The 944,341-nt window shown below is 37.3% G+C and overlaps 3 protein-coding genes and 1 long non-coding RNA gene across 20 annotated transcripts; 3 read left to right on the top strand and 1 right to left on the bottom strand.

Annotated features, from left to right (window-relative positions):
• The first annotated feature begins 4,801 nt into the window (after positions 1–4,801).
• Positions 4,802–616,556, top strand: ADAMTS3 (ADAM metallopeptidase with thrombospondin type 1 motif 3). 17 transcript variants are annotated; one of them, XM_079921114.1, is made up of 25 exons: positions 4,802–5,002; positions 81,165–81,224; positions 215,353–215,449; positions 231,643–231,697; positions 328,422–328,449; positions 347,929–348,335; positions 468,098–468,254; positions 547,834–548,033; positions 577,214–577,297; positions 579,213–579,369; positions 580,117–580,222; positions 580,633–580,776; positions 581,386–581,518; positions 582,982–583,095; positions 585,106–585,251; positions 586,221–586,396; positions 588,242–588,375; positions 589,923–590,046; positions 593,420–593,500; positions 595,320–595,483; positions 600,883–601,048; positions 603,631–603,763; positions 607,570–607,777; positions 609,497–609,614; positions 613,693–616,556. In XM_079921114.1, exons 5-25 carry the CDS (start codon positions 328,437–328,439, stop codon positions 614,250–614,252), a joined length of 3,525 nt encoding a protein of 1,174 aa, XP_079777240.1. In that variant the 5' UTR covers positions 4,802–5,002; positions 81,165–81,224; positions 215,353–215,449; positions 231,643–231,697; positions 328,422–328,436; the 3' UTR covers positions 614,253–616,556. The 17 variants fall into 17 exon arrangements, with proteins under 17 accessions (XP_079777240.1, XP_079777238.1, XP_079777227.1 ...); XM_079921112.1 differs by lacking the exon at positions 215,353–215,449 and having other exon boundaries at positions 347,899–348,335; XM_079921101.1 differs by lacking the exon at positions 328,422–328,449.
• A 7,525-nt stretch (positions 616,557–624,081) lies between these two features.
• LOC307185717 lies at positions 624,082–790,778 on the top strand. Its single transcript, XR_013828156.1, has 3 exons — positions 624,082–624,178; positions 675,936–676,062; positions 790,497–790,778. It is a non-coding gene; the product is annotated as an uncharacterized lncRNA (long non-coding RNA).
• Positions 676,470–682,107, bottom strand: NPFFR2 (neuropeptide FF receptor 2; the record flags this gene model as incomplete). Its single annotated transcript, XM_079920725.1, is given in 5 exon segments — positions 676,470–676,767; positions 676,769–677,215; positions 678,808–678,907; positions 681,594–681,894; positions 681,897–682,107. Coding segments are annotated over 5 exon segments (1,203 nt in total). The 5' UTR covers positions 681,954–682,107.
• A 122,059-nt stretch (positions 790,779–912,837) lies between the features above and the next one.
• GC (GC vitamin D binding protein) lies at positions 912,838–942,344 on the top strand (the record flags this gene model as incomplete). Its single annotated transcript, XM_079919826.1, has 11 exons — positions 912,838–913,006; positions 929,522–929,591; positions 930,171–930,303; positions 932,394–932,605; positions 933,746–933,878; positions 934,188–934,282; positions 937,663–937,792; positions 938,810–939,012; positions 939,964–940,093; positions 940,520–940,617; positions 942,125–942,344. Exons 1-11 carry the CDS (start codon positions 912,949–912,951, stop codon positions 942,342–942,344), a joined length of 1,482 nt encoding a protein of 493 aa, XP_079775952.1. The 5' UTR covers positions 912,838–912,948.
• Positions 942,345–944,341: the final 1,997 nt, after the last annotated feature.

The raw sequence follows: 944,341 nt of genomic DNA, 5'->3' as shown, positions 1-944,341 counted from the left end.
ATTGACACACAACTGTGTAAGTTTAAGGTGAAAAATGTATTGATTTGATAACATATATATTGCATCTTTCATGTTTTCATCACAATACAGATCATAAGAGATTTGATGCAAATGGGAAAGGATGGGATTTATGGGGGAACTGGAAAGAATGTCCATTCATTTTAATTACAAACATGTTATTTAATACAGGCATACCTTGGAGATATGGCAGGTTTGGTTCCAGACCACCGCAATAAAGTGAATACAGCAGTAAAGCAAGTCACACGAATTTTTTGTATTCCCAGTACATATATAAAAGTTATGTTACATTGTACTGTAGTGTATTAAGTGTGCAACAGCATTATGTCTAAAAAAATAATATACAGACCTTAATTAGAAAATACCTTATTGCTAAAAATGCCAACCATATTCTGAGCCCTCAGTGAGTCCTAATCTTTTTGCTGGTGGAGGCTCTTGCCTCGATGCTGACGGCTGCTCACTGATGAGGGTGGTGGCTGCTGAAGCTTGGGGTGGCCGTGACAGCTTCATAAAATAAGACACCAGTGAAGTTTGCTGCACTGATTGACACTTCCTTCCACAGACAATTTCTCTGCAGCATGTAATGCTGTTTGACAGCATTTTACCCACAGTAGAACTTCTTTAAAAATTAGAGTCAATCCTTTCAAACCCTGCTGCTGCTTTATCAACTAAGTTTATGTAATACTGTAAATCCTTTGTTGGCATGTCAATAATTTTCACAGCATCTTCACCAGGAGTAGATTTTAGCTCAAGAAACTACTTTCTTTGCTCATCCTCATTCATTAAAATTTTATCGTGAGATTGCAGCAATTCAGCCACATCTTCAGGCTCCACTTCTAATTCTAGTTCTCTTGCTATTTCTGCCACGTCTGCAGTTACTTCCTCCACTGAAGTCTTGAACCCCTTAAAGTCATCAATGAGGGTTGGAATCAACTTCTAAACTCTTGTTAATGTTGGTATATTGACCTCTTCGCAGGAATCACAAATGTTGTTAATGGCATCCAGAATGATGAATCCCTATCAGAAGGTTTTCAGTTGACTTTGTCCAGATCCATCAGAGGAATCACTATGGCAGCTATAGCCTTATGAAATTTACTACTTAAATAATAAGACTTGAAGTTGAAATTACTTGTTGATCCATGGGATGCAGAGTGGATTTTTATTTGTTAATAGACATGGAAACAGCATTAATCTGTTGTAACACCTCCATCAGAGCTGTTGGGTGATCAGGTGCATTGTCATTGAGCAGTAGTATTTTGAAAGGAATTTTTTCTGAGCAGTAGATCTCAACAGTGGGCTTAAAATATTCAGTAAATCATGTTGTCAACAGATGTGCTGTCATCCAGGCTTTGTTATTCCATTTATAGAGTACAGGCAGAGTAGATTTAGCATAAATCTTTTTTTTTCTTTAGCATAATTCTTAAGGGCAGTAAAGTTTTCAGAATGGTAAATGAACATGGGCTTCTACTTAAAGACACCAGCTGCATTAGCCCCTAATAAGAGAGTCAGCCTGTCCTTTGAAGCCAGGCATTGACTTCTCCTCTTTAGCTATGAAAGTCCTAGATGGCATCTTATTCCGATAGAATGTTTTATCTACATCGAAAATCTGTTGTTTAGTGTAGCCACCCTCATTTATGATCTTAGCTAGGTCTCCTTGATAACTTGCTGCAGCTTCTACATCAGCACCTGCTGTTTCACTTCGCACTTCTATCTTACGGAGACAGCTTCTTCCCTTAAACCTCATGAACCAACCTCTGCTAGCTTCAAACCTTTCCTCTGCAGCTTCCTCACCTCTCTCAGCCTTCACAGAATTGAAGAGAGTTAGGGCTTTGCTCTGGATCAGGCTTTGGCTTAAAGAAATGTTCATGGCACCCCAAAACAATTACAGTAGTAACATCAAAGTCACTGATCACAGATCATCATAACAAATATAATAATAATGAAAAAGTTTGAAATATTTAGAGAATTACCAAAATGTGATACAGAGACACAAAGTGAGCAAATGCTGTTTAAAAAAAATGGCACTGATAGACTTGCTTGATGCATAGTTGCCACAAACATTCAATTTGTTAAAACACGGCATCTGTGAAACAATAAAGCAAAGGGCAATAAAATGAGGCATACCTTTACTAGGTGCCGGACACTGGGCTAAACACTGGTGGCATAAGACATGGGTCCTGCCCTGGAGAGACTCACATTCTATTAGGAAACACAGACATAGCAATCCTTCATTAAAATCCAAGGTGACCCATGACTTATTTAAGCAAACTGAGTGCAAAGTGCTTATGGGAGTACAGATGGGAAAGAAGCCCAGAAGGCTGGTGGAGGTATACTTCAAATTCTGTGATATTTCTACTAAAGGATGAGTAGGACTTTGGTAGAATAAGGTTGAGAAGAGCCTTCTAAGCAGGAAAAACATCTTGCATAGAGCTTGAAGATGCGTGAAGTGTTTGGCTGGACAGTTGGAGAAAAGTTTATTGTGGGGTAGAAAAGTGGCAGGAGATAAGGCTGAGAGAGTGGAAGAGCCTGAACATGTAAGTTGTAGAACAGATGATAGCATGGGGAAGGACTTGATGCATCAGAAAAAGCAAGTGCCATCATGCCTTGTTCCAACACTGCCTTTTCTGTATGTCTCCAGGGCAAGGAGAAAAGGGAGAGAAGAAGAAAATTCACAAGAGAGGCTGTGTATTTTCAGCTACCATTCATGAATGATGATCATTTGCGAGGCCCTTCCCAAACCTTATCCCATTTTATCCTCTTGAGAAGCCTTTGAGATAAGACTATTACGACCTTTCACTGGTGAGGACATTGAGGATCAGAAGAGGTCTAGAGAATTTTAAAGTTCAGAGTTCATGATTGCCTGATTCCAAAGCCATTAACCACTGCATTATACTACTTCTCTTTTCGAAGAAGCAAATGTGGGGTGGACAGAAGTTGCTGTGATTGTTATTGTCTGGATTGGTGCAACAGCTAGTTGGAGGCCACTGAAAGGAGAGCCCCAGTTGCTGACTTCTGCTTATCTGGGGCAACAAGGAAACCAGAAGGAGTAGCCATCATTGTTGAAAGTCATTTGTTTTTATTATTTACTTTGGTGAAGTCTCCAAGAAGTATTTTGGATTTGGAGTATTTGTTTGTTCAATAAATTCATTCTTAGCAATTGCTAAAATCATCCAACGGAGGAAGAAAGAATAAAAAATTAACTTAAGTCACAACAATGGCAATGCCAGTGCTATAGAGCAAGTGAGTTTTGGCCTGTGGTTAATCATTTCCTCTAAGAGCCCTCATACAGTACCACCCTTAATTCTACAGCACTTCAAAGTTTATCTTTTCTTTTGTAAAAACCTTAAATAAACAAAATCATAGCTTTTCTGCTATGTTCCCAGCACTTTTGAACTATTTGATTTCTTTTGAAGTTTAATGGTTGTCTTCAGAATCTAGTTACTTGAATGAAAATGTTTGCCATTAAATTGTCAGTTAACAACAGCTCAGGAGAAAGTTGACCTAATTGGCATGACTTTTAAGTTTTTTTCTATTAGCACCATTCTTAAATCGAGATAGACAAAAAGATAAAATAGACCATATCTTTTCATAAATAATGAAAAAACAGACATTTAAATGCTTTTGAAAATGCTAAGCACCATGCATTCTCATGCTACACTATAGTAGAACAGGGAAGGAGTACAGAGACAATCTAGGAAATGGGATGCTCCCTTTTAAGCATGTGATCAAAGCATTAATGAAAAAGCTCTGCAAATTCCACAATAATTGATTCTCAATCTTCTTCTAGACTAGTAAATAGTCTTATAACAACAATCTACTATAGTCAGTGCAACTTAAAAAAGTTTTTTTTAACATTAAAAAAATTTTTTTAAACATTCCATTTCTATAATGTATTTTAAAATACCCACATCATCAGGGGCCCTAAAATCTACACTCCAGAGTTATAAGAACATCATGGAATGTGGGGGCTGGACGTTTTGAGCAGTAATTGTTTCAGGTAGCAATCTTATAGTCAGCTTTAAGTCATTTTCCCATCAGCCACTTGAAACCCTTTAGAACTAGGACAGTGTTCACTCTATATCACAGACTCCCAGTGGTCTTTGAGAAACAACCTGGAAGTTAACTTGCTGCTTGTGATGATGGGTGATTCCTCTTTAGGCTGAAGAGGAAAAAATCTGATGCATTCATCTAAAAACTTTATTTGCTATGGGAATTGCTTTGGCTAATGCAACTTTTAAGATCTGTTGGTTCACTCAAAGGTCAGGGAACATTTATATAAGGAATCTTCAATAGCATTCTTTCAGCTTGGCAAGCCGTTAATGCCCTGATGCCAGTTTTTCCCTCTTTTGAGTATTAAATTTGCGTACGCCTTCATTTGAATTCCCACCAAATAGTGAAATTGTTTTCAAAATATGCAGATAACTTCGTGTAAAGCTAGAGCCTTTTCTTCTACTTTTATGTCCTTATGTCCTGACCCTCCTGAATAAGTCCGCAATAAGGGTCCCTCTGCCCAGTGTCGTTATAGGCAATAGAATGAGACTGAGTTTGGTCAGAAGCAAAGGAAAGCTTTATTCTTTGGTAAGAGACTGGAGAGGTGTGAGCTTGCGCTGCACATTGCCCTCCCGCTGCTCTAGCCTACAAGCCATGGGCAGGGCTGCTTTATGTGGATCTCATCAGCGGGGAGGGGCGAGAGTGGAGTTCTCGCGCGAGCGAGGAGTTCTCGCGCGAGCGAGGCAGGCACAGCTGTGCTGCTCAGGTTCCATATTGCAGTGCCGGGTGCAGCGTCTGTGCGCACGGCCCGCCGCAGCCATCTTGGATTGTGGTGTGACGCAGCACTTTTGCGTATGGCCCGCTGAGCTGCAGTGTCGGGCACAATGGTTTTGCGCTAGGAACTCTGGTTTGAGGGGTCGGGGCAAGGCCTCTGCCCACGGCCCACTACGAGCAAGTGAAACTGGACGAAATACAAAAGAAAAGGAAAAAAAAGGTAAGATTTTATTACTCAGATTCTGTTGTTATTTCCCGGGAATTGTTAATGGGCTTTGCCGGTGACAAATCCCCCCTCTTTTGTCCTGCTCCTCATTCTTGAGTGGTGCAGGTCCGTAAGTATTTCCTGCAGGTTTGGGACATCGTCATAACCGCGGGGAGAGGAACAGAGCTTCTCCCCAGCCGCCTTTAGACGTTTGTCCCCAGGCCTCAGCCCAGACTGCCTGCATCCCTGAGCGACCACCATTTGTTTAACCTTTTGGAGACAGAGAACACCGGACTATTTAAAATTCATGGCCCAGGTCTTCCCTGGTGGCGCAGTGGTTAAGAATCCTGCCAATGCAGGAGAAACGGGTTCTGTAAGGTCGGATCTTGATAAACGGCACCGCGAAACAGAGGAAAGCTTCAAGTGAGTGAGCTTTATTAGGGAGCGCTCCCGAGCGAGGTTCACTGGTCCGAGAGAAAGGGGCCAGAGAAGTCGCACCCGGGCGAGGGTTGGGCAAGATTTTATAGGGGAAGAAGGGAAAGGGGTGTGGTGAATCTGGGAGGGTGCAAGGTATTCCTTATTTGGCGGTCTCTTCGGGTATCGTGGCAATATCTGGTGCCGGTTGCATCAGTCTTGGGACCGTTAGTCCCGCCCCTCGAAAGGCGGGAAGGCTGGGCCGTATGGAAAGTCCCCACGTCAGTTCCTGGAACTGGGTGGTCCGGCGAGTTTCGGTCTGATGCAACCTGTGAATCTGATTGCGTTCCCCTGCCTCGGGGCCTTACAGGTTCAAGCCCTGGTCCGGGAAGATCTCACATGCCGCGGAGCAACTAAGCCCCTGAGCCATAACTACTGAGCCTGTGCTCTAGAGCCCGCGTGCCACAACTACTGAAACCCACACACCTATAGTCTGTGCTCTGCAGCAAGAGATGCCGCTGCAGTGAGAAATCCCGTGCACTGCCACAAATAGTAGCCCCATGCTCACCACAACTAGAGAAAGCCTGTGTGCAGCAACAAAGACCCAACGCAGCCAAAAATAAATAAAATTAAATTAAAAAATACATGGCCCAAATATTAGCAAGCCAATAATGGTCAAGTGACAAATTATTCTAAAAATAAAGGTATCTAGGTCTTTTGCCTGCAGGCACAAGACCTGTGTGGCCTGATGTGAAGGCTCACTGTCATGGCCTGAATATCCCTAGTCACACTTTTGTTGTTTTTCGGAAGCAGAGAAAGGTTCATAGGGAGTAGTCCGGGGGGGGGGGGGGTCTGTTGCTGGGTTTTTTTTTTTTTTTTTTTTTGCAGTACATGGGTCTCGTACTGCTGTGGCCTCTCCCATTGCGGAGCACTGGCTCCGGACGCGCAGACTCAGCGGCCATGGCTCATGGGCCTAGCCGCTCCGCGGCATGTGGGATCCTCCCAGACCGGGGCACGAACCCGCATCCCCTGCATCGGCAGGCGGACTCTCAACCACTGCGCCACTAGGGAAGCCCTCTGTTGCTGTTTTTTAACCTCTTCTGAAAGTTTGGTGGTCCGAATGGTCAGGTCCACACTACATCAATGTATATTAAAGATACTACATTGATCTAAGAAGGAACTAGCTTTGTGGAGTTATAGACGCTTGTAATTATACACACAAAAACATACTTGGGGGACATCTTGGGGCATGGTTTCAGTAATTTTTCCCCTTGTGTAAGTAAGTTACTCTGGTTTGCAGTACAACATTCTATAGAATGTTAAGTGGAAGTAGATGCTCCCTACTTTTCATGTGGAAGTGGACCAATGTCCATAAAGAGTGGCAAATAAAATGAATAATGATTCCACACACACACAAAAAAGGAGTAGTCCAGGGGGTCTTTTGCCCCAGGTTGTCTCTCTGCTGGTTGGGACTTAGGGTCTCTCTTTACTGGAGTGTGATGTACCCACAAAGTGATCTCCTGCAGCTTCAGGGCAGAATGGGTGGTTGGGATCACCAAGTGGGGTCAGTTCCCCTTAGGAGTGAGCTGATCTTGCAGGCTGCCGGTTTTCCAGGTTTTTAGGTTCACCCAGTCTCCTGACCAGAAAGAGTGGAAAGCCAGGTCAGTGGGTGTGGGCAGCACGTGGTTACCATATTCCATGAGGGCTTTCATGGTTTCTCCTACCTGGAGGGCACACTTGAGTTGTTCCATTTTGAGGGGGTTAAGGTGTCCCTTCTCTTGGGCTTGGGGAATGGGTCTGCCATACCTGAATTCAAACACACTTTAATTTTTCCCTTAGGGCAATCAAAAGCAACTTAATCCAATTTTCTTGAGTCTCCTGATACAGTTTGTCTAAGGCCAGTTTCAAGGTCTGATTGAATCTCCCTACTTTCCCCGATGATTGGGGTCACCAGGATGAGTGCAAGGTTCATTTTATGCCTAGGGCACTTGTTATCCCCTTAATCACTTGAGACACAAATGCTGGACCATTATCGCTTTGTAGGGATCCTGAGAGCCCAGACCTGGGGATTATTTCTTTTAGCAACTTCAGCTGCCATTTCAGTTCTAGCAGGGAATGCTTCTGTCCACCCAGAAAATGTGTCTACTAGCACCAGGAGATATCTGAAATTGCCTGATACTCTCAGTATCACAGTGAAATCAGTCTGCAAACCTTCCCCAGGATATGTCCCCCTGGTCTGAATGGACCTTATCTGGGGGCTTCTAGGGGGTTTGGTGTTGGAGTGGTTTATTTTGCATATGGGGACTGTCTCAACTATGTGACCAATTATACTTTTCATGCCAGGAGTTACCATGACCACAACTAACCACTCTCTCACTTCATCCTAGCTTACCCTTCCCCCTGTTGGTGTCCTCAAGTCCATTCTCTATGTCTGTGTCTTTTCCTGTCCTGCCCGTAGGTTCATCAGAACCATTTTTTTTTTTTTTTAGATTTTGAGATTGTTCTAGAAAAAACATTCACTTACTGACAGAGGCTAAAAGAGAAAGGGCAGATTTTAAAAACTTGAATATATAGTGTTCTATAGTTGAGTTAGTATTTGTCTCTCCACAGGAACATTTTCTTCACCCCTGCTTCCCCAGATTTATTAAGACAAGGACTGTGTTTTATTTATTGTTGTATATCTGGAACCTCACATCTGTCTTGTAATAAGATTGGATGCTAACGAAATATTTGTTAAATTGAGCAAACTAAACTGATTTCTTACTTTTTATATGCTATTTATTCTAGATTTGCTTATTCAACTGTATTGAGGGATCATAGAGTTACTATGATTGTTATTCTTTTAAGACTTAGAAGCAACTAAGCAGCAGTGGCATAAATAGTAACATCATCTGTTTTTATGAATCAACATGCAGAAGAAGACTTAGAGGCAAATTTCAGGCTTAAATATAGAATGTCCATTTCTATATTAAGTCTACAGAAAACTTGTCATTTTTCCAGTGTCTACCCAAAGAAGATAAAATGTTAATTTCCAGTGAGTTCAGTCCAATTATTCTTCAGAATTTCTTTCCTAAACTTTCTCTTAAAGCCAAACAATGAATAGCTATGACCCTCTGTACCTACTCATACATTAGTGTCTTCCTTTATCACCTGCATTTGGTTGTTTCTAACACTGGCCTTGTTAGGGGTTAGAACTAGAATCAGAAGTTGCAAACCGATGGTCTGCACCCAAATATGGCTCACATAGTTGGTTTTGTTTGGTATTTTTAAAATTAGTATTTGTATTTGTGGGTCCCTAAAGCCACCCTCAGGTTCAATGTGTGATTTACTAGAAGGACTTATAGAACAAAGAAAAACTGTTTTACTCATGGTTACAGTTTATTACATCAAAAGGATAAAGACTAAAATCAGCAATGAAAAAAGGTGCATAGGGCAAAGTTCAGGAGACATCAGGCAGAAGCTTCCAGTTGTCCTATCCCAGTAGTCCTGGGGACAGTGCTCATTCTTCCAGCAACAATGTATGACAGCCTGCTTGGAATATTGCCAACCAGCAAAATTATTTGAACCTTGGTGTCTAGTGTTTTTCTTGGTTGGTCACATAGGTGTGACTGACTGCCTATGTGGCTGGCCTTATTCTCCATTCTCTCCAGAGGTCAAGCTGATATCACATGACACTAGGTCCATATCATAAATCACGTTGTTAGCATAGACTATCTGATGTGGTCCAAGGCCCTTAGGTAAACAAAGCAGTCTTATCAGGCGGGATATTCCAAGGGCTTAGAGGTTGCCTTCTTGGAACCAAGCAAAGGCCAATCTTTCTTAGGAATGTAAAGAGCCAATCTAGACCTGTTGAGTGAATACTCTACTGCACAGTATTAATTGTAAAACCTATGAGGTTTAAGAGATTTCACATTAAATATGGATTTTTTGGATTCTCTTGAAAATCTGTCCTACATGTTACCCTGGCTGCCACTGATGGGAGCTGAGCAACTTCTTTACTTTGAATAAGGCATGTGCTTTCTAGCTCCCCAAAGTCCTTCAATATTACACCTAGTTTGTTTCACACAATTACATGACTTACTTGATTCTTATAAGTGTTAGATTATAGATGGTTTGGAAACTAAGAGATATGTTGAAGATTGAGAATAAAATAAAAAAAATCAGCCTTTTACCTACTGGATTTGTCATGTGACTCCTCACGTTGTTTTTCTATGTTACTCTGTTCACCATTTCTTTGCTTAACTCATGGGATAAATTGTTATTCTGAGAATATCATAATTATCCAAATAAAAGAATCAGAAGTTTACTCTAGAGTAATAGTTTAAATTTTTTAAAAATCTGGGGTCTAAAAAGAATTTTTTTGCAGTAAAGTAACTATATATTGTCTACTTTTTCTAAACTCATTCATCCCTTTTTCTTCCTAAACTACTTTCACCAGAAATAAAGGAATCAATATTGTTCCTTATTTTAGTCAGTATCACATAGAAGGTTTAGTTTGGGAACCAGGACATAAACGTTTTGATCGCATATGACCACTTGCACTTTTTACTGGGACCTGTTCTAAGTTACTCCCCTACAACCTGGCTACTAGGTTATAATGAAAGCAATTTGCAGAAAAAAAAATTGCCACACATTCAAGTATTTGTTAAATAGACATTCTTTAGAAAATAGGCACAAAACAATTGATAATCTTTGTTTGGTAAGCTTGTCTTCTCAGATGCTTTGGCTGCCTTATCGCAAGAATGTTTTGCTCAAAGCACACATCCATTAGTACAGAGACAGGAATAAGGCAAATGAATTCCTTCTGATCCAAGGGATCAAAGCATGTCCTTTAGGAACCAAGCCTGAGTATTACCCATAAAGGCACAGGCCAGAAGCTTCCAAGATTCTCAGTCTCTGTTCAAGTATGTTTGAAGGGTCATGAAAATATTTTAGCTAATCCACATCTTGAATACCTTGAACGTATTTCTAACATTTGTATCACTAATTAACAAACCAGTAATTTCTCCAATAAAACCCATTTCTGATGCTTACTTCACTAGTTAACGAAGTCTCAGCTGTTGACTGAGATGTGGCTAACCAAATTGCCTGCAGTGGCCACCTTGGAGTGTGGCCTTTCTGAAATAATACCAGCTAACTCTCTTGTAGTCTGAATTTTATAGAGTGATTGCTTACCTTAGAGTTGAAGCTTAAACTAGCTGGCACATTCATAATACCAAATTGTCTCTGCTGAATTATTTAAAAATAAATTACAAATATCTTAACACCTTTCCAGATTTCTAGTGGTAATGATTTCCACGTTACTCCTTGAGAGAGTAGATATCATATGATCTGTTCCCTACTCCAAAGCAGGAGATGCACTTAAAAATATCCACATATATAGATATCTGTCACATTCTTAAATTCTGTGGTCATTGTGAGAAAGGAGAGACTTTGTTTGTGAGTTGATGGTTTTTATACTTTAACTCTTTTGCTGATACTTATTTTGAGAAAAAATGCCAGTTTTTTTAAACTTGAAAGGTAATGATGAATAAAGGAATAAGATTTATATAGAGCATAAGTTTATAAAGCAATAAATCATAATAAAAACTAGCACCCAGAATGTATGGGTAAAAAAACCTCTTGGTGTGCAGCAGCTTATCTGACTGGCTTTGAGATTTGTTCTTTATAACAGTGGGCAATCAATTATAAAAGTCTAAGAAATATTGTTTTCATCTTAGTACAATAATGTTAAAGCAAGTTGGTAATTACCAAGAATCGCAAGTTCCATTTGTAGCTATGTCCTTAGAGCCATTAAAAAGTCAGCTTTATTACTGAAAGTCCTGCAGGAAAGCTAAATTTGTTATTAAGGCTCTGGAATTTTCTAGCTCCCAATCTCTTTTTCCCTCCACTAAAACAGTTGTTTTCACAGCATGGATTTGGATAACTAAAGTTTCTTAGGAACATAAGGATCATATTATAGCAGAATAGATGGTATTTAATACAACACTAATAGTATGTATGGGACTAGAAAGAGACAGGTAAGAGGATTTGTGAATATTTGAGTCATTTCCTTTAAACCTTGTGATTTTGTCTTACAAGCAGACTTTTAGCTTATTAATGGTTCATTCTTTTGATGTTTAAGAGCAGAATAATGATTTTTCTTTCTTTAAAATTTATGTCAAACAATGGATACCTGAGCTTACTCTTTGCTATCAACACAAAATTAAATATTACATTTTGTATATTTGTATACTCAATTGTGTATAATATACATATAGTTATACCCTTGCATATACCAGTTATGAATCTAATTTTCTTCTCCAAAGAGTTTTTCCTTCACATGTTCAAACTATACCCATCTTAGAGTTTCTTCTCTTTGCCTGCTCACTCAGCAGCACTCACACTGAAAGACAAAAGTGATTGGGAACATGTATAAAATACAGTTGGTAAAGGAGCAGGGAGAAAAAGATGGAAAGAAATTCTGTGTTAGGAAAAGGGATGTTTTATGTGCAGGAACTATAGAAGGCAATAAGATGTTGGGTAGTATTTCTCCAACATTTGAAGGAATATCGTAAAATGTGTTAATCATTAAGGGAACCAAACCTTTTCAGATACCTCATTCATGTGTTATCTTGAAGTAAATCTGAAGCTGGTGCTTGTTCTGCTAGTGATTTCCTGTCCACAATGGGGGAAAGAGTTACTATTATTAATTATAGTGAAACCCTTGTTGGTTGGGCACATTACCTTCTTTTGAGAACCACTTTACTGTTTTTATTTCAGGGATGTTAATAGCATATTTTGTCAGTTTTGAAAGGTTTCTAGTTAAATGTTTAATAAGCATGAGGAGTGTGAGCTGAGGGGTGAAAGGGACAAAATAGAATAGGTCCCAAAATTCTCTTTCTAGCGCGAGCTAGAAAGTTCTTTGAGTTCTCCCTTTAGACACAAAAATCAGAGGAACTGTGATATGTATTTTTAAAAAATATTCGTTAGCTGAATAGGAAAAAAAAATCACAGAATGCCAGTTTTTTTTTTTAATGTAAAGCAGCAAAGTCCCAGCATTTAAATTTTTTTTTATTTTTTTATTTTTTTACTTTTGACTGCACTGGATCTTCTTTGCGGTGTGCAGGCTTCTCATTGTGATGGCTTATCTTGTTGCAGAGCACGGGCTGTAGGCATGCAGGCTTCAGTAGTTGTGGCTCGCGGACTCCAGAGCACAGGCTCGGTAGTTGTGGTGCGCGGGCCTAGGTGCTCCGCAGTATGTGGGATCTTCCCGGGCCAAGAATCTAACCCGTGTCCCCTACATTGGAAGGCGGATTCTTAACCACTGCGCCACCAGGGAAGCCCAGTCCCAGCATTTAGAAAAAGACTCTTAAGTTCATATTTAGATTAAGCCCAATCAGTGTGTATCCACTGTTTTGTTTTGTCTTTTTCCCCCCCCCCGGTACGCGGGCCACTCACTACCGCAGCCTCTCCCGCTGTGGAGCACATGCTCCAGGCGTGCAGGCTCAGCTGCCATGGCCCAAGGGCCCAGCCGCTCCGCGGCATGTGGGATCCTCCCGGACCGGGGCACGAACCTGCGTCCCCTGCATCGGCAGGCGGACTCTCAACCACTGTGCCACCAGGGAAGCCCCACTGTTTTTATATTAAACTTTATTACTCTCTCAAGTATGTTCCTTTATGTAACTAAATACATTTCCTGAAAACTTCTGGCACATACATATAACTGGCAGTCATTTGTAGGATGATGATGATTATTATCTGAAATTTATTTTTATAGGTGATCCACTATAGAGTCTGGTGGTTATTAAGCTACCTATCAGTATCATAGAGGTTGTGGAGAAGAGAGCAATGCTGTGAGCTCAGAGATCTGCATCTTCATCTCTGTATGATGAAGGTACCCTGGTATGGTGCCTGGGATTTATATAATAGGAATTCAATAAATGTTTTACCTTGAGTAACTGGAAAAGAGGAGTGCATAAACTGTGATTGACACAGTGCATTTTCTCCATTAATTCGCAAACCCCTCAAGTATAATAGATACCATTTTTTATCTGTTTTATTAATGAGGAAATGTTGACTGGTGAGTTTTTGTATCTTGCCCAGGGTCATATAACATAATAAATGGTGGATCTGAAATTTGAAGGCAAGTTCTTTAACCGCCCGTTACACTAACTTGCTTTTGCCACAGCGTTCTGAATATTTAAACTTTTTTAGAAGGAAAGGAGAAGTTCAAAGTTTTCAGTGAGAGTGCTTTTGAGACCTAGTGGTTTTGCACAGTGACTGGTGCATAAAGATTTTATTTTATTTTATTATTTTTTTTTTGCGTTACGCGGGCCTCTCACTCTTGTGGCCTCTCCCGTTGCGGAGCACAGGCTCCGGACGCGCAGGCTCAGTGGCCATGGCTCATGGGCCCAGCCGCTCCGCGGCATGTGGGATCTTCCCGAACTGGGGCACGAACCTGTGTCCCCTGCATCGGCAGGCGGACTCTCAACCACTGTGCCACCAGGGAAGCCCGGTGCATAAAGATTTTAAATGGATGTTATGAGTGCTCTGAGTTTCTGCTTTGGGCAGGAGATTTTTTTTTTTTTTTTAATGCAAACATTTCCAAATGGGAAAGGCAGAAAAAAAAGTCTTAGAAATCTTTATTCTTTCACATACATGGGGAAAAAATCCCAGCAATATGAGGTGGTGGCTTGTATGCAGATGCCAGTGACTGTTGCTAGATCCAGTTGAAGCATTTATTCTGATAAGGACATAAACTTACTGTCTTTTAATTTTCTACTCAATTTTCAGGCTCAGTTTAGATTTTTGTAATATTAAACTGTTTCTAAAGCAGCTTTTAAGGAAACCTCCCATGTGAGGCACTTTAGTTAATTATTTACCTAATTTTTTAGTTAATAATTAGAAAGTCATGATGTATAAATTAAGTGAAACAGGCTGTGTGCCTAGAGGAACAGGTGGGAAGGGGCAGTTTCAGAGATATCAGCTAGAATGGCCCCCATGTTTTATTCCTTTTCCAACAGCACCCCACCCCTGCACCCCGGGAAACAAGTTTTCCAAGGTCCCCATGGATGTTTATTGTCAAAACTTAAGAACAATTTTTCAGTTATCAAAATTTGAGTACCATGTCTGACTCCCAGTGATCTTGGAGGCTCGCACCATTCCTGATCCCTCTCTCTTTCTGCACCCTACTGTACAAGTGTGATTTCACCAGTGAGAGTGGGGAAGCAGTGAGAGTGTCCATGCTTGAATATTCTCCAAGTACTCCAGCTCTCCAGGATTATTTTACCTGTTAGATTTCACTGAAATTGACACAACCCCCTTCCTCTAACCTCACATTATATTTGATGAGAACGCAAAACAATTTCTAATATTTTGGGCAAAGAAATTTTTTTTGGTGCTGGGCAGGGTGGTAGAGATTATGATTTCCCTGAACGTCTCTGGCTCTGAATTCCTGCCTCTGCCTCTCTGAACTCTCTCTCTCTGCTCTGCATTTTACTTCTCTCCTTTCTATTCTTTGCTGACTCTCCCCAGGTCAAAAAATTCATCCTATTGTGTCATTCACAGCAATTCAGTTTTCTGCAGCCATGACTGCAAACTTATCTGCAGATCTACTTTTACATATTCAAAACAAATCAACAAAAAGCTTGCTAAACATGGGCTTCCCTGGTGGCACAGTGGTTAAGAGTACGCCTGCCGATGCAGGGGACACGGGTTCGTGCCCCGGTCTCGGAAGATCCTACATGCCGTGGAGCGGCTGGGTCCGTGAGCCATGGCCGCTGAGCCTGCGCGTCCAGAGCCTGTGCTCCGCAACGGGAGAGGCCACAACAGTGAGAGGCCCCTGTACCCCTAAAAAAAAAAAAAAAAGCTTGCTAAACATAACTTCTGTACTGTTAGCAGCATGAAGCACCATCAGAAGCTTTGAAATGACAGTTTTTCTTTTATCTTGGGCCAGCTCAATTTCTTGGGTAGGACTTTCTCCTCCTTACTAAAGCAAAAGGCTACAGTCAGTATTGTTTGTTTTGTTAATAGAGAATACTTATTTCCCAGGTTTCTTGTTTCCAGGAAGAGAAACATTCATTACTGCAGGGGAGGAATATCTTTTCCTCTACCCTTCTTTGCCTGATCTAATAATCATATTATCATAGGACAAAAACAAAGTTACTTACATACGTACAGGGGCCTCATAAGAATATGAGACCCACAGGCAGTCAGACAGCTGAGGCTTATATGCCATCCTGAGCTAAGGAGAAGCGGGTAGGGGTGTGGGACTTCAAAGGGGAAGAAGACAGTTCACAGGAAGATGGGAAGAGCAAATGTTTGGTAAACAAATATTGGCCATGCCATGCAGAGACAGTGGAACACAGGAATTTGGTTTCCAGACCCAGCCGAGCTCCCCTCCAGCTAACCACACCTGGCCTGTATTCTTTGTAGTTATTTCTGGTGATAGTGCTTTTCCTGGACCAGGCCTTCTATCTAAATTCTTCTTGGCAGTTAAGGGAGAGATTAAAGTTCTTCTTGAATCTGCTGGGTCTTGATTGCCTTCAGCTCAAAATAGTCTACATGCTAAAGTGGCACATTTTGGGGAGACTTGTTCTGATCCCCTTCATTGCGGTAACACATGTGACCTCTCCTTGTCCCTTTGTTCTGTTCTTTGGTGAATTTGGGACAAGAGACTGGGCATGTATGGTTCACATCTTCCCTCCGCCTGAGTCTTGGTGTCTGCCTGCCTAGAAGGAGTGTACAGTCTGCATTGCTATTCTGTGATGTCAGTCTTAAGGGGCAGGTCCTTCTCTCCAGGCTGCCTGTGACTGGATGGGTAGACCTAATTCTGAGATTCTAGGTATTATGAAGCTTTTTTTTTCCATTCTACTGATCTAAGGCATATTCTTTCATAGCTCCCAAAGTAATAAAGCAAACATTTTGATCTCCATTTATTTGACTTTTACGTGTCAATTTCTCAGTTATTTTCAAACTTATATGTAGATAGGAGGGGCTCTTTGCTGGTTTCCTCAAACCCCAACTACTTTATTTTTATTTTATTTTATTTTGTGGTGAAGGAGAGTACATCTTTATTGTAAAGGCACTAATACAAGGAGTACAGGTGGCTCATGCTCTAAATCCCCGAGCTCCAAACCCCATCTGATTTAAGTAGCACACCCCCCCACACCACCGATGTCATGTTCCATTATTACCAGTATCCTAAATCCCTAATGCCTGCTCCTCTCACCCTTCAGTCTCAGAAGACAATCTAATCTTCTATTTCAAAGGGAAAATCAAGCCAGCTGTCTCTTCCTTTGCCTTAAATCATGAAGATCCTTCCCCTCTTTCCTCTAGCCTTCAAAAAAAGGAGGTGTTCCACTCTTGGGGTAACCACTTTACATTGCTTTTAATCTCATGCCGTCAAGCCACATATAGGACATTACTCCATCTGTTAGCACCTTCTCTGTTGAACCTCTAGTTTCTCTCCTGCTGTCTCCTTTTTCTGCCTGTAAATATACTTAGGTGTCCTTCATCTTAGAATTCCTTCCCATTACCCTGTCTCCTCATGACGTTATCCCACTTTCTTCCCTTCACAAACAAGATAAAGAGTAGTCTATCCTCACTGATTTCTTCATTATGTCCATTTTTTTTCTTAACTCATTAAAGTCAGGCTTCAACACCACCAGTCTAATGAATTTATTCTGATAAAGGTCTCCACTGAATTCTTTTTTTTTTTTTAATTTAGTATTTATTTTGTGGCTGTGTTGGGTCATTGTTGCTGCACACCCGCTTTCTCTAGTTGTGGCGAGTGGGGGCTATTCTTTCTCTAGTTGTGGTGTGTGGACTTTTCATTGCAGTGGCTTCTCTTGTTGCAGAGCACGGGCTTTAGGCATGCGGACTTCAGTAGTTGTGGCACGTGGGCTCAGTAGTTGTGGTGCGCAGGCTTAAGTAGTTGTGGCATGTGGGCTCAGTAGTTGTGGCTCGCAGGCTCTAGAGTGCGTGCTCAGTAGTTGTGGCGCACGGGCTTAGTTGGTCCACGGCATGTGGGATCTTCCCGGACCAGGGCTCGAACCCATGTCCCCTGCATTGGCATGTGGGTTCTTAACCACTGTGCCACCAGGGAAGTCCTCTATTGAATTCTTAATTACTAAGTCCAGTGACTCTTTTTCATTTATCATTCAACTTTCCTTGCTGCATCACTTAACTCATTTACCGACTCTTTCTTGAAATCCCTTCTTGGGTTTCATGGCATTACTCCATCGTGCAGTCTCTGGAATCTACTAGACTGGGGTTTGCATTCTACTTCTACCACTTACTGTGAGGCTTAACCTTTCAAAACCTCAGTTTTGCCATTTGTGAAATAGTGGTAATAATAGTATCCTCCTAATAGGGTAGATGTGAGAATAAAATAGAAAACAGTACCTGCTAAGCTCTCACTCTAGTCCATGGCATTAAAAATCTTCAGTCCTACTGCCCCACTGAAGTGGCTCTCCTAGTACGATGTGAAGCTCTGTGTCATTAAATCCCACACATTTTTCATTCTCATCTTTTTGAACTCACAGCATTCAATACTCTTGGCTATCTTTAAAACATTCTCTTCTCTTCGTTTCCTGGATACCATACCCTCTTGGTTTTTCTCCTATCTCTCTGCCGCCCCCCCTTTCAATCACCTTTTCTGACTCATCCTTATTTATTAAATATTGAAGGGGTTAGAGTGTCTTGAAACCATCTTGTCTTCTCATCCTCTATTCTTTACCATAGTCATGAATTTAGTCCTCATCTATCTACTGATGATTTTAAAATTTATTTTTGTAGCTGGAACTGTCCTCTGGGCTGCACAGTTATATATCCATCCATCTACTCCTGTATATCACAGGGAATCCACAGACTCTCTGTGCCTTAAAAACTGAAGTTGTTCTCTTCCTTCACCAAACCCTGATTTATCCAGAGTTTTCTAATATCACTTCTTTCCAGAAATGTTTCCCATACTTATTAGATTAGGTCAAGCTCCCTATTTCAGTGTTCATATCATCCTCTATTTCTCTATCATAATGTTATCACAGTTATAATTGTATAAATAGTTACTTGATACCTTCTTTCCCAGATAGTACAAGCTCCACGACAGCTAATGTGTCTGCTTGTTAACTAAGTAAACAGCATGTAGCACTTTACCTTACATAAGTAAACATTTAATAAAGAGATAAAGTAATACGTGAAAAGAAATTTATTGTTTCCTGGCATATAGCTATTACTCAAAAATGTTAGCTATTACAGTTTTGGCCCCCAGTCTTTAACTTCTGTTTTCCTCTCTACCCCTTTAAATATTGGTGTTTTCCAAGGTTTTTCTCTCTCTTATGTCATACTTTACATATCCTTTCTAAGCAATATAATCTACTCTGTGGTTTTATCTGTCCCCACTGTGCTGACATTACGGCGAGGCGCTCAATTTATATTGAAAGACCAGAGAAAAGATCTCTGAGGAGTTACATTAAGTGCTGAGACCTACAGGATGAGTATGGGCCTGACCTCTATAGGCCAGAGGGCTGTACAACCACTATAGGGAATGAGTAGCCCTGGAAAAGGGCCTGAAGGTATCTGAAGCAGGGCATTCCAGATAAATCCCCCACTTACTGCTGCTGTTTCTTCTTGCATTAAATTCTCATCCTCTCCGCTTTGCTGAAGCAATGTCGCTGGGCTTGACTCTGGCTACATCTTCTATTGCCATTCATGCAGGTCATTCACTAAATTGCAGTAATTCTTCAAGATGTTGAGAGGAAAATTGCATCTCACCCATGCTTAGTGCTATAAACTGTTATGGTGGGACACATCCATATGGTTCTGGGCTTCCACTCTTAAATCTCTTTAATTGACAGTCATTCACACAACCACTTTTTTTTTTTTTTGCGGTACGCGGGCCTCTCACTCTTGTGGCCTCTCCCGTTGCAGAGCACAGGCTCCGGACGTGTAGGCTCAGCGGCCATGGCTCACGTGCCCAACCGCTCCGCAGCATGTGGGATCTTCCCGGACCGGGGCACAAACCCGTGTCCCCTGCATCGGCAGGCGGACTCTCAACCACTGCACCACCAGGGAAGCCCCACACAACCACTTTTAACAAAGCAAAAATTGTTAATACTATTCCCTTTCACTCTAAAAATGTCTAGATTTGAATGATAAATTATATGACCACCCTCCTTAAAGTCCACCCAACCTAGAGTGGTTGGGTGATTGGAGAGAGAGAAGGGTTTCTAATTTCAGCCACTTAATATGCCCAAATCTAGCCTCTCTCATGACAACTGAGGTCCCATCATTGAGCCAAGTTCATCAATCTTTGACTGTCTCTTTTGTCAACTTGAATGACTTCTTCAGAACCCTTAGTTTACATTACAGATAGATGGCCTCAGCTGGGACCTTAACGGTGCTGCTGAGATACTCTATTTGCACTGAATCCTAAAAGATGGGGAATAAATTTCAATCTCTTTCATATATGGAAGCTCTCAATCTCCTAATGTGAATTCAAGCACCTTTTCTCTGATATCCTTGAATTTTGCATACCTGGAGTATTATTTAGTCAAGCCTAGAAACTCTAGTTTTACCTTCTACTTATAAAACATGATTAAAGCAATTTACTCCAATAAAGATGTTAAAAAAATGATTAAAATAGTCCACTGATAAGATTCAGCTAAGAATGAAGATCTGTCTAAAGTTATAGATCATCATCACTGAGAGACTTAGAAGCAGCTCACAACTTTTAAATGGCAGCTTCTTGAGCTTTTATTTATGCATATATATGCACATATCATATGTGCACACATTCATGTATATAAACATAGAAAGAAGTCTAAAGGTTATTCATGAACTGATAAACTGTAAAAGCTGTTTTCAGATCAAACTAAAGAGTATAGGAACACATAGAAATCAACCTGGTTACATTTTCATCAGCAAACATTTTTTGAACACCAGCTATATGCTAGGCATTGTGTAAAGAGCTGTATTTTTAAATAGCATAAGCAATAAAATGATGTGATTTGGGGAAAAGTTGATCTTTTTTGTAGTTTGTAGTTCTCTGACCAAATTAATTACACATTTATCCTTCTCCCATAGAACATCATACTCATGTCCTGTATAGCATACATCACACTATATTACAGCTATTTGCTTCCATTTTTATTGCCTTGTATTGTCTATGATCTCCTTGATCAGAAACTCTCTCTCTTCATCTTTATAATGCCAACTACTGGCCCAGTTCCTGGACTATAATAGGTGCTATTTTTTTCTCTTGATGCTAGATTCGAGAAAAAAGACAGTTACAGAAATAATTTACTAAGTTAACTGAATTGAAAATAAACTTCCAGACCTTGATGTAAAATTAGTTTAGAGGACAGTGTGTAAGTTTCAGAATGATGATAGGTTCCAGCAAATTTAGTAGAGTTGGCATATGATGAACTTTATTTTGAGTAAGAACCATGTTTTATCATATCTGTCTAATCCACCTAGATAATACCTTAAGGCCGGTGCTAAAAAAATGCTCATGAAATAAATGAGTCTACATTTGTCATAGATTTGTATTACATGTTCTAGTAGAAGTAGCATTTGTTTTAATGTTTAATACTTATCTAATAATAAGGAAAGCTAATGCTGATTATAAATGAAGCATATGCTTAGGAGTTAATATTTCCTTATGAGCAGAGCAGTTATTAAGTACTAAACAAATATTTGGCAAAATAACAAAATCAAGTGGCCACACTGCTCTTCTCTGTGACTGGTCTAGCAAAATTGGGCATTTTCCCTACTGTCATTCCTTAGTCTGTATCTGTTGTAGTTCTTATTTTTATGGCTGATATTGCTTATACAGTAGTCCCCCCCCCCTTATCCATGGGAGATATATTCCAAGACCTCCGCTGGATGCCTGAAACCTTGGGTAATACCAAACCCTATATATATACTTATGTTTTTTCCTATACATCCATACTTAAAGTTTAATTTATAAATTAGGCACAGTAACAGATTAACAGCTAATAATAAAATAGAAATTAGAACAATATACTATAATAAACGTTTTGTGAATGTGGTCTTCCTCAAAATATTATACTGTACTCACCCTTCTCCTTGTGATGATGAGGTGATAAAATACCTATGTGCTAAGATGAAGTGAGGTGAATGGTATAGGCATGGTGACTAGTGTTAGGCTACTACTGACCTTCTGAAAATGTGTCAGAAAGAGGATCATCTGCTTTGAGTAATCCTGGATCATTGAACCATGACAGTGTAGTTGGCTGGATGTCAGGAGCAGACAATGTTGATGGTGGGGGACCCTGGGAAGAAAAAGTGGGAGAGCAAGAGACTTCATCACTTGCACTTTGCTGGTGGTGCAGTGGTTAAGAATCCACCTGCCAATGCAGGGGACATGGGTTTGAGCTCTGGTCGGGGAAGATCCCACATGCTTCAGAACAGCTAAGCCCTTGAGCCACAACTACTGAGCCTGCACTCTAGAGCCTGCGAGCCACAACTACTGAGCCCACGTGCCACAACTACTAAAGCCCGTGTGCCTAGAGCCCGTGCTCCAAAGCAAAGAGAAACCACCGCAATGAGAAGCCCGCGAACCACAACAAACAGTAGCCCCTGCTAGCTGCAACTAGAGAAAGCCCGCATGCAGCAACAAAGACCCTCCACAGCCAAAAATAAATAAATACATTTATTAAAAAAAAGAGAGAGACTTAATCACTCTACTCAGAATGGCATGCAGTTTAAAGTTTATAAATTGATTATTTCTGGAATTTTCCATTTAATATTTTTGGACTGCAGTAGTTGACTACAAGTAACTGAAACCTCGGAAAGTGAAACCAGTGGATAAGGGGGGACTGCTATAGTTATTTATTTACCTGTTGATTTCACTCACTGTGGACCCTTCAAGGGGCCAGTGTGTGGCAGCCTGAGATTGTGGCACAGCTACATCCTGGCTCTGTGTCCTTTGATTCATTACTCAGCCTCTGAGAATGTCAGTTTCCTTGTCTATAAAGTAGAGAAAATAATACTTTGCCTCATAGGACGATTGTGAAGATTTAATGAGATTGTGCGAATAAGCTACTTTATGTCACCTAGTATTCCAGATATGTGAAGTCATGCCTTCTATCAAAAAAAAGTCCTTAGACTCCTGTCAGATAAAGTAGGAAACCCAATGCCTTCCTAACATTTTTGTGGATTCTCAAGGAAGGTTTGGGGGGCGCTTCCATTCTCCTCCTGACACTTGAACTCTCTGCTCCAAGCTTTTTCTCCATCTTAACTTCAGTTAATGTTCCCTGTCTATCCTTTTTCTCAATGTTGCTGCCCTCTCTCCACCCATGTGAACATCTCCCTTTTTCTCCAAAGCACCATTCATATGTCAGTATTGTGAATAACAGATTTTCAGTGGTTTTGTTGGTGATTCTGGGGTAAGGCGGCTGGGGTGTTAATTTCCATGAAGAAAAGGAAACAGCAAATTCAATATCAGTCCTCACTTCCTAGACTTTCGTCACTTTAGTCCACCCTAGGGAATATCTAATAGACTCTTCATGCCTCTCCTTAGGCCCCGATCTTTCACCAAGTTGCAGAATCCACAGTTAGGTTGTGTGTGTGTCTGTGTATGTGTGTGTTGGTGTTGTGGGGTGAAGGAAGGAAAGGATGACTTGTAATCTTTTAATGACCTCAGACTTGGAATTTACCTCTGCCTTTGCATGACCTTTCAAATGCAAATTATTGTTCTTCAATGTGTAGTCTCACATACTGTTTATTCAGTCTTCCTAGGTATTCTGTGAGCTCCAGATGTCTGTTTACAAAAATACTTTATTGAGGTGTAATTTACATTCAGTACAATTTACACGTCTTAAGCTCATAGTTGATGAGTTTTGATGGCTATGTACCTGTGTGTAATCACCATCACAATTAAGCTATAGAATAGTTCTGCACTCCTAAAGATTCCCTTGTGCCCCTTTGCAGACAGCCCTCCTCCACCAGCCCCCAACTCCAGACAACCACTAATCTGCTTTCTGTCATTATAGATTAGATTTCCCTTTGCTAGACATTTATGTGAATGGATTTTTCTGGCTTCTTTCTCTCATCATATTATTTTTGAAATTAATCCACAGTGTTGTATGTATCAGGAGAGCATTCCTTTTTATTACTGCATGGCGCATTACACCATATGGATTTACTAAATTTGATCTATTCAGTCACTCGCTGATGGACATTTGAGTTGCCAGTTTTGGACTATTATGAACAAAGCTGCTATGAACATAAACAAGTACAAGTCTTTACATAGTGGTATGTTTTTATTTCTCTTTGTTAAATATCTAGGAGTAGAATGACCGAGCTATATGGTAAGTCTATGAGAAACTGGCAGACTGTTTTCCACAATGGTGATACCATTTTAAATCCTCACTAGCAGTTTATGAGAGTACTGGTTGCTCTACCTCTACCACCGATCGTTGATATTGTTAGGTTTTAAAATTTTAAATATTCCAGTGGGTGTGTAGTGGTATCTCATTTAGTGGTTTTAATTTGCATTATCCTGACAACCAAAGATGCGGAGCATTTTTTTATATAGTTATTGGTGATTCATGCATATTCTGTTGTGAAGTGGCTACAGAATCTCTGTAAATACCAATTGGGTCCTTTTTATATCTTCTGTTTCTCTCCTCCTAATGTTTATGTTTTTCCTCTATATTCCTGAGCATATGGAACAAATTTAAAATAACTGTTATGTAACTGTTATAATGTATCTGTCTGCTAATTCCATTAACTCTCTTATTTTTGGATTTGTTTCTACTGATTTGTATTTTTCCTGCTTATGGGCTGTATTTTTCTGCTTCTTTTCATGCCTGGTAATTTTTGTTCTAATGTCAGACATTGTGCATTTTTTGTTGTTGGCTGCTGGATTTTGTTGTATTCTTTTAAATATTTTGGGGCTTTGTTCTGGAAGGCAGGTAAGTACTTGGAATCCGTTTGACCCAGTTAAGTCTTGCTTTTAAGCTTTGTTTGGACATGTCTAAGAGTAATCTTTGAACAAATAGAGTAGTCTATAGACTAAAGCTATAAAGATATACTTCTGAGGACTCTACCAATGGCCCCCATTATTATGAAATCTTTCCAGTTTGTCTTGTGAGCCAAAAATCATTCCTAGTGCCGGGTGAGATCTGGGAATTGTTTGATTGTTTGGCGCACTGCTTTTTGGTGGTTCTTCTCTTTTTTTTAAAATCTTTTTTAAAAATTAATTAATTAATTTTTGGCTGCGTTGGGTCTTCATTGCTGTGCATGGGCTTCTCTAGTTGTGGCGAGCAGGGTCTACTCTTTGCGGTGTGCGAGCTTCTCATTGTGGTGGCTTCTCTTGTTGCAGAGCACAGGCTCTAGGCATGTGGGCTTCAGTAGTTGTGGCATGGGGGCTCAGTAGTTGTGGCTTGCAGGCTCTAGAGTGCAGGCTCAGTAGTTGTGGTGCATGGCCTTAGTTGCTCCGCGGCATGTGGGATCCTTCCAGATCAGGGCTCGAACACGTGTCCTTTGCACTGGCAGGCAGACTCAACCACTGCACCACCAGAGAAGTCCCCTTTTCGGTGGTCCTTTACCCCACATTGTGGAGTGTGACTCCTTGTGGGCACAGACCTATACTCAACAAAAGATTCAAAAGGAACTCCCTCCTCTTATGTGCTGTGCCCCACACATTCTAAATACTTTTACCTGCTCATATTCTGATCTCTATTTCCTCAACTTAGTGAGATGGTGGGACTCTGTTTGTGCTTTCCTCTCCCTATGCTGAGGCAGGAAACTAGGACTTATTTAATTCATTTCTATTCTATCAGAGGCCACAGTCCTGCACTGTCTGTTGTCCAGTGTCTGAAGGCATTTGTTGATATATTTTGTCTAGTTTTCTAGTTGTTTAATGTGGGAGGGTAAATTCAGTCACTGCTATTTCTTCAGCTAGAAGCAGAGGTTCATGTATGAATATCATTTATAAAATTGAGGACTGTAATAGGATTAAGAACTTTTAATTTTCTAATTAAGAAAACAAAAGGAAAATTTATACTTACTATAGCCATCATTTCATAAAAGAAGTTTCATGGTAAAAAATTAAGAAATATATATTATCACTATGTAGGATAATCCTTTCTATTAAATAAGTTTTGTTCATGAAAAATTACATTATTAATTTTCCCCTCATTTTGTCACATGAGTAGAGTTTACTTATCAGGCACTTGTAATCTGTTGATTAGTGTTCAGAAAAGACTGATCCAGGCCATGTCATCCCTTTCTTACGCCCATACTATAGAAAAAAGTACTGAGATTCAGGTAAATTAATGCTAAAGTGATAAATGTTTAGCAATATAACCAAGTCTAAGACTCAGATTTCCTGACTCCTAGTTTCCTTCTTTTCCTCCATCACAATGAAGTTTTCTGTGTGTGTGAAGATAGTAAAATTGAGCTACTGAACACTTTAGACATTATCTTCCCACTGAGGTATAACATTTCATAAAGTTATCTTGGCCCTTTTTTACTATTCTTTATTCTGAGTTAAGTACAATTATTATTATTATAAAAATGCTATTTACTATTTGTGTAGCACTTTATACTGTTTATACTGAGAGCATGTTAGTTTTTAGCTTCTAGAAAGTAGAAAGTATGCTCAATGAAGCAATTAAAATAAGAGCCCCGGGGCTTCCCTGGTGGCGCAGTGGTCGAGAGTCCGCCTGCCGATGCTGGGGACACGGGTTCGTGCCCCGGTCCGGGAAGATCCCACATGCTGTGGAGCGGCTGGGCCCGTGAGCCATGGCCGCTGAGCCTGCGCGTCCAGAGCGTGTGCTCCACAACGGGAGAGGCCACAACAGTGAGAGGCCTGCGTACAGCAAAAAAAAAAAAAAAAAAAAAAAGAGTCCCAAGATTTCATACAATACTTAAACATATTCAGATAATATTTATTGAATTGATTGCATTTGAAAAATACCAAATTCAAGACCATTAATCTTAAAGAAAATAATTTACTAAACATATATTCTATTTAATAAATTAATGAGAAGTTACCTAAAGAGATGACTTTATCTTATAAAGAACTTGACACTTTTACTTGGATGTCTCCAGGCAATTAAGATTTACATTTTCTGAAACTAATTCATTTTACCCCTCAAAAATCTCTTTTCTAACACTTATCTTATTCAGTTGCTCATTTCAGGAACTTACAAGTTATACTTGGTTCTTCCCTGTCCCTCAACTTCTACAATCAAGTCTCCAAGTTTTATCAACTTTACATCCAAAATGTATATCAAATCTTTGTATTTTTCTTCACCTTCATTACAAACTACTATCATTTCTCACTCTTTTTGGACCTCAACGATTGTCTGGTTTCCTCACATCTATGTTGGTTCCTAGTCTTTACTCAGCAGACAAGGGATCTTTAAAAAATTCAAATCTGTTCATGTGACTTGTGGGAGAGACAGGGATGCTCACCAAACCCTCCATCTTTTCCCTAACATTTATCAGCCTCCTGGAGTTAGGAAGGCTATGGGACTAGTTCTGGCCAATTGACTGTGGGCAGAAGTGACATGTCGGTTTTAGGCAAAAGAAGAGAGAAACTAGAGTCTAACTCACCAAATGCCTTTACTCTGCTGTGAGGTCGGTGCTGTGAGCACATTCCCCATGGTGAAGTTACAAGTCAGTCAAGTTTCCTTCAGCCTGGATTTTTGAGTGGCTTTGGGGAGAAGGGTCCCTGTCAACCCGCAATAGACATATAGCATGAATGAAAAATAAAGTTTTTTTCCTTAAGCCACTGGGATTTGGGGGTTACTACAGTATAATTCAGCCTATACTGCATTCTCATTGGTTGTAGGATACAGTCCTGAATTACTAATGAAGCTTTGAATGATTCTTAACACACCTGCCACTCTCCATCTTCATCACAGTTTGGTCATATTGGTTTTTCTCTTTTTGTTAAATGTTCTTTCCTCCTTAAACCACTGCGTATCCTGGCAACTTTGAGGGTAACTGAGTGTCATCTTTTGTGTACTGCCAGTCACTGATCGTGCTAATGGATTGGGTTAATTATAGCATGTCAGCACGTATTGGGTGGAATTTCTACTAAAGTGCATTTTTTGTAGCTGATACAGAAGTGGCCTTGTTAGGCCATGAATTGACATAAATAGTCTTTAGGGGTAAATTGGAAACACAGTATTACATTCATTTTTAATGAAAAAAGAAACTAATTTGAGGTAATTTAAAAAGTCAACAACATCAAGAAAAAGTATTTGTTGGAAAGATATTTAGGTATCTCATGGAACCCCAAAATATCTGAATTTATAGCCTGCTGGGATAGGAATTAAAAAATAAATCTCTGTCCCAGGCAACAGTTTTTTCTCTTCAGTCTCTAGTCTCTGATTTGCTCACCATACTGCTTTATTCTTTTCTATCAACTGGAATTATCTGCTTCTTTGTGTGCATGGGGGTAGATGGCTACCCCCAGTTCTCAAGCTGGAATTATCTTGGTTCTGGTCATATGGTAGAAGCTAATTAGCTGTCTCTGAACCTTTATTCCAAATTGCTAAGAAAAATATATTTAGCCTAGTCAAGGTCACTTGTGTGTGCATGGGAGGGGTGGGGTGTGTGTATGGTGAGCAGTTCTTAAAGAAATGGGATCATTGTGAAGTGAGCAGAGACCCTGAAGTTATTTCCATTTATTTGAAATCTGGGAAGCAGTGTCAAGAGCAAATCAAGGAGTTGGTAGGTGAAATTCACCAAGTTTTATCTCAAAAAAATTTTTAAAATCTTAAAACCAGGAAGTTTAAGAATCAAGAGAATTATTGATTAAAGATACGAACAGAGGATGAGAAAAATGACAGATTTTGCTTAATTTATAAAGGCTTGTTTTGATTGGCCAAATGCCTATGAAATTAATGAGTTATAATACACAAAATGGACAGCATTCAGGAAGCATTGGTTAGTTCCACCTCCCCTCTCACACTTCTCCAAGTTGGGTTTTTTTAAAGGAAATGCATAAATGCTGGAAGGGTTTTGGTTATATGAATAGTAAAAATCAAGGAGAGAATTAAAAAACTAAAATGTTTCAGAGTTTCCAAAACAGGAATTCAAGGAATTTCACAGGTGGCAAGAGTGTTGTGGAGATGAAGATGGGCCAGATATCTTAGCCAGAGGACTCCAGAAGGGGTGCATGCTCCCAAGGATAAAATGATGGAGTACAGAAAGAAAATATTTAATTTCTGCTTATACTTATTCTTTATCTAAAAATTAAGAAGGAAATGAAACTTTGCTGATATTTCATATACAGATCAAAGCTGGTAGCCTAACTTGGATTATATGTTAGACTAGAGCTACCATGTGTGGTACATGATAGAAAGGGAATATGCAGTATGGCTAATATCATATACTTTGCAACCATACTCCCTGGGTTGAGTCTCATCTCTTATACAAACTATCTGTGTGACTTACATGAATTACTTAACCTCTCTGTGCCGCTTTTGCCTCACATGTGAAATAGGAATGAAAATAATTTATCTCATAGAATTGTTCTGAAGATAAATGAGCTGATAGATGTAAAGTGTTTGGAAGAGTTGTTGATATACAGAAGCATGATGTGAGTGTTAGGAACAACTATGAATCTGAGAGAAGAATGGGGTTCTAAACCATGGAGGAGCTGACAGTGGTGCCTTCCCTCTTTTGTTCAATTTCAGCCTTATGTAATGTATTACCATTCAGATGAATTTTATCCAATGGAATCATACAGATTGCATCATTTACATTTAGTGAGAGCAGAAAGGCTTCTTGGTATCATTAATATATAGAAATAAGCAACAAACTTTTTTTTTCATGTAAATGTAGAATAAGAACTCTTGATTTTGGTTCTTGGTGACTCTAAGTTCTTTTCTTTCTCAAAATGATAATTTCTAGGCTATTGTTTGTTATTCATATCCTATTTATTTGAGACATTTAAAGGCATTTCACTTAATGCAAGAAAATTGATCAGAAAAGCACTATTAGATTAATTGTATTAGGCATCAGCACTATGGTGGAATCTTTAATTTGGGGGCAAATTAAAGAATAGATATATCTTTGACTATAAAAATAAAAACAGACCCCAAAGGTAGAATGTGTGCACATAATCGTTATAATTATTAGGAGGCCCTGAATGGATTGGATTGTTCAGATTGTTCTGCTTGGTTGGGAACAAGAGGAGATAATTGAGAGAGTCTTCATAGAGGCTGGTAAGATGAGCTCAAGGAACCAATCGTGTAATGAAACTTATGCAGGTCAAACCCTCTGGGTGCCTATGCCATTGGTGGTGTAAGTGGGTAGGTGAGGAAGCATTTTATGTTCTGTAGAAAAGGCAAAAACTCAGCAGAAATGATATTGAGAATGTTTAAAAATGGTGGAAACTGTTTTCACATGGTTTCCTAAGATTAAGGACCAGGAAGACCATCCTGAGTTGTGGTTCCTGTGTGGCCCCCTTCCATTTTCCTTCCCTATGCCCGGAGAGTCAGAATTTGGAGAAGAAAAATAGCCAAACTAAAGGATATGCTCAAATTATGTTATGGTTAATTTTGTGTGTCAACTTGACTGGGCCACAAGGGTACCCAGATATTTGGTCAAACATATTCTGTTTGTATCTGTGAGGGTGTTTTTTTTGATGAGATTAACAATTGAAGTCAGTAGACTGAATAAAGCATGTTGCCCTCCCTAATGTGGGTGGCCCTCATTCAGTCTAAAGGCCTGAATAGAATAAAAAGACTGACCTTCCCAAGAATAACAGGGAACTTTTCCTGCCTGAGTGCTGAGCTGGGACATTGGTCTTTTTTCCTTTCTTAGTCTTTGTACTTGAATTGAAAGATCGGCTCCTCTTGGTCTCAAGTCTACCAGATTTCAGACTGGAACTAACACCATCAGCTCTTTTGAGTTTCCGGCTGACTGCAGATCTTGGGACTTCTTAACCTTTGTAATCATGTGAATCAATTCCTTATAATAAATCTCTTTATGCAATAAAAAGCAAATATAAATTTAAAAAATGTCTCCTGTTGGTTTTGTTTCTCTGGAAAACATTGACTAGTACAAGTTTCAATAGTATTAGGAATGATTTTTCTCATTCTAATACATTCTAATAGTATTAGAATGAAGAAAAATGACCCACATGGTGGCTCAGGCAGTACAGCCTTAAGAAATTGAATTCAATGTGGAGATCTGAAAAAAAAAAAACTAAACAAAAATAGTTCTGAATTAAAGCACTCAAAAATACTACATTTTTGCTAATAGTACATCTTCTTTGGGATTAAAAGCAGTATATGGCTGCTTAAATCATTATGTAGTACAGTATATTGACAAGTAAAGGAAAGAAATGTAAGTCAGGCTTAAAAAGAATTCACATGTTTATAAAAACTGAACAACTGAATCTTAATTAAGACAGTCTACTCTTCAGAATCATCCCCTATATTTCTGATGTATTTTATGGAGTTGAACATTAACAATAATATTATTGAGGATTTTTAGTTTGTCTTTTAACCATTAATTAATATGGATTTCACCATTCACTTAACAATATGACATTGTGATTCGTCAGTGCAGGAAATAAACATTTGTAGCATGGCTTTTTTTTATTCCCTAGGCAGCCATGAAACCAAATAAAGAAGAGACCCAGTGTTTTGAATTACACTTCTTTTTCTGTGTGCAAAATGGTCCGAGTTTAGTGAGAAAATGTTCCCCTAAAACCTTAGAACATGTTTACTTGGATTGAACTTTAAGAAAAATTAGAGTTGGAAAGAGGAGAAAGGTGCATTTTAATAATCTGAGTGAAAAAATGTATATGTATGATAAGTTCTCTAATGCATGTTTTTGATGAATTCTGTTATCTTGGCCTTTGAAATAAAATGGGTAGGTGCCTTGATAAACAGGAAGACAATGGTATTAGTGAAATTGATCAAGTGACACTAAACCTAACTCTGGCTTTACCAGTCTGTACTTGCCTAGGCTTTTCCACCCATTTCAGGTATGCTTATAATAGTTGGAGATTCTGGGATTGATTTCCCTAGGCTTCAATTAGCCAAAAATCAAATACTATTCATATTTCATTCCCAGTTTCACCACAAGTCCAAGCTTTTGCCAAATATCCCAGTACCTGAATCCAGAATATATTCCTTACAGACTTTATTTCTCATAAGGTGTTATTTATGTGACTGTCTTGGGATTGGATAACATGATTTTTGATTTAACCAAAAGGCAAAAGCAATGCACTAGGTGCTACTTGCGAGACAGTGTCTGTATGAGAACAGTAGTCTTTTGAGGTAGAATTAGACCTGCAAGTGTGGGATAGCCTGCCAATTTCTAACAATAAAATCAGACGTCTTGGCAAATGAGTTCTGGGTAGTATGTAGCTTTTACTTACAGATTGGAGGGGTCCAGCTCTTGAATACTAAGGAAAATAAATCCAGGAAGGTGGAGTACGGGGGAGATGTTGCTGTTTCCCCAGATAAGCAATTTTCGGTGCTAATGGGAACGCACAGGTCTGAGAACTGCTTTGGTTTCTTGGTGGTGGCTAAGAGAAGAAGGTTAGATAATATATTGTATGTCAAAGACGGAAGTTTAACAGAGAGTGAACCTTACGGGGAAGGGCTTTCAATTTCATATGTTACAGAATTTCAGCCCTGTCTTGAGACACATAATAATTATATGAAACCAGAAACAATAAAGTCATGGGTAAAATAATTTTCCTAAGCTTGTTTCTCTTTTGCCAAGCTCTTCTCTCCTTTCCTGTTACCCAGAGTCTTTATTATCGTTCATCATCATAACTCCTCCTGTGTCATTTCACCTGAGGCTCTTTCAGACTCTGATGATAAAACTAAAAATTCTATTTTAGCAATAATTTCAGTGGCCAATTTTTGTTCAATGTGTTATCCCTTTTAGGTAATATTTGTAATTTAAATCATAGTTTTCTGCACCTCTAATCCAAAGGAGCAACCCATGATAAGGCAGTTTAGGCTCCTTCTTGCTGTTATTCTAAATATCACCCTTTGACCCCAAAAGGCATATAGATTAAAATATTATTCTATGTCTTAAAACTAATTCAACACATATTTAATAAAACCTACTATTTGTCAGGGGCTGTTCTGGACATATGGAAACAAAGATCATAAAATACAAACTGTATTCTCAGTGAGCCACTGAAGATGTTAGTGAAAGGAGAATGTTAGAGGGGGAGGAGGTCATTCACTGTGAGTGTGAAGCACCTAAGTTAGAGGGAAGAGTTGTGAGATTCCAAGTTATATGCTAATCACTCCTCTGTTTCCCGTTGTACCCCCCATGTCTTGTCTTCCCCATTCTACTGTGAGGTCCTCGCTCAGGAAACAAGTCTATCGGTACTTGCAGTCAGGGAGCCATTCTGACAGTTCAGATTTTGGCTCTACAACCTACCAACTGTGACCTCGAGCACATTTATTTACCCCCTCGAGCCCCAATTTCCTCATTTGTGAAAATGAGGGAAGAATAATCCCTAAATTGCTTATTTGGGGGAGGATTTCTTTTCTTAAGATTTAATTTTATTTATTTTTGGCTGCGTTGGGTCTTTGTTGCTGCGCGCGGGCTTTTCTCTAGTTGTGGCAAGTGGCGGCTACTCTTCGTTGAGGTGCGCGGGCTTCTCCTTGCGGTGGCTTCTCTCGTTGCGGAGCACAGGCTCTAGGCACACGGGCTTCAGTAATTGTGGCACGTGAGCTCAGTAGTTGTGGCTCGTGGGCTGTAGAGTGCAGGCTCAGTAGTTGTGGTGCACAGGCTTAGTTGCTCCACGGCATGTGGGATCTTCCCAGACCAGGGCTCAAACCCATGTCCCCTGCATTGGCAGGCGGATTCTTAACCACTGCGCCACCAGGGAAGTCCCTTGGTGGGGAGGATTTAATTGGATAATTCATGCAAAGCACATAGTACAGTTCCCAGCACATAGTAAGCCTTCAAAAAATGTTGGCAAATATAAATAAAAATGGATGTACCATGTGGCCCAATCTTTATATGGAATTAAAGGGAACAGAAATCCAATTCCAGAAGCCTTGATGAATAATGTAGAGCTTTGGTGTCATTTTCTTAAAGAAGATGGCCCAGAGATTTTATAGAGTCTAACACATAAGAAGCTTCCGAGAAACACTCTAGAGTAATTTCTAGTTATTTGTTCCACTGTCTCCACAAATTCCATGGCATTCATGACACCTGCTAAAACCTCAGTTACTTTCTTGGGTAAATTTGTCTTCCCATTAATTCCCCCCTCCCCTCTTCCCTGAATAGCCAACTCCCTGTTGAAGTTCATGCTCACACTTCCCATGTACTTCCCCACCCCTGAAGTATGACTGGCCCCACTCTGTGCAGCCCCTGAGAAGCCTAGGTTTTCTCTCATTTGGATTTATTTTCTCATAAGCATTAGTTATCCTGAAATTGTGATGAATCAAAAGCTATATCTTGTTGCATAGTACTAATAACATTATCAGTAAATGAATAACCAACTCATGACTGCTGTTGTAGCATGAAAAGAGCCACAGACAATATGGAAATGGATGGGATGTGGCTGTGTACCAAGTAGAAAACAACACTTTTTTTAAAAACAAAACCAGGTGGATTATAATTTGCTGATACCAGATGTAGAGGTTTGTCAACCATTGTAAGGACTTTGGCTTTTACTCTGAGGACAAATGATGCTGTTAGAGGGTTCAGGGCAGAAGGTTGGCATAGTCTTACCTTTGAAAAGGATCACTCTGGATCGTTCTAGTATAGATTTTTTTATAAAAAAGCAAATGCCATGCATTTAATTTGTATATTTACTTACGTTATTTACAGGGATGACGAATTGGGTTACAACTAAGTTTAATAAAGTATGACCTTTACTTTTTTCCCATAGTGAGTATATTTATAAGTCCCACTAATGTATATAATTCTGTCAGCTTTATCCAAGGCTGCCTTACATTATGAAAATTGAATGTTCCTTCAACTTTATCCTCATACCCTTTGATTTGTGATCACCAGTGAGGATTTTCATTTTCTAGAACTCCTCGTCAGCACAATGTTTCTTCAAACTGCGGTTCGGTGTGACTTCTATATTTTCTTCCTTCTTGAGTTTTCTTCCTTGCTTCGATGTGTTGTCAGCGCTCTGGATGAACACTGCCTGGTAGTGTATTCTGCCAGCTCAGGGTTTGGAGGCTTAAGTGGGGGAGGAGCATATAGGGAGGAAGTTGGTGTAATAACTGTAAATGGAAAGTAACCTTTAAAAACTGTATAAGAATTTAAAATTAAAAGATATCCTTCTAATGTTAAAAACAAGAAAAGGATCACCCTGGTCTGTGTTGAGAATTAACTACAGGGAAACAAATATAGAAGGAGGAGAAAAGGTAGAGGGATTATTGCAACAGAGAATGATGGCATGAAAATGAGAAGTTATGGCATTCTGGAGATATTTTGAAGATAAATATTACAGGGTTTGCTGATGGATTGCATGTGGGTTAGGAGTAGTAAAAGTTAGTGGGATGGCTGGTTAGAAAGCAGTTCAGTAGTCCAGACAAGGGGTGATGCTGGTGGGAACTAAGGCAGTGGCTTATTGATTTTATGTAAAAAGCTGGCTTTGTGTAGTAGTGAAGGGGTGTGGCTGGGGCAGGGAGTTATTCCCTAATACTCTTTTCATGTGGGAAAACTATTGCTCTGCCTCATTTCATGTCAGTGTGTTTCTTCTGGGCTGCAACTTAAGAGAAAATGTGAGGGGTTGCTGATAACATCTCTCCCAGCTCTGTGCCTGAGTGGCGAGAATCCTCTTAGCCTCTAGGGGGAGATGCTTGCATGCCTAATGCAATGGCAGTAGGCTAATGTTGACTTGGCTTCTTGTCTTTATTTCACAATTTAGTATGTGAGAATCTGAACCTTAGTTATAGTCGTAAGAAGTTATATTATCAAGTTTATAATCATCTGATTATATAATGTACCTTCATTTTTATGTTTATTATTTTATATAACACCTTTATTTTTATAGTTTTATTTTGTCATACACTGTAATAGAAAAAAAAATCACTGCCAATTGAAACACCATGCTTCTTCTCACCTCAGTTGTGAGACACATCCTGAGTTTAGAGCTGTCAGCATGTTAAAAATATGTGTCTTAAAAATCAGTGAAATACAGCAAAATAGCAATGTAAGCTGAAAACCAAATGAGTTATTCTTTTGCACTTTTGAGCTTTTTTCCTGGGTGCCCGTAGTGCATCAGAATGCTCTTTGGAAACTCCAGTATTACCATACCTGAATTTTAAAAATAACTAGTGTAACTTATAAAGCCTATTTAAATTATATTTTAGTGAATATCTTTAAAAAATATTACGCATTTTAGCTAACTTAACTGCCATATCTTAAAAAGAACATATGAATAATATTCTACCTTTTATAAATGATGTGAAGTCATGATTATAAATGCCATTTGTGTCCAAGATACCACTCTCTTTGTTTTACTCCTACTCCAGTGGCTCCTCTTGTCTCCTTTGTTGGTTCCCTCTTGTTTTCCCTAATCCCTAACTTTTCAGGTGCCCTGGGCTCAATCCTTGCATATCCAGTCTTCTCTTTCCATACGTGGTCCTCAGGTGAGCTCCCTAACTTCCTGGTTTTAAATACTTTAATTATCACCATCATAACCTCCCTCTGGACTTCTTGCTTATATCCAATTATACACTTGTCTCTTTCACTTGGATGCCTATAGAGCATCTCAAACCTGACATCTCCAAATGAACCCCTCATTTTCCTTCTAAAAGTTCTTCCTCCTGCAGTCATTTTATTTCAGCAAGTGACATTTCCATTTTTCCATTTGCTTAGGCCAAAAAATTTGGTGTCATCTTTTACTTCTCTCTTTCTCTCATCCCACATATCCAAGCCCTCAGTAAGCTCTTTTCACTCTACCTTCAGAATATATTCAGAAACCCACCATGTCTCTCCACCTCTACCGTGACTACCATTGCCTCTCACTCCAAGTTCAACAGCCTCTCCCTGCTTCTACCCTTGCCTACCTAGCACCCATTCTCTACCTAGTGGTTATTGGTGATTGAGCCTTTAAAAATGTGATCAGACTATGTCACTTCTCTGGTCAAAACCCTCCAATGGCTTTGCAACTCCTTCAGAGTAAGATCCAAAGCCCTTACCTTGATCTATAAGGTCCCCCACGGCCTTGGCCTCTACCTCCTCTCTGACTTCATCTTCTCTTTCTCTTCTACTGACTCACTGTTTTATCACTGGTTTCCTCTGTGTGCTCCTAATACAGAGTTTCTCAGTCTCGAGGCTACTGGCGTATGTTTTGTTATGGGGGGGTTGTCCTGTACATTGTAAGATGTTTGGTAGCATCCCTGGCCTCTACTCAGTAGATGACAGTATCTTTCCTGCCTTGTGACAATAAAGAATATCCCCAGACCTTGCCAAATGTCCTCTGGGCATGGGGGAGCAAAACAGACCCTGGTCAAAAACCACTGCTGTAATGTATCAAGCATGCTTCTTCCTCAGGAACTTTTCTTCTTTTGTTCTCTCTGCCTTTTCCCAGATACCACATAGCTTGCTCCCTCACTTGGTCAGGTCTGTTTCAAATACCATCTTAAGATAAACTAGCTGTCCCAGTCTTATACCCTCTCAACCTTACACGGTTTTATTTTTCTCTGTTCCATTTACTGTTGGCTGGTTTTAGTCACTTACTATATCCAGGTGTTTCCTTCAATGTGGAGGGAGCACAGTTAGGGTAAAACTCTTGGTCTCTTTTTTCACTCCACCCCCGGAAAGTGGATTGACTTATCTGATTGGCATATTTGGTAAGAAAAAAACTGGGTGTTTTTGGCTCAGTCAGTGCTCATTGTATTTTTTTTTTTTTTTTTCCTCCTGGAGGTATGTTTCCCTCCAAGGGCAAGTGAGGGGATCTGTTCCATTTCATGCTATCTGTGACTGCATGGGTAAGTTTTCCTCAATCTGAGGTACAATGACGTTTTGGCCTTTTTAGCCAGACTCTCCTATTTAGTCTTTATCAGTAACAAAGGTGCTATTTTGTGCTCTTTATGTTATGTCATCTTATATCTCAGTTTGTTCAGAACTTAGGGAAAAGGAGTGATATTTACCAGACACCTTGAGACCCTAATGACTGATGCACTGAGAAATGAAGAAAGGACTGGATGTTGGGGAAGTATAATAATTTGTGAACAATTGAGGATTCTGGTATGGTGAAAGCATGCAGCTTTTTGGTTTGGGATTTTATTGTGAGGGTAGGGGGTACTGACTTTAGCTATTTGTAGAGGGTTATACTTGGGCAGTTTTTAATTACTGTGGCCTGGACAAGAGGCTTTAGGCCTTAGGCCATGCAGTAGTTTACCCTTGGTGATGACTACATTGTGGACAGATGTCTCCATAGTCCACTTTATTTCTACAGGGTCAAGACTGTGGATTCTGGGCCTCAGAGAACCAGGGCTACTTGGGCCTTAGCAAGGGCACGGGAGTCTCTTGGGCCTTGGCAAATGCTGACTTGTGTGGGCAGCCCTCACAAAAGCAGGAACACACAGGTGCAGGGTGAGCAGGCCTTGGCAAGTGTAAGGACCTTCAGATTGGTGGATGCAGCTTTGCCTGGGATATTGCTGAGGCAAAGATTTGACAGTAGGCTGAAGGGACTTTCCATATACAGCCCTTTGACACTAGGGGAAGGCAAGATATTCATTACCATTCAACATCAAGGCAACTAAGTCTTATGTATACTACAGAGCATTACTGGGATCTTGTTTTAATTGTTAGTGCCAGGCCTGGTAGGCAGAAGCAAATTCATGGCCCCATACTCCATTCAGAATTCCTGAGGAAGGGACTGTGGAGAGTTCAATTTGGATTTATGTGCTCTTTCCGTAGGCTCAAGAGTTCCTTCTCACCACATGGTCTCAAGTTGGTTCTTGACCTGGTTAGTTTTGTAAGAGGGAGAAATTGACAGGAGGCAGGGTTTTTAGGTCTAAAACCTAAAAACAGGGCGAGAGAGAGGCATGGACATATATACACTACCAAACGTAAGGTAGATAGCTAGTGGGAAGCAGCTGCATAGCACAGGGAGATCAGCTCAGTGCTTTGTGACCGCCTGGAGGGGTGGGATAAGGGAGGGTGTGAGGGAGGGAGACGCAAGAGGGAAGAGATATGGGAACATATGTATATGTATTACTGATTCACTTTGTTATAAAGCAGAAACTAACACACCATTGTAAAGCAATTATACCCCAATAAAGATGTTAAAAAAAATAAAATATATATCAATCATAAAAAAAAAAGGAAACAGAAATCGGATGAGCACACTGGAAATGTAAGGATCCTTGACAAAGAACTGGTGATTGGTGCTCTCACCAGTGTAAAATTTCAGTTTTGTGAGAAGACAGCAACTTAACAATGCAACATACTGAAAAGAGAGACAGAATACAGGAGGGAAGTGGATTGATTCTTCCCTCCTCCGCATGTTAAATGTTTAATGCCAAAATTAACTTCTTACTGGAGTAATTCTCTCAATCTAAGGTAAGTCCCCAGGTCTTGGGCTTCAGGCATCAGGTTAAGCTGACTGACATTCTGGCAAAACTATCTATCCTCATTTTTTAAAAAAGACAACATTGAGTCTCTGCAACACTTAAATATTTGGTTTAAGAAACATAGTTTTTCCTGAGGTAATAGTATTGGAGGGATATGTTTATTTTCTAACTTAGTGGGTACTGGCTGGTGCTGTGACATACTTATGTGTCCAATTAACTTTTTGGACTCTATAATAAGGGAAGTGCATCAAAGTCTTGGCATTGCACTTATGTAGCCCCTAGGCAACCACTCCCTTCTTGTAAGAGACAGTGCACACTGCCGCTGATTAAAAGACCCCCAACTTCACCCTGGCAACATGAACCCTTTTGGAGCAGAGTAAGAGACTTTGGTGGAAAAATTTTGGATCTGAATTTTATTGAACTTTTAACATACGTAGGCAAGCGTATTTGGTTCCATTGAATTTTAATCCTTTTGGACATAAAATTGCAGAGATTTAATCTTTGAACTTCTAATTTTTCTCTGAAATTACCAAATAGAAGAGAGTTTATATCTAATTGTGGATCATCTTTTTTTTTTTAATGTCTTTATTGGAGTATAATTGCTTTACAGTGTTGTGTTAATTTCTGCTGTATAACAAAGTGAATCAGCTATATGTATACATATATCCCCATTTCCCCTCCCTCTTGAGCCTCCCTCCCACCCTCCCTATCCCACCTCTTTAAGTGGTCACAAAGCACTGAGCTGATTAATTGTGGATCATCTTTATGTAGGCCTGTTATTATAGAGTGTCTTAAATTGTTTACTTTTTTTTTTTTTTTTTGGCCTCGCCGAGTGGCATGTGGGATGTGGGATCTTACTTCCTTGACTAGGGATTGAACCCACGCCCCTTGCAGTAGAAGTGCAGAGTCTTAACCACTGGATGGCCAGGGAAGTCCTTTAAATTATTTACTTTTACTGAAGAGTCTCTGATGTGCTCTTTTGGACAACGTGGCTTATCACAATTGGGCAGGAGAAATAGGTTGCCAACCTTGGCACAGTGACCTTGGAGTTGCTTTAAATATTTTAGGGTTTTCTGGCAGCAAAGTCTAAACCTCCCAAGAATATACTCCCCAAAGAAGTGACTGGTATTGGAGGAGTTGCCTCAAGAAGACAACAGCAGGATTATTCTAATCAATTGCTTTCTTCTACTCTGTGAGGGATAGCAAAACCCATAGTTAATCATAGACTTAATGGTTAAGCCCAGTGGATTAAAAGATCAAAAAGCTGGTAAATGTTTGAAGAAGCGGGTAGAAGTGCTTCTTAAATGCTGATGTCTCCTTCCAGGTCGAAGGAGTTAAGTAAGTGTAATACTAATGGTATCTCTTCAATCCTTTGCTCAGAGCACATCTAAGGAGGAGAAACTAACTTATTTAAACATTTGGGAAGAATAAATTGTGCACACTTGGTGTTCAGCTCCTTCATTTCTCTCCTGAGCAGTCAGTGACATCCTGGTTCTACATGCCATAAGTCTTAGCCCAGGCTGTTCCCATAAGAGAATGTCCTATCTTTTCTAGGCTTGCCTATGACTGGGTGGGAAAACTTGTCCAATTTGGGGGTTCAGAATTACTGGCTAACTTACTTGTTAGGCACATCCCCCAACTTAGCCTTTGTCAGTAGTAAAGTTGATATTTGATCTATTGTCAGTCTTTCACTTTTGTCTTATTTTTCAGTTTGCTTGGAACCAGAGCAGAGAGATGTTATTGTTGAACTCCCTTGTAAATACCTACTTACCACTCTCTGATATATTCTTTCTTTCTTTCTTTAATGTCCCTCTACCCTGGAATACAAGTTCCAGGGTAGGAACGTGTTTAAGTATCTGCCATATCCACAGTGCCCAGGGTTAACACGAGGTACGTGCTCAATAAATATTTATTGATGAGGACATTGATTATTATGCCATAATGAACTAGGGTGATGACCTCAGGGATGATCGAGGTTTTTCTGAATTAAATTTCTCCATGTATTTTGTGGATTATTGATTTCCTGTCTCTGCTCTTTCTTAGGAGTGCTATAAAGATACATTCTTTTGCTTGCTCTCTACCATCTTCTTACTTTCTAAACTTCTATGTAGTTAGGGCAAATAATTTTAAAATAATAGCCTAAGAGTCTTTCTTTAGTAAAGTACATGGACCTTGTATATGAATTGAGGCTGTTCTGTAGTATTTCTCTTTCTGGTGTTTAGCTGTTTCAATAACTTCAATTTGCTGGATACATGATATCTGGATAAGTGAGTAGTTACATTTTATTATTATGAAATTGAGAATAGTGCATATACGTTTTGAAGCTGACAAGAAGGAGATTCTGTTTTGCTTCCATCAAGGCCAACAAGCAGTCATATTATCACATTTACATATTTGGCTTCAGTTCGTGTTGAGTTTTGTCTTTCAAATGTCCTCTTAAAACCCTCTTTATTCATAGGACTCATTTCTTCCTTTGTTTTCTGGATTTAGGCATGTATAAATTTGGGCACTCTCATGTTTATTCTCAGGCACTTTCATCTCTTTAGTTTCCTTTATTCCTATGTGGCCAGCCCTTAGTAATGTTAGGGTTTTGAATTAGGAATGATTATGAGGCAAACCACAGGCTTAAACTTAATTTTGTGTATGTGTGTGTATGGGTTTCAGTTCAAGTTCGGTTAAGTAAAAAGGTTTGCATTGCCTTTTTATTGTTGTTATTGTCCCTCATGTATTAAAATTCCATTTGGAACCTCAGGAAAGGGGTGGCTTTATTAGAATTCCGGTACTCCTGCATTTCAATGGTCATAATACCAACTTAATATCATTAAAACTTCACAGCAAACTCAATTAGAACTGTTTCTGTTAAAAGCAACAGAAACCAATTTGAGGTAGGCAGCCATTGAGATAGATGGTCCCGCTGACCCCCATCTCCTGGCACTTACACCCTTCTCTGGTCTCTTCCTCTTAAGAGCAGGCTAGACCGAGTGACTTGCTCGTAATGAGTAGAATGACAAAAGTAATGGGAATCACTTCTGAGATTAGGTTATAAAAGACTGTGACTTCCATCTGACACTTTCCTACTCTCGCCTGCTCACTCTGATGAAGCCAGTTGCCATGCTAAGAGCTGTTCTGTGGAGAGGCTCACATAACAAGGAACTGAAGCAGCCTCTGGCTGACAGCCAATGAGGAACAGAGGCCTTCAGTCCAAGAGCCTGCAAGAAACTAAATCTTGCCAATAACCACTAATTGCGCATGGAAGTGGATTCTACCCCAGTTGAATTTTGAAATGACATTAGCACTGCTGATACCTTCATTGCAGCTTCTTGACATACCCCTACCTGGAGGACCTAAATAAGCCATTCTTGGACTCCTGAACCATAGAAACTATGAGCTAAGAAATGTGTGCTGTCTTAAGCTACTAAGTTTTGAGGAAATCTATCACTCAGCAATAGATAACATACACATTCTAAATCTATCATGAAAGATTATATTTAATAATTTAGTAACTTACATCTTCAATTGTAGTTAAAAGCAAAGAAAAGGAAATCATCTGACTTGTAAAAGCATTTGTTACTCAATCATTAGAATAACTTACTTTCTCAGTTTCTGGGAATCATATCCAAAATGGCTTTACCAAGACTTAACAGATAATTACAGGTAATATGTGCTTCTTTTAAACTTAGATGCTCCTTGTTTAATTCAGTATACTAAAAAAGTGGGAAATTTGGAATGGTGATTTTTTAATCTTTGCCAACCTAACATTTTTGATATATTTTAATCTTTTAATATTGCCTTAAATATATTTTTCTCAAAAATTTTGAAGTTGCAAATTTAGCTCATTCAACTTATAGAACATATTGGCCAAAAACCTAATTTCCAAAGTTATCTTTGTGTTCAAATTAATTAAGCAAATAGGATTTACGTTCTGTTGGAAAAAGCCTGACTTTATTTTAAAATTTTAAACATGATAACACACATTTTAAGAATATTATATAAACCACTGAGAAATAAATTGTGGTACACATCTTGTAATATTCAATTGAAGAACCAACTAGAGAGTGTTGGGTTTATTTTTGCCTTCAACAGCAGACAGCCTCTGATGGAAGAAGGAGAAGAAAGTGTGTGTTTGCCAGGTGTTTACCTGGGAAAATGAGTCTTGGGAAGAATTTCTCAGTCGGGTAATAGAGAATATTAAGCTTCCTTCCTTATCACCAGTGTCACAATATATGACTTTCATAGTGAAGCTCAAGTCTCATTTCTGTCTTTGGGGAAAATAAAGTTGTTGTGTGAAAAATAATGTTACTAATCTTATTAATAAAATAATTTATTAGCGCTATTCTATGGAGAAAAATATCCTCCATAGAATAGAAAGACGTTCTCCAAAGAACACATATAATAACATTTTTTTCACCTTAGGTTGGGATTAGGTGGGATGCTCAAGGTGAAGATGCGTCATGTAAGTCTTAACACTTTGTAGGTACCAGTTTTGTTTTGTTTTTAATGTGTTGATTTAAAGGCCATTAGTCTGTGTTCTGCAGGTGAAGGTGATGACAGCAAGTGGTTAGGATATCTAGAGATCAAGGGTTTTGAGCACAGCTTTGAAGTTGCTGAGGATATTTCAACTTTCATTATATATATGTTTATGTTTATGTTTATATATAAACATAAAAATATATGTATAAATATATATAAACATTCTCTATCTATCTATCCATCTATCTATCTATCGGTCTATATGATGTCAGGAGCCTAGAATTTCCTTTTCTAGAAAGAACAAAATATCAGCCCTTAAGGCAACGTGGGGGACTTCCCTGGTGGTCCAGTGGTGAAGAATCTGCCTCATAATGCAGGGGACGCAGGTTCCATCTCTGGTCAGTGAACTAAGATCCCACGTGGCATGAGGCAAATAAGCCTGCGTGCCACAACTACTGAGCTTGTGCACCTCAACTAGAGAGCTTGCGTGCTAAAACTACAAAGCCCGTGTGCCCTGGAGCCTGCGTGCCACAACAAGAGAGAGAAAACCCACATGCCACAACTAGAGAGAAGCCTGCGCGCTGCAACAAAAAGATCCTGCATGCTTCAACGAAGATCCTGCGTGCCGCAACTAAGACCCGATGCAGCCAAAAATAAGTAAAATAAATAAATAAAAATAAATAAATCTTAAAAAAAAAGACAACATGGAAGGGAAAGCTGGCTGACTGCTATAAGGGACTGCTTAACTTTGGAATGGGCTACTAAGCGAGACTGTGAAATCCCATCCTCTGGCTGCCTACAGAAGTAGTGTTTTCTCATCTGTCTGGTGTGTTAAGACAAAGATGGGATATGGTTGCAGGAGAATGGAGATGACCTCTCAAGGTCCATCCAGTCCTAAAAGTGACTAATTTTTGCAAAGGAATGCATAGTGTCGGGTAATAGGGAAATAAAACCGTCTATCTAGAAGGCATGTTACGAATTAGAATTTGTAATTCTTGGGAATTTTCTCAAGAACTGATCAGTAACATATTTTTTTGTAATCTTAATTTTAAAATGATGGTGCCTAATGAGAACCTACTGTATAACAGGGAACTCTACTCAATGCTCTGTGGTGACCTAAATTAGAAGGAAATCCAAAAAAAGAGGGGATATATGTATATGCATAGATGATTCACTTTGCTGTACAGTATAAACTAACACAATATTGTAAAGCAACTATACTCCAATAAAAATAAAATAAAATGATGGTGCCTACTTTTACACGTTGCACATTCTGTATTTGTATATGATTTGTGTAATGCATGCTTTTGTAAGTAGTATATACACAGATCCCTTTTCTCTACTAGCTTGTGTGCTCTTCTAGGCAGGTACCACCATATCTTCTTGATCTTCATATGCCTAGAACCTGGCACAGTGCTGAAACTTAGCAGGGGCTAAATGAACTTTTGATGGACCAAACTACCCTGATTCTGCCCCTGTAACACACTGTACCTTTCCTTGTAGCATTTATTTCACTCATGTTGGGGCATTGTCATTTCTATTTACTTTACCTTCAACATTAAGTTTTGCTCTTTTGCTTTTCTTTGTTTTAGAGAAACAGTGTATTTTAGTGGCAAAGTCGCATACTCTGCCAGACTAAAAATCTGTTCAGGTAACCTGCTGTGTAACCATATGCAAATGCCTTAATCTCCCTATGCCTCAGTGTCTTCGTCTGTAAAACGAGTGTATTGACAATATCCATTTCATAGGGTTTCTTTTTCTTCTTCCAGTTTTATTGTGATATAATTTACATAGAGCACTGTATAAGATTATGGTGTACATTATAATAATTTGACTTACATATGTCATGAAATGATTCCTACAATAAGTTCAGTAAGCATCAATCATATCATATAGATATAACACTAAAGAAATCGAAAAAATTTGTTTTCCTAGTAATGAGAACTCTTAGGATTTACTCTCTTAACAATTTTTGTATATAACATAGAGCAGTGTTAATTATAGTTATCATGTTGTACATTACATCCATAGTACTTACTTACCTTGTAACTGGAAGTTTGTATCTTTTGACTGCCTTCATCCAGTGCCCCCTCCCCTTAATCCTCACCTCTGGTAACCACCAACCTGATCTCTTTTTTCTGTGAGTTTTTGCTTGCTTGTTTGTTTTTGTAGTATAACTGACCTATAACACTGTTAGTTCCTGGTATACAATGTAGTGATTCAATATTTCTATACGTTTCAAAATGATCCTCATGATAAGTCTAGTTGTCATCTGTCACACTACAAGGATATTACATTATTATTGACTATATTCCCACATGGTACACTTCACACCTGTGACTCATTTATTCTGTAACTGAATCATAGGATTTTGTGGAGGACTAAATGCGATGCAGTATGTAATGTGTTTAGCACAATACCTGCAGATGGTATCAACAAATGATACCTAATTTTACCTTACTGTGTAGACTCATAAGCATCTAATTCTCTGTGGGTGAGAGACATGCAATCCAGGTTGAGTTGAAGTAAGTCAGGATTTGGGGGAGAAATGGTCAAAGGCTGTAGTGGGTGGAGATTGTAAGAGATGATTAGTAAGTTAACGTTTGACTTAGTCAATATATTTTAATTAAATATATTTTAATTATTATCATCATAGTTATTATTTTTTTAAAAGATGCTCTTACCTAAATCCTCATCAATCCTCTCTACATTCTACAAGTTATGTGCAACCTTACTTTAATGCCATGTGTTTCCATGTGAGTTTTATGAAGTTAGTACCATATGCTTTCATAGGGAACCCATTCTCAAAGGCTGTCATGGGATGCAAGGATTTCATTTCAGAGAAGCATAATTGCTGTAACATGTGGGATACATTTATGATGCTATATAAATAAAAAGTGCTAGTGTATATGTTCTCATGGCTGCACTCTGGGAACAGCTTTAAAACAGTTTTTGTTTCTAAGTTAGAAATAGTTCACGTAGAAGAACTGCTACTATTCATTCATTAATCTTCAAAAGTTAAACAGTGACAGCTCTATATGTCTCATTGCATTTTATTGTCCCAATAAGCATTAAAAACAAAAACTAGGATGGTAGGTGAGATGATTTATACCATGGGAATGTTATCAATAATGAGCTACTCAGAGTGGCCTATTTGCTCTCAGATCTGTTTCCTAACTCCCCTCCACCCACTCTGTTTTTTTAAAAAATAAATTTATTTATTTTTGGTGGTGTTGGGTCTTTGTTGCTGTGTGCAGGCTTCTCACTGCAGTGGCTTCTCTTGTTGTGGAGCACATGCTCTAGGCGTGCAGGCTTCAGTAGTTGTGGCACACTGGCTCAGTAGTTGTGGCTCACGGGCTGTAGAGCACAGGCTCAGTAGTTGTGGCACACGGGCTTAGTTGCTCCGTGGCATGTGGGATCCTTCCAGACCAGTGATCGAACCCATGTCCCCTGCATTGGCAGGTGGATTCTCAACCACTGTGCCACCAGGGAAGCCCTTTTGTATCCTCTTAAAAATGCTTTCTGGCTAGGTTTGGCTAATGAAAGATCTTGGTGGGAGATCAGGGGACAAGACGCCCTTCATTTGCTTGGGTTGGGAAGAGTCCTCTTTGGCACTGGCTGTGTGTCTCATCAGGGTTATAGCTTTTGCGGGACTGGCCCTCTATCATTGTTCCTACTAACCCTGATAGTCCAGCTCTTGCTGCACAGCTTGGTTTTTGGGATTGGCCCCCTCGTCTCCTCCTCTTGTTCTGAATCTTTTTTTTCTTTTTTTTCTGCGGTGCGCGGGCCTCTCACCGTTGTGGCCTCTTCCGTTGCAGAGCACAGGCTCCGGACGCGCAGGCTCAGCGGCCATGGCTCATGGGCCCAGCCGCTCCGCGGCATGTGGGATCTTCCCGGACCGGGGCACGAACCCGTGTCCCCTGCATCGGCAGGCGGATTCTCAACCACTGGGCCACCAGGAAAGCCCTCCTCCTCATTTAGTCAGTTCAGACCTAAATGTGGTTAAAGATTTTGTTACTAATTTCTGGGTTGCCTCAAGGACCCACCTTCAGTTTCTCAGCTCTTCCAGACACCTTTCAAGTCTTTCTGTTGCATTATCTGACATGGACCTTGGTGCTTACAGTAGGCTATTTAGGGATTTTAGCAATTTGGATAGATAAACAGAGACCTTTGAGTTTTTATCTATATGTAGCAGATCTATTAACATACATAGTAGATGTCATAGTCCATTTGAGCTACTCTAACAAAATACCACAGCTTGGGTGTTTTATAAACAGCAGAAATTTATTTCTCACAGTTTTGGAATCTGGAAAGTCTGAGATCAGGATGCCTGCATAGTCATGTTCTGGTCAGGGCATTTTTCTTGTTTCTAGGTAACAGCTTCTCACTGTGTCCTCATGTGGTGGAAGGGGCTAGGGAGCTCTGTGGCGTCTCTTTTATATGAATACTAATCCCATTCATGAGGGTTCCACCTTCATGACCCCAGCACTTCCCAAAGGTCCCACATCCTAATACCATTGGGCATTAGGATTTCAACATATGAATTTTGGGGGTACACAAACATTTATACCATAGCGGTAGGCAATGCAGAGGTTTCTGGAATCTTGTTCGTTTGATTGCAGGGAGTAAAACTTTGTTTCTTAATCCCTTCTAAGGACTTGAATGCTTTAGACAAAGATTTATTAGTCTGTAGCTCTTCTCTTATCAAAATTCCTGTATTATTTCTCTGTAGCTGAAATTTGCATGACCATTTTTTTTTTTAGTTGATAAGCAGAAAGACAGAGGAAGGAGAACGTGGAGGCTCTGTACATCCCTCTTGCCAGCTCAGAAAGTTTACCTCAACCTCAGGTGCTTCTGTGTTGATATTTAACTTTCATGGAACAAAGAGTAGCTCTTTTCATAAAAGGATAGGAAGTGTTGATGGATTGGTTGGTGCTGGTGGGTATAATACATTCTAGAGAGGAGGCTCATCATAGGTATGAAAGACCTTTCTCCTCCTGCTCTGATCTTCTCTTTCAGGGCGGAATATTAAAAGTGTTGATTTATACCAGGGGAATGTTATCAGTAATGAACTGCTCATAGTATTCTGGATATATGTACTAGTCTTAAGCAAAGAAAGTGCCAGAAGCAGTGTTCAAGAATGCTAGGTTATTACTTGGTCAAATAATTCCCTTATTTACTATTACTTGGTTAATGTAATACCAGGGATTGAATTGAGAGCATTTGCTGCTTTCAGGCTCGCAAGAGGGAGGAGATATGGGGATATATGCATATGTATAGATGATTCACTTTGTTATAAAGCAGAAACTAACACACCATTGTAAAGCAATTATACTCCAATAAAGATGTTAAAAAAATTAAAAAAAAAGTTTTTTATTAAAAATTTTTTGTTGTTGAAATTTATTTTTTTCCTTCCAGTTTTATTGAGATATAATTGATCTTCAGCACTGTTTAAGGTGTACAGAATAATAATTTGACTTACATACATCATGAAATGATTACCGCAATAAGTTTAGTGAACATCCATTATCTCATATAAATACAAAATAAAAGAAAAAGAAAAAATATTTTTTCCTTGTGATGAGAACTCAGGATTACTCTCTTAATAACTTTCATATGTCACATACAGCAGTGTTAATTATGTTAATCATCTTGTGCCTTACATCCGTAGTACTTATTTGTCTTATAACTGGGAGTTTGTACCTTTTGACCACCTTCATACAATCCACTCCCTGCCTGCCCTCCCTGCCCTGCACCCACCTCTGGTAATCACAAATCTATGTCTTTTTCTAGGAGTTTGTTTGTTTCTTTTTGAAGTATAAGACTATGTTAGTTCCTGGTGCACAATGTAGTGATTCGATATTTCTGTGCATTTCAAAATGATCACCATAAGTCTAGTTACCATCTGTCCCCATATAAAGATAGTACATTCTTACTGACTATGTTCCCCATGCTGTACATTTCATCTCTGTGACTCGTTTGTTTTGTAACTGGAAGTTTGTACCTCTTAATCTCCCTCACCTATTTCACTTATCCCCCACCCCCTTTGGCAACTACCTGTTGTTCTCTGTGTCTATGGCTGTTTCTGTTTTGTTATGTTGGTTCATTCCAGGCTCTACTTTTGATTGCTTCTAATTCCTTTAGGCTCCTTTGGAAAAACACAATGTCAGATAACTAGGCAATGGTGATTTCAACCAGAAGAGAATTAATTTCTTTCATTTAATAGTATCATTCTTGTTAGAATAGGATGCTATTTGGAGGTAAATGGCGAGAGACACAGCATTTCTTAATTCCCTAGATGCCTAAGATTCATAGCTCAGCACATAATTTCTTGTGGTAAAGAGAAACTCACAACAACTACTACAACAACCAAATTCTATGTTTCAATGAGAGACTATTCCTGCCAACAACTTCATGACCCTCACATAACTTAAATTTATGGTTAGAGACAATTTTTTTAAAGGAAAAAATAAATTGGCACTAAATTCTGTCATTGGTCCCATGTTTTTTGGACATATTCTGTAAACATTCTTATAAAGATTATTTGGAAAAGGTCATCACAACTTGATATATGTATATATTTTTTACTAGTTTCATTGCCAAAATAAATTAGTTCAGGGTCAATAATTATCTTTCAAATCTCTTTTTTTTTTTTAAAAAACATTTGAGAATCTTATCTGAGGAAGTCATCCAGAAGACTAGTGATGTTTGTACTAAATTAAAGGCTTAGAAGCTAAAGTTCAGCTCAATAAACATTTGCTTATTATCTACTTTGTGCTATGAGTAAGGATATGAATAAGGCAAGTCCTTAGGACAGTAGGTTCTCAAATTTTATCGGAATCATCTGAAGAGCTTGCTTAACCTCCCCCACCCGCAAATTTTCTGATTCAGCAGCTCTGAGGTGGGAACCCAAAATTTAAACAGTTCTCAAGTGATGCTGATATGTTGGTCTATGGATCACAAAAAGAACATAAAAATGTATGATTAAAGTGTGATTTATGTGCTAAAGAATTCGGAAGGATACACAAAGTGGGATTAATTAGAGAATAATTAAACCCATTGTAGGATGGAGGTAGTGATCAGGAAAAGCTTCAGCAAAGGATGACACTTGAGCAGGATTTGGTAACATGAATGAGAATTCAAAGAGAAACAATAGGCACTAGAGTGAGAATTTCTGTTAAGTACCAACATAATAGAAATGTACAGAGGTAGGTCAGAACATAAGTTATTCATTCATTTAACACATTCTAGTAATATCCATTACATCCTGAGAATAAAACGGTAAAAAATAGTGTGCTTACAGAAACACTCATTGGTATATCATTTGGCTAGAGCATGAGTACCAGAGTGCCATGACAGGAAATGGGCCTGGAAAAATAGTTGAAGACCATTAGGGATTCATGGATAACATGTGCCATGCTAAGGAGTTTGGATTTCACCCTCTCGGTAGTAGGGAGTATTAGGGGGAAGATCACTCTGGCAACAGTGTAGGGAATGGATTGGAGGGAGACAGAACAAGATTGGAGTAAAAGAGACCAGTAAGAAGGCTATTGGGATAATCTGGTTAAGAGATGATGAAAAATCCAGCAAAGTTTTATTTCAGTTATGAATCATGTGACATTTAAACATAAATTTGTGCATTTTCCCCTCCATAAGCCCACCACCAGTCACCCTCTCCCATTAGCGTGTTAATTGTTTAGAGCCTACGTGATTAGTTTTTTATCAAATGTGGTATACACATGGGCTCAGTCAAGTATGCATGAAAGTATATTCTTGTGTAACCACCTCAGCAAGTAACAGGGAGTAATTTAGACAATTGGGAAAATGAAATTGGGTATTTTTTGAATATCTGAAAAACCATCTTTAAATTGTTATTTCTTGTTACGTTCTTGGCTCTAAGTTTAGCCAGTGGCTCTATTGCTGTTCCAAATTTAAACTGTCTTCAGATATTATGGACTAGCTTAGAGCATTGGTAAAATTCTATGTAGAGTACAGAACACAGAGCTTGTTTTTCCGTCTGCTAACTTCAAGGAATATCCAATGAAGGTGATGAGAATCACACAGGAGAACTTCCTCATACCCACATTCTTTTAGGCCAGTTCATGTCTTTCATTATATATTTAATTCTTGCCATGCCAAAATGACCCATTTGTTGAAAATGTAACTTCAATATTTGTGGTAAGCAGAATTTCTAATATGGCCTTCCAAAGATGTCCTGCGCTAATCCCTGGAACCTGTGAGTTTGAGTTGTCTCTGCCACAATTATATTATTCGGCACAGTTGACCTTAAAATAGGGAGGTTTTCTTTCTGGACCTAATCTAATCACATGAGCCCTTAAAAGCAGAGAGTTTTCTCCAGCTGATAGCAGAAGGGAACGTCAGGGAGATTTGAGGTATAAATATTCAAGGACCGGAGGCTGGTTTGAGGACTAAGGGAATCGGGTGAAAAGGAACATGGGTGGCCTCGAGAGCCATGAGTTGTCCCCTGTTGACAGCCATTTAAGAAAAGGGGGCCTCAGACCTACAACTGCAAAGAACTGAATTCTATCAGCAACCTGATTTAGCTTTGTTATAGACTAAATAGTGTGCCATAAAATTATATGCTGAAGCCCTAACAGCCAGTACCTCAGAATGTGACTGTATTTAGAGATAGGGTGATTAAAGAAGTAATTTAATTAGAATGAGAGGTCATTAGGGTGGGCCCTAATCTGATACAGTAAGAAAAGGAAATTAGGACACAAACATGCACAGAAGGAAGACAAATTGAAGACAAAGATGGCTATCTGCAAGCCAAAGAGAGAAGCCTCAGAAGAAATCACGGCTCCTGGCAGCAAATCTTGACTTCTGGCTTCCAGAACTGTGAGAAAATAAATTTCCATTGTTTAAAGACACTTAGTCTTTATTATTGCAGCCCTAATAAACTTGGAAATGGATTTTTTTCCCTAGCCAGGCTGACACCATGATTTTGGTTTTGGGATACTATAAGCAGAGATCCTAGGGGAGCCCATCTGAACTTCTGACTTATGGAACTGTGAGATAATACATGGATATTTTAAACCACTGAATTTGTGGTAAACTGTTACACAGCAATAGAAAACTAATGTAATATCCTAAATTATTCATGAATACGTCATTTAAATATTTTTATTTTTTTAAGTCTTGAAAATGTCAATAAAAGTATTTACTTCAAGTGGAAACTTAGCTGGTTTTAGATTAATGGACTTTATCAAATTCAAAATTATGTTGACATTTTTCTCTTTGGTGAGAACAAAGGGGATATATCATGCAACCTTTGTTGCTATAAACCAAGCTTGTTCAGGCTTCTTATGGAAGGTGGTGATGAACCTGAATCCAGGTTGAATTGAAATAAGTCAGGATTTGAGGGAGAAAGAGTCAATGGCTATGGTTGGTAGAGAGTTGTACTACATGATTGCTAAACTAATATTTAACACTCCATAATTCAACATATTTTAATTACTCTTATCATCTAATTATTACTTTTTAAAAATGGAACTTAGAAAATCACAAACTGCTGGATAAATTTAAAACATGTAATTGATACCCTGGAGTGAACATCTTTCCCAGGGCCCATGAACCCTAGGAATAGTTCAGTAAAGTCATACAATGAAATGTATCACCAGTGACCTATAGCTTTCTGAGAATTTCCTTCCGTAATGTATCACAGCCATGAGGGCTAAATTGGTCCCTCCTAAGTGATTGACCGACCACACCAAGTTAAAGATAAATTTGTAGTTTTAGAAATGAAAATCAACAATCAAGGCATACTTTTATTTCCAGCATAAATCACCACTGCAGAGAAGATAAATGAGGTCAAGTACAGAGTTTGTAGGACTGTGGGGAATATTTGAGTGTTTGTCACATACTGCAATTTCCTCTGAATAATTTTGGAGTCTGAGTAAGCAAGTCATAGACATAAATTAAAATAGCATGTCTGCCTCATTTTTTTCCTAGAAAATGACTTACTTTTTGACTTATATTTGGGAGTAACTAATTTTTTCACCTCCTGACCATGGTTCGCTTACTCATTAGGTTGATAAATTTCATGTAACTATTCCCATATGTTTATCCGCTTTGTAGATTATTATGTATAATTGCTCATTTCTCATTCTCTGCCTTTTGAGTACTTTCCTGATCATTAAATTTTCTCACCAGATTTTAGGCAAGAAAAAAAGTAAGAGTGAAAAATACAACTGGCTATTGTGATGATTAATGACAACCCTAGAGGAGGTTTGAGGTGATAGCAGAACAGTATCACTGACTTATCTTTGGTCACTGATGTGTTATTGTCACTTAAAATAGCACACAGAAGGCACATAGTATTTGTTGCACAAATGAATGGGAATTCTGGGTTACTTGTGGGTTTTTATCATTATTGAGTGAGCTTGAATAGTTTCTCCTATGTATATTGGCTCATATTTTTTCTTTTGTTAGTTTTCTATTCATATCCTTTGTCATTTTACTGATTGATGTTTATATTCTTAACTTGTAAAACATTATATATATATATTATATGATAGTACAACTGTACCATAAAGGTTGCATATGTTTCTTTTAGCTTATTTATATAATTATTCTTTAAATTATAAAACTCTTTTATTCATGCAAAATTTTTTTACTTGAAATGCCACAAAGAACTTTCCCATTCAGATATATTCACCTACATTTTCTTCATTTTAGATATATTGTTTTTTAAACAGTTAATCCGTTCATTCATTTGGCATTTATTTTGGTGTATACTTTGACATTAGGATCTAAATTGATTCTCTTTTGGTAAATCAGCTAATGTTTTTAGTTAGCAAGAAATTCACTGTGGCTGTATGAGCAGAAAAGACACTTATTAAATGGGTATTGTGTAAGTCACAGAATCACCAAGAGGTTTAGGGAAACAGTGTGGAGGCTATGCAGACAGCATAATCTAATATCATGCTTCATATTTGCTCTTGAGGACCCACTGCTACTCTGACTGAGCACTGAAGCCTGCAGTTTACACATTTGAAACCAATGGCTTTGGACATTGGACAAGGCACATGCAGCCCAGGACACTCAACCTTGCTGCAAAAACCACTGCCACCAGGGAGAATTGTTCACGTTCCTTGCTTCTTTGGTCTACTGGTCCTCAATTCCATATCTGGGGCAAATGTGTTATATGCTAGAGTGTAGGGCATAGCTCAAGCCCTAGCTCAAGGGAAATTGAGGAAGTAAACACTTGCATTTTTAATCACGATAGTGGAAAGCAGTTTTTTTCTCCCTCCAAAACTCATAAAGTAGAGAGATTCAGATGCTGAGATTGTATACTTTTCTTTCTTGAAACTATAGAGGAGTATATCATTATGTATTTACATTAACGATGCTTGCAATAAACTTTGTGGTTTTGTGGGAAATACTGGGTTGTGGGGAATGGGGTCATGGATATGAGTACAGACTGCCCCTGGTGTAGAATTAAAAATATGATCTTTGTGGTGTAAGTGCTGGGTTTGAATTCCGTATTCTAGCTCTGTGATCTTAATCAAAATAATTAACATCTTTCTTAGCCTTAGTTGATCTTTAAACTGAAGATATCAATATTCACTATGTTGTGATGATCATAATTGAAATGAGGTAAAGTACATAGCACAGTGCCCAGCACAGAATATGCACTTAATAAATGTTATCATTATTGGTAACAGTCATTATGGGTTCAATTTATTTCTGCTGTAGCTGGGCTGTTGTCTCTGGTCATTTACTTTGGCCCCTTAAATTTCAGTGAAAAATGCAATTCTTATTGTTGGCTGGTGCCAACTCCAATAAATATCAGATTAAAAAATCATCCCTCTCATAATGTTTTAGGGTCTGGTTAGCCTCTGTATACCACTAAGGGGCAATATTTTGGGGGTTTAAGATATATAAGAATGTAACATCCTAATTCTGTTAAATGGTTATTTTCAATTATAAAGGTTTTAAATATACACAAAATTAGGAAAAATAGATCATTGACTCCCTCTGTACTTTACACCCAGATTCAGTAATTATCATGATTTTGCTACATTTGCTTCATCCAAGTTAAGTTAACGTATTACATTTGATTGGAAGTTAGCTCTGGGAGTTTTAATAGATGACTGTTTAACTTTATTGGTAAAAGTATTTCAAAGGTAGAATTGGATGCTTCATATTATATCACAGCAGGAAGCATACGACATCTGGTTGTCCCACTTTTATGATGCTAGGATTGATCATTGAGTTCCGGTGGCGACAAGCTGATGCCTCCATTATAAAATTCCTCATAAACCCTTTCATCTAATGCTTTCATCCACTAATGATCTTTTCCTGGCCCAAATATTACATTAGGAGTTACAAAATGATGATTTTTCTAATGCTATGATTTCTTGCACTTTTTTTTTTTTTTTTTCCGGTACACGGGCCTGTCACTGTTGTGGCCTCTCCCGTTGTGGAGCACAGGCTCCGGACGCGCAGGCTCAGCGGCCATGGCTCACGGGCCTAGCTGCTCCGCGGCATGTGGGATCTTCCCAGACCGGGGCATGAACCCATGTCCCCTGCATCGGCAGGTGGACTCTCAGCCACTGCGCCACCAGGGAAGCCCTTCTTGCACATTTAATAGTCAGAATTTTCTTATCTTTTACGGCTATTTGTCTGCTCTGATGTAAAGGAAAGCCAGGAATAAGGCAAAATAAATGCTCAATATTTTATTTTAATAGCTAATGTTCAGAATAAGGAGTTGGGTTGGCATCCTTGTTACTTTTTTTTCTTTGAGCTGGGATCTTTATTATTTATTTATCTTTGACTGTGTTGGGTCTTCATTGTGGTGCGCGGGCTTCTCATTGCAGTGGCTTCTTTTGTGGCGGAGCACCGGCTCTAGTTGTGCAGGCTTCAGTAGTTGCAGCACGCTGGCTCAGTAGTTGTGGCTTGCGGACTCTAGAGGGCAGGCTCAGCAGTTGTGGCACATGGGCTTAGTTGCTCCGTGGCATGTGGGATCTTCCTGGATCAGGGCTTGAACCCGTGTCCCCTGTACTGGCAGGTGGATTCTTAACTGCTGCGCCACCAGGGAAGTCCCCTGATTACTTTCAGTGGTGTCTGGTATGTTTTTTTTTTTTTTAATTTTAGTAGAATACAAAAAGGAATCTATTTGCAAACCAAATAAAAACACTGATACACTACGAAATGTAATGTGGATGGCTAGTGGCAAGCTGCTGCATAGCACAGGGAGATCAGCTCAATGCTTTGTGACCACCTAGAGGGGTGGGATAGGGAAGGTAGGAGGGAGGCCCAAGAGGGAGGGGATATGGGGATATATGTATACGTATAGCTGATTCACTTTGCTGTACAACAGAAACTAACACAACATTGTAAAGCAATTATACTCCAATAAATATATAAAAAATAATAAAAACACTGAACAAATTATTTTATTTTTCCTTTTCCTGGTTTTTGTGTTACTTCCAATCTTATGTTTATTCATATACTTATATACATACATATTCATATACATACTATAAATCTTTTTTATTGAGACACAATTAACATATTAGTTTCAGGTGTACAACTTAATGATTCAATATATGTGTATATTGTGAAATGATCACCATAGTAAATCTAGTTAACATCCATCATCACACGTATTTGCAAATTCTTTTCCCTTGTGATAAGAACTTTAAAAAATCTACTCTTTTAGCAACTTTCAAACATAAGATACAGTATCATTAACTATAGTTACCATGGTGTACATTACATCCTCAGGACTTATTTTATAAATCGAAGTTCGTACATTTTGACTACCTTCACCCATTTTGCCAACCCTCCACACACGCACTTCCACCCCACTCCCACCCCCAGCAACCACCAGTCTGTTCTCTGTATCTGTGAGTTTGGTTGTTGTTTTTTTTTAATTCCACATATAAGTGAGATCGTATGGTATTTGTCTTTGTCTGACTTATTTCACTAAGCATAATATCCTCAAGGTCCTTCCATGTTGTTGAAACTGGCAGGATTTTCTTCTTTTTATGGCTGAATAATATTCCATTGTATGTATGTGTATATATATATATATATATATATATACACATATATATACATATATATATGTGTATATATATATATATACACACACACCACATTTTCTCTATCCATTCATCCATCTGTAGTCACTTAGGTTGTTTCCATGTCTTGGCTGTTGTACATAATGCCACAATGAACAAGGGGGAGCAGATATTTTTTCAAATTAGTGTTTTGATTTCCTTTGGATAAATAACCAGAAGTAAAATTGTTGGATCATATGGTAGTTCTATTTTCAATTTTTTGAGGCGTCTTCATACTGTTTTCCATAGTGGCTACATCAATTTACATTTCCACCAACAGTGCACGAGGGTTCCTTTATTTCCACATCCTTGCCAACACTTGTTATTTGTGTTCTTTTTGGTAATAGCCATTCTAACAGTAATTTGCATTTCCTTGATGATTAGTGATGTTGAGCACCTTTTTATGTACCTGTTGGCCATCTGTATGTCCTCTTTGAAAAAATGACTGTTCAGATCCTCTGCACATTTTAAAATCAGATTGTGTTTTTTTTTCCTGTTGAGTTATATGAGTTCTTTATATATTTTGGATAATAACCCTTTATCAGATATATGATTTGCAAATATTTTCTCCCATTCTATAGGTTGCCTTTTTATTTGGTTGATGGTTTCCTTTGCTATGCAGAAGCTTTTTAGTTTGATATAGTCCCACTTGTTTATTTTTGCTTTTATTGCCTTTGCTTTTGTTGTCAAATCCAAAAAATCATCATCAAGACCAATATCAAGGAGCTTACCTCATATATTTTCTTCTAGGTAGTAGTTTTATGGTTTCAGCTCTTCTTATGTTCAAGTCTTTAATCCATTTTGAGTTGATTTTTATGTATGGTCTAAGATAGTGGTCCAGTTTCATTCTTTTGCATCTGGCTGTCCACTTTTCCCAGCACCATTTATTGAAGAGATTGTCCTTTCTCCATTGTATATTTTTGGCTCTTTCATTGTAAATTAATTGACCATATATGTTTAGACCATGTATGTGTGGGCTTATTTCTGAGCTCTCTATTCTGTTCCATTCATCTATGTGTCTGTTTTTAATGCCAATGTCCTACTGTTCTGATTACTATAGCTTTGTAATATAGTTTGAACTTAGGAAGTGTGGTGCCTCCAGCTGTGTCCTTTTCCTCAAGAACTGCTTTGGCTAATTGGGGTCTTTTGTGGTTCCATACAAATCTGGGGACTGTTCTGTTTTTTGAGGGGAGAAGGAGAGAGGGAGTAGCTTTCTCTCCTTTACATGAGTTTTATATAGTTGATATGTTTAGTCATTAGCATTCAAAAATTTTTTTGTGCTCAGATTGTTTCATCTTTAGTTGATGGGAGCCTCTTCATACTGGCTCTGTGTTCTTTTGATGTTCTTTTGGTCATAAGCCACATTGTGCAGTATACCAGAACTCAGTAGGAAGTTGTAAATTCTGAGTATACAGTAATTTTCAATAAATTATACAAAAGTATAAAATCATATAGCTGAAAAGAAATATATTCATAGTGACACATAACAGCCAATAAAATATAATAAATTTACTGGTAAATTGAATTCCATACCACATATAGAACACATACTAGCACTGTATCTCAACGAATATTGGGGACTAAAAAGCAATCCACAGGATAAAATAAATGTGGAAAAATTTACACAGAACATGCAGGGGAGAAAATATCTCAGTAAACATTGGTAGAAATTAAAATAGTAAAGTAAAATTAATTTACATGAATTCCTACACAGGTAACAAAACTATGTGAAAATAAATCATTTGATGAAATAACTGGTACAAAATATAAAGCAAAAACTAATATTGAAGGAATTACAATGCCATTCTTATGCATACACTAAAGACAGATTTTCCAAGATATATCAGAATATTTCATTGAGTATTAGTATGCAGCCAAAAGAGAAAAAACATAAGAATTCTAATGGAAATTTATGTTCAATGAAGACCATACTGTGTAACAAACACAAACAATAAAGATTTTAATTATCTTCAAAACCTAGAACACAATAATCTTCAAAACTGTATATAATATCAATCATAAAGCTTGATAATCCATCATCTTTATAGAAATTCAGCATTTATTTTATTAGACACTAAGTCATTACTATCTTCAAACTACTGTTTTGTAAGTACTCTTACTGTGTTCATTTGAAAACTCTATTACCAATAAACTTGAACCTAATTTTATACTAATATCTCATTGCTTTTGAGAGATGGATTATAGGGTTAATAAATAATAACCGTAAATACAGGGGAATAAACCAAAATCTAATTTTGGTGAGTTGTTTGGTTTGTGGCATGCCACTTTTGATGAAAACAGTAATACAAACCTCTGTTAAAGAGTGTGAATTTCTTTCTTTGCTGTGATGTTTTCCATTGCTCTGCTCCACTTCTAGTGGTAACATTATTACTACTGTTATTTTGGAATTAGTGGATTAATAGTCTTAAATAACCATCCTAGACCTGTCAGCAATGTATGGCCATCCGACCATAATATAGAATTTTCATATGCAGGTAAATTTGCAATTTTTGTTGTTGAAAAAGCTGTGTATGTAAGCTGGAAGATAGAATTTTCTTCATAGTATCCAGATATACATTATGTCAGGTGTAGTCATATATACCCTAGGAGCATACAGATTAGCTCCGTATGCTGCAGTGAGTTCAAAAGTCAATGTGCCCCCAGAAGAGTTTTTAAAACACCTTTTTTTTTTTGGCGTACGCGGGCCTCTTACTGTTGTGGCCTCTCCCGTTGCGGAGCACAGGCTCTGGACGCGCAGGCTCAGTGGCCATGGCTCATGGGCCTAGCCGCTCCACGGCATGTGGGATCCTCCCGGACTGGGGCACGAACCCGTGTCCACTGCATTGGCAGGCGGACTCTCAACCACTGCTCCACCAGGGAAGCCCTAAAACACCTTCTTTAAACTTATGAAGAAGGTTTAAAAAATATTATTACACAATCAGGGCACTGATGAGACTCAGCTTTAAACCATTTTTGATACTTCAGTGAATGCCTATTCACTTTGGTTTAGGATAGTTAATGTATTAGTAAGGATTCTCCAGAGAAATAGACCAATGGGGTACATTTATTAAAAGATTTATTATGGGGAATTGGCTCACAGGATTATGGAGGCTAAGAAGTTCCATGCTCTGCCATCAGCAAGCTAGAAACCCAGAAAAGTCAGTAGTGTAGTTCCAGACCAAGTCTGAAGGCTTGAGAACCAGGAGGTGCTGATGATGTAAGTTCCAGTTCAAGGTCAGGCGACTTACCCATCGTAAGTCCCAGCTTATGCAGTGAGGCTCAGAGTGAATTCTTTCTTCCTCTGCTTTTTTGTTTTATTCAGGCCCTCAATGGATTGGATGATGCCTACCCACATTGGGGATAGCAATCTGCTTTACTTAGTCTACCATTTCAAATGCTGATCTTATTTAGAAATACCTTCAAACCCAAAATATTGTTTAACCAAATATTTGAGTACTCTGTGACCCAGTCAGGTTGACACATAAAATTAATCATCAGAATTAGGTTTGTTAAGTTAAAGATAGTAATATGTATGTGTTCTTCACATGATACTTTCCATGTCCAGGCTATCCTGAGGATTTTTAAGCTCTGGGATATTTGCTAATAGATTCTGAAACTGCAACATGTCCTAACATTCAGGACTTCTTTGTTCTCTGTGTATCTTTGAAAACATGGTATTCTAGGGAAATATGGTGATTCATCAACTTTGATGCAAGTTGACTGTTCTCAAATTACCAGTCTATATAGTGGTAATTTTTATATATGTATCAGAAATAGTGGATTAAGGCATTTCATCAATTTAATCTTCATGAAGCTTACATCACTTTGATTCTCTATTTTATTTTGCATTCCAGACACACAGAATCTAAAAAGATATAACTTTTTTCCTAGAGATTATTTTCGTATATGTATAAAGTCAAGTTACAAAGCAATTCAATAGCTTTGTGGGAGTATATGTTCATATGCATTCTTCTGGGGATGGGGGGACATCATGTAAAAATTGACGACTTCTGAGGGGAAAAAATGGAAAGAAGTTCAAATTTTGCAAATAAAACCAAAATAAATTTTCATTCTTAGTAGTACATTTCCAAAATTAGGCTGATGCTGTTTTGGTTTAGTGGAATGGACTTTGACATACAACATATAAGTCATCTTTGGCCTTGAATTGATTATGAATATTTGTGTTAAAGCCAACATTACTGAAAATCCTGACTCACAGATACATATAAAAGCAAAATGAATCAAAGCTCCTCAGAATTGATTTGCTTGATTAGAGTGAGCTAGCGTTGGAGTATGCAAACTGAATAAGGTACTTCACGTTGAATTTGGGTCACTTCATTTCCTTAGTTCTCAAGGCAATGGGATCATCTTTGATAAAATTTTCACTACCAATGCCCCCTGTCAGCAAGGAATGGATTTCAAATGCCTATTTTATTATTAAGGTCCAAGAAGCTGAGGAAGCCCTCAGAAAATGTCTGTAGGATTTCCAACTCTGCCAGCTGAGAAATCGACAGTGATTTGTCAGTCTCAACCTTATCCTGTGAAGCACTTCCTTTGGCATCTTGGTAAGAAATTGCTTATGGTTTTTTAGCAGCAGGGCCTTGGATCAGAAGATTTACCTTTTGCACATGGCCAAAAATACTTGCCAAGTAAGCCAAGCAGTGAATGAATATCTTCCTTTCAAATTGTTCTGAGTGGGTTTTCTTTTTCTCTTTTTCTCTGAAGTTTAATCATGTGCATTGACTTGTCCCCTGGAATGCCAGTGAGTGTCCATACAGTAGAAAAAAGATTATAATCTTATTCCACTTTTTGACCAAATTTCTTAAAGTGGTGACTCAAGGATCTGGCTCTGACAACTTTCACAGCAGCAGAAAAGACTTCTTTCATTGTTATTGGCCGAGTCTTTGATAACAACACACACCAGTCTGTACAGCAATGCATTCCAATGTCATGGGTTGCTTCTCTCTTCACCAGAGCAACAAAACTAGATATATTTCCAAGCATCAAAGGTGCTCTATTTTGCACAAAATACCAGAATTTTCTTTCAGTTGAAGTGTTTCTTGGCAAAGAAATGATGTTCACAGCCCCTAAGAGTTTCTAAAAGGGGCTCACAAAATAGGAATTCTTATAAGAGCTCATTTGCCCTTACATTTGTGAGTAGTTTTATCCAGTTGAGTGCTGAAGGAAAGTGATTTTTTTCCACCATGACTGGATTCAAAACATGAGAAGAAATGTCAGTGATTTTGTACTAGATAATAAAGTTTTATAGCAACACACTTTTTTTTTTTTTTTTTTTTTTTTTTGCGGTACGCGGGCCTCTCACTGTTGTGGCCTCTCCTGTTGCAGAGCACAGGCTCCGGACGCGCAGGCTCAGTGGCCATGGCTCACGGGCCTAGCCCCTCCGCGGCATGTGGGATCTTCCCGGACTGGGGCACGAACCCGTGTCCCCTGCATCGGCAGGCGGACTCTCAACCACTGTGCCACCAGGGAAGCCCGCAACACACTTCTGATTTTAATTCTTTTGTCCACAGATAGGCTCAACAATTTGTGTGGCATATGTGTCAACACAGTCTCTCGAATCATATCGTGTTGCTCTTACCTGTCGGCATGATCAGTGACCTTTAGATTTCTTCAAGGCAAGCTTTAGGTAGTATAATTTACTTTAGAAGATTTTTTCTAACAAAACAAATTTTAAAGTAACAGGTGGGGAAAAATATTTTTCCTTTTTTGTGGAGATCTCTATAGATGGCAGATTAAAAATTTAATGCCATAGAATTTTTCTTTTGGAATAGTCTTTCTTGTTAATTAGCTGATGCAGAGGTACTGGAGCCATGCACTGTTTTGAGATATAGCTGTGATCGTCCAAAAATCATAATTACCAACACATTCCCACTGCTTGCAATACATGTTTTGTAATATTGCTTTTCTGACATTCTGTGATTCTCTTTCAAATGTTTTCATTTATTTAGAAAAAGGCAGTCCTAGAATTCCTAGGGAGAACCCAGACATGTCTCCATCCTAGAGTGAGATAGTGTTTGAGCCTATTTGATAAGCATGAATGCATACAGCTGTCTCTTTCTCTATCTGTCTAATAAGAAATGCCAATGTACCTTCACAGCCTTGTTGTATTTTTGTCATAGTTCCCACAGTTGATTTGACTCAATCTGGAATAGAACCCTATAAATAAGTAATGTTCCATGGAAATGTTTTTGTTTTATTGTAACGATGATGACATGCATTCATCCTAGGGTTATTTTAATAAATTAAATAAATCTTCATAAATAAATTACTTCTACATTGAGAGAGGCCTCAATATCTCCTGCTTCTTCTAAATTTCTTAAATTAGGCAATACCAAGGTTGATAATGATCCTTCATGAGTTTCATTCAGCTTGGTATAACTCTATTTTTTTAAACAATATTTTGTCATTTTCTCTATAGGGGTTCCTTCATTTAGCGACTACATTTTCAGTGTTTGGCCATTAAACAAGAAGAAATAAAGTGTCCATGTTGATTTTGCCACATGCTTGCTCCTCCTGTGGTCTTGCCCATCTTAGCTGATGGCAGTTGGGTCTTCTCTCACAACCTACATCTAGCTCGTTAGCAAATCCTGCTGCCTCCATGTTTCAAGCTGTATCCAGAATTTGACCATTTCTGACTGTCTTTCCCACTACCACCTTGAACTATGTCACCAGCATATCTTGCTTGATTTAAATTATTAAACTCTTAAAATGGTGTTCCTTCTTCTATCTTTACACCTTAGTCCCTTCACCCAGCAGTAGAATTATACTGTTATAGCATAAACCATATCATGTCATTCCTTTGCTCAAAACCCTCCAATGGCTTCAGACGCATTTTAGGATAAAGTCCAACATTCTTGGCAAGGAGTCATATATGGTCTTGCCCCTGGTTACTTGTTTTAGTCAAGTTTCCACTTCGGTGTTACTGCATAACAAACGACAAAATCTCTGTAGCCCAACGATGTGTATTAGTTTTTCTCCTTCACAGGGCTGCAGGTCTGCTGAGGCAGTTCTGTTGCAGGCTATGGGGTGAATTCGGCTCTGACCTGTATCCTTCATTTGGAGACTAGTGGCTCCCCAGGCCCTGAACTTTTCATGATAGATGTAAAGTAAAGAGCACTAGAGGCCAAAGCCAACCTTGAAAGCCTCTCAAAGCCTCTGCTTCAGGCTTTCTGGCTAATGCTCTATGACTTCACCTCTAAAACTTTTCTCTCCTTTTAATTGTCTCAACTAATTGTTTTAATTAATGTAGCTATATAGTAAGTCTTAAAATCAAATAGTGTGATCCCTCCCACTTTATTCATTTTCAGAATGTTTGGGCTATTCTAGTTCCTTTGGCTTTTCATATAAACATTAAGATAAACTTTTGGTAGGGATTGCATTGAACCCATAGATCAGTTAGGGGAGAAGTGACATCTTTATTTTGTATTAATGTGTTATGTACTAAGATATCCAATCCATGATAAAGGTCACTGATATCTTTCTTCAGAATTTTGTAATTTCCAGCATTTTGTGATTTCCAGCATTCATACTCTGCTTTTGTTTGGTTACATATATGTCTAAGTATTTTGTTTTCTTTGGAGCGATTGTAAATGGTATTGTTTGTAGTTTTATTTCAGTTGTTTAGGAGCTTGTTTCTTAAAATTTTGCTATACACTCAGGGTTTAAAAAATACATGTGTTTATATATAGTGATATATAAATATCACTACATATACATAGTGGTCATACCAAGAAGGCCATAGCTTTTTTTTACTCTTTTGAATTTAGTCAGATAACTTTTCTGGTCAAGTACCTACAGCTATGTATATTCTCTGGAGGTTTGCAAAGAAGGTATAATTCTGTTTATAGTATATAAGATTGAACCTGATCATTTTTATTTATTTATTTTTTCTGCGGTACGCGGGCCTCTCACTGCTGTGGCCTCTCCCGCTGCGGAGCACAGGCTCCGGACGTGCAGGCTCAGCGGCCGTGGCTCACGGGCCCAGCCGCTCCGCGGCATGTGGGATCTTCCCGGACCTGGGCACGAACCCGTGTCCCCTGCATCGGCAGGCGAACTCTCAACCACTGCACCACCAGGGAAGCCCGAACCTGATCATTTTTTAATCTGACATTATCACTTATATTATTACAATCCTTTGTGGTCTTATTTTTTTCTATGCAACCTATAAAACAGTAAGAGTGATAGGTTCAAATACCTAATTAAAATTAGTTTTGTTTTATCAATTTATTTTGTACATCATTCTTTTGCTTTCTACCTGACTTCTTTTTCACATGGTAATGATACCTATATTTCAGCCAGTGAGTATCATTTAGTTTGTGCATGTTTCTTTTAAACACATATATTTGAATTTTGTTCCTTCTTTTCTCTCGAGTCTATGTCATTTACCTAGGAGTTTAAGTTCTTTATGTTAATAGATTTATATTTATTATCAACATTTACACTTAAAATTTTTTTTCTTTGTATTTAATGCTTTTTCTCTTCTGTATTACCTTTCTGATTGCCAAGTTTCCTGGCTTTTTATGTAGGAACAATAGTTTGCTTCTTTATTTTTGAGTGATTTGAAAGATGTCTACTTGTAATTCTCTCTATGGTCACCACTAAGTTTTGTAAAAATATAATTAAATTTACATTTTTCTAAATCTACAAGTGAAGACATCCCTATAAGACAAGGTATTTATTCACTCCATCTACCTCTCTTCCTACTTTCTTTTTCCCTCTGTTTCCTGGTCATTGTTAAGATAATCTGTAAAAATAAATCTAGATTATTATTAATAAACTAATATTTTATTTTATGCATATTATCTTTAAAAATATATTATTTTACATTTTCATTTATTGTATAACCATTTTAACTGTAGTAACCCAACTATTTCAAACTAACTTCATGGCTAAGACATTATTGTTCAGCACCAGCCCTTTGTAACATGAATTACTCATTTTCAAATCCTTCATTTTAATTCATCCTTTGATTGGCTAGAAGTACATCTTTGAGTAATTTATTTAAAAAGTATACATATCTGGTCTGTTTATAAAGGTAAAAGGAATTTTTTTCTATTCACTCCACACAATTGATATCTCACTGAATAGATCTTTTTTACAGCTCTGTAGATAACAGCTTTATTATCTTCTGAAGTTATTAAAGGAGACAGTGTTACAAAGTCTAGGGTGAAATTAATTTTGTTGCCTTTTCTGTCTGGCTGTCGTGTGTGTGTGTGTGTGTGTGTGTGTGTGTGTGTGTGTGTGTGTGTAAAGAGAGAGGGGGAGACTTTATTTTATTTTTGTAAACTTTTATAAAAATTATTTTGCTAAAATTTGTCTAGTAATAGGTCACTTTCCGTCACCAGTTTTTGCTGGTAAGTGGATAAAATTCTAATCTGGCCTCTCTTTTTCTTCTAAGGAGTTTTATTGTTGTTGTTTACCTATAATAACTTTAATCATTCTATTTCATTAATTTCTGGGGTCTTCTTTAAGATTCAGTAATACCTCACAGGTTGGTACTTTGGTACCTTTTTTCATCTTCTCTCTCAAGTAATTTTCTCCCTTCACTCTTGTCTTCTCTGTCCTCGTATAAGCTTTATATCCACATTGTATTTGACTTTTAACATATATAGTTTGTAGTCTTTGGTCCCTCTCATGAAGATTTTAATTATTGAGTGTACTTTTTTTCCTTGTGGAAATTCTTTATGTCATCTATCTTCTTTTTCATCTCTATTTCCATTTTTGTATCTGAGCCAGTGATCTCATCTTCATTTTTCTGTGTAAACACTTCCTATTGTTTTAGAAGGTATGCTTTTCTTTTCCTTAATTAGATATGAAGCAGTTTCTAAAAACTATTTTTTCTGGGTTTTATAACAAATTTTTAAAAGTAATTTTTTTGGTCTGAACCCTTACTTTATTTTCAATCCACGCTAGATTGTTTTCTGTACACTCATTCTTCTTTTTAAATAGATGCTCTGCAATTTAAAGTTATTATAAAACAATGGCTATATTTCCCTGTGCTGTACAATATATTCTTTTTTTTTTTTTTTTTTTTTTTTTTGCGGTACACGGGCCTCTCACTGTTGTGACCTCTCCCCTTGCAGAGCACAGGCTCCGGACGCGCAGGCTCAGCAGCCATGGCTCACGGGCCTAGCCGCTCTGCAGCATGTGGGATCTTCCCAGACCAGGGCACGAACCCGTGTCCCCTGCATTGGCAGGTCGACTCTTAACCACTGCGCCACCAGGGAAGCCCTACAATATATTCTTGTTGCTTATCTTTTTTATATATAGTAATTTGTACCTCTTAATCCCATAGTCATATCTTGCCACTCCCTGCTTCCTTCTTTCCACTGGTAACCACTAGTTTGTTCTCTATATCTGTAAGTCTGTTTCTGTTTCGTTACATACATTCATTTGTTTTATTTCTTTAGATTCCACATATAAGTGATCACATGCAGTATTTGTTTTTCTCTGTGTACACTTCTTAATTTTCTATGAATGAGGAAAGATTTACACAGACTCAGTGTTTGTCAAAACACAGGGTTTGTAGCTATTTTTTTTAATATATATTATTTGTGTGCTTTTATAAGGATTTATTTATTTTGCCCGTGCCATGCGGCATGCGGGATCTTAGTTCCCTGACCATGGATCGAACCTGTGCCCCCAGCAGAGGAAGCGTGGAGTCCTAACCACTGGACCGCCAGGGAATTCTTATAGCTATTTCAAGATGGCCTGCTGCCTAGGTTAATGTGCATAACTTCTAGGCCAATTTCTTTTGCCCATCAAATTTTCAACCTTTGCAGATCTGCAGGACTGAGATAGGTAACCTCTCTAATTCCCACTGTATAATTCTCTTAATCTGTGAGAAGATGAAGTATGTTAAACACCTTAGCCTGCAGCATGCATTGCTCTAAATACTCTCCCAGTCTATTCCCCAGGCTACTGTGCTTTCCATGTGGGGATTACAAGTTGCAGATTGGCACCACCCATCATTTTCCTTCACCTTTGGCCAATAATGCCAGGAATGCAATCTCTGAATGTGTGTAAAAGAGATGCTGAAGGAACATGGAAAGGAAGAGGAATATGGCATGGAATGTCCCACTAGTATAATTTTGATACAGTAAAGTAATGGCTTTTCATTTTCCTGTTTGGAACAGACCCAGCAGCTGAGTTGTGATTAGGTGGTAGTGGGAGGGTGATGATGGGGTTTGGGTAGAGGATGTGAACTGGTTATAGCTTCCTTCAGCCTTACTCTAGGAGAGCCAGGCTCCACTTTTTGACCTTGTAAAGCATGCATAGGCCGTTTATTGTGTTTCTCAACCTTGATACACCAGCCTTCTAGTTAGAAATTTTTCCCAACTTCTGGATTAGTGTCTTCTTTCCTTACATTTCATTGATGTAGTAAGTATTCTTCCCTGTATTTTCTTAAGTATTTTATTGGAAATTTGGAATAGGGGCAGTTAATGAAATGCAATTTTTGTTGAGATGTCTTCAGTAGTTTAAAACATTTTCTCTACTTCTGAACTGAGACTTCTTTCTAAGAGCTTCTAGGTTCATTTCATCTTCATGACAAAGATTTATATCATTTTCTCTTAAAAAATTTCATCCTTGGATTACAGTGTAATTGAATTTAAATCTATTAGTTCTGGGCTTACACAAAGCCTGCATATCCATCTGACACTTCTTTTTTTTAATTAAAAAATTTTTTAATTTAATTTTATTTTTTTATACAGCAGTTTCTTATTAGTTACCTATTTTATACATATTAATGTATATGTGTCAATCCCAATCTCCCAATTCACTGGCACTTAACTTCTGCCCTTACTCAAGGGCCATGGGGCTGACTCCACAGTGACTTTGCCAGACTTGACCTTAGAGTTGGCTCCCATTGGAAGCTTGGCAGTAGCTAATTCAACCATGCCTTAGGTCCCTGCTTCCCTTGCTCATTGCCCAAAATGTAATCTCATCTGTTATCTCTTTACTCCTATTGGCTTCTCTTCATATTACCTGATGCTCTGATGCTTTTTCTTTCCATGGGGCTATTCCCCTAATTCCTATACAACTTTATTTCTGAAAGCATTGTTTCTTAGTAGGAAATTCGTCTGTGTGCAACCACTTCCCTGAATGGTAGAAAGAGGATAGTTTTTTATTTTCTTGCTTTAGTTCTTTAGTAGTGAACAAGGCTATTAAATTAAATTTTTAAATTTAATTTTATCTATTTTTCCATGTGGGAATTACAAGTTGCAGATTGGCACCACCCATCATTTTCCTCCACCTTTGACCAATAATGCCAGGAATGCAGTCTCTGAATGTGTGTAAAAGAGATGCTGAAGGAATATGGAAAGGAAGAGGAATACGGCATGGAATATCCCACTAGTATAATTTTGATACAGTCAACACATATCCTACACACACACACACACACACACACACACACACACACACACACACACACACACACGTTCTTCATGTTAGCCATTTATGGAGTTATGGGATGGTCCATTCACCCTAGCAATTTCCATAATGAGGAATGAGCTTTTATAATCAGAGAAATGGGCCTGTTTCTCAGCATAAAGAGATGTTAAAGAGATACACAGCAAAAGTTAAACAGGCCATATGATTCATTCATACTCTTCTGTTTCGAATGTTCTGTTCTTATCTACTTTAGTCCCGTCTTGGTACACTAGTCAGTGTGCAGTGTGGCACTGGCAACAGCAGAGAAAGTTAAGCCCAAGTCCTCCATTATTTATGTGTTACTTAGCAATTACAAGAACAGTTAATTGGACTGACTAAGTGAAAAGTGGCCAGGGACCAGACTGACACCCCTCACCCCCAACTATGATTATAATTGGGACCTATTTTTTCTTTTTTTTTAAAATTGAAGTATAGTTGATTTACAGTATTATATTAGTTTCAGGTGTATGACTAGTGATTCAATATTTTTGTAGATTATATTCCATTTAAGTTTGTTACAAAACAATGGCTGTATTTCTCTACACTGTACAATATGTCCTTGTTGCTTATTTACTTCAAACGGTGTAGTTTGTATTAATCTCATACCCCTGTCTTGCCGCTCCCCACTTCCCTCTCCCCACTGGTAACCACTAGTTTGTTCTCTATACCTGTGAGTCTGTTTCTGTTTTGTTATATAAGTTTATTTGCTTTTAATCCTTATACCATCTTACTTTAGAGCATCTGCATGATACTGTGATTTATAAGAAATTTATATTAGGGTTTTCGTCATTTCTGGCATTGGAAATGACGAAAACCCTTGGAATTTTTTAAATGAAGAGAGCAATGTATGTATCTTTTGTTAGGTTAATGAGGTGACTTTGGGGGAAAACACCTAAGGATGGAAGCTGGTTGATAGTGGAGCCAACCAGATGATTAGAGGGTTGGAACTTTCAGTCCCACCCCACAACCTCTGAGAAGGAGGGGAGAGGGGCTGGAGGTTGAATCAATCACCAATGGACGGTTATTTAATCAAACCGTATCTATGTATTGAAGCCTCCATGAAAACCAAAAAGGACGAGTTCAGTGAACTTCCCAGTTGATAAACACAAGGAGTTATGGGCAGAGTAGTGCACTTGGAGGGGGTGTGGAAGCTCAGTGCCTCTTCTTTGTATGTTGCCCTATGCATCTCTTCAACCTGACTATTCCTGAGTTATATCCTTTTGTAATAAACTGGTGATCTAGTAAGTAAAATGTTTCTCTGAGTTCTGTGAGCCATTCTAGCAAACTAATTGAATCCAAGGAGGGGACCATAGGAACATTTGATTTATAGCCAGTTTGTCAGAGGTACAGGTGACAACCTGGATGTGTGCCTGTTGTGTGAAATTCAAGGAAGAGGGTCACTGGAATCTACAATCTATAGCTTGTCAGTCAGATGCAGTGATAACCTGGGCTTTCGATTGGTGTCTGAAGAGGGGAGGGACTAAACCCTTAACCTGTGAGGTCTGATGCTATCTCTAGGCAGATAGCATCAAAATTGAATTAAACTGTAGGACACCCAGCTGGTGTCAGCATTGCTTGCTTGCTGGTCTGGTGGGAAAACCCCCACCTCCACACACTTGAATTGGTGACCAGAACCTTTTTAACCTGCCTTTGCATTCTCTTTCTTCGCTGGAATCTGGTGGCTGAATGCTGATTAGCTGGCAATTTTAGTAAGGATGAAGTCTGATCGGACTCCCTACACCTCACTTGGACATCCTCATCCTGGCTGAAATGGAAGTCTCTGTTAACTTGATGGTTAACCACCCCCTCCTTCTTGAAACTCGACTCTTCTGGTTTCCACGACACTGCATTCTCATGGTATACCACTCACCAGTAAGACTGTTTTTTCCATGTCTCCTTCCTTAAACATTGGTGGTTATTGGGGCTTGGGGAGTGATCATCATGTCTCTTTCCAATGTGGCTTCTGAACCAAAGGAGAAGTAGACACAGGATGCAGATGGAGATCAACATACCAGTTTTATTACAGTAACGCTGAATTGAAGAATGCAGCCTGAGACCACAATTGGATGACTCAGTCTTTTGAGAGAAATGGATGGACTTTTTTACCCAGTTGCAGACAGTGAAGCAGGAAACCCTTAGGCCTCCCTGCTCAGGGCAAAGCCTGTCTCTGTAGCTTCCTGTAGTAGAAGTAAAGATATGTATCCATGCAGTAGGCCAACTAGTCTGAAGGTGAACGAAGATTGGACCCTGGATCACACTTGTGCAGACACATTTTTTTTGTTGTTTTACCAATCTAATAAATCGCTCTTCTTTCCTTAGAGACCTCTCTGAGTGTTTGAGAAATACATTTTTTTACTTTGTAGGCTGTCCAGCCTGATATGCAGATATCCTCCCAATATCTGATTAATTCCCCTCCTTGTTCCACAAAGAATGTCATCAGTTCCTCATATGCTATTAAAGATGGTGACTGCCCCCACCCTAACTCCTCATGTTTACACCTAAGCCTTCATGACTATTTACATTGTTTTTTTAAAATAGATCTTTATTGGAGTATAATTGCTTCACAATACTGTGTTAGTTTCTGTTGCACAACAAAGTGAATCAGCCATATGCATACACATGTCCCCATATCCCCTCCCTCTTGAGCCTCCCTCCCATCCTCTCTATCCCACCCCTCTAGGTCATTGCAAAGCACCGAGCTGATCTCCCTGTGCTATGCTGCCGCTTCCCAAAAGCCAACTATTTCACATTCAGTAGTGTATATACGTCAATGCTACTCTCACTTCGCCCCAGCTTCACCCTCCCACCCCATGTAATCAAGTCCATTTTCTATGTCTACCTCTTTATTCCTGCCCTGCAACTACGTTCATCAGTACCTTTTTTTTAAGATTCCATATTATATATGCGTTAGCATATGGTATTTCTTTTTCTCTTTCTGACTGACTCTGTATGACAGACTCTAGGTCCATCCACCTCACTACAAATAACTAATTTTGTTTCTTTTTATGGCTGAGTAATATTCCCTTGTATATATGTGCCACATCTTCTTTATCCATTCATCTGTCGATGGACATTTAGGTTGCTTCCATGTCCTGGCTATTGTAAATGGTGCTGCACTGAACATTGTGGTACATGTCTCTTTTTGAATTACGGTTTTCTCAGGATATATGCCCAGTAGTGGGATTGCTGGGTCATACAGTAGTTCTATTTTTTGTTTTTTTGGAGCCTCCGTACTGTTTTCCATAGTGGTTGTATCATTTACATTCCCACCAACAGTGTAGGAGGGTTCCCTTTTCACCACCCACTTTCCAGCATTTATTGTTTCTAGATTTTTTGTATAATGGCCATTCTGAATGGGGTGAGGTGATACCTCATTGTAGTTTTGATTTGCATTTTTCTAATAATTAGTGATTTTGAGCATCTTTTCATGTGCCTCTTGGCCATCAGTATGTCTTCCTTGGTGAAATGTCTATTTAGGTCTTCCGCCCATTTTTTAACTGGATTGTTTGTTTTGAGCTCCATAAGCTGTTAGTATATTTTGGAGATTAATCCCTTGTCTGTTGTTTCACTGGCAAATATTTTCTCCCATTCTGAGGGTTGTCTTTTTGTCTTGTTTATGGTTGTCTTTGCTGTGGAAAAGCTTTTAAGCTTAATTAAGTCCAATTTGTTTATTTTTGTTTCCATTACTCTAGGAGGTGGATCAAAAAAGATCTTGCTGTGGTTTATGTCAAAGAGTGTTTTTCCTGTGTTTTCCTGTAGGAGTTTTATAGTGTCTGGTCTTACATTTAAGTCTTTATTTAATCTATTTGGAGTTTATTTTTGTGTATGGAATTAGGTAGTGTTCTAATTTCATTCTTTTACATGTAGCTGTCCAGTTTTCACAGCACCACTTATTGAAGAGGCTGTCTTTTCTCCATTGTATATTCTTGCCTCCTTTGTCATAAATTAGGTGCCCATATGTGCGTGGGTTTGTCTCTGGGCATTCTATACTGTACCATTGATCTATATTTCCGTTTTTGTGCCAGTACCATACTGTCTTGATTACTGTAGCTTTGTGATATAGTTTGACATCAGGGAGCCTGATTCCTCCAGCTCTGTTTTTCTTTTTCAAGATTGCTTTGGCTATTCAGGATCTTTTGTGTTTCCATACAAATTGTGAAATTTTTTGTTCTAGTTCTGTGAAAAATGCCATTGGTAGTTTGATAGAGATTGCACTGAATCTGTAGATTGCTTTAGGTAGTATTGTCATTTTCACAATGTTGATTCTTCCAATCCAAGAACATGGTATATCCCTCCATCTGTTTGTATTGTCTTTAATTTCTTTCATCAGTTTCTTATAGTGTTCTGCAAACAGGTCTTTTGTCTCCTTAGGAAGGTTTATTCCTAGCTATCTTATTCTTTTTGTTGCAGTGGTGAATAGGTGTGGTTCCTTAATTTCTCTTTCTGATTTTTTGTTGTTGGTGTATAGGAATGCAAGAGATTTCTGTGCATTAATTTTGTATCTTGCAACCTTACCAAATTCATTGATTAGTTCTACTAGTTTTCTGGTGGAATCTTCAAGATTTTCTATGTATAGTATCATGTCACTGGCGAACAGTGAGTTTCACTTCTTCTTTTCCAATTTGTATTCCTTTTTCTTCCCTGATTGCTGTGGCTAGGACTGCCAGAACTATGTTTAATAAGAGTGGTGAGAGTGGGCATCCTTGTCTTATTCCGGCTCTTAGTGGAAATGCTTTCAGTTTTTCACCTTTGAGTATGATGCTTGCTGTGAGTTTGTCATATATGGCCTTTGTTATGTTGAGGTAGTTTCCCTCTATGCCCATTATCTACAGAGTTTTTATCATAAGTGGGTGCTGAATTTTGTCAAAAGCTTTTTCTGCATTTTTGAGAAGATCATATGGTTTTTATCCTTAGTTTGTTAATATGGTGTATCACATTGATTGATTTGCATATATTGAAGAATCCTTGCATCCCTGGGATAAATCCCACTTGATTAGGTGCATGATCCTTTTAATGTGCCATTGGATTCTGTTTGCTTGTATTTTGTTGAGGATTTTTGCATCTATGTTCATCAGTGATATTGGCCTGTAATTTTCTTTTTTTGTGATATCGTTTCTGGTTTTGGTATCACGGTGATGGTGGCTTCGTAGAATGAATTTGGGAGTGTTTCTCCCTCTGCAGTATTTTGGAAGAGTTTGAGAAGGATGGGTGTCAGCTCTTCTATAAATGTTTGATAGAATTCACCTGTGAAGCCATCTGGTCCCGGACTTTTGTTTGTTGGAAGATTTTTCATTAGAGTTTCAATTTCATTACTTGTGGTAGGTCTGTTTATATTTTCTAATTATTCCTGGTTCAGTCTTGGAAAATTGTACCTTTCCAAGAATTTGTCCATTTTTTCGTGGTTGTCCATTTTATTGACATATAGTTGTTTGTAGTAGTCTCTTATAATCCTTTGTATTTCTACAGTGTCAGTTGTGATTTCTCCTTTTTCATTTCTAATTTTATTGATTTGCGTCCTCTCCCTTTTTTTCTTGATGAGTCTGGCTAAGGGTTATCAGTTTTGTTTATCTTCTCAAAGAACCAGCTTTTAGTTTTATTGATTTTTGCTATTGTTTTCTTCGTTTCTATTTCATTTATTTCTGCTCTGTTCCTTATGATTTCTTTCCTTCTACCGACTTTGGGTTTTCTTTGTTCTTTTTTCTCTAGTTGTTTCAAGTGTAGTGTTATATTGTTTATTTCAGGTTTTTCTTGTTTCTTGAGGTGAGGTTGTATTGCTATAAATTTCCCTCTTAGAACTGCTTTTGCTGCATCCCATAAGTATTGGGTCATCGTGTTTTCATTGTCATTTGTTTCTGTGTATTTTTTTATTTCCTCTTTGGTTTCTTCAGTGATCTCTTGGTTATTTATTTGTGCACTGTTTAGCCTCCATGTATTTTTTTTTTTACAGTTTTTTTCCTGTAATTGATTTCCAATCTCATAGCGTTGTGGTCAAGAAAAGATGCTTGATGCAATTTCAATTTTCTTAAATTTTCCGAGGCTTGATTTGTGACCCAAGATGTGATCTCTCCTGTAGAATGTTCCATGTGCACTTGAGAAGAAAGTGTATTCTGCCACTTTTGGGTGGAATGTTCTATAAATATCAATTACATCTATCTGGTCTATTTGTCATTTAAAGCTTTTGTTCCCTTATTTATTTTCTGCTTGGATGATCTGTCCATTGGTTTAAGTGGGGTGTTAAAATTCCCTACTATTGTGTTACTGTCAATTTCTCCTTTCATGGTTAATAGCATTTGCCTTATGAATTGAGATGCTCCTATATTGGGTGCATAAGCATTTATAATTGTTATATTTTCTTCTTGGATTGATCCTTTGATCATTATGTAGTGTCCCTCCTTATCTCTTGTAACAGAGTTTATTTTAAGGTCTATTTTATCTGATACAAGTATTGCTACTCCAGCTTTCTTTTGATTTCCCTTTGCATGGAATATCTTTTTCCATCCCTTCAGTTGCAGTCTGTATATGTCCCTAGATCTGAAGTGGGTCTCTTGTAGACAGCATATATATGGGTCTCGTGTTTGTATCCATTCAGCCAGTCTGTGTCTTCTGGTTGGAGCATTCAAGGTTATTATCTATATGTATGTTCTTATTACCATTTTCTTAATTGTTTTGCGTTTGTTTTTGTAGGTCTTTTCCTTCTCTTGTGTTTCCTGCCTAGAGAAGTTCCTTTAGCATTTATTGTATATCTGGTTTTGTGGTACTGAATTCTCTTACCTTTGTTTGTCTGAAAAGCTTTTGACTTCTCCATGAAATCTGAATGAGATCCTTGCTGGGTAGAGTAATCTTGGTTGTACGTTCTTCTGTTTCATCACTTTAAGTATATCCTGCCACTCCCTCCTAGCCTGCAGAGTGTCCGCTGAAAAATCAGCTGATAACCTTATGGGGATTCCTTTGTATGTTATTTTTTGTTTTTACCTTGCTGCTTTTAATATCTTTTCTTTTAATTTAATTTTTGTTAGTTTGATTAATATGTGTCTTGGTGTGTTTTTCCTAGGGATTATCTTGTATGGGACTCTCTGTGCTTCCTGGACTTGGGTGACTATTTCCTTTCTCATGTTAGGCTAGTTTTCAACTATAATCTCTTTAAATATTTTCTCAGACCCTTTCTTTTTCTCTTCTTCTTCTGGGACCTCTGTTATTCAAATGTTGATGTGTTTAGTGTTGTCCCAGAGGTCTCTGAGATTGTCTTCAGTTCTTTTCATTCTTTTTTCTTTGTTCTGCTCCTTGGCAGTTATTTCCACCATTTTGTCTTCCAGGTCACTTATTCGTTCTTTTGCCTCAGTTATTCTGTTATTGATTCTTCCTAGTGTATTTTTCATTTCAGTGATTGTGTTGTTTATCTCTGTTTGTTTGTTCTTTAGTTCTTCTAGGTCTTTTTTAAACATTTCTTATATTTTCTCAATCTGTGCCTCCAATCTATTTCTGAGATTCTAGATCATCTTTACTAACATTATTCTGAATTCTTTTTCAGGTAGACTGCTTATTTCCTCTTCATTTATTTGGTCTTGTAGCTTTTTACCTTGCTCCTTCATCTGTGACATATTATTTTGCCATCTCTTTTTTTTTTTTTTTAAATGAGTGGGATTGTGTTCCTGTCTTATTGGTTATTTGGCCTGAGGCTTCGAACACTGGAGTTTGTAGGCTATTGTGTAGAGCTGGGTCTTGGTGCTGAGATGAGGAACTCTGTGAGACCTCACTCTGATGAATATTCCCTGGGGTTCTCTGTTAGTACAGTTGTTTGGACTCAGAGCTCCCACCACAGGAGCTTCCACCCAACCCCGGGCTCATGAACCAAGATCCCACAAGCTGCCGGTTCACTTGTTGGTCCCTCCCATCTCCTTGGGCATCAGAGTCCCCCACCAGCAGCTGACAGGTCCCCTAGTTGTGGGCTCTTTAGTTCTTTCATGCTTATGTAGTTCCCATTCCAGACTTTAGAAAAAATAATTACAAATACTCATTCTATAGGAATTTTTAGGCTTAGAAAATTTTCTAGGCTTAGAAAACAGATACCTTGTGAAAATATTTCTTAAACTTAGGAAGCATGCATTCTTTAAAGTTGCACATATACTTAGAGGTGTCATCATGATAATGTTTTCTTGTAAAATACTGCCATATTTTCCTAGTGACCCTTGTTCTAGTATTTCTAATGGAAATAGAATCTCATCAGGCCTCAGAATATTGGCATTGATGGGGCCTTGTATTTTACATGAGTCTGAAGCTTGGTTTGGGAAAAATATTCTGAAATCTGGAAAGAGTTGTGACTCTGAGGAAGAGAGTGATAAAATATCTAAGATATTTTTTAGTACACTATTCCCAAATGAGTGTCAGCTGAGTTGGGGAAGGAATTCCAAATGGCCCGTTTCTCCAAGACTGAGAAACTGCATTAAATTTTAACCTGTTTGACTATAAGACATTTTGTTTGTTTGTTTGTTTGTTTTTTTAACCTCCAAACCTGATCTCATCCATGTGTGTATTGGACTTGAGCTTTTTCCTCCATGTTGGAAATGCCCTTCCCAGTGTGAGATGCTTCTCTTGACATGCATGAAGGTAAAGACGTGCTTTGACTTGGGCAAAAAGCAAGGGACAATGAACACTTTACAGGCAGTTCAGGCCTGGAAGGCAGGAAATTACTTAGTGCATGAATCAATATTTAAGTAGCTCCTTCTGTGTTCGGAGAATGATTCAAGCTCTAAGGAGAATAAAGAACGTTCTATTAGTTCACGTTATCTTCTTGTTGTATGCCTATTTTCTGATTGAAAGCTTAACATATAAAAAGAAAGTCCTGTGGGTCACTCTATTAGTCTGTTTGATAATGTTCTCAGATTTGGGTTAATATTTCTAACTCCCAGAACATATAAGTCATCTACCCAATCTACAACACCACTCAACTGGTAGTACTCAGGATTTCCCCTTCTAGATTTATGGATGCTTTCTAGATGAGCCATAAGAACAGATAACCCATATGAGTGTCTCTTTTTCAGGCAGAAAAATATCTACAATCATTAGGACTGGGTTTGACTTTCCAGTGCCTGCCTAAATCCAAAGTGTGCATTTCACTCAGTTGCTAGATACTATACTGGTTGTACAACTCCTCTTTCGGTTACAGAATGCAAGGTCTTGTGCCCAATGCACAGTGAGGCCAAATAAACTGAAACATCAGTGTTTGGTGCAGAGAAAGGTTTACTGCTGGGCCAAGAAAGAAGAACAGGTGGCTCATGCTCAAAAACTCAAACTCGCTGATGGTTTTTGGGGAGAAATTTTTATATGCAAAATTTGGGGTGAACGCTGCAGGGTGTTTGACTTTCTTCTGATTGTTTGATGATGAGGTAACAGGGCAGTGTTCCAGGAATCTTGTGCTCAGCCTACTGTTACCATTCTCCTCCTGGGTGGGGGCCTTAGTTACTGTAGAAGAACTCAAAGATATTGTTATGTGTATTCCTTCCAGAGGAACCAGTACCTTGCTCCTTCCCTGCTCTATTAATTCACTGCTCCCCCTTTGTTTCTGTATTCCTTCACTTCACTGTTTAAACAAGCAGTCGTTTGAATCTGCCCTTTGGAAATCAGGGAAGGTCTAGGAGGCTGGATGAAGACTTTCCTACAGACAAGAAACCAGAAACAGGGGAGATGGAAAGAATTTGTATGGAGGTGGGTAGGAGGGGGTCCCCACAAAGTCCTGCTTGGTTTCATTTCCCATTCTTTTCCCAAGAAATCCATTAGAATATTGACATACATGCCAAACCATTTACTGATTTCTTCATTCATTTATTCAACAGTACTTATTGAGTACCTTTTGTGTCTGAGCACCAGGGTTACAAAGATGAGTCATATAGGTTTCCTGACTTTGAGACACCAAATATCTAGTGAGGAAAACAGACATAGAAACCAGCATGATAGGACTATATGAAGTGTGAGTTAACAGTGTTACCGAGCTCAGTTTTGGCTGCTCACTGCTTAAAGCCAATAATTGAGAGGCAAATGTCAGTAGGAAGGAAGGATGCTTTAATCAGAAAAGTCAGCAATCTGGGGAGAAGGTGGACTTTTGTCCCGAGACCAGCTCCAAAGATTCTGCTCAGCCATGATAGTTTTTAAAGGGAAAAAGGGAGAAATAATCTCAGTGAATCATTGAGGCAGGAGGTTGTATTCTGCATCACTTTCCATTGCCAGCAGACTGGCTGATATTATCTTGCACGAGTGATCTGCCTGCAGGATTGCTAAGGGGGGGTGTTGAGGGTAGAGAGCTAGTCATTCTTTAACTACTTAATTCTTTATTCTTCTTTTATCTAGGAAAAGAGTCAACAGGTTAGGCAAGGCATGACGTGTGTTCAGGAGAGCATAAGTCAGGAGTTAGTTTAAATTGCCTAGTGATCTCATTTTTTTTTTTGCGGTACGCGGGCCTCTCACTGTTGTGGCCTCTTCCATTGCGGAGCACAGGCTCCGGATGCACAGGCTCAGCAGCCATGGCTCACGGGCCCAACCGCTCCGCGGAATGTGGGATCTTCCCAGACCGGGGCACGAAACCGTGTCCCCTGCATCAGCAGGCGGACTCTCAACCACTGTGCCACCAGGGAAGCCCTGATCTCATTCTTATAATTAGGTTTTTTCAAGTTAGAGGGGGACAGAAGTGTGCAAACAGGAAAGGGGCAAAAGAGCTGCTTTCAACAGAAATATGTACAAAGCTGGAGGAGTCAGTTGCCTTGGGATGAGAAGGGGAAAGTGGAACGTTTTGGCTTCGTCTTCGATCACCCATGGGGAGTTTCCCAGGTAGAAGGGAAACCTAGAGAGAAAAATATGTGCTCAGAAATTGTAATTATTTAGCCTGTAAGAGCACTGTTTCTTTGGGGATAGATAAACAACGAAGTTTAATGTAGAAACTGGTAAACATTGAATGGCTGGTTTTCTTCCCAGTGGAGTGAGATTCCTGGAGCAAAAGAGAGGAGGATGGTTCTTATCCAGAGAAACATTGCAAAATCAAGTGGGCTAAAGACAGTTTGATATTTATACATTTGGATACTTGCTTTTTGCATTAAGTTTGTTTATCAAGCTCTAATTTAAAATTACTTCAAACCCAAATATTCCTTTGGTTGTACATACATTATTGAACTGAGACAGCATGACTAGAATAATCTTGGTTTGACCAAGATTATATATTATAAATATCTTTATTTGATTTTTCTCCTTTTCTTCCAGGATTATACACTGATTGTGAGCAGCCAGACGAAAACCTCTGTGGCCAAGAACAAGGACTGGGTGAGCCAAGGGTGAAGGGGCAAAGGATGTTAGATGACTCCATGGTCAAGCAAACAGCATGTTTGGCCTCATTGCCATGAATAATTGCTGAATTCTTTAGAATAGGGGAACTCAGGTAAATGAGTGCTCTTGTCCTCAACTGACCACATTGGAGGTCTGTGTGGCCACTAGCCCCCGCCCTATTTTGGATAGGCTGTGCAACCCAGGGAATAGAGGAAGCTAGAACTAAGTCTTGTTTTGGCTTTCTTTAGATTGAATTTGTTATTGTTGTTTAAATTTGTGTTTAATTTTTTTTTTCATTCCTGAGATTTCCCTTCATTTTCCTATTCAAAAGGAAATCCTCCACATAAGTGTGTAGGTCTTTGGATGCCACTGAGGGGAAAAGAATGGAGAGCTTACTTTTTAATGCTTGTTGTCATAAAATATATTATAGTTAATATTTTGGGTGGTGAATGAAGTAGATCGACTAACCATGTGTGAACATCTTCTTTGCTCTTAATGTGTTAGTTGAGATAGGAACATAGTATGTCAGAGTATTTATGAGTTGCTTTTACCCTGGAAAATGTGCTGGTGCACTGCATTGGTAATATCAAAAACAAACATTTCTGTATAAGGTGTTTTCTAGTCCTTCCATCCTCTGTATCTCTAAACACACTTTTGTTTACCCTGCATGATTGTAGTGGTACTCCATAATCCCCCTTTGTTTCCATAAGCCATAGGTAAAAATTGCTCTCAATAATCCATGGTAGCTTTCATTTAATAAATCATATCTTCTAGACATTTTTTTCTCTTCTCTTTATTAGGGCAGCCATCATTTCTACCTCCCTAAGAAAAACTGACATAGAGAATGAGAAATAGGAATCAAGGCACTAAAGTACTTTGAAAGACCTACAGTGTGAATATGTACTTCTTAGGAAGCAGGATCAGATGATACTGTTAGAAGAACTCTACATTTATTAATTCAATACCCATAACAACCCTAATCCCCAATTTATAACTCCCAGTTTTCAGTTTCAGCCTAGAGGTTATAAATAACTTGCCCCAAGGCACGGTTGAGTTGCTGGAGCCTGAATTCAGGTACTGTGGGCTCTCAAACATTATGCTACAAATAACTTGTGATTTTTTTTTAATTTAACTTTTTTTTTTACATCTTTATTGGAGTATAATTGCTTTACAATGGTGTGTTAGTTTCTGCTTTATAACAAAGTGAATCAGTTATACATATAAATGTGTTCCCATATCTCTTCCCTCTTGCATCTCCCTCCCACCCTCCCTATCCCCCCCTTCTAGGTGGTCTTTAGTGCAAAAGAAAATCAGTTTTCTTGATTGAGTTTAATTGGTAAAGTTGACTGAGTTTAATTACCTTATAAAATCTATTTTAATTTTTCTGATTTTATGAAGAGGACTGATTTAAGTATACTTACAGCTACTGTACTTAGTTTCAAAGATATGAAATCAGGTGGCTGTACTCTGGCACACTAAGCAGCTGTATTGAGACTCACATGACTAACACTTGGCTGGACCCAACATCTGGTACTGGGCCACAGTAAGCACGCCCCGCTGGCTGAACTCAGAGATTCAAAACATTCAGTCTTTGCACATTAGCAGGCTTCTGCTTCGTTCATACAAGTGTGGATTTTGCATAAAGTACAAGGCAAATATGCATGAAACTTTTCAGAGGAAGATGGTATTTGGAGAGGTATTTCATCTTCAAATTATTTAAATTGGACATTGTTAAGTAGTTAGAACAAACGAAAACTTTCATATGTTATATAAATTAGAAATCACGCAAAACAATATGATAAGAGTGGCTATTGCAACTCCCATAAAAAGAGAATAATGAACAGTACATAATAAAAGATGCTATGATTGGATGCTTAGGTTCAAAGATCATCTGACATTTACTAGCTATGTGATAATTAAAGTCATTTAACCTCTCTGTGACTTAGTTTCCTCATGTGTAAAATGAGGATAATAATGGCACCAATATCATATAGTTATTTTGAGTATTAAATCAGACAATATATAAAAAGCATGTACAGAGTGCCTGGTACAGAGTAAGCCCTCAATATTAGGAATTACTTCATTCTTGAGAATGTGTATTATGGATTGCTGTTTGTCTTAATTGGACCTCAACCAATGAGCGACTTCAACCAATAAGAACTTACTAATAAGCCATTTGTTTATACCAGCTATCAATACCCAAACTATTAAACTGAGGTGATAGTTGATGTTGTATAGGTTTGTTTACAGAGTGACTTACCATGGTGGGTGGCTTATGATACAATTAAAAGAATATAAACTTCTATGAATGGGTGAGTCTGTGACAAGGCCAGAAAAAAATTGAGAATCAATATATGCATAATGGCAAAGTAAAATGACTTTGGGAAAATACAGTTTGTCTCATGTCAAACTCTAGCCCAGGGCCAGGCTAGTTCTAGAGTCACCTCCAGCTTTGATGATTTTAGTTTATGTTCTACTGCATAGGCAGGCATTTTGAACTCAAAGATATTTTGGTTTAGATGATGATAATTATAGGACTTAAATCGTCTCTAAACTGTCACCCTAAAATATACTTCCAGTAGTTCTGATGCTGGTAATATATCAGCAGTCTATGAGAAATATAATGGTTTATTTGTCAGTTAAATCCCTTAATTAAAAGTGGATTAGAGAGGAGATTGGTTCAGGATGGCAGAGCAGAAGGACGTGCTCTCATTCCCTCTTGCACGAGCACCAGAATCACAACTAACTGCTGAACAGTCATCGACAGGAAGACACTGGAACTCCCCAAAAAAGATACCCCACATCTAAAGACAAAGGAGAAGCCAAAATGAGATGGTAGGAGGGGGGCAATTACAATAAAATCAAAGCCCATAACCACTGGGTGGGTGACTCACAAACTGGAGAACAGTTATACCACAGAAGTCCACCAACTGGAGTGACAGTTCTGAGCCCGACATCAGGCTTCCCAACCTAGGGGTCCACCAATGGGAAGAGGAATTCCCAGAGATTCAGACTTTGAAGGCTAGCAGGATTTGATTGCAGGATTTCAAAAGGACTGGGGGAAACAGAGACTCCACTCTTAGAGGGGACACACAAAGTAGTGTGAGCATCAGGACCCAGGCGAAGGAGCAGTGACCCCATAGGAGACTGAACTAGACCTACCTGCTAGTGTTGGAGGGTCTCCTGCAGAGGCGGGGGGTGGTGGTGGCTGTGTCTCACCGTGAGGACAAGGAGACTGGCAGCAGAAGCTCTGGGAAGTACTCCTTGGCGTGAGCCCTCCTGAAGTCTGTCATTAGCCCCACCGAAGAGCCTGTAGGTGCTAGTGCTGGGTCGCCTCAGGTGAAAAAACCAACAGGGAGGGAACTCATCTGTTGGATACAACTCATCTGTTGGATGCCCCACCCATCAGCAGACAAGCAGATTAAAATTTTACTGAGCTCTGCCCAGCAGAGCAGCAACCAGCTCTACCCATCAGTAGTCCCTCCCATCAGGAAACTTGCACAAGCCTCTTAGATAGCGTAATCCACAAGAGGGAAGACAGCAGAAACAAGAAGAACTACAATCCTACAGCCTGTGGAACTAAAACCACATTTACAGATAGACAAGATGAAAAGGGCCATGTACCAAATTAAGGAACAAGACAAAACCCTAGAAAAACAACTAAATGAAGTGGAGATAGGCAACCTTCCAGAAAAAGAATTCAGAATAATGATAGTGAAGGTGATCCAGGACCTCGGAAAAAGAATGGAGGCAAAGATCGAGAAGGTGCAAGAAATGATTACTGAAGACCTAGAAGAATGACAGAACAAACAAACAGAGATGGACAATACAATAACTGAAGTGAAAAATACACTAGAAGGAATCAATAGCAGAATAAGTGAGGCAGAAGAACGGATAAATGATCTGGAAGACAGAATGGTGTAATTCACTGCTGTGGAACAGAATGAAGAAAAAAGCATGAAAAGAAATGAAGACAGCCTAAGAGACCTCTGGGACAACATTAAATGCAACAGCATTCACATTATAGGGGTCCCAGAAGGAGAAGAGAGAGAGAGAGGACCCGAGAAAATATTTGAAGAGATTATAGTCAAAAATTTCCCTAACATGGGAAAGGAAATAGCCCCCAAGGCCAGGAAGTACAGAGCGTCCCGTACAGGATAAACCCAAGGAGAAACACGCCAAGACACATAGAAATCAAACTGGCAAAAATTAAAGACAAAAATTATTGAAAGCAGCAAGGGAAAAATGACAAATTACATACAAGAGAACTCCCATAAAGTTAACAGCTGATATCTCAACAGAAACTCTACAAGCCAGAAGGGAGTGGTATGACATATTTAACGTGTTGAAAGGGAAGAACCTACAACCAAGTTTACTCTACCCAGCAAGGATCATATTCAGATTTGATGGAGAAATCAAAAGATTTACAGACAAGCAAAAGCTGAGAGAATTCAGCACCACCAAACCAGCTCTACAACAAATGCTAAAGGAACTTCTCTAAGTGGGAAACACAAGAGAAGAAAAGGGCCTACAAAAACAAACCCAAAACAATGAAGAAAAAGATATAGCATGCAAATGGAAATCAGAAGAAGGCTGGGGTAGCAAAACTCACATCAGATAAAATAGACTTTAAAGAATGTTACAAGAGACAAGGAAGGACACTACATAATGATCAAGGGATCAATCCAAGAAGAAGATATAACAATTATAAATATATATGCACCCAACATAGGAGCACCTCAACACATAAGGCAACTGCTAACAGCTCTAAAAGAGGAAATCAACAGTGACACAATAATAGTAGGGGACTTCAACACCTCACTTACACCAATGGACAGATAATCTAAACAGAATATTAATAAGGAAACACAAGCTTTAAATGACACAATAGACCAGATAGATTTAATTGATATTTATAGGACATTCCATCAAAAAACAGCATATTACACTTTTTTCTCAAGTGCACGCAGAACATTTTCCAGGATAGATCACATCTTGGGTCACAAATCAAGCCTCAGTAAATTTAAGAAAATTGAAATTGTATCAAGCATCTTTTCTGACCACAACGCCTTGAAATTAGAAATGAATTACAGCGAAAAAAAAATAAAAAACACAAACACATGGAGGCTAAACTATGTTACTAAATACCAAGAGATCACTGAGGAAATCAAAAAATACCAAGAGACAAATGACAACAAAAACATAATGATCCAAAACCTATAGGATGCAGAAAAAGCAGTTCTAACAGGGAAGTTTATAGCAATACAATCCTACCTCAAGAAACAACAAACATCTCAAATAAACAAGCTAACTTTACACCTAAAGGAACTAGAGGAAGAAGAACAAGCAAAACCCGAAGTTAGTAGAAGGAAAAAAATCATAAAGATCATAGCAGAAATAAATGAAATAGAAACAAAACAATAGCAAAGATCAATAACACTGAAAGCTGGTTCTTTGAGAACATAAACAAAACTGATAAACCATTAGCCAGCCTCATCAAGAAAAGAGGGAGAGGACTCAAATCAATAAAATTAGGAATGAAAAAGAGGTTACAACAGACACCACAGAAATACAAAGCATCCTAAGAGTACTACAAGCAACTCTATGCCAGTAAAATGGACAACCTGGAAGAAATGGACAAATTCTTAGAAAGGTATAACCTTCCAAGACTGAACCTGGAAGAAAAAGAAAATATGAACAGACCAATCACAAGTAATGAAATTGAAACTCTAATGAAAAATCTTCCAACAAACAAAAGTCCAGGACCAGATGGCTTCACAGGTGAATTCTATCAAACATTTAGAGAAGAGGTAACACCCATCCTTCTCAAACTCTTCCAAAAAATTGCAGAGGAAGGAACACCTCCACATTCATTCTATGAGGCCACCGTCGCCCTGATACTAAAACCAGACAAAGATACTACAAAAAAAGAAAATTACAGACCAGTATCACTGATGAATATAGATGCAGAAGTCCTCAACAAAATACTAGCACACAGAATCCAACAACACATTAAAAGGATCATACACCATGATCAAGTGGGATTTATCCCAGGGATGCAGATTCTTCAACATACGTAAATCAATCAATGTGATACACCATATTAACAAATTGAAGAATAAAATCCGTATCTCAGTATATGCAGAAAAGCTTTTGACAAAATTCAACACTCATTTATGATAAAAGCTCTCCAGAAAGTGGGCATAGAGGGAACCTACCTCAACATAATAAATAGCTACTGCAAACATCATTCTCAATGGTGAAAAACTGAAAGCATTTCCTCTAAGATCAGGAAAAAGACAAGGATGTCCACTCTCACCACTCTTATTCAACATAGTTTTGGAAGTCCTAGCCATGGCAATCAGAGAAGAAAAAGAAATAAAAGGAATACAAATTGGAAAAGAAGAAGTAAAACTATCAGTGTTTGCAGATGACATGATACTATACATAGGGAATCCTAAAGATGCCACCAGAAAACTACTAGAGCTAATCAATGAATTTGGTAAAGTTGCAGAATACAAAATTAATGCACAGAAATCTCTTGCACTCCTATGCACTAATGATGAAAAATCTGAATGAGAAATTAAGGAAACATTCCCAATTACCATTGCAACAAAAAGAATAAAATACCTACAAATAAACCTACCAAGGGAGACAAAAGACCTGTTTGTAGAAAACTATAAGACACTGATGAAGGAAATTAAAGATGATACAAACAGATGGAAAGATATACCATGTTCTTGGATTGGAAGAATCAACATTGTGAAAATGACTCTACTACCCAAAGCAATCTACAGATTCAATGCAATCCCTATCAAATTACCAATGGCATTTTTTACAGAACTAGAACAAAAAAATCTTAAAATTTGTATGGAGACACAAAAGACCCCGAATAGCCAAAGCAGTCCTGAGGGAAAAATGTGGAGCTGCAGGAATCAGACTCCCTGACCTCAGACTATACTACAAAGCTACAGTAATCAAGACAGTATGGTACTGGCACAAAAACAGAAATATAGATCAATGGAACAGGATAGAAACCCCAGAGATAAACCTACGCATCTATGGTCAACTAATCTATGACAAAGGAGGCAAGGATACACAGTGGAAAAAAGACAGTGGTGTCAGGAAAACTGGACAGCTACGTGTAAAAGAATGAAATTAGAACACTCCCTAACACCATACACAAAAATAAACTCAAAATGGATTCGAGACCTAAATGTAAGACTGGACACTTTAAAACTCTTTAGAGGAAAACATAGGCAGAACACTCTTTGACATAAATCACACCAAGATCTTTTTTGATCCAACTCCTTGAATAATGGAAATAATAACAAAAATAAACAAATGGGACTTAATGAAACTTCAGAGCTTTTGCACAGTAAAGGAAACTACAAACAAGACCAAAAGACAGCCCTCAGAATGGGAGTAAATATTTGCAAATGAATCAACGGACAAAGGATTAATCTCCAAAATATATAAACAGCTCATGCACCTCAGTATTAAAAAAAGAAACAACCCAATCCAAAAATGGGCAGAAGACCTAAGAAGACGTTTCTCCAAAGAAGACATACAGATGGCCAAGAAGCACATGAAAAGCTGCTCAACTTCACTAATTATTAGAGAAAGGCAAATCAAAACTACAATGAGGTATCACCTCGCACCAGTTAGAATGGGCATCATCAGAAAATCTACAAACAACAAATGCTGGAGAGGGTGTGGAGAAAAGGGAACCCTCTTGCACTGTTGGTGGGAATGTAAATTGATACAGCCACTATGGAGAACAGTATGGAGGTTCCTTAAAAAACTAAAAATAGAATTACCATATGACCCAGCAATCCCACTACTGGGCATATACCCAGAGAAAACCATAATTCAAAAAGACACATGCACCCCAATGTTCATTGCAGCACTGTTTACAATTGCCAGGTCATGGAAGCAACCTAAATGCCCATTAACAAACGAATGGATAAAGAAGACGTGGTGCATATATACAATGGAATATTACTCACGCATAAAAAGAACGAAATTGAGTCATTTGTAGAGAAGTGGATGGATCTAGAGACTGTCATACAGAGTGAAGTAAAGTCAGAAGGAGAAAAACAATTATTGTATATTAATGCATATATGTGGAAACTAGAAAAATAGTATAGATGTACTGGTTTGCACTGCAGAAATAGAGACACAGATGTAGAGAACAAATGTGTACAACAAGGGGGGAAAGCGGCTGGGGTGGTGTGGTGGTGTGATGAGTTGGGAGATTGGGATTGACATAGATACCCTAATACGTACAAAATGGTTAACTAATGAGAACCTGCTGTATAAAAAAATAAATAAAATGAAATTCAAAAAAAAAATTCAAAGGTACACCCCCCAAAGCTTTTCAGAAAATGTTATTTTTGTTTCAGTGGGAAGTCAGAGGTATGCAGTTGGAATTAGCAAATTATATCTCATTACAGCTTATCCACTGCTTGATACCCAGATCCAGTGCCATTTTTCCATTGTGTGTCTACTTTGCAGACAAAGTTTACCAGTCTTTACTTTCATCAATAAAAATCTGCTAGAAACTGGCACTTCTGATATTCAGTACAGATCTTTAATCTTATTCTGTTGAACAATGCTTAAGTTTAATCAGTGTTAAAATAACCTACAAAATAATTTCTTGAAGTGGTGTCATGTGTACTCTGGAATTTAGAGAGTATATTCTCTAAAATTTCACATATTATCATGTTTTGATAATTTTGAAATTTTGATAATTTACTTTTAGGATTTACTCTCTAAATCTGGAAAACTTTTTTTTCCTCTTTTTTTTTGGTAACAAACTGCGAATGGTTTATTTCTAAAACTAACCAGATAAGGAAGTCTTAAGAGTCCATGCTTTTATGTTATGAATTTTTTATTTTTAGTCTTAGGAAATGAGCATTGGAATATGAATTGACTTTTGTCCATGCAGTCTTCCAGCTATAGCTTTCCTTGCCCTTTCCTTCAAGTCCCTGTTTATATACCCCATCATTCTTAGAAAGGATTCTTATCTTTAAAAATTTGGGTTTTGCCATTAAAATTTATGTAATCTTACTCAAAAAAAAAAAAAAAGTGGGTTAGAGGTGAGTGTACTAAAAAAGACTACAATGTTCCATATTTTGTGAATTGGTAATCAGCCTGCTTTAAAACATTAGACTTTTTATTGAATTTTATTTTATTTTATACAGCAGATTCTTATTAGTTACATATTTTATACAAATTATTGTATATATGTCAATCCCAATCTCCCAGTTCATTCCACCACCACCACCCCCCGCCCCGCTTTCCCCCCTTGGTGTCCATACTAAAACGTTAGACTCATTTTTAAATGCTGCCTATATTATCTGCTATTCATTCCCATTTACAAATGGTTACTAAATAAATTTTTAAATGCATGAAAAGAACAAAAAAAGACTTCATATGCCACAAGTGTATTCTGAAAAAGCTGGCCAATTTTCCCAAAAACTCAGACTACTAATAGAAAGTATTAAAAATAATAAATTTTATAGAATTCTTGCTTTATTATACTTCTATGAGTTTTTACTGGAATGCTTGCCACACCTAACTTACTAGCATCTTTGGTTTTAGTCAGTATCCTGATTTTTCTCTGTATTAGTAATCTACCCCAACACCCAGGTTGGTGCAACTTCTGTTTACTTGAATGCCCCAGAATTAATTTTATATAAGCTGTGAATTTATAGCTCCTGGCCAGATAGTAGGAAAACATCTGGAATGAAAAAGTAAAGTGATTTCTGTGGTAAAATTGAACCATCTATTAGGAGTGCGAGTGGGCTGGTCCTTTGTAGCACTGCCCAGAGTTGGCATGTGTACCATATGCCCTTCCAGGGTGGGCTTAAACACATCTTTCCAGGTCTCAATATTGTTGTGTCTGTTCACGTTTTAACTGTTGTCATCTTATGGGTGGGTTGGGAATATGCTAATCTGGAGATGAGAGAAACTAAGAAACCATTCACACCATCTAAGCTAATGCTCCATAAGCATTATTCTTGAAAGGAGAGACGAGGGCTAAGTTGTACCAGATGAAATTTGTAATGGAGAAAGCACCCTGGGATCCAATTGTTTGTGTGTTCCTTAGTAGACAGCACAGAAAAACGAAGACTTTTTCTTCAGTGCCAAACTATTTAATTGCATACATAAAACTGCTGTGAAACATTGACAGCATTAGTTCGAATAGACTCATCTACAAAAGGGATGGAAGCCTAGAGTATGTGATTGAATGAATGGAGAAACTCGTTAAGACTGTTGCTCACTCCCAGGAAGCTAGCAGTATTATCCAGGTTTTTTGGTAAATCTGTATGCCCTTGGTTCTTTTCAAAGAACCAAGTTTTGGTTTTGTTGATTTTCTCTACTGTTTTCTTCTGTATTTTATCAATTTCTTATTTCTGTTTGCTTTAGGTTCAGTTTGCCCTTTTTTCCAGTGTCTTTAAAAGGAAGTTTAGACTGTTGATTTGAGATCTTTCTTGTTTTTTTCTTTTTTCTTTTTCTTTTTGCGGTACGTGGGCCTCTCACTGTTGTGGCCTCGCCTGTTGTGGAGCACAGGCTCCGGATGCGCAGGCTCAGTGGCCATGGCTCATGGGCCCAGCTGCTCCGAGGCACGTGGGATCTTCCCAGACTGGGGTACGAACCCGTGTCCCCTGCGTCAGCAGGCAGACTCTCAACCACTGCGCCACCAGGGAAGCCCGCTTTTTTGTTTTTGACAATGCCCTAGGCATAAATTTTAACATCCTCTGATTCAATTAAGTATGAGAGGGAAGTTTTTGAGGTCGGTCTTTAAGGTTTGTTTTGATGCTAGGAAGGCTCTTCCTAGCTGTATATTTCCCTGGTTCTTTCTGATAAACTTCTGGCTGATCTATGGTTTAGTTGTTGCTCTATGAAGCTACCGGCTACTCATAATCACTTACCATCAGAACCCCCACTGTGTTTTGAGAGTATCTTTAGGCCTGAACTTCCCATTGTGTATTCCTAGTGAAGTTACTTCCTTTAGGAAGCACTTTTGAACCCTTTGTTCTTATATCCCACCTCTCTCCTTGGCAAAGCCTGTGCACCACTGCCCCAGATCTTGGGAGGAGGAGTTAGTGGCCTGCTCCTCTAGAAGTGACACCCCTGATTTATGAACAGCATGCTGGGCATGGACTGTGCCTCTGAGTCTTCTCAGACTGCCACACCTGGCATGAAACCTTGTGCTGTGAGTAAGCTGGAAAAATATTATTGGTCTACTGCACCTGGGGAAGAATTTCTGCCCTATGAATGAGTGTCAGGTGGAGAAAGAGAGCCTCTACCCCTCAGCTGTTCTTGTCTGGAAAAAGGGGCTTCTGCAACATGGAGTTGAGGGTGTGGGAATGAGAAGTGTCAGAGACCTGCCTCTTCTGAGAGATACTGTAGCGCTTGGCTGGGAGCTTGACTGGGAAGAGAGCCCTGGGTTCCCACCCAAAGTGGATTTTCCATCACAACGAGCTTAGAGGTAGGAATGGAGCACATTGTGTGTTCAGATGTGATAGACTCTCATGGTGTTACTGAGATTTAGTAGATTTGCTTCAATAAATGTTTCTTCATTTGCTGTATGCACTTAAGACAATTTCTAGAGTTTAAATGGTATTAATTTTTTTTTCCTTTTTTTTTTTTTTGCCACTTACCGTTGTTTTGCTGTTTGGTTGATTATTCTGTGCAAGTCCTCATCCTACCCTTCTAGATATTCTCCACCTCTAGTCCTTCTTGATTTTTACATTTTGGCAGTCCCATTTTCATTGATTGATCAGTCCTTTTAGGTGCGTTCCCATTATAAGTCCATTGTAAAGTATGTTCACTTGGCTTCTCCCAAGGTAGTCCATCCACCTATAAATTGATATGTAGAAGATTTTGGAAAGATTGAGAATGTAGCTTCATGAAATAAGAATTTATAAGCATATAATAATTAAAATACCTTGCATTATGTCGTCATTTCCTTTTGAGTAATCTGATGTTATTGAGATTTAATTAAATTAATTAATTTGACTAAAGATAGAGCTGAGTAAGTAGAAATCAGATTATTCTGTGTTATGTGATTTTCAAAGACTTCTTTAGAGAGTAGAAAAAATTTTAAAACCTAAAATGAAACTGAAACTCCTACTCTAACGAAATACTGTTTACATTGTTAATATATTCCTGTGGCTCATGAGCCTGCAAAATGATCAGGAGGAACATTCAAAGAGAAAGAAGAAACGACTGAAAAAAGTTTTGGAGGAAATATCAGGTGTTGCTGAGTAACAAGCTATGCCAAAACCCAGTGGCTTAAAACAATAATTATTTATTATTTTTCATGACACTGTAAGTCAACTTACCTAGGCTAAGCTCAGGTGGACAGTTTTGCCTGAGTTCACTTTCGTGTCTGCAGTTGGCTGTAAGTGGCTCTGCTCAATGTATCTCTTGTTGTCCTCTTCCTATGACCAGCAGATAGCCAGCCCCAAGATGTTCTTATGATGGTGGAAGAGATTCAGGATAGTAATTCGTAGCATGCAAGGCCTCTTGAGGCCTAGGTTTGGAACTGGGCACCATAACTTGTCCTTCATTCTTCTGGCCAAAGCAAGTCACGTTGGGTGTTAGAAATACACTTTATTTTAATGGGAGGAACTCCAAACTCACATAATATAGTAAAGAATTAGGGTCAATAGTGCAGTCAATCTACCACAAGGAATTAGGGAGGAAGTAAAGAGAGTTTTCCCAGTTTAGTTATTCCTGTCAAATGTAAGTTGAATTCCATTTTTGTTACACTTAGAGAAGAAAAGAACAACCTTTTGTAAAATACACTAGTCTGTCTTGTTGAGGGGGAGTGTATGGTATAAAAAACTAGAAAAACCTAGGATGGAGCTCACCAGCTGTTGTATAAGTAAGCAGACTGGCCCTTACAATACCTGCCCTTTCATGATAACGGTGCTTATTTTGTGCTTTCTTATGTGGCTGTCTTTTGTATGGGCATACAGCAAATTATTCTGGAAAACAGATAACTAAGCATTTCTAATTCTTGGGAGGTTTAATCTTTACTTTTCTCAGGAATGTGCAGCATCAGCAGGTTTTGTTTGTCTTTAAAATGAGGAGGATTCTAGTGAAGCTGACTTGTTACTCCACAAATATCTTAAAACTGTGGAACTTTCCCTCTGGAATTATTATATGTGAATGGATTCCTACATTTTACAATGGAAAAGCATGAAATCATAGCCGGCTTGGCTACTGCTATTATTCATTTAGCAGGTTTTATTCTTTTAACAGTTAAACTTCCATTATGTTTTACTATTTGTTACATACCATTTTTATGTGTTTCACAGTTTTATGCATTTTGCAGTTAACTATTTGAAAGAACGTTCAGTCCTTGAAAATAAGAGTGATTTACCATTCTTGTGCTTTTGTCTTTACTAATGCTGTGTGTATTTTTTAAAGATAATAAGTTCTCCTATGAAAAAAGTCTAATAACACACTTTATTTTTCTTGCTACCTACAGCAAGTCCTAATGTTTCAAATGTGAGGGTGTATGCTTGGGGATGTATCGATGTACAACATGCATACCTACAAATGTTACATTCTGTATCAAACACACAGACAAGCACAGCAGAAAAAGGAATAGAAAGCTCTAGTAATAATTACACAGAGTTTTGGAAAACACATACATATACACACAAACAAAAGGCTAAGTTGAAAACAGTATTCTATAATGCTAAGTGTTGAAGAAAATATATGTAATTTTGAAGGAATTCTTACCTATTTATCAGGAGTTTTATTCATATTCATAGTTTATGACAGTTTTAAAACCAGATTAATTCTGGTATTAGAAAGAACTTGTTTACTTGGAGAATATATGTTTCTATGCATTTGTAACAATAATTTGCAAAATTATAAGAAAGTGAAATGCTGTTTTCTTCCATTAGATTTATTTCTATATGTTAATATATATAAAGTATGACTCTAAGGTAATGAGAATATTGTACATTAACAAAAAAAACCAAACAGCTTAAAATGTATGGAATGTATTCTTCAAAATATGTGTTGTCCATCAGGTCATCAAAGGAAGAAGTGAAATCTGTTCTGAAAAAATAATTTTTTAATTGTTCCATGAAGAATTAGTCTGAGTTTCATAAGAAAAATCACTCTCATTTCCTTATTTTCAGTCTCATCCACAAATACTATTCAGCTTGTTTTTTTACTTTATTCTTCAGACTTCACCTGACTTGTAAAAAAATCTTTTTTGTTAATAGTAAATATATTCACATGATTCTCTGACTCAGAAGCTACGAAAGTTTCCCTTTTGTGGGTATCTTTTCAGACATATTTTAAGAAAATACGGGCTTCCCTGGTGGCGCAGTGGTTGAGAGTCCGCCTGCTGATGCAGGGGACACGGGTTTGTGCCCCGGTCTGGGAAGATCCCACATGCCGCAGAGCGGCTGGGCCCATGAGCCGTGGCCGCTGAGCCTGCACGTCCGGAGCCTGTGCTCTGCAACGGGAGAGGCCACAACAGTGAGAGGCCCACATACCACAAAAAAACAAACAAACAAAAAAAAACAACAAAAAGAAAATACAATTGCATAAGTGTGTTTATTTCTCTCATATTTTTCAACATAGTAATATGCTCACAAACAACCTGTCAACTTTATTTTATTAAGGAAAGTCTTGGAGATCATCTCATATCCATACATAGTTTCCACATTTATTTTTTTCACAGCTGTAGAGTACTTCAGTGTATAAACCTATCCCCAGTTAATAAACAGGTAGCAGTGAATAACTTTGTATTCAAATGACTTATGACTCTTTTAAAACCAAACTCACCTTCAAAGGATAAGAATTCTTAGCACTGTGGATATTAACAAGAATGTATCACAGACTCTGAAATAAGTGAGCCAAACTATTAAGGAAAATGGTAATATTACAAAGGTACTTTGAAGACTGTAACATTAATTAGGATGTATACATCCGACATGTGTTTGAAAAAGAAGTGTCATTATTTTTCAGTATATCTCTTATTTTGGTGACAACACAATGACTTGTTTTCCATGTGTCCTATCCCCAAATAATATTGGAGAAAAACTTAACTTTTGTTTTATTTCTTTTTGCTTTTTCTTGGGAAATGCGAATAGTTCCTACCTTATTACAATAGTTTCTTTGCAGTTTATAAAGTGCCAGTGAAACCCTGTGAAGTGGGTTTAGTTATGTTATCTCTTTTCCATTTTGTTGAAGAGCAAACTGAGATTTAGAGAGATCTAAAAACTTGTTTGTGTCATGGAGCTAGAAATTGACAGAGCCAGGGTTTGAATTCTATCATAAACTAAAATAAATTAGTACTATAGTTTCTTTAAGAAGAATGGCTAGAGAATGTGCCTAATGGAATAATGATAATATCTAGATGAACGTAGAATCTAGTGAGATATCATCAGAATTTCACAAAGCATGACAAGAATCCAGAATCCAATTAGGGAGCAATGAGATCTGTTGAATCCAATCAATTGGATTTCAGCTACAGGTGAAAAGGAAGGCATAAAAGTTGCAATCATTTAATCTAGTGAGGAAAAGGCCAAGAAGGGATAAAACAACAGTCTTTATACAAGTGAAACAATTATGTTTTAGGAATGAAAAGTAATATTCCCCCTCCCCCCGCCTTACATTGTGGATTGGATAAGAGGGAAATTCCTAGCCTTTAATCTTCAAATTTTGTCTTGAAATAAGGGATGCGTAGTCCTCTCAGGGCAAGAAGTGTTTAGTGAGTTATTGACTGAGTAGGGATGGATGGAGACATATGGAGCCATCAGTTACAAAGGACACTGCGCAGGAAGTTGGGAGGCTCAGACCAAATTCCTTGTCTGGCATAAACTAATTGCATGATCTTTAAGGTGAACCACTTGATCTCCCAATGTCTAAGACTTTTCCTCTGCAAAGCAAGAAAACAGTCCTGTACCCCAATTTGTACAGCATCATTATGGCAGAAAAAAGAGATGACCACAAGGGAATCCCACTTCTGCCACTTACTAGAAATATAGAAATCCTTCCCTTCCTTGGGACAGACTTTGGATAGGTATCCCAACTCAGAGACTTTTCCAAACTAGGAAGAATGGCAGGGTAGTTAAGTGTATAGGCTCTGAGAGCATACTGCTATAGGCTTACCCAACTTAGCTTCTTATCGGATGAGTATCTTCAGACAAGTTATTTTAGTCTTCCAGAACTTATTTTCCCATCTTTAAAATGAGATCTTTAAAATCATCATCATAATAATGGAGACATGGTAGAATTAAATGAACTAAAAAAAATAATGTACTTAAAACAGGAGCTAGAACATACTAAGTGCTAATAAGCATTATTATTACATTCTGACCTGTGGGACTTCTGCATCTGAACATCCAGAAACCTCTATTGGAATACTTATATTTGTATCAAAGTGGTATTTTGATTCATATTAGAGCTATTTGTTTCCTTGCTTTTTTTTCCACTAGATTTTTTTTTATTGGAGTATAATTGCTTTACAGTGTTGTGTTAGTTTCTGCTGTACAGTGAAGTGAATCAGCTGTATGTATACATATATCCCCTCCCTCTTAAACCTCTCTCCCTGCCCCCCCCCCCATCTAGGTCATCACAGAGCACTGAGCTGAGCTCCCTGTGCTATACAGCAGGTTTCCCATTAGCTATCTATTTTACACATGGTAGTGTATTTATGTCAAACATACTCTACCAATTCATCCCACCCTCCCCTTCCCCCACCATGTCCACATGTCCCTTCTCTACCTCTCCATCTCTATTCCTGCCCTGGAACTAGGTTTATCTGTACCATTTTTCTAGATTCCTCATACATGCGTTAATATACCCCTTTGGCAGCAGCAGGCTCTACTTCCAAGGGGTTCTGTCTAAAATGGTCTAAATGACAGTCTTTCCTTTGAAGGAGGGATTGAAGATGGCTGGTATTCCTTTCCCGGACCAGGGGCCTAAGAAAACAGAAGAGATGTGTGAAGCAGGTGTGGGTTGATTGCATTGATGGCAATCTTCTATAGTTGTGCTCCTTATCTGAGGGACAGCCTCCTGATTTGCAAGCAGATGGAGTAGACAGATAACAGCAGCAGAGGTGGGAGTCCTGAATTCCCAATGCTAACAGGGCTAAAAGGGAGACCCAGAACTCCAGGAGTTGAGGTTGTAGAGTGGCTGTAGGTCTAGTTATTCCAAACCACTTCACTTGCAGTTCTGTGAGCAGATTGTGTAATTTCAAACCTCCATACTGTGTACATGGTTCTCCCACTGCCTAAAACTCATTCCCTTCCTTGACCCCCTGGTCAATATCTCCATCATTTTTCAAGGTTCAGTTGATAGGGCACATTCTGTACTGTACCTCAGTAGAATGGGCTAATCTTACATTTGGGTTCCCTTTAAAATAAGTACATGTTTTTATTGTAATACCTATAGTACTTACATGCATTTTCTTTAAAAGTTTGTTTACTTTTATTAAATTGTAAATTCCTCAAGGGTAAAGCAGGGTATTATCTTTTTATCCCTAGTGCTTAGTGCTGGGTCTAGCACATAGTATGTATTCAATAAAAATTCGTTAACTGACTGTATGATTGATCCAGAAGTTGACAATTCACACCCATAGGTGCCTACAGTGATTTCCTCTATAAACCAGACAGTAACTTAGCCTTGATGACTCACTTTTCTTATTCTAAAAGTTGAGGCGATGTGCTTTTCTTTTCCTCAAAAGTATTTTAAAAACCTGTGAAAGTGCTGCTGAAAGGGATTTTAGTTGCTGGATGAAAGCATCCCCTAAATGCTGAGTATGACCATCATAAGATGGTCATGGATATGTGTCACATGCCAGTTTTACCATATATTTTAGTATTTGCTGTTTATGTAAGAGCTATTTTATGATGAGAACAAAAAGGTTAGCAGGAAAAAGAAAACATGTTTCAGTGGTGAGCTTATTCATATATTAGGAATTTGAGATGAACCAGTGTAAATAATTGTGGACCTTAAAAAATTAAAAAAAATTTTTTTGAGTTTTTGGTTCCTTAAGTTACTTTCTTTCTCTGTTGTTTTAAATTGTATAATTTGTGGAACCACCATTTGCCTTAATTTAGGATATTTTTTTAAAAACTTCCAAAATATATGAGTTAAACTTTGGTATTTATGAAGAAAGTAATTAATTCAATAAATACTTCATATATACTTATTTTGTAAAAATTGACATTCTGGTTGTGAAAGGAATGCAACGTCCTCATTAAACTCCAACAGGAAGGATAAGACACATTCATAAATTAATGTAATTTAAGGCAGAATACCAGAAGCAACGTAAGCCATGTGCAGGAAGACTGTGTGGGGATCCAGAAAAGGCAGAGCTCACAAGTTACGAATTTACATTTGAGAGGAAGACACTAAGTTGTATCAGGTTTGGGACCAGCAAGTCAAAATTAATGCAAATCAGAATTAGGGGAATTAGGCCATCTCTTTAATTGTATGTACTTTTTGGCTCTTGAGACATAAGGTTAAATTTGTCCTCTGACTTGAAAGTGGAGCACGAAATAAGAGGTGTGGAGTCATAATTTTTCCCTCTCTAGCTATTCCTAGGGCAGCTGGTTCATTGATCTCATGGAAACCACACAGCAAGAAGTCGTGAGACATCAGCTCACCTTCAGAAATAGCATGTCTAAAAAAATATAGGAAAAATGTTGGCAGTTGTGGAAGCCAAGTGATGGTTCATGAGGGTTCTCTATACTATCCTTCTCTACTTTTGGATATGTTTGAAATTTTCCATTAAAATAAAGGGCAGCCACAGGGAGCCCTGGGTGTTTGTTGTGAGGGAACTCATTTTCTTCTGCTAACTACTATACCAGGCTTGAAGATGCTGTGCCCCTGACAGGGAGAGAACAGCATTTGCTTCTTTTCTCCACACAAGGTACCAGAAGATGGAAGAGCGGTCCTTTGAGAGCTAACTGCAGCCCTGTCTTGCCGTGAAATTAGGAGACTGGCTTGTTGATGCTTCATTATCAGAGTTTATGTTTTATCTGTAGGGTCAGTGTGGTACAGCATATAAAATGTTAGATTGGGAACTGGAAGATTTGACTTTCAGGCACAATTCTGCCACTTGCCAGCAAATTTTGGAGGGCAAGAAACACTTTATTGAATCCTCCCTCTGTGCTCTAGAAAATGGTCATATATTACCTCATATGTAATATCTGTAGAGTAGAAATCACCTCTACCTACATCAGTGGGTTGTTTTGTGGCACAAGCAAGATAATACATGTAAATAATTTGAAAATTTATAAATCTCATAGCTTATAAATATGAGACATTGTAAAGATTAACATTAGCATATATTACTTATTAAAAAATGAATATTAATGAATAGCTTATTAATAGAAATTTGTCAATAAATAGTTCTTCAAAATAACTGATATCACATACCTAAGTTTCCATGTGGGCTATTGAAAGGACTTTCAAGTCGTGAGCCAGTGAGTATGAATAATAACTGATTAAACCATTATACATTCTAATAAAAGTATCATTACATATATGGTTAGTAAAAAGGCTTAACTAAGAGTTTTCTAAAAATTAATTTCGAAAAATTGTAGCGCATTCTTGATTTGCATGTAATACTTAATTCTCATCCCAGAGACCTTGGCAGAAGCTTTATCCCATTGGTATTACTCAGTGATTTTTTTTTTAGTTGAAGGGAAGAGGAGGAAGCCAGCTGCAGCTCTGACACTTATAATTGCACCCCATGCAATAGCAATAGTTATGTATGGGCTGTTTAAGTTGAAAGTAACATCAGCCATGCAAATTTCACATCAATTAAAAATGAAGGGAGAAAATTGTCATATGGAAAAGGACTAAATTACTAGGATTAAGTGAAGGAAATTATTTCTAATATTCTGTGAAAGTATAGCTAGCAAGTAATGCAAAAAAAATTAAAAAGTGTAACAGTAAAATGATACTTAAGTACGAAATTGGGCTCATTTTCATTTAGCAATTCAGAAAAAATCTGGTAACACTCTGGGTGGTGTGTGCAGAAACTCTCAGTGAAAATTTTAATCCCTGTTTGGAAAAATACCAGTTGTAATGATATGTCTCCTCAACTAAATTGTCTGTGGACCATAAGTTTCTGAAGTTGGCTCAGCCTACACTGATGTGGAAGTGATTATTTGGGGACATTCCACTGTGCTCTGGGGGTTGGAGAGTGGTGGGAGCATGAATCTGTGAATCAAGTTTATATGTCCTGGTATGCAATATTTTGTTTCCTTGCTTAGAAAGATAACTGTGTTCTTCCGATCTTATAAGTGCATCTAGTTGGGCTAAAATTATTATACGTGTCTGTAATATCAAAGGAATATTCTTAATCTTAAAAGAAATCAGATAATAATAATAAAAATCTGAGACCTAAGTTCAGAGAAACCAAACCTAGTGCGGGTTCATGGCTCACTCAAGGCCACCCAGCTCTTTAGCACCAAAGCTGGGTCTTAAAATGAGAGGATTGGATTGCAGCCTCCCCAGGGATTTTCTTCTTTGTTACATGAATACTGAAGTCCTTTCTAGCTTTCAAGTACCACAGCTCCCACTCTAAAGGTCTCTTTCTTCTTATTTCTTCAAAATTTTATTTTGAAGGGAAACTTTTGAAAGAAATTTTACTTAGACTGTATTTACTACAAAATAATACTTTATTTTTTATAACTTAGGAAATAGATGGAAAGGCTGGTTATTAATTTTGGAGGACGGAAATTGCAACAAACCAGTGTCTTCTGTATTTAGAATATCATAGCTAATCAGATAATTCAGCATAAACAAGGACATTACTTTACTCGTGCTACCCAATATCTAGGTGATGCTAAACTAAAGAAAACTCTAAATAATTTAGCTTAGAAACACAATGGCTAGAAATATGCATTCTGGTTCTGCAAACAAAGACTTTGTTTCTTTTGAAAATCATTTAAACTCTTAGGAACTCAGTTTCTTCATTTGTAAAATGAGAATCTCAAATTACTTGGCTTTAACGTTCCTTCCAGATCTGTGATTTTGGACTTTTGGGATTTGTATCAAATTAGAACACTATAATCTAATGATAATTATTAATGATATTTTCTTTCTGCATTATTCTAGGACAACAGATTTTTTATTTTAAAATTTATTTTAGAACTTAATTATTGACACCGTTATATTTAAAGATGACAACAGAATATTTTTAAAAAGTGACTCTAGGATACATCTGAATGTACTCGTTTCACATGTGTTGTCAAAAGCTTCCACTCTTCTGTTTCCATATGAATCTGTGGGGCAGAGAAGTTCCTCCTGAGCTGTAAGGGATTCCCTTTTTAAATTGGGAACAATGCTAACTCTTCAGCACAAGCTTCCATGTTATATAAGATTTAAAAATAAAGTGAAACAGTGATTTGCATATATTATTTTGGGCAGAAAGAAGCTAATCAAATTTCATAAACTAAGAATTTGAGTTCAGGCAGAAGTCTTTACTTACATCTAGTGGTTTAGAAATAGGAGGCTAATAGAAACAAATGATGAAATAACTCTAGATGACTACAAGAACAGGAGAGGACGACTCAGAAAGATCCAAGGACACAAGTGCATGCATATACATACACACACAGCTTAAAAAATAACAAAAAGGGGAAAACTTACTCTAGCATTTGCCCAAGGCATACATATAAATGTAAGTTTCTGAAGAGAGGGAAATCCATGCAACATATGACCTCTCAGAAGGAAAGAGACAAGGCTGATATCAGTGAGTAAGCACCAGCCAGTATGCCGTAACTGGCTCCTGGCTGGCATCTGCTGTGAGTGTTAGTGCCCATGCTTCACTGGTCTTTATTTTTCATATCACCAAATGATCTATGGAAAGGATTCCCTAGGCTCAAATGGCAAACTATATTCATTCCATAAAATTGTCTTTATTGTTCCTCTCCTACAATCACCAGGGACAGGCTAGAATAAACAGGACTCTTGTCCAGATGAGTAAGATTCTCAAATATAGTGAAGAGCAACAATTGAGAATTGCCATGTATTTAATGAAAACTAGAACAAGAAGAGCTGCCAAAATCAACAAATGGAAAAACAAACACTGAGGAAATGGAGATAAAAGAAGAATAAAGAAAGCTTTATAATAGAACCAATTAATATTCTCAGATTTGAATAGATTTTGCATCAATAAAAGACAAATTTTCCCCCTAAAGGGGAAAAAATCCAGTTAAGCGTTCTTGCAAGTAAAAACAGTCATAACCAATAGAAAACATTTCAGTTGAGAGGCTAAATAGCTGAAAGGACAGAGCTGAAAACCAACTCAGTACACTGTAAGATGAAGCCAATAGTTCACAGAGAAAGCAATGCAAAATAACAAAGGGTTAATAAGGAAGTGTATTAGTTTCCTATTGCTGCTGTAACAAATGACCACAAATATAGTGGCTTAAAACAACCCAAATTTATTATCTTATAGTTCTGGATGTCAGAGCCCTAAAATCAAGGTGTCGACAGTCTGTGTTTCTTCTGGGAGCTCTAGAAGAGAATCTTTTCTAGCTTCTAGAGGACATCTGCATTCCTTTGCTTGTGGTCCCTTCCTCTGTCTTGAAAGCCAACAACATATCATCTTCAAATCTTTCTCTCCCTTCATGTCTTACTGCTTCTGTTGTCACATATTCTCGGACTCTGATACTCCTGCCTGCCTCTTTTAAGAACTCTTGTGATTACATTAGGTTCACCCAAATAATCCAGGATAATCTTCCCATTTAAAGATCCTTAATTTAATCACACTGCAAAGTCTCTTTTTTCATGTAAAGAAGGGGTCATGTATTTATAGATTCTGTATGGTAATATGTGGACCTGTTTGGTGAGGCTATGGGGGTGGGACCTTATTATGTCTGCTACAGAGAAAATATGAGAAAAACATTAAAAGGAATAGAATATAGACCTTCAATACCCATATCCATGCAAAAACAATGCCCCAAGAAGGTAAGGAGAGGACAGATGGAGCAAATGATCAGTTAAGGGGAGAAAATTCTCCACACTGAAGAAAGCAGTAAGTCTTTATGTTGAAAGGACCATGCAATACTAAGCGCTTGCATAAAAAGAGACCTACAACTAGACACTAGTGAAGTGTCAGATCTCCAAGGATAAAGAAAAATGCCTAAAAGCTTTCACAGATAGCAGCTTAAACACAAATGAGTGATATCAGATTGTCATCAGGCTTTTATTAAACAATACTGAGACAAAATTATTTTAAACTTAGAATTCTATTCCCAAAATACCATTCGTGAGAATTACTGAAGGCCTTATTCTAGTGAAAACAAAGGGAAGTAAAAGAAGGAGGAAGGCAAGGGATGCAGGTAACACTGGAGAACAAAGGTACCAGTAAAACTAATAAAGTCTGAAAAATTGGTGCATATGTTAAAAAATAATCACAATCTGAACTATAAACCCCAGATGATTCTAATGTGAATGCTGGCAGAGCTGGTATGGGTAAGGTAGGAGAGAAGTGAAGTGAAGCCAACACTTTATTTGTCTTGATGGCGGTGAAAAATATCTTAATGTAGCTTATTTTTGCGTTTTTTGATTAAAATTTAAAAATTAAATTAAAAATAATTGGATTGACAATATTCTATGTTACTATGTTTTGAAAGAGATGTTCTCATATGCTGTTGGAAGGTATGTATTTTGTTAGTTTTTTTTCAGAGGACAATTTTGTAGTTTCTTTGATATTTTAAAATGAATATATACTTCACCCCAGCAATTTCATCTCTAATAATTGACCCTATAGAAGTATTTTTATATCTACAAGAAGGTTTTCAAGAAAGTATATATGGCATTATTCTTAATTGTAAAAAATGGAAAATAAGCTAAACCCATATGGACTAATTTGATTAATTATGGACAAGTATGTCCTTGTTAAAAAAGATCAAGTTTATGAATGTTTACAGACTGAGAAATATCTTCAAGTCATATTTTTGTGAAAAGAGTAATAGAATTACAGTTATAATTATATTTATTTTAAATGATCCTGAAAAAAAAATATATTTTCACATATGTATGCAATTATAGAGTTGTCTGGAAGAATACAAGCCAAAATGTTAACAATTATTATCTTTAGGGAGGAGAGTTGATTTGGGAGAGGATTTGCTTTCAATTTCAACTTCTGTTATTTTATAGTAAGAATATTTATGTATTATGCATATTACTCATGTGACATTTTAAAATTTCAAAAAGAAAATAGCAAAAATCCTTGAAATGCCACACCAAAGGACAATTACTGTGCATGCATCCAGACCACTTATTATAATATGAATATGCAAATATATTTAATTTTCCATAAATGAAAGCATACATACATAATGCATTTAACTCAGTTTTTAATTAAACTTTTTTATTTTGACATAACTGTAGATTCACTTGCAGTTGTGAGAAATACTACAGAGAGATTTAATGTACACTAAGTTGATTATCCTAATAGTAACATATTGTAAATCTGTACAATATCACAACCATGATACTGACATTGAAGTCAAGATAGAGAACATTTACATCTGCACAAGGATACTTCATACTGTCCTTTCATAATCACACTCACTTACCTTCTACCTTCCACTTCCTACTTAACCTTTAGCAACCCGTAGGTTGGGTTTTTCACTCAGAATAATTCTCTAGAGATTTATTCAGATTTTTGCATGTATCGATAGTTCATTCCTTTTTATTGCTAAGTAGTATTCCACAATATGGATGTAACAAATTGCTTCATCAATCACTTTTTGAAGGATGCTAATATTGTACATTATGTTGACTGATTTTCAACTATTGAACCAGTCTTGCATGACTGAAATAAACTCTGTTTGAACTTGGTATATAATCCTTTAACATACTGCTTAATTCTTTTCACTAATATTTTCTTAGTGATCATCTACATTGATGAGAGATATTGGTCTATAGTTTTTTTTTTTTTTTTTACTATCTTTATCTAGTTTTCGTTTTAGGGCAATACTAGCTTCATGAAATGAATTAGGGAGTATTTCCTCCTATTCTGGAAGAGTTTTTGTTTTTGTTTTCAGTTGGAGTTATTTCTTTAAATGACTGGTAGAATTTTATAGTGAAAACATATGAGCCTGGAGGTGGCTTTTTGGGGGAAGTTTTTAAATTATGAATTCACTTTTTAACAGTGTGTATATTCAAAGTATCTTATTTCATATTGGGTAAGGTGTGGTAGTCTGTGTTTTTTAGGAAGTGGTCCATTTTGTTTAAGTCCAGCTTTATTTCCTTGATTATTTTCTTTTTTTTCCTATTCATTCTGCTCTTATTTTTATTATTATTTTCTTCCATTTGCTTACTTTGTGTTCATTTTGCTCTTTTTCTACTTTCTTGTGATGGGAGCATAGATTATTGATTTTTGAGACATTTCTTTTCTAATCTATGAATTTAGTGCTATAAATTTACTTCTCAGTACTGCTTTAGCTATGTCTCACATATTTTGACATACTATATTTTCATTTTCATTCAGTTTTATGTCTGTTTTCAATTTACCTTGAGACTTCCTCTTAATTATGGTTTATTTAGAGATATGTTGTTTAGTTTTCAAGTGTTTGGTGATTCTCCTCTTACCTTTTTGTTATTAGTTTCTAGTTTGATTCCATTGTGATCAGAGAATACACCATGCATGATTTCAATTTTTCTGAATTTGTTTGGGTTTGTTTTATCACCCAGGATATAAATTTGTCTGGATATATGGACCATGGACTCTTGAAAAGAATATATATTTTGTGGTTGTTTATTTATAAGTGCTAATTGTATCCTTTTGCTTGATGGTGGAATTGAGTTCTTCTCTATCCTTGCTGATTTTCAGTTTAACTGTTCTATCAATTGTAGAGAGGGGGGATGTTGAGGTTTCCAACTATAATTGTGGATTTTTCTATTCTTCCTTTCATTTCTGCCAGCTGTTAACTTCATAAATTTTGCAACTTTGTATCTGGTGCATTCACATTTAGGAGTGCTGAGTCTTCTTGGTGGACAGACCCTTTTATCATTATATAATGTCCCTTTCTGGCTCTGGTAATTTGTTTTTCTAAAGTCTACTTTATCTAATATTAATATAGGCATTCCTGATTTCCCTTGGTTGATGTTTGCATAATACATCTTTTTCCATCTTTTTCCTTTAAACTTGTCTATATCATTATATTTGAAGTGAGTTTCTTGTAGATAGCATTTCATACACTTTTCCAATCTCTGTCATTGGTAACTGTAGACCATTTACATTTAATGAAATTATTGACCTGTTAGTGCTTAGGTCTGCCATTTTTTTTCTGTTTGTTCTGTTTTTCATTTTTTGTTTTTTTGTTAACTGCTTACATTAATTACAACATTTTCGATTCTGTTTTGATTCACCTATAATTTTTTTAACATCTTTATTGGAGTATAATTGCTTTACAATGTTGTGTTAGTTTCTGCTGTATAACAAAGTGAATCAGTTATATGTATACATGTATCCCCATATCCCCTCCCTCTTGCGCCTCCCTCCCAACCTCCCTACCCCACCCCTCTAGGTGGTCACAAAGCACTGAGCTGATCTTCCTGTGCTATTCACCTGCTTCCCACTAGCTATCTGTTTTAAATTTGGTAGTGTATATATGTCCATGCTACTCTTTCACTTTGTCCCAGCTTACCCTTCCCCCTCCTTGTGTCCTCAGGTCCATTCTCTACTTCTGCATCTTTATTCCTGTCCTGCCCCTGGGTTCATCAGAACCATTTTTCTTTTGTTTTTAGATTCCATATATATGTGTTAGCATACGGTATTTGCTTTTCTCTTTCTGACTTACTTTACTTTGTATGACAGACTCTAAGTCCATCCACCTCACTACAAATAAATCAATTTCATTTCTTTTTATGGCCGAGTAATATTCCATTGTATATATGTGCCACATCTTCTTTATCCACTCATCTGTCGATAGACACTTGGGTTGCTTCCATGTCCTGGCTATTGTAAATAGTGCTGCAATGAACATTGTGGTACATGACTCTTTTTGAATTATGGTTTTTTCAGGGTATATGCCCAGTAGTGGGATTGCTGGGTCTTATGGTAGTTCTATTTGTAGTTTTTTAAGGAACCTCCATACTGTTCTCCATAGGGGCTGTACCAATTCACATTCCCACCAGTAGTGCAAGAGTGTTCCCTTTTCTCCACACCCTCTCCAGCATTTACTGTTTCTAGATTTTTTGATGATGGCCATTCTGACCATTGTGAGTTGATAACCTCATTGTAGTTTTGATTTGCATTTCTCTAATAATTAGTGATGTTGAGCATCCTTTCATGTGTTTGTTGGCAATCTGTATATCTTCTTTGGAGAAATGTCTGTTTAGGTCTTCTGCCCATTTTTGGATTGGGTTGTTTGTTTTTTGATATTGAGCTGCATGAGCTGCTTGTAAATTTAGGAGATTAATCCTTCGTCAGTTGCTTCATTAGCAAATACTTTCTCCCGTTATGAGGGTTGTCTTTTGGTCTTGCTTGTGTTCTCCTTTGATGTGCAAAAGCTTTGACGTTTCATTAGGTCCCATTTGTTTATTTTTGTTTTTATTTCCATTTCTCTAGGAGGTGGGTCAGAAAGGATCTTGCTGTGATTTATGTCATAGAGTGTTCTGCCTAAGTCTTCCTCTAAGAATTTTATAGTGTCTGACCTTACATTTAGGTCTTTAATCCATTTTGAGTTTATTTTTGTGTATGGAGTTAGACAGTGTTCTAATTTCATTCTTCTACATGTAGCTGTCCAGTTTTCCCAGCACCACTTATTGAAGAGACTGTCTTTTCTCCATTGTATATTCTTGCCTCCTTTGTTAAAGATAAGGTGACGATATGTGTGTGGGTTTATCTCTGGGCTTTCTATCCTGTTCCACTGATCTATATTTCTGTTTTTGTGCCAGTACCATATTGTTTTGATTACTATAGCTTTGTAGTATAGTCTGAAGCCAGGGAGCCTCATTCCTTCAGCTCCATTTTTCTTTCTCAAGATTGCTTTGGCTATTCAGAGTCTTTTGTGTTTCCATACAAATTGTGAAATTTTTTTGTTCAAGCTCTGTGGAAAATGCCATTGGTAGTTAGGGATGGCATTGAATCTGTAGATTGTTTTGGGTAGTATAGTCATTTTCACAATATTGATTCTTTCAATCCAAGAACATGGTATACCTCTCCAACTTTTTGTATTGTCTTTAATTTCTTTCATCAGTGTCATATACTGTTCTGCAAACAGGTCTTTTGTCTCCTTAGGAAGATTTATATCCAGGTATTTTATTCTTTTTGTTGCAATGGTGAATGGGATTGTTTCCTTAATTTCTCTTCCTGATCTTTTGTTGTTTTTGTATAGGAATGCCAGAGATTTCTGTGCATTAATTTTGTATCCTGCAACTCTACCAAATTCATTAATTAGCTCTAGTAGTTTTCTGGTGGCATCTTTAGGATTCTCTATGTAAAGCATCATGTCATCTGCAAACAGTGACAGCTTTAGTTTTCTTTTCCAACTTGTATTCCTTTTATTTCTTTTTCTTCTCTGATTGCCATGGCTAGGACTTCCAAAACTATGTTGAATTACAGTGGCAAGAGTGGACATCCTTGTCTTGTTCCTGATCTTAGAGGAAATGCTTTCAGTTTTTCACCATTGAGAATGATGTCTGCTGTAGGTTTGTCATATATGGCCTCTATTATGTTGTGCTAGGTTCCCTCTGTGCCCATGTTCTAGAGAGTTTTTATCATAAATGGGTGTAGAATATTGTCAAAAGCTTTTTCTGCATTTTTGCCATAATCATATTGTTTTTATCCTTCAGTTTGTTAATATGGTGACATTGATTTATTTGCGTATATTGAAGAATCCTTGCATTCCTGGGATAAACTCCACTTGATCATGGTGTGTGGTCCTTTTAATGTGCTGTTGGATTCTGTTTGCTAGTGTTTTGTTGAGGAGTTTTACATCTATGTTCATCAGTGATATTGGCCTATAGTTTTCTTTTTTTGTGACATCTTTGTCTGATTTTGTTATCAGGGTGATGGTAGCCTCGTAGAATGAGTTTGGGAGTGTTCCTCCCTCTACTATATTTTGGAAGAGTTTGAGAAGGATAGGTGTTAGCTCTTCTATAAATGTTTGTTAGAATTTACCTATGAAGCCATCTGGTCCTGGGCTTTTGTTTGTTGGAAGATTTTTAATCACAGTTTCAATTTCAGTGCTTGTGATTGGTCTGTTCATATTTTCTATTTCTTCCTGGTTCAGTCTCGGAAGATTGTTCTTTTCTAAGAATTTGTCCATTTCTTCCAGGTTGTCCATTTTATTGGCATAGAGTTGCTTGTAGTAATCTCTCATGATCCTTTGTATTTTGCAGTGTCAGTTGTTACTTCTCCTTTTTCATTTCTAATTCTGTTGATTTGCGTCTTCTCACTTTTTTTCTTGATGAGTCTGGCTAATGGTTTATCAATTTTGTTTATCTTCTCAAAGAACCAGCTTTTAGTTTTATTGATCTTTGTTACTGTTTCCTTCTTTTTTTTTCATTTATATCTGATCTGATCTTTTTGATTTCTTTTTTTCTGCTAACTTTGGGGTTTTTTTGTTCTTCTTTCTCTAACTGCTTTAGGTGTAAGGTTAGGTTGTTTATTTGAGATGTTTCTTATTTTATGAGGCAGGATTGTATTGCTGTAAACTTGCCTCTTAGAACTGCCTTCGCTGCGTCATATAGGTCATAGTGTTTTCATTGTCATTTGTTTCTACGTATTCTATAATGTGTTTGTATGATTTTGAATGTGTTTTTTTAGTGATTGCTCTAAGTATTACACCGTATATATATATTTACCCCACAGACTACTGGTATTGTTGTTTTACCAGTTTGAATGAAGTGTAGCATAGCCTTACCTCCATTTAAGTCCCCTTACTCTCCCCATTTATAACATAATTGTCTTAAATATTGCCTCTGCAGTATTAGAAATACTTCAGACAGTGTTATAATTTTTGTTTCTGCCATCGAATTTAAAAAATTCAAGAGGAGAAGAGTTTATTATATTTATCCACATTTTTTGCTTACTGTATTCTTCCTTCTTCTCAGTTTCTTTTTTTAAAAAAATAATTTCTTTTCTTTTTAGAGAACTTCCTTCAAGCCATTCTTTTAGGGTAGGTCTGATGGTAACAAATTCTCTTTTCCTTCATCTGGAAAATGTGCTGATTTCTCCTTCATTTCTGAAAGATGTTTTCACTGGGTATGAGATTCTGGGTTGCCAGTTATTTTATACAAGTAAAAAATATTACATCATTTCCTTCTGGTCTTCATGGTTTCTGTTGAGAAATCTGATGTCATTTTAAATGTTTTTCTCCCTATAGGTAAGGGATCATTTTTCTTTCATTGTTTTCAAGGTTTTTTTTTTGTATTTAGTTTTCAGATGTTTCATTATGATATGTCTTGGTGCGGATTTTCTTTGGTTTTTAATGTTTGGGATTCAATCAGCTTCTTAAATCTATAGGTTTATGTTTTTGGCTCAGTTTGGGAAATTTCAGTTATTATTTCTTCAGGTACTTTTCAGCCTTACTTTCTTTCCCCTCTTCTTCTAGAACTTTGTCATATAATTATAACATCTTTGTCATCTCAGGGTTGTCATCTATTGATTTTCTTTTTTATTCAGTTTAAGAAATTTTTGGTTCTTCGTATGATGAGTAATTTTTAGTTGAAACCTGGTCCTTTTCATGTTATGTTGTGTTATATACAGTATGCTGTATCTTACTTAAACCTGTTTTAAATGACCTTTTTTGTTATTGCTCTAGCGTGGAAGGGTGGTTCCACATCATTACAGGCTAGGTGGATATAGAAGCTCAAGTTCCCCACTTGGCCTCTGTTGATAACCAACATTGGTGGTGCTCTTTCTTACTGCCAGGCAGGGGTGGGAGTTATGGTTCCCTGTGGTCTCCACTGACTCCTAGGTGGGGGTGGCCTTGTTAGTGCTGAATGAGTGACAAAGTTCTGAGTCTCTACTAGGCCTCCTCTGACACCCAGGGAGAGGGTGAGGGATGCCTCATTACTTCTGGATGGAGATGGAGGTAGGTTCACCACATGGTACCCACTGTCGTCACATTGGGTGGACCCATTATCAGCTAGCAAGGATGAAAGGCCCAGTTCCTTACTTGGCCTTTTCTGATTCTTGGTCAGGTGTCAGAGTGCTTCATTATAGCCTCATTAGGCTAGAAGTCTAGACTTCCCATTCAACCTTTGCTGACATGAGTAGGGGTGGAACCATAGGTTTTCTTTGGTGTTTGGCTAGAAGAGAACAGTATTGTCTAAAAGCTTTGCTTTGGATTTGCTGCTCCTTTCCTGGTTCTTTGACTAGAGAAAATAGGTGTTTGTTGGAGCTATTTTTGTCTTTAGCCATTGACATTGTTGGATTGCTGCCTTCTTCTGCTCCAAATCTGAGATGAGGCAAAAAGAAAATTTCAGGAGCTCACTAATGTGCCATTTCTTGGGTCTTGATGTCCCAGGTTGTCTGACTTCTTCTTTCCATCTCTCAGAATCTTCTTAGATTTGTTTTATTTATAATGCGTAGGGGTTTTAGTTGTACTTAGGAGATGGAATAGGGAAGGTATGTCTACTCCATCATCCCAGAAACAAAAATCCTAATGATAAATCCTGATAAAGCAACATCCATTTTGCAACCTACTTGATTTACTCAGTAATGTTTCATGAAGACCTTTCTATTCTGATGAATACTGATTGATATTATCCTTTCAGTAGACAGATATTATTCCATTGTCTGATTATTACCATAGTTTCCTTTTAACTAATCAATTACTAGTATACATTTAGTGACATAATAAATGATGTTGTGGTAGACATAATATAGAGACCACATTCTTTTATCTATACTTCTGAAATCCGAAAAACTATAAAAACAATATATTTTATAATGTTTGGTGTTAATTCACTTTGTGGCAAAAATTTGACTGGAATTCACATGAGGCTGTTTATAGTCTTAATTTATCCAATGTGGTTCAACACTTCATGCTTTCTATAGAAGTATTAAGATGTTAGATTATGGTTTGCTGCCCAGACTTTGCTGGGGTTGTTATGAAACATGTGGTCTATGTAAATATCTTATTACTTTCTAAGATCCAAATGTTCTAAATGCTAACAAACCTTTAAAAATATTCTTAGGAGATTTGAAACATCCCAGGAAAGTTATTGCCAACTTTTGGGTCATACCATCAAATTGCACTCCTAAAATATTACATTGTAATGTTCTTCTACAAGCTCTTGACAACACTGGATATTTTCATAAAATAGTTTAAATTTACATTTATTCTTTGTGGGATTATAAATAGAATCTATAAATGTACATTTCAGAAAAACCTAGAAAATACAGAGAAACACTAAAGAAAACTAAAAATATTTACAATGTCTCTTTTCAGAGGTAATGACTTTTAATTTTTTTCAGCTATTTTCATCATATCTACTTTGAAATACAAAATTGGAATCATACCATATGCAATTTTTTTTTTTTTTTTCCGTATGCGGGCCTCTTACTGTTGGGGCCTCTCCTGTTGCGGAGCACAGGCCCCGGACGTGCAGGCCCAGCGGCCATGGCTCACGGGCCCAGCTGCTCTGCGGCACGTGGGATCCTCCCGGACCGGGGCATGAACCTGTGTCCCCTGCATCGGCAGGCGGATTCTCAACCACTGCGCCACCAGGGAAGCCCGCAGTGTATTTTTATTTCATTTTTTCATTAGTGTTGAACTGTAAACAATTGCCTCTTTCTCTAAATATACTTATATAGTATAATTTAAGTGATTGTATAGATTTTATTGAATAGATATACCATAATTGATATAACTAATTTCTTTCTTTTGGGCAAGTGGATTTTTCCCATTGTAATTACACTGTAATAAATATGGTTATACACATTCCAAAATGTAAGAGTTAAAAAGAAGGAGGCTTGGCCAAAGCCTGATTTATATCTCTTAAAACTGAAATTCCATATTTTCCAAAGGTGTTCCAGTTAACTCTGATTATGGTACTTTTATTTTCATAAGAATGTGACTCTGAATACAAATTGAGAGAAATTAGTTTTAGCTCTGTTCTCCCTCATTTCTTTCTTTCTTTCCCCTATATCTTTGTCCTTCCTTCTGGAAATGTTTAAATACAAATAATTAATTTCTGTCAAACAAAGAAAAGAAGAAGAGATAGACTTTTGATTGTCATGATAACTCATCTTGAAACCCGGAAAAGGCACGTGAATTTCTTGTCTTCACTTTCTTCAGCTATAAAGTGAGAAAGTTGAGTTAGTAGTTATCTAAGGTTATTCCCAGCTGCTAAATTCTTATGTTTTCCTTTCTTCAGGCCATCATAATGTTATTGAAGTGATGTATTCATCATTTTTCCAGTTTTTTCTGTTCTTTTGCATGATTTTTTTGGGCAACCATTGTTTATCTTTGTTTTTTTTTTTATTTTCAAATTTTCTGGTAGGATTGTTTTGTGTGTGAAGAATATGGGGGTGCATTTTTCAGTCACCATATGAAGATTTTTCTATATTTTACCTTATCTCTGCTGGGTGGGTGGGAGAGTCAATCACCACCCTGAATGTCTCAATACACTGTGTATAGACTACTTTTCAGGATACAGAATATGTACCAGATATCTGGGTCTTAGTTTCCTTATCTGTAAAACAGAAAATTATCTACCTCACAGCTTTCCCTTGAGAAGTAAGTGAGGTAATAAATGGGAATGTCCTCTGTGAAATGAACAGAAATCAGCCCTGGAGCACCATCTAAGAGACTAGAAGGATCTCTCACCACTAGATGGCAGAGTGGAGCATCACGTTTGTCCATGCTAAATTGAAGCCAGTTGACTTTAGTTATTCTAACCTCTTAGGCCAAACATCTATTTTTTCCGCATTTTCATTAATCTACCCTTCTTATTCTACCTGCTTAGCTCCCAAGACCTTCAAACTGATATTTTGAAGTTCTTCTCCTTTCAAGCTGTCAAGAGAAGTATTTTTTGCCTCACGTTTGCAGTTGTCTATCCCCACTCCCTAGCTACTTGTTGGCTCACTAGCCTTGATTACTCAGAAGACAAGCCAAACATCTTGAGCCGGAGAGTGCAGTTATTATCCTGTCAAGTTAAGAGCCAATAACATAAAACTTTCTTACATATGTCCATATGGCTCTTGTCATTTTTTGGAGGTCTGACATCAAGGACACCCCTGAGGGATTGAGTGTCAAGGTAAAGAACACTGTACCTGGCACCTGGGAAGTCAGTTCACATTCAACTTGATCTCACTGGCGTGTGGGTGATTTAGTACGTTATAATGGGAAACAAAACCCTCTGTAGTTCATGTCTGATTAGGACAGTTACAGACACAGTTTTTCACTGTTTGCTTTTTAGATAAATTTAACATTGGAAATCAACACATAAATAAAGAAATACAGTTGTTTTCTTATTTGCTATGGTTAGAAGATATGCAGTGGTAACTCCAAGTCTTGGAACGGGGCTGAACATTGACAAGAGTACTCCAAATCAAGGGTTTTCCTTCCAAATAGGCAGAGTAGATGGTACTTCAAAGATATTATCTATAAAACAAGTGTTAATAATTTCCTTTCTAAAAATATCTTCCTCATAGTCCATCTGGGATGCTCAAATTTTCCCTGTTTGGGTTTAAGGCATTGTTACTCTTGTGTGCCCCATAAAAGTGCATGTTCCATTGGATTATAATTTCATATGAATTTATTTTTAGATTTACTATGTTAGCATGAGGAGCTGGATCCCATGGATCCAGAAAGCTAAATAAACTAAGCTAAGTAATATCTAAGGTCAAGTTAAGGTTCCTTAAACAGAGTTAAAGACTGTGTTTTGATGGAGTCAGAGTACAGGATATCTTAGAGGAAGAATAGAGATCAGAGCAGCAGGTGGTATCCAAAAGTATTGAATGTCTGCATGGAGGAAGAGTAGTGTAGGCTTAAGGGTTATCAGTAGGTTAAATGAATAATGTATGTGAATTCTTTAGCCCAGAGCTTGACACAAGGTAATCCTCAACAGTAAATAAAAGAGGTACTCTTATTTTTTGTAAAGAACAATAAAATCAAGAGAAACTGAAAAAAAAAGTTACTATTACTACAATGTGTCTTGCAGATTGATGCTAGGGTGACAACAGAGAACAATACAGGCTTGGTTCTTGCGCTCAGGGAGCTACAGTTGGGTAGATGGGCAACTAACTAAAAATTGTAACTGAGGGTAAGGTAAATACTATGCTGGAGGAAAATCAGAGCAGGGTGTTTGAGGAGCATTCAGGGTTTTCTAGAGAAGGTGATTTTCTACTCTGTGACCTGAATGAGGAATGGGTGGTGTGGGGAAGCGAGAAGAGAGGAGGTTCAAACACAGGAAACACATACATGAAAACCCAGAACTGAGAATGGGCAAGACATGTGTTAAGCGCTGAAAGGAATTTAGTTATTGGAGGGTAGAGTACCAGTGGGTCACTGTTTTGAAATAAGGCTGAAGAGGTTGGCAGCAGAAGGGAGAGTGGAAAGTGGTGGGCATAAAAGACATAGCTATAGTTGTTTGAAGCTGGAACTAGCTCCTCCAAAGTGAGAAAAACCGTAGTCACCAGCGCAAATTGGCTAATTCCTTTTGGAACATCAATGCTGCAACCAACTTTTGTTGAATTTAGGAGAAAACTGAACATTCTTATGACCACTCTCATGCTCTGAATCAAATGCTGCAATTGGAATATTGTTACTTCTCTCCTTACACTCTTCCTATTCTCTTTCCCTCAGAAGCGTCAGAGTGGTGCAAAGGTCACTTCCCTTGCATTTCTCAATGTCTACCGCTGTGTGGCACTATAGAGAACAAGCAAAGGTCACAGGGGGTAGAAGAGGACACAGCTGAATAAACAGGGAGTTCAGAATTGTTACAAATTAAAAAAATAAGTATACAGGACAAGTAAATAATACAATTCATGTCACGTCCACTCCTACCCTCTGCTGAGATAACCAGTGTTAACAGATTGGTGTGTATCCTTTCCTACCTTTTGCCAAGACCAAATACAAGTAAAGCTATACATACATATAGATAGGAGGTGGGTCAAAAAAGATCTTGCTGTGATTTATGTATGAGTGTTCTGCCGATGTTTTCCTCTAAGAGTTTTATAGTGTCTGGTCTTCCATTTAGGTCTTTAATCCATTTTGAGTTTATTTTTGTGTATGGTGTTAGGGAGTGTTCTAATTTCATTCTTTTACATGCAGCTGGCCAGTTTTCCCAGCACCACTTATTGAAGAGACTGTCTTTTCTCCATTGTATATCCTTGCCTCCTTTGTCATAGATTAGTTGACCATGAGTGTGTGGGTTTACCTCTGGGCTTTCTATCCTGTGCCACTGATCTATATTTCTGTTTTTGTGCCAGTACTATATTGTCTTGATTACTGTAGCTTTGTAATATAGTCTGAAGTCAGGGAGTCTGATTCCTCCAGCTCTGTTTTTTTCTGTCAGGATTGCTTTGGCTATTTGGGGTCTTTTGTGTCTCCACAGAAAGTTTAAAATTTTTTGTTCTAGTTCTCTAAAAAATGCCCTTGGTAATTTGATAGGGATTGCATTGAATCTGTAGATTGCTTTGGGTAGTATAGTCATTTTTACAGTATTGATTCTTCCAATCCAAGAACATAGCATTTCTCTCCATCAGTTGGTATCATCTTTAATTTCCTTCATCAGTGTCTTACAGTTTTCTGCAAATAGGTCTTTTGTCTCCGTAGGTAGGTTTATTCCTAGGTATTTTATTCTTTTTGTTGCAATAGTGAATGGGATTGTTCCCTTAATTTCTCTTTCTGATTTCTTGTTGTTAGTATATAGGAGTGCCAGAGATTTCTGTGCATTAATGTTGTATCCTGCACTTTACCAAACTCATTGATGAACTCTAGTAGTTTTCTGGCAGCATCTTTAGTATTCTCTATATATAGTATCATGTCATCTGCAAACAGTGACAGTTTTACTTCTTCTTTTCCAAATTGTCTTCTTTTATTTGTTTTTCTACTCTGATTGCTGTGGCTAGGACTCCCAAAACTATGTTGAATTACAGTGGTGAGAGTGGACACCCTTTTCTTGTTCCTGATCTTAGAGGAAATGCTTTCAGTTTTTCACCATTGAGAATGATGTTTGCTGTGAGTTTGTCATATATGGCCTTTATTAGGTTGAGGTAGGTTGCCTCTGTGCCCATTTTCTGGAGAGATTTTATCATAAATGGGTGTAGAATTTTGTCAAAAGCTTTTTCTGCATTTTTGAGATGATCATATTGTTTTTATTTTTCAGTTTGTTATTATGGTGTATCACATTGATGGATTTGTGTATATTGAAGAATCCTTGCATTCCTGGGATAAACCCCACTTGATCATGGTGTATGATCCTTTTAATGTGCTGTTGCATTTTGTATGATAGTATTTTGTGGAGGAGTTTTGCATCTATTTTCATTAGTGATCTTGGCCTGTAGTTTTCTTTCTTTCTGACATCTTGGTCTGGTTTTGGTATCAGAGTGATGGTGGACTCACAGAATGAGTTTGGAAGTGTTCCTCCCTCTACTATATTTTGGAAGAGTTTGAGAAGGATAGGTGTTAGCTCTCCTGTAAATGTTTGATAGAATTCACTTATGAAGCCATCTGTTCCTGGGCTTTTGTTTGTTGGAAGATTTTTTATCACAATTGCAATTTCAGTGCTTGTGATTGGTCTGTATATATTTTCTGTTTCTTTCTGGTTCAGTCTCGGAAGATTGTCCTTTTCTAAGAATTTGTCCATTTCTTCCAGGTTGTCCATTTTATTGGCATAGGGTTGCTTGTAGTAATCTCTCATGATCCTTTGTATTTCTGCAGTGTCAGTTGTTACTTCGTTTTCATTTCTAATTCTGTTGATTTGAGTCCTCTCCCTATTTTTCTTGATGAGTCTGGCTAATGGTTTATCAATTTTGTTTATCTTCTCAAAGAACCAGCTTTTAGTTTTATTGATCTTTGCTATTGTCTCCTTCATTTCTTTTTCATTTATTTCTGATCTGATCTTTATGATTTCTTTCCTTCTGCTGACTTTGGGATTTTTTTGTTCTCCTTTCTCTAATTGCTTTAGGTGTAAGGTTAGGTTGTTTATTTGATATGTTTCTTGTGTCTTGATGTAAGAATGTATTGCTATAAACTTCTCTCAGAACTGCTTTTGCTGCATCCCATAGGCTTTGAGTTGTCGTGTTTTCATTGTCATTTGTTTCTAGGTATTTTTTGATTTCCTCTTTGATTTCTTCAGTGATCTCTTGGTTATTTAGTAGTGTATTGTTCAGCCTTCATGTGTTTGTATTTTTTACAGTTTTTTTCCTGTAATTGATATCTAGTCTCATAGTGTTGTGGTCAGAAAAGATACTTGATATGATTTCAGTTTTGTAAAATTTAACACGGCTTGATTTGTGACTCAAGATATGATCTATTCTAGAAATGTTCCCAGAGCACTTGAGAAGAAAGTGTATTTATTGTTTTTGGATGGAATGTCCTATAAGTATCAATTAAGTACGTCTAGTTTATTGTATCATTTAAAACTTGTGTTTCCTTATGTATTTTCATTTTGGATGATCTATTGGTGAAAGTTGGGTGTTAAAGTCCCCTACTATTATTGTGTTACTGTGGATTTCCCCTTCTATGGCTGTTAGTATTTGCCTTATGTATTGAAGTGCTCCTATTTTGGGTGCATAAATATTTACAATTGTTATATCTTCTTCTTGGATTGATTCCTTGATCATTATGTAGTGTCCCTCTTTGTCTCTTGTGTTAGTCTTTATTTTAATGTCTGATATGAGAATTGCTAGTCCAGCTTTCTTTAGATTTCCATTTGCATGGAAAATCTTTTTCCATCCCCTCACTTTCAGTCTGTATGTGTCCTTAGGTCTGAACTGGGTCTCTTGTACACAGCATGTATATGGATCTTGTTTTTGTATCCACTCAGCCAGTCTGTGTCTTTTGGTTGGAGCATTTAATCCATTTACATTTAAGGTAGTTATGAATATGTATGTTCCTATTACCAGTTCTTAATTGTTTTGGGTTTGTTTTTGTAAGTGTTTCCTTCTCTTTTGTTTCCTGCCTAGAGAAGTTCCTTTAGCATTTGTTGTAAAGCTGGTTTTGGGGTGCTGAATTATCTTAACTTTTGCTTGTCTGTAAAGGCTTTAATTTCTCCATTGAATCTGAATGAGATCCTTTCTGCATAGAGTAATCTTGGTTGTAGGTTTTTCCTTTCATCACTTTAAATATGTCCTGACACTCCCTTCTGGCTTGCAGCGTTTCTGCTTTAAGATCAGCTGTTAACCTTTTGGGGATTCCCTTGTATGTTATTTGTTGCTTTTCCCTTGCTGCTTTTAATATTTTTTCTTTGTGTTTAATTTTTGATAGTTTGATTAATGTGTCTTGCCGTGTTTCTGCTTGGATTTATGGGACTCTGTGCTTCCTGGACTTGTGTATTTCCTTTCCCATGTTAGGGACGTTTTCAACTATAATCTCTTGAAATATTCTTTCAGTCCCTTTCTTTTTCTCTTCTTCTTCTGGGACCCCTATAATGCAAATGTTGCTGTGTTTAATGTTGTCCCAGAGCTCTCTGATACTGTCCTCAGTTCTTTTCATTCTTTTTTCTTTTCTGCTCTGCAGTAGTTATTTCCACTATTTTATCTTCCGAGTTGCTTATCCATTCTTCTGCCTTAGTAATTCTGCTATTGATTCCTTCTAGAGAATTTTTAATTTCATTTATTGTGTTGCTCATCATTGTTTGTTTGCTCTTCAGTTCTTCTAGGTCCTTTTTAAACTCTTCTTGGATTTTCTCCATTGTATTTCTGAGATTTTGGATCATCTTTACTATTATTACTCTGAATTCTCTTTCAGGTAGACTGCCTATTTCCTCTTCATTTGTTAGCTCTGGTGGGTTTTTACCTTGCTCCTTCATCTGCTGCATATTTCTCTGTCTTCTCATTTTGTTTAATTTACTGTGTTTGGGGTCTCCTTTTTGCAACCTGCATGTTTGTAGTTCCTGTTGTTTTGGGCGTCTGCCCTCAGTGGGTGGTGTTGGTTCACTGGCTTGTGTAGGCTTCCTGGTGGAGGGGATTGGTGCCTGTGTTTTGGTGGGTGGGGCTGTATCTTGTCTTTCTGGTAGGCAAGGCCACCTCTGGTGGTGTGTTTTGGGGTGTCTGTGAACTTACTATGATTTTAGGCAGCCTCTCTTCTATTAGGTGGGGTTGTGTTCCTGTCTTACTAGTGGTTTAGCATGGGGCATCCAGCACTGAAGCTTGCTGGCCGTTGGGTGGAGTTGGGTCTTAGTGTTGAGACGGAGACCTCTGGGAGAGCTTTTGCCAACTGATATTATGTGGGCCGGGAGGTCTCTGGTTGTCCAGTGTCCTGAACTCGGCTCTCCCACCTCAGAGGCTCAGGCCTGACACCAGGCCAGAGCACCAAGACCCTGTCTTCCCCACAGCTCTTTCCTTATACTTCTAACAGGCTCATGAGTAAAAGAGCGTCACCGCACCTAAAATGCCATATTGAAATTCCCAGTGATGCTTTATTCTCCTCTCTCAGACTATACACCTCCTTGGTCTGTAGTCCTGCTGCCCTCTGGAAGGACAAGCTCAGCATGGTCACCTTCTTGCCCTCCTCCTCTGTGCTGCCAGGAGTGGCCCCCGCAGCATGGCCCGCCCTGGGATCCCCATACCACCCACAGTAGCTACATGCTCTCCCAGCACCTCATCCTGCTGCTCTTACATTATGATTTATTTCCTTCTACTAACTTTGTGTTTTGTTTGTTCTTCTTTTTCTAGTTCCTTTAGGTGTAAGTCTAGATTGTATATTCGAGATTTTTCTTGTTTCTTGAGGTAGGATTGTATTGATACAAACTTCCCTCTCAGAACTGCTTTTGCTGCATCCCATAGGTTTTGGATTGTTGTGTTTTTGTTGTCATTTGTTTCTAGGTATTTTTAAATTTCCTCTTTGATTTCCTCAGTGATCTCTTGGTTATTTAGTATCGTATTGTTTAGCCTCCATGTGTTTGTGTTTTTTACGTTCTTTTTCCCTGTAATTTATTTCTAATCTCATAGTGTTGTGGTCAGAAAAGACGCTTGATATGATTTCAATTTTCTTAAATTTACTGAGGTTTGACTTGTGACCCAATATTTGATCTATCCTGGAGAATGTTCCATGCACACTTGAGAAGAAAGTGTAATCTGCTGTTTTTGGATGGAATGTGCTATAAATATGAACTAAGTCTATCTGGTTTATTGTGTCATTTAAAGCTTTTGTTTCCTTATTCATTTTCTGTTTGGATGAGCTGTCCATTGGTGTAAGTGAGGTGTTAAAGTCCTCCACTATTATTGTGTTACTGTGAATTTCCTCTTTTATAGCTATTAGCATTTGCCTTATATATTGAGGTGCTCCTATGTTGGGTGCATATATATTTATAATTGTTATATCTTTTTCTTGGAGTGATCCCTTGATCATTATGTAGTGTCCTTCCTTGTCTCTTGTAACATTCTTTATTTTAAGGTGTATTTTATCTGAGTATTGCTACTCCAGCTTTCTTTTGATTTCCATTTGCATGGAATATCTTTTTCCATCCCCTCACTTTCAGTCTGTATGTGTCCCTAGGTCTGAAGTGGGTCTCTTGTAGACAGGATATAGTTGGGTCTTGTTTTTGTATCCATTTAGCAAACCTGTATCCTTTGGTTGGATTATTTAATCCATTCACATTTAAAGTAATTATCGATATATATATGTTCCTTTACCATTTTCTTAATTGTTTTGGGTTTGTTTTTGTAGGTCCTTTTCTCCTCTTGTGTTTCCCACTTAGAGAAGTTCCTTTAGCCTTTGTTGTAGAGCTGGTTTGGTGGTGCTGAATTCTCTTAGCTTTTGCTTGTCTGTAAAGGTTTTAATTTCTCTGTCAAATCTGAATGAGATCCTTGCCAGGTAGAGTAATCTTGGTTGTAGGTTCTTCCCTTTTGTCACTTTAAATATATCCTGCCACTCCCTTTTGGCTTGCAGAGTTTCTGCTGAGAAATCAGCTGTTGACCTTATGGGAGTTCCCTTGTATGTTATTTGTTGTTTTTCCCTTGTTGTTTTTAATAATTTTACTTTGTCTTTAATTTTCATCAATTTGATTACTATGTGTCTTGACGTGTTTCTCCTTGTGTTTATCCTGCCTGGGACTCTCCGCGCTTCCTGGACTTGGGTAGCTATTTCCTTTCTCATGTTAGGGAAATTTTTGACTATAATCTCTTCAAATATTTTCTTGAGTCCTTTCTCTCTCTCTTCTCCTTCTGGGACCCTTATAATGTGAATGTTGATGCGTTTAATGTTGTCCTAGAGGTCTCTTAAGCTGTCTTCATTTCTTTTCATTCTTTTTTCTTTATTCTCTTCCTTGGCCATGAAATCCACCATTCTGTCTTCCAGGTCACTTATATGTTCTTCTGCCTGTGTTATTCTGGTATTGATTCCTTCTAGTGTATTTTTTCATTTCAGTTATTGTATTGTTCACCTCTGTTTGTTTGTTCCTTAATCCTTGGTGTTTTTCTTTAATTCTTCTAGGTCTTTGTTAAACCTTTCTTGCATCTTCTCGATCTTTGTCTCCATTCTTTTTCTGAGGTCCTGGATCATCTTCATTCATTATTCTGAATTCTTTTTCTGGAAGGTTGCCTATCTCCACTTCATTTAATTGTTTTTCTGGGGTTTTATCCTGTTCCTTCATCTGGTACGTAGTCCTCTGCCTTTTCATTTTGTCTTTCTGTGAATGTGGTTTTCATTCCACAGTCTGCAGGATTGTAGTTCTTTTTGCTTCTTCTGTCTGCCCTCTGGTTGATGAGGCTATCTAAGAGGCTTGTGCAATTTTCCTGATGAGAGGGACTGGTGGTGAGTATAGCTGTGTGTTGCTTTGCTGGGCAGAACTCAGTAAAAGTTTAATCCTCTTGTCTGCTGATGGGTGGGGCTGAGTTCCCTGTATTTTTCACCTGAGGCGACCCAGCACTAGTCCCTACAGGCTCTTTGCTGGGGCTAATGGCAGACTCCAGGAGGGCTTATGCCAAGGAGTGCTTCCCAGAACCTCTGCTGCCAGTGTCCCTGTCCCTGCGGTAAGCCACAGCTGCCCCCCGCCTCTGCAGGAGACCCTCCAACACTAGCAGGTACGTCTGGCTCAGTCTCCTATGGGTTACTTCTTCTCCCACCGGGTCCTGATGCATACACTACTTTGTGTGTCCCCTCCAAGAGTGGAGTCTCTGTTTCCCCTAGTCCTGTTGAAATCCTGCAATCAAATCCCGCTAGCCTTCAAAGTCTGATTCTCTGGGAATTCCTTCTCCCATTGGTGGACCCCCAGGTTGGGAAGTCTGACGTGGGGCTCCGAACCTTCACTCCAGTGGGTGGACTTCTGTGGTATAATTGTTCTCCAGTTTGTGAGTCACCCACCCAGCAGTTATGGGATTTGATTTGATTGTGATTGTGCCCCTCCAACTGTCTCACCGTGGCTTCTCCTTTGTCTTTGGATGTGGGGTATCTTTTTTGGTGAGTTCCAGTGTCTTTCTTTCGATGATTGTTCAGCAGATAGTTTTGATTCTGGTGCTCTCGCAAGAGGGAGTGAGTGCATGTCTTTCTACTCCGCCATCTTGAACCAATCTCAAAGCTCTTGGTTTTCTCTGTCCAAAGTGAACAGCTGGACCCATTGTCAATGTCACCATGTCTCTGTTTCCCTGTTTTTAAAAGGGGCTACACTTTACACATTACTTTGAAACTTGCATTCTCATTTAATAATATATCATAGACAACTTTCCAGTTTTAGAAACATAAATAATTAATACAGTCTTTTTAATGTTGCATACTATTCTGTAATATAATGCACTATAATTTGACCAACCACTCTACTCTTGAGGGACCTTCAGATTGTTCTCAGGTCACACTCTAAACATGCTATAATAAATGTGCATATTTATAAATTCTTACAGCGGTGTTCTATGGGTTGTCATAGTGGGTGCCAAGAAGGTGGCTTAAATGAGTCAACACATTTATATAGGAACTCTGCATTTTTTTCTTTTGAAGATGCCAAGTGCTTTCCATTTTTCTGAATGCTTGAAAGCAACCAATTCTCAAGTTTTGGGTGAAGGGAGTGGTGATTCTTAGCTTTAATCCTCTTCAGTCTTATCAAGGGAACATATAAACCATCAGCACCCAAACTTGTTGGTCTCAGGAAACTTACACTATCAAAAATGATTGATAACCCCAGAGAGCTTTTTTGTAATGGAAATAATATCTATCAATATTAACTGTACAAGAAATGAAAACTGAGAACTTTTTTAAAAATTATGATTTCCTTTAAGGATAACAATAATAAGTGCCTTACCTATTAACATAAATAATATATTTTATGAAAAGTATTTATTATTTCCAAAACAAAAAAATTACTGGAAAGAATGGTATTGGCTTTTTTTTTTTCCCATTTCTTTAATATCCAGATTTATAGAAGATAGCTGGATTCTGGTATCTGCTTCTGCATTCTGGTAAGTTGTTTTGGTTGAACAATATAAAGAAAATTTGGCCTCACACAAATACATTTGCAAAAGAGGAGTATTTTAATAGAATTTTCAGACAATTGTGGATATTCTTTGATACTATATCAAAACTTGACAAGAGGTAGTTTCGTAACTACGTAACATTTTATGTGCAGTTTGGAATCTAAAACCATATCAATAAATGTGTATTCTTGTTACATTGAAGTTCATTGTTCTATCTTGCTTCTTGAATGGATCTTTTACTCATATATTGATCATTTAAAAATATGGGTTCTGTGAGTTATGTAGGGCTTCCTTTTTTTTTTTTTTGCGGTACGTGGGCCTTTCACTGTTGTGGTTTCTCCCGTTGCGGAGCACAGGCTCCGGACGGGCAGGCTCAGCGGCCATGGCTCATGGGCCTAGCCACTCTGCAGCATGTGGGATCTTCCCGGACCGGGGCACGAACCCGTGTCCCCTGCATCAGCAGGCGGACTCTCAACTACTGTGCCACCAGGGAAGCCCTATGTAGGGCTTTCAAATGCTGGTGGTATTAATTTCACCAGCAATCTAATCAGAAAAGTCTTTTAGTAGTAGGAAAATGTGAGGATCTTAGTGGTAAATTCTAGTTTTCTAAAATCCTAATTTCCACTTTAAACATCAAAGGTTATCATTGGAAACATATACTGTTAATTATTTTCCTTGAAGTGACAGACTTCATTCATTTTGAATAAAGTATTTGCCAAATACCCAATTATGAATAAGCATAGTTTATCTATCATTGGTTCCTTCAAGTAAATGGTGCCTCATGTAAAAGAGGCTAGTTTAAAAAAATAAAAAGAAAGGGCGCTGGTTAACTTATAACTCAGTCTCACAGGTGGTTTTCTTGAGTCAATCTTTACACTTCCTTTTTCAGCAGCAATTCTTTACACATACTTCTTGTTTATTTCTTTCCAAAGTATATTAAAAAGTGTATTTAATGGTCAGGAATTAAGAAAATTAGTATGTATTCCTGCATAATCAAAAACATTCTTAAGTGTAACTGGACTTTTCTTTTTCTTACAAGTGTGTGACAGTGAAGAAATTAACAATTACTTTTGCAGTTTGGTTCCAGTGCCTTGATTCATACTAAGGCCCCTAAAGTTTTATCCTCCATTGCTTTGGAACCATCAGTGAACATGCCAATATAGTAAAAACGATAAAAGATTTTGGTCTTATTTTGAAAATATTTTGACCTTATTAGCCCCCCAAAAGGTTTCAGGTAACTTTAAGGGTACAGCCAATGTTGAGGACTACTCTTTTGGATCAGTACTTCTTAAATATTAATGCACATGTAAATTACCTGGGGATCTTATTGAGGTACAGAGTCAAATTCAGTAGTCTTGAGGTGGGACCTGAAAAATTGCATTTGTAAAAAGTTCCCAGGTAAAGATGATGCTTCCTGGAGTTGGCTACACGTTGAGTAACAAGTCTCTAGACCTGCATCATCCAATACAGTAGCCATTAGTTCCATGTGACTACTTTAATTTAAATTTAAAGTAATTAAAATGAAATAAAATTAAATGTTCAGTTAATCAGTAATGTTAGCCACATTTTGATCTCTCAAAGCCACCTGAGGCTAGTGTCTATCATACTAGACAGAGCAAATATAAAGCATTTCCATAATCACAGAAAGCCATTGAACAATGATGTTCTAGATTGTTTGCATGGAGTTAATAATGACAGGCTCATGTAACTAAGTTTATTTAAACATTAATCAGAAACTACCCTTCAAAACATGTGGGAATAACTTATTATGAATAACTTCACCATTTTTCTGATAAATGCAAAAAAGGCAAATAATTTAGGATTTAAAATAATGTTTTAAACTCAATAGCTTCAAGTTGCCTGACCAATTTCTTATAAACTCCTTACTGCCATGTCTTTATGAGTTATGTAAACTGATACTGCCAAGGCTGGAGTATGATATTCTATTTTTTGTGGAAGAAAGGTTTCTGTTTAAAAGTTTAAAAGATTAAGAGTGACTGATATGGAGATAGAAAAATTTGTACTCACTGTAAATGATTTTCATAATCAAAACATAGTCTTCCATACAACTCACGAGGAACAATTTCGGTAAAATAACTCCACTGGGGAGAATAAAAGGTTATGCCTCAAAGGTTAGCAGGAGGGATAGTTGTTTTTCCTGGGCACACGCCAGTGCAGACAGCGTGCTGAGAGGCATTCCTTGGAGTTCTTAGGCAGTTCTTACTCCGATGAGAGCTGGCCAAACTCTGCATACCCCACCTGACTCAAGGAAACGTTCCAAGGTAGGCTTTCCAACAGCATTCCTAGTCTGCAAAGTTCGCAAGCTGAGACGAGCCTATTTGGAGTGAAGAGCAAGTAAAAGCTAACAAAAATAAGAGGAAAGTGGGGAGGCTGTTCTAGATTGTACTGTGGGCTCTTCTTTAGGTTGTTTTCAGTCACCTCTCTATCCATAAGCACAGTTTACTATATACTTGTAAAGAATAGGTTGTAAATGTAGCACACCTGAAACAAGGCTTGTTCTTTGGGGCTACAAGAATATCTCAATAGCCATGCACAAAACCTTTTGTCAAGCATTCCAGCTTTAAAAGTGGATGTAGTGCTGGATCTTTTGGGAGAAGTGAAAATTTCCTACCCTGATAATGGTCTCTGTTTATGTACCTAACGTGCTTCCATAAAATTCTTCAGTCAGAAGACAGAGAGAGTGTTCCATCAGTCTTGGCCACTGGTTTGCCACTGCCCAGAAGCACAAGATTAGCAGCTTTTATAATTTCATCCTCCAGGGTAGGTGGAGATGCTGTTCTTGTCAGTTGAATTCTCATTTGAGTCGATGTATCTTGGCTTTGAAACTTTCCAGATATTAGTAAAATACCCCCACGAGGAGCAGACTGATGAACTCCATTGGAATCTCCACCTAAGAAACGTGTTTTCCTGTTGCCAGTTAGCTGTCTATCTGTGGTTGTGTAACTGGACCACCATTGTGTCAGTCTCCCAGCTCCCATGTTCATGTTAGAGCCACATCTTAACTCTGCTCTGTCTCGGACCCTGGAGTTAGGTCCCTGTGGTCACCATTATGGTGAGAGGTCAGGCAAGGGGCGTTGTTTTTATTATTTGGTTGAAACAAAAATAGGGACATTTTAGGTAAAAAGTAGGATTTCCTTTTGCTCTTAGATATGGAGGTGGAGCATGAGGGGAGGCAGATTGTTGAATCTAGGGATGCAGAACTGTGGATGTGGAACTGAGGATAGTGTGTGAGGGCCAACTGTAAGTTACAAGCAGGTTTTGGACTGCTGGGAGGGTTGATACCTCCAATCCCCTGCCTTGTTCCAGGGTCAACTGTATGAGGAACCTCAAAAAATAGAAGTGCCCTGAACCCCTCTAGGTCTCTGAGAATGCCTGCTTGCAATCTAAATCACATGGAGTTATTTTTAATTGACAAGTTAGAATATTAGTTTATGTGGTACAATTAGATAATTCAGCCACAGTTAATTACAGTATAATTCTTGCCAGAATTTCTTTTAGAGGCAGCCTAATTAATTAACACATTAACTTTGTTCTCTAGCTTTGGCCCTATTTACCTGAGCAGCTGTGCTAGTTTGCTAGGTTGTTAGCCAGGTTGTTATTCAGGCTCCTGCTGTTACTGTGTTAAAATTTCCTCTTGTCTCTCAGCTTTTGTAGAAGGCTAGAGACTCACACATTCACTTCAGATATCATTTATTCAAGTTCCTTCATTTTAAAAACAAAGAAATTGAGGCCCAGATAAGTTAAAACACTTGTTCAAAAAACACAGAGTCGTGGAACTTCCCTGGTTGTCCAGTGGTTAAGACTTCGCCTTCCAATTTAGGGGGTGTGGGCCTGATCCCTGGTCGGGGAGCTAGGATCCCACATGCCTCACGGCCAGAAAACCAAAACATAAAACAGAAGCAATATTGTGAAAAATTCAATAAAGACTTTAAAAAAGGTTCACATCAAAAAAATCTTTAAAAAAAAACAACCAAAAAACACAAAGGTAGTAAGTAGCAGAATCAGTACTAGAAAACCATCTCTCTTTTCCTTTATGTGGCAGTCCATTGGAAATGGCAGTTTCTCTGGCTCTCCTCCAATGTGTGTCCTTTCTCCTACAGGCACTTTATCTTTAGCTTCTGGTTTTGACCACCTTGGGTGAGCAGTGATGAGTAGAAAACATTCATTCTGCTGAATATTTAGGAAATTTTTCGAGATGATCCACACATCCATGTTTGTTCATTGCCAACAGTAGTACTTGCAAAAAGAATCCACGTTTTGTACATTGAGACTTTGGACTGCAGAGTCCTTCTTGGCCAGTTACTATGCAATATGTTTCTTTGTATAGATTCTGAAATTAGTTAAAATTAAACAGAGCATCAAATTTAATATCTCCATTGCTTGTATAATGAAATCATTCTAATATAAGCACTAGGACCAGATTATGTGACTTCAGATACATTCTACCATATCAGTTTTGGGACCTTGAATAAGTAACTTTACCTCTCTGTGTCTCAGTTTCCTCATTCATAAAATGGGGCTAATAATAGTTTTTATCTTACAGAGTTGCTGTAAAGGATAAATGAAATATTACATGCATAGCTTTTGGAATAGTGCCTAAAACTTAGCCATTATTGGTATTTTTATAGTTTAATCCAAGTTTTCTTACTAAAAGGCATACATGATGGGAATTTTTGAGTATGCATCTCAAAGATACATATTTCTTTATATTATATTTGTATCACTGTCCTATTACATATATATAAACTACAAGAATAGAAATTAAAATTGATGAGATAAAGCATTAAAACTTTTTGGTTGCCAAGAGACTGTTGCATATATATCCCCACTGGAAACTCTGGACACTACTGGTCTACTCTCATGCCCTGTATTTTGTGCTATTGCTGCCTTCATTTTTATTTCACAGTCTACCATCAACCACAAAATGAGCAAAGGACAAGCTTCTTTCCTCTCCTAAAGCAATTATTCCTGTGATAACACTGCTAACTTTAATCAAATTTAGTGGTTTAAAGTGCTGGTAAACTTAACAACATATATCTTCAGTAATTAAGGACTTTTCCCCCTGGCACCAGTGGAATTATTCTGTGGTCATTAGTCATAGGCTGTAACAAATTACACTGTATGCTCAGTAGTTAGAATTTTTTTATTGCTTAAATCTGAAGGCTATCATAGCTTTTCAGTGTCTTTGTTTTTTAAAATATGTTTTGTTCATAGATGGAAGTGCATAAAAATGTTCTCTTTCTTTTCATATTTTTTAGTTTGTCAGTGGAGGATTTTGCATATGGTCCTAGTTACAATAGGGAACCAGAGACATTCCACAGAGGTCTTGGATGTTCCGTATGTCAGAGTCCCATATGGGCTGCAGATGATGTTTAAAATGAAGGTTGTCTTTGGATAGCTTTACACTAAGACATATCAAACACAATTTGTAAGATGATTAATGCTACAGGAATTATTTTTCTCAATTTTTATGTGGTTACAGAAGTTGTTGAGGCATCTCCAAGATGATAAGTAATTATGAAAATTCAAATCAATTTTTTATTTAAGGATTTAAGTTGGTTACTCATTTTCATTTTAGAGGAGGTAGAAGTGCTCATTCAGTTAATAATGACACAATAACCATGAGTATACCACTGGAATTGTTAGCAAGTTCATTTTATAACTTCTCTCAGATATAATTTTAAGAAGCAATTATTTTGGAGACTAACCTCTTGTCAATTGTTTTGTCTATGGTTTCTCTTGCTGTGCAAAGCTTTTGAGTTTAATTAGTTCCCATTTGTTTATTTTTGTTTTTATTTCCATTACTCTAGGAGATGGCTTGAAAAATATACTGCTGCGGTTTATGTCAAAGAGTGCTCTGCCTATGTTTTCCTCTAAGAATTTTATAGTATCTGGTCTTACAATTAGGTCTTTAATCCATTTTGAGTTTATTTTTGTGTATGGTGTTAGAGAGTGTTCTAATTTCATTCTTTACATGTAGCTGTCCAGTTTTCCCAGCACCATTTATTGAAGAGACTGTCTTTCCTCCATCGTATAGTCTTGGCTCCTTTGTCATAGAAGCACTTTGCTGTACACCTGAAACTAATACAACATTGTTAATCAACTATCGTCCAATATAAAATAAAAATTTAAAAAAGCAGTTATTACATATTATTACATACTGCACTAGAATTAACCTAGAGTTTACCTATATTATTTAATAAATAGTATTCTGTCACATGTTACTTTAAAGAAAATTTTATCTTTAGTTAACAAAGATTCATTCTATTTTTGTAATTTTAAATATTTTGGGGTAATGCTGTGGGAATTCATAAAAAGTGTAGAAAACATAGTACACAACTTCATATAAGTAAAAATTATACAGAGAGAAAGTTATTAGAAATACAACTGAACAATCTCAAGACATAAAACTAATTACACATAATAATAATAAAGTGCAAAGATCGGAAAGGTGCTTGGTTCAAAGAGAATGAGTTGAGTCTAGTCACTTAAGTATCTGAATTCAGCTGTGGTAAAACTAGAATGACATTATGATTGAGGAGGATTTTTAGTAAGTATTTTTAAGGTTTAAAGGAAAGGAGGGTACAAATTTCCCCACCCTTTAGAGAGTTAACATAACTTAAAAGGGACAGAAATTAGGGTGTGTCAAAAGGCTTCTTGGTCCAGATCTTAAATTTGAGGAGGCCTCATGTGTTGGCTATTATTGGGTGCCAACTTGTACAAGAAAGCAGAAGTAAATTACATCACAAACGTTGATATTAGTCTGGGATATTCTCCATTTAGTCGTCTAGGCACCATATTGCAAACAATTATGGGGGTTTGCTAAGCATTCATAATTAACCATAAATGGTGAGCCAATTTTGTTGGAGAAGATCAATGTAAGCCTAGGTCCCACTTCAAGAATAGTTTGTGTGGCGATTAGTTTTATGTGTTAACTTGGTTCTCAGTTTTTTGGTCTAACACCAGTCTAGATGTTGCTGTGAAGATATTTTTTAGATGTGATTAATATTCAAATCAGTAGACTTTGAATAAAGCAGATTATTCTCCATGATGTGGATGGGTCTTACCAATAAGTTGAAGACTTTATGAGGAAACACTGAGGTCTCACGAGGAGGAAGAAATTCTGCTTCCATACTTGCCTTTGGACTCAAGACTGCAATGTCAACACTTGCCTGGCTCTCCAGCCTGCCAACCAGCCTGCCAAACTAAATCAACCTCTCCCCTCCTCCCCCTCCCCCATCTCCTCCTCCTCCTCCTTCTTCTCCTCCTCCTCCTCCTTCTTCTCCTCCTCCTCCTCCTTCTTCTCCTCCTCCTCCTCCTTCTCCTCTGACTTCTCCTCCTTCTTCTTCTTCTCCTCCTCATCCTCTTCCTTCTTCTCCTCCTCCCCCCTCCCCCTCCCCCTCCTCCTCCTCCTCCTCCTCTCTCTGTTAATGCATCATAATCTGTTCTGAATCTCTGAAGGACTTTGACTAACACAGGGTATGAACATTTGCTGTTACTCATAGTGATTGATATTTCCTCAAAGGCACAGTAGGATTTTATCTTTCAGTAACCATACATGTTACCTCTATTTATTCAAGAAACTGTGTCAAAAATGCAATCACATAGTCACCTTTAAAATATATACATATATTTTAATCATATTTTTATATTTATTTGTAGCATAGTCCATAAAAATTCCTGGGAATTTAAAAAATATTTTATATTGTCTGTTTATGTTTTTGATACTTTTAAACTTGTGTCACATAGAGTAGAAGCACATTGTACTCATTTTATTTAACTGTACATAAAACTACATTTTTTTCCTCCTCCCTCCCTCCCTTCCTTGTTTCTTTTCACCAGCTTTGTAATAATATTTCAAGGTCAATTCATAATTTTTCAATATAAGAACAATTTCTCTTGCCATTAATAGAAAACGACATATTTTAATCACACAATGAATTCCCTGATTTTAGGTCATATTTAAGAAATAGTTTAGTAGAAAAGTGTGGCAATACAGATGATGAAGCTGCAAAAGTTTTATTCTACTAATAATATGCAGGTCTCTGATTTGTTGCTTTATATCCTTTAACTTCAAATTTATTATGTTGAACCATATAAAATTGCTGATATTCAACCATTTATGACCTACAAAATCTTTTTTTTTTTTTTTTGCGGTACGCAGGCCTCTCACTGTTGTGTCCTCTCCCGTTGCGGAGCACAGGCTCTGGACGCGCAGGCTCAGTGGCCATGGCTCACGGGCCCAGCCGCTTCGCGGCATGTGGGATCTTCCCGGACCGGGGCACGAACCCGTGTCCCCTGCATCGGCAGGCGGACTCTCAACCACTGCGCCACCAGGGAAGCCGCAAACTCTTTTTTGTTCTTATTACAGAAAACCACTTAATGATCCACAAACATGGCAGTTTTATCATAGAGCCCATCCAAACGTAAGGAAACTTCACTGACACCTAGGATTACCTACACCAGAGCATGGGAAGAGTTAACAGCAAGTGGCCTCAAAATCTAAATGCTGCCCAGGTCTCACTGAACCAATTAGGGAAATCTCCTGCCCTTGGTGGCTCAAATACAAGAGAGGTCAATCCTGTGAGGTGATCAGGAGGATGCTTTGAGCATACTATAAAAAAGATAGCTCAGTAAAACGGGAGATTTATTGATGAATGTTAATGTTATAATGATGGGTTCTATTTCTTAAGGACAATCTTTTGAGTGATAAGGTTAACAAAAATATCAAAACTCCACTGCTAGGAAAAATGATTTCTATATGGAAAGTTAGGAAGACAAAACGATGAAATAAAGGAGGAGAGGCTCTTTTGTAAAATAAATAGAAGTCCAAGACTGGGTCATGGCTCTGAGATGGATGGGAAAAATTATAATCAGGGTCATGAACAAAAACAGCAGTCTATATGATAAAAGTAGGAATAGTGACAAATCAGTGTAATATAATCACAAAGTAATTTGGTACCATTAATGTATTATAAAAATTTTAAGAAAAGATAAAAATAATGCTTTCGAAAAGTTATAAATATATGGTTTATTTTGAAAAGCATTTTCAGAATTTTTATAATTCCAAACATTCTGCTCTTGGTTAGTTATCTTCTACTAATTATTATCTTCCTCAACTTAAACCAACATTATTAGTTTACACACAAAAAGAATGGTCTAAAAAACAGAAATGGGTTAGAACTGAAATAAGAAGAAGATGAGTGAAGTATAATGTTTTATTACTTACAATGTAGTATAGTGTAAGTTTTTTGGGGGGGGTTCAGATAGGGCTGCTTCTCTGAGTATATGTGGGTAAGCTACAATATTTGTGTTAAAAAAGCACTCTGAATTTTGCTGCACTAGAACTTGTCATATAACATGTGGTTCACTGAAGGTCATTCCCTCAAGTACATGATGTGCCGTGTGAAGTTTGAAACTAGTAATCTTGACGGTACGTGAAATGGTAGGATTGAAATGTGGTCTGCACAAGATGCCACAAGACAAAATACCAGAAGAAAAACATTACCACAGTGCTGTTTGCCTTGTAATCACTCCTATATTTATTTACTTTAGTTTTTTTTGTTTGTTTGTTTGTTTTCAACTCAACTCTAACCCAGATATTTGAGTTAACTCAGTGGACTCTTAAGGTCATCTGCTTACTTGATTTTTGCAACATAAATAATTATAGCATAATTTTAAAATGTTTTAATTAACCAAACAGATACCGATTAAGAAAAGAATATTAGAGGAAGTTTCCTAAATATCTTTAAATTCAAGACCCTCTTGTAGAAGATAGAGAAGGCATCTTCTGTGATGATTTAGACTAGAAATTTATCAACCAACAGTCTTCAAGTGTAGCCATATAGGATTTTTTAAACAGAAACATTTCACATAAAAATCTGTTTTTCAAGCTTCTCTTGAAAACTGAGAACACTTTGGCAACATCAGGCCTGCTTCCTCCATGGCGCCAATCAGCTGTGGAATAGCAGCGACTGCTTTTGGACTAGGCAAGTGCTCTTTCACTTGCTACAGCCCCACCCCCCGCCCCCGTCCTGGCCAACCTCATGTAACTCTTAGCTACCTGATTTCTGTAGGCATCTGCGTCTGTGACTTAGTAAAGAGACACATTTCAGTTCTGCATGACAATTTTTTTTTTTTGAGGTAGAATTGACAAATAAAACACTAGTTTCAGGGTTATGGCATAATGATTCAATATTTGCAAATATTGCAAAGTGTTCACCACAGTAAGTCTAGTTAGCATCTGTCACCACACATAGCTATAGTTTTCTTCCTTGTGATGAGAACTTTTCAGATCTACTCTCTTAGCAACTTTCCAATATGCAGTACAGCATTATAGTCCCCACAGCATGACAACTTTAGCCTTCTAACAGTGAGACAGGCTGCCTCATGGGGTAGTGGGTGGCCCTGCTCTGAAGTGTTAAAGACGGTCTAAGTGTAGAGAGAATCAAGAAAAATAGGTGTGAGACTTGGCTAGATGGCCTCTCAAAATTGTTTTCACCTCTAAACTCCTTTGATTTGCTTCATTAATGTAGCGTCATTTTCTGAGAAATGTTAGTCTTTACAAATTTCACTTTTTTTAAATCTTTTTTTACAAGAAAGGTAATAAGAAATCAAGACATGCAACTGGCATGTATTAGGAAATGAATGGAAGGTGTCTATCCCTGAACCCAGGGCCTTTCTGTCCAACATATCTGTTTGTTCATTTGGCATTTATTTATTCAGCTCCTTCTTTGTGTTCAGGATCCTGGGAATGTAGGGCTACAGTGAATAGACAAAGTATATGCTTTTATGGGAGTTTGTATCTGGACTTTGGAAATAGAAAATAAATAAGTATATAATTTTAAAGAGTAACAAGTACTATTAAGAAAATGAGGCAGAGTGAGCCAATCTGTGTGCATTCTTTTAGAAAAGGTAGTTGAAAAATACTCCCAAGAAAGTAATATTTAAGCAGCGAATGAATGAGTAGAAAGGGTTAGCTATGCAAGGATATAGGGTTAAGGGCGAGGAGTGAATTTGACTTCTTCAAGGCACAACAAGAAAGCTACTGTAGATGTTGCATAGTGAACGAGAGAGAGAGGGCAAGAAATGAAGCCAGATCGTAGGGAATGTTCGGAGAACAGTGGGAAGACATGAGACGATTTTAATCTGGGGAATGATGTGATCTGATTTAGGGTTTGAAGGGTTGGTTTGGCAGATCTGTAAAAGACGAACTGCAGGGGGCAGAAGAGGATGCAGGGAGAACAACTGGGAAGCTGCTCCTGTAATCCGGGGTAGGTAGTAAAGGTGAAGTGGTGGGAAGTGATGATATAAGATTTATAGTGAAAAGAGAACTGACAGGATTTGATGCTGGGCTGAATCAAGAAGAGGGAGAGAGAGAGGAATGAGGAATGACTCCTCCGTTTTTGGATTGAGCAATTGGATGAATGATTGCTGGTAACGGAAATAGTGAAGACTGGGAGAAGCAAGTTCTCCCAGCAAAACCCAAGTAGCACATTAAATCTTTCCTGGAAAAGGTAGGACATAAATACACAAGAGAAATATATTGAGTACGAAGCATGAATATACTTATATTCACATGAAATAAATATGACACTCTCCCTCGTCCTGGAGGACTCATAGTCTAGTAGGGGAAACACATGTCAAAAACATCATAAAAGTTTATATCCAATGTGATAGAGATGTGAACAAAGTGGAAGAGGAGGGCCTTTCCTTATGATCATTTCCTTATGATCAAGAGGTAAATAGACAGTTTTAACAACGGGCTCACTAGTATGTCTCAGGAATGGCTAGCAGCATGACTTGTGAACCTAAAAAAAAAAAAAAAATTTTTTTAAATCACTATTCTCCTATTCTTTTATGGGGAAAGGATTGGATTTTATTTAACCTTTTCTCAGAGGTCTTATTTTCTCACATTTCAATCATCCCCACAGTTCTCTGGTAAATTATCCCTTTACATCACATGATGGAGAGAACATGAAACATGAAAGAAATTTCAGTCTGTGCTGCTTTTTTCTACAAATTCTAATCTTGTTTTCACTCCCTTATCTCTTTTCTGTCTCAACAGCAACCAAAGCCTACCAAGTGTTTCTTAAGAGTCTATTATGAGCCAAGTACTTGTTTCTTTCCACATTCTCTTTACTTTCTGGCACTTGAAACTTTGAGTATGTTAAAATTTCCAGCTGTTATTTTAAAAGCATTCTTAGACTTCCTCTCTTCCTGACTCAAAGTTTTATTTTCTTCAGCACCTCCTATCTGTCTCTTTCACCTTGTTCTCCATTTCCCCCTTTTTGCTTAAGTAACCAATAACCTGACAGTCTGCCATGTTTTTGCTTCCTATAATTTAGCTCACTCCCCCCTTCCCCCACCCACGGTTCTTTCCCATTTCTTATTCTTTAATTGGAGCTTCCATATTCTCCTTGATTACCATTTCTCTTTATTTTTCTGAGTTGTTCCCTGTCCATATCACTTAATTCTGTTCTCTCTAACATGGTCTACTGCCTACCATTTCTTTAGTAAATCCATATTAAAACAAATTTAATATATGAACTTTTCTAGGCAGCTTAAAATAGTTTGATAATGTTGATTAGATTAAAGATGTTTCAAACATCATTATGAATGGTTACTCCTGCCAAACAGCAATGCATGTATTTTTTCCTTTCTTGCTGACTGGGGTTTCCATTGATAACGTTTTCTTAAAAGAAAAAAAAATTTACGAACAACTGATCTATTTGTCTACTTGCCTGGTTTTAATTGGGCAGGGACCGAGTAAAGACTGTAATTAAGTATAATCCAATCGTACCAAATAAAAATCCAAATAAAAGGTTAACCAAGTTAGATTTAGAGAAGATAATAAGACATAAATGAAGACACACATGAAGAGAAAAGCAAGGAGTGAAACACATTTCCAAGGTCCGTCCTTGTCAATAGATATTTAAGAGCCCTTTATTGGAAATTTCTGTCATTACAGATTCAGGAGGAATTATACTTCTTCTTTGAAACTGAACAAGATTCCTTTTTTCCTATGCACTGCTAGAAAGACTGAAGGCAAATTCATGGCCTAAAGCAACTTCTCTTTCTTCCTTCTTTGACCCTCTATCAAGAAAGACGTTTTCAGCCCCAAAGCATTTTGTTCCTTATCGACTGTCTATTTTTAATTTGTTATCTGTGGCATAATATTTATGTAAGCCACCCCAATTGTTCTGATGAGAGATGGCATATAAACACTCTTCCTTAATAAACACCCTTTCTAACCATTTGGTGTCACTGTTCACCCTGTTTCAACCCCAGTCTTAACTGACTAGAATATGAGCCATTTGGTTAGAAAAACTGTCACATTTGGAAAGGAGCAGCCAGTCAGAGAGAAATTAAATTGTTTTTCTTTGTCTGCCTACTGTTCCAAGTTTTTGCTGGCGTTGCCAGTCATTTGGAGAGAGAAGTGTGGGGCTCGTTCAGCTGTCAGTGAGTGTGAAGGAGGTTGGGTGGATGCATGCCAGCCTCTGCTTTTTGCTGTGGAGTCAATAACTGGAGGCTGGGTAGGCACTGGGGGAGGCTCCACCAAGTCACTTTCAGAGGAAACAGCCGAGGCTTCTGAGGAAAGAAAGCTTTGTCACTGTTGTGAAACTGATGGCATTGGTCTGCGAGGCAAAGCTCATATTTCCCACTTTGATAATCTCTGGCATTAAGAGTCTTTGTGGGCAAAACAACTTTATACTATTCACCAAAAGCTGAATTTGTCTTAAGGTTAGTCCAGTCATTCAACAGGGGTGAGATGCTGAAATAGTAAGGATCTCTCTGTGTGAATCAGTCTCTTGAGATGGCTCTGGAGTGTTGGGTCAGATCCCATTGTATTTGTCTGAAGAGAGTGATTGGGGAGATATTTAGAGGTGTAGCTCTCAAGTGTGATGAGAATGAGAAAAACATAGATGGAGTGAATCGATGTTTGATTGAGAAAAGTTATCAAGGAAAAAACTAATCCTAAGGAGAATGGTGGAAGATATATAAACCATGGAGCTCACTATAAAATACAGTAAGCTAATATGGCATGTTTAAATTCAGAGGCCAGTTTGTCAGACATTCAGTGTTAATAAGTATATATTGGGTTGGACAAAAAGGTCATTCAGGTTTCTCCATAACATCCTTATGGAAAAATGAGGATGAACTTTTTGGCCAATCCAATATTTCCAGAACTATAACAGAAATTAGTGACTCAACTGATGATAAATTAGTCTAGTGACTTTAGGATGGTGATCCGTCCTATAGGAAAAGCATGTGTTAGAAACAATGACAGGAAGAAATTTCCCTTTCCCCAGGTTTTGATGTTTACTTAGTGATTGTGTTACTATGCTAAGGGCTACTTTTTTTAAACATCTTTACTGGAGTATAATTACTTTACAATGGTGTGTTAGTTTCTGCTTTATATCAAAGTGAATCAGCTATACAGATACATATATCTCCATATCTCTTCCCTCTTGTGTCTCCCTTCCATCCTCCCTATCCCACCCCTCTAGATGGTCACAAAGCACTGAGCTGATCTCCCTGTGCTATACGGCTGCTTCCCACTAGCTATCTATTTTACATTTGGTAGTGTATATATGTCCATACCACTCTCTCACTTTGTCCCAGCTTACCCTTCCCGCTCCCCATGTCAAGTACATTCTCTACGTCTGCATCTTTATTCCTGTCCTGCCCCTAAGTTCTTCAGAACCAATTTTTTGTTTTGTTTTAGATTCCATATATATGTGTTAGTATATGGTATTCGTTTTTCTCTTTCTGACTTACTTCACTCTGTATGACAGACTCTAGGTCCATCCACCTCACTACAAATAACAAATAACTCAATTTTGTTTCTTTTTTTTTTTTGCGGTACGCGGGCCTCTCACTGTTGTGGCCTCTCCCGTTGTTGAGCACAGGCTCCAGACGCACAGGATCAGTGGCCATGGCTTACGGGCCCAGCTGCTCCGCGGTATGTGGGATCTTCCCGGGCCGGGGCACAAACCCGTGTCCCCTGCAACGGTAGGCGGACTCTCAACCACTGTACCACCAGGGAAGCGTTTCGTTTCTTTTTATGGCTGAGTAATATTCCATTGTATATATGTGCCAGATCTTCTTTTTTTTTTTTACATCTTTATTGGAGTACAATTGCCCCACAATGGTGTGTTAGCTTCTGCTCCATAACAAAGTGAATCAGTCATACACACACACACACACACACACACGTTCCCACATCTCCTCCCTCTTGCGTCTCCCTCCCTCCCACCCTCCCCATCCCACCCCTCCAGGCTGTCACAAAGCACCCAGCTGATCTCTCTGTGGTGCCAGATCTTCTTTATCCATTCATCTGTTGATGGACATTTAGGTTGCTTCCATGTCCTGGCTATTGTAAATAGAGCTGCAATGAACATTTTGGCTTGACTCTTTTTGAATTATGGTTTTCTCAGGATATATGTATGCCCAGTAGTGGGATTGCTGGGTCATATGGTAGTTCTATTTTTAGTTTTTTAAGGAACCTCCATACTGTTCTCCATAATGGCTATATCAATTTACATTCCCACCAACAGTACAAGAGGGTTCCCTTTTTTCTCCACACCCTCTCCAGCATTTATTGTTTGTAGATTTGATGATGGCCATTCTCACTGGTGTGAAGTGATACCACATTGTAGTTTTGATTTGCATTTCTCTAATGATTAGTGACGTTGAGCATCCTTTCATGTGTTTGATGGCAATCTGTGTATCTTCTTTGGAGAAATGTCTATTTAGGTCTTCTGCCCATTTTTGGATTGGGTTGTTTGTGTTTTTGGTGCTGAGCTGCTTGTACATTTTGGAGATTAATCCTTTGTCAGTTGCTTCATTTGCAAATATTATCTCCCATTATAAGGGTTGTCTTTTCGTCTTGTTTATGGTTTCCTTTGCTGTGCAAAAGCTTTTAAGTTTCATTAGGTCCCATTTGGGATTTTTGTTTTTGTGATACATTTTTTAAAAATTTTTGAATTTAATTTATTTTTTTATACAGCAGGTTTTTATTAGTCATCTATTTTATACACATCAGTGTATACATGTCAATCCCAATTGCCCAGTGCTTCACACCACCACCCCCACTCCCCCGCAGCTTTCCACCCTTGGAATTTTTGTTTTTATTTCCATTTCTCTAGGAGGTGGATCAAAAAGGATCTTGCTGTGATTTATATCATAAAGTGTTCTGCCTGTGCTTTCCTCTAAGAGTTTTATAGTCTCTGGCCTTACATTTCATTCTTTAATGCATTTTGAGTTTAGTTTTGTGTATGGGGTTAGGGAGTGATCTAATCTCATTCTTTTACATGTAGCTGTCCAGTTTTCCCAGCACCACTTATTGAAGAGGCTGTCTTTTCTTCATTGTATATTCTTGCCTCCTTTATCAGAAATCAGGTGACCATATGTGTGTGGGTTTATCTCTGGGCTCTCTATCCTGTTGCATTTGTCTATATTTCTGTTTCTGTGCCAGTACCATGCTGTCTTGATTACTGTAGCTCTGTAGTATAGTTGAAGTCCGGGAGCCGGATTTCTCCAGCTCCGTTTTTCTTTCTCACGATTGCTTTGGCTATTCGTGGTCTTTTGAGTTTCCCTACAAATTGTGAAATTTTTTGTTCTAGTTCTGAGAAAAATGCCATTGGTAGTTTGTTAGGGATTGCATTGAATCTGTAGATTGCTTTGGGGAGTAGAGTCATTTTCACAATATTGTTTCTTCCAATCCAAGAACATGGTATATCTCTCCATCTATTTGTATCATCTTTAATTTCTTACATCAGTTTCTTACAGTTTTCTGCATACAGGTCTTTTGTCTCCTTAGATAGATTTATTCCTAGGTACTTTATTCTTTTTGTTACAGTGGTAAATGGGAGTGTTTCCTTAATTTCTCGTTCAGATTTTTCATCATTAGTGTATAGGAATGCAAGGGATTTCTGTGCATTAATTTTGTATCCTGCTACTTTATCACATTCATTGATTAGCTCTACTAGTTTTCTGGTAGAGTCTTTACAATTCTCTATGTATTGTATCATGTCATGTGCAAACAGTGACAGCTTTACTTCTTCTTTTCTGATTTGGATTACTTTTATTTCTTTTTCTCCTCTGATTGCTGTGGCTAAAACTTCCAAAACTATGTTCAATAATAGTGGTGAGAGTGGACAACCTTGTCTTTTTCCTGGTCTTAGTGGAAACAGTTTCATTGTTTCACCATTGAGAACAATGTTGGCTGTGTGTTTGTCATATATGGCCTTTATTATGTTGAGGTAAGTTCCCTCTATGCCTGCCTTCTGGAGGGTTTTTATCATAAATGGGTGTTGAAATTTGTCAAAAGCTTTTTCTGCCTCTAGTGAGATTATCATATGGTTTTTATCCTTGAATTTTCTAATTTGGTATATCACATGAATTGCTTTGCGTATATTGAAGAATCCTTGCATTCCTGGGATAAACCCCACTTGATCACTGTGTATGATCATTTTAATGTGCTGTTGTATTCCATTTGCTAGTATTTTGTTGAGGATTTTTGCATCTATGTTCATCAGTGATATTGACCTATAGCTTTCTTTCTTTGTGTCATCTTTGTCTGCTTTTGGTATCAGTGTGATTGTGGCTTCGCAGAATGAGTTTGAGAGTGGTCCTCCCTCTGCTATATTTTGGAAGAGTTTGAGAAGGATACGTGTTAGCTCTTCTCTAAATGTTTGATAGAATTCGCCTGTGAAGCCATCTGGTCCTGGACTTTTGTTTGTTGGAAGATTTCTAATCACAGTCTCAATTTCAGTGCTTGTGATTGGTCTGTTTATATTTTCTGTTTCCTACTGGTTTAGTCTCGGAAGGCTGTGCTTTTCTAAGAATTTGTCCATTTCTTCCAGGTTGTCCATTTATTGGCATAGAGTTGCTTGTAGTAATCTCTCATGATCCTTTGTATTGCTGCAGTGTCAGTTGTTACTTCTCCTTTTTCATTTCTATTGAGTCTTCTTCCTTTTTTTCTTGATGAGTCTGGATAATGGTTTTTCAGTTTTATTTATGTTCTCAGAGAACAAGCTTTTAGGTGTATTGATCTTTGCTATTCTTTCCTTCATTTCTTCTTCATTTATTTCTGATCTGATCTTTATGATTTCTTTCCTGCTGCTAACGTTGGGGTTTTTTTTGTTCTTCTTTAATTGCTTTAGGTGTAAGGTTAGGTTGTTTATTTGAGATGTTTCTTCTTTCTTGAAGTAGGATTGTATTGCTATAAACTTCCCTCTTAGAAATGCTTTTGCTGCATCTCATTAGTTTTGGGTCATTGTGTTTTCATTGTCATTTGTTTCTAGGTATTTTTTGATTTCCTCTTTGATTTCTTCAGTGACTTTTTGCTTATTTAGTAGTGTATTGTTTAGCCTCCATGTGTTTGTAGTTTTTACAGATTTTTTTCTGGAATTGATATCTAGTCTCGTATCGTTGTGGTCGGAAAAGATACTTGATACGATTTCAATTTTCTTAACTTAACCAAGGCTCCATTTGTGACCCAAGATAGGATCTATCCTGGAGAATGTTCCATGAGCACTTGAGAAGAAAGTGTATTTTACTGTTTTTGGATAGAATGTCCTATAAATATCAATTAAGTCCATCTTGTTTAATGTATCATTTTAAACTTGTGTTTCTGGGCTTCCCTGGTGGCACAGTGGTTGAGAGTCTGCCTGCCAATGCAGGGGACACAGGTTCGTGCCCCGGTCCGGGAAGATCCCACATGCCGCGGAGCGGTTGGGCCCATGAGCCATGGCCACTGACCCTGCACGTCCAGAGCCTGCGCTCCGCAGTGGGAGTGGCCAGAACAGTGAGAGGCCCGCGTACTGCAAAAATAAATAAATAAATAGATATAAAATTTGTGTTTACTTATATATTTTCATTTTGGATGATCTATCCATATGTGAAAGTGGGGTGTTAAAGTCCCCTATTATTAGTGGTTACTGTCCTTTTCCCCTTTTATGTCTATAAGCATTTGCCTTATGAATTGAGGTGCTCCTTTGTTAGGTGCATAAATATTTACAATTGTTACATCTTCTTGGATTGATCCCTCGATCACTATGTAGTGTCCTTCTTTGTCTCTTGTAATAGTCTTTATTTTAAAGTCTATTCTGTCTGTTATGAGAATTTCTATGCCAGCTTTCTTTTGATTTCCATTTGCATGGAATATCTTTTTTTTTTTTTTTTTTTTTTTTGCGGTACGCGGGCCTCTCACTGCTGTGGCCTCTCGCATTGCGGAGCACAGGCTCCAGACACGCAGGCTCAGCAGCCATGGCTCACGGGCCTAGCCGCTCTGCGGCATGTGGGATCCTCCTGGACCAGGGCACGAACCCGCGTCCCCTGCATCGGCTGACGGACTCTCAACCACTGCGCCACCAGGGAAGCCCCTGGAATATCTTTTTCCGTCCCCTCACGTTCAGTGTGTATGTGTCCCTAGGTCTGAAGTGGATCTCTTGTAGACAGCATATATATGGGTCTTGGTTTTGTATCCATTCAGCCAGTCTTTGTCTTTTGTTTGGAGCATTTAATCCACTTACATTTAAGGTAGTTATTGATATGTATGTTCCTATTACCATTTTCTTAATTGTTTTGGATTTGTTATTGTAGGTCTTTTCCTTCTCTTGTGTTTCCTGCCTAGAGAAATTCCTTTAGGATTTGTTGTAAAGCTGGTTTGGTGGTCCTGAATTCTCTTCGCTTTTGCTTGTCTGTAAAGGTTTTAATTTCTCTCTCAAATCTGAATGAGATCCTTGTTGGGTAATTTTGGTTGTAGGTTTTTCCCTTTCATTACTTTAAATATGTCCTGTCATTCCCTTCTGGCTTGCAGAGTTTCTGCTGAAGGATCAGCTGTTAACCTTATAGGGATTCCCTTGTATGTTATTTGCTGTTTTTCTCTTGCTGCTTTTAATGTTTTTTCTTTGTATTTAATTTTTGATAGTTTGATTAATATATGTCTTGGCATGTTTCTCCTTGTGTTTATCCTGTATGGGACTCTCTGCGCTTCCTGGACGTGACTATTTACTTTCCCATATTAGGGAAGTTTTCAACTATAATCTCTCAGATATTTTCTCAGTCCCTTTCTTTTTCTTTTCTTTTTCTGGGACCCCTATACTTCAAATTTTGGTTTGTTTATTGTTGTCCAAGAGGTCTCTGAGACTGTCCTCAATTCTTTTCATTCTTTTTTCTTTATTCTGTTCTGCGGTAGTTATTTCCACTATTTTGTCTTCCAGGTCACTTATCCATTCTTCTGCCTCAGTTATTCTGTTATTGATTCCTTCTAGAGAATTTTTAATTACATTTATTGTGTTGTTCATCATTGTTTGTTTGCTATTAATTCTTCTAGGTTGTTGTTAAACGTTTCTTGTATTTTCTCCATTCTATGTCCAAGATTTTGGATCATGTTTACTATCATTTCTCTGAATTCTTTTTCAGGTAGACTGACTGTTTTCTCTTCATTTGTTTGGTCTGGTGGGTTTTTACCTTGCTCCTTCATGTGCAGTGTGTTTCTCTGTCTTCTCATTTTGCTTAACTTACTGTGTTTGGAGTCTCCTTTTTGCGGGCTGCAGGTTCGTAGTTCCCTTTGTTTTTGGTGTCCACCACCAGTGGCTAAGGTTGATTCAGTGAGTTGTGTAGGCTTCCTGGTGGAAGAGACTGGTGCCTGTGTTCTGGTGGATGAGGCTGGTTCTTGTTTTTCTCGTGGGCAGGACTGCATCTGATGGTGTGTTTTGGGGTGTTTGTGACCTTATTATGATTTTAGGCAGCCTCTGTGCTAATCGGTGGGGTTGTGTTCCTGTCTTGCTAGTTGTTTGGTATTGAGTGTCCAGCACTGGAGCTTGCTGGTCATTGAGTGGAGCTGGGTCTTAGCGTTGAGATGGAGATCTCTGGGAGAGCTTTTGCAATTTGATATTATGTGGAGCCGGGAGGTCTCTGGTTGTCCAGTTGTTGTGAACTTGGCTCTCCCACAGACCTGTGGGAGGCACAGAGGCACAGACCTGACACCCAGCTGGAGCACCAAGACCCTGTCAGCCACATGACTCAGAAGAAAAGGGAGAAAAGAAAAAGAAGAAAGAAAAAATAATAAAATAAAATAATGTTATTAAAATAAAAAATTATTAAAAATAAAAATATTAAACAGTCATAAGAAAAGAAAGCAAGCAAGAAGAGAGCAACCAAACCAATAAATCCATCAGTGGTAACAAGCACTAAAAACTATACTAAAAAGCCCCCCCAAAACAGAAAACCAAAAAACAGACAGAACCCTAGGGCAAATGGTAAAAGCAAAGCTATACAGACAGAATCACAGAAAGAAGCATACACATACACACTCACAAAAAGAGAAAAAGGAAAAAAATATATATCTATATATTTAAAAAAAAGGAAGAGAGCAACCACATCAATAAGGAATCTACTAATGGTAATAAACTCTAAATACTAAACTAAGATAAACATAAAACCAGAAACAAATTAAATGCAGAAAGCAAACCCCAAGTCTGCATTTGCTCCCGAAGTCCACTACCTCAGTTTTGGGATGATTCGTTGTCTATTTAGGTATTCCAGAGATGCAGGGGGGTACATCCAGTTGATTGTGGAGATTTAATCCGCTGCTCCTGAGGCTGCTGGGAGAAACTTCGCTTTCTCTTCTTTGTTCGCTCAGCTCCTGGCATTCAGCTTTGGATTTGGTCCTGCCTCTTCGTGTAGGTTGCCTGAGGTCATCTGTTCTTTGTTCAGACAGGTCGAGGGTTAAACTAGCAGGTGATTAGGGGACTCTCGCTCACTCATGCTGGGGGGAAGGAGGGGTATGGAATGTGGGGTGAGCCTGCAGTGGCAGAGGCCAATGTGATGTTGCAACAGCCTGAGGCACGCCATGTGTTCTCCCAGGGAGGTTTTCCCTGGATCACCGGACCCTGGCAGTGGCGGGCTGCACAGGCTCCCTGGAGGGGAGGTGTGGAGAGTGACCTGTGCTTGCACACAGGTTTCTTGGTGGCTGCAGCAGCAGCCTTAGCATTTCATGCCTGTCTCTGGTGTCTGTGCTGATAGCCGTGGCTCATGCCCGTCTCTGGAGCTCGTTTAGGCAGTGCTCTGAATGCCCTTTCCTCACACACCCCGAAACAATTGCCTCTTGCCTCTTAGGCAGTTCCAGGCTTTTTCCTGGACTTCCTCCCCACTAGCTGTGGTGCACTAGCCCCCTTCAGGCTGATTTCACACAGACAACCCCAGTCCTTTCTCTGGGGTCTGACCTCTGATGCCCGAACCTCAGCTCCCAGCCCCCACCCGCCCTGGCGGGTGAGCAGACAAGCCTCTCGGGCTGGTGAGTGCAGGTCGGCACCAACCCTCTGTGCGGGAATCTCTCCGCTTTGCCCTCTGCACCCCTGTTGCTGCGCTCTTCTCCGTGGCTCCAAAGCTTCCCCCCTGCCACCCGCAGTCTCCACTAGTGAAGGGGCTTCTAGTGTGTGGAAACGTCTCCTCCATCACAGCTCCCTCCCCGAGGTGCAGGTCCTGTCCCTATTCTTTTGTCTATGTTTTTCTTTTTTCTTTTGCCCTACCCATGTACTTGGGGGCTTTCTTGCCTTTTGGGAAGTCTGAGGTCTTCTGCCAGTGTTCAGTAGATGTTCTGTAGGAGTTGTTCCACATGTAGATGTATTTCTGATGTATTTGTGGGGAGGAAGGTGATCTTCATGTCTTACTCCTCCACCATCTTGAAGGTCTCTCTATGCTAAGGGCTTTGAATGCAGTGTATTATTTACTACTTACAACAAGTTTATGAAGGTGGCCCTGTTATCACCTTTGTTTTCTGAATGATTTCTTAATTGAGGCTGAGAAAGTTACTACAGCAACTTGCCCCAGGTTACAAAGCTGGAAAATGGCACAGCCAAATTCAAACCTAGACACTGCTCAAATTATTTACTGTTATGCTCTATATATTTCATTCAGGACATAGGTGCAAAAAAAAAGTGGAAATTTATCTTAACCCTTAAATCTGTTAGTCATATACAGACTAATATTTGAAGGAATTGTTGAGCCATTGATACATTTCTAAGGAACAGATAAGACACAGAAATAAATGCCTCCAGCACAGAACTTTGCAAGAGAAGGTTAAACAAGACTGCAATATAAAAACAGTTTTCATGCAGGTATTGGAGCTTAGCAAGGTACAGTAAGACACTTACTGAGACCCACTCATGTAGTGGGCTCATCTTCACCATGTCTCATTGTTCTAAAAATAAATTTTATTACTTATTAATTTACTTCGTCTCTCTGGATTTTGTTTTTCTCTTTTTAAAAATAAGAACAATAACTGTACGTACCTTGTAAGTTGTTGTGATGATTGAATGATTCATATACTAAAAGATGGTCCGGTACTTAGTGAGTTCTCAAATGTTAGCTACCACCATTGTTAGCATCATCATCATCTCACTTAATTCCTTTTATTTCTCACACCAGTACTTACTGTATGACCGGCAGTGTTCTAAGTACTTTATATTTATGAACTCAGTTCATGCTTATAACATATGTGGTGGGCGTTGTTATCATGCCCATTTTAGAGTGATGACTCTGAGGCAGTGCTACTCAGGATTCTGGGCTCTGAAAATGGCCTTCTTCATCATCACCCTAAGGCTTACACATACTATAAGAAGTTGATCCAACCTCAGAGAGCTACCACGGGCCAGAACTGGAATTTGGACTAGTACTTTCCAACTGTAAGTCTAGACTCTGCATTTTTTCGGGGTGTAACTTGGAGACTGGAGCAGAAGAATTAAAGCAAGATTCTCCTTAACAATCAGAGATGTATTGACATTGCATTTCAACACATGAATACACTTTAACTTGCCAAAATCAGATGTTCTGGAAAAGAGGAATTAAATATGTGGAAAAAAGATTAGTAGATAATATGCTCAAAATGAGCAGGAAGAGAAATTATATTAATGAAACAACATAAAATAACAAAATGGATCAAAAGAACCTAAACAGACACAAACCCCAAATCTAAAACCCTGAAAGCTCATATTAACATGGTAAAACAAACCAGGAATAAAATAATTGAATTATGTTTGTTTGCTATTATGTTTTGTTTTTCCAGTGATATTGAATAAGAAAACTTACTAAATTGTAACAGTTTTCCAGAGACATTGTAATGCTAATTACAAAATTATTTAGCATTTTTAATTCTTTGACTTTTGTACCAGACCAGTTTTTGTATCAGTTCAAATTTATTGAAAACACCTTCCATACACCTTTGTGATGATTCAAATTGGAAATGTTTTAATATTCTCCGCAGCTCAATTATCATTTATTGAGTTTTCAAAAGACTCAAAATTTCATACCTCAAATAAAGTACCTATTAAAACCAATAATATATGAATAAGATGAAATGATCTTTTTACTCCAGATTTCTGCCTCTCTTTCTTTTTGCGTCCCACTCTGCAAAACCAGGAAAGACTTGATTAGGCCTTTTCCTTTGCATTGTTGTAGATGCTGGGGATCCAGTGATAAAAAGATAAAGACAAACCAAGTACCTGTTCTCCTAAAATGAAGGAGAAAAATAAAGCAATGACAAAATGCCTAAATGCAAGACAACAACAACAAAAATGGTTGTAGTCTTCTTTTAATGCTGCAGCTACTACTGAAAATAAGAATAATAGTAATAATAACGAAAATAATAATAACATGATAGGTAATAGTTATTGAGAGCTTATTCCTGCAAAGTACTGTTAAGCATTTTGTACACATTATATCTTTGAATACTCACAATTCATTCATTCTGCAAGATTTTATTAGGAGCCTACTCTGTGCCAGGCACTCTGCTAGAGCTGCACATTGATCAGTGAACAAAATAAAGTCTGTGCTCCACTGACGTTTATATTCTGGAACCAATAAGTAGTGAAAATGTTAAAAAATGAACTTATGATAAGTGTTCTTGTCACAAAGATAATAAAGAGGGGGAGGACTCTTTGGGAAGTAATGGATATATCTATGACCTTGATGATCCTGATGGTTTCACAGGTATATACTTATTCCCAAATTCATCAAGTGGTATATTTTAAATATATGTAGCTTTTTACATGTCAATCATACCACATAAAGTGGTTAAAAACATACCAAGTGTTGTGATTTGGCAAGCTGAATTAATGGTGAAATCAAGGATAGATGTGGAGTGGTGGGGAAGGAGAGTTCATCTGAAGAAAAGAAGAGAATGTCAGTTTCTAATAGGTTGAATGTTGAATTTGAGGTTATAGCAGGTCATACAAATGGAAATGCCCATGGCCATCTATAAATAGAGAAGGGGCTGTTGGGAAATAAGAACTGGAGATGGAGATTTGGGGATTACCATCTCAGGAGATAGTTGAAGCAATGGCATTTATAAACTCACTGACTGAAAGAGTAAAAGAGAAAAGTATGATGGGCAAAGGACCCTTGAGACACAAGAAGGGGCAGGAATGATGAGTAAGAGTTATCTAAGAAGAGAGAAACAGAGTAGTCAGAGAAAGAGAAGAGACCAGGAGAGTTCTAAATGCAGCAAGGAGCTCAAGGTAAAGACAGGAGACTGTTATATTTTGGTGAGAAAATGGCTGCTGATAATATCAAAAGAGTGCTTTACATAGAGTGGAAGCAAAGGGAGTGCAGAAACCAAATGCACAGGATGGAATAGGGTGGGCAGGCAGGAAATTGACGCAGTCAGTCAAGGAAACAGAGATAGGATAATAGCTAGAATGGATAGTAGGGCCATTCCAAGAACAAAGTGGCATCACTCAGCTCACATCTAGTCTCTGGGTTCAAAAGACTATTGAGGAAGAAATTACTATCAGCTCGATGAAAAATTCCTTATGAAATATTGAAGAATAATCCATTTTTCCACAAAGTAGTTGACCTGTAGCATACAACCTAACATACAGAAGAGACCTTGGTATAAGTTCTTGAATATGAAGTGGAAAATCTGTGCCCTCCCATGTCAATGTTTTATTTTCCCATCTTCCTTCACATAGAGATTTATTTTTGCTGTCAGTCAGGAGGGAACATTGTCTGGTGGTAGGTAGTAGGGTTTGAAGCAAGGGAGAAGATGAGACATACTCTGTCACAAGGTTGCATTTGTATTAGGAAAATATCATTTTGGCAGGAGAGACACTGTAATTTGTCAAGCAGATTAATCTTTGGAATGGAAAGTCCTAATCAAGTGGAGAAGATTTTAATATATCTCTTGGATAGATAGGTTGGCTGCAGCCCTGTAACTGCTATGGGCGTGAAAAGAGACTCAGAGGATCTGCAAGAATCTATCGCATGGAAATCATGATAAATTTGGAGAATCTGTATAATTAGATTTGCTCAGTGTTGGCATGTTCCCACTTTTAGCAATGCAGCAGAACAAGTAGAAAATGCTCATTTAGAGCATAGTAGCCTATGTGTAATACATTAAGGTTCCTTTAATCTATCTATAGGTTGTGAATGGCTAAAAAAGTAGAGAAATAATCAGAGTAATTTTTCCTTCCTCTTTCACTCTAATTATATTTATTATATTTTCAAAATAAGCAAAAAGGAATTGACAGGCAGAAAATTCAAAACAACACCCAAGAGCTAGACTGTTTCTTCAAACTTTTAAATGCCATTCCAGTTGAAACTATATTTAATGGCAAACTCATTCCAATTATACTCTGAAATTCTTGTCCCATTAGGGGGTCCTTCAGGAAACATTTGTTTACTGATAGATGCACAAAGACTATGCTTTACATGCTGATACTTCTTCACATATTTCATTACAGGAATGATGGTAGAAGTTAGTGGTTCTGGAACACAGATATTTGGCTTTGGTACAGCTTCATTTCTTCAAAGTTAGTGCCAACTTCTGTGTATCCTCATGGTAGTTAGCAGAGTGCTCTAAGGGTAGTCAATAGTCATAAAACATAGTTCAGCATATGAACACAAAGAATACTGTTGTATTTTCAACTGTAGTAAAAGCAGTTAAAAAATTCCATAAAGAGGCCAAATGGACAGAGTTTAAGTTCTCAATACATACTGCTAATTACAAAATAATCATTATCCAATTTCTAGTTGTTGATGATTTGGGTATCTTAAATTACAATTTGTAATGAAGAAGATTATATCCAGTGTTTCCAGCTCAGTACAGTCAGAAAGATAACCCTATTTGAGAGAGTAATGGAGCTTCTCTTGGGTAGGGGGCATCCTACAGAAATACAATACATATAGCTGGGTGCTGCCTAAAATGTACATAAGCTGCCACTATTTTATCAAATTGTAAATCTCTCCTTTAAAAATCTTGGACAGCTTGTGCACACCATCTGCTCTTTGTCTGTATTCCTTCCGTGCATTTCTTAATCTAGAAGAATGGTTCTTGAAATTCGTACAGGACTCTTTAAAACGTTTGCCACATATTTTGAGAAGCATCTGGTTGGAAGAAGTCCCATTTTCTGTATTTGTTCCCAGCTGTCTAGTGTGTGCCATGTTTCTTGTGAATCTAGTTTTGTTAACTTTTGGGGTAAATGCTTTTGCATTTGCTTCAGTACATATTTATAGTGAGACTAATAGCCCAAAGCAAGTTGCTAAGGATTGTATAAATGAAAGTGTCAGGAAAACTTGATTAATTTACCTGACATCTAATTTGCACAAGGTTACCTGAAAATTGGTGTTTGTTTCTTTTGCTTGATGATTTCAAGATGGACCTTGTCCCTTTAAGGAATCCTGGATACCTCAAATACTTTCTCAAACATCTGCTCCAGTTTCATCAGGGAGATTTTGGGATAGCTATAATTCACATAGCTTTCCTTCAGCAAAAAAGGCACCTACCTGTCAGTAAGACAAATTTTCCAAGGAGCTCAAAAATGGAGAGTGTTATAATGGAGCTCTGAATCTAAATAGGGACAGAACTTTCAGGTAAGCAAGCTGTGGAAAGTTGTCTGTTGCTGGCTACCTTTTATTATTTTAATAGTTTTTGGTATTAAATTAACACACTCAATTAAAAATTTGGAAATTTAAAAGCATATAAAGAAGAAAATTAAAATCATACATAATGCTTAGAAATAATCTCAATAGCAAACACTTTCATGGTGTCACTAGGTAATAAGTACTGTTCTAAGTGCTTTACTTATGTTAATTCTTTTAACTCTCATGATGATTTTTGGTTTTTGTTTTTTGTTTGTTTTTTTGGGGGGTACGCGGTCCTCTCACTGTTGTGGCCTCTCGCGTTGCGGAGCACAGGCTCTGGACGCGCAGGCTCAGCGGCCATGGCTTACCGGCCCAGCTGCTCCGCGGCATGTGGGATCCTCGCAGACCAGGGCACGAACCCATCTCCCCTGCATCGGCAGGCGGACTCTCAACCACTGTGCCACCAGGGAAGCCCTCTCATGATGATTTTAATGATAGATATAATACTATCATAGTCCTCATTATAGAGATGAGGAAACTGAGGCATAGATTAATTTACTTGCCTAAGGTCACTTGGCTGATAGGTGGCACAGCGAAGATTCAAATACAGGCGGTCTAATTCCAGGGTCTAACTCTTAATTGCTATGCTGTGCCATCAACTCTTATTTATTCCTATTCACACATATATGAAAATCCTTCTGGATCACTTTCATCACGTTTTTAAAACAAAGTTGAGATAAGACCATATTTAATTATTTTCTTTCATTTTATTTACTTAATCTTGTAACAGGTTTTCTCCTGTACTATCTACAGATGTAAGTATCTTTGTACTGAAGATATTTTAATTCAGTAAAGTTGCTGAGACCCCTTATTTCATGTATCCCTTATTTCATGTATCACCTGCTATCAAAAATTTGCTTTGCCTACGGAGCCATAACATAGTACAGAAGACAAAGTGCTGGGTGCCAAACTGGTACAGGGTAGGTCTGAGTGAATGACTTTGGTCAGTCCCTTAGCCTCTTTAAGTCTCAGTTTCCTCATCTATAAAATGGGGGTAAGTATATTGATGACCAGGCTGTAGGGTTGCCATGATGACTAAACGATATGCCTGTGAAGTGTGCTTACTAAAGTGTACAGCCATTTATAAATGTCACAGTTGTTGCTTTTAACAGTAACAATAATAATGAGCATGTTTAGCCACGACTGTCAATACTTAGAGGAAATTCTTTCTTAGGCAAAGGAGGAGGTAAGAGAGGTTTATCAAAGAAATGAACATAAAACTCTGTCACTGCCAGGAACTAATGAAGAATCCTTCAATAATGGTGATGGAAGCACTCAAAAATAATCCCCAGCATAAATAAGATTTCCATGTTATTTCCTTGTAGACTTTTTCTATCAAGTTTTCTTTCTTTTTCTTTTTTTAATCTTGTCATTTGACTCCTTTCTAGTCTAAGATCAATGAATTGCTAAATCAACTGCTTTCATTTTCCTCCCGTTTTAATTTGCGATTTGCCCTTTCATTTCTCCCTCTTCTACTTTGTTACTTGATGTCCCCCTTTTCTCTTCTCTTCCCTTCCCAATGTCATTGATGTATGAAGTGCTTCTGTTTGTAGACAAATCAGGTCTTGGGTGAGGGGCTGGAGTCTTGCCATGGACCTTTGAGAGGTGCCTGTCCATCCTGTTTTCTGCCTTTGAACAGAATCACTCACATCCACGTGGTTTCAGGCACAGAAGCCTGGACACTTGTAATCGAGGCCTGCAGGGAAGGAGATTCTGAATCTCCGTTTCCACAATACTGCAGCAACCTGCAACCTAAAACCTCAGGAATCAACCTGATAAATGAACTGCTTTGTAACTGACATGGCTTAACCACTTAAGAAGGAGATAATATTCAAAATGCTAATAAAATGATGAGGGTGGATCGTTTTTAAACTCTCAGTTCCTTCTAAAATTGGTTGAATATATCTACAAAAATTGCACTGATGACATTTTATATGAAATACCCTAATTCTCCAGCTTTTGCCATCTTTGGAAATTGTGGGTAGTAGCTCAGCACATACTGACATGTTTTTGTATTTTCTTTTAATTTGGGGCTTGGCACTTACATTAGAAATCCAAGCAAGTCTGAACAGCAGATCCAACTGAGGTGGAATACCTGCCTTATAAACTTGTTATGGAGATATTCTTGAGAATATGTGAAGAGACAGCCTACATTCTGAGAAGATATCATCAGCCCCTGTCCACTGCCTTAGATTCATGTTGCCCTGTCCAGAGAAGGTGCCACAGAAAATTCTGCTGTGGATAAGTCTAGACAGAATATTTTTGGATGCTTTGAGCGTATCCCTCCAGATTAAACACTGTTGCCAAGGGGTTAATTGGACTCAAAAATCCCTCCCCATGAGGTTTGAGAGTCAGATATAAATTCCATCTGTTTCTTGAAGCAGTTTATGGGCTTGGCAATATGATGTGTTGGCCTGACAATTGTTTAAAAAATCCCTTTTAGCCTGATACAGGTATAATTTTTTTATAGTATCCAGATTTATTTTCTTCAACATCTAATTTTAAGTTAGAAACCACTCCAGTTCTGTGTCTGGGATACCAAATTTGTTCTGAATGTGAATGCTACATAGCCGTCTCTTGACTAAAGAGGTGTAACTTTCATACTGTAGTGGGAATAGAACATTCTTCCCCCAATTTTAATGCTGTGAGAATTGGAATTTTATAAATAGTGAAAGTCAGCCCTGAAATATTTCTTGACTATACTTTTTTTGCTTCAAGGGATTGTCTACAAACTGTCTTCAGTTTGTAGGATCTGAGATGATCTCTAGGCTTATGTAGACTCTGTGTTCAGTTTCCAGAAATAACTTTCATATAGGTAATACCAGGTTTGAAAAAGTTAAGAAGTAAATAATACCTTAAAGTATTAAAATTGGGAAAAGTCAGCTTTTCACCTCAAGAGGTGAAAGTTGTCTTAGTCATGGATAGGAAGGATCTGATTCTGGCCTGTTCATCACCCACGGCCCTGGTTTTGAATTTTATATAAAGGGCTACCTTAGCTATAATCATTCGTGGGTAGGGAATGCCTTCGGGTCTGTCTGCTTCAACCCCCTCATATCTATGAAATATCTGACTTTTTATCATGCTTCCTCTCTTCTTCTATAGACCTGTTTGTCCACATGATCAGATTATAAACCTGTTTTCTGACCTGGCTTCCCCTTAAATTATGCTTCTAATCTAATAATTCTCCCTGGCTCCATACTCCACCACTGCTGGCAAGGGGCTCTGTTCCTGCAATCTGCACCAACCGCTCACAGAACTTTATGTGTGGATATTAATGCTTCAGCTTCACTTTTATGAAGAAAGAGATTGGACAACATTCACTACTTGTTTTTCAGCTCTCAGAAAAGACAGAGTTCTTAGTCTGTGAGGACACTGCACCTTCCGTACTTTCCCAGTCTACCAACAGGAGGTATGAAGCCTTAGGCCATGCTCTGCACCAAAGGAGATATCATTTCCCTTTATTTAGAGCTAAGAGTAGCAGGCTTCTGTCACCAGAACGAGAGGATGATGACCTCAGCAGCCTCAGCTAGTTTTGTGGACCAAGTAAATAAACCCAAAATGTCAATTTCTGGGAAAAAGATTTGACCCTAACCCTTAGAGATACATGGGGAAACCCTATTAAGGACTGGTACCCACGGCACTCTTGTCCCCTTCTGGTCTTTTTGACTGACCTGTTCTTCTTTAGATCATAATTTGACACTAGAAATATTTCCTCACCATCTGTTCCAGGATTCCAGATTAATAGGTTTGGACTCTTCAGAAATAAGAAACCAGAGTGTCCTTAACTCTATGAAGACTATGAGTTAGTATCTGGAACTGCTCTCTGCTTTTGTGGATGCCTGATCTCTTGAGCTAATGTTTATTCCACCAGCTGCCCTTTTTAACATGCCCGGCCTCCCAAGAGCCAGATGAAAAGCTCTATGTGCACCTGCTTTTCCACTCAGAACTGTCTCCTGGCTCCATTCCTCATCATCTCCTCCAAACTGCTTTCTTATTAGCTATCAGTCTACATGTTCTTTAAATGTCACTAGGCTCCCATCATTACTAGTTCCCCTTTGAAATGGCATTTTGATTTCATGCTGGATATCATTAAATATGCCTTTGAGGTAATGTTTTGGTAAATGCCTCCATCAAAAGGCTTCAGATCCATGAAATTATAACTATGTCTTTGGCTTCCCTGTGACTTTAGACACTGACTGAATACTGTGTTCTTTACTGGTTAATAAGAAATCTAGTGTTGAAAGTCATATGGCAGTTCCTGTCTCTAGATATAAGTGACTGTCTAATCCAGAGCACTGATTCTGTGTGATGAGCTGCATCAAGTGTGAGCAGACATTAAGCTTCTGTGAGGCAGGAACTTTCTTCCTCCCTCCCTCCCTCCCTTCTTTCCTTCCTTTCTTCCTTCCTTCCTTCCTTCCATACAAAATTACAAAATCATCATAAGTCTAGTTACCATCTGTCCCCATACAAAATTGTTACAATATTATTTGACTATATTCCTTATGCTATATATTACACCCCCTGGCTTTCTACAAACTAGTAATTTGTACCTCTTAATCCCTTTCACCTATTTTGCTCAACTTCCACCCTCCTCCACTCTGGCAGTCACCCATTTGTTCTCTGTATCTATGCGTCTGGTTTTGTTTGTTCTGTTTTTAAGATTATACATCTAAGTGGATTATATGGTATGTGTTTTTTCTGTCTGATTTATTTCATTTAGCATAATGCTGTCTAGAGCCATCCATGTTGTTGCAAATGGCAATATTTCATGTTTTTATGGCTGTTTTTATATATACTATATATTATTATATTATATATTTTTATAATTTGTTATAATTACATATAATACCATATATATATATATATATATATATATACACACACACACACACATACATACACACACACACAGCACATCTTCTTTATCCATTCATCTAACAATGAGCATTTAGGTTGCTTCCATATCTTGACTATTGTAAATTATACTGCAGTGAACATTGGGGTGCATATATCTTTTCAAATTAGTGTTTTTGTTTTCTTCAGGTAAATAACCAGAAGTGAAATTGGTGAATCATATGGTAGTCCTATTTTTAATCTTCTGTGGAAGCTCCATACTGTTTTGCACAGTGTCTGCACCAATTTCCTGTCCCACCAATAGTGCATGAGGGTCACTTTACTTCACATTCTCACCAGTGCTTGTTATTTGTTGTCTTTTTGATGTCTTTTCCATTCTAACATGTGTAAGGTGGTATCTTATTGGGTGTTGATTTGCATTTCTCAGATGATTAGTGATGTTGAGCATCTTTTCATGTATCTGTTGGCCATCTGTATGTCTTCTTTAAAAAATTTATCTATTCAGGTCCTGTGCTCATTTTTTCAACCTGGTTATTTGGGGGTTTTGATATTGAGTTATATGGGTTCTTTGGATATTAACCCTTTATCAGATATATTTTTTGCAAATATCTTCTTTCATTCAGTAGGCTGTCTTTTAATTTTGTTGATGGTTTTCTTCACTGTGCAAAGTTTTTTAGTTTGATGTGGTCCCATTTGGCTTTTTTTGCTTTTCCCTTGCTTGAGGAGACATATCCAAAAAATATTGCTAAGACCAATGTCAAGTAGCATACTGCCAATATTTTCCTCTATAAGTTTCATGGTTTCAGGTTTTACATTTATGTCTTTAATCCCTGTTGAGTTTATTTTTGCATGTGTTGTGAGAAAGTACTCCAGTTTGATTCCTTTGCATGCAGCTTTCCAGTTTGAAATGGTGTCCCAACACCACTTATTGAAGAGGGTCTCTTTTCCCCTTCCCCTATTGCCTCCTTTGTCATAGGTTAATTGACCACATAACTGTGGGCTTATTTCTGGGCTCTCTATTTTGTTCCATTGATCTATGAGTCTTTTTTTCTTCTTCTTTTTTTTGGTGCCAGTACTATACTGTTTTGATTACAGTAGCTTTGTAATATAGTTTGAAATAAGGGAGTGTGATACCTCCAGCTTTGTTCTTTTTTCTCAGAATTGATTTGGCTATTTTGGGTCTTTTATGGTTCTATATAAATTTTATAATTATTTGTTCTAGTTCTGTGAAAAATGTCATTGGTATTTTGATAGGGATTTCATATGAATTGGAGTATTGTCTTGGGTAGTATGGTCATTTTGACAATATTAATTCTTCCAATCCATGAGTATGCTATATCTTTCTATTTGTTTGTGTTGTCTTCAGTTTCTTTCATCAGTGTCTTATAGTTTTCAGAGTACAAGTCTTTTGTCTCCTTTGTTAGACTTATTTGTATTTAGTTCTTTTTGATGCAATTGTAAATGAGATCGTTTTCTTAATTACTGTTTCTGATATGTCATTATTAACATATAGAAGTGCAACAGATTTCTGTTTATTAATTTTGTATCCTGCACCATTACTGAGTTCATTTACTAGTCCTGTTAGATTTTTAGTGGTGTCTTTAGGATTTTCTATATGTATTATCATGTCCTCTGCAAACAGTGACAGTTTTACTTCTGCATTTCCAATTTGGCTTCCTATTTCTTATCTGACTGCTTTGGCTAGGACTTACAATACTATATTGAATAAAAGTGGCAAGAGTGGGCATCCTTGTCTTCTACCTGATCTTAGAGGAAATGGTTTCAGCTTTACACCATTGAATATGATGTTGGCTATGGGTTTGTCATATTATGGCCTCTATACCCACTTTGTTGAGAGTTTTTATCATAAATAGATGTTAAATTTTGTCAAATTCTTTTTCTGCATCTATTGATATAATCTTACGGTTTTTATTTTTTAATTTGTTAATGTGGTATATCACAGTTATTGATTTGCAGATATTGAGACATTCTTGCATTCCTGGGACAAATCCTACCTGATCATGGTATATAATCCTTTTATTGTATTGTAGAATTCCATTTGCTAACATTTTATTAAGAATTTTTACATTGATGTTTATCATATTGGCTGTATCTCTGTGTGTGTGTGTGTGTGTCTGTGTGTGTGGTGTCTTTGTCTGGCTTTGTTATTAGAGTGATGCTGGCCTCATAGAATGAGTTTGGAAGAGTTCCGTCCTCTTCAGTTTTTTGGAATAGTTTGAGAAAGATTGGTTTTAACTCTTCTTTAAATACTTGTAGCATTCACCTGTGAATCCATCTGGCCCTGAACTTTTGTTTGTTGGGAGTTTTTAAAATTACTGATTCCGTTTTATTGCTCATAGTCAGTATGTTTATATTTTTTATTTCTTCCTTATTCAATCTTGGAAGATTGGATGTTTCTAGGAATTTGTTCATTTCTTCTAGGTTTTTCCAGTTTATTGGTGCATGATTGTTCACAGTCATCTCTTAGGATCCTTTGTATTTCTGTGTGTTGGTTGTAACTTCTCTTTCATTTCTGAATTTATTTTTTGGACTCTCTTTTTTTCTTAATGAGTCTGGCTAAAGGTTTATCAACTTGGTTTATTCTTTCAAAGAACCAGCTCTTTGTTTCATTGATGTTTTTCTATTGATTTTTTAGTTTCTATTTTATTTATTTCTGCTCTGAGATTTTTGATGTCCTTCCTTCTACTAACTTTGGGTTTTCTTTTTTCTTTTCATAGTTCCTTTAGGTGTAAGGTTAGATTGTTTATTTGAGATTTTTCTTATTTCCTGAGGTAGGCTTGTATTGCTATAAACTTCCCACTTATAACTGCTTTTGTTGCATCCCATAGATTTTGGATCATTGTGTTTCCATTTTGATTTATCTCCAGGTATTTATTTATTTCTTCTTTGATTTCTTTAGTGAGCCACTAGTTGTTTAGCAGCATATTGTTTACCCTCCACATGTTTGTGATTTTTGCAGTTTTTTTCTTGTAGTTAAATTTTAGTCTCATGCCATTGTGGTCAGAAAAATGCTTGATATAATTTCAGTGCTCTTAAACTTACTGATATTTGTTTTGTGGCCTAGCATGTGGTCTATCCTAGAGAATATTTCACATGCACTTGAAAAGATAGTGTATTATGCTACTTCTGGATGGAATGTTATATATATATATATATATATATATACACACACACACACACACACAACACACACACACACACACACACACACACACACACACACACACACACACACACACTAAGTCCATACTGTCTAATGTGTCATTTAAGGTTAATGTTTCCTTATTGATTTTCTGTCTGGATAATCTGTCCATTGATGTAAGTGAGGTATTAAAAGTCCCCATTATTATTCTGTCACTTTCTCTGTTTATGTCTGTTAATATTTGATTTAGGTGCTCCTATGTTGGGTGCATATATATTTATAGTTGTTATACTTTCTTTTTGAATTGATCCTTTGATCATTATGTGAAGTTCCTTTTTTATTATTACCGTCTTTGTTTTAAAGTTATTTGTCTGATATTAGCATTGCTGTCACAGCTTTCTTTTCATTTCTGTTTGCATGGAATATCTTTTTCCATCCTGTAACTTTTCAGTCTGTGTGTGTTTTTAGATCTGAGGTGGTCTCTTACAGGCAGCACACATATGGGTCTTACTTGTTTATTGATTCAGCCACTCTATGTTTTTTGATGGTAGCATTTAGTCCATTTACATTCAAAGTAATTATTGATAGGTATGTACTTGTTACCATTTTGTTAATTGTTTGGGGGTTTTGTAGTTCTTTTAGTTCCTTCTTACTTTGCTCTCTTCCCTTGTAAATTGATGACTATCTTTAGTATTGTGCTTAGATTCCTTTATTTTTGCATCCTTGTATCTATTATAGGCTTTGGTTGTGGTTACCATCAGGTTCATAAATAACAAGAACATGATTATTTTGAGTCTATGATCTCTAAGTTTGAACTCATTCTAACAAGCCTGTATTTTTACATCGCCCCATGTTTTATGGTTTTTTAGCATCTTTATTTGATTATAATTGCTTTGCAATGTTGTGTTAGTTTCTGCTGTATAACTCACTCATTTGTACGTATACATATATCCCCATATCCCCTCCCTCTTGCACCTCCCTCACACATTCCTTATTCCACCCGGCTAGGTGGTCACAAAGCACCGAGCTGATCTCCCTGTGCTATGCAGCTGCTTCCCACTAGCAATCTGTTTTACATTTGATAGTGTATATATGTCCATGCCACTCTCTCACTTCATCCCAGCTTACACTTCCCCCTCCCTGTGCCCTCAAGTCCATTCTCTACGTCTGTGTCTTTATTCCTGTCCTGCCCCTAGGCTCAGCAGGACAATTTTTTTTTTTTAAGATTCCATATATATATGTTAGCATACGGTATTTGTTTTTCTCCTTCTGACTTACTTCACTCTGTATGACAGACTCTAGGTCCATCATCCTCACTACAAATAGTTCAATTTTGTTTCTTTTTATGGCTTAGTAATATTCCATTGCATATATGTGCCACATCTTCTTTATCCATTCATCTGTCAGTGGAAACTTAGGTTTCTCCCACGTCCTGGCTATTGTAAATAGTGCTGCAATGAACATTGTGGTACATAAGTTATTTTGAATTATGGTTTTCTCAGGGTATATGCCCAGTAGTGGGATTGCTGCATCATATGGTAGTTCTATTTTTAGTTTTTTAAGGAACCTCCATACTGTTCTCCATAGTATCTGTATCAATTTACATTCCCACCAACAGTGCAAGAGGGTTCTCTTTTTCTCCACACGCTCTCCATCTTTTATTTTTTGTAGATATTTTGATGATGGCTCTTCTGACCATTGTGAGGTAATACCTCATTGTAGTTTTGATTTGCATTTCTCTAATGGTTAGTGATGTTGAGCATCCTTTCATGTATTTGTTGGCAATATCTTCTTTGGAGAAATGTCTATTTAGATCTTCTGCCCATTTCTGGATTGAGTTGTTTGCTTTTTTGATATTGAGCTAAATAAGCTGCTTGTATATTTTGGAGATTAATCCTTTGTAAGTTGCTTCATTTGCAAATATTTTCTCCCTAGCTGAGAGTTGTCTTTTTGTCTTGTATATGGTTTCCTTTGCTGTGCCAAATCTTTTAAGTTTCATTAGGTTCCATTTGTTTATTTTTGTTTTTATTTCGATTACTTTAGGAGGTGGGTCAAAAAGGATCTTGCTCTAATTTATGTCATAGAGTGTTCTGCCTATGTTTTCCTCTAAGAGTTTTATAGTGTCTGGCCTTACATTTAGGTCTTTAATCCATTTTGAGTTTATTTTTGTGTATGGTGTTAGGGAGTGTTCTAATTTCATTCTTTTACATGTAGCTGTCTGGTTTTCCCAGCACAAATTATTGAAGATGCTGTCTTTTCTTCATTGTATATTCTTGCCTCCTTTATCAAAGATCAGGTGACCATATGTGTGTGGGTTTATATCTGGACTTTCTATCCTGTTCCATTGATCTATATTTCTGTTTTCTGCCAGTACCATACTGCCTTGATTACTTTAGCTTTGTAGTATTGTCTGAAGTCTGGGAGCTTGGTTCCTCGAGCTCTGTTTTTCTTTCTCAAGATTGCTTTGGCCACTCGAGGCCTTTTGGGTTTCCATACAAGTTGTGAAATTTTTTGTTCTAGTTCTGTGAAAAATGCCATTGGTAGTTTGTTAGGGATTGCATTGAATCTGTAGATTGCTTTGGGTAGTATTGTCATTTTCACAATGTTGATTCTTCCAATCCAAGAACGTGGTATGTCTCTCCATCTATTTGTATCATCTTTAATTTCTTACATCAGTATCTTACAGTGTTCTGCATACAGGTCTTTTGTCTCCTTAAGTAGGGTTATTCCTAGGTATTTTATTCTTTTTATTGCAATAGTAAATGGGAGTGTTTCCTTAATTTCTCTTTCAGATTTTTCATCATTAGTGTGTAAGAATGCAAGATATTTCTGTGCATTAATTTTCTATCCTGCTACTTTACCAGATTCATTGATTAGCTCTGGTAGGTTTCTGGTAGCATCTTTAGGATTCTCTCTATGTAATATTATGTCATATGCAAACAGTGACAGATTTACTTTTTCTTTTCCAGTTTGGATTCCTTTTATTGATTTTTCTTCTCTGATTGCTGTGGCTAAAACTTCTAAGACTAGGTTCAATAATAGCGGTGAGAGTGGACAACCTTGTCTTTTTCCTGGTCTTAGTGGAAACGGTTTTATTGTTTCACCATTGAGAACAGTGTTGGCTGTGGGTTTGTCATATATGGTGTTTATTATGTTGAGGTAAGTTCCCTCTATGCCTACTTTCTGGAGGGTTTTTATCATAAATGGGTGTTGAAATTTGTTGAAAGCTTTTTCTGCCACTAGTGAGATTATCATATCGTTTTTATCCTTAGTTTTCTAATTTGGTGTATCACATTGATTGCTTTGTGTATATTGAAGAATCCTTGCATTCCTGGGATAAACCCCACTTGATCATGGTGTATGATCCTTTTAATGTGCTGTTGGATTCCCTTTGCTAGTATTTTGTTGAGGATTTTTGCATCTATGTTCATCAGTGATACTGGCCTGTAGTTTTTTTCTTTCTGACATCTTTGTCTTGTTTTGGTATAAGGGTGATGGTGGTCTTGTAGAATGAGTTTGGGAGTGTTCCTCCCTCTGCTGTATTTTGGAAGAGTTTGAGAAGGATAGGTGTTAGCTCTCCCATAAATGTTTGTTAGAATTTGCCTGTGAAGCCATCTGATCCTGGGCTTTTGTTTGTTGGAAGATTTGAAATCACAGTTTCAAATTCAGTGCTTGTGATTGGTCTGTTTATGTTTTGTGTTTCTTCTTGTTCAGTCTCGGAAGATTGTTCTTTTCTAAGAATTTGTCCATTTCTTCCAGGTTGTCCATTTTATTGGCATAGAATTGCTTGTAGTAATCTCTCATGATCCTTTGTATTTCTGCAGTGTCAGTGGTTACTTCTCCTTTTTCATTTCTAATTCTGTTGATTTGAGTCTTTTCCTTTTTTTTGTTGATGAGTCTGGCTAATGGTTTATTAATTTTGTTTATCTTCTCAAAGAACCAGCTTTTAGTTTTACTGATCTTTTCTACTGTTTCCATCATTTCTTTTTCTTTTATTTTTGATCTGATCTTTGTGATATCTTTCCTTTTGCTAACTTTGGGGTTTTTTGGTTCTTCTTTCTCTAATTGCTTTAGGTTTAAATTTAGGTTGTTTATTTGAGATTTTTCTTGTTTCTTGAGGTAGGATTGTATTGTTATAAGCTTCCCTCTTAGAAGTGCTTTTGCTGCATCCCATAGGATTTGGGTCGTCGTGTTTTCATTGTCATTTGTTTCTAGGTAGTGTTTGAATTCCTCTTTGATTAGTTCAGTGATCTCTTGTTTATTTAGTTGTGTACTGTTTAGCCTCCATATGTTTGTATTTTTCACGGGTTTTTTTCTTGTAATTGATACCTGGTCTCATAACATTGAGGTCAGAAAAGATACTTGATACGATTTCAGTTTTCTTAAATTTAACAAGGCTTGATTTGTGACCCAAGATATAATCTATCCTGGAGAATGTTCCATGAGCACTTGGGAAGAAAGCGTATTCTGCTGTTTTTGGATGGAATGTCCTATAAATATCAATTGAGTACATCTTGTTTAATGTGTCATTTAAAGCTTGTGTTTCCTTGTATGTTTTCATTTTGGATGACCTGCCCATTGGTGAAAGTGGGGTGTTAAAGTCCCCTACTATTATTGTGTTACTGTTAATTTCCCCTTTTATGGCTGTTAGCATTTTCCTTATATACTGAGGTGCTTTCTATGTTGGGTGCGTAAATATTTACAACTGTTATATCTTCTACTTGGATTGATCCCTTGATCATTATGTAGTGTCCTTCTTTGTCTCTTGTAATAGTCTTTATTTTAAAGTCTATTTTTTCTCATATGAGAATTGCTACTCCAGCTCTCTTTTGATTTCCATTTCCATGGAATATCCTTTTCCATCCCCTCACTTTCAGTCTGTATGTGTTCCTAGGTCTGAAGGTGGTCTGTCATAGACAGCATATATACAGGTCTTGTTTTTGTATCTATTCAACCTGTCTTCTCTTTTAGGTGGAGCCTTTAATCCATTTACATTTAAGGTAATTATCAATATGTATGTTCCTATTACCATTTTCTTTATTGTTCTGGGTTTGCTTTTGTAGGTCTTTTTCTTCTCTTGTAGTTCCTGCCTAGAGAAGTTCCTTTAGCTTTTGTTGTAAAGGTCGTTTGGTGTCACTGAATTCTCTTAGCTTTTGCTTGTCTGTAAAGATTTTAATTTCTCTGTCGAATCTGAATGAGATCCTTGCTGAGTAGAGTAATCTTGGTTGTAGGTTTTTTCCTTTCATCACTTTAAATATGTCCTGCTACTCCGTTCTGGCTTGCAGAGTTTCTGCTGAAAGATCAACTGTTAACCTTATGGGGATTCCCTTGTAATTTATTTGTTGCTTTCCCTTGCTGCTTTTAATATTTTTTCTTTGTATTTAATTTCATAGTTTGATTAATGTATGTCTTGACATGTTTCTCCTTGTGTTTATCCTGTATGGGACTCTCTGTGCTTCCTGGACTTGATTGACTATTTCCTTTTCCATATTAGGGAAGTTTTCAAGTTTAATCTCTTCAAATACTTTCTCAGTCCCGTTCTTTTTCTCTTCTTCTGGGACCCGTATAAGTCGAATGTTGGTCCTTTTAATGTTGTCCAACAGGTCTCTGCGAGTGTCCTCAATTCTTTTTATTCTTGTTTCTTTATTCTACTCTGCGGTAGTTATTTCTACTATTTTGTCTTCCAGGTCACTTATCCGTTCTTCTACCTCAGTTATTCTGCTATTGATTCCTTCTAGAGAGTTTTTAATTTCATTTATTGTGTTGTTCATCATTGTTTGTTTGCTCTTTAGTTCTTCTAGATCCTTGTTAAACCTTTCTTGTATTTTCTCCATTCTATTTCCAAGATTTTGGATCATCTTTACTATCATTATTCTGAATTCTTTTTCAAGTAGACTGCCTATTTCCGCTTCATTTGTTTGGTCTGGTGGGTTTTTACTTTGCTCCTTCATCTGCTGCGTATTTCTCTCCCTTCTCATTTTTATTAACTTACTGTATTTGCGGTCTCCTTTTCACAGGCAGCAGCTTCGTAGTTCCTGTTGTTTTCGGTGTCTGCCCGCAGTGGCTAAGGTTGGTTCGGTGGGTTGTGTAGGCTTCCTGGTGGAGGGGAGTGTTGCCTGTATTCTGATGGATGAAGCTGGATCTTGTCTTTCTGTTGGGCAGGACCACATCCAGTGGTGTGTTTTAGGGTGTCTGTGAATTTAGTTTGATTTTAGGCAGCCTCTGCTAATGGGTCGAGTTGTGTTCCTGTCTTGCTAGTTGTTTGGTATAGGGTGTCTGGCACTGGAGCTTGCTGGTCGTTGAGTGGAGTTGGGTCTTAGCGTTGAGACGGAGGTCTGTTGGAGAGCCCTCACTGACTGATATTATGAGAGGCTGGGTGGTCTCTGGTGGTCCAGTGTCCTGAACTTGGCTCTCCCATCTCAGCCGGCTGGAGCACCAAGACCCTGTCAGCCATACGGCTGCTAGTTTTGGATGGTCTACTGCAGTGACGGGAGATGGTTGTGGCTCACCATGGGGACAAGGACACTGGCAACAGAAGTTCTCCTTTGCGTGAGCCCACCCAGAGTCCGCCATTAGCCCCACCAATGAGCCGGGTCTGATTTAGTGTCTTTCCTGTATGTTTGCCTTTACCAGTGAGACTTTTTTCTTTCATAAATCTCTCATTTCTAGTTGAGACCTTTTTTTTTTTTTGCTTAGGGAAGTCCTTTTAACCTTTCTTTTTTCTTTTCCTTTTGGCCACGCCATGTGGCTTGCGGGATCTTAGTTCCTTGACCAGGCATGTAACCTAGGCCCCTGGCAGTGAAAGTGCTGAGTACTAACCAATGGACTCTCAGGGAATTCCCTAACATTTCTTATAAGGCTGTTTTAGTGGTGCTAAACTCTTTTAGCTTTTGCTTTTCTGTAAAACTCTTTATCTCTCCTTCAAATCTGAATGATAGCTTTGCTGGGTAAAGTATTATTGGTTGTAGTTTTTTCTTTTATCACTTTGAATATATTTTGCCACTCCCTCTTGGTCTGCACAGTTTCCACTCATAAGTCAGCTGCTAGTCTTATGGGAATTTCCTTGTATATAACTTGTTTCTTTTCTCTTGCTCTCTTTATCTTTAATTTTTTGCCATTTTGATTATAATATGTCTTTGTGTGGACCTCTTTGGGTTTGTCTTTTTTGGGACTCTCTGTGCTTCCTGGATTTGGATGTTTGTTTCCTTCCTCAGGTTAGGAAATTTTTCAGCTATAATTTCTTCACATAAATTCTCTGCCACTTTGTCTCCCTATTCTCCTTCTGGACCCTGATAATGTGAATGTTAATACCCTTGTTTTAACTCAGAGGTTTCTTAAACTATCCTCATTTTTTAGAATTCTTTTTTCTTCTTTCTGTTCAGCTTGGGTGATTTTCAGTACTCTGTTTTCCAGATCTCTGATTTGTTCCTCTGTATCATCTAATCTACTGTTGATTTCTTCTAGTGTTTTTTTATTTTGCAGTACGCGGGCCTCCCACTGCCGTGGCCTCTCCCGCCGCAGAGCACAGGCTCCGGGCATGCAGGCTCAGCGGCCACGGCTCATGGCCCCATCTGCTCCGCGGCATGCAGAATCTTCCCGGACCGGGGCATGAACCCGCATCCCCTGCATTGCCAGGTGGACTCCCAGCCACTGTGCCACCAGGGAAGCCCTCTAGTGTATATTTTATTTCAGTTATTGTAGTCTTTAGCTCTGTTTGTTTCCTTTTGTATTTTCTATCTCTGTTGAAATTCTCACTGTGTTTGTCCATAATTCTCCAGAGTTCATTGAGTATCTTTATGATCATTATCTTGAACTCTTTATCAGGTACATTGCTAATCTCTGCTTTGTTTAGTTCTTTTTCTGAGGCTTTGTCTTGTTCCTTTGTTTGGATCATATTTCTCTGTCTTCTCGTTTGCATAATACTATATATAATCAGAAACTAGGTAGGTTGGTTATGTCTTCCAATCTTTGAGAAGTGACCTTATGTAGGAGATGTCATGGGGGCCCATCATCACACTCCCCTTGATCATCAGAGCTATATGCTCTAGAAGTAGTTCCTATGTGGGCTTCATGTGTCCCCTGTTGTCATGGGGCCAACTAGTGTGGACACACTGTTGGGTGCTGCCTTGTGTGGTGGCTTCAGGCCCTCTGGAGGGTGGGGTAGGCTTCCCGCATGGTTGGCCATGTGGCCTGATGGTGCATGGCTGAACTTGCTGGTCAGTGGGGTTCTTCATAAGATTGGCTGTGCAGCTAACAGGGCTGTGTGGCTACTGCAGGCCCACTTGTGGGCAGGGCAAGTTTCTGGCAATTATAGAAAGAAGGAAGATTTAAAAAGTTGTCAGCTCTGATGTCATTGTTGTAGAACAAAACGGCACTTGTCAGCTCTTGTGTCATTGTCATAGAATGAGTTCCCAAAAATGGCCTCTGCCAGCATCCCCATTCCTAGGGAGAGCCAGTTGCCTCCTGCCTCTCTAGGAGGCTCTCCAACATCAGTGAGTGGGTCTGACCTAGGCTCCTTTCAAACCACTGTCTGCGTGCTGGGGCTTGAAACGTGAAGTTTTGTGTGTGTCTTTTAGGAATGGAGTCTTTGTTTCCTACAGTCCTCTAGCTCACCTGAAATAAGCCCTGTGGTTTTCAAAGCCAGACATTCTGGGGGCTCATCTTTCTAGTGCAGGACCCTGAAGCTGGGGGGCCCAGTGTAGAACTTAGACCCCTCGCTCCTTGGGGAGAACCTCTCTGGCTATGATATTCCTCTTGCTTGTGGCTTGCTGACCCAGGTGTGTGGGTCCTGGATATACCATATCTCTGCCCTTCCTACCTATCTTCTTTATGTCTTTGGAAAATCTTTTCTTCCAGTCTTCAGGTTGTTCTCATGGATAGTTGTTCTGTAAGTAGTTATAATTTTGGTGTGCCCATGGGAAGAGCTGAATTCAGGGTCTTCCCACTCTACCATCTTGGAGAAGCCTCCTCACAGGGATTTTCATATTCTTATCACTTGGTGTACTGTTAGACATAGTATCAACTCAGCAGCTTTCCAATGAACAAACACACTCCAGGGAGTTTGAGGGCATATGTGGAATTTTAGACAGCTCTGCATTCTCAAAAACTTAATTATGAATTTATAAAAAGGTGAAAATATACATCAGACATCAAAGTGACTATGAAACATCTCCATATGCAGCATTACAATTTTATTAAAATTATACTTGGGATTTAAGTTATAGAGGTATAACTGAGGAATGACAAAGAATGGCTAATTCCATTGAAAGAAAATGTATTTCTTACATTTCCCCAGAGAAGGCAGAACATACCATACTAGGCCACAGGAGAACCATTAGATTTTGGCCAGGAAGCAGAAGCAGGAGCAAGGAGAAAGTCTAGGCCGGAACCTTTATTGAGGTTTCTGCAGGAAAGTCAAAATGGGACAGGGTAATCAGCTCAGAATGTCAGTGGGCTCTGAGCTATATTGTAGTCTCTAGTTGTCTGATATCTGACCCTGGGTTATTTAGGACACAGGAAATGTTGGCTTGATGTGTGAGAGTTTGATAAGGCCCTGAATTGGTTAGTTTTCATAAAAAAGATGTTCTTTCAAGTAAGTTGTTTATCATCTTTAGGAATTTGTTAGCCCTGAAAGGGGCAGTTTCTCCCCATGTTTATAAGGCCCCCTAAGAAGTCAAAACATCATACCATAAAGAAAATTTTAAAAAGCTTGATTAATACAACAAAGGAAATTGTTGCTCACCAGTTCAATGACCCTTGGACCCCTCAGCCAAATCAGAGATCTGAAAAGAGGTCAGAAAATGACTTTTGAAGATGTTTGCTTGGAGGAGAAACTGTTTCTATATGATAGCTCCCTTACCCCAATACACAAACACACATAAGAGGTGAAAGGATTAAGGTGCTCTGCTTTATTCCCCTCAGGCATGGTAAGGGGAGCTGCTACAAGCCCTTCCTGGGGACTGGTGATGGGTATTCACAGTTTGGTGCCTGACCCAAGTCTGAGAAAATTAAAGTATCCTATGGCCAGTTGTTTAGTTCAAAGAAACATGTAGTCCCTGGTATAGAGCAGATATGGGCCAGGCAGGAGACAGAGCCAGTGGTAGTAATGATCTTAGGTCTTGTCCAGTGGGGCTACCTGGAGGAGAGAAGGAGTCCAGCAGAGAGAAGTTCCAGGTGAGCCCTGAATTCCTAAGGGCTGCAGAATGAGTTGCAAGTGACCACCCAAAATAGAGACACATCTGACCAGGTCACGAGAGCTACAGGAGAGGGTCCCTAAGTGATAGAAATTGCCAAAGGCCCCTCAGACACACTCACCCAAAACAGAGCTTCAAGTATATGCTGGTCCCAGGGAGCCTGAGGGCAGCTTATGAGAATGTCTGTTCAAATAAGACTTTTATCCCTAAACACTTCATTCTTTCCATATTTTACCCCAAAGTGTCCAAAAATGGTTAGTAAGCCAGGCAGGGTAGAGATTGGTACAGAGAAGTAGAGAGGAAGCCATCCATTTCACTCCATTTCTACTGCAAGTTTCCAGCCTGAAGCATACTAGAAACCCAGTTCTGGTTGACTTCCTGGCAGGACACCTCTAATTTCTGAATTGAGACTATGTTTTTTATTTAAAGTGAGGGTAGCACGGTCCATTACCAAAAAGCAAGCAGAAAAGTCATGGGACCTATGAAAAATTTCATCAAGGGACAGAAAGAAAGCAACAGAGGACACAAGCAGGTATTCTGCCATATAAAAGAGAGCTACAATGTCTGAACAAAGCTGAGAAAAAGCACACTTTTGGTAAATATCTAGCACAGGAAATAGAGAAGCCTGTAGAAGTTTCTGCATTATACCTCCAGCGCAATAACAAGAAGACATCATCTCTTTGAAAGCAAAAGATTAATTGAAAAAAACAATAAGTTGGGACGCAGATCTAGGGAGGTAAGAAACGAGTGAAGGAATCAACTGAAGAGTCATAGAATTAAAATAGTAAACAGCATATACAGAACCAAATTCACATTCAGAAAACAGAATCAGTGATGCAGAGGACTAACAAGAAGCACTCATATTTTTTCTTCTTAAAATTTATTTTATTGAAGTATAGTTGATTTACAAAGTAGTGTTAATTTCGGCTGTATAACCCACATGTATATGTATGTGTGTGTATATATATATGTATATGTGTGTGTGTGTATATATATATATATATACACACACACATTCTTTTTCATATTCTTTTTCATTATGGTTTATCACAGGATATTGCATATAGTTCCTTGTGCTATATAGTAGGACCTTGTTGTTTATCCATGCTTTATATAATAGTTTGCATCTGCTAATCCCAAACTCCCAACCCATCCTTCCCTCCCCTCCTCCTTGGCAACCACAATTCTGTTCTGTATGTCTGTGAGTCTGTTTCGTAGATAAGTTCATTTGTGTCATATTTTAGATTCCGCATATAAAGTGATATAAAGTATTTGTCTTTCACTTTCTGACTTACTTCACTTAGTGTGATAATCTCTGGGCCCATCCATGTTGCTGTAAATGGCATATTTCATTCCTTTTATGGCTAAGTAATAGTCCTATGTATAAATATACCACATCTTCTTTATCCATTCATCTGTCAATGGAAATTTAGGTTGCTTCCATGTCTTGGCTATTGTAAACAGTGCTGCAGTGAGCATAGGGGTGCATGTATATTTTTGAATTAATAGTTTGTCCAGGTATATTCCCAGGAGTGGGATTGCTAGATCATATGGCAACTTTATTTTTAGTTTTTTGAGGAACCTCCATACTGATTTCCAAAGTGTCTGCAACAATTTACATTCCCACCAACAGTGTAAGAGGGTTCCCTTTTCTCCATAACCTCTTCAGCATTTGTTATTTGTAGATTTTTAAAAAATGATGGCCATTCTGACTGGTGTGAGGTGGTACCTCACTGTAGTTTTGATTTGCATTTCTCTAATAATTATCAATGTTGAGCATCTTTTCATGTGCCTGTTGGCCATCTGTATGTCTTCTTTGGTGAAATGTCTATTTAGTTAAGAAGCAATCTTAAAGAATCCTGAGAAAAGAGAGCAAAGATGGCTCTTGTCCTTGAGTACATACTGGACACCAAACACATGTTACGGAGGAAGAAACTGAGACCTGTCAAGGTCACCTAATATGCTCAGGGAAACAGCCAGGAAATGACAAAGCAGAACTGAAACTCAAATCTGTCAGACTCCAACACATGTTTGTTAACAATGACACTGTGCTAAACACGAGGGTGAGACATTTAGATCCGAGGGAGAATGAAGAAAGAGCTAACTTATAGGTCGTAGGTATTTATTTAAAGAGAAAGAAGCAGAACAAATTGAGTATATACAAAAATAAAAAAAAGAATAAAACTTTCTTGAACTGAAAAAAATTAATTATACAAATGAAAGATCTTATCTAGTTAGAAAATTGGACAATTGATCTAAAAAAATAAGAACTGATTCCTTATGTAGAAGTGAGGGTGGGGGGTATGGAAATAAAATAGTTAAACCATGAGCAAAACAGATGCATTTGCTGCTGTTAAGAATGTGGAGACAGGTATTCATATTTATGGAAATATCAAGTATTATATAAAAATATTAATCATAAGAAAATAATCTGAAATGCAGAAAAGTAATTATCTAAAGGAGGCAGACATTAATTTTATAATCAGAAAAAATTAAATAGTTTAAAAGTTTTAAAAATGAAATAGAACTAAAATAATATTTTAATGTTTAATATGATTATTAAAATATATTTTAAAACTTGCTTCTTATTAACAGAGCTTAATATCTGAGGTTTTTATTGGTGGAAAAAATTGTGCTGTTCCCACAAAAATTCTAAGAGGAAACTATGGACACATGACATAATAAACTAACAGTGTAGAACTGTGTTGAGTTTGGCAATAATCTTTGAATTCCTTGATGTAACCCTAGAGAAAGCAGGATAGGTCAGCAGATGGTGGCTGGTCTCTAAGACAGAAGATGTGAGTTCTATTCTAGTCTGCCATTTATGATATTACCTTGTGCAAATCAGTTTCTCACTCTAAACTCTAATATCCAGCCTAGAATATCCTCATTTAATATTTCTTGCCCAAGTTACTTGTCCAAGGCCACACAGGTAACAAATGTTGAAACACATGAGGTTTGGTAAATCTAGGCTGGCTGGAATATAATCAGATTTAGAAAGGGGGGAAATTCCAGTTAGAACAGTGTGAAGAAAAGTCTGGTGTTCAGACCACATGAGAAGCTGGCTTTTCCCAGCCAGTACAGACAGATATAATAATATTTCAGCATATTAATAATATTTCATAATGTTATATTTATTACTATATATATCTCAGCTTTCTATTATTATTATAGTTTTTTTTGGTTTGTTTTTTTTTTTTTTTTTTGCGGTATGTGGGCCTCTCACTGTTGTGGCCTCTCCCGTTGTGGAGCACAGGCTCCGGACACACAGGCCCAGCGGCCATGGCTCATGGGCCCAGCCGCTCCACGGCATGTGGGATCTTCCCGGACTGGGGCACGAACCCATGTCCCCTGCATCGGCAGACGGACTCTCAACCACTGCGCCACCAGGGAAGCCCTATTATTATAGTTTTATAATCTAATTACTTACACATTTTCTTATTATGTCCTCAGGAAGATCTTTGGAGTTTGGAAGAACTGCTTTTATCATCCTCCAACCCACGCTTGACTTACAATAAAAAAATTTAAGATACCCTGTCCTAAGTAAGTAGTAGGTCAGGCAATTCAGGTAGGCAAATCATAGTAATCTGATGGAAGATATTGAAACCAATGGAAACCAACTTAAAACTCGGCATTCGACGGTAATGGAAACTCAGTGGCATGTCCCAGAGATGTGATTGACAGATGAGGAAACAATCATTGCAGGTTTATGGGTTTTTTGTTTATTTTTGGTTGTTTTTCTTTGTTTTTTCGGTTGTGCTGTGGGGCCCACAGGATCTTAGTTCCCCAATTCCCCAACCAGGGATTGAACCCTCGTCCCACCACAGTGAAAGCAGCAAGACCTAACCAGTGGACTGCTAGGGAATTTCCTCAGTGCAGGTTTATATAAAAGGTATTTGTATACAGGGGGCTTAAGGTTAGAATCTAGGACTATGGATAGTAGTAAAGGAAAAAGACAATCTCCAAATAGAATCTAGAAACTGGGTGGTAAATTTATCTCCCACAGTTCAGAAAGTACCCACAAAACAAGCAGAGTCATTCAAAGAGGAGATTGACTTGGCAATGTTCTAAACCTCAAAACTTGATGATTTTTCAAGATTTCCTTTCTACCTTAAGGCAAGACCATACCTCAACCATCTCTTACAGATAAAAATCTTCCCTTAAAAGACATCAAGAGGGGCTTCCCTGGTGGTGCAGTGGTTGAGAGTCCGCCTGCCGATGCAGGGGACACGGGTTCGTGCCCCAGTCCAGGAAGATCCCATATGCCGCGGAGCGGCTAGGCCCGTGAGCCATGGCCGCTGGGCCTGCGTGTCCGGAGCCTGTGCTCCGCAACAGGAGAGGCCACAGCAGTGAGAGGCCCATGTACCGCAAAAAAAAATAAATAAAAAAAAAATAAAGACATCAAGAGGAGTTTTCTCAACCACATACACTTCAAACAAGTCTTTGTTGGGCCAAGATGGGTCAGAATGGTCTGAGGTCTGTCTGCCCATTGTGCCTGTTCAGCCAAGTAGGATCTTGAAAACTGGCTCATGCATGGTTGATGCTGGACACCAGAGCCTTGTCAAACCAAGAGAGCTCTGATGGGAGCTCCAGGCTAGAGCAGGGTGGGCCTCATCTCTGGTTCCTGGAGGCACAGCTGACTCTTCTGTATATTTGTAAAGGCAGTCTCAAGTATCTGAGATCCTCCAACTCCCCAGTCTAAGGCTTATCCACCCCCTTGGAAGGTACTTTAGATACCTGAAGCAAAAGTACATACACTTAACTCCACAACTGGCCAGAGCATGCCAGCTAGTATAAACATATTTTGAAAATATGTATTTTGCTTATTTAAACACACATGTATTTTCACAGGTTGAAAAGAAGTCAATAGAGAAGTAATAAGTTTTTAAAGTGAGTTTTAATAGTTTATGCCTACTTATATATACAATGTGCACACACACAGAGATTTATTGAAAGAGGGCCCACTTGTGTGCTAATTGGTCATGTTCAGTGATCTATGAAGTCATCTCCCTTTTTTGCATTAACTTGGGGGCCAGAGAGGGTGAGATTCACTGGGGTTATGCCACCCATGACATCCTTGCCTAATGGTATGGGAATTTCTCCAGTCTCTTTTCCTAACTAGTAGAAACTCACGAAGCAGGTGATATGACAATCAAATTTCTCTTTTCCCTTTGGATCACTCATGTCCTTCACTCAGCAATTGCTGGAAACATTCCTACTCACTTGAAACAACACTCTTCATTTGTTGGCTGCTGGGTGAAGAAATGCTTTTCTTAGAGCAGAAGCAGATTAATCATGTTTTTGTTCAATGCCAGAGCAAAAGTTATAATCTTGCTTGACGTTTAGAATTAAATAGCCAAGCAATAGTTCTTCCTTACTGATGATCTAATGGATTCTTTTGAGGTTTCTCAAGTAATTACATGTTGCTTCATATTTCCTCAAAAACACCATATATCCCACTCTTGATCATAGGCCAAAAATGGAGAATTCCTTGGAAATTCTTTAACTACATATAAGTTTTAATATTAATTCCTCATGATGATATATCAGTGCTCCAAAAAGTTTTCAGGTGAAGGTTCTGTTATTTCTGATGATTAAACATTTTACCATGCAAGAGACAACAAACAGATGAAAGTAAATGTAGGTGTTTTTGTTAGCTTATTTCTGGATAATTTTACTACAGCTCGAAGCAACAGAGTACATACAAACTTACAATTCTTTAAATGTTTGCACAGAGTTTTTATAGTTTCTGTGAGTTTTCCCAAACTCTATTTTCCCCAAACACAAATAGGGACCGAATTACTAACCAGTTAGGCCTCTTCTGTATGAAAAGAGTAAGCTGTTGATCTTTTCCATCATGTAAGAGGCCCTTTCATTCTCCATTTAGATCTTTCCAAAGGACTTATAAATATCTGTGCTGTGGCTAGCTACCATTATAATTCTCTGAGTGGCAGCATAAGTAGCGAGGTGGAGAGAGAAGATAGATACAAGTTGCTCTGATGTGGTAAGAATGGCTGAGGCAGCAGCAGTAAGTGAAGTTCCCGTTCATCAGGTGATGAAATAGAATTGGCCCTTTCACTTTCTCATAAATAGGTTAGTTATGGGTCAGTTCAGGTCAAAGTCTTATTGGACCTAACCTGACTCCCTTCTTAACTAAGGTCATCCATTGTGGTGGCTCTATAAAAGTCCTTAAATATTAACTTACTTAGTGGAAGTTGGTGCCTAATTTCTGAGAATATGGTTTTCTTTTTGCAATGATGACTGCTCAGAGTTGTTTGGCCATTATTTTTATTTTGGCCATTTTTCTCCTTTTCCCTTTTGCTTTTTGAGGTCCTGTGGTGACTTTGTCTTTGATTTTTTGGCAGTAACATAGCATAGTAAAGAGAACATTGGATCAGAAACTAGGAAACTTGAGTTTGGCTTCACGTTTTGCCATAACCAACTAGGTGAACTTCAGGGGAATCACCTAATTCTCCTGTGTTCTTTCATCTGTAAAATGAGGATGTTGAACTAGATGGCTTTCCCAGAAATCAAATTCTATGAGTGAGCACCATCTCACACCCACGTTTTGTGCTCTGGCAAATTTTCTATTAATATTTTTAAAAATGAGATGATGGAGTTGAGGAAGATGGCGGAAGAGTAACACATGGAGATCACCTTCCTCCCCACAGATACATCAGAAATACATCTACATGTGAAACTGCTCCTATAGAACACCCACTGAACGCTGGCAGAAGACCTCAGACTTCCCAAAAGGCAAGAAACTCCCCACCTACCTGGGTAGGGCAAAAGAAAAAAGACAAAACAGAGACAAAAGAATAGGGACGGGACCTGCACCAGTGGGAGGGAGCTATGAAGGAGGAAAGGTTTCCACACACTAGAAGCCCCTTCGCTTCGTGGGTGGCAGAGGGGGGGAGCTTCGGAGCCACTGAAGAGAGTGCAGCAACAGGGGTGTGGAGGGCAAAGCAGAGAGATTCCTGCACAGAGGATTGGTGCAGACCGGGACTTACCAGCCCGAGAGCCTTGTCTGCTCACCCGCCAGGGCGGGCAGGGTCTGGGAGCTGAGGCTCGGGCTTCGGAGGTCAGATCCCAGGGAGAGGACTGGGATTGGCTGCGTGAACACAGCCTGAAGGGGGCTAGTGCGCCACAGCTAGCCGGGAGGGAGTCCGGGAAAAGTCGGGAGCTGCCGAAGGGACAAGACTTTTTCTTGCCTCTTTGCTTTCTGGTGCGTGAGGAGAGGGGATTAAGAGTGCCGCTTAAAGGAGCTCCAGAGATGGGCGCGAGCCGCAGCTATCAGTGAGGACCCCAGAGACGGGCACAAGACGCTAAGGCTGCTGTTGCCGCCACCAAGAAGCCTGTGTGCAAGCACAGGTCACTATCCACACCTGCCCTCCCGGGAGCCTGTGCAGCCCACCACTGCCAGGGTCCCGTGACCCAGGGACAACTTCCCCGGGAGAATACATGGAACGCCTCAGGCTGGTACAACGTCACACTGGCCTCTGCTGCCGCAGGCAAGCCCCGTACTCCATACCCCTCCTTACCCCCGGCCTGAGTGAGCCAGAGCCCCCGAATCAGCTGCTCCATTAACCCGGCCCTGTCTGAGCGAAGAACAGACGCCCTCAGGCGACCTACATGCAGAGTCGGGGCCAAATCCAAAGCTGAACCCCGGGAGCTATGCGAACAAAGAAGAGAAAGGGAAGTTTCTCCCAGCAGCCTCAAGAGCAGCGGATTAAAGCTCCACAATCAACTTGAGGTACCCTGCATCTGTGGAATACCTGAATAGACAACAAATCATCCCAAATTGAGGAGGTGGACTTTGAGAGCAAGATATATTATTTTTTCCCCTTTTCCTCTTTTTGTGACTGTGTATGTGTATGCTTCTGTGTGTGATTTTGTCTGTATAGCTTTGCTTTCACCATTTGTCCTAGGGTTCTGTCCGTCTGTTTTTCTTTTTAATTTTTTTGTTAATTATTTTTTATTTTAATTATTTTATTTTATCTTACTTTATTTTATCTTCTTTCTTTCTTTCATCCTACTTTTTCTCCCTTTTCTTCTGAGCTGTGTGGATGAAAGGCTCTTGGTGCTCCAGCCAGGAGTCAGTGCTGTGCCTCTGAGGTGGGAGAACCAACTTCAGGACACTGGTCTACAAGAGACGTCCCAGCTCCATGTAATATCAAATGGCGAAAATCTCCCAGAGATCTCCATCTCAACAAGAAGACCCAGCTCCACTCAATGACCAACAAACTACAGTGCTGAGCACCCTATGACAAACAACTAGCAAGACAGGAAGACAACCCCACCCATTATAAGAGAGGCTGCCTAAAATCATAATAAGGCCACAGACACCCCAAAACAAACCAGCAGGCGCGGACCTGCCCACCAGAAAGACAAGATCCAGCCTCATCCACCAGAACACAGGCACTAGTCCCCTCCACCAGGAAGCCTACAAAACCCACTGAACCAACTTTAACCACTGGGACAGACACCAAAAGCAACGGGAACTACGAACCTGCAGCCTGCAAAAAGGAGACCCCAAACACAGTAAGATAAGCAAAATGAGAAGACAGAAAAACGCCCAGCAGATGAAGGAGCAAGGTAAAAACCGACCAGGCCTAACAAATGAAGAGGAAATAGGCAGTCTACCTGAAAAAGAATCCAGAATAACGGTAGTAAAGATGATCCAAAATCTTGGAAATACAATAGAGAAAATGCAAGAAACATTTAACAAGGAACTAGAAGAACTAAATAGGAAACGAGCAATGATCAACAACACAATAAATGAAATTACAAATATTCTAGAAGGGATCAATAGCAGAATAACTGGAGCGGAAGAATGGATAAGTGACCTGGAAGATAAAATAGTGGAAATAACTACTGCAGAGGAGAATAAAGAGAAAAGAATGAAAAGAACTGAGGACAGTCTCAGAGACCTCTGGGACAACCTTAAACACACCAACATTCGAATTATATTGGTCCCAGAAGAAGAAGAGGAAAATAAAGGAACTGAGAAAAATTTGAAGAGATTATACTTGAAAACATCCATAATATGGGAAAGGAAATAGTTAATCAAGTCCAGGAAGCACAGAGAGTCCCATACAGGATAAATCCAAGGAGAAACAGGCCAAGACACATATTAATCAAACTATCAAAAATTAAATACAAAGAAAACATATTAAAAGCAGCAAGAGAAAAACAACAAATAACACACAAGGGAATCCCCATAAGGTTAACAGCTGATCTTTCAGCAGAAACTCTGCAAGCCAGAAGGGAGTGTTAGGACATATTTAAAGTGATGAAGGAGAAAAACCTACAGCCAAGATTACTCGACCCAGCAAGCATCTCATTCAGATTTGATGGTGAAATCAAAACCTTTACAGACAAGAAAAAGCTGAGAGTTCAGCACCACCAAACCAGCTTTACAACAAATGCTAAAGGAACTTTTCTAGGCAAGAAACATAAGAGAAGGAAAAGACCTACAATAACGAACCCAAAACAGTTAAGAAAAGGAACATACATATCGATAATTACCTTCAGTGTAAATGGATTAAATGCTCCCACCAAAAGACACAGATTGACTGAATGGATACAAAAACAAGACCCATCTATATCCTGTCTACAAGAGATCCACTTCAGACCTAGGGACACATACAGACTGAATGTGAGGGCACGGAAAAAGATATTCCATGCAAATGGAAATCAGAAGAAAGCTGGAGTAGCAATTCTCATATCAGACAAAACAGACTTTAAAATAAAGACTATTAAAAGAGACAAAGAAGGACACTACATAATGATCAAGGGATCGATGCATGAAGAAGATATAACAATTGTAAATATTTATGCACCCAACATAGGAGTACCTCAATACATAAGGCAAATACTAACAGCCGTAAAAGGGGAAATCGACAGTAGCACAATCATAGTAGGGGGCTTTAACAGTCCACTTTCACCAATGGACAGATCATCCAAAATGAAAATAAGGACACACAAGCTTTAAATGATACATTAAACAAGAAGGACTTAATCGATATTTATAGGAAATTCCATCCAAAAACAACAGAATACACATTTTTCTCAATTGCTCATGGAACATTCTACAGGATAGATCATATCTTGGGTCACAAATCAAGCCTTGGTAAATTTAAGAAAATTGAAATCGTATCAAGTATCTTTTCCGACCACAACGATACGAGACTAGATATAAATTACAAGAAAACATCTGTAAAAAACACAAACACATGGAAGCTAAACAATACACTACTTAATAACGAAGTGATCACTGAAGAAATCAAAGAGGAAGTCAAAAAATACCTAAAAACAAATGACAATGGAGATACGAGGACCGAAAACCTATGGGATGCTGCAAAAGCAGTTCTAAGGGGGAAGTTTATAGCAATACAGTCCTACCTTAAGGAATAGGAAATATCTCAAATAAACAACTTAACCTTGCACCTAAAGCAATTAGAGAAAGGAGAACAAAAAACCCCCAAAGTTAGCAGAAGGAAAGAAATCATAAAGATCAGATCAGAAATAAATGAAAAAGAAATTAAGGAAACGATAGCAAAGATCAGTAAAACTAAAAGCTAGTTCTTTGAGAAGATAAACTAAATTGATAAACCATTAGCCAGACTCATCAAGAAAAAAGGGAGAATACTCAAATCAATAGAATTAGAAATGAAAAAGGAGAAGTAACAACTGACACTGCAGAAATACAAAGGATCATGAGAGATTACTACAAGCAACTCTGTGCCAATAAAATGGACAACCGGGAAGAAGTTGACAAATTCTTACAAATGCACAACCTGTCAAGACTGAATCAGGAAGAAATAGAAGATATGAACAGACCAATCACAAGCACTGAAATTGAAACTGTGATTAAAAATCTCCAACAAACAAAAGCCCAGGACCAGACGACTCCACAGGCGAATTCTAACAAACATTTAGAGAAGAGCTAACACCTATCATTCTCAAACTCATCCAAAATATAGCAGAGGGAGGAACACTCCCAAACTCATTCTACGAAGCCACCATCACCGTAATACCAAAACCAGACAAAGATGTCAGAAAGAAAGAAAACAAGAAGCCAATATCACTGATGAACGTAGATTCAAAAATCCTCAACAAAATACTAGCAAACAGAATCTATCAGCACATTAAAATGATCACACACCATGATCAAGTGGGGTTTATTCCAGGAATGCAAGGATTCTTCAATATACGCAAATCAATCAACGTGATACACCATATTAACAAATTGAAGGAGAAAAATCATATGATCATCTCAATAGATGCAGAGAGAGCTTTCAACTAAATTCAACATCCAGTTATGATAAAAACCCTGCAGAAAGTAGGCATAGAGGGAACTTTCCTCAACATAATAAAGGCCGTATATGACAAACCCACAGCGAACATTGTCCTCAATGGTGAAAAACTGAAAGCATTTCCACTAAGATCAGGAACAAGACAAGGTTGCCCACTGTCACCACTCTTATTCAACATAGCTTTGGAAGTCTTAGCCACAGCAATCAGAGAAGAAAAAGAAATAAATGGAAACCAAATCAGAAAAGAAGTAAAGCTGTCATTGTTTGCAGATGACATGATACTATACATAGGGAATCCTAAAGATGCTACCAGAAAACTACTAGAGCTAATCAATGAATTTGGTAAAGTAGCAGGATACAAAATTAATGCACAGAAATCTCTAGCATTCCTATACACTAATGATGAAAAAGCTGAAAGTGAAATTAAGAAAACACCCCCATTTACCACTGCAACAAAAAGAATAAAATATCCAGGAATAAACCTACCTAAGGAGACAAAAGACCTGTATGCAGAAAATTATAAGACACTGATGAAAGAAATTAAAGATGATAGAAATAGATGTAGAGATATACCATGTTCTTGGATTGGAAGAATCAATATTGTGTAAATGACTATACTACCCAAAGTAATCTACAGATTCAATGCAATCCCTATCAAACTACCACGGGCATTTTTCACAGAACTAGAACAAAAAATTTCACAATTTGTATGGAAACACAAAAGACCCCGAATATCCAAAGCAATCTTGAGAATGAAAAACGAAGCTGGAGGAATCAGGCTTCCTGACTTCAGACTATACTGCAAAGCTACAGTAATCAAGACAGTATGGTACTGGCAGAAAAACAGAAATATAGATCAATGGAACAGGATAGAAAGCCCAGAGATAAACCCACACACATATGGTCACCTTATGTTTGATAAAGGAGGTAAGAATATACAGTGGAGAAATGACAGCCTCTTCAATAAGTGGTGATGGAAAAACTGGACAGGTAAATGTAAAAGTATGAAATTACAACACTCCGTAACACCATACACAAAAATAAACTCAAAATGGGTTAAAGACCTAAATGTAAGGCCAGACACTATCAAAGTCTTAGAGGAAAACATAGACAGAACGCTCTATGACATAAATCACAGCAAGATCTTTTTGACCCACCTCCTAGAGATATGGAAATAAAATCAAAAATAAACAAATGGGACCTAATGAAACTTCAAAGCTTTTGCACAGCAAAGGAAACCATAAACAAGACAAAAAGACAGCCCTCAGAATGGGAGAAAATATTTGCAAATGAAGCATCTGATAAAGGATTAATCTCCAAAACATACAAACAACTTATGCAACTCAATATCAAAAAAACAAACAACCCAATCCAAAAATTGGCAGAAGACCTAAATAGACATTTCTGCAAAGATGATGTCCAGATTGCCAATGCACATATGAAAGAATGCTCAACATCATTAATCATTAGAGAAATGCAAATCAAAACTACAGTGAGGTATCATCTCACCCCGGTCAGAATGGCCATCATCAAAAAATCTAGAAACAATAAATGCTGGAGATGGTATGGAGAAAAGGGAACACTCTTGTACATCTGTTGGGAATGTAAATTCATACAGCCACTATGGAGAACAGTATGGAGGTTCCTTAGAAAACTACAAATAGAACTACCGTACGACCCAGCAATCCCACTACTGAGCATATACCCTGAGAGAGCCATAATTCGAAAATAGTCATGTACCAAAATGTTCATTGCAGCTCTATTTACAATAGTCAGGACGTGGAAGCAACCTAAGTGCCCATGAACAGATGGATAGATAAAGAAGATGTGGCACGTATATAGAATGGAATATTACTCAGCCATAAAAAGAAACGAAATTGAGTTATGTGTAGTGAGGTGGACAGACTGTAGTGTGTCATACAGAGTGAAATAAGTCAGAAAGAGAAAAACAAATACCGTATGCTAACACATGTATATGGAATCCAAGAAAAAAAAAAAAGGTCATGAAGTACCTAGGGATAAGATGGGAATAAAGACACAGACCTACTAGAGCATGGACTTGAGGATATGGGGAGGGGTAAGGGTAAGTTGTGACAAAGTGAGAGAGTGGCATGGACATATATACACTACCAAATGTAAAATAGATAGCTGGTGGGAAGCAGCCGCATAGCACAAGGAGATCGGTAGGTGGTTTGTGACCACCTAGAGGGGTGGGATAGGGAGGGTGGGAGGGAGGGAGATGCAAGAGGGAAGAGATACGGGAACATACGTGTATGTATAACTGATTCACTTTGTTATAAAGCAGAAACTAACACACTATTGTAAAGCAATTATACTCCAATAAAGATGTTTAAAAAAATGAGATGATAAAAGTAGTGCATACATTTTGTGGAAATTTTGGAGAAGTACAGAAAAATAAAAAAAGGTAATTTAAATACCGAAATCATTCCTACCCCAACCAAGGATAACTACTGCTAATAATTTTTGTATTTGGTGCCAGTGTTTTTCCTTTGTGTATGTGTGTATTTGATTTCCATTTTCTAAAAATATAGCATATATAATTATAAATATATGTTGTGTAAATAAAAATCTGTTTATAAAATATGTAATCATACTATATATATAATTTCATATGCTGTTTATTTCATTTAGCATTATATTATGACTGTGCTGTTTAATATTCTTCAAAAATATTATTTTTAATATTTGCAGAGTATATCCTCCTAGTACAGTCTCTGAACAGAAAAAAAAATCTAGTAAATTTTATCTTTAATTATGATACTGCTATATAATAATTCGTTAAAAATCCTTTCTATTTAGACACAGTTTATTCCAATTTTTGCTATTATAAATAACAGGGTATTGAGCATACTTGCACATGAACGTTAGATAACCTTTCTGATTATTACTTTAGGAGAGTTGTATTAGTTATCTTTTGCTGCATAATAAATTATCCCAATATTTAGTGTATTAAAAGAGTTGAAAATATTTACTATCTCATAGTTTTTGTGGTTAGGAACTTGGGAGCAGCTTAGCTGGGTGGTTTTGGCTGACTCACTCTCATCACTGGCAAGTTGATCTTGACTGTTGACAGAAGGCCTTAGTTCTTCATTTAGTGGGACTTTCCATGGGCTGTTTGAGTGTCCTCAAGCCAGTGTGGAAGTTGCCTTGGTCAGGACAGGTGATCTAAGAGACAGTAAGGCAGGTTTTATGATGTAACCTCAGAAGTCATGCTCCATAATTTTTTCAATATCTCATTCATTACGCAAGTCACCCAATTTAATGTGGGAAGACATGAACATCAGAAGATGAGAATCACTGGAGGCCATCTTGGAGGCAGGTTACCACAGAAAGATTCCTTGAAGTACAATTATGGGATCGTATTTTAGTAGAAAAATATTGCTTTATATTGATCATGTTATTTAATGTCTGTTTTTGCCGATGTAACAAAAGTATGTGCAGTCTTACATTCCCAAATTTTCTAAACTTTTTGGGTCACGTTGCCCTTTAATAAAAAGAATCGTTGAATCTCCTGTCCTCATGAGGATGTTGTGAGAAACCCAGAATTCTTCCCTTCCCACCAAACCAAGGATTTTGAAAGTTTCATATTATACAGTCACCTTTTTCTGTAATTTTACAAATCCACTGAATTCTCAGTCTCTTCTCTGTATTTCTCTTCCTGATATTGCTGTCTTCTCAGACTGCTTTATCCCATATATATGACCCTCATTCCTATTTCAATCAAAGTGCTTCAAATGAAAGACTGTATAGATAGCAGATTTTTATTAAATATTTGGGGTTAGTGAGGAGAATCAGTTCAGCATGGTATAAAAATAACTTAAAGTTTAGTATTAGGCATTGCTATCCAATAATTTCATCAACTATTTCCCTCTCAAGACATTTCTTGCTGGCTATTTCCTTAGGTCCCAATTAAAACTTCTTGTTTTTCCTTCCCTATTGCTAACTTACGTTTCTTCTCTTCTCTATTCTTGAGCCCCATCCCCAGTTTGTCTGAAGTAACCAAGATTTCCTTTTTCTTCATTATGCAGAATAATTCAGCTGTCTCTCTGTTATACCATTTTCTTAAAATTCTCCCATGAGAAGCTATACATTTGGCACCCAGGAGGTCTCTAGATAATTTTCCTAAGCAAAGAACTTACTTTCTTGATGGGAATTATACCATTCCTGTAGTGTATAAAGTGGTTTCAGTAATTTTCCTTTCTTCTACCAATAGAAATGTTACAATATTTATTTTTCTCCCTGTTTTCTTCTTTTAACTTTTTTATTTTGGTATAATTTCAGACCTACAGAAAAGCTGCAAGAATAGTAGAGTCCCTATATATACTTCACCAAGTTTCCCCACATATTAACATTTACATTTGCTTTATACTTTTTCTGTGTGTGTGTGTGTGTGTGTGTGTGTGTGTGTGTGTGTGTGTGTGTGTGTGTGTAAATTTTCTACTAAACCATTTGAGAGTAAGACAGAGACATGATGCCCCCTTATCCGTAAATAGTTCAGGGTGTATATTCTAAAAACATTTGCTTACATAACCCAAGTGCCATTATCAAAATTAGACAAATAACAATGATATACCATAATCATCTAATATACAGCCTTTATTCAGATTTTGCCAATTGGCCCAAGAATATCCTTTTTAGCGAAACAAAATCCAAGATCAGGTGTTTCATTTGGGTGTCATGTCCCTTTAGAATCTTTTCATCTGGAATAGTTGCTCAGTCTTTGACACTTGTGAAGTGTGCAGGTCAGTTATGTTGAAGAGTATCTTTCAGTTTGGGTTTGTCATTATTTCCCCATGATTAGATTCAGGTCGTGTACTTCTGTCAGAAGTGCAGAGATAATGTTGTTCTTCAAGGACTATATCAGGAGTGCATGGTATTGATTTGTCCCATTGCTGGTGATGGGAGATTCCTTTTTAGTTTTCTTTCTTGATACTCATAGCATGGTTCTAAATGTTTATAAGGTAATGGCATGAAGTTTTTGGAATTTCTTTACAAAGTCACTTTATTGTAGTCCTGTTCTTTAAAAAACAAAAAATTAAGCCTCTTCCCTGGAGCATTCTTTCTTTTTTCCAACCTATTGAAGCCGTTCTAGGTATAACTCAAACTCCCCTTCCTCCATGAGGTCTTCTCTGTTAGCCCATTCCAAATTAATTTTTCCTGAACTTAAATCTTATAATTATTAAACGTAATGAACTTAGTACGAAGTCTGACATTTTGTAACCATTCATTAAACATTGGTTCCCTTTTGCTTTTCTACTTTTTATCCGATATCTCTCATTTATTATATTGTAAATATTTTATTTGCATAATGCAGTTTTAGATATGAAAGCAAAATCAATCATAAGCTAATATCATTTCAGTTTACGTATGAAGGAAGGTTATATTACTCCAGAACCAGTATCTGGAGTTCCTAGAATCTTATAATTTTAAAACTCACAAAGATTTTTGTTTCCTGGAGATGCAATAGGGACAAAGTGGAAGGTTTAGCAGTTGTAGATCTAGGCTTCTTTCAGCCAGTTCAACAAAGCTTCTCTGATTTTGTCTACTTTATATGTTGCATTTCTAGGTAAGAATCCTTACAACAAAAAGATTCAGCTACTAAAAAGAAAACAAAACATAAAAATATGAAAACAATTGCTCTATCCCATGTCAACCCAATGCACAACCCCTGCCAGGGGTCATATAAGATATCCTTTGGATCCTGGAGACAAGGAACTTACTGACTCATTCACTGAGCATTTTCCACATACCAGACATTTTGTAGGCGTTGATCATACAAAGAGGAACAAGACATAGATACTACTCTCATGTAGCTGATAGATTTAAAACTTAGAAAGCACTTTTTTTATATCAAGTTGAAGTCTACTTGTATTTTCTCTCCTCGGGGTTCACACACACAAAAAAAGCCAACTGCTTAATCTACATAAAACTCTTAAATTTACAAAGACAGGTTAATATTATTTTTTCTTCTCCAGGGCAAAACTTCCAAAGCCCTTTGTGTGTGTCTAATTTCTTTTTTTTTTTAGGACTTCATTTTTCAGAGTAGTTTTAGGTTTACAATAAAGGAGGGTACAAAGTTTTCCCATGTAGCCCCTGCCCCTACACATACATCCTCCCCCATGATCAACATCACTCACCATATGGTACTTTTTTTTTCTTAAAACAGGGATGAACGTATATTGACATATTACAATCACCCAAAATCCATAGTTTACATAAGGACTCACTCTTGGTGTTGTACATTCACTGGGTTTGGAAAAATTATACTGACATATATTCATCATTATAATATGTAAAGTATTTTTACTGCCCTAAGTATCCCCTGTGCTTTGCTTATTCATCTCTCCTTCCAACTGTCTTCTCCCCACCCCTGCAAACCACTGATCTTTTTATTGTCCATAGTTTTGCTTTTTCCAGAATGTCGTGTAATTGGAATCCTACAGTATGTAACCTACTTACATTGGCTTTTTTCACTTAGTAATATGCATTTATGGTTTCTCCATGTGTTTTCATGGCTTGATAGCTCAGTTATTTTTAGCACTGGATAATATTCCATTGTCTGGATGAGCCAAAGTTTATTCATCCATTCATCTAATGAGGGATATCTTGGTTGTTTCAAGTTTTGGTAATTATGGATAAAACTACTATTAACATCCATGTGCAGGTTTTTGTGTAGGCGTAAGTTCTCAGCTCCTTTCAGTTCATACCAAAGAGTGCAATTCCTGGATCATATGATAGGAGTATGTTTAGCTTTGGTAAGAAACCACCAAACTTGTCTTCCAAAATTGTTGTATCACTTTGCATTTGCACCAGCAATGTGTGAGAGTTTCTGTTGCTCTACATCTCTGACAAAATATTGTCTTCTTATCTATAAACATGGAATACATATCCATTTATTTAGTTTTTTGATTTCATTCAGAGTTTTGGAGTTTTCTTCATATAGAGCTTGTATGTATCTTGTTAGATTTATCTGAGTATTTTGGGGAGCTAATGTATATAATATTGTGTTTTAAATATCAAATCCCACTTTTCATTGTTGGTATACAGGAAAGCAATCGATTTTTGTATCCTGCATCTTTGCTATAATTGCTTATTAGTTACGTTTTTGTTTTGTTGATTATTTGTGACTTCTACATAAACAGTCATTTCATATATGGAAAAAGACAGTTTTACTTTCACCCTTCCCAATCTGTGTACTTTTGTTTTCCACAGTAAATTTATTTATAAATTTTATTTTATTGTTTTTTATACAGCAGGTTCTTATTCGTTATCCATTTTATGCATATTAGTGTATACATGTCAATCCCAATCTCCCAATTCGTCACACCAGCACCACCACCCGCTGCCGCTTTCCCCCCTTGGTGTCCATATGTTTGTTCTCTACATCTGTGTCTCAATTTCTGCCCTGCAAACCGGTTCATCTGTACCATTTTTCTAGGTTCCACATATATGTGTTAATATAGGATATTTGTTTTTCTTTTTCTGACTTAACATCACTCTGTATGACAGTCTCTACATTCATCCACGTCTCTACCAGTGACCCGATTTTGTTCCTTTTTATGGCTGAGTAATATTTCATTGTATATATGTACCATATCTTCTTTATCCATTTTTCTGTTGATGGGCATTTAGGTTGCTTCCATGAGCTGGCTATTGTAAATAGTGCTGCAGTGAACATTGGGGTGCATGTGTCTTTTTGAACTATGGTCTTCTCTAGATATATGCCCAGTAGTGGGATTGCTGGGTCATACAGTAATTCTATTTTTAGTTTTTTAAGGAACCTCCATACTGTTCTCCACAGTGGCTGTATCAATTTACATTCCCACCAACAGTGCAAGAGGGTTCCCTCTTCTCCACACCCTCTCCAGCATTTGTTGTTTGTAGATTTTCTTATGATGCCCATTCTAACTGATGTGAGGTGATACATCATTGTAGTTTTGATTTGCATTTCTCTAATAATTAGTGAAGTTGAGCAGGTTTTCATGTGCTTCTGCTTGTGTGTCTTCTTTGGAGAAATGTCTGTTTAGGTCTTCAGCCCATTTTTTGATTGGGTTATTTCCTTTTTTATTATTGAGCTGCATGAGCTGTTTATATATTTAGGAGATTAATCCTTTGTTGATTCGTTTGCAAATATTTTCACCCATTCTGAGGGTTGTCTTTTCGTCTGGTTTGTAGTTTCGTTTGCTTTGCAAAAGCTTTTAAGTTTCATTAGGTCCCATTGGTTTATTTTTGTTTTTATTTCCTTTACTCTAGGAGGTGGATCAAAAACGATCTTGCTGTGATTTATGTCAAAGAATGTTCTGCTTATGTTTTCCTCTAAGAGTTTTATAGTGTTCAGTTTTACGTTTAGGTCTCTAATCCATTTGGAGTTTATTTTTGTGTAGGGTGTTAGGGAGTGTTCTAATTTCATTCTTTTATATGTAGCTGTCCAGTTTTCCCAGCACCACTTATTGAAGAGACGGTTTTTCTCCATTGTATATCTTTGCCTCCTTTGTTATAGATTAATTGACCAGAGGTGTGTGGGTTTATCTCTGGACTTTCTATCCTGTTCCATTGATCTGTATTTCTGTTTTTGTGCTAGTACCATACTGTCGTGATTACTGTAACTTTGTAGTATAGAAGTCAGAGAGTCTGATTCCTCCAGCTCCGTTTTTTCCCCTCAAGAGTGCTTTGGCTATTTGGGGTCTTTTGTGTCTCCATACAGATTTTAAGATTTTTTTGTTCTAGTTCTGTAAAAAATGCCATTGGTAATTTGATAGAGATTGCATTGAACCTGTAGATTGCTCTGGGTAGTATAGTCATTTTCACAATATTGATTCTTCCAATCCAAGAACATGGTATATATCTCTATCTGTATCAACTTTAATTTCTTTCATCAGTGTCTTATAGTTTTCTGAGTACAGGTCTTTTAGCTCTTTAGGTAGATTTATTCCTAGGTATTTTATTCTTCTTGTTGCAATGGTGAATGGGAGTGTTTCCTTAATTTCTCTTTCAAATTTTTCATCATTAGTGTATAGGAATGCAAGAGATTTCTGTGCATTAATTTTGTATCATGCTGCTTTACCAAATTCATTGATTAGCTCTAGTAGTTTTCTGGTGGCATCTATAGGATTCTCTATATATAGCATCATTTCATGTGCAAACAGTGACAGTTTTACTTCTTCTTTTCCAATTTGTATTCCTTTTATTTCTTTTCCTTTTCTGATTGCTGTGACTAGGACTTACAAAAGTATGTTGAATAATAGTGGTGCATGGACATCCCTGTCTTGTTCCTGATCTTAGAGTAAATGTTTCAGTTTTTCACCATTGAGAATGATGTTTGCTGTGGGTTTGTCGTATATGGCCTTTATTATGTTGAGGTAGGTTCCATCTATGCCCACTTTCTGGAGAGTTTTTACCATAAATGGGTGTTGAATTTTATTGAAAGCTTTTTCTGCATCTATTGAGATGATCATATGGTTCTTATTCTTCTATTTGTTAATATGGTGGATCACATTGATTGATTTACATATATTGAAGAATCCTTGCCTCCCTGGTATAAATCCCACTTGATCATGGTGTACGATCTTTTTAATGTGTTGTTGGATTCTGTTTGCTAGTATTTTGTTGAGGATTTTTGCATCTATATTCATCAGTGATATTGGTCTGTAATTTTCTTTTTTGGAGTATCTTTGTCTGGTTTTGGTATCAGGGTGACGGTGGCCTCATAGAATGAGTTTGGGAGTGTTCCTTCCTCTGTAATTTTTTGGAAGAGTTTGAGAAGGATGAGTGTTAGCTCTTCTCGAAATGTTTGATAGAATTCACCTGTGAAGCCATATGGTCCTGGACTTTTTTTTGTTAAAAGATTTTTTATCACAGTTTCAATTTCAGTGCTTGTGATTGGTCTGTTCATATTTTCTATTTCTTCCTGGTTCAGTCTTGGAAGGTTATACCTTTCTAAGAATTTGTCCATTTCTTCCAGGTTGTCCATTTTATTGGCATAGAGTTGCTTGTAGTAGTCTTTTAGGATGCTTTGTATTTCTGCGGTGTCTGTTGTAACTTCTCCTTTTTTATTTGTAATTTTATTGAGTCCTCTCTGTCTTTTTCTTGATGAGTCTGGCTAATGGTTTATCAATTTTGTTTATCTTCTCAAAGAACCAGCTTTTAGTTTTATTGATCTTTGCTATTGTTTTCTTTGTTTCTATTTCATTTATTTCTGCTCGGATCTTTATTATTTCTTTCCTTTTGCTACCTTTGGGTTTTGTTTGCTCTTCTTTCTCTAGTTCCTTTAGCTGTAAGGTTAGATTGTTTATTTGAGATGTTTGTTGTTTCTTGAGATAGGCTTGTATTGCTATTAACTTCCCTCTTAGAACTACCTTTCCTGCATCCCATAGGTTTTGGATCATCGCGTTTTCATTGTCATCTGTCTCAAGGTGTTTTTTAATTTCCTCTGATTTCTTCAGTGATCTGTTGGTTATTTAGTAACGTATTCTTTAACCTCCATGTGTTTGTGTTGTTTTTTTTTTACCATTTTTGCCCTGTAATTGATTTCTAATCTCATAGCATTGTGGTCAGAAAAGATGCTTGATATGATTTCAATTTTCTTAAATTTACTGAGGCTTGATTTGTGACCCAAGGTATGATCTATCCTGGAGAATGTTCTGTGCGTACTTGAGAAGAAAGTGTAATCTGCTGTTTTTGGATGGAATGTCCTGTAAATATCAATTAAATCTATCTGGTCTATTGTGACATTTAAAGCTTGTGTTTCCTTATTAATTTTTTGTTTGGATGATCTGTCCATTGGTGTAAGTGAGGTGTTAAATTCCTCCAGTATTATTGTGTTACTGTCGATTTTCTGTTTTATTGCTGTTAGCAGTTGCCTTATGTATTGAGGTGCTCCTATGTTGGATACATATATATTTATAATTGTTATATCTTCTTCTTGGATTGATCCCTTGATCATTATCTAGTGTCTTTTCTTGTCTCTTGTAACATTGTTTATTTTAAAGTATTTTATCTGATATGAGTATTGCTACTCCAGCTTTCTTTTGATTTCCATTTGCATGGAATATTTTCTCCATCCCCTCCCTGTTTGTGTCCCTAGGTCTGAAGTGGGTCTCTTGTAGACAGCATATATATAGGTCTTTTTTTAATATCCATTCAGCAAGCCTGTGTCTTTTGGTCGGAGCATTTAATCCATTCACATTTAAGGTAATTATTGATATGTATGTTCCTATGACCATTTACTTAATTGTTTTGGGTTTGTTTTTGTAGGTCCTTTTCTTCTCTTGTGTTTCCCACTTAGAGAAGTTCCTTTAGCATTTGTTGTAGAGCTGGTTTGGTGGTGCTGAATTCTCTTAGCTTTTGCTTGTCTGTAAAGCTTTTGATTTCTGCATCGAATCTGAATGAGATCCTTGCTGGGTAGAGTTATCTTGGTTGTAGGTTCTTCCCTTTCATCACTTTAAATATGTCATGCCACTTCCTTCTGGCCTTTAGAGCTTCTGCTGAGAAATCAGCTGTTAACCTTATGGGAGTTCCCTTGTATGTTATTTGTCATTTTTCCCTTGCTGCTTTCAATAATTTTGCTTTGTCTTTTAATTTTTACCAATTTGATTAATATGTGTCTCAGCATGTTTCTCCTTGGGTTTATCCTGTATGAGACTCTCTGCGCTTCCTGGACTTAGGTGGCTATTTCCTTTCCCATGTTAAGGAAGTTTTTGACTATGATCTCTTCAAATATTTTCTCCGGTCCTTTCTCTCTCTCTTCTCCTTCTGGGGCCCCTATAATGCGAATGTTGTTGCGTTTAATGTTGTCTCAGAGGTCTCTTAGGCTGTCTTCATTTCTTTTCATTATTTTTTCTTTTCAGTTCTGCAGCAGTTAATTCCAGCATTCTCTCTTTCAGGTCACCTATCCATTCTTTTGCTTCAGTTATTCTGCTATTGATTCCTTCTATTGTATTTTTCATTTCAGTTATTGTATTTTCATCTCTGTTTGTTTGTTCTGTCATTCTTCTAGGTCTTCTTGCATCTTCTTGATCTTTGCCTCCATTCTTTTTCCGAGGTCCTGGATCATCCTCACTATCATTATTCTCAATTCTTTTTCTGGAAGGTTGTCTATCTCTAAGTCTTTCAGTTGTTTTTCTGGGGTTTTATCTTGTTTCTTCATCTGGTACATAGCCCTCTGCCTTTTCATCTTGTGTATCTTTCTGTGAATGTGGTTTTTGTTCCACAGGCTGCAGGACTGTAGTTCTCCTTGTTTCTGCTGTCTTCCCTCTGGTGGATGAGGCTGTCTAAGAGGCTTGTGCAAGTTTCCTGGTGGGAGGGACTCGTGTTGGGTAGAGCTGGGTGTTGCTCTGGTGGGCAGAGCTCAGTAAAACTTTATTCTGCTTGTCTGCTGATGGGTGGGGCTGGGTTCCCTCCCTGTTGTTTGGTCTTAGGCAACGCAACACTGGAGCCTATGCAGGCTCTTTGGTGGGGCTAATGGCAGACCCTGGGAGGGCTCACGCCAATGAGTACTTCCCAGAACTTCTGCTGCCAGTGTCCTTGTCCTCACAGTGAGACACAGCTACCCACCACCTCTGCAGGAGACCCTCCAACACTAGCAGGTAGGTCTGGTTCAGTCTCCTTTGGGGTCACTGCTCCTTCCCCTGGGTCCTGATGCTCACACTACTTCGTGTGTGCCCTCCAAGAGTGGAGTCTCTGTTTCCCCCAATCCTGTCAAAGTCCTGCAATGAAATCCTGCTAGCCTTCAAAGTCTGAGTCTCTAGGAATTCCTCCTCCCATTGCCAGATTCCCAGGTTGGGAAGCCTGACGTTGTGCTCAGAACCTTTACTCCAGCTGGTGGACTTCTGTGGTATAATTGGTCTCCAGTTTGTTAGTCACCCACCCAGCAGTTATGGGATTTGATTTTATTGTGATTGCACCCCTCCTACCATCTCAATGTGGCTTCTCCTTTGTCTCTGGATGTGGGGTATCATTTTTGGTGAGTTCCAGTGTCTTCCTGTCGATGATTGTTCAGCAGTGGTTCCAGTGCTCTCGCAAGAGGGAGTGAGAGCACATCCTTCCACTCCGCCATCTTGAACCCATCTCCCCTCTGTATACTTTTAATTTCCTTTTCCTGCCTTATTGCATCAGCAAGGACTTCCAGTAGGATGTTGAAAAGGAGTGGTGAGAGAGAACATCCTTGCATTCTACCTGATATGTGTGGAAATCCTTCAAATTTCTCACAATTAAGTATGATGTTCCCTGTATGGTTTTTTGTAGCCTTTATCAAGTTGAGCAAGTTCCCCTTGTTCCTAGTTTCCTGGGAGCTTTTGTCATGAATGGGTGTTGGATTTTGTCAAATGCTTTTTCTGCATCTATTGATATAATAATGTAATGTGTCTTTTTTAGCCTGTTGTTGTGATGAATTGTATTGATTTTCAGATGTTGAACTAGCCTTACATACCTGGGATAAATCCCATTTGGAGTCATGGTGTATAATCCTTTTTTATACTTTTTTGAATTTTATTTGCTAATATTTTGGTGAGGATTTTCATATCTGTTGATCAGAGATATTGGTCTATAGTTTTCTTATAAAGTCTTTGGTTTGTTATTATGGTAATTCTGGCCTCATGGAATGATTTAGAAAGTATTCCCTCTCTTCTATTTTCTGAAACAGATTAGAGAGGCTTGGTATCATTTCTTCCTTAAATACTGGGTAGAATTCACCAGTGAACACCTCTGGGCCTGTTCCATTGTGTTTTGGAGGATTATGAATTATTGATTCAACTTCTTTAATAGATTTAGTCCTATTCATATCATTTATTTCTTCTCGGGTGAATTTTGGCAGATTGTGTCTTTCAAATAAGTTGGTCCATTTTATCTAGGTTTTCAAGTTTGTGGGCATAGACCTGTTCATGATATTCCTATATTATCCTTTTAATTTCTGTGTGAAATGGAAGTGATGTTTCTCTCTCATTTTTGATGTTAGTAATTTGTGTTCTCTCTCTTTTTTCCTTCATTAGCCTGGCTAAGGATTTATGGATTTTATTGATTCCTTCAAAAATTAGATTTGGGTTTCATTGATTTTCTCTATTTATTTCCTGTTTTCAATTTCATTGATTTTTGCTCAAATTATTATTATTTTGTTTCTTCTGATAACCTGCATTTTATTTGCTTTCTTTAATAGTTTCCTAAAATGGAAACTTGGATGATTGATTTTAGATATTTCTTCTTTTCTAATGTATGCGTTTAATTCTATAATTGCCCTCGTAGCACTAGTTTCACTGCATCCCATGAATTTTGTTGTGTTCTCATTTTCATTTAGCTCAAAATATTTAAAAATTTCTCTTGAGATTTCTTCTTTAGCCCCTGTTTTGTTTAGAAGCACATTGTTTAATTTCCATGTATTTTGGTATTTTCTAGTTATCTTTCTGTTATTTATTTCTAATTTAATTCCATTGTGGTTTGAGAGCAGAAATGATATATTTTTTATTCTTTTAAACTAATTAAGGTGTGTTTTATGGCCCATAATATGGGTTATCTTGATGAAATTTCCATGTGAGCTTGAGAAAACTGTGTATTCTACTGTTGTTGGATGAAGTAGTCTATTGATGTTGATTATATACAGTTGATTGATGGTGTTATTGAGTTCAAATATATTTGTGCTAATTTTATGCTTGCTGGATCTGTCCATTTCTGAGGAAGGGGTATTGAAGTTTCAACTCTGAGAGTGAAGTCATCTATTTCTCCTTGCAGCTCTATCAGTCTTTGCCTCATCTAGTTTGATGCTCTGTTATTAGGTACATACATGTTAATAATTGTTACATCTTCTTGGAGAAGTGACCCATTTATCATTATGTAATGCCTTTCTTTATCCCTGATAACTTTCCTTGCTTTGAAGTCTGCTCTGTCTGAAATAAACACAGCTACTCCTGCTTTCTTTTGGTTAATGTTTGTGTTGGTATATATTTCTCCATCCATGTAATTTTATTGTGTTTTTTGACTTTTTGTAAGCCTTGTTATTTTTTCTTGATAGCTATTTATGATGTACCAAATAAAAGGAACTGCTCTAAATAGGATTTTAGTAATGTGGTGGTAAGGTGTGTGGGGAGGGGAAGTGTTCTATCATATGATGATTAGGTCTCAGTCTTTTAGTGAGCCTATGCCTCTAGACTATAAACTTTACATGTGTTTCTAAGCTTTTCTCCCCTCTAAGCTTTTTTGTCCCCCTCCTTAGGTGGGGCAGGATGACTAGAGTAGGCTGGAGTTAAGTATGTTCTTTCTCTGTTATAGAATGATAGATCAGACTAGAGTTGGGCATTTCTCTTTCCCAGGTCAGTTAGGCTCTGATGACACCCCAACACGTCAGGCTCTGGTTAACTAGTTTCCACTGAAGTCAGGCCTTATGAAGAAGAACAGAGTGCTCTGATGCATTTCACAGTAGTTCCTTCCCCTGGCTCTCCATCCCCTCCATCCCCCACACTTGCTGGAAGCCAGAGGGGATTTTTCTCCGATATTTACTTTGGGAACCTGGGCAAAATCCTGAAGGTAAATCTCACAATATGACTGGGTCTCTCTGGAGTTGTTAACTCTTAGAGTTGTCTGCTCCATTAAGCCATGACTCCTTGTATTTTCCTGCTTGTCTCTTCAATCTTGAGGGCAGTGGTTTGCCCTGGGCCCTCCCCTCAATTACAGATCTAAGAAAAGTTGTTGATTTTTCAGTCTGTTTAGCTTTTTATTTGTTGTTTAGATGGAGTGACAGCTCTCAAGCTCCTTACATGCAGGATCAGAAACTGGAAGTTTATTCAACTATTTTTATGACATGATGTCAAATACACACACCACTAGATACACACATCTCTCTATATTTTCCAGTTGCCAGCATATCTCTGAAGTATGGTAGCTTGAACTTCACCTAATACTCCAGATGTGGCTCAATCAGAACAAAGCTAAATGCCAGTGTTACTTAATTTTGCATACCCTTATTTTATTGATACAGTCTAAGATGGTATTCATTTATTTACTCATCCAATAACAGCAACAGACTTGTACATGGCTTTTACAATTTACAAGGAATTGTATATACTTTGTTGTAAAATAGCTTATTTAGCTATAAATCTTTAAGATTTTTTTGGCTGTAGTTATCTTCTATCTGGGACTTGTAAAATTGATTTCTTGAACCAAAATACAGGCTTTACCATTTACTTGTATTAAATTATATTTGATTTTTATTTGTCCCATTATTTTAGCTTGACATATATTCCTTAGTTTTTATTCTACTGTCCAGTTATTAACTATCTTTCTAAACTATTTGCTATCTTCAAGTTTGAGTTACATGTTATCTATAACACCACAGAAGCATTGATAAAGAAAAACTAACAAGAACAAGGTTTAGAAAAGAATCACATGGATTATCATCAAAGACTCCCTCCTTTTCACATCATAGCTGATTTCATTCTGATTAAGCAGCCATCTCTCTACTTACACAGTTGTTTAGCCAGTTCAACCAAATATACTATTATCCAATCCATATTTTCCCATTTTTTTCTATATTAGGACATTTGTCCAAAATTCTTCTTAAATAGAGATGTATTATATTTTTGAGTTCCCTGATGTACAAATATATTGACTAATAAAAAAAGTAAAGGTATTTTAGTATTGCTTGTTTGAGCTGAGCCTGTGTTTGTTCCTGGTGATCAATGCTTCCTTTATAAAAATGAATTTAATAAATCCTGAAAAAATTTAGAACACATTATAATTCAACAAATAATTGTTATGATGTGGCTACTGAGTGTAGCTTTCAGCGGCAGAGATATCTAATGAGAGGGACTCCACTGTGTAGACATTTTACTTAAAGACCCTGAAGGCTAGGGAAAGGCAGCTTTAGTTAAAACACTGTCTACTGCCCAGTCACATGAACCTCAGATCATTTTAGTTTTTCTCTTGTTCTTTCTTGATCCTTCAACAAGAATGCCAATTCCTGTACTATATTAATTTACTAAATAAACTACTGAGGCTGGATATCCTACCAAACATTCAAGAAGTAAGCATTTTATTCACTTGGTGAAAGGAAAACTTTGTACTCTCTTTAATTACATGGAGTCTTACACATAGTTAAGTACTCAAACATAATTTAACAATAAATATTTAAAAGAATATACATTGATATTCAGTCATAAGGTGTGGAATTTTGGTTGTTTCAGCTGGAATTATTGTAGAGGCATTTGTTAGTTGAGGAAATGCTATATGGAGATCAGGACATTTCCTTATTTGTCTCAACAGTTACATCATAAATATAAGTTATATATATGAAAGTCAAGGTGGTGAAGGAGGTTAAAGGAGAAAAATGTGTGGTTTAACAGTTATTAGAATGTTTAATTTACCCCTTATATAAGTGAATTATTTTTGCTAAATGTTTCTTTGAATAATTGTAACACTGTTTTTTCCCCACTCTTATTGGAATGAACAAATGTACTTTTCTACCTGGGTTTGACAGAAGAGCATTTTACCATCTTTCTCAGAAATGGTTCTTTATATGCCTCATAAATCACCATACAAAGTGGAAATGGCTATTTTTTTCAGGCTGAAATAAAGCTTTTTGTACATGAAGTGGAAATAAAGAGATGAGATATCTGCTTTGTTTTAGAATGCTTATAGGATTCAGTAAAGGGAAAATAAACTTTACTTAATGTTTCTAAAACGATTTGATTCTTGTGGATAATGTTAAAAAATGAACAAAAATTTTTTGAATAAATGCTAAAGGAAAAAATGATGACAGGAGCCTTCTCTTTGTCATTCTGCTTATTAAAGAAAAAGCAATTATAAATGATATTAATAACAAAATTATTTAACTCCATTTTCACTGACTTAAATTTCACTCACTCCTTCATACAATTACCTCACCTTCTTCCCACAGAAACATATGTTCTTTTTTTCAGTTCAAGTTTCCTCATTTAAAAATATTAAGTTACTACTTTATGCTTTGATTAGGATATAAGGCAATGGAAGCTAAAGAAGGGAATATATACTGAAATAAGGCTGTGTCCCCACAAAAAATGGTATGTTGGAATCCTAACCCCCAGTGTCTCAGAATGTGAACTTATTTGGAGATAAAGTCTTTACAGAGGTGATCAAGTTAAAATGAGGTCTTTAGGGTGGCCCTAATCTGATATGATTGGTGTTCTTACAAGAGGGGGGGAATATGGAGACAGTGATAGAAGCACATAGAGGGAAGATCACATGAAGAGACAAAGGGAGAAGACAGGTATCTACAAACCATGGAGAGAGACTTGGAGAAGATCTGTCCCTCTAAACTGTCAGATGGAGCCAACACTGCTGACACCTTTGACTTCAGGCTCTTAGCCTCCAAAACTGTGAGACAATAAACTTGTGTTATTTAATTCATCCAGTTTGTGGTACTTTGTTACAGCAGGCCTAGCAAAACTCACAGATTATATGAAACTGTTCACAAGTATAATGTTTATTAGAAAGTCAGATAGAGAAAGGCAAATACCATATAACACTTGTATGCAGAATCTAAAAAAATATAACAAACTAGTGAATATAACAAAAGAGAAACAGACTCAGAGATGTAGAAAACAAATTAATGCTTAGCAATGGGGAGAGGGAAGGGGGAGGGGCAATATAGGAGTAGGGCATTAAGGGGTACAAACTATTATGTATAAAATAAGCTGCAAGAATATATTGTACAGCACAGGGAATATAGCCAATATTTTATAATAACCATAAATGGGGTATAGCCTTTAAAAATTGTAAATCACTGTGTTGTACACCTAAAACTTATATAATATTGTAAATCAGCTCTACCTCAATTAAAAATGAAATGCTTATTTAAATAAGATTTACTTAATCATTTCTATGTGCCAGGTTATTAGAAAGATTTAAGCCATCTAAATATATTTACTCATTTAATCTTTATAACAATCTCTGTGAAGTAGGTACTCTTTTCTTAATTTTAATTAAAAATTTTTTTTATTGAAGTATGGTTGATTTACAATTTGTGTTTCAGTTGTACAGCAAAGTGATTCAGTTACACATACAAATATATCTATTTTTTTCAGATTGTTTTCCCTTGTAGGTTATTACAAAATATTGACTGTAGTTCCTTGTGCTTTACAGCAGGTCTTTTTTGGTTCTCTATTTTTATATATATTATTATGTATATGTTAATCCCAGACTCCTAATTTATCCCTCCCTCCCTTTCCTCTTTGGTAACCATAAGTTTGTTTTCTGTGTCTGTGGGTCTACCTCTGTTTTGTAAATAAGTTCATTTGTGTATATTTTTTTGATTCCACATATAAGCGATACCATATTGATATTTGTCTTTGTCTGGCTTACTGAAGTTAGTATGATAATCTCTCAGTCCATCCATGTTGCTGCAAATGGCATTATTTCATTCTTTTTTATGGCCGAGTAATATTCCACTGTATTAATATACCACATCTTCTTTATTCATTTGTCAGTAGACATTTAGTTTGCTTTGATGTCTTGGCTATTGTAAATAGGGCTGCTGTGAACATTGGGGTGCATGTATCTTTTCGGATTATGGTTTTCTCCAGATATATGCCCAAGAGTGGAATTGCAGGATCATATGGTAGCTCTATTTTTAGTTTTTTAAGGGACTTCCATACAGTTCTCCATAATGGCTGCGCCAATTTACATTCCCAGCAACAGTGTAGGAGGGTTTCTTTTTCTCTGCACCCGCTCCAGCATTTATTATTTGTAGAACTTTTTGATGATGGCCATTCTGACTGGTGTGAAGTGATACCCATTGTAGTTTTGATTTGCATTTCTCCAATAATTAATAATGTTGAGCATCTTTTCATGTGCCTTTTGGCCATCTGTATGTCTTCTTTGGATAAATGTCTTTTTAGATCTTCTGCCCATTTTTTGATTTTTTTTTTTTGATATTAAGCTGTATGTGAACTGTTTGTTTATTTTGGAGATTAATCCCTTGTCAGTCACATCATTTGAAAATATTTTCTTCCATTCTATAGGTTTTCTTTTTGTTTTGTTTATGGTTTCCTTTGCTATGCAGAAGCTTATTTTTGTTTTTATTTCAGACGGATTCAAAAAATATTGCTGTGATTTATGTCAAAGAGTGTTCTGCCTTTGTTTTCCTCTAGGAGTTTTGTAATATTCAGCTTTACATTTAGGTCTTTAATCCATTTTGAATTTATTTTTATGTGTGGTGTTAAGAATGTTCTAATTTCATTCTTTTACATTGGTATCCAGTTTTCCCAGCACCATTATTGAAGAGACTGTCTTTTCTCCATTGTATACTGTTGCCTCCTTTGTCATAGATTAATTGACCATAGGTATTTCTGGGCTTTCTATCCTGGTCCATTGACCTATATTTCTGTTTTTGTGCCAATACCATACTGTTTTGATTACTGTAGCTTTGTAGTATAGTCTTAAGTCAGGGAGACTGATTCTTCCAAGTCCATTTTTCTTTCTCAAGATTGCTTTGGCTATTTGGGGTCTTACGTGATTCCATATAAATTAAAAAAAAATTTTTTTTTTGTTCTAGTTCTGTGAAAAATACCATTGGTAATTTGATGGGGATTGCATTGAATCTGTAGATTGTCTTGTGTAGCATAGTCATTTTGACAATAGTGATTATTCCAATACAAGAATATGGTATATATTTCCATCTATTTGTGTTCTCTCTCTTATTACCTGCTTTTTGTAGATGAGGAAACCCAAGACTCAGAAAGGTTAATAAAGTTGTCCTAAATCACCCAGTGAAGTTGGAACTTGAATTTAGGTAGTTGGACGGCAGAGTCTATGGAGTTGTTCCTCAGTATCTGCAGGGGATTGGTTCTAGGACCCCCTGTAGATACCAAAATGCACAGATCCTCAAGTCTCCTTTATAAAATGGCAAAGTATTTGCATGTAACCTATGCATATACTCTTGTATACTTTAAATCATGTCTAGATTACTTATAATACCTAATACAATGTAAATGATATATAAGTAGTTATAAATATAATGTAACTGGCATGTAAATAGTTGCCAGCATGCCGCAAATTCAAGTTTTGCTTTTAGGTACTTTTTGGATTTTTTTTTTTTTTTAATCAGCAATTGGTTGAATTCATAGATGCAGAACCCAAAGATAAAGAGGGTTAATTTTACTCTTAACACTACATTGGGTACTACACATTGCCTAGAGAGAATTTGCCATACACAATACTTAGAATTTGACAAATTACAAAATAATTTATTTATTTTTCCAGAATTTAGGAAGATTCCATCTTAATTTGTGAGATTTTTCAGTTTTAGTGCTTGTATTAGTTTTCTGTGTTGGCCATAACAAGTGACCACAAACTGGGTCACTTAAAACAACAGAAGTTTATTCTCTCATGGTTTTGGAGGCCAGAAGTCTGAACTCAAGGGCCACAGTCCCTCCAGGGACCCCAGTGGCAATTCCATTCTTTGCTATTTTCAGCTTCTGGTAGCTGTTGTTATTCCTTGGTGTTTCTTGGTTGCATTACTCCAATCTCTGTCTCCATGGTCACATTGCCTGCTGCCTGTCTGGCTGTGTGTATCTCCTCTGTGTGTCTATTATAACGACATTTCTCATTGGATTTAGGGCCCAGATAATCCAGGATGATCTCCTCATCTCAAAATCCATAATTACATCTGTAAATAACTCTTTTTGCAAATGAGGTCACACTTACAAGTTCCAAAGATTAGATTTAAAATGGACACATCTTAGGGCTTACTTGGTGGTCCAGGGGTTAAGACTCAGCACTCCCAATGCAGGGGGCACAGGTTCTATCCCTGGTCGGGGAACTAAGATCCCACATGCCACATGGCACAGCTGAAAAAAAAAAAAAGGACACATCTTTTGGGGGGCCACCATTCAATGCACTACAATGCTGTCTTGTGTTTTAAATTCAATGTGCTTTTCTTGTGGTTATAGTGAACTAAAATCATTTAGGTAAACTAATGAAGAAATACAATGACAAAAAGGAGAGAAGGATGAGAGGAGAGAAAAAAGTTACTTCTAGGGAGAATGACCATTACAAACCATTATATGTTTCATATAATGCTACCAAAGTTTAGTCCTTGTTATTTGAGAGTAGTTTAAAACAAGTGAAAAAATTAGGGATTTCTTTGAGGAAAATGTGGTTAAGTGCTTGAATAAAAATATGGGGAAAATGAATTTTCAAGGCAGCTGAGATGATCTATTTTAAATTTTAAGCCATTCAAAAGAGCTTTGTCATAAACAGAAATTTAAGTCATAATCTTGATAATCAAAATCTTCAATAGATCTGTCTCCCTGCCTCTGTTTCTATGGCAAACAAATGAGAACATTTCAGCATAGTTTTTTACTATTACTACAAGACTAAGAAACAATTCGTCATTGGCAAGTCTTGTGAATGCAAGACGTTAGTGAGTCTTCTGCATATGAATGTTCATAAAACTTGCCAAAACCTAGATTAAAATCCAGAATTGTAAGAAACTGAAATGTTATTCATAATGAGAAAGTTGGAATTTTTTAAAAAGCTTTTCACAGCTTAATAATAACATAAAAATGAGCATGAACAGTCAATTCACAAAAGAAACCCTATAAACACTAAAAATAAAGTTCAAACTCAATAATAATCAAAGAAATACAAGTTACATATTTTTACCCAACAGAGCCACAGTGATTAAAAAGAATAACGATATCCAGTATTGTAAACTATGTGAATGAAAGGGCATTTTTGTAATTCCTTGTGGGATGTAAGCTAAGACCAATTTTCTCAAGGGCAAGTCTTCAAAATGTGCAGATAATTTGACCCAACATTTCAGTTCTAGGCAACGTACCCTAAAGAAATAAAAATACACATACTCAAAGATGTATGCACAAGGTGGCTTATTCTAATATGTTTTCATTAGTTATAAATTAGAGACAGCATATGTTTCTAACATTAAGATATTGGCTGAATAATAATGTATATCCATATAATAGAATCTACCCACCTACTGGGAATGATGATGAAGATCTATGTATTGGCATGAAAATGAATTATGTTAGTGATAGCTTTGCACATGAAAAAGGTTACAAAAGAAGATAACACCATTTTTGTGAAAAGCACATTTTTAATGTATTCTATTCAGATATACATATTTCAAGTATTTAATACACAGAAAGAAATATCTGGCTGCAAAATAGTTAAGAATATTATCTATTTGATAATAAGATTATGTGAAACTTCAAAAATATCTATCATTGTTATATAAATTTTTAATAGTGAATTTAAACCACATGTAAAGTAAACAAGAAAGTGTTTTAGAGGTATTTAAATACACCCTTTAATGGGTTCTTCATCAGAAAAGGAATCAATATGTTAGGCAATATTTCACAAACACATTTTGGAGATTTACCTCATTAAAGTTTGCATTGTGGACATACATAGTTAATAAAAAACACAGTTTTTTTTTTAGGATAAAAATTTTGAATTTGTTGCCAGAGAGAAAAATAAATCTATGAAGCTGAAAACAAAATCTAATAGTATGTTTCTGCTTCCTTCAAAAGGACAGGCATTCAAAATTTACAATAGATATTTAATTGGCAAGTTAAGAACGCTTAGGGCTCAAAGAAATAACATTACATTGAGGGGAAACTGACAGGTATTAAAATAAGGCAGAGATTTTCTGCTATTATTGCTACTGCTTGCTTTATATTCTAGAATAAAATATTGCAAAGATATTTCTTCACATTTAACTCAATTCAGTAAATATTTATTGAGCTCATAGAACTCACCATGTTCAAGAATGAAGAGATTAAGAAGCCACAGTCACTATACTTTAGGAGATCAAGTCTGGACCCTCTCATATTCAAATAATTTCCTGATTCACACAAAAGAGAAACTTCACTAGTAGCACTCAGAAGCACTGCCTAGGCAATGTGACTCTATGAAATTCTAATTTTTTAGTTATTAGCTTTCTTTCATCCATGCTGTACTGAATGCCATTATAGGCAGAAGATTGAGGTTAAAAATGATTACTTCCTCAAAGTGAACATTATAAACTCTCTGTACTTTTTCTTTCTTCTATAGCAATTTGCTAATACTCCGTCTTAGTCCGTTTGGGTTGCTATAACAAAATAACACAGACTGGGTAGCTTATCAAAACATATTTATTTCTCACAGTTCTGGAGGATGAGAAGTCCAAGATCAGGGTGCAAGATCATGGTCACGTTCTGGTGAGGGCCCTCTTCCTGGTTCATAGCTGGTGTGTTTTCACTATGTTTTCACATGGTGGAAGGGAATAGGGAGCTCTCTGGAGCCTCTTTTATAAGGAATTAATCCCATTATCATAACATAACTCTTATGACATAAGCATTCCCCAATAGCTCCATGTCCTCTTACCATTTTATCTTTGGTGATTAAGATTTCTTTTTTTTTTTTTTTTTTTTTAGGATTTCAACATAGGAACTTTGGGGGGACACAACCATTCAGACCACAGCATGTTCCAATAAAAGCTATAAATATGACAGGTTTATTTAAATATATTTTAAATATTTACTCAAGATACACCTATTGACAAGTAAAGTAGAACCCAAAAAGACTTAAAATGATAGGGAAACACTGTTCGATTTTTTACTCTTTCCCACCCCTAGTCCAATTTCTGTAGAGACAACTATTTTAAACTATTTTCTTGCAATTCCCTCCATATTGCTAAATAATATATCTATACATATTGTATTCTCTGCTTCCTGTTAGGATATTGAGGATTTACTCTCCTACACCACCTTCCAGCTTTACACTCATCCTTGAAAAATAATCATAAATCTTAATTTTAGGTAAATCAACTAACAATACTTGCATTAATAAGAAATAAATGATTTTTGCAGTGTCAAGTATTGACCTTGGATTGCATTTTATTTCTGGTAAAATTTTGTTCGCTAAAGTTGCTAATCGTTTTACATCTTACTAGAGAACTTTCTTATAAAAATGTTTATTTTTCTCAACAGTGTTTCATCAGAGCTATTTTGCTATATAGAAAAAAAATGGAGTCCAATATTCTGTGTTGCACTCTAGGCCAGTGGCGGTAGGCCGTGACCACAGTCCTAGGAGTTCCTTTGTGTATGATCCTGAATAGGATCCACTGTGTCCTAGGTCATAAGACTTTTCCTTCTTAGTGTAGTCCTTGGTATAAGAATTACCATAACCTTAAATGCTTTCTAGAAAGAGTGCACAGAAGATAAATATATGCATCCTTGCATGTCTGAAAATGTCTTTAACCTACATTATGATTGATGATCTTTTAGGATGTAGAAACAAGCAAAGGGCTCTAAAATATAAGAAAAAAGTAAGAGACAAACTGAGGTATCTAATATTTGACTAATAGGTGTTCCAGGAAAGAGACGAAGAAAACTTGGAGCAGGATGTTGTTAAAAAAAATAGTAAAGACTTTGTGACCACCTAGAGGGGTGGGGTAGGGAGGGTGGGAGGGAGAGAAATGCAAGAGAGAAGAGATATGGGAACATATGTATATTATAACTGATTCAGTTTGTTATAAAGCAGAAACTCACACACCATTGTAAAGCAATTATACTCTAATAAAGATGTTAAAAAAAAAAAAGTAAAGAACGATAAAGCTCCAGACTGAAAGAGCGAGCTACAATTTTTCCTTAGAGGCTGAAGGAATTGTCTGTTGCCATCTTGCATCCAGTGTTGTAGATGAGAATTCTGAAGTTATTCAGGTTTTCATTTTTTGTAGTTCCTGCTACTCTGTGGAAGTTTTTAGGATCTTCTTTTTACTTCCAGAATTCTAAAATTTCATAATGATGTTCTTTTCTGTCAGTATCTTTAAAAATCATTTCTCTGGGTATTCAGTTTGTCCTTTCAGTGTGGGGCTTTATAGTTCTTTAGCTCCAGCAAGTTTTTATTTTGTTTTCATTTGATTTGTTTTTTTCCTTTTTCTTTTCTGAAACTCTTGTCAGTCAAATATTAGATCTCTTAGATTTGTCTTTTCTGTCTCTTGCATTTAAAAATTTTTTTCAGCTCTTTGCTGTTTTCTTCTGTTTTTCTGAGAAATGTTCTTTACTTTCTAAACTTTCTGCTGATTTTAAATTTAAGTGTTCAAGTATTTAATTTCCAAGAGCTCTTTGTTTCCTTTAATTGCTTATTTTTGTAATGGCATCATTAATGAAAATTAATCTGTTTGGTTTACAAATTAGAGGATATTATTGTTACTGTTATTCTCCTATCTCCTCAGTTCTCTCTTTTTCTTCCAGGATAGTTTTTCCTCATTTATCTTATTTGTCTTTCACATTGTGGTTTTATATTTTTAAAAAATGATGATTTTCAGTTGCCCATTACAAAGTTGACTTCAACCTCTGTGTCTGATTTCATTTTCAATTGGCAGCCTTGTTTGCTAGTGATCAGACAGAAAGCCAGGGACTCACAAAACGTCAAAACATCAGACATCTGTTCTCTGAGTTTCTTCATTTTCTCCAGAGAAAAAGCCTTCATTCTTCTATCTAAGAGTAAGATTTCTGACTACTACCTTTCTGTCTATTCCATCTGAAGTGGGGTATGGTAGTGTGGACATAGATTTGGGATGACCATATGTAGACTTTTGACTAATCCTAAGGTGTCAGCCCATCATTTCATTACCACTCCCAACATTAGCTTTATGTCTGAGGTTCTGCAGGATATGTTGCTTCCTTTATTCCGTGCTCTCTACAAGCACTCTAAGCTAAGGTTTTCTCTGAGATGCTACATCAGTTGCCGTTCTTCCACCTGCTTCCCACTTTCTAAAGTTGTGTGAAATCTATCATCCTTTGGTAGCTCCTTTCCTATCTTTTGGTCATTCTTGGTTTAACTGCATGTCTCTTAATTTGTCAAGTACCTGCTTTGTGCTTGTGTGCTGTGAGACATACAAGACAACTATAAGAGGCCTCTGGCCTGAACTATAAAGACTCTGGCCTGAAATTTCTTCAGGAGAAGAAATTAAATGTACAATGTAATTGGTAGATAAAAGACTGATACAAATGACAGTAAGCAATGAGTAGGGTTATACACCACTGAATTACATGCCCCAGTCTTACAGTGATGTGAGAGTTTGGTGCACTTGGAGCGAGCTCTGAGTGACAGAAATATTTTGAACTTGTGGAAGAACAAAAATTTGCTGCAGGTATGTATCATTGATCTTTTTGGGTGTTTACTCAGGAATGTGGCAATTCTGTAGACTATTAAGGAGGCTCACTGGCTAGTACAAAGGTTGAGTGTTGAAAATTAGCAGGAACAGCTAATCAGGACCTTAAAGTTTAAACTTCATGTGATAGTAATGGTGATAATAAAAAAAATAAGAATGTATGCATTGCATGGCAATTGATCTCTTCTAATTCTATTGTATGGATTCAAAACAAAACAAAACAAAAGGCCCTGACAATTTAATTTGGCTTTAAGTAACAAAGAAAGGGATCCAGGAATCCAGTGCAAGAATATAGAACCCAGGCTTTCTAACCTATAGTCTGAGGCTTTTTCTTTTTTTTGTCACTCCTCATGGAACGTGGGATCTTAGTTGCATGTGGGATCTTAGTACCTCAACCTGTGCCCCCTGCAGTGGAAGCCCCCAGAATCTTAACCCCTGGACCACCAGGGAAGTCCTAGCCTGAGGCCTTTTTTACTGCACGTGGTCTAAACCTAATTTCTGATAATAACTTATGAGTTTTGTTTCTTTTATGTAAGAAAATCCTGCACATACCCCGAGATGTTACCCGCTGAACATATAATGTATAATTATGAAGCAGAATACATGCTTTATACAAAAGTATTTTGAATAATGTCTCTTGCAGTCTTCATTCACTGATTCATTCATTTGTTCATTAATTCATTCAATATTCTATTCATTCTTTCCATGAAGGTGCTGAATGCTGGGAATTCAAGTATGAGTGAGCCACTTCTTTCAAATAGCTCATTTTGTGGACGTAAAGGGACAAATTTATATTGCTTTGTTTTTCAGACAACTAATTTAACTCCTTGGATTATTAGGATTATTTTTTGCCCATACTAGTGTTAGTGTTTTGTTCTTTCATTGCAAGCCACCCACAATCTGAAAAACAGAGTTCACTTTTTCCTCTTCCTGCTAACCCTCAGAAATAAGAACACTATGGCCAGGTATTGGATTTAGCAAACACATCCGCAAAGTATTTTTTTCCAAAATACTTAAAAAATATTTTGGAGCTTGTAGAACCCCAAACACAACATATTCAGAACATTACCCTCTTGATTTCTAAATTCTGACTCATTTACATATAACTCAGCACAACATTATTTTGTGAGAGTGGTTCAAAGACCAAGAATTTTCCTGAGATTCTGGTATTTATTCTTTTTTGTCCTAACCCCCAAATTAGCCCCACGCCCAAACAAAGAAGTCCTACTATACGTACACAGCCCTAAATATTCAAGTTCTGCTTAAAACCAAAAATTCAGAAAGTCTTCAAAGGTATACATATTCATGGCCCTATGGCATACCTGTCCCTCCCATTGGGTGAAATATGTTTCAGAACAACCAGAGGTAGGGAAGGAAGGAAAGGGCAATTTCTTTCCACCAGTGCTTTGGCATGTTCGTGTTCTGCTGGGTCTTACCCACATGCAAGTGTGGTCATGAAGACAGGGCAGGACATTCTTTGTGCTTGAAGAATACACTGGCATGAGTATTTTTTTGGAACTTGGGCTTTTGTAAAAACTGTGCTGAACCAGAAGAAGAAAGAAGTGATGAAAAGTTTCAGCATCATTCTGCCTTCCCCGCCTTTCCATCCCCGAGGGAAAAAAAATCCCCCAGAGAATATGCAGTACATTCCAAGAGAGTTGATCATTATTTTGTTTTAGCAGCCTTTAAACTTTGTAAATTAATATGCAAATGCACCTGGTGGAGCCTGTAGTTTCATATCTTTTTGCCTTGCAATTGCTCCTACTATTACTATGGTCATTACCATTATTATTAAAGCAGGCATCTCACTATGTTTTCAAACAAAAGCGTGGCTACCCTTTCTGAAAATTTCATAAAACTAAGCTCCCTGTAAAATTTTAAGGCAACATTTTAAAGCTAAAACTGCACAGGTTCATCTGAACTTCATTAATTTCCTCCTTGAAGCCAAACACAGTCTTGCAAGGCCTATTAGTGTGAACTGGAGACATTGAAGGCCCACATAGTTTCTTAGAGTCCAAAAATGCCTCACTCGAGCTGGCATCATTCCCTGAACTATGTTGTTTGAGACATTTGCTGGGTCCAGGTAAAATTCACATCTTGTTTCTTTCTCTTGATTCTGTCAGCTAAAAAGAAATATAAGATAGTGCTAGCCTGCCTGGAGAATTAGCAGTCAGGTGAAGGGCCATCTTTCTTGGCAGGGCTGAGAGAGTTTTTCTGCTTGCTGCATCCATTTAGCAGAATATCCTGATGTTGCTCTGTGGCATACGCATTTACGGGTCCTTAATTAAAAATGCACGTTCTCTCATTCTGTGGCCAAATATATAACAAGGGATCCATGGGAAATAGAATCCTTCTTGGGTCTGGAATATATCTGCACCTCTCTGGAAAAAAAAAAATCTGTGAAGGAACTTCTGATCCCTAGTCTTGAGGATCAGATCCAGTGATGAATAGGCTTACTTTTGAACGGCCCTCTTCCAGCTCTCCTAGGAATGGTTTTCATATGCCCATGCAACTAATACTTGTAGACAGTTTTTTATGTACCAGACACAATCCTAGATGCTGGAAAAGTAATGGTGAACAAGATAGGCAAAAGAGATCCCTCAAGGAACTTGCAGTAGAATGATGGAGATGCATAAATACACACAACTTTTTATAATGCTTAGGATAACTCCTCTAAAGAAAATTAAAGCAAGATAACAGAATAGAAAATAATGGGGGTATGTATATGTGTGGTAGGCATGGTTGGTAGCTATTTGAGATATGGCAATCAGGGAAGGACTTCCAAAGGAATTGGCATTTAAGAGGTATCTATGAACCCAATGAACCCATTCTCTCATGGAATGTCTGGGAGAAACCTATGCCAGGGAGAGAGAACAGTAAGGGCTGGTGCCCTGAGTTTGGAATGAACCTATACACTTGAAGAGCATCAAAAAATCCCAGTCTGGAAAGAAGGAGTTGAAACAGGATAAAGTATTAGAAGATGAAGTTAAGTATGTGGTGTATCAAATGATTGGCCCCAATTCTTTACCTTTTATTGTCTCATCAAGGTTAAAATGTATCTCTTGCTCTTTGACCTTGGGATCATCCTACATTATGTTCTTTGGCTAATGGCAAGTGAGCAGAGATGACAGGATGCCAGTTCTGACCAGAGGATTTAAGAGGCCTGGCATATGTCTGTTTCTGCCACAGCTCATTCACTGGTCCTAGGAGAAGGATGAGAGAGGCATGTGGAACCTTCTAAACTATTGCAGCCTGAAGCAGTTCTGCCCAGGAATGGCTGTGAGGTCAACTCAGCCAGCTAACAGATCTATGAGAATAAATGATTGAAATCCTTGAGTTTCATGGTTGTTTTTAAAGCATTATTGTAGCAACAGCTAATCAATGCAAGGACCTGATCATTTAGGATCTCAAGGGCTTCATTAAAAAGTTGGGCACTCCTCTAAAGGTAACGGAAAACCACTGGTTGTTTTTAAGTTAAGAAATGACACAAAATGAATTAAGTTTTAAAGGATCTTCACTCTCTGAAAAATGGACTGTAGAAGAAAAGTGATATAAAGCAGTTCAGGAGTAGTGATTCGAGAGAAAGATGTTGGTGGCTGAGATACTCCCTTGTTTATTAAAAAAAACAGTAAATATAGTAAATTCTGATCTCTTATAAACTTGATTATTTTATATTTAGTGAAATCAAAGGCATTCATTTTTTCTGTGTTAATTAAAGTCCTGTGATTTAGTGTAGCTACGATGAGTCTTGCTATAACATACTCAGCCAGATCTAGTAGAACTGTCATCTTTTTTTCCACGTTGGAGGCAGGGAACACAGAGCTCGAAATTAGGAAGAATCTCTTCTGATGACAGTTTTTAAGGATAAAAGGGAGAAGCCAGAGAATGGAGAGAAGAAACCAAATGTCTTTTTGGTCCTACGTTTAAAGGTCTCAAGAACTATTCAGATATAATGTGGTAAGAAGCAGAGAGAGAGATTCAAAATGAGAGGAAAAGTGAGGGAGAGAGCAAGAGTGAGTGAGAGAGAGAGAGAGAGCACTTGGATAGTAAGTCAGGATAGCTCATGTCTTGCTGTTGTCTGTAAATAATCTTGAACAAGTAGACGTCTTAGATCTTCCCCAGGTTTCCATTTACCCACAGAAAAAAATGGGATAATAACCACCTAACCTACTTATAAGTTTATCGTGAGGATACTGTATATGCTAAAGCACTTTGAAAAAAAGGATAAAATGCTATTCCTATGGAAAGTACAATTACACAACTTGAAAACTAGTCACGATCTTTGCCAGTGCAAGATAATTTGTACTGTACATACAAACATTCCTCCTAATTTGCTTCCAATATTGTAATTCCTAATATATCTAGGGAATTTTCTTTTTTACTGAATATAGGTTAGAGTAAATCTGAGCAAATGTGACCCACTATGTCTGCTCTTACATTTAAATATTGAACTAATATGGCTTGACACTGTAGTAAAAAAATACACCAGACTTAAATGTGCTTTACTATTGCAGAGGTATTAGGGAAGGATGTAAATATTTCTGGATTTTTTTTCTGAATTAAAAGAAGAATTCAATCAGAAAGTAATTTTAAATGTTTTTTTCTCTCTCAGGAAAAAACAAAACAAAACAACTACCAAAATTACTGATACTTCCCCAAGTCTAGGAGTCATTTCACCCACAGCACACGAGTAGTCTATTCTAATGTTTGTCCTGAGAAAGAAGACAAGAAATAATGAGCACTTCCGTGCATGCTTTTTCAATCTCTCCTGCCCACTTCTCCATAATCCCTGTCATTTGAGGGAAAATTCTCCTCCGCTCAAAAAGACAACTGTAAAATCTTCATGTGACATGAACTGACATTTTTAAACCAAACTGCCCACTTACATTTTATCATTTGGTCAAAAATATTCTTGATCTTATGTTCCAGATTAAACCAAAATGAGGCCACAAGTGGAAAAGTTGGACGAGGCGGTGAGGGCACGGTCCAGAGGAGTGTGACCTGCCCAACTGGCTTTCCTTCTCAGGTAATGGGGACTTTTGGTCTTGCCAGCACAGGTGACCTAAAGGCAGAAGATTTTCTTCCTTTCCTTCACCCTTTCATGACCTACAAGGCAGAAGGGAGTTCTGCACAGAACTCACACTCCATTTTGGGATTCAGCCCACTCCTTTGGCACTGTATGTATGACTGTTATTGGGGCCCCTCACCAGGGACCCAGTTGCTGTGTGCAAGCTGACAGTAGATCCTATGTTGGTTCTAATCATGAAACAGCAACAAGTCCTTCCTCTCAGCACTCTGTCCTTCATATCATCAGATGTAGAAAATTATGCATAAATAAATCAAACCATTTTTCTAATAGCTGAGAGACACAAATGCAAGTGTTGCTGTGACTACCATTCCTCACCAGCAGCTGGGAGGGAAACTAAGGTACCACTCGATGGCTTTTTCTTTATGATATTAATAGTTTAACTCCTGTTTCATTTAAGTTGTTTCTTTGTTGGTTTCATGGGTTTTTAAAGAATTTTTTGCACTAATATTGCTTGTAGCACTTCATGAGCTACGCTCTTCAAACTTTAAGGAGAGTGTATGCACATTTTTGCGTGTAAATGCATATGTGTATTATGGTGGATTAAGTGTCAGAAGCTTTCATGATATTTTCAAAGAGGTCTGTGATGCAAAAAATGGGTTAAGTACTATTAACCTTGCTAATAAAGGTGTCACTCATAGTTCACTCAAGGATGTTAGCCTTAAGCCATTAGGACACCATCTGATCCATATAGCCATAGTTTAATGGAATATGATAAAAGCTGGGATAGCTACCCAGTTTGCTCAGGGAGTTGCTCCAGATTCTATCACCCAATTACTTTATTTCCTCCTTTTTTTCATAGCCTAGAATCCTTTGGTTTAGAACCTGGATACTTTTAAAAAGCATATTACCATATTATTGTTAGGTTGTTTGAACAATCTGTCATTTTGACTTGTACCATACTTATACCAAAATCAAAACAGGAAACAGGAATTTAGAAGTGATAGTAGGGGGTTGAGGGGAAGAATGAGAAATTGGAAACCTTTCCTTTGTTCTCAGGCTTCCTTGATGTGACTTCTAGGTTCTGAATCCAGAACCACAGATTTTAGGGTTCCAGGTCCTCTTACTGCCTAGGAAAGAAATTTTGACATGTAATACAAATTTTGGTGGTTCTAAGAATAAAACGGCTTTCCAGGTCTGTCTTCCTTCATCTAATTCAAGGATTCCATTCTAACCACTCATGCCCTGTGGAATATGTTTCTTTCAATGTCTAACACGTAAAAGGGTTACCTCCTTCTCTTTACTTGGATTAACTGGATTGGCTCCAGAAGTCATCTGCACCTGGTTTGGACCTTCCTGTTGTCTGGTTTCCTGAAGATGAACCTTCCTTTCCAGGGCTACTTGGACTATAGGAAGGTTGTATCTTGGCTCCTCCTAACCTTAGTTCTGTCCTCCTCTTAAGGTGCTACATCAGACAGGATCTGACAATAGCTCTCTTTCTGACCTCCTGAAATATGTCTATTTAGCCGGTAATAACTTTTCTTGATCTTCTATTTGAAAGTAATCCAATGGATGAAGGAACCTCGACATGTTTAGGTATTTCTTGCCTTTAGACATTCTAGAAGTAAGCTGCTGGTCATTAATTTAGGGATTCTCAATCTTGTTCAAAAAATTGCAAACACCAAAATACACAAAGTTGGAATAATAATAAATAAAGATTGTTGTGAAGCTAGGAGGAAAATGAAAGTAACTTTTTCAAGTATCACTAGAAAATCTAGGGCAAAATTTGGCTGTATAACTTATTCCGCAAAGGAAAACAGGTCCTATATCTCATGTAATGAGTACCTGATATCTGAAGGCCAAGTTAAAAGTAACCTCTATTCAGATTCTAGTCCTTACTCTGTCATGTTGACTTTGTGGTCACTTTGGGCCTTAGTTTTTTTTTTTTTTTTTTTTTTTTTTTGCGGTATGCAGGCCTCTCACTGTTGTGGCTTCTCCCGCTGTGGAGCATAGGCTCCGGACGCGCAGGCTCAGCGGCCATGGCTCACAGGCCCAGCCGCTCCGCGGCATGTGGGATCCTCCCGGACCAGGGCACGAACCTATGTCCCCTGCATCGGCAGGCGGACTCCCAACCACCGCGCCACCAGGGAAGCCCTGGGCCTTAGTTTTTAATGATTTTTTGGGATCTCATGATTCCTTAGCTGGAACACTATAGCTACTATAACTTTTGCACCTTTTAAATGTTCCTTGGTACAGAAACACACTCTTAAACACAGAGACAACTTCATGCAGCCACTAAAAATCATACAGAAAGCACATTGTACCATCTTCTGTGGATCCAAGCTACTTTATAGGAGTGAGTAGTTTTTTGAAGTTACATTAACGTTTCCAAGTTCCTAGGTTGCCATTAGGACATTGAACCAAGAGTAACAATTTGGTATTTATAAGAAGCCAAAACACCTGGAGAGAGAAGGACATAGAATAGTGTGTCAGTAGTAAACCCGAATTATCCTGATGACACGTTTTAACAAAATGTTTACTTCAGAGCACTCTGTTCAGCTGAATTGAGTTGAAGGTTGCCAACCAAAATGGTTAAATAGTGTCTAATCAGGACAGTTAAAATGAGTAGTTGGTTCCCATCATTGAGCATGTATCATGTCTAAAGAGTGTTTTGAATGAGCTTGGCTCGCCTGACAGATGTCAACTGTGAGTTGGCCACTTGTAAGGCTGCATTAAGTAAAGGGACAGCAGACTGCCTAGAACCTCAGACTGAACTCATCAACTGAAACAGATGCTTCCAGAACTCAGATCCGCTCCTTTTCATGCAGACCTTATATTCTGGAACTGAGAGATTCCACTTACAAAATCTGAGCTTACTTTAGGGTTTTGGAATACTCAGCAATTCTTGAAAATCTTTTAAGGTAGTCTGTTCTTACAACAGAATTTTCTTTTCTTTTCTCTTTCCTCTTTTCCTCCCTCCCCCCCCCTTTGTTTCCTTCCTTCTTTCTTTATTTCTTTCTTTGTTTCTTTCTTTCTGACACCTGTTCTTAACATTTTTATTTTCTATAGCTAGTCTTACTTTTATTATGTTCACGATAAGGCATAAGAACCTGTTTTAGAGGTACTATATCATATTTGTTCCAATAGGAAGGTCTCCAAGATACAGTAGACTGAGAAGGCAAGGAGGAAGGTTTTAGTGTATTTTCATGCTTCTAATAAATAAAATCTTTTTACTCCCCAAATTTATTTTTCCTTTAATAATCAAAAACAGTATTCCTCAAACTCCAATATCTGTTGGGGTTCTGTGTTTAATTAATTAGCTGTTTTTTGCAGTGGCTATGAAGCTTTGCCTTTGTGTGTTTCCTATTCCTCTTCTCAAATATCCTTGCTGGTCTATTATACTTTTCTTTAGACCACTTTCCTTCCTAATACCTCAAAATTGGAAATTTATTTCACATTTTCAGTAACCTGTATTAACTTTAAAATATTTTTTCTCTAACTTATTTTACTTGAAATCTACTTGATCCACAGATTCTTCACTAGCCCAGCCCCACCTCACTACACTTGTCATGGTCCTTCATATCTTTTTCGTCTTTTTGGCTCATGTTATTTCTTTTACTTTATGTTCTCCAACTAGGTGTAACCAACCTTACTCCACAGAGTTTCCTGCAGCTTGTTTTCTCCAGGGGATTCCCATAACACTCTTTACATGTCAGGACTGTAACAATTTTCATTATGTGGCACAGTTTCTTGCATAAGTATCTGTGACTCACATGATACAGTGACTTTATTTACAGCAAACAATAGAGCTGACTCTCCTCTATAATTCCAATGTTTGTAATGGGACAGATTTCCAAAATATATACTGATTGAATACATTAACATAAATTTTTTTTGTTTCTTCAAGTATTTCTTTATGTGATAAACACAGTGGTATACTGCAGCTGGCTCATACTGGATCATGAGAGCTGGGGATTAAATTTTTAAGAATTTTGCAAACTTGTTGATATTAAAAATTAAATCATATAAATGTGTCATTAAATAAATCAAAGTAAAAGTAATAAATTCTTAAAACTTATCATTACCTAATTATTTCATTACCTTTTACTATTATCTGTACTCGAGGTTATTTACATCTGTTGTATCTGTATGGTAGAAATACTATATACAGGCAGCCTTTTATCTGTGGGTTCCATATCCACTGGTTCCACATATGTGGATTCAACCAAATGTGGATCAGGGATATTCCAAAAAATTCCAGAAAGTTCCATAAAAGCAAACCTTGAATTCGCCAAATTCCAGCAACTATTTACATAGCATTTACATTGTATTAAGGTATTATAAATTATTTAGACATAATCTAAAGTATATGGGAGGAGAGGACCTTCAAGATGGCAGAGGAGTAAGACGTGGAGATCACATTTCTCCCCACAAATACATCAGAAATACATCTACATGTGGAACAACTCCTGTGGAACACCTACTGAACACTGGCAGAAGACCTCAGACTTCCCAAAAGGCAAGAAACTCCCCACGTACCTGGGCAGGGTAAAAGAAAAAACAGAGACAAAAGCATAGGGATGGGACCTACACCTCGGGGAGAGAGCTGTGAAGGAGGAAAACTTTCCAAACACTATGAAGCCCCTTCACTGGTGGAGACGGGGGTAAGGTGGGGGTGGGGGGAAAGCATGGGAGCCAGAGAAGAAAGCGCAGCAACAGGGGTGCAGAGGCAAAAGCTGAGAGATTCCCACAGAGAGGATTGGTGCGGACCAGCACTCACCAGCCTGCGAGGCTTGTCTGCCCACCCACCGGGGCGGGTGGGGGCTGAGAGCTGAGGCTCGGGCTTCGGAGGTCAGATCCCAGGGAGAGGACTGGGGTTGGCAGTGTGAACACAGCCTGAAGGGGGCTAGTGTCCCAGAGCTAGCCAGGAGGGAGTTCGGGAAGAGTCTGGACCTGCCAAAGAGGCAAGGGACCATTGTTTCAGGGTGCATAAGGAGAGGAGATTCAGAGCACTGCTTAAATGAGCTTCAGGGACAGGCAAGAGCCATGGCTATCATCACAGACACTAGAGACAGGCATGAAATGCTAAGGCTGCTGCTGCAGCCACCAAGAATCCTGTGTGCAAGCACAGGTCACTGTCCACACCTCCCCTCCCAGGAGCCTGTGCTGCCTTTCACTGCCAGGATCATGTGATCCAGGGACAACTTCCCCAGGAGAACACACGGCATGCCTCAGGCTGTTGCAACGTCACACTGGCCTCTGCCTCCGCACACTAACTGTGCATTCCATACCCCTCCCTCTGCCCAGCCTGAGTGAGCCAGAGCCCCGTAATCAGCCGCTCCTTTAACCCCCTCCTGGCTGGGCAAGGAACAGACGTCAGAGGATGACCTACAAGCAGAGGCAAGTCCAGTCCAAAGCTGAACACCAGGAGCTGTGCTAACAAAGAAGAGAAAGGGAAACTTCTCCATGCAGCCTCAGGAGCAGTGGATTAAATCTCCACAGTCCACTTGATATACCCTGCGTCTGTGGAATACCTGAATAGACAATGAGTCATCCCAAAATTCAGGCAGTGGACGTTAGGAGCAACTGTAGACTTGGGGTTTGCTGTATGCGACTGACCAGTTTCTGATTTTTATGTTTATATTAGTTTAGATTTTAGCGCTTGTTAACATTGGTGGATTTGTTTATTGGTTTGGTTGCTCTCTTCTTTTTTTTTAATTACTTTAAAATTTTTTTAATATTAATAATATTTAAAAAAAATTTATTTCAATAACTTTATATCTTTTCTGTTCTTTTTTCTTTTCTTTTCATTTCTTTTCTTTTTTTCCTTTTCTTTCTTTCTTTCTTTTTCTCCCATTTCTTCTGAGCCATGTGGCTGAGAAGGTCTTGGTTCTCTGGACTGGTGTCAGACCTGAGCCTCTGAGGCAGGAGAGCCAAGTTCAGGACGTTGGACCACCAGAGACCTCCTGGCCCCATGTAATATCAATCAGCGAGACCTCTCCCAGAGATCTCTGTCTCAATGCTAAGACCCAGCTCCACCCAATGGCCAGCAAGTTCTAGTGTGGGATACCCCATGGCAAACAACTAGCAAGACAGGAACACAACCCCACCCATTAGCAGAGAGGCTGCCTAAAATCATAGTAACTTCACAGGCACCCCAAAACACACCACCAGACATGATCCTGCCCACCAGAAAGACAAGATTCAGCCTCATGCACCAGAACACAGGCACAATTCCCCTCCAACAGGAAGCCTACACAACCCACTGAACCAACCTTACCCACTGGAGGCAGACACCAAAAACAATGGGTGCAGCCTGTGAAAAGGAGACCCCAAAATACAGTAAGTTAAGCAAAATGAGAAGACAGAGAAATACACAACAGTTGAAGGATCAAGGTAAAAACTCACCAGACTAAACAAATGAAGAGGAAATAGGCAGTCTATCTGAAAAAGAATTCAGAATAATGACAGTAAAGTTGATCCAATATCTTGGAAATAGAATGGAGAAAATACAAGAAACATTTAACAAGGACCTAGAAGAACTAAAGAGCAAACGAACAATGATGAACAACACAATAAATGAAATTTAAAATATCTCTAGAAGGAATCAATAGCAGAAAAACTGGAGCAGAAGAACGGATAAGTGACCTTGAAGGTAAAATAGTGGAAATAACTACTACAGAGCAGAATAAAGAAAAAAGAATGAAAAGAATTGAGGACAGTCTCAGAGACCTCTGGGACAACATTAAATGCACCAACATTCGAATTATAGGGGTCCCAGAAGAAGAAGAGAAAAAGAAAGAGTATGAGAAAATATTTCAAGAGATTATAGTAAGAAAACTTCCCTAATATGGGGAACGAAATAGTCAATCAAGTCCAGGAATCACAGAGGGTCCCATACAGGGTAAATTCAAGGAGAAATGCACCAAGACACATTAATCAAACTATCAAAAATTAAATACAGAGAAAAAATATTGAAGGCAGCAAGGGAAAAGCAACAAATAACATACAAGGGAACTCCCATAAGGTTAACAGCTGATCTTTCAGAAGAAACTCTGCAAGCCAGAAGGGAGTGGCAGGACATATTTAAAGTGATGAAAGGGAAAAACCTACAACTGAAATTACTTTACCCAGCAAGGATCTCATTCAGATTCGACAGAGAAAATGAAACCTTCACAGACAAGCAAAAGCTAAGAGAATTCAGCACCACCAAACCAGCTTTACAACAAATGCTAAAGGAACTTCTCTAGGCAGGAAACACAAGAGAAGGAAAAGACCTACAAAACAAACACAAAACAATTAAGAAAATGGTAATAGGAACAAACATATCGATAACTACGTTAAATGTAAATGGATTAAATGCTCCAACCAAAAGACATAGACATGCTGAATGGATACAAAAACAAGACCCATATATATGCTGTCTACAAGAGACCCACTAGGGACACATACAGACTGAAAGTGAGGGGATGGAAAAAGATATTCCATGCAAATGGAAATCAAAAGAAAGCTGGAGTAGCAATTCTCATATCAGACAAAACAGACTTTAAAATAAAGACTATTACAAGAGACAAAGAAGGACACTACGTAATGATCAAGGGATCATTACAAGAATAAGATAAAACAATTGTAAATATTTATTCACCCAGCATAGGAGCACATCAATACATAAGGGAAATGCTAACAGCCATAAAAGGGGAAATCGACAGTAACACAATAATAGTAGGGGACATTAACACCCTACTTTCACCAATGAACGGATCATCAAAAATGAAAATATAATAAGGAAACACAAGCTTTAAATGATACATTAAAAGGGAAGGACTTAGTTGATATTTATAGGACATTCCACCCAAAAACAACATAATACACTTTATTCTGAAGTGTTCATGGAACATTCTTCAGGATAGATCATATCTTGGGTCACAAATCAAGCCTTGATAAATTTAAGAACATTGCAATCGTATCAAGTATCTATTCTGACCACAACGCTATGGAGACTGAACAATACACTACTAATCAACCAAGAGATCACTGAAGAAATCAAAGAGGAATTCAAAAACTACCTAGAAACACATGACAATGAAAACACAGCTACCCAAAACCTATGGGATGCAGCAAAAGCAGTTCTAAGAGGGAAGTTTATAACAACACAATCCTACCTCAAGAAATAGAAACATCTCAAATAAACAACCTAACCTTACACCTAAAGCAATTAGAGAAAGAAGAACAAAAAAACCCCAAAGTTAGCAGAAGAAAACAAATCATAAAGATCAGATCAGAAATAAATGAAAAAGAAATGAAGGAAACAAGAGCAAAGATCAATAAAACTAAAAGCTGGTTCTTTGAGAAGATAAATAAAATTTATAAAACGTTAGCCACACTCATCAAGAAACAAGGGAGAATACTCAAATCAACAGATTTAGAAATGAAAAAGGAGAAGTAAAAACTGACACTGCAGAAATACAAGGGATCGTGAGAGATTACTATAAGCAACTACATGTCAATAAAATGGACAGCCTGGAAGAAATGTACAAATTCTTAGAAAAGCACAACCTTCCGAGACTGAACCAGGAAGAAATAAAAATATGAGCAGACCAATCACAAGCACTGAAATTGAAACTGGGATCGAAAATCTTCCAACAAACAAAAGCCCAGGACCAGATGGCTTCACAGGCGAATTCTAACAAACATTTACAGGAGAGCTAACACTATACCTCTCAAACTCTTAGAAAATAAAGCAGAGGGAGGAACACTCTCAAACTCATTCTATGAGGCCACCATCACCCTGATACCAAAACCAGACAAAGATGTCAGAAGAAAAGAAAACTACAGGCGAATATCACTGTTGAACATAGATGCAAAAATCCTCAACAAAATACTAGCAAACAGAATCCAACAGCACATTAAAAGGATCATACACCAGGATCAAGTAGGATTTATACCAGGGAGGCAAGGATTCTTCAATATACCCAAATCAATCAATGTGATAAACCATATTAATAAATTGAAGGAGAAAAATAATATGATCATCTCAATAGATGCAGAGAAAGCTTTCGACAAATTCAGCACCCATTTATGATAAAACCTCTCCAGAAAGTAAGCATAGAGGGAACTTACCGCAACAAAATAAAGGCCATATATGACAAACCCACAGCCCACATCGTTCTTAATGGTGAAAAACTGAAAACATTTCCAGTAAGACCAGGAAATAGGCAAGGTTGCCCTCTCTCACCACTATTATTCAACATAATTTTGGAAGTTTTAGCCTCAGCAATCAAAGAGGAAAAAGAAAAGGAATCCAAATTGAAAAGAAGAAGTAAAGCTGTCATTGTTTGCAGATGACATGATACTATACATAGAGAATCCGAAAAATGCTACCAGAAAACTACTAGAGCTAATCAATGAATTTGGTAAAGTAGCAGGATACAAAATTAATGCACAGAAATCTCTTGCATTCCTATACACTTATGATGAAAAATCTAAAAGAGAAATTAAAGAAACACTCCCGTATACCACTGCAATGAAAAGAATAAAATACCTAGGAATAAACCTACCCAAGGAGACAAAAGACCTGTATGAAGAAAACTGTAAGACACTGATGAAAGAAATCAAAGATGTTACAAACAGATGAAGAGATATATCATGTTCTTTGATTTGAATAATCATCATTGTGAAAATGACTATACTACCCAAAACAATCTACAGATTCAATGCCATCCCTATCAAATTGCCAATGGCATTTTTCACAGAACTAGAACAAAAAATTTCACAGTTTGTATGGAAATACAAAAGACTCCAAATAGCCAAAGCAATCTTGAGAAAGAAAAATGGAGCTGGAGGAATCAGGCTCCCTGACATCAGAGCATACCACAGAGCTACAGTAATCAAGACAGTCTGGTACTGGCACAAAAACAGAAATATAGATCAATGGAACAGGATAGAAAACCCAGAGATAAACCCACGCACATATGGTCACCTTATCTTTGACAAAGGAGGCAAGAATATACAATGGAGAAAAGACAGCCTCTTCAGTAAGTGGTGCTGGGAAAACTGGACAGATAAATGTAAAAGAATGAAATTAGAACACTCCCTAACACCGTACACAAAAATAAACTCAAAATGGATTAAAGACTTAAACGCAAGGCCAGGCACTATAAAACTCTTACAGGAAAACATAGGCAGAGCACTCTATGACATAAATCACAAGATCCTTTTTGACGCATCTCCTAGAAAAATGGAAATAAAGCCAAAAATAAACAAATTGGACCTAATGAAACTTAAAAGCTTTTCCACAGCAAAGGAAACCATAAACAAGACTAAAAGATGACCCTCATAACGGGAGAAAATATTTGCAAATGAAGCAACTGACAAAGGATTAATCTCCAAAATATATAAGCAACTTATGCAGCTCAGTATCAAGGAAACAAACAACCCACTCCAAAAGTGGCAGAAGACCTAAATAGACATTTCTTCAAAGAAGATATACAGATTGCCAACAAACACATGAAAGGATGCTCAACATCACTAAAGAGAAATGCAAATCAGAACTACAATGAGGTATCACATCACCCTGGTCAGAATGGCCATCATCAAAAAATCTACAAACAAAAAATTCTGGAGAGGGTGTGGAGAAAAGGGAACCCTCCTACACTGTTGTTGGGAATGTAAATTGATACAGCCACTATGGAGAACAGTATGGAGGTTCCTTAAAAAACTAAAAATAGAACTACCATATGACCCAGCAATTCCACTACTGGGCATATACCCTGGGAAAACCATAACTCAAAAAGAGTCATGTATCGCAATGTTCATTGCAGCTCTATTTATAATAGGACATGGAAGCAACCTAAGTGTCCATGGACAGATGAATGGATAAAGAAGATGTGGCACATATATACAATGGAATATTACTCAGCCATAAAAAGAAATGAAATTGAGTTATTTGTAGTGTGGTGGATGGACCTAGAGTCTGTGATATAGAGTGAAGTAAGTCAGAAAGAGAAAAACAAATACCATATGCTAACACATATATATGGAATCTAAAAATAAAAATGGTTCTGAAGAACCTAGGGGCAGGACAGGAATAAAGACGTAGATGTTTACAACAAATTACACACTTTACAAAGTTGACACATAGTACAAACATTGTAACATCTAGAAAATAGCATGATAATTCATTCTACCTTTTCATATGAAGACAATTTTGTAAAAACATCTTCTATACAAAAGATAGGAAAATAAATTTTTCTTCCAGAATTTTTTTTCTTTTTTTAAAATCATTTTATTGAAATATAGTTGATTTATGAATGTTGTGTTAGTTTCAGGTGTAAAGCAAAGTGATGCAGTTATGTATATATATAGATAGATATATAGATATATAGATAATAGATATAGATTTTTTTACATTCTGCTCCATTATAGGTTATTACGAGATATTGGGTGTATTACCTTGTACTATATAGTAGACGCTTGTCAGTTATCTATTTTATATATAGTATTATGTATATTTTAATCCTAAACTCCTAATTTATCCTCCTCCTGCTTTCCACTTTGGTAAACATAAGTTTGGTGGGTCTGCCTCTGTTTTGTAAATAAGTTTATTTTTATCATTTTTTTAGATTTTACATATAAGCGATACCATGTGATATATAAGTGATATCGTATGATATTTGTCTTTCTCTTTCTGACTTCATTTAGTATGATAATCTCTAGGTCCACCCATGTTGCTGCAAACAGCATTATTTCATTCTTTTTCATGGCTGAGTATCATTCCATTGTATATATGTACCACATCTTCTTTATTCATCTGACGATGAGCACTTAGGTTGCTTCCATGTCTTAGCTATTGTAAATAGTGCTTCTGTGAACACTGGGGTGCATGTATCTTTTCAAATTATGGTTTTCTCCAGATATAGGCCCAGGAGTGGGATTGCAAGATCATACAGTAGCTCTGTTTTTAGTTTTTTAAGGAACCTTCTTACTGTTCTCCATATTGGCTGTACCAATTTACATTCCCACCAACAGTATAGGAGGGTTCCTTTTTTTCCACACCCCCTGCAGCATTTATTATTTGTAGACTTTGATGATGCCCATTCTGACTGGTGTGAGGTGATACCTCTTTGTAGTTTTGATTCTCCTAGAATGATTGATTAAAATTCGTTTTTAATTACTAACAAAGTTTCTTTCAGCTTCAAAACTTATTAGAAATGTCATTTAATTTTGTAAGATTGTTATCAAATTTGGGCAAATCTCTTTCATATTTCTTTTATATATGAACTATAAGATTTTAAGGGTTTTTTGTGTATAATGATTAATTATAATTACACTTTGAATTGATACTCATTAACTAATGGGTCATTGATGGCCTCATTGTAGTAACATGCAACTTTTGTATTATCTTTGTCATTGTCAGTGTTTTATATCAAATCAACAAGAATCAGTAAAATATAATAATTAGCTAAGGGAAGAGACTGAGCAACCTTCTATTCCAGCAAGTGTAAGCAGTCCAGTTTGGATAAAGTATGTAAAGTATGTTGTATTGGTAAGACACGAGGCAGCAAAAAGTTAAAAAAAAAAAAAAATTCTCGGAGCCAGAAAGGAGTAGGGACATACTATCACTTCCTGACAGGAGCTTGAAGATAGACAGTCATAAGAAGGTCTGCTGATGGATCACTAAGCACATGAAGGGCAGTCTAATGGAAGTGTTAAGTGCATTATATGGTCAGACTAAGACAGGTCTAAGTCTTAGCTCTGCCATTTACTAGCATGTGATACCTTGCTACGAATAACTTAACTATCCACGGAAATGACTGTACATCATATAACTATATCCCACTAAACCAAAGTAACGCTGTCCTCAAATCTCCCTAAGCTAGATCCCTGAAAGGCTTGTGGCTCTTGCAACACCACCCAAAACAAGGGAAAGTATGACAGAGGAGAAGTTGGAGTGGAAAGAATCAGTGGTCTTAGCCAATTGCAGTAAAAATATCCTATATTTTGCAATTTTTAAAAAACCACAATTCTAGGGTCCCTCATGGGGACTTAGAATGGCCTATGCAAGTGAGAGCCCAGAAGGTTATCTATCAGTTTCATAGTAAACGAGCCTCTACTGGAGATGTCATGGTGGGAATGACATTTTGAATGTTTCCTACACAACCATGATAACCACAAATCAAGGGGAAATTGAAGCTGATTTGAAGTGGCTGCCACCCTTGCCTTGTTCTTCTTATGCATTTACAATAAGATCACCTTTATCTGTCTGGTAGTGGTCTGTCTATTGACTGCTGCAGAAAATGAGAAGTGCTTGTTAATGGACAACTGGGAAGAGCTTCCAGAAATCATTGTATTCATTTGCTGCTTCAGCAAATTTCAACTTCTTTGAAGAAGGAAGGAACAGTGAAAGACAAAAGACTACACTAACATATTGTCTGTAATACATGGTTCCCCTTAAAAATTCAACATATCTTAGGCCTGAGATAGAGATTTTTTTAAAAAACAAAATTTATTATTTTCCAAAAATTAAGCAAAGAAGAACCATGTTTTTATAAATGAGAAACATTGTGTTTGCAGTTCATTGTTTTGTGTTATGGTATGAAATGAAATTCACAAATGCTTGTAATAAAAGGCTTTTATTTTATATTACTGCTTCTCTATAGTTTTACCTCTGAATGTGTCTCCTTTCCTCTACCAGCTCAGTGGTTATTAATCTTGGCTGTAAAACAGAATCACTGGAGTACTTTAAAAAATATATCCATTTCCTAGGCGCATCCCTAAGTACCTGCAACTTTAAAAAACAACATAAATGATTTTGACGCACAATGAAGGCTGAGAACCAATGTACCAAACAAATATCAGGGCAAGAAAACTCTAGTCTAAGCTTCAACAGTTCCAGTTACTGTGCGAGGATTTAGAAAGAGGAAACAGGATGGTTTGTGCAGTCTAAAAGCATTATAGCGCCACCTACTGGGAGACTGGGCCTTTAAAAATGAGTACAGTTGACCCTTGAACAAGGTGGGTTTGAACTGCGCAGGTCTTCTTATACCTGGAATTTTTTCAGTAGTAAATACTACAGTACTATATGATACTTAGTTGGCTGAATCCATGGATAAGGAGGATCCTGGTATATGGAGGGTGGCTGTAAGGTACAGATTTTCGACTGCATAGGGGGTTGGCACCCCTAACCCCCAAGTTGTTTGAGAGTCAACTGTACTCTAGCCCCTACAAATACGGTTAATTTCATTTTGGTCATTGGCAAAATAAATTTAATCTTGATTAACAACAACAAAAATTCGTTTCCAAATACCGTATTTTAGAAATCAAATAGACTTCCTAGTTTCTTGGTCATGGTGTCAGGTAAGGCAGATGTGGATAAACATGTCAGCATATTACTTCAAATGTTGAGGATTATTTGAAAGAAGGCACTGCGAAAGAAGGCACTGCATTCTATCTTTATATCTCAACTTGATGTTTATTCTGAAGAATTCCAACCAGTACTTACTGATGCCTGGAACAACTATCACACCCTCTCCTGCATTGAGTGTTTGGGCACCATGCAACTTGAACTATTCATTGCTGCCTATTTTTTTCTTTTTTTCCACTTCTTCTTTCATGTTCCTTGAAACTGAAGTTGTGGATGGGTAGGGAGGAGTTTGCACATTCCTTCATTCATCAGATAGATACTAAATGCCTTCCATGTGCCAGACACTGTGCAGGCGTGGTAGGTTTGTTGGGAGCAGAGATGTAGGAGGTTGAGTTCCCTTCTCTCTTCACAGTTTAAGCCCAGAGAGATGATGACTAAAAACTTTAACTGGGATATTGGAAACAACTCAGACCAATCCATTTTCTATGATGATCTGATCATGTGGTGAGAGAATGAAGACGAAAGAATAGTATTAATGTAATGTCTACAGTAACAGCATATTAAAGCTCTCCTAAGGCAATATAAAGGGTGGGGGGTCCCATCCCACCTTGAGCCCAAGTGGCATCTATCACTGAGACTCATGGAAACACAGAAAATTTAATGAGCTAATGTAGTGGGTGGTCTGAATTTATCTGTTTGCATGAGTTGATTAGTATGGGAGAGACTGACTGCCAAAAAAGAGGAAAGTGGGATAAAATGGGAGACACAGAAGGCAGCAAGGTATCTGATGTAATATTAGTCTCCCAACACAGTGTCATGGACTTATTTCTAAGACTTAACGGAAAGGGAAACTTCAAGCAAAATCCTGACCTTGAGACAAGGAGCCTTTGTTGGCAGCACACAGGCATTTGGATATGAAACAGTAGTAGGAAGAAGAATATTCCACTGCTCACCCCCACTCAAATATAGCACTCTGAGGTTGATAATATCAAGAGAGTCAGGAGGTAATAGTCTTGGCACAATCATTAGAATTCTTTCTGGGCTTCCCACTGTACTGCCTCGAATAACTTCACAGGCAGCGGACATCAGTGAGTGCGGAGGAGCCGGAAGAATGGGTCAGATTCCAGGTAGTTAGCGCAGCTGACAGAATGGTTGTGATGCATGTGACATACTCTCTGAGCATTAGTAAACATAAACATGTGAATCTTCATAGTGGGATGGAGTCTTTAAAATATGAGTTATTGGTGTTAACATGATTACACATACCTGAAAAGAGTACTTGTACAGAAGGATAGAATTTGGTTATCCTTTTTGTTTTTCTTACTCTTTATGGTGCATTCAAAAGATCTGAGCATTCAAAGAGCCTCAGTTTTCTCCCCAGTTCTGTTATTCCCATCCGAACACCAAAGTGCTATCTTCACTTCTGAGAGCATTTGAAAATTAAGCCTCTCTCTTTGCCTTCAAGGAAAGGCAAACCAGTTTTTTTGGTAATCATTTGTGTCTGGTTATGATGTACAATCAATATCTATTAAGAGAGCAAAAAGGAGAATTAATTGACTAGGAGATAGGGATAGAAGGATTAGGAAGTAGTGACAAAACAAAAACAAAAACTAGACAGAGAACTGTGGGTAGGAAAAATAAGTGAAGAAGACATCAGCCCAGAAGTTTAGAAAACTATCTTGGAACATTTGTCCAGGAAACAGGAGTGGCGGTTGGGAGAGAGAGACCACTGCCCAGCACCTGCCATGTTGGTGAACCTAAGAAGACCACTTTGAGGGGTATGTTAGTTAGAAATGATAAACAACAATAACCATTTATTTTTTTTCACTAGGTTATATGTCAGCAGGTGGGCTCTGAAGATCTCGGCTGGGCTTGACTGATGCCAGGTAGGCTTGCTCATAGTCTGAAATAGCTATTAGGTTGGCTGGACCTGATTGATCTGAGAGAGCCTTGGCTGGGCTGACTCCTCATGTGTCTCTCACATCCCTCCACTAGGATAGCCCCGGCATGTTGTCATGGCAGAGACAGTGTTCCAAGAAAGGAAAAGGAAATGTGCAAATACTTTTTTCAAGTATTTGTTTGAGTCAAGCCTGTACTTCCCATTGGCCAAAGTATGTCACATTGTCAAGCCCAGCATCACTGTGGGAGGGCACTGTCAAAGGCATGGGTGTAGGAAGGTGGCATTATTCAAACTCCCAGGTGCCATTTGGGAAGTTGACCACTTACTGTTTACATAACAGAGATCCTCTCACCACCTGCACCAGGTGTTCTTACCAACCTAGAATAGACACAGCAAGAAGCTTAGCTTTTTTGGCACCTATATCTCACTTTTGCCCTCAGTTCATGATGTTAAAAAGTTTTGGTTACAGTGTTTTAATCAAAATATTTTAACAGAAAGCTAAACTATACTGGTAATGATATAATCCTTGAGATACATTTAAAAAACCTTAATCTCATATTTTTGAATAGTTGTAAAAACTTAGTCTCATTAATTTCTAATTTTGGAGCAAAACTGCTCACTCAAAGATTCTTGCTCTTTATATTCCGAGTGAAAGTATAATATTAACTCTCATCTTGGGCTGGCTTCATTTGGGGTTTTTTGGGTTTTTTTAAATTAATTTTTATTGGAGTATAGTTCTTTACAATGTTGTGTTAGTTTCTGCTGTACAGCAAAGTGAGTCAACTATACGTATACATATATCCCCTCTTTTTTAGATTTCCTTCCCATTTAGGTCACCACAGAGCACTGAGTAGAGTTCCCTGTGCTATACAGCAGGTTCTCATTAGTTACCTATTTTATACATAGTAGTGTATATATGTCAATCCCAATTTCCCAATTTATCCCACCCTTCTTCCCCCCGGTATCCATAGGTTTGTTCTCTACGTCTGTGTCTCTATTTCTGCTTTGCAAATAAGATCATCTATACAATTTTTCTAGATTCCACATATATGAGTTAGTATATGATATTTAGTTTTCTCTTTCTGACTGACTTCACTCTGACAGTCTCTAGGTCCATCCACATCTCTGCAAGTGACACAGTTTCATTCCTTTTTATGGCTGAATAATATTCCATTGTATATATGTACCACATCTTCTTTATCCATTCCTCTGTTGATGGACATTTAGGTTGCTTCCATGTCCTGGCTACTATAAATAGTGCTGCAATGAACATTGGGGTGCATGTATCTTTTTGAATTATGGTTTTCTCTGGGTATTTTCCCAGTAGTGGGATTGCTGAGTCATATATAGTTCTATTTTTAGTTTTTTAAGGAACCTCCATACTATTCTCCATAGTGGCTGTATCAATTTACATTCCCACCAACAGTGTAAGAGGGTTCCCTGGGCTGGCTTCATTTGAATTTAATATTAACATTGTCAATGCTATACGAATGTGTGAAACTGATATATGCGATCCATTTTTTTTATCTAGAAAACTGTCTATAGGAAGATAAAAAAAAGTAAGAAAAGAGTTTAAAATAGTTATAAAGTGCTGAAGTGAAAAGTTACATCTGTAACCAATAATATGGGTGGATGTTTGTATAATATAAAATATATTTAGTAAAAAAGAAAGTTCCAGAACATTATATACAATGTAATAACACTTTTTTAAAATTAAAAAGCAATAAAATGAGTAGTACATATATATTTAGGAATATTTATAAAATGTAACTATTTTTAAAAAGGCAAGGGAATGATATGCAAGGGATTCAAGATAATAGTTACTTTGAGTGAAAGTTGAAGAGGGACAGGATGAAGGAGAATCACAGGGTGATATAACTTTTTGTTAGAATTCTAGTTCTCATGATGGGTGTAGGGATACACAGACCTATCCTTATTAAAAATGCACTCATACATATGTACTGGGGAGTGCATACATAGACCAATGGTGAGAGCGTGTCATGAACCAAAGATTATGATTAATTCAACTCTGTACATCTGAGTTAATTTTTTTAAAAAAAGCAGCATTACTTAAAATAAGGTTTAAATAGTCAAGACAAAGGACTTAATTTTGAAGATACATCTCAATAGTATGCCATATATTATCTATTGTATATATATGGCATACTATCATATGCCTCTTTTTAAAATGTTTTCTCTTTTTTTCCTTAATGGATTTCAAGAAATGGGTTTGGTATACATAAAATATTCTATATGAAGTAACTTTAAAATTCATTGGTCTCTAACTACAACAAATACCTAAACTATCAATACCGGTGATTATAAGTCTTACCCCCTTTTAATTTGGTTTGGCAAACTACCAGTAGAACGTGAATTTTATAACCCTGGTTTATTTCCACATTAGCCATTCTATAACAATAGTACACACAAAGTTTTCAACATCCTATCATTTGGCTGCCACGGTTAATGAAGTTACACAGATGTAGCAAGTTTATTTTCCTTCGATTTTAGAACAACAGTGGGACAGACTATAACTTGGTTACTATTAACTTGAAATTTCTATTTAAAATAATGAAGAAAAACAACATAAGCAAAATGATTACAACCAATACCAGCAAGCAAATAGAAATCTAGGAAGTGAATCAACACTGACGGTTCATTGATTAAATAATGTGAGTTTTACCCCAGGCAGAGGAAAAGGTATCAGGAAATATCTTACCACCACAATCCCAAATAAATAAGAGGGAAATGAGTGCTGTGAGAGAACAGAGAAACAAAACCAAGCACTCACCCTGAAGGCAATGGCAGATGTTTCCCTCCAAAGTTGACTGCAGCTGGGAAGCAATTAGCAACAGTAAGGTTCTACAGAGAATTCCCTCATTGAAGAAGATGCTTTAAAAGAACTTATTTACAGAGGCGCAACTGTCTCTGTGTGATACTAAAATTAAGCTGAATTTATTCCTCAAGGAAGTGACCATAAGGAAGACTCGTGTGTAAAGGCAGCCTGGGAACTCGAACATTATGAATTAGACAACAGAGGAAGTCTTTTTAGAAGACAGTTACCCAGTGATTCATAAAGTTCACTAGAGATAGGGCAGTTACGGGAGCAGTGGGATGAGACGTCTAAGCGCTCTGCTTGTGAAGGTTGCTTTCATTTCTGAGACATTCACTCTTTGTTAGGAAAGAATACAAGTGTATTATATTCTGCTCTGCTCCAAAGGGTCTGTCTTCTGGAATTCCATGCTGCCCTTTTTGCCACCATTTTCCCCTGCTCTCAAATATGTTCATAAATGCTAATATTCATATAGGAAGTTAGTCTACTCTCAAAAAGACGATGATGACTTGGAGTTTAATGCCTCTCTAGATTAAAAAAATTATATATATATATATCGCTTCCCTTCCTGAATCTGTGCAACCTTTCTAAGTGAAGGTGAAATTAAATGTGAGATTTTGGGGGCTTGTCTCATCACTGACTTCAAACAAGGTAAAAATTAGGGCACTTAGCATATGCACAAAATACCTGTATTCTTCTGTGTATGTGTGTGTGTGTGTATATTTGTCAAGGAGTTGGTGACCCCGGAGAGCAGAGCAATAGGCATGGTTGATAAGACACCAGGGTATGGTCTTTCCAAAGCAGTGACAGATAGACCCATCAGTGGATGGCGGTGATTTTGAAATCAGCTCTTTCTTGGCTATGGTAGCAATTGCCGATGCCCAAAGGGTTCCTGTCAGAGTCAGTGTGGAACAGTCCACATTGACAAAGTACATATATACCCTGGAACTGATGACTGTCATGGACACTAAATCAGAATAAGCTAGGACTGAGAATTTCCAAAGAAATCAGGCTTCAATAGGAGTATGGAGGAAAATTAAACATGGAACATTCTTGGATCCTATGAGAGACCCAAAATAAATGCCTCATCAGTCATGAGAATGTGTAGAACAGAACTCCCTTAGGTAACAACCTTAGGAGGTGAGACTTGATGAAAAAGAATTTTCTGGGTGTAGACCCCTAGAAGAGCAGCTTTGACAGGAACCAGGTTGGTTCAAGGCAATGTCTACCACGTGGGCTTGCTTGTGGATCCAGCAGACCCATTATGAACTGAACCTGGGCCACTCCATTATTTAGCGCACAGGTAATGATGGGGGTATAGTAGCACTTTGGATATCTGGATGTCAATATCAATTGAGACCACATATCTAATAATCCTTGAAGCAACTGGGTATTATTCTTTCCCTAAGTCGTAGTTACCCAAGTAAATGTCATAGGCCCTGGTCTCTCAGGATCTGTCCTCATAGGGATCTGGCTTCTCCTTGACACAGTGGGTTCTGAATCTGGAAACTAACTCAAACCTGGGTAATGAGCCACAGATTGTGACTTTTTTATTGAGTAGCTTCCTTCAATTTCCTAACCATTCTTCCTCAATTTCTTGTCATTATATAAATTAAGCAATGTGTGTGTTGGCTGCCTATCCATCATGCCTCTAGGAAGACCATATATTTTCAACTATCTCCAAAGTTCTCCATAATTTGGGTCACTCCTGACTACTAGTTTGACCTTGCTTCTCATTGCAATTATTGCACCCACTTTGCTTCTCATGGCCTCTATTATTATGGGAGCTTACTTCTATAGTATCATCTCCTACACTTGGTCCTGTCCTACAGAGGATACCACCACTGAACTTCTCAACAATGCTGGTGCCCCTCTCACCACTGCTTTCCCTACCCCTTTGGTAAATGAAATTTTCTCTGCTCCTGCTACAGAACATATTTGGCCAGTGGGTTTTCTAGCCCTTTGGTTGTGTATCTACTCTATCATGTCTACTTTTCTGAGCATTTTTATCCATTTCTTTACCATATAGCACAATAGTTCTGCCATTTATAGTTCACTGATAGTGAGCCATTGCTTTTTTCAAGTTTCCAAGAGCCATGCTAGTGAAGTAATAACTCTAACTCCCAGAGTCTTTGCCTATGTATTAATTTTTTTTTTTTTTTTTTGGCGGTACGCGGGCCTCTCACTGTTGTGGCCTCTCCCGTTGCGGAGCACAGGCTCCGGACGCGTAGGCTCAGTGGCCATGGCTCACAGGCCCAGCCGCCCCACGGCATGTGGGATCTTCCCAGACCGGGGCCCAAACCCGTGTCCCCTGCAGGTGGACTTTCAACCACTGCGCCACCAGGGAAGCCCTAAATTTTATATTATGATAATATCCCATTTCAACTGACTCTCTTATCCAACTTAATGTTTCACTCCCTTGATCTAGAACCTTCAAGAGACAGTTCATTGCGTAATTCCCCAAGCTTCTTACAAGATGTGTTAGCCAGATACTCTCTTATCTCAAATTGGGCTAGACTGGTATTTTATCCTTGTAATTGGCTTGGTTTCCAGGAGAGGATATGAGGGTAGATTTTGAGGGGATAAGCATTATCTAGGAGGCTCCTGCCTTATTTGAGTCCTGTGCACAATCTTAAGCAATGGGCCTTAAAGCAATATCTTTGTATAAGATGGAGTTGACTGTTGATGCAGGTCCAGCATGTTCATGGGTATTTGGGAGGTTAAGGTTTTCAATCTACCCAGATATCTCCATCCCAAGTCTCTATGTCCTATTCCTACCTGATTTGGACACTGACCTTGACATGGGAGGCCTGTTAGTGTTGAGAATTCAGCCTTCCATGAAGCTCTGCTACTCTTACAATTGTCCTCAGCCTGTTCCTAATTCTGTCCCTCATCTGCGAGAGATTATGGGTTTTATTACATACCACCAGGGCACCCACTGGCTTTTGCATCTTATCTTGAATTTTGATTTATCACTCTGCATCTCTCATTATCTCTCTTCAGTGACTCAGTGGTGCTCAGTAACTCCACAGTTTAATCTTTCCCTCATACCTCAAGCATCAGAGTGTGAGACCTTGCAACCTAGGTTGGCCATGTAGTCCAGTCATGGCTAGGTATGAATTGGGGGGCAGGGGAGAATATGTTTGGTGCTAAATTAATCCACTGAGGTATCTCTTGGTGCTCCCATGCCCAGTTTTAACAGTGAACAGTCAAGAACAGTAGCCATGGCCTACAAATGGGCATGGTAACCTGGAGTTCAGACACCTCAGGGATGAGGTTGTGGGTTGCCCCACCAGCAAAAGTGCTAGCTGGAGGTGAAGGAATCTAGACTGAGTGGTGAAGAGGAGAATGATAAGCATTGGTTACTGGTTGGAGATCATGTACGGTCTTGAAATGTAGTTCTTACCCTTGATAACTCTCTTTTTATGTTTCTCCTGGAAATGAAAGCAACCAGCATCTTGTCCCCAGATGGGCATACTTGCTATAACAGCAAGTGGATCTGAGCAGGAAAGGATGCTCTTGCAGTGTATACTGTGGCATTCAGCCCAGAGCCCCTCTTCAGTGTGACATACGTATCATCATCTGCTGAAAAGTACAGCTACTGACTACTCACTGGGAATACCTCTTAACTGGAAGGAATTGATGTGTCTAAGATTATGTTACTTCAAAGGGTGTGGCCTGCTGTCAATGACTATCTGATGTGGAGACACAAAAGCCCAAGCTCTTTGCCTCAATTTGGGACAACTTTGAAAGATCATCTTAGCTCCAGAACTTGCTGTGGGACTGGCTGAGGCCTCAGTTGTATGAATATTATAGATGTGCTTCTTCTCTGCCCAGTCCTGCCTCCCTCACTTTCTTATAGCTATATGTTCTGCGAGTACTTCCCAATTTATCTTTCAGATGCAATTCTCCATCTCTGAATATATTTCTAGGGAACCCAACTCAAGTTCCTATTTCATTAAACCAGTATAGTCAGGTTTCTGTTGATGCAGCCAAATGCTATCCCCAACGCAGATACAGTTTAAGATTCCTGAGAAATGAAGTCCTTATTGGTACATTACAAATCAAAGGTACCTATGTCATGCTTATTTCAACAGGTTGCATTTAGTTAAAAGAACCAAATCTCTTATTTAAGTGGCAGGTAATTGGTAAACTGAAATATCACCCAAGTGAGGAAATAGGTAAAATATCAGGACAGAGACATACTCTCCTACACCTGGCATCAAACAGGAGAAAGAACACATGACTTTGAGCAGATTTCTTATAGACTCTGAACAGATACACCTTGAAATAACTATGACTTAATTTGATTGGGTTTTTTCTTTTCAATTAACTTTAACTTCTACTTTTATACTAATGAATTACTTCTTCCTGATTTCCGAAAAAAGTTTTTTGTATTTTTCTAGCTTTCAAGTTGAATGGGTAAAGCATTTATTTTCATTTATATGTTGGGAAAAATCAGAAACATAATTTTTTTTGGAAATCAATTACATTTTATCTTAGAGAACACTAAACTGACTCTTTCAAATGTAACTGATACAGGTTATATTGGTGGAAACTAGGGAAAAAAGTTCTAAGCGCTTAGCTTTTTTTTTCGTTTTTAAATGTTTTCCACAACGTGACCACATCAACATCTCAGAAAGATATTCTATTTCGTTTACATATTTGCTATTTTGCCCTATTTTCATTCCCACTGCAATTTAAGCAGTACAGTCCCTTGAAAAAGTTTCTCCATTATAAATGAAATTAATTTTCCAAGTATTTGAAACTTAAATATAGTGTGTAATAAATCCAACATTTCTAGAGCTTTTAAAGTTTCGATCCTAGTACAATAAATCATAGCAAGAAGGCCACCTAAGGACAGTATCTCTAATAAGTTTGTAATGTGAAAATAATATTGATTTCTACTAGGGTTATTTTAGTGCATTTACCTAATCATTTTTCAATCTTAAAAGAAATTGTAAAGACAAAAATATTGAATATAAAATACATTTAAGGAAACCTACTGTAAAAATCTGAAGATACTATCTTTCATATTTGTTAGATAACTTTCTACAGAGCAGTGATTGAATCTAAGATGCTTCTTTTGACAGCAATAAAGTCTATGAATCCATGTGTTTATATTCTCTGCATCTTCCTTTCTTGTTTGCTGTTCAATTCCTGTTCTCTTCTTTTCATTGTCTTTTCCACTACAAATTATACTAATTATACTCTTTGAGTTCTAGGTTTGCAATTCTATGTACTGGTAGCCAAAGTGGAGGGGAAAAATAAAAAGAAAGCAAATAGGGCTTCCCTGGTGGTGCAGTGGTTGAGAGTCCCCCTGCCGATGCAGGGGACACGGGTTCGTGCCCCAGTCTGGGAAGATCCCACATGCCGCGGAGCGGCTGGTCCCGTGAGCCATGGCCGCTGAGCCTGTGCGTCCGGAGCCCGTGCTCCTCAACGGGAGAGACCACAACAGTGAGAGGCCCGCGTACCGCAAAAAAAAAGCAAACGGGAATGGCGAAAGTAAGAAAAGAGACAAAGGTCCCTCCTCATATATTTTTATCTATAAATGTACTATTTTCATTAACCTCAATATTGCTTTTTCTATTGTGAGATCCTTCATTTCCTGGGTTCAAGAACCCCAAAATTTGTCAAAATATGTAATTTGATGTTGGATACACATAGAATTAAATGCAAATGTTAAAACTTACTAGTGATACAACATTGGGCAAGTTTTATTAACCTCCCTGAAGCTCAGTTTCCTCCTTCATAAATGGAGAGAATGCCTACCTTGCATAGTTTTTGTAACAATTAGACATACACACATAACATGCCTAGGACAGAGCTTGGCATTCATTCACTTGTTCATTCTCACATTTGACAAATATATAATAAGCATCTTCTACATTATATTAGGTTCTAGAGTATACTTAAGTTTTTGAGAGATGAAAAATGGTACATCTCAGGCATAAAATGAATAATAGCTATTACAAGACTCAACAGTGTACTCCAGAAAGAAGCTTAATGACTCCAGGAGCAAGTAATGGCATGTGAGACTCGATAGTGAGCAAAGAAATTATACAAACTTATTATTCATTCTCCTCAAGTGTTGACTGTGAAAAAAATGAAGAACAAATAAGGAAAGTAAAAGCTTTCTCAAGTTACTGACATGTTCTGAGGGAGGTCATAGACATCAGTACACTCTAAATATTAGAAAATATTAAAACTGACTATGAATTTTAATTCTGTTTACTTTAACTGTAAATGCTAGGAGAATAAAAATAGAATTTTGAATATTTTCCATCTAGTAAACAATAGAGTAGAGAAGATAATCTTTTGACAAAAGGAAGAGGGGAGTAAAATACTAGTGGAGATCAGCTCGGTGCTTTGTGACCACCTGGAGGGGTGGGATAGGGAGGATGCGAGGGAGACGCAGGAGGGAGGAGATGTGGGGCTGTATGTATATGTATGGCTGATTTACTCCGTTATAGAGCAGAAACTAACACACCATTGTAAAGCAATTACACTCCAATAAAGATGTTAAAAAAAAAAAACTAGTGGAAATAGAAAACAGATTAAAATGTCAGAAATAAAAGGGCATAACATGAATCTGGCAATAAATGAAAAATTTTAAACTCAAATACCTGGTGCTGCAACAGTGTTTGATAACCATGAGGGGAGGCTAAGAGAATCTTAGCACTGTTGGTCCAGGGCCTTCATGTTATAGATTTGCTGAATTGAAACAATAAATATCTTTCTGGGTTTGCCTCTGTTAGTTGAAATATTTTTTTTAACTCATGGACAAATTTATTCTCTGAACTATCTATATTATATAATAAGAAGTAACTGAAATGTTTATAAATTTCCATAAAATGTATTGCCATATATTAGTACATTCTCATAACATATTGTCACCCTCAACTGTTTCAGCTACTAAAACTTAGGTTTCACTTAACTTACTTTCATATAATACATTTTACAGAATAACAAACGTTCTTCATTTCCTATGAAAGGTAAAAGTCTGAATCCTGTAGCCTCCTGAGTGCTTATGGCCTATAATCTACTCTTTTATGTTTTTATAAATGTACTGTAGCTCCCACTTGTTAAAGGATAGTTTAGTTTATTCCCAAACATTTTATGCCAGTTGTATTTATTATTTATTTTAACGACAGAATTTAGTTAAATATTTATGTAAATCAATAAAATATGAATGGGAAATAGAAGAGAAATATTTGTATGAAAATTACATGCTTTGGAATGTCCCAATAAAGAGAAACAGCTGATAATTATGTAACATTAGGTGTCAGCAATATACTTAGAAAAGCTTATAAAACCATGGAAATCTAAAAGGATTTAACATGCTGTTTGCTTCACTAAAGAAGTTAGATTCCTGTACCTTTTAAAAAACTAAAACTGGAAATCTTAGTCAATGTTATGGGTGTGGTTTATGCAAGAAGGGCCAGATGAAATTCCCATTAGTGGATATATTCTCAAGAGAATGGCTTTCTCCTCACATCAAAAGATTGGAACTTGAGTATGTATTTAAGTTAACATAAAATATTTATAATACCTATAATTTTTTGTTGTTTAACTACTTTTCCAATTAATCAGTTAACTACCAGACTCAACTGCATTGACTAAAAGTATTGTACTTCATACATTTATTTTATTTATAGTATACAAAGTTAATTAATTTTAGTAGGTGAATAAGTCACTTGCTTTTGCTTCCGACTGTTAACTGGATTTCAGGCTTCTGGGTGAACTTAAGACGATTTATCTGAAAATGGGATAGAACTCTGACTTTATCATGAATGGTCTAAAGCCATACTTGGAGGTTTAGTGTATAAAGATGTAGTATGGGGCTTCCCTGGTGGTGCAGTGGTTGGGAGTCCGCCTGCCGATGCAGGGGACACGGGTTCGTGCCCCGGTCCGGGAAGATCCCACATGCCGCAGAGTGGGTGGGCCCGTGAGCCATAGCTGCTGAGCCTGCGCATCTGGAGCCTGTGCTCCGCAATGGGAGAGGCCACAACAGTGAGAGGCCTGCGTACCGGAAAAAAAAAAAAAAGATTTAGTATGGCCAAGTGAATTTTCTGTGTTGGCAATTTATACAATGTAACCCTTTCCATATGATTATATGTGTTAGTTATTTCTACAATTAGTCGTGAATTCTAAAGTTTTCTGTCCAACATGTAACTAAGTTACCCTTATTTTACCAGCAGCAGTTAACTTGCAATAAGCTAGTTGTAAGAACAATTGCAGCAGGCCTCAGTTTTGCTTCGGGACACAATAGTTAGCTTTGCCTGTGTAAGAAAAAGGAATTCTACTAGAGGACACCTTCCTGGTTTACCGCTGAATTTCAAAATGTTTGTCTGCATAATTTAGGGTGTATATATGGGTGCTCTCTTTCTGACACAATTCTGTCTTGTCATTTCATTACAGAGTAGATAGCATCTCAAACATGGAGGCAGTAATTTGAACACCCAGGTTTATGACAGCCTAGTGTGTCATTCACAATTCAGAATGTTAATAGCAAGCATGTGAGTGCCATTTGTTCTGAAAATCAAGGGGCTCATTTGCTAAATACACCATAATACATACTTAACCAATTATGGTATTACAAGAAAACCTGACTTCGGAAGGAGGCTTCACAGATTTTATAGCCAAAGCTAAGTATGTGGTGCGAGGATTACCAAACGGTGGAGTGCCAGCTCTACAGTTTAACTCCTAAATCACCAGGCTGAGAATAGCTTTATCAAGTTTCTCTCTCCATTTCCACGTTGATTTAGCAGTAGAAATTATTCTCAGATGGACCAAATCCAGTCACTGCAGAGAGCTGGAGAGCTACAAAAACTGGCATTTATAACTATTTCACATTACATTTTTTTCTCAAAAATTAGCAGAATTTTGGCTTAATTTTTGGGACAAAATTATACCTTCTCCTTTTGTATGTGTACCAAAGGGCAACCTATCCTAAGTACCTTCTATAAAAGATCCTCTGGCATCTTGCAGATACTTATAATGGTTATTATAAAATTTGCCCTTCTGAAAATTTTAAAAATTTGTAAAAAGCATCTGGCAGATGCCATGGAGCTGATTTCACACTCTGTCAGTGTTAGGAGAAGCTGCTGTGGTAGAGTGAACAATGGATGGAGGTGAGGAAGTTAGGAGTTATAATAATTATCAAAGACTTAAGGGTATAGGGATAAATAACTTTGCCTAGTGGCAACGTAACTCCAAATATTTGGGATCACCTACATATAAAGGGATATTATGTGATATGTGTGCAAGAGCACAGTTGTCATTAAATACTGAGATAAAAAGTAGTTTTTAGGGCTTTCCTGGTGGTGCAGTGGTTGAGAGTCCGCCTGCCGATGCAGGGGACACGGGTTCGTGCCCCGGTCCGGGAAGATCCCACATGCCACGTAGCGGCTGGGCCCGTGAGCCATGGCTGCTGAGCCTGCGCGTCCGGAGCCTGTGCTCCGCAACGGGAGAGGCCACAACAGTGAGAGGCCCGCGTACTGCAAAAAAAAAGAAAAGAAAAGTAGTTTTTAACCCAGAGGAGGCATGCAGGCACTTCGTGTGGGACAGGTTTCGTAGTGCTACTCCAGGATGTTCTCTAGACAGTGAATAAAAAGGGTTGGTTTCTGAAGTAGCACTCATGAAGTATATTCTAGCTTTTTGATTTAATAGCACCCTGCACACATTTGTATCTGTAATATCCTTTACCACATTACGTTAAAATGGCCTGCAGGTCCACCTAAAGTTTAAGAATGTGTGCTGCTTGAGATGGTTTTCTAGCTCCGGCACCATTTTTCTGGGCCTCATTTTTCTTAACTGTAAAATGGGGAGTAATCCTGTAGCTACCTTGTAGGTTGAGGTGAGCTACATGTATGTATGTGAAGCATATTAGACATAGACAACTACTCAGTGCCCCTGACCTATTGTCTTCACATGCCTGTTTCTTCTCCTGGGACTAGGCAATGAGGGCCTCTTGGAAAGTTGCCCTGCAAATACTTTTCTTTGTGTTCTCAATGAATTGTAAGGGCATTAAAGAGTTTTGGTTTTAGTTGGAGACACCATCTTGTATTGTGGGTTTTCTTTCCCTGTCTGGCATTTGGTAGATAAGCGGTGGTTGTGGTAGGGTTAGTGGGGGAGGAGTGGATCAGAGTGATACGGCAGAAACAGGCTGACAGCTTGATGCTCACATTGAAAAGTTTTCTGTTTCCTGTCTTCCTCCTCTGCATGCCTGCTGTGCAGCTCAGAAAGAATAAAAGGAGAAGGACAGTGGCTTCTGGTTTGGGACTGAATGCATGGGAACGTGGGAGGTAATGTGAGAAAGAGAATGGAGAGATTTGGCTGTTAAAAATATATAAAATGAAATTTTAGAAGCATTATAGCTATTGATTTCTCATCTAGCCCTAGAGACCAATTAATCTTAATGAGATTTCCCAGTCAGTTTGGGGTTAATGGATCCTCACAGAAATCAGACAAATGGAATCAGAAAGTTACAATTAAATACCAGGCCTCCAGAGCATCTGTTGTACAGTCCTGTATGTGTCAATAGTGTTTTCTTTATCAATCTGTTATGTCATTGATTATTTTGTATTTATTATAATGTGTCACAGCAGATATTATGGGGTCATGACTTATTCATCTTTTTAGTCCCAGCATCCAGCATGATATCTTACAAATAATAGGTACACAACATATTAGAAGAGAGAAAAATAAGAGGAAAGATAGGAAAAGGAAAAGAAAGGAAAGAAATGAAGGCAGGAAGACAGGAAGTTAAAAAGGAAGGTATGGAGGGAGAGAAGGAGGGATAAACGGAAATTTAGGCTAGTGTTTATTTTTAGCTGTTGTAAATGACTGCAGACAAATTCTCTTCTTAAATAGCTCTAGGAAAGAGTATCATATAATCTTTCCCAATAATATATTCCAGAGAGTAGCAACTATTTGAGCAGAGATGTTATGAAGACCACAGATCTTTATATAATCTAATCTTTACTCTGCAAGAGCAAGTTTTAGGGATATTATAAATGTATTAAAGAGAAGCTAATCTGATTAAATTTGGACAGTACATATATCCAAAAAGTCATGTGCAATAGTTAGGGGGAAAAAAGGTGATGTGATCCAACAAACATTTTACATAATGCAATTGAAATGCTATTGTATTATTCATCAAAAATCCTTCCGAAGCACAAATCTGAACTTTTCACTTATTATTAGTTCCTTGGTACATTATATAAACTAAACCATTTTATTTTTGTTAAACCAGAACTCCTTTCAAAATTTTCTTAGCCTCTTGAGGTTGATGAATTATTTATTGTTAAGCAGTTTGGTTGCCAAAAGGAGACAGTCTAATGAGATTTTGGAAGCTAAATATGAATAGTCTCATGATTTTGAAAGAAAATAGTGCACTTGTTGAGAAGTGGATTACTCAAATTCAACGACTAGCTCAGCAGTATGCCATTTTTCACATATATTGCTAACTATCCTAATAACTTCAACACTTACAAGGGAAAGGCAGCACTTTCCACTGTTATTTCTATTAGCAGTCATGGAAAAAATATCTTTAAAAAAAGTTTGGTATTGTAAATATCTGCCAGAGGTAAACTGGTGTTGAGAGAGAAAACACAATTCCTTCATAAATATGTTAATTCAAAATAAGATGCCAAGGGGGGAGTGGCCAAGATAGTAGAATAAGACCCTGAGCTCACCTCCTCCCATGGGCACACCAAAATTACAACTATTTACAGAGCAACTATCAGTGGAAAAATCAGAAGCCTAGCAGAAAAGATGTTCTATAACTAAAGATATAAAGAAGAAACCACAACAAGACCGGTAGGAGGGCAGAGAGTTGGTATAGTCAAGATCCAGGGCGGGAAGCCCACAAACAGGAGGATAATTATAATTACAGAGGATCTCCTCAAGGAGCAAGTGATCTAAGTCCCACATCAGGCTCCCCAGCCTGGGGCTTCTGCCCCCAGAAGACAAGCTCCCAGAATGTCTGGCTTTGAAGGCCAGTGAGGCTTCCTTTTGGAAGAGCCAGAGGGCTGTGGGAAATAGGGATTCCACTCTTAAAGACACACACAAAAATCTCATGTGCTTCAGGACCCAGGGCAGAAGCAGTCATTTGAAAGAAGCCTGGATCAGAACTACCTGCTGATCGTGGAAGGCCTGCCAGAGAGGGGCAACTGGAACTCACGCTGGAGACCTAGACCCTGGCGGCAGCCATCTTTGGGAGCTTGTTCTCTCACATGGACACTGGCGCTGCTGAACGCTGTTTTGGCCGCCTCCCTCGAGCTCATTAGTGCCGGGACCTAGCCCCACCCACCAGCTTTTCTGCACCAGTACTGGGACACCTCAGGCCAGGTAACCAACTGGGCAGGGAGACATCCCCACCAACCAGAAGGCCTGCAGCCCAAAGCTGCCCCAGGACCTGACCCTGTGTGCTGGCACTTAGTCTGGAACCCCCAGGGCCCTGCAGCCAGAGGCCCTGCAACCTGGCCCCACCCATCAGTGGGTTGACATCAGGACCCTGGGACCAGCCTCACCCACCAGCCCCAGGACCCCTGGCACCCTGTTTTGCCCACCCAGGCCCCCCAGTTTGAAACACCAATTCTGGGACCCCAGGGCCCTGCATCCAGAGACCCCAGGTCCTGGTTCCACACACCACTGGGCCACATTAGCCCCAGGACCTGGCCTCATCCACTAGTGGGTGGACACCAGCCCCAGGACCACCACAGCCCTGCAGCATCTCATACAAGGACCCAGCCCACCCACCAGCAGGTCAGCTGCTAATCCAATACGACTTGGACCCCCCAGTCAGCTGCCCCAGGATCCAGCCCCACTCACCAGTGGGCCAACACCAGCTTTGGTACACCCCAGACGCCTCAGCCAGGCATGTCAGAAACTGGCCCCGGGCTTCCCTGGTGGCGCAGTGGTTGCGGGTCCGCCTGCCAGTGCAGGGGACATGGGTTCGTGCCCCGGTCCGGGGGCATCCCACATGCCGTGGAGCGGCTGGGCCCATGAGCCATGGCCGCTGGGCCTGCGTGTCCGGAGCCTGTGCTCCACGGTGGGAGAGGCCACAGCAGTGGGCAAAAAAAAAAAAAAAAAAAAAAACTGGCCCCAACCACCATCAGGCTGACACTAGATCCGGGACCTCCAGCCTCACAACCACCCACTCCGGAGCCTGGGTCCACCCACTAGTGGGTCAGCACTACTCCCAGGACCCCCTGGGGCCACATAGCCAACAGCCTCTTGACCTGGCCCTGCCAACCAGTAGCTAGCAGCCTCTACACAGGGCAGGACCTGACAAACAGCCAGACCAGGGGCCAGCCACACCTACAAGACAGCTCACAGTAGTCAGCCTACCACAACAGAAGGACTCATGCAGTCCAAGTAGAGGACACCCCCTAGAGCAGATAGCTCCTGGTGATCAGAGGGGAATGAACTTTTGGGGCACATAGGACGTCTTCTACAAAAGGCCACTTCTCCAAGGTCAGAAAACATAACCAATCTACCAGATACATAAAGTAAAATAAAAGCAAATAAATTGAGAAATAAAAGCAGCAAATTAGGCAAAATGAGGTAACAAAGGAATATTTTCCAACTGAAGAAATAGGATAAAACCTAAGTGAAGTGGAAATAGGCAATCTACCCTATAGAGAGTTTAAGGTAATGATCATAAAGGTGTTCAAAGAACTTGGGAGAAGAATGGATGCATAAAGTAAGAAGTTAGAAGTTTTTAACAATGAGTTAGGAAATATAAAGAAGAACCAGAGATGAAAAATACAATAACTGAAATAAAAAATACACTAGAAGAAATCAACAGTAGATTAAATGATACAGAGGAATGGATCAGTGAGCTGGAAGACAGAGTAGTGGAAATCACTGAAGCTGACCAGAAGAAAGAAAAAAGAATGAAAAGAAATAAGGACAGTTTAAGAGACGTCTGTGATGACAAGTGTACTAACGTTTGCATTATAGGGGTCCTGGAAGGAGAAGAGAGAAAGAAAGGGGTAGAGAACATATTTGAAGACATAATAGCTGAAAACTTCCCTAATCCAGGAAAGAAAACAGACATCCAGGTCCAGGAAGCACAGAGAGTCTTAAACAAAATCAACCCAAAGAGGACCACACGAAGATACATTGTAATTAAAACGGCAAAAATTAAAGATAAGGAGAGAATATTAAAAGCATCAAAGGAACTCCCATAAGGCTATTAGCTGACTTTTCAGCAGAAACTCTGCAGGCCAGAAGGGAGTGGCACAATATATTTAAAGAGATGAAAGTGAAAAACCTACAACTGAGAATACTCTACCCAGCAAGGCTTTCATTCAGATTTGATGGAGAGATCAAAAGCTGAAAGAGTTCAGCATCACCAAACCAGCTTTACAAGAAATGTTAAAGTGACGTCTCTAAGTGAAAAAGAAAAGGCCAAAACTAGAAATATGAAAATTATGAAAGGAAAAATCTCATTGGTAAAGGCAAATATCCAGTAAAGGTAATAAATCAACCATGTACCAACCTAGTAGGAAGGTTAAAAGATAAAAGTAATAAAATCATTTATATTTGCAATAAGTAGTTAAGGGATACAGAAAAGAAAATGATGTAGAATATGATGTTAAAACAGTAAACATGGGGAGTAAAAATACAGAGTTGTTAAAATGAGTTTGAACTTAAGAGATCAGCCACTTAAAATAATCGTGAATGTAGATTGCTATCTACAGTGTGTGGAATATAGTAAATAACTGTGTAACATCTTTGGATGGTGACATATCATAACTAGATTTGTTGTGATCATTTTGAAATGTATAGAAATACCAAATCACAGTGTTGTGTAACAGGAACTAACAGTGTTATAGGTCAGTTATAGTACAAAAACAAACAAAAACTCAAAGAAAAAGAGATCATGTTTGCGGTTACCAGAGACAGGGGGTGAAGGGAGGGGGAATTGGATGAAGGCTGTCAAAAGGTACAAACTTCCAGTTATAAGATAAATAAGTACCAGGGATGTAATGTACAGCCTGATAAATATAATTAACACTGCTGTATGCTATATATGAAACTTGTTGAGAGTAAATAAATCCTAAGAGTTCTCACAAGAAAAAAATTTTTTCTATTTCTTTAATTTGTATCTATATGAGAGGTTGGGTGTTCACTAAACTTATTGTGGTAATCATTTCATGATGCCCGTAAGTCAAATCATTATGCTGTACACCTTAAACTTACACAGTACTATATGTCAATTACATCTCAATAAAACTGGAAGAAAAAAATAAGATGTCAAGATTTTCCTTTTAAAGGAAAATGTGCCACTCGATTCAAGTTCCCTTGGATACCAGGACAGAAGTACTGTAATATGTTCTAGGTTTTTATAGTGTTTACTTCTAGACTGAGCAAAGGTGAATGAACTGGAAAACATTTTAACAAACTCTTAAGTATAATGTTTATATCTTTAGAGGTTGTGAATAGAAATGCCCCCAACTCCTTTACCTTCCCTATTTTAAAGGAGAAACTTGAGGCTTTTCTATGACATGTATCTCCTGGGCACACATTATTGCGTGTGGCTCCTATCCATATATATATTCTACATATGGATGTGTCAAGCACCTGAGCAGTGATAGGCACACAGGCAGCATTCAATAATTGTTGAGTTGAAATTAGTAGTTAGCACTTGGGAAGTATTATTTAAATGAATGAGTGGATGCTGATCCATGAGTAATGCCCCTAAGCAGAGAATCTTGGACATGACTTCTTACATTCATTGAAACAAAATGGTAATTTTTCATTTTATAATGGTATAATAGGGAAGTCTATTTCATTTTCTTGGAACTTAAAATTTTTTCAATTGATTTTCCTCACATTTTTCAATAAAAAATGGGCAGGGATTAAACATGGAATGCCTCAGTTTAATGTAATTTTTTTTCAGGAGAAACAGCCAACTATGCATAAACTGTGAGAATGGAAATCATATCCTCACTGCACGAGTGTTTTTGTATGAGGCTATCTTTAAATCCTTTCCTGGGGAGGCTTCATATAGGAAGAAACATATCTGCTTTGAGATACTTGGTTTAGTAATTGCCTTAGATGGGTTTCAAATTAAGCTTAACTTATTGAATTCCATTGTGTAGAGAAGGGTGTTGTATCTGTTGTTCAGATTATTAGTAGCAATATTTGTGATTCCTCAGCAGATCCCACAGAATCCTAAGCAGGCTAAGATAGGTTACTTGAACCAAATTGACCAAAAAATGCTTTTAGAAAATGGGTTTAGTTTATACTTTGGGAAGTATGTGTAGAAATATTCTCACCTCTACTGTTCAGTAAATTTTTAAAGAAAATGACAAAAGAGAGTTTTAAAGAAAGAAAATTTAGCAAAGGGGATGGTGAGTATGTTTCTCCATGCAGAAGAAAAAGAGCAAAATAAAAGGAGAAATATTAGAGCTGGAAAGGGCAATGGAGATAATTTATACGTAGTTCACCTCCTCCATTTTATAACTTACCAAAATGAGTTCTAGGAGGAAAAAGGACTTGCCAAACTCAGTCTGTGTTGAACAGAGCTGGGACTTCAATTGTGAACTTCATGTTACTTGTCTATCATAGGATACCTTAAATTAACATAACCCTAGGCATCTGGAATTTTGAAAGAATTATGTAAAACTGAGTATGAGCTATTTAGTCCTGTGGAGAAAATGGAGCCACTCTTCAATATTCTAATACTAGCAGGGGAATGCCTCCACTGAAACTTGTCTTCATGCAAATGGCATTTGGAGACTAGTAGAGGAGAAATGAGAGCATCTACATTTTTTTCGTTAACATCAAAGTAGAGTAGACATGTTGAAAGTATGACATTCAGTGAAGAAAAGGTTAGACATAAAATAGCACTACATAAAATAGTTGTTTAATGCCCATATAGTAACAAATAAAAAATTGCACAGAAATAATAGACACTCAATTCAGGATATTGGTTAATTTAAGGGTGAGAGAGGGTGATCAATCCGAGAGGGGTAAATGGACAATTTTATTATAATGATATTTCTTTTGTAAGCTGGGTATGTTATTCTTGAAACCTGTGTGTATCTTAAATATTGCACAATAACTTTTTATAAGATTGTGAGAACAGTCTTTATTTTAGGATGTGGTTATAAACTTTATGCATACCTATGCTTATATACTTTTCTTTTCCCATCCCCCCTCCCAAATACCAAATTTAAGGTACAAAGATATGATATTCATATTGTTTAAGTTGTCAAAATTTAACATTTCACATCATGAGCCTAATTTTCAGACTGTCGATTAAGTGGCCTCTCTTCTCTCTCCCGTTCCCATTCTCACTACTTATTTCCACCTGATGTGTTTCCACCTGCTTCTGCCTGGGCCCTGGTACTCTTAGGCCCACTCACTCACCAGCTTATATAAACTCAGATCAGCACACTGTCATGCGTGCTTGTCTGCCTGTCTCCCTTTCTCATTGGTGGGGAGAATCCATTTCACTAAGTTCAATGTTCTGGAAGTGTCGACTGTGTACTAGGAACATCACTAAGCCCTTTCTCTTAATGTTTTCATACCAAGAATAGAGGGTACCCCCTGTTCTCATCACTTGGCTCCTGTTATATTTGAATCTGAGTGAAAAAAAAAAAAAGGAAATTCTACTTTGGTGCAGCCAAATGTCCATCCAGGTTTGAAGATGTTACAGTGCAGCTTCCTGCCTCAAAAATCTCATGGGAGTGATCATAAAGTGTGAAACTATGTGAAAACCTATGCACTGCACTGCACTCCAGATACAGCTCATGGTGGTCTAACTTCTCAGGAAATATCATGGGTGCCTAGGCAGGAATGTAAGTGAAGGCAAAGTTTGTACCACAAAAACTTTGTACCAAGTTTTTTCTTTACAAAGAAAAAACCTAGGTGCCAGCATAGAGACATCACAAAAGAGACGCCAAACCTGAACTCTTATTTCCTTTCTCTCTTCTGTCAACTCTATCACTGTAGCACGTGTCATGAGGCAAGCAAATACCATTTGAAGAGAGAACTAGTTTGCAATTTTAACTATGGCAGCACAAAGTGTGTCTAGTGTCAGGGTCAGACATTATAAACTCTGGAGATTCCCAGGAGTGCATGTTCTGATTTGAGATTTTTCACTTAAAAAGGACTTAAAAGGTTTCAGCTTTCCTGGTTGGCCTCCACTACTAACCTTGATGTTAACAAAAAGAAAGTAGATGCTCTCCTTTCCCCTCTGCTAGTCTCCAGTGCAATCTGTATGGAGACAATTTTTGGTAAAGGAATTCCTCTTTTACGACCCCGTATTATTTTGACTCAGCAGCCTGTGGCATCAGAAAAGTCATTACTTAAAACAATTGGTAGCTAAACCACAGAGGCATAGGATTTTCCACCTTGCCAATTGGAAGGGGCAGTCGAGAATTTGGCCTAACCTGGACTTCTGATGGGATTACGCTGGACAGACTATAGAGTATCTCAGCTACACACCCCTTTACCCCACAGCAGATTTTTTGCTTGAAAATTTGGAGAATCATTCAGGGGATCTGAGATCTGAGAATGAATCGAGTAGCACCCTCTGGTTTCTTTGATGTCACCTCAGGCTAGTTTTTAGCCTGGGAAAACTATTAATAAGGGAAAGAGGTGGGTGACAACCAAGGCAAGATCCTTAAGAAGCTTCTCAAGCTGTAGGTTGGTTTTCAAATTGTACATGTATGGACTATGACAGAGTTTCATGATGATGTTAGCAGGGGTGGTTGAGACCATGGGAGATGTAATTTTTGTTTTTTAAAACTGACCTTTTAAAAAATTACCTCCTGTGAGTTACTTACTTCTTCCCTTCAAGTTTCTGTTTCCTATTGATTTGAAGAGTTCTGGCATATCTACATAAGTGTGTTTACTACTCTGCCATTGTTGATGCAACACAAAAAGAGACAGACTAATTTAGTTCTCACAAAATCTCATGAAGATGCTGGCATTATCACCACTACTTTATAAACGAAATTGACTCAGGGAAGTTAAACAAATTATTCAAAAACACATAGCGATTATGCCAAGTACTGTATTGTAACTAAAGGGACTTAATCCTTGTTTGGTTGAAATTTGTAACCTTTAAAAGAACTAGATATTTGGGTTCAAGCAAATATCTCTGTATAGGTTTAGGGCTTTTTTTCTTTTTCTCCCTGTAAAGGAAATAGAATTAAGTAGTGAGTAAAATGTCTAAAGAACGGATAATTTGAGAGCACTATTTCTTTTCCAGTTTCTGTCTGCGCATGTACAATTTTGTATCTAAATTCCTTTTCAATTAGCATTATAATGTAAGCATTTTCCATATTGTCATAGAATCTTTGTAAGTGTTGTTTGCATCTTATTCCATCAAATAGCTGTAATACCAGTTACCTAAGCATTCTTCTATTCTGTAAATGTAAATAGTTTTGGATTTCTCTCTAGCACAAATAATGATGCAATAAATATTTTAATGGCTAATGTTTCTTGTGTATTTATAATTACTTCCTTAGAACAGATCCACAGGAATGAATGGGTCAAGGAGTACGAGTATTTTTAAAACTATTGCTGCACATGCTAAACAATTTTCTTATGTGCTATAAAAATAATATGTGACACAGGGAACTCTGCTTCACTTCGCTGTACAGTAGAAACTAACACAACACTGTTAAACAAATATACCTCAATAAAAAAAATATGTGGGTGTGAGCTATGTTATCTGTACAATTATATATATATATGTGTGTGTGTGTATATGTATCAGTGTATATATGAGCAATATATATGTGTGTATACATACAATATATATGTATCTGTGTTATATTACCTGTACAATTCCAAATCGATACAAAATTAGAAATAATGTTGTCAATATATTCCAGTTTAACTAACAAAGTCAAATGTTGGCTCACTTAAGAAACCCATAAAATATTTTCTAATATTTCAGTGAGTACCTTCAGAAAGGCACTCACAGCATGGATGAAGGATCTATTTTTATCTAATTAAATGTCCATACTGTATTGGTAAATAAATGTTTTAATCTGCAACAGAAAATTATATAAGATTTTAGAAATATTGAAATGCATACCACAAAATGTTGGGCCACAAAAGAGATAATAATTTGAGATGAAGCAAGAATTTTTAAAATATGACCTAAATTGAACCACGGTGGGAGTCATTCCCTAGTGTTTTGTGGTTACCCTGATTCATCATCTTCTAAACATGCTCAAAACAGAGGAATTCCCAGGTATGTTACCCTGAAACTATCTGAGCAAACCCAACCACTGTAAATGATCTTTAAACTACTAAATTAATTCCAAGAACAAGAAGAAGAACTGTCTTCAAAGATGACATGTGTCACAGATCGAAATAAATTAAGTAACTAAGAGGATGTCTCAATAAAATGCCAAATAAGTGAGAAGAATATGTAAATAAGATGGATAGTTTAGTTTTTTGTGTGTTACCTCAACTTACATGAACCTCGATAAAATTAAAGCAAAATCCTGATTTCCAGGATTTTCTTTTTTCATTTACAACTTGGAGATTTTTCTCAAATTCAGATCATGAAGATACTACATAAAATCAAGTCTGGAAATTATGCTTAGCTTATACAACTTAAGAGTGATTATAATAATATTCCGTGGTTGTCATTCACTGTCAATAAAAAAGAGTTTATAAAGAAGCTCTCCTCTTCTCTAGGGAATAGTGACATTTTGAATGTTTTCTTGGTCCTTGCTGAGCCCCCAGAGACTAAACATACCCTGTCAGCCTCCCTGCTATACCACTCTACCATGTTTATCCCAGAAAGGGACGGCAGAGTTTGCTTCAGGCTTTATCACCAAACTTTTATGTGTTCAGTCATCTTCCCACAACACACACACACACACACACACACACACACACACACACACACACACACACACACACACACACACACACACACACACACACACACACACACACACACACACACACACATTCTGCCCCAGCGTGGCAGAATGGATTCCTCTCTTTCCAACACTAACCAACATCTAACTCTCCTACTCTGTTTCAGCTTTCCCTTTCACCCTTGGCCAATGGACTCTAAGAAATTTCTCTCTCCATTTCAATACTTTCCAGCCTTGGCCTTTTGTTAGGGATAATGAGAGACAAACTTAGTATAATTCTTGAGTTTCAAGCAAACCTTTCTCTAGGGAATTTCAAGATTCAGCACGGAGTGTGGGGAACCAGTGTAAATCACATCCTCACCATCCACATTTTTCACTATGGATTCAACTTAAGTGCACTTTAAAGGCACATTGAAGTGGGGAATACATTTTGCTTGATGACGAATGGATATAGTAAACCGTAGAATTAGTTTCATCAGGTAAGTTCTTTCTTGACCACTCTCTACTTCTACCTCACTCTAAAACCTAACATACCATGCTGTACTGCAATGAAATTGTATGTGAGCTCAAATTTCTCCTCTACTAGTTTATAAACATCTCAAGAGGAAGAAGGAATTTTTTCTTACACACCTCTCTAACTCTAGAACCCAGAAGAGTGCCTGGCCCTTAAGTACACTCAATAAATATTTGTGGAGTGAATGAATAAATAGTGGTCTTTTTGGTTTCAGTGACTGACTACCTCAGTTTCACCTTACTGGCAGCTCTCGTGAATGACTGTAACATAGCCTGGCTATAGTATAAAAATGCCAGGATGCTAGACCAATGATTAGGAGACAGGGGAGGAAGGCTCAGCAATTTTAGTGACAGGATCATATTTTAATTTGTCCTCTTCCTATGAGCAGGTCCAATTTGGGAGTGTCCCAATTGTGAAAAGAATTGGTCAGGTATATGAGGTTATACAGAAGAAGAAATAATCTTTCCAGCAATGTCAAGAAATATATTTATTTTTTCACCATAAATTTTCTCATACACGATATATTAATTTGATATCATAAAATATATTCAATTATCCTAACTTTTATGGTTTAATTAATGGCTTTCATGCCATTATCACATCTAATCCCTCTAAAAAATATATTGAAATTTAGGAACTGATAGAGAAGTTAAGGGTCTTGACCATGGTGACACAGCAGAAAGAGGCAGACTTGAATCTAAATCTTCTCACTCCAGGTATTCTTTCCATTATGTCATAGATGCAAGACCTTATGGTGGGGAACTCAAAGATGAATCAGTCATGAACTGTCCAAGAAGTATACAGTCCACATAATAATTGACCATTATTCAAGGTAGAAATTGGAAGTACCATCAGAGAAATATGAGTAACTTGCAATGGGAGGATAAAGGAGTGAAAGCTGATTTCTCCCTGGGGGAGGGGAAAAGTCTTTACTGATTGGTGAATGAATGGGACTTTTAGGATACTGAGAATTTAGACTGTAGGGGAAGATAATTTTAAGTTGAAGAAAGTGCATAAGCAAGAATCGAGCTTGGGTTGAGGATCAGGGAACAGAGAGTAGCTTAGTCTGGCAGGATCTTGAATGGGTGTAGTGCATAATATGGCTGGAAAGGTCAGCTGGGGCCAGATTGTGAAGGACCTTGAATTCCAAACTAAGGCATTCAAATTATTATGGAGACAGTGATACTGAGGAGGGAAGTTTTCTGAGTGGACCATTGAAATTGTTAACAGGAGGAATGATATGCTTGGACTCTGGCCACTGTACTCGTATCCCCCATTTTTTATCAAATCAAATATACATGCACCTGTTTCTTTGGCTGATGTCAAGAAATCCTTTGATATTTCCCCAGAGTAATATTTTCCTTGTACACCTCAAAAAGGGAAAATGAAGATCCTAAGAGCATTTCCAAGAAATGGGCTGTCCCAGGGCAGTGAGCCCTGACTTCTGCCCGACAAAACAGGTCTGCTTTGAGCAGGGTGTGCACTGCACACATTCAGTTGATAGCAATGGGAAAAGCAGATATTCCATCTGCCAACAATCAAACACATAAAATCACCCAGGAATGTACAGTATGCTGGTTTGAACTACATAGGCATTTGCCTCAACCGGAGAGAAAAGACCTGCCTATTTATGTCCCCTGGTAAGGACATTAGTGAAGAAAAGCTTTGATGTTTAAGCAATCATATAATTGACTCTACTGTTGGATCCAGAAGTCCAGGGTTTGTTTCAGGAATGAACGCTGAACATTTTTAACGGCACTGTGAATAAATAGAGGCGTGTGGTGAAAAATGCTAAGTAGATAGACTGTTATTTGTAAAATATTCTGAGTATACAGATTTTAAACTTTGCTTTTCAAAATTTATATTGCCAGTGTTGTTGAATATAGGTTTTAGGTACTATATCCCTGGGATTCTCAAACATGGTCGTGTAAGTTTTGTGAGGACAACGTAGGTGGAAAGGATTTAGATGACTGCAGGAGGGCACATCTGTCCTTGGATTTTTATGATTAGAATTCGAGCCAGTTTCTCATCCTTTTACTTCACCCCATACGTCCAATGAATTTGCCCAGTCCTATCAATTCATCTTTGACAAAATTATACCGTCTGCCCCTTTCTGTCACCAACTTACTCCAGGACTTCATCGCCTTCTTCTTGGATGAGTGTAATAGTTTCCTAACTGATTTTCCTTCCTCCAGTCTCCTCTTTCTCCTATCCAATCTGCAAACTACCTCCTTTTTTCCTCTACCCAACCTGCAGCCTTTCCAAACTAGCATTCTTAAAGTACTACTCTTGCCCTCTTACTCATCTGTTCATACCATTTCATGGTTCCTCATTGCCTACTATACAGCTGGGCATTCAAGGTACTCCTCCATTCCAGTATCCATCGACACACACCCTGAACTATGCCACACTATTCACATTTTTCTGGCTATTTCATGTTTTCTGAGATTTTTTTTTTTTTACCAGATCTCATCTTTTGATTAATATGCTCTTTCCTCCAACCTTCCTCTTTATCAGCCTAAATCTCAACTTTTCCATGGTTACTCCAGTTCTCATTGGTTTCTAAGTTTTATTTTATTTATTTATTTATTTATTTTTGGCTGTGTTGGGTCTTCGTTGCTGCGTGCAGGCTTTCTCTAGTTGTGGCAAGTGGGAGCTACTCTTTGTTGCAGTGTGCAGGCTTCTCACTGTGGTGGCTTCTCTTGTTGCAGAGCAGGGGCTCTAGGCACGTGGGCTTTAGTAGCTGTGGCACGTGGGCTCAGTAGTTGTGGCTCACAAGCCCTAGAGCACAGGATCAGTAGTTGTGGCACACAGGCCTAGGTGCTCCACGACGTGTGGGATCTTCCCGGACCAGGGCTCGAACCCATGTCCCCTGCATTGGTAGGTGGACTCCCAACCACTGTGCCACCAGGGAAGCCCTCTAAGTTTTTAGAATGCCTTTCCAAATTTATGTCTGAACTCCTAACTGTAGCACTAAATTACGGACTGCCTTACCTGGTTATTTAACCACTTTACATGTGAGTGTTGTCCCCCAAATTAATTTTATGTGCAACGAAGGCAAGGATCATTTTTGGTTCCACTTTTGTAACCTCCAGTGTTCAGCAGCTTTATATATAGAGTGACTTCAAAATAACTGCTTTAAAAATGAATTGGATAGAATAGAACTGAATTATTTTTCTCACAGACAAGATAAATTACTGGTAAAAAAGTTTAGCTAACTTATTTTATCCCAAAATCAGAGAAATGATTTAAAAAATAAGATAAATAGTAAGGGCTAACAATTAAGTTACTGTTTATTTTATTCCAGGCATGCTTTTATAAACATTTGATACATGATTTTATTTAATTTCTTCAGCAACCTTGAGAGGTAGATACTAACATTATTCTCATTGTATAGAGAAGGAAACTGAGATTTACTGGGATTAAGAAACTTGTCCGAAGTCACACAGCTGGTAAATGGTGTTTAAGGATATGCTGTTAAACTTCAGAAACCATTTTCTTAATTACTCCTTGCTATGGGCTGAATGTTGAAATCTTAACCCCCAAAGTGGTGGTAGTAAGAGGTGGAACCTTTGGGAAGTAGTAAGGCCCAGAACTGTGGGAAATAAAGTTCTGCTCTTTATAAGCCACCAGTCTGCGGGATTTTGTTATAGCAGCCCAAACAGACTAAGACGCTCCTGTAGCATAGATTTCTTAGAGGGGCATCAGCTCACCATCTGTTGTTTATTAATACAATTACATATTTTATGGTAAAATATGATTAATATTTTACCCATCTAACATGTGAGACTATTGGTACCAGAATAAGAGACAGCCCTACTCATATAAAGAAAAATTGGAAATGACTTTATGGAAAACAAATGTATTCCGTAATTGAGATGGAAAAAAGTCATAGTATAATGGCAAGAAACATTAATACAAGCATGTCATTTAGGCATTATGATTTATATTTTCTAGTCTGAACACATATTGCATTTTTATAACCAATAACCATTATTTTCAATACGAATTGATTATTATTCCCCTGACTGTAGCCATAATTTGGCTTTCATTGGATTTTTTTGTTTAGTTTTGAGTCTGATAGCTGAAATATGTTGTAAAGATAATAAAGTTTAGGGAAGAAACTTCTAAATTTAGAATTATTTCTCTAAAAACATACTGTAGACTTTTATAGGAAACAAGGCCGTCTAGCTGGTATCAATTTTCAATGAAAATAAATAAGAGGAAAATAGATATTCTTCCAGCAGAAGTAAATATTGTGAGTTTGTGGACAAACAGCCTTCTGACTGAGAATTATGGTTGCATAATATCAATGTTCAATAGATAATGTTTTACATGAATGTTATTAAAGAAACAGTGGGAACTCCACCCTTCCCTTGGGAATATCTACACGATCCTTCAACAACAGAGACATTCAGAAAGTGGTTAGGGTTGGTGACCAAAAGCTTCTCGGGACATCAGTCATCTCCATGGATGGGCTTTGGGCTGAAGAATGTCAGACAGGAAGCAAGGCACTAGTGGGTGTCCAAAATGGGGTCATGAGCTTGGAAGAAGGAAAGATTGTTCTTCTACTCTGGCTAAACGACTTTACACAACTCTGAATAGTTTCAGATGAAGATGATCTCTACCAGCAAGGCCACATGAATAACCTAGTTTAAAACAACAGCTTAGAAGTCAAACACTCTGGAACCGATAGTGACAAAAACTAATGAATAATCCATTTGAATAATTCACTCAAAAAATAGCTTTTATCCAACACCTGTATACAACAAGCACTCTGCTAGGCACAGAGGTTATTTGCCCTCAAGGAGGTCAGCATGGTTTTGAACCAATAATTTGTAAAAGAGAAGTGAGTTATGTCTGACTCTTAAGGCCTTATAGGTACCATGGTGGGGTGGACAGAAATAGGTGCTGCAAGTTTTCTTGACAAAATTTTCCTTCATCTCCCCAAATTCACTCTAGGTATTTCAAGGGGAAAGAAAAGGTGCTCATTCACTTAGTTCCATATAGACAGGAGTCATTTAGTCCTAATGGCCAGGGGAACTTTGGCCTGATCCAAGCTCAGCTCTAGATCCGAGGCTCATCAGAGACCTTGCAGTCAGCAGTGAGTTCTAATCCTGGAAAAACAGAACTGCGGCAGAGCATAAAATCTACAGTATACCTCACCTGGACCATCACCTCACAAAGGATAAGATATCTTATTAAATACTTCAGGGAAACTACCTTCCTTAAGAAAAATTAATAAGATATAGAAGAAGGAAAGTCAGGGCCATTTTTAAATTATAAGGATTCATTTATTATCTGTTCTGCTCTCTCATTAAATTACATCATCATGATTCCAGCTCTCTGATAAATTTCATAAAACTGAACCATGAAAAACAATAACTTCTTCATTGATCCCACCAAAATGGGATAGAGGAGAATGGCCAGATTCCTGATCAAAACAGGTATTCTAGGTAACTTCTCTGGGAAGGGAATTATTGTAGTATCTTTAGGGAACGGATGATTGGGACAATTATAATCATGAAGGAGCCACCATTTGTCATTGCTTGCTATGTGCGAGGCACAGCACTAGGTATATTTCATATTTGTCTCAAAATATGTTTTGAGGGCATAGATCTTAGATTCTAGTTACAGATTATCCAGCCTCTCTGCTTTGGCTTATGCCATTTCCTCTGTTTAGAACCCCTTTTACTCTCAAAGCCATCTGTGAAAATACCATTCAATGTTCCACAACTCACAATTTGTTATATACTTGAAAATTTTTCTAACTTTCCCTATTTTTATAGAATTCGTCTTTGTTCTCTTAAACTCTGTAGTAAGTATTTTATATTTTTCATATAGAACCTACTTTTTGCCTTATCTTGCAGAGTATAAGCTCACAAGCCATGTGTCTGGGGTCCTTACTGTAAGGTAAACTCCTTCAGAGTAGAAACCAAGCTTTCTTAAAGCTTTTTCTTCTCCAAGCAGAGTGGTTTTCAAGGTTTTCTCCATACCTCTCTTGCATCAGAATCATTAGGGGAGTCCATTAAAAGTCTTGATTACTGGTACCCAACTCAGCATTGTTGAATACAATCTTTGGAAGATAGGGCCTTACTTTTAAATCGGCATCTTAAGTGAGTCTTGTGTTCACTAAAGTTTGAGAATCTCTGTCTTAGCATAGAGCAGTGGTTCTTAACTGGAAGTGATTTTACCCCCAAGGGGACATTTGGCAACATCTGGAAACATTTTTGCTCACCACAGGTGGGACAGAGTGGGTCAGTGTTACTGGGGTCTAGAGGGTAGAAGCCAGGAAAACTCCTCAACATCCTGCAATGCACAGGACAATCCCCAGCACAAAAAATTATCCAGCCCAGAATGTCAGTGGTGCTGAAACCCTGGAATAGAACAAACAGCATCAGGCCCATGTAGGAGATTGATAAATGTTTCTTGAATAAAAAATTTTGTGGTGAAGTGAGTAGAGAAAAGTAAAGCTGAGTACCCTTTGTGAGGGTGCAGCTGCATTCCTTCTGGGATGTGCCTGGTGGGGCTGCTTCACAGCTGTGTAACCTGCCTAGTTGTGTGGGGTTACAGACGCCCAGGACCTCCTAAAGCCCATCCACTCCAGTGACTATACATCACACTTAGCAATCTATAAGAGAGACAATCTTTTTTGTTTGTTTTCAATGTTCTCATCAAAGTAATTTTCTCCTTTTAATTTAGTTCTATATATGGCTTCTTAAATTTTAAAACCACCTAATATGTATGCCCTTGGGCAATCCCAGAGTTCTTGGGACAGGAGGGAGCCTGATTCTCTGTATTACAGGCAAAAGCCAATTCAAAGTAATTCTGTGATTCGTTGGCAGTCACGCAGTGAACCAGTGCCCTCCTTGGGATTAGAACCTACTGTTTTCCACACACAAACCGTAAAGCCACATTGCCTCCCAAATACCTATTTCGACATCTTTGGTCCTTCATTTGAAAGTGGAGTCTTCTGAAATCTAATAGTACATGCTTGAAATGTCTCTTTGTTTATCTTTTTGATTGCTTGATCCTAAATGAATCATCACCCACTATAACAATGTGGCATTTCCTCTCTCTGGAGAGAGAATGTGATTAGATTGTCTCTGTAAAAGAAGTCAAGGATCAGCTCATTTTGACAGTGGTCAGTTTGTAACCGTATAGCCAATGATCTTTATGTGGGAGTTATTTTTAAATGTAGGTCATATAGAACTTTTGGCTATGTTGTATTAAGATGATAAGGAAAGTATGTTTCATAAGAGTAAACTTAGAGATTACTTATGTGTGTATATACACATATAATTCTATAATACTGCAACAAAAGATCTAAAAATTAAATATAATATTTGGATAAAGTCATTTCTGACTCTTTATTCCAGCACAATTTCCCTTTTTTGATTTTTGGGTTAAAAAGTCCCTAGCTAGGGTTGCTCTGTGTTGAGGTTCTCTGGCATTTGGATAACACTTTGACTATATAGCATCACGAAAGAAAAAAATGAGGATTCAATTACAGTTTTCCATCTTAAAATAAACTCTTATTTTTTAAAAGGTATTTATTTATGTAGGAACTTTTTGGATATAACTAAAATGTTATAACACATTATAGATTCTTCCACAAGTTCTGTGAAGAATTTGGACACAGACTATGTTATTTTCCTCTTTTTTTTTTTAATATTTTAGAAATTCAGTTCTAGTCTGTTCAGGTCAGAAGTAAAAATGAGTTTAAAAGACTGGAAAGTATTTAATAGCATATGAAAACATTTTTCTTGGGTGGTCTCCCTGTAACTCATCTTTTTTATTTTTCTTCTTCTTATCACCTATATTTTCAAATATGTTTCAGTATCAGACAAGCGAATTAAGGGGAAATAACTCCTTTAAAAATCTATTCAAAGAGAGGAGAAAAGCAAAGGCTAATTAATAAGGGTGTTTTACATTTTCTCTTCAGCATTTAGTACGAGGTTAACACTCACTGCTGTCTAATAAAATGAACCAAGAGTGAAAAGTTCAAATATTAGGCTTTCCTGTGGAGCTGGATCCATGAGGTCCTGAGAGCCAACATCAGCGGAACGACAGAAGGGCGTTCATGTTTCTGTCTCGTCTGTGGTGGACTGCTGAGATGGCTACTTGAGGCAAATAATACTCTCCAAACCAAAATGTAACCTGCACCTCAGAAGTTCAGTGACCTAAGGTGAAAGAACTTTGCTTCAAGTCTCCACTAACTTCCTCTGCCTTTCACCAACTCCTCTCCCCAGATTGCTTCCTTAAAGCTAAACAAACAAAAACGCAAAACTCCAGACTTCTTAACAAAAGGCATTTTGTGTTCTACCCAACTGTTGTGTACAATATACGAAAATCGCAGTCATGGCAGAAGGAAACGTACATTAAATTAACATTCCCCAAAACAACTTAAAATCAATGGATGTGTTTTCCTCCAGAGAAATCCATAATTACCTTGGCTTCTGAACAGCAGGAAATAACAGAGTATCATAGACAGTTTTTTGAGTTGACTATAGTTCAGATCAAGGTCCACATATGCTGTAAATCTCTGTAGTGGCAAATAACTATCAGGGACCTACTAAGCCATTTAGCAATTTAAGTGGTCCACAGCAGAACTTCCAAATAGATTGGAACAAGTGTTCATTTCTCATGAAGTACCCTGAAATAACCGGTAGACAAGTTAAGGTAACAGCTTAGAGATTTAAGCCTGTGTCTGTAGAATAAGGGTGCAAGATAAAATACAAGGCACCCAGTTACATTTGAGTGTCAGAGAAGCAATGAACTTCTTTTAGTATAAATATTTCCCAGATATTGTATAGGACATCTTTATACTAAAAAAGCATTTGTTATTTATTTGAAATTCAAATTTAACTAGGTGTTCTCTATTTTTATTTGTTAAGTCTGGCAAGCCTACCTAAGAAGATATTTCGAGGGACTTCCCTGGCAGTCTGGTGGTTAAGACTTTGTCTTCCAATGCAGGGGGTGCAGGTTCGATCCCTGGTTGGGGAGCTAAGATCCCACATGCCTTGTGGCCAGAAAACCAAAAAACATAAAACAGAAGCAATATTGTAACAAATTCAATAAAAACTTTCGAAAATGGTCCACATCAAAATAAAATCTTAAAAAAAGAAGATATTTCAAACTTTAATTTTAGAAATCCTGTTATTAAACTCTAAATAGTTGGATATATATGTATATATATTTTTTAATTTTAAAAGCTATGCAAGGTATATGAAATGTAAGAAATTGGATGCCAGTGCTAGGAGGCACAGTCTGTGCAAAAATAATTATTAAAAAAGTTGCGGGGTTTTTGTAAGCCTGAGAGATACTTAACACATCTCACACACAGGTTGGCCCTCTCTCTGGGTGCATAATTGTGATGTTTTGGGTGATGGGCAGCCACCAGTTTACATTTGATGCCATCAATCTAGTTGATCTAAATTTAACCAAAGCAGAGTCATTCTCTGTCTGCAACTAAACAATTGTTCTCAGAAGATGTGTAGGTCCCAGAGTAACATTTACCTTCTATGGATTCTCAATAAACATAGTTTTGTGGTTAATAGAGGATTTTGATTCAAATACTAGTTCTACTACATGTTTGTTTTCAGGAATTGGGTAGGTTATTTAAACTCTCTAAGCCTCAGTTTCTTCATTTATAGAATGAAAGTAAAACCCTAACTCCCAATAAGCTGTTGAGATAATAAACTATTCAAGGAGACCATGTAATTAAAACAGTTACTGACATATTAATGGTTAAGCTACCGATTTCCTGGTTGCCAGGACCTATTCTGTCCTGTTCACGCTACAGCATCAGCACCAAGCACAGTGCTTGAGACATAATGGGGGCTCACATATTTTATAAAATAGTACTTCTATAAATAACTCTAGTAGAAGTAGTCCTGGTAATTCACTAGAGTACCTGATAAAGTCAGAACTTAAATATTTGAAAAGAAATAATTGCTCTTTGTGAGCTTCCGGAGGTTTGGGGTTTTAGGCAGTGTAGAAGCAAATTTTTAAAACAGATATACCTTTTATTTTAAGAATATCACCAGTAAGACTCTTGAGTTACCCCACTAAGTACCAACACAGTGGGTGGTAGTGCGAGGTCATCTTAAACTTGAATGTAGATGCTGCAAATTAAGGTGTTTTGTGTTTGTTCACTAGCAAAAGCTGTATTTTTTTCTGCATTATACCTTTGAAAAATCAGAGTAATCATTACATAAAACATAGATTTTGATTGAACTATAGACATGCCTCATATGGTGCTGCTTAAGATTGAATAATGTAACGTTCAGGAAATACTCTATTAACTACTATTATTGTCCTATCTAGGCTCTAGGTCACACTCCATGAGTTGAGAAGGGTTGTGACTTTTTGAGGAAAAGGATATTCCAACCTACGATTTTCCCTGGGTGTGGGATGAGAAAGTTTTAAGGTGAGCAGGAGAGGACCTTCCATTCTGTAAGATTAAGAGTTGCAAGATCAGACTTGGAGACATGGAAATGTCCAAAAAACAAGCACCATGGAGGCTAAATCTGGTGGAGGTTAATCTGGTAACTGCCATTTAAAAGCAGCTTGGGATCTTAAGTGTGTTTAATTCCTATAAAAGTCAGAAATTAGCCATGTCAGACACTGAAACTTGTGCTTCTATTGTCCCTTTAACATTCAATGAAATTTTACAGAACGCTGCAGTAAGGATCTAGACACTTTTGGAAAATTAACCAAGGGGTCTGTGTCCCTTGCTTGGATAAAATTGGTCTGGGGAGTGAGAACACAGAATCAAGTTATGAGACAATGTGATGTGATCTGCAAGAGCTCTGGAATAGAGGTTGGATGACCAGGATGGATGTGTAGAACATATGAGAATTCCTCAGCGATTCCCAATTCCCAGAAATCACTTGGGAAGAGGAACACAGTACACAAGTGGACTTCCTGACGTCGATTTGGATATGAAAAGAAATGTAACTTTATTTTGCACTACAAGCTGGTGAAGTGGGGGGACACATTGATTGCATTATGTTCATCTTGACAGCCAGAAAGCTTAGAGCGGAAAGTATTGCCTAATTATAATAATAATCTCACCTGGAACTCCTAAAATCATTAGAAGTTACCAGGAAGGGAAATCCAACTACAGCACCTTCTCTCCTCTTAAATGGTTTGTGACTTTTCTTTTAATCTTTGTTATTATAACAACGTTTTCTGTGTATACTAAGGCGATCTGATTTGAGCATAGGCTGGGATTTAGATACACCTAGGCATGTGCAATGAACCAGAGGGCAGCCTGCCAAGGGTTTGCTCAGATGAGTGACTAGGAAGACTCCTGAGGAAGACAGAGTCACTCACAAGCTTGGCCCCAAAAGAAAACCACAGAGTTGGAGGGGAGGAGTGACTCTGGGTATAATCATTTTGTCACTTGTGTTAGTCATTGGTTCTGTCTCCGTGGATGTATGTCTAGGTCATCTGGGAAGAAGTGGAAGTAAAACCAGAAAAAAAAAAACAGCGTTATTTTATTGAAACTTGTGTGTAGGGAGAAGCAACATTGCTTTAGTTCTCTCCTAAGAAACGTTAGATCCCCCTACCTTGGCCCTTCAAGGATTTCAGAACATTCACCATAGGGTCCGCTGGGAGATTGTGGTGCTTTGTGGAAGACGGCATTGGAGTCTGGTGACAGAAACTGATGGGTGAAGGAGGAATAGCTGTGGAAAGCAGCAGCAGGAGTGCCTGGCAGACACAGACACAGAGGAAACAACAGGTCAGTGGAGCAATTCTCAGTGTGAGAAGAGGCAGGAATCTCCTTGATTAAGCTTTAGTCAGCCTCCTCTGAGCCCTCCAGGCCTGAACTTTGGCATCTTTCCTTGTAGGGCTTGCAACATCCAATTGTAGCAAGAATCTTGTTAAGTCAGTTTTGCAAGAATCTCCACCCTCAATATCTGATCGCCCTATAGATGTCTGATCAAATCTTCATCTCCCTTCCTTAGCATCTGATCACACTGGCCTGCCTTCAGTAATAATCTTGTCAAGTTGGTTTAGCCAGAGAATCCCTCCTTACTTACCCCTGATGTTTCCTCTTAGTAATTTTTCATCCACTGACCCCATGTTGTACTCGAAATTCAGCCCAGTTCTATACTGAAGTCTCCTTTTCCTCATTGCAATAGTTCCAGAGAAAGAGCTGCTTCCGTTACTTTGACTTCTGTCTGGCTCTGGTTTTCTTTCTGAGAAGTGATACTTGATAGATCTAGTATTGAGTAGATCTTGGCAGTACCCAGCATAAGGGGTGATGGTACCCAAAAGTGTTGATGTTACCAGCAGTACCAGCAGAGGCAGAAGTGTGTTCTGAATGTGTGATGACATGGGTGACTGCATAGTTGGTGAGCACATTTGAGACTTCCCTTGATGAGTCTCAGAATATAGGGAAGGAACCTTTCCAAGGAAAGAGCCAAAGAAATAGAGGTTATGTTTAATTCTCATAATATCAACCATATTCATTATAAATAAAATATTGTGTAGTTTTAAATATTCTTATCCTTATAGTTAATAAAAACCGAAACTTAGAAAAGCTACTTCACCTAGTGAAAGGCAGATTTGGGGCATAAATCCAAGTGTTCTGATACATTTTCAATGCTTATTCTACCACAATAAAGCTGTCCCTCATTTAAGATATTTCCTATACAGATTTTGATGCCCATGTCCTTTAAAAAAAATTAGACGATGTACAATATGAATTAATAAATTTCTCATTTTTGGTATGTCAGGTGGAATATATTTCATACCTTCCTGCAATTCACTTACTAAAATTTAAAATTGAATTTATTCATTAAAATGCATTGAATTTCATTCATTAAAAAGATGCTTCCCCATCTTTATTTGAAGAGAAATTTATTAAATTTAAAATTAGGATATATACATTCCAAGATATGGCCAGGAATAAGAAGACACAATGCTTAAAAAAGAAAAAAGTGACTGGAGACTCTGAAGAAGCACTGACGAGTTCTATCACTGTTTTTAAAAGCTACTCTTGAAAAGGACATTCAAACAAGATGGCGACATGGGGCTACACAGGGTCAAAATTACAGGACTTGCCAGGTTAGTCCAGGAAAACTAGAGCAGGCATCAGATTTAATCCGTAAGCAAAGAGGCAGCCAAAGCCAAGAACTGGAACCTTGCCAAGAGCTGAGCTGGGTGGATGCCAGAGGAGTAGTGAAGAGAACAAGCCAAGGATTAGTAAGAGAAAGCAGCAGAGGTAAGGGGAGACAGGAATACAAGAAGCTATTCTTAGGGTTATCTCCATTGCTTCTGGAAAGTGTCCCTTTAGCATGATAATGCCTCATTTAATGCTCCAAGCATGAGCTCACTGCGTAGTGTCTTCAAGGTAATTTTCTACACCTGATACCACACAACCCCAATCTAATCTTCTACGCCTTATAATACAGGATTTTTGCGTGGAAACTGAGGAACATGGCGTCTGAGTTATCCGGGTTGTCATAATGGTACGCAGCAGTCTTTCTGGTCCATTTCTTAGACTGGTGCTCATCCATGTCCCCCAGCCACCACCTGGGCACTGAAGAGTGCCTGACAGAGCCTGGAAAATATATTCATGTTTCTAGTCTATTGTTTTGGAAGCAAGAGGAGTGAGATTTCAGATGGAGTGTGGAAACAAGGAGCCTGAGGGACAGTGTGTTTGCCTCAAACCTGGAGAAAGTCATAGAAAGAAGCCCTTAGTATTAAAATCTCAGAACTCAGGGAGGATCATGGAGATTAATGTGGGTTTTAAATGGCCAGGTAAAGGGATATGTCAGCAGGATTACTAAATATGGTTCACTACTCTGAGGGGTCCTGTGGTGTTTTAATATCTGTGATTATCATCCTTGCAGTGGGAGGTGTATGGTCTTGAACTTGTGGTTTGAGAATGTGTGAGAAGTGCCTTCTCCTTTTTCTTTGACTCGGAGCTTTTTTATTTTACCCTAAAACGGATGATGCTCAGGACAATAATTCTCACAATCAATATATATATTTTTAGGGCTTCCCTGGTGGCTCAGTGGTTGAGAGTCCGCCTGCCGATGCAGGGGACACGGGTTCGTGCCCCGGTCTGGGAAGATCCCACATGCCGCGGAGCGGCTGGGCCCGTGAGCCATGGCCGCTGAGCCAGCGCGTCCGGAGCCTGTGCTCCGCGACGGGAGAGGCCACAACAGTGAGAGGCCCGCGTATGGCAAAAAAAAATAATATATATATATATATTTTAATTTATTTATTTAATTAATTTATTTATGGCTGTGTTGGGTCTTCATTGCTGCGCACGCACTTTCTCTAGTTGCGGCGAGCGGGGCCTACTCTTTGTTGCAGTGCGCGGACTTCTCATTGCGGTGGCTTCTCTTGTTGCGGAGCACAGGCTCTAGGTGTGCGGGCTAGTAGTTGTGGCTTGCGGGCTTAGTTGCTCCGCAGCATGTGGGATCTTCCCGGACCAGGGCTTGAACCCGTGTCCCCTGTATTGGCAGGTGAATTCTTAACCACTGTGCCACCAGGGAAGTCCCTCACGATCAATATTTTAAACAGCTAAACTTTTAGTCTTTTATTTACTCTTGCCAAAAAATCCAGACTCTTCAAAGCTAAGAAAGGGAGTAGAAGGCAAAGCAATGTAAATGGCAGAAGTGGGTGTCCTACTACTCTAAAAATGTGGGGGGCACCTCTCAACCACTTGTCTTCTTCAGACCAGTTAGTGGGCATAGTGGTTGTGGAGGAAACTGCAGAAAATGAAAAGACATACCTCTCAAGGAGAAGCATGCATTCGTCAGCCTTTTGCTGACCTCTTTGCTGTATTGTATTTCCCAAATTGCTGTGAAGGTATGCTATTGTTTTGAATTTGCTTTTTTTTTAATCTTTTATATCACTAGCCAAATAAGCAATGGGGTCTTAAATCATACTCCCTATAGTTTTCGCCCCTAAAACTTTCTTAAAGTGAAGAATGCATGCCCAAAAGAAACTTAAAAATACTTGCATAAAAAAAGAAGAGAATTTAATACAAAAAAAAGAAGCAAAATAAAACAAAATAGAGGAAAGGATCAGTTCAATCATTCATGCAGAAAGAATGTTTTAATTTAATTTTTATATAATATGAACATGTTGGAAGGAAAGAGTGAAATGTATTGCTTGTGTTCGGGCAAGAAAATATTTCACTTTAGCAGCTGGTCTGCTCAGAGTTCTGCTTCTCTGTTATCTATGACATTTGCTGAGCCAACAAATCTGGGCAATATGGTCCAAAACGGAAATGCCCAGTGGCCGTAGCTTAGGTGTTCTCGGTGAAGGTACAGTTTTCAATACTATGCTATAACTCCACAGGGAGGAAGAAGGATGGCAGGGATAACATTGATACGTGTGGCCCCATAGGTGTTGATCCAGCATATACATTTTCTATTTGTCCTCTTCTTTGGACTATGGATAATAGCAGAAGACAAATGCATCTTCATTTGAGGATATTGTGGCAGATACAGCCTAGGGTGACCCCCACTGAGTCACACCCTTGTGTAATGCCATCTCCTTGAGTGGGTGGAGTTTGTGGTCTCCTTCTAACCCACAGAATATGGCAGAGATGAAGGGGTTTTTTTGGATATAATTTAGATCCTTAGTCAGTTGATAGTAAGTTAATCAAAAGAGTGAGTGACCTATGTTGGCCTGAACTAATCAGGTGAGCCTTTAAAAATCAGGGCCTAATGAATAGTGACGTTGGAAAAAAACAAAACAAAACAAAAAACCAGGGCCTAGGCCTTCCCTGAAGGCAGAAACTCCAAGTAGCAGAGATTCTTTTTCTCCCCGTTTCAGGTTTTCAGGAAGCACACTGCAATGCACTCTGCAGCCTCAAGGAGATAAATCCTGTCAACAACCTGACGGAGCTTGGATGCTGCTCCATTCTTGGTAGAGCCTGCAGATGAGAATGCAGTCTGTCTGGCACCTTGATTTCAGCCCTGTGAAGCCCTAAGCAGAGGACCAGACTCTTGACCTACAGAAGCAGAGAGCTCATAATTGAATATTGACTTCAGTTTCTAAGTTTGTGGAAATTTGTTATGCAACAAGGGAAAACTAACACCTTCACTGAGCCTTCTCAAAGGGAAAAATGAGCAGAGGCCCACAGTTTAGGATTACCTGACCTTGGATTGGGGAACTCCAGATATTTTTTTCTTAAAAGGGTAGCCATATTGAACATGGTGAAGGGCAGGGGGATGATTTCATGCAGAGAAAAGATTGTTCCTTTTGGTGTGTATGAGCACATCTACAATGAAGAGGATGGTGCCATGGCCCTAGTTCATAGTAAAGCCCATCAAAGCAATTCCCTAGAGTCTGTTTTTGTTTAGTTATATTTGTTTATTTACTTTGTTTTTTAAATTCCACCTATAAGTGAACACATACAGTATTTGTCTTTCTCTGTCTGAATTACTTCACTTAGCATAATAAAGAGAACAAACTATTAGTTACCAGAGGGAATAGGGTGGGGGAAGGGGTGAAATAGGTGAAAGGGATTAAAATGTACAAACTACCAGTTATAGAATAAATAAGTTACAGGGATTATAATGGATAGCACAGGGAATATACTCAATATTTTATAATAACTTTGAATTGTGTATAATCTATAAAAATATTGAATCACTATGTTGTATGCCTGAAACCAATATAATATTGTAAGTCAACTATACTTGAATAAATAGAAAAATAGTTCTCTAGACAGATATAAATTTGCAACATGAGCAGAATCCTCCTTATTCTACCTTTGAAATCTTAGGGAGAGGTAAATACTGAGCCACCAGCAGTTCTGCTGTATTGAATGGACAATTTCATGCAACCAAGCCCATTCTCATGAGGATTGGCGTAAGGGTGCAATTGAATGCATGAATACGTGTGCCCTGGTAGTGGAAACAAATGTATACCAGGCTTCACTAATGGAGGCCTCCTCCAGGTGTAAGTCTAGGATGGCAGATGTTTATGACATGGCATGGGCAAATGGACCAGCTGCTAATAAAATGAGATTCAAACAGGCAGAGGGCTGAGGAGAACTGCTCAAGGTTTTTAAACCAGGTGAGTTTTCCTGTGGGGGATAAAAGTGAACTAGATTTGAATCAAGCAAAGAGCACAACCTATGTCAATGTCTGAGTTTTTCTGTTTTACTAGGTTCTGGACCTCTGCCTTATAATGGAACAAACATGGCCTTTCAGTAAAAGATTTGCTTTTCCCACAAATGCTCTCTGCTGAGATTGTCCAGCTCTATGTCTTCTCTAAGAGATAGTGATAAATAAGGATTGTGACCTGGACAGCATATGTAGCTCTGACACCTTTCATGCAAGTGCTCAGCTGAATTACTGATCTTGTTATTAATCCTTGAAACACACAGAATTTTCATGGGTGCAAAAACAGGAAGACACCCACAATAACTGTGAAGGCATTATTTATGCCTGTAGGGCACGGTTCCCCTTCTAGAGGTGAGATTTTTCCATTTACAGGATAGACAAGGGATAAACAGCTGCTTTATTACCAGAGCTCTGGTTTGGGGAAATAAGCCCTATCAGATGTGGTGAAGAGCCTTGCACAGCCTCAGGGGTGGATGCCATTCATACTGCAGTCCAAGGAATAGCTCCCTGGACCTACCTAGTGCACAGCCTGCATGAGTATATATGGGAACCCAGGTGGTGTTAAAGCCTGTGGCCAACTTGGTCAGTTGTTCAGAAGTAAAGGTGAATATATGATTCATTCTGTGATCTGAGCAATGCATCATGTTCTGTCTGTCAAGGTTGAGGCCCTGGGATTCACGGAGATATTGTTAGAGAATGGGACCCATCAGAGCTTTGCTTGAGCTAGACCACGAAGACTCATTGAGGGACAGCAGCCAAAGTCACAAAAGATAGGGATATAGAAATCATTTGCTAAGGCAATCTGACTAATTATCAGGTGTTGTCTGATCAGTATGACTGTGACAGAGCAGATACACCCCAATATCTGGCAGATTCCACATCATTCAATGAATTGATCATACTATAATTAAATCTAAATAATACAAATATTTGAATCTGTCTGCATTTGTTTGTCATCAGTCACATATAAAACATGGACCATTGACATTTTTATTACTGAGAAACAATGAAGCATTGGAAAAGTGGTGGATTTTTGCTTTCCAATCACAGAATTCTAGAATGTGCTGTTTCTGTAGTAGCAAAGAAAGAGTTATTATCTTACTTCAGTCATTTCCCAGGGAACAACCAAATTTCCCTATCCCAAAATAAACATTTTAGGTGTTCCCAAATTCTTTCTTATATTTACTGAGGTTAAATTCACAACAACCCTAAAGAAACTGTTTTATTCTAGATTGCAGCAGGAAGGTAATGATACCTTGGTTATAACATCATGACCCAAACAACCTACAGAAATGTTTAGCTGTCTGAAAAGAATGCCAGAATGGTTTTCCTCTTCACAGTGCTTCTATGAAAAATAAAATGTGGGTGCCATTGTTCGTACAATATCAATAATTATATTTACTTGTTAAGATGACACAAGTAGAATAAAATTAAATAAATAAATGAAATATTAATTCTTATTAATTAATATTAAATTAATTTTAAATCCATTAAACCTACTATTTAATTCATTTAACTGATAACTAAATATCAATTAAATATTATTATTAAATAAAATTAAAAGAAATATTAGCTGTGGAGGATAATTTATATCTATGCCTTTTCCCTCTGTTCTTAAAATATGAAAATACTTACACATACCACCCACCACCAATAATAATAAAGCAAACTCCCAAGAGTCCACCGTGCAGTTTAAGAAATAGAACTTGTAGGAGTGGAGTCAAAAGAAGTGAAGGGGGTCAAAAGGTACAAAATTCCAGTTATAAGATAAATAAGCCTGGGGATGCAATGACCATAACAGCATGTTGACTATAGTTAATAATTATGTATTGTAAAGACAACCCAAAGCAATTAAGATTCAACGCAATCCTTAACAAAATTCCAGTGGCCTTTTTGGCAGAAATGGAAAAGCCAGTCCTCAAATTCATATGGAACTGCAAATGCCGCCGCTTCCCCAAGATAGTCAAACATTCTTGGTCATCTGAATTTCCACAAAGCCTGGTCTACACGTTCTTATCTGTTATTGAGAGTTGCATAGAAAACCCCCCACAATGATTGTAGATTTGTCTATTTCTCCTTTTGGCTTTTATCATATTTGCTTTAAACCTTTTTTAAGACTATGTTATTGGGTTGTACAAATTTAGAATTATTATATCTTTGTAGTAAATTTTAACACTTTTTCTTTTTTTACTGAAGTATGATTGACTTACAATTTTTTTTAATATCTGTTCTCATGTAATTTTTTGCCTTGACATTTCTCCCTTGTTAATATAGCTAAATAATCATTTTTAATGTTTATATGAAACATAAATGTTTCCATTCTTTATTTTCATTCTGTTTATAGTCTAATATTTAATTTTAATAACTTATAATCATCATAAACTTATTTCAATTAAAAAAAATTATGTATTGTACGTTTGAAATTTGCTAGGAAATCTTAAAAGTTCTCATCACAAGGAAAAAAATATATTTAACTACGTTTGGTGATGGATGTTAAGTAAACTTATTGTGGTGAACATTTTGCTATAGGTAGGTATATCAAATCGTGTTGTATAGCTAAAATTAATACAATGTTATATTTCAATTATATCTCAGTTAAAACAAAGGAATTGAACCCTACTGACCCCTTTGAGATGTCCTTACCCTTGACCCATACCCCGTAGAAGAATGACCACTATGCTGCGCTGTGTGTATCATTTCCTTGCTTTTTTATACTTATACGAATATACATACACACTATGTGTATTTGCATGTATAAATGTATGTATCCCTGTACAGTGATTATTAAATATTATACGTTTGTGCACTTAAAATATGGGATTATACAGTACATATTCTGCTGCAACTTTCTTTTTTCACTCAACATTCCTTTTTGAGATTCATCCATGTCACAGCTCTTCAGTGCTATATTGCATTAATATATCACAATACATTAATCCAGTTGACTTTCAATGGACATTTCACAAGAGGACATTTACTTGTTTTCAGTTTTTTTGCTAACATTTATGATCTTATGAACATTCTTGTACATGCCTCCTAGAGCACAAATACAAGAATTTTTCTAAAGCTGTGCTTCCCAATCTTTTTGACAGGACATCACACGTTAAGAATTAACATTCAAACTGTGATTCACTGGAACAAGTCAATTGGGCTGCTCTGGTCAAAGGCAATTGCCTTGACCCTCTCAGACATTCCAAGAGCTAAGGGGAATAACATTTGACATACCTGGCTCCTACTATATAGGAAGCTCTGCTTCAGTGATTTGCTTTCTCCAGGTGAATTACATTGGCTCAAATTTTCAATATAATGTGAAATAATAAGAAAGATAATGGACATCCTTATATCGTTCCTCACCTTAGTAGGAATTCATCTAGTGTTTCTCCATTAAGTAAGATGTTGGCTTTTGCATCGATGAATATATATATAATCTATCACACTAAGAAATGACTCATTGATTTCTATTTTATCAATTTTTTAAAAAGAAATTGAGGTTGACCTATGTGAAATGCCTCTCTGGCATATATGGACATGATCATATAATTTTTTTTTACATCTATAGTAGGATGAATTTTATTAATGGATTTCCTAATATTGAAATACCCACTTGAACTTGAAGTGCTATTGGATTCTGTTTACTAGTATTTCATGTAAGATTTCACATTTATATTTAGAAATATAGTGTGTGTAGTTGTGTGTGTGTGTGTGTGTGTGTGTGTGTGTAGTTTTTGAATCAATGTTAAACTCACATAATGAAAATAACTGAGGAGCTATACTTCTTTATCAATGCCCTGGCATAGTTTAAATCATTAAGATCATTTGGTCTTTATGGTTTTGTAGATTTCCCCTTTCATACCATTTGTTCTGATGACTTTTGTGGGATGGGGAGGCTCTTTGACAACTTCTTTTATTTCATCTCTGAAAATTGGACTGTTTAAAACTTCTACATCTATTGAAGCTTATTGTATAAATTATATCTTCCTAACAGGCTATATATTTCAACTAGTTTTAAAAAATTAATGTGTATATAGTTATACAATAGAATCTCAAAGAAGTTTTTTAATATTTGGCTATTGCCCCTTTTTCATTTCTTATTTTGCATATTTGTCATTCTCTGAGATATCTCCCTTTCTCAGCTAATAATTTGTCTATCTTGTATTTTTCAAGAATCAACTTTTTGTTGTTTTCTAACTCAATGTTTACCTTTAGGAATTTCTTCTGTTTATTTTGCTTTACCCTGTTGGTCTTTTTCTATTCTTTTTGAATTGAATGTTTTACTGATTTGTTTTAATTTTATTGCTATGTGTGCTAAATGCTAGGAATTTCTCTGGAGGACTGCTTTAGCTATGTCCCACAGACTCTGAACCTATGTCTGTATGGTTTTGAACTCTATTCCTGGTACCCAAATATGTATTAGATTTCTACTACTACCTAACAAGTTAGCACCAACTAGCGGCTTAAAACAACATTACATTTGTTATCTCACAGTTTCTGCGGGTCAGAAGTTCAGGCATGGCTGAGCTGGGTTGTCTGTTTAGGGCCTCTTAAGCCTGTTATCAAGGTGTCCACTGGGCTGCATTCCTTTCTGGAGACAGAATCTTATGTAATGAAACCTAATCAAGAGAATAACTATCCCATCACCTTTGTCATATTTTATTGGCTATGAACAATAGAACACAAGGGGAGGAAATTATACTTCTACAAATGTGTAACACATCAGGGGTCACGTTTTAGGATGTGTCAGCTATATCTTTGTAAGTATTTTGACTTTTCTCTCTAGCTGGTCTCAAGAACCTTTCTTTGTCTCTGGTGTTCTGCAGTTTCACTATGATGGTTTAGGTATGGATCTGGTTTAATTTTTTATGTGCAGCTTATCCTTATGTTTCTTATAAATGGATTTATATTTTTCAGTAATTCTGGAAATTCCCAGGCATTTTCTTTTCAAACATTACCAGGGGGTTTCTTTCAATCTGAGACCAGATAAATTTAATTACTCAGTTTGGATTTTCCATGAACACATGGAGTAATGTAAATTTGAACCCTAGATTTGTATATGAGAGAGAAGTTTTGTACTTTTTAATTCTCAGAGTATATTATTACTGTTATTTTTTGCACCAGAGTTCCAGAGACAAATAAATTTCCTCTTAGTTACCTGACCTGTTATGCCAATTCTTCTCAGTCAACATTTTCACAGAGAATGAATAGCCTGTTTGGTTGTGCTGGCTTTCTTCAGGGGTTTCAGTTCAGTTACCCTATTTGGGGTAGACCCTAGGTTCTGTTTACTGTTCCTCCATGTGCAGCCATTGGGTCCCAATGATATATGTCGCTGGTGTTGTCTTTTATCCCAGGCTAGCCTTGTTTTCCATTTTTGCTTGCTATCCTGGTTTCAGCTTATGATTCATTCGTTTGCTTGGTTGTTTGCTCAGTTCGGTTTTGTTTGATGTTTGGTGATTTTGTTTTTATTTTACTTTCTGGTGATTCAGAATTATTTAATGGTATTTTTGTCACTATTTACCTAGTATCTTCATGTTTTATGTAGTGGGATATTTTAGGGCATAGCCATATTTTTGATGTGGCAGTAAACAGTTTTAAACTGTCTTTAGTCATCACTCTTAATCTAGCCTTGGCTTTCCCCTGAAAATTAAGTAGAACACTTCTTTCTATCCACCATGAATAGTCATCTTGGATTTCTAAGCTTTTCCCTCAGCTGGTCTATGTCTTTCATGTTCCAGTAAGTTTATCACATGACAAAGACTTTTCATTTGTTCATTTCTTCAAATAAGGTGAACATCTTTTAGCAATATTTTTCATGATTAATCCTTTAGTATGGAGGCAGGAATAGATGGAAAATTGGTTTGCTACCATCAGTAGTTAAAATGTTTTATTAGAAACAACCTAAAATGTTTTCTTACAAATTTTAATAAAGATATAAATTTATTCTGTCACTTTTCTTCCTGTGCTTATAACATCCAATCTCTACCTTATAAATATGAAAATTAGAATAACTATTTTTACCAACTGCCAGGAAAACTTTGTTATATCTTGAATTATGATGGGAATTGGTCTGTAAAGAACTTTTTATCTTTGATCTTTTTCTATCTTCTACACTGCAGAGCTGCTTCTACCTTCACAATTAAATAAAGTCCTAGAAGATATCCAAACTTTAGTGTACATAGTATTTTGGTGTGCTTGGTAAGATTGTTTACTCTCTACCTACATATTTATTCTGCTTCTATAAGGTGGATAAGACTGTATTTTTTGCATTTTTAATAAGCACCCTAGGTGAATATAATACACAAGGACTGAAGATCATAATCTAAGCAACATTGTAGTACATTGATTCAACAAATCATTCTAAAATCTTTTCCTTCTCTTTTCCATTTTAGAAATCATTCTAAAATGATTTTAGAATCATTCTAAAATCTCTCTAAAATCTGTCACAGTACTTTCAACTTTAGGAGGTATCAGCAGACCGGCAACGTATTGAACTGAATTGAATTGGATTGGATTTAAAATTATAATTTACCTACATACTGATTAGTTCCAGACATAGATGAATTTGTTTCATGTTCTGGGTCCCTTCTGACTTGAACATTTTCATTTATTATGTTCTTAATATTGAAGTTATAAATTATAATTTTGACATTTGATAACCCTTAGAGATATTTAAATAACTTCTTTGGCTGTGCAACCCTACATTTTATTTTTTCAATTCACTATCAGTACTTCTTTTCCTTTTCTCTTTTTGCATCATACCATTGAGACTACAGGCATCAGCATTTCCCATTGAGTTTCCTTCTAGTCATGCTACTTAGATCTGTTTTATTGTGATTTTCTTTAATTATCCAATGATTTCTTTTATTCCAATAATATCTCACTTATAATAACATTATGTTTAAGTGTCCAAATTTTACATAAAATGCAATTAATGAGTGTAATTCATAAGATTTAGCTACATATTTGCTCTTTGTAATCAGGTTTATTTACCTTTTGTTCAATACAACTTTATCACTTTAATAGCATACTCTTGTGTTTTCTTGAATTCGTATCCATAGTTTATCGAGTGTTAAACTAAAAGGATCATAATTTGATTTTCAGAAAAAGTTTGACCTCGTTCTATAAAGTGAGTAATTTACTGTAAGAGTGGTATAGAAGATACATTGAATAAGTGTCTCAAAGTAAGTTATATTTGGCCACTGTCAGGACAATAGTAAAATATCTTACATATTTATGAAGGAGTTTGTTCTCTAAAAGGGAATAGATTAACAGCACATGGAGTCATTCATATCTCAGGCCTTTATTGTTCAAGATCAAGCCTAGGGTGATGATTTGATAGAAAAGCTCAGCAGACACTGAGAAAATCAGAGTGGCCTGAGATATTAAATCTAGTGGCTTAAGGTGTCATCCTACTGTAGAAGAGATGAGACCCCCATAAAAAACTAAACATGAACAAGATGAACCAAGGACTGTTTTCTTTATTATAGATTTCTGGCAAATTTACTGCAGAGTGAAAAGGAAAAATACAACTACCCCAGGGCTTTCCTGAGCCTGTCTTCTGCTCTCCGGTGGCCACAAGCACGTATCTTGGAGATTTCGCTGCAGTGCTTAGGCATTTGGGGCCAGAGCTCACCCTCTGAAGAACGTGGCAATATGTGCTGGGAACCATGAGAGATTAGAGGACAATAGCCCCAGAGAGCCTTGACACAGCTGCAGCCCCGCAGCTTAATTGGGAAGAGGAAAAAAGATGATCCAGTGGACTTTAAGCCTTGATTTTTCTGTTTACTCAAAATTTAATTTCATTATATTTAATAAATCTACAGTTCAATAGGCTTTTGTACCAGAATTGATCATTCTCATAGCTTGTGTGGGTTTTTTCTAAAATCATAAAACAAATATTTAGTTATTCACTTGGATCTAGGAAGTTAAGTGTAGAGTATCAGCTATAGGAATTAGTTAAAAACATACATACAGGAGTTCCCTGGCGGTCCGGTGGTTAGGACTCTGCGCTTTCACTGCCACATGCCACACGGCGCAGCCAAAAAATAAAACATAAAAATAAATTTAAAAATAATTAAATACATACATACATAAATACATACAGTGACACAGGAATGACAAATTCCAAACCACTAATAAATGTTTTTTTCTGATCACCCTAAAATGTTTAGTATTAGAAAAGTTACTGGACAGTTAGATCTCTCCAATCTTAAGCTGTCATGTATTTGCTGCACTGCTCTCTACCAGGGATCATGAAAGTTATGATTCATTATAACAGTAGCAAATGTATTACAGAAGCCTTTTGTGGAGGAGATGCTCTTAACATCTTGTCTTCAGGATTTCTCTACAATTCTATTTTGGATTTGTTCAATGAAACTCATTGGTCCTGTTTCCTGGATCTCTCACTGAAGACCTTTTGCCAGACTATCTCTGTGGATATGTCAAAACCAGTTTATTGAAACTGAAAACTGTATCTTTGAAAGAGAAAAGTTCTTTAGGCATGTTATTATGAATGAGAGGCATAGGTACTTTAGGCATATTACTATGAATGAGAGCTCAAATGTGAATATTAAATCTTTGTTTGAGTTGAACAGTTTGTTCATATTTTATACTTTTTATGTGGTAAGGTATAGTACTTGCTTATTTATCCCTCAAGTCCTATGCTGAAATTGAGAAAGTATTTTAACGATATGCTCTTTTTCACACTATATATTTCCTTAGAAAAAATGACACCATAGAAAGCAAGCGCCTGTGTCATTAGCAGCAGCAGCAGAGAAAGAAGAATAAAAATTGAGATTTGTTTCCAAAAATGTAACGTTTTTAAGTGGAATAAAATACTAGAAAGGAGATTGGTGGAACCTTGGTTCTGCTCCATGTTCTGCCCCGTCAGCTCTGCTTAATGTTTTCAGTGTCTGAAGTGGTCTCTGCTTGTCTTCCTTAGAGCTTTCCCAAGCAGAGCAGCAGTGAGGAAAATGGGTCATAATTTGGAGTTTGCCTTCCAAGTATTGTACTTTTTCCCCTCATATATTACATTAAGCTATATGTCGTCAAATTCATCAGAAAAATCAGCCAACCTACAAAAAAGAAATGTTTCTAATATCTGACTGGTGTATGTGTCGAGAATCAATACAGCTGATTGTTGAATAAAGTATCAGTTTTGTTGGTAATGGATTGACAGTGGTAATAACAATATAATAATAGTAAGAACAGCTGATATTTGTTTAGTGCTTCCTATGATATGGCATGCATTTTACATATATTAGCCTATTCATTCCCACAAAAACCCAATAAGTTAGATGTTATAATTATCCATATTTAAGGAAGGTTTAACCAAAATTTCTCTCTTTTACTATAAAACTTATTTATTAACAGCTAATAATTTTAATGGTGATCCAGTGTTTGAGTAGTTATTCCAAGTATAAAAGCATAAGCAGAATAGATAACATTTAGGGTGCTGCTAAAAATTAGGACTCTGATGTCTTTTTAAAAAATATTCCTCATTCTCAGACAAAGTTTGTGAAAACAATAGGTTTAAGTCACAATAGACTTAAAAAAATAGATAAATTCATATTTGTCATAGATTTCAAAAAAGCCAGACAGGTATCAGTTCAAATTCTTTCTGCCTCTTGCTCTGTCTCTCTGTTTTCTTTGTCTCTCTCTGTGTTTCATTTTGTCTCTCTGTCTCTCTCTGTATTGTTCATTATCAGTCTTTCCCCCTCTCTCTCTTTCTCTATCTCTCAACAACTCACTGATACATATATCCCTGAACAAGTTACTTAATGTGTCTAAGTCTCAAATTTCACATCCATAAAAGCAAGTATGATAATATACTTCATAGTGTATTTTAAGAATTGAATTTGAAACTACAAGTAAAGTATTACTCAGAGTGCCTCTTATATAATACATTATTTTCCATTTCCTTCACTCAATCTCCTGATGATAAAGTATTTAGAAATCCCATGCACTATGGATGTTAATTTCCAAAAAAGTCAAGTGGGCCTCAAATGGCAATTTTTGTATAATATACTCATTACCAGGAAACGAAAGCAATTTCTTAATAGATACTGCAGGCTATAAAAGAACTACAAGATGTTGAATAATATTTCAATACATTAAAATAAGTGATACATATATAAACAACTTTGCAGTGAGATGACATTATATAAAATTATATTGACGTGGTGAGGTGTTGAGTTATATGTGGCCAGTAAGAGAGCAAGATGGTATACAAGGTGCTAATTTTTCTGCAGGCATTAAAAAGAAATTTAAGGAAATAAAGACCACTGAGGCCTGGGTTTTGTTTTGTTTTGTTTTTAATTGGAATATAATTGCTTTACAATGTTGTGTTAGTTTCTGCCGTAGAACAAACTGAATCAGCTATATGTGTGTATATATATCCCCCCACTCTTGAGCCTCCCTCCCTAGGTCATCACAGAGCACAGAGCTGAGCTCCCTGTGCTATACAGCAGCTTCCCGCTAGCTATCTATTTTTCACATGGTAGTGTATATATGTCTATGCTACTCTCTCAATTTGTCCCACCCTCCTCTTTCCACCCGTGTCCACAAGTCTGTCCTCTAAGTCTGCGTCTCTTTTCCTGCCCCGCAAATAGGTTCATCAGTACCATTTTTCTAGATTCCATATATATGCGTTAATATATGATATTTGTTTTTCTCTTTCTGACTTACTTCACTGTGTTTGACAGACTCTAGGTTCATTCACATCACTACAAATGTCCCAATTTCATTCCTTTTTATGACTTAGTAATATTCCATTGTATATATGTACCACATCTTTATCCATTCATCTGTCGATGGACATTTAGGTTGCTTCCATGTCCCGGCTATTGTAAATAGTGCTGCAGTGAACATTGTGGTCTCTTTTTGAATTACGGTTTTCTCAGGGTATATGCCCAGTAGTGGGATTGCTGGGTCATATGATAGTTCTATTTTTAGTTTTTTAAGGAACCTACATACTGTTCTCCAAAGTGGCTGTATCAGTTTACATTCCCACCAGCAGTGCAAGAGGGTTCTTTTTTCTCCACACCCTCTCCAGCATTTATTGTTTGAAGATTTTTCGATGATGGCCATTCTGACCATTGTGAGGTGATACCTCCTTGTGGTTTTGATTTGCATTTCTCTAATAATTAGTGATGTTGAGCAGCTTCTCATGTGTTTGTTGGCAATCTGTATGTCTTCTTTGGAGAAAAGTCTATCTTGGTGTTTGGCCCATTTTTTGACTGGGATGTTTGTTTTTTTGATACTGAGCTGCATGAGCTGCTTGTATATTTTGGAGATTAATCCTTTGTCAGTTGCTTCATTTGCAAATATTTTCTACCATTCTGAGGGTTGTCTTTTGGTCTTGTTTATGGTTTCCTTTGCTGTGCAAAAGCTTTTAAGTTTCATTAGGCCCCATTTATTTATTTTTGTTTTTATTTCCATTACTCTAGGAGTTGGCTCAAAAAGGATCTTGCTGCAATTTATGTCAAAGAGAAGTCTGCCTGCTTTCTTCTAAGAGTTTTATAGTGTCTGGTGTTACATGTATGTCTTTAATCTATTTTGAATTTATTTTTGTGTATGGTGTTAGGAAGTGTTCTAATTTCATTCTTTTACATGTAGCTGTCCAGTTTTCCCAGCACCACTTATTGAAGAGGCTGTCTTTTCTCCATTGTATATTCTTTCCTCCTTTGTCAAAGATAAGGTGACCATATGTGCATGGGTTTATCTCTGGGCTTTCTATCCTGTTCCATTGATCTATATTTCTGTTTTTGTGCCAGTACCATACTGTCTTGATTACTGTAGCTTTGTAGTATAGTCTGAAGTCAGGGAGCATGATTCTTCCAGCTCCATTTTTATTTCTCAAGATTGCTTCGGCTATTCGGGGTCTTTTGTGTTTCCATACAAATTGTGAAATTTTTTATTCTAGCTCTGTGAAAAATGCCATTGGTAGTTTGATAGGGATTGCATTGAATCTGTAGATTGCTTTGGGTAGTATAGTCATTTTCACAATGTTGATTCTTCAGTCCAAGAACATGGTATATCTCTCCATCTGTTTGTGTCATCTTTGATTTCTTTCATCAGTGTCTTATAATTTTCTGCATACAGTTCTTTTGCTTCCTTAGGTATGTTTATTCCTGGACATTTTATTCTTTTTGTTGCAATGGTAAATGGGATTGTTTCCTTAATTTCTCTTTCTGATTTTTCTTTGTTAGTATATAGGAATGCAGGAGATTTCTGTTTATTAATTTTGTATTTTGTGACTTTACTAAATTCACTCCCTGATACCAAAACTAAAGATATCACAGGAAAAGAAAATTACAGGCCAATATCACTGATGAACATAGATGCAAAAATCCTCAACAAAATACTAGCAAACAGAATCCAGCAACACATTAAAAGGATCATACACCATGATCAAGTGGGATTTATTCCAGGGATGCAAGGAATCTTCAGTAAACCCAAATCAGTCAATGTGATACACCATATTAACAAATTGAAGGATAAAAACCATATGATCGTCTCAATAGACACAGAAAAGGCTCGCGACAAAATTCAATACACATGATAAAAACTCTCCAGAAAGTGGGCGTAGAGGGAACCTACCTCAACATAACGAAGGCCATATATGACAAACCCACAAAAAACATTATTCTCAATGGTGAAAAATTGAAAGCATTTCCTCTAAGATCAGTAACAAGACAAGGGTGCCCACTCTCGCCACTATTATTCAACATAGTATTGGAAGTCGTAGCCACAGCAATCAGAGAAGAAAAAGAAATAAAAGGAATCCAAATGGGGAAAAAAAGAAGTAAAGCTGTCACTGTTTGCAGATGACATGATACTATACATAGAAAATCCTAAAGAAGCCATCAGAAAACTACTAGAGCTCATCAAGGCCTGGGGCTTTTAAAGAAAGCCTTGAGCAGGCCCTGGAAGGATAGGTGCTCTATGAATATATGGGCTAGAGAAGGAGGGAATTCTAGACAAGGAAGCACTTGAATTAAGGTACCGAAACAGCAATAGCTGTGTGTGTGTGTGTGTGTGTGTGTGTGTGTGTGTGAGATGTGCATGTGTGGAGGCTGGGGCTGTCACCCTGTCTTGATCACAAAGTTCTTATTTGTCAGCAATAAGAAATGAGGTTGGATGGGTTTGCTGAGGCAGGATTATGCATTCTTGAACTCCAGGCCCAAGAGCAGTGCTTTATCATTGGCTTGGCGTGAAGGTTCTTAACAATTTCACTTAATAATGTTGATTGGCCATACGTCCCCAATTTGTGAGTGTGAATAATGGGCTGTTTTTTCCCACTTATTTGTGTATTTTCCCAAATTTTCAAAGTATTTGATTAGCATTGATTGTTTTTTCTTTTCTCTAGTAAGGGTATAGTATATTTATGAATTCTACCTAATCAAGCACCAAGCTGGAGATAATAGGAAGAAATTGAATTAAGTTTTAAATATTTATTGAGTGCCTATTATGTATCACACTCTGAGCTAAGTACTGAGGAGATAGCAGTGAATGAGAAATACAATCTGTGTCCACACAGAATTTACAGTCTAAAAGAAAACAAAAGCATTAATGAAAAAAAAAAAAAGTACAAGCAGTTTTGAGAGACCAGATATCTAGAGTGCTACAACCTAACCTAGAGAATAAGAGAAAATTCACAGAGAAAAGACCTACACTCAGAGGGATAGTGGGTCTTTATTCATAAAAAAAGTTTTACTTACTACCTGCTAAGTGCTTTTGAGAAGAGGCAAACTTAGCAAGAAAACCAAACAGCTCTTAAAAGATTGTTGGGAAATAAGGTAAACACATTTAAGAAAGTCATTAATGATGAGCTGGAATTCCCTTTTATTTCAGGTCCAGAAACCATCTAAACGGGGCTCAGCCATCATTTGAGGTGATGGTTGTTTCTAGATGCACCACAGCTCATCTGTGTTATTAGGTTAAACTCCTAGAGGATAGCCATGTGGACTTTGATGGTTAAGGCAGCTCAGTGGCTGTGGCCGCTGACCCACATGTTAATAGTTAAGGTTCTGGAGCATCCGTGGTCCACAGCATGCTGGCTAGTGCAGAGACTCTGTGTGACAGGAGCATTCAGTAGGGTTGACTTTTGGCGGATGTTGCTGTCAGTTTCTTCTTCAGAGGTTGAAGCAGGGACCACATTTAAGCTTTCAGACAGAATTCAGACACACAGAATTTGCAAAATGTTCTCATGCAAAATACCACTCTCTGAGACCTCTTAATAGGTGTTTATTGGAAAAAAAGGGTCAGAGGAGGGGAGGTTTTTCCTTGGTTTTGTCAAGTAGAGAAACTCAGGATAAAGACAATCAGGATTTTTACACTCTGTAGTATGTTTATGTGAGTTGAGACTCTTGGAGTGTGTTATGGCATGCGACATTTCCCCAGAGTAGTTCATTATGGGCCCTAGTAACAACTTGATACACCACTGTTCATGCCTGGTTTAGGAAAGTCTACAGTAAACCATAGCGGCCTGATCTTGATTATGGTGACATTTTTATTCCTTGACATCTCTGAGATTCAAATCAGTCTTTCTTCATTTTACACCCCTGACACAGCGCCTTTGGCCTACAGCTGAAACCAGTCCTGGCTTGTCAAAGGAACTGACTGAAGCCAGATTGAGTGTTTTTTTTTTATCAGAGAATGCCACACACAAGCTTTTAGAAACTTAACTCACAGGAAGTTCTTAAATACTACATCCAAAACAAATTAAATGCCTCATGCTCTAACTTCAGTCATGTATTTCTTGTTCTGACCTCGGTGGAAATTCAAAGCAGCTGATAACTATTATATAATCATTCTCACATATTTGTTTACTGTTAGCAAATCATTCCTTAGTTGTTTCTTTTTAAATGATGAATTATCCTAGTTCCTTTTAAATCTGTCACATTGAAGCAAACATTGGTTTCACTTCTGGCAAATAATCCTACCCGTGTCTGCCTGGTGATAAAACCCTGTTAGGAATGTAATTGTGTCAGAAACTTTCTATAAACCTTTTTGGAAGAAATTTACATATTCCTGAAACACTTCCTTAGCTGCATTTAAACTTCAGTCCATTTGTGAAATGGCCACTGATTTTTGTGACTAACAGTGTTTTTACTCCTGAATTAGGGTTGCCAGAGAAAATAAAAGATTCCCAGTTAAATCTGAATTTCAGATAAATAATGAATACTTTTTTAAATACAAGTATGTCTCATATACAAAAAATTATTTATCGTTTATCCACAATTCAGATATGACTGGCAATCCTGTATTTTTGTTTGCTCTATCTGGCAACCCTAATGAGATACTTTGAAGAGCACTCACGTATAGTAGCAGCCATTCTTGTGTTTTCAGTTTAAAATGAGTCACACACCTCTTTTCTGCCAATATCAGAAGCAAAAAATATTCCAGAATACTTGAATAATACCTCTTGTTGGCTCTAATGTTGATAATTGACTACCAATGTCAAGGTTTGAAAGAGTTTTTACCTATTACAGTGGAAAGCTTAGGAATCATAAAGGCCACTGTGACAGTGTAATCTTGGACAAGTTCCTTAATTTCTCTGAAGGTCAGATTCCTCAACTGTTAATAGGGATAATAATAACTACCTTATAGGCCTGTGGCAAAGATGAGAATAATGTAATTTTTGTAATGGGCCTGAAACAATACGTGGGGCTTCCTTCTGCAACATCCTACAAATATTGGTGCAGTGACAAAATGTGGTGGGTGTAGTCCTAGGTACCAGGGAGATGACAGTGAACTAGACAAGGTCCTTGTAGGTAATAAAAAGTCAAGACACAATGAAGCAAGGGGAGTTTAAATAATGGTGATAGCTAGGCAAGAAACTGACTGGGTGAACATGAAGGGCCATTAGATGGGAGCATGCTGTTTAGAGTAGAGGATGAAAGAGTGTCACCAGGGTCGCCCTGGGGTGGTAACAATGAGGCTCAGTGAAAGAAGGAGCTGGCCACACGGAGACCTGTGGGCGGGGCATTCAAGACAGGAGGAGTGCTAAGTGTAAAGGCTGAGAGAGCTTGGCTTGCTGGAAAAGTTGGGAGAGCAGAGGGGTGGGAGTAGGACACCAACAGCAGGGCTGGAGCATGGAGTTTTTTAAATTTGCGATACTTTTATTTGCGATAAAATACAATATAAATTACCATAAAAATGAAATGAAGAAAGGCACATACAAAATACAAGTCCATAGTTCTTAATTAGCTTCAGCAGCATAAAAGCATATTTCATTAAGTGATATCAGAACGAGCATAACAGAAAAAAGAATTACGAAAATGGTTACACATTCACTGAAAGTGTGCATACAGGCAATTAATACACCCTGTTCAGTTAGCTTTGCCCACCAATCATACCTGTGAATGTGGAATGTCAAATGCTATACAAGTTTCTTTGCAGGTGGGTGTTGGTACAGGCACCACACTCTGTGTAAGTGGAGAACTGTTCTAGTCAGAGAAAGGTAGAGGTCAAAATGGCCATGATAAGAAGTCAAGATTTAAGTGCTAGCCAGATAGTAAATTAATAATATGAAGAATGCTAATAATGAAGATTTGGTTTTCCAGTGAGCTGTGAAGAAAATGGGATTCTCTTTATCCTAAACTTCCCAGAAACTTAGGTCTGAGCACGATGAGTTCACTATAAAAAATGTCCACAATGGCAAAATGTCCACCTTCTTCCAAGGTTCCCACCATTTCCATAGCACCTGGTGGTTCTTCTTTTCAGTGGCATGCCGAAAAAAATGGGGAGACCAATTAAGTCAATTTTAGTCTGACTAGTAGCAAGGCTTGGGCAAGTTTCTTAACATTTCCAGGTCCTAGTTTTCTCACTTGTAAAAACAGGATGAAAGACTAGCTAATATCTCAGGTACTTCTGAATTCTAAAATTTTATAAATCTCTGTTTCCAGTTGTGTCTTTTTTCAACAGTAGAATAAACTTTTCAGAAAGAAAAGGGCTTGCTAAATTAAAAAATCAAATAAATAAAAATAATATTGATTACTTTAAAATAAAACAGTATAAACCACTTTGTTGATTGATTAAATCAAATTAATCAAAATAAAATTAAAATCAAAATAATAATTTGATTTTAGTGGAATGAAACTGCTAGAAGATATTTGAATAGCAAAAATTTCTAATATTTACCATATCTTGCCTTTGCACTGGATTTGTTATCTTACTAGGAAAGGGTTTCCAGCATACTGTGGTCAGGCTGTCTATAGATTCGGAAAAATTAGTATCCGTTCACTTTCTCTTTTATTCTTATTCCAGTACTCTTCACCATGATTCAAACTTTAGGCTTATTGATTTCTATATAGATGCTCTATGGTAATGTAGGGAGGTGCCAAAAAAATAATAAGAGTTTACTCTTAGAATCTTTTAAATGTACATTTTGAAGTGATGAAAATAAAATGTTCTGGAAGTTATCCCTTCATCAATTAAATATTTACTGAACACTTTGTTAAATATTAGAATAATATAAAAAAAATGGTACCCAACCGTGCCCATGAGAAGATTATGATTCATTTGGGGAGAAACACTCAACTTAATGGGTACAGTTCTTTAATTGAGAAAAGTACAAAGTGCTCTGAAAACCCAAGGGCTGGAATGGCTAACTTCCTGGGAGAGGTAAAACAGGAGGGTTTGGGGATACTAGAATGGGATCTTGAAGAATCGCTGGAAAGGATATTTCCATCCAGAGGACAAGCTTGTGCCCTGGTGCAGCAGGGAGAAACGTGAATGGAGAAGACAGGTAGTTCTATGAGGCATTTGGAGGCAACAGGCATGTGCAGCTAGTTATATTTGAAGGTTCCCTATCATGTTATCAAGTTATTTTGTAATACATGAGAATACATTCTAGGGGATTTAAGCCGAGAATACATTCTAGAGGATTTAAGCTGAGAAATAAGGAGTAGAGTCATTGAGAGCCAATAGTGTCAGGCATTTTACCAATATTACTTCACTTAATCGTGATCTTTCCTACCTCACAAAATGAAGGAACCTGAGACTCAGAGAGATTAGCTGACTTCCCCAAAGCAACAGAGCTAGTCAGTGGCAGAGCTGGCATTTGAATCTAACTGTTTGACTTTCTAATTGTTTTCCAAGTTCCAAAAGCCAGGCATTTTACTCTCAGCACCAGAAGAAGCGGATATGTCCCTGGTGGGAAAAGTTCTCATCTGTGTTTGCTCTCAGGCCACCCAACTTCCAATGCTCCCTTCAAAAGGTTCTCCCCCAGGGCATTTTCTGTGCAAGGGGTTGGGAATTTACCTAAGTGCGGAATGCGATGCCCCTCCTTATCAACAATGGCCTCACGGGGTCTGCCTTCAGGCTTTTCATCCCAATCCGGCAGGTCTGGCAGACCAGTTCACAGGCTACGCGGACAAACTTAATTAAATTCAAGTGAGTGTTGTTACCAAGACCTGACAGGCGCAGTTGTGTGTAGCTGAATAATTGAGTTGTGCGGAGGTTTTTTTTTTTCTTTGCCTTCTTGGTGGTAGGCTTTTTTTGGGGGGGTTTTGTTTTGTTTTCTTTGGGTTTCTAAAGATGACCCTGACACTTTTCATAAAGCTGTTTTCTAGTAGGAACGCCCTCCATCAAAGAGACGCAGTTTGGTTGCCAGGCTACCGTGAGAAAAGAGAACTCTGAAGTGACAATGCCGACCTTTTCTTGGAGTATCCAGGGTCTATACTTCTCAGTACAAAAGTACTTCCCATAGACCTCACAGCTAGAACTCCACAGTGTTACTACCTGAGTCCTAGACTGTTAGGCAGGCACAGCCTCGCCTGGACTAAGCTCACAGCTAGGATTAAAAAACTATATCAAATCAGCAGTGAGGAAAAGAAAACATCATTTAGAGATTCGTTTTAAAAATCACTCATAATAAGCACAGATGAAACCAATTAAGGAGTATTTTCTTCAAGCAGCCCTCTGGCACAGGGAAAGAATGATGCCTGGTTGAGAGAGGCAACAAAGGGTTTGCAGCTCACGTGTTTGTGGGTAGATTGCTTGCAGTCTGTGCCTGGATTGTAGGAGCCTTCCCTACCTCAGATTTTGGCTTCAGGGTTTTTTTAGATAGTCTTTTTTTTTTTTTTTTTTTTTTTTTCTGCTGGCTGTTTAAATATCACAGAGCTTACAACTCAGGGTTTCCTCAGTTCCTGCTTCCCATTGATGGTCAGTAACCATCCAGTCTTTTTTTTTTTTTTTTTTTTTTTTCGCGGTACGCGGGCCTCTCACTGTTGTGGCCTCTCCTGTTGCGGAGCACAGACTCCGGACGCTCAGGCTCAGCGGCCATGGCTCACGGGCCCAGCCGCTCCGCGGCATGTGGGATCCTCCCGGACCAGGGCACGAACCTGTGTCCCCTGCATCGGCAGGCGGACTCTCAACCACTGTGCCACCAGGGAAGCCCACCATCCAGTCTTTGTATTAATTTCTAGTATGAAGTACAAAACAGATATAAATGAAAATGAGTATTTTTAAAATTTCTATTCTTTACATGTAAATCACTATTTGAAAGAATATGGACTGGTAGAAATTTTCAGTTTTTAATCAGTATATCGGTTTTTAGATAGGGCTTTTGGCTTAAATACTTGAATATATTTCACTACAGTAGGCCATGCTGTCGTCCAAAGTCATTTGAGTGTTTATAAATTAGATGTGCACAATATATTGAGTTTTCTTCTTTTTATAATATTTTGATCTCATAGCTTCTTCCACCTTGATAATGGTACAGAACCTGGCAGTTCATAAAATGCTATCTTTTACACAATTATTTCTAGATGATTTTATCTTCTCCAGTTCCTGTGATATAGGTTAGGGTAGATATTGTTATCCACATATTACACATGATAAAGTGGAGCTTAAGGCACTGTCCAAAGCCACATACTATCTTTGCCAAAACTACATTGTTTCTCAAAAAAGTCTCCCGATTCTTGTGCTAGAGTGGGTAGGGGGGAAATTCTGACTCTCAGTGACTCCATTCCATCTTTTGCTTTTTTATTTTTTGGTAGTGGTTTTAGAAAGTTTCCTTCTCTCCTTTGCTGGACCTCTGAAGATCTTTGGTTTTCAGGACAACTCTAAAGTAATACAAGCTCTGATCATTGCTGGCCAAAGATGAATTCTTCCATAGGTCTCTATGGTTTTCCCTCTTCAATCAGAGAATATTCTATAGTTTTAACTATTAATTTTAAAAGTATCAAAAAGTGGTCACTTGATTCATTTGCAATTCAGTCAAAAGTACTGTGGTGGAAATCCTCTGAAATTTATAGATGAAATAACTAAAGCACCTACGAGGTGCTTAATTTTAAAAAACTATTTATTGAACACCTAATATATGCCAGATATCGTTCTAAAAGATGGAACTCTAGCAGTAAACAAAGAAATTGCCTGCCCTTATAGGTTGGTGGAAGTCGATTTCGAACAAACATGTGAGGTCAGGGCTCCAAGAGTGGCATAGTAATAGTCCTTGGCTGGTGTTTTCACACTTTTTAAAATGTCTGTAGGTGATTCTAATGTGCTACCATTTGTATTTGGAATGTAGCACAATGCTTTCCCCTCATACTGGGGGACTTTATTTTGTTTAAAATGGTCTGTAGAGTTTTGGGATCTAAATATCAACATTTCCTTTATAAATATCAATCAAAAAAACATTTTATTGAGAAATACATATAATCTATGAAGTTTGGATGTGAAGACCTGTAGGCATTCTTCTGGGACAGTTTTAACTGAGAAGATGTTCTGTGGAAAATGTCTATATTTGAAACAGGGCATTTAATCCATGGAATTGGTTAAACAGATTAGGGAGGGGCCAAGAAGCCGAACAAGTCACTGAGTCAGAGATTAACAACAACAAGGTGTGGAAGCCCTGGCTGGAGGGGAAAAGGAGAAGGTCCAGGGGCACCAGGGCCACATAGCAGAAGCTGGAACCATGCCAGCTCAGCCCAGTGAGCGCTGGAGACCAGACTGAAGAGGCTGCTCTCAGCAAGGGGAGGGAGTAAATCTCCTGCTTTCTTCCTTCCTCCCATCCGCTAGTATCCCACTAGTGTCTTTCACTAGCCAAACCCAAGCAAATGAGTTGACAAGGGAGTTTGAGAAACACAGGCGGCAGGACTCAGACCCCCTTAGGATGTAGAGGAGAGCAGACAAAGAGAAGAAATGAATCTTATGGACATGGACCCAAGACTAGTACATGTAATGACTTTTCTTTGTTCAGAGAAGACTGTGGAACCAAACTGCTTGGACTCAGATCCTGGCTTTGCCACTAATTCTGTGTGTAATCTTGGGTAAATTACTTAATGTCTCAAAGTCTCATCTTCCTCATCCGTTAAATGAGGGCCAAATAGGAATGACATTATGTAACTTGTAAGACTGTGGTGAAGATTAAATGAAATAATGTATTTAGTGTGTTATTATTATCATTATTATTGTGTGTAAGGCATTGTACTGGGTAACCTGAGAAATGTAATAAAGCTATCACTGCCCCGAAGGTCATGTGTAATTTATGTGGGGAAGAAAACACACTGATAAATAATATAAGGGACTATACCATACAGAGGGAGGAGTGAATGGTGCATACAGGCATACCTTGTTTTATTGTGCTTCACAAATATTGCGGTTTTTGCAAATTGAAGGATTGTGGCAACCCTGCGTTGTCAGATGATGGTTAGCATTTTTAGCAGTAAAGTATTTTTTAATTAAGGTATGTACATTTTTTTAGACATAATGCTATTGCACACTTACTAGACTACACTATAGTGTAAACATAACTTTCATATGCACTGGGAAACCAAAAAATTCATGTGACCCACTTTATTGCAATGTTTGTTTTTTGTTGCTGTCATCTGGAACGGAACTCACAATATCTCCGAGGTATGCCTGTGTTAACCAAGTATGGAACCACTATACTCAGCTTCCAAGTTGCAAACTGAAAGGGATGGTACTTTGTGAAATTACTTTTTTTTTTTGCGACACGCGGGCCTCTCACTGTTGTGGCCTCTCCCGTTGCGGAGCACAGGCTCCGGACGCGCAGGCTCAGCGGCCATGGCTCACGGGCCCAGTCGCTCCGCGGCATGTGGGATCTTCCCGGACTGGGGCACGAACCTGTGTCCCTTGCATAGGCAAGCGGACTCTCAACCACTGTGTCACCAGGGAAGCCCCGAAATTACTTTTAAGACCTAGTAGTATGATTAATGTTTAAATGTCCTATCTAGATTTGTGGTCAAGAGAGCATTTTGTTTTTTATTTATTTATTTTTGGATTAAAAAAGTAATAATATTCATTGTAGAGAATTGCAATGATACAGAATGATACAAAGAAGAAAACAACAATTATTGGTAATTTTAACATTCAGAGATGGGTACATATATCTGATATATTTTCTACCAGTCCTTTTTAATAAATGTATTTAATGTATATATACATTATTTCACTTACAAAACTTAAAACATAATTATATATAACTATAAATCCTGATACTTTTTTCATTACTACATTGGAAAGATTTCCAGGTATTATTAAATATAATTTACAAAAGTAATATTTGTCTATATAATATTGTATATTATGTCTGAACATTAATTTATCTATTATATTTGGACCTTTGATGAATTTTCAGTTTTTTCACAATTAGCAGTAGTGGTGGAATGCTGTCACTCTAAACAAAGGAAGTCAAGCTCAAACACCTGCTGGGTCAAATCGAGTCCCTACAAAGGTGTTAAGCGTGGGATAATATGGAGTGGTGAGGTCTGTGGTAGACACTGGAGAATGCATGCCCTGTGGAAGGGCATTCAAACCACAACCACCAAAACAAAAACAAGGGCTTCCCTGGTGGCGCAGTAGTTGAGAGTCCGCCTGGCGATGCAGGGGACGTGGGTTCGTGCCCCGGTCCGGGAAGATCCCACATGCCGCGGAGCGGCTGGGCCCGTGAGCCATGGCCGCTGAGCCTGAGCGTCCGGAGCCTGTGCTCCGCAACGGGAGAGGCCACAACAGTGAGAGGCCCGCGTACCGCAAAAAAAAACCAACAATGGACAGGGACAGGCTTGCACATTTGGGTTGCCAGTTTGAGACTTCTGGACATTTATTAACATTTTCCAGAAAAGTATCTGTAGGAGATCGAATGCTTGGCCCAATTCTTCCTCCTCCACTGAATCCATAACCCTATGGTGGTTTTATTTGGATGGAGCATATGTCCCTGCTCTTTGACTCACAGTTGGGTCTCAGGATGCCCTTTGGCTTATGGTCTGTGTTGAGTCTGAGCCTGAGTCCTAAGGAGTCTAGCACATTTCCACTTGCTCTCCTGTACCTCTGCCTTTACCATGAGAAAAACTTGCTCTGGCCAGCCCACTGGTTTCAGGAGAAGAATGAGGTACATTTTAGACGTGACCACACCAGCCAGAATTTCAGTATGGAGCAGAGCCATCCCTGCTGCCCCAGAAACCTGTAAGTGGGAAATAAATGCTTATTTTTGAAAGCCACTGAAATCTTAAAGGTATTTGCTATGCAGCAATAGCTAAACAATACAATATCAAATTGTTTTCCAGAAAAATATAAATTCACATTCCCATAGCATTATATGAGGTAAAAGTAGCTCATGGCTTGATTTTGCATTTTGTTTGCTTTTTCTTTTTTTGATTTTGCATTTTGAATTCATTTAAAATTTCACATGCTTTTTAATCATTTATATTTCTCCTTTTGATCCTGTCATTTGACAAGTTTTCTACTATAGCTTTACTTATTTGTAGGAGCTCCTTATGTTATATATTAGAAATCCAAGGCTTTATTCATTCATTTAACAAATCTACTATGTGAGGCACTGTTCTTAATCTGTAATCCTTGTTAACAATTTTTCCCCAAATTGCTGTTTGCCTTTTAATTTTAGTCTAAGATTATTTTTACCACATATGATCAAATTTTTCTTCCCTGTTTTTCTTTTCCTTTGTCTTTAATGCATAGGAGTTAGAAAACGGATTTCTGATCTTAGTTTCTCACTCAGCTGCTTTTTGCAGGTCTCCTCTCTGTGACACTCAGCCTTTCCTCCTCCTGCTCTGCCTGATTTTCCCTACTTTTTGCCTGTTTTCTTACCCTTTCTGATTTTCTCTTTTCTAACACTTTTTTTCTCCTGTAACTCTAAATATAGTCATATATAAAAGTCAAGGTTATTTTAAAATATTTTAATCTATTATTACAAATTTGAATTTTCTGCACATACTGTATGAATATAGAAATTAAGTATAACTTTTCTTCTCTCATGAAAACCTTAACTATATTAAGTTACTTTTAATTACTGATGGCTCTAAATTAATTTTTTGTGTTATAAACCTCCCACCTGGAAAATATTCAGGGCTAAACAACAACTCAATTCAATAAATATGTGATTTCTATTATGCATTCAATGGACTGTGAGGGCCTCATTAGAATACTGTAATAAAATGAGAGTTGGAGGAAAGGGATCTAACATGATCACAGAAATAAATATAGTACAATATAGAATATGGCAGTTGCCACAGGAGAGGAGCAAAAAATATGGATTGCGGATTTAGGGAAGAGAGAAGTCACAGCCAATTTGGGAGGTGAAACAGTCCCATGGTGGGAATCTATTTGAGATAAACTTTGAAAAAGATGTCAATTACATCTGTTAGTTTCATCTGCTCAGAAAGCATTTCCTTGTCTTCTGGTATCTTTACCTTGATTTTCATCCAGGGATAACCTATCTTCCATCTTTTCAGGCTGTGTGGTTGGGTGAGGCTGACCCCATCCTTCATGACTTGCATGTGGCCTAAACCTGACTATTACCTTGAAGATATATGACCCAATACAGTGGAAAGGCAGTTTTTAATTTTAAGGCTGCTGAACTTGGAGCTACAAAGTTTACTACATGGAGAGAGCTTGAAAGTAAATTGAAACCAACACAAAGGAAAGAAGAGGTGAGAGATGAAAAGAGAAAGAAATGAAGGGGGGCAGAGAGAGAGCAAAAAAGAAAAAGAGAGGATAAGAATGAACCTCACATCTTGATAACATTATCCAAGCCTCCATGTCCAACTGTTTCTCATATTAATAGCTAGACTTTTCAGCTACACAGCCAGTAAAATGTCTTTTTGCTTATACTTTCTTGAATTAAGTTTTAGGTATTCAATAATAAAAAGAGTCCTCATGGGCAGAAATGGGGGACAGGGAGCTATATTAGGAGCAAACAGAATGAGCAGAGACATGAAGGTGGTAAAGAGTGGGGACATGGTTAGGGAATAGCAGTCCTCTAAACCGTCAGGAAATTCTGGTGGATTTTGCACGAGAATCTGAGCAGTGTATGCTTAGTTGTCTGGGCCATCACTGTCTAATAAAAATATATTGTGAACCACATATGCAATTTGAAATTTCTATTACTCAGTTAATAAAGGTGAAATTAATTTTAATACTGTGCTCAACACAACACATCCAAATATTACCATTTCAGCATGTAATATGTATAAATATTATGAAGATATTTTACATTTTGGGGTACTATCCTTAAAACCCAACATGTATTTTATACTTCCAGCTCATCTCACTTTTTTTTTTTTTTTTTTTTTTGCGGTACACGGGCCTCTCACTGTTGTGGCCTCTCCCATTGCAGAGCACAGGCTCCAGACGTGCAGGCTCAGCAGCCATGGCTCACGGGCCCAGCCACTCCGCGGCATGTGGAATCTTCCCAGACCGGGGCATGAACCTGTGTCCCCTGCATCGGCAGGCAGACTCTCAACCACTGCACCACCAGGGAAGCCCCTCACTTTTTTTAAATTGAATTTTAGTTGATTTACAATGTTGTGTTAATTACTGCTGTACAGCAAAGTGACTCAGTTATGCATATGCATACATTCTCATTTTCTTTTCCATTATCGTTTATCACAGGATATTGAATATAGTTCCCTGTGCTATACAGTAGGACCTTGTTGTTTATCCATTCTATATGTAATAGTTTGCATCTGCTAATCCCAAACTCCCAGTCCATCCCTCTCCCACCTCCCCCCCTGCCACCTGCCTTGGCAAACACCAGTCTGTTCTCTATGTCCGTGATTCTGTTTCTGTTTCATAGATAAGTTCATTTGTGTCATATTTTAGATTCCACTTATAAATGATACCATATGGTACTTGTCTTTCACTTTCTGACTTACTTCACTTAGTATGATAATCTCTAGTTGCATCATCTCACTTTTTAATAACCACACTTCAGGCTCAATAGCCACAGGTGGTTAGTGGCTACTTTATTGAACTGCACTGGTCTTGGTAATGGGGAGCCACTGATAGTTTTTGAGCAGCCTATATTATGTGGGCTGTGTTTCAACAAATTTAATGTGTCATGATTTTCAAGATTATTTATGGAAGGAAAGACTGAAGTAGAAGGCTGTTCATTGAATTATATGTAAATGTTCCAGGCAATAATTAAAAAAAGCTTAAACTAGAGTAATAGAAATTACAGAGAAATAGAGATATATTAAAGATTTCAGAGGTAAAAGTATATAGAACTTGACACATATTTGATATGAGAGTGATAGAGATTAAAAAGAAGATAAAAATAAATAACTTAAGTTTTCTATGAAGAAAAATTCAGATGCTCAAAGGAATACTTTAGTAGTAAAAATGATGACTTCCCCTTCGTAGATGTTGTTCAAAGTAGTTGTAGGACATCTAAGTAAGAATTTTCATTAGGCAATTAAAGCTGTGAGTCTGTGGCTCAGGATATGGGGTAGGTAAAAGATATAGATCTGAGAGAAATATATGACTGCTGAGGTCATGGGAGATAAAACAATTAATGGAAAGAGATGAAGCATAGTTAAGGGCATCAGCTTGCTGAATGTTTATATATAGGAGTTAGAGAAGAAAAGAAACTAGTTAAGAATGTGGAAAAGGAGAGGTTGGATACATAGTAGAAAACATAGTAGAAAACAGATGTCACAAAAATCAAAATGGGAAGTTTTAAGGAGTGTTTAGTAACTTCATATGAAGCAGAGACCCATAGGGATGAGGACATGAAGGGCTTTTATAGAAAAAACTAGTTATGTGTCCTTGGCAAATCATGAAGCATTTCTTGCTTCAACTTTCTCATCTGTGCAAAGAGGTGGTGGACGTATATGTCCCTCAAGCTCCTGCTAATGCTATCACCCTGATTAGGTCAGTAGGAGTTCACAGACAGAAATGGAATCAATCCTGAAGGATAAGGAAGGGGAAATAAATATGAATATGGTGTTAAAATATAATAAGTTGAAAGAGAAAACCAATCAAGGGAAAATTCTTACTTCCTTTGGAAAAGATCTAAGTACATTTGTAGCAGAAGGTAAGAACTTGTAGAAGGAAGAACTAAAGGTAAGTACGAGAAGAAGAATTAGAGAAAGCTTGCTGTGGAGGCAGGAGGTGATTCAGATAGAGATTCCCCCAGCATTTACTGAATGCCTCCTCTACACTAAGTACCATGTGACATGTTCTTATAGATGACATCACATTTAATTCTCATTATAGCTCTGTAAGGGCAGAATTATTCTTTATATCTTTTACAGAGGCAGTTGTGGTATTGTTGTTAAGACCATGAGTTTTGACGTTAGACTTTCTAGGCTGTAACCTCAGCATACCTATTTGTCTAGGAACACTTGGGAAAATTTCTTACTTTTTCTTTTACCCTTTCTTCATCTGTAAAATAATTTCAATCTCATGGGATTTTTTGTAAGCATTAAAGAAATAATGTATTTGGAAGCAGTTGAATATTCTGCTGCAATAGTTTTCAGCTGGGGCAATTTTGTCCCCTAGGGGATATTTAGCAATGTATGGAGTCATTTTTACTGGTGCATGCTACTGGCATCTAGTGGGTAGAGGCCAGAGATGCTGCTAAATCCTCTACAATGCACAGAACAGCATCTCACAACAAAGAATTATCTGGCACGTATGTCAGTAGTTCCAAGGTTGAGAAATCCTGTTTTACAGACATTAGCTATTATTAATACTACACACATAGGAGGAGATGAAGGGTCATAGAGGTTAATAACATTACTTCTTAACACTAATAACATTACTTCAAAATTACACAGTTAGAAAATCATAGAACCAAGATTTGAATCTGTTTTTTCCTCATTCCAAGTTTGAATCCAATTCAAGTGTACTTCCCACACTATATCACAATTGGCACTTAAAAGTAAATTTGCACCTATCACCCAGGTCTTGGTTTCTTTCTCTTTTTTGGAGGCAAGGATAGATCGTGTACTTTTTTTCCAGTTTTACTGAGAAATAATTGATGTACATCACTGTGTACGTTAAAGGTGTACATCATGATGGTTTGATTTTGATTTGTATAGTGAAATTATATGTAAATCAGGTCTTGTTTTCTAATACCATTCTCTAGTAAAAGGAACCAAGGCTTTTTGGAGAAATAGCTGATTCCATGCCTGGGGTAGGAGATATACAAGATGATCCTGGAACATCTTATAGTGCCAGAAAGTATGGAAGTGCTGAAAAAACAAACCAAACAAACAAAGACACAGACACCAATGATGGAAGTATGTCAAAGGGACACCGAATTCAACTGAAGAGTTTCAAATGGCCGAAATTGGAACAGTTTGAACAATGACATAATGTAGTATTTGGATATAATCCAAAGTATAAAATAAATACCTGTGAGTCCATAATGATATAAGCAAATTATTGAATATATATATTTTATATATATATATAATATATATATATAAAATTTGGGAAGAATAGATAAATCTCCCAAGCAGAAGAATTCCAAATATTTTATGTAGCTACTACTGTCCCCCCAAGAAGGAGGAGACTAACTCACTACTTCTTAAGTGTGGGATATGTCTAACAACTTCTGTCCAAAGAGAACAACATAGAAAAAAGATAACTTTACAGGAGAGAAACCTGAAGACACTACCTCAGTCAGGGATCAAGGCTAACATCAACAATAAAATCATGGTGACAGCATGTAACCTTGATATGATGTGATGAAAAACAATTTACCCCTGTGGTATTCCTCCCCAAAACTTATAACCTTTGTGTGCTCATTAGAAAAACATCAGACAAATCCCATTTTAGGGATATTTTACAAAATTACAAGAGGAATCTAAGCAGACATGACAACTAATTGTAATGTAGAATCCTGATTGAGATTCTAGAATAGAAAAAGGACATTAGGTAAAAACAAATGTATGAATAAAGTATGGACTTTAGTTAATAAAGTATCAGGAATTCCCTGGCATACCAGTGGTTAGAACTCAGCGCTTTCACTGCTTGGGCCCAGGTTCGATCCCTGGTCGGGAAACTAAGATTCTGCAAACCGCGTGGTGTGGACAAAAAAAAAAAAAAGAAATAAGTTAATAAAGTATCAGTATTGGCTCATTAATTGTGACAAATGTATTATACTAATGTAAGATGTTAATAATAGGAGAAACTGTATGGGGTTTATGGGAATTCTCTGTACTGTCTTTGCAAATTTTCTGTAAATCATAAACTATTCTAAAATAAAATGTTCATTTTTAAAAAAAAACAGTAATTTGAATAATTACTCTTAAAATAGAGATCTGATCTTTTTTTTCCCTTCTCGTAGACAAAAGGCTAGGGGAAGTAGGGCTTTGGAGGTGGAGAGATGAACTTACAGGAGAAGGGATGGCTTCAATATTCTCAATAAAGTAGATATCAAGTGGGATATTCTGAAATATGAAAGATTTGGAAGAAATTCCGTTCTTGAAAATGATATAAAATATTTGAAGTAGTAAACTCAGTAGAGATTTTAGGGTTAATATCAGTACACTGTATACATTTTTTTAAATAGTTCATGTGAAAAAGAATGTATTTAATGTATTTAAATGTTCATAAAACAAAATTTACTTTGTGATTATTTAAAATAAGCATAACAGTCATGTTCAGATATTTAGAGAGCCAATACATGCAACTCATGTAACCAGCAGGAATTAGCTGTTGCAGAACCGAGTCTCTAACAATATACTATTTATATCAAAGAAGATGCTTCTGTCAGGGAAGGCCGTTTAGCAGATAATGTTCTTTGTCTATTCAATGTCTATTTTTTATTTCTGTTATTGAAAGTTCCTCGGTTTTGTTAAGGGCGGCAATGGACCCACCTAAAATAAGTCAATATCCCAGACATCCTTGAAACTAGAGGTGGCCATGGGACACAGTTGTGGCCAATTAGGATTACACAGAATGTGCAGAATGTTATCTTCACTGTTTGTTTTTCCTTTCCCTGTAACGTCAATTCTATACCTAGAGTGCAGCAATAATTCTGTGACTATGAGGCTGTAATCATGAAGATGGGGCCCACACAGTAAAGAGAGCAGGATGAACAGCCATGTGCTTAATAATATTTTTGAGTAGCTATGCTAGCCTGGACAGATTACTCCCAGACTTCTAGTTATATGAGGAAAATAGCATCACTCTTAGTAGGATTTCTAGTCTATGAAGTGAAAAGTATTCCTTACTGATACAGTTCCCTAAACTGACCCTGCCACTTTAGGGAAAACTTCCCATCAAGAGTGAAGGAGGAAAAAAAAAAAAAAGAATGAAGGAAGGGGGCTTCCCTGGTGGCGCAGTGGTTGAGAGTCCACCTGCCGATGCAGGGAACACGGGTTCATGACCCAGTCCAGGAAGATCCCACATGCCGCGGAGCGGCTGGGCCTGTGAGCCATGGCCGCTGAGCCTGTGTGTCCGGAGCCTGTGCTCCACAACGGGAGAGGCCACAGCGGTGAGAGACCCGTGTACCGCAAAAAAAAAAAAAAAAAAGAGTGAAGGAGGAAGGGAGTATTGATTTAGCGAATCAGATCAGCTTATAATCAGGCAGTCAAATGGGATGGCTAATAGAGAAATATCCTCTCAATATTCTGGTAATCTAGCTTTTATACACCCAAATTTCCTTCTTGATTTAGGAGAAGCTGATCTGCAAAGGGACAGTAGACTGTGCCATCTCTGCCTGTGTTTCCTTGTTATCACTAGGTCTGTCCTCCAGTACCCAGTGAGCCTTGAAAAGGATTCATGGCAAATGCATTTTCTTAGAACATTATGGGCTGTTAAATATTGATTTAAGATAATGCATATGAAATGTAGAAATGAGGGAAATTCGCCATACCCGATGACTTCTGTTCTCTGGCTAAAGAGTTAATGTAATGTAAAACGAGCAAACGATAACAAAACAAAACAAAATCAGGCTACAAGAGCACAAAGATGAAGATTCTTTTCTGGAAATGTTATAGCAGAACGTAGTGAGTCGATTTATAAAATTTTTTTGAGTGAATCACTGTTCCACGCATGATCTGTACTTCAGAATTAAATGCGAAAGTGAGTAGTGTTTGTGGTATTGGTTATACTCATAGGAGGGCCAACTTTTTTTTTTTTTCTGAGTGCCTCCTTTTTTTAACTGCATAGCCGTCTTCGGGTACAATTTGGTGGTACTTAAGGTATTTGTAAGGGATCGGATGCGACAAGTTTAATTCAAAAGACATTTGCTTTGGAAGGAAATAGATTATATAAAAAGATGTATTTCTAATGATTTATCTTAAAAGGAGTTTTATCTTATGTTTTCCTTGAATTTTCTTTATATTTTATCTGAAAATATTCAACTTATTTCTTCATATTTTTAATTGCTTTTACAGTCAAGAAAGTATATATTTCTTATGGTAATATTATTTAATGGTATTAATCTACAATTGAAATTGTTCCCTTTGTTATCCTTTGTTATAAGGATTGAATCTCCTTTATTATGTTGAGCTTGTTTCCTCTATACCCACTTTGTTGAGAGTTTTTATCATAAATGGATGTTGAATCTTGTCAAAAGCTTTTTCTGCAGATATTGAGATAATCATAGGATTTTTATTCTTAAATTTGTTAAGATGATATATCACATTGATTGATTCGCAGATATTGAACTACCCTTGCATCCCTGGGATAAATTCCACTTTATCATAATGTATGATCCTTTTAATGTATTGTTGAATTTGTTTTGCTAATATTTTGTTGAAGAGTTTTGTGTCTATGTTCATCAGTGATATTAGCCTACAGTTTTCTTTTTTTTATGATATCTTTGTTTGGATTTAATATCAGGGTGATGTTGGCCTCATAGAATGAGTTCAGAAGTTTTCCTTCTTCTTCAATTTTTTGGAATAGTTTGAGAAAGATAAGTGTTAACTCTTCTCTAAATGTTTGGTAGAATTTACCTGTGAAGTCATCTGGTCCTGGACTTTTGTTTGTTGGGAGTTTCCTTATTAATTATTCAAATTTTATTATTGGTAATTGATCTGTTCATGTTTTCTATCTCTTCCTGGTTCAGTCTTGGGAGATTGTACATTTCTTGCAATTTGTCCATTTCTTCTAGGTTGTCAATTTTATGGGTGTTTAACTGTTCACAGTAATCTCTTATGATTGTTTATATTTCTGTGGTGTCAGTTGTAACTTCTTTTTCATTTCTGATTTTATTGATTTGAGCCCTCTCTTTTTTTCTTGATGAGTTTGGCTAAAGATTTATCAATTTTGTTTATCTTTTCAAAGAGCCAGCTTTTAGTTTAATTGATCTTTTCTACTGTTTTCTTAAGTCTCTGTTTCATTTATTTCTGCTCTAATCTTTATAATTTCTTTCCTTCTACTAACTTTGGTTTGTTTGCTTTTTCTCGTTCCTTTAGGAGTACGGTTGGGTTGTTTGAGATATTTCTTGTTTCCTGAGGTAGGCTTGTATCACTATAAGCATCCGTCTTAGAACTGCTTTTGTTGCATCTTATAGATATTGAATTTTTGTTTCATTTGTGTCAAGATATTTTTTGATTTCTTCTTTCATTTCTTCAGTGACCCATTGGTTGTCTAGTAACATATTGTTTAGCCTCCATGTAAAGACCATAAATGACAAGCCCACAGCTAATATACTCATTAGTCAAAAGCTAAAAGCATTTTCTCTAAGATCAGGAACAAGACAAAGGATGCTCTCTCTCACCACTTTTATTTAACATAGTATTAGAAGTCTTAGCCACAGGAATCAGTTGACAAAAAGAAATAAAAGGAAATCACATTGGAAAAGAAGGAGTAAAACTGTCACTATTTACAGATGATATGATACTATACATAGAAAGTCCTAAAGACATCACCAAAAAACTACTAGGGCTCATCAATGAATCTGGTAAAGTTACAGGATACAAAATTAAAATATATAAATTTGTTGCATTTGTATACACTAACAACAAACTATCAAAAGGAGAAATTAATAAAACAATACCATTCACAGTTGCATCAAAAAGAATAAAATACTTGGGAATAAATCTAACTAAGGAGGTAAAAGAACTGTACTTGGGAAACTAGGAGACACTGATGAAATACATTGAAGATGACACAAACAGATGGAAAGATACATCACCCTCATAGGTTGGAAGAATTAATATTTTTAAAATGACTATTATACCTAAGGCAATCTACAGATTCAGTACCATCCCTATCAAAATAGCAATGGCTTTTTTCACAGAACTGGAAATAATAATTCTAAAATTTGTATGGAAACACAAAAGACACTGTATAGCCAAGACAATCTTAAGAAAGAAAAAGAAATGGGAAATATCATGCTCCCTGATTTCAAACTGTACTACAAAGCTACAGTAATCAAAACAGTGCGGTACTGGCACAAAAACAGACACATAGATGAATGGAACCAAAGAGCCCAGAAATAAACCCATATTTATAAGGGGAATTAGTCTACAACAAAGTAGGCAGCAGTAGGGAAAAGATAACCTCTTCAGTAAATGGTGCTGGGAAAACTGGACAGGTACATGCAAAAGATCAAACTGGACTACTTTTTCACACCATAAAAAAAAAATAAACTCAAAATAGATTAAAGACTTAAATGTAAGACCTGAAACCATGAAACTTCTGGAAGGAAACAGAGGCAGTACACTCTTTGACATGAATCTTACCAATATTTTTTTGGATATGTCTCCTTAGGCAAGGGAAAGGAAAGCAAATATAAATAAATACATCAAACTAAAAAGCTTTTGCACAGCAAAGAAAACTATCAACAAAACAAAAATGCTGCCTACTGACTGGGAGAAAATATTTGCAAATGGTATAGCTAACAAGGGATTAATATCCAGAATATACAAAGAACTCATACAACTCAAAGTCAAAAAACAAACAACCTGATTAAAAAATGGGCAGAGTACCTGAATAAACACTTTTCCAAAGAAGACATACAGATGGCCAACAGACAAATGAAAAGGTGCTCAACATCATTAGTCATCAGGGAAATGCAAACCAAAACCACAATGAGATAACACTTCACACCTGTCAGAATTGCTATTATCAAAAAGACAACAAATAACAAGCATTGACAAGATGTGGAGAAAAGGGAACCCTCATGCACTGTTGGTGAGAATGTAAATTGCTGTAGCCACTGTGGAAAACAGTATGGAGATTCCTAAAAAAATTAAAAATAGAACTACCATATGATCCAGCAATTCCACTTCTGGGTAGTATTTATCTGTAGAAAAGGTAAACTCTAATAAGAAAAGATTTACGCATGCCTATGTTTATTGCAGCATTATTTACAATAGCCAAGATATGGAAGCAACTCAAGTGACCATTGGTAAATGAATGGATAAAGAAGATGTGAGGCGCGCGCACACACACACACACACACACACACACACACACAGTGGAATATTACTCAGCCATAAAACAAAGAATGAAATCTTGCCACTTGGGACAACATGGATGGACCTAGAGGGTACTATGCTAAGTAAAATAAGTTAGAGAAAGACAAATACTGTATGATTTCACTTATATCTGGAATCTAAAAGACAAAAGAAATTAACGAAAATAACCAAACAGAAACAGAATCATAGATACAGAGAAGAAACAGGTGGTTGTCAGAGGGGAGGTGGGTAGGAGAGGAGTAAAGTGAGGGTGATTAAGAGGTACAGACTTTCAGTTAGGAAATAAATGAGTCAAAGGTATGAAATGTACAGTGTGGGGAATATAGTCAAAAATTATGTAATATCTTTGTATGGTGGCAGATGACAACTAGAATTATCATGGTGATCATTTTGAAATGTATAGAAATATCAAATCACTATTGTGTGCACCAGGAAATAACATAGTTTTACAGGTCAATTATACTTCACTAACAAATGAACAAAAAACTCATAGGAAAAGAGATCATATTTGTGGTTACCAGAGGTGAGGCGACAGGGAGGGTGAGTTAGATGAAGGTAGTCAAAATGTACAAACTTCCAGTTATAAGATAAATAAGTATTAAGGATATAATATCCAACATGATAAGATAATTAACACTGCTTTACCTTAAATATGAAAGTTCTTAAGAGAGTAAATCCTACAAGTTCCCATCACAAGGAAAAACATTTTTTTCTATTTCTTTAATATTGTATCTATATGAAATGATGGATGTTCACTAAACCTACTGTGGTAATCATTTCATGATGTATGTAAGTCTAATCATTATGTTGTATATAAAACTTATACAGTGCTGTACTTCAATTATATCTCAATAAAACTGGGAAAAAAGAGTGAACCTTCAATGTAGTCTACTCTTTAGATTTAAAATGAAAACTTTTTTTCTGTACAATATAATGGAACAGATTATAGTTGATCCATGGAGAGAAATATATTCTCTCCAAAAAAAGGCTAAAGGGATCTCTGAAGTACTGGATCAAAACTCTCTTTGCAGCTGTTTTAGAAGATGCTGGAAGCTGGGAAAATGTTAAGAGAGCAGCATAGACTTTTCTTCAATTCATGGACCAAAGTTAAGTCTAGCATTTTCCCAGATGTCAAAGGACGAACTGACCCAGTTGTTAAGCACTGCTTTCAGAGACTTCATAACCAGAGGAAGAGAGAAAACAGAAAGCATAAAACTATATCCTGGAATGTCAACAGAAGGCATTTTAATGTCAAAAAAAAAAAACCCTACATTAACAAAGATTATTAATTAAGCACATAAGACTAATGATCATGTGACTTGAAATGACCAATGGAATATAAAAGTAAGGAAAACTTTATTAATTCTGATAACCCAGGAAGCAGTGATTTTTCTCTTAGAGAAACTTTGAGGAATTTTGGGTTGCTTAAATAAACAGGATTGAAATAAAGAAATGGTTGATTGGACACACGATCCCCTATAGGTGAGGTACTGAAAGCAAAATCCATGCGAGCCACCAGCCCTTTCCCTTTTCCCCCATCCAAAGTCAGTGGAATAATATGGATCCTATTACTGCTTCTGAGAAACACAATTGGTTCCAGGAGGTCATGGCAAGCAGAGGTGCCCAAAATGCATTTACTCCCTGCCTATTTGGCCCACTAGGTAAGGAGTGGGGCTCTTCTTTGGCTGGCTTCTAACAAATGCAACTGTGCCAGGCAAAGAATTGTGGTCCTCTGCCAGCTAATTCCTGGCCACTGTTTGCTGTCTTTGGCTTCAGATACTTCCTATTTCTCCTCAGGCCACTGTACCTCTAAACTAGCAAAGTATGATTACAGTAAATCTCAACTTTTCATATTTATATGTTTTTATGCTAGAACGGTTTGAACAGAGAAACCCACACAGTCTTTGATAGTTCCCTATCAGCTTCTAATTGCGGATAACAAGTGAATTTTCTTTGCCTCAGGTGTGTCTGTGGAGTCAGAAACATCATCAGACACATCAGTTATTTTTAGTACAAAGGAAGGAGACTGCTCTGAAGCATTAGAACTTACTATAAGAAACAGAAGTAAATTTTGAAACTTTGTTTACTCAGTAAAGTTCTAAAAAACACTACATTTATGTAACCAATATGGTCAGTGATGAAAGAGACCCAGTTAAGGGCAACTTAACTATAATTTAAAGGAGATTAAAAAAAAAAAAGATGGTTGCCAAATTAAAAGCAATGAAAGAGGCAGTGAAGAAAGGTTTGCATATTTTAGCAAAGTAAATTTTGAAAATATTCAATAAATTGTCCAAGAGTCCAAATAAAGAGAAACAGATTAAAATGACGAAAGAAAAGATGAGGTATAGACAGGTGAAAGAAGTGGAACCAGAGACCACGAAATGGAGAATCTCATGCATGCACCCTCAGAAGAATGGAACTAAGAATTGAGAGAATGATTGCCCATAAACGCCTAATTTACTGAAGACTGAGAATTATCTCTTGAGTAATGAACATCTGCTAAAAATCCCTCCCCATTCTCAAGCCAATGAACTTACTGCTTGGTCTCTGGTTGGACTTCCTGCTCTTTGCACTCCTTGCCTGTAACAAAAACCCACCCCAAACCCCCAGCTGACTTGTCTGTAGCTTGTCACAGCATGTGTTTCCCAAATTGCTATTCCCAAATAAACTCAATGTCTGGTAATTTGAGCTTGCCTCAGTTTATCTCTTTATCTGGGTTGACAGAAGGAAGAAATTCAAAATATATATATTTCTCAAAAAGAGAAAGAAAGCCAAAGAGAAGAAGTACTAATGAAAATATAAGGGAAATTTTAATCAGCTGAAGAAAGTCTGAGTCTGTAACTAAAATGGGTTCCCTGAACACAAGGCAAAATAAATGAAAAAAGAGATTAATAGAATAAGTTTAAAGAAAATAAATTCAGTTATTTCTAAGCAACTCATGAACAAAAGAGAAAATTTCCAGATAGTCAAGATAGTTTAGAAAATTCACAGAAAATAAGAACAATGAAAATTCAATGTATCAAAACTTACAGTAAAGGACCAAAGCCATTCTAGAAAATAATAACCAACCCGTGTTTCTATTATTAAATACAAATGAATGAAAAGAAATTATTTAAAAACCTCACAACATTTGAAAATGAGCAGTCAAATTTAAGGAAAGCAGGAGAAAGAAACTAACACAAAAGGTAAAATAAGTAATTACAAATTAAAAATCTACAGACAATCATAAAAGCTAGGGACTGGACCTTTTAAAAACCTTAAATATATATATATATATATATATATATATATATATATATATAAAACATGCTGGAAATCTAAACAAAGAAAATAATTAGTATGTTAAAATTATATATCTTTAAAATCTTTTTAAATTGGCTATTATATAACTATATTAACAATGCTAAAAATCTTAATGATATATATTTTATAGAAAATATAAATTAATAGAATAGATTCTAAAATAATTAGAAAACCTCAAAAGACCTATAAGCAGAGAAGTAATTAAAAATTGTGGGGTTTTTTTAAGGCTCCTGTCCTGATAGTTTTACAGCTGAATTCTTCTAAACTTTCCAAAAATAATAAATATGATGAGCCTAGGAAAAGAAGGAAAATTTTCTAATTCAGCTAATATAAACCTACTAGCAAAATCTTACAAAGTGTAAAAAGCTGCAGTTGTTTCTCAGTTATCACAAACAATGTAAACATTCTAAAGATATAGCAGATTTAATACAACATCATTTTAATATAATAACATAACATGATTGAGTAGGAACTTTACCAGAGAGTAAGAATGGTTTAGGATCAGGAAATTAATAAAGCAGTGCATAGCAACCATCGACCAAGGAAGAAAGCCTACATAAATATTTGCTGGTCTTTGATGTGGGGCAAGGACAATAAACGACTTTATTATCTTACTTGCTACTCCTCCTAGAATAGTGAACCAACTGAGATGTAGACAAAGGACTCAAGCAAATGAAGATTAAAATATAGTCATCACTCTGTATCCACCAAGGATAGGTTCCAGGACCACCCCCTCTTTGGATACCAAAATCTGCTGATGCTCAAGTCCCTTGTATAAACGTGTAGTATTTGCGTATAACCTACACACATTCTCCCCTACACTTTAAATCATCTCTAAATTACTTATAGTACCTAATACACGGTAAATGTTATGTAAATAGTTGTAAATACAATGTAAATACTATGTAAATAGTTGCTGGTGTGAAGCAAATTAAAGTTTTGCTTTTAGGAACTTTCTGGAATTTTTTTTCTTGAATATTTTTGATCTGCAGTTGGTTGAATCTGCAAATGCAGAACTTGAGGGAGGGCCAACTGTATCAGCTTTACAACTGTGTAAGCTGTAACCACTTGAAAATACAATGAAAATAAAAGATCTCATGCACAATGGCAACAAAATTATAAATTAGCTATGGATAAATGTAAGAAGTAATGATCAGTAGTGATAAGAAAATTTATGAAAATTCACTGAAGGCCCTAGAAAAGACCTAAATGCAAAGGCATATCATATGTAGGGAAGAGAAGATTTAATTTTATAAGGATACAATTCTCCACAAAGTAAGTTACAACTTCAATTCCAGTGTAATTTTTCTCCTTTCCCTTTTGTTCTCCTTTTCGTACCTCTTCTTCCTTTCTCCTTTGCTCTTTTTTGTTTGTTTGATTGTTTCCTTCTCTGAAGTGTGAATAGCTAAGTTTTAGGCAAAAAACAAAAGCAAAAACCTCTGAAAATTATTTTAAGATACTATAATGCTACAATAATTAAAATAAAATTGCTAGACTTTATGTATGTATATGTACATGAATATAAAATGTTATTTGTTATATATATATATGATATTACATTGTCATTATGTTAATATGATATATAAGTATTCTTTTGGTTTCCTGGACCCAGTTCCAATATGTGTGTGTGTGGAGTCTTCCCCACATCAACAAGCAATTCTCGGATGAGAATTCAACTCAATTCTACCCAGGGATAGCATCAGATTCTACAGGTAAAGGGCTCAGTCCCACAAGACTGCCTCTACTTCAGACATCAATTGCAAGCCTGGGTTATTAACTGCTACTGACCCACCAGCTTCAGATTGGAGGTTCTAACAACTGCCTTCAACTCAGGATGCCAATCACAAGTCCAGGTTGTTACCTATATTTCTGACCAACTGGTTATAAATCAGAGGTTCCCATGACCCATTTCTTGGGTCTGAACAATTTGCTAGAATGGTTCACACTCACTATCTTACCAATTATCACTATCCAGCAGTGGTTACTCACTATCTTACCAATTTATTACAAAGGATGTTAAAGGATACACAGATGAACAGCCAGATGAAGGGATACATAGGGCGAGGTCCCAAACAAAAGAGCTTCCCTCCTCATGGACCTTGGGGCCCAGCACTGTAGCACATGGAAGTGTTCTGGTTCCCCAGTGTGGAAGCTCTCTGAACCCCCTCCTTTGGGCTTTTTTTGTAGGCCTCACTACTTAGGCATGATTGATTAAATCATCAGCCAATGATGATTGACTGGCCAATCAATCTAGCCCCTCTCTCCTCCCTGGAAATCAGGGAGTGGAACCAAAAGTTCCAACCCTCTGTTCTTGATTGATTCTTTGGCTACCAGCCCCCATCCTTAGGTGATTTCCAAAAGTCAACTTCATTAACAGAAACCCAGTTGTGATGGAAAGGGTCTTATCATGAATGACATGACACCCATTTCACCTTTGTGGCTCTGAAGAACTTTCAGGAACTGAGGACAAGAGACCAAATACAATAACAAAAGATGCTCCCATTGCTCAGGAACTTCCACAGGATTTGGGAGCTGTGAGCCAGGAACTGTGGATGAAGACCAAATATATATGAGAAATTATTTTGATCATCTGAATGACCAAATATGTATATTTCTTATAAGTCACAATATTGCAAGTATAAATAATCTGGATATTTAATTTTAATTATGGTGGCATTATAATATCTTAGGATATATACATATGATGTTAATATGATACTATATGTGTGTGCATATATATACACGTATATACACACACACTGTTACATATATAAATATATAAAAGTAAGAGTATAACACAAATATCACACAGTAAAATGGATAAATGAATTGAAAGTCCATTTCATTTCAAGGTTCTACCTCACCTGAAGGTGGGAGTTAGAATGGAAACAGTTCCATGACTGACAGGGTAGTGGAATTACCATCCAGTCCTAAAAGAACTGGGAGAAAGTGAGTCTGACTCAGATAAAATCTTAGCAGTTTTCACAGCTTTTCTGAGAGCTTTGATTACTAAAATAAATGGATGCTGCGTACCCAGATACTTTTGTCATTTACCAAGTTAAGCAGCCTCTAGTTGCATAGTTATAAGAATTTTGTTTTATTTTGTTTTGTTTTCCCCGAGCTGACTGAGCATAAAGGAGTTGATAGTCTAACAAATGCTCTCAGAGCATTTGTTAGACTATCAATGTAGAATGTTTTACTCATATTAATGCAATAGCTTTTCAGAAAACTTCCTAAGATGGCTTATTAGTCATGCATGGTTTTTTTGTAATAGTGTGTTTTCTCTGGTTAAAATAAGATTTCACTTTTGAAGTCACTGACACTTACGGGAAAATAATTGGCAATAGATGCATATGTGATATAATAACTTAAATATATAGTGTTTTTAAAGAACAAACTATGATACTTGAAGAAGAGTTTAGAATATGTTATTGAATTGGGTATAGATGGGGTATTCTATGAAAAGCATTTTTATGAAGTGATAAGTGGATTTTTCATGGTTAAATGTTAATTATCTGCCAGTGATATTTTTGGCCTATTTTTGCTTATAGGAAATGGAGTTTTGTTTACATATTTGCTTAGCTTCATGCACACATTACAATACAGACTTTAAAGAAAAACACAACAGTGGGAAAGTGAGGAGTACCTTGGTAGTCCATGTGATAATAGCTTGAAATGAAAATCATTACATGTGAACAGCCCCTGTTATGGAGGTTCTGTTCTTCCTGAAAAAGAATTATTTTGTACCTGGGATTCCGATCTGGAACTGATTCTTTCCACCAACTGGAATTTAAAGTGTCCCTTCCTCAGCCACAACAGGATGAAGAGGCCCCAGGCTAGAATGCACCAGGGCTGAGTAACTAGACCTCTTTCCCAGAATAAAAACAGTAGACTGCTGGCATTTTTAAAGTCGATGAGAAGGAGAAAACCACTGGAACTCTAGAGAAATTAGTTAGTAATGATCTTAAAGGTAGCTGTGAACATTTACAGTTGCAAAGCATAGCATCTTCCAGCAAAGAGGCTCTTGATAGAGGAAAACACTGGTCACTTTGAACAAGGAACAAAATCAGCTTGATTCACACAAATAATCAGCCAAGATTGAAAAATGCAAGGAAGTAAATCCAGACCCAAATAAATGTTAAGGCAACAATCGCTCAGCCACTCCACAGATTCTCACCAATTCCTTAGTGCAAAGTAAGTGCAGTTGATATTAGAGTTCTACTATATACTCTGTAGTTGTTTGTACTTACATAACCATAAGGTAAAGTACATCTGAACTTTCCCTTTCTGCCCATGGTAGGGGTATGATTTTCTCAACAATTTTTTTTTCTAAAGTTTGTAAAGTCCCAACTTAGAGAACTTCCCTAACTATTGTTATCAATATGAGTGGACACCACTTCCTTATTATAATGGACAAATTTAAGTTCAGCAGGTATGATTTTGCAACAATTGGGGTATTCAAGCAATGTTACTTTTATTTTATTTAAATTTAGTTAAAACATATTTTAATCCCCAGATAACTGGGCTGGCAAGAAATTCAATCTCCGTTACTTGGTCCCTCACTTCCTGGAATTTCACTCTCACCAAAATACAGAGTGACCTCTCTAGGTTTGGGCAGCACAGGTTACCTTTGAGATGCCCTGTGTCCCAGACTTTGTGGCTTGGCGAGCTGCACAAGTGCTCGGGTTTTAGCTTCCTGAGGCCCAGTGACAGCCTTGCTGACTCTGTGGGCCCTGACTTCCCAGGTCTTATGAGAACTAGATATCTCAACATCCCTGATCCTGTCTCTTACACCAATCAAGAGAAATCACCCACCTCTCTCCCTTTAAGCTTTGGGGAAACAAAAGCACAAAAGAAAAGCTGTATGTGGGACATTTCTTTCTCTTTTTAGCCTTTCCTTGAAGCAAAGGAACGCAGAACTTGGTGTGTATGCAGGGTCGGGGGTGGAGAGGATATAGTAAAAAAGAATAGTGACAGAACAAAATAAAGCAATATGTGCTGCTTTGTAGGTAGTTAACATCTGTTACAGAATGCACTGTGCATGCATTCTGTATCTCTGTTACAGATAAGCACTTATTAAAAGGCTTATCTCTGCCTGCATGTTAATAATGAGAACACTTCATCTATTCTCACAGAAGATGAAAAAACAGCATTTTCTAGAGTGATCAAAGGGATTAATGAGACATTTATATACCCACAAACAGATTTAATGAGGCCCTGTTCTATGGATATGAGATAAACAGGCATTATGAATCTAAGAAACATTCTACGTGGCTTGAAATATATGCTAGAATATTAGAATTACTTAAGACTTAACTCTTACTCTTACTCTTAAGTAATCTAAGAGTAAGAGTAATCGAAGTCCCTCAACTACAGTACCTCAAGAGTGCCTTGCAGTTAGTCTGTCAATACGAGCATCAACTAAGCCCTTCATCTTCATTTTCCTAAAGATGAATGATCTCAGACAGTTCCTCAAATTCTAATACTCATTTGGGGTAAAGTGCTAATGGAGAGTGCATTGTGGACACAGCTTCATCCTTCGTGCGTGGGCAGTTCAGATGTGTATCACCGCAAAAGGAAATGTCGATCCCGAGTACCTGTGGGCCCCAAACATTCCTGAGCAGGATTGTAGACTGTGGACTGTGATTTATTTTTTAAAAATTAATAATTAACCCTCCTTAAACTGGTTTTATTTAACGTGGTCACTGTGTAAGAAAGTACACGACCTTTTAGTAAAAGGACATTTAATTCCCTAATCAATGCCACAGAGACGCTTTCTTGGGTTTATTTCTACCCAGTTCTGAATTATATGTTGATTGTGTATACTGGATGTTTAGTAAGGACTAGGGGACAAAATTAGATGGTATTCTAAATAGCTCATGCCTGGTTTTAATGTCAAGTGGCTTCTATTTTCTGTAATTATCTATGAATTGTGAGTCCTAGGGTATGGCAACTTAGTGTTTTCTGATGATCAGCCATGTCACCATCACTGGGGAGCTTATTAGAACTGCCCCAGCCCAAACTTTTTGAATCAGAATTTGTATTTATTAGGTACATAAAAGTTTAAGCAGCATGTTTTAGACACAGTTTAGACTGAATTATTTGTGAAACTTTGGAAAAACATGGATGCCAAATTTCCATAGTAGATCTACTGAATCAGAACAGCTGGAGTTGCATGCAACGTGCATTTTTTAAAAAACCTCACAGGTCAACTTCGTATGTGTATCTAACATTTCTTCTAAAAGTGAGAAGAAAACTACATAGTAAATGGAAATGCTTTCAGCATGAATTGTCATAAACAGGTATTTAGTTCAAATGGTGGAACTTTTGTTTTTAACTAAGGCAACAAATTTGAGGATTAACTGGAGTTTATAGGTTTGTGTTATTTTTTATAAATTAATAATTAATTTGCATCATTGATAAAAATAAATCAGGGAATAAATATTTTCGATAACTTTTTCCTAATGTGTACAAAGCATTAAAATATCATTAGAATATTTGATTCTGTGTTGTTACATTGGTGGCAAAAGTTCTTTCTGGGATGGCATAAGACTACTACTAAAATTATTCTATAATTTCACGTTTGAACTGTCTCTAGTAAGCATTTATCATTGGAATTTGCCAGAATAGTGGTAGCTTCTGGGTTCTTGCTTTGTTTAGTGTGACAATAACAGAACAAGAACACTAGACATAAATCTTAGTGGGGGTTTTTCATTAAAAAAAAGTGAACTTTTGTAATAATAGCAACCAAATGAGAGCAGTAACAATTTCTCACTTGATTACATCTGGTTTTTCACCTGGCTAAGAATCTATTCTGATAAAAACCCAAAACTTCCAGATCAAAGTTCAGTTTTTGTTTTGTTTTGTCTTTGTTTTTTCTTCCTAAAAAGCTATAATCTAACATTGTGAGTTGTGTGGTTTTTTTTTAAGGAAAGATAGCCTAGGACTGGTTGTTGATTTCATAACCAATTTTCCATTTGCTTTGCTGGATTGTTGTCTTCTGCCCATTTTCTCTATGTAAATTATTTCTAATTCTAGTCTGAAACATTAATTGCTACTTTAATTAATGCATAGTTTACCCTGAGAACGAAATAATTGATCTTATTGAAAAGTTTTTATGAGGTAAAATTGGGGATAACTTTTGGCAACTCAGTGGAATGCAAAATTTGTTTGTTTGTTCCCTTAAAAAAAAAAAAAAGACAAAACCCTTATAAACACTTTGTGAAGACTCCCAGTCAATGGACAAATAATATGAGGGTTCAGAAAATTGGTAATAAAATGTAAACTCTTTCTGTTAGAAGACTTTGTGAAGCCTGCCAGCCAATGGATAAATAATATGAGGGTTCAGAAAATTGATAATGAAATGTAAACTCTCTCTGTTAGTTTCAACTGCAGTGATGTGCAAAATATATTGTGCCTCACCATATAGCAGAACCGTAGTTTTCTGTGTAGTCATTGGATTGAATACCCAGAAGACATCTGACTTTCTTTCTCTGCTTTCAGACAGCATGGAAAAAGTGGAGTATCCTAATCTCAAAAATCTACAGTAAATTTTATTATGGAAATTGCTTTGTTAACTAACGGTAACAATTCTTGCTTAAGTGGAGGGATTCTCTCAAATGTAATTTTAATATAGTTTTTTTCCCCCATAGAAACTTTTCCATCTTGTTTTGACTCTAGTGTAAATTCAGAACACTTAACTAAATTTCTGACTTGAAGGTAATCTACACTCTCCTCCTATAAGAGAATCCAATTTATGAACAGTAACTGCTAATTTGCTGGATCTCTCCCTCAAAAAATCCTATTGAGTTCCATTGAAAATGGTGAATCCTATTCTTTTTTAAAAAAAATTAGTTTATCTTTTTAAATTAATTAATTATATTTATTTTTTGGCTGCATTGGGTCTTCGTTGCTGCTCACGGGCTTTCTCTAGTGGTGAGCAGGGGCTACTCTTTGTTGTGGTGCGTGGGCTTCTCATTGCAGTGGCTTCCCTTGTTGCAGAGCACAGGCTCTAGGTATGCGGGCTTCAGTAGTTGTGGTGCACAGGCTTAGTTGCTCCGTGGCACGTGGGATCTTCCAGACCAGGGCTCAAACCCGTGTCCCCTGCATTGGCAGGCAGATTCTTAACTACTGTGCCAGTAGACTCCTAGAATAGGAGTCCTGGGAATCCTATTCTAATATTTTTTAAATGGTAATTCACAGTACAAAAGGTACCATGAGGTACCTCCCAAATGTTTTGTAGCATTAAATCGACAGTTATAAAAAACAATGCATAGTTCTGAAGTTAACAGTTTGATGGCACTTCAAAATACAAGCATTGGTATAATTAGTAGGAGTCAGTTAACTATTTTATTAAATTTATCATATATTTATTGAATGGTCTGCTATGTGAAAAACACTGTGTCACATGTATGATTTTGAACCCCTGCCTCTCCATGAGAATACATCGACTATATTCAATAATCTTAAATTCTCATCTATTTTATCTGGAGTTCCACTATGTTAGGGTTCCTAACATAGGAACATAGGAAAATCATGGCATCAATGCAAAGTAATCTGATGATAACTCTAAAGGCTTCTCTAATAAAGTAGCTATAACGATTAGGTTATGTCATTGCCATTTGGTAATTTATAGAGAGAATATATATTTGGTCTTCATCCATAGTTCCTGGCTCACAGTTCCCAAAAACCTTGGAATTTCCTGAGCACAAGGAGCAATGGGATAAAATTTGGTCTCTTATCCTTAGTTCCTCAGAATACTTTGGGGAAGGTGACTTTTGGATCCCACCCAAAGGTGGGGGCTGGTTGCCAGGAGAACCAACCATGTGATTAGAGAGGAACTTTCAGTTCACCCCACTCCACCTGGGGATGGGGGAGAAGGCCTGGAGGTTGAATCAATCTCCAACTGCCAATGATTTAATCAACCACGGCTATGTAATGAAGTTTCCATAAAACCCCCGAAGTACAGGGTTTGGAGAGTGGGTCTGAGGAGGGCTTGGAGGCTCCGTGCCCTTTTCCTATGCCTTGTGCTAGGTATCTCTTCATCCAACTGTTGATTCATATATTTTAATGTACTTTTTTATAATAAAATGGTAATCTAGTGAGTAAACAGGTTTTCCTGAGTTCTGTGAGCCATTCTAGCAAATTATTGGAACCTGAGAAGTTGGTGGGAACCTCTGATTTATGGTAAGTAGGTCAGAAGTGCAGGTAATAACCTGTACTTGGGATTGGCATCCTGAGTTGGAGGGGGTCATAGGAACCTCCAGTTTATAGCCCTTCAGTTAGAAGCACAGGTAACATCCTGGGCTTGAGATTGGCATCTGAAGCGGAGGACAGTATTGAGGACTGAGCCCTATACGTGTGGAATCTGGTGCTGTCTCTGGGGAGACAGTGTCAGAACTGAGTTGAATTCTTGGACACCCTGCTGGTGCCCTGGAATTGCTTGTTGGTGTGGGGAAGGCTCCACACACATGCAAGTTGGAATTGGGTCCAGGAACCCTTCTGGAATCATATCAAGGAACATTTGGAAGAATTTTAAATTTTAATTGCTCCCTTACTTCTGTTTAAACCCCAGGAAGACTCTGATTTTCTATTATCATTCAAAGTTTCCAAGCACAAATATTCCAAAAACTTGTGGAAAAAGAGAAAAATTATAAAAACAATGGAAGGTAGATAATATTATCTGTTTATGTTAGTTGGGTATAAACAGTTAAATATATTAATTGTTAAGCCAATTGTTAAGCTATTTAGAGTGTTAGTCAAAGATAAGGGTGAAATGAACAATCTTAAATCAAGAAAAAAAAGGAAACTCAAGGAAAATGAGAAATAATTTTTCTTCAAGTCTTGTCCCATAGTGGAATTATTCTTCTAAAAGCAAAGGATTGAATAAAAAATCCTAAAGTTCAAATTTACCCTCGTAAGATATTGGTTTTCCTCTGAAGGAAAAGGCTGTGGGAACAACACTGCCTCAACCACTAGCCAAAGCATGAACTAGATGACCTAGTAAGGCTTTTCCATTTCTAATTTCTTGATCCTTGTATTCATAAATTTTCCTGTTTAATATTTTTTTCTTTCAATGGGACGTCCAAAAACTCTTGTGAAAAAGGTCCAAGATGGAAATTGCTTATTCATTGATAGTAGGGGGAAAAGAAAACATACTCATTTCACTCTGTTAAGTAGAGACAGTAAATATTCATTCCCTCTTTCATTCAACAAATATTCTTTGAGTGCTTGCTATGTGCCAGGCTCTATCCTATGAGTATGAAATGTTAGCATCCTAATTCCTAATCAACCTAATGCCTTGGTTAAAGAAATAATAATATTAAAAATAATGTATACACAGCATACTTGATTCTCTGATCCACAAATGAAAAATCAGTGTTAATTACATAAAACAGGGGAGGGTTGCATGTGAGAGGAAAATTCTTGTCCTCAATGAGCAACAAATTAATTCTATGTGTGCTGTTATCAGCCCCATTTCCTCATTTTGCAAGTCTTGTAGCTGTGTTCTTTGAGGCTATAGGGGGTGGAGAGTTGGAGAAGACGGTCGATAGGTCTAGCTTTCATGGTCCTATCATGGTCAGTCCCATGTACCTACTCTAATGTTTCCCTGTGTTAGTTCTAGATGTTGAGATCCTTAGGACCTGGAACAAAGCTCAACACCAGGTTGGGAAAAAAGAACATAATTTTCCCTGGATGTGCTCAGGGTGTAGTATTTAAAGTACTCTGCAACTTCTATGGGATGGAAATTGTGCTAGAAACTTGTAATTGAAAGTGAGTAAAGCAGAGGTCAATGCCCTCAAGGAAGCTGCAGTTTAGAGAGGGAGGTGGATATAAATCTAGGCAATTATGATGCAATAAAGTTCTGTACTTACACTTGGAACAAAGGTGAGAATTTTTCAGATCTATTTGGCCATGGGGAAAAAATTAAAAATTACAATCTATTTAATCAATATTGTCCAAAGGTCATTAGATATATTAAAAGTGTGGGAAAGTACTTCATTAAAATTAGAAACTTCTGCTCCCTGAAAGTCAAGGTCAAAAGAATGACAAGCCACAGACTGGGAGGAAATATTTGAAAAATATTTTTTGCAAAAAATAAAGGACTGCTATCTAAAATATACAAAGAACTCTTAAAATGCAATAAGAAAACAAAAAGCCCAATTAAAAAATGGGCCAAAAGCTTTTAACAGACACCTGACCAAAGAAGACATACAGATGGCAAATAAGCATATGAAAAGATATTCTCCCTCATATGTCATCAGCGAAATGCAAATTAAAACAACAGTGAGATACCACTGCACACCTATTATAATGGCCAAAATCTGGAACACAGATGCACAAATGCTGGCTAAGTTGCAGAACAAGAACTTTCATTCATTGCTGGTGAGAATGCAAAATGGTACAGCCACTTTGTAAGATAGTTTGGCATTTTCTTATAAAACTAAAAGTACTCTTACCATATGATCCAGCAATCACGCTCCTTGGTATTCACCCAAAGGAGTTGCAAATTTATGTCCACACGAAAACCTGTACAAGGATGTTTCTAGCAGTTTTATTAATAATTGACAAAACTTGGAAGCAGCCAAGATGTCCTTCAGTAGTTGAATACACTATGGTAGTACATTCAGACAATGGAATATTATTCAGTGCTAAAAAGAAATGAGCTATCAAGCCATGAAAAGACATGGAGGAAAATTAATATTGCTGAGTGAAAGAAGCCAATCTGAAAAAGCTACACACTACATGATCTCACCTATATGACATTCTGGAAAGGACAAACCTAAGGAGACTATAAAAAAGATCAGTGGCTGCCAGGGGTAGGGGAGGATGAGTAGGTGGAGCATAGAGGATTTTTAGGGCAGTGAGAATGCTCTGTATGACACTATAATGATAGATACATGTCATTATACATTTGTCCAAACCCACACAATGTACAAAAATAAGAGTGAACCGTAATGTAAACTGTGGACTTTGGGTGATTATGATGTGTTAACGTAGGTTCATCAGTTCTAACAAATGTACCACTCTTCTGTTACATTTCGGGGGATGTTGACATTAGGGCAGGCTATGGCATGTTTGGGGACAGGGAGGATCTGGGAAATCTCTGTATTTTCCCCCCTCAATTCTGCTGCGAACCTCAATTCTGCTCTTAAAAAAAAGTCTCAGTAAAAATAAAAAGTGTGGGAAAGGTAAACAGCAAAAACAGCAACAAACCTATAAATGAATTATTTGCTGTAAGAAATGACAAGTTTTTTAAATTTTTATGTTTAGTATACAATAAACATTAGGTGTCAAAATGTCAAGTTATGACAAGATAGACAACATTGACTTGACAGCATCAAACAGAAAATACACACACACAAACCTCTCCGCTTAGTTAATTGCTGCCAACACAAGGATGCACAGGTTAAAATATCCATATATCAATCGACTTCATGAAACTTAAGTCTTAAAGGGGATGATTTCACAATTAGGGAGACTACATACATATGATTACTTTTGAGATTATTTCTCTACTTAAAACATACTTTGGAAGAAAACATACTCAAAGTATTGCTTTAGTATTTTGTGGAGCACCAATTAGCATCTCCTGGAATTTGCCTTTCTTTGACTTGGGGACAGGAAGAGGAAGGGTCTTATGACTGGGAAGCCAATATGAGCAAGTGTGTGGATGGGGGTTGTGGGAACAAACCACTGCTGCTGAAGGCAAAGAAGCCTGCAGGGAAGGGCGGGGATTTGATGCTCCGCAGGCAGGCAGGGGTCAGCTTGTGGAAGGAACTCAGTGACTTCTTTGCCTTTTATTCCTACTGTTATCTCTGGTGAAATGAAAAGTTCATAATATTTTAGTTGTTTATATTTTCCTACTTTTCTTAGAACTTGCCATATTTCATTATCAGTGGGTTATCTATACATACGCCATACAGATTCATCTAAGAAAATCTTCATTTAAGCCCTTACTATGTTCTAGACAATGTGCTCAACAGTTTACATGCAAGATTATGTTAATCTTCATGAACATTTTGCAGAAGCATCGTTAGTAAACCGACTTTAGAGTTGAGAAAACTGAGGTGGAATCTGTATGTGAATCCTACCTATCTCAAAGTTCATTTTACTTTAGTAATTGGTCTTCATAATGGCATTTCCCCAAGTGTGTTCCTCAGAGGATAAAGCATGAGAAAAAAGCATTCTGTGGTCACATCAGTAGGAGGATCGAGTGCACTACATCTCTCTCTTGAACACTCACAATGCACTTAGGATATTAAAGTCCTTGGGAAGTTCTGAAATAAAGTAACCCATTTCATTGTGTTCATATGAGCATTTCACAAACTGTCAGAGAATTCTTTTTTGTTTTTTTGGTGAAACTTTTAATTTTCGGGACATACTTTGGGAAACTTTGTATATTGGGAGAGTCTTATTAATAAGAACTCAACTTATGTAGAATCCAAGAAACATAAACCTTATTATATACTCTCAAATTAATGTTTGTCAGAATGAGGGTCATGGACTCATTGGGTTGTGAAATCAATGAAGCGGATCCTGAGTAGTATTTGGGAAACAAAACAAAACAAAGCAAAACAAATAAGATAGAAAATATCAGGGTTATTGCATGTAATAAATACTGAATCATGAAAATTTTTACTGGGTCACAGTATAAAATACATTTCTTTCCATGGTCATGGCCAAAAACATCTAAAGAGACTGCTTTTATGAAAGTCACACGAATTGCTTGTTACGCAGGAGTTATGATGATAGCAAATGTCTGAATTTTATGAAATTAACACAAAAAGGACTACAGTAATCACATGGCTAAATACAGTACTTGTTATTGCTTAAAATCAGATAATTTTGGAGCTGAAATATCTCATAGAGGCAAAACCAAAATAGAGTTTTAGTGACTTGTCAAGGTCAGACAGCTGTTAGCTGGGCCTAGAATGCAGGGTTTCTGATTTGTACTCTATAATTCTTTTACTTGTCAGCATAAATTGACATAATTTTTATTTATAGAACACGAGGATTATTTCTTTTTAACAAATAAGAAAACCAGGCACAAAATTCAGCAAATCACCCCCAGATAGTAAGTCAGTGGTAGGTTACAAAAATGCTGAAGGCTTTAATTGAAGGGAGAAAGTAATATAGAGATACTTCAGTGCTGAGGTCTAATTATTATTCCAGCTAATGACTAATTAACGTAATACCCCATGTTACTAGGTGGGGTCATTCAGTTGTTTGGTTTCTCACTTGAACATGTAAGTGTCCTGTATATATGATTTTGAGAAGACTTAGCGGATAACACATCAGTGAACACAAACCCTGCCATGTGTAAGCTAAAGATGCAGACTTTAAATAATGAACCAAAGTATTCCCTCCAAACGCACACCATTTTTAAAAAAGAAAAGGAGCTATGACATATGGAAGCATCCATGAAGCTACAGACAGAAGCTTCTACACATTTTATTTTAGGAAGGCCTCTGAAAGGCTCCTTCCAGTCGAAGCCTTGAAAATTATACCTAAATTTGTGCCTATTCACTCTTCTCTCATGGTCTGTTCTGGGGAGGGAGTGTCAGAAACTGGTCAGTGGAGGTTGGAAATATTTCCTTTTCCACCCCCTCTGCTCCCTGGAAAGCGCCCACAAGCGTCTACTCCAGGGAAGCGGGCCTGCGCTTGGCTTCCAGCAAACCCTTCTCAAGTCTCTGGAGCCCAGGTTGGTGCTATCTCCTCCCAGAAAGCACTGGGCCACAAAGGGCAGAAATCATTTGATAACTTAATCTTGGGGAGAGGAAGAGACGCTGAGGCCTGTGTACTCTAGTGATAAACGGAAGCATCCGGGTGACTCAAGGAAGAGACACGGCATCGTTTAAAACTAACACAAACTAATAAAGCATAAACAAGAACTGAAAGGGGGTAGGAACCAACCCTACAAAACGTGGTAGGCGGCTGGTGCCCGGAAGGAGGATGACCGCGTCGTTACGACCTGGAGGTTCCAGGGGTTCCCTCCGGGGAGACCCGGCCGGGAGAGCAGGGAAGGTAGAGCAGGAGGTGAATTTCCTAAAGCCCAGGACCGACCCTTAGACCCTCCCCCTTCCTATAATTAACTCAAAGCCGGTCCCGCCTGTCTGGGCCGGTGGCTCCCCTGGCCCGCCACCTCCCTTCGCCCATGTCGCGGGGAAGGAGAAGATCCCGGGATGGGGGTGTCGAGCCCGGGCCACTCGAGACCCCTCGCGCGGCTTCAAAGCCTGACCCTGCCTGGGGCCGGCCACGGTCGCCGTCCTCCCCACTCCTCCCCGCTCCTCCCGCGACGGCAGCGCCCGCCCCGGCCGTCCGGGCCGGCGCGGGGGGCGCGGGACCGGGCCCCGAGTGACGTGGGCGCCGCGGCGGGAGGGGCCGCCCGGGGGGCTCCGGCGGCCTTATTAGCGCCCCGCGGGTCGCCGGCAGCGAGCATACGGCCGCTTCGCGAGCAACAGGAGCCGGCGAGCGGCCCACTCCTCCCACCTCCTCCGCCTGCCTCCTCCTCCTCCCCTCGGGCTCCTCCCGCCCCCACCTCTGTGCGAGCGGCGGAATCGCCCTCTCCCTGCTTCTTTCTCCCGCTCCCGCTCGCTCGTCTCTCTCGCTAATACTTCCCCCTGCTGTGCTCCAGGGGACCCAAGCATTCTCAGCGCTAACCTTAGGGACCCATGGTGCTCGAAAAGCCTAGAAAAAGCCGCTTCGGGCAGAGATAGTTGGAAGCCCCTCGTCCCTTCCCCCTCTCCCGGCGCAGCCCATGCCCGGCTCGCAGCACCTTCTCGCTCCTGCACGCTCTGTTTGGGAGGACGGGGTGAGAAGGTGAAGTGGAAAGAACTGCAGAGCAGAGGGGGCCAGTCTCAGAGCTCAGATTTCATTTTCATTGAAGCAAAGCACGGAAGATCAGTTTTCTTCTGTTTGTTTGTTTTTGTTTTAATTCTGCATTTTTTGGTTCTTTTTTTCTTTTTCTTTTTTTCAAGAAACTTATTTTGAGGGGGGGTGGGTTTGCTCTGGGCATTTGCTTTGCCCAGTAGTTGAAAAGTGAACTCGACTCGTGATGGTTCTCCTGTCACTTTGGTTGATAGCAGCCGCTCTGGTAGAGGTTAGGACTTCAGCTGATGGACAAGTAAGTGGAAAATAATAACAATAAAAAACTCAAACCCAACCTTTTCCCGAAAAAGTTCCTCCCCTCTTTCCCCTCCTCTCTCTCCTCCTCACCCCTCCCACCCTTCCCTGTTATCTGGTGCATTCACGGACGGTGTTTCGAGGGCTGGGCGCAGCGTGCGGGGCTTTCTGGGGTGGGGGGTTGAATGGCACGGGAGGTTTGGACTCCCACTTCGGGAGCCCAGGCTTGTCACACCTAGGACTTCACTTTGCGGCATTCGGAACAATTCCTGGTGACAAAGTGCAGCCAATTTGCATCCTCGCCGGGCCATCTGGGTTTCCTCTTTCCGGAGGGCGGTCTGGGCGCCTGAATGAACTTCTGGACGCTGGGTCCGGGATCCCAGTGCTCTGGTTGCAGCAGCCGGAGTCGGGTTCGCGGGACTTTCTCTCCTCCTCACTGACTCACAGCTTTTTCGGGCAGCCGGAGGCGGGGGTTTCAGGAAGTCCTTGGGCCGGACAGGGAGCGATCCAGTAGACACGTGTCCTGGGAGGACTGCGGCAGGGCCGGGGTTTGACAGTTGGGGAGGGGGGCCCGGGGACGTTTCCTGCCCTGCGTTTTCCTGGGCAGAGGCTGGAGGCGCCGGCCGCTTTTCTCCCCTCCCCCTCTGCACAACTCCTCCTCTTTTTAAAGCGAAGTTGAGTGCAGCTCTGTTTCTTTTCGACCCAGCCCCCGCCCTTTGGAGACTCAAGGTGAAGCCCGATGCTCTCGGAAGAGCCCTTGAGAAGGCTCAGCGGGATGAGCCGAGCCGTTTGTAGTAAATCACATCAGCACAGGGCCGGTGGGACTTTGGGTACAGAATTTCTCTGTGAGTTTTTGTAGCGTCTCGGGTCTGCCTGGTCTGACCATAGGGTGAAAAGTACAGAATTGTCTGGTGGATTCCTGACCTCAAATCTGATGCATCAGGATTTAGACTTCTTTTTGCACGTGTAAATTCAGAGACTTTCTTTTCTACTCCTGACCCAGTACCCGGAGTTTTCAGAAGAGAATATCGAGTGTCAGTATTTATTTTTTGCTGGCTTCATAAATGTTAAATTAAAACTGAAACGAGCAAACGACACCCTGTCCCAAATTATTATTGAATTGGCTCATGCTCCTGTCACAGAACCTCCTACAAACTGAGGTGCAGCCTTTAGGCACCAATCCCGGTCTCCAGCATCTCCTGATTAGCCAGCTCCTGAAAAGCATTAATGGTAGAAATAAAACGCATGAGGTGATAAGATGAAACCCAGTAACTGTTTCTTTTTCTTACTTTTCCCCCTCCTTTCCAGGCTGGTAATGAAGAAATGGTGCAAATAGGTAAGCCTTGTTCTCAGATGTCACTCTTATCTTAGTAGAAAGTAGGGAATGAAGTAAGCGAAGCAAAATATTGTTCCTGAAATTTCTCCCATTGATGGTTAAAGAAACAATTGGTAGTCCAGTAACATTTCTATTCTTCTCTTCCTCTTTCCGGAGGAGGGTGTCACTTTCCTCGGGCTGAATTGTAGTGATGTAAAAATTCTCCTGCAGTCGGACTTTTCAGGCGTCGATTTATTAACTGTCTTTGGACAAGCCACTGGTAGGTACTGGGAGGGTGATGGAGGGACTGGAAGAAGATATGGAGATAAATTAAATCAACGTTTGTAGCATTAAGAGGAGCAAATCTGATTAGAAGAGAAAGTGTAAGAATGCTACAAAGAAGAGAAAAATGAAGCACAGATGATGGAAAAGTTTTCTCTTAAAATTTTTCCAGCTTTGAATAATCCCTCTGATGGCTTTTCTTATGCCATCTGCTTTGAAATAGTTATCTACTAATGTGTAAGATATTGTTAGGCCTTTTGCAGATAACATCTAAAACCTCGGTATTGCCTGACGATATGGGAATTATTCCCATTTTATGGGTGAGGACACTGAGGCTCAGAGAGTGTGACTTGTAACATGTCCTCCAAAGTCCATGGTCTTTTTTGAAGCTGTTTATAATAATGTATTTGTTCTGAATGCAGAAACTGAAAGTCATCTGTCAAGAAGCTAGGCTCCATTCAGTCTTTTCATACACATTTAACTTGGGTTACTTTAAAAGATGATTTTCCTTTTGGCAGAGTGTCAGTCTCTGTAAATCGTGTATTTGTCAGGTGATATGGTAAAGTCATCTTTTACATGAAAAGATTTTGTTACTGCAGAAGTAGTTACAAATCTTTGCCCATGTGCTGTGTGCCGGGCACAGTGCTAATTGCTTTATGTGCCTAATGTCATCTGTTTCTCACAGCTGCACTAGGGGGTAGGGACACATTGTGCCTATTTTAGATTTGAAGGAAATGAAGCTTGAGAGGTTACACAGTAACCTGCTGTAGTGCATAGTGGAGAGCTCAGGGAATTCCATACTTGTAAACTAATGGAGGGACCCCAAGATCCAGGCCCAGAATATCTGTTTGTAGCCATATGACATCGTGTGTCAGAATGCTCCCTTCTTACTCAGTGCTTAGCATTGTTGGAACTCCTCCACAAGCTTAGACCTCCACAGGAAGTGCAGGACAGACAGGAGGAAAGTGACTGAGAACTGCATTGAAAATACAATGTCTATGAAGAGACATTTGTCATTTGTAGTTGATAGCATTCAGCCAGCAACATGTATCTTTTTATTTTTTTAAATTAATTTATTTATTTACTTTTGGCTGTGTTGGGTCTTTGTTTCTGTGCGAGGGCTTTCTCCAGTTGCGGCGAACGGGGGCCGCTCTTCATTGCGGTGCGCGGGCCTCTCACTGTCGCGGCCTCTCGTTGCGGGGCGCAGGCTCCAGACGCGCAGGCTCAGTAGTTGTGGCTCACAGGCTCCATACGCGCAGGCTCAGTAGTTGTGGTTCACAGGCTCCATACGCGCAGGCTCAGTAGTCGTGGCTCACAGGCGTAGTTGCTCCGCGGCATGTGGGATCTTCCCAGACCAGGGCTTGAACCCGTGTCCTCTGCATTGGCAGGCAGATTCTCCACCACGGCGCCTCCAGGTAAGCCCCAACATTTTTTTTTTTTTTTTGCAGTACGCGGGCCTCTCAGTGTTGTGGCCTCTCCCGTTGCGGAGCACAGGCTCCTGACGCGGAGGCTCAGCGGCCATGGCTCACGGGCCCAGCCGCTCCGCGGCATGTGGGATCCTCCCGGACCGGGGCACGAACCCGTGTCCCCCGTATCGGCAGGCGGACTCTCAACCACTGTGCCACCACGGAAGCCCCCAACATGTATCTTTTTGTTGTTGTTGTTTTTGCGGTACGCGGCCCTCTCACTGTTGTGGCCTCTCCCGTTGCGGAGCACAGGCTCCTGACGCGCAGGCTCAGCGGCCATGTCTCACGGGCCCAGCCGCTCCGCGGCACGTGGGATCTTCCCGGACCGGGGCAGGAACCCGTGTCCCCCGCATCGGCACGCGGACTCTCAACCACTGCGCCACCAGGGAAGCCCCCAACATGTATCTTTTTGTTGTTGTTTTTGCGGTACGCGGGCCTCACACTGTTGTGGCCTCTCCCGTTGCGGAGCACAGGCTCCTGACGCGCAGGCTCAGCGGCCTTGGCTCACGGGCCCAGCCGCTCCGCGGCACGTGGGAACTTCCCGGACTGGGGCAGGAACCCGTGTGCCCCGCATTGGCAGGCGGACTCTCAACCACTAAGCCACCAGGGAAGCCCCCAACATGTATCTTTTTTTTTTTTTTGCGGTAGGCGGGCCTCTCAGTGTTTTGGCCCTTCCCGTTGCGGAGCACAGGCTCCTGACGCGCAGGGTCAGAGGCCATGGCTCACGGCCCCAGCCGCTCCGCGGCATGTGGGATCCTCCCGGATCGGACCGGGGCACGAACCCGTGTCCCCCGTATCGGCAGGCGGACTCTCAACCACCGTGCCACCAGGGACGTCCCCAACATGTATCTTTTTTTTTTTTTTTTTTTTTTGCGGTACGCGGGCCTCTCACTGTTGTGGCCTCTCCCGTTGCGGAGCAACAGGCTCTGGACGCGCAGGCTCAGCGGCCATGTCTCACGGGCCCAGCCGAACCGCGGCATGTGGGATCCTCCTGGACCGGGGCACGAACCCGTGTCCCCTGCAGCGGCAGGCGGACTCTCAACCACTACGCCACCAGGGAAGCCCCAGATTTTTCTTTTAACCAGTCTTCAAACAAGTAGGGAAAGAGAGCTGTGTTACTTTTTATTTCTTAAACATTTGATTACTTAAACATACCAACATTTCGATATGTAAATTAAAAAACTATTTTAAGATTACTCATTCTACAAGGAATAAAATATATTGCTTTGATTAAATTTTCAGATAGACCCAGCATGCTCATATGTAAGAGGCCCTGGGTTAGACTTTGGGTCCAGTCCTTTTGCTAATATAAACTACTTTGGTAGTTCTTGTCCTCAGGGAAGAAAGTAGTACAGGTCTGGTTTAATTTGGTAAGAGGGAGATGAGTAACAGCACTTAAGAGAAGAGGGCAGGGCACTCTTAGGTTGTGTTGCTGAAGATTTATCTGCTCCCAAGTTCCTCTGCTTTATGAGATTTCTTTCTTTTATTATTGTCATTTTTATTTACCATTTCCGAATTGAGTTAAGGGAAGAAATAAAGATAAAAATAGATTTGACTCATGAGTCTTGTGATAGCAGAAGTGTACCATTTGGCTTTGGGTTATAATCATTTATGTTGTTCTTAAGAGGGATTTAAAAATATATTTAAAAAATTTGATGTGCAATAATGAGATTCCTTTCCCCTGTCCCCATGCATCAAGGGATTGCTAACCTGGAGTTTTGGTAAATGTACTTTTCTACATATAGTTAAGTAATTTTTTTCCAATAATTGATTGAAAAGTAGTTTTATATAACTGCCTGGAGGTGCTATTTGATCAATGACACAATTAGGAAAAAGTAATAAGGTTTGTAGAATTAATGAATTTATATTTATTGATCTACAAATTGGCTAGAGAAGATTCCATGTTTCTGAATAATTTGTGAATAATTTAATGTCTCAAGAAGAGGTAAGTATAATTTAGTAACACACCACAAATTGTTAGGAAGCTAAATTTAAAAACTCCTTTCTATTGAGATATAATATACATGCAGTGTGGTGCGTATAAGTGTACACCTTGCTGATTCTTCACGAAGGGAACACTTCTGGGTATCCAGCACCCGGATTGATAAGAACATTACTAGTACTTGTGCCACTTTCCTAGCAGGATTCCCACACAAAAGGTGACTTGTAACAGGATAAATTAATTTTGCCAGTTTTAAATTCTTTTTATAAATAGAAAAACAATACATACTTTTTTAGTATTTGGCTTAGGAGACCAGTAAAAAATATATATCTGATATGCTCCAACCCCCTAGAGTAGAGGGCAGTCTGTGATGGGGGCAGGTTAGAATATATATATATATATATATATATATATATATATATATATATATATATATATCACCTATGAAGTCTGTAGTACCGGATGTGACTTCTCCACCCAGTGGAAAAATGTCCTCTTGGTGTGTGACTCTTGGGAAAACGGGCAAATAGGTTTTGAACTATCACCGAATTCTCTGCTCCCTTGTCAATCAGAGAGGAGCTATCTACCTACCTATCTACACCCATGTATACATACACACACCCATGCATACATGTATACACAGTATATACATACACCCATACATACATATACCCACACATATGCACATGTATACATGCATGCATACATACATATAGGTGCATATGCGAATGTGTATGTAATGTGTATATATGTGTAAATGTGTTTCATGAGATTGGTAGACTACTTCTGTGACATATCAGGGAGCTCTTTCATTTCTGACTCAGAATATGGCCTTGGTAGGGTGCCTAGGGTAATTGTGGGTAGCTGGCTGGCTGGCCTGATTGGGTAAGGAGGTTTACTCTGTGACACATGTGGCTTAGGAAATAATCATAGTTCTGTAGAAATTGGAGAATCCAAAAAAGAATTCTCTGAGTCCTTTTGTTTCATAAGCCACGCCTTTGAGATTACTTGAGTGTTATCAGAGGAAAAATCATTGTTAAGGCTTTGGTGTTCAGCTGTCTTCCCTCTCCCACCCCCGCTCTTAGAATTGGGGCATATCCATCTTTCTCTGCCCTATTTCTGTTGCCCAGTTTCAAATTTCATTGCATTTTATTCTTAACCAAATAAAGTTGCTAATTTGTCCTCTCAAATACCTGGTTTCCTGAGAAATAATTTTTCATCATTTTCAGGTACTTGTTTGGTTTTCAAGGTGTAGTGTGTCACTGTACCTTCTCCTTGGTATAGAATAAGTGTTTCCACTAGCGTAGCCCTTGAGAGAGCAAAGACTTTGTCTTGATGACTGCTGTATCCCCTGTACATAAAACAGAGCTTGGTACCTTGTGGGCTCTCAAATATTTGTTATTCAGTGCATAGATCTAGTAAGCAGGTTATTATCTTACTGGGATTTGGCTGTGTTCTGATATTCCTAAAATGCTCTTGTTCTGTGCTCCTGTCCAGGTTTAATTGGTCCCCAGGAAAATGAGGATGGTGACAATGGCTATACAGTTAATTATTCAATGTTATCAAGACTCCTTGTGACTTCCTGTTTCACCCCACAAAGCCAGGGACTTAGGCTTATCAGTTTTTTATGCTTTTGTGTTTGTGCTCAATAAGTATTTGTCAAATTGAATAGAATTATGTGCAGGTTTGGAATGTTCACTAATTTTGCTCTAAAGTCTGTTTGGGATAAGTTGCCATGTTGCTGGCATCAGTGGAAATAAGAAGCTAAGATTGAAATCTGTCAATCCGGTTCGCCAACAGCAATACTAAAAGATGTGGTCTAAAGCAAGTTTAAAGGGATCCCTTGTAAAATTTAGAATTTCAGCCACCTAAGCCATTGTTCTTCCCTGGCACTAAAGATCATACACTTGACTTTACTGATTTAGCTCCCACCTCTCCATAGAGCATCATAATGATTAAAGTTAAATGCTTTAAGCTTCTTAGATGAAGATGTTATTAAATGCAGCATGTTACCTATCACCAGCAACTTACTGCTGGTTAGCTGAACTATTCCTTCCCCATACTTTCACTGTTTTCTTTTTTCATGGTACCAAATAATCATAATATTGCTCAGAAATGTTAAGAAATCTTTAAGGTCATCTCTGTTTCCAGGACGATTATCTTTAAGCATTCTTTGCTTATGGGTAGCCAACCAAGATTACCTTGGAAATCCATTAGGGACAATTCCAGATTGCCTGCTAAAATCATGAGTAGTTTCAATATAAAGAGTTTGGTTATACTGCTTGGACTGGATCTATTGACAGTGAAGACTTAAATGGAACCCTACTGCTTCCTCAAAGAGGATTGTTATTACCAGAATTTTGAGAACGCTTTCCTCAGAGTTCCTCTAATAGAAATCAGCTTTTACTTCTAAGCTGTGCTACTTCTATTATAAATTGTTGAGTTAGTCTTTTTAATTAATCAGTTTTTGTTCTGATTATAGATGCTTTACATGTGCCTTTTATAGTTATCTTCTATTTCTGTATCCCCCAGATTTTTGACAATCATCCCAAATATCAAACTTTTGTTATAATTTAGCATATTCTTATTCAGTCTTCTTTTAATACACAGATTATGGGGTTTTTATTGGATACCTGATTTTGTTTGGTTTAATGTTTTAATGTAATTTTCCATATCATTACAAACTCCTCATAAACATCATTTTCATCCCATCATATACTAATAATCCTTATTTTATGTAATAATTTCCCTAATGGTATCCATTTTCTCATGATAGTGAACATTGCCACACAGTGTTGTATATAGGTTATTGCCCATTTTTCCAATGATTCCTTTAGGAGAGCGCCCTAGAAGTTGATTACTGAGTAAAACCAAATTAACGTGATACATTTTGACAAATGCATGACTTGTGAAGATGTTTGTAGGACGTAATTCCTAGTAGCAATATATAGGAAAGTGTTGATTTAAAATATTTTAATTTTAAATTAGGTTTGGTTCTGCTCTTCTTGACATTTGAACATAATTTTTAAATATTTGGTTATGCAATCTCTGAAAGATGCAATGAATTAATCATTTTCTAGTTAGCACGTACCTCAAAGTATGAACCATTGTATTATAAAAATATTTTGTAATTTTATCAGTACCCTAAGAAGATTTGTCCACCTCATAGAACAGAATTTGAGAGTTGTGTATTCTTTAGAATGGATAGTAAAGCGTGGGAAAAGTTTCCTAGCTTAGGAATCTCTGTTCCCACATGTAATTCATCCATCCTAATTTTCCGAATGCATTTACGTGACTTTGCTGACTAACTATAAATCCCTAGAAGAGATTTTGTGGTAAAATGTCAGTCTCTTGTTTATAAAATGAGTGCCACAAATTCAGCATGATGAATCTTTATGGAATTTAGAACAAATTGTGAGCAGCATGAAACAGCCTGTCTTGTTCTTGAAGTGACTGATAAAACAAAAATAGTATTTAGGAAACTTGTAGAAAGTAAAGTAGGATTAAACATATGAATCTTCAAATATTTAGATAATCACATTTCCTACAATTTTTCTTCATATTTAGTACATATATTTTTATATGTACTAATGCACACAAATAAAAAGAATGATTGAAATAATTATTCATATGAATTTGTGTTCTCTTTCTTTTATATGTAAAGACCTCTCTTTTTTACATGTAGAGTCCATTCCTTAATCTAAAAGCTAACCAGTGTATGCATTAGAGGAACTATTAATATTCATTGCCTCTCCTCCATCAAATGGTCAGGGGCACAGACTCTGTTTACCGTGTGGTTTAAAATCCTGACTGCAACACTTTCTAGTTGATGACCTTAACCTCTCAAAGCTTCATTGTCTTGTATGTGACATAGACATACTACTCTTACTTACTTCACAGAGTTTTAAAGGATTCATAAAATGCTGGCACATGGTAAGCAAGCTAGAATAATAGGTATTATTATTAGTGTGTCTTAGTCTTGTGCTTTTAAAATTTATTTATTATTTTATTTAATTTATTTATTGTTTCTGGCTGCATTGGGTCTTCATTGCTGCGCACAGGCTTTTCCCTGTTTGCGGCTAGTGGAGGCTACTCTTCATTGCGGTGCATGGGGTTCTCATTGCGGTGGCTTCTCTTGTTGTGGACTACAGGCTCTAGGCGCGTGGGCTTCAGTAGTTGTGGCTTGCGGGGTCTAGAGCGCAGGCTCAGTAGTTGTGGCGCACGGGCTTAGTTGCTCCGTGGCATGTGGGATCTTCCCGGACCAGGGCTTGAACCCGTGTCCCCTGCATTGGCGGGCAGATTCTGAACCACTGTGCCACCAGGGAAGCCCAGTTTTGTGCTTTTAAAAAACACTTTTACTCAAGGAGAGCTGCCTCATTCTAGTCCATACATTTCTGATAGGTCTGCCTGCCACTGTGGCTTTTCAGTCACCTTAATTTAGTGTGTCATGGACTTGTACACTATCCAGCCACTCAGCTCACCATGTGACAGCTCTTTAAAGAGTTCTATTTTCATGTATTATCTTCATGTTGGTATCTCAATGTAGTGTTGCTTAATTCATTGGAATATAGCAGTAGAGGGAGGAGTTGAGTAAGGAATAGTGCAAAAAGTTATTCCACACCAACTATATTTTGTGTATACTGGACATAATTCTTTCTTTTCTTTTCATCTTATTTATTGAAATTCCTTCTTTCCATTTCATTGAGAGAATGTTCCTGTATTAATCGTGACTCCTTTGGATGCAAATAACAGGAACCCAGTTGACAGTGGTTAAGGAAGACAAAATTGATCAGGTAATCAAAGTCAGGTATAGCTGGATCTAGGGCTCAAATAATGTCAGGAATCAATCTCTCTCTCCCCTCTTCCTCCTTCCCCTCTCTGTCCCTCCCTCCTCTTTTCCCTCCCACCTTTCTTTCCTCCTTCTCTCCCTTTCTTCCCTCTTTGTTTCTCTCTTACTATTCCTCTGGGTTGGCTTTATTTCTCTAGTAACATAAGATCGTGACTATCCAAGTTGTGGCAAAGACTGTCACCAGCAACTCTAGGCTATCATTACCCCACTAGACAGAACACTTCTGTTCTGGCTGCTCCAGTTAATAGCTCCCGGTAGGGCATTTATTGGCTACCTGGCTTGAGTCATAAGCTTATTCTCAAACCATGAACTGTGCTCAGTGATGCAGTGCTCTGATTAGCCTGGATTGAGGTGTTTCACTCTTGACTGACAGGGACTGAGAGTGGAGTGTGAGATGGTTAACCTGAGGGAAAACTGGGGTTCAGTTAAAGGACAAGGAGGGACGGATGCTGGGTGGCACACGTGTGTAGTAACGTCACAGCTGTGAGGACTTCCGCCACATTGATGGGAGCTGTTGGCTGTGGCAGGCAGAGGAGTGGACCCCCAAGATGTCTGTGTTTGAATCCCTGGAACTTGTAAATACATGACATGGCAAAGAGGAATTAAGTCTTCAGGTGGAATTAAGGTTGCTAATCAGTTGACCTTAAAATAGGGAGATTATCCTGGATTACCTGTTGGAAAGTCCTTATAGATGGAAGGGGGAGGTGAAAAAGACTTGGTTTGATGTTGCTGGCTTTGAAGATGGAAGGAGGGAACCTTGAGCCAGCGAACGCAGGTAGCCTCTGGACGTTGAAAAAGGCAAGGAAGCAGATCGTTCCTAGTGCTTCCAAAAGAAATGCAGCCTGCTGACACCTTGCTTTCAGCCCTGTGCAACCTATTTCAGACTTTTGACCTCCAGAACTGTAGGATAACGTATTCATGTTGTTTCAGGTCGCCAGGTTTGTGGCAGTTTGTTACAGCAGCAATAGGAAACTAAAGCAGCAGCCTAGTGGACTGTCCTGGTTTCTCATACTTTTTGTCAAACCATAAGCCAGACTATTTTAGATTTGGAAAATATAATTACCACAAGTAAAGTTTCAGGGAAAACCTTTAAAGCTACTATCCGCATTTCTTATCTGTCATATTTTCCCCAGCCTTTGGCCCTAGGGACAAATGCTAATTTTCCTGGCTTTAAATTCTAGACTCAATATTAGTCTTCAAAAGTATTATCCATCAAAAAATTGTAAGACATATGAGAAATATTAATTTTTAGAATGTCTAATATTGCTCTTGAGTCTGTAAAATGTCCAATGATGATAAATATAACCAGTGGAAGTGCTTCTTTAAAAACTAAGATTGGAATGTTAAGTGTTTGGCATTTGGGCCTCACTTAAAAAAAATAAATCTCTAGTTATCCTGTTATTGATTATTTGATCATTTTAAGATGCAAACAAAGAAAATACTTGGATATTTTTCTTTAAAACAGTTTTCTTAAAAGATCTCCTCTTACCTGATTTCATGTCCTGGAATGCTGAAGAATGTGCTGTTCTTTCCTAAATGACTCTCTTGAACATAAACATTGTGCAATTGCAACAAATATTTATGAAAAAGCCAGATTAAAAAAATGAGAAGAATTTTAGAGTTCACAACTATTTGTTCTTTCTTAATAATGAGTAAAAGCAAAGCACCTCCCCCCTCCACCCCCCAAATGGCTATGAAAATAGGTTTGCAACTAAAATAAAAGACATCAAAGTGTTTCTCTGCCTTGTGGTGATAAGAGCCTAGAGGAGATGAAGTGAGGAAAAAGGAATTTGGCTGCATTCAGAATTTCAGCATGTGTCAAAAGTAATTTTTAATTGCCTTTGAGAGAAGATGTGTCCCCTTCTCCGTCAGCGTATACAGCTTTGGTGAGCCCTTTGGCATGTGATGTCCTTTTTAACGTCCACTCTTCACCCCACTCACATCTTTCCTGGAGCAGCTGGCTCCTGTCATTTCTGATGAAAGTCATTCTCTTACCCTTGGCTCAGGATTTGGAAATGTTGTTGTTGGAGCTGCTTCTTTAGCAGATCTTGAAAATGCTTATTTGATTTCATTCTTGTGGCCGGATTGTTGCATACTGAGAATTTATACCTGATAAAGGAAATTGCCTGTGTGACTGCCTCTAGTGTAGAGCAATCAGCCAATTCTCGGGAGAGATTCCCAGTCTCTGGGTTGGGTAATGGAGCGCATGGGTTGTTACAGCCAGTCTAGACTTCAGGCCATTTGTTGACATGGAGCTTAAGATCCCTTCTAACCACTAGAAACACTATATTTGTGTGAGACTGAAATGGGGAGAGGCTTGAGGGGTGCTGGGACACGGAAGGAATCTGATATTGACTTCCTTCGTGTACAGCTCTAGCTAGATGATGATGGTGATGGTGATAAGAACACCAGCTAATTTTTCATTTATTGAAATGTTATTAGATGGACTAAGCCCTTTATGTGCCTTATCTCTTCTTCCTATTTTACAGGTAACCTGTCTGAGCCTTAATTTTCATAATTTTAAGCTCATGTGCCAAAGAGCACATGAGATTGAAACCAGCCTTCAAATGCAGTGCTTTTTGACTCCAGACCTTTAGTATTCAACCATCATACCCCACCCCCTTCTTTGCTTGGAAATTAGAGCCACATTGCATCAATCACAAGTATTCCAATATTCTGTGTGCCTGGGGTAGATTTGGTCTTAATTAGATCAGCTAAAAATTGCTGTGATATATGAGACTTTGTACTGCAGCCATTTTAGGTCCTAGCAATGTTGATTGTACTACTGAAGACTTCTCTTCTCTTGCTGTTCTAGAGTGTGGTCTTTGTAAAGTGCTGGGGACATCTAGTCTCTTCTAGGAAACATTTGTGTAGTGTTCTACAACATACTTAGAAGGATACCAACCTGCCTGTCCTCCGTTGTGAGCATATGTGGCTGAATGCGTGAAGGAGTATAGATGATCCCAAAGCCTGGGCTACAGGGTGATGCTGTGACAGCACTCCTTCCCAAGAATCCCCACTTCCAAAAATAGCCATTAATTTCTCTTTTCCCCAAAGACTGATGTACACTGGGGACATTTAAACACATTTAAGAACACACCTCTGCCCCAAAGAGCTTAAAATCTCTGAAAGGACAAGACATAAACATATAATTTTTCACCCATAGGGATTTTTATAACTGTTATGCAGGCAGTGCACGACAGTCAGAGCTAGGAAGTTTAGACCCTGAGGTCTGCACTTTAGGCAGTTTAACAGGGCAGGTTTCATGGAGAAGATGGGGCTGGGGAAAGGCCGTGAGGGCCGGGTTAGATTTGCATACATGGAGAGAAAGCAACAGACCTCTTCCCCGGTTGATGCAATAGAGTAGGGCTCTAAAGGCAGGAGTGATTAAGCTAGTGAGCACATTAGAATGTTTCTTTAGGTTATATGGGAGATGATGTTGAAAAGAAATTAGGGACAGAATGCAGAGGGCCTTAAATGATAAAGTTAAGTTTTGATTTGGGTTAAATTACCTAACTTTGAGTTCAGTTTCTTATGTGTGAAGTGAGGGGAATTGATTAGTGGATGGTCTTTCAAGCAATTTTCAGGTCTGACATGGAAATACAAATATCAATTTTCTGAATTTATTTTATCCTAAAGTAATGATGAGCCAGTTGAAACTCTTCATAAAGAATAACAGGGTAATATTAATACCTAACATTTATTGAGCACTTACTATGTGCTGGATACTGTGTTAAGCACTTTGGATTAGGCCGTTTAATTTTTACAAGTCTATGAACTAAATGCTGTTGCCCTAATTTTTTCAGGTGGGTACTGACATAAAAAGTCTTAAGTGACCAGAATCACAAAGGTAGTGAGTGGTAGAACCTAGGCATATTAGACATAAGACTTCAAAACAATTTTTCTGGCAGTAATTTAGAAAATATTCTGATACAATGTATATGGCATTTGGTAGTGAGAAATTATATGTGGGGCATTTGGACTTGGTACTTGCAGCTTTTCAGTGTGAGGTGATGAGAACTTGAAGGTGATTGGAAGAAAGGGGATTAATTTGAGAGAGATTTTAAGGTGAGATCAGTAGGACTTGAATGATATAAAGTGGGGAAAAAGTTGAAATGAAGTCAGTTTTTTTTAGCGTGGTAGTTTGGGAGAATCAGCGCATCATGAACAGAAATAGTGAAGTCAGGAAGACAAGATGAATACTCAGGTGAAAATGAGAAGTTTGGTGTAGATATTTTAAGGGTGAAGAGAGGGTATGACACCTTCTTCTCAGCACAGTGAAACTGACCCATTCAGCTTTCAGTTTGAGGCAACTTTTCTTTTCCTTTAACCTGTATTTACTGAGGGTCTGTTATGTGTAAGTATCATGCTAAAACACAGACATGTGTAAATGGTCCAAAGCCTCAGAAATGAGTAAAATTTGGAAACTATTAGAAAAGTCTAACATGGCTGACATTAAAACAGAAAGTCTGACTAGCTCAAAGGTCTTTAAGTATATGGAAGCACAGAACATTGGGTCCTTAAATCCTTTGATGTAAGTTGTGTGCACTATTTGTGTGTTTGTGTGTGAAAAGAAGTACATACATATCACACATACACACATGCACAGATACACAAGAAGGTGGTTTTTTTCATGCAGTGCAAGAAGGGAGAAGTCATTATGTTAAACTCTAGAATGAGGAATTTAGATATGAAAGAATTCCCTGACCAGGAGAATTGTTAATGTTATCGTTAGACTGACAGCGAAGATGTGACAGTACTTTTTCTTATAGGTAGTTCAAGCTTTTGAGGAGGTCCTCAATTAAACATACCCCGCTGACCTGCCTGGGTTCTGAACACGTTGAGAAATAGAAAATCTAAAGACATAGTGAAAATATCTCTTACAAAAGAGGCTGGGGAGAAGCACAAGGCTCTCACCTGGGCAGGCAGTGGGCTGGCGGACCAGGCACCCCACCCAGTGTGTGTCAGGTCCACTGGGCTGAGACAGAGCCTGCTGCTGGGGAGGTAGAAGAGAACGGCGTCCTTATCAGGATCGTTCCCAGGCCAGGAATGATGATGAGGGAGTGCTGAGCTTTGCAAACCGCTTATTTTTCCCAGACTTGCTAATCACATCCGTCATGCTTCTTCACTGGGGAAGGGTGAGTTAAGGGGGACGGAGAGGCCTAAATACTCAGAGAAAAATCTCTCCTCCCAGAAGGCGGGAGTAGGTGAAAGGTACTGCACCTCTAACTTAAGAAAACATGACTTCTTCTACTTGAGATGTCTTAATTGTAAGAAAGAGGCAAGGAAGAGATGATCTTTCAAGGTCTTGTTCATCTTTGACCTGTAGAGTTATAATTCTGTGACTATCTAGAGGGATGCAGAGTGGGGCCTAATCTCCTGCCTCTGGTTCCTAAGCACAGGGGCTCTGTGTCTGCATTCCAGGAGGTCTGTTTCAGTGGTTAGATCCATGTTTGTCATTGTCCTTAGTAGCTTAAAATGTAAGTTTGGGATACTATGAAATGTTTGATTTAAAGGCCAGCAGGAATGGTGAGAAATACACCCAACGTTTGCAAGCAAATTCGGGCAATAGAGGTGTATGACAACTTGTGTGGTTTGCTGTCAGCAATCGCTTGATGGTAAATTACTATTTGGGGAAAAGAAGATGCATTCTAATTTTAGATACTCCCTCAGGCTAAACTGCTCTCATTCATTAATTCACATATATTTACTGAGTGGCTTCAGAGTCAGTTTCTGGCACTGGAGAACTATAGTGAAGAGAAAAGATAAAAATCCCTGCCCTGGTGAAGGGATATGCTAGTAGGTATAAAGAAACAATGAACAAATAAACATATAAATAAGATTTAGAGTATGTGAGATGGTGACAAGTTTTGTGGAAGTAAAATGCAGAAGGGAGATAGTAATGAGACAGTTACTGGGGGCAGGAAAGACCTTAATGCAAGGGTCAAGTTTAAGCAAACACCTGAAGGAATGGAGGGGTGAGCCAGGCAGCTGTCAGGGGGAAGGCACTTTGGCAGAGGAAATGGTGAGCACAATGACCTTGAAATGTGAGAATTCCCAGTGCTGGCCCTTGTGAGCCATTTTTCTCTGAGTGGGATGGGTTTTGAGGAGAAGACATGGTCTGTCATTGGCTCTGTTTTAAGGATAACCTGTGAAGGGGAAGATGGTGGTTTGGACTAGGGTAGAAGCAGGGGAGGTGGTGAGCAGTGGTCAGAGTCTGGAGATATTTTGAAGATAGGGTCAGTAGAATTCGTTAAAAGATTTGATGTGTGGTGTGAGAAGAATTAAGGATGGTTTAGTCAAGTTTTTGGTCTGAGTAACTGGGAGGATAGCATTGCCATTTACTGACAGGGGCAAGGAGGTGCAGGTTTGGAAGCAGGAAGGTAGGAAGTTTACTTTTGGAAGTGCTGAGGTACCTAGTGAATATCCACAGGGAGAGGATCCAGTGGCAATTGACTAGACGAGGGAAGATCTTATGGAGGAAGCCTGGGCTGGAGATGTATGATGGTGAAGGTATTCAAAGTCAGGAGACAAGATGAGTTCACCTCATCCTGGGAGGGTAGATGCAGAAGAGGAGAGTCTGGGACCACGTCATGCAACACTGCAGTGTGTTCAGGTCATGAGAATAAAGGAACGTGAGGAGGGAGAATGGGAAGGGGAGACCACTGAGGAGAAGAGGAGAACCAGAAGAGAATGGTGTCTAGAAGCTAAAGAAAGGAAGTATTTTAAGAAGGAAAGAGAAATAGAGTCAGATGCTGCTAATAGGGCAAGTAAGAAGATGGAGTCTCGACCATTGGTGTCAGCAACATGGGGTTACTAGTGACCTTGACAAGAGCGTGATTGGAGTGGGTTCAAGAAAGAACAAGCGTGGGAAGAGAGGAATTGGAGATATCTAATATACTCAATTTTTAAAAAGTGTTTTGCTATAAAGGGCAGTGAAATAATGGGAACTTAGCTAGAGGCAGATGTGGCATCAAGAAAGTTTTTTGTCAAAGATGGAAAATATGGCAGCTTATTAATTTACTGGTGGGAATGATCTAGTGATGGGAAAATTGATGAGGAAAGAAACTGAGGGCAATTGCTGAAGCCGTCTTGCAAAGGCAAGAGGGGCTAGGATGTGTACATGAACGGAGGCTTTGCTCTTAGGTAAGACAGAACCGCAGACAGTTCATCCATACTACCGGGGTCGGTGGGGGGAGGTGGGAATGGACCAGACAGGCACAGGTGCCAGTGGGTTGTGCAAAATTCACTGCTTCTGAGTTATGCTTGGGTAATTAGTGACCACAGTGTGGCTTTACAGTGGCCCCAGCTTTCTGTGCTTGTGGAACTTACGGCTCACACAAACCTTTACATGCCTATTGCTGTGGCCCTTCAGCCACCCCAGCTGACAATTGTATAGTTTCATATTTTAAAATTGCGCCTGGGCACTATTTTAGTAAGTGACTAATTTACATTTAAGTTAAAGTAGTTAAAATTTACTGAATCCTCTGGATAATCTCATTTAAACCTCTCATCAAACTTATGAAGTTGGAACTATTACTAACCTCTAGTTAACAACTGAGGATACTAAGCCTAAAGAAAAAATAAAGAACTTGCTCAAGTTCAGGTGTTGACTTTTCTGCTTTCTGGCACTGTAGTCTCTTCCTTGACCATAGGCTGTATTGCTTTGTGGAAGTATTTGGGCCTGTGAAATGTGTCATTTCTGAAAGCAGTAAATTAATGTTGGTTTGCATATGTGATTGTAACCTGAGATTAAATACTTTTGATAGCTTTGAGCTTTATCCACCACCTCTTTATTTTTCTCCCCAAGACCAAGAATTTAAGAGCCTTTTAAAATAATTTTTTTTTTTTTTTTTTGTGGTACGGGGGCCTCTCACCGTTGTGGCCTCACCTGTTGCGGAGCACAGGCTCCGGACACTCAGGCTCAGCGGCCATGGCTCACGGGCCCAGCCACTCCACGGCATGTGGGATCTTCCCGGACCGGGACACGAACCCGCGTCCCCTGCATCGACAGGCGGACTCTCAACCACTGCACCACCAGGGAAGCCCTACAATAATTTTTGAAGGTACAATACAGGAAAAATAGGTTGGCTGGCTGCAGGTAGGCAGGATGTCATCATTCTTGTGGTAGTTTTCCTTAAAATCAGATCTTAACTTAGAAATTGACAGCAAGATGTTCCATCAGTGAGTGAGAGCGTGATCTTCAGCATCGAGATGATCAGAATTGAAAATTTCCTTTGGCTCCTTGTTTGCTATGTGTCAGGCCTTCTAGGTCTGCTTTCTCATTTATAAACGAAGGGTAGTAATACCTACCAACTGTGATTGTTGTAAGAATTAGAGAAGGTATATTCTCAAGCACAAAGCAGAGTGCCTGATATTTATTCTGCAATAAATGGCAGGTGACTGGGTAGCTCCTTTGTCCATTCCATTAACTACCATCCAGTGGGGCTAAATGTATCTTTTCCATTAATTCCCAACTGGAAAATGACTCATTCAGAGTTTAATTTCAAAAATGTTTCTTATGTGTACGTTTTAGGAATGGCTTATTATTTAACATTGGATAAGACAAAGCTCTATAGAAATGCACCATCTTTATTTTGAATAACAGTTCAGAACACATTGTCTGACAGTGGAAAAATGGACTCATCCCAGAGAATCTAGGGTGTATGGGTTTACTGTAAGCATGAAACTCCTATTGGGTGTGGAGGAGACTCCCTTCATTCTTCCTAAATTTTCTAGTTCTCCAGTCACTTATCCAGGCATCAGTATATTGTTTATAGACTTCAGTTGTGTGAATTCCCTTCGGTGGAGATGAGAAATCCATACATTAAATGAAGCATCGCTTTTCCTTCCCTTGACACAGTAAACCGATGGTTAAAGAAAGAGTTACAGCTGGAATTATTGGTGCAGCCAGATGCTCATGGGCCTTGGGTAGTAAGTCAGCACATGGAGCATCATAGATAAAGCAAATGTTCCTCAGTTACCTGCATTACTAACTTAAACATGTAAACAAATCCTACTGATAAGAGACCCTGGCAGGTACAAAATCTTACATTAGATGATACTGGAAATACTGAGTTGAATGGGGAGTTCCTTATCCTTAAGGAATTAATTTGGGGTTGGCTTTGTCCGTCCACCTCCAAGAGCCCAATTCATCTATCCCCGTGGAAACTTTCCCCTCTATCAGTCTGCTTTTGTGACTCTTGAGTTCATTCCCTAAAATTTCAAGTTCTTTCTCTAAACCAGAATTTACAAAAGTATTTGCCAAGGATTTGGTTGTAAGGGAGACCGAATCTGTGTGCCTGTGCTCACCCCAATGCCTGGTGTAAGCCTTTGACTGTGATATAGAGAGCCTGTGAAGCAGGAATTGTGTTGCTGCTGTTCCCAGTGTGGAAGCCAGGCTTCACTCTACTCTGTGATATGACCACCCTCACTCCTCTGCTTAGTAAATATGTACAACCATTTTACTTACTCTGTGCATTTAATAAAGGGGGATATTTTGTTTAAATAACATCGGTCATTATAAGGGGCATAATGGTAACAAACTTGGCACTCAAGGAATTTCCAAGTTGCAAAATACCTTCACTTGTCTTCTGGTACTTTACACTTTTTTTTTTGAGTTATTTAAAAAGCAGGAAAGTAACGAAAACATAGTGATTCTATAAGGATACTTCAAGACCATAGGTTGTAGGTTCATTTATGGGCCTCATATGCTAATGTGTTAGATAACACGCATGCAGTTTCCATAGGTGAGCAGTATTTGTGAATCATATCATTTTTTCAGGGTACTTTATTATACTCCAGGACTAGTCTTAGGCTAGAATCATGAAGGTGGGGAAGTTTTAACTTGATGTTCTCAGATTTTCCTTTCCATGCATCCTTTCTTCATCCTTGTTGCCCTCCTCATTTCCTTCTGTCTTCAAAATCATTTCTATTAAGGGAGAAATGGTTGATTTAATGTGTTATCTTTCCCCAGGATGTTTGCATTTCAGCAGACACAGTACTCTCATTTGGCTAAACTTGGGGAATTAAGTTCTAATTGTGAAATTCAGTTTAACATGTAAGTGGCCACGCGTGTTGTAAAGTGAACCCCAAATATTGAATTCATATTCAAATGAGTGTCTTTCCCATGTAAGGAATATGGTGCAAAACGACAATGCCATTTACTCTTGACTAACCAGTACTAGTGTATTCAGTTTATAGATGGTTATTTCTTCTTTTTTACTCCATTCTCCTCATTTGCTGAAAATGTTCTGTGATTTATGGGATACAACATGATGTAGCAGAGTGAGTGTGTGGGCTTTGGAGTATGACTTGGAGACATATCTGAGCTTCACAGTTATTTGACCTTGGACACACACCTCCTGAATCTCAGTTTCCTCACCTGTGAAGTATGATTGTTAGGGTTGGTATGATGGAAAAGATATGTATAAATTACCACACCATAAACTACAGTGTATAAATTACAGGCCAGTGGTAGATGTAATACAAAGTAGCTATGATGATTAGTATAAATTCTAGGATTCTTACAAGGAAAAAATTAAAACAATCAGAAAAAGGTTTTTCTATGTAATAGCAACTTTGTTAAAAGTTTGTAGCAGTTATCAATTATGCCAATGATAAATTAACTGGGAGTATGTGTTGACTATAAGCACACCAGATACAGTTTATGGAAAGTTATTCTGTTCATATTCTCAAACATATAAATGAGATGAATATTCACATTGCAGTAAACTTTTTTTTTTAAATTAAGAAAATGATTCATTGAACACAGAGTTACCTAAATGCGTTTGAGAAATGATTTGAATTCTCAGAATTTACTACTTATGAGATGGTTCAAGAATATATTTATTATGCAAGTCGAGGTACGGTCTTGTGAGGTGGGCACTTGATGCCTATGTTATGTCCTCCTGTGTTCTCTTGTTTTACAGGGTTCTACAATTCTATTTCTCACCCCACAGATTTACCAATAAAGAGACAGAGAGAGTATGAGCTGGTGACTCCAGTCAGCACAAATTTTGAAGGACACTATCTCTCCCATATTCTTTCTGCAAATCACAAAAAGAGGTCAGCGAGGGACGTGTCTTCCAACTCTGAGCAATTGTTCTTCAACATCACAGCATTTGGAAGAGATTTTCATCTGCGACTAAAGCCCAACACTCAGCTAGTAGCTCCTGGCGCTGTTGTGGAATGGCATGAGGCATCTCTGGTGCCTGGGAATATAACCGACCGCATTAATGATCATCAACCAGGAAGTGCTTCAGAAAGAATCTGGAAAACAGAGCCTTTGCAGACTAACTGTGCTTATGTTGGTGACATCATGGACATTCCGGGAACCTCTGTTGCCATTAGCAACTGTGATGGTCTGGTAAGACTCATTGCCTTTTGTGTCTGTGTGTTTGCAGGTGTTTGGGAGTGCAGCATGGCTTCAGCATGGTTTGGAAAGTAGAGGTGGAAAGAAAACCTCACTACTATATTTTAGGTTCAGGGAGAAGCATTAGAAAGCATTTCACTGACAAAGATGTGTGCTTTGGCTTAATTTGACATGAAGACAACATTAGTCTAAGAAACCAAACACAACTATTTTAGCATTCTTGGCTTATATGTTCACTTGTATAACACTGGGGATTTTATTTCCTTATTTATTTAAAATCATTCTGACAACTTTCTAAAGAAGTGTAGATTCCTTCAAAATGATAGTATTTCCCTTCTTATGTGGAAATGTTGGATATCCTCTTAAAGAAAGTATTTGAAAGCATTCTTTCGCTTCCCAAAGAATGCTAAAATGGGAAATGAGAAGCTCCTCTGTCAGAATTTGTTCAAATAGCATTACTGTATGGACATGAGATGTAGTTCTCTCTGTATTGTGGCTTTGATTCATTTTTTTCTTTATTTTTGAATAGAATACCCATATATGGCTCTTTAGTTTTGTGGATGAGGCCAGTTGTAACTGATCCTTCTTCACATGCTGTGAAGTATTTTTATTTGTTTTGTATCTCCAGATGTTATTTGAAAAGTGTGTCAATGTTTATGTCTCTTCCATTCACAGTTGACTCCAAGTCTTTGTTCAGAAAGAGCAACCATTTTTCTTTCTATGGTTGCCAGGCTGCTGTTTCTTGGGAGTTCAGAGCTATTGTCTTTGTTTTGTCTCTCTTCTGGGAGTTCTCAAAATATTCCTTGCATTCCTTCTACCTTGGCTAGTCCCCCAACAATACCTTGAATCTTCTGCCACTGTCCTCTCTATGCATAAGCAGAACCCAAAGGAGTTATGATACCATATGTTTTTATCCAAGGCTGGTGGATTAATGGTTGTAAGCTTTATTTTGGGATCTTGTACTGCCTCTTGATGTTCTGTGGGGTTTTAGAAGTCAGGATGGAAAACTGAATAGAGCATGTGTGGCAGGTCCAGATCTCCAAGTTGGACTCTGTCAGTTTAGGACCACACTGTCACATTTAGTGCTGGACCATGCCCTTGGGTTTGAAGACACAAGGAATCTCTCAAATTCCTCTCATTCCACACAAACGTTGAACAGGTCTGAATTAACTAAGTCATTGAATAAAACAATAGATAGTGCTTTCTAAAAAGACTAAGTTTAAAGTATTCACTAAGAGAGGTTGATTCAACACTACCAGGATATAAAAAGAAATAAATTATTAAAAAAAGGTACTGTTTTATAGTACTTCTAAGTAAAATATACTGAGTATTTAATTTAGTGTTATTTTTAAGTTTTACAGCATAAAAAGATTATGTATTTTTTATCTCCTTGGTTAAGATTGAAGCTTGAGCTAGAAGATTTGAAGGTTGAAAATCAGTTTAAGGAAGACAAAAGGCAAGGAAATTATTTTAATGGGTTATCATAGTGATTTTTAAACCCGACTTAGCAATCAGTAATTTTCTTACTGTACATGTCAAATTATCTAGTTATAGATACAGAAATCTGGGACAATAGCAAGTTGCTGTAAGGAAGAGGAAAATAGATATGGAGTTTGAATGAACATTAATTATTAGGATTAATTTCTCATTTTTAAGATATGGTGTTAACTGTTGGCATCATGTGTATGTTGATATAGCGTGTGTGTGTGCGCGTGCACATCTCTACCAGTGTAAACCGCAAGTATTCATTTGTTCCATTCTTTGATCCATTGATTAATTAATTAATTAAAAGATATTTCTGGGAAGCCAGTTACAGGTCAAGCACTATTCCAAGCATTGTGAAATGGTGACAGGAATGATCCCAATTACCATCCTCATGGAGCTCAAAGATGTTAAATTTGCCACAGATGTTAAGTGCCAAAATATCTGGTATACATGTATGTGTGTGTTTATATTAGACATACATATTAGAATCATGTTTAACTTAAAAAACTGTGGTATAAGGAAGTATCTTCTGGAGAGATTTTATGAATGGGGACAGAATTTCAAACCAGACATAAGTGGCCCAGGCCTTGCACTTGATGCAGGAAGAGGGTGGTGTCTAGCCTACAGCAGGCAGTGCTGCCTATGTGGGTGTACAGAAACAGAAGCCTCTTCTAGAGTTTCCAGCTCATAGCAGCTATGGAGGAAGAGTAAAGATGACGGCAGGAAGAGAAGCACGGTTATAGAGAGCAGATCAATACATTAGAGTGATAACACCAGTGGCTACTTCATTAAGCTGGGGACAAGTTCTTAAAATTGCAGAATTGCATTGGACAGGATAAGCTCCTTAGCAGACATGAAGTAGGAAGTAAAATTGATGGGAATATAAATAAATTTGGCTGATTAGCTGATTCCTAAACCTTTTTTGTTCCTTTAGCTTGCTGTGTAGGGATTTGGGTTTGACCTTCTTGAACTTAGGAAGGGAAGCAGGGATACTGAGATAACATAGATGCCTGAGGATTAACCTGATGGGCTATAAAGCCATTGCCCTGGGAAGCTCCGGGATTATAATCAAATCCAAGTTGTCCCAGTAGAAAGCACAGCCACTCCTGCCTTAAAAATACCAATGGGAACATCTCTGTCCAGAAACCATTAGGTTAAGTCCCCTGCTATGGAAAAGAATGCCAGTGAAGCCCTATCTGGATGGGTGCATTTTAGACTGGTGTAGATGGGGGTCCAGTGATCTGGTTTTCTACATGCGTCCTTTGATCTCTTGCTCATAGGGAGCAGCTACAGGTATTTATTTTTCACTGAGGTTGGAAAGTTCTTAGCGTGGCCTTCTCCCTGAGTGAAACTCCTTACCTCTTTTTCGCTAATACTGCCTTGTGGCATACTGTGTATGTTTGAAATGGGCAGTGCTCTGAGACAGAATTAATTTGTATTAAACAGAATGCTTTAGTTTAAGTTAAAAAAGCAGTACTATGCAAAATGTGTCCATAGACTCAGGTTTGTGACAAGATAAATACGGAAGGTGAGACTATATAAAGAAACGTTTTTGACAGTTTGACAGAGTTATATTTGCGTTGGGCCTATTAATAATAATAAGAAAAGTTGGGGCTGGTGTTTTGTGCCTTGTTTTTTCATTTTATTTTTCTACTAATTAGTTTTCCTTGTATTTTACAAAATTATCAGTCCAAGACCAACTGGGGAGAAAGGAAACTGTTTATTCACCCCAGATAGTTTGAAAAGCAAGCAGTAATGCTTAGCTGTTTTTATCTCTCTAGACATTAGAAACTTGACTGAAAGAGTCAGTAGAGTCTGCTTATTCCAGGTAACTCTATGAAATGATCACAGGAAAGGTCCTTTAACATGGGCATTATTGAGGAGGACAGAAAAATGCCTTGAGTGATATATCCAGATCCGAGGTCTAGAATGTGATCTAGACATAGATATGCGTAATAACTAAAATATTATTCTGTGGGTTTCTGAAATCAACATCAAAGTGTTCTGCATGAATGAACTGACAATGATTTTCACCCAGTGTGGCAAAGAACAATATCTCTTCCCGTCTAGCATGACCTTTTCTGACTCTTTGCCAAGATTACGTTTTTTTTTTTTTAACATCTTTATTGGAGTATAATTGCTTTACAATGGTGTGTTAGTTTCTGCTTTATAACAAAGTGAATCACAAGATTACGTTTTACGAGTGACAGCTAATTCTTCACCAGTTGCAGCGTTACGCCTGCTCTAGTCTACCCACTTATAGGTGAGAATTGTTACAATATTCAAACATGGAGTTGTTCTTGTTTTCTGACAGCATCCAATTTTTAAAAAGCCTGCTTCTCTAGACCCTCCTCCAAATTACCCAACCAAAGCCTATTCGTGTTAATAGGTTCTTTCTAAGGCTCTCTCACTGACATGCTCACAGGTCCCTTTGGTGTGTGTTCTGGCTCTGTGCAACATGTAATAAACCCAGCTTGTCAACTGCAGATGTGCTCCCAGTGGTCTGTGGCTGGAGGCTGTTGACATGCTTTGCCTCTCTGCTTCTGTGTCTCTGAGGTGAGAGTCCAGTGGTCAGGAGTCATGGTGATGGCAGGCGTTTCACACACTTCTGAGTGGGAAGACACTTCTGGCTGAGAATCCCAGCTGAAAATAGATTTTTTTATTCCATAGAGCCCTGGCATTTGCCCTGTAACACGATTAAATCTCCCCTGTGTGTAGTGGCGGCTCACAGTCATACTTTGTGGTCTTCAGATTTGCCAAAATAAAGGGTTATTTGGTTAGTAGGCTTTATGTCATGTATTCATAACATAATGAAACTGGATTTTTCTAGACTTGCTAGAACAATATTGCTTTGTTAATTCCCCTGGATTGCATCAGAGGAAACTGGTTGGGAGTGGAAGAACTGAGTGATGATGGCTCTTTTGGGTTATCCAGCTCAGTGATTTCCTTGTGAGCTGACTTTATGATCAAGGGAGTTTATCTAGGACAGAAGTTTTCAATATTTTTTTAACATTTGGAATTCTTCCTCCAAATGAAATCACTAGGTGTTATCTAATAAAATAATATGTAAAATGGATAAACTTAGGAAAGGCCTGGTAAAAACACAGGTGGGAGATGCTCTTCCTCCTAGTTTCTCTTCCTCCTGCCTTGTTCTCACGCAAGAGCACTCTTAGGCCTCCTGAGGCATCTAATGGGAAATCTTCACTGTTAGGGCAGGGGGTCTTGGAAGCTTGAAGTTAACAACTTGGGAACCATAAGCAGAACCTTTTTCTAAAATATGTGATAGTCACATCTGGTTAGTATTGGAGGTAACTTACCCTTTTTAGATTTGGAGCGTGCATGGCCAAACGAAGTCTTTGTGGACAACTGCAAACTTATAAAGAAAACAGCCTTAAGACTTCCCTGCCTTGGGCTTCCCTGGTGGCACAGTGGTTGAGAGTCTGCCTGCCAATGCAGGGGACACAGGTTCATGTCCCGGTCTGGGAAGATCCCACATGCCGCGGGGCGGCTGGGCCCGTGAGCCATGGCCGCTGGGCCTGCGCGTCCGGAGCCTGTGCTCCGCAACGGGAGAGGCCACAACAGTGAGAGGCCCGCGTACCGCCAAAAAAAAAAAAAAAAGACTTCCCTGCCTCAAGACTTTTACTTTAGGATTTGGTCCCTTCAGAAATATGTCCTCGCTATGCCTATTTCAGTAAGTCCAGCTGCAGAAGCACTTTGTAAAAAGACTATTTTAAAAAGTATTATGAGCCAGTGTGCTTGGGATTGAGAACATTTGCCTAGTAATTATGAAAAATAGTGATACTAAAAATAGATACAAATCTGTAGCTATTTATAGTGGACTTAGGGTTTTCAAGGACTGATCTTTAGATGTTGACATTTGAACATCTGCTTTTATGAGGAGAACCTGATCTCTAAAGGCCAGGTGCCTCCCACCTTTTTCTCCCATGAAATGTGTCTATGGAAGGTGTCATGTGTTTATTGATGGGACAGAGGGAGATTTGCGTCTTCACTGTTTACATGCTGATTTAAGAGATCTTAGTAGGTCTGGGGAAAAAAGGACTGGAAACTTGTTTTACTTCTAGGCACCTACACCAGGCTGTTCTAGCAGTGCAGGATTAGAAGATTCTCAAAGCTCCTATATCCTTTAATTTCCATTAGTAGAAGGGAAAAAGTGGGTACCAGTCCACTAGCTTAACTACTTTGGGAGAAACAGTACCATAACAAGCCTCATTGCTTCTCCTGAGATTTGGTCAAGCCATGGCCCATGGGAGCTGACAGTATTAATCCTAGTTGTGAGTGGTACCTGCCTGTGCTGAATCTTGCTGGATCTGGGCTATTGGTTACATTTCCCACCGTGCCTCCTTTCTCAAATAGATAGGCAGCCAGTTTGTGCTTATCTGGGGTGAAGAAGGAAGGTTTGGCAAAGTCTTTGATCATTTTCACATTTTGCATCTAATTTGCATAACCCCCAAATCATACATATGTCAAGCCTTTTCCAAAGTTTTTGGCTATATTTCTCTTGTGTGATTTTGAAAATATTTCTTTTTAATACTTATTTTGTAATTAATTTAAACTATTCATGTTTGTTTATGAGTACCACTTGTTCAGCGTATGATTTGATTTACATCAATTTGATTATGATTTATTTCCCATTGTCTTCTCTATCTTTGGTATAGTAAATTTTTAAATTAAGTTTAAAGATGAACTAAAAATTGGGAAAAAGGTGAATGTGATATTACACATCTTTCTTTGTGTAGGAATGGAAAAACAGAAAATAAAAGGGGAGGGGAAGTTGGCCTGGGAAGTAATGCTTCCATTCTTCTCCATGCAGTGGCAACTAGGACTTCATTATAACTCAAATACAGATTTTTAAAGATACTCAAAAAAGGCTTTAAGAACTGTGAAAATAGTGCTGACCACATCTTTAATATCTTCTTCTCGGTAAATTATCATTAAAACAAGAACAAAAGCACAGCAAGATGTTGATATGATGCCTTTGTGCATAATCAGGCTTTGAGGTCATAGAGTTCTTGCAAAGTAAACCCAGCCTCAAGGTCCTCAACTGCAAAAACTGTTACTCCTGTGACAATCTTTGCTTCTAGGAATACTGATCAAGTTAATAAAGCTTTCTGAAGTGCTAGGATATGCAAAGTGCTAGACTGATTGCTGTGGGGAATACTGAGGTAAGCCAGGCATTATCCTTGTCTTCCAAGAGTACTGGAAATAAGGTATGCAAATGTAGAACCAAAGTACAAGGCCGAATGTTTTAAATGCTCTAAGACTAGGATAGATGACATGTGAGAGTCTGAATGGTGGAAAGAATATTTATGCTTGGAAAGATAGTAGAAGGCTTCCTGGAGAAAGCAATATTTGTGATACCAGACAATTGAAAAGATAACCATATATGTTAAAGTGATCACCAATGATGGTAGAGGTTGGGGTGGGTAGGAAGAGGAGCCTCTGAGGGAGGTAGGAGATATTTGTGATGGCCATAAAAATGAAGAGAGGGTGCGGTAGGTTGATTTCATGAACTTTATAATATATGTAATGAATATATGGGAGAGCCAAGGTAGTCTTGGTCAGTATTTAGCAGAATATAGGAGCAAGTATAATACAAAAGGGAGAGAGAGAAAAGAAAAAGGATAAAACCTAGTGATGTTTATTAAGACCAAATTCAGTGACCATGTAGTTGATATTGACAGGCTCGCATGCGCATTCAGGATGAGAGAAGGGCAAGGATTTGTATTCCTTGATTATGTTGCTTTTCTTCACGGAAGGGTTTTGCTGAAGTCATGGGCTTTTTCTCTGGAGTTTAGGGAGGTATTTTTCTCAGTAACTTTTTTCTAGAATTTGTTCCCAATATTTTATCTGAGAGGGTTTGGAAGTTGATTTTGAAAAATCTGACTTCTTCTCCTATCATCTGGGTCCTTCAATCTTTCAAGTTTGGTGAATTTCGTGCCTTATTTAGTAAACCTCCTTCTATAGCTGTAATTCTTCCATCTGAAATGTTCTCCTTTCTTACTGTGTTTACTGTATGGTTCTATCCCCTACTTCTTCCTATTCTCTAAGGAGTATTTCTAATGTTTTAGTGATTTTTGCTTACAGCATAAAGTGTAATTTGATCAAGTTTACTTAACTCTCATGAAACAAGACACACAAAATACGCTGTTAGTGAATGAGTCGATTTCGATATTAAATCCCATTTTATTTTATGTCATTTAACATATCTACTATATGTACGTGTGTGTATGGAAATACATATATGCATATATATGTTTATATACACACATAAGCATACACATATGCACACATATATATGAAAAACCATAGAAGAGGTAGAGAAAAATCAATGTTTCGTTAAATATTTTGATTCAAAGACTGTTGACAATATTTGTTGTTAGGTCTTTAGAGTTGATGGCAGAGCTGGAATGGCACTCAGGTCGACTGACAGCAAAGCACCTAGCAGTTCTGTTACCCCAGGTTACCTAAATATGCTCCTTACCAAGTGGATGGTTGACAAGGAGGCATGACATGAATTAACTTGTATGTTTTTAATACTGTTAGGAATGTAGAGAGATTAATTAGAAATACAATTGAAAAGGGAGATTTTATCTTACGATTGTCAGCCTATCACAGTGAAATTGAAAAAATATTTAGAATAAAAAACTCAATTGTACTTTTTATTAAGGTTGGCAGACTTTGAATTCTCTATCTCTAAAATAAGAAATTTTAAACACTTGGTATTTTTTTCAAACATTTATTTTCAAAGGAGTTGATTAATTTTTGATCAGTATTAGACTACATTAAACATATCAAGAGATCATTGCTCTTATTGTAGTTGAATTGTCAGTTCTTTGATAAACAGGTTCAAATACTCCATAATTATAACAAATTTCTAAAAATTCTATTTTATTGATTGAAGAAATAAGGATATATGATTGCACTTAATGTCTAACTCCAGAGTCAGTAATATTTAAAAAAAAGAAGGGATATTATATAGCCTGAAGGGTTTTGAAAAGCATTGTCTAGATTGTTATAGCTTACTTTTATAAAATGTTTAGAAGATACCCAGTTTAGAGTTTTGTAGCGAGAATAATCAGTAAACACCAATGAAGAGAAATAGTGGCCAAGCTATTTAGAGTTATGATACTTTGGAAGAGTTCAGTTTGGTAAAATGCCATTGATGACAGAAGTCAAACGTTTGTAAAGTGGTTTAGGGAGATGGTTCATGTTGGGAACGGGCATGGTATTGGTTTAGAATCAGACAAACCTGAACTCCACTTCTGGTTCTACTACCTACCAGCTTGTGACTTTAAACAAGTTGTTTAACCTTGTGGAAGTCTCTTTCCGTCAGTAAAGAGGAGAAAGTAATGCTTGTTATGTTGAGGGCTTACAGAATATTAATGCATCTTTCACACAGCCTGGCTCTGAGAAGTCGATGATTGTTACTACAATCCCTTTCTTTCTTTTTCCATTTATTATAATTATTTGTCCTTAATATTTTGTGATTAATAATAATGATGTTGATTTAGTTTGCAAAGTAAAAAAATGTGCTGCAGTTACCCAACTCAGCCTGTGACCTAACTTGTGGAAAATACAATCTTCTATGAAGTGAATACTTTGGTGAAAATCCTGTAATTTTCAGATGACCTTCTCCACTTGATGCAGGACTCGTTTAGCATCATCTTCTCTGAGGGATACTCTAATCTGTGTTCTCCTGAAGACCTCTAAGGATGGGAAACTCACTAATTTTCATCTTATTTATATATAGCTCTGCCATATAGAAAGTTCTTTCTTAGGTTCTACTTAGAAATATAAAGTGAAAGTATCTTGTTCCATGTATTAGATTCTTCAGAGCTGACAAAGATATAGTGACTGTGATTGACCTCTTATTGTTGTTATTATTATAATACTTCAGTTTTATGCAATTGACCACTAATCATTCAGTGCATTACACAGCACACAACTTCTGCTTTAGGAAACATTTCCCTTTAGTGGTGTGATATAGCCCATACCCTGGCTGGAATGGCATTAATGAGGCATTAGTCATAATTTTAACATACTTCTTAGGCTTTTCATTTTGGTCAGATATTTTAAATTATGAACCTCAGAGTGAGACATTTTGGGGATAGTGATAAAGAGTTCTATGGCATTAGGTGGTATATACTGTTGTTCAGAGTCTTGTTTTCATATTTCTTTTATTTGGTGATAGTAGTTAATATGCTATCTTATATCTGTTTTTGTTTCCAGTCTAGAGTCTTCCATGAAAAAAAAAAGGCTATAAGTCTATGGAGGCAATTGGGGGGGATGGAGATAAAGGTGGCATGGTGGGTCCCTAGCTCCAACTACCAGAAAATGCATTTTTGAACTTAAATGGCGTTATCAAAGTAGATTTTTGAGGTCTTTGTGAGTATTTTGATTAGCTGATAGGACTTTCCAACCCCAATTTAAAACATAGGAGATTTCTGGAAGGCCTTCTTCTGCCTGGTGATGTCCCTAAAAGTAGAAGATCTTCAGAGTGAGAGGACTGTGCTATTAGATACTTGGGTGTCGTATGAACATAGAGGGACCCAGTCTGAGCATGTAAGCCCAAGAGAAAAGGAAGAACAGCACTTAGTGAGAGATTCTGCAAACATTAGCAACCCAAACACAGTGGGAAACGTTTTATTTAGCATTATCTGTGAAACATGATGCTTTTAACATAGTGATGGGAATCTTGCGGTAATACTTCTTTTGGGCTTACAGGATATTTGATCTTGCTTATAGGGTGCCAATATTTCATGCTTTCCTGCCTGGCTTCATATAGTCCTTTATTTTGCATACCTGGCTCTGAGGATGGTATTAACTGGCTGCCAGGACAAGAAGGCAGACCAAGCATAGTGATGTGGGTCCAGGTAAAATTAAGTCACTGTAAGATCTCTGTTTCTGTTTGGTCAGCTGCACGTCATTTTCACCTTTGGCTTCAACTGTGGTACCACACCAAGACTTAGCATAATGATGAGGGAAGTCTCTGAGCCTATTTATTGGCCCTAGCCATTAACCTAAAATTTTCAGGGAGAGGCCTTTTTTTAATATGCTGTTCTTGGAAAAATTTTAGAAACTTGTTAACCTATGAGGATGTTATAAAATTTGAACTGTACCCATGAAACTACCTGGGTACTCTTCCCCATACTTAAAAATTAAGGGTTTGAATTAGATCAGTGATTCTTTTTGTTCTGCCTGTTGGATGTTATGTTTTGAAATACTTTGTAAACTGGTTAAAATATTTATTAAGTAATTAACAATTTTACCTATCTGTTAATGATCAAAAATATACAAAATCGCTGGTCAAAATTCCCAGTGAGTACAAATTATTCTCTCTCCGTACTGGTTGATGATCTTTTCACATGAAAAGCTTAAATTACTCGTAGACCTGTACCATTCTGTTCAGCCTTATGACACAGTGACAGTCATTCCCAGATCTTTGTTATTGCCTCCACTGGTTCCTAAGAGCCCAGAGATCTAAAATTAGGAAACTGTTGACTATAAGCTTCCTGCGATTCCTTCTAGAACTGATGTTCTGTGACTCTGTGACTAAGTTTGTATTCTATTTATCCTTAGGGACTATGCATTCCTGGCCAAGGAAGAAATCAAAACGTCACACTGACCATTATTTATTGATCATGGTCTGGAGTGGAAATTGCATGTATGAGTGTTATTTTTGAGATATGGTTACTTTATAATAATGCTTTTTCTGTTTTTTAAAATTTATTTTTAATCCACTAACTATGAAAAAATCCTGTGTTCTAGAAAGCTCCAAAGAACCTAACTGCTATTACAGTTTTGGGCGATGTTATAGCTTGACTCCTAATGAAATGTGGAAATTATCAGAGTAGAGAGAAATCTGTCTACCTACCTACCTACCTACTTACCTATCTCTCTATCTACACACATATGTGTATATGTGTGTATATATGTATATATATACAGAGAGAAATATATTTATATTTTTATAAAATATTAAGAGCTTGGCTGTGTGACTTGGCTATGCTGTAGGGAGAGTACCGAGTTACCTCAACATAGGAATGTGTGCCAGCTCTATTGATGGAGCCATTTTCCTGGGAGAGTTCCTCATAGGTTGCATTTGAGGAATAGGCGGCTTTTAGGAAGCTGTGAATCATTGTTCTCCACAAGGGGCCTCTAACCTTAGTGCACATCAGAATCTCCTGAGGGCTTGTTAAAACATAGCTTGCTCATAGCCACCTCAGAGTTTCTGATTTAGTTGGTCTGCGTAGGGACCTGAAAATTTATACTTCTAACCCATTCTCGGTTAGTGCCAGACACCGTAACTCAACTGTCTGTTTCTTGTTTATGTGCAATGACACTGGATACTGGCTTTCCCCAGCTGACCTGCTTTCTCGGGTAAGGAATTTGAACTTTTTTCTTTGGTTTGTAATACCGTCTTGGCTCTTGCCCCCCTGCCCAGTCATCATCGCAGCCAGTCTGACTCAGCACCCATCAGTCCCAGATTGGATTAACTGTGTTCAACCACAACTTCCTCTCTTGGTCCCCTTGCCTGGAGGCTACATGTACATTGGAAGCACTGGTGAGCACCATCTCCCCAGGCCAAGTTCTGGCAGAATGCAGAAACTGTGAACTTGGACAAACTACTTACTGTGTCTGATCCTTAGATTCCTCTTTTGATTCATGTAAAGATTTCCCAGTGGTAGGTAGAGCTTTGAAGTGTATCCTCATTTTAATTTATTCAGTAGCCAATAGTCACTAGGAAGTGCTTGCAAGTTTCTAAAGTCACTTTGCTTTCAAGACTGGTGGTGGGGCTTCCCTGGTGGCGCAGTGGTTAAGAATCCGCCTGCCAATGCAGGGGACACGGGTTCAAGCCCTGGTCCGGGAAGATCCCACATGCCACGGAGCAACTAAGCCCATGCGCCACAACTACTGAGCCTGTGCTTTAGAGCCCGTGTGCCGCAACTACTGAAGCCCGTGAGCCACAACTACTGAGCCCATGAGCCACAACTACTGAAGCCTGTGTGCCTAGAGCCCGTGCTCCGCAACAAGAGAAGCCATCGCACTGAGAAGCCCGCGCACTGCAACAAAGAGTAGCCCCCTCTCGCCGCAACTAGAGAAAGCCTGTGTGTAGCAATGAAGACCTAACGCACCCAAAAATAAATAAATAAATAAATAAATTTATAAAAAAATATATATTTAAAACAAAAAAAGAACTGGTGGTAGAACTGTGCCATGGGGCAACACGGAGACCTTGAGATCTTCAGTTGTCCTGTGTTTTAACAATCTGGGGCCATCACACTTTGTGGGCTCTCATGAGTCAACCTTGTATTCTGTCCATACACCAGCTCAGTGCTACACTGAGCTATAGTTACATTCTCGACCTAGATGATCTCATGTGATTTTATGGCTTCAAATACCATCAAGCAGTAATGACTCTATGTGTCTGGCCCTGACCTCTCCTCTGAGCTCTAGATTTGTGTGTGTGTTCTGCTGCCCATTCAACTTCTCCACTTGGATGTCAGATAGCCATCTCAAATTTAACAGGGCTGAAGGTCATCCCTTGACAGCTACCCCTGCGTGACTTCCTCCACAGAGAAAAGTTTGGGCCCTAATTCTCAGGCCAAAAACCTAGACTTATGCTAGACTCCTCTTTTTCCTCATTTCTTTCATAAAATCCATCCATAAATCTTGAGGTTGTTTTATAAAATATGTTCTGAATCTACTTATGTAATCTCCAATGCTACAACTTTGATCTAAACCACTATCATCTCTTCCTTGGACACTACAGTGACCTCCTTTTTTTTTTTTTTTTTCATTTTTGACCCTCTTCATCCTTCACGTAGAAGTTGAAGTGACGTTTCTAAATTCGACGAACTTTTCTCTGCTTAAAAGCCTTCAGTTGCTTCCCATTAAAATTCAAACATCTTACCATGACTTTTAAGACCCTTATGTCAGTAGTTCCAATAATCATTGTCTCATAATCACCTAAAGAGCTTTTAAAGAAAATATAGATGCCTAAACCCAACCCCAGAGGTACAGATTCATTTGGTCTGGGGTAAGGCTCAGCATAAGTAGACTAAATGCTGCTCTAGATGATTCTAATATGCAGCTAGAGTTGAGAATCATTGTTCTTTCCAAGAGGCCTCTAACCTTAGTGGGCATGAGAATCCCATGGAGGGCTTGTTAACATAGATTTCTAGGTGCCACTTTGGGGTTTCTGATTCAGTGGGTCTGTAGAGGAGCCTGAAGATTTGCATTCCTAACAGGTTCCCAGGTGACACTACATTTGGAAACCACTGTTTTACAAGATCTGGTCTTAGCATGTTCTCTGATGTCATTCCCTTGTTTACTACATTCAACCCCCTCTGGTCTTCCTTTTGTCTTTCAAATCCAAATTTTTTCTGTCTCTGGCCTTTTGGAAATGTTGTTTCTTCAGCCATAACATTCCTTTCTAGATCTTTACCGGGTTTTTTGTTGTTGTTTTTTTGCGGTACGCGGGCCTCTCACTGTTGTGGCCTCTCCCGTTGCGGAGCACAGGCTCCAGACGCGCAGGCTCAGCGGCCATGGCTCACGGGCCCAGCCGCTCCGCGGCATGTGGGATCTTCCTGGAACGGGGCACGAACCCGTGTCCCCTGCATCGGCAGGCAGACTCTCAACCACTGTGCCACCAGGGAAGCCCTCTAGATCTTTAAACAGAGATTCGTACTCATCATTTGGGTGTTAACTTAAATTCCGTTTCCTCAAAAAAGAATTTTTGGCCATTCTAGCTAAAACAGAAACTTTAGTCGCTCTACACTATATTAGTGATTTTAATCTTATCTGTAGGCATTATTTGCATCTCAAACTTATCTTGAATTTATCTTTTACATTTATTTTTGGGGGACTCTCTCTACTGAGGATAAGGACTCTTTCCCGTGGGTCTTTAACAGTGTTTGGCACACAGTGTGTGCTCAGCAAATCAATGCTGACAGACTGAATGGTGTGAATATTAGAATAGGGAATTGATTACCACTTTTTCAAGGTGAATTATAGACCTTTCTTGGATGTGTTCAGATTTCCCAGTGCGTAACTTTTGCAATTGAAGGGGGTGCTATGAACTTGAAAGTTTAAGGTTCCTAAGATTTCATATAAATCAGTTCTATCCTTCTGAATAGCGTTTTAATGCTGTGGTTTTCATAACTAAGTTTTTTTTTTTCTTTTAGTTTTCTGTCTCCTCTTCTTTTGCATATGAACTATAGTGAAGGGGCAACATCATCTTGATCCAAGCCCACACTTGAGTTCAACACCATAGTAGAGGTATAGTGTGTCTCTTAAATTAATTTACTCCTGTTAAGCAAAGGAAGCAGATACAAGTCAGCATGGCAACGTGTTGCAAAAAAAAAAAAAAAATGGAATTAAAAAAAAGACATTATAAAAATGTTATACTTTGGACTAATTCCTTGGAAGAAAATAAACATATTGACTTTCTTGTCAAGGTTTTTACTACAGCAACCTATGGTTCTTTCTGATCACTGATCACACATAAATTGTTTAATGCTTTTCCCCCTTGCTAAACTGTAAACTCCATGAGAGTTGGAGTTGTATCTGTAATGCTTACTCTTACATCGTCAAAACCAGGTACCATGCCTGATAATAGTAGGTGCACAGTAAACATGTGATGAGTTACTGAATAAATGAAGACACAGGACGTAAGTTCCATGTCAGTATACTATAATCTGCTCACTATCACCTTACAGGTTTTATGAACTTTTAATTGAAATGCTTCTGTGCAGAATTCCCCTCCATCCTTTCCCTTTGGTACCCAGAACCCTGCCTTGTAACCTTTCATTTCTTTCCGTGGTTTCTCCTTGATGGAAGGTAAAAATTATTCTCAAGCCAAGTACAGAAAGCCACACTTCTTCAGTTTCTTGCATTGTTTGTCTTCTATTAGACAATAAGTGGTTTTTCCAACTTTTGTGTCTCTTGGTAACCCCTAGGAGGAGTCTTTTTATATTCCTGTGAGTGAATTTTCTCTTTCTGCTTCTTAGGAGGAGATAAATAGATTGATTAATATCTGAAGAGAACTTGGCTGAGTCATTTATTGCTTCATTCATTCAATGGCTACTATATACTTTCAGTGCTGGGAATGTAACAATGAACAAAAACAGGCATCATATTTGCCCCCATGGAGTTTAGATAAAGTGGGAAATACAGACTTTACTTTCTGTAAAGTCACCTGAGTAAAGATAAACTTGGCATAAATGCTATCAAGGAAAAGGGACATTGTTTTATGAAATAAATAACAAAGTCATCTGACCTAGGCTAGGGATAGGGGAAAGTTTCCCTGAGGAAATGGTATTTGAGCTGAGTTTTTAAGGATAAATAAGAGTTCCCTAGATAAGGTGCTTGTTGAGCACATTTTAGGAAGTAAGGGGGCAAAGAGACCACAAGGTCAGATTATCTGGGTTGGCTGAGATAAAATTTGACTTTCAGAAGAAAACTAATCTGTCACCATGGTTCTCCTGAGCTACCATAGGTGTTTTATCTTTTTTTTTTTTTAATTTGTGAATTTATTATTATTATTGCTGGTTAACATTTTTTAGCAATAAAGTATTTTTACTTAGGTATGTACATTGCTTTTTATTTTTTAATGTTTTAAATTAATTTTTTATTGTAGTACAGTTGCTTTACAACGTTGTGTTAGTTTATACAGTACAGCAAAGTGAATCAGCTATACGTTTACATATATCCCCTCTTTTTTAGATTTCCTTCCCATTTAGGTCAACACAGAGCACTGAGTAGAGTTCCCTGTGCTGTACAGTAGGTTCTCATTAGTTATCTATTTTATACATAGTAGTGTATAAATCCCAATCTCCCAATTCATCCCACCCCCGCTTCCCCTCTTGGTATCCGTAAGTTTGTTCTCTACATCTGTGTCTCTATTTCTGCTTTGCGAATAAGTTCATCTCTACCATTTTTCTAGATTCTACATATAAGCGATATTATACGATATTTATTTTTCTCTTTCTGACTTACTTCACTCTATATGACAGTCTCTAGGTCCATCCACGTCTCTGCAAATGGCACTATTTTGTTCATAGGTATTTTATCCTGTTTCTCATACTAGTTAAAAATTTATGGGCATCGATAATTGTGTGCCAGACACAGATCTGTCCTTTACAGGAATTATCTTAATCCTGACAACAGTTCCCACTTATGGATTAAGAGCCCAGGGAAATGAGTATCTTGTGCTGTGTCTCACGGAAGACCCGGATACCTGCATTCAGAACCTGTACTTTTGACTTATATTATCCTAGTTCTCAGAGGGTATTCCTAATACTTCAGAAAGCTTGGGCAGCTTGAATTCCAGCATAGACACATATCTGGATCTCTCGTTACATATGTACTTCCTATCCATATACCTATTGTATACAACAGCGTATGTGTGTATGTTTTTGTAAAATATAAACTTGTGGGTTTCTGGGGGATGTATATATAGCAAAGATGTATATATATTTCATCAGTATATTTTGAGGCTGAAAATTGAATCTGAGAATTTGAAATCAAGCAGTTTAACCTTGAAAAAAATTGCTGGTTGGGATAGATAGATGAGTACTAGTAATTAATAAATGGAACTGAGCTGTTTTCTATCAAATTTGGGTGCCTACCCCCAGGAGGTGTGTGAATTTCATTACGGCAAGTGAAAATCTTCTGCGTCTGGCCTTATCCTCTGCCGCTAAAGCGGCTCATCTCCATCCACAGTAGCTGCTTATAGCTTTAAATAGCACAGTCTGGACTCTCTCTGCCAACTCTTCTCAAGCCAGCCAGGGTTATGGCGGGGCCAGGGTTGCACGGATGATGCTGTCTGTGCGAGGCCAGGGAAAGGGTTAGCGAATTGGCCCGCTGCCTGGGCACCGGTGCAGGGAAGCCGTGGGGCAGTGCAGCAATTTCCTGCTTGGGGAGAAGCCCTAGAAGGCTGGTGCTGGCAAATCCCTGACTCTTCAATTCTTTTGTGATACCTCACTGCACCCCTTACACACCCCTGTGTTTCTCTGGGGGGAATTTGATTTGTGCTATTCACAGGTACCCAGGGGATGATTTAAGGGGATCCTACCCCCCACCCCACCCCCACTCATAGTCATTTTGCCTGGAATTTTCACGATTAGAAAATGCAAATGTCATATTCTCTAGTTAGGAGTTTCTAACTTAGCTTAAATCGCATTATCAATTGAGCCAACTTGCTCCTGCAGGGCACTGAAGGGTTAGGAGAAAGGGCAGGTGAGGGAGACTGAACATGAAGCATAGGTGAGGGAAGGTGGGAAGAACTGGGCAATGCCTGGGAAAATAGACCATCAGGGAGAGATGAACAAAAGAAAAGGACCACACATTTTCCGTTCTTCACTGTTTTACTTAAGTCTGATCCTGACTGCCCATTTCTCTTTCTTTGGCGCTTATAGCCAAAAGAAAATCAGCAGATTTATTCCTATAAGTTCTTTTAAGTGTCACTTCTATCAAGGTGATGAACTATTCCACACTAAATGTGGCTGATAACTGGCTTGTTTTCTGAGTTATCCTAATTGCCTTAGTGATTGTTTTGTTTTATTTTTTTGTTTTTATTTTATATTTTAATTTCAGATGCTCCTCTAATAATTGATGAGGTTTCAGGGAGAAATTTGAGTTTGTTTGTTTGGTTTTTTTCCCCTAAGTTATGTCTGGGTGGTAGAGCACTTAGTGGAAGGGACATTTGGTCACAGCTTGCTTCTGGGTTCTTTATCTGATCCATGTGCTAATCCAGGGCTTGTCTAGCTTGGAGTATTCTTCCTCAATGAAGTGGCATCTCTCAAAGGAGAAGCATTTACTCTGACTAAACAGGAGTGGGGTCCTAAGACTCTGTTTGACTCTCAGTGATGTGGAGCAGATGCTTTTCCCAGCGTGGACCACTCTGGAGCTGTGAGCACACTTAACGGGAATATAGTAAAGGCCTGCATGTCCTCCCAGGATTTCGTCGGAGAGCTGCAGTTATAGAGCCATTCCCATTGTTTTAGAGATGAGGAAACTGAAGCCCAGGGAAGTGGAGTGGTGAGGTCAGCATCACACATTTTTAATAAGCAGCAGGGAAAGAACTGGAACCCAGGTCTCACCATTCCTGTCTCCACCGTCTTCCCTGTCTAGCACTTGGTTAGGAATCCAGAGTACTTCTGAGAGGTCTTAGGGCAGCTTCCTATTCTGTCCAGTTCTAATTTTTCCTTCTCTTCAGCTTACATGAATACTTGGTTTGACCATATAAAATTATTATCCATTCCAGTATGTATTTGAGCTGGCTGCCCTATGCCTACTTCTCATGAAGCATCATGCCAGTTCTGTACTTCAGAAACTATATACCAGATGAACAACAGGCATTTTACTTAATAACAATGAAGAGAGCATACTGGCTAAGGGCACAGACTCTGGAGTTAGCAGTGTGAGTCCTGGCTTCAGCACATACTAGGCATAAAACCATTCTAAATCTCATTTTCTCATTAGCAAATTGGTGATAATAATAATTTAATAATAATAATAAAACCTGTTTCATGGGTTATTGTGAGCAATAAATAACCCATGTAAGCACTTAGTACCGTGCCTGGGACATAATAAATAGTAAATCAAGTTAACTATTCTTCTTTTAAATGTGCTCAGTTTTTATTGTTTATTACTAATACAGATCATCATTGCTCAGCTTTAAAAATCATAGAACATTGTCAACATGTACTTATTTAGAAAGAGTCTAGTGTTGTTTTCTCAAACAGAGCAGCAGATCTGCGGCAATTCTGAGGATCAGATGTGTATAGGTTTGAGTGTAGGTGCCCGCGTACCTTCCTGTCTTCCTCCTGTCTGTTCTTCTCCCTCCCCATCCCTCTTCCCTTTCTACTTTTGTTGAAGTCTCTACTTTTACTTACTTTGAGAGGACTCAAGGATATTACATGTTAGGACAGTGCCAGCTAAGCATTTAAGGAAAGATCAAAACAAACAAAGACCATGTGAAGGACGCTAAAAGGAATATTTTCAAGTACATGAACTGAACAAGGTTAAACACTTGGGAGATAAAGGTTGCTCTAAAGTTTTTGGCAGTTAACGCTTAAAAGGAAATACGTTAGGTCACACAGTTCTCGTTTCTTGACAATAGAAAACAAGATACATTAAACCTTCAGAGACAAATAATTTTTTTTTCCCCAATAGGGCTAAACTTAAGTTATAACATGTGTAGACAGTTATACAATTGTATAACAATTGTAATCAGGTTATATGTTAAAGATATTGTTCAGATTAAGCATGGAAGTAATTCAATGTCAAATGAGTCACTTTTGAGTGGGCTGCATTTTGATATTTTCTAAATTTTTTAAATTAGCAAAGGCAATAGGGATGAGTCATGCAATTATTTTAAAAACTGTTTAAAAGTTTTCAATACAGATTCTTCATATTTTATCTTAAAATTTAGTGCTCAGTGTAGAATTGCTTCACATATTACCTTACACAATGTAGGCAATACGTTTTCTTGTATATTACATTTTAATTTGAGAGCGACACTTGCATAAAATTTTAGTTTGGTTTAATTTGTTTTCACAATATTGAAAAACAAAATGCTTATAAAATATATGGGAAAACATTGTCCTCAGGTTTGTTTTTTTTTAATGTTAATTGTGTAAACAGGTAAGAACTCTAGAAACTGTGCTTTTTAGGAAAAACAGAACTTATTACCTTGGGCCTGTGTTATCTTTATGAAATTGTAAAGAAATTGCCTCAAAATTCATTGGAAATAGAAAGTTTTTTTCCTTTTAATGCACGTGTCAAATGTAGATTGAATAAATACTCTGCATATATTTTTTTCCTCTCGTATTCAACTTTTAGAATAGTCAAGCCTTTACTCTTTGCTATATAAGAAATTATTGAAAATGCCCCAAACTCCTAGAAAAGTAAAGATTAGGATATTAAATTCAGACATCATTATCCTCTCCCATTAATTTTGTTAGAAGATCCCCTGTCTGAAAATAGAGTAAGTAAATATTATTTTCTATCTGGTGCAGTTACAGTTGGGATTTTATATTTTTAAGACTTAAAAGAATTTTGTTAAACAGTTGCTAGTGTTAGGAAATTAGCTCACTTTGATACTCGCTTAGCCTTAGATATGTCTTTCTTCCTTTTATTAACTTTTGTCTGACATTAACTTTTTAACTTTTATAATGGTTTTAACCTTTATAAAATGTCTTAACATTTTAACATTGTTAGAAATGAAGACTGGTTTTTTTTTTTTTGATTATGATTCATTTCTATACCAGTTTCCAAAAAAGCTGTTACATAAGGTGTAGTGATTGAATAGAATAGAACCTGTGTGGGAGGAGACTTAAAGGTTCAATTTATTCTAAAGTTAGTAATGGGAACAGTCTGATTGCAGAGGATCACTGTTTTCTCATTGCAGTACCTGATATGAATCACCAACTTTGTAGGTCACTTCATTCCCCTTTCTGTTTCTGGCCTCTGATTCTCAAGTAACCTTAAGTGTTCTGTGAAGTGCCCTCAACATGAAGGGTGCTGTCATCTCAAGAGGGTTATAACCAGGACAACGTAGGAGGTGCTGCTTCATCTGTTCTGAGAGAGAGGAAATTTCATGGAGGTGAAATGTAAGTTGAATGGAGAGAAACTAACTGGATTAAATTGCATTCAGTGACCATGCAGACTGGACCAGATGTTAAACAGATCAGAATCTGTGGTGAATGTTGAGGATGAAGTTTGGCCCACCACACCTACTCAGAAGGTCAATGGTGGGAGGAAAGGTTTCCAGTCTTCTTTTCCAGTCACGGATTTGTGTGTAGAAGAAAGGGTGTTCCATTTCCTATTTGATTGTGAAATGTCCCTGTATTGGTTCCAGCAATTTAACCTGCCATCTCACATAGCTTCATTTCTGTAGAAGTCTCCCATGTTTTCATGTTTTTACTTGAAATTCTTGAGTTCTCCTTCCTTGTTTGGTTAAAGGGACATTTAAAGCTCTGTTTTTAGTGGGAAGTTTTGGGGCCATCTCAAAAACCTAGATATTTTGAGATTATTTCAGAGATCTAGGTAGACCAGTGGTATAGTTAAATAGCCTGGGAACCTGTTGAAATAATTTTGTTTGCTCACTGAAGCACTCATTTGTATGCAGTTACTATGGCTTGATTTTTCTGGAAACTGCTCTTTATTATAGTAATGGAAGTAGATAATTAAAAGCTATAAATAACCTCAATTTTAATAGAGGAGATTATTGACAAAGTTAGACTTTAATATAAGCTGTAGGCAATGTACAGTATTTGGCAATGTACAGTATACTTTTATGTGTAATTTAACAAATAGTTAATTTTGAGGGTGTTTGTTTTGAATTTTATTTTATTTTTTATATAGCAGGTTCTTATTGGTCATCCCTTTTATACATATTAATATATACATGTCAATCCCAATCTCCCAATTCATCACACACCCCCTGCCGCTGCTTTCCCCCCTTGGTGTCCGTGCATTTGTTCTCTACATCTGTGTCTCTATTTCTGCCCTGCAAACCAGTTCATCTGTACCATTTTTCTAGGTTCCACATATATGCGTTAATATACGATACTTGTTTTTCTCTTTCTGACTTACTTCACTTTGTATGACAGTCTCTAGATCCATCCACGTCTCTACAAATGACCCAATTTCATTCCTTTTTATGGCTGAGTAATATTCCATTGTATATATGTACCACATCTTCTTTATCCCTTCATCTGTCAATGGACACTTAGGTTGCTTCCATGAACTGGCTATTGTAAATAGGGCTGCAGTGAACATTGGGGTGCATGTGTCTTTTTGAATTATGGTTTTCTCAGGGTATATGCCCAGTAGTGGGATTGCTGGATCATATGGTAATTCTATTTTTAGTTTTTTAAGAAACCTCCGTACTGTTCTCCATAGTGGCTGTATCAATTTACATTCCCACCAACAATGCAAGAGGGTTCCCTTTTCTCCACACTCTCTCCAGCATTTGTTGTTTGTAGATTTTCTGATGATGCCCATTCTAACTGGTGTGAGATGATACCTCATTGTAGTTTTGATTTGCATTTCTCTAATAATTAGTGATGTTGAGCAGCTTTTCATGTGCTTCATGGCCATCTGTATGTCTTCTTTGGAGAAATGTCTATTTAGATCTTTTTGGATTGGGTTGTTTGTTTTTTAATATTGAGCTGCATGAGCTGTTTATATATTTTGGAGATTAATCCTTTGTCCGTTGATTCGTTTGCAAATATTTTCTCCCATTCTGAGGGTTGTCTTTTCATCCTGTTTGTAGTTTTCTTTGCTTTGCAAAAGTTTTAAGTATCATTGAGTCCCATCTGTTTATTTTTGTTTTTATTTCCATTACTCTAGGAGGTGGATCAAAAAAGATCTTGCTGTGATTTATGTCAAAGAGTTTTCTTCCTGCTTTCCTCTAAGAGTTTTATAGTGTCCGGTCTTACATTTAGGTCTCTAATCCATTTTGAGTTTATTTTTGTGTTTGGTGTTAGGGAGTGTTCTAATTTCATTCTTTTACATACAGATGTCCAGTTTTACTAGCACCACTTACTGAAGAGGCTGTCTTTTCTCCATTGTAATCCTTGCCTCCTTTGTCATAGATTACTTGACCATATGTGCGTGGGTTTATCTCTGGGCTTTCTGTCTTGTTCCGTTGATCTATATTTCTGTTTTTGTGCTAGTACCATATTGTCTTGATTACTGTAGCTTTGTAGTATAGTCTAAAGTCAGGGAGCCTGATTCCTCCAGCTCCATTTTTTTCCCTCAAGACTGCTTTGGCTATATGGGGTCTTTTGTGTCTCCATACAAACTTTAAGAATTTTTGTTCTAGTTCTGTAAAAAATGCCATTGGTAATTTGATAGGGATTGCATTGAATCTGTAGATTACTTTGGGTAGTATAGTCCTTTTCACAATATTGATTCTTCCAATCCAAGAACATGGTGTATCTCTCCATCTGTTTGTATCATCTTTAATTTCTTTCATCAGTGTCTTATAGTTTTCTGAGTACAGGTCTTTTACCTCTTTAGGTAGGTTTATTCCTAGGTATTTTATTCTTTTTGTTGCAGTGGTAAATGGGAGTGTTTCCTTAATTCCTATTTCACATTTTTCATCATTAGTGTATAGGAATGCAAGAGATTTCTGTGCATTAATTTTGTATCCTGCTACATTACCAAATTTATTGATTAGCTCTAGTAGTTTTCTGGTGGCATCTTTAGGATTCTCTATGTATAGTATCATGTCATCTGCAAACAGTGATAATTTTACTTCTTTTCCAATTTGTATTCCTTTTATTTCTTTTTCTTCTCTGATTGCCGTGGCTAGGACTTCCACAGCTATGTTGAATAATAGTGGTGAGAGTGGACATCCTTGTCTTGTTCCTGATCTTAGAGGTAATGCTTTCAGTTTTTCACCATTGAGAATGATGTTTGCTCTGGGTTTGTCATATATGGCCTTTATTATGTTGAGGTAGGTTCCCTCTATGCCCACTTTCTGGAGAGCTTTTATCATAAATAGGTGTTGGATTTTGTCAAAAGCTTTTTCTTCATCTATTGAGATATGGTTTTTATTCTTCAGTTTGTTAATATGGTGTATCACATTGATTGATTTACGTATATTGAACAATCTTTGCATCCCTGGGATAAATCCCACTGGATCATGGTATATGATCCTTTTAATGTGTTGTTGGATTCTGTTTGCTAGTATTTTGTTGAGGATTTTTGCATCTATATTCATCAGTGATATTGGTCTGTAATTTTCTTTTTTTGTAGTATCTTTGTCTGGTTTTGGTATCAGGGTGATGGTGGCCTCATAGAATGAATTTGGGAGTGTTCCTTCCTGTGCAGTTTTTTGGAAGAGTTTGAGAAGGGTGAGTGTTAGCTCTTCTCTAAATGTTTGATAGAATTCACCTGTGAAGCCATCTGGTCCTGGGCTTTTGTTTGTTTGAAGATTTTTAATCACAGTTTCATTACTTGTGATTGGTCTGTTCATATTTTCTGTTTCTTCCTGGCTCAGTCTTGGAACTTTATACCTTTCTAAGAATTTGTCCATTTCTTCCAGGTTGTCCATTTTATTGGCATAGAGCTGCTTGTAGTAGTCTCTTAGGATGCTTTGTATTTTTGCGGTGTCTGTTGTAACTTCTCCTTTTTCATTTCTAATGTTACTGAGTTGAGTCCTCTCCCTCCTTTTCTTAATGAGCCTGGCTAATGGTTTATCAGTTTTATCTTCTCAAAGAACCAGTTTCTAGTTTTATTGACCTTTGCTGTTGTTTTCTATGTTTCTATTTCGTTTATTTCTGCTCTGATCTTTATGATTTCTTTCCTTCTACTAACTTGCGGTTTTGTTTGTCCTTCTTTCTCTAGTTCCTTTAGGTGTAAGGTTAGATTGTTTATTTGAGATTTTTTCTTGTTTCTTGAGGTAGGCTTGTATTGCTATAAACTTCCCCTTAGAACTGCTTTTGCTGCATCCCATAGGTTTTGGATCATTGTGTTTTCATTGTCATTTGTCTCTAGGTATTTTTTGATTTCCTCTTTGATTTCCTCAGTGATCTCTTGGTTATTTAGTAACGTATTTTTTAACCTCCATGTGTTTGTGTTTTGTACGTTTTTTTCCGTGGAATTGATTTCTAATCTCATAGCATTGTGATCAGAAAAGATGCTTGATATGATTTCAATTTTCTTAAATTTACTGACGCTTGGCTTGTGACCCAATATGTAATCTATCCTAGAGAATGGTCCATGCACACTTGAGAAGAAAGTGTAATCTGCTGTTTTTGGATGGAATGTCCTATAAATATCAATTAAATCTATCTGGTCTGTTGTGTCATTTAAAGCTTGTGTTTCCTTATTAATTTTCTGTTTGGATGATCTGTCCATTGGTGTAAGTGAGGTGTTAAAGTCCCCCACTATTATTGTGTTACTGTTGATTTCCTCTTTTATAGCTGTTTGCAGTCGCCTTATGTATTGAGGTGCTCCTATGTTGGGTGCATATATATTTATAATTGTTATATCTTCTTCTTGGATTGTTCCCTTGATCATTACGTAGTGTCCTTCCTTGTCTGTTGTAACATTCTTTATTTTAAAGTCTATTTTATCTGATATGAGTGTGGCTACTCCAGCTTTCTTTTGATTTCCATTTGCATGGAATATCTTTTTCCATCCCCTCACTTTCAGTCTGTATGTGTCCCTAGGTCTGAAGTGGGTCTCTTGTAGACAGCATATATATGGGTCTTGTTTTTGTATCCATTCAGCAAGCCTGTGTCTTTTGTTTGGAGCATTTAATCCTTTCACGTTTAAGGTAATTAATGATATGTATGTTCCTATTACCATTTTCTCTATTGTTTTGGATTTGTTTTTGTAGGTTCTTTTCTTCTCCTGTGTTTACCACTTAGAGAAGTTCATTTAGCAGTAGAGCAGGTTTGGTGGTGCTGAATTCTCTTAGCTTTTGCTTGTCTATAAAGCTTTTGATTTCTCCATCGAATCTGAATGAGGGTGTTTGTAGAATTTGGTTTTGAACAATTATAAGCAAATCTAGCTTTTACAATGAGAATAATATAAACAAACTTTTTTTTGAGTGCTGATTACATGCCAGACACTCTGCTAAGTACTTTATATGTATTATGTTTAATAACAATCCTATAGACTATGTACCAGGTTCTCATTCTCACCCTTTTGAAGATGATTTCAAAAGACGTTTGTTATTCTAAGGGAGTGTAAGCATTGGAGAAATAGGTAAGGAAGGTTGACCACTGACTGTGTAGAATTAGGGTTAAATACTTAGGGTTTGGGTTATCTGACATAAAGGTTATAAATATTTGGATTGATTTTTAAATATTGCTAAATTATCATTAATTTTGAGTTTTTGTTTATTTTATTTTAATTTATTTTGCAATTAAGAGCTGATTGTGTATATGAAACTATGTGAAATGTTTTGGTGAGGATGGATATAGATTATTTAAACATGGTCTTTGAGAGTTTACAGTACCATGAGGAATGGGGACTACAGTTTGTGTCTGGGCAGAAATATAGACAGGTGTGGAGCACAGCTGGTAGACTGGTTAGGTAAGCCTAGGAGAAACCTACTGCGTGAAAATCTTATGAGCCTCTTGAGAGAGAGCTTACCTCAGGGAAGAAGAATCCAACTATTCTGAGCTTGATTTGGTCTTGGGCATTGAGGGATGTAACAATTCTGAGCGTAGAATAATGATTGTTCTTCATGTTTTTACTGCTGTACCTCTTGATAGATTTATGTCTGAGTTCCATGGAAATATAAAAGGATATTTAAATAAAAACTTCAGTGAGGGAATTGTTCACAAGTATATGGGAAACATCTCTTGGAGTCTTCCAGAAATACTTGTGACTTGTATGGGCCTAGAAATCCCATATTAGTGGGTACAAGAGTTGGTGACATTTAAGTTATTACTATTAAGACTCATCTGACTGTGCCCATAGATGGGCAAGGCCTGATAACATACGGGTTATAGAAATAACTGTCATACCAATGAAAATGAAATGGATATCTATCTATCTATCTATCCATCTATCTATTTATCTATCTAGGTGTGGAGAGATGGGCAAATGGGCATTCAGAGGACAGAATGACAAGAATATTTACTCCCATCTCCCATTCTATCAGTCAAGGAAGACTTCAGGGAGGTGAGTCTTAAAGAATATTTAATTTTGAAGCATAGAGAAATATGAAAGAGAGGGAATGCCAGTTCATAGGGAGGAAAATATAGAAATAAAGACTTGGACAGGACAAGTATGGGGAAGGAAGGAGGATAATGAAGACTTTAGTTGGCTTCATCATGGAACATTGTAAAGAGGTATGGAGTGGCTATAAACAAGAGTGTCCTGATCAGAATTGTATTCAGGAAGATTAATTACATAGGTTACATGGTGTGGAGTGAAATAGAAGTAGAAGGGAAATGGTAGAGAGCAGTTCAAAGGCTAGTGCAGTAGCTACAGTACAATAACACAATACAGTACAGTAATAGGTAGTATGATTAGTAACTAGAGAAGTACCCACAGACAGAGTGAAAAGGGAAGGGTTGAATAACATTACTGAGTGGAATTTCTACAATTTGGCAACTAATGTGGATTGAGAGGAAGAGGAGAGTGTGTGTAGGGGGATCAAAGACGAGCTGAAAGTTTTGAATTGGCATGATTAGGAAATCTGGAAAATAGAAGAACAGGAGAAGAAACACATTTGATAAATTCTCCCTAAGACACACTGACTGTGAACTGCCAACAGGATGTGCAGATGTGATGCTTAGTAGACATTTGGAAGTTGGCGGAACTCTGGAGAGAGTACCATGGCCAGGGAGGAATTTGGAAGACAAGGGCATAAAGGAGGTAACTGAAGCTGGGACAGTGGATAGAGTTGAGGATGTCCAGATAGGAGAGCTGAAGTATAGAGCTTTGGAGAATACCGATTTTTTTAAATAGACTTTTTCAAAAAGCAATTTTAGGTTTACAGCAAAATTGAGCAGAAGGTACAGAGATTCCCCAAGTACCCTCTGACTCCACATATACAGAGAATACCTATGTTTCTGGAGCAAGAAGAGTAGGGGCCAGAGGAAGAGACAGAAATGGCTGAGCAAAGGAAACAAACTCCAAGAACAGAATGTTTATAGAAACCAAATGATATTATTTAGGGACAAGTTTAACTTGGTAAAAAATAAATTGCTCTTGTTAACTCAAATAATGCCAAAATAGCATTCCTGAGAAGAAAGTCTTATAGAATCTATTAGTAAATAGCTACAAGTGATTGTGACTTAACTATTGATATAATGAAATATATTCATGGTTGAATCAGCTAGATATTTCAAAGTTTCTATCTTAAAAACATAAAATATTTTCCCCAACTCTTATTTTTCTCAGGTATCAGAAAATCATTTAAATCCTTTTTGACTGATTTCCCCTTGTTAAATAGGACCATACTCATTGTTTTCTACAGTTGCCTTGAAAAATATCTTAGAAAAGTAAAATAAAAATAACTGTTTTTCAGTCCAAGAGTTATTGGTGGGAAATTTTAACAATTTAAAAATTTTAATCTATTTTGACTCTCACATTCAGTCTGCCTCTAGACTTCTTCAGAACCATTACTATGGATGAGCCATTGTTGAGGTACAGAATGGAAGCTAACACCCCAATTCTTAGCAGTAGTAGCAGAGAGGAAATCTGGAGGGTGAGTGAAGTGTGTCTACATAGGGGGACTTTCATACTGTACTTTAAAGACTTATGTGTATTTTATAATGTGCATGTGTTTGTTTATTGCAGTTAGTTGATGTACTTTTTGAATTGGGCATATAACTATGCATATTATTCTGCATAGTGAATGGTAGTGTGCATTTCCAAGTTATTGTGTTATTTGTGTATACTCTTAGCTAAAAATTACATGCTTGATGTGAATAGGGGCATAAATGACTTAAAAGATAAGCATAAATACATGGGCATTTATTTATATTACCCATGTGGATGGGCAATAAAGTATTTAACATGCAAGTCAAAAAAGATAAGGGCATTTAACTCTGTATTGGACATTAAAAACAAGGGACTTCAAGTCCTTGGATAGAAGGTAAACAAAGTGCCTATAGAGAGTTTCATGTTGGGCTAGTAGGATAAATGCAAGAGTGGCTTCTGATTTTTCATCATTCTGAAAGGATTTCATGGAGAAAGTGTTGGGATTTTGTAGTGGTTTAAATGCTCATTGAGAATCAGTGCCCTACAAATAGTGGACCAAAACAAGGTGTGTTCTCAATATATTCCATCCTTATCAGTTGGCTTTTTGTTGTTGTTGCAAGAGAAATAGTATTGATTAACAAGGAATAATAGAAAATACTGGAAGTATATTAGGTAACTTACAGAACTTGAAGGAAAAGCCAAAGAGCCAGGTTCCAGGAGGGCAGGACCCAGGACAGCTCAAGACCTCTGTCAAAATCTATTTTTGGGGAGATTGGAATGGTTGGGTTTCCGCCATTATCATCGTGTATGGCTTTTCTCTAGATTCAAATTCCCAGGAGTGAGATTCCAATTAGGTCATCTTGGATTGGGTCACCCTTTGAAATATGGCATGATAATTGATGGTCTACTGGAGCCAAATGGACCACAGAGCCGTTGCTCTCCCAAAGAGGCATGAGGTGTGGTTACCATGAGATGTACTTCCCCCACAAGGGAAAAGAGGTGCTGGACAGGCAAACACAAGAAGCCTGCCATAGACAGTGATGGCGCTTTGCAGTTCTTTAAAAAAAGTGAAAAAATGGACTTAAGAGGTCTCTGAAACTAAATCAAGATTTATACACACTCACATATGCAGATATACATACCCACACATGCGTACTTTACATACTGCTTTTGGATGATCTCTGCCACTTTTTTTCCTTCATTCACTACTCTTGTGGTTGACATACTGAGTAACATACTACAGTATGTTACTACTGCTTTTCTTCCCTCAAAGAGAAAATTTGAAGAAATACAAGAGGCCCCCAAAGATACATTTTTATAGAGTGTAACAAATAACAGGTGCTGAGGTCAGCTTAATATGGAAAGTCATTTTTTGGTTGTTAATGAAGGCAGTTTATTTTCTTAGGCTAAGAAGTATGTTCTCACATCATTTGGTTTGAGTACAATTTATATTGACTTTTATGAATATTCTTATATATCAGTAGGCGTAGATCCTCCTGTTGAAATAAGCTTTTCCTTCTGGTGTGCCGTTTGGCTTCTGATCCAGAACCTGATTTACTATAGTTAAAAACAAGTACCGTGCTGTCAGCAAAAATCGAAAGCTTGCTACTTACATTATGAATTGATCATTTTAGATAGATTCTCATTATACTATAATAATGGGGAGAAATTTCTCATTGTAGTTCACACACTGTAGACAAAAGAATAAAAAATGTCTTCTGAAGTCATGTTCAGACCTTTCAGATTCTAGATCAGTGGTTCTCCAACGTCATTTGGCATGAGTCTCAGCCGGGGTGATTGCTAAAGATACAGCTGTCTGGGTTGCCTTCCAGAGCTTTGGGTTTGGTGGGTCTGGTGGGGTCTTAAGATTCCAGATGATTGTGATGTCTGTGGACCACACTCTGGAACACCCTGCTTTAAAGGAATTTGTATTAGCTTGTGAATAGTGTCAAAAAAGTAAGAACTACGTGTAATTAGTTCAGAGGTTTGGAGTTGAATTATTGTAACACTGATCATTCAGATCATTTACTTTTGAACCACCTTTCTACTTAAGTGGGCAAGAATTCTGTTCTTACTGAAAGTATTAGGTGTCTTTATATGGAAGTTAATGAGAGAGGAAAGTCTGTGAGTGAATTCTACGTTCTTAAGTAACATTTTAGTTCTAGATGCATCTCATTTATTAATAACACATTTTTTATTGTATATGAGAGTATTCCAGGGTGAGTTAGAACATTCTTTTCTCCTTGTCTATGACAAGTCAGTATTCTCTGATAAATATAGTATAGTAGGTGCACCAAGACGGTAGTTTCATCCTACATTCCTTTGAAAGTTGTATTCTCATGAATATTCTTTTTCTTCTGAAAACAAAGTGGTTTTTCCCCCAGGCTTTTCTAGTAAAAAACCTTTTTATCACATCTATTTCTCGCAACATAAGATGGTTTGAGTTGTGATGTCATTTTTTTTTAAATTAACCGTGAGTGGAGCTGACACTGTCAGTGATCCAATGGCAAGGATGCCAGGAAGTCAGATTTCAATTGCCAAAGGCACTGTGGATCATATAAAAAGTTATAGGGAGCAGTTAGACCAGGATGGAGCACAGCAATCAGAAACAGAGTGTTTGCTTGTGAGCAAAATTGTAAATATTGCCAGCTTCAGCATATATGGTTAGCTCCAGAAGGCAAAAGACATATTTTACTACATGTAATATGGAAAAAAAAAAGGGCTACGTATTAGTCCTTTTAGTTATGTCTGAACATACACAGTTGTAATCGTCTGCGGAAGCATCCCTGTGTATAAATACAGAGGCCAGACAGCTAAAGGTGGCACAGCTGATACCTAAATTTTTAAATTACCAGAGTTTTTGAAAGTCTCAAGTAGGAAAAGCAAATTTCGTAGGTTTTTTTATCTTTTAACTGAGCTGAAAGATCCTCAAAGCACAAATGAAGGCTTATCTTTAGTAGTGTGAATTCAACAATGTATTTAAATTTGTTGTTGTTGTTGTTCAACTTATTTAGACAAACTTTTGGATAATGTTGAGATTAGCTGGTCAATTTTAATGCAAACAGACATTATTTTTCTAACAATGATTGTTAACCTACAACAAGAAAAGTTGAGATTCTGTTGGAGGAGACTCATATTTCAATACTTGTGCTCTAGTTGCAGAACCCTTGAATGTTTGTAATCCTATGATATCATATTTAAGAGTGTGAAAATATACTTTCCTTAAATAAAACTCAGCTGGTATTTTATGATATTCTGGGTTAATTTTTGAGCTATCTTCTGATAAAATATTTTAATGTTTAATATAATATTAAATGATGTATAGTAAAAGATTCTCATTGATGTGTCTTCAGTCATGTCATTTCCATAATGTAAGAGAACGATAAGAAAGTGTTTTGCAAGTTCCCCAAAAGAGTGTGTTTAAAGGTACATTCTATAGAACAGAAGGAATAACTTATCAAAATAGAAAAAAAAAGGTGCTAATTCTGCTACATGCCAAGGCCTTACTATTCCTACTTTTTTCATCATGGTACACAACATGGTCTGGATTTTGTGGTAGTATCTGTATACCTATTTCCAGAGTAGAAGTTTCTGTAGCTTTAAGTGATAGGATAAAATACATTTACATTTGTCTTTAGGATAAAACATTTCTGAAAGCTTTGCTTCCCTTCCATTTTAAACTTGTGGATAACATAGGGAAGAGACCTTCAGTTATTTGGTTCATGCATTTAATATCTAATAACTTCCCTTTGGACAAGCAAAGTGTCAAGGCTCTGACAGCCACCCAAGGTGGGAACTGGAATGACGCCAGGAAGAAATACTGGATATTAGAAAGTGTTACTGTGCAAAGTGAGGGGTGAGGATGGGAGGAGACAAGTCCCTTTAGGTTTTGAGCTTTCAAAATATGGCATCAAAATGGAGGGGTTTTACTGATGTGTGGCTGAGTGTTTATTGTTATAATAAATGTGTTATTTCCTAGGTGTATTTGAGTTGAAGTATATAGAATCGTAATTATCATCTTCAGAAAATAAATGGGAGAAGAGTGTGCAAAAGGACAGAAGGGCCCCCTCTCCCATATCTCAGCTTTAAAGAACCCTCCTCACTCTTTAATATCTGTTCTCTTAGGAATTTCAATGGATTTAAAAATGAATAGGGCTGGTGTACTACTCACAGGAAAATCAACTACCTCTGATACTAAGCAATGCTGGTCTTGGTGGTCTGGAACAGCTAAGCTCAATCGTGGTGGTAGCAGTGGTGACACTGGGAGTGGCAGGCACTTTTACACACCTTAATGGTACTGGAGAGGTGCTTGTGAGGATTAATATCCAATAGGAAACAAGCATTCTGCAGATTGTGAAGGTTGTATGGTAGCAAGCTGATGATAGTCCTGTCACTACAAACTTGAAGAAAGGTGAGATCTGAATGCCATGGTTGTGACAATCCACAAGATGGAGTTATTTTACTCTGGTAAAACGTTTCCGAAATGAACACTTGCATGAACAATGCTGCTTTCAGCAAGATAAAGCACAAAATAGGAACACTTGGTTTATTACATTCAAAGATGTGGCTAGAAAGCCACATTAAAAACTACTGCTTTGATGATCCCGTAATCATTCCGGATTTTATCAACTCATTTTGCCAAGCCTGTAGGTTGAAAATTTCCTCTGTAGGATTACATATGCTCCTTTCTTATGTTATGTTTATAGGAAATAGAACTGGATCTTGGGAAGAGTCTAATGAATTTCTTTCTACAAGCTTATAACTCATGTCAAAAGCTTAAATGGAAGAAATGAGGAAAAAGCTTTCCCATCATAGTCATCTTCTATCCCTAGCACTTAGCATAATGACAGGCACATAGTGGGCACATGGTATGTGTGTGGTGGACAAGATTGCTTATATGGGAAGAAGTAGAACAGACACAGTGCTGAATTGAACTAGGAAATAAGGTGTTAATTTGTCTCCATGCAAAATTCTTGCTGCTTAGTAGGTCTGGTTTATGCATTTTCCTTTCTACTATGCTGACATATATATTCCAAGAAAGTCTTTTCCCTAAATTGTTTGTAAAGTTCTCAGGATCTGGGTTGACAGCACACCTAGTGGATGTGGGTTACTGTGGGAAAGTTGGGGGTGGGGTTTGCTGCAGGTAATTAAGAAATAATTGAACTGAAATGAGTAGATGTGACTAGATTATTTTCTAGCTATTTATTTTGGAATTGTTATTACATGCATTGTAGCCTTAACAAAGTTTTGAAGTGGTATGACAGAATTTCCCTTCTCATATTTTCCCGTTTTGTACAAAAAGGTAGTGAATGTCACCTGCATTCTTTCTAAACACAAAGGTAATAGTATAGAAAGTGTAAGTTTCTTAACAGTGTAAACATAGCCTTTTCAATTTGAGTAATAAGAAACTGAATTGTGTAACTTTTCTGGCTCTAGTAACATGTATAGAAATCTGGGGACTCAAACACAAAGTGCATAAGATTTGGACAGTTCTTTATATTTTTTTCTCTACTTCAAATGTGGCCAAGAAGATAGATAAGGAAAGGGTCAAAGTTTTTACAAATCAAGCTTTATGAACGCATCAGAGTTCTTATTGATGGTAGTGCTTATTTAGATTATTAAACTCTTTTTAGCAGAATAGGGCTCTTTACTAATTAATATATACCAGGTTTGTTTGGTTCTGTGCTAGTCAGCATATAAAACCTGACTTTACAGTGATATGCTTTGGTTTATATGTAAAGGGAGAAAATAAAACACTGAATATGGAGGGGAAGGTATTGTTAATGAGTCACTGCCCCATGGACTGTGCACTCCTCCGAAATCTGGAAACAAAGGTGATAGTTACAAAATGATGTAACTGATTATCTATGTATGTTGCCTGGGGCTTCTATCTCTCTTAATATTTGCTATTAAAATTTTGCTTTGCTGGTTGGCCCTGTGACTCTCCCCTTCACTCTCATCTAGTGGGTTGTTTTTGGCTTCAGGCCACCTCTTAAGAAGGTCATTGATTCTTGCAATGGAGTGAAATTACTTCCTGCAAAATTTTAAGGACCTATTTTAACCACAGGCATCCTTTTTTCCTTCTCTAGAGAGAAGAAAATCTGTTAGCTTTTTCTTCCTTTATTGTCTTCTGTTTATTTTTCTGAACATTTAGTCAATATAACCTGCTAATGTACATATTTCTAATGAGTCATGTTTCCTGAGAAAAAGTTGATGATCTAAGAGTCACCATACCTTTTATAAAGAATTTAAAACCTCTAGACCAACATCTGACATAGAGTAGGCATGCTGCTTCTCCTCGTGACTTTGTGAAAAATTCAACCTCTCAGTATCTTTTTTTTTTTAAATTCTCATCCATAAAATGAAAGTGGTGAATGAGCACAGTTTTCATTAAATCCAGTCAACAATGATAGTTTATTGAACATTTATTATTTGCAAGACTGTATTTTGCCCTACCACGTTTTTAAACTAACGACATGAGAGGAGGAATTAGGAAGTGATAGAGCAGATGAGAAGTGAAAAGCATCAGAGAGTAGGGGTAAAATATCCCATTCAAGCTGTCATACCAGCTGTTCTAATGAGTGCATTGACTGTCGAAAGCCTAGATTCTTCCCTCAAATTATGAACTTGACACTCTTTTTCTTAAACTCTTTCTTCCATCTGGTAATTCAGCTGTTTTGGAGAAGATACATTTTTTCTCCTATTTTTGATTCAACTTTTTGATATCAGAAATCTGCCTATCTGAAAGTTTGATTTTACTAGCTTTTGATCCTCTTGATGCACTCTAAAAAATACATATCCAAAGCCCTGAATTTATTAACATTGGAGGGCTCTTGCTTCAGAGATGCAATACAGAGCTAGATTGTCAGTTGCCTTTGTGAAACAGACATAGAACCTCCAGTTCAAAAACTTGTATTTGCAAATGGGAGTCAGGCCTCTCTGTACTGGACTGATAAGCAGGGATATAGGTAAAGTGTATGAATATCAAAATATGTTAGTTTAACTAGGTTGGTCTATACTGACCATGATGACGAAGTTAAGTACTGGGTTTTGAAGTAAATTAGAACTAGATAAAGCCTGGCTCTGCCATCTAGAAACTTTGTTACATTGGACAAGATTAATTGATTTCTGTAGGTCATAGTTTCCTTATTTATAAAGCAGGAATAGTATTTATTATAGAGGTTTTTTGGTCTGACTTAAACTAAGATAACATGTAAATCTGCACACAGTGCTTTCTTGAAGTTAGATACATGGTTGTTATTTCTGTTAGAAATTTAGAAGATATTAAAAATGTAAACATGGTTAGGATCAGGAAGTACATCTCAGGAGAGAAAAGAAAAGAAATCAGGGGTTGGAAATTAACGAAACTCAAAAAATGGAAAGTTGGGAAGTAAGAGAACTGGTAGAAAGATGCTCTTTGAATGACTTTATTGTGAACATATTTTCTCATTGATCTTTAAAAAAGTCGATAACCCGTTAAACCATAATGCAGATGATTAAGGCTTGAAGACGACGCAGGCAAACTTACTAACCTTTTGTATTGGAATACACATAAGTTTGATTTATTGTGTATTTTTCATGATCTGCTCAAATTTTTAAAATTTATACCAGATCTGAAATCACTGCTTGATAACTGAATTTTAGCCTAAACTATAAAGATTTTTAGCTTAAGCCTTTTGTGAATGAATGGCTGTGATTAGCACAGGAAAGGGAATAACAGAGTTGGAAGATATGCAAGAGCGGTATATTGGACTATGTGGAGAAATTTTGGAGGATTGCATTCTTTAAACTGCAGATCTTATTCTCCTGTTTTAGTGTTTGTTATCATGAAAATAATCACAAACCCACATGCCCAAGGCTTAATGAAAACCTGGTTGGCTGCAGAAATAATCAGAAGTTTAACAGGCTGCATTTCTCTCTTTAATCCATTTCATCTAACTTAACATTTCACACAGTTATTTTCAAGAGTCTTGAGCATACCAATCCCATGCAGATGCTTGGTTTTTAAAAAATTTTGTAATGTGGGAAATAGATAAAAGGAGAAATAATCCAGCATTTTTCAAACTGAAGAGAATTGTTCGGGCTTACGCTTTTAGAAATCTATTCCCAAGAATGGTCTATAGCTACCGTTTGACGGCTTTGTTACTTTGAGTATCTTTCAGGTGTCCACCTTAAATCTAGGATATAATCATAACAACAGTAATAACCCTTATCATCACTCTTCGCACACTTCCTGCCATGATGCCTATCTTCACCAACTGGGGAAATTCCTGGTTTTTCCTATATGAAACTTGTGGGCACAGCAAATTTGCTGTGAGTAGCTTGGGAGGTGCACCCCATTTCTGCTAAGGTGAGTATAGAAGTTCGAGGGAGTTGAATTTTCCTGACCTCATCTCTAGTCTGGTATAGGAATGTAGAGCAGATGCAGTGACTCAAATGTAACTCCATCTGTGCCTTAATGACATTCAGACACACTCATCTGTCTCTTGGTCTTTTGTTCTTCTGCTTTAAGCCTGCTCTACTCAGGAATATCCTGGTAAAATGTAGAGGGTCAGCCTTCTGAAATTTGAAAAGGTAAAGGTATATGTTTGTTTAATGAGTGATATTGAAAAAATTAAATATTTAAAAGAAACAAGGAGGCCAGTAGTTCTCAGGACATCACTTGAAGAATTTCACATATGAGAGAAACTAGGATAGTACCTTTATATATGCAACATGTTCTATAATTTATTGTTAGGTTTTTAAGGATTTATTATTCTTTTGCTTTCCTTTTTTACACATTACAGTAATTCTGATGTGTTTAAGAGAGAATGGAATTGGGGTAGATTGTATGGGGAAGGGATTAGGAGCAAAGGATATTAGAATAGGAATGTGGCAAATAAATGCTATCTTAATGAGATTTGGGCACTCCTTGTCCCACCTGCACTTTTTTCCAAATCAGTATATTCTTTTGCAGTGAGGATGCACAGTAGGGGCAGTGTAGACCTCTCTGAGAACCACTGTTAGCAACAGATTTGTTTTCCACTTGACACCAGGGTAGACGAAGTGTGTTTATATGTCTAACTTGGAGATAAATGAAGAGTGTGTTTCTTGGAATTAATTGTTGAGGGATTGTTATTCTTCTGGGAAGAAGAAAAATAAAAGAGGGAAGGGCTTGCCAGAAATAGAAATAAAACTAAAACATTTATTAAAAGATTAATCACTCATCTTGCCTAACCAAGACTAGAAGATTTAGTTTAGCTATAGAATTTAAAAACTAAGATTTGTTGAGGTATAACTCAGATACAGTGATATTCACCAATTTTAGGCAAAATTTGTTTGATAAATTTTAACTATTGTATACAGTCATGGAGCCATCACCACATCATGATTTTTAAAAAGTTCCCTCGTGAGCCTTTGCAGTCAGTTCCCTTCCTGCACTTCCAGAAACCACTGATCTGCTTTCTTTCACTATAATTTTGCCTCTTCTAGAATTTTATACAAATGAAATCATGTAGTAGGTATTTTGTGTGCGTGTGTGTGTGTGTGTGTATGTTGCTTTCCAATTATCATAATGGTTTTGAGATTCAGCCATGTTCTTGCTGAATCCATAATTTGTGTATTTTTACTGCAGAATACTTACTATTCCACTGTATGGATGCATCAAAATTTGTTTATTCATCAAAAAAGACCTTTAGATTCATCTAGTTTTTTTGGTTATTACAAATAAAGCTGCCATGAGCATTAGAGTAGAAGTCTTTGTGTGGACAGGTCTTCACTTTGTTTAAATAAATATTTAGGAGTAGAATTGCTGGATCATATAATAAGTATATGTTTAACTTTATAACAAACTGCCAAACTATTTTATGAACTGGCCTTACCACTTTTCATTGCTCACAGCAAAGTAAGAGAGTTCCAGTTCCTCTGTATCCTTGCCAGCATTAGGTAATGTCAGTCTTTTTAATTTTAGTTGTTCTTATGTGTGTGTAAGGATATCTCATAAAAGTTTTGATTATTTCCATTGCTGCAATGATTGGTGATGTTGAGTATTTTTTCTGTGTGTGTATTTGTCCTCCACATATCTTCCTTTGGAGATGTGCAAATCTTTTGCTGATTTTAAAAAACGGATTGTCTTCTTGAAGTTAAGAATTCTTTTTCTATTTTGGATAATAATATTGTATTTTATTCTGTCTGCAACTATGCTCTTTTTTAGAGCACAATTAAAAAAATTTTTTTAAGTCTAACTTTTTGATGTTTTCTTTTATTTTATGATCTTTGTGTCCCATTTAAGAAATCCTTGACAAACTCAAAATGCTTTGTTTCCTAGAAATTCTGTAGTTTTAGTCTGTATATTTAGTCTAATCTATTTAGACAGATTACTTCCACTTTATTCTTTTTAAAAATTGCTTTAGCAATCCTAGTTCCTTTGCCTTTCTGTATAAATTTCAGAGTAATATTGTTTATATCTATGAAAAATCTTGCTTGGATTTTGAGAGGAATTGTATTACACTTGTATAAAAATTTGTGGAGAATTGACATCTTTGCTATGTTCAACCTTCAATCCATGATCACAGTATATCTCTTCATTTATTTAGATCTTCTTTGATTTCTTTCATCAGCGTTGTGTAGTCTTCAGCATATATATCCTGTACATCTTTTCTTAGATTTATACCTACTACTTCATCTTTTTTTCCCTGAATGGTTGTAAATGGTGTTGCTTTTAAATTTTAGTGCCCACGTGTTCATTGCTTATATAAAAATATACCTGATTTTTGCATGTGTACCTTCATAGACAACCATATCATCTGGAATTAAGGACAGTTTTATTTCTTCCTTTTTAATCTGAATGTTTTTATGTCCTCTTCTTGCACTGTCTTAAATAAGAGTGCTGAGAACAGACTTTTTTTTTTAACATCTTTATTGGAGTATAAGTGCTGTACAATGGTGTGTTAGTTTCTGCTTTATAAAAACGTGAACCAGCTATACCTATGCATATATCCCCATATCTACTCCCTCTTGAGTCTGCCTCCCATCCTCCCTATCTGACCCCTCTAGGTGGTCACAAAGCACTGAGCTGATCTCCCTGTGCTATGCAGCTGCTTCCCACTAGCTATCTATTTTATATTTGTTAGTGTATATATGTCCATGTTACTCTCTCACTTCATCCCAGCTGACCCTTCCCCCTCCCCGTGTCCTCAAGTCCATCCTCTACTTCTGTGTCTTTGTTCCTGTTCTGCCGCTAAGTTTTTCAGAACCTTTTTTTCTTTTTTAGATTCCATATATATGTGTTAGCATATGGTATTTTTTTTCTCTTTCTGACTTACTTCACTCTATATGACAGACTCTAGGTCCATCCACCTCACTACAAATAACTCAATTTCGTTTCTTTTCATGGCTGAGTAATATTCTATTGTATATATGTGCCACATTTTCTTTATCCGTTCATCTGTCAATGGACATTAGCTTGCTTCCATGTCCTGGCTATTGTAAATAGAGCTGTAATGAATATTGTGGTACATGACAGTTTTTGAATTATGGTTTTCTCAGGGCATATGCCCAGTAGTGGGATTTCTGGGTCATATGGTAGTTTTATTTTTAGTTTTTTTAAGGAACCTCCATACTGTTCTCCATAGTGGCTATATCAATTTACATTCCCAGCAAGAGTGCGAGAGGGTTCCCTCCCTTTTCTCCACCCCATCTCCAGCATTTATTGTTTGTAGATTTTTTGATGATGGCCATTCTGACTGGTGTGAGGTGATTCGTCATCGTAGTTTTGATTTGCATTTCTCTAATGATTAGTGATGTTGAGCATCCTTTCATGTGTTTGTTGGCAATCTGTATATTTCTTTGGAGAAATGTCTATTTAGGTCTTCTACCCATTTTTGGATTGGGTTGTTTTTTTGATATTGAGCTGCATGAGCTGCTTGTAATTTTTGGAGATTAATCCTTTGTCAGTTGCTTCATTTGCAAATATTTTTTCCCATTCTGAGCATTGTCTTTTTGTCTTGTTTATGGTTTCCTTTGCTGTGCAAAAGCTTTTAAGCTTCATTAGGTTCCATTTGTTTATTTTTGTTTTTATTTCCATTTCTCTAGGAGATGGGTCAAAAAGGGTCTTGCTGTGATTTATGTCATAGAGTGTTCTGCCTATGTTTTCCTCTAAGAGTTTGATAGTGTCTGGCTTTACATTTAGGTCTTTAATCCATTTGGAGTTTATTTTTGTGTATGGTGTTAGGGCGTGTTCTAATTTCAGTCTTTAGGTGTCTATTTTTCCCAGCACCACTTATTGAAGAGGATGTCTATTCTCCATTGTATATTCTTGCCTCCTTTATAAAAATAAGATGACCACATGTGCATAGGTTGATTTCTGGGCTTTCTACCCTGTTCCATTGAGCTATACTTCTGTTTTTGTGCCAGTACCATACTGTCTTGATTACTGTAGCTTTGTAGTATAGTCTGAAGTCTGGGAGCCTCATTTCTCCAGCTCCGGTTTTCTTTCTCAAGATTGCTTTTGCTATTCGGGGTCTTCTGTGTTTCCATACAAATTGTGAAATTTTTTTGTTTTAGTTCTGTGAAAAATGCCATTGGTAGTTTGATAGGGATTGCACAGAATCTGTACATTACATTGGGTAGTATAGTGATTTTCACAATGTTGATTCTTCCAATCCAAGAACATGGTATATCTCTCCATATGTTTGTATCATCTTTAATTTCATCAGTGTCTTTTGTCTCCTTAGGTAGGTTTATTCCTAGATATTTTATTCTTTTTGTTGCAGTGGTAAATGGGAGTGTTTCCTTAATTTCTCTATCAGAGTTTTCATCATTAGCGTATAGGAATGCAAGGGGTTTCTGTGCATTAATTTTGTATCCTGCTACTTTACCAAATTCATTGATTAGCTCTAGTAGTTATCTAGTAGCACCTGTAGGATTCTCTATGTATGGTATCATGTCGTCTGCAAACAGTGACAGCTTTACTTCTTCCCTTCTGATTTGGATTCCTTTTATTTCTTTTTCTTCTCTGATTGCTGTAGCTAAAACTTCCAAAGCTATGTTTAATAAGAGTGGTGAGAGTGGACATCCTTGTCTTGTTCCTGATCTTAGTGGAAATGGTTTCAGTTTTTCAGCATTGAGGATGATATTGGCTGTGGGTTTGTCATATATGGCCTTTATTATGTTGAGGTAAGTTCCCTCTATGCTTACTTTCTGGACTGTTTTTATCATAAATTGGTGTTGAATTTTGTTGAAAGCTTTTTCTGCATCTATGGAGATGATCATATGGTTTTTCTCCTTCAGTTTGTTAATGTGGTTTATCACATTGATTGATTTATGTATATTGCAGAATCCTTGCATTCCTGGGATAAACCCCACTTGATCATGGTGTATGATCCTTTTAATGTGCTGTTGGCTTCTGTTTGCTAGTATTTTGTTGAGGATTTTTGAATCTGTGTTCATCAGTGATATTGGCCTGTAATTTTCTTTCTCTGTGACATCTTTGTCTGGTTTTGGTATCAGGGTGACGGTGGCCTCGTAGAATGAGTTTGGAGTCTTCCTCCCTGTGCTGTATTTTGGAAGAGTTTGAGAAGGACAGGTGTTAGCTCTTCTCTAAATGTTGATAGAATTCACCTGTGAAGCCATCTGCTTCTGGGCTTTTGTTTGTTGGAAGATTTTTAATCAGTCTCAATTTCAGTGCTTGTGATTGGTCTGTTTATATTTTCTATTTCTTCCTGGTTCAGTCTCGGAAGGCTGTGCTTTTCTAAGAATTTGTCCATTTCTTCCAGGTTGTCCATTTTATTGGCATAGAGCTGCTTGTAGTAATCTCTCATGATCCTTTGTACTTCTGCAGTGTCAGTTGATACTTCTCCTTTTTCATTTCGAATTCTATTGATTTGAGTCTTCTCCCTTTTTTTCTTGATGAGTCTGGCTAATGTTTTATCAATTTTGTCTTTGTTTTCAAAGACCCAGCTGTTAGTTTTATTGATCTTTGTTATTGTTTCCTTCATTTCTTTTTCATTTATTTCTGATCTGATCTTTATGATTTCTTTTCTTCTGCTGACTTTGGGGTTTTTTTTGGTCCTTCTTTCTCTAATTGCTTTAGGTGTAAGGTTAAGTTGGTTATTTGAGATATTTCTTGTTTCTTGAGGTAGGATTATATTTCTATAAACTTCCCCTTAGAACTGCTTTTGCTGCATCCCATAGGTTTTGGGTTGTCATGTTTTCATTGTCATTTGTTTCTAGGTATTTTTGGATTTCCTCTTTGATTTCTTCAATTATCTCTTGATTATTTAGTAGTGTATTGTTTCGCCTTCACATGTTTATATTTTTTACAGGTTTTTTCCTGTAATTGATATCTAGTCTCATAGTGTTGTGGTCAGAAAAGATACTTGATATGATTTCAGTTTTCTTAAATTTACCAAGGCTTGATTTGTGACCCAAGATATGGTCTTTCTGGAGAATATTCCATGAGCACTTGAGAAGAAAGTGTATTCTGTTGTATTTGGATGGAATGTCCTATAAATATCAATTAAGTCCATCCTGTTTAATGTGTCATTTAAAGTTTGTGTTTCCTTATGTATTATCATTTTTGTTGCTCTGTTCATTGGTGAAACTGGGGTGCTGAAGTCCCCTACTATGATTGTGTTACTGTCGATTTCTCCTTTTATGGCTCTTAGCATTTGCCTTGTGTTTTGAGGTGCTCCTATGTTGGGTGCATAAATATTTACAATTGTTATATCTTCTTCCTGGATTGATCCCTTGATCATTATGTAGTGCCCTTCTTTGACTCTTGTAATAGTCTTTATTTTAAAGTCTATTTTGTCTGATATGAGAATTGCTACTCCAGCTTTCTTTTGATTTCCATTTGCATGGAATATCTTTTTCCATCCCCTCACTTTCAGTCTGTATGTGTGCTCAGTCTGAAGTAGGTCTCTTATAGGCAGCATATATATGGTCTTATTTTTGTATCCATTCAGCCAGTCTATGTCTTTTGGTGGGAGCATTTAATCCATTTACATTTATGGTAGTTATTAATATGTGTGTTCTGATTACCATTTTCTCAATTGTTTTGGGTTTGTTATTGTTGTTCTTTTCCTTCTCTTGTGTTTCCTGCCTAGAGAAGTTCCTTTAGCATTTGTTGTAAAGCTGGTTTTGTGGTGCTGAATTCTCTTAGCTTTGACTTGTCTGTAAAGGTTTAATTTCTCCGTCGAATCTGAATGAGATCCTTGCTGGGTAGAGTAATCTTGGTTGTAGGTTTTTCCCTTTCATCACTTTAAATATGTCCTTCCACTCCCTTTTGGCTTACAGAGTTTCTTCTGAAAGATCAGCTCTTAACCTTTTGGGGATTCTCTTGTATGTTATTTGTTGGTTTTCCCTTGCTGCTTTTAATATTTTTTCTTTGTATTTAGTTTTTGATAGTTTGATTAATATGTGTCTTGGTGTGTGTCTCCTTGGATTTATCCTTTATGGGACTCTGTGCTTCCTGGACTTGATTGACTCTTTGATTTCCCATTTTAGGGAAGTTTTCAACTATAATCTCTTCAAATATTTTCTTAGTCCCTTTCTTTTTCTCTTCTTATTCTGGAACCTCTTATAATTTGAATGTTCGTGTGTTTAATGTTGTCCCAGAAGTGTCTGAGACTGTCCTCAATTCTTTTCATTCTTTTTTCTTTATTCTGCTCTGCAGTAGTTATTTCCACTATTTTATCTTCCAGGTCCCTTATCTGTTCTTCTACCTCAGTTATTCTGCTATTGATTCCTTCTAGAGAATTTCTTTTTCTTGCGGTACGCGGGCCTCTCACTGTTGTGGCCTTTCCCATTGCGGAGCACAGGCTCTGGATGTGCAGGCTCATCGGCCATGGCTCATGGGCCCAGCTGCTTCACAGCATGTGGGATCTTCCCGGACCGGGGCACGAACCTGTGTTCCCTGCATCGGCAGGCAGACTCTCAACCACTGTGCCACCAGGGAAGCCCTAGAAAATTTTTAATTTCATTTATTGTGTTGTTCATCATTCTTTGTTTCCTCTTTAGTTCTTGTAGGTCCTTGTGAAATGCTTTTTGTATTTTCTCCATTTTATTTCCAAGATTTTGGATCATCTTTACTATCATTACTCTGAATTCTTTTTCAGGTAGACTGCCTATTTCCTCTTCATTTGTTTGGTCTGGTGGGCTTTTACCTTGCTCTGTAATCTGCTGTGTGTTTCTCTGTCTTCTCATTTTTCTTAACTTGCTGTGTTTGGGGTCTCCTTTTTGCAGGCTGCAGGTTCATAGTTCCCGTTGTTTTTGGTGTCTGCCCCCAGTGGCTAAGGTTGTTTTGGTGGGTTGTGTAGGCTTCCTGCTGGAGGGGACTAGTGCCTGTGTTCTGGTGGATGAGGCTGGATCTTGTCTTTCTGGTGGGCAGGACCGCATCCAGTAGTGTGTTTTGGAGTGTCTGTGACCTTATTATGATTTTAGGCAGCCTTGATGCTAATGGGAGGTGTTGTGTTCCTGTTTTGCTAGTTGTTTTGCATAGGGTGTCCAGCACTGTAGCTTGCTGGTCGTTGAGTGGAGCTGTGTCTTCACGTTGAGATGGAGGTCTCTGGGAGAGCTTTCACCATTTGATATTATGTTGAGCTGGGAGGTCTCTGGTGGACCAATGTCCTGAACTCGGCTCTCCCACCTCAGAGGCACAGGCCTGACACCCAGCCGGAGCACCAAGACCCTATCAGCCACATGGCTTTTGGGAAGTCTGAGGTCTTCTGCCAGCATTCAGTAGGTGTTCTGTAGGAGCTGTTCCACATGTAGACGTATTTCTGATGTGTTTGTGGTGAGGAAGATGATCTGCACGTCTTACTCCTCTGCCATCTTGAAGGTCTCCCACTCCTTTATTTTTTATACTGTGTATGTATTTTTTTAAAGAGCATCACACTATATGCAATTCTTTTGTGAAATGTTCTTTTCACTTTATATTGTATTTCCAAGATTCATCCATATCATTGCATGTTAATTGATTTCATTAATTGTTACTGTGTCTTAAGTTTGCTTAGATCCTCATCGTTTTCAAAGAGTTTTCAGATGCACCACTAATTTGACACCCACAGAATTGATTTCATCCTTTGGCCTAGGAGTTTATATGCATTCTTTGAAGTTGTGGAGGCTCAAGTTGGCTCCAGGTGCTTCAGGTTTGCTTAGAAACTCCAGTTCCTCTTGTTAGTGCTCCTCCACCCCAGACTTAATTGGCTCTGTAGTCCGTGCATGGGAGTAGACACTTTTGCCTCGTTCCCAATCTTAAAAGGAAACTCTTGAATCTTACATTAAGTATAATATTATCTATAGGGTTTTTGAAAATGCTTTTGATCAAGTTGAGGAAGTTCCCTTCTATTCCTATTTTTCTTAGCATTTTTATCATAAATGGGTGTTGAATTTTGTTAAATGGTTTTTATGCATCAATTAATATGATCATATGATTTTTCTTTCTTTTTTTATCCTGTTAGTGTGGTGGATTGCATTGATTGATTGATTTTGAAATGTTGAACCAGTCTTGCATCCCTGGAATAAACCTCATTAGGTCATTTTGTATAATTCTTTATACTGTTGAATCCTGCTTGTTCATATTTTATTAAGGATTTTTGCATCAATATTTATAAAGGATATTTATGTGGAGTTTGATTTTTCTTTTTATTGTCTTTGTTTGGTTTTGGTATCAGGGTAATATTATCTTCATAAAATGAATTGGTAAGAGTTCCTTCATCTTCTACTTGCTGGAAGAGATTGTATGGAATTTGTATTAATTCTTCTTTAACCATTTGGTGGAATTCTCCAGTGAAGCAATTTGGGCCTTTAGATTCCTTTTTTGGGGGCAGAGAGATTTTCAAAGTTATGAATTCGTTTGCCTTAATAGCTATTGGACAATTCAAAGTATCTATTTGATATTGGATTAGTTGTTGTAGTTTATGTTTTTTAAAAATGTAGTTTATTTTGTCTAAGTTGTCAAATTTATTTTTATGGAGTTCGTTGTATTCCCTTATTCTGCTTTTGATGTCTGTAGGGTCTTGAATGAATCTCCTGTTTCACTCCTGATATTAGTAAGTTGTGTCTTCTCTTTTATTTGTTTTCAGTCTTTCTACAGACTTATCAATTTTATTAAAGTTTTCAAATGACCAGTTCTTCATTTCATTGATTTTCTCTATTATTTTTCTCTCTTTGATTCATTGATTTCTACTCTTTATTTTTCCTTCTTTCTACTTGCCTTGAGTTTATTTTACTCTTTTTTCCCACCCTAGGTTCTTCAAGTGGAAACTTAAATTATTGATTTGAGACTTTTCCTCTTTTCTAATGTATTCATTTCATGCAATAAATTTCCCACTCTTTAGCTGAGTCCCACAAATTTTGATGTGTTGTGTATTCATTAAATTTTTTTGTAATTTCCCTAGAAAATTCCTCTTTGATTCAGGGGTTATTTAAAGTAGTTGTATAATTTCTAAGTGTTTGTGGGTTATTCCTATTATATTTAGTTTGATTCCATTGTAGTCAGAGAATACACTCAGTCTGATTGCAATTATATTAAATTTGGGGGGATTTTTTAATGGACCATGATATAGTCTGTTTTTTGTGGGCTCTTGAAAGTATGTGTATTTTGCTGTTCTTGGGTGGAATGTTGTATAAATATTGATTAGATCTTGTTGGTTGATGGTGTTGTTCAGTTCTTCCATATCTTTGCTGTTTTCTGTCTAGTGGTTCTATCAGTTTTTGCAAGAGGCATGTTGAAGACACCAGATATAATTGTGGGTTTGTGTATTTCTCCTTTCAGTTCTGTCAGTTTTTTGTGTAACATATTTTGCAGCTCTGTTATTTGCTCCATACACATAAGATTGCTATGTCTTCTTGGTGGATTGATGATTTTTATCAGTGCATAGTAGTATCTCTTTCTGTGTCTGGTAATTTTCTTTTTTCTGAAGTCTGTATTATCTGATATTAATGTAGCCATTTGATTTCCTTTGATAGACGTTGACATGACATATCTCTTTTTGTTCTTTTACTTTCATCTTGCTTATACTGTTATATTTGAAGTGAGTTTGTTGATTGCTTATGGTCAGCATATAGTTTGATCATGGGGTGAAGGAAGTATGCTTCATTACTTCTGGGTAGGAATGGGAGTTTTGGCTTCCCATGTGATCTCCACTGATAACACAAAGGACTGGGGAAGGGTTAGTTACTGACTTGTGGGGGTGAAAGTTCCAGCTTCCCACTTGGCTTTCCCTCACACGTCAGGTGGAGTGTTGGGGTGACTCATAACAGCATTGACAGAGTGAAAGCCTAGGCTCTTCACTTGGCTGGTGCTGGTGTGGGTGTGGATGGGGCCGTAGATTTTTCTATGGTGTTTGGCTGGAGTAGAGCTGTTATTGTCTAAAATTTTCTATCTTCTGGGGCTGGCCCTTTCCTGGTTCTTTGGCTAAAGAGAGCAGTCTTTTGTTGGAGCTTTTGTTTTTTGTCTGTGCCTGTTGTTATTTCTGACTTGCCAGCTTTTTCCTCTCCAAGTCTGGAGTACGTGAGGCAAAAAGGAAAGCCAGCATCTCACCACAGATCTCTAACCATTCTCTCTTCTCTCCATGTTTAGAGTCATATATTTGTTGTATATATAATGTCCAGGGTATTCAGCTATACTTAGTAGAAAGAATCCCTAGGTGGAATAGAAGTAGGTCTACCCTATTTTCCTAGATATGGAAGTCCATAACCTGCGTTTTAAACAGGATCTCTGGGATCTGTAGCTTTGGGTACACATGTTGAATAGCAAGGCTCTACATACATTAATTATCATTGTTTTTGTTAATACTGACATTCATTTTTGGAGTTTGGAAATGGAGTACCAAGTTACCCTTGTTGCAAATTTTCGATTTTGTTTTGTTGTACTTTATGCTAATTTTGAAATGAATTTCTCCCTCACTCATATGCATGATCATAAAATATTACAATCAAGTTTGAGACAACTCAGATTGACCAACGTCTTAACATGAAACAAATTATTAGCCAAAGTTTCCTGAGTCACTTAAGTCATTCTACAGCTGTCAACATGAGCTATTTATGAATAAAGAAATACTTTTGCCCTTCATCTTGACTGTCTTTTGTGTGGCATATATGGTAATTATCACCATGAGAGCACTCACTAGCATATCTCCGATTTTTCTGTTATAGAGATTGGGGATTCACTAGAACTGCAAAATGAAAGAAGCAATACTTCCCTTGAATGGAATTCCATTTTTATACCTTCTTTTCTAATAAATATTGGGGAATGGACAAGATGACATTGTTAGATTCTTAACTTCAAAGAAATTTATTACCTGATCTAGTAGGTTAATTAGCTTATTTTGGTGAAAACAGTAAGAAAACCGTCTGCTTTTCATGGAAGCAAAAACTTATGAGCAACTTTTTTGTTCAAAAGCACTGTTTATGTGTCCTTAATATACTGTATAAACCTACAATGAATTGCTTTGCATGCTGTTAAAAGATATTTTACCAGGATCTTTCTGTATTTGGCATGTATTCTGCAGTAACAGAGGATAACAGTTTATTTTCAGAAGAAAAATGATCAGTATGTAGTTTGTTTTTTATAGGCTTCTTTTCTCCTATGGGGCATGAAATTTTGGCTTTGGCAAAAACAAAAGATGCAGTGGAATTGAGAATGTATGAATATCAGAATATTTATGAAAACATTATTACTTTTTCTATTTGTCATTTATACTGTCAAGTCCCATCTCGTTTTTTCCTGGACCAGGATTTCCAGATGTGAAGTAATATCACTTTCAGAAACTCAATTCTCATTTCTAGGTCTTCTTTGTATTTATCTTAGGAATTTAAAGTATCTGCCTTATTTTGCATAATTTTTGACATTCCAGCTTCAAACTGAGGGAGAAGTGATCTCTATTGACAGCCTTCTTCATTGGGGGATGTTGGTTTCTCTAAGGCGGCGGTTCTCAAACTTTTTGACCTTGGAACTCTTATACTCCGAAAAACGATTGAAAACCTCAAAGAGATTTTGTTTATACAGGTTATGTCTGTCTACATTACCCTATCAGAAATTAAAGCTGAGGAAATGTTAAAATGTTGATTTATTAGTTTATTTAAATTAACAATAAGAAACCCAATATATTGTTAACATAAACTTTTTATGAAAAATAACCATATTTTCAAAAAGATATTAGACAGAAGGTTGGCATTGGTTTTCATTTTTTTGCAAACCTCTTTAATATCTGGCTTAATGGAAGACTGCTAGGTTTCCATATCTGCTTTTGTATTTTAATGTGTTGGTTTGGGTTGAAGTATATGAAGAAAACTTGGTTTTATGAACATATGCAGTTGGAAAATAAAGTATTTTAATAGCCTTTTCAAATAATTGAGAATATTCTTTTATTCTGTCCTAAAACTCAACAAATAGTAACATTTTAAAGGTTAGTTGCAATGTGGAATCCGAAACCATATCAAGTATTTTTGTACTCTGTTACACCAAAATCCATGTTGTACTTTCAGTGGATCATTTAGCTATGTACGATCTTATAATTTCATGCATTGGTCATTTGGAAAATATTGGGTCCCTGAGCTATGAGATATTACAATATCAACATTTGTTAACATATTCACAGGTAGAATCAGAAAAAGTCTTTTAGTGTTGGGAGGCTGTCAGGCTTACAGTGGAAGGTACAAGTACTCCAAAATTCTGATTTTCACTAGAAAGTTTGAATTTTATCATTGGCTACAAATCCTGTCAGTTGTTTTCCTTGAAGAGGCAGGCTCACTTTATTCATTTTCAAGATGTTTGCCAAATAGCCAAGTTTGAATAACCATAATTTATGTTCATTGTTATTTCAAGTGAAAATGATGTTCTGTGAAAAAAAGTGGTTAGTTCAAGTCACATCTTAAACAATTGCATAAGTGATCTTCCTTGCAATCTCCCTTATATTTTGGTATGTGATAGAAGTGTGATTATGGTTGTATACTTCCCATTATGTTACAGAATATTTAAAATTTCGTTGTTAAGGCTAAAGATTTAATAAAATTGTTACTGCTTTATCAGGACACTGTTAAGTTCAACTGGCTTTTTAAAAATTATTATTATTACTGTAAGTGTACAGAGATAAAGAATATCATGACTACTAGGACAGTTCGGTCCCAATGCCTAGAGTCATGCTAAGGTGCCAGAAGTTTCACTCACGGTAGCTTCTGCACCATCAGTGCAAATATCAACACAGTAAAAAGGCAAAAGCATCTGCATATTAAGATGAGAATAGTTTTGACCTTGAACACTCCTTTAAAAGAATGGGTCTCAGGACCCCCAGGGATACACAGAACGAACTTCGAGAACCACTGCTCTAAGTCATGGATGTATAGGATAATGCATATACTTTTTAAAAATGCTTACTGTTATATAATATTTTTCTTTTTTTGCTTTGAAATTTAAAGGAATTTCCAAAAAATAGTCTTGGTAATCCTCACTGTACCCCTGAGAAATACAGTAGGAGGCAGATAGAGTATCTGTCTGAGAGGTGGCGAAATCCAGTCAGTGTAGCTAAGCCATTGTGCCTGTGGCCAGGCACGAAGTCAGAGGGTATGCTGAAAGAGCTGGAATCCTGATTCAGAATGAAACCACCAGGAGAGCCAGTATCTGCCTGGACTAAAGTGATACTGAACGTGAGTGGAAACCAACTTGCTCCTCTTGTACACAAATTTTAAGTCTTCCCTAAGAAAAATTATGTCAAAAAATATGGCACACTGGGAATATTTGGAAAGTGTGGGCCTGAGAAATTTGTGTATGCCAACCATTGAGATGTGAAGGGTGACAGCAGGAAGGAGGAAGGGAAGCTGATTTTATTAGTGTTCTAATGTGTGCCACGTACTGTGCAAGGCACTTTATGTTACCTCACAACAAACCTGTGAAGTCACTATTGTCAGACTCATTTTAGAGATGATGACGTGGAGCCTCAGATGTTAACCAGCTAACCTGAGATGACATTGCTCCTATGGGTTGGAGTTAGAATTCAAACCATCTCGTTTCACTATAATATGGAATCTTTCACGTCAGTCTCCATGAGGCTCTTGGACTACACTGTTAACTGGTTAATAGTTACTATATCTGTCTTCTAAGCATATTTCTGAATATACAGTCAGCCCTCTATATCCACAAGCTCTGCATCTGCAGATCCAACCAACTGTGGGTAGAAAATATTCTAAAAAATTCTGGAAGCTTCCAAAAAGCAAAATTTGAATTTGCCATGTGCTGACAATTATTGACATAGCATTTACATTGAATTTACAACTATTTACATAGCATTTACAGTGTAGTAGGTATTATAAGTAGTTTAGAGATAATTATCCATCCCTGTATGGGAGGATATGTATAGGTTATATGCAGACTACATTTTATATAAGGGACTTGAGCATCCCCAGATTTTGGTATCCACACGGGGGTCCTGGAATCAGTCCTCCTCAGATACCAAGGGATGACTGTACATGCATACATTTCAGACATAATTTTTACCTTTCTGGAAAAAAACAATTTTGTATTTATTCATCCACTAGGGGGGGCAAGAGTGCTAACTTGTTATGTACGTAATGATTGAAGAGTGGGGTTTAAATTATGTGATTGTAGAATGATTTATAATTATGTATGTACTGTAGATTTGCATATGGAAGATTCTGAACAGTTATCTGATGGTTGTTCCTGGTAAGAAAGATGCTGTGCTATCTTTTTATTGAAACCCAGGAGACTGCTTCCCCTGCTCTCCACCCCTCCAAGTATGAAAATAGATGACGTATACTTGAACGTAAAAGTGTGACTGGGAGTTCATGGGAAGGATCAGGTGATGTGGAATGGCAAAATTAGCAGTCATCCAAGTCAGGAAGATTCAAATTCTAGTCTCAAGTTCGTTTGTTTGTTTGTTTGAATACATGCAAATTTTAACATTATTAGTTTAACTTTCTTATGTTCTGTTTAATCAGTGGTGTCGATACAACTTTCCTAAGTCATCATTTAAGCCTTAAAGGAAAGTATTACATGCCTTTTTGTACTTGGACAATGCTTTTATTAATCATTATTTCTTACTCCAGATCTGTCATTTAAGTATGGCTAGATATGGAGATTTCCTTAACATACGTGATATATCTAGCTCCTCACTTAATAATTGTGAGGAAGTACTTTTTAAAAAAAAAGAAAACTGAAATAATTATATATTTGCTATTAAAGTATTCATGTTTGGAAATAAATTTTGGCTATTGTCCTGATTTATTGTTCCTTAAGACGCCTATAAACTTGGGATGATGATTACTGTGAAAAAAATTAGAAATTTTGTGAGCATCATAACCATGTGAATTGTGAAGCTTTGCCAACCAGATTCTTATCTGTATACTATGTATATTTTTTCATTGAGTTAGAGTTTGTAAATGAGACGGTCTAAAATTGTTTATCATTTGACTATTTTTAGATACAATGAAGACTTTTCTTGAGCTCTACATAAGGGGCTTTTTTTCCAAGCTCTGAAAATCTCTGAAGGATTAATGAAATAATATATCTTTACATGATTCTGATTTTGAGAAGGTATGGCTGTTGGAGCAAAATGGTCCAGGGATCATAATCTTCTTTGTTCTGATAATATAGGCCATGTGATGTTGGGATAGAGTTACATCTCCTGGAACATTCGGATGTAATTGGACTGCAGGGTTGCTGTGGGGTGGTAGCTGCTGAGGATGCAAAGATGAGTCACTAGTTGTTTCTTCAAGGATGATAGCCCAGTGGGGAGCACTGTACAAGTAAGCAAGCAATTATAATGAGATGTGGTGAGGGCAGGAATGAAGTGATGCAAACTTGCTACTATGGCATCAGCTAAAGGGATCCCATCTTCGTCTGGGACACATGCCGTGAAGATGCTTCAGAGGAGGTAAGGCTTGACCTTAAAGGACAAGTAGATATAGAATTTAGAGAGCCGGAAGGAAGGGAAAATGTTAAGCAGAGGAAATAGCATGGAGCAAGTCATGGTGGAAGAAGATAGTGTGACTCTTTTCAGTTGTAAGAGTATGGAGTTAAGATAGGATAACTCAGGAGAGTAAGCTGAAGATCTACAATTGGCCCGACACCAGTGTATCCTTGAGTATGTATGAATAAGTTTGGAACTTAATAATAGGAAGCCATTCATTGCTTTTGTGTAAGGAGTGATATGATATTGTGTTTTGGGAGAATCACTGGCACAGCATTTGGGAGAAGTTAGAAAGAGATTCAGTGCGAAGTAATGTGGTCTGAGATAAGGTTGTGGTAGTAACACGTGAGATGGTGGTCAGCAGAATCCAGGGGTAACTAGGTATAGGATTAACAGGAAGGAGTGAAATCCAGAGGTTTGTAGGAGTTTGAATCTGCTGACCGGGCAATTGGAAATTGGACCTGAAGAGGCTGAAGGAGCGTGACTGTATGGAAAAGAGAGGAGAGGAACAAGCTTTTTTGAGGGACTTTGAGCTGGGGATAAAGATGAAAACAAAATAAAACACAACTTTGAAACGATGTTTGAGTACTTTTAATGTACCAGGGATACAGTAATATTTTTAATGTATTTAATTCTCTCAGTATCCCCTGGAGGTATTACCATCTGTAATTGACAAATGGTGAAGCAGGATCAGAGAGGTCACATAGCCAACCTCAGATCACAAAGCTGGAAGTGCTGGAATTTGGAATTGAGTCTAGATCTATCTGATCGTAAAATATTAACCTTTTCCCATTCGGTTACTTTGGGAATCATCACAGACAGCTATAATTGAAGCGATGGGTATACACGGAAATGTTCTGGAGGAGTATGTAGACAGAGAAGAGACGATGGCCAAGGATAGAACTTGGGCAAGTAAATTAGACTGAATGGAACCCACCAGGGATATATAAAAGATGCAGCCAGAGAGGTGGGAGGGTAACTAGAAAAAGCATTGCATTCAAGATAAAGTCATTAGAATCATCATTCAAGGCTTTCATTCTCTCTCACCCCTTATCCCGTCCACCAGCAAATTCTGTTGGCTCTGCCTTCAGACTATATCCAGAATCTGACCATGTCCTCCTGTCTAAGGCGCTCAAATTTCCTATGTTCTAACAGGATTTCCTGCATCTGTCCCTGTTCCCTTACCATCTCTTCTCTACCCAGCAGTCAGACCATTCCTTTTAAAATGTAGATCAGGTTGTCACTCCTCTGCTCAGAACCATCCTGTGGTCTTCCTTGTCAATCAGAATATAATCCAAACTACCGCTGTTCACAAGGTAGCCAAGACTCTGCCACATGCTGCCTCTCTAATTCCTTCTCCTACAACCTCCCCCAGGCCACATTCCAGCCACAAGCCAAGTATGCTCTCTTTCTGGACCCTTCCATTGATTGCCTGCCTGAAACACTTCCCTGGCAGATCTCTGTCCCTCTATGCGAGAGAATTTCCCCAACCAACCTGTCTGAAATAGCACCTTCCATTATCATATTCCACTTCTTCGTTGCCTTTTTGTTTTTTTGTTGTTGTTGTTTTCTTTTTTTGCGGTACGTGGGCCTCTCAGTGTTGTGGCCTCTCCTGTTGCGGAGCACAGGCTCCGGACGTGCAGGCTCAGCAGCCATGGCTCACGGGCCCAGCCACTCCACGGCATGTGGGATCTTCCCGGACCGGGGCACGAACCCGTGTGCCCTGCATCAGCAGGCGGACTCTCAACCACTGTGCCACCAGGAGAGCCCCGTTGCCTTTTTCTTCATAAGAGTTTTCATCACTGGATGTATTAAACTTATTTATTTGCTTTGTGTTAATTGCCCCTAGAATCTCCACTCACGCCCAAACTTCATGAAGGTAGAGATTTTGCCTTTTTTAGTTCACTCTTATATCCCCAAGATCTAGAATATAATAAATACTCAGCAAATACTTGGATGAATGAATGCAGTGAGACTGGCTGTAACAAGTAAATCAAATAAATCAGATCATCCTCCCTCCATATCCCCCATTTAACCCTCCCACCCCAGTAGTCTCCCATTACTGTCAGAATAAAATCCAAACTTCTTTCCGTGGTCTCCAGGCTTTCCCTGGTCTGGACTTTGGCGGAGACTGACCCCTAGTCTTGCCACTTCTCCCTGGTTGACTACATTCCGTCCACATTGGCCTTCTTGTTCTTCCTGGAACTTGATAATAAGCTCATTTCTTCCTCTTGCTGCTCCCTCTGCTGGCTCTTCCTTCTGCATGGTTGGCTCCTTTTGATCTTTCAGATCTTTGCTCAAGTATTGCTTCTGCAAAATAGCCTCTCTAGACTACCTTAAAGCAGTCCTCCCAATGCTTGTGCCTGCACCCCAGCTCTTCCCAAGACTGGCTGATTTTGATCACTGTCATTGTCACTGACTCAGCAATATTGCTCATTTATCTGCTGATTAATATTCTCTCTCTCAAGCCGGATTGTAACCTTAATGAGGATGGGGGCTTTTTCTGTCTTACTTGCCATCATATTCCCAGCACCTAGAAGGGAGTGCTTGGATTCTCTTAGAAGCCCAATACTTAGAGGATAAATGAATGAAATACTTCTGCCACTCCTGTGAAGGTGGCTTACTGTTGCTGTGAGTACTTGAATCCTCTTTTGGGGACACACAGTTTAAATAAATACCTAAAACTTCTAGGATGAAGTTTATGCAGTTTGAACATTCAGTAATGAGACTACCTTTCAAACTGGCTCATGGAATTCCGGTACATGACTTTATAGAGATTCTTTTTTTGCAAATTCTTGGGAACCCAAATCTCTCAAACTGTCAGAATGTTGTAATTTTATTTTTAGTTGTTGCCAGAAGTATTTTACTGAATTAGATTGCTAGTTCTTCAAGGAGACTGAGTACCATATTCTCTTTTGTATCTCTAGCATCTTACCCAGAGTTCAGCACAGAGCAGATGTAGATGTTCAATAAATGTTTATCAATGGTAATTTTTAAGATTTACATTTAAAAATTTAGAATTTCCTGTAAAATATTTCCAGTGTTTTTTAGGTTTCAGAACTGAGCCTTCCCCCACCACCTCTAAGAAGCTTAAACTTTAAGAAGTGTTTGGTTACTGACAAACTGTAGAAGAGGAATGAAGGAGTGCTATCCCATACTAAATTTAAATTCTGTCCACCATACTAGAGAAACAGAGGGGACCTACAATCATATATTCACTGACTGTAAACTCCCTATTTGGATGAGGTCGGGGTGGAGGCAGGGAAAGGCTCTGTGGCCCAGCATCCTCTTTACTCTTATTTTCTTGCTGATAAAACAGCCAGTGTTCAGTGTGGCTCCAAAAGTTTTGGTTTGGGGATTAAAAAAGCGAGCAGCAGGTAGCTGTGACGCAGGTTTTGCACAGTCACTGAGCTGCACACACCTTAAGCCAACATAACCAGTGAAAGGTGGCAGTGTTTGAACTGAATCTGTGCTTTTTCGATGGAGCAGCACCTTTTCAATAAAAGCACATTTATACTGACTCCTTAAGAAGTTTAGACTGGAGGGTTGTCTCCAGAAACTTGCCCCCCTTCTGCCAAGCCCCATTTGTTTGTCTTGGCAGCCTGGCTGTGTCTGCTTGGCTGGTGCTAATGCTGGGATGTTAAATTGATGAAACACAGAGCGCTTGATCCTTTTCAGGGAGGCTTCTATGTGGTTAATGGAAGGGTAGAGCTCTTTGCTGCTAGCCACCTGTAACTGGCCAAGTTAAAAAAAAAAAAAATAGATGCGGAGATGTGGAAGAGGAAATTTTTCTTTTAAAAAAGTCTCATCAAATACTTCATTTTTGTTTGTTTGTTTGTCTGTTTTAATATCCAAACTAGATTTAAAAACACTTAAAAAGAAAGAAAAAAAATCACCTAAATCCCACCACTATTTTTAGACAGAGGCTATGGAGAATGGATACTCTTGTAGTTAGAGATTTGGGAACCTGTGGGAAGATACTTCATTAGAATAATTATCCGTGCTCTTCAGGATGGCTTTTGTCTCACTTCTTCTTTGATCTAGTTAGGATGTTTTTCTTTAATTGATTGCAATGTATGATGCTACTTGGTATAAATATTCAAGCATAGATAACCTGACAAAAATATGAAGGGGGCTTGGCTTTTTGAGAGTTTAGGCATTTCAGAGCTACGGACCAACTACCTGTGTAAAATGCAGTCGTGTTCGTTTGGTGTGCTTGGGATTAGGCTGCCCTTAGTCTTCATGACTATTCATTGTTCCAGAAGCCCTGGGCCATGACTAGACTTTTTAGAACCAACAGCACAGAAAGGAAACAAGTATAAATCATCTCTCTGGCTTACATTTCTCAAGAGAGATTAGTAATATTGCTTAAGTTGTTACAGGCGTTGATAGACCCCTGGGGTTGGTGACTTTATCAACCCCTCACTCTATTCAGGCTTTTGCTTAAACCTCCTACCTCTCAGAAGAGTCAAAACGGCAGACCCCTCACCCCAGCCACTCTTTAACCATTTCCTTGCTTTACTTTTTCATAGCAGTGATCTGAAATTATATTTGTTTTTTTTAATTTATATCTCCTCAACTGCAACGCGAGTTCTGTGAGGACAGGGATTATTTTCTTATTCGCTGCTTAACCTTCAGTGCTCAGAAGAGAATACAAGATATAGTAAGTGCATGATAAATGTGTGCTGAATGACTGAATAAATAAGAAAGGGAAAGGAACAATAAAGGATGAACTAGAGAAATGAAATAAGGACTGTTTCCCCGATAATATCATTCAGCATGCCACTACTTGAACCAGGACAGGCCAGTCTATCAATCTTGCACATGTGAAATGTTTATTAGTACTTTTAATAAAACTTTGAGTGAAAACTGGATTGCATGCAGCAAACATATCACTTAGCCCAAGTAAATGAAGTTATTAAAATCAGCCAAAGATCAGGGAATATGAAAACATTTCATTGCATGGTTGAACTGAAGGATTGAGCAGAGAAATTAGATTTGTTTGAATAAAGGTGTTAGAAGAGTATACGTTTGGGGACTTCCCTGGTGGCACAGTGGTTAAGAATCCGCCTGCTAATGCAGGGGATACAGGTTCGAGCCCTGGTCCGGGAAGATTCTACATTCCGCAGAGCAACTAAGCCTGTGCGCCACAACTGAGCCTGTGAGCCACAACTACTGAGCCCACATGCCACAACTACTGAAGCCTGCACACCTGGAGCCCGTGCTCTGCAACAAGAGAAGCCACCACACTGCAATGAAGAGCAGCCCCTGCTCGCTGCAACTAGAGAAAGCCTGTGTGCAGCAACAAAGACCCAACGCAGCCAGAAAAAAAAAACAAAAATGTGTATGAGTTTGGAACTTTTGCCATTGGTCATAAGAGTACATTTAAAATTCACTTGCCTACAAGACCCTCTCTTTTAAAGGGGGTAGGTTTGTCAATTTCAGAATCTCTATGAGTTGCTTATACTCATTCTCTGAGTATAGTAGCATTTATGTGCTGCTATAGCACATGTTGCCACAAACAGATGGAATTGACAGAAGAAAATCTCTCCTGTCCACTAAAGAAAAGTATTTAAAGGGGATGTTTGATGAATAACAGATGGCATGAGAAGTAGCTTGTCAAATTAAGATTGGTGATAATGAATTAGCACCCTCTAATTAACTTCCACTCTAGGTCCACTTTTTATATGATTTAGATCACTGTATTTCATATTTTCTATTTCATATTTTTATATATTAACTTTTTACCATGAAGGCTTATCTGTTTTGTTTTACTGTCTTCCTAATGGTTGTATTGTATTTCATCAAATTGATATGTTAGAGTGAGACTGTATTGAGAGCAAGGCTCTCTGTGTTAGTTAACGATGCGCCTGGCATGTAGAACATGTTCAAGTTGTGACTGTTGATGTTAATTGAATATTCCAAATTTATTTAGCCTTTGCTTTATGACAGGACATCTAGCTTCTTTCTGGTTATTGATTTCATATGTAATGATGCAGTGACTATATGAGTGCCTATGGCTTAATGCTTCTTTTGACTCATGGTCTTACAATAAATTCCACAGGGAGATTTCTCAAAGTTTGTGAACATTTTTATATCTCTTGATTGTGAATGGGTGACATCATTTTGTAATGGTGCTTTCCAGGTTTGAATATTCATTTGATCTTATAAAATAAACAAGGGTTTTTTTACCTTATCTAGCATGAGTAGTGGCAATTTCTTCTTTCTGACACAGTACAGCTAAAAGTATTCTCCAAATTTAGGTATAGGTAACAACTTATTTTAACCTTCCTTTTAATTCTAAGTCTGTTTTTTGTATGGCTTTTATTAATATATGATTTTGTTATGAATTATGTGTCTCAGTTTTTCAAGGAAATGATAGATCTTTGAGCTTGGACACTCATTAATTAATTATTGTTGCTAACTTAATTTTTAAAAATCTTTCTTCATGTGAGGTCTCTAAAACTTTGGCATTCCTAAAGCTCTTTTTCTCCTGTCCCTCAGCTTTTTGAAATTCTGGTGGCTTTTGAAGTTGTTTCAAATTGTTAACACACACACATATTCATACGATATATGGTACATGATTATCATTCCTTACACAGCTCAGTTACTCTATAGAGGAGCAAGATAAAGTAGAAAATCCATCCTGAGCAGCTCCAATAAACAAGAAAAAATATCTGTTACTATTTAAGATGACCATATCTGTTTACAAATTAGCTAATGACCAGTAAATAAATAAATAAATAAGGAGATACTCTTGATACTAAACTTTTTGTTTTTTTGGCTCTGTTTAAAAATTTGGAATACTAAAATCTTCCCCTGATAATATAACTTTATGATAATAGTGTTACTATTGACATTAGGATGATAGCTGTTAGTAATAAGTATAATTTGAGATTTTTTTATGTGCAAGGCACTGGATTTCTTTTGCATTTTCTCATTTAATCCTATTATTATCTTCTTCTCACAGGTGATGAAAGTGAAGCTTTGAGAAACTAACTGAAACTTTTTCTAGAGGTGGATGCAGTGTCCACCTATCAGACTTGGGTCTGTCCAGCTTTAAAACTCCATTTTCTTAATCTTGATGCTCTGCTATATACATTGGTTTTGATCATTTGCATTTATCCCTAAGTATTCTTTTCAAAAATATTTCTGATTGTGTGGATTTGTATGACCATCTCAGAGTTGAAATATTAAGTAAATAGATTTAAAATTTTTTATCCAAAATGTTCTTGATGACCAGGTATTGATATACACTGGGAAAGCCATCTTCCAATATCTGCACAGTTACTAGTTCTTTCTAAGCTTTACCCCCCTGGTTTCAATCTGTTCTCTAATCCTAGGCTTATTCCTTAAACAGAGTCCTCATCCTTCATCAAACTCCAAACTTAATCAAATTAAAGTGGATTCTGGTCCTGAGCATTTGTAATACATTCATTATCTAATAGTAGTTTTGATGTTTAATGGTTTACAGTGTATAAAACACCTCTGAAAAGTTAAAAGGACTTTTTGTATACAAAGCTGTGTTTCACTAGCATTTTTCTTTAATATTTCCTATGTTTTGCCAGTTTTTAGCAATTGATGCCCTATGGGCAGTAAACAAACTGAGCTTGATAACATTGCATCATTTGTGGTCACCAGTTTCCAATAGAATATTTAAGTATTCTTTCAAGGTCCTTGTTACATTTAGCCCTACTCTTAATGAAAATGGTATGGCACAAATAAGCAGAAACCCTTTCTGGTATCTGGAGTTAGTCACTAAAGCACCTATTTGTAATCACTATCATTATTTACTTTAGAAGTTATTAACCTGGGGACCATGGAGAGGGCTTCAGGGTATCTTAGAAAAGCCTGGAGTGTGAAAAAAAAGTGTCATAGGATGATTTTAAAAAGAGTTCATAGTTTTCATCATTCATTCAGTTATTCATTGAATCATCATCCACTCAAATTCCACAAAAGAAAACTAGATCGAAAGAAAGTTATAAAACATTCATATTCTCAAAACCCCATCTGCATTTATTTAACCACTTACACCTTAGTATCAGACCTTTTAGATACCTATTTTGACCATTTTTCTGTTCCTATTCTTTTGTCAATTTCTTATGCTTAACTTTAAGCATTCTTTTGATTGCTGCTGTTTTTGTTTTTAAGGCAAGGAGGGCATGGACATTTGGTCTATGTTTGTTTTTAATTAACATCATGATCAGTTTGTCTCTAGTTGCATAAGTGGCCGTATTTCAGAGAGAGGGAGAGAGGAAGAGAGACAGAGAGAAAAAGAGAGAGGGAGAGAGAGGCGTAGGATGGTAGTGGCGAGAAAGAGAGACTGACTGACTATAATTTGGAGAATGGAGGCCTCTGGGACGGTTGGCTGATGTGAACTTGGATATTTGAAACCTGTTATTTCAGTGATGTACATTCTAATAATCTTAAATACAGCCCTAGGATTCCCTCTTCCCTCCTGACAGTAAGAAAATGAATGTATCCATTTATTTTCTCATCACCATGAAGGCCACTATCTCCACCTCCAAATATTACCAGCCTTGGACTCACTCATTAAAGCTCTGCTCTCTTGTCAATCTAGGATAGACTTTAGTCACTGACACAGTCAGTCAGTGACAGGGACTCCCTGTCATTTGTGGTTCTTGCTCTTCACTTTGTATCCTCTCTCCCAAAGATGAATCACTGTCTTTCTGTAATGGTCTGTTGAGATAATGAGTATTTCATGAACAAAAAAGCAGAGAGAGTATGAAAGAAGGACATGAAGTGTGCTGTATGTTTTAAGGATAAATGTTGGTTTTGAATCAGTCTTTCATGATTCTGAGAGAAGGCAGTACTATATAGTAATGAACAGCCAGGCTGTAGGATCTGTTGATCTTAGACCTGCCACTGCTTAGCTGTTGTCATCTTTACAACTCAGGGTAAAATGTAATAGTAGTGTGTCTCCAGGCTGGGGATAGAGCAGGCAACATAGTTAGCGTGTAGTAAGTCCTCAATAAATATTTGTTTTTTGGTGATATGGAGGCATCTTTTGATGTCTCATGGCTTTAGTGACTTACTGCTTTCCATTTAAAGCAAAACAACCACTTCTATTTAAAGTAAAACATCCAACAATCTATATTAACTAATTCCAGAAGCATGTAATATCTAATTTGGAGTAGCTCTCATTACTCTCTGCCTGCCTAGATCCCAGATCACTGAGCATTCCAAACCTGTTAAAAATAAAATTGGTTTTGTTCCCTCATATTGCAAGTGAATTAGAGTGTTATTACTGTTGTGTATGTGTTTAATGATTTTCAGCCTGTGAAATTAAATGATTTGTCTCGAATCTTTGCTATGTTCTGCCAGTTTCTTGTAAGTAATGCCTATCAACAATGAGCAAGCAGAGCCTGATAAAATTCATTCACTAATGTAGGACATTTCGGGTTACTAGAAAAAGCATTCTTCATTTATTAATTTTTGTTGTTCGGTATAAATGTAGCACATCTTGATTTCATTTTGCATTTAGAAGTGCTAAAAAAACTTTAAACATATTGTAGAAGGAGAAAAAATGCACACACCCCTACAACTCAAAGATCTCTACTGTTTACATTTTGGGTAATTTCCTGCCATGGTTATTTCTACCTTTTAAGACGGTTATCTTACATTACATGGCATTTTGAATACGTTCACCTGAGTGAGTGGCTCAAGGACTTTCTTCTGTCTTGATCCTTTGAACTTCCTCCTTGTGTTGGCTTAGAGCACTACACAGGCGTGCCCTGTTTAAAAGCAGAACAAGTGAAGAAGCAAATAAAGTATAAATAATGAACCAAGCATACAAGAGGAGCCTACCATTCTAAGCACCATGTATGCAGAAAATGCACATTTTCTCCACAGTTTCTCTCCAAGGGGTGGTGTAGCAGGGAAGGTAGGGATAATGAGGACATGAATGCTGGTAGGGATAAGTGAGTGCCTTTGTAAGTGAATTATCAGCATTTTCAGCAGATCTAGCTACTTCTAAAAATCATTTAGAAATGATTTAAAAGGTTTTTCTCTTTAGCTGTAGGATATAGCGGATCTTTAAGCAACGCACTATGGACATTGCTTTGTAGAGGATATATTAAAGTCAGGGGTGGATTCAGGTTTTGTGGGGTCTGAAGCTTGTATAAAATTAGGTACAATACTGATTATTTGGCACGAGAAAAAGAATCATAAAAATGACAAACTTGATAAAGCTGACAAATATTACTAACATTTGAAAATGCAGAAGCAGCACAATGTTCTTATTGTGACTGTTTGACATATTTCTGGTTTTTTCTCCACTTTTTAGCTCCCAAACTTTAATTGCCTCTTTATTTATCAATGATTCTGTAATATCACTTTTGTAGAGAATATGGAAAGTTGTCAGATTTTCTTTTAGCATGGTTGATCAGAACTAGTATTTTATTAATGATAACTGAGAAGCGTACAACATGTGCATACAGTCATCTTTATTGTTTGTAGTACTGCCATTGGGTTGTGCCTTACAAAGGAATTCAATCTCATACATTTCTCATCATAAAAGAAAAAATCAGTACATAGTGTTCATAATTACATATGTTGAATTATGTAGTATATTTCTGATGGGTGAATTTCCATATTGAGCAAGCACTGATGAAAATCCATTCCTTCAGTTAAAATTTTACACATCTGAGGGTTGGGAGAATTTTCTGCAGTCCAGATTCTGTCTTCATTCATTTCAAACCCTGTTTCTCCTCCACTATTCCTATGTAGCCGGGCCAAGCACTGTTTACTGTTTCTATCTTTGTTTCATCCTCCTAGTGCTATTAACATCCCTCTTCTGGTCTTCCTCAATCTATATTTTATTAACCTAATTTTTAAACTAAAGTGATATTATCTAGGACAAAGCCTACTGACTAATAAGAACAACAGTAATAGCAGCTAAGAAGTGTGAAGTGCTCCGTGTCAAGCTTGTGCTGAGGCGCTGAGCCAGCACTTCCTGAAGCAACTCTCTAGGCTGATTGCTGTACTGATCCTAATTTTACAGACAAGAACACTGAACCTGCTGGAATTTCTACTCAGGTCTGTCAGACTCCAAAGCTTGTGTTCCAAACCATTACAAACCTTTTCAGCAATTTACACTTGTGGTGGGGTGGTTTGAATCCAAAACATGACCTTACATTTCCATTAGTATGAGTATATTAATAAAATATTAATAATATAATTACACTAATTCATATTATATATTTTCTAATCACAATTCCCCATACCCTTGGCTTTTCTTAATTTAGTCGTTCTAGCCCTTTCGACAACAAATCATTTTATAACAAATTATCTGTAAAACCAAAAATGTTCAGGTCAAAGCAAATTATTAGGATAAAATTTAATATTTCAGAATTCTGTGCAATAAGGTATTACTTTGTAATAAAAGATCCAACACTTAATTCAAAAAATTAGTACCACAAAATAAAATGGCCAGTCCTTATGAGTTGAAATATAGAATTTACTTATTTCATCAATATTTTAATTCAAAATGCTTTTAGTCATTGTGAATGAGCATAAAATATTAATTTTCCTCGTCTTTGTTGTAAAAGTTCAGAAGTGTGTGTGTCTACGCGTATTCCCACCTTTACCAAGCAAATTGGCAAAGTTAATACAACCTTAAAGTAAAAAATCTATCCAGTTCTTCCTTTTCTCACTGTTGAATGAGAAGTTTGCTGTTTTTGGAGGAAGGGAGTCTCTCTTTTAACTCCTGAAGCTCAGTTGGTACTTTACTTAAACTTAACTATCATGACAACCATTCCTAATGAGTTTGCTCTCTGGTCCTTGTTTTAAAACACTTTTTTCACAAGCAAAGTGGAAGAAAATCAACAAGTACCAGTCTTAAAGACTATATACTGGGACCATACCACTTTGTGTTTATATTACTTGGCTGTTCTCCAAAGGGTAATTATGGTCTTATCTCATTTTAAATGTTTATTTAAGATTTATCTCATTTTAAATGTTTATTAAAGATATTAATATACAGATTTATCTCATTTTAAATGTTTATTAAAGATATTAATATGCAGGGATTCTGGAGCCAGATGCTTGGATTTGAATCCAACTTCCACCACACACTAACTGTGTTTACCTTTAAGTGATTTAACATTTTTGTGCCTCAGTTTCCTCATCTGTCTGACATGGATAACAAATAGTGCTTATCTATTGGATTGTTAGGCGACTTGCATTTGTAAATATATGTAAATACTTGGAACCCTGAACATTACACACTAAACTCTCAATAAATCTTATATGCTATTTTTTTTTTTTTTTTTTATTTTGCGATACGCGGGCCTCTCACTGTTGTGGCCTCTCCCGTTGCAGAGCACAGGCTCCGGACACACAGGCTCAGCGGCCATGGCTCACGGGCCCAGCCGCTCCATAGCATGTGGGATCTTCCCAGACTGGGGCACGAACCCGTGTGCCCTGCATCGGCAGGCGGACTCTCGACCACTGCGCCACCAGGGAAGCCCCTTAGCTGCTATTTTTAACAGCAGGCAGACTCTGTAGCTACTGGGTGGAATAATTCAAGATGTGTTAGGAATGGTTCTCTGACTACAACTATTTCTACTACCAACAGCCATGGGATCTGCAATGATATTATTAAAGATTCTTCAGGAACTTCCTAATAAATGCAGATTCTCCTCAGAGGGATGATGTCATTATTTCTGCATTTTTGGACGTATAATTAACATATTATATTAATTTCAGGTGTACAAGTTTCCATATTTGTGTATCTTGCAAAACGGTCTGTTACTATACATAGTTACAATTTTCTTTTCTTGTGATGAGAACTTCTAAGATCTACTCTCTTAGCAGCTTTCAAATATGCAATACAGTATTATTATCTATAGCCACCATGCTGTACATCACATCCCCATGACTTATTTACTGTGTAACTGGAAGTTTGTATCTTTTGACCCCCTTCACCCATTCGTTCACCTCCCACCCCCCTGCCTCTGGCAGCCACCAGTCTGTTCTCTATGAGCTATTTTTCTTTTTTTTTTAAGATTTCATATATAAGTGAGATCATACCGTGGTATCTGACGTTCTCTACCTGTTTTCTTTAGAATGTTAATAGGTAGTAAGAAAAATGAAATGAGGAAATGTAATAAAACAGAGCAAAGGTTTGTAGTCAAGTATGTTTAGGGAGCATTTGGTTAAGCACCCAGGTTTCTTTTACAGTAGGACTCTTCGGATCTTTTGATATACAAATGTAATAGCAAATTTCTAAGTAGAGTCAAAGTACACAGCAGTAGATTCAGGGGCATTTCTCACTCCCCTGGCCCCTCTCTGACCTTCTTTCAAGACCGTTCTTCATGTTTAGTGTTCTTTGAGATAAAATCTGTTATATTCCTTAGGAGATCATCAGCTTGAAACCTGGTAGAACAGTATTTGGCAATTTGACATGGACAAGTAGTTGCAACCAAAATAGTGGTTTCAGGTTGTGGGAGAGGCTCTGAAGAAGGTGGTGGTGCGAAGCAAGGGAACCTGTCTTATTTGGTAGAAGTGTGTGGCTAAAGACCGCTAAGACCGACTATGCTACAAAGACCCCATCGGCTCTGATGCATAAAATTGGCTCAAGCCTACATATGTATTTTGAGAACTGTAGGCCCCTGGACCAGTACTGAATTTGACTTATTAAGAAATTTAGTTGAAAGACTGAAGCTGTTTGCTGAGGCAGTTTGAACAGGAGGGCCTGGTGGACTCCTGTGCTAACATGCTGTCTGGCCAGGTATGGCAGCTTAAGCAAACAGTTTCATTTGGAAGCAATTTGAAATGCAAAATACCTGAGTTCTAGCTTGTACTTCCTCAAGGTAATTGGGACAATTTTGTTTATGAGAAGGATAAAGATCAGTTTTATGGAAATAATAATATCCCAAATATGTTCATTGACTGGTATACATGCTATGACTATATTTACTTAATTATGTTATGTTGTATTACATTATATTCTATTAATTATATTAATACAGAAAATATATTATAAATGAATATATTATAACATGACTCTATTGTTATAGATGATACTTTGCAGATGATAAAGTTTATTGCTGGCCAATACTTTTTAAGATTTCAAAGCACATGCTTTTATTTTTGTAGTCAGTTTCTGTTTTTATAAATATGATTCCCTAAATAAAAGGAAACAACCCTTAAACTTTAAAAGTATTGTTTCTCGGGCTTCCCTGGTGGCGCAGTGGTTGAGAGTCCGCCTGCCGATGCAGGGGACGCGGGTTCATGCCCCGGTCCGCGAAGATCCCACATGCCGCGGAGCGGCTGGGCCCGTGAGCCATAGCCACTGAGCCTGCGCGTCCGGAGCCTGTGCTCCGCAACGGGAGAGGCCACAGCAGTGAGAGGCCCGCGTACCGCAAAAAAAAAAAAAACAAAAAACTATTGTTTCTCTTTAAAACTTCCAATAATGCCCCATTTACATATGAACATAATGGTGGCATATATTGCCTTCAACATGCATAATTTATTTATGAAAAATATTTTTAGAAATATATTGGGTTTGGGTTTGGGTTTCATTACTTTGAAATTTTGGAAAATATTTGGAACCAGTTAGTGTACCAAACTTTCTTCCCCCCAGTATCATTCTATTTTTGTATCTGTAGCTACAAATTTCTGGGTCTGAAAAATGTTCAATTTATGTCATAAAATAGTGCTGGCCTTATTTCTAAATATACTGGCATTAGGATAGGACTAGCTTTTCCACTAGTGTGTCCACACCTATCTTTTAAATGTTTGGTTTCATATAGTTTCTTTTGATTGCCAATCTACTCTACTTATGATTTGCTACCATTTTGGAATCTGTCAGTAAAAATGACCTCAGATATTATTGAGGAATCTGTGCCATTCTTTTCCCATTATCAACTGTTCTGTTTTTTGTTTTGCTTTTTTTTTTTTTCCCCCTGACATCTGTTCTGAGTAGCTCAAATTCACTTTAGACAGGCAGTCACTTTGTGCTAAATGCTACTTGACCTTCAAGAATTCGTAGATCCAGCCAGGATTGGGTCAGACTTGATCCTCTCCAGTTTTAGATATCTGGCCAACTTCTCTGGCCAGAATTAGGCTCTGACACTCTTAAAGGTCTGTAGATGATTTTATAAAAAGTTATGCTGTCCTTTCACTTGTCTGCAGTCTGTCTCTTCAGTGGAAATAATGGAAATTGTGTGTTAGTGCTATTTACTTTTGGAACATCTTATCTGATGGCAGTTTCTTTCTTTTTGCTTGTCTTCCTCCTTCCCTCCCTCCCCTCACCCCTCCTCCCTCCCTCCCTCCCCCCACCCCTCCTCCCTCCCTCCCTCCCCCCACCCCTCCTCCCTCCCTCCCTCCCCCTCCCCCTCCTCCCTCCCTCCCTCCCCCCACCCCTCCTCCCTCCCTCCCTCCCTGTCTCCCTTTCTCCCTTTCTCCCTCCCCATCTCCTCCTTAATTTTTTTGTTTTAAAGATTTAATCTCATTTATTTTTGGCTGCGTTGGGTCTTCGTTGCTGCACACAGGCTTTCTCTAGCTGTGGTGAGCGGGGCTACTCTTTGTTGCAGTGCGCAGCCTTCTCATTGCAGTGGCTTCCCTTGTTGCAGAGCACGGGCTCTAGGTGCACGGGCTTCAGTAGTTGTGGCTTGCGAACTCAGTAGTTGTGGTGCACGGGCTTAGTTGCTCCGTGGCATGTGGGATCTTCCTGGACCAGGGATCGAACTTGTGTCCCCTGCATTGGCAGGTGGATTTTTATCCACCGCACCACTGGGGAAGTCCCCCTTCCTTCCTTCCTTCCTCTTTCTCTCTGTTCACTTCCTCTCTCCCTTCCCTTTTCCTTTCTTCCTCTTTTTATTTCTCTCTCTCCCCATCCCTGCAACACTCCTTCTCTTATTCCTCTTGTTTCTTCTTTTTCTGAGGGTCGTGATGGATGGAAACATTCATACTGTTTTGTGTATCTGGTCCCTCTTGCTGGCACCCTTATGAAAGTATCTCTAGCAAGGCAGGTGAGAGAGATGGTGGTGATGGTACCAGCCACCAGATGCATTGGACCGATAATGCTGATTGACAAAAGCTTCATGGAGTCTACACTTTTGCAGTAGTAGAATATATTCCACAGATTATAGTTCATCATAGACATTCTTAAATGGCATAATCATGCCAGGACTTATGTGTATTCGTGACGTTGGCACTACTGAAAGCCTAGGAATAAATTCTCTAAGACAAACTAGTTGCTACCTCTACACAAGCATGGTAGAACACCATGTTGTAAAAGACTTCTGCTAAGAACAGCAATTTGGGAATAATCTTATAAGGGGTTAAATGTAGGTTTTTATAGTTTTGATGCCTCTTTCACAGACACAATAAGCAAGTCTCACCTGAAAAACTAAATGGGATGTCTTTTTCTAGTGCAAGAGTGCCTTACCTGCTTTTCCGTAGTACCAAAGCCTGGTCATGTGGCTCCTGGAGCATATTTATGACCACAAAACTGATTATATTGTTCAGTGCCTCTTTGAAGTGAAAAAATATATTGAATAGTTCCAAGCTGTGGTCATGTGAAGAAAGATGTGGTAACAGCTTTGTCTACCCCTTTTTCAAACCAAACAATATAATATAATCTTTGAGATAGGCTTGGAGTCATCAACACCAAGATTATCATGTCATTTTTCAGAACAATGTATTAAGGGTTCAATTTTCAGAACAATTGTAAGAAGGTATGTGAAGCACTGTTCTAGCTGGTGGGGATACCATGATGAAAATAACAGACAAGGTTTCTAGGGAGAGATAGGTAGTAAACCAATAAACATATAAGAAAACTCTCAGATTATCAAAGGTCTAAGTGTGACACAGAGAAATGAAATAGAGTGATGTGACAAGTGACTGATGCATTTGAGGTGCTCAGGAAGAGATGATATTTAGGTTGACAGCTGAAAAAAAAAGTGTGAGATTTGAGGAAAATCACGAGGATCAGGGGGCAAAACATATCAGACAGAGAGGAACTGCTAAGAAGGTGAGCTTTGGGTGAGAAGACAAAGTAAATGAGATGGAAAAAAGCCAGATCTTGTTTGGCTTTGTAAGCCAGAGTAAAATGTTTAATTTTAGGTGCCATGGAGGCTTTTAAGCAGAAGGATGATGTACAATTTACTTTTTTAAAAAAGATCACCTTGCTATGTAGAGAATGTAATGGGGGAGGGGCAAGAGTCTAAGGCAGAAACTTGTTTTTGAGGTAAGGCATGATGGTGGCTTGGACTATATAATAGCAGCAGGAAGGGAGATGGAAAGGAGTAATGGATATGGGATATGTTTTGAGGGTAGCTTGACAAGACTTGCTGATAAATGTGATGTGTGGAGTGAAAGAAAGAGAGGAAACAGTGGTAACTCTCAGACTTTAGATGTGAGGAAAAGTACTGATGGGCCATTTCCTAAAATGGGGACCACTAGGGGAACAGTGGGTTTAGACAGCAAACTCAAGAGTCCTCTTTTGGCTGTGGAGTTTGAGATGTTCCTTTGGAAATGTCGAGTAGGCAGTTGTGTAACCAAGACTGGTGCCTCACAGAGAAGTTAGGTGACATGCACAGTTGGAGGATGCTCTTTAGAGCCCTGAGATTGGAAGGGATCACCTAAGGGAAGTAAATTGTCACAAAAGAGTAGGAGGTCCAGAGCAGAGTCTTCATGGCTCCCTCCATGAAGTATGTTTTTTTAATGGGTTAGAGAAGGGTCTAGGAAATGGAAATGAGACAGAGAAGGAGTAGTCAGTACAGGGGAGGAAAATGAGAAGAGTATGATTTCTCCTAGGCCAAGGAAAGATAGCGTTTTCAACCATGAGTCAAATGTAGCTTTAGGGTTTATAGGATCTGAAACTTAATCAATGTGGGGGTCCCTTTAAAGGTGAATAATGCAGAATCATTAATACAAATTAGGTAGTAATGTGATTACTTAGAATGAGAAAGAAACCATGAAAAATTACAAAGTAAAGAGCTTAAAAAATGCCACAAATATCACAAAATTCAGTGAAAACATAATTTTCTTAATTGAAACAGCTGTTGCACTTATACAACATTTTTTCTTCTACTCTTTTGGGAGGTGCGCTTACTCCGATATTGCTTCTTCATATTACAACAATTTTGTAATATTTTCTACAGAGATAGAAAAATAATTAACTCAGTATTTATCATGGATGTTTAAAAGTATATTTTTATTGAAAAATTTAGAGAAGTTCTTGTAAGTATCACAGCCTATTACTGATAATGTCATGTAAATTTTTAGGATTATTGCCAAAATGTGGGACGCATCTATCAAATTTCTTTCATATATGAGCTTTAAGATTTCATGGCATTTCAAGATTGCACACACAGTGACTAATCATAAATAATCTTTGAATTGACAACACTCATAAACTAGTTTGTTACTCATGTTTTTGTAACCCAGAAAGGCATTTCTACCCTGGGGACAACTAGCAATAAGTGAACTGTGCAAGAAAGTTACTGTGAACCACAGAAATATATCCCACTGAACCCAAACTGAATATACTCCCAACTCAATTTCTATCTATACAGATCCCCCAAATGCTCACCAATGCCTCCCAACATAAGGGCAAGGGTGATAGAGGGGAAGTCAAAGTGAAAAAGACAGTGGTCTAAACAGTTGAGGTTAAAATGTCTTATTTTTGAAGTGCATCATGGAAATGCCTGGGCAAATAAGGGGTCTGAACCTTAAACTTCTGTAGTTTCCTCTGAGAGGAGAGGGTAATAAGGTGAAGTGCATACATGGCAGGCAAAAGATCAGGTGAGATAAAAACAGAGAGTTTCCCCCATTGGATTTATACTCAAAAATTAAGTGTTTAGGATTAAAAAAATAGGTCTAGGTTTTGGTGAAAAGTTCTGTGTAAGTAGCAATATGATGTGCCTGGCAAATAATACACTGGTGAAATCTGCGGGCCAGCAGAGATAAGTGGTTACATTTTTAGATATGAGCTGAATGGGGATGGCTTCCTATTTTCCTCTCCAAAACAAAGGAAAAGACAAACACTGGCTGACACTTGCTGCATTAGGGTCAGGAGTTTTGCCTTTTAGAGTCACTTGTGCTCTTTATGTTTAATATCTGCTACCAAATGTATAAATAAAAATGTAAATGATTGAGGTGAAGGGGAGTGTGGAGCAATCAAAGACCTTTCTCATTTAAATTTAGGTCCTTTTCACCTCACATCTCAAAATCTGAGTTGATTTTGAACACAAGAAAAACCTAAGTAGATTTCACATCTACATTTTGTTAAATTTATTTTCAAATGTGGTGTCAGGGAGAATGTCCTGACTCAAATTTTGCAGTAATTGAATATAAACTTAATAATTTTGCTTGCATTTTTTTTTTTTTTTTGCAGTACTCAGGCCTCTCACTGTTGTGGCCTCTCCCGTTGCGGAGCACAGGCTCCGGACGCGCAGGCTCAGCGGCCATGGCTCATGGGCCCAGCCGCTCCATGGCATGTGGGATCTTCCCGGACCGGGGCATGAGCCCGTGTCCCCTGCATCGGCAGGCGAACTCTCAACCACTGCGCCACCGGGGAAGCCCTGATGTTCTGTTCTTAATGTCAAATAAGTTTGGGTTGAGATCATATTATTTGTCTAAATAACCATCAATATTAACTGCATGAAAATAGGTCAGAATGGAAATTGGAAAGTAGGACTTGGTAGAGAAGAGGGGCATGATTGGAAGTAACGGGCTCCCCCCATGGTCTCAATGGCAGATTCTTTCATTGCTCCTTTGCTTGTTCATGTTGGCGGTTAGAATAACAACAAAGAAAGGCATAAGGAATTCTCAGATATTGGTATTTATTTAGTAACTTCTGGCTCAAGCCAGAGCCCTTGTGTGATCAGCAATCTGTTCTTCTACTTAGACCAACCGTAAGAACAGTTGCCTGTGATAAGAATGGAGCTGTGATTGAAGAAAATGAGAGAAATGACAAATGGTACTGATGTTTAGAATTGCTTTAGACCCCTTTGAATTTTCTTTATTGTCTGATACAAGAAAAGGCTGTTCGACCTATGAAAAATCATTTTGTTGTTTCTTTTCTTGCCACTTAAGAATATCAGTTTTAGGTTTTTAATTTGAATTGGCAGATTTGTTAAGAGGTTGAGGGAGGAAGTTGTGGGCAAATTTCCTACATGCTTGATTCAGGCAAACTAGAGAAGGGGGTGCAAGAAATCTTAGATTAGCCAGTTCAACGTTTTATTCAAAGACTATATATTCTCAGTTGATGGTTAGTCAGCCTTTACATGAATGGTCTAATTACTGCCTCTCAGGAGTCTGCCCTGCGTGTATTGGTGGAGAGCTATAGTTTGTAAGGCCTGAAATTAAATTAATAAGGGATCTTCTGTCTCTCGTGGTCCTTTATGAATTTGAAGACTTCATCTTAGCTTTCCCCTCTGTAGGACACAGCCTGTTTATTTGTTCTGTGTGTGAAATGGTGTTTGGATCACGTATCATTTTGATCACCTTTGTTTTGTAGTTGTTGCTCACCTTTCTTCCTGGAAGAGCTCTGCCTTTGTTCATTGTTCTTCCCTCCCAGTGGATTTTAGGTGATGACTGCACTCTCCAGCTCTAGAGGCAAATCATGATTAGAATAAGCCAGTCACTGTGGTCTCATTCCCTTTGCCAGAGGTTGGTTTAAGCATGGTCCTGTGACCTGATTCTGGCTCTGGGACCTGAGAGGGAGTCAACCAGGGGACCTCTGAAAAGACCCTTTCCCAAATAAGGGATACATCAAGTAAACGTCTTCCCTTCCTTCCTTCCTCCCTCCCTCCCTTCCTTCCTCCCTTTGGATGTGGAATTGTCAGTAGCAGACACCTAGAACTGCTTCAATTAGCTTGGAAACATTAGGAGAGATGTCACTGGAGAATAGGGATACAAGGTAGAAGGATTAAAAGTTCTGGGATCCTTGAGGTCAGCTGAGCAGCTAAGCACTCCTTTCATACAACTTCATGTATATGAGATGATTAATCCTTTCCTGTTTCCATTTCATATAGTTTTCTCTCTGTTACTTGCTTCTCTAAGCATCCTAACTGATAGATACTCAATCCCTTGTATTAATTTAATTTACCTGAAGCTTCTGCCCATCAGTGATACGCTTAGCATTGTTTGTCATATCTTACCCATGGAATTCTTGTATTTAACCGAAACCTTTCTTTAAAGATTCATAAATATAGGCAAAGGCACATGACATGGTCGATGTGCAAATCAAATTGTCTTCTAAAGTTTTATCCCGTAGTTAAAGCGGCAGCACTTAGCTGTGTTTTTCTGCAGTGGGTTAAACACTGGTTGACACTGGTTAAACAATGGTTTAACACTTTAGGGAAGATCCTCCACCCTATGTATATTACCTTGGCTTAGCTAGTCTGTTTTTTATAACTAGGTCTTCCTGATAAAAGTAACATTTTGATATTTTGTTGTCAGCTCTGTTTTCCTGTTCAACCTTTCAAAATAAATGCATTAAAAAATCTTTCTCTTTTACTATTATAGAATTGTTTTCCCCCTAGTATTCAAATTATTGAGGACTATGTATGTAACAGGCTTTGAAGCACATTGAGAAATGTTGTCACAGATTATTAGAACATTTGCTAGCTGCGCTAATTGGATGAGATACAATATTTTCAGTTTGTGGCATTAGAAGAGGTCTTTCTCCTAGTTTTGCCTCCCTCTCTATCCTCCCAGATTTATGCTTAGTAATATGGATACGTATTTATTTCGTTCTCTTTTTCTACACAAAGTAGTTACCTATGTCATTTACTGCTACAAAGTGTTCTCTATTTTTCAGCTGGCTTTATTGGGATATAATTCACATATTATACAATTCACCAATTTAAAATTTAGTGGTTTCTACTATATTCACAGAATTGTGTAACCATCACGACAATTAATTTTAGAACATTTTTATTACCCCAAGAGGAAACCCTGTACCTGTTAGCAGTTACTCTGTTTCTTCCCATTCCTTTCCCTACTCTCCCAGTTCTAGGCAACCACTAATCTGTTTCCTATCTCTGTAGATTTGACTAGTCTAGGCATTGTGCACAAATTGAATCATACAGTATGGGTTCCTTGTGATTGGCTTCTTTAACTTAGCATGTTTTAAAGGTTCATCCGTGTTATGCACATCAGTTCATTAGTTTTTTTTTTTAACATCTTTATTGGAGTATAATTGCTTTACAATGGTGTGTTAGTTTCTGCTTTATAACAAAGTGAATCAGCTTTACATATACACATATCCCCATATCTCCTCCCTCTTGCGTCTCCCTCCCACCCTCCCTATCCCACCCCCCTAGGTGGTCACAAAGCACCGAGCTGATCTCCCTGTGCTATGCAGCTGCTTCCCACTAGCTATCTATTTTATATTTGGTAGTATGTATAAGTCCATGCCACTCTCTCACTTCATCCTGGCTTACCCTTGCCCCTCCCCGTGTCCTCAAGTCCATTCTCTTCATCTGCGTTTTTATTCCTGTCCTGCCCTATTTTCTTCAGAACCATTTTTTTTTAGATGCCATATATATGTGTTAGCATATGGTATTTATTTTTCTCTTTCTGACTTACTTAACTCTGTATGACAGTCTCTAGGTCCATCCACCTCACTACAAATAACTCAATTTCGTTTCTTTTTATGGCTGAGTAATATTCCATTGTATATATGTGCCACATCTTCTTTATCCATTCATCTGTCAGTGGACACTTAGGTTGCTTCCATGTCCTGGCTATTGTAAATGGAGCTGCAATGAACATTGCGGTACATGACTCTATTTGAATTATGGTTTTCTCAGGGTATATGCCCAGTAGTGGGATTGCTGGGTTGTATGGTAGTTCTATTTTTAGTGTTTTAATGAACCTCCATACTGTTCTCCACAGTGGCTATATCAATTTACATCCCACCAAGAGTGCAGGCGGGTTCCCTTTTCTCCACACCCTCTCCAGCATTTATTGTTTGTAGATTTTTTGATGATGGCCATTCTGAGTGGTATGAGGTGATACCTCATTGTAGTTTTGATTTGTATTTCTCTAATGGTTAGTGATATTGAGCATCCTTTCATGTGTTTGTTGACAATCTGTATATCTTCTTCGGAGAAGTGTCTATTTAGGTCTTCTGCCCATTTTTGAACTGTGTTCTTTGTTTTTTTTGATATTGAGCTACATGAGCTGCATGTAGATTTTGGAGATTAATCCTTTGTCTGTTGCTTCATTTGCAAATATTTTCTCCCATTCTGAGGGTTGTCTTTTGGTCTTTTTTATGGTTTCCTTTGTTGCGCAAAAGCTTTTAAGTTTCATTAGGTCCCATTTGTTTATTTTTGTTCTTATTTCCATTTCTCTAGGATGTGGGTCAAAAAGGATCTTGCTGTGATTTATGTCATAGAGTGTTCTGCCTATGTTTTCCTCTAAGAGTTTGATAGTGTCCGGTCTTATATTTCGGTCTTTAATCCATTTTGAGTTTATTTTTGTGTATGGTGTTAGGGAGTGTTCTAATTTCATTCTTTTACATGTAGCTGTCCAGTTTTCCCAGCAGCACTTATTGAAGAGACTGTATTTTCTCCATTGTATATTCTTGCCTCCTTTATCAAAGATAAGGTGACCATATGTGCGTGGGTTTATCTCTGGTCTTTCAATCCTGTTCCATTGATCTATAGTTCTGTTTTTGTGTCAGTACCATGCTATCTTGGTGAATGTAGCTTTGTAGTATAGTCTGAAGTCCAGGAGCCTGATTCCTCCAGCTCCGTATTTGTTTCTCAAGATTGCTATGGATATTCGGGGTCTTTTGTGTTTCCATACAAATTGTGAAATTTTTTGTTTCAGTTCTATGAAAAATGCCATTGGTAGTTTGATAGGGATTGCATTGAATCTGTAGATTCTTTGGGTAGTATAGTCATTTTCACAATGTTGATTCTTCGAATTGAAGAACATGGTATGTCTCTCCATCTGTTTGTATCATCTTTAATTTCTTTCATCAGTGCCTTATAGGTTTCTGAGTACAGGTCTTTTGTCTCCTTAGGTAAGTTTATTCCTAGGTATTTTATTCTTTTTGTTGCAATGGTAAATGGGAGTGTTTCCTTAATTTCTCTTTCAGATTTTTCAGCATTGGTGTATAGGAATGCCAGAGATTTCTGTGTATTAATTTTGTATCCTGCTACTTTACCAGATACATTGATTAGCTGTAGTAGTTTTCTGGTAGCATCATTAGGATTCTCTATGTATAGTAGCATGTCATGTGCAAACAGTGACAGCTTTACTTCTTCTTTTCTGATTTGCATTCCTTTTATTTCTTTTTTTGCTCTGATTGCTGTGGCTAAAACTTCCAAACTATGTTGAATAATAGTGGTGGGAGTGGACAACCTTGTCTGGTTCCTGATCTTAGAGGAAAGGGTTGCAGTTTTTCCACCATTGAGAACGTTGTTGGCTGTGGATTTGTCATATATGGCCTTTATTATGTTGAGGTAAGTTCCCTCTATGCCTACTTTCTGGAAGGTTTTTATCATAAATGGGTGTTGAATTTTGTTGAAAGCTTTTTCTACACCTGTTGAGATCATCATATGGTTTTTCTCCTTCAATTTGTTAATATGGTTTATCACATTGATGGATTTGCCTATATTGAAGATTCTTTGCGTTCCTGGGATAAACCCCACTTGATCATGGTGTATGAACCTTTTAATGTGCTGTTGGATTCTGTTTGCTAGTATTTTGTTGAGGATTTTTGCATCTATGTTCATCAGTGATATTGGCCTGTAATTTTCTTTCTTTGTGACTTCTTTGTCTGGTTTTGGTATCAGGGTGATGGTGGCCTCATAGAATGAGTTGGGGAGTGTTCTTCCCTCTGCTATATTTTGGAGGAGTTTGTAAAGGATAGGTGTTAGCTCTTCTCTAAATGTTTGATAGAATTTGCCTGTGAAGCCATCTGGTCCTGGGCTTTTGTTTTTTGGAAGATTTTTAATCACAGTCTCAATTTCAGTGCTTGTGATTGGTCTGTTTATATTTTCTATTTCTTCCTGGTTCAGGCTCGGAAGGTTGTGCTTTTCTAAGAAGGTGTCCAGTTCTTCCAGGTTGTCCATTTTATTGGCATAGAGTTGCTTGTAGTAATCTCTCATGATCCTTTGTATTTCTGCAGTGTCAGTTGTTACTTCTCCTTTTTATTTCTAATTCTGTTGATTTGAGTCTTCTCCCTTTTTTTCTTGATGAGTGTGGCTAATGGTTTATCAATTTTGTTTATCTTCTCAAAGACCCAGCTGTTAGTTTTATTGATTTTTGCTATTGTTTCCTTCATTTCTTTTTCATTTATTTCTGATCTGATCTTTATGATTCCTTTCCTTCTGATAACTTTGGGGTTTTTTGGTTCTTCTTTCTCTAATTGCTCTAGGTGTAAGGTTAAGTTGTTTATTTGATATGTTTCTTGTTTCTTGAGGTAGGATTGTATTGGTTAAACTTTCCCTCTTTGCTGCATCCCAGAGGTTTTGTGTTGTCGTGTTTTCGTTGTCATTTTTTTCTAGGTATTTTTTGATCTCCTCTTTGATTTCTTCAGTGATCTCTGGTTATTTAGTAGTGCATAGTTTAGCCTCCATATGTTTGTATTTTTTATAGATTTTTTCCTGTAATTGATATCTAGTCTCATAACATTGTTGTCGGAAAAGATACTTGATACTTTTTCAATTTTGTTAAATTTATGAAGGCTTGATTTGTGACCCAAGATATGGTCTTTCTGGAGAATATTCCATGAGCACTTGAGAAGAAAGTGTATTCTGTTGCTTTTGGATGGAATGTCCTATAAATACCAATTAAGTCCTTCTTGTTTAATGTTCATTTAAAACTTGTGTTTCCTTATTTATTTTCATTTTGGTTGACCTGTCTGTTGGTGAAAGTGGGGTGTTAAAGTCCCCTACTATGATTGTGTTACTGTCGATTTCTCCTTTTATGGCTCTTAGCATTTGCCTTATGTATTGAGGTGCTCCTATGTTGGGTGCATAAATATTTACAGTTGTTATATCTTCTTCCTGGATGGATCCCTCGATCATTATGTAGTGTCCTTCTTTGACTCCTGTAATAGTCTTTATTTTAAAGTCTATTTTGTCTGATATGAGAATTGCTACTCCAGCTTTCTTTTGATTTCCATTTGCATGGAATATCTTTTTCCATCTCCTGACTTTCAGTCTGTATGTGTCCCTAGGTCTGAAGTGGGTCTCTTGTAGACAGCATATCTACGGGTCTTGTTTTAGTATCCATTCAGCCAGTCTGTGTCTTTTGATGGCAGCATTTAATCCATTTACATATAAGGTAATTATTGATATGTATGTTCCTATTACCATTTTCTTAATTGTTTTGGGTTTGTTATTGTAGGTCTTTTCCTTCTCTTGTGTTTCTTGCCTAGAGAAGTTCCTTTAGCAGTTGTTGTAAAGCTGGTTTGTTGGTGCTGAATTCTCTTAGCTTTTGCTTGTCTGTAAAGGTTTTAATTTCTTCCTCGAATCTGAATGAGATCCTTTTTGGATAGGGTAATCTTGGTTGTAGGTTTTTCCCTTTCATTAAATATGTCCTGCCACTCCCTTCTGGCTTGCAGAGTTTCTGCTGAAAGATCAGCTGTTAACCTTATGGGGATTGCGTTGTGTGTTATTTGTTGTTTTTCCCTTGCTGCTTTTAATATTCTTTTTTTTGTGTTTAATTTTTTAGAGCTTGATTAATATGGATGTTGGCGTGTTTCTCCTTGGTTTTATCCTGTATGGGACTCTCTGCACTTCCTGGACTTGATTGACTATTTCCTTTCCCATATTAGGGAAGTTTTCAACTATAATCTCTTCAAATATTTTCTCAGTCCCTTTCTTTTTCTATTCTTCTCCTGGGGCCCCTATAATTAGAATGTTGGTGTGTTTAATGTTGTCCCAGAGGTCTCTAAGACTGTCCTCAATTCTTTTCATTCTTTTTTCTTTATTCTGCTCTGCAGTAGTTATTTCCACTATTTTATCTTCCAGGTTACTTGTCCGTTCTTCTGCCTCAGTTATTCTGCTATTGATTCCTTCTAGAGAATTTTAAATTTCATTCATTGTGTTGTTCATCATTGTTTGTTTGCTCTTTAGTTCTTCTAGATCCTTGTTAAACATTTCTTGTATTTTCTGCATTCCATTTCTAAGATTTTGAAACATCTTTACCATCATTACTCTGAATTCTTTTTCAGATAGACTGCCTATTTCCTCATCATTTGTTTGGTCTGGTGGGTTTTTACCTTGCTCCTTCATCTGCTGTGTGTTTCTCTGGCTTCTCATTTTTCTTAACTTACTGTGTTTGGGGTCTGCTTTTCACAGGTTGCTGGTTCGTAGTTCCCGTTGTTTTTGGTGTCTGCCTGCAGTGGCTAAGGTTGTTCTGGTGGGTTGTGTAGGCTTTCTGGTGGAAGGGACTAGTGCCTGTGTTCTGGTGGATGAGGCTGGATCTTGTCTTTCTGGTGGGCAGGACTGCATACAGTGGTGTGTTTTGTGGTGTCTGTGACCTTATTATGATATTAGGCAGCCTCTCTGCTAATGGGTGGGGTTGTGTTCCTGTCTTGCTAGTTGTTTGGCAAAGTGTACCCAGCACTGCTGGTTTTGAGTGGAACTAGGTCTTAGCATTGAGATGGAGATCTGTGAGAGAGCTTTTGCTGTTTGATATTACGTGGAGTTGGGAGGTCTCTTGTGGAGCAATGTCCTGCACTCGGCTCTTCCACTTCAGAGGCCTAGGCCTGACACCCGGCTGGAGCACCAAGACCCTGTCAGCCACACGACTCAGAAAAAAAGGGAGAAAAAAAGAAAGAAATAAAATAAAAAGAAATAAAGTTATTAAGTTTAAAAAATATTTAAAAGTTAATAAAAAATTAAAAAATAAAAGAAAGAAGGGGAGAGCAACCAAACCAAGAAACAAATCCACCAATGATAACAAGCACTAAAAACTATATTTAAAAAACAAACAAACAAAAATGGGCAGACAGAACCCTAGGACAAATGGTAAAAGAAAAGCTATACAGACAAAATCACACAGAGAAGCATACGCATACACACTCACAAAAATAGCAAAAGGAAAAAGAAAATATATCTATATGTTTAAAAAAAAAGGAAGAGAGCAACCAAATCAATAAAGAAATCTACCAATGATAATAAACTCTAAATACTAAACTAAAATAAACATAAAACCAGAAACCAGTCAGTCACATACAGTAAACCCCAAGTCTACATTTGCCCCCAAAGTCCACCACCTCAATTTGGGGATGATTTGTTGTCTATTCAGGTATTCCATAGATGCAGGGTACATCAAGTTGATTGTGGAGGTTTAATTAACTGCTCCTGCAGCTGCTGGGAGAACTTTCCCTTTCTCTTCTTTGTTCACACAGCTCCCAGGGTTCAGCTTTGCATTAGGGCCCGCCTCTGCATGTAGGTCGCCTGAGGGCGTCTGTTCTTCGCTCAGACAGGACGGGGTTAAAGGAGCAGCTGCTTCGGGGGCTCTGGCTCACTCAGGCCGGGGGGAGGCAGGGGTACGGATGCGGGGCGAGCCTGCGGCGGCAGAGGCCGACATGATGTTGCACCAGCCTGAGGCCCACCGTGCGTTCTCCCGGGTAAGTTGTCCCTGGATCACGCGACCCTGGCAGTGGCGGGCTGCACAGGCTCCCGGGAGGGGAGGTGTGGATAGTGACCTGTGCTTGCACACAGGCTTCTTGGTGGCTGTAGCAGCAGCCTTAGCATTTCATGCCTGTCACTTGGTGTCTCGGCTGATAGCCGTAGCTCGCGCCCGTCTCTGGAGCTCGTTTAGGCAGTGCTCTGAATCCCCTCTCCTCGTGCACCCTGAAACAGTGGTCTCTTGCCTCTTAGGCAGCTCCAGACTTTTCCCGGACTCCCACCCGGCTAGCCGTGGCGCACTAGCCGCTTCAGGCTGTGTTCACGCAGCCAACCCCAGTCCTCTCCCTGGTATCCGACCTTCGAAGCCCGAGCCTCAGCTCCCAGCCCCCACCCGCCCCGGCGGGTGAGCAGACAAGCTTCTCGGGCTGGTGAGTGCTGGTCGGCACCGATCCTCTGTGCGGGAATCTCTCCACTTTGCCCTTCGCACCCCTGTTGCTGCGCTCTTCTACGTGGCTCCGAAGCTACCCCCCACCCCGCCACCCCTCATCTCCACTAGTGAAGGGGCTTCCTAGTGTGTGGAAACTTTTCCTCCTTCACAGCTCCCTTCCACTGGTGCAGGTCCCGTCCCTATCCTTTTGTCTCTGTTTTTTCTTTTTTATTTTGCCCTGCCCAGGTACGTGGGGAGTTTCTTGCCTTTTGGGAGGTCTGAGGTCTTCTGCCAGCATTCAGTAGGTGTTCTGTAGGAGTTGTTCCACATGTAGATGTATTTCTGATATATTTGTGAGGAGGAAGGTGATCTCCATGTCTTACTCCTCCACCATCTTGAAGGTCTCCCCTCTTCATTATTTTTTATTGCAGAATAGTTTTCTATTGTATGGCTCTACCACACTTTATCCATTCTTCAGCTGAGGGACATTTGTCTCATTTCCACTTATTGGCTATTATGAATTATCTAGTATTATGATCCGAATTTATTGTTTATTTCCTCCAGTTTGCATACCAACTTGAATAGTGAAACATAAAAAAATTAAAAAGTCAGTTATCCTATTTTCCTCTGTTATATCCAGCCTTTAAATGCCATTTCCGCATGTGAGACGAACTGACCACTTAATATCTTAAAACATGTTTATAGCTTCACACAAAACAAGAAGAATAAAGAAAGAAAACTCAACACACATCCACATGCAAATGCTCATACACTTAAATTCCTGGATTTGAAAAGTTAGAGAAATTCACATTTGAACACATTACTTTTAACACAGATGGTAATTGTAAACCTGGGTTTAGATTTAAATTGGAAAAAAATACCCCAAGGTGTTTAATGTTTATCTTTAAATGTCCAGGATAAGACCATGATGACAGCTACCAACATATTTTTTACGATCTTGGAAAGACACAAGAGGAATAAATTTTTATCATGCGTCATACACTGAGATTTGCGTACATCTTTTACCTCCCAATTTAGACTTTGCTGAGAGTAGCAGGGAATTCTTTCCTTATTTGCTTTTCTAGCAACAAGAGAAGGAACTGTCTGTGCATTTTTTTTAAAAACATCTTTATTGGACTATAATTGCTTTACAATGGTGTGTTAATTTCTGCTTTATAACAAAGTGAATCAGCTGTATATATACATATATCCCCATATCTCCTCCCTCTTGCATCTCCCTCCCTCCCACCCTCTGTATCCCACCCCTCTAGGTGGTCACAAAGCACCGAGCTGATCTCCCTGTGCTATCCAGCTGCTTCCCACTAGCTATCTATTTTACATTTGGTAGTGTATATATATATATATATATATATCCATGCTGCTCTTTCACTTCGTCTCAGCTTACCCTTCCCTCTCCCTGAGTCCTCAAGTCCGTTCTTTTTAACTGCATCTTTATTCCTGTCCTGGCCCTAGGTTCTTCAGAACCATTTTTTAAATCTTATTTAGATTCCATATATATGTGTTAGCATATTGTATTTATTTTTCTCTATCTGACTGACTTCACTCTGTATGACAGTCTCTAGGTCCATCCACCTCACTACAAATAACTCAATTTCGTTTCTTTTTATGCCTGAGTAATATTCCATTGTATATATGTGCCACATCTTCTTTATCCATTCATCTGTCAGTGGACACTTAGGTTGCTTTCATGTCCTGGCTATTGTAAATAGAGCTGCAGTGAACATTGTGGTACATGACTCTTTTTGAATTATGGTTTTCTCAGGGTATATGCCCAGTAGTGGGATTGCTGGGTCATATGGTAGTTCTATTTTTAGTTTTTTAAGGAACCCCCATCCTGTTCTCCATAGTGGCTGTATCAATTTACATTCCCATCAACAGTGCAGGATGGTTCTCTTTTCTCCACACCATCTCCAGCATTTATTGTTTGAAGATTTTTTGATGATGGCCATTCTGACTGGTGTGAGGTGATACCTCATTTTAGTTTTGATTTGTATTTCTCTAATGATTAGTGATGTTGAGCATCCTTTCATGTGTTTGTTGGAAATCTGTATATCTTCTTTGGAGAGATGTCTATTTAGGTCTTCTGCCCATTTTTGGATTGGGTTGTTTGTTTTTTTGATATTGAGCTACATGAGCTGCTTGTAAATTTTGGTGATTAATCCTTTGTCAGTTGCTTCATTTGCAAATATTTTCTCCCATTCTGAGGGCTGTCTTTTGGTCTTGTTTATGGTTTCCTTTGCTGTGCAAAAGCTTTTAAGTTTCATTAGGTCCCATTTGTTTATTTTTGTTTTTATTTCCATTTCCCTAGGAGGTGGGTTAAAAAATATCCTGCTGTGATTTATGTCATAGAGTGTTCTGCCTATGTTTTCCTCTAAGAGTTTGATAGTGTCTGGCCTTACATGTAGCTCTTTAATCCATTTTGAGTTTATTTTTGTGTATGGTGTTAGGGAGTGTTCTAATTTCATTCTTTTACATGTAGCTGTCCAGTTTTCCCAGCACCACTTATTGAAGAGACTGTATTTTCTCCATTGTATACTCTTGCCTCCTTTATCAAACATAAGGTGACTGTATGTGCATGGGTTTATCTCTGGTCTTTCTATCCTATTCCATTGATCTATTGTTCTGTTTTTATGCCAGTACCATGCTGTATTGATTACTGTAGCTTTGTAGTATAGTCTGAAGTCAGGGAGCCTGATTCCTCCAGCTCCATTTTTCTTTCTCAAGATTGCTTTTGCTACTCGGGGTCTTTTGTGTTTCCATACAAATTGTGAAATTTTTTCTAGTTCTGTGAAAAATGACGTTGGTAGTTTGATAGGGATTACATTGAATCTGTAGATTGCTTTGGGTAGTATAGTCATTTACACAATGTTCATTCTTCCAATCCAAGGACATGGTATATCTCTCCATCTGTTTGTGCCATCTTTAATTTCTTTCCTCTGTATCTTATTCTTTTCTGCATACAGGTCTTTTGTCTCCTTAGGTAGGTTTATTCCTAGGTATTTTACTCTTTTGTTGCAATGGTAAATGGGAGTGTTTCCTTAATTTCTCTTTCAGCTTTTTCATCATTAGTGTATAGGAGTGCAAGAGATTTCTGCGCATTAATTTTGTATCCTGCTACTTTACCAAATTTGTGTGTGCATTTATGTGTTTGTAGTTTTTCTTCAGAAGGGAAGTCAGCATCAGACCCACTTACACTCAGACATGCACAGCAGTAGCTATGCAGTGTATGTCCTCTTGCCTGCTGCCATTGTAGCCAATAAAGGAGTTGCTTTTTAAGTTTCCTGCAGGATGTGGTGATACATGCAAGGAGTACTCATTAGGGTGACTACTTACCTATGTATTTCAATTCCATGAATATGTGACTGTGTGTCCCTTGGATAACTGTTCTGCAGCCTATTAGGCTTGTGTTGGTTGGAACTGGTGACCTATAGATCACAGTTGATTGACCACAGAGGTTCACCAAATTGTCAGAATTTTGAGGAATAGTTGACCTAATAATAGTATAAATGTGGAACAAGATTTTTGAACTGGGAATATGAATGAGGTTTCCTGGATCTATTTTTAAATTAATTAATTAATCTTTTTATTGTATTATCTCTGGGATCACAGATTCCTCTAAATGGAAACATTGCCTGTTAAAATTGTATTAATTTATTTTAATATGGATTGTGCTGGATTGCCTAACAATGAACTAGCTGTGAAGAAGTCTTAAGCTACTCTATCTTTTGCAGAAAATTAATTCAACAAACATTTGTGAGACTCTATCAGTGGCCAGGGAGTGTGTTGAATAAGATATAGTGGCAATCCTTACCCGGATCATTCTCTAGGTGCAGATAAAGACATTTTAACACTAGAGGGTAAGCTTTGTGATGATAGGAACTCAAACTGTTTTTACTAAACAATGCACATCAATTCCCAAACATAGTCCTTGACATGTGGTAGACACTCAAGAAATATCAATATTTGTTGAATGAATGAATGCATAATTATAACATTGGGTTAAAGCACTGTAATAGAAGTGTGAGGAACGTGGAAGGATCTGACTTTGCCCCTGTGAGAGCGGGAGTTTTAGGTATACATGTCGTCTAACTGGGTTGTGGTGACTGAACAGGATTTCTCCCGGCAGATAAGAGCAGGGAATTAATTATGAAAATTACTTCTTATGTTGCAGATATCATGATGGGTAAGTTACTTAACACTCATATTAATTGATCAAGATAGTATTATTATTGCAGTAACATGTTAATATATACTATAATAATCCTCTTATTATTATAGTATTAATATTATACAAAGGGGAAAACGAAAGTTTGGAGATATTAGGTGACTACTCCAAAGTCAAAGAACTTCCAGTGATTGGTCTAGTTTTTGAACTCAAGGATATGTTACCCTTTTCTACATGAGTGGCAAGTATCTTCCTAAGTAGCAACCAAAGAGCTATTTCAAGGTAAAACACACACACACACACACACACACACACACACACACACACACAGAGAGAGAGAGAGAGAGAAAAAACTGCCTCTTTCTTGATACTAGTTAAAATGCACCAGTAAGTTTTTTTCATGTAATGCTGCCTTTCCTGCCACTCTGAGCAGTCCCTCTCAAATACTTCCCATCTAGGTGATTCCTCTTATATGCCCACCTCTGGTATCTCTCTCAGAACCCAGACTTTGAGATATGGCAGTCAGGGTGCCAGATGTATAAATGAAGATTCTTTAGTTCTTCAGATGATTCTAGACTTCAGGCATTTGAGTCCCTTCCAGTCTTTTAAATCTTCTGATCCAGTCCACAGACATTGTGAAGCAAACACCAGCCATCCTTATTGTGCCCTGTTTGAAATCTTGACTCACAGAACCCAAAGAAAACATGATGGCTGGAGCTGCAGCAGTCATCTGGTGACCATGTGGAAAAAGACATGAGAATTGCTCAGATGTCGGCCTCAACATTATTAAGTTGCAGAATCAACAAATGTAGTCACTCACTGAGGACTTATTGTTAAGGCTTCCATTTCATTATAATGTGTTTTGGGGAACACCAGAAAATGGTTCTGTGTAGAAAAAGACTAGGGATATTTACATTGGTAGCTACAGTATTGAATTGACTGATAAACCACGACCAGCTCTGTGTTTAGCTTTTTTCTCATGAGAAAGATGCAAACTCTGTTGAGAGAACCATTATAATAGGAAAAGGATGCTCTGAATCTAGAGAGGATTGTTGGCACATCGAATAATGGACTATTGTGAATAATGGCACCGCAATTTTTGATAACAAAGACTCCAGAGAATACTTAAAGTCATTTATGTAACCTGTGGGCATACAGAAGAGTTGGAAACCGTGCAATTTCTAAATCAACTCCTTTAGAATGCATAGAGACCAAGGTGTTATCCATTCCTCTGCCTTAGCCCCAGGGTCCAAACCTGGTGGAGGTGGCCACTCATCCTCTTTCCAAAGAGGAGAAATGGAGTGCTTTTTGCCCCACTTTGCATCCACAGAGGGCTGAATGCTGTCTCTCCCAAACACTGAGACAGTTCAAATAACCATTCATGAGTCCTCAACCTCTATCTTACTCCATGTACAAAATTAATTTGTGATGTATCATAGACCTATATGTATATCTAGAACCCAAAAGCGTCTAATAGAAAGTTTTGGGGTAGACAATGATTTCTTGAACAGGACGCAAAAATCAACCATAAAAACTATTGATAAGTTAGAATTCATCAAAATTAAAAATTCTGCACATTATAAGACTCCATTAAAATAATGGGCAAACCACAGATTGGGAAAAAATATTCACAAGATATATATCTGAAAAACGATATGTGAATACACTGAATATTTAAAGAAATCCTAAAGTCGGTAATGAAAAGAACAATCTAATTTTTAAAAAATGGACAAAAGAGTTGAATAGACATCTCATAAAAGAAGATAACAAAGCATCAATAAATACATGGATAATATAGCATATGTTCACATAGAAAGAATACTACTCAGCAATAATAATAAGAAACTACTGATCCATGCAACAGCATGGGTGAATCTCAAAAATATTATACTGAGTGAAAGAAGCCAGATTCAAAAATCTACATACACTATGTTTCTATTTATATGAAGTCTGAGAATAGATTTTTTTAAATCTATGATGATAAAATCAGAAAGTGGTTGCCTGGGGATGGGAGTGAAAAATTGTCTGGAAAGGGGCATGAGAGAGCCTTTTTATTCTGACAACTATGTCCTATATTTTGTTTTTAGTGTTGGTTGCATTTGCAGTCGTGAAGACTCATTATACTGAACACTTAAGATATATATTTTTATTGTATGTCAGTTTTACTTCAATAAAAAAATGACACACACAAAAGTGGTAATTTTTTTCTCATCAGAATTCTAGTAAAAGAGTAGAAATCCTAATGGAATAGATATATTTTCCCTCTATGGGACTTAATGAACTTATTTTAATTTATTTATGGGTGGGCAAAATTGACAAAGTGAACACTCTTAATTTTCCTGAATTGTTCCTCTTGTGTAAAATTCTCACCTGCACTGTGCTATAATCTTAACAGGAAGAAGGAGGAGTGTGTCTAAGGGCACATGGGCATAAGCTTGTAAGGAGGTTGCTGTGACTGATGCAGAAGGTGTGACTGATGCAGAAGGTGTGACTGATGCAGAAGGTGTGACTGAGCATCACTGTGAGCCAGGCGCTGAAAAGCACTTAAGGTCTACTTGCTGGAGGAAATAACTGGCAAACAGTGTTTGGGGTCCTGAATGAGCATCTTATACTATGCTAAGAAAAGAAGTTCAGACTTCTCTAGGAAACTGATATTCATGGAAGTTTTTAATCAGGGAAGTGATTCCCCTCACCTCTCTCAAAAAGTTGACTGGCCTTGTGGAGAGTAAGCTAAAATTTAGAGAAACTGATGGCAGGGATCTTAGTGTGTGAGTGTGATGTTTCTGCTAGAGAGCAGTTGATGTTCAATAAAAATACCTTCTAAATTCTAATATTTTAACAGATTTAGATGAATAATTATAAAAAGGACACCAGACCTTTGTCTCTTTTGAAATATGTTTGAAAAATACTGTGAAGCTCCTCTTTCCCTTGCCTATTTGATGTTTTTTTACATTATTAGTATATAATTATTATTCTTTTAGGCAATTAAATTACAAGTGACCTTTTTGTGAAATTCGAAATATTAGTGGTATTTTGTTGTAAAATATTTTGCTTTTTTTCTATTTGAAGTAGAAAAGCTGTTAACTAATGTCCTTTATATCTTCTGAAATTTTGCATTGACATTATGACATATAATTTTTTCTTAAAAAATCATAAATATCCTTCTTAGTGAACTTGTAGACAATTTAAGAGTAAAAAAAACTCAAAAAAATAAAGTTGGAGAAGGAAGTCACATTTTTTTCTTTTAGGGGATTATTGCTGTTGGAAATATATTTTAAAGTTTCAGCAAACACCTTTTTAGAAAATGATTTATTTAAACAAAATTGCTATGCCAAGGTAAGGCTTATACCAGTAACATAGCAACTGTCGGTACACATTTAATTTTGTGAAAAAAATGGCAAGAAAAATGTCTTGAGCTTGAAATGAATGTCTATTGCCAATTCAGTAATGTAAAATATCTCATTTGAAGGAAAACCTGGTTATGATGGTGATTTCTTATAACATTTTAATCTAAATAATATGATTTTGTCGTCATGTTTTATAAAAAAGAAACTTAGGAATCGTTAAAAGATTATACTGGTCACTGTTAGTTGTTATATACATAACATTTTAGAAATACTTCATCTAAAAAAAAGAAAAATGATGGAAAAAGATGACTGCATTATTTGACTAAAGACTTACCCATACACAGTTTCATTTAAAAGGAACTAAAGGTGATGGAGGGAAAACGTGTGGTTTGGCACTTGAACGTCATAAAGCAAATTTAATATACTTTATTCAGTAAAGCTTTCTGAAAAATGAAATAATTCTCACAAATACTTTTGTGGTTGCTCAAGGTAATTAGTTACTGTAAATAGTAAGAATTCTCATTGCATTTTTTTGAATAAATATCTAGTGGAATGGCATGTAGTACTTTTCTTTCAAAAAATAATATATTTTAAGGGACATTTATTAAGTTACATTTGTTCAATCCCAAGGTCCCAACGACAAAAAATTAAATAGACCTTAATTTTGATTTTCCTAATATAACATATCAAACCTTTACTTTGCATATGCTTAAGAGTATGCTACTTGGCAGATTCTGACGATTTCAAATTAGTATGTTATTATTAAAACTGTATAAAACTCACAATAACTATGTGTAGCCAGGAATTAGGTAGACTTGTGATTTTGAAGGTATAGCAGTAGTTAGCGGATGTTGTGATCTTAAGCAAGTCCATCTTTTTTATTTTGTTTTTAGCACTGCTATTCTTAGAGTGTAGTACAGAGAGGCAAACATCAGCCTTGTTTGCCCAGACTAAGGAGTTTCCCCAGGACATGGGACTTTTGGTGCTAAACCTGGGATAGTCCCACGCAAACCAGAAAGGTTGGTCTCTCTATATCTTTAAGATATTTTTAGGGGGGTTGTGTGTTCAAAATTATTTTTATAATAATACTAAGACATTATTCACTTCTTTCACTCTCATTCTTACTCAAGTGTACAGTGGAGTTTTCCGGAGGCTACAAAATGTATGTTACAACAGACTGAATTCGGAAGCAGGGAGAGGGTGTGGAGAAAAGGGAACCCTCTTACACTGTTGGTGGGAATGTAAATTGATACAGTCACTATGGAGAACAGTATGGAGTTTCTTAAAAAACTAACAATAGAATTACCATATGATCCAGCAATCCCACTACTGGGCATATACCCAGACAAAACCATAAATCAAAAAGAGACATTCACCGCAATGTTCATTGCATCACTATTTACAATGGCCAGGTAATGGAAGCAACCTAAATGCCCACAGACAGACGAATGCATAAAGATTTGGTACATATATACAATGGAATATTACTAAGCCACGAAAAGGAATGAAATTGGGTCATTTGTAGAGACGTTGATGGATCTAGAGACTGTCATGCAGAGTGAAGTAAGTCAGAAAGAGAAAAACAAATATCGTATATTAATGCATATATGTGGAACCTAGAAAAATGGTACAGATGAACCGGTTTGCAGGGCAGAAATAGAGACACAGATGTAGAGAACAAACATGGGCACCAAGTGGGGAAAGCAGCGGGGGGTGGGGGTGGGGGTGGGATGAATTGGGAGATTGGGATTGACATGTATACACTGATGTGTATAAAATGGATGACTAAAAAGAACCTGTTGTATAAAAAAATAAATAAAATTAAATTTAAAAAATAGATTCTTTTTCAAAAAAAAAAAAGCAGGTAGGAGAATCCAACTGTCTTTAAGTCAGACCTAAATAGATTTACAAAAATGTAAAATTCTTCTCACTAAATTTTCTTTGTTTTGAACATCATAGTTATTTTTCATAAAATGTATTATTTATATTACCATGTAATGGATTATTTTACTTTTAAATGAATTAATAAATATTTGATAAATTTTTGCTTTAATTTCTAATATAAATATGAAGAAACATAAATTACATAAATGAAGGCTCTTTGGGAATCCTCAATAATTTTAGAGTATAAAAGGGTCCTGGTACCAAAAAGTTTGAGAAATACTGATTTAGAATTTTTCTACGTTAAAGAAGGAACTTTTATTTCTGAACAGTGTCATACATTGAGCTTTTCAGCAGGTTTGTTTATGGGACCACGAATTCTTGTCTTATTCCTCTTACTTCTCCATGTAGTCATGCTTCTTCCCTGTGCCCTTTTACATGTAAAGGAAGGTGCTGTCAGTTTACTCGGGCTTAATCTCACTGTAAATCACAATAGCTAAAACTCAACAGGAAGGAGAAAAAGCAACAACAACAGTTGTGGGAACTCAAAACTATGAAACAGTTCCATCAGACTAAACACCCATTCTATTTAATGGAAAGAATCTTATAAATCATAAGGGTACTTTTGTTTCTCCAAAACTTCCTGTGTCTTGCCATTACTGCTATTAGTGTATGACCTATTATTGATATTTATGAATATAGATATACCACATGACTCCAACTAGAAGTTGTAAGACCAGAAAGGATTATTAGTTTCAGGCATACAGCAAAGTGATTCATATATATATATATATATATATATATATATATATATATATATACACACACACATATATATATATATTTTAGGTTCTTTCCCCATATAAGTTATTACAGAATATTGAATATAGTTCCCTGTGCTATACAGTACGTCCTTATATGTTATCTATTTTATATGTAGTATGTGTATACGTTAATCCCAAACTCCTAGTTTATCCCCCTGCCCTTCCCCTTTTGGTAACCATAAGTTTGTTTTTTATGCAGAAAGGATTCTTGTTTCGTTCACTTTATGGGTCTGAATTATTAGTACTGAAATAATGGAAGTCATGTGACTCTAGGAGAGCTCATCCTAGTATTGCTTCTGTCGTTATGACCCCCTGGAGGACTGGTTCCTAGTGGACCAATGTGGAGACATGGCTGTGGGCGTTGGAACTGGTGAATGTTACTGATCACATAACCCCAGCAGAGTATATTCTGTGTCAGCCTAAACACTTTTCAACCTAAACACTTATTTGAGAGTGCTACATTGTGATAGAAATTGGATTATGAGCGTCACCATAAAATATCAGCTAAGGGGATACAGATCCATGGGTAAAAAATTACTGATCTCGTAATCTTTGTGTTACAATGACTTTGTACAGAGCTTCCTTTTATAGACATTTCGTTACTTTGAGAATATTTTAGGAAGTTGGTTGACAAATCCTTGATGTCAGATGGTTCTAGTGGTGTGGACTATCCATGGCATTTTGCTGTTTGCTAACTATTAGAGCTCAGCATTTGTCCATGGTAGTAAAAATGCATCAAGAACCTAATTTTAATGTGGCTGTGCCATCATTGATTTACTTAATTCCTATTTATTTTTTCCACTTGGCATGTGTAAATTTAAATTCCTAGAAGTGGAAATGCTGAGTCAACGGATATATGCCTTTTTGAGAATTTTGATTTACAATGTTAATTTATCCCCAGAAAGGCTGTAATAATTCATAATTCCGTAGTAATATTTACGAATGTTTGTTTCTCCGTAACTTTGAAGACCTGGGGATTATCTTTCTTTCAGATCTTTGACAGTCATAAGGACATTAATGGTGGCCACCTTACAATTCTGCCTACCGTAGGACCCAACCTCAGAGTATTTGATTTAGTCAATCTACAGTGGAACCCCGGGATTTTCATTTCTTATAGGTCCGAGATCAGTGGAAAGAACATCAGGTTAGGAGTTGAAAGATATGGGTTGAAGTCCTAGTTTTGCCACTCACTATATGACATTGGACATGTCATTTTCACTTCCCTGAGTCCTGGTTTTTAAATAGCACAAGGTGGCTTTAAAGGCTGAATGAGCAAAAAAAAAAAAAAAAAAGCTGAATGAGCAGATAAATGTGGAATGGGCTAGATAAGTGTAAATTGACATTGTTATCTGTTATAATATCATGTAATTAGGATTAGGCCTCAAAAATTTAGGTGCATAACTACCTTCTCCTGGGAGACAGAGGCTACATTTTGTTTGCAGGATGTGAATCTCAGGAAGCAGACAAACATCAGTCTCTTTACTCTGTCTCAAGGGCCACTTGAAGATCAGGATATGTGTAGGTTTGAAGCTGGAGGCTTGCCATTTGTATTTGATAGTGTATATGGCCAAATGTCAGCTGGCTACTCTTTTACTGGGATTTTACCTACCTCAGTTGTCCAGTTGGTTGATGTGCTGGATAGTAATAGGAAGCAAGGGAGGCCAACCATTCTAAATAAATTATGGCTTTGTTGTTGAAAGAAATCCTAATCCCAACTCACATCCCTTTGATATACACATACAGTTTAAAAAGGAAAAAAGCATTAATCAGTGATTTTATATATATGTGTACTATTTAACCAAGGTCACAACAATGAGATATATTTTAGCAACAGCATATAACTAGTAAATTTTGTTACGGGACGAGACCATGTTCGTGTGACACTGTATTTCATAGACCAAAGGTGCAGGAGGAAAGATTCATGAGGATTTAATAAAATGTGTGAAACACTAGACTGTGCAGATACATATTAGATCAACAAGTGTAGCTATTTAAAATAACAAATGCTTTAGCCTCATATTTGATATGACTGAGGTCAAGGCTAGGTTTGTAACAAGGTATAGCTTTTTTGACAGATATGCTTGCTTTTCTTGGAATAGTGCACATTGGCTAATGTTGCACCTCAGAACAAGAACATTAGAAGAAACCCAAGATTATGAGATGAGCGCTGCAGAGCAAGGGTAAATTTAGGGGGAAATAGAGGGAACTAGAAAATGTCATTATCCACAGAGCTTGATAATGGACATTTGCTGCTACTGAACTTCTAGCTAGAGAGATGGTTTAGCATTTTAATGTGACTTGCAGGCAGGGTGTGGCTTTATTAATGATCAGGGTCAGCTGTGGTTAAAGCTTGTTTTTTTTCATCATAAGAAGATCATCAGGGAAAAAAGTCAGTATCTTTCAATACTGTAAATTGTTTTGGGCTGTTTCAGCCATTTGGCAGCTCTATAAACAGAGTAGGGTTTCATTGAAAAAATGAGAACTGAGAAATATATGTTTTTTGCTTTCCAGCTGAGGTGGATGCTGTTCCAATGTAGAACTAGTTTCTGGGCATTAATTTTGAGAATTGCTTCTTGTTACTTTTCCCCTGAAAATATTGTAAATATTATAAATAAATATTCTGAAATACATAAAAAGTTTGGCATGTACTTTCTTTTGGTGTGAGCTAAATATAATGATTATGTAGAAAATGTAAAAGGAAAATGCAACATTGGTGATTGGTACCGTCAATGCAAAATAAGGTGAATGGACTCAAGGTGATTTCCAAGATCACTCTCAGTTCTAAAGTGCTATCATTTTTACTAGTTCTTTTAAAGACCTAAGTATTATGATCTTTATTCAAATTTTTAATGACGTAAAGTAGTATATCTGTCAGGGTCCTGGTAGGGAGAGGTGACATTCTTTAAAAAGATTTAACTAGAAGAATTTCATAAAGGGACTATTTAATGGGATGTGGACAAGGGTAAGGGAACTAACATGGGATGGTGAGGCACTCAGAGCCCATCAAGCATTGAATGTTGTTTTATCCCAGGATCGCAAAGGGCAAGGCAGGGAAATGGTATTAAAGCTGGGGCCATGAAAGGGGGTATTTAAAGGGACTAGACACCACCACTCTCAGATATACGGTGTGGTACGGAGGGGAAATAGAGACAAACACCTAACCTTTCTCTTCTCTCATCTACTGACATGGAGGATTTTATGGACCAGTCTAAGAAGTGGCATAGATCGCTTCCACCCACATTCCATTGGCTACTACTTTCTGACCAGAACAACTGGCAGATTATGGTTAAGAAGCTATCTTGGGCTTTCTTCTCATTTGTTGATAATTTATCCATAATTACTCCTTCCTTTTTCTCTCATTACGACTTGGTCTTCATAGACGCTTTCTTGGTTAATATTCAGTATATACAGATCTTACAGATCTCTCCCATTTCTCCTTCCCCAAATATCTCTGTCCTTTTAGCCTGCTTTATTTTCTTTCTAATGCTTACCACTGTATGAAAGTACATCATTTACTTACTTGTTTATTGTCTTCACTAGTATTTTAAGCTTTATTGGGTAGGACTTTGTCATATTCCTCCCTATGTCCCAGTTCCTGGAACTGTGAATTAGCCATTTTAGCCATTGTGCCATAGTCCTTTCTTCGCATTCTTATTTATGCCCACTGGGTGTTCTTTTGCCTTGCTTTCATTTCTCTCCTTACAACTTTTCCTTTGTTCTCTCTGGTTTGATATATGTTTTGCTTTATGGGTATTCTAGTTAGTCTAGTGAAAGAGGCTTCATTGATGGAACCAGAAACCATCCTACAGTCTTAACAGTTCACGTTCCATTTTTGAATTCCTCTATATGTTCTCAGGTTTCCATCTAATTTGTCGATGATGCCTCCCAAGTTCCTTTGCTATTGTCCCCATTCAATTTCTATTATAATCTCTTGCCTCATCTCAGGACTCACCTTCTGTTCCAGCCAGACTTTCTCTTGCATTCTTTTAACAGTTTTGGCTCTGTCACCAGACCTTCCCTCTCTTAGCTATATGACTTAGTCTAAACAATTAAAAATAATATGTAAGGATCAAATATTTGCTTTCATTCACTACATGCTTCTTCTATCTTAACTCTAATTCTGTTCTTTGTTTTCCATTGTTATGTAACAAACCACCCAAACTTGGGTGCAAAACAACAGCTGTTTTATTATGTTCTTGGATTCTTGTGTAGCAGGAATTCAGAGAGGGCAAGTATGGATGATCTGCCTTTGCTGCAGAATGTCTGGATCCTCATCTGGGAATGCTGAAAAGAATGGCAGTGATTTGAATGGCTGAGTGTTGGGACTATACTGAGATTTCTTCATTCACATGTCTGGTGACTAGGTTGAGTGATTCAACAGCTTGGACTGTTACTAGGGTGCTTACGCATGGCCTCTTCACGTGGCTTGGGTCACTCACAGTGTGGCAGCTGGATCCTAGAGGAAGCATCTAGAGAGAGAGTGCTCCATGAGACTGAGGCAGAAGTTTCAAGATTTCTTCCAAACTAGGCTCAGAAATCATGCAATGACACCTCCACCACATTTTTTTTCATTACAAGTGAACCACAAAAGCTGGCCTGGGTTCAAGGTGGTGGTGGGACAATTTAAACTCTTCCTCTTGATGGGAGAGTGGCAAAGTCATACTGAGGAGAGCAATGTGGAATGAGAGGCTGTGTTATAGGCTATCTTTAGGAAATAAAATCTACCACAATTAACCTGTATCTAATTCATGGGATTTCCTCTGTTTAACTCAATGTGGTTGAAATGCCCAGAGGCCTTGTTACTCAAAGTGTCGTCCAAGGGCCAGAAGCATCCACATCACCTGGGAGATTTTTTGAAATATAGAATCTCGGACCACTGAGTCAGAACCTGTATTGACAAGATCTCCAGGTGATTCATTTTGAGAAACACTGGCCTTTGAGACATTGAACATGACGCCGACTTGCCAGTATCTACCTGATGGCAGAAAAATAGCAAGTGCTGAAAGAATAGTTGAATTGATCTAGATTGAATTCCTATTTGGAAGCAGAATTTCTGTACTTTAAATTGTACCTGTCATTACTAATTTTAATTCTATTAATGTTAACTGTGATCTGGCTTATCTTTTTAGAAACAGTAAATATATCTTCCTTAAAATGTATGTATCCTTAAAATGTAGTATAATGTACACTCCTAGCTATAATAATTATTAACCATTAATCTCCTTGACTCAAGAGGTTTTGGAATGTATTTTGGTATGTATTATAATGTTATAATGCTATTTTGAATAATTTCTAAGATCAAAACGTTAGGTTCTTTTGGATTTTACATTCCCCTTAAACTATTTTTTAATTGTTGGAATTTATAAAGCTTTTCCTTTCCTGTGAAAGCTGACTATTAGTAGATATCTATTTTCTACTAAATGAAAGAATATGATTTTTATTTTTCTTATAACTGTTAAGACAGCCTGACTCATTCTGCAGACTCTTAAAAAGCCTGAGAAATGTATACATATTTTATTATATCTTTAGTAGATGACTATTATTTAGAGTTCGACTCATAGATTCCATTTACTCATGTTTTATTTAAATAGTCATCTTCTGAAAATTTGTTTTAGCATAAGGGAGTAAATATACCCAAATTCATTTTGATTGGCACTTTATTTTCTAAGCAGTTTTTCTCAAACTGTAATTTCCACACTACCACCATTTGCAGCATTTAAAAAGAAGTGCTTGTTAAAATTGCAGATTTCTGATCTCCATCCCAGTCCTTTTGAATCAGACTCTCTGGAATTGAAACATGGGAAAATCTCTGAGGTTGGGACCTAATTTCTTTGTCACACTAAAGTTTGAGACCTACTTTATATTAATCTTAAAATCATATTTCAAGTTATTTATCATGGGACTAAGCAGGTCTTGGGATATTGGCAGGGAATAGCTTTTCAAATACATCTTTCATGGGAGCTCTACTATTGGACGATAATTTAATTGGAAGTCATTTTAGTGATTAATCTAGTAAAACTCTTGTAATTTTTCAGATTATGAAACTGAGCGCCAAAGAACTTAAATGACTTTTCAAAAGTCATAGTAGTTAGTAGCAAAGCTCCGATCAGAACCCACACCTTGTGTGAATCAAGCAAGATTCCTCCTTTGTGCTCTGTAAGCTAGGGTCACCTTATCTTTAAGCCTGGCAGTTAGGTATGTTAATGACAAGATCATAAAGGAAGTCCCGTACATTTAATCAGAAAGGATCTACTGGTTTTCTGAACTGATCGTGTAAATAAAATGAAGGTTCACAGTCTTTGATCCTATTAGTCATCTAATTTAAGTTTTTTCTTAGTGATTTTTTTTGTGTGTCCCTATAAACCTCATCCTGACTTGGGGAAATTACTAGATAAAATGGCTTTACATGAAAAGCTCAATATGAAAAACCAAATCAGATACATTAGGGATGAATTATTCTCTTTATGAAAAAGAACAAAAGTTTTCTTTAAATGAATAAAGTATTTATATGCCATAAATTCCACAAATGTCCAATGCTTATGAAAATCATTTTACTAGAGATTTTTAAGACTTTCTGGAAATTAGGGTAGGGGAAGCCTCTCCCCCCCATCCATCTTCAGATTCAGTCCCCTTCACACCCTCTTCCTCTTCTTCACTTTTATATCCCATCCTTTCCCTCTGTGATTGTGTTGATACAAGCACAGTAGCTATGGGTGAGCCACAGTACACATGATTTCTTTTTGGGTTGTTCAATCATTAAACTGACTTTTAAATTGCAAAAAGTCCTTAAGAGTGTTGCATAATTTCAGTTTTTCAATTTTCTGCTTCCCTCTGCAAAAGAAAATATCAACTGTATTTTCTGTACCTTAACATTTTGGGACATTTTACCTTTATAAATGTTTAGCAACAAATTTATCATGACTGTTGATGCACATTTGTACGAGGCACATATTATACTGGAGGTGGAGAAGGGCCTGGAGTGGATTTTTACTGTATAGTGAAAGGCAGAAGGACTCCTCAGAAGTTCGTGTTCTGTCTCTCTGACTCTCACGTACATTCTCTCATTTTGCTGAATTTGGATCCTAAAGCTTGGTTGGACTAACTTCTCTTCTTCTTTCATTTTTTTTCATTAAAAAAATTTTTTTTGCTGTTCTGTTCTTCTCTTATTGGCTGCTTTGATTCAGTTTTGTTGCTCTTTGTTGATATTGTTGTTTATTTGGTTTGCTTTATGTTTTACAAAGCAACGAGAGGAAATAAATAACAGAAGACATGCTGTTTTGGTTCACATAAGTCCTGTGCCAAGATTACTGAGGTTATATCTTGGGTGTGAGTATTTATTAATATAGATGGAATCACTAGCTACATAAAATCAACACCCAAATTAGAAATAAATACATTTAATATTTATATTTTATATTGTACACATAAATCATTAATAAATTAGAGTTATGAACTGCAACATTTAGAGTTATGAACTGTTACACTTTGCTAAAAATGATAAAAATAATTCACCCTCAACTTCTTTAGGACAACTCAGATATTTGTGAAATATTGAATAGTGCTAAGTAAACACTGTTAATACATTTAATCCTATAATTTACACATTTTCAGAAAAATATACTTTCTTGTTTCAAATTAAACCATAATGTCTTAGTTTTAGCTTGCAGTATATAGTCTTGTACTTCAACTCAACAAGTACCTACCTCCTTAAATGTGGTAAAGATATGGGCCAGTTTATATGCATTCACACAGTAAAATATTGAAAACAGAAGGGAAAACAAGAGCAGGAAAAGTAATGTCCAATAAAAGTTCAGTATCCACGGTTTCATGACACAAGGTTCTCTTAAAGGTAGAATACAAATTTGACTTTGAGTTTTCTCACAGATATCGGTTAATTACATAATATGAAGTGCTTATAAAATAAAATTGAACCAGTTTTTCAGAAGAAGAAGAAAAACTGTTCCTATTATTAAAATCTGACAGATTTTTTTCCCCTGGATTCTCACATAGCAAACAGAGTATTATATTGAGAGAGGTCTTCAACAACAAACATACTGTTATAAAGATAATGAGCTTCCTAGGACTCTTTTGTGTAATCTCCTTCATCATAGGGTGATGTTTTAGTGCTTTACATAGTTGAATGAAAACAGTCTTACTAGGGACCCAAATAACAGCAGCCTGGCTGGATGGAGGCAGGGCTGGTAATGGAGAGGAGAAAAAATAAAGCAATGAGACTGGATATATAGAAAATTCTTTCGCCTTCAGGAAACCTTCCTAGAATTTTATTTCTTGCAACCTAGATTTTCATAAGAGTCAGACAGCTGAGGGTTGGAGTTTATGCTGTATAACTAAGGAACTGAAATGGTGATGTCTAGTGTTCACTGGTTAAGATTAGACCCATTTGCTCTAGCGATTAATTGAATCAAGATTAATGGAGTCAAGATTAGTTGAGTCAAATGGCATATCTTTTTTTTTCTAAATTTAGGACTCCAACTAAAACACCTGCCTTGTGGAGGGCCTTTCACTCCTTTCAAGGAAAAGATTCTGCAAATATATATGTAGTGTCATCAGTTCCTCAGCAGAGGATTATGTTGAATGCTGCTGAGATTCAGAAGTCATCCAGAGGGATCATTGTTGAATGAAATGCCAGTCAAACCCAAAGATAAATATTGAATTTGATTACGTTTATAGTTTAGTTCAGCTGACATCTTACCAACATCTCTTACTTTCCAGACACTAGCACAGTTGACGTAAATAATTATAATATTGACACTGATAAGTACCATAGAAATATAGATAAAATGCTGGAAGTCCAAAAAAGGCTAAAAATTACTTTTGGCTTTGGAATAAGGGAAGGCTTTGTGGAAACTGGTAACATGGCTTGGGGGATACTTTAGCTATTTCTTAATCTTCATAAACTTTATCCAAGTGCATCCCAAACAATAAGCTTCTTTATGTAAATAAATAGTCCTTTGGTTAACAAATATGGCTGTGTCACTTCTCCTTATTCTATTTTTCCATCCTTTCTCAACTATGTTGCCTTCTCTAATGCCTTCTCTGTAGAAATTTGGGGGATGTCATTGAAATACTCCCTGAAATTCAGGAAAGATATGGAAATCATATTCATATTCAATATAATAACATCTGTCCATTCTAATGATAAACTGGAACTAGGCAATGTGCTTTACTGACACAGTGATAGAATAAACGTTGGAAGAAGTAACACAGTGAAATGGTGATTCTCAAAATGTGTTTCTTTGTTTTTTTTTTTAGCATCTCTATTGGAGTATAATTGCTTTACAGTGGTGTGTTAGTTTCTGCTTTATAACAAAGTGAATCAGTTATACATATACATATGTTCCCATATCTCTTCCCTCTTGCGCCTCCCTCCCTCTCACCCTCCTATCCCACCCCTCCAGGCGGTCACAAAGCACTGAGCTGATCTCCCTGTGCTATGCGGCTGCTTCCCACTAGCTATCTACCTTACGTTTGGTAGTGTATATATGTCCATGCCTCTCGCTCGCTTTGTCACAGCTTACCCTTCCCCCTCCCCATATCCTCAAGTCCATTCTCTAGTAGGTCTGTGTCTTTATTCCTGTCTTATCCCTAGGTTCTTCATGACATTTTTTTTCCTTAAATTCCATATATATGTGTTAGCATACGGTATTTGTCTTTCTCTTTCTGATTTACTTCACTCTGTATGACAGACTCTAGGTCTATCCACCTCATTACAAATAGCTCAATTTCGTTTCGTTTTATGGCTGAGTAATATTCCATTGTATATATGTGCCACATCTTCTTTATCCATTCATCCGATGATGGACACTTAGGTTGTTTCCATCTCCGGGCTATTTTAAATAGAGCTGCAGTGAACATTTTGGTACATGACTCTTTTTTAATTATGGTTTTCTCAGGGTATATGCCCAGTAGTGGGATTGCTGGGTCATATGGTAGTTCTATTTGTAGTTTTTTAAGGAACCTCCATAATGTTCTCCACAGTGGCTGTATCAATTTACATTCCCACCAACAGTGCAAGAGGGTTCCCTTTTCTCCACACCCTCTCCAGCATTTACTGTTTCTAGATTTTTTTGATGATGGCCACTCTGACTGGTGTGAGATGATATCTCATTGTAGTTTTGATTTGCATTTCTCTAATGATTAATGATGTTGAGCATTCCTTCATGTGTTTGTTGGCAGTCTGTATATCTTCTTTGGAGAAATGTCTAGTTAGGTCTTCTGCCCATTTTTGGATTGGGTTGTTTGTTTTTTTGTTATTGAGCTGCATGAGCTGCTTATAAATTTTGGAGATTAATCCTTTGTCAGTTGCTTCATTTGCAAATATTTTCTCCCATTCTGAGGGCTGTCTTTTGGTCTTGTTTATGGTTTCCTTTGCTGTGCAAAAGCTTTTAAGTTTCATTAGGTCCCATTTGTTTATTTTTGTTTTTATTTCCATTTCCCTAGGAGGTGGGTTAAAAAATATCTTGCTGTGATTTATGTCATAGAGTGCTCTGCCTATGTTTTCCTCTAAGAGTTTGATAGTTTCTAGCCTTACATTTAGGTCTTTAATCTATTTTGAGCTTATTTTTGTGTATGGTGTTAGGGAGTGATCTAATCTCATACTTTTACATGTACCTGTCCATTTTTCCCAGCACCACTTATTGAAGAGGCTGTCCTTTCTCCACTGTACATTCCTGCCTCCTTTATCAAAGATAAGGTGACCATATGTGTGTGGGTTTATCTCTGGGCTTTCTATCCTGTTCCATTGATCTATCTTTCTGTTTTTGTGCCAGTACCATACTGTCTTGATTACTATAGCTTTCTAGTATAGTCTGAAGTCAGGGAGCCTGATTCCTCCAGTTCCTTCTTTCGTTCTCAAGATTGCTTTGGCTATTTGGGGTCTTCTGTGTTTCCATATAAATTGTGAAATTTTTTGTTCTAGTTCTGTAAAAAATGCCAGTGGTAGTTTGATAGGGATTGCATTGCATCTGTAGATTGCTTTGGGTAGTAGAGTCATTTTCACAATGTTGATTCTTCCAATCCAAGAACATGGTATATCTCTACATCTATTTGTATCATCTTTAATTTCTTTCATCAGTGTCTTATAATTTTCTGCATACAGGTCTTTTTTTTTTAACATCTTTATTGGGGTATAATTGCTTTACAATGGTGTGTTAGTTTCTGCTTTATAACAAAGTGAATCAGTCATACATAAACATATGTTCCCATATGTCTTCCCTCTTGCGTCTCCCTCCCTCCTGCCCTCCCTATCCCACCCCTCCAGGCTGTCACAAAGCACCGAGCCAATATCCCTGTGCCATGCGGCTGCTTCCCACTAGCTATCTACCTTACTACGTTTGTTACTGTGTATATGCCCATGACTCTCTCTCGCCCTGTCACAGCTCACCCTTCCCCCTCCCCATAACGTCAAGTCCGTTCTCTAGGAGGTCTGCGTCTTTATTCCTGCTTTACCCCTAAGTTCTTCATGACATTTTTTTTCTTAAATTCCATATATATGTGTTAGCATACGGTATTTGTCTTTTCCTTTCTGACTTACTTCACTCTGTATGACAGACTCTAGGTCTATCCACCTCATTACAAATAGCTCAATTTCGTTTCTTTTTATGGCTGAGTAATATTCCATTGTATATATGTGCCACATCTTCTTTATCCATTCATCCGATGATGGGCACTTAAGTTGTTTCCATCTCCGGGCTATTGTAAATAGAGCTGCAGTGAACATTTTGGTACATGACTCTTTTTGAATTTTGGTTTTCTCAGGGTATATGCCCAGTAGTGGGATTGCTGGGTCATATGGTAGTTCTATTTGTAGTTTTTTAAGGAACCTCCATACTGTTCTCCATAGTGGCTGAACCAATTCACATTCCAACCAGCAGTGCAAGAGTGTTCCCTTTTCTCCATACCCTCTCCAGCATTTATTGTTTCTAGATTTTTTGATGATGGCCATTCTGACTGGTGTGAGATGATATCTCATTGTAGTTTTGATTTGCATTTCTCTAATGATTAATGATGTTGAGCATTCTTTCATGTGTTTGTTGGCAGTCTGTATATCTTCTTTGGAGAAATGTCGATTTAGGTCTTCTGCCCATTTTTGGATTGGGTTGTTTGTTTTCTTGTTATTGAGCTGCATGAGCTGCTTGTAAATTTTGGAGATTAATCCTTTGTCGGTTGCTTCATTTGCAAATGTTTTCTCCCATTCTGAGGGTTGTCTTTTGGTCTTGTTTATGGTTTCCTTTGCTGTGCAAAAGCTTTGAAGTTTCATTAGGTCCCATTTGTTTATTTTTGTTTTTATTTCCATTACTCTAGGAGGTGGGTCAGAAAGGATCTTGCTGTGATTTATGTCATAGAGTGTTCTGCCTATGTTTTCCTCTAAGAGTTTGATAGTTTCTGGCCTTACATTTAGGTCTTTAATCCATTTTGAGCTTATTTTTGTGTATGGTGTTAGGGAGTGATCTAATCTCATACTTTTACATGTACCCGTCCAGTTTTCCCAGCACCACTTATTGAAGAGGCTGTCCTTTCTCCACTGTACATTCCTGCCTCCTTTATCAAAGATAAGGTGTCCATATGTGCATGGGTTTATCTCTGGGCTTTCTATCCTGTTCTATTGATCTATGTTTCTGTTTTTGTGCCAGTACCATACCATCTTGATAACTGTAGCTTTGTAGTATAGTCTGAAGTCAGGGAGCCTGATTCCTCCAGTTCCTTCTTTCGTTCTCAAGATTGCTTTGGCTATCCGGGGTCTTTTGTGTTTCCATACAAATTGCAAAATTTTTTGTTCTAGTTCTGTGAAAAATGCCAGTGGTAGTTTGATAGGGATTGCATTGAATCTATAGATTGCTTTGGGTAGTAGAGTCATTTTCACAATGTTGATTCTTCCAATCCAAGAACATGGTATATCTCTCCATCTATTTGTATCATCTTTAATTTCTTTCATCAGTGTCTTATAATTTTCTGCATACAGGTCTTTTCTCTCCGTAGGTAGGTTTATTCCTAGATATTTTATTCTTTTTGTTGCAGTGGTAAATGGGAGTGTTTTCTTGATTTAACTTTCAGATTTTTCATCATTAGTGTATAGGAATGCCAGAGATTTCTGTATATTAATTTTGTATCCTGCTACTTTATCAAATTCATTGATTAGCTCTAGTAGTTATCTAGTAGCACCTTTAGGATTCTCTATGTATAGTATCATGTCGTCTGCAAACAGTGATAGCTTTACTTCTTCTTTTCCGATTTGGATTCCTTTTATTTCCTTTTCTTCTCTGATTGCTGTGGCTAAAACTTCCAAAACTATGTTGAATAAGAGTTGTGAGAGTGGGCAACCTTGTCTTGTTCCTGATCTTAGTGGAAAAGGTTTCAGTTTTTCACCATTGAGGACGATGTTGGCTGTGGGTTTGTCATATATGGCCTTTATTATGTTGAGGAAAGTTCCACCATGCCTACTTTCTGCAAGGTTTTTATCATAAATGGGTATTGAATTTTGTCAGAAGCTTTCTCTGCATCTGTTGAGATGATCATATGGTTTTTTCTCCTTCAATTTGTTGATATGGTGTATCACATTGATTGATTTGCATATATTGAAGAATCCTTGCATTCCTGGAATAAACCCCACTTGATCATGATGTATGATCCGTTTAATGTACTGTTGGATTCTGTTTCCTAGTATTTTGTTGAGGATTTTTGCATCTATGTTCATCAATGATATTGGCCTATAGTTTTCTTTCTCTGTGACATCCTTGTCTGGTTTTGGTATTAGGGTGATGGTGGCCTCGTAGAATGAGTTTGGGAGTGTTCCTCCCTCTGCTATATTTTGGAAGAGTTTGAGAAGGATAGGTGTTAGCTCTTCTCTAAATGTTTGATAGAGTTCGCCTGTGAAGCCATCTAGTTCTGGGCTTTTGTTTGTTGGAAGATTTTTAATCACAGTTTCAATTTCAGTGCTTTTGACTGGTCTATTCATATTTTCTATTTCTTCCTGATTCAGTCTTGGCAGGTTGTGCATTTCTAAGAATTTGTCCATTTCTTCCAGGTTGTCCATTTTATTGGCACAGACTTGCTTGTAGTAATCGCTCATGATCTTTTGTATTTCTGCAGTCTCAGTTGTTACTTCTCCTTTTTCATTTCTAACTCTATTTATTTGAGTCTTCTCCCTTTTTTTCTTGATGAGTCTGGATAATGGTTTATCAATTTTGTTTATCTTCTCAAAGAACCAGCTTTTAGTTTTATTGATCTTTGCTATTGTTTCCTTCATTTCTTTTTCATTTATTTCTGATCTGAATTTTATGATTTCTTTCCTTCTGCTAACTTTGGGATTTTTTTGTTCTTCTTTCTCTAATTGCTTTAGGTGCAAGGTTAGGTTGCTTATTCAAGATGTTTCCTGTTTCTTAAGGTAGGATTGTATTGCTATAAACTTCCCTTAGACTGCTTTTGCTGCATCCCATAGATTTTGGGTCGTCGTGTCTCCATTGTCATTTGTTTCTAGGTATTTTTTGATTTCTTCAGTGATCACTTCGTTATTAAGTAGTGTATTGTTTAGCCTCCATGTGTTTGTATTTTTTACAGATCTTTTCCTGTAATTGATATCTAGTCTCACAGTGTTGTGGTCGGAAAAGATACTTGATACAATTTCAGTTTTCTTAAACTTACCAAGGCTTCATTTGTGACCCAAGATATGATCTATCCTGGAGAATGTTCCATGAGCACTTGAGAAAAATGTGTATTCTGTTGTTTTTGGATGGAATGTCCTATAAATATCAATTAAGTCCATCTTGTTTAATGTATCATTTAAAGCTTGTGTTTCCTTACTTATTTTCATTCTGGATGATCTGTCCGTTGGTGAAAGTGGGGTGTTAAAGTCCCCTACTATGAATGTGTTACTGTCGATTTCCCCTTTATGGCTGTTAGTATGTGCCTTATGTATTGAGGTGCTTCTATGTTGGGTGCATAAATATTTACAATTGTTATATCTTCTTCTTCGATTGATCCCTTGATCATTATGTAGTGTCCTTCTTTGTCTCTTGTAATACTCTTTATTTTAAAGTCTATTTTGTCTGATATGAGAATTGCTACTCCAGGTTTCTTTTGGTTTCCATTTGCATGAAATATCTTTTTCCATCCCCTGACTTTCAGTCTATATGTGTCTCTAGGTCTGAAATGGGTCTCTTGTAGACAGCAAATATATGGGTCTTGTTTTTGTATCCATTCAGCCAATCTGTGTCTTTTGGTGGGAGCATTTAGTCCATTTACATTTAAGGTAATTAGCGAAATGTATTTTCCTATTCCCATTTTCTAAATTGTTTTGGGTTCGTTATTATAGGTCTTTTCCTTCTCTTGTTCCTTTAGCAGTTGTTGTAAAGCTGGTTTGGTGGTGCTGAACTCTTTCAGCTTTTGCTTGTCTGTAAAGGTTTTAATTTCTCCATCAAATCTGAATGAGATCCTTGCTGGGTAGAGTAGTCTTGGTTGCAGGTTTTTCTCCTTCATCACTTTAAATATGTCCTGCCACTCCCTTCTGGCTTGCAGGGTTTCTGCTGAAAGATCAGCTGTTAACCTTATGGGGATTGCCTTGTGTGTTATTTGTTGTTTTTCCCTTGCTGCTTTTAATATGCTTTCTTTGTATTTAATTTTTGACAGTTTGATTAATATGTGTCTTGGAGTGTTTCTCCTTGGATTTATCCTGTATGGGACTCTCTGTGCTTCCTGGACTTGATTAACTATTTCCTTTCCCATATTAGGGAAGTTTTCAACTATAATCTCTTCAAATATTTTCTCAGTCCCTTTCTTTTTCTCTTCTTCTTCTGGAAGCCCTATAATTTGAATGTTGGTGCATTTAGTGTTGTCCCAGAGGTCTCTGAGACTGTCCTCAGCTCTTTTCATTCTTTTTTCTTTATTCTGCTCTGCAGTAGTTATTTCCACTATTTTATCTTCCAGGTCACTTATCCGTTTTTCTGCCTCAGTTATTCTGCTATTGTTCCCATCTAGAGTATTTTTAGTTTCATTTATTGTGTTGTTCATCGTTGTTTGTTTCATCTTTAGTTCTTCTAGGTCCTTGTTAAATGTTTCTTGTATTTTCTGTATTCTATTTCCAAGATTTTAGATCATCTTTACTATCATTACTCTGAATTCTTTTTCACGTACACTGCCTATTTCCTCTTCATTTGTTAGGTGTGGTGGGTTTTTATCTTGCTCCTTCATCTGCTGGGCGTTTTTCTGTCTTCTCATTTTGCTTATCTTACTGTGTTTGGGGTCTCCTTTTCACAGGCTGCAGGTTCATAGTTCCCGTTGTTTTTGGTGTCTGTCCCCAGTGGCTAAGGTTGGTTCAGTGGGTTGTGTAGGCTTCCTGGTGGAGGGGACTAGTGCTTGTGGTGGATGAGGCTGGATCTTGTCTTTCTGGTGGGCAGGTCCACCTCTGGTGGTATGTTTTGGGGTGTCTGTGGGCTTATTATGATTTTAGGCAGCCTCTCTGCTAATGGGTGGGGTTGTGTTCCTGTCTTGCTAGTTGTTTGGCATAGGGTGTCCAGCACTGTAGCTTGCTGGTTGTTGAGTGAAGCTGGGTGCTGGTGTTGAGATGGAGATCTCTGGGAGATTTTCGCCATTTGATATTACGTGGAGCTGGGAGGTCTCTTGTGGACCAGTGTCCTGAATTTGGCTCTCCCACCTCAGAGGCACAGCACTGACTCCTGGCTGCAGCACCAAGAGCCTCCCATCCATACGGCTCAGAAGAAAGGGGAGAAAAAGTAAAAAGAAAGAATTAGTAGAAGAAGGAAGGAAGAAAAGAAAGAAAGGAAGAAGGGAGGGAGGGAGGGAGGAAGGAAGAAGGGAAGGAAGAAGAAAAGATAAAGTAAAATAAAATAAAGATAAAATATAATAAAGTTATTAAAATAAAAAAATAAGTATTAAAAAAAAACAGACGGATAGAACCCTAGGACAAATGGTGGAAGCAAAGCTATACAGACAAAATCTCAGACAGAAGCATACACATACTCACAAAAAGAGGAAAAGGGGAAAAAATCATAAATATTGCTCTGGTAGTCCACCTCCTCAATTTGGGATGATTCGTTGTCTTTTCATGTATCCACAGCTGCAGGGCACATCAAGTTGATTGTGGAGCTTTATTCCGCTGCTTCTGAGGATGCTGGGAGAGATGTCCCTTTCTCTTCTTTGTTTTCACAGCTCCCAGGGGCTCAGCTTTGGATTTGGCCCCGCCTCTGCGTGTAGGTCGCCTGAGAGTATCGGTTCTTCGCTCAGACAGGACAGGGTCAAAGGAGCCGCTGATTCAGGGGCTCTGGCTCACTCAGGCCGGGTGTGGGAGGGGCACGGAGTGCAGGCCTGCGGCGGCAGAGGCCGGCGTGATGTTGCATCAGCCTGAGGCGGGCCGTGCGTTCTTCGGGGGAGTTGTCCCTGGATCCCGGGACCCTGGCAGTGGCGGGCTGCACAGTCTCCCCAGAATAGGGGTGTGGAGCGTGACCTGTGCTCGCACACAGGCTTCTTGGTGGCGGCGGCAGCAGCCTTAGCGTCTCATGCCCGTCTCTGGGGTCCGTGCTTTTAGCCGCAGCTCGCGCCCGTCTCTGGAGCTCCTTTCAGCAGCGTTCTTAATCCCCTCTCCTCGCGAACCAGGAAACAAAGAGGGAAGAAAAAGTCTCTTGCCTCTTCGTCAGGTCCAGACTTTTCCCCGGACTCCCTTCCGGCTAGCTGTGGCGCACGAACCCCCTGGAGGCTGTGTTCACGCCGCCAACGCCAGTCCTCTCCCGGGGCTTCGGTCCGGAGCCGGAGCCTCAACTCCCAGCCCCGCCCACCCCGGCGGGTGAGCAGACAAGCCTCTCGGCCTGGTGAGTGCTGGTCGGCACCGATCCTCTGTGCGGGAATCTCTCCGCTTTGCCCCCCCGCACCGCTGTTTCTGTGGTCTCCTCCGCGGCTCCGAAGCTTCCCCCCTCCACCACCCGCAGTCTCCGCCCGCGGAGGGGCTTCCTAGTGTGCGGAAACCTTTCCTCCTTCACAGCTCCCTCCCACTGGTGCAGGTCCTGTCCCTATCCTTTTGTCTCTGTTTATTCTTTTTTCTTTTGCCCTACCCAGGTACGTTGGGGGTTTCTTGCCTTTTGGGAGGTCTGAGGTCTTCTGCCAGCATTCAGTAGGTGTTCTGTAGGAGTTGTTCCACGTGTAGATGTATTTCTGGTGTATCTGTGGGGAGGAAGGTGATCTCCGCGTCTTACTCTTCCGCCGTCTTCCCGGAAGCCTCAAAATGTGTTTTTATGAACCTTAGTGAGCTAAGATGGAGTTGTTGTACCACTACAGTATATGATAGTCTTTCTTGAATATTACATTTACATTTATCCTTTCTCACATACATACACAAAGTAATATAAAATTTTCTCAGTGTTCCTCTAGACATTCAAAACTAAACTAAGTTTAATTAAATTAGTTTAATGAAAACTTAAACTAGACATTTAAAACTTATTACTACTTTTCTATGTTATGACTTAGTATAAGATTGTAACCAATTTAATACAAAATAATGGATATTCAGTTAGCTTCAGCTTCAATTATGTATCACATTATTTGATACATATTTCCTGGCATTCTAAAAAAAAGCTCCCTTGCTCTCCTTTCCTTCCTTAATAGATTTGAAAATCATTGCAGTAAAACAACATTTAGGTGTCACAACTAAAAATAGAATGTTTCCATAGCATAAGGTTTTTAGAATATCTGGCACAGAATTTTCAAAAAACCTTAGTAAATCTTTTGAAACTTTTTTAAATGTCTTTTATATTGATTTTCATTTTAAACCAAATTGAACACAATTTAGTCTTTTCTTAGTGACTGCTGTTTATTATTGTCAACATATAAAGACTAGAGTTTCACATTTGTGGTAGGGCTTTATGGTTTACAAAGGGTGTTCATAGACATTATCTCATCTGAAACTCCTTGGACCCCACACCCATTCTCTTGTTTCCCATTTGCATTCTGATGAGGATTAGGAAACCATCTAACCTGGTTTAGTAGAACTGGATGTCAAATATGGCTGAAAGGACCTCTCCTAGTGAGTAAGGAGGGTGGCCTTTTTTGATAGCTGTTTCCATGCTCAGAAGCTATTTGGCTTAATTCTGGGTTCTTGGCAGTGTTTGAGCTGAATGATGTAGCTGGAAGAGTTGACCAGATGGGAGGGAAATTATGCAGCTGGCTTTTTAGCACAGATCACAGTTTTATAAATATCCCCTATAAATTGATGTCAAAGAGATTGTGTGAAAATTTAAATATAATAAAATATGTTTAATATAATGTGTTTAATGCTGTACTAAACAGAGTAAATATTTTAAAAAGTAATCTTTAAATTTTGGAAAATAGTTTGAGAAATACCATAAATATTTCCTATATTGTTACATGATATCACAGAATGGTAAATGTGGAGGACTTTGTGTCATAAAGGGAAATTTATGAAATATTGTCTTGGTACCATACATCAATTAAATACCATTAGAGATAGATAAGAAATGACTGCATCTGTTTAAACAAAATCCATTATGACCATATATAATCTCGTGTGTGATATTTCTAAATATTTCTGTTATAATTCAAAAGTTGTAAATATCTGGCAGCATTGTAAATAATACCAATGCTTAGAATGTCATAGTCTGAGATATTTTTATTTTACACATATTGGGTTTTCTTCTTTTAAGTCAGTACATTTTATCTTGTGAAATAAAATTGTGAGGACCTGAGAGCAGGAGTGTGAGTTATTTAATATTAGGGTATGACAATGCATGGTCTTTGAGCTTCCAGAAATGTTTGTTGAATGTGTGACTACCTAAATGAATATCTTAGTGGATAAAAGAGCCTTTACTACTTAACTATTAGTACTGATGATTTTTTGCATGGGTCCGTCTTGTCTGAAAGCATAAGTACCTTTTTTTTCCCTTTAATTGAAGTATCGCTGATTTACAATATTGTGTTAGTTTCAGGTGTACAGCAAAGTGATTCAGTTATATATTTATTTTTAAATTATATTTCATAATAGGTTATTACAAGGTATTGAATATAATTCCCTATGCTATACAGTAAATCCTTGTTGCTTATCTATTTTCATATAGTAGTTTGTTTCTGTTTGTATCCATACTTTTAATTTGCCCCTCATTTCCTCCTTCTCCCCTTTGGTAACCATAAGTCTATTTTCTATGTCTATAAGTCAGTTTCTGTTTTGTATATAGATTCATTTGTCTTATTTATTTATTTGGCAGTACGCGGGCCTCTCACTGTTGTGGCCTCTCCCGTTGCGGAGCACAGACTCCGGATGCGCAGGCTCAGCGGCCATGGCTCATGGGCCCAGCCGTTCCGCAGCACGTGGGATCCTCCCAGACCGGGGCACGAACCCGTGTCCCCTGCATCGGCAGGCGGACTCTCAACCACTGCGCCACCAGGGAAGCCCAAACAGCCCATCCTTTTAAGCCAGTTATCTTTTGATGGCCATTTAGATTGTAAAATAAACAGGAGAGTACTTTTTAAATAGTCTCTCCATTTTGGGTAGCTACAGAAGGAGAAAAATCAATATGGTGGGGTGGGAAGAGCAGTGGAAGAATCTACCTGTAATGTCTCTGAATAGTCTAGGATCTGAAATATATTGATGTGTGGCTTTATCACCTGCTCTTTCCATAATTCACTGTAATATCTCTTCAACCCCCACTGTACTCTAATTAGACACTTTTGTTTGTCTAGTTTTCTTCTCACAGTCTTCATTCTTTGTGTCATCTTCACTGCAGTTACTTTTACTTTGATGAAACTCTCTCCTATTTCGATGCCTATAACACTCTACTCTGTTTCCCTCTCATATGTCTTGCCATTATTTTTCAGTTTCCTTCTAAGATGTTTTATTTCAATTTGGCCATTTCTTACATTAATTTCTTCTCCCACCCTCCCTCAAATATTAGGCACCTGCTTTGAGCCAGGCACTGTTCTGGGCCCTGGGATACAGTAGTGAATTTGACAAAGTCTATGCTTGGTAAAGTTTACGTTCCAAAAGGGTAACAGACAATCCTGTAGGTAATGCCTTGAAAAGAAAAAGTCTAGGATAGAGAGGGGAGGGGAAGCTAATTTATGTAGGTGGGGATAGTGCCAGTGAGGCTGGGGACCATGTGGCTAGAGCAGAAACAGCAAGGTGTAAAGCATTAGGAGAAGCCAGAAAAATAGGCAATGTCAGGCCATGTAGGGCCTGGTAGGCCATGGTGCCGAGTTCAGATCTTAGGAATTTCCTATACAGTAATATTCTAAGGTTCTGTGATCATTTCCCAAGATTTGCTATTGGCCCTCCCTCAAATCTCTTTATGAACTTTTCTTATTCGTTCTTTTCCCCAGTTTCAGCTATTGCTTCTGAGAATATGCATCCCATTTCCAATATACTTATGGCTATGACAGTTTTTCTGAATAACAATTCTGCGTCTCTCCACTGCATGCTGGGCATTTTCACCCCTACCCCAAGTGAACATGCTTAATAGGCTAATCTTCTTCCTGCCTTTCCAGTTAGCTTTCCCTTGTAGCTTTCTGTTTCTGTGAACAAAAGCATTAATTTCCTAGTCACTCAACTTCAAAATTTAGGAGTCATCTTGGATTGCATCTTCTTCTCTTCCTTTTCTTCTCATTTTGTCATTCCACAAATATTTATTGAGCATCTAGTTTGTGCCAGGCACTGTTGTAGGCACTTGGGACACAGAGTGAACAGAACAGACTGAAAATAATTCCTGACCAGCAGGGTAGTGTTGGGAGATTGAGAATGAGCAAGGAACATGATAAATGATTAGGTTATTTAGTACGTTAGAAGCAGTGAGTGTAATGGAAAAGATGAGCAGGGTAAGAGGGCTTGGGGTGCTGAGTGGGGGAAGCAGGTGGGTGATCAGGGTGTGCTTCACTTAGTCAAGGACTAAAGGAGGTGAAAGAGTTAGGCATGTGGAATTTTGGGGGAGGAAGATTCCAAGAAAGGAAAGTGCAAGTGGAAAGTGCCTTTCCAGTGCAAAGGTCTTAACGAGGGCACGTGCCTGGGGTGTCAGGGATCAGCAAGGAGCCCACTGTGGCTAAAGTGGAACCAACAAGGGCAAGAGTAAAGAAATGAGGCCCAGGAGGTGGTGGTGTTGAGAGTGGCCATCCTAAGGACTTTGATTACTGATCTGCGTGGAAGGGGAGCCCTTGGAAGGTTTTGAGCAGAGGAGCTTACATTTTAACAGGCGACCAAGTATTTATTTTTTACTATTCTCTCTCTTTTTTTTTTTTTTTTTGCCGTACGCAGGCCTCTCACTGCTGTGGCCTCTCTCGTTGCGGAGCACAGACTCCGGACGCGCAGGCTCAGCGGCCATGGCTCACGGGCCCAGCCGTTCCACGGCACGTGGGATCCTCCCAGACCGGGGCACGAACCCGCGTCCCCTGCATCGGCAGGCGGACTCTCAACCACTGCGCCACCAGGGAAGCCCATCACTCTTGAATTCATTCCTTTTTCCTTTCTCTTTCCTCTTTTCTGTTCACATTGCCACTTTTGCCACCTGAACTTTGATTTTAGCCCCGTGCTTGCTTTTTTCCTAGTTCTTTCTTCCTTCTGGAACTTAATCATCAGATAAATCTTTAAACACCACTTTGTTTTGGTCCATCTGATCAACCTTAGTTGTTGTTCTCCATTCTACAAATTAAAATTCAGACACGAGATGACACAAGGCCTCCGTAACCTTGTTTCCCAGAACTGCCCTGCACAGACTCTGCTCTGAATGAACGGGTTACCCACTGTCCTCAAGCACGTCTTGGGCTTTCGCACTTCACAACCTTTGCTCAAGCTTGAGCTGTCTCACGTCTAATGCCTCCTCTCACATCGCCAGTACGGCAATCCTTCCACCTTTTGAAGACCACCATAAGTCTCTAAAAATTCTTCATCCCCTCCCTTTTACCATTCATTTATGTCACTTTTCATCAGAAAATGTATTGAAGACGTATTTTGTGCAGCCATTGTGCTGGTGCTGAAGGAGACAAAGGTGAATTAAGAGGTACAGGTCTGCCCCAGGAGCTGACACTGCCACAGGGGAGACAGAGAATCATAAAGTTAACATTTAGGTAAAACAACCTGGCATTTGTGTTAAGGGCCGTGAGTCAGAATGAACGGCTAAGATGGATCCTCATTTAGATAGGGGTACTTAATCTACATGGGGGTGAGGAAGTCCGAAAATCATTTCTAAGGAAGCAACATTTAAGCTGAGGCCTGGTGAATAAAAATTAGCCAGCTAAGGGAAGTGTGGAATGGTAGGAGAGGAGCCTTCTAAGTAGAACCAACAGCATTTCAAAAGCCTGAGGCTATAAAGAGCTTGGGAATATCAAAAGAAAAACAACACTGAACAAAGGCCCCAAAGGCTGGGGCACAGTCAGTATGGGAGAGTGGTAGTGCTTGGGGTTCATAGGCAGGGCTGGATGATGCAGGCCTTGAAAGCCATGGTGAGGAGTGTGGTTTTAGGTGCAGTGAGAAGCAGCTGAAGTGTTTCCAGCAAAGGAGTGACATGATCTTATTTGAGGTTGAGACTGCCATCTGCTCATCAAAAAACGTTTGTCTTTTCTCCCTGGGCACACAGCCAGATTCCATTTCCTGACATTCTTTGCAGTTGGCTGTGAGCCAGCCATGTGACTGTATACTACCTGTGGAAGTAAGTGGTAGTGGTGAGTACCAGGGCCAGCTCATAAAAATCTCCCATGGGTGCTTCCTCCTGCTGTTTCCCTTTCTGACTGGGCAGCTTGTATTGAAATGGCTGAGCCACCATCAGCCTCGAGCCCTGCATGGCTGTGTGGAGCAAAGCCCCCTCCCAGCTGACCTAGAACTGTTCTGAGCTTTTATGTGAGCAAGAAGGGAGCACCTGATGTTTTGAGCCATTACATATTCAGTCTATTTGTCACCACATTCTAGTTTGCCTAAAATAATACGATAATTTGAAAAAGCAATTTTGGCTGCTATGCTATGTGAAAATGTGAGACAGTGTGAACAACAGCAGTGGCCAAAGTGAAATTCCCATGGGCCCTAGGGAGATTTCAGTTGAAATAGATTTTAGATAATTTCAGATGGAGAATCAACAGCTCCTATTGACAGTTTGCTTGTGCAGCAGGCCTGTGGGAAAACAATCTCACTTGATTTGACTTTCAACTGCCATCTCACTTACTTTCTAGACTTTTCATAACATACCTCATTGAATACCTTTAGGCATATATTTTATTTATTTGACTAGATTGCCCTCAACTGGAGGGTAAATGAACCATGTCTTTGAGAATTTTTAATTTTACTATGGTATCTAGTACAATGCTTTAGATAAGGTTTTTTTTTTTCATTAAACTTTGCTTAAATTGATGAATAAAAGGGTAGGCTCTCAGAGTTCCTGTCCATAGAATTATTGGTGGTCATATGACCCAGCTTTTGCCTTTCCATTGATATTGCCCCAACCTGGTTTAGATGTTCAATTGCCTTCTAACGGGGAGGGTTAGCTGTGTTAAATTTTACCTGTGATCTAGTGGAGAAGTAACATCATGGGGCCTGAGATTTGAGTGTTTGCAATGGAAGGTATGTAGAAATGATTTTTAATGGCATGTGGGTTAATCCTTACTGCTTTTCCCCATGACTTTCAAGTGTCCCCAGTAACCATTGCCCATTGTTCAGAGGTTGCTGGCTGCTTCAGTGACCCTGTTTCCACCCAGGGTTAGGCACTCATCTGGGAGAATCATTATGATCTATGGAAAGTCTCACAATAGGAGGCAATTTCTGTAATCCAAATAAGCAATGGTGAGGTCTGTAACTAAGGATGTGGCAGTGGAAATAGAAAGATGGGAAAAGAATGTAAGAGACTTTAGAGAACACTGTGACTGAATGGGTCTGGGGCAAAGAAAAGACTGCAATGAAGATGAATACTGATAAACTTCAATCTGTAAACTTAGGTATGCATCAGCAGACCTGCGTTTCCATGACAAAGCCAGTTAACGCTGCCTCCCACCAACAGATGGTGCTAGTAATGAGGCTGGACATTTCAGCCTTAGGCGTGGTACAGTTAACTTGTTATATGTTTACTGTGTTTGTGCCTAGTTTGAATCTGTTTTATGAACATCATTAACCCATCCATGCCTGAGCAAGGCAAAAAAGTGATGTTGAAATTACTGGTAAAATGAGATTTAAGAATATGACACTAATGCTAAAGAGATTTAAATGACAATTAAAAAGCATGAGAAAGATGTTGGAAGTTGTATTGTAGAGGAGATGAATCCATTGACAGGAGAAACAACTCTGAAGGGTAAAGATCTAATCAGGCCACTTGTGAAAACACTACTTTTCCCCTACAAGAGTAGGGGAAAAGTAATTGATCAGATGAGAAAATAACTCCAAATATTGGAGTTGTGTCTGGAAGATCAGCATTACTACTGAATGCCCACTAGCTCAATGTTCTTTGTAATGAAGTTTAGAAGTTTGTTCAAGAGGGTAAAAGCTAAACACTGTGAAAGAGCTGTAGTGCTCTTTCCTTGTAAGACAAGGTGTAAATTCAAAGGCTGTTTGTATGAGCACATCTAGGTGGATGTAGAAATGGCATTTGGAGACACCATAACTTCTAAGAATTCTCTATGAGGCTTACACAGGCAAATGAGGGGATAGAGCGTATCTAGTGGGAGAAAACAGAATTGGAAGGGGGTGACAGACTTGACTACAACAGAAAAGCCATAGTCATAGGCATATTTGCTGAAAACGAATGCTATTCGGCAAGGTTTACCTACCTTTCATGTCTGTGCTGCTTGACATGGAGGGGTGGAGCCATTAGACCAACGGGTAGAAGGGGTGGGAACCATTCCCCCCAGCCTTGCCTATGGTCCATATGAGCCAGTGACCTCATATTTGAAAACATAGAATAAGGGCCTCAGAAGAAAAATATGACTTAGATCTGATAAATATTTTCAAAATAATTACAATGCTACACTACCACATTATTTCTTCAACTTTGTTTTCAAATAAATGTACTGCTGTTCAAATTAATACTACATATTAGTGTATGACCTTTACAGTAGGAATATGAACTATAACTATTTGAGTGTAATGTGGACTCGATACTTAAGGAAGAATAAATTTCAGACAAAACCATCATTTCTCTTCAGCTATAGTATTGAATAGTATAGTCCTGATGTTTTGTAAATAAACCAAAGATGAAACCGTGTCAGAAAGAAACACTAGAGAGGTGGAAGGAAGTAACTGAATGTAAGATAACCTTTTCATGCAAAAGGATGAAACTTGAGAAGGAAAAATTATGTAAAATCATGAAATTAGATTAATATGGGACAAATGAGCTAGTTCTTCAAATTAATAAATATTAGAAATGCGGGGTTTCCAATGAAACTTAGGCTAACTAAGGACCGAAATAACTTGATGTAGTGAGTGCCCCGTGGAACTCATTCCTCTTATACCATAGTGATATGGCAGGAAGATGTAAATGAGTTACAGAAGATGTAAATACTTGACATGCATGGACAGAAGCTCCACAATGGGTTATTATGGGAAATCAGAGATGCTTCTTGAATTTATGTGCCCATAAGATTGTTTTAGAGATAAGATACTGAGTAGAATATATAAATGTACTTCTTTTAGTCTGATAAAATGTATAGATTGTATGATTTCCTTATTCTTATCCTATATAAAGCTCTTATTCTACCTTGTATGAATTTTTTATTCCTACCATAGATGAATTTCTGTCTTATATGAATAACTGATATTAATCATAGCTTAACCATTTTACATTTATAACCAAAAGTGGAAAGAAAACCCGTTAGTTTTCAAAAATTATATTCTTGCCATTTAAAAACCTACTTGTGAGCTAAAGACGATAGATATTTCCTTTAACGTTAATACATTTTATGTTTTCTCTAGGCTGGAATGATAAAAGGTGATAATGATGAGTATTTCATTGAACCCTTGGAAAGAGGTAAGCAGATGGAGGAAGAAAAGGGAAGGATTCATGTTGTCTACAAGAGATCAGCAGTAGAACGGGCTCCCATAGATATGTCCCAAGACTTCCACTACAGAGGTAGGCATCTTTGATAATAATTAACTGTGATTCTAACATATATTGAAAACAACTCTCCCATCAATTAAGAGAATGTGACTGTCATGTGCTCTTATATAAAATGTGAAGGTAGCGAAATAAGTTTATGTTTATAAATCATGAAATATGGCTTGCCTGTTTTTAAATGTGTAAGAGGAATATATGTTACAGGTATTATTTTATTTCAGGGCATTATTGTATCCCCCAATTTGTTATTTATGACTTCTTTTAAATTTTCACATTAAAATGATCTTTTCTCTAGCTTGTGTTAAAATTTGAAAATATTTGTGTCTTCCAGAAGTATCTAAATTATGCATTATTAATATTACTTTAAAACTTTTGAAATGAGATATATTGACATGGCAAAGAATTATATTTTGTTTTAAGTCCAGCTGATAGATACATTTGAAAATAAGAATGCTATCTGACTTTGTCTATTTGGCAAAACTTTTTACAATATGGAAGAGACAATGAGTTGAATGATTCTGTCGAATTTTATTTTAAGGTAGGCTGAACCACCAAAGTCAAGTGAATTATGGCACATGAAGGTTTTCTATTTTGGTTTTAATGAGATCTGAAAGTAACTTTGTATTAAAGAGATGTTTTTATAAGTTGGGTATAGAAGTTTTCTTTATGGAGAAGAAAGGAACTATGGGAATCCATGTTTTTTTTAACCAGATCTCAAAAAGTCTGTACAGTTGACCCTTGACCAACTTTGGAGTTGGAGTGTCAGTCCTCCTTGCGCTGGAAAGTCCGTGTATTATTTATGGTCTGCCCGCCGTATATGCGGGTCCTCAGCATCAGAGTTTCCACCTCTACAGAGTCAACCAATGCTGGCTTCAACTAACCGAGAATCAGCGGATCATGTAGTACTGTAGTATTTACTTTAGGAAAAAAACACGTATAAGTGGACCAAGGCAGTTCAAACCCCTGTTGTTCAAGGGTCAACTGTATTTTCTTTTGCCAGGCCAACTTTCTGAATGGAAGACAATGGAAATTTCCCCTAGGGAAATGTCAGGGATACAGATAATCTTCTTAATTTAGCAGTTATCTGTCTTCTAGATTAATGATGTCTTTTGAGAGTTGTTACCTGGTTATTAGTCTGATTTAAGGGAAGCCACCAGCTTCCCTTAATATGTTGTATTAATTGGAATGGTACAATTTAAAGTACATTTAAAATTACCATGGTCTGACAGTGTTTTGAGAAATTTCTGGTTTGAAACAACAGGTGTGTATTAATAGATGCAGTACTGTGAAATGTGTGCCTATCCCAGAGGATCACTGTGGTGTAATAGAAAGAGGATACACTTTGCAGTTAGATAGACATGTGTGAGCAATAGCTCTACAATATCAACTTATTAGATTAGTAGTTAACGTTTTTAAGCCTCCGTTTATCTGTGAATAGAAAACAAAAATATAGCGTGCAAAAAATAAATAAATAAAAATATATTGGGCAATTGTAATAAGTATTAGAACTAATATATGCAGATTGCTGAATGTAGCCCTCAGCAATAATAGTTGCCTAATCAATGTTACCTGTTGTTATTAATTATTGATATTAATTATCTTCTGCAAAAGATTTACATGTTGAGTTTTGTTAAAGTTGAATAGTTAGACATTGCTTGTCCTCGTGTTGTGAATACATTACCTTTAATTCTCATTTATAAGTATTTTCATATTTTAAAAATGTTATTCTAAATCAGAAGACTGGGTATGTCAAAAGATAGTAGGATACAGTACTTTTTCTGTAGTCTTGGTTGTTATATATTAACAATATCTAATATCTCTTGAGGCAACGGTCAAACATATTTTAGAAAACCATAGACCACATGTATGGAATGGTCTTAGAGGACTGGAAACCAGATTAGTGTCTATGACTCTCATCCTGTTTGCTCCGTCTGTCACACTACAGTTTCACCAAACTGTACCCTATTGCTCCATTTCAGTCCCTGAAGATAACTGTATCTATAAATATCAGCCCTTGGTACTTTCTAATAGTCTGATATTTATAGAGGAGGAGAGATTAATTTTTTTCTTGAAATCAGAAAATTGCAAGAAATATTATGTTTAAGACCTATTGCATTTTTAGATGCTAGATTAGGAGAAATAAGTTAGGAGTCAAGGTATGTATGTTTAAAAGAATTGGATGTAATTAAGATATTTTGGGACATTATTTTAGGAAATTATTAAAAATATAAATTCCAGTAGATCAGTATCAATATACTCCGATTATATGAGGAAATTTTAAGAATGCAGACTCTGAAGACTGAGTTTTTCAGTTGCAAATAGAAGATTACCTTATGGTGGAGGTAGGTCACAACCTAGAGTAGTATATATTGGAAAGGTTTTCAACAGTCACGGGTCAAAGCAAAAGGGGTTCCTTTGTTAACTCTCAGTTATCTTAAAAGTGGAACCAAAATAAAATCATTCAGTTCTCTTAGAATATTCTGTGATAAACCTTAGTATGAGCTTAACAATTTTTATTTTCTTATTTATACAGTTCTGATTGAACTGAGTTGCTGGTGATATCAATTTACCTCCTTTTGAGAGTCTTAAAATGTAACTATATATTTTAAAAGTGTAAATATCCTCCTACATTAAATAGAGATTCAAATTTAGAACTTGAAGTACCATACTATAAAGTTTAAATTCTTTTTTTAACTTCTTGGTTATAGAACTGAGAGCCAAGCTTTTTCATGGCCTAAATACTTTCCAAGTGAAAATTAAGGATATATTTTTATAATGTTTTCCATCATTCTAAAATGTAAAATTAAACAGATTCCAGGATTAGAAAGGTATATTGATTTATAAATGACAACTATAGTACCATATAAAATAGTGCTTTTCTGGATCAGTATAGGATGTTATTTTAGGAGACATGAGGTCTCTCTTCAATGAGTTAGAAGAAGAGGAATAAAATACGTAAGACTTTGTTAGAAAGAGATGTATTTGAGGGCCATGGGCTTCATAAATTTCTCTAACAGAAAGTCAGGAGGAGTTTTAATCATAAGCAAGGCACTTCTATCAGTAGGGTCCCTGTAAGTAAATACTCTGCTGTTGTAATATCTTATGGAAAAACCCAAATGAACTTTTTGGCCAACCCAATGTTTTGCTAGTTGTCACACTGATTGCCTGGCCACATTTCTTGCTTTGTCATTTTATCAACTCAGAACTGCCATGCATTTGAGGTCTGTAATTTGTTGCAAGTGTTCTAAATTAAAACAAATTATTACCTGAACTAGGTGAGTAGTAGTGAGAAGGAGAGAAGGAGCCAAACTGGGTTGAGATTGAAGTAAAACTGATTGGGTTATTTGATAGAGTAGATGGGGGAAGAGAGAGAGAGAGAGATCAAGGATGACTCAGAATCCTAATCTGGAAGACTAGAGAATTCTCTTTCCAGAATTCAGGTGTTTCAAATGAGAAGTAGAAATAGACTTGATGAAGGATGACAAGTGGCTATACTTTTGGATATATTACGTTCAAGGATCCATTGGGATAGTAAGTGAACTAAAAAAACTCATAGTGTATTTTCATAACCATGTCCCAGAGTCATTGCATGAGTGTCTTTATATACCTGTTGTAGTAGGAATGGGTAGAGGTTATCTTGGGAGTCAGGTGGCAGATATTGGCTCATGGATGCTTAGAATGTCTCTGCTTGCCTTCAACTCTCATTCCAAAATCTGTATCAGTGAGAATCAGAAAATGAACACTGCACAGGTTTGGGAGCCCATGAAAGATGTTTGCTACCTATCACTATAGGAGAGAAGACATTATGTCCTTAAAAAAACAACAAAATAAAAATAAGGCAAAAATTATGCTTCTACCATACTCAAGAGCCCTAAGTTATTCCACTTGACTAAATGCAAACCTGTATTTTGATTCCTTATCTTTAAGAATATTTATCTAATTTTCCAATAAAATTCAAAGCTTTGAATCTGTTGAGACAATATATTATATGGTACAATTCAACAACAACAAAAACAAAATCTCTCAACCAATCCCAAATATGGCACAGATTTTCTTTCCTTGACCCATAAGGAATTTATATTGTTTTTCAAATGAGGAAAAATATGAATAGTGTTTTAAAATATATTGAACTTGTAAAATCATAAATAGGGCACTCTGCTGTAGAATTACTCTTTTAAGAATAACACCTAAAGCAATTTTACATTTGGCAATATAAATAATCTCTTCCAGTGCAGAACTGGCAGGTATTCACAACACATAGCGCAGCCAGGTTCTGGCAAAGAATACCATCCTTTTCATTTACAACAAATATAAACTTGGCATGCTTATGATAAAGAAATTTGTCTACTTCATCTTAGGGGAGAGTTGAATTTACTTCTTTTTCTGATTTCTGCTTTGGGAGTATGGAGATCACATTCATTCTTGGCATCTTTAGTTTGTACCAAATTATTTTATATTTTACTGATTTGAAATTTTATTTGGTAACGACATGGCTAATAAACTATCAAAGGGTCATAAAGTTCACCTCCACTGTTTAAATCAGTCATCGGTCTAAACTCAGATAAAAAACAAATGTACTTCTGATCATCTCTTAAGAATGTCTCCATTGTCATCAATAAGAAGTTTGCTTTAGGCAGTCTATTTTCTGGGGGTGGGAGGGGGACTGTACTTGTATGACATCATTCAGCTTTTCATATTTTTTTCTTAATCCCTGGGCCCTTAGGCTTCTCCCCTCAAATTACAAACTATTCATTCACCAGAAGCTTTGTGTTAAAGTAATTTTTGTAATTACTTCCTACCAGTGGGAAACAAGGAATAGTAAGCCTTTATCTCCTGGCTTCCTTTCAGGATTTTCATTTTCCTGCATGAACCCAAGTGCTTGTGTTGCTGGTGTGGTTGTCATGGCGCTGTGAAGGAGTGTCTTTGTCCCAGGTGGGAAACATACACAAGTCAGAAATGATTTGGGAGTTGCTCCTGGTTGCCAGGGAATGAAACTATGAAACAAGAACTAGAATAATGGGAAGACTATTCCTTATTTTAGTGACGCTAGGAACTTCCTAGGCACAGAGCCCTTCCTTGATCTGTAGGCACATGAGTAGGTGCTATAGTCCTTTGTATTTGGAAGTTCTCATGACTTATACCCTAATCAAAGAGAAACATTAGTGGACATTGTAACCCACCAAAAGAAGAAAAAAAATCAAACGTGAAAAATTAATTTTAGCAGATGTTTTCTTATTAAATGAAGCAAGACACATAATACTACTAAATCATTAAGGTCTGTCAATAGCAAACATTCTTTTAGGTAGATGTTAAATGATAAATTTTTCACAGAAGCACAGATTAGTTTATACTATAATCTAAATTTCAGCTATTTGTCAAGGCTACTCCCATTGGATTCATGCGGAAATACTAATCGTATTTATGGAATTCCTTTTCAGGTTGGTTTTGTATGTTTTATCATCTAGGTATTTATAATAATTATTGACAAAAGAAGGCAGTTGAATTATTATATAAAGTAATCAGGAAGCAGAGTGAAGATTAAAGGAGCTTTCAGATGTGAAACATGAAAGATAATATTCCCCTTACTAACATGTCTTCCTGGGCCTATTCTATTTCTTCATGAATAGGTACAATGAAAGGAGCATTTATACAGACCAGGATTAAAGTGTTACAAAATGTAACTCCGTATTTTTTCTAATAAGGTATTGAATATGGAAATACACAAATGGTATTGAGAATTCAGAGTTGCTGGATTACTATTTAGTTATTGATGTGGCATTAATGGAGAAAGAGAATTGTAAGGTTTCAGATATAGTGTCTGTGTGATTGGAGTGAAATTGAAAGCAGTTAATTTATCTTAGGGTATGAAGCTAATTCAGGTAACTTAGACCAAATGTTGATTTTTTAATTAAATGATTGCCTCTCAGAAGTAACTATATCAATTATTGAGTTATGAAAGAGCAGTTCATACCAAGAAAAACCTTTGTTAGTATTTAAAATGCATTTGCTCTTTCTGAATATAAAATATATCCTATTATCAAAATATGCTTTTTTTGTTGTTGGCTGTGTTGGATTGTTGCACGCGGGCTTTCTCTAGTTGTGGCGAGCAGGGGCTACTCTTCCTTGTGGTACACGGGTTTCTCATTGCAGTGGCTTCTCTTGTTGTGGAGCACGGGCTCTAGGCGCGTGGGCTTCAGTAGTTGTAGCACGTGGGCTCAGTAGTTGTGGCTCACGGGCTCCAGAGAGCAGGCTTGGTAGTTTTGGTGCACGGGCTTAGTTGCTCCGCGGCTTGTGGGACCTTCCCAGACCAGGGCTTGAACCCGCGTTCCCTGAACTGGCAGGCGGATTCTTAACCACTGAGCCACCAGGGAAGCCCTCAAAATATACTTTTAATGTTTGGTTTCATTCATTTCAACTGCATTTGCTTATGAGGGATAGACCCTATTTTTAGTAAAATATTAAGTATGTTTTGACTCTGCACATGCCAAGTATTCCTGTTTAAACCCATTTTAAAGCCTGTGCTTATTTTCTTTACATGTACAATTTATAAACTTTCACGTTAGTAAATGGGTAGGAAGCATTTGTGTAAGGATTATTTGTGTAAGAATATTTCTGGAGGTTAAGTAATCTTTTGCTTCATCATTGTCATTGTTTTCTTTTTCCTGCTAAATCATGAGTCATTAACTTCAAATATAAAATTTATTTATATAGATCAATGCTATTTGCTTCCGATCATCTTCATTTGGTATTCTGCAAACAATTTTTGTTTATGTGTGCAGGGGCCCTTGCATCTCTGCAGAGTATTCAGGTGTGTTATTCTCAATCCTCTCTTTCTTTATAGGATCTTTTTATCCCTGTCTCGATGTGGGGAATCTTTCAGGTAGATGACGTAGAGAAATGGGACAATGGGAAAAAATAAGTGTAGCACAGAAATAATATTTTTATTTGAAAATTGTTTGAGATTAGATTATGGGGACTATGAATTAAAATGTGAGGGCTACACTCAGACCAAAATAAATGCTCCTTTAATGCATGGTTCTGCAAGGGGAGCTGAATACTTGGTTTTGTTCTTTCTAGACACCAGAAATTTTATTCCAGTTTTCAGCTGTGATTCATCTGGTCTGAATATGTAAATTTAAAAATCCTTAATGGAAGTTCTTGAACTTGGGACTTTGTATATGATGGAAAGATTTATTTTAGGAATGATTGGAGCCATTTCCCTAAGTTTAATATATTATATATATATATACTATAAGGTTTACTGCAGATATGTAGTTATATACAGCATATTCTTAGATCAATTTACAGTACCTTACTAAATATCTGGAAAAAAATCTTGGACAAGAGGCATTGATTCAAATTGTTTTTCCATTTTTTTGTTTTCTGCTCATCATTCACAACTATTTTAACCACTTATATGCTGTTCCACATTAACTTGTTCTTTGATTCTGTGCTGAGATCTTTGTTCATTATTTCAGAGCTCTGATTAGTAATACCAAGCATCCTAAGATTTTGTGTATATTCTTGTCCAAAGGACAGTTTTTTTAGGCAATACCTGAGTATAAGCCAAAGCTCAAGGCTTATTTCTCTTGAGTGTGCTTTATAGATTTCTGTATGCTCTTTAAATGTTAAGAATAAAGTCTGTGTGATACTAAAACGTTTTGCGTTCTAAATTCAGTCCTCTGTTTCAGCACATTGGCAGGTTTTGTTTTCACATTTTCCATTTTATCAGGACTTACCCCACGTACTAAGGGGATAAGAGCAATGTCTAAGCCCCTTTTGGTGAGACAAATGAGTGAAAAAGCAGGTTCTTTTTATGTCCTGTGCTCCGTACGAATAAAATGTCACTGAACAGCCTTTTAGTAACAAGAAATTAAAATATTACAACAGCTTTTAAGTTTCTACATTCCCAGTTTTGGATGACATTTGTAGATAAAGTCAGTATAGCAATTTGATGCAAATAAACGTTGTCCTTCCTCATTCTCTAATGCTTGGGTTTGGCTTTCAAGTCTAGTGGGAAGTCCTAAGGAAATCACTGCTAGGTGTGGTAGATGCACCTCCCTATTTATGTTTAAAAGAGATACAATTAATTTAATCAGGTTAGATATGTTGTTTTTGTCTTTTCAACATCCTTCTCTCATCTGTGATGAGCCAACATTTGAAAAGTCAGCAGAAGCATATGTAGTTGTTATAGGGTTGCTATCATCTGAGTTCCACTGGGCATTTTAAAGACACTACCGCTCACTAGTTCTCTTCCTCTTAAATTTATGGAAGACATATTCTAACATCTTGTTATCTCAGACTTCTACAAATTATTAATGAACATTTATGGTATACATTAAGATTATTTTTATAGAGTTGAGATCTATAAGCTTTGATGTTGGACAAAATCACTATTACATTAACCACCCAGATTTTTATCCTTAAGTAAAATCCCAACCTTTTTGGACTTTTCATCTTTCCTAGTTATATGGCCCCAGTTATAATGAGACTCAGACTTCAACTCACAGTATCCACAAGCATGTCACTCGTCTCTGTTTCTTCCTTTTGTGACCTTATGACAACTTTGATAAAGCAACTCAAATAATCTGAATTATTCAAGTTTTGTATCCTGAATACAAATTAAGGAAATGGGAAGCCAAGAATTTACTTTCAGTAGTAGGAATTATGAAACTGGACCTTCCTTTTATTAATAGAAATGGTGACTTTGTAGCACATATTAATTCTTTACAAATATTCACAGAGGGGAACAAATACAAAAACAGAAGAAAAAAAAGCCCAGATATCCTAAATGTGAAACGCATCACATTTTGATTTAGTACAGAAGTTTTATATGTTAGCCAGTTTGCGGGCTTCTTTGGCTGGCTGAGTGGGCCTCACTGGGGTGATAGTCCTTGTCGTCCTGGCTGCTGCTAGCTCCACTGGCGTTCACTGCTGGCCCTTCTCAGCTTGACTCCAGTCTGCTCTCATGGGTGCAGCAGACCACCCTGAGTTCTGGCTAGGGCTCCTATTTCCCCAGCCCACGTGATCTGCCTGCAGCTTCTGTTGTGGGACCTCACTGATGCTGGTTCAGCAACCCTCTTAGACAGTCTCCCCAGGAAGGTCAGATACTGCTGTTCTTACGGCACCTGAACCAAGGGGACTCATGGCTTCCTTGGCTGCAACTGGATCGATGTGCTAGCAAATGCAGTGTTCTCCTTCCAGAGTCCCCAGAATAGAGCAGGAAGACAGGCTTTGGCCCTTGGAGGTCCTCAGAGATCTGTATGTTTTAGCACCGTGTCCCTTCTCTTGAGACTTTGCCTCGAAGGAGAACTGGGAAGAAATCCGGATATCTGTCTCCTCATCCCAAAAGCAGTCCAAGATCAAAAGGGCCAAGGCTGCCTTTTTCTTCCTCTAATTAAACGCTTTTTCCTCACTACTCCAGCCTCATGATTAAGACTGACAATGGTCAGGACTTTTTCTCATAGGAGGAAAACACAAATAAAGAACAAACAAATAAAAAACCTCTGTATTCTGGCCTCCAGGCCTCGCATTGATATGTTACATGACAACTATGAGGATCTAGAAAATCCTTTCCCTTTTAGCCTACAGATCTCTGTTATTTTGAAAAATCTTATTTGAACTCCAGAAGTTGAATATTGAGTCTCTTTATATTCTTGATGCAACAATCCTAGTGTCCAACAGCCTCTTTCCTTTCCCTTCCCAACCTCCCACCTAGAGTTTGGGGATAATTAGCAAGTCATTTATGCACAAAGGCTGAGAAGATAATTATATTTTCCAAATATCATCCCCATTTCACAAATCAACCTATTTCTGGGATTCACATTGTTGTAGTTCCATATTGTTGTAGTTGCAGAAACCATATATATCAAGGGGTTGTTGAAAGGGCTCTTGTTAGAATCGTATCCCCTCTTATTGTATACATGTAATTTGGGGTGAAGAATGATAAGATGTCAAGTGCAAAATAGCAAAAAAACAGGGTTAAAATGGAATTAATGTCAGAAAAAATAAATTTTATCTTTATAACTTAAGTATACCTTACCTCATGATTTGTAATCTAAAACAAATCAACAGATACGGTTTTGACATCCCGAGTCACTAGAAGAACCTGAGAATTTTCAGTTTTCCAATGTCTATATATCTAAATTTGGAGTTTTAATCCTACTTGACTGTTATTTTCTTTTTCCAGTTAATATCTGCAAATATGGAATTTTATCCCAGATTTTACAGGACTTTACTTGTGATTAAAAGAAGAAATCAAATTTCTTCTCTTTGTGAATATAGAATCCTGATATTTTATTTATGATATGATTAAAACAAGAAGTGATTTTTATGCAAATCAGAGAATAGTAGTATTAATACAGGCCTCAGGAGCCCATTTACTTACTTTTGCAGATTTTTCTAACTTTTTGTCCAGAGATAGAGTAATGGTATTGAAAGTGATAGAGGTACCATGTCCAATCCTCCTTCAGTACAAATAGGGAGGTCATCTGTTTTAGTCTTCTTCAATTCTTGGCAATAACAAAGGAAAAATTAATAAGAACAGTTATGAAGGCAGTCCCTTACCTTAGGTCCCCAGCTCCAGTAACTAAAGCTTAAAAAGAACAACTTAAATGCGCTAGACATTAGAAAAACTAATGGGAATGGGAAACTAGGTGCTCAGCGTTTAATCTATTGAGAATACCCCTTATATTTCTAGGTATGGAGACAAAATATAAGTGATTATTTCAGAAAACATATTTTGATTGATATAAGGACATATTGCATTAGGATAGGATCACACACATTCTCTGTTCCACCCCCTTTGCATACATACTCTAACCCCACCTTAATGGCCATTCCTGTGAAAGGTATTTCAAAGCCAAAGGAATACAGTCCAACTGTGTTAAATTTCTTAGAGTAAAGTTAGCCAAGGATATCCTGTAAAAACAGACTCAAGCATTTGAATATGATCTCTTGAGCCAGTTTTAAAATTAGATCTTCAAACTGGGTCTTTAGAACACTAAAGAAATCCAAAAATCTAAGCAGTGACTTTTTTTGTTGTTGTTACAAGACTATCTAACATGTATCTTTTAAACAATCTTTACTATTTCCTATCTCACAGAGAAGGAAAAAAAGCTCACATTTTTCAGCTAGTTCATAAGAAAACTAAAATATTTATCAGAGATGGAATGTGTCTACAGCTTATGCCTTCACAAAGTATGAAGACATAATGTGTAATTATCAATGATGAGTTTTAGGCAAACATCTAGTGTATTATTGATATAAATATATTATTTTTATTTGTTTATTGGGTACTTAACATATGCTCTCCCATAGAGTATAGTGTACTTCCATAAAGATTGATAAAGAAACATAACAACTAAATTAAACCATTACACAATTAGCCTTATAATGACTGATCTAGAAAGCATATTATGAGACTTTAGAAATATCATTGAAGGCTGGAGTGTTTGAGGGACTTCAGGTAGATAGTGAAGGATGCCTGGATGCAACGACTGGGAAGAAAGGAAGACATTCCTAAGGAAGCAAGACAAAAATTCAGGTAGAGACATAGTGGTGATACTATGATGATGATATTATTATTAATAACTATTAATAACTAAAAGTAGAAAAGGCACAAATATAAACCATGTTACCTCAAGGGATTTTTGTTTGTTTTTTACATAATGACTAATTTAAGCTGATTGAGTCAATGTCTTAGCTGCTATTGATGTGGTAAAATTTTTTTTTCTTTTTGAATTTTATTTATTTATTTTATACAGTAGGTTCTTATTAGTTATCTATTTTATACATATTAGTGTATACATGTCAGTGCCAATCTCCCAGTTCATCCCACCCGCCCTCCACCACCCCGCTTTCCCCCCTTGGTAGATTTCTTTCTTTTCTTTAGTATAGTTTTAGCCCAGAGGCTTACCATTGAGTACCTTTGTGACCTATATCAAGTTACTTAACCTATCAGAGACTCTGTTTCCTCATCCGTCAACAAAGCAGAGAAAATAATAGTACTTCCTTCAAAGGGTTGTCTTTGGATTTATCTGTAAAGCACTTGATTTTAGTTCCTGGCATGTACTAAACACTCAGTGAAAGTTACCTCTTACTACTCTTTTATCATAACTACACTTTCCCTTTGTGGTACTTCTATAATCTTATAAGAACCACCAGCTATCTTTCTTTGAACGTGTGGTTTGTTATATGCTTTCATCACAGCATCACTTTTGTTTTTCTCCGTTTGGTGTCATGCAGATTCTCACTCTTGTGTTTTACTTTCAGCTTCTAGGAAATTGCTCTCCTATAGAGTTTTCTGGATTATGGAAATGTTCTACCGCAGTGCTATCCAATATCCAGTAACCACTAGGCATATGTAGCAATTGAGATGTGACTAGTGCAACTAAATTTTTTGTTTTACTTAATTTTAAATTAATTTAAATGTAAAGAGCCAAGCCAAGGATTTGCACCATGGTATATATCTTCTTGATGGTTTTCAAAATTCTTTCATGTGCCTTATTTCATTTGATTCTCCCAAGAATTATGTGACATAGAATAGGTGGGATTACCCCAAATTTTCTTGTTTGCTCAACATTGCTTATTCAAGGTCTAGCACAAGGACCAGCACAGAGCAGATCTTCAATAAATATTGATTGAATGAATAAGTGATTGATTCTGATACTCAGAAATGTTAAGTACCTTGCCCAAGGAAAATTATTAAAAATGTTTTTCCACACTCTTAATTTGATGAAAAAGTGCAGGTTTTCCAGGTACTTTTTAAACTGAACAAAACGAGCTTTCAACTGACATTTGTCAGGAAGGTCAAAAATGAAATTCTCTATAAGACTCACAGTGTCAAAATTTCTCTGGAATTCACAGGAGAAAATTCCAAGGAAGATAATCCAGAAAGAGCACTTATCACCTCAGATGTCTGTTTATCAGACCCAGACTATGTGATGCAGTCCCCTGTTGATGGTCTGAGGGGACTTCCTTACCTAGTCTGAGTGTCTGAGGGTGGCTGTTGAATGGGAATCAGGAAGGAGGCGCACAGCACAGAAGAGATTGTGGGGTGCTCCAGATTTATGATGTAGAGCTTGTTTACTAAGTCACCATGGCAGCTGCCACACATTTCATTTCTCATTCTAAAGGCATTTTTCATCTTTATGAATTTCCATAAAGATGCTTATGGGTTTTAAGTGGGAGATGCAAAGAGTGTACAGTTGGACAGTATAGGTCTCCTCTGTCTTCATAAACACTTGGCTGGAATTTGGGCCCTTTTGCCCCTTCGTAGATACTTTTTTCCATCACCATCATTGCCAAATTTCTGTGAAGAATGTATCTTCTTTAACTCCCTTCTTATCACTTAGTCTCTTATCCAGCTCCACCTCAGCTTGGCTCTCAACCTCAGCATTTTACATAAATAGTTTTCCCCAGATACTGAAAGACACTTAAACATTTCAACAGATTTTTTTTTCTTAGAGCTCATTCTCTTGGGCCTCTCATGACGTTTGGTAGCATATTGTTTCTTTAGGTTTTCTGTTCTCTTGGCTTCTGTCACACTCACTGTAGCCTTCCTGTCTCTGATCAGTTATTTGGGTATCTTTCCTTTTCTGATTATTTAGTAGTGCATTTCCCCTCTATTCAGTTTTATCCTACATGGTTTCAAAAGAGATACTCTTTTTTATGGTGTCCAGTATCATCTTTACCAAATATCCATAAATCTTTCTGGTATGGCTTTTGGAGCCTGACAAACCTGGGTTCAGACAGTAGCTCTGCTGCCGATGAGCACTTTGACCTTAGGTACTTTGGACAACTTCTCCAGATACCATTACTTCATCATGAAAATTTCGACCACCTTAAGATGCTGTTGGTGACGTACTGCCCTATATGATGGGCAGTCGGCTCATAATCTCTCTCACATCTTTCGCTGTCCTTTCTTACCACTGCCAAAACAATAGTTTGTATCCTTTTCTCATATTTCTTTCAGGAAAGGTCAGTTAATGCCAGATTACAGAGACCTTATTTTACAAATTACAACAACAACAACAACAACCCCCCAGTGTACTCACAGAAGCAATATAGTTTTGTGATATGTATTTTAGAAGATGTGTCTTCCATCCACATGGAGTATAGAATAGAGGAGTGACAGGACGGAGGCAGCTTGGCAGTTACTGGAGTAATCCAGGTGATGAAAGCATCCAGTGTGTCTACTCCAACATGAAAAGGGAAGAGTGGATGGAGTTGAATGCATTTTAAGAAGCAGAGCAAAACATTTTCATAGGGCCACTTTCATGTGAGGCTATTTGTGATCATTATAGTCATTACGTTTTTTAACTTAAAAAATTTTTAAGTAACATGCAGAACAGAATGCCTTATGCCATCCCTGACCCCCACTCAATCTCTGAGCAGAGTATTCAGGGATGGGGCAGAGATCAGGGTTCTCTGTTATATGTATTACTTAGTTTTTAATTAATATACAAAAAAAAATCTTAAAATTTTAACCATGAAATAATTATAAATATTCCCACACAGTGTGCTTCAAAAGTAATGTCACGTGTTCATTTTTGTAAGAAGCAAAAAAAGAGATTTTTGTGCCTGGTTAGATATAGATTGGGGAGAGACATCTAATGTAGTTAGATAGACTACCTTATTGCATCCCTTGTTTGTTATTATTTCTGTCAACTTGTACTCTTTTCTGTTTTTGAGTATCTTCTTGTCACCTCTATTTAGTGTTCATTATCCAGCTCAAGGGTCATTTTTCAATGAAAGTGATTTTTTCTTTCTTCCCTGAAATTCCATAGTCCTTAAAAGTTCATTTTTACACTTTGCCATATACCATCTTATGATATGTATTATTTCCTTAATTTATTAGAATCTGGTTTTCAGCCCCTGCTATTTCATTTATTTTCTGAATAAATAACAAAACTCTTTAATGATAAACTATGCTGCTACATTTTGCTTTTTACTCACCTTACCTCTCTGTGACATTAGACTCACCCTTTGGCTTTCATGACTGGAGTCTTGGATTTACTTCTTAGCCTCCTTCCTTGATAATTTTTCTTCTTTCCATCCTTTTCATGCAAGTCTTCCTTAAGATTTTTGTCCTCTTCTTCTCTCGCGTTTTTGTACCATTGGTGATCTGTGGGAGAATTACATGGTGGTGTATATCGTCCACATTCCGCTTGAACTCCAAGACTATATATTCAACCACTTTTTAGCCACCTGCACTTGGATATCCCACAAAGACCTCTACTCACCATGGCCAACACTGAACTTGTCTCTAACCATCAACCAATTCCTAAACTGCTCCTTGATTCTCCTATTAGATTTTAGTCTTAGTGAATGGTTCTAGCATCCACCCGGTTAACCCTCTGATTTTCGTATCCTTTATCTAGTTGGCAAGAAAGACCCACAAATTATACACCCAGAAAGCTCTCAAGATAGCCCCTTCAGTCTCCTTTGTTTCTACTTTTGTTCAGAACCTAATGTTTTGTTTTGAATACTGCAGCTGTCCCCTAACTATTCTCCTATTTCTAAACTCCCTCTAGTCCATTTAGAGATACAATGTTACCAAACTTTGTGGATTATGTGCCCACACCACTATGTGTGTGTGTGTGTGTGTGTGTGTGTACATACACACAAATGTATTACTATAGTTTATACATTATAGAACATATGTATCATATTATAAGACATTCACAGAGATAGAAATTATAAAAAATATAACAAAGATAACTTTGGTAGAAGTTCTATTTTTTTCTCCATATTCCAATAACTATTTTTACATATCTCTGTAATGTAAGTGTCCTGATATCTTGCTTTGGAGATTGCTGCTTTTGATTGAAAATTTGGTGACCTTTGTGAACTGAAATACTTAAAAATCATTATGTAGTCTAAAACTTGTAAGTCATTCCCCGTTCCTTACTAGATAAAATATAAATATTTTAGCGTTGTCCTCGGACACCTGGAACCTATTTATCTATTTTCTCTCTCTTGCTGCTCATCAGTGACTCCCACTCCCCACTAACACTCTTTACTTTGAACGTTACCGAACTCTAAATTCCATAAATACACATTTTCTCCCACTTTGCCCTCTTGTTTGTCCTTATATATGGGAGACTGCATATCTCTTTCTTTTAGAATTATGGAATGTGTCTTTATATTAAGCTTTACCTGGTAAACCTAGACCATCTTTTTGAGAAGAGAGTAAATGTCTGCCTTGATTTCGTAAGATCTGAAAGGTGGATAATAATATTTGCCTCATATCTGAGGACTAAAGGAGATAATTAACTTCATCCTGTAGCACACAACATGGTTGGGCTATTTTAATTCATATCCATCTCTTATTTTCATCTAACCTCATCCAACAATCTCTTTTGAGACTAAAGACTACAATTTTATCTTCCTTCAAGTTTCTTATTTATAATAATTTAAGGGAGATCTACTTTTTTCATAACTTAGCATTGTATATGGTTGAAGAAGAGCCTACCATTAAGACAGAGATCAGAGGAGGGAAGTAGAAAATGCTTTGAGAAGATGCTCAGTCTCTTAAGAAAGTCATTGTTCTACAGAAATACTTCCAAAAAGAGCTGGACAAAATTTTTTTTCTACATAATTGTACTCTGTAAAGCAGAGTTTCTTAGTCTGCAAGGGCATCAAGAGGTCTAAAAACTCCTTGAATTTAATTTTATATTTATGTGCATATTTGTGTGGTCCCTTCTCTCCCAGAGAGGTTTCATATCTTGTAAAGGATTTTCAAAGGGGTCCATTATTTTAAAATTTGGGGAGAAACAACTGTCTTCAAAGTGTTTTTATATTCTTTGGGTAATTCGATTTGCTTTTCCAAGCCATTTGTATACATATATTGAGAACTAAAAGGGTGAGAAATGGATCTTACTTATATAATGATTAAATTGCCTAACAACCATTGGACTTTTAATATCAGAATATTAATTGAATCATATACCTATCCCTCAGTGAAAAGCATAATCTTTTTTCTCTTTTAAATGTATGAGTAAACTACTCTAGTCCAATAGTATCTACTAGCTAAACATAAAAAGATATGTTTTGGTGAGAGGGAAACTTGTCTCAGTATGCTTTCTTTTCAAAAGTGCAGAAGGTAAAGAAAAATATGACACCCCTCCCAACATGTAGGATACTTTTGTATTTGAAAGTTTAGGAAATGTGTGCCACAGAAATGATAATGCTTTGGGTGAAGAGATCTTCATTATCTCAGCCAACAGTGTTCTTCAGAAGCAATGACATCATTGTTGCTTCACTGACTTCAGAATTCAGGCAAGATCCCAATGCCTAAGAACTTAGGCAGCTTCTTTGTCAGCCATAGTGCAGAAAAGAAGACACAAAGAGCCTCCCTTTGAGTCATGGCAGGCTTTGCGACTCCTTTCTTGGCCCTTTGTGAAAGCACATGACTGGACTTGTAGAAGATTAACCCCCTTAACATTTCTGTAAAAATTAAACAGATGCAAAGCAGCTCCATCACCTTTTTTCCTCTCTGTTGTGAATTCAGTATTATGGTGGGCAGTGAATTATTTTGAATTGCCTCAGAGAGGCCAGGGCAGTCAATGGGGACGGGTGAATGAAGGCCCTCTGAAGGGCTCAGTTGTGGGTTTTCTTGGGCATTCACTGTTCTTTATAGCATTATTCCTCTGAAAGAGTTCCCTTGAAGAGTGGGGTCAGTCTAGAGACCTTTATAGTGCTTGAAGTAATCCACCCTTTAATCTGTTCCTTCCTGTGGGAAAATCAGTATGGAAAAAAAAGAGTAAGCTAGTATTTACATCCAGATATAGACTGTTTAGACTGTTTACTTTTAATTTAGTACTATTCTTTGCATGAATATAGCTTGTTTTCAACTTTAGTTCTTTAATAAAGAAAAAAAAGTTCCAAAAATTAATTCATGGATTATGCTGTTCATGATAATTTTAACTAGTCATATATGAAAACTGATGAGTTGATGTTACTGATTCTTAACTCTGTTTCTTACCCTGGATTATCATTTCATTAATCCAGCTGTTATTACATATTTCTTAACTTAAGTATATACTATTTTATTGTTTTGAGATAAATGATCTTTACATCTTTTTTATTTCCTTGGTTCTGAGTTTACTTAGGTATTATGTATATGGAAAGGATTGATTGTGTATTTTGTCATTATATGTCAAAATATTATACATGAGGGTAACAAGATTTATCTCTTGACTTTTCATGACAAAACTGGTGACAGTGCTAACACAAATAACAATACTTCCTTTAGGAATAGGATAGTAATTGGAAGATGGGATGGTGAGAGAAGACTTCTGCATATTTTTAACTGCTCAATTTCTAAATGCAATCATGCATTCATGTGTAAATTACATATTTGAAAAAAATTAAAACAACAAAGAAGAAAATTTATTAACCTGAGGGAAGTAGTGACCATTTTAGTTCAGGTTCTCCTGCTTATTCCGGTTCCTAGTTTATAAAGATTGTATCTTATAGCAGACTCCAATTCCAATCTAAAATCTCTAGGTCATTAGGAAGAAGAAATAGGAAAGAATAGAATAAGGAATAGAATAGGAAAGAATAAGAAGGAAATAAGGAATCTGAGGGTTAGAAGTAGAATGTTTTTTAGGCACAATTTTTTGAAGACAGTGCATCAAAATTTCCTTTCTAGTTTCTAACCGTTAGAAATAAAATAAAGTTAACTGCCTCCAGTTATCTTTGAAAAAATATAGATTAAAAAAAAAAGTGGAAGAAGAAATACATTGGGTTTAGGCAAAGAAGTCAAAGAAAGAATTTGGATTCCTTTACCCCCCACCTTGACCTCTCTTTCTCACTTTTCCTCCTCTAGAACTGTTCTTGGGAAAAATTGGTGACTGCCTTAAACTTAGCTATCACCTTACCCCAGTGTTTAATTTTGGGGCATGCAGAGACAAAATTATAAGGGTAATTTGGATATTCAGATAAAGTGAATTTTCAATTACAATGTTATGGTATAATCATATGATTTTCCCACTACTTTGGATTAAGGAGGTGGAATTTTTCAATATGTAGGAAGGCAAGAAAAAATTGGTGGGGTAGGGCAGTGATAGATCAGGCAATATTGGGGAAAACAGATTTATAAACATAAAAGCCCTGCGCTCATGGAGCACAGAGGCCACCACAGTAAGGAGGGCTATCGAGGGAACAGTGCTGGAGTTAGAACTGCTTGCCAATAACTCCTATCCAACCTGTGCTGCTCCTCTGGTTCCTAGATGACACGGTGAGGCTAAGAGACCTAGCTATAGCTGCCTATCTCAGGTGAAGCTTAGGAATCCTGAGCAGCATAGTAGAGTGCAAAGGACCTCTGTCTCTAGGAGTCAGGAAAAAAATATGAGCTTTGGTCCTCGTTTGCCACTAGCAGTGAGATCTAAGGAGCTTGCTTCTCTGTTATGCTTGTAGCCACCCTCCAGATGGACATACTAAGTTTTAAGCTCCTTGAAGCATCCTTATACTCGTGGTGCTCAGACCGGCACCCAGAATATACTCAAAATAAATTTTTTGAGTGGAAGAGTGAAAATACATCACTTTTCTGATTGTAAAAATAGGGTGGGGTTGGGTGGTTAGAGTTGGTTGTCATGTTTCCTAAGGTTCCTTCAAGCTCTTGAATCCAGATTTTAGGTCATCTAGTTAATTATTTTTCCTGCAAAAGCATCCCATCCATAATAGCCTTGACATGTTATCATCCAGCTTCTCAGCTTCAGTAACCATAGCCTCACTATCACTGTGTGGTGTTTCCTCATCTTTTTACCCACACTATTTAACAGTTTCCTGGTCTCTAGTTACCCTTCCTTTTAGGAAGGTTTTAATGAGATTGAACCATAGGGAATTGCCATCTGTTTGGGTCCAAAACAGTTCAATATTGACAGTTTTGACAATTTCAATTGATAGGACTAAAGTTCCTTATCCAAACTGTAGTCACAGACACTTGGTCCCTTCTTTAAACATTTCAATGGCTTCTCATTACTCCCCCACCTCTCCACCCACCCCCATCGTTCCCCCCTCAGCCCCTTCTTGTCCTGACTCACAAGGGCTTTGATGATCTGACCTTCTCTTTCCTGGCTGGCCTATTCTGTTACCAATCCCTTTCACTGTCTACACTCCAGCTTCATAGAAATTTCAGTTCCTGGACTGCTAAGCTTTCTCTTCAGTGTAGGCCTTTGGGAATGTCATGTCTTATGCCAGAAATACTCTCCTTTTCCTTCCCTTCTCCTCCACCACTCAAACCTGTAGCCTAGCTTGACCAGCACCCATTTTAGCAATGGAGAAAGACAGTATACATATAATAAAGAAACATGAACTATTTCGTATTTTAGAAGTGAAAAGTGCTATTGAGAGGATTTTCTTCCCCGTAACTACCCCTGACTCTACATTTCTAATGTCACATTTAAATGGTGGTACCCAAACTGAACACAGTACCACAAATGTGGTCTGATGAGCAGAGGCTGCAGTGGGACAAAGATGAGCACTCTTGTTTGGGGCCCTATAATTCTATCAGTATGATTTTCTAAGGCAGTCAGTCATCCCTGTGAGCTCATAGCGATTTTGCACTGCCCCGGACATAAAAGGAGCTTAAAAAAAATGTTTGACTGGGGCTTCCCTGGTGGCGCAGAGGTTAAGAATCCACCTGCCAATGCAGGGGACACGGGTTTGAGCCCTGGTACGGGAAGATCCCACGTGCTGTGGAGCAACTAAGCCCATGCACCACAACTACTGAGCCTGCGCTCTAGAGCCCGCGGGTCACAACTACTGAGCCCATGTGCCTAGAGCCCGTGCTCCACAACAAGACAAGCCACCACAATGACAAGCCCGTGCACTGCAACAAAGTGTAGCCCCTGCTCGCTGCAGCTAGAGAAAGCCCGTGCACAGCAGCAAAGACCCAACGCAGCCAAAAATAAAATAAATTAATTAATTAATTAAATCATTTAAAAAAATGTTTGGCCAGAATTTCTTTTTTCTAGAAGCCCAGGAAAAAGAGGTCATCATTGGGAAGTTAGGAAGTCATGACAATTTTCAGGAACAGTTTATTTTATTTATTTATTTTTAACATAGCTTTCAGGTATTCATAAAACAGCTTAGGAAATGAAGTGCTTTCCTAGACAGGTGTTTTTGCTATGCTTTGGATGTTGGTCAGGGAGAAATGCTACTGAAGCTTTCTTTTAATTCACAGGAGAAACATACCCTTTTGCTCCTTCCTGTATAATAACATTAGCTTTGCCAAAATTATGAGTAATCAGTATAGGAAGTGTAGCTATTTTTGGTTAAATATTACATTTTCATAAAGAATGAGATAATAGGAAATGAAGTGGGCAAAATAAGTTAAAAATACAGGCTTTGGATCTAGGCTGCCTGGGTGAATCTGGGCTCCACTTTTGACAGTTTACTTAGTTCTATTCCTCAGTTTCGGCACATGAAATGGGGAAAACAGTATCTTCCTCATTGGGTTCTTTCGAGAATTAAATGAGATAAAGTGCTTAGAACAGCGGCTGGCGCATCATCAATATCATCATAAAATAAATGTACTTGTTATTATTTTAAATATAAGTGGTCATGCAGAATCCCAGGGGCTTTAAAAGAGTTGGTTAGTATTTCATGATGTAATTCTTATGTAGAACTTCTCAAACAAATACTGCAGGGCTGTGATCACTCTATAAAATCTTCCAGTGCTTCCTGCTTATATAAATATGTTTTTTTTCTTTCATATGCTTTCTCACTTAACTTTCTTTCTTTCTTTTGTTTTTTTATAGAAGCGTAGTTGATTTATAATATTGTGTTAGTTTCAGGCGTACAGCAAAGTGATCAGTTATATATATATATATTTTTTTTCAGATTATTTTTCATCATAGGTTGTTACAAGATAGCGAATATAGTTCCCTGTGCTATATAGTAAATCCTGTTACTTATCTATTTTATGTACAGTAGTTTGTATTTGTTAATCCTTTACTCCTAATTTATCCCTCCCCAATCCCTTTCCTCTTTGGTAACCATAAGATTCATTTGTATTATTTTTTAGATTCCCCATGTAAGTAATATCAAGTAATATTTGTCTTTTCTTTTTATGATTTACTTCACTAAGTATAATATTCTCTAGGTCCATCAATGTTATTGCAAATGGCAATATTTCATTCTTTTTTGTGGCAGAGTAATATTCCATTGTATATATAAATTAAATATATATATATATATCACATTTTCTTAAGCCAGTCATCTGTTGATGGGCACTTGAGTTGTTTCCATATCTTTACTAATTTAAATAAATGCACAGCCAACATAATACTCAACAGTGTAAAGCTGAAAGCCTTCCTGCTAAATTCAGGATCAAGATAAGGATGCCCACTCTCACCATTTCTATTCAACATGGTACTGGAAATCCTAGCCACGGCAATCAGACAAGAAAAAGAAATAAAAGATATCTAAATTGGAAGGGAAGATGTAAAACTGTCACTATTTGCAGATGACATGATACTCTATGTAGAGAACCCTAATGTTTCCACACCCATCTATTAGAACTAATAGGTGAATTCAGCAAGGTAGCAAGATGCAAGATTAAGATACAGAGATCTGTTGCATTTCTTTACACTAACAATGAAATATCAGAAAGAGTAAGTAAAAAAGAATCCTGTTTAAAATCGTGTCCAAAAAAAACCCTAGGAATAACTTAACCAAGAAGATGAAAGAAGTGTATGCTGAAAACTATAAAACAGTGATAAAGGAAATTGATGATGATTCAAAGATATGGAAAGATATCCCATGCTCTTGGATTGGAAGGATAAATATTGTTAAAATGGCCATACTACCCAAAGCAATCTACAGATTTAATGTAATACCTTCCAAAATACCCATGACATTTTTCACAGAACTAGAACAAATAATCCTAAAATTTATATGTAACCACAAAAGATCCAGAATTGCCAAAGTGATCCTGCGGAAAAAGAAGAAAACTGGAAGCATAACCCTTCCAGACTTCAGACAACGCTACAAAGCTAAAATAATCAAAACAGTGTGGTATTGGCACAAAAACAGACATCTGGATCAATGGAATAGGATGGAAAGCTCAGAAATAAACCCACAAACTTATGGCCAATTAATCTATGACAAAAGAGGCATGAATATATATAATGGAGAAAAAGACAGTCTCTTCAACCAGTGGTGTTGGGAAAGCTGGACAGCTACATGTAAATCAATGAAATTAAATATGATTTTAATTGTTATTTTACATTCTTTATATAAGCTGAACTTTGTCAGACATCTTGAAAAAGTATTATTTGAAAACATAGGACATTTGCACCTCTAGTACATTTTAAATTTGGAAGTATCTGGATTAGTGGTAGAGGCCAGACATATATTTTCTCTCATTTGTATTCTTTCTTTTTCTCCTCAGTTCTTCTTCCTCTCTCCCCTTCCCACCTGTCTTTCCCTTTCTTTCTCTCTGTCATTCTTGCAGGCATACACATACATACATGTGTGCAGGCATCTAGTCGTTCTCTTCCTTTCTCTCACCTTCATTAGGAAAATATTGGGTTGGCCAAAAAGTTCATTCAGTTTCCCCGTAAGATGGCTCTAGTAGTGCTTAGTTGTCTTTAACTTCATTCAAAACAATTTTGTTAGATTGTATTGTGACAGCTGTCGTACCAGCATGCATTTAAAAAAAAGCTATCAATGGTGAATTTTTGTGTAGCCATGTTAACATTGAAGATGGAAGGAAAAACCAACATTTTCGGCATGTTATGCTTTATTATTTCAAGAAAGGTAAAAGCACAACTGAAACACACACAGAAAAGATTTGTGCAGTGTATGGAGAAGGTGCTGTTACTGATTGAACGTGTCAAAAGTGGTTTGCGAAGTTTTGTGCCGGAGATTTCTCACAGAGTGACGCTCCACAGTCAGACCAGTTGAAGTTGATAGCGATCAAATTGAGACATTAATTGAGAACAATCAATGTTATACCATGCAGGAGATAGCCAATGTACTCAAAATATCCAAATCCAGTGTTGAAAATCATTTGCACTAGCTTGGTTATGTTAATCGCTTTGGTGTTTGGGTTCCACATAAGTTAAGCAAAAAACACCTTCCTGACCATGTTTCTGCATGCGATTCTCTACTAAAACGTAATGAAAACGTTCCATTTTTAAAACGGATTAAGACGGGTGATAAAAAGTGGAAAATGTGGAATGGAAGAGATTGTGGGGCAAGCAAAATGAACCTCCACCAACCACACCAAAGGCTGGTCTTCATCCAAAGACAGTGATGTTGTGTATATGGTAGGATTGGAAGGGAGTCCTCTATTAATTATGAGCTCCTTCTGGAAAACCAAACAATTAATTCCAACAAGTATTGCTCCCAATTAGACCAACTGAAACAAAGCAGCACTCGACGAAAATCGTCCAGAATTAGTCAACAGAAAACACATAATCTTCCATCAGGATACCGCAAGACTGCGTACTTCTTTGATGTCCAGGCAAAAACTGTTACAGCTTGGCTGGGAATTTCTGATTCATCCACTGTATTCACCAGACATTGCATCTTCAGATTTCCATTTATTTCAGTCTTTACAGAATTCTCTTAATGGAAAAAGTTTCAGTTCCCTGGAAGACTTTAAAAGACCTGGAACAGTTCTTTGCTCAAAAAGATAAAAAATTTTGGGAAGACGGAATTATGAAGTTGCCTGAAAAATGGCAGAAAGTAGTGGAACAAAAGGGTAAATATGTTGTTCAATAAAGGTCTTGATGAAAATGAAAAATGTGTCTTTTATTTTTACTCAAAACACAAAGGAACTTTTTGGCCAATGCAGTATAAGTAAATAGTGAGCTAAATAACTATTGTACATCAGAGTTCTAGAGAATTTCACCCCTTGTTAATGTGTAGTTAATATTTCTAGAATATGCAAAGAACTTTAGTGGCTTAGGATACATAGAATGGTATGTGTGGGGCATTGATTGACTGATGGACGATAGTTTAAATATTGATCTAAACTCACACTCTCTTTTGGGTACCCATTATCTTTATCATTCCAAAATATTTTTCAGAATATTTTAAATATTACTTCATTTGTGACATACTCTTATGGACCTTACAACTTTTTTTCTTAACCTTGGGACATTTGGGTTGATTCAAAGCTGTTTCTCCACTGCATAGTCCTTCCTAGATGCTATTAATGATATACTCTGATAAGAAATAGTTTCCTTTTTGTATGATTTAAATTTTTTGCCATTTTTCACTTTCATCTTTTAATTTAAATGAAACATTTTAAAGTTACAAAAATGAACACAAATAAAATTACTTATCTATGTATCATAAACAGCTATCAATATTTTTCCCATATTTGCTTTGGATATTTCTATTTTTTTCAAGCCCTACTATTCATCCCTTTGGACTCCTTCCTACCTGAGGGGTATTCATTAACAAATTTGATATGAATTATTCTTGTGAATGTCTTATATTTTTACTAGATCTGTATGCAATATTAGAGCATACGTACAGAAAAGAGTTAACATAGCAATCCTGAGACTGATATCCTTAGAAAGGCCTGTCTGCAAGTTTGGCCCTTGGCTGGCAACTGAGAACTTGGATTTCAGGAAGTTCCTACCATTCCCTGTACTGGGTTCACTGTGCCTAAACTGTACAAACAGTGTGGTTGTGCTGAACACCTGCTTTCTTTCTGGGAATCTGGAATTTGGTATGAGCCAGGCAGATGTTTTCTATATGACTAGTCCCCAGTAAAAATCTTGGATGCTGAGTCTCTAAGGAGTTTCTCTGGTAGACAGAATTTCACATGTGTTGTTACGAGTCATTGATGGAGGAATCAAGGACACCCTGTGTGGCTTCACTTGGAGAGGACTCTGGAAGCTTGTGCCTGGTTTCCTTTGGACTTCACCGCTGTGCTTTTTCCCTTTGCTGATTTTTCTTTGTATGCTTTCATTGTAATAAACTTTAGCCACGAGCATGTTGATATGCTGAGTCCCGTGAGTCCTCCTAAGGAATCACAAACCTGTGGGTTGTCTTGCAGACCCCAGACAGAACATAGCCTTTGTATTGGTTGACATGTAGGCTAAGCTCCTGCAGCAAGAGACCTTAGAATGCACTGACTTGAACAAGAAAGAAATTCAAATATTTTTTTCTAGTGTAACAGTTTAGAAGTTGAAATACCACAAGGCTGACAAGGGTCAATGGCCAATCACACATATAGGTTACTAGAGCAGTGCACATTGGGGAAATTTTATGGGGAAAGCAGTACTGGGGGCAGGGACACAGAGCCTCTGTTGCCCATCACATTCGAGGGCAGCACACATAACTCTAACAGGTCTTGATGACAGACTTCAGGAGAGGGATCTCAGTATTTGGACTTTGGTGCTTTCAAGCTATGTGATTGGGGAAGTGCCAGTTCCTCTTCTAGCGTGATCCTCGGTCAAGTACAATAACAGTGTGACCCGGCAGAACTTTGGCTCCAGGCTTGTATTACCGGATGAGGGTTGGAGGTTGGGGGAGCGCCAGCCTTTCCTGGCATGATCAGTGGGCTGGGGTCTAAGCCTCCCCGTTGCAGTTACAGCTGTGACATGGGAAGCTGACAACAGAATTGTCACAACAGCATTCATTGTAGAGAAGAGTCTCTATTTCTCCCTATGCTAATGGAAAAACTTTTAATATTGTCCCGTTTACAAATTGATCAGTCTTTCAACGATCTGACTGTTCAAGAGCCTCTGTGCTCTAGTCCTTTTCTCCCGTCCTTTGTGGGTATTAAAATCTATGCTCCTATTTAACTGAGGTGGTCGCTATCTCCTGCTCCCCGCAAGGCCTCTCACCTTGCCCTAACATGCTTCCTCACCTGACTACTTAATGAGGCTTACACTTCAGAGGTTTTCAGTTCCTTCTTTTTTTCTGGTCGTGGCGATATCTTTTTTATTGTAAGGCCAGGTTTTCATTTAAAAGGATGTTGGTTATATTTCATGTAGCATCTCTAGGTATTATTTCATGATTTTTTTTAAGTTCATAATATTCCTTTATTGTTTGCTTATAACTAGTGCTTTTGGGGTAAAGATTCATACTGAAATGACATTCAGGACTTTGTTGTTTTAAAAAGCAAGACTGGCCAATTACAAATAGATAGTTAGTGGGAAGCAGCCGCATAGCACAGGGAGATCAGCTCGGTGCTTTGTGACCACCTAGAGGGGTGGGATAGGGAGGGTGGGAGGGAGATGCAAGAGGGAAGAGATATGGGGATATATGTATACATATAGCTGATTCACTTTGTTATAAAGCAGAAACTAACACACCATTGTAAAGCAATTATACTCCAATGAAGATGTTTTAAAAAAAAAAGATTGGCCAATTACATAATTGAATACTCTGTCCATTGACTAATTTATAGGAAAAAATTGACTAATTGATCAGCTCATGAGTGGGCTGACTCTGTCCACTATGTATTTTCTTGGTAAGGTTCTTTGTTTGCCTTCCTTTTTTCCTTCCCTCCTTCCTTCCTTCCCTCTTTTTCTACTCTTCCCTGTCTTCCAACTTCTTTCTTATGGTGATGCCTATTGACCAGCCCTAGAATTCTGTTTTTTGGCTTTGTTGTCTAAGGAGTTGAAAATGAGTTGGTCATTGATGGACCATAAATAAGTTTAGGAGAAAATGTTTCTACAATTTATCCAGATATAAACACTGCAAGTCTTTCTTTTTGATATACTACTCCCTTCCAGAAACAGTTATAAATTCACATGGAGGAAGGCCACTAAGGAAAATGTTGTTATTCTCCAGTAGAGAAGATGCTTTTAGTATTGTATCTGTCTTATATGGTATAAATTTATGACTAAACAAAATATCCTAGTTGCTTTTATTTAAGAGTAACGTGTCTCCCTTCCTTTCCTCTCTCCCTCAATCCCTCAGCCCCTCAGTCCCTCTGTCCCTTCCTCCTCTCCTTTACTCCTTCCATTTAAAACAATATTTGGAGTTGCTTAATGCCAGCTGCAAATAAGACCATCTGCCCTGTTATTATTTTCATTTGCCCCAGAGAAATAGGAAGAGGGCAATAGGGTTTGGACAGAGTAGAACTATAATTTCTGCTGCAAAATGAAAGGTACATCTCAAAATGGGTACATATCTATTCAGAGGTGGACATTAATATTTTCTTTATATATGATGAATAGTTTTTTCTTCAGTAATGAATAATATGTTTTCAGTTATTTTCTATCTCACTAACAAATGAGACAGAGATTGGCTGCTAGCGATTATTTGGTAATTACCTGGATTTATGCTTTTATACTTTGAGGTTAGAAAATTACTTCATTAGTATCTGATGTTGCTAAATAACATTCTTTAGGAACTTGCAAAAAAGCCGCTTTTTTCCTCTTTTGTTAGTTATGTACTGTAGGACAGCAATAAATAGCATTATTGAGGCTGAACTTTTTAATCAGTTAGAAAGAGACTGACCCCTTTCTGTTTTGACCGGTACCACTGAAGTTGCCCTAGGCACCAAATTCAAGTTAATTTCAATGGGAAATTTTGATAGCACCGTAGTAACCATAACAAGTTCACCCCCAAACTGTAAGTGCCTCTTCTTGCTAATTACCCTTATGCACTACAGCTAGAGTGAGATAAGACTCACCCATGACAACCCTAGCATACACCTCCAAGCCTGACTCCCTTCCTCCAAGTGTCAATCTGCAGGTGACTTGACACCCTAGTTTTACTTAGGTGATTCAAACAAAAGTTGACAGTGAAATAGTGCCTGGTTTGTGATGCCATTATTTATGGAAGGTAGTTTCTATTTTTGTAATTATTTATGGTAAATAAAAGAGGTAGCAAGTATAGCTGACTGAGTATGGGGTTCAGATCACAAGCTTAAGAACAGTGCTAATTGTTACAGTTATCAGTCATATAACTTGGGAGCATGGCTAACATTCTGTGGACCTCTGTTTCATGGTCTGTAAAATAGGTCTAATAACACAGGATGCCTGCCTCGCATACTTGTTATGAGGATGATATAAAAATGTTCATATGAAAAGCATCTTTTAACCTGTAAATATCTTGTGAATTTTAGTTTTCTGATACTTTATATCAGCTATTAGATTTAGTCCTCTACAGGGAATGTACTCAGAATTTTAAAAGAAATTCTAATTGGTAATTTATGACTTGATAATATCTATTAAACATTGAAAAATTAGATAGCTTTCTTACTCTAAACCTCCTTTAATAGCCAGACATGAAGAAGAGGTTTTTGAGATTCTGCACAGTATTAGCTATTAATAAGAGTTTTTATTTCTCTAAATGAACTCTGATGTGTCAACTACATATTGTATTTCTATCATTCACCTTATTTTTAAAATAGGTATGCCCGTGGATAAGATTTTCTAGAAGACAGGCTAGTTCACTTTGCTGAAGATCTGCTTCATTATGAACCCTTAAAAACCTCACAGTGTTTTTATACCCTGGTTATTTTTCACGAAGTGGAACAGTGGGCTTAAAAGGGCGGCTCTCCAGTCAGACTGCCTGCATTTGAATCCTAGGTTCACACTTAATAGATGTTGGAAAAGTTAGTTATTATTTGATTTGTGAAATGTTGTAATGCTGCCCTGGGTATATATCTGGTTGCCTCTCTCTCTCTTTTTTCTTCTCTCCTCTCCTCTCCTTACTTTAACATTTGAAAACAGATTTGAAAAATAAGTCATATTATCCCCTCTGTTATTGCACTAATCATACAGTTAAGTTTTTTTTAATTAGAGAACTAAAGGAGCACAAGATTCTTGCTTTCTGTTGCTTAATTTGTCTTTGCAAAATGTTCTTTGTCAATATTTTTGAGTAAGAATTTTAATTTCAGTATGGCTAGAGGGACACATATGGATGAAATGTGCATTTAAAAATAAGAATGTATGTATATGTGTAAACATATGCCCATGTATATACATCCATATACACAAACACAATTTTGATGGAAAGAGAGATGTGAAAGAAAAAAGAAGCTCTATTTTGGTTACTGATTATAGGAAGTAGTTTGGTTGGCAAATGATGTATTTTAGGGAGATTACCAAGAGTGGCATCTCTTGAGTGAGTATAGAGGCTTTTTGAAGAAATACCAATATAGAAAATAATTGGCTTTTTGATAAAACCTTATAGCAAGTATGTACCCATATAGATAATGGCTGAAAATTAGAAATGGTAATATAAAACATGATCACTGTGAAAGTAGACAACTAATGCAGGGACATTTTCTCTACTGTTACAAAATACTTAACAAACATGAAAAAAATACATGGAGATTACTTAACTAAATGAGGTTTGAGTATAATTAAAAGCAATTGATTTTTATATCTTTCTGATAAATTGAGGAAATCCAACTTTTATTTATTTATTTTAATTTTTATTGGAGTATAGTTGCTTTACAATGTTGTGTTAGTTTCTGCTGTACAGCAAAGTGAATCAGCTAAACATACACATATATCCCCTCTTTTTTTGATTTCCTTCCCATTTAGGTCACCACAGAGTATTCAGTAGAGTTCCTTGTGCTATACAGTAGGTTCTCATTAGTTATCTATTTTATACATAGTAGTGTATATGTCAGTCCCATTCTCCCAATTCATCCCACCCCACCTTGGTATCCATATGTCCGTTCTCTACATTTGTGTGGGGAAGTCCAACTTTTAAAAAAACTTTATAATTAAATTTTTTATAATTATGAAATTTCACTGTTTTTCTTGAAATCTACTTTATCTGATATTAATATTGCACTCAGCTATCTTATGCTCACTTTATATATGCTGTCTCCTTTTTGATATTTTTACTTTCAACTGTCTTAGCATATAGGTCGGTTTAGCTTCTTCTTATTATTCTTTATCCATTTTTATAATCTCTACCTTTTGTTTGGAACATTTCATTTAATTATTTAATTTAATTATTGATATGGTTGGAGGTAGGTCTTATTAAGTTTTACTGTTTGTTTCTGTTTATCTGTTTTTCTACCTGTTCTTTGTCTCTGTGTACCTCCTTTCTTGCCTTCTCTTGGGTTAATTGAATATTTTATGTAATTTAATTTTTATTTGTTATCTTTTTAGCTATAGCATTTTATTTTCAATGTTTACATATATATGCATATATATACACATATACCTAAATCAGGTAACTTCTACTTTTCTTAATGTTTACAGTTAATTATAAGAGAGTTAGTTGAATAGGTTCGACTCAGCCATACCAGCAGTGAACTGTTGTCATTTATTTAGAAGCACTTATATGGAAGTTGCACCAAACATAAATTAGAAATAGTGGGGAAAACATTTCTTCTTGAAATGGAAGAACCTTTCTATTCACTGGATATACTATAGGCAATAAACTTTGCTTCAGGGAAAGAACTATTTGTCCAGCAGGAGATAATTTTTTTTTTTTTTTTTTTTTTTCAGCAGGAGATAATTTAAATAAAAGTTAAACCATACTAAATTCTACTGCAAACCCTAGGTGTATTTTAAAATAACTGCCTACAAAGAAGTATGTTACTTGATAACAGATCTTCTTTGGACATTTCTTTATATTCAAACTTATAAATTACACAGCACTTTTTGGCATTTGCCAAACTAGGTGTTATAATTTTTTTAATCCTTACCTATTTGGAATTGGGGTTAATGAAGGTAGGAGGGAAGAGTAGGAATATGCAAAAGTGGATACCAATTATGAAAATGAAAAGTCTTAAAGTCATGTTTGGGTGATGTCTGAAAGAAGCTTAAAAAGGACAAATCAGGAAAAGGTAAAAGACAGAATTGTAGAGAGGAATAAACTATTACGTATGAAGGGGAAAGGAGTAGAGGCTGAGGCAGAGAGTAAAATCTCTTATATGAGCTACAGTGCTACAGTTATATGTATATATAACTATACATATAACATAGTGATGTAAAGTTCTTGCAAGATGGGCTCATTAATGGGATTTCTCTACATGGTTGAGAAGTGTATCGTGTGTGTATGTGTGTGCTCGAGCATGGGCACTCGCACAGGTGGTAACAGGAGAGAGAGCAAGAGGTAGTGAGAACAAGAGAGCAAGAAAGCAAGATAGTGTGTGCACACGTGCATAAAAGATGTAGTACACAAATAAAATTAATGAAAATGGAATCATGTAAAGTGCTGATGAGTTTGACATTAGTTTATATTTTACATTACTTTCGCTTACTTTAATCTACAAGATCATTTTAGTTGTATTCAGAGTAATCGTTTTACCCTTATTTTTGCTTTTGCCAGGTCTTTATAAAATTATTTGGCACGAACGACGATTCTGTGGAAGTAATCTTCTAAAGAAGAACATCATGCTTTAGTATTTTTTTAGCAACTAAAATTAGATTTTAAGAAGCAGTTATTGTTTAATAATGTCTCTCCTGGAATTTAAAAGTTTAAAAGTTACAACTTAAAATTGGTTGAAGATACAAAAACATATTTGAATATGATATTGAATATATTTTGATATGTCAGCCAAATTGTCCAATGGCTTCCAAATTTCAGTCTGCAAGTCTAATCAAGCAGCTTTCGATCCCTAACGTGCAGCATACTAGTCCACAGCATTTGTCCAAAATACAAATTCCTGGGTTCCATCCCCAGATATTGTAATTTAATAAGTTTAGGATGTTGCCTAAGCATATGTGTTGTTAAAACATTGTACGGGTAATGCTTGCTCCACGGCTAGGTTCAAGAATGACTGGTATATCATTTAATCCCAACTCAGATTTAGGGCTCCCCAGGATAACTGTGAATGAGAATTTAAGGAGGAGGGGAACTTCTGAGTGGTTTTATAAGTTGGTCTGTGACTTCCCAGGCATGTAATCTTAGGGTTATTTGCCTGCAAACAACAGAATATGGCTGTAATAACTTAAACAAAGAAAACAAGGAATTAATTGAAAAGATCCTGTGTAGTTCAGAGAATGAAAGAGCTGAGCAAATAAGTAAGTGCTAGACTTATAAGAATGAGGCAACTTTGAGCTTTTCACTTGCAGAGTCATGGAGGTGCTCTCTGAGTGCTGTTGTTGGATCACTCAGTTCCATCAGCCTTCAATTCCTTTAGGTATCTTCTAAAGATTAACTTGTAAAAATGGAATCTGATGGGTTTAGCAAAGGTCTTATGGTTGGCAGTTTGTCAGAGCTGCCTTCAGAGATACTAAGCAGAAGAAAATAAAGAGATCAGCAATAAGTTCTGCCTTTTGACTCTCAAGGACCCTCTTTCCACCATATATACAATTCTGACAATTTCCCTACCTAATATAAATGTGGAATTCCCTGACTATAGATAGATCCAGGTGTCCTTATACCCCAATGGAAGATATCCTAAAATCGTACTTGTCAAAAAGTCACTGTTTTTTAGGTCTAGATGATAGCTATTTTTCCTCATTTTGTTCTATTATCATGTAAATATTCTGTAACATGTAGACCAAATGGTAAGTATAGACACCCCCTTACTCACCATATATATCATAATAGGGGAAGTAAAGAAGTGAGAAAAAAATGACAGAAGTATATATGTGTATTATTGTAAAATTTCTTCTTCAAGTGGCTTCTGGGTCATAACTTATATTTATAGCTTCTTTTATTCATTCTATATTTTCCTTGCTTTCACCAAGCATCTTAGCCAATGAGGAGACTAAAACAACTTGGACATTCAATTTCAGCTTCCCATACAATGAAACTATTGTTGTGTTCCCTGCCAAAATATTCTTCCCTTTGTTACTAAACTATCGAAATCAGTAGTACTCAGAATCACAGAGTTAGGGGGAAAATTGATATTAGTCATTGGGTTAATTTTTAAAGATTCAGCTCCTTGGTTCATGACCCTTCTACTTTGGCATTTGTTGAAACAGCACCATATGTCAGTCACTGGTTCATAGCATAAAATATACAAGAGTGTAACTCAATCTCACAAATTTTCATTTCCCAAATTGTGCTTTCAAAAAGGCATTCTTTTGGGTGCATAAAAAGGGGTATGAACCTTAAATGTTAACCTATAGCCTTATTCTTTTGCTTGAAATGAACTCATGCATTGGAGACATCATTATGTGAGACACATAATGGTGGTGTAAGGAATTCAGATGGTAATGTTGGGACACTCATGTTAAGCAATAAAAGTTAATCTAGATCCCAAACAAGTTTCTGTTTCAGTGAGAACAATTGCTAAATCTTCCACAGTGAAATTAGACAGAGTAGTCATTCTGTCTGGTCCTCTTAATATGATGTTTTCCAGTTGATTTGCCATAGTACTTTCATGTACCAAAATTGGGTTATTGGTGTGTTATAATGACCCCCTTACCTTTGGCACTAAGTATTCTTGTCTGTTTGTTCTAGTGTGCTGAACAGATTTTATCATTAACTATGTGTGCCATGATGTGAAATAGGTTATGTAGGTATCTTTCTCCACGGTATGGCATCATAGTGCAGGTGGATCCTGTACTTGGCAACTTGGATTATCAGCAGTGGAGAGATCCAGACTAGACCTGAAGAGGTTAAGTTCATGTTGTCGATCCCATGCACAGCCTTATTCACTGCTAAGCTGGTTGAGCAAGGAGACTAACTGACATGTACAGAAGGAGTTATCCTGTCCATCTGATTAAGAAGCTGTTCTGGAGGAAACTTCTGGTGATGATTCATATGGGATACAGGTATCTTCAGATTATGATTACATTCCAAAAATTCTGTCCCAACTTTTCCTTTGAACTTCTTGGTCACCAAAATTCCAATTTCATTTTTTTCCATGACTCTGATTATTTGACCAGACAACCTAGGAATCGACGTGTAGGTTCTAACCTTGGGCAGTTTCTCCTCCCATACCAAGTAGCAGATGATGCATAGTGCTTAAATTCAGCAAACTGTGAACTATCACTTTTCATTGTTTTTTTTAGCTCCACCTTTAAATGGACCTGTAACATTTTCACAGTCCACTTCAGCATAGTCTCTGTATATCTTGTGGAAGTATCAATAAGACAGACTAGAGGTTTTTCATCTCTAGTTAATTAGTAAAGAGGAACTCCCAGGAGCATATAGGTGTGAATCGGGGGAGAAGCAGAAAAGTATTAGGAGCAAGGCACACACACCTGGGTCATGTGAGCAAAATGCCTTCAGGACCTGATCCCGTATAATGATCGGTTTTATCTCATGATGGAGATGGACTGCTGTTGGATATTCCTGTCATAATAGCAAAATTAATTAGCTAACACCCAATTCAGGATGATCACATTGCTTGGGTATCTGGCATCTCATGACTGGGCATTCAGTGTCCCCAGAGATGAGCAGGAACTGAGCTATTTTCTTAAAAAAGAGTTTTTTGCATACACGTACTTGGCCTCATGACTATACCATAAGCATACACAAAGGCTGTGCTGTGATTCTCTTATTAAAACTTATCACAGTATTTATATAGCACCCCAATCTATGCAGATTCTTCACATTCCATTGAGCTGTCTGACCATAATGAATAAAAATAGAGCAACTTGCACTGTATCTTGGGCAAGCAGGAGAAACCCCTTTTTTGGCCTGGGGCCCCTCAAAACTGGCAGCTTTTAAAAATAATATGGTGAATGGGTCAGTGATAAAGCTCACTTCCAAAAGTCAGAATGGCTAACTGGATGTTCTCACTCCTCAGTGGTTGAATATACAAGATGTAGCAACTTGTCCTTCGTTATGAAAGAAGTAAGCTGGCATGCTCTAAACCAATGGATCCTTAAAAACTCCTGAGGTAGCAAAATCATGTATTTGATGAGATTTTTTTTCTCAGTTTCTGCCACACATTTGTTTCGTAGAGTCATCCGGGGTAACGGCTGCTTCTTACTCTCTAGAACCTGTCAGTGATATGAATGCAGTATTGTAGACTAGAATGGTGTGCTGTGGGATTGTGTGAGAGGGATTTATCGTATGTGGTAGGCTGCTGGCCCTGCCAGGTAAACACAGTTTACTAGTAGTGTTCTTGTCTTAACAGAATGGGGGGGGGGGGGGGGAAAGAGTATCACTTATCAAATGAAAGCTGCATTAGGTGAAGCAGGCTTTGTTAATTTCATCAGGTCAGCAAACAATCTCTGAAACAGCAGCTTTAATTATCATCACAACTTGATTAATTTTATAAAAACCCACTATCATTATTTAAACCCCTCTACCTTCTGCACTTACCCAAAGTGGAGAGTTAAATGGAGAAGTGGCAGGAATCACCATTCCTGAATCCTTTAGGTCTTTGAGTTTAGTAATTTTCTCTGAATGGCTCAACAGGAATACAGTAATTAAAAAAACATTGCTATTGTTTTTAAGGAGGCACTGCATCAGTGGCTTCCACTGGTCTTTTCTATCATAATAGCTCTTGTACCACAGTCAGGGAATTCATTTGGGAGTCTGAATATTCTGACAGCTTCTTTCAATATATCCTTAAGAAGATGGTAAATATCTATAGAAAATGCTTGAGCATCCACTGGCCCTACGGTAAAACATGTTCATGAGTATATAGAATTACATACTCTTTGGTAGACACAGAAGCATTCTGTGTTCTCCTCAATTATTGCTGTTCTATAGCAACATGCTCTGTTGTTGTTTCCATCCCCACTGATACAAAATATATATGATGAGTGAGAAGGGACAAAGAGGAAAAAGAGTTGGGCAGATTGAAAACAATAGTTTATGCAAACCTGGAAAAAACAAAACAAAACAGTAAAACAGTTGAGTCCCGTTCAAACTCTGACCTACAAGACCAGTTCTGCCCTGCCTAGACTCTGCCAAACCTGGTTGGGGATTGGTGCTAATGATAATGCCAATAATATAAATAATAATTATACGTGTATACCACTTTTTACTATATTTATAATATGCATTCTCCTTTGATCTTTGCAATAATCTTATGAAGATTTTCCTTATTATCACAATGATTATCACCATTTTTATTATAAAACTGAAGTGAATAACGATACTATAAATTCTCAGAATTTCAGAATGAATAATTGGTATATGCAGAACTTGAATCCCATATTTTTGATTAAAAATTAAATGCTCTTTTCACTCTATCATAAATTCTAGACTATAGGTTCTATGATTGATTTGAACTTGTTTCCTATAAAATCATGGAATGTGAGTAAGGGAAGAGGTTTTAAAGTCTGGGTGATCTCTCTAAGTGATTTATCTGGTCCAGAGGTTTATAGGCCTTTTAATTTACCTAGATAACTACTTGTTAAAAGAGAAATTACCTGCCAGAAAGTCCAGTATGTGAAGTAGATGGAAGTGAGCTGTGTCATTTGAAAGTCTCAGCCACTTGCTTGCCTTGCCCCTGTGGCCTCCGGGGAAGAGGTTCATTCAGGATCACTGGTTGGATAGTTAGTGTGATAAGAAGGATACTAAGATCGCCCCAGGATTTCCACCCCTTGGGGTACATTCCTTGTATAATCCCCTCCCCCTGAGTGTGGGCAGAACCTATGCGTATGAGAAAATACCGAAAGGGAGATTATTCTGGGTGAGTGTGACCTCATTAGAGGGCCTGATGAAAAGAAAATGAAGTATTAGAGAGATGTGCTCTTGCTGGCCTTGGAGAAAATAAGAAGCCATGTTGTGAACTGCCTGTGGGGCTTTGTGACAAAAAACTAAGGGAATCCTGTAGGAGCTAAAGCCTTGCCTTACAGTTGGCAGAAAAACTTGGACCTCAGTCACAGAGCTACAAGGAATTGAAGTATGCCAACAACCCAGACTTTGGAAGAGGACCCCAAAGTTTAGATGAGAATCTCAGCATGGCTGACATCTTGATTTCAGTTTTGTGCAAACCAAAACAAAAAAACAAAAAAACAGTTGAGTCCTGTTCAAACTGTGACCTACAAGACCACTTCTGCCCTGCCCAGACTCTGACCTGTAAGACTGTGAATTAACAAATGAGTGTTGATTTGAGCTTCTAAGTTTGCGGCAATTTGTTATGCAGCAAATAGAAAGATAAGACAGTTGTATAGCCATTATAAGTTATGTGACTGCAGATAAAAATTCTAGTCATATTGATGGTGGTTTGGAGACATCATATAGAGTTATATGAAAGGAAGCACTTATATTTCATCAGTGTATAATGAAAGCTACCTCTTGCATAGCATCTCTCGCTTACTATTAATGGCCCATCTAAGATAGTTTCATGTGGTTCTATTCAGAAATACAAATGAGAGATTATGATAACAACAACAACAATATAGTTATGAAAGTAATAGGTATTATAAATAGGCAGAGAAAGTGTTATTCTTTTATTATATTTATTATATATCAATAATTTGAGAATTCTCCTTAAAAAGGAACCAGCCTATGTTAGCAAAAAAATAAAAATAAAAAGTCTGTTTGGCACATGAAAGGATGCTCAACATCACTGATCATTAGAGAAATGCAAATCAAAACTACAATGAGGTATCACCTCACACAGGTCAGAATGGTCATCATCAAAAAATCCACAAACAATAAATGCTGACGGTGTGGAGAAAAGGGAACCCTCTTGCACTGTTGGTGGGAATGTAAATTGATACAGCCACTATGGAGAACAGTACGGAGGTCCCTTAGAAAACTAAAAATAGAACTACCATACGGCCCAGCAATCCCACTACTGGGCATATACCCTGAGAAAGCCATAATTCAAAAAGAGTCATATACCACAATGTTCATTGCAGCTCTATTTACAATAGCCAGGACATGGAAGCAACCTAAGTGTCCATTGACAGATGAATGGATAAAGAAGATGTGGCACATATATACAATGGAATATTACTCAGCCATAAAAAGAAATGAAATTGAGTTATTTGTAGTGGGGTGGATGGACCTAGAGTGAAGTAAGTCAGAAAGATAAAAACAAATACCAGGGACTTCCCTGGTGGCACAGTGGTTGGGAGTCCGCCTGCCAATGCAGGGGACACGGGTTCGATCCCTGGTCTGGGAGGATCTCACATGCCGCGGAGCAACTAAGTCTGTGTGCCACAACTACCGAGCCCGTGCTCTAGAGCCCGTGAGCCACAACTACTGAGCCCATGTGCCGCAACTACTGAAGCCCGCGTACCTACAGCCCGTGCTCCACAACAAGAGAAGCCATTACAATAAGTCCACGCACGACAATGAAGAGTAGCCCCCACTCGCCACAAGTAGACACAGCCTGTGTGCAGCAATGAAGACCCAATGCAGCCAAAAATAAATAAATAAATAAATTTATTAAAAAACACAAATACCGTATGCTAACACATATATATAGAATCTGAAAATAAAAATGTTCTGAAGAACCTAGGGGCAGGACAGGAATAAAGACACAGACGTAGAGAACGGACTTGAGGACACAGGGAAGGGGAAGCTGGGACGAAGTGAGAGAGTGGCATGGACATATATACACTACCAAACGTAAAATAGATAGCTAGTGGGAAGCAGCTGCATAACATAGGGAGATCACCTTGGTGCTTTGTGACCACCTAGAAGGGTGAGACAGGGAGGGTGGGAGGGAGATGCAAGAGGAAGGGGATATGGAGATATATGTATACGTATAGCTGATTCACTTTGCTATACAGCAGAAACTAACACAACATTGTAAAGCAATTATACTCCAATAAAGATGTTAAAAAAAAAAGAAATATTTTGTAGCAAAAAAAAAAAAGAAAAGTCTGTTTGGGTCAGAAAATGTGATCATAATGGACTTGAGTGGGAGCAGAACTTTCCTATTTGAGAAAAGAGGATGGATTTGCTTGGGGTACCAGAAAAGGAAGAGAGGGAGGAACGATAAGGGGGTTGGGTACCCTGAAATGGTAGGAGATAGTGGGTTAGGTCACCCTTCCCTGAAGAACGTCAAGGAAGTAAACTCATCAAATATTTGTTGAAAGAGGATCTTTCTTTGGAGTCAGAGAAAGAAAAGGACTTGGTGTTATAGTTAGCATTAGATGTAAAGGAGGCATTCTATAAAGACACGGAATGAGGGGAGCCATAAAGTAGTCAGCTTTTGGGAATTTGCTGAAATCATGGAGAGGGCTTTGGACTCCCACAAGCCTCTTAGATATGGGGAAGCAGAACTCAGCTGACATCTAGAAACTCATTTTAAGTTTACCATGTGCAGGGCACTAGGATAAACACTTTACCTATATTTATTTTATACAGGTAAAGTGCTTTATTTTTTTCTCCTGAGGGTAAGTCCCATTTTTGTCTTATTCTCTGTAAATTCCAAGCATTCAGCATAGTGCCTGACATGTATGGTGCTTTATAAGTATTTTCTTAAATTTATTTTTCAAAAAAATTATTATATAATAGAGTGTCTGTTATATACTAAGAACTAAGTTTAGAATGATGAACCAGTCTTGATTTTTGCCCTCATAAATCTTACAGTCCAGTGAATTAATAGATAAATGAAGGAATAATATGTATGAAATAGATATTATTATACTCACTTTACTGAGCTATCTCAAGTTCAGTGAGATTAAATAAATTACTGACTCAGCTAGGAAGTGGGAGAGCCAGCAATAATAACCCTTTTGTCCAGTTCCTGATATATTACATTTGTTCTGTATTACACACAGCCTCCCACTTAAGTGAGATTATTTTGGATGCCATATTTCAGCTCAAGAGCTTTTAATAAGAAATTCTGGTCATAAAAATCTATAACTGCAAGTATACACCTTCCAAAAAAACTGACATACTTCATTGTAATCAATCAGCTTAAAAATACTTGGAGCTTTATTTATAAAAGAGAAATATTTGTGATACCAGTAAATACAGCTGGTTCTAGGCTCAATTCCATTAAGTGTATGTGTTTTCTGGAAATCTAAAACTTCTTTCCAGATAAAAAGTAAAAGAACAGCCATATATTCACCCCTATGCCTCCACCCTTCCTCTCCTTATCCACCCACTTTGCTGAATTGCCTCTTTTTTTAAAAAAGGGCTTCCTTTGTTTGAGTAGGTTGAAAAGCTTGTTAAGTCATACTGAGAGCCTTCTTTGTTCCCAAAACATTAGTGTCTGCTCTTTCTCCCTCACTCTTCTCTGAAGATCCTAAAAACAGTCATTTTAACAGCAAAAGATGTTCAACAAACACGGATGAAAAGTATACTTATGCAGATTTTCGATATGTGTGCCTTATTTGCTGTTGCCCCACTTTTGCTCTCTTGTTCCCTCTTCCTCTGTCTCTCGCACACTAGATATGCCGTATTTCTGGCATGCTATATTCAGCATCTTATTATTTTACTGTACCATTTATGCATGATTACTGTCTTTGCAATGCAGGTTTTTGTTTTCCATTGCCACTGAAATCTTCTGAAGGTTTCAAAAAGTTAAAATAAGATTATGTCAATAAAATGATAGTGCGGATTTCAAGCAGTGCCCCCAAGAGAACAGCTAAATAGTGACCGACACTTTTACCCAGTTTAGACTGGGAAAGTGTTTCTTTACTCCATAACTTTCACTATATACAGCCTGTTACTGTGCTTTCTGGCTTTCCTCAAATATTTTTTAAAGTATATTATTTTTTCAGTTTCTATATGTATTTAAGAGCATTTCTTCATAATGTAACACTCACCTGTGCCTTTTGCTCTGAACTAATTCATCAACCTTTAGAAGTAACTGTACTACCTCAAACACAGAGAATCCAGAAGTGCTCCTGCCACATTCTCTAATGATTACAGAGGTAAATAGCCATTTTAATTCTTAATACTGAATTGAAAATATCCTATTTAAAGTGCATTATGATTTACTAAATGTTTCCTTTATTGTGCCCAGTGTTTTGTACCTGCTGTTAAAGGTAGATGCAATGAATGCCACCATTTTATATGGAAACCAATGAAGGAACTTTAGTAAGAAACACCAGTCTTTTAATATGGGTGAGATTTTTATAAACTGAGATCAGATCATTCATACATTTTCAATTCCACCTATGGAAGAGAATTTTTCCAGAAAACATTTCCTGGAAGGGTGTTTTCTTATTACTCTAAGCGTGATCACTTGATCATTACTCAGAATATGCAGAAAGAGTCAGTTCAGGTTGAAATACAGTTGACCCTTGAACAACGCAGGGGTTAAACAAATAACCCCCCAGCAGTCAAAAATTCATGTGTAACTTATAGTCAGCCTTCCCTTTACGTGGTTCCGTTGTATCTGCAATTCTGCATCCGGGAACCAACCAACCTTGCATCCTGTAGCACTGCAGTATCTACTATTGAAAAAAATCCACATGTAAGTGGGCTTGTGCAGTTCAAACCCATGTTGTTCAAAGGTCAAGTGTAGTTTATTCAGGGATAAATACTTGAAGAAATTCAAAGTGCTCATTCACTGTTATTTCCAGATTTTCCTAGGTTTTCCATTGTTGGTTTGTTAATCCCAGTATCTGAGCTAAGAAATGGCAGCTGAAATAATGGAGAAAATGCCCTTTCTTTGAGCATAAGTAGAGAGAAGACTGACCTCTAAGTAGGAATTCTTTATTTCTTTCCAATATTTGGCAAAGTAAATGGCCACTCAGGATATAGAGGCTGTAGACCTAAGTGGCTCAAAGTGGCAGAGCTGCTGGCAGTGGAACTATGTCACATCAGATGGCAACATGGAATACTTCTCGCGTATGTGGAAGGAAAGTTTACATACCTTTGGAAAATCCTGGAACAGAGAGGCAGAGGTAGACCAGTCATACTTGGTGACTGCTGTGTCCTTTCTCTTTAGCAATCTAGGTAGGCCTTTCTAAATTGACATTTCTGAGCAGGTTTTAACAATACTCAAGGGGAATTGTTCTGCAATGATATGTAATCCTAAATCCTTTTCCCCTTTTGATATTTTCTTTTCTCTATTCTCCTGGAACTTCTTATATGAATTCACATGGAACAAAGTTACAGGGAAAGAACCAACTATGGTTGTAAATACAGGATTTGCACTGATGATTTGAAAAGATGTCTGCAAAGAGATAGTAATCATACCATCCTCTCTCCTTTCTAAGGGTGATATTTAAAGCATTTAACTACTAATGTGGCATGGGCACACACCAGTCAGAACAGACACTGGCGTAGGTGCTGAGGCAAGGTGGTGACAGTCCCTTGCTGGGCCAGGCGTTTCCCTTTTAGTTGCCTTTGTGGGTCTGCAGTGCTCAGGAAGTGTTTCCTAATGGTCCTCTTTCAATGTTCATCTTAAATTTGCCTCTCCTGTATTCATATGGCTGCCATATCTCTGGTGCATGGCATTTTGCCCCTTTTCTTCTTCACCATGTAAATTGATATCTAGCTTTGCAACTTTCCCCTTTGTCACCTGTATTTTCTCTTATAGAATTTTATGCCATTTAATGTCCTTATCATATCTCTGAGGGGGTCCTTTTTCAAATTATGTTTTTGGAGGCACAGAGAGACTTTTGGCAAAATTCATGACGAATGATTACTTTTTTTCTTTGGAGTGAAACCATCCTTGCACTGGAATATATTTTTAATTTAGTTCCCCCTGTCAAGTTTTCAAAGTTTTTCCCCATCCCCTGTCTTTGGTTAATTTTTTAAATAATTTTCCAGTAGAAAGTAAGTCCCTTTTCATGGACACAAATCTTTATCCTGCCATGCAAGTTCCTGCCTGCTGTGACTCACTGCCTAATTATCATTCTTTAGATCTTGGCTGAATGTTACTTTTAAGCCTTTCCTGACCCTGAAGATTGGGTCAGCTCAACCATCATATGTCCCCAGAGTACCAAGTACTTTCTCTTCCCAGTAATCATTACAGTCATATATCTATGTACTTACTTGTTTAAGCCCTGTCTTGTCCATCAAAACTTTTGAAGGGCCAGGAATCTCTATTTTACTTATTTTCTTTTTAGCACCTGGCAGAGTGCTGGGCACATAATAGATACCCAGGAAATATTTGTGGTATTGAATAGACTGAACTCCCAGAAATACATTGGCTGTTAGGGAGCAATTCCTTGTGCTAAAGTCAAGGACCTTGTGCTGGACCAATTTGCTAACACAGAGGGATGAAATAGAATATTTACTCAGGGTCTCCAGAGACCAGTGAGTCACAGTTGTGGGACAGAGAGACAGCGCCTAGCACAAAGTCTGAAGGGTGAGATAATGCTAGAAATAGAAGAAATGGAAGCATTGGTGATAAAATAGATAGCCAGGAAGGTCTAGATCAATGAGAAAAATAGTGGGAGGAAACATTTCAGGGCTAGCAGCTGAGAACCATGTCTACAAAAACAATCTTCTTTCAATCAGTAACCTGTGGGATCTGGGAAGCATTTCTTAAGACAATAGTGAAGAATCAGAACAATAAATCTTAAGTAGTGGCTTTTGGGATTTCTTAGAAATACCTCCTTTCATTTAGAGGTAGTAATTGCTTATATCAAGGGCAAGAGGTTTAAAAGATTATAATCATTAGAATTAAGGGTGCTGTTGAGAGTATTACTTTGCGAGCCTTTTCTGTTGTCATTTTTTTGATGTCATAGTAACAGCTTCCAAATTTAAAAATAAATTCCTTTCACAGAATTTTAAACCAAGCAACTATGCAAGAATATAATCAGTCACCTCATTCTCTTGAAATATATAACTGAAAGAGCAATAAATAATCCACCAATGTGGACAGGATGGAAGAAACAGAAGTGGAAGAAAATTTAGTGTAAGGAAAAAATATAAAAATCTATTTATAGAAATGTTTATTTCATATTGCCTAGTTAATAATTAGTGACATATTTTACTTTCTATTTATAACTTTCTTCTTCCTACTGCCACATAAAATTATCCAATTTAAATAATTCATATGTATAATAATGCCAGTACAGTCCTGAAGGATATAATCCCTTGTGACTGGTTTTCTTTCCTTCTGGGTTAGCTGCTTAATGCTAAAAACACCTCTTAGCTTGGATGATTCAAAGCATAGAAAGAAAATAATAATAAAAATTCTACACTAGAAAAAAGAGAACTGTTCCCAAACATGCAGTAGAATAGGCCGCACCCAGATTTTTAATTAAGTAAATAAATCTTTTAAATTTTGTCACAATAAAAAAAAAATAGAATGACAATTACAAAGTGTACACTTTTTCTTCATATTGCTAACGTAGTCATAAGCTTTGAAACCATTTGTTTTTTTGGATTCATTGTACCACGTTCTGTATTGGGAAGTGAAGAAATAGGCAATATGCTTATTCTAGCATATTCTTCATTAAGCTGTGGAGAGAATCATTAGTCTTTGCATGAATGTCCCACAGCACTGTATATTTTTCAAAAATGCCCCCGTCTAGATGAAGACCTAGAACATTGTCAGCATTCAGACACTTCCCTTCACTATTTTAACTTCAAGTACTATAAGTTAGTTTTGCCTGATTTTGAACTTGAAATGAACAAAATCATGCAACAGGTACTTTTTGTGTCTAGTTTCTTTCACTTAAATTTATTTTTGTAAGGTTCATCCTTTTCTGTGTAGCTATGTTTCATTCATCCCTATTGCTGTATAGTTTTCCATTCTATGGCTGCACCACAGTTTCCTTATTTTTTTTTAAGATTTTTATTGGCATATAATTGCTTTACAATAGTATGTTAGTTTCTGCTTTACAACAGAGTGAATCAGCTATACATATATCCCCATATCTCCTCCCTCTTGCGTCTCTCTCCCATCCTCCCTTTCCCACCCCTCTAGGTGGTCACAAAGCACCGAGCTGATCTCCCTGTGATGTGTGGCTGCTTCCCACTAGCTATCTATTTTACATTTGGTGGTATATATAAGTCCATGCCACTCTCTAACTTTGTCCCAGCTTACCCTTCCCCCTCCCCATGTCCTCAAGTCCATTCTCTATGTCTGCATCCTTATTCCCGTCCTTCCCCTAGATTCTTCAAAACCATTTTTTTTTTTTAGATTCCATATATGTGTGTTAGCATATGGTATTTGTTTTTCTCTTTCTGACTTACTTGACTCTGTATGACAGACTCTAGGTCTATCCACCTTACTACAAAAAACTCAATTTCGTTTCTTTTTATGGCTGAGTAATATTCCATTGTATATATGTGCCACATCTTCTTTATCCATTCATCTGTTGAAGGACACTTAGGTTGCTTCCATGTCCTGGCCATTGTAAACAGAGCTGCAATGAACATTGTGTTACATGACTCTTTTTGAATTATGGTTTTCTCAGGGTATGTGCCCAGTAGTGGGATTACTGGGTCTTATGGTACTTCTATTTTTAGTTTTTTAAGGAACCTCCATAATGTTCTCCATAGTGGCTGTATCAATTTACATTCCCACCAACAGTGCAAGAGGGTTCCCTTTTCTCCACACCATCAGCATTTATTGTTTGTAGATTGTTTGATGATGGCCATTCTGACTGGTGTGAGGTGATAGCTCATTGAAGTTTTGATTTGCATTTCTCTAATGATTACTGATGTTGAGCATCCTTTTATGTGTTTGATGGCAATCTGTATATCTTCTTTGGAGAAATGTCTGTTTAGGTCTTCTGCCCATTTTTGGATTGTGTTGTTTGTTTTTTTGATATTGAGCTGCATGAGCTGCTTGTAAATTTTGGAGATTAATCCTTTGTCAGTTGCTTCATTTGCAAATATTTTCTCCCTTTGTGAGGATTGGCTTTTCGTCTTGTTTATGGTTTCCTTTGCTGTGCAAAAGCTTTTAAGTTTCATTAGGTCCCATTTGTTTATTTTTGTTTTTATTTCCATTTCTCTAGGATGTGGGTCAAAAGGATCTTGCTGTGATTTATGTCATAGAGTGTTCTGCCTATGTTTTCCTCTAAGAGTTTGATAGTGTCTGGCCTTACATTTAGGTCTTTAATCCATTTTGAGTTATTTTTGTGTACGGTTCTAATTTCATTCCTTTACATGTAGCTGTCCAGTTTTCCAGCACCACTTATTGAAGAGGCTGTCTTTTCCCCATTGTATATTCTTGCCTCCTTTATCAAAAATAATGACCATATGTGCATCGGTTTATATCTGGGCTTTCTATACTCTTACACTGATCTATATTTCTGTTTTTATGCCAGTACCATACTATCTTGATTACAGTAGCTTTGTAGCATAGTCTGAAGTCTGGGAACCTGATTCCTCCAGCTCCATTTCTCTTTCTCAGTATTGCTTTGGCTATTTGGGGTCTTTTGCATTTCCATACAAACTGTGAAATTTTTTTTCTAGTTCTGTGAAAAAAGCCGTTGGTAGTTTGATAAGGATTGCATTGAACCTGTAGATTGCTTTGGGTAGTAGAGTCATTTTCACATTATTGATTCTTCCAATCCAGGAACATGGTATATCTCTCCATCTGTTTATATCATCTTTAATTTCTTTCATCAGTGTCTTATAGTTTTCTGCATACAGGTCTTTTGTCTCCTTAGGTAGGTTTATTCCTTGATATTTTATTCTTTTGTTGCAGTGGTAAATGGGAGTGTTTCCTTAATTCCTATTTCACATTTTTCATCATTAGTGTATAGGAATGCAAGAGATTTCTGTGCATTAATTTTGTATCCTGCTACATTACCAAATTAATTCATTAGCTCTAGTAGTTTTCTGGTAGCATAATCTTTAGGATTCTCTATGTATAGTATCATGTCATGTGCAAACAGTGACAGCTTTACTTCTTCTTTTCCAATTTGGATTCCTTTTATTTCTTCGTATTCTCTGATTGCTGTGGCTAAAACTTCCAAAACTGTGTTGAATAACTGTGGTGAGAGTGGACCACCTTGTCTTGTTCCTGGTCTTAGAGGAAATGGTTTCAGTTTTTCACCATTGAGAATGATGTTGGCTGTGGGATTGTCATATATGGCCTTTATTATGTTGAGGTAAGTTCCCTCTATGCCTACTTTCTGAAGGGTTTTTATCATAAATGGGTGTTGAATTTTCTTGAAAGCTTTTTCTGCATCTATTGAAATGGTCATATGATTTTTCTCCTTCAATTTGTTTTTAAGGTTTATCACATTGATTGATTTGCATATATTGAAGAATCCTTTCGTTCCTGGGATAAAACCCACTTCCTCATGGTGTGTGATCCTTTTAAAGTGCTGTTGGATTCTGTTTGCTAGTATCTTGTTGAGGATTTTTACATCTATGTTCACCAGTGATATTGGCCTGTAGTTTTCTTTGTTTATGACATCTTTGTCTGGTTTTGGTAACAGGGTGATGGTGGCCTCGTAGAACAAGTTGAAGAGTGTTCTTCCCTCTGCTATATTTTGGAGGAGTTTGAAAAGCATAGGTATTAACTCTTCTCTAAATGTTTGATAGAATTCACCTGTGAAGCCATCTGGTCCTGGGCTTTTGTTTTTTGGAAGATTTTTAATCACAGTCTCAATTTCAGTGCTTGTGATTGGTCTGCTTATAGATTCTATTTCTTCCTGGTTCAGTCTCAGAAGGTTGTGCTCTTCTAAGAATGTGTCCATTTCTTCCAGCTTGTCCATTTTTTTGGCATATAGTTTCTTTTAGTAATCTCTCATGATCCTTTGTATTTCTGCAGTGTCAGTGGTTACTTCTCCTTTTTCATTTCTAATTCTGTTGATATGAGTCTTCTCCCTCTTTTTCTTGATGAGTCTGGCTAATGGTTTATCAATTTCGTTTATCTTCTCAAAGAACCAGCTTTTAGTTTTATTGATCTTTGCTCTTGTTTCCTTCATTTCTTTTTCATTTATTTCTGATCTGATCTTTATGATTCCTTTCCTTCTGCTAACTTTGGGGTGTTTTTGTTCTTCTTTCTCTAATTGCTTTAAGTGTAAGGTTAGGTTATTTAAGATGTTTCTTATTTCTTGAGGTAGGATTATATTGCTATAAACTTCCCTCTTAGAACTGCTCTTCCTGCATCCCATAGTTTTTCGGTCGTCGTGTTTTCACTGTCATTTGTTTCTAGGTATTTTTTGATTTCTTCTTTATTTCTTCAGTGATCTTTTGTTTATTTAGTAGTGTATTGTTTAATCTCCATGTTTTTGTATTTTTTACAGATTTTTTCCTGTATTTGATACCTAGTCTCATGGCATTGTGGTCGGAAAAGATACTTGATATGATTTCAATTTTTTTAATTTTACCAAGGCTTGATTTGTGACCCAAGATATGATCTATCCTGGAGAATGTTCCATGAGCACTTGAGAAGAAAGTGTATTCTGTTGTTTTTAGATGGAATATCCTATAAATATCAATTAAGTCCATCTTGTTTAATGTGTAATTTAAAGCTTGTGTTTCCTTATTTATTTTCATTTTGGATGATCTGTCCATTGTTGAAAGTAGGATGTTAAAGTCCCCTACTCTGAATGTGTTACTGTCGATTTCCCCTTTTATGGCTGTTATCATTTACCTTATGTATTGAGATGTTCCAATTTGGATGCATAAATATTTACAATTGTTATATCTTCTTCCTGGATTGATCCCTTGATCATTGTGTAGTATCCTTCTTTGTCTCCTATAGTAATCTTTATTTTTAAGTCTATTATGTCTGATATGAGAATTGCTACTCCAGCTTTCTTTTGATTTCCATTTGCATGGAATATCTTTTTCCATCCCCTCACTTTCTGTCTGTATGTGTCCCTAGGTCTGAAGTGGGTCTCTTGTAGACAGCACATACATATGGGTCTTGTTTTTTTGTCCATTCAGCCAGGCTGTGTCTTTTGGTTGGAGCATTTAATCCATTTACATTTAAGGTAATTATCAATATGTATGTTCCTATGACCATTCTTAATTGTTTTGGGTTTGTTATTGTAGGTCTTTTCCTTCTCTTGTGTTTCCTAGAGAAGTTCCTAGGGAAGTTTCCTAGAGAAGTTCCTTTAGCATTTGTTGTAAAGCTGGTTTGGTGGTGCTGAATTCTCTTAGCTTTGGCTTGTCTCTAAACGTTTTAATTACTCCATCGAATCTGAATTAGATCCTTGCTGGGTAGAGTAATCTTGGCTGTAGGTTTTTCCCTTTCATCACTTTAAATATGTCTTGCCACTCCCTTCTGGCTTGCAGAGTTTCTGCTGAAAGATCAGCTGTTAACCTTATGCAGATTCCCTTGTATGTTATTTGTTGTTTTTCCCTTGCTGCTTTTAATGTTTTTTCTTTGTATTTAATTTTTGATAGTTTGATTAATATGTGTCTTGGTGTGTGTCTCATTGGATTTATCCTTTATGGAACTCTCTGCACTTCCTGGACTTGATTGACTATTTCCTTTCCCATATTAGGGAAGTTTTCAACTCTAATCTCTTCAAATATTTTCTCAGTCCCTTTCTTTTTCTATTCTTCTTCTGGGACCTCTATAATTCAAATGTTGGTGCGTTTAATGTTGTCCCAGAGGTCTCTAAGACTGTCCTCAATTCTTTTCATTCTTTTTTCTTTATTCTGCTCTGCAGTAGTTATTTCCACTATTTTATTTTCCAGATCATTTATCTGTTCTTCTGGCTCAGTTTTTCTGCTATTGATCCCTTCTAGAGAATTTTTAATTTCTTTTATTGTGTTGTTCATCATTGTTTGTTAGCTCTTTAGTTCTTCTAGGTCCTTGTTAAACGCTTCTTGTATTTTCTCCATTCTATTTCGAAGACTTTGGATCATCTTTACTATCATTACTCTGAATTCTTTTTCAGGTACACTGCCTATTTGCTCTTCATTTGTTTGTGCTGTTGGATTTTTACCTTGCTCCTTCATCTGCTGTGTGGTTCTCTGTCTTCTCATTTTGCTTACCTTACTGTGTTTGCGGTCTCCTTTTCGCAGGCTGCAGGTTTGTAGTTCCTGTTGTTTTGGTGTCTGCCCCCAGTGGCTAAGGTTGGTTCAGTTGGTTGTGTAGGCTTCTTGGTGGAGGGGACTTATGCCTTTGTTCTGGTGGATGAGGCTGGATCTTGTCTTTCTCTTGTGCAGGTCCACGTCTGGTGGTGTGTTTTGGGGTGTCTGTGGCCTTACTATGATTTTAGGCAGCCTCTCTGCTAATGGTTGGGGTTGTGTTCCTGTCTTGCTAGTTGTTTGGCAAAGTGTGTCCAGCACTGTAGCTTGCTGGTCGTTGAGTGGAGCTGTGTCTTCACGTTGAGATGGAGGTCTCTGCGAGAGCTTTCGCTGTTTGATATTACATGGAGCTGGGAGGTCTCTGGTGGACCAGTGTCCTGAACTCGGTTCTCCCACCTCAGAGGCACAGGCCTGACACCCTGCCGGAGCACCAAGACCCTGTCAGCCACACAGCTCGGAAGAAAAGGGAGGAAAAAAGAAAGAAAGAAAAAAATAAAATAAAGTGATTAAAAAAAATGAAAAAGTAATAAAAAGAAAGAAGAGAGCACCAAACCGAGATACAGATCCACCAGTGATAACAAGTGCTAAAAACTATACTAAAAAAAATAAACAGAAAAAATGAATAAAATGACAGACAAAATCCTAAGACAAATGGTAAAAGCAAAGCTATACAGACAAAATCACACAAAGAATCATGCACGTACACACTCAGAAAAAGAGAAAAAGGAAAAAATATATATATATATAAAGGAAGAGAGCAACCAAATCAATAAACGAATCTAGCAATGATAATAAACTCTAAATAGTAAGGTACGCTTAAAACCAAAAAAAAATTAGATGCAGAATTCAAACCCCAAGTCAACAGTTGCTCCTAAAGTCCACCTACTCAACTTTGGGATGATTCGTTGTCTATTCAGGTACTCCACAGATGCAGGGTACCTCAAGTTGATTGTGGAGCTTTAATCCACTGCTCCTGAGGCTGCCGGAAGAGATTTCCCTTTCTCTTCTTTGTTCGCACAGCTCCCGGGGTTCAGCTTTGGATTTGGCCTCGCCCCTGCGTGTAGGTCGCCTGAGGGCGTCTGTTCTTCGCTCAGACAGGACGGGGTTAAAGGAGCTGCTGATTAGGGGGATCTGGCTCACTCAGGCCAGTGGGAGGGAGGGGTACGGAATGCGGGACAAGCCTGCAGCCCCAGAGGCCAGCATGATGTTGCAACAGCCTGAGGCGCACTGTATGTTCTGCCAGGGAAGTTGTCCCTGGATCACAGCACCCTGGCAGTGGCGGGCTGCACAGGCTCCCTGGAGGGGAGGTGGGGAGAGTGACCCGTGCTTGCACACAGGCTTCTTGGTGGCTGCAGCAACAGCCTTAGCGTTTCATGCCAGTCTCTGGTGTCCGTGCTGATAGCTGTGGCTCCTGCTCGTCTCTGGAGCTCGTTTAGGTGGTGCTCTGAATCCCCTCTCCTCGTGTACCCCGTAACGATGGTCTATTGCCGCTTAGGGAGCACCAGACTTTTTCCCGGACTCCCTCCCGGCTAGCCGTGGCGCACTAGCCCCCTTCAGGCTGTGTTCTCGCAGCCAACCCCAGTCCTCTCCCTGGGATCCGACCTCCGAAGCCCGAGCCTCAGCTCCCAACCCCGCCCGCCCTGGCGGGTAAGCAGACAAGCCTCTCGGGCTGGTGAGTGCTGGTCGGCACGGATCCTCTGTGCGGGAATCTCTCTGCTTTGCCCTCTGCACCCCTGTTGCTGCGCTCTCCTCCGCGGCTCCGAAGCTTCCCCGCTCCGCCACCCCCAGTCTCCGCCCGTGAAGGGGCTTCTAGTGTGTGGAAACCTTTCCTCCTTCACAGCTCCCACCCCCTGGTGCAGATCCCGTCCCTATTCTTTTCTCTCTGCTTTTTCTTTTTTCTTTTGCCCTACCCAGGTACATGGGGAGTTTCTTACCTTTTGGGTGGTCTGAGGTCTTCTGCCAGCATTCAGTAGGTGTTCTGTAGGAGTTGTTCCTCATGTAGATGTATTTCTGATGTATTTGTGCGGAGGAAGGTGTTCTCCATGTCTTACTCCTCCGCCATCTTGAAGGTCTCCCTCTGCACCACAGTTTCTTTATCCGTTTTATTGGACACCATTTTTGGGTGTTATAATCAGGGCTGCTATGAACATTCTTGTACATATTATTTGTTGCACGTACATATACATTTCTGGTAGGTTTACACCTAGAAGTGAAATTTCTGTGTCATATATTCAGCTTTAGTAGATATTTCCAGTTTTCAGAGTAGCTTTATCAATATATGCTGTTAACAGAAAGTGTCTGAAAAGTCTGGTTGTTCCGCATCCTTATCAACACTTTGTCTTATTGTTGTTGTTGTTATTATTTTAGCCAGTCTTGAGATGTGTAGTGATATCTCATTCTGGTTTTTATTAGGATTTTCTTGATAACTAGTAGGATTGAGCGTCTTATCATGTTTATTGACCTTTTGGTTATCCGCTTTATGTAATTGCCTGTTTCAGTCTCATCCCTTTTTCTGCTTTTGTTATTGATTTGTAGAAGAGGAATTCTTCATGCACGTTTGAGTACTTTTTAATATGTATAATTGTGTGTGTGTGTGTGTGTGTGTGTATATATGTACCTTTTCTCACTCTGTGGCTTACTTTTCACTTTCTTGGGATATTTTGGTGAAAAGATGTTAAGACTGAATTTAGCAAAATTTTCCTATAGTTAACACTTTTCATGGTCTCTTAATCTTTGCCTGTTCCAAAGTCATGAAGATAGTCTATGTTTTCATTTAAGTGCTCTTTTGGTTTTTCTTTCATATTTAGGTCTACAAACCATCTACTTTCAATTTTTGTGTTTGATGTGAGGTATGGCTCAAGGTTTATTTTTTCCCCCATGTGAATATCCAGTTGACCTAGCACCATTAATGTGAAGGCCATTCTTTCCCATGTCATGGTAGTGTTGCCTTGTATTTTAGGTAATCATATGTGTATAGAGCTGTTCTAGACTCTGTTCTCTTCCATTGGCCTCTTTGTAAGTCTTTGCATCAGCATTGCACTTTTTTTTAACCCGTTCAGCTTTCTAATAGATTCTGATATATGAGGGTGTAAGTTGTTCAAATCTGTGCTACTTTTAACGATCACCATGGCTGCCTTTGGCCCTTTGAATTTCCATGTAATTTTAAAAAAAATTTCCCTTCTAGCATCCACAAAAAAAAAAAAACTTACTGAGGTTTCAGTTTGGATTGTGCTAAATCTATAAATCAATTTGGGGGACAATTGATATCTTTATGATAATGAGTATTCCAAACTATGAATGGTTTATCCTTTTACTTAATTAGGTTTTTCTTATTTTCTCTCAGTAACATTTTATTCTTTTCATTGTGTAAGTATTGCATATCTTCTATTAGATATTGTCCTAGTTATTTGATGTTTTTTGATGCTGTTATAAATTCTATCTTTAAATAAAATTTTGTGTGTTTCTGGAATATAGAAACATAATTTTTATAATGACTTTATATCCATCTTCCTTGCTAAATTCAGTTATTAATTCTCATAGTTTGTCCATGGAGTCCTTTGAGTTTCTGGATGGTTTTTAATTACAAATTTAATTTTCTTAATAAGTGTAGTACAATTTGTATTTTCACCTTCTTCTTGCATCATTTTTAGTAAGCTGTGTTTTTCAAGGAACTTGTTTATTTCTTATAAATTTTAAAATTTATTGGCATAAAGTTGTATAAAGTTTTTAAAGGATCTGTAATGATATTCCCTTTTTCATTTCTTATATGTGTAATTTGTACTTGTCTCTCTCTGATCCTTGTAGAAGTCTTCCAATATTACATCATCTTTCCACAGATTTAATTTTTAGCTGTGTTGATTTTTTAAATTTATATTTGTTTCTATTTTATTTCCACTTTTCTCTTTATTATTTCATCTAGTTTAATGACTTCTATTTTTTTCCTTTTCTAACTTTTTGAGATGAATATTAGGAAGCTGATATTCACCCTTTCTTCTTTTCCTAATTTAGGCATGCAAGGCTATAAATTTTCCCTCTTAGCACAGCCTTATGTCCATCACAGAAGTTCTAATGTGCTATTATTCAGTTAAAATATTTTCTGATTTCCACTGTGATGTCTTCTTTAACACATGGTTTATGAGTGTATTCCTTTATTTACATGTTTGAAGATTTTCTAATTGTTTTTGCTTTTGCTTTCTTGCTCAATTCCATTAGAGTGGAAAAGCACTGAATTCAATTTTCTTAAATTTGTTTAGACTTGTTTTATGGCCCAGCATAAAATGTTATGGTCCAACAATAGACAAATGTTCCATGATCACTTGGAAAAGAATGTGAATTCTGTCGTTGTTGGATACAGAGCTGTTTGTTACCAGTCATGTTTGTTGACTGTCTTGTTCGTATCATCTAAAAATGTACTGTTTTTCTAAATCTGTTTGTTCTTTAGTTAGTGTTGGTTGTTTAAAACTACCCACCATGATTAAAGGTATTTTTTCTCATTTTAGTTCAGTCAATTTTTGCTTTATATATTGTAAAGCTATACAATTAGTTGCATGTGAATTTAAAATTGCTATATCTACTTAGTGGATTGAGTTTTAAAATTCTTATAAATGTTTTCTTTATTTTAATAATGTTCCTTGCTTTAAAGTCTAGCCTATCTGATATTAGTATAGCTACATCTGCTTTATTTTCTTTAGTGTTTGCTTAGTGCACCGTTTTCCAAACTTTCATTTTTAATCTTTCCACATCTTGGTATTTAAGATCTGTCTCATAAGCAGTATATTACTTTTTTTTTATTTTGGTACATGACGATCTTTATTTTTTAATTCAAATATATATTTAATTTTCACTTAATGTAATTAGTTTCCTAGAGCTGCCATAACATAGTATCACCATCTGGGGATCTACAAACAGAAGTTTATTCTTCCTCAATCTGTAGACTGATGTCTGAAATCCAGGTGTCAGTAGGATTGGTTCCTTCTGGAGGTTCTGAGGGAAAATCTGTTTTATTCCTCTCTTCCAGCTTCTGATGTTTCAGGCAATTCCTAGCATTCTTTTGCATGTAGACACATCATTCCAATCTCTGCTTCTGTCTTTACATGATGTTCTCCCTGTCTGTCTGTGTCCATATTTCCCTCTTCTTATAAGGGCACCAGTCAATGAATTAGGGTGCACCCTAATTCAGTATGACCTCATCTTAACTTGATTACATTTGCAGTGATGTTACAGACGGTCCCCAACTTAACCATGGTTTGACTTAAGATTTTTGATTTTACAATGGTGTGAAAGTGATATGCATTCAGTAGAAACTGTATTTTGAATTTTGAATTTTGCTCTTTTTGCAGCCTAGTGATATGCATACATTACTCTCTTGTGAAGCTGGGCAACTCCCAGTCAGCCACACCATCACAATGAGTAAACAACGGATGACATCTACAACCATCCTGTAACCATACAACCATCGTGTTTTTCACTTTCAGCACAGTATTCAATAAATTACATAAGATATTTAACACTTTATTATAAAATAGGCTCTGTGTTAGATGATTTTGCCCAACTGTAGGCTAATGTACAGTAGGCTAGGCTAAGCTATAATGTTCAGTAGGTTAGGTGTTATTAAATGCATTTTTTTTAATTGAAGCATAGTTGGCTTACAATATTGTGTTGGTTTCCTTTTTGACTTAATGATATTTTCAACTTAGGATGGGTTTATCAGGACATAACCTCATTGTAAGTAGCGGAAGATCTATACTTCCAAGTAAGGCTATGCTCATAGGTACCAAGGCTTAGGACTTAAATACATCTTTTGGGGGGACACAATTCAGCCACAGCAGTAGTAATGATATATCTGGGATTATATCTACCATCTTACTCTTTTCCTATTTGTCTTGTCCCAATTTGTCTTCCTCTTTCTCCATTTTCTTGCTTTCTTTTGAATGGCTCAAGTATTTATTATTCCATTTCCACCTTTGATTAGCTGTTTACGTAAATATTCTTTTATATTTTTAGTGTTTACCCCAAAATTATACAAATTATTCATACCTTGCTTATTATAGTTTAATATACTTTTTGACACTTCCTAGGGAAATACTAGAATATTAGACCAATTAATCCCATTTACCGTTCCCTACCAACATTTGAATTGTTACTGTGATGTGTTTTAATCTTATAAATATTTTTCAATTCCCCCAAATGGTAAAGATTCATTTTCATTTTTCTATTTTTCCTGCTGCTCTTCATTCCTTTCTATGCAAGTTTTCATGAGATAACACTTTTGTTTTGAAGAACTACCTTTAGTATAACTTTTCCTGTGGGTCCTCTAACAAAGGTTTTGATTATTGGTCTATTTTCATTCTGCTTATATGAAAATATGTTTATTTTGCCTTATTTTTTTTGTTTGTTTTTTTGCTGTACGCGGGCCTCTCACTGCTGTGGCCTCTCCCGGCGCGGAGCAGCAGGCTCCGGACACGCAGGCCCAGCGGCCATGGCCCACGGGCACAGCTGCTCCACGGCATGTGGGATCCTCCCGGACCAGGGCACGAACCCGCGTCCCCTGCATCGGCAGGCGGACTTCCAACCACTGCGCCACCAGGGAAGCCCCTTGCCTTATTTTTGAAGGTTATTTTAGTGGACTATTTTCTTTGAGCACTTTAAAAATATGATTCCACTGCCTTATGCTTTTCATCATTTCTATTGAGAAGTCAAATTGCCAGTCATATTGTTGTTTCCTTGAAAATAACGTTTTTTTTCCTCTGTGATTGATTCTACAGTTTTCCCATTGTCTTTGGATTAATTAAATTAAGATATTAAAGCGCTTATAATGGTGCCTAGGATATAGTAAGTATTACTTTTGTTGTTAATGAGATATGTTAAATAAGAAAAAATAAAAGAGAATCTTAAAGAAAAATCTTTTATTGCAGTAAATATAGTATATGCTGTTTCATACCAAAGAGGCAAAATAGAGATATTTATTAGTATTTGTATTTAAAGTATATTTAAAAGAATAGTTCAATTGGCAAAATTTTATTATACAGTCTTAAATATTAAAAATGACAGAAGAAAATATCTTAAAATATTTTGTAGTGTCTTTTAATCTGTTTTGTGTGTATGTGTGTGTGTGTGTGTGTGTGTGAATTTCCATCATACAGAAAAACACTGGCATTCATTCTTCTCTTTGGTAATGTATGTTCATTTGTATAAAACTGTAAATTTCAACAAATAATATTTGTTGCTCAGTCTCTCACAGAAGATCTTTTTCCTTACATGTAGAAATGTAAGCAAGTAAGTGTATTTGTCAAGCTGTTTTGCTATGTCACACAGTCAAAAATTTGGAAAACAGAATTCTCTAAAAAAGAAATTTCTATTTGACAACTGTTAGCTCCTATGGAGTCTTATGAGAACATGATCTTTCAAGTCAAGGGTCTATATTCCTTTCAGCTTACTGCAACATTGCTTGATTTAAACTTCATCATGATTGCAATATTGGTCACTGCCAGAAAGTAGGAAATTCAAGGGAAAAAATAATCTATTTATTGTGTAAAAGGCGTTGACCTAAGATTGTAACACAAACATGAACTATACAGGGATAAGTAAAAGCAAATGCCACCTGGGCAGTCAGAGTGATTCCACAACTGTGTGGCCTTACCCCAATTAAAAAAGGATTGGAAAAATTAGAACTGTCCCATCCAAAGTCAGTAACCTTGTGAGATCAGCAAGCCACAATTGCCTTTTCCACATTGGAAATTGGAATAATGATTTGCTCAGTCTTTCTGTCCTCCTCCCTTAGAATAATTCTTCCTACAGTTCTGTAATAAAAAGTGTTCGTTAATTATATACAAAATAATCCTAATGATGTAATACTTAATCATTCCATGTAGTTTACTAATTTTGCCAGCTTCTTAAAGATAAGACTATTTAATTTTACCCTTGATGATAATTCATTGATAATGGTTTTGTCATATTAAAGTAGTAATGTGCATTCAGATTGATATAATTACTAACAGAGTTTAGTCATTCAGTTAGCATTTTAAGTGCTTGGTAGGTAGATCTCATCAGAATTGCTGGTATATCCTCAGTAATGTTATTATTAAACCAAACAAGTCTTAGTATTTCTAACACCTTCAAATTCAAATGGTGCCCAATATCTGGAAGGAGGAGGGGAAATAACTGTGTTCTTTCAGTGAAAGATTTAGCAATTACATATATTTTTTCAACATGGCCTTTTCTCTGTAATATATTTCCACTATGGCATTTGCTTAATTTTTCATGCTCATGATAATAAATGTTAGTAAAATGTTAACTCATATAATTTAATTAATTAGTACAAATCAAAAGCATAATAGTCTGGATAGCTGTATACTATATTTTGAGAAACTCAAAACAATTCACTAATCTTAATTCATTATTTGCATGGTAATACCTCGAGATCTAGGTTAAGTCTCATGGGTAGCATCTCCATTTTATATTGTTACAGAAGCAAAAAAATCAAGGGCACTTCCCAAGGCTGATAATATAAGCAACTATATTAACCTTTTTCACTGTTTTGGTTTTTTGCTTTGTTTTGTTTTGTTGCTTATTTAAGAAATTATTTTTCCAGTAGTAAAAATTAATTTTGTTGAATGTTATATTTTCTACTTCCTAGTCCTCTGCATGGGTTTTTAGGAAGTCTTGCTCTTTCAGTTACAACAACCTGAATGTTCTGATTTTCATCTAGTCAGTAGCCAGTTTTAAAATGCAGGTTATTTATTCCTCTCTGGTCTCTTCAGTCTTTCTTAGATTTTTTTCCCTATTTTCTTTTCTCTCTTTTTTTTGTTTGTTTCTTTTGGAAGACCTCGCACCTCTCTGCCTTTCATTCAGCCTAGGTAAATTCACTTTATAATCTCTCCCCTGTATTTTAATAATACACATTGGCTTTTAAAATTGTTAAACTCAATTAATCCTGAGTGTATACGTTAGCAGGCTTAGGTGGCTCCAGTCCAAGTCTGAGGTACCTCTCTTATTAATAAAAAGAATTAATACTTTACATGGCGAGAAACACTTTATGCATATAATAATTCTTAACTAACATGGAAAGGCTTTAGTTACTTTCCTTCTTGGACTATTTCATAGGTTAATATTGTTACACTGATAGGACTGAGAAAAATGAAATCTAAATAGCAGATAAAACATTTATAAGTTTTTGAAATAGAAGAACATATGTAGTTTATTGTTTATTGTATTAGGTTCTATCATCCAAGCTAATTATGATCACGTAGAGAAAAGACATTACATTTTTAATACAAGCAGATCAACAGAAAATGAGTATTTCGTACTGTAGTATATAGAGCAGTGTACCATAAATGTGCACCCAAACCACCTGATTCAGGATCTGCCGGAGTACTTCTTGAAATGTAGATTCTAGGGCCCACTGTAGACTTAGTGCAGTAAAATGTCTGGGTAGAGACCCTAAGAATTAGGTGATTCTTACGTACACAAGCATGCTATAGAACAGTCGTGTTTCTTTTGTTTTCTTAAGGTTAACTAGAATGACAGATGGTTTTATTTAAAGACCTATAAACTATACTAAAGGAGTATCCAGCTTACATAAATATCAAAGTAGTTTATATCATGTCAGGAGTATGAAGGCGAGGCCTTTTGAAGAATGATCTCATAGGCCTTCTTTGGCAAAAATCTGGCAAATGTCCTCTATACTCTAGCTGGGCTTACATTAACCTGACATTCTACCCCCTAGGAAGTAAATTTTGTGGCTTGATTTAAAGTATTTTTGTTATCAAGTCACTTTTTTGGGGAGGAGAGAAGTCAGTCTTTGTGGGGGGCCTTTTACCACTCTTACATAAATTATTTTTCATCAATTTAGATTTCTGTATTACATCCTTCATGATGTTTTCCAAAGTTTCATATTGCCATACTCATGTGTCAAACAGGTATTGGTATATGAGAGACTCAATTTATATTTAAATCTTTTTGGTCTTTTTTTGTAATTTTTTCTCAGTCTGTAGTATATATGCAGTGAAGTTCACAAGTCTTAAGTTTTCAGCTCAGTGAATTTTTACAAACGTAATCATCATGCATATCAAGTTATAGAATAATTCCAGCATCCCCAAAGCTTACCTTGTACCATCTCCTAGTCAGTAAGCCACCAAAGGTAATCACCATTCTGAATTCCATCAACATAGTATAGTTTTGGCCTTTCATGAAATTAATATATATAATATAAATTGAATCCTACAGCATTTGTTCTTTCTTATCTCGTTTCTTTAACTTAACATTATATCTGTGAGGTTAGTCCATGTTGCTGTGTGCAGTAGCAGTTTGTTCTTTTTTTTCCATTTATAAAGCAGTTTTATTCAGATATAATTGATAAGTTGCTGAACACATTTTACATTTAAAGTGTTCAATTTTATAAATTTAGACGTATGAATACACTCATGAAACCACCACTACAATCAAGATAGTGAACATACCCATCACCTGCAAAAGTTCCTTCTTACCCCTTTGTTTGTTCATTTGTTTGTTTGTTTTGAAATCTAGTTGATTTACAATGTTGTGTTAGTTTCAGAATAATAAAGCAACAATAGTTTTACAATGTTGTGTTAGTTATACAGCAAAGTGATTCCATTTTTTATATATAAGTAAATGTTCTCTCTCTCGCGCGCGCTCCCTCCCTCTCTCTCTCTCTCTCTCTCTCTCTCTATATATATATATATATATATATATATATTCTTTTCCATTATTGTTTATTACAAGATATTGAATTTAGTTCCCTGTGCTATACAGGAGGACCTTGCTGTTTATCTGTTTCATATATATCGTAGTTTGTAACTATCTGTTAATCCCAAACTCCTAATTTATCCTTCCCCACCTTTCCCCTTTGGTAAGCATAAATTTGTTTCCTATGTCTGTGAGTCTGTTTCTGTTTTGTAAATAAGTTCATTTGTATCATATTTTAGATTCTACATATAAATGATATCATATGATATTTGCCTTTCTCTGACTTATTGCACTTAGTATGATAATCTCTAGGTCCATCTGTGTTGCTACAAATGGCATTATTTCATTCTTTTTTATGGCTGAGTAATATTCCATTGTATATATGTACCATGTCTTCTTTATTCATCTGTCAGTGGGTGTTTAGGTTGCTTCCATGTCATGGCTACTGTAAATAGTGCTGCTATGAACATTGGCGTGCATGTATCTTTTTGAATTATAGTTTTCTCCAGATATGTGCCCAGAAGTCAGATTGCTAGATCATATGGCAACTCTATTTTCAGTTTTTTAAGGAACCTTCATTCTGTTTTCCATAGTGGTTGTACCAATTTACATTCCCCCAACAGTGTAGGAGGGTTCCCTTTTCAGTTCATTCTTTTTAATTGCTTTATACTATTCCCTTGTACAATTTAGCATGATTTATTCATCCTATCTATTTTTTCAGTTTTAGCTATTATAAATAACTATGAATAATCTTGTTTGTGTATTGTGGTGGGTGTACATATGTGCTCATTTCTGCTTAGTGTTTGCATAGTAGAATTGCTGTCATAGGATATGCATATATTCAACTCTTAGATAATGCTAAGTGGTTTACAAGGTAGTATACCAACATATATTCCCAGTTCCAGTTGATCCATATCTTACCCAATGCTTGATATTGTCAAGTTTTATTTTCCAGTTGTAGTGACTGTAGTAGGTATGTTTTACCTGACTTTAATTTGTTTTTCCTGATGTCTAACAATGTTGAGAACATTTGTATGTATCTGTAGGCTATTAGATTGTTATACTTGTGAAGTGTACATTTAAGGACACATTTTAAAATTGGATGCTGTCTTGTTCTTATAGTTTTGTAGGTGTACTTTTATATTCCGGATATGAATACTTTGTTAGATATGTTTTGCAAATATTTTCTCCAACTCTGTGGCTCAATGTCTTTAAGTATTAATGTTTATAGTTTCAGTGTAGAGGTCTACCACATCTTTGTTAGATTTTTTTCCTAAGAATTTGAGTTTTTATACTCTTTTAAATGGGATTTTTTTCCTAACTGCTGATAAATTTCATTTGTTTTTGTTTGCTGTTAATATATAAAATTCAAGTAATATTTTTCTATTTCGGCTTTGTATTCAGTGACTTGCTTAATTCATTTATAAATTCTGTAGATTCTTTTGGATTTCTATAAAAACAATCATGTCATATAGAAATAATGACATGTTTATTTCCCCCTTATAATTCTTTTTTATTTTATTTTCTTGCTTTATTGAATTTTTTTGCCACTCTGTGCATGTCTGCAGATGACTGAGAAAGCACTGTGAGTATTGACTTGGGGGTTACAAATAAATTTTAGTGAGTAAGCAAATTCACAAATACAAAATCAACAAATATTGGGGATTGACTGTATTTTATATGTATATATATGTAAATAAATGTATACATATACATGAACTATAATATTCCATACAGTGTTATAGTGTGTGCCTTTGTATGTATTTATGATGAGATACAATTTATTTAATTATACACCTACTCTCAGATGTATGACTTGTCTCCAGTTTTTCTTTGATATTATCACTTCTAGTACCACTAGCAACTTCAGCAACAATTAGTTGTTAATGCTTTGCTTTTCCATTCTTCCACTTTTTGTGCATTGATACATTATGATCCATTTAAATCCTCATTTTCTCTAAACTCAAACCACTTACCTGCTTATTTGTTGACTCATTTATTTGTTTAATGAACATTTATTGATCTCTTAATGTGTTTCAGGCTTATTGGACTACTTTTTAGCACATTTCCCCATTTAAAAAAAATGGATGCAATCGTTATTAGATTTTTTTTTTACTCACAAAAATATTCTGCATTCAAGAACATTTATTTATGTCCCTCTGTCTACTTTATGATGGAATCAATATAATGAAGCATTCCAAAGCAAATTGGATAAAGGTGCACTAACTCATATATCATATGCTTCTTATATGAGTACAACAGTTATTATTAACAAACACTATGTAGTATATACCTAGCTTTCAGCCTTGTTGTTATATAAAGTTATGTGCTATGGTGAGTTTTATTACCTGTGACCAGTCTTTGCTTTACCAAGAACTTATTCTGACTTTAATCAAACAAGAGGAAAAATATAGCACATGAATTTACCCTTGAAAAATTTTTTTTCTTTTTTGAATTTTTGGCTTGACAAATGTTAGTGGAAAGTTATCTGGGACTGCTAAATATATTGATTAGAGTCAGAGGGGATGATCCTCCAACAGGGAAGGCTTTGATCGATTCCTTTAAGGATTTTTTTAGATATTCTTTTATTCAGGTAGACAACATTCTAGGCTGATGAAATAAGAAAAATGGCAACAATGAGTAGACTGTGTAATGACCAATAATTAGGTTAACTCTTCTGGAGAAAAAAAACTAGGATACAAAAAGAGATGTGTACTTTAGGTAGTGAAATGTCTGGCCAATTATAAAAGGTTTAGATTTAATGAGGAAAGGAAATTTGTACTACCAAATGCTCTTGGAGTAACATTTAAAGTAGATAATTTAAGTGACTGAACATAGGATGGGTGTGGACAGAAAACAGCAAAAGAGAAGACACAGTCCAATATATAGAACATGGAATATGACATTGGATGCAAGAGTGCAGATAGAAATGGCAAATCTAAGAATATTGTGTAGCAAGTATTATCAGAATTTGGCGATGACTTGATGGGGCAGGCAAAGTAAAAATTGACTTCAGGGTTTTGATTGCCTGGAAAGGAAGTACAAGAAGATTGTTGAAGGATGTACTATGTTGAGATAAGTTAATGTTTTGAGAATAATAATAATGAGAAGCCATTGGACCAGCAATGTAGAAATGTCATATAACTCAAGATATGTAGCTCAAGGGTTTAAAATGTATTAAAATTCTATGACTGAATGATTTATCCAAGGGAACATGTATAAAAAGAAAAGAGCCTTGCTTGGGTGATTCTCAGCCAATTGGAGACAAGGACAGGATCCAGCAAAGGACCACCTAAAGAGACATATGGAAAACTAAGAGTAGAGAGGAATGAAATGTCGAGTTGGAAGACTGCATCAGTGAAGAGAATGTGGGACGATTCACTCAACTGGAGAAAGCAAAATGGGCTAGAACTGGAGACAGTGGTTACAGACAAAGGAAAAGAAATCCTGATTTGACTCAGGTCAGCTTCTATAAAGAAGCAGCTGTAGTGACTGTAACCTGGAGTGGAAAGGGGTAAGGAGGGCTCTCTACAGGTTAGGGAGTGAACTTTATTATTACATTGCAAACCACACAAAGAGAAAATGTACTTCCAGGAATGTTTTGTGTAAACAAATGCCTGGACTAGGTCAAGGCGTTTATAAAATATTACTTAAGAACACCTGTCACATAATAGGTACTCACTAGATGTTTGTTAAATGAATGAGTCCTCTCTCATCCCTGTCTTGAACACGTCCTCTGGCTTTTGGTGCATTTTCTGAATACTAAAAATGTAATAATAGTGATACTAGTGAAACAGTTATAGTAAGTCCCCTACATACAAACGAGTTCCATTCCAAGAGTGTGTTCATAAGTCCAATTTGTTCATAAGTCCAACAGAGTTAGCCTAGGTACCCAACTAACACAATCAGCTATGTAGTACTGTACCTAATAGGTTTATAATACTTTTCACACAAACAATACATTAAAAAAAACACAAAAAATAAAACATTTTTAATCTTACAATACAGTACCTTGAAAAGTACAGTAGTACAGTACAACAGCTGGCATACAGGGGCACATTCACATCTTTGAAAGTTCACAACTTGAAGGTTCGTATGTAGGGAACTTACTGTATATGGAAATGTAAGCTAGAGGCCATATTGGAAGCAGTTTCTGAGGGATACGGGAGAGAAAAATAGAGGTATTCGTCAGACTCCACAAAAGTACAGAATCACAGAAGCAAAATTCTAGAGGTAGGAGGGATCTTGCAGGTCACTGAATAGCTCAACCCTCTTATTACATGGCTGTGGATTTGAGGCCCAGTTTTGCTAAATAACTTACTATATATGTGTCAGGGTTCAGTTCCAGGAAATTGAAACCACACCAGCTATTTTAAACATGAAAGGATTTAGTATAAAGAATTAATTGCACATTTAAATTGCTGGAACGATTGGAGTGGCCCTTAGGCTTGGGCTCCAGTACTAGTTCCCAGAACGATGCAGCTGATTGACCCACCCGGGCAGCTGCTATTGCTGTGACGGGGAAGAGGGGCAAGCTGCCGCTGCTGGACCTGTTGACTCCAAGAACTTGCCACCGAAGATGCTCTCTGAGGATAACAAGCTGGCACTACTGCTACCGCACTTTCCTCTCAGCATCAACGCAGCTGGCAACCAGACCTAGGATGTTAATATAAAAAACCTTGGTCCCCACAGTGCATCTCCAACCACATTTGCCACTTCTGAGTTCAAATCTCACCTGAGTGCTTCTAATTGGCTTAACCCCATGCCCACCTGGGAGCCTAGCTGCAAGCACATTGGGGCTCACAGTTTCAGCTTCTGCAGCATTACAGGACACAAGGAAGTTGGAATGGATGTCGACTGACAAATCACCGGATTCACACACCTGCATCCACAACTAGGAAAGCACATCACTGCAACGAGAACATGAGAGGCCTGTTCTTGCAGTCTCACTGTTATCATTGGACCTAAGTGCACACATAACAAGAGAATTACGTAGATTCAGCTCTCCTTCTAGAAATCACACTCTATACTGAGAGACCTCTAAGTAGGGCAACCACTTAATTTGTTCAAACTGGACCACATTTGAAAGTGGAGAGAAAACATTACTAGTATTTATGCCAGGATAACAGGCATGATACAGAGATCATACAGGCCCCCAGAAAACTGGCTCCAAGCCTGTCTGTAAAACATGTAAGATTCTTCATGATCTTGCTTCAGTCTCCCTTAGTGACCACATCTGTCAGCACAAATCTTCACTTTTTGCTCCATCCTCTTTAAAGTCAGTTCTCCCAGGATATCAGTACTGTTCAGGTCTTCTGCACACACTACGTCCTTGTCTAGAATGGCCCTCTCTATTTCTCCACGTGTCTAACTTCTGAGTGTCTTTCAAAATCCAGTGCAGCTGTCACCTCCTCTGTTGAAATGCTCCCAGACTCTTCCAGGTAGGAAGCTGGTTCTTCTTCAGTTACATACTTACCTTGTTTGAAAATATCTGTTTATATTTCTTTCCTATTAAGCTGTAACCACCTCAGTGATAGGAACTGTGCTTTATTCCTAGAAACCAGATCGAATTCTATGCTGAAAAAGTGCTCAAGAAATGTTTGGAAATAGATGGATGGAAGGAATTAAGGAAGAGATGGAAGGAAAGAAAGCAACAAGGGAATGAAGGGAGCAAGGAACTGAAAGAAAGAGCGGGGGAAGGAAGAGAAGGGGAAGCATGAGGAAAGGAGGTCATGATCCTTTTCTAGTAACTCTAACATTTTCATTTGTGAGAATTCTCCTTATATTACCAATCTATTAGATCTTTAAAAGTACTGAATAAGTCGAGATGAAATCCATACACACTCACTTAGAAATAGAATTGCTACCTGTAGTCTGGATTTCCCATCTGATGTTTGAAGAAATTCAGCATTTATTGACCTTGATGACACTTCAGTGGTTAATGGTTTCACTCCATCTATGTTAATCTATCAAATATGTCATTCCTCACTTTGAGTTGAACATATAAATGTTTAGATTTCTTGCACTCAAATTGCAAAAAGATCTTTAAAATCTAGAAAGATTAATTTAGATACGATCAGACCTAGCACACCAATGAATCGTCCTTGTTTCCCTTTTTTTTCACTTATCACAAGATGATTCCTTTTTTGAGTAAGTGGTTTCATCCTGCTTGTTGTGGCCCTTGTTGTTGATTGTAAGGGATGGCCCACAGTGAACCTGATTTACAGAATTTATTTCTTGCCTTCACTTCCGTAACATGACTTCTTAAAGTTCACCCCCAATTTTCTATCATCTCAATGTGTTTTTTTTTAAACCTAGTTTGTAAATCTCTGAAAAACTCAGTGCAAAGCATTTTCTTTTTCATTCTTTTTTTTTAATATAAATTTATTTATTTATTACTTATTTCTTGGCTGCATTGGCTCTTTGTTGCTGCGTGTGGCTTTCTCTAGTTGTGGATCTTCATTGCGGTGTGCGGGCTTCTCATTGCAGTGGCTTCTCTTGTTGCAGAGCACAGGCTCTAGGCAGTAGTTGTGGCTTATGGGCTCTAGAGTGCAGGCTCAGTAGTAGTGGCGCACGGGCTTAGTTGCTCCATGGCATGTGGGATCTTCCTGGACCAGGGCTCAAACCCGGGCCCCCTGCACTGACAGGCGGATTCTTAACCACTGTGCCACCAGGGAAGCCTGCAAAACATTTTCAATGACTATGTCAAACATCATGTTCTTTGGACTGTAAGGCGATACCTGTGTTTGCTAAGGTTTTAATTTTTTGAACTTGCTCCATGTTTGTGTTAAGTAATAAGCAGATTTGCGGGGGGGGTGCTACCCTTGGAAGACAGTTTCTTTCTGTAAACTTAGTTACAGTGAATGCCTCTTGGCTCAGCCAGCTGGTAATGAACAAAGAAACTCATATCGTTTTATGTGAAAGGTGAATAGAATTTTTTTTGAGATTTACTGAATACTGCTCAGCTTTCTCTCCCTTCATCTGATACTGTGTGCTGCAAGGACATATTCCAGGAGATTTAATATCTCATAAAAGTGATTTTTGTATTAAAAGAGTGTTATCAGGGTGTTTACACTGAACATTTCACTACTACCCAACTTCCGTAAGTCCAATTAAATGTGTATAGAAAGTCAACTAAGGAAAGCTTAATGGCTATAGAAAATTCTAAGTCATTTTACAGAGTAACACGCCTATAAATCCAAGTTTCTAAACCCCACCATATGTTCTTAGCAAAGCCAAATTAAGTGAACTACTCTTGGCCAAGGTGGAATAACAGAGACTGGATTTACCCTCCTGCTTTAAACATCCAGAAACGAACAAAATATATGAAACAATAGTTTGCAAGACACTGGCTATCTGGCAGTGAAGGACAGTGATCCCCAAGAGATGAGAAACAAATGCAGTGAGACTCAACATTACCCCAGTTTACTGCCTGGAGGATTTCTAGTCTGAATCTCAGGGAAGGAGAACCCCGGTTGAGCCGGACAGAGTTGAGAAGCCAGAGCTGAGAGTCTGGGGAGTTGAAGGTGGACAGAGTTCACAGACTGAGTCTGGAGGAAGAGAGAGCTACACAGAGGTAAAACTCTGAAGATCTGAAGAGGTTCCCCTCTAGTGTTTAGTCGAGTCGTGATCAGCACATACAGGTGAAGAAACTGCAAAGCTTGGGAAAAAACCACGCAAGAGGATTAGGGGAACAGTGCCCACACTTCCGTAGGGCTGGGCTTAGTGCTTGTTCCCATGAGGCAGACTGGAGTATCTCATGGTTCACCCAGCACTGGATGGAGCATATGCAGAGGGGTCTTGCCTCAGTAGTGGTGAGTAGCTCTAGATGGGCACTGCTCTGATCCTGCTTAATACATCTTAAAAACAAGACCTGAAAGGACCAAACTGTTTTTAAGTAATTTAGCCACATCCAAGAACAAAGCTCATGAAATTTATAGGAATACAAAGATATTCAGCAGCCAAGAAGGTAAAATTCACTATGTCAGACATCTGATCAAAATTACCAAGTATGCAAAGATACAGGAAATCGCAGCCCAGAAGGGTGAGAAAAATCAGTCAGTCAAGACTGACAGAAATGTTAGAATTCAAAGCATTAAATAGCTATTAAAACTATATTCCATAAGTTAAAAAAATAGAAGATAGAAGAATACCCCCAATTTTTTTCTTCCACATGATCAATACTAGCTGGAAGGATGTATTATGGGCATATATTTTTAAAAATGTAAATATAACAGAGTTTCTTTTCTCTAGCAAATTTTATTCCTTACACTAAGAATAGTTTTATTTTTAGCAAATAAGTGACTTTAGTGGAAATGCACTCTAGGAATGGCTCAACAATCTTATTCGAATGCCAAAAATGGTATGTTATTAAATTTAACTTGGATAATGTCTTTTGTGGGTTAGGAATTGTACTATTCCATTCATTGTATTTGGTAACAAATATGGTTCTATTGTAAATTTGTCTTAAATGTGCAGTAATTATTATGGCTCAAATATACTGCCTACATAAGATATAATTATGAAAAGTGACCTTCCATCTAAACATAGGCCAAAACTATTTGATCAGTATTATTCAAATGAACATAGCACTTTAGATAAAAACATGTTGAAAGACTATTTCTTCAATATTTAATGTTCTGATAATACACATTTTTAACTTTATATCCTTATAACTAAATTTTAAAAGAAAATTTATTGGAGGTAGCCTAGTAAAATTTTGCTGCATTACAACAAAAAGGCATAAAGTGTATTTTTAGTCACTTAGTATAAAATTCTGGTCTGTCTTATGGATGTGTAAATAGCTAAATAATCTAAATGTCACCTTTACTCAACCTTTTATAGGTTGTCTATAAAATCTGGAAACATAGATAATATTTTATCTTTCAGAGCAGAGACTGAAGATGTCCTTGACAATGTTCTGTATATTTGTTTGTACCTCCAGACTTTATGGACACTCGGTTCCTCTTTAAAGGTGAATGAGAAGATTTTTTTCTTATTGTGATAAATTACTAGACTTCTACATTGTCATGAAATATTTTATATCATAATGTAGGATCTCTTATAGCGTAGTACCTTTTTCCATGTACAAATATATTTAAATTGTGAATTGTACCCTTGATCAAGGATTTAGCAGCAGATTAATTATACATATGATCCATCATGTATGATCAAAACAACCATAACAACAATAAGCAACTTTAATAATCTAAAATAGTGAAATGATGGCCCAATTATTAATTATGGAAATTTAGCCAGGAAGAAGATCCTCTAGGACTGCCTATTTATTTTATAGATAAGGAAACTGATGTGCAGATAAGTTTGACATCTCTCTCAAAATCATACAGATGGATCATAGCAAAGCTGGGCCTAGATCTCTATTTTCTTTGTATTGTTTCGTTGCCTTATAACAAACACCAAGAACTTAGTGGCTTAAAATAGCCCTCATTTATTAGCTCGAAGTTCTTATAGATCAGAAACTAAGGTCACTGGACTGGGTTTAAAGCTTAGGGTATCACAAGGCCAAAATCAAGGTTCTAGACAGTTTGAACTCTGCTCTGGAGGCTCTGGGAAAGAAGGAATCCACTTCCAGGCTCATTCAGGTTGTTGGCAGAGTTTAGGTCCTTGTTGTTGTGGGACTGTTGTTGTGGGACCATCTCCCCGCTGACTAGGGTTCAATGTCAGCAACTGAAGACCTCTCTCTGGTCCTTGCACAGGCTGCGTCTGTCTTCAAAACCAGCAACGGCAAGTCATGTCATTCTCATGGTTCACACTCTAGAACTTCTCTCCTCCCGCTTTCTCTCAGCAAAAGCTCTCTGCTTTTAATGGCTCAGGAGGTCAGATCAGGGCCAACTGAATAACACCTTTGTCTCACAGTCAGCTGTGCATATAATGTGATCATATCTCATCAAATTCACAAGTTCTGGGGATCTTTGTGGGGCCATTTTAGAAAGTCTGCCTACCACACTCTGAATCTATTCTGACTTTCTTTGTGTTATACTCTACAACCTCATTCTGAAAGATCTACAATATACATATAAATTAAAGATTTACATATATGTATAAAAGTTTGCATGTATCTCACACAAATATAACTCTGATATTCATGTGGCCCCTTCCATTACTTTACAATATCTCTGTCCATTTTCTGCCTTCTTTTGAACATCTTCACTAAAAATTGTGCACACTTCACCTTGTCACTCTTATTCCCCTCATCCTGTTTTATTCTTCTTACACTGCTTCATCATTCTTATCACTGGAACATAAGTTCTGTATGGGCAAGCTCCACATTTGATTTGTCCACTGCTGTACTCCCACGTGCTTAGAACAGTGCCAGGTCAAGCAGCCCTGTTCTTTAATTATTTATCAGAAATAATAAATACTTAATGTTAATATTCATAGTTTGGCTCTAAGGACTTGTTTAAAGTTTTATTAAATCATTCCATATACCCTTGGAGAAAAATTTAGTATGCTGAAGTAGAGTTTCTGGGGAAATTTGGGTAAAGAAATCCCTTTACCCTTAATAAAGTAGCATATAGGAGGCAACTGATAGAAGTAACTTGAGCTTTGAAACTGGCAGCTATGAAATGGAATTGTATGTGTACTTTATGCAGTTGATTTTACTTAGAAAACTTTAACTTCTAGCAGTGTCAGATTAGTAGAATGTAATCTAGTAAATTGGGTGTAGGGACCGCTTCCTCTACTCTGATTTAGTAGAGCTGAACTACAAAAGCCATAAATAAGAAAGAATATAATTTACTCAAGAGGAGGAGAAAAGTTCATTAGAATGCTATTAAATGTAGAGAGAAGTAAAATTTGAAAATTAGGGGCTTCCCTGGTGGCGCAGTGGCTGAGAGTCCACCTGCCGATGCAGGGGACACGGGTTCGTGCCCCGGTCCGGGAAGATCCCACATGCTGAGGAGTGGCTGGGCCCGTGAGCCATGGCCGCTGAGCCTGCGTGTCCGGAGCCTGTGCTCCGCAACGGGAGAGGCCACGACAGTGAGAGGCCCGCGTACCAAAAAAAAAAAAAAAATTTGAAAATTAAAAACTACACTATCTTCCATAATTAAACTATGATTTTACCTGAATAAGAGCAATGGAAGAAACAAACTAGAAAGTAGATCACTAGTAGAAAAGCCCTTAAATTTAAAATGATATAAAGAGAATAAAATAATTAATTTGGGAGATTTTTAATATAAACAGAATATATCATCATTTTCAAGGGACTGTACATCCCAAGAATAGTTTATTAAAGAGTGGGAAGGAAAATGAGGAAAATCAGTGACTGTAGCAGGAAGGACATAGATGGGTTTATTCATCAAGGTTCTTTTATTTTCAGTTGTTATGAACTAACATCAAACTGTTTTCGGCAAGAATTTTTTTCGAAAGCAGTAAGAGAAGAAAATCAGGTGGTAATATTGTTTATTGACTCACAAAACCGAAAAAATCAAAAGAATGGTTGAATTCAGAGGCTTAGAGTCATCACTGGAACAGAACTATTCTTTCCATTAATAATCTTCACTTTCCTCTTCTTGCATTAACCTTAGACCAACAACTGTCCTGAGCTTTCCCCAAGCACCTTCACTGTTATATTCTGCTAGTTTCAAGCTCAGTAGAGAGAACTTCTCTTCCCTAGTAGTTCCAAATAAAATGGTCCTAGGTCATAGTTTCATTGTCATGAGTTAGGCCATCTGCCCATCCAATTACTAGAGTCAAAGAAATGGAATACAGTACTTGGCCCTGCCTGGGTCAATGCCCACTGCTAGAGCTGAGTGTCCAGGGGTGGAGTGGGGAAGTGAAGGCAGGAGGGTGTAGGTCGTTGTACCTACATGAACTGCCTGGAGAAAGACAGAAGCCCCACACCTAGATTTGCCAGATTTAGCAACTAAAAATGCAGGATTCTCATTTAAATTTGAAGTTCGGGTAAACATGGAAGAAGTTTTTAGTATTAGGTAGGTCCCATGATAATATTTGGGACATACTTATACTAAAAAAAATTGTTGTTTATCTGACATTTGAATTGAATAGAAAATACTGTACTTTGTCTGACAACCCTGCCCACACCCAGACATTTCAGTGATTTATTCAAGAAATGGTTGGAATGGGGCTGAGCAAGCAGCAGTGATAAGTCCACTACTATAGGAACGAAGGACTGAATGTCAACAGCCATTTCCGGGCCAAAAGAATGCAGAAGTGATCTGTAGGCAGGCAGATTACAATAAGAGAAATGAAACATAAAATGCATGAGTGCAAACTAAGATAGAGTAAAAGAGACCAATGGAAGACTGTTACTAGGGAATGTGGAAGAGGAGGACTTATAAAGGAGGATTCAGGGGCTTCCCTGGTGGCGCAGTGGTTGAGAGTCCGCCTGCTGATGCAGGGGACACGGGTTCGTTGCCCCGGTCCGGGAAGATCCCACATGCCGCAGAGCGGCTGGGCCCGTGAGCCATGGCCGCTGAGCCTGCGCGTCCGGAGCCTGTGCTCCGCAACGGGAAAGGCCACAGCAATGAGGGGCCCGCGTACCCCCCCCCCCAAAAAAAGGAGGATTCAGCAATGTGAATTGCCTGTGCAATTTCCATTTCCCCCTCCTCTTTTATTTGAAGGCCTTCCCCCTTCATCTTTTTAAATAGGATCTCCGTACTATTCATGAACCCACACTTTTCCTAAACACGTACTTCAGAGGAGGCTGGCTTCAGTTACAGAAGTTGATTTCTGATTGGAATAAGGCATGTGTGAGTTCAGTTATCTTTGAATGATTTTTACATGGCCTTGTGATTCAGTTCAGGCCACTGAAACACGTAGTTAAATGTACCAGAGGGCTTCTAGGAAAGATTTTTGCCTACTTTTAAGAAAGACATGCAAAAGAGATATAATTTGTGGTACCTGGCTCTGATGCTGGAATTGGTGCAGCCATTCTGAAATAATCAAAGAAGTGAATTGGAAGACAAAGCAGGATGTGAAAAGATGGAAAGAAGTGTGTACCTGATCTATTGATGAACTGATTAGCCCAGGAATCACCCTACCTCTGGACCTCTTGTAGTGCAAATTAATATATTTCCTGATTGTTTAAGACACTTTAAATAAAGTTTTCTTTATTTGAAGCTAAAAACGTTCTAACTGACATATAGGAGATTGTTATAACAGTCAGGATTTTCTGTATATTGGACAATGAAGTGACCTTTCTATTTTGTTCATTCGCTAATGATCACAAACTCAAAGCATGAAAACATTGGGTTTTTTTACTTAGAAAGTAAGAAGTTTTCCGTTTAAAAATGCCATCTGCTACCCCTTAAAGTAGTCAGTGAAAACAAAAGCAAACATGTACTTTAGAATTAGAACTATTGGGGAAAAGAAATCACGGAAACTAATATTCATTCAACGGTAATGTCTTTTTTTAAGAAGAGCAACAGTTACTTAATGAAACTTCAAAATTGGCATCATAAATTGGCCTGAATATAGTTCTTTGAACTATCACTATGGAATTTCCCAGTTCTTGAAGGATTCAGCTGCTTTTCAAAAAAACATTTTATTAATCTTGGTATAATGGTACCCCCATATGTGTGGAGATGCTGTTACTGTATCTTTTTGGAATCACAACAATATAAATTTATTTAAATTATATCAATGGAAAAATCACTGTCCAATGATACAAACAGGTCAAAACAATTACTTAAGTTAACTCCTCTCTGTTTCTGACCTTAACAGATGACATGTGTTGGATTTTATGCCTATTTTTAGCTCTGATCTTAGGATCTCCACCTACCATTGGAAAATCCAGCTGGCATTCCAGTCACTTCATTTTCACGGCAGGAGTCTGTTCATGAAGAATGCCAAATTTCTACATATAGATTCATTCTGTGTTTATTGTTACTGCAAAACATTTTTTCCCTCATTTTCTGAAGTAGATGCACTACAGAGAAAGCTGCTGTGGGACATTTTGGTAAAGTGAATCTTACTTTATCATTCTCTTATTAACATGAAATTAACTTGCATTCCCAAAGGGAGTAGGAGAGCAGAGGGAATCTACACAATAAAATTAAATTAAAATTATCAGCAATTCAGATTTTCCTTTATTAATTCCAGATTTTTTCTCACCTCTGTTTTAAAAGAACTATAACCATTTGATATGTGACATATAAAATAAAATGTAGGAAGCTTTAAAAGGTATAGAAAACCTATCATAATGGGAAATCAGCAGCATCATGATAATCATCATCATAGTAGTAGTAATAGCAGTAAGTACAATTTGTTGAGCACTTATATCTAAGCACTGTATACAGTGTTTTTACTAATATTAATTATATAATCACAACAACTCTGCAAAAGAGGTATTATTATCCCATTCTACAGATGAGAAAACTGAGGCTCAGAGAGGTTAGGCATTTTAAGTAAAATCACACTTCTAGGGTGCGACACTGCCAGGATTTGAAGCCAGGTATATCTGATTACAAAGCTTGTGAACATTATATCGTAAAGTATGTATACTGCGAAAAATTCATTATGAATGAAGATGTTTCACAGCCTCAGACCTATTTGTTAATTAATAGGGATGTATATAAATAAAACATACCAGAAGTTATTCCACCACTGTCTTTTTTTCAAATGTTTGACATTGCCCACTTTAGGAATCACAGAAAAGAACACTATATGGCACAGGAGGAAATAGGGACACAAGTATTCTTTTTTTTTTTTTTAACATCTTTATTGGAGTATAATTGCTTTACAATGGTGTGTTAGTTTCTGCTTTATAACAAAGTGAATCAGCTGTACATATACATATATCCCCATATCTCCTCCCTCTTGCGTCTCCCTCCCACCCTTCTTATCCCACCCCTCTAGTTGGTCACAAAGCACCGAGCTGATCTCCCTGTGTTATGCGGCTGCTTCCTGCTAGCTAGCTATTTTGCAGTGTATATATGTCAATGCCACTCTCTGCCTTCGTCCCAGCTTACCCTTCCGACTCTCCGTGTCCTCAAATCCATTCTCTACGTCTGCGTCTTTATTCCTGTCCTGCCCCTACGTTCTTCAGAAACATTTTTTTAAAATATTCCATATATATGTGTTAGCACACGGTATTTATTTTTCTTTTTTTGACTTACTTCACTCTGTATGACAGACTCTAGGTCCATCCACCTCACAGCAACTAACTCAATTTCATTTCTTTTTATGGCTGAGTAATATTCCATTGTATATATGTGCCACATCTTCTTTATCCATTTATCTGTCAATGGATGCTTAGGTTGCTTCCATGTCCTGGCTATTGTAAATAGAGCTGCAATGAGCATTGTGGTACATGACTCTTTTTGAATTATGGTTTTCTCAGGGTATATGCCCAGTAGTGGGATTGCTGGGTCATATGGTAGTTCTATTTGTAGTTTTTTAAGGAACCTCCGTACTGTTCTCCATAGTGGCTGTATCAATTTACATTCCCACCAACAGTGCAAGAGGGTTCCCTTTTCTCCACACCCTCTCCAGCATTCATTGTTTGTAGATTTTTTGATGATGGCCATTCTGACTGGTGTGAGGTCATAATTCATTGTAGTTTTGATTTGCATTTCTCTAATGATTAGTGATGTTGAGCATCCTTTCATGTGTTTGTTGGCAATCTGTATATCTTCCTTGGAGAGAGATACTATGTTCTTGGATTGGAAGAATCAACATTGTGAAAATGATTATACTACCCAAAGCAATCTACAGTTTCAGTGTAATCGCTATCAAACTACCAATGGCATTTTTTACAGAACTAGAACAAATATATTTCACAATTTGTATGGAAACACAAAAGACCTTGAACAGCCAAAGCAATCTTGAGAAAGAAAAACGGAGCTGGAGGAATCATACTCCCTGACTTCAGACTATACTACAAAGCTACAGTAATCAAGACAGTATGACACTGGCACAAAAACAGAACAATAGATCAATGGAACAGGATAGAAAGCCCAGAGATAAACCCACACACATATGGTTACCTTATTTTTGATAAAGGAGGCAAGAATATACAGTGGAGAAAAGACAGCCTCTTCAGTAAGTGGTGCTGGGAAAACTGGACAGCTACATGTAAAAGAATGAAATTAGAACACTCCCTAACACCATACACAAAAATAAACTCAAAATGGATTAAAGACCTAAATGTAAGAAGTATTCTTGATTGAATGAAAGCAATGGTTGAAAGAAAAAGACGTCCTTCTTCCTTCTCAGGTTCCTCATGCAATGAAAAAATAGATTCACTTACCAAAAAACCACCTATTTTAGGAGGGATGCAAAGGCCAAACCAAAGGTATCTTAGAGCAAGATGAACTGTCCTTCTGAAATAAGTATTCAGCCTTCTTCATTGATGCATCAGACTTAATGACATGATGACATTGCTAGTATATTTCCATTGGATACTGCCACTGACAGTTCTGCCAAAAAGAGCCATTTTTAGAACTGGGAGCTCATGTATGAATTTCCTATTTGTACGCTAGCTATCACAACCTTTCACATTCTCAAGTGTGTGAAGAGACTGAGGTTGAATAGTAAAGCTGTTTGCAGGTGTAGTGTCTTGCCCTCAGTGTGGGTTTACAGCTCTTAAAAACAGCTTTTAAGGAAAGATTTCTATTTGATGTGGATGGTGGTGAGAGTTATTTACTTATTGTAGAGCCAGTGTGATTCCCTGATGAGCAGAAAAATCCCAGTTAATGATCTAGCATTTGGGCTTGGGTCAAAGTAAATTACAGTATAGCTTTCAAACCTGAGTAGTCATATTCAGAGGCTGTGCCCATACTTGTAGGGGAGGGTGCTGGTGTTCCTCTATATTTTTTAAAAGTGGAAAGGGTATGAGTGAGATCTTTATTTCTACTACTTCTAGTCCCATGTGGCTAGGGCTTGGTTATCAATCTTCTTGACCAAGAGACACTGCTTTTTCCCCCTCAACTTTACTAACACCACAAAGATGGAGAGGGAAATGCTATTCATTAATGTCAGACATTGCTTCAAATGGCTTACAGGCCTCAGTACAACACTAAGTAAGCCTCCATATAAAGCATGAGTCAGAATTGGTTCTGTCAGACTTCTTTTTAGATATGTGATTGTTTTAGTCATCAAGGCAGTATGTAAAATAAAATCCTTTCCAGGTTTTATATATTTGAAATGGGAATGAGTATTCTTTCAGTTCTGTACCTGCAGTTTTGATTAATAACTTTTATTTTAGTATTCAAATAACATATTTTATTTTTTAATTCACCAAAGCATTTTCTTCACCAAAACTATGGTAATCTGAATCTAGGTAATTAGATAATCTAGATAACTAGAACCTGAAAATGCCTCTCACTCTCTTTCTCTTCAGGTAGATAGATAGATAGATAGGTAGATAGATAGATAGATAGATAGATAGATAGATAGATAGATAGATAGATAGCAGGTAGATAGATAGATAGATAGCAAGCAGGTACATAGATAGATACATAGATGATCTAGAGATATATATGTACATGTATATCTGTATATCTCTCTCTGTGTATTATGTATATGTATATCTGCTTGGAAAGTAAAAGTAATTAAGTTCCCTCCACAGCATAAAATAGTTTATACTTTTATATTCTTCTGTTATAGGTAATTTTCTGACTGAATTTTTACTTTGGTATCTCACGGATTCAGATATACAGCTATCGAAATGGCCTGCTATCCAGATGATGGCCAGTACAAATGTGGAAGACCTATATTGTCTGCCTAGCAGCATTCACTAGAAAACCACACTCATAAGAAATAAAGTAATATATGGTCACTGATAATCATACCACTAAATGCTGTTTGTTGTGTTGCCATTGCTATAATTTGATTTTTAAGTTAAGGCTACTTGAAAAAGAAGCAGTTTAGATTTATGTGATACAAATTCCACACTCCATAATTAAAGTAACTTAACCACTGTAAACTTATCAAGCTGTGAACTTTAAGTTTATAGTCTCCGTTTATTTAATAGCTACTTAGCCCATGTATGTTCTGCACCCTTTGGCTCTGCTCTGAGGATACAGCTGGAGGAAGACTAAATACTCTGTTCCTCCTGGAATAGTCGGTCTGGCTGGTGGCACTGCTTTCTATGCAGTAATATTATTTTGCCCTCAGTGTTGCTGTTCTGTGTTGAATTTATAGGAGGTCTATCTGAACACATGCACTTGCACATTATTTAAGGAATAAACTGAAAAGCTACATCTTGGTGACTATGGATGATAATTATAGTTCCCCAAGAAGATCTTTTTTTGTAAGAAGTTACTAGAAGGCCCATTGGGGAAACTGAAATGCCTGGGTTCCTTTTGTTTCTTAATAGAATCGGATCTGGAAGGCCTTGATGATCTAGGTACTGTTTACAGCAACATTGACCAGCAGTTGAATGAAGCCATGAGGCGACGCAGACACGCGGGAGAAAACGATTACAACATCGAGGTGCTGCTGGGAGTGGATGACTCTGTGGTCCGTTTCCATGGCAAGGAGCACGTCCAAAACTACCTCCTCACCCTGATGAACATTGTGAGTATTGACTCCTTTTTGAGGTTTTTTTGATCTTTTAATTCACTTCCCTTGTTTTGCTAGAGCCTTTTGGAAACCTCTGTGACATCTCCCATGACTGCGCCCCACATCCAAAATGTGTCCATAACTGCATTCAATTCAAATATTGACCTACATATTTAACATACAAGATAGTTCTTTCTAGCATCATTTTGCATCCCAGGATGAGGAGGAATTATTTAGGCCTGCTAACTCTGTGTGGATGCTTATTGTTAGAGCTTTTGAATAGAGCAATGTTTTTCAGCATTACAATTGAAGGTAATATATGTACAAAGCACAGTCAGTTCTTGGCACAAGTGCTGCCCTGGAAGTTATAAAGGACTCTTTTTAAATTTGTTCTTTATGTCTTCTTTATTAGCCTTACTCTTCCCAGAAGAAATTTAGTCAGTATTCTCAAACTGGTGTTCTTTTTTCCTTGTGAACTGGCAGAGAGCAGTTGAGGAGAAATAATATATAAATCATCTACTTCTAAAAGATAATTGAGACTGTAGTATACTTTATTTTATATGTTTTATTTTCTAGAATTGTAAAATACATATTGTATTGACCTGGCAAATTTAGTACCCAAGCCTATTCTCTCTTTCAGCTTTTTGACTTTTAATGTAATTCTTTGGGTATTTTACCTTCTTTTTTTCCATGCTTAAAATTAGATTTCCAACAATTATACTGGAGAAGAAAAATTATTAGTTTTACTTATCATGAGTTTATTCATCCTAATACTGATGCCAATATATTAAAAATATATTTTGTTCATTGAGATGCCAATGTATAAAATTCTACACGTACCATGTCTCTGTGAAATGGAAAATGAATATAGAAACTCAGACACATTTTTATTTGTTCATTGGCACTAATTCCCATTATGAAGACTGATTATCACGCAGAAAACAAATTCCTGTGGAGATGCTGTTTTTACTTGCATTATGCATTGTGCCCCTGGGCTGCTTTCTCCTACCACTAGCGAGGCAGTCAATCAGGATAGACCTAGACCCTAAGGGGTGCTCAGACCTACAGGAGGCTCTTGGAGTAATGCAGCAGAAACTCAATACAGTCCTTGGCCTCACAGTACTTATAATTCAGTCAAGGATAAAAAAAGATGCAAAAAAATGCAAAGATTGAGCGATAAAAGGCATGCTATTGTTAAGATATATCGGGAGGCACTGCATTATAAATTCTTCAAGACTTTAGAGGGAGCGACAGTCATCAAGTTGTGAAGTGTTGAGAGTATTAAACTGGGACTTAGAGGAGGCAGAGGCGTTACCTCTAGCTCTGTACCTGGTTGGCTTCGTGAGCTTAGATAGTTATGTCCCTTCCTGGGGTTTAGTTTCTGTATTCATAAAATTGAAAGACTGTACAAGATGCTCACTATTTCTCTAATTCATCAGGAAGCTGGAGGTTAAATTGGGTCTTTAGGCCTTTGTTTTCGGGGTTTTTTTCATTTGTTTTCTTCAGTTTTTTAAAGGGCACATGGAATTGTAAAGGTTTTCTAGGTAGACTCCATTGACAAGAAAGTAGAAATGAATATAGTATATTCACCAGACAGTAAGCTTAGGTGTCAAGGAATAAAGTGATGCAGTTTTGGTTTTATAACCATCAAAAAAGGACTTTTGTTTTTAATACCATTAAATAGATTAAGTAATAGGCTGAGTCTCTGGCTCAAATACTAGAAATTATTCTAAAGCTAATTGAGCATCAGAGAATGGAACTGGAAAAGAGAAAATAATTTTTCAAACTTAATAAGTTCATTGCATCTGAAGTAATTAATGTAGGTAGAGGTCTTGAGGAGATAATAATAACAGTCCCCCCTTCCCTTCCCAAGTTTAGAGCCAACTGAAAGATATGGTGAACAGACAGATGGAGAATAAATAGTTTTATTATTTATAAGAGCTGAATTGCACGTGACTTAAATTTATAGCCACAAAGATTTTTCTTATTCTAAATCAGTGATTCTCAGTGGAGAGCACTTTGTCCCAGCCCCTTCCATCAGGGATATTTGGCAATGTTTGGAGACATTTTTGGTTGTCATAACTGGGAAGGGATGCTACTGCCACTAGTAGGAGATAAACCACCTACAACACAAGGGCAGCCCTACACAATAAAGGAATATGAACTATCCAGTCTAAAACGTCAACAGTGCTAAGGTTTAGAAACCTTGTTCTAAATTAGACAATCTTACTCACAACCCCCCATCTCTATCTGACTGGATAATTTCAGGTCTCCTTTATAGGACAGGTAGAGAGCTTTAAGCATGACAGATAGAAGACTGAATATCTTTCTTCCCCCCCCCCATTGCCCTATTGTAGACTGTTAGATCTACAGCACTGAGATGAGCATGCCTTATCTCAAATTTATCAATTAAATCAGAGTTGGAGGCATGAAGAAAACCAATAATGATATTCTAATGAAACTACCTCATGGAAATTTGAAGCCAAGAAAATTGGGTTTTTTCCCTAACGATGTTAGAATAATTATTAACTCCTATGCTAGCCATTTTATGACTTCCTGTGGTTATCTAAAATCATGGCTCACTAAACTCAAGCCCTACACAAACACGGAGGCTTTCTTTACATGCCACATAGGTTCAGACAGAAACTGTAGAAGAAATTGACAGCAAAAAGTGTATTTCCTTGCACCGATATGGGGAGAAACGTGTCCCTATGGTAGAGGAAAAGCACAGTTTCCGTTAGTCTCCTTTGGTATCTCTACCTTAGTTAACTAGTCAGCAAATACACTCTTCTTTTAGTTTACCTGGTAGTCAAATATAGTCTCCATATCAAACCCAGGTGATATTTACCACATAGTTCCTGAACCAAGGGAGTACTTTGAGGTCCCAGTGATTTGCTTCATGGTTGTCTCTTTAATTTAAACTGAACTTCATACTTTCTTATCTTGAAAAGGGTTCTTAAATTATTAAATGTTAAACATATGTTTAGTGAAAGAATGGATAAATGAACAAAAGAGTGTAAAGAACATAGAGGTAGATTATGAACAATCTTGAGAGCAGAAACTTTGGACTTGAAATAAGAGGGTATAAATGACAAATGAAGGCTTTAATGAGCTTAACAATATTATGAAAGCAGTGTTTAGGAAGTAAATTAGCATTTATTGGGTGTCTATATTTTTTTTAAGTATATTGCAAGATGGGAATTATTATTACCTTTTTTTTCTAGAGGAAACAGAGGCTTTAAAATGTCAATAAAATTGAGGTAAATTTTTTAAATTATTTGAAGGTTGTAAAAGAGTCTCAGATAATGATAATGTGGTGATGGTAACCATCAAAAGAAGACAGGGTGGAGCTTCTGTGTTGGTGAACACATCACAGTGCTGGGAGGGTGAAAGCCTGGAAAGAGCATGGAAGCTCTGTACCCCTCCCCCAAGACCTTGCCTTATGCATCTCTTCCATTTGGCTGTTCCTGAGCTGCATCCTTTATTTTAAACACCTGTAAATGTGTAGAAGGCGGCAGACTATAGAGGAAAGGCAAGACAGTCTTGGGTCTAAGCCTGCCCAAGGTGAGAGGCCTTGTAGGTACAAGTAGCAACTTCCCAATACCTCGGTTTCCTCACCAGTGCGATGGGGATAGCAGTCCTATGCTCACAGGAGAGTTCTAAAGAAGAAAGGAGAGTGTGAACATAGCATGTCTAGAACTGAGAAGGTGCTTGACAGATGGCCAGTTGATATTTGCTCAACTGTCGTGGGAGATCTAAATAAGGAGCACAGCCTCTCACCCGCATTTGATGCCCCTGATTTTCCCAGACTCTCAGGGCAGAAAACACCAAGGGATTTTCTCAGGGTGATGTATGGAGCCTGGGATGGAGCCCCATCTCAGCCCCCATTCTCATGAACCCTGTTCCCTTTTGCCACTGATGATCCTGGATCAGCATCTGGAGAGAAAGGGATGCAGACCTCACTGAGCTGGTTTCATTGTCAAGAATAACCTGGAGAGGGGGGCAGGCACAAAGCCTTGCTCCCTTCCTGGGACCATTTTCTCCAAAAAGTAAGAGTCTTACACTACTGGAGGAGGTGCAGCAAAGCCTGTTGTGTCCAGGGAATAGACAAAGACTCGTTGCGTCTAGGGGATGGGTAGAAGAAAAAACTCTACCCCAGTGTTTAGGGCAGAAACAGGTCTTGGGGGAAGCAGCTGCCATGCTGTGAGAACACTCAAGCATCTCTGTGGAGAGACTCATGTGAAGAATAACTGATACCTCTGGCCAACAGCCAGCATCACTTTGCCATCTGTACAGGTAAGCCACCTTAAAGGTGAAATCCAAGATATGAAAACAACCTAATTGTCAAGCCATGGATGAATGAATAAAGAAAATGAGGTTTATACACAAAATGGAATATTATTCCGCCTTAAAGAGAAGAAAATCCTGCTACTGGCAACAACATGATGGAATTGGAGGCCATTATGCTAAATGAAATAAGCCAGACACAAAAAGACAAATACTGCATAATCTCACTTATATGTGGAATCTAAAATATTCAAACTTACAGAAGCAGAGACTAGAATGATAATTGCCAGGGAGCAGAGGGAGTAGGAAAATGAGGAGGAGATGGTCACAGAGTACAAAGTTTCAATTACACAAAACAAGTTCTGGAGATCTACTATGTAGCATATTGCCTATAGCTTACAATACTATATTGTATACTTATAATTTTCTAGGTGTTCTTACCACAAAAAAAGTAATTAATAATAAAGGAGCAGGAGGAAACTTTGGGAGGTGATGGATGTGTCTATAGTCTTGATGGTGATGTTAGTTTCGTGGGTGTGTATTTATTCCCAAACTCATTGAGTTATATACATTAAATATGTACAGATTTTTACATGTCAATCATACTTCAATAAAGTGGCTTTAAAAAATAATAAAATGAAAAACAAAAGTGGAATCCTTATATCTTTTGACCCCAGTCAAGCCTTCAGTTGAACAGCCCCAGCTGACATCTGACTTAGACTTCATGAGAAAAACCAAGCTAGAATCACCCAGCCAAGTTTTGCTTCCACATTCCTGACCCATGGAAAGTGTGAGAGAATAAATTATTGCCTCTGCTTTAACAAGGTAGAAGGAGGAGGAGGTAGGGTTATTGGGAGGTGAAACTTGTTTAGAAAATTTGTTATATTTAATTTTAACTCAGATTAATCATAGTTTAAGTGTAACCAAGGAGAACACTTAAAACACAATATATTATATGTCACGAGTAATGTTAAAGAGCTTTGGTTTATCTGCTGTTTTAGATTAACCATACTAGTTGCCACCTCTTTGGCACAAATATGTTTTGTTTTAGGGCCATATTGCCTAATGATAGTGGTGACTGTGCCTATGAATGTGGTTAAGTTCCATAGGTGATTTGTTGTGCAAATCTGGGGATTTGAACACTGGAAAGACAGCTCACTAAGTTAGCACTTTTCTCTGGGGGCTCAAGGGTCAAGTGAACAGGTCTGAACAGGCCCCAGATGATTTTGATATGACTCCTTAAGAGGGGACAGATGCTCTCCACCCATCCCACAGCTCCTTTGCGAAAGAATCAGTGAAGGCGAGAATTGTCCATTGCCTTCCATCTCCTTTTATTTTTAACTCTTCCCTTTTGTAGATCTCGAAATTTCTCCCAGACTCATCTATAAAGAAAAAATGAACAGATATGAATATATTTTAAAAGAGCATGACTAACGCCCATTCTTAGATTATTCAGAAGATTTTTATATTTCAAATAAAAGATGTGATATATAGTTAAGTCTTTTTTAGGATCTCGTGTCATATCTTGTTATACTGAGAGATTTTCATTTTACTATTTTGTAACATTGCTGACTTGCTGGGAAAGTGGTTCTCAGCTGTGGAACATATCTCCTTCTACAAATGTTGATCCATTGCCTACTATGGGCAAGGCTTACCTTAGACGTAGGGTATAAATATCCCAATGAACACAATAGAAATTCTCTGCCCTCTTGGTGCTTGGACTAGGAGAAAAGTAATAGTCAAAAGAAGAAATAAATGTGTAATATTTGGTAGTAATAACTGCCAAGAGGAAGTATAGATAAGAGTAGAGGGATATTGTTGAGGAGAGAGAAGGAGGGACTACTTTGAATAGGAAGTTAGGGAAAGCATCTCTGACATATCATGTAGGCAGAGATACAGGCATTCTGTGAGGAAGAGAAACAGGCAAAAAACTGAAGAAAGAGTGGTCTGGTCTGATGAATCATGAACTGTAAGAAAAAAGCTGCAGAATCAAGAAAAAGCTACCAAGTCAGGAGTGTTTGGGATACAGACTTAAGAGTTATTGTTTTTCAAGCGTAATGGGTAATTTTGATGAACACCCCTAGTTAAAAATCACAGTAGGACAATAAAGGACAAGAACTGAGAGGAGAGAATGGGGGGGAAATCTTTGACAATAAAGAAATAGAAAGGAAATTCCTTAGAATGAAAAATGTAAGTAATTAAACTATCCTGGAAATTTCCCCAAAATTTTGTTTTTCTTTGTATCTTGATAGCCAAACACTGTTGGCAGAAATTTGTTATCTGAGCTACCGTGAAGCTCAGCTTACTGAACTCTGAGTCTTCTAGGCTGGTAAGAACTTTTTCTTGAGCTGAATATAGTTTTCTTTTTAAAGTCTTTTGACTTGTTAATTACTAACTCAAGAGCTTTACGCCCTTATACTATTTCTTTTTTATGAGATATGTCTTAACTGCTGCAGGGGAAAACATAAACCTTGCTGAGAGGAAAACCAGTGAAATGAAAGGAATAGGTACCAGGTCTTCTTTCTTAATATATGATGGAAAAGAATGGTTCCTGGCAATATTCTGAAGGTAAAAGGAGGAAATGCCCTAAAAATATTTTAAATGGTCTTGACTTACAATCATAAAAGGCGAGGTGGAAGGCTATTTAATGATCAAGAACAAAAGAAAGTAGAATTTCAAAGACTAATTCTATCATATAAATTTTTCATCGCTGAAGTCTAATGTCCTATAACTCAAGCAAGGTTCATGAAGCTCCTTCTACGAAATCAGTTTAGTGTGATTTACTATAATAGAAGTCTCTTTTCTAATGTGTTTGTCTTTTCAGCCATTTGTTCTCTCTGCCGGAGGTCCTTAGGTAAAAGTTACCATTGATATGTCCTAGCATAGAATCACACTTTAGAACACAGGAGGAAACAATAGAGGTGATCCTCTCTAACATTTCCTTTTTGAAGATTATGGAGATTGAGGATAATTGGTAGGTTACTTACCTAGTGTCAAGTACCTAGTTGCAGGGCCAGGCTGGTTTTGTCTCTGGCTCCCATTTTAATTCCACGTCACTTCAACATTTATGTTAATAGTCATTAGTACACAGTTTTCAAAAATATATTTGAAGGACACTTTGTGATGAGAATTGAAGAACATATGTACTCATTAATGCTTCGGATGGGCCACTCAAAAAAGTAGGCTATAATGTTAACTGCTGTGTAACATCATAGTGACTTGCAGGAGTGAAGAAAATCCTGCTGACTTTTACTCTTTTCTTAATTTTCTGGCCTGGTCCATAATCATCACCTCAAACCTCAAAACTCCAACTAATCAAAATAATACAGCAGTCATAATGTATGTATTAGTAGATAAGAACAATGGTTTTGACTTTTTTTAGAGTCTTGGATTTATTTATGAATTTGAGGCAAACCATGAAAATTGTACTTAAGGGGAAAATAACACTTACCGTTTAAGAAAAACAAAGCCCACTTGAAACTCATCTAGGTTAAGAACCCTGTTGTAGACCCAAATTAAAGTAGCTCCCAATTGCCAAATCTGAGATAATATGAGCAAAAAAAAAAAAAATGATAATAATGAATTATAATACATACAACAAAAGAAAGTCTCTATATTTTAAACTTTTATTGGAGTATAGTTACTTTAAAGGTTGCGTTAGTTTCTATTGTACAGCAAAGTGAATCAGCTATATGTATACATATATCCCCTCTTTTTTGGATTTCTTTCCCATTTAGGTCACCACAGAGCATTGAGTAGAATTCCCTGTGCTGTACAGTAGGTTCTCATTATCTATTTTATACATGGTATCAATAGTGTATATATGTCAATCCCAATCTCCCAATTCATCCCACCACCACCCCTTTACCCCTTGGTAGCCATACGTTTGTTCTCTATGTCCATGTCTCTATTTCTGCTTTGTAAATAAGATGGTCTATACCAGTTTTTTCAGATTCCACATATATGCGTTAATATACAATATTTCTTTTTCTCTTTCTGACTTACTTCACTCTGTGTGACAGACTCTAGGTCCATCCACGTCTCTACAAATGACCCAATTTCGTTACTTTTTATGGCTGAGTAATATTCCATTGTATGTACGTACCACATCTTCTTTTATCTGTTCCTCTGTTGATGGACATTTAGGTTGTTTCCATGTCCTGGCTATTGTAAACAGTGCTAAAATGAACATTGAGGTGCATGTGTCTTTTTGAATTATGGTTTTCTCTAAATGTAAGGCCAGACACTATAAAATTCTTAGAGGAAAACATAGGCAGAACACTCTTTGACATAAATCACAGCAAGATCTTTTTTTTTTTTTTTTTTTTTTGCGGTACGAGGTCCTCTCCCGTTGTGGAGCACAGGCTCCAGACGCTCAGGCTCAGTGGCCATGGCTCACAGGCCCAGCCGCTCCGCGGCATGTGGGATCCTCCCGGACCGGGGCACGAACCCGTGTCCCCTGCATCGGCAGGCAGACTCTCAACCACTGCGCCACCAAGGAAGCCCAGCAAGATCTTTTTTGACACACCTCCTAGAGTAATGAGAATAAAAACAAAAATAAAAAAATGGGACCTAATGAAACTTAATTAAAAGCTTTTGCACAGCAAAGGAAACCATAAACAAGACGAAAAGACAGCCCTCATAATGGGAGAAAATATTTGCAAATGAAGCAATGGACAAAGGATTTATCTCCAAAATATACAAACAGCTCATGTAGCTCAATATCAAAAAAAACAAACAACCCAATCCAAAAATGGGCAGAAGCCCTAAATAGACATTTCTCCAAAGAAGACATACAGATGGCCAACAGACACAAGAAAAAATGCTCAACATCACTCATTATTAGAGAAATGAAAATCAAAACTACAATGAGGTATCATCTTAACACCAGTCAGAATGGCCATCATCACAAAATCTGCAAACAGTAAATGCTGGAGAGGGTGTGGAGAAAAGGGAACCCTCTTGCACTGTTGGTGGGAATGTAAATTGGTACAGCCACTATGGAGAACAGTACGGAGGTTCCTTAAAAAACTAAAAATAGACCTACCATACGACCCACCAATCCCACTGCTGGGCATATACACACAAGAAATTGTTGTGAGTTAATACTGATGCAAATAAATGACTATGTAAATTATTGCCTAATATAATATAATAATTGACTAAGTAAATGGGGGACATTTCTTCCCTGTAGTAGAACTCCATCTAATAAATGTAGCAGAAATGATAGAAATTTTAAAAATTGCTAATTGCCAAAGACGACAGTAATAATTTTTGCAGAGAAGTACCATCAACGAATGACAGTGGACGAAAATATAATGAGAAATCGGGTATATACATAGTCTCAAAGTATCTCCTCACAAAGGACTTATTAATCACAAAGGGAAAATGAGTAACTTTACATTTGTGAAACCTGGCAGACAGCATCTTAACCACGGGGTCAAAGTTAATCTTACCCCTAATGAGTCACATTAACATCCTGTGCTCTAGAGGGCACAATATCACTTCTGTGCTATTATAGCTCATAACAGAATTTAATCATGAGGAGCCATCAGAATAACTCAGATTGAGGGGCATTCTACAAACTAACTGACCAGTAATCTTCAAAGCTCTCCGGGTCAGGAAAGAAAAACTGAGGAACTGTCCCAGATTCAGGAAGACTAAGAAGATACGGCAACCGAATGGCATAGATTGGATCATGGACCAAATAAAGGATATTAGTGGGACAGTTGACAAAATGTTAAGTGGGTCTTTAGATTAGTTAATTGTATCACATTAATATTAATTTTCTAGATTTGTACTGTATACTGTGATTTTGGTAAATGTTAGCATTTGAAGAACCTGGGTGAAGGGTTTGTGGAAATTCTTTGTTCTATATTTTCACCCTTTTTTGTAAGTCTGAAATTATTTCAGAATGAAATTAAAGATAAAATTAAATGCATTAAAAGAAGCCCTTATTTGATTTTTCCCTTGTTTAATTTACTGTGCTTTTAACTCTTAAAGGTTATAATATAAAATGATATTTTGGGGAGACTTCAATTATGGGTAGAGATAGGTTGTCAGAGAGAGTGATTTGTGTATTTTTGCTAACCACAACATGAGAAGATATGCAATGAATATGTGATATAATAGTAAATAAAATCAATATTGAAATATTGAAAACCATTACTCTTAAACATCAACTTTCATTAAAGCATAAGTGACATACAATATGTATTTTAAGTGTACCAGTTTGATGAAGTTTTATTAAAAATTATATTTTTTTTGTTTCAGCCTAGTTTTCTTCCAGATACCTTCAGAGTTGAGAGCAAACAAATTAAGTCTTGACTGTCTGTCCTTCCTTTTCTCAGTAAACGACTCTCTTAGGCACTCAGTTATTCAAACCAGAGACCTAATATGATAGAGATGCTTTTCCCCCTTGGGGATGTACTTTACTAGGGGAAATTAGGTTTGTAAATTAGTATGTATAAAGCAATCTAGAAAGTGCTAATTGATTGAAAGAAACTATAGATTCTGTGCTATGGAGGAAGAATATTAGAGATGTCTTTGAAGTAGAGGAATGAGGAAGGATATGAGGAACAAGTGTGCTTGAACTAGGCCTTGAATGTTAGTTAGAAATTAGGTCTTTGAAGATGAATGACAGGGAATTCCAGACAGAGAAGATAGTTGAATATTCAAAGCTCCAAAAAGATGCATAGTATATACTTGAATTTGGCTACATATAGGTTGCATGAAGGAAATTAATGCAAAATAAGAAAATGAAGATAGATAGCAATTACAGAACTTCGCAGAGAGGTTTCTCTTCTTCGTTTAGTTCTGTTTAAAAACTAGTTATTGAGCCAATAGTAGGTGGATATTTACTGTGTTTAAGACATTGGGAGAATATAAAGAAATTCTTGGCAGGTTAAGACCATGAAGCACAGAGTTCGGTAAAGGTGATGAAATGAAGACTGCTCTTCTAAATGTTAGTTTGATTTGAAGGAAATACAAGCTGGTGCTAGAGGATCATGCCATTTTGCTGTTGTTGCTGGAACTGGTTAGTGTTTTACCAAATTATTGAGTGAAAGACAATTAAAAGGACATAAAAGACATATGTTCCATCTACTCTAATCCTTTTGGAAGCTAGAATTTCCCTCAGTCACTACAACACCTAACTAGCATTTACCATGATTTGTCTTGGCTCTGGGAATCATTGGCACTTTTCTTTCTTCACATATTCACTTTTACACATTTTGGTGATGAAGGTTGAAGGCATCACTATCTTATTGTTATCCTTTCTTTGTCTCTTGCAATGCTTTCCTTTTTAATATATCCATTTATGATAGGATAAAGGAAAGGTTAGAGAAGTATTAAGATTCCAAGATTGACTAAAATTTAACCCACCTAACTTGCTTCCAAAAGCAATCCAAAAAGTAGATCCTGTGTTGGTTTTCACAGTTGTTAATAAATTGGCATCAGAATTTGAAATCCACATATATTGGGACTACTGGGCAAAATATCACATGAATATAATTTGTGTAAAAGTGAACCTATTCATTAAACATTTATTGAACCATCAGTACAATGATCCCTGCCGTCAAGAAGCTTATAATATAAAAGAAAAACCAAGAGTCATGAGATTTCCCATTTGGAAGAACCATAAAAAGCATATTATTATGATCCCGTCACTTTATAGATGACGAAATAACAGCATAAGTATTCTATACTGTTTCGGTTACAGTGGTTATTGTTCGTCAGAAGAAATAAGTTATGTTGGCTTCAGAAAACCTCATCTTTTCACAATTTCTTTTGTGTTCAGAACCAAGGCAATGGGTAATAGGTATCCTGGCAATTAAAATCCACCTTCATGCCTTTGTTCTTTGGTCTCTCCAAAATAACTTCTTCCCATTGTTCTTTCCTCCCCCTGCATCCCCATTTTTCTTTTCTGGTAACGTTTCATTTATCAAGATCAGGATCAAATATCAACTCCCGTGAACCTTAAACAAATCATCCCCTCCTTATTATAAAATGTGTGAATTCCCTGGCAGCAGCTCTCTGATAGGTTGTTTGCTCCTTGGGTGCAGTTACTACACATTATTAAGCTTCATATTTACAATGTCTAAAACACTGTCTGCCACATTGCCACATCCAATAAAATTTTAACTGGCTTAGTATTTTAACAAATATTTTAATGCTATATACCAAGCATTTAGTTGGGAACACAAAAGACAGAAATTCAGATTACAAATTGGTGGGGAAATCAAATAAACACATCAAAGATTGTGATAAGAGCTATGCAGGGAACGAACAGTTTGCTTGGAAAGGGAATAACAGGACTAATGGGTGATAGGGATTATACATAGACAAGATGATCAAGAAACTCTTCTCCCAAGAAATGATGGTTAAATTGAGATTTAAAATGAAAGAAAGAGCCAGTCATTTAACAAGGACAAGTGTTTTAGTTACAAAAAGAAAGCCAGTGTGGCTTGAGTCCAGTGTACAAGGAGTCAGGTGCAGCTTGAAGAACAGGGCAAGCACCTTTCAGGTCAGGTCATGGGAGGAGATTGAATTCAATTTTAAGCAAATTCATGGAAAGCCATTGAAAGTGTCTTTCTGTGTTGTAAAGAATAGATGGCAGCGATCTAGGGACAATGAAGCCAGATCAATTAGAAATCAACTGTAGATGTCTAGGCAAGAGAAGATGGTTTACTGGACAGTGGTGATTGCAATAATAAGGGGGTATTGATAGTAGAATCAATAGAATTTGTCAGTGGATCAAATAGGGGGCTGAAGGAAAGGGAGGAATCCGCCATGATTTACACTGTTCTGGTTTGAATACTGCTGGATGATGGTGCCATTCATGTAGATGGGGTAGTCTATGAAAAAAAAAATAGATTGTGTGGAATCAAAGTTAATGATGAAATCTTTGAAGATGTTTGCAATTATCTAGTTTCAGGTCTAGATTCAAAAGAATGATTTAATGTTGTTAAGGATGGAGGCTTATACGACTACCAACTAAATTTTAGCCTTTGCTCTGTGCCTGGTGCTGTGCTAAATACTCCACAAGAATTATAGAAAATTCTTCAACTATGAAATATGTTCATTTTCAGTCCTAGTTCGTAAATTAAGAGATTGAGATTTAGAGAGTTTAGGTGACCTTTCCAGAGTCAGACAGCTAATAGGTGGCACAACCAAGACTTGAGCCAGTACAGATCTTTCTGCCTTCAGAGTCCAGTACTCTTCCTCCTTAAGATTCACTACCTCTTGTTGCAAAATCGAGGCACTTTGTATATCCATTGCCAAATAAAACTCTGATGTCTTTCCTTTACTCATTCCTGTGTCTTGTTAGAATACCATTCAAGTCATTGAAGTTGAGAATTCAGTTACTTGTCTGGTTGAATTGAATCAGCTAGCAATCTAGTTTAAGATTCTCCCTAACAGGGTGATAAAGCAGATTCTGCACTTAAGGGTGTGGGTTGTTTTCTTTCAATGTGCCAGGTATTCCCTGTCACCAACACTTCGCTGTGGCAGGTATCCTTGTCATTTGCTAAGATCTGTGAAGTGATCTGGGTCTGTTGTGCCCTGCAGAGAATTGAGTCAATGCCTTAATCTCAGGATTAACCAAAAGAAAACAATTCATTTAAAAGGATGGCTCCCAGTATGAAAAAAAATCTTGTAATTACAAGTACCCACTGATAATTAAAAGAGAATTCAATTTTTTCGTATACTGAAATTGGCCATCTGTGATGGACAATGAACTAGTAATTCACAGATGTGTTTTCTGGACATGGCAAGCTTCCCTACTTAATACTCTTACAAGAAAATTTATACTCCGTGAAAGTACTCTAGTCCTAACAGAGCATTAATGGACTTATTCAACGGTTAGCAAATAAATGTGGTTATTCGTTACTTAGTGATGATTCAGTCTCTACACTGCTTTTAATTTCTTAACTAGTGTTTCTGAAAATGCTGAATGTGAGTGCAAGGCAGATTTATCTGGGAAGTATACATGTTCAGGCAACTTGAGCAAATCATGCAGCAGTTTTCTGTTTTGGGTTATTATCTTTAATCCATTTTTTACAATTGAATTCACATCAGTCCTGTAGACATTTATTCACCTAGCATACATACCCTCCCATAGGCCAAATCCTGTTAGCTTCTAGGGAGGCAAAAATTAATAAAATTTAGCTCCTTTTCACAAGAAGCTAATTCTAGCAGTGAAATAAATCAAGAAATAATAATTAAAAGTGATAGTTTCTTCAGAAGATTCAGCCACGGGCTTCCCTGGTGGCGCAGTGGTTGAGAGTCTGCCTGCCAATGCAGGGGACACGGGTTCGTGCCCCCGTCCGGGAAGATCCCACATGCCGCAGAGCGGCTGGGCCCGTGAGCCATGGCCGCTGAGTCTGCGCGTCCGGAGCCTGTGCTCTGCAACGGGAGAGGCCACAACAGTGACAGGCCCGCGTACCAGAAAAAAAAAAAAAAAAAAAAAGATTCAGCCACGAAGTACTGTGTAAACATTAATTGAAAAGAAGGAGATGTGGTTTGGCAAATAATGCCATTGGCAAATGAAATCTTCATAGAGGATGTGCCACCTGAGTTGGACTTTAAAGACTGAATTGGCATTTCCCAGCTAGAAAAAGAGAAGATGGGTTTTGGAAGATGGGGAACAGATTTTAAAAGGATTCTAAAAGTGGTAGCTCATAATGCCTTTGGAGCCACTGGAGGTGTGTCTTTAGGTGAAATTGAAGAGTATTTAGGGGAGATGGCAGATGAGGCTGAGTAGAGCATCTGCGGCTACCTTTAGAAAAATGTAGGTGCCATCCCAAGGAGTTTGAATTTCACCTTGCTAATGACGAGAGTTTATGAAAAGGGTTTTAAAGAAGATTAGTCTGTGTTTGAAAAAGAGAATTCTGGATGAATTTGAATGATTTGGAGGAAGAGACTCTGTTAGACACTGTGCTATAAATATAGACACATAGTATCTAAGTGCCAGAATTAGGGGACAAACCATAGTTCATCTGGCTGCAAACTGCATATGGTTTATACCACCCCTCCCTGCCTCAACAAATTGCCTTAATGTCTCCAATGTGGACTGAACACACCAGGTCACAGAGACACTTTGGAGTAATCACACATCAGTTCAGCTGCCCCTTAGATAAACATGTACGCCTTCCCTGGAATATGCTGGACCTGTCATTCTGGAACACAGTCCCTTCAACACAGGTTAAATTAATATGATATCCACACAGTGTTGCTGCTTCAGAGGGCCCTTTGATTTTTTTTCTTTTAGATTTATTTATTTTATCCAAAAAATCTTTTACCATCTTTATTGGAGTATAATTGCTTTACAATGGTGTGTTACTTTCTGCTTTATAACAAAGTGAATCAGTTATACATATACATATGTCCCCATATCTCTTCCCGCTTGCGTCTCCCTCCCTCCCACCCTCCCTATCCCACCCCTCTAGGTGGTCACAAACCACCTAGCTGATCTCCCTGTGCTATGCGGCTGCTTCCCACTAGCTATCTATTTTACGTTTGGTAGTGTATATATGTCCATGCCTCTCTCTCGCTTTGTCACAGCTTACCCTTCCCCCTCCGCATATCCTCAAGTCCATTCTCTAGTAAGTCTGCATCTTTATTCCCATCTTGCCCCTAGGTTCTTCAGAAGCATTTTTTTTTAGATTCCATATATACGTGTTAGCATATGATATTTGTTTTTCTCTTTCTGACTTACTTCACTCTGTATGACAGTCTCTAGGTCCATCCACCTCATTACAAATAAGTCAGTTTCATTCGTTTTTATGGCTGAGTAATATTCCATTGTATATATATGCCACATCTTCTTTATCCATTCATCTGTTGATGGACACTTAGGTTGCTTCCATGTCCTGGATATTGTAAGTAGAGCTGCAATGAACATTTTGGTACATGACTCTTTTTGAATTATGGTTTTCTCAGGGTATATGCCCAGTAGTGGGATTGCTGGGTCGTATGGTAGTTCTATTTTTAGTTTTTTAAGGAACCTCCATACTGTTCTCCATAGTGGCTGTATCAATTTACATTCCCACCAACAGTGCAAGAGGGTTCCCTTTTCTCCACACCCTCTCCAGCATTTATTGCTTGAAGATTTTTTGATGATGGCCATTCTGACCAGTGTGAGATGATATCTCATATTGTAGTTTTGATTTGCATTTCTCTAATGATTAATGATTTTGAGCATTCTTTCATGTGTCTGTTGGCAATCTATATATCTCTTTGGAGAAATGTCTATTTAGGTCTTCTGCTCACTTTTGGATTGGGTTGTTTGTTTTTTTAATGTTGAGCTGCATGTACTGCTTGTAAATTTTGGAGATTAATCCTTTGTCAGTTGCTTCATTTGCAAATATTTTCTCCCATTCTGAGGGTTGTCTTTTTGTCTTGTTTATGGTTTCCTTTGCTGTGCAAAAGTTTTTAAGTTTCATTAGGTCCCATGTTTTTTTTTTTTTCCATTTCTCTAGGAGGTGGGTCAAAAAGGATCTTGCTGTGATTTATGTCATAGAGTGTTCTGCCTAAGTTTTCCTCTAAGAGTTTTATAGTGTCTGGCCTTACATTTAGGACTTTAATCCATTTTGAGTTTATTTTTGTGTATGGTGTTAGGGAGTGTCCTAATTTCATTCTTTTACATGTAGCTGTCCAGTTTTCCCAGCACCACTTATTAAAGAGGCTGTCTTTTCTCCACTGTATATTCTTGCCTCCTTTATCAAAAATAAGGTGACCATATGTGTGTGGGTTTATCTCTGGGCTTCCTGTTCTGTTCCATTGATCTATATTTCTGTTTCTGTGCCGGTGTCATACTGTTTTGATTACTGTAGCTTTCTAGTATAGTGTGAAGTCAGGGAGCGTGATTCCTCCAGCTCCGTTTTTCTTTCTCAAGATTGCTTTGGTTATTCGGGGTCTTTTGTGTTTCCATACAAATTGTGAAATTTTTTGTTCTAGCTCTGTGAAAAATGCCAGTGGTAGTTTGATAGAGATTGCATTGAATCTGTAAATTGCTTTGGGTAGTAGAGTCATTTTCACAATGTTGATTCTTCCAATCCAAGAACATGGTATATCTCTCCATCTATTTGTATCATCTTTAATTTCTTTCACCAGTGTCTTATAATTTTCTGCATACAGGTCTTTTGTCTCCTTAGGTAGGTGTATTCCTAGATATTTTATTCTTTTTGTTGCAATGGTAAATGGGAGTGTTTTCTTAATTTCACATTCATATTTTTCATCATTAGTGTATAGGAATGCTAGAGATTTCTGTGCATTAATTTTGTATCCTGCTACTTTACCAAATTCACTGATTAGCTCTAGTAGGTTTCTGGTAGCATCTTTAGGATTCTCTATGTATAGTATCATGTCATCTGCAAACAGTGATAGGTTCACTTCTTCTTTTCCAATTTGGATTGCTTTTATTTCTTTTTTTTTCTCTGATTGCTGTGGCTAACAATTCCAAAACTATGTTGAATAAGAGTGGTGAGAGTGGGCAAACTTGTCTTGTTCCTGATCTTAGTGGAAATGGTTTCAGTTTTTCAGCATTGAGGATTATATTGGCTGTGGGTTTGTCATATGTGGCCTTTATTATTACTGTGTTACTGTCAATTTCCCCTTTTATGCCTGTTAGTATTTGCCTTATGTATTGAGGTGCTCCTATGTTGGGTGCATAAATATTTACAGTTGTTATATCTTCTTCTGGATCGATCCCTTGATCATTATGTAGTATCCTTCTTTGTCTCTTGTAATACTCTCTGTTTTAAAGTCTATGTTGTCTGATATGAGAATTGCTACTGCAGCTTTCTTTTGATTTCCATTTGCATCGAATATCTTTCTCCATCCCCTCACTTTCAGTCTGTATGTGTCCCTAGGTCTGAAGTGGGTCTCTTGTAGACAGCATATATACGGATGTTGTTTTTGTATCCATTCAGCCAACCTATGTCTTTGTTCGGAGCATTTAATCCATTTACATTTAAGGTAATTATCAATATGTATGTTCCTATTACCATTTTCTTAATTGTTTTGGGTTTATTATTGTAGGTCTTTTTTTTTTTTTTTGAGGTATGTGGGCCTCTCACTGCTGTGGCCTCTCCTGCCTCAGAGCACAGGCTCCGGACGCGCAGGCTCAGCGGCCATGGCTCATGGGCCCAGCCGCTCTGCGGCATGTGGGATATTCCCGGACCGGGGCACAAACCCATGTCCCCTGCATTGGCAGGCGGACTCTCAACCACTGCGCCACCAGGGAAGCCCTATTGTAGGTCTTTTCCTTCTCTTGTGTTTCCTGCCTAGAGAAGTTCCTTTAGCATTTTTTGTAAAGCTGGTTTGGTGGTGCTGAATTCTCGTAGCTTTTGCTATTTGTAAAGCTTTTAATTTCTCCGTCAAATCTGAATGAGATCCTTGCTGGGTAGGGTAATCTTGGTTGCACGTTTTTCCCTTTCATCACTTTAAATATGTCCTGCCACTCCCTTCTGGCTTGCAGAGTTTCTGCTAAAAGATCAGCTGTTAACCTTATGGGGATTCCCTTATGTGTTACTTGTTGTTTTTCCCTTGCTGCTTTTAATATTTGTTCTTTGTATATAATTTTTGATAGTTTGATTAATGTGTCTTGGCGTGTTTCTCCTTGGATTTATCCTGTATGGGAGACTCTGTGCTTCCTGGACTTGATTAACTATTTCTTTTCCCATATTTGGGAAATTTTCAACTATAATCTCTTCAAATATTTTCTCAGTCCCTTTCTTTTCCTCTTTTTCTTCTGGGACCCCTATAATTCGAATGTTGGTGTGTTTAATGTTGTCCCAGAGGTCTCTAAGACTGTCGTCAATTCTTTTCATCCTTTTTTCTTTATTTTGCTCTGCAGTAGTTATTTCCACTATTTTATCTTCCAGATCATTTATCTGTTATTCTGCCTCAGTTATTCTGCTATTGATCCCTTCTAGAGAATTTTTAACTTCATTTATTATGTTGTTCATCACTGTTTGTTTACTCTTTATTTCTTCTAGGTCCTTGTTAAACGTTTCTTGTATTTTTTCCATTCTATTTCCAAGACTTTGGATTATCTTTACTATCATTATTCTGAATTCTTTTTCAGGTAGACTGCCTATTTCCTCTTCATTTGTTACATCTGGTGGGTTTTTACCTTGCTCCTTCATCTGCTGTGTGTTTCTCTATCTTCTCATTTTGCTTAACTTCTGTGTTTGGGGTCTCCTTTTTGCAGGCTGCAGGTTCGTAGTTCCTCTTGTTTTTGGTGTCTGGCCCCAGTGGCTATTGGTTCAGTAGGTTGTGTAGGCTTCTTGGTGGAGGGGACTAGTACCTGTGTTCTGGTGGATGAGGCTGGATCTTGTCTTTCTGGTGGGCAGGTCCATGTCTGGTGGTGTGTTTTGGGGTGTCTGTGGCCTTATTATGATTTTAGGCAACCTCTGGTAATGGGTGGTGTTGTGTTCCTGTCTTGCTAGTTGTTTGGCATAGGATGTCCAGCACTGTAGCTTGCTGGTCCTTGAATGGAGCCGGGTCTTGGCGTTGAGATGGAGATCTCTGGGAGATTTTCGCTGTTTGATATTATGTGGAGCTGGGTGGTCTCTTGTGGACCAGTGTCCTGAACTTGGCTCTCCCACCTCAGTGGTACAGCCCTGATGCCTCGCTGTAGCAGCAAGAACCTATCCTCCACATGGCTCAGAACAAAAGGGAGGAAAGAAAGAAAGGAAGAAAGGAAGGAAGGAAGAAGGAAGGAAGAAGGAAGGAAGGAAGGAAGGAAGTTATTAAAATATAAAATAATTACTAAGAAAAAAATTTTTTTAGTAAAAAAAAAATGGACAGACAGAACCCTAGGACAAATGGTAAAAGGTAAGCTATACAGGCAAAATCACACACAGAATCATACACATACACACTCACAAAAAGAGAACGAGGAAAAAAAAAAAAATATATATATATATATATATATATATATATCATTGCTCCCAAAGTCCACCTCCTCTATTTGGGATGATTCGTTGTCTATTCAGGTATTCCACAGATGCAGGGTACATCATGTTGATTGTGGAGATTTAATCCGCTGCTCCTGAGGCTGTTGGGAGAGATTTCCCTTTCTCTTCTTTGTTCGCACAGCTCCTGGGGTTCAGTTTTGGATTTGGACCCGCCTCTGCGTGTAGGTCGCCTGAGGGTGTCTGTACTTCGCTCAGACAGGATGGGGTTAAAGGAGCCGTTGATTCGGGGGCTCTGGCTCACTCAGGCCGGGGGGGAGGGAGGGGTTCGGATGCGGGGCGAGCCTGCGGAGGCAGAGGCCGGCGTGACATTGTACCAGCCTGAGGCGCGCCGTGCGTTCTCCCGGTGAAGTTGTCCCTGGATCACGGGACCCTGGCAGTGGCGGGCTGCACAGGCTCCCGGGAGAGAAGGTATGGATAGTGACCTGTGCTCGCACACAGGCTTCCTGGTGGCGGCAGCAGCAGCCTTAGCGTCCCATGCCCGTCTGTGGGGTCCAAGCTGATAGCTGCGGCTCGCGCCCTTCTCTGGAGCTCCTTTAAGTGGCGCTCTTAATCCCCTCTCCTCGCACACCGGGATACAATGACGCAAGAAAAAGTCTGTTGCCTCTTCAGCAGCTCCAGACTTTTCCCGGACTCCCTCCCGGCTAGCCGTGGCGCACTAACCCCCTGCAGGCTGTTGTCCACGCTGCCAACCCCACTCCTCTCCCAGTGCTCCGACCGAAGCTCGAGCCTCAGCTCCCAGCCCCGCCCACCCCGGCAGGTGAGCTGATAAGCCTCTCGGGCTGGTGAGTGACAGTTGGCACGGATCCTCTGTGTGGGAATCTCTCTGCTTTGCCCTCTGCACCCCTCTTGCTGCGCTCTCTTTCGCAGCTCTGAAGCTTCCCCCCTCCGCCACCTGCAGTCTCCGCCCGCGAAGGGGCTTCCTAGTGTGTGGAAACCTTTCCTCTTTCACAGCTCCCTCCCGCTGGTGCAGGTCCTGTCCCTGTCCTTTTGTCTCTGCTTTGTTTTTTTCTTTTGCCCTACCCAGGTACGTGGGGAGTTTCTTGCCTTTTGGGAGGTCTGTCTTCTGCCAGTGTTCAGTAGGTGTTCTGTAGGAGTTGTTCCACATGTAGATGTATTTCTTATGTATTTGCGGGGACGAAGGTGATCTCTTCACCTTACTCTTCCGCCATCTTGAGGCTCTCCAGTCCCTTTGATTTTAACTGAAAAATCAATAAAAACTTTTTTCCCCTGGTTTATTCCAACCTTTATTTTTCCGAGGGTCCTAAAACACAGAAAAACTTTTTAGCTTACTAAGAGAATCGTCTTTCTCATTCTTGAAGAAAGAAGTCAGTTCTACCTGAGCTTTTGGTATGTTTCCACTGTTCCAAAGGCTGGAAGAGTTTGTAAGATCTTATAGCTGAATTGCCTCTTGCTCCTCCCAAAGCTCCTTTGATGTTTAAGGGAAGTAAAAGCAAAATTAACATAAAAGGAGAGACTCACGCTTCGGGAAAACAACCATCTGACCCTGATAATCTGGAGAACTACCTAAATGGGCCCAAATTACCCAAATGAAAACATTTGCAAAAGTTTTAAGAGGTTGTCGTAGCAGTCCAACTGAGTAGGGCACATACTGAGCTGCCGGATGTGGAGGTGGAAGGAAGAGACAAGCGTGAGGGATGCCCACAGGACTTGGTGACAGATTGACTACTTGAAGAAGAAGAAGGAATCAAGATGGTTTCATCTTTAAGTGTGATAGAATATTGAGAGAAGAACAGGTTTTCTGGAGAGAGTGAGTATACTTTGTGATATATAGGTATACTTCCAAATAGATAGATCTGTTACTAGAGTTGAACAGATGGCTGTGAAGCATGAGGGAGGTGAATCAGTATGAGATATGTGGAATTCATCAGGCTATAGATACTGGTTGAAGAAACAGCAGTGGATGAAATAGTGCTGTGAAAGTATGCGAGAAGAGGATTGAAAACAAAACATTGAGACGGTGACGTGTGTGGGGTAGGCAGCAAAAAAGGAGCTAATATTGCTAAAGAAATTGAATAGTATCGTTGATGAACATAGTTGTAAACAGTACTAAATGCTACAAAATATTGTAGGTGACTTATTTTTTCATGATGAAGGAAAATTGAGAATGTTAGTAAAAGAGGAAAAGGAACCCCAAGAAGGGGAGCGATTGAATATGGGAAATGGAGTCGATTTTTTGGAGCATATGTCTTTAAGGAAGTGAGAAAGAGCCTAAAAAAAAAGAGAGTTAGCACATCCTCTCTGACAGAACGAAAAAGACAGGCAAGGTGGTTGTGAACAGGAATAGGCACTGGCATCACACAGACTTATTGGAATTTTGGCTGTGCTAATCATTTGGGGGAAAAACTGTATAACTTCTCTGGGTCTCAGTCTCTTTTTAAAATGATGAAGATGTCTCCTTTGTAGGGTCTGAGCTTTCATGATAATAGAGGTTGAGCTTTTGTACCAGCTCTTCCCTTTGCCTGGATCGCTTGTTCCCCAGAGACACACATGCCCATTTCCTTCTTGTCCACATGTGTCTCCTGGCTGTGACCCACCCCCAACCCCCAGTCTCAGGTAGCTTCTTCCTCTCCCTCTCATCCTCTATCTCATCACTCAAACTTATTTTTTTCATAGCACCCATTCCCATCAGAAATGACCTTATCTGCATGTCTTTGTGTGTTTATTTATTTTTTCCGTGCTTAGAGTTTATTTTACCTATTAGAATATATTCATGATAAGAACAGAGATTCAGACTCATTTACTATTCAGTTCCCCACCTCTAGGAGCATTAGGCACAATTCAGTTCAGTAAATATTAGATAAGGCTATTCATAAAGAGTAGTTATTAGGGGAAGGATAAATTAGGAGTTTGAAATTAACACACTATTATATATAAAATAGATAACCAACAAGGAGCTACTATATAGCACAGAGAACTATATTCAATATCGTGTAATAACCCATAAGGGAAAAGAATCTGAAGAAAGAGTATAACTGAGTCACTTTGCTGTACACCTGAAACTAACAAAACATTGTAAATCAAGTATATTTCAATTTTTTAAAAGTTTTTATTATTAGTCTGAAATTGGAGGTGAGGGAAGAGGAGTTGACAGGTTAGGAGACAACTATCTCCTCTGAGTAAAAAGAACGTAGAGGATAGGACTGCAGATCCAAGCAGGTATGTGTTTGGAAATTTTAGTTCTACAAGGGATGGTTGTGGATAGAGTTATATAGTTTCCAAGTCCATTACAGGATTCTTTTATGTCCAGCCAAAATCACCCAGGCTATCTTGTCATTACTTCTTTGCCTTTAGTTAACCAAAATCTCTTTAAAAAAATTATACATGCATACCATTTATTTGCTTCTGTGTGAATAATATTACTAATGATGGCTAACAATTTTCATTTTTATATTTGAAAGGCCCAGGCACCATTAACCACTGTACATATATGAGCTCATTTATTCCTCTCAGCAATCCTATAAGGACAGTAGTATAATTATCCCATTTTGCAGATGAGAAAACTGAGGCACAGAGACAAATAATATGCCCAAGGTCACATAGCTAAGAGCAGACCCAAGCAGTTTGGCTGTGAAGCCCATGCCCTTAACCACTGATCTATACTGCCTCTCAAGACCTCACCCACCCATCTGAAAGAAAAATTAATGTTGCTTTGCTGAAGCCAGACAAAGCTGTTTATCAACTAGTCAGACAAAGCAGGTCAGATTGTCCTGCCAGGGAAATGTCCTAGGAAAAATTGTCCTGTCAGGCAACAAACCTGGAAGGAATTTTCCTTTCAAGGAAAGGAATACTTGATCAATCAAATCAAGTATTCCTAAAATCATTACCTTTTCTCCCCCCCTCACTTTGGCAACCCCTTGCAATTTAAGGTCATCTGAAAATTAAATTAATGTTCTGTTTACTCCTTTTTTCAGGTAATTTAATAAATACTCTGGGCTCAACCCTGAACACCTCATAGAAAATTTACCCATGCTCCACAGATTGGCCGACATGGTGAAAGGATATTCAGTTTTGCATAGATAAACTTTGATTTGCATTATATAGTGTCTAATATATGAATTCTTAGAATGTTTATGATTAACGCTTTGCTTACAACCCAAAACACTGGTTATAAATTTCAGCCCTATCTTTTCTTATTCGGTTTTTCCAGTGATCTGCTCTAGCTCCTCTTTATTTTTTCCCAGTGTGTTTTTAGATTATTATTGACCATCAAGAAATCCTTATTTGGAGTAAGTAGAGTCTAATTCCTCATTTTCTTAAAATTTACACGAAGGAAAATTATGAAAAGGAAGTGAGGTTTTTAAGTTATCTTTATCAGTATGCTTCCACATCAGTTTCTTAAACTCAGGGGTAATGAATCACTCTTGATTATTCTAAAATTAGATCTGTTTTGCATAGTGACAGTGCTGTGGTCTGCAGGTGTGTGGAAGTGTAGCAAGTTGGTAAAAACTACTGACTGTGGAGCCAGACTGCCTAGGTGTTAATCCTTTGCTCTGTGTGCTACCTGTGTGACCTTGGGCAAGGTACTTAACTTCTCTGAGCCCCAATTTCATTAGATGTAAAATGGAGATAATAATATCTTTAATGTTGTCGCAAGGATTACTTGAATTAATATAGGTAAAGTATTTAGAACAGTGTCTGGAACCTGGAAAGATCTATGTAATGCTGTTTTCTTTGTTCTTGATTCTGCTGTAACTTAGGAAAAAGTTGCTTTCCTTGTTACTAAGTGTTGTAAAAATGCTTTCTTAACAAATATTATTTTCATTCATCTTGACAGATTCAAAAGATTAATTCAGTATGATATGCTTTTAGTTCTTTCTGTATATCATTTATTGATTGTTAAAATTCATGATTAATTTAGAGCCAGATCATAAGCTGCTTTATGCCTCTTATGTAATGCCTTGATCAGATGACACTGAAAAACAATCTAAATAAAGATGTCTTCAATATTTTTCTTTGCTTTTAAGAGTCCAGTGACTCAGTGTTTCCCTTGGGTAGAATATTTTTAAATTCCTATTTAATTTTAAAGAAGTTATTTTATTTATGTGTAAATATCCAAAAAGGCAGACATACCAACTGGTAGGTAAGTACATTCAGGTGTGTAAAGCAGCTGCTCCTTCACCCTTCTCTAAAATGTGCATACTGCCATCTGCTGGAAAGAACTTTTGTACGGCATTTGGAGAGTATTTTTGAAAAAAATTGTTGAACAATTTTTCCCATAAATTTTTTTGATAATTTAAACTATATCTTTAATTCTATTGAGAGTAAGTAAATTTACAGTATAAGAGTTTTTGAATCCTTTTCAATGAAAACCAAGATTGGGGCAGTTGTGTTTTTTTGTTTGCCTAATTTTTTGTTTGTTTTTTCAGATAGATTGGAAAATACATTGACAAACCTTTAAAACTTTTTATATAGATAGGTAGAAGTGTTCTAATGTGTTTTGTATTTTTCTGAGGACAGTTGTGTGGCATTTTGTTTGATTTGAATAGCAGCAGTGTGAAGCAGGCAGAGCAAGTACGATTATAATTTGCCGGTGAGAAAACAGAGGCTCAGAGAGGTTAAGTGACCAACCCAAGGTCACTCAGTTTATCGGTGGAATAGTTGGGACCAGAATCCAGGTCTTTGAATATATTTAATCCTGAGGTGCTGATTATTTCTCCAACTCTCATCATATCCTGCGTGTCTCAGAGCATAAAAACATTGCATCCTGTTATCAATAAGGTCCAGCAAGATGACAAGCAGCCAATTTTATTATGTACATTTTAAAAGTGAATAATGTACAGGAAGCAACTTTTTTAAACCTTGAAAAGCAAAATAATAAATGATATCCCGTGCCTTGCACAATACAGACACCTATTTGTTGATTTACCACAGCAGACGAATATTTTCTCCTACATATAAATATTATTGCCTTCTGGTTGATTATTTCCACCCCCAGTAATTTAGTTGTACTCTGAGACAGTTTCGCAAATAGGTGCCAGCTCAGAACATTCCATAACTGATTTTGGTTTCTCCTGGAGTGCTCTGTTATCTAAGTAGCCTGGCGTAGTAGGGATTTTTGTTAAACAATACTTTTCTTTTGGTGAATGGTAAATTTGACTTTTTAAAAAGTGTCTTTTTATTTCATCATTTTCTAACGTAATATTGCCATTGAGAGCATGAATTTTGTGCATGATACTTTCTTGGCACTGTACTGATTTTAAAATTTACCAAATAAAAATGAATGTACCAATTTGGGGTGATTATATGTACATTATACTAGCTCAGATATCACAAGCTACTTATTATGATTGCCAGCTCTCATTTTATGATTCTAATAGTTGTCTCCCACAACATTTAAAAGTGTTGCTGTCACTGTAAGGGCCTTCCTTCCCTCCGTCACCTCTCCTCAAGAAATTAATTCACTTCTTTTTATCTATTTTTCTTTAGTTTAAAATTTTATTGTTCCCCTATTTTCTGCCCTTACTAACATTGATTTGAACTTTTTTTAATATTAAATGCACTTACGTTTCAGTTACATTACGTGCATGTTAAAAATTTGTGTGTGAAGCCATGTTGCTAATTCAGAACAGCTGCCTTATGAGAAGTCTCTTGGAATGTCCATGAGTCTCTCTGGATGATTGTATTAGTGACAGACCCAGCTTTGGACTTTTACTTGTATTGGGACTATGATGCTAGAAATTTCTTATCAGATAATTAATCCAAAAGAAGAGGGGGATTAAATCTTCAATTAGGCAGTATGAGGCATGGAGTAAGATAAGAGAATCTGTCCGTGGCCAAAAGGATCATAAGAAATCATAGCTTTTTGGCCAGCATTCAATTTTCCTTATAATGACCTGAAATCTTCCCCTGTAATAGTGTGAACCTATGGTTTTTAGTTTTATTTGCTGTAGATATGCAGAATAAATTGAACCCCTTTTCCACATGGTGGCTATTAAGTTTTATTTTCTACTTCCCACACTCTAATGTGCTCTAACGTCCTTCTGTCCTTCTCATAAAATTTTTGAGCCATTGTGTGCATGAATTAAATCTTTTAATTCTTACCCCAACTCCATGAGGTAGTATTCTTATTATGTGCATTTGATTGAGGTTCAGAAAGGTGAAGACCACACAGGCAGTGAAGGTCTTGAACCAAGACATCAGCTGAGACTACTAGTGGCTTGTGTCAGGCTTTAGCCACTGTATCCTCCCACCATTTTTTATGTGACACATTTTCTAGGCTCCTTGCTCTTTGCTTAGAGAGGAGTCTGGATACATTCCTGTTTGTATACATCTCGTTTGTAAGACAGAACAGGCAAAATGAACTCAATACTTCAGGTGTACAGTGGCCTATAGCGGGACAGCTTGGGCATGAGCTACCAGCCTGCACACCTGTGCAATGCAAGAGAGAATTGCAGATTTTTTTTCACCCCTTAGCTTATCTTGAATAGGTATTAAATTGGGTCTCACCATTATATGGGTGTGTGTGAGTTTGTAAATGTATAAATGTATAAATAAATGTATTTTTCCACTTTAAAAGGAGCCTAAGTCTTTTCTTGTTAAACTACACTTTGTCATCTTTAGTACATACTAGCTTCCCTAGATCTTTTACCTCCATCTTAGCTGTGCTTCCCTTTTTAGTTCCATCTAAAAATTCAGTACGTATATGTTTAATCTACATTTAAGACCTTGATATTTTAAGGTGTTCTGTGTAGTCCCATTAGATTCCTGAAACATTTCATTTGAGATTTCTTGGCCTGTTTCTTGGTCAGTGTGGCAAGAAATTCATGAATTTCTTTTCTTAGAGCATTCTGTTGTCCTTGAGTTGTATTTCTTTTTAAGGTCTGTCTTTCCTCTGTAGGCTTTAAATTTGCTGTGCCTTCTGTCCAAACCTCCTGGATCTTAAGTTGACCAACTCTCTTTTAGTTATTGTCACAAATGTCCCTGTTCCTGAAAACAGCTAAGAACTTTGAAATGTAGCCAGCTAGCTCCACCTTTCCCATTTCTGCTAGCATTTGCCAACTTACTAAGCAGTCTTTATTCACACCAATTTTGCACTAGTATAACCAGAAGATATGTCTACTTTAGACTGCCAATAATTTACTGAGTGTTTTTGCATGTTAGCTAATCTCTACGGTCTTCATCTTCCTCATCTATGTAAATCTGTGTTGGACTATGGCCTCTGAGGTTGCTTAAGTTCTAATATCTGTGATTTTAAAGTATACCAAATTACCTGTAGAAATTTTAATTCAACATTTAAAATTAAATAAAAAGCAGTGACTCAACTTTGCCTTTCTGAGCTATACCCAGGACTGGTATTATATGTACTTGTACAGTCATCTTAGTAATGCAGATATGGAAGGATTTCTTTACTGTAGGACTTCTAAATAATCGTTGCCTCAGCTGCCCCACTCCTGGGGTGGAGGCATTGGGAGGGCCACCCAGTTACTGGCCCACAGATGGACCACCACAGCTCCTGCACACGGGCTTCCCCAACCAGATGTAGCACCCCTGATGGCAACAGGGGCACCTGGAGGACATGCTTGCTCTTTTCCTCCACATGGTTGCAGCCACTCACAGCTGGCAGATGCTTCACCAGAGTCACCGTCTTGTGATGAATGTTATGTGTGGATCATAGCACACATGGACTTTTAACACTACAGTAGTTTAATGAAGCCCTTTTAAAGCATATTCTCTATGTTCATGGTACTGTGGGGTTTACAAAATAAATAATTCACATAGCCAAGAATTATTCCACAGTTAAAAGTAAATGATTTCATTTCAGACATCAGTTTAAACTAAACTAAAAAAAAAAAAGGGACTTGACTTCTATATTTGGGATTACACAACCATTACATACCCTAAATGTGCATCTCATGAAATCCTTTGTGTTGCCTTTCTTCAGGTAATTATCTACTTTGCTTCTAGGTGAATGAAATTTACCACGATGAGTCCCTGGGAGTGCATATAAATGTGGTTCTGGTGCGCATGATAATGCTGGGCTATGCAAAGGTAAAATGTCTTACTATATGTCAACTGTGAACAGCAAGGACTGGATTAGCAAACAGATTAGATTGCTGAAGCCATAACTAACGTTCAACGTAGACATGTCTCACGTAGACCCTCTGAACTGAGAGGAGAAAACTGCCCCAATGAATGGAGATCTCTAAATTTGAGTAGATAATGAATGATTTTTGTGCTGGTACTATTTGCTGTGTTTACCTCTATTTTATGGAGTTGGAGATAATTATCCTGATTTTGGCATAACTGTATGAATGAAAATGAATGGATACCATTATAAAAAAAAAGAATTTCCTTAATCTATCATCGTCATCAAAGTTATGGTTCATTTATTATTCCAAAACATCTATACTGAGTGCCTACTATGTGTCAGATGCTTTCTAGGTGCTTCAAATATATCTGTGAAGCAAAATAACAAAGATCCTTACCCTCTCATGATTTCTTGAAAACAATATGTGAAATATGAGTCTTTTCGATTAAGAAAAGTAAAGCACACGGTGAATATTTTTTTTATTTAAAAGGACATTAATCTTTTTGAAAGCAAAATGTTGGGTCAAAATACATACAATAGGCGTTTTTATGTAATGTAACTTTAGCTGGCTTTAAAATGACACTAGATGTGTCCCTGTCCTTGGAAATAATGGAATGGAGGAAGTGGTCTCTCCCTTCGAGGAGAAAACATAGGGGAAGTGACTAACTTGGCAGCTTTCTTGATGTTTAAAATTACATGTCCCCCTTCCCATAATTAATCCTCCTGATTATGGAATACTAATGAAATTATGCATTTAGCAAACAGGAAAAAAAATCCATGTGTTTGCATTTTATTATGTATGAAAACTTATCATTTCTGGTGAGAGGGTGTCATTGATCTTTAGTTTATCCCACAAACCTGACCTACTTTGTGTCTCCAACACAATGCAAGTCAGATCCAGATGGAGATGTTAACAGCCTTCAGTTGGTTATTAAATCATTTGTTAGGAGAAGTATGTGTTCAACTATAATAAACCAAACATTTTTCTTAAGAATGTAAACACTGATAAAAACATTTGCTGAAATGTAACAAAGCTCTCAGCCGGTCGGCCAAGTAGGGACTAATTTTGGGTTCCAAGTTCAATTTCTCATTCCATCAGAACTTCTCGGGGAAGTATGATTCCTGGGTTCTTGAAGGATGGGGCCTTTACCTCTGAACTTTTAACTCCTGACAATAATATGATAGCAGAAGCATTCCAAGGAACGTCAATCCATCTCTTGGAATTGCAGGATATGAGTACACCCCTCTTCATTGCTGCAAGGTTAAAAAAAAGGGTAGGGTTTTTTTTCAGTGTGAGGTTTATATAATTTGACTGTTCCTCAAATCGAAGATTCCACCAGCTTTGCCAGCTCATCGAAGAACTTATATTCTACCCATATGTTGATTAATTTTGGACCCCCCCCCCAAAAAAAAAATTGAAACTGAAGATCTTTCACTTTAACATCTCTGGGAAAAAAAGTTTCACGCCCAAATCTTTCCATGTATCCTCTATTTTTGTTCTTAATATTTATGAAACTAAAAATCTAAGCTAAATCAGGAATTCTTACTAGAATTTTTACCCAGTTGATTAATATTGAGTTGCTTCACAAAAGCAAAACGATCTCAGCGTCACGTATTTCCATTAATGGTGTCAGCCACCTTTCACACAGGTAGTATCGATCATAAAGGTATCCCTCATGGGCATGTAGAATTTCCAAATGAGAGTATTTGGAAATATTTATTTCCAAATAAGTATTTATTTCCAAGTAAGCCCCCGATAATATTATTGTACATTATTTAATTACTGTAATCTCAAATGTTAATTTCAGAGAAAGTTATTAAAGGAAGCCTTTGGGAAAATGCTGTGTATGTCTTTAACATATTGTTTCCTCCTAGTCCATCAGCCTCATAGAAAGGGGAAACCCATCCAGGAGCTTGGAGAACGTGTGTCGCTGGGCTTGCCAACAACAAAAATCTGATCCCAATCATTCTGAACACCATGATCATGCAATTTTCTTAACCAGGCAAGACTTTGGACCTGCTGGAATGCAAGGTATTTCCATTAATATGTAGAAGAAAGACTTAAGGGCATGACTTTTCAAAAGTAATCCTAAATCAGGGAGTCTGTTCAAATGTTCAGATCTCCACCATCACTTTCCTCCATGCATCAGCCAAGCATACACTCTCTTTCTGTTGCTTCCAGTGACTTCTGTGGAATTTGCAATGCTAAATGCCACCTAAATACTATGATAAATTACACTCTCCTTTACAATAATGAGTGTGCATCTGGGGTACAGAGGGGATGCTGTAAAATGTGGTGTGATTTCCACTAACTAATTGGAATGGGAAGGGAGATGCCATGGGAAATGTCTGCTGCCAGAGAGCTTTCTTCCAAAGTCAGCTTACATTTATCTAATACATTCTGATGTAGACTTCGGAAAAAATTAGACTGACCGTTTTCTTTTCAACGTTGGTGGAATTTCTGGCTCCCTTCATCAGTACCGTGATATGAAGGACCATTCACTACAGCAGAAAGACAGAGCTTGGTTGGTGGGCAGAACAGAATGGTAACCCCAGGCAGTTCCTTCCCTTAAGAGAGGAGAAAATGCAGACCCAGTGAATCTTTTTAGAGCCCATTACCTGTGGCTTTCCCAAGAGAATGTGGTGCAATGCTAGCAGAGAAATAATACTGCCTCTGTTTCCTGAAAAGCTTTTTTTTCCCCCTAGGCAAAGGTCCAGTAGTAATTCTTAATGGGTTTTCTCATAAAATGAAAATGAAAGTAATTGTTATTCTCTACAGGATATGCTCCAGTCACAGGCATGTGTCATCCAGTGAGAAGTTGTACCCTGAATCATGAGGATGGTTTTTCATCTGCTTTTGTAGTAGCCCATGAAACTGGCCATGTGTAAGTCACTGCTGACAGCTATAAAGCAAAAAAAAAAAAAAAAAGAAAAAAACAAGGTCTTTTCTGTCTGCTTCTCTCAGTATTGTTCATACTTTGGGTAGAGTGCATGCCAGCATGCAACTCTCATCCCTTGCCAAGTTTGAGGGGCTGAAAACAGTGAAGAGGTCATGCACTGAAACTAAATGAGTGACTCTGGCTTGCAGAGACACTCCTGGGCTTTTCCTAGCTATAGACTAAAAAAGGCATTTGTGTCAGATTGCTCTCAGTTTCACAGTGTCTGACTTCTCCACAAAAGCCACATTAACTTAAAAAACACCTATTTTCCTGTACTTATTTTCAAAACAGAAATTATGCCAAAGCCATGGCCCCTATGATGATTCTTACCAGTAAGGTCTCGCTTTGTGTTCTAGGCTGGGAATGGAGCATGATGGACAAGGCAACAGGTGCGGTGATGAGACTGCCATGGGAAGTGTCATGGCTCCTTTGGTGCAAGCAGCGTTTCATCGTTACCACTGGTCCCGCTGCAGCGGCCAAGAACTGAAAAGATACATTCAGTATGTCTCCTTCTGCGTGTCATGAGAATGTTATAGTAGAAATACAGACGTGAAACTGACTCTTAGGACCTTGATCAGAACCAAACTCCCAGGGAACGAAAACTTTTGTTCATGACAAACATTTTCTTCTGACTCAGCTTTTGGCACAGTTCCACAATGTAATTGCAGTATTTTAAGCCATGAGCCTAGAATTTAAGTGAATTTTTTTACTGTGGTTTCCTTTTAGTAAATTCTTTATGGAATCTTTGACTAATGGTCAAAGTTGATTTGAGGAGGGGATGGTCATGCGAGTACCACCTATACTCTGTAACATAGGGGTCGTCAGGATCTGCCCTGCCACACCATGGGCGGGTTCAGCTAGGGACACGAACAAGGTTGTCATGGTTCTACTGTGTTTCTAAGTATGGTTGGCTTATTTTCCTGGGATGAATAAAGATGAATGGTCTTTTTCTAAATGGGGCTGAAACTAAAAACCTTAAAAGGTATGCTTTTGTAACCTTGCTTTATGATCTGATGAAATTCCCGAGTATGTAACCTAAGAATACTTTTTCATTGGAACGTGATAAAAAAATGAACATTTAACTACATGCAGTATTTTCCTTCCTACAGTTCCTATGACTGTCTCCTTGATGACCCTTTTGAACATGACTGGCCCAAACTCCCAGAACTTCCTGGAATCAATTATTCTATGGATGAGCAATGTCGTTTTGACTTTGGTGTTGGTTATAAAATGTGCACTGCGGTATGTTACAGTCAATTTAGATTTGGCATATTGAAACCTACTTGCTTAGCTCCTGTTTGGTGACATTTACAGACTCACTGGTGCAAGAATATGAACCAACAATTTTGTGTTTGCTATGTCAGTACATGGTAAAGCTAAGTGCTTTAAATATGCTATCTTATTTAATCCTTGTGACAGGCTAGAAGGGAGTTGGTATACTTTTATTTTACAGATGAACAAGCCAAGACTTACAGAGATTAAGCAACTTGCTTAAGTCACACGTCTGGTAAATAGGGCTTTTTATATGTTGGAGAAAGCTTTATTTGTTAAAGCAAGAAAAAAAAGTATTTCATCAAAAGAAGTTGATCTGCTGTTTGAATTCCTCCATATGCAGATATATACAGATATTTGGTTTGTTTGTAAGGTATACACGGTCAGCTCCTAATGACCTGCGATAATGTTCTGACCTGAGAATTCTAAAGCTTTGGCTCACTAGTGTAGAAAATTACAGTTTCTGCATTAGGTAGTAGGAATTAGAACAAAAAACCCAGATCCAAAATGAGTACTAATTAAAAAAAAAAAAGCTATGACCATGAGTCTGTATCTGGATAATTAGTGGTGTAGGCAATGAAGATGTGGGTAAACTGCTGTTTGATATATGTACATATATATTTTTAAATTTATCTAAAGAATGATAAGATATTTACTGTTAGAGAGCGGATGAGGAAACAGTAACACAAATATGTGTGCTTAACATTTGGATATTATAATGTAGTGTTTTAGGAAAATGAAAGACATCCTTAAGAGTGAGAAGACTAAGATTCTGGTCTATCTCTGTTACTGTCTTATTGTATCCATAACTATAGTCTTACCTTATAACCCGTATTTCTCAGCCACAGATTGTTATGAAGATCAAATATATGGAAAGTACTTTATAAACTATATGAATGTATTGTATATTTTGTTATACCTGGAATACATTATCCTACACAGAAAGTTTGACAAATATTTTCTGCTTTTAGTTGGCTGATTATGATGGGCATTTTTATTATTTATTTCTGACTGGTTCATCCATTCAGGGTTAAAAAGAAGCCATTCTGATGGCTTGAGAGCTGCAAAACCACTATAATGTTTTCATATTTAAAATGTTCATAATAATTACTCATTCTTTTAAAAATCCCAATATTGTCTATTTGAAAACCATAAGACAGAACTGGCATAAAGAATAGAAAAGTCAACAGAAGAATCCCAGGCAAATCATTGTTTATCAGTGTTATTTTAGAAAAGTGGAATGAAAGTATTCTTTACTTGGAATTCTTAGACAGTGTTTGTTTGTTTGTTTTCTTAACATGCCACAAGTTTGACTATTAACTTGAAATTAAAATATGCAAAAAACATGACATGAAGAAACTGTGTAGAAGGTGTTATTGGTACAAGTCATTCCATCTCTATGTCGCTGACAGTTTGGTTTTTTTCTCTTCTAGTTCCGAACCTTTGACCCATGTAAACAGCTTTGGTGTAGCCATCCTGATAATCCCTACTTTTGTAAGACTAAAAAAGGACCCCCACTTGATGGGACCGAATGTGCTGCTGGAAAAGTGAGTATGATCTATTTATACAATAAAGATTTAAGATACGTTGCATAATAATCATCTTTAAATAACATGTATCATCATTTTTAAGAAAACCATAGTACATAAAGTTTCATTGTGGGAATGCATGAACACTGTGTACAAGTTTCCTATAGCTGCTATGACAAATTACCCCAGACTTAGTGGCTTAAATTAACAGAAAACTACTCTCTCAGTTCTGGAGGCTGGAAGAACAAAATCAGTTTTCACTGAGGTGAAATCAATGTGTGGGCCAATGATACTCTCTCCAGAGGCGCTAGTGGAGAATCTGTCCTTAGCTCTTCCAGCTTCTGGCGATTGACTGAATTCCTTGACTTGTGGCTGCACCACTCCAGTCTCTGCTTTTGTGGCCACATTGCCCCCTTCTCTTCTGTGTATAAATTTCCCTCTGCCCCTCTCTTATAAGGATACATGTGATGGCATTTAGGGTCCACCTGGATAATCCAGGATAATCTCCCCATCTAAAAATTCTTACTTAATTACATCTGCAAAAACTCTTTGCCAAATAAGGTAACATTTACAGCTTTTAAGGATTAGGACCTGACATCTTCGAGGCCACTATACAGCGCCCTGCTGATAGAATAGGAAGCGGCAGCTCAGCCGAGTATCTGGGCCCTAATGGGATTTGATTTACTTGCTGGCATCCCATTCCTTGTGAAAGTTGTCCAGAAATAAAGTCATGTGAACTTGTACAGAAGATTTGGCCTTGCTCTTTGGGGAAAGATGCCCAGAAGTTTCAATCTCAAGTTACGTAGTGAGGATCAAATGCTCAGAAACTGGCCCCGTGCCAAGCTACGCTACTCAGGAGGGGAAAGATCACGAAACCCAAAACAAAGGGATGTTAAGAGCTCAAGTTGAAGAGCTTTGACTAGTTTGGAAATAAGATATTGTAGATAGGACCAAAACCTGGCAAAGAAGATTTATATAGCTTTTAGATCTTCTGAAGCCCTTTAAAGCTCTATTTCGAATGTGTATAAACTGTACTTGCTATGAGAATTACAAACATGATAATAATAATAAAATCTCCCATTATTCACGTTTAAACTCTTAGGCACTATGCTAAACTTGTACAGTGTGTTGCTTTGGGAAAATTCGGTATTACAGACTTCTGACTGAAAAAACAAAAGCAACAATGAGTTGATTCATTTTTGCTTTATGAAAAAGGTATTCTGTAAACCAACTCTGAACATCCAACTTCCCTAAATATATTTGTGTTATGTTTCAATTTCCCAGAATTGAGTTTTAAGAAACACTTTCATTGTATGTACGATAAAAAAGTGAGTCAAAATGTTGGAAGGGAAAAGAACTAACACCTTTTGAGCATCTGCTGTGTGCTGGGTACTGTAAGCTCTAGGCCTCTACAGTATCCATGTTTTAGTACTCCCCACTTAGTTTTTCCGGTCAGAGAGTCTTACACTACTCATGGTCCTTTCCGGGTCCCAGTTTTCCTCATCAGAAAGGTAAAGATCATATATCTCTCAGAATCATTGTGAAGGAAAATTTTAACAATTATGTACAAGTGTTTTGAAAGTTATATATGTTTTAGATATGTTATGTTAATTATTTTCTAAATTAAGACATATGGTTTCCTGTCATTATTTTAAAGGGGAGCAGATTGCCCTTAAAAAACTCCAGTAATATAGATAATGAGGGATGAAGGGTAGAATAGCACCTACTGGGCAAGTTGGGTGCTCAGATCATCCTTATTGATTATGACGTTTGATACTCACTGGTAAATGTGTCATTTAAAACCTTGTCTGAGTGAATGTTATTTTTTTAATTTTAATTTTATACTTAAAAATGCAAGTGTAAATTACCCAGTGTACAGGGCACTGCTTTGAGATAATTTTAAGTGTATTTTTGCCTGAAAAAGAAAATAAAAAAGAAATGAAGTTCTTCGCTTGGTGATTCTTGTATAACAACTTCAGCTTTAGCATACGCACGATTTTCATGATTGCTTTGTGTCGTTTCCCTAAGTGGTGCTATAAGGGTCATTGCATGTGGAAGAATGCTAATCAGCAAAAACAAGATGGCAACTGGGGATCATGGACCAAATTTGGCTCCTGTTCCCGGACCTGTGGAACTGGTGTTCGCTTTAGAACACGCCAGTGCAATAATCCAATGTGAGTATAACTCCTGTCATTCTGGTTATTGGGATAGACCAGAAAATGCTTCAATATCATGTCGCTAATGCTCTGTTTCTTGAAGTACATGTAAAACACAGAACGTGAAAACTAACGGTTTAAGTTTCTATTTTGGGTAAATCCCCATTTATCAATCTTGTGAAGAGTAGTCCATGGTTAAGATTAGAGATTGTTAAAGAAATTGCTGTTTGGGAGGATAAGGAGCTGAGCGGGGAAAGCAGATGGCTGTGCTCTTAGGACCTGGGCACCAAGGCTGTGAGACCCACTGGAGGAAGGTCAGGCCTGCCGGCAGGAGCAACACCAACCAGAGGCTCCCTCACTTCCGAGTTAGGAGAAGAATGCTTCAGAGCTGGTGACGGGAAGATGGTGAAAGAAGGCCAACGAACTGTTGGGGGAAAAGTTATCCTTACAGTAGTTAGAACAGCGAGGGTTCACCATGAGCCACACTCTGTTCTAAGTGTTTTCAACATGCTAACTCATTTAATCCTCACAGTGTTTCTCTAAGGAAGATTGGATTATTATTTTCATTTTACATATTAGGAAACAGAGGCATAGAGCTGTGATCAGTGTTTCTTTGGGTTGCTTCTACATGTTTTATACATGATATAAAATATAATTTTCCTGAGACCATATACCTGTTTTTTGTTTCTTTATATACTTTTGCTGTGCATTTAAAATACACTGCTTTAATATTTTAAAGCAGTGTATTGAAAAATACACTGCTTTAAAATATACTGATGTAAGTTGAGTTTGGGAATTCCCGCCACCAAACCTCAGCAGGGAGAGGATAGTGCTTTTGGAAAGGGATTGAAAGTAGGAAGTATGAGTTCATTCACTTTGTGCTGGCAGCTCAGAAGCCTTGGCTTTCTGTCCTCCAGCACTGTGTCTGCAAGTTTCAACTGCTGGACCAGAGCCAAAAGGCCTTTTTAAATGTTGTCTTTTCTTTAGGCCCATCAATGGTGGTCAGGATTGTCCTGGTGTTAATTTTGAGTACCAGCTTTGTAATACAGAAGAATGCCAAAAACACTTTGAGGACTTCAGAGCCCAGCAGTGCCAGCAGCGTAACTCCCACTTTGAATACCAGAATACCAAACACCACTGGTTGCCATATGAACACCCCGACTGTGAGTAAGATGCCCTCGCTTTTCCTGCTGTGTCGACGGTTACTTAGAGCTTAAGCTTTGTCAACACGCAATCCCTTGGACTCTTGATCTCTACTTGGTGACTTAGAAAACTTGGTGCTTATAGGGGTAGGTCCTCCCGGGTTTCCAAGAATAAGGCTAACACACGCCTTTCTCTAGAGAGGTGAGAATTATGGCATAGCTCCTGGGAAGCAGCATTGCCACCATCACTACTGGAAAGACAAGTAGAAAGCAACGCCTGGGAGAGATGTTGAGTCTCCTCATGCAACTGAAATCCCTCTACTAGGAAATGCTTCTGGAATATTGTGATCCTTCCTTTCTGAATAACTAGAGAAAAATATAGTTATTTTACAACCAAGTCAGGAATAAGACAAAGACCATTATTTAATAACAAAAGGCACTTCATAACCTTTTACTTTTGTACTGTACACTGGTTATCAAGAAATACACTTGGAAATTCCCTTGTCATGTTTCACTTCTTACCCCTGAATTTTCGGTTAAATCTGTTCAAATGGGAACTTCTTGACAAATTTCTTAGTTGAGTGAATAAAAAGTAGTTACGGAATTATTGTGTGATATAATACACTGCTGAGTTCAGTTTAAAAGCTGTTTTAAAGGAAAGATGCATATGTGTAGGAATTCAAAATTGCAATGCATTATTTTGATTTATTTTGGGAAAGTGAGTCACATAACTTAGATTTAATTAATGAGATCCTGCAAGAAGCAAAAACTATACTAGGCCTTTGAGTCAAACAAAAGAGAAACCCTAAGACGGAGAAGACATGAGAAGTGAGTAGACATGAGACTATTATAGGGCTGAGGAGAAAAGTGGCAGAATCTAATTCCAATGGGATGAGTGGGAATACAGAAATGAGGATGGGCAGAGGATGCACATCTTGGTATTTGGTATATAACGCAGGGTTTTTTTCACCAAGTTGTCATTCTGTGTTTGGAAAACAAAATTGGGGGGAAAATGAAATCAAAGAGTAAGTCAGTGCTTGGCATATAATAGGAATGTAATAAATTTTGGAAAGACTCACACTACCATGGTGAAACTTTTAGTATTAAACATATATATAGTATTAAACATATATTCATTTGCAGAACAGACAGTAGTTGGACTTTTATATTACTAATGCTTACAATACTTCAACTTCTGGTCATCTTATACAAGTTCATTAGACCACTGATCGTTGTTGCAATAGAGTTCTGAAAGTTTAATTTTGAGATGTGAATGAGAAATGGGGTCATGGCATAGATGAAGACAGGCAATGAAACTATAAAATTGGTAAGCTTGGTCTATGAGAACCTATATGAGCAAAGAATCTGAAAAAGAATAGATATATGTATATGTATAACTGAATCACTTTGCTGTACACCTAAAACTAACACACTGTAAAACAACTATACTCCAATAAAATTAATTAAAAAAAAAAAAGAGAAACCCTTTCAGTGCTCTAAGTGTCACTAAAACTAAATTGATGCTGAATGAAATTTATTGAACATCTGTGGTTAAATCTAGGGTAGCCAGCCATACGACCTGCGTTGCCTGGGACAGTCCCAGTTTATACCTATTGTCCCTGTGTATATTATTAATAGAGCCCCTTTTCACTGTCAAAATTATCCCAGTTTAGATGTCAAAGCGTAGGGTCACCCTGGTTTAAACAAATATGCCAAGTATGCATACTTTTCCCCTACTCTTTATTTATTTATACAATTTGTTTTCAGGAAACCACATTGAAACTGTATATTTTACAAACAAAATAAACTATACTGTTCAAATACCATTTTACATAAATAGTCGACTTAATCCTCCATCTTATGCAGCCAAGAAAAGATGCCACCTCTACTGTCAATCCAAAGAGACTGGAGATGTTGCTTATATGAAACAGCTGGTGCATGACGGAACGCGCTGCTCTTACAAAGACCCATACAGCATATGTGTGCGCGGAGAGTGTGTGGTGAGTTCAGATTGCTTCCCCCAAAGCTTCGTACAGTAGTGTGCAATTCTACTTTTCCTTTCATTCATCTGCATATTTTTAAAAATATTTTAACTCTTATCTGAGATCACATTACAATGAAGATCTATGAATAGTTCAGTAGCTAAGCTAAATTGGGAAGAAATTGCAATTAATCAAATCAAACTTTGGTCACTGGCAAAATCAAGATTTAATTAGTTTTCCTAATTTCCAGCCAAATGCATTTTTGGCGGCTTCCTCTGATACCTCAAGGCTGGGAATACAACTTGGGAACCATGCCTTGGCTTTGAGTATATTATAGTAGCCATCCACTAATACAATACCAAGTCTTTTTAAAAAATTCAATGCTAAATGTGTTTTATCGTTTGTTTAAAAGATGATGACTTCTCTTTCTCCCTGTCTCACCTTCCAATTAATTCTAAGTTTAAACACTGAGTTCCACATCAGAACAAAAGTACTAGTGAAGATGCAAAAACTGTCTTTTGCCCATTTAATCTTTTCTTTAATGCAGTTTACTTTCTGTTCATGTTCACAGGTTAAAGCGATAAGAAATTATCCTTATTAACCGAACACATTGCTCCTGTTTGATTCGTTTTCACTTCAGCATAACTAAAGTGTTATATAAAAGAATCTCAAATTCGCAGATGCCTCATAGCTGAACAAAAATTTCCTTAAAGTAGAATCTGTGTTTTGTCCATCTTTCACCTCCCACAGTATCTGGTGCATTAAATGTATATGTTGTCGGTATTTTCTCTGCTCACTCTCATCCCAAACTTACGAGTGCAGTATCATTATCATTATCCAACACTGATTTATATTAAGGACCTACCCCAGTTCAGAAAACTTTTCAGTATTTCCCTGTTAAATTAATGTGAAAATATAAACTCTTCCTGATATTCAACGCCTTCCACAGCCTGTGATTTGCAGATCTTTCACTATTCTTCACCACCATACAACGCTAACTTTCCATTAGTTTAGGTATGGTTCACATATTATTATCTGAACCCACTTTTGATGACTTCTGTGGCTCTGTTTTAATCCCTTTTTATTCTTGAATTGCCTTTCCACACCGTCTGTTCCTTCAGGGCACTATGAAAATCTCCACTACATCTGTGATGTTTTGTCTCACATCCCTTACCAACTTGTAAAGTCTGTACTAATAGACAACTCACTATTTTAGTATTCATCTTTATAAATATGAAGGCAACAAGGGAGAAACGCCTCTTAATTCTGTCTCCTCAGCATCAGCTACAACTTCTGCGTTCCACAAATGTTTGATGATTGCCTATGTATGACGGGGGAAACACTTCATTAGACCGAGGGAAATTTATACTTTACTGCCCAGAGTACAAGTCATTTTATTTCATAGTAGTTCTTTAAAAGACTGAGGGATTAAAAATCAGAGCTAGAGAGGAATGTTGGTTCCTGTCTCTGGGCCGATGATGAAGCAAATGGTGTATCATTCTACAGGATGCTGACCTTTACTTGGCACGTTAAACTTAGCTACATTTAATATCTTCTCTCCCCAGAAAGTGGGCTGTGATAAAGAAATCGGTTCTAACAAGGTTGAGGATAAGTGTGGGGTCTGTGGAGGAGATAATTCCCATTGTCGAACCGTAAAGGGGACGTTTACCAGAACACCCAGGAAGCTTGGTAAGATGAGGTCTCTCGTGAATTCAGTATCCTTCTCCATGATTTGCATTTGTCTGAGACTTCTTTTAGGAATGCCACACTTTCTCTATAAACATAAAAAAATTAGCTGCTGATTTATTTTTATTCAGATTACCTTTTAAGGAATTATTTTAACAACTTTGACAAATCATACTTCATAGTGTCCATGATAAAAAATAAATCTACTAAATGTAGATAAGGAACAAATAAAACCAATATCAATTATAGTAGTTAGTTAAAATCTGTTTTGTTTAATTCTGTGTCCTTAATAAAATGCATTAAACATAATTATTAGAATTAATGCTTATTTTGAATTTTCTGTTGCACATAAATTGTTGATCAGAAGTTAAAAATATTATAAAACTTTAAATACAACTTTAAAAATATTACATTCATTTTGCTCCTTTTATAAGTGAACAAGTTTATCCTATTTATAAATCTATAAATCTAGGGTCTATATTTCACATAATATTTACAAGTTTATATCAAGCAAGTTTGAGGTACATACAACCAAAAAATAACCTGAGGTATAATTGCTTATGTGTTTGAATTTCTCTGCTTGTTACACAGTCAATGGCCTGGACTCAGGCGTGTGGTGAAGGTTCGTCAGATGGAACCAAAAGCAAATAATATGCAAAATTATTAGTATTTTCATAATAATTCATTGGAATTTTCATAAGACTTAGATATAAACATTGATTACTGAATAATTTCTTTAAATTTGTAACAAATATTGTTCAGTTATTACACAAATTTATTGGACAAATGTCTCTGAGAATTCAGCATTTAAAGATAAATTTAATGTGAGGCTTCCGTTGAAAAGCTTCTCTTACATCCAAGATATAGTCTCTTACAGAATAACAGAAAACAAGATAAAACAAAACAAAAACAAAGATTTGGTTTACTTTGAGCACATTGTCATAGCACTAATTTTTCCTTTTAGAAAAATAAGAAGTATAAAAAACTGTTCTTTATCCAAATAGAGTAATTCTCTTAGTTCTTTTTGCTCCCATTATACCCCAGGTATGCAGCTCAAGCCATTTCCACACATATCAGCTTTGCTCTTTGATATATTTAGAGCTAGACAGAGATAGTTGATTATATTCTAATGTGATTTTCTTAAGCATTCCCTACTCTAGTTACTGAAAGCTTTGCTATTCCTGTGTGATAATTTACTATGCTTTGTACTTTGAAAATTGTTAAAAATCAAATATTGCCATTTCTGGCTGATTGTATTATTTTAATAAAGCAAACGGAATTAGAATTATATACATATACAAAGGTTTTGGTGGAGTAACGTGATTTTTCTCCATCTTAATGTGAAATAATTCACCGTGCTTTCTTTATTGCAGTTACGTATTGTTCGTTTAGGTGTAAAATAATTAATTTTTTATTCCCAGAGTGAATGAATGTAAAGAAAATGGTTTTTACCATTATTATCCATTCTATATTATGTGTAATAAAAGGCAGTGATACTTTTTTTCAGATACCTCAAAAATTATGCTAAACCTGTGAATCAAGTTCTGAAGAAGAGAAGAAAGCTTTAATCAGTCATACAGATTCAAACTGTTTGAAGATAATCTAACATCCATTTCTTTGAACTAATGTTATCATCGTAGTTATTCAATAGACTAATTAACCTTTTCCAACAGGGAAAAATTTAAGCAAGAGGTGCCGTAAAGAATTCAAGTTGCTGGAAAATGAAATCTGCAAGTATTCAACTTCAAATCACCTATATCATTTCTCATTCACGCTTAGTCTTACTTTCATTGACTATTAACAGTTTACTGGCATTAGCTAACTGTTATAAATGCATTTTGACTTCAACATATAAAATTATGGAACATATTTTATATATTACCTAATAAAATATATATAGCTTATAGTATAGTCAATGAAACAGCAAGACTTTGATAAACATGAACCCTCCACTAATTAAAGACATTCTGTTTAAGGGAAGATGAGAGGCGCCTTCACTTTACCCAAAGGAGCTCGTAATATTTCTCTTGCTGAAACAAGGGAAGCTAAAAATGTACTGGGTAAGTTGTAGCAAACTGCAGAAAGATGGGCATCCATAAATGGCATCAAGCTGTTTTGCTACACTTGGCATCTTAAGCATGTTACTTCCAGCTCTTGCACTCAGGCAGACATGGTACATCTCAGGTACTGAGTATCACCCAGGCTCAGGTGCTGAAAACCCTGACCCCAAAGTGACCACTCCATTTAGTTAAGACACTCATAAATATTGTAAAAGAGTTAGGTAAATCTACACAAAGGTAATAATTGTCAATATAGGAAATGACAGAAAAACAGATTTCTTTCTGATTCCATAAGCAATTTTGTATTTATAACTGAATTTCTGTCAATACTTGTAATATATGAATTATAGGTTTCATGATGTAATGAAGGTGTATAAGTTGCATAATCTTCCTATATTCATATTTTCCTTACAAGCGAGGTAAAACATCTTGGTTTCTCTATTTGCCCTGATTATTGTTGATTTGTGGTTAGGATCTTAATTCTAAACGACCTTAAGATAATTTTTAGGACACGTGATAATACTAAGAAAGTTTGTTATATAAGACAATGACTGCAATACGATTGATATGTGATTTTAAAACCCAAGACAAGCTATTCAGCATATTGGTTTTGTGATTTCTCAGTTTGAAGATTGAACTTAGGGTACGTGTAGAGAGGCAATGCACAACATAACCTGCAGACATATTCCAACCAAATCTACAGCACATGTTTTAAAACATTCCCCTTTAAAACTTGTTTAAAGCTTTCAAATTAATTGCTGATCACAATATAAATGAAAGCTACTCATGGATTTTTCTTTTGTAATTTCTTTAGAATAAAGCAGGTGTTTAAATCTGAAGATATTTCATGAGTTAGAAGTTCAGCTGTTTATACTTGCCACTTAGGCTTTTAAAATAGTATATAGACAGATAAAATATATCAAGAAGTTCACCAACTAATTGCGCTAAAAATGGACCCCTATTCAAAAGGATGGTTTAGAAAACTAAAATCACATCGGAGGGGCACAGGGGAGTATAGTATTTGCCTGAATTATTGTTGATACAATTTGTAGGTCAGCACAAAATAAGTGACTAATGGGTTAGAAACTAGATTAATTTTTTTCCCTCAACTTAATTAAAAAAAAGATTCCTCTGATCTTATGCCAGATGTCACAAAAGCTACCAATGCTTTGAAATTAATTTCTGAAACTGCTTCTTTCGGTTTATGGATGCCCTCTTCTGCACACAGGAGCAGTTAGAATGTAATGCCTGACTAACCATGGTTGTTGCTTTTGTTTTCTTCTTTGCTCCCTCCAATATTTACTACACATGCAAAGGGTACCTTAAGATGTTTGATATACCCCCTGGTGCTAGACATGTGTTAATCCAAGAAGACGAGGCTTCTCCTCATATTCTTGGTAAGTGTTTCTGTCTGCTGGCTCTGCTTTAACATGCACTGAAAACATAGAAATGTCAAAGAAATAATATATAGAGATACATATGTATGTATCTCTATATATACACATAAAATTCAAAATTATATGTAAATGCATTATTATGTGATTTTTGTTGGTCATTTCTCCCAACTATTCTTTCTCTAAAATAAGAAATATTCAAAACTAGAGTTTTAACTTTTGGTGAAACCTGGGTTGGTTCATCATGACATGAGGGAAAAAAATAATTTCACAGGTCTGAATTTGTTATGCATTTTTGCTCTGTATTAGGAGATGAGAAAAATAAATGTTAATAAAATGCACTAAATTAAGAATAATATCAGAAAAATTTGCCATATTTATGTTGACAAATTAGTTCTGATATTTTGGTTGGTGCCATACTGCATGCCTCTTCTTTTAGCGCATTTTAAGTTCTTTGACTGAAAAGCAACCACATCTGGATTTTACTAGTCCAATAAAAATTTTCCTGATATCTGTTATGTGTCCAGTTTCTGACTGGCACATGCAGATTCATTTTCTGCATGTTTTCTGTTTATTATCTGCAAATTATCCTGTTTATAATTTCTAAAAGAAGATTCTTTTCCTCCTTTATGAGAGGATCACGTAGAAATGTCACTCTAAATGGGTTTGTATTCAAAGTGAACATACAAATGTAAACATAGCTTTCACATATTCCTTGAGCTATAAAAGCACTAAGAAGATTTCTGAAACTGACACATCTGTCAAACCTATGAAAATTTATAGTAAATTACTTTTCTAAACTTATGTAACTTAAAAAATGGATTGTTTTTTGGTGTTTCGTAGAATTTTTTTCTTTTTGGTATTTAAAGTATATTCACTACTAGATTCCAAAATAGTCTCTGCTGTCTAGCTGTATTTCTTTCTCCAGTAACTGAAATTCCCTACTTTTGATTCTAGAATTCAGATTATTCTCCTTGGAAAAATTAGACTAGTTTAAAAATTTCAAGGGGAATAAATGCATTTAACTAAAATTACTCATGTTTCTGCACATTTTCGGTAATGGTAGCAACTTCTGAAATTTTATTTCCTAACATCATTAAATGCCGATGTACCTCCAGACTTTAAAATCCCATTTGTTATTTTTTATCCATTAGAGAAAGGATTTTATTTTATAAGGTATAGTAAATCTATAGTATATTACAAATTCTATCACCAGTAAAGAGCTTTTCCTGGTCATATAAGTTGGTAATGTGACCTTAGTAAAGAGCTTTTCCTGGTCATATAAGTTGGTAATGTGACCTTAGAATTTTATAGTCATAAGGACTAATTGTTTGTTGGCCTAAAAATTAGTTCAACTATTTTGAGTACCTATAATATTTTGCCTTAACTTGAAAGAGATACACAGTAAAAAAAAAAGATATTGTGTTATATTCTGTCCTAGCATAAATCATTTGTATTAATTGTTGTGGAAATAGCCATTATTTAAAAAATATTTCCACCTTCCTGAGGAAATGTATATGATGAATGGGTTAGAAACTGTTGACCTCTTCAGCAGTGTTTTCAAATGGGAATATTTGTTAATTTTTATTTCTTATTTAACCATCTTGCCACTGTTTTTAACTGGTTAGGAATGCTTCTTGAGAATTTTGAATGCCTAATGAATGAAGTAGGAGTCCTATCAGAAGTAACACTCATTTTGATTGCTTTGATGCTCATAAACACAGTCTTACATTTATAGAAGGGGATAGACTTAATATGGATCTTCAAAGCTGTAATATGATAAAATAAAATGTATGCTGGTTACTCATTTTTCATCCTTCAGCAATTAAGAATCAGGCTACAGGCCACTACATTTTAAATGGCAAAGGGGAGGAAGCCAAGTCGAAGACCTTCATAGATCTTGGCGTGGAATGGGATTATAACATTGAAGATGACATTGAAACTCTCCACACCGATGGACCTTTACATGATCCTGTTATTGTCTTGGTATGTGGCATTACAGGCTCACTATGTAGTTGGTTTAGTTTACATTTTTATAATTAATTTATCTCACAACATGTTTACCTTGCTTCTTTTTTATAATTCCATGTATCCTCCCCTCTTTATTCTTTGGGCAGTTTTGTCATATATTTTATTATATATATGTTATAAACCAAATAATACAGTATTATGATTTTTGATTTTAGTAATCAGTTATGTTTTAAAGACAAGAAGAGAAAAAGTAGATTTTTATATTTAGCCACATATTTACCATCTCTGATGCTCTTCGTTTTTCTCTGTAAATCTGATTTTCCATCTAGTATCTTTTACCTTCAATATAAAGAACTTCCCTTAGCATTTCTCGTGGTGCGGGTATGCATGCTAGCAAATTATTCTCTTAGCTTTCAATTCTCTGAAAACATCTTTATTTCACCCTCATTCTTAAAGGATATCTTCACTAGATATAAAATTGGGAGTGGCTAGTTTTTGTTTTGTTTTTTTCCTCTGTCAGCACTTTAAAGATGTTTTTCTGTTGTTGTAGGGAGTTCCAGGAATTTGGGGGCTGATCTAGGAAATAGATATGACCATGAGGTGGCAGTAGCACCCACACATATTGTTTGGGTGGTACCTTAGCAGGTTTGCTTATGGGGCCACCATCAGGAGGGAGACAAGGGCAAGGTAACTCGTGAGGGAAGGGGAACTCGAGAAGGGGTTTATGTGTCTAGGTGATGTCACTCAGCAGCACAGCGGGGAGACTCTGGGTCTGAGAATTCCAAAAGGTAGCAGCAGCAGCTTGGGCCACAAAGTCTTGATGGCCACAAAGTCTTATTTATAATTAGTGGATTTGGGGTACAAAGCAAGCAGGCTCCAGATGGCTAGAAATCTACTTTTTTGGGCTACATTTAAAACAACTGGATATATGAAAATCTGAGTTTGGTGCCAGCTGGCTTTAGAGCTAATGGGTGGGTCTCAACTTGCTGTGAATAAATAAGCAACCTAGGGCCCAATATACAGGAGCTGTCTTTGACTCATTTATGTAGCATTTGTCTTCTTGAAGCTGTTATTTATGATGAGAAGTCAACCTCATTTAGGTTGCTGCTGTGCATTTAATGTGTCAGTTTTCTCTGGCTGCATTTTACAATTTTCTCCTTTTTGTTTTGGTTTGGTTTGTTTCATAGTTTGTCTGCGGCATGCTTAGTTTGTGATGTTCTTTGTATGTATCTGGCTTGGGGTTCACCAAGCATCTTGGCTCTGTAGGTTGATGTTTTTCACCAGATTGAGGTAAATTTTCCATTATGTCTTCAAGTTTATGTTTTTTTCCCCATCTCTTTCTTTTCTATTCCTGGGACTCATTTACATGTATGTTAAACCAGTTGAAATTGTTCCACAAGTGTCTTAGACTTTGTTCCATCCTTTTGTAGTCTTTGTCTTTTCTCTGTTCTTCAAATTGGATAATTTCTGTTGAACTGTGTTCAAGTTCACTGACTATCTTATGTGGTCTCCAATCTGTCATTGAGCCCATCCAGTAAAGTTTACATGTCAGATGGTGTACTTTTGTTTTCTAGAATTTCCATTCGGTTCTTTTTTCTTTTTTTATAATTTTCATTTCTCTGCTGAGATGTCCATGTATTTTCACTCATTATGTCCAACTTTTCCTCTAAGTCCTGAGATTTCATACTGTCTGCTTCTATGGGCTGCTTTTTTTTTTTCTTGATTATGGTTCACATTTTCATACTTCTTACACATTTTTATTGTACACTGAGCAGTATAGATGATAAATTGTAGGGCATTTGGTTTATGTTGCCTTCCTTAAAAGCACTAGGTTTTATTCTGTCTGGTAGTTAATTTATTGTCCATTCCCACTAATCCTTTGAGGCTTGGTTTATCCTTTCTTAGGGCTGGTGTATTTCAATTTTGTTCTTATTTTTATGGCATGGCTTTCTGGTGCCTTAACTGAATACCTGAAGTGTTAAGGAGGCCGTAAGAACACCTAGGGCCCTCAGCCCTGCCTGTCCTCAGGTATCTCTGTCCTGCTCTCAGCCCTGCAGCAGCCATTCATTCACAGACGTCATGGTGTCTTGGCCTGGGCATGCACGGACCAGCCCTCAGACTCAGACCCATGCAGCTTTCTGGACCACCCTCCATAAAGCCCCCTTTTCTTTAGTGCCCTGCCCTGAAAGTTCCAGAACTCCACCCTCCTCAGTTCAGTGAGACTGCTGTCTTGGCTTGGGCTCCAGCTTCCAGTACCAGGGTCCAGACCTGGCCCTGTCAGGAAGCCAGGGCCCTCCTGGCATGTTACTCTTCTCACAGGGATCATTGTCCTTTGCCATGTTATTTATTGCAGAAAAAATTCCCTCAAATATTCTATCCAGTTTTATTGTTTTCAATATCAGGAAGGCAACCTATTACTTCCTCATGGAGGAAAGCAGAAGCCATCAACTTAATTTGAATATTGTTAGATTCTGTATACCAGTATTTATTGGATTCCCTGTAAAAATATTATACTAATCTAAAATCAAATCTTCTCACTCAGTTCTCAGTCTTCTTTTAAATTTGAAAATTATTTCTCATTGATAAAGTGTCTGTTCAAATCTTTTGCCCATTGTTAAAGTAGGTTGCTTTTTTCTTTTTAAGTTTTCAGAGTTCTTTATATACACTCAGTATATAAGTCCTCTGTGAAATGTGGCTTTCAAATATTTTCTTCTACTCTGTAGTTTCTTTTCCTTCTCTTAGTAGTGTCTTTCACAAAGAAAATATTTTAACTTTATTGAAGTCCAATTTATCAATTTTTCCTTTTATGCATCAAGACTTTCTTACTATATAAGATTTTTTTTTTTTTGCCGAATCCAAGGTCAAAATATTTTCCTTTTTTGGTAAGTTTTACATTTTAATCATTTAAATTTATGAACCATTTAAGCTAATTTTTATATACATTTTGTCTAGGTTAGGTTCTTAGTTTTGCATATGGGTGTCCATATTATCTATTGTTGCATAACAGATTACCCCAAACTTGGTGGCTGAACACAAGCAACATTATTATCTCATAGTTTCTCTGGGTCAGGTATCTGGTAGTAGCCTATTACCTGGCTAGTTCTGGCTCAGGGAATCTCACGAGGATGCTCTCAGCTCTGGCGGCAGTCACCTCAAGGCTCCAGTGCAGAGAATCTTTTCAGTTCCCAGCTCAATCACATGGTTGTTGAAAGGCCTTGGAAGATTGCTCCCAAGCTTCTCCACATGGTGGTTGGCAGGCTTCTGTTCCTAACTACATGAGCCCACTGGCTGCTTAAGTGTCCTGTCCACATGACAGCTGGCTTCCAACAGTGAGTGATTCAAGTGACTGAGAAAGTGAGAGAGTGCAACCAAGACAAAAGTCAGTCTTAACCTAATCTTAGAAGTGACATCCTTTCATGTCTGCTGCTATTTACTACAAGTAAGTCACTGAGTCCAGCCCCCCACTGAAGGGGAGAAGAATTAAGCTCCATTTATTGAGAGGGAAAGTGTCAAAAGACTTGTGGACACATTTTTTAAGCCACCACAGTGTCCAGCACCATTTGTTGAAAAAACTGTCCTTTCTCCATTAAATTGCCTTTTCATCTATATCAAAAATTAATTGTCCAAATTTAAGTGGGCTTATTTCTAGACTCTCATTCTCTTCCTTAGGTTAGATAACTTTATAGGAAAATATACATTAATCAAACTTTTATTTAGATTATTTTAAGTTTGAATGATTGGAGATCAGAAGCTCTGTTTTACTCGTATGTAATGACAGAGCGTTCTTTTCCAGGAGCACAGGTGTCTGGCCTCAGAGCCCTGCCTTAAGTCTTTGCCAGTGATATTAGTGTGACCCCAGGGAGCCATGTGGGCTGGCGATATAAGAAGGAAATGTGTAGCTAGGACAGGGGTTATGGACAAGCTGTGCTCTGTCATCATGGCCTTTCTTTTCCTCTCTGAAAGACTGGAACCCCAGATTCGGAGCCCCAGAGCATGGCAGCTAGGCCATCTGGGGTTGAAAGCTTAGACATCTGGCCACATATAAGGGCCAATATAGGGATTGATGCTCAATTTTCAATACTGTTTTAAAAACAAAGACTAAGGGGGAAAAAAGAGAACCCAGATAACCAAATCCTTCATCCTAGTGGGTTTAGTATCAAACAAAAGCTGTTTCTAAAAGTTTAGTTTAAAACACTAATGAACTGCACATGTTTCTCCTTTTGTGTAATTGATATAATCCTATAAAAGCTACATGAAAGTCATTAAAAACTATTTTTTAAAAAGAGTGCTTTGCTAATGAACTAAAAATCAAATAAAAAACAGAATATGTTTGCAAAGTTTCTTATAAAAAGGATTAATACTCCTATTGCATAGATTATTTAGGAAAAAAAGGTATGTATAGCAATAAAAAAAAGAGGACCTAACATGAGCATGCAACACATAGTGGGCAAAATACAAGTGACCATTAAACTTTACTATTTATCAAATAAATAACAATTAAGACAACAATCTTTTGCCCATTCGGTTAACAAAGAGGAAAGTAATATGCAGTGCTGAATGGGGGCATTGTCATATACTTTCATCATGAAAGTAATAATTGTTCTAACTATTCTGAAGGGCCATTCACTAGTCTATTATGAGAGCTATAAAAAAGTGTTTGTACCCTTTAGCATACTAAAGAGAATCAGAAATCATCACAAAACTGGGGATAAAATATAAATATTCATTTATATGATTAAATAACGCACACTAGGATTAAACACTATGCTGACATTTAAAAGTATGTCTTCAAAGAATATTTACTGTCTTGGGAAATGTGTGTGACACATTAAGTGAAATAAGACCAGAAAAGTATGTATGTGTGTACACACACACACACACACACACACACACACACACACACAGATAATATGCAGATATCTTGAGGCTATATTCCAAAATAATAAAAGTGACTTTAGTTTTCTCTGGTTTACTGGAATTATGGATGATTTTTATTTTCTTCATATTTTTCCATGATGTCTATATTTTCTGGATGGAACATTATTATCTTTATTATCATAACAAAACAGTCTTTCAAACAATAATTTTTAAGTACACTCAGGAGATATATAACTTGAGGAAATTTGCGGTGAATTTTATTGTAAGGTTATTATTTTTATAATACAAACTTTTTTCTTACTCCTCGGTGGATTTTTTTTTTACTTTTTAATGCCAAGATATTTTATATATTTGCTTTTTTTTTTCTTAAACAGGGCATACCTGTACTTTAGTGACAGAAAAACATTCTATTTTTAGAAGCTACTTGAAAGTCTTCCAACTTTAATAAGATACACATTCTGAAATATTTGTAATTTTTTCATTCAAATTTAATACTCTCTCAGGTGATTTACATATCTATTTCATGTGTATGTTAGATTATACCTCAAGAGAATGATACGCGCTCTAGCCTGACATATAAGTACATCATCCATGAGGACTCTGCACCTACAATCAACAACAACAATGTCATCCAGGAAGAATTAGATACTTTTGAGTGGGCATTGAAGAGCTGGTCTCAGTGTTCCAAACCCTGTGGTGGAGGTAACAATTGAACACATTTATTATATTAAAATGTAATTCATATAAAAGCCAATCTTCTTCCTTCTGCCTTAAGGATTATCTCTAATTGAGGCCACAATCTGAGAAACACCAACTATAACCAAAACTGAATAATACAAAGCATTTTGACTGAAATCTCAGGATCTACAAAGGATAGGAATCCATTCATAACAGTGGTAGGCCTTCTTAAAATCCCCTTGCCTTTCCTCCTTGTCTCATATCCATGTAGTGTTACCCTTAGTCACTTTACTCTTTCCAGACTCTCCCAAATTCAGTGTCCTCTGGTTCTTGCCTTTTTTCTTTTCCACTTTTACTTTCCATACCTATGCATTTCTTTTCAGCGTTAATAATGAAAGAGCTCTTAGTTGCACTATGTACCAGATGCCATTTTACATATTAATGATGAATGCTCACAATGGCTCTATGAGGTCAGTACTATTATTACCTCTGTCGTACTGATAGGGAAACTGAAGCACAGGGAAGATCAGTCATTTGCCTGGGGCCATGAGATACAAACCCAGGGAGGTAGTCTGGCTTCTTCATACGTGTTTCGCATTCTGCCGCCTCTCTGCTCTCTCTAGAGGAGATCCATTAAGCTGTTCTCAGAGTTTCTCAATCTCTGCCATCATCCATTCCTCTAGCTCAGAACAACAAATGCTCCAGAATGGAACTGGCCTAGACAGAATTCTCTCACAATGATACTGAATAATTGAGAACAAGAAATTATTTTGTTGTTTGTATAGGGAATGCCTGGGTAAATATTTCATAATTTTAAATTCAAGGATGTATTTTTAAAGTTTTTTTTTTTTCCTCCAGAGGGGGCATAAAATGTTTTTAGATAATTATTTTAAATGACAATTTATTCATCACAAGATGCTTATATAATTTGGATCCTCCCTTCTGTTGTATTATCAACATCTACTTGGTCACAAGACTTATCAGATACACTTTTTTGTTATCTACCAGATCTATTCCTCCCTCACCGGGTTTCCTTCACAACTTTGGAAGGGAAGATTATTGCAAAGGTCTCTTAACTAGCCAACTAAATTTGATTTTCTTCTCTTCGTTTATTTCCAGGGTAATCTTTCTTGAATGGAAGAATGAATGAATGAATGAATGAATTTGAGTAGAATTATACTATTTCCCTGATTCAGATCCTTCAGTCTCCTAATGTGTTACCCTAAAGACACAATGTAATTCTTTTTTTTACAGGGGTATAGTTGTTTTACAATGTTGTGTTAGTTTCTGCTGTACAGCGAAGTGAAGTAGAGTTCCCTGTGCTATACAGCAGGTTCTCATTAGTTATCTGTTTTATACATGTTAGTGTATATATGTCAATCCCAATCTCCCAGTTCACCCACCCCTTTCCCCCCTTGGTGTCCGTATGTTTGTTCTCTGCGTCTGTGTCTCTCTTTCTGCCTTGCAAACCGGTTCATCTGTACCATTTTCTAGATTCCACATATATGCATTAATATATGATATTTGACACAACATAATTTATGTAATATTCTTGCCCAAAGTGAAAACCTGAATGAATCTAATCATTAGTTGACAAAGAAACCCAAATTGTGGGACATTTTATAAAACAGCTGGCTTATACATTTCAAAAATATTAAAAGACAAAAAGAGGCTCAGAAACTATTCCTAACTAATTCTGTGAAAACTAAATGCAGTGCATGATCATTGATTGGAAAAGCATTTCTATAAAGAACATTCTAGGGACAATTGATAAATTTTGAATATCATCTTTATACTAGATACTAGTATTATATTTGTGTTAAATATTCTGATTTTAAGATTATATTGTGGTTATGTAAGAGAATGTGCTTGTTATGAGCTGAGGTATTTGGAAGTGAAGAATCAGGATGTCAGCAACTTACTCTCAAGTGGTTCAGCAACATTTTATATATAAATGTATATATAGTATGTGTATTATATATTATAATTAATTTATATATATAAATATATATCAAATATGGTGACATGGTAACACAAAGTTAATCTAGATGCAAGGCACATAACATGTTCATTGTGCTTTCCTTACACGTTTTTTGTAGATTTGAAATTTTTCAAAATTAAAAAATATATACACATATATTTTTTTAAATGTCTAAGTCAGTGCTTGTGGAGACCTTCAGTAACTCCCTGGATAAAGTCCAAACATTTGTCTGACATTCAAGGCTTTTAAGAACAGATCCTTTCCCATCTGTTGGGAAAAGCCATTCAAAGAGACCTACAATTTTCTATATGTCTTTTCTGTAGAAGCCTATGTCACTGGGTATTGTTGCCATAGTTTTCATATCTGACTCTCACAGGAGACTATTTATCAGGGTCTAGTTTATTAACAAGCATGCAGTTGCTATTTAATACTTTGTAATATTTATTAAAGATAAAGGATTTTTATTTATTTAATTTTTATTTAACTAATATGCTTCTGAAACTTCAACACCTAGAACAGTGCCTGGCTCAATAAATATTTGATAAATGAATGAATGAGTGAATGATCAAATGTATGATGGAATGAATAAGTGATTAAATCCAAAGAAATATATTTCTCTTACCAGGTTTCCAGTACACTAAATATGGATGCCGTAGGAAAAGTGATAATAAAATGGTTCATCGTAGCTTCTGTGAGGCCAACAAAAAGCCAAAACCTATTAGAAGAATGTGCAATATTCAAGAGTGTACACATCCACTGTAAGTGTTTATTTTAACTATCATATACTGAGGACAAAATAAAAAGGATTTAAATGTCTTCAGCTCTTTTTAGTTTTAACTTAATTTTTAGTCAAAGCTAATACATATACCTGGTTACAATGATCAGATCATTTCACAGGAATTATATAAAGCTGTAGTCCTGTGGGTTTTTTTCCCATATCTCTGCTTCTCAAAAATAACTGCTTTTATTTATTCTTCTCTTTTTTTATTGAAATATAGTTGACTTACAATATTGTGTTAGTTTCAGGTGTACAGCAAAGTGATTCAGTTATGGTTTTTTTTTAGATTATCTTACATTATAGGTTATTACAAGATATTGAATGTATCAGTAGTTCCCTGTGCTATACAGTACATCTTTGTTGCTTTTCTATTTTATGTATAGTAATTTGTATCTGTTAATCCCATACTCTTAATTTATCCCTCCTTCCCTCTCTTTCCCCTTTGGTAACCATAAGTTTGAGTTTGTTTTCTATGTCTGTGAGTCTCTTTCTGTTTTATATATAAATTCATTTGTGTGTGTGTGTGTGTGTGTATCAATACTGATACTGATATTCAGAGTTCATATTATTCTAACAACATGTGTCTCTCTTGAGAGTTGAGTCACTTAGCATGCTCTGCTTATGTTTCTTTTCTTACTAAACTTTGTTTCTCCTAGAGTTAGTGAATGTCTTGATTTTTATGTATCATTTTCTACTACTTTTCACTAATTCATCCCCAAACTCTTCTCCTCTAAATGCTACGCACTCAAGTATCCTGTCCTTGTGTCTTCTTAGAGACATGTCCCAGAGAGTTCTCTGTGTTCTAGCTCCTGCCTGAGCTTCTACACAGCTGCCTTCCTGGGGCTTCTTTTTACCATCCTCCAAGGGATTCCTACTGCATGTCTCTTGTATTGGACCTCCTGTTTTCTGCATTCTTTTTCTTATCTTTTAGAGTATTCATTCATTCTGGTAGGGCATATCTTTCAGTAGTTTCATGAAAAAACTATATACAAAGGAAAAATTTTATATAAGAATTAAGCTTCTATACACCTAAGAAAAGTATATAATAGGTTAAAGTATAAGGGTATGTAAGAAGTCTTTCTTCTACTCTTACTCTTGATCATTTTGACACACATGTATGTATACCATTCCAACCTATATTTTTCTCAGAATTTATAAACTTGCTCCATTATTTTCTAGACTCCAGTTATGCTCTTGAAAAGTCATTTGCTATTCTAATTCTCAATTATTTCTATGTGACCTCTTTTTTTTTCTGTCTTTCAAAGTTTATAGGATCATTTTGTTCCTAGTGTCTTGAAATTTCATAGTGATAAACTGCCTTTGTGCTCATTTTTTCGCATCTCTTGTGCTGTATATTTGTAGACATTTTAAAACACAAAACTAATATCTTTTACCTCTGGGAAATTTTCTTGTATTTTTTCTTTGAAAAGTTTCCCCTATGATTTTCAGTATTCTTTCTGGGAAATTTGTAGTTAGGGTTTCTAGACAGATCTAATTCTTTTCTTTTCTTTTCTCTCCTGGTATTTACTGTTCTTCCTGCTGAATTTTTCCATTTTTGCTATTATGTCATTAACATCCAAGAGAGTTTTAACATCCAAGTGCTGTTTTGTTTATCAGATGTTCTGTTTTCCAGACATTTGATTCTTATTTCAAAGATGTAATATATTCGTTTATCTTTCTTAGGCTCTTAAAGATTATTTGCTTTTTTGTGCATTACTTCTTCTATTTCTTTTTTCCCTTCGTTCAGCATTTGCGTTAGAGACTTTCTATGTCTGGTGAACATTGGCTGTTCACATGTGTATAGAATGCAGCATTAAACTTCTGTATGATACATAGGAATGTTATGGAGACAGTAGATCCTGAGAGTTCTCACCACAAGGAGAATTGTTTTTTCTTTTCTTTCTTTGCATCTATATGAGATGATGGATGTAACTAAACCTGTTGTGGTAGTCATCTCACAATATATGTAACTCAAACCATCATGCTGAACACTTTACGAGTGTATGCCATTTTATGTATTTTTTTATTGTCATTCTGGGAATTTCAGGAGGGAATAAGGTAACAGAAAGTATCTATGACTATGAAGTATATACTTCTCATGTTAACACCTATCTTTAAGTGAGAGTCACAGTGGAAGCCTTCAAAATTGAGTAAAATTTCTTAGTTGCCACAATTCATTCTACTGCCAGTTGAAAACCTATGTCAGTCTTAAACTCTGAATAGCAAAGACTGCCAAGGTTTTAACCTGTTTATATTTTGGTGCTCCATACAGACAAAAAGAAAAAAAAATTGCACAGGGAAAGTAACTTTGGAAAGGATAAATAGAATGCCTCCATTACATACTAACAGATTGATTACCTAGTTGGAATCAATGGTGACAACCCTTTGGGACATATGCAATGATGAACTGTCTGTCATATTGTATCCATAGCTAATTTGGAGAGGGCTGGGGCACTGACATCGAATTTGGACATAGAATTTGGGAATGTCCCATAGGATATCTTTTTGAAAATAAATTCCTTGGAAATATTTCTATCAGGTATATTCGTGGAAGCAGTTTCTGCTCAGGCCCAGATGCATACAACCTTTACCTTTTCATCAGGTCCAATAAGGGCCTATATGAAGAACTGAATTTTCCAAACGTGATGGATATGTCAGGTAGCCTTCACAGCAACAAGCATAGAGATGGAACTGTAATCTCATTTAGAGTATTCAAACATGAGTAAACTCATGAGGTAATGAAAAAGCAGCAGCAGCCAAACCACCTTGTCATAGCCGGCATCAGATGGAGCCTTTTTTAATTTCCTTTCAGATATTTAACACCATGAGGCAATATGGCTGAGAATTAATTGGTTTTATTTATTTTAATGAGTTGGTTTTTATAATTTTATAATTATTTATTATAATGAGTTGGTTTCTATTTTATTTTATTTTTATTGAAGTATAGTTGATTTACAATGTTGTGTTAGTTTCAGGTAGACAGCAAAGTGATTCAGTTATATATATATATATATATATATTATATATATATATATATATGTATATATGTTCTTTTTCAGATTCTTTTCCTTTATAGGTTATTACAAAATATTGAGCAGAGTTCCCTGTGCTATATAGTGGGGTTCTTGTTGATTATCTCTTTTATATATAGCAGCTTGTATCTGCTGATCCCAAACTCTTAATTTATCACTCCTCCACCCCCTTTCCCCTTTGGTAACCATAAGTTTGTTTTCTATGTGTGTGAATCTATTTCTGTTTTGTAAATAAGTTCATTTTTAGCATATTTTTAGATTCCACATATAAGTGATATCATGATACTTGTCTTTGTCTGACTTCCTTCACTTAGTATGATAATCTCTAGGTCCATTCGTGCTGCTGTAAATGGCATTATTTCATTTTTTATGGCTGAGTAATATTCCATTGGATATATGTGCCACATCTTCTTTATGAGTTGGTGCTATTTTGGGAAACTACCATCATGCCTGAACCTAAGGGGACAACTTTAAGATGAGTTTCAGAAACCCTCTGAGGATGATCCTTTTGGAAAAGAGAAGGTTGTTTCAGAGTCACTGGGAGACAGAATACTAGGGCATAACAAATAGATGTGCCCCGCCTATGACTGTTAGAAAGTTTTCAGACTTTTTGTTTGATGTGCCCGTCTTTCTGAACCTGCCCCGTGGGGCGGGGGCACATCATTCAGAGGGCAGAAAGAGCTAGGCTTGCGGTGCAGGGAGGGGCACACCACGCAACCCGGTTGCCAAGTTCAGTCTTAACCCCCATCCTCAGCTGGGCGGCAGAAGAATGGGAGCACTGCACCAAAACCTGCGGCAGTTCCGGCTATCAGCTCCGCGCCGTGCGCTGCCTCCAGCCGTCCCACGATGGCACCAACCGCTCGGTGCACAGCAAGTACTGCGTGGGGGGCCGTCCAGAGAGCCGCCGGCCTTGTAACAGAGTGCCCTGCCCGGCCCAGTGGAAAACGGGGCCCTGGAACGAGGTGGGTGTGCGAATTCTGTGTGCGTTGGCGGGGGGCGGTGGGGGGGGGGGAGGGGTAAGGACGTGAAGTATATTTTAATTTGGCTTCTGTATCAGGTAGGCTTTGTGTGAATTGCAAAACTGTCACATATTTTGGAAGCATTACGCATCTGTAGGTATTAGGAAAAACTCACAGTTTAAAACAGTGTTTGCATGAAAGATTAGTTGATGCGGGCAAACCACGTTTGGATGTCTTGTGACACAGAGGCCTCTGAAAAGTGACTGATCTTCTGTCCGGTATTTTTTCTGAACTGCACCTTTCCTCCTGGATACATTCCAAACCCCTGACCTTGAATGCAGGGCCCTGCCCCATTTGACACCACACGAACGCTTCTTTTTTTTCTTTTTGTTGAACTGTAGTTGATGTAACCTTAGAGTACCTTAGAGTCAGGTGTACAACTTAATGATTGGATATTTGTATACATTGCAAAATGACAACCACAATAAATCCCATGATAACTCTTCTTTGTTCATCTTCCTTTATTCTAACTGTTTGTCCCAGTCTGAGTAAACTGTTTACTGTTTCAAAGACCATGCTGGTCTGAGCCTCCTCCCTTTTGGCTGGCTTGCCCCTCCCCCTGCTCCTATGTGACCATATGCCCCTCATCCATCAAGGCTCAGCTCCATGGTCCAAAATACCACCTTCCAGGGCTGCCCTTCCCGGCAGTCCTTCCTCCACATTCCAAAGGCAAAGAGGCCTTCCAGTGGCTTGCTGATCACAGCAGTGTACTGTAACTCCTGTCTTTGAGCCTGTGCTTGCCACTAGTCCATGCATTTCTCAAGAAACCAGGTGCTTTGCTTCCCCAGCGCCCAGTCGGTGCCTGTCCAAATGACGTCTCCTTGGTGACTGGCTGAGTCAGTGTCTCATTGCCCGTATTAACCACAGTTCTTTGATATATCTAAAAACTCCAAATGAAGAATCAGGGGGCGATAGTAGAGTGGCTCGGAGGAAAGGGCAGCAAAAAGTAGACAGAGGACAAAGGAGGGAGTGGAGAGCAGGCCCAGGAGGGAAGGAACAGGCAAATGAAAGTGACCTGCATAGGACCTTAAGGATAACTCATGTCTTGTTCCCCTCAGAGTCCTGGAACAAGCATCCCTCCTCTACAGCTCCTACCTAGATCAATAGCACGGCTGCTTCTGGGCTTAGTTTTAGAGGAGTTAGCCCATTCCTTAAAGAAATGAATTTGTGGGAAAAGAGTAATAGTAGCTCCAAAGAGGTTTAATTAACCAACATAGCATGTCAGTCAATTCACCATTTGTAAGGAAATTAAAAAATAAGAGAGAATGGGAAGCTCAATCTGTGACAGGCTCTCTGAAAACGGGCTCCACTACTGCTTTTAGGAACTACGGAAGGAGTTACATTATAACAATGACTTGTTTGGCATCAAATGCTTACTATATGCCAGGCATAACTGTTTTATATACATTGTCTCCTTTGCCTTCATTTAGTCCTACAGCAATTCTATGAAGCTTTCAGAGAAAGAACAATGCTCCCAGGGTAAAGCTAGGATTCTCTGTCTCCCAAGTCACTGTAACACTGGGCCGTAGAGAAAGAACTCCAGAGCTGTGTATGCGTATGTGCTCGTGTGTGCATGTGTGTGTCTGAGTGTGCACATGGGGAAAGGAAGAAAGACAGTCCTGGTGGAATAAACGTCTATAATCACAGCCTTTGTTTCTGTAGTGTTCGGTAACCTGCGGCGAAGGGACAGAGGTGAGGCAGGTCCTCTGCAGGGCGGGTGACCACTGCGATGGTGAAAAGCCTGAGTCTGTCCGAGCCTGTCAGCTGCCTCCCTGTAATGGTAGGTGTGACACTGATGGATTTCACTGTTCTGATCATGGTTTTTGAGCCTCAAAAAGCAGAACTTCCTTTCTGGGCAAGCTCTGGCATTTCCATTTGCTTACTGAAAAATGACTAAAGGAAAACACCCTTGAGATATTAGCTTAATAGAGTTCTTTAAGATGGGTGTCTGCGGCAACGTCCCCTCCATTTAGTTATCATAACCGCTGCGGCCTCTGTGGTTCCCAGTAGGCAGTAATGCTGGGGTGAGGGCCGTGTCATGTGTATGTAGCTTCTGTCAATTTGTGTTTCTAGAAGCTACGTGTTTTCTCTCTTTGATTTTCTTTATGACTTCACATCATTGTCAAAGGCATAATAATGCAGAAGGTTTGGCAATACTTTACTAAAATCATTCAGTTTAGGCATGTGGATGATAAATGTCGTTCACAAAGCCACTTCCAGTACCTGCTCATCCATTTTCATAGACTTGAACAGCGTGCTTTCAAAATAGATACCTTGTGCCTATGCTAAAATTTGCCTTACTCTTGCCGTATTGCAAAAGCGGAGTCTCGTCTCTTTAAAGTACAGATCTTCCTCAATTTACAATGGAGTTACATCCTGATAAACTCATCCTATGTTGAAAATACTGTCAGTCGAAAATGCATTTAAAACACCTAACCTACTGAACACCATAGCCTAGCGTGCTCCAAACACTTACGTTTGCCTATAGTTGGGCAAAATCATCTAACACAAGGCCTATTTGATAATAAAGTGTTGAATACCTCATATAATTTATTGAATTCTATACTGAAGGTAAAAAACATAATGGTTGTCTGGGTACAGAATGGTTATAAGTGTGTCAGTCATTTGCCCTCGTGGTCGCCTGGCTGACTGGGAGCTGCAGCTGCTGCGCTGCCCAGCATCACAAAAGAGTATCATTCCATGTATCCCTAGCTCAGAAAAGATCCAAATTCAAAGTACTACTGAATGCATATGGCTTTCACACCATCATAAAGTCCAAAAATCGTAAGTAGAACCATCATAAGTCAGAGGACATCTGTATAATTTCATTTGCTATTGTAAAACAAATAGTATATATTGGATGGTTTCAGTTTCTATCACTGTCTCCTTCTTCCTCCTTTTCTGCCTCTCTCTGCATCTGTCTGTGTCCTTTGTGTCTCATTTTGTTTGTTTGTTTGTTTGTTTTGCGGTATGCGGGCCTCTCACTGTTGTGGCCATTCCCGTTGCGCAGCACAGGCTCCGGACGCGCAGGCTCAGCGGCCATGGCTCATGGGCCCAGCCGCTCCGCGGTATGTGGGATCTTCCCGGACGGGGGCATGAACCCCTGTCCCCTGCATCAGCAGGCGGACTTTCAACCACTGCGCCACCAGGGAAGCCCTGTGTCTCATTTTCTATCTCCACTTTTCTCTCCTCTCCTTTCCTCTGTGGGTTTCGCTCTCTGTCTCTGACTTGCTGTCACTTGCTGTCTGTGTGTTGCTCACTGTCTGTGTATATCACTCGTGCTTTTCCACCTCACTCTTTCTTCTCATTCTCTCTTTCTCTCCCCCCCCCAGTCTCCCTACCTCTACCTCTTTTTTCTCTTTCTCCTGCTCTCTCCCTTTCCTCTTCTCTCTCTCCTCATCTCTTCGTGACTCTCTCCTTCTTCTCTATTTCCCTCTTTTTCTCTCTGACACTCCTCCTTCCCCCTTTTCTGGCACATGTGTCTGTCAGTGTCTCTCTTTCTCCTCCACTTTTCTCTGTCCTTCCTCACCCTCCCTGCCCACCTCCCTGTCTCTGCCACTCTGCATCTGTCTCTGCCACTCTGCATCTGTCTCTCCATCTCCCTGTGTCTCTTGCCTTCCCTGCCTTCTCTCTGTCCCAGTCCCCGTGTCCCTACCCCTCTGATTCTCTGTGCCTGTCTCTCTCTCCCTCTCTCTCTTCGTATCCTCCCACTGCCTGTCTACTCTTCCAAAGAAACCTTATAAAATATTTCTTTGTACATTTTCCTTTGAAATGTGGGGTGGCATGAACAAGTACGACCATGAGGGGGAGACAAAGGACTTACATATTTAATCATTTTTCTCTGGAAAGTATATTTGAAACTTCAAATCACAAGTAAAAGCCAAAAGAACAAATTTACCTAGTTAGAAGCTATAACATTTCCTGTCACCGTAGTATTTTACTCTTACATAGGCATTACTGTCAGGAGGTTAAACACTTTTCGAGTAAGCTTTATTGATCTTAATAACTGGTAGAGGTATATATTTCTGCAGATATGCCCAACTGTCAGCAAGAATTTGCTTGATACTTTTCCTTAAGCCAAAAGAAAATGTTATAGGCATAGAAAGCTATATCCATAGAAAAAATAATTCAGATAGGAAAAGGGATTGATACTTGAGGTGAAACCCATTAATGTGATTCTCAGGCATTTACAACCTAATTAGATTATTATCTTAGCTAATATGAATTATTCAAACACATCATACTGTATCATAGATGTGTAAATGTGAGGGAAATACAAGTCATTCCACAACTTGGGAAGTGGGCATGGCATTATAATGCTAACAAAGGTGGTAAGTTTAGCCTGTTTTGGCCCTGACAACTGACCCTCTTTTTTTCCCCTCGAACTTTAGAAAAGGGATTTAATTTCTTTGGCAAGTTATATAGCAGGTTCCTTACCTAGCAATGTAGAATCACCTAATATTACATTGTAATTTTAAGTGATTATATCATATAAATGCCACAATTTACAATTCTTTGCATTTATTAATTGGATATGGGATCAGTATTCTGTGTTGGACTGTGTGCATGGGCTCTCTGCATAGGATATGCTCTGGAATGGCTGAAAAGAAATACAAACTAACATTTTTATGAGCTCAATGTTTGGATTTTTTGAAATCTAATTCTTATAACCTATGATCAATAAAATTAAAAAATAATAGAAATAGTCTGTACACACACACCTACCAAATGTTTTGTGAGTGTTACTTTAGTACTCTTTAAAGTACTATCAATTCAATGAAATTAAAGAACCATGAATTGTTCATAAGAAAGTTGGCACCCTTTACCCAGATTTGTGCTTTCAAATAACAAATAACCTGAGAACGTTCAATGGTAAACATGAAACTGTTGCCTTCACTCTGGAGAATGTTCTCCAAATCAAAATAGTATCTTGATTTTTCTTTTGGTAATATAGTTTTAAGATTTAATATGTTCCAACAGGTCTTTAGTATTTATTTTGATTTTAAATTTAAATTTAATATAGAGGCTACTCTATTATAAAGAAAGAACTATCATAAAATTTAAAAAACCAGTGCCCTCTATATCTTAAAAATATGGTAAAACTAATTCTATTTTCTCATTCTAAAATCAGATATGTATTTCTACTAGGAAGAAAAAATTACCCTTGATCTGAAGACTCTTGATGGAGATGTGAAAGTGCTGGTCAATTCAAGTGCTTTGCACATAGAGAATACTTATTTTAGTAAATTCATCCTAATATTCATATTTTTAACGTGAAGTCTAATGTGGCAACTCCCATAAATGTTAGCTTTTACTTAAAATTTTTTATATTCATATACGATTTAAGTTTCTTCCCTCCTTTTATTCATTTTTAGTTATATTTATATTTAAAATGGAATATAGTTGAAATACAGTACTATGTTAATTTCAGATGTACTACCTGGTGATTTTGCATACACTATGCATAATGTATTTGCATACATTATGAAATGATCACCACAATGAGTCTGTCCCCATAGAAAGTTATTAACATGCGACTGGCGATATTCCTTACGCTGTATGTCACATCCCTATGGCCTATTTATTTTATAACTGGAGGTTTATACCTCTTAATCCCCTTCACCTGTTTTGCCCCTCCCTCAGCAATTGCCCATTTGTTCTCTGTATCTATGATTCTGTTTTTTGTTTTGTTTGTTTTGTTTTGTTTTTTAGATTCCACATATAAGTGAAATCATACAATATTTATCTTTCTCTGTCTGACTTATTTCACTCAGCTTAATGCCCTCTAGCTCCATCCGTGTTGTCCTCCTTTTATGTTTGGATGTATGTCTCATTTTGTTGTCTTTTAATCTTTGCAGATGAGCCATGTTTGGGAGATAAATCCATATTCTGTCAAATGGAGGTGCTGGCGCGATACTGCTCCATACCAGGTTATAACAAGTTATGTTGTGAGTCATGTAGCAAGCGCAGCAGCACCCTGCCACCACCATACCTTCCAGAAGCTGCTGAAACTCATGATGATGCTATCTTTAACTCCAGTGACCTCCCCGAATCTCTAATGATGCCTACATCTTTGGTTCCTTACTATTTAGAGACTCCTGCTGAGAAGAAGAAATCTTTGAGCAGGATCTCTTCTGTAGGAGGTCCAAATGCACATGCTGCTTTCAGGCCAAACAGTAAATCCAGTGGTGCTAACCTACCCCAGAGGAGAGCTCAGCCAGCAGAAAACAAGACTCTGAGACTGGCCTCCCCACCCACCAAGAGTGGCCACCTCAGTTCATCTCCACAAATGGCTGCTGCCCCCTTCCTTGCAGCCAGTGATTCCATAGGTGCTTCTTCTCAGGCAAGAACCTCAAAGAAAGATGAAAAGATTATTGACAAGAGACGTCCGCTAAGATCATCCACATTGGAAAGATGAGAAAGTGAAGCCAAAAGGCTAGACATCAGTGGAAAATCTGGACAAGCTCGCTCTCCCTGTGGTGCATACAGCTTGTTTAAAGTGGAAATCTCCATAAATCATCAACTCATTTTATCTGTACATGGAAGAACAAAAAGTGCTGGTTCACTTTCTAGTTGCTTTCATCCTCCTTTTGTTCTGCATTGACTCATTTACCAGAATTCATTGGAAGAAAGCACCAAAGATTATTAACCGAAGGAAAGTAAGTTGCTAAGCGTGTTGGTCATTTTCTAAAGCAGAAAAGGGACTGGAATCAATTGTGCATATCAGCTGATTTTTTTGTTGTTGTTTTTAAAAAGTTACAGTAAAAATAAAAAAGAGGTGCCAATGGTTTACATTTTAACAAAAGGTTTTGAAAATGGAGCAAAGAATTCTTAGACTTGTATTCCTATTTATCTATATTAGAAATATTGTATGAGCAAATTTGCAGCTGTTGTGTAAATACTGTATATTGCAGAAATCAGTATTATTTTAAGAGATGTGTTCTCAAATGATTGTTTACTATATTACATTTCTGGATATTCTAGGTGCCTGTCATTGAGTATTGCCTTATTTGACGTTCTATGAGTTGATTTTCAAAGCAGAATATTACAAAGAAGTTAGAAACACCGCTACTGACAATACAAAGGGTTTTGTTGTGTGGTTTTGTTTGATCAGCAATGTGACACCTAAATTACAGAACAAGAAAAAAAAACAGATAAGCTGCAGATATAGAGATTTCAACTTACCTACTACCTTCCATACTTTAAATAAAAAAGAATAAGTTTGGTGTCTTAGTATACTTGCAGTCACAGGGAACAGAGACCAGTAAATGAACCTGTGCAGGACAAAATGGAAACCCTTTTACCAGGGCCTCAAAAGACACCATTGAATTGTCCTGCTTTCCTGTGTTGTTTTTAATTGTCCCATTGTTGACATATACAAACAGGTATACTCAATGTACTGTAATTATTAACAAAGGAAAAATGTACTGAGATCATTTGTTTGTATGTCAGTAGCTGAGAAAAGCAGCGTTGAACTAGAAATAACAATCAAGTATAGCAGGGCTTTAAAAGGGCTCTGGAAGCAGCTTCAAGAAAGCATTTGTCGACGGTTGCAATATTTATTTTCCTCATGGTTCATATCTACATGTTCACAACCACCATGCATCTGACTGCAATAATGTGCTAGTAATTTATGTCAGTGATCACCTGACTCACAGTGAAGCCAGAAATGCTCTCTCCAGGGAGTAGATGTAAAGTACTTGTATATAGAATTCAGAACTGAAGATATTTATTAAAAGTTGATTTTTTTTCTTGATAGTATTTTTATGTACTAAATATTTACGCTAATATCAATGACATATTTTGGTAAACTAGAGAGACATAATTAGAGATGCATGCTTTGTTCTGTACATAGAGGAGAAATTTAAGCAAACTACAGCAGCCAAATCAAAGAGCTAAAATTGAACAAAATTGATGTTATGCAAATTTTGCATTTTTAGAGTAGTTGATGCAAAGTTGGTAACTTTTTCCCCTTTGACGAAACATAAAATAGTATGGGCTCAGATAGCTAGCTGTTTAATGAAATAGGGAATTAAAAACACCAAAAAAGAAGTATGTGAAGGAGATAAATACTTCATGAATTACACTTAAAAGAAAAAAGAAAGATAAGTGTTGACAGCACAATGATTTGGAGGTCAGTTCCTGAACTGTCTAAAAATACATTATGCAAACTAAAATATAGATATGTTAATTTCTCAAAGCACAGAATGTGCAAGAACGTTTGCCTTTTAACCATGGTAAAAATAACAGCTTCACCTATTGACTCTATACCTCTAAAGAATCGCTGCTACTTGGTGCAAGACTTTTGAAAGTCAAATGAATTAGGTGAATTCCAGATTGTAAAACAATCCCTGAACCTCAAATAGAAGTCATTTTTTTCCCCTAAAAATTTCCCGAGCATGAAATTCTCCTCTAGTTTGCTTGCGTGTGCATGCATCTGGTCCACAGGGGAACACAGAGAAACCTGGTCACACACATACACCTCCCATAAAGATGTATATATTCATTACATTTCTGATCTTTGAGCTTCCTTTTCTACTAAGCTAAAAATTCCTTTTTATCAAAGTGTACACTACTGATGCTGTTTGTTGTATTGGGAGCACGTAGCAATAAAAATGTTAACAAAATATAGAGCTGGCTCAATCGAGATTTTATCATTAGATTCATCACTGAGTAGTGGAAACATGTTATTTCCTCCTACAAAGTGAAATAGTATCAAGTTCATTTGCTACTTGGACTTTCTCTAAAGAGACTCAAACAAAGTGACCGTGTCTCCTCTTCTCACATCAGGTTGTATCATAATATTTTTTAAATAACATTTTAAAAAAAAGAAAATAAGAGGTTACGGGAGTGGCTTTTTGCCTAAGTCCATCCCACAGAACTTGAAGAGACAGAAAGTGGCAATAATGCTAGGGGTATGAGAAGGAAAAGGGGCACTTCTGTTTTTAAAATGTGTCATCCCAGGGTAGTTTTTAGAAAAGCAACCCTCAGCTTTGAACCCTGAGGATTGGTGGGAGCACATCACCCCAGGACTCAGGAGTGTGGGAAGGACAGGACATCCCAGAAGAGGGCATTTCTTTCTGTAAGAGGGAGACACTGTCTTGCCACAGTTCCCAGTCTAAACTGCAAAGGCAGACAGATTCAGGTTTGAACTCCACCGACCACTTCATACCTGAATGATCTTGGGTTGTCTCACTAGATTTCAGTTTCCTCATCTGTAAGATAGGAGGCAGAACTATCAAGCATCATTGTGTGACTGCTGTGAGAAATGAGATAAGTAAAGCTGTTAGGGCAGGGCTTCACACTTAGTTATTCACTAAAATATTAAGTATCATCTTTGTCCTTGTAACTTCCCAAGCCTCCTCCCCATCATCTTCATTATGTAACAAAACCACAGCTTTCTTTTAGGGTCTACAGGTAGTTTGACTCATGATCACTATACCTCATTAATGGTGGTAAAGAACATAGTTTCAGGATCTAAAGACAAACAATTTAGCTTTAAAAATTAATAGGAAGGATAAACTCACTACAAATGATCTCCAGTCATTGATTTTGAAGAATTTTAGCAGAATATACCCACTCTACCTTTGCAAACAATAAATAAATAGACTAAAGAATAAGTATGTATTTCTGCAAAGATAGTCAGTGGTGCAGTAATGCCCCCAAATTATTAGCAAATAAAACGTTTCTCATGTATTTACGTTAATACACTTTGCAGAAATATCAAGTCATTCCTCTGTACCTACCATGAACCCACTTAAATATAAGATGTAAGAGAAAAAATCAAATAAAAATGATGAAAACATAGATAAGCCAGAAAGGACATTACTTGTTTTTAAAAATAATAAATAAAGAAAATTAAAAAGTAAAAGGCTAGGGGAGGGATAAATCAGAAGATGGGGATTGACATATACACACTACTATATATAAAATAGATAACTAATAAGGACCTACTGTATAGCACAGGGAACTCTACTCAATACTCTGTAATGACCTATCTAGGAAAAGAATCTAAAAAAGAGTGGATATACGTATATGTATAACTGATTCACTTTGCTGTACACCTGAAACTAGCACAACATTTTAAATCAACTATACTCCAATAAAAAATTTTTTGAAAAGTAAAAGGCTAAAGTAAAACTGCATAAAATGCAGTAAAATATAAAAACCATCCTAGGGTACACAGGCATTATCAACACATCGATTAATATTAGAAAACATTTTGGACCCAGACACTTTTGAATAATTCACTTAGGGCTAGTGATAAAAATATTAAATTAAAATACTGCCTACCAAGCAAAGCATAATCTACTGAAATGAATTTGTCATCAAAAGCACAATTCTAAAACAAGGTGCTATAAATTTCTGCAAACTGACTGTAGAGTTTACCAAAGAATCAGAACTTCCCCTAAATTTCTCCCAACCTGACATAAGGCAGGTGTGTAAAAAGTTGCTCATCTACTTCGTGGTGAACCCTAGAGTTGCTGCCTTAACACTGTTGATTGGAAAGGCTGCTCTTTTCCAGTCAACTCATAGTTTCAAATAAATTGTTGATTTGACCAATTAGCTTTCAACTGTTTGATTGTTAACAGTGCACCTGGGGCTGAGTAGTGTTGTGTGTCATGTTTTAAACTGCCAAAACCCCCAAAATATCCTGAGGTCAGGGAACAAAATAATTATTCACAGCCAAGTGTTATTCACACTCAGATCACAAGTGTTAATATCCTGCCCTATAGGATCACTCCAGAAGCTTAAACCAAAATAACAAAGCTCTTCTACAATCCACTACTGAAGAAACAAGCGGTGCTATCTATCTGTAGATAGATAGATAGATAGATAGATAGATAGATAGATAGATAGATAGATAGATAGATTCTTTGTGTGAATATGCTAAATATATCCACACAAAGAATAATTCTTTTCAAAAATTAGCTGTTTGGAGACTTACAGGGAGAGACTTTCACTAGTAGTTCAAGGCTGAAACCAAACTTCTCCATTGTGGAAGATAAAGGGACAGTAGATCTGCTTTCTATTCCTATGACAAAGCAATCAGAGTGCTAAACTTCCCAAGAAGTTATGGTGCCCTGGCTGAGAGTGGGGGCAGTAAAGTCAGACTGCTGGTCTAAATGCTAGTTATACAGCCAACAAATTGTGACCTGAGTGAATGACTCGATGTGCCTAAGCCTCAGTCTGTTCATCTGTAAAACGAGGATGATGATGATTCATGGAGCTGTTTGAGCATAAAATTAGATAATCCAGAAAAAGCCCAGAACACAGGGCCTGACAGGCACTAAGTGTTCAATAAAAGTTTGCAAGTATTATTTCTTCCAGATAATCTTTTAAAAAAGGTATATATCTTTATATGAATGACCAACAGACCTCAAAAGATTCAATTTGATTTTTTTCAAATCAAGATCACAATTTTCACAAAGTCTCATCTGCCATTGGGACTTTGATAGGGATTGCACTGAATCTGTGGATTGCTTTCGGTATTATAGTCATTTTCACAATTTTGATTCTTCCAATCCAAGAACATGGTATATCTCTCCAGCTGTTTACATCACCTTTAATTTCTTTCATCAGTGTCTTATAGTTTTCTGCATACAGGTCTTTTGTCTCCTTAGGTAGTTTATTCCTAGGTATTTTTGTTGCAATGGTAAATGGGAGTGTTTCCTTAATTTTTCTTTCAGATTTTTCGTCATTAGTGTATAGGAATGCAAGAGATTTCTGTGCATTAATTTTGTATTCTGTTACTTTATCAAATTCATTGATTAGTAGTTTTCTGGTGGCATCTTTAGGATTCTCTATGAGTAGTATCATGTCACCTGCAAACAGTGACAGTTTCACTTCTTCTTTTCTGATTTGATTCCTTTTGTTTTTTTTTCTTCCCTGATTGCTGTGGCTAAAACTTCCAAAATTATGTTGAGTAATAGCAGTGAGAGTGAGCAACCTTGTCTTGTTCCTGATCTTAGAGGAAATGGTTTCAGTTTTTCAATATTGAGAACGATGTTGGCTGTTGGTTTGTCATATATGGCCCTTATTATGTTGAGGTAGGTTCCCTTTATAACCACTTTGGAGAGTTTTTATCATAACTGGGTGTTGAATTTTGTCAAAAGCTTTTCCTGCATCTATTGAGATTATCATATGGTTTTTATCATCCAGTTTGTTAATATGGTGTATCACATTGATTGATTTGTGTATACTGAAGAATCCTTGCATTCCTGGGATAAACCCCACTTGATCATGGTGTATGATCCTTTTAATGTGCTGTTGGATTCTGTTTGCTAGTATATTGTTAGGATTTTTGCATCTGTGTTCTTCAGTGATATTGGCCTGTAGTTTTCTTTCTTTGTGACATCCTTGTCTGGTTTTGGTATCAGGGTGATGGTGGCCTCATAGAATCAGTTTGGCAGTGTTCCTCACTCTGCTATATTTTGGAAGATTTTGAGAAGGATAGGTGTTTGCTCTCTCTAAATGTTTGATAGCATTCGCCTGTGAAGCCAACTGGTCCTGGGCTTTTGTTTGTTGGAAGATTTTTTTTTTTTTTTTTTTTTTTTGTTGGAAGATTTTTAATCACAGTTTCAATTTCAATGCTTGTGATTGGTCTGTTCATATTTTCTATTTCTTCCTGGCTCAGTCTGGGAAGATTGTGCTTTTCCAAGAATTTGTCCATTTCTTCCAGGTTGTCCATTTTATTGGCATATCTTTGCTTGTAGTAATCTCTTATGATTCTTTGTATTTCTGCAGTGTCAGATTTCACGTCTCCTTTTTCATTTCTAATTCTGTTGATTTGAGTCTTCTGCCTGTGTTTCTTGATGAGTCTGGCTAATGGTTTATCAGTTTTGTTTATCTTCTCAAAGAAACAGCTTTTAGTTTTATTGATCTTTGCTATTGTTTCCTTCATTTCTTCTTCATTTATTTCTTATCTGATCTTTATGATTTCTTTCCTTCTGCTAAGTTTAGGGTTTTTTGGTTCTTCTTTCTCTAATTGCTTTAGGTGTAAAGTTAGGTTGTTTATTTGAGATTTTTCTTCTTTCCTGAGGTAGGATTGTAATGCTATAAACTTCCCTGTTAGTACTGCTTTTCCTGATCCCATAGGTTTTGGGTCGTTGTGTCTTCATTCTGATTTGTTTCTAGGTATTTTTTGATTTCCTGTTTGATTTCTTCAGTGATCTCTTGGTTATTTAGTAGTGTACTGTTTACCCTCCATGTGTTTGTATTTATTACAGTCTTTTCCTGTAATATCTGTTGTGGTTGGAAAAGATACTTGATGTGATTTCAATTATCTTAAATTTACCAAGGCTTGATTTGTAACCCAAGATACGATGTATCCTGGACAGTGTTCCATGAGCACTTGAGAATAAAGTGTATTCTCTTGTTTTTGGATGGAATGTCCTATAAATATCAATTAAGTGCAACTTGTCTAATGTGTCATTTAAAGCTTATGTTTCCTTATTTATTTTCATTTTGGATGATCTGTCCATTGGTGAAAGTGGGGTGCTAAAGTCCCTTACTATTATTGTGTTACTCTCGATTTCCCTTTTTATGGCTGTTAGCGTTTGCCTTATGTATTGAGATGCTCTTATGTTGGCTGCATAAATATTTACAATTGTTATATCTTCTTCTTGGATTTATCCCTTGATCATTATGTAGTGTCTTTCTTTGTCTCTTGTAGTGGTCTTCATTTTAAAGTCTATTTTGTCTGATGCAAGAATTGCTACACCAGCTTTCTTTTGATTTCCATTTGCGTGGAATGTCTTTTTCCAACCCCTCACTTTCAGTCTGTATGTGTCCCTAGGTCTGAAGTGGGTCTCTTGTAGACAGCATATATACAGGTCTTGCTTTTGTATCCATTCAGCCAGTCTATGTCTTTGGGTTGGAGCATTTAAGCCATTTACATTTAAGGTAATTATTGATATGTATGTTCCTATTACCATTTTCTTAATTGTTTTAGGTTTGTTATTGTAGGTCTTTTCCTTCTCTTGTGTTTCCTGCCTAGAGAATTTCCTTTAGCATTTGTTGTAAAGCTGGTTTGGTGGTGCTCAGTTTTCTTAGCTTTTGCTTTTCTGTAAAGGTTTTAATTTCTCCATTGAATCTGAATGAGATCCTTGCTGGGTAGAGTAATCTTGGTTGTAGGTTTTGCCCTTTCATCACTTTAAACATGTCCTTCCACTCCCTTCTGGCTTTTAGAGTTTCTGCTGAAAGATCAGCTCTTAACTTTATTGGGATTCCCTTGTATATTATTTGTGGCTTTTCCATGGTGCTTTTAATATTTTTTCTTTGTATTTAATCTTTGAAAGTTTGATTAATATGTGTCTTGGCGTGTTTCTCCTTGGCTTTATCCTGTAAGAGATTCTCTGCGCTTCCTGGACCTATTTCCTTTCCCATGTTAGGGAAGTTTTCAACTATAATCTCTTCAAATATTTTCTCAGTCCTTTTCTTTTACTCTTCTTCTTCTAGGATCCCTATAATTCGAATGTTGGTGCATTTAATATTGTCCCAGAGGTCTCTGGGACTGTCCTAAATTCTTGTAATTCTTTCTTCTTTATTCTGCTCTACAGTAGATATTTACACCATTTTATCTTCCACGTCATGTACCCATTCTTCTGCCTCAGTTATTCTGCTATTGATTCCTTCTAGAGAATTTTTAATTTCATTTATTGTGTTGTTCATGACTGTTTGCTCTTTAGTTCTTGTAGGTCCTTGTTAAACGTTTCTTCTATTTTCTCCATTCTATTTCCAAAATTTTGGATCATCTTTACTGTCATTATTCTGAATTCTCTTTCAGGTAGACTGCCTATTTCCTCTTCATTTGTTAGGTCTGGTGGGTTTTTACTTTGTTCCTTCATCTGCTTTGTTTCTTTGTCTTCTCATTTTTCTTAACCTACTGTGTTTGGGGTCTCCTTTCGCAGGCTGCAGGTTCGTATTTCCCGTTGTTTTTGGTGTCTGCCCTCAGTGGCTAAGGTTGGTTCAGTGGGTTCTGTAGGCTTGCTAGTGGAGGGGACTAGTGCCTGTGTTCTGGTGGATGAGGCTGGATCTTTTCTTTCTGGTGGGCAGGTCCACGTCTTGTGTGTTTTGGGGTGTCTTTGACCTTTTTATGACTTTAGGCAGCCTCTCTGCTAATGGGTGGGGTTGTGTTCCTGTCTTGCAAGTTGTTTGGCATAGGGTGTCCAGCACTGTAGCTTGCTGGTCATTGAGTGGAGCTGGGTCTTGGCGTTGAGATGGAGATCTCTGAGAGACTTTTGTCATTTGATATTCAGTGGAGCTGGGAGGTCTCTGGTGAAGCAATGTCCTGAACTTGGCTCTCCCACCTCAGAGGCACAGCCCTGAGGCCTGGCTGGAGCACCAAGAGCCTGTCATCCACATGGCTCAGAATAAAAGGGAGAAAGAAAGAGAGAAAGAGAGAGAGAGAGAGAGAGAGAGAGAGGGAGAGGGAGAGAGAGGGAGGGAGGGAGGGAGGGAGGAAGGAAGGAAGGAAAAGAGAGAGAGAGAGAGAGAGGGAGGGAGGGAGGGAGGGAGGGAGGAAGGAGAAAGAAAAAGGAAAATAATTATTAAAAAATTGTTTTAAGTAATTAAAAAAAAATAATGACAGAAGAGAACAACCAAACCAAAAAACAAATCCACCAATGATAACAAGTGCTGAAAACTATACTAAAAAAAACCAAAAGGGGACAGACAGAACCCTGGTGAAATGGTGAAAAATGGTGAAAGCAAAGTATACAGAAAAAATCACACACAGAAGCATACGAATACATACAAAAAGAGAAAAAGGGAAATATATATGTATATATATAATATATATAATATAATTATATTATATATATTATATACTATATAATTATATATTAATATATTAATCATATATTCTATATATTATTATATATTGATATATTATATATTAATTATTAATTATATATATTAATTATATAATTATAGTATATATTATATATATAATATATATATATCATTGCTCCCAAAGGACACCTCCTCAATTTGGGATGATTCATTGTCTATTCAGGTATTTCACAGATGCAGGGTACATCAAGTTGATTTTGGAGATTTAATCTGCTGCTCCTGAGGCTGCTGGGAGAGATTTCCCTTTCTCTTTGTTCGCACAGCTCCTGGGATTCAGCTTTGGATTTGGCCCCGCCCCTGCGTGTAGGTCGTCTGAGGGCGTCCGTTCCTCACGCAGACACGACGGGGTTAAAGGAGCCGCTGATTGGGGGCTTTGGCTCACTCAGGCCAGGGGAGGGAGGGGTACGTATACGTATGCCGGGCGAGCCTGCGGCGGCAGAGGCTGATATGATGTTGCAACAGCCTGAGGCCCTCCGTGTGTTCTCTCTGGTAAGTTGTCCTTGTATCACGGGACCCTGGCGGTGGCGGGCTGCACAGGCTCCCTGGAGGGGAGGTGTGGAGAGTGAGCTGTGCTCGCACACAGGCTTCTTGCTGGTGGCAGCAGCGGCCTTAGCGTCTCATGTCCGTCTTTGGGTAAAGCGCTGATAGCCGCGGCTCACGCCCGTCTCTGAAGCTCCTTTAAGCGGCGCTGTTAATCTCCTCTCCTCGCGCACCAGGAAACAAAGAGGCAAGAAAAAGTCTCTTGCCTCTTCGGCAGCTGTAGACCTTTTCCCGGACTCCCTCCCGGCTAGCCGTGGCGCACTAGCCCCTTTCAGGCTGTGTTCACGCCGCCAACCCCAGCCCTCTCCCTGGGCTCCGACCTCCGAAGCTCGAGCCTCAGCTCCCAGCCCCCACCTGCGCCGGCGGGTGAGCAGACAAGCCTCTCGGGCTGGTTAGTGCCGGTCGGCACCGACCCTCTGTGCGGGAATCTCTCCGCTTTCCCCCCCCACCCCCGCACCCCTGTTGCTGTGCTCTCCTCCGAGGCGCCAAAGTTTCCCCCCTCCGCCACCCGCAGTCCCCGCCCGTGAAGGGGCTTCCTAGTGTATGGAGACCTTTCCTCCTTCACAGCTCCCTCCCAGTGGTGCAGGTCCCGTCCCTATTCTTTTGTCTCTGTTTATTCTGTTTTTTCTTTTGCCCTACCCAGGTACGTGGGGAGAGTCTTGCCTTTGGGGAGGTCTGAGGTCTTCTGACAGCGTTCAGTAGGTGTTCTGTAGCAGTTGTTCCACATGTAGATGTATTTCTGATGTATCTGTGGGGAGGAAGGTGATTTCCGCGTCTCACTCTTCTGCCATCTTGAAGGTCCTCCTGATCAGTATTTTTGATATTTATTGAATCACTAAGAGTTAGCATTCTTGTTTAAGAATAAAATTGAGAAGGGTAATGCATTTGAAAAACGAGCATGGATCTCCATGACTAATCAAATTAAGACATTCTTAAAGAAGGGAAAATGTCTATAATTGTTGAAATGAGAAAAGCAGGTTATGGCATGGTGGTTAAGGGCATGCTGTTTGCAGTCAGTCTGCCTAATTCTATCTCAATCACAAGCTTTATGACCTGTAAGTTACTTTATTCTTTTATGCGTTAGTTCATTTGTAAAATGGGGATGATGATAGTGAAAATATCCATGTCTCAGGTTTGGTCTGAGGATTTGTTGAGGCAGTCTATGAGAAACATTAGTCCTGTACCTGATACATAGTGAGCACTTAGTAATTTGTGGCTAATATCATGAATTTACTAGTGATAATTCATCCATGTGATAAATATTAAGCGCTTACTCTGCCTCAGCTACTAATAGACAGGCACTTTTACTACATAAAAAAATAAAGCAACAGATTCTGGAATATAGGTAGAATGTAGATTAAAACAGAAGACCCAGAGACCTTTATATAGGTCTAGTCTTCTTCCAAATAGAATAGGATGGTGGGCGAGTTTATAAGCCTCGTGTAAGAGAACACTGGAGGCAGAAGATCTGCCTGAGAATCATCAGAAGGAAAAAGACTTTCTTCCACAAAAATATGAGTGCACATAAAAGGGGCATGGTATAGCAACTGAACAGAAAAGCCATAAACTACATTGTTTTCACTATTGTATTCTTTGGTGTTGATTGATAATTCTAGTGGACTAGAGGAAAGGGCATTTCTCCTCACCCCAAAGTGAATTCTCTCTTCTTTTTATTTGCAGCCTGGGAGTAAGTACCTTAACTAAAATTTTGCATGTAGTTTTTCGTACATTGAAGATAGAGATTTAAAATGTTAATTCTTTATCATAGAATTAATTTATATACTGCATGTTAGCATGTGGTGTAATCTGTGAAGCGCCACACAAAGGTTAATTATTTTTATACCTTGTATAAAATCTATTTATAAAGATATCCCTCCTCCAAAACAATAAGCCGTCTTGAAAATATGGATTATGTCTCATTCACTTTTATGTTCTTAACACTCTCACAAGGCTAGATGAATATTTGGTAAGTGAATAAGCATGCTTCAAGAAGGACTGTGTGAAATCTCATAGGCAGCCCCACTTCTTTACTCCGTGACCTGTGTCTCACAAAGATAAAATCCGGTTAAATGGAATGTGACTGATTGCTTTGAATATGAAAAGAAAGAAAGAATTGGCAAGATAAGTACATGGGTGTTGATAGGAAAAATCAGTTCTAATTTTGCCAAGGTAATGGGGAACAGTGAGAAATGAGGGTTTCCAAGATACTTTCACATTAACTGCATATACTCTCTGCTGCCTTCCTGGGTCTCAGCTAACCGATTTGAATACTCAGTGGGAAATCGGAGGTTCTACGGAGGAGGACGTGCCTATGTCAGTTAATCTCCTCTCCTCGCGCACCAGGAAACAGAGGCAAGAAAAAGTCTCTTGCCTCTTCGGCAGCTGTAGACCTTTCCCCGGACTCCCTCCTGGCTAGCTGTGGCGCACTAGTCCCCTTCAGGCTGTGTTCACGCCTGTGTCACTTTCCGAATACTCATTACATTTGTCTATATAGAAAATAATTTCCACCACACTTTTTGAAATATGAAATTGAATAAAGTAAATAATTCCTTTACTTAATGGTGGATTTGAAAAGATGAAAGCTATTCAATTTGTGTGTTTATTTGATTTGTGAACACTTTTCACATATTAATTCACTCTAATTTTTTTTTCTAAAGCCTAAAATGCTTTTTGCTAATACATCCATAATTGAAGACATTCCCCAGGGCAAATGATGTCATGAAAATAATTCTGGAATTACCCAAATTAACAGTGAAAGTTTTTTGACTTAAAAAAGTGTTCTATTCTTTGAGTAAGAAAAAAAAATTTTTTTGACTCCAAACCTATAGAGATTTCCAGACCAATATGATAACCTGCTTGCAAAGACTCATACGTTCTCTTCAAAACTCCAATTAGAAGTTCTAAAATGATAAAGAAGTACAAAACAATTTAAAACCAAAGATAATTCTCCATTAAAAAAATGGGGACAGGAGAAGTTACAGTTGCAGGCTGCTAATTTTGGATTGACTGAGAAACCTAAACACTAAAAATACCATCCAGGGAAATAGTTACAGGCTTTGGAGGTTTCCCCATCTAGCTGTTAAGGACTAGTTTGTTGCTGACCAAAGCTCCCAAGAGTAACTGAAGAGCTGAAGGAAAAAAGTAGCAAAACAAACATCCCATCTGTTGGAAAGCTTTGGACTGCAGTTAAGGCAGTCAAGAGTTAAGGAGCCAAGATTCCAGAGAAAAAATGAAACTCACTGTGATGAGTTTAGCATTCTTTAGATATGCTTAGAAGTCAAGCAGAAAATGGTTGTTAAGAGGTGAGGAAACTGAATAGAGCTTTAAACAATCTTGTGAGCCATTGAACAAAAATAAGTTGAAACTGGACAAGGCAATGACAACAAAAAAATGAAGTGTAAATACCCAAGAAAGAAAGGCAGAAAAGTGAGCCCAATTGCCTGAGCTGCTTTTCTCCTTACAGTGTTTGTTGATTGATTTCTAACTGGTTGGAGCCAGAGGGCAGAAATACTGAGCAGGAAGTGGCTGCTTAGAGGTTGAGAATGTCCCTCGTGGTGGGAAAGCCATAGTGTTCTTCAGTGATCTCTTGGTTATTTAGTAACATATTGTTTAGCCTCCACGTGTTTGTGATTTTTACGTTTTTTTCCCTGTAATTGATTTCTAATCTCATAACATTGTGGTCGGAAAAGATGCTTGATACGATTTCAGTTTTCTTAAATTTACTGAGGCTTGATTTGTGACCCAAGATGTGATCTATCCTGGAGAATGTTCCATGCGCACTTGAGCTGATAATATGGTAAAACAATATTTTTAGTAGATACTGTAAGGGTAAATCCAGAAGAAACTGTGTACAGTTGGTAAACATTTTTTCTCACAGGGGTGTGGGCTCGCACTTTTGAAACTACTTTCCGTGTGTAGTATTGTAGAACAATAATTATGTAGTCTATACTATATATTGTAGTAAGGAGAGCCAGGTTTCCTACTGTCAGAGAAAGAAGTTAGAAATGAGTGAAGAAGGAATGCTAGAACGCTGGAATGAACACTATGGTTTTGGATTGGAATGAATATGAATAGATATAGATATATAGATATTGTTAAAAGATAAATTGAGGCTCATTAAGTTTTCAAGACTATTTGAGCAAACATCAATTTGAATTGAGCAGTGCCAAGGTGAACATGGTTAGGAGCATTTTATCAACAGTAGCAGGAGACAGGTTTTTATAGAGCAGACATGGAAGAAAAGCAAGGAAATTATTTGACTGGCAAGAGCTTAAGTGGTGTCTTATTTGGGAAAGCCTAGCTGGCTGTTTTTTATTCTTTTTTTAACTGAAGTATAGTTGATTTACAATGTTGTGTTGGTTTCAGTTGTACAGAAAAGAGATTTGAAGATATATATATATATATATATATATATATATATATATATATATATTCTTTTACAGATGCTATTTGGCTGTTTATGATTGGTTGTTCTTGAGCTTCATTTTCTCAGATTTGAGTGCATTGATTCCGGCTTAAGTTTTGGTTTACTTACGTAATGCCCTCCTTGCTTAGCTATTTTAACATTATGTGTGTGTGTATATACATATATACATATATATATATATATATATATATATATATATGGCTTAAAACAACCCAAATAGGTTATCTTATTGTTCTGTAGATTTGAAGACCAATACTGGTACCACTAGACTGAAATCAAGGTGTCAGCAGGCATTTCTTTCTAGAGGCTCAAGGAGAAAAACCATTTTCTTGCTTTTTCCAGCTTCTCGACTACTCTCTCTGGGTCTTGCACATAGTCCCCTACATTTTTTTTTTGAATTTTATTTTATTTATTTTTTTATACAGCAGGTTCTTATTAGTCATCAATTTTATACACATCAGTGTATACATGTCAATCCCAATCTCCCAATTCATCACACCACCACCACAACCCCCTGCCGCTTTCCCCCCTTGGTGTCCATACATTTGTTCTCCACATCTGTGTCTCAATTTCTGCCCTGCAAACTGGTTCATCTGTACCATTTTTCTAGCTTCCACATATATGCGTTAATATACGATATTTGTTTTCTCTTTCTGACTTATTTCACTCTGTGACAGTCTCTAGATCCATCCACGTCTCAACAAATGGCCCAATTTTGTTCCTTTTTATCGCTGAGTAATATTCCATTGTATACATGTCCCACATCTTCTTCATCCATCTGTTGATGGGCATTTAGGTTGCGTCCATGACCAGGCTACTGTAAATATTGCTGCAGTGAATATTGGGGTGCATGTGTCTTTTTGAATCATGGTTTTCTCTGGGTATATGACCAGTAGTGGGATTTCTGGGTCATATGGTATTCTATTTTTAGTTTTTTAAGGAACCTCCATACTGTTCTCCATAGTGGCTGTGTCAATTTACATTCCCACCAACAGTGCAAGAGGGTTCCCTTTTCCCCACACCCTCTCCAGCATTTGTTGTTTGTAGATTTTCTGATGATGTCCATTCTAACTGGTATGAGGTGATGCCTCATTGTACGTTTGATTTGCATTTCTCTAATAATTAGTGATGTTGAGCAGCTTTTCATGTGCTTCTTGGCCATCTGTATGTCTTCTTTGGAGAAATGTCTGTTTAGGTCTTCTGCCCATTTTTCGATTGGGTTGTTTTTTTTTAATATTGAGCTGCATGAGCTGTTTATATATTTTGGAGATTAATCCTGCGTTGATTCATTTGCAAATATTTTCTCCCATTCTGAGGGTTGTCTTTTGTTTGTGGTTACCTTTGCTGTGCAAAAGCTTTGGAGTTTCATTAGGTCCCATTTGTTTATTTTTGATTTTATTTCCATTACTCTAGGAGGTGGATCAAAAAAGATCTTGCTGTGATTTATGTCAAAGAGAGTTCTTCCTATGTCTTCCTCTAAGAGTTTTATAGTGTCTGGTTTTACATTTAGGTCTCTAATCCATTTTGAGTTTATTTTTGATGTTAGGGAGTGTTCTAATTTCATTCTTTTACATGTAGCTGTCCAGTTTTCCTAGCACCACTTACTGAAGAGACTGCCTTTTCTCCATTGTATATCCTTGGCTCCTTTGTCATAGATTAGTTGACCATAGGTGCGTGGGTTTATCTCTGGGCTTTCTATCTTGTTCCATTGATCTGTGTTTCTGTTTTTGTGCCAGTACCATATTGTCTTGATTACTGTAGCTTTGTAATATAGTCTGAAGTCAAGGCGTCTGATTCCTCCAACTCCACTTTTTTCCCTCAAGTCTGCTTTGGCTATTCGGGGTCTTTTGTGTCTCCATACAAATTTTAGAGATTTTTTTGTTCTAGTTCTGTAAAAAATGCCATTGGTAATTTGATAGGGATTGCATTGAATCTGTAGATTGCTTTGGATAGTATAGTCATTTTCACAATGTTGATTCTTCCAATCCAAGAACATGGTATATCTCTCCATCTGTTGGTATCATCTTCAATTTCTTTCATCAGTGTCTTATAGTTTTCCACATATAGGTCTTTTGTCTCCCTAGGTAGGTTTATTCCTAGTTATTTTATTCTTTTTGTTGCAATGGTAAATGGGAGTGTTTCCTTAACTTCTCTTTCAGATTTTTCCTCATTAGTATATAGGAATGCAAGGGATTTCTGTGCATTACTTTTGTATCCTGCAACATTACCTAATTCATTGATTAGCTCTAGTAGTTTTCTGGTGGCATCTTTAGGATTCTCTGTGTATAGTATCATGTCATCTGCAAACAGTAACAGTTTTACTTCTCTTTTCCAAGTTGTATTCCGTTTATTTCTTTTTCTTTTCTGATTGCTGGGGCTAGGACTTCCAAAACTATATTGAATAATAGTGGTGAGAGTGGACATCCTTGTCTTGTTTCTGATCTTAGAGGAAATGCTTTCAGTTTTTCACCATTGAGAATGATGTTGCTGTGGGTTTGTTGTACATGGCCTTTATTATGTTGAGGTAGGTTCCCTCTATGCCCACTTTCTGGAGAGCTTTTATCATAAATGGGTGTTGAATTTTGTCAAAAGCTTTTTCTGCATCTATTGAGATGATTATATGGTTTTTATTCTTCAATTTGTTAATATGGTGGATCAAATTGATTGATTTGCATATATTGAAGAATCCTTGCATCCCTAGGATAAATCCTACTTGATCATGGTGTATGATCCTTTTAATGTGTTGTTGGATTCTGTTTGCTAGTATTTTGTTGAGGATTTTTGCATCTATATTCATCAGTGATATTGATCTGTAATTTTCTTTTTTTGTAGTATCTTTGTCTGGTTTTGGTATCTGGGTGATGGTGGCCTCATAGAATGAGTTTGGGAGTGTTCCTTCCTCTGCAATTTTTCGTAAGAGTTTGAGAAGGATGGGTGTTAGCTCTTCTCTAAATGTTTGATAGAATTCACCTGTGAAGCTAACTGGTCCTGGACTGTTGTTTGTTGGAAGATTTTTAATCATGGTTTCAATTTATTACTTGTGATTGGTCTGTTCATATTTTCAATTTCTTCCTGGTTCAGTCATAGAAGGTTATACCTTTCTACGAATTTGTCGATTTCTTCTAGTTTGTCCATTTTATTGGCATAGAGTTTCTTGTAGTAGTCTCTTAGGATGCTTTGTATTTCTGCAGTGTCTGTTGTAACTTCTCCTTTTTCATTTCTAATTTTATTGATTTGAGTCCTCTCCCTCTTTTTCTTGATGAGTCTGGCTAATGGCTTATCAATTTTGTTTATCTTCTCAAAGAACCAGCTTTTAGTTTTATTGATCTTTGCTATTGTTTTCCTTGTTTCTATTTCATTTATTTCTACTCTGATCTTTATGATTTCTTTCCTTCTGCTAACGTTGGGTTTTGTTTGTTCTCTTTTCTCTAGTTCCTTTAGGTGTGAGGTTAGATTATTGTTTTTTTTTTTTGCAGTATGCGGGCCTCTCACTGTTGTGGCCTCTCCCATTGTGGAGCACAGGCTCCAGACACGCAGGCTCAGCGGCCATGGCTCACGGGCCATGCTCCGCAGCATGTGGGATCTTCCCGGACCAGGACATGAACCCGTGTCCCCTGCAGCGGCAGGCAGACTCTCAACCACTGCGCCACCAGGGAAGCCCGAGGTTAGATTTCTTATTTGAAATTTTTCTTGTTTCTTGAGGTAGGCTTGGATAGCTACAAACTTACCTCTTAAAACTGCTTTTGCTGCATCTCATAGGTTTTGGATCATCATGTTGTTTTCATTGTCATTTGTCTCTAGGTATTTTTTGATTTCTTCTTTGATTTCTTCAGTGATCTCTTGGTTATTTAGTAACGTATTGTTTAGCCTCCACATGTTTGTGTTTTTTACAGTATTTTCCCTGTAATTGATTTCTAATCTCGTAACATTGTGGTCGGAAAAGATGCTTGATATGATTTCAATTTTTTAAAATTTACTGAAGCTTGATTTGTGACCCAAGATGTGATCTATCCTGGAGAATGGTCCATGCACACTTGAGAAGAAAGTGTAATCTGCTGTTTTTGGATGGAATGTCCTATAAATATCAATTAAATCTCTCTGGTCTATTGTGTCATTTAAAGCTTCTGTTTCCTTATTTATTTTCATTTTGGATGATCTGTCCGTTGGTGTAAGTGAGGTGTTAAAGTCCCCCACTATTATTGTGTTACTGTCGATTTCCTCTTTTAGAGCTGTTAGCGGTTGCCTTATGTATTGAGGTGCTCCTGTGTTGGGTGCATATATATTTATAATTGTTATATCTTCTTCTTGGATTGATCCGTTGATCATTATGTAGTGTCTTTCCTTGCCTCTTATAACATTCTTTATTTTAAAGTCTATTTTATCTGATATGAGTATTGGTACTCCAGCTTTCTTTTGATTTCCGTTTGCATGGAATATCTTTTTCCATCCTCTCACTTTCACTGTGTATGTGTCCCTAGGTCTGAAATGGGTCTCTTGTAGACAGCATATATATGGGTCTTGTGTTTGTATCCATTGAGCAAGCCTGTGTCTTTTGGTTGGAGCATCTAATCCATTCACATTTAAGGTAATTATCAGTATGTATGTTCCTATTACCATTATCTTAATTGTTTTGGGTTTGTTTTTGTAGGTCCTTTTCTTCTCTTGTTTCCCACTTAGAGAAGTTCCTTTAGCATTTGTTGTAGATCTGGTTTGGTGGTGCTGAATTCCCTTAGCTTTTGCTTGTCTGTAAAGCTTTTAATTTCTCCATGGAATCTGAATGAGATCCTTTCCAGGTAGAGTAATCTTGGTTTTAGTTTCTTCCCTTTCATCACTTTAAGTATATCATGCCACTCCCTTCTGGCTTGTAGAGTTTCTGCTGAGAAATCAGCTGTTAACCTTATGGGAGTTTCCTTGTATGTTATTTGTTGTTTTTCCTTTGCTGTTTTCAGTAATTTTTCTTTGTTTTTAATTTTTGCCAGTTTGATTACTATGTGTCTCAGCGTGTTTCTCTTTGGGTTTATCCTGTATGGGACTTTCTGCGCTTCCTGGACTTGGCTGGCTATTTCCTTTCCCATGTTAGGAAAGTTTTCAACTATAATCTCTTCAGATATTTTCTCTGGTCCTTTCTCTCTCTCCTCTCCTCCTGGGACCCCTATAATGTGCATGTTGTTGTGTTTAATGTTGTCCCAGAGGTCTCTTAGGCTGTCTTCATTTCTTTTCATTCTTTTTTCTTTATTCTGGTCCCCAGGAGTGAATTCACCATTCTGTCTTCCAGGTCACTTATCTGTTCTTCTGCCTCAGTTATTCTGCTATTGATTCCTTCTTGTGTCATTTTCATTTCAGTTATTGTATTGTTCATCTCTGTTTGTTTGTTCTTTAATTCTTCTAGGTCTTTGTTAAACATTTCTTGCATCTTCTCGATCTTTGCCTCAATTCTTTTTCCAAGGTCCTGGATCATCTTCACTATCATTATTCTGAATTCCTTTTCTGGAAGGTTGCCTATCTCCACTTCATTTAGTTGTTTTTCTGGGGTTTTATCTTGTTCCTTCATCTGGTACGTATCCCTCTGCCTTTTCATCTTGTCTATCTTTCTGTCTCCCCTACATTTTATAACCAGCAATGGGGCAGTATCAAATCTTTCTCATGCTACCAGCTTTCTTTGACAACAGCAGGAAAACATCCTCTGCTTTTAAGGACTCATGTGATTATATTGGGCCCACCTGTATTAATCCAGATGGTCTCCTCATTTCACAGTCCATAAGATAATCACACATGCAGCGGCCCTTTAGACATATAAGGTAACGTATTCACCAGTTCTGAGGATTGTAGTATAGAGATCTGCATATGTCAGTATATGCTTTATATATTTGGGGGCTATCTTGTTATCTGCTTATACTTACATGTAAGATCAGAATTTTTTTTACTTGTCTTATGAAATACAACTTTTCTCATTATGTAATTACTGATTTTATTGTTAGAAATGCTATTTATGTCTCAACACTTAATTTGTCTCATGTTAAAATAGCTGTAGCAGCAAACTGTCAATGGTTAACTGCAAAGAGGAGGAAAATTACAGGAGTGATGGAAAAAATACATGACATAAAATGTGGATCAAATCTTAGAAAGCAGGTACTCCCAAGAAGATTTAAGGAAAAAAATGAAGCAAAAGTAGTAACAAGATCTATGACATAGGAAATTTTTTCCGATTAAAAAATAAACATGTAAACACAACCTTGAGCCTGAACAGTGCAAGAATTCTGTATATTCTCATTAAAAATAATGAAAACATCATCCTTGAAATTTAAAAACAAACAAAAACTCTCACCTGGGACTCAGTTTAAAAATATAAACCATAATAAACCAAAATCCAAGTAAGCAACCCTGTGGCAGAAGTCAGTGTGATTAAATTTTCCCGTTCGGTGCTAACTATCGGAAATACCGTGCTGAGGGGAAATTTACGAGGTCATAATTTCATACCCAGTCAAGCTTTCACTCGTGTGTGAAGAGAAGAAGTCTGAGATATGCAAAGTACAGCTGTTTTAGAAATCTTGACTTAATCCAGAGTAACTCCTTTTATTCCCCACCTTCTCCTTAATTATTTGATTCTTTATAAAGTGGTGAGGAATGCAATTCAGAATATCAAAAAAGAGATTTTACCAAAGAAGAAAGACTTCCACTCAAGATGATATAAACAATACTGGGTGACTACCAGGTCTTGTGAAGGCTGGTTGCCCAGGCCCATTCCTGCTTTAGATTAAATGCTCATGGAGTCAGCTCCCTCCTTAGGGACAGAAAGCCACTGTTGTTCACAGTTGACAGTGCCTGTCAAATGCTTCCAGTGGAGAAGTTGTCCTAACCACCCATTTGTAATCCACATGACTGACAGTGATTATTTCTGAGCATATATATATATATATTTTTTCCAGTAGGGCATTAAAAGCCAGGCCCTCTCTGCTACCTGGTAGACATGTCACAAAATAGCAAGAGGCATCATTTTTTTTGGACCTAGAAGAAAAATTTGAATTTTGGAAATGATTACCCTTGGATTCTTCCATCTGTCTTTCAAAAGCTGTCTTGCAAGATCTATAAATTTGCTCTTGGGTGGGATTCCTCAGGGCCTTGTATTGTCCTTGCTGTAGAGTCATGTGGTGTCAAGAGCAAGAGCTTATCAATTCCATCTCTTCTCAGACAAGGAAGAATAGCATCATGGTAAAAGCCCAGAGGCTCTATCAGCTTGCAAAGAGAATTTTTCAAGGCTTCCTGAAATTACCACTTACGTAAACTTCTTTTAAAAGAATACAAGATATCATTCAGCTAAGAGTTGAGTAAAGTAATATTAAAAAAGAATGGAAAATTATTTATAAGAAATTAGTGAATAAATGAAACCAGGAAATTAATAAATCATATTCTTAATATATGAAAAATTTTCTTATGAATTGATTTAGTAAAGTAGTAATATCTAAAAAGACGTGTCTAAAACATAAATTATGGGCTAATAAACATAGTAAGTATTGTCTCACTAATAATAAAAAATACAATTTAAAATGGTTGTTGTATCATTTTTTTGTCTGGTAAAATAGAAAATACTCAAAAAATAAGAATACTTGCTGGCATGACGGGAATGTGTTAAAGATACAGTGCAGATGGGCATAGCAGCCAGTAACCCAACCAGTTCACAAAAGTTTACTTGCGGGTGAATAAGGGGCCTTTTGGGAGATAGCTCAAGCTTGTTTGCTCTGTCTGACACTTGGACCAGATAGGCCAAGGAGGAATCGATGTGCAGGGTATTCAGGACACTTCTGTGAGTGAGAAAACTCAGTGAGCTGACCCAGAACTTGTGATTAGCATGGCTGCTAACACTACAGATCCACGTCAGCACACGAGGCTGGAGGAGACACTGATAGATGGAAAACTTTGCGAACCACTGAGGACCAAGCAGATCTCTCAGGGGTCTCCTCATTTACCCATTCATTCAGCCAAGGAAGTGTCCCCTACTTTCATGAGCTTATTTACTGTGCACCTTTGACAATTTGAGGGATCTAAAATACCAGTGGTGACACATGGTAGGGTGGCAGTGGTGGTCACTGGAGACCACAGTGACCAGTGGAAAGAAGTGACATCCAAATTATATGGGGTTTTTTGAGTAGCATTCTATATGTTTTTATTTGTCCTTGTTTTACTCCCAGTTCAAAAAAGACAGTGATTTATGATAGCAATAGCATTAAACTTTATTATAGAGAACCTGATTTCTAGACCTGACTTGATTACATAATATCTGTGTGATTTTGAGAAAGTCTTTAGCTGTGAAATGAAGGCTAATTTTGATCATTATTTCTATAAAAATTTAGCCATATTGTTTTAAAGGGTTGTTAGTAATTATCAATATACGACTGGGCCCTAACACTGTTTCTAGCTACATAGTTCTGAGCATGGCATCACTTTGCAGAGTCTTAGTTTATGTCTTGACAAAATGGACAACTATGAATCACTGAACGCATCATCACTAAGTCTTCTATATTGTAGCAGTGCTACAAGCAGCAGTAATCGGGCAACACAAAATGAATCATGATTGAAAATAATTCCACAGTGCTCTTTCTGGGACTCAGAATCACTTATGGAACGATGCCATGTTCTGCTGCTTGTAGCACTGCTCTGTGATGGAAGGCATAGGTCACAAAGGTTTGGTTTAAGGATTAAATGGAGACACACATGTAGAATCATTTGGCACAATGCCTGGTATGTAGTAGGTGCTCAGTAGTTGTTAGTTTTGCTCCCTCTGCGGCCTCCTTTCTCTACTACGATTATTTGGCATATTACTACTCCAGTAATTTAAAAAGTTATCTTTAAAAATAGCAGCTGTCCCCAGATCATTGGAAAGAGCATAGGTTTTAAATCCAAAGACAAGGGTTCAACTCCCAACTTGACTAATAAAGTTCTAATAGGGTTAATTTGGTTAAAACACAAAAATCCTGGAGCCTTATTCTGCTCATATTTAATAATAATGAGTCTTCATAAGGGAATAACATGTAAAAATGCATTGAAATTATAAGTCCTATGCAATAATACATTTAAACCCAATTATATGAATATTATTTTCTCTCAAGTTATAGTAGCACACATGATATTTACATGTTTTACATGATTATAGTATATAGTGCATATATGATAAAGCTTTATATGTTTTCACATACAGTATCTAAATTGAAACCCATTATTAATAGTCCTGTGAGACTGGAAAGAGACAGAAAAGAATACACACACACACACACACACACACAAGCAGTATTGCATACAGGGCTACACATTTCCATTATTATTAGGAATTCTCAATTTCTGGGTGCTGATTGATCATATATTGTATAACTACCACTGGTACAAGATGTTTCAAGGGAAAAAAATTTGCAACAGAAGTGGAAACAAAGTACAAAATGAATTTTCAGTGGTAACACTCATAGGTTGATATAGGACTATTTTGCTGAGTGACAAGCTAAAGAAATTTAGTTTTATTCCAATAACATACTAAAATCATGCTAAATTTACAATCATTTACTAAAATTACAGTATACCACCATACATTTTTTCAACCTTATTCATTCAATCAGGAAACATTTAGCAAACACCTATTATGTGCCATGTATTCTAACTTGGAGATCAGAACATGGTCTGTCCTGAAGGAACTCTCAATTGAAAAGGGCAATGATAATAGCCCCTACTTATGTAGGGTTTAGTATATGGCTGGGCCGACTCTAAGTCCTTCACATATATTCACATATTTAATTCTCTGTAGAATGGGAATAATACCCATGTTACTGTTTTGATTGGGAATTAAATGTATATAAAGCTCTACCACATACCTAGGGATATATAAATAAGTGTTGTTTTAGAATTTTTTGAATACTAGTAATAGGAAATGATTTGAACTAGGTTAAGCAAGAAAGGATGATTTTTGAAAGGATACTGTGGGTTCTCTTGGAAACCTCAGAGCAGGAATGCAGAGGGACCTCAGGAAGAGTCTGCAGAAGATAAACCAGAGCTAGAATCTCCTTCTGTTCCCTCTTTTTGCTGCCCACTGGGCATCTGGCACATCCATCTTCCTTTGCAGACCAGCTTTCTCATTTTTTCCTTTTATTTTCTCTGCTCCACTGTGCCCAAGATGAGTAGGTGGTGGCCACCTCACATTTTCTTTCATCCTTATCTTCTCCCCTTATTAATCCACGTTGAGTCAAGGTGTACAACCCTGACCCACCCAATTATTTCCAGAAATGCAGGATCCTATGGTATAAATAGGGATGCTGGGGGCTACACCTGTGCTAAGAGTTTTTAAAAATATGGGTGTGAATTGGATAGACTCTTCAAAAGATGCCCTAAAATTTCCATGAGATACCACAGTATCCTTATTTAAAAGGCCTTAAAAATTACCATTCACAGAATAGAATCAGAAGAAAAATTGAAGTAGATTCATAAACGTGGGTAAGGCCTGTACAACATTATGAAGCTCAAATAGGATTTACACACTCTAGTGACCGCTACAAACAATTTACTAAATTGCTTATGCTTAATCACGACATACCACCTGAAGCAAGTGAATGGTTGTGTACTATCTGTATATGGTTTTTGTGCCTAAATCAGTAAGTTGAGATTTTAGGAGTACCTAGTTCTGTAATTGTCGGCTTGTGAAAGAGACTCGACATGCTTAATGATGAACACACAGAGGAAGTAACTTTAAAATCCTGTATTTACAATTAACTGTTCTCAGATGTAGTTAAAATAGTTAGTGCACTTCTCTCCGAGGTAGTACTGAAAGAGTGCAGAAATAAAGGAATAGTCGCTAATTTGCATGTTAAGAATGGCAGAAAATAATTGTTTATCACAGTCAGAGTAGTAAAATTTACCATGGTGAGTTAGGATATTTCTTTATACACATCATACTGTCAAAAAATTAAATTGGGGGCTTCCCTGGTGGCGCAGTGGTTGAGAGTCCGCCTGCCAATGCAGGGGACACAGATTCCTGCCCCGGTCCGGGAAGATCCCACATGCTGCGGAGCGGCTACGCCCGTGATCCATGGCCGCTGAGCCTGCGCGTCTGGAGCCTGTGCTCCTCAACGGGAGAGGCCACAACAGTGAGAGGCCCGCGTACTGAAAAAAAAAATTAAATTGGTAGTTTGTCCACAAAATTATTTAGAATTCCCTGGAGTTATTTATCTTTCACAGATGCCATATTTTTATATTAATAATGACCTTCAGAGGGAGAAAGACATCTGTACTGAATAGTTAATCATAAATTATAGAAAGACATAAAATCTTTTCTGACAATTAACATTTCTTCTTTTCTGTTAAATGTTATCCCTATTGTGTTCTGATCTTCAGAGGTATTAATAACTATACTTACATCTACATTTCCTCTAAAGTTATGTAAAGTTTCAAATAGATGTTTTAACTAAACAAAATAGGTTTCCTAGCCTGTGGAGATTGACTATTATTTTGCTTACATAACTTTTTCTGTATTAGAATGAGATATAGACTATCAGAAAAAGGGCTCTAGCATTCCATCATTTCCAACTTCCCTCACAAGTCAGAAAGTTATTTCTATTTTTGTCTGAAGAGCTCTAATTACTTGAAAAGTTTTTCCTTGTTTCTGAGGTGAAATCTTCTTCTGTTAACTTCCATGCCTAATTCTTGCTTTTGTCCTTTGAGAGAAACAAACATAAGGAAGAGTTTTATAACCCACTTTGGTCTTGTATTTCCCAGATTAACTAATCTCAGAGTCCCCAAATGTGCTTCATATAATGTGGTCTCACTGTTCTCCTTGCTTTCTTTTGGATGTTCTAAAATGTGTCCATGGGACTCTTACAGTCACTGTGCGAAGTATAAGTGAATCTGTTACTTTCCTTGATTGGACACTATACAGCCTCAAGTTAGTACATATTTCTTTATGGTTGAAGAAAACCTGGTCTCAACTATCCTATAGTCATGTAATTTATGTTTTCAACATAAACCCCTCTTCCCATTCTGTCAAGTTTTTCGGTTACTCTTCAGTCATTTGAATAACAAAGCACACGAATTCTTTATTCCATGAATTTTACATTCCAGCTTTTTGACTTTCTCATGCATGTATTTGGTGAACATGTTTTCTATATTGAATCCTGGAAATGTTTTTTAAACTTGACTGATCATCTGACTTTTATATTTCCTGGGTTTATAACTGGAGATTACAATTTAATGGATCTGAGGTGGTGTGGGACACAGGGATTTTAACAAAAACTTTCCTAGATAAATATGATAATCAGTTATATTTGTCATCACAGCTACATATCAATAATGAAAGTACTGAAGACTTGTATAAAAACAATCTAGTGATCATTAATTCATTCCTTTTATGTATAAAGGAGAAAACTGCAGTAAAGAGAAACATTGTAACTTGTCCTAGAACTGATATGAGAGGAGTGAAACTAGAGCTCAAGATCCCTCCCTTGGTCCATGGCCCTCATCACCACATCACCTGGACTCTCATATTAGCCACTGCCTTCATATATGGTTTGTTTAACTAGATATCCATCTACAGTATCAAAAAGGATAATCTTGTTCACAATGATATTATGATACATCTACATATTTTTGGCTCACAAATAAAATTTCCCTATCTCCAAGCATTATTGGATGACTTCAACTAACGGATTTAGAATGACATACAGGTTTATGCTAATGCACACTTTCAGAATCATAGACTTAGATTAGAGGGATAAGAAGGAAATGGGTAAGCAACAAATTTGCAATCCATTTTCTCCCTTACCTAGAGAAACACTCAAGGAAAGAAACAAGGTAGCCTGATCAAATTTTCCTGTAAACGTGCTAATGTCAGATATGCAGGTAAACAGTCTAAAGTCATTGCCAACAGGAGAATCTTTCTGTGGAATCCTTCTAGCAATATGACCATGGCTGTTTGGGATCGCTTACTCTAAAGAAAGCTAGGGATTGCAGATTTATAAGGCATCATTCCCTGGAAAATGTCACCTAGGCTACGTACATGTCTGAGTATACATGGAGACATTGTATGACCTAAACGGCTCCTCTGTGTAAGTGCTATGACTACAAACATTGCTTAGAGAGCTGTATTCTAACCTTTAGCTGGAGCAGCAAGAAAGGACCCAGGGAGCTGCAATAGAGACCCTGGATTTCTCCCTGCTCCACCTGTGCTTCTTAATTATTATGCCCTTGAAATAATTAGTAGTTCTTGATTCTCATCATGGTTTCTGATTAGTGGGTATCTGATTGAACTGTTCAATCCTTTCAGTTAAATCAGATTGTCACTGTGGCACTATTGTCTTTTGGACAATCATAAATCATAATGATTTATAAATCAACCATAAATCATAATGGCTAACACACTTGGTAAGAAAAAAAAACGATGAGATGTGTTATGGACTCAATGTTTGTGCCTCCCTCACCAAAAAAAAATCATATATTGAAGCCTTAACCCTCAATGTGATAGTACTAGGGTGCAGGGCACCTGGAAGAAAATAAGGTTTAGATGAGGTTGTGAGGGTGGAGCCCCCATGGTGGGATTAGTGACCTTATAAGAAGAGGAAGAGACTAGAGCTCTCTCCATCATGTGAGGACACAGTGAGAAAGTCTGCAAGCCAGGAAGAGGACCTTCACCAAGAACCAAATCTTCCAGCACCTTGATCTTGGATTTCCCAGCCTCCAGCTCTGTGAGAAATAAATGTCTGTTGTTTAAGCCTCCCAGGCTAGGTAATTTGTTATATAGCCCAAGCTGACTAAGACAGGATGTAAAAACATGATGATAACTAGCTATCAGGATGGCTGCCTACCCATCCCTGGACGGAAGTAGGAAAAGCCTTGGGGAGAAAAATCTTACTCGTGGAAGTTAAAGGAAATAGACTTAGATCTGGGTGAAATACCTAAGGAGAGAAAGAGAGTGGCAGGCAGAAAAAAAAAAAAAATCAATGAAAATTTTAATAGCCCTTTTTAAAGCAAGTCCACTAAAAGATGCAGCAGTTGGAGGAAAAAAATCAGTAATATCATTTTTTCCCTGTTACTGGGAAGCCTTCTAATGCTTTTCTGGCAACCTGGGAAGATGTTATATTTACTTACCAAGTAATTCAAGTGATTGATCAAACTCTAAACAGGTAGGTGGAGGCCAAGACTAGATGACTACAGAATCCAAGCGTGTTCTGTTAAGATGAGGTCACTTTCCAGAGATTACCAGCAGAAGGCTGGCAAATCATTCCTGGCCCGTTGTAATGATGGATACTGAAGAAGAGAAGAAATTGTGTTTGATGACTGATCTCCAAATGGCTAAGAACTTTTATGAGGAGACATATCCAGATGGTATGACGCCTGACCGCCTACGTTTCATGAAGATGGGAGATTGGCCAAATTACTCTGAAAAAGGTATCTGACACATCTCCATCTCAACCCACAAATTAAATACTCTTCATGAAGCGGTAGGCATTGTCTGTGTGTATGGGAAAATATAATTAAAAATAAAATCTCCTGCTAAGCCAGAAAATCTCTCAAAAAAGGTAGAAGAGAAAGAAAACAGTTTTATTACTGAATAAGCATTAAATCAGAATGTGATATGTGTTACAGGTAATTCGCTCCAGAGATTGCAAAGACAGAAAGAAATCTCACCCTCTTATATAGCCAAGCAGATAGAACTTGTTTCAGACATACCCTCAAGAGGAACGATACCTAGTTCTCAAGTAAGAGGATTCGACAGCACTATTTGTCATAGATAGTTCATCTTAAATACACTTGTTAATTGGGGTGACCATCTGGGTTTGGGTTAGCTAACTGACTTTATCCAAAAAATAAACAAACTTCTTACATTTTTATGACAAACTTTTGGATTTGGACTCTTAGGAAGCAAAGGATTGTATTAGAGCCAAAATATCCATTTTGCATTGCTCTCTAGGTTCTGCCGCACTGGCAAATCATTTGCGTTTTTAATACTTTTACATCTTTTGGGTGAGACCAATTTCTCTACTTTTTTTTTAATAACGAGAAAAAATACTAGAAGAGTCGTGAAACCCTTGAGGAATCCTTTGACCTAAATATTGGACACCATAAGGAAAAGGAAACAAAAATTTAAACTCATCTGCTAGAGGAAGAGAAGGAAAAAAAGAGAGAGAGAGAGAAAGAAAATGCAGAACATAGGTCAGTTACAGAGAAACAACTTTGCAGATAAGTGTACTGAAGTTAGAACAGTTGCATGGTTAGGAACTACAGGGATTAATGGCTAAAATCTTGTACAAATCTATAAAATGATTGCCCATGTTTATCAAGTTTACCTCTTTCATTACTGGCACTGTGGGAGTGTTAAGGGGGATTTTTCCCTTGCCATAAACCGAATGTGTCCCCCCAGATTCATATGTTGAAATCTAGCCCTCATATGATGATATTTGGAGGTGGGACATTTGGGAGGTGCTTAGGTCATGAGAGTGGAGTCCTCGTGAGTGAGATTAGTGCTCTTGTAAAAGAGATGCTAAGAGAGCCCTTACCCCTCCCACCTTGTAAAGTCGCAGCAAAAAGACCACTGTCTGACCCAGGAAGTGGATTCTTACCAGACACCTCATCTGCTGGAGACTTGATCTTGGGCTTCCCAACCTCCAGAACTGTGAGAAACAAGTTTCTATATTTATAAGCTACCTGGTCTATGATATTCTGTTATAGCAGTTTAAATGGACCAAAACACCCTTTTAACAATTATTTATTTTTCTAATTCTTTTATAACTGGTTTTATTCCTTTTAATTAGCGCTTGACAAAGGATACTGTTTTACACAAGGGCATGGATTATCTCTCTGGTAAACAATTATTATTGGTTCTATTACCTTGAATTAAACCAGCATCATTATTCCCTAGGGCTCTAAGTGATGCATCAGTTTGTTTCAGCTCAGGGTGCCTGTCTAGCACAGTGTAAGACTGCCACTCTTTCCTGTACTCCTTTTTCCCAGAAAGCACAGAGTAACCAACTCAGGGGGTCTTTTCCAAGGAGCTCCACAGACACTCCATCCAGAATAGACTATGGTAGATTTTAAATTGTACAGCATGTCTCTCCCCAACAGGAGAATCAGGAGAAAATGAGAACACATGTTCCTAGTAAGAGGCTCTGCCTGAATGATGGAGGGAAAGGAACAAGTAGAGAGCTGACCTAAGATACCAACAACCTGTATTGATCTATCATCAAATAGAAAATGAGAAGTTCCCAAGGAAACTACAGAATAAGTAGCAAAAGTATCTATCAGAAAAGGCAAGATTGATTACCCTGAGGAAAAGGTATTGACACATATGGTTCACTGATTTCCACTTCTAAGATTTCCCCAGTTGAGCTATTTTGCCGAGTATTTTCTCAGAGTTTGTCCTCCAAGACTCTCCTGATTCTCCTGTCCCTGCAATTCCTGCATCCTGCGGGTGAATCTTCTCACAGAGGCTCTCTGCCATCCCGGCTTCTCGCAATAAGGACATCATCTCCCTTCTTCCTTTCTTCATTTTATGGGCTGTCCAGAATAGGGGTTATTCCCTTTCAATAAACAGTTCTAACTGAGCTGCTAACACAGCAGTTTTTAATGTATTCTTTTCTTCTTTATCTTTCTCTAGATTGTCCCCAAAACTAAGTAGCTGCTGTTAAGATTTGAGTAATAGTCTGTTCTTGCGATCTGTGACCTTTTCCCTAATTTGAGTTTGAATAGTCAGCCAGAGAGCTGAGACAAAAGTGTTTAGGGCCACAGAAAATTTTGATCTGCTCTTGGATCCATGCCAATACATTTCAAGAAAGCCTAAGCAAAACACTGGTGGAAATCAATGGGACATTCACCTGTCTTCTGGGCACAATGCTGCACCTTCTCCCAGCTCACCTTTAGCAGAAAGGATTCAAGGATGGACATCAGCAGCCCTCTTCTGGGTCTCTAACGCCCTTAGGTCTTTCGTAGTTGTGGGAGGGGAGTGAATAGTCAGCGTCACTTGGCTACCATATCCCTTGAGGCGTGATCCTCCTTCTGACCCCTGACAAGCTTGCTCCATGAAAGAAGCAGAGTCTGCTGGTCGTGTAATTCTGTGCAGCTGCTGATTGCCTAATTCCACACAGTAGACAGTGCACAACTCTACGTGTGCAGCTGTAAACTGAAAACTTGCTGCAGAGTGCTTCTGAAAACTTCTGGGGCACAGGGGAAAAGAAGTCTTTAAATGAATAATACCTGTTAGCAAGAAAGGCCTGTGAATACCTGGGAGCTGTGGGTAACTTCTCAGTGGCATCAATTTTGCTGGTGATACAAAAAGGAAGGAAGGGCTGGTTTTTCTCCCTTTGGGACCAAAAAAAAAAAAAAATCTCTAGCTCTATCTCTGTCTCTATATCTATATATAACTTTGGTTTCTCTTCCATGTTGACATCCATCAGCTTAATGTTTGTTTGCCTTTTCCCAAATAACTAGTGCAGCTACTCCTTATCCTGTCGCCTTCATCTGGGGGCACAGTGTTTTATCAAAGTTCTCAATTATTTCCAGATCAAGTCACTTTTTCATGTCTGCTTTTCTAGCTACAGGGTGTGTGACTGTGTGATGAGAAGAGATTCCTGGAGGTGGAATGTGGGCTGAGACAGGAAGGGGACTTAGGGGTGAGTCATGAGGTACACAATCCCTTGTCCTCCAACAGAGCAGCGAATTTGTTAACTGATTAAAGAGGTTGTACCCTCCTCCCTCTTTGCTAGGAAATCCACTAATCAAGGGAACGACTAGTCTAAAAGATCATCACCTCTCCCTTTCCAGGAGTCAGTGTGAGGCAGAAAAGAATAATGAAACGCAGGGAGAAGCAGAGGAAGCAGGGACAGTAAAGAAAGGAGTTTCTGTGAAAGGGACGATGCCTTTAATTCTTCCATTTTTCTTCATTTTTTTTCTGGCTACCCAAATGGATTCATTTATTTTTTTCCTTAGACTAATATTTATCTCATAAATTCCAGACATTTATTTGCTTGCGATGAGGTCTGTCTAATACCCCAGCAAATTCATAATTTAGCCACATCAAAAGAAGTATCCTCAGGTAACAGCAAGACTGGATTCTTATATACCCCCATTCCAAATATGACAAAGATTTTAGCTTTATAAGAGAGAGACCTGCAGGCAACGTTCCTAGCTTCCCATATTTTCCAACCATATAGTGATCCTGAATGGGATTCTATCAATGCTTATTCAATTAAAAAAACCCTTAAGTTTGGAGAGGGTGTTTTTTGCTTGTTTGTTTTGTTTTGTTTTTGAGTATTATTTTAAAAGAGCAAACAACTAGAAGGGAAACTTTATTATTCAGGGTCTCAGATCCGATTGTTGTGTGGCCATAAGACTGTTCTGGTGGCCCATTCAATTCAAGAACTTCGGGACTCATTCTCCTTACCAGAATTGTCGAGGAAATGTAATCAAAACTAAAATCTCCTGCCAAACCAGAAAACCTCTCCAAAATGGTAGAAGGGAAAGAAAACAGTTTTGTTATTGAATAAGTATTAAACCAGAATGTTATTTGGTCACAAGTAATTCACTAAAGACACTGCAAAAACAGGAAGAAATTTCAGCCTTTCATGTAGCCAAGCACATATAGTCCATGACATACGTGTTCTCACAATAAACATTATCTAGTCCTCAATTAGGAGGACTTAACAACACGTTTTGTCACACAGTTCATCCTAAATTCTCTTGGTAATTGGGGTGCCCAACTGGGTTAGCTAATTAGCTTTATCCAGTGGAAGAAGCAGCTTCTCATACCTTCATGATAGGAGGGAGTATTGAGTGAGGCGCCTGCATAAGTTCAGCCCCTGCCCTACCACAGAAACTGGGAGATAGGGGCCCTTGCTTCCTTGATGGTTACATTTCAAAGAGATGACTCCCAGGTCCTTGAAAAAGACATTCCTTAGTTATAAAGCAGACAAGAAGTTAATTAACTTTTAAAGTGATTTGGGTACATTTCAAAGAGACAGAGAAAGAATTTTCATCGTAAAGTTTTCTAAAGGAAATGCTCTGAGAAAAGAAAGTGGGGAGAAGTCTCTTATCTTCTACAAGGAGAATTAAGCCTCTTATTTTAAATTTGTATTTGCTCTTCTATTTGCAAGAAGCCCTAGAGGAGATAAGCTTTATAACGTCAGGGGGATACAATTTAATCTTGGGTGCTTTGTGTAATCATGTTCTAGGGAAGCTAAAATAATGTTTAGGAGGCAATGACTGACCTGCTGGCTCATGTGGACAAAAAAAAAATGTTGTCTGCCATTCTGGTAAACGACAAATGTTGCCTGCCATCAAGCCATCAACCACTGTAGCTGCCCCTACTGGTGCACCCCGGGGGAATCCAGGATGGAGAAAAATAGAATACTGGCCCTAGATAGTTAAGATGCTAAAGGATCTTAACTATCTTAAGATGCTAAAAGATAGTAAAGGAATAATTTCAGTAGGCCCAGACTCTTGCATCTTCCCATACATAGAAAAGTACTAAAATCATTAATTTGAGGTGTCTGTTTTTTTGTGATTAGCAATTATATTTTGATGTTCAACCACATGGTTTTTAAAAATTTTTTGTTTGGTTTTTCAGCAAAAACTCCTATATCCTGCCTACTCCCTTACCTCTTTGGAACATTTATAGTTCTGAGAACATGCACAGTTTTAATCAGCCCTGCTAAATCTTGGAATTCTCTGAGTCTTCTTTGTAGTAAACATTAAGAATCCCAAAAGAGCAAGTTATATAGAGATTTAGGGAAATAATTAAAAGGATCAAGTAAATGCTGCTTAGAGGGAGATTGGAGTGATGAGTCAGATGCTTTGGTCAGACCCCTAAATCACTGCTCTGATTAAGGAAATGAGTGAGGCTAGAGTTTGATTCCCACTAATTCCCTTTTTAATAGCCTGTCTGGTCATACCTCAGGTAACTCTCAGTATCTCCTGGAGATTAACAATGGAACATACCGGGTGATTCGTCCTATTGCTCCAGCAATATCTGATATGGTAAAGACTGTAGAAGTACAGCATGTTATGGGTCGGGGGGAGGGGGTGGAGGGAGAAGTATGGCCCTATAGACTCTAGGGCCTTCTTTGTGACCCCAGTATTGGAGTGCAGCCAAATATTATTTGCAACCAGCAGATACAGGTAGAAAGCAAATGACTACACATGGAGACCACTGGGTTCACACTCAGAGGCTGCCTGAGATCTCTGCTCCTTATAGCCCATTGGAAAGACAATTTCTAGCTTGATTCCTGGATATTTGTGGAAACCCTCCGCACTACGGAAGACTATCAGAGAATCTGAGGCCAGAAAAACTGATCATATCTTGGGTGATATCAGAAGGACATTTGAATATTGATAGAGCAGCATAGCAAAGTTTACTCAGTAGAAGCAAAATAATCAGCAGCACAGTGGGGAAAGGGTAATTGGGAGGAAGGGGTCTACCACAAACAGGAATGTAACCGAGCAGGACCCTTGGGGTCTTCCTGGGACAGAACCCTCTTCCGTATCCTCTGCTGTAGCTCCTCTCTGAAGTACCCAGATCCCAGATAATGGTATCTCATGCCTATTTCCTGAGTTTTTCAGATGCTAAAACCCACCATCAAATGGAAGCATTTAACTACTTGATGATCAAGAACATGTAGCTCCCAGACCTTGTGGTGCCTAAGGATTGTTAATGTTAACTGCCCTGTTACCTCACCATGAACCAGTCAGAGAACTGTGCATGAGCTGATCATATACCCTGGAACACCCTGCCCCCTCTGCCCTCCCCCCGCCCCCCCCCCACCCCGGCCTTCAAAAATGCTTTGCTGAAACCCTTCAGGGAGTTCAGAGCTTTTGAGCACGAGCCACCAGGATCTCCTTGCATGGCCCTGCAATAAAACTTTCTCTGCTCCAAACTCTGACGTTTTGGTTGGTTTGACCTCGCTGTGTGTCGGGCACACAAACTTGTGTTTGGTAACAGGAACAGTTTGCTTCACTGCCTGAAGAGCTGAAACTAGACCCCTCTGTTTTCATATCAGTCTCATTGTTCTGTGGGCTGTACCTTATGATCCCTCACAGCTGAGGCAAAGCTGGCTCCTGGTTCACAGATGGGAGTTCTCAGATTGGGGGTTATATTGCTGTTTGGAAATCAACAGCATACATCCCACAAATGGGAAAACCTGAACGGGAGAAGGCAAGGCCGCGTCTACACAATGCTGAGAACTGCTTGCGGAAGGTACTTCTGGCTCCAACTCTCAGAAGAGTAATTACATATTCATGGTATCTTGGGCTGTAGCCAATGGCCTTGCTTTAAGGTCAAGTAAATGGGCCCTAGATGACTTAATAAGCCATTAAAGAACACCTCCAGATGAGCATTCAGCTATGGAAATTGCTGTGAAGATTTAGGGAAGGAATTAAAGTGGGTCCAGGAGATACTGGCTCAGAAAAAGGTGGGAACAATAAGCAAATGCTTTGGGCAGAACCCTAGAGCTCACTGCCTGGATTCACAAAATAAGCAGAGAATATGTGTTCTCAGGCCATGAGCTAATGGGCAGAGAGGGAACATGTTCCCTTTGCACCTGACAGAGGGACTAATGTGATAAGAAAGTGGACACAGTATGGGTAGAAAAAAAAATTGCTTGAAAACGGATATGGGAAAAGTTCTTCAAGGACAAGTGCCAGTGTTTAAGTGGATTAAACTAAACCTTTACCACAGCCCCAGGGGTCTGCAGTGCTCTTCTCTTCTACTTGAAGCTTTCTTTACCTGCAATAGAAGTAACTTCAGATTATAACCTAAATTTTGGAAGAGTGGATTTCCTTTTAATTTACCCACCTTCAAATGTCTTCTATAAAGTATGCATTTCTGAACAAAGTTCAAAATACAGAGTACAGAGATAGGTGAAGAAACCAAATAATATATGAGCATACCGTATTCTTTACCATCTTCAAGGCAGTGGTCTCACTGAAAATTGGAATGCATAATTAAAACACTCAAAAAAAGTGACATAGAAGTTTTTAAGGTTGGCTGAGCTATTTAAATGATCATGTCAGATTAACAATGAGAGTACATAAGGTAGGAGCCCAACTGGAAAGGTTTCAGGGATCAACAGTAGGAATTGGGAGATCAACAGTAGGAACTGGGGGATAGGTTAGAGGATGAGAAAGGATTTATCTTTCCTACACAACAAAGCTTTCGTTTTGCCTCATCCTGTTGTCCTAGGCCAGGGTTTAAATTTACATAGCCCCCAAAAGATTATATAAATACCAAAGATCCAATATCCATATCACTAACTTTGATGGTATATATTCCTCAAGATACCCCAATTATAGAACTGATCATAAATTCACCCCATGTTCCCAAATTATGGCTAAACTGAATATGGCCCCATTACTAAGTGGTAGAAGTTCTGTGTTTCTCTGCCTGTTTAACCTACAACTGCTGTAAGTAGGGCCAAGGAAAAGCATTAGTAAGAATGATACTATAGCTGGTTCTATGGCTAAACAGTACCATGGAGGAAAAGATATTTCAGGACGTGTTATAACTGGAAACTAAAGATTATAGCCAATGGAAGGGTGCTCATAAGTAGATCAGTGGATCATGCCAGATGGTGGGGCGAAATAAAGTCAGGAAATTCCAAGAAAGCAACTCAGAACAAGAGATCATACTAGTATCTTTATTTAATGATTGATAGGTAATTTACTTATTTATTGGTATAATTAAATAATAATATATATTTAGTTAACATTGCTGTATATTAATAAATGTAGTTTGCATAAGATTGTTGTATTTATTTGTAACAAATCTGAATGGTGACCAATGGCTAGTGTGGAGGAAATCTCTGAAACTGTTTTCTCCAGCAAAAAATTTTAAAGCTCTATCTATAGTTTCCATCTCAATTATCTGGATAAATGTAGTGACATGAGGCTGCCTCATGGCTCATCATTTTGATAGTCGACCCTGTGAATAAATGGACCAAGTGCTGGGAGAGGGCTTGTACCCTCACAGACGATAGGCTATTCTGAACACTATGGAATCTGATGTCTTTAAAATTTAATGGCTAGGAGTCTAGAAGGCCAGGCTACTAGGTATATATATAGGAACCCTACAGTAAGCCTAAATTATGACAGGATATCACTGAACAGTGAGGCCTCTAGGATTTTTAACTAGTAGCGTAAGTAATACAAAGTTGCTACCTTTGTGGTTAACAGACAAATGAAGGGCTGACAATGATGCTTCTATGATATGTATAGGTATGTCTACAAAAAGCATATGAGTATAGAAATTACTGAACAATGGCTTCAGGTTGCTACTCTAGTCACTGCGGATATGTGATACATGGAACTTGTTTATTTTGGGAAGGAATGGGTACTTTTAATTGATGTATGGTACCTAAAGTATTATTTTAATGTCTCTGCTACAGCTCTATAGTAAAACAAAAGCTTGATAAGCTCACAGGTAAATAAAGAAAGAGACAACTCCCAAGAAAAGACAGAATTTAGGGAAGTTGATTTGAAGTTTCAATGCATGTAATACCCATAGAAACTAGTCAGAAACAGAAGTGAATTTCGTATTGAAAAAGTTACACAGATGATAAGCCATCTCCAATACACATGTAAAAAGTTTTCAATTACTGTGGATGATGAAGGAAAAAGAATTATTGAGCTAAGAGAATATCAAAAGATTTGTGAAGAGATATGGCCATGGTTATGCTTTGTAGAGGGAATCTAATTATAATAAAATATTGTAGAAGATGTTGTAAGAGAAATAACAAAAATATACCTGAGAAATGTGTAGCAAAGAGATATTTACACAGGTCAGAGTATGAACTGGGAATTAGATGGTTAAGAGGCGAGTCTGAATTCCATTTTCTCCCATTATTAAGTGTACTGGATGGAATAGCGTCAACCCAAAATTCATGTTTAATTGGAACCTGTGAATATGCCCAGATTTGGAAATAGGGTCTTTGCAGATGTATTTAAGATGTAAGTTAAGATGAGGTCATACGGAATTTGGGTAAGCCTCAAAACCAGTCGTTGGTGTTTTTATAATGAGAGACACAGAGACACACAGAGAGGAGAATGCCACATGAAGATGGAGGCAGATATTGGAATTATATTGTCACAGCCAAGGAATGCCAAGGAGTGCCAACAAACACCAGAAGCTAGAAGTGAGGCATGGAACAGATTCTGCTTAGAGCATCCAGAAAAAGCCAACCTCACCAACACCTTGATTTCAGACTTCTAGTCTCCAGAACTGTGAGGCAATAAATTTCTGTTGTTTTAAGCCACTCAGGTTGTGGTAATGTGTTGTGGCACCCTAATACACCATGAGACACATCAAGGGAAAATGAAGATAAACTGGTTAAGTCTCCTTGTACATATAGTAATGACAGATGTCCTCTTGAATGAATGCTAGCTAATGAGAGAGTTCTTCACTATAGAATGTTTTAGCAGGATGTGCCTGATTGTCTAGGATTGCTTATGGTTAACAAACCTGAAATCTATGGATTTATGGGGCATGGAAAATGTTATATAAGACATGCAAGTCTCTGATTATAAAATGGAGATGTTTCATGACTTAAATAGCTCCCTCTGTGTAAGTGATATGATTGCCCACATCATTTAGTGGTCTTATGTGTTTATCTGGGGCCATGGCATACCCAGATATTGCATTGGAGGTTCCAGACCTTTCTTGCTTCACCTGGGTCTCATAATTACTTTCATTTTTGAAACTCTTTGTAAAGCCTGATACTGGAGATCTCTGATTCATAGGTAGCTGATTTGACAGTCTAGCCCTTTGTTATCTGATATGTCTCAGAAATTACTAACTCATTTATTTTGTTACAGATGAAGAAATAGAGCAATAAGTTTTTTTTGTTTTATTAGCAATTTTACTTTCTTAACCATTACTTATTGTTGCATATGAATAATTTTATTCATTTATTATGAACAACCTACTTTTGATCATATTGCCATTTTAATACCAGTATTATCATCTCAGTGATGCCAATGACCTATTTGTCACCAGGAGTAACATTTCAAGTTCAGGTTTGTTTATCACCCACATTCTATAAACTGGCATATAGACCTTTAGATTCTAAATTGTTGCTCATGATACTTGGCTCCTTTGATGCGCACTGAGAATTACTTGGAATCTTTTTTCCCCTATGCTGTGCTTGTTCTCTATATTCGTCAAAGTTCTGCAGAGAAATAAAACCAACAGGGTGCATGTGTGTTTGTGTGTGTGTGTGTGTGTGTGTGTGTCTGTTTGTGTGTGTTTGTTTTAAGGAATTGGCTCACGTGATTATGGAGGCTAGGAAGTCCAAAATCTTTTGGATGGGCTGGCAGGCTGAAGACCCAGGGAAGAGCTGATATTACAGTTTAAGCCGGAAAGCCATCTGCTGGCAAGAATTTGTGATTGCTCAGGGGAGGTCAGTCTTTTGTTCTATTCAGGCCTTCAACTAACTGGGTAAGGCCCACCCACTTGGTGGGCAACTGCTTTACTCAAAATCCACAAATTTGAATGATAATCTCATCCAAAAATACCCTCACAGAAATATACACAATAATGTTTGACCACATATCTGGGCACTGTGGCTCTGCCTAGTTAACCCCTAAATTAGCTATCATGTTCCCCAAAGTGCCCATCTTACAGTTTTGCTTGGATATTTTCATCTCTTTTTTAAAGATTTCATTTTGTACCTTTATTGATCATTTTGATAATTCTCCAAACAAATGTATTTGTTAAGCAAACACTGGAGATCACACACATCCAGTCCTATGGAATATACTTTTGTGAGGAAATGTGCAGAGAGTAGCAATATCAGATGTGTGTGGGTATACTGTTGCTCATAGAATTCTGAAATAGTGCACAGGGATCTAGTCACACAAGACATCAGACTTGAGGGATAGGGATCCTGTCTTCCATGATATGGAATTTTAGCTGCAAGATCAGAGAAGCAAGAGTCCCTGCTCTGTTGTAACTGTGGGTTAGGATCAAGTCCAACTCTGCCACTTTACATTCATTGGTTGAAAGGTCACCAACTCCTCTTCTGGTGTGAGGAAGAGTCTAGGATTTGTCTTGCATATTTAGCTATATAGCATTGTGGGCCAGTGGCCTGATCGGCCACCTCAATGTTCTTCTTGAATTAATTGCCTAAAGGATTTGGCTATAGTTGGTTTCCATGGAGCTGTGTTGGAAGCCAACATCTTCTCTGAGTCGACAATGTGGACAAATTAACCCTTACCTAACTTAAGAAATTTTTTTTCGTTTATGAAATGCACTTTATGAGATGCACTTATCTATGGCTAACAGTGAGTGCATTTGTTTCATAATCTATGATCTAAAAATGAAAATCCTTTGAAACTGTCTTAATAAGCCATCTACATCTTCATTTTTCATAGTTAATGTTTTTATACCTCTGTCTCCACAAGACTCAGCCATCCATTTGTCAGGTGAGGTTTGTCATCTTCAGATACTTGCTTCGGAATGCCAGCACACATACCTTTGAGGGTTGTCAGATCACTGATAAGTGACATGTACCCTTTTCAGCAGAGTGTCTCAGTCATTAATCACAATGCGTGGCTCTTCCCGTGGGGGCTGGATTGAAACATGTCTTCTGTTTGGTTATGCCTGGGAGATTTTCCTAGTTTCTTGAGTAGGGTTCTACTATTTACTTAGAATGGTGTTTTTCACCCCTAGCTGCATATTTAAATCACCTGGAAGCTATAAATCTAACAGTGTCCCACTACAGACCAATTAAAAGAGAATGGGGATGGTGATCAAGTATCAGTGTTTCTTTAAAACTTTCCTGGTGATTCTAATGAACAGCCAGAGTTGAAAGTCACTGCATCAGCAGAGTTCTCCTCACACACTAAGATAAAATGGGTCATCTATCCATCTTGCTAAAATTCAGATTCTGAATCAGTGTGTTTGGGGCAGGGCCTGAGATCCTGTATTTCCTGTTGGTGCAGCTCTGGGAACCATACTTTGAACTGCAAGGTGAAGTTCTTGGTTTCCTCTTAATGGTTTTAGCCTCACGTTGAAACCTGTCTTTTCTTTATTAATCAGTATTAATCAAGTGCAAATGTTACGGACAATATTTTTTTTCTCTCTTCCATGTTAAACAGCAGCAATCCCTTGTGAGCTGCAACTTTGGGCTTCCTGTTTTTGTTCCATCTGAATGTTAGAGCCAAAAAGAACCTTAGAGAAGACCTAGTCTGGTAGTTTCAGAGATGCTTCCAGAGCCGGGAGGCCTGATGGACACACTTGGGAAGTGTGGAGGAAAAGGGGGTGGGTGCAGAGGAGCCTGAAAATCTTGTATCCATTCCAGTGAGGAAATTCCACTTTTTTGACTTGTTTTATCTTCAATGTGTTATTTCAGTTGAAAGGTTTTTCAGTTGAAAAAATAGAGAACCACTCACTCTGTCATTTCAAAGATGAAAAACCTGAGGCACAGATGGTACGTTATGTACTTAAGTTCATTAAATATTCAATAACAAATTCATGAAGTTTCTGAGAATGAAAAAAATCACTTCAACACTAAGTTATAGCACCTGTTAACTTTACAGTGTGAAATGGGATAAAACTATCTCATGGTAATTTTGCTTTTCATGTCTATTAATATTGCATGTCACATTGGTGTTTATGCATAGGTGAGTCATCAAATATACAATGGAAGAAATTCACAATAATACTTGCATGGCTCCAAGCGTAAAGGAGATAATGCAATAAACCAGGGAATGAAAGGACTAAATCATCTGTAAATACCCAACAGCTCAGCTAATGAGCACAAAACAAAGCACATATTGTCATTCCCTTCCCATTATTTCTCCCAGCTGTTCTAAGAACTTACTTGTATAGTAATCAGACGTTACTGTGTACAGCATTTTTCTTAAATTTATAATTAACCTTGATCTTCTCTTCTTTTTGGAGGGGAGGAAAAAAATAAGACGTAGAACTGCACAGTAGGGGCAAAGAGATGGCTTTGTCATCATCTTTCTGTAGTTACCCCCTGTAGTGGTGGAGAGCATCATGCAGCATGGCCATTGGGCAGCACCCAGAAATGCCATACCTGAGTAAATACCATAAGCAAAGGAAACCTACCACAGTATTAGCAGGGGAAGATTTGGTATATGCTCCTCCTTGATGCCAGTCATAGGCTTTGCTCGTATTCATATTTGGAGAAAAGGGGAAGCAAGTGCTATGTGCTGACACCTAGAACAATTCATTTGGAACCATGGGGTCAGAAGATGTATGCGTGACTTTCTAGGGAGTAGCAAATCCAGGGCAGAGTGGGCACAGGTGTGTCTACCTTCTGTGGTCCATGTTATCATTTCACATGCTATGGAATTCCAACAATTTTATGTTTCTTTTAAAAATCAGATTTTATGTTTGAATTTATAAGACATTAATCTTAAATTATCTCATTTCAACACATTTAAAACTAAAACATAATGCAATTATAGTTTAGCTGATAGGCAGATGCTTCTGGATTTGGAGGTAGGAGAGGATACGAAATATGATGGGTGGGTTGGCAGGACCTGTAAACCTTGCTTCTTCAGGAAAAACATTTCTCACTTCTCTTCAGTCTTCCTCTGTGTGTGTTCTGTATTCTTTTGTGGTTCATCCATCAATGTGATTCTATCTACTTCCCATCTTCTATATATTTGCAAAAATACCTTATATGCTAATTACCACTTCGTGTCCTCAGCAATGTTATGTACGTATCGCTTTTTGCATGTTCTGTATTAAAATTTCAATGTTATATGAGATACAAGGAAGATAATCAGATTTGTTCCTTCAAATACTTTAAACACTTAACATATTTTAAATTTTTAAAATATATTACACATCCTTGTTTCATGTCACATGTTACATCAGCTTCCCAAGCATGAGTATTAAACAACAGCAAGCTAATCACAAAATTATTTAGAGTTTAAACTCAGGTTTTTACAACCTTGAAATGAATGGGGAAATGCTGTAGACATAAGTCAGAAGGACATAAAACTTTAAGACATTAGTGTTCCTGTAGTTTATTAGATTCTCAAGGACAAAAAAAGTTCTGGAAGATGAATAGTAGTCCAGCAAGTAGCAGTTTACATATATTACTCTTAATTTTGAGCATTGGGTCTGATCAAGAGGCAGCCCAATTATCTCACTCTTCATCTGTAATCTTGCTTGGGGTGTAGTTTCTAAATCGCTGACCTTGATCAGAAGGCCCCAGGCAAACTCTCTCCTTAATTGCCCCATTTTACTTGTTTATGCCTCACACTGAGTTCTACTTACAGCGCTTGTCTTAGACCTGCCAGCCTGAGCAACTTTGACTTGAGCACATAATTTCAAGGCTCTTCATATGCATCAAATGTTTTTCTTATGTGAAATCAGACTCCTGATAAACTCCTGTGGTTTTATGACATTTATTTAACCTAACCTTAGAAAAATTAAAAATTTCATTCCATAGGAAACCTAATTCTCATTCTCCATCTTTCACAACAGTGGATATTATTACATTGAAGAAAACACCCCAGAGAGGATATGCACAGAGAAGTTCGCATTTCTCTGATTTTAGCAGATCCAGTTCTGAAATTAGCTGTTAGGCATAATTCAATTCAGCGCATCTTGATTCCATGCTAGATACTGGTCATGGGATGGAGGAATAGGGCTGCACAAACTGTATATGCCATAAGCATTAAATCAACAAGCTTACAATTTCTCTAAGGAAAAGAAGAAAAACTCATAGAATGGTTAGGAAACAATTTAGGACAGCATATGATTAGATTCTAATATATCTGATACAATACATGCGGTAAGAATGCATAAAATGGAAGGATTGTTTGTCTCTGGGTTTCCCAGGAAAGACTTCATATTGAACTGGGTGTTGAGGGGGAGTATATGATTTGGCTGCCTTGAGAAGGATCAGCATGAATCTAAAACACATGCACCAGTGTATACTCAATTTAAGCTGAGCTACTATATGTGGACTGGCACTGCATGGACCAAAGCTTGAAGGAAAGCAGAGGGACAGTGAACTAAGGACTGAACCAGAAATCTAATAGATAATAGATACATGAAGGAGGGATAGTGTTGGGAAACCCGCTGTCTTGGGTAACAACAGGGAACAGTTAAAAGGCAGCCCTGTTTCTGCATTCTCTAACTTGGAAACAGAGATGTCAATAGATGTGTCAGACTTAACATGCTTTGTAAGTGCAGTAAAATAAATGAGTAGTGATTTTAGAAAATTCCTCAATAGTCACATTAGATGGTACTTCAAAACTCAAACCTGGGGCTTCCCTGGTGGCGCAGTGGTTGAGAGTCTGCCTGCCGTTGCAGGGAACACGGGTTCGTGCCCCGGTCCGGGAAGATCCCACATGCCGCGGAGCGGCTGGGCCCGTGAGCCATGGCCGCTGAGCCTGCGCGTCCGGAGCCTGTTGCTCCGCAACGGGAGAGGCCACAACAGTGAGAGGCCCGCGTACCGCAAAAAAAAACAAACCAAAACAAAACAAAAAAACCCTCAAACCTGACTTTCACTCTGCGGAAAGGGTACACTACCACTTTTACAATGCCCTTAAAAATTTTTCTCTTTTTTTGCCAATAGCACAGTACTTTCTGTCAGAATGATCTCTTTCACCATTCACCTCAAATTGAGAACGGGTGCAAGACAGCTCCTAATTAATTCCCTACAGAAAACATAAAAGAACAGCTAAGGCTCTTTATCGTCTTGTCCTAAAGCTCTGTAAAGTGTTGGAGATAACCAAGATAACAAAGTGAGTACATTTCCCACATGCAGGACTCACTGTAGGCTTAAAATTTTTACTGAATCAGGTTCAGGTGCTCACCAACTGAAAATCAATGTGTGTGAGAGAGAGATGTTCGTAGAAAGGAAAGTTGCTTTTAATCAGAATGACGGCAGTCTGGGGAGATGGTGGACGCAGTGTCCCCCAGAAACGACCTCCAAGGATTTGGCTTGGCCATGAAAGCTTTTAAAGAGACACAGGGAAGTAATGTCAGTTAATCATTGAGATAGGGGGTCAGAGTCATGGTCATCCCTCACTGTGTGCAGGCTTTTGGGCAGGCTTGTCGACTTCTTGTGATTTTTCTGTAGATGCTATCTTGTTCACACTGTTCAGGAGATTACAGGAGGGGAAGCTAGAGAAAAGATCTAGTCATCTGTTAATTACTTATTCTTCACTTCTGTTTGTTTGATCTACAAAAAGAACCAACAGATTAGGCAAGGTATTGTGTGATCAAAAGATTTGAAAGGTGTGCTAGGGCTGGAGATGAGTAGAGCATGGGGGTCCTGGTTTAAGGTTAGTGACAAGGCAAAAGGGTGCCTCCTGCAGAGAGCTCTTTCCTGCCAAAAGCTGCTTACAAAATGACAGTGGTAGTAACAATACCAAATGCACCTGTTTTCCTAAAAAGGCAATGTGGGCTTCTATGAAAGTATGTATCTTTCCTTTTTAATCCAATTTATTAACAGTGTCTTCCACAAAAAATATTTCAATCTGTTTCTTCCACAAACCACCATATGCCAGGGCGCATTTGTAACTTTGATCCTGTTTGACCAAGAGATGTTCTCTTACAGATTATTTGCCCTGATCATTGTTTTATGTATTTAACATAATAAAACATTTTCTAAAACTATTCCAAATCATGCAAAGATACTCAGATTAGTTTATCAAAATAACAATTTAAATATTTCAAATTGTTTTCTCTTTTTCCTCCCACTGCCTTTCAATTTCCAAATATTATGGATTTTTCTGTCAGCTTGCAACTATTTCTTTCTCCATTTTAATAACAGTCCCCACAAAAACAATTTAGAATGCCTTTTTTTTTTTCTGGCTTGAGCATTTGTCTGTTACTGTTACTGTCACATAAACGTGAAATAATCTTCATCTTCTAATCACATCATGTCCAGAGTCTACCATATCACTCTGTTAACTACCAAATAAATTTTCTTTCATTTGGCATCTGAAATTTTAGTCTCAGCAGAAATATCTGAGTTTCTGATCTCTAATAGGAGAAAGGTCCCAGAAAGGACAATGAGAACATTTAAGTACGGTAGGAGATGAACTCCTTGGGAGTAATAATCCAAAAGCTAAATGAAGGAAGTTTTCAGAAGGAAGGAATGAATGATCAGTTGGCAAAAATACTGTTGAGAGTTCTGGTAAAATAAGGCCTGATCATGACCTTATCATAGCCATTGGATAGCAACATGGTGGTCAATGGTGACCTTGACCAGAGCACTTTTGGTGGAATGGGAGGGATAAGAGATTGATTGAAGTGGTCTCCATGGAGATTGACTAAAGAAAGTGGAGACATTGACTTTAATAAACCTCTTGAGAATTTTTCTGTAAAGTGAAGCAGAAGGATTTGGAAAGAGGTGAGAGCTCAGGAGAAAGTTTCTGTGTTTGTTTTTAGGATTGTAGACACTAGAGTATTTTTGATTCTCAAGACATGACCCAGTAAAGAATAAGGCAGGGAATTTATGATGCATAATCATGGGAGGAAAGCCTGTGGATAAATGAGAAAGATGACAACCAGTGCACAAGTGGAAAGTTTGCCTTTAGATAGGGGGGCAGTAAATGGCAGTAAAATTGGTAAATTCTGTGGTTATTGCAGATGGAAGATATTTTCTGACCCTCTCAATTTTGCCTGTAAAATGAAAAGTAAGATTACTAGCAGAATTTCTAGTCTTCAAGTATTCTAATATTTTAAAAAACCCACTTTATTATTTTTCTTAAACATTTTTTGCTTGCTTGTCTGTTTGTTAGCAGAGATCACATCATGAGCAAAAATACAGGGATGAAAAAGGGCTCAAGATTGTTCAGAGAATATATACAATGGAATATTACTCAGCCATAAAAAGGAATGAAATTGGGTTATTTGTAGAGATGTGGATGAATCTAGAGACTGTCATACAAAGTGAAGTAAGTCAGAAAGAGAAAAACAACTATCGTATATTAATGCATATATATGGAACCTAGAAAAATGGTACAGATGAACTGGTTTGCAAGGCAGAAATAAAGACACAGATGTAGAGAACAAACGTATGGACACCAAGGGGAGCGTGTGTGTGTGTGTGGGGGGGGCGGTGAGATGAATTGGGAGATTGGGATTGACATATATACACTAATATGTATAAAAGAGATAACTAATAAGAATCTGCTGTATAAAAAAATGAAATTAAAAAATTTAAAAAAAAAGAAAGATTGTTCAGAGAAAAGTTTATAGACTTTGGGGCAGGACTAATCTGGTACACGGCAGGAAACAGCAAGAGGTGATCTTTGGAAAGTAGGTCAGTGATGGAACAAGAGTTGCCTTTACATTTGAATGTGTGCAGAACTAGGGCTTCATTATGCAGATTATGGGGAATTATCATTAATCATTAAGCAGGGGAATAGCCTGATTCAATATATGTCTTCAAAAGGGATTTGTAGAAGATGCTTGGAAGGAAATCAGAAAGCAAATCAGATTTAATGTCTTTGATAATCTCACATTAAAGCCTTTTCAGACATAAATCACAGCAAGATCCTTTTTGACCCACCTCCTAGAGAAATGGAAATAAAAACAAAAATAAACAAATGGGACCTAATGAAACTTCAAAGCTTTTGCACAGCAAAGGAAACCATAAACAAGACCAAAAGACATCCCTCAGAATGGGAGAAAATATTTGCAAATGAAGCAACTGACAAAGGATTAATCTCCAAAATTTACAAGCAGCTCATGCAGCTCAATAACAAGAAAACAAACAACCCAATCCAAAAATGGGCAGAAGACCTAAATAGACATTTCTCCAAAGAAGATATACAGATTGCCAACAAACACATGAAAGAATGCTCAACATCATTAATCATTAGAGAAATGCAAATCAAAACTACAATGAGATATCATCTCACACCAGTCAGGATGGCCATCATCAAAAAATCTACAAACAATAAATGCTGGAGAGGGTGTGGAGAAAAGGGAACACTCTTGCACTGCTGGTGGGAATGTGAATTGGTACAGCCACTATGGAGAACAGTATGGAGGTTCCTTAAAAAACTACAAATAGAACTAACATATGACCCAGCAATCCCACTACTGGGCATATACCCTGAGAAAACCATAATTCAAGAAGATTCATGTACCAAAATGTTCATTGCAGCTCTATTTACAATAGCCCAGAGATGGAAACAACCTAAGTGTCCATCATTGGATGAATGGGTAAAGAAGATGTGGCACATATATACAATGGAATATTACTCAGCCATAAAAAGAAACGAAATTGAGCTATTTGTAATGAGGTGGATGGACCTAGAGCCTGTCATAGAGAGTGAAGTAAGTCAGAAAGAGAAAGACAAATACCGTATGCTAACAAATATATATGGAATTTAAGGGGAAAAAATGCCATGAAGAACCTAGGGATAAGACAGGAATAAAGACACAGACCTACTAGAGAATGGACTTGAGGATATGGGGAGGGGGAAGGGTAAGCTGTGACAAAGCGAGAGAGTGGCATGGACATATATACACTACCAAATGTAAAATAGATAGCTAGTGGGAAGCAGCTGCATAGCACAGGGAGATCAGCTAGGTGGTTTGTGACCACCTAGAGGGGTGGGATTGGGAGAGTGGGAGGGAGGGAGACGCAAGAGGGAAGACATATGGGAACATATGTATATGTATAACTGATTCACTTTGTTATAAAGCAGAAACTAACACACCATTGTAAAGCAATTATACTCCAATAAAGATGTAAAAAAAAAGCCTTTTCACATTGTGAAAATCAATGGATTTTTTTTTCTCCCTGGGAAGATGTGATAAATCCATTTTGTTCTAAATGTTTTCTTCTAGCAAAGATACCAGTAGATAATTGGGAGTTTTACAAACAACAGCAACAACAACAAAATGCTTGCAAATACAAACACACACACACAACACTCTGTGTGTAATTTTGAATCAACTGGGTTCAATGAAATTGATATAATTAACTCAGCTTGTTCTGTTACAGATTCTCTGCTATGCACAATATTTTAAAACAAAGATCTCTTTTAGTGTTTTAGCACAAGTTTGTACCTTTTCATTTCATCCAAATGTACAGAATAGTAAAGTCAGTTTCTTGTACCATTCCTTTGAAATCTTCAACACTGAATGATTTTGGTTTATTGTATGACAAGAGTATGACAGAGAGAATATATACATCACCACAAAATCGGTCAAAAACTTGTAAACACTTTTTACAATTTATTTTAAAAGCAAAATTATTTCTTTCCCAGTTGGTTCTGTTAACATTTGTTTGTAGAAGGAAAACTTGGTTTACATTGTTTATTTATTTATTCATATGTATCAAGTGCTCGTTATCCTGGCACTGCTGCAGGACTGTAGTGATGGATATGCCAATAAATGATTGAAAACTAACACTTTGGAGAGGAGGAAATTGGTCCCCAGATTACTGGTTGGGGAAAGAGTATTTAATTAGGGCCAGTAAGGGGCTAGCATACCAAGATCTCTCAAGTTCCTAGTACTTTAGTAACTTTAGTTGATTAGGATAGGTTTTTGTTTTTTGGTTTTTGTTTTAATAAGTGTTATTACTCTACTTTTTTTGTAATTAATTGATTGATTGATTTTTGGCTGCATTGCGTCTTTACCGCTGCGCGTGGGCTTTCTCTAGTTGCGGTGAGTGTGGCCTACTCCTCTTTGTGGTGCTCGGGCTTCTCATTGCGGTGGCTTCTCATGTTGCAGAGCATGGGCTCTAGGTGCATGGGCTTCAGTAGTAGTTGTGGCTCGCAGGCTCAGTGGTTGTAGCTTGTGGGCTCTAGAGTGCAGGCTCAGTAGTTGTGGTGCATGGGCTTAGTTGCTCTGTGGCATGTGGGATTTTCCCAGACCAGGGATCCAACCTGTGTCCCCTGCATTGGCAGGAGGATTCTTAACCACTGTGCCACCAGGGAAGTCCCTGGTTAGGATAGTTGTAATGAAACATAGAATTCAGTTTTGATATCTCCCAGGTAAGACCTGTGAGAGAATTCTCCTTAAAAGGCAAGGGACCAAGGCAAAGGCAAGAGTCTGGATATTTTTATCCTTTTAGTCCATAAACATAGGTTTATAACAGCAAACAGTGTATCTCATTCTGATTCAACGAATGTTTACTGAATGGCATCATGCCAAGAGGACTTTCTCCCAGTAGCAAGGCAACCTCAGAATAAAAGAGGCTGTATGTGCAGGATCAGATGCAGAAACTGAGAGTAAAAGTGCCCAGACTTTAGCCAGGGAATCGTCATCTATATTCCATGAAGAATGAGTTAGCCTGTAACTGCACATCTGTCACACAGAAGGCCCATGAAGCCAGAATACAGTAAGAACTTTTCACACATCAAGTAAGAAATTTCCTGCTTCCCCACCTCCTCTCCATCTCTAACGTGTCAATTTCCCCACGCCTGCTCCTGCAGGAGCCACAAATGGTGGGTGAAGAAGATGAAAGCAGACATTAAGAGGCTGATCACGCTTCTCTGCCCCCTGTATGTTTCTCTGCCTTGAGTGTACGTGAGCTGGAAGGGGAGCAGTTTAATTTAAGATGGTTTTAAAATTATACTTGATTAGACTAACATTTTAGTACCCAGGAAAATTGATTATTTATTAACTGAGAATAAGCAGAAAGGCTGGGGGACCTATTAGAGGCACTCTCAGAGCCGAGAGGAGAATGGATCCACAGATTCGAGTCTGGAGGGCAACGAGAAAACAAACAAGATGTCTTTTATTTGAGCCCAGCTCAGTGATTAAACATATTCATTTTTGTTTAACTGTTGTCAGTTGGTACAGACCATGGTGATTAGCTATATAGCTAAATACACCACAAGCTCCAGCTGAGAAGGGGTTTACCTCTAATGGCTATGCCAAGGCAGCAATGTTACTTTTATTTAATCAAATCCATTCTGTAAGAAGGGTCAAAGCAAACAAAATAGTGTGATTAAAAGTAGCCGTGCTTTTCTCTGAGAAGATCTCAAGAAGAAAAGGAAAGAAGGTTAGAGGAGAAACAAAGATGCTATGTATGAAAATAAGAAAAAAGAATGGAATCATAAGACTATACTAGGAAGACCTATATGTCTTAGCATGTTATAGACAACCATCCAAATCTGGTTCCAGCTTCTTTCATCATACAAATTTCTCCCTCTTCCTGTCATGTTCCTGCCACAGTGTCTTTCTCGTTCTTGCCTAAACGTACCGGGTTCCTTTCCAGCCGTCCTGCATCCAATTCCGTGTTTAGCCTGGAATGGCTTCTCCTTCAACCTGATTATGCCTCTGCCGGTTCTGCCGTTAGCATCTGAGTTAAACGTCACCTTTTCAGTGAAAATGTCTGTATCTCCCTCAGGCTGAGTTGGACATTCTGGACTCTGCCCCTCTCTGAGTTGTTATTCTTTGTCTAATGCACTGTCGATTCATCTTCCCCCACTGCGCCACAGCTGTTTGTTGGCATGCTTATCTCCTCCACTAAACTCTGAGTTGCTTGGAGATAGCTCTGAGTCATTTATTTTTATCCCCAGGATCTGGTAACTTCCTCACACAGATTAGATGATCTGAGGCAGCTGACTAATGACAGGATTAGGAAGAAATCACACTGTTGGTATATATCATTAAGTACCAACCTCCATTTATTTTTTTCTTTTTCTTTTTCTTTTCTTTTTTTTAATTAATTAATTTATTTATTTTTGGCTGTGTTGGGTCTTCGTTTCTGTGCGAGGGCTTTCTCTAGTTGTGGCGAGCGGGGGCCACTCTTCATCGCGGTGGGCGAGCCTCTCACTGCCGTGGCCTCTCTTGTTGCGGAGCACAAGCTCCAGACGCGCAGGCTCAGTAGTTGTAGCTCACGGGCCTAGTGGCTCCGCGGCATGTGGGATCTTCCCAGACCAGGGCTCGAACCCGTGTCCCCTGCATTGGCAGGCAGATTCTCAACCACTGCGCCACCAGGGAAGCCCCCTATTTATTATTTTTGAAAAGGGCTCTCAGCAGTAGGAATAAAGAAGAGAGTGGGATTTCCAGCCCAGAATTAGACAATGGCACTGAGCCGTTCTCCTGCTGTCTTTCCCAGCACTGAAGACTTCCTCCAGGCAGATGAGCCTCGAGGCAGGGCAGTGCTTTAGTAAGAACATTATGGACTAGACAACTCATAGTTGGGGAAGTGCTCTATCCCCATTAAAGGGGCGACTAGAAGGTAAAGATGCAGAAATAATGAAGATGCAGTGCTGATGAATTGGCCGCCCAGTGTGCAGCTGAAGACTATCTGCTTTGCGAGTTACTCTTTAACTATGGGAGCAGGTGCTGTCTATGCAAAGCCTTAATTATGGTCAAGGAAATACTTAGTTTTCTAAAATTTCTCCTTAAAGGAATGCTTCTACCATTCTCTTCCTCTTCCTGTCTTCCCTCATCTATAGAATTTATCTTTCTCTGTCATTGCTTTACTCTCCTTCAAAATAAAAACTATTTTTCCCTAAAGGATATAGGTGCATTAGCTCAGATTCAGGTCTGTAAACAATTTTACACCAGCCTTGGATGTTTTTGACACTAAGTCAAATTTTTTTTGGAGTTATATGGCCATACTTGCTGTCTATGCTTCCTGCAGATTCCTATATTCTGTGACTCTTTGAAGGAAAAAATTGCATGTCCTTATAATTAGAAAAGATTTTCTTAGGACATGCAGTTTTTTCTCCTAGACAGACTAGGTATTTGTTTTTTAGTATTTTAAATCACAAAATTAGAATAATTTATGTGTATTTTATTTCTGTATAGTTTGATGTCATTTTATTTCCATAACTTAAAATTTATTTTAAAATGCTTATACAACAGTGTGTTTTCTAGAGCAACAGAACTTCATGGAGGTGACTTGTAATTGTCCAGGCTTCCTCAAAATTGTCTTCATAAAGAGTGCATTGGAATATTTATCTAATGACATATACTACCTACTCCCTATAGCTCATGAACTACACCATGACAGTGGAATATGCAATACACTCAGTCCAACTCATCTGAACATACAAAGCATCATTTCCTTTAAAGAACTGAAATCTCATAAATAGAAAGATGTAACATTTCTTTGAACGTTACAAGAAGAGATGATGAACATGACTGATTTTAAGTACTTAAGACTGAAAACTATTTACTTAATGTTCCAGTAAGTCTACCTAAGAATTTTAAATATTGATAAACTTGATGGATTATCTTTGCACTATTGTCTCTGGTCCCTGGGCTTAAATAATGAGTTGTTACAGTCTTATGCACATACGGTATCAAATATCTTGAAATATTTGCTACTTACACTGAAATTATTTGCCACAGTTTTCCATATGTACCCGATATTGCATTACTCCCTATAAATAATGTGATAAATACATTATTTCCCTTTCATCAATAAGGAAAGTGAGTCTTAGAATACCTTAGTAAATTTCCTTGCTAGTTATGTAGTTAGCAAATTGCAGAGTTAAAATTCCGATGCCTCAAACTCCAGTCTGTGCTATTTATCTACCATCAAAGTGCCTTGAATGAGCAGTGCTATTTTTACTTAATATTTACCTGCAAATAAGACTTCATAAAAGGGTTTTTAAACAAATTGATTATTTTTATGGGTTTTGGCATTCGACACTCCTGAATTTAAATACTGGTTTCAAAATTATTTGTTGAGTAACCTTATTTGGCCTCTCTGGGCTTCATTTTTCTCATGTGAAATGTGGGTAGTATATACTTTGCAGTCATAGTGAGGATTAAATGCAGTAGTGAATGTAAAGTACTTGTCATGTAGTAAGATCTTAATACAAGGTGACTATCATTAGCTCAGGCTGGCCTTTCAGATTTTCTAACAGCATTAACAACGTGGCATCCTTTGAAATTTCTGTCTTCTGTTATACATTATCAAGCATTTAGAAAATACTCTTTCAAACTGGGTAATAGCCCTCACAGAATAGTATTTCCTAAGTACCATCGTCGGACTAAAATTCAACTAATACAGTTTACTAATTGCTTCAAATATACTACCTAGTGGGATTCAGACTATCTAAGCTGGTTGGGTTGGAATCTTTGGAATGGCAACAGGAATCCTGCATAGTTTGCTAAAGAATTTCTCCCTCTGAAAAGTCAAAAGCATTTCAGTTTGGATTGCTTTGCCCATCGGTTATCAACTTAGATTTTTGTCACCGTCATTCTAGTTAGCATTCTTCCAAAGTTTCTAATAATTCCTCCCCCAAAATAAGTATCCTCTGGAAAGAGGGAAGTAGGACCATGTACATGGGTCTGCTGGCGTTTCATAAGGCAGAAGACGCATCAGCGCTATCATTACTGCTGGAAATGTGAAAAATCACATTCATATTTCCCTTAAAAAAATGAACTGACTTCTGAGTTTATCCTCATTTCTTTACTGGCCAGGAAGAATACTGAATGATGTGTGGACAAATGCCTCTAAGACCCCAAAGTACTATTTTTACGTGGTAAATTATTATTTACCATCTTCATTACCACTGAAGGAGTATAATCCTAGAAAGATTGAGTATGAAGTTACACGCGTGAACGCTATATGTCGAGTGCATTTATTACTTGTGCCTGCTCAGCATGAGCCTTCATTTCCAGTTTTCTAGTCATAATGTCACAATTTTTTTGGTGTTTGTGTGGTGGAGGGCATACATCTTAAGGTCCTGTGGTTTGTAAAGGGATATCATCAATATCCAGGGGTGGGAATGAAGCTGTAGCTTGGGCTGTCAATATGTTTTATCTCCCTAGACAAAATCCCTATCACAAGAAGGATACGTACCTGGCTCCATTAAATAAGATGTAATCCTCAGATTTCTATGAAAACTATTTGGGGAAGACACAGAGTTCTATTTCCATTAACATTACCAAGATTTTTAGATTGGAATCTGGGACTCCGAGAATCCAGCTAGCTACTATAAGGAAATTATGTGCTTGAGAATTCAGCTAACATGGAAAAAGTCAGAGCCAAGAGCTGGAGAGATAGGTTTTAGACAATGTCTTTAGAGCACCTGGATCAAGTCATACCTGAGTTGCCCACCACTGGATATTCAGGTAATATGAGACAATAAATTCCCTTCTTTTAAGTTCAGGCTCTATTACTTGTAACTCAAAGAGACCTAATACAGAAATTGACTGGTAGAAGTGAGGTGTTCCAAGTGGCTGGGAGGATGGAAAGAGTCTGCTGCTAAAGGCCTAAGAAACTTGACTTCATAAGACCTATGGCTTTGGCTACTAGCCCATGAAGTTGTAAAAATGTATTCTGCCAAACAAAGAGCTGAGATTGCTAAACCACTAAACCACTAACATAGTTCCCACAGCCCTCTCTCCAACCCATATTAATAAGAATTTTAGGGTGTTTTCATCATGCATCTCCTCAATAATGGGAATTCTTCAGATTTGGCCACAGAATATACTACAAACCAGTAGTTACTATATTTTTTGCCCTTTCCCCAAACAGTAATTTTATTAGGATTCATACTTTTTTTTAGTCATTGTATATCATGTGTATTGAGTATTATTAAACTTATCACAGCCATTGGTTGCGTGTCCTGAAGATCCATGATTAAGAGTGAATCACATCACTGTGAGATAAGGACCTAGAGTTGGATTCAGTAACCAAACATGAATTTGTGTCATCTCATTTTGGAAGTGGCTTAAGGATGTCTGTAGTTGTATGTGTTAGGGCTGTGTTTCATTAAGTGGAAGAATATTCATAATCAAGTGTTCGGGAAGAAGACTGACTTTGATAAACCATGGGATAAACTGGAGTTTATTGAATTTTGCCTTTCCAATATCCATTTCTCTTCTTTGGATAACAATACCTGTTTTCTTTAAAGGAATCCTTTATCTCAGCTCATGTAGTATATAAGGGAAGTAAAAAAAAAGAGAGAGAGAAATTAACCAAGAGGATGAACTGGGATGAGGGAGAGTTTTACTCAGAGAGACTGCATGGGGGAGAAAAGGTAGCCGAAGATGGAACTCTGTGGACAACATGGTGGAATAGAGACATTTCATATTGCTTTTTATGAAGTTTCTCTTTATGGTATGTGATGTGCCCTTTTTTCCTCTCTGGCTATGTGTAAGAGTTCCCATTTACACAAATTGAGTGGATTTATTTTGGGGAGTGAAGAAAAGTGTTGAATCCTGCCCCAAGGTTGGAATAAGACAAGAACAATACAATGTTGAAATCCAGATATAGCTATAAGGTCCTAGTTATATCTGGGTTATAATCATATAAATGGAACTTCAACAGAAAATAGAACACAGATGTTTGCGATTGATCCCATAACAAAAGGATCTTGAGGAAAAATCACATTGGATGATGAATGGAGGAAAAGTTACTCTTGATAAATATGTGTGCAGTGTCATATGTTTCTAGAAATTTCCATACCTTGATTCAGTCATTCGTCACAACACCTGTAATGCAAATGTCACTATCAAAATTGATCTATACATGAGACAACTGAAGCTCAGAGAGGTCACCTGTCTAAGTGTATGGGCACTTAGTACACAGAATCTGAATTCTGGTCCTTTGACTCCAAAGTCTGACTCCTTTTAAAATAATAGTCGGTATAATAATTGTAAAAAGGTTATGAATTTGGGAATAAAAACAACTTAAATGTGCAATGTTATTTGCTATTTTGGATATTATTTTTAAATTATCTTAATATTTACTTTACTTTTACATTGTGTGTTACTTCACCATTTAGTTATTCGGCAGCACAATTTCATTAATTTCCCACAGTCTTTGAAGATGTTTACTTGACAACTCTCTGTTTACATGGAAAGATCTTTAGAAGAAATAGGTGTAGCTTTCTTCTTTTTGTAATGAGGTAAATACTCTTTTGCAAAAAGTACTGCTTGGAAAAGAAAGATAGCTAGAAATATAAAAGAAAGCAATGAAGTAGAAGAAAGTCATGATGCATGTTATATTTATTTTCTGGCACATAAGGCTCAATGAAAGATCAAGTTTTTATATTGTTGTTTGTCTTTAATGACCATTGTCCAAGTGGCCAATTTAGAACAGTCATCTTTAACCTCTGAGTTTTATCTAAGTAGTACTAAGCCTCTAAAAAATTGGTAATAGGCATTAATCTGATATGAACTGTGTTTCCTCTTGATAAATGGAAGAGTACTAGGTATAGTTCTAATCTATTTATGTATGGTATTGCATTAAATTTTCAAATGATTTTATTATTATGTCCATTTTACAGTTGAGGAAACTGAAGTATTGAGAATTTCAGAAATCGATGTCTAGATGGCAGACCCAAGATGCAACCCCAGACAATCTGAATCCTGAATAAATATTTTAATTGCTTCCCTATGTTAATACTTAATATTTCTAAGCTTCAGCTTTTGTGTCTGTCTGAAAAGGTGAATATTGGTGACACTCACTTCATAGTATATAAGGATTCAATGAGATGATTCCTGTAGAACAGTGCCTGCCACATAATAAATACTCGTTAAATGCTGACATGGGTTAGAATATGGCTCCATGAGTCACTTTGTTATGCAACTCTGGACAATTTCCTTTACTTCTGTGAGGTCAATTCCTCATCTGTAAAATTGCTACTATATGGTAATAAGGTCCCAATTAAACTGGACCACTAACATCAGGTGCAAAGTTAACATCTATATCCTTAAGCCAATGTATTTTTGAATTCCATCATAGTGGCTTAACCTTTACCCTCATATCTATGCATATACATATACATAGTCACACATCAAATAGAGTAAATGTTTGAAACATGTCTGATGGTCAGAGATTAATATCCTGAATTAGGGAGCACTTTTACAGATTGCTGAGAAGGAAAATCATGTAACCTAACTGACAAGATAACAAAGGACATGAAGAGGGAATTGACTAAGAAGGAAATGCAAATGAACGTGATGGGGTTCAGAGGAGGTCATTCCAGAACGTGCCACTTTGGCATGTGGTTATTTCAAGCTGAACGTGATTAAGGCCTGACAGACTCAAGAAGAGCTTTTTATCTGTCCCTTAACTGTCTAAAAGAATTTAGATAGGGAGCCTGTACCAGGAAAAGAGCTATTACCAAACATATTTTTTTACATAAGAAAGACTTTGTATGGCATGACAAACATTTGTGTAATAAATATTTGCTCTTCCCATTTTCCTGTGAATAGTCTTCCTCTCCTTTGAAGTCTCAACCCCTACCCTCCTTCTCCTTAGCTCAGGATGACATATAAGCCGCAATTGCCTGACTGTCCAGGAGCCTCTCATGTCTTTGTGGGGCTCCCATACATACGTAATTAAATTTGTTTTTCTCCTGTTACTCTGTCTTATGTCAATTTAATTATTAGGTCAGCCAAAGAACCAAGAAGAGAAGGGAAATGTTTTCCTCCCCTACATATACAAGTGAAGATAAGTGAATACAAATGAATCAAACTGAATAAAGATTAATTTAACGTCCAGCTGCATAACAATGAAATGAAATTAAACATGGGGATACACGTTCTATCTTACTGAACTAGCAAGAAAAATTTGTTTTATAGAGTATGCAATATTTGAGAGTGTGTGAGTGAGCAAACACTGCTAAGGGAAGTATAAAATATTAAAACCTGTTTAAGAAATATTTGACAATGTGTATTAAAACATTAACAAATGTACATGCATTTTAGTCATGCAATTATGTTTTTTATGAGTCTATTCTAAGATAATTATAAATATGCCCAGTATTATACAAGGTATATATAACTGCATCATTTTATAGATTTAAGAAGTAGCTTATATTTTCAGCCACAAAGAAGAACTTTAATAAATTAAGGAATGGTATTAACATGAATAAAATATTTGAAGAATATTAAACAACATGGAAATGTGTTCTTGATACACAAATGAATAAAGTTATAAATGAATAAAAACTTACAAAGTACATGCCCCAGAATCCTAACTTTGCTAAAGAAAGCATGTACACCTGCCCCAAGATGACAGAAAGAATGGTTATCACTAGGTGACCAGATAAATCGTTTTATTTCATCTGCTTTTCTAAATCATCCAGTGTTTCCATTATATTCTGAATTCTTTTCAAGATCTAAAAATAAAATATAACAATCATAAATAAATTAGAATGCAAATTATTACTGGAAAATATTTGCAACTACTTTATTAATTGGTTCAATAAATATTTATTGTGCATCCATTATGTGCCAAACACTTGCTCAGGCAATGGAGATACAGTGACACACAAGACAACATTCCTGCCCTTATAGTGTTTACCTTCTGGTAGGGCATATGGATAGTAAACAAGTAAATAAATGAGTTCTGAACATAATTACAGATAATGACAATTGCTATGAAGGAATAAACAAAGCTCAGGGGAGTTTTAGTTTGAGTCCTAAAGGATGAGAGAGCCAGCCTGTGGAGGCCAATGGGAAGAACATTTCTGGCAGGAAGAAAACAGGTGCAAACCCAGAAGCAGCAAAGAACTTGGCAAAGATAGAGGAGCATACAGGCAGGCAGTGTAAATGATGAGAGTTGGGTTTGAGATGAGGTTAAGAGGTGGACGGGGGCAGAAAAGTAAAGGTGTATAAGTCTTGGTAAGGAGTTTGTTTTCTTTTCCTAAGTTGAAAAGAAATGATTAATGGCTTTTAAGCAGAGAAGTGACATTATTTTTATGTTTTTTAAAAAGATCATTCTGCCTGTTATTGATGGCTGATACAAAAAATGCATAGCAATAAATAAAAGACAAAAACAACAAAAATACAATGGGAAAATGGCCTAAGAATGGGAAGAGGAATAAATACAAATTACTAAGAGACCGAACAATGTTCAGCTGCACTAGTAATCAAAACAACAAATTTAAATGATTTTTCACAATTAAGTAGCAAAGTTGAAGAAAGAAATTTAATGTGGTAATGATACTGTGAGGTAGGCAACAACAAAATAATCATTCTTAAATAATCACTCTTGGCATGGCAAAGACATACATACAAGATGCTGATCTAAGTTTTGTTTAGAATAAGTGTTTTCACTGTTTTTTTTTTCCTTAAAGAGGAATTACATGTAATTTTTGTACTATTCTGTACTTCATGAAAACTCTAAAAGTATCAGGTGTTGTTTTTATAATACCTGTTTTTATATTTTATAATGTAATTTTTATTAGTTTTATAATCAGAAAAATGGTCATTGAGGAAGTCCCAAATAAGTTCTTCATAACACATAGACCCTATGCTGTAGTGGAAATAATGAAATTTGAAAAAGGTTTTGGAAATATGTAACACATACATATTCAAATATCATATAGCATAAACCAATTGAAAACTGAACAATTATTTTCTCAAAGGCCTATAAAGTTGAAAAGCTTTTAGCCTGAACCATGTTAATGATTGGAAAAACATGATAGGTCCAGGCCCAGAGATTTATTTTTATTTGCCAAACTATTTGTTATTTTATAATTTCCAATTTTCTAAGGACTATCTCATCCTAGAATAAAAGCTAGCATTTACAACTATTGTCACTACATAATCGTAACCTAGCAGAATCCAGGGGTTCACCATTCTCTTTTTAATAGTAGTATTAACTTGCTATCCAGTAGGACTTCTGTGCCTAACATTTTGTGCCCAGTAGGAGATCTGGGATAATCAGTCTTGCTTTGTTCAAACTTTATGGGAGTCTTATGATGATTGTTGAACATCTCTGATTAAGCCCTTTAGAAGAGAGCTGCCATCCTTCTGCCACCTGCTGCATTATTAGAAGCTTTGTTTCTTTATGTCAGAGATTCTGTTAGAAAGGAGGTCAAGTTGGGATCCTGAATCACCTCTGCAAGAAACATGGGTTCAGCTAGGGCTTAAATTCATTTGTGAAAATATTAAAAAGCCAACAATAACTCCTGTGGAACAATGTTATGACTTTACCAACTTTGTACTCTTTGAAAGGAAAAAAAAATCAACTTTTAATTACAAAGAAATACAGTGTCCCTTTATTTGCTATTGCAGTTCTTATTTCTAAGAAAGCTAAGTACATTTTAAAAGCACAAACAGATAAATAGTTCTGTAGTCTAAAATTTCCAATTCAAAAGCAAAGGGAGAATTCATAAAATGTGCTCTCATGCAAAGAACTGCCCATTTATCACCATTTGAAGAAAATGTATATGTGTGTATGTGTGTTGCATACATATATATACACATAAAACACATGCTTGATTCATACACAAATCGCTAAGTGGGAAAAGATCAGGCTTTGAAAACTGGTCCTAGAAAATTGATTTATCCAGGCAAATTTGTATATGGGTCTCTGTATGTATTTTAAATACAGTAAAATTGATTACAAACAGAAGTTCATTTTGTTTACTTTTTTCCAGAGAGAGCTTCTAACATTCTTAAGAAGAACTGAAGTACAAAGCCATAAAAAGCAACAGTATTTCACCATATAACACACAGTAGAGTTAAAATCATCACACCAGCTCCTTTTACATCTCATTGCTATCGGTAAGTTCAAATTCTTGATCATTAATTCCTGTATGGGTTTTTCAGCACTTTTCCTACAAAGCACAATATCCTCATGTGTGTGTGTGGGTTTTTTTAATAAATTTATTTATTTTATTTATTTATTTTTGGCTGCGTTGAGTCTTCGTTGCTGTGCACAGGCTTTTCTCTAGTTGTGTTTAGTGGAGTGTAATCTTCGTTGCTGTGTGCGGGCTTCTCGTTGCGATGGCTTCTCTTGCTGTGGAGCACGGGCTCTAGGTGCGCAGGCTTCAGTAGTTGTGGCTCGTGGGCTCTAGAGCAAGGGATCAGTAGCTGTGGCTCATGGGTTTAGTTGCTCCGCGGCATGTGGGATCTTCCCGGACCAGGACTCGAACCCGTGTCCCCTGCCTTGGCAGGTGGATTCTTAACCACTATGCCACCAGGAAAGCTCTCATGTGGGATTCCTGAGCTGACAGATGAGATATGTTGATGACCACATTGTTTTTAGCTCTTAGGGTGTAGGCTTCCTTGGGCTTTTCTCTTTTTTGGCAGAGATGGAGACGAAAAGCATCTTGGAAACCACGGCGAAAATTCTCATTGAAGAAACCATAAATGATGGGGTTGATGCTGCTGTTGCCAAAGGCCAGCCAGTGTGCCAAAGGGTAGATGTAGGTGTTGATGACCCGCAGTTCATTCAGAGACAGGTCAACATAGTGTGAGAGCATCATGAGTCCACAGAGGCAGCCAGGAGAGAATGAAAAGCAGGGCCACAGTCAGGAGCATCTTAATGACCTTCTGCTTCTTCTTGGTCACCACGTGCCACTGTTCCTGGTTCTGTTTGCCTGAGTGGGGCACTGTTGTCTTGGAGAGTGCAATTCCAATCCTTCCATACGTGATGACAATGAGGGACAGGGGAGCCAGGTAGATGTTAGCAAACAGCACAGCGGTATAGATCTTCCTCATTTCCCGATTTGGCCAGTCTTCCCGGCACCAGTAGACTGGGCTGGTTTTAGTCTGGGAGTTGAGTCTCACTCGGTAATATTTTTCTTCCTGTACGTGTAACATCATTGCAGATGGGGACATAATGGCGATGGCCAGGATCCAGATGATCATAATGATGACAAATGCTGTCTTGATAGTGAGCTTTGGTTTAAAAGGGTAGAAGACACACTGGAACCTGTAATTAAAGGCAAATATCAGTGAAGGACTGCCTCATAACTTCTGACCAAGTCATTAATTAAATTTATTTCAGTAATTACAGTCTTCCATACATATTCCCCCTCGAATATAGAAAGTTACTATTAGTAGGGAGACGTGCATTACCAGTTTCTGTAATTAATATATGAGATAAATTTCAACTCAAAAAATTAATGGGTGGAGTATATCAGACACTATTAATAATCAAAGTACTATTGTAACTAGTCAACATTGAGCATGAGCATTTAATATTCTGTTCCAGGCTCCTTTCCGTTGGTTTGCATGGATTGCCTCTGTAAGCTTTCTTATTTAAAACATGGGGAAAAGGCTTAGAAAAGGTAAAAAATCTTGCCCATAATTACACATGATTTTTACACATGTATTTTGGCTCCAGAGCCCGTATTCTTAAATGTCCCTCCATGCCCTTCTGTGGTCCCCTCACACATGATCTGTGTGCTTGGCCATGCAACTTGCTTTGGCCAGTTAGTTGAACATTAGCAAGCATGGCATAAGCAAAAGCGTGAGTGATTTCAGCTACAAGGCACAGAGTAGGAGAACCACAAAGAGGCACCCAGCCAATCCACAGAGTTGTGACAAATATTAAAAGCATTACTGTTTTAAGCCACTAAGTGTTTTGGTGGTTTGTTTCACAGCTATGAATCTGATGAGAGTTCCCATGATGAGTTCTGTTTATGCACCTTCCCAGTGTTCTGTGTCCTCTGTTGAGCATGACAATGATCAGTATGTAGAGTAAGCCTGATTCATTTTACTGCTATTTTGTTATTGTGATTCTTAATTTTGTTATTACTGATATTCATTATAAGATAATCATACTATCATATAACTGTATAACATTTTATATTTTTCAAAGTACTATCATCTATTGAATCTTCTTTGATTTTTGTGATGACTCTATAAAATTGAAAATTAATACTTTCCAGATCTGCAGGTAAGGAAACTTAGAGCTTTTAAGTGGCCCATCAGCAACTCCAAACAAATTTATCTTATCTTTATATAATGACTAGTTATCTTGAGCTTTGACTGCTCCACTGTCCTTCACTGACGGTGTAAGCTCTTCTGTCTTAAATTCCAAGTTTTCATCTAGTCTTCTAATCAGTGAATTCTCCCACTTACTCACCCTTAAATTATGGGTAACTTCAAAGGTGCAATTCTAGGTATTTTGCTCTTTTTGTAAACCAGCTATTGAAACTTCAAATATTATTTTTTCATTTATTCATTCTACAAATAGCCTATGATATCTTGTTACTAGCAGCCCAAACTAAAACATGCATCCTCCCTAATTATTTAATCTTAAAATATGGAAACTTCAGTAGTTTTATTTTATTACTGAATCCTTAGTGTGTGTGTATATTATATATATATATATATATATATATATATATATATATATATATATATATATATAAGTCTTGCTCTTAAAGGGGTACATGTTACAGCTACAATTTTAAGCAGATATACCCAAATTTAGTAGATTATACATTTTTCACTGGTTAGGTGGATTAGTTGCAGATATGCCCAATTTTCTGGATTCAGAGTTTGGTGCTGACCTACCTATCTACTGCTATTGCAGCTAAAGTAAAGACTGAAGCTGCAACGGATATTCCCTGGACCAAGCCACTGATCTTGCACATTGTACTTCCAAAAGGCCATCCTGAAAGGGAAATGGGACAGTTAGTCTTTGGAAAGATCATATACATATTTTTTAATTTCACTGAAATTATGAAGAGAAAGACATGAAATTAGACAGAGGCAACTGTTTCCTAAATGATATTCAGGGAACAATCAATGTTTCCCATTATTTTCATTAATACATTCAGATCTCTGTTTTTCAGTATACTAATAAGGTCAAAACTTACACAGTAGTTTCAACATTCTATACACTGTAATAAATGTTTTGCATCTATTAACATATCTAATCCCCACAACAGGTTTCTGAAGGCTTTATTATTCTCCTCATGATATAGAATATGTAACAAACACACAAATTTCACATACCTTGCCACACAGCTAGTTAGAAGCATATTAAGGATTTAAACCCTAGCAATATGGTTCCAGTGTCCAAACCATTAACCCTTATGCAATAATGCCCTTTAAATGAATAAAACAGGAAGAATATTTTTTCTCTAATTTGGAAATGTATTCCATAAATTATGAGGAATCAGGCGTCACATGTATAACAAACAAAGTTAATATTATATATAATCTAATGACACGATTTACCTCAGAGGTACTTTGTTATGGAGTGAATGTGTTCCCTCCCAAATTCATATACTGAAGCCTTAACCCCCAATGTGATGGTATTTGAAGGTGTGGCCTTTGGGAAGTAATTAGATGTTGATGAGGCCATGGGGATTATGCCACATGATGGGATTAGTGCCCTTATAAGAAGAAGAAGAGAGCGTGAGACCTCTCCCCATGTGCATGCACTGAGTAAAGGCCATGTGAACACACAGCAATCTACCAATCAGAAAAAGGACCCTCACCAAGAACCCAACCATGCTGGCACCCTCATCTCAGACTCCTAGCCTCCAGAACTGTGAAATTAAATGTCTGTTGTTTAAGCCATCCAGTCTATGGTATTTTGTTGTAACAGCCTAAACTGACTACGACATACTTGGAGAATAAAGAGCACTTTGCACAAACAAAAGTAGTCTGTTTGAATAACTTCCTAACTGAACTCCAGTTACTAGAATGTTTATAAAAGAAATTGGTAAAATTATTATATTTGATATTTAATATCAATCAAATCAAATTTAGAGTTTGATATTCTATACGCACCTCTGCTATTACAGGAAAGTAACACTATTCTTCCATTAGCAAATATTCTAGTTTCCCAAGAGATGAATGTTACATATTGCTCAGATTTTTTTAATTTATCTTTTAAAAAATATCCTATAGCTTATTTAAAAAATACTGTTATCTAATTAAAGCTATTACCAGTAACCTAAATAAGCCAAGCATACTTAAAAAATCATTCTCTCGTCTATCCAGACCATCTTAAAATTGGTGCTTGAATGGCTTTATGCCACAGTGATGCAGGAGGATAGACTGAAAGTACATATACACTCTGCACGTGCTCCTAGTGCTGGTAGAGAGACCCACTCAGCTCCAGAATGCAGCTGCCAGACTTCTAATCCCTATGGCTGTAGATTAGAGAATTTCCTTCTGGGGCAAGTGATCCTTCCAAGAACACTGACATATTTTCACTGGCAGATTCTGATAGCTGTGGATTTCCCAATGAATGACCCAGACTAGTGAAGCCGAGAGTGAGCCTAACCTCAAACCCCAGTCCTGCAGAGGTTCAAAGCAGCCACATAGTACCTCACTCTGAAATACAAGCAGCTAAATAGTAGTTGACTATTAGGGAAACCTCAACCATAAAAGAAAGAAACTGAAACAAATAGGAAGAATGAAACAGGAGAAAACTAATCTGAATCAGGTAGACAAAAAATTAAGAAACAAAGAAAATTACTACTCATAACCTCAGAGATAAGATACATTTTGTCCATGAAAAGTATGTGCATGATAGTACAAGGAACACAAAGAATATAAAACTAGCTCAAAGGATTTAAAATGTGATAACAGAAATGACTGTTGACTTTATGTGTTAATACAACAGATATTTATTAAGCAGGTACTATGCACCGAAACTGTACTGGGAGGTATAGATACACTGTTCCTGTACTTCCAGAGTGTATAACATAGTGCTAAAGAAGTGGTAGTACGGGCCCAGAAGTACTCTAGGGTAATACCCGAACCATGACTTATGTTGCACATGTAAATTACCACTATATGAATGAAACTACTGCGTTGTGAGAAATTATTGCTTCTGTTACTCCATCTTCCATCAAAAACTGTTGGAAATCTCTCAGCCAACCACAAGAGGGCTTAAATATCTATTTATATTAGATTGAAGACATTGCATCAGTTGAAACCACACGTTCTTTGAACTTTACAGCCCATAATATTCTTAATATTTTTACTATATTATATGTGCCCTGAACTGTTAAGCAAATTCAAAGTCTTCAGTAAGAAGTGTCACCATTCACTGATGACCTTCAGTGAACACTCTATAAAAATAACAGCTTCCACACTTCATCTCTGTCACTTGTTCTATTTTTCTCCATAATTCTTTTTATTCTCTGACTACTTATATAGATATTTGTTTGTTGTTTTTATCCTCCTTTAGCACGTAGACCCCATGAGAACAGCTACTTGGAGCAGTTCTTAGAACTCCATAAATATTTGTGAATGAATGGATGACGCTGTGATGGCTTCAGGGATATGGGACAAATATTTTCTCATAGTATGTTTGAGCTGCATGCAAATCAACATACCTGCTATAATATTGTCCAGCAGCGTGATAGGCATACAGAATATGCCAACTAGTAAATCACTTATGGCCAGGTTCAAGGTGAAGAAATTAGTGACTGTGTGCATATGTGTGTTCCTCATTACAATAAAGCAAACCACTGTATTTCCCACCATGCATAGGAAGAAGGTCAGAAAGTAGGAAATAATGAAAATCGCTGCCACTTGAGGCTGGTGAAGATAGTAGTTCACATCGGTGATATTGCTATCCGCGTACAGATCATGCTTTGTGTCACTGACACTCCAAATGGGATGCCAGTTTTCCGATGGTCCCAGTTTTCACTCATGATGGACCTGAACAAAGAAGAGGCAGAAAAGAAAAACATGATTAGAAACCAGGAGAACTTAAGTTTAAGAGAGTTTAAGAAAGATGCTTTTAAAATGCTACGGAATTTTTTTTTTATTGGAGCATACTTGCTTTACAATGTTGTGTTACATCTGCTGTACAATGAAGTGTATCAGCGATATGTATATATATTGATGGGCCTTCTATAATAATCTATAAATTTTGCATAAAAATGAGTTATAAATAAGGCATTCAAATTATTAGGATTTTAATCAAGAGCACTTGAAAATTCCACTTTGTGCCACAAGTAACAATTATATTGCATTTCCTTGATATACTCTATATTATTCACTTCTTTGCTATACCTTCTATCCACTTGTGAAGTTTCAAGGGAAACACTCCAAAACTCCTCTTCCTCCTGCCTTCAGGTATCATAACCTGTCAAAACCTACTTGTTCTGCTAACTAACATTATAACTCACCTGCCATGAGCTTTCCTGATATTTGAATGAGATTAAGTATCTACATCTTCAGAAGTTCCATTGAAATAAGCTTCTTGTATTTTCCTTGTTCTGCTTTGACTCAGTTAATTGGATATTCTTTTTTTTTTTTTAACATCTTTATTGGGGTATACTTGCTTTACAATGGTGTGTTAGTTTCTGCTTTTATAACAAAGTGAATCAGTTATACATATACATATGTTCCCATATGTCTTCCCTCTTGCGTCTCCCTCCCTCCCACCCTCCCTATCCCACCCCTCCAGGCTGTCACAAAGCACCGAGCCAATATCCCTGTGCCATGCGGCTGCTTCCCACTAGCTATCTACCTTACTACGTTTGTTAGTGTGTATATGTCCATGACTCCCTCTCGCCCTGTCACAGCTCACCCTTCCCCCTCCCCATAACCTCTAGTCCGTTCTCTAGTAGGTCTGCGTCTTTATTCCTGCCTTACCCCTAGGTTCTTCATGACATTTTTTTTTCTTAAATTCCATATATATGTGTTAGCATACGGTATTTGTCTTTTTCTTTCTGACTTACTTCACTCTGTATGACAGACTCTAGGTCTATTCACCTCATTACAAATAGCTCAATTTCGTTTCTTTTTATGGCTGAGTAATATTCCATTGTATATATGTGCCACATCTTCTTTATTGGATATTCTTTTTATACACTTCTGTATGTTGACATAGCCACAAAACTGTTAATTTCTTAAAATAGGTCTGGGTTCCTTATCTTGGTTTCACATAGCATAATTCAATTCACATAATATGTATTCAATAAATATTTATTTAAAATGTATCAATCTTAAGAAAGACATTTCAATCAATGCGTGTCAGAGGTCCCCAAGAACACTCCCAGGTTTGGTGGTTTATTAGAAGGACTCACAGGACTCAGCATATAGTATATTCACTGCTAATATTTATTATAGCAAAGGGATCCAAAGCAAAATCAGCAAATAAAAAGGCACATGGAGTAAAATCTGCAAGAAACAAGGCACAGGCTTCCAAGAGTCCTCTCTCAGTGGACATGCTTAATTCCTCCAGCAACAAGTTTGAGTTTGACAACATGTGTGAAAAGGTTTTTAATTAGAGAGTGGTCATATAGGCAACTTCTTTTTAGTATATATCAAAATTCCAGACTCCCAGATGGAAAGTAAGCGTGCAGCATGAACTATGTGGCGTACAAACAAACTAGGCACAGTGAGCCACTCTACCATTTAAGGAAACTTTATATCAGTATAGGCAACTGTTTAGAATTTAAGTTCCCAGACTCTAACCCAGAGCCCAGCTTGCAAGCAGGCCTTTCTAAAGACCACAGTCTCAGGCGTACCTGTTAACTCTTTTTTGCATGCCCTGTAAATTGGACAGAAGTTTGGTTATACGTGTCCTTAAATGAAAATCAATTTGACAGTGGAGTAAACAAGTTTGTTACTAATATAAAATAACTCAAAGAGGATCATTTTTCTCCAACAGTTCCCATTATTTTGCCATTTAATTTCTTCCCTTTCCTCAAATTTTTAAAATTCATCTTTGCTTTTCTGTATTTCATATTCCTAAGGTGAAATAAAAACAAGAAGTGAAAAGCAAAGTGAGCAAGGGATGAGGTGAGGGCTTGGAGAAGAGAAAAAGAAAGGAATTTGAGTAGAACCAGATGTAGGCTGCTATACAAAGTCAAGCTGAGAATGTCTTTGGGGTCTAGAGACACACTGAGAATACCTACCAGTTTGAGAAAAATCATTTCAGTCAAAGTCTCCAAAAGAGAAGCCTTCACACAAATATTTAAAGATATTTGTACCTAAGACAAGGAAGCACTTTAAATACAAATGAGAAAGGTATGAGAAAAATGTGGGTAGCTTAGAGTTACTAATAAAAACCATCTGTCTGTGGATTCAGTTAGAGCTGGCAAGCCTATGGGTAGAATATATCATAAGACGTAATGCTTTATATTTGCACATTCTTTTTTCTTGTACCTGGCCGAAAGCAACCATGTGTGTCCAAAGCAGATATGCATCCATGGTATATCTGTTGCGATAAGAGTGTTAGGAGGGTTAAGATGGAATCTTCTGGTGTATTAAATTAAACTCCATGTCAGCCATTTGAAAGAGAAGTGTCTCTTTTCTTCCAATAGATTTTTGAGAAACTAAAATCGTATTTTGTTTTGGGAGTCAACATGGGTTTCACTATTCCTATTATTGGCTTGCTAACTATGTTTGGCAAGACAGCATGCAAAATGCAATACAGAGTCAAACAAAGAATCTGTCGTATTTAAGTGTTATTTCCTCCTGACATGCAATTATAAAACTTTTGTACATGAGGTCATAGTGTTGGCCATTAGGTTGACCTATAATAATGTGACTTTGGGGACATCATCACCCATAGTATTACTATAGTGAGGCAGAGAAAAGTCAGGTCCTGACTGATCCTAGGGAAACTCACTTATCTCAGTGTAATGCATCAAAGACAACTGCTCTTTGCTGTTCATACATCTGGCATCTTTCTCACTGGGCACTTAAAAGTTCCATACAGTTGATTAAGAAGTTTAAAATAAAATGTACCCCTGGTTGAACACCTTTAAAACCAAAATTATTTAAAGTGTACTCTGTGAATCATATTCAGTCCTAGATGAAATAATATAAGGAATAAGAAAATTGAGTATACCAGTTTTAGGAAGGCAAATTTACACTCTACCCATACTGATGATTCAGTAGTTTTCGAATATTTCATTGAAAATGTGTGATGTCCTTTTAATAACAGAAAGTCTGAATTTTACAAGTTAGTATTTACATGTTAAGTAACTAAATTGTAAACATAAGCCATTTTACCATGAATTAGTCTTATATTCTTTATTTCTACATGGGAAAATATGTGATAAATAAAATACTTGTTTGTGAGATTTCTTTACCATTCATTCATCTTCAACTCTGGAGAGAAAACAGATATAATAGGACAAACTTCATGAGCTCCATTTAGAGCCCCAAGTTACCACAACTTATTCAAACTCCTAGCTATAGGAAGAGACTCTAGGACTTCAAGAAGAGAAGTCAGGGGAAGAAGTTATTCAAAATTTTTTTCTTCCTGTAATTGTACTTGCCAAAACACTAACAGTAGATTACTCTGGGAGATGGAATGGTTGGATATTATCATTTTCTTTTTTTTTTTTTGCCTATATATTTCTCAACTTTTTCCTGTTTCCAGATTTTTTTTTTATAGTCTGGAAAAAATGCTTCCATATTATTCTCTGAATTCAACTATACAGAATAAAACCAGATGACATAGCTTAAGCTCTTCTTATAAGTTCAAAATAGTAATAGGTCATATACTGGCTAGAAATGATACTATTTTACCCCAAATAGTTGTATCTTCCAAATTTCAGTTAGGAAAGAATCCATAAAGACTCTAATTTATTAGGTTTAAATATACTGTCTCACACATATCATAGAAAGAATTGGTCATCTGAAAGAACAGTCTATATTCTTTATGCTTGTATCAAAGACTCATTAAAGGGACCAAGTTGGCAATTGTCATCAAGCATTGGCTACTTAGACTGTCAGACACACCAAAGCCAACTATGGCCAGCACTCTTCATTTTTGTCATCCTTCTCTCTTTGGGCTTTCTCCTATTGCCTCTATTATTATTTACTGTATTCGTCATGTTCTCCTTTTAATTTCCGTGTATTTATACAAGGAAGGACTTAAGGACAGGAAGGTGGCAGTATTTACTTCTATCTATGTTGGATTTTCTAATCTAAACTCTGATGATTATCATTAAAAGGTATTACAGTTATTAAGTAACTAAGTTAATAATTCTTAACTGAGTAGACTAAATGCAAGCAGTTATGACAACTTAGATTGCTAAAATAACTGAAGAGGAGAGACAGAGAAAACAGCAAGAACAAAAATGTTGTAAACACACATGCTCAAACTAGGGGTAAGTCAATGGCAATAACTACAAGACATATAGTAATACCATCCAATATTTCAATTTTCAAAGCACTTTCAAATATATCACCCTAGGACACCAGAATCATGGAAGCATAAAATGTCCCTCCTTTTTCCACCCCCTTTTAACAACTAAAATTTGGCATCCATTCATGAACAAAAGTGCCTCTGCGGGAGCTGTGGGATCCAGCACCAAATGCCAAGGGATTCCGGAGGAGTCTCGCCCCCCTGTGCAGTGCTTAATAGGCAGACAGACTTCATACGGGGCTTTGGAAGCAGCAGGAGCCCATGAACTGGCTCCAGCTCTTCTGAGCCACAGTCTGGGAAAACGTGCATACTGATGATATGGGAAGACACCACAGAAGGGAGAGCTTTTGTAGAAGTCCAGGCTGAGGAGAGATTCCAGCACTCCTTTGGATCAAAAAGAGTTTGGAAGCATCAGAGAGGGTAAGAGGAGCTTTGCCAGCATCACCCTCCCATCTGGTGCTGATTAATAGCCAATATTGGGAGAGAACCCTTGAACTTCTTTTCTCTGGAGAAAGAAGATTGGATTCTCATTAATCCATATTGTTAAAAAAAAAAGACACATTGCCCTGAGTGATACTGTAAGTTTCACTAATGTACGGTGTGTCAAATGTTACATAAATCTCTGTCACAGCTAAATGGTGTAATAGAGTGTTTGTAAGTTCAGTGATATAATTAAATGAAAATCAGATGTATGTAAATGATGCTCCCCGAGATAAAGAAATGCTTTACGAAGCTGAGTTGAAACCTCTGATTGATGTAAAACGTGTTAAACTGCATTTTCCAGAGGAGAAAGTGAAGTTGACTTTAGAAACATTGCACATTCAATTAACTGTCTCCATTAAATCATATCAGAAGGTTCAAATAACTGTGCATAACTGAAGGTATCAGTAATCGAAATGGCAAAAGGATATCAGAAGAGCTTGAAAGAGTTATGGTCACTGTGAACATGCTTTATTCCTACTCCTCATTGGGTATTTCAAATCTTGGTGGTCATCAAGGTATTAGAAACATTATTCTTTGTTTAAAATATTAAAAAATGTAGTCAGACAAATAATAATAACGTTAGAATTTTGTGGCCAAGAAATAGTAACTGAGGTCAGAGAGTGAACTGATTGAAGGTGTTGAAGAAGCTGGCTGGTAATCCACCTTCTCCCAAACCATTGGGAGAAAGCCCCCAGAGAAAGAAAAGAAGGCTGATGATTCAGACTAATGTTCTTCTGGATGCAATAATAGGACATCCAGGTATAGTAATGCTATTTTCTAAGATGATGGCCTTTGAAGAGGTATGACTCCCTAGAAAATGTCATGTAAGCTGAGATATAAAATGGAGATATTTCATGGACTGAACACTCACTCTGCTGTGATAGGTGATAACACAAAACCTAACTTAGAGACCTCATCTTTTACTCTGGGCCAGAGAGTGAGCATCTAATGCAGGAAGAGGGGTCCTAAAGAGCCACCTTCAGTGTCCCAGACCTTCTTTGATTAGTCCCTTTAATTGTTTTATATCTTTGAAATTATTAGTAAGTCATGAAAATGAGTAAGATCTCTGATTTCAAGAAAAGTAATTCAGGTTTTAGCTATAAAATACAATATGCACAGAGAATTGAATAAACTTTCAGGACCTTCCATCTAGAAATGTGCAGTCTAATATTTCAGTCTGTCTCCTACCGGCATTTACACTATTTTTACATAAATGTCCTGGGGAGAATGATAATATTATTTTTAAGGAGGTAACACCTTCTGGGGTGAGAACTGTTTCACTTAGAAAAATACTTGGAGGAGTTCTCTTCGTGTGAGAAGGCGACTGTCCCAATAAAACCTTACCCTCTAGGTCATAATGACATTGAGTAGAATACCCCAAGATAGAGTTAAGTACTTTATTATCCTTAAATTTTTTATTACCTTAGGTACTTTATTACCTTTGAGTATTTTGATATCACCTCTGTGCTGGGAACTATGCTATTGCTTTATGTGTGTCATTTAATCTTTCCAGTATGAGGTAGCTACTAACTATATCTCCATTTAATACATAAGGAAAGGAAGACAGGAAAATGTTAAGTAACCTGACCCAGGTTCCACAGCTAATAACTGGAAAAGTTGGGAAACATATAGAGAGAGTCTCCTAAAAGTAGAGGGTCAGCAACATAGCTGAGGGGGTGAGCCACTTGAGAGTTGGAAACTGACCAGAAAAAGGTTCAGTGAGATGAATATGACCAAGGAACTTCTAGAATATATCATGTCTAATATTTAATTTTAAACTAACTTTTGTACTACTCCCTGCCTACAACCCCAAATTGTCAGTGAGTCTATTAAGTATAACTGCCTTTGCAGGAGATATTTTTCAATTATCAAGGGAAATGTTCTAATGTTTGGGTTAGTGTAGGGCAGAGAGAAAAGAGAAGCTATAAAGGAAAAGATAGGAACAGGATTGCTTCATATATATCCAGAGAAATCCTGGAGATACTGGGAGGGGTGACAGGTGGATTCTGGATCTCCAAAGCACATGGGATGGAGACAATTTTATTTGAATATAACAGCTACATTGAACAAGCATAACTTGTGAGATGCAATGTAAAAGCAACTGTATTTGTTTTCTACTGACCCTTTAATTTTATTATTTGAGGCTAATTTCCCCATTGCCCCTGGGTAAAATTTGGAAGAAGTCTTAATACTTTCTAATCATTTTCTGATGATAAAAAGCAGCATAGTTCTTAATATAGCCAGACAAGTATAATAAACAAACTTCTAAATTTCCACCAAGGATGCCTCCTTGTCTGCTCTCTTTGCTGACCTGCTCTAGCATATCTCCAACTCCATCCTGTCAATCTCAGTTTCCATCCTTGAGAGTTGTAGGTGGACAAGGTTAGGGAGATGGAAAGGAGCAGGAAAAGTCTCACTTTTCTTTGTAGGGTTGCCATGAGGTGTTCCTTGGACTGGACCAAGTTTTAAAGCTGACCCTTACTTGTGTGGGCACTTTCTTGGGCTCTTCAGAGACACAAACTATTGCCATCGATCTCTCATCGATAGTTCTCTTCATGTGAGGAAATTCATCTCTGGTGGCTGCTGGCTCTTTTCTCAGCCTCGAGAAATCCTACAGTTCACCCTGCTGTAGAGCATCAGCGTGAACCATGGTTCAGGTGTGTCAGTCACCTCAGCCCACAGTTAATGCTCATGCATCTTTTGTCCAGAAAGACTCTAGAAGTGAAAGCTGGCCAATGCCACCAACTCTGTCATTCCACCATCAGTAAAACAACCAGCCAGCCAGGCCCTGGCACTTTGGATCTAGTCTCCAGTGTAAGGCAGACTCCAAGTCTGCTGTCTTCTCTGAAACATTAGGTGCATCTGTTAAACTCTCTGTGTGTCTCCTTTAGTCCCTTTTCTAAGCATGAATTGAGGGGCAAGCAACCCCACTCATCCATCCTGCAAGTAGATGACTCAACACACCTCAACAAACCTCTCTCCCTATCCTCTTCTGATATCAAATTCTGGGCCTACTTATCTCCTCAACCTGAGAATAAATGTTTCTCCTGATCCTCCTTTACAAGTCTGCATGGTGGTCCCATATAATCATCTTGGGATTTTTGGCTGAAACTAAAACCGGAACAGTTCCATTTTAACATTCTGTTATGTAATTATCAGAAGGATAAACCCCAAAGGCCTGAGGATTTGCGAATATCCTAGCAAGTGGCACTCATGTTACTTAAAAGTTTCAAAATTGGAATTGTATTAAAAAGATATATTTGTATTCTTTTTTATATATAGCAAAGTTAAAAGAATAAATCCTGAGTTCTCATTACAAGAAGTTTTTTCTTTCTTTTTGTTGTATCTTTATGAGATGATGGAGGTTAACTAAATCTACTATGGGAATTATTTCACAAGATATATAAATCAAACCATCATATTGTACACTGTAAGCCTGATATGGTGATATATGTCAGTTATTTTCCAATAGAACTAGGGGGATAAAAGGATATACTGTATTTGAAATTCCAATTGGTCCTAGACATCCCAGCCCACTTTATTCCACTCCCAGCTATATATGCTTTGGGGTTGATGAGGTTTCCATCTTGGATGATTTGAGTGGAAAGTGAGCACAGGAGTATTTAAACTAGGTAGTTTACCACTCTTCAGAAGTGTATTAAAACCTTTTACATTTTCAACCACGGATTTCACCGTATATCGTTTTACAACTGGAACCATGTAAAACCTGAAACTAAGTAAATGTACTCAAAGACTTGTACTCTTGACCCAGTTAATAAATGTAAAAACCATAAAAAAAAAAGCCTTGTAAGCCTTTATGAAAAAGAGATAGCTGTACTATGGGTATCCTGGAAGCTTCAAGAAATTGAGATCCTCCTACTTATTATGAAACAGGGTCCCATGCCTGAAAAAGATGGGGAAAAAAAAAGCCAAAAGTAACAGACTTATCATCAAAAGGAGCCTAGGACTGATGGGGCACAGTAAGAGCTTTTGTTCTTATGGTAGCTTGTCTCCTTCCTGTGTAGGAATGTGTTACCATCCACAGAAATGGAGAGAATTAAATGCAGCTGAAGGCTCAGGTGGCTGAAGCAGAGATCCAGCTGAGCAGAAACGAGACTTTGCTATTTACTCCATCATAGTTTTTACCATTCCAAGACCTCTTCATTGCCAGGGAGCCACAGTTAGACTGTTCATTAAATATTCCACCAACAGTGCCAATCCTCAAAAACATTATCACCTTTTGAGATTACTGCTATTTTTCTTAGAACACATGATCAGATCAACATTTGCTATTTAGGGTAGCTTTTGATTGGGTCTGCTTTAACTTCTCATATTAAATGAGATGTGTTTCTTGAATGACTTCTGATAAGATTCATTTGGAAAGTTTATTTTTTTCTGATGAAGACAAATCAACACAAATTATTAATGGGTGATATTTTCTATTAGTACAGTTTAGAAATGGCATGGCACTATAACTTAGTGTCTCTTTGTATTAAAGTCAAGGCTTCATAGGATTTCTCTTTTACTGTAAACAATTCTTAGATTTTAAATTAGTAATTGAGGGGCTCAATGAAATGGTCTTTTTAATTTTCAAAATAGTCGAGAAGGCTCCCTAAACAGTTTTTTGAATCACATTATAGAACTGGCTCTCAAAACAAGGCAACTCTTAACAAATCCTTTGTGTTTGCATCTTCTAAGTTGGTCTCAGCCTATAATCTCTCCTTGTTCATCCATCCTGTATATTAAGTTGTAATTATAGTAATATAGTTTAGTAATTTCCTAAAATAGTATATTTTTTGTGTTTTCCTACTCTTCAGCATTCTTCAAAGGCTTCTCACTCCTACCAAGTGAAGTCCAAACTCATTAATCTGACATTCAAGTTCCTTCACAAACTAAACCTAATGGATCTCATCACCCTTATCGTCAATTCTCAATACTCAGGTTATTCCACTAGTAGAACTAAAGGACTCAAATAGCTAAGGAGAATGAACCCATACCCATTAAATTTGTGGGAGTAGCTTAAACACTTAACAAATGACTTATAAGTTTTCACTTCACAATATATCTGAATTTTTCAAAAACAAACATCATACTTTCAATTAGTTACTCCTGTAAAAATGTAATATTTCAGGAAAGTATGCTGCATGTCTTGTGGCTTTGTGGAACTCCTGGCTAGCAGCCTTACTCATGAGTATCCCAGTTGGAGAATATATGTGCAGTTCTCCTCAAGAGGAACATTCCACTCCAGCTAACTTCTTTCCACACATTGTTCCTTGAGGGTGTCTTAGAGTTTTCCACTTCTTTGCCTTTGTACATGTTTTTACCCATTTTTTAATCTTTACCCAGGGACATGTCCCTTTTGCTCTGTCTTCTTTAAACTCACAGCATAAATCTTATCTCATCTAGGAAATTTTCATTGACTAACCTAGTGTGAAATAGATATTCTTCCCCCAAATCCCTAAATCACTCTAATTTTATGCCATGTATTTGATTTTTGTAAGTCCTTGACTATCATGATATCTCTTATATCATATTGTATATAAGCTGTTTAAATATCTTACTTATGTATAGCCTTGTTTAAATATCTTATGTACCTATATCCAGTTCCTCTAATTTAAGTGTTATTGCCTGAGGGAAAAATGTATTGTAAATATCTGTCTCCCCTGAGGACCTACTCTATTCTCCTCTAGTCCTTTTTACAGATTGGATATTTAACATAAATATGTTTATTTTGACTTTATCTTTGGAATCTTAGATTTCATGGGACTAAGTATATCTTTATCAAGAATTAATGTACAGAAGTCAGTGAACTGCATGGTATGTGAATTATCTCAATAAATTTGTAAAAATGAAGTAATGTGCAGAACAAAGAGATTTTTGTGACAAAGTATTTATTTAATTTTTCTTAATGGAACTTTATTATTTAATGTATAGATAAGTGGAAATAGAACAGATATTTCTTTTTCCTCTAAAGAAAACTAGCTCTTAAAAACTGTTTTCAAATAATTATATTTTAGCAACTGGATACTGTCATTGACAAGAAAATGGAATCATTTATCTCAATATGAAGTTATGAAAAGGGAAAATGCATAGAAAGATACTTCTCAGACCTCTGAGTTCTGCCTAGATTGTTGAAAATAACAGCCCTAAAGTAAACCATCTTCTTGCCAGTAGTTTTCTAACAACACTTAGGAAATTTCTGAAGTCTACATGTCCCATTCTTTGCTCTTTGATGTGTTCAGTTACAGCATAACTACCTTTTTGTTCAGATGCCATATTTTATTACACTTGTCAAACAAATTCAAGAAATTATATTAATAGGAAACCTCCTTTCCACAAGTCAATATCGTAATAATGATATGCAAAGGAAAAAAAAAAACAAGCAAACCTTCCTATCCTATCTGAGCTTAAAGATAACAAACAAATCGGGAAAAAATTGATACTGTTACTATTATTATTGTTTTTGTAATATTACTATTATCATTGTTATCATTATCATTATTATAGAGATAGGAATTTTCTAATAGCTAGAATTTTATTGAGTCACATATTAGCTTCTTTACATTTATTATTTCAGTTAATCATCCCAGCAACTCTGAAATTCATGTATATTATCCCTATTTCATAAACGAAAAGACTGAAAATTCAAAAGATTAAGTAACTTATTCATCATCATACAGAAAATAAGCAACAAAGCCAAAATTTGAATTCGTTTGAATGCAAAGTCTATACAGTTTTATTATCAATTCTTAAGTTACGGACTTAGTTCTTGAGTTACTGATTCATCTTAATTTGAAGTAACCAATTTCCTCACTTGTAAAATATGAATATTTTATGGATAATTAAAAACTATTAATTTTTGAAGCACAGAATATTGAATATTGAAAATACATTATCTGAGCAGCAGTAGAATGATCAAATATTAAGTTCGATATCAAATTTATATACTGTGGAAATGAATAAAGGAAAAGCCCCATTCAAAATGGAATCGGAAAGCCCTGAAGGAAGAGTGCTCGCACATGTACCACACATGCACCACTCGTACCACCTGTGGTAGCATACTTTACATACCCCAGCAGGAAGAATCTTACTTTATATACCCCAGCAGGAAGAAGGAAGATTTTCTCGATGCTTAGCAACAACCCAGCCAATGAGAAACTGCTGCAACTCAACCAATGAGAAGCCACCACAACCCCGAATTCTTGCTCTCCTCCAGTGAACTTTCATGCAAAATACCCCTCCCAAGTTCCTCCTTCCCTCTACAAAAGAACGCTCTCCTGTTCTGTGCTCCAGACTTGCCTATGGTTAGCCAGAGTTTGTCCCAAGTTGCAATTCCTCTACTATTCCTGAATAAAGTCGATTTTGCTGGCTAAACCACTTAAGCTTTTTATTATAAAGGTTGACAATATCAAGTATGAAATTAGAATTTAAACATAAATAACCTAAAATTATTTTTAGGGATCAAAATATTTCAGAATTTCTGAAGGAAATTCAGACGTCAGGTCTGTGTTAAGACTACTAACATTTATTTACATGTGCAGGCATGTGGAGTGAAATGGTGAAATGGGGCATCTGGTTCCTTCTTATCCCAGATTCTGGCTCTCATTAAATTATCTGTTCCTTTTTGCCTTCTTGGCCTCTCCCCTCTAAATTTTCAAAGTACACTTATGTTAGACTATTTGATCTGGGATGATGTTGGGGAATTGCAGCAGAGCCAGAAATGGAAACAACCTTAAATTGAATGTTAGATAGCATTTTCCTTAAATTCCCCAGCCGTACCTACCATAATAAAAGGTTTTGCTGGGGAAATTTATTTTAACCTCAACTGGTGGGAGCTTCTCTTACCCTCCCCATTCATTCCCTTCAATTTTCTCTCTTCCAGGAATCCTAGCCATCTGCTTCCAGAAAGCAAACAAATGCCCTTTTATCCTCAGTCTAGGGAAAAATCTCAAAGTTTTGTTATTCAGAAAGTTAATTTATTTCTCTGACTTTTCTAGATCCTTTACAGGGGTTTCACCTGTCACAACTGAATAAAGATTACCTAAATAAGAGAATAATTTACTAATGCTTAAATCCAAGCAACCTAAATAACCAGCAAAATTTCAAGTTTTGGTTTGCTTTTCCTAAATTATATTTTTAGCCAAGTCTGTCTGCTCCTGCAACAATCTCTGTAAGTAGAAAGTAGTAGAAAATCATATTAGCTGTCTTTCCAGGAGAAACACCAAGGTCCATGGAAACTCTTTTGAATGTTATTTTGTTTTAATTTTTCTTTCCAGTGCATTAGCAACAGCAGCAAACAATAAGGCTTTTAGTAAAGCAATTCAGACTCTCTAGTGGGTCTTAAACATATTTCTAGCAAACTGCTGTGTGGACCACAACTCATATTTTTCAACGATCAGAGGTTAGTGTTAAAAATTGAACTACCAGCTGTCATGTATCTTCAGGGCACACCCCACACATCAAAATACTCATGTACATCACTGAAATATTAGCATGAAATAGCCTCTCAACTGCAGCAGGTGTTTCTAATGGAGTCTAACATTTTATTAATGCTTCATTGTTTTTTAAATAGTTTTGTTTCCTTTTTTCTCTCAATATTTCTAAGAATATTTATAAGGAAATTACAGACTTGTAAAATATTTACTAATTTTCTTGTCTTTAAATATGAATATCAAAGTTCATCAACAGTTTAGTCATTTAAAAATATATATTTTTTTGTTCCCACAGGATACATAACTTTTTGAAGCCCTGTGTCATCTTACACTGTTTATATTCAACTCAATCTCTACCAATAATCATTTTTCTTTTTATTCTGCATTAGCAAAAAATTGTTAATACTCTTTCAAAATGTTTTTCTTTAAGAGGATCCATTTTTGAAGAATTGCATACAGTATGAGTAATGTGATTGTAAAGTATTTTGAATATTAAACAACTAATACAATCCATCAATTTCAATTTTTTTCTCTGTTATATAGTTTAAAATGTTCAAGTATCCAATAAAGATATATAAAAAATAGATTAAATATATCTCAGCGATGAAAAAATAAAATGTTCAAATAAATAGACATAAGATTATTTTCTTAGAATCAGGAAAAAAATCAGAACAAAAACCCATGTAGTTATATGTAGATTACTTCTCTGTATCTGAATTTCCAGAATACCCTTACCTAATTAAGTTCTATTTTTTAATGGTCAGTTTATCAGCTCACATGCTAAGAGGCCTCAGTAGAACATTACAGGTGGTAAGAATAGCTTAAAATAATGTAGCCTGCCTATAGTCAGATTGACAGAAATAGAGTTGTTAATGACATCTGTGTTCCAAACCATCAGAACTATTTACTTAGAAGACTTTGAGGGCTTCAAAAAGCTGAAAAGTTTTCCATATTGCAAAACAAAAGGGGTCTAAATCTTTGTATCCTGTCTATGCTAGTTCATGGACTATTTTAAAAAATACTTTTAGCCTTCAGCAGAGAGCAATGATTGATACTTTGATCACTAAGCATGTAACAGGTGATACCAAGGAAAAGACATTTATTTTACACTTACTATGTCTTGGTACTCAGTAATTCTCTATGCATTATTTCACATAAAGAATGTTCACAAGGGGGCTTCCCTGGTGGCACAGTGGTTGAGGGTCCACCTGCCAATGCGGGGACACAGGTTCAAGCCCTGGTCCGGGAGGATCCCGCGTGCCACAGAGTGGCTAAGCCCGAGCGCCACAGCTGCTGAGCCTGGGCTCTAGAACCGGCGTGCCTGGAGCCCATGCTCCACAAGGGGAGAGGCCACCGCGTTGAGAAGCCCACGCACCGCAGCGAGGAGTGGCCCCTGCTTACTGCACCTGGGGAGGGCCCACATGCAGCAATAAAGACCCAACTCAGCCAAAAATAAATAAATAAATAAATTTATTTTAAAAAAGAAAAAGAATGTTCACAAGGACCCTGTGGGGCACACTGATGACCAGCAGTCATTACTGAGCATCTTCTTAGTATGTGTCACGCAAGACAGACACAGCTCCTGCCCTCTTCCTGTTTATAAGATGAGGAAATCCATCCTTCTACCCCATTCTTTCCTCTCTTAGATTTTGGCTTGCTATGACGATATGCATATATGTCTTAACTGGCAGTCTCAGGAATTACCAAAATGTCATTTGATTTTTGCCCATTCATGTCATTTCAAAATTTTAGTTTTCTCTACTAAGACATCATGTACTATGGAGAGGGGTGGAAGGGTAGTCATTGTAGGGCGGTTCAGAGGCTTTCATTTTTAATTAGATAGCAATTAACAACTCTTTACATCTAAATTGTCTCCCAGATCTAATTCACTGAACCTGACATAATTCAGTTGCTCTTCTTAATCAGTAATTATGTCAATAAAAAGTGAAAAAATGTAATAGAACATCATTTGCCCAGGCAAATATGCAGAAACAAATCTAAAATTGAAACATATTTTATTCTGTGATAATCTCAACATGACATATATTTAGTTGAACAAAAGAAAAAAAATAGATTAGGGCATGTAAGGGAAAGGGAGGAGAGTAAAGAAAAATGCTGGGAAAAAAACCCAAACAACCTCATGGCTAAATCTTGAAATGCAAAATATGAAAAAGCAAAAATCCAAGTTATCGATCCTTTGTCCCAATAGACTTTCTTTCCTCCTCTTTCATAGTTGAAGATTATTTAGTTTCCTGGAAGTTTGAGATAGCAATGACATAAATAAGCTGGGAGCAAACAATAATAATAGTTCTATGTTTGGCTGAGGGCCATCCTATTGAAGTAGTATTGGGAGTACAGTTCTTTTCCGAAAACAACCACTCATCTGCTACCATAGGCAGTGTCAGCCAGTCTCTCACCCACTAAGTCTGTGTCTTTAGTCTCCAACTCATGGTGGACTTCTTAAATTCCCTCTTACCTCCATCCCACTCCCTGACTAGGCTGGATGTTGGTAGGAATATCCCTGTCCTGCTTATGAAGTGTGTATGTTATAGTAGTAGTCTGGGGAAACCTTAGGCAAGGGAAAATGCTATAGTCCTTCTCTAATTTTCTCCAACAAAATACCCTCTCCAAGTGTTCACTGAACTCTTGGCCTCTCTAAATTTTTTCAGAGGTGGGTAGTGGGAAGTCAGCTAAGAATTACTAAATCAATTATTAGCCTTCTCCTTTGTATGTCCTAGTCAGGTGGTATATCAGTAAGGGTTCATCCAGGAAGGAAGAACCATATGGGACATGGGATTATTATAAGAATTATACTTTACACCAGAGGTCAACAAACTTTCTGTAAGAAACCAGAGAGTAAATATTTTTGGCTTTGTGTGCCAAAAGTTCTCTGTAATAAACTACTCAACTCTGTTGTATAGTACAAAACAGCTGTAGACAATACATAAACAAACAAGCATAGCTATGTTCTGATAGAACTTTATCTTTTTTTAAAAAAAAAAAGGAAGTAGTAGTTTGCCCATCCCTGCTGTCTGCTCCTGACTCCTTCTAGTGTATTTTTTATTTCAATTATTGTATTCTTCATCTCTGGTTGCTCTTTATATTTTCTAACTCTTTGTTTAAAACTTCTGCTCTGTGCATCCATTCTCTTGAGTTCTTTCATCATCTTTACGATCCTTTTACTCTGAACTCTTTGTCAGGTAGATTGCCTATCTCCACTTCACTTAGTTCTTCTAGGGTGTTATCTTGTTCCTTCGTCTGGAACATGTTCCTCTGCTGCATCATTTCCTCTGCTGCAAATACCAGTCGCTATTGGTATTTTTATGTGTGTGGTAGGTTAGTTACATTTCTCGACCTTGGAGAAGTGGCCTTCTGTAGGAGGCATTTTATGCATCCCGGCAGTGTACACCCCTCTCATCACCCAAACTATATGCTCTATTGGTTCCCCCTAAGAGGGCTTCTTGGGTCCTTCTGTCATGGCCGTCCAACTATGTGGGCAGCCTGGACAGCTTGGTTGGCCCCTTTGCCTGGTTGGTTGCCGGGTCCTGCCTTGTGCAGATGCTGGCTTCTCATTAGCGGGGCCTGGTCATGAAGCAGCTGACTACAGAACCCCGGCGGGCCCCAGGGCTAGTGCTGGCTCGCTGGTGGGCAGTCAGGATCCAGAAGACTCTGGGGCTGTTGCCCACCACCACCACTAGTGGGTGAAGCCAGATCCTGGGGTTAGTAGTCTCCAGATCTGGTGTCACATTGCTGGGGCCGGGGGGTAGTTCCTGACACAATTGGGTTTGGGGTCCGGGGTGTCCCGAGGCTTCTGTTGGCCTGCTAGTGGGCATGGCTGGGTCCCAGGTGGTCCCAGGGTAGGGTCTGGTCTGCTGTGGGCAGGCTGGGCCCAGAGACTGCAGGATTGTGGTTTTCATGGGCCTGGTGTCTGCCCCTGGTGGGTGAAGCTAGTTAAGAGGCTCTTGCAGGCCTCCAGGAGGGCAGGATGGGTGCCTGACCACCGGTGGGTGGAGCTGTGTCTTGGCACTCAGGTGTGCAGGGCCTTGTGTAGAGGCTTGTCTAGAGACTTCTGTGGGTTCAGAAAGTCTTTAGGCAGCCAGTCTGCTCAGGGATGGGGCTGTGTCCCTGCCTAGTCAGTTATTTGGCCTGAGGCGTCCCAGCAGTGACACCTGCAGGCTGTTGGGTGGGACCAGGTGTTAGTGCTAATGAGCCAGAGGGCGGATCTCACCAGGCGCCTGAAAGCAGCGTCTTCCGGCTTCCACAGGATAGAAGGAGTTTTTGAGTGTGGCTGCCAGTAGGCTCGAGTCTGTGTCCCCAGCGTGAGCTACAGCCACCCCCAGCCTCTCCAGGAGACTCTCCAAGACCAGCAGGTAGGTCTGGCCAAGGCTCCTATCAAATTAGTGCTTTAGTTCTCGTGAGGTGCGTGTGAGGTTTCGTGTGCATCCTTTAAGAGCGGAGTCTCTTTTCCCCCCGGGTCCTGTGGGGCTCCTGAAATTAAGCCCCGCTGGCCTTCAAAGCCAAACGCTCCGGGGGCTTGTCTTCCTGGTGCAGAACCCCTGGGCTGGGGAGCCCAGCTTGGGGCTCAGAACTCTCACTCCTGCGGAAGAACCTCTGCAGTATAATTATTCTCCAGTTTGTGCGTCGCCCACCATGGGGTGTGGGACTTGATTGTATTGCGAGTCTGCCTGGCTCGTTGTGGTTCCTTCCTGTTGTGTTTAGTTGTAGACGTTTTCTGGTAGATTTTGGTCTTTTTCATAGATGGTGGTTTTGCAGATAGTTGTGATCTTTGGTGTGCTTGTGAAAGCAGGTGAGCTGAGGGTCTTTCTACTCCACTGTCTTTTGGCCTTATCTACATCAGTGTGGTTTTAATTTCCATTTCCCTAATGGTAATGGTGAGCATATTTCCATGTGTCTGTTATATCGTCAGTGAGTGTTTGCTTAAATCTTCTGCCAAGCTTTCACTGGGTTTATTTTCTTAACATTGAATTTTGAGAGATTTTTATATATTCTATATACAAGTCATTTATCAGATGTGTGGTTTGCAAATATTTTCTCCTAATCTGTCCTTCACCAGTTTTCTCCAATAAAATACCCTCTCCAAGTGTTCACTGCAATTTTGGCCTGTCTAAATTTTTTCAGAGGTGGGTAGTGGGAGGTCAACTAAGAATTACTAAATCAATTATTAGCCTTCTCCTTTATATGCCCTGGTCAGGTGGTATAGCAGTAAAGGTTCAGTCAGGCTTTTGAAGAGTTGAAGTTCGTAACTTTTATGAAGTCCAGTTTATGAATTTTATCTTTTCCTAACCAAGGTCACAAATATTTCCTCCTATTTTCTTCTAGATGTTTTTATACTGTTGAAGTTTTACATTTAGGTCTCTGATCCATTTTGAGTTAATTTTTGTACCAATACCACATTGCCTTTATGAATGTAGCTGTATATCAATAGGAAGCCTTAGCATCAAGTAGAGTGATTTCTTCTACTTTCTTCTTTTCAGAGTTGTTTTAGCCATTCAAGGCCCTGTGCCTTTCTGTATAAAGTTTAGAATAACCTTGCCTATGTCCACACAAAAAAATCTTGTGTGGATTTTAATAGAAATGAGATAAATATATAGATCAATTTGGGGATAGACGTGTAGATCAATGGAACAAAATAGAGAACCCAGAAGGAAACCCACACAAACATACCCAACTGTTTTTTGCCAAATGTGCAAAAGCAAATCAATAGAATTATGCTGAGTGGAAAAGATCAATCTCGAAGTTTTTTATACTATATGGTTTCATTTATATAACATAGAGATCACAAAATTCTAGAAGTGGGGAACAGATCAGTGGTTGCCAGGGCTTAAGGAAGTTGGAGAGAGGAGGTGGTTATTGCTATAAAAGGGTAGCATGAGGGATCCTTGAGCTGGAACTCTTCTGTATCTTGATTGTCATGGTGGTCAAACAAATCTGCACATGGTATAAAATTGCCCAGAACTAAAGACAAACACACATAAGAGTATATAAGACTTGGCAAAATCCGAGTAAGGTCAATGAATTGTATCAATGTCAAGCTCCTGGCTGTAGTAGTATACTATAGTTACGTAAGATGTTACCATGTTGGGAAACTTGGTCAATAGTACATGGGATCTCTCTGTGTTATTTCTTACAACTGTATGTGAATCTGCAGTTATCTCAAACTAAAATGTTTAAAAAAAGAGGATGGAGGAGAAATGGTTTGGTCTTACTTACCTTTGTTTCTTTAGATCCTAGTGAAAAAAATATATTGTATGCTTTCAAATACTGCTGTTTGGATGATAGTCTTTGTTAGTGGTATTATGCATGCAAATCCTCACTCTAAAATAAAACATGTAGCCAGATACTCAACATAATCAACTTTTATTACAAATTAGCTGCAATGAAGAAATAGAAAGCATGATTTTTAAAATTATATTTTAGTGATGGATAAGACAGTCTATTACTGAAGAACTCCAAAACATTTAAAACATGATAATTTATGCCTGATAAACTATGACATGTCTTATGAAACAAACATGAAGAGGTAACGCATCAACTATACATGATAAGGAATCAGATACCATTATTTTCCTAATTTATACGTGCTTTTTATTTTTAATATAAGAATGGTTCTATCAAAAAAAAGAGGAAATGTCACCAAGATACCACCCCAATACATACAAACAACATAAATGACCTTTAAAATCTCTATATGGAGATGGAAAACTAAACTTAATTTACACTCACTTTATCTGAGTGAGATATCTTCTGCGGCAAATCTATTTTTTATAAGAATACGTCAGTTAATACTGGCTCCCTAGGAGCTAAGCTGTGTGAAAGAACTGCCATAGCCAAACAGGCAAATGGAATGAAGTGAAAATTAAAGCCTCGTGGGAGGTTTGCCGTAGAAATCGGACACATCTGTGCTAAGAGATTTGATGGTTCCAGATGAAGCTCTTATCTGAGCCGTGAGTGCCTTCAGGTGAGGGTTTTAAGTGGCTGCCTGGCAAGCTCTGTAACACTTCCATTTTTAATGTTAAAAACTGGCAAAATGAACAACATTTAGGGATGCTAATTAATATTCTGCCTCTTTTTAAAAGAACTTCATTTACCCCAGGACTAAAATCCTGGATGGAATATAAATTTTGTGTTCCCCTCATTAATCTGGAAAGAGAGAAGCAAGGGACCTCAGTTATGTGAGTGTGGTGAGTAGTAGAGTGGTTGAATGTTCCTTCTCTTTATATTTAATTCTACATTTTATTACAGTTAGCAGTTACTTTTCCATTTGCCTGGTCTCTCACAGCCCCTGGAAGAGGTAGTAGGAGTGCTCAAAGTATTCCCACAGTATGTTGTATAGGGACAAAATTTTTTTCTAATGTAGTTTATGCCCGCAAACAGAAAAATGTAATAAATGTATCATGTCACATACATGGGTTACAGTGGTGAAAGCCTGGAAGAAAGGAACTCAGGAAAGGAGTATTTTTATTTTATTTTATTTTATTTTAAAATTGTTACTGGAGTATAGTTGATTTAGGAAAGGAGTATTTTTAAATAGCTTGAATGTGAGGATAAATATAGGGGTAGAAGATGGAAACCTAGCACATATACAGAAGATATTATTTTAATAAAGCATTTTATTTTACATACCTGGGCAAGTCATTACTAGATACTTGGGGGTGGGGAGAACATTTTCTCATTTTGAAGAAAATATAAGATTACATTTAGATCATTTATTACTTTGCAATTGAAAGGGCAGTATTTTACTCTTTCTTAGAAATTCTGTTTGCTATAGGCAGCATCATTAAGCATTTAAAATATGTTTTGTTGACCATGCATACTGCTGCTTCTGTTACCTTTTATGATTACATTATAGATCTGTGGTCTAGGAGTGCAGCAAAAATGATGAGTGATCTTTCGGGATGATTATCTCATGGACTCTCCCTCTTACTTAGATACATTAGGTTAAAATGACTCACAAGCTTGCCTATCTATCTAGCACTCACTCATCATTTTTCCTGAAGAAGAATAATACTGTCTTTCGTCCATAGTGGCGCCTACCTCCACTCTACAATGAATCTGTACTTGCTAAGGTCACCTCCTAACGGTCAAAGCCAGTGACTTCTTTTCAGTCTGAATCTTGACCTCTTGTCTGTTCTAACACATTTGATGGTTAATATTCATTTTGCAGGTACATGCTTGTTAGGGGAGTAGTTTGCATGCAGGTTTCTTAAGATGAGATGTAAATGAATGCATAAAATCAATTTTTTTAGACTATAACAATTTAGTTATAAGAGAGAAAATAATGAGCTTTTCCCAAATATCAAAAATACAAAATATGATATCTCACCCAACTCTCTTTCCTCTTGCAATGAATCCTTTCAGAGTAATTTTTCCTATGACATAGACCAAATTAGGTTATTTCATTTTTTTTTTTTTTTTTTTTTTTTTTGCGGTACGCGGGACTCGCACTGTTGTGGCCTCTCCCGTTGCGGAGCACAGGCTCCGGACGCACAGGCTCAGCGGCCATGGCTCACGGGCCCAGCCGCGCTACGGCATGTGGGATCTTCCCGGACTGGGGTACGAACCCGTGTCCCCTGCATCGGCAGGCGGACTCTCAACCACTGTGCCACCAGGGAAGCCTAGGTTATTTCATTCGTTAACACAAAAATGGATTAGTGATAAACTATTAGAAAAAGGCTCCACAGAGTAGCATTTGATGACTTGTTGCATTCGGCATTTACCTATCTTTCTAGACTTAACTGCCCAGCACTTATGCCCTCCGGCCTCAGTGACCCTTTTGCTCTTTCCCAAACACATAAAGTACTTCATTCCTCCCTGCCTTGGCTATCTGCTCTCTGCTTTTCAGGCCACACTCCTTTTCTTACAGCCCAAAATCCTACTCAACTGTCAAAATTTAATGAAATGTCAGTTCCTGCATGTCTTTTTGATTTTTACAGTTAATTATACTCTTCTCCATGAACCTGTAGCCTCTGCTGGGTGAGATTACCAAACAGTGTTTACATTCATTGCATTCAAGTTTGTTTCTTAAACATGTTAGTGTATGAGAAACACCGGGGCCTGAAGGGGTGGGTTCCTGAAAAAATACAAATTATTAGAGAAGTAACCTCAGATCTGTTGAATCATAATTTCTGTGGATGATGTTCAGAATTATGTTTTTCCCTCATTGAGTTTCAACATTATTTGCTTCTGATATTTTACTGTAGGTACTGCATAAAAATAACAAAGAAAAGAAGAAAACCTTTCCGATGCATCCTAAGATTTCATCAATATTCTCATTTATTCCTGAAATATTTTAATTTTTGTTCACAAGCATATTTAATTATTATAAGTTTACAATATCATTGATACGTTTTATATTCTGTGCTCTGATTTATGACTTGGATATTTTCCATGTTGCTACAGTGTTTTCTCCTTTAATTCTCCCTTCCCATTTCTCACTCCCTCAATCATTATTACATGATGTATCGATATAAGGCTACTATGCATCATTCCACACCATTCTCCATCTTCGATTCTGTCGTAACGTGTATTTTTTTAATACATATTTTAGAATAGTTTTAGATTTACAGAAAAAATTTAGAGGATAGTACAGAGTTCCCATATACTCCAAACTCAGTTTTCCTTAGTATCAATATTTTGTATTAGTATGGTACATTTGTTAAAATTACTGAACAAATACTAATGCATTATTATTAACTAATTCACATTTCCTTAGTTTTTACCTAATGTCCTTTTCTGTTCCAGAATCCCATTCACAATACCACAATACATTTAGCTGTCACACCTCCTTAGGCTCCTCTTGGATGTGACAGTTTTTCACACTCTCATTGTTTTTAATAACCTTGACAGTTTTGAAGAGTATTGGTCATGCATTTTGTAGAATGTCCCTCAAAATGACATTTATCTCATGTTTTTCTCATGATTACATGGAGGGACCACAGAAACAAAGTGTCATTCACATCATATCAAGGGTATCTATTATTAGTAGGACTATCAGTTTTGACATTGACTTTAATCTCCTGACTGAAGTGTTTGTCAGGTTTCTTCACCATAAAGTTGCTTTTTCCCCCACTATTCCGTATTGTATTCTTTGGAAGGACGTTACTATGCATAGCCCACACTATGCATAATAGGGCTCCAGCTCCTTGAAGATAAAGTAGCCAGCTATATAAATTATTTGGAATTCTTCATGAGAGAGTTGTCTCTTCTTTACCATTTCTGTATTCAGTTATTTGTTTATGTCAAGATGGACTCATGAATATCTATCTTATACTTTGGGTTATCATTCAGTACTTGCTCGTTTATTTTGTTGCTCAGATTGTTTCAGCTTTGGTTATTGGGAGCTCTTGAAGTTGTTTCCTTTAACATACACCCTGACCTTTTTTTCTGGGGTGGGGGGAGAGGACATTTACTTACTTTCTGGCACAATGAGATGCTTCAGGTTCACGTTGTGAATTCCTTGCCCCAATCCCATTATCAGCCTTTTTTCTAAGGAGCCCTGATCATTGGAGAATGGTTTTAGAAACTAAGATCTAGGTCCAGGTGTGTTCATTGCTACTGGGGAAAGGGAAAGAACAGATCATTGCTTCTGATAGCTTCTGTCAGCCGTCTTAGCTGACAGAGCAAGGAAATACAGACATGTACACTAACTCCTGTATATACACACACATCTACGAATATTTCTATATGTAACCATGTTTATCTGTATTAACCTAAATGTGAGTTCATACTGGTATCTCCGGCTCTAATTCATTACCATATGCATCATTGTAGCCTTCTCCCCATGTTTGTCTGTAATCTCTTACTTCTAAGTATTTTTGAATCATTCATTTAAATGTACCATTGTAATCTTTTTTGCAGCTAGCTTTTTTTGCCTTTAAAATAGTTCTTAAAACTATTTCAGTTGAACTGAAATTAGTTCTAAATTGTATTTTGATACAAACTCTTTCATGTTACAGATACACTCCAAGAGGAGATACCCCTGAGATGTGCTTAAAAATGAGTGATTTATGGCATATGTTACTAGAAAATGTAGGATCAACTACAGAGTTAGTTTTATTCAGTAGTTTAGCATCAAGAAGAAACTAGTTTGTTTCTGTCTGTCTACACTTGTCTTCCATCATGTTTACTTACTCTAAAGATGACTACCTTTCATGTTTCCAGCGTGGCTCTCAGTTACTCCCGAGACCACATAATCCTCATCCGCATCCAGGAAGAAAGAATTTGTCAGAAGCATCTTCTAAAAAAGAGGCAGAAAACTTCTTTCCCAGAAGACCCCAGGAAAACTCAATTAGTCTCATTGATTTGAATCAGTAACACCACCGTCCTTGAACTAATTATTGTGGTCAGGTGATGATACTGCACTGATTAGCTGAGGTTGCACTTATATGGTAAACACTAGCTACATGTTACTATTTAAATTTAAATTACAGTTAAATAATTTAATTTTCATAGTCACACTGCCACATTTTGAGTACTCAGTAGCCTACTAGCTTCTGGCTACTATATTGCACATTTCCATCAATGCAGAAAGTTCTATTTCATAACACTAACATGGCCTCAGTTGTATATCTCAAGCTTAAAACGAGGATAGAGTTAGCTGTCACCATCTTTCAGAGAGCATGCATGGGTTAAAAGGGGTGTATATAGGAAAAACTGCCAAATAAAAATAAGGTTGTTTCTAAGAAAAAGGAAATGGATATTAAGGAAGCAGTTACGAGGTCCATTACAAGTACGCAACAGGTTTTTCAATCATCATTCTACTGTTACGCATCCACTTTACCTCTATTTCTTAGTACTCCATGTTGTAATCCAGTCTCATACAAATATCCTTACATTCCTGTGCTGTTTTTCCCTAGGGAATGGATTCCTTGGAGTAAAATGTGGAGCCAAAGAATACATCATTTTTTTTTAACATCTTTATTGGAGTATAATTGCTTTACAATGTTGTGTTAGCTTCTACTGCATTACACAGTGAATCAGCTATATGTATACATATATCCCCATATCCCCTCCCCCTTGAGCCTCCCTGCCACCCTCCCTATCCCACCCCTCTAGGTGATCACAAAGCACCTAGCTGATCACGCTGTGTTATGCAGCTGCTTCCCACTAGCTAGCTATTTTACATTTTGTAGTGTGTATGTCAATGCTACACTCTCACTTCAGCCTAGCTTACCCTTTCCCTTCCCCGTGTCCACAAGTCCGTTCTCTATATCTGCATCTTTATTCCTGTCCTGCCCCTAGGTACATCAGAACCATTTTTGTTTGTTTGTTTTTAGATTTCATATATATGTGTTAGCATATGGTATTTTTTTCTCTTTCTGACTTGCTTTGCTCTGTATGACAGACTCTAGGTCCACCCACCTCGCTACAAATAACTCAATTTTGTTTCTTTTTATGGTTCAGTAATATTCCATTGTATACATGTGCCACATCTTCTTTACCCATTCATCTGTTGATGGACACTTAGGTTGCTTCCATGTCCTGGCTATTGTAAATAGTGCTACAATGAACACTGGGGTGCATGGCTCTTTTTTTTTTAACATCTTTATTGGGGTATAATTGCTTTACAATGGTGTGTTAGTTTCTGCTTTATAACAAAGTGAATCAGTCATACATAATAAACATATGTTCCCATATGTCTTCCCTCTTGCGTCTCCCTCCCTCCCACCCTCCCTATCCCACCCCTCCAGGCTGTCACAAAGCACCGAGCCAATATCCCTGTGCCATGCGGCTGCTTCCCACTAGCTATCTACCTTACTACGTTTGTTAGTGTGTATATGTCCATGACTCTCTCTCGCCTTGTCACAGCTCACCCTTCCCCCTCCCCATAACCTCAAGTCCGTTCTCTAGGAGGTCTGCGTCTTTATTCCTGCCTTACCCCTAGGTTCTTCATGACATTTTTTTTTTTTTTGCATGGCTCTTTTTGAATTATGGTTTTCTCAGGGTATATGCCCAGGAATGGGATTGCTGGGTCATATGGTAGTTCTATTCCTAGTTTTTTAAGGAACCTCCATACTGTTCTCCATAGTGGCTGTATCAATTTACATTCCCAGCAAGAGTGCGAGAGGGTTCCCTCCCTTTTCTCCACCCCCTCTCCAGCATTTATTGTTCGTAGATTTTTTGATGATGGCCATTCTGACCAGTGTGAGGTGATACCTCATTGTGGTTTTTTGATTTGAATTTCTATAATGATTAATGATCTTGAGAATCCTTTCATGTGTGTGTTGGCCATCTGTATATCTTCTTTGGAGAAATGTCTATTTAGGTCTTCTACCCATTTTTGGATTGCGTTGTTTGTTTTTTTGATATTGACTTCATGAGCTGCTTGTATATTTTGGAGATTAATCCTTTGTCAGTTGCTTCATTTGAAATATTTTCTCCCATTCTGAGAGTTGTCTTTTGGTCTTGTTTATGGTTTCCTTTGCTGTGCAAAAGCTTTGAAGTTTCATTAGGTCCCATTTGTTTATTTTTGTTTTTATTTCCATTTCTCTAGGAGGTGGGTCAGAAAGGATCTTGCTGGGATTTATGTCATACAGTGTTCTGCCTATGTTTTCCTCTAAGAGTTTTATAGTGTCTGGCCTTACAATTCAGCCTTTAATCCATTTTGAGTTTATTTTTGTGTATGGTGTTAGAAGTGTTCTAACTTCATTCTTTTACATGTAGCTGTCCAGTATTCCCAGCACCACTTATTGAAGAGGCTGTCCTTTCTCCATTGTATATTCTTGCCTCCTTTATCAAAAATAAGGTGACCATATGTATATGGATTTATCTCTGGGCTTTCTATCCTGTTCCATTGATCTATATTTCTGTTTCTGTGCCAGTACCATACTGTCTTGATTACTGTAACTTAGTAATATAGTTTGAAGTCCAGTAGCCTGATTCCTCCAGCTCTGTTTTTCTTTCTCAAGATTGCTTTGGCTATTTGGGCTCTTTTGTGTTTCCATACAAATTGTGAAATTTTTTGTTCTAGTTCTGTGAAAAATGTCATTGGTAGCTCAGTAGGATTGCATTGAATCTGTAGATTGTTTTGGGTATTATGGTCATTTTCACAGTGTTGATTCTTCCACTCCAGAAACATGGTATATCTCTCCATGTGTTTGTATTGTCTTTAATTTCTTTCATCAGTGTCTTATAATTTTCTGCATAAAGGTCTTTTGTCTCCTTAGGTAGGTTTATTCCTAGGTATTTTATTATTTTTATTGCAGTGGTAAATGGGAGTGTTTCCTTAATTTTTCTTTCAATATTTCGTCATTAGTGTATAGGAGTGCAAGTGATTTCTGTGGATTAATTTTGTATCCTGCTACTTTACCAAATTCATTGATTAGCTCTAGTAGTTTTCTGGTAGCATCTTTAGGATTCTCTATGTATAGTATCATGTCATCTGCAAACAGTGACAATTTTACTTCTTCTTTTCCGATTTGGATACCTTTTATTTCTTTTTCTTCTCTGACTGCTGTGGCTAAAACTTCCAAAACTATGTTGAATAATAGCAGTGAGAGTGGGAAACCTTGTCTTGTTCCTGATCTTAGAGGAAATGGTTTCAGTTTTTCACCATTGAGAATAGTGTTTGCTGTGGGTTTGTCATATATGGCCTGTATTATGTTGAGGTAGGTTCCCTCTATACCAACTTTCTGGAGAGTGTTCTTCATACCTGGGTGTTGAATTTTGTCAAGATTTTTCTGCATCTATTGAGATTATCATATGGTTTTTATGCTTCAGTTTGTTAATATGGTGTACCACATTGATTAATTTGCATACATTTAAGAATCCTTGCATTCCTGGGATAAACCCCACTTGATCATGGTGCATGGTCCTTTTAATGTGCTGTTGGATTCTGTTTCCTAGTATTTTGTTGAGGATTTTTACATCTGTGTTCATCAGTGATAGTGGCCTGTAGTTTTCTTTTTTTTTGTGACATCTTTGGTTTTGGTATCAGGGTGATGGTGGCCTCGTAAAATGAGTTTGGGAGTGTTCCTCCCTCTGCTATATTTTGGAAGAGTATGAGAAGGATAGGTGTTGCTCTTCTCTAAACATTTGACAGAATTCACCTGTGAAGCCATCTGGTCCTGGGCCTTTGTTTGTTGGAAGATTTTTAATCACAGTTTCAATTTCAGTGCTGTGATTGGTCTGTTCATATTTTCTATTTATTCCTGGTTCAGTCTCAGAAGATTGTTCTTTTCTAAGAATTTGTCCATTTCTTCCAGGTTGTCCATTTTATTGGCATAGAGGTGCTTGTAGTAATCTCTCATGATCCTTTGTACTTCTGCAGTGTCAGTTGTTACTTCTTTTTCATTTCTAATTCTATTGATTTGAGTCTTCTCCCTTTTTTCTTGATGAGTCTGGCTAATGGTTTATCGATTTTTTTTTTTTATCTTCTCAAAGAACCAGCTTTTAGTTTTATTGATCTTCGCTATTGTTTCCTTCATTTCTTTTTCATTTATTTCTGATCTGATCTTTATGATTTCTTTCCTTCTGCTAACCTTGGGGTTTTTTGGTCATTCTTCCTCTAATTGCTTTAGGTGTAAGGTTAGGTTGTTTATTTGAGATGTTTCTTGTTCCTTGAGGTAGGATTGTATTGCCATAAACTTCCCTCTTAGAACTGCTTTTGCTGCATCCCATAGGTTTTGGGTTATCGTGTTTTCATTGTCATTTGTTTCTAGGTATTTTTTGATTTCCTGTTTGATTTCTTCAGTGATCTCTTGGTGATTTAGTAGTGTACTGTTTAGCCTCCATGTGTTTGTATTTTTTACAGATTTTTTCTTGTAATTGATACCTAGTCTCATAGCACTGTGGTCAGAAAAGACTTGATATTTCAATTTTCTTAAGTTTACCAAGGCTTGATTTGTGACCCAAGATGTGATCTATGCTGGAGAATGTTCCATAAGAGCTTGAGAAGAAAGTCAAAGAATACGTATCATTTTAATCTCAGTAAGTAGTGTGTGCTTACTCTCTAATGAGTCTATGATTCCCATTTCAATGAGTAATATATGAGAAGGGCCCTTTAACTATACTGCTGACAGCAATGAGGAAGATTGGCATAGTGGCTAAAGCCACAATCTCTGGAGCCAGGCTGTTTGGGTTCAAATTCTAGCTTTGCAACTTTTTAACTGTGACTTTGAGCAAATTACTAAAACTCTACGTTCCTCAGATTAACCAGGTGTAAAATGGGAATGATAATAATAATAGTATCTAAGTCATATACTTGTTATGAAGAATAAGTGGAGCATGAGAACAGTGCTTAGTATGTAATCAGTGCTTGATAAATGTCAGCTATTATTAAGGGGAGTGGGTATGATCACCCCTCTGACCTTTAATATTAGATCTTATTTCTCTTTCAATTTCTTGAGAAAGAAAGTTTATTCAGACCAAGGACTTTTCTCTCATTTATTCCATAATTGCTTATTATTTCTCCATTCCTTTTTCTCCTTCTAGAATTAATATTATTTTCATTTTAGGGTCCATTATTTCCATATCATTGTTTTTTATCGCTTCGATTTTTTTCCAAGAGCAATTTCTTTAACTTGATATTCCAGGTCACTGATTCAATTCTCAGTTATTAAACATTCTCTCTTTACACTTGCCTACAGAATGATTTGATTCCAAAATAATGATTTTTATTTCCGTCTTTTAATGCTCTGTGTTAAATTTTTTAAATGTTCTTGATACCGTTTTTGTGCAAACTATCTCTGGCATGTTCAGTAGTTTTGTTTTTCTCTGAGCTGCCTGTGCTGGTGTTTTGTTTCACATTTCTCTCGCTGACCACTGGGCCCCTTAGATGAATTGACATTTGCCTACTCATGTCCCTGCTCATGTTTGGCAAGCAGGTGAGGCTGTGAGCATCTCTCCAACCTCAGCACACCTGTGGGGTAGGAGTAGGGAACAAGAGTCCCCAGCACTGTGGGCTAGTGCTGTGCTCATCGGTAAGCTGTAAGCCTTTGCTGAGGCACTTGAAAGTCTTTTGTTCCTAGATCTCTCTGGTGATAAGCATTAGTATTTCTTAGTCTCAAGCACAGGGATCAGTATATCCCTCCTATGCAAACTCGCCTGTCATTCCACTGGGCTGAAGTGTCCTCCACAATTTGTCTCTTGCATACATCATCAATTTCATTTTTCCTCATCATCCATCTCTTCCAGAGTACCAGTACTCCTGATGGATGAAATTGCTTTTACCATATTTGGAGGCTGTTTCTAAAATAGCCCCAATGATCTCTGCCTCCTGTTGTCTATGCCCTTGTGTAACCTCCACGCTCTCTTCCTTGAATGGGTGCTGGACCTAGGGACTTGCTTTTAATGGATAGAATATGACAGAAGTCATGCAAGTCACTTCTGAGGTTAGGTTACAAAGGACTGTGACTTCCATCTTGCTTACACTCTTTCTCTGGCTCTTCTTGTGTATTCTGATGAAGCAACTGACAAGTTATAAGCTGCTTAGAGGGAACAGCAAGGAATTGAGGGAGACCTTGGGCCAATAGCCCACAAGAAACTGGATCTTCCTAACTACCATGTGAGTGAGGTTAGAAGCAAACCCTTCCCCTGCTGTGCCACCAGATGAAGCCACAACTCAGGTATTTATCTTTACTGCAGTTTTGTGAGAGATTGGGAGTCAGAGGACCCAGCTGAAACATACCCAGTTGGTTCCTGACCCACAGAAACTGTAAGATAAATGTTGTTCTTTTAAGCAACTAGGTTTTGAGATAATTTGTCTGCAGCAGTAGGTAACTAACATACCATCATTGCTATCATATTTTATCTCCATCCTCTTCTGTCCCAGAGCACCTATGCTCCTGGTAGATGGAGTTTTCCCATTTTGAGTCACTTACACACATCTCCATGCCTTTGTATACACAATTTCTCTTTACTTATGTCACCCCTTTTTTTTTTTCCCTAACTGGTAAACTATAAACATAAATTGAGACCCAGTCACTGACTTCATCCTCTGTGATTCATTCTCTGATCATGTGGGCAAATTTTATGACTCATATCTTAATCCATATGAAAAGCAGAATAAAAGCATATTAACAGATATTTCATTTGGCCAAAACTGTATCCCCAGCACCTAGTAGGGTGACTGGCACATTATAGGTGAAAGACTGGATTTTCCTGCACTAACTTGAACCTCCTCTTCTCATAGTTTTTTCCATGTCCTATTTCCCCCAGCTGGAAAACTTCACTTGGTCCAGAGTTAAAGTGGAGTTACTGAGAAATAACCACTCTTGTTTTCTCAAGCGATACTGTAGATGATTTTATTTTTATTTATGCCAACTAATATTTTGTTTTGAAAAATTTCATGTTGAATGTTTGAAACTGTATTGCTTAATATTATAACATTTTTCTCTTACTTTTCTTCAGATTATCTCCACACCCCCAAAATACTTACAAAAGTTTTTTTCCACCTTAGTTGCTTCAAAGCTATTTCTTCAGAGGCTGACTTCCCTGCTGCCCAGCAATACTAAAGAGAAACCATTCATTTCTTCAAATTGCCTTGTTTATTTCAACATAGGCAGCAAGTAGATGTAGAACATAAAATGTTAAGAACGAATAAGTTCCTCGGACTTGTATGTATTGCCTACAGATTCTTAAGGAATAAGAAACACAAGCCTTCTTTTGGTTATGAAAGCAGATATTTCAAATTTTCCCTGAATTGTTTTTGAAATCTTTGCATATTTAGAAAAAAAATCAAAGACATGGTAATGCTGCTTTTCTGACTTTGCTAAACAAAAATACTTTTTGAATTTAAGGATACATACTGCTAATTTGTGTCATGCATACTTATCTATTGCTATAAAAATGCTGTGTAACAAACAACCATACAAACTTAGAGGCCTATAATTTTGTTTTCTTTCTAAAGGCTATTGGAAATTATGTTAATCTGAACTGGGCATAGTGGGGTTCACCCACACACCTTTGAACAACTATAGGTTGGCTTTGCTCTTATTGACTGGGCTTTCTCAGGTATCTGAGGCTTTGATTGGTACAACTAGGCTGAGTCAGCTCTGCCTCAGCTGTCTCTACAAGTCTCATCCTCCAGTAGGCTAGCTGGGGCATGGGCATGTTCTTGTGATAAAGACAGAGGAGCAAGAGAGAGTCAAAGTCACAAAGGCTCAAGTCCTGAATACCATCACCACCTGTTGTCAAAAAGTCACGAGCACAGCCTAGATTCAAGGGGTAGAGAAAGTCTCCACCTTTTCATGAGAGAATCTACAAGTTCACATTTGAAGGGTATAGATACAAGGAGGGATGAAGAATTGCAACCATTTTTTGTAATCAATCTGTTACAGTATATTTACTTTTGAAAGAATTTAAAACAAAGAAACTATAAACTCAGCTTGTGAAATATTTAATTGATTACATTGCAATCAATGTTTCTGGAGAAATATTCTAGAGAAATTTAAATTGTAAGATCGTAAGTTTTTGTTTTATTACTTTATGGGTAATAAGTAAACCTTTGGAGATACTTTTATTATTTAAAGATTCCTAAAATGGACATTTTAAAGAAACCCATTTGTGATCCTACCTAGATAAGGAAAGAGCTAAGTGCTAAAAACATTAAAAAAATTTCCTTGGCCTTCATGAAAAAGTAATAAATAATGATTAAAGTGTATTAGCCTGAGCCTTCAGATAATAATGCCTCCCTCACCCAAGAACAATGCTAATTAGACCTAAACTAGCTGCTAGAATACGTTGCCTTAAACATAAAGTATCGATGCACTGGGAGATGTTAAATTATTATGACTCATGTGGGAAGGAATACCTAAAAAGAAGAACTCAGGTACCACACAGTTACAAATAGATTATTTGATGCCAGATCATTTTATTTGGATTTTGCCAAAACCGTACTCTACATTTAGATTTGAATAATGAGAATTCCTTAACCCACTGAGCTTTACTCTATGCCAGGCATGTTATACACAGTCTATGTGCATTAACTCTCAATTTCTTTGAGGTAGGGAGATTATCTACATTTCACAGCTAGCACAACCGAGTCACAGAGAAGTTAGGTGGCCTGCTAAAGGTCACACAACTGGCAGGTGGAGATGGTGGAGCCAGAATCTGAACCCAAGTACTCTGGCTTATACTCTTACCCACTATGTCAGATTGCCTGGTAATAGATGAGCACCATTCTCACCCTTGTCTATATGCTCCCTGATCACAAAGGCTGGAAACCGAAAAACTTATTTTGCTCTGGGTTAGATCAGCAGTGAAAGGCAGTTATTCAATACATGAGATTTGGAAGGTGGAGGAGAGCTAGGAATTGTACTGTACTCCTCCAGCTGTGGTGTAGATGGGCAGATATATGGGCTTCAGCAGATATAAAGTCTTTCACTAACCTCAAGCTTACACACACACACACACACACACACACACACACACACACACACACACACACACACGATGGAATATTATTCAGCCTTAAAAAAGGAAGGAAATCCTATCATCTGTGACAACACGCATGGACCTAGAGGATATTAGGCTAAGTGAAATAAGCCAGTTACAGAAAAATAAATACTGCATGATTCCAGTTCTATGAAGTATCTAAAATAGTCAGACTCTTAGAAGCAGAGAATGCAATATTGGTTGCCAAGGACTAGGGAGTGGGGGAAATGGGGAGTTGTTATTTAATGGTTATAAAGTGTCAGTTATGCTAGATGAATACATTCTAGAGATCTGCTGTGCAACATAGTACCTACAGTTAACCTTATGGTATTGTGCACTTCAAAATGTGTTAAGAGGGTAGATCTCATGTTGTGTTATTACTAAAAACAAAATAAAACAAAAACAAAGAGACACAAGGAAACTCTGGGAAGTGTTGGATTTATCTAGTACCTTGATTGTGGTGATGGCATCACAGGTGTTTGCATGTGTCCATACTCACTAAATTGTACACATTGAATATGTGCAGTTGTTTGAATATCAATTACACAAATCAATAAAGCTGTTAAAATACAAATTAAAAAAAATTTTAAGTGGGAAAAAAAACGAAGACAGATAGATTTCAGAGAATGGCAAGGTTTTTTTGTAAATTTAAATCAGATATTGATTCCATTGCCTCTGCTATTCCAGAAGTACTTCTGCGAAATAAATCAGAGCCCTTGGAACCTGGGCTGCAGCTCTTTATCTAAAAAATATCTTTTTCCATGTAGACCGTCAAAGACTACAAGAAATAGTTTGCTTTTATGTGCCGAGACAGTAGCATATATTCACTCGTGACATACCTCAGGGCCATGTCAACCTATGTCAATTCTTCAGCTCTGTTTTATAATCTAGTTTACATGGAACTTGCTCACATTCCTGTTACTGGTTTACTAAAATGATAAAATCATATTAATTAGACCTGGAGAGCAGAAATTGGCTAATACAGTAGATGCCTTGATAAGACACAGGAGTACAGGAGGGTAGGAGATAATCCCCATGAAAATTCAGGAATCTGCCATCTTAATGAAGTTTCTGGGAGAATAATGGTCCAAGGCATGAATGGTTATTCACTCAGAAGGGGAAGCCAGTTGCTGTATCTTGTACCGTCAACAACTGAGAAGCATAGCACTTGATGGGCTCATGTGACTTTTACAAACAATATTTATTAATAGATAACTGATGTATTTGCTAAATAACCCCTAATATTGCTAAATTTTAGAGGATCCCAGAGCAAGAGGTTTTGCAACAGATTCAGGCTGTGGGTCCCGAGCTACCCTGCCACCTGGCTCTTAAGGTTGTATAGATCCAATTGTGCTTAAAAGATTTGTGACAGACAGGGATAATGAATGGAAGTCCTCTCAACTCTAGGGTGAGAAAAACAGAGCCACACCTAAGGGTTTTACAGAAAATCCATATTCTCTTATGAAAATGTCAAACTCCCTTTTCAAAAACAGTTTTTAGCTGGCTGCTGTGCTTAGGTTGAGACAGAATTGCTGACAGTGGAAAAATAAATAAATGACCATGTGACCTGATTTGTCTGTTGTGGCCTAGGTATTATCTGGTCCACCAAACTTTATGGTGAAATTGGTATATATATGATCAGACTTGAGTAGGTCCTGAAATTATAAGTAAGTTATACAAATAAAGTTCATCTCCTATCACATCTGTTCTTGCTGTCTCACCACCTCTCCCTCTAGCCACACCTAAGGCCTTTTGAACAATCCCTCACGACAAGCTAAGTAGTTCCATGGGATGTGATGACACCAACCAGAAGAAGACAGGAGTGGCTCTGAGGGGCATCAGGAGAAGGAAATCTTCCCAGTGGTAGCAAATTGATTAGTGCATCACGTTGTGTAGTTTTTCTGTCTTGAGAGATTACCAGAGATATGGATACATAATGATTAATTGTCAGTGGCTTATGGACCAATCTTGGAGGACTGTACTGGGTCTGGGGAAGAAGTATACAGATCAAGCAATTTAAATGAGCACAGGTTGTAAGGTTATATCTCACACAGATGCCCACCAAAAGGAGGCTCTCAGTACTCAGGTATATAATATGACCTATTCCAGTTAGTCACTCAGCCTCTTTCCCAAGCCACCCTGTGGTTAGTTAATTGGTCTATCATCAAAGTATCCATGGATATTATGTCTGGATTCAATAGCATAAATCTCCCTTCTTTGAGACTAATCTGGCTAACACCATTGCAGTAAGTTTCCTTTCTTACAAACATAGACTCTTACTATAGATATGGATTTGCCTTTTCTTGTTGAAATACTTTTGTCAGCACTATTATCTAAATACTTGATATATTATTCATTTTCATAGTATGTTACCCGTTATGCTTCTGCTCCAGAAATATAGGAGAAGGAGGAAAGCAGTCATATGGTGCCTGATGGCTTCACTGGTCTTTCCATGGAATCTATCATTCAGAAATAATGGGCTTTATTAAGAAGTAGACTGTCTCCTTGAGAAATAACAACTTTCAGAATGATGCCAGTCCTACAAATTAGTCTATTTTCTCTGAAACACAACCATTAGATGCTGTTTTTTCCCACAACAGAATACACAAGCTCTTATACCAGAGGGTAAAAGTAGCAGTGACTCTTTACTTTAATACTCATAATAACCCAATTGCAAAATTTTCCATTCCAGCCCTCCATCTTTAGGCTCTTTTGGTTTAACTTTTTGGTTCTTAAAGAAAAGTGCCACTACCAGGGGACACAGAAATGGCTCCCATGAACAGGTGGTTGAGATCCCACTTAACTACTTTGGGATCAGAGTGTCATTGAACCAAGAGGCAAAGAAGGACATGACTGTACCAGTTTAAGTAGTTTATCAGATTATCAAGGGGGGAATAGGGTGGTTGTTATATACAATGAAGGTATGTCTAGATCCTAGAGGATTTTCTTAATACTTCCATGTTCAGTGGTAAAACTGAGTGGAACCTACACAACAAGGACACCAAGAATGAAGGTTTGTGTCAGTCAGCTTGGTAGAGAACACAGCCTGTAAACATCCCTACTGAGATCAAACCAACAATGAATAAGTAGGGAACAAAGTTATAAATACCATTTCTGGTCTAATGACCAGGTGCATAAATGAAGGCTGTATTAACTATGAATTCTTGCCTTTTTAGGAAATATATTTGTGTGTGTGTGTGTGTTCATATATGTTTGTTTATATACATATACTATTTTAACCTCCCTTTTCCACAAGTAATATTATATAATGTGTGGTCGTAGTGGTTAAATTTAGAATTAGTCTTCAGATTACTGGATATCAAAGGGAAATTGTGGCAATTCAAAGAGGAACGAGCAACACACAGTAATGGATATAGTGATTGACAGGTTTCCTATATTTCGGGAGGAGGTAAGCACATCTTCATTTCCATGAGAGAGATTCTCACTATTTTAGACAGAAGACTTATGTTGTTAATCTTGTAATTTGGAAGTCCAATATGCATAGAAAGATGTGTAAGAACGCTGAATAGCCAAAGGGAAGACTATCCCATATGGCTGTTCCCAACTCATCAGCATTTCCAAATGCTTCAGAGCACTTCTTTGTATCTAACCCTGCCAGCAGAGTTCCACATTAGACCCTGACAAGAGCTACTCAGATGATGTTTGGAAGGCAGTTGAGATGTAAGAGTGATACTATTACTCCTCTGGCAGCAAAAAGAAGTAGCATGGACTTTGGCAGACTCAGGGCATTCTTGCAAGTCAGGCACCTTCTGTGACAGGGAGCTGTGATCACTGGTAGCAGTTTCTCATGTGTCCTGACGCTCTGAAAGCTTTGCGTCAACTTGAGATCTAGCAGCAGTTTTCCTTGACTTTCATTCCTCCAGTTCTCCCAACTATTTTGCAAGCACCTAATAATCTGTATCAAATTTCTTCTTGCTAAAATAGGTCTCTGGTTTTCTAACTGTAACCTTACTGTTACAATACCCATAGGCAACATTGCTTCTTCAATATAAACTTTTCTACTAAGTAACCTTCCTCAAAATCAGTTATATTTCTCTTCCATATTGATCATTCAGTTGCTACAGAAAGATAAATGGCATATTTTAATTCATATAAAAGTTTGGATATTTCCAGGGATAATTTATGTAGTTCAAACTTAACTATAAAATGTCTAGGGATTAAACAAAAATAGAAAAAAAAGATATAGATATCTTTACACATTTTAAAACTGCAATAACAACAAAAAAGAGTAAATTAAAATATTCTAGTATATTTCAAAATTGGTGCTTGTGGAATCCTGAAAATGTTGACCTACAATAATTATTTCTTTTAAATTTTTGAGTCATATTGTAAAGTCTCTGTTGCTTTTTTATATTAATTTGGCTTAATTTTCTCAAATCTTGAAGTGATCCACAAAAGCTGAGCTAATATTATTTTATTTTTAAACAGTCAATATTTCTATGTAAATGTTTTTTAAGTTAAAAGATGAAAGCTACTTATGATAATAGTGACCATGAAAACAAAAAATTCAGTTTTGTATTAGTCTGTTGTGTCCTTTGCATTGTCTAGTAATTGTGTAAATTCCATCTAAGGTAATAGTTGACCTAATAGTCTTCTATGCTTTGCTATTTGCTAGCATTCTTTTTGAGAAAACGTAAGCATTTTTTTCTCTTTTGTAATAGGATCTTGTTTGCTTATAGTGAGAGGAACCCATATACAGTATATGTAATTCCAGATATTTAGACCCATTGCAGTATAATTCATTCCAGATATTGAGACTAAAAATAAAAACACTAGTGTGTGGGAAAAAAAATCATATTATCTTTTTTTTTTGAAATTTAGGTAGCAACCTTTCATATTTTGTTTCTACCCCTCAACTAAATGCATTTTTAATTAAAAAAGGAATAAGTCCTTTAGAATATGTCCACTTTGCAAGATCCAGCCCCAGTAAAAAAGGATTGGAGAAAGACAAGTTGTTTTTTTATATGCCAATAACCTGAGGAATCATCTGATAGGCTCTAAATATTCTTCCCTGTCTTACTTTTATATCTTATATGAGAAAAGGAGGGAGGATAATTCAGCCTAAGAAATATTGCCTTATTCTAATTTTACCAAAAAATATTAGGGCTATTACTTCACATCATGTCAAGCTTATAAAATAGGCAAAGCTTTTCATCAATTGTGGCAGTGAGACTAATCCCTTGGTTCCTTTCTTAAACCCAAAAAGTGCGTTTTGTTCTACTTCCTGCTAAGTGGCTGTAATTATTGTTTTGTAGTTGTACATTCATTATGTGAAAGAATGGACAACTGTCTTTGCAGAAGAACTGATTCAATTACAGTTTAAAAAAAATGATAGCCTTCCTTCCCATATTAGGTTGACCTTTTAACATTGTCAGTGACAAAGAGAAGTCTTTCGCTGGTTAAGAAGAAAATAAATCGGTAAATTTTGTTGTGCAACAGCTTAACTTTATCATTACCTCCAGAATGTACCAGCAGTGGGAAAAAAAAACATAGAATTTTTAAAAATTAAAGAAATGGATTAGCTTTGTGACAGCACATTTTTAAATTGATATGAAAACTTAACCTATTGTTCTAAAACATACGAGGGCTACGACAAATAGGAAAAACAGATTTTGAACCTTTAAAGCATCCCATCTCTGTCCCAGAACCTTAGTGCCTTTTAGCATAGCAACTACTACTAATACCTCCTACTGCCAAGACCTTCTTAGTTCTCTTAGTTTTATCATATACAAGTTCAGCTTTCCTTTCCCAGAAGTTCCACTCAACATTTTCCCTAATTTAATCTGGCTACTGCATTCTAACCAAAGCATACTTAATGAAAACCTTAGATCATACCAGAATACTAGTTGTTTATGACACTGCTAGCTGCCATAAAATAACAAGGAACATAGAAACACATATCCCACTGTAACAAAGTTCTTTCACCAGTCAGCAACCTAGCCATCATCTCTTTTTCTAATCATTAAGTGCACGTAACACCACTATCACACAAATTTTCTTTAACAGCAATTAAGATGATACAAGAAAACCCACATGTCTAGATACAGACACAATCTAATATTGGGACACCAGGACATGATGGCAGCACTCTTTGATGCATGTTGCAGGAAAACAACTGGCATGTTCTAATGAACTGGTCCTTAAACTCTAACGTGGTTTAATTCCACAGCAGAGTTAATCTTTATCAAAAACAGATGAAACTCTAAATAGAAAACTCAGTGAAATAATTCAAAGTAAATTGTTAGCAGTCCGGAAATTTTATTTTTCCTAAGCCTGTGCACAGGTTGACGAGGAAGCACAGTGATTATTCTCTAACAACTGATACTTTAGAAAACCAGTCAAGTTGCTAGATCTGTTGCCAACGGCCAGTATACATAAATCAGGGCATATATATGGAATCTAAGAAAAAAAAAAAGAAAAGGTCATGAAGAACCTAGGGGTAAGATGGGAATAAAGACACAGACCTACTAGAGCATGGACTTGAGGATATAGGGAGGGGGAAGGGTAAGCTGTGACAAAATGAGAGAGTGGCATGGACATATATACACTACGAAACATAAAATAGATAGCTAGTGCGAAGCAGCCGCATAGCACAGGGAGATCAGCTCGGCGCTTTGTGACCACCTAGAGGGGTGGGATAGGGAGGGTGGGAGGGAGGGAGACGCAAGAGGGAGGAGATATAGGGACATATGTATATGTATAAGTGATTCACTTTGTTATAAAGCAGAAAGTAACACACCATTGTAAAGCAATTATACTCCAAGAAAGATGTTAAAAAAAAAATTTAGCCATCCTAATGGCTAAATCCATAGGTATATCATTTTGGTCCTAATTTGCATTTCCCTGAAGTTGAGTACTTTTTATGTGCTTATTAACCATTTAAAATCTTCTTTTGGGCTTCCCTGGTGGCACAGTGGTTGAGAGTCTGCCTGCCGATGCAGGGGATACGGGTTCGTGTCCCGGTCCGGGAAGATCCCACATGCCGTGGAGCGGCTGGGCCCATGAGCCATGGCCGCTGGGCCTGCGCGTCCGGAGCCTGTGCTCCGCGACGGGAGAGGCCACAACAGTGAGAGGCCTGCGTACCGCAAAAAAAAAAAAAAAAAATCTTCTTTTGTAAAGCATCACTTAAAATATTTTGCCCATTTTTATATTGTGCTGTTTGTCTTAATGTGTTGAAAACGTTCTTCATGTATTGCAGATAAAAGTCCTTCATGAGATATATGTTCTATAAATATTTTTTTTACAATTTGTACTTTCTTTTCCTTAATGGTGTCTTTGAGGGGCAAAAGTTTTCAATTTTGTTAAAGTTAAATTTATCAGTTTTGGGAACTTATAATTTTTGTGTGCTAGATAAGATATACTTACTATAAGGTTTCAAGGATTATTCTTACATATTATTCTATAAATTTTATATCTTAGACTCCACATTCATGTATAAAATCCATTTCAATTTGATCTTTTCTATATGGTATATGATAAAGATTGATGTTCATTTTTTTCCCACAGAAATATTCAGTTATTCTAGCACCATTTATTTAAAAGGCTCTCTTTCCCCATTCATTTATATTGGCATCTTTGTCGAAAATTTACCGTATATATGTGAGTCTATTTTGGATACCATCTATTCTTTTTTTTTTTTTTTTTTGCGGTACGCGGGCCTCTCACTGTTGTGGCCTCTCCCGTCGCGGAGCAACAGGCTCCGGACGCGCAGGCTCAGCGGCCATGGCTCACGGGCCCAGCCGCTCCGCGGCATGTGGGATCTTCCCGGACCGGGGCACGAACCCGTGTCCCCTGCATCGGCAGGCGGACTCTCAACCACTGTGCCACCAGGGAAGCCCACCATCTATTCTTTTCCATTGAACTCTATACCAATATCACATTGTCTTGACTAATATATATTTGTAAATCTTGAAATCAAATTGTATAAATCCTTCAGCTTTGTGTTTTCTTTTTTTAAAAAAAAAAAAAAAAAAACAGGGCATATATAACATCAGTGTTCCAGCCAGAATGATATTCTGGGACCAGACTCCTCTCAAGTATAGAAATATATTTTCAAAGTTTTAAATTTTTTATTTTTAAGTGATTCCAGACTTACAGAAAAGTTACAACAATAATAAAAATAGCTTCCATATAGTTTTCACTCAGATTCCCCAAATGCTAACATTTTGCCATATTTATCATTGTCTTTCTATATATACATAGTATTTTCTGAACTCTTTGGCAGTAAGATACTGATATAAGGCCCCTATGCCCATAAATACTTCACTCTACTACACAACTGCAAAACAATAATCAAAATCAGGAAATTATCACTGATAGAACACTATATCTTATAGGTCTTACTCAGATAGTACCACCTCCCAACACTGTCCTTTAGAACTAAAGACATTTTTCTCTGGCTGTGTCTTTCCATCCTCCCTTCCTATCTTTCATAACCTTGACTTGCTGAAAAGTATTGCAGAATGTCACTCCATTGTCTAGTGTTTCCTCAGGATTAGATTCGCATTCTGCATTTTGGGCATAAGTACCTCAGAACTGACCTTGTACTCTCCTCAGGGCCTCACAGAAGGAGGCACACACTATAGATTTGTACTGTTACAGATGATGTTGACCTTCATGTACCAGGATTCTCCATTGTGGAGTTTCTTTTTTCTCTTTGCACTTAAAAATACATTGTGGGGATATATATGGAATCTAAAAAAAAAAAATAAAAAGGTTCTGTTGAACCTAGGGGTAGGACAGGAATAAAGTCGCAGACTTAGAGAAGGGACTTGAGGACACGGGGCGGGGGAAGGGTAAGCTGGGACGAAGTGAGAGAGTAGCATTGACTTATATACACACTACCAAATTCAAAATAGCTAGCTAGAGGGAAGCAGCCGCATAGCACAGGGAGATCAGCTCGGTGCTTTGTGACCACCTAGAGGGGTGGGATAGGGAGGGTGGGAGGGAGGCCCAAGAGGGAGGGGATATGGGGATATATGTATACTTATAGCTGATTCACTTCGTTATACAGCAGCAACTAACACAACATTGTAAGGCAATTATACTCCAGTAAAGATGTTAAAAAAATACATATATTGAGGGGGATATTCTGAGATAATGTAAATATCCTATTTTTCGCTGTAGTGGGTTGAATTGTGGCTCCCCAAAGGTTCATTTGGAACGTGTAAGTGTGACCTTATTTGGAAAAAGGGCTTTTGATTAAGTTAAGGAGCTACAGATGAGATCATCCCACGTTTAGGATGGGTCCTAAATCCAATGACAGGCAGCCTCCTAAGAGAAAGGCAGATGAAGGAAGACTCAGGCACACAGAGAAGGTGGCCACGGGAAGACCCAGAGAGACATTGGAGTTATGCCACAACAGGCCAAGAGTGCTTGGGCCACCGGAAACTGAGAGAAACAAGGAAGGTTTCTCTCCTAGAACTTTCAGAGGGAGCATGGTCCTGCCTGCTCCTTGATTGCAGACATCAGGCTTCCGGAACTGTGAGAGAATCAATTTCTGTTTTAAGTTTCCAAATTCATGGTAATATGAACAACAGCCCTAGGAAACTGATACGGTCAGTAAACCTTCACCCACCAGTGTTAACCTTCATTGATGATTCCTGTCTGAGTCAGTTATTATGATGGTGGTTGCCAAATGGTGTGTTTTTAATTCCACAATTTCTTCTATACTAATTAGCAATCTATTATAAGGAAGAACTTTTGTTTATTTCTGTACGCAGTTACAGATTCTTCTATTATTCAGTGAGTTATAATGTGGGTTTTTTTGCAGTATTATTTAGGTATAATTTATATACAATAAAATTCATCCATTTTAAGTGTGTAGTTTAGTGCACTGGGCAATTTCTTATGGTCATGTAATTATCATGGTAAAGTCATAGAATATTTTTTTTGTCATTCTAAAAAGTTCTTTAGTGCTTCTTTCCAGTAAATCTCTTCTCCCCAACCCTGGCCCCAAGAAACTACTGATCTGCTCTTTACCACTATAGTTTTGGTGTTGTTTTTTTTTTTTTTTATTTCACATAAAATCAAACAGTATGTGTTTTAAGATTTGACTTTTTTACACTTAGCATAATGTTTCAGAGATTCATTGATGCTTTGCATGTATCAAGAGTCCGTTACTCTTTGTTAATGAGTAGCATTCCAAAGTATGTATATACCAGATTTGTTTATACATTCACCAATTGAAGGACATTTGAATTGTTTCCACTTTTTAGCTATTATGAATGATGTTGCTGTGAACATTTGTGGACAAGTCTTTGCGTGTTCATATATTTACATTTCTCTTGCATAAATATCTAGGAATGGGAATGTTGAGTCACAGTCTGAGTGTGTTTAATTTTAACGAGATAATGTCAAACTTTTTGCAAGTGACGGATCCTTTGTGCATTCCTACCAGTAATGCATGAGAGTTCCAGTTCCTACACATCCTCATCAACACTTACTATTGGTCAGTCTTTTTAATTCCATTTACTGGAACATTGGAGTAGAGCGGTATTTCGCAACACTTTTTGTCATTCCGCCCTCCCATCCAGAGCCATCTTAGATATTATTTTCATAATCACCCACCATAAAATTTTCATACCATCTCTTTTGTACTGTGTATATCTTTGATTTACATCTATGTATGTATATTTGTGTTTTATACATAAAAAGAGAAATATTTTTTTACCTCCCCCAAAGACTAATTTTTTACCCCCTTGGAGGTGATAGCACCCCCATTGAGAGTGCATGGTATAGAGGTGTCTATAGATTTTAGCTTGCTTTTTTCATGGATTTCAGGATTGTGAGCATCTTTTCATGTGAAAAGAGAGAGAAATCCCATATCTATGAAAATCCACCTTAAATAATAAGTTAGCTAAAAAACTAATTTAGCAAGTCTTAGAATATAAGGTCAATGTACAAATATCAACTTATTTCTATATATTGGTAATGGACAACTAGAAAGTAAAATTTAAAAAACTGCTTGATTTTCAATGAATCAAAACATGAAATATATAGGAATAAATATAAGAAAAGATGTGTAAAACTCATACACTTAAAACTATAAAACTTTTACTGATAGATATTAAAGAATACTTTTCTTGTAAATATTACTAGTACTATTGACATTTTAAGTATTTTTACTCCTAGGACAAAATTTCTCTTTCTGGATATAATTTTAGTACAATCTTAGGCTTCCTGTTCTCCAATTCTCTTTTCCATGCTGTTTCCACCCCACCCCCACCCCAGATCCACTTTGCTCTCCACAAAGGGTTGAGGGGGGAACCTTGAGAAACATCTCTACTGGAAATCGGTGTCTGTTGTTTTCTGCTTAAAGATAGCTTTGTTTGTAGCAGTCTCTGTCTTCTGGCTAATGGCAATGGTATACTATGTGATAGTATTTGTTCTTGTTGGTCTGTACAGTTTGGAGACTCAGACTTATACACAGAACCCTTAACCTGACTACCCTGGATATAGCCTACATATTGTTTTAAAAATAAACCAGCCTTCCTAAAGGGAAAATGTGCTTTAACCTAGGGTTAAACTTCATAATTGATGTGCAGAAATAACACACTAGATGGGATAGTTGTGGGAAGAAGAAAAAAACTTGTTACCGTCTTTTAAGTAACTCCAGTGCAAGTGAATAATGCATTTTAATTGAAACTAGTGCTCTATTAAGTCCCTTCTCTTATAACTTATGAGATTTATCACTAATAATATCAAATTATTTCTTCTACAATTACTGCATTCACACTTGGTCAGCCTTTATGGATAATGGTAATATAAAAAAAGGAAAATTTTAACAGTTTTCTCTTCTATGCATATATTAGTGCCTTGCATAGATGGACAAAGAAAAGTCACTATGGTATTGGTTTTCCAGCTAAGGAGATGCTAACGTGAGAACAATTTTAATTATACGTCTATAAAATAATTGTTCTCATTGAAAATAAACCAAAAATGTTGAAGAATTTTCCCGCCAACTTTTTGGTATTCTATTTAAATAAAGCCCACTAAGTTAATGTGTGACTATAGTTTTATTCTATATTGAGCTTGTATCTACTTCACCTGAAAGGCTACATCTGTCTTTGTCTAATATATGATCTGCAATATCTAATAATTGATATCGAATTCTTGATATAAACATGAATTTATAATACCCAAGAGAACACAGCTTGTGGCGCACAGCTTTGTAAGATTAATCTCTTAGTTATCAAATCCTATCATGTTCAAGGCTAAAGTTGCAACAGACTTAAAAAATTCTCCCACCAAACATCTCCCAGCTGTTTAAAATAAACACTAAACAACATACTCTAAAGATGGATAGCAGTCTGTTTTCTATAGCTTTAGCTAAAAGATAATTTCCTAGGCCCTTGTGCCCATATTTACCAAAATGACCACCCTCAAAAATATTATTGCACTATACCCTGGCAAGCTAAATTAAAATTTTGTTCATACTGAATGCATTGGAACACACAGATAACCTTTATGAGGACACAAAGTTGAAAACTGCTCTCTAGGTCTAACAAAAGGCTAACCAAAAAACCAACCCACTCTTGAAACTGTTATCAGATTCTATCTAATAAATGTACGGCTCTTGTTTCCAAACAGCAATTTTAAGAGGAGGTGCTCTAAGTGCAAACAGTTTTATTTTTGAAGTGTTATCCTTGTTACTCACTTGTGTAGAAAAATACCCAATTATGCTGTGCAACAGAGCACTGAAACCATCAAACATAAGGTTAAAAGGTAGGTTTTAAAAATATTTGAATATAAGAGATAAGTACTTTCAATTTTAATAACATGTTCCACAGAGAACAGGTCAGTTGATCTAGTAGTACTACCCATAATGCTTTACTCATAGAGTTTTTAGGAGAATGGGAACTTTCTTCCTTTTCTTTATTGAAAGCTTTATTGCTATGGACTTCCCTACATTTCTTCCTTTAAGATCCTCAAAAGTTGTGAACTGCAGTAGATGGCAGTATTCTAAAGCAGAGAAGACATCAAGGTGGAGGATAGAAATTTCACTCCTCATCTTGGCTGTCCTTAAATTATATGACTTAATATTTATATATTTTAGTTGGATAATCTATAAAATTAAAAAGAAAAATCAAAATTATGTCTAATGTTCTTTCTAGCTATAAAATTCACATTAGCTCCAATAAAATGCATGATTGCTGATTGCTAGTGGAAAAACAGTGTGAAAATATTGGGAAAAGGAGATAAGGGAAAAAAATTTTGGTCACATTACCACATAAAGAAAGAGTACTCATATCTCTAAGCACCAATCACTTCATTTAAAACGTAATTTTCTCACACAAAAGGCTATCCCTGTGCAGTTGTAAATCATTAATATGGATATTTTTCTTTTAGATATTCCCAAGAAATTTGTTTATTTTTCCATTAGGTGCTCCTTTCATTCTCTCACATGAGAGCTACAGTTTTATATGGGCATAGATGTATTGCAGATTGGTTCAACTAACACTTGTGAGAAAATAAGTAGCAAAGAAAAATTAACTGTTGCAACTTATGTTTTAAGAATTATTTTTTCCAATTAAAAAGAATGCTTGATAATTAGAAAATACAGAAAATGTAAACAAAAAAGGAAAACCCAAATTACTATCGCTAGAGATAACATTCCTTCCGTCTGATGTTTCCGCATGGAGAGAGCTTTTCTCAGATGAACCTTCTGAGTCTTCACTCACTCCTCCTCTGATAAGACTCAGAGTTTGGGAGAAAAAAATGAACTTAAGAATCTCTGGCCTTTTTATTACTCTCTTTTGGAACTTGCTGCCTATAAAGGATCATATGCTCTGTGTTCATAAAAATTTTATGAACTAGGTTGTCTCCCTGTGTTTGAGGAATTAAGTGGAAAACTGTCTAATTTAGGAATAACTTTTATAGCAAACCCCCTTGCCCACAGCCTCACCACATTCTCAATCAGCAGTTTCATCAGTAATGAAGCTATTCTTTTTATAGAAGTATAGTTGATTTACAATACTGTGTTAGTTTCAGGTGTACAGCAAAGTGATTCAGATAGATAGATACTGGGTGGGCCAAAAAGTGCCTTCAGATTTTAAGTAAAAAGTAAAAGACACATTTTTCATTTTCACCAAGAACTTTATTGAACAATATATTCACCCTTTTGTTCCACTACATTCTGCCATTTTTCAGGCAACTTCGTAATTCCATCTTCCCAAAACTTTTTACCTTTTTGAGCAAGAACTGTTCCAGGTGCCTTTTACAGTCTTCCACGGGATGGAAATTTTTTCCATTACGAGAATTTTGTAGAGACTGAAATAAATGGAAATCTGAAAGTGCAATGGCTGGTGAATACGGCAGATGAATCAGAACTTCCCAGCCAAGTTGTAACAGTTTTTGCCTGGTCATCAAAGAAACATGTGGTCTTGAGTTATTCTGGCAGAAGATTATGCATTTTTTTGACTAATTCCGGACGCTCTTCATCGAGTGCTGCTTTCAGTTGGTCTAATTGGGAGCAGTTCTTGTTGGAATTAATTGTTGGTTTTCCAGAAAGAGCTCATAATAGAGGAGTCCCTTCCAATCCCACCATATACACATCACCGTCTTTGGGTGAAGACCGGCCTTTGTTGTGGTTGGTGGCGGTTCATTTTGCTTGCCCCACAATCTCTTCCATTCCACATTATTGTACAGTATCCACTTTTTATCACCCGTCACAATCCGTTTTAAAAATGGAACGTTTTCATTACGTTTCAGTAGAGAATCGCATGCAGAAACATGGTCAGGAAGGTGTTTTTTGCTTAACTTATGTGGAACCCAAACATCAAAGCGATTAACATAACCAAGCTGGTGCAAATGATTTTCAACACTTAATTTGGATATCTTGAGTATGTCAGCTATCTCCTGCATGGTATAACGTTGATCGTTCTCAGTTAATGTCTCAGTTTGATCGCTATCAACTTCAACTGGTCTACCCAACCGTGGAGCATCGTCCAGAGAGAAATCTCCAGGACAAAACTTCACAAACCACTTTTGACACATTCGAGCAGTCACAGCACCTTCTCCATACACTGCACAAATCTTTTTTGCATTTTAGTTGTGTTTTTAGCTTTCTTGAAATAATAAAGCATGATATGCCAAAAATGTTGCTTTTTTCTTCAATATTAAAATGGTTACACAAAAATTCACCAATTTTAATGTCTTTTTTTAAATGCACGCTGATATGACAGCTGTCACATGCAATCTAACAAAATTGTTTCTAATGAACGTAAAGACAACTAAGTGCTACTAGAGACATCTTATGGAAAAAACCAAATGAAACTTTTTGCCAACCCGATAGGTAGGTAGGTAGATAGATAGATAGATAGGGATATTGTTTTTCAGATACTTTTCCATTATAGGTTATTACAAGATGTTTAATATAGTTCCCTGTGCTGTAGTGTAGGTCCTTACTGTATATCTGTTTTCTGTATAGTAGTATGTATCTATTAATCAAAAGCTCCTCATTTATCCCTCCCCCCCTTTCCCCTTTGGTAACTATAATTTTGTTTTCTATGTCTGGGACTCTTTCTATTTTGTAAGTATGTTCATTTGTATTATTTTTTAGATTCCACATATAAGTAGTATCATATAATATTTGTTTTTCACTGTCTGGCTTACTTCACTTAGTATGATAATCTCTAGGTCCATCCATGTTGCTGCATATGACATTATTTCTTTCTTTTTTATGGCTGAGTAATAGTCCACTGTACATATGTACCACATCTTCTTTACTGTTTACCTGTTGATGAACATTTAGGTTGCTTCCATGTCTTGACTGTTATAAACAGTGCTGCAGTGGACATGGGGGTGCATGTATCTTTTGGAATTAGAGTTTTCATCTTTTTGGGATATATGTCCAGTAGTGGGATTGCTGGATTATATGGTAGCTCTATTTTTAGTTTTTTAAGGAACCTCCATACTGTTTTCTGTAGTGGCTGCACCAATTTACATTCCCACCAACAGTGTAGGAGGGTATAAAGCTAATATTTTGATGTCTCTCTACCTTACTTCTGCATGTATCTCTAAATAGCTCCAAACTCAGGTGGACAGAAAGGAAGTTGTTATTAATTTTAAAACCTTATAGAACCCACACTATTAACATGTCAGCATCTTTCTATGATTTTTATTCATTCATTCATACATTAATTCATGCATTCATTCAGTATGTTCTCCTATTAACTAAACACAATACTCAGACTTTACCAGCCTACATAAAGCTAATAGTTCTGCATAAAAGACAAACACTAATTAACTACAAGGATGATGAGTTGTATGAGTGGGGACCCTGAGCTCTAGGGCAAGCATATCGGAGAAATCTGTCTAACCTGGGCTTGACAGGTCTCCTGTGGGAAAAAGATGAAGTCAGTACCTGAAGGATGAGTCATTAAATTTAGGCAGGGGATGGGCAGGTGGGAGGAGGTCAGTAAGGACTGCAGAAATCAATATTCACCAAAACCGAGAGGAAACAGAGTCTGGCAGAAGTTCACTGTGGCTACAGCCTAGAGATGGAGAGGTAGCATAGTGCAAGGAAAGCTCTACGTAATATATAGGTTTGGACCAAATCAAAAAGCACATTTTAGGCTGTAATAAAACTTGGATGGTACCCTAAGGGCAATGGATGTAAATATATACTGACATAACCAAACATTATTGTTTATGGAGTTTTTTATTCAGCATTTTTGGTTTACTAGCAATGAAATAGTGTCAATTTATATTCAATTGTATGTCAAAATTTTTCCCAGTGACTAAATACTATATAAAATACTATATAAATACTATATAAAATACCTTTATATCTACACTAAATTATTTTGATATTATCTAAAAATTTACAGTGCTACACCTGCAACATATACAGTGACTGTTTCACTAATATAATTTTTTTAATTTGGTTATATGAGAGAGCAATAAAATTGTATATTTTTGCTTCAACATTTTAAAAATTATTAGTGAAATGGCAGAATCTTTTTATGTATTTTAAGCCATTTACATTTTCTCTTTTATAATTGCTTTTTCATGAAACTTGTCCATTAATACATGAGATCTTAGTGTTTCTCTTACTGATTTACATGAGCTCTTTATTAAATAATATTTTAATCCTTTTTACATTTTTATAAAACTTTGCCCACGTGTCTGGCTTTTCAATTTTAAGTTTTTCAGCTTTAAATTTTTACCACATTTTTATCTTTTTATTGTTTTGAAACATTTTAAATATAAAGGTCATAATATTACAGGTAAGACTTATGTATTGACAAGTATTAACATCTGTCTTATTTGTTGCAAGACTGTTATTTTATGAATGAAACATAATATGAAGTAAAGCCTCCTACTGCTTTGTCCTTTTGGTTTCAGGCAATCGTTATGAGGCTCTTATTATGTATGATTTCATTTTGTGTTTTACATTCTCCCTACAAACATTTGCAAGCATTAAAATGTATTGATTTGTGGAGATTTGGTTTGTTACTGATTTCCAGTTATCATAGTGTATATTTAATTCCGCAACTTTTTTCTTTTGAACTCAGTATAGCGTTTTCAAGATTATTCCATGTGCATATAGATAGATCTAGTTCATTCTTTTTACTCTCTGAATAATAATAATAATGAACATTTAATGAATTCTTTCTGTGTAACAGCCACTGTTCTAAATACTTTACATGGATTAACTTGTTCTATACTTAACTCTTGAGGTAGGTATTATTATCCATGTTTTACAGAGCTGCAACAGAGGAAGGACAAATAGCTCTCTAAAGTTATGACAGAGCAGGACTCAAATCCTTCCAGAATCTCTCCATTAACCAAGGCGTGGCAGCTGCTCTTTGGCCTAGCTGTAGTATTCATCATATGAATATTTACCCATTTTCTACTGACTTAAGTTGTTTCCATTTTCAATTACAGATAATACTGTAATTAACATTGTATGACAACAAGACTTAATACATGTCTCCTTATATGCATACATCAAGCATGTACATTTTTAATTTTACCAAATCTGATCACTTTCCAAAGTGATCAGACTAAGTCTCCATTGCTCCAGATTCTCATCAGTACTTGGCTTTGATAGACTTTCTAAAATTTTTCAATCTGATGGTTGTAAAAAGACACCTTGTTTTAATTTTTTTCTAGCTTCATTTAAAATTTTTATAATTTTATTAATCACCCAGATTTGGCCTCCACTTAATCCTGGTTCAGGTTACATATAAACATGGCATTGGGTCTCCCTGGGTACTCCAGAACAAAGACGTTTTTCCTTTAAAATCCAAAATAACATTTTAAAGAAACATAAGCCAGAGAGCTCAAGGGGGAATCAGCTGTGTAATATTCCATATAGCTCAGTCCCTCTTTAAGGCTGGGTTCAAATGTCTCTACATTGATTTCATTTATTTTTTTACTTTTTTCTGGCTTTATTAAGATAATTCACATATAGTAGCATTGTGTAAGTTTAATGTGTACAACTTGATAATTCAATGTACATATGTATTGCAAAGTGATTATCACAGTAGGGTTAGTTAACACCTGCATCACCTCACATAATTACCCCTTTTCTTGATGGTGAGAACATATAACATATAAGATTTGCTCTCTTAACTTTTAAGTATATAAAGCAATATTGTTAACTATAGTCACCATGCTGAACATTAGATCCCCAGAACTTAGTCTTACAACTGGAAGTTCGTATGCTTTGACCAAAATCTCCCCATTTTCCCTGACCCCCAGCCACTGCCAATCACCATTCTACTCTGTTTTACTATGAGTTCAGTTTTTTCAGATTGCACATGTAAGTGAAATCATACAATATTTGTCTTTCTCTGACTTATTACACTGAACATAATGCCCTTAAGGTCCATCCATGTGGTTGCAAATGTCAGGATTTCCTTCTTTCTCATGGCTGAATAACATTCCAATGTATATATTTGCCGTATCTTCTTGATCCATTCATCTTTGGATGGACACTTAAGTTGTTTCAGTATGTTGGTCATTATGAATAATGCTGCATTGAGCATCGGGATGCAGATATCTCTTTGAGGTAGTGATTTAATTTCCTTAGAATATATAAACAGACATGGGACTACTGGATCATATGGTAGGTCTAATTTTAATTTTTTGAGGAACCTTCATACTGTTTTCCATAGTGGCTGTACCCATTTATATTCCTACCAGTATTGCACAGAGTTCCCTTTTCTCCACATCTGCACCAACACATCTCTTGTCTTTTTGATACTCCATTCTAACAGGTGAGGTGATATCTCATAGGCTTTCTTCACTCTTTTCACACATTTTTCTTTGTTCTCTTCTGACTGGATACTTTCAGAGGTCCTGTCCTCTACTTCACAGATTCTCTCTTCTGCTTGATCAATTTTGTTACTGCAGCCCTCTACTACACTCTTCATTTCATGTATTCTTCAGCTCCAGAGTTTCTGGTCAGTTCCTTTTTTTATGATTTCTGTCTCTTTGTTAAACTTCTCATTTTATACATGTATTATTTTCCTGATTTCATTGAATTCTCTTTCTGTGTTTTCTTGTAGCTCATTGAATTTCTTCAAAACAGCTATTTCGAATTCTTTATTGGGTAAATCACAAATCTCCATGTCTTTTGGGTCAGTTACTGGAAAATTATTGTGTTTCTTTGGTGGTGTCATGTTTCTTTAATTTTTCGTATTCCTGAAAGTCTTGTGTTGATATCGTCACATTTGAAGTAGCAGTCATCTCCAGTGTTTGTTGACTCACTTCAGTATGAAACCTTCCATCAGCCCTGCTAGGGTTTGAGGAATTTGCATGCCCTCTGTGGATATACTTTCTCCACACTTCTTGCTCCCTTTGTGGCAGAATCCTTAAGCTTATATACCTTCTGATCCTGCCAAGCCAGGCTGAGTGCTGACAGTCTCCTTTTTGTTTTCCCAAGGACAGTGCTAAGTGCTCGTTTATTGTCTCTCCAAGGTCTACATGTTTGGGCCAGCTTATTGTATGTGCCCACTAACCTTCTGCAAATCTCTCTCCAGTCCCTGGAACTCACACAGGGAGCTGGCCATGTGGTGGGTGGTGTGTGTGTGTGTGGGTGAGGCATGTGGAGTACTGGGGGTGCCAGTGGGACAGGGAAATCCACAGGGGAAGCTTCCCCAGTGGTTTATAGGCAGGCCTCCCAATGGAGTCTGTGATGTGGGAAGTAGGATCCCCATCTGTTTTGAGCCCTGGCTGGAGTTCTCCTAGATGCTCATTGCCCTCGAGTCATGCAGTTCATGACTCAGTACTCTGAATGGGGCAAGGGATGAATGAGCCTTTTTGGCAGCATCCCATGCAGCTGGGGAAGCCAGGTACTCACTCCCATGCTCTCACTTTCCCCACGGCAGAAAACATGGGCCAAGAAGGGCTCTCTTGGGACTCAGCTCTGCCTCCTGGGGGCAGGGTGGTATGAATAAAGTCAACCTGTTCCTCTTATTGTCTTCAATGTGTCTAATACCTGGTATTTTCCCAATGGTGTGCTAGAACCACTGGACTCCTGGAGTTCCCTAAAGGCTCTCTCACATGTGGTCGATTGGCTGAATCAGTGTTCTTCAGATACTCCTGGTTCAGGGCCCAGAGGGGCTGGAGCCAGTTCACAGACCACGTCCAGGTTCACAGCATCCAGAAATGGCACCGAGGTCTGTATGTCTATGACTTGATGCATGAGTGGGTGAGACTTCTCCCAGGTCCCTTGGTATATGGTGTTGACCGAACAAAAGCCAGACAGGGCTGTAGCTGGACATACAGGGGTACAAAGTCGCTTCTGGTATGCAGCCAGGGCCAGGGTTCACAAGGCAGCTGCCTGAGTACAGGCCTGTCCCTGTCTTCTCAAAACAACTCTCTTCCTTCTTGGACTGCACTGGGGTTTCACAGTCTGCTAGCTGGATCCCACAGTTACCACAAAGGAACTTTTGTCCACAGATGAATGCCAAATTGTTGTTGTTGAGTGGAGCATATATGCAAGGGATGTCTTATTCATCCATTGTGCTAATGTCATCCTATCTTGTTTTAATTTGAATGCTCTGATTACTAGTGAGTTGGAGCATCTCCTTTTTTTACATGTTCACGTATCATTCACGTATTCATTTTCCTTGCTTATTTTTTATTGGGTTGTGGTCTCTGTATTGATTTTCAGAGTTACCTATGTATGCTTGCCATATTCTTTGGCTATAATAAAATTAGATACAAATAATTAAAAGGTCAATAACACATGCTAACCATTTGGAAACTAACAAAAACACTTCTAGATAAACCTCAGTTTAAATAACATAAAAAAAAGAAAACTAGAAAGCAATGAAAAATAGTTTTTAGAACAATATATTGCCTTAACTTTAGTAGAAATTACAAAAATAAAAAAACTTGAAATATTTATCTGAAGAAATTAGAAAAATTACCAATAATATCAGTCAAAATTATCAAAATTACCAATTATCAATAATAGGGAAAGCAGTAAGGAAGATAGAATGAATAAAAACAATTTGTCAAACGAAAAAATACATTTTAAAAAGCTTAGTCTTTGAAAAACTCAACAAAATTATATAAACTTCTCTTGAGCCTTATTAAAGACAAAGGCAAAAGAACAAAATAATGAGATAAAAAATTTTATGTAATAAAAATATGCTACAGAAAAATAATTTATAGGAGAATATTTGCATCTATGGCAACAATTGCAAATACTTAGATGGATGATTTCTTAACACTTTAATTTAACAAAATTTTTCCCAAAAAGAAATAGTAAACTTGACTAGACTAGCAGAAGTAAATGTAAAAATAATTAAATGGTAAAATAACAAGGTTCAGAGAAGAACTCTATTAAACCTTTAAAGAACAGACAATTCCAAAATTATTTAAAATCTAGACAACAGAAAAATACAGAAAATTTCTCAAATTACTTTTTTGTAGGACACACACCTTTATTTTATTTTTTATTGGGGTATAGTTGTTTCACAATGTTGTGTTAGTTTCTACTGTACAGCGAAGTGAATCAGCCATATGTATACATATATCCCCTCTTTTTTGGATTTTCTTCCCATTTAGGTCACCACAGAGCACTAAGAGTTCCCTGTGCTATACAGCAGGTTCTCATTAGTTATGTATTTTATACATATTAGTAAGAATGAATATAATACCAAAACTTGATAATATAGATAGTAATATAAATATATTACTGTCATTTATAGGGAAGGCAGCTATGCTAACCACTATACTATCAACACCTCATCAATCTCATTTATATGGATTCAGAGAATATAAAGGCAGATTTTTAAAAGCTTATCAAATAGAATATAATAATATACTAAAAGATGCTTTTAGACACTTCTAACAAGCTCATTTCTAGAGAAATCTCAGATTGAATAAGAAAAAAGAATAATCAGCAAGGACTTATTCTAGGGATACAAGGATGATTAAATGTCAGGAAATCCATCAACATAATTTATTACATCAACAAATTAAATATAAATTATGTGATTATATTAATAGATAATTTTTAAAAAGTTAGCATTACTAATAAAAAAAATACATGCAAAAGGAATAGAAGTAAGTACTAAAAAAGACCATGCGGGCTTCCCTGGTGGCGCAGTGGTTGAGAGTCCGCCTGCCGATGCAGGGAACACGGGTTCGTGCCCTGGTCCGGGAAGATCCCACATGCCGCGGAGCGGCTGGGCCCGTGAGCCGTGGCAGCTGAGCCTGCGCGTCCGGAGCCTGTGCTCCAAAATGGGAGAGGCCACAACAGTGAGACGCCCGCGTACCAAAAAATAAAAAAAAAAAGGAACACGCACCCCAAACCAAGCAAACTATTTTAAACTACAATGTTGTAAGACTCTCATTTTAAGCAAAATTTGATTATCATGCCTGATAGCATTATTATTATTTTATTTTATTTTATTATTATTATTTTTGCGGTACGCAGGCCCCTCACTGCTCCAGGGAAGCCCGCATTATTATTTTTGATCATTGTTCAACTTTGCCTCAGGGGATTATAAGTGTACAGTGACAATAATATTGTATATTTGGTAAAAACATTGAAAAGAGACAAAACCGTCTCCTTGTTGCTGATAACACTATTTTATTTCAAAAAAACTGCCTAATACTCTCTAGTAAATAGCTACTATAATTAATTGAAGAAATTAGTTAACTGGTGGCTCAAAACATATTATACTAAAAAAGAAAGTAGCCGCCTTTAGTATTAGCAATAAGCACCTGGAAATTAAAATGAAAAAAAAATCCAATTTACAGCAGTAACCAAAATATAGGGTACATAGAAATACATTTAACAGGAAAGATAGAATATAAAACATAAATTACATAAAAAAATAAAATCCTACTAAAAGATTTTTTAATCTGACAAATTGAGTAAAACACCATATTTGTGGAAGGAAAATTTTAATCATTTAAATAAATGTCAAGTGTCCCCAAGTTAATAGCTTGAATATAATTGCATTTAAAACATGTATAGACAAAAGTTCATTTGCAGAAAATATTTGAAAAGCAGATCACAGAATTTGTTTTGGAATATGATAAAAAGCTCAGAGGGAAGAATAAATGCCCTAGAAGACCAGGAAAATTATGAGGAAGAATAGTGAGAAGACATGCTTTTTAAAACATCAGAAAAACACTCCATTGAAAACATAAACAAAGCAATTTGGAATTGCCATACAAATGGAAAAATAGAGCAGTGAAGCAGAACATAGAAATACATATATGAAATTTTAATATATGATGAAAGTGATATTTCAGTTTGGTGGGGAAGAATGAAACATTCAATAATCCACATAGAAAAAGGAAAAGTTTGCCCACTGTCTTATAGTATACTGGGTTTTTAAGTGAATTTTAAAAATTCACTTGAATTAAGTACAAATGTTAACATTAAAAAATGAGAATCTTTCAATAAAATCGAGAAGACTACATGCCTAACCTAGGAATAGGGAAAATCATATTAATCAATACCAAAATCTTAAAATTCACATAATAAAAATTAAATATTTTGATTATAAAAATAAATGTGCATAGTATAAGTTATGTATAAAGACAGTAGAAAATACGGAAAATATTATACAAGTTAATATTGACAGTTTTCAAGGAACACATAAATTCATCAGAAAAAGACAAATAACCCAGCAGAAAAATCAACAAGGATATGGATTAAACAGTTTACATAAGAGAAAGTCCAAATATCTGAAAAACATGAAAAGATACTCAATTTCACAAGTTAAGAGATTCAAATTAATATAACAATTAAAAATTAAAGTTACAACATCTATGGCTGTGGGGATATGAGTAAAGAGTATTTTCATAATTTTCTGGTGAAAATGTATTTGTAATAATTTAGAAGCAATATGGCAATATACATTAAAATTTGAAAATATTTTTACCTCTTGAACTTAGAAATAAAAACATAAACTATTTCTATGATAGCCTCATTTTGTCATAAAACTGGATAAATAAAACCCACTGGAAACAGTAAATGTGTAAAAGGGGGGATCAGTCAAATTCATTGTTTATTATTCATATCATGTAATATACAGATATTTAAATTTTAATTTTTATCTATTATAGTTGCAATGGAGGGTTTTTCACAAGGTATTAATGAATAAGAAAAATAAGATACACATTTTTGAAAATGTGACAAAAAGATTGATGTGCATATGTGTATACACAAGCATGCTTGCATACGTATACATGATTTTATACATGTTATAAAAGCATAGGAAAATCTACAATAATAGAACTCAGTTGCTAACATGGGTTATTTGTGATTTGGAAACAGGAAAAGAGTGGTCAGAGGCAATTAAGAAAGGAAATTGAAGAATTAAGAATTTAATTGCAACAGAATGATATAATTTGGGTACTTATATAAAATTACATATGCTTATATTTCAAAAATAAAATATTTTAAAGATGAAAAATTATCATGCCAATGAAAATAGAAGAATGGGTGGATTTAACTTTACCAAAAAGTAAATGTACCATTTTGTACCATATTTCAGTCTTTCTTAGTGCTCAGACCCAGATTATTCTTCAAAATCCACGTATACCATGGATATGTGGTATCCATGGAACAGATACCAATGAACCTGCATGTGTATTAAAATAGTGCAGTCCATGGTAAATAAGTGGCTTTTTCAAAATTTTTCCTCCCACATGAAATGAAAAAATACGTAGATTGGCCTTTTAGTTAAGGTAGGATCAGTGGAATGGAGGGAAAAAAAGCGCAAAAGAAGAATGGGAGCTAAGGTTAAAGTTTTAGCAACTTGACCTGCAAAAGGATGCAGGAGAAACTAATAGGGTAATGGAAATGAAATTTTCACTGAGCAAATATTTGCTGAGTTTCTACTATGTGCCACATTGTTCTAGGCACTGAGGCCAGGAGTTAATGCAAAAGCATTGAGTTCATCTCTTATGGAGCTTAGGTTCTCCTTCTGGAGAGTAAGATCATAAACAAGAAAACACGGAAATGGAGGTGGTCTCAAGTAGCAAGTGGATTCATGCACAGATCAAATGATGACAAGTGGTGTGGAGAGGCACACCGACCTGAGACTTAAATGGCAAAAAGAATCTCTGCTTGTGCAACTCTGATGGGCTAGATACCCAGGCAGGGAGAAGAGTATGTGCAAAAGCTTTAAGTAGGACTAAGCTTGAAACATTTGAGGCTGGAGGGACCACATGAGGACAAGAGGAGAGAGAGCTAAGCATGAACTTGGAGAGAATTTGCCAGGCTTGCAGACTGCAGAAACTTCAAGGGCCTACTTCTGTAGGAAAACTTGAATTAGAAGAAGTTACTAAAACCTGGATAATCAAAATATCACGAAAAGCAAGCTCAGGATAGAGGTACTTAGGAAAGCTCCGCTTGGTCTTCAGTGAGCCCTCAGGGCTGCTAGTTTTGAAAGAAGCATAAACCATGCTATGGGTCAAAAATCAGTTGAGGTAGCTTTTCCAGCTGAAAGAAGTAGAGACAAAGGGAATGTCTTCAAAGTGGCAGGATTCTAGCCAAAGACTTTCAAGCCTGAAGGAGCACTGTGGTATAAATGATATAAATGGCCACCTAAGGACAAAAAGACCTTGTAAACCTGTTGAGGATGGGGAATTCCAGAGAGACGACCAGGAGATTGTGAGTAGGGGGCCAAGGGGGGTATAAGGCTATAAACTCTGCTAGAGGGTGCCTGTTACCCTGCTTACAAGGGTTGGAAGCTATGTCCTTAGAGAGCCCACCTTCACTTTAGTACCAGTGTGCCAAGATTGCAGGGACAGGGGTGCAATTGAAAAGGAAAATTTAGAAACTTTAAATAGGTACGTACTTTTTTTTGTTTGTTTGTTTTGCGGTACGTGGGCCTCTCACTGTTGTGGCCTCTCCCATTGTGGAGCACAGGCTCTGGACGCGCAGGCTCAGCGGCCATGGCTCACGGGCCCAGCCGCTCCGCAGCATGTGGGATCTTCCTGGACCGGGGCATGAACCCGTGTGCCCTGCATCGGCAGGCAGACTCTCAACCACTGCGCCACCAGGGAAGCCCTAAATAGGTACTTTCAATTCAATTAATTCATCTTTAGGTAAAGCCATTAAATGAGATCCCCTACTTTAAAGGGAAATTCTAGGGAAATTCTAGGTATTACAGGTGACACCTCTCTAAATGTCTCAGTTTTGCAAGGAGGCAGGATGTTTGAGATGACACTCTGTGAAAGAGGAAGCAGTTTGCAAAACTGACAGGTCCCTGCTGTCCTCCTTCCCTAAAGAATGTGAGAATTATAAGGCCATGGGCAACTTCTTGATCTGAAATTTTCGCTTATTGAGTTTTATGTTCTCAGGCAGTAAACTCTAATATAGATAACTGTTTGATTTAGCTGGATTCACAAAATGTTTATCCTCTTGTTCTGTTTTCTCTAAATATCCCTTTTCCCAGATAATACTTACATTTCTTCTGTCTATGGCTGCAAATAGCAATGTGGGATGGGACCAGTTATTTTCACTAAGAGTACTCATGTGGATTCTTTTCACTCAGAATCATAAAAATACATATACCCAGAACCAACTCCAGACCCCACTGGTGTCCAGTGGTGGGACTCAGGTACAGGCATTTGAAAAAGCTTCACAAGTAATGGCTGTTTCCTATTTCAGCTTATAAGAAACTTCATCAAGCCTGTAATATTTATTTCTTCTTAAGAATGCAGCTTTTTTGTTTGTTCAGAAAGGCTTGGCATATGCAGAAATCAGTACTTTGATCGTAAGCTGCTATTACTGAGTACTTGGGGGTCCTGCAGTACAGAATATAAGCACATGGACTTGAAGGCTGCAGGAGTTCATTACCCAATTCCTCAGTCTAGCGAACACGTTTACTTTGGGCAAATTATTTCCAAACCTCAGTTTCCTTATCAACAGAACAGGGACTGTGGTTGTACTCAGTTTCTGAAATCACAAGGAGTAAGTGAGATAATATACATGAAGTGAGAGCTCACTAAAGATTAGCCAGCACTGTCTCATTTGGCTTTGGGAAACTGTTTTCCAAAGCAACCGGAACTGTAATATTCTCATATGCTTGGTAGACCCTCCAGAGTTTTGAAAACAAAGGTCAGCTGAGATTTCTGTGAGGGACTAGAAAAAGATGCATTAGTTCTAGTGGAAGATGCCTTAGTCTGCAGTTGCCACAGTGGAACCCAGATTTTATGTAGGCTCTTAAATGAGACCCCTCAACTGCCCAAAAAGAAAATAAAGTAAGAAATATACTTTGGTTATATTTAGAAATGTTAAATTTTCAGAGGCAACAAAGTTAAGAGAGAATCAATTTCTTGGCATTTCAGGTGTTATTTTGTTTGTAGTTTTCTTCTCTCTTTTCTTTAAATTACTGCCGTGATGTGATTTGGGATATGCCACTGTTCTGATTCCCCCGATGAAATTAATGTCTGGTGTGTTTAGCTCTAACAGAGTTGCACCTAGCTTGACAGGGAACTGGAATAGGGCTTGTCTTCTCATTCTTGTGTGGCGTGGAGATAAATTTAATTTTTGTGCTTTCCTGACTTTGGTCTTCTTGTGTGTGATGGGAGGGTTGATGAGATATCACAGAGGCATTCATCATATGCTTGAGGCTCTGATCCTCCCATCTCCTGATGCCTGTCCCATACTGGAGGAGCTATACTACTGGTAATGGCCACCTGAACATGCAGAGGGAAGTTATCTGCCCTTTGCTCATCTCCCCTGCTGGAGACAGAAAAAACTTTACATTTGTCAGAGATGGGTGGCTGAAAGAACATCACTGTGCATCTTCTGTGTGCCGGAGGCCACATCCAGCACAATCACCTGTACACCCCATTCATTTCTTCTAATAGTCCAGTTGACACAGGAGATATTGATTTCATAGAATTTTCAGGGCCTTGCCTAAAGGTGGCTGCTTTCAAGTAGCAAATCAAGGATATCTGTGCCTTCTCACCCTGGATGGTCTGCCGTCCTACCACAGGAACAGGGAAACCCAGAGGGGCGAAAAGATTTTAGAAAGCATATTCTAACTCATCCTTTTATATTTGAGAAAGCTTAGAGAAGTTAAATGATTTGCCTCAGGCACAGAGCCAGTCAGAAGCCTGACTAGGAAGAGAACTTGATCTCTCCATTTTTATGTCTTCTATCTCAAAATTCCACGAGGTACTTGAAGGACATGAGACCCATTCAAAACAGCCGTCTGTTGTGGTGACCATTGTAACTCACTGCTGGGGCAGTATCTTTCCATCTGCCTTTGGTTCGATAGAGTAAGGGGCCCTCTAGACCCCGAATGTTCTGTTTCAAGGCAATTGGAAAATTCATTTAAGAGCCAGTTTATCCCCCAGAGCTAGACCTTAAAACTAAAGGTAATTAGGAAGGAAAGAAAAATCAGCTGTTAACAGCAGGCTCATTGCACGCATAAAATTCATGTGTTTAAGAGAACTACTCGGTAAGATTATTAAAAGACTAGATAGATATACCTTAGGAAAGTGAGGTTATATTTATCTCTTTCTTTTAATAGGTATGACAGTTTTAAAGTGTCCACCTAAAATCGACTCCCTCTCTCCGGGATAAGGAGGGTAGTATTTTAGAAAATGATTATTTTTAAATATATGAAGCTTTGAGGAACAAAGTTATTCCTATTTTATGTTTGTATTACAGCTGGAAATCCATTTCAGTGCACCACAGTGAAAACATTCATGAATATTTATCAGAGAGGCATTGCAAGGAGTTTTTTTAATCAAAAATCATACACACATAAAAACCAAGAACAGTAAATAAACAATTTTGCAGGAGCAAATCATTCACTGATTAATAGTAAATTTATATCTATACCTTCTACAGCCTTTGACATCTGTAAAAGAGAATTATGGTGAGCAGCATGATTAACAGGAGTTATGAGGTAAAAGAATCATAAAAATAAAACAACACATTTCAGATACATACTTTTAAATACTTCGTAATGTATTCACAAAATTCTCAGGAATAAAAATGTCAGGTAAAGTAGATAGATAGATGATAGACTAAGAAAAAAATAAGTTTGAGGTTCAGACTCTCCTGAAGATACCTATAAACATCAAGAAAAAATGGGGCTTCCCTGGTGGCGCAGTGGTTGAGAGTCCGCCTGCCGATGCAGGGGACACGGGTTCCTGCCCCGGTCCGGGAAGATCCCACATGCTGCAGAGAGGCTGGGCCTGTGAGCCATGGCTGCTGAGCCTGCGAGTCCGGAGCCTGTGCTCCGCAATGGGAGAGGCCACAACAGTGAGAGGCCCGCATACCACAAAAAAAAAAAAAAAAAAAAAAAAAAAATGGCTGTTGGAAGATCTTTTTTGATGATATGGATTTTAGAAAAACATTTATGTTGATTAAAAAAGCAGAAGATAACATATGAGTAACACGTTATTGCATTATCAAGTAATAGTGAAAGTACCTTTTAGGTTATTACAATATCTACTTTTTAATAACGTTAATATACTCCTTTAAAGATAATGCAGTATAGTAAAGACCTGTTCTCTTAAATGACAGCAGCTTTTAAGATGAAAGACTCTAACCAAACTCTGCATACAGTTGCCACTCAACTCTCTGCTCTTGATAATGGTTCTGTTTTTGAGCATTTCGTAGCAATTTTGCAGATTCAATCATAACTTAAAATATTAAGATGATTTTACACAAGCTATTTTGTTTTACGTAATTAGGGTTGAAGCTGGAAACAGAAATGTGTCCACACGTTACAAACCACAATTTGCCTGTGGTCCCCCTCATTAGTTGTTATCAATTGAAAATGATTTGGATGTATAATGGAAAGAGAAATTTAGACACATGGTTAAAATAACTTAATACTTTGATCAGAAGAAAATCTATCATATTCTTACAGCTTATGTCATCTTATATTTAAGACTTTAAAATAAATAAATCTTTTTTATAATCTACAGTCTAGCTGAGGGTAAAAGAAGGGGTAAACAAATGTATCTTTGTTTCTTAGTTTAAAGTTCTGTCCTTAACAAAAACCACAGTGCAGAGCAGAGTTTTCCTGTTTTCCCACACCAGACCCTATCTTTGGCCAAGGGCTGAAACTCCGGAAAATGCCTGGGGGTTTGGCAAAAAAGAGGCTAAACTTGGCATTGTCTGGAAACCCTATCTCACCCCCAGAAAGAGCTAAAAATCTCTCCAAGTGCCTGCACTGTGGGCTCTGTGGTGTCCTGCACCCGGATAAGAAACCACATTTTAGCCTTTCTGGCAAATAAAAACACACGAGATGCAGTCTCAGATACGCAATGATCATTGCTCAAAATCATCACGGATGCAGAGAGCAGTTTAGAAAACTCTCTAGTGTCAAGCATGCTCTTCAAGGAGACTCAACACAAAAGTTACAGCAATACGGCTCCGGAGAGGGTTTTGGGAGGATTTTAAGGTTAAGAAAGAGGCCACCACCCCAACTTTCCCCGGCCGCTGTCTCCATCCCAGCGCTGCGAGCCTGAAAACATGCATCTGTGTTCCGAAGAGCCCGGGCAGAGAAGCCCCCAGAAGTCAGGCTGGGGACCAAAGCGTCGCCTTCCTGGACTGTGACTCCATAGAGGGTGCCCTGTGGAACTAGGAAGGGATTTGGGAAAGATCGAAAGAATGAAGTCGCAGAATCCAAGGTAACACTCCCCAATCGCTAGCACGAATCATCCAAGCCAGCGGCGGGCGCTGGGGACCCCAGCCCGGCCTACCTGCACACCACGCCAGGGCAGAGCCCCCCGCGCCATTGGGAACCAGAAGCGACCCGGCTGGGCTTCAGCAACAGGTTCCGATCCTGCCCCGGCTCCATCTGCCACCGCCTGGCGGTTCGGATCGGGCCGGCGCCTGCCCTCGAGCTCTCTGCCTCTGCGTTCCCCTCCGATGTAACGTCACCCTCAGGGGGCAGCAGCCAGCTGCTGGGATTCCAAAGAAGCTATTCACATTCCGCCGAGGGAAGCCGGATACCTTCTTGTGAAATTCAGAATCCGTGTGCAGCAAAGAAAAGAAAGCATCCCTGTGACTAGTATCGGGTCGTCGGTTACCTGGCTTCCACACCTTGGGCGAGGGATTTAGCTTCACTGTGCCTCGGGTTTCCTTGTTTGCAAACTACAGATGATGTTGATGATAGTCACTGGGTAATTTGAGGATTAAATGAGTGTGTATGTGCAAAACGCCTGGGATGGTGCCTGGTACATATTAAGCATTCAATAAACGGTATCGTTTTAACGTTCTCTTGGGAATAAAGAGTTCATTGCAGGCTGCAGACTGTGACAACCCTCCCCTTCTCCAAAGAGACCGTGATCTGTGAGTTCTCGCAAATGCCTTTTAGCTTGCAAGAAATCCTTTTGGGAATTCTAGAAATGTGAATTCACATCGTAATTAGAAGGGGGAAAGAGGGAACCAGAAGGAAAAGCTCAGTGATTCTAACAAGAAAATGTGCTTTGTTGAAGTCGCTAATAGAGAAATCATGCCTAAAATGTAATTAATTTAGAGGTTTATACATTAACTTAGAGGTTTATACAATTATGAGAAAGGGATAATGGTGCTTTAAGAGAGTAACGGGTGGGGATCAGAGGTAGGTAAAGCCTGTGAAGGGCATTTGCATAAGTTATCAGGTCTGACCCTCACAACAGGAGGAGCTACGGTAAACCATAGTAGACTTGTTAAGCTACAGTGTACAGTTATTTCCAGTCCACACCAAAGCACTAAATTCAGTGGCTTGTCCAATATCACAGAGGTAGTTTTTAAACGACAAAGTGGGCTCTAGAAGCTGAATTCAGTTCTCTCACTATTACATATCTCTGCCTAAATCACTGCAAATTGTGGGATACAAGAAAAAGCTGCTTGGAGAAATCTTTTAAGATAGAATTCTTTGGTCTCGGATTAAGGTTGTAGATTCATACATGTGTGTGTTTAAACCTGGATTATATCTGTGTTGAGGATCTAGAAAGGACTGTCTTTCCCAAAACTTTACCAAGTTCAGGGTAGAGATACCGGTCACACTCTTGTGAAGTTTATCAACACACCCAAAGGCATAGAAAGTCTTAGAGGAAAAAAAGGACATTAAACAGATAAACAGGTACTAATAGGAGGCAGGGCTTAGAAGAAAAAGTTCTGGGAAATAAAGCAAAGAAGAGAAAGGCATTCTATATCTAATCTGAAATTCGTAAAGTGCAAAACACAAATTGTGAACCATCACCCTATGTAATCCCACTTACCCCCTGAAAAATAGATCATCAGAGTGAATTAGGAATAATAGCAAAGCTTTTGATGAGACAGTGAGGTAATGTCTAGCTTGCAAGAATTCTATTACAAATTAAAAGACATGTAAAACTCGTCATGTAATAATCATTAAATTATGAGTCACTTGCTATATCTCATAAAACAACACACTGTGAAAACTGTTGTCTTGATTCTCCGCACCACCTCCCCACCTCATTGGCAATTTTAATGGAGAGTTTTTTAAGTGTAGATTCTGACTCCATAGTTCGGAGGTGGGGCTGCAAATCTGCATTTTTCAAAGCTCCCAGGCGTTACAGATGCTACTGGTCCACAGACCACAGTTTGAGTGGCAAGATCTTACAGCAATTAGTAGTTAACTAAAGTTACCCACCTAATACATGATAGAAACAGTGTTGGACCACATATCTGCCTGAGACCCAAGCTTTTGTGATTATCCATTATGCTGTGCTAACCTACATAAGGAAAACTGAAATTCATTCACATAGTTAAAACACGGGGGTGGGGTCGGCGGGGAGTTTGATGGATAGTATGATCATGAATGCCTGCGTGTGCTTAGAGTTGGAATGTGTCAAAGCAATGTGGAACTTAAGCACCTGGAGCAAATTGGGGCTTAAACACTCTAGTTTCTTTTCTTTTACAAAGGAAAGGTAGTCAGTGTCAATCAAGGCAATTTCTAAACAAGATCTATTTGACCTTTTTTATATGTCACCACAATGCGATGAATGCTTTGCTGAATACTATGAAATGATGTTAATAAATCAAAGAATGATCTCATTAGACTTCTTTCCTGCTTAATCTCTCTTTTGTGGTGTACTGAATCTTAGAAAAGAATTACAAAATAATTTCTAATTGCATGCTTGGTTTCTATTTCAGCAGCTCATTCTTACCCCTAAGCTTACTGCCTTAAAAAAAAAATCATAGTTTACCAAAACTGCAGTAACAGTTATGTGACAGATAAAAATTAAATCCACTGCTTCTGGAAAAACATAGCATGATGTTATGGTGAATACTTAGGAAGTCAAAACCTTAAGAGTCCTTGGAAAGATGATATTCAGAACTATAAAAAAGGATTAGAGTGAGAAGTATTTTTTCATTCAGTGCATTTTGTTACCTCTAAAATACCTGTTTCTGGGTTTTCTGAAGTACCCATAACTTTTGAGAATTTAGCTTAATGCATTGCATGTAAGAGTGGATTTACATTGTCAATATAGACTATAAAATGCTCTAATCGTCTAAACTGACTAAATCCATTTATCAGCCTTCTGCAAGAAGGCAAGGTTTCCTTTAGGGTAAAGGCCAAAACTTGTTATCGAAAGTTTTTCAGTTTTTTTCTCAACTAAAAGCAGTCCAAAGGCAATCTAAATGCTGTTAAACTCAGAAATGAGGATGACCAATGACCTAGAAAGGCAAATGTTAGATTCTAATGGACAGTGTTACAATGATAACTCTCACTTTAAAATTTGTAAAATGTAGTTTCCAAATGACAGATCACCTGGAGAGCCTTTAAAAATGAGATTACTGGGCTTCCCTGGTGGCGCAGTGGTTGAGAGTCCGCCTGCCGATGCAGGGGACACGGGTTCTTGGCCCAGTCCGGGAAGATCCCACATGCCGCGGAGCGGCTGGGCCCGTGAGCCATGGCCGCTGAGGCTGCGCGTCCGGAGCCTGTGCTCCGCAATGGGAGAGGCCACAACAGTGAGAGGCCTGCGTACCGCAAAAAAAAAAAAAAAAATGAGATTACTGGGGACAGGGACTTAGAAATTATCCCCGGTGATTTGGACGATTAGCCAAATTCTCAGAGGTTTGGGAACGTCTGAAGATCTTTTTACATCTGTCCTTCCAATGACTCTGGAGGTAATAAGGACAGGCATTATTTGCATATTATATGAACGTGAAAGAACGGGATCACAGAGACACTCAAAAAGTTGACCAAGTTCACACAGCTAACCACGATTTGGAAAGGAAAATAGAATACATTTTCTGACCCCAGATCTAAGGCTTTCCCCTTTAACATTTTGAGCTGCCTAAACTAAGCTATTACTTTGACACATTTCCTAAAGTAGAAACCTATATACATAGGGAAGAGGAAAAGATAATGTCATCAATGGTGCTATCAGTAATCAATATGTTATTTGTATGTATTTGATTTGATTGCAGTTGATTTGAGAAATTTCTTGAAGTGCTAAAATGAGTAGAAAAAAATTAACCTCTACAAATGGACTGTATCTTGAATAACCTATTAATTACTTCTGGCATCTCTATGATGTATAATACACATTGGGTTATCTATTACTTGAGATGATTTGTGTCGTCTTTCCTCCCATGGTTTGAGGACCATGGCTAGGAACCTGGGGTGAAGGGTAGGCTAACTGGACATGTATGGGTCCCTATGGTCTAAACTAACTGAGGAGAAGGAGATTTACCTAAACTTACAGTACACCAAAGCCTAAGGAGAAAAGCAAAGTTGAGAGTAGCAGTAAGTGGGATCAATTGGGGAAAAAAGGGTGGGCAAGGAAATTTGTGTAGGCTTGGTGAGAGAACCATATTAAAGAAGAGGCAGTGAAAATGGAAAAGAAGGGGTGGGGTAGGATAGCTGATATAGGTGCGCGTTGCATGAACGGGCCATTGAGGCCAAGATGGCAAATGAAGACTGTACTAGATTTAGAATTTCAGTGACTAGAGGATGCTAATACCATTAGGGTAAAACAACGAAGTCCAAAGAAAGACATGCACCCTGGAGACAGTACCAACTAAGTTTTAGACATGTTGAATTTCAAGTGAATTCAGGAGAGCCAGATAGTGATACCAAGGAAGCAGCTGAAATATGGAATTGGAGTGTGCCAGAGAGATTACATTTCCAACTTAGATTTGGGGAGTCATCCACATAAAAGTGATAGTTGAAGCTGTAGGTATGAGATGACTCAGTAAGTGAAAAACTGGAAAGTGAAGAAACTTGTGTAAAGAACTTTAAGGGATGCCTAGAAGGTAGGAAAAGGAAGACAGTCCTGGACAATAAATGAGGATAAATTGGAGAGGTATGAAAAGAATGTGAAGTGTTTCATGAAAATTAAAGCAGGAGAAGTTTCAAAAAGGACATCAGGGCCTGGAGAAGTCAAGAGAAAGAGCACAGAGACAAGGCCACTAGAAGACTTAGGTGACAAGGGGTAGGGTGCAGGGACATGGAGCTGTGGGTCAGAGCTGGATGAACTGAGGCAAACATAGATTGTGCAGAATCGTGAAGAGATCGAAGTGATCAAATCATCAGTTTTCTCTTTTTCCAAGTGAGAAGAGTAAGGGAGAAAGTGTTTAAGTGTTTTACTCAAAATCAATATCCTATGACCTAAGGCTAAGAATCTCACCTGTATGTGTGCATCTGTATAACTATACCTGGGATGTCCCCACTCCAACCTGTGGATGTGTGTATAGACTTATCAAGTATTTCCAGTTTCAGAAGTTATCTGCTAAGCTTAGGCCAATCTGATATACAAAGCCATGCAAAAGATATTTACTGTGTTATCTCAGTAAACTCAGTCTCTATATCAGTAATACTGTGTGTATTTCAAGCATGCGTATGTGAGAATAAAGAACAGTGACTGTGCAGGAATTTGCAGATTAATATACTTTTAAAAGGTTGATGAATTCATTCTTAACCAGGTGGCTTGTTATTTTAACTGATGATCATAGCATTATTTGAAGAAAAGGGGTTATGAGCACATCAAATCTTGGTTTTAAATATCAATTGTGTGTACTAAGTATTTGTTTTGATATTGTTTTTGCTTTTTCCCCCCAATCTACCAAAATGCCATAGCATAGAATCCCAATGAATATTTAACAAATAAGTGTGCAAAGACATCTGATTTTTTACTAGTCTTAAAATTTTCTTGAGAAGATAACAGAAATCGGTAAGGTGATAACAGTCAAGCCAACAAACCATCTTCTTGAACTGGTCAATATCATTCATTCAATAAGTATTTATTGTGCATTTGCTATATTTCAGAGCACAGCAAGCACAAAGAGTGTCCCTCAGGCGCAGGAAAATGAATAATTACATTCCTGTGATAGCTACTATAATAGATGCACTATTGGAGGATTTAACAAGATTCTCTAAATCTTCCTTTAGGAGTCCAGGCAAGACCCCCCTGGGAGAGATGACATTTTGGCTATTTGCTATTAGAGTATTTACCACATCAAATAATATTGAAGTGTGAATAAGAAGTTGTCAGACAAACACTTGTGTAGAAAGAGGATATTCCAAGAAGACAGACAGCAAATTTGCAGGTACAGAGAATTTTTTTAAAAAGACACAAAGTTAGTATTTATTAAATGTAAATAAAGGCCAGGCATTTTGCAAAGTGCCTTGTCTCATTTGCTCCTCACCACCAACAATCCTCTGTATTCTTTCTTTTGTAACTGAGAATATTCAGTCTCAGAGAATTTGAATCACTTTCTTAAAACCACACAGATAATAATTGAATTGATGGGATTTGAAATCTAGTCAGATTGAGCAGGTAGGCCACATGCTTAACCACTAAACTATTCTACATTTGCATTAGAATAATGATAAGTAGTTCAGCATAGCTGAATTCCAGTATGTGTACATTAAGTAGGACAGAAGAAGTTACTGGAAAGATAGATTAGGACAGATGGTAAAGAGCTGAGTGTTCTAAGGATCTGGAGATTTTTTTTTTTTCCTGAGGGTAATAGGGAGCCACTGAAGATTTAAGCAGGATAGTGACATGATTGGATTGGTATTTTAGAACCATTGCTTCCTATAACATGTAGAGTACATTGGAGAGAAGAAACATAGGAGACTGCCTCAAAAGATGCTGACAAACAATAAGAGCTGAAGTAAAGAGGTAGCAGCCTAGATTGAGAGATGAATGGAAGACCATATGGAGATTTGGGATATATTGAAAGAATCAATAGAACTTGGAGACTCATTAGATGTAAAGTATGAGTAAATAAGAAGCTTTGAAGATGCCTCAGATATTTCCGCTTTGGTTAATTGGGTAGTTTGGGGTGCTGTTAACCTAAATGAGAAACTCCACAAAAGGACCACATGTCACCAGAATAAGCTCCATTATTATTATTATTACAGTATAGTTGATTTATAATATTACGTTACTTTCAAGTGTACAACATAGTGATTCAATATTTTTGTAGATTATACTCCATTTAAAGTTATTATATAGCCAGGACATGGAAGCAACCTAAATGTCCATCCACAGAGGAATGGATAAAGAAGATATGGTACATATATATACGATGGAATATTACTCAGCCATTAAAAGGAATGAAACTGGGTCATTTGTAGAGATGTGGATGGACCTAGCGACTGTCATACAGAGTGAAGTAAGTCAGAAAGAGAAAAACAAATATTGTACACTAATGCATATATGTGGAATCTTAAAAAATGGTATAGATGATCTTACTTGCAAAGCAGAAATAGAGACACAGATGTAGAGAGCAAATGTGTGGATGCCAAGGGGGCAGGGGGAGTGGGATGAATTGGGAGATGGGGATTGACATATATACACTACTGTGTATAAAATAACTAATGAGAACCTACTGTATAGCACAGGGAACTCTACTCATTGCTCTGCAGTGACCTAAATGGGAAGGAAATCCAAAAAAGAGGGGATATATGTATACGTATAGCTGATTCACTTTGCTGTACAGCAGAAACTAACACAACGTTGTAAAGCAACTATACTCCAATAAAAAAATTAAGTTATTATAAGATATTGGCTATATTCTCTGTGCTGTACAATATACCCTTGTATCTTATTTTATACATAGTAGTTTGTACCTCTTAATCCCCTACCTCTGTCTTTCCCCTCCTCCCAACCCCCTTCCTACTGGTAACCACTAGTTTGTTCAAATGAGTTCTGTTTAAAACATGCTGTTTTCAAAGTGAAAAATATCACATAGACAATTGGATACAATATGCTTTCTGATTTATCCCCTAACTCTTTTCCATTTCTATTTCTCATCAGTCTGCCTTTGACCTTTATGCTGCAGCCATTCTGAGCTCTATACTTGTGCTTCTCTAAACAAGCCTTGCTCTTTAAAGACCGAGTATTTGCATATGCTGCTCTATCTTCTTGGACTTCCCTTAGAGAGAAGACCCCCCCCTTGTGCCCTTTTAGTACTTCAAGCATACATCTATTAAAATTCATCACATCTCGTTGTTATTATGTCTGTCTCCTTCATTAAATGTAAAGCCCCAAGTAAGTGGGTCCTGATTTAATCAATTTTGAATAGTTTCAGATGATTTAATCAATTTTGAATAGTTTCATCTCACTTATAATTATTACTGTCCTATAGCAGGTGCTGAGCATGTTTGTTGAGCTAATAAATGCTTTAGGAAGTCAGGGCTACAGAGCTGGTTGTAAAGACATCAGTACACAGTTACTTTGATAAAAATAATATTTGTTATAAAAACAATTGAGCATCATAGTTAAGGGCATGACTCTGGGGCAAGACTACCTGGATTTGAATCTTAGTTCCGTAACTATTAGCTTTGTGGATGTTGGACATGTTACTTAACCTCTCTGTTATTTGGTTTTCTTACCTAGAAAATGGGAATAATAGTATTATCTACTCATAAGATATTTGTAACCATTAAATAAGTTAAGGCGTATAAAGTACAACAGTGTCTCATGCATTAGAGAATTCAAACATTAGCTATTAATTTCCTGATTAATCATGACGGATTTTAGTCATATGGTAGATATTAGTCACAAGTTTCGCTTTCCCTCTCTCTCGCCCCCAAGATTAAGTCCCCTTTTTCTTAGGATCTAAGAGAGAAAAAAAAAAGTTCTACGCTTAACAATGAGTAATGTTCTTCACCACCCAGCTCCGAGGGAAGTAGAATTTAGGCTACTTTCATTTAGACGAAATGGTTGTCATTACAGTATAAACAGCATCTCTTTAGTCTTCATAGTAGCCTACCAGACAGCTGGCTGATAAATATATCCCTATATTTAGGGATCCCTCTTTTAAAATGTATTGAAGCCAGAGATATTTGAATCAATTACACAATGAAAAACACAAGGCAGTTAACAGATCTGGGTTTCTTTCAAAGTGTTTTTTGAATTCTTGCTTTCTCAAAGTATTTTCCTACTAATCACCAAAGATCAAATTTATCGGCAGACTTAAATAAGGTTTATACCATTTTTAAAAGACATTGATTACATGTGTTATGTTAATTTTTTTATAATTAAAGATGGGATTCATGTTTAGTGTTACTTGTCATACTTATGAAGAATTCCCAATAGTATGCAAATGAAGAAATTAGACATTTTAAAAGACTTTAAAAAATTAGCTAATATTTCTCTTTTTTTGCATGTTTCTAACAATGGATGTGGACTATAAGAATAGAAAGTTAAGAAATTTTAATATAATTATAATCAGCTTAAGGTTTTAATATGTTCTTTAGAGAAGTGATTTTTTTTCATAACCAACTTACATATGATTCTGTAGAGGGCGCCTCCTGACAACAAATTCATTTAGTAAAATCCAGCCCGATGCAGTAACAAATCAAGATGTTCTATTAGGGCTTCCCTGGTGGTGCAGTGGTTGAGAGTCCGCCTGCCGATGCAGGGGACACGGGTTCGTGCCCCAGTCCGGGAAGATCCCACATGCCGCGGAGCAGCTAGGCCCGTGAACCATGGCCACTGAGCCTGCGCGTCCGGAACCTGTGCTCCACAAAGGGAGAAGCCACAACAGTGAGAGGCCCGCATACCGCAAAAAAAAAGATGTTCTATTAAAATATTGACCCCTCTCCAAATTATCCATTATTGCCTTTTGAATAAAAAAATATTCTACTCTGTATCTTAAATTTGAAGGTTTTGTCACTTATTGGATGTGCTCATTATTTTGACATTTTTAGTGAAATATAAGTACTAATTATTGAAAAATAACTTACTGACCCATCTTGACTACATAGAATAGGAAAATAGAAAATCAGGTGGTAAATCTATTTATACTCTTTTATTCTCAATAACAAATCAAATCTCAAAAGTTCTAAGAAATTAGGTATTTGTAAATATTCTTAATTTGGAGAAGAAACAAAGTTTAAATACTTCTGTCTAAAAAAGAGATCCACGGGGACTTCCCTGGCAGTCCAGTAGTTAAGACTCCCCACTTCCACTGCAGGGGGCGGCGGGTTCGATCCCTGGTGGGGGAACTAAGATCCTGCATGCTGCGCAGTGCGGCCAAAAGAAAAAAAATTTTTTTAATAAAAAAAAAGACCCATTGAGCACATCTCAAAGTATTAGACTTTTCAGATGGATGTTTCTAATATTGGATGATTATAAATATTATCATTACCAAAAACAAAAAGGCAGTTGTCCAGTCATGAGGCCTGTCTCATAAAAAAAATATATCACTCTCTTTTGGGGACAGCAAAAGAGTCTGCTAGAACAGACAATAATCTACATCTTAATGTTGAATTTCAATGGACTATTGCAGCAATATCCACTTAAATCTATCCATCTATACATATGAATTCAACTGTCAAATAATTTGATACTTCAGTACTTCTGATATTGAAATTATTGGCAACTCAATATAAAATATGTGTTACAAGTGTTCAAGGAAATAAAGCAGGGTACCCAAAACATGAACAAAAAAGAATGAGGCTATGACTGATTGTACAGGAAAAATAAGAGTCTTGTACTTAGCAGAGGCAATGGGAATGGAGAGGCCAGAACAGATTAAAGAGCAATTTAGGGGATTGAATATAATGCCTATCAGAGATGAGGAAAAGAGATGAAGTCACATAAATTTGATGTCTCCTTACAAAAAAAATGTTCTGCATTCCCAATGAAGTCCTTTCTTCCATTTTTCTAGACTTTACAGTGTTATGTGGATGTGATTTCCTGACTTCAGAATCTAATCCCTTGCATGATTCCTGAATGATTCTGTCCTTTTCTCATCTCTGAGATTACACTTCTTCTTGATTTTAGGTTTAAAAAAAAATGCCTAGAATAATAGCAAGGAAGTGCTCTAAGCAGATTTTTAGAATATTTGAAGTCATACAGCTCTGTCGCAGTTATATTCCAAGGGCAACACTAAAGCGTGGACAGCTACTAAGCCATTATGTATTGTCCCCTAGATCAGTGCTACTATAGGCTGTGTGGTCCGTGGACAAGTGCCAATCTGTGAAATGTTTGTTACTCATTAGGGATAAATGAGGAGTAAGCTCAGTGTGACAGAACTATACTATACTTGCTTTAACAGACAGTCTTGTTGATCAGAAGCTAAAGACCATCTCACCACTCTCTCAGATTATAGAAGACTAAATGGTGTAATCTTAGGCTGTAGTTCCACTATTTTTTTTTTTTTTTTTTACAGTAAAAACAGCTAAGAACTTAGCCCTTATTGCTCATTGTGTGATCAATGGATCTGACACAACTGTTTCATCTGAGCCTCTTATACTGGTGCTACTTGTTTTTGGTTTTTTTAATCACCTACGTATATGAGGATAATGGGACAATTCTACCAAATGAATACCTAATTGTTCTTTTAATTCCCTTCCAGGGAAGGGAAATCTTTGAGGTTTTAAACATTGCATGGCTCTGATATCCCACTTCAAGCTGTGGAGTATGATGCCTATTTCTAATTTGCAGGAATAAGATAAAAGAGCTTTGATTGATTTAAGATTTTTAATTTGAATTAGAGAAAGAAGTAATGCCTTTCAGTGCAAAGGTATTTTGGTATAAGCCACAGACATACTATAATTTATTTATATTAAGTAAGAAAAATCACTCAAGATATCTAGTAAAAACTAAGGAAATTTGAATGAAGTATACACTTTAGTCAATTATAATATGTTTATTAATTGTTAAAAATGTGCCTGATAATGTAAGATGTTAATAATAGGGAAAACTGGGTGCAGAGTATATGAGAACTCTGTACTATCTTCACAAATTTTCTGTAAATCTGTAACTGTTCTAAAAGATAAAATTTATTTTAAAAATCAGTAGAGAGAAATCACTCACTATAGAAATCAGGATAACTGAAACTACTTGAGATATTTCAAATAGAAAAATTTAATATCAAGAATTGGTTACACAAGTAATGGAAAAGCTAAGAAACCAAATAGAAAAGAGCTGGAAGCTGCTGCCACTCCAAGTGCTGGAGAGTCAAGGGGTGGCATTAGCAGGCTGAGGAGCCTTCTTCATCCCAAAGAAGCTGGAACAGGGAGCCTGTCCAGGGGGAGCTGGGACCACAGAGGGAGGGATGGTCTAGTGGACAACTAGAGCCATGAAGGGGTGCAGATGGTACAGAAAATGCCACCAATGACAGAAAGAAAAGAGAAGACATTTTCTGCTTCTTCCACTTTCTAGTCTTCTGCCAGTGACTCTCATTGACCTAACCAACTAGAAGCCAGGAGGACATGGAAGCCAGGGGAATGTGGTTATTTGAGATCGAGAACAGAGGAGGAGAAGGGCAAAAATGAGAGCAAAGAGGCCTCTAACAAATGCTACAATCTGTCTTTTAATAACATCTTTATATATTATACTGAAAATGAGAAGATTGACTATTTAAAAAATCCATAATCTTTGTTTCTTCTGCTCTATGTGGGAAGGAAAAAAACGTATTTATTTGCTTCTAGGGGACTTTATTGTTTAGTAATTGCTGTCATTCTTGCTTCCTCCTTTCTCACTTCTTACTCTTATTTTGTAAAAATGTAATATGTTTTCTCTCTTATTATTCAGAATTAGCATTTATCTTCACAAGCAGTTTTACTCCAAACACTATATCTTCTTGAGCCAACTGTGAAACTTTTTCTAATTAGTTTCAAATTAGTTTTACTCAAAAGAGCCATGTCATCTCATTGTGGAAGATGATGTCAAAAGATTTATGAACATCTTGAAAGAAAAGTTTTGAAAAAACTTTGTTTTTTGCGATTTCATTGAAATAGAGAAAAGTAGAGGAACTCTTAGTGAGTCAGAGACCAGTTGAATATTATGAATTTTCCAGTATGGCCAAACATGTTGAGTGTCTGGGATTAAGCAGAATTGCAAAAGGGAGTATGTCAGTGGTTTCAATGGGTGGGACACTTTGGGAGAAACACTATGCATAATGTTTCTTTGAGGCTTGTGTAAAATAAAGGTATCAGGTATTCCAGTTTTGCCAAATTTTTAACTTTCACTGAGGTTGAGGAAATTTCACTACCATCCATGGATTCGCTAGCTCAGGCTTCCAGTTGAGGCATGTGGTGATCTGCCATATCTAAACCAAGACAAGACACTGGGAAGAAGAACTTCCATCCTGCAGTGTATGATGGCATCATTACCTTTCCAGAATTCTTTTTTGGAAGCCCTTAGTTGGCATTCTCTCAATAGTAGGAACTCCTTATGCCCAAGAAAATGGAAGGTAAAGAAAAACAAAATCAACACTGATAACCAAATTACAGGTTTAAAGTATTCAAAAATAGGCAGTCTTTCAGTCTAAAAGGGAGTTGAATGGCAGTGTCTGTATTGTGTTTGTGTATATACACTTAATATATACATAAATATATACATTTATATATTCAAAGACTATATATTATATATAATTGTATATTAATATATCAGATATTTAGAGATTATTATGTTAGATATCCATGAGGTGAAACACAAATTTTAGGGCATGTTTTCTTTCCCAGGAGGCTCTAATTATGGCAGTGAGGAAAAGATGCTGACTCCCAGACTCCATTTTCAGAACAAATCCCAGCATCACCAGAGATGTCATCATTACTTTGAAATATGCAAATTTAACAACATGACTTAAGCAGAATAGTGTGCATAAGAAAATAAATGCACTTTACCAGGACAGCAATGACCAAACTTGTGTGGGTAAGATTAAGAGGAAGGGTACACACAGTAGTAGCAGAGCTGTGAGAAGGAAAGCAGGACAGATGTCTTAAAACTGCTCACTGTTGATGAGACCTTCGTCTCTGCAACATTAGCCATTTGTAAGATTGATATGTAGCCTAAAAGCTCCGTCCAATAGAAAACTTAATCTTCTTAGGACACAAAGTAATGAATTTTCCTCCCTGTCTTCCCCCAATTCCAATGAGTATGTCATCACACAAACTAAAGTTATAATAAATGTTCTAGCTGGAAGATATTTCTTTTTTCTAAACCTCTAAAGAGCCTTTGGTCTCTTCAGTTTTCCCGTACATCTTGCACACTGATTCCAACTTAATCTACCTAAAAAAGCAAGCAAAGAAAAACTACTACTGTATAAAGCGCCCAGACTTAGAGGAGAAAAAATATCCTTTCAATCTGTATCATATGGAGCATATGTTAAATTTTTATCTTCTTCTTCTGGAAACTAGGATTGTGATTGCATTTACTGATTGGGGTTAGGGCCCAAACTGTTTAGTTATCCACAGCTACCTGTCCCAGAGGTGGGAAAAGGAGCCCTGGGTGGACACTGTGGAAGAGAACGAGCAAGAACGGGGTTCTGAAAGTCTGGAAAGTGGAATCCACCTGAGAGCCAGGAGCAAGGGGTTAGTAACCGAAAGAACAGGAGAACAGGAGATGCAGAGCCTTGCAGGGGCTAAACCAGAAATGGGATAGAGGGGTGATAATCCAAAGGAAGGGAAATGGTCAAGAGGCTGGTCAGTGGCCAATGGCTAGTCCAAAAAGAGCAGGAGGCAAGGATTAAAGTCAGTTCATTAAAGCCGTGAATTCACAGCCATCTCAAGCAAAAATAAATAAAGGATCAAAACTCTGTGTGTGTTGGGGGGTGCGGGGAAGAGGTGGACAGAGCAGCAGGTATGGTGGGCAGTAGATGGATGGGCACCAAATGGTGAAGGGAAAAGAGGAGTCTGAGTAATGCCTCAGACAACGTGTGTATGGGAGATTTACTTTTTCACGGCCAGCGGAGTGGTTCTCCAAGTGTGTCCCCATACCACCAGCAATGGGATCACCTGGGACTTCTCAGACACGTGAATTCTTGGGCCCACCTCAGGCCTACTCAATCAGAAACTGGGCCTCTGGTAGCAGGACCCAGTGGTCTGTGTTGTAACAAGCCCTCCAGGTGGTTGTGATGCTCACAAAAATTTGAGAACCACTGAGCTAGCAGGTAAGGCTAGTTTAAAAGCAGGAGGTAGGGTGAACTATAAAAAAAAAACAAAAAAAAAACAGAAGAAAGCCTTCCTTGGGAATTTCTTTTTTAAGAAAAAATGAAATTTCACTTTAATAATTCCACATTACAAAATAACAAGTTCTATTTACTAAAGAGGTGTGCTGGGTAGCTTTTATTTATCCTTTCCATCCAATCTCCACCCTTTCCCACCCTGCTCTATGTCCCAGGAAGGGGGAAGCTGACTTGTCGGGGCTGCATCCGAGGGTCCCTGGTGTGGTTCTGCTTGGATTCAGCTCATGGGGAGTCCCAACAAGAAAGTCCAGAGAGAGAAGATGATGAGTTCAGTATATTTCCCTGTTTCTGTCTCTCTGTGGGGTTGCCTCAGGCTTCCTGTGTCCTTTGATCAAAGTCATTTCTCCTCTCAAGGTTGTTTCCAGACAACCAAAGACGGGACCAAATGATGAAATGAAACCCAGAAGTTGAAGGTGATTGACCAATGGGACATAGGAGACAGGAGGAAGCTAGGCAGATCATGCTCTGATGCATGGTTTTTCCTTGCAGCCATTGAGAAAAGTCTCCTAGGCCAAGCACATGTACTCTCCAAAAATATGTTGTGTCTCTTCATGGCTCATGATGAAGTAGCCGCCAGCATGGTCAAGTATCACTTCCTAATGCTTCTCATTTTTCTTTGCCTCATTTTCACTTTTTCCCATTTTGCTGCCTTGGGTCTGCGAAGTCCAAAATAAGGCATAGCACTTTCATGCTAGCCTAAGGTCTTGTTATGTAGAGATACCTGGTTAAAATATCCCCTGACTACTACGATAGTAACATAACCATGAACATAGAGACAATAAGGTAAAATAGTGTACAAACCAAAGTTGTCTGGTAATAACTTCCCATCTTTCCTGACTAGTTAGTATCTAGACGCTACCAGATGAGGTTAAGGAATGTCATCTTTGCACTGTTCAAAGTGTCCTGATCCATTGTCCTGTGTTCTATGTCATCTTTATTGGGCAGGGTTCCTTCCTTGGATTTGGGTATTTATATTAATTACAGTGTGTTCTCAGTCTCTCTGTATTTATTTAAAACCCATGCACTAATATAAAGCCTTTATTAATGGAATTGCTAAGGTGGAGTTATAGTTGCAACCACTTCATATTTAGGGAGTGTTAAAGAATTATATTGTTGCCAAAGGCTTTAGGTTAATCCTTAGTCCCCCAGCCTAGTCAATAATTAATTTTTGCTCTATATCTTGAAGGCTTTAATCTCTGAGATACATACTATGATTTTGCAAACAAAAATTGAAAAGATATAAAGAATAAATGGAGAATTCTATAATAAAGTAGTACATTTTGAACAGTAAAATATTAGTTTAATGGGCATATGAAAAATTTTAATGTAATTGCAGTGTCTGCATAAATAATAACAACCAGGACACATGGTTATTTTGTTGTTGCTGCTGCCACCATTGTTTTTTTCAAACCATTACATGATCCTTAAAAAAAATCTACACTCCTCTAGACTTGAAGGTATAGTAGACCAATTATAATTGGGCTTTCTTTGATTACTTAGGATGCCAAGGAGTTTCAGGGATGTGATAATGAAGGTCGTCTTACAGTGCAATAAATGTACTCATGCTTAACAGATGAAGTAACGTTGTGCTTTGAAAACAAGAGTACTATGCAAATGCAAGACAGAAACACCACTTATACAGATATAGAGGTGTAATTTATTAAGAAGTGTGCACTGTATGGCAATAATTCAAACTTTTCTTAAATTTTTTATTTTTTTATTGAAGTATAGTTGACTTACAATGTTGTGTTAGTTTCAGGTGTATAGCACAGCGATTCAGTTGTATATATATTCTTTTTCAGATTCTTTTCCCCTATAGGTTATAACAAAATATTAAGTATAGTTCCCTGTGCTATACAGTAAGTCCTTGTTGGTTATCTATTTTATATATAGCAGTGTGTATATGTTAATCTCAAACTCCTAATTTATCTCCCCCCACCCCCCTTTCCTCTTTGGTAACCATATGTTTGTTTTCTATGTCTGTGAGTCTCTATTTTGGAAATATGTTCATTTGTATCTTTTTTTTTTTAGATTGCACATATAAGTGATATCATAGGCCATTTGTCTTTCTCTGCCTTACTTCACTTAGTATGATAATCTCTGGGTCCATCCATGTTGCTGCAAATGGCATTATTTCATCCTTTTTTATTGCTGAGTATTCCACTGTGTGTGTATGTATGTGTGTGTGTATACACACACACACACACACACACACACACACACACACACACATATATACACCACACCTTCTTTATCAGTTCATCTGTTGATGGACACTTAGGTTGCTTCCATGTCTTGCCTATTGTAAATAGTGCTGCAATGAATGTTGGGGTGCATGCATTTTTTCAAATTAGGTTTTTCTCTGGATATATGCCCAGGAGTGGGATTGCTGGATCATCTGGTAGCTCTATTTTTATTTTATAGGGGCTCTCCATAGTGACTGTACCAATTTACTTTCCCACTCACAGTGTAGGAGGGTTCCTTTTTCTCCACACCGTCTCTAGCATTTATTATCTGTAGACTTTTTGATGATGGCCATTCTGACTGGTGTGAGGTGATACGTCATTGTAGCTTTTATTTTCATTTCTCTAATAATTAGCAATGTTGAGCATCTTTTCATCTGTCAAACTTAATTTCTTAAGAATTCTTTAAAAAAGTTTTAAATGGAATGCATAAAAAATAGTTCACGAAATTGTTTTGTTGAGTTCTTACTATCTGATGAGCAATTGATACAATAAGTAGTGCTTTAAAACTTCCAGCTGGTATTATTTAAAACCGTGGTTTGCAAACTGTGCCTCACTGAATCAGAGGTATTTTCAGAGCTTCTAAAACCATGTCTATTCTCTCAAACAGCACCATTTAAACTGCCTGAAGAAACAGATTAACACTGAAATTCTTAGAAAAATTTCAGTTAAGAATATTATACAATAATAATGTGGCAGTGTAGGTTCACTGAATGTAACAAATGTACCATTCTGGGGCAGGATGTTGATAGGGGAGGTGGCTGAGGGTGTGAGCATATGGAGTATATTGGAACTCTACTTTCAGTTCAACATTGCTGTCAGCCTAAAACTGCTCTAAAGATAAAATTTATTAATAAATGAAAGAAAGAGATCCCTACCAAAATAGTTTGAAACTGTTGATTATGAATATTTAGTTTGCTTTTAATTTTTGCATAAAATCAATAGCTGTTGTTTAGAAATGAGCTTAAAAGTGGAAAGAACTCTATTCCCTTAAGGCAGAGTAAAAAAATTGTAAAAATTGGAAAATTTGTGAATACAGTGATAAATACTTCTTCAAATTTAGAAGAACAGAAGTAATCAAAAAACTAAAGTTGGAAGAGATACATCTAGATAATATAATGTAAACAATACTTGAGGGAAAGTCTTCAATTTGATCACCCTGTGAGATTTCCCACCTTGATAATAGATAGTCCTGTTTGTACCTAAGGCACAGATAATAAAATCAAAGGGATGGAAAATTCTGTATTACCCAGTGACCTAGAATTTTTACTTTTAATATTTTGATAAATATCTAAGCAATGAGCTCCAACTTCTGTTGGAATAGAAATAGATGATATTTAATGGAACTTAACTAATCCAATTTTAATTCTGAATCTATTCATTAAGCAACTTAAATAGCTATGTGAATCACTGTTAATTTCTCTTCATCAAAACCTAATGAATCTTTGAAATTTTTGGTGATGTTACTTCATTCCAAACATTCTTCTTTTAATACTAGCTTTTATAACTAGTTATTTTAATAGTAAGAATGTGGGGTTTTCTGCAAAAGAATGCTCTTTAAAGTTATCTTTTGAAAATTAGGCTAATCCTTTTTTTTTTTTTTTTGGAGAAATTTTGCATAGGTACAAAAGGTGCGTGTTCTTTATTTTTTCATTTCTTCCTTCCTTCCTCCCTTGCTTTCTCTCTTCCTTTCACTGATCTTTGAGTACGTTTATCTAGTACTGCTATTTGTCTTAAAGTATTCAGGGTGGATGGTCCAAGGGTAAATTCAAGTTTACTGAACAAGGTTAAAATGTCATCCTTAAATATTACTCAGCCATAAAAAGGAATGAAATTGAGTTATTTGTAATGAGGTGGATGGCTTTAGAATCTGTCATACAGAGTGAAGTAAGTCAGAAAGGGAAAAACAAATACCATATGCTAACGCACATGTAGGGAATCTAAAACAACGGTGCTGATGAACCTAGTGGCAGGGCAGGAATAAACACGCAGACGTAGAGAACGGACTTGAGGACACGGGGGTGGGGGGGTGGAGAGAAGCTGGGATGAGGTGAGAGAGTAGCATTGACATATATACACTACCAAATGTAAAATGGATGGCTAGTGGGATGCTGCTGCATAGCACAGGGAGATCAGCTCGATGCTTTGTGTTGACGTAGAGGGGTGGGATACAGAGGATGGGAGGGAGGCTCAAGAGGGAGCAGATACGGGGATATATGTATTCATATAGCGGATTCACTTTGCTGTACAACAGAAACTAACACAACATCGTAAAGCAATCATTCTCCACTAAATATGTATTAAAAAATAACAAATAAAATGTCATCCTTAGAATTTAGGATGAAGGCCTGATTAATAATGTTTTCATTACCCTTGCAGTCATCCATAGAGCCTGAAGGTATGAAGAGAGATAGGTCATTTTAGGCATTTTTGACTTTTTCTCCATATATGTTAGAGTGCTGCCCCCTGTAATCAACTCTCTCCCTGCTCATCTGTTCTTCAAGTATACGATACACCATATCTTTCTACCCTTGTTTTCCATCTGCCTTGTGGATGAGTTAAAGTCTTCCATTATCAGGTTGTACTCCAGGTGCTCTGCTTTGGAATGGAATGGAGGAGCTGAATTAGAGCAGTGTCCTCATGCCTATGGCTTGCTGTTTGAGTGCTTAGTTAAAGTCTTCCATTAACAGGTTGTACTCCAGGTGCTCTGCTTTGGAATGGAATGCAGGAGCTGAATTAGAGCAGTGTCCTCAAGCCTATGGCTTGCTGTTTGAGTGCTTAGTTAAAGTCTTCCATTAACAGGTTGTACTCCAGGTGCTCTGCTTTGGAATGGAATGCAGGAGCTGAATTAGAGCAGTGTCCTCAAGCCTATGGCTTGCTGTTTGAGTGCTTATATGTGTTGCACGCTAACATCCACTCGCCCTTTGACTATTGGTCAGTATTTGTAAATTGCCTTCAAGTGCATCAATCCCCATTGCTTCCTTTGGCTTGGGTGGCCTCCAGACTTTCCCTTCAGTGTAAGGATGGTTCCCCCTCATTGAAGTGAGTCTATTTCACTCACAGCAAGCCTATTTTACCACAGACCTTGTTGGTAAACAATGGAAAATTAACATTTTCCTTTCACGACCCCAGGTTGTTCAGGGAAAGGGACTCTAAGTATGGTTCAATTCTCTTCACTTCCCATATCCACTTTGCCGAAGAACCTTAGATAATCCTCCCTTAGCAAACTAGTTGGGCTCTTTGGCCGATTTCTGGATGATAATGTGTCTTTTTTGAGGAACATATGAATCTGGTGAACTGGTTCCTTGGACAGCATGAATCAGCAAGGCCATGTTATTCTGTTCCCTCTAGATTAATTTAGATAAGTTTTGACAAGGGCAAAGAGTAGAAGCATACTATGTTCTTTGGTTTTATGGCTTACATTGTGATAATTCTTTTTTATCTTATCATTTTGTAAGAGCTCTGTTAGAGAATAGATGAATCTTAGCCTCTCTATGCTCAAAATGAGAAAGGACAGTTTGAATTTGGAATCCATGGTGATGAATGACCTTATAAAAAGAGGAAGGCAGGGTATCTGTAGAGAGAGAAGTAGCGATTGGACCAGCAATCACTGGTTGCAGTGAATGCAGCAGCATCTTTTTCTCTGCCCCTCATAAAACTAGGATGGGGTGAGTAGTTTAGAGAAGGTCTCAGATCTCTGCTAGAAATTTGAAAGAGTGTCACCATTAACGAGACAGACCTCACCATAAAGGAAATAGTGCAGGTAATATCTAATTATTACTTAGAAAATAAAGGGACTTGACTGAAAAAGCATACTGATTCTGAGTTTATTACTATTTTATTTTTAAATAACTTGTTATTTTGGCTGTGGTGAAGAGAGGAGAATCACCTCAGTTTTTGGTGGCAAATCCCCCTACGTCATTCTCCCGTGTCTCTGTCGTTGTCCATCTACATGAAAGGATCTTGGTGAACTTTATAAGAATGTCCGTCCCATTCTGCAACAGCAGACTGACTGCTTAGGAAAAGGAGTAGGAGTTGGTTCCAAGTGTTTTCTAATATTTCTTATAAATTGTTCTATTTAATAGAATTGCCTTGGAGTTTGCAATGTTGGGAATTCATAGTTTTAGCATTTATAACTCTGGTCACCTCTGTGCCTAGGATTTTTGTCTTTTAGTGTTTCTTTCCATTATCCTCAGATTTGATGGGTTGGGAAGATGAACTAGTCAAGTAAAGAAATAAATGGTATAATATCAGTTAGTGACAGAAGCTATGAAAACAATAGCATAAGGGATTTGAAAGTGAATAGGAAGAGACAGACTTTTAGGTAAGGGGTAGGAAAGAGTTGTTTTGAAGAGGAGACATATTAACAGGGCTCTGAAGAGGAGCCAGTAGTGACAAAATGAAAAGATTAGGAAATGAGAGGAGACAGACAAGGCCAGACCATGTAAACCAGTATAAGGAGTTTGAATTTAAAGTTTACTGAAAGACCACTGGAAAGTTTTAAGAAGGGAAGTGACATGATATGATTTATGTTTTTAAAAGTTCATCCCAGGGAATTCCCTGGCAGTGCAGTGGTTAGGGCTCCGAGCTTCCACTGCCGGGGCCCAAATTCAATCCCTGGTCAGGAAACTAAGATCCCACAAGCCGTACATCATGGCTGAAAATAAATAAATAAATAAAAGTTCATCCCAGCTACTGGGTAGAAAATGTGCATTGGGGAAGCAGAAATTCTGGAAACAGAAAAATAAATTAGGAGGCACTTGTGAGAGTGCAGGTTAGAGAGGGACATTATTTGACCTGGGGTAGTGCACGTGGAGATGAAGATAAATTATCAGGTCATCATATACTGTAAAGGATTTACTGTTAAATTGGAATTGGGCTGTAGTGCAGCCCAGGGGAGAGGGAAGTGGAAGAAGAAAGTGATCAGTAGTAAGAGAAAGAAAGGAACTAAGGCTAACTCGTATGTTTATAGACTAAGCAGCTGAAGGAATGTATTAAAAAATCACAGTGCTACAGGAAAAACAGTCAACCATGTAGAATAGGAGCCCAACCATGTAGAAGAGGAGCCCAAAGCTCAAAGTTACCCTCCATAAATTTAGATGTTTTACTCTTTTCTGTAATATTCTGTTTATTGTTATATCCTGAAATACGAAAGGGAAGTGTAGAAACTGAAATTTGAATTTTTATACAAATTAAAGAAATTGAAATAATTTAAAATAATATGGCAAAGGGTAAAGATAGTGGACTTAAAGCATATTGTTATATCATTGAAGTAGAGGTTCATTTTTAAAAAATATTGACTTATACAACAGAAATTAGGCAGTTTAGATATTGGAGAGACTGTAAATCCATGTACTCAGATAAGTCATAGAAAAAATGTTTTGCAGAAAGAATTGAATATAATTACAATAATGAGACAAATTTGCCCATTCAAAGAACCAGTGACATTTGTCAGCGCCCTCCAGCCAAACACCACCAGGGAAACAAATCTCAATTTTATTGCTGTTGCTGTGAGGGAGGACCCACCCATGGCAAACCCTGGGGCAGCTTAGTAAGAGGGTGTGAGAAAGACTTATTTTAGGATCTGGGCTTTGTGTTAGGTTTATAAAAGCAGGATTTTGCTCTGGCTTGGATGCTGTCAGGAAGTGGAGAAAAATTCTATGATTGATATCTTAATAAACCTTGTATAGAAGGTAGGAAGAATGAAATGAAGCTAAAGACTTTAATAAAGAAGCAGCAGTCACTCATTCACTGGAATATGGGAATATTTGATCTTTCTTGTGGTTTGTACAATAGTTATGTTTTTGTCTGTTTTTAGACATGATTACACAATAATCTTGTTTTTGCCATGTCTGATGTCAGCTCTCTGGGAAATGGTGCATGTCCAACAAAAGAATACCAAGACCTAGCTATGAGTACCAGGCCAGCTACTGGCTGTCAGGGGCAGTTTTTCTTTCTAACATTGGCATGATGAGTGACTTCTCTATGTATGCATGTTTTCTAGCTTATCTGTGCATAGATTCCTTTTATTTATTTCCTCATTTTAGGTAATAGTGAGGAACTAAATATATACCCTCAAAGTGTTATATTGCCAATAATACATCTTGTCTTAAAAAAAAGATGTTTTCTTTTAACTATAGTGCTTACTCAAAGACAACATCTTTGTTTTGGCATTTATTTTATTTTTCATCTTTAAAATATTGTTTTGAAATGACAGAGGCAATTATGTGTGAAAATTAATTTTAAGAAAATCTATTATAACATAGCCGCTGGAAGACTGAAAATTATTCTCTTAACATTCCAATTTGTTTTTAGAACCTACTGAAATAATATTTAAAAGTAAAAATGTAGAACATATAAAAATGCATGGTATCCCATGTTTGAAACTTAATATTGTAAACTGAAAAAAAAGAGAACTGCACAATCTAAAAGTTGAGAATTATATTTTATTTGGCAGACTTGCTGAGGACTACAGCCCAGGAGACAGGCTCTCAGCTCTGAGGGACTGTTCTGAAGAGGGAAGGGCGGAGCCAGGATGTATTAGGACTATTTGCAGCAAAAATCCAGGTACTCAGGACATCAAAAGATTACTGTTAATTACAGAAAAACCAAGCATCTCAAGTTAATGAATTTAGCACTTTTCTATGTATGGGAAGATGCAAGAGTCTGGGCTCATTGATATACCCCTTAACTATCTAGGGCCAGTATCCTGCTTTTTTCCATCCTGAATCTCCTCAGGGTGCACAGTCAGGGGTGGCTGCAGGGGCTATGGCTTGAGGGCTGCAACATCCTTTGTTTACTGATATGGCTAGTGACTTTCTTTCTCCACTGTGCCTCCTCTTGGTCATAAATTTAACCAATGTTTAGGAGGGATTTCATGACCAATTTTGTCCCACGGTGAAAAGAAGACTCACTCCTAGATCAGGCGAACATTCTGTTGATAGGTCACTAAAAGTGTTAATTTTTGGATGAGGCCCTGTTGACAATCTAAAATTCTCTGGATCAGCTGTCATACTAGTATATTATGATCCAGGAAATATTTTCCCTTGTTGCTTCTTCCCATATCTAGAGTTGCACTAATTATTCTATGTAGAGTTATATATATATGATCAACTGCTTCAAGATTTTAGCCGTCATTAATTTTGTCAGAGGACTGGTTACACATTGATTAATGCAAGAGACAGTCTTATAAAATAGGATAAGTAATATAGCTAGTAACATTAGTAAGGTCATGGTACAGCAGAGAGAGACACAAAGCATAAATAACTTGAAAACAAAGAGAACAAATTACAACAATCACTAATATAAATAGTTGTAATCTGGTTGCAATAAGCCATTAAATCCACAGCGGAGCCAGCTAGAGAAGCCAAATTCTGGAAGGATCAGATAGAGAGAAAAAGATAAATATTTCATCTTTGTTTACAAAGGTACACTTTATCAACTTGTTGTAGGTCATAGCATAAGAGGAAAGGTTTTTCTGGAAAACAAAAATTTTTAATATATGTACTGGCTTTTAAAGTCATAAAGTCATATTTATCAGTTCATTCAGTCCAATGTAATTAATTCTTGTTAATCTGAATGTGGTCATCAGGCTTTTCATTGGAGTTCTGTACTTTCTTACCCAGTTCAGTGGTATGATCTAAAAGTTATCAGAAACTTAATTTGCCAAAAAGTCCTTTTTATGAATCTTCTTGAAGACCTGCATTTCATAAAAACATCAGAATAAAACAATGATTATCTATAAATGACAAGACTTAGAATTGTATGGTTAAAAATCTGATTACAATGCAACTGACGGGGGTGGGGTGGGGAGGTGGTGGTGGGATGAATTAGGAGATTGGGATTGACATATATACACAAATATGTATAAAATAGATAATAAGAACCTACTGTATAAAAAAATTAAATTTCAAAAAATGCAATTGACAAGAAACTTGATATTTCTGTGACATACAACATTTTAAGAATACCTGGAATTATGAGTGACATTTATACCAGCGCATACCAGATTTTTAGGAATTCCACATAAACTTTGGAATATATATTAATGAAATTTACCCATACAATATAACCTAAGATTCATCTTCAATCACTTGACAATGTTTCTCAAGTAATTTTACGTACCAAATAAGCCTCATCGCCTCTCTGAGATCTCTAGGGATTTCTTTGAAACACCCCAGAGTTAGCTGCAGGTCAAAAGAACTTAAGTTAGAATGTGGCATTTGGGAAGTTTGTCAAAAATATCAAAAAAGCTTCAAAACATTTAGTCAAATAGGATCATAGGTCACTGAGAAACACTCACTTAACCAAAGTGACAGAAGATTTCAAAAACAGATATTGATCACTTAAAGGCAAAGAAACTCACACAATCTATTGTCACAAGCAGTATTTCAAGAATACTTTCTTCTCTTAACAGAGAGAAGAACCACATCCAGTCCTGCACCAGCCTACTTTTAATTTTTAAAAAATCCATTTACCTAGTTAAATTTAATCTATATAATTCAAGCCTGGCCATGTACAAAATTCTTTTACAGGTTTCACTTTTTACAAACCTTCCACAACGTTCTGTATTGATATTAGTTTGTCCCTTATTTTCCCATCCAGAAGTAAACAGCTCTAGGATAAAATCATTCTTTCCACTTAACAAAATGTATTTCTATAAAGCTTCCCCTTATCTTTAGTAGTCTTAATTACATATTAAAATTTTAATCTTTTTAAATTTAATCTTTATTTTATATTAGAGCATAAATAAATTTTTATTTTATATTACAGTATAGTTGAGTTACAATGTTGTGTTCATTTCAGGAGTATGGCAGAATGATTCAGTTATACATATATCGATTCTTTTTCAGATTCTTTTCCCAAATAGATTATTACAGAATATTTAATAGAGTTCCCTGTGTTATACAGTAGGTCCTTGTTGGTTATTTTATATATAGTAGTGTGTATATGTTAATTCCAAACTCCTAATTTATCCTTCCCCCCACCTTTCCCCTTTGGTAACCATAAGTTTGTTTTCTCTGTCTGTGAGTCTGTGTCTGTTTTGTAAATAAGTTCATTTGTATCATTTTTTATATTCCACATAAAAGTGATATCATATGTTACTTGTCTTTCTCTGTCTCACTTCACTTAGTATGATAATCTCTAGGCCCATCATGTTGCTGCAAATGGCATTATTTCATTCTTTTTATGGCTGAGTAATATTCCATTGCATATACATACCACATCTTCTTTACCAATTCTTCTGTCAGTGGACACTTAGGTTGCTTGCATGTCTTGGCTATTGTAAATAGTGCTGCAGTGAACATTGGGGTGCATGTATTTCTTTGAATTATGGTTTTCTCCAGATGTATGCCCAGGAGTGGAAATGCTGGTTCATATGGTGGCTCTATTTTGAGTTTTTAAAGGAACCTCCATACTGTTCTCCATAGTGGTTGTACCAATGTACATTCCTACCAGTAGGAGGGTTCCCTTTTCTGGACACCCTCTCCAGCATTTATAGTTTGCAGATTTTTTGATGATGGCCATTCTGACCAGTGTGAGGTGATACCTCATTGTAGTCTGGGTTTGCATTTCTCTAATAATTAGCAATGTTGAGCATCTTTTCATGTGATTTTGGCCATCTGTATGTCTTCTTTAAGGAAATGTCTATTTAGATCTTCGGCCCATTTTTTATTGGGTTGTTTGTTTTTTTGACATTGAGCTGCTTGAGCTGTTTGTATATTTTGTAGATTAATCCTTTGTCACTTCGTTTGCAAATATTTTCTCCCATTCTGTGGCTTGTCTTTTCATTTTGTTTATGGTTTCCTTTGCTGGGCAAAAGCTTATAAGTTTTATTAGGTTCCATTTTTTTATTTTTGTTTTTATTTTCATTACTCGAGGAGGTGGGTCCAGAAAGATATTGCTGTGATTTATGTCAGAGTGTTCTACCTATGTTTTCCTCTAAGAGTTTTATAGTATCTGGCCTTACATTTAGGTCTTTAATCCATTTTGAGTTTATTTTTGTGTGTGGTGTTAGAGAATGTTCTAGTTTCATCCTTTTACATGTAGCTGTCCACTTTTCCCAGCACCACTTATTGAAGACAGTGTTTTCTCCATTGTATATTCTTGCCTCCTTTGTCATAGATTAATTGACCATATAAGTGTGGATTCATTTCTGAGCTCTATTCTGTTCCATTGATCTATGTGTCTGTTTTTATGTCAGTACCATACTGTTTTGATTACTGTAGCTTTGTAGAATAGTCTGAAGTCAGGGAGTCTGATTCCTTCAGCTCCATTTTCCTTTCTCAGGATTGCTTTGGCTATTCAGGGTCTTTTGTGTTTCCATACAAATTTTAAAATTTTTTGTTCTAGTTCTGTGAAAAATGCCATTGGTAATTAAATAGGGATTGCATTGAATCTGTACATTTCCTTGGATAGCATAGTCATTTTGACAATATTGATTCTTCCAATCCAAGAACATGGTATATCTTTCCATCTGTTTGCGTCATCTTCAATTTCTTTCATCAGCATTTTATAGTTTTCAGAGTACAGGTCTTTTTCCTGCTTGGGTAGGTTTATTCCTAGGTATTTTATTCTTTTTGATGCAATGGTAAATGGGGTTGTTTCCTTAATTAATTTCTCCTTGTGATCTTTTGTTGTTAGTGTATAAAAATGAGATTTCTCTGTGTTATTTTTGTATCCTGCTACTTTACCAAATTCATTGTTGAGCTCTAGTAGCTTTCTGGTAACATCGTTAGGATTTTCTATGTATAGTATCATGTCAACTGCAAACAGTGACCATTTTACTTTTTCTTTTCCAATTTGGATTCCTTTTATTTCTTTTTTTTCTCTGATTGCTGTGGCTAGGAATTCCAAAACTATGTTGAATAAGAGTGGTGCGAGTGGACATCCTTGTCTCATTCCTGATCTTAGAGGAAATGCTTTCAGCTTTTCACCATTGAGTACGATGTTAGCTGTGGGTTTGTCATATATGGCCTTTATTATGTTGAGGTAGGTTCCCTCTATGCCCATGTTCTAGAGAGTTTTTATCATAAATTGGTGATGAATTTTATGCATCTATTGAAACGATGATATGGTTTTTATTCTTCAATGTGTTAATGTGGTGTATCACACATTGATTTGCAGATACTGAAAAATCCTTGCAACCGTTGTATAAATCCCACTTGATCATGGTGTATGATCCTGTTAATGTATTGTTGGATTCGGTTTTCTGGTATTTTGTTGAGGATTTTTGCATCTATGTTCATTAGTTATTTTCTTTTTTTGCATTATATTTATCTACTTTTGGTATCAGAGTAATGGTGGCCTCATAGAATGAGTTTGGGAGGATTCCTTTCTCTCCAATTTTTTGGAATAGTTTCAGAAGGATCGGTGTTCACTCTTCTCTACATGTTTAATAGAATTTTCCTGTGAAGCCATCTGATCCTGGACTTTGTTAGGAGTTTTTAAACACAGTTTCAATTTCAGTACTTGTGATAGGTCTGTTCATAGTTACTATTTCTTCCTGGTTCAGTCTTGGAAGATTGTACTTTACTAAGAATTTATCCACTTTCTGTAGGTTGTCCACTTTAATGGCATATAGTTGCTTGTAGTAGTCTCTTATGATCCTTTGTATTTCTGTGGTGTCTGCTGTAACTTCTCCTTTTTCATTTCTAATCTTACTGATTTGAGCTCTTTCCCTGTTTTTGCTTGATGAGTCTGGCTAAAGGTTTGTCAGTGTGGCTTATCTATTCAAAGAACCAGGTTTTACTTTCATTGATCTTTTCTATTGTTTTCTTCATCTCTATTTCATCTATTTCTGCTCTGATGTTTATGATTTCATTTCTTCTACTAACTTTGGGTTTTGTTTGTTCTTCTTTCTCTAGTTGCTTTAGGCATAATGTTAGGTTGTTTGAGATTTTCTTTCCTGAGGTTAAGATTATATTGCTTTAAACTTCCCTATTAGAACTGCTTTTGCTGTGTCCCATAGGTTTTGGATCATTGTGTTTTTATTTTTATTTGTCTCTAGGTATTTTTTGATTTCTTCAGTGATCCATTGGTTGTTTAGCAACATATTGTTTAGCCTCCATATGTTTGTGTTTTTTTACAGTGTTTTGTTTTTTTCTTGTAGCTGACTTCTAATCTCATAACATTGTGGTCAGAGAAGATGCTTGACATGATTTCAATTTTCTTAATTTAACAAGGCTTGCTTTGTGGCCCAGCATATGATCTCTCCTGGAGAATGTTCTTTGTGCACTTGAGAAGAATGTGTATTCTGCTGCTTTCAGATGGAACGCTCTATAATGTCAATTAAGTCCATCTAGTCTAATGTATCATTTAAGGCCATGTTTCCTTATTGATCTTCTGTCTGGATGATCTGTCCATTCATGAAAGTGGGGTGTTAAAGTCCCCCACTATTATTGTGTTACTGTCGATTTCTTCTTTTATGACTGTTAGCATTTGCCTTATATATTCAGGTGCTCCTATGTTGAGTACATATATATTTACAATTGTTATATCTTCTTGAATTGATCCCTTAATCATTAGGTAGTGTCCTTCTCTGTCCCTTGTAACAGACTTTATTTTAAACCCTATTTTGTCTGATATGAGTATTGCTACTCCAGCCTTCTTCTGATTTCCATTTGCATGGAATATCTTTTTCCATCCCCTCACTTTCAATCTGTACATGTCCCTAGGTCTGAAGTGGGACTCTTGTAGACAGCATATATATGGATCTTTATTTTGTATCCATTTAGCCAGTCTGTGTCTTTTGGTCGGAGAATTTAATCCATTTACAGTTAAGGTAATTATTGATATGTATGTTCATAATGCCATCTTGTTAATTGTTTGGGATTTGTTTTTATAAGTCTTTTGTCTTCCCTTCATCTTTTGTTCTCTTCTCTTGTGATTTGATAACTAACTCTAGTGTTCTATTTGGACTCCTTTTTCCTTTGTGTGTGTGTGTCTATTGTAGATTTTTGGTTTGCAGTTACCAAGAGGTTTTGATATAGCAGTCTATATATATACAAGATTGTTTTAAGTTGCTGGTCTTTTAACTTTAAATTCATTTCCAATATCCTGCATTTGTAACCTCCTCTTCTCATGTTTGCTGGTTTTGATATCATATTTGTGTGTGGATGATTTCCTACATTTACTGTATGTTTGCCTTTACCAGTGAGCTTTCCCATTTGTAATTTTCTCATTTCTAGTTGTGGCCTTTTCATTTCTGTCTAGAGAAGTTCCTTTAGCATTTGTTGTAAAGTTGGTTTGGTGGTGCTGAATTCTCTTAGCTTTTGCTTGTCTGAAAAGCTTTTCATTTGTTTGTCAAAGATGAATGAGAGCCTTGCTGGGTATTCTTGGCTTAGGTTTTTCCCTTTCATCATTTTAAATATATCATGCCATTCCCTTCTGGCCTGCAGAATTTCTGCTGAAAAATCAGTTGATAACCTTATGGGGATTCCCTTGTATATTATTTGTTGCTTTTCCCTTGTTGATTTCAGTATTTTCTCTGTGTCTTAAATTTGTCAGTTTCATTAATATGTTTCTCTGTGTGTTCCTCCTTGGGTTTATCCTGTATGGGACTCCACACTTCCTGGACTTGAGTGTTTCCTTTCTTATGTTAGGGAAGTTTTTGTCTATTATCTCTTGAAATATTTTCTCAAGCCCTTTCTCTCTTCTCCTTCTGGAACCCCTATAATGTAAATGTTGGTGTGTTTAATGTTGTCCCAGGCAACTTTTAGACTGTCCTCATTTCTTTTCATTCTTCTTCCTTTATTCTGTTCTGCAGCAGTGATTTCCACTACTCTGTCTTCCACCTCACTTATTTATTCTTCTGTCTCATTTATTCTGCTACTGATTCCTTTTAGTGTATTTTTCATGTCAGTTATTGTATTATTCATCTCTGTTCTCTAAAGCTTCTAGCTCTTTAATTTATTAAATTTCACTGGAATAATGTGGTACATTATGTGTAAAATGATGTACAGCTGTATACAGTGATTTTTTTTGTATTTGTAGATTAAAATATATACATATGTGCAGTTATATATTCAACAAAACATTTATTAATGATTTTCTCTGAGGGATGGAAGTAAGGGGGTTTTAATTTTCTAAATTGTAATCTTTTGTAACTAGTTTGAATTTCTTAAAATAATCATACTTTGTAAAAGATCATACATACTGTGGACAAAGAAAGTCACCTGCCATACCACTATGCAAAAGATGTTGCAGCCATCAGCCACTGCAGCCACCCCTGACTGTGCACACTCAGGAGATTCAGGATGGAAAAAAGCAGGATACTGGTCCTAGATAGTTAAATTGCATGTCAGTGAGCCCAGACTCTTCCATATATAGAAAAGTGCTAAATTCATTAACAGTAAACTTCTGATATTCTGAATACCTGGTTTTTGCTGCAAAAAATCTTAGATATCCTGGTTCATCTCTTCCCTCTTCAGAACAGTCCCTCAGAGCTATCTGAGAGCCTGTCTCCCTGGCTTAAGACCTCAGCAAGTCTGCCAAATAAAACATAATTCTCATCTTTTACGTTGTGCAGTTTTTTTCAGTTGACAGTTTTGGTGACCAATAAAGGGAGCCAGAGCAGACTTCTCTCTTTCACCTGAACTCTGTGAGGATCCATAGCCTGGTACCAGAAGAAGCCTCTGGGCCCGTCTGCCACCTTGGAGAGTCCCGACGAATTTGGGTGTCTCTCTCTCGGTTCTCAAATCTCCTGGTACTGGCTGATGATCCTAAGTTTTATTCAGTGGTGTTAAACTCCTCTCTGGAAGAGTAGGTCATCCTTGAAACTTGGTTTCAAGAAGAGGTACCTGGGTTATCCTCAGTTGAAAAACAAGGGGAAGATTTTTGCTCATTTTGGACACTGAGTGGGTTATCCTCAGTTGAAACACTGGGAAGACTGTGCTCAGTTGAAAGACTGAGTAAGGTTAGACTGGGTGATTAGGAGGAAGACTGGCCTGTTGTTTTTCCTTGAATTGACTACTTGAATAGAGTTTGTTAAAGTAAAAGTCAATATACCTCATGAGAGCTTTCAGCTTCAAAGAAGTGACGTCTCCTCCCAGCTGGCAATGACTTTCTCAGGCAACTGAGAAATTTGCGGGAGTGGTGAAGGCAAGTCCTCATACAGTGCAGCCATTCTTATATGTAAATCCACTCATTTTAATTAAAACTTGATCTGCCAGTTAACACATATAAGAGCTGGCCACTCTGTGATCCAAGCACCCAAGTTTTAGGCTACTGAGAGGAGAAACCAAGACTCGTAAGAGGACTGAAACGACTCTGGGGTAAAACCTAGAGGAGTTAAGCTCACAAACGGTGTATTGGCCCACTACACAATCATCACCAGCGATTTTTTTTTAACATCTTTATTGGGGTATAATTGCTTTACAATGGTGTGTTAGTTTCTGCTTTATAACAAAGTGAATCAGTTATACATATACATATGTTCCCATATCTCTTCCCTCTTGCGTCTCCCTCCCTCCCACCCCCCCATCTCACCCCTCCAGGCGGTCACAAAGCACCGAGCTGATCTCCCTGTGCTATGCGGCTGCTTCCTACTAGCTCTCTACCTTACGTTTCGTAGTGTATATATGTCCATGCCTCTCTCTTGCCCTGTCACAGCTCACCCTTCCCCCACCCCATATCCTCAAGTCCGTTCTCTAGTAGGTCTGTGTCTTTATTCCTGTCTTACCCCTAGGTTCTTCATGACATTTTTTTTGTTAAATTCCATATATATGTGTTAGCATACAGTATTTGTCTCTCTCTTTCTGAATTACTTCACTCTGTATGACAGACTCTAGGTCCAACCACCTCATTACAAATAGCTCAATTTCATTTCTTTTTATGGCTCAGTAATATTCCATTGTATATATGTGCCCCATTTTCTTTACCCATTCATCCGACGATGGACATTTAGCTTATTTCCATCTCCTGGCTATGGTAAATAGAGCTGCAGTGAACATTTTGGTACATGAATCTTTTTGAATTATGCTTTTCTGAGGGTATATGCCCAGTAGTGGGATTGCTGGGTCATATGGTAGTTCTATTTGTAGTTTTTTGAGGAACCTCCATACTGTTCTCCATAGTGGCGGTACCAATTCACATCCCCACCAGGAGTACAAGAGTGTTCCCTTTTCTCCACACCCTCTCCAGCATTCATTGTTTCTAGATTTTTTGATGATGGCCACTCTGACTGGTGTGAGATGATATCTCATTGTAGTTTTGATTTGCATTTCTCTAATGATTAATGATGTTGAGCATTCTTTCATGTGTTTGTTGGCAGTCTGTATACCTTCTTTGGAGAAATGTCTGTTTAGGTCTTCTGCCCATTTTTGGATTGGGTTGTTTGTTTTTTTGTTATTGAGCTGCATGAGCTGCTTGTAAGTTTTGGACATTAATCCTTTGTCAGTTGCTTCATTTGCAAATATTTTCTCCCATTCTGAGGGTTGTCTTTTGGTCTTGTTTATGGTTTCCTTTGCTGTGCAAAAGCTTTTAAGTTTCATTAGGTCCCATATATTTATTTTTGTTTTTATTACCATTTTTCTAGGAGGTGGGTCAAAAAGGATCTTGCTGTGATTTATGATATAGAGTGTTCTGCCTATGTTTTCCTCTAAGAGTTTGATACTTTCTGGCCTTACATTTAGGTCTTTAATCCATTTTGAGCTTATTTTTGTGTATGGTGTTAGGGAATGATCTAATCTCATACTTTTACATGTGCCTGTCCAGTTTTCCCAGCACCACTTATTGAAGAGGCTGTCCTTTCTCCACTGTACGTTCCTGCCTCCTTTAACAAAGATAAGGTGACCATATGTGTGTGGGTTTATCTCTGGGCTTTCTATCCTGTTCCATTGATTTATATTCTGTTTTTGTGCCAGTACCTTACTGTCTTGATTACTGTGGCTTTGTAGTATAGTCTGAAGTCAGGGAGCCTGATTCCTCCAGCTCCGTTTTTCATTCTCAAGAATGCTTTGGCTATTCGGGGTCTTTTGTGTTTCCATACAAATTGTGAAATTTTTTGTTCTAGTTCTGTGAAAAATGCCAGTGGTAGTTTGATAGGGATTGCATTGAATCTAGAGATTGCTTTGGGTAGTAGAGTCATTTTCACAATGTTGATTCTTCCAATCCAGGAACATGGTATATCTCTCCATCTATTTGTATCATCTTTAATTTCTTTCATCAGTGTCTTACAATTTTCTGCATTACAGGTCTTTTGTCTCCGTAGGTAGGTTTATTCCTAGGTATTTTATTCTTTTTGTTGCAATGGTAAATGGAAGTGTTTTCTTGATTTCACTTTCAGCTTTTTCATCATTAGTGTATAGGAATGCCAGAGATTTCTGTGCATTAATTTTGTATCCTGCTACTTTACCAAATTCACTGATTAGCTCTAGTAGTTTTCTGGTAGCATCTTTAGGATTCTCTATGTACAGTATCATGTCATCTGCAAACAGTGACAGCTTTACTTCTTCTTTTCCTATTTGGATTCCTTTTATTTCCTTTTCTTTTCTGATTGCTGTGGCTAAAACTTCCAAAACTATGTTGAATAAGAGTGATGAGAGTGGGCAACCTTGTCTTGTTCCTGATGTTAGTGGAAATGCTTTCAGTTTTTCACCATTGAGAACGATGTTGGCTGTGGGTTTTTCATATATGGCCTTTATTATGTTGAGGAAAGTTCCCTCTATGGCTACTTTCTGCAGGATTTTTATCATAAATGGGTGTTGAATTTTGTGGAAAGCTTTCTCTGCATCTATTGAGATGACCATATCGTTTTTCTCTTTCAATTTGTTAATATGGTGTATCACATTGATTGATTTGCGTATATTGAAGAATCCTTGCATTCCTGGAATAAACCCCACTTGATCGTGGTGTATGATCCTTTTATTGTGCTGTTGGATTCTGTTTGCTAGTATTTTGTTGAGGATTTTTGCATCTATGTTCATCAGTGATATTGGCCTGTAGTTTTCTTTCTTTGTGACATCCTTGTCTGGTTTTGGTATCAGGGTGATGGTGGCCTTGTAGAATGAGTTTGGGAGTGTTCCTCCCTCTGCTATATTTTGGAAGAGTTTGAGAAGGATAGGTGTTAGCTCTTCTCTAAATGTTTGATAGAATTCGCCTGTGAAGCCATCTGGTCCTGGGCTTTTGTTTGTTGGAAGATTTTGAAACTCAGTCTCAATTTCAGTGCTTGTGATTGGTCTGGTCATATTTTCTATTTCTTCCTGATTCAGTCTTGGCAGGTTGTGCATTTCTAAGAATTTGTCCATTTCTTCCAGGTTGTCCATTTTATTGGCATAGAGTTGCTTGTAGTAATCTCTCATGATCTTTTGTATTTCTGCAGTGTCAGTTGTTACCTCTCCTTTTTCATTTCTAATTCTGTTGATTTGAGTCTTCTCCCTTATTTTCTTGATGAGTCTGGCTAATGGTTTATCAATTTTGTTTATCTTCTCAAAGAATCAGCTTTTAGTTTTATTGATCTTTACTTTCCTCTTAGAACTGCTTTTGCCACATCCCATAGGTTTTGGGTCGTTGTGTCTCCATTGTCTATTTGTTTCCAGGTATTTTTTGATTTCCTCTTTGATTTCTTTAGTGATCACTTTGTTATTAAGTAGTGTATGGTTTAGTCTCCATGTGTTCGTATTTTTTACAGATCTTTTCCTGTAATTGATATCTAGTCTCATGGTGTTGTGGTCAGAAAAGATACTTGATACAATTTCAATTTTCTTAAATTTACCAAGGCTTGATTTGTGACTCAAGATGTGATCTATCCTGGAGAATGTTCCATGAACACTTGAGATAAATGTGTATTCTGTTGTTTTTGGATGGAATGTCCTATATCAATTAAGTCCATCTTGTTTAATGTATCATTTAAAGCTTGTGTTTCCATATTTATTTTCATTTTGGATGATCTGTCCATTGGTGAAAGGGGTGTTAAAGTCCCCTACTGTGAAGGTGTTACTGTCGTTTTCCCTTTTATGGCTGTTAGTATGTGCCTTATGTATTGAGGTGCTCCTATGTTGGGTGCATAAATATTTACAACTGTTATATCTTCTTGGATCAATCCCTTCATCATTATGTAGTGTCCTTCTTTGTCTCTTGTAATACTCTTTATTTTAAAGTCTATTTTGTCTGATATGAGAATTGCTACTCCAGCTTTCTTTTGGTTTCCATTTGCATGGAATATCTTTTTCCATCCCCTCACTTTCAGTCTGTATGTGTCTCTAGGTCTGAAGTGGATCTCTTGTAGACAGCATATATATGGGTCTTGTTTTTGTATCCATTCAGCCAATCTGTGTCTTTTGGTGGGAGCATTTAATCCATTTACATTTAAGGTAATTATTGATATGTATGTTCCTATTCCCATTTTCTAAATTGCTTTGGGTTCGTTATTGTAGGTCTTTTCCTTCTTTTGTGTTTCTTGTCTAGAGAAATTCCTTTAGCATTTGTTGTAAAGCTGGTTTGGTGGTGCTGAACTCTCTCAGCTTTTGCTTGTCTGTAAAGGTTTTAATTTCTCCATCAAATCTGAATGAGATCCTTGCTGGGTAGAGTAATCTTGGTTGTAGGTTTTTCTCCTTCATCACTTTAAATATGTCCTGCCACTCCATTCTGGCTTGCAGAGTTTCTGCTGAAAGATCAGCTGTTAACCTTATGGGGATTCCCTTGTGTGTTATTTGTTGTTTTTCTCTTGCTGCTTTTAATATGTTTTCTTTGTATTTAATTTTTGACAGTTCGATTAATATGTGTCTTGGCATATTTCTCCTTGGATTTATCCTGTATGGGACTCTCTGTGCTTCCTGGACTTGATTAACTATTTCCTTTCCCATATTAGGGAAGTTTTCAACTATAATCTCTTCAAATTTTCTTTTTCTCTTCTTCTTCAAATTATAGGAACCCCTATAATTTGAATGTTGGTGCGTTTAATGTTGTCCCAGAGGTTCCTGAGACTGTCCTCAGTTCTTTTCATTCTTTTTTCTTTATTCTGCTCTGCAGTAGTTATTTCCACTATTTTATCTTCCAGGTCACTTATCCGTTCTTCTGCCTCAGTTATTCTGCTATTGATCCCATCTAGAGTACTTCTAATTTCATTTATTGTGTTGTTCATCGTTGCTTGGTTCATCTTCATTTCATTTCTTCTAGGTCCTTGTTAACTGTTTCTTGCATTTTGTCTATTCTATTTCCAAGATTTCGGATCATCCTTACTATCATTATTCTGAATTCTTTTTCAGGTAGACTGCCTATTTCCTCTTCATTTGTTAGGTCTGGTGGGTTTTTATCTTGCTCCTTTGTCTGCTGTGTGTTTTTCTGTCTCCTCATTTTGCTTATCTTACTGTGTTTGGGGTCTCCTTTTTGCAGGCTGCAGGTTCGTAGTTCCCGTTGTTTTTGGTGTCTGTCCCCAGTGGCTAAGGTTGGTTCAGTGGGTTGTGTAGGCTTCCTGGTGGAGGGGACTACTGCCTGTGTTCTGGTGGATGAGGCTGGATCTTGTCTCTCTGGTTGGCAGGTCCGCATCTGGTGGTGTGTTTTGGGGTGTCTGTGGACTCATTATGATTTTAGACAGCCTCTCTGCTAATGGGTGGGGTTGTGTTCCTGTTTTGCTAGTTGTTTGGCATAGGTTGTCCAGCACTGTGGCTTGCTGGTCGTTGAGTGAAGCTGGGTGCTGGTGTTAAGATGGAGGTCTCTGGGAGATTTTCGCCATTTGATATTATGTGGAGCTGGGAGGTCTCTTGTTGACCAGTGTCCTGAAGTTGGCTCTCCTACGTCAGAGGCAGAGCCCTGACTCCTGGCTGGAGCACCAAGAGCCTTTCATCCACACGGATCAGAATAAAAGGGAGAAAAAGTAGAGGGAATTAGTAGAAGTATGAGGAAAGAAAGAAGGAAAGGAGGGAAGGAAGGAAGGAAGAAAGAAAGAAGCAAAGAAGGCAAGAAGGGAAGAAAGGAGGGAAGGAGGGAAAGAAGGAAAAAAGAAAGAAAGAAGATACAGTAAAAATAAAATAAAGTATAATAAAGTTATTGAATTAAAAAATTCTTATTTAGAAAAAACAAGGAACGGATAGAACCTTAGGACAAATGTTGGAAGCAAAGCTATACAGACAAAATCTTACACAGAAGCATACACATACACCCTCACTAAAAGAGGTAAAAGGGGAAAAATGATAAATCTTGCTGTCAGAGACCACCTCCTCAATTTGGGATGATTCGTTGTCTAAAGGAGGGAAGGAAGGAAGGAAAGAAAGAAAGAACGAAGGTAAAGTATAATAACGTTATTAAAATTAAGAAAAAAAATTTTTTAAAAACCATGGACAGATAGAACCCTAGGACAAATGGTGGAAGCAAGAATATACAGACAAAATTTCACACAGAAGCATACACATACACATTCACAAAAAGAGGAAAAGGGAAAAAAATCATAGATCTTGCTCCTAAAGTCCACTTCCTTAATTTGGGATGATTGGTTGTCTATTCAGGTATTCTGCAGATGCAGGGCACATCAAGTTGATTGTGGAGCTTTAATCCGCTGCTTCTGAGGCTGCTGGGAGAGATTTCCCTTTCTCTTCTTTGTTCTCACAGCAGCTCAGCTTTGGATTTGGCCTCCGCCTCTGCGTGTAGGTCGCTGGAGGGCGTGTGTTTTTTGCTCAGACAGGACGGGGTTAAAGGAGCCGCTGATTGGGGGCTCTGGCGCACTCAGGCCGGCGGGGAGGGAGGGGCACGGAGTGCGGGGCGGGCCTGCGGCAGCAAAGGCCTGCATGACTTTGCACCAGCCTGAGGCCGCCATGCGTTCTCCCAGGGAAGTTGTCCCTGGATCCCGGGACCCTGGCAGTGGCGGGCTGCACAGGCTCCGCGGAAGAGGGGTGTGGAGAGTGACCTGTGCTCGCACACAGGCCCCTTGGTGGCAGCAGCAGCAGCCTTAGCGTCTCCCGCCCGTCTCTGGGGTCCGCGCTTTTAGCCGCGGCTCGCGCCCGTCTCTGGAGTTCCTTTAAGCAGCGTTCTTAAACCCCTCTCCTCGCACACCAGGAAACAAAGAGGGAAGAAAAAGTCTCTTGCCTCTTCGGCAGGTGCAGACTTTTCCCCGGACTCCCTCCCGGCTAGCCGTGGTGCACTAACCCCTTCAGGCTACGTTCAAGCCGCCAACCCCAGTCCTGTCCCTGTGCTCCGTCCGAAACCGAACCCGAGCCTCAGCTCGCAGCCCCGTCCGCCCCGGCGGGTGAGCAGACAAGCCTCTCAGGCTGGTGAGTGCCGTCGGCACCGATCCTCTGTGCGGGAATCTCCCTGCTTTGCCCTCCGCACCCGTTGCTGTGCACTCCTCCCCGGCTTCGAAGCTCCCCGCTCCGCCTCCCGCAGTCTCCGCCCGCGAAGGGTCTTCCTAGTGTGTGGAAACTTTTCCTCCTTCACAGCTCCCTCCCACTGGTGCAGGTCCCATCCCTATTCTTTTGTCTCTGTTTTTTCTTTTTTTTTCTTTTGCCCTACCCAGGTACATGGGAAGTTTCTTGCCTTTTGGGAGGTCTGAGGTCTTCTGCCAGCCTTCAGTAGGTGTTCTGTAGGAGTTGTTCCATGTGTAGATGTATTTCTGGTGTATCTGTGGGGAGGAAGGTGATCTCCGCGTCTTACTCTTCCGCCATCTTCAAGGTCCCCCCATAAGTTTGTTTTCTATGTCTATGAGTCTGTGTCTGTTTTGTATGAGTTAATTTGTATTTTTTTTCAGATTCCACATATAAGCAATATCATATGATATTTGTCTTTCTCTGACTTACTTAGTATGATAATTTTTAGTTCCATCCATGTGCTGCAAATGACATGATTTCATTCTTTTTATAGCTGAGTAATATTCCATTGCATATACATACCACATCTTCTTTACCAATTCTTCTGTCAGTGGACACTTAGGTTGCTTGCATGTCTTGGCTATTGTAAACAGTGCTGCAGTGAATATTGGGGTGCATGTATTTCTTCAAATGATGGTTTTCTCCAGATGTATGCCCAGGAGTGGGATTGCTGGTTCACATGGTAGCTCTATTTTGAGTTTTTAAAGGAACCTCCGTACTGTTCTCCATAGTGGCTGTACCAATGTACATTCCTATCAGCAATGTAGGAGTTTTTCCATTTCTCCATACCTTCTTTGATGATGGCCATTCTGACCAGTGTGAGGTGATACCTCATTGTAGTCTGGGTTTGCATTTCTCTAATAATTAGCAATGTTGAGCATCTTTTCATGTGATTTTTTTCATGTGATTTTGGTCATCTGTATGTCTTCTTTGAGGAAATGTCTATTTAGATCTTCTAACCATTTTTCTATTGGGTTGTTTTTTTGACATTGAGCTGCTTGAGCTCTTTGTATATTTTGGAGATTAACCCTGTTGGTCACTTTGTTTGCAAATATTTTCTCCCATTCTGTGGCTTGTCTTTCCATTTTGTTTATGGTTTCCTTTGCTGGGCAAAAAAGCTTTTAAGTTTTATTAGGTCCCATTTTTAAATTTTTCTTTTTATTGTCATTACTTGAGGAGGTGGGTCCAGAAAGATTGCTGTGATTTATGTCAGAGTGTTCTGCCTATGTTTTCCTCTAAGAGTTTTATAGTATCTGGCCTTACATTTAGGTCTTTAATCCATTTTGAGTTTATTTTTGTGTGTGGTGTTAGAGAATGTTCTAGTTTCATCCTTTTACATGTAGCTGTCCACTTCTCCCAGCACCACTTATTGAAGAGAGTGTTTTCTCCATTGTATATTCTTGCCTCCTTTGTCACAGATTAATTGACCATATAAATGTGGGTTCATTTCTGGGCTCTATTCTGTTCCATTGATCTATGTGTCTGTTTTTGTGTCAGTACCATACAGTTTAGATTACTGTAGCTTTGTAGAGTAGTCTGAAATCAGGGAGTCTGATTCCTTCAGCTCCATTTTCCTTTCTCAGGATTGCTTTGGCTATTCAGTGTTTTTGTGTTTCCATACAAATTTAAAAATTGTTTTCTTCCCATACAAATTAAAAATTTTTTGTTCTAGTTCTGTGAAAAATGCCATTGGTAATTAAATAGGGATTGCATTGAATCTGTACATTTCCTTGGATAGCATAGTCATTTTGACAGTATTGATTCTTCCAATCCAAGAACATGGTATATCTTTCCATCTGTTTGCATCATCTTCAATTTCTTTCATCAGCATTTTAGTTTTCAGGGTACAGGTCTTTTTCCTGCTTAGGTAGGTTTATTCCTAGGTATTTTATTCTTTTTGATGCAATGGTAAATGGGATTGTTTCCTTAATTAATTTCTCCTTGTGATCTTTTGTTGTTAGTGTATAAAAATGCAAGAGATTTCTCTGCATTAATTTTGTGTCCTGCCCCTTTACCAAATTTACTGTTGAGCTCTAGTAGCTTTCTGGTAGCATCTTTAGTATTTTCCATGTATAGTATCATGTCAACTGCAAACAGTGACCATTTTACTTTTTCTTTTCCAATTTGGATTCCTTTTATTTCTCTGATTGCTGTGGCTAGGAATTCCAAAACAATGTTGAATGAGAGTGGACATCCTTGTCTCGTTCCTGATCTTAGAGGAAATGCTTTCAGCTTTTCACCATTGAGTACGATGTTAGCTGTGGGTTTGTCATATATGGCCTTTATTATGTTGAGGTAGGTTCCCTCTATGCCCATGTTCTAGAGAGTTTTTATCATAAATTGGTGATGAATTTTCTGCATCGATTGATATGGTTTTTATTCTTCAGTATGTTAATGTGGTATATCATACTTATTGATTTGCAGATATTGAAAAATCTTGCATCCCTGGGATTAATCCCACTTGATCATGGTGTCTGACCCTTTAATGTATATATTGTTAGCCTTAAGTATAGATTAGAATTTTAACCCTTAAAAACCTTAATCTCTAGTGAAAACTGACAAACAGCAAGTAATTGTTAACTGTTTGTCATACCAGCATTGATTAGAATATGCCATAACCTCTAGAAACATACTATTGCCTGAGCGCATAATTTCTTTCCTTAAGGTAGTACAAGACATGTGTCTAATAAACCCACCATCTTTAGTTTCTTTCTTGTAAGGAGACAAAAGTAGGTACTATTAAACCTATTTAGCAATCAATGTCCAATATTTTACCTTATTTGAAATGCCCTGGATATTTAATGAATTCCCATCATTTTTCAAGTTAATGAAAAATCTGGAGAAACTATTCTAGATAGATGTACCCAAAACATAATTTTTCCTAAAGAGTTCACCTAAAAACTCATGTCATTTACCTTTATAACTTATGAAAATCAAACCAAGTTAATTCTTTTTCCTTGCTGAAAAGCTCTCCAACAGAAATAACATGAACTTATTTATCTTCAGTAAACCTAGGTACAATAAAAGTAAGACATGTCTCTGTTGATTAAACCAACAATCTTAAGCTAGCTTTAATACCAGATATTAATTTAATATTGAATATTTTCTAGATCACATGAGCTTGAAATTCATGCTGGCCAGTTTAATTTTTAGAAATATTTAATTTGCAAGTGTTAAGTCAATTAAATAGAACTATTTTATAAATTTAATTTTGATGATATTATCTGGAGGTAGAGACATGTCATATGTATGATGTTTTAACTTGATTAATTGGTCTAACTGTTGCTGGTCCAGCATCTCAGTGCAATTTTTTCCCAGCCTTTTATATATATACACAGGGTAAATAGAGTGGACTTGTTTGGGGCCCTTTAATGTTGGGGAACAGTAGGAGGTCCTTTGGCCCCTCCAACCTTAGGTAGTGTTGTATCAAAACCTTTTGTTTTAATCCCATTAACATCTGTTTTATTTATCCCATTTCTTAGTAACCATCTATAGATTATTTTTGGGGGATGAGCCCTTTAAATTTCTACCTTGTTGGGAAAAATTCTCTAGACTTTTTCTTAATAATTTTTTTCTTATTTCCCTATTAATTAACCTAATTAATTATCCTTATCTTTTTATTAGCATCTGTAAGACCCATTGAGGGGAAGCAGAGACCACAAATAAGGCTTCCCAAACCATTTGTTTGGTTGGTTGGTTGTTTTAAACTAAAGAAGTTCCTAGGTTAACCATTATATATATATATATATTTTTTTTTTCATCTTTGTTTTTTTCCCCATAGGCAACAATAAAACAGCTGTTTATAATGAGAGCTCTCTAAAACTACCAATTTAGCAGTTGCTCCAATTTAAAGGCTCCATCATCTGGCCATTAATGAGCTATACCTTAATCATGACTCAAACCAATAATGTGCAAGAGGCATGCCCACAAGAGAGTATGAAGGATGCCTCCTAAACAGGATCCAGAATCCCACTCTAATACATTGACTGCCAAATGTACACCATATGTGTACACCATATGTCTCTTCAGAATGGCAGAGACCAAGTTCTCAAAACCCATACATACACACAGATACACACACAACACCTAGGAAGATCAGGTAGAACATTTATATCTATCTCAAAGGGACAGGGAGAGAAATGCAAGTTCCTCCTAGAATAGCTTTTGTTTCTTTAAGGGCAGAATTCTGAAAAGATGTTTTATCAAGCCAGCTGTCTCTAACTTAACTGCGTACACAATAAAAGAGCCCCATCTTAGTCTTTTTCGGGATGAGATTTCCTTTAATTCCCAATTAAGTAAGTAAGTGCATGTAAATCTTGCACGTACATAAACCTAGCTGGGGATTAGTTGGAGCTGGCAATCTGCCATTCCTTTCTTTTGTTTTGAAAGGCTTGTTCCTCATTCTGAGGTTGGTTTATTGAGATAAAATCACTGGTGATGAGGAGGGGAAGATGGCAGAAGAGTAAGACGCAGAGATTACCTTCCTCCACACAGATCCATCAGAAATACATCTACACGTGAAACAACCCTACAGAACACCTACTGAATGCTGGCAGAAGACCTCAGACCTCCCAAAAGGCAAGAAACTCCCCACGTACCTGGATAGGGCAAAAGAAAAAAGAATAAACAGAGACAAAAGAATAGGGACGGGACCTGCACCAGTGGGAAGGAGCTGTGAAGGAGGAAAGGTTTCCACACACTAGAAGCCCCTTGGTGGGCAGAGACTGCGGGTGGCGGAGTGGGGGAGCTTCAGAGCCGTGGAGGAGAGCGCAGCAACAGGGGTGCGGAGGGCAAAGCAGGGAGATTCCAGCACAGAGGATCGGTGCCGACAGGCACTCACCAGCCCGAGAGGCTTGTCTGCTCACCTGCCGGGGCGGGCGGGGCTGTGAGCTGAGGCTCGGGCTTTGGTCCGAGCACAGGGAGAGGACTGGGATTGGCGGTGTGAACACAGCCTGCAGGGGGTTAGTGCGCCACGGCTAGCTGGGAGGGAGTCCGGGAAAAGGTCTGGAGCTGCCAAAGAGGCAAGAGACTTTTTCTTCCCTCTTTGTTTCCTTGTGAGTGACGAGAGGGGATTCAGAGCGCTGCTTAAAGGAGCTCCAGAGACGGGCGAGCCGCGGCTGTCAGCGCCGACCCCAGAGATGGGCAGGAAGCGCTAAGGCTGCTGCTGCCACGCCAAGAAGCCTGTGTTTGACCACAGGTCACTATCTACACCTCCTTTCCAGGGAGCCTGTGCAGCCCACCACTGCCGGGTTCCCGGGATCCAGGGACAACTTCCTCGGGAGAGCGCACAGTGAGCCTTAGGCTGGTACAACGTCACGCTGGCCTCTGCCGCCGTAGGCTCGCCCTGCACTCCGTGCCCCTCCCTGCCCGCAGCCTGAGTGAGCCAGAGCCCCCGAATCAGCGGCTCCTTAACCCTGTCCTGTCTGACGGAAAAACAGATTCCCTCCAGCAACCTACACGCAGAGGCGGGGCCAAATCCAAAGCTGAGCCCCTGGGAGCTGTGAGAACAAAGAAGAGAAAGGGAAATCTCTCCCAGCAGCCTCAGAAGCAACGGATTAAACTTGATGTACCCTGCATCTGTGGAATACATGAATAGACAAGGAATCATCCCAAATTAAGGAGGTGGACTTTAAGAGCAAGATTTATGATTTTTTCGCCCTTATTCTCTTTTTGTGAGTGTGTATACTTCTGTGTGAGATTTTGTCTGTATAGCTTTGCTTCCACCATTTATCCTAGGGTTCTATCTGTCCGTTTTTTTTAAATTTTTTTCCTCTTTCTTAATAATTAATGTTAATTTTAATAGCTCTATTTTATTTTACTTTATCTTCTTTCTTTCCTTCCTTCCTCCCACAGACCCTCCCTCCTTTCTTTCTTCCTTCCTAATTCTTTCTCTCTACTTGTTCTCCCTTTTATTCTGAGCCGTGTGGATGAAAGGCTGTTGGTGCTGCAGCCAGGAGTCACTGCTGTGCCTCTGAGGTAGGAGAGCCAACTTCAGGACACTGGTCAACAAGAGACCTCCCAGCTCCACGTAATATCAAATGGCGAAAATCTCCCAGAGATCTCCATCTCAACAAGAAGACCCAGCTCCACTCACTGACCAGCAAGCTACAGTGCTGGACACCCTATGCCAAACAACTAGCAAAACAGGAACACAACCCCACCCATTAGCAGAGAGGCTGTCTAAAATCATAATGAGTCCACAGACACCCCAAAACACACCACCAGATGTGGACCTGCCAACCAGAGAGACAAGATCCAGCCTCATCCACCAGAACACAGGCACTAGTCCCCTCCACCAGGAAGCCTACACAACCCACTGAACCAACCTTAGCCACTGGGGACAGACACCAAAAACAACGGGAACTACGAACCTGCAGCCTGCAAAAAGGAGACCCCAAAAACAAACAGTAAGGATAAGCAAAATGAGGAGACAGAAAAACACACCGCAGATGAAGGAGCAAGATAAAAACCCAGATGAAGGAGCAAGATAAAAACCCACCAGACCTAACAAATGAAGAGACAATAGGCAGTCTACCTGAAAAAGAATTCAGAATAATGATAGTAAAGATGATCCAAAATCCTGGAAATAGAATAGACAAAATGCAAGAAACATTTAACAAGGACTTAGAAGAACTAAAGATGAAACAAACAACGATGAACAGCACAATAAATGAAATGAAAAATACTCTAGAGGCGATCAATAGCAGAATAACTGAGGCAGAAGAACGGATAAGTGACCTGGAAGATAAAATAGTGGAAATAACTACTGCAGAGCACAATAAAGAAAAAAAGAATGAAAAGAACTGAGGACAGTCTCAGAGACCTCTGGGACAACATTAAATGCTACAACATTCAAATTATAGGGGTTCCTATAATTCGAAGAAGAAGAGAAAAAGAAAATTTGAAGAGATTATAGTTGAAAACTTCCCTAATATGGGAAAGGAAATAGTTAATCAAGTCCAGGAAGCACAGAGTCCCATACAGGATAAATCCAAGGAGAAATATGCCAAGACACATATTAATCGAACTGTCAAAAATTAAATACAAAGAAAACATATTAAAAGCAGCAAGAGAAAAACAACAGATAACACACAAGGGAATCCCCATAAGGTTAACAGCTGATCTTTCAGCAGAAACTCTGCAAGCCAGAACGGAGTGGCAGGACATATTTAAAGTGATGAAGGAGAAAAACCTGCAACCAAGATTACTCTACCCAGCAAGGATCTCATTCAGATTTGATGGAGAAATTAAAACCTTTACAGACAAGCAAAAGCTGAGAGAGTTCAGCACCACCAAACCAGCTTTTCAACAAATGCTAAAGGAACTTCTCTAGACAAGAAACACAAAAGAAGGAAAAGACCTACAATAACGAACCCAAAACAATTTAGAAAATGGGAATAGGCACATACATATCAATAACTACCTTATATGTAAATGGACTAAATGCTCCCACCAAAAGACACAGATTGGCTGAATGGATACAAAAACAAGACCCATATATATGCTGTCTACAAGAGACCCACTTCAGACCTAGAGACACATACAGACTGAAAGTGAGGGGATGGAAAAAGATATTCCATGCAAATGGAAACCAAAAGAAAGCTGGAGTAGCAATTCTCATATCAGACAAAATAGACTTTAAAATAAAGAGTATTACAAGAGACAAAGAAGGACACTACATAATGATCAAGGGATTGATCCAAGAAGAAGATATAACAATTGTAAATATTTATGCACCCAACATAGGAGCACCTCAATACATAAGGCACATACTAACAGCCATAAAAGGGAAAACGACAGTAACACCTTCACAGTAGGGGACTTTAACACCCCTTTCACCAATGGACAGATCATCCAAAATGAAAATAAATAAGGAAACACAAACTTTAAAACAAGATGGACTTAATTGACATAGGACATTCCATCCAAAAACAACAGAATACACATTTTTCTCAAGTGTTCATGGAACATTCTCCAGGATAGATCACATCTTGAGTCACAAATCAAGCCTTGGTAAATTTAAGAAAATTGAAATTGTACCAAGTATCTTTTCTGACCACAACGCTATGAGACTAGATATCAATTACAAGAAAAGATCTGTAAAAAATACAAACACATGGAGGCTAAACAATACACTACTTAATAACGAAGTGATCACTGAAGAAATCAAAGAGAAAATCAAAAAATACCTGGAAACAAATAGACAATGGAGACACAACGACCCAAAACCTATGGGATGCGGCAACAGCAGTTCTAAGAGGAAAGTTTATATCAATACAATCCTACCTTAAGAAACAGGAAACATCTCGAATAAACAACCTAACCTTACACCTCAAGCAATTAGAGAAAGAAGAACAAAAACACCCCAAAGTTAGCAGAAGGATAGAAATCATAAAGATCAGATCAGAAATAAATGAAAAAGAAATGAAGGAAACGATAGCAAAGATCAATAAAACTAAAAGCTGATTCTTTGAGAAGATAAACAAAATTGATAAACCATTAGCCAGACTCATCAAGAAAATAAGGGAGAAGACTCAAATCAACAGAATTAGAAATGAAAAAGGAGAGGTAACAACTGACACTGCAGAAATACAAAGGATCATGAGAGATTACTACAAGCAACTCTATGCCAATAAAATGGACAACCTGGAAGAAATGGACAAATTCTTAGAAATGCACAACCTGCCAAGACTGAATCAGGAAGAAATAGAAAATATGAACAGACCAATCACAAGCACTGAAATTGAAACTGTGATGAAAAATCTTCCAACAAACAAAAGCCCAGGACCAGATGGCTTCACAGGTGAATTCTATCAAACATTTAGAGCAGAGCTAACACCTATCCTTCTCAAACTCTTCCAAAATATAGCAGAGGGAGGAACACTCCCAAACTGATTCTACAAGGCCACCATCACCCTGATACCAAAACCAGACAAGGATGTCACAAAGAAAACTACAGGCCAATATCACTGATGAACATAGATGCAAAAATCCTCAACAAAATACTAGCAAACAGAATCCAACAGCACAATAAAACGATCACACACCATGATCAAGTGGGGTTTATTCCAGGAATGCAAGGATTCTTCAATATACACAAATCAATCAATGTGATACACCATATTAACAAATTGAAAGAGAAAAACGATATGGTCATCTCAATAGATGCAGAGAAAGCTTTCCACAAAATTCAACACCAATTTATGATAAAAATCCTGCAGAAAGTAGCCATAGAGGGAACTTTCCTCAACATAACAAAGGCCATATAGGACAAGCCCACAGCAAACATCATTCTCAATGGTGAAAAACTGAAAGTATTTCCACTAAGATCAGGAACAAGACAAGGTTGCCCACTCTCACCACTCTTATTGAACATAGTTTTGGAAGTTTTAGCCACAGCAATCAGAAAAGGAAATAAAAGGAATCCAAATCGGAAAAGAAGTAAGCTGTCACTGTTTGCAGATGACATGATACTATACATAGAGAATCCTAAAGATGCTACCAGAAAACTACTAGAGCTAATCAATGAATTTGGTAAAGTAGCAGGATACAAAATTAATGCACAGAAATCTCTGGCATTCCTATACACTAATGATGAAAAAGCTGAAAGTGAAATCAAGAAAACACTCCCATTTACCATTGCAACAAAAAGAATAAAATATCTAGGAATAAACCTACCTACGGAGACAAAAGACCTGTAATGCAGAAAATTGTAAGACACTGATGAAAGAAATTAAAGATGATACAAATAGATGGAGAGATATACCATGTTCCTGGATTGGAAGAATCAACATTGTGAAAATGACTCTACTACCCAAAGCAATCTCTAGATTCAATGCAATCCCTATCAAACTACCACTGGCATTTTTCACAGAACTAGAACAAAAAATTTCACAATTTGTATGGAAACACAAAAGACCCCGAATAGCCAAAGCATTCTTGAGAATGAAAAACGGAGCTGGAGGAATCAGGCTCCCTGACTTCAGACTATACTACAAAGCCACAGTAATCAAGACAGTATGGTACTGGCACAAAAACAGAAAGATAAATCAATGGAACAGGATAGAAAGCCCAGAGATAAACCCACACACATATGGTCACCTTATCTTTGTTAAAGGAGGCAGGAACGTACAGTGGAGAAAGGACAGCCTCTTCAATAAGTGGTGCTGGGAAAACTGGACAGGCACATGTAAAAGTATGAGATTAGATCATTCCCTAACACCATACACAAAAATAAGCTCAAAATGGATTAAAGACCTAAATGTAAGGCCAGAAAGTATCAAACTCTTAGAGGAAAACATAGGCAGAACACTCTATATCATAAATCACAGCAAGATCCTTTTTGACCCACCTCCTAGAAAAATGGTAATAAAAACAAAAATAAATATATGGGACCTAATGAAACTTAAAAGCTTTTGCACAGCAAAGGAAACCATAAACAAGACCAAAAGACAACCCTCAGAATGGGAGAAAATATTTGCAAATGAAGCAACTGACAAAGGATTAATGTCCAAAACTTACAAGCAGCTCATGCAGCTCAATAACAAAAAAACAAACAACCCGATCCAAAAATGGGCAGAAGACCTAAACAGACATTTCTCCAAAGACGGTATACAGACTGCCAACAAACACATGAAAGAATGCTCAACATCATTAATCATTAGAGAAATGCAAATCAAAACTACAATGAGATATCATCTCACACCAGTCAGAGTGGCCATCATCAAAAAATCTAGAAACAATGAATGCTGGAGAGGGTGTGGAGAAAAGGGAACACTCTTGTACTCCTGGTGGGAATGTGAATTGGTACAGCCACTATGGAGAACATTATGGAGGTTCCTCAAAAAACTACAAATAGAACTACCATATGACCCAGCAATCCCACTACTGGGCATATACCCTCAGAAAAGCACAATTCAAAAAGATTCATGTACCAAAATGTTCACTGCAGCTCTATTTACCATAGCCAGGAGATGGAAATAAGCTAAATGTCCATCGTCAGATGAATGGGTAAAGAAGATGGGGCACATATATACAATGGAATATTACTGAGCCATAAAAAGAAATGAAATTGAGCTATTTGTAATGAGGTGGTTGGACCTAGAGTCTGTCATACAGAGTGAAGTAATTCAGAAAGAGAAAGACAAATACTGTATGCTAACACATATATATGGAATTTAACGAAAAAAAATGTCATGAAGAACCTAGGGGTAAGACAGGAATAAAGACACAGACCTACTAGAGAACGGACTTGAGGATATGGGGTGGGGGAAGGGTAAGCTGAGACAAAGCGAGAGAATGGCGTGGACATATATACACTACCAAACGTAAAATAGATAGCTAGTGGGAAGCAGCCGCATAGCACAGGGAGATCAGCTCGGTCCTTTGTGACCACCTAGAGGGGTGGGATAGGGAGGGTGGGAGGGAGGGAGCTGCAAAAGGGAAGAGATATGGGAACATATGTATATGTATAAGTGATTCACTTTGTTATAAAGCAGAAACTAACACACCATTGTAAAGCAGTTATACTCCAATAAAGATGTAAAAAAATAATAAAATAAAATAAAATAAACCCTGCAAACAAAAGTCCAGGAGCAGATGACTTCAGTGGCAAATTCTACCAAACATTCAACAAAGAAATTATATCAATACTTCTCAAATTCTTCCAAAAGATTGAAGAAGAGGGAACACTCCCCAAGTCATTCTATGAAGCCTCTATTGCCAGATATCAAAACCAGACAACTCCAGACAACTGGACTTCCCTGGTGGCGCAGTGGTTGGGAGTCCGCCTGCCGATGCAGGGGACGCGGGTTCGTGCCCCGGTCCAGGAGGATCCCATGTGCCGCGGAGCGGCTCAGCCCGTGAGCCATGGCCACTGAGCCTGCGCATCTGGAGCTTGTGCTCCACAGCGGAAGAGGCCGCAGCGGTGTGAGGCCCGTGTACCGCAAAAAAAAAAAAAAAAAAAAAACCAGACAACTACCAAAAAAGAAAATTACAGGCCAATATCTCTGATGAATATAGATGTAAAAATCCTTAACAAAGTATTAGCAAACCAAATCCAACAACACATAAAAAAGATCATACACTGTGATCAACTTGGATTCACTCCAGGGTCACAAGGATGTTTCAACATACGCAAATCAATGAATGTGCTATACAACAGCAACAAAAGACAAAAACCACATGATTATCTCAATGGATGCAGAAAAAGCTCTTGATAAAAATTAAACATCCATTCATGATAAAAACTCTTACCACAGTGGGCAGAGAGGGAATATATCTCAACACAATAAAAGCCATTTATGACAAACCCACAGGCAATAATAACGGTAAAAAGCTGAAAGCCTTCCCACTAAATTCTGGAACAGGACACGGAAGCCCACTCTCATCACTTCTAACCAACATAGTATGGAAGTCCTAGCCACAGCAGTCAGACAAGAAAAAGGAAAGTTATCCAAATCAAATGGGAAGAGGTAAAATTGTCACTATATACCAATGACATGATACTCTATATAGAAAACCATAAAGACGCCACACAAAAGCTACTAGAACTGATAAACAAATTCATCAAGGTAGTAGAATGCAAGATTAATATAAAGAGCTGTTGCATTTCTTTACACTAACAATGAAATATCAGAAAGAGAAAGCAAAAAAAAATTTTTTTTATTGCATAAAAAACAAACCTAGGAATAAACCTGACCCAGGTGATGAAAGAATCCTATGCTGAGAATTATACAACATTGATAAAGGAAACTGAAGATGATTCGAAGAAGTGGAAAGACTTTCCTTGCTCTTGGATTAATTATAACTACAGGACTGTCAGACACAGTGCTCATGATGCTGATACCCAGGGATATAAGGCACATCATGAAGCTACGAGGTCTGGTAACAGTGCAGTCCTGACCCAGGTCTGTCTCAGAGTGGTTCTACTAGGTCCATGGACCCACAGAGGAGTCCATTTTCAAAGGTGTAATTGAATGGGCATAGTTTACAGTTGTCAGAGCCCTCACATTTGTTTCTTACTTTGTAAAGTAAGAGCTGTTTTACTTTATTGGCTTTTGTGAGAAAAAAAAATGCATGGAACCTGGCAATGACAATGAACTACAGCAAACTTAACTAAGAGGTACCCCAAATTGTAGCTGCTAGGGTGGATGTGGTACATTTATTAGAATTTATTTACACACACTCAGGGACATGTATTCAGTTATTCATCTGATGAATCATTTCTTTTCTAAACTCAAAAGAAGGCTCAAAGGTAGTTTTCATTAACATTATTGAACAAATGTATATATTCATGAGCTGGTCACAGGACTACATTAATTCTACAGTTCTCTATCACAATATATTCCTAAGGGGACTGGACCATCTGAGCAATCTTGAGAATGTGAGATTGTTCCACTGTGTTATTGATATTGTGTTAATCAGAACAAGATTTCAGGAACTTACAAAGTCAAGTGATTGGTTGGAAATTCATTACTTGCCTAAAAAAAAAGAACATTTAAATAAGGAACTACAAATTGCTCCTTTTTGTTCCTAGAATGAGAATTAGTTGCTCTTAACCTCCATAAAATACGTGTTATCTATAAAAATACAGTAAGTGCTACTGCCAAGCCAGAATTTCTCACCTACACTAATTCACAGATTAACCAATCTACTTTTCTGCCAAATAACTTTGTCAGTTAGAAATCACTGTCAATGATGTTTAACTGGAGCATCCCAATTTCGAGAAACTGCTGTACTTGTCCTTGAATAGACAATTGTATTTTTTTTCCGTTTCTTTCCCAAAAAAAGAAATAATGGAGCCTTCCCCTAAAATCTGGAACAAGACAAGGATGCCCATTCTCACTTCTTCTGTGTTCAACATAGTATTGGAAGTCCTAGCCACAGCAATCAATCAGACAAGAAAAAGAAAAAAAAAAAAGGTATTCAAATTGGAAGGAAAGAGGTAAAATTGTCATTATATGCAGAGGATATGATACTATATATAGAAAATCCTAAAGACTCCACACAAAAACTACTAGAACTGATAAAACGAATTCAGCGAGATAGCAGGATACAAGATTAACATACAGAAATCGGTTCCATTTCTTTACAATAACAATGAAATATCAGAAAAGGAATGTAAAAAAAATACCTTTTAAAATCACACCCCCAAAAATACTTAGGAATAAACTTGACCAAGGTGGTGAAAGACTCATGCACTGAGAACTATAAAACATGAATAAAGTAAATGGAAGATCATTCAAAGAAATGGAAAGATATCCCAGGCTCTAGGATTTGAAGAATTAATATTGTCAAAATGACCATACTACCCAAAGCAACCTAAGGATTTAATGCAATCCTTATCAAATTACTCGTGACATTTTTCACAGAATTAGAACAAATAATTCTAAAATTCATATGGAACCATACGAGACCCAGAATCACTAGAGCAAGCCTGAGGAATAAAAACAAAGCAGGAGGCATAACCCTCCCAGACTTCAGACAATACTACAAGGCCACAGTAATCAAAACAGTGTGGTATTGGCACAAAAACAGACATATGGATCAATGGAACAGAATAGAGAGCCCAGAAATAAACCCACACACCTATGGTTAATTAATCTTTGACAAAGGAGGCAAGAATATACAATGGGAAAGAGTTTCTGCAGCAAGTGGTATTGGGAAAATTGGACAGCCACATGTAAATCAGTGAAGTTAGAACACACCCCCTCACCATACACAAAAATAAACTTGAAATGGCTTAAAGGCTTAAACATAAGACATGACAAGATAAAATTCCTAGAAGAGAACACAGGCAAAAATTTCTCCAACATAAGATTCTCTGACATAATTTGTACCAATGTTTTCTTAGGTCAGTCACCTAAGGCAATAGAAATAAGAACAAAAATAAACAAATGGGACCTAATCAAACTTACAAGCTTTTATATAGCAAAGGAAACCATCAACAAAGCAAAAAGTGAAAAGACAACCTACAGAATGAAAGAAAAGATTTGCAAACAATGTTATCGACAAGAGCTTAATTTCCAAAATATACAAACAGCTCATACAACTCAACAACAAAAACAACCCAATTGAAAAATGGGCAGAATACCTAAATAGACATTTCTCACAAGAAGAAATACAGATGGCTAATAGGCACAAGAAAAAATGCTCAACATCACCAATTATTAGAGAAATGCAAATCAAAACTACAATGAGGTATCACCTCATACCAGTCAGAATGGCCATCATTAAAAAGTCTACAAATAACAAATGCTGGAGAGGGTGTGGAGAAAAGGGAACCTTCCAACACTGTTGGTGGAAATGTAAGTTTGTGCATGGAAAACGGTATGGAGCTTTATCAGAAAACTAAAAATGGAATGACCATGTGATCCATCAATCCCACTCCTGGGCATATATCCAGACAAAACTATAATTCAAAAAGATACATGCACCCCTATGTTCATAGCAATATTCACAATAGCAATATTCACAAGACATGGAAAAACAAATGTCTATCAACAGATGAATGGATAAAGAAGATGTGGTACATATATACAATGGAATACTACTCAGCCATAAAAAAGAATGAAATTATGCCTTTTGCTGCAACATGGATGGACCTAGAGATTGTCATACTAAGTGAAGTAAGTCAGACAGAAAAAGATAAATATCATATGATATCACTTATATGTGGAATCTAAAACATGACACATATGAACCTTTCTATGAAACAGAAACAGAATCAGGGACATAGAGAACAGACTGGTGGTTGCCAAGGGGGAGGAGGGTGGGGGATGGATGGAATAGGAGGGTGGGGGATGGATGGAATGGGAGGTTGGGATTAGCAGACGTAGGCTTTTATATATAGGATGGATAAACAACAAGGTCCTACTGTATAGCACAGAGAACTATATTCAACATCCTATGATAAATCATAATAGAAAAGAATATAAATGTATATATAACTGAATCACTTTGCTGTACAGCAGAAATAAACACAACACTGTAAATCAATTATACTTCAATTAAAAAATATTCAAACTGAAAAAAAAGAAATAATGAGAAAGAGAAACAAAATGTAAAATGTTTCAAGGAAGCAGGAACCTAAATCTCTTTTAACACTCCCACTCTTTTTTAACTTATGGATCATTTAAAATTCTTACGTGTGATGAGCTGGATCCCAGAGTATTCCAAATTTCTTTCTCTCACTCTTCACTTTCAAGCCCATAGCCCAACTTCCACAACCTAAATGGGAGATGGTAATAAAACCAGACTGACAAATGCAATCATTATCCAGGTGTATTTAAGAGTATAGTATCATGGTGGCTGAAAGCTAACAAGTAGGTGATTTTGTGCTAATGCATCATTGGTTTTGGAATTAGCAATTTTTCTCCATTTCCCATCTAGTTATTTTCTATTGTTGTTTAATTATCTCTTAGTCATTCATTCACTTACTAATTCAAGAAATATTTGTCTAACACAGCAATTAACCCTGAACACAGAAAATTCCCCCAAAGGACTCACAATGTTGGCTTTTTAGAGAATATTTTGGAAACCAACCATACTGTTTTTAAAAACCCACAGAGTATAAATCTTCCCATTGAAAAATGTGTTCATCTACTGAATGATGAAATGCTCATCTACTGATGCTGAAGGATTATCAGGGAGGACTGTCTAGCCAAATGAATTACGTTGGTGAATTTACCAAGGTGCAGGTTACAGCTCTCGACTTTCACAGGCTGACAAAGACAATATCGTCAGTGCCCTAAACTTAACCTATCTCAAGGATCCTGACTCATGTTGACAGTGCTCAAGAAAGCAGGTACACTGGGCTTCCCTGGTGGCGCAGTGGTTGGGAGTTCGCCTGCCAATGCAGGGAACACGGGTTCGTGCCCCGGTCCGAACAGATCCCACATGCTGCAGAGCGGCTAGGCCCATGAGCCATGGCCGCTGAGCCTGCGCGTCCGGAGCCTGTGCTCTGCAACAGGAGAGGCCACAACAGTGAGAGGCCCGCATACTGCAAAAAAAAAAAAAAAGCAGGTACATGAACTGAAATATAAACTTGTCCCATTGCAGGGAGAAGCTGAATTTTTCAGGCAGATGGAGCTGTTTCACAGCTGACACATACTACGTGGGAAGCCTTATAATGACATGGTGAGTTGATAAGCAGTGGACACACCCTTCTTCTGCATCAACACAAATATAGTTCTTGTTCCTCCATTTTCTAACGCTTTCATCGCTGACCATACTTTCTTCTTACTTTGTCTTTTATCCAGATATGATGATACCGTCAATGAGGTTACACCCCAGTCCTAACTTGCCAGGAAATATTTGAGATGGTACTGTGTATTTCACTAACTCTGAGAACTGTCTAATTCCTTTTGTTCCTAAGACTTTCTTCTCAGCTTATTATTTATCAAGAGTATCCCAATAATCAGTATTTTAGAGACATTTAGGGGAAAAGAAGGAGAAATACATATCATGAGCATCCACTTGAATTAAGATTGATTTAAATTGGCCTTAAAAGGCTCTGATTAATTAATTTAATGAATACAATAAATGCCATGCCTATTTTTCCTCTTAACTCTCTAAATCTCTAACTGTATAAAAAAGAAGAGTAACAACTTTAAAGATATTTTGTGTCTGGAAGTTGCCTTTGAGTTCTTATCACAGTGAATATCTTCTATTTATTCTTTTCCTGTTGCTGGTTCAGGAGAAAAGTGTCAGCTATGGAAATCTTAAAAAAAAATTCTGCTCGCAGCAGGAAATTTGTTTACTTTAGCAGCAACAGAATCTGATACTACTTCAGGGGAGATTCAGCACCGTGGAAAACCTAAGCGTATTTCAGACCTAAGCACAATCAATCCTTTTCTAAAAGCTGCATAAAGCCAACATCTTTACTTGGGTAAAAAATGATGTAAAATTTTCTGCTTCCAAAAAAATTCTAAACTGTTTATAGAAATTGAATTACTGTCAATACAATGACTTCAAGAAGAAAATGATCAACTCGCTATTAATTTTTCCATTGCCTTTACTGTGTAAAGGTAAACGGGTTATTTGTGACAAAATAATTAACATGCTTAAATTAGCCACAGTGGAATGAAGAGTATGTTGATTATGTTTTTAAATCAGAAGAGTTGGGTTCAAATGTCTGGTGAATGGCATTGATAGTTAAATTATCTGTATCTCAGTTTACTCATCTATAAAATAGGGGGGTAGATTGTGATAAGGTTAAAGACAATGTATAAGAATTAAATGAGGTAGCTTGGTGGCATGTAAGAATATTCAGCATGGTGCTTGCTTCATAGTAAACACCCACTAAAAGTTCATGTACTCATTCATATTTCTTCACAAATATTAATTTTTTTCTACTTTCATGATGTGATATTAGCAACTTGCCTGGATTTGGAACTTAGTAATAACTTCATAGCAACAGTGGTTTTGATGACTGTAGCAGGACATAGTAATAGCAGTAGAATTTAGCAAATTTTCTGATTAGCAATGCAGAGCATCTTAAACTAATATTACTAATGAGAATAGCCAAAAGCATAATAATTGAATTTTTCCTTTTACTTTTTTAATAAAAGAAAAAAATTCCCTTAGCAAATGATTGCTAATTATTGCTTAATATTACTTACATTTTAAGAAATATATTATCTTTGGGGAGAAGAGGTAGAAGGAGATTATTAATGATTCTTTTTGCCTCAAATTGTGCTATGTCACTGAATCCATTTATAATTTTGTTATGATATTAATTGTATTTTTCTATTCCTGGCTCTTATGCTTACGATAGTACTTATAAAAATTTCAATTTAGTCAACCTCACAGAATATAGTGATCATCATATACCTCATGTTCGTGTGTGTGTGTCTGTGTGCTCAGGTTCATGGTAGAATGCACCAAAATGCTTCATAATCAGAATTAAACAATTTGGATTTCCTGGAACCTCATTTTTAAATAGGTATACATTGCTACTATAATAAATCTCACTCTATATACCAGAGAAATTTAATATCCAAATAAAAAATTTATACTTGTTTTATATAGCCTACATAAGTGGAGTTTCCTTTTATCATATTTTTTAAAACACTGCAAATGATTCTTAGCCTTTCTGCAGGAAGGAAAGGAAAAAGCTTTAGATTTTGTATTCTTTGTTTGTGAGACTATAAGCTAACTGTTGTCTCTTGCATTCTCTCCAACTCCTGGAAATGGAGGCAGAAAGTATTGCCTGGTCACCTCTTTTTCACTTCTCCCCATATATAATAAATCAAGTCATGAAAAATTTGACCATTGAGTTGGTTTTTATAATAACAGGAAGGGAGGAACAAGGCTATGAATTATAATGAGAATATGACCAAGAATGGAATTTATTTTTGATAACAATTTTTAGTTTTATTTCCCATTAAATTTGGGTAAAGCAATTAGAGAGTTCATACTTTAAACATATATTTTAACATATATTAAGTATCTCCATTATTAAAAATTTCTTAAAATCAACATTAAATTATTAAATTTCTAATACAAAACTCAAGTAATTAGATCTAATATTAATGGTGAGAGGGATATTATCTGGAAATGTATACTGGAGCCTATTTTCTTTTGACAAAAAGATGTTGGATTTAAAGTTTTTCCTTCTCTGCTCAACTTAACCTGCATATTGATAAGTTCTCCTCATCATATAGGAATGCTCTAGTCTTTTCCCATGTCTAAAAACTCTTTCCCAACACAATATTGAAGAAGAACAAAGTTGGAAGACTGACACTACCCTACTTCAAGATTTACTCCAAAGCTACAGTAATCAAAACAGAGTGTTGGTGAAAGAATAGACAAATACATCAGTGGGACAGAGTAGAGAACCCAGAAATAGACCCACATAAATACAGTCCACTCATCTTTGACAACGGAGGAAAAGCAAGACAATGAGGAAAATAGAGTCCATTCAACAAGTGGTGCTGGAACAACTGGACATCTGCATGCAAAAAAGAAAAAACGAATCTAGACACAGACGTTAAAGCCTTCACAAAAATTAACTCAAAATAGATCACAGACCTAAATGTAAAACGCAAAACTATAAATCTTCTAGAAAGTAACATAAGAAAAAATCTAGAAGAGCTTAGGTATGGTGATGACTTTATAGACACAATATCAAAGGCACAATTGTGAAAGAAATAATTGATAAGCTGTACTGTATTAAAATTAAAAACATGTTGCTCTGCAAAAGACAATGTCAAGAGAATAATAAGATAACACACATACTGGGGGAAAATATTTGCAAAACACTATTTGATAAAAGACTTATCCAAAATATATGAAGAATGCTTAAAACTTAGCAAGAAAACAACCCAATATTTTTAAAAAGGGTCAAAAACCTTAAGGATAACCCACCAAAGAAGATATACAGATGGCAAATCAGCATATAAAAAGATGCTCCATGTCATATATCATTAGGGAATTGCAAATTAAAATAATTAGATACCATTGCACACCTATCAGAATGGCCAAAATCCAAAACGCTGACACCAAATACTGGCGAGGATGTAGAGCAATAGGAACTCTATTCATTGCTAGTGGTAATGGCAAAATGATACAGCCATTTTGGAAGATAGCTTGGTACTTTCTTACAAAACTAAACATATTCTTAGCATATGAACCAGCAATCATGCTCCTTGGTTTTTACCCAAAGGAGTTAAAAACTTATGTTTACACAAAAACCTGCACAGGGATGTTTATAGCAGCTTTATTCATGATTGCCAAAACTTGGAAGCAATCAAGATGTCCTTCAGTGGATGAGTGGATAAATAAACCGTAGTATATCCAGACAATGGGATGTTATTAAGCTCTAAAAAGAAACGGGCTAACAGGTCATGGAGGAACATTACATGCATATTATTAAGTGAAAGAAGCCAATATGAAAAGGCTAGAACTATATGATTCTAACTACATAACATTCTGGAAAAGGCAAAACCATGGAGGCAGTAAAAAGATCAGTGGTTTCCAGGCATTAGTGGGGAGGGAGGAAGAACTGGCCAGACATAGAGGATTTTTAGGGCAGTGAAATTATTCCATATGTAACTATAATGATGGATACATGTCATTATATGTTTGTCCAAACCCATAGAATATACAATACTTAGAGCCCTAATGTGAACTATGGACTTTGTGTAATAACAATGTGTCATTGAAGGTTTACAGATTATAACAAATGTAGTGCTCTGGTGTAGGATGTTGATAGTGGCGGGTGGGCAGGGTAGTGCACGTTGGGGGGACAGGAAGTTTATAGGAACTCTGTTCTTCCCACTCAGTTTTGCTGTAAAACTAAAACTACTATAAAATTAAGCTTAAATGTTTTTAAAAATCCATTTAACTGTACGATCCAAGAGCTTTCACCTAAACTTAATTGGCGGTGATTGCTCTGCTTTGTAATAATATATTAAAAGGCAAATGTACAGAGAAGAAGCAATAGAATTCTTAAATGCTCCCTTCCGAACAATGCATATTTTCTATTAAAATTATGTGCTCACAGACTAAGATCATTATTTGGTAATATCTATCTGTGTGAAAAGGCATTTTCAAAGATGAAACATGTAAAATCTCATTCTAGATCAGCACTAACAGGTAAATAGTTCCAACTGATTTTGATGAAAGGGAGTACTAACTTTGAATCCCAACTGAGCAAAATGTTATCCCCCCACCCCCACCAAAAAAAAGAATTTAACTCTTCTCATTAGTAGACCTGTATTTTTTTAAATGTATTCAATTTTTATTATTTGAATTCATCAATAAAAAATTTGTGGATATAAAAAATTGTAGCCACAATATTTCTCTTTTATGTCATCACTTCTTAAAGAGAAGTCTTTTTTTCTCACTAATCACTCTCAACCTTGTCCATCTCTGTTTCACCATCTTTTCTGTGTAACATGGACGTGGTTCCTGAGAAGGTCACGAGGACTCTCGTGTCCTGTCACTACAGCCAGTTTATATTACCAGCTTTATTTCATTTGATATATCAAAAGCATTCCTCTTCTTGAAAGACCTTTCTTCCTTGGCACCCTCAATACCCTTGACTTTCACTCCACCTCTCGGGCTACTTCCTGGACTTCTTTTCCCTTGCTGGCCACTTTAATGTACCTGTTCCTCAGTGATCTCTTTTCTGCCCTCTGGTCAATGTGCACAGCCTCCTGAATGATTTCGTAACCTCCAAAGCTTCAATTTCCATCTTAATTATAATGAATCTCAAGGATGTATTTTCAGGGTATATCACTTTTTCTCCTAATGTATCATATTATTGTTATTTCTAGCAGCCTCGTGATTCTTTGGGTGTCCCATAGAATCTCAAGCTTGGTATGTACAAATTTGAGCTTATTAGTCTCATCCAGGAACAGCAATTCCTCCTTTACTTCCTGAATGAAGGACTTTACTATTTCCTGTTGTATAAGCCAGCAACCTGCGGGAGCCCTCTAATTCATTCTCTTACCACCAACATCCAATCTGACCCTGTGGATTCTTTCTCCTAGATATGACATACTTGTTGCTAGTTCCTCTTCTCTACATACCCAAGATGTGGGGAAACCACCATCACCTTTTATCTGGATCATGGAAATAGCCTGTTAACTGGTTTCTCTGCCTCTAGCAGATTCTTCATGCTATACTCAGAGTGGTCACTCTAAAATTTGAATCCTGTGCAGACCATGCCATTTCACTGGGGCACTTCAGTGGAAGAAAGATTTATTTATTACTCCTCTGGTTGCCATGTATCAATAGAAGAATTATTCCAAGTCATCCTTGAGCTCATGGGCTATACTGCGGTACTCACTTACCCCAAAATGGATAGAGTTCATTTCATTGGTGACTTTGGAAGAATAACTGCTCATTGTGGCTCAGATGTTTCCCTTCTAGTCCTCTTGAGGGTCAGGTTCCTATCAAATACATCCCTGATGATCTGCTCCTCTACCCCTGCCCTCTAGGAAGACTGATTTTCTAGCACTGCCTTAGGTCTGTACATCCAATTTTGAGATTCTGAACAGGGAAGCATGTCTGTCTGCATACCTAAGCACCATATGCCAATCTAGCCATTCAGTAATAAAGGGGATATTTCACTTTTGATATATCTTATTTCATGTCCTATATCTCAATTAGTTCAGAGTTCCTGTGGGATAAGTTTGGCTATTTATTGGGCCCCTTCAAGCCCCAACATCTGCTGTCTTGATCAGTAAAATTAAGAGATAAGCAAGGACTGGCATTGGAGAAAAATAACAGATTGGGATTCCTGGAAGGGCCCTGATGTTTTTGTAGTGGTTTAACAAGAGGGACATTTTCACTTCAGCTGTTTGCAGAGGCTTGTATTGTTTCTGGTGCCTGTTTTTCACAGGTGTGGCCCTGGCTTTTATCTGTTGTCTCCTGATCAGGAAGCTTTAAATAGCCCACCAACAACTGTTTTCCTAGAGTCATAACTGAACATGCTAGTCTTTGAAAAATAGCAGGTCTGCTGACACTTCAGTAAATATGAGCCTTAGTATGCGGACTATGACGGCCATAGCTTGGCAGGAGGTGCAGACAGCCTGCTCAAATTCTATCTCTTTGTAAATATTTCAAAATTATATTCTGGTCTGAAGGAGGAGAGAGTAGAATGTCTAACCATATGGATTCCAGTGGGGATTTAAGGGGTATTAAATCACTGGAAGCTATATGACTTCAGATTGGCTCTCGATTTATTAATTATAAAATCTCTGAACATGACTCTACGATTCTGAGAATGAAGCCACTTGTTTTGAAAATGTCATTTCCTTGTTGTAAATACAGAGGATAAGAGGGCAGTTTATAAAACTTTTGCTTAAAATGCCTTCTCTTTGATGTTTTTTTAAAACATGCTTTTGTTTTACTATCAGAGCAATAGAATAAGAAAATTGAAAATAAATAAAGGAGGAAGAAAATCTTTAGGAGAAAGGTAGAAATCTTAGGCAACAAGTAAGACCAATGGCAATGAGATTGTGGAATGCCAGGAGAGACCTGACAGGCAAATGTAACAGGGAAGAGGAAATGCACTAGAAAAAACTGGTGTTAAAGAAGCTTTTTTACAGAGTGAAGTAAGTCAGGAAGAGAAAAACAAATATCGTATATTAACGCATATATGTGGAACCTAGAAAAATGGTACAGATGAACCAGTTTGCAGGGCAGAAATAGTGACACAGATGTAGAGAACAAATGTATGGACACCAAGCGGGGAAAGTGGCGAGGGGGTGGTGGTGTGATGAATTGGGAGATTGGGATTGACATGTATACACTGATGTGTATAAAACGGATAACTAATAAGAACCTGCTGTATAAAAAAAAAAGAAGCAACTTTTAGAAAAGAAGAATATTTCTTCCTAGTTCTTGATCAGTAATAAATTTGAGGACTAAATAAATCTAACAGAAGAAAAGAAACAAAATCTCTAAGAGCAGCAGCCTGGAACATCTCTCCCAGCTGCAGTTAAAATCAAGAACTGGAATGGAAAGTGCCCTCTTGAAGTAACAAGTAGAGCTCATAGCAAATTTTTCTTGGCGAAACCACCCTTCAAGAACTGAGGCAGTTACAACAAGTGGTTACAAAACATCAGGCAAATTTGTTAGGGGAAGACAAAGAATACCAGCATAACATTCTCAAAGTATTATTAGATAAGTTTTCAAGGTAATTCAATCATTGTAAGTAGAATTTATATGTTTACTCTGGATCTCTTCCTTGAAATCTGGATTCATATTAAATGAACTGCTTACATTTCCCCTTGATGTCAAATAGGCACCCCCAAATTTAACATGTCCTAAACAGAACATCTGATCATACCCACACCTATGATCTCATCCTCAGTCTTCATTGCTGTTAGTTGATGAGGCAAACTCATGAGATTCAGACTTAGCTCTTTCTTTTACACCCCATGTCCATTCTGTCAGCAGGACCTATTGACTATGCCTTTAGAAATGTGTCTAGAATCTAACTGCTTCCACCTCCACTGTGGCCATTCTGGTTATAGCTTAGATGACTACAGTTGTTGTTCCCTCACTCCTCTCCCTGCTTCCACCTTTACATCCACATTATTCATCCCCAGTAGATTAGCCAGAGTGTAACTTCCAAAGCAGAACATCATTTGCCCAAAACCCTCCAACTACTACTATAACTCTCATACATATGTAGGAGGAAGTGTAAGTTTGTGAAAAAATTCATTAAACGTTTTACCAATATCTACAAAACATAAAATATCTTCGACCTATCAGTTCCACTCCTAGGTGTATAACCAACAAAAAATGTGTACAAAAAAATGTCTAAGACCATCCATAGCATCGCTAATAGCCCTCAACTTGAAAAAGACACAAATATCCATCTATAGTAGTATTAGAAAAAGAAAGAAACCAAATTAAGAAGCATGTCAAAGTATTAAGAGCTCAACTGGGCCTTCTCACAAGTAATGGGGAAACAGCAGAAGGAAACAAATAAAAAAACTTGAGTAAACCAGTGCAGAAAATGTGTGTCACAAAGAAATGCAGCTTAAGACCTGGAGTATAAAAACATCCAGAAACAGTGTTGTGAGAACAACATGGCAGAGTTATTGGTCCTCAGACTCCTCAATGTAGCTGTAGTTCAGGATTCAGGTGAGGTTTGTGAAGATCTCCAGTTTGGAGAAATATGGGATTGGAGAGGATGTCTTCTCAAGGGAGCGGTTTTCACAGGTAATCTATTATGCAGCAAGAGGACCCCATTGTGCCACTGTGTCAGGGGACGCAAAATGCTCACAGGAAATAATGCAGACTCTGTGACCAGTGGAGCCCACTGTCAGCATCACAGTGGGCTGCCAGAAGCTTGGAACTCAATGGGGAAGTGGAAAAGAAACAGGAAAAAAGGCATTTTAAATAAGATCTGGTGACTGGGGCAGCCACCATTGAATGTCTAAACGTCAATAAAGCAGATGCTATTCTTTGAAAGAAAGGAGTATGCAGATGTTTTTTTCCTCTGGAACTGTTAAATTTGTAATACAAACTTAGCTTCTTGATGAGCTCTGTCCCTACATTGAGTATCAATTCACTAGGCACAGAGCCTAGATATCTGACGAGGTTGAACAGGGAATTTCTCATTTTTAAGTTCTCATTAGCACATACTTAAAATCACCAACTAAAAATGCAACATGGTTGTTGTCATGATGCCAAGGAACAGAGAATACAGTTAGAAGGAAAGTAAACGCTCTTCAGGCGGACTCACTAAGCCATAACATATTATTTTAACCAGAAGTAGTGGAAGGAATGAAAACATTGTAGTGGCTCAGGATTTCATTATACATCATTACTCATCTGCCATGCACAAGGGAACACCTGCATTTTGCAAGCTAAATAACTCCGAACTGTGATTGTGATAAATCCATAGACTGTTGTCATAGTGATATCACACAGCAATTGCCACCTGAGCTGTTTCCCTTTACCTTTTACTTTTAAATGTGTGGCTTTGCCATTTTCAGAACAGATTACTACCCAAATGAATATATAACTTTTAGTAGCTAATCTGAAAGTCTTGAAAATTTATGTAATGCCAAAAACAAATAAAATCTGATTGTTTTCTAACCAGTCTGAAAATAAATAAAACTTATTATAGGTTTTGGTTATTAAGAGATTAGGAACCTTCATTTTCTTATTTAAGCACTACTTCGCAGATAGCTGTTTTTTAATATTCTATTTCATATGTACGTATAAATTTGTATTCATATTCATTTTAGGAATGAACCTCTTAAGAGAATTACTTTGGGATACAAAATAAACATGAATTTAATATATGCTAAACAGATATCTAATTTAAGTTTTACTGATATGCTTATATCCATTATTATTAATAAAAAATATTTCAATGGCTCGGTGACATTCTAATATTATATGGTTTTATGATCTCTGTTTGAAAGCTTATAGGAATGAAATGCTTGCTAGTTTTTCCACTCAGGTCATTGCATTCTCTGACAATTCTTATAATGAAAAAATTCCTTAAGTAGAAACTGCTTCTGGTAAATATCCACTTAGTGGCTTGTCCCCGTCATCTACAGTAACAGATGTTAAATCTGCTTTGATTATCACAAAACAGTCTGCCTTTTTATAAAAGCAAATAATCTAATACTAGCATTCCAGGACACGATTTAGTTTCCCAGAGTCCCTCTTAAATTGCAAACATTACTGTATGTAATTCTTCATATGTATTCTGACCAGCACAGAGTTCAATAGGATTATTCTCATCATTCTCTGAGCCAAAATATTAACTTTTAAAAACCCTGTTACACTAATAAATGAATTTAGCAATGTTAAAGTTTAAAAAAAATCAACATAAAGATTAGTTGAGTTTCTATACGCTAATAATAAACAAACCAAAAAGGAAATTAAGAAACAATGCCATTTACAGTATCATTAAAAAGAATGAAATACTTAGGAATAAACCTAACCAAGAAGGTGAAAGATTTGTACACTCACTGACAAAACTTAAGACACAAATAAATGGAAAGTCATCCCGTGATCATGCATTGGAAGACTTAGTATTGTTAAAATGTCAGTATTACACAGGAAGCAACCTAAATGTCCATCAACAGAAGAATGGATAAAGAAGATGTGGTACATATATACAATGAAATATTACTCAGCCATAAAAAGGAATGAAACTGTGCAATTTGCAGAGACACGGATGGACCTAGAGACTGTCATACAGATTGAAGCAAGTCAGAAAGAGAAAAACAAATATCATATAATATCACTTATATATGGAATCTAGAAAAATGATACAGATGAACTTATTTGCAAGGCAGAAATAGAGACACAGACATAGAGAACAGATGTATGGATACCAGGTGTGGGGGGGATTGAATTGGGAGATTGGGATTGACCTATATACACTACTATGTATAAAACAGATAACTAATGAGAACGTACTGTATAGCACAGGGAGCTCTACTCAATGCTCTGTGGTGACCTAAATGGGAAAGAAATCCTAAAAGGGATAGATGTATACATATAGGTGATTCACTTTGTTGTACAGCGGAAACTAACACAACATTGTAAAGCAACTATAATCCAATAAAAACAACAATGAAATGTCACCTATACCCATTAGGATGAGTACTATCAATAAAACAGAAAATTAGAAATGCTGGTGAGGATGTGGAGAAATTGGAACCTTTGTGAAGTTTTAGTGGGTTTGTAAAATGGTGAAAGTTTTATGGAAAACAGTATAGAAGTTCCTCAAAAAAATTAAAAGTCGAACTGCCATATGATCCAGCAGTCCCACTTCTACACATATATCCAAAAGAATTGAAAGCAGAGTCTCAGATATTTGCAGACCATGTTCACAGCAGCATTATTCACAATAGCCAAGAAGTACAAGCAACCCAAATGTTCACTGCAAAATGAATGGATAAAAAAATTTAGTATATACCTACCCTGGAATATTGTTTAGTCTTAAAAAAATTAAAATCCTTCCATATGCTACAACATAAATGAACTTGAGGGCATTATGCTAAGTGAAATAAGTCAGTGACAAAAAGAAATACTGTATGATTCCACTTACATGAGGTATCTAAAGTAGTCAAATTCATAGAAACAAAAAGTGGAATGGTAGTCACCAGGGACTAAGAGGAGGGAAATGGGGAATCGTTGTTTAATGGGTATAGAGTTGCAGTTGTGCAAGATGAGACAGAAAAGCTCTGGAGATCTGTTGTACAACAATGTGAATACACTCAACACTTCTGAACTGGACACTTATAAATGCTTAGTAAATTTTACTCACCGTTATACTTTTAGTTCATTTGGAACTTGTGTTCATTATAAAATACTGGTCTATTATGCATGAGTTTCTATGTAGTTTTCCAACAGTGAAATTATGCTTTTTATCCAGCCTGGGACTATGGTAAGGGGAGCACTTCAGATGCAATTTTAAGGAGGTACCAAAAAACTCAATAGTCAAGATAAATAATATTTTAATGCATTATCTTTTTAAAAATAAAAATCCATGAGGAACAAAATATCAAAATTTAAATACAGACAGGATCAGTATAAGTGCCATGTCAAGCTATGTTGGAACCTGGGGCAAATGGAAAAATCAGTAATACTGATCCCGGGTTTAACCTTTGCATCTCCACGCACTCTCAGGTGATCTTACTATAATCTTACCAACAAGACCGAATTCATCTCATCTAAACTCCATCCCATTCCCTCCTCTTTACCTCAGAACTGTCAGAATCTTCACTTTTCCTTTACTCCTGTCTCTGAGATGTTCTCCATGCAGGAATTTGGTATATTTGGATTCATCTTATTTCCCAGTTTATGTTCCCTGATTATGTTTTCTGCTGCTGGTATAACCACACTCCCAGGTACTCAAGATTCCATCTGTTGCTGTAACTCTACCTGCCTGTCAACAGTCATATCTGTTAAATTGTAAATTCTAATTGTAGATTCTAACTCAGTCCCTCATTTCTATTTATATTGCTGCTGCTGCTCTCTCTCTTTATTTGTCACAACAGTTGTGTTTGCTACTACAATCTGTTACTAGTTACATATCATTAAAGTGCCTCTTTACCATGCCATGCCTTTTTTGCTGCAGTTCAAGCTCTGGGAGTTTTCTTTTTCTCTACACTTATGGACATTTTATCCAGTTCCCAAGAGCCAGCCACCTCTTTCATTAAACCTTCAGTGATAAATAAAGCTAGAAACAATCACAGCTCTGTATGACTATGGAATTTTTGTAACAGTCATATGTGATTTAAATCCCTGGTTTTGATCTTCTTAATGAAATGTCTCTCATCTGTTACAAATTGTAAGCTCCCAGAAAGCAAGGTCGATGTATGTACTTTCAACACCAGGCAGAGTGTTGAAATTTTCTGTGTGTGTGTGTGTGTGTGTGTGTGTGTGTGTGTAATGACTGGGCGAATAATTACTTTGAATCTCCTTATCTAGTAATTTCCCCACATTATACATTACAGAACACTAGCCACTTAAATGCTGTTGGCACTGAGGAGAAAACAGAGGTTCATGAAACATCACAAACAAAATGTCTCCCTGGGAACTGAACGTTTTTTGTTTACAGGTTAGAAAGGTAAAATGTTTTTAAATGTTCAGTATGTTCTCAGCCCTAGGGAACCACTAGAGTGCAACCAAATATAGTAACACTGTCATCTTGAAATAGAGTAGGTATTTTTCAAGCTTAGGATAACGATTATCTCAAATGTGCTTCTGAGAAGACCAGATAATTTAGACCTTAATTAAACTCAATAATACTCTACTGAAATTGTTATTTTGAAAGAATGGTACGACATGATACCCACCATTATATCTATACAAAATGAAAACATTTTTACTTTCCACAGTAATAAGTGGGCTTATATTACAGCTGGAGAAGTAGCTTTTCTAATTTTCCAGATATTCCAGGGGGAAAAAATTACTCCTAAAAAAAGAGACATCCAGAAAATGGTTAGCAGACTTCAGAATGCAGTTTTGAGAAACAGTTATTTGACAAGTGTTTATTGAGTACCTACTCTGCTGAGCACTTGGGAAGTATTAACAAAGAGTATTAAAGAGCATCATTAATCGTTATTTGGACAAAACTAAAGAGAGAATTCTAGGAGAAAATATAGAGTAAACCAAAGCATAAACGTACTCTTGAGCGGAGCATCACTATAATGGAAAACAAGTGAATGTAGGAATTCAAGTACAACAGGTCAACTCATGTACTAGGCTACAACAATAGAAGTGAGCTGACAGAATTTAAAATTTTCAAATTATATTTTTTTTCTTAAAAGTATTATAGAAAATATAATATCCAGCAAATATTTAATCTATATTCTCTAAAAATTTGACTCATGAAATCTGACTATATTTGTTGAGAGTTAATTAAAAAATAATTGAAATTCCTTACTCTTATGGGTACAATCATTCATACATTAATTATTTTATTCATGAAATATTTTTAAATGCTTACTGTATTCCAAAGAGGGGTCCAGGTATGAATGAATTTAAATGCTCCCTGAGACATTTTGAACTATAGTAATGATTCAGATAGACTGTTTCAGGGATATGTAGGTTTTCCACTTTTAGTGTGCAAGAATCATCTGATAAACTTATTAAAATTGCAACATTGTGGTTTATTCAGGTGTTGGATAAATCCTGGTAATTTATAATCTTATCAAGCAACTCCAGCCCTTCTGATTTTGGTGGCTGAACCAAATCCCACAGAGAACACTTCAGAACTGAGTGCAAAAGCCATTCCACTTCAGGCCAAAATGGAATATCTGAGACCTCACTTACTCTCTAACTACTTACAATTAGAAAACAGAAAAATAAATATAACAACTGTTTTTTAACATTGGACAGGGGTTGTAAGACATACTTTGAGAAAGCAAACAGAAGAGGTGAGTCCTTCATTTACCCTGGCTTTCTGCCTGAAAGTACTTTCTGAATCCTGGGAATTCAGAGAGGGGAATGCCATGAACAGTGTGGACATCTGACTTAAGAGACAGAGATTAGAGCTGTGGAGGGCAAGACGTATGAAATTTGTGGACAAAGTACCAGAAAGGAGGAAACATTAAAGAAAGTTCGCCAAAAATCTGAATAGGGGTCCCAATAAGTCATTTTGTTTTTTTGTTTTGTATTGTTTGTTTGTTTTGCAGTACGCGGGCCTCTCACTGCTGTGGCCTTTCCCATTGCAGAGCACAGGCTCCGGACACGCAGGCTCAGTGGCCATGGCTCACGGGCCCAGCCGCTCTGCGGTATGTGGGATCTTCCTGGACTGGGGCACGAAGCCGTGTCCCCTGCATCAGCAGGCGGACTCTCAACCACTGCGCCACCAGGGAAGCCCCCCAATAAGTCTTTGACTTGACACAAATCAGATTGGGGTAAACTCTATACCAAGCAGAGAAAATTTTCAAGATAACTATAAGCTGAAAAATTCTGACCTCACACATTTCTGGGAGCCATTAAAATTCTACATCAGAGGGACCTCATTGAACACACAGGAATTCAATACTGAAACCTAAAATGCCTCTGTAATAAGGTTAAACTAGTCCTAAAATAAAGGCTATGTTAGAATTATCATAACAAGCCCTTAAAAAAGCCTCAAAAAGACCAAAAAATAAACTTTTCAAACTTTAAGACTCTTAAAAAGACAGAAAAAAATCCAACATTTGCAAAGGTCACATTTATAATGTCTGATATCTAATCAAAAGTTATAAGACATAAGAATGACAGCAAAATGTGATATATAACAAAATGTGATATATAAGCAACATTATTCAGTAGAAAGAAACAAGAGGCATAATAGAATGAATGGACAAGGACTTTAAAACTAGTATCATGCATATGCTCAAGAATTTAAAAGAAAATATGAACATAATGAGGTAAGAAATGGAAGATATAAAAAAGATACCCAAATGGAAATGGAAATTCTAGAGGTGAAAAATACAATATTGACAGTATTGGAAATGAGAAACACTCAGATGGAAATAACAATGAATGAGAAAATATAGAAAAAAATTACCAGTGAACTTGGGCACCTGATAATAAAGTCTGTCCTAACTAAAGCATAGAGAAGACCAAAAAAAAAAAAGAAAAAAAAAGAATGAAACCTCATTGACATGTCAGGTAAAATCAAGTAGTCTAATATACCTTTAATAAGCATTCTAGATTAAAAAGTGACAAAGGGGCATGAAAATATTTGAAGAAATTGTGGCCAAAATTTTCTAAATTTGATGAAAACTATAAACTCACAGATTTAAAAACTTTAATGAACCCTAAGCTACATAAACACAGAGAAGACATGACCTAATCACATCAAAATCAAACTGATTAAAACCATGATTAGGCAACAACCAGGATAAAAATCTTAGTAAAATAATCATTACTTACAGAAAAAAGCAAAAGAATGCTTGCAGACTTCTCATCAGAAACGATGTAAGCTAGACCAGGGGTCCCCAACCCCTGGGCCATGGACAGGTACTGGTCCACGGCCTGTTAGGAACTGACCACATAGCAGGAGGTGAGCAGTGGGCGAGTGAGCAAAGCTTCATCTGCCACTCCCCATAGCTCGCATTGCCGCCTGAACCACAACCCCAACATGGAAAAACTGTCTTCCACGACACTAGTCCCTGGTGCCAAAAAAGTTGGGAACTGCTGAGCTTGAAGATGGAATTTTTAAGTGCTAAAAACAAAAGAAAAGCAAAAACCAAAATAGTTAACCTAGATTAAATGGGTGAATTTAATTTAATTTGTTTTAATTTAATTTAAATTTTATTTGTTTTACATGTTTGTTCATGTGGGATATTGTCTTTAATTTTTTGTAATGCCTCTGTAAGGTTTTAATAATAGAATTATGCCATTTTATAAAATGAGTTAGAACATACTCTTTCTTTTTTATTTTTTAAGTATTTGTGTAAGACCGGTATTCTCTCTCTTAGGAGTTTGGTAGAATATGGGCCTGAAGTTTTCTTCGTGAAAAATTATAAACCTTTAAATTTTAAGATAGTGTGATACTGGCAGAAAGATAGTCAAGGTGACAATGGGACAGAATAGAGTCCAGAAATAGGCATACATATTTATGGTCAATTGGGTTTTTTTTTAATTGAGGTATAGCTTACAATATTAAATTAGTTTCAGGTGTACAACATAGTGATGCAAAATTTTTTGTTTAAAGTTATTATGAAATATTGGCTATATTCCCTGTGCTGTACATCATTATAGCCTGTTTATTTTATACATAGTAGTTTGTACTCTATGTAAACATCTAAGTTTAATCCCTTATCATTATATTACCCCTCCCCCTTCACACTCTCCACTGGTTACCACTAGTTTGTTCTCTGTGAGTCTATTTCTGTTTTGTTATATTCATTCATTTTACTTTTTAGATTCCACATATAAGTGATACCATACAGTATTTATCTTTCTCTGTCTGGCTGATTTCACTAAGTATAATACCCTCCATGGTCCATCATGGTCCATGATCTTGCAAATAGCAAAATTTTATTCTTTTTTAATGGCCAAGTAGTATTCTGTTGTGTATATATACCACTACTTCTTTATTCGTTCATCTGTTGATGGTCACTTAGGTTGCTTCCATCTTGGCTGTTGTAAATAACACTGCTATGAACATTGGGGTGCAAATATCTTTTCAACACATGTTTAGTGTTTTTGTTTTCTTTGAATATATACCCAGGAATTTTGGTATGGCTGGGTCATGTGGTAGTTCTATGTTTATTTTTTGAGGAAACTTCATAGTGTTTTCCACAGTGACTGCACCAATTTACATTCCCACAAACATTATATAAGCGTTCCCTTTTCTCCACATCCTTGCCAACATTTGTTATTTATGGTCTTTTTGACGATAGCTGTTCTGACAGGTGTGAGGTGATAGCTCATTGTGGTTTTTATTTGCATTTCTCTAATGGTTAGCAATGTTGAGCATCTTTTCATGTGTCTGTTGGCCATCTGTATGTCTACTTTGGAAAAATGCCTATTTAGATCTTCTGCCCATTCTTTAATCATTTTTTGTTTTGTTTTGGTTTGGTTTGGGTAATTTTTTTAATTTTTGAATTTTATTATTTTTTTATACAGCAGGTTCTCATTAGTTACCCATTTTATACATATTAGTGTTTATATGTCAATCCCAATCTCCCAATTGTTTTGTTTTTATAATGAGTTGTATAAGCTACTTGTATTTTCTGGATATTAACCCCTTATCAGTCATATAATTTGCAAACATTTTCTCCCATTTAGTAGGTTGTCTCTTTGTTTTTTTGATGGACTCCTTTGCTGTGCAAAAGCTTTTAAGTTTAATTAGATTCCATTTGTTTATTTTTGCTTTTGTTTCCTTTGCCTTAGGAATCAGATCCAAAAAAATGTGGCTACGATTTATGTCAAAAAGTGTTCTACCTATGTTTTCTTCCACGAGTTTTATAGTTTCTGGTCTTACATTTAGGTCTTTAATCCAGTTCGAGTTCATTTTTGTTTATGGTGTGAGGAAATGTTCTAATCTCATTTTTTACATGTAGCTGTCCAGTTTTCCCAGCACTACTTATTGAAGAAACTGTCTTTTCTCTGTTGTATATTCTTGCGTCCTTTGTCATAGATTAATTGAACATAAATGTGTGGGTTTATTTCTGGGTTCTCTATTCTATATCACTGATCTATGTGTCTGTTTTTGTGCCAATACCATACAGTTTTGATTACTGTAGCTTTGTAGTACAGTCTGAAGTCAGGGAGCATGATTCCTTCTGCTCTGTTCTCCTTTCTCAAGATTGTTTTACCTATTCTGGGTCGTTTGTGTTTCCATACAAATTTTAAATTTGTTCTAGTTCTGTGAAAAGTGCACTTGGTCTTTTTTAAAGGATTGCATTGAATCTGTAGATTGCCTTGGGTAGTAAGGTCATTTTAACAATATCAGTTCTTCCAGTCATGAACACAGTATACCTTTCCAACTGTTTATGTCTTCTTCAATTTATTTCATCAGTGTCTTATAGCTTTCCAAGTACAGGTCTTTTACCCGATTAGCTAAATTTATTCCTAAGTATTTTTTTATGCAATTGTAAATGGGATCGTTTCCTTAATTTCTTTCTGATAGTTTGTTTTTAGTATATAGATACACAACAGATTTCTGTATGTTAATTTTGTATCCTGCAACTTCACCAAATTCACTGATGAGCTCTAGTAGTTTTTTGGTGGTATCTTTAGGATTTTCTATGTATAGTATCATGCTATTTGTAAACCATGACAACTTTACTTTTTCCTTTCCAATTTGGATTCCTTTTCTTTCTTTTTCTTGTCTTTACTGTGGTTAGGACTTCCAATACTATATTAAATAGAAGTGGCAAGAGTGGGCATCCTTGTCTTGTTCCTGATCTTAGAGGAAATGCTTTCAACTTTTCACCATTGAGTATGATGTTAGCTGTGGGCTTATCATATATAGCCTTTATTATGTTAAGGTATGTTCCCTCTGTGCTCACTTTGTGGATAATTGTTATCAGAAATGAATGTTGAATTTGTAAGAAGCTTTTTCTCCATCTATTGAGATGATCATGTAATTTTTATTCTTCAATTCGTTAATGTAGTGTATCACATTAATTGATTTGCATATATTGAACTATCCTTGTATCCCTGGGACAAATCCCACTTGACCATTGAGTATGATCCTTTCAATGTATTATTGGATTTGGTTTGCTAATGTTTATTGAGGATTTTCGCATCTATGTTCATCTGTGACATTGTCCTGTAATTTTTGGAACTGCTCCTACCTCTGAAATATTTTGCAATAGTTTGAGAAGAATAGGTGTTAACTCTTCTCTAGATGTTTGGTAGAATTCACCTGTGAAGCCACCTGGTTCTGCACTTTGTTGGGAGTTTTTGTTTGTTTGTTTACTGATTCAATTTCATTATTGGTAATTGGTCTCTTCATATTTTCTTCCTAGTCTTGAGAGATTGTCCATTTCTAGGAATGTGTCCATTTCTTCTAGGTTGTCCATTTTGTTGGCATATAGTTTTTCATAGTAATCTCTTATGATCCTTTGTATTTCTGTGGTGTCAGTTGTAATTTCTCCTTTTTCATCTCTGATTTATTGATTTGGGCCCTCCTTTTCACTTTTGTTTATCTTTTCAAAGAACCTGTTCTTAGTTACATTGATCTTTTCTATTGTTTTCTATCATTTTTGACATACCTTACATCACTTTGTTTTGTGTATCCCTTAACTGCTTATTGCACATATAGATGATTTTACTACTTTTTTCTTTTAACCTTTGTACATGGTTTACTATATTTATTGTATATTTGCCTTTACCAATGAGATTTTTCCTTTTGTAATTTTCATGTTTCTAGTTGTGGCCTTTGCTTTTCCACTTGGAGAAGTCCCTTTAACATTTCTTGTAAAGCTGATATTGTGGTGCTTAACTCTTTTAGCTTTTGCTTGTCTGTAATCCTTTTGATGTCTCCATCAAATGTGAATGAAAGACTTGCCAGGTAGAGTATTCTTGGCTGTAGGTTTTTCCCTGACATCACTATAAGATGCCTCTCCCTTCTGGCTTGCAGAGTTTCTGCTGCAAAGTCAGCTGACTGCCTTGTGGAAATTCCCTTGTATGTAACTTGTTGCTTTTCCCTTGGTGCTTTCAATATTCTTTCTCTTTAATTTTTGCCATTTTAATTATGGTGTATCTTGGTGTGGTCCTCTTTGAGTTAATCCTGTTTGGGACTCTCTATGCTTCCTGGACTTGGACATCTGTTTCTTTTCTCAGGCTAATTTTCTATTTTGGGGACTCCTACAATGCCAACCATGGGGAGTTGGTTCCAAGAGCTCCCATGTTTACCAAAATTCAGGGTCACTTAATGCAAAACCCATGAATAAGGAGGACAGATAGTATATTTATTGAAAATCTGTACGTAAGTGGACCTGTGCAGTTCAAACCGTGTTGTTTAAAGGTCAAGTGTACATCTGAGATTGACTTTAAGCAGAAGTAGAGGAGCGAACTGCAGGAGCAGACAGCACAGACTCTATTTTGCCCCCTAGAGTTTCACCAGGGCCCTGCACTTTGCTCCTATCTATAGTCACATGGTTGGGAATTTTCCATAGGTAAGTAGTCCCAATGCCCATCATTCCCAATGACCCACTAGGGAAATTTGTGCTTCTCATTGCTGAAACTCTAGGTTCTATAGGAGAAGAGGTTCTAATCCCCAACATGGGGTGCACCCTTGCCACGAGACATAGTGAGGGTCTTTTGGAACTATATAAGGTATGGCTGTCTGGAAACCAGCAAGTGAGGAGTCAATATCTAGTCAGGGATAATTTACCCAGATCATTTAAAGGACATAGGACTGCTTTTATCAAAGTGGGAGAATATGTAAAAATCAGGTGATCCAGTTAGGGTTCTCTTAGGATTCCCTGTCCCAATTATAACTGAATAAACACATGCCTAAAAAGTGTATGGTTTCCAAGGGCTCAGACTTCAGGAATGACAGTTTAGGTTACACCACTAGATAATCTGAAAAGACCTGCAGAGATAAAAGCTAAGGATGAAGAAGATTTCGAATCAGATGCTAGTGGAAGAAGTACTGGTATCAGGCCCCAATATAACATCAATGACAGTATCCACAGTTAGATCACTAAGCCCTCTCTTCTAAAAGTTTTCCCTCAAGAAGAAAGGCCCATGAAGAGCTGCATGTGGAAAAGTGGAATTATGCTGTGCAAGATAGGGACTGTGGTAGTCATGGAGGTGTGCCACTCACATCTCTTTTCAAGATAGCACTTTCTGTGAAGAGTACAGTTATTCTTTAGCTGAAGCACCTTCCTTATTCCCTCTGCTACAGACCAGAAATTGCCTTTACCCAGTAAGTATAAAACTCATCTCATTCATTCCCCTTCTTTCAGTGATTATAGTCTTGCACTACTTGATGGCCAATGTCTGGAAATAATTGTTTCATGTATTTTGTCCAGGTTTTTAGTTGTTTTACATGGGAGAATAATTTCTATTCCAGTTATTCTACTTGGTTGGAAACAGAAATCCAGTGAACTTTTAATAATGTATTAATATTTAATGTTTCCTCAGAATCACTTATGTCTAAATGCACTCAAATTAGAGTACAGAGTAAAATTCCCATTTATTAAGTCTAACTTTAGTTGCTTTGCTTCAGAGGATAATGCAAAGAAACTCTAAAACATTTCTTATCCATAAGCCTAGAATTAGATAAACATTAGGATAAATTGGGACACACATATCATTTTGTTATTGAAAGTTGAGTATATCCTATATTTAGATAACGTACCTGATAATATCCACAGGCTTAAAAGACATGTAAATGCCTAAAATCATACATATACACCTTTTAAAGATATATATATATATATATATATATATATATATTCACTAGACTTTTTAAAAAAGCAACCTAATTCAAATGGATGTGTAAGTCAACAAAATATCAGCTCCTGGAATTTAAATGGATCAAAATGGATCACAATGGAGTGAAGGTTAAATGCAGCTGTAAGAAACTGCAATGTCATTAGATCATTAAATATTTATATGAAAGAAAAATTTCTTTGAAAGGCCATCTAAATATCAACAACCTAATCATGCTTTACTTTTCAATGTTATGAGGTTTTCTGGTTTTGACTTGGTAAGTAAGTACTTAACTGGGAAGATGTGAAACATTCCATCAGGGGCTAATAACTAGAAAAAATTTTATGCGATAACTCTACTAATATAAAGTATAGATGAATGAACAAAATCCCAAAGTAGTTCCAGTGATTTTTCTAATTTGGCAAATCTAAAATTTTCTAATTTAGTAACCCAACTAAAAGCTTTGACCCCTTGTCTAGTGCCCTTTCCACAATTATTATACTGCCAAAACCAGAAACAGCCAATATCACATATAACAAATGTTCCCTTCATTCCTCAGTAGATTCTTAGGACCAGTATTGGAACTTAAAGCATCTGTTTCTCATGCCTTGTCTCAAAGCAAATACTGTCTTAGCAGAGTGGTAAAACATTAAATTTCCCCTTTTTCCTTAAGTGTTATTTCCAAAGAATGAGATTTTGCTAAATGACAGGATTGTAATAAGAAAGGAGAATGTACTTGAAATCTGGGGGAAGGGGTTAAACTGAGGTTAAAGATAAACCTGTATTATAGTGTTATTAAGGGATAATCTTACTGTTACAAAATATGGATAAAAGGAATTCAAATTAAAAGCATGCAACCAAAGGGCATATTTACACAAACAATAATGATAATTGCATTGTTATTTTTAAATTGGCATTAGAAACTTCTGACATTACACTAAATTTCATTTTGAATTTAACTTAATATTTAAACATTCTTATATTTGACCATGATCAGATCTGTCAATATAGATGAAAACAGAAAGCTCAGTTCACAGTGGCTCATTTATTCAGCATATTTCCTTACAGTGCTGTTGAAACTGCTCTTGAGCCATTCCAGATTAAAAATTAGCTAAGATCACCAAATCTAGTGACGTGATATGTTTGTACAACAAAGTTTATAAAGTCAATATATTAGTTTCTTGGGTTTAATATTAATTTTTCCTGTATTTTATCAACACCTATTATTCCATTTTTCTTTACCTTACCAGAACAAATAGGTAACAATGTGATCTTATTATAATTTTTAAATCATGGTTTCTTTGGAAAAACAAGTATCAAACACATGTTAAAAAGAAAAAACAGTTCTGTCAATGGACTTAAAATATGCTTTAGTTAATATTCCCAAATAATTTAGCATATATCTTTTATTATAACTTGTCTATACTTTTCTATGTTATTTTAGAAGTACATTTCTTTACAAACATCAATTTTCATATATGAAACATGAAAATAATATTTAATATAAAGATAAATTCAGGAGTGGGTTTTCTCAAAACCTTTTGGTTTGGTGAACTACTTGTTGTGATTGCATTTACTATTTTTCTTATTTTAAAATAGAGGAAATATTTTCAATAAATATAGGCAATTTAGTTAAGGCCAAAATGTGATTCAGTTATAAACAATGAAAAATCTCATTGCTTTAGAATATGATCATTTGTATATGAATAGATATAAAATGCTCCTAGATGGTAAGCTTTGAAGTCACAAATAAAACCAATCCTTTGTACATTAATTCAATATAAAATTTTCCCAAAAAAAAAAAAATGATCATTTGAAATAGATTTTCCTTCATATATACGATGGTTAATTTTATGTGTCAATTTGATTGGACCACAAGGTGCCCAGATATTTGGCCAAACATTATTCTCAGTATATCTGTAAGGGTGATTCAGGTTGAGATTAACATTTGAATCAGTAGACTCAGTAAAACAGCTTGTACTTTTTATCATGTGAATGGGCCTTATCCAATCATTCAAGACTTAAATAGAACAAAAAGGTTGAGTAAGAGGGAACTCGTCTCTGATTGGTTTAGCTGGGACATTGCTCTTTTCCAGCTATTAGTCCCAGAGTGAGACATTGGCTTTTCTTGGTATTTGAGTCTGCAGGCTTTTTATTGGAACTTAAACCATTGGTTCTCTTGATTCTCAGGCCTTAGGATTCAGACTGGAACTACGTATTGAATCTCCTGGGTCTCCACTTGGCCAACTGCAGATCTTGGACCTTCTCAGCCTCCGTAATTGCATGAGCCAATTCCTTACAGTGTGTGTGGGGGGTGTGGGTGTTAACTTTTAAATTTATTTAATTCTATTGGATAAAGAACCTTGATTAATACAATATGTAAGGGACTTCCCTGGTGGTCCAGTAGTTAAGACTTCACCTTCCAATCCAGGGAGTGTGGGTTCAATCCCTGGTTGGGGAGCTAAGATCCCACATGCCTTGCAGCCAAAAAACCAAAACATAAAACAGAAGCAATATTGTAACAAATTAAATAAAGACTTTAAAAATGGTCCACATCAAAAAAAAACTTTAAAAAAGTATAGGGCTTCCCTGGTGGTGCAGTGGTTGAGAGTCCGCCTGCCAATGCAGGGGACACAGGTTCATGCCCCGGTCCGGGAAGATCCCACATGCCGCGGAGTGGCTAGACCCGTAAGCCATGGCCGCTGAGCCAGCATGTCCGGAGCCTGTGCTCCGCAATGGGAGAGGCCACAACAGTGAGAGGTCCGCGTACCGGAAAAAAAAAAAGTATAATACGTAACATAATGTAGGCAACCACATATTTCAAATAAATTTTATTTTTGTGAAACTATAAGAGAATGTTAAATGAGAGAGTCAAACTGAAAATTTTAGTTAACAGTTTGATATTCTAAACTCATGATGCCAAATATCAGGTATTTGAAAGACCTGACCTAAATTCTGCATTTTCAACTTATCATTTGGCAATATGAAAAATGGTGAACATAAAATACTGGAGATATTTTTTCTTGCTTGCTCATTTTGCACTGACTTTGATTTGTGAGATTTTCAAGGCATAAATTTTGGTAGTTTAGAGTGGATTGTTGGGGAGTAGGGTAAAGTGACCATCTATGCTTTAATTTAACCAGAAAAAAATTTTACAACATGTTTTATTTGACTGAGTGTTGCCTACTTTAAGTGATCCACTTATGAGGGTAAAATGTCAGTATGGTGATGCTTTTTAGATACAATACCAAAGACACAATCCATGAAAGAAATAATTGGTAAGCTAGACTTCATTAAAATCTAAAATTTCTACACTGTGAAAGACAATGTCAAGACAATGAGAAGACAAGCCACAGACTGGGAGACAATTTTTGCAAAAGTCATATCTAATAAAGAACTGTTACCCAAAATACACAAAGAACTCTTAAAACTCAACAATAAGAAGAAAAAAGAATCCAGTTTTTTTAAAAGGGTCAAAAACCTTAAGGACAACTCTCCAAAGAAGATATACAGATGGCAAATCAACATGTTATGGAAAGATGGTCCATATAACATGTTATCAGCAAAATGTAAATTAATACACCAATGAGATACCACTATACACTTACTAGAATGGCTGAAATTCAGAATACTGACAACACCAAATGCTAACAAGGATGTGGAGCAACAGGAACTCTCATTCATTGCTGGGGAAAATGCAACAATGGCACAGCCTCTCTGACAGTTTGGTGGTTTCTTACAAAACTAAACATTCTCACCACATAATCCAACAATCACACTCCTAGGTATTAGTCAAGGAGGTGAAAACTTATATACACTCAAAACCCTGAACATAAATATTTACAGCAGATTTATTCATAATTGCCAAAACTTGCAGGCAACAAGAATGTCCGTCAGTAAGTGAATGGATAAATAAGCTGTGATATATTCAGACAACAGAATATTATTCGGTGCTGAAGAAAGGAGCTATCCAGTTATGAAAAGACATGGAGGTACCTTAAGTGCATATTACTGAGTGAAAGAAGCCAGTCTGGAAAGGCCATACACTGAATGGTTCCAACTCTATGAAATTCTGAAAATGGTAAAACCATGGAGACAATAAAAAGATCAGTGTTTGCCAGGTGTGGGAGTGGGTGGGAAGCACGAATAGGAAGAACACAGAGGAATTTTAAGGCTGTGAGAATACTCTGCTTTATATTATCATAATAGGTCCATGTCATTATACATTTGCCCAAACCCATAGAATGTACAACACCAAGAGTGAACCCTAAGACATACTATGATCTTTGGGTCATTGTGATATGTCAGTGTAGATTTATCCTTAGTAACGAGTGTACCATTCTGGTAAGTGATGTTGATTATGGGAGAGGCTAAGCATATGAGGCGGTTGGGGGTACATGGGAAATCTCTGTCCCTTCCTGTCCATTACATTCTAAGCCTAAAACTGCTCTAAAAAATTATCTTTAATAATTTTTTAAATCAATTCATGGGACTTCAGTTTTCAGCTTTGACAGGTAAAGAGTTAAAAGTTGTCATTCTTGTCTTTACAACAAGAAAATACTGAACAACAACTTTTCTTGGACCTGTCACAAAGTTGAAGGTGCCTAGCAACTGCCACCCTAGAATATAGAAAGGGGAAGTCAGAAGCTCACAGGTGAGATCAGCTTATCTAGAACAGAAGCCACTGGAGCCATAATATAGGAACACTTAAGTGGTAATGTTAATTAATAGTTAGATGCAGAGTGTGGATTAGCATGCAAATGAAAAACTCTGGGTTCCACAATCTTGGGAGAGGGACATATTTTGATGGTTTTTACCTTCAGAAATCCCACCAGGTTCTCACAGTGAATAGACAAGATAATCTTATGTGTCTGGCAAGGGGAGAAGTTAATCATTTTCAAATACACCCTGAGCCTTCTCCATGATAAAGACCTCCTTCTCCAGGAGGAGAGCTCACTGTAACATCTTCCCCTAATCCCTGCAATTTTAGCACTCTTTCTCACTTCCTTTCTACCCACTCTGAGCTGTCGGTCTCAAAGGTTCTTTCAGGCAGACTGAAGACAAATTCCATTGTACTTCTATATGTATTCATATCTGTGGCTTCCTCAACTCAGTGTATCTAATTTTTGGAATAAATTTTCGTATTTTCCACCTTTCATAAACTGGTTAAAATCCTTCCATAACTCAAAGGCTTTAATCCCATTTTTACCGTGGGTTATTTTTCAATGTGTTTTCAAAATGATTATATGGATATATAGAATAGCACTGATTTTTATGTAGGTATTTAACAAATGACTACCTTAAAAGCTTGAATAGTTTCCCTATTGCCTATATTTGCTTCTCTAGGTAATCATATGCTGTGAAAATATTTTTCAAAATCTATTCATTATTTTTCTTGTAATATTGAAGAAACAGTACTTCCAAAGTATAAAAACTTTTGATGAAAGCAGATACCCAAGTCTTTTTATTAACTTTAATGGGAAGATCTTTTTTTATTTTAATATATTCATAAGGCTAACTTTTGCTTTGAGATGGTATTTTTATCGTATAAAGTATGTCACTTCTATTCCACATAACTGAGGTTTTTTAAACAAATGGATGTTGAATGTTGCCTAACATTCTTAAAAGGATCTAGTGAGATGTTTAAATATATTTTTTCTCCTTTAAATATATTTCTTTGATTTATATGTATTTTCTTATATTTCCTAATTTTGAACTTTTTTCATTCCTTGAATCAACATTTTGAATTTCAATATGTTGCTGTTTTTATACTCTCATTTTGAAATAAACACAATGTTCAAGGATAATACAAAGAACGTCACCGAAATTCCACAGTTGTTTACTGTATTTACTTTCTGTCTTTCCATTATGGTAATTTTCACATTCCATCATTGCTTTACTTGTTCATTTATTGATTGATATAAGTATATAAACTCATGACTTTTTATTTATTCAATGGATTTTAATCCATTACTAGCATTTCTTTATTTCAAAGCTTAAATTGTCCTAGCTTTGGCCAGTGTGAGCCTCTTCAAGCTGCCTCCTCTGTCCTATTTAAAAGTCCCTGGTTTTTGAGCACTTGTTTATTTTGTGGCACAAAATATTCCAAATACATAACAATGACAGATATGTGTAATTTTTTTGAAAAATCACTACGTTCAAATCAAGCTAAACACCTCTTTGGACTAGAAATACAGACCAATAAATTGAGACTGATGTCAAAGCCTTGATAGACCTAGGCCATAAAACCAGTAGAGGCAGGTGTGAGTTTGTATAATATAATAGAGACTATCACAGAGGTCAAATTAAGTGTCACTCCATGAATGTAAGGATTGTGGCAGAATTTCCTGACTCATATAATAAGTGAAAAATGTTTGATACCTACTCAGGGCTGAATTGTATATCATCTGCCAGGAGGAAACAAAGATAACTTCAATCAGGACTGGGCATAAATGCCAGCTGACTCACTTGCTGGATCTAGAAAATAACTGTGGAATGGAAGTGCTGAGCCACTTATGTAAGACCTGCTTCTAGACTGGAGCCTCAGAGGCCTTGTGAAAACAGCCACAGAACTGCCAGACAAGGAAGGGTGAATATAAAGTCAAATAGACAAGCAGACAACCTCCCACTCAAGACCAAACTGCAATTCTAAATCATGTAAAGAAATCCGATGTCTAGGCAAAAAACAATTGGCGCTAACAAATTTAAAGTAATAGAAAAGAAGAAGGACTTTAAAATACGTATGCCTAAAATTTGCAGAGATCAATGTGGAATATTGTGGTTTTGCTTCAAAAACCTGTTGCAAACAGAAAACAGTGTTGGCTAAATGAGATAAAAAAGAAAACCATAGCAACATAGCTTGGGAGGAGCTCATCTGTGGGTTTACTAGGGTGTTAGTACAGAAGCAGGCAGTAGGAATTTGGCTCCTAGAGGGTAAAGGGGATCAAAATTTTACAGTAGGAAATGGTGGGCCCAAAGCAAGATCACTGCTTGAAGCTAGAGCTAGCAAGCCCCACAACATGTCAAAGAAGACTGAAAAACCTCTGCAAATCTCTGTGCCTACTAGCTGGAGCTAGATAGGCAGACAACAGTCTCCCTTCTAGGAACTAAGCCAAACCACCTGCTGTCTCATGACTGCATCTGTCAGAGCCCCAAATTCCCACAGAGCCGGAACTCTAAGCCATGATTATTTGGCCTGGTTGTATCTTATAAAGGGGAGTTTACTAATCAATATCCTAGTAGGATTTTTTTTTTTTTTTTTTTTTTTTTTTTTTTGCGGTACGCAGGCCTCTCACTGTTGTGGCCTCTCCTGTTGCGGAGCACAGGCTCCGGACGCGCAGGCTCAGCGGCCATGGCTCACGGGCCCAGCCGCTCTGCTACATGTGGGATCTTCCAGGACCGGGGCACGAACCCGTGTCCCCTGCATGGGCAGGTGGACTCTCAACCACTGCGCCACCAGGGAAGCCCTAGTAGGATATTTTATTTAATATTTTTAGTTGATTGGTTGATCAAGCAGCAATAAATTAGTAATGTCACACAAACAAGGGCAAAAGACTACATGGCAGGTACATAAGGCTTGCTAGACTGGCATTCATTGGGGGAAACTCAAGAAGACAGGATCAGTAGCAGGCTTGCATGGCCCCCATTGCCTGTCACAAGGTGGCAGCCCAGAGCAATCTGGCAGGGCCAGACATCAGAGGGAACCTGATGTTTGGGCCATGGGGCTTCAAGCTGGCTCATTAAAAAAGTTCTAATCATTCCTCTGGTATTATCATGGGTTATGATATAACAGCAATACAGTGTGAGAGAACGTGGATCCAGCTCTTCCTCCTGACATCCCCACATAAGAGGTTGGAAGGATAATCAACCCACCTCTGGCATGATCAGAGGCTAGCATCCAAGACTAGCGATACTGCCACACATGATGGAAACAAGTTGCAGGATTCACCACACTGGTGTTCACGGCCAGGCATGCACGAGCCTCCTTCCTCTTGGCACTATCAGGGAGCTGGGGCTCATGTTTTGTGGTTAGCTAGGATCTGTTGCCTTAAGCAGCTGGCTTTACTTGGTTTATGAGGAGCCTTGCAGGAGGTATAATCCTCCTCCAGTAGGCTAGCTGAACGAAATCAGTCTTGGCAAATTTGACTCTCACTTCTCGGAAAGGACAGAGAAAATTTGAACAATACCATTTATAAGTTTGAGCTAATGAACATCTGTAAAACACTACTCCAAAGAATCAGAATATATGCAGTATTTTTAAAAACACAGGAAATGTTTTCTAAATGGCCTAGTTTTTAAATGTTACATACAATTCATTTTCTGCTCAACTGCAACTTATTTTAAAGATCACTAACAAAACAATGACTTTAAAAGCCATAGATGCAGAAATTTTGAAAATATTCTTATAAAATATAAAATAAATTTAAATCAAAATTTAAAAAGTGAATTTGGAAGAAAAATGAAACACATGGACCTGTGTATCTAGTTGGTAGCATAATCACAGAGAAAAATATCTCAAGTTAGTTTAAAACTGTATATCTCCAGTGTGACATACCTTGACGACAAGGAGATCTGCAAGAAAATCTTAAGTTGTGTTCGATAATCATATTGTTAAAAACAATACTTGTACCGTTAATCTGAAAATATTTTGTGTGTGTGTGTGTCTGTGTATATGTTCCAAGAGAGGAGATTCTCTTGGCCAAAGATGAGGCAATTTAAATATCAAAAAGAATAATACTGGTATGAATACTTTGGAAAACTGTTTAGCAATATGTAGTATGACTGAAATATAAATTACACACACATATATGTATATACACACATATATATCCACTATACTACACTATATATACCTTATAACTCATAAATTCCACTCCTAGGTATGTCTCCAATGAGTACATATGTTCATCAAAAGACATGTACAAAAGTGTCCATAGCAGCACTATTCTTACAGCCTAAACCTGAGGATGACCCAATACTCATCAACATAGAATGGATAAAGAGTGGCATATCCATACATGGAATATTATACAAAAATGATTTTTGGCCACATGGAGCAACAGAGATGAACAACACAAAATTAATGTGTAATGAAGGAAAACAAGTACAAAAGGGTACATACAATATGAAGCCACTTTTATTAATAAAAAAAGGTCAACAGTAAGCTATGGAGAAATAAGTACAGGTTGCTCTTGGAACACTACTGAATGTAAGAGGTACTGCTTGAAGTTACTGAATTGTGTACTGATAACTGGTAGACTTATATACCTATGTTATTTTTCAATGTAAAATTGACATTAGAAAAGAATCATAGGGCTTCCCTGGTGGCGCAGTGGTTGAGAGTCCGCCTGCCGATGCGGGGGACACGGGTTCGTGCCCCCGTCCGGGAGGATCCCGCATGCCGCAGAGCGGCTGGGCCTATGAGCCATGGCCGCTGGGCCTGCATGGCCAGAGCCTATGCTCCACAACGGGAGAGGCCACAGCAGTGAGAGGCCCACGTACCACAAAAAAAAAAAAAAAGAATCAATACGTTCACTACTAGGTGAAATGAAATAGCTAGCAACAGAGCAGCACTTTCACCAAAATCAACTAGGAAAAAACAGAATAACTGCAGTGAATTGTAGCATATCAGATATGCTAAAATTCAAAAATTCATAATGAAACTTATTTAAGTTTATTGTTCATATTTAGGGATGCTAAAGAATCAAATTATTATTCTGAAACTGATATATAAAAGGAAAATATTAAGCATTTATGCTGCCTTTCCTACACAAAGTATACCATAACCAAATAGTTAATGACAGAAAGTTCATCTCCATAGAAATATCACAGCTAATAAGAAGCTATAGAATTAGAATATTAAAAGTGTTAGAAGGCTAGAAAAAGAAGTGCTAGAAGTGCTAGAAAGTGCTGAAAGAATTGCTAGAATTAGAATATTATCACTTTGTAAGATCTAACGAAATAGAGGACCTACGTAATGATGGTTAGTGGGTGCTAAAAACACAGAAGAGCAGACTTTATAATAACAGATCACACTGAAAATATCTGAATTCTCTGATCAATTTTAACATTTTAAAAAGAGATAATCATACATTATACACCTCTTGATATGATGAAATATGAAATACACACCACCATAGTTGATGTACTCTGAAGAAAATCAAACCTTATAAAGCCTCAAGATCTAATTATCAGTTTACAGGAAATACCAGACACAGAGCAACATGCAATCAGCAAAATCCATAACATGGGAGATTACACTGGACAAATGACTAGTTTCTTCATTACAAATAAGTTGAAAGGAAGAAAAAGGGGAGGGAGCATATAGGTTAAGAGATATGCGTCACATCAACAAAATGCAACATGTGAACTATGTTTGAATATTGAGTCAAGCAAGGCACTTGATAAGGAAAAATGTGAGACAATAGGAAAGATTTGAGCACTGACTACTTGATAATATTAAGGTACTTTGGTTAAACTTTTAGCTATGATAATGATATTGTGATTACGTTATAAAAAAAGTATCTTTTGAACTTCATACTTAAGTATTTAAGAATGAAATAATTTGAAATCTTAGATTTGCTTCAAAATAATTGAGTGGAAGGGAAATAATGAGTAGGGGTATTTGAAATGTCATTGACAAAGTTGATAATTATTGAATCTGATTGATGGTCCATGGAGATTCATTATACTCTTCTTCTATTTCATGCATGTTGAAAAGATAATACCACTAAATAAATCTTAAGAGAACAAATTTTTAGAACTGAATGATAAAAATACATCATTTATAAGTTAATAGGATGGCTGAAAGCACCTAAGGAACAAATTATTACTTTTTATTCATAAATTAGAAAAGGAAAGCAAAATAATTTGAAAATAAATCTCTAAAATACATGAATAAAGAAACTATGCGGGGCTTCCCTGGTGGCGCAGTGGTTGAGAGTCCGCCTGCCGATGCAGGGGACACGGGTTCGTGTCCCGGTCCGGGAAGATCCCACATGCCGCAGAGCGGCTGGGCCCGTGAGCCATGGCCGCTGAGCCTGCGCGTCCAGAGCCTGTGCTCTGCAACAGGAGAGGCCACAACAGTGAGAGGCCCACGTACCACCAAAAAAACTAAAACAAAAAAAAGAAACTATGGGTACGAGCAGAAATTGTTGCAACAGAAAACAAAGATGCAGTGAAGATATTCAATAAACACACAAAAAAAATAAATTAATAAAATTGGCAAACATTTAGAAAAATTGATCAAGAAAAAATATTTCAATTGAGATAGGACACATAACTAGAGCTGTTAGAACAGAGATAAAGAGAAAATAATAGGAGTTTCTGCCTGTATGAATTAAAGACCAGATAATTTAGACTCCTTTTCTGCTGAATGGTATACGAAATGCTTCCTTTCCAATTGTTAAGAAGATTGTAAACAATTAACAGGCTAAAATCTAGGAGAAAACATATTCAGAGAAGTAAACATGGCTCCAAGCTTCATTTGCATATACAGAAGAAACTGAGCTACATTTTTGTGAAGGATCAGGGAATCCATCAAAGTCCAGTGTCAACTTAAAGAGGAAATTTTGATAAACCACAAGCCATTTTAGCCAGGACTCTGAACCCCAGAGGGTGATGATGAACTGAAAGTAAAACAGCCTCTAAAGGACTTTCAGCCCACTTGTAATGATTAAGTGGTCCAAGGAACCTCAAGACTACAATGTTATTTAAAGTAGATATGGTGGATATGGATATATAGCATCTCCAGTACCTGGCAATAGCCAATAAAAATCCTAGGCTTTAAACTATTTTTACATTTTTTCAAAAAATAAAAGGTTTAACACACAGAGACTTATTGGAATGCAAGGAAACACATGATAAGAAAATAAAAGCATAGACATCAGAAAAGAAACCAGAGATATAAAAGTTTGGCAGGAAATTAGAAAATATAAAAAATGACAAATATTTAAAAAATAATACAAATTATAGGACTGAGGACTACAGTGATTAAATTAATTACTCAATGCAAATTTTAACAACTGAAGAGAATTAGTCGTACAAGTATAGAAACAGACATATTGATCAATGGAACAGAATAGAGAGCCAAGAAATAAACCCAAACACCTATGGTCACTTAATCTTCAACAAAGGAAGCAAGAATATACAATGGAGAAAAGACAGTCTCTTCAGCAAGTGGTGTTGGAAAAGCTGGACAGCAACATGTAAATCAATGAAATTAGAGTACTCCCTCACACCATATACAAAAATAAACTCAAGATAGTTTAAAGGCCTAAATATAACACATGACACCATAAAACTCCTACAAGAGAACAAAGGCAAAACATTCTTGGACATAAATCATAGCAATATATTCTTATTCAGTCTTCCAAGGCAAAAGAATAGTAAAAATAAACAAATGGGACCTAATCAAACTTAAAAGCTTTTGCACAGCAAAGGAAACCATCAACAAAATGAAAAAAGAATGTATGGAATGGGAGAAAATATTTGCAAATTATGCAACTGACAAACAGTTAATGTACAAGCAGCTCATACAACTCAATCTCAAAAACAAACAACCCAATGAAAAAATGGGCAGAAGACCTAAATTGATATTTCTCCAGAGAAGACATACAGATGCCCAATAGGCACAAGAAAAGATGCTCAATATCAATAATTATTAGAGAAATGAAAATCAAAATTACAATGAGATACCACCTCACACCTGTCAGAATAATAAATGCTGGAGAGGATGTGGAGAAAATGGAACTCTCATACACTGTTGGTGGGAATGTAAACTGGTACAGCCATTATGGAAAACAGTATGGAGGTTCCTTAAGAACCTAAAAATAGAACTACCATATGATCCAGCAATTCCACTCCTGGGTATATGTCTAGAAAAAGTGAAAACAATAATTCAAAAAGATACATGCACCCCAGTGTTTATAGCAGCATTATTTTATAATAGCCAAGACACAGAAGCAACCTAAGTGTCCATCAACAGATGAATGGATAAAGAAAATGTGTATACACACACACATATACACACAAAATGGAATATTATCAGCCAATAAAAAGAGTGAAATATTGCCTTTTGCACCAACATGGACCTAGAGAATATCATACTAAGTGAAGTCAGAGAAAGACAAATATATGATATTTGATACATGTAGAATCTAAAAAATGATACAAATGAACTTATTTACAAAACAGAAACAGACACACAGACATAGAAAACTAATTTATGGTTACCAAAGGGAAAAGGGAGGTGAGGAGGGATAAATTAGGAATATGGTATCAACAGATAAAAGCTACTGTACATAAAATAGATAAGCAGCACAGGGAACTGTATTCAATATCTTGTAATTACCTATAATGGAAAATAATCTGAAAAAACATATATAACTGAATCACTTCGCTTTACAGCTGAAACTAACACAATATTGTAAATCAACTACACTTCAATTTTTTAAAAGTGACAAATATTAAGAAAAATAATATAAATTGTAGGACTGAGAAATATGATTGAAATTAATTACTCAATGCAAGGCTTGACACCTGAAGAGGGTTAATGAACTTGAAATTAAGAACTAGAGCAATGGAAAATAAAATGCAGAAAACTGTGTAAGAGGCATAAAATTAAATTGAAGGTCTATAATGCTTTAGTTTGAATGCTAGAAAAAAAAGAAGAAAAAATAGAACATATTTGGAGATAGCAATTTTGAGAATTGTTTAGAATGATGAAAGATATCAATACAGGATTCTAGAACTCACAACATAAATAACAAGAAATTTAAACATAGAAACATCCCAGTGAAACTACAGAAAACAAAAGATGAAAAAAAGCTGCAAAAATAAAAGAAAAGTTAATTTTAAAAATGTGACATTGCAATTGACTTCTCAACAGTAACAAAAGAAACCAGAAAATAGTGAAATTATATCACCATATTTGCTGCAACAAAGTAACTACCAACCTAGAATTATATGCATAGCAAAAAAAAAAAAAAAAATCCTTCAATAGTTAAGTAAAAGACATTTTCTAACAAAATTTGGATTTGCCACCAGCAAACACAGTCTAGAGTAACTTCTAGAGGATTCTACAAGCAAGAGAAAAAAATGCCAACTGGAAAGTCTGAGATGCAGGAAGTAATAAAAAGCCTCCAACATGGTGGTATATGTGGCTAATTTCAAAGGACACCGACTGTAAACAATAATACTGATGACATATTTGGAGGTTTATAAAATACACTGAAATAAAATACAAGTCAAAAATAATTATGTAAGTCAGTAGAGGAATAAATGGAATTAAGTATGCTATGATTCCTTCATTCTTTAATAGAGTAAAAGTATTAATATTAGATTATTGACAAGTAAAGGATTTACTTTAGAATTTCTAGGTTAGCCTGTAATGAATAGAAAGAGTGCATAATGTCCAAAATAGCAGAGAAAAAAAATTGATAAACAGTAAATGTATAAAGGAGATGAAGAAGAAAGAAGAAATAGAAAAGTTAGGATACGAAAAAACAAAATTTGAAAGTATATTGAAATCCCAATGTATCAATAATTACAATAAATGTAAATTATATATACTCAAATTACAAGTTAAAATTGTTAAATTGGATTTGTTAAAACTGTATACTATTAATAAGAAACATCTAAAATAGAACAGAAAATTTGAAAAAAGTAAAATGATTAATCAAGCAAATATTGTCTGAGAGAATGCTAGTATTTTCTATTAATATCAAACAAAATAGTCTTGAAGGCAAAAGGTATTACTAGAGATAAAGGTGGTTAATTAAAGATGGTCCATTTTATGGACCAGGAATATTTAACTATTTTAAATTTGTATGCGTCTAATCAAATTTATTCTAAATAAGTCATGGAAAATTTTATAAAAATGGACAAAAAATCAGAATCACAGAATGCAAGGAGAAATAAATAAATCTATAATTAAACTGGGGAGATTTTCACAAACCCTTTTCAGTTATTGATAGTTGTTAGAATAGGTTTTAATAACAAGATTTTTGAAATATGATTTATTAACATATGTATACATATAATTTCATCAAGAGCTGAAGAATACACATTCTTTTCAACTATAAAAGGAACTTTTCTAAAAATTGACTATAAACAGGACATAATGTAAGATGTTAATAATAGAAGAAAATGGGGGTGGGGTATATGGGAATTCTGTACTGGCTTCACAATTTTTTGTAAATCAAAAACTGTTCTAAAATAAGTTTAGATAGATATAGAGAGTACATTCATAGACCTAAGAGATAAATCAATAACAATAAAAAATATAGGAAAATTTAGAACGTATTTCCTATCAGATTGAGTTCCAGAGAAGTTTAGGATAAAAAGTATATGGTATTGAAAACTTACCAATAAGTTTACAAGCGAATTATGAGTACTATAAGGTCAAAGGAACAAAGTTACAAATGCATAAACTTCTGGTGACTTCAAAGATACAAGTAACATGAATAAGAACAGACAGTAGTCAGATACCCCTTAGAAATGGAGATTTACTTTTCTCCAACTATATTTTGTAGAGAAGACAAAAATAACCCCAAACTATATTTTACAGTTACAGTATTTACTACTAACTACTTAGAACACAGATTTTAATGGAAACAAACTCTATACAAACAAGCTATGGGAAATCATACCATTAGCATGTATGTTTCAAGGTACATGGTAAAGCTATGGGAAATCATATCATTAGTATGGGAAAGCTATGGGAAATGGTAAAGCTATGGGAAATCATATCATTAGTATGTATGTTTTAATATTCAATTTTAATATTCAATGAAAATGGTAGCAAAGATTATATATCCAAAGTTTAATAAAGTATAAAATACGTATAAGGGTCATAGTATCAATAGATTAATCAGATCATAGGTTAAGAACTTGATTAATCTACCAGACGCACTAACATTCATAAAATGTGTAGTAAGTCACAGCCCAAAGAGAGACAGTCAACCACCTCTTTACAGTCACAGTTAAGGGCAGAGCACATTTTTTAAAAAATCAATACTCTGCCAAGCTGAATTATCATCACTGTTCATGGCCTGGTGATTCAGAGTGTCAAAGGAGTACAGGGTCTGGTTTGTATCTTCAGTACTCTCTACTTCCAGTTATACCATGGGCCTCAGGTAGGTAAGTGGTAGATGAATGGAAGGAAGGAAGGGAGGAAGGAAGATAGATAATAGAAGATATATCATTCCTGTATGTGTGTTTGCTTTTAATATTTTTTCATTCACTTAAAATATTCCATAATGCCACTAAATAAGTATATCTTTATTATATTTTTATATTTCTTGAATGTATTCAACAAAGCTTTTGTCTTTTTCAGTTTTTTTTGGTGCTCACTATTCTACAGGAACTGTTTTAAGTTCTGGGGTATAAAAGAGTAAACAAAACCATGAAAGTGAAAAAATTCTTAGTCTCACAGCTTACATTCTAGTTGTGAAAACAGACAGTAAACCAATAAATAAAATCCACAGAAAGTCTGCATTATGTTAGATGCTAATAAGTACTATGGAGAAAGTAAAATCAAAGAGAGTGCTGGGAAAGGGATTGCAATTCTGAATTGAATGGTCAAGGAAAGCCTTGTTGAGATGGCTACATATGAGAACTGCAGGAGATGAGGGAGCCAGCCAAGTGCAGAGGTGTGGGAAAAGTGCTCTGGGTCCATGTAAGTATCTCAAAGAGGGAACAGCTAGGCCAGTGAGGCTTGAATGGAATGAGCAAGGGGAGAATGATAGAAGATAAACTCAGAGCATAGGCCAGCACCTGTAAACCTTATAAGCCGTTAAAAGACTGGACTAGGACATGGTTTGACTCGTATTTTACACTGCCTGCTGAGCTAGGAATAGGCAGAAGGGGCAGCCTTCCACAGAAGAGGCTATTGCAATGATACATACGAGATATGATGTTGGTCAAGGTGGTAGCAGTGGAAGTGGTGAGAAATGGTCAGATTCTGGACGTTTTGGAAGTTGAGTCTATATGATTTGCTGAGGAATTCGACTTAAGAGGAAAAGAGTAGGGCCTAATTGGCCTGAAATACTAGAAGAAATGCATTGCCGTAGACTAGATTTTTTTTTAAAGACCAAAAACCATTTTTGAACACAACATTAACAAGAAACTACTGAGAGCCACCCTTCTTTTCCCCACAAATAACTGTTGCTCTCTTTCCAATCCCATTTATTCAGGGTGCCTGTAAGTAACTGGGAGCTCTAAACTGATCACACCTTCAGCAACTTCTTCAGTTATAGAATAGTATGGGAAGTGAATCTTGAAAGATTCTCAATCTGGAAATGTTGAGAAGACCAACAAGAGTCCTTAATCATGAAATCTTACTGCAATTCCCAGAGGAATTCACTTTGCTTCTTTAAGTCAACTAACAACAAAATACTGAAAATGAGAAACTTATTGCCAAGTATGGCCAGACCACTTCTCTTCATTATGTGAATTTTTATATTCCAAGGGAATTGTCTGGTTTGAATCATCAGTTAATATGATCTGCTTACATAAGTCAGTTTCAGTTTCCAAAGTTATGCCTGGGAGGTTTTGACATAACTCTACAAACTTTCTACTTCATATACAAAACCTAATCAGAAATTTTTATATCCATTGCTAGAGACCTAGATGATTTTTAGTTGTATGTATTTTATAAGGTTTTCATTAACTTAATATTCAAATTTCATCAAGAATTTACTGAAGCTACAGAAGGAATAAGTTTATGAGGGAGTACAATCTTCTGATTGTGAAATCTGAATCACAGAACACAGAAAATTGGGTAACAGAATTGCAGATATATAGATTTGCAGGATTTTAATTCTGGCCCAATTATTTTGTTAATAAAATAGGTTTCCAGGCTTCCCTCGTGGCGCAGTGGTTGAGAGTCCGCCTACCGATGCAGGGGACACGGGTTCGTGCCCCGGTCCGGGAAGATCCCACATGCTGCGGAGCAGCTGGGCCCGTGAGCCATGGCCGCTGGGCCCGCGCGTCCGGAGCCTGTGCTGCGCTACGGGAGAGGCCACAACAGTGAGAGGCCCGCGTACCACAAAAAATAATAATAATAAATAAAATAAAATAGGTTTCCAAGTTCTATTAAGATATCACTTCAAAATATCTTTTCTACCCTGCCTTTGGCCAGAGCTTCCTTATAGTTTTCTGCTTTTAGTTCCCTGCCATTCACCTTCTTGTATTATAGATGAGAACATATTGTTACCCTTTTCGATAGCCTTTGGTTGTTCACTGTTCTAAACATTCTTTGATTCTCCAGCTCTTCTTCACCTACTCTATACCACTAGGCTGAGTATGGACTCTACACAATGGATCTCCTGTTGAGATTAATCCCTGGGAAAGGAACACCAGACATTCTGATTCAGAGTGTCTGTGGTGGAACCTATGAATCTGTATTTTTAAATGCTCCAGATGATTCAGGGAGCATATCAGCAGGGATTGACCCACTTCTCTCACCTGTGAACCATCACCTAAAAGCATAGGACTAGAAACCAATGAGATTAAGGCTTAAATTCTGTTTTACAATTGAGTAGTGTGACCTTCAACAATTTATTATTCTCTTTAAGCGTCAGACTCCCCATTTGAAAAGGGGAGTAAGAACACTGATCTGTCAATGAAGAATAAATGGTGAAGTATATTATGAGAACCTAAAATTATTCCAAGTGCATTATAGGTAATCAATAGAGGAGACTGGAGATGATGAATCAGCAGGAGCAGGGGCGATGATGATGAATATATGTGGAAGGATCTACAGGAACTTGGGAGATAGAGTCAACAGGACCTGTTGACTGACTAGACGAGGAGTATGAAGGAAAGGGACAGGGCAAAAGCAAAGTTGAAACCCAGGATCAGGCTTGAATACTTGATCATTCACTGAGATATAGCATATGACAGAGAGGAGTCATGTGAGTATGAGGTGCCTGTAGTATCTCCGGGGGAAGACATAAGGGTGGCAGTTAAATACATGTGTCTATTGTCCATAAGAGAGAAAAGGGCCAAAAATAAAAATTCTGTATCAGCAAATAAGAGGACCTGGAAATTGTAGCAGATGATCAATATTGGCTCATTCAATTTAAATTCACCACCCTTGCAGTGTACCTTAAGCTAGAGGCTAGAAATCTGAAGACATTTCATGGATCCCTTTGCAGCTTAGTTTCAACACATGACCTAGATTCCGCTGAACAAATGCATCCTCAAAAGGTCTGGAAGCAGAATTCAGCCTTATGAGGGGAAGATATACTTTTGCTGTTTCTTGGCAAGCCCAATTTGGGGTATATTTGGTTTTTGCGTTGCAATTATAGCAGAAGTCCCAGTTTCTAGTCCTTAGCTTAATGTGTGTCAAGAGTTAGGGCATGGGACTTCCATTATGCCGGCAAAGATAATGCAGAGGCCACGTGACCCTGTAGTCACCATCTGTAGTACTGGTTTCCTGTTTTCCTTGCTTGCTAATCTTGGCAAATGTAGTAACCCTTGATGGACCAGTTCTATCATGCTGTTCTGAGAGTCATTCCTACAAGTTCAACCTATAACTTGACCATCTAGGCCAATAGAATATTCTGTCATGAGGAAAATGTTCTATAAATCTGTGTTGTCAAACATGGTAGCCCCTAGTCACAGGTGACTATTGATCACCTGAAATATGGTTAGTGCAACTAAGGATCTAAATTACTGCTTTTATTTAATTATAGTTAATTTAAATTTAAACTTAAATAGCCACGTGCAGTTAATGGCTACCATGTTGGATAGCACAGCTCCAGACCATCCAATGATTTTGTAAGCAATTAATTCCCTGGATTACATTTCTTTCCACCTGAAGAAATTAGAGTGGTTTCTGTTATCTGTGTTTGAAGATTGATTAATATATGAAAGCTTGCAATTCCCCAAGGTAAATGCATAGAGTGAGAAAAGTCCTAAAATAATACCAAGGGTAAACCTTGGAAAGAATGGCCAGAGAAGGAAATAAGTGAAAATAGAAAACAAAAATATAGAAAGAAGTGCAAGAGAAATTGTGCTATATTAACCAAGAGAGGAGAGTCTTTTAATAAGAGGGAAGTGGTCCATAAGGGAAAAAAAAGAGTATCCAACATATAGCAGGCCAAGCAGTTGGCCATAGATGACCCAAATTGCATCACTGGATGAGTTTTGCTTTATCCTCTTGTGCATGAGTGTCTCCATCCCCAATATCTTCAGGGCTTTAGAGACTAGTTATATTCATGTTAGTCTGGTGTTTGGGTGTGACAATGTGGAGGTGCCAGGAGAATAGCTTATAGTACAAATTCTGCTGCTTACTCTTCATGTCCTTGAGTAGTAAATGACTGCTACTTTCTTGTCTTCAGTTTCCCATGGGGAAAGAAAACAGGAATAATAATACCCCTTGTGAAGAGTAAATGAAATGTTGATGTGAGAGTGTTTGCAAGCTGGAAAGAAATGTACATGATATGAACCATAAACATCTATCTCAAAGCCAGTCTTAAAGCATCCCCTGATCTCACATGGAACACTAAGGTATCTATAGGAATGAATGAATGAGTAAATAGAGGTCTGATTATAGGAAAACAAGAGCGTTTGAAAAAACACTTGACAAATTGAATTTTGATAGAACAAGGATAAATGTTAGTGTGAGAGATATCTGAAGAAAGCAATCTCACCGAAAGCTGAGAAATATGAAGAAATATGAACTTGCAGCATAGGGCAGGTATCAAAGAAACACAGCACACATTTGTGAACAAAACAGGCAGAGAGAAAGCAACTATACGGTATTTGACCTAGAAAGGTATTCTATGCAATAATTAAGGAGCTTGAATTGTTTATTCTTACAGTTAATATCTATCTCAATGTTTTGATTATGTATTCCCTACGGCAAGCTTTCTTGAAATAGGCATTCAGAGGATGGTACATAGAATTCAAAATGATTCTGAAAATGTCATAGAATAACCAAGAGACCAGAAGAATTCAAGACTGTAGGTAAAAAGTCAAGGCCTGGAATATTCAGATAACATATTGAATAAAGTAAACAAAGAGATAAAAAGGACAAAACCCACAATATTAGAAAATGGCAGCCACAATTTATATAATTTTCTTTATAATATTTTCTTTATAACCAATTTCTGCAATAATTGATTTTAACCTCAATTCTCATTCTAATTTTCTGCCTCTCAGAGGAAAGCAAATCAGGTATCAGAGTCAGTTTGACTTTTTTTTTTTAATTCCTTTAAAATGCAGCAAGGGATCCAGTTAAAAGTGGTGGGAAAAAAACTATTTCTATTCCACTCCATTATGAAACCAACCAAAATCAATGCAAAGACTGAAAAACAGAAAATATTCCATTAGAAAGGTTAAAAAGCATGAATTGAATTGTGATGAATATTTGACAAATAAAATAGAGGTCCTCTTGTCTTTAGATATAAGCCCACAGCATTTCCTTAAGCTTGATTTCTCTGATTGGAGATCCATGTTGATGTGTCTTTCTTGAGTAGTTTACCCCCACAATATACTATCTATAATTTCAAATTTCAGTTCTTTAAAGTGGAGCAACAAAGTAAAGACACTTATGAAACAATCTGAGTTCAGAATCCTTCTAGATTTCTTTGGTTTCTTATACCTAACTTAGAGTAGTTTTTAGTGATTCCCCCTTATCACTTCTTCCAAAAGCATTCAATCAAGTTTCAGTAAACAACCCTTCTTAAAAATATTATTTTACATAGAATTTTAGCTAAGTTACCAGATACATAAAAATATAAGTGATGTAAACAGATTTGCATACAAACACACTGACTTTGATAAGCACACAAAGCAGCTACAGAGAGCAGGAGAGCATAAGCACGCTAGAGCATTACCCTCTGGCCATTAGCCATAAAATCAGACCAGCCCGGATTATGAAGTCACCACATGGGAGAGAGCTACACTGAGTAATCATATGGACCCACAAATTTTGTGTAAGCAATGAATAAACTTATGTTATATCACGCCATTGAGAGTTTGGGGTTGTATGCTAATTCAACATAACCTAATTTATCCATTATATTATACCAATCCTGAAAACACTATGTCTGCCCCATATTAGATTTCTCATGTATTCTTGCAGCTAAGTATGTCACGTTTCAAGGTTCTGTCCAATGAGAGTTAAGATAATACTTATAGGTGTATTCTGGGAAAAAAAGAAAAACTTTCACTTTCCTCATAAAAAGGACAAATGCAATTGGTTCTGTATTTTACTTACTTGATTGTAAACATCTTATGATCACAGGTGACAATATGAGGACGAAGGCCAGCATGCTAAGGATGATAAAGAAGAAAAAAAAAAGAGTCAATCTGTTGAGTAGTTCTACCAATATCAGCAAGCAATTATCTACCTACTTCTGGATTTCTTGTTATGTGCAGAAAGGAGATTTTTTTAAAAGACTATTTGATAAATAGTCTTATCTATATATATTATATATATATATATATATATTACTCAACCATACACACACACACACACCACATCTTCTTTATCCATTCATCTACTGATGGACACTTAGGTTGCTTCCATATCCTGGCTATTGTAAATAATGCTGCAGTCAACATAGAGGTGCATGTATCTTTTCTAATTAGTGTTTTTGTTTTCTTCAGGTACTATCATATGGTAGTCCTATTTTTAATTTTTTGAGGAATCTCATACTATTTTCCATAGCAGCTGCACTAATTTACATTCCCACCGACAGTGTGTGAGGGTTCCCTTTTGTCCACATCCTTACCAACACTTGTTATTTGTTGACTTTTTTTATAATAACTGTTCTGACAAGTGTGAGGTGAAAGCTCATTGTGTTCTTAATTTGCATTTCCCTGATTAGTTCCATTGAGCATCTTTTCATGTGTCTGTTGGCTAATTATATGTCTTTGGAGATATGTATTCAGATCTGTCCATTTTTTAAAAATCAGGCTGTTTTTTGATGTTGAGTCATGTGAGTTCTTTGTATATTTTGGATATTAACCCCTTACTGGATATATCACTTGCAAATATCTTCTCCTATTAAATAGGCAGTCTGTTCATTTTATTGATAGTTTCCTTCTCTATGCAAAAGCTTTTTTAGTTCGATGTAATCCCATTTGTTTATTTTTGCTTTTGTTTCCCTTGCCTGAGGAGACATATTAATCAGTCTGTTAGAATTGAAAACATTCCTAACAGATACAAGAATCTAAGCCCATCCTTTTTAAAGTTTGATCAGCCCAAAAGGAATTAATAAGCTGTGTCAGAGAGTAAATCATCTACATCCTTAAGCACACTGTTTTTACATAGCAAGGCTTTCCTGATGAACCAAACAGTGTTTTGATTTACATTCCAGTGCAAGCTCCTTATAATTTTGAAACCAGTAACAACCAGTAGTGGACTGGCTACTTAAAGTAGCACAGTTCTAAGCAATTACTCTGAATAAAATTTTGAAATACTGCTTTTGTAAGCTGTGCTCCATTTTTAGTACTAGTCAAGCTGATAGCATAGCTTCAAGGCATATTGAACAATTCACCATAGAAAATCCTGCGATTTTTTTTTTCTGATAGAGTTGACAAGTTTCACTGTCTTTAATTGTACTTTCTGTAACAAGTGATATTTTCATACACAGAAATTTTTCATTTCTCTACATCAGAGACATTTTAAAGACATTTCAAGTACAAATTAGGGTGTCACATTTAAGAAAAATATGACAGAAATTTAATACAAGTAACTAAGATGACAGTTGGTTCATATTATGCAAGCAATGACAACTATATCACAATGAACTCCTCTGCCAAGTGTCTGGAGATTTTTCTTTAATATAAAACAAAGGATATATCCTTATATCAGAAACTTAAAAATGGAAAAGAAAATGTGTCCTAAAGATGAGACAATATGATTATGTTTTTCAAGAATTTTGCCCAAACAATTCAGTGAAAAAAAGGAAACTTCATGATTTTAGAGTCTTAGATTCCTTGTTTAATCATAGTCATTTAAGTCTTTAATATTATAATCACAGTTAAGTTAAATATGAATATTTAAATATAAAATGTTGGCCATATCACCAGAACTCCTAGAATTTAAACATCTCTGTGGATAAAAGGAGCATTGCTCTGATAAAGTGCTCTCTCAAAATGGGATTTGATCATAGAATTACATATTCTTGAACTAGAGTAATACAATTTTCCCCAAATAAGAAAATAATTATTTATAATTGATTTCAAAATAAGATTGTTAGTTCCACATTTGTTGATAGAGATAAGTACTTCTTAAACTATCTATGCTGAAAAAGACCAATTTCTTTGTGTAATTTGTAATCTCTCAAGAGCACCTTTGTAAAACACAATAAAAACAAATTTCTAGAAAAAAAATCACATGCTTTTATGTCACAACAAAGTCAAATTTCTTTAAAAGTTTCTAAATGCTTATGTTCCATTTCTACACTTATATTGCCATGAACTGGGAACAAATAATTTGCAGACTGACAACACACAACTTAGTGGTGGTTTGTTACTGTTATTGACCAAAGAACATTGATGATCCTTACAGATTTTTTGTTATTATTGTCACATTTGTGTTCTTTGTTTCTTGAAAATAAAAATATACAATAGGCAATGATTCTTTCCATGGGAATCTATGAGGTAAAATGTATGGTTATTTTGTCTCAAAAAGCTGTACAGCAATCAATGAACACAATGAAAAGGCAACTGACAGAATGAAAGTAAATATTTGCAAAAGTTAGGATAGCCAATATCAAAAGAATTAAATAAGTGAATTTAATATGGCAAACATTTGGAGAAATTGGAACCCTTGTGTGTTGTTGGTGGGAATGCAAAATGGTTCAGTTGCTATGGAAAAGAGTATGGAGGTTCCTCAAAAATTAAAAATAGAGTTATTGTATAAGCCAGCAATCCTAACTCTGGGTATTTATACAAAAGAATTTAAATCAGGATCTCAAAAAGATATTTGCACTCCTGTGTTTATTGAAGTATTATTTACAACAGTCAAGATATGGAAGCAAAGTAAATGTCCACTGACAGATGAATGGATAAAGAAAATGTGGTATATAGATACAATGGAATATTCTTCAGTCTTATAAAGGAAATCATGTCATATTCAACAATGTGGATGAAACTTGAGGACAGTATGCTAAGTGAGATAAGCCAGTCCCAGAAAGACAAATACTACATAATCCACTTATAGGAGGTAGCTAAAATGGTCAAACTCATAAAGGAAAAAGTACAATGCTGGATGCCAGGGGTTGGGAGAGGGAGAAGTGAAAATTTGCTGTTCAGTGCATATAAAATTTCAGTTATGCAAGATGAAATGGTTCTAGAGATATGCTCTACAACGTTGTGCTTATAGTTAAATAATACTGTACTGTAGCCTTAAAAATTTATTAGGAGGGTGTATCTCATATTATTTCTTTTACCACAGTTTAAAAAATAAAACCATTATCAGTAATACAAAAAAAAAGATTCAGAATAGAAGGGATGAGAAGGAGCCTTGACTTTCAGCTCTATTGTAATCTCTGAATTGATATTTATCCTTAATGATAAACAAAAAGAAAAAAGAATAAGAACATTGAAGAATCCTTTGAGAAATACACTTCCTATATTTAGGAAGGTGGAAGAAATTATGAACATGTTAAAGAAAGAAATGAAAAATATATTTTTAAAAAGACACAAAAAGAATTCCAAGAAATAAAATATATCTGAAATAAATATATGGGATTAACAACATATTAGAAAAGGAAAAATAAAATATCACTGAACTTGAATGTATAACAACAAAAACCATCAAAAATATAGCACAATGAGAAAAAAGAGAAAATGAACAGAGTTTAGTGACATGTTTGACAATATCGAACAGACTAACGTACATACAAATGGGATCCCAGGAGGAGAGAAGGTGGAGGGACAGGACAAATATTTGAAAAGTTTCAAAAACCTGTTCCAAACTCTATGAAAAGGATAAACCCACAGGACGAAAATGGTCAACAAACCACAAGCAGAATAAAATGTAAAGAAAATCACACTAAGGCACATCACAGATTGCTGGAAAACAGTAAAAATTCAAACATCTTAAAAGCAGCTAAAGGAAAACAATATATTAGGTACAGAGAAACAAACATAAGAATGACAGTAGAATTTCTCATTTTATTTTCATGAACAGTACTAACAACTAGCTGGATCTAATTGATAATCAAAGAACACTCAGTCCAACAAGAGCAGAACATGCATTATTTTCAGCTATACACAAAACATTTACTAAGATAAAACATATTCTAAGCCATAAAATAATTCAATAAATTTCTAAGTATTGAAATCATAAAGTAATTGTCATAAACATAGCAGAATTAATTTTTAAAAAGATATTTGGAAAATTATCCATTATTTAGAAATTAAACAAAAAACACTTCTAAATAACCCACAAGTCATAAAAGAAATCAGAGGAGAAAATAAAATATATTTTAGGCAGACCTAAGTTTTTTTTAAGTCTAACAAAATTTGGCAGGTGCTCCAAAAGCAGTGTTCAGAGGGAAAAATTATTGCATTAAGTGCTTTTATTATAAGAAAAGAGAAAGATCTAAAAATCAATGGTAAACACTTCTTTCTTTAAAAAAAACTTGGGAGAAAAAAGCAAATTAATACCAAAGTAAGCGGAAGAAAAAAATAAGAGCAGTAATTGATTAAATTTAAAAGAGAGGAGAAACACAATGAAATCAAATGCTGGCTTGTAAAGATCAATAAAATTCATAAACTTCTAACCAGAGTGATAAGGGAGAAGAGAGAAAACAAATATCACCAATATCAATGAGAGAGGTGATCACTATATATTCCAGAGATGTGAAACACATAACAAGAAATTATTATGAAAACTTTATGCCAATATTTTTGACAGATGAAATAGGAAAATTTCTTAAAAGACATAAACTACCAAAGCTTAAACAAGAAGATACAGTTAACCTGAATAGTCCTATATCTCTAAAGAAGTTAAATTTCTACTTAGAAACATCTCCACAAAGAAAATTTCAGACGAATTCACTCATGAATTCCACCAGATATTTAAGGAGAAAGTAATACTAATTCTACAAAAAGTCTTCCAAAAAAAAATTAAGAGGAGATAACACTTCCCAACTCATTCTGTGAGGCCACCTTTAGTAATTAGACAAAGTAATTACAAGAAAACTACAGAGTAATATCTATCATGACCATAAATGCAAAAATGTTTAATAATGTTTAACAAGTTTAGCCCTTCAATGTATAAAAAGTAACACATCCAAATGCCCATATGGGACTTATCCAAGGAATGGTTTAACACTGAAAATCAATGTAGTTTGCTATATAAACAAATTTTAAAAGAAAACCATATAATCGTCTTAACAGAAGAAGGAAAGGCTCGAGCCCTGGTGCTGGAAGATCCCACATGCTGTGGAGCAACTAAGCCCCGTGCACCACAACTACTGAGCCTACGCTCTAGAGCCTGTGCTCCAAAACAAGAGAAACCACTGCAATGAGAAGCCTGCGCACCTCAACCAAGAGTAGCCCTCACCCACTGTAACTAGAGAAAGCTCACACGCAGCAACAAGGACCAAACACAGCCAAAAATAAATTAATTAAATAAACAAATTTTTTAAAATCTTAAAAATCCTCAGCAAACTAGGAATGCAAAGGAAGTTTCTCAACATGAAAAACTGCCATCACTTAATGTTAACAGTTAATGATACTGACTGAATGTTTGCCTCCTAGTATAAGGAACAAGGCAAGTTCTATTCAACATTGTACTGGAAGATCTCGCCAGTGCAATCGGGCAAGACAAAGGGAAAAAAAAAGATATTCATACTGGAAAGAAAAAGTAAACCCTCTTTACAGACAACATGATTGCATGTATACAAAATCCAGTGGAGTCTATAAATAAACTACTAAAGCTAATTAGCATGTTTACAATGTGTTAAATAATTACATACAAAAATCCAGTTTATTTCTATGTACCACTAATAGTTGGAAATTGAAATTTGAAAAAATATAATTTACAATAACATCCAGAAATATTAAATACTTAGGAATCTGATAAAAGATGTACAGTATATGCACACTGAAAACTATAATACATTGTGCAAAAATTTTAAAATACTCAAATGGAGAAATATGCTGTGTTCATGAGTCAGTAATGTGAAAATATCAATTGTCCCTAAATTTATCTACAAAGTCAACTTAACCCTAATTAAAAATCCTAGTGGGCTTCCCTGGTGGCACAGTGGTTGAGAGTCCACCTGCCGGTGCAGGGGACATGGGTTTGTGCCATGGTCCGGGAAGATCCCACATGTCACGGAGCAGCTGGGCCCGTTAGCCATGGCCACTGAGCCTGTGCGTCCGGAGCCTGTGCTCCTCAACAGGAGAGGCCACAACAGTGAGAGGCCCACATACTGCAAAAAAAGAAAAATCCTGGCGAGTACTATTTTTGGTAGAAAATAAATTGATTCTAAAATTTATATGGAAATGCAGAGGACCTAGTATGACCAAAACAACTCTGAGAAAAGAACAAAGTTGGAAGACTAATACTATCTGATTTCAAAACATATAAATCTACAGTAATAGAGAAAATGTGATATTAGTATAAAGACAAGTAATATCAATGAAAACAGAATAAACAAACCCACAGATATATGGCCAACTGATTTCTGACAAAAGTACTGAGTAAATAATGCTTTGGAGAAATAATGTTCTTTTTAGCAAATGGTGTTGGAAAAATTGTATATCTATATGCAAAAAAAAGGACTTTGATACTCAGCACCAAATACAAATAGTAACCCAAAATGGATCATAGACTTAAAGGTAGAAATGAAACCTTTGAAAAAATGTTTTAAGAAACATAGGAGAAAATTTTTGATTTTGGCATTCAAGACTTCTTGGCTACAACAGCAAAAGCATGAGCCATAAAAGAAAAAAACTAGTAAGTTTTATCAGTTTAGAAAACTACTTGTCTAATATGATTAAAGTTAAATTTTATTTTGAATCTGCTCTCTTTGTTTCCTTCTATGAAACTATATATCAGACAGCACAGAAGAGGCAAGGTGCATAAGTAAATATTTAATCTCTTTTCTACAATATCAATGTCTAAAGTTCACAAATGGTGAAATGGGTTTACTATTGCATATTTGGTAATCAATAAGCTCACAAGAGCCTAGGCTCAATTTAATCCTTTTACTCTTAACTAAAAATCTCCTAATTAACTCATCCTTTATTGCATAAACCATTCCCATGAACTTCCCCAGAACTTTGTCCAAGGGGGAAGTATTAAACATCTGCACTTGTCTCAAATGCTTTCATTTTCACATGCTTTTTACAGTCTACACTTACGATGAAAATTAATTCTATGGTCAAGGTTACTGGGTTATTCTCTGTTAAATCAAACATAGACTGTGTTTATTGTTAGTTCTGCCCTTGTAGTGGTAAGAGTTCAAATATTTTGCAGTCTTCTTATTTGGTTTGTTTCCATAAGATCTTGCTGATTTGTCCACATTCCTTGAACTCGCTAACTTCACACACTCTAATTCTACCAAAATCTTCTTGTGCCACTCCCTTTTCCAATTCTGCTGTATCTTCTACTAGCATTTTGATTGAGGCTACAGTGAATTTATTGCTCAAATTCCAGAGATAAATATATTTAGACTACTGAATGTTCTAATCCATAAACATTCCTTAATTTACATAGGTCATCTTTTTCTCAAATAGTAAGAAACTGATATTTAAGATATTGTAATAGTATTGTTTTCTAAACATTTGTTGCTTACATGTCAAAGTATAATGGATTTTTTGCATGTTGACCTGTAAAAAGTATCCTTGTTAGAGACATTATAAGAATGCATATATAATAATAATTCATATGTAGATACTTATGTTTTTATGTACAAACATATCTTTGAACACTAAGTTTATTTTGTCCTTTTGTGTATTATTCCTTTTGTTTCAAGTTCTTGATTTATTGCACTGGTTAAACCTTCAATACAATTATTTAACAGAAAGGGTGATAGCAAGCACTCGTCTCCCTTTTTTTTTTTAATTGAAGTATAGTTGATTTACAATATTATATTGGCTTCAGGTATGTGACATAGTGATTCAATATTTTTATAGATTGTAATCCATTTAAAGTTATTACAAAATAATTGCTATGTTTCCCTGTACTATACAATATATTCTTGTTGCTTATTTTATACATGGTAGTTTGTATCTCTTAATTCCATATGCTTATCTGATATCCGCTATCTCCCCTCATCCCACTACTAACCACTAGTTTCTTTTCTATATCTGTGAGTCTGTTTGTTTTGTTATATTCATTTTTTTAGATTCCACTTATAATTGATAAAATACAGTGCTTGTCTTTCTCTGACTTATTTCACTAAGCATAATACCCTCTAGGTCCATCCACGTTGTTGCAAATAGCAGAATATCCTTTTCATGGCTGAGTAATACTCCACTGTGTATATTATATATATGTATATATATATGCATTCCACATCTTCTTTATTTGTTCATCTATTGATGGACACAGGTTGCTTCCTTATCTTGGTTATTGTAAATGATACTGCTATGAACATTGGGGTGCATGTATCTTTTTGCATTAGTGTTTTTATTTTCTTTGGATATACTCCCAAAGGTGGAATTGCTGAATCACATAGTTGTGTTTTTAGTTTTTTCAGGGACCTTCATACTGTTTCCTATGGTGGCTGCACCAATTTACATTCCTACCAACAGTGTACCAAGGTTTCCTTTTCTCCACATCCTCACCAATATTTGTTAGTTGTAGACTTTTTGATGATAGTCCTCTGACAGCTGTGAAATGGTATCTCATTGTGGTTTTGATTTGCATTTATTTAATAATTAGCAATTGAGCATTTTTCATGTGCCTGTTGGCCATCTGTATGTCTTCTTTAGAGAAATGTTTATTCAGGTCTTCTGCCTAGTTTTTAATCAGGTGGTTTGGTTTTTTGATATTGAGTTATATGTGCTGTTTATATATATTTTGGATATTAATCCCTTATTGGTCATATCATTTTCAAATGTTTTTCTCCCATTCAGTAGGTTGGCTTTTCATTTTGTCAATGGTTTCCTTTACTGTGCAAAAACTTTTAAGTGGGTCCCATTTGTTTATTTTTGCTTGTGTTTCCTTTGTCTTAGGAGACAGATCCAAAAAAATATTGCTATGATTTATGTCAAGGAATATTCTACCTATGTTTTCTTCTAGGATTTTTATAGTTTCAGTCTTACATTTAGGTCTTTAATCCATTTTAAGTTTATTTTTGTATATGGTGAGAAAGTGTTCTAATTTCATTCTTTTAAATGTAGCTGTCGGTCTTCCCTGGTTGTGCAGTGGTTAAGAATCTGCCTGCCAATGCAGAGGACTTGGGTCTGAGCCCTGATCCAGGAAGATCCCACATGCCACGGAGCAACTAAGCCTGTGCCCCACATACTGAAGCCTGCATGCCACAACTACTGAAGCCTGTGCACCTAGAGCCTGTGCTCTGCAATGAGAGAAGCCGCCACAATGAGAAGCCCACACACCGCAATGAGGAGTAGCCCCCACTCGCCACAACTGGAGAAAGCCCACATGCAGCAGCAAAGACCCAACACAGCCAAAAATAAATAAAATAAATTTACTAAAAATAAATAAATAAATGTAGCTGTCTAGTGTTCCCAGCACCACTTATGGAAGAGACTGTCTTTCCTCTATTGTATATTCTTGCCTCATTTGTCATAAATTAATTGACCATGGGTGCATGGGTTTATTTCTGGGCTTTCTATCCTGTTTCATTGATCTGTATTTTTGGTTTTGTGCCAGTGCCATACTGTTTTGATTAGTGTCATTTTGTAATATTGACTTCAAGTTCCCTTTGAGGTCATGGCACATGATACCTCCTGTTCTGTTCTTCTTAAGATTGTTTTAGCTACTCAGGGTCTTTTGTGTTTCCATATAAATTTAAAATTTTTTTCTAGTTCTGTGAAAAGTGTCATGAATATTTTGATAGTTTGCATTAAATCTGCAGATTGCTTTGGGCAGTATGGACGTTTTAACAATATTAATTCTTCCAATCCATGAACATGGATATATTTCCATTTCTGTATATCATCTTAAATTTCTTCATCAGGGTTTTATAGTTTTTAGAGTAAAGGTCTTTCACATCCTTAGTTAAGTTTATTCCTAGGTATTTTATTATTTTTGATGTTATATTAAAAGGGTTGTTTTCTTGATTTCTCTTTCTGATAGCTTCTGCAGAAAAATCACTGATAGCCTTATGGGTGTTCCCTTTCATATAATTCTTTTTTCTCTTTCTGCCTTCAGAATTATTTTAACTTTTGCCATTCTAATTATGATATGCCTTGATGTGAGTCTGTTTGCATTCATCTTGTTTGAGACCCTCTGTGCTTCCTGTACATGGATCTCTTTTTCCTTCTTCAGGTTCAGGAAGTTTTCATCCATAATTTCATCTTGTATATTTTCTATCTCTTTCTGTCTCTCTTCTCTTTCTTAGATCCCTGTAATAAGAATGTTGGTATGCACAATGTTGTTGCAGAGGTCTCTTAAACTGTTCTCATTTTTTTTATAATTTGCTTTTCTTTTTGCTGTTCTGATTGGGTGATTTCCATTATTCTATATTCCAGATCACTTATGCTTTCTTCTATTATCACCTAGTCTGCTGTTAATTTCTTCTAGTGTGTTTTTCATATGTTATTTTATTTTTATATCTGATTGGTTCCTTTTTATATTTTCTAGTTCCTTGTTAAAATTCCTTCTGTGTTCATCTATTCTTTCCCTGATTCAGCTAGCATTCTTATTACTAATGCTTTGAACTCTTATCTGGTAAGTTACTTGTTTCATTAGTTATTTTTTCAGGGTTTTTCTCTTGTTCTTTCAATTGCAACAACTTCCCCTCTCTATGAAATTAGATAAAACTGTTACAGTTTTGGTCTTGAAGGGGGTGTTCTTGTGTGAGTGTCCTTATACAGTCTGCATGTGCTCACTGGCTTTGGTGGGAGAGCTGGATCTGATGTGAGCATGAGTCACATCTTCCTCTAGGGTGTGCTGGCAACTATTACTTTGGGAGGTTGTGGAGCTAGAGACGAAGGGGCTAGAGCCAGAGCCAGGTGTGAGCTGGGGCTTCTCTGATCAGTGGCCAACTCCATCGGAGTTGGGATCAGGTCACAAGTTGCTGCAGCAGAAGCCCTGGGGGTCAGGTCCATGCTGGCTCCATTCCCTTTAAGTATGTGCTCTCCCCGTTCCCAGCACCAGACCACTTGTCCCAGAGAGTAGCAGTGCTGGAACGAGAGGGGCTGGAGCTGGCAGTCAGCATGGGTCTGGGTGTGGAGTGTGAAATCCAGGACCACTTCTGATGTGCTGCTTATGTAAGCTTCAGTAATGCTTGCCCCTGCTCCATTCATAGGCTGGGCTCCATTCTAGGTCTGGGCTGGCACCGTCCCTCTCAACTGAGCACTCCCCTGGGGCACAGCAGCCCTTGCCTTAGTGTGGAGCTGTATAATGAAGCTAGTGGGGTGGAGCTGGCCCTCAGCTCAGGCTGGAGCACACACAGGAGCAGTTGTGGGAAACCAGCCAGAGTTTTGTGCAGTCTTAATTTGTTTCTTCTGCCTTGTTTCTGGAGTAAGCATGTGTGTTCATGCTGTTCACAAGTGGAGTCTAGGTTTCCTACTGCCTTCTTGTTAGTTCCACCAGTTTCCTAACCAGCTAAGGGGATTCCCCTCCCTTCTGTGTCCCCTTCCAAGGGCACAGGTCCTGACCTCAATTCTTCTCTTCCCTTTCTACCTGGTACCATGTGGATTTTTCTTACAGCCTTGGTTGTACAGGAGTCTGTCAGTCTTCAGTTTTCAGTGAGAATTTTTTCACTTATGGATAGAAGTGTTTTTGGTGTGTCCTCGGGGGGAGGTGAGTTCTGCATCCTCTTACATCACTATCTTGATTTCTTCCCGCTTGTCCCATTCTTTATGACAGAGAAAAAGCTTTGTGTATGATTACTTTTTCTTCCTTAAAAGTTTGGTATAATTCTCAACATAATCCTTGAATCTTATTTGGGAAATGTTTTTAATTTTGGTTTCTTCTTTTAATAATTACCAAGGAATTCAGTTTTTATATTTTTTCTTATGTGAGTTTTGATAACTTGCATGTCCTTATACATATTTGGGGAATTTTCTATTTAAATTTATTAAGAAAAATTGTTAAAATTAAAAATTAATTTAAATCCCAAAGATTTTGTGGTTATCTCCCTTTTTCTTCCTTACATTTATAATCAGTGCCTTCTTTCTTCTTTATCAGTCTTGTGAATAGTTTATTAATATTATTTATCTTCTGGCTTTGAGATTTTTTTTCTATCCCTACAACTCTGCCTGCTCTTAGGGACATATTTAGGAACACATTATTATTTCATCATACGCACGAGAACAGCCCTTGGTTTCTTCGACTTTCCATTGCTATGGAGATATTATCACTCTATTTACCGTCCTGATAAAACAGGAAAAACTCCTTACTGAAACTTTGATTTGTTATTAACTCACAGCATATATTTTTTATAGAAAAAATTGTCTTAAAAGTAATTTTCACAAAATTTGCACACTTTGACCCAATTGTCTCATTATTTTCTATAGTCTTTGGTTTAGATTTTCTCCTTGCATGAAGATAAGTTGAAGTCATTTGGCAACAGATGAGAATTGGGATGTGTATTATTCATTATATGCTAAGTTATGCTATGATAACAAACCTAAAAATCCTAATGGATTAAAATAACACAGGCTTATTTTTTGATCATGTTGTATGTCCTTTTCTGGTCAGAAGGGGACTTTGTTCATCTAACTGATGACAGATTCAAATCAATGAAACATTAATTTAAATGCTGTTTGCTGTGGTGGTTGGGAAAATAACTGTGGAGGGTCGCTCGTTTACAAATAAATGATCTGGTTTTATAATGACATACATCATTTCTGATCATAACTAATTGCTCAGAACTTTCTCAGATATGATCCCATCTGACTAAAGATAAACAGAAAGTGAAATACTCCCAAATGCTCAGAAGTGAGGAGAACCAAAATTATTTGACAAACAGTACTTGTTGGTTCAAAGGGATACACTTTTGTTTCCAACCAGAAAAGATGTGGAGGAGATAAGAAAAAATAAAGTTCTCACCAATTAATAACTGTGATCTATATTTATATTTTTGTAAAAATGATCTGTATATGTGATTAAGAGAAAAATGGAAGTTAGTAACCATTGCATTATTAATAATTATTTCTGTCAAAGATATCAATGATTTTTTTTTTTTTTTTTTTTTTTTTGCGGTACACGGGCCTCTCACTGTTTTGGCCTCTCCCGTTGTGGAGCACAGGCTCTGGACGCGCAGGCTCAGCGGCCATGGCTCACGGGCCTAGCCGCTCTGCGGCATGTGGGATCTTCCCGGACCGGGGCACGAACCCGTGTCCCCTGCATCGGCAGGCGGACTCTCAACCACTGCGCCACCAGGGAAGCCCTCAATGATTTTATATACACACACACACACACACACACACACACACACACACACACAATACACACATACATATTAGGTGTTTTTCCAAAATTTTATAATAAATACATTAATTTTTTAAATAAAGTTAATAAAATTGACAATGAAATCAAGTGTTAAGTTTTTCTGCATATATCTCCATTTTTCTCCTTTCATCATCCTGACTTTAATAAATTTTAACCACTGGGCTGAATGTGGAGTAGAGGAAACCCTCAGGCATAGACTCAAAAGCAATCAGTGGTCAAGATAATAAAAATACACTTTCAGTTAAATATTATCCACCATTACACACGAATATTTGAAAGAAAATACTTTGCTCTATTTCAAGCACACAGAAGGCATTTGTAATTGAAATTTAAATTAATATGAGCTCAGGAGAAACATCAAGCATTTTGAATATAATCCATAGTAAAAATTGAGAACTAAAACTTGAGCTCATGTCTTACATTTGAATGGAAATTATTATCGATCAACTGCTGCTTTTTGAGTAGTTAACACTGTTATATTAAAATTTGGATTTACAGATTTGTCCTTTAATTGCTGACTAAATTATAAATAGTGGGGATTTTCATTGACCCAAATGCACATTCTGTGGGATGACTTTGGAAATTGTGTGACAATGTAATATATGAGCTTGCTCAAAATAGTGTTATTCTGAAATACAGAAACACAATGCACTAATTCCATAGAAACATATACAGTTGGTCCCTCAAACAAAGTGGGGGTTAGGGGTGTCCATCTTCCACATGGTTGAAAATCAAAGTATAAGTTTACAGTCAGCCCTCCCTATCTGCCCCTCCTCCATATCTGCAATTTCACATCCTCGGATTCAACCAACCTTGGATCATGTAGTACTGTAGTAGGGGTTTGTTGAAAAAATTCTGCATGTAAGTGGACCTGTGCAGTTCAAACCCACATTGTTCAAAGGCCAACTGTACCTTTTTAATTTTTTAAGGAAAATATTAAATAGTTCCTTCCACACTCAGCTAGTTTTATTCAACTTTCACCTTAACATTAAATTCTGCACCCCTGACAGAGATTTCCAAATATCCATCTGATGAAATAAAAATTCATATTTTAAGGCAAGACAAGAAAAATTTAAACAGAAAACTTTTTCCCTGCCCACTGGCCTCCTCCCTTCCTTCTAGTGTGCTTTGTTCATCTGCACTATGAATTAACCAGACCTCCTCAATGACAGAAATACCTGCTCAACCATGAAGATCGATTTTCTTCTTCTGGCACCAGCCATGTAACTCCTTAGGAGATAATATTTCTTTCTCAGTCCTCTAAGGGGTCTTTTACATGCAAACATCTTTGGTGAACTTTATGTAAAATACCAGTATATCATTTCCCTTAAAGATAGCATTTGGTGCACAACAGATCAGTCAGATGACCTGGGGAGATGCTGGGCCACACCTAATGGAAGTTCTTAGCTTAATACTTACTTATGACCTTATTAATGTTACTAGTTATATTTCTTGTATTCTGCCTATTTTATAAGATTACTGTTTCTTGCATTACCAAATGTGTGACTGAGCCTCAGATAAAATGAATGATGATAGCTGACTTGAAACAATTGACCAAATATACAGTCCTATAAGATAATTGATTGTAAAAGTATAACTCTACACATGGGAAGAGGCAACAAAAGGGAACCATTTCCTGGACCATAACAGACTAGGAAGACAGGTAGTCCAGAGGTTTTGGCTACTGTTAACAGGGCCTAGTCCAGTAAAACACATTGAGTGTCCTGTCAATTAAAACTTCACCTGATCTGGGAATGAGCATTCCTAGCACCATGGGACAAAATGGTCATGAAATGCTCCCAAACCTTGGTCAAAATTAAGACCAAAATGTAAAGAATTATTAGATAAAGAATAATGTCCACTATCCGGTTCTACAAGAATGAGATCACTAGCCACTACAGTCACTGACCTACAGTACACCCTGAAAGGTATTCAGGTGAAGGTCAGGATGAAGCACTCTGTGCTCTTAAAGAAACTAGCAGAACAGACCTTCAGATAGACATTTTCAGAAGAAATTTTTTGTGAACCTGTATTCTTGCACTTTCCCCTACTTAGGAAAGCACTACAGCCATTAACTAAGATTTCGGTTCCTCATGACTAGAAGCAACTTTCAACTAAGGTATGTGCTTGACTGCACGTACCCCCTTTACTAAGATCACATAGATACTGGCCTCCCCCGCCTCCCTCTTCATAGCAGTTCTCAGAGCTCTCTGAGACACTGTCTCCCAGGTTACAGTCCTCAGTTTGGCTCATATAAAATATTCCATTTCTTTCTCAGATTGACTATTGATTAAGTTTTTCTCATCTAACCTTTTGGCAAAACAAGCTGGAGCTAAAGCCAGTTAAATCAGTAAGATAAGTTTTAGCCTTTTCATTTCCTTTAATTATTATTTTGTGTTGTGTGTGTATGTATGTATGTATATGTGTGAAATTAGAGAGAATTTGAGTTTACTTATGAGACTGGAATGTTTATTACTGTTTGGAAGTTCATGGACTTTCCTACCTGTAGTCTCTATGACTATATCAAACAGATTTGGATTCAGCTCCTCTGGCTCAGTATCTTACAACCTATAAGTTACTTAACTTCTTAAAGTCCTATAAGGGAAAAGATACCTAATCTGTTTCACTGATTTGAAAATATCAACATAAAATACATAACATAGCTATCATGGTACCTAAAATAGACTAAGTTCACCATAAATTTTATCTATATATTACCAATAAAAATAATTTTTATTAATAGGCTGAAAAATGTTCTTAGTGGTTTCTACTGAAGCAAAGAAAATATAAATTTTTTTCAGTCCATTAATATTTACCTTGATTAAAGAATAATACTTAGAAGTCTCAAGTTTCTTTTTCAGAGAAAATGATTTCCAATATATGGCATTAGTTTTTTCTTTTCTTTTTTGGTAGGTAATAAAACTAAGTTTTAATTGACTTTTTCCACTCTACCTCTGGTGAATCAGGATGTCTACAATATTTCCCTATTTTAAACCATATTTATTAAGTGACTGCACAAATGGCTTATAAAGACATTTTTAAGGCACACTCAAGAAAATTTATGACTACAGCTGCTACTTTGGTTGCATGTGGAAAGAGACTAAAAAAATCCATTACTGACCAGGGAAAACTTGTCCTGAAATAGAATGTTCAAAACTGATTTAGGGGAGGACCTTCAAGATGGTGGAGGAGTAAGACATGGAGATCACCTTCCTCCCCACAAATACATGAAAAATATATCTACATGTGTAACAACTTCTACAGAACACCTACTGAACACTGGCAGAAGACTTCAGACCTCCCAAAAGGCAAGAAACTCCCCACGTACCTCGGTAGCGCAAAAGAAAAAGACACTAAAGAATAGGGACACCACCTGCACCTCTGCGAGGGAGCTGTGAAGGAAGAAAAGTTTCCACACACTAGGAAGAACCTTCACTGGCGGAGAGGGGAGTGGGCAGGGGCAAAGCTTCAGAGCCATGGAGGACAGCACAGCAACAGGGGTGCAGAGGGCAAAGCAAAGAGATTCCTGCACAGAGGATCGGTGCTAAGCAGCACCCACCAGCCCGAGAGGCTTGTCTGCTCACCCGCTGGGGCAGGTAGGAGCTGGGAGCTGGGGCTCCAGCTTTGGAGATCAGATCCCAGGGAGAAGATTGGGGTTGGCCGTGTGAAGACAGCCTGAAGGGGGTTAGTGCACCACAGCTAGCCAGGAGCGAGCCCAGGAAAAAGGCTGGAACTTCCTAAGAGGCGAGAGAACATTGTTTCGGGTGCGCAAGGAGAGGGGATTCAGAGCACCACCTACACGAGCTCCAGAGACAGGCGCAAGCCGCAGCTATCAGCGCAGACACCAGAGACTGGCATGAAACACTAAGGTTACTCCTGCAGCCACCAAGAAGCCTGTGTGCAAGCACAGGTCACTATCCACACCTCTCCTCCCGGGACCCTGTGCAACCCGCCACTGCCAGGGTCCCGTGATCCAGGGACTTTCCCAGGAGAAGATATGGCGTGCCTCAGGCTGTTGCAATGTCAAGCTGGCCTCTGCGGCTGCAGGTTTGCCCCGCATTCTGTACTCTTCCCTCCCCCTGGCCTGAGTGACCCAGAGCCCCCAGTCACCTGCTACTTTAATCCAATTCTGTCTGGGTGGGGAACAGATGCCCTCAGGCGACCTACATGCAGAGGCAGGGTCAAATCCAAAGCTGAACCCCAGGAGCTGTGCAAACAAAAAAGAGAAAGGAAAATTTCTCCCAGAAGCCTCAGGAGCAGCAGATTAAATCTCCACAATCAACTTGATGTACCTGCATTTGTGGAATACCTGAATAGACAATGAATCATCCCAAAATTGAGGTGGTGGATTTTGGGAGCAACTGTAGACTTGGGTTTTGCTTTCTGCATCTAATTTGTTTCTGGTTTTATGTTTAGCTTATTATCATTAGATTTGTTTATTGTTTGGTTGCTTGCTTCCTTTATTTTATATTTTTATATATACATACATATATATTATTTTGCTTTCTCTTTTTCTGAGTCTGTATGTGTATGCTTCTTTGTGTGAATTTGTCTGTATAGTTTTGCTTTCACCATTTATCCTAGGGTTCTGTCTGTCCGTTTTGTTGTTGTTGTTTTTTAGTATAGTTTTTAGTGCTTGTTATCATTGGTGGATTGATTTGGATGCTCTCTTTTATTTTTAACAATTTTTTTATTTTAATAACTTTATTTATTTTATTTTTTTTCTTTCTATTTTCCCTCCCTTTTCTTCTGAGCTGTGTGGGGGACAGGGTCTTGGTGCTTTCACCAGGTGTCAGGCCTGAGCTTCTGAGGTGGGAGATCCAAGTTCAGGACACTGGTCCACCAGAGACCTCCCAGCCCCAAGTAACATCAAACAGTGAAAGCTCTCCCACAGATCTCCAAATCAACACTAAGACCCAGCTCCACTCAATGACCAGCAAGCTACAGTGCTGTACACCCCATGCCAAATAACTAGCAGGACAGGAACACAACCCCACCCATTAGCAGAGAGGCTGCCTAAAATCATAATAAGGTCACAGACACACCAAAACACACAACCAGATGCGGTCCTGCCCACCAGAAAGACAAGATCCAGCGCCATCCACCAGAACACAGGCACCAGTCCCCTCCATCAGCAAGCCTACACAACCCACTGAACCAAATTTACCCACTGGGGGCAGACACCAAAAACAGGAAACTACAAACCCACAGCCTGCGAAAAGTAGACCCCAAACACAGTAACTTAAGCAAAATGAGAAGACAGAGATATATGCAGCAGATGAAGGAGCAAGGTAAAAAAACACCAGACCAAACAAAGAGGAAACAGGCAGTCTACCTGAAAAAGAACTCAGAGAAATGATAATAAAGATGATCAAAAATCTTGGAAATATACTGGAAAAAATACAAAAAAACGTTGAACAAGGACCTAGAAGAACAAAAGACCAAACAAACAATGATGAACAACACAATAAATGAAATTTAAAAACTGGACAAGGAATGAATAGCAGAAAAACTGAGGCAGAAGAAAGGATAAATGACCTGGAAGATAAAATAGTGAAAATAACTACCACAGAGTAATTTAAAGAAAAAAGAATAAAAAGAATTGAGGACACTCTCAGAGACTTCTGGGACAATATGAAATGCAGCAACATTCATATTAATCAAACTATCAAAAATTAAATACAAAGAAAAAATATTAAAAGCAGCAAGGGAAAAGCAACAAATAACATACAAGGGAATCCCCATAAGGTTGACAGCTGATTTTGCAGCAGAAACTCTGCAAGCCAAAAGGGTAGGCAGGACATATTTAAAGTGATGAAAGGGAAAAATCTACAACGAAGATTACTCTACTCAGCAAGGATCTCATGCAGATTTGACGGAGAAATTAAAACCCTTACAGAAAAGCAAAAGCTAAGAGAATACAGCACCACCAAACAGCTTTACAACAAATGCTTAAGAAACTTCTCTAGGCAGAAAACACAAGAGAAGAAAAAGACCTACAATAACAAACCCCAACAATTAAGAAAATCGTAATAGGAACATACATATTGATAATTACCTTAAATGTAAATGGATTAAATGCTCTAACCAAAAGGCATACACTGGCTGAATGGATACAAAAACAACACCCATATATATGCTGACTACAAGATACTCACTTCACACCTAGGGACACATACATATTGAAAGTGAGGGGATGGAAAAAGATATTCCAGGCAAATGGAACTCAAAAGAAAGCTGAAGTGACAATTCTCATATCAGATGAAATAGACGTTAAAATAAAGACTATTACAAGAGACAAAGAAGGATACTACACAATGATCAAGGGATCAATCCAAGAAGAAGATATAACAATTGTAAATATTTATGCACCCAACATAGGAGCATCTCAATACATAAGGCAAATACAGCCATAAAAGGGGAAATCGAGAGTAACAGAATCATAGTAGGGCACTTTAACACTTCACTTTCACCAATGGACAGATCATCCAAAATAAAAATAAATAAATACAAGCTTTAAATGATACATTAAATAACATGGACTTAATTGATATTTATAGGACATTCCATCCAAAAACAACAGAATACACTTTATTCTCAAGTGCTCATGGAACATTGTTCAGGATAGATCATATCCTGGGTCACAAATCAAGCCTTGGTAAATTTAAGAAAACTGAAATCCTATCAAGTATCTTTCCTGACCGCAACGCTATGAGACTAGATATCAATTACAGGAAAAAAAACTGTAATAAATACAAACACATAGAGGCTAAACAATTTGCTACTAAATAACCAAGAGATCACTGAAGAAATCCAAGAGGAAACCAAAAAATACTTACAAACGAACGAAAATGAAAGCATGACAACCCAAAACCTGTGGGATGCAGGAAAAGCAGTTCTAAGAGCAAAGTTTATAGCAATACAATTCTACCTCAAGAGACAAGAAACATCTCAAATAAACAACCTAACCTTACACCTAAAGCAATTAGAAAATGAAAAACATAAAAAACCCAAAGTTACCAGAAGGAAACAAATCATAAATATTAGATCAGAAATAAATGAAAAAGAAATGAAGGAAACGATAGCAAAGATCAATAAAACTAAATGCTGGTTCTTTGAGAAGATAAACACAATTGATACACCAGTAGCCAGACTCATCAAGAAAAAAAAGGGAGAAGACTCAAATCAATAGAATTAGAAATGAAAAAGGAGACGTAACAACTGACATTGCAGAAATACAAAGGATGATGAGAGATTGCTACAAGCAACTATATGCCAATAAAATGGACAAACTGGAAGAAATGGACAAATTCTTACATAAGCACAACCTTCCCAGACTGAACAAGGAAGAAATAGAAAATATAAACAGACGAATCACAAGCACTGAAATTGAAACTCTGATTTAAAATCTTCCAACAAACAAAAACCCAGGACCAGATGGCTTCACAAGCAAATTCTATCAAACATTTAGAGAAGAGCTAACAACTATGCTTCTCAAACTATTCCAAAATATAGCAGAGAGAGGAACACTCCCAAATGCATTCTATGAGGCTACCATCACCCTGATACCCAAACCAGAAAAAAGATGTCACAAAAAAAGAAAACTACCAAAACAAAAAACAAAAAAAAAAAACCACTACAGGCCAATATCACTGATGAGCATAGATGCAAAAGTCCTCAAAAAAATATTAGCAAACAGAATCCAGCAGCACATTAAAAGGATCATACACCATGATCAAGTGGGGTTTATTCCAGGAGTGCAAGGATTCTTCAATATATGCAAATCAATCAATGTGATACACCATATTAAAACACTGAAGGAGAAAAACCATATGATCATCTCAATAGATGCAGAAAAAGCTTTTGACAAAATTCAACACCATTTATGATAAAAACCCTCCAGAAACTAGGCATAGAGAGAACCTACCTCAACATAATAAAGGCCATATATGACAAACCCAGAGCCAACATCATTCTCAATGGTGAAAAACTGAAACCGTTTCCACTAAGATCAGGAACAAGACAAGGTTGCCTACTCTCACCACTCTTATTCAACATAGTTTTGGAAGTTTTAGCCACAGCAATCAGAGAAAAAAAAGAAATAAAAGGAATACAAATTGGAAAAAAAGAAGTAAAACTGTCACTGTTTGCAGATGACATGATACTATACATAGAGAATCCTAAAGATGCTACCAGAAAACTACTAGAACTAAACAATGAATTTGGTAAAGTAGCAGGATACAAAATTAATACATAGAAATCTCTTGTATTCCTGTACACTAATGATGAAAAATCTGAAACGGAAATTAAGGAAACACTCCCATTTACCATTGCAACAAAAAGAATAAAATACCTGGGAATAAACCTACCTAAGAAGACTAAAGACCTGTATGCAGAAAACTATAAGACACTGATGAGAGAAATTAAAGATGATACAAATAGGTGGAGATATATACCATATTCTTAGAATAGAAGAATCAACATTGTGCAAATGACTATACTACCCAAAGCAATCTACAAATTCAGTGCAATCCCTATCAAACTACCAATGGCATTTTTCACAGAACTAGAACAAAAAATTTCACAATTTGTATGGAAACACAAAAGATTCCAAATAGCAAAAGCAATCTTGAGAAAGAAAAACGGAGCTGGAGGAATCAGGCTCCCTGACTTCAGACTATACTACAAAGCTACAATAATCAAGACAGTATGGTACTGGCACAAAAACAGAAATATAGATCAGTGGAACAGGATAGAAAGCCCAGAGATAAACTCACACACATATGGTCACCTTATCTTTGACAAAGGAGGCAAGAATATACAATGGAGAAAAGATAGCCTCTTCAATAAGTGGTGCTGGCAAAACTACACAGCTACATTTAAAAGAATGAAATTAGAACAGTCCCTAACACCATATACAAAAATAAACTCAAAATGGATTAAAGACCGAAATGTAAGGCCAGACACTTTAAACTCTTAGAGGAAAACATAGGCAGAACACTCTTTGACATAAATCACAGCAAGATCCTTTTTGAGCCACCTCCTAGAGAAATGGAAATAAAAACAAAAATAAACATATTGGACCTAATGAAACTAAAGGAAACTACAAGCAAGACAAAAAGTCAACCCTCAGAATAGGAGAAAATATTTGCAAATGAAGCAACTGACAAAGGATTAATCTCCAAAATATACAAGCAGCTCATGCAGCTCAGTATCACAAAAACAAAAAAAACCCAATCCAAAAATGGGCAGAAGACCTAAATAGACATTTCTCCAAAGAAGATATACAGATTGCCAACAAACACATAAAAGGATGCTCAACATCACTAATCATTAGAGAAACGCAAATCAAAACTGCAATGAGGTATCACCTCACACCAGTCAGAGTGGCCATCATCAAAAAATCGACAAACAATAAATGCTGGAGAGGGTTTGGAGAAAAGGGAACCCTCTTGCACTGTTGGTGGGAATGTAAATTGATATAGCCACTATGGAGAACAGTATGGAGGTTCCTCAAAAAACTACAAATAGAACTACCATACGACACAGCAATCCCACTACTGGGCATATACCCTGAGAAAACCATAATTCAAAAAGAATCACGTATCACAATATTCACTGCAGCTCTGTTTACAATAGCCAGGACATGGAAGCAACCTAAGTGTCCATCGACAGATGAATGGATAAAGAAGATGTGGCACATATATACAATGGAATATTACTCAGCCATAAACAGAAATGAAATTGAGTTATTTGTAGTGAGGTGGATGGACCTAGAAACTGTCATACAGAGTGAATTAAGTCAGAAAGAGAATAACAAATACTGCATGCTAACACATATATATGGAATCTAAAAAAAAAAAAAGGTTCTGAAGAACATAGGAGCAGGACAGATATAAAGACACAGATGTAGAGAACGGACTTGAGGACATGGGGAGGGGGGAAGGGTAAGCTGGGACGAAGTGAGAGAGTGGCACAGACATATATACAGTACCAAATGTAAAACAGCTAGTGGAAAGCAGCCGCATAGCTCAGGGCGATCGGCTCGGTGCTTTGTATCCACCTAGAGCAGTGGGATAGGGAGGGTGGGTGGTAGACGGAAGAGGGAGGGGATATGGAGATATATGTATACGTATAGCTGATTCACTTTTTTTTCAGCAGAAACTAATACACCATTGTAAAACAATTATACTCCAATAAAAATGTTAAAAAAAAATCATCACGTTGTATACCTTAAACTTACACAATGTTAAAAGTCAATTATATCTCAATAAAGCTGGTAAAAACTTGCAAGAAAAAGTGATTTAGAATATCTGAAGAAAGGCTATGTTACCCATTTTGATCATAAAGCCATTATTATTGTCTCTTTTATTGCACTTCCTCACCAGAAATGTTTTTTTCTTCTTCTTGACCTAGTTTCTGGAAATTGAATTGATTTTACATTATATCACTGCACCAAAGCTTCTAGGATCAGATCATCTCTGGTAATTTTGTTGTTGATTAAATCAAATCAAATCAGAGATTGTCTTGCCACTGTGTGCTGACATTGATTATGACTTGATGGCAATTATCTGCAATAATTTTTGTCTGTACACTATAATTGGAAGAATCAGAAATGGAAATAATATAGATTATATATTGCTTACATTATATCATCCTCAGCTTTGCTCAGCTTTCATTACTATTTTAAAATCAAATAGAATTTAGGTGTTGTCCAATCCCTGAACAAATTACTGAGCACTTGTACTGACACAGTACTAGGCTCTGTGACTGCAATAATGAGTAAAGCCACAACCCCTGCCCTGGAGTTACTCACGGCTTCAAGGAGTGGATTAAACAAGAAGATGAAAGCGATCATAGAGTGTTTTCTGATGCAAACCATATTGCAAGCATATAAATAAATTTCCTTCTAAATCCCAGCAGTGAAAAAAGATAAAAAGGGTCAGAAAAAAATAAAAATTGTTGAGAAATTTTCCATGCTAGGAACTATGCTAAGTGTTTTAAATGCAATATTTCAATTAATACTATGGCAACATTGCAAGACAGAGATTATCATCCTTATTTACTAAAGAAGCTTTCTTATTTAATAAATGAGGCACCCAACAATCCCACTATTGGGCATATACCCTGAGAAAACCGTAATTCAAAAACAGTAATGTACCAAAATATTCATTGCAGCTCTATTTACAATAGCCAGGGCCAGGAAGCAACCTAAGTGTCCATCAACAGATGAATGGATAAAGAAGATGTGGCACATATGTACAATGGAATATTACTCAGCCATAAAAGGAAACGAAACTGAGTTATTTGTAGTGAGGTGGATGGACCTAGAGACTATCATACAGAGTGGAGTAAGTCAGAAAGAGAAAAACAAATACCGTATGCTAACACATATATATGGAATCTAAAAAAAAAAAAAGACGGAAAAGAAAATGGTCAGAAGAACCTAGGGGCAAGATGGGAACAAAGATGCAGACCTACTAGAGAATGGACTTCAGGATACGGGGAGGGGGAAGGTAAGCTGGGACAAAGTGAGAGAGTGGCATGGACATATATATAGACTACCAAACGTAAAATAGATAGGTAGCGGTAACAGCCTCATAGTACAGGGAGATCAGCTCGGTGCTTTGCGACCATCTAGAGTGGTGGGATAGGGAGGGTGGGATGGAGGGAGATGCAAGAAGGAAAAGATATGAGGACATATGTACATGTATAACTGATTCACTTTGTTATAAAGCAGAAACTGACAGACCACTGTAAAGCAATTATACTCTAATAAAGATGTTAAAAAAAATAAATGAGGCAACTAAGACTTAAGTATTTAATAAATTTAAATAACTTAAGTTATTTAATAAATGAGGAAAATAAGGATTAAGTTACTTGTCCACAATCATGAAGCTAGTAAATGGTAGACTGAGAATTTGAATTGCAGGTGTGGTGTAGTAACAGGAGAAGAAAAAATTAGGTTACAACTTCTACAGTCATGTGAGGGGACAGAGGAGGAGTGGAAATAAACACCAACATATTCCCCCAAAGCACAGTAGTCACCTCACCCTGTGTGTCAAGTACCTAGATCACTGAATTATAACTTCTGGTTTATTTCTCTCTTCACTAAATCATGAGTGCATGTCATGCTCATTTTTTATTTCTTTGCCTTGAATTCTGCTCAGCTAATGGCTACTGAATGGTAATATTTTAAACAGTTAAGCATTCATCCCATATAAGGGTTATCTTTTGATATTTCAAAGCAACCACTTGAAATAGTTGATGCCAGTTTCAGCAGGCCAATTTTCAGGTCACAATTTTATTCTACTGTAGTACTTAAATGCGTAATTGAAATGCAGCAGAGAAGTTCTGACTTCCCCAGTAAAAGGAAGTGAAATATCTGTCTGAAATATGACAGGTATCAAGTTCATTTGTTTATTTTATATTTATTGCATGCAGTCATAATTTATGCTACAAATTCTTTCAGAAGTTCACTATTTTAAAAATCCATTCAAATTTTTATTAGTCAAATGAGTATTGACATATTTTTCTCATTCTCAATTTTCCCCAATACCTCTTATATTATAAAAATAACTAGGTCCAAATGTTTAAGAAGAGGTTCTTATAGCCATAGGTTTTAATACAAAGTCGTGGAATTCAAGTAGATGTCTCTACAATCCCCTATAGTTCTGCATTTTCTTATTAGTCTTTCTTTCTTTTTTTTTTTTTTTTTTTTGATGTGAACCATTTTTAAAGTCTTTATTGAATTTGTTACAATATTGCTTCTGTTTTATGTTTTGTTGGCCCCGAGGCATGTGGGATCTTAGCTCCCTGACCAGGGGTCGAACCCACACCCCCTGCATTGGAAGGCGAAGTCTTAACCACTGGACCTCCAGGGAAGTCCCTTTCTTATTAGTCTTACTGGTGATTTTGAATCTACACATATATCAATGAACATGTTATTGAGCTATTTATACGGATGGAGCAAGAAAAAAGTAAAAGACATTCTCCTGCCTTAACTAAGTTCACAGTGTAGTTAACAGAAGCGGACAATACAGTGAATACCATAAGGTAAGGTATGTGAATAAAAGAGTGAGAGGAAAACAGAAGAGAGTTTCAAACTTGATGGGGGTTTTAGGGAAATTCCAAAAACCAAGTAAACTGAGTCTTGGAGGATGAAGAGGAGTATGACAGGTAACAAAAGGGAGTAAAGATAATCTAAGCAAAAGGGTCAGAATGCACAAAGGCACAGAGGCATGGTGAAGAAACCCATGAAACATAAAAGAAAGATGAGATTTTGTGCCATTCTGAGCAGGTAGCTTACTCCCTTACTAAGGGAGTAGGCCTTATCCATTCCTCACACACAAGAGACATTTTTCTCATCTCATTTTGAGCCTTAATCAGAATCAACTTATAAGCAAAGGAAAGTTATGGAGATGCAGGTATCAGGGTCTTCCTATACTCCTGATTTGCATGGGGATGGAGCAGACATGACACCCAGGGAATGGACATGTGTGCTGATTTAAAGGCTTGCTCTGCCAAGCCACCTTGGAGGGGCACTCTGCTGGTGCATCAACTAACAAATGAACCCTTGATCCTGCCAGCCTCTTTTGTTCTCCCTTCCACAACAAAACCCATACTGACAATCCAAAGTGAGTTTACCAAATAGGCAAGACTTCTCTCTGTAGTGTTCAGAATTGCACTATACATCCTGATGTGGCAACATAAATCATCGATTCATTAAATACACTGCTGTGTACCAGACCCTGTGCTCAGTGCTAGAGTCACAGACCATGGTGGCACTTATAGTTTATTAGGAGATACAGATAACTAAATGAGAAATCACAATCTCATGTGAAAGTAATAGAGGAGTTTTGAGAAGTCAGGAAATGCTTCCCAGGAGAGGTTATATCTAATCTGGGACCTGAAGCTAGGAGAAGAGATTCATGGAGAATAGGAAACAATAAACGAGTTTACCAGGTTCATGAGAAAATATTCAAATCATTCACTTGTGGAATCTAAGAAAGCCAAACTCATGGAAGTAGAGTAGAATGGTGATTGCCAGAGGCTGGGGCCGCGGTGGGGGTTGCAGTGTGGGATGGGGAGATGCTGGTCAAAATGTATGAACTTCCACTTATAAGATGAATAAATTCTGGGGATCTAATGTATAGCATGGTGACTATGATTAACAACACTGTATTGTATACTTGTTAAGAGAGTAGAACTTCAATGTTAACACACACACACAAAATGATAGTTATGTGATAGGATCAAACTGCTAAGTAACTTTACTGTGTCAGTCACTTCGCAATCTATACGTGTATCAAGTCATCACATTGTACACCTTAAAACATGATATATATGTCAGTAATATCATGATATAGCTCGAGAAAATGTCTTCTGAAGTTACCTTTATATTTTGAGAGAGACTATAGATTTTTCAAACTGTTAACCAACAGACATTTTTAGTGTTTTCTGCTTCAGCCTGTCATGAAAAAGCAGCAGCTGGGAAAAGGACAAATTTGAATCTGATTTCATGTTTTTAAGGCTACCTTTACTCAGATAACATAACTCTCCCCAGAGAGAAACTGGCGGTATCCAAATAGTACTTAATATATTATTGTTCCTCATTAATTTTGATTTTGGTCATTTTAGTATTCATTTTTCTAAATTATGTATTATATCATGTTCCTGGTTGCTTTCCATTTTATTGCTTATTATTTGTCATTTTTGCTTTTCTTCTTGTATTTTAAGCATGGAATGCACCTGCCTTTTTTCAATAGCCAAACTACCAACCACTATTTTAATTCTGATATAGATGATTTTTCATTTCTAATTCCAAAGGATGTGCTTGTTGACAGGCCAGTTTCTAATAGATGAAGACTTGGCATTTTTCTTAGTTTCAGTTAATCTCATCTAGAATATGTTCCTTTTTGCTTTTTCTTTTGATCTATCCACAGATTAAGACCCCTAAGAATTTCATATATATACTATATTTCAGACATCGATATATTTAGTTCCTTTCTGTTTATAATTTGATTGCTTATGGCCAAAGTTGTGTAAATTTGTAGTTTCTCAACATGAGATGTTATATGAGACATAAATATGGAAGAATTAGAAAGTATTAAAAAATCTGAGTTAGCATTTTTGTGAGCTTTTTAGAGCAGAAAACTAGGAGTTCAACCATTACACACTGAAGTTTTATATACCTACATGCAATGTTGCATTATCTACCTAGAACCAGCTCAAAATTCCAGCAGTGGGGAGAAGTGGGGTGTTATTCCCAAGGCTAACTGCCTTATTCCAATTAGCTCTTTCTAAAGAAGAGCCTGACATCTACATGTTCCATAGTTTAGGAGCATACCCTGAGTATAGGATATTTGTGAATGTTACATGTTAAGATATAATCCAAGGAAATACTGGTCAAGAAGTGAGGAGGTCAGATGGAGAAAAGAAAAAGACTAAGCCATCGTGCAGTGGCAAGCAAAGTCTCACAGAGGGTAAATTTGGGTCAAATCCCACAGGAGTCTCTGGAGGCAATGCACATCACATTTCAGAGTCACTCCAGTGCAAGGAACGAATCTCAAGTTCCCATCAGGAAAGAAAAACATGTGAACAAATCATTATATTTAAGTAGGAGGAAACTAAACATTAAAGGATAAGAATTTGCCACTTTATATCAACATTGTATCTTCATTCTCATGTATTCCCCAGAATTGACTAAAATCACATGTATTTCCTTTCTTGATATTCTATATGTTTAATTTTCTATTAAGCTATAAAAATTACATTTGAGAATAAATAGAAATTAACAAATACAGTCTATATTTTTCTGTTTTAAATACCCATAGAATATTTTATTTTCTTTAATTTGTCCACATGGATTTATTTCCCTGCTCCTTCTTATGATTCTCAGAGTGTTCTATAAATCTTAACAATTTAAAAAAGAGGTTTCCCTTTACAATTATCCATCATGTGTAAGGCAAGTAGGTACGTGCAATCAACACAGGGGACACCCCTTGATCAGCTGGCATTCCTGAGCTCCACGGGGCTGTAACAATTGGAAAGACAGTTCTTGACAGGCTACCATACCCAGGGAATGACACAGAGAGCAGACTGAAACAACCCCAGTCTTCCCATGAAAAAGGCCTATTTACTTAGCCTGGAATTTTACCCTGAGGGACTGGCTTCAGGTTTCCCATATATTTAGTAATCAGGGAGACACCATCCTTGAACACACTTGGCCTTGCTATAGCTCAATGAAGGTCCCCAGAAAGGAACTTATACACTCATCAGGAGCCGCAATTTTAGCACTTGTCACCAGGAAACATTTAAAAATCTCCTATTCTAGAGGCCAGCAGGAATACAATTGCAGTCCCACATGACTGTATTTACCTACATACTTTAAAAACTGCTGTCTGACAGTTTGGCATCCAATCAGCCTGAAACTAGGTGCTAAATGAGATTCCACCCCTTCAAACACTGACAGGTCTCAGCACATCCTCAACAACAGAGGCATATCAAGAATAAATCAGGTATTATAGACAATACAAAGATTTGAGAGACAATCAAGAATTAGGGGAGGGTTGAACGAGAAGGATCATCACCTATATAAGGCCAGTCCTTCAAGACAGAGACGTAGCAGTATTTCCTAATACACAGAAAAAAACACAGAGAGTCAAGCAAACTAAGGAAACAGAAATATGTTCCAAATAAAAGCACAAGATGATATCTAAGAACAAGACCTTAATGATACAAATATGAATAAATCTACTTGATAAAGAATTCAAAGTGATGGTCATAAAAATATTCACCAAACTCAGGAGAAGAATAAGTGAACACAGTGAGCACTTCAACAAAGAGTCAGAAAATATAAGAAAGGATGAGTCAAAGTGGAAGAATACAATAACTGAAATGAAAAATGAGGGAATCAAAGCAGATTAGATTATTTAGAAGAGATCAGCAATTTGGAAGACAGGATAGTGGAAATCACCCAATCAGAACAACAAAAAGAAAAAAGGATTTTAAAAGGATAGCTTCAGGGACCTCTGAAACAACATCAAATATAGTACCATTCTCATTATAGGGGTCCTGGAAGGAGATGAAAATGAAAAAGGGGAAAAAAAACTTATTTGAAGAAATAATGGCTGAAAACTTTTCTAATCAGTGTAAGAAAACAGACATCCAGGAAGCATAAAGAGTCCCAAACAAGATGAACCCAAAGTGATCCACATCAAGACACATAATTAAAACATCAGAAGTTAATGATAAAGAGAAAATTTTTAAAGCAGCAAGAGAAAATGTATAAGAGAACCCCCATAAGACTATCAGCAGAATTTTTCAGCAGAAAGTTTGCAGGCCAGAAGGAAGAAACATGACATATTCAAAGTGTTGAAAGGAAAAAAAACTTACAACCTAGAATTCTATCTGGCAAAGTTATCATTGAGAATTGAAGGAGAGAGAAAATTTCCCAGACAAGTAAAATCTAAAGGAGTTCATCACCACTAAACTGGCCTTACAAGAAATGTTAAAGGGACTTCTTTAAGCAGAAAAGGTCATAACTAGAAATAAGAAAATATATCAAAGGAAAAAAATCTCACTGGTAAACGCATACATGAAGTAAAGGTAGTGGTTCAATCATTTATAAAGCTAGTATGAGGATTAAAAGACAAAAGCAGTAAAGTCAACTGTAACTAAAATAAATAGTTGAGGAATACACAAAATAAAAAGATGTAAAACATGAAATAAAATGTAGTGGGATAAAAATGCAGTACTTTTAGAATGTGTTCAAAATTAAGTGACTACCAACTTAAAACAGACTGCTTTATATATAGATTGTTATATAGTGATATAGACCTACCTCAAGAAACAAAAATCTCAAATAAACAACCCAACCTACCATCTAAAGGAATTAGAAAAATAAGAACAAACAAAGCCCAAAGCTAGCAGAATGGAGGGGATGATAAAGATCAGAGCGGAAATAATGAAATAGAGAACAAAAAAATAGAAAAGATCAATGAAACTATGAGCTGGTTTGTTGAAAAGGTAAACTGATAAAACTTTAGCCGGACTCATCAAGAAACAAAGAGAAAGGGCCTAAATAAATAAAATCATGAATGAAAAAGGAGAAGTTAAAATTGATATCACAAAAATACAAAGGATCATTAGAGATATTACTAACAATTATACGTCAACAAATTGGACAACCTAGAAGAAGTGGATAAATTCCTGGAAACATACACTCTTCCAAGACTAAATGAAGAAATAGAAAATCTGAATAGACGGATTACCAGTAATGAAATTGAATCTGTAATTTTAAAAATTTCCAACAAACAAAATTCTGGGACCAGATGGGTTCACAGGTGAAATCTACCAAATAAATGGGAACCCTCATTCACTGTTGGTGAGAATGTAAATTGGTTCAGCCCATACAGAAAACAGTATATGGTTTCCTCAAAAAGTTAAAAATAGAACAATCCTGCATTTCTACTTATGAGTTTTTAATCCAAAGAAAATAATTACAATAACTGGAAATGATATATGCACCCCTATGTTCATTGCAGCATTATCTACAATAGCCAAGATATGGAAACAACCTAAGTGTCCATTGATAGATGAGTGGATGAAAAAGATGTGGTATACATATATAATTGAATATTATACAGCCACGAAAAAGAATGAAATCTCATCATTTGGGACAACATAGATGTATCTAGAGGGTATCATGTTAAGTGAAATATCAAAAAGAGAAAGACAAATACTGTACAATCTCATATGTGGAATCTAAAAAACAAAACAAATGAACAAACAAAAAAGAAAGAGACTCATAGATACAGAAAAAAAAATGAGTGGTTGCCAGAGAGAAGGGTTGTTGCAGGGAAGGTGAAATAGGTGAAGGGGATTAAGAGTTACAAATTTGCAGTTATAAAGAAACCACAGGTGGAGGGTCAGGTATGTAATATACAGCATAGGGAATATAGTCAATATTGTAATAACTTTGTATGGTGACAGATGATAACTAGACTTGTCCTGGTGACCATTTCAAAATGTATATAAAAAATGAATCACTATGATGTACACCTAAAACTAATATGATATTGCATGTCAGTTATAACTCAATGAAAAAAACTGTTAAAATTAATTTACAAAAATACTATTTACTATTTAAAATCCATTTTCCAGGCAATGTCTCAAAAAAGCAGAAACAGCCCGAGAGTTTTACTACATATCACACAGTTTCTTCAATGTTAGCTTTTCACATCAAAGCTGCTGGTTTTTAAAGAGTCATAAATATGGAAACCTTTTATGTGCCATCTCTAAATGACTACATGGAGATTTAAAAAGTATCTTTCCCACTAAAGAGCAGAAAAGGGCCTTGAGACTTTTTTCTAGTTAGCCCTGGCTTTTGACTTTAGAAGAATGTGATACCAATGCTCTATACATGAGGAGGAGGTTAAGGCAGGACCCAGTCTTTGCCAACCACTGTGTGAAGGGCAGAAATGAGGAAGCATAATACAGGGCTTCAGTCTTCTATTAGCTCATATGCTAAGATAATTCCAATATTTAATACAGGGACATAGTATAGCACAGTAATTAAGAACATGGTTTCTAGAGCCAGATTGCCTTACAACAGCATATTGTAAGGTATTAAAATATCACTACTACCCAAAGTGATCTACATAATTAATACAATCCCTATCAGAATCCCAATGACATTTTTTTTTGCAGAAATAGAAAAATACATCCTAAAATTTATATGGAATCTTAAAGTTACCCTAAATAACCAAAACATTCTTGGCAACAAAGAACAAAACTGGAGGACTGACACTTCCTGATTTCAAATCTATCTACAAAGCTACAGTAATAAAAACAAGGTAGTACTGACATAAAGAAAGACACATAGACCAATGGTATAGAGTCCAGAAATAAAATCTTTCCATATGTGGTAAAATGATTTTTGACAAGTGTGCCAAGACCATTCCACGGGAAAAAACAATATTTAAATGAATGGTGCTGTGAAAACAAGATATCCACAAGCCAATGAAGTTGGGCCCTTATCTAACACCATTTATAAAAATTAACTCAAAATGGATGTGGACTTAAATGTAAGATCTAAAACAACAGAACTCTTAGAAGAAAACATGGGACAAAAGCATTACAACATTGGAAATGGTAATAATTTCTTGGATATGACACCAAAGACACAGGTAACAAAAGAAAAAATAGACAAATTGGACTTCATGAAAATTTAAAAATTTTATGGAAGAAACGACACTATTAACATAGTAAAAGGTAATCTAAAGAATGGGAGAAAATATTTGCAAGTCAGACTAACAGATTAATATCCATAATACATAGAGATCTCCTAAAACTCAACAACAACAACAACCCTGTGATTTTAAAATGGGCAAAGGACCTGAATAGACATTTCTCCAAAGAAGACATATGAATGGCTAACAAGCACATGAAAGGTGCTCAGCATCACTAATCATAAGAGAAATGCAAATCAAAACCACAAAGATAAATCACTTCACACCCAATAGGATAGCCACATTCAAAAGAATAGAAAACAAGTGTTGGCAAGGATGTAGAATACACGTAGAGTGCACCCTTGTGCACCACTGGTGGGAATGAAAAATGGTACAGCTGCTTTGAAAAACAGTATGGCAGTTCCTAAAAAAATTTAAAATAAAGTTACCATGTGATCCAGCAATTTCACTTATGTGTTTATAGTCAAAAGAATTGAAAGCAGTGTCTCAAAATGGTATTTTTACACCCACATTCATAACAGCATTATTCACAGTAGTTAAAATGTGGAAGCAACTTAAGTGTCCATAAACAGATGAATGGATAAGGAAAATGTGGGTCATTTAAATCTGTGTCCATGCTTGACCTTATCTCATTACAACTTATGCCTGTAACAAGCCAGAAGCTGATGTCGCTGGTCATTTAGTTTATTCCCAGCTTTGTCTCCAATATTTTCTTCTAGTTTTGTCTTTTTTTTTAAATCCCTTTCTTCTTTACTCCTTTCCCCTCAGTTTTGCTCTACTTCAAATCTCAAAGCCCAGTCATGCTTGTCTCTTATTTGCAATGCTTTCTCTTTATCTCAAAGTTCCTTATGAAAATATAAGGCCATATGAAATGTACTAGTTAAAATTCATGAAAGAATTAATAATATGAAATCAACAAGACTCCACTTAGGGGAAAAAATATTTTTTCAGTTAAAAAAATTAATGTTTCTTTTTCATTCAATAGTTGACACCTGAATACCAAAGATTACCAGCAAAAATCTTATTAATGTAAAAGGTATTTAAAAGTTTGTATCATAATGGAATATTTTCTACATGAATACAATATAATAGAAAGCACATTAATTACATCTCAGTCTGCAGAAGTGAGAAGAAAATTGGCACTTTTAAACACAGCTCCCAAAAGATTAAAATGTCAAATACACAATGTTCTTGCCAATTTGTCCTTCTCAGTGATCGTAAAAGGAGGTGGGGAGAAATGGTAGGGAAATTAGAATCTTTTTTAAGAGGTACTTTTTAAACTGTAGTTGACAGAAAAATTCTAAACCACAGTAACCTATGGGAGGTACCCCCAATTAACAACCACTGTGTGTAATGAGCTATGTTACTGAGGAGCATGAGTTGCGTTTGTCAATAGTTGAGAAACAGAAAAACATCGAGTCTCTATAGATTGTTACATCTTTGGGAATATAATTTTATTTGAGCAAGGCTAACCATAGATTCAATATGGTGAGTTTTCCTAATTGAAAAGTTCCTAGTTCTATTTACTATCTCAACCAGCTTGCAGAAGCTGGAACTCACAATTTGAATTGTCTACTCCTTGGCTTAATTCAAAAGAGACATTATCCTCTCTAAAAAGCAAAAGTTTTTGTGGAGTTAATTGCAATGAACTCATACCCTCCTACACAGGAGTGAAAAAAGCCAACAAATTCTCTCAAATGACGTGGTTTTGCCAAGATTGGGCGTCACAAAATGAGTAGAAGCAGTTATAAGAAACAAGTGAATGAGGGCTGCTGATTGAGAAGAGAATAAAGAAATGGAAGATCACTGATAAACTGCTCCCTTCATGTCACTGCCAATAACAAACTGCTTACAGTACAGCACTGCTGGAATTGGACCCCTTGGGAAAGGCAGGAGACTGCTCTGAGGCAGAGTAAGAGAAGGATTCCACCTGGTAGCAATTTAAAAGAAACATAAAGAATACAGATACCAATTCATTTGCCCCATTTATTTTATTGCAAACAGTTCACCTAATAATTATAGTGACCTTGAACTAGCTAAGTTTTCTGAAATTTTTTCTTCCTTTGATAAAAATTACAGTAACACATACTTTTCCATGTCTAAGAATTAAACTATATGGCGTACACAGAATGCACATTATTAGTATGTATACATATTGCATGAAGTAGTTAACTGAATAATTAGTTGACTATCTGCTATTAGTCATCAGTTAGGAAAAAAACCCATTAATATAGTGAGGTAGAATAAGCTTAGATTAGAAACAGAAGGTTGGGCTCTGCTCTATTTTTTCACTATCTAACCCTATCAACTCGGGCAAGACAACACACATTCTTAGTTGCTTCATCTGTAAAATGTAGAGAATGAACTATGTGACCACCAATTCCAGATCTCACAATATATGTTTCCAACCATACTAAACATAAATACATTTATAAACAGACAAGAGAGACATAAGCATACCATTAAACATAATGGGTAAAGACTAAAAACCTATATTCTTGGCAGCTAAATTACAAAGAAAATTAACATTTATTATTTATTTCCTGCTACCCACTAAATGTCATAAATAGTATGTGTGCCATATTAATTTTTCCTTTTATTCATTAGCTGCTTAAATTTAGTTATAAGTTTAAAAGATCTTTATAGGGCTTCCCTGGTGGCGCAGTGGTTGAGAGTCCACCTGCCGATGCAGGGGACACGGGTTCGTGCCTCGGTCCGGGAGGATCCCACATGCCGCGGAGCGGCTGGGCCCGTGAGCCATGGCCGCTGAGTCTGCGCGTCCAGAGCCTGTGCTCCGCAACGGGAGAGGCCACAAGAGTGAGAGGCCCGCGTACGGCCAAAAAAAAAAAAAAAAAAAAAAAAAAAAAAAGCCAGGAAAACACTGAACAAGAACAATAAGGAAGACTAGCTCTACCAGATGATAAAAGCTCCTCTAAATAAACCAGTGTGGTACTAGAACATGAGTAGACAGACCAATGGAATTAAATGGAAAATTCAGAAATAGATGTTATATATATGGATATTCAGTATATAATAAAGACGGTTTCTCAAAGCAGTGAAGGGAGAAAAGTGGACTTTCCAATAGTGTTGGAATAATTTGATAGCCACATGGACACAGAAAATAAATAGATTAATTCTTCACAGAGTATACAAGGGAAAATTCCAAATAAATCAAAGAATTCAGTGTCATTATTAAACTATACAATAATAAAAATAGATGAGTGAATTTTCCTATAAACTGGATGTGGAGAGACTTTCCTAATTAAAATTCAAAAATCAGAAGAAATATGGGGAAATGTTGACAAGTTTGTCTACATAAAAGCAAAAACATTGCATGGCAAAACACACCATAAGCAAAGGAAAATGACAAATGACAAGCTGGGAAAATTTACCTATAATTTACATCAGAGAAAAATGTTCCTAGTTTGTTAAAAACATCTAAAACGTAGAGGAGAGAAACAACAACAACCAAGGAAACAATTCCCCAAAAATGAAATGCTAGAAGTCCATGAAGAGATATGCAATCTTATTCATAATAAGAGAAATACAGATTAGAAGTATTCTCAGATATCATTACTCAACTATCAGTTTGGCAAAATTTCTAAATTTTGATAACATACTCTGTTGGCAAGATTTGGGGAAACAGGAACTCTAATATGTTTCCTGGTGGGACTGCAAAGTGATAAAACCCTATGGAGGGGAATTTGACAAGTAACAAAGTAAGCCTTTTCCTTTGACCCAGCAAATTTACCTACGGGAAATTTTCCAAAGATGTATTCGTAAACTATTAAAAGACATATGTCCAAAGCTATTCACTGCAGCACTATTGGTAATGGCAAAATTCAAGAAGCAACCCAAATGTGGGGGGTGGGGGTGCGGTGAGGGCAGGGGGGAACTAATTGCATGATTCTGAATATCCAAACAATGGAGTAATACGTAGTGGTTAAAGAAATGAGAAATAGCTCTAAACTGGTAAGAAGTTATTTCTAGAACACATTGCTAAACCAAAACAAGAACACACACACACACACACACACACATACACACACACACAACCAACAAAAAACAAGTTGGAGAAAAGGAGGAGGGGAACAGCCTTGTGGAATTTGTTTGGTTCTTGATTCAAACAAACTATTTAAAAAAGAAACATTTGAGGAAACTTAAGAGCTGACTAGATGTCTGTAATATTAAGGAATTATAGGTATGTATGATAATAGTATTGAGGTTGTGTTTTTAAAAATCTTGTGTTTTTAAAAATCCTTATCTTTTAAAGGTACTTGGAGAAACACAAATGAAATAATATGTATGGGATTTGCAATGAGTTGGTAATTTTTTGTATATTTCCGTAATAAAAATGTTTTAAGGAAAGCATACAATACTAATCATTCCAGTTTGCCAGAATTGTTTTTTTAGTAAAAAGTAACATCAATAATGAATTTATCAGATTCAACAAACAGCCTCAGAACCTCTCCCTTTCCAAGTTCATACATGTAAATTTCCACATTCTAGAAAAGTAAAAGAAGTACCAAAAATTATGCTGTTACTTATTTTATAGGTAATGCATATGTGCTGCTTAGATGATCGAGATACTTGGAATATTTTCCTTAATTTATAAAAAATAATTTCCATTTTATTATTTGTTCACGATAGTGAGCTCCTTTTCAACATTACCCAAAGTTTATATAAACCATCTAATGCCTTCATTTATTTATTAAACAGCTGCTCACTAGGTGACTACCATTTTCCAGGGACCCTTGTAAACATGGGGATACTGCAGTGACTGCAATAGACAGCAACCCTGCCTTCATGAACCTTATTCTGACGAGTGTGAGATACACCATAAACAAAGTAAGTTTTTAAAAAGTATGTAAGCACCACCACTAATGGAGAAAAATAAAGCAGGAAATGGAGTTAAATAATGGAGAAGAAAGGGAAGATACACATTTTAAAAGGATGGTAGTCACAGAAGGCCTTTTTTAAAATGTAGAATTTGAAAAAAAAAGGACCTGAAATACTGGCACATCTGTTGTGTGGATATTGTAGGGAAATGTGTTATGCCAGTGGAAACAGCCAGTGCAAAGAACCTGAAGTAGGAACACACCTGTTACGTTTGGGGAAAAAGAGAGAAGGACAGACTTCCTGGAGAAGAAAAAATGACAGGAAGAACAGAAAATAATGATAGAAAGTTAAAGAGTTACATAAGGTCTGTTGATCATTGTTAGGACTTTTGCTTTTGTACCTATAAGAAGGGAGAACTATTGGATGAACATGAGAAAATGAGTGGTAGAGTCCAAATAATACTTGGACAAGATCATTGTGTCTGCTTTGCTGAAAACAGTCACAGGTGATGCCAAGACGTGACCCATACAACTAGAGAAATGAGATCCTTCTTGCCTGAGATCGAGATGACTGTGAAAGAGCATGATCTTAACTTGGGACAACTTAGGTATGAGGTGCCTAATCCTTGGGGCCCATCCTTTATTAGGGATGAAAAGCAGCAGAACTCCAGTGAGTTCCTTCACATGTGATAGAAGCTACGCCACTGGTAAAGCATACAAACCCCCTTTGCTGTTCACTTAGTTGCTCTCAAGAGACACCCCATGTAGCCAAAGTGATCTGGAAGAGGGGTGACCTCCTCCAAAACCATAGCATCTGGCAAGGGACTGAGGACTAGGGAGACCACCCCTCCTGCAGGTGACATAAGGCAGAGGGCCCAGGTTTAGTTCTGTCCTGCAGGTAACGTTTCTGTTTTAGTTTAGAGGCCTAACAACCATTCTTAGCTTGCAAGGTGCTGTTTCCATGACCCAAGGCCTAATGGGCGACCTGGTACAGTGAGTGGGTCGTGGACTCAGGACCTGTGAGAGTTGTTTTCAGGAAAGCTCAGTGAGCAGATAACAATTTCAACCCTACTGACTTACGGAATTCAGTTAAGGAGGACAGTTTCTTGCACTGGAAGCTCAGGGACAACTTTCGGCTGTCATGGATGGTCCAGAAACCCCAGGAGGCATACAATGGGAGTATACAATGCATGAGTTTCTTGATAGCACTAGTGCCAGATTGTGTCAGATTCTAGATTCCCTTTTGTTGTGGGGAACCCCGTTCAATGTTGACAAATTTGCAAGTAACAACATAAAGGGCTTGAGTAGAATTTATAAATGAAAATTAGGTTGCCTCCAGAATCCAAAAGGCCTAAAAGATGTTAGGATTATTTTAACAGTGCTGGTGCTGAGAAGATCAATAGTGCTTGTTTGTTTGTTTGTTTTGTTTTGACAGCGCCAGGACTGAAGAGACCCTTACTGATCAAATAATGCCCAGAAATTTTATTGAGGTAGCAATGACCTTGTACTTTGTGTGTGGCAATGGTCCATTCCTTTTTGTGAGATTCTTTGTGAATGTTTATGTGTATCAAAGAGTATGTCAAATGAATGTCCTTGGAGGAGGATGCTAGCTGTGTGATGCCATCACTGTGCTCCTGGAGAGAGTTGAACAAGGTTAAAATCCTTCCTACAAAGACTGCATGTGATGTTGATGTGTGGGCCCTTGAGATTCCCCATGAATAGCCAGGTGAAGGTATATTGTGTTCCTTCTAAGGCCAAGGTAAACTGCAGCTGAGGGGCTGTTGAAATACTGCATCATATCAGCCAAAATCTATGACTGAAAGGTATTTACTGGTTGTGGATTATACAGAATCAGTAATTTCAATAATATTGGGTATGGGGACCTTAATAGGTGGGACCACATCATTAAGATTGTGGTAATCTACTGTGAGGTGCCATTCATTGGTTTTTAAGTTAAGAGCAGGCCAAGTTGGACTATCAACTGGGAATCACTGGGGATAGTCAACCCTTCTCTCAATAGGTTCTATATAATGGGCTTTAACAAGGCTTGAAAGCCTTGTTTTAACTTATATTGAGCTGTATTAAATTAACTGGTGAGGAAGATCCATGGAGTCCTATTTGTCAGCCAATTTTAAGCATCAAAGATTTAAAGTAATTTTTACTTCATTGTGTCAGAGATTCAGTGTCTGCTATGAGATATTTTAAGGCAACAAATGCTATGACTGTGGGTAAATTAGGCAAAGCAAGAGTTCTGATGGAGAACAAATAGGTATACCTCACCTTAACTCTTTTATGTTTAACTCCCCTAAAACCATAGGGAGTATCTTGTTTAAATTTAGTGGGATCCCAAGTTATAACTGTAATTTGAGTACCAGTATCAATGAAGGTTTGCTAATGGGTACATTTCAGTAGATGTTGAAGTTGATGCAGAATATATTAGGCTAGCAGTGAAAGACCACTTTGCACCCTTTTATATTTTTGTTGTATGAATTCATTTAGCAAATTTTGGCTTTCCAGTTGGGTTAAGTTTTAAACCTCTGCTTCAGTTTCTGTTTCATCTCCCAATATCTGGGTTGGGTTTTATTGTTTGGTTTTTGTTTATTTTGTCTTTAGTAGTTGCTGATTAGACCTGAGGTGAGGGGGTAGGTACTCTCCACCCTACTTACATTTATAAGTTTCTTCTTCCAGAGAATCTCAAATCATTATCATCAGGATTAGGGGTCTCCCATGGCAATGGTGGCTTTGGTAGTTTTAAAGATCTTAGACTTAAATCAGGCTTAAATTAACCTCTTGGCTGAGCCACGGGTGTACCATGAGTACAGGGGCATTTTTCCCTGTAACCTGAGGATTAGAATTTTTTTGGCAAAAGAGGCATAGGCAGTAGCAGCAGCAGAAGTATTTTGTAGGGTCCTAGTGAGCCATCTGCTTAGGAGTGTGGACCTCCGTGTGCCGTAGAGTGACCAACCAAAGAGCCCATATAATACACAGAGTGTCACTCTTTCCCTGAACACTCATTTCCTGAATGAAGACTCAATGCCTGGTTGAGACCCACAACCAGTGGTCACAGAGGTGTTCCCCTGAGCCCAACATCAGTCATAGCTTATACTGGAATTGATACACATGAGTCAATTTGGGGACACAGTTAGGTCCAGGCCATGGACTGGATTCCTGTGTCCCTCACTGACCTCAAGCAGGCTAGATTAGGCATGTTATTATAGCAAGGCTGAGATACAACAGCAAGCAAGTCCACCTGAGTCAGAGAGCAAGCAGAAGTACACAAAGACTCAGAACTAGCACATGCCACCTCTGCCATATTCTGTTGGACAAAGAGAGTCACAAGACCATTGCAGAGTAAAGAGAAGGTAGGGACTACAAAATTATAGGGCAACAGGTATGGGTATAAGATGGCCTTTCATTGGGGCCATCAATGTCATCAAAATATGGGAAAGTCATAGTTCCTTGGGCTAATCACCTGACTTCAATAAATCAACACCTTCACTTGTAATATATCCAAAAGTTTGTTGGATACAAGATCTGACACACAGTAGACCCTAAAAAAGAGCCATTTCTCTCTTTTCTCTATGTCCAGGGACATGCTGTACTTCTAATAAGAGTAATCTCTTCTCCTGACCAAGCTAAATGATGCAAAGATGAGCACCTGATGAAAGTCAATCCAATTACAACTATTCCTTCTTTTTTTTGCGGTACGCGGGCCTCTCACTGTTGTGGCCTCTCCCCTTGCGGAGCACAGGCTCCGGACGCGCAGGCTCAGTGGCCATGGTTCATGGGCCCAGCCGCTCCGTGGCATGTGGGATCTTCCCGGACTGGGGCACGAACCCGTGTCCCCTGCATCGGCAGGCAGACTCTCAACCACTGCACCACCAGGGAAGCCCCCATCTTTTTTAAAAATCAAGTTAGTGATAAGAATCAGTGCCAACCAAACTTTTGTGGCTATGAGATAGAAGTCTGGGCAGTTATTAGTGACTGTTTCCTACCATCCTACTAAAAGAGGCAATCTAGAGTACAAAAGAATAAAGTGCACACAGAATAATTTATGAACAAACGCCAAAGAGACAGAGGGTCTTGAGGAGGTTCAAGTGCTTATTTCTAGTTGTCTTTGGAACCTACCAACCCCAATGGCTTCTGTTAGTGAGATACTCCCATATACATGCAACAAATTTTCCTTTTACCAATGTCAAGTTGGATTTCTGATACAACTACAAATACAAAGGAATACCTAGGTTCCAGTCAAAAGTTGCCCTACTTGGAACTATTGCACAAGTAAACAAGAAAAACTAGAAACTGTTTTGATAGCTTTCAAGGATTAATAAAAGAACATAAGACAAATAATTTAGGTGACAATAAAATTTAAAACAAAATAACATTTGCATTTTATACTTCTATGAATTTTAAAAATTTGACAGATCAATAGTATGCTTTGAAAATATTAATATGTTTGTTTTATACACAAGATTTGAGATAATGCAAATTCCCTTAAATGAAATCATGAATTTCAATTCCCAGCTGTGTTTATGCTCAACACATGGCAATGCCAACTTAACTGAAAAACGCAAATATTGATTATTCTTCCTTATGATTGATCTCAAATTTTGCACAATTTCAATTATGCAAGTTTTGAAGGCTGCAACCGTCATGTGAAATATTATATTCTGTGTGATTAACTAACAAATAGTCTGGTTGAAAATTGACTGAAAATTGTTATATGTTGGTTGGTCAAGAAATTTAAATTAGCGGGAATTTCCTGGTGGTGCAGTAGTTAGCACTCTGTGCTTCCACTGCAGGGGGCATGGGTTCGACCTCTGGTCAGGGAACTAAGATTCCACATACTGCTCGGTGTCTCCAAAAAAAAACAAAGAAAAGAAATTTAGAGTAGCATCATGAAAGCATAGTCAGACAACAATTTTCAAGTTGCTGGGTACAAAACATCTATAATTAACGAAAAAAACCTAGACTATTACAAAAATTTTATTTGAATATAATCAATTTTAAGCATTAATTATTAGAACATAATAAATGACTTGAATTATTGGGAGAATGGACATTCTCTTTTCTTAACTTTGTCTAAGATCCTTAAGGTGTCAATGAAAATTAGTTAAAATTCTTTTTGTATTTACAGCAAAGATGACCAGTATGTAGTAGGTGTAATAACTGGTTAGATAGCTATTTACAGTATACACTGAAAAATTGAAACTGGATCAGAAATACAAAATATAATGACAAGCAATACAAACTAACACCTACTGAGTGTCCAGATGTCTTTCAGGGTGTTCTCTATATATTAAATCATTTAATCCTTAAACACTGTATGTAGTAGATCTTATAATTTTAAAATGAAGAAACTGACACATAGAAGTGCTAAGTAACTAGACCAAGGTCAAATAACTAGTTAGTGGCCAGTACTTGAACTGGGTAGTCTGGTTCTGGGGATATGCACTCTGAACCACTATTGTATTCTGTCTCTCATTATATTACTGGTCAGGAATTTTAGAAATTAAAGTCTTACGGGCTGAATATTTCTGTTACCTAAAATTTCTTATATCGAAATCCTAACCCACAATGTGATAGTATTAGGAGGTGGGGCTTTTGGAAGGTGACTAGTTCATAAGGGTAGAGCTCCCTTCTACCATGTAAAGACACAGAAAGACGACAGCCTTCTGTGAAGCAGGAAATGGACCCTCACAAGATACCAAATCAGCTGGCATCTTAATCTTGGATTTCCCAGCCTCCAGAACTGAGAAATAAATGTTTGCTTGTAAGCCACCCAGTATATTTTATTTTATGATTTTTTATATTGTATTTTTGTTATAGCAGCCTGAACAGACTAAGACAGAAGGTAACCATTCTGGCCTTGGTAGTAAGAATATACTCTATCCCTACATTTGACACGAAGCTACATTTTGTGTACTGGTTGAAAGAATTAGGGTAGGGGAGATGAGGAGGGTTGGGGGCAGAGGTGGACCGTTTTGAGTCCCACAGAAACAAAAATCCAGAAACTCATGATATTCTGAATGACAATAAAACTGTAGGTCAGTCACTACTGGCTCTAGGGCCCAGTGGGTGAAAATGACTGGTGATACCTTCTAATAAAAGAACAAAAAACATTTACTATTTAGAAGCTACTAAAAAGTAGCTGGAATGTAGACACTGTTAAAGCTGGAAAAAAATATCAAGAGTAAGTAGATAGTGTATGAAATAAACTGCATTTAGTACTGTGCTCTAAGTAAAGGAATCTTGAATATGTAGGTCTGCTCACAGGTGCTGGGGAACATTGAAATCAGGCCACCCTGGAGTGGGAGAGCCCTAAAGGCTGCCGGAAGCAGTGTTTAGGCTAGAGTAGGAAAGCTTCAAGGCTCTCTTTGAAAGACAATGCCTTCAAACTCTGAAGGGTGAAGAAAAAGTAAAAATGAAAGACCACATGGCAATATCCATAGTTAACATTATTGAGAACAGGATGAAATGAGACTCAAGAAATAGCCTGAAATTAATTGTTACTTGGAGAAGACAATTAATTGTAAGTCCATACCAGTATGTCACTTTTATGTGGTTGTGGGGTGTAACCAAGTACTACATCAGAGAACCCTAGACACTTGTCTTAGTCTGTTCTTGCTGCTATAAAAAAAAATACCACAGACTGGGGAGCTGCCCAGTAATAAACAACAATCATTTATTTCTCACAGTTCTGGAGGCTGGAAGTCTGAGACCAGGTGCCAGCATGGTCAAGAGAGGGCATTCTTTGGTTGCACACTTTATCCTTATGTGGTAGAAAGGTCTAGGGGTCTCTGTGGGGTCTCTTTTACAAGATTATTAATCCCATTCATGAGGGTCCATCCTGACGGCCTAAAAATCTCCCAAAGGACCCTCCTCTAATACCATCACAATGGAGTTAGGATTTCCACTTGAATTTGGGGGTGGGGGTCACAAACATTCAGACCATAGCAACACTCTTACAATCATTTTCCGATGTATGTGACTAGGAGAAATAAAAGCAAGGTGTTCTTACTGTAAGAAGCTCACAAAATAGTTGAGCAATTTCTGTGCAACCTTGTCCTATATAAAAGTTTAAATTGTTTTGAAAGCAGGTACTGTCTTGGGATTCTCAAGAAAAGGTTAAAAAAATCTTGATTTCCTGACAACAGAGGAATCCTAAAAATAGATTGAGACGCAATTCTAGGAAATCATCTTTTCAGCTTTATTCTTCCTGTGGTGTGAAACAGCACACCCTTTCCACCTCCCTTTTGTAGGGGATGAACAACGGGTCAGTGCACCGAGTTCTGAGTACACCTCTGCACAAGTTTCCATGTTTTTTATACTAGTGTCTTTGGTTAGAACGTTAAATTCTAAATTTAATCAAACATCTGTGGGTGGGAATAGATGGACCTGACGCTTCTCACAGAGCCCATTGAGCTCTCTCTATAGGCCAAAGGCCAGACATGCACTTGGGCCCCAAATATTCATATGCACTCATTTTGTGAGCATCTACTATGTAGAGAACCCAATTCTAAGTATTTGCTAAACCTCAAAAAACAAAAAAGTCCTTTCCTTCACACAGGTTACCTGTAGTAGAGAAAACAGATTATTAAAAAATATACACATGAATGTATAAATTATCAAATGGTGGTATTAAGAAAACAGACAAGGAGGATTGGTTCAAGATGGTGGAGGAGAAGGATGTGCTCTCACTGCCTCCTGCAAGAACACCAGAATCACAACTATCTGCTGAACAATCATTGACAGGAAGACACTGGAACTCACCAAAAAAGATACCCACACCCAAAGACAAAGGAGAAGCCTCAATGAGACAGTAGGAGGGGCACAAACACAATAAAATCAAATCTTATAACTGCTGGATGGGTGACTCACAAACTGGAGAGCACTTATACCACAGAAGTCCACCCACTGGAGTAAAGGTTCTGAGCCCCATGTCAGGCTTCCCAATCTGCGGGTCTAGTAATGGGAGGAGGAATTCCTAGAGAATCAGACTTTGAAGGCTAGTGGGATTTGATTGCAGGACTTCAACAGGAATGGGGGAAACAGAGACTCCATTCTTGGAGGGCACACACAAAGTAGTGTGCGTATCAGGACCCAGGGAAAGGAGAAGTGAGCCCATAGGAGACTGAACCAGACCAACCTGCTAGTGTTGGAGGGTCTCCTGTGGAGGCGGGGTGTGGCTATGTCTCACCATGAGAACAAGGACATTGGCAGTAGAAGTTGTGGGAAGTACTCCTTGGCCTGAGCCCTCCCAGAGTCCACCATTAGCCCCACCAAAGAGCCCGGGTAGGCTCCAGTGTTGGGTCACCTCAGGCCAAACAACCAACTTGGAGGAAACCCAGCCCCACCTATCAGCAGACAAGTGGATTAAAGTTTTACTGAGCTCTGCCCACCAAAGCAACAGCCAGCTCTACCCACCACCAGTCCCTCCCATCAGGAAATTTGCACAAGCCTCTTAGACAGCCGCATTCACCAGAAGGAAGACAGCAGAAGGAAGAAGAACTACAGTCCTGCAGCCTGTGGAACAAAAACAACATTCACAGAAATATAGACAAGATGAAAAGGCAGAGGGCTATGTACCAGATGAAGGAACAAGATAAAACCCCAGAAAAACAACTAAATGAAGTAGAGATAGGCAACCTCCCAGAAAAAGAATTCACAATAATGATAGGGAAGATGATCCAGGACCTCAGAAAAAGAATGGAGGCAAAGATAGAGAAGATGCCAGAAATGTTTAACAAGATCTAGAAGAATTAAGGAACAAACAAACAGAGATGAACAATACAATAACTGAAATGAAAACTGCACTAAAAGGAATCAATAGCAGAATAACTGAGGCAGAAGAACGGATAAGTGACCTGGAAGAAAGAATGGTGGAATTCACTGCTGTGGAACAGAATAAAGAAAAAAGAATGAACAGAAATGAAGTCAGCCTACGAGACCTCTGAGACAACATTAAACGCAACAACATTCGAATTACACGGGGTCTCAGAAGGAGAAGTGAGAGAGAAAGGACCCAAGAAAAAATCTCAAGAGATTCTAGTCGAAAACTTCCCTAACATAGGAAAGGAAATAGCCACCCAAGCCCAGGAAATGCAGAGAGTCCCATACAGGATAAACCCAAGGAGAAACATGCCGAGACACATAGTAATCAACTGGCAAAAACTAAAGACAAAGAAAAATTATTGAAAGCAGCAAGGGAAAAATGACAAATAACATTCAAGGGAACTCCAATAAAGTTAACAGCTGATTTCTCAGCAGAAACTCTACAAGCAAGAAGGGAGTGGCATGGTATAGTTAAAGTGATGAAAGGGAAGAACGTACAACCAAGATTACTCTACCAAGCAAGGATCTCATTCAGATTCGATGGAGAAATCAAAAGCTTTACAGACAAGCAAAAGCTAAGAGAATTCAGCACCACCAAACCAGCTCTACAACAAATGCTAATGGAACTTCTCTAAGTGAGAAGAAAAGGACCTACAAAAACAAACTCAAAACAATTTAGAAAATGGTAACAGGAACATACATATCAATAATTATCTTAGGGCTTCCCTGGTGGTGCAGTAGTTGAGAGTCCGCCTGCTGATGCAGGGGACGTGGGTTCATGCCCCGGCCTGGGAGGATCCCACATGCTGCGGAGCAGCTGGGCCCATGAGCCATGGCCGCTGGGCCTGCACGTCTGGAGCCTGTGCTCCACAAGAGTGAGAGGCCCACGTACCGCAAAATAAAAAATAATAATAATAATAATAATTACCTTAAATGTGAATGGATTAAATGTTCCAAGCAAAAGACACAGGCTTCCTGAATGGATACAAAAACAAGACCCATAAATATGCTGTCTACAAGAGACCCACTTCAGACCTAGGGACACATTTGGACAGAGAGTGAGGGGATGGAAAAAGATATTCCATGCAAATGGAAATCAAAAGAAAGCTGGAGTAGCAATACTCACATCAGATAAAATAGACTTTAAAATAAAGAATGTTACAACAGACAAGGAAGGACACTACGTAATGATCAAGGGATCAATTCAAGAAGAAGATATAACAATTATAAATATATATGCACACAACATAGGAGCACCTCAACACATAAGGCAACTGCTAACAGCTATAAAAGAGGAAATCGACAGTAACACAATCATAGTGGGGGAATTTAACACCTCACACCAATGGACAGATCATCCAGAATGAAAATAAATAAGGAAACAGAAGCTTTAAATGACACAATAGACCAGATAGATTTAATTGATATTTATAGGACATTCCATCCAAAAAGAGCAGATTACACTTTCTTCTCAAGTGCGCATGGAACACTCTCCAGGATAGATCACAACTTGGGTCACAAGTCAAGCCTCAATAAATTTAAGAAAATTGAAATCATATCAAGTATCTTTTCCGACCAAAATGTTATGAGATTAGACATCAATTACAGGGGAAAAAAACATAAAAAACACAAACACATAGAGGCTAAACAATACATTACTAAATAACCAAGAGATCATTGAAGAAATCAAAGAGGAAATAAAAAAGTACCCAGAGACAAATGATAATGAAAACACGATGATCCAAAACCTATGGGATGCAGCAAAAGCAGTTCTAAGAGGGAAGTTTATAGCTATACAAGCCTACCTCAAGAAACAAGAGAAATTTCAAAGAAACAATCTAACCTTACACCTAAAGGAACTAGAGAAAGAAGAACAAACAAAACCCAAAGTTAGCAGAAGGAAAGAAATCATAAAGATCAGAGCAGAATTAAATGAAACAGAAACAAAGAAAACAATAGCAAAGATCAATAAAACTAAAACCTGGTTCTTTGAGAAGATAAACCAACTTGATAAACCATTAGCCAGACTCATCAAGAAAAAGAGGGAGAGGACTCAAATCAATAAATTTAGAAATGAAAAAGTAGAAGTTACAACAGACACTGCAGAAATACAAAGCATCCTAAAAGACTACTACAAGCAACTCTATGTCAATAAAAGGGACAACCTGGAAGAAATGGACAAATTCTTAGAAAGGTATAACCTACTAAGACTGAACCAGGAAGAAATAGAAAATATCAACAGACCAAAATCACAAGTAATGAAATTGAAACTGTGATTAAAAATCTTCCAACAAACAAAAGTCTAGGACCAGAGGGCTTCACAGGTGCATTCTATCAAACATTTAGAGAAGAGCTAACACCCATCCTTCTCAAACTCTTCCAAAAAATTGCAGAGGAAGGAACACTCCCAAACTCATTCTATGAGGCCACAATCACCCAGATACCAAAACCAGACAAAGATACTACAAAAAAAGAAAATTACAGACCAATATCACTGATGAATATAGATGCAAAAATTCTCAACAAAATATTAGCAAACAGAATCCAACAGCATATTAAAAGGATCATACACCATGATCAAGGGATGCACTTGTAGATCAGGGATGCAAGAATTCTTCAATAAATGCAAATCAATCAATGTGATACACCATATTAACAAACTGAAGAATAAAAACCATATGATCATCTCAATAGATGCAGAAAAAGCTTTTGACAAAATTCGACACCGATTTATGATAAAAACTCTCCAGAGTGTGGGCATAGAGGGAACCTACCTCAACATAATAAAGGCCATATAAGACAGACCCACAGCAAACATCATTCTCAATGGTGAAAAACTAAAAGCATTTCCACTAAGATCAGGAACAAGACAAGGATGTCTACTCTCGCCACTATTATTCAACAGTTTTGGAAGTCCTACCCACAGCAATCAGAAAAGAAAAAGAAACAAAAGGAATACAAATTGGAAAACAAGAAGTAAAACTGTCATTGTTTGCAGATGACACGATACTATACATAGAGCATCCTAAAGATACCACCAGTAAACAACTAGAGCTAATCAATGAATTTGGTAAAGTAGCAGGATACAAAATTAATGCACAGAAATCTCTTGCATTCCTATACACAAATGATGAAAAATCTGAAAGAGAAATTAAGGAAACACTCCCGTTTACCACTGCAACAAAAAGACTAAAATACCTAGGAATAAACCTACCTAGGGAGACAAAAGACCTGTATGCAGAAAACTATAAGACACTGATGAAAGAAATTAAAGATGATACCAACAGCTGGAGAGATATACCATGTTCTTGGATTGGAAGAATCAATATTGTGAAAATGACTATACTACTCAAAGCAATCTACAGATTCAATGCAATCCCTATCAAATTACCAATGGCATTTTTCACAGAACTAGAACAAAAAATCTTAAAATTTCTATGGAGACACAAAAGACCTCGAATAGCCAAAGCAGTCTTGAGAGAAAAAAGCAGAGCAGGAGGAATCAGACTCCCTGACTTCAGATTATACTACAAAGTTACGGTAATCAAGACAATATGGTACTGGCACAAAAACAGAAATACAGATCAATGGAACAGGTTAGAAAGTCCAGTGATAAACCTATGCACCTATGGTCAACTAATCTATGACAAAGGAGGCAAGGATATACAATGGAGAAAAGACAGACTCTTCAATAAGTGGTGCTGGGCGCATAGCACAGGGAGATCAGCTCGGTGCTTTGTGACCACCTAGAGGGGTGGGACAGGGAGGGTGGGAGGGAGATGCAAGAGGGAAGAGATATGGGAACATATGTATATGTATAACTGATTCATTTTGTTATAAAGCAGAAACTAACACACAATTGTAAAGTAATTAGACTCCAATAAAGATGTAAAAATAAATAAATAAGTGGTGCTGGGAAAACTGGACAGCTACATGTAAAAGAATGAAATTAGAACACTCTGTAACACCATACCCAAAAATAAACTCAAAATGGATTAGAGACCTAAATGTAAGATCGGACACTGTATAACTCTTAGAGAGAAACATAGGAAGAACACTCTTTGACATAAATCACAGCAAGATCTTTTTTGATCCACCTCCTAGAGTAATGGAAATAAAAACAAAAATAAACAAATGGGACCTAATGAAACTTAAAAGCTTTTGCACAGCAAAGGAAACTACAAACAAGACAAAAAACAACCCTCAGAATGGGAAAAAAGAATATTTGCAAACCAATCAATGGACAAAGGATTAATCTCCAAAATACATAAACAGCTCATGCAGCTCAATATTAAAAAAACAAACAACCCAATCAAAACATGGGCAGAAGACCTAAATAGACATTTCTCCAAAGAGGACATACAGATGGCCAAGAAGCACATGAAAAGCTGTTCAACATTACTAATTATTAGAGAAATGAAAAGCAAAACTACACTGAGGTATCACCTCACATCAGTTAGAATGGGCATCATCAGAAAATCTACAAACAGCAAGTGCTGGAGAGGGTGTGGAGAAAAGGGAACCCTCTTGCACTGTTGGTGGGAATGTAAATTGATACAGCCACTATGCACAACAGTATGGAGGTTCCTTAAAAAACTAAAAATAGAATTGCCATCTGACCCAGCAATCCCACTACTGGTCATATACCCAGAGAAAACCATAATTCAAAAAGACACATGCACCCCAGTGTTCATTGCAGCACTATTTACTATAGCCCGATCATGGAAGCAACCTAAATGCCCATCAACAGACGAATGGATAAAGAAGATGTGGTACATATGTACAATGGAATATTACTCGGCCATAAAAAGGAACGAAATTGGGTCATTTGTAGAGACGTGGATGAATCTAGAGACTGTCATACAAAGTAAGTCAGAAAGAGAAAAAGAAATATCGTATATTAACACATATATGTGGAACCTAGGAAATGGTACAGATGAACCGGTTTGCAGAGCAGAAATTGAGACACAGATATAGTGAACAAACGTATGGACACCAAGGGGGGAAAGCAGTGGGGGTGGTGGTGGGGGTGGGGGTGGGGGTGTGATGAATTGGGAGATTGCGATTGACATGTATACAAATGTGTATAGAATGGATAACTGGTGAGAACCTGCTGTATGAAAAATTTAATAAAATTCAAGTCCCCTTGGTTCTCAGTGACTAAAAATGTACAAAACTTTTTTAAAAATAGTATTGGGATCGGCTTCTCATTATAGAACAATTTTCCTTGGGCAACAGAGACTCAAATATCCTTAATATTAAAAAGTATATAATCGTATGTATTAGAGGACTATGAATACTAAAATAGATATGCCACATGCAATTTAGAAGAACATGGGCTCATTGGATTTTTCGTAGTGTTAATTACCTGCGTAAGGAGGGTCCACTAAAAACTTCTGCATTAGAAAGCGATTATCACTACTTAACAAATAATTCTATCCCACTAGAATTACATTCCATTAGGTAAAATATTTTTGACTGTATTTTCATTACCTTACCCTCAATTCTTAGAACAGTGCCTGGATGAACAAAGTGTGAATGAATGAATGAATGTGTTACTAATGCTAGTCAAAATACTATAATTAACAGTATAACAAAGAATATGCTATGAACAATTTGTCACTATACTTACGCCAAATGACTACAGATTAGGCTAGAGTTCTGTTTTAAAAAGGGGGGTTATTTTATTTCTTCCGATTTGTTTTATCAGTCAACATTTGTAGAACCAAGAAATTTAACTCCTCATGAATTATCCATGACTGAGAAAAATGATGTGTTCTAAAAATACAAAATAGAAAACAAGTTATTGTGTTTGTGTGTGTGTTGAATTGAATGTTTATATTTACCTAGGTGCTTTAAGTAAACTTTTTCCATTTAGACTCTTTTCATTAAACTCATATTATTGTATTAATCAAGGTTGATAGGTAAAGCTTAGATACAAATCTTTGTCGAACATCAAAGTTCAAGCTCTTTCCACTGTTCTACGAGATTGCTTACTCCATTAGGAGAAAGCCATCTACCTTATATACCAATGGTGATAATCTGTTCTAATCCAGTTAGTGGGAAGTACTCTGGTCTTGCAGTCAGGTTCTGAATTCTAATCTTAAAAATTCTCAAGTACCATTGGTATTGAGTCAACTTTCTTGTTTGTAAAATTAATGTTCTGCCTATCAAGGCATAAATTGCTGTCTAGAACAAAGGAAATTAAAAGTATAGGAAAGCAGTTTGTAAATTGTAAAGCAATATTGAAGTGCATATGACACTGTTCACATTAGCACTTACCTATATCCATTCATATTTTTAAAAATACTTTTTAAGAACTGTGACTTTATACCAAATTTTCTTTGTGGGGATGCAGTAGATTCCCAGATATCTGAAGTAAGAGGACAAAAAAAAAAAAAAAAAAAGAATAACAAATAGCCAGTGTTTAAATTGTACTGTATTCCTTTACATTTAACTGGACTCCTTTTTCAGAGTGAATCCTCATATAGCATTCACATGGCAGTACTTTGAAACAGGAACGGGAGAAATATGTAAAGTTTTCGTTATACATTAACCTCCTGTTTAAAGTCTCCACATTTGAAGTTAAAGTCCAAAGTAAACCATCTAATAGATAATCAGATTCCATTTTTTAAAAGAAACTTCAGTAGAAATAGAATGAGAATAAAATTTTTTCTGTTACCAGAAAACAACTTGTCTTTGCTAGTGCTTTTTATCCCCAACCCAATTAGAGTTTAGATATGACATCAAACTGAGTTCATCAGATCCCTTTCTCTCTTAGTCACACATTTGAGTGTTCCAAATGGTGGTTTGACTGAAGTAGGCAGCGATTTGACTGTTATCCAATCAATTCAATCAAAACAATGTCTGAATAGCGCTAATTAAACCCTGGGATATCAAGAATGAGAAGAGCAATGTGAAAACAACTTGACAATTTTGTATTGTTTAATTATTTTTAATTCCCTGTAATTAGACTACCCATGCTAATTAGACTACCCATCCTAAGTGTCTTGTTTTCCTGTGAAAGATCATCTTGACCTAACCTAATGATTTTGCATGTGAATACTCCTAGAAGGTAAATGTCAATCCAAAAAATATATATTGTATATACATATATACATATGTGTACACACACAAAAATAATATTAAACTTCAAACACTAATTGTACTAATTAAATGCACTGGAGAAACTAAGACTATTAAAATAATGAAGTGTTCACCAGAATACTTAATAAAAAATAATTAAAATGGTGAATATATGAAGCTATTACACTAAAGGCTTATATCCAATACGCAGAGTCAAGACATCTGTTCAAGCAAAGCAAAGAAATAAAGGTATTATTCAAGACTACAATAAAGTCAATTAGTTCAAAAAATTATTTGGTTCACTTCAACAAAATTACAGAAAATTTAAGCTGGTTTCTTCAAACACTTGATCCTTCCAATACTAAGATTAATTTCCATCTTAGCATTAAAATAGACTTAGAACAGGTAAAAAGAAAAAATTACACAAAGTTACAGGAAAGTTGAGGAGAAATATTAACATTTAAAAATTAAAGTCTAGTCATTTAAAAATTTTAGAATATGCCAGTAAAGTTCTTGAGTAATTATTTATTATTGTTAACATTTATAGGCAAAGTTTTTTTATATTTTAGGTATTTGTAATTGTGTTTATACATTTAGAGTATTTTCCCTTCTGGGTATAAAGGAATAGCAGGAAAGTCAAGTACCATACTAGAGTTCAGGCTGTAAGAAAGCATTAATGAAGTACCTGTTTTCAGGACTGGACAACAGATAAGTTTGAGATCCCTCTGGGTAAGGACAAAGGTGAACTCCAAGGTTACCTTGATTCTCTATTTGTATAAAATGTCCTGACCTTGCTATATCAAGCTGAAATCCAAAAGTGGAGCACAGTGATCCCACTGAGCTGAGGAGGCAGAGATTAGAACTTAGGGCAGCTTAAACAGTGGAATTTGCAGAGTAGGGTACCAGAGGGGAAGAATCTGTGTGCAGGCAGGAAATATACTCAGGGGGCATAGCTTCCCCATAGGTCCCACACAGAAGTCTCAGCTGTGTGTGCACAGGGCAAAGACATATGAGGCTTGCTAATGGGTAAGGTTTTTTTTAAAAAATAATATCTGCTTTATTGAAATAATTCACATATTATGTAATTCATCCATTTAAAGTGTTAGTATATTCACAGATACATGAAACCATCACCACTGTCAGTTTTAAAAAATTTTCATCGCCTCCAGAAGAAATGCTATAGCCTTTAGCTATCACCACACGGATCCCCCATTCCCCCAAACCGAGGCAACCACTAATCTACTTTGTCTCCATAGATTTGCCTATTCTGAATATGTCATATGAACAGAATCATGTGATGTGTGGTCTTTCATGACTTGCTTCTTTCACTTAGCATAATGGTCTCAAGGTTAATCCATGTTAAGCATGTATCCATATTTCAGTCCCAGTATTCTGTAAGGGTATACCACATTTTGTTTACCCATTCATGCACTGATGGACAGTTGAGGTTTTTCCACCATTTGGCTACTGTGAATAGTGCTGCTATAAACATTTAAATTTTCATGTGGACATATGGCTTCATTTCTCTTGGGTAGAAATCTAGGAGTAGAATTGCTGGGCCATATGGTAAGTTTAACCATTTGAGGAACTTACAGATGATTTTTCAAAGTAGCTACACCATTTCACATCTCACAAGCAGTTTACGAGGGTCCAAATTTCTCTACATCCCCAAGAACACATTATTATCTGACTGAGAATATAGTCATTCTAGTGGGTATGAAGTGGTGCCTCATTGCCATTTTGGTTTGCATTTTCCTGATGACTAATGAGGTCAAGCATCTTTCATGTGCTTATTAGCCATTTGTATACCTCCCTTTGAGAAAAGTCTATTCAGATCCTTTACCAGTTTTAATTGGATTGCTGTTGTTGAATTTTAAGAGTTCTTTTTGTATTTTGGATACAAAGACTTCTTTCTTCCTTTTGGCTGCGCTGCACAGCTTGTGGGATCTTAGTTCCCCAACCAGGGATTGAACCCAGGCCCTCAGCAGTGAAAGTGCCAAGTCCTAACCACTGGACCACCAGGGAATTCCCTGGATACAAGACCCTTATCAGAAATGATTTGCGAATATTTTTTTTTCCTACTCTGTGGGTTGTCTTTTCACTTTCTTGATAAAAAAAAATTTTGCCCTTCAAAAGGATACTAATTTTATCTATGTTTTCTTTTGTTGTTCATCCTTCTAGTATCATATATAAGAATCCATTGCCAAATTTAAGATCCTGAAAATTATCCCCATACCTTTTTCTAGGACATTAATAGTAAAATAGAAAGTATAGAGTGTCAGCTGAGCTGAGCATTCAGCGGAGGGAACAGGCATCAACCCCAAATCTCCTTGGCTTGTCTCTCTTGTCCTGGGGCTGAAGCAAGGGCAATTTAGTCATGCCAGGCCCAAGGTGGAGTCTACTTCCCACAAGTGGGGCCTGGGAGGAAAAAGGGCACCAATTTTTAGGCCACACTCACCTGGAACTTAGCCCCAGCAACAGGTAGGTGAATGTATGAGGAGAAATGCTGGCATCCTGCCCCTCTCTGGAAAATAGCCTTCTAACTGGGAGATGGGGTGAAAGGGAGCCCTGAGTACTTAGTTATACTTGTCTTGCTGAGCTGGAGCTAGGAGTGAGTGAGTAGGTCTTGGCTCAGATTCCACAGACTGTCACTTTTCTTACCAAGTTTAGTCGATTTTCTTAATTAAGCTTTTCATTTGCTACATGCCCTTAGAATCATTTCCATAGATTTTCACCAGTTTCTTTGGGGAGCAAGTCTATGGAGCTCCTCATACTATCATGCCAAAAGGAGAACTATAGGGCTTCTCCTTGGGGTAATGATAATGTTCTAAAATTAGATAGGGTGCTGGTTGTCCAACTCTGAATATACCAAAACCCACTCAATTTTATACCATAAATAGGTAAACATTATGGAATTTAAATTATATCTCAGTAATTTTGCTTTAAGAAAATTATATAGTTTTATATAAAAATTATGTAATTATATATAAAATTATATATATAATTATATATATGGTTTACCAAAAAGTGGCTAGTAAGGTGTTGAGAAAGGAAAAGAGACTAGAGGTCAAGCAGTGCTAGAAGACTTTGGAGGCCCCACCTTGATAGTGGGAAAACCCCTTTATCACCTTTTTAAACACCAAAGCACCCAGCTAAGACACTAGAAAGACTACACCTTGGAAGTAGAGACCTCAGTGTAGAGTAAGGCCTACTCCAGACTCACCTGTACCGAGTCTAAAATCTACATCCTTACAAGAGTAATAGTGTTTAGAAAGGTTAAGCCCGTCCAAGTTACAGGGGCTTGGGAAACGCTTTGTGCTCTCCACACATCCACCCTAAGAAAAGACAATATTAAGCTCACACGAGTTTAAGATGATTGGTCAGTAACTGAAGTGCCAACTGAAACAAAATTCAAATCTTTACAGGAATATAATGGAATACAGTTATTATAACATATCTTCAATAAAGTACAGTGTATAGTGAAAAAATATCTACACTTGAAGCAAATATCACTGATAATCCAGATTAAAAAAAAAATCAATAGAAACCAACTCTGAGATGGCCCAAACATAGTATTTAGTAGACAAAGACTACAAACAAAGCAGCTTTTATTAATATGGAGAAAGATTTAAAAGATAATATGTTTAAAACATTTAAAGCAAATACGGTCTTGAGTAAACAGAAACTCAGCAGCAAAACAGAAACTAAGAAAATCAAATAGAAATTCAAAACCTGAAGAATGCTAAATTTATTGAATGAGATTGGAGATACAAGAGTAATGAACTTGAGACTAATGAACAGTAATTATCCAAACTGATGAGCAGAGAGAACAAAGGTTAAAGAAGCTGAGTAGAACCTCAGGGATGTGAGATAATATCAAATAGTCTAATACACCACTGGGAGCATGTGTAATTATTATCCTGAAGAGGATGAGAATGAAGCAGAAAAGTCCTTCAAAAATAATGTCTGAACCTTTCACAAATTTGATGAAAAACACTGACTTACAGAAACAAGAAGCTCTATGAACCCTTATCAAGATAGATAGGAAAAAAACCACACCATGCACATCAGATAATAACTACTGAAAACCGAAGGTAAAGTGCTAATCTTGAAAGCAATTGGAGAAAAAAAAAGACACACCACATACAGAACAGCAATAATAACAATGACCACTAACTACTTGTCAGAAGTTAATAGAAAAACATGTTTAAGGGGCTAAATAAAATATAAGGCAAAAAGAATAGCTCTGAAAGGTTTATAAAACAAAAATACAAAGTATGACAAAGTACAAAGGATGGGATGGATAAATGGTATTATGCTGTTGTAAGCTTTTAAAATATGTGAAATGGTAATGAAAATATGAAGTGGAAAGTAGGAAATAAAAATTATCAGATGTGAAATGAGAAGTGTGAAATAGAAAGTGCCAGATATAAAACCAATAAACTTTGATTAAAGATGAGTATTGTTAGTCCTAGAGCAACCACTGAAAAATAAAAGCGAAGAAGCTGCAAAAAATTAATAAAACATTCAACAAGAAGAGGCAAGAAAAGAACAAAGGAACAAAATACAGAAGAGAAAAATGGAAAACATTCAAGTACATAAAACAACAAGATGATAGATTCAATTATATCAATAATAACATTAAACATAAATGAACTAATAAACACTCCAATCAAAAAGTGGAGATAAGTCTTAATAAAAATGATGCAATCATATTCCTTTTTCAAGAGAGTCACTTTACAGAGACTCAAATAGCTTCAAAGTAAAAACATGGAAAAAGATATGCCATGTAAAAGTATAACAAAGCTGTCATGGCTATATTAATATTAGACAAAAGAGACCAAGACAAAGTATTACATAAAGGACATACCAATAAAAGGGGACATGTATCAGAAAGATAAGTTATAAGTCTGTATGTATATAATAACAGAGCTTCAAAATTCAAGACTCTACAACAGTAGAGGAATATAAGAAAAAATGGAAAAATCCTCAAGAGCTGGAAATTTTAACATCCCTGTTTTCCTGCCCTTTCCAACTTCTAGAGGCTGCCCACATTTCTTGCCTCATGGCCCCTTTCCATCTTCAAAGCCAGCAATCACATTACTCCAATCTCTGCTTTTCTCCTCACAGCTTTCTCTGACTCTTACTTTCTGCCTTATTCTTCCACATTTAAGGGACCCTTGTGATTATACTGGGACTACAAGGATAATCCAGGAAAAGTTCCATATTTTACAGCAATCCAATCAGCAACTTAATTCCTCCTTGCTATGTAGCATAACATTCACAAGTTCCAGGCATTAGGACGTGGGCATTTGAGGGGGGCGGGGGGGATGGGCGCCAGAGAGGTCTGCAGGGAATTATTCTGCCTTTCGCAATTAGTTTCATAAAATTTCCTATTTCTTAACTTTCCAGACCCACCTAAATAGAAATTCATGAAAACCAAGGTAATACATTTTCAACCAAGTAGAATTTATTAGATTATCTAATATTAACTAGTGTCACAATATGCTCCTGAAAACTTCAAACCCATATAATTCAATTTAAGTATCACTTTTTTTTTTGCGATACGCGGGCCTCTCACTGTTGTGGCCTCTCCCGTCGCAGAGCACAGGCTCCGGACGCGCAGGCTCAGCGGCCATGGCTCACGGGCCCAGCCGCTCCGCGGCATGTGGGATCCTCCCGGACCGGGGCACGAACCTGCGTCCCCTGCATCGGCAGGTGGACTCTCAACCACTGCACCACCAGGGAAGCCCCTAAGTATCACTTTTTATTCAAATTGCCAGACTTTCTTCTATAGAATCCTGCTTATTACAGAATATATAGGAAACAGCATTATTAGAAACTCTTAATGAAGTTTAACACAGGCTATGAATATTAACAGTCTATCTTTATAGACCCTATTCTGAGAAAGTATTTTAAAATTTGGAAGAGAAATATGTACATTTTGGGCACAACAATCTGTACTATTCACAGCAGATATTTTACCATAGGTAGACGCATTTTCTCATTCTCATTTTCGTTCATCTTTTATTTTTCCCCATTCTCTCATTTTCTCTTTTATCAACCTCTGCCTCTTTCTCTATGATACAAAAAATATACCACCATTGGCAATGCTCTAGAAAATAATTACAGTTTTAATAGGCAGACCTGTTTTCACCAATTAGTTGGCTTCAGTGTTGGAAAATAGCTGAGCAAGAAATTGCTATAAAGTGATTTCTTTTTAACTGAACCTAGACATCTTTTTTTCCCAATAGTACTAAGAATACTTAGCTGACAGTTTACTAGTTATGACTATGCTTATAACAGTGGCAACTATGGAGTTCTTCATTCCATCAAACAGAGGCAGAAATATGTAGCTGTTTGTCCAAGGTTATTGAGGAAAGCTCAGATGAACCTTGTTCCTGGATTCCTTCCTTTTCTTTTTCTTTGTCTTTCCAGGCAGAATATAAAATTGTTTTCTAGTCTGAATAAGCATTTCTCTTAAATATCTATGATTCTCTTTAGCGATGTGTGTTTCTTTATGAAAGTGTTCTTGGGAAATTGATGATTTGCCAGTTTATCATATAAGACTTCTTAAACTACTGCAGTCTTGGTAGATGGAGCCATGGTAGAAGACAATTTTCTAATTTTAGTTCAAATTTTCCTTTTAAAATAAACGAAGCCATCTTGCTTAATAAATCATTTATGTTTGTGAGATTTTTCTAACTTCTGTCCTCTTTTGAAAATATTTATCTAATAGCCTTTTTTGTTTTAAATACAAAGGAATCATTCACAGATTTGCATAAAAATCCAAGTAAAATTATAAATGAATTAGCTTGTTCATCAAAACAGTGATTTGTTCAAATTTTACCTGGATTTCAATGAGCAAAATCAAATTATAGACTTCTATCATAGCCCTTCATTTTAAACAGAGGATTGACAAACTCACTAGATATTTAAATTCCTCCATTAAACTGATTGTTTCTCAGGATTTACCATGTTGAGTTTCTGTGCTAGCTTTTGGGAATACCTAGATGAATAAATTTTAGCTAGACTAAGAGCACTGTGGGAGAGCACAGCTCAGAGAAGGAAGACTCAGTGCAGCCTGGAAATTCAGATCTCTTCTGCACTCCAGGGTGGTAGTCAACCCTTGATCTCCTGGGGGGATTGCTTCCACAATCCCCACAGATATCAAAATCCAAGGATACTCAAGCCCCTTATATAAAATGGTGCAGTATTTGCATATAACCTACACACATTCTCTGGTATACTTCAAATCATCTCTAGGTTACTTATGTCTAACGCAATGTAAACGTTATGTAAATAGTTGTAAACACAATATAATCCTATGTAAATAGCTGTAAATACAACATAAATGCTATGTAAATAGTTGCCATGGTCAGCAAATTCAAGTTTTGCTTTCTGGAATTTTCTGGAATTTTTAAAGTATTTTCAATTCGAGATTGGTTGAATCCAAGGATATGGAACCTGCAGCTATAGAGAGCCAACTGTGTATCCATGTACCTAATCAAAATTCTCCCTAACACATCTTCCCCCAAACTATGTGTCTCCTCCAGCTTGTTCTATCCCAGAAAATGGCATAGACGTCACTCACTTGCTTAGGCCAGAAACCTAGGGAATCACCTCTGACTCCTACTCCCTCCCAACATCTAGTCAACTATCACCCCCCTAATTCTGTCTCCTAAGTAGAGTCTCTTCATCCCATTGCCGGTACCGCAGGCTGAGCCACTGTCATCCCTTGCTTGGACTTCAAAGCAGCCTTCAGACTGGTCTCTCTGCATCTACTTTTACCGCCTCCGCTTCCGCTTCCGCCCTCCACACACTCACCGCTCAACACATTTGTTGTTTTCATTATCTGCTTTCCTAGCTGGATTAGAAGATCCATGAGGTAGTTATGTACACCGTTATAATACCAACTATTTGCACGACAGCTGGCGTAAAGTGGTGTCAATTACATATATGTTAAATGAATAAGTGAAAGCCTTCTTCTAGTAAAAGATAAGAGCAATCACACAAAACAACAACGGGGGTCTTTCAAAGAAAAGAGTGTGAACAAAGACCTTTGGAGGCCCAGCAGCACAATGTGCTCAGTGAACCACAAGCAGTTCAGTTGTACTAAATTTTAATATGCAAAGAGTACCCTACAGAGGTAGGTAGCATGAAGTCACAAACTTTGAGCGCAGGCATTTAACTGAAGGGTTATAAGTAGGGAAGCAATAACATGGTCCTGTTCACATTTCAGATAAATAATGACAGCAACAGAGGGAAGAATGGTCTAAAATACATTAGTTAGGATGCTTTTAATTGCAAATAAGTGCAGCTTGAATAGGCTTAAGTAAAAAGGGAGACTTATTAGGATATTGGAACTTCTCATGGGAGTCGAGAAAAGCAAAGTGATTGGGTTACGAGAGTTCCCTGCAGCCTAGACTGTCCTCCATTCCTGCTCTGCACACCAACTTTAAGGATATCACGTTATGCTACTGATATCCATTTCACCAGGTCATTTATCAGGGAAAGATGCTGATAATGCACTTTAACAATATAAAGAGAATCTGAATGAAAACACTCTGGCAAATGAAATCGATTTGAAGGTCATTTCTACTGGACTACTATAATAGGAGAGTTTTAAGCAGCCTGTTGCAGCATAAAAATGTTAAAGATACTCCTTTAGTAAAGGGTGTAAGGTCTAAGAGTTACTACAAGAAGAGAATGTGATAGCGAAAGAACTAAAGATGGGCTTTATCTCACAATTTTGCCTGGAACTAGCCCTGTTTAGGGAGAAACCTACATTTCCTCTGAAGCCAATGGCAAGATAAAGAGGTGGGAGATTACTTCAAATCGGCTTTTTAACTGGTTTATAATATTATATCAATTTCATGTGTACAACAACTTATTTCGACTTCTGTATATGCTATTTGATTCTTTATGGGCAAAAAATTCCTGTGAAATTCTACTGCTTATTTAATAAATAATTCTTCTAAAATAACTATTTCCATTATAAATTTCTGAGTTGCTGTAACTGTGGCAGAAGATTTCACTCAGTCTTTTTTTATCTTCCCCCCCGCATTGGACTTACTAGAGTAGTCATGGCAAGATGAGATGTCTCAATTAAGCCAATTATTTCTTTCCAACAGAATGACGGTGAGCTATCAACATGTAAAAGAATTAAAGGAGAGTTATATAAATAGGACTGAGAGACGGTTCATGTATTTAGCTATTAGCACATGAGTGCTGATTTTCAGTTGGAAAAAGGTAAACTCAGCCAAGAGAATGCATTTGGCAGCTTGTGTAGAGATTTCTCAGGAGGACCTAAATGAGATGTTGCAACTCTTGCTACATGTAGTTTATCATTAAACAAAAGTGGTAGATGTTATTGCAAAATCAGAGATAAAGTTATAATTGTTTTTTAAATGAAAGAACAGGCCGATCTTAAACTGTAGCAAAATGAATGGGAAACAATCCAGTATATCTTTGAATGAACTAATCATCAGAAGATGAAATACTGTTAAATACAAAACTCTATAAAAATGGATATGTGTATTATCTTAAAAATGGAAACTATAATGTGTTAATAATGTTTCTGAGTTCTGGGCTTCTTAGTTATTTTTAAGTGTTTTGGCACTTAAGATAACAGTTGATTATTAGTGCCACTTGATTATTTGGCACTTCCAAATAATCTATACTAAGATTAAAACACACTTTTAAATTAACTTGCAAAGTAAACTAAGAGTTTAGCCAAAGGAAAAGTTTAGAGGACTTGTAGAAGGAAGGAAGTTCATCTTTGAACAGCATATAGTTGGTCCTTGAACAGTAAGGCTATCTTCCCATATTGCTCCTAGCAATATTTAGAGTATCTTTTAGTCTCCTCTAGCATGTGAATTTCCGTTGGCTTTATAGAGATATCTCTGCTTTAACCTTGCTTAGTTATCCTTTTCCAACTACCTGGACTGTATTTTCTGAACTTAACACTCAACAATTTTCAATATAGATGGAGAATCTTACTAAAAATGTAACTGCTTATGCAATTTGAGATTTTGATGGAATCTGACCATGCAGTTAACCCTTAGCTACTAAATTGATATCAGAATTCTTTACCACTTATCTGTGATGGTCCTAAACTCATAATACAGTCTGGCTTCAAGATTTTCCACTGAGTTCTAGGTCTCATTACCTTCAATAACCTTCTCAGATATTATAAATTTGGAGAGCCAGTGAAAAGAGGGGGCAATAACTAGAATAAGAGCAATAGTTAACATTAATGCATGCTACCATGTATTTGTTATTATGGTAAACCTTGCACAGTATCTTAATTAAGCTCACAACACTCTTGCAACAAAAGTACTAGAAGTTATCATCATTTTGCATAGGAGAGAGATGAGGCTTAGAGAGATGATTTTCCAAGGTTATATAGCCGATAAGAGCTGAATAGGATCAGAGATAAGAGCTCTGATTCCAGAGCTGGTGTACCCAACCCTTATCTGACCCTGTTTCCTGAAAAGATGACTACTGCAAGAACAAGATGCTGACCTGTTTCCAGTGATGGAATGAACGACAACTACCTGTGCCTTTCTGGGCAAGCCACAGAATCTCTGGGGTTTAGTTCCTTCTTCTGTAAAATGAAGATGGTGGATTCTGCATTCTACAAGGCCAACTGTGTACTCTCAAGTTATATTATCCTAAAATATACTAGTTGTATAGTACTAGTAAAAAGAACTTTAAATGAGCTATGGGGAGTCCAAGATTTGCCACTACCTATTGTGATTTCAAGGGTTATTTCTAATATGTATGTCAGTGCTTTAGAAATATATTTGTGTAATATAGCACATAAAAATAAAGTACTATCCCAATCATCTTCAATAAAATATATAGCATTAAAATTATGGATTTGAGCAATTGTGATAAATTGGTTTCTCACTTTTTTTGCCCTTATTAAACATCTAGTCTGCGATATTTTAAGATAATCTTTATTTGTAGTAGGTTTAAACAAAGAGACACCTCCAAGTTTCCATTTATACACATGAGAAGGGTAGGGAATGTCCAAAGACAACACAGAAAGAGGGAGGGAAAATGTGCCCATAAATACATTAGATAAGCTTTAGCAAAAAGCAGAAGTGGGGGGAAAAAAATCTATATATACCCTGACTCTTTTGCAGTTTGACAAAGTTAATGATTAAAATCTCCTAGATTTTCCACTACTTTTTCCCCAGGTTGTCTATTTGCCTTGATTGATGATATTTTATCTCTTGTGGCCCAAGGATGACTGCCCTTCCTTCCATGTAGAGATTAATAATTGATTAGCTCACAGTCAGGAATCTTATTAGTAAAAGGGAATTGGTTACTTTTGCATGCCATTTTTTTTTTTAACTGGGTAACATACAGGAGACAGGAGTGCTACAGGACTTGCCGGCAGAAAAATGAAGAGGATCCTGGTTTTCCTGCTTGCTGTAGCATTTGTGCATGCTCTAGAGAGAGGTAAGACTTACAGTGCTATGACCATTTACAAGAACTCTCAACTAGCCTAATTTTGTTACCATTTTAAAAATTATACACAAGGTGAAAAACAGAAGAATCAGGGCATATGTTGGGGAGAGAGGGAGGAATCAAAGGGGGGTTAATCTGAGCTCAAATGTCACATAGAGTGTTCAATTAAAATAGCCAAGAAGTCACGATAAGAATTCCATGAAAGAAAGAAAAACTATATAATTTGTCACTTTCCCTGTTTTCTTGATAACCAAGATCTTAAAAAATGGTTCAAAATTAGAATTTTTTAATTTGTTAAAGGAGAATGCAAATGGAGGCTATGATCCATCACTGAGCTTTTTCAGACTTCAAATATTCATTGCCAGTGAGAGTACAATATACCATATCAATGATGAAGTCAACAGATTTCTTTGATCTTCTTCAAGGAATCCTCTATATGTAATATTTGAAAATGCATTATAGTTTCTAAAATATCTCACATAAAAGAATTCATTAGCTAAGAAATATGACTATCAAGGTCTCTGAGCTATATTTTTCATTAAGTTCATTCATCACATGGTGTCTTCGTCTTTGAGCAATATACAACTTTATAAGTTCCCAAGCTGCGAAATTCATAATCAGTTCCAATTTACTTTCTGGCTGATTCTTTAATGCTTATAAAAGGAATCTGCATTCATCCGGCTTCAAAAAATTAAAATTTTCATGTAGTGCTTCCAGTTAACCGCTTTACCCAAGTCATATTAATAACATTTAACCAGTGGAATAAAATGCGTGTATCCCAGGAATTAACAGTTATTAATTATGACAAGAATAACCTTACTCCTGACCTTATTTTTTTTAAAAAAACCCTCATTTTTGTCATTAAATTATTTTAAATTTTGTCTTATTCATGTCCCTTACAAGACCTCTGAATAGCCCAGATCCCAAGGAACCCTGAAAGCTTACTCCTTCACCCATGGTTTCCCTGAGGCAGATCTGAACCTGAAAAGTCCTCCTGAAGTAGGTTCAGATCTGGATTTTCAAAACACAGAAAGTCCAGTAATGGTTATGTCCTGGGATTATATGTGGATGCCATAATGTGCCATTTTGAACTACTGACTCAATAAATGTACATTGGCTTCACTTCAAAGAATTACAGTGCTTTGGAGAATAACAGTATTCTGCAACCTCTATTTCAACATCCTTTAGTATTCACTCAGCCTCTGATGAAACAGATGCTAAAAACTTCAAGTAAGCTCCCTTGAAGGTCTGAACTTCACAATGAACTCAATTACCTATGTTCCATAGGTCAGATCATGACTCCCGAGACATAAAGTACAATTACCTACATAATAAATGTCCAATATTTGGGGACAGTAGTCCTGACCCATCAGTCCTCTGTTCTGTAATACCTGAGCATAACCGAAATACCAAGTCAGTGTTTTATCTGGAAGCTAGGTGTGCTCACTCCTGGCAGGAAGTGTACAGATTGAAGGAGTTGAGAGGAACTTTGGATGCTGGAGGATTGGTTTGGGTTGCAGTTCTCTGCCTAGTTCTACAGAGCTGACCAATCACCCAAAGCATTTGTCTAGAACCTCTTTTCCAAGGTGTATTTCCTTCAAGACTCATTTCGGAAATATGTTTCTATGGACAAACATATTTAAGAAATAAGCCAGACATTAGTCTTTCTTGGTTGGTTCATAACCAATGTTTTTGGTGTCCTAAGAGTTCTGAGAAATCAAAACAAGATAATTTAACTTTATTCAAAACAATAAAGTTTCCCAAACGCATGGGCTCTTTCCTAAAATGCCTATATCCCATGGAAGCAGTTTTGGAAAACCTCAGTTCTAAAGTGGATATAATATGAATGTTAGCTCCAGTCAGGCTCATCCTCTTCTATCAAATGGCATTGGGGATTCAGTTCACAAGCCCTTGGGTACATCTTGAGAGAGACGGGCTTACCAAATATGCCAAATCTAAATGATATTATAATATCCACTTTAGCTACCCTGTGAGAGGCAAGAAAGTTATGTTTGCCAACTGCCTCCACTTGGCTTCTTTACTCAAAACTGAAATGGATAAAGCACTAATCTAAATCATATCTTTCCCTCTTCCCAAGAAACAAGAAGGCTACACAATTACTACACAATTACCAAAGAAATAATGCTACAGGAAGCAAAGCACTGCTGTTTATAAGAGCTATTGGCAAGAACATTTTCCTTTTGCTTTAAGCATTTCATTCTCAGCATAATTTTATTAAACATGGTATCAAATAGCAAGAAGAAAGTCAATTCCCCTTGAGGTGGGGGGGAAGCTGTATTTCTCCTTCTCCCACTTACCTGTCGAAACAGCCCTAAGACAATATGTTTCATCCCAATCTTCCAAACCACCACTGAATCACTGTTTCTCTTTTCTACAAGTTGCCACCCCTTCATCAGGAGCCATGTGAAAAACAAAATTGCCCTCAGTTTGATTCAGGAACACAGCTGTACAGAATGCTAAAGAGGAGTAATTTAGAATAAGAAGATATTCTATTGATACTTTCCCAGATATGTCTGTATATGCTCTCTGCAAAATAAGCATAATTTTATGCTTATTTTAGTGCTTAGTCACCTCCTCAGGTGACTGAGGAGGCAACATAGGATTTGAGATCTACATGATGAAAAGAAGACAGCCATGCATATATCTAGAAGTATATTTCAAGCTGACGAACTCTGGGGCAAATGTCCTGAGCTAGGAACAAATACGGCCTGATCCAAGTTCACAAAGCACCCAGAGTAAAAGCATTAAAGAGGCTTAGCTGAGAAGGGAAAGGAGGAAAGGAGGAAGAGCTGAAGTCAAAGAGGTAGCTAACTTCATCATCAAAAGCAATGTTAGGGCTTCCCTGGTGGCGCAGTGGTTGGGGGTCCGCCCGCCTATGCAGGGGACACGGGTTCGTGCCCCGGTCTGGGAAGATCCCACATGCCGCGGAGCGGCTAGGCCCGTGAGCCATGGCCACCGAGCCTGCGCGTCAGGAGCCTGTGGTCCACAGCGGGAGAGGACACAACAGTGAGAGGCCCCAACAGTGAGAGGCCCGCGTACCGCAAAAACAAACAAACAAAAAGCAATGTTAACCTAATAGCAAAATTATGCTTCATTGCTATGAGGTGCAATGCCAGTATGAATTCACCATCATATATGGGGTATGGGGATGAGTAAGCATACTTTAACAGGTCACAAGGTTGATCTATACAGAAAGAAGATGAAGAAATACTTAAAAGGAACTGATTACCCTCCCCCTAGTATCTATGGTCACTTAACTTCTTTATTCTGCCCACTACTACCCTCCTCTCTATTTCCCCCCAGTTCACTCTGTGTCAGCCACACTGGCCTCCACTAGCTCCCACTCTCTGTATTCTGCACCCCAGGGATCTGCCTTAGCACCTCACTCATCTTAGAACATGGATCCCCTCTGTCTGCTCCAAGTTCACGTACAGAGAAGACTTCCCTGACCAATCTACCTCAAATAGCACCTACTACTCCATTTTTCTCTATTCCCTTACCCTGTTTTTGTTGTTTTATTTTGCTTTTATTTTTAGCACTCATCACCTTATTACCAGCTGTTCATTTGTTTATTGTAATGAAAGTAAGATGTAGAATGTAAGCTCCGTGAAATCAAGGACTTTTTGCTCCTTGCTGGAATTCTCAGTTTTAGAACACTGCTTGCCATATATTATGTGTAGCAGTTTTTTGTGTGTAAAAATCACAAAACTAAGGTTATTAGAGTACCTACCTCATAAGGTAGTTTTGAGTATTTAAGGAAAATTAAATATCAACTAGGACACATAATATATATCCTGGAAGGAGTAAACTTTAAGTCTTTTGTTATTTTCATTATGAGTTTTATATATAGTCTCCACTGTGAAGCATTGGCACTAGATTTTATCCATTGAATAAAATAGCTAATAGTTTATTTACAATATGTTAACATGTTTAAAATCTTTCAGATAGATTTATTTCATCCTTTCAACACCATGATGAGCTCAGTACTATTATCCCCATTTTATAAATGGGGAAAACTGAGGAAGAGAGGGGTTAAGTAACTTATCCAAAGTAACTGAGCTAGTTAAGTGTCAGGATCAGAATTTTACATCAATTCACTGGGTTTACAGTCACTCAAAATCACTGCTTTGCTGCCTCTCATGAGACACATACCTGAAATACTTTCACTAATCTTAGAATAAGTGTAAGAGAGAGCCAATCATTGACACCAGTTTAGGGGGAAGTAAGTGAAATTCATTCTGTCCACCACAGTCATCCACAGCTGATCCAAATCCCAGTTCATCCCTATTCCATGAAACTAGCTCTGTCTTCTAACTTCCTGTTTTCCGGGCACTATCGCCTCTAAATCATTTATGTTCAATCCTGAAGAGCACTGTTGGATTTTATTTTATACACTTCTGTTATCAGTATCCAATCATTTCTATATTCTATAAATTTCAGCCCTAAAATATGTCAGCCTTGTACCGAAACTCCTCAGTGGTCCTTTTGTCTGTCTCCTTTACCCCCTGCATAGATCTAGTTCTCAAAGCCTGGGAACACTGGCTCTTTTCTACTACATTTCCACTTTCTTATACTGTCCTTGTGCAGGCCCTTAACCTTCACCCAGCTATTGTAGTGGCTTCCCTAACAAAATCCCTACCTCCCATCCCTTCCCCAATCAATTCATATTAAAACACAATGCAAAACCTGACATAACCTGGTAAGTAGAGTCCAAAAATGAAATACATAAAAATTAGGATCACTGTTGGGAAGGTAAATGAAATGCTAGGGGTGAACATGTATAGCTGACTGGTGGGATTCTAGCTATCAGACTGTCTGATACAAACCCACCCCAATTCTGGTCTCTGTTTGGAGTCATGTGACGGTGGGTACAACCTCAGGCTTAAATAGTAATGTGTATGTTAGGCAGAATGAGCATCCTCCAAAAATGTTGACATTCTAATGCCTGGAACGGGCTAAGAAGTTAGCTCACATCACAAAGGGGAATTAAGGTTTCAGACAGAATAAAGGTTGCTAGTCAGCAGACCTTAAAGTAGAAAAACAATGCTGGATTATCTGAGTGAGGCCAAAGTAATCAAAAGAAGGGAGCAAAACAGAATCAGTCAGAGGATGATGTCACTAAAGAGAAAAGGCACAAAGAGACACAAAGTTGCCAGCTTTGAAGATGGAGGAAGGAGGCCTTGAGCCTAGAATGCTAGGCCACCTCTAGAAGTTGGAGTAGACAAGGAAGTGGATTCTCCCCTAGAGCATCCAGAAAGAACACAATCCTGCCGACACCTTGATTTTAGCCCAGTGAGACCTGTGTCTGTCTACCCAGTAGAAATGTAAAGCAGTAAGTTTAAGCCACTGCATTTGTGGTAATGTGTTACAGTAGCAATAGAAACCTAATACTGTAGGTTTCTGGGTTCTGTGACAGGCTGGAACTTCCCCAAGGAAAGGATCATTGAGTGAAAACATCTCACTGTTGATAGACTATCATCTCATTGGTCAGATCCAGGGAGAATTGGCCAGGAGATAACTGGGGTACATGTTAACTCATTTCCATGCTTCCTGGGAGTTTTCTATTCTCTTCCATTTCCTTCTGACCAGAAAGTAATTTAGCCTACCATCTGAGAGAAGGACTGGAGCAAGCCACATGGGATCCTTATCACAAGGGCATATAGGTATCATCACTGGATTTTACTATAAGAAGAGATGCTAACATTCATTGTGTTTTTACCACGTCAGGCAGGAGATGTGCTAGGCATTTTTACATAGACTAACGTATTTCACAGAACAGCCTTAATAACAAGGTACTATTTTGCTTAGATCCCAAGATTACTCTTCCTTGAGTACAGCTCTGAGTTGGTCATTCCTCTCCATGAATGTATTTCAACAGATACCCCATTACCTTAAAAAATAAGTAAAACTTTGGTGATCAAGTTTTCTAGTATTTAATTCCACTGCTTCAGTTTTATTGGATTACTCATTCTCCAGATATGACTGGAGATTTTCTAACTTCAGATATTTCTTCATGTTCTCTCCACTTAAAATTCCTCTCCAAATTCACTTATTCCTGTTAAAATCCTGCCCATCATTCATGGTCCACTTCAAGTAATAGTTCCTTTCATGAGGTTTTCTAAAAGCTCTCTTCCATTCCATGGGTTCACGTGCTTTGTTTCAATCTCTTCCATGGCAATGATCACTACCTTCTGCTATTGATGTTGTATTCTTATTCTTATCTCTAATATCAGACTTCAGTTCCTTAAGTATTGGTGGCTTTCAAGTTTCTTGTATGTGCTTTATCATGTTATTTATTCTTATATTGTTTTAAAAACTAAGCCCTGTAATGCATTCTAAGTTTCCAATTCAGGATACCAAAGACACCACCCTCACTCATGCCAAAGGTGGGAGAGGGAAACTTGCTCCCTTATCTTCACCTCTGCAAAAGCATTTGTTGATGACAGGGTGCTCAACTTGTGAAGGAAAACCGAGATGGAATGAGATGTGTGGAGGAAGAATGCCTCCTCTGGGACTTTGGTGAGTGTAGCACCTATATGGGCTACCACCCGTGTTGAAACCAAAGGCATCAAATTTGAGTGAGTCTATGAGGCCATCCTCTATGGCAATTTTAGTATTGGGGCAACTGACCCATTGCCCCTATATCTTCTACTGATTTTGAATTTTCAACATCTGAAATGTTCCACTGATGGCATCCTAAGAGGTACAGTTAATTTCCTCTAGATAGTTAATCTATAGATGTCATGCAGAACTCTAGGTTTACTTTCTATTGACTTAAGCTCAAAACTGCACCCCTGCTTGCAAACATCAATATGAAACCAGATCAATGCTTTATTTAATAGTCATTTAAAATATCAACGGAAATGAGACCCAAAAAGCCTGAAAAATGAAATAAAAGTACTAATTTGAATACCACGTCTTTGCTGACAATGTTTCTAATGACATATCGGCAGTTTTCTTTAGTTCCAATAATCAGGGCAACTTCCTAAACCAGCCCAACAATATTTAATTTCTCAACTAAAACCACTACTCTGAATATGTAGCCCACCTAGTTTGAACGAATACTACAAACCATATTCTTTAAGTTAAAAAAAAAACGCACTAATACACTGACCTTTTCTGACATAGATGAGTCTGTCAGTGCAGAATGGAAATAAAAATGTCAAAGGAATAAAATTTCAAAAATATAAATGCCCAACAGTTCTGAAAGCCCATGATTCTCCAGAATAGGAAAATAGCAACGTAAGACAGTTCCTAGCATCCTATATAAGCGTTTTTATTCAACACAACATATATAGGCTCCAACCATTGCTCCCGGTATACAAACAGCTTTTCTAGAGGACCAAACTCGTTTTAGAGAATGATTATAACAATAGTTAAAGCATTCAAAATACCCTTTTTAGTAAAGTTTGTACCATAACAATGAGTATCATATTGTCTATCCCCACTAGATTAAAAGTTCCATAAGGGCAAGGATGTGTCGATTTTGCTCTTTATTGTATATTCAATACTGAACCCAATGCCTGGCACAGAGTAAGTCTTCAAGACATGTCCGTTGCATGTATGAATGAGTATCGTCAGCTGTGTTGGGAGAGGAGAGATGCATGAAGCAGTAAAGATTTCCCGAAAGTAAACCAAATGTTTTCTAAAGTCCAGAGTTAGGCACAACTTACCAAAATGTTTCACAATACAGACAGAAAAGGGACATGCTATTGCAAAAAGCAACAATTCTGTTAACGACATTTGTAAACATTGAGTGTTTAGGGGTCACAATGTGAAAATGATTTCGCCAGTGTCACTAGGATTATGCCAATATTTACTAGTGCCGTATCAAAGTCCAGATTGCCCTCTTCATAACCACATGGCACATTAAAGAACAGAGTAAGTCATTTACAATTCATTTGATATAGGATTTAATTATATAAATGAAAGTGAGCTCAACTGGTGTGAAAACATTAAGCAATACTCCATGGAATAGGGAATTGATTTAGAACAATCTCATGGCAAATTAAGTTCAGTATTTGTTACGTTTGGAAGATGAGAAAGTGATTAACATACTCGCTTAACCAGTTCAGCTCCAGGTCTTCTCTTTGAATAAATGAATAGATGAATTTTTTTTAATCAGAAATATTTCAAGTAATCCACCTGAAAAATACATGGTGCAATGGCTTCCTCTACAGGTTACTTTGCAGTTTTATCCTCATATTTTAATTCTGAATTTCTTCAACGTCTATTTGGGCTTTTTCCCTTGCTTCTGTTTTGCCCAAGACTGAATATTCCAGCAAAAATGGTTCCAAAACCATTTTAAGTCTTGTGTAGTTGATCTAGTTTCCCAGTTTTCTGTCACTGCATTCTAACTAAAGCAGTACATAACACCCATGGATTCCAATGTGTTTCTGTGCAATCTCAGTTGTTTAAATAGCTTTAATTAAATCAGGAGATAAACTGTAGTTTCCACTTATACTATATTCACATGCACTCACGTTCTCAGCACACTGAATGAAACTCTACTTTCTTAATGAAGTGAGAAATCTGGAAAGTTAGAAACAAAATATTTTTTTAAATGTTCAGAGGTGCCCCCCTTGAATGCAGGCTCTCATTTTGCATGGTGACAATAAAACAAAAGTGACCTCTGCAGTTTTATAGGGAGAGTTTATTAAGCAAAGTTATTTCCTTTGCATTAAGAACAAAGGAGTTCTTATTTCAGTATTTTTTGTGGCTTGAAACCATAAGCTTTGGGAGAAAAAAGATTCTGTATAATTTCTTACTGTTTCTAAAAGGGGTGATTTTGTAAGCTTTTAGAAGTGATCTCAAAGATCATGAGGATACGACTGTGTACTAAATTCAGGAATCTAATACATAACCGTTATTTAAACTCCATTTGAATATTTTAAGGACAAAACAAACTCACTTCAAAAAGCTGTTCAGGGCTTTCCTGGTGGCGCAGTGGTTGAGAGTCCGCCTGCCAATGCAGGGGACACGGGTTCGTGCCCCGGTCCGGGAAGATCCCACATGCCGAGGAGCGGCTGGGTCCGTGAGCCATGGCCGCTGAGCCTGCGCTCCGCAACGGGAGAGGCCACAGCAGTGAGAGGCCCGCGTACCGCAAAAAAAAAAAAAAAAAAAAAAAAGCTGTTCATCATTTCAGTTATTAATTAGCCACAGTTATAAAGTTCTCTCACACTGAACTAAAATCTACTGCCAGCCATTTTCCCCAGTTCTACCCAGGAGCAATATAAAACTCCACTGACATCCTAATACTACATCTTCTCACTACAGGAAGACAGTTCTACCCTAAATTTTTTCCCTGTGCCCTAATCTTCAGTCCCACTGAATACCATTAATGATTAACAGAAAATTTCTGCCTTATTTTGACCTTCTGAAACTGGGACAATATCCAACCTTGTAAACAAGTCAATAAATTACAGAAAATGTACTAGATATGAAGGTTCTCAGTCAATAGAGTATAAAAAGCCACTATCAATCCTACTGTCTTGTCCTAGTTTCCAAGATAATGTGCGATTTGATCATGTAGGTTTATCCACCTTCTTTGTGATTTTGATGGTATTTGAGTTGGTCCCTTATTAGAAAATGCCACTTAAAAAGGTCTTTGTCCCTCAATTCTGACTTCTCACTTTAGTTATATGCATTGAACAGTCCACCTGAAAGACGTAGTGTACAACAGCTTCCTCTACAGGCAATTTCCACTGAAATCAGGCATTTTTAACATGAATTCTAACAAATCCCAAAGAGAATCTTTTTAGTTTTTATATTTTTAATTTTTTTTGGCTGTGTTGGGTCTTCTTTGCTGCACGCAGACTTTCTCTAGTTGCAGGAGGCTACGCTTCATTGCGGTGTGCGGGTTTCTCACTGTGGTGGCTTCTCTTGCTGCAGAGCACGGACTCTAGGCATGTGGGCTTCAGTAGTTGTGGCTCATGGGCACTCTAGAGCGCAGGCTCAGTAGTTGTGGCGCACAGGCTTTGTTGCTCCATGGCATGTGGGATCTTCCCGGACCAGGGATCGAACCCATGTCCCCTGCACTGGCAGGTGGATTCTTAACCACTGCACCACAAGGGAAGTCCCGAGAATCTTTTTAAAAGGAAAAAAAAAACAAAAAAAAAATCTTCCCCAGCCAGTATCCAGCTACTACCATCTCCACTCCAAACCATAAAACAAGAATTTCTACATATAAGCAATATCATATGATATAAAATAGACGACTAATAAAGACCTACTGTATAGCACAAGAAACTCTACTCAGTACTCTGTACTGGCCTATATGGGAAAAGAATCTTAAAAAGAGTGGATATACGTATAACAGAATCACTTTGCTGTACACCTGAAACACAATATTTTAAATCAACTATACTCCAATTAAAAAAAAAAGAATTCCTACTCTGCCTTATGTATATTCATTCATCCATGGAGCTGAGGCGAGTACATTTAGGGGGTAAAATGCATACCAGTAATTGCCATCATATCATCCAAGATGGATTTCCCAATATTTAAATCCAGGAGGATAAGTTACTAAATGTTAAAACCATTTAGAACAGGAACTGGGCCATTTCTATACTTCTTACATTTTTTTGGAAAGATATAGCATCAAAATGTTGGCAAATTTCCTAGACTTTCTTGCATAAATGATGAATCGGGGAAGAAAAACACTGGCTGCCTTCCATGCGTCCACCTATTGTATATGTAACAGGTGTGTTGAACAAGTGGGTCTCACCATCAATAAAGAACTCATCCCCTGTGCAAACTAGCTCTTCCCAACCACCCGAATGGACTTAAGAGTAGGTTCTATGATTTTTCTGATCACTCATATAAGGTCCTCTGGTCCTTTTGAACATCAAAATAACAACCTGTTAACAGCCATGGGACTGTCTGGTTAAAGTCAAAAATTTGTAAATTCATTTAAAATTGAAGCTACTCCCCCAGATCAGGCATGTTTCAGTCCTACTGCCTTTAGTGGCAAAGGGAGGCATACACTTTCCTCTGCCTGTTCTCTTCTCCTTCCTGCTACTCTCTAGGCTGCTTTTAGTTCCTCCAGGGTTAACACAGGGAAAAGAAAAGCTAGTAGGAAAGGTTTCCCCCCTTGGTGTCCATACGTTTGTTCTCTACATCTGTGTCTCTATTTCTGCTCTGCAAACCGGTTCATCTGTACCATTTTTCTAGGTTCCACATATATGCGTTAATATACGATATTTGTTTTTCTCTTTCTGACTTACTTCACTCTGTATGACAGACTCTAGGTCCATCCACATCTCTACAAATAACTCAATTTCTTTTCTTTTTATGGCTGAGTAATATTCCATTGTATACATGTACCACAACTTCTTTACCCATTCATCTCTCGATGGGCACTTAGGTTGCTTCCATGACCTGGCTATTGTAAATACTGCCGCAATGAACATTGGTGTGCATGTGTCTTTTTGAATTATGGTTTTCTCAGCGTATATGCCCATTAGTGGGATTGCTGGGTCATACGGTAATTCTATTTTTAGTTTTTTAAGGAAACTCCATACTGTTCTTTATAGTGGCTGTATCAATTTACATTCCCACCAACAGTGCAAGAGGATTCTCTTTTCTCCACACCCTCTCCAGCATTTGTTCTTTGTACATTTTCTGATGATGGCCATTTTGACTGGTGTGAGATGATACCTCATTGTAGTTTTGATTTGCATTTCTCTGATAGTGATGTTGAGCAGCTTTTCATGGGCTTCCTGGCCATCTGTATGTCTTCTTTGGAGAAATGTCTATTTAGGTCTTCTGCCCATTTTTGGATCAGGTTGTTTTTTAATATTGAGCTGCGTAAGCTGTTTATATATTTTGGAGATTAAACCTTTGTCCGTTGATTCATTTGCAAATATTTTCTCCCATTCAGAGGGTTGTCTTCTCGCCTTGTTTATGGTTTCCTCCGCTGTGCAAAAGCTTTTAAGTTTCATTAGGTCCCATTTGTTTATTTTTGTTTTTATTTCCATTACTCTAGGAGGTGGGTCAAAAAAGATCTTGCTGTGATTTATGTCAAAGAGTGTTCTTCCTATGTTTCCAAGAGTTTTACAGTGTCAGATCTTACATTTAGGTCTCTAATCCATTTTGAGCTTATTTTTGTGCATGGTGTTAGGGAGTGTTCTAATTTCATTCTTTTACATGTAGCTGTCCAGTTTTGCCAGCATCACTTATTGAAGAGACTGTCTTTTCTCCATTGTATATCCTTGCCTCCTTTGTCATAGATTAGTTGACCATAGGTGTGTGGGTTTATCTCTCGGATTTCTATCCTGTTCCATTGATCTGTATTTCTGTTTTTGTGTCAGTACCATACTGTCCTGATTACTGTAGATTTGTAGCATAGTCTGAAGTTAGGGAGTCTGATTCCTCCAGCTCCATTTTTTTCCTGCAAGACTGCTTTGGCTATTCGGGGTCTTTTGTGTCTCCATACAAATTTTAAGATTTTTTTTTGTTCTAGTTCTGTAAAAATTGCCATTGGTAATTTGATAGGGATTGCATTGAATCTGTAAATTGCTTTGGTTAGTACAGTCATTTTCATAATGTTGACTCTTCCAATCCAAGAACATGTTATATCTCTCCATCTGTTGGTATCATCTTTAATTTCTTTCATTAGTGTCTTATAGTTTTCTGCATACAGGTCTTTAGTCTCCTTAGGTAGGTTTATTCCTAGGTATTCTATTCTTTTTGTTGCAATGGTGAATGGGATTGTTTCCTTAATTTCTTTTTCTGATCTTTCATTATTAGTGTATAAGAATGCAAGAGATTTCTGTGCATTAATTTTGTATCCTGCAACTTTACCAAATTCATTGATTAGCTCTAGTAGTTTTCTGGTGGCATCTTTAGGATGCTCTATGTATAGTACCATGTCATCTGTAAACAGTGAAAATTTTACTTCTTCTTTTCCATTTTGTATTCCTTTTATTTCTTTTTCTTTTCTGATTGCTGTGGCTAGGACTTCCAAAACTTTGTTGAATAATAGTGTTGAGAGTGAACATCCTTGTCTTGTTCCTGATCTTAGAGGAAATGTTTTCAGTTTTTCACCATTGAGAATGTTTGCTGTGGGTTTCTCATATATGGCCTTTATTATGTTGAGGTAGTTTCCTTCTATGCCCACTTTCTGGAGAGTTATCATAAATGGGTGTTGAATTTTGTCAAAAGCTTTTTCTGCATCTATTGAGATGATCATATGGTTTTCCTTCAATTTGTTAATGTGGTGTATCACATTGATTGACTTGTGTATATTGAAGAATCCTTGGATCCTTGGGATAAATCCCACTTGATCATGGTGTATGATCCTTTTAATGTGTTGGTGGATTCTGTTTGCTAGTATTTTGTTGAGGATTTTTGCATTTATATTCATCAGTGATATTGGTCTATAATTTTCTTTTTTTGTAGTATCTTTGTCTGGTTTTGGTATCAGGGTGATGGTGGCCTCATAGATTGAGGGAGTGTTCCTCCCTCATTTCTGAGTGTTCCTCCCTCTGCTATATTTTGGAAGAGTTTGAGAAGGATAGGTGTTAGCTCTTCTCCAAATGTTTGATAGAATTCACCTGTGAAGCCATCTGGTCCTGGACTTTTGTTTGTAGGAAGATTTTTTTTTTTTTTTCAGTACATGGGCGTCTCTCTGTTGTGGCCTCTCCCGTTGCAGAGCACAGGCTCTGGATGTGCAGGCTCAGCGGCCATGGCTCATGGGCCCAGCCACTCTGTGGCATGTGGGATCTTCCCGGACCGGGGCACAAACCCGTGTCCCCTGCATCAGCAGGTGGACTCTCAACCACTGCGCCACCAGGGAAGCCTGGAGGATTTTTAGTCACAGTTTCAATTTCATTACTTGTGATTGGTCTGTTCATATTATCTATTTCTTCCTGGTTCAGTCTTGGAAGTTTATACCTTTCTAAGAATTTGTCCATTTCTTCCAGGTTGTCCATTTTATTGGCATAGAGTTGCATTTAGCAGTCTCTTATGATGCTTTGTATTTCTGCGGTGTCCATTGTTACTTCTCCTTTTCATTTCTAACTTTATTGATTTGAGTCTTCTCCCTATTTTCCTTCTCCCTTTCCTTGATACTCCTTGATGAGTCTGGCTAAAGGTTTATCAATTTTGTTTACCTTCAAAGGATCAGCTTTTAGTTTTATTTGATCTTTGCTACTGTTTTCTTTGTTTCTGTTTCATTTATTTCTGCTCTGATCTTTTATTTCTTTCCTTCTGCTAATTTTGGGTTTTGTTTATTCTTCTTTCTCTAGTTCCTTGAGGTGTAACGTTAGATAGTTTGAGATTTTTCTTGTTTCTTGAGGTAGGCTTGTATTGCTATAAACTTCCCTCTTAGAACTGCTTTTGCTGCATTCCAAGGGTTTTGGATTGTTGTGTTTTCATTGTAATTTGTCTCTAGGTATTTTTTGATTTCCTCTTTGATTTCTTCGGGACCTCTTGGTTATTTAGTAACGTATTGTTTAGCCTCCATGTATTTGTGTTTTTTACTTTTTTTCCCTGTAGTTGATTTCTAATCTCATAGCATTGTGGTCAGAAAAGATGCTTGATATGGTATCAGTTTTCTTAAACTCACTAAGGCTTGATTTGTGACCCAAGAAGTGATCCTGGAGAATATTCCATGTGCACTTGAAAACTGTAATCTGTTTTTGGATGGAATGTCCTATAAATATCAATTAAATCTATCCAGTCTATTGTGTCATTTAAAACTTGTGTTTCCTTATTAATTTTCTGTCTGGATGATCTGTCCATTGTGGTAAGTGAGGTGTTAAAAGTCCCCCACTAATACTGTGTTACTGTCAGTTTCCTTTTATAGCTGTTAGCAGTTGCCTTATGTATTGAGGTGCTCCTATGTTGGGTGTATATATATTTATAATTCTTATATCTTCTTGGATTGATCCATTCATCATTATGTAGTGTCCTTCCTTGTCTCTTGTAATAGTCTTTATTTTAAAGCCTATTTTATCTGATATGAGTATTGCTACTCCAGCTTTCTTTTGATTTCCACTTGCATGGAGTATCTTTTTCCATCCCCTCACTTTTAGTCTGTATGTGTCCCTAGGTATGAAGTGGGTCTCTTGTAGACAGCACCTATACGGGTCTTGTTTTTGTATCCATTCAGCAAGCCTGTGTCTTTTGGTTGGAGCATTTAATCCTTTCACATTTAAGGTAATTATCAATATGTGTGTTCCTATTACCCTTTTCTTAATTGTTATGGGTTTGTTTTTGTAGGCCCTTTTCTTCTCTTGTGTTTCCCACTTAGAGAAGTTCCTTTAGCGTTCGTTGTAGTGCTGGTTTGGTGGTGTTGAATTCTCTTAACTTTTGCTTGTGTGTAAAACTTTTGATTTCTCTGTCAAATTTGAATGAGATCCTTGCTGGATATTACATCCAGCAAGGTTGTAGGTTCTTCCCTTTCATCACTTTAAACATACCATGCCACTCCCTTCTGGCTTGTAGATTTTCTGCTGAGAAATCAGCTGTTAACCTTATGGGAGTTCCCTTGTATGTTGTCATGTTTCCCTTGTTGCCTTCAATAATTTTTATTAATTTGATTACTATGTGTCTCGGCATGTTTCTCCTTGGGTTTATCCTGCCTGGGACTCTCTGCGCTACCTGGACTTGGGTGGCTATTTCCTTTCCCATGTTAGGGAAGTTTTCAACTATAATCTCTTCATATATTTTCTTGGGTCCTTTCTCTCTCTCATCTCCTTCTGGGACCCCTATAATGTTAATGTTGGTGCATTTAATGTTGTCCCAGAGGTCTGTGAGACTGTCCTCAATTTTTTTCATTCTTTTTTCTTTATTCTGCTCTGCAGTAATTATTTCCACTATTTTATCTTCCAGGTCACTTATCCATTCTTCTGCCTCAGTTATTCTGCTATTGATTCCTTCTAGTGTATTTTTCATTTCAGTTATTGTTCATCTCTGTTTGTTCTGTAATTCTTCTAGGTGTTTGTTCCTTAATTCTTCTAGGTCTTTGTTAAACATTTCTTGCATCTTCTCGATCTTTGCCTCCATTCTTTTTCCGAGGTCCTGGATCATCTTCACTGTCATTATTCTGAATTCTTTTTCTGGAAGGTTGCCTATCTCCACTTCATTTAGTTGTTTTTTCTGGGGTTTTATCTTGTTCCTTCATCTGGTACAAAGTCTTCTGCCTTTTCATCTTGTCTATCATTCTGTGAATGTGGTTTTCCTTCCACAGGCTGCAGAATTGTAGTTCTTCTTGCTTCTGTTGTCTGCTCTCTATAGTTAATTCTTTTTCTTATTTTATTTCTTTAATTTTCATTAAAGTTTATAGCATGCCATCAAATTTTGATCCATTGTGATAAAACGGAAAGGCACCAAAAAGTGTAATTGCATATAGGTATTGAGAAAAATGCTACTTTCACCTTTGATGAGTCATGTGGAAGATCACTTTGTATATATACATTTAATGCAACATTCATTTAAAAGGAAAAAGATACTTTTTTAATATATATTTCTGGTTCCTAGGTCGAGATTATGAGAAAGATAAAGTCTGCAAGGAACTCGCCAGCCTGGGAAAAGATGACTTCACATCTTTGTAAGTATGAGGTACTCGCTCACTCTCCTAGTTACCTGACCTTGAATGAAGCTAAGTGTGAGGTATCTTCAGTTCTGTGTCAGGGACTGAACTGATCTCCATTAAGATTAAGAGGATAGAGCCCCAGGGTCAAAGTGGGCAGAGATGTCAGGCAAATGGAGGACATCCAAAGATTCCAGCTGAACTATTGTTAATATGGTCTAAGAATTTGTTACAAGTATACTAGGAGTTGAGAAAACAAGTAAGCATAGTTTTCCAAGGTGAATTAAAAGGCAAATAGTACATGCTATGACGCTGGCAAACAAAGGCAGCAAGGTAAAGGAAAGGTTCATTTGGGGAGGCTTGAGAGAGGAAAGAACATGAGGCTGGTTTGATGGAACTCCCAAACCCAAGTTCTACTGTTACAAGATGCGTCTTTGTTCCAGATAAACTTATTTTTAAAGCCAATGTCATATTTTCATTAGTCAAGAACATGGGTGCAATATTCCACTAAAAAATTGAATAGATTTCATATTAAAATATGTGCAAATGTGAAAACTTTAAAAAATTCTGCATACATTGACTTCCATTTCTCCTCAGGTCAATGGTCCTATACAGCAGAAAATTTCCCAGTGCTACCTTTGAACAGATCAGTCATCTTGTGAATGAAGTTGTCTCCTTGACAGAAGCCTGCTGTGCTGAGGGGGCCGACCCTGACTGTTATGACAACAGGGTAGGATTGTGTGGTTGGCCATGTCTATGCTGGCCCATAGAAGGGGGTCAAGACAGGCCTTTACATTATATCTTGGGGAAATTTTAGACAGCAACCCACCTACTCCAAGTTTGAGGGAGATACGAAGTCTATTATCCTAGAGTCCAAATTTATTCTGGTATAGTGAACCAATTCTGCCCATTCGTCCTACAAGGTTCAAATGAGAAAACTGGGATGTGTATTATTATCATGGACCGCTTGAAATAATTCTAATATATTCTGTGTATCTTAGAAGCCTACCAATACCCATACCTGTATCATGCCAAGACTGGTACCAAGTGCCCTGGAAAAACTTAGTGTTGGTTTCAAGTTATTTGGGGGTTCAAAAACTGCCCTGTATATACACACACAGTTCTGCGTTTTCTACCTTAGAGTATACACGCAGAAATAGAAAATGCTGAAATGACAGTTTTCAAAATATAGACAACAGCTGAAAAATGTGAAACTACAGGTGTTTCTAGCAATTTACTGATACTGTCATCCGGAAGAATAAAAATGACATTTAGCTGCATCTTGATAAAGGCCTCTACAGACAAATGTCTCATTGCTCAAGACTTCAACAGTTAGCCAACAGACACAATGCTCCAAAGATCTAATTAGAATATATTCTATGACTCTTACCTATTAATGTCTTTACCTGGACCTTATCTACATTCTAAGAACTTTATCGTTTTCTCCCACCAACAACTCCACAAATAATATGTCATTTCAACACAACCTTCTGCACCATCTTAAAATAAACAAGCAAACTACCAACTACAATCAAAAAAACAGAACACATTTTTATTTCCATTTTGTTTTACATATTTGCTAACCCATCCCTTGACCAGAAATGTTTGGTCATAACCCATCCAAGACTGTTAGAGACAGATCATAAGAACAGAGATAGCATTGACATTTTTTGGATAACACCATTTTCCTGCTTTACAAAGCAATTTTTTTCTACAAATATGTTACTTTCTTTGTAAACTTTTTTTTTTTTATTTGAAAGGAGGTAATAAAAAAGGAAAAAAAGGAAAGTTGCCAGGGAAAGAAATGGGAAAAGATTCACTGTTTACTTTTGGTTTACATAAATGATTCATCATGTTGCTTTGCTTTCCTTCATCGATAGGAAAGATCTTTAGAAATTTCATCTTCAAAAGATATCTTATAAAATAACTGTAAAGGTGTCAAAATCATTTTCCCATGTAAATCCCCAATTTTTTCCATGGACTTATTTCTATTTCCATGGGACTATTTCTACTCCACATTTTTATTCCAGGTATCAAATTCTTTCCAAACAGAACATTTTGTTGCTACAACTGCTTTGGTGGTACTCTTACCATGGGCTTAGTCCGCCCACACGTATCTATGTACCACTGTTGAGGCAGTAAATTAAGTTGTACCAGTGCTTCAACCCATGATGCATAGGAGAATAAACTTTGGGACTTTGGGGAAAAAACAGGCCCTCAGGCCTCATCTTTGACCTACTGATCAGAATTTCTGTGTTATGCAGCCCAGGTATTTCTTTTTTTCTGTTGTTTTTTTTTTTGGCATTTCTTATTTTTATACACTGATGCAAAAGCAGGCTAAAGAACCATTGAGTAGGAGAATGCAAATCAATGTTGAAGACGAAAGCAGTCAAGGATTAAGAGCCTGTTCATTTAACAAAGGGAGGAGAGGAGGGAAGAGGGAGGTCCCCATTCTTAGCGGTATTTAGAACAGAATACAGATGGGAGATCACATCAGAATCAATGGAGCTTTTTCAAATGACCTCCCTCATCCTTAGAGATGTTAATATCCCTGTGGATAAACACTGTACTAGAGGATCAAACCTCTAACAGCTGCAATCATATACAGTTAACTCATTAATGAAGGTTCTCTTTTGGTCCTACTCTGAGTCTTAACATAAGACCCTGTACTAGCCTATAACTAGAATAATGCAGCTTGTCATGGCCAGTTTGTTACTAATGAGAATTTTAAAATTTAAGACTAAGATGTTATACTAAATGGAGAACTATAAGCCTGGAAACTTGCACATATGTGAGTTTACTTTTCTTTTCTCATTCTAGACTTCAGCATTGTCTGCTAAGTCCTGTGAAAGTGACTCTCCATTCCCAGTGCACCCAGGAACTCCCGAGTGCTGCACCAAAGAGGGCCTTGAAAAGAAACTCTGTATGGCTGCCCTGAAGCACCAGCCACAAGAATTTCCTACCTATGTAGAGCCAACAAATGATGAGATCTGTGAGGCATTCAGGAAAGATCCCAAGGGGTTTGCTGACCAGTAAGCTGCTTTCATCATATGTAAAACTTCAGGGCATAAAATAACACACATGTCTAATCTAACCCCCTATTCTATATAAACACCTCTTATACCGCAACCCGGACAATTACCAATAACGAAAACTTGACTGTCACCCACAACATCCCATCTCTGTCAGTGCCTATTACAAATAGCTTTCTCAGATGGAGATGAAGTCAACTTTCCCAAACGTCCACCCTCTCTCATCCTAGTTCTAGTATCTGAAGCAGACTCACTTGGATCCCCTGTCCACATGACACGTTCAAATATTTGACAGCAGCTGTTGTGATTCCTCTTATGTTAGGGATCCTTGCACACTCCATCTGATAGAATTTTATTGCTGTGCACAAGTATTTAATTTCCAGTAGAGCATAAGAAATAAACAGTTTTTCATTCTTACAGTACATTCCCAGAAACACTTGTGAACATGACACTTGTTCTACCACATTAGTGGACATTATTACTTTTACCTTCTTGTTTAACATTCATGAAGAGCCGATTATATATTGATTCTTTACTCTCAGAAGATCATAAAGTTGTAAAAAAAATTATGATAATAGAAAAATATATATATACACACACAGAAGTCAAAAGCAACATCATTCAAACTGGCTTTAGAAGTATGAAATCAAGGTCGTGATTTCATAAAAGTTGGTTGGCTTGCCCATCCCTGTAAATTCAGGGAGGATTTTGCCTAAGATCTCAGTCTCTTTAGACACTTAGTGGCTTATGCTCACAAAAATTAAAATAATTTCAACAAACAAGCCTATACACAGCAATTGTCTAGAATAAACAGATAATGAAAGATAATTCCATTACCTTCATTTCAATTTTTTCCACCAACGTTAATAAGCAGCTACCATAGGCCATGCATATGGCAGATGCTAAAGGAATAAAGGGACAAATGACCCCTCCCAAGTAATCTACATGGAAATTTAGAAACGATTTTTTAAATGAAGATATTGATTAAAAGTGACTAGTATTATCACCCTTTCTCTAAATCCCTAGTGCTTTTTAGATATTATAACTATCAACTAACATGCACCCTTTTTCCATCAAAATACTTCTGAAAAAGACTGTTTCCCACAAATGTTTTGACCAATCCTATTTTTCCCCCCACAGATTTATGTATGAATATTCCATTAATTATGGACAAGCTCCTTTGACACTATTAGTCAGTTACACCAAGAGTTCTCTCTCCATGGTAGGGTTGTGCTGTACCTCACCAAACCCAACAGTATGCTTTTTGAAAGAGGTAAGTGTCATTTTGTTACATAGTTATGTTCTTTTTTCTTCTTCTTCTATTAATGCCGTTCCTTTCAAATAATGTTAGAAAGATTCCGATTCTGGAATCCGTAAACGTTTTTAAAATGCCTCTTTCGTATTTTGTTAATTGGAAAAAACACACAATCACCTCTGGGGAAAAAGTTCCGTTGGTCAGAATTCAGTTTTCTAGTCATCAAAAGGAGTCCAAATGGTCTCTTTTTGGCCATTCCTGCACACTGCTTTCAATGGATCCTGACCATCTAATGATAAATAAATAATTCTCTCATTTATTTTCTAGAGACTTCAGCTTAAACATTTATCACTTCTCACCACAATGTCAAATAGAATCTGTTCACAATACTCTGCTTATGGGAAGGAGAAATCAAGGCTCAGGTAAAGATTTAGCACCATCAGCATGTATAGCTGTTTGTTTCTGCACTATCGATCCGTAATATTAGAATTCTCTAAGAAAATGTTTGTAATAGAAGATACAGACCATAGTGTTATGCTCCAATAATCCTCAAGTAGGGCCCAGTTATTTTTTCTTTTCTCTACACAAAATAAGAATAAGGAACAAAACTTTTCTAAAACATAATTTGATTTTAATCAACCTTTTCCATATGCTCATATGGGAAGACTGGTAGACCACTAGAAATTATCTCCTCAGTATTCATATTAGCATGTATTACAAACACATGAGCAAAAACAATCGTTTTTATTCATCACGTGTTACTTGCTTTGCCTATGTTTTCCTTGGGAAAAAACTTCCTGAATTCTTGTTATATGAAGCTTTGTGCTCTATAGTGTACATCTCTTAAGCTTCGTGAATTTATTCTAATTACTTACTTTGTTTATAAGCTTCACTTTGATTTTTGTATGGCTATTGTTAATTTCACAATTTTGACAGTTTCTATGTTTACACTTCCCTCAACTTCTCAGACATCTAGATTTGCCAGCTTTGTATCTTCAGTATTTAGAGTCTCTTTAATTCCTTTTACTCTGATCCACAAGTGTTTTCCTCTAATGGTAATGAAAGAATTCATGCTGGGACCAGATCTTAATGTTCCCCCAAAGGGCATAGAAACTACTTTCATGAGTCCTTTAAAAAATAGTCTTCCATTAGAACTACTGAAATACTAAATGGCATCTTCTCTAAAACTTCCCTTTAGTTTTCCTTGCATTTAGAGTATTTGGCATGCAGAGCATAGGAACTCATAGTATAAAACCCCCTATAACAATATACATATATGTCTTAATCATAAATTTCTACTTGCATTAGTGTCTAGGAATTTACTCCAAGGAACTATCACTGAGTGTGGACAAAGAGTTAGCTAAAAACATTGCTGCCACATTTTTTTAAAATATGAAAAACTTAGATATTTCCTAATAGAGCCCATTTAAATCAATCATGATATATTCATTTATGAGAGAATGCCATACAGTTTGTTATAATTAAATTTTAAAAGAATATTTAAGGAAAACAAAGTATTGCTAAAAGAAATCAAAACTACAGACATTTCATGCTTATGGATTGGAAGAATTAATGTTGTAAAAATATCCAAAGCAATCTACAGATTCAATGTAATCTCTATCAATATCCCAATGGTTTGTTTTTTTTTTTTTTTTTTTTTGCTGAAACAGAAAACAAAAATCACCCTAAAATTCATATGGAATATCAAGGGACTCCTTATAGCCAAAACAATCTGGAAAAAGAACAACAAAGTTGGAGGTCTCACACTTTGATTTCAAAACATATTACAAAGCAACAGTAATAAAGACACTGTGGTATGGGCATAACAAGATGCAGAGAGACCAGTGGAAAAGAATAGAGCGCTCATATAGAAACCCTAATATATATGGCCAAATGATTTTCCACAAGGGTGCCAAAACTACATGATTGAGAAAAAAGTCTCTTTGACAAATGGTGCGGAAAAATTGGATTTGCACTTGCAAAAGAACGAAGTTGAACCCTTACCTTACACCATATATTAAAATGAATTCAAAATGGATTAAAGATCTAAATCTATAAAACTCCTAGAAGAAAACATAGGGAATAAACTTCAGGACATTGGATTTGGCAATTTCTTGGAAATAACAAAGCATAGGTCACAGCAAAAATAGATATACAGGACTACATCAAGCTTAAACTACTGCACTTTAAAGGAAAAAACCAAGTGAAAAGGCAATCTATGGGATGGAAGAAAATATTTGCAAGTCATCTATCTAATAAGGGTTTAATATCTAGAATGTGTAAGGAAGTTCTACAGCTCAACAAAAAATAACTTGATTAAAAATAATTGAATAGATGATTCAACAAGAGATATGTAAGTGGAAAGATATTCAACATCACTAATCATAAGAGAAATACAAATCAAAGCCACAATGAGATATCATCTCACACCTGGTAGGATGGCCACTACCAAAAGAACAGAAAACAAGTGTTGGCAAGGATATGGGGAAATTGGAATCCTTGTGCACTGCTGATGGGAATGCAAAATGGTACAGCCATTGTGAAAGATAGTATGAAGGTTTCTCAAAAATTTAAAAATAGAGTCACCATATGATCCAGCAATCTCACTTCTGCATATATGTCCAGGGAAATTCAAAGCAGAACCTCAAGGAGATATTTGCACACCCATGTTAACTGCAGCATTATTCACAATAGTCAAGAGGTAGAAGCAACCCAAATGTCCACTGACAGATGAATGGATAATGTGTGATACGTACATACCATACCTATATTACATATTATACAGTCTTACATTCCTGTCACATGCTACAACATGGATGAACATTGAGGACATTCGGCTAAGCAAAATAAGCAGTCACAAAAGGACAAATACTGTATGATTTCACTCATATAGAATATCTAAAGTAATAAAAGTCATAGAAAAAGAAAGCAAAAAGGTAGAAGCTCACCAAAGGCTGGATCAGTGGGGAGGGGGCAGTATTTATGGGTTTCGAGTTTTAATTTTGCAAGATAAATTTCTAGAGATCTGTCATATAAAAGTGAATATACTTAACATTACTGAACTATACACTTAAAAATGGTTAAGATGGCCAATTTTATATGTTTTTTGCCGCAATTTAAAAAGAATGATATAGAACCTATTCCTGATATATTAAGTGAAAAAGGAAAATAGGTGAATGGTATAGCAGAGCATAATCGCTTATAAAATACCTTGTAAGCCTTATAAAATACTTCAGGGTAACACATCAAAACATCAACATTTATTAACTCTGTGGTCTAGCGCTATAGGTCTTCATTATTTCTTTTATCTGCAGTTTCTAAATGAACTTATGAAAATTTTTAAACACGATGAGGGGTCACAAAAACACAACGCTGGCCTTATGAATAGACATTAGTGCTTTCTTTATTGCCATTTTAGATCTAACATTTTTTTTATCACAACTATTTTTTTAACATCTTTATTGGAGTATAATTGCTTTACAATGTTGTGTTAGTTTCTGCTGTATAACAAAGTGAATCAGCTATACGTTAGATCTAACATTTTAAAGGCATGCTTCAACTACGTAGATCTGGCCAGAAGAGACGCTCTATATCAGTACTGAAAATATGAAAAGATTCATTGGGGATGACTGAATTCTGAATAGTGACTTCTGCACAAAGGATCCATCATATAGCAGTTGTGCTCTATACAGCCACTGAGGAATTAAAATTATGCTATTACTCCTCCCGACTCTGTGTTCATAATGAAACCAAAAAAACCTGGGAATATGGGTCAACTACTAATTCATTTTTAACTGTTTAGCCATCTCATCAAATTTGCCCAAAAAGTGCCTACTGCAAATCTGGAGGATGTTTTGCCACTGGCTGAAGGTGTTACCACAATCCTCTCCAAGTGCTGTGAGTCTGCCTCTGAGGACTGCATGGCTAAGGAGGTAAGAAAATCACCATCATCATGAGCCACATACTGAGTGGCAGACTTTCTCCTAAGCTGCTTTTTATATGCATCATCTCAATGAATCCTCATATGTATCCTATGAAATTTAAATATATTGTTAACTCAGTTTTACAGATGAGGAAACAGAAGATTAGCAAGGATTAATAATTTGAAGTCATACAACTAGCAAGTGGCAAAGTCCACACACAAGGACAAGATTCTGATTCCCAAGACCTTACTCTACCTACAGAGTCCAATGCAGATCTACTAGTCGTATATAGTTAAGTTTAAATTAAACAAGTTTAAACTTCAACTTTGGTAACACTAGCCACTTTTCAAATGCTCAGTATTGCACAGTACAGATAGAAATTATTTCATCATTCATCATCTGTTCTATTAGACAACACTACAACCATTAAAGTGTCTAATGTTTTTGTTATGTCTATTAAAATTTGATAGTCATCCAAATTTCTCACCTTTCATTTATATAATCCTTTCAAGTAGATACAAATTTGAACTGTTACTTAAATAAAAGTCACTACGTGTCTGTGGACCTCTTTAGAGATAGATACTTTGTTACCTGGCCTTTTTTCATTAAGGATACCTGTCTATGTCCATAGATGTTTTTCTATAACCTGACTTATAATGGCTAAGTGGGACTCTATGTATGTATTGCATATGCTGCATTAATCTACCTAGATATGCCATCTTTTTATTTAACCAGTCCCCTTTTATTGGATTTAGGTTGTTTCAGTTTAATATGTTAAGCAATGCTGCCCTTAATAGCCTTATAGCTAAATCTTCCCTTCATCCATAATTATTTTCTGAGAGTAAATTCGTGGAAATCAGATTGTATACTTTAAGGCTCTTAGTACACATTGACAAATTGCCCTCCGCAAATGTCCTACCAATGTACTTTGAAAGAGCATTCACACTGACTTCTGTAAGCCTTCCTTATTTTTAATTAGACTAACTAGGAAACTAACAATGCACAAACTCACAATTGCTTTTGTAGCTGCTTGAGTACACAGTAAAAATCTGTGACAACTTATCCACAAAGAATTCTAAGTTTAAGGACTGTTGTCAAGAAAGAACACCCATGGACATTTTTGTGTGCACTTACTTCATGCCAGCTGCCCCAAACCCCGACCTACCAGATGTCAAGTTGCCCACAAACAAAGATGTGTGTGATAAAGGAAACACCAAAGTCCTGGATCAGTAAGTAGGGTTGATCTAATTTGACAGTATTGATATTCACTAGCATTAAGTGACAAAGAAATTAAAATGGGAAGAAATAGTAAGCCTTTACCTGTTTTCCTCCAGCTAAGAACTAAAATAAACCATTGGTTGCGTATACTGAGTTGCATGAACTACGAGTACGTGTATACTTGAGGTGTAAAAATATTTCTTAATTAAGTCAACAGGCCCTAAAATCAATTACCAGTATTAGAGAGCAGGATTTAGACTGAATTTGGATTGAAACTAATTTACATTTGTCTAAGTACTCATTGTTTTTTTTTTGCGGTACGCGGGCCTCTCACTGCTGTGGCCTCTCCCGTTGCGGAGCACAGGCTCCGGACGCGCAGGCTCAGCGGCCATGGCTCACGGGCCCAGCCGCTCCGCGGTTTGTGGGATCTTCCCAGACCGGGGCACGAACCCGTGTCCCCTGCATACGCAGGCGGACTCTCAACCACTGCGCCACCAGGGAAGCCCCTCATTGTTTTTATAAATGCATAAACAATGGGATGAGACAATGTAAGAATTTACACAAACTGCTTTCACAGAAAAGCTACCTAAGTTACTCACTTGATGCTTTATATAGGGTTCATTGTATTATAGTTGCATAAAGGACAGTTCCACAGGCATGTGAAGTAGATCTGTTTATATATAAATATATAAACAAATTTATATGTAGTACGTACAGCATTTTACTTGAGTTAAATTAACTAGTTACAATAGCTTCAAAGCAACTGTTAATAATTTGCATTCAAATGAGAATATTGATTTTAACTTCAAACCTGTTGATTTGGAGTCAATTTTAATTAAATCTTATTTTTAATTAAGAAGGCAGGTATTCTGCCTTAATAGATGTCAAATTTCAAAACATGACATGCCTCCACAAATCTACCCATTGTTAAAGAGCGTTATCTCCTTTCTCTTTCATGCCAGGTATGCGTTCGATCTAAGTAGGAAGACTCATATTCCAGAAGTATTCCTCAGTAAAATACTTGAGCCAACCCTGAAAAGCCTTGATGAATGCTGCCACTCTGAAGACTCTGCTGCCTGTTTCAATGCTAAGGTACAATGTGCTATATTTTCTTTATCAACTTTGCTATAGATCAAGGGTTGGCAAACTGCAGCTCATAGGGCAAATCTGGCCTGGTGTCTGTGATCTAAGAATGGTCTTACATTTTTAAATGCCCTAAAAATAATAATATTATACATGAAAATTATATAAGACTCCAACATCAGTGTTCATAAAGTTTCGTTGGCATATAGCTCTACTTATTGTTTATGGCTGTTTTGCCATGGTGGTAGTTGAGTAGGTACAGCAGAGACTGTATAGGACTTACAAAGCTTAAAGTATTTACAATCTGGTCTTACGTAGAAAATGTTAGCCAATATCTGATATAGATAATAAACACTCATCTTGATACATTGCATGGAGTTCTGATTTAACATCTCCCTGGACAGTGTTTCAAGACAAATAACTGTTTTCTTACAGGGTCCTCAATTGACGAGAGAACTATCTTCTTTCATTGAAAAGGGACAAGAACTGTGTGCCGATTATTCAGAAAACACATTTACTGAGTACAAGAAAAAGTAAGGGACTTGTTCTGGCTGATTCCTCCAAATTTATCAATAATAGTAGCCCAGTACTGCTATTTGAAGAAGAGTTGAAGACTTTAGATGTGCTAAGCCCAAAAGGAAGGCATTTCTTTATAAATAAGTGTTAACACTAAAATAATAGGCCATAATAATAAAAAGTTTTACTGGCTTCCTGGAAAATCTCTGTTGAGAAGATCGTATCATTCTCAACTTGATTAATTTCTTAGATTCATTTCAAATCATTTTGAACAACACAGATCCAGCAAGCACAAATACAACCCCACAAAAAGACCTTTATAAAGAATCCCAAAAGGATGACACCTTCTTCAGTGACCCCCATGAAGTCTACCTTAACAAAGCTCTAAAAGAAAAAAAGCTGTGAAATCCTTAAGTTCAAAATGGTTATTTCCCAGTTATCAGAAAATTACATAATTAATAGATCATGGAGGCGTTATAGAATGTTACAGATAATGCAAGATTAAGTTCTCTGCCAACAGTTTTGAACTCCAGGATGACACGGGGCAACTGAGTGATAATTTATATAATCTCAATACATTAAAAATGTTAATGCAGTCAAATTGACATTTTGAGTTTTGAAAGTAGAGAAGATGGAAACGATTGAGTCTAGGTATTTACAATCCCATACATGCCCTTTTTCTCCCTATCCTACCAGAGTTCCTTCTGGTCTGACTTGCTTTCCCTCCCAGCTGGAACCAATTCTTTTCAATAACGTTTTTATAAGCAGGCTAGTCACCCTCACCCTGTTGTCCTTTCCCTGTATCCATTTTACTAATCCCAAATCCAGATAAACTTGGGTTTCTACTACTTCCCAATCCCACTACTGAGTGGGCTGGCAAGTATTTCTTGGAGAAAGTCGTAAACCAGGCTGAGTCATAAACCATTATGAGGGTAGAGAGTTACCAAGATCATAGACCAATCAAACTGGGAGAGAATCAAGAGAATTCAGATCCTAGCACCGTCTTGAAAGGGAGATAGAGAGTTAGTTAATAGTAGAGCTAAAAACAAGAGCCAAAGTTTCTAACCTTTTTTGTGTTTTCTAGTATAGCTAGTTGAGAAGTAGGCAAACTGAAGGGAAAATTACATAAAATGAGGGAGAATACATGAAGGTGACAAAGTCCTGTGAGGGAAGTATTCTTTGAGGAGTTTGAAATCTAGAACTTGAGAGAAGATGAAAGGTCAGGGAGAATAGAGGAGGAAGTCATCCATGCTGATTGATGCAACTGAGCGAATGAAAGGGGAAAGGCGGGAATTCAAATTCAGCAACAGTTTGTATGTTTACTTTCATGATCTAAAGAGACAGGTTTCACTTTCTAATCTCAAATTGAGGCACTAAAAATCGTTCCACAGATATTAAGTTTTCTTAAGAAGGGCAACTATATTTTCCTTTTTTGTTGCTAAAGATCTGAAGTGGCTATCATTTTGCACTAGACATGTTTATAAAACACATCTAGTAAAACTTTACATAAAATTGGCCTTTCAGACTGGCAGAGAGGCTAAGAGGAAAACTGCCTGATGCCACAGAGACAGAACTCGAAGAGCTGGTTGACAAGCGCTCAGACTTTGCGTCCAAGTGTTGTTCTATAAACTCACCTCCTCTCTACTGCAATTCAGAGGTAAGAAAATTTAACCCTCTACTTAATCACTGCATAGTATTAAGAACTTATATAGTAAGATTTACTCATTTGTTATTGATTGCCTGATGGAGAAATGTTTTGTTGGCCTTTTCAGATGCAGTAATCCATTTGTTTACATCCTCCATTTGACCCATTATTCTCCAGCAGTCATTTCAGAATGCTATATTAGAATAGTCAAAAAAGATAAAGAGAGCACTCCATTTCACTTTACAGCTAACTTGGAGGTATTAGTGACAATTCCAAGAATTTTGATGTCTCACCCATTCTATTTCTGCAGTATAGAGGCAGGGTTAAGAACAACTCTACGCCATACCAAAATAGTATCTTCCTTTGCTCATCTCTTTCTAAAGTTCATGATATTAAGTTGTATCCCTTTGGGCCGGATTTAACTATTGTTGGTTTTGTTGTCTATTGGGAAGGAAACATTTATGATCCATTTTGGACCCATCATTTTTGCTTTTACATAAAAGTAATTTAACTATAGTGTAAAAGTTAATACTACGGGGCTTCCCTGGTGGCGCAGTGGTTGAGAGTCCGCCTGCCGATGCAGGGGACACAGGTTCGTGCCCCAGTCCGGGAAGATCCCACGTGCCGCGGAGAGGCTGGGCCCATGAGACATGGCCGCTGAGCCTGCGCGTCCGGAGCCTGTGCTCCGCAACGGGAGAGGCCACAACAGCGAGAGGCCCGCGTACCGCAAAAAAATAAATAAATAAAAAAGAAAAGAAAACAAATTTAAAAAAAAAAGTTACTACTACTTAGGCCAGTGATTTAATGCCAATCAGAAGTCCCTTTCTATAAGTTAAAGAATTTTTTCAAGAACTTACATGAATTTTTGTTCATCTAAACCATGAAAGCAACAAAGGCTGGTTTCATTTTATTATTCTATTATTTTTCTATTCTATTTCTATTACTATTCTATCAGAGCACATTTGATAATATCCTAAAACTTAATAAAAATCACAGAAGTTTGTGTGTCAGAAGAAAACCGTGAAGCTCATTTAGTGTACTTTTTTTTTTTTACTCAGTTAATCCCTTCCACAGGTCATTCAGCTTCCATTTAAATACAGTCAATTTATTTTCTCTTAGGGGTAGACTATTTTCACTGCCCAGTGGCTTCATTTATGAGAACATTTTTCTATAAACTAAACCATGATATTCTCCTCATAATTTCTACTGAGTCTAGTCTGGCTTTCTCTACCAACTAGAAAATGTCTTTCTCTCTTCTCAGTAGAGGCTCTTTTATATTTGAAGTGGTTTTTGGAAAGTCAAGACTGTGAAAAGCTGTTTGTGCCTTTGTTTTTGTTAAGTTTGGGGTTATACGTACCAATTCTCTTAACGTTTTAGTGAAGTTTTGTTTTTCACCATATACTGCCAAACAAAGCCTTAAATTAACAAATCGAGCTACATCATATTGTTTGTCTTTCTTCTCTATACCCTTGAAGATTCTGATTTCTCCTCCAATTTCCATGTATACACTCCAATCCCAAACCTATTTGCCAACCTTGTTTGTAATAATTTGTAAAGTCAGAATTCCAGACGAAAAGGGTACAATAGAATAAAATCCTGTTCTTTAAATTCTGCGGAGAAATATATCATGTTCACCTGTCATTAAAATTCAAAACAAGTAAGATGCTAAACAAAAACTGAAAGACTTGGCGTATTAGGATATTTTGGTCATTATCGGCATTAAAACATTTAGCATAAGGCAACTAAATAGAACAGTTCCTTCCTGGACTACCAACTGGCTTTGGGTAATATAAATAGCTGCTTAGGCTGCCTTTTCCAGAAGGGGGGAAAAAAAAAAGTCACCTTACCTAAAAGGTGTTTTCTATCAGCAGAATTTGCTCTGACGGTCTCATGTAGTCATCAAGGAAAAAAAAAAGCCTAAATCCTTTTCTTATATTCTGTCAAATACCGCTTTTGTAACCCATCTCTAGTCCCATCATCTGTTCATCCAGCTACACATTTTTGACCTCATGCGAGACAAACTGAGCTTTATGCACGAAGCACATGCTTCCTTCAAGCCTCTTGCTTTTCATTTCTTTCATCTGCTTTTCACTATA

This window comes from Stenella coeruleoalba (assembly GCF_951394435.1).
Source record: "Stenella coeruleoalba genome assembly, chromosome: 4".
Taxonomy (NCBI): domain Eukaryota; kingdom Metazoa; phylum Chordata; class Mammalia; order Artiodactyla; family Delphinidae; genus Stenella; species Stenella coeruleoalba.
The sequence above is the reverse complement of the archived record's forward strand: the minus strand, read 5'-3'. Positions and strand labels throughout refer to the sequence as shown.

Coding starts and splice junctions, on each gene's coding strand:
- ADAMTS3 (XM_079921108.1), top strand. CDS start 327,046: ATGGTTCTCCTGTCACTTTGGTTGATAGCAGCCGCTCTGGTAGAGGTT. Junction 548,034..577,213: donor TCCTCACCCTGATGAACATT/GTGAGTATTGAC, acceptor CTTTGCTTCTAG/GTGAATGAAATTTACCACGA. Junction 603,764..607,569: donor CAAGAGTGTACACATCCACT/GTAAGTGTTTAT, acceptor CCCCATCCTCAG/CTGGGCGGCAGAAGAATGGG.